The sequence below is a fragment of the Hermetia illucens genome, chromosome 1, assembly GCF_905115235.1.
Source record: "Hermetia illucens chromosome 1, iHerIll2.2.curated.20191125, whole genome shotgun sequence".
NCBI lineage: Eukaryota > Metazoa > Arthropoda > Insecta > Diptera > Stratiomyidae > Hermetia > Hermetia illucens.
Window position 1 is genome coordinate 89,427,324 of NC_051849.1, and position 1,153,433 is coordinate 90,580,756.

At 40.1% G+C, this 1,153,433-nt stretch overlaps 9 protein-coding genes and 5 long non-coding RNA genes across 16 annotated transcripts; 7 read left to right on the forward strand and 7 right to left on the reverse strand.

Moving 5' to 3' along the window:
• Positions 1 to 18,469: 18,469 nt before the first annotated feature.
• Positions 18,470 to 784,774, reverse strand: LOC119661353 (potassium voltage-gated channel subfamily H member 2). 2 transcript variants are annotated; one of them, XM_038070660.1, is made up of 28 exons: positions 783,317 to 784,774; positions 614,702 to 615,661; positions 508,179 to 508,409; positions 494,535 to 494,672; positions 494,339 to 494,468; positions 492,185 to 492,317; positions 492,047 to 492,119; positions 466,789 to 466,896; positions 459,490 to 459,531; positions 447,842 to 448,017; positions 427,500 to 427,568; positions 180,384 to 180,533; positions 151,193 to 151,439; positions 149,301 to 149,482; positions 124,556 to 124,576; positions 60,398 to 60,552; positions 41,866 to 41,986; positions 41,572 to 41,692; positions 40,423 to 40,541; positions 29,907 to 30,097; positions 29,691 to 29,833; positions 29,361 to 29,554; positions 27,977 to 28,071; positions 27,526 to 27,650; positions 20,249 to 20,567; positions 19,795 to 20,169; positions 19,515 to 19,617; positions 18,470 to 19,128 (listed from the first exon to the last, which is right to left on the reverse strand). In XM_038070660.1, the coding sequence occupies exons 2-28, from the start codon at positions 614,775 to 614,777 to the stop codon at positions 19,093 to 19,095; spliced, it is 3,873 nt and encodes a 1,290-aa protein (XP_037926588.1). In that variant the 5' UTR covers positions 614,778 to 615,661; positions 783,317 to 784,774; the 3' UTR covers positions 18,470 to 19,092. The 2 variants fall into 2 exon arrangements, with proteins under 2 accessions (XP_037926588.1, XP_037926587.1); XM_038070659.1 differs by lacking the exon at positions 124,556 to 124,576 and having other exon boundaries at positions 27,526 to 27,698.
• On the forward strand, positions 247,006 to 247,490 carry LOC119661354. The gene is made up of 3 exons (XR_005250578.1): positions 247,006 to 247,121; positions 247,187 to 247,337; positions 247,395 to 247,490. It is a non-coding gene; the product is annotated as an uncharacterized LOC119661354 (long non-coding RNA).
• Positions 784,775 to 821,062: 36,288 nt separating the features above from the next.
• LOC119655717 lies at positions 821,063 to 837,279 on the reverse strand. 2 transcript variants are annotated; one of them, XM_038061753.1, is made up of 4 exons: positions 836,642 to 837,279; positions 822,166 to 822,344; positions 821,724 to 822,101; positions 821,063 to 821,656 (listed from the first exon to the last, which is right to left on the reverse strand). In XM_038061753.1, the coding sequence occupies exons 1-4, from the start codon at positions 836,769 to 836,771 to the stop codon at positions 821,486 to 821,488; spliced, it is 858 nt and encodes a 285-aa protein (XP_037917681.1). In that variant the 5' UTR covers positions 836,772 to 837,279; the 3' UTR covers positions 821,063 to 821,485. The 2 variants fall into 2 exon arrangements, with proteins under 2 accessions (XP_037917681.1, XP_037917689.1); XM_038061761.1 differs by lacking the exon at positions 836,642 to 837,279 and adding an exon at positions 828,137 to 828,277.
• An 8,401-nt stretch (positions 837,280 to 845,680) lies between these two features.
• On the reverse strand, positions 845,681 to 846,896 carry LOC119646302. Its single transcript, XR_005248719.1, has 3 exons — positions 846,797 to 846,896; positions 846,620 to 846,744; positions 845,681 to 846,510 (listed from the first exon to the last, which is right to left on the reverse strand). It is a non-coding gene; the product is annotated as an uncharacterized LOC119646302 (long non-coding RNA).
• A 40,974-nt stretch (positions 846,897 to 887,870) lies between these two features.
• LOC119659183 (rho guanine nucleotide exchange factor 18) lies at positions 887,871 to 1,007,985 on the forward strand. The gene is made up of 30 exons (XM_038067146.1): positions 887,871 to 888,270; positions 906,840 to 908,208; positions 923,760 to 924,005; positions 952,345 to 952,614; positions 952,757 to 952,863; positions 957,252 to 957,424; positions 957,515 to 957,644; positions 957,700 to 957,839; positions 959,259 to 959,324; positions 959,563 to 959,669; positions 965,390 to 965,507; positions 967,493 to 967,570; positions 973,037 to 973,105; positions 973,351 to 973,516; positions 977,866 to 978,035; positions 978,237 to 978,352; positions 982,181 to 982,332; positions 982,634 to 982,887; positions 982,948 to 983,083; positions 983,149 to 983,306; positions 983,453 to 983,565; positions 984,033 to 984,056; positions 996,093 to 996,307; positions 997,385 to 997,546; positions 997,668 to 998,228; positions 998,289 to 998,418; positions 998,653 to 998,758; positions 998,935 to 999,040; positions 1,006,478 to 1,006,566; positions 1,006,625 to 1,007,985. The coding sequence occupies exons 3-30, from the start codon at positions 923,966 to 923,968 to the stop codon at positions 1,006,974 to 1,006,976; spliced, it is 4,308 nt and encodes a 1,435-aa protein (XP_037923074.1). The 5' UTR covers positions 887,871 to 888,270; positions 906,840 to 908,208; positions 923,760 to 923,965; the 3' UTR covers positions 1,006,977 to 1,007,985.
• Positions 920,413 to 925,918, reverse strand: LOC119659205. Its single transcript, XR_005250329.1, has 3 exons — positions 925,667 to 925,918; positions 924,141 to 925,600; positions 920,413 to 920,547 (listed from the first exon to the last, which is right to left on the reverse strand). It is a non-coding gene; the product is annotated as an uncharacterized LOC119659205 (long non-coding RNA).
• LOC119659199 lies at positions 981,318 to 981,927 on the reverse strand. Its single transcript, XR_005250328.1, has 2 exons — positions 981,681 to 981,927; positions 981,318 to 981,621 (listed from the first exon to the last, which is right to left on the reverse strand). It is a non-coding gene; the product is annotated as an uncharacterized LOC119659199 (long non-coding RNA).
• Positions 983,909 to 986,952, reverse strand: LOC119659192. Its single transcript, XM_038067156.1, has 4 exons — positions 986,631 to 986,952; positions 986,463 to 986,565; positions 985,348 to 986,242; positions 983,909 to 985,040 (listed from the first exon to the last, which is right to left on the reverse strand). The coding sequence occupies exons 1-4, from the start codon at positions 986,762 to 986,764 to the stop codon at positions 984,550 to 984,552; spliced, it is 1,623 nt and encodes a 540-aa protein (XP_037923084.1). The 5' UTR covers positions 986,765 to 986,952; the 3' UTR covers positions 983,909 to 984,549.
• An 8,828-nt stretch (positions 1,007,986 to 1,016,813) lies between the features above and the next one.
• Positions 1,016,814 to 1,031,431, reverse strand: LOC119661116. The gene is made up of 3 exons (XM_038070312.1): positions 1,031,188 to 1,031,431; positions 1,030,991 to 1,031,072; positions 1,016,814 to 1,017,059 (listed from the first exon to the last, which is right to left on the reverse strand). Exons 1-3 carry the CDS (start codon positions 1,031,284 to 1,031,286, stop codon positions 1,016,908 to 1,016,910), a joined length of 333 nt encoding a protein of 110 aa, XP_037926240.1. The 5' UTR covers positions 1,031,287 to 1,031,431; the 3' UTR covers positions 1,016,814 to 1,016,907.
• A 15,481-nt stretch (positions 1,031,432 to 1,046,912) lies between these two features.
• On the forward strand, positions 1,046,913 to 1,047,649 carry LOC119661117. Its single transcript, XM_038070313.1, has 3 exons — positions 1,046,913 to 1,047,120; positions 1,047,179 to 1,047,272; positions 1,047,333 to 1,047,649. The coding sequence occupies exons 1-3, from the start codon at positions 1,047,061 to 1,047,063 to the stop codon at positions 1,047,497 to 1,047,499; spliced, it is 321 nt and encodes a 106-aa protein (XP_037926241.1). The 5' UTR covers positions 1,046,913 to 1,047,060; the 3' UTR covers positions 1,047,500 to 1,047,649.
• A 46,681-nt stretch (positions 1,047,650 to 1,094,330) lies between these two features.
• Positions 1,094,331 to 1,122,612, forward strand: LOC119646711 (mitochondrial distribution and morphology protein 34-like). Its single transcript, XM_038047289.1, has 3 exons — positions 1,094,331 to 1,094,552; positions 1,094,641 to 1,094,746; positions 1,121,588 to 1,122,612. Exons 1-3 carry the CDS (start codon positions 1,094,478 to 1,094,480, stop codon positions 1,121,839 to 1,121,841), a joined length of 435 nt encoding a protein of 144 aa, XP_037903217.1. The 5' UTR covers positions 1,094,331 to 1,094,477; the 3' UTR covers positions 1,121,842 to 1,122,612.
• Positions 1,122,613 to 1,125,062: 2,450 nt separating this feature from the next.
• On the forward strand, positions 1,125,063 to 1,126,479 carry LOC119646299. Its single transcript, XR_005248718.1, has 3 exons — positions 1,125,063 to 1,125,254; positions 1,125,324 to 1,125,479; positions 1,125,542 to 1,126,479. It is a non-coding gene; the product is annotated as an uncharacterized LOC119646299 (long non-coding RNA).
• Positions 1,126,480 to 1,136,799: 10,320 nt separating this feature from the next.
• On the forward strand, positions 1,136,800 to 1,138,332 carry LOC119659528. The gene is made up of 3 exons (XM_038067669.1): positions 1,136,800 to 1,136,966; positions 1,137,037 to 1,137,163; positions 1,137,955 to 1,138,332. Exons 1-3 carry the CDS (start codon positions 1,136,910 to 1,136,912, stop codon positions 1,138,128 to 1,138,130), a joined length of 360 nt encoding a protein of 119 aa, XP_037923597.1. The 5' UTR covers positions 1,136,800 to 1,136,909; the 3' UTR covers positions 1,138,131 to 1,138,332.
• Positions 1,138,333 to 1,149,461: 11,129 nt separating this feature from the next.
• On the forward strand, positions 1,149,462 to 1,151,058 carry LOC119661167. Its single transcript, XM_038070383.1, has 3 exons — positions 1,149,462 to 1,149,624; positions 1,149,693 to 1,149,819; positions 1,150,702 to 1,151,058. Exons 1-3 carry the CDS (start codon positions 1,149,559 to 1,149,561, stop codon positions 1,150,875 to 1,150,877), a joined length of 369 nt encoding a protein of 122 aa, XP_037926311.1. The 5' UTR covers positions 1,149,462 to 1,149,558; the 3' UTR covers positions 1,150,878 to 1,151,058.
• The last annotated feature ends 2,375 nt before the right edge of the window (positions 1,151,059 to 1,153,433 follow it).

Consider the following 1,153,433-nt stretch of genomic DNA (forward strand, 5'->3'; position numbering starts at 1 on the left):
ATATATTACATTATATATGTATATTTACATCTGAAAAATAAATTAACAAAAAAATAAAATAGTTTCAGTGTGGTAACTAGTTTGTATTAAAGTTATTTAAAAGTAACAACACAGCATGCAAAAACATATATGAAATATATATAATACAACTAAACTATCTAACAATGTTTTATAGTTGATGATCTGCAATGAGTGAAGCATTTCCATTAGGGTTTCGCAAACGCTTTTATGTTTTTAAAGTAGCTAAAAATAATCACTCTGAGATTTGGAACTATCGGAAATTAAATAGATTTTACATCTATTATTTCTTACCGTTAATGGAAACCGTGACATCAAGTAAAAATAACAAAGAAGTATAAGAAGAAGTTTATTTATCCAACCAAATCAATCCTAGAGTTCTGCGGGAGGGTGTATAATCATGATTACATGTTTTTGATTTCTTTATTGTCGTGTAATTGTAATTTAAGGCGACCTTGTATGCAAGAAATCAAGGGTTATCTTCTTTGATTTATAAAAGAACGAGTCGGGATAGCGGGTGCTGGGCGCTTCGGTTATAAAGGTTGTGTGTTCATCTTACGTGACAAACTCTCTATGCCTGATACATAGTTAAGAATACAAAATATTCGTTCATATTTTGCCAAACTTTAAGATAATCAACGACATAATTACAGTGCTCATCCTAAATAAACCAACATTGTTTATTACAGAGTGACGATGCATACATATATATGTGCGAATCTATAATAATTTGATGTAACTCATCTTCACGTTTTCCCACTTTACTTCGTGCACAAAAGCATACATATATGTTAATACGTAGATTAAAAACCGCTGGTAACCAGTTACACACTTGTCTCGTTACTACCTACAATCTTTATTAGTGCATTCATACTCGTATACATACACATTACCATAAGTAATTGATACTAATATGCGAATAATTAAACAAAGCCAAAAAGAGGAAAACTAAAAAGCCCCATGGATCCCGCCGGTCATATAAATTCACTTTATATGATGATGACGTCATACACGCTTTTGGATGCAATAAATTTACCTGAAATGAGAAATTTTGACCTTCTACAACTTTGTTGGCCAAGGATGGTTCTCAGGATGTACATCGCTGTAGTGCGTCCGATCCTAACGTACGGCTCTATTGTATGCTTTGAGCAAAAAATACAACAGGATGAAGCTTACTAGGATTCAAAGAACCGAGTGTGTAGGTGCTACTGGAGTTCTGTAGTCCTGCTCGGCAGATGCTCTCAATCTACTTCTGCATCTCCTCCCCCTAGACCTCCACATTAAGTACGTTGCACCACGCAGTTCCGTCAGACAACATGAGCTGGGCAGCAAAGTCCTACGGCCACAGTAACATTCTACACGAAGTACCTCGGGAAATCTAGGCATTCCTCACAGGCTATGCCACACGCAAGCTGAACTTCATGAGAAACTTTGTTGTGGACTTTCCAACCAGGGCAAAGTGGAAGATCAGCGGCATATTGCAAGGTTATGACTCAATATTCTTTACCAATGGATCCAAGATAGTAAATGTGGAGTCGGCGCGGGGGTTTTCTCGAATACACACTGTCGATAGCTGGAGCGAAATACGAGCCCAAACGTAACATAGCCATTCAGACTGCCAGCCAAGGGGCCATCAAGGCTTTGCACTCAGCGACAACATCCCCCAGGCTGGTGGGGAAGTGCAGAGACACGCTAATCTGTCTGGGCGGCATGTTCAAGGTCACTATCGTCTGGTTTACCGGGAAAGGAACATAGAGGGGAATGAGCGGGTTGACGGACGGGTCAGGCGAGGCTCTGCTCTTGGCAGCGGCTGTTAAGGGCGGAGTCTACTCGCACTACCTAGCAGCCGTGGCATACCCTACAATTCTCCTTGCCGAAGCTGCGGAGAAAGAAGGGAAACGCTCATGCACTTTCTCTGCGATTGCCCAGCTCTAGCTGGAGTCAGGCTGCACACACTGGGTAAACCATTCTTGGGGGACATCGGAGAGATTTCTAGCTGCATTGCCTTTGACTTCCATTGATTGGCAATATTCCGAATACATATGTTAGTGAAGGGATAACGAATATGTTCAGTGTGCTTAGTTTAATCCTCCCCGAGAGATGCGATTTCAGTTCCAACTTTACACGTCACAGGAAATCGGACAGCAGGGCATCTTCAGTTCATCACTCGAGCATGGATTCCTTGCAGATATCCCAGATATATGTAGAAGTCTGTCTCAATCATAGTTTGGGTGTGAAGGTCACCGGTGCTATATTTGGCATGCGGATCGTGATGACCTTTGCGGAGGGCTTAAATTTCACTTTTGTCTAATGCAAATTCTATTCGAATACCACGGCTGAACACGTGTACTATTCGCAACGGACTTCTATAATAGATGCTCACTAGCGTACCACTTGGTGTCATCTAAGTGCTCATGTGTGTCAACTCGCGCTTAGCACGTAGTCAATATTTGATTGCAAAACCATGTCCTCTAGCAACAATCAGTAGCTACGAAAGGAAGTTTAGTGTCATATAAAATTAAAAGGGACTCAATGAATCCTCCTGGCAGCTGCCTCTCCGTACACGGGCTCTAAGGCATGCACTGATGAATGTACTGATAAGGGTTGCCACCCTTTCATGACTGACGCCGAAGACTTCATTAGTTTGGGATTAATGTGGTGTAGGATATCGATTAACCAGGTGTGCGGGAAACTGTCAAAAGCCTTGGCATGGTCGATATAATAATTAACGAGATTTCTTTAGCCTCTAGTTGCCTGTCCTACAATTACCGAGTTGATAATGAGTTGCTCTTTGCAACCCTTTAATCTGATTCGGCAGAAAGGCGGGGCAGAATGTTATTGGTTCAAGGTGCGGTGTGTCCTTCGGGTTACGGCTGTGTATACTGTAACTTTTTGTACCGGAAACTCTGCATCCATGGAACCCTCCAGTTCTTTGATCTGTTTATTTGCTAGTCAAACCCCCTCTTCGGTAACATTCGCAAAATTCATGCCAGGCGTATTGGTACGGCGGGTGCCTTCGTCGGTAATATATTCAGCATGCTAAGCAGGTGATCCTAAAATTCTACCGCAATATTCTTTTACTTCTGTTACCGAAAACTGTACTGCTTGGACGCTCTGTTGGGATTCATTGAGTGACCTGAATGAACTTGGCTGGTTCCTTGCGTACGTTCCATCTTGAACATGCCGGGAGGGGCACTGATGCAAACTACAACGTACGACAAAAAGTGTATGTTATGTGTCCAGAATTTCAACTACGGGCATAGTTCCGGTAAACCCGTCTGCTAGTATTGCCAGAGCTGTTTTGAGTTACGTTAGCAAGGTCCTCCCTTAGTGAGTCACGCCAACGAATTTCCCATTTTTGTTTTTATGTCTCTTATTTTTATTACATTCATTTTTTCCTCATTTCTTTTTGGATCATTTTACTATTTTATGACGTTCTGAAAACTTCAATTTGCTTTTGATTTCTTTTATATTATATTTGTTTTTTCTTATTTTCGATTGGATTATAGATAAGAATCTGATGTAAACTTTTGATTTTAGGACTTTCTCCTCCCTCTTACCTTTCCTATCCTTACCTCCAATATTGTTGCTGGAGGATGCCAAAGCGGGGTAGGAACTGCAAAGGCCGCACTTCATGGACATCTAAGTCAGGAGAGGCATCGATTTAGGATACGATCCATCGTGAATCTTCTCTCCCGACCGGTGACGTGTGAAGTTTTGTAAAATGACACGTAAGGTATTGAAGTGTTTTCGAGCCTAAATAGCAAAGATGCGAGCACTTCAGTAGAGCTTTAGTATTTGCCCCAAGATTTTCACTGTTAATTTCGCTGTCTTTGCGGGTTTTTGGAATAGCTCCTCTCTTCTGGTCGACTCTGGCACAGTATAGTCTTTTGATCATCCCAAATCGAGATGGTAATTACAATTTTGAAGCCCATATAAACGTACGAAGTACAGCTTTGGGGAGGAGGAGAGAATAACATGAAACGTGTTCAAACTTGTCACAACAGAGTGCTTACAAGCATAGCAGACCACATTTAAAATTAACATCTACAGAGCGATCTGCGAATACAGATGGTTAGGGAAGTCATCAAGGAGCAACTAAGCGGTTTTTGCTTTTCACTAGTATTTTTATTTTCATTCGCATATACCGATATTTCGGTAACCATTTCAGTGCTACACATCTGGAAACAAATCGTGATGAGTAGCAATGAAGATGGGAACCAGTGGTTCCTGAAGCATCGGTATACCCGAATAAAAATAAAAATACTAGCGAAAAGCAAAAAAAACGTCTAATTATTTCAAATAATTTGATCGCTTCAAACATCCCAAGAACATATTAGATGCAACTAAACACAGTTGGCTGTCCCTATAAGAATAACGAAGCTGGGGAATTGACAGATATCATTAGTCAGTCGAGACGGCTAATAAAAGTTAAACCGAACGATTTCTTTTCATAAAGAGCAAATTGTCAAAGCACTAAGGCCAGTTCCGCGCTAAAGCTAACCAAGCCAGCCAACGGCTGACGCTACAAAGATGAACTGGACATATGAAAAAGAAAATGCTGGATAGAGAAAACCTTAGCTATAGCTTAGCGAGTGTTGGTTTTATTTGTGAAAATCTCACATTCCCAGGGCACACTAACCCTGGGGTTGGTCTTTTGAAGATTTCCACTTCTTACACGAGTCTGAATTATGTAGGCTTCCGTTTGAAGGAAGAATTTTTATTTAACTCTTACATTTGTAAACAAAGAAAATTCGCCAAAATGCTTTTAATTTATTTTTTATTAAAAATTGTATTTTTTCAGTTTTCGGTATCTCACTTAGTAACAATAAATATGATATTTGCATTTTTGCTTCATAATAAATTTATAATATTTCTTTCTATTTTTTTATTTATATTTTTCTTGCATATCTTGCGTTTCCAATTTATTTCGCGCTTTGCATGAATGAATCCGCTTTTCACATAAAAATGATATTTTTGCAAATGCTTTAACGTCGTTATCAGATATTTATTTGCAAGCGTATTTTACAAACAATACAATCACTTTGTGCTGAATTGCAATTATTGTTTCATAATTTTTGTATTTAGTAAAAATCCAAGACATAACGTTTAACTTAGATTAGGATATAACTTTCATCTTTCTTTTTTTTTGCACCTTTGATATACATATCCTCATCAAAGGAAGAAAATGTGGGCGAAAAGTGAGGAAAGTAAAGACAATGATTTTCCTCCGAATATGATATTTCGAGGCATGAACTAACGAATGAACATGTAATAATTCATTTTATGAAGGCATTTTGAAAGGACATAAATAGATAACACTTACTTTCTCTTGAAAAATGAAATGAAGGGATTCCGAATACTGGGCGTTAGTATATTTAGTTTCTTTTGGGAGGTAAATAACGATACTTACATTGGAGTTTTGTAGCAATTTTTTATTTACATTTCTTTGAGTTTCCATTATTTGATTGCGTAGGATTGTGAATGTTGTATACGAGTACATGTAGAGGAGTGTAAATCTTCGATGGTAAAGCTTTGATGCAATCAATAGTATTTGATATTTGATAAAATGTTGTGTTGAGATTAAAGACTGCATTTATTTTTATGAAAATCACGCAAGCACTGGACTCAATTACTTTAAAGATAGTTTCGTTTACGTTTCTAAAGCGAAATTTTAAGGACATTTTTCGAGGATTCATTACATAATTCTCAAGAGGGAATTACAAATTACTCTACACGTGATGAAGAATGAATCAAAAGATGGTTGAATCATGACATCTATCCTATGTTGAATTTTGTGAAGTTTCTTTTTGTTGAAGAGCATGCATGAAGATTTTATTATAAAAACAAGTTCCAAGCCGTGGCTTGTATGTAAGTAGAACAAAAGTAAAAGTGAGCAACAACTGTTTTACGTAATGTTTTAAGGCGTCTTGTGAATAATTTTATATTTGAGTATTTACTTTGTATTTGAAAACGAAAGCTAGATGGAGAGGAATAAAAATTAGTTTCAAGAGTTAAACGAGCATTGATTCTTAAAATTAATTTTGTGTCTTTCCCTTTACACGTAGTTTCTTTCTATCTTTTTGAACTTAAACATGAGCCGTTTAGGTTTCTATAAAAATACTTGAAATTATTTTATCTGAGATGTATGATATTGTATTTGTATTTATTCTAACAGCATCTATTGCTTAAATCAATGTATAATTTAAACCATAAAATATGATGAATGGTATTGGCCAAACTTATTTTTTCTAATTGTACAATATTCCGAATTCAAAAATGATATTCACTTATATATGTATGTACAATGGTTTGAAAGGAATTGATATGATCGTGAGATAAAAGTTTGGATACATCGATGACTTTTCAAATCCCATTAGATGTTAGTTCAATTGATTTGACACTTCATTGAATACAACATTTACGACCGAGAAGTTAAGGGAGCCAAGCAAATAATAAAGTATCAAATGAAATTAGTGACCCTTATGGAGTGAATAACAAACAAATGGTAAAATCTGTATCATGATTACCGAGATCTTCTTTTCCTGCTCTTTCCCTGGTTTTGCTGCTTTACTCTTTGTATGGTATAGCGGTTGTTATGATTTAAAATTAAAATGAATTGATGTTCTCTTTCAAAACTCGTTCGAGAAGCGTGTATTGCATTCTTGAAAAGTAGTACTTTGTTGACAAATACCACATTCTCTCAGTTGATACCTAGCCGAATTATTTGCCTTTTTACGTGTGATTGAGCAGAAGAAATTAAACAAAATATTTCGAAAATTAAAAAAAAGTTGATCGATTAATTTTGATGCACTTTCTTTGAAATCTAGCTGTTAATTGTATATACTTCAGTCAACATCGCCTTCACTATGAGACGTTTTTGCTTTGGAATATTACCATTTCTTGCTGTGTTGAAATTATGAAAATTGGTCATTAGAACTTCCTTGCGTCGAACGGAAATATATTTGCATTGAAGACTATTTTGCCCTATTTTGTAGCTCAATAGCTAAGCAAAATGCTCACATAAGAGGCACAGAAAATATAGAAATGGCTTTTTTGGGTAGTGCTTTTTCTGATAAATCAACCATACCTGGCAGATTCAAGGTGAGGGCTTGATTCAAATGGATATATGTACACATATGGTAGTATATCAGTTTCTAAGCTGCATTGGGTAAGGACATGGATGTCAATTTATTTTCAAGTCTGTGTTGGGGGGCATATTAGGTTGCTTATTATAAACTAACAACAAGCAACGAAACAAAATATCATATTACTCGCTGGTGAAACCAAGCCTAACTTTTGATAGGATCTTGTCGAAATCGTTGTTTTGTAAAAACTCTGGAAAGCAGTGTTAGGGAAGGTATTTAAGAAACTTTATTGGAACACATTCTGGGATTTGGAGAGGAAGATCATACAACACTTTATAAATAATCGTTTCAATTTCGTGCATCTGCTCCAACTCCCTCTCAAACTTTCTGAAAAGCTTGGACTTTTGCGCTGTTCTGCACCAGGTAGGCTAGGGCATTGCTTCTAGCAATGTTTCGTGATTTGGTGTAGTTTCTAACGATTATAATCAGGTCGTTGGTATCATTCCCAAAACAAAAAAAAACAGTGAGGTCAGAAAGATCGCTTTCTGCGCAAAATAAAGTTGTAACTCATCATGTAAATCATTAATTAATTGCGCCAGAAAATGTAAGCCCGGCGAACAAAGAGGAGTGTCTTTTAAGAAATTTAAGATATCCTTTCATTCATGTGTAGATTTTTTTCAATGTTTGTTGTCTTTTTTTTTCATAGAATGTAAACAAGAAATATGCATTACAGTATATGTTATGAAAAAAGATTGAATAAATTAAGCCGAGCTTAGATAATACTAAAATTAAAATATTTATTAACATTTCGGTACGCAACTGCATGCCAAAGGAAACTTTTGTGGAATATACTAAGTTGCAAGCGAACCCTCAACGTAATTTTCGCCAAATTTTTCAGAGTTCTCTTCAGTGAGTGTTCATCAAAAGGTGATTTGGGATGGCGTTTTGGTTATTTGAAGGAATTTGATGGTTGCAGTTGAATAGAAATGGGTGTCTTGGTGTAATTATAGACTCGAAATCTTTAAACTATAGTAAATGGAAGGTACACTTTTAACAACAACAACTACTTTGCTATTAACACAATTTTCAATGTTCACGTGAAATGAGAAATGCTAAGATAGATAACAAGACCGAGTGACAACAAGTATTCGAAAAAAGAAACCGATTATATGAAGCGTTCACAGTATATCCCCGTAAAATAACATAATAATAATAATGTGGTTGCAGTTCCCATAATATTGTCAGCTACAGGTATTGTACCTAAATCCCTTACGGCTTCTCTTGATGTCCTGCGACTCTCACACAGTCTGATTCAAACCATGTACAAGTACACCATTCTGCATACGTGCTCGATGTTGCGGGGGCCTTAAAGCTCTTCATTCAAGAGCACAAAGGAACAATACAGGATTAAATCTACAAGATATCCTTGTAGGAGACAATGTGGCGGCATTACGCTCGCTATTGCCCTGATTTCAAACAGTTAATTATTTGCAGTTGAGTCGACTAGTATCCGATATCCAGTCACCATACAAATTCGTCTGCGTCTGCGTCAACCGGAAAATCTCCTAAAATAACGCTAGTAGAAATGTGTAAAAAAGCTTCTGATTGGACTGACAAAAGGACAAACACGTTGACAACAAAGAATGGACTATGTTCTGAAATCGTGCGCGGTAACTTTGTAGAACTGGCTGTTCAGGGGAATTTAATGGGGGGTGGGGCATAACCCGCCTACCCCACCTAGGTGAAATTGTTGTCTGTTCCCGGCGGTGTGCTTTAATTGCCTTCTCTATTCTCCGAGAAGCTTACACTTCTCGTCCACTGTCCTATGTGATATAATTCTAGGACATCCTCTTGTCGGTCATGAGTGAATTGGTGTTTTGACATATGACAAATTTCGACTTCATAAAAATTTGGTGCCTTTCAAGAAATTATCATCATCGATCCCGAAAATACAATTAAAAATTCCGATTTCTTTGTCTCAAAAGCATAGTCATCCCTGGGAAATAAAGGCAAATCAGAAAATGATTTTCAAAATCAATGTGGCTAAAAATATTTTCAATAAACATTTATAGCTAACTTGTACTTTTTGGCTATGCCACGACAAAGAGAGTTAAGTGTGTTTGACAAAAGATAGAATCATTAAGATCATTATGACGCTATTGCGTGGCGGTAAGGTAGTTTTAGGGGTAATACCGGAAAACATCGGAAAACGGAATAATAGTTAGAAAAAAATCGAAGGTTTTCAAGCTGCCATTATTATTCATGGGTAGAACATCGATCAATTGATGTACCGACGGTGGCATCAAACTTGATGTTGTTCGATGCATTACGAGCGCTATATGTGCTTTTGGCACTTTATCAATGTTTTCTTTGCGCTGCTGTATGGGGTAACTTGCGGGGAGTGACTACCACTGTTGTTTCATTAGAAGGTTCTAAGTCCTCGTCAATATTTATCTTCATCATACAATTCAAGTATTATGACTCGAAATAATAACAAATGACAATCGGCATACGGATCAATATCTCGAGTGGGAAAGTAATTAAAACAGTACTAGCAGAAGTTTTTACCTTTTGTGTAGAAAAGATCGACATGGATTAAGATATTATTTTCATCATTTCTTTATTTTTCACACTAAATTGTTGGCGTCAGTGTTAAGGAAACTTAATTATAAACTTAAATATAAATTGAATTCTCGGTAACATAAAAAAAAAATTCTGTCTATATTATTGAGAAGACGATGTGTGATCCGAAAGCGATCGTTTGCTACAAAAGGCATAGAAGTTCTTGGTTAGCCAGTAAGATTTCTGAATCTAAATAAAACTGATAATCTTTATGAAATAGAAACAAGTGGAGTTAGTAAAAGAACGTCAATTTCGAGTAATTAAAACAATTATTGATGCATTGGCTTATTGCATTAAAATTTATTTCTACACCTGATTTTTAAGAAATAATTAATGACTTACAAAATTTTCAGAAAAAGTAGAATTTAAAAAAAAGTAAATAAACACAGACTGTAGTTTTTTCCGCTGATATCGCCCACAATGAACAATGCTTAATCAATTTAATAGCAATTAAGGACTTGATGGTAAGCTCAAATGTTTTCCATACCACAACAAACAAACGGACATGAGCTTCCCTTGACGGTCACATATTCAATTAGATTGATCATGTTTTTATTAGTAAAACCATATGTTCTTAGCATTCTGGATATCTGTAATGCATCCGTAAGTGTGAATTACGATTCCGATCATTATTTAATTCAGCTGAAATATAGATGGTGACACCTGATACTGCCTGGTGATGCTGGATACAGCATGATCTCTGAGGTGGTGATAATTTCAAAGCAGCCATATGTACAACAAAGCCACATGTACAAGGGGGACGCTTAAGGAAGGCGTCGTTTACAATAAGCTGAGGAATACATATACGCCAAGTTGAAAGACCTAAAAGAAGGGAACAAACCTACACAGCATAATCTGCTGAGAGCAAGCAAATATTGGTACGCGATTTTTCCGGAGTTACTGAATCTGGTGCCAATTTTAACATCTGCGGATATAACTATTCCAGACACGCTGTAAGATAATCGCACACAGCTACTAATCAGTCGTGTGAAACCTACTCCTAAATAAGGTACCGGAAAATAGATGGAATTTCGTCTAACGCGTATCTTTTTAATCTGTTCCACCAAGGAAAATACGGCCAAAATGGAAAGGGGCTGTTATGCATGGCATAGAGGTGCTCTTTAAAGTTCTCGAACTGTTCGAATGCTCGGAATATGCCATTGATCCGTGTACCATCTTTATAAATCAACAATGCGTATGCTTGTATAGATCACAAGGTACTATATAAAATTATGTCTAACGTTGAGATTCCTCCGAAATTCAGATGAATGACAAAACTAATGATAAACAACACAGAGTCTCAGGTCAAGATCTATCTAGATCGAACAATTGCAAAGAATTCTTTAAAATTTATTTTTTTGCGAATATCAAGTACTCTTAGTATATTGAATTTCTAAAATAATTCGGATTCGCTTTCTAACTAGGAAATATTCACCCAACATAACGACAACGAAATTTAGGAGTGTGTTATGGTACTTAGATCGCATAAATACAACTTTACCAAATGTTTTGGAAGAAACCATAGAGCAGCCCAAAGTCAAATATAAATATTCATCTACTATCTTTGGAAACGACAACGTAGCTGCAGTACACAAAGGTGTCCCAGATCTCAAGGGCATATCTATGCACTATCGAAAATGCAATTCTAAGAATAAATCTGAGAACGAACCAAACCGAAAACAAGTAGCTCAAGGTTTCAAGGTTGACAAGAAGAGGGGTGCTCAAAACAGTGGGAAGTTACAAATGCAACCCTAAAAGGTGTAGAAAATTTTATACATACAATTTGGTACAAGAATATGCAGCGAGAGTTGGGTGCATGTAACTAGATGCCATCAACTGTCAAAAGCTTATTTTTCAATCATTATATGCATATATGCTAATTAAACTGGAAACCCAAGCTGTTACAGATCAATAGAACGGGCTAATTTGATGAGCGAGGTGATTATTTAATTATTAATATTAAATAACTCAACTCAAGAAATTTACCGATTCCCAATTTTGACAAATTTTAAATAAATATATTCCCTTTTGTGACGTTCTTGTCTTCAATTGAAGAATAAGAAATAATAAATATCCTTCTTATGTCGATGTTTTCCTTTATTTTTTTTTATTTTCAATAAAGCGGTGTTTTAATTTTCTTGTCGTTCCAATTAACACTGTACAAGTAATAAGCTTGCAGCAGCGAAAAAGCACAAGGACGAACAATAATATCCCTGACTAAACGAGGCAGCAGATGATAACGGCCAGCCAACTCCGCTATCCCTGTATTATCCAACATAGTGATTAGAAACTGAATCAAGCTGGAGTTTATGCGGCCATCAGAGAAAAATATTAAATTTGGCTTCTCTCCACGTAAACGTAAGAGGACTTTTCAACGACAAGCGCCACCAGGCTTACTATAAATCAACAGTCAAAGCGAATAACATTGGGGTTTAACCAAAACCTTTACAGACATGGAAACATGGTTTAGACGTCGTTTTCAGTAGAGGAAATAGCCAATTTTAAACTCTTCTGGGAACCAAGCGCCAACTGACTAAATGATGAAACCTAGCCTACTTTATGGGATAAATCAGAAAGAAGACTGAAACATGCCTCGGCGAACACCTGAAGGAGACAGTGCTGGCGGAAAAAAGGGGTGGACGCACTTCAGATCGATGGTGAGATAGCACATCGTATTGGCGAAATCCACGATTTATAAAGAGGCGGTAAAATTTAAACATAAGCGATATAAGGGAGATGTTAAAGGATTCATGAAGTTTCGACGCCAGAAGCACATATGTATGGGACGATCTTAGGTTTATTTCCTCATTCCGATTTTAGTGCGGAAGGAGACGGTAAGTAGTTGTCCAAACTTATCATCTTGAAGAACCGCTATTTCGAACATATGCTCAACACTAGTATGACATGGTGTGTCAAAATGCACACAATATTCCTGCAAGTGATCCTGCTTTTCGATAGGATAAGCTTTGCAATATATTTGCTTGGTTCTGACAGGAACAGTTTGATGTGTCTAGCAGCATTGTATGTGGCACTTGCCACTATGGGAAGCTTGTTCCCATTTTTTTATAGCAACATTAGCCAGTGCTACTGACACCCCAATTGCTGGTTCCAGTCCAGACATTTGGAAAATCAAACCCTCTTTTGCTAAAGAGTTAAATCACATTCATATATTCCTGACCGATTTTTGAAGTGATCAAAGAACTGCCTCAATTTAGCTTGACTGTTGCTACAGATGCCTGCCTCGCCGCTCATAAATCAATCTGATTGCCTCCCTCAGTATCGCATACACTTCAACTTGAAAGATCGTTGCATATTGTCCCAAGGGAAAAGCTCACTTCTCGTTTTATTCAAGAGGCAGACTCCTACTCCAGAACCCTGTTCTGTTTTTGAGCCATCGCTGTAGAAGACGTTCGTATATCCTAACACGCATTCTTCTGGTTCGTCCCAGTTTTCTCTTCATTTCAAGACAGCTTCATATCTTCTATGAAACAAATGTATGGGGATCCAAGAACCACTGGATATCGCCTGCGATAATAGGAGGATCAACAGGTAGATAGTAAGCTCAGGTGGAGTGCCCAATTTATCCTCGTCCTAAGATCTACGAGGTTAACACTATCAAACGTAATTTTTTGGTGACATGTATACTTTTTCAATTATCTTCATGCAGAACATGCGAACCCTATTTTTGGTGATAGGAAAATATACTATGTTGATTATGATATTATGATGGTTTTCGTTTACCTGAGTTTTTTGAAAAGATGGCCTAAACCGAAGCGTAAGGAAACATTATTCGAGATTTATTTAAGATGGTTTGGATTAGAAGGTAATTTGTTAGGCAAAGTCTTAAAATGAAAGATTGCCTTCGAAGATATTTTTCCGTTTTATTGGTTGAAAGTATCTAATTCAAGGTATCTTCAAAGGTAATCTTTCATTTTCAATTAAGATGTTCACCAAAAAAAGGAACGATGAATCTATGTCAGTCAGAAACTGAAGACTTCAGCTAAGCACCAAAAGGCTTGACGGCAAGGGTAGGTGCAAAATTAAACAGTACGGAACAAGTAAATTGAAAAACGATAGAGTCCTAGATTTGTAGCTGCCAGTTCCAAGGCCCCTGCTGAGAAGTTGTTGATGCATGTCGAGAATGAGGCCTACACCGTATTAACAAACACCGCAGAATATGTAAAACGGCAGAACACTTACACTATACTATGCAATAAAGGAAGTTGGCTCATAAAAACATACGAGTACATATACTCGTACAAAGGAGCAAAACTGCATAATTTTGGATCAAATGTGATCAAAGAAAGACCTAAATATAAAGAATGAAAAGAAAGATTAGGTAAATACGTTTCCAAGAGTATCTAAGTTTAACGCTGATAAGCAACTCAACGACAACTAGAAGCAATACAGAATTTTCACAAATAAGGTTTATCAAAGGTAGGCTAGTTCTCAGAATGAAAACGACGTTTGATACCCACGATGTTACCGAATAGTATCTCCACACGCTTGGAGTTCTTTTTTAATGAAAAATTTCTGACAGACAAGAATAAAACCGCCCAGAAAACACTGACAACTGTAACTATTTGTAACGAACCCACAAAAAGTGCTTCAGGTTGAACTGGGCACATAACGGCAGATCTTAACAACAAAAAAGACAAATGATTTCCACATTATTTATAGAAGGGTATGTGCCTTCTCCTGTATAGAATAGCCAAGCAGCTGGTCTATGTTATAAGGTTGGCATCACCGTTTTGCAAGAAATGCTTTGGACAGGGACCGGTTTTCTGTAAAAGGACCACTATATCGTATATTAATAGTGGCCATCCATTTAATCATGCGATCGTAAGAGGGTTCCTAGCCAACAATAAAGTCCGCTATTATTGGCTTCGAAAATCTATTGCAACTTATTTTATTTTTCTCCGACTCTGCTACCTCCTCTGCAAGGCCATGCGTTAATGATATTAATTTCGAAAAATCGGTCTCATTAATCTTCATACTCCTACAGAAAAGGCTGCAGAATAGGGAGTGGATTCCTTCTACGAAACCTGGAAACCTGCGTAATATATGATAACAGAATCATACTTCAAAAGTTTAACCTACCAATGCTAGAACTGTGAATTATTTTACTAGCAGTGCCCCACGGATCAGCTGCATTGCACAGAAAGAGATCCATTAACAAACGTAGACGTGGACTATATGACTTTCAACCAAATAACTTTGAACACCGACACCTTTGTTGAATGTCATATTTATTTGGCATGGTGCTCCGAGCTCCAATACTAGCACTACTCGTCTCCGCTCTGATAATCATGAGAATGGGGACTGAAGTGATCTAGAACAAACTCCTCGGTCACACCTACAAGAAGAGTATTGATACTACCAGCATTGTGGCTAACAGGTGCCTTGGAGATAAAGCCCGCATATAATAGCATAGCTAAAGCAAAACTATGAGAAAATTCGATATCTCAACAAATTAATATGAGTAACTTGGCAGATCGTGAAAACTATGCGAAGTCATATAAAAGCAGCAGGATAAATCTTGTTACCTTTCTCTATCAACAACGGTTTAAAGATGCTCTTTCATGCAATTTAAAAAATGTTTTTCGACGTCGTAGAAAATTCGAGAGGTACAATCTCCATTCATCCAACTGGTGGTCAATATGGTCAATTACCCTCGCCTAGATTGAGCAGGTCCGATCTTGGGCTGCACATTAACGAAAGTAAGGCGAAGTATGTACACAGTGGTAACATCAGCATCAACAACTAAGCCAACAACAACATCAAATAGAAATGCCCCACTAAAAACAATAGAGATAAGAGAGTACACCAGTGAAACCGTTCTGTCGAAAGTCACAACCAATAGCCCAGCTACGATGATGAAGTTTGCTCACAGTCTTTGTCAGTCAATGGAGCATATTTCAAAAACCATTCCACTGTAAACACCTCGTCTTTTCAGGCCTCATGCATTCCTAGGAGATTTGGGTCTTTAGCAAGAAATCTTCAGAAGGGGAAGGGGAAGATGGGCTATTCCTTGCCTTACACACCGAAGGACTTTATATGGATATATACACCGATAAAAAAAGGAAGATTGGTGATGAAATCAGACTCAGTAGACTGCGGGAGTGGGCCTTATGCATATGGCTGAGGATGATTTGGCCTCAAAGTCTATAAGGGCAATATACCTCATGATCAAAAAAAGGCGGGAATTTTTAATTTAAATGAACAGCGCATAGTAGAACTGGCTATTTTTCGTTTTTAAAGTTGATACCACCTTAACTGACATACATGCCAATATTTTAGCACCAATGCATAATTATTAGGTTGTTGCAAATGAAATGTCGGATATTTGAGTAAAATTTCAAAAAACTATAACTTTTATGAAAATTAATTTTATTAGTCAAAATAAGAACCAGCAGCTTCAATGCACTTCTCCCAACGAGATACAAGGGCATTTATTCCAGTTTCGTAAAAGTCTGGGTTTCTAGAGCTAAGAAATTCTTCAAAGGCACTTTTGACAGCTACTTCATTGCTGAATTGTTTCCCCGCCAAAAAGTGATCCAAATGCTTAAAAAAGTGGTAGTCGGTTGGCGAGAGGTCGGGTGAATATGGTGGATGAGGAAGAGTCTCATATCGTAATTCATATAATTTTTGGACCGTCATTCTGGAAACATGAGGTCGGGCGTTATCATGGAGCAGTATCACTCCATCTCTGTTGACCAATCTAGGCCGCTGAACACGTAATTTCTCGTGCATTTCATCAAGTTGGGCACAATATTTCTCTGCATTAATTGTTTCACCACGCTCCAAAAACGAATAATGAATAATTCCAGATGCAGACCACCAAACAGTTACCATTACCTTCTTCGGGTGAAGGCTCGGTTTTGGCATGTGTTGTGGAGGCTGATCGGCATCTAGCCATTGCGCTGATCTGCGACGGTTGTCGTACAATATCCACTTTTCATCGCATGTCACTATTCTGCGCAAAAAGGGATTGTTCCTGTTGCGGTTGAGTAGAGAACTGGATATTTCCATTCGCAGCGCCATGTTTTGCTCGTTGAGTTCATGCGGAACCCACTTATCAAGCTTCTTCACCTTTCCAAGCTGTTGTAAGTGCCGAGATACTGTCGAATAGTGTACGCCTATTTTTTCTGCAATGTCACGAATCGATGATCGGGGATCAGATTCCACTATCAAACGCAACTCGTCGTTGTCGATCGATGGTCCTGGGTGTCCACGAGGTTCACTTTGGAGGGTCATGTCGCCTGATCGGAATTTTTCGAACCACCGCTGTGTCGTTCGTTCGTTTGCTGCGTCAGCTCCAAATGCTCTGCAAATGTTTCTGGTTGCCTCCGCTGCGTTGTGACCAAGTTTAAATTCATATAGAAAAAGTAGACGTTTTTGACTCCCTTCCATGCTTTTTTCTTTGAGTTTTACTTGGAACTTCAATGACGATTGAAACTGAAATGACTCCTTGATCGAACGAACGACTATTTATACTCAATTATCCCATACCAACAGAGTCACCTTGCGGCAGTTTTAAACATTAAAATCATAACTAACTTCACTTCATTGAAAAATCCGACATTTCATTTGCAACAACCTAATAGTAACTGTTTGGCATCTGTTACCATTGGTCGACTTTTTGCCTTTTTCATACGCTGATGTATGGAAAATATTGCGAAAAAGGTCTGCCACGGTGTAAGGACGAATGGATGAAACGCTTATGTACGCACGTTGCTTCAGATGGATGTTATTTTGAAGAAGATAAAAAAAAATCGCCTGAAAATGAAGTCGTTTTTGTTTTATATATCAATTTTCGGTACATTTCGATCATAGAATATAGGGCAGAATAGCAAAACGGGGCAGACACTGCCTCTGATGGAGTAATGCTCTTGGCCAGTAGACCAGCCAGCTGTTAAGGATATAGATGTTAAGTTTTCCTTATTAAGGCAGACTAAGACCGAACACCAGTTGTTGTGTGGGTGACGATGGTGTCCTAATGTGCCATCCACACACGTTACATCGAATATCGGTTGATACGGTCGGCAAAGGGCGTGCTTCCACAACGAGTTTTTCTCAATCAAGTTTTTTTTTGGAGAGCAGGGTTCGATTTAGGATCATGTTCCATTAACTTAATTGGAGGGTATGTGGTGGCAACCGTGTCTAAATCTCATGTTACCATAAAATTTGAAACTTTTCTTTTTAAGATATCGAAAAAAGGCAGATAACTTATCATGTATGGATAAATTCAACATTTTACTGGCAGTCAACAAAGTTCGGAGAAACTGCCACATTACCAATTGATGCTTATGCTGGGACACCGGATTGGGTCACTAAAGATTCGTAAATTGTTATTATAAGAAATATTATTTTATATAAAAAAAAAATTATATGACGAAATCTCTCAACCAAAATAGTCTCAAATAGATTTCTTTCAAAGTTTATGTTGAATCGTTTACTAAATTGTGTGTTTCTAGCACAAGGGTCAAGTTTTCTTAGGTTTTAGGTTGCATTGCATGTGAAAACTCAAGAGATATTAAGATATTTCTATGCGTAATTTCTTGAAATTAAAACAAATGCAGGGGAAGTGTACCGATATTTTTATAAAAACGTAAGCTTTATATTTAGACAAAGGTTTATGGTAAAATAACGGTTTAATTGCTAGTTTAGTTTAGCTTTTAAAGGCCCTGCCTGCTTTGAATATCAGGGAGCAGAGAGCTAACCAACAACAAAAAACAAACTAAAAAATGAAATGTAATTTATTGTAACATTATTTATAAAAAATATTCATCTAATATTAAAATAACAATAAACTATTTGAAACAAGTATTTAAAAGTAGTTAAGTTTTCAACTAACGCACTTTCGAAGAACGGTCAACGTAATTGAACTAAATGTTGCATTTCCATTTCGTTCTTAGTGTTCTAACCCTATCCGTATTTTAATAATTTTTACAGCTTAAAGAAATAATTTCTTTCACTAGGTATCCATCGTCATGTATCAGCATGACATTTAATGTCACAAGTAATGCCGTTTGACTAGCTATAATGATTTATTTTTGAAATAAATTCCTTTGATTTTACTTAACTTAAATATTAAGCGCTTCAGATTCATTTTGTATTCTTATGTTTTTGTTCAGCTTACATATTTCGTGTTTCACCTTTCCGTTCTCTTTGTAATAATATTTTACATCTTCTCCCTAAAATAATATTGATGTTCTGTTGTGGGTACTTTTATTTGACCTCATTCATTCATAGGTAATTCTTTAGTTTCCTGTTATGATGATTTTTAGTAAATTTTGATTTTTCTTGTTTTGCTTGTTGTTTTTGTTCTATAGTTTCTTTTAAATACAGCGTAATCTTAAAATTATTGTGTATCTTGAGTATTGGAATGTCTACTATCCTGAAAGTAAAAGAAGAGAGAGAAAATGACGAAACATAAGTTTGAAAATGAAATGATTTCACTAGTGAGATAATAAAAGTGCTTTACAAGTTCCTTGTAGTTTTTGAGAGAAGCAAAATATAAGTTTGCAGACAAGTTAAAGAAGAAACGATAATCAAAAAATGGTTTTGCATTGAGTTATTGCATTATTCGCATTATGACTAATTTTGAATTTTTATGAAAATTCACGGCACCGTTTTATATTATTATCGAAAAGAACTTATGAAATAGAGGATAAAAAGCTTTATTGACTAATTGTTTTCAGCCACTCTTTAATTCTCAATTAAAAAGCCGAAAGTAAAATAATTGAATATAAACTAACAGTGAGGTATTCACATGGATCATACTTGATCTATTTCGTCTAATGATTCCAGCTTGGCGATCGGCGCGAATACTGTCCAGTTATCTGTGTCCTCCATTGTTTGATTGAAGGAGGAGAATTTTGAGCACCTGCAATTCATGCACGGAATAAAGATAAATTTCACAGTTTGGATATTTAATTTTTTATTAAAAACGTTAATAATTATATCTCTAGGGATTTGTTCAAATCTTTACACCAGACCCATAGGAATCCCCTGCAAGGAAGTGTGAATCTTCCTGGAAGTGCATCCTCCATTTTCGACATACCTGAATAAGCTTTTTTCATTGCTAGCAGCACATTCTGGTTGTGAAACAGATCTCTGTACATTTATTCGTTGTGGTTGCTGCTGCTGTTGGAGATGAGTTAGTGATTTATCAGCGACTCCGCATAGATCAAATGAGAAATCACTTTCGGACGGTTGATAGGGCGTAGCAATCTGCTTTCCAGTTGCATATTGCTGTTGATGTTGCTGCAGCTGCTGCTGATGTAGCAACTGATGCTGCATTTGTTGCTGATGCAATTGCAATTGCATCTGTTGTTGTTGATGCAATATATCCAGTATAGTACGAATGTCTTTATGTAAATTGGTCTCTAATGTATCTATACGTTGCGCTAATTTACCTAATTGTTCTTTAATTGAGCTGAAAATTGCATGGACAGAAAAGGAACAATTACATTTTATTTTTACAGAATTTAAAAAATGTTGGCGAATGAACATACCTCAGTTCTGAAGTTTTCACACAATGGCTCGAATGGACGCATTTTTCGGCACCTAGATCAGTTATGTATGGCTTTCGTGAACCACCCATTTCTTTTGGACCGCAAAAGCAACTATTTGTCGTTGTGGCACTGAGTGTGACAGCATCGGTTTCCTTGGGCTCTTGGTATTCATCAGCAAGTAGCTGCCCAGTTTCAAGCCCGGCAGCGCTTGTCTCACCGGCGCCTGCCCCACCTCCAGTGAATCCAATTCCTCCTCCAGAACTAGCTACAATACTTGTTCGGTGTTTGTGCAGGTGACTATGGGAGTCAGTCAATGACCCTAAAATTGGACAATGTTTAGTAAAACGGGGTTTTTCTACACATATTTACTTTGTTCAGAGACAAACACTGGTGATCACATCTCCACTAACGGTTCATACATATATACATGTCGACAATGAATAATGATTAATGATATTATTTAAATTTATTAAATTAAGTGCTTTGTCACTAGTTGCTCTTAGGTGCTAGCTGAGACATTTTTGATAGAGAAGTGCTACTAGAAAAGCTGATTTCAACACTAAAGTAATTTATCGGAATATTTTTGCTAAGAAACAATAAGATTGCTGAGTGGCGAACATAACATCATCTCAACTCTTCAAGGCTTTCCAATTATATTTTCATAGTTTTGAATTAGCATGAAGGTCCTATATTCTAACGATCTCTCTCTCTCTCACTCTCTTTCTATTTAACCATGCATTTGAAATTTATATAAAGTTTTCGTAAAACTTAAAATTTGATGTCAGCAATCTTCCCTATTGGTCCCTACAAACTGAAATTATTCATTGTCAGGAAAACACACATTTCATTTCTGTATTCTAAACACTAACGTGACAACGGAAAACAACAATAATATAAGACAAACACAGAAAACTTAGGCACCATTTTTTTCAAAATGAAGTCTGAATGTAGTATGGTCTGGTTTGCAGCGTTTTGTGAGTGGTGTGATAGCTGTTCGAAGCCCAAATAGATAAAAAATTATTGATTGAACATTTGTGAAAAGATTTTACTTAGAGAAAATGTATGTTTATATAACACTAAATTGGAAAAAAGATAGTATGTTATCACTATGTAAAACGGATGTTTGTTAAACAGTTTTGAAAAAATTCTAATCATTGCGCAATGTGTATTACAATGAACCTTTCTGTATATAATTTCTAATGAAATTCAAATAAACTATCTTAATTTCGAAAAGAATAAGGAGTTGGAAACCAGTGCACGGCTCCTTTGCCAGTATCTAGAGATCCAACCAGTTAGCTCTTGGGGAGTTACGGTGGGAATTGACTATTATTGATTAACGAAATCTACTTCATTTGCTATTTCAATCCATGAATTTCGGTCTACCTAAATAAAAAATAATCAACGAAAATCAGCTAAGAGATAAAATGTTGCTAAGCCATTTCCCAACGAGGTGCTAATCACACCCGATTCGCGGTTTGAGTTCCGCCAAATGAAGTTTTTTCCAATATTTATTAGTATAGTATAATGTCATGTAATGCCATAACGCATGATGGTGATAATGAAGATACTATTGAATGAACTTTACTTGAGCCAAGTTCTACAGTGATTCCTTGTGCTTTAGTAATAACACTGAAATTTCTGCCAGATTTTGCAGAATCATACCTTATGTTCTGGCGTACATTGGTGTCCTTTTAGTTTTCTAGTATTAATTCAAAGTTAGCTAGTAAATTTCTAAAATACACTCTCTGCTTTAGGAGCAGAGTGACCAATGAGTTACCTCTACCCTGGACAAAACCACAAGTCTAATTTTGGAGCTTGGCTGCTTGCCCAAGAATGGGGGGTCCGTGGATCACAATCGTGGAAGTAAGTTGCGTTCCAACCCGTCCATCAGTGAATGGCGGACTTAGAACTCCGTTAATTCCTAAACAAAATCTAGGCAAAATTCCCCGCGAAGGTTCGTTTCAAATACTGTAGCTCCACTGAAGCATCTTGTCGATACGGGCTTGTACTCCTTTGTGATAGACAGACTCGAAAATTGATAGACCAGTAGCTTACTCCAAACTACAATTTTATTTTATTATGTATATATATTTCGGGAGCAACTTACTCCTTTCATCAGTACAAAGCTAAGTAGCTAAGTAGTAAGTAGTAGTAGTATCTTAAGATGTGATGAATAAGTGTGAATAGTTGTATGAAAGCTATGCAAATATCGTAAAATGGATTCGCGGTAAAAGTAGTAAGTTTCGGGAAGGGCGTGCAAAAATCTCAATTATTCAAATAATGGAGTTGTAAGTAAACGGGAGAAATATAGTTTCCTGTGCTGAATGCAGAGGTTTGAGGTGAGTTTATGTCACGAAACTGGCGGAAGTCAGCCAGAGTTAGAGTTTTTATGGGCCTTTCTTCAAGGGCAACTGAAATGCCGGTCTAGCGGGCTTCTTTCTTTTCGCCATCTAGAGGGAATTCACATCTCCCCATGTGGCTTTATGAATGCTTGTAAGCCTTCACCCTTAAGAGTAACTTTGGCAGTAGACGGCTTAATGCCAAAAACTAACTTTGAGTACATAATTGGGCAGCCAGTTATTCTACCAAGCAGCTGACAATCACATCAGGAATGCTTCGTAGAGATGTCGAGTTTTAGCAGTAAGTGATGGTACCTCTCTGGTACTACTACTTACTAGCGATAGAGCTGCTTGACTGTCGGAACAGATTCAAAAGGTGCGACTCAGTCAGTTTTCTTGCAGACATTCTCCTTTTGCTAATAAAATGCTGGTGGTGGAGGTGGACCAGCTCCCTTTCATAACTGACCTGTGGAAGAAGAATATTTTCTCCGTAATCCCATAAGACCGCTGGTCATTACCCTGGACTGATTATGACCGAGTATTTCTTATTAAAATCAAACTTAGAAATCATATGATACATAGGTATCCGTGGTACCTTATGATTGCGCAAGGGTTTTGCAAGGGGGTACATGAAAATTCAATTGGCTACGAATCCAATGATATACAGTCAATGTCGTCATTAGGTGGATGCAGCAAATAGTATAGTTCTCGCCGCTTCAGCAAAGGCTGAGGAAACCGAGAGGAAGAAAACGGTTTTCTGTATGTATATCAAAATGGTCCCTATTATGGATTTAGGAAGTCTCTAGGTGTATCCTATCGTAGTTTTATTGCAGCGGAGAAGTCTACAGGATTAATGGTTGCGGGTGTATGCACAACTAAGTATTTGATTGTTTCTAGGAGCTGGGTTAATCCCGGACATATTGGATGTCATGTAGCTGCTTTTCTTAGTTTTCCTTATGGTCTAGGCTTCGTTCCATTAGATATGAGTCTGTCACGGAGGCTACAACTATCGGTCATCTGCAGAGTTGTAGTTGAGCGGTCACAAAGAGAGCGCACAAACTCGGCGATTATTACTACGGCTAGATCGTCCTCAAATGTTTAAGCGAACATCCATTATCAGGAGCGGGAACATCGAAGAGAATCTTAGTGGACAGATACTTTGGTCAATTGACCATGAAAGGGTTTTTCTTCCATTTGGAGGAACTTAACCGTCTTTTCGCCTTTCTAGTACGGATGCTGCCTTCAATGAGGCAGCCGGGAATGTATATATCCCTAATCAAAGTTTTGCAGAATCATAGTCAATCATCATGAGTATAATTATGTTAACGATTATTACGATTATTAACCTTATGATGATTATTAACCATCGGTCGGAAGGATTTTTGCGTCCGCGCTCGTTCAACAGGCGTTGTTGAAGGGATTATCGTACACCTAGCTTGACCTATAGTATTTTAGAACAATTACTATGTCCAAATATGACATTGTTAAAAGAAAAGTTCATTTTTAGGGCCTTTATGATAAAGTAGGACGTAGAAGTAACTCGTTATTCTTTTGCTGAAAAAGTACTGGCATTTGATGGGAGTGAGTAACTGGCTTCCTCCCATTGATATATAGCGACTGTAGTAATGCCTCAGTAGCTACGTAAGCTATACTACTGTGTCATTAAGAGTAATAAAAGATCACGGAGGGAAGGAGTTGCAAGCTTATGGGGTCGCCACGCCTGCATGTCGAGAATTGTCGCCAGAGCAAGATAGACCAGATTAGAGACCGAACATGAGTAGTTTTCACCTTGCTATTAAAAAAAAGGCTTATCGTAAAATGCATAATAAAACGAGATTAGTTCAATGAAGGGCGTTTCCGATATATTCAATAGTTATTTTGACCTTAGTGAACTGTAGAGAAACATCGTAAACATCGGCATATGTAAGATCTGTAAAGCAGAATGGGTGGTCATTACTAGTTGAGTTGTTAATTCTTTACGATACTTTGTTGATGAGGACGCACTACGAGAAATATGTGGGCCTACTGTGGACAACAGTATCACTGAGAAGATACCGCAGATGCTAATATGCAATAGGTCGTCTTTCCATACTACAACAACAATCTGAACTCCTTTATTGTTGTACTTTTAAACTATCTATAATATTTTCATGAAAATTTTCGTTGGTTTAATCTGAATATTGTGTAAAGACTTAGTGAGTCAGACGATGACCAGAAGACGAGAAGTTGACCAAAGTTGACCTTAATGGGAGAGCTTTCCTGAAAGATAAACAGATAAAGTGTTGATAGAATACGGGCGCAGTCGGTTCAAGGTGTGCCATTTCGTCTTCAATGTTTTATCTTTATTTTATTCTCAGATTCCAAATGACGGAGTGCAGTTATCAAATCAAATTGAATGGCGAGTGTAACGGAGGTGCTTGAACAGAAATTCCCAGTTGAGTAGCATTAACCACGACAGCTCTCCAAATACGTGCTGTTCGAGTTCGTCACCATCATTAGCGGGAAAAACGGAATACCTATCGAAGGACTTATATAAAAGTATAACTTTTGTTTATTTTTCTGTGCGGTTATTGAGGATTTTCTTAGATCTCAGATTGGAGGGGCGAAGCTGCCAAAGGCAAAGGAACAAGCCGGAAACTGGAAACTAAACGCTTCAGATATATATGTTATACATTTGAGTGGGCATTTGTCCCATTTGTATCTAGCTAGTAACGTTTATGCATTTAGTTGTCACACCATTCGCTTTAGAGTGATGCTGCCATTCAAAGTCTTAGAATGCATAAAAATGACAATTTTGCCCTACTATAGCTGTGTCAGTACTATTGGCTTCAGAAAATAGTAATCGGGACCTTTCATTTGAAACCCCACATGATTATACTCGGTGAAAAAAAATGTCACATTCCCTTTTTGGATATATGGGAACCTCCCCTTAAACTTAGAGTGGTACTATGTTATGTTATATAAAAGCTTGGCTTTGATGGCACAGCGGTTTAGTTTTACACAAAACCTTAAAAAGGAAGGCATAAGCAGCCAGGGAACACTTGGGAGTCAGCCTTTTCGTTGGTTTTATGCTACTGGTTTGTTTGGTGGATCAATGGTAGATGACCTATTTAAGAGAATTTAGGATTCGTTGACCTAGTTAAAAATTGCCAAACTGTGAGAAAGAGAAGAAGGAGCGTCTCCCAGTTTACTTTGCTTCAAGTGGTGACTTTCACACGAAAGAAGAGATAGAGAAAGAAATTGTGATCACTCGTGTCGTAGCTTGCATAAAAAGCGTGATTAAATGAAGTGTCGTGGAACGTTTGAAACTGCCGCGAAGGACTACCGAAAAAGACAAAGTGTAGATTTTAGAGCGTCAGTGTTCCCGGAATACCGCTGTATACTTATATATATATATTTTTTGCTTCTTGCTGTTTGGAGCTCTGAGGTGGCGAAGAGGTGGACACTGCGTCTACCTCTTGTCGACTGAATCAAAATCAAGGGGTCGAAGAGAACATGGTGGCACCTCAAAACGCTGTATACACATTGACTTGCTGGTTATGATTCTGTTGGGGAATGTTCCGAGGCCTTGGGCAATGAGACCGCAATCTGCACAGGGACTCATCTGAAGTGATTTTCCAGTGAAGCCTCATCAGAGCGCTCTGGTACCATGGGAACCGTGAAAGCTCTCTGAGTTCATATGTCTCTGGAGAATTTCTGGCACATGTGTTACTAGTGGTTGGTCTCCTAGTGGGAGATTCGTGTCGTGATGACGTCCACATCGAGGACAGAGACCTTCGGCCTCGCGTAGAATTGCGCTTACAACTCGGATGCCATAATCCTTAGTTCGGTAGATATTTAGGTATATCTTGCATCTATCGGTATGAATTCCATTCGCTCACTAGAGACTGGCACTATCGTTGCTAGTCACAGACGGGATCTGATTGTGGTCACAAAATCCATCCGTACCTTAAGAAGACCGTGGGGTTAGGCCTAAATGATGGAAACTCATCGTAGACCATTCGGATGTAACTTCTTCTTTTACCATATTTACACGTTGTGATTATTATGTTTTAGTAAAATGACTGTGTCCGATGTTGTGAAATTTTTATGGCAACCAGTTTGTTTGCATTTGTTGATTAGCTCATGTTAGAGCTCTGCGGAATGGATCAACGAGTTTCTTTTGCTTATTATGATTTCTTTCCTTTATCAATTTCCTATTATTTCAGTTCATTTTCTTCAATTTTGTTTTCTGTTCTTTCCCAGTCTTTTAGTTTTTTATAATGTTAGTCCAGTATACATATTATTTGTTTGGAGTGTAGTGATGAAGTCGAGCTAGCTCCCACGAATTTATACCAAATAATGGGCAACTGTCATTTATATGGCTCCTTATGAATATCTAAGGCAGGATAAGCCTCGACTGAGGTTTGACCTGTCGGGGATTTTCTCACGATCGCAGCTTTCAGATACACGTGTGCGGCGGGGTCCATATTTTTTTTTATTGCGTGTATTTTCCGGTAGGCCCCTTGCCTGAAGTGTCCAAATTATCCCCACGTTCCCGAGCCTGGCTAGCACAGGGTGCATGTCAAAGGTATACTTTAATGTTTTTTTTATTTTCTAAATTTATAACATTTATGGAAACGTATTTTTACTTTTACTGTAGATAATGGTGGGAATGCGATTTTTTGTCTTCTGGGGTAATCGTACTTTAACTTTAACTGTAAAACATAATTGACTTCCGTGTTCGTATCAACGGTGTGCAAGAATTTGGAGTGAATTTTGCTATAAACTATGATTCTATGAGTGCTGCTATAAGATTTTCATGAACAATGCTATATTAAAAGTTCTAATTTTAGCTTCCAATTTAAATGAAAATTTGCATTGTAATACACATTGCACTCTAATATGTTACGTTCATTCTAAATTGAGATTATTAAATAAAGGAGTTAGGATAGTTACCTGCTCGGTTCCCGCGTTGCTGGTCACTCATGCCGCCGTCCTTATCCAGGTCGCACATATGATCGGGTGTTAGCCTATCGTTGGGATTATCACATATACTTCGCGGTCTTGTGTGGATACCACTTCTAAAAATTGTATTTAGAATTAAAGAAGGGCTTGATTCCCTACTGTCTCTACAAAATTAAAATGAGAACCAATTAAACAATGCGGGGTGGTCGTGAGTGATGCTATAAAATAAAAATTCGATTTCGGGGGTAAATGAACTAAAATTGGAAAAAAACTTGATTAAAACTTATCAAATATACAGAAACATTATGTATGTATTGTAATATTAAGGTAAATGCCATCAAAAATATATATTTATATGCATGGAGAATTTTCTTAACAAATTTTAAACGAACAACATTTAATTGATATTTACGTTGTAATTTAAGAAATTGCGGGTACTTACAGCCTAACTGATCTAGTATCACTATTACTTCTCTCTCTTTCGTGTGATGAGGCTCGCATGAACCTCTGTCTTATTTCTACTCCAGCCTGTTCTTCCTGTTGTGTTGGTGTTGGTGTTTTCAGGTTTATTGTTTTTTGTCAGGTTCCAATGTGCGCAGGTTGTGATGTTGGTGGTTTGTGGTGGCACAGTTTGTGATATGTTCAGTGTAGTTGAGATTCAGTTTTATCGAGATTGGAGATGTTGGCCGGAATAGATCAATTTAGTTTTGAAATTTGTTGTTGGTATAGTGATATTGTCGATTCGGATTCCAGAGTAGTACAACAACACAATACATAAAATGAAAAAGAAAAGAAAGAAAGACCAACAATCAAAATAGTAACTAGTACAAACATTTAATAGTAATATTATCAATTTTGTTATTTCCGTTAATCTACACTAATATTTGTCTATCTAAAGTTTGGACGTTGGAATCGTACGTTGAAGACTACTTGAAGCTGGACAAACGAAGTAACTTTTTAGCTGTTCATGGCGACTTTTTTACAAATACCATTTGCAAGCAAACATTTTAAAATGCCATTTATTTTTGTTATTGCGCCTGGAAGTTTCCCTGAAATGTTCAAACAAACAACAGCCGAACAAAGAAACATTGGGACAAAGTTTGCAAACTTTGTGAATGAGCCTCATGTCCTTCATCAAAAGTTCTGAATGTTCCATCGTAATAAGAGTACAGTATTCCTACAAACTAGTCCTTTTTATTTTGGCTTAAACTTATAGTTTCGTATTTTTTGTAGAATATTATACGGAGTCTTGAACAATCAAGCGCTTTACTTTCTTGGCATTTTCCATCTGGAAATCAATAAAAAATGTTGCGTAAGAAAGTACGAGTATATCGAAGAATGAAATTCTAAAGAAAGCTTCCTTCAAAGGCGCTTCAACTGATGTCAGCATTTTCAAGAGCGGAGGTTGCGATATGCAATTTTCTCAAACGTGCACATACTCGTGTGCAATAAAGCCATTCTAAATTTTCCGAACATTTTGCTGTAATGACACCATGAAAGTCACAACTTTTGTGAGACCAGCTCTGTAGGGCTGAGAACATGAAACATTTCAATGTGTCGCTCCGCAGCATTGCGAGCCAATGACTCTAAAGCAATAGAATAGTTTCTTTATTGACGCTCACTATCTGAATCTTCAATGCAAAATCTTTCGGTCTTCTTTGCAACGTCATGCAAGTCTTACTGTTCATAACGTAAAATGCTTCTAGGAATCTGTCTAAATTCACTACGATTTTCTAATTCATTGAAAGTGTCCTACGAAAAATCTTACCTAGGCAATTCTAGTTTCAATTAAGGATTAAGCTATGACGAAAATAAGCTGTACTCACATCTCGCATGTTGTACGTTATAACTAAATTATTTACAAAGCTGTCGTAGAACTCCGGATAGAGATCTAGGACGTCGAGCAGATCCTCTCGATGGATTTTATGCAGATCACAATACGTAAGCGCTCTAACATTGCTATTCGACTTGCCGATAGTTGAGTATATACAAGGATTTTCACCGAATATGTCGTCTTTCCCTGAAAATAATTACAATTAGGATATTTGCGGTTACCAAATAAACCACAGCTTGAAAGGCAGAAGGACTTCTCTCGTGTGCTCAATGCCTTTTCATTTAAAATTCAGTTTTGGATGAAAAACTTTTTACCAACTTACCTAGAATTACCATCACAACATCGTCTTTAAGGATTTCTATTGATCCGCGTGCAATGAAATATAATGATGTGAGAACATCCCCTTTGTGGACTAGAGTATCACCAGGTGGTGCATGTGTTGTCTTAAATTTTAACGATAATGCTCTGTGAAATTGAATTTCATTAATTACATGGGGTGTTGTGGCATTCCCGCATACTTAGCTGTGTTTAACCTTACCTCAAACAGCCCGGACTTGCTCCTTCGAAAGCAGAACAATTAGTTAATAAATTTCGATTTAAATGTAAGCAGATATCAGCTTGAAGGCATTCGGGAAACCCTTTGAGAACAGAATTCATATCAATTCCGTTTGTGTAAGTCCAGGCATGTTGAAAGTATTCTTCTAATCGTTGGCGAAGTGGATTTGGAATCTGAAATAATTGAAGTTGAGGAATTTTTTGTTATCGGATAAATAGTAAATTTATGCTGATTACGTTTTCATAATAAAACTGTAAAACAAATTGGTAAAATCGGTTTAATGCTTTAGTGCTACCACGGTTACTGAGAAAAATGGAGAACTATGTGGACATTGAAAAGCATAGAAGGTCAAATTTTCAGGACTATCGTTACCGAAAACAATGACACTTCGATTATTATCTATTTCGTTTGAATAGCAAGTTTTTAGGTTCCATTCTAAGACGGTCTGACTTTTGTTCAAAATATTTCCATTTAAGAATTTTGTGTGATGAACATTTTTAAGGTTTTGTGTAAAACAAAACCTTATTAAAATCGATTCAATGTCTGACTGTCTGTCTGTCACACGCATTTTTCTCCAAAACAGCTAAACCGATCCGAACGAAATTTGCTGGGCAGATGGGAAGTATGAAATTCCACGCATACAGTGAGTGGCATAAATTTAGGTGGAGTTTAAAGGGGGGCTCCCCATACATACAAAAGGGGTATTCAAAATTTTTTTTCACCGGATATAGTTGTGTAGGGTATCAAATGAAAGGTCTTTGTTTGTACTTTCCGACACTGACATTCGTTTTGGCATAAATTACAAAGTGCGTGAGTAAGGAGTCAACATGTACGCACTTGAGACAGGACTCATTTTCGGAAACTATACAACCTAAAAATCCGAAAAAGATCAGGGTCGTGCGCCTAGATGGTATCTAGGCCTCAAAATATGTCCCATTCCGATATCTGCTCAAATAAACTTACTAATAGTATATTACTACTTTTTAGAAATTTACTGAAAAACCCCCATTAAATTCATCCTAGGACTTCCGAATTTTGTACCAGCATAGGGGACAATATTTTGTATATATGTGCTAAATTTCATGGAAATCAGGCAATTAACGCCAAAGTTATAGCAGTTCGAACTTAGCAATTTCGCGCGAGTTTACTGCTTCCAAAGCCATGCAAATCAGATGCTGACGTAATCTTCGAGAGACGTCCCATTCCGGTATCTGCTCAAAAAATTTACTAATAGTATATTACCAACTTTTAGAAAGAGACTAAAAAACTCCCCTTAAGTTTATGCTAAGTGTACTAAATTTTGCACCGACATAGAGGACAGCCTCGTGCATACACATGCCAGGTTTCATGAAAATCCAACTATTAGTGGGAAAGTTATAGCAGTTCAAACTTATCAATTTCGTGCTAATTAACAACATCCTAAGCCATACAAATAAGATGCTGACGTCATAATTAACGAGAATAATTGAAATTCCAGTGAAATATTAAAATTCCATTCAAGAAGAATCTAATTCTCCCTAGCCCTTTTTAAAGTTTTGTGTAAACACAAAACCTTATTAAAATCGGTTTACTGTCTGTCTGTCTGTCTGTCTCTCTGTCTGTCTGTCTGTCCGTCTGTCTGTCTGTCTGTCTGTCTGTCTGTCTGTCCGTCACACGCATTTTTCTCGGAGACGGTTATAGCGACTGACACCAAATTTGGTAGAAAGATGGGAACTGTGAACGCTCACACATACAATGAGTTACATCCTTTTACGTTGAATTTAAGGGGGGGTCCCCATACATGCAAAAGGGGGGTGTAAAATTTTTTTTCATCAAATATAGTCATGTGGGGTATCAAATTAAAGGTCTCGATTAGTACTTTTCGAAGCCGGTCTTAGTTTTGACATTTCTTGGAAACGTGGGGAGTGCGGGGGGTTGAAAGCGATCATTTCTTTAAGGGGGCCATTCTCAGAAACTACCAAACCGAAAAATCTGAAAAAAATCAGGAGGCTGCCACTATATGGTGCCTTGGCTCCGAAATACCTTTCATACCGATATCTGTTCAAAGAAAGTTAATAATAGTATATTACTATAATTATTTGTAGTTGGCTGGAAACCCCCCTTAAATTCATCCTAGCGGCACGAAATTCTCCAGTGATGTAGGCTATAATGTAGAGCATGATCATACCAAGTTTCATGGAAATCGCACTATTACTAACAAATTTATAATACGTCGAAGTTGTTGCTTCTTTGAAAATTGAAGACTATCAATGTCAATATCACCCGAAAGTGGACATATGCATATATTACGTACTAGGTACTAAGAAATACACAAAACCTTTCGTACCTGAAGCGTCCAGCTTCTGGTTTCCCGACTTGTTTATATTTGATATTGGTTAAATTGTTGGTATTTGCTAATAATATTAAACTCAGAGTGTGAAGCGTATGAGGTTGACTATTTCAATACAGGGCTTTCCATCAAATGATTTATTTAAATTACTTTCTAAAAAATAGATGCCAATAGAATTTTTAACTATGTGACACGGAACTGTCAGGCTCATCGCTCCTCACATCTTCTTCTTTTTCTTCCGCCTTCAGTTCACAAGCGTGGTCGGCTCGTCGTGAACGGTTTCGTCATTTTATTTTATCAAATGCCTGATCAGGATGTAATCGCGAGACCTTCAAATCCCCATCCAGTGTATCATGCGACCATTGTTTTGGCCGGCTTTTTGGTTGCTTACCATTGACTTCGATGTTCTGACCAATACTGGTTGTTGAATTCTCGGTAGCGTGAATTACGTGACCACACCATCGAAAACGCCTCTCTTGCAGTTTTTCCACGATCGGTGCAAACCCATATCGATCGCGGATATTCTCATTTCAGACGTAATCAAAACGTGTCACGCCACCAGTGCAATGCAACATCTTCGTCCCCATTACCGCAAGACGCCGTTCATTGTCCTTTATAGTCAACACTCAAACTATAGAGAGTGACAGACGGACGACATTGCAGTAAATTTTAGATTTGGGACGTGCGCTGATACGTCGATCACAAAGAACACCAGTTGCGGAATGTCACTTCATCCAGGTGGCGTTAATGCTTGAAACATTTCATTCCGCAGTTCTCCATTGGCTGGTAGCATTGACTCAAGATATTTAAATCGTTCAGTTCTTTCAATGGCAGTAATCTGCCCCTCCAAATACCAACCTGCCCAGAACTGAGCGGTTTAAATATCTCGGGTCAATGCTATAAGTCAATGGAGAACTACGTTATGCTCCTCACATAGGGAAACACAAAACCTTTTATACCTGAAGCGTCAAGCTTCCGGTTTCCCGGCTTGTTTAAAGTCTACTTTTGTTTGTTCTTCATTGTTTTGTCCAATATGAGTAGGTATTTGACTTCCTTGAAGTTATTTGTTTCTGGTTGCGCTTGGCTTCTAGCCTTCTTTCCGTGCTAAACGCAATTTGTCCTATTTTATTCTTCCTGAAATCTAGTTGCAAAAGTTCTGTGCGGAATATGCGAGTTTTCAGAGGGAAAAATAAAGCTGTATCATCGGCGAAGCTACAAGTGGTAACCTCTTTGCTTGTGGAAAGGTTAATCGTATAGTTTAAGTATAGTAAAATGTAGCATCGGGACGAGACTATTGCCCCGAGAGAGAGAGCTGGCTTACGGAACAGAGAATATTGTGTAATTCGAGAGAGACAGAGCAGTTTGAACTCTGTACTTAAGGCCTAAGTGTCAGACTTTCTCACGCCTGGGCTATATATAGAGAATGCTAGCTGCTAGCTTTCTGTTTACTGCCTTGCTTACGAATTTCTGGTTATATGCATAATAATCGGGAAAAGTTTCGTCAAAAAATTTGGAGAAATTTTCAGCGTGGACTTTGGACTAATCGTTCAGTTACATGCTGTCTTTAATGGGTATTTTAGCTTGTGTTGGGTTTTTGGAAATTTTACCAATTTGCCAGATTGAATAATTTGAATTGGTGGTATGGTCCAGATGAGATACGAGCTTCCGAATCTAATTATTCTCCACTTGAGCTGCCTTTCTTTGTTATTGGGCCACCTATGCTTCCGTCATTTCGTATCAAGTTTTCTACTTGTTTCCTAAGTGTTCCACAATCAAGGTGCCGATCTGCCACCTATGTTGGGCAATAATGGGATTGTTACTCTGCGGAGTCCTTGATGAGATCATTAATATACTGTGTAGTTCCAGCGAATTATGAGCACCGCTGATTTCAATGCAACTATGAAATTTAGTGAATGTAGTTTTATGATATGTATATTTTTTGATACACATCACTAACGAATAACTAACACGAGAGCTCTAAAATGGAAAGTGAACAAAAAAATAACGGCTCGGCCGCGTCCATAAAGCCGTAAAATTTTTGCCTTGGTATCTTCAGTCCATCATATTGCAGGATACCCCTCAATCAATGTGAGCTTTGTGAGGTTAGAAGAGAAGAGAAAGTTCGTAAATTAGAAAGATTTAGCTGACATTCATTGTAATATTTTTTTATGTTACCATGTGGAAAATTATAAATAATAAAAATAAAAGGATGAGGGAAAATATATATAAAAATAATCGATGAACAGGAAACAAAACGGAAAATGAACCCAAAATTCCTATTTAAAATTCTTATATAAAAAATAATAATTAAGCCAAAAATAGATATTGGACATTATAATGATAATAAAAATATCCACACTGAAATACAGAGCAGAGGTTAAGTTCCAGAAATATAATAATTTGTTCCTTTTTTCTTAAATTTCTGAGTTAGATGTTAAGGCTCTTAACATCACAACAAAGGAACATTGGATTTTCTTGGATTCATCCAACAATAATAGCTGGAACAAAAGTAAGCCTGCTCAGGAAGATGCAGTTAGCTGTTTCGATCGTTCAAGCGGTATGCGCTAATTTGGGAGTTGCTTCATTTCTCTCTTGTCTTGAAATACTGTTCACATTCTAATATGCTATTTTAAACTGGTTCATGGATGAATAACTTTAATTGCAATTTCTGTTTTTACATCATAATGTTGCCACTTACGATTTATATTGTTAAATTGGCGGGCACTGCTTCTTTACTAGACTTCGAGGAGCTTTTTGTAAGGGACTGTGTTTCCTTTTCCCCGTAATTGAGGATTAGTGTTATGTACCCGCTTGGGTCGCTTTGGTAGCGAGATTTTCCTCAGATGAGGTACCTAAGAACTCAATATCGATTTTTCGAGAAGTGGTTTAGTGCATTAGGGGACGGTCATTTCTGTTATTGGTCATTGGGGAGCTATTCACGTTTACCCTGTTATTTTATAGAAAAAGTGAAGCTTATTGCAGTAATGGCTAAAATAAATAATTTTTTCCTTCATCGCGGAAAACTCTCCCTTTTTCGAGCACACTTCTAGCCCAAGCCCAATAGTCAGCAGAATCCCGTGAGCCGAAAAAATTTACAGTCAAAGATTTAGTATATATTCCGAAACCCGGACAAAATTGATGGCTAGGGTGTGGAGAAAAAGGGGCGTATCAAGAAATGGTGCTCTGTGTGGGGTGTAATGGCGTTTAGAATATGAATTATAACACATTTTTCTTTAATTATTAATTGTTTTATTTATTAAGATTTCAAGCAAAAAGGAAAAGCAGTTTTGTGTTTATTTAGGAGATGAGAAAACAGCTGTAAAATCAATTTATCGGATATCAAACAGAGCTCTGGGTGAGATTACTGAATGACATCTTATTTTAATTAATTTCATTTTGAGTTTTCTTCCTATTTATTTCCAATGAATTTTTATTTGATTATTTAATTTATTTACCCTTATATTATTTTTACCTATACGATTTTATTTATTCCTTATATCTTCATTTTCGTTTATATTATTTTGTTTAGTTATTTACTTCTACTTCTAAGACCACGCTTCACCATACATCTGAGGCAGGAGGAACATTGATCGAGGATGTGATCCGTCGTGGTTTCACCTTTTCAATCGCAGTACTTGGGTCCGTAGTTCTGCTGTTCCATGTTCGTGGTGAAGCCGTTTTATTTTTTTATTTTCACTTTTCAATTTAGCCCACGTTATGTTATTTCAGATTTCTCACGCGAATCCCTCTGTTCTTCTTTTTCTTCAGTCCTTGTCCCGTTCACAAGCGGGGTCGGCTCGCCGTGATCGGTTTCGCAATCTCGACATTTTTAAATCCTCATCCAGCGTATCAAGCCACCTTTGTTTATTTTTTAGGATTAGAATACACGCATCGGGCACGCGAGGTATCGAACAACCGATATACGATCTAGTGCTCTCTCAATAAGGAACTCCAGATATCCCGGTTTTGCACCGATTTCCACTAATTATGATAGATATCACGAAAATTGTCTGGCGTCTTCACCTACGCCATTGCTCCATCTGAGGCAGGGACTGCCACGTTTTCTTTTTCTTTATAGCTTTTCTGGGTGGGATGGATAAATTTTGCCGTTATGGACTACGAAATCGACCATCTTCCTGTAGTGCGTCAAACATTCTTCAGAGTCTTTTTCTCTCGAACGCTGTTAAGATGATTGCAATTTTTCTTGCCAAGAAGAAAGAAAAGTTTCCGAGGAATACATAAGGACTACAAGATCATTGTCTAGTCTAGAAAGAGTATTGACTCGCCAGCATACAGAGGATCGCTTTCTAATTTGGGAGTGGTACAGGAAAGGTCTTCCACTAATCACCTGAAGAAAGTTATCATTGGTACAGCCACAAACATTAACAAAACTTCTGTTCAGAGCGTTTGAGTAAAGTTGTTGATATAAACAGAAATCGAAAACCCATTTCCTTTTATTTTACTAAAAATTATTTATTAAATGGCAAATATGCATATTTTGGCGACTACTTGCCGCGTTCTTCAGTGCTTAGGTTTGCATGTTGGCTCCAGCCGTAGAAAAAGTCGTGAACGACTTGGTTCGACGATGAATGTGAGGTAGCAACGGAACGGCTCAATGTTGCATACCGGGCAATGCCAATTGAACACAATTAAGCATCGAAGATGGTCGAAATGTGCGAGGCCAGATAAAGCAACAGGATCACTCTCGAAACCATTCAACATCAATAGCCGCGTTGCAGATGTTAATGCAAGAGGCACCATCATCCAGTCCACTCAACTAGTGGCCTATGCTAACCATATCGACACCATCGGAAGAACAACCAATGATGTATAAACTGGCTTCATCCAGATCTAGCAGAAGGCGTGAGATTTTAAGCAGCACATTAATGAAGGTAAGATCAAGTATAGTGATAACGCTGACAATAAAGAACAAAGAAGCGACAACTTCAAATCGCACTGGTCATGCGAGAAGAATTAAGATAGGGGACTACAACTTTGAGGCCGTTGAGAATTTCTCTTATCTAGGGTCGAAAATCGCAACCGATAACAGCTATGATGATGACATCCGCGCACGGTTGTTGGCAGCTAACAGAGCCTATTTCAACTTATAAAAACTGTTCCGCTCGAAACGTCACACCATAGCGACAAAGCTCTTACTGTACAAGACAATGATTTTGCCAGTCCTAATGCATTCTTCGGAGATCTGGGTTCTTAGCAAGCAAAATTGCGAAGAAAAATCCGCTAAAGAATTTTTGGCCCCTTACATGTGGATGGACGATTCCCTAGACTAAATAACGACGAAATTTATGGACGATACCACGACCACCTGGTTGTGGATAAAATTCGGCTCAACAGGTTGCAAGGGGCGGGTCTCTTAATCCGTATGCGTAAGGATAAGCCAGCATGAAAAGTCTATAAGGGCAATATAGGTATATGGTAGAAAAAGAAAACGAGGCGGACTCTGCCTGAGATGCAGCGATGACGTACATCAGGACGCCAGGCATCTTTTAGGGATATCGAATTTTTGAGCCTCGGCGTAAAGCCGGTATGGGATGCATGGAGTTCCTTACTAAGTAGGCCCAGACCGGAACCTTTTAACACGTTCTTCTTCTTCTTTTTCTTCAGCCTTTGTCCCGTTCACAAGCGGGGTCGGCTCGTCGTGATCGGCTTCGCCATTTGGCTCTATCGAATGCCTGATCTGGGTGCAATCTCGAGGCTTTCAAATCCCCATCCAGCGTATCAAGCCACCGTTGCTTAGGTCTGCCTTTTGGTCGTTTACCATCGACTTCGATGTTCAGACCAATCTTTGCAAGTGAATTCTCGTTTGCACGAATTGCGTGACCATACCATCGAAACTTTTACCATAACGATCGCGGATATCCTCATTTCGGATGTGATCTAAACGTGTGACGCCACTAGTCCAACGTAGCATCTTCGTCTCCATTACCGCAAGACGCCGTTCATTGTCTTTTATGGTCGGCCAACACTCAGAGCCATAGAGAGCAACAGGATGGACGACATTGCGGTAAATTTTAGATTTGAGACGTTCGTTCATACGTCGATCACAAAGGACACCAGTTGTGGAACGCCACTTCATTCAGGTTGCGTTAATGCGTGAAGCAATTTCATAACGCAGTTCTCCATTGGCTGATAACGTTGACCCCAGGTATTTAAATCGCTCAGTTCTGGGCAGATCACTGCCGCTGACAGTGATTGTGCCTGTTTCATGGGGATCGGTCTTCAAAAATTCAGTTTTGTTTAAATTCAATCTGAGACCGTGTTGCATGAGGCGATCATTCTATTTTTGAACAAGTTGCTCGAGATCATTTTTGCTATCAGATGCTAGGAAAACATCATCTGCATAAAGCAGTGTGTAGGGCGCTGGACGTTGGATATCCCGTGTGACGGTGTCCATAATAAGGACAAAGAGGAGTGGTGAGAGGGCACTTCCTTGATGAACTCCAACAGAGACACGAAGCGGTTTTGATACACCCCCCATACTTCGAACTTTACTTTTCGGATCGTGAGCAATTGAACCCACCGCACGAGTTCTTCTGGCACGAAGTGTTGTCGTAAAGCATACCAGATGAGTTCGTGTGGTACACGGTCAAACGCTTTCTCTAGATCCAGAAAGGCAATGTAAAGAGGGCGATGCTTCTCACGGTGTTTCTCCATGAGTAACCGAGCAGCGTGTATTGCGTCAGTAGTTCCGCAGTTCTTGACAAATCCGGCTTGATTCACGGTTATTTCAACGATTTCGCGAATACGGTTGTCAAGAATGCGTTCAAAAATCTTCATGGTATGGGAAAGTAACCGGATCGGACGGTAATTTCAATATTCTGCTGGGCTACCTTTCTTTTTCCATATTGGAACAGTGGTACTTCTCGCTTCTCTTCGCTCTTCGCTTTCCAGAGCTCAGATGCGATGTCGTCAGGTCCTGTTGCTTTCCCCGATTTCATTTGTTTTATTGCCTCCTCGACTTCAGTTGCGCTGACTGGTGGAACTGCTCCAAATGTCGGCAATTATTGTGAAAGTGGAGGATGAGCAAATTCTTCAGTTGAAATCTGTTCGAAGTATTTTCGCCATCTATCCGTTGCCGCTCGACGGTTGGTAAGCAAAGTACCGTTCTTGTCATTAACACAAGAGAAGTGTTCGATATCCTGTGTGCGTTCATCACGGCTTTTAGCAAGTCGATACAGATCTCTCTCGCCATCCGGAGTGTCCAGTTTATCGTAAAGATTTTTGAAATGGTTCGCTCGGGTGACAGCGACCGCTTTCTTTGCTTCCCGGTTGGCGTTCTTATAAATTTGCCAATTAGTAGGCGTTTTATCGTCGAGAAATTTGTGGTAGAGGCGTTTCTTTTCACGGACCTTCATTTCAACATCATCATTCCAAAGCCAAGTATCTCGGTTGATGTACCGCTTACCCGGCTTGGTGTTGTTTTTGTGGAAATCATTCAAATGTGTATTCCCCCTCCCCACGGCTTTTTCGGTTTGAGGAGGAGGTGCAAACGAGGAAGGCGACGTTGTGCTTTTTGGCCCAATATAAAATCCTTAAAGAGAATATTCTGACATAATTTTTATATAACATACAAGCTGTATCCAAATGTAATCATCTTGCTCGCTTATAATTCTGAACAAAAAAAGCTTTCATGCTTGAAGCGCTGAGCTTCGGATTTTCGACATGTTTCATTTGGGATGAGAGGAGCTATGGACATTTCCTAATCCTGATTAAATTTAATATTACCAGAGAATAAAATACGGAAATGAATTTCTGCAAACCGGCAATAAACACCCGGAAGTGGTTACAGAAGATATAAAAAATTCAATTGCCTGAACACTAAGCACATGAAAATTTTCCAGAAAAATTACACAAGTGTAGAAATTTATGTGCAACTGAAAATTGATCTAAATGTTTTGATGAGCAGCTTCGAAAGGGTAGTTGAACAGATAATCAGAATTTTTGCCTATTGTCAGGATAAACTAGATAGATTCGTCCATATAGTCCATGGATACAGTGACGTATGTGGATGTAGATCATATGCGCTAACGTTTATCATTTCATGTGTAGTATTTATAAAGGCTCTATCTAACTCTATGGAAAGTTTACAGAGCTGTATATGAGATTTGAAAATCTAAAAACAGAAAAAATACAAAAATATGGACTCACCTGATGAAATCGAATGAATTCTCGAACGCGAAGCATTTGTGTGTGATATCGCGCCGTACCTGAGTATAATCGTTGAATTATGGCCGAAACATTACCGAATATACTGGCATACATTAGAGCTGGAAATGCGAATAATTTCTCTTTAATAAGAAAACTGAAAAATGTCAAAGACCAGATTTCAATTAAATTTTATGAAAAAGTAACTTCGGTTGCGGTGCAATTTATTCCCAGGAAACTTTTCCTTGGACTGTTCATTAAGTGGTAGCCATCATAAGCATCAAAGTCCCCTAACTCATAATTTATCTGGGATTGAGGGGGAGCGTAAGCATTTAATCATATTTCCAACCAAAGTGACCCCAAGTCGTGAGTGCTTCTTACTAAGGTGAAGCGACTGACTTTAATTAATGTCATCCACCATGTACTTGATTTTACACTTTAGTTAGGGACAAGGAGGATCCGCATCTAGATAAGCTGATAAGATATTATGGAATGCATATACTAGAATATGTACGAACGCAAAACACGCCAAAAAATCGTTTGAAGTCTTAAATCACTGGATTTAAACGGACGTATTCCCACTCATAGATATAAGCTATGAATATTTAAATACTTAAATTTTCAAGCATATTTGGTAAGAATCGACCAAGAATTTATTGCGTTGATCATTCTTGAAAGTAGATCCATATTCAAATCATATAATAAATAGAATAAAAAACTTCTCCTGGTCCTTTTTATACATAAATTGCAACTTTACGTATTAAGGTCCTCGGTAACGATTCGGAAACGTCCTATTCGGTCTGGTTTGTAAGTAAGTATGATAGTTGGTAGCTGAAACAATGAGTTCAGTTTGCAATGGAAAAACGTTTTCGTGGATGAGCTGTTGGCAGTCAGTTTCGAGATGACGTTGTAAAATCCTTAAAAATCCTTATTTCAAAGCAGTACCTCAGGCTGGACGAGACGAATAATCGCCTTAAAGTGTTGCATCCATGTGGAAACCCTTTCTGAATTAACTTAATTGGTTAGTTACGTTATGCCTTCAATACTTTTAAACCCTGGAGATACCATCGCTGTGATAACCTTGCCAGCAGAAACCTTTTGCCCAAATACTACTTCGAGTGATGAAATGATTTTTCCATTCGTCATACTTACATCCAACGAGCATTACACAAATTGTGAAAATCTTCTCCGCATCGGTATTAGGCGCAACGTTACCAAACCCCACCGAAGTTAACGAGGTGAATGTAAAGTATAATGCTGTGATGTAACGTGACTGTAAAATACAAGAGAAACATAAAGGAAAAATGTTAATGAAAAAATTTAAATAATGGCCGTCACCAAGGACTTTCTCATGTGATTAACAATTCTACATTAGAGCACAGGTCAAGATAAATGTGTACGGAAAAAGCAAAACTAGGCTGTTTCGAGGCGCCATTCTGTCTGTACCTTGATTGAAGGACCTCCTGTGTTGTTGGGCAAGTAGAACTCTTGCGTGTCATTTGCCAGAATGTCCAACCAACCGATTTTATTTCGTAAAATTGGCCGTTCAGCGTTTCCTATTGCATACCTGTGGAAGATGGAAAATGTAGATATATCAAAAAACGTATTTCATGCTGTGAACTTGGAAGTCTTTGCTATAGACATGACTATAGTATGTGCTTGCAGTATAAACAAAATAACAGCATTTCTAGCTGTTTACTGTAATATCACAGAGTTTTCATTTTAGCTAGGAAAGCTTTAAACCCGAATCCAACAATTCTCTCTACTGTCACGAGCATAGCCTCAGGGGTTTGGTGACTGACATTCTTGATGTTTGTCAGCAAGAATTCAAAATAACATGGTTCTTTGATACATTTCCCACGCGGAGCAAGCATGTATTGTTTCCAACATATTTTCAACTTATAATGCTTTATTAGGAAACTTCACTCATTTGGCTCGTTGGCATGCCCAATGTCTACACATTATATACATATATACATGTTTTGATAGACAATACCGTTTTTCATTTAAGGTCCTTGCATACTACAATTATATTCTCGTATCTACGGAAGCGCAATGAGCTCCAAACGGCTTTAATTTAAGAACTTCGTTTATTTGATTGCATATTAACTTTTTTCATTTTTTTCCTATGACAACAATCTTTTTGGACTTTACTATGAAAGGGGTCGTCTATTAAGTAACGGATAAATTAACAGCAAGCACGGGCATCACCTTTTACCGCCATTTGAATCTCGTACTACTGTTTAACGATCTCTGAACATGTTTGACAATATGATAAGGCTTAAGGAACTCTGACCTAAGAGTGCCTGCTTGGTTATTAGCCAGATTTTAGATGATTCTCTATTTAAGGACTTAGATGGGATAAACATAATAACCTCATCTCATAATTAGGGATTATAAAACGTTACATGTATGCAAGGAACGAAGATTTTATAAAGTTTGAAAATAATGATTCAACTGAACCATTCTCGATTATTGCTTGAAATATTTTGGGTACGCATTTTACAACGTACCTCAATAAATGCAGGAGGAGTATATCTCAATATCTGTGAACATTCTCGTGATGATGTAAGCCATTCTTCTATCTTCTATGAACATACTGCCTACTGTGATGAGGTTATGAGGTTATCAGAATCGAATTTTAAAGTTTTGTACGAAACATTTTGGGTCACGGGTCCGGTCCCAAAATGCATGCCTCAAAAAGTGAAGCAGGTTTCGTTCTCAGAACTTACTCAACCGGAAAATTTGCAAAAAATTACAGGGTTGCATCTATTCGAAATGTAGGCCTCAAAGTGCAACCCGTTCCGATATCTGCACAAATAAAGTCAATAATAGTATATTACGATATTTTATAAATTTGCACGAAGTTCCCCTCCCCCCTTAACTTCATTCTAGAAATACGTACAGTACAGTATACAGTGGTATCAGTATAGGCGAATATATAGAACATAGTTCTGATAAGTTCGAAGGCAATCCAACAGTTATAGAGATCAGTTTGGATGCGTACATATTTATGTAGTAATATACGGTAATAGGCGAAATTTGTTTGCTTAGGATGAGCACAATATTTATGTCTTTGATATCTTAAATTATATATCTTAAATTTTTTTGCAATACATGGGAGAATGTGTCCCATTCTTATTTATGGAGGAATGGAAAAACGTGCGTATAGAGTTGCTCACATAAGATGAACATTAAACCTTTTTCCCCGAAGTGCCAAGCTTCCGGTATTCCGGCGTGTTAAGGTTTTGTGTGAACACAAATCGGTTTACTGTCTGTCTGTCCTTCTCTCTGTCTCTCTGTCCGTCACGCGCATATTTCTCGGAGACGGCTGTAGCGATGGACACCAAATTTGGTAGAAAGGTGGAAACTGTGAACGGTCACGCATATAGTGAGTTACATTTTTTTTGCGTAGAATTTAAAGAGGGGCGATACATGTAAAAGGGGAGTGTACATTTTTTTTTATCAAATATAGTCATGTGGGGTATCAAATGAAAGCTCTCGGTTAGTGCTTTTCGAAGCCGGTCTTAGTTTTGACATTTGTTGGAAAGGTGAAGGTGCGGGGGGTTGAAAGTGATCATTTTTTTAATGAACCCATTCCCCCAGAAACTACCCAACCGATAAATCTTAAAAAAAAAATCAGGAGGCTGCCACTACATCGTGCCTAGGCTCCGAAATACCCTCCACACCGATACCTAAAAGATAAAGTTAAAAATAGTACATTACTATAATTTTCAGTAATTGGCACGAAAACCCCCCTTAAGTTCACCCTAGAATTACGAAATTTTGCAATGTAGGCTACAGCATAGAGCATGATCCTGCCAAATTTGGTGAAAATCGCACTATTAGCAACAAAGTAATACTGGATCAAAACTGTCGCTTTTCTGCAAATTCAAGGCTATCAATGTCAATATCACTTGTGGATATTTTCACAAAATATATGCATATATTACGTGCTACATACTAATGGGACAAATGCACACTTAAATCTCTTTGTAAAAGAAATACACAAAACCTTTCATAGCTGAAGCGTCTAGCTTCCGGTTTCCCGATTTGTGTAGAACGGAGTGATTATCGGGTACAAGTTAAAGGTCGAGCGCCCAGGAGGTAGTCGCTTTATGTCTTTACGGAATTTCGTAGCGCAATGTAAATACGAGGGTAGTTCAATAAGTCTTTAGAATAAAGTTGAGAAACCATTTTTTTGAACAAATTTTTTTTTATTTCTCAACATAATCTCTTTGGACCTCTATACACTTAGCCAATCGTTTTTCAAGTTTTTTTAATCCTCCAGAAAAGTGTGTTTTCGGAAGTTCCTCAAAATACGCACTTACAGAGGCAATGACGTCTTCGTTGTCCGTAAATCTCTGTCCACCGAGCCATTTTTTTCAAGTTTGGAAATAAGAAAAAGTCACTGGGGGTTAAATTTGGTGAATACGGTGGGTGTTCGACTAATTCAAAGTTTAATTTTAGCCATTGAAACGAAGCACGTGTGAACTCGGGCGTTGTCGTGATGAAAAAGGATTTTTTTTCGCCAATGTGGCCGTTTTTTTTTTAATTTCTTCTTTCAGCTGCCCTAATAATGATGCATAATACCCACCAGTAATTGTATTACCCTTTTCCAAATAGTCAATAAGGGTAATTCCACGGGCATCCCAAAAAACTGTAGCCATAACCTTTCCAGTTGACTTTACGGTCTTCGCTTTCTTTGGAGCTCGTTCACCCATGCCTGTTGTTCCTTCGTCTCAGGAGTCTAGTGGCGTATCCATGTTTCATCCACAGTCACAAACCGACGAAAAAAATTCCTCAGGATTCCGACTTATGCGCGCGAAAAGAGCCTCAGAGGTGACCACTCAATTTCGTTTATTCTCAGCTGAGAGCAAACGCGGCACCCATCTTGCTGATAGCTTTCTTATGCCTAATTTTTCATGTAGAATTGAAAAAACTGTACCTATTGATATCCCTGTGGCCACAGCTAACTCGCGCACTTTTAGTCTGTTATCCTTCAACACCATATCGTGGATTTTATTGATGATTTCGGCAGTAGTCACTTCTACGGGCCTTCCTGAACGTGGTTCGTCACTAGTTGATTTACGACCACGCTTAAATTCATTTACCAAATTATAAACCATTGCTAAGGCGAGGGCAGATGTGCCATGAACCGAGTCTAATTCATTTTTTATCTCATATGGAGTTAAGCCCTTTAAATGAAAATGTTTTATTACCGCTCTGAATTCGTTTTTTTCCATTTTTTTTAATAAGCAATTTTTTTTCAATTGATTATAAAAACACGTAAATTCAGAAGATGTGGACTGTGACTGCACTATATATCTAGTCGGGAGTGGCGCTGACTAAAAACAGATGATTTAGGGCGATTCGCGCGCCATCCGTTGGTCATTCTAAGGACTTATTGAACTACCCTCGTAGCATATTTTTGAATATTTGGCCTCAAGCCCTTCTATGAGTGCATTTTTATTTGTTGTAACTGTGTTTTGTTTGTAATCAAACGTGAAAAATATCTGTATATCCGAAAGGCGACTTTTCAATTTTTTTTTCAAGTAGGTTTTTCTCAAAATGACTTTTTTTTCCATTTGAGGGAATATTAACTCAAAAAGCAATAGACCGATCATAATGAAATTTGTAAGTATGATTTTCTATGAAATTATCGTCTGAAATGGTGTCATATTTTTAAGGGTGCCTTTTGCACTTTTGCATAATTTGTGAAAAACACTTGAGAATTTTTTTTCAAAAGCTACAAAATTTTTAATTTTGGTTATTTTCACTTGCACTAAATAAAAAAAAATTCACACCCTTGTGGATTCAAACAAAAGTTGGAGTCGCTGCACGTCCCACAGTTCGAACTCTATGGTAGTTAGGTTTGGATTCACTTGTAACATTGAGAAATCTACCAATCTATCAAATAAAATCTGACTGATCTTATAGCCGTCTTCTGTTTACTTCCTTTCAGCACAAAAAGCGTCACATAAATATAATAGCAAATGTGTAACCAGGATTTTAATCCGAGGCATTAAATTGAAAAGGGGCAACCGCAACCAATTGGTTAAATCTTAATTTAAGAATTATTTTGTAAAAACAATTTCAGAACTTTCCAAACCAATTTTGGAATTAACAATTTCAAATTCAAAATTTCCTATTTCAATCACAGAATACATTCAACATTTTGTTATGAAGTTCTCTACCCAGTTTTTTATACTGAGCTAGGATGGAACTGCGATTCTTCCTCCTTTTTTAAGGTTTGTCTGAAACAAAACCTTACTAAAAACGATTCAATGTCTGCCTGCCTGTCTGCCACACTCGATTTACTCGGAAACGGCTGAACCAATTGCCACGAAATTTGGTGAGAAGATGTGGTCTATGAATGTCTTTATATATAGCGAGTAGTGCCATACATACGAAAAGGGGGCGTACAGTTTTTTCACCGAATATAGTCAAGTGGGGTATCAAATCAAAGAGCTCAATTAGTACTTTTCGATCTTATTTCTGATATTGGTTGAAACATGGGGGAGTGAGGGCTGAAAATGTGTGCTCCTAAAAGTGAAGCAGGTCGCGTTCTCAGAACCAATGTAACCAGGAAATCTGAAAAAATCACAATGGTCCATTTATAAGTAACCTAGTCCTCAGAATACACTCCATTCCTATATCTGCTCAAACAAAGTTAATAACAGAATATTACTATATTTCGGAATTTGCCCGAAAGCACCCTTAAGTTCATCCTACAAATTACATTGGTATAAAAGATAATATAAGGCATCAACTTGAAGTTGAAATTTGAATGTAATCCAACTATTATTAATAAAGTAAGAGAGGGTCAAAGTTTTGTATTTGACGTGAATTTGTCATAATCTAAGACGTGTATGTTGACCTAATTATCATATAAATTGAGATATTTTATTTTAGTTTTTCGTTTTTAGATTTTTTTAGTTAATTATACATCAGAAGGAATTAATCCAGACAGACATGTGTGGGCATATGTATATACTAATAAAGTTTTCGCGTTGCGTTCAATAAGTTAGACATTTGCGTAATTTCGACCAGTGGTATTTACTTTAAGTACATATATGTATGCTTTTGTGCACACAGTAAAGTGGAAATCCGTGAAGATGCATTAGATCAATTTGGATGGGCAACTTTTGTTTATTTATGACTAGCACCATATTGATGTCTTTGATATGTATATACATCTAGATTTTGGCGATTAATGAACAAATATTTTGCACTTATTGCTATGTGCGAATGGAAAACAGCGCATGTTCACATAAGATGAACAACTTTTACCCGAAGCGCCCAGCTTCCGGTATGCCGATTTGTTTATAATTTAACGTTTGTTGTTCTTTGGTTTATGATCTTCAAACTTAAACTGAGAATAAAAGAAGATAGATTAGTAACCTGCAAATTTTGAAACCCTATTGCTACCGGGAATCATCTGTGGAGAAAAAGAAGACGTGGTACACCTTGCCTCAGATGAATCGATGATATAGGCCAGGATGTCCGACAGTTTTTAGCGATGTCGATTACTAAAGCGGGTCTAGACCGCGCGGTTGATGACGATAATACCGTATACCGCCTTACAAAACAGCTTGCAGGTGATCTTAAATTGTAAGTCGATTTTCGTGTGAGGGAAGTTAATGTCACACTTCGCATTCATAATGATGGGTAGCTGAAGAGGTGGAAGGAGCTCTATACCACGATTCTCGATTTTACATCATCTGGCGAAGTTCCATTTATTGCGGTTGATATTTGGATATGGACTGTTCCTTCAAATAGAACCGGGGTTAACTTAACCATCAACATGCCCAAAAGGAAAAAAATATTGACGGCTTGTAGTCCAAGCTTTTAATGCAGACCCTATAGTCTTCTTCATGCGGTATATCACCTGCCCTTAATCCATTTCGGGAAAGCTTTAGACAGCTTATACAGGGAATGTAAGGAGACATATGATGGAATAAAGTAGAATTTCGAAAAAATTTGAAGCCGAAAGTGGAGATCGCTTGGATTGCATTTTGTTGTCATTGCGTTTTCTTCTCATTATCTATCTATGTCATCTTTCCCCGAACATCTCTATTACACTGACGATATCTGCTAGCTCTTATCAAGTCATGGACTCTAACCAAATAGCTCTGGCTTTGGAGAAAAAGCCAATCATAGTAGGATGATAAGATAGATAAGATAAGATAAAGATAAACACCAAGAAAACGAAAGTCCTAATTTGACTGCTCATCCGACTGTTCCCGTTTATATTAATGAGCAGAAGATTTCGAAGGGTAATTTCTGTCGCCAATATTTAACATGATGTTACTCGATGTATTATTTGTCAAACATCAATATTAAGTCGAGCCTGTTCCGTGGCACTGCTCTCGTTATGCTTATTGGAATGATACATGGAGAGTGATCACCGCCGTTACTCGAAAACATCAAAATGTTATCAATTCCTGTCTGCTCATATGTTCAGAGTATTCTAGCCTGACAAAATAACAAATGACGAATTTTATTGGGGTACGGGTCGGTTACCAGATACAATGGAAGAAGTATGCAATCTTCTCGAAAATTCTTGGTTTGACTTAAATCACATTGTCAGGAGCCAGCAGGCATGGTGCATAGAAGGGTTTGACGCATTGTACCCTACATAGGGGCTTATTGCAGCCTATTCAGATGTACAATGGTTCTGTTCGCACATACCCCATAATGTATATGCTTAGGTATGTCAGACTGATCAATTTAATATGATATTTATATCTCCTAGTAAATTAGTAAAATATATTAATGTGAATACTTTGGGATAGAACAAAAACTTGTTTTGGAAAGTACTAACTAACTAAATTCGGCCCTGATTTGTACATATGGAGATCTTCTCTCCCTTTAAACGAAAAACTTTGCCCCGGGGTTTTATTGTTCCAAATTTTATTCAAAATTTCGTGTCAAAAGATGGATATCATTTACAAGCACGTATGACCGATAATAAGGGCAGGGAATTCTCCTTTTATGATGCTCAGTCTCTTATCCGATTTTTAAAAATAGTAAAATTTAGCGGATAGAATTCAAAAAGCGCGTAGAAGTAAACATGTGTTTGTGGGTTCCATAGACTGTTGAATTAGTCCGACCCTTCACACGCAGAACAAGGTGGCATGACCTATCGCTGAAAAGCGGATGGTTTGCTGAAGTTGGGGTAAGAGTCGTATGCCAGAGAAAAAACGAACCATTCGGTAGCTGATATATTAATACAAAATAGGCATGCATCAGGATGAAGCATGGAATTTGGGTTCAAAAGCTAGAGAAAAGAGCAAATTTATTTGCCCAATCCTTTAAGGAAATCTCTAGAAAGGTGCGTTAAACGAACTTTTTAGTAGTAGTATTTCTTGTACAACTATTACCAGGAAAACGTCTAACTAAGCTGCTCCATACAACATATATTAAAATATGTCCCATGTTATGAATGAATGAACAATGTGACCTTGAATTCTACGCGCAAATCCCACTTCTCTCAAATATCGTCAAATTTGTTACTGGAAAGTTTCACCCTAGTAATATTAGGCAATCATTTTATACAATCATATCAGTTTGCTTTTCTAGAAAGGCATTCTATCAAAGGCTGGGTTTATTGAATAACGAGCTTGATTGAAAATTTTGCAGAAAATAATTTAAGTTTCGATAAATTATGGCATTAGACTTTTTATCATTCATTCATTTTTATCATTTCATGTGCAGGAGCCTACTGAAGGAGTTCTCCTTCTATTCTATTTCTAAGTCTCTGACCGACTCTTCAGGGAGAATTAGCAACAACCGCCAGGTAGCGTCTTGGGTTCCATCGATTGTCCTTTGTGTAGCGATGAGCCATTAACTTGCGATGAATCTGAGATAACGCCATTTATAAACCATAATATAATATCATCCTAATTGCAGGAAGTATTGCCGTAGAAGCAGGAATAAAATTATAAAAATTTGTTTATTTTTGTTTGTGTCTTTTTTTTTGTTCCCCGGGCTATGGCATGCCAACCGTCAAAAACAATAAATACATGATGATATTCCACAGGGACTAACGCAACACTATTAGCTACGGCGCCATTGAGATCAACCCTTTAGGACAACTCCTTGTGTGTAGTCCACGTTAAGGAAAATCATAAAATCTGGCCTCCGCGAGTTGGAAACGTGGATTTTTTAGCTTATCTCTTTTAAGGTTAAAACACGTGTATTTTTAACGGCACTACATGTTTCTTTCAATTGTTTTATGTCTTGTATTACACTCTCTGGATATGTATGAACACTACTGACTCTAACCAGCTGTAATTTTGAACCCATATTGCTTTAGAAACTGAGTCGGTAAAATATTACCGTTTCAGGATGGTTTTGTCTGCAGAACAGCAAATCGATCTAATAACCAGGAGGATTGCATCCCAATTATTTATAAAAGGATGAAACATGGAACTTTACCAATCGAAATCTATTCATTCCAACTTCAACAGAAAAAGATGGCTTTTGACACTAAGCTCAGATGAAAAAAACTTATCGAAAAAAAAAGGACAAACTTATGGGATGACCAATTCCACATTGATGACAAGTTCTTATATTTGATTTTGAGCCGACTTGAACTTTGGTAACCAGCTCTTCTTGTAGCGAGAAAGCAGATTTAAAGATCGTACAGATATGGACTCACACAGGCAGCTTTGCATGGAAATAGTTTGTGAAGCTGAGGAAACACACCTTGAGATGTGTCCCAAGGTGTGTGGTCAGCACCTGAGTTGAAATTATAGAAGTGCGACATCCTATGGATAATTCGAATTAGGTTAGACGCATTGAGTCACTAAAATAGGACTTAGATAGAAATGATCAGGGTAATCACAGGGTCCCACACTAACAAATGAGAAACTGATTCATTATATTTATATTATATTATATTATAATTTCTAATGTTAGGCTTTTGAAAATTCTCCTCTCATATTAAATAAAAAATATTTTTCAAATAAAACCTGCGGTGCAGATGACGACAGTCTCAGTCTTACAACAGTAACAACTGTATTAGCTTTCAAAATTAATTGCGTTCTGGCCAAGCTTTAAAAGTTGATTTTTGAACATTATGTGAAGCTTTCAAGGACAACTCATCGACTAGTATTCTCAGGAGATTCGCCTAACTTAATCTATAGGAGCATCAGTTGCACAAACAATACATGCCAAAGTTAATAGTTGATGCCCACAAATCCCTTGAATTTTTACTCAAAATTAGGTCTAGTATCGTTTCCAAACATACCAACAGCTTCTAAAAGATTTGCATGGCATATCCGTATATACATACTTTTTCCTTTGGAATCGTAGGTCGAATGAAAAGTAGGTCCATTTCCGCAGCCGTAACGGCAAGACTTTGGTTAGATAAGTAGTGGAATTAGTGGCAAAATAAGACTACTTTCACAGACTGCTGGGAATCCAGGAAATAACTCACATTCAATTTGTTGGAAATCGACACTTATCTTAACTGTGTACAGTCTTAGCCTCCCCAGCTTATATCATTTGTTGATCAATCGAAAGCGCTCACTTGCAACAGCCCAAGAACTGGATGCAAACAAACTTCTAGGGTAACTAGCATATTGCTAGGATACTTGTCTAGTTGGTTACCTTCTCCCCTCCTTCATACCTTGGGTAGAATAAAGCGGAGCTACTCACTTCTGAAAACCAAGAAAGGAATGTTCCCGTGTCCATCAATTACGCTTGCGAGACAGTATTTCTCCATCATCCATTTTCCCCTGTGACTGACGGGGATCTGGTTTATCGGCCGCTTTTACATGTTTTTCCCACTCTAAGGTTTTATGCGAAACAAAACCGTATTAAATTCAGTTTACTGACCATCTATCCGTCACACATACCTTGATGATTGGGTATGTAGCTGGGAATCACTGATTCTTTCTTAAAAATTACTCAACCCAAAAATCGAAAAAGAAAGATAGACAAATGGACAGACAGACATCGAATCGATTTTAATAAGGTTTTGTTTTACACAAGGTGTAGTGGTGTAATTGTATATTTTTACATTTTTTGTAAATTGACTGAACACCTCCTTGAAATCCATTCTAAATTGTTGAACTAGACCATAGTATGGAGCGCAAAACTGAGAAGTTTGGCGGAAATTCTATTATTATTAACAAATTGATATTAGCTAAATGTTACTTTGTGTAAATTTACTATGATGCACGACAAGAAAATCAGTAACATACTGAAGTGAATATGTAAACATTACGAGATGCAATTGAATATTCTTACGTAAGAAGGCTTCCTTCGCGGTTTATTACACGCTACCAATTATCTGGTAGGAAGGAAATCTCCTTTTTATGGTTTTGTCAAAAACAAAACCTTATTAAAACCGGTTTACTGTTTGTGTATCTGTCTGTCTGCCACACGCATTTTTTCAGGAGTGGTTGTATTGAGTTACATCATTTTACTTTGAACCAAAGTGAGTCTCTTTGTATGCGAAAGGGGGGTGTGCAAGCACTTTCCACCGAATATGAGGTATGAGAGGCCTCGATTAGTGCTATTCAAAACCGGTCATCAGTTCAGACATTTAATGGAAATGCGAGAAGGGCGGGGGCTAAAAAGTGGTCATTCTGTTGACCTATTCTCCATCCTACCCGAAAAATCTGAAAAAAATCACAAAGCTGCCACTATACTTCGAAATACTCTCCGTGCCGCTGCCTGTTCAAATAAAGTTCATAATAGTTTATTAGTTATATTATAGTGATATAAAATCGGTGACGCGACAATCAAATTGGATCAGGGCCATGAAGTGTGTTAGAGCACTTCATTCATTTAAGACCGTAACGGTACATTTCAGGAATACAATATCCTGTAGGAGGCAATGTGGTCAGCATTACGCTCGCCCATGATTGCTACCCTAATTTGATTCAGATACTCAATCACATCTGAATCGACTGGTATCTGATGTTATGTCACTATACAAATCCCACTGCCAGCGGCGACCTTCAGTACGGCAGCCCAGTGCCCTAACGACTGAGCTATTCCAAGTAACACCACCCCAAGTTCAATTAAAAATAGATTAATATATACTCGTTAAACATCTAGGCATCTCCACGGAGAAATAGAGTAAATAGCACTTGATGGATAGTAGGCACAATAAGAGCAGTAAACATTAAGCAGTAAAGATTGAGAAAGAGAGAGAGAGAGAGAAGTATTCCCTCCTGGGCGTAAGAACCGCCTAAAGTGGACAGAAATTTATGGATTAACGATTTACACGCCTCAACTTCTATGGTGGACCCCACTTTAGATAGGAATTCAACTGAGAAATTCTGACCTGTATAAGTGGAAAAGGATGCTCTTCATGAGCACCTTCCCGTACATAGTCCACGATAAGCTTCTTAAAGGTGGTATTGTGATCATGATGAGTCATTTGAATTTCAAGGCGAACCCAGTCCACCTAGCGCTACGTATGATAGGAAGGCATAGTCCTCGCGATGGTAATAATAGCGGGGAAATATTTATAGACTTTTGTCACTTTCACTGGCTCGTTATTAGCAAGGTATTGTTTAACAATAACACCTGTATACGGTCAATTGGGTTTCAACTAACGTGGGCATTAAATCAGATAGACTACACGAGAGAAGAACAGAAGTTGTCACCAAGTTGTGCATTTGATTCAACACAATGAAGCGGTTTTATGTTTAGAGGAATCTATTTCAACGTAGATTTGCTCTGGCAGTCGATACTCTTACAGTGCATACAATATGGAGGTAAATGTCTCACAGTCAAATGTGTCCTCTTGTTTTACAGGTGTTGCTTACGATGTTTCCTCATGAGGAACCGAGCGTTAGTTCTCGGATTTTTAGCGTAATCCCCTTCGCACAGGAATCTGTAGGATATTACGTATTCGCATGTTAAAGATTGCCTTCAGAATGTACGTTGCACGTAAAAGTAATGGATTCCGACGGTAGCTAGTGCATGTCACCGGATTACCCATTCGCTGCCACATCTCAATGGCTCAAGTGTTTTGCCAATCATACGGTATTATCGGTGTACCGAATGAAATGGAAATTTGATGGAAGCCATTAAGAAGTTTACCTTTTTTACAATTAGCGCAGCACTTACTTTAAGCGCATTAGTGTGAGCTTCTGGCAAACTTGCTTTTACTTTGATTCAGTTTTTGGTAGTGCTGTGTTTGATGAAGCACTTCGGGGGCAGCTTTCATTCCTTTCTCTTCACGCCTGACATTAACAGCTATAATGTCAGGCCTGCTAATTGGTTGCCATTTTCTAATCAAAAGACTTATGATAAAGAGTGGAAATGCCATTTAGGATATCAAATTTTTCAAAGTCAAGTACCGCGGTCGATAAAGGATCGTCAAAAAGCACGCCCCAAGTCTTTGTGTTGACCAGCTATTAGAATCTGTTTTTCAAACTGAGATGGATTTGCTGTACTCAGACGGTGAAAAAAGGAACCTATGGCTAGCTAAAACGGTTGTGCTACCCCAAAACCATTTTTCTTCGGGGGCTCCCGCATTTCATGTCTCGATATCGAACATATTTATGTAGAATATGATGGCATCGATCTTACGAGCTTTCCTGGATTTCTTATTTTGAACTACCCTATTTGCATCTTGGTTCCATTCTTTCGTCTTTCGTCGACCCCTTCTCGATTTTTACCTAACTAAGGGTAGGTTAGGTGGGGTTTAAAATTTTGGAATTTTTTTGGCAATATTGAGCGCCCATTTACACTTCCTTCATCTACTTTTCCAGTCTTTGCAATTGGCAAAGAGAATGCCGATACTAATAAAACTATACATTGATAACATACCCAAGTAACAGAATGACGGTCTATAATGTGCCTATGAATTAGGTACTAAACAAGTCGGGAAACCGGAAGCTGGGCGCTATGAAAGGTTTTGTTTGCTTCTTGTGTGAGTATATTTGAGTGTAGAACTACCCCATTTGTACGTAACCTGTTAAGAATATGCATTTAGCGTATCAGATTTAGTACTTCGGGCTGTAAATTTACACGGTAAAGACAACTTTGAGCTACTGTAACTTTGTTACTAACAGTATGATTTTGATCAAACTTGGAAATAATATGCTTCATATTTATTTTATACTAATATCAACTTCTATAACTCTGAGATAAACTGAAGGGGGTTTTACTCAATTTTCACAAAAATATGGTAATATACTATTATTAACCTAATTTGAACAGATATCGATATGGAGAATATTTTGAGGCCTGGGCACCATATAGAGGCAGCTTCATGATCTTTTTTCAGATTATTCGGTTGGGTAGTTTCTGAGAATGGCTCCGTTAAAGAAATCATCACTTTGCACCCCTCCCACTCCCGGCCTTTTTAACAAATCTCAAAACTAAGACCGGCTTCGAAAAGTACTAATCGAGACCTTTCATTTGATACCCAACAAGACTATATTTGGAGAAAAAAATTTTAACACCCCCCTTTTACATGTATGGGGATCCGGTGCTCAGAGGTGGCGGTGAGGAAGATGGGGCGGCAACCCTATCGGCCAAACCAAAACCAAGTGGTCGAGGAGAACCTCCATAGTGGTGGCACCGGGAGACGCTGTAATTACTTTGGTTTGCCGGCCGTGATTCAGTAGGCGAATGCTCCAAAGACCTAATTAGGGCGATCAGACCCGAGTCTACACGGGGACTCATCTGAAGTGGCAAATTGGTCACGAAACTTTACCAGGGGTATACTGGTACCATGGGAACCGGGAAAGCTCCTGGACTCACATACTTCGGGTGAACTCCTGTTGTATGTGAGGACAGCTCGGTTATTTGCGGTTGGCCTCCCTAGTGGGAGTTTCATGGTGGTTGTGGTTGTGCTCAAGCGAGAAGAGACCTTCGGGCCTCGACGTGGTGTTGCGTAGCAACACGGGTGCCGTACTCCATAGTTCGGTAGAGATTTAGGTAATTCTTGCATCCACCAGTATGATATCACTCACTGGAGGATATCTGGGGGTCCACAGGTCCACCCTTCTCACCAAGTTTCGTGTCAATCGCTACAGCCGTTTCTAAGAAAAATGCCTGTGACAGACAGACAGACAGACAGACAACTATTAGCTTTGCGGACGATATCGGGGTAACAATAGTGGCAAAACGCTTAAACGAGATCGAAATCTACGCAAACGAAGCGATAAGGGAGATCAATTCCTGGTTAAAAAAGTCCGGTCTATCACTTGCTGAACATAAAACGGAACTAGTGCTAATCAGCAAAAGAAGGACTGACACGACTGTGCAAATTAAAGTTGGTGAAAAAAAAATTTACTCCCAAGAGTCGCTTAAATATTTGGGAGTAATGATTGACAAAAGACTCAATTTTAGAAAACACATAGAGTGCGCTGCAACTAAAGCATCTTCCATCGCTTTAACGATCTCGAGGATACTATCGAACATTGGTGGACCCAGACAAAGTCGACGTCGTCTTATTTCAAGGGTAGTTAGTTCCGTGCTACTCTACGCAGCTCCAGTTTGGGCAACCGTTCTGGAAAACAAATTAAACTGCGGAAAACTAGGAATGGCGTATCGCCTAAGTGCACTCCGGGTATGCAGTGGCTATCCAACGACATCAGGAGAAGCAGCATATGTACTGGCAGGGACAATCCCCATAGACATCTTGGCGGATGAAGGTCGGCGTCTCTACGACAATATGTATGCAATCGGTGAGTCTATTGTACTTCAGCGGCAACTAGCACGGCGAGAATCCATCGCAAAATGGCAAAAGACATGGAACGAGGCACAAACTGGCGGTTGGACCTACCGTATCATTCCACACATTCGAAGATGGATGGAAAGGAATCACGGGGAACCAAGCTGCGAGTTAACACAGTTTTTAAGTGGACATGGAGGTTATCGGGCTTATCTTTATCGATTTGGACACGACGAGTCACCATGGTGCCCAAGATGTGGTAACGTGGCTGAGAATGCGGAGCATGTTGTGTTTGAGTGCCCAAGGTTTACAGCACACTGAACTAGGCTGGAGGTGATCGCAGACAGGCGCTTAACACCTGGAAATATAGTGGAGTTTATGTTGGAATCAACGGAGGCTTGGAATCAAGTGGTAATTGAGCTGAAAATGATTCATCAACAGCTAAGGCATGAAGAACTGCGAAGAAAGCAAGAAAGAGAGCGAACAATAATGCGCCGCAGTTAAGAAACGATGCAATGCTTCTAGCAGTCCCGTGGGGAGAGTGGAAGAAGAAGGAGGTGGTTTTAGTGAGTAGAAGTCTCACATAACTGTATGGCAGGAGCTAGCAGTAGGTTTTGAACCTTTCCATCTTCTAACGATGAAAAAAAAAAGACAGACGGACAGACAGACAGACAGACAGACAGACAGACATTGAACCGATTTTAATAAGCTTTTGTTTGTAAAAAAATGTTGGGAATCTAACGGTGGTTTACGTTTTTTGGTGTTTTCGAATATAGCGTTTCCACCTCAAATTAACTACGTTTAACACATTTTTCCAAATTGGCTTCATGACTGCCAGATGGAACTAACATTTTCCAAATTGAATTAACGAATTTCCAAATCAATTTAAAAACAATTATTTTAAAAACCAAAAGAAACTATATATGAAAGGTCACTTCATTCCCATTGCAACATACTTTACAGGTAGATGAATGAAGCATCATAATATCGACCACATAAGATGTGAAATCTCTGGACCGAAATAACTCCTTCGTTTCGTATTGGTACGATCATATATAACATCACTTGCAGCTTGCCAAATAGATCTTTGAGAATAGCTTCTCATGAAGATTCACTATGAGAGAGTAAGCCGGTGAAGTCGTTAGTTTTATTCCTGTACGTTATAATGGCTCGTTAATTTCGATCTTTGTGGATTTGGACGTTGTTGTCTATTATGATTAACTTTTGATAAAAACATGCGTAATTTCTTTGCATTGCAGGTTTATTGGGGCAAATATAACTGCGAAGAACTTCTTCTTTTGTCATGGCTATAACCAGTCAGTCTTTTGTCATGATCGGGCGTGCACATTAAACCCACACTTATCTAAGAAAATTACATTTGCTCATATTCCTTGACATCTTACCGAGATATCGATGGTGTATTCCTTCGTTAGTTAAATGTTTCGCTTGGCGTTCTCTCGTTCAACTTCGTATAGCATTTCAGGATCAAATTATTAAGTAATCCGAAAAGAAATAATAATAATAATCGTTGGCGCATCAATAATATATATAATAATTTGATCCTGAAAATTCAATTTGGTGAAATATTTTTACTTGGAAAATAATTCGATTCAGAAAGACCTGAATTTGGTGTGGAAAATTGATTTGGAAAATTGTTAACTTCATTTAGAGTGTTGTTAACTGAGGGTGGAAAATGCTATATACTTTTCATAGTCGTGGCTTCTTATTTTCTTTCCTCCTTCTTCTTTTGAATTTTTAAAGAAAGAATTCAGAAAATCGAAGATAGGATGAAAATTCTATTCCAAAAATGTCAATTTTATTTGAAATGTCATTTTCATTCCAATTTCATTTGGAAAGTTGTTAATTTGCTTCGTAAAAATTTCAATTTCATTAGGAAAGTCGTGAATTGGATCCAGAAAAGTGTTTATTTCATTTGAAAATTATTAGTATCATATGAAATGCCATTAATTTTAGGTGAAAATGCCATTTATCAAAGAACTGGCAAAGAAAAGCGTATTGATCAGAATAATTCTTTGAAATATCGTATCACTCGTTCGACCGAGAAAAAAATTAACTAAGAATTGCTCCAAAAGTTTTCATAAAAATGCGTGAAATAAGTGCCAGGTGTCGAGGAGGCGTGGTTATTGTAAAGTACCAAGATTTCAACGTTGGGTAATTGTTGTTATGAATGTGGATGATTATGCCGAAAATATTCAAATAGGATGGGTGCCTACAATATATCAGCTTTGAACTCCTACAAGGACTAATGTGCTTCTAGTAAAATGGCGCAATAAATAGGTCATTTCTCAAACATTTTTTAGCACAGTTGATGAAAAATTTCGAAGGGATTCCGATTTGCCAAGGGCCCTATACCAATATATAAATGGAAGTTCGTAAAAGCATGTAAGTAATTCATTTGAGCTGCTAATGTTCAGGGCTCCATGCATATCAGGTTCCCACTTTTCATATTATACTCGTATTAGATATTACCCTAAATTAATGCTAGGATTATCTACCACCACTTGTAATTGAATGAAGCATTCATCTTCAATTAGAATATAGGTTTCGGGGGGTAATATACAATATAATAACATAATTATTCGTTGACTCTGACGGACTTCATTTAATTAGCTTGCTTGAAGGGCATAGATGCGAATCTAATAGACGTTTAATACGTGCACATTAGGTCGAATTTTATTGCATGGGTTTATATGAATTCCGACCCTTTTAACAAGGTGCATTTGTATATGGCCTAGAATAATTTTATAAACCTTCCTTTAAAAAAGTTGAAGCCATGCTTATTGTGTTTCACATACATCCATGCAATGTTCAACTATATATGTAAATTCAAAAGAAGTGTTTTTAAAGAAACTGTTTAGAGCGGTAACGATTTCCAATGTGGGACATTCTTTACGGGCATACTACCGCAGCTGGGAAATAAAACACACAAGTCTAGGCAATTGCTTGTAGCTCATATCGGTGAGAAGTTCACGAATGGGTCTCACTGCCTTCATCGCTGTTTGCCCGAAGCTGTTATCCGCTTCGGGGAAGCCACACCTGAAGCATTACCTGCTCCTTTTATGTAGAGTGTTCTTCGGGGAGAACGACGCCGTCTGCCCCAAATGCAGTTCACAAGGAAACTGGTTGTAAACAAGGGACTTTTTCTTGTAATTTTAGAAAACCCTACATATTATATATAAAGACAATACAGTAAGTGATCTCAAATTTCTGGAAATGTACCTTTTTAGCCATCTCTTAATGATGAAAAATGAAGTAAATCCTGACTTCCAACTTCCCAATGTAGGGCAAATTTTAACTTACCATATGCATGCGAGCCAGTGTGCAATGAGGGCAAACGTTGCCATAAGGAGAACAAGCACGGCTGCTCCATATTCCGAATAACGATCGATTTTCCTTGCTACGCGGACCAGGCGGAGTAAACGAGCGGTTTTCAGGAGTCCAATAAGTGTGGTCGTCTGCAAAATTAAATTTCATCCGTTAACTATGACATATCATTGACAAGGGTCTCTACTGAAGGATACGTAAGCATGTGAGAATGACTGTAAAGTGTGCGGCTGCTTTATGTGCGAAAGGAAAGAAATGGTTACGTGAGAGGGTGGGAGGATGGATGAGGAGTGCTGCGCGCTGGGGGAGGGAAATTACGGAGTGAAATTGAGGGAAAAACAACAAAATGTTTAAATAAAATGCAAATTACTATTTCGTGAAAGTAGTTTATGGAGTGGGAAAATGAAATATAGCTTGAAGGCTATAGGTCTTTTGAATATGTACACAATGCATGCCAAACGGATAAAGAGGAGCTTTCGTGCGGCCTTGGCGAAGTTGCTATGATCGTGGCCATAGCAGTTGATACGAGTGTGGTTGTTGTGCATTGTTAATTCGAAATCGGGCAAAGCGAATTAAATTTCACTTCAATTATGAATAGAATACACCTGGACGGTAGCCTCACGAACATTGCTTCGCATTTACTGGGGCTTTTGTACGCCTGACCTTCTTTTGGAGTAGGTGAGGAGCATATGGTTAGTGCAATTATCACGCATACACCTAGGTCAGGTTATTATAGTGGAGTCGCATGCATTCGAAATTGAAATGAATTGTGGTTTGAATGTTGTAATATATATAAACTCTGAAAGCGTGGCTAGATATTGATTGTTTGGAGTGAAAGACTTCTCAGGTCATTTACCAACTTTATTATGGGTTGGTGTTCCGACTGATATACAACTTATGCGTTGGGATTCAAACAAATTCAATTATCTCCTGTAGCAGACGATGTTATGGACGATTCGATCGGAATTGAAAGAATCCCTCAATATTTTCAATAAAAGCTTATACCAGGCTTTTAGTTCCTTATTATTTTTTTTTTGGCCGCAGTTCGTTTATTGTCTCATTATAATACCAAACAACCTGTGTTATTTGGCACGTAATTATGGACAGCATCTGTTTTGAAGTAAATTAAATTTAGACTTGCTTTCCATTAACGAGTACTTGTGGTTGTCAAAGCGATTAGGTTTGTAATCTATTGGACACTCTTCCTTGTTTATTTCCCAAAACAGCAAGCCGTTATAGCACAGTGCCAATCAAAACACTTCCTGCTTGAGTTTGGTCTATATTTGATGTCTTTTGTACAATACTTTTTTGTTATTTTGGCTTTCAGTAGTTATGTTAGTATAGTTATGTTACCTACGAAATTTTTATTGGTATAAATTCACTTCAAATTTAAGCTTCCATTGCAACCATTACCTTTATGAAGTATATTTCTTTCATCAGGAACTCCATGGTATTGTTGTCGTTAATCCCTTATCGATGTTAAAATTGTAACATTTCAGTATTTTAATAAAAGCATGAAATGTTTCTTTGAAATTAGCTACTTATATGTATTCTTTGGTAGGGTAAAATTTTCTATTGATTCGATCCTGAAATACGGTACATAAATTCGGTCCTAAAATACGGTGCATGTTTTTAAAATAAAATGTAAGCCTGGAATGCAACAGACTTTTAGTGGCTCTCGTTCTGTGGGCTTGCTCTATTGATTTCCTGGAGTTATTTTTCTTTTCGCGAAATAGGTAGAAATTTTGACTAAGAATAGAAATAGTTTTGTCATAATAGGTATCAACTTGATTGATCTGTAAGAAGACGCTTGTGTCAGGTCTTCGACAGAGTTTGAGTTACTTGTTATATTCGAGATCTGTTAGCTTTTTAAAAATGACCCAGTTGATTGATCCTATGGCATAAATCTGTCAGGTAGTTTACTACAGTCATACGTAAATAGTTCCTTGATAATGTATACAGTAATATGGGTTTCCTTGGACCCTGGACACTTATTAATTCCACGTTCTTCGATCTTATGTTGATATGTTTGTTTTGCCTCGTGAGGATGCTGTCAGTATCCTTTCATTTCATGCTCTCTGTATAACTTCACTGTGGGAATTCCATGACTAGTTCCTTTTATGCAACCGTCGGCCGCTAGAAAATAATTTCGGCCTTTGTCGAAGAATTCAAAGATATACTGTGCAGTGGTTCTAAATATACGATAGCATTATATGGCAAAGCCAGTTACTTTTTTCAAACTTTCAGAACAATTTGCTGGACGTCCTAAAGCGTAATACCTTACACCCATGTCAATATGCTTCCGGCGTAGGACAACGAACCGAAACTGCCCTGTATTATTTGGTGGATATACCATGTACGCTTTTGGGAAAGTGCTTTCGAAAACGCATCGTATGCGGAAACACATCCGCAAGTAATGCCTTAATAGGTAAAATATTTGGAAACCAACAAGTAAAAAGACCCAAGACTCACAGTTGTAGTGTACACTCTTAGAACATCTAACAAACACCAGATAAAGGTCAAGGGTAACGCCGATGATATTATAATAATCTGTAGGGGGTAAATATTAGAATACTCTATGCAACAGAATCTTACGGAGTTGAAAATTACTATGAAACTGGTGCAGCGGGGAAGGGCTGGGCATTGATCCAGTAAAAACCAGTATGGCGATCTCACCGACTGTTGCTCACTAACTGAGCATATATTCAGAGTATATAGTATGTGTCTATTCTGTAACGAGCAAGTAGAATCCACCGAATACTTCCTATGTGAATTCCTCGCGTATAGGCGCACTAGGTGTCAGATTTTACGTGCTGATGTACTACAGTTGGAGTGGGTAGTATCACATCCACTAATTGTAATTTTGGGGCCAAAACCGTCTGGTAAATTCAAGCCTAAGACCGCCGAAGCAGATCTCAATTACTTGATGGCAGATCGGACTGATTTGCAAGGAACTTTCTCTCCTATTTCTTGTTAGACAGACTCCTCTTTCTTGAGTTAGCATCAAATTTTTCGAAATATATAGACGTCGAATCATCATCACCAACGGAATAACAATCGGTGTCTGCTTTACGTGCTCCTTAGTAAGGAGCTCCAGACATCCCGATTTTACTACGACGTCCACCAATTTGATAGCTTTAGCAGCCGTCTGATATCCTTGGTTATCTAATGGGTTTATTTTAGGCAAGGTCTGGCTCATCTCAATACCAAAGACTTCCTGAGCTAGATCAATCTCAGCTGTGTTTATTAGGGGATCCGCTCACTTATAAATTTCATCCTGATATAGACTACAGAATCGTTCATCGTCCTGTAGGGGGCCGAAAGATTTTCTCTCGAAATCAGCTGAGAACCGATACATCTGGGATTGTTCTTTCCATTATGTCGACCAGCAGTTGGGTGGACCTGAAGAGGATAGTGGCTCCCGAATTTACATCAGGTCCATGAATCACCAACATGGATATATGATATTCTATCGTTTCAGATCGTAATTGAAGGTGAAAAACTGAAGAGTGATCCTGCTGCCTTCGCTTATCGGTCATTCTGGTGTTAGTTTTGTTGGCTATGGGCCTTTCAAGAATGGACACTATATTTATGAAGTTCACTTGGATGGTCTTTTACGATTCCAGTTCCACATAATCTTCTTCTTGACTTGCTCTTTTTTGATCGTAGTTGCCTCTTCTTAGTCTCCTTAGATAACTTAAATTTGCAAAGATGGCAAACCAGGTAGTCGCCAATAAACCAAAGCGTCTCGAAATTCTAACAAATCCCTGAATTTGGTATTATAGGCTGAATAGCAGGCATCAGTTGAACTGATATGCACTACAAACTCACGTTTTTAACATACCGTACTAAAAACCTTTCCAAGAAATTATCCCGCCGGAGCTCTTTTTTTGATTGACGAAGTGGTTACCATTCAGTTTTTGTGACTTGCTTTGAGAATGAAAATCTGAAAATTCTAGTATTGCTGGTAAAAGTGGAAATTATTTATTGTTGGTAAGTAGTAAGCACCCGACTTTTCAGAAAAAGGCCGACTGACGGTTTCGTCCAGGGACTCAGGATTCGCTCAATTTAAAAAGAAATCCAATGCGGTTAAGTTTAGGTCTGAAGTAGAACAGGTTTCACTTGGATATATTTCGCTCCCACACATGGAGTTAATTTTTTAACATATCGAAGGTAACATAATTCTGGTAATACTTCGCAGCACGAACACGCAGCGTCCTTATTTCTAAAGGGATACATCGTTGTCTTCGTTGTTGAGCAAGGTGTTAAAGACTAGATTAGTACAATTACCAATCAGGACCAATACTATAATCATGACTATAATCTAAAGTTGAGCTCGAGGTGAAGTCACAACTAATATAGAGCATCTTGGAATACAAACTTTTAGAGGGGGAATTAAATTGGAATAAAGTTCTAAGGTTGCACTGAGGTAACCGTATTAAGATATAGGGTGAAATACGAGGGATAGCTTATGTGGTAGGATGCAATTAGAAGTAAGGAATACTGATACAAGAGGGTGAGGCCTAATGTTAGCCAACAGAAACCGAGTATTATTTAATGAGGAGAGTGAATTAAAACAATTGAAGGCGGTTTGCTGATCATTTTAGTCCAAAAGTTGTTCTGCAAAATTTATATTTTTTCCAGGCAATATCCTGAAATATAGATACTGAGAGATAATGTGATCATACAGTTCTTCTTCCAGAAGAAATTTAAGACTCAAATGATCAACAAGAACGATATAATCCCCGTATCAGGCCTATGAGGAAACAGCAGACACCAGGTGCAGGTAGCGTTGGGAGAAATATTGTGGGAACTGAATCCAGTTTTTGCTTCCTGGATTCCCATATTTTTGTTCCGTAGGAAATATAAAGTTAGAGAGAACTGGGTTAGGCCAGAAAATAGTTGCGTTGTATACCGAAGTTTTGATTACTGATGGCTCAAAACAGATAGAGGAAAATATTAATTTATCTACAAAGCGGAAGAAGCCTTTTTATTTTTTATATATCTATATTTAGGGGACCAGTTTGTTCTCTTCTCCAGTGAACCCGGTCGTTGCTAACCTTGTGGTTTGTCATATGCATGATTATTCACAGTTCGCTTTTTATGCTGTCATTCTTAGGACCCTTGACACTTTCTATTCGTGTAACAGTTGATGTCGTCTACTGGTATAAATTAGTTTGATGCTGGGTCGTGATGAAGCGATTTTTTCTCTCCACTTTTAACAGTTTTTGAAAATAAAGGCTTCAGTTGTCTTCCTGCCCAAACCATTTTTTTGCAGCTTTCACGAGATAGCGTCTCTCTCATTGTTCAAACGTCCTTCAGATAATGGTGTTGTCATGCGGTGGTATTCAATGGAGCAGTGGTATGCCACGGTCGGAAGAGATAGTGTAATGGTGCTGGAGAAGGACAGGTGATTTTCATAGTCAAAATAATCTTCTTATGGATCGTATTTAGTTTGCAAAAGAATGAGTTCCAGCCCAATTCATTTTCATATTACGAGTATGTCATGCACATGTCTGAACCAGAATATTGATCGATGTCTTCTTCGATTCCTGCATTACCCATGTTGACAACCTCGATAGTCTTGAAGTATCGATTCCTAAAAGTGAAGCACCTTTCGCTCATATATAACAGCCACGTAATATGCTTCCTTTACTGGTACGCTGGCTCTAAGTTCATGGAATTTTTGAAGGAACCATCGTGGTACCCTCTGTGTTCCATGGGAGTTAGACCAAGATTCACTGAAGAAAATTACTGTTTCTCAAAAAAATTAGTCTCTTTCTTCAACTATAACCAAACCGGGCAAAGCGACATACCCAAGAGTAAAATCAAAAACAGAGCAAGATTTGGGAGCAGGATAAAATCAAGAAGTTAACGTTTTCCACGGCAAAATATACAGCAGTCTTTCAAGCTGAAGTATATGAAAACCAAGGAGCGATAGCCTAACTGAATGACTAGTGACTTTCTGCCATGGCGGGACTGGAAACACGAACTGGAGTGTCAGTAGCAGTAGCACACGCTTGACATATGTTCAGAACGGCAATTCTACAAGGTGACGTGTTTCTTTCGTGTGATGAGGAAACGGAATCCACAGAACATTTTCTAAGTGAGTGGCTCGCCTATTAACGTACCACCTTATAAACGAAAGTCTAACTTCACAAAAGAACCTACAGGTGATCGTAAATCGTTTGATGATCTAATGAAGGACGTTAAAGTTGCAACTTTGAGGAGCGCTTCACATCTTGTCGTTAAAATAACAAGTAGCCGTAGCATGGATGGACTGCTCGTGTAGCGGAAAATCAAATCATCTGACGGAAAAATGCAGTTAGGTAACCGGCCATGACAATACTTTCAGGAAGTTTTTTCCTGCAGCCTTTGGAGAATCTGCAGTAATGTTTTATTCAACAATCTTCAAATCATGGAAAATTGGCGGCTTCTCGGGGACGAAAGCCAGGGGATCGTTATGACGTGAGAGGAAGACATCCATCTAGAATGCAATAATTGAGTAATTTCGGAGAAAATGAGATCTGTTAAATGTAGCGACAAATACGCCAATTATGAGGTTTTCAAATAAGATTAAATCTTCCAGAAGTTTTCAGACCAAAGGCTACGTTTTGCTACCGATGCTATCTCTCCTTATTGTCGAATTCCCACTCAATTCATCGTTGCCAGGAAAACTTTGAGCCAATGGAAATACAGCACACACAGTAACCTGAATTTAGGACGATCACCACCAATGATCTCTTTTGCTTCATCATGAAAATAACTTATAGAGAGTGTTCCTGAAAAGATTAAATTTTTCACTAATAGAATTCTTATTAGGATACTCTGCCTGAGATGATATTGACAAACCATGGCCATAGTAATTAGAAATAGAGTGGCAGTGGAAACACATACATTGGTTGGTCCTTCATCGATCGATCGTTCTACATGGCGCAGAACAGAGAAGATGGAAATTCCAATTTTCAGAATGCCTTGTAGCCAGTTGAATGAAGTACATTAATAGATGACTATCATGTAACATGTAAAGTAAGATCTAATGTATACGCATTATATCTTGAAGATTTTGTAATGACAACTTCTGCATCAGTTCGTTCTGTATCAATCGCATCAATTCTGTGGAAGTAATATATATGGACCGTAACGAACATGGCAACGAAGGAACAGGCAATGAAGATAATCGAAATAGAACCTTTTGATGAAAAAAGTTGATGTCTAAAGTAAGTACGAACAATGTAATAATCCATAATAACCACCTACTTAGTAACATCCAACTGAAAGGCTATTGGAAAATAAGGGAATAAAGCACATGTCAAACTAAACTTTTTTCGTTCCGTCCCCTTTGTACTGCGTTATACAAGAAAAACGAAAAGAAAGATAAATAAACGTACTCTGTGAACTCCACAACCCTGTTTCAATCTCTGATACAATGGGAAATGGCCGTTTCCTTTTTTTCATTTCTGATTTCTTTTTATTTTGGTTTCAAAGGATTTATGAATCTAGTTTTTCCTAAACAGGAATCAGTTATAATAAATATATGCAGTCATTGGTGGACGAATGCAGTTTTATAAAAGACGTCAATGATATTCTGTTGGGTAATAGTCCGGTGATGCTTCCGGACCATTTTCTTACCTTATGTTGCCATTTCATTCATTTTATTCGAGTATTTTAAACAGATATAGACTTTGATTTCTCATATCTATTATAGATAAGTATCTGTCACTCTTTCAAAATTCGAAAAGAAATGATTTTATCTCAGTTTAACGTTGAATTCGTTCTAGTTCCTGTTCCTGTTTGAAAGATTATGTCATGGGTAGCATCATTCCATCATGAGGGGTAGACATCTATCTGTAAGCTAACGGCGCGACTACAAACTTCCATCTCGATTTATAATTTCTCTTCTTTTTATATGCGCGGTGGTCATTTAATTTTTACTAATCATTCTTAACAATGCTCCTCGTTGATTACCGTCATGATTATCATGATATCTCGCGTCTGTGTTATGCTATGGAACTGTATTTTATTTGAAATTTCTTTATTTACTTGATTTCGTCTTAGAATCAAATAAGGTAATTGTAATGATATCTTTAACTGTAAAATAGCAGATGGTATTTCTCCTGAATTTCAAAAATTATTCACAACATTCACACACATTCAACAATTAGGTTCACGCTTCTGCACCAGCGAGTTTCAAATTTTTAAAAGAAATATCAAAAGATCGCACTCAACGAACAGCAAAAAAATATTTTCTCTAAATTATTCAAGATCTCTTGAGTTTTCTTTTCTTCAAAGATAGGAATTTTTTCTTTTTCAGGTGTTTACTTTTTCACTCCACAAATCATTTGTCGAATGCATGCGACTCCTTTTTCTTTGTGATTTTTAATGCAAGACGAAATTATGAACTGTTGCCGTCTGGAACTTGAAGAACTCTCCTTCTTCAATAGGCGTTCAGGAACAATTTAGCAATTGGAGTAGAGACAGGTTCTCTGGAGTGCGTAGGAGACATTGTACTGTATAGTGAATTTGAGTGGGTTTGACGGGACAGGGATCCAATGGATGGTGGGTGAAAATGAATAGAATCAGTTAGTCAATTTTATCATAAATTAAAGAAATTTTAACACGTTCAAAAAACACAGTGTTTAGCAATAAGTTCTCATCTCAATGTAAGGGTTATTCGTGTCTGGGTGTCATTTGGTATAGCATAAACACTACAAAATGTATTAACATCAATAGAAGAAGAAAATTTTAAAAGCCTTAACGTAGACAGTAGAAAGAGAGAAGAGATGCAGAAAGAGAGTATAGTTACATGGTGTAGAGTTAAATTTGAAAAACTATCATAACGTAAAAAACTGTTATTTTCGATTATTTGAGAATCACATACAGAAAACAGCAAGCAACTAACCTTAGTTGTAAAAGTTTTGAAATGTAAGATACGATTTTTTAAAAACAGTGGGTGTAACAAAACAAAACGAAACAATCATATTATTACATAAAACATATTTCCAAGCAAAAACATCGCAAAATAAACATAAGGAAATGCGACACCATAAGTAATAACAGGTAACACGATAATACTCAATATTTATGTAAGAAACCACACTGTCTGGAACCGTTCTACAACAGAATGACTTGGACAAGTTGGTTGCGATGAGGTACTCCTAGCCGAGAGTTATCTCTGCTTAATTTCTGTTTAGTACATTTTCATATCTGCCGAGCCATTCCGATAATCAATACAAATTCAATGAGTTTATGCGGGTAGCTTTAAATGGTTTAACAATAATACAATAAGAATAGCTTTATTAGGGGTTAAGTTTTGCATATCAAGTAGGTAGCTAGTAGGCAAATGATAATACGTATATCTAAAGGTAATACTTATAACAAACTAAAAAAATTAATTCAACGTTGATTCTGACCAGAACGAGTTCCATAAATTTATTGAGATGCTAAGGAGAACGTCTCCTTAAGGGTTTCGCAGTTACCATACATATTGAATGATAAGGAAGGCAGAAAGAATTCTAGCAATAAAAACGACCTCTTACCAAGACCATTAAAATTGGAAACTATTTGAAATAAAATTAGATTGCCATTTTATTTCCCAACTGTATTATGTTTATCTTTCAAATAGCATATCAATACCCTCACGGCTCAGTTCCCTGAATTAGATTAAAAACCCAAATTTCAATGGGATCTTCCTAAATACATCGCATATGTATTGAAAGGCATGGAAAATAGCTAAGGATCTACATCCCTTGTTCCCAATGGCCGAAGGTTCAGAATATAGACATATCACACAGTCAATTTGAACTTTCTTGGGGGCTTCCGTAATTGCGAGTATTTCTTTATTTCCGAAATGTTACAGTTTTATATGACATGACGTATGTAGATCGAACTGTATTATACATATATTTAAAACAAGCACTTCTCTTTGAATCGCTTGTAAATTATCTTTACAGCAAAATGGCAACTTCGTTTATTAACGAAGCTACTAGTCCAGATGTGGGTGAATAAAGAAATTCTTTACCAAATCTACAACCGGCTAAAGATTGCTTTGAAGGACCACCGATAAAAGCTGACTACGCCTCTCGAATTTCACGAAACTTTAAAATGACTACTCATACTTTCGGGTGAGTCCCGCAATGCATAATTTAGTTATTCAATTACTCTGCAATCGATTTTCAATAACTCTCAAGGCTGACAATTGCAAAGAGATAAAAATCTCGTGAGAATCGTAGTTTCAAGTTTGGCTGGATATATTCTCAGAGTCTTTATCATAAGTTTCTCCATTTGCTGATTGCTATTATTTCTTTTCATCGTGGGTACACGTCCACAATATCTAGGAAACTAAAAACAAAAAATAATTTAAAAAAGCAATAAATCAAATTTGTACAATAAGCTGTAATTCTATTGAATGAATTGAAAAAAAAAGAAAATGATTATTAAAGTTTGGAATGATTTCGAAGCTTAGCGTGATCTGCTTCTGATACACATACAAAAGTAACGAAATTATCATATAAATATATCTGAAAGCCGTAGCTACTCTTGATGAAAGGTCTTTTGCCCGACGGGTGGAAGCTACGCTATGTTGTGAAAGCTAGTAACTAGAAAAATGTGAACTAATCCTAATCTTTATCCTATTTGTGAAACTATCTTATAATAAAGCCAGAATATTATGTACATTTGCTGAACACACCAGGTCAATATTCAATTTTACACTTTTAGAGGAGTACACAGGATTCAGTTTAATCTAAGATATTTGTGTGTTGTGTAAGTTTTGTGCTTGATTATGTGAAAGAGTTAATGGAATGCAAAATTTTTAAGAAATTTACCAACGATTTTCGGATTATACACAATTTTGTTAAATTGTTTTACATATAAAAATTGTATAGAACATTTTTTTTGTTTCGTCATATTTTTTTACTTTATCTTCTTGAGAAGACAGGAAAATATGACTTTAATTCATTTATCTCTTCAATTCATTTCAATGGAAATATATATCTTTGGGTATGCTGAAATAATACTACGCATACTTGTATTCATTAAAAAACCTATTTTCTTGTTTGTTTGTTTGATACCTTAAAGTTGACTTAGTGAATTCCTCACAAGTCTATAATAGAAACGACACAGGGTTCATACGCACTTGCGGTTGGCAGTTCAAAAGTGCTTACTGTTAAAGAACAGATTGTTTCACCTGTGCTATATTGATTAGTGATATATACGGAAAGCAAACTCCCTCCCCAATTTTTGACTTTATAACTTTTTAAGGACCGCTGACCGCTGCGATTTTCCAACGGACCTTAAGAAAGGGGATCTCCCGCCGCTTACTTCATTCTCTCCTTAACTCTTGTGGGGTTGGGGTTTGAAATTAAACCCAACCATTTTGACATGAAAATAGCCCCTTTTGAGGTGCCATGACTTTTGTTGAGGAGGGAGAACCGCTACAATTCTTCAAAGAATTTGGAAAGGAGGAGCTTCTTCTTTCTTTCACCTCATTCTCTCTTCTTTCCGGGGTAGGATTGAAAATTCAAAGTTTACCATGGTGATATAAAAAACCCTACTTTTTGGGGTATTCAATTTTGAAGTCTTTTTAAGTATCGAGGCTAGCCGCGAGACACGGTTGCTCAACCGGATAAATTGAGCGGCTGGGCTACCGAACAGTGCACATTCATAAATGAGATGGAGGCCGTTGAGTTAGGTGTTGCTACTGTTTAAGAGCGATGGCGTAGATCAGGCCACCAGACAGCTTTTAGGGATATCGAATTGGTGGACCTCGGCGTAAAACCGGGATGTATGGAGCTCCTTATTAAGGCAGGCCTAGACTGGATACCGGTTGTTGCGCCGTTGATGATGATGACTGTTTAAGAGAACGAAAGTAAAGGAAAACATTTGGTATTCACACTTTAGTGCAAGCTCGCCACGAATCTGGTCAATTTGAAATTTGTTTTCACGACTTGAGAAAATACAAGGATAATTTTTCGATTCTGTGAGAATGAGTATTGGGTTATTTCATGAATTACTGCAGAAATTTTTTGAGCGCCTGAACCCCTTCAGCCAACCGCCGCCTCTGAAATGTTGTTGCGGTGTAGTGTGTACAAATATGTACGGTTACATATTAAAATCAAAAAAATGTTTTTGTTCAGATCTTTATAAGGAACTCCACAATTCTTTCAATTTTCGGTAAAATAAATAGGTATATGCTCGGACAGTATGGATAATGACAAAATATGTGGAAATTTCTTTGTTTTCTGTTTCAGACCCCATGTGGCGCGTACAAAAACGTTTTTTTCGCAATTTCTATATACGCACCCCCTATATTGCTCGTTGTGACTATATAGAAGCCTTGAGAAATATAAAGTTTATATGATAATAAATTTATATTTATTTAAATTTAGAATAACAAAAAAAAAAAATAAACAAAATACATCTTAATTTTTTTTTTAAATTTACAAAAATTACATTTTTATTGCGCCTTTTCTATATACTTCTACCTTGCATTTTTAAGCCGATTGAATGACTAGTTACTAATATTTTGTTTTGGACCTTATGACTTCGAAAATTAGATTTGGCGTTGAGGCTATTCAATTTTTAAAGTATTTTTTTCGATTTGGTCCCAGCATTCTAAAATTTTTTTCTTTAACTCAAGTACGGAGCTAAATTGGCGTTCATTCGCATAGACTTTCCTTGCAAGTATTCACCATATATTCTATATGGGGTTAAGATCAGGATTTCGATGCGACCACTGCAAAATTTTTATTTGTTTGTCATTTAAAAGTGATTTCGTTCATGTAAAAGCATGTACCGCGGCGTTGTCATGTTGGAAATTCCAGTCAATATTAATATTTTCATCTAAATGCGGCATCAAAATGGCTTCGAGAAGCTCAGTATAAATTACTGAGTTCATTTTGGTTGCTACGATTCTCTGTCGGAGGTTACCGGGAAAAGAAAATGCCCTTCGAACCATTACACTGCCGCCTCCAAAGTTGCGACTCATTCTAGGAGCTTCAATTTTTTAGAGCCTGCCAAAATGCCCTAAATCCAGCTGGGCCGTAAAGGTTGAATTTCTTCTCATTCGAAAAAATTACTGCCTTCCATTCTTCTTCCCATTTCATCCACGATCTAGCAAATGTGAGACGAGCCTTATTATTTGTCGGTGTTAAATGAGCCGCTTTAGCAGGCTTTTTACATTTAATGCTGTTATAAGCATGGAAAATTTACACCCGTCTCTTTTTAATAGGAAGAAATAATTTCGACATGATCTGGAACGAACCAAAGTTTATTTCTAGTAGCGATTTGCCTTTCCCCGATTCTTTTATTTCCACGCGGATGCTTTTTTATACCGTATTTTCCCTTTAATCTAATCAAATTCCGCACAATTCCGTCGGATCTACCAATTCCCCCCCCCCCTCCCTCTCAGTGTGCAGCCCGAATTTTCCATTCTGGCAAGTTGGGGTTTTTTTCTTTGGTTAACACTTTTCCGCGATTCTTCGCTATAATCTAAGCTAAAAAAGTTAAAGTTGAACACTGTTTCACGTAGAACACTACAATATTTCACGTCACACCTTTTAATTACAAAAAAAAACTTTTAAAAAGTAATTTTATAGCGGTTTAATCAGCGGCGTTTATAGAAATTGCGCACTTGCAAATGATTGCTTTCGACCAAAAGTAAAATAAAGTACAACATTTTTCAGCTGACCTAAATGTCGCTGTCATAACGAATTTTCAGGAAACCAAGGAAGTTATATTTTCTTCAATTGTTTCAAACAATCTTCGCATTCTATGCATTTTCTAAGAAAAGGAGGAAAAATGTGACTGCGTATATGGAAATTGCGCTCACTGTATTCTTACTATATATTTGAACATTTTGAACTCCCCTTGGTCATACCTTTCAGGAAAAAATGTCTATTTAATTATGTTTAATAGGTATAATAGTTGTTTAGGATATGCGGGATCCTAAGTCCACTTGATGGTGGACCGGGCTAGATGAGGAGCAACTTACTCCCACGTTTTCTAGTCCATGAATCCCTAGTTTGGAGCATAGCACCCCAATCATTAAAAATCAAAAAACCAAAAATTACTGACGGTTTCGTCCAGGGCAGAGGCAACTCATTAGACGCTGTTGGCACTTTCGGTCACGCTGCTCCCAGGGCAGAGGTGAGGCAGCGTCTGATGAGTTGCCTCTGCCCTGGACGGAACCATCAGTAACTTATGTTTAATACTTCACGAGAAAAAATTGTTGAAAATATGCTTCTTTCTGAGCTTCACATTGAAATGTCTCTTTAAGAGAGCTTTCTAGTCAAGTTCAAAAAAAAAGAGTAATATACTATCATTATCGGGTGAATATTGGTACGGACGGTTGAGGTTTGAGGTCCAAATATTTAGGGTAGCTTCACGATTTTTGAGTTGGACAGTTTTGGTGGATGGTCCGATTACGGAAAAAGGAAGCCTGGGAGAAAGTACAAGAAAGAACTGCACCAGGCGCGGAAGTTTTACCAACAAGTCAGCAGAATGGAGCCTTATACACCTCGATGCTCATCCTGCCGAGACAAAGAGGGAAATCTAATTTTCGACAGATGAGCGTATTGGAGTGACGGGTTCAGTACTTCGATGAACTGTTCAACAACTAAAATATCGGCGAGTTGGAGGTTCCCCCCAACTGAAGACGATGGACAAATGCTGCCACTACAAGGCATAGAAAAAATAGTCTGTGCAATAAGAGCTACGATGATGAAATCCGCACTCGGTTGTTGACAGCCAATAGAGTCAATTTCAGCTTACAAAAACTGTTTCGCTCGAAACGTCTCACTACATGCTCTTACTGTACAAGATAATGATTTTACCAGTCCTTAAGTGTTCCTCGGAGACTTAGGTTTTTAGAAAACAAAAATTGCGGACTCTTGGCCGCGTTCGAGAAAAGAATCCTCCGGAACATCTCCACATGAGGATGGACGATTCCGTAGCCTACATAACGATGAAATCTATGAGCGATACCATGACCGTCATGCCTGAGATGGAGTGATGGCATAGGCCAGGACGCCAGACAGCTTTTAGAGATATCGAATTGGTGGAATTCGGCGCAAAACCGGGTTGTCTGGAGTTCCTTATTAAGGCACGCCTAGACCGGACACCGGTTGTTGGGCCGTTGACAACGATGATGATGAAATCAGATATTAATGATATTATAACGCCAAAAACTTGAAAGAACCTTTTCTTAGAGGAATTCTATTCATCAATGGTTGTAAAATGTTTACATAATTGAGAACGAGTGCTGAGTTGACAGCAATTTCAAAGATTTTTCCGGATAAATAAAACTAAATAAATGTTGCTACAAAATTCATTGAATTGTCACTTTAAGAGGCCAGAGGTCTGACATTTAATGATTTAGAAGATCAATGGACTGAAAATTATTTAAGAACTGAAATGAGTGAAAAAGATTCCCAGCTCAGTTGGAAGAAGTATTTACAACCTTCCTAAGCATAAGCTTCGTGCACCGGTTGGTAAACATAAGTCTGAGTCATATATAAACATCGTTGCAACATATTAAATGCAATACTAATGGAAAGTTAATCCTAAGAAAGCTCCAAGATACTATCTAGCCACTGCTTTCATGTAGGGACAGCTGCCAGCAATAGTGCTCAAATTCCCCATAAGGTTGAAAAAATACGATTTTGATAATGATCCTAAATCCTGAAGATGATGTTATCCAAATTGAACATCTCCGTTAAAGGCTACTCAATCAAAAATCCACATTGTCTCTAGGTCAGGAGACATAATCTACTTCAGCATTTCTGGAATATTGACATACTACAAAGCATTGGGAAATGAGAACAGTCGTTAAAAAATTGAGTATTGTGCAGACTAAGGAAAAGTCGGAATATACTGCCCAAAAAGGATTTTTTTTACTGGAAATCCAGGGGACAGAAAGAAGTTACCTCACTGGACCAAGGAACATAGACCAATTAAAAATTTATTTTTCTTTTTTCTTAATACAGCAAAAACACTACCACAGTCTTATTAGAAGAAGTTTATCATGAATCCACACATTAAAGGCTAGGTAAGTTGAAGATTAACAAGATAAGATAGTGGAACACTAAGAAATATTCGTATAATTACGGATTATTCACCTCTGATGCCAAAGGTAAGTATGATACAAAATGATGATGGCAAAATCAGGGATGCATAACAACGAACACTCAAGATTTATGTAGGCATTAATTACAGATAGAATTGCTGCTGGAAAATCCAATCCCTTGCAATCGCGAACGTATGTGACCCAATTTGCTTTCAGCCTCCCTAGAGATCTCATATAGATCAATTAAAATCATCTTCGCAAATTTCATCAAATAAAAAAAATTTTTTTACTATTATCTTTATCGTTTTGTCCGACTTGCTTTTGGTAAGAGCTAGTCGGAATACCGATAGCTTGCCGCTTCGAGTATATAGCTTTTGTGGTCACTTTATGTGGGAAATTCTCAATGAACATTTTTCCATTCGCAAATAGCTAAGAATGCAAAATGTTTCTTCATATTTTCCAAACTTCAAGAAATAGTGTGCAAAATTGAAATCCGGACCCCGTCGTATGAAATACATAAGTGTCCAGGAAGAGGGTAAAAGGAGTTGTATGTCCTTTGTTTTTTTTTTCACGAGCGTAGCGTAAATCCTTCCTGAGGGAGATTAACAAAAGAGACTTCCAAGTGTAATTTCTGAGTGCTTCTAGAGATTAAATTATTATTTTCTTTAAGCAGATCTAAACAATGTGCGGCGCCCGATAAAAGCAGCAGGATCTCTTTCCAGACCATTTGACATCAACAACGATCTAAGACAAGGAGATGACCCATCATTTATCTTTTTTAACATGGCCCTAGAAAAAGTGGTTCTTAAGAAAATCCGACAGTCATCGTCCTCTTTAAATCCACCGAACTACTGACACTACATGGGAAGGACAACCAGAGATGTACAAATTGCCTTTATCGAGATCATGCAGGCGGCGCGAGATCTTGGGCTGCACATTAATGAAGGCTACACGACATTTATGGTCACAATATCAGACCCAAAAACTAAAGAGGCAACAACAGAAAATGGCACTGTTCAAATGAGAACAATAAAGAAAGGAGATTACAACTTCGAGGCCGTTGAGAATTTTTCCTATCTTGGGTTGAAAATCAAAACCGGTAACAGTAATGAGGACGAAATCTGCAAACAGGGCCTATTTCAGTTACCAAAAATGGTTTCATTTGAAACTGCTTACCATAAAGCCAAACTGACGGACAGTCAAGTTATCAATCTCCTTATTAGCACTGGCAGGTGCTTTCAGATCCGTTCCAAAAGAATACTATCTATGTCTATGATTTCAAACGATCTTTGGCCAAAAAAACTGTTTTTTTTGTTGTTTTCGACGTAGGATGGCTTCTTGAAAACGTGTCTGAAGTTATATGGTTCGTTGGCAAAATATGCTCGATCGAACAACGCTTTAGAAATTCCATCCACAGCTGCAAATTCCTCGGACCGCTTCATCCAGGATTTTAATCGGCAGTATCTCCGAACTTAGTAACACGAGAACACTCATCTTAAAATCCTTTGTTAACCAATCGAATATGGTTTGCTGGATCCCGCGCACAATGTATTGGTAACGGAACAACTGGTGATTGCGGGACTCGCTTGCTGTGTTCTGATTGTTGCAGAATCCCTTCGATAATCGTGAAATTTCAACTGTTCGAGGCGACGGCGGATTCGTGCAGTCCAACGGTCGATCTTTCACACCAGAGTTGAAGGTAATTGTCTGGAATGTACGTGCTTCCGAATCGAGCAGATTTTTCACTCGATTCACGACGCGCTCGAAAACTAGCTGTTGAACAATCGCGAAGGTTTCCCGTCAAAATTCCTGCAACAATCCTCTGCCGTGTTTCACAACTCCGTTTCTTCTGCCGGGGTCACCAATTTTGGGGACAGGTCTGCTCCCAATTAAAAATAAAATTCGTTTGTCAAATGTTGTGTAAACAAAAAACACAAAAAAAATATCTTTTTTTCCACAAATATAGTCATGTGGGGTATCAAATTAAAAGTCTCGATTAGTACTTTTTGAAGCCGGTCTTAGTTTTGACTTTTGTTGAAAAGGTGGGGTGTGCGGGGGTTGAAAGTGGTCATTTTTTTAACGAACCCATTCTTAGAAACTACCCAACCGGAAAATCTGAAAAAAAATCAGGGGGCTGCCACTCTACGGTCCCTAGGCTCCGAAATACCCTTCATACCGATACCTATTCAAATAAAGTTGATAATAGTACAATACTATAATTTTCATTAATTGACACGAAATGAGAAGCTCATCATTTTTAAGATTTCCTCCAATGCCAAAGGTGGTAAAATAAAAATCTCATGGAAGTTCAGTAAACAATAAAGGCGAAGGGACGTGTGAAAAGAGTAATCCAGTCAAGATCCACTGAGAACAGAGCAATCCGCTCTCAGTGCCTCTCATGCAGCTTGGAACTAAAATATTTTAGCTATACGTACATCAAGTCAAGGGTGTATGATAGATCGTATGGGTAGAAAGAAGATTCAAAAAGGTCGAGAACTGCTATCGCAATAGTGTCATAGGCAATCGAAGTGACAGCAAATCGCGCAGCCCTCTCCCTACGGCAAAATAAAGGAGTAGGATACAAAGAAGAGGGATCTTGGAGGGCATTAATAAAAGGAAAAAAAGATGCTCTGCTCTGATCAGTGCAATAAGTGGAACTAAAAGTGCGGAAGGTGGAAAACAGTACCACAAGTAGCAGAGTCGGTTGGTGAAGCGTAAATCAAGAGAAATAAAATGATGAATGGACCAAGGTCGTGAATGAAAAGTCAAGAAGAAATCAAAGGTACAAATTCGCCCAGAGGCAATTGCAATCTCCAGCAAGCGAAATCTTTCGTACTCGAAGATAATAAAAAAGGAGAGGCAATGCCCGTAAAATAAAAAAAGACCCAGAAAGGCGATCTCATGTTTAAGCTGAACAAAGTCAGCTTGGACAAAACTGACGGCTTTCGAAAACAAGTTATTAACTCGCTTAGGGAGAATGTCGTAAGATCTATGTACACAATGTAGAGATCTCTATGAGATGATATCCATATAAGAACTCTGCACTGCCTTGAAATAACGATTGAATTTGGAGAAATCCGGAGAAGAATCCATTGTAATTCTGGGCACTCAAAAGGCCACAAAGCTACTGCCAGAGGACGCAGCACAGAAGTTGTTGCCAGGTGTTTTCTTAACTGAATTATTTGTTTGGGTTGTTTACTGTCTTAGAAAACAGGTCTCATAAAAAAGATGCTTCAAATATCTTATGTTTGGACACTTCGCGAAAGCATGTACTAGAAGCACTGATTGGTCCGATCGATGCCAAAAGGATATGAAGGAATTGGGATTGGGGTGCATTTTAGACGAAGCAAAGAAGAGGAGCAATAGCCGGCATATTGCCGAAAGTTCTAATTGCCCGGAATTCAGGAAGACGTCAGCTGCAATGAAAAGACGAAGTTAATTTAAATAATCATACAGAAACCTTGGCAGTGATGTCTGGATTACAGATTCGACGGTCACCAACCGATACAATATGTCGCGAACCAGTCAGCTATGCCCCACTGCCTGAATTTGTAGATTTGTTAGAAAATTTTGTTCTCGACACATGGGGATAAAGTCGAAAGGTGATTGCCCGTGACTTTAATGCATGGACGTTTGAGCGGGGGACCGAAGAGACTAATGCAAAAAAGTGCAGTTTATCGTTTGTCCAATTGAATATACTAATAACAAACGCGGGTGATGTAATCATCTATGGGAAAAGGAGTCTGGTTTTATTGTAGGCGTTATCTTTGTCAGCCCTGCGTTGGCGCATAACATGTTCCAATAAGCTAGCGAGTATTTTACATACAGCCGCCACCGGGCAATTACCTTTGAGCTATGGAACCACAGCGGAGGAGACTCACACGCCAATAGTCGAAAAGAACGCCTGAACCTCCACGGATAGAGAAGACCCGAATACGGGTGGAATCGTGAACTAATCAGCCCTCGATCGACTTGTCACCAAACTAGATGGATCGTTCAGAGGGCAGTAGGTAAGGTCGATCAGGGACAAAACTAGCGGAGCAAGAGGGAATCTTTCAAGGAATTTCTGTTCGGAGGTAGGCGCCTATTGCATGGAGGACACGTGCGAAAAAACATCCACCATCAGTAAGGCTCTGGAAATAAGGATGACGAATATAGGAGCAACCCTAAGGGTGTATTCTGTCTTCCGGAGTGTCTCAGATGATGCGGAATTTGTCATTTCAGGAATGGTGTTGATTGTCATCTTGGCAATTGAGATAGCAACATATATCATATCAATAATCATTTGATGGCAACAGCGATCGGGGTGGCTAGAGACAAAGCATGGTGAGTACAATTATAAATTCACCCAGTTTCTCACCAGCCATGGATACCATCAGTAGCTGTATACATTGGACACCTTTAATTGTCCCGAAGGACCCAGTGCACGTTATCTTCTAAAGTCCCAACTTCAACTTCCATCGCCGCGCATATAGAAGAAAGCAGACTTAGCAAAACTAACTTAACTTCGCTCCATGATGTACTACCTAAATATGGTTTTACGGCGTAGGGGAGGGGAGCGTGAGTTGTGTTAGTGCTCCCTATTTTCAGCTCCTTAAACACAAAAAAAAGGCAGACTGACTGACAGACAAACAAACGGGCAGACACACAGACGACAAAAGGTTACGACGAGCATGTGACGCATCCATGCCAACTCTGAAATCGGAAAATGCCGAAAATCCTGCCTGAAGGCCAGATACTGAACATTCCGCAAAGAAGGAGCATTTTCAAAACAAGACAGGAAGCAGAAACTAATACTTACTCCAAGTCACATTAACCTTTGGGTGAACCTTCGAGTTACATGCCGATATGCCTTCTAAATAATACTAGGAAACTACAAGAGAAAGCCAACGTGTTTACTATCGAATGCATCTCACCGGAGAATCTTCTGCTCATTGGAGGTAGTTTGCACAGAGTTAAACTATCGCGGAATGGCAGCAGAGGACGAATCAGAAAAAGGCTGCCTGGACCCCCAGAATGATATAAGATATTCGAAAATGGATCGAGCGACCACACGCGAAGTAGTCTTCGACCTGACACAAGTTTTGACCAGACATCGGAGTTACCGAGCATATCTCTATCGATTCGGGCATGACGATTCGTCAAATTCTCCAAGATGTCTGAATATTGTAGACGGCGCAGAGTACAGCGGACAGACTACAGCCGAGGACCGCTAATCTCCCAGATTACGTCATGCGATTTGGACTCAAGTCAAAAGGTGATAGTAGCCACCCATGAGAAGTTTAGGGAGGAAGAAGTCAGCCCGAAGAATTGGACGGGAGTGGAATACGAACGTGAGCACAAGTGCAGGATGAATTCTGATCCAGCCCCGCGACGTAATACCATATGGGAGTTAATCGGGGAGAGTGGCAGGAAAAGAGGTGTTACTAGCAAGCAAGAATAGCAGATAATCTTCTGTCAGGAGCTTCATTGAATCGATTTTGATAAGGTTTACAGTATCTGGAATTCAAACTTGGATAGGAAGTTCTTTTAAGATAGTGTCCGTGGGAAAGGTGCGAAAAATTAGCTGAGACGTAGATATTAGAAGAGTGCATTGCAATAATATCTTGCTCGAAGATGTCTAGAACCTGCAAACTTCGAAAGGCCAGCATCGACAAATAAAATAATCCGTTTCATTTTCGAGCATTAAATTTGCTTGCTGTCTAAATAATTCTGCGTGGATAACAAAAGAATTGTTCAATAGCTGACTTCACATCAACATTTTTCTCACAGGTACGCTGCCTCTTGAAAGAAAATAGTCACTTTCCCCCAAAAAGCACTACTTCTACTAGACAATACCAATCTTACAGTCCAAGTCCAGCTTTGAAATCGAAAGATGGCTTAATAATGGTACTATTTTTACCAGTTAACTGCATAACCCTTCTGCAACCATTAGGCCAGAATGTTATCCATAAGATCTAAGTGAGACACAGGAAGCAAATACTATATCTGTTATCAGTAAAGGGGACTCACATGCGGTTTAAAACAAATCAATCTCCAAGATGCAGAGTTTATGGCAACGAAGTTTTCATCTGTTGCAAGACAGCAACTAGCAAATTTCATCGTGAAAGAGGTGGCGAACAACTTACAAATAGCAGCTGAAAATGAAGAATGGGACTGCGAGAACACAATTTGCCTCTGTCAGAATTGATCACGTCAGATACTTTGTTTCTATCTTAACCGTTTTTTTGCGTTTTGAAGAAACATTAAACATGAATCTAGAATTTACTATAATATTGTAGTTAATGGTAATGTAGCTGATTTTATTTTAAGTTAAGTTTCATTTCTTCTTACTCGACTGACTTATTATACTTATTAAGTTTTCCGGAGTATGCCAATAGTTGCAAGTACCTGAATCTAGCGTGACACACTAATGCGCCTGTATTGAGCTTCTAATTAGTCACTACGGAACGTTAATTTAAACTTGGTTCCTTTTACAGAATATTTTCCTGGGTTCAAACAAAGTTTTATTGCATACTGAACTGTAAAATCATCGCATTGCGTCGCAAAGAAAAGTATTGCGAGGGGGAGTAGATGAGGTTTAGCAATATCGTTGAAAAAATGTTTTATCTGCCAAGTTTGGTATTAGCACGTTTCCTTGTATGAAGTCTCTTCGGGCAAATGGATAGGATAGGAAAAGTCTGGGTTTTCTGAGAGTGTCATGAACTCTAAGCTTAAAAGACTCACATACTTATACACTGGTCATAACAAACACCATGTTGAAATGATTTCTATTCGAAAGTCACGAAAAATGATAAAAAGCCTTAATATTCATGATTTGTAGAAAAATGTAGTAACTATAACCGGTTTCATTTGTTTTTAGCTCAAATACAGTTTCAAAGAAAAAACCCGTCCTTTAAACAAGACACTAGCAAGTCCTGGCTTTCATTCAGAAAGAATGAATGCCTGAAAAGTAAATACCGATTAGCGATAACTCAGTTAAAATTTGGTCTTGAATCCACGTTTTTGCTTATCCTTTTCCTGAGAGAAAATGTTTTCGAAATTCATGAATCTTTTTCAGTTCCTTCCCACGCAGATATTATGGATCCCAGCTATATAATGAGATTCAAAGTGCCTTTTCAATTTTCTGTTATTTATTTACTTTATTTATATCTTATCATGAACATATTGACATAAAGAATTTAAAAAAAGTTTTTTTCGAATTCGTTATTCAAGTGAACAAATTATGTTCTTTAAAAGAACTGCATCGAATTGACTAGGCTATACGAAGTCCCTCTTCAGTGAAGGTGTGTTTGTCAACGAGTGTAAGCTCAGGATACTGCAGCAAAAGCTTCGATTCTACGTGCGATGAAAGAAAGTAACGCAAAAGGAAATATTGCCCTAGTAGCCAGTTTGGAGATGCGTCTACATGAGCCTAATACTCTACATCAGGACTATGTGGATTACCAGATCGATAACTCACATTTACCGGTGAGCGACACCAATTATTCATGAGTATCATGGGGGGCCGAATGCAGTGTTCATGAAGATACGAGTGTTTGCATCGAAAGAAGTGCGCGCCCCCATAGAACTTTTCACAGAAATGTAGGGTTCATTTCGGAGGATATTTTTATATCAAGTCAAAGCTAATAATAACATTGCATTTTTCACCAGATGTTTCTCTTTGATAAAATATCATTAGAATATATTGGTCTGCATGGACATTCCATTACAATTCAAATGTTCCATTAAATGGCAGAAAAGAAAAGAGGGTTCATGAATTTTGCATCAGTTGAGTTGTTGTTTGAAGTTAAAACTCATGACAACTTCTCCTTGCTTGCTAGTCAAAGGTCAATAAAAAGTTTAGTGCTAACATGGCCAATTTGATAAAAGTTGTTAGAAGGGACGCCTTGAGCAGAATTTCCATTCTTCGCCTCAACAATTTTCGTTCTTTCCTACCATTATAAAAATACAAACAGATAACTGCTACTTCTTGATTCTTAGAAAGTAGTATCGGCTATAAAGCATTTGTTGTCGAAACCAGATTTTTTTTTTATTTCAGTTATCAACCACAGATTTACGAGTGGCCCCAACTACAATATCCTTATAAACTTCATGAACTAAAGGCTCATTGAATGAAACACCAAGATTAAAACCCGGACTAGATACAGATACTAGGGCTCACTACCCTTTTTCAGTAGAGAAACTTCTCCTTTCTGTTTTCTTGCTTCTGGTGCTTCAGGTACGAATAATTTTGTCTATTTCTTATGTAAAAACATTCACGTTTGCAAATATTTCATTTATAGGTGCATAGCTAGAATATTCTCCTTAGTGGCTTCGTTGGTAACATGGTCTACATCACAGTCTATACTACTGCAATTTTATGATTATAGGATGAGCTTGAATTTGCAGTAAGTGTAGGGCAGTGCCATTGTTTTTCAGAGATTTGAAAATGAAAATAGCTCTTAAAATAAATGACCACTTCCAGCCGAAGCATTCCTCCCTATAAGAACAATGTCAAAACTAAGAAAGGTTTCGAAAAAAACTGATCGAGGCTGTCAATTTGATACCTTATGTGACCATATTCGCTGAAAAACATTTTAAATCTCCATTTACGTGTATGGGGAACCACAGGAACTAAATGCGGAAAAATGTTACTCACTTTATGTGTGATAGCTTTCCATAGAATTTTGGTTCAATAGTTATAACCGTTTCTGAGAAGTGCAGGTGGACCTGCATGGGCGTGTTTATCCATATGTTGGATAGATAGGAGGAAAATTCGCATCCATAGACAAAAACAGCAATGGGAGAGTCCTCTAGAGCAATAAAGAAATATGGCAATCGGATGCAGGCGCCTTTTGGGAATGGGCAGGTACGCTTTCTGCCGTCAGTATCTCTCAAATGCAGCGCCTCTATAGTGGACAGTTTTGCCTCCGTGTTATCTGATGCTACAAGCAGCTTAGAAAAGGAAGTGTTTAAATCCACATCCAAGCGCAAGGGGTTACGTGAGGCACAATGCAATAAATAGCGAGAAAATCAAGGAAAACCCTCAAAACTGCTTCTTCGGCAATAACAAGTTCAACGCATATGACACGCAATCGTATACTCACAGATGGGCAGAGAAACAAGTGGAAGGAGTAGGAGCAAACAAAACAAACAAAGACTAACATATTCTCAAAAAAAAAAAACAAAAGGTGCGTCATCCATTTTGAAGGAAGAGACCTCAGTGGGTGGGGACATTACGCCCAAAACGCCGACAGTACAAGCGAGCTGACGTCCAATAAAAACAAGTCGGAATACCGGAAGCTGGACGTGGGGATATAAAGGTCTTGTATTCATCTTTTGCTATATACCACTCGGCTGTCCATTTGAGTTTACTTTATATGAGATACCGTCATACATGTCAACTTGCGATAAATCCATGTAAAATACAAAATTTTGATCTTCTATAACTTTGTTAGTAGTAGTCAGATTCCCTTTAATTATGTATGGAGCGGTAATCTGGGCAGAAAGAACTGTACTCAGCACACAAGCCAGGGAATTACATAAGCTCCAAAGACTGGCTTGCGTGTGTATCAGTGGGGTTATGAGGACATGCCCAACATCATCGCTGGAGTTCCTTAGGGGATTAACCCCCCTCCATCTGCACAAACAGATGCAGGCAAGGATGCGGTAGTATCAGTGAGGCGGGAAGCTGCTTAGATCGAAGGTAGATTGATATTCTTTCTAGGCGGTATCCCGAATTACTGATACCAAGGGATAACATGACAACGAGGTTTCATTTCGATAAGAAGTTTGAAACACGTTGGAGTAACAAGGCAAATTGGGAGTTCGTGGCTGCAACATACGGCTTAAACCAGCAACTGATTACGTGGTACATTGACGGATCCTTCACAGCAGAGGTAGCGGGTGCCGGTGTCATTGGCCAAAGGAAAATGTACTTTCAGCCAATAGGCAGGTACACTAGCATATTCCAGGCGGAAATATATGCCATAGACAAATGTGCCTCCTTTAATCGGCAAAGGAATTACAGGGGGCAGAACATAGCTATTCTCACCGATAGCCAAGCAGCGATCAAGGTACTTAGGTCCAACCAGATGAACTATAAAGTGGAATGACAATACCTTGAGAGACTGAATATTTTCGGCTCCTCCTATTCCCTTCTGGATACTTTGGGTTCCAGACCATGCTGGGTTGGAAGGCAACGAGGCAGCGGACGAACTAGCCAAGAAGGGAGCAGGGACGCCTTTACACGGGCCAGAACCCTTCTGTGAAATCGGAAACGGTTTCATAGCTATGACTCTAAGAAATGAAGAGGAACGGTTGAGGGAACTCTACTGGACGGGCCTACCAGGGATGGAGCAGACCATGGTGCTTATTGGGGGGATACAAACCCATGCGAACAAAGGATTACTTAAACGTCACCAAAAATAACCTTCAAACCATAGTGGGTATTCTCATTGGTCATTGTCGGTTGGTTTTGTGAGGAGTATGAAGCGGACCGAATGCATCGAGGTTTGGCAATAAGGTGCTTCTGATGTTCCCTAGGAGGAGAGGAAAGAGGAGGACCGTTCACAGTGTTTACGGACCACAAGGATCTTACCCTTACTTTTAAGCGGAAGCCCGACAAGGCGTCCCCTCGCCAACTCTGGTACCTGAGGTTCATAGGCCAGTTTATTTTAGACATCGAGCAGGTGCTTTGTCACCCGTTTCAGAGGTTAAAATCCCTATCACGGTCGCTTTTTCGATAATCGCCGAGACATAGATGGATGACGCAGTGCTTCAGAGCCTGAGGGACAACTCCAAATACAAATTTCAAGAGTTTCCCTTTTTCAGCTCAACCTCCAAAATATTCTGTGAGACCTTTGAAAAGTGACCTAGGCCATATATTCCGGCCGCTTTTCGCAAGGAAGTATTACATGTAGTATACGATCTTGGGCATACAGGCATTCGGACAACGAATCAGCCTGTCACTACTAAATATTTCTGGCCATCAATGAATATGGATGTAAACTGCTAGACTAGACAGTGCACCGCGTGCCAGAAGTGTAAAGCCACTAAGCACATAGGGAAATAGGCAGACTCATTCCTTTGGCCTACAAAGCGTTTCCACACGATTCACATCGACATTATTGGTCCTTTGCGAGATTCGCATGGCTTCAAGTATTGCCGCGCAATCATCGATAGGTTCACGGGGTGGGCTGAAGCAATACCCCTTATAGCGTTTTGGAGTTCCAGCCGAAGTCATTACTGACCAGGGAATGCAGTTAGATTCTACCCTGTTGATTTATGGGAAGAATTTGAGACTCCCTAGCGACCCTGTGTTCGATACTAGATCGACTCTTTCCACCACTGGGTTTTAGCGTTTGCTACAGGATACCGTGGCACGATTAAAATCGCCCCCTTCATCTCGTCATTCTTTGACGAAGGCTAACAGCCCCAAGGACCTACATACACTCTTGGTTCACGTGGATGCAACCACCATATGAGGGTCCATATCAAGTGCTGAACAGAGGGAAGGATTTCTTTAGGCTTGACGTCGGCGAGAGGCCGGGTATCAGCTGGGGTGCGGTAGTGTAGAGGCCCAAGCTGAGTAGCGAGAATTCATCCGAGCTCTGTACGAGAAAGATGATGAATTGTCAGCTTCAATTTATTGAAAATGTGAGACCAGTCTTATGAACAACAAGGGGGGTAAAAAGGTGATGGAGACTCCAGCTTCTATCCGCTTCAGCGCATTAACATCCGGATAATTTCACTACCCTTATATTTGGCAGTCCGTCCCCGCATGTTGCCGGGCTACTTATAATAGGTGGACTTTCATCAGAACAATCGATAGACGAGTTGACTCCCTTAAACTTTTCCATGAAGTAGTTCACGCTTGAAATGGTTAATCTACATTGGTTCTGCTTCTTGACAATCGCAATTTTACCTGTTGTAGATTTTTTTCCGTAATTCCAGCATGTCACCCGCCAAGAGGGGGTAAATAAAGCACTCAGTTCCTTATGCTATTCGATCTGCCTCTCCGCCAACGTGGATAGCTAGAGCGCCCCAGAGATACTGTTTAACTTGTACGGTAGTCCCGCAGTTGTATCAGGAACCAGCAACAGCCTGACACTGAATCACGTCCACCACGACTTAGCTTCCCGAAATACAGTGCGCAAGAGGGAGACGAGGACTTTCCAGAGTCCTCCCATCTTACTTCGCTTAACACCAAAATGACCATCCTATATCGTCTGAATTCTTACTTAAGTAATGCTTGGGATGATCAACAATAGGCGCGTTTAGAATGGTTTCATCTATTCTTATGTTTATGGCATTCACGTTTTTTCCCCTATCTTCATTGTTTCCATCGAACCCACGTTAGCTAGTTGAAAAGGACATTTTAAATAAGCAATTCGAGTCTTTTATGTTCATGAATTTTGGGTGCATGGTTCAAATTTCTAATAGGTATTCTTTCCACAGTAGCTTGACTATTCCAACTCAATGCCAGAATATAGAAGTGAATATTAAATCGGTCTTGAAAGCAAGGGACTTTACTAAATGTTAGTAAAGGGGTAGTCCCGACTCTAAATACAATAACAGAGGACTTATTAGCACTAATGGAGGGAACAGGTGGTTCCCGAAATATCGAAATTTGCAGGACCAATAAATAACAATATATCGAATTGAAAAAAGCAATTCTTCTTCTTTTTCTTCAGCCTTTTTCCCGTTCACAATCGGGGTTGGCTCGTCGTGATTGGTTTTGCCATTTTGCTCTATCGAATGCAATCTTGAGGCTTTTAAATCCCTATCCAGCGTATCAAGCCACCGTTGGTTCGGCCTGCCTTTTGGTCGCTTACCAACGAGTTCGATGTTCAGATCAATCTTGTCAAGTGAATTCTCGTTAGCACGAATTGCGTGACCATACCATCGAAGACGCCTCTCTCGTAATTTTTCCATGATCGGTGCAACCCCATAACGATCAAGGATGTTCTCATTTCGGATATGATCAAAACGTGTCACGCCCCTAGTCCAACGTAACATCTTCGTCTCCATTACCGCAAGACGCCGTCCATTGTCTTTTACAGTTGGCCAACACTCAGAACCATAGAGAGCAACTGGACGGACAACATTGCGGTAAAGTTTAGAATTGAGAGGTTCGTTGATACGTCGATCACAAAAAACACCAGTTGTGGAACACCACTTCATCCAGGTTGCCTTTATGCGTGAAGCAATTTCATAACGCAGTTCTCCATTGGCTGATAACGTTGACCCGATGTATTTAAATCGCTCAGTTCTAACCAGATCATTGCCGCTGAGAGTGATTATGCCTGTTTCATGGGGATCGGTCGTCAAAATTCAGTTTTGTTTAGATTCAATCTGAGACCGTGTTGCATGAGGCGATCATTCCATTTTAGGACAAGATGCTTGAGATCATTTTGACTATTAGATGCTAGGAAAACATCATCTGTATAAAGCAGTGTGTGGGGTGCAGGACGTTGGATATCCCGTGTGACGGTGTCTATAACAAGAACAAAGAGGAGTGGTGCGAGGGCGCTTCCTTGATAAACACCAACAGAGACACGAAGTAGTTTTGATACACCGGCCATACTTTGAACTTTACTTTTCGGATCGTGGTAGAGCAATTGTACCCAGCGAACGAGTTCTTCTGGCATTAAGTGTTGTCGTAAAACATACCAGATGAGTTCGTATTAATTATTTCAATAGCAGCTCTAGTTTCTTGATTGTAGAACTGGATATGGCGGAAGGCAACATTGAAATGAGTATAACAAACGATGAGTTCAAGGTAGCAATTGATGACGGCTCAATAAACTAAATGACACTATGGGAACTCCATCATTATTTTCGAAGGAACTATCGTCTAAAACGTCCGATATACAATGAGAGTGAAAACAAGGCTGTACTGCCGAAGCAGAGCCATATCATTAGCAGTAATGATTCGATTGGAATCGCTGCGACACTAAGTGAGCCTTGGTTTGACAAATTTTCTTTATTTGATTGATTTTGGTCCATTCAATTCGTCATATAATTTTAGATTGACCGCTTTCGAACGACTTTTCCTTCCGATTTCAAATTATTATCTGACATTTCCGTGGATTATTTTGTTAAAATTTACCGACATCACAAACTTTAAAAATTTTGCTGGCATTTGCTCGCATGTACAAGATAGGGAATCTAGCAACGCTAATTTTTCTCCCGTGCAATGCTTTGGCAATTTCGCTTGACGCGAGTGAGCGATGTGGCGCTGACTGACAGTTCCGCCACTGGGGTGGATTGGAAACAGATATTGTGAGATGAGCGGAAAGCGTGATGTCGTTGAACGGGGATTGAAGCATTTTCAGGAAAAAAATGGAAAGCGAGAGAAGCTGGGTTTCCTATCATAGTTGATCGAATTTCAGCTCATAAGGCGTTTGAATCATGTCAGCGTAGTAGATTTCGTGGTAAATGTCGCATCGAGCCCATCGGTAATCATTCCATGCGCAAGATGTGAATTAGTATCGTGAGATTTCGAGAGCCGGCACGCAGAAAAGCTGGCTTAAGGATTGAAGGATATGAAAGGATGGACTAAAAAAATTGTATTGTGTACTCGTAAATCATTATTCTAATTCGAAAACTATGCTTCCTTTCGATTCAATTTAATTGAAATCAAGAACCCCTTTATTTAGGTAAGATCAAAAATTTATTTTCAACATTATATGTAATTATTTCCGACATTTTATTCGTGTAGTAATACATCAAGGTGCGTAAAAGAAAATAAACAAATAATACGTGCTTAATTTTGTAAAACCTTCAAATTTGTTCAAACTAAGAGAATCTGCATTTTCCCAATATCCAAGCACAAAAAGGATGCAAGGTAAGGAGCAAAGGATGCTGAATATTGAATAAGGAACACGATGTGGTCAGGTGGGAAAAACACATCTTTTTACTCCGCACTGTATTGCAAATCCAAAACTCACGCTGTGCACGTCAATCTTTATGACAATTGAAGTAAACAATAATAGCCTTACACAACACTTGGTGCGGCAGCATAACTTCCTTTTTTAAAATGCGTGCCGTCAGTTAGTTGATGTCATAGCGGAGCGCTAGTGGTCTCGTTCAAGAGGGGATACTGTAAAGTTTTGTCCCGACATGGTTCAGTCGCCATCATACGTTGGAATAGTGAGGAGCGTGCCTTTGCCGTTGAGGTTTACTTTTCCAGCGGATGTTCGGTTATTGCAACATAGCGTGCATTTCGGAATCGCTTTAATTTAGCCCCGTTGGCTCCCGTCCCAGACCGCAAATCAATTGTTACATGGGTCACTACATTCAGACAAACTGCAAGTGTGACAAAAATTTCCTCAGCTGGAATTATTGGTCCCTGTTTTTTTGAGGAAAATGAGGTTACAGTGACAGTGAATTCGGACCGGTATGTAAACATGCTACAGAATTTTTTTTTCCCACAGCTAGAAAATTTGGATTTGGGGGACACTTGGTTCCAACAAGACGGTGCAATAGCACACACTTCAAGAGCATCGATGGCTGTTTTGAGGGAACACTTTCCAGAGCGCCTTATCTCAATTAGAGACGATTTCGAATGGCCGGCACGCTCTCCCGATCTGTCCCCTTGTGATTTTTTTCTATGGGTTTTTTTGAAATCCCGTGTTTATGTGAACCGTCCAAGAAGCCTACAAGATTTGAAGACCAACATCCAAGAAGAAATTGCCAACATAACACCTGCTATGCTAACAAGAGTCATGACAAACGCCAGAAATCGGTTTACGCAATGTATGGAGAATGGGGGACGTCACCTAACAGATTTGATCTTCAAAACAATGTAAATAAAAACTTTAGACATGTACCTACATTATAAAAAATAAATAAATATTTTCCGATGCATACAATAGTTTTTGTTGAGTTTTGAAAAAAGGAAGTTATGCTGCCGCACCCTGTACATGTCATTTGAAAGCAAAAATAATGAGGCAACTTTTGTCAACTTTGCAGGCTTATAAGTTTAAAGTACTGTTACAATATTGCAGTTTGAATTTTAAGCTGAAAAATCAATCTTGAAATTTCTTTAAAGCTTGAGCAGTTATGTCTTCGAAATGTCAGTGACCTTTGCAACCGGAGAAACATTCGGGTGTAGGAACTTTTTTGTAGTTCCTGAAAATGGTATCAAATCTAGGATTAAATGATTGGGGTAGTGGGAAATTGTGATTTTCTGGCTCTATTCACGAAAAACCCTATAACTTTGTAAGAGACCATTCCATGGAACAATTTTCATCAAATTAGTGGTACCATTAAAACGTCTACCATCATGAAAGGAACACCCTGTATAGTAAAACTTTTCATGGGGACGTGTCCTAGCGATTGATATTATGGATAATTTTGTATGAGGTTCCAGTCCCTACATCAGAAAATCGTGCGCGTGCCCCACTTTAGGAAATGTGGCAAATATTCGCCATAAGAGTAAACACTGCTATTTAGCGTGCCGATTTTACTTGTGTAATGTCTTTAATAGTAATAGATTTCAATTATAATATATGAAGCAAGAACCACCACTTCAACTAATCCATCACAGATTCGTTCCGGGAAGTAGGGAAATATTCCTCGGGAGAGCGGTTAATTTTTAAGTTTCTTTTAAAACGTTATTTATCGAGTTTTCTTGACTTAGTAGCAACACTGTTTCTCAATGCGATATCATTTTATGTGAAGAAATATACTTGTAATTTGTAATGCAGACTTTCTAATACGCAAGGTCGTTCAATGGGTTTTGTAATACAATAAGAACAAGTTGGGAAACCGGAAGTTGAAAGGCTTCGTGTAATGCTTATATAAGTATATTTGAATCGGCATTTGTTCCATTTGTATATAGTTCGTCGTGTATTTAGTTTGCCAGATCATTCACTTTAATATGATACTTAAATTCAAAGACTTATAATGCACCAAACTTGGTAGTATCAAGCTCTATAATATAGCCTAAAACTGCAAAAGTTTGGGATTCTGAGACAAACATAAGGGGTTCCCGGCCAATTTCTGGAAATATGCTTATAATAAATGTGATACCCCATATGGCTATATTCGGAGAAACAAATTTTACACTCCTTTTTGCATGTATGGAGACCCCTCCCCTTTAAATGTAACGTGGAACTATGTTACTCACTGCATGCAAGAGGATTCAATGGTCCCACCTTTCACCTTTCCTAGCAATAGGAGTAACCGTTTCTGAGATAATTGGTGTGACAGACAGACAAACAGAGGGACAAACGTTTTGTTTTACACAAAACCCTAAAAATGAGATTTTATCGTTTGACATAATTTATTCTTCATTATATTCTCCATGCCTGTTTCAGTGATCTTCTAGTTGATAGGTTTCTTCTCTGAAGTATGAATCCGGAAAACTATCGAAATACGCTTTCATGGTTGCTATTAGCTTTCCAATCGATGCAAATCGTTTCCTACACATGAATTTTTTGGGATGTGTTGATATAAAAATAACGGAATGAACGAAATCTGGCAAATAGAGTGGATGTGACTCTTATTCAAATTCCTTGATTTTGCCGATAGTTCTGTAAGATACAAGAGGGGTTAAGTTGTCTTCGTAAATGATTTTTTCTTCTGCAAACCAGGTTTTTTCTCAAGAATATTTACGTTCAAGGTAACATTTATAATCTGGTTTATTATTTGGAGGGAATCCACTACCAAAATTCGTTTTGAATCACAGAATTTAATTACAAAACTTGCTTGGCAGTATGCAATTTCATACTGCTTTCTGACACTCAAAAGATCAATTAAAGTATTGCTAATACTATCCAATGAGATCTTTAGGGCTTCTACTAAATCTCTCTCAACCGATTGATGATATTTGGAAACCATAACTTCTATTTGTTCTACAATTTCCGGTATTGGTACACTTTTTAGGTGTCTTTCACCCGTTAAGGACGATCAACGTGCTCAACAGTTATATTTTTACTGTTGAACATGAAGGTGAGAAATCCTTATAAATTTCTGATAAAAATTCCATGCTATATGTATCTTCCCAAACTAAAAATTCTACCATTCCATGAAATTCAATTTTGTTTTGTAAGCTGTGAATCTACATCTAGATCTACATAAAATGTACAATTTTGCGAGAACTCAGGCGCATACCAACTGATACTTCTTTGGTTTATTATAAGTGAAAAGATCCAGACAGTGCACTTGGGTAAAACTGATAAAAATAGATAAGTCAAAATTTCCACACAGAAGAGTAAATGATGTCAAAAACCAGGTCCTGGAAATAATGTTGTGGGTATGATCCGATGGTATAAGATTTATCGCTCGCGACTCGCCCATGCCCCAAAGTTAATGACTCGGCGAGACAATAGTCAGATATCATCAGTGTAGTCGATTTGCTTGAGTAAGGATGGCATGGTTCATTGAATTTCTCCAAGTCCTCCGGACAGAGCAACATGAAGAACGTCACCGCAAAGAAAGAAAGAAGAAATGCAACACGGCCAGACTCCGTTTTCGTTCAAATTCCTCTTGAATTTTTCCAAGATGCAGCATTATATAGCATGTGGGTTTAATAAGAGCTATTAGCTTTCCTCTGGTAGAGTGCTAGTCCAGAGCACTTCAGACTTGACTTCGCTTAGAGCTTTCTCGAAATCCAAGATGTGTAAAAAATGGGTATCTGAACTCCGCACACTTTTCCAAAATAAGAAAACTTACGGAGTAATCTCCCAGGATTACTTTAGCTATTACCTTTGCGAATAAAGATAGGAGAATACAAATTTTGAGGCCGTTTAAAATTGGTCTGGTAGAAAAAGAAAACGAAGCAGACCCTACCTGAGATGGAGCGATGGTGTAGGTCAGGACGTCAGACAGTTTTTAGGGATATCGAATTGGTGGGCTTCAGCGTAAAACCGGGAAGGTTGGAGTTCCTTATTAAGGCAGGTTTAGGCCGAATACCGGTTGCTACGCCGTTGATGATGATAATGATTTCTGCGATGGCAGGCAGCATGTTTTTGAAATAAGCGTAAGTCAGGCAAAAATGGAAAAAGGATCAAGTAATTAGGGGCTGGCGGGGATGGGATTTTTAGAAAATTGGACATTTTTCCCAAGACTATTTGGGTGAACTCTGACTTTTATTTTCAGATTGAATGTTACTTAATATATTTAGACTCCAATGGCCAACATGCCGAAGAAGCCTCCCAATCTAAGTTTATGGGGCAACTTATGCTTTCGGTTCTAAGGTCGTTATATATAGCGGTGGAACAATATCATCAACATATCTTCAGGATAGCAGCGGTAGTGGTAACGCCACAAACCTGAGCACTCAACACTTGGCTTGTGTCAACATTAGTGAAAAATCATAAGCAATCATAGCCGGCCAAGTCACGCCATCCGATCTTGGGTATAAGGTTTCAGAATTGGATAATAACGTAGCTACAGCAAGTTCTTCGGCTTTGAAGCTCGCATGAATAGTAGTTAGGAACTGGCAGTACAAACTGAGAACATTATTTATCGATCTGAAGACAGACGACGTCAACCAACTTCTATTAACGACACAACAGTGGACAAGGCCCATGGCTATGAGTGAAACTTTCCTGTCTTTCAAGTTGCAGGATTTAGGAGACACAAGCTTTACGACACACGTCCCCGATGTCTGAGGTACTAAACCAATCAAACACAAACAATTTTCGGTCTCTCTAGTCATCCAGAAGCTTTTTTATACAGAGATTGATCGTACGCTGGCTTCGGGAGTCATCATTCTAAGCGAAAGAGCTTCAATTTTGTTAGTCCCAGGAAACTGCTTTAGTCTTCTACGCGCAAGTCTTTTTTTGGTTCCGGTCTTGTACAGTCCCGGCTTCTAAACCTTTCGCTATAAAGATGAGCAAGATGCAATTTCTATACAGTTCTTTTTAAAATAGCTTGTTCAGGCTCAGTGAAAGTATCCCATTGCTGAGCAGGAATGTTTGGCAGCGGTGGAAACAGTGCGCAAATTTGGAGCGTATATTGAAAGTACAACATTGGAAGTGGGAAAACACCTCGCTTCGTTCAGGTGGCTGTTGAATTACTCACAATTTCACTGTGGTTGGTTAAAGGAGTTTTCGTTCATCACACCTTGTAGAAAAGGATCTCAACATCGAAGATATGGATTTCGATTGATCACATTTTCAAGCTGCAGCCTATTTGCAATTAATCGAACGAATTAAGGGGAGTTCTACTAAGATCCTTGATCTGGTATTTGATAGATCAGTATACAACTATCTAACCGCAATTTAAAAAAATAGTTGTGAAACAAAAAGCGTTGATTTTACTACCAGACGAAAGGAGGGGGAGAATATTTCGGCTGGACCCCCAAACCAGCAGTTTTCTATGAGTAAAACTGTGTGGTATTAAAGTATGAATTATATACGTACTGGTGTCGATGAATAAACCTGTCGGGTTATGAATTCAATATAGATGGTGCAAATAAGATCCCTAATCGCTTTCGGTCGAGAAAAAATGCAAGCAGCGTGTGATCGCAACTGTTCAACCCAAGAAAAATAGCGATCCATGCGCTACATCGAAGGAGTAAGTTTCTCCACAAATCAGTGGCGCCCGCCATTAAGTAGCGAGCTCAGAACCACTCTATCCCAAAATAAAAATTGTAGGTTCTTAATGGATGTCCTCCTCAAGGACTTCCAGCGCCTGGGATCTATCCAAATGTATTCATTCCAAAAAAAAAAAACAAGTCGGGAAACCGGAAGCTAGACGCTTCAAGTACGAAAGGTTTTGTGTATTTCTTTTACAAAGAGGTTTGAGTGTGCATTTGTCCCATTAGCATGTAGCACGTAAAATATGGATATATTATGTGAAAATATCCACTTTTAGGTGATATTGACATTCATAATCTTGATTTGCAGAGGAGCGACAGTTTTGACCTAGTATAACTTTGTTAGTAATAGTGCGATTTTTACCAAATTTGGCAGGGTCATGCTCTATGCTCCAGCCTATATTGCTGAAATTTTGTGATTCTAGGCTGGACTTAAGGGGGGTTTTCCTGTCAATTACTAAAAATTATAGTAATGTACTATTATTAACTTTATTTGACCGGGTTTCGGTATGTAGGGTATTTCGAAGCCCCACCATATAGTAGCAGCCCCTGATTTTCAGATTTTTCGGTTGGGAAGCTTCTGAGAATGGGTTCGTTAAAAAAATGATCACTTTCAACCCCCCCAATCCCCACATATTCAACAAATGTCGAAACTAAGACTGGCTTCGAAAAGTACTAACCGAGACCTTTAATTGGATACCCCATATGACTATATTTGATGAATAAAAAATTTACACCCCCCTTTTGGATGTATGGGGACCCCCCGCTTAAATTCGACGTAGAAGGATGCAACTCACTATATGCGTGAACGTTCACAGTTCCCACCTTTCTACCAAATTTGGTGCAAATCGCTACAACCGTCTCCGAGAAAAATGCGTGTGACGGACAGACAGACAGACAGACAGTAAACCGATTTTAATAAGGTTTTGTGTTTTGTGTTTGTGGGGTTAGAAAGTGGTTACTTAACTCAGGGATCTATTTTTCTCTTTTCTCCACTCTGATATGTGGTCAAATAAAGTTCATCTTGGAATCATGCCGTAATGTAGGCCATAATACGGAGTAATGGAAGGGGGAGAGAGGTGCAGCCTCTGAACACTCAGACCCCAATAGTCCATTGCACTCGAAATAATAATACGGAGTGCAATACTGGAAGGTTTGGTGGAAACCCTCTTATTAATAACAAAGTTATAGTTGGTAAAATTACGCTTAATGTCAGTATCACACTATCGTTGCATATGTGTATCTTCTAAGGGCTATGCATACATCATGCACCTCAATTTTCTCACAAAAAAATCAAGCAAACAAAACAAAAAAGTCGTGAAACCGGAAGCTAAATGCTTCAGGAATGAAAAGCTTTGTGGACTGCTTATATAAGGATATTTGGGTGCGCATTTGTCCCATTTGTACATAAATCGTAATGTTAATGCATTTAGTTTGTCAGACCATTCACTTTAGTATGATACTGACTTTCGAAGTCTTAAATGATAACTTTGGCCTATCATAACTCTTTTATTAACAATGTGATTTTCACCAAACATGGTAGGGTCGTGCTCTATAGTATAGTCTTTACTTGATGATTCTAGGATAAACTTAGAGGGGTTGCAGTCCATTTACAGAAAATATATTTATAATAAATATGGTAATATACTATTATTTAATTTACTTAAAGAGGTATTGGCATGGAGAGCATTTTGGGGCCTAAATACGATGCGCAGGGACCACCATATTTATTTACAGATATTTGGGTTGGGTTGTTTCTGATAACGGGTCGTTGCAGTACCTGATCGCTTATGGACTCCATACTCCTCCCTTTTGCAAACAGTTTGAATATCAATATCACTTTTTTTTCGTGTCGGCACGAGTAACCGTTTCAGAGATAATTGGTGTAACGGACGGACAGACAGTAAATAGATTTTAATAAGGTTTCGTATTACACAAGACTGGAAAAACATAAGTTCTGAAGGAACAAGCTACCAGTTTGCAACTTGTTTTCTTTTATATTTGCATTTTTAACTAGGTTTAACCTTTGCAATTATGCTTTTTTTGGTGCCCCGTTTCCAAAGTAATGCATAATGAGTATTTCAGCATGTCAATAGACACTCCTATAAGGTTACGAATCTGGCGAAACCAAGATTCTGTTTGGTAGGATACATTAACGCTACTATTTGGTTGCCAAAAGTTAACTGGGGATAATCGGTTGGTACCACTAAGCTATCTTGTTTACTACATACCTTGGACTTTGATTTGAAGGAAATAAATTCATATTGACAGAAAACAATAACAATCTCATTAATTTTCGGCAATGCTTCCTATTAGCTGGAAATTGTCACGAAGTTTAGGGTTTCATTAATACGCCAGATTTTTGGTCAAGGTAAGACTTGCTTATAAAGGAAGGAAGAGAAATACCACATCCAGGTACATTGGACTGCTGGGTACGGCCTTGAGGGCTTACTTGGCTTTTGCAAACCTCAAGATATGAATAGATATGAATGAGATACTTTGTCCGTTTTTAAAGCAAAGTACTTGTAACAGTGTATGATTATATTCCGTCGTGAGAGCCGATCTACCTACTTTGATTATATGTGCGGACTCCCAGTGCTTCCCTTTCTAATGTTGGGCTTAAGTTTCTTAATACTGCCCATATGCGATAATAAATCAAACAATCAAATTTACGGAACCATAAGCCTAAGAGCACCTAACTTGTAATGTAATGCTTACTTCCTAAAGTGCATTGTTCAAAAAGGAAAATATTGTACATATTATTTCAAAAGAGATCCCTTGCATATTATTCAAGAATCATGAAAATGATAAAAAATGATTAATGGAAATCACTTAGCTGCCACTGCTCTGAACGCGAATGATAGTTAGCTTCAGAAGTTGTCTTAGTTTACTTAACAGATGGTGCTTTTATGGACAACAACTTCGACGAAGATATGAACAATTAGTACTAAAATGATCTAGAGGTGCAGATTTGTTAAGAAATTCTTCCTTTTTCAATGTGAAGTCTTGGTGACGAAGAATGAATAGAAGCGTAATGCGGTGGTATAGGAGTATAGGAATCGAACAACTTTTTCACATTTCAATAGGATGTAATAGGTTCGAAAGGCGATAACAATTACTCATTTAAAGCGACAATCTGCTCTAAAGTATTCATTGTTCTTGGCAGTAAATTAGGATAATAGAGGTTAGCTTGTGAGTAGTCCTACTACATACGTAGCATACGATGAATTTACAATAAGTTGTTTAATGAAAAATCAATTAAAATTTTGACTCCAGTAAATCAAATTATAATTCAATTTATGCGTAAATAAGCAACCTGTGTGCATTCCAACAAAATATGTGCATATGGAGTTTTCGACATCCATTACAGATGGTTTTATATTAGCTAACCACCCGTCACATCAAAAAGAATTGATTGGTATTTGATGTGGGTTACGCTCAACCTCAGCGCAAAGTCCTAAACTTTGAACTTAATTCCTAGCAATGTTCCGAAAACTTTCTATGAGGATCTCATTCATGTTTCAGACCGCAAAAGTTAATTAGAAAATTAACAACAACGTTAATGACATAATACTGTAAGCCCCAAAGTCATTATCTTAAAATGACGCCAGTCAAATATCAAAAGTGAAAATCAGAAAATACATCCTTGGGAGAATTTTTTACCTACAATGGGTTACACCTCATTTCCGTCTTCATGAAAGAAATTGAGGACTCCTAAACTTTAATGCAGGAAAGGGGGATCTTGAAGTACTGTTGAAGTAATGAAGAGAAAGAAAGAAGAATATTGCGAATAAAAACTAGTTAAACTTTGGAAACATGTTACGAACCATTAGACAAACGAGTCAAATTTACAACCAAGTGAAAATCTGAGAGTCCTATTTTGAATCAACGATGATGGAGGTGTAAATCGCCATTAAGGGAGATTGCTGTGAGGGAGGTTGCATTTCCGGTTTCGCACGGAAAGAACATTAATTAAAGAGCTTCATAGCTTCGTTTGTCCTTCATAAAAACGATTTTTACTAAACGAAGAACAGTATGGATGCAGCCATATTTCAAATCACAAATTAGTTTCAGAAATCAAAATAGTTGTTAAGTATCCAGTGAGGAGTACTCCTGATGTCGCCTCCTCCAAGGGGGAGCAATTTTCATGAACTTTTATTGAAGATGCAGAAAGAGAGGGGAGAGTTGATAAATATTAACAACAATATCCTGACGCAAGCGAGTAAACGAATTTTTGTTGCTGATTTTAACAATATAGAAAATTTCGATTGCCGGATATATTTAGGAAGAACATAATTGAGTTATGGACGTGGAGTATGTGAAATGGAAAGAAGAGTGCACTTTGCAACTGAACTTTATTAGTCGACCTTAAAGATATTTAAGTTGAAACACGAGTAGATACAAGGGAAGGCGAAGTTTCGCAATCAGAAAATAATATCAAGAACTAGCAACGCAATGAGACCAATTTGGATATTCACATAGATTTGTAAAAACACTTGGCCGCTTTTAAAAGGAAGAAGACGTTTTGGAAATCAAAAATTCAGGGGTTTCTACTCACTGCAAAAGGTGATCAAGCAAAAGAAATTTATGGAGCAGGATTCCCAAATTTCGTAAAATTTGGTTACGACTATTGTCTTTGACTTCTCGATGGTAATCTCAAAGAAGCTGCCCACATTGCCTTCTACAGGTGTACCGTTACGGTCTTAAATGAAGTGTTCTAACACGCTTCAAGGCCCTGATTCAATATGGATTGTTGTGCCAACGATTATCACTATTAATTTCGAAGATTCCTCCTAGATATGAAGTACTTTAGGGTTTAGGTTCAAATTAGACTATTGAAGCATTGTCTATTAACGACGATCAGGGATGTTGATATTGTTGCAATAGCAAGGATTTCTCTGTCTTCTACAGGATTCTGACTACGAGGTGTGATAATGGAACAGTATTGCGTACTGCTGAAAATTTCCCACAGAGAGGAGAAGGCTTTCTAGAGCGATTCAACTCTCCCTAAAGATTACATTGTTGTTTTGATAATTATAACCTAAATGTCAAAGTGTTTTCCACGAGTATATTATTCGGAGATGTGTCCTGATAAAAATAATAGAAAGCTGGTAAAGTTTTGTGGTTTTTCTTGATTTCATAATATTTTTTATTTAGAGTTTATCATAATATCAGTTTGATGTTGACTGATCAATAGTGACTATCAAATTTTATCTATTGCATGGGGACTGCATCCTGCATCGATTTATCTCCAAAGTTAAATAAACCTTTTTCAAAAAAACTACAGTTACACTCCGTGATCCGAAATTAATAGGTTAAAAACTTGAAAACTGTAGGTTAAGTTAACTGTTGCAGTTTCCGTTAAAATAAAAATTTTTGGATTGCTTCCAGAGAGACATAATGGTCGGATGCTCTGTTTTTGCGGCTGTATTCGCATTGACCTTAATTAGGACAGCAGAAGTTGTCAAACATGGCCTTGATTTCAGTTCCACGTTCGCGAAATTGCTTCTAGGCGGTCTGGTTGGTCATCATCAGTGACCTTCAAGGTAAATTTCTTCTGTTGACGGGCGACTGAAATAGATGATCATTCTTAAATATGAGATATGAAAGAAAAACAAATCATGTATCAATGCTTTGATGGGGAGTAGATTTGCTAGATTTGACGTTCTCTGCAGAATTATTTACAACAGATACCCCAATATCTGTTGGTTCGGTATTTTTACATAAAAAACAGACGGTAATTTTTTCCTTCATTATTAATACTAATCAGTTTGTATTTTTTCTTCGTGAGTCGGTTGATTTCATTTGCATTTATTCAGTTTGTATGAAAAAATCCACCTTTTAAAATATTCCTTGAAATCGCCCTTTTGAAGTTCCTGAATTTCGACTTTGACTGCATTTGTAAGTCACTCATAAGAATTAAAGACTCTCCCTTTCAAACACATGTTATTAGATCAGGGGACAAATTTCTTCAATGCCTCAGAACACAATAAAATTATTGGTTTTTTCAGCAGTGTGAGGTCACATATTCTTATGGGCCAGAAAGTAGCGTCAGAGTTTCTTTTTGGCTTGGGTCCTCAGAATTCTCGCTTTCTGCAACTTCAGCAGGTCCAGGTTAAGGAGCTTGACAATTGTACAATGCTGCATGCCAATGCAGAATTGAATTCCAATGTAGTGGAAAAGGATGCTTTCTACGAGCAATTACACGCTTCCTAAAGTCGCCATCCACCTTTAGTTCGACCTGGCAGTTACGCCTGAAGAACCGGCATTTGACCGTCGGCCGTCACGTAGATGGGACGCAGTTAGTCGGTCAGTCGGTCGGTTATCGAATACAAAATGATTCAGCCAACCGGCGAGACATGTTCTCAGGAGCGGCCTCCTGGGTGTGCTAAACAAGAGAGGCGCTCACATCAGTCTCGACAGTGACCACCATTTGATGATCACCCACGTTCGTTCGAGGCGTTTCATCCGCCGCTTGTTGCAGGATTGAGGAGCTGTGACCCCCCAAGTTCAATATCGAAAGTTTGTATGATACAACTGCCAACTGCCGCTAAGTATATCGATGACTATTGGGATGCCAACAAGAATGCTGTATTGTCGAGTGCTACACAAGTCGTTGACCTCGTTCTGAACACCGTCATGAGATCTGGAAGACTGCGAAATCGTGGAAGCGGATTGATGAACAGAAGAAGTTGTAGCAACTCAGATACCGCAGAATGCAATGAGTTCAGAAATTCATACCGCATTATGAAAGAGCTTGCATGTCGTCGTAAATCGTTCGATGGTCCTGTGGAGGAAGTCAGCGGTTGACTTCGCATCTTCGTACTGCCTTGCCCGAGGACGTAGAGGAATTCAATGGACGATGACATACTTCCTCAAATACTTCCACTACGCTGATGAGAAATGTTTTCTCAAACACCTTAGCCAAATGGCTATGGATTTGGAAACGAGAAATAGAGTTGGACTGATAAATACCAAAAAATCCAAGGCTCGCAGTCTGACTGATCATCGCACTCTCTTTATCTGCATTAAGGGTCAGATTATCGAAGGTGTCAATCAATTTATATATTTGTCTGGGAAGAGACGTTGCCCTATCTAAAAGCTGGAAATTCAGCTATCTCAACACCAAGATCAAGTTAAGACTATTCTGTGCTAATGTTCGTTCTGTGTTGCTTTATGGGAATAATAATAATGATCGTTGACGCAACAATCCATATGGGATCAGGGTCTTGAAGTGTGTTAGAGCACTTCATTCAAGACCATAACGCTGCACTTCAGTACATTGTAGGAGGCAATGTGCTCATACGAGATTATTACCCTGATTTGACTCAGGTACTCATTTACAGCTGAGTCGACTGGTATCCAACGTCAAATGACGATACAAATCTCACTGCCACCAGTAACATTTGAACAGCGACCTTCCGTAAGACAGCCTTATGCTCCAACTACGCAGCTATCCGGACATCTGCTCTATGGGAATAGTACATAGAAAGTGAATTCTACTGTCACTTGGGAGCTCCAAATATTCGCCAACTTCTGTCTCTGTCGTATCATCGGAGTACGCTGGCCTGATACTATCTCAAACGAAGAGCGTGGTTGGCGGATAGGCCTGGTGCTCCTACGGACTGTGATCCGAAGGCGGAAGTGGCAGTGGATAGTGTTGACTAAGCCATTCAGTGAAATCGCCTCTTCCAAGATGACCGACGAGTGGGTCGTCCAAAGGGGAACTTGGCGAAGAATAGTAGAGGAGGATTGCGAGCGTCTCGGGAAGTCGTGGGCATTTAGCGGACGATGACTCATAGGTATGGTTGACGCGTTATACCCCAAAAAAGGGGTGAAATGTTCGTGACCCAGCCATAGCATTCAAGCCCAGTTCATTAACAACTATTTCTTGGGTCAATCTCGGATTGACTATGGTAAAAGACATTATATTTGGAGAGCTCTAGAGAAAACAACTTAAGGTATTATCGGCATAAAGAAAACAATTATAAATAAGAAGAGTGAGAGGGTTATTGATGGAGAGTAAATATAGTATTGGACCCAGAAATGATTCTTGTGGTACACCAGACAAAGTTGTTGTGGTATTTTTACGTTTATTTTTGAACGAATGTAGGTGGAACTCGAAAGCATGATCGGTCAGAAGTATTATAGATTCACTTCAAATCTCATTCTCAGATTCCTTTCATGCTCAATAGCTTGGAGCTGGATAATGTGCGAAATTTATGTCCCTTTCACACCTCTTTTCTATTAATAATAAGCGGTTGGTTCAACAATCCATATTGGATCAGGGCCACTATGTAGTCTGCTTTGTGTTCGCCCGAGATTATTACCTTCATTTGACTCAGGTACTCATTTATAGCTGAGTTGACTGGTATCCGATATCCATTCTCAATAACAAATCCCTCTGCCGCTAGTGAGGTTTGAACCGCGACGTTTTTCTACGGCAGCCCAGCGTTCTAATCACTTGAGCCATCAAGACAAATATTACTCCTGAAATGCAGTCAACAGGAGAAGTATTGCGAAGAAGGCAGATAGTTACACTACGTGATAATAGGATCCTTAAATTTTTTGTATTCCAAGACATTTGTTTCTTTGTATATGACTATAGCTAGAATTACGATGGATTTAGAGTCAAAAGTTGAGAAGTTTCATTGCGGCAAAGGATAAGTTCGTTATTTGTCAAACGGATTTAATGAAACTAACGCTTAAGATTGCGAATACTTGCTACTGAGTAGTATAATAAAATTAAATTTTACTTCCCATATTTAGATTCAATGGGGGTGAGAAATGTAAATACTGAAGAAATTTCCACTATTAGAGTTCTCTTATCTTAACTTTCATAGAATGGGAAGAAGCGAGAACGTTGTCAATTAATATTTAAGAGATCCGGAGAATTCTAAAATAAAATTAAAAAGTAAGAAAATGTCAATAACTGGGAGAGAACGTTGACAAATTTTAAAAGAGGCGTAAAATTCATCCTAAACTGCAGGCAAATTGTAACACATGTAGGCGTCTCTGTTAATATTAGGACAGTTCAACGCATCATAAAGACATTCTCCAGCAATCAAGCGATGTCGTTTGAAGTAGGAATCGGCTATCATTTTATTCGGTAAGGAAGTTTGGCTGGACTTCGTAAGAAATTAGATGTCATGGAGCACAGTGTGGCGAAAAGTAACATTTTCCAATGTTGGTGCGAATGGTTTTCAATATTACCTTTATAATCTTATGAAGGAACCTAACTACCTTTCGAAGAGGCCCACCCGAATGCGTTCCGTAATGGAGTGAACTACCATTTCTAATAATGATCCAATTGATTTGGTCTCGAAGAAATCATGTAGCTGGCTTGCGATACAAGGAGCGTCTGGGGGTAGCGAAGCTGGTGTGGTGCGAATTTGCTTTTGTTAGAAAACATTCGAGTTTTTGAGTGATCCTCCTCGTCGCCGTCCTATGCACGTCTCTCCATTCATTAATTGCTAAGAAGAAGACGTACAAACTGCCGATCCTCTTTAAGTCCACCCAACTACTGGCCTATGATGACGATATCGACTTCATGGGAAGAACCACCGAGTCATACAAACTGCCTTCATCCAGATCGAGCAGGCGGCGCAAGATCTTGCAAGTCCTCATGTATTCCTCGGAGGCTTGTGTTCTTAGCAAGAAAAATTGCGAACTCTTGACCGCGTTTGAGAGAAGAATCCTCGGAGGAATTTTTGTCCCCCTACATAACGATGGACGATTTCGTAGCCTACATAACGACGAAATTTATGAGCGGTACCATGACCGTCAGATTGTGGATAAAATCTGGATCCGATGAGCGGGTCATTTAATCCGTATGGATGAGGATAATCCAGCCCGGAAAGTCTATAAGGGCAATATCTATGGTAGAAAAAGAAGACGAGGCAGACCCTACCTCCGATGGAACGATGGCGTAGGTCAGGACGCCAGACAGCCTTTAGGGATATCGAATTGGTGGACCTCGGCGCAAAACCGGGATGCCTGGAATTCCTTATTAAGGCAGGCCTAGACCGGATACCGGTTCTTGCGCCGTTGATGATAATGATGAATTGCTAAGAATGTAAAATATCCCTTCATAAATTTGCAAACTTCAAGATATATTCGTTTTGAGAATGATGGGGTCCTAAGTCCGCATTAACTTAATGCTGGACCGGACCGAATGGGGAGCAACTTACTCCCTCTTTCCTAAGCGAGGGGTCCGTGGACCAGGAAAGAGGGAGTAAGTTGCTCCCCCATTTGGTCCGGTCCAGCATTAAGTTGATGCGGACTTAGGACCCCATCATTCTTAAGACGAATATTTCAGCTCTGGCCAAGCTCTATTCAATAAGGCGGATTTGCGCTCAATATAATTCGTAGGCATGTCGTGTTCTACGAATTTTATAAAGGAGCATTCAACATCTGCGAGCCGCTACGGTCACGCTGCTCCCAGGGCAGAGGTGAGGCAGCGTCTGACGATTTGCCTCTGCCCTGGTAAGAAACCGTAAAGCCATCGTCGCCTGACTTTTTTCAAGATATATGTATGTATATACATATCAAATGCATAAATATTGTATGCATGTATTGCGTAATCGAATTGATCTAACGCATCCTCTCATATTTCCGCCTTACCCTGTGAACCAAAGCGTACATATATGCATGTAAATTAAATAGAATTGATACTAACGTGCACACATGTTCATCTTATTGGACATTAGCCCATATACATATAGATATGTTCATATACATGGCAGTGTCCAGTAATTGAAACTGATATACAAATAATTAAAAAAAGGTTCAGTTCACAATAAATTTAGGTGAAATGCGAAAATTTGACTTTCCATAACTTTATTAATAACATGGGTTGCATTAAAACTTTTGAAAATTATTTCCTATATTATCGTCTCTACCGATGTCAAATTACTGTACTTGTAAGATGAACTTAAGGATGATTTTCGGGTGAATTACTATAATATGGTAATATACTATTATTAAGTTTATTTTTGCAGATATCAGAAAGGGATGTATTTCGTGTATCCAGCCCGGAAAGTCTATAAGGGCAATATCGATGGTAGAAAAAGAAGACGAGGCAGACCCCGCCTAAGATGGAGCGATGGCGTAGGCTAGGACGCCAGACAGCTTTTAGGGATATCGAATTGGTGGACCTCGGCGCAAAACCGGGACGTCTGGAGTTTCTTATTGAGGCAGGCCTAGACCGGATACCGGTTGTTTCGCCGTTGATGATGATGATGATGTTATTAAAGGCCTGAATATCTTTTCAGAACAAGACCTGTTATTCTTTTTGGGGTTTACCCCCTCTTGTATGTATGCGGATCCCCTTCAAACCAAACACGAAAGAAATTTACAGAACACAAGTTCGTACCAAATTTCGGGACTATAGGTTCAGCCGTTTTCGAATAAATCAGGTGTGGCAGACATTGAATCGATTTTAATAAGATTTTGTTTCACACAAAACCTTACAAAGGATTCCTTTCTTTTGGGGAAAAGCGCCTTGGAATACAAAATATTTAGGAAACCTATCCTATATTCTCGCGGAGTATGTCGATGCTCATATGCTGTTTTTAAATAAAATCTAAATCACAATTGAAATCCGATACAAAGTGGTAAAGTAATATTAAATATAGTCCAAGGCATCTCTAGTGATAATATAACCTACTTACATCGATAATACAAATAGTGAAAACTATGTGCAATAAAATCGACCCGAAATATATAAAGATCGACTCGAAACACATTAATAAGGCAGAAGAATTTCTGGAGGGGGCCAACGTCGCCAAATCGCTAACGAAGTAAAGCCAGGACGACAGCGATTATCTGGAACGTCAATTGCATGAACCGGGCATTGCAGATTAAATGTAAAACTAATTTATCCATAGTTCTTCAGTACTTAGAATTTAAAACGTGATTTCCTAAAAGTAAATTCAAAGTCGGCCGGATCAATATCTTGGAAGAATTGTGTTCAAATCACATGAAATTTTCACTGTGCAGAACTACCTGTTCCTTCGCATGACGTCGAATTTTCGCTCTAAATTGTATGCTTCAATAGATTTCAATTTTTTTCAATTAATTATTTCAAGCAATTTAAGCAATTTAAGGTATAACAGCTGACATTCATTCTGAAGCTGGGTAAACCCTTGGGTGCCCCCTCCTCATCTAGGTGGATCTGTTTGGTAATATAATACAAGCTGCTCACTATTGCGGAAATGGAAGCAGTCATTTCTGACAAGCAATTCGAATTTCGTAAGGCGCGATCAACTTTCGACGAAATCAACATGTCGACTTGACTTGCTCAAGCAGCAATACAAGATGGCACATGCTGCGCAATGGTGAATCTAGATGTAAAAAAGTCAGAATACCGGGAGCCCGGCGCATCAGGTATAAAGGTTTTATGTTTATTTTATGTGAGCATACTCATTTTCCATACATAGCTAAAAATTTAAAATGTTCCGTCATGTATTACATATATATATCCAAGGAATTGTGCTGATCATAAATAAATCAATATTACGTATATTCAGGCTTGTATATATATTTACGTTACTCTACGCATTAAAGCATACATGCGTACACATATTCATCTTACTGAAACTTAACCCGCAAACTTCATTAGCAGATACATATTCATAGACATGCCTGTCTCCAGTAATTGAAACTGATATTTAGATTCAAATAACTAGAAAAGCCAAAAAAGAGCAACCCCACTGTTCAGATAAATTCACTTTATATGATGATATCATAGACGTCTTAAAATCTAATCAATTTATGTGAAACGCAAAACATTGATCTTCTATAACTTTGTTAATAATAGTTCGATTTCGTTAAAACTTTCCCGAATTATGACCATTGTTATCGCCTATCGTGATTTGATGTCGGATACCAGTCGATTCAGATGTGAATGAGTAGCTGAGTTAAATCAGGGTAATAATCTCGGGCAAGCGTAATGCTGACCACATTGTCTGCTATAGGCTAGTGTACCGTTACGGCCTTCACTTCAAGGCCATGTGCCAACGATTATTATTACTATAAGTATTACCAACAACTAAGTGCATTTCGGATATGCAGGGTTTATCGAAAAACACCAGCGCAAGTAACACAATTACTAACACACAGAAAGAGACAGAGTTAATTACAAACTGGACATACAGCCCATTCCGGATATTCGTAGTTGGATTGAAAAAAGCCACGGGGAATTGAACTAAGCAAATTTTAAGGGGCACCTGAATTCATGCTAGAGTGAACGGAGACCTGGAATCAAATTGTAAAGGGGCTGAAAACTATGAGCAATTTAAGCAGGGTGAATTACTAATCAGAGAGAACCACAACGAGCCGCAATTAAGCACTTATTCAGCTCCGCAAAGCAATGTTTTATAGCAATCGCATGAGGAGGGTGGAAAGCAGAAAAAGTGATTTTTGCGAGTAAGAATCTAACATAACTGTATGGCAGTAGGTAGGTGGTAGTCAAAGGGTAGTACAGGTGCCTGGGCGAAACGTAGATTGGTACCCACGATTGAGCATAACACCTGGGTAACACCTGCTGAACCACCACCAACAGCTAAACCCTATTTCCACCTCCACATGGAGACCGCTGGAAGCTCTTTCTTAACAAAAAGCTGCAGACGAAGAAGGATGAAGGCGAGTCTCCCGTGTCTAAAAACGGGACAAATTGTATCTACCGGTCCTCCAGGTTGGGGGTTGGGTAGGGCTGACACCCCTACACAGAAAACAACTTGTTACGAAGCCACAACAGGAGCCTCGGGCTGGACGGATCACACAACGACAAACCCGGCAACGACAAAGGAATAACGATTTGCGCATTTTCTCATGGAACGTGCGCTCCCTGTACAGAGATAAAGCTGATGAGCACCTAGCCGATATCCTGTCCCAATATAGGGCTGATGTAACAGTGTTACAGGGAATGCGTTGGACAGGGACCGGTTTCCTGGAGAAGAGTCGCTACACCATATATTATAGCGGCCATCCAGTAAACCATGTGCACGGGGTAGGTTTCTTAGTCAGCCAAGAAATGAACCCTGCTGTAATTGGCTTTTAAAACATGAGTGAACGGCTATGCACTCTGTGCTTGAAGGCAAGTTTAGAAATATAAGCCTCATTAACGTTCACGCCCCTACAAAGGAGACTGCAGAGTCGGAGAAGGATACCTTCTACATGGCAGTAGAACGAACCCTTGAAGTCTGTCCCAGCCTTGATGAATGCCAGAACAAATAAGGGGGCAATATAAACTGGGATCACTATCTCGTTGGCATAGTGATCCAGGCTCGAATTGAAACACCATCTAAAATCCCCTCTGACAATCAGGTAATAGTGAATCCTGAAGCCATTCACAACACAACCTACCGTAACACCTATAAGGAGAAATGGACGCCACAATAACCGCAGCTAACAGATGCCCTAGGAATGAAGCCTTAACGAATGATCTTCACAACCATCTGAAGGAGGTTATCATTGATAGGGATACTTGGCCCGAGCCGCAAGAACATTGGGAACGGTTGGTTTGATGATGAATGTAAGCTAGAAACGGAACGGAAGATTGCTGCATACCGAGTAATGTTGCATTCTTCCCGTGCGGAGAGCTACCAATAACTCCGTCGAGTGAAGGAGCGACTAGACAGACGGAAGAAGGAAGCCTGGGAGAACCAACAAGTCTGTGAACTAGAAAAGTACAGGAAGCATCGCCGCCAAGCGCGGAAGTTTTACCAACAAGTCAGGAGGATGAAGTCTTATACACCTCGATGCTCATCCTGCCGAGACAAAGAGGGAATTCTGATTTCCGGCAGAATGGGCATATTGGAGCGATGGGTTGAGTATTTTGATGAACTGCTCAACAACCAAAATATCAGCGAGTTAGAAGTCCTGTCAACTGAAGACGACGGACAAATGCTGCCACCGCTAAGCATAGAAGAAATAGTCCGTGTAATCCACCGGTTCAAAAACCATAAGTTGCCAGGATCCGATGGAATTACTGCCTAATTGGCTAAATATGGAAGCGATCAATTACACTAAGTGGTTCATCAATTAATGCTCAATGTGTGGAACAGCGAATAATATCTGTCTCGTACATAAAAAGAGAGATATCACACAGTGCAGCAATTATAGAGGTATCACGTTGCTGAGTACCATCTAGAAGATATTCTCCACTATCTTGCTAGGTCGGTATGCCCCATACGCCCAGAACATTATTGGTCCATAAAAAAGGGGCTTCATTCCAGTTAAATCAACAACATATCAGATTTTCTCTGTGCGGCAGGCGATGGAAAAACTTTTGGAATATGGACAACAGTAGCACCATCTTTTCATCGACTTTAAAGTCGCCTATGATAATATGGTCAGAGTAGCACTGTACCCGGTCATGAGAAAATTCCAAAGTAATAAAACTGACTAGGCTGACCCTGACCAATGTGCGAGGCCAGATAAAAGCAGCATGATCACTCTTGAAATCATTCGATATCAACAACGGTCTAAGACAAGGGGATGCCCTGTCATGCGTCCTCTTCCACCTGAGATGTACAGTCTACCTTCATCCAGATCGTGGGCTGCACATTAATGAAGGCAAGACAAAATACATGATGGCAAAGTCAGCACCCAAACCAAAACCGAAAAAGCAAGCAACATCGAATCGCACTGGTCAAACGAAAACAATAAAAATTGGAGGCTACAACTTTGCGACCGTTGATAATTTCCCCTATCGAGGGTCGAAAATCACAACCCATAATAGGTATGATGATGAAATCCGCGCACGGTTGTTGTCAGCCAACAGGGTCTATTTCAACTTACAAAACTGCTTCGCCCGAAACGTCTCACCAACGTTCTTACTGCACAAGACTAGGATCTTGCCAGTCCTTATATATTCCTCGGAAACTTGGATTCTTTGTAAGAAAAATTGCGCACTTTTGGCTGCGTTCGAGAGAAGAACCCTCCGAAGAATTTTTGGTCCCCACATGAGGATGGACGATTCCCCAGCCTACATAACGAAGAAATCCAAGAACAGTACGACGAGTTTCCGGTTGTGGATAAAATCCGGCTCAACAAGTTTCGGTGGGCGGGTCACTTAATTTGTATGGATGAGGATGATACAGCCCGAAAAGTCTATAAGGGCAATATCTATGGTAGAAAGAAAAGACGAAGCAGACCCTGCCTGAGGTGGAGCGATAGCGTAGGTCAGCGCGCCAGACAGCTTAGACGGATATCGAATTGGTGGACCTCGGCGCAAAACCGAATTGTCTGGAATTCTCTATTAATGCAGGCCTATACCGGATACCGGTTGTTGCGCCGTTGATGATGATGAAAATGAGATGAAAAAAAGGACAGGCAAACGGACAGATAGAAGGTTTTATTTTACATAAAACACTGTTAAATGCATATATATACATTAGTGGTTACGGGCTATTGGGACAAAATCTTTTAAATTTGAAGTGCCGACCTTCCACTTTTCGAGGGCTCCAATTCTTGTTAGCTTTAAGGGCTAAAAACGGCTTTACTATATGTAAAACAAAACCTTATTAAATTCGATTTACTGTCCTTCACATGCATTTTGCTTGGAAACGGTTATAGTGATTGATACCAAATTCGGTGGAAAGATGGGAACTGTGAACATTCAGTGAGTTACATTATTCTACGACGAATTTAATAGGTTGCGTCCCAATAGATGCAAAAGGAGATGTAGCTTTTTTTTCATCAAGTATAGTGATGTGGGGTAATGAAAGGTCTCCGTTAGAAGCTGGTCTTAGCTTTGACATTTGTTGGGTAGGTAGGGAGTACGGGGGGATAAAAGTTATCATTTCGTTCACGAACCCGTTCTCAAAAATTACCCTAACCGAAAAATCAGAAGGGTGCCACTATATGGTACCTTACCTCCGAAATGCCCTCCATACAAGTATCCTTTCAAATAAAGTTAGTAATATTATATTACTATAATTTTTAATAATTGACTACAAAACCCCCCTTAATTTCATCCTATAATCATGAAATGCAGCAATATACGCTATAATACAGAGCATGATGCTGCCAAGTTTCGTGGAGATCGCACTATTATTAACAAAGGTGTAATAGGTCAAAATTGTCCCTTCTGAGCAAATTCAAGACTTTGAATGTCTATATCACGCGAAAGTGAATATTTTCACATAATATATGCATATATTACGTGCTAGGTGCTAATGGGACAAATGTCCACTCAAATGTGTTATAAAAAAAATAAGAGATATGTAGGGGAGTATATACATAGGAGTTTAAACAAACAGCGACAGCCACAGAAGCTTATTTTTAAGCAGTTTCGTACGTTGGAGTTGATCAACACAACGAAAGAATCCAAATTAACATAGATACATACTTCCCCAAATCATTAGCCAATCGTTTAGGGTTCACGTATGCAAATTTGCGCATTTTCTCATGGAACGTGCGCTCCCTGTACAGAGATGAAGCTGATAAGCAGCTAGCCGATACCCTGTCCCAATATAGGGCTGATGTAACAGCGTTGCAAGAGATGCGATGGACAGGGACCGGTTTCCTGGAGAAGAGCCACTGCACTATATATTATAGCGGCCATCCAGTAAACCATGTGCTCGGAGTAGGTTTCTTAGTCAGCCAAAAAATGAAACCTGCTGTTATCGGCTTTGAAAGTATAAGCGAACGGCTATGCACTCTGCGCTTGCGAGGCAAGTTTAGAAATATAAGCCTCATAAACGTTCACGCCCCTACAGAGGAGACTGCAGAGTCGGAGAAGGATACCTTCTACGAGGCAGTAGAAAGAGCCCTCGAAGCCTGTCCCAGATATGATATCAAAATCATACTTGGGGATTTTAACAGCCAAGTAGGGAAGGAGCCCGTATTCAGGCGATACGTTGGCTCCCATAGCTTACACGAAAAAACAAATGATAACGGACTGCGGACTATTCAATTAGCAGGGTCACACGAAATGGTTGTTGGAAGTACCTGGTTTGCGCGGAAAGCGGTCCACAAACATACGTGGGCCTCTCCAGACGGGACCACTTTCAACCAAATTGACCACGTGTTGATCGAACGCCGCCACCTCTCAGCCTTGATGAATGTCAGAACATATAGGGGGGCCAATATAGACTCGGATCACTATCTCGTTGGCATGGTGCTCCGAGCTCGAATAACAATACCACCTAGAATCCCCTCTGACAATCAGGTGAGAGTGAACACTGAAGCCATCCACAACACAACCCTCCGCGACACCTATAAGAGGGAAATGGATGCCGCAATAACCGCAGTGAATAGAGGACCTGGAGATGAAGCATCAACTAATGATCTTCACAACCACCTGAAGAACGTTATCATGGATACGGCCACAAATATACTTGGCCCCAGCCGCAAAAGGAGTCGGAACGGCTGGTTTGACGATGAATGTAAGCTAGCAACGGAACGGAAGAATGCCGCATACCGAGTAATGTTGCATTCTCAAAGAACGCGGGCACGCGCAGAGACTTATCACAAACTCCGTCGAGCGGAGAAGCGACTTCACAGACGGAAAAAGGAAGCCTGGGAGAACCAACAAGTCTGTGAACTAGAAAAGTACAGGGAGCAACCGCACCAGGCGCGGAAGTTTTACCAACAAGTCAGCAGGATGAAACCTTATACACCTCGATGCTCATCCTGCCGAGACAAAGAGGGAAATCAGATTTCCGACAGAATGGGCATATTAGAGCGATGGGTTGAGTACTTTGATGAGCTACTGAACAACCAGAGCATCGGCGAGTTGGAGGTCCCGCCAACTGAAGACGACGGACAAACACTGCCACCACCAAGTTTAGGAGAAACAGTCCGTGCAATTCATCGGCTAAAAAATCATAAGTCGCCAGGAGCCGATGGAATTACAGCCGAATTGGTTAAATATGGAGGCGACCAGTTACACCAAGTGGTTCATCAACTTGTGCTCAAGGTATGGGACAGCGAATCAATGCCTGACGATTGGCAGCGAGGCATAATCTGTCTCATACATAAAAAGGGAGATATCACACAGTGCAGCAATTATAGAGGTATCACGTTGCTGAGTACCATCTATAAGATATTCTCCACTATCTTGCTAGGCCGGATAGCCCCATACGCCCAGAACATCATTGGCCCATACCAAAGAGGCTTCACTCCAGGCAAATCAGCAACAGATCAGATTTTCTCTCTGCGGCAGGCGATGGAAAAACTGTTGGAATATGGACAACAGTTGCACCATCTATTCATCGACTTTAAAGCCGCCTATGATAGCATAGCCAGGGTAAAACTGTACACGGCCATGAGAGAATTCGGTATCCCGACGAAATTAATAAGACTGACTAGTCTGACCCTGACCAATGTGCGAGGCCAGATAAAAGCAGCAGGATCACTCTCAAGACCATTCGACATCAACAACGGTCTACGACAAGGGGATGCGCTATCATGCGTCCTCTTTAACCTGGCCCTCGAGAAGGTGATCCGTGATGCTGAGGTGAATGCAAGAGGTACGATCCTCTTCAAGTCCACCCAACTACTGGCCTATGCTGACGATATCGACATCATGGGAAGAACCACCCGAGACGTTCAAACTGCCTTCATCCAGATCGAGCAGGCGGCGCGAGATCTTGGGCTGCACATCAATGAAGGCAAGACAAAATACATGGTGGCAACGTCAGCACCGAAGACGAATCAACCAACAACATCAAACTGCACTGGTCAAACACAAGCACGAACAAGAATAAGGATAGGGGAATACAACTTTGAGACTGTTGACAATTTCTCCTATCTAGGGTCGAAAATCACAACCGATAACAACTACGATGATGAAATCCGCGCACGGTTGTTGTCAGCCAACAGAGCCTACTTCAGCTTACAAAGACTGTTCCGCTCGAAACGTCTCACCATAGGGTCAAAGCTCTTACTGTACAAGACTATGATCTTGCCAGTCCTCATGTATTCCTCGGAAACTTGGGTTCTTAGCAAGAAAAATTGCGAACTCTTGGCCGCGTTCGAGAGAAGAATCCTCCGAAGAATTTTTGGCCCCCTACATGAGGATGGACGATTCCGTAGCCTACACAATGACGAAATCTATGAGCGATACCATGACCGTCCGGTTGTGGATAAAATCCGGCTCAATAGGTTACGGTGGGCGGGTCACTTAATCCGTATGGATGAAGATGATCCCACCCGGAAAGTCTATAAGGGCAATATCTATGGTAGGAAAAGAAGATGGAGAAGAAGATGGAGCGATGGCGTGGGCCAGGACGCCAGACAGCTTTTAGGGATATCGAATTGGTGGACCTCGGCGCAAAACCGGGATGTCTGGAGTTCCTTATTAAGGCAGGCCTAGACCGGATACCGGTTGTTGCGCCGTTGATGATGATGATGATGTATGCAAATTTGATTAATGTAAACCGCTACTGCTAGAAGAAGCTAGCATACAACAAAGTATGCATATTGGACTACTTGAAGAGGACACTTGCACTAGGATTAATCGAATCGCTCAAGTGCATCCCAAAGGACAATACACTTAAGAGAAGTCGAATCCTTCCAGTATGGGTGAGAAATCAGACCTTGTAGATTGTAGGTATCCATTTAATTCGAAATGCAGTAATTTTTCACCAAATGTTATTCGGCTGAAAATCGTAGTCAAGCGATGCTTCCGCCTTTTAGACCTCTTATAATCGTATATGAGGACTCCACGTTTAGGAGTTCTCGCAATAACACACATACGAGTGTAATTTAGCAGTGTTTTTAAATTGTTGAAATTATTTGAATTTTCGCAATGAACTCCGTCATGCTATTAACATAGTATGCTGGTCCCAAGCCCAGGTAAAGGAGGAGGGTTTGAGGGAACGTACTCTGTACTATCCTCAGTAAAACAAAAATAAAATGCTGAGATCAGGGAAAGAGATAAATAGAGTATAGTTTGAGTTATTCTACTATGCTAAATCCTACCTGATCTCTCTTGGTGACAGGCCCCGCGACAGGTCGACCAAGAAAATGCATACAATGCCGTTACAAACATGATGATCGGATTGAGTCACAAGCCTCGGAGAAATGCTAGGGCGTCCACCTCAGTAGACGCGGCAGGACGGGCCCCGGTCCTGTCGAGAAATGGGCAAGGGTTCTTGACGCATGGACGGCGTCAGGACGTAAGCAAGTTAGTCCGCACACAACGAACAAAACAAATACGTGTCTGCACGCTAAATGTTGGTATCCTAACTGGAAAGACGGAGGAACTCGCAAGAGTCCTTCGGAAAAGGTGCATTGACATCTGCGCTCTGCAAGAAACCCGATGGTCTGGTTCCAAAAGCTGCGACATTGAACGCGAACGCAGTAAAAATGGCTACAAACTTCTCTATTTTGGTAACCCACACACTCAATATGGTGTTGGCATTGCCATCTCAGAGGGTTTCCGTGATGCCATTAAAGAAGTCGAACGATTTGATGATCGGCTGATGAAGCTCACCATTATATCAGCTGATCGCACTATTCACTTCTTCACCGCGTATGCACCACAGACAGGTCGACTTGATGCTGAGAAAGATGCCTTCTGGCAACTTCTCCATGAAAAGACTTGTCACGTGCCTGCTGACGATTACATAATCATTGCCGGCGACCTTAATGGTCATGTGGGTGAAAAGGCAGACGGTAACAGGTGCCATGGGGGAAAGGGGTTCGGAGCGCGCAATGAAGGTGGCGAGCGTATAATCGATTTTGCGGACACCCATGACCTTGTACTTATGAATACATGGTTCATCAAACGATTGTCTCATCTTCCCACATTTTATAGTGGGAACAATAAAACGCAAATCGACTAAATTCTCATAAGACGCCAACATTTTACCACTGTTACTGATTGCAAAGTCGTTCCCTATGAGACCATCGCACCTCAACATCGGCCGTTGATTGCCGTCCTGCGAATTAAGCCACCGATAAAACAGCGTGAGGAACGCACTGGCCCGCCGCGCATTAAATGGTGGCGATTTGGTGACAAGAAAGAAGAAACGGTCTCACTCATACGATTGCCAACCATTACGAATGTGGAAGAATCATGGAACCAAATGAAAGACACGATCCACAAAGCGGCCTCTGCAACCCTCGGGATCACCAAGCCGGGTAAGCGGTACATCAACCGAGATACTTGGCTTTGGAATGATGATGTTGAAATGAAGGCCCGTGAAAAGAAACGCCTCCACCACAAATTTCTCGATAAAACGCCTGCTAATTGGCAAATTTATAAGAATGCCAACCGAGAAGCAAAGAAAGCGGTCGCTGTCACCCGAGCGAACCATTTCAAAAATCTTTACGATAAACTGGACACTCGGCATGGCGAGAGAAATCTGTATCGACTTGCTAAAAGCCGTGATGAACGCACACAGGATATCGAACACTTCTGTTGTGTTAATGACAAGAACGATACTTTGCTTACCAACCGTCGAGCCGCAACGGATAGATGGCGAGAATACGTCGAGCAGATTTCAACTGAAGAATTTGCTCATCCTCCACTTCCACCATCATTGCCGACATTTGGAGCAGTTCCACCTGTCAGCGCAACTGGTGCTCAGAGGTGGCGGTGAGGAAGATGGGGCGGCAACCCTATCGGCCAAACCAAAACCAAGTGGTCGAGGAGAACCTCCATAGTGGTGGCACCGGGAGACGATGTAATTACTTTGGTTTGCCGGCCGTGATTCAGTAGGCGAATGTTCCAAAGACCTAATTAGGGCGATCAGATCCGAGTCTGCACGGGGACTCATCTGAAGTGATAAATTGGTCACGAAACCTTACCAGGGGTATACTGGTACCATGGGAACCGGGAAAGCCCCTGGACTCACATACTTCGGGTGAACTCCTGTTGTATGTGAGGACAGCTCGGTTATTTGCGGTTGGCCCCCCTAGTGGGAGTTTCATGGTGGTTGTGGTTGTGCTCAAGCGAGAAGAGACATTCGGGCCTCGACGTGGTGTTGCGTATCAACACGGGTGCCGTACTCCATAGTTCGGTAGAGATTTAGGTAATTCTTGCATCCACCAGTATGAATGCTAAGCCATGCACTTGGTATAGACTGGTACCGTTGTGACTTGTCTCAGCGGGGCTCTGATTATGGTCACAAAATCAATCCGTGTCTGAAGAGGACCGTAGGATTAAGTCTCACGACAGGTGCCTACGTAAAACACTATGGGCTTCACTGTCAGCGCAACTGAAGTCGAGGAAACAATAAAACAAATGAAATCGGGGAAAGCAAAAGGACCTGACGACATCGCATCTGAGCTCTGGAAAGCGAAGAGCTGGGACCCAGAACTGTGGCTCAGTGAATTCTTACCCGGGTTATTCAGGAAGGAAGAACACCATCTGACTGGCAAGAAAGTACCACTGTTCCAATATGGAAAAAGAAAGGTTACCCAGCAGAATGTTCAAATTACCGTCCGATCCGGTTACTTTTCCATACCATGAAGATTTTTGAACGCATTCTTGACAACCGTATTCGCGAAATCGTTGAAATAACCATGAATCAAGCCGGATTTGTCAAGAACTGCGAAACTACTGACGCAATACATGCTGCGCAGTCACTCAGGGAGAAACACCGTGAGAAGCATCGCCCTCTTTACATTGCCTTTCTGGATCTAGAGAAAGCGTTTGTCCGTGTAGCACACGAACTCATCTGGTATGCTTTACGACAACACTTCGTGCCAGAAGAACTCGCGCTGGGTTCAATTGCTCTACCACGATACGAAAAGTAAAGTTCGAAGTATGGCGAGTGTATCAAAACCGCTTCGTGTCTCTGTTGGTGTTCATGAAGGAAGTGCCCTCTTACCACTTCTCTTTGTCCTTGTTATGGACACCGTCACACGGGATATCCAACGTCCAGCGCCCTACACACTGCTTTATGTAGATGATGTTTTCCTAGCATCTGATAGCAAAAATGATTTCGAGCAACTTGTTCAAAAATGGAATGATCGCCTCATGCAACACGGTCTCAGATTGAAACAAAACTGAATTTTTGACGACCGATCCCCATGAAACAGGCATAATCACTGTCAGCGGCAGTGATCTGCCCAGAACTGAGCGATTTAAATACTTCGGGTCAACGCTATCAGCCAATGGAGAACTGCGTTATGAAATTGCTTCACGCATTAACGCAACCTGAATGAAGTGGCGTTCCACCACTGGTGTTTTTTGTGATCAACGGATCAATGAACGTCTCAAATCTAAAATTTACCGCAATGTCGTCCGTCCAGTCGCTCTCTATGGTTCTGAGTGTTGGCCGACCATAAAAGACAATGAACGGCGTCTTGCGGTAATGGAGACGAAGATGCTACGTTGGACTAGTGGCGTCATACGTTTAGATCACATCCGAAATGAGGATATCCGCGATCGTTATGGGGTTGCACCGATCGTGGAAAAGTTGCAAGAGAGACGTCTTCGATGGTATGGTCACGCAATTCGTGCAAACGAGAATTCACTGCCAAGATTGGTCTGAACATCGAATTCGATGGTAAACGACCAAAAGGCAGACCTAAGCAACGGTGGCTTGATACGCTGGATGGGGATTTGAAAGCCTCAAGATTGCACCCAGATCAGGCATTCGATAGAGCCAAATGGCGAAGCCGATCACGACGAGCCGACCCCGCTTGAGAACGGGACAAAGGCTGAAGAAAAAAAAAATAATTTAAATTTGCGCAATAAACAATACTAGCAAAAAAGCAAAAACACCTTTAATTATTGCAGATTGCAGATTTCTACTGCCTTCAGGCATATATGGTACAGAAATCTTTTGAATTTTAAGTAGCTTTTGTTTCTTTGACTAGTACAATTGTACATTTCCTTTCAGCACGCCCTTCGCAATGCGGTACTTCTTGCACTCTGCTCGAAGCTCTATAGAGTTATGATAGGTCATTGCATTCATCGTAGTTATCATAGTCACCTATATTTGCAGTTTCCTTTTGGCACGTATCTAGCTAACTGCTTGATCCCATCCAAAAATACAGATATATTAGTCAAGCGTTTTCCAGTTCTAGTTGACATTGACAATTACATCACAGAAATGGCTCCTGATGCATTGGTGCCTTTGCGAGCAGTCGCAGTTACGACTCGCAAGTAAAGGCAAGCAATCGCGAGATGGTGGATTATTTTGAGGTCGATTTTAACAAATCTTTTTTGCCACATTTTTAGAAGGCAACTCTTAAATTTACTGTTGATCGTGAAGTTCCAATCCGGACGGACGGTGGCTATTAACTGGTCAGTAGGGCTAAAGTTCAAACAGCGCAGAATATGACTAACATAATTTGATTGAATTCCAAACAATTCTTCCTACTAGGAAAAAATCTCAAAGAAGTACGTGAAAAAGGCCTTCTAATATGGTTTCCCCTCTTAAATCAATTGGTAGACTTACTTTACTTGCCCTTTGCAGGGAAGTACCTCACACATTGAGTGACAGCAGTGTAGTCCCCGATATAAAGGTTCATTAATTCAAATTATTCGGTAATTCCACTTTTGTCTTTTAGGAAATAAATTGATTTTATATTGAAAGACGGCATTATTATTCATTACTCTCGATCTTACCTTGAACGACGACAACTTTATTTTTTACCATGGTATTTTTTACAAAGGTAATCATTTATCTTAGGTAGGGATTGGATTAAATGGAAGGGGCTGTAGGAACCATAATTCCTCTTGTTTTCCCACAGGGGGCCCTAAAAGCCTTTCCGACGTATGGGTGCACGGATGGTGCACAATCATCCCCCTTCCAATTGCTACGAGATGAGTCGAAAGTGGCTCCCGGGAGCAGCCAGAGGGCAATTACTCTTGTGGAATACCGGCCCCGTCTTCAAGTCTGACCCCCAGTAACGGATGTATGTGCAACTGTCCCACGGCGGCTAAAAGGAGGGCGGAAGGTTACGAAGAGACAGGCACTCTTCCTGGTACAGGAATACGCCTGTATCGGGGAAGCCGGGCGGCAGGCAGAGGTCAACTTGCACGAACTGGAGGATCGGTAAAGGATTAAGCAATTGGAGTACCGGCAACGAACGAAGGAAGGAGCAGTGAGACCCAGTGATAGAGAAATGACTGAAATAGAGGATATTCCCTATTAAAATCAGATTTGATATCTATTATAAATTTTCCCAGGCGCGGAATAAGGTTGACCGACAACCATAAGAACCCAACAAAATACAACGATTTGCAAAGAGGCTAAACAAACATGAAAAAAAAAATTGTAAGAACTCACACCGTCGTGGAGTAGCGTATAGACATTCGAAGAATCATTTATTGCCTTCGTTTGATAGTGTGTAACCGTAAAAGCTGTACCTGTTCTGGAGGTAACTGACGTTTCGATAGCAACTTAGATCAGAAAAAGGAGTAAAGTAGAGTATGCGAGCAGTAAATTGTTAAAACGTTATAATGCAAGTGTTATGTTCCACAAAGTACCCAAGGTCATTTGGCAGAAATATGTAGGTAAACTATCATCCAAAACACTTTTGTTACTGATAACTTTAGCAGAGTAATACCACTTTTTGAAGTTGAAATTTACTTTAAATAATTTACTGATTTTTTGAGAAGGAGAAATCACATTGACTTTTACTTTCTTAGAAAAATTCTCGTCTGTTAATGAAATAAACATTCATGGTAGATATTTTTTTTAAAAGATTCCAATCATCCAAAGTCAATTTTAACCAAAAAGGAGATTTAAGCAAATTTTAATTCAACTTCCATTTGAGCTGATTCTTCTTTACGGGGCTTAAGGGGGGACGTTGTATGAGCTACTGCTGACAATAAGTCTTGTATAAGATCCTGTTAACAGTGTAAATACATCGTTTGGAGGCGGTTGCTGGGATTTTTCTATCAGTTTTTAGGATTAATTCCTGAAATATATTTTTACTTACTCTAAAAATAATGCTTTCTCGGAATTGAATGAATTGAAGAGATTCGCCTGAATATAATGCGAACGTACAAACGTGTTTATTTATCCGAAATATAGAAATGAAAGTAAATTCCTGGGAGAATGATAGTCGAGCTTAGCCAATAAAATCCTTTCATTAATAATGCTGATGAAAAATTGTCAAAATATGTAAAGTGTTTATACTAACTTGTACTGTACTGGTTACTATTGCATAAAAAACAAACGCCCTAGTAGAAGCTTGACTCCTTCTAATCGAAATCAGTTCTAAACTATATATTTAAAAACAACTAAACTAATTAAACGAGTAGCGTTGGTTTCCAACAAAATATACGTAAATATCTAGACATTAACAAAAATGTGTATCGAAACACTGAAAGAAGCGGCGGTGAGGAAAAGCACCCCTGAAAACTCTAGACTTGCTCTTGTAGCGTGTATTTTATGTAAACATCTGTGTAAGTTTAATTGAACAATAAAAAAAAATCATTTTTGTTGTGTTGAACATCACAAACGGCCATTCTGGAAAGGCTTGTGTACGGAGTGTTCAAGTCTCTTTGTGTGCTTTGCTTTTTCAAAATCATAGTCAGAGTGACGTGGCCTTTCAACTACATATACATGAGCAGACTTATACATTATTTCGTTCGGTCTTTAGGAAATACCTCATCTTTGTCCAAGCCAAGCTGTAAAATATTTTTTGGTTTTCAGTTAATTCGGCTCGTTCCAAATTATCACTAAAAATATTTACACTAAATTTTTTTCACTTACATCTAACATTTGATAAATTCTAAGTCCATGTTTTCATTTGTAATTTGTTGATTTTTAGACAAACAATTTTCAGGACAAATTATAAGGAGATATTTTATTTTCATAATAAAATTTGCGAGTGCATTTCCATTAGCATAATTTCATTTGTTAATTTTAAAAATTCGAAACAAATAAATTCACATGTGTCTTTTTGTGTGTGTATGAAATGGGGGAGACGTGTAAACCCTAACACTCAGACCGTAGTGGTCCATTGTACTCAACCCCAGCCCTCTAGCAAAATATCCCAAATTCGTTTGTGAATCGCTGTAGCTGGAGTATATCAGCACAAAAAATTTGATATATATGTATTCAAAACGATCATGCCATCATTATTAGCCCAGTACCACTTTATTACTTGCAGCGATACAATCCCAGCCACCATCAGAGAACACGTTCGACTTGATGTCATCGCGGAAATTGGTGACCAAAAGTCAATGGGGACACCGCGCTGCACTGCAGACCATAGTTTTAATACTCACCGAAGCACACATCTTAATTGTCCAGCTGAAGTCTCCGCTGAGGTTCGGGACGAATTCCAAAGAATGTGTATAGAATTTTCGGAAATGGATCCTTTGCATAGACCCGATATTCCCAGACTCCATGCATTTCAGCAACTCCGAGAATTCTACCTCAGATCAATGATGAGATTGTATCTCAATTGTGTGCTGTTATGTCGCTGCTGCATTGCAATGTATTGTGGTGCAGTTGCGGCTGTTAAATTGCACGGTCGGAAGATTCGCCTCATTAGTATGAGTGACCGAAAATATCCACCACTGAAAATTCATCTGGAACGCCCGCGTGACTCACTAAGGCAGGACATTAATAGGCTGACTCATATTTGCTCTGGTAATACCAGCAAACGGGTGAATAAAGCTCAAAGGGTTTACCGGAACTATGCCATCCCTAGTGAGAAATTCTGGACACACTAAATCAAAACTTTCGTCGATTGTGACGGCAAGGCAAAAGTTACTCCAGACGTGTCCAGAATACAATGTACACGGACCAGCGGAGTTTTCTTAGATCACTCGACGAATACCAACAAACCTGCCAGACAGTGCACCTTCCGGTAACTGAAGCGAAAGAAGATTGGGGTGGACTTTGGGGTTATTCGCCCAGCATGCTGAGTGGATTACCGCGAAGGCACCCACCATGTCACTCAGTCGGGCATGAATTTTGCGAATGTTACGGAAGAGGAGATTCGACGAGCCAGAAACAGCTCGAAAAACTGAGGGGGTTCTGGTCTGGATCGGGTGCAGAATTTCTTGTATAAAAAATTTACTAGTATACATGGTCAATTCGCACATAGCATAAATCAGATAAGTCGCCCGGAGGAATATCCACCTTTCCTCACTCCGGAATTACATTCCTGCAGGACTCTGCAGATACAAGACCGATTACTTGTTTACCAACCCCCAAAAAATTTAATTATCAACGGAAGGGTCAATGCACACCTCGAGACCAACAACATTCTGCGGAGGAGCAGAAAGGCTGCCGAGTTGGATCAAGACGTTGCAAAGGACAACTCATCATCGACTCGGTATTTGCAGGACAGGCAACTAGAAGCCGAAATCTCTTTAGTTGCTCTATTGATTACGCCAAGGGTTTCGACAGCATTCCGCACACCGGGCTAATCGATGTCCTACGTTTGTATCGCATTGATCCAAAACTAATAAAGTTGGTGTACTAGCTTATAAGTGCGTTTATTTGAGGGTGCCAACGCCTCAGAATCTATCCATATATGAAGGAGCATCTTCCAAGGGGATTCGTTGAGTTCCCTTTGGTTTTACATGGCACTGAACCCCCCTTGCATGCTACTGAATGATGCTAGAGGTCCTTGCAATCAAATATGACCTACGTGCTAAGCGCGAGCTGACACACTTGATGCACGTAGATAAAATCAAGTTGTATGTTGATGCTGATGACCAGCTTAGAAGTCTGTGCCGAATAGCAGACATGTTCAGCCGTGACATTCGGATGGAATTAGGAATAGACAAGTGTCCAATCGAAGTCATCCACAAAAGTTATCATGAGCCACATGCCAGACACAGCACTGGTTACCTCCGCATCTAAGCTATGGCGGACAAAGACTTCTACAAATAACTTGGAATCCTGCAAGAAACCCGCGTTTGTGAAGGATGCTCTGCAGTCAGAATTCGTGCTAAGCTAGTGCGGAAATCGTACCTCTCACGAAAGAATAAGATGAATGTATTCGCATTGAATGTATTCGCTATCCCTTCACTGGCTTATGCATTCGGAATACTGCCTTGGACGAAGACCGATTTGGAAAACGCCCAGCGGCGAACATGGGCTACTATGTTCAAATTCCAAACGCATCAACGAAACTTTGTTGTGGAGCGGATGAACATGCCTCTTTTCATCGAAGGCAGAAGTGTTGTTGACTTGGCGGCACAACATTACCTCCAAGTTGACTCGCTGCACGCTTGAACAAGCAACAAAGAACAGGTGAGTCCTTTGCATGCAACTGTCCGTAAGGCAGATTGTGGCTGACTCCACTTAACTTGAAGGATCGATCGTTTAATCCCATGGGTGGAGTGAAGTCAGACCGTGAGCGGATCAAAAAATGGAAGTCGAAAGAAATGCATGGTAAACACGTGAATTGTCTTTGGCAGCTATTTATCGATTTGCATTTGTCTAATAGATGGCTGTGTGATAAGGAGCTTTTTGCCAAGTCAGAGGGAATGCATGGTTGTCACCTGAGCTTATGAAAAACTCGTAATGGAAGAGCGGGTGGAGAATGACCAGTGCAGAATGTGTATTTCGACGTTAGAGACGTTGAACTATCTCCGTGATATTTGGCTGTACTGTAATGGTACCGATGCAATACATGAACAGGCATAATGCTATATGTAAGGTGATTCACTAAAATCATGGGCTAATCATGAGAACATGTTTCGTTTATCGGTATGAGCCGCAAGCGGTACACGATAGTTCTCCTTGCAGCATGTGTTGGCACCAACAAGTTCTAACTGATCGCCACATACCAAACAACAAGCCTGACAGGCTTTTAATTGACAAGGCGGGACGATCCGCATATATTATTGATGTTGCTATCCGCCATAAAAACAAAATTGAACAGAAATGCGTAGAGATGAAGGTGAATTATAAGCCACCGGCTTAGGAAATCAAAGAAATTTGACGTCTCGAGTGGGTGGTTGTAGTTACCATCAGATTGCCCTCATGGATTCCTTTAATGTTCTGGAACTCTCGCACAGTCTGGCTCAGACCAGGGTGAAGTACACCATTCTGCATACGTACTCAATGTTGCGGGGAGTTCTCGACGGATTCGCCCATTAACCTACCAACGGCCACCCCACTACAGGAGCCCTTTTGTTTTTAAGCAGCTAGGATAATCCGAGCTTAAATGTTTGGCTTTGTGTGCTAGTGTTTGGTAAAATCCGGCGTCCTCCCCTTATATCAAATGTTAAATGCCTTTGGAAAGTACTAATCGAAACTTTTCTTTGAATACCCGACCAGACTGCATTCGGTACAAATAAAAGTTAGAGCCCGCTTGCGTATCTGGGGACCTTCTTTTAACTCAACGCAGAACGATGTTACTCACTGCATGAAAAGGAATTCACAGTTCCAAACTCTCCACCATATTTTGTATCAATGGGAGTGACCGTTTCTATGAAAGTGGCAGTGATAGACAAGTAAACATATAGAACACAGATTTTAATAAGGTTTCGTTTTATACAAAAACTTAAAAATGCTGGCGGCCCGTAATGGATGTTATGTATATCCCCAGAAAAATTCAAGAAAAGTGACAAAATTTTTGAATTCTGAGTAAATAAAGTCGATAAGATATGTAAGTATGATAGATTGAGTCGCCTAATGTAGTGCGTGATGTAGTGAGTTTTGTTGTAACTTGTGTGGGAATAAATATCATAATAACAATACCCATTGATAATTGCCAACATTGTGCATCCCAATTTGCATTTGAAGAAACAGATCTCGGGGCAAATGCGTAGATGACCAGGCAAGATGGAGCGCAAAACCTGGGAATCCGCTCTGCTAAGAAGACCTATTTCCATCTCAATCGCTGGCAGTTTTTTCTTAGTGAAAACTGTAGACAAAGATGGTGAAGATGAGTCTGAGCCTGGGCTTACAAACTGATCAAAATTTGTCAACTGTTCCTTTACGTTGCGACTTGAGCAGGTATGAGAAACATTCACGAAAAACTAACCTCGGAGTGGGCTCGCAATCATTGTTGACTTTTTAGAATCGACAGTACTCAATTTAGTACTTTTTGAAGTTCATCAGTACCTTGGAACTTTTTCTCATTTATTAGTACTTTTTTAACGAAATTATATTTGATAATATCAAGTTCTGTTAAATGAGAAACGGCCGAAAAATTGAACTGATAATGTTTCACTGCCTTTGGTCACTTCGTGAAATAAACCCAAATTTTAGTCGCAGAAACATAGTAGCGGTTATGGTGAACGCATTCCATTACATCATAAAATTATAGTGGACAGAAAATAAGTTGGACTTAAGTGCAACGATACACTGCGGAAGCTGGTAGTTCAAAAATAACCCAGTTTACACAAAAGTCTGTTCAATGTCCCATGATATTGGAATATGTCACCACATTCACGCCTGGTAGTTGTCTGCATAGAAGAAAAAGTATATTTTTGCCACATTGTTACATGGTACTAAAACACATTGCCACATGGTACTAAAAGTACCATAACTTTCCGACAACGCTGCTGAAAATACAACGAAGGTAAAGAAAAAAACCAAACGAATTTCACATTCCCTCTAGCAACGTATGCCCCCTATACTTATTAAGCTGCTGAGAAGTGGTTTGATACACTATTCAAATCTGTTATAGGGACAATATTGTGTTATAAGAGATACGCTGGGCAGAGACTGTTTTCAAGATAAGAACGATTCTACTATAGATTGTAGTAGTCATCCAGTAAACTATATGATGTGATTAGATTTTGTTCTTTCTTCCTTTAGTTGTTGGTCAGTCAAAAACGAAACCTGCTGTAATCATTAGCAAATGCTTAAGGACCCCGTGCTCCCGAATAGAATTTCGCAATATAAGTTCCACTGACGTTTACATCCCTACCAGCCACTCGACATATACAAGCCATATGACACCACCAACTTCCAGTGTTACGCGAAATAGTTGGAAGTACCTGATTTTCATGAAAAAGATCTTTGAACAACCAAATTGATCACATACTAATCAAACGCTCTCAGCCTTGATGATTCTTACTACGTAGCACGTAATACATCCATATATTATGTGAGAGTATCCATTTTCGGGTGATATTGACATTCATAGTCTTCAATTTTCAAAGAAGCAACAAATTTGAGGTATTATAACTTTGTTAGTAATAGTGCGATTTCCATCAAACTTGGTAAGATCATGCTCTCTATTATAGCCTGACAGACAGACAGACAGACGGACAGACAGACAGACAGAGAATCTCCTGCCCGTCGGCGACAGTTCGCACGAGGTGAAACTGTCGCGGAATGGCAAGAGAAGTGGGACGAGTCAGAAAAAGGCCGTTGGACTCATAAAATCATATGGGATATCCGGAAATGGATCGAACGACCTCACGGCGAAGTAGGTTTCGACCTAACTCAATTCTTGAGCGGACACGGAGGCTATCGAGCATATCTGTATCGATTTGGGCGTGATGATTCGCCATATTGCCCACAGCGTGCAAACATTCCAGAGGACGCAGAACACGTCTTTTTTCACTGACCCAGATTCGAAACCCAAAGGGCTACATTAGAAGCTACAACCGGGGAGCACTTTACACCCGAAAATATCATGGAGCTTATGGTGAAAGTCAAGGAAAAAGTTATTACAGCCATCGGAAAGAAGCTTAGGCAGGAGGAAGTCATCCGAAAGAATGAACGCGAGAGGAACACGAATGTTGACATGAGCGCAGAATAAATTCTGATCCAGCCCCGCGACGTAATACCAAATGGGAGTCCCGCGGGGAGAGTGGAAGGAGAAGGAGGTGGTTCTAGTGGGTAAGAGTCCCACATAACCGTGTGGCAGGAGCCTGCGGTAGCTTTTGAAGCTTTCCACCTTCCATCGGAAAAAAAAAAGACAGACAGTAAACCGATCTAAATAAGGTTTTGTGTTTACACTTAAAAAGTCGGAACGACTGATTGGATGATGATTGCAAGCTACGAGTGAAATATAAGAATTCGAAATGCCGAGCAATACAGCCATTTCACAGACCTGTACGCACTAAGCGGTCTAGCACGCAGCCAGCCAGTGAATGTGGGTAAAAAATGAAAAAGGAAAAATTTCATTTGCTGGCCTTGGAACTCAGCACAATCCAGGATTATGCGAGAGTGGTCTGTTTAGAATTTTTCCACATTGAGCTTCTGTAAAGCAAATAGATGTCCAGGGAAGCCAGAGACTCGAATTTGTTAATCTATCCACCTGACCTACGCCATCGCTCCATCTTAGGCAGCGTCTTCTTTTTCTACCATAGATATTGCCCATATACACTTTTCGGGCTGGATGATCCTCATCCATACGGATTAAGTGACCGCCCATCGTAACCTATTGAGCCGGATTTTATCCACAACCGGACGGTCATGATATCGCTCACAGATTTCGTCATTGTGTAGGCTACGGAATCGTCCATCCTCATGTAGGGGGCCAAAAATTCTTCGGAGGATTCTTCTCTCGAACACGGCCAAGAGTTCGCAATTTTTCTTGCTAAGAACCCAAGTTTCCGAGGAATACATGATGACTGGCAAGATCATTGCCACAGTAAGAGCTTTGACCCTATGGTGAAACATTTCGAGCGGAACAGTTTTTGTAAGCTGAAACAGGCTCTGTTGGCTGACAACTACCGTGTGCAGATTTCATCATCGTAGCTGTTATCGGTTGTGATTTTCGATCCTAGATAAGAGAAATTATCAACGGTCTCAAAGTTGTATTCTCCTATCTTTATTCTTCCCGTTTGACCAGTGCGGTTTCATGTTGTTGGTTGGTTCGTCTTCGGTGCTGACATTGCCACTATATATTTTGTCTTGGTTTCATTGATGTGCAGCCCAAGATCTCGCGCCGCCTACTCGATCTGAATGAAGGCAGTTTCTACGTCTCGGGTCGTTCTTACCATGATGTCGATATCGTCAGCATAGGCCAGTAGTTGGGTGAACTTAAAGACGTTCGTACCTCTTGCATTTACCTCAGCATGACGGATCACTTTCTCGAGGGCCAGGTTAAAGAGGACGCATGATAGGGCATCGCCTTGTCGTAGACCGTTGTTGATGTCGAATGGCCTTGAGAGCGATCCTGCTGCTTTTATTTAGCCTAGCACATTGGTCAGGGTCAGCCTAGTCAACCTTATCAATTTCGTCAGGATACCGAATTCTCTCATGGCCGTGTACAGTTTTCCCCTGGCTATGTTATCATAGGCGGCTTTACAGTCGATGAATAGATGGTGCAACTGGTGCCCATATTCCAACAGTTTTTCCATCGCTTGCCACACAGAGAATATCTGATCTGTTGGTGATTTGCCTGGAGTGGTATGGGCCAATGATGTTCTGGGCGTATGGGGCTATCCGGCCTAGCAAGATAGTGGAGAATATCTTATAGATGGTACTCAGCAACATGATACCTCTATAATTGCTGCACTGTGTGATATCTCCCTTTTTATGTATGAGACAGCTAATGCTTCGTTACCAGTCGTCAGGCATTGATTCGCTGTCCCATACCACATTGATGAACCACTTGGTGTAACTGGTCGCCTCCGTATTTAACCAATTCGGCTATAATTCCATCGATGAATTGCACGGGCTGTTTCTCCTAAACTTGGTGGTGGCAGTATTTGTCCGTCGTCTTCAGTTGGCGGGACCTCCAACTTGCCGATGTTTTGCTTGTTCAGTAGCTCATCAGAGTACTCAACCCAACGCTCCAATATGCCCATTCTGTCGAAAATCAGATTTCCCTCTTTGTCTCAGCAGGATGAGCATCGAGGTGTATAAGGCTTCATCCTGCTGACTTGTTGGTGAAACTTACGCGCCTGGTGCGGTTGCTCCCTGCACTTTTCTAGTTGACAGACTTGTTAGTTCTCCCAGGCTTCCTTTTTCCGTCTGTGAACTCGCTTCTCCGATCGACGGAGTTCATGATAAGTCTCTGCGTTGTTTGAGAATGCAACATTACTCGGTATGCTAGTTTACATTCATCGTCGAACTAGCCGTTCCGACTCCTTTTGCGGCTGGGGCCAAGTATGTTTGTCAGAGAGGATTCTAGGTGGTGAAAAAGGTAGAGTAAAAAAATCTGTTCATTAACAGTAAGCATTTTTTAGATGGCGATAATGTATGAGCATCCATTTTATTTGTGAATCGAATGTGCATCATTCGGAAATCTTGCCGCTCTATTTACGTGGGTGGGCAATCGCCAGTCATTTCAACCGGTCTGACGGGCAGCCGCGGTACCGCATTTGGCGGTTAGCTAAGAGTGTGTATGAGCTTTTCTGCTGGAATTTTGCAAAGCGCAAATTTTTTTCGATGATGGTATCGTGGTTTCCTAGAATGCTGACTCGCACGAAAATTACAACACACAAGCTTGATATTCTGGTGTTAAGCGAGGTATGATGGTGGAACTTTGGGGAGCTCTACCCCCTACCATGCTGGCATTGTGTTGGCTTGCTGCAGGAGGTTGGTATTCCAGCGCTATAGATTGGATATTCTGATTTTAAGTGAGATAGGAAGGTGGAACTCTGAGAAGCACTTATCCTGCCCCAGGGGCATTAGCGGTTGTGTTCTGGCAAATCAGCCGAAAGTAAGGGTGAATCTGGTGCTGGATTAACACTTACCGCTGTGCTAGACATTCTTCTGTTCTTAGAACCGTTCCAGAATACTAACTACGAAATTTCAGTGTAGGATGAGGAGCATCGTGATAGTACAGTGTTACGCACCAACGGAGTCATCCGATGCAGGGGGAAGAGGCTTTCTATAAGCAACTCAATGCAACTCAGGAGAAACTTCCCAACGGTGAAATTACGATTGTGATGGGTAATCTATGTTACACGGCCTTTGGGATAATAATAACAGGCGAAAAGGTATTGGGCTTTCTACCGTGTTATCATTTGTAACACACTGTTTCAGGGTAGAGTCTGCAATCTAGTCAGATCGACCACAACGCAATAGATATAGGATTTGCTACCTGAATTTGCGAAACACAACTGACTGACAACTCCCTGGAGCGAGATGGTCGCCTTCAATCAAAATGGAAATTAGCATCAGTTCACTCAAGCGGGGGAAGTCTTGCGGAACTGTTCATCGCAGCTTCAACTGGAGGAGTATTTGCGTGTTCTCAGCAATCGTAAAAATGAGCTTCGAGGTACAATTTCTGCCCAATTTGAAGTTCAAAGCGCAGTCCGGCAAGGTTACATTCTGTCACCAATACTATTCCTTTTTGCTAGGTTCTTCATGTAGAGTGGATCATCGTATACTCTTCTTACATAAGAAATGCATATAACTCTTCTTATCTGAAGCGCCAGATTCCAGGTTTCCAACTTGTTTCTTCTGTGGCTTTTCCCTGTTTCGAGAAGGGTTTGTGAAATTGTTGTTGTGACCACTACCATCAGCAAAGCACAAAAATTATACAGAAAATAGTTTGTCAATCATTAAGTTACCCCGCTTGGTATGTTTGTCTCGAATTAAAAGTTAGGTACGCATAGAGTTATAAAGTGATAGTAAAGTCAAGGACGAAATCGCCAACAATTATTGGCTTTTATAAAATCACTAAAAAGTTTTGGTTTTCATTTAGTTTTAAGGGGAAGTGTGTCAGATACATTGCACATAATTTACCAAAAAAATTCGTATCATTTCTAATGTATTAAATTAGAAAACATTCCTAATATTGGAAATCTATTCCTAGCCGTAATGCCCTCACACCGTATTATCAAATTTCAAGAAGTAAAGTAAGGGAAAGGGATCTTTATTATTATGAATTGTACGGCACGTAAATTGCCAATAAACGTTATCCAGTTTCTTCTTCATATGTCTCTGATTAGGTTTGAATATATCATACGAGTATCTTCTTAGTCTTCTTAGTCTCAAGAAATTCGATCCCAAAGTAATATATTTGTTGCTGTTAGTAAAGAAAAGTCTGAGCTAACAAAACCTTCAGGATAACGAGTATATTTTTGCAATTATATTCCATAGCAACGATGCAAATCATACTATATTACTATATTGTAGGGTTATTATACAACTGCCAGGAGCAAGTTTCATGTGAGTGTATGCGTATGCCTCCATTTACGTATGAAAAAATGTGTGGAAAGTGCGTGACGAATAAAGATGATGTCGTCTCTGGGAAACACAATCAATTTGTTTGCTTGGGTACACCCCACGGTCGTCTCACATTAAAGTTTTATCACTCGAAAGATTTTCCCAACATTAGGAGGTTCTGCTACGATTCCATTCTATTCTCGAATTCTCCATATTCTATGAAGTAAAAATATTCTCCCTTTCTATAGACTATCCAACCCTTTTAAAACGGAAAGCAAAATTTCAAGTATGAAGCCGATGCCTCCTATTAAGATATAGGTTAACATTTGTACATACGACTAGTGCCTATTGACCTAAGATTTAGAAAGAAGTTGAAAAAATTCGACATGAAAAGAGCAATTCAACTCACTCTATGGCTTCGCGTTGTTGACATTCTTATTCTATATTTTTGCAGAAAATAGATTCATTGACTGGCAATGACAAAAGTCTGGAAGGCGATGGACCACTGACCCGCTCTTATTCCTAGGAAGGACCTTATCAAGTAGTGTCTGGTTCAATTGAATTTGTGGAAGAGGTTTCATAGGACAAAGACATCAGGCTGGAAAATATTGGAAATGTCTGTGAGGATTGATTCGGAGTCTAATCACATCCGATAGAGAAGGTTCTAGGCGTTATTTTCAATATTCTTTCATATGGTTGAATATACATATATGTCCATATCAAAGTTCCCTTGAGAGAGGTATAGGATAACATTATTCAACAATGTTTTAGTTTTATGGTCAGCATAAATTGTAGGTGCTTAACTTCAACTTAACAGATTGGCTGTAAAGTCCTCTTAAATTTAAGCAGACAAGGACACTGGAAAGACTTTGTCGGGCTGTTTGTATTTTTTCAAACATAGATCTTTCTTCAGTTGTACAAACCCAATGTTATATGTATGCATTATAATGTCTTTTGTAAGAGCTAAATATGTTAACTAGGTAATACATTATTTTTTATGGTTAAAGATATGATAATTCGGGAAGTGTTAACATTATTTGACTTGAATTTACCCCTCAGTGTTGCATTCCATCTGGATCCTAGATAAATACAAAACATTTTCCAATTAATTTCACTGGGGAGAGAGCAACTACGAATTCAAGCAGAAAAACGATTTTGTAATCCTCCTCATTAATGGTGGCACACTATAAGATCCCCAATGGTACCGACCAAGTTCTAATTTATGTATGCTGAATTCGCAGGAAACGTTATTTAAATTTACGGAACCAAATGAGGTTTTTTCAACCACAATGAACTGAGCTGAGAGGGTTTAACTATTACGTGCAAAGACAAATTGTGGAAATGGGATGGCCACAATAGAGAGTTAAATTCAAGTACAGTAAATTCTCGTTTATTCATGAGAGAACTAGGTTCTCTGCGCTTCTCACCAATTTTCTTTTTTAGAATGCGAGCTACACTTATATCGGAGATTGGGTTTGGTTTATCCTTTGCCAGCTGCTCCATAGCTAAAGATGCATGACTCGAAATTTAGTATAACACTTTCTAAGCCGTGCCTGTATCAATTGAGGATTAAGAGAACTCCCGCTTTAGGGTATAAGTTTAAAAGGAGTATCTGCCCCAGATGAGATCAGATATTTGAAAGCGAATAGTAAGCACCAAGATATCGCAAACAAAAAAACTGATTGAAACCTCAAAATACCGAAGTGTCTTAAACAATGTCTGCAAATTTTTTGGTACACAACTTCAACTGAAAGAAGGATTTCACCCGGACTCGCAAATTTTTCGAGAGCGCGGGATAGAAATTCCATTGAAAAAAGAGATAATAATGGATCCTTGTTAATATTCACTCTTGATCCGAATAATTTTCACTTAAGGCCCAGATTTCTTCTCTACGGCTCTAGGTTCCTGACCATATGATATATTTTCTCTCAACATTTTCCGTTGTCTTGCGCCACATAACGACACGCGTTTCGGCAATCCGGGGGTAGTGCATTTCGTCGTACGGCAGAACCAGCTATGGAATTGAAGCCCATCTCCAATATCCAATATCTAATACCGCTTTAGCTCTCTAATCTACATTTTGATGGGTATCTAGCGAATTGAGAAGCCCCTCCAAAATTATGGCCACTATTATAAATGAATAAATTGAGAACATTAACTTTGTTCGAGTTTATTTTAAGTCCAACTCCGTTTGCCGTCTTTTGGGAATCTAGAGCCATTCAGTCAAAATTTGTGATTTGTGGAGGTGGAGGTGAAGGAGGATCAAGCAGACGTCATCAACGTAGTCAAGAGAAAGATAGATAGATGAAGAAAGATGACATTGGTGTTAATGTGGTTGGTGCATGAGGATCCAGAGTGGAAACCGGCTTCTCTCTGTCGATCAAGCTTCCGAGGTGTTCCACCATGCGTGTTAGAATGATCTTACGTAATTCCTTCGTGACAGCAGGAACCATGGAAATACCCGTCCAGTTGTCATATTCAAGATGATTGGTCTTTCCGAATCTGATCAATCGTCTCCTTCTTTTACTCAGTGTGAAGTAACAATTTTTTAGAGACTGCAAAGGTTGCAAGGAAAGTGTTCCGCGGGGAAACCAGCAAGGCTGACGGTCCTATTAAGATGTGGCAAGTTTTTCCGCAACAGAGACAAAGGCGGTTTGACAGCGACCCAGTGTCGATCAATTTTCTCATGCGGGCTGTTTAAAGTTTACATCGTTTGCCTAATGAGAAAGGACTTCCTGCATTCAACTCCCGTGGATGAAAGGGTGGACGATGTTCTGTCCTCTGCAAACAGATGCAAATGACCACTATAATATAATATCTTTGGAGGCCGATTTTAATACCTCTTTTGTTGCGCTCATTCTAAATTGAGGTGCGAAATCCACTGTTGATAGCGACATAGTAGATCTAACTAGATGTTCATAGAAGGTCATCGAGACTATGCAACTTCATCACATGCCGGAGCATTTAACATTTCGAGGAGGAAAATTCGACATCACAACGAGATAAAACGCTATTTTGTTGAAAGGTAACCATATATATTTGTCTGTTTTGATTATTTTGAAACTTTCCTCTACAGTATATATATGTTCTTTCATTATTTTAATTTGTAAATTTTGATCGGATCTTGATAATGAAGGTTTGTAAGTAATATTTATAGGCACTCAAAGGACGCATATTACCACTGTATGGTATGCAAGGCTGACCGACGATACCGTGTTAAATATTGTCTTGTATGTGTTGAAGTATCACTATAACTCTTCTACCAATTTCTATCCCCACCTTTGCGGTGTGACTGGTGCGTGCAAACTGCACCATAAAACAGAATCCCATTGGATTGGTCTTCAAAATTGCGGGTTGAGCAATATGCTAACACTTTTATGAGGAAAATAGCCTCGGACCGAATTCAATCAACGAAAAATGGTTTAATTTTTTAGCCCTTGGAACGTTTAAATATCGAATAGAACTGAAGATCTCTGCGAACTTCTCCATGAGATTTCAGAATATAATATCAACATTCTAGCGGTTTAAGAAACGGAATGACTGAGATAAAAGTTCATCAAGATATATTCGCACACAATGTTCACAATCGGAAAATAAGCCTAAATTCGGAAAAAAATTCACCGACCTTAAGTCGATAAATCAACAATTGTGCCCAATGCTTATCAAAATATAATTTTTTCACTGATAGCCAAGAGTTTGTGTCCTTTGTGTAGATCTGCACACACCAGTCAATTGTAAGAAAAATGACGAGCAAGCCAATGCTAGTTGCAACAATTGACTTAGATCACACACGGCTAACTACAGAAACTGCCCAGTCTAAGAATTCCCGCAACAAATATCACTCCCAGCGGCTCATCTGCAGTTGAAGGCTCCAAAGACAAGACTGTCCCACCCCACAATCTGGAAAAATTTTTACTTACACTGTCTCAAACAATGAACCAATTTATGGTCTTATTTATTTATTTATTTATTTATTTAATGAGGACAATACACAGAAAGCAAATTTCTTATTACATGTTGTCCTCAGAGGGAGGAGCAAGTAAATGGCATATTTTGCGCTTAAAGCTAGAGAGGGACAAAGAGTCAAATGAACCAAGCTGTAGGGCATTGTAGGACCGGCAAAACCTCGGGATCGGAGAGTGAAAGTAAATCTCGAGCTCGGCGAAGGGCACATCAAAAATGTCCGCATTACGTGTGTCATGAGACGAGGCGATACGGAGAGTAATATCCGAGTTGGCGGAGCAGTCCATCAAACCATTGCAGAGTTTGAAAAGAGTACACATATCAAGGAAAATACGGCGTTGCTGTAGGGAGGGGTGATTGAGGGTGCGGAGTCGTGACGCGGATGCGGTAGGGGGACCAGACTACACAGCAATATTCAAGGATGTTTTTGACAAGGGAATTGAAGAGTGTTAAGGAGGGCTGGATTGAGGTAAAGTCGGACGAGCAACGTAGGATAAAACCAGACATTTTGGAAGCTCTATTGATGATGTCAACGAAGTGGGAATTGAAACGAAGTTTATCGTCGAATATTACACCCAGGTCTTTGAAGGAGGTCAGTAGTGAAAGGGGTTGACCACTGAGAGAATAAGAAAAGGATGATGGTGAGGGTTTCAGGGAATAGCGCACCCAGTGGCATTTGTTGACATTCAGTGTTAGCTTGTTGACCGAACACCAACGGGCTAAATTATCAAGGTTGGATTGTAAGAGAGCACAGTCCAATGGAGACGAAACAGAGGCAAACAATTTAAGGTCGTCTGCGTAAAGCAAATACGGACAGGTGAGGATGGAGGCGAGGTCATTGATAAAAAACAGGAAGAGTAGCGGGCCAAGTATAGAGCCTTGGGGAACACCAGAAGAAGGAGAGAAGGAACGAGATGAGTGACCATGAAAAGAAACTTTGCAGGAACGGTATGAGAGATAGGAGGAAAGCCAGGAGATGACTGAGGGAGGGAACTCTAGCGAAGAAAGTTTAGAGAGGAGAATGTTATGGTGAACGGTGTCAAAGGCTTTGGAGAAATCAGTATAAACAGCATGTACCTCCTGTCGTGAATTCATGATCTATGTTTCACGAAACCATGCTGCTCTTTAACAATGAGGTGGCCGAAGTGCGCGATCAACCAGTCGTTGACGTATCTTTCTAGGATTTTGGAGCAAGAGGAGAGAAGGGAAATGGGGCGGTAGTTCACAGCAAGGGAAGGGTCTCCGCTCTTGAGGATAGGAATGATAAGGGCCTCTTTCCAGAGACGGGAAAAGTAGCATTCGTCTAGACTTTTGTTGTAGATTATACACAGGGGGAGGGAAATGTGTTTTCTACAGTTAAGGAGGAAGAGATTAGGATGCAAGTCTTGATGCAAAGCATGATGCGCAGTCAGATCCAGATCTTACAACAAATTAGGAAGTTCAAAATATGTTGCTGGAATGCAAACGGCATTAGTCAGCATGAACTGGAAATAGGATACTTTTTGTTTGACAACTCAACTCACATATCCGATGCTCATTTCATCCACAAAATAACTTTCAAATTGATGGGTTTTATTCTAGGAAATTAAGCATCCAGAAGGCCCATTATGCTACTGGAATACTTATCGGATTCCACATTGAGCGCATCCGCTAGAAGATATCTGCAGACCTTCGAACAATTTCATTCTGAATCCAGGAATGAACCAACGAGTTCACCGTCTCTGCAATCTACTGTCCTCCAGAGGTTACGCTGACATCTAAAATATTCGAATAATTTTCCAACTCTCTGGGGACAGTTTTATTGTCTATAGGGGCTTACATAAATGCTAAGCACACTTATTGACAATCCACACTAATCACTCCTGAAGAAAGGCATTTGTGAGACGCGCTAGTTGCTGTTCGGACCAGACACTGTGGATCAAAATTGTCTATGGGAAGGGTACCTAGAAATTAAACCGAACATGAAAAAAGAGAGAACAGCCAAAGTTACTTTGCAGAGCTTTGGAAACGCAGTACCGCCGGTATGTTAGGAGTGAGTAAGCGGGTTGATGGCCGTCGAGTATATCGAGTGCAGTATATCACCTTAGCTATAGTAGCATCAAATGTTACAAGCGCCTGGGAGAGAATAGAACTGTCTCCATTGACGGATCCGTTCAGAAGAAGTTTGATTCTTCGAAGATTCCCTCCGTATGCGGTTGAATGCATTTACCTCCAATGGGAAAATTGTAGTACGGGGATACGAAAAGAAAGCCGTGAAACTCGTAACAGTGGAAAAAAATCATACGCTGACATTCTCAGGATAGTGAGGAGAAAGAAAAGAAAAGTTAAATTTGAGCTAACTGTGTAACTGTGGACAATTTTTTGAGCCATATTGGAAAGTTTTTGCGGCAGAAAGCCAACGTAAGGGCTGACAAATTGACATATCCCTGAATGATACAGTGTAGGAAAAGCCACCCAGATCACCCAGTATGAAACATGCAATGCTATTATCCACAGAAGGGAACTACTCCTCAGTAGGCATCTCAACTACTACTAGAATAATGAAATTGGTACATTGCCACATGATTCCGGGGAATTAGACTTTAGCAGACACTAAGGCAAAAACTCGGTTGCGACGACCAACAGAAGGAACATAGACTTCAAATTGTTGTGCGAAGATGTTGATATAAATCCTAGGGGTGGGCCTAAAGGGTGGTAATGAAAAGGAGCAAAGGATGAACCGTCCGCGCCACCTAACAGGAATTGTTGCCACTCTGAGCAGCGGAATGTAGACGGTGGTCTTGGTTAACAAGCGCATGATGCGCCCAGTTACCCAGGGAGTAAATGGCAGAACTGGTATCAATAAGTCCTCAGGTTTCGATGGCATCCCTAATAGTGGTTTGAGGCTCGCGCTGAAAACTAGGTGCGACCGATTACAATGACACCGACAGGGTCAACGTTAGTATCAGTTCCTTGCACAGAGCTGAATGCCGGCTAGCTTCCAAAATTAACGATCGCAGCTTGATGATAATGAAAACCAAGGTATTTTCTATGAGCAGTAGAATAGCTCACTCCTGTCGGACACATCATCGCGGAGTGGAGAGAGAAAGGTTTTCAATGGCATGATCATATCGTCTGTTAGAATGATAACTCACTTGCTAGGATTGGCCTGAACTAAAGTCAATAAAAAACAATTCAAAGAACAACTGGAACAGTAATGAGGTAAAATGATTAGGGTCCTTCATTCTGCAATGGGAGAAGTCCTTACTAGATTATTAAGTTAAAGATTGGTAAATCCACTTACATTTGTTTAAAATATACCCTGGTATAAAATGTCTCAACTACTAGGTTTTCAATTTTTTTAATTTCATTCTAAGCCAATAGATTTAAAACAACAATGGAAAGCAGCAAAGATAGATACCAGTGTTTGTTAGAAGCGATTCATATTCCAGAAAAACTATGATTTTTTATTGAGAATGATACTTGAAAGTAAGCACAACGCTGGGAATTCCGTATAATATATATGGAAATGCGAGAAAAATAAGTATCTCAATTTACCCTGTAAATTTGACTTCGCGCAAGAACAGCTTTAAGTAGTCATCTATCCATCTTCTTTTTCTTCAACCTTTGTCCTGTTCACAAGCGGGGTCGGCTTGCCGTGATCGGCTTCACCATTTGGCTCTACCGAATGCCTGATCTGGGTGCAATCTCGAGGCTTTCAAATCCCCATCTAGCGTATCAAGCCACCGATGTTGAGGTCTGCCTTTTGGTCTTTTACCATCGACTTCGATGTTCAGACCAATCTTGGCAGTGAATTCTCGTTGCCACGAATTGCGTGACCATACCATCCAAGACGCCTCTCTCGCAACTTTTCCACGATCGGTGCAACCCCATAACGATCGCGGATATCCACATTTCGGATGTGATCTAAACGTGTGACGCCACTAGTCCAACGTAGCACCTTGGTCTCCATTACTGCAAGACGCCGTTCATTGTCTCTTATAGTCGGCCAACACTCAGAACCATAGAGAGCGACTGGACGGACGACATTGCGGTAAATTTTAGATTTGAGACGTTCGTTGATACGTCTATCACAAAGAACACCAGTTGTGGAACGCCACTTCATCCAGGCTGCGTTAATGCGTGAAGCAATTTCACAACACAGTTCTTCATTGGCTGATAGCGTTGACCCCAGGTATTTAAATCGCTTAGTTCTGGGCAGATCACTGCCGCTGACAGTGATTATGCCTGTTTCATGGGGATCGGTCGTCAAAAATTCAGTTTTGTTTAGATTCAATCTGAGACCGTGTTGCATGAGGCGATCATTCCATTTTTGGACAAATTGCTCGAAATCATTTTTGCTATCAGGTGCTAGGAAAACATCATCTGCATAAAGCAGTGTGTAGGCCGCTGGACGTTGGATATCCCGTGTGACGGTGTCCATAACAAGAACACAGAGAAGTGGTGAGAGGGCGCTTCCTTGATGAACACCAACAGAGACACAAAGCGGATTTGATACACCCGCCATACTTCGAACTTTACTTTTCGTATCGTGGTAGAGCAATTGAACCCAGCACACGAGTTCTTCTGGCACGAAGTGTTGTCGTAAAGCATACCAGATGAGTTCGTGTGGCACATGGTCACTTTCTCTAGATCCAGAAATGCAATGTAAAGAGGGCGATGTTTCTCACGGTGTTTCTCCGTGAGTAACCACACAACGTGTATTGCGTCAGTAGTTTCGCAGTTTTTGACAAATCCGGCTTAATTCACGGTTATTTCAACGATTTCGCGAATACGGTTGTCAAGAATGCGTTCAAAAATGTTCATAGTATGGGAAAGTAACCGAATCGGATGGTAATTTAAACATTCTGCTGGGCTACCTTTCTTTTTCCATATTGGAATAGTGGTACTTTCTTGCCAATCAGATGGTGTTCCTCCTTCCTGAATAACCCGGGTAAGAATTCACTGAGCCACAGTGTTGGGTCCCAGCTCTTCGCTTTCCAGAGCTCAGATGCGATATTGTCAGGTCCTGTTGCTTTCCCCGATTTCATTCGTTTCATTGCCTAAGTAGTAAGTAAGTAAGGAGTAAATTTTTCAGTTGAAATCTGCTCGAAGTATTCTCGTCCTTTATCCGTTGCGGCTCGACGGTTGGTAAGCAAGGTACCGTTCTTATCGTTAACACAACAGAAGTGTTCGATATCCTGTGTGCGAGGTAGTAGTCAGTCAGTAGTAGTCATCTATCCATATCGACATATATATAAGGAGGCTGGCTCTCAATTGCTCAGTCATTACTAGCATAATGTGGGAAGTGAAGTAGAAAAAATAACTAACCAATAAAATATATAATTAGTTGCAGGCCTACGCAGTTAACATGTAGTTCACTTATATGAGAAATCTAATGGTATGTTGGAAAACCTACAAACCTACCAAGGCATTCCGGTCCTATCCAATGTTATCTCATAAATAAGCTGTGAAGACAATCTTTTTAAATTGTGAAGATATATATGGTAAGATATTTAATAGGGAACACATCCTGTTATAATATTTTTTTACTCTTCTTAACTAATAATATTACAAGAATGGTAATATTTTACGGATGTGGCGCCATATTCAAATATTAAGAAATTTTGATACCGAAGTAAAAGTAAAAGGTTGCAGATTAGCAGGGAATGTGGCCATCGTTTGTGTGACCAACTTTTCGTTCGAATTGCTTATGGTCAAGTGTCAGATTTGGTTGTTTTTTTGATATTTTTGACATGCACTTGTGGAATCAACTTTAAAGACTGAAAGGTTGGAGAAAGTGTGGGATTGCTCGTGGTAAACTTGCTTACTTTGATGTGGACAAAGTAATTCTGGGTTCTCAATGATTTCGACTTCGAAGAAGCGGCAGTGGTGAAATTTCCATCCGTTAGAAAAAAAACGAAAAAGAAAGGAGAATCATCAAGCAATTCTATTAATTCTTCGTTTTTATTAAGGTTTTGTGTAAAACAAAACCTTATTAAAATCGATTCAATGTCTGTCTGTCACATGCATTTTTCTCCAAAACCGCTAAACCGATCCGAACGAAATTAGGTGGACAAATGGGAGCTATGAAATCCCACGCATACAGCGAGTGGCATAAATTTAGGTGGAGTTTAAAGGGGGGCTACCCATACATGCAAAGGGGTGATTCAAAATTTTTTTCCCCGGATATAATTGCGTTAGGTAGCAAATGAAAGGTCTCAATTTGTACTTTCCGAAACTGAGATTAGTTTCGGCACAAATTTTAGAGTGCATGAGTAAGGAGTCAAAATGTACGCATTTGAAGTGAGACAGGACTCATTTTCGGAAACTACCCGACCTAAAAATCCGAAAAAAATCAGGGTGGTGCGCCTAGATGATATCTAGGCCTCAAAATATGTCCCGTTCCGATATCTGCTCAAATAAACTTACTAATAGTATATTACTACTTTTTAGAAATTTACTGAAAAACCCCCCTTAAATTCATTCTGGGACTTCCGAATTTTGTCCCAGCACAGAGGACAATATTTTGTATATACGTGCTAATTTCGTGGAAATCTGGCAGTTAACGCCAAAGTTATAGCAGTTCCAACTTAGCAATTTCGCGCGAATTTACTGCTTCCAAAGCCATGTAAATCAGATGCTGACGTCATAATTACCCCGAAAAATTGACATTCGCGTGAAATATGAAAGTCGCATTTATGAAGAATCTATTTATCTGCAGCCCTTTTTAAGGTTTTTTGTAAAACACTTATGTGAAATCTAATCTTCGAGAGATGTCCCATTCCGGTATCTGCTCAAATAAATTTACTAATAGCATATTATCAACTTTTAGGAATTGACTAAGAAACTCCCATTAAGTTCATCCTAGGTGTACTTAATTTCGCACCGGCATAGAGGACAGTCTCGTGCAAACACATGCCAAGTTCCATGAAAATAGAACTATTAGTGGCAAAGTTATAGAAGTTCAAACTTATCAATTTCGTGCTAATTAACAGCATCGTAAGCCATACAAATAAGATGCTGACGTCATAATTAACGAGAATAATTGAAATTCCATTGAAATATTAAAATTCCATTTAAGAAGAATCTAACTCTCCCTAGCCCTTTTTTTATATTTGATGTAGGTTACATTCTTGGCATTTGCTAATAATATTAAACTGAGAGTGTGAAGGGTATGAGGTTGACCATTATCAACACAGGGCCTTCCATCAAATGATTTATTTAAATCGCTTTCTAGAAAATAGAGGGCAATGGAATTTTTTGCTATATTACATATATTTTTCTTTTTCTTCAGCCTCCAGTTCATAAGCGGGGTCGGCTCGTGGTGATCGGTTTCATCATTTTATTTTCTCAAATACCTGATCAGGATGCAATCTCGAGACTTTTAAATCCCCTTCCAGCATATCAAGCCACCATTGTTTTGGCGGGCTTTTTGGTTGCTTACCATTGCTTTCGATGTTCTGACCAATACTGGTTGTTGAATTCTCGTTAGCGTGAATTACGTGACTACAACATCGAAAACGCCTCTCTTGCAATTTTTCCACGATCGGTGCAAACCCGTATCGATCGCGGATATTCTCATTTTAGATATAATCGAAACGTGACACACCACCAGTGCAATGCAACATCTTCGTTCCCATTACCGCAAAACGCCGTTCATTGTCCTTTATAGTCGACCAACAATCAGAACTATAAAGAGCGGCAGACGGACGACATTGCAGTAAATTTTAGATTTGAGACGTGCGCTGATACGTCGATCACAAAAACACCAGTTGGGGAATGTCACTTCATCCAGGTTGCATTAATGCGTGAAACAATTTCATTACGCAGTTCTCCATTGGCTGCTAGCATTGACTAGAGATATTTAAATCGCTGAGTTCTGGCAATGGCAGTAACCTGCCCTTCGAGATATTTAAATCGCTCAGTTCTGGCAATGGCAGTAACCTGCCCAGAACTGACCGATTTCAGTATCTCGGGTCAATGCTATAAGCCAATGGAGAACTACATTATGCTCCTCACATAGGGAAACATAAAACCTTTTATACCTGAAGCGTCAAGCTTCCGGTTTGCCGACTTGTTTAATACGCTATATTTGGTTCACTTTCAGTTAACGATTTGTAGCGATCGGTTGATTTTCTCTTTGTTAAATTTTTGTATGAATGTTGAATTTCTGGGAGTTTGGGGAATTTCGGCAAATGACGGATTTTATCGAACACAGGTGCCAAGCAGTTAGCCTCAGATGATTATACACGCTACTTAAATGACATGCAGTGGCTTTTATGATGTAGCATGTAGCCGTCTGTTCGACTAATAGAGGTCAACGAACGGTTATCGTGTTTCCTGTTCATACCTTGGTGGAGTATAAGTCATCCACACAACCAGACTGTGGATCCTTCCCCTCGATTGTAATACTCTGACCAAGAGGTTCCATGCCAGTGGTTCTACATTTTTTAATTTTTTTCTTTTTCGAAGGATTTGTATTAGAAGAGATGATATTCTTTTTTTGCTTTTCAGGCTTTTGGTGCAGTGCCAAAGCACCGAACACATGGCAGGGTTTGCTAGTAATATGAGAGAGACTGAAGTGTTCCAAAGGGCACTCCCATGTTTACAGTTGATGAAACACTTTAGTGGAGATGTACTTTGTTTTTTTTTTAAATTTTGAGATACACTAGCCCTCGTGGATCAGCCTTACTCGAATGGTCTTTCTGGACTTCTTCAGCAACTCCATATAAAATTATCGTGCAAGAGAGTATTTTTTCTGCTAGTCGGTGCTGGCATCAAAATGTGGTGAGGATTTGCTATTCGAGTAGATAATCTGCCGCCCTATATCTGGGTAAGCGGAACACTCATGAGATATGATTAAACGGTATCAAGCCAGTGAATTCTGACCTTCTGCACGGAGTGGTGGATACATGATTCTCTTTATTAAGATCCGCAGAGACATCCAACATGTATACTAGCTACAAACTCAGACTAACCTAATTTTAAAGTACGGTGTTTAGGTTAAGATTCAGGTGTCAGACATTGGCGAACAACTGGGGTCCTCCTCCGGAGTTATAGGGTTATATTCTTATCACAATCACTCATTGTATTTGGAGTATCCCAATTCTAGTTCTCTAAATTCATTTCTGCAATTGCGCTCTGTTTACTTCTTTTTGGAATATGCGACATCGACTGAGCTTCTTCTTTCGAGAAGTTATATTGTTAATTTAGTATTTTGTTTTCAACAAGACAGGGTTTCAATTTCATTATCATTATACCTAATGCTGTGCAACTGAAAAGTGCCCAGCAAGGAAGGAAGCATAAAGGCAGACACAAACATCCATGGGTATCCGAGACTCGAACCCGGCGCGTCAACATTGAAAGGCATGATCTTGGCCACCGCACTGGGGACGGAGCAATTATAGACAAATTATTATTTATTCTGCACTATATAGTTTATATTCTATATATTCATTCTGGTAGTAATTTTAATGATTTTCGACTTTTACGATACATAGTGATAATCGATTATCTCCCTTGAATGTATTCGCAGAACTTTCTCAAAAGATTTAGATCAATATAAATATATACAGCCGATCATGCATAGTTAAAAAAATTACTAATCTACCAGAGCGGTTTTCTATGTGTACATCTAAACATTTTGATTATATTTTTAACTTTCTACATAATTTCAGTGTGGATGTATTTAATATATATATAATATTACTGTCAGGGTTATGTGTAAAATGCAGTCGCAATTATCTAAAATTCATTACTTTACACATTACTTCTCAACAAAATTACAATGAAAACATGAATATCGAGATATTTACTCTAACCGTTTTTATACAGTAACTTTGTATCTAAGACACCATCTTTGCTTTTGCTCTAAACTCTCAGAGAAAAGTGTATGTCGAGGTGGATTATTCTATCTTATTCGCTATTGCGCTTTTAATAAGTAAAGGGTTAAGGGACGTAAACGGCAACCATCAACACTCACGAACACTTAGGAAAACACTGTTAGTAAAAATTATCTCAAAAAACCAAATGTTATCATTGAAAAAACAAAACCAAAAGTGTTAAACTTGAAATAATTAATTTAATTGTCAAACTAAATTTTGAGTTGAACTGACAACAAACATGCACTATGAGGCTATCTATTACTGTCGCAATTAAGGGAAGGGAAGATTCTTCAATTCGAATAAAAACTCTTGGATCGAATTTGGCTCTGCAGTAGTTCGCCTTCAATTGAACAAAATCGAAGTCAAAAGCTATTCAAAAGAGCACAAGTGGAGGCAATTGCAAATGTTGATTTTGACGAATGACTGAATTTCCCTTGGCTAACTTTGCATTTAATAAAACAATAACATTCTTAAAGAGTACTGTCATTTCTTTGGTTAGTTGGTTGCCAACATCCACTTTACTTACCTCATCGGTATCGCTACCGACTAACAATAAGTCAAAAGGTATCGCGGCTACCAAATCGATTAGAAACCATCCACTTAAATAGTGGACTGCTATCCGTCCAGGATGTGATACGACCTCGTCCTGGCCATTAACGAATGTTGTGCGAAAATTTATTAATATATCTATCACAAATGTTACATCCACTGAAATGGAAAAGTAAATAAAAATTGTGATGTCAGTGTTGATTTTCTTCTCTTTCGTTTCAAGACTCTGTTCTTACTTCATTTAGATTTCTCTTGGCTTTACTTTTTTGTGATCATTGCAAATTGTTTGTTGTAACAGATAGCATTAGATATATAATAACATTTAGGCAGAACGCAAAAGGCCTCCGAGCCGCACTCGCAGTGCAGCAGGGAAACCTTTGCTCGTTTTTATAGCCAGTTACATTATTGCTGAATTGAGTGTTTCATTGAAGTTATACGTATTTGTTATTAGGAAGGATGTTAATCATGAATGATGCTTGATAATCGTAAATGAAAATAATGAAGTGGGGAGTTGGATGAGATTCCCAGTTCTATGAGGAAGCACGGGATCTATCGAATCGAATCTAGACAGCGGGCTCATTGCATCTACAAAACAAACGACAAACATTGCCTATTTCTGCGGAACGAAACTTGGTAATACTTTCACAGAACTGGATCTTCAACAAATCGGCTGAGGAAAGCCATGAACAATTGGGGCTCGATATTGCCAAGTGCTGCGAGTAGTTTCCTAAGGACATTTTTAGTACTATCTTCTTTAATGTGGCCAACCTTGCAGATTATCAAAGAATGCTAATATCTTTTATTCACTTTCCACAAACTCCTCCCTTGAGGCTACTTTCAGCTTTAAAAATGGAATTCAAGTTGGAATACGCGAATGTAGTGGTGAGATTTCTCAAATTTGAATCAATTCAAGGCTAAAAGTAAATATGTTAAAAGATTGTCCCGTGCTTCAAGTTCATATTTCACTAGGAGTAGAAGAGGATCTTCTGCATTGCTTCATGTGGGAAAAATAGGCCGAAAGAAGTTAGCACTGCAGGAAGTAATCTGCAAGGAAATGTACATGAAACAGTTCTCCTTTTATCAGCCAGGGTGCTTATTCTTTCGAATTATTTTATTGTTAATGAAGTGCGACTATCAAGAATTGGTTTGAATAGAGGCTGTATCAGCTGGTCACTAATCGATTCACCAGTCGATTTACCCTTTTTTGCTATAATAATCTTATATCTTATTTGAATGCCATGAAAAAATAGATTTGAATTTAAGGCTTGATCAGAAATAATGAAAATCTGAAATTAACCTATAACCAAGTCTACGAAAATATACGAATACTCAAATAAATTAGACTAAATAAAACACTACAAACTTTTCAAAATCTATCCAGCATCTTCAATGAACCTATGCTTACTTGTCATTGATTACATCTACTTCATCAAAGAAAAAGCGCTGAATATTGTGATAAGAAATCATCCTGGCAGATAGTGGACAATGTTTCTATGAAATCATAAAGGATAGGGTGGAATCGACCACTTCAATCGACTTGGCATGTGTGGGCCATTTGTCACTCATTTACGGAACAAAGTAAGAAAAATACTTTAAGCCTGATACGAAAGTCTACGTACGTAGGTATCAATGCATGTGTCATCTACATTACTATATATCAATGAGCATAGGTAAATAACGTATACGTTCAACATATTACTGTTCGATTAGGTACTTAATAAAAAAGGAATACCAACTTTGAAACATAAGTTTTAATTTGAAATCAACCAAAATTAGTGATTTTCATTAAATTTGCATTTTTAAACTTTCATTCAAATGTCTATTCGAATTTGATACTTCGGTAGTTGTGCTGTTCAAAGGGGTACTTACCAATTAAATCAATTATCACAATTGGATCGCTATTTAAATACTTATTGTTACGCCGCTGATTATAATCAGGCTCGCCGAGTAAAAAAGCCGCTACATATGGTGTAAAAATTGCTGTATACATAACTAAAATTAATATTATCCAATCCCACACCGCTTTGAATGGTGAATAATGGAGTATTGTCCATTTATGAACGCTAGGACTTTGCATTTTATATTCAGGCAGGACATCAGCACCCAACGATAATACCTGGAATTAAGAAGAATAATCTTTAGATTATGCCGTTAAATATTGAAATTTTAATAAAGACAACGTAAGACTATTCATTATCATTAGAGGCAACTGCCGACAGTAATCAAGTAAAATAATAGACTCCAAGTCCCTGATAGGTGGGATAATCGAAATCATTTGATTTGTACGTAAAAGTCAAGAATGTTTACCATGTGTAGGTAGTATGGCAGTATGGTCCAAGATAAATAGCATCTATTGTTCATGGATTTTCGACGGTTGTTTGTTGTTACAATTGACATTGCCTATGTCTATGCCCCAATTACATTCAGAAGTTCAAATTTGGAAAAATCAATGATAGAAGTCGAAATACATATAAATGTCCTTTTACTTGTAGAAGACAATTTTTTCCTGGCCATGTATGGTAAAGCAAATGAACTAAGTTAGATAAAGTTTTCCTGAGAATTATATGCAGCTTTATGGCTACTTGCTCTCGTCAGCGCTTTTCCAAAAAGGGTTTTGTCAGTCAGTTCAGTGTAGGTTTTGAGAGGATTTTGGTACATGTCGGAAATGAGATTGATTTGGTTTGGTTGTGTTTCCGCAATAATTGATTCTTTCCATTACTTTGGCTTTGTATTGGTAAACAATATCTTAGATGACTATCGATATATATTGTATAAACTCCATAAACAATTTGGGTAATTGCATTGTTATTATCTGATGGCTTGCTGGTCCTTCACCGCTTAATATGTAGTGCACTTGTGTTGCCAATAAAATAGATAAAGAACAAGTCGGAAACCGAAAGATCAGCACTTCACGTATGTAAACATATATGAGTGCTCGTTGGTTCAATTTAGGGTCTATGTATTAAATGATTGTTCACTTTAATGTAATGCTCACATTCTATATACATATGATACCGTAGTGTGCAATAAATTTACGTAAAATGTACAGTTTTTTTCTACTATTAGTTTTTTAATAGTAGTGGGATTTTCACCAAACATTCCAGTATCACGATCTATATTGACTCTATATTATAGCATCCTATAATACGCTATTAGTGAGTCCATTTGAGCAGTTATCGTTACGTTTTTTTTCAAATTTTTCGGTTTATTCGTTTTTGAGAATGACCTCATTTAAGCAACTCTTTCCATCCTCACGCCATTCTTCCAAATAAGAACTGACCTCTGAACTAAAACTTGTTTCAGAAAGTACTAATTGAGACCATAGCCCTTAAGACTATGTTTAGGGCAAAAAAAATTAACGCCCTCCTTTTACTCAACATAGAACAATCTCATAAACACATACAACTCCACTACAACTCCAATTATCCTATCCCATTCCAGTGTAATGAATTTAATTTCGCAAAACAGTCAATTTAATATAATACTCATATTCTATGATCTTTTGGAATATGGTGAATTCACATAAAATAGGCTGCTTAGGCTTAACATAGCTTTGTGAATAATAGTACGATTGCCTTTAAGTTGAGTATGGTTCCCTACACTGTGTTCTATGTTTCTACGAAATTGTATAATGCCTGAATGAATTTAAGAGGGCCTTTCAAGTGAAATTGTAAAATTTACTAATCCACCATTATTCCCTTTATTTTTTATCTTAGACATATAGAGATATTTTTTTTGATTTTTCCGTTGAGAATTAATTCTGTCATACCACTTGCTCGTACTCTACTCCGGGACCACGCCTTAAACTCAGTGCAATATCATGCTTTTCACCGTATGCGTACGATTTCATAGTTTGAAAATATCCATCGATTAAATAAATGTAAATAGTATATTGTTTCCGAGAACAGTGCGTGTGACAGACAAACCCACAAACAGTACCTTAACTTCAGTAAAGCTTCATTTTTACGTGAAACCTCAAAAGGCTGAATAAATAAACTTAGAAGTCCTTTGTGGTCCCCTATATTAGCACTAACTTTTGCCAATAGTACTTAACTTCAGTGACCGAACGATCACCGATTCTCTCTTGTAGTCAACTATTTAATAAAAGTATTTATTAATATTATGTTATATTTATTACAATATGCATTGTGGTATTATATCGTATGTTACACAAATAGTAAACCTAATGATGATGTTTGACATTGCGTAACGAAGGAGCTTTACTTGAACGGATTGCTAGATTGGTTGTCTAATACATCAGCAAGAAAGAATATTATGCTTATATATATCCTGTTTAGTATGTCAGATTATTTACTTTGATGTGATCAACATTGTATGATATTTTAGCGTCCAATAACTTTTCATGAAAAACAGTTAACATTTCTAGAAATCATTTTGTGATCTCCACTAGCTCGCATAATTTTTTAATTTTTGCCTTTTTTTTAAATTTTTTCCGAATGTTTTTTTTATTTTTGAAATATATATAAAATCTTCTATTGCCTGTAAGTATCAATAAAAAATCCAAAAGAGTTGCCTTTAAATTTACTAAATTTTTTTTAATTATTTGCAAATGTGCATATTTGGGTGACTATTTGTCGGGATCGGTTTGGAATTGAGGTAGTAGTCGTCGAAATATGCATATTTGAAAATTAATAAAAAGAATTTTAATAAAGTTAAATGAAACTCTTTTGGATTTTTTATTTATATCAATACAACTTTACTCAAACGCTCTAAATATAAGTTTTGTTAAGAATCTGTAGGTGTTATGAGACCCATGGTAGCCGTTAATGATAAAGATTCCGGTCATTTCTGCAATTTTACTGCGCCGCACTGTTTGTTTGGAAACAGTCAAGGTGCTAGCCGCTGAAGGAGCGTGTAAGATTTGTATAACATATCCTTCTAGTTAAAAATTCCATCTCAGATATAAAAGGGACTGCTAGTATCTCCAATGAGCGGCATAAACTATATGAACAAGTGAGTGTTGGCCATTGAGAAAAATAACCCGCTGCTTCGTGCTGGTTGTCGACTAAAATCACGCGGCAGACATTCAAGGGCCAGATGAAGCAAGAGTATTATATTATTGGTGCTGCTAAAAATAAAGTCTTGTTCTGGTGCTCCAAGAAAATATGCCACGCGTCAATCATCACCAGAATTTGCGAAGATCAAGTGCAATAGAACCCCGTGGGTAGCAAATCAAATGAAAGTTGCGACCAACCACACACAACATTTCATTGTTGTAAGAAGTAAGATTCCGCGAGAAGCAAGTTCGCTTAAGATTTCACACGACACCACCATTAAAAATTGGAAACTTCTTCAGCGATGATGAATGACGTCCACGCTAACTTCGTCAATCATCTGATAAACTTCTAAGCATTGAATAAGAAATCACTTCACGATAAATTGCGTATTGTACCCTTGAAAGGGCAGTAATAAATTTGCATTCTTCAAGTTTGTTTTTTTTTAAATGAACTGACACACTAGGTGCGTATCTGTGAAATAGATGCAATAATTAAGTTGAGTTTTAAATTAAAGGAAAATAATTATGCCAAAGTGAAATAATCCATTTCGGTCCTCGTATGTTTCAATGGTCAACACAAAGATCTCAAACTTTTACATTCCCTCAAACTCCAGTATCTTCTAATGGCTTGCTATTTTATTTTATTATATTTCCATATTTTTTAGGAAACATTTGGTGAACATCAACTGTCCTGGTACCAAATCCTAGCTTATCATGGAGATCGCTTGGAGGTCTCTTTTGACGAAAAATTGCAGACGCAGAGGGATGGAATGAATTCCTCCCACCTTCAAATGGGATGAACTGTGCCTGCTGGTTTTCGATGTTGCAGGTTGGATAGGGGTAAACTTCGAAAGGAGTTCCGGATTGGTATGATAACACAACGATCGATCTGGCGGCCAGAAATTACAAACAATTTACGCATTTTCTCATGGAAAGTGTGCCTGTGGTAATCTGGTCTCACGTGACGGATATGGACAATAAGTCGTTTCAGTACACTCAGAAAAAAAAACAAGCATCAACTGTTTGACCATACAGAGCGTATTCCTTGCTTTTGAATTGAAGAAAGCAATACGCATCAACAATGCCCTTGACAACCACCAGGAAGGCATTACCATTGGTACGTCCATAAAGATATAATGAGAAAGTGGATGCCATAATGACCGCGGCTATGAGCTAACTAGCCAAAGGAAGAATTCAATATACGGGACAATGAAGCAATCTCAACAAAAAAACAAGTCGGAATACCGGAAGCTCGCACTTCAGGTATAAAGGTTTTGTGTTCATCTTATGTAAGAAATTTCAACGCACATTTCTCTATCCGTATATAGCTACAAATCCAACATAATCCTTTATATTTTTCCAAACTACGAGACATACGTACACATTACGCTCACCCTAAACAAACAAACTGTCTATTTCCGAATACTGTACACATATATGCACGTATATAAATTGATCGTACCCATATTTCCGATTTACTTCTTATATCTATCTGAATTAGGTACTACCCGCAAAGTTCATTAGCACGCATATGCTATATACCTACATACACACATGTCTGGTTGGAGTAATTGATATTCACATACAAATGATTAAAAAACTAAAACAAAATAATTCTTTACGACCCCATCCATAACAACTCATTTCGTTGTGGTATTGACGAAATGATATGTGATGATGACGTCATGCGGATTGTAGAGTGCACGAAATTCACAAAACATGGTAAAGTTTTACCCCCTATAACTTTGTTAGTAATACTTGGATTTTCTTCAAACTTGACCAAACTTACTTCTGGGATGAACATAAGGGGAGGTGCCGGGTAAATTTCTAAAATGTGGAAATATACTATTATTAACTTTATTTGTGCAGATATCGGAACAGGATATATTTTGAGGCCTAGATTTCGTAGAGATGCACCACTGTGATTTTTTTCAGATTTTTCGGTTGGATAGGTTCTGAGAACGAGACCTGTTACACTTTTTGGGGGTCATATTTTGAGCCATATCACTCCCCTATGTTTCACCCAACATCAAATATTGAACCAGTTTCGAAAAGTACTAATTGAGACCTTTCATTTGATACCCCACATGGCTACATTCTGTGAAAAAAAATTTTGCACCCTCCTTTCACATGTATGAAAAGCCCCCCCTTAAACTTAACACAAAATGGCGTCAGTTACTGCATGTAAAGGGAACGGCAGATCACATACTCCTACCAATTTTCGTGACGATCGGTCCAGCCGTTTCCGAATAAATCGGCTGTGACAGACAGACAGACAGACAGACAGACCTGTGAGGAGTGGCCAGATCTCCCATCAGGCGCGACCCCAGCTGGCGGATAGGGGCATACCTATTGATGTGTAAATATGTGTTCATGCACTTTTCTTTTTTGATTGTGCATGGGCTAGTGTTTGCTCATCTCTGGTGCGCGGACCAAAATGGCTATGGGAAGGATACCCAGAACATAAAACCACCATGGAAGACGAGAGAAGGAGGAAACTTACGGTGCAGGGGCTCGGAACCCCAGTACCGGCGGCTTTTGGGAGTGAGCAAGCGGGCTCCCGGTCGTCGATATCCCTCGACCGCAGTGCCTCGGTGGTGGACAACTTGGCCACCTTGGCATATAATGCTACAAGTGATTTGGATCTGGAGAAGGAAGTATTCAAGCGAAGTACGACTTTACCGAGAACACCAATAACAAGACCAAACAAAGATGAACTAAAAGCAGCTTTTTGGACAACAAAAACCGTGACAACACCCACCGCACATGTTCAAGATGTTCGACAGCAGGAGGTGCTCCAGGAACAAGGAAGAGATCCATTCAAAAGAAGCTCATCAACTTTGAGATCTCCACCAATGCCAAAGACGATGAAGGACAAAGTACAGGCAAGGTCAACAAACGCCAAAAGTGAAGGACCGTGTAAAAGGGGTAACCCTGCCGGGACTTATAGGGAACAGAATCCTGATCTGGAGGAATTACCCTTCACCCAGCTTGGGGCAAAAATAGTTGAGCTGTCCGAGTTTATCAAGGACAAGCACAACGTGCACCAAGCCATAAAGAATATGGTGAGGGCTATTAGAGTTCTCTATAATAGATCACAGATGGAGGAAAAGAATAATAAGAACACGCCGAACCCCGCATTGCCAACAGTATCACAAGCGACCCAAGTGACGCCTAACCGTACTACCATCGAATCCCAACGAAATAAGCGAGTACGTGAAAAAGAGGGGGATCCTTTAAGTAATCAGCAGGCACCTAAGAGAAAAAAAGGCGGACAGGACATCCGGAAAACCAACATCAACAGGTCAGAAGGAGGAAACCGTACAGCGAATCTAGGAAACTCGACCAGCGTTGCGAAGCCTAAGACCAGCGAAAACGATGGATGGACTAAAGTTACCAACAAAAAAGCAGAACGAAAGGCAAAAGTGCGAACTCGTCCAGATGTAATTGTTATCTCCAGTAAGGGCAATCTGTCCTACGCGGAGATACTCAAAAAGGTCAAAGCGGATCCCGACCTAAAAGATCTGAGCGGAAATGTAAACCGAATCCGAAGAAAGGGGATCTCATGTTCGAGCTGAAAAGATCCAGCGTGGGCAAAACTGATGACTTTCGCACTCAAGTGAAAAACTCACTTGGGGAGAATGCCGCAGTGCGTGCCCAAAAACATGAGATCTACCTGTAAGGATCTCGATGAAGTAACATCGAAAGAAGAAATTTGTATTGCTCTGAAGGAGCAATTCAAGTTGAAAGAACTCACCGAGGAGTCTATTGTGGGCTTACGAAAAGCCTATGGTGGTATTCAAACAGCCACAATACGAGTACCAGCGGAGGCAGCACAGATGCTATTGGCTGCCGGAAGGGTTCGGATTGGATGGGTTGTCTGCCGTTTAAGGGAACAAATTTCATTGAAGAGGTGCTTTAAATGCCTCATGTTTGGACACTTCGCGAAGGCGTGCACCAGCAGCATTGATCGATCCGATCGATGCAGAAGGTGTGGGGAGAAAGGCCATATTGCCAGAGAGTGCAATAGGGACCCCAAGTACCTATTGTGCGAAGTAAAAGAGGGACAGGATAACCGGCATATTGCCGGGAGTGGTAAATGTCCAGAATTTAGGAAGGCGCTCACTGCAATGAGAAAATGAGGTTTATTCAAATAAACCTGAATCATTGCAGGGTCGCTCAGGATTTACTTGAGCAGGCCACGTTCGAATCTGAGACGGAAATCGCCATCATAAGCGAACCGTATAGACACCGTCACGGTGGCATATGGGTCAAAGATTCGACTGGTGGAGCGGCGATATGGGCTTGCGGTCGACAGGCCATACAATGTACTGCAAGTCAGGCAGGCAGTGGCTTCGTGTGGGCGAAAATAAGTGGTGTATATGTATACAGCTGCTACGCCCCGCCAAGTTTGACACTGTCTGAATTCGAGCAAATGCTTGATAATCTTGTTCTCGACGCGAAGGGACGAAGTCCAAAGGTGATTGCTGGTGATTTCAATGCTTGGGCCCTAGAGTGGGGCAGTAGGGAATCAAATGCTAGGGGGCGCAGTTTATTAGAAGCTTTTGCGCAGATGGACATAGTTTTGGCTAACGAAGGTTCTGTAAACACCTTCCAGAAAGGGGGATCAGGCTCGGTTGTAGACCTGACCTTTGTCAGCCCTTCGCTGGCGCGTGGTATGTCCTGGTGCGTCAGCGAACGCTACACCCACAGCGATCACCAGGCAGTTTTCTTTGAGACACGTGTCGAACCTCAGGGCAAAGAGCTATCATGCCCGAAACCGAAAAAGATTTCAGGCTGGTCTGCAAAATCTTTGGATGAGCAGAGCTTCTTAGAGGTGTGGTTGGATCAACCTGATATAGCAGGTGCCTCTACGGAAAGAGCTGTCCATCTGGCTCAATGCATCGCCAAAGCATGTGACGCGTCCATGCCTAGGAGGTGCGCATTCCCCCGTAGAAGACCAAACTACTGGTGGAATGATGAACTGACCGGCCTTCGATCAGCCTGCCACCGAGCGAGAAGAGCGGCTCAGAGGGCGGTAGGTAGAGTCGATCAAGGGCAGAAAGAGTGCGCCTACAAGGCAGCCCGCAAAACCCTCAAGCTCGCCATCCAGCGAAGCAAGAGGAAATGCTTTAGGGAGCTCTGCTCAGAAGCGGACGTAAATCCGTGGGGGAGAGCTTATGGAATCGTGATGGGACGATTTAGAGGCCGTTCGTCTCCGCAGATCACGTGCCCCGACCTCTTGTTGAAAATCATCCAGGGGTTATTCCCCCAGCAAGAGGAGAACACCGACACATTCCAACCACCTCTGAATGTGACGGCAATCCCGCCAGTCACCAGAGACGAGCTCCTGGAGATCTGCGGCAGAATAGGAGACAATAAAGCACCGGGTCTGGACGGAGTACCGAATAGGGCCCTTAAGCTTGCCGTGAAATCCAGGTCGGACATGTTTGCTGAGTTGTTCGAAGCGTGCATGTTCGAAGGAATATTTCCAGCGGTATGGAAGCGGCAGAAGTTGGTGCTTCTGCCTAAGCCTGGTAAACCACCAGGTGAACCATCCTCATACCGACCCATATGTCTTTTGGACACGGTGGGGAAAATGCTAGAGCGGGTAATCTATAATAGATTACTCCCAGTAGTTGAGAGCCAAGGCGGCCTTTCAGATCGGCAGTATGGATTCCGTAAAGCCAGATCAACCATTGATGCCATCAAATTGGTTACTGGCTTGGGCGAAGATGCAATCCACGGAAAGGGTAGTACCAGCAAATATTGCGTGGTAGTAACCCTGGACGTGAAAAATGCATTCAATTCGGCCAATTGGAATCTAATCCGGAAATCCCTAGCGAAGGTTGGTATTCCCGCCTACCTCGCCGCCATTGTCGATAGTTATTTAACTGAAAGGAGGCTCTGGTACGACACTGATGACGGACCGCAGGAGTATGTCGTTTCCGCGGGTGTCCCGCAGGGCTCCGTATTGGGCCCACTACTGTGGAACATCATGTACAACGATGTACTTAATCTTCCCCTTCCTGAGGAAGCCACAGTGGTGGGTTGCGCTGACGACATTGCACTGGTTGTTGTCGCAAAGCATCTCGAAGATGCTGAGTTATACTCAAGCGAGGCAATCAGTGCTGTCAAATGCTGGTTGGAGAGCTCTGGTCTGACGCTTGCGGAGGAAAAAACGGAAGCGGTCCTCATCACGAAGCGCCGGAAGAGAAATTACGCCTGTGTTAGAATCGGGAATCATATCATCACTTCCAAGGCGGCCATCAAATACTTGGGGGTGGTGATAGACAGGAAGCTCAGCTATAAGCAACACGTACAGTATATTTGTGATAAATCATCCACTGCCAGTATGGCCCTGGCCAGGATGATGCCGAACGTGGGAGGGCCACGGCATACCTCTAGGATGCTTATAGCCAGGGTGGTGACCTCAATCATGCTCTATGCGACCCCAGTTTGGAGCGAGGCGTTGCGGATGTCAGTTAACACTAGCAAACTGAATGCAGTCTACAGGAGGACAGCTCTGAGGGTATGCTCTGCCTTCAGGACTGTCTCAGATGATGCAGCATTCGTTATCTCTGGAATGATGCCCATTGACATCTTGGCAGATGGGATGGCGAATATATACCATGCGAAGCCAATCTCTCCCTTATTGCAGAAGAAGAAGGCTGAGAGGGAGGGATCCATAAATAGATGGCAAAAGCGGTGGGAACGCTCGGGAAAGGGTCGGTGGACTCACAGGCTCATTCCTGCCATCAAGGAGTGGTTGGAGAGACAACACGGTGAGGTTAATTATAATCTCACCCAGTTTCTCACGGGACATGGAGGATATCTCCAATACCTTCACAGGTTTAAATTGGAGACATCGCCCGACTGTCCAAATTGCGATGGAGTCCCAGAGGACTCAGAGCATCTATTCTTCCACTGTTCGAGATTTGTGGAAGAAAGGAGGAACCTAGAGGAGACTCTAGGAGAGGTGCTGGTACCAGAAAATCTGGTGCCGAAAATGCTAGCACATCAAGAGAATTGGGATGCGGTCAACTCCATGATCGCATCGATTCAAGATAAGTTGCGAAAGGCAGAGGAAAGGAGAAAAGCGGGGTCATGTGCGCCGCGTGTGGAAGAAAGGTGACAAAGCTAGAGTGAGCTGACTCCGCCCCGTGATGTAATACCTTATGGTGGTTCCGCGGGGCAGGGAGGGAGTCGGGGGTGGTTTTAGTGGGTAAAAATCCCACACGCTGGTGTGTCCAGACCAGTGTCTTTTGAAGATTTCCACCTCCTCAAAAAAAAAAAAAAAAAAAAAAGACAGACAGACAGACAGACATCGAATCGATTCTAATAAGGTTTTGTTTCACACAAAACCTTAAAAACGCAGACATCTTCAGTGACCTACCATGGAGAAATTGCTTCACAGACCTGTGAAAACTGACGCCTGTGAAAACTGAAAATTCCGTGAAGTTTAGAAGTATGGGAAGCAACCGCAGTAGGCGTGTAACTTAGAAAAGCCATATGCACCTCGTTTTTCATCCTTCTGAGGTAACAGAAGAATTCAGATTTGTGACCATTTGGACATATTAGAACACTAGGTTGAGTATTTCCCATAATTGCTCGATAACCAGAATGTCGCGGTCCCGGTAATTATGGACGACGAACAAATGCTACCACCATCAAACATAGGAGAAACGGCCCGTGTGATCATTCATTTCAATCGAATTGGTTAAATTTGGAAACGGTCAAATACATCCAGCAGCAATTTCTGCTTACGGTTTGGGAAAGGGAATCAATGCCTGAAGATTAGCAACTCAGCGTAGCAATTATAGATGAGCACCATCTATAAGATATCCTTGGATATCTTGCTAGACCAAATAGCCGCATATGCCCCAAACATTTTCGACCGGTACCAACCAGGCTTCACTTCAGCAAATCCCCTAAAGATCAGATTTTCTTTCTACGAAAATCAATGAAAAAACTGTTGGAATGGATCATCAGTTGCACCATATTTTCATCGACTTCGAAGCCTTCTATGAAAGCTTAGCCAGGGTAAAATGATGAATCCAACTGGGTGAAAGAATTTCCTGCCCTTTCATGCAATCCCTTTGAAAAAGTGGTGTTTGGAGTTCCTTTTCTAGAACACAAGTTGTTGTGCAGTTGACCGTTGTGACCATAATGCCTGGATTACGATTTCACCTCCACGTCAACTACTGTGAACATATTTACCTGTCAAGGATAGTATATTTTCATTAAATAACGAAGTGCCTAGCATACATTAGAAGTCTTTGTTCGTGATTAATTTTGTGGAGCGGTTTTTAGACGATCAATCGTAATCTGTTCTACGGTTGAGACTAGTCAGCTCACGGTTAATTTTCTGATCGGTTCTAATATATTATCCTTGTTATGCAATAATTACTTTTGTTTTTCTATAATATGAAACTTGGAAGGAGTTGAATGTTATCTTGAAACTCGACGAAATTGTTCGACAGGAATATTGTATACATAGAAATATATGAAAGTGCTGAAATATCCTGAGAATCACGTTTAAGTTTACACTTTCGGCGATCTCCCAGCTGGGGCCCGAAAGGTTCCATTCGCGCCGGTACTTTCGCTCTTCGCAGTGGATATTCTTCAGCCTGCTTAAACAGCAGTACCAAAAAATATTCTGTAATGTGGAAATTACCTTATATATACAAATCCACAAAGGAGAGAAAATGCGAAGCTCGTCTGAACTCGTATTTGGACGAATTGTACAGATATTTTACCGATTGGAAATACCCAAAAATGCCAAACAGTTAAGCCGTGTAACCTCCTCAAAAGGCAATAATTTTTTTTGTATAAGCAGTTAATTACACCTACATTCATTCTCAGTTTTACCTTCTAGACCTATAGATACGTCTCCAGGATACACGGAAATCCTGATTCGCTGTATCAATGTATTCAAAAACGACATATCGGTAATAAGCTATAATTTTGCTTAGACATTTGCAGCTTCATTAGGTGATTATTTCCAGTTTCAATAGTCAAGCGGCTGTAGAAAACTTTCTTCGAAATACTCCCTATCAACTGCTGATCCTACGTAGAAAATATATTGGTTATATTCACCGAACTAATAAAAGAATGCCAGTAAAACTGCTGCCGAATTTATTAAGATGTATACAAGATACTTCTAGCATAAATTCTACATAAATATTTCTGAATATCACGCAATATTAGATGCTGTGGACATTTATGGTTTTATGAAAAACATTGTACTTGAATTTAAGATGCTGGTTAACTTTAATTTTTCCTTAAAATACATACACCTGGAAAATCACTTGCTTTTCAATGGTAGGTCAACCATTTCATTTTCACCGTTGGTTTGCCATTATTCATTTATATTTACCTTTCTACCCAAGCTTGGTTGCTTTTATTCAGCTGCGAATCATGAACATCAACAAATGCTCTCACATAGCATCCATGTTTTTATTCCTTCTGTTGAGTTATACCTTGAATTGAAAAATTCAAATTGTTTTTCAGGGTACATTCTTAACATGGCAAGAAATACTTCATCTGAAATAACGTAATTTGCTCTGTACTTTTCTAGATAACATTTTCATAATAATACGGAAAAGTTAACTTCATACAGCTCGTAAGCTAAAGAGCAAAATAAAGGAGGAAAGATAACACCATTCTTACAGAAAAGCTTTATCATTATCATTCTTTCATTACCATGGAAATTTCGTATTCATATTCATTCGAATCTTAGTGTGTAGGTAGGGCTTGAGTGATATAACCGAGTAGCTCAAAAAACATTTAAAATGTATGACGGATCTGAGTTTTGAATCTCTCGTTGAAAGATATGGAATGTGATATGGAAAAAAGTGCGCTATTTTGATGGACTTTCATAAATTGCATGTAACCTTTGGTATATTTTCATAAACCCAACAGTCCCTTCATAGGCATGGGGAACTTACAACATAACCGTCTTTGGTACTTTCGTGAAACCAATTGTTTACAAACTAAACAAAATTCTCCAGAAGAAGAAAGAGAGTGTAATTAAAATTTAGATTATTTTATTGCATAGATCGTTAACTTAGAAAATTATAAATTCCGGTACAGACCCAAACTCGAGCGCCCTGGAGGTAACCACTTTAAATCCTTACGTAATCTTGTAGCGTTATGTAAATATCGCAAATATGTTGTAACAATATTTTCTTTGTAATTAATCATATGTGAAAGGCGACTCTTCAAACACGTTTTCTTTAAAATGATTTTTCCCACATTTGAATAAACCGATATTTATGAAATATGGATGATATTATATTTTCTAGCGTACTTTTTAAGATTTTGTGTAAAACAAAACTTTTATAGAATCGATTCTATCCATGTGTCTGTTTGTCACACCCGATTTATTCGGAAACGTCTGGACCGATTACCACGAAATTTAGTGAGAACATGTATTCTGTGAATTACTTTGCATATAGCAAGTGGCACCATTTTGGGTTGAGTTTAATACATACATGCGAAAGGGGGTGAACAATTCTTTTTCGCCGAATATGGTCGCGTCTGGTATGAAATGAAAGGGTTCAATTAGTACTTTTCAAAATTGGTCCCATATTTGATATCCGGTGAAACTTAGGGGAGTGAAGGATCAAAATATGACCGCCATAAAGTGTAACTACTGACCAGTGCTGATCATATCGACATTATGGGAAGAACGAACCGAGACGTCTTCATCTAGATCGAGCAGGCGACGCGAGATCTTGAACTGCACATCAATGAAGGCAAGACAATGTATATGGTGGCAACGTCAGCACCGAAAGCCAACCAGCCAACAATATCAAACCGTACTGGTCAAACGGAAAGAATAAAGATAGGAGAATACAACTTTTAGATCGTTGATAATTTCTCCTATTTAGGGTAAAAAATCACAACCGATAACAGTTGCGATGATGAAATCCGGCACGATTGTTTGCAGCCAATAGAGCCTTTTTCAGCTTACAAAAACTGTTCCGTTCGAAACGTCTCACCATAGGGTGAAAGCTCTTATTGTACAAGACAATGTCTCCGAGGAATACATGAGGACCGGCGAGACTTGATGTCTTCCTCGGAGACTTGCGAACTCTTGGCCCCCTACATGAGGATGGATGATTCCGTAGCCTACATAACGACCAAATCTATGAACGATACCATAATCGACCGGTTGTGGATAAAATCCGGAATAGGTCACGTTGGGCGGGTCACTTAATCCGTATGGATGAGGATGATCCAGCCCGGAAACTCTATAAGGACAATATCTATGGTAGAAAAAGTAGACGAAGCAGACCCTGCCTGAAGTGAAACGATGGCGTAGGTCAGGACCCCAGGCAGCTTTTAGGGATATCGAATTGGTGGACCTCGGTTCTAAATTGGGGTGTCTGGAGTTCCTTATTAAGGCAGGCCTAGACCAGATATCGGTTGTTGCGCCGTTGATGATAATGATATAATGGAACGGGTCTCGTTTAAAAAAGGGAATATTGTAGGTGTTTAGCCATATATGACCATATATGAATGGAAAAATGTGCATAAAAAGTTTTTCACATAAAATGAACGTAAAAGCTCTATGAGTGAAGCACCCGCTTCCGGCATTCCAACCTATTTATTTCATAAATCGTTAACTTAGCTATCCTATAATATGCTGCAAAAATTACAAATTTTTGCAGCGTTATGTAAACATCGTATTTATAAACACTTGGCCTAAGGCTTTGTGTTTGTAATTAAGAGTGATTGTGCCCGGATAGCTGAGTGGTTAGAGCACAAGGCTATCATACGGAAGGTCGCGCTTTAAATTTCGCTGGTGGCAGTGGGATTTGTATCGTGATTTGACGTCGAATAAAAGTCGACCCAGCTGTGAATAAGTACCTGAGTCAAATCAGTGTGCTCTAACACACTTCAAGGCCCTGATCCAATATGGATTGTAGCGCTAACAATTATTATTATTATTATTAATTAAGAGTGAGAAATGTCCTCATATATGAAAGGCGGCTTTTCACATACCGTTTCCTCAAAGTGACTTTTTCACATTTGAATGAATCGATAATTATGAAATTTAAATGATATTATGTTTTTAGGGTGTTTTTAAGGTTTTGTGTACAATAAAACCTTATTAAAATCGATTCACTGTTTGTTTTATTGTATTATTATTTGCGCATGTTTTTCATTTTAGGGAGCCGGACCGATATATCGGCTAAAGGAAGAAATGGAGCGTAGTATGCAAATTCGAATTATGAAGGATATCATACTAATACTAATGCTCCTGCTTCGAATTTTCCAATAGGAAGGTGGCCCAAGAATTGAGGTCCCGCAATGGTTTACACACTTTCCAGATGCTAATGTCAATCTAACTAATAATGATTAAGTTTGGGAAACTCTAGAGCAGGCGTGGAAACTAATACGTAAGGAAGGATATTCGTATTCATTCACATAACGTTAATGAATCAGTGGCATGATGTAGCAATTGAGTAAAAAACTAACTGCTAATTACAACTATAATTATTTTATTTAAAACAAAATAAACATTCAGAAGAAAAAAATCCTACTTTTTTCAATTTCTTCCACGTGATGGGAGCACTGCTATTATTTTGAATGCAGCTGTACATATATATATAAAGAATGCACACGATGGTGGTTGAATGATGGATAGCATCTCTCGTCCATGGAATGGTCACTCTATCTTTACCGTTACAAAGTTATGGCGCTTTTCGTGAATAGTGATAAAAAACTTGACCTACCCAACAAAATTACGGCTGCCTACTCTCTGAATTATCTCAGGTTGATACCATTTCGGAAACTACATAAAATTTCTTATAAATGTATATTTTTTTCAATTGTGAAGGTCATCATTACTTCAAATAGGAAAAACTGTTCGAATTTTAAAAAAAATTTCAAAACTAATTTTGCATCTAAATTTCAATACATATTATTGTAACTTTAAATTTATAAAAATATATAATTATGTTAGCTTTCAAATGACATATGAAAATGGTAGGGTTAATTATAGGACATTTGCGAATGTCACGCATTAAATCAGAAAAAACGTGGGCGAGCAAATTCACTTAGATATGATAGTTCTAATTTTCCGGTGTATGAATTTTTCATTGTTCGTAATTAAAACTACCATATCGGAACTATTTACTCCATATGAAGACCACGTTTTCTTCCACCCCGTGCGTCAGATCCGAGGAATCGATTTTTCGGCATCAATTGCATTTAGAAATAGTATAGAATATTTGGTCGATCGCCGTATATTTACCGGTCCGAACGACGTTCGAAAGACTTCGCCAACAGAACGAGAATTGAAAGAAAGGACCTCACATGTGTTTTTTTTTTGGAAAACCGCAGGTTTATAGGCTAGGTATAGTAGATTAATGGCCAATTAAAATTGTGAAAAAAGTTTAACAACGCACCAAAAATTTACCTTTCAATATTTTTTCATAATCCTAGTTTGCGAACCGTGATATACTCCGCACGTTAAAATGCTGTTTATTTTCTTTTATAAGATTAGCACAGCGCCCTCTAGCGTTGCACCCTAAATCACCTTTCTCGGAGATGTATGTACAGGGTGCGGCAGCATAACTTCCTTTTTTCAAAACTCAATAAAAACTATTGTATGCATCGGAAAATATTTATTTATTTTTTATAATGTAGGTACATGTCTAAAGTTTTTATTTACATTGTTTTGAAGATCAAATCTGTTAGGTGACGTCCCCCATTCTCCATATATTGCGTAAACCGATTTCTGGCGTTTGTCATGACTCCTGTTAGCATAGCAGGTGTTATGTTGGCAATTTCTTCTTGGATGTTGGTCTCAAAATCTTGTAGGGTTCTTAGACGGTTCACATAAATACGGAATTTCAAAAAAAATCCATAGAAAAAAATCACAAGGGGACAGATCGGGAGAGCGTGCCGGCCATTCCAAATCGCCTCTAATTGAGATAAGGCGCTCTGGAAAGTGTTCCCTCAAAACAGCCATCGATGCTCTTGAAATGTGTGCTGTTGCACCGTCTTGTTGGAACCAAGTATCCCCCAAATCCAAATTTTCTAGCTGTGGGAAAAAAAATTCTGTAGCATGTTTACATACCGGTCCGAATTCACTGTCACTGTAACCTCATTTTCCTCAAAAAACCAGGGACCAATAATTCCAGCTGAGGAAATTGCACACCACACTGTGACTTTGGGTGTATGCAAAGGCTTTTGACGCAATTCTCGAGGGTTGGTGGCAGCCCAGTAGCGCATGTTTTGTTTGTTAACTGACCCACACAAATGAAAATGGGCTTCATCGCTAAAAAAAACAATAGCACCCTCGGGAACGACATCAAGAAGAAGCTCACACGCGTTCATCCCAGAATTGAAGTCACGTTCTGAAAGTTCCTGCACTATCGCCATCTTATAGGGATGAAAATGAAGATCATCACGAAGAATTCTTCTCACAGAATAATCGGATAGTCCAAGGGCAGATGCGTGTTTGCGCGCAGAACGCCATGGCGATCGCAACATTGACGCTCTCACTGTTTCAATGTTCTCAGGTGATCTAACGGGCCGAGGGACTCCAGTTCTTCCTTTTGTCGCACTTGCAGTTTGTCTGAATGTAGTGACCCATGTAACAATTGATTTGCGGTCTGAGATGGGAGCCAACGGGGCTAAATTAAAACGATTCCGAAATGCACGCTGTGTTGCAATAACCGAACATCCGCTTGAAAAGTAAACCTCAACGGCAAAGGCACGCTCCTCACTATTCCAACGCATGATGGCGGCTGAACCGTGTCGGGACAAAACTTTACAGTATCCCCTTTTGAACGAGACCGCTAGCGCTCCGCTATGACATCAACTAACTGAGTGGCGCGCATTTTAAGAAAGGAAGTTATGCTGGCGCACCCTGTATAAGTTGCTCTGTGCCTCAAGAATCAACTATGATATCAGACTAGAAAAACTGTTACGCAGATATTAATAAATATATGGTGAAAAATTCGCATTTGTATCTTTACTCAGTTCTCCGAAAAAAAAAATTCCCAAAAAAACGGCCTTGATCCGGGATGACCCCGTTAATGCGTAATATTCGCAAATTTCCCATAATTAAGACTGGTACTTTTACATATCATTTGAAACCTAATGTACTGAGGCAAATTTGAAATTTAGATGAAAAATCGATTTTGAAATTTCTTTAAAGTTCCAACGGTTATATCTTCGAAGTGATTATGACCTTTGAAATTAAAAAAAAAAATCCATTTATAAAAATTTGAAATAATAAAAAACTAATTTTTTCTTATTCGCTAGTGTTGATATTTTTATTTTTTCATACATTTATAAGAAGTTTTATGTAGCATCCGAAAGTAGTGCTAAATTTGGGATTGGATGATTGTGCAAGGGAAAATTGTGACTTTGTTGGGGAAGTCATGCTTTTTGACAATACTGACGAAAAATGTTGAAAGGTAACGTAACCATTCTGTGGGAAAACTCTCCTCAAACAAGTGGTACTATCTACCATTCAAATTTCTACCATCGTGAACGGAATACCCTGTATAATACTTCAGTGACTAGTGCCAATTAACATTATTGTTAGCACCTGCGATTCCCCTTTAATCAATCCATATCTATACATGTATGTGTATGTAAGTGTGAGGCAGCTGGAGAATAGTTTTCAGAAAATGATTAAATATTAGGGGCAGTTGGGGATTTAAATTATGGGAGGAGAAAATTAAATGCTAGGCAAGGTCCTAAGTAAATAAAGTGTACATCCAGTATCTAAACTAAAAAGAAAATCAAAGTCGAAACCTTACAATATTCAATTAAAGACTGATAATTTCAGAACTTGTAATAGGATTCCCAAAGTTCACCTGATAGTTTGCTACAGGCTCTTTGTATACAACCTCACAAGAACTAACAGTCAACTTAGTAACGTATTAACTTAGGTTTTCCTACCGGGTAGCTAAGCACAGATGAAGTGCTAAATAAAATTTATTTGTAAAAACGAGAAACTGCGTGTTTAAGTTCTATAGTGACCTTAAAAGCATGACAAATGATGCATGACTAATCTAACAAATTTTTAGATAACTATCTTCTCATAGCTGATAGTTCAAATCTCGCTGGTGGCAGTGGGATTTGTATCGTGACTTGACGTCGGATACCAGTCGACTCAGCAGTGAATGAGTACCTGAGTCAAATCAGGGTAATCATCTCGGGCGAGCGCAATGCTGACCATATTGGCTCCTACAGTGTACTGTAGTGTACCGTTACGGTCTTGAATGAAGTGCTCTAACACACTTCAAGGCCCTGATCCAATACGGATTGTTGTGCCAACGATTATTATTATTATCTACTCATAAGTTGATAAACGCAGCTCATCTTTACTTTTGTAGCTCATAGATGTCTTGAGAAACTTTTTTCCAAACTACGAGTAGTTACCAACAGGTGAAAACTACATATGCTGTTGCTTGCCTTTAAGATCCTAATGTCTCTGTCACATATTTATACATGGGAAAATCTAAATCTTCCAAGAAAATTCCGAAGTCTTTTGAATGGTTGAGTAAGCTATATTAAAAATACGATATCATAAATTCAGTTACAAATGCAAGAAATTCGAAAACATAATACCACTTTCACGAATAATTATGAAATAAAATAGGAAATTATAAAAACAACTGGAGGGTACGATAAAACTTCTAGCACAAGGTTTTTCCGGTATAAAATTTTTATCAATCAATGAAATAAAACAAAATTCGTAAAAATTGAAATAGTAGGCAGTTTTCTAGAAATGTAATTTGATAAGTGCTGAAATCTATCGCCTTTTGCATTTACCCAAACCGCGTCAATTCTGGGATGATTTAACTTCCATGGATTGGGGATTAGGATAAATAGGCAGAAAAATTGTTTCAGGATTAGTTTACAATGTCTTGTGCGGAATAGGCCGGTATCCAGTCTGATTTTTAAAATGGTTCTAAACCGGGGGCTTTGGTATGTACGTGAAATGCTATGTATATAAAATCCAATGTGTCTTTTAAAGAGACACCTCCCCACACCAGAATAATTTCTGGGAAATGTAGATGTTGACAAATCAGAGTGACACGTGATAGCGTGATTTGCATTGAATTGAACGCACTAAAATTTCGGAGGAATTCGAAGTCGGAAAGAGAGCCCACTAGAGTTGAATTCGGTCACCGATACAATTTCTTCTAGTTAGCGGTGACGCTGTTCATGTTGCTTTGGCTGAATTAGTTCAATCTACGAGTCATTAACCTTGCTTAAATGGTTCAAAATTGTGGTAAAGCGTCAAGCAACGTCTGGCTGAAGATAAATGTCAATAAACCGAAATTTCTCAGTGTGAACAGTCATCCCACTTTTCTTGTTTGCTTTAATGGGCAGAATATCAAGGGCATCGAACAGTTGGCATATTTATGTAGCGTACTTTCTTTCGACGGTGGACCGAACTTGATATCGTCCAACGCGTTAACAGCGATAAAACTGCCTTCGCTTAGAAATGCAGATATTGCAATGCTCACATTAAGTTGAGGTAGTTCCTCGCCAATGGTGTTTCTAGGCTGCTAAATGCATCACATACAGGTTAATCGCCACTATTTCCCAAAAGCTCCAGGTTGTCATCAACTTATCTCTGCGACATATCGTCGGTTAACTCTGGCCTGAGATAATTGCAAATGAAAAACTTTTCCGGTGCCCAGGTGAGATATCCGTGGATACGTTGATGAGAAAGCAGTAGTGGCAATAGATAAGTCCCATATTGAGAAAGGCCGATAACTCCGTTGCCCCTGGACGACCGAATCGTTTTAGGTCTGTGTGGTGCATGGTGGTGGAAGAAGGTTATGAACATCTTGGAAAGTCCCAGTGGAAGCAAAGGCACATTTCAGCTAATCATCAGGCATGACGCTGATAGCTGATTTTTGAACTGTATCCCAGCTTTAAGCAACAAGAATCCTCAGACTACTCACTTGCGGCAAGATTAGTGGACATTTTAGGGGTAGTCAACAAGCAGCAGTGCACCATCAAAGATTTCCCAATTGTTTGAAAGGATGTTTTCTATAAGAAACTGCATGCAATCGTAGACAGAATTCCTTAAGACGAGATCGCAATCATGAGGAATTCGAATGTCGACACAGCAAATATGGAAAAGTTTAACGGACCGTAACATTATTCTTCAAATAGCACAGCTATTTGCTGTCCCACATTCCGTCTACACGAATTTTCCGAGGAAATTTCAAGGTTCACTCCTCTCAAAACTGTGATTGTCCGGTTTACTGGCAATAGTTTCATGACGTAGCTGTTAAATCAAAAATAGCTGAATATCAGCAAGAATTTCTTTATTTAGTTTTTCAATTCTGTCTTTCGTACAACTCTTCCGTTTATACTAATTGATAATTAACCTTTTCGGGAGTAATATGATTTAATGTTTTGCACCGTGTTTTCAAGGTGGTATTTACTAAGAATTCATTAGTACAGCGATCAAGTTTAGCCAGGTTCATAGTTGCTAGAAAGTCCGTTTGAGAGAGGAGAAGAGGATGGGCGCTGTAGTCTGAATGACCGAGTAATACTTAGGCGCCTGAGGAAGTAAGTGGGGTAAACTTCACCCGATCATAATGAGCCAACCCGACTTGTAAATGGGACAAAGGCTAAAGAAAAAGAAGAAGTCGGCTGGCAACCTGCCATTCCCTAAAATGCTATCCCACCTTAGAATAGGAGTGTCCCGACCTTCTGAAACTTAATCCTTCAGAGTAGGCTTGACAGCCTGAAATAGAGCTAAATACCCGTTTAACGGTGGAAAATCTGATAGAGTACATGGTGCAATTAAATACAGTATGTGACGCGGTAGTTGCAATGGTGAAACGGATCCACCAGCAGCTAAAAGCAGCAGAAGTACAGCGGAGACCTAGAAGGGAAGCTATTGCAATTAATGCCACGCAAAGTGGTAGCAGCTCGTTTTGAGTGATCAGCTGAGAACTGAACAGCCCTGGGAAGCAATACCGAAACAGTGGTCCCGCGGGGAGAGTGTGGAGAAAATTTGGGAGATTTTAGTCGGTAAGTGTTCGGAATGCTGGTCCTAGATTCCAGATGCGTATTCATGATGGATTTCCCCTCAGCCAAAAAAAATACAAACAGACAGACAGACACCGAATCGATTCTTATAAGGTTTTGTGTTTACACAAGCTGTTGTGTTTACACAAAGCCTTAAAAAGAATTATGCGAAATTTTATCCTCCGTAAATGCATGTACTTCTTACAAAAAAATGAGGCACAATACTGGACATTTATATCGTTCGAAGTCTTCCGAACTGCAACTGAAAGCAAAGTTTCAACTTACATAATCAAATTCAAAATACATAATTCTTACTCATTCCAAAAGTTATTTTCGCGAAAGATAAAAGGGGGACGGCGCATCTTTAGTGGCTTCAAGCACTTTTTCAATGTTCAAGTAATTGGATTTTGCATAAATGTTTGCCATAGGATACGAATTTCATCTTCCTCCAGAAAAACACTCAAGCGTTGATGAGAAGCACACTTGAAAATTCTTAAAGTGTTTTCCGATAGCCGCCTTACTAGAACAGAGAAGTCGACACCATTGCAAAGGATGTTCTTAAAGTTACTTCAAAATGTTAAAGTTGAACGTGATGCTTTTCAAATTAGGAGAAAATTGTAGCCCAGATTGCTACTAAGAAACAAATGGCAATGTGAGAGGATCATAATTCTAAAATGAGCTCATATAAATTTATTATAATTTGATAAAAACACCCGTTTCCTCAGGCTGTTGACCGATTTTCTTATTTTTCTTTTTACTTTGAAGGAGCCCCGGTGAAGAATCTCTTCGCATTAAGAAGACACGAATTACATCACTGTGGGCAGATATCACGGAGTACTACATCCATTTATGGTATTTGAAATTTGTTTTTTTTAGAAACTGTTTGGTTTTATATATCTGGTCGATTTGTTAATTGCGCTGTCAACTGGCACTTTAATATACGTAGGAGCTAAAGAAAGAAATAACCCCACAACGAAGGTCCTCACCAAATAACGATCTTTCCTGACATTAATAATGAACCCAATCCATGCTATATTTGTTGGCATTTTTAATATATTTTGAAAAACAACAACAACAACCAATGCCGGCACCCATTAAGATATACAGCCACAAATGTATCTAAATAGAAAAATCCACGACAATCCTATTGTATCCCAGACTTCACGGCAGGAATCAATAAGTACGTCTTCAATAAACAAAAGACTTCCTCCTTATGAATTTGAAGTGGCGATAAGAAATGTAAGCATCACAAAGGAAGATTTCATCAAAAATAAGAATTTATGAGTCTTCCAATCGCCAAAGGCATTGGGTCGCGAGATGGTATCACAGATAAAAGCTAAAAGATGAAATGCTGCGTGGAAGCATAGACTAAATGGTTGAGAGTGAATTGTATTGTTTTTCAAAATATTGATAGAATACTAACAATGTGACTTCTAATGAAGTTGCTGCAAACCAACGAGCTACACTGCAAATTATATCCCCGATATTGCCCAGAGTTTTTCTGGATAATAGAAATATACATACGAGTGGTTTCTGTTCTAAAAATTACGTGAGTGTTCCTAATGACAGAGTTTGCTTAGCCTGGATTTAGGCTAGGATTGTTCGAATAAATGAAGAATGTATTCAACATGGTTCAGTTAGGCACAATGAACGTGAAACTTACAAATTCAAGGAAAATGCTTCTTAAAGGAAACAGGAACTTGCATATCGGTGAGAAAAAAGAACAATGAACCCATGCGATGTTCCACAACTTTCTGCGTCACTAATATCTGCGAAAACGCTAAGTGTGACTTGAGTAGATCCTTCGAACACATATCCTCCTTAGTAGCCTCCTTAGTAGCTTCAATTTAAAATACAAGCAGAAGAGGAACATAACACTGAACTAAAAACCGACATAGCAACGACATATTAGAACTTATTAAAAAGGCATTGTTCAAAAATCCTCTTAACACAACACAAACCTATCCGTATAGTACTCCATCCCCGGCATTGTTTCAATTGAATCGTTTATGAAAGGATAGATATTGTAAGCAACGAGCATTTTCTAGGTCAATAATACACTGGCTTAAAAGAGAAATATCAATCAGATCTGAACAGAAATTATGCAAAGATTGAGAAAATAATGATGGCCGGATTTTTGGTTTTTCTCTTTCTTCTCTGAATGTATCTTTAATTGGGAACAACCAGAGAAGCAGCATTTGAACATCTTAAAAGAAAAATTATCGATATATGAAACTGTAAGCCCATTAGCGCTTCTTATTTGCTGCTCACGGTGACATGTCTGCGCACCCAAACATAACTCCTCTATCTATGTAGAGACGAATGACAGCAACAGATACCCATCTGACCATTACCATAGCCTCTGGGGGTGGAAGTACTTACTAGGAAATAGCTTCTCACAAACTAAGGGCAGAAACCAAATCATAAATTAAGGTATGACTACCGTGCTGGGGGGCTATGATTTGGCCATAATCAATCAACTCGAGTCACCTCTACGAAGGAACCTATGCTCACCTGGGGATGTATTCATGCGTATAAGGTGGGGTTAAGCAAAGCCTCTGAGTACTCAGACCGTAGTGGTCCACTGCACTCAACGCCCTCGTTTAATCGAATACCCCAGATTTGCTTATGTATCGTCGGATTTCCATTAATGGACATGATGCTACCCACTGCAACTGGAATATATAAGCAACAAAACTCTGATGTCTAATGCGTCTGAAAGCACCACTCATATTGGAAATTTTTCGCGGTTTCCGTTTTCCCAGTACGGGACATATGCTCAGCTAGGGAAAATCAGAGTGCCCCTAATACTTCTGCATGTCGCTTAGCTTTTGGTAACGGTAAATTTCGCACTATGTTTATTTTATTTGGTTTGTTCAGCACGATTTAGGTTCAACCGCTTGTCCTTATTAGTAGTTTGCTCCCAGTTTGGATAGCGGTATTAGGCAATGCTACTAACAATCCAATTACCGGATCCGATTCCGACAAGGAAGAAATTGAATGAACCCTCGTTTGTTTAAGTATCTGATATTTCATTTCCCTCTACACTAGAGTGACCAGGCACCCGGAGTGATTCCATCGCTTTAACTTTAGAAACAGAGTTCAATTTGGTTTCAACATGCCATAGCGATTTTCGTTTAGATCAAAGGACTTCCCAACGTCCTCAGCAGAGCTTGAGTCTCAATATAAATATTAATGGGCGTATCCTTCAATCACTTGGCAAACACCCAGGTTCCTGGCCTTATGATTACATACACCTCAGACCAACCAGACATACAGTTATTTCCCGTGAATCAAACCTACAATGAAAACTCTTTTGTCTCATCTTAGCACACCACACCACGCATATGCGAGCATCGGCAATGATAGCAATATATATCTAGATGAGACTTAAGTCCACGCGGAGTCCATCTGCGCAGCTCATATGCACTAAAAGCACACATTTGCATCTAGGTGTATATTCCAGAAAGTTTACTAAACAAAATGAAACTGCTGCTGTTAAAACACGCAAAGCCCTTGGATATTAATTCTCAGACAGGTCTGCAAAAGGAGATCCTTGCGGCTTTTGCTTCGAAGAAAAGTATAGAAAGTGGAACGAAGTGTCTCATTCATTGAAATTTTTGGGTGGGGGTGGAGAGTGACATAAGAAACTAAAGTTATATAGCCACCCTGTGCTCCTCCCCCCAGGAGGGGTGTGACACCCCCCCCCCCAGGGTGAAACTTTTTTTCGAAATAACCAGCCAACTTTTGTTTCTCTACCCCCACCTCAAATTTCACCTCAGCCGGCCTTGACTGAAAGAATTCGGAGGTCGCATCCTATTTACGCCCTTAATGACAGGACTAATTCTTTCAAAAAGCTACGTTTTAATTCTTGTTTTTTGGGATTTTTGGTTGGTCTCCCATTCCTGCCTCGTGGCAGGTCTTACTAGTAGCACTATGTCTCATCAGCAGCCTGTTTTGCGTATCACGAATTTAGGGCCCGAGTTATAATGATGTAGTATATCCTTAGGTGTGGACATATGATAGGGTTTTTGAAGAACATTTAGGCCTTGTGAGGTCGGGGGTTTTGCTAAATCATGGATGAAACGAACGGACTTATGGGAGATTTTATGCTGGCTTACTTACCACCACAAACGTTTGCCTTGATTGACGTCATCGCCATCCACCTGTCTGTCTGTTATACCCATTTTCTCAGAAACGGTTGCTCCCATTGATACCAAATTTTGGTAGAGAGGTGGCAACTGCGAATCCCTTTGCTTGCTGAGAGTAACATCTTTCTATGTTGAGTTTTATGGAAATCCTTAGACACGCAAAATTGGGGTGTATTTTTTTTTCACCGAATATAGTTATGCAGGGTATCAAATAAAAGGTCTCGATTAGCATTTTTCGAAGCAGATATTGGTTTTGACACTGCTTGGGTGGGCATAGTACGTGAACTCGGCAATGCCTCTCAACTACCTCCACGAGTTCTGAGGCGGCCAGTTTGGGGTAGTGAATTTCGTTGCATGTCATTACCGAAAATGATGTTATCGCCCTCCATTAATGTACGATCTATCTACATACCCCTTCGCGCATTCATAGATTCGCCACAACGTTTCTGCAGTGAGCCAGGTTTTGAAACGTCCTTCTGGGACGTTGCTGAATACTTCATCAGGACCAGAGATAAAGACGCTTTTGATGGCTTGGCACGCCCATATTGGCGAGCAACGCTCTGTTGTCTTAAGAGTAGATGCTGCACCGATACGCCCGCGAAATTAAGCGACCATCAGATGATGATCCCTTTCGAGGCTGATATCAGCGCCTCTTCTGTTACGCACATTTACAAGATAACCCCTAAATTCAGTGGTCACGATATGGTCGATTTGATGAAATGTTCGTTGCCGGCCAGAGGCGATGATAGTTGCATATTCAACAAATCGTCAAAGTTGCTGCGCTGTGCACATTCAGGAAGTCTCCTCTGAAATGCGTGCATTTGCTCATAGAAAGCAACCTTTTCCTCTGTACCGGAAATATCCGTTGATGCACTGCACAATTGTGATGCTTTTTAATCTAGCTCAGGATCGGGCACTCAAAATCTTGTCTCAGGTCATTAATAATCCAATCGAATTCGCGTGCGCTACCACTTGACTTTGCGGTGCTAAGACGAGTACCCTCCATAATCTCACTTCGCCTAGACTTGAAATGTGCAGCTAATATCGCAGGGATTCCCGCTCGAATTGGAGAAAACGAGTATTGTTTACTAAACCAAAATTTGAGAAAAATTCTTTGTTTTTCACCCTTTTTGAAAATTGGCTCGCACTACTGACATTGATTGAGTTAAGATTGGGAGATACATGTAGCCAGTTGAGGAAACTCAGATTTTTCATCAAAATATGTTGGTAATCCCATAATAATCCTTGACAATTCCGAGTTCGAAATAATTTTTTTGTTATAGCCCTCGAACTGCCCGTGTCTCCACTGGAGAAAGAGTGCCGACCATCTCTTAATCTCTTAAAGTTTAATTGATTTTCGGATGATTAATTGTTGTATATGCTGATATATATATACCACAATTAGTGTAGAGTTTTATACCGACCTTTATGAGGAAATTCAAAAATTACAGTATGGACCGCTTGATTTCTGTATGTCTTTACAATTATCGATATTTCGTCATCGACATTTTAAACGTCTTTTTACCACCCAAACCTAAGGACAATTTTATCAACTCGTCCGATTCCACGAGGAACTGAACAAAGACGATTTGAATATTTTTTGACGGAGTATATAGGTATATATGAGCTGCTCAATCTATTTAGGGAATCCAGTTCCGAATTTCCATCTTAGGAAAGAGTGTGTTAGAGATAAACCGACGATTATTTGATCACAATGTGATAAAAGCGGTGCGCGTCAATTTCATTGGCTTGGCATTCTTTTGACTTTTCTGAGCATCACACCAGGTAATGAATAAAATTATTTCTTAGCTATTGTTTTTTGTTTATCATGTTGTGTGTTTGGGTGATCGTATCTACATTTGTTTAACATATAATGCTTGAAATTTCCTTTTTCGAACCGGAAACGAAAAACGTCAATCTAAAACCCAAGTCATTATTAGAGATTTTGAAAAATGTATCTGTTTGAAGATAAACACAATTTAGCATAAAGTAACAGGTAGTAGGGAATAAGGAAGTGATATGCAGGTGTTCCTTCGAGCTCTTAGGCGGCACAATTATTCATTTCGCCATTATTATTCGTTTCATCTACCTTATCGTATGCGATTCATTTAATATTCACTTTTCTGGAAGATTCTTTTACATTTTATTTTTTCAATATTTTTTTGGGCGTTTTCGGAGTTTCTTTTTCTTTATTTCTTCGTCGTTACTTAATGTTTTATTTCCGCTTGATTTTCTTTCAATTATTGAGTTTTGATCGGCATTACAATTCGGACTAAACTTCTGCTTAATTTACGGATTTTTACCGCTTCGCCTTCCCAACTGTAGGACACTTTTTAAAAAAGGAATGGCATTAGAGGCCCCAGCTCCGATTCAGTTGCACCAAGGATAAGGGGGTGTCATGCAGGGTTAGGAACAGTCACGATTCTTTCCTATGTGGTCGAGATATTCAGTTACAAAATATAAAGATGTACGGCGATGTTCATTGCCGAATGTTAGCCATATTTTGCCTTTATTACTAACCATCCCAAACTTCTATGTGCGGCCTTTTCCGAATCTGTCATGTTATTTGTTATAAAACATTGCGAGGAGTTCGAAAATGTAAGTTTGCATACATGCAAGCAATTTTTTCCCTACTGGGCTTATTTTATTCCACTGTTCTTGCAAATAAATACCAATTTAAAAAGTTATCGGTGACAGCTGCCTGTGTATATTTTACAACATTTTTGAATAAAAAAAAATGGCAGTCATTTCACGTTTGATAATTCAAAGTTTAAAAAAGTAATATAAGGCAAAATCACCATTCATTCAAGCATTTTTCAATTTGCGGTCATCCTTAATGAAATTTATTTAAAATTACCTCTTTCCCAAGATTTGCGGCGGTTTTCGTTTTTGGCTCATTTCCAAAACCGTTCAAGTTGAGATTCGAATTAACGGAAATATGGTTTTCGATTTTAACTTTTGTTTTCGAATCAGTACTCAACCGCACACTCGACCATTTTTCTGTTGCCTTTAAAAATCATACAATAGATACAAGATATCAAATTAAAAGGAAGTCAGTAAAGTAATTTGGCTTCACTAAACATCACTCTCCAAACAAAACCGAAAAAAGAACAGAGAAACAAATAAACAAATCCAAAAGGGAACATGTGTGAAAACGCATTAAAATTAATTGAAAAGCTCATTCGAAATGATGGAATTGATGCATTACTGTAATGATGGAGAAATTTCATGTAATTCGGTTATGTTGAAGGATATATGAAAGGCGAGCACTCCGCACACAATTTAATATCCTTTCAAGAAAGTTTAAATCGCAAATGGACGATAATAGAAATTGTTAAAAGCATTGTGGAAAAATCATTCAGCTCAGAGAATATGACTTAAGCACTGTATGCAGCATGATAATGATGAATTAGTCCCCAATAAAGACCGTTAATTTTATATCTTCCTTTACTATCGGAAATGTTTCAAGTTATGATATATCCTTATGCTCTGCAGAAAGATCCCCTACGAATAAACTTCACATAATTTGCCAGGACCAGATAGCACGCTGTGCGGTGCCCTCATATTCATATCGTTTGGTGAGATTTCAATCGATGGAATTTATCCTCCACAGGATATTTTACGGTTGGGTGGCAAACAATATGTTTTCATTTTCAGAAATCGTTAACTATTCAAATTTTCAGGAGTTTAAATTTTAATTTTATGATATATTCGACTTTTTGTTTTGCTTTGGTGGCCTCCAGTTAGCTCAATTGTTGTTTCAATTGCTCTTGAATTCGCTTGCATTGTATTATATATAAACAACCAATGCTCTGTTAAATCCTAGAAATGTTCGATCCCAAGTATTGGCCCAGGGTAGCAAAATCTACTTTGAATATATAAATATATCATACTTGAATATCAATGAATTATAATGAATGAAATAGCTCAAATGTCGTATCGATCGGAATTATTTCAGTTTTTAGAAGCATTGATTGCGTGTAAACCCATGATTCAATAACATGCCTATAGAAACCACAGCTCCCAACCGACTCCAAAGTCACGCCTGCCGATTTTAGAACACGTAATGAGAACCCTAAACGTGGTGTATGTAGCCTTAATTGAATACATCCCGATTTGACTAGGGCTAGGTAGCAATCCTTGGCCGCTCCTAGGTCGATTTGATGCCACAAATTTCCAAGACCATGACTGCTAGGAAGAGTAAGGGAGAGCAGAATCCAGTCAGCTCAGCTCTTCGGAGACTGCTAGTGGCGTTTATGTTTGGGTTCTCGAAAATTACCCGCTGCCTGATTCCATCTAGAACTAGGCAATCGCAAAGGAATTGCCAGTAGGTTTCTTTCTTCTGTCTGCAAATTTGGCAAGCGAATTATACAGTATGCCAAGTCTGAGGGTATGAAGACCTATAGGCCAGAGCCCCATGCAAACCGCAGTAATCCTCCATACATTTGGTCTTGTTATTGGGGGGTCAAATACTCTTATGCCGCTTATGCGGCTCTTAACAATCCCCAGCGGGATGCCGATTGTTTCCCCCGAGGGATTATCAAGAGTAGAATTCCGTTTTTCTTATGATCCGGAATATAGAGAGAGGTGACCTACCGGCCTGAGAAATGTATTTCTTGGATAAAAAGCCTTAATTGCTGCATGGTTCTACATTATATTTGGGGATCGAATCAAATCCCAATCATTGACAAGCTTTCAGTATCGCTAGTACCTCCACTTGGAATACCCTGGCGAATACTCGAAAACCGTTTAATGTCGATTGCAGAAGAACATTGAAGCATCGGCTGGGCATGACTGCAGAGCTTCAGTAGCACTTGCGCATGCAATTTTTCTTTTGTTCTATTTCTTGCCCAGCACCGACCTCCACATGGCTGTGTACACCCCGAAAACCATCCTCGGCCGAATACTACATTTCCTTACGAAGGCCCTTTTGCAGGCGTAGAATACTATGCAGCAATTTAACTTAGGACCTAGGATCACATCCAGGTACTTTATGTTGGAGGAAAGTGAAAATCTTTGTGCATTTAGCCACGGAAGACGGAATTCGAGTACCATTGCAGCAAGTAGCATCAGCAGCAAAACATCGTTGACTCCAATATCAGTAAATGATGAACATATGCCACCAACTTTTCCCTTTTCTGTAAGAAAAGCTTCCCTCGTGTGGACTACCTCTCCTACAACAGCGTAGATCTTATCTGGATCTATGCATATTTTTTAAACTTTCCTCGGGTCTGATGGACTGCTCCGCCGCTGACGACATCATCTGCCGTCCTGCGTCTTATAATACACGTAGTGCAGACATTTTCAACGTGCCCTTTGCAGAGCTCGATCCCTAGGCTTTGCTAAAATTACAACGCAAAACAGCTTGGTGCTTTGACCTCTCTACTTTAAGTAGTTTCAAACGTAGGATAAGTTTTTGCTTTCTCCTCCTCCTGAAGACAATATTTAATTAGAGTTTTCTCTGTTTGTTGTCCGTTAAATAAATAAATTTAATAAATAAATAAATAAATTTCATTTCGTTCCTGTGTAGAACTTCATGCATATGTAGAACTTCATGCATAACTATCCACCAGAGCGCCGAAGAGATGGCGCCTCCCTGGAGCGTAAGTGGCTCTCCCAGATCAAATTAGACTATCCCGATTCTTAGCATGAATGAATGAATGAATGCGGCCATATTAAACCTTCAACACTATTTTCATTAGAGTCTCTTTGATGGCTTTTGTACTAACGCTACGGCAGTATATTGCCTGTAGTGTAACGATCAGTCAACCGTGCTGATTACCTCGTGAAGAGCGGCTTTTGTGAGGCGCACTGAGATTTGGGAAAAGACGACCTTTCCATCCTTAAGTGGATGTTCAGATTGCGGTTTAGAGTTTTCAAACACGAAAGATAAAGTGTTATGGGCTGAAATTCTTTCGCGGACTCGTAGCCGCGTATGCTTGTTTATTTTGGGACCACTGTACGGGAAAAATAGCAAATTGTAAATACAAAAATAGTCAAGACACGCTACCAACGTTTAAGTATCAAGAACTAGCACTCATTTATTTTACATTTTTAAGAAAGGAAAAAAATCTTCTTTTGAAGTTCAGGGTACTGAATTTTGTGTGAAAGATTCCTGACAAAATTATACGGATTTAGCAACAGTAAGTTTATCTAATCTAATATGTTTGTTTCAGCGAGTTAACTTCATCGATTTTCAAGCCAACTGAATACTGAAATTTATATTGTTTATTGTTAGGCACTCCAAACTTTTTGTTTGTTAACAAACCTGTTGTCAGAGAAGAACCTAATTAACATTCATAGACAACGTTCGCTTGATTTTGCAGATGAGCCCATCACGTAAGACCTCATTGAAAACCTGTTCTATCTTAATGAATTCTATATTCCAGAGCACAACTTATCTCGGAGGATAACTGGCGAACTTGTAAGAAGGAATAGTTTCATTTTTGTTTTAGTGTTGAATAACTTAGCTAGTAGCAGTTTCTCAAATAGTTCGGAAAGTATGGGGAGCAGGCCTATCGGTCTCTAGGATGTGATAACCATTGGCTACTTACTGCCCTTGCTGGTATTTGCGGCATTTAGGAAAGAAGCTTAGACAAAAATCACTGTTAAATAAATTTGCCAATTGGATGGTGGCGGATCTTGATAGTTCTTGGAACATTTTTCCCGTAATCGGGTCGACACCAGAGGCCTTCTCAGGGTCGATGCGCCTTACGTCTTAATACTAGATTTTAGAATATTATGAGAGCCAACAAATCATCGGGGCTTTGAACAGGCAAGATTTTGCACTTAATTGAATTCTTTTTATATTGCTAGTGATGTGAAAATCGATAAGGTCAAGTAATTTGAGCCGATCAGTTAGCCAGTAGGTTGGGTGACGGTCCTGTAGCATGTCGTACTCAAAGTTCGTTGATATGTCAGGCTGGGAGGGAGGCGGGGAGGGGGGGGGTTTACTTGTAGGTAGGATTAGTCTCGAGCCGTGTTTTGCGTTGACATCTCCAGCTACAGAAAATTTTCCAGCAAGAATGTTGGAAAATCTTACAAACTGTTCCACAGACACAATAATTCTCAGAGGACAGTGTATAGCAGCAGTGTTAGCAGCTACCCATTCTACTACACAAAATGATGTCGCTTGCATATATTCCTTAACGAATTCAACTCTAACATAGCGATTTATTCGATCATAATTTCAAAATATCCATAAACTTTGCCATTCTATATTGGCTAACATCATTCACATTCCGGTGGCAAATTGTAATATCTAGAATTTGCCTTCTGCGAGAAGGATTTGAAAAATTAGCGCCTGATTCCGTATCAGTTGGATATTTTGCATTCAACCAACCAGAATTATAAGCCTGTTGCAAATTTAGCTCTATTAATTCGGGACGTTTGAATCAGCATGCGAATATGGCAACGCAGAAATTCCACCCCGTGCAGTCGTTTCCGAGAAAAATGCGTGTAATCTCAGCTAGCAAACCTCGAGCAAGATATCTTCAATTGCTAAGGTATAATATCAACCTTGGAAACATTAGATATTTATAAAAATCATCTCAATTATGCGTGAATCTGTGAACCAGAAATAAGAGAGTTTTATCTGCCTCAATGCGTATTCGTATTCCATGGTTATGAAAACTTCGTTTAGCAGTTCAATGATGTATCATCCAGTTCCAATTATACTCTTCAATGTGGACATGGACGCAGGGGGATCATTGACAGGATTATTAGTCGCATCTCTCACGCCTGATCAACCAATTGATCTCAATTCCCAAGCCATACGCACAAAGGCTACTACTGTATTGTCTTCACGCTTTAGACTCTTCTTTCCAGAGTATTATGCATGAAAATAATTGGACTCATGCATATTCCATCCCTCCATTGGTTCCCTTTTTGTTTCTTATTCCTTTTCTTTCTTCCACTCAATTAAGTCAAATTCGAATTGAACTCCTACGTTAATTAACCTCTGTCTTGTTTTTAGGGATGAGATGGAAACCAATAGAGGGAAATATTCGCAAGACTAAACATAATTAAATGTGAAGGAGACATTCTAATTTTGGGAACGATCTAGAGTATTCGCTTCCCACACTACTAATTACTTCTTGCTTTAGTAAACAACATGGAAATCTGTATCTTGCCTCAAAGTGTAGGTTTCAATATAAACATAACAAGTGGGCTGGCCACGAAAACCTTTCTAAATGAAAAGTAAAAGTCAATATATCAATGGTGTCACAAAAATTAGGTGGTATTTTCAGTACAAGCGTTGTGCCACTTGTGGAAGGTTTCTTAGTAGAAGAAAATATTCACGAATGAAATCTTCTAGCTAGATTCCCTAAGATATTTCATAAAGAAGGGACGACTGGGAAATAATTTTGAATTTTGGAATATCTTCGTAGTCAAGGTTATTGGAGCCTAAGCATCGTATCAGAAAAACTGTAAACTGTCCGATAGCCCACTGATCGGCTTTGGTAGGCATCAATTCTGGAGCATTAAACACTGTTAAATATTCCAGGAAATTCCAACAAAAAAATTGTTGCTTTTGGACCAGAATTATTCTTGTTTAGCCAAATCTCCAATAGTAACCCTTGGAATCCAAATTAAGCCAAGAAGAGTTTTCATCCTAGTGGTACGGTGTGCTATTTGTAAAGGACCTGCTAATAAGGAATAATATTTGACAAAGTAGTAGATTCATATGCCACTAATGTCGAGTCTTGAAACATTTCCACAACGAAACAAACTCCTATAAACCCGTTATCACGTTTCCAAGGCTGTGGGTTGAATGTTCAAATGAACGAAAATATAAAAAACATGACTCAAACAAAACAAAGGGACAATTCGCTTTTGTCTTACTTGCTAGCAAATTTTCGAAGGACGAGGACGAAACAATGTCAGTAGGGAAACATCTAGATATTACCCCACTATCACTTTATATAAAATAACAGACAACCATGAGCTTAATATGGGAGTGTAAAAAAGCTTGCAAAGAACAGCGCAGTGAACAACATTTGCCTACTTAGTTTCCTATACTGATGTGCCTCTGCCTATGTTGAGAAAAAAGAAAATGTATACCTATTAAAACTGCTTCAAAATTCATTATAATATCTTTTCAAACTTTCGCTGATTATGGACAGAAATAAAGGGTTATCCACTTTAGTTCTTCTCCGTTTTTAATAAAAAAAGAATGAAATGAGGTTGATAGGAGGCTTTGATGGGACAAATCGGGGCGATTTTCATTTATAATACCAATATGACGTGTCATGTATCCTTAAAAACAATTTCGTAATGGTTGTAAGGGAGGAAAAATCGATTGCCAATACAAATTTAAGATTATGTAGGGCGCACTTGATTCAGTTTTCAAATTATTGATACGAATATTAAGAAGGTTAATAGAGAATATATAATTTAAAGGAGGGTTGGCAATAGAGTAGAAGTGATCACTTAACAGTTCGAAGGCTCCTTGAGAAAGAGTTGAAAAAGAGGTCGGAATGGAAAATGTTACCGTTTTAGTTAGTTTTTTGCTGGTTGACAGGAATGGTTAATATTTTTCCAAAGAAGGTAATGCGAATTCTCGACACCACCAAAAGCTCGGGACTTGAAAATTAACTTAGTTTCCACGCTAGGCAAGGAAAAAATTGTAAAAACTATCGCTATGTTGTCAAATTCTCGGAGCGCCAATCTATCGCCAACGATGTCCTGGCACCTGCATCAAGGTAGGTTGAATTTAACCAATTATGGCGGTGTTGTTAATGCCGCTAATTACCGGAAAGCAATCAAAAAGTGCGACGACCGAGCTCCGCCGCACACACTCTTCTATGCCAATTTTACGGTGAATGTTTCCTTTTTGAGTATGGTCCTCCTTGATGGTGATAATTACCTTCTCAGCAATCGTAAAAAATCCCATCTCTGGGCAGCATTCATCCGTTTATCTCTGTGATAACGGCGAAGCATTAGAATATTTTGATAATTGCCATTGGATTTTCGAATTGTTTTCTGACTGCACAGAATGTCGTCTTTTAAGTTTTTCAGTGCTACCCAAACCTAAACTTTGAAAACGATACAGTGTAGCTTCGACGGTCACAAATGGCGCAGTTTTATTATAATTGCTCTAGCAATGTATAAGACAGCCAACCATTGGACTTTTGTTACAAGTTTGCTTTGCTTGCTGAAAATTCGGCTCTATTGTCGTAAAAGATCCTAGTTTAGATCTACTTTTAAGTAGGTTACCTTTACCAGTCTAAGGTTTTCGTAAACCGAAAGTGTAACTAGATTTCCTTTCATTCACCCTTAGTCCGTTTTGGAAAAACCGGCTATAGATTATTTGCTGAATCGCATTTATGTGGATGCATAATACGTTTACCAAGTTGCCGACCATTACAACGTGCAAATTGTTAAAGGCTCTTTCTTTCATAGACAAGGTAGACAGATGCAAAAACGCATTATTCTAGTCGACTTTACTTTGATGACAGTAGGAATCACATTTCTAATCTCGGTGATATGCTCGGAATGGCAGTCTTCGTGGAATTTCCTTCTTGGTGAGATTGCTTCCTGTAATGAAACAGTTACTTAGGTAGATATATACCCCTAATGACACAGTTTTGCAAATATCACTTAATGGGTTGGACACTTTTGCCAAGATGCATCTCTGAATTAAGACTATGTTCGTTCATTAGCTCACAAAAATTTCCTATACTGGATAAGTGTACCTCGAGCTAACTGTTTGCCGTTTTCTATTCGACTGCAGTGTGCTATATTATAAGCGTAATTGTTTGGTAAATGCTAACAGGGGGAAGTCGCAGGGAAGTTGACGACTCGGCACTGCAATGTCAACAAATACCTCTGTACCCGTGTGGTGATTTAACACCGACAGCTCTACTACCAATACTGGTATCCACTGGGCAATGCTAAGCAGCATTCGGGAGAGGATGAACGGAGCGCTATAACAGCAGCTGACAGACTTTCCAGGTTGGGGACTATGCAATATGCTGACAATCCCTTCATAGTATACAATCCCCATGGAATCCGAAATTGAGCGTCGTATCGAATCGGGGAAACAGTCATAACTATGGCGCTCCTTGCTCAGAACAAGAACTCTCAGAGCAGTCATTAAAAAGCCATATTTAGATATTCACTCCGGATCGAAGGTTGGCCTCGACATTATTTAACATCCCTCTGGAGTGCATAATCCGAAAGATGCCAGGGGTTCTAAATGGTCTGCTACTGTGTAAATAATCCGACAAACTTGCATATGCGGATGATGTAAATATTATCACGATTGAAAGAGTGCACAAAGAAAGGCCTGGTGAAGTGGGGAAGGACGATGGCCCAAAAATAAATAAAAAGGAGATAAAAATAATAGTGCAAATCAGAAGAAAGATCTTAATCAAAAAACCTTGAACCGGCTGACAAATTAGATGAAATAAATAGGCGGTTCATCCTTGCCAAGAAAACATTTTACTTTTTACTGTCAATTCCAAAAAAATAAGAATGTACACGGTAAAATATAGTTGGCTATAAATATGTGCTACAGTAGGGAAGCCTGGACTATGACCCAGGCCGGAGAGAAAAAGTCATTCCCTTGGAACGATGAGTCGTCTGCAGAATTCTAGGCCCAGTTAGGATACACGACGGGTCACAAAGAAGATATAACAGTGAGTTGCATCCATTATATGACGAACTAGAAGCCGCCATCCATATTAAGTTCTGAAAGCTCCAATGGGTAGGTCACATAGAGCTTATGGACGAATAGCTTACTTAAAAGCAAGGCGGAAGTGAAGCAACCATCAGAATAATCCAAAGGAGATCGTGAAGGTTGCTCGTTTAGAAAATTGGAGAATACGATTGCTGCACCGAGAAGAATGGAGACGAAGATTCCCGGAGGCCAAGGATCGACATTAGACTATGCACTATAGAAGAAGAAGTGTTTGTCCACAAACTTCGTTATCGTCGCAGTGGGGGTAAGGAGACCGCAGTAGTATCCCTGTTGACTCTTAATTATTAGTTTTATTATTTTAGTTTTACTATGAAATCACCATGTGGTCTGGCACTTCTGTTTTTAAATATGCATGTGTGTCGCTCTCGCTTCTTTGTTGAGCATAGCACACCTACATTCCTTTTTCCTATTACTGTTATTTTTCCTAAACTATGCTCTCTATGAGGCTTTATACTATGCAAATGACATCAGCAAGATAAGAACAAAGAGGAACACAAACCATATATGCCAATCGGAACTCGATCCCAAATAAATTTGCAAGTTGGAATTCCTTAAAGAGAATGCTGAAAACAATAATAAGAAAGAGTCATTTGTTAAAATAAGAACCAGTCGCTCATAACTCCTGCAAATGAAAAGCCAGTTGGATGCATATTTCGTGGTGTGTCAAAACTTGCCAAATGACTACACTAAGGAGAAGAAAAATAAATCTTTAATGATTTAATCATTCATTTCATTCATAGAATCTACAATTTTACAACTGGAATATCTATTTGTTGGATGGCTTAATGATTATCCAAAGCTGTCGCAAAGCAAGGCCATGGTTCACATCTCACTGGTGGCAGAGGGTTTTATATCGTTAGTTAGACATTGATACAACTACCAATAAGCATTTGAATTAAATCTAGGTAATAATCCAGGGAAGCGTAATCCTGATCACATTGCACCAAGTGTGCCAACATGGTCTAAATCATGGGTGCTTTAAAACACTACAAAGCCTAAATTCAAATTGGAGTCATGTGGCATTAAATGTTATCACTTTGACATGCCAAAAACTTTCGACACTTTTCAGAAAACCAAGAAGTGGTGTTTACTTTTCTTCCCAGCATGTGTTACATATATTTCACTTAATTAGAACATGACTGCCAAGTTTACGGAATTCTTTGAAATCAGGGCCAAAGCTAACTTTTAGCATCGGTGTCTTTATCCGACTATTAGAAATATTCAACTACATTTAGCCTTCCCGTCATCCCTAATTCAAAGCCATTGACTCTGGCATAGCCATTTCGCAAAGGCAATCAAGTGGTAAATTAGCTAATATGGAATTAGTGAGGATAATCTAGTATTTAGACATAATTTATCGCAATGAATAATACCTTTGATACAAAACCAGAAATGAAGTTGGAAATATGATCTGCAGAATAAAGTGCCGTGTAATCTGTTAATTACTACATTCGGTATTCATTTACTTGCAAGAGTAAATCTTCAGCAAAGTAGTTGCAGGGAATTAATCAATTAAGGGTGGTACACTGTTTCGCAACTAGAAATATTCATTTAGACAAAGCATTAGCAAATGAATTCTGTCCTTCGTGTAAATATTGAAGCATCTGCTTAGGATTACATGCACAGACAAAAATACAGGCTTCCGAAAGGGACATGTGTAATATAGCGTTTCATATAGTAGGTAGTCCCAGCAATTCCGAAAAGTTATAGACTCCCGTCCCTAGGAATAAAGCAGAAAGCTTTCTCATTTCTTATGTACATAATTCTCCATTTGATATAATAAATATTTAGAGGAAGAGTTTAAATATTGAGCCTCAGAAAATGTAAAGACAAATTAGATTTTCTACCATGTACTTTATGTAAGCGTTCACTTCAGAACATTTTTTATGGTTAATAATATAGTACGTAGGCAAACACTGTCTCTCCATAAATCAAACTTAGAGCATTGTACTGCGTTGCACCGTTTGATACCTTTAACATTTCGTAAGCAGTGGCTTTTTTATTCTGTTTTAGCTTTGAATACCAGCGAACAATGTCTGAGCGTGTATTCTAAACTCCTTAACGGCTCAAATCACAGGGAACATTCCTAGGGTTCGGTGACTCCAGCCTTTGTTATATACTACATTAATCTTGAAGTGTCAAGTCGCTGATGCACCTCCTTTTTTCCATTTTTAACCTCACTATGTGCAACACGATTAGTTCCATCCTGCAAGTATTCAGTGCAATCTACATGAAGAAACTGTCATGATCGTTGTAATGACCATCATTCGGGATAACTATCATCAAATATGTTGGAGGAATTATCCCGAAAAACTGGTAAAATTGACTATTGATGTTCGTCAACATCTAAGCGCAGCTTAGTTAAAGCATCCTAGAAAGGTACATGTTTGGGGTAGCCTTCTATAATTGATAAAACTAAGTAGGTGCACAAGAATTCCAACTTGTCCTCACAAAGGCTACCAGTCGTCAATAGTCTAGAAGGGAAGAAAACCTTGACGTTTTTCAGTTCCTAGGATATTGTGTAAGATGCAACTGGATTAGCAAATGTACACTATGGATTCATGAAAATAATGAATGAAATATATATTGTATATATGAGGGACTTTTTGAAACTTCTTGCGATGAAGAATAGGACAGTATTGACTCTCTCTATCCCAACTAACCTTATAGACCGTAGCATGCGTGAAATTTTGGTCCGCAATTCACTTTATATCGAGGAGAGATTTCAGTAGTTCTCTGTACATAAAGAGCCTCTCTAAAGCCTTACTGTGGTATTTGATAGCACCTGCATCAAATGATCCAAGCAAAAAAACGCCTGAAAGAAATTTAAAACACAAGGAAGAAGTAATATGCGGGCCGCCACGGAACATAATACGGAACATAATTCAGTGTGTATTCTCTGCTGGACAGAAAGCAGTTAATAAACATTTTTATACCTTAAAAAATATTTAATGTCCATGAAGCAGGACTTAGTTGGGAACAACCACATTTTTGTTTCCACGGAAAAGGTTGTAGTACTGAAGGTCAAATTCCCCAAGGGCCAGCTTACACTTCTGTGGAGTAGAAATCATGCAAACATTTTAAAATTTAAATCTCTAGAGGAATACCGTTTAAAAAATTCAGGGGCTTTAACACATTTTGCAGAAGTCAATATGTGAGTCACATAATTAAAATATAATGAAAAACCATGGTCACTTCTTTTTTCTCCTCTGAAAGGTTCAGGGCAACATTTTCTTGTTAGATACCTATAAGAGATTTACGAACTAAATGCTGGCCTGAACGACGAAGAACGTAGGACTTCGGTTTCTCTGGAACCTCTCAACACAGTTAAGGAAAATATTAAAGAGAGTAGTGACAACCCTCAGTCGCTAGGATACATCAATTAAACATTTATTTGGTCCCGCTCGATTTAATTTTCCAAACGTGATTTAAAACAGGGGTTAATGAAAAATTTATGGTTTCCCATTGCTGCCTTAATTGGATTTTAGTGTCTCACTTGAAGAAGTTAAGTCAACCGTAATAAAAATAGCTTTCCCTTGAAATCCATCCGTTGTCCCGTTTATAATGGAACATATTTAAATGGTGGATAGTACTACTTGTTAAAGGCAAACTGGTGTATACAATGGGTACCCTATCTTTTACCGTTACAGAGTTATAGCGTTTTTCGTGAATAGTGTCACAAAGCGTGACCTTCCCTACAAAACCACAATCCCCTACTACGACAATCATTTAACTTCAGATTTGATATCATTTTTGGAAATTACATAAAATTTCTTATAAATGGATATTTTTGCAATTGCAAAGATCGTCCTTCCCAACTGTTTGAATATGCAATATTGTGACGGTACTTTAAACCTGCAAAGTTGAAAAAAGTTGCCTCATTATGTTAGTTTCCAAATGACATGTAAAAATGATGGGCTTAATTATGGAAAATTTAGGAATATTACATGGTCTTGATATGGAGCAAATTCACTGAGGGAGTGGAAAATTGTGATTTTGTAGGGAAAGTCACGCTTTGTGACAGTATTCGCAAAAAACGCTATAGTTCTGTAAAGATAAAGGATAGATTATCCATTCCATAGCCCAATTCTCCTCAAACAAATAGTACTAATCACCATTAAAATTTGTACCATCATAAACAGGACACCCTGTATACTGAACCAATTGATTCCATTCAACCTCCTGGAAGTAAATCTATCAGGTGCGGACCATAAATGATTTCCATTGAATTGACCTTTGTGAACGTCTGCAACCAAGAATACAGGTGAACCACCCTCACGGCTCTAATCAGTGAACCTAACGAGTATCACGAGTTTGAATTAAAGTTGTGTCAATTTTGAATGGAAGCTCCGTGCTAACATGTTCCCAATTTGTTTGTGGTAAATGGCATAACAGACTAAATTTAATTTCAGTCCGTTTTAAATATTTGAATAGGTTGGAATTGACAAAGGCTAGCCATTTGTGGAGATCAAATAATGTTCCATCAACTAAATTAAAACCGGTAATGTTCATTACGAAATTGATTGCTAGAGAGGCAACGAGATCGATTCAGGGGTTTTTAGGTATGTAATATGTGCTCGTGCATTTATGAAAATAGGCCGGCACTTATATTGTGAAATGCGAACGGATAACCCCACAACACTCAGCCCACTGATTACCATTTATTACTATATTTCTGTGATTTATCATTTATAATACGCGATTAATGGTAGATTACAGTTTGTCGACAATGGTACGACCTTCCCGGTGTAGGTCGTAACAATTATCGACATGTTTTCCAGCTTCGGAATATTGTTGACGTGCAAGGCACAGTTGATGCGGGAGGCTATTGAACTAATAACTCACACTGCCGAGTTGCCTGTTTCCTCGCCGGTGGCCACTTGTAAACTTTCATTGAAACCGAGTCCCGTGAAAACGGATAGAAAAGCTTTCGTATTAATGAAAAATTCCCTTCATTTCCTTCGGCTGTTGACTTCTGGTTGTGCCTCTGGTTTTCCATTCCTTTCACAAAAGTAATGAACGAGAACATGTGTTTAGATTCTCAATGGATTTAGTATCAACAGAATTGAAAAGAAATCAGCAATTCATTGTAGCATTTAACGGAAGCAAAACATGAGAAACAACTTTTCCAACTTTCCAGCATTTTTCCTAGGGGGCCCTGCAAGGGGTATGTTGCCCTACAAACTTCTAGTCAATAAATCTCACAAATCAATAAAATAAGTGGAATTGAGAGAAAAGGAAGCTTTTCCTTTTTGACCAGCTGCGAGTTCCTACTTTCTACGTGTGTAATATTAAATGTAACGTGCACATTATTATGGGAAGGTGAGTTTAATGATAACCATATCCTTTTTATTGGATAATTAGCCTGGCTAAATAATGAGGAAATTATAACGTCCATAATATCGTCCACTTCAGCACTGTGACCTTCGCTACGTGTTGTGTAGCCTGTCCAGGCAAGAAATTAGTTAATTGCAATGTAAATTTCGAATTAGTGTGTATCTGTTGCCTTGCACATCATTGTTCAAATTCCTGAATCTTAAGTAGGTCTTAATTATGACCTGACCAAAACCGTTGCTCCACTTGTTGCTTTAGCATTCAAGTAAGAATGAGTTTTTCTATGCAACTATTATACAATATGTTGAACTCTTGGTGATGCAACGGTGTAAAGTAATTTTAAACGGATCCTAATAATAGAGAGATGTCCAACGATTTAAATTTCATTAATTAGCATTCCAGTCCTGAATGGATGCGGTAGTTCATAGTGTTCCTTCTTGCAGAAGGATTCTTTGAACATTGAACATTCTGATGTACATATGATTTGATGCTTAATCCAAATGGTTCCAACTTTCAAACAAGTCGGGAAACCAGATGCTGGATGCTTCAGGTATGAAAGGTTTCGTGAATTCCTTATATAAAAACATTTGAGTGAACATTTGTACCAATAGTACTTAGTACGTAATGTATATGCATATTTTATGTCAGAATATCCACATTCAATTTTAGAATTTGCACAGAAGCGTCAACTTTGACCTATTATAACTTTGTTAATAGTGCGAACATGCCTTATCTTGTAGCCTACTTTGCTGAGTATAGGATGAACTTAAGGGAGTTTTGCAGGCAATTACAAACAATTATAGTAATATACCCTTATCAACTTTACTTCAAAAGACATGGGCATGAAGGGTATTTTGGAGCCTAGGCACCATTTGGTAGATTCATGATTTTTTTCAGATTTTTCGCTTGGGTAGATTCTAAGGATGAATCCGTTAAATAAATGATCAATTTTCAGCCCCGACCTTTCACCTTGCGCTTTAAATGTCAGAACTAAAAAAAACTTTGAAGAGAACTTATCGAGACCTTTCATTTGATAGACAAAATGGCTATGTTTCGCGAAAAAAATTTGCACCCCCTTTCGTATGTATGTTCTAAGTAGAATGATGTCACTCATTGAATGTGTTCATAGTTTCCATCAAATTTGGTCTCAATTAGTACAACCACTTCTGAGAAAACTGCGTGTCACAAACAAACGGACAAACAGACAGATAGACAATAAACCGATTTTAATAACGCTTTGTTTTACACAAAACCTAAAAAAATGCAGACTTATCTGAAAGCCATTGGTCATTATATATTACATTTTTCCCAGCTCCAAACAACATTCTTACAAAATTGTCTTTAAAATTCTTGTGTTGGAAAAATCAGTCCAGGTTTTTACATAAAAAGCCCAATACATTCGAATCTTTTAAAAGTCAAACTTCTGAGTTATTAATTGGATGACCTCAATAACCTTCTATTCTCATATTCATTACACATGGTTACAGCTATAGACTTTTGAAGATGCATATATGCACGGGGATAATATCTTTACAATTATTATGTACAAACAATTTTTAAGGGACCTAATCGTCAATACTCTCACGAGCATATGAATTTGGCCGTTTAACAGATTAACCCCCAATTATTTAGTTAAGCAGTTAATTGTGCTACCAAGAGCGGTGATGCTTTGTAATTTGAAATTGCATTACAAAACATTACATTGCAAAAGCAATGCGGTGATGTTAGACTTCACTTTTGTAATATTACATACACCACCTAAGTATCCCTATATCTATCCCCCGTAGTTCCCCTTTGAAGACTGATAGTAGTGGTAAAAAACTTCTGCACCTCCCTTACGGGGGTTTTACCGTGCGAAGGACTTTTTTTTCGCTTTTTTTAGAAATTTTTTGAGAAGAACTGGATATAGATACAAAATCGAATTTTTCAACATGTATTTATTATTATCTTGAGCATGGGCAGTAATTTTTCAAGCGCGATAGCATAGTTTATTATTGAAATACAGAGCAATTTATACAATTGATGCAAAAAAATCGATTCCGCGGATCCGACACACGGGATGACCCGCGTAAACTGTAGGTCGAATGATGTTCTCATTGCATGCGTAGGCACCAAATTCCGTGCGAATAGCGAATAACAGTTTCCGGGAAAAGTGAAAAAAGTGGGTTTGACAGATGAGCAGGCAAACAATAAACAGATTCCAATAAGCATTTGTTTCACGTAGCATCTCTGACTACGTTTTTATTGAAGCATAATATACCATAGAGGTACCACGTTGCTGAGTACCATCTATAAAATATTCTTCTCTATCTTGCTAGCCCGGATAGCCCCACACGCCCAGAACATCATTGCCCCATACCAAAGAGGCTTCACTCCAGGCAAATCAGCAGCAGATCAGATTTTATCTTTGCGGAAAGCGATGGAAAAACTTTTGGAATATGAACAACAGTTGCACCATCTATTCATCGACTTTAAAGCTGCCTATGATAGCATAGCCAGGGTAAAACTGTACATGGCCATGAGAGAATTTGGTATCCCAACGAAATTGATAAGACTGACTAGGCTGACCTTGATCAATGTGCGAGGCCAGATAAAAGCAGCAGGATCACTATCAAGACCTTTCGACATCAACAGCGGTCTATGTCAGGGGATGCCCTATCATGCGTCCTCTTTAACCTGGCCCTCGAGAAAGTGATCCGTGATGCTGAGGTAAATCCAAGAGGTACGATCCTCTTTAAGTCCACCCAACTAATAGCCTATGCTGACGATATCGACAACATGGGAAGAACCACCCGAGATGTACAAACTGCCTTCATCCAGATCGAGCAGGCGGTGTTTTGCGCGAAATCTTGGGCTGCACATCAATGAAGGCAAAACAAAATATATGGTGGCAACGTCAGCACCGAAAACCAACCAACCAAGAACATCAGACTGCACTGGTAAAACGAGAAGAATAAAGATAGAGGACTACAACTTTGAGACCGTTGGCAATTTTTCCTATCTAGGGTCGAAAATCACAACCGATAAGAGCTAGGATGATGAAATCCGCGCACGGTTGTTGTCAGTCAACAGAGCCTGTTTCAGCTTACAAAAACTGTTCCGCTCGAAACGTCTCACCATAGGGTCAGTTCTCATGTATTCCTCGGAGATTTGGGTTCTTAAACAGAAGAATTGCGAACTGTTGGCCGCGTTCGAGAGAAGAACCTTCGAAGAATTTTTGGCCCCAACATGAGGGTGAACGATTCCGTAGCCTACATAACGACGAAATCTATGAGCGATACCATGACCGTCCGGTTGTGAATAAGATCCGGCTCAATAAGTTACGGTGGGCGGCTTACTTAATCTGTATGGATGAGGATGATCCAGCCCGGAAAGTCTATAAGGGAAATATCTATGGTAGAAAAAGAAGACAAGGCGGACCCTGCCTGAGATGGAGGTGATGGCGTAGGTCAGGACGCCAGACAGCTTTTAGGGATATCGAATTGGTGGACCTCGGCGCAAAACCGGGATATCTGGAGTTCCTTATTAAGGCAGGCCTAGACTGGATACTGGTTGTTGCGCCGTTTATGATGATGATGATAATATACCATTACCGTCTCTATTCAAAGCCGGAAGCTTCACCGGCTAAATATATTGGATAGGTCCTTGAGAACTGATATTAGAATTAGAGGAATGGAACTCTTCCCATTTCAGCAGACGACACATAAAAAAATTTCTTTTTCCTGGGATATTTTATAAAGCGTTTTTTTTTATTTTTAAAAGGTGGGTAGCACTAGTGACTTACATATTCTCTTTTCGCCGACTACAACATTTGAGAAGTCGGGACATCCTAGCTAAGAAACATTCAACAATTACCGGTGCAGTGACCAAATTTGTGGAACATCACCCTCTCGATATGTGCGCCGTTTCGAACTCCTGTGTATCAAGGATATCTGTGTTCGTCCTTGCATTTGTCTGCCGTAAGCTTGGTACTTGCACTACATCAAGTGTGATGAGCATGGAAATAGAGCCCAGTCCCATTGAAAATGTGCCAGAGAAAAGATAAAGAGAATAACGGTTGTCCTGTACTCCACAGCAGGGGAACAGGATTCGTAATAATTGATTGTGTATCCCACATATGTAATTGTATCACCAATATATACGTATATAAGAGTTTTGCATTTCGTTCTTCATGATACACCAAACAAGTTTCGCAATTTCATGAACAGAGTCTTTATCGAAATACACACGCCGAAAGGACAAATTGAAGCTTCTTTGTGCTGCTATTTGTTTTCCATTGTTATGTAAGGCTCCAATTAAATTTATAAGGCATAAGTTTGCAGAAGAACAAGATTTCTGTTTATAATAAGGACTGGTTTTATTATTTCTTGTTACATTACCCATGATAACATTATATATTTGGGTTTCATTATTATTATAATTAATGCATGGATAAGTTTACACCAATCCAAGCAAGCATTAATATACACAAAAATTCATGGCAGGAATCAGACCAGAAAAGTTTCAGACAGCTCAACCCGAACAAAAAAATTGGTAGTGAATGCAATGAACATTTTCTGCAATCGTCGCCATTGCATCAACTTTGTATTTTACATAATTAAGGAAACTATATTTCGAAATCTCTCCTTTATATGCAATGTAAAGTACGGCCAAGAACTAGATTTAAAAGTCTCGTCCATGTATTATTCAAATTACGAAATTTCGGCAGTTTTCATTTACTTCTAAAGGACAAAAAAAAACAACCCAAACTTTTCACTCCAGCCAAAAGCCAAACTTGATGAAAGTTCATTCAAAATTGACAAGGTCATTTCGCTTCATCTGATTTCGAAGAGGAGAATCTAAACAAAAATTTTCCTGAGCTAACTTCTATGGTTGTGTTGAATTTCACTGGTCTGTAATTAACTCTTCCGTATCCTGAAGACTGGCGTAGTTGATATTATGGAGAAGAAAAACAGTTTTTATTTTCAAAAGACGCCTTCGCCTATTCATACATACTTCGTCAAGGAATAAGGAAGTAGCTGGCAAGGAGTGGGTTATTAACGAAAATCAAGATGGGCAGGAGTTAATGATTTGGAAAATTATGCTACTAAGTAATCATATCATTCCTTTTATATGAATATTTATAAGTCAAATGACTTTGTAATGAAGGGGTAAGTAATGAGAAGATGAATTTTCGATGAAGTCCTTCCGGACGAGCGAGAACATACTCTAAAGTTTTTTAATTTGAACATTGTAAATTAGAAAATATCCGGCAGACTTTGCTCATCGTTAAACTTTCAGAATGACCTCCCTCCATCCAGTCGAACGGTTTAATGGGAAGTTTCCAGAAAGCGACCATTGAATGATTGAAGAAAAAAGTGGGTACACCCCAGTGAGGAGGTCAATTACGCTTCAAGGGACACAAGTCTATCCAGGTAAAGTTTTAGAATAATATGGTCGCCAACATAGTAGATACGTAGTGAGTTGTAATCATTATCGCCAAGGTTACATTGGAAGCTATTATTATCATTAAAAGTTGAACACTATACACCATATAAGCGCTGTATACATATCTATTTAAAACAACAGCAATTACGTTACCATTATCTTTATAAGTTATACGCAAAAGAGAGCTTACTCATATATGGGATATTGCTGTACGACATGTTTAATAAGATAGGGAGTCTGAAAACCAACTAGTCGTTAACAGTTGCTTATTTGATGGCATTTTAGAATTGACGCTCCTTTTCAATAATTTGTGCTATACTAGATACTCCAGTAATGAATAATATTTTATAAGAATATATTAAGAGATTATGTTTCATATTTCATGCGAGTGTTTCCCGTTCTAATACAGCGAAAATTGACTGAAAGTAAATATGGAGCTGATTTTCTTTCATTCAATTTGCTGCAATTTTTCTCAAGGTTAGACACATCAGTTGTTGAATATATTGCTCCAAGAGCTGGCAAGAGAATTTGAAATGGTTATAATACATATAAAATATCTAATTAAAATACAATTTTCAGCAGGAATTCCCTCACATATTGGATCTGTTTTTAAGGTTTTGTGTGAGACAAAGACTTACTATAATCGATTCGGTGTCTGTATCGCCGTCTGTCTGTCTGTCTATCCGCCTGTCTGTCACACCCAATTTATTCGGAAACGGCTAGACCGATTGTCACGAAAATTGGTAAAAGTGTGTTCTGTTCTTCCCATTACCTGCAGCAAGTGGTGCCGTTTTGTGTTAAGTTTAAGGGGGCTCCTCATACGTGTGATTGGAGGGTGCAACAGTTTCTTTCCCAGGCCATGTAGGGTATTAAATGACAGGACTCAGTTATTACCTTTCGAAACTGGTTCCATATTTGATATTTGGTGAAATATAGGGGAGTGAGGGCTCAAAACATGACCACCAAAAAATGTAACAGGTCGCGTTCTCAGAAACTATCTAACCGAAAAATCCGAATAAAATCACAGTAGCGCATCTCTAAAAAAATCTAAGCCTCAAAATACATCCGGTTCCGATATTTGCATAAATAAAGTTAATAATAGTATATTAGCCTATTTTAGAAATTTAGACGGAAACCCCCCTTAGGTTCATGCTAGAATTACATTACATGAATTTATGTAAAGGACGACATAGTGCACAATTTGGTCAAGTTAAGAGAAAATCCAATTATTATTAAGAAAGTTATAGGGGGTGAAACATTGCCATTTTAGCGAATTTCGTGCATTCTAGAACGTGAATGATGTCATCATCAATTCGTTAACACCACACGAAATGAGTTCTTATGAATGGGGTCGCAAAGAATTATTTTGTTTTAGTTTTTTAGTCATTTGTATTGCATATCAATTGCTCCAACAGACATGTATGTCTGTTCGTATATAGTATATGTATGCTAATGAAGTTAGCTGGTAGTGTCTAATTCAGATAGATATAGTGTACATCAAACCAGTCGTATTTAATATACGTACTATATATGTACATATGTATACTTTTGTGCACGAGGTAAATCGGAAATATGGGGACGATCAATTTATATACGTGCATGTATATGTACAGTATTCGGAAATAGGCAGTTTGTTTGTTTAAGATAAGCATAATATCTATTTCTGTAATAGGTACATACGTCTTATAGTTTGGAAAAATATGAAGGAATATGTTGGATTGGTAGCTATATATGGATAGAAAAAGTTTCTTACAAAACCTTTATACCCGAAGCGCGAGATTCCGGTGTTTCGACTTAATTGATTTTCATTTTAGTTGTGCAAGTTAAAGCGACTCATAATTATTTTATTCTGTTAGCACGAGACCCTTTGAATACTGTTCTCTCCTTCTTATCAATCGGATAAAGATATTTTTCCGAACCGAAAAATCTGAAAAAATATCAGGAGGCTGGCACTATATGGTGCCTGAGCTCCGAAATACTTTCCATACTGATATCTGTATAATTAAAGTTAATAATAGAATATTACTATAATTGTTAGTAATTGGCTGCAAAACCCCCTTTAAGTTCCTGCTAGCACCACGCAACAATATAGGGTATAATATAAAGTATGATCTCACCAAGTTTAGTGGAAAGTGCACTATTACTAACAAAGTTATAATACGTCAAAATTGTCGCTTCTTTGCAAATTTAAGACTATTAATTATCATCCTAAAGTGGATATATTTTCACATAATATATGCATATATTACGTGCTACGCACTAAGAAATACACGAAACCTTTCGTACTTGAAGCGTCCAGCTTCCGGTTTCCCGACTCGTTTATCGAATACATGTCGGTGTTCGTCTTTACGCTGCCCCCTGTTATGTGATGAATACTTGCATAGTAATAAGTGTGAAGCACGGTCTTATTAACAATCAACAGCAGAAAATAACAATACCAAAAAGAAAGTTCGTAGATGGTCTTTATTCCACAAAATATGTGAACAAGAGGCATACAATAATCGTCGAATTCATAGTCCAACTTGGTACGAAAATATGGCAACCTTTACTTAGCGTCTACATGTTTGCATCAAAACGGAATGATATATGTGATTGCTCGCAGAGGTAGGTATTTGATTTTGTATAGCCTTGGTAAACTCAGTTTTAAATTTTCCGAAGGTAGGTGCCCCCGACAAGAGCTAGTTTTTGTTAACTATGATGGTTGCCACCTTGAAATGAATAGGACACAAGGGGGAACAGAGGAAGTGATTTCACGCGTATTGATATGGCTTGTCAGTTTCCCAGCAAATTTTCATGAAATTTCTTCAAGCCTTCGAGAATAATTGAAGTTATACAGTAAATGTTCTTTATCTTCTACTGCGGGATGAGGAATATCAAAATCCCAGGCATGCCTGACAAAGTCATTCATGAGTGCAGTAGAGCCAAAAGTTTTGTCATGCACCCTAGTCTTATAAAGAAGAATCGGAAAGAATGTGCCTTTCCGACACAGCTCCCGAAAACTGTTTTTTGAAATCCACGATTCAGCAAAAAATCTATTATTAGTGAACTTACAGGGGAGTCTGTGTAGGGGTAGATAATTCAAGATGACTATGGTACACCACGAGGACAAAGCCAACCCAAAAACAGAAGAACTAGTGAAGGGTGACCGTGCATGCCCACCATTTCTTCTGTTTTTATTAGTAGAAAGTAATATCAATCGATAGTGGATTTTTATATTTGTTTTCTGTTTTGGGAATAGTAGTACCCTCATGTTAACCATAGTCAACTCGAAGAGTTATTTTGACCACTATCAACATTTACAATGATTGGAAATGGTGCCCAGCGTGGGGCAGATATTTACAACAGTGAACCCGTGGAAGGTAGCCGACGTTGTGCCAAAACTAAATTTTTGGTTTACTGGATAGTAACGTCAGTTTCTCAATTTTGTTCTCGGCTAGGTTTCACGCGTACTTGACTTTTTGAGTTGTATGCTTTTCCTCATGGGGAAAATATTCCTATGCTTCATTTCCATCCCACCTTTTAGAGTAGAGTCTTCCAAACTTTCTTTTCCTGGCATACTTGAAAAAGCTTGGGACACACCCGCTCCTAGGTGATTGCCTTCCAAAAACCTCTGGAATTATGGACCATTGCGGCTATAAGCTAAAAGGTATTGCCCTCTGACATTATGTGAAGTTCCTTTCCCTACCTTTATATAAAATGATAATCGTTTCATTCGATAATTTGAAAATATTTTTTTATTCTTTTTTCTTCGTCGAGATGAGAGAATACTGTGGAATACTAAGAGAAATACAGAGACAGTCGGTCGGTAGTTAATCGTCAAGCTGCTCTCTGATTCTAAGCTAGGATTTTCGCTATTCTGTCGTTGCACTACGGCGAGGAACATTGCATTCTTTCTTAAATGCTGGATGCGCAATTTGACTAGGTTGTACATACAATTTCAAGGTTGAGCCCGCGCTTTCTCATATATGAATTTTACGAGTTGAGTCGAGGGTAATTAATAAGCATCCTTTCATTTTTGGGTCATTTAATTTTTGTTTATTTCTAAAATAAAAGAGAAAAAGAGTTTTCTTTTCTGCTTGTGTCATAGGATCTACTTTAGCCCCTTAATATTACCAACCTCTCTATTTAGTAATAAAACCATATTAACGGGATTATTCCCCTTTTTTATTTAGCTGAATCTATCTTTCTAGGTAGAGATTCATTCGTTCTACACTGATAGGCAATTTTGATTTATTATGGCTGTGAGGAAAATGTCTTGAAAAATTAAAAGCAATTCTTCACAATAACACACAGCTACATTAAGGGGTTGGACCACGGCAGCAAACTAATAAATAAGCGTATTTTGGGATTTTTATCCAGCCAGACTATGAAGTAAATTAAAATTCTGATAAAAAGCCGTAGAAAATAGCGGCTACAGAGTTTTTTTGCGATGACGTTTTTAAAAAAAACTAAATTTTTGATATCGAATCTATAATTAAAAAAGTAAGTTGCAAAGTTTAAGCGAAATCGGTCTAGATGGTTTCGAGAAATTTTGTCTACGGGTTTAATAAAAGTTTAGAGAAAAATGCGACTAAATGATCATCATCGTCATCAACGGCGCAACAACCGGTATCCGGTATATGCCTGCCTTAATAAGGAACTCCAGACATCCCAATTTTGCACCGAGATCCACCAATTCGATATCCCTAAAAGCTGTCTGGCGTCCTGACCTACACCATCGCTCGATCTCAGGCAGGGTCTGCCTCGTCTTCTTTTTCTACCATAGATACTGCCCTTACAGACTTTCCGAGTTGGATCAACCTCATCCATACGAATTAGGTGACCCGCGCACCGTAACCTATTGAGCCGGATTTTATCCGCAAGCTGATGAATAGAATAAAGTTTGATACACGAATAACATGGGAGAACAATTTTGTCGATTTTAACTTCATAAAGCAACTCCCCAGAAAAACATTATTTTACTTCACCCAACAACGAATTCTCTCGTCTGGAGTAGCAGTCTGGGTTTGCGTTCTGCGTTCCATACGCGATTCTCATCTTCTTAATGACGGTCAAGGGGTCCGAGTGCCAGGAGATTCAATTGTCTACAACTCAAAAAGTTTTGCCCATAGTAACGTTAAATTTTCTGAAAATTAGTGGTAATATCAGCAAAAAAGAAATTAAAAATCGATTTGTCAACTTTTTCCCTTTAACAAAGCGTTAATTAGCTCAGTCAGAATTTATTATATATTCCAGAAAGTTAGTGTGGGTGACGAGATTTGTTAAAATCCCGGTAAGGTTATCCCTATCCTCAATTTTACTTAAACTTCTTGCTAGAAATTTATCAAGATATTTCTAGTTGAATACGTATCTAGGATAACTTTGGTCAGATTTGGTTTACTTTATACTGCCTTTAGTGGAAAGTGATATGATCAGTTGAAGCAGCATTGTGCGCTTTAAGAAAATATTTGTCAGTCATCTTTTAAATAAATCGTTTATATCATGGACGTTTATTTGTCATCTGCTGATTTATCCTACAGAAACCATGGCACAGCTTTACTTAACTGGGCTAGGTTGGATACATCCAGTTATGACGCCTAGACCGAAAGTCTCCGCAAAGTCTTAGTTTTCAACAAGACAGGTTGACTATCGCCATACTTAACGCTGTAATGTTTGAAAACATTCTCTCCTCAAATTTTCCCTCAAGCTCTCCACGTTCCAATGTATAAAATTGAGATACTTTCTCGCTAATCTCATGGGTGTTGTTAGAGCTCCAACTTTAGAAAATAATAATTAATAATTCACAATTCTTTTTCTTAACGGATATATCAGTTGAACAGTTGAATCCATTATTTCTACCCGAAAAAGCATGAATATTTTTAACGCGGGGAGTTTAAAGCAGTGGTCGCTAGCCCGCCCACTCTCCAAAAAAAATACTATCTGAATTATCTTAAATATTTCGAAATTTTCCTAATATGTATATCTTAAATGACGTTGTATTTTCCTCATTATTGTCATGCTCCAATTCAAGGTTGGAAGATATTTATTATTCTGTTTTTAATCTTCCTTCTCAGTAAATTTATTCACTTTAGTGCGCACATATTTCGTTATACATATTATGCATGTCCATTGCCACTACAAAGTACGAGTTTAAGCTGCGTTGACTTGATTTACCTAAAAATGGAATTTATTTCTACAGAATAACATTATAACCGTTAAGGTTAATACGAAGGTTAAGAAGATCATTGACTAATGAAATTCATGAATTTCACGATATTTTAAACAGCCAATCTGTCTTGAATGGAAAACAAGGGTTGCGTTCGTACAATCAGATTATTATATTTTCGAAAACAAAGTACATGATAACCAGCCTTGGTTGTGTTCCTGGCAACAGGTGGGAGTTATCTGCTATTCTCTCAGTTTAGATTTAAGTACAATCTTGATGTTGTTCGACTTCAGTAAACGGTCGGAATTGAAATTAAAAGGACTGACATTTTTTCTTAAGCTATAGATGGGTAATGTTGACTTCTTATGTTTATTTTTTATGCTATGTGAAGTGAGCATATTACTCATGTATTCCGCTTTGGGATAAATTTTGCTAATGTCTCGTATGCTCTAGAGCCTTACTTTATATATTCCTATATAGATATGGCTGGCCGTATCCCCTAAAGGGGATACATATTTGAAAGCTCCCAATCTCATGGATTATCCAACGCTCTCCTGGCCATAGAATATTTAAGTATGAAATGTAATTCTTTTCTCTGTTTTCCTCCGCAACTTCGAAGATTTCAATATGACTTCATTTTTCCTGAAGCATTGCACTCATCCTTTCTTTGTTGTTTATGTTTTTGAAATCATCATCAACGGCGCAACAACCGGTATCCGGTCTAGGCCTGCCTTAATAAGGAACTCCAGACACCCCGGTTTTGCGCCGAGGTACACCAATTCGATATCCCTAAAAGCTGTCTGGCATCCTGGCCTACGCCATCGCTCCATCTTAGGCAGGGTCTGCCTCGTCTTCTTTTTCTACCATAGATATTGCCCTTATAGATTTTCCGGGTGGGATCATCCTCCTCCATACGGATTAAGTGACCCGCCCACCGTAACCTATTCAGCCGGATTTTATCCACAACCGGACGGTCATGGTATCGCTCATATCTTTCGTCACTGTGTAGGCTACGGAATCGTCCATCCTCATGTGTTTTTGAAATACTGGAAATTTATTTCCTCCGACTTATTTAGTACCATCCAGAAATTAAATTTTTGCCATTGTTTATTGTGCCCAAATGTGCATTGTTTTCAAATGTATTTATTTTCATTTGGGTAATTATTTTTTAATTTTTTATTTTAATTTTTTATTATTTAATATTTTAATTTTTTCAAATTAAATGACTTTTATCCATTCCGCTTTTATGGCAAAATCAATTAATCAATTAATTATTCGATAATGAAAGACAGAAAATACTTCTGTCTGACAGCTAATGTGAACGTCGAAATTATTGACTGAATTCCAATATATTTTTCCCTATCATAGAAAATCTAATGAAATACGTAAATAATAATAAAAAATAGAATAAGGACTCGTTGAGTCCCCTTGAGTCTAATTTGGCATTGAACGCCCTTTCATAGCTACTGCTAGAGGGCATGGTTCAACAATAAAATATGACCTATGCGCTGACCCGCTTGATGTACTTAGATGATATCAAGTTGTATGCTGGTACTGATAACCACCTTAGAAGTCTATTGCGAGTAGGAGACATGTTCAGCCGTTATATTCGGATGGAATTGGGATGGATTAGACAAATGTCGCAAAACCCATTACGAGCACACATGCAGAATATAGCATTGGTGACATCTACATCCAAACTATTTCCAGGACAGACTTCTACAAGTCCCATGGAATTCTGCAAGGAACCTAAGCTCGAGTTGTTGATCGGAACTATGCTGCTCCTGCGATGGGTGAACCTGGTATTGAAATCGCATCTCTCAGGGAGAAATAATATAAGTGCAATGAACATATTTGACAATCGTTCGCTGGCATATCCATTCGCAATCTTGCCGTGGACGAAGACCGATCTGGAAAACGTCCAATGGCGGATACGGACTATTATGTCCAAATTCCGAATGCATCGCCAAATTCTGCCGTGGAGCGGGTGAATTTTCCTCGTGACATCGGAGGCAGGAGTGTGGTTGATGTGGCAGCACAACATCATCGCCATTCGATTATGTGCTTATTTTTACAGCAAAATGAGAGCACGCGAGTCCTTTGCATGCGGCTGTTTGTAGGGCAGATTGCGCACTGATTCCACTTAACTTGAAGGATTGATCTTTGAATCCTCTGAGTGGGGTAAAGGCAGATCAAGAGCGGATCGATGAAGGCAGATGAAGAGCGGTTCCTAGTGAAGCCAGATCAAGAGCGGATCGAGCGGATCGAGCGGATCACTTAACTTGAAGGATTTATGATATCTTTGAATCTTCTGAGCGGGGTGAAGCCAGATCAGGAGCGGATCGAGTCGAAGGCAATGTACGGTGAACATGTGAATTACCTCTGGCAGCCATTTGTCGATTTGCATTTGTCAAACAGGCTGTGTGCTGCAGGACTCTTTGATAAGACGAATGGATTTATGTGTATCACTCAGGATGGTGTGTCACCTGACTTTATAAAAAGGTCATATTCAAAGAGCGGAAAACGACCGGTGCATGATGTGTGGTATGGCGTTTGGGACTTTGAAACATCTTATTTCTGATGGCACTGTAGTAACACCGATGCAAAACACGATCAGTCGCAATGCAGTATATAAAGTGGTCCATCAGAATTTTGCATAGAAGCATGGGCTGATCATTTCCGGTTTACCGGTATGAGCCACAGGCCGTGCTTGATAGTTCTGCATACTGCATGTATTGGAACCGGGAAGTTCTAACTGATCGCCACATACCACCCAATAAGCCTGATGCGCTGTTTGTTGATAAGATGGGTACCTCTGCGTATATTTATGTTGCAATCCCCCATAATAGCAACATTGAATGGAAATACGTGGAGAAGAAGATGAACTGTGGGCCACTGCATCTCGAGAAAGTGGTTGTAGTTCCCACAATATTGTCAGCTACAGGTATTATACCTAAATCACTTACGGCTTCACTAGATTGCATACTGTCTCCCCAAAGGTCTGCTTTTTCTATTTTGAAAATAATACTTTAAAAATGTAGCAGATATGAAGAATAGGTTAAATTACCACCGCTTTTGAAGTAGAATAGACTAGACTAGATTTTTCTTTGAAGAACACTGGAATCGTAGATAGAGGATTTCTGGAGATATGGAGAGAAAACAAAGGGGAGACAAAAATAATGGAGAATTTTGCACATTTAACGCTTTAACCTACATCCAGAACGGTGATTGCCATAGCCAAGAGGTATAAATACCCTGTCAATCAAAGTATTCAAAATGGATGCTCTTTTCCAAGACTTTAGTAATTATCTCATTCTTCCATTCACAGAAAATAACTTTTATTTAGCCAGATTTTGAGATATGTAAATTGAAGTAGGAAGTAGGAAAAATATAGCAATGATAGTGAGAAGCAGTTCAAGGAGAAACCATCAAGCTCTTTCGCTTTGTCTCGTTTGACAAAATTGAAAGCAAAGCTGAAATAATTTTCAAAGGAAGGGTATACTCATATCTGCTTGTTACAATAAACAGTTGTTGAGCTTCTATCGAGAGTGCGTGCGGTTCATTTTTGCGACGTACCATGACGGCGTTCTCGGCTAAGATAATCGCTAATGAAGATCTTGATCGATCTTGGTGAAAAGTCCTCATTAAGAATGGCGACAACTCCATTGCGGGGTTTGTAGTGACCGCGGCTTCGCGACGGGAGCAGAATTTCATTCTTCCCTTTCTGAATTAATTTGCCCAAAGAATGTATTTCATAATGTGCACCGACCATAATGTTCGCCGCAGATTGCACATTATTGAATGCATTCGGGCGAATTGATCAAGAATTGAATTGATTTGTCGCGCATGCGCATGTTGCTGCACCATGCCCTCCAGAGAGTTCAATGCAAGTAGCGGCTGCAGAGACGTTTTCGGGAAGAACAGCTGCGCGGTGGCGAGGAAAGTACCGCTGGACTGGGGAGTGAAGTCGTGGACAGTAGTCGCGAAAGGAGATTTTTTGAAGGCACGATACGTTCATGTCATGAAAAATTACTGGAGTCGAATATTTGGAGACAAGTGTTGAAGGAAAAAGCCTTATGTGTGCGGCAGCGAATGACGTAAATCTGCACCGATTCGGTTCAATTTCTTTTTTTTTCCAAACAAAATATGAAAATTAGAAAGAAAGCCGGCGCGTGGAAAAGAACAGTGGGATTGTCGACCCTTAAAGTTCATGATGTAATACATCAGCTTTGTAAGATAGTTTCGGGTGATTGTTTGGGAATTGCTAATTTGAAACGGACAATTTGGAAATCGGTAGAAAGATTGGATAACTTCTACGAACAACATTGACTTACAGTTGGTGAATTCAACGAGAGGATATTTTTAAGGTTTTGTTTGCAAAACAAAACCTTATTAAAATCGGTTCAATGTCTGTCTGCCTGTCTGCCTGTCTGTCCGTCAATCTGTCTGTCTGTCTGTCACAAACACTTTTCTCAGAAACGGCTATACTGATTAGCACGAAATTTGGTGAGAAGTTGGGAAGTGTGGACCCACAGACATGCAGTGAGTGATATCCTCCTACGTTGAGATTTAGAGGGGGTCTCTATACACGTAAAAGGGGGGTGTAAACATTTTTTTCACCGAATATTATCATGTGGGGTATCAAATGAAAGGTCTCGATTAGTACTTTTCGAACCCGGTGGGAGGGGTGGAAAATGATGATTTTTTTAACGGACCCATTCTCAGAAACTACCCAACCCAAAAATCTGAAAAGATAATGAAGCTGCCTCTATATGGTGCCCAGGCCTCAAAATACTCTCCATATCGATATCCGTTCAAATTAAGTTAATAATAGTATATTACCATACTTTTGGGAAATTGAGTAAAACCCCCCTTAAGTTTATCTCAGAGTTATAAAAGTTGGTAGTAGTATAAAACATAATATGAAGCATATTATCTTCAAGTTTGACCAAAATCATACTATTAGTAACAAAGTCACAGTAGCTGAAAATTGTCTTTACCGTGTAAATTTACAACCCGAAGTACTAAATCTAACATGCTAAATGCATATTCTTAACGGGCTACATACAAATGGGATAGTTACTACTCTCAAATATACTCACACAAGAAGCAAACAAAACCATTCATAACTGAAGCGCCCAGTTTCCGGTTTCCCGACTTTTTTACCAGCTGCGTTGTACAATATACTCTGAAAGTCGGAAATCAGACACCCCTACTGTTGGAAATGCTGGTGCTGTGGTTGCCAACTTTGGGCAAATGTTAGGAAGTTTCGGAAGGTTTGCGTGAACAAATTGAACGTCTCGAGCAAAGTTGAATGTTTCGCTAGGTGTTTATAAAAAAAACACGAGAAAAGCGAAGATGGAGGAGGAAGCAAAGACGGTAGCGTAGTGCGAGTTAGTGTGATTTTTTGAGTGCTCTTGAGGTGTTTCCACCAACTGTGAAGGAATTCGTGGTGGATATTGATGCAATTCTAGTTACTTGTCGCCAAGTCCATTAGTGCCATTTTCCTGCAATGTCTCACTGTCTAAGAACTATAGCGAGCCCGGCGCGTTAACAATTAACTGTATATTGGAGTTGATAGCGCGCGCTCCTGGGGCCAATTAGTAGGTGCGTCGGTGGTTACTCCATTCCAGAAATAAATATTCCGGGAATAGCCAGCATCAAAAGAAACACCATTTGCCCGTCGTTCACACGCCGAGCTCGGAGTGATTCTGTAGTAAGTTTTCATTGCATCTTTTTTGTTTTACTCTTTTATTATTCTTTATTATTATTCTTTTTCTGCCTTTTCTTATATTTTCTTTTATAGCATAGAAATTTGGCATATATTATTATTTTCTTTTTTTTCAAATTTTAAATTTCTGCCTATTTTGTTTTTATATATATACTTGAAGTGCAGTGAGGAATACAGAATGAATAATTTGAACTAAAGTTTGAGTGGTTTGAGGACTTCCCCCCTCTCTCTTCCTCCTTATTCTCACAGAACCTCTTTTTAAGGGACATGCTCTAAAAGACGGAATGGCCTAAGGATGTCAAGGAAGGGTGGGAACCTCAGGGACCGTGCCTCATTCACGTTCTGAGGCGGAAGAGGCAATAATCGGGATTGTGATCCGTCGTGGATCTTCCCCCCTTGATCGTGGCACTCTCGTCCGGAGACTTACGGCTCCACGCGCGTGGTCGAGCCGTTTTTTTGTTTTTCAATTTTAACTCGCGTTCTGGTTGTTATTCGTTAGGCTGCGCGAATTGCTTGTACTGTCTATTTTGAAATCCGGTGCGGACCCACGCATCGAAATAGACACGTTAATTTTGTAGTAATGTAGCATGAGGGATCAAAGCGCTCAAAGGACCCCCGCCCCACATTCCCGAGCCTGCCTAGAACAGAGACATGCAAGAACCTGTCGGCCGAGCACTTTGTGGGAGCTTCAATCTATGCGGGCGGACTTTCATGGTCGATTTCGCCAAATTTTTTTTAACTTTGTGGGATAGCTTTGCCCTCTAGGTCGTTGTCGGCCACTTAGGTTGTTCGCTCTGATCATCCTACCCAAGTATGCTCATTACAGGTTATACGACGTAATACCTTAAGATGGCCATCAAACTTTATTAAAATTATTTTTTTTATTTGTCTGTCAGTCAATTCCTTTGAAAACCGTCAAAGTACTGAAAGTGCGGGGGTCACCACCTAGTGGTTTTGAGAAATTGCGGTATATCGTTACAAAATTTGTTTTTATTGAGATACTAAAGTATGAATGAAATGAGATACTGTAAAGTATGAATGAAACCAATATAAAATCATTTTGCATTGGTAGGAAAAGAACAGTAAGGGGCTACGAAGCGCTGCGGATTTTTCGCACAACTTTTCTGTATCCATTTTGGAAGCACTAACTCTTTCGCGAAATTACCACTGAATTAGGAAGAGAAAGAAAACATTAACAGATTCCTCGAGTAATAGATAGATAGGCGATTTAAATTTGAGTCTAGGAATCCTTATCCGAACTATGAAGATAGTACAACCTAGAGCGCTTCCTTCTTGCGCTGTGTCTTCAAAGCAGATGTCTCAGGAATTTAATGAATGGATAAGTTCCTCGAATCCTCCACTCTATTTATAGCAATGTGAAATTTAGTAAATGCATGATGTTTTACATCACTACTTTGAGCACAAAAGGTTTTTTGCACTTGTCTTAACCAGGAATAATTATTTTCCCAGTTTGTATTATACTAAGTAAGCTTTTGATTTTCTTGGAAGGCATTTTACCATGTCTAGAGGTGTTTATTTGTGTCATTGTCACTTATATCGCTCATTTGGTATCTAGTTTTAAAAATAATTAACAAACGCATCACCCACGCATTTACTCCACAATTTTCGCAAAACAATGAATCAATGAAAATTGCAAATTCAAATTAGCATCAAAAAGAAAGTCAGATACAAAGTATTATAATTAGGGTTAGCATGTGATGACAAGGGGGACTAATTTATTTATTATGCACGTGTACCATGTAGGGATGATATGCTTAGTTGTGCTTATTCGACTTCTCTAAACCGATTGGATTGTTCATTTTGTATATGATAGGTACAATGATCCCACAATTAAGGGGGCTCTGCTGGTAAGTGCTGATTACCATATTTTCCACAGTCCACAGGTCCGCGTAAGCTCTGTTTTTACTACGAAGTCACAACCAAGGGGGCAAGTATAACATCTTTCCGCCCCTTGTTGTAGCAAAAATATATCGAGCATTTCCAGCAATATACGCACGTGACTATGCAGCAAATTGCAGGCCAGTACCGCTTTATTACTCGCAGCGCTATTTTACTCGTCAGGTTAGACGGTGAAATGGTTCATTGTCGTGTTATCGGTTTGAATGCCGGAAGACATGGAAACGGAAACAAAGGAATATTGCGGTGGAATTTCAGGATTACCCGCCCAGCTGGCCGGGTGGGTTATTATCGAAACCACCCGTCATAGCACTATTCCAGTCATGAATTTTGCGGAAGAGGAGGTTCGATGGGCCATGAGCAGCTCGAAGAACTGAAAAGCCCTGCCTTAGAATAGGGAGAGAGCTTCAAGTGCAAAAAGTTCGCCATGTTTTTTACAATAATCATGCAAGGACGGCATATCACCTTGTTAGTGCTTTCCTCTGAGGCTACCAATATCTTAGCGCTCATCCACATACGGAAAGGCATTTTTGTATTGTTTCTAAACCCTTTTCATGGCTACTGAAGAATGCTAGAGAAAATGGTTTTGCAATCAAATATGCCCTTGAGGCTAAGTGGGAACTGACACACTTCATATTTTTAGATGACATCAACACTGGTATGACCTTAGAAGTCTTTTGCGCATAGTAAATAATTTCAGCCGCGTTATTCGAAAGAAATTTGGTCTGGACAAGTGTGGACTCTAGGTCATCCGCAAAGGTTATTACGAGCCGCTTTTTGGATATAGTATTGGTGACCTCCACATCCAACCTATAACTCTGCAAAGAATCCGTATTCAATTCGGTGATCTGAAGGATGCTCCGCTGTCCTAATTTCTGAGAAGTATGAAGCTGGTAGTAAAATCACCTCTCTCGGGAAGGAAAAAAATAAGCGCACTGAATGAGTTCGCTATTCTTTAAGTGGCACATGCATCTGCGAAACTTCTAAATGCTTCACCTACATTTTGCCTTGGAGCAAATGAACCAGGGACATCGTTAACGTTGCGGTACACAACATCATTGCAAAGTCGACCTGTTACGGGCTTATTTTTATAGCAAAGAGCAAGCGAGTGCCTTGCACGCGGCTGTATGTATTGCAGATTGCGCACCCGGTCAGAAAAAGAACGGATCCATGAATGGAAGTTAAAGGACGCCTCTGGTAACCATTTGTAGAACAAGCTATGTGTTGAGGAGCTATTGGCTGAGAAGGAGAAATCTATGTACGTTATTTAGGAAGGAACGGGTGGGCAATAGCTAGTGCAGAATGTGTAGATTGGCGTTAGAGACGTCTGACCGTCCTATTTGTGAAATAATTAGAAAGAAGAGGAACAACTATAAATCACTCGCTCGGAAAGTCAAAGAAATTTGGCGTCTCGAAAGGGTGATTTTAGGGTCCATAATATTGCCGGCTACAGGCATTGTATATAAATCTCTTATAGCTTCCCTAGATGTTCTGCATTATCCGGACAGTCTGGTTTAAATCATACAGAAGTATACCACTCCGCAAATGTGCAGGATGTTACGAGGGTTTTTGACATCATCACCAAAACCTCCCTATTCATTTTAAGCAGGGAGGATGGTTCAAACCTAACTGCTTATTACGTAAAGTCCACTATCTGCCGAGATTGTGACATCTCGAAAATAAAAACGGTAGAAGCTTATTAAAGGAAGGACATGGACATGCTGAAGTATACTATTCTTTTGATAATCAAGTTGTAGATTTGTTAATTGTCCTGTTTCGTTATTTTTTCAGAATGGGGATGATGTTTCAAATAGCGATACAACTAACATTCAATAAATTGGAAATGGGTGGTGTGAATGAATATTGTTCATAAAACTTTACTTTAAATTTTATTTCTTGCGGTGGTACAAACAGTTTGCCCTTTATTCGTTTAGAAAGGAGTAGAAGAAACAGTTAGGCAGGTAGATCGGCAATGCTTCTCAGCGAATTAATATTAAAACGTTTAATTTGGGCTAAGATTGAGAAGGTGAAATCAGTTTCAGTGATAGAAAACAAATTTTATTAAACATTTTTCACTTGCTGAACATTTAATTCATAGATAAAGAGAAATCTATCTCTTTCGACTTTTTCGAATTTTGCACCAAAAATCAATTCCATACAAAATGCTTCGTTAGGCTCGTTTTTCTATCATATATACGAGTACATATGTAGGAGCCACACGTACTGATGTACGAATTCCAAGGCAAATAAAGAGCTCATTAAGGGAGAAATGAAGTAATGAATCAAATTCATAGAAGAGTTTTGTGATATTTTCAACAAACTCCCAAGGCCTATAGTGGCGAAATTGTTTAGCTGGTCAGTGTTACCGAAAAGAATAGAGGTAAATGGGATATTCAAAGTAGCCCTGCACTGAGGGAATCAGTGCGAATGAATTTGAATTGGTGCTGAGGTTGATGGAGGAAGAATACACTGATTTCAAAGACGAATGTAGTTTTTCACTTTTAATGATGTGGTGATACTTCAATTGAATAAATACTTAATTCGCTTATGTTTACCTGCTATTTATAGGTTGTACTAATACTAACAGGAAGAAATTAAAATTGTTTCAAAGAGAAGACAGCTTATCGCTGGTTACTTAACCTCAGTGACCGCCAGTAATTCAATTGTCCTTTGAATCAAAACTAAAACCCATTTTATTTTTTATTACAATTTTAACTTGTTCATAGCCTACGCAATCACTACGTAGGGTGCTAAGTTTTTAAGCAAAAAAGAGGGAAGCGAGCCTGTTACGCTAAATGGAATATCTATGCGCGTTATCAGACAGATAATAATAATCGTTGGTACAACAACTCAATTTAATCAGGGCCTTGTGTTAGAGCACCTGATTCAAGACAGTAACGGTACACTACAGGATTACAGTACCCTATAGAAGACAATTTGGTCAACATAGCGCTCGTCACTGTCACCAGTGAAATTTGAACCGAAACCTTCCATACGACGGCCAAGCGCTCTAACCACTGAGCCATCCGGACATTAAGGCAGATAATGTTATAAAAATATTACCCACTTTTACGTTGAGCTAACCAAATCATCCTAACATCCACAATTATTTGACCAGGTTTATCCTTTAAGGTATAAAAAGTATAATAGTATACACAATGCTTTTGAGTCCTGATTTGCAATAAGAGGGAGGTCAGTTTGGATTCACATGTGTGCGAAATATTGACAACCGAAGTTGGAGTCTTAAACAACTACCTCTATTCTACCTCGGGAACAAAGTATCTTGAAAGAAATATCGGCAAGTTATAAGGCTAAGAACATATCAACAATAGAAATATAATTTTGTCTTTTAGTTTGGAATCCTTTTATGGGAAATTTCTCCCACGTAGATTCAATGACACTCTCAGAATACAAAGCCATTCTACACTCCATTTACCCTTTATTTCGGATGCGTTCACAATCTCTGCAAGTGAAACAATGGTAGGCACTTCTTTTTCAAATTGCCGTGGTACGAAAGTGAGGTGCATGCAGGGTTTATACATTTTTTAGCAAAGAAACCAAACGAAAGATTTCGTTCCAGGCCACAAGGATGCTTCTTCGTCCTTGCTTTGGTAAATGCAAATACATGTTAAACGTAATCATCTGCTATAGTTTTCCTGTGATATTATGTAATAGTAATGATCTTAACTGCAAAGCCTGTACTTAATTTTTTTGAAGAGCATTCTTCGATTTTCACGTCTGTAAATATACTTGTCATGTACTGTCATGTATTGAAAAGCATGCATGCTTGCATAGAAGGAGAAAAGCAGGCAATACATAGCAGTTAGTGTATCTTACAACATATTCCGGAAGAAATTTTAATCGGAATTATATCGGAAATTGACAGAGTGTTGATGACAAAATTTCAGTTTCATACCATGTTGATCAGATAGGTTTGTTCATAGATAATCCGTTTTTCTAAGGGCTGAAGCTGAAATCCAGTTGGGATTATATCTGAAAATGCACACGGTTTCGGGTAGCATCTATAAAGAAATCGATTTCCATTCACACTCAGTGCACTGTGTAGTTACGGACATAAGATTACGGATTTCCCAAGTATCGGAAATTTTGTTTATAATCACATCTTGAAATGTCCATAACAGTCGATTCGTGACTAAAACTCATCATAATTGTTTACCAACTTCCCAATTTCCGTTCTTACGCACACCTTAATTTTCATAAATATACTCTCTAATCATTTGTTTTAATCAAGTTTCTTATTATCGCATTTCAAATGATGGAGCGCTTCGCATTTGTGGTTATTGACCCCGCGAAAATGCACTTTCAAGTACATTTCACATACACATAAAACGCGAGGACACTATATATCCTGCGTTCACTTGCACCACACTCTATGCGCACTGCTTAAATATTTGGCAAAATAAAATACCACTAAGAACTTTCTATGCAACACACACAATGTAAGAACAGGGCTTACAGGCATCCCGGCAAGGGTTCAATTGGCCGCTCCTAGTGTCCCGTCTAGAATATCAATGGACCTGGCCCCGGACGCACGACTGTCTTTATACTTAGAAGTCATACCAATCAGGTCTTTACGAAAAACGATAGACCTGCAAGGATGCTGGTGGCCTGTATCATCACACCCCCAACTACAATTCTCGTGGAAGTCGAGCTTTTAATGGCCATTCTATTCAACTCCTCTCGACTCTGAGTGTGTTCGTAGGTAGGTGGTTGGTCGTACAGATATTACACTGCTGCAACTTCTGCAACTTTTAATATTTTCCGTGCGTTGTGAGAGACAGATGCATCTCACGAAGGGAAGCTTGTGATAGGAGACAATGAAGATCGAAAATTCTATCACTAGAAAGTTAACGAGATACTGTTATTGCTCCCCAAACGGACGAAAGCAATTCAGTTGGATTGCATCTTCGAACAATCTAATTCAGAATACTAAGATGAAAACTTAATGGAGACTGATTTATGTGGCATTTGGTCATTATTCAGAGCACGAAAGTCACCCAAGTGGTCGAAGTGAATATACCTAAGTTTTGCAAATAAATTCGAATCGTATCAAGATTTTGATGAGTATATGTACCCGCTCTCTAGACGCTTTTTTGAAGGAAATAAATTCGCATGCGCCCATAAGCACGTCTCTATTGAATTCGCACGAATAACGAAACTCTCCTGGGAAGCCTCGTCTGCTATAGAAAATAATTTTCCCGGCCGGGATGACGATTATTTTTTTCACACGCTGCACTCCTCGTCACTTTGAATCTTTTTTTGCTGATAATTGATGAAAAGATGTCACAGTTTTTGGAGTGTGTTTCTATCTTTGACTCACAAAAGATTGCCACCAGAGTGATGAAAATATGTTTCCATTCTAGCTTTGTGGATTGTTGCCTGCTGCTGTTGATCCCACAGATACAACGCACTGGGTTCAGTAACATGTTCAGGCGGTCATTATTTATATTTTGCGCTGATAATGTGAATGAAATGTGTTTGGAGTCGTAAGATTGGCTTATTGATATCTTGAACTTGAAGACTGTGTTTACTTCGTTATTATATTCGGCACGGAATTTTACGGAATAATGTATGTATGCCTGACTGGTGCTGTAGATACGGTGCTTGAAAGGTTACCAATTATTTAAGAACAATATAAAGGGAAGATACTACTTTCACTAAATGTCAGCTGCAGTAATTTATTCAGCGGATCTTAATAAATGGTAGGTAATAAATGTTAATGTATGAGCGGAAAATTTTAATTTTTCTAAAGCAAGAAATCGTACATACGAAGAACGCTAAAGTTGCAATAAGAATCTAAAACAAGCGTCGATATTCCGATTTTAATATTTTCAAGGCTTATGCAACCTATGATTGTATCTATCCTTCCAATACATTTTTCTCGGAACTAAATATAAACTAGTGCTGAAAAACAGAACAAGGAGACATTTGCTTAAATTTTTATTCCAAGTAGAAGCTTTGAACATTTCTCACAATAAATAAATTTAAACTGCAATTGCAGGATATCTACCGGCGTAGTAGTTTTGGAAAACAGTTGAATAGTGAATGCTATATAATTTTGCCTTACAAAATGAAAAACTGAGTTCCGAACAAAAAGCCGCCGAAAATGTGAGTGACTCGGATATTACACGTAGGATGCCTTGATCGCTGATCAGCTGATTTGAAAGAATAGTTGGCTTCTCAATGAAAATGTATCATTTTTTGTGCGTTCTGCACGGCAACGATTACAACAGTCCTTAAAAACGTGGGTCTGTTAAAAAATTACAATTTTCAAGTCGGGTTAAGGGTGCTCTACTATAATAGGCCTACGAGCATGTTAAAACTTCGAACCCTTGTAGAGTCACGAGTATTGAAATTGCATCATCTTTTCCGACAAGCGTAAATTTAATTTGTAAGACCTACACTTAAAAGGTCCCAAACAAATGGAAGGAATGGTGGGGGGTTGGTTTAGCAGACGTGGTGTGGTGAGCCTTATCTTTATAGATTGCAGCATAACTCAGAACAGATATAATGCGATCCTGCATTCTGTATGCTTGCGAAAAATGATAAGTTCACTTGCTACGTTCTACGTCTACCTTCTTCAAAGGCTATGGAATCATACTTCTGACTGCCCTCTACAGAGTCCTGATGTCAATCTAATCTGGAGTACGCTGGATGCAATTAAAGACAATTCAGGAAATTTGGAGGGCGATACTTCAAATTTGAAACAAAATATCGGAAGAATATCTGAAAACAATAATTAACTCAATGCCGACACAATCCAGAGTATTATTATCAATGACTAGTTCCTTTAAAAACACAGTTAGAAAAACACTACTAAAACGAATTTGCTTAAGGAAACATATGTCCCAGTGAATAGTGCAGTCACGTATCTTCTAAGGCTTTTCTCCCACTTTCCTTATTACTTTGCAAGCAGGTATTGAAACATGTGTTACTCATTTTCAGCCTGTGTAGTGTCTGCAATTTTTTGTTATACAATTTTAGAAATAACGAGCAAATAATAAATCAGGAAACAGGGGCTAACCATTTATAAATGGAAAATAATTTCCATTTTGCATTTTTTTGGCTGCTCCTGTGTTTTTGTGAAAGTTAAATTTAAAAAATTATTTTTTTCAACTTTGTGTGATAAGTAGTTGCAGTAAACGAGGTTGTACATTACATCAACTCCTTCGGTCTACCTTCCTCGTGGGCAAGTAGTATATAGATAAACGATAGCAAAGCGTGGTCCAGTGTAAAAACACTTTTTACGATCGTTATAAATCACATTTTTATCTGGGTTACATCATAATACTATCGCTATCGCTGATGCTCAGGGGCCATCCTTGATCGCCGTTTATCCATTTTAGTTTATGAACAGGAAATCAGAACCATTCTATAAAATATCACTCCGCCATAAAAACACAAACGAATTCTTTCATATCTTACTAATATTATTGCCGAGTTGGCAGGCGAGAAGAGCTCGAAACCAGCATTTAGAGCTTTTGTGAAAATATTTCTTTATGGGGTTCTAACAAATTAACATTGATGTCTACATACAGCATATTAATCACTGTCCCATTAATAACTTATACTATATATATTTAATTAAGTGCTAGTGTGTTAGTTCACAATTGGGATGTTCACCATTATGAAGATGATTCGCCTTGAAGAACGCTGTTCACAATAAGGGAAAGGGTAGAACTATAATAGAAAGTGGGTAGTATAGACTTTACAGGGGAAGGGAATGTCGACTACATTTTCTAATGAAAATTGGATAATTCTGAGCAAAAGGTGGAAGCAGCACAGATAATATTGATTATCACAATCAGAATACTTATATATATTGCAATTACAATTAGTTGAAATTGAAGTAATTTGAATCAAATCGATTAAGTAAATCCCAATTCGAATTTTCTAGAACAGTGATTCATCAAAAACAGTAGGTCAATTAAATTATAAAGGGAGTCCGAATACGGAAAATAGACTACATTTATCTGGACATCGTTGCCATGTGGTTGCTATCAAAGTTCATTCCTTTTTTTGCATAGAAATGTTTAGGATGCGTTTCTACTGACGTTGATAAAAGTTGACCTAGAGAGTAAAGGTATCCGAAGAAATCTAAACTGATGGCAAAATTGATCGTAGAAGTTGGCTGGGGAACATTGAGGTTCTACTGAAGTGCCGTTAGCAAGCCAAACTTGAGAATCTCGGGGGGGAGGGAGATCCTTTTGAGCACTTCAGTCCACTACGTGCCATTTGACAAAATTTTACATGCCCTTTTAACCGATGCATTGGATCAACTGCTTGTCAAAGCGGTAGAATCGTCTGAACATGGTAACTTCTGTTGTTGTTACTGTGGAGGACGTGTTCATAATATACACACAGACACTTGCGTCCAAAGCAGAAACACCATAGTATTTTAGACTGGATTCTGGAACGCGACATTTTAGGTGTAGGGCTAAGACGTGTTTAGAAACCCGCAATGTCCAATCTGCGGAAAATTCTAGCAGATTAAATCAGAATTAGAATCTTTAAGCTCAGACTGAGGACATCCTGAGGTGCACTGCGTTGTCTCCAGATTTGGCAGAATTGTTGTACAATTGGTCGAAATGCTTCCAAGGCGACACTTCTCTGAGTGTTTGTTTAGCCGCATTAACTTACGTACTAGCTAGTAAGTAGAAAAGTTGCTTCTAAAGTCGAGGCTCAGTCTACGGTGTAGCATTTCTACTCTATCTTCCATTACAAAATAATCTAGCAATCAACCGCGCAGCTCTAAAATAGTTGTTGAAGTCCTTTCAAGAATCTCCGGTGTAGCCTCGTTACAATTCAAGGATATTCTAATCATCTAATAAATCCCTAAATTTCTAGCGAAGAACCTCAGGATATGAGATAAAGTAATAACCTGCTGCTCTATCATTAAAAAGGGTGTGAAAAAGAATGCACAGCAGACCGAAAACTTCCTGTAGAAGTGTGTGACATGTCGAAAAGAAACCGTCAATGAGCCGAAACTTTGGTGTACTATCAAAAACCATCCTGCAGGATAGGATGACACTATAGATATGATCCGTTGGAATTGAATTTAGCAGTCGTACCTGGCATTGCAAATTGTCACCGTCCAGTTCGTTTTAGTCATATATATTGTAAGCTCTGAATCCGTCTTCAAGTCCTTGGAAGTTATCGGATCCATTAAAAGTACAAGTATTAATTCCGTCATGAAATGTGCCGCAAGAGTTGAGTTCTTCAGTTTGTGAAGCGATGCATGTGTCCTTTGCCCATGTATCATGCATGGAAGGATCAACCCAACGCACAGAATTTTTCATCGTAGCATCGCACCAATGTTAATCATATTGATACGCCGAAAAGTCAAACTTGGTAGTCCTGCAGTGATCTAGTGAAAAAGTACAAGGGTGGCGATGTTCGTTATTTCTGAAACAATTACGATTTTCTATGCTTATGTCGCCTAAAAGCCAATTGTATCAAAAAAGAGGTTAGAAAATTACCTCAACTCAAGGAAATCCAAATGAAAGATATCAGAATGTAAAGGAAAATAGCGACTATCTAGCGCGCGAAAGAGGAAAAACAAAAATTGTTTAATGGAATGGAAAGTAAATTGTAAATAAATTACATAACCAGCGTAATCATAACAAGCTGGGGAACCGGAAGATTTTGTTTGTTTTTTCTAGGAATATATTAAAGTGCAGAACTATCTCATTTGTATGTAGGCCGTTATGTATATGCATTTAGCATGTCAGACCACTCACTTTAGTGTTATATTTTTAGTTGAAGTAAATTTACACGATAAAGTCAACTTTCAGCTACTGTAACTTCGTTAGTAACAGTATGATTTCAATAAAACTTGGAGATAATATGCTTCATACTTGAATCTATATTACTACATATTTTTATAACTTTAGGATAAATTTAACGGGGTTTTGCTCAATTTGCCCAAAAATGTAGTAATATATTACTATTAATCTAATTTGAGCAGATATCTGTATGGAGAGTATTTTGAGGCCTGGACACCCCATAAAGGCACCATCATGACATCATCGATTTCGACCCCTCCCGCTCTCTCCCTTTCCAAAAAATATCAAAACTAAGACCGGTACTGGGAAATACTAATCGAGACCTTTCATTTGATATGCAACATGACAAGATTCGTTGAGAAAAAATGTTACTCGTCTCTTTGGCATGTAGAAGACGCCCTCAATGTAGAAAGATGTCACTTACTGCATGTCTGGGGGTTCACAGTTCCCACATTCTCACCAAATTTCGTGTTAATCGGTATAGCCGTTTCTGAGAAAATTGTGTGTGACAGATAGACGGACGGACGGACAGGCAGAGAGGCAGACATTGACCAGATTTTAATTAGGTTTTGTTTTGCAAACAAAACATTAAAAATGAAAAGCTGCGCGAACATTCTCAAAAATGGAACTTGACTCGATCCATAGGGCACGCCTCTTGAGTGTCCCAGCTTCACGCGCAAGATCAATTTTTCTACGGTTTTGTGTAAAACAAAAGCTTAATCCGTATGGATGAAGATGATACCACCCGGAAAGTCTATAAGGGCAATATCTATGGTAGGAAAAGAAGACGAGGCAGACCCTGCCTAAGATGGAGCGATGGCGTGGGCCAGGACGCCAGACAGCTTTTAGGGATATCGAATTGGTGGACCTCGGCGCAAAACCGGGATGTCTGGAGTTCCTTATTAAGGCAGGCCTAGACCGGATACCGGTTGTTGCGCCGTTGATGATGATGATGAAAAGCTTATTAAGGGTCATTAGAGAACATTAGGAGGTTTCCAGAATCGACTTTATTGCATAGATCGCTAACTCAACTATCGGGAAATACCCTGGATAAATTTCAAAGCAAAATTCGTGGCCCTGAAGATAGTGAAATTTGGAGGCATGGTTTTTTAAAAAACTAGGAAGAATATGAACCAACATTTGGGCTGATATCATATTTGTAAAGGTGTTTTTTGCATAATTTTTGAAAAATGTAGTAAATTTAGCTATTTTTAACTGCGTTGCGGATCATATTCTTAGAAAATAAGTAAGTGATATAAAATTAAAAACCTTTTGGTTTAAGGTAAAAATTGAAGTTGCTACACATCCTGCAGTTGCAGAACTACTTACGACCTTCAACGGAATATTGTAGCCTATTTACGTTCTTAATTTAAAAAAAAATCTCAGAAGTTTGTTCGAAATAATAATAATATAATGTCGAAATTTAATTAAACTCGAAGTAATTCTTCCCAATAAAAAAAAATATCGAAAAAGTACTTAAACGGAGAGGGACGATTTGAGGCTAATGAACTTGTACAATCGTGTAAGACCTGGTCGTGTTATAAATGTATTTGAAAAATTTGTTGTAGTGGATCGGGATTCTTTAAAAAAACATCCGCTTGAATTTTGAAAAGACATTATACAAAATTTAGGTATTCTGGTATTTTTAAAACAACATCTGCTTTTAAAGTGGTGATGTTAAAATTGAAACTATTCCCTAAAAGTGCAACAATTTTACACGAAATATTTTCAGCTGCTACCTACACCTTCATTGCAAGGAAAACCCGCCTCCACTATCTTTGGAAAAGCCGAAATATTTTCGTAGTGTCAAGTTCAAACACATCACAATTTCTCAAATCCAAAAGCCATTCGTCCGAAGCCGCTAATGGTGGCTCATCAATCAATCCTTCAGATGCAGATTGCCTCAAACCAAACTTCTATAAGATCAACGGGTAACAAAACAGCTCATCAATCATTCTGTACTTTCATGACCACCATTTTGAATTATCTTGAAGTGTAGGAAGTTTAGGAAAGACTTGTAATTGCTAAGACATTTTAGTTCAGAGAATACCACTGTTTGAAAAAACGAAACCACTCAAAGCCCGTGGGTTTCTACATTACCTATGGTTAACCAAAGCTTTGTAGTGAATTACTTCGCCAAAAAGGCCTTCCAATAGCCAGTCAAGCTAGCCTTATCGCCTACCTCGAATCTATATCTCACAATCCAAATAAAACAGTCCACACCATTCCTACCCATCCTACCTTCATCGTTACCCGGTTTATTTTTTTTTGTCACGTCAAAACATTGTTTTTAGTAAACTTTAGATTAAAATAGTTGTCGAGGTTTCAGTTAGATGAAGTACTTTTCAGTTTTATATCTTTTACTTGTAATAAAAATACTGCTTCAAACGTAAGCGAAGTAGCAGTGAGTTGAAGACTCCTGCAATGGAAAATTATGTTAAAATATCATTTACATTTTCCAGAACAACAAAAAATTGAAGACGAATCTTTCACATATTAGCACTCAGTCTCCGGCTTGCGAAATTTATGTTATGTGAAAGTTCTGGTAGGCCAAGAAACCCTGGAGAGAAGGTCATATTCGCTATGCATATGTGTTATTGTTCTCTCATTCTTTCCGAACTTCATTGAAAATGGTTCAATCATTTTCGAACGAAATGTATGTTAAAACCAGATAATTTGAGAGTGAATCCATTTGTTAGAGATCCACTGTTGCCAAAGCCTTAAAAATGACTTTAAGCCTTAAAGTTGCAATCTGGAAAATTCATATATGAAGAGATAAAAGCAACATTTCTGGGAAATATTTCCATAACATCGGACATTGAAAATTCGAAGAAAATCCATTTTGTATGGGAATATTGTGAGGAATGCAGGCATCAGAAATGCTAATCGAATTCTTACCGTTATGGGCGCCTATATAAGATATGTTTGTAGTTTCAATGGTGCGTTTATAGTAAAAACTTTCCCTTTAAGTCAAACTGTTGCCGGTGGATCTGGACAACACACTAAAATAAGGAAAATATCGACAGTTGTGTATTTGAATGTTTTTAATTGGTTTTGAAAGTTGGTAATCATTATATTGGTGCCATTGACGTTTATCAGATTAGCCTCCACATTCGATGAAAATGAATGGTGATAAGCTTCTCCTTATCATAGTGCGTAAGATGAGTTTGGGGGGGGGGGGGGGGTATAGGCAGCAAGGCAGGAATTCCTTCCTTCATGTATTTCGAACCTACAAGATCTACTGATGTATCTGCATTATTTTGCTTATCCTAAACAAGGAGATATGGGCCATTACCGCTTAGTGGTACGAACATATATAAATATGTATGTATAGATCTAAATTGATTGTAAGCATCTGAATATCACTGGAGGAAGGTAGAACCGCGGAAAAGAAATTATCGGAGGAAGATTAGACCGGAGGTGATTTTCATTTCCAAACGAGGCGAAGGGTCATACGCCGACATTCTCAGGAAAGTGAAGGCAGACTCCGAACTCACCAATTTGGGAGACAACGTCAGCCGTATTAGACGGTCGCAGAAGGGAGATCTTATGTTGGAACTTAAGAAATCCAAGGATGTAACCGCGGACAAATTCTTAAGCCAAATCGGGAAGACTTTAGGGCAGGAAGCCGACATAAGAGCTAGCAGGCCGGAGATCACGATAATCTGCAAAGATATAGATGAAATCACGACGAAGGAGGAGGTTCGCGAAGCGTTGGAGAAACAGTTCGATCTTGCCGGACTACAAGAGTCAGTGGTGAAAACGCTAAGGAAAGCCTATGGGGGAACACAAACCGCCATCATCAGCCTACCAGTGGAGAACGCACTCAAACTGTTAGCAGCAGGGAGAGTGAGAATAGGCTGGGTTATGTGTCGCCTTAGGGAACAGGTGGCGTTAAAACGGTGCTTTAGATGCCTTGGCTTTGGTCACATTGCGAAGTCATGCACTAACCCAAATGACAGGTCAAAGCAATGCAGGAGATGCGGAGTGGAAGGCCACATCAGCAAGGACTGCGGAGCTGACCCAAATTGTCTACTGTGCAAAGGAAAGGAGGGTGTGGACCATCGGCACATTGCAGGCAGCAGCAGGTGCCCGGAATACAGGAGAGCCCTTAGCACAAATCGCAGATGAGGTTGATACAAATCAACCTCAACCACTGCGAGGCGGCGCAGGATCTACTCGCGCAAACCATCCGCGAGAAAAACATCGATGTGGCCATACTAAGTGAACCATACCGAAACCGCGGTGGTAGCGTTTGGGTCAAAGACCAAACGGGCCAAGCAGCGCTGTGGACTTGTGGAGAACAAGCCTTCCAGGAAATAATGGAGCACCCGGAGGAGGGCTTCATCAGAGAGAAGGTGAAGGGCATCCACATCTACAGCTGCTATGCTCCACCCAGCGCTACACTCGTCGAGTATGAGCGGATGCTTGCTGCTCTTGTTTTGGATGCAAGAGGACGTTGGCCGATCATAATAGGAGGCGATTTCAATGCGTGGGCTCTTGAATGGGGCAGCCGGATAACTAATGTCAGGGGACGTGTTCTCCTCGAAGCATTCGCGGAGCTGGACGTGGTACTGGCGAATGTTGGGTCTTCGTACACTTTCCGGGGAAGGGGCCTGGGGTCTATAGTGGACCTGACATACGTGAGTGCCACTTTAGCCAGTAGAATCGCTTGGCATGTCAGTGAGGACTATACTCACAGCGACCACCAGGCAATGTGCATAGAGATCAAGGGCGGATCGAGCTCGAAAAAGAGTTTTCGCAAAATGCCGGGTGGTATGTTTGGCTGGACAGTGAAAGCGTTCTAGGGGGACACGTTTTCCGCGGTGCTCAAATCCGACATATCCCTGAATGGTACGGCTGGAGAGAAAGCCACCCAGATCACTCGATGGGTGACGGAAGCATGCGATGCTACTATGCCCAGAAGGCGATTGCTCCCCAGTAGGCAACCCAACTACTGGTGGAACAATGAAATCGCAAGTTTGCGAGCCGCATGTTTTCGGGCAAGGAGGCTTTGCCAGAGACTCAGGGGAAAACCCGGTGACGACGGTCGAGAGGAGGCACACAAGCAATTGCGTGGCCGCCTAAAGGAAGCCATTCGGAGGAGCAAAAAGAACTGCTTCAAACAGCTGTGCGACCATGCCGACATAAACCTTTGGAGCGAGGCTTACAGAGTGGTGATGAAAAGGCTGCGGAAATCACCCCAGGTGACCTGTCCGCGCCTCCTGAAACAGATTGTTACCACTCTGTTCCCTCACCACGAAAATAGGGGAAGGCAAGTTTTTGTCCAGCCAAATGACGGCATAATACCGCCTGTAACTGTGGAGGAGCTGCGGGAAATATGTGGTAGGGTCGGTGACAACAAGGCCCCAGGTTTGGATGGCATCCCCAACCGAGCTTTGAAACTGGCAGTGAAGACTAGGCCCGACCTTTTCGCCAACACCTTCGAGGCGTGCCTAAAAGAAGGAATATTCCCTGCCCAGTGGAAAAAGCAAAAGTTGGTGTTGCTTCCGAAGCCTGGCAAGCAACCTGGAAACCCAGCGTCGTATCGTCCTATCTGCCTGTTGGATACAATGGGGAAGATGATGGAGAGAGTCATCTACAACAGACTTCTGCCCATCGTCGAAGCCAGCAATGGTTTGTCGGAACGCCAGTTTGGTTTCCGACGCGCCCACTCTACGGTGGACGCAATTGGCATGGTGCTAAAGCTGGCAAAAGGTGCACTGATTTCTGGCGGCTGCTTTGCCGTGGTGGCGTTGGATGTCAAAAACGCATTCAACTCGGCCAACTGGAATAGAATTAAAGGGGCGTTGGCTGACATAGGTGTCCCCGGATACTTAGCGAATTTGGTGGAAAACTACCTCTCAGAGAGGACTCTCTGGTACGGGACGGATGAGGGCCCCAAAGAGTACATTGTCACAGCCGGGGTACCACAGGGATCGGTACTTGGTCCCCTGTTGTGGAATATCATGTATAATGGGGTGCTTGCTCTTCCCGCCCCAGAGGGGACTACGATTGGCAGCAAAACACCCAGAAGATGTGGAGGTTTACGCAACGGAAACAGTGAGAGCGGTAAAGTCCTGGCTAAAAAAGGCCGGGCTGACCTTGGCGGACGCGAAAACGGAAGCGGTCTTGATAACGAAACGCAGGAAAAATAATACTGTAAAAGTGGAGGTCGGTGTACATACGGTCGTATAAAAGCCGGCTATCAAATACCTGGGGGTAATAATTCACACCAAATTGAGTTTTAGGGAGCACCTAGAGTATGCATGCCAAAAGGCAGCCAGTGCCACCACGGCACTTGCAAAAATGTTGCCAAATATTGGTGGGCCGAAACATTGCCGGAGGTTGGTGCTAGCCGGAGTGGTGCGCTCCATCCTGCTCTACTCGTCGCCTGTGTGGGCAGAGGCGCTTGCAAACTCTCAGAGACGGAAGCAGGTGAACTCGGTTTACCGGCGGATGGCTTTGAGGGTTTACAGTGCTTTTAGAACCACATCAGATGAGGCAGTATTGGTGGTGGCAGGCATGATCCCGGTTGACATTCTGGCCAAAGAAATGAGTGCCCTGTACAATGCAAGACTTATGGAGGGGCATGCACAGCGTAGAAATGCAGCAAGGTCAGAGTCGCTTGATCTCTGGCAACGCAGATGGGACGAGTCTGCGAAAGGTCGGTGGACGCACAGGCTCATTCCCAACATTAGGGTGTGGCTTGAGCGAAAACATGGGGATACCAACTACCACATTACCCAGTTCCTCACGGGACACGGTGGTTGCTACAGGCAGTATCTGCACCGCTTTGGGTTGGATGACTTTCCAAACTGTCCCAGATGCGATGGCATACCGGAGGATCCAAAGCATGTGATGTTTCACTGCCCACGATTTGCGATGGAGAGAAGGAGTTTAAACCAGGTGCTGGGCAGGAGCGTGACCCCGGGGAGCTTGGTTACTGAGATGCTGGAGTCCGAGGAGAAGTGGCTTGCGGTTAGCTCCGCAATCATCCAAATGCAGGAGGAGTTGCTGAAAGAACAAAGAAGGAGGAAAGCTGCAAATAGGAGAAGGATGAGTGCCTAAGGGCAAACCTACCCCGCGAAGTAATACCTCAATGGTGGTCCCGCGGGGCTGGGGCTGGAGAGACCGGGGGTGGTTTTTAGTGGGTGTGAATCCCACACGCGCCCGCTGTTGTTCCGCCGTTCGGGCGGCGGAGCTGCGCGGACGTGTCTTTCTAAGATTTTCCACCTCCGTGTACGCACAAAAAAAAAAAAAAAAAATATCACTGCTTCCAGAACATACATACATAGATAAGTACCTATTCTTCTGAATTGCTCATTACCTGGATACCTGGTAGCCATAGATACATATATGTATACCTCAAGATACTAGAACTAATACAAGTATAAACAATTATGGTAAGGTAGGCCATCTTCCTCCGCATTGGGAACCGGGGAAGCAGTCAACGACGCTCTGGAGGTGGAAAGGCTAAAGCGGTTGGCTGGTCTATCAGAGCTTTCGACGAAGAGACATTCCTGGCCGCATTGGAGGCAACCCATGATCCGGATGGAACTGCGGTGGAAAGGGTCACACAGCTGTCTCAGCGTGTAACCGAAGCATGCGACGCTACGATGCCACGACGACGTTTGCACCACGGCAAGAGGCCAAACTACTGGTGGAACATGGAGATCGCTGCCTTGAGATCCTCTTGTCTCCGAGCGAGGAGACTTTCCCACAGGGCAAGGGGAAGGCCGGAGCACCAGGAGCGTGAGGAGGAATAGGCCATTTGGAGAAGCAAGCGGGAATGCTACCAGAAGCTCTGCATGGAGGCTAATACGAATCCGTGGGGTACAGCCTACCAAGTTGTAATGAAGAAGATCCGCGGGCGAAAATCACCTCAAGTGACATGCCCACGGCTCTTGTTGCAAATAATTACAACTCTTTTCCCGCAGCAGGAGCAGGACAAGAGAGAACCCCAACTGGCAGCTCAGCAGGACGTCTTCTCGATCCCTGATGTTACCGAAGAGGAACTTTGGGAAATCTGCAGGCGTATTGGGGACAGCAAGGCTCCGGGATTGGACGGAATTCCGAAGAGGGCTCTGAAGGTGGCGGTCAAGGCCAGACCAAGGTGGTTCGCAAGCACATTCGAATCGTGCATGGAATGAGTGTTTCCCGCCCAGTGGAAGCGGCAGAAGTTGGTGTTGCTACCGAAGCCCCGAAAACCACCCGGCGTGCCCTCTTCATATCGCCCTACTTGTCTCTTAGACACCATGGGGAAGATGTTGGAAAGGGTGATATACAACAGGCTGCTCCCGTTCATCGAGCTTGCGGGTGGTCTTTCAGAGCGGCAATATGGGTTTCGGCGAGCCCGTTCTACGGTCGTGGAATTGGCTCGAAATGCAATGGCCATGGGCAAATGCAAGGTTGGTAATCGTGAGGTTGTCTCAAAATTGGTTGTCAAATACCTGGGGGTGATAATCGATGCCAAGCTGAGTTTCAAGGGACACTTGTATTATGCGCGAGAGAAGGCAGCAAATGCCAGCTCATCCCTTGCAACGATGATGCCTAAGGTGGGAGGGCCGAAGTATAGTCGCAGGCTACTCATCGCGGGAGTGGTGAGGTCGATCTTGCTATACGCGGCCCCTGTTTGGGCGGGAGCGTTGAACCACGCTCTCAACCGGAGGAAGATTAGTTCGGCATACCGGCCAATTGCGCTAAGGGTGTACAGCGCATTTAGGATGGCGTCGACGGAGGCAGTGTGTGTCATCGCAGAAATAATCCCTGTAGATCTTCTAGCGTGCGAGGCACACTGGCTCTACGAAAAACGGAAGGCAAATCCAGCCGAGGTGAATGCGGATTTCCGAAAGGCAATCAGGAGAGAGTTGTGTGGCAAGTGGCAACAACGATGGGATAACTCCAACAAGGGCCGGTGGACCCATACATTGATCCCGTGTATCGAGAAATGGGTCAACCGAAAGCACGGAGAATTGAATTACCACCTGACACAGTTCCTTACGGGACACGGTGGCAATAGGAAGTACTTGCATCGCTTCGAGTTGGATGAGTCTCCCAACTGTCCTGAATGCGGTGCTACACCCGAGGACCCGGAGCACGTAATGTTCCATTGTCCCAGATTTCTACAGCAGAAAAGGAGGTTGAACAGCATCTTAGGGGTGGCCATCGAGCCCTCGAACCTGGTGGAAGAGATGCTGAAGTCGGAGGAAAACTGGATGGCGGTAAATGAGGTAGTAGCCGTGGTGCAGACAAAACTCCTGGAGTTGGATCGAGCTCGGAAGGCGGCGCGACGGAGACGTGACATGGACGAGCTGGTACAGCGAATCTGAGCTTCCCCTGCGAAGTAAAACTTCACGGTGGTCCCGCGGGGAGGGGCGGAAGAGTGGGGATGGTTTTAGTGGGTGCGAATCCCACACACTGCTGCAACCTGGCGCAGCAGCGTCTTTCTACGATTTCCAACTCCATCCATAAACAAAAAAAAAATTATGGTAATGATAACTCCGCTAAACATTTGTGTGCCCGGATAGCTGAGTGGTTAGAGCGCAAGGCTATCGTACGGAAGGTCGCGGTTCAAATCTCACTGGTGGCAGTGGAATTTGTATTGTGATTTGCCGTCGGATACCAGTCGACTCAGCTGTGAATGAATACCTGAGTCAAATCAGGGTAATAATCTCGCGCGAGCGCAATGCTGACTACATTGCCTCCTACAGTATACTGTAGTGTACCGTTACGGTCTTGAATGAAGTGCTTTAACACACTTCAAGGTCCTGATCCAACATGGATTGTTGCGCCAACGATTATTATTATTAAACATTTCCGCCCCCCGTCCAAATGTATGGGGAACCACCCATTGCTATTCACATAACATATTTCCCCACCAAATTTCGTGATAGCTGGTTCGTTCGTTTTCGAGTAAATTGGGTACGATAGACCGATAAATTTTAGTAAGTTTTTGTTGATTATTAGCCGCATTGGATAGATTTCAGGGTATTCTTTATACACTAGAGTAGCTTCTCTGCAACGGAAAATGGGAACAGTTATTTATCTGGAATGCCCCAAAGAGGAAATGTTCAAAAACTCAAGCCTTAAAATATAAGATCAAATTTATGAAATTCTTTAGAAGATATTATTTGGTCTGAATTCAAAGCAAGAAAAGAGTAGACTTCGTAGTAGACATAAACTTGCCAGAATGACTATTCGTGCACTTTCAAATGCAGCCTGGCAACGCTTTGTTACCAGAAAAAGTATTCGTACATGCATACAAGTGGTCCAGGGACGAGCAACTCGTCCGCCATTTTTGGACAATGGATTTCACTGCATTAAGTGAAATTGTTACTCCACCTTAACGTGTGACTAACTAATATGCCACTTCCCCTTTCTGACTAACTCGTCCAAAATTTTCAAAATTGTATCAGGCTAACGTACCCCGATGACACTTTTCAAATAAGTATTCACGAAGCTTTAGAGCCTTTGAGTAACATTGGGGATCACTTTCCATGTCCTACTCCCATATGGCAACACAACGAAAAACAAGTCGGGAAACCGGAATCTGGACGCTTCAGGTATGAAAGGTTTTGTATATTTCTTTTATAAAGGCATTTGAGTGTGCATTTGTCCGATAGTATTTCGAACGTAATATACGCATATATTTTGTGAAAATATCTACTTTCAAGTGATATTGGCATGCAAAGTCTTGAATTTGCAAAGAAGCGACTATTTCAACCTATTATAACTTTGCATCGCCTAGGCACCATATAGTGGCAGTGTGTAAAACAAAACCTTAAAAACACTAGCATAGAACAGCTGTAGTGTCCGCGGCTTTGCGACATGTGCATTGTTGCATTTGCCTTGCCCAGGGACACTCTCACGAGAGAATGTATTTAGTAATCTCCAACAGCGTATTTTTTCGAGTTTTAGCATCCTTTAGCTTTCCAAATTCACTCCTTTCAATTTTCTGATTCCGATCCCGACATTCACTGATATCGAAAATTTAATATCTAAAATGTTTTGTTTTATTTATTTAAAAAAAAGCCAAATAATTGGTAGCTTACCCCTAATTTAGAAAAACCATTTACGTTTAAAAATTTCAATGTTTACATAACTCCCTAATACATATTGCAGGTGTGGTCGAACAAAGGACATTTCCTGTAATTAAGTGCAAACCTAACGTCGAGCCTTTGGTGGGAGCGAATGTACTGTGCACTTGAGAATGCACCAACAACGTTAGGTAATTTTGATTGATTGATTGATTGTTACCACCGAAATATAATTGAAAATTCAAAGTTGAGGTCAGTGACAGCGAAAACAAGCTGGACCGGTGATCAACCGGGTCCAGAACAATTGTTAAAGAGCTGTCCTTGGGAGAGGATCCCTTTTACTTAAACTAGTGCGATGATTGTGTTTTATCATTAGTTGAGGGTGTCTTAACGGAGTCGGAAAAGTTGTGTCCGATTGGAAAATAAATCGAAATGGTAAAGTTAGAACTGAAGATGAACCACAGCTCCTAGTTTTATGAAATTGCTAGCAAGGCAAAAAGGAATTGTGTTGGCTAAAATTGAGGAATTTTCAGCCAACTAATTTCTTTCGGAATCGTCCATTGGATAGTATAACAACCCAAGTTCGTCTTGGAAGGATATGTGAAGATACTGCAGAGCCATGTACGCTGCACCACATATCTGGAAGTTATATCGATGCCCATCCAGAGAGACTCCAGATTCGATAGAATTATGGAGGACGGCAGTGATTTGAAAGTTTTTGTGCCCTGCCCAAAAATTTGACGCACAGTAACCTCATAGGTGATTTCCCTGAAAAAGGAACAATGCAGTGCATCGAGATGTCACTGACCGCGTAAAATAACATCCTCTCGCTACTACGAAATTTGGGGAAAACAGTTGTTCAGTGCATTTATAAGCGCCATGTAGGTTATTTTCATTCGTTACTGTTGTACACGGACAATATACACTTTAATTGAATTTAGTAAATTCTCCCGGCAGCTAATTATTCATTGATTCTTAGGTGATTACTCCTCTTGAAATACAAATTCCTGTTATAAATCTTCATATTGCTTGTCAATAAAATCAAGTTCCGGAAAATTTCTCTTACCACTAGTAAATCGAGACTTATCAACATTATTTTATTTTATTTTTTCTTTTGAAATTTTTCATTTAGCTTCTTCCATGGTGACTGGATTATTTATACTTCTTTTGTAAAGGTTCTATTTTAATTTTATTTATTTCCTATTTACGTTAAGTTTTGTATGAATTTTGATTCCTGTTCTTTTATATTTGTATCCGTTGCATGGAGTTCATGCGTTTTTTTTCGATTTGAATTACACTACAGCATTTTCTTTTGAGGAATTCTTCTCCCTTCTCTTCCTCGTGTAATCCATAAATCTCACTCTGTAAATAGGAGGATGTTGAGGCAGGGATGGAGCCCCAAAGGCAGGAGAAATATTAGTCGAGGCCATTGGTCTGTCGTGGTTCCTCATTTTCGATCGCGCCACTTTAGCGCGGAGTTTTTAGCGTGGTGTTTATTCTCTTGGATCGGAATCTCATAGTGACAATTCGGATACAAATCAGCTCCCAAGTTAAGAGAGCGCGTTTTGCGATACTCATCGGAGATAATGCGACACCAGAGTACAAAAGCACGTTTGAATTCTAACTACATTTGGAGAAAGTGAGTTTCTGAGTACCCTCTATACCACTGTCGAGGAGCGTGTCCAAATTTTAGAAACCAGTCAGTAACCGTTTTGGATAACCAAAGTTCGTAGCTGTGAGGTCAGTCCCTATCCGAGACGTTGTCGACGTTTAGGTAGCAGTAAAGTTTCGAAATTTTCAGACTACTAGCCTTTAAATTTCTATTCCTTTGAGACGCCAGTTACGACAAGCAGCAATGACTTTGATTGTATTCTAAAGCCCCAACTCACGGGATAAATCGCTACCGATTTGGACATGATAATTTCCCATATTGCCCAAAGTGTGCTTGGGGAATACAAAACATTGGTAACTAGTGCCATATAGATGCATTTTTTCTTTAATTAACAGTTATTTCTATAAGCGAAACACTAGTATTTTCTCTTGAAAATGCACGAGTAATTTGTTGGATGCCTCCACTTTTTTCATTTCAAGAGCACAATTCATGGGGCGGGGCCCAACAAATATGGCGATATCCCCTTTTTAAGGTTTTGTGTGAAACAAAACCTTATTAGAATGGTGACGGTGTCTGTCTGTCCGTCTGTCTGTCTGTCTGTCTGTCTGTCTGTCACACCCGATTTATTCGGAAACGGCTGGACCGATTGTCACGAAAATTGGTGAGAGTATGTAATCTGGTGATCCCTTTACATGCAGTAAGTGGCGCCATCTTGTGTTAAGCTTAAGAGGGGGCTCCCCATACATGTGAATGGAGGGTGCAAATTTTTTTTTCACAGAATGTAGCCATGTGGGGTATCAAATGAAAGGTCTCAATTAGTACTTTTTGAAACTGATGCAATATTTGATATTGGGTGAAACATGGAGGAGTGAGCGCTCAAAATATGACCCCCAAAAAGTGTAACAGGTCTCGTTCTCAGAACCTCTCCAACCGAAAAATCTGGAAAAAATCACAGTGGTGCATCTCTACGAAATCTAGGCCTCAAAATATATCCGGTTCCGATATCTGCACAAATAAAGTTAATAATAGTATATTTCCACATTTTAGAAATTTACCCGGCACCCCCCCTTATGTTCATCCCAGAAATACAAAATTTGGCATGAGTGTAATGAAGAATATAATGCACAGTTTGGTCAAGTTTGAAGAAAATCCAACTATTATTAACAAAGTTATAGGGGGTGAAACTTTACAATTTTTTGTGAATTTCGTGCACTCTACAACCCGCATGACGTCATCATCACATATCAATTCGTCAATACCACAACGCAATGAATTCTTATGAATTGGGTCGCAGACAATTATTTTGTTTTAGTTTTTTAGTTATTTGTCAACCAGACATGTGTGTATGTAGGTATATATGATAATATATGCGTGCTAATGAACTTTGCGGGTAGTGCCTAATTCAGATAGATATAAGACGTAAATCGGAATTATGGGTACGATAAATTTAGATACGTGCATATATGTGTACAGCAGGTAATAGGCAGTTTGTTTGTTTAGGGTGAGCGTGATATCTATGGCTCTAATATGTACGTATGTCTCGTAGTTTGGAAAAATATGAAGGATTATGTTGGATTTGTAGCTATATACGGACAGAGAAATGTGCGTCTCTTACATAAGATGAACACAAAACCTTTATACCCGAAGCGCGAGCTTCCGGTATTCCGACTTGTTTTCAAATTCCAGTCAAATAAAATTAAACCATAATTTCCAGCGTTGATATTAGATAGCGGATGAATCTTGTAGGCGAAGGATTGGAAAATAATATTAAAAATCATCCACTTTACTTTATATGTCAATTAACATAGCGCGCATGAAGAAAAAGTACTTCTTCAAAAAGTCAGCTCCAAAGCTGTCTTCCTTTTTCACTAGCTCTTCCTCAGTTTTGACGGAAATTCCATGACAAACAATCACATCACTAATATTACTTCACGTTTTTTCAAAAACATAGTTTTTTGTTAGCGAGGTCATCACCCTCCAAACTCGAATTTGCTGTGGGACAGTTTCACTTCAATTATGTTGACGTAACGCAGCGCAAGTTCTTGATACTTCAAAATGACTCATTTGTCGTTCAAACTAAAATTTCACTGCCTATAGGGCATCAAAACAAAACGAAACGACAAGATTTTGACAACGATACAGTTGGATGAAGGCTGATTAAGACTCATCAATCAGCTACCACCGAAGGTGATTGCCACACAAAAAGTCTTCCGTTCCCTACCTATGCTGAGTTAATCAGATGCACACGAATGAAGACGAGGCCTTCTTCTACATATAGCAAGTGCCGCATTTGCTGCTGAATTTAAGGGAGCTCTTAATATATGTGAACAAATGCAAAATAATGAATAGTACTTTTCCAAACTGATTTGAATTTTTATGGAGAGCGAAACATAAGGGGGTGACTGTTCAAAGTGTGCGTCCCAAAAGCTCTATAAAATTTAAGCCCCAAAATACAATTTACTCAGATATCCGCTTAAAACAGTTAATAATGTTTATTATTATATTTCAGAAATTCATCGGAAAACACTCCTCGAGTTCTTCTTAGAAGTGCAAATATAAACAAAATTATGGGACACAATACTAGAAAATTTGATGGAAACCTTTATATTACTAATGAAGTTATAGTAGCTCAAATTTTCCTTTTCCATATAAATCTACTGCATTCTAAGGCATCATACATAGAATGCACTCCATATATGAACTAATAAACTATACTCTTTCATAGCTCTCGTCCAGGATGCAAATTCCTCTGTCACCAGTGGGACTTGAACCGCGAACTTCCATTGCGATAACCTAGGACCTAACTCCTGAGGCATCCGAAAAGGAGAATCACTCCTATCATGTAATGGGTATTAAATATAGTAATCCCTGGGGGTGCAGGGAAGTTCTTTCGTGCTGGGTTTATGGCATTTAGTTATATAGTTTGCTTTGATGGTATTTGCGTGAAAACTATACAATAATTCGTTGAGATACAATATACAATTGATATGTATCACTTTTGAAATCAAATGAAAATAAATGACAATATTTCATGAACTGAAACACGGGGAATACGAAAAATCATGTGGTAAATGACATGTTCCGGGAAAAACTTTCTTGATTTCAAGATATAGATGCTTTCCACCTGATATAAAAATGAACAAGGCAAAGCTAATTATAATTTCTCTAAAATTAGAAATGGACTTCGCGAGTCAAATAAATGCGAAATAGAAAATATCCATAATTATTTCAAAAGCCTTGGAAATATGACAGCTGGACAAAATTCAATGAAGTTAGCGTATTGTAAAGTGATGTCCAACTTGAAAAAAAACCAAGGTTTCAATCAAACAAACAACAAACAAATAATACTGAAACTACGTCATGAAGCAAGCAGGCGGAATTTTTAAGCTAATTAGTTTGTGACACTATGATCAAAGGCCGTGATTAATTTTGATGAACAGTTAAGGACTGTTATGATGAAAGAGCCAAATAACTTTGAAGCAACTGCAGAAGTGAATTTGCTTATGCTTTTGAATTCAATTCAATTAGACGAATTAGGATAAAAAGTAGGGTTGGTAAAAACCCCATTTATTGAATCAAAAAGGTGCTTTCTAGAACCTAAATGAATCCCCAATAGGGTTCTCCTAATTAGAAAATATATTGAGTTGAGAATCACTTTTTCATAGGAAAGGACACCATTTAGCAGAAGGTGCTGTAATATACATTTATTATTGGTTTGTATTTTCCTAAAAATAATCGAAAACGTAGACTGAACAAATAGAGGCTTATTCCGCTTTTCTCTTGTAAATTTAATGACTTTGTTATACTATTGAGGGTTTCTGGAAATTGTGTAATTAAAGTCTTATTCAAATCAAGGTACTGTTTGTCCGTCTGTCTGTGATACCCACCCTATGTAGGTGGAAGTCATCAAAAGATTTCAAAAGAGTTATCGTGGGATTCTTACCCGCTAAACTATCTTTCGCTAAAGTACGATTTTCTCACTTATCAGTGTGAGCCCCAGTAACTTAAGTTGGCTTTAGCACACATTTTATCACAAGTAAGTCATTCGCGGTAACTCTTTTCAACCATTCGGACTCGAGATATTTTAGATTTCATTATTTATAATACATAGGATTCCAATCTCTGTCCATGGTTAATTCAATGCTAATTGATAACCGCACTAGCTAACAATTTACATTCGTAGATCCCTATGCCGGTGCTCATTTGAAATGAACCATGGAGTGTCAAGTGCCACCTGCATTTAACTTGTACCTCTTTTTTAGAAAACACCTTCTGTTATCCCATTTCATTCGCTTATAGTGTTTTTTGATGGTTCGTTGGATTTAGTGTTTTGTTGATATATGTAAGTCCTGAGATAAAAAAGTACGACTTAATTTTGAAGCAAATTTAATTTATCTAAACCAACACACGTGTGCTAGCGTTTCACTCATCCGTCAGAAATCTTATTCTTAGCAACCGTCTTTGGATGTTGTTTTTGCACGAAATTCAGGGTTTTTTGACACGAGTTCAGATGCGACACGTTTTATACGCAAAAGTTTCACTACAATGTGCTGAACGGTTTAATATACAATGGCCAGTTTAGTAGCAATATCTTTAAGGCTGGTATGACGGTTTTTGAGCACCTTTTGTTTCGCTTTTTTGACGTTTTGGCCGGTTTGCCACGTGGATTGGCGCCCGTAACGAGGCAGACTCCCCAAAACCTTTTTGCAATATTAGTCAGCGTATGAGCATACGAAATTTCGTAAACAAAACAAGGTTTCAAACAAACTCTTCCCTCGAAAAGGCTATTCATATTAAAATGCCACAAAAGGTAAGAGTTATCCGTGTAAACAGACGCCAGCCAGGTACAAATGTCAATGAAGGTATGCAGTTCGAATTGATTTAATTTAGTTTTGCTTTTTCATCCACTGATCCATTCTACAATATAGTCAATAGCTATTTGTAGGTTATTGTTCCCTGTATGAATAGCTTCTTCTTAGGTGGTTTCCTTCTTTTGCTGATCATATGAGATACGTCTAATTGAATGATTTTTGTGAAAGCCAGATTGTTGAGCTCGTGTGATACTTCTGTCCACAATCATTTCAAGCCTTTCAAGAAACTAAAACATGTTTGGGAGATGTGATATAACCGATACGATTCGATTTTACTTGGCGACTTCCTTGGTTTAGAAACCATCATCAAGTACTTTAAACCTCTTACTGGTAATTGTTTCTATTTTTTCCGCGCAACCATTTCATAGCCTAAAGCCTTATTGAGCGTAACCCCCTTCAAAGGGCAAGGGTAAACGGATAACTCCTATGAGACCCTCACCGGAAGCAGCAGTCTTTTGATTCGGAGGCGGTTTTTCATTCCAATCTAGAAAATATTTCTGCCTAAAGACATCGATTCTTCTTCATTCCTTTCCAGTGGTAAACTTCCAGGACAGCTGTTACATCTTCCAGTAATAAGAGCTATAATAATAATAATAATTGTTGGCGCAACAATCCATATTAGATCAATGCCTTGAAGTCTATTAGAGCACTTCATTCAAGACCGTAACGGTACACTACAGTACACTGCAGGAGGCAATGTGGTCAGCATTACGCTCTCGACGTCCAGTCATAATAACAAATCTTTCTGCCACCAGTGAGACATGACAACCCAGCGTTCTAACCACTTGAGCCGTCCGGAGTTATGGGTTCTGTATCTGTAGCACTGCGTCAATAAAGGGGGCTGAGTGTTCTTCGATAAAAGATCCCCAAGACCGACAGCTTATGGTGTGATATCAAATTAATTAGAAGCAACCATGCTGAGCGATTCCTGTGTCCAGGCCCTAGTTGCGATAATTTCATCTTAATATCAGGTGTAATGTAAAAGGAGAAGCGTCATAATTCTTTGGTCTACTGAAGCTGGAACCTTCACGGGTAAATCCTAGTTTGGACTACTGAAGCTGGAACCTTCACGGGTAAATCCTCCACCTTAAAATAAACTCATCCATGTGATTCTTCGTGTCCTTTACCGATCCAAGAATTAATCGTACGAATTGTATTCTCAATAGGTTGCCCGAATGTTCAATTTATTTATTGAAGAAGTAGCAAATATAATCCCAGAGTAGGTAAGCTATTTGATTTAATTAGTTCCGTTGATCTCATAATTGCCTATATAGAGTGTTGCCCAATGCTCTTGGGGTCAACAAAAAGTGAAATAATTAACCCAATAAAGTAGAGCCATTAATCGAAGTTTTCCTGTAAGACCCCCGTTACCTAGAACTTAGTCTGATTATTATGGGCGACCAGACTGTAGTGCCCAGACGGAGTAATACGAAATCGGAAGGCTTGTTTTATTATCCAAGATATATCTGGTAAGTTTGGTGGTGGAGACATTGGGAGAACAAAATCCAGTTCTTGAAATGCTTTCTGATTCACTGATTCATTTTTCGGGTATTTTCCGGATTTTCGGCCACCTAATTTGTTTCAATCTCACTCGGCTCACTTCTTCAGGACAGACCTGGGACACAGACGCTGGGAATCAGTCACAGGTCTGCCCTGCTGAAGTGAACCGGACTGCTCACAAAACGTTGGCGGTAGAAGCAAATTACGTGGTGGAAAATGCGGAAAATAGTCAAAAAATGACAAATAACTGGAATGGGAGAAGTTATTCTGAAACGTACAGGAAACTGGGGTGAACCAGAAGAATCCGGGGCGGGATACACCTGAGGTCGTTGAAGCAAGAAGACCTGTGTATTGTGGGAATTCTGGCTGCCCATAATTCACTAGCTAGGTTTATGTTCAGAATAGGAATTCTAGAAGATACTACGTGCATGTATAGAAGAGACGAAATTTAGAGAATATTTCTAATGTGAACACCCCGCCTATGGACGGATCAACGGGTAGCATCACACAAATCCTGCTATAACATACGTAAATGAATCTGGAACATTTCATAAGATGGGGCGTCGAGTATAGTGGACTTGCCTCACCCCAGGGACGCATACACTCACACACAGAAGCATGTACATATTAAGTGAAGGAGATTCTGTGAAATTTGACCATTTCTTAGAGAGCAGTGAAAATTTTAGGATATTTAAAAAATAAATATTTTGTATGAAAATATTCGTATGATTACTACTTATTTGTAAAAAACAACATTAAACTAATCGAATTGAAAAATTGTGTCAAAAATTCAAATAAGTTTGTCCTGTACCTGGAGCTGACTTGTTTTTATATTTTTGTGTCCACGATATTTGCTCAACTCGAATAAATATTTTCTTTTTGTGTGTCAAAAAATCGGGAAACTACTTTCTCTCCATTCTGTGCGTAGTATCTCTTGAAATGTAGTATCTGCATATAACCCTTGTGTGTGCAGAAGGTACACGACATGCAATATACCGCTTTCATAACTACTGACGTGCTCATGTTTGATATTGAACGTATTAGTTCAGTTGATTTCAGTTCACCCTATGGAATACTACCTTAGAGGTCAGTTTTCAATTAAAATTTAAATAAGGTTACTAAGTCGCAGGCCTTTCAGCTGACTGGCAGAACTTTCATTAAACACGAACCAAAATTCACCACGAATTGACTGAAGCTTCGTAGTTGGGAACACTCTTTACCATAAAAAAACGTCGAATTAGAAAATTCTAGGAGCTTGTATTGAAATATGTACATGTACTCTGCACCAAATTGCCTACAGTGAAAATGTTAATTTAGTTTACAGTTTAGTTTTCAGAATACAATGAAAATGTATGTATATGGAACCATTTTCTGGAGGCATGAAAAATTCCTAACCACTTTTCAGCAGATATATTCTAATTTAAAATGCTTACTCGAATATTCATTATTATCCTAACGCAGTATAAAAACGTACATTCCAACGTTCCACTAGAGCGGGGTTGTAAATTTCCTTACAAATAGTCCTTGCAGCTGCTTTTATAATAAATTTCATAACATTACCAAAACATTGTTAGCAAATCATAATATTTTCGTCATTATGAATTCTAGGACTTAAAAACATGAATTAGCTCCATAACTCAGTCCTCAGTAGGATAGTCAACAATATTTTCATATTTCATGATCAGGACCTATCTATCTATAATACACCCTCTAAAAAACTAACGGGGTAACCAGTTTTTATCAGATTGTAATTGTAGCAAATGAAGTCCTTTCTGTAAATAAATACTTTCCCAGTAAAGGGAGCATACATCACCTGGATTCTTGGACTTTTTCCCATACAGAGTAACATTTTAATTTAAAAGGGATGAAAAACTCCCTGGAAATTGGACTGATAATTCACTCAGCTGGTAAGCTAACGTTTTGTTCGTGGAATTTTGATAGTTACACAAACGCAGCTCCGGTTTAACACTCTGAGTTGTAGCCAATTTCATAGAACTTTTCCATCGAAAATCAACTAGAATAACTTTGTCAGTCCATCCAAATGAGAAAATTCATTGTGGTAAACATTGTTTTGAATTTTCTTTTTATATTCGAAAGCAAATGTTATTGCATAGTATCAAACGAAGCATTCATTTTGCCTTTTTCTTTAACGGAATTCGTCAAAAGGGGGTTGTGGAAAAAATGGGATTATAAATATTTAGCGTAGAATTGGAACTGATGTGCAATTGTTATACAAGATGGAATGTTGATCATTTGTAAGCATGTTGAGCAAAAGGCATAAAATAAAACAAAACCTTACTAAAATCGCTTTCAGTTCTATCTGTCTATGACATGCAACTTACTTGAGAACATATAATAATTTTGTTTGCAAAACAAAAGCTTATTAAAATCGGTTCAATGTCTGTCTGCCTATCGGTCTGTCCGTCGGCCTAGCACACACACTTTTCTCAGAAACGGCTATACCGATTGACACGAAATTTGCTGAGAAGGTGCGATTTATTCACCCACAGACAGTGATGAATTCTTTAACGGACCCATTCTCAGAAACTACCCAACCCAAAAATCTGAAAAAATTCATGAAGCTGCATCTATTTGGTGTCCAGGCCTTAAAAACTCTTCATATCGATATCCGTTCAAATTAAGTTAATAAGTTTATCTCAGAGCTATAAAACTTGGTAGTAGTATAAAATATAATATGAAGCATATTATCCCCAAGTTTGATCAGAATGATACTATCAGTAACAAAGTTATAGTCGCTCAAAGTTGACTTTACGGTGTAAATTGACTACAACTAAATGTTAATATCACACTAAAGTGGATAGTCAGACATGCTAAATGCATATACATAACGAGCTACGTACAAATGGGATGATTCTACACTCAAATATATTCACAGGAGAAGCAAACAACACCTTTCATACCTGAAGCGCCCAGCTTCCGTTTTCTCGACTTGTTTTTATTAAATTACGGTTATTTTCAAATATATATGATAGTGTAAGGCACAATAATGAAATGTTTGAAGGAGATCCTTCTTCTCCTTCAACCTTTGTCCTCTTCGTAAGTGGGTTTGGACTTCTTGATCAGCTGAACCCTTTTGCTCGGACATAGGCCTGATCTAGAAGGCTCGTGAGGAGAAACATCTTTACCATAAGTTCCTTTTCGATGAAACACTCGCAACACTTGGCAAATTCATTAGGATGTCAAACCGGGAAACCAAAAAACGATCGGTGTTACCCGAGCGGTCACAATCTTCAGGATAAATTCGACACTCTGGATGGCGAGAGAGATCTACGTCGAGACGACATCAACACACGCAGGATATTGAACACTTTTGTTGTGTGCGTATGGCGGAAATATTTCGTGCCAATTTCAACGGGAAAATTTGTTCATCCCTCGTTTATACAAGCACTCCCGACGTTTGAAGTAATTGACTGGCAACAAAGCACCACTGTTCCAATCTAAAAAAAAAACAAAGGCAGTCTATCAGAACATTTAAATTACCGCTCGATTCAATTGTTATCCCATACAAGGACAATTTTTGAACGCTCTCTTGACAACCGTGTTTGCACCATTGTTCAACCAAGCCGGGTTTGCCCAGAACTGCCGAACTACGTACTACTGATCTGGTATATTCTGCGGCAACAACTAGTGTCAGAGGAATTCGTGCGTTGAATTAAACTGGGTGGAAAATGGCCAGAAAACTGGTCGAGATGGCTTGATTGCTACATGTGGTTTGAGAGTCTTACGACTCCACTTGTGCTTGGCAATTTTAATCCTCATTATGAGTTACTTACTGAGCTAATGAGTTACTACCTCTTCTCATATGTCTGCTGTTAATTTTGGCATCATTAATAAAGCTTCTGTCTTATCTACAACCTATTGGTCGTTGCGTATTCATTGGCTAGAAAAAGACCTAACCTTACAAAAACCGACTACAAAATATATTCCATAGATACAGTCAAGTGTTCCCAGTCCAGTCACCGGTTTGAAAGACCAAAGATAACCGAGCATAAAAGTGCACACCTGAAGGGGTATAATCTCAAACCTTTCATCAGTTAGATTTGGTTCACTGTTGCTGCCCTCACCATCCAAACTTAATATAAAGGGAATATTGCTGTAAAATTCGGCAGTGATCCAAGGTAAGGACCATAAAAAGTGAATCAGTTATTACAATAGGCAGTTCATCGCATCCCGGAGAAATTTGATGGACTCTTGTATCCTGTTCAAGTTTTGAAACAGCCTGATGGGCTGTCCAATAGTCAGAGATACATAGCTGCGAATCATGTGTTTTCGAGGTGTTTTTATTCTTCTGTTGTTCGAATGCTTCGCGGGTTTTTTAAAAATAAGATTATAGTTGCATTGTAAATTTTGCTTATAATTATACTGAAGTATGTCATTGAGTTCTTTTTATCGTATAATTTATTTAAAATGAAATAAAATAAAAACAGAAATAAAATAAAGTGATGTGGATGTAATTAAAGTGCGAAACAGCGGCGAAAACTCTTGAAGGTAACCAGGGATTCTTTGGAGCCCGCTTACATACTTTAACTCTGATCTGCAAAGGCTTACTCTAGATCTCGCAAGCAGTTGGACAACAGGACACCAAGCAAGATTGATCAAATAGGAGCGCAGCGGAAACTACAAACTATTATTTAAATTTTAAGATAACTTTGGCTTGGGCGTTTGGACATCTTCCTACATAATTCGTGTCCCTTACATATGTATGTATGTATATCCATACGTTCAATAGCAAAAAACTGATTAACACTTTGGAACCAACAGCGAAACTATCCACGATCCCAGTCGATTTATTATCCATCATATACCAACTCACTGGGCCGATTGAATTTGATGGCCTGTCTAGTGATAGTGTCAGTAGAAAGGTTCAATGCTATTCTATCTATTGTTGCTACTTCCTAGGATAAAAGAATATAATAATATAATTCGTTATACGAGTAGAGTCTCTAATATAAAGTATAATCATGAAGGATCCACTCAAAGACGAGTATTCGTCTATTGCCCTGAGAAAGTTAGTTAAGATCTACAAAAGATTAATCGAAATAGGCAGAAGTATGTAAGTATGAGCTCTAAGTAGCTTTATTGTATTCACGAAATGCAAAGTAATTTCTTCTGCTCGAAGGTATACTCGCATTATCATCGCCTACAGTCTGGAATTGGACATAAAAATCTCGAGTAAAATATATTTTTCGCCATAATCACTAGAAAAGAGAGCAGATCAAGGGATCTCAGTTAATGAGGTTGCTATGAAGCATCTGTTTGTAGAGCTATCAAAGGCAAATTCAACTCGAATGCAAACATGAGCCAGTTCCAGGAAATTTACTTATGTTCGGTTTCGTTTTTATCCTTAGCGATTTCTATTCCATATTTTAGCATTTCGACAGCGTTTGGTACTTTGCTCCAAATCTAAATATATGATACTTACTCAGATCATCAGCTTCTTGCCAAATTAATTAATGTTCACATATATTATATTCCATATATGTATGTAGAATGTTCTATTAAGTAGTACTTGAGAAATCATGCACTGTTAGGTTCAATCAACAGTAATCATATTCCTCGTGGATGACATGGCGAGGATATGTAATTTCTAGACGAATTTAGTTTGATAGAGGGTATTATCCACGTCCATAAGGGGATCTAAGGTTGTTATCCTTAAGAAGTGGAAGCTCGGAACTCTCCAAACTTTTAGTATAGTAACGAGGTGGAAACTCATTCATTTCGTTATAACTTGAGATTGAGTTAATCAACTGTATTGGACAAATTCTTACTACGACTTTAGCCTCTATATGAAGTTCAGTCAGTTAGTAAGGTCTATTCATATTCTCACACAATGTAACTAACGCTTCAGTCGGTTTCCTTCACGGAGTGAGTAGAAATACTTGTGTGTGGTACTAACCAAAGAGTTAAAGAATGCTAGACCTAGAATATTAGTAAATAATTTTCAGGATCAAATTTGTTACTCACTATTAAAACACGTCTTAAAATAAAATAAATTCATACAGAAAGATGGAGTCTGTTACATTTTTGGAGTATATATTTTTATACCATCACAGCATCCTTTCGATACCAATAAGCGCGTCCCATCATGTATCCCTTTTAACGCAACCAAAGAAAAAATACATGCAAAAGGAGGGTAACCATTTTTTTTTCATCTAGTATAGTCATGTGTGGTATCACATGAAAGCTCTGAAAAGAAGTGTGATGGTTCTTGCGCATGGTATTAGGCCTCAAAATACCCCCATGCCTATACCTGTTTAAATACATATTTATTTATTATCATGTTTACTATAGGTATATTTTCTAGAAATTGACCGACTTTGACACTGAAGTGAATGGTTTGACAAACGAAATGCATAAATATTACGAGCTAAACATAAATGAGACAAAAGCCCACTTAAATATTCTTATACAGGAAATACACGAAACCTGAAGTGCTTAGCTTCCGGTTTCCCAATTTGTTTTGTAGTGAACAGCTCTACGAGATGCTTGCAAGGTTAATAAAATAGACGAACCACCTCAGTAAGATTAGTTTACCCACGCCTTTCTTCTAAATTTTTCATTAGACTGTTCTTTTGAAAACAAATGCGAACTCGGTGTGAAACTAATACTGAAAATACTTCTGTTTTTCGTTATAATCTTGGGAGCATGTTCTGGTTAATATTCAAAATGTAAAACATGACAGCAGTGCAGGTTTTGTGAAGGCGGAGCAATATTTAATGCGGATAGATGATTTCAAGGGCATATCAAAAATCGAAGGGGATTTGAGTAACACCATACTGTACTATATAACTGGTGTACCAGATCTAATCCGGCTACGGTGCGTGTTACAGGTTGTGGCTTATGACATGGCCTATCGGGTCAATTAGGAATAACAGAAGTGACTTTCATAAATAAACAGTTGTGGACAAGCAAAATGTTTCCTTTTCTGTTTGTTTCGATTAGATCCGACAGTCGGCATGAAGCAATGGTCGTGATTATCGGATGAATTTCGATAGCGCGATAATAAATATCAATGACTCCCTTCTAAATACCTTCCCAACTTTTGTAGGTAATCACACACACAAATTAAATTAACTTTTTTTTAATGGGAGTGACTCTTCACTTTTGGACATTTTGGCGATGGTTGGGATTCAGGTGAGATGATTTGGAGAAACCAAATGAAATAATTTTATGCCGACAATTAGCCTGTTACAGATTTGGAACAAAGCCCCACCGTATACGGACATCGACCCCCCATTACGTGTCTCAACTGCTTCCTAGAAATAAGCTAGATTATAGATTAATATTGACTGATATTGAAAAACAAATCCAGTCATACCACCAATAAGGGAACAAATTTGTCATTAAGTTTCATTGCAAGTCGATGATAAGTCATCACTTAAATTGCCTAATCGGAAGAGTAATTCGAATGTTTCAATCGTATAGGACTCCATGAACCCAACAGTGAGGAGAATATTAGTACCTGACGATGTTCCTTCTAAAGTTTACTGTGGCCACCAACAAAGTCATGCTTTCCGCTTTCAAAATGCGGTGAAAACTACAGCAGAGGTTCACAGCACCAGGGTCATTCTTTACCATAATCAACAATCAGAACGAGAAGCAGGCGAATGCGTAGGAGAATGTTGCTGCCTTAAATGCTTGAATTTAAAGAAGGGATAAAAAAATTGAGAAAAATGCACTTTGAAAGTTCATCACCAAGTCTTGGGACATTATTGGAACTGCCCATCTTACCAATGATATGTCGATCATTGAAATCATGCCGCTGAACAAGAAATCGGTTGTATGTTCTATTCGAATTAAGGTAGGGTTCTTTTAGATTGTTTTTGTTACACAAAATTAAAGCTACATATGTTTAGAATATATGTACGAAAGTATATTCCGATTTTAGAAATCGAATTGGAGCGTCTCAGACATACCTACCTCATGTGCGCCGAGGGACGTTAAGGTGCTAGTACGCGGCGACTCCAAATGGCTTTTTATGTACCGGAAAGTTGATATTATTGGGCAAAGTCAAATCCCGCCATGCTATTAACATAGTATGCTGGTCCCAAACCCGGGTAAAGGAGGAGGGTTTGAGGCGAAATACTTTGTACTACCATCAGTAAAACAAAAATAAAATGCTGGGATCACAGAAAGAGATAAATAAAGTATAGTTGGGGTTATTCTACTATGCTAAATCCTACTTGATCTCTCTTGGTGGCAGACCCCGCGGCGGGCCGACCAAGAAAATGCATGCAATGTCGTTAGAAACAAGATGAAGGGATCGAGTAACAAGTTCCGAAAAAATGGTAGAGGGTCCATCTCAGTCGACGCGGCTGGACGGGCCCCGGTCCTGTTGAGAAATGGGTAAGGGTTATTAACGCATGGACGGCATCAGGACGTAAGTAAGTCGAGCCGACCCTGCATGTGAAAGGGGCAAAGGCTGAAGAAGAAGAAGATTATTGGGCAAAGTCACCTGGAGTAGATAATCTGGAGCGGTGCTAAATTGAGGAAGGATTCCTTTATCTACCAAAAAGATCCCATTAAGACCCTGATGTGAGTACAATATAGAAAATCTATAAGAAGAAGAAATTGACATTCGGCGATTGCGGAAACGTATATAACGTATATAACGTTTCAAATTTGGAAAAAAAATCTGCAATGTTGTTTTGTAATTTTTGATTTTAAAATAAGTGGGGAAAACGGAAGCTGGACGCTTCAGGTATGAAAGGTTTTATGTATTTCTTATATAACAACATTTGTGTGAACATTTGTCCAATTAGTACCTCACTTGAAATGTATATGAATATATTGTGTCACTTCACTTTCGCGTGCCACTCACTTTCAAAATGTAAGAATTTGCACTTAAACGATAACTTTGACCTATTATAATTTTGTGCGTAGTTTCTACCAAACTTGCGGTTATGCTTTTCACCACAGTCTATATTATTGCAATTCATGATTCTTCAATTAACTTTTGCAGCCAATTACTAAAAATTATGGTAATATACTATTTATTATTAACTTTATTTGAAGAGATATCAGTGCAAAGAGTATTTCAGAGCCTAAGCATATGACAGCGACAGTTTTGTGATTTTTTTCAAATTTTTCGTTGGAGTAGATTCTGAGAATGGGTCCGTTGAAGAAATGACCACTTTTCAGCCACCGGCCTCCCCCTTTTGCATTACATTTCTGAACTTAGATCAGCTCTGAAAAGTACTAATCGGGGCTTTTCATTTGATACTTTACCGCTAAATTCACTGAAAAAGAAATGTATACCACCCTTTTGCATTTATTCCACGTAAAATGGTGTCACTTCCTAAATACGATGGCACAGTTTCCACCTTTGATGTCAAAAGGTTCAATCGTTTCTGAGAAGAATGCATGCGACAGACGGACAGAGAAATGGCCAGACAGACAGTAAACCGGATTTTTTTACAAAAAATCTTAAAAACGAATGAGAAATTCACGTTCGACGACTACGAAAATTCTCATATAGACATTTTGGTCCAAGTCGGTAGATAGAAATTGTTTTTGATCAATCGTATTGGATGCGCTATATTGAATGTTGGTAATTTAACTTCAGATTCGTAATCAGCGACTCGGAAACCCTTTAATACTGGTTGATAATTGAACAAACAGAAAAAAAACTCTAAACTAGTTTTTCTCAAAACCATATTTTTCATCATAATTTCAAGCACAAATCTTGATCTATTGATAGGATTCATTTCATTCAAAGTCGGCCCTAAATGACATACTTTTTAATATGGCCTACAACTATGTTAAAAAGAGAATGAAAAACTATTAACTCATAATTTTTAAACAAGTTCCAAGTAAAAAACCAATTCGGGAAGCCGGCACTTCAGGTTTTGTTTGTTCCTTCTGTGAGTATATTTGAGTGCAGAAGCACCCCATTTGTACGCAGCCGGTAATGTATATGTATTTAGCATAGTAGACTATTTATTTTAGTGCGATAGTGATATTTCGTACTTTGGGTTGCAGCAAATTTACACGAAGAAGACAACTTTGAACTACTGTAACTTTGTTATTAGCAGTGCGATTCTAATAAGATTGAGTCTAACATGCTTCATACTATAATCTATATCACTACAAATTTTTATAATCCTTTCAAACAAATATCAAAACTAAGGCTGGCATCGAAAAGTACCAATCAAGACCTTTAATTTGATACCCAACACAATTATAATATATTCGGTGAGAAAAAAAATTACACGCACTTTTGCCCCCTTAATCTCAACGTGGAAAGATGTCACTGACTGCATGTCTGGGCGTTCACAGTTGCCGCCGTCCCACCAAATTTCGTGTCAATCGGTGTAGCCATTTCTGAGAAAACTATGTGTGAACGACAAACAGACAGACGGAAAGACAAGCAAACAGACAGACAATGGATAAATTTGTACTGCTCTGAAGGAGCAACTCAAGTTTGAAGAACTTGCCAAGGAGTCGGTTGTGGGTCTATGAAAAGCCCATGATGGTACCCAAACGACCACAACACGACCCGCGGAGGCAGCGCATAAGTTGTTGGTGGCCGGAAAAGTTCGGATTGTATGGGAGAGGTGCTTCAAATGCCTAATTTCTGGTCACTTCGCGAAGGAATGCACCAGCGGCAGGGATCGATCCGATCGATGCAGAAGATGTGGGCAGAAAAGCCATATTGCCAGGGAGTGCACTAAAGATCCCAAATGCTTTTTATGCAAAGTAAACGATAGACAAGATAACCGTAATATTGCCGGAATTCAGGAAGGCGCTGACTGAAATGAGAAAATGAAGTTCATTCAAATAAACGTTCGAATCTGAGATGTAAATCGCCATCATAAGCAAACCATATAGAAATCGTCACAGTGGCATATGGCTCATAAATTCTATACAGGGAGTGGTAATACGGGCTTGCGGTCAACAGGCCATACAATGTGCTGTAAGTCAGGCAGCCAGTGGCTTTGTATGGGCGAAAATAAGTGGTGTATATGTATACAGTACGTCAGCGAACGCTACACCCGCAGCGATCACCAGGCAATCTTCTTTGAGGTATGTATCGAGCCACAGGTCCATCAGGCCCGAAACCGAGAAGGATTTCAGACTGGTCTGTAAAAGCTTTGGATGAGCAGACCATAGAGGTGTGGTTAGATCAACTTGATAAAGCAGGCGCTTCTACGGAAAGAATGGTGAACTCGCCAGCCTTCAATCAGTCTGCCACCGAGCCAGACGAGTGGCTCAAAGGGCGATAGGTAGAGTAGATCAGGGGCAAAAAGAGTGCACTTATAAAGCAGCTTGCAAAGCCCTCAAAATAGCCATCCAGCGACAGATGAGTTGCTGGAGCTCTGCTGCTAAGTACCAAATAAGGCCCTTAAGCTTGCCGTGAAATCCAGACCGGAGATGTTCACTGACTTGTTCGAAGTATGCATGTCCAAAGGGATATTTCCAACTTAGTTATAGGCAACATGTGCAGCACGTTTGCGACAAATATTCCACTGCAAGTATCGCCCTCGCAAGGGTGATGCCGATAGTGAGAGAGTCACGTTATAACTCTAGGTTGTTTATAGCCAGGATGGTGACCTCAGTCATGCTTTATGCGACCCCAGTTTGGAGGGAGGCCTTGCGGGTGTCAGTTAACGCTAACAAACTGATTGCAGTCTACAGAAGGACAGTTCTGAGGGTATGCTCTGCCCTCAGCCCAAACGACATCTTGGCAGATGAGAGGGCGAACATATATCATGTGAAGCCAATCTCTCCCATATCGCAGACGAAGAACGCTGAGAGCGAGAGATCCGCTGGGTACGCTTGGGAAAGGGCCGGTGAACACACAGGCTCATCCCTGACATCAAGTAGTGGTTGGAGACACGAAACGGTGATTTTAATTATAATCTCACCCAGTTTCTCACAGCGCAGGATACCGCCAATACTTTCACAGATTTAAACAGGAAACCTTACCCGACTGTCCAAATTAAGATGGCGTCCTAGAGGACCCAGAGCATGTATTCTTCCACTGTCCGAGCTTTGTGGAAGAAACGACGACTCTAGAAGAGGTGGTGGTGTCAGAAAATCTGGTGCCGTAAATGTTAGCATGTCAAGAGGATTGGAATGCGGTCAACTCCATGAACAAACTGCGAAAGGCAGTGGAGAGGAGAAAAGTACGATCACGTACGCCGCGTGTAAAAAAAGGTCACCGAGCTAGAGTAAGTTGACTCCACCCCGCGTTGTAGTACCTTCTGGTGGTTCCGCGGGGCAGATAGGGAGTCAGGGGTGGTTTTAGTGGGTAAAAATCCCAACCCTGGTGTGTTCAGAGCAGTGTCTTTCGAAGATTTCCACCTACTCAAAAAAAAAGACGGAGAGACAAACATTTGAATCGATTTTAATAAGGTTTTGTTCCACACAAAACAGTCCAGTTATTTAGAAATTGTTTCATGTTTTCGGTATATTTATTCCAATCGGAGAGTTTGTTTATTATTATTTCCTTGTTTTATATGATTAATTTAAAGAAATAGATATTTATTATGTAATGTCCTTAGGTCCTTATTACATATAATAATATAATAATCGTTGGCGCAACAATCCATATTGGATCAAGGCCTTGAAGTGTGTTAGAGCACTTCATTCAAGACCGTAACGGTACACCACAGTATACTGTGGGAGGCAATGTGGTCAGCATTGCGCTCGCCCGAGATTATTACCCTGATTTGACTCAGGTACTCATTCACAGCTGAGTCAACTGGTGTCCGACATCCAATCACGATAACAAATTCCTCTGCCCCCAGCGAGATTTGAACCGCGACCTTCCGCTACGACAGCCCAGCGCTCTAACCACTTGAGCCATCCGGACACTCCTTATTACATAAATAATATAAAAAAGGAAAATGAATTAAATAATTTTGTAATAAATAAAATTTGTTAATAATTCGCGCACTGTACAGACACCATCCAGTTGGACTTCTTCGCGAGGTAGTTTCAAGAGCATGCATTTGCGAATGGGGTAAGTACTAGTGGACTAGTTGATTATGAAGCCAATGGACAATATATGGTTATACGAGGTTGCTGTGATTCTGTTGACAGCATAAGATTTCGTTCGCAGTTTGGGGATTGTGAAGCGAGAATTATAGTTCTCTTCCCTAGACACTCAAAAAACCCTAAATTCTCTAATGTTATCAATTCCCTCGCTTGTCTGGTCTAATCCGTATACATCAATCTAACACGCAACCTTAATGTTGAAGAATATTTGAGCGCTCCAACCAGTAAAGTTTCAGTTTGACATTTCACAATGTAACATTATTCAAAGCTCAGAACCATGGGATGCAAAAAGCCCCAGCTGCTTCTCCGTGTAGTTTACTAATCGATAAGGAGACGCTGCGTTATTAGAAATAAAAATCCTTCAAGTGGTTTGAACAATAAATCGCTACAGCTTTGTTTGTAAGTCAGTAGGGCATTTCATTCAAGATGAGTATCGATTTTACGTGAAGGTTTGATGTCGGTTGAAGGATGAGTTTGAGTGAGATGAGATGTGTACGGGTGCATATGTTTAAAAAATATAGTAATTTTCGTTTACAAATTAATGTCTCCGGTTAAGCAATGAACTTAATGCCCCAAAGAACACTTCCATAGTAAAAGTTATGATAATAACTGAGAATGCCAACAAAAGTACAAGTTTGTATGATACAAATAAATATTGATTCTCGGGAACTTGCTAGACAGAGAGAAGTCCTTCTATCGATCCGATCTCTTGAAGATTCATACAACGGAGCGAGGGACTGTCGGATTGCATCTTATGAGAAGTTATTGAATAATTCATGCGAATAATGCAAATGAGGGAAATTGACAGGCAGAGTTGATGTATGCTGTCAAACGGCGAAGGAATCATTTTGAAAGGAAAACGTTTTGCACAGAATTGGTTTCTTAGCTTTAGACTAACGCGACTAATGGAATTTGTTATTAACATTATGAGTATCTTCTGCCTAGTGGCTGTACAATACCATGGGTATCCTAATTTGCAAACGAATTTTCCACTCGAATGGGTTTGACTACTTCTTTTCCTTACACCCTCTTTTCAAACTCAAATCTTGTTTGTACAGTTTGACATTTGGGGAGAACTTTGAAGTTCAGTATTCGACTTTCGACTTTCAGTTGAACTTTGCTTTGCAGGGAAAAGCAGCCGACATGAAACATGGTTAGTCTTGGGTCACAAATAGCACCGAATCAAGGGAACTGATAAGTTATTCTTAAAATTGGAGTGGGATAACAATAACGAACCGTCAGGCCGTCTGCAAAGTTGTGTCTCGAGAGACACATACTCGTCAATAGTAATTTGTGCAAAAAGGATAAAGATGCTTAAAGCACACTAGCGGCATTATTCTGCATAATAACCTTTTTAGAATTAGTGTCACAGTAATAGTATACATTTCGAAGCAAAATCGGCAACATCATCGAATTTAAGCCCATAAATAAATAAATTTATATGAAAGCTTGCATTGCTTTGTTGATAATAGTACTTTTCAGTAGCTCTCTATGTCACGATTTTTTTTTCGCAAAATGAATTAATATAGTCATAGAACCAACTTAAAGGCGTTTTGTGTAACTTTACCAAAGATAGCAATATACAACTGGGTAGCTTTTGAAAATGAGGCGCCAAAATTCTGAAAATATAGAGTCACCGAAAACAAGAGGAAATAATATCTGTTGTTCCAGCATAGAGCCGCTATAAGGTTTGTTGGGTTTCAATAAACTGACACCGTACGAGCAATCAAATCGACCACTTCGTGATCAACTGTAAATTTAGAAGTTGTGTCCAGGATGTGTGTAATAAGAGATCTTATGGTCGCTTACATTGACTTGCGTGTTGCGTATGCCACTTCTCGCAGGGTTAGGGAGCTGCGACCCAATAAGTTCAACACTGACCGTTTCTATGGCTCAGCTGTCGTTCGATAGTGGGTGAGCTATCTCGCTGTTCGAACAGCAGATATACTGAGTAAAACGTCTGAGAATAGCAATGATCGATTGAAAATAATCTCCTCTTGGGTGCTACAAAGGTCGCTGACTACGTCCTAAGGGGTGTCAAAAGATCTGGCTGGCTGCGAAATCGTAGGAGCGGAGCGATGAATGAAAGGACCTGAAGGCCCTACTGACCGCTGCGAGTGATGACCGGCGTGACGTGCTCGAACTTTAATACCAAGCGAAATCCCACGAAGTTCCGCATAGTATACGCGTCGCAAGAGAGAATTTGCTATTGCGCTGGCTAAGAAGCGGAAGATGCCGGAAGTCGCAACGATTTTAGAAATGTATATTGCATTTCGAAAAAGCTTGCATCTAGTTGCAAATCATTCAATGGATCTGTGAAGGAGGTTAACGGTCAACTTCTCATCCACAATGATTAACAACTTAAGAGGTGGAAAGAACACCTCACGGCAGTTCTTAACCATATCACGTCGTCTCTTGTGGATGCAATGGCTAGTCACCGTACTATGCTAATTCCGATTGTTTCTCCAAGCAAAAGCGAAATCATTTCGGCTATCAATGCACTCAGATAAAGTGGAGCCGCTGAGGTTGACAGTCAGATCAGACAGGCAGAACTGCTGCTTCCACTCATATAGAAATCTTGGGAATCCGAATCCTTCCCAAGAAAGTGGAAGAAGGGGAAGATCGTCAAGACCCTAAAGATGGGAACCCGTTCTGAGCGCGATAATTGGAAGGGTATCTGCGGTATCCTTAATCGCATCGAAGAACATTTTGAAAGCTTGATCGACAGAGAGTAGTGTTAGCCTGCATTGACCACATCAACACCCTAAGGATTATCTACATCGATTGCGAGAATGCTTTCGATAGCATGAACAGGGAGTGTATCCGGAGTACTCTACGCAGGAAGGGCATTCCGAAGTTGCTAATAACTATTATCAGAGCGACATATGGCGGAGAAAAATGTCACCTGCTGCACCGAGGTAAAACTTCGGAGTCCGCCAGGGTTGACACCTTTAAGTGCAGTAAATTTACGCGGAATAGACAAATTTTAGCTACTATAACTTTGTAAATAATACGGGAATTTTCGTCAAACATTCAAGACTTGTGTTCCATATCATAACTTATAACGTTGCACTTCTAGGATAAGCTGAATGGGTGTTCCCAGTGAATTGGTAAATCGTGTTTTGAAGCGTGGCTGTCATAGTATGTGCTTGGACATTGTCATTTGTGTTAATATTTGTCCTTATGGTAAGGCTAAAGGACTTAATTTCACTTCATAAAAAAATAAGCTGTAAAAGGTCTGTATCTGTATACGTTTATTTCTTCCCAAATAACTGTACCTGTTTTGCCATTAACTGAGAAAACTAACAACAGAAAGAAACTGTGTTCTCATTTGTTCCTCTATCTTCAATGTTATATAATATTTACCTTAGGGTTAGGGTGTACTTATCTTCTATCTTTTTTATTATGAGTACTAATTCCACCAGGCTACCTAGCGTTGTGCTGTATATTACTGTTTATATCGTCTTCAAAATTGTGGACTTATGAGATGAAGATATTAGATATCGAGACGGCATAAATTTTAGGACATAGATTTATATGGAAGCGCATTTCCCAATCGGCTAGTTTGTTATTTCTGGCCCCTTTCTTTCAACTAATTCAAAATTGAGAAGTACTTCGTAAAAGAGTGAGAGATTGAAAAGTGCGCACATAAAGTGAGACACGACTAGTTCTCAGAAACTGCTCCCCTGAAAAGCCTGAAAAAAAAAAATGATGTGGGTGCCCTACGTAATATGCAGGCTTCAAAACAAATCTCATTCCCAACTCTGCTCAGATAAAGGTAACAACAGCTAATACTCCATTTTTGTAATTACTTGGTAACACCCTTCATCGGAGGACTTTAAAATTTTGCAAAGGCACAAACCATAGTAAATAAAGGCCGAAATACATATTGGAAAGTTTGAAGAAAATCCTACCATTATTAACGAAGGTTTAGTTATTCAAAGCTTCGTGAATTTACTGTACCGCAAAACATTATAGAATGTCAATATGACATTAAAGTTTGACTTAATAAAGTTATATACGCTATAATCTTTTAGCTACATACATACAAATGAAACTACGGTGCGCCGAAATATTCTCAATAATCATGTACATATATATACCTTAAACTTTATATACCTGAAGTGTTTTACTTCCGGTTTCCGACTTATTTTATATTCAGGCTTGCAATACTGCCGATATTTTCAAACCTAGGATTTTGCCTAAGCGATACGATGTAGGCATTATAGAAATAGCTATTTAGGTATCGTTGTGGAATGCAGAATACGCACTGTACTGAACATATAAGCCATATAAGCCATGTAACGGGCGTCGACCTATAATTTGTGAAAAGTGTAGTTGATTCCTAGTTGTTCTGGTGAATTTTCCATCACCGGGGATTCAGTTTTGGGAAACTGAGTAGGACCCTTCTTCAGTTTTAGGAAGAAGTGTACAGGAAAGCGACTGAAGTAGGTGAAAAGGACTAAAGTGTGAGAAAAGATTTCGAGAAAAGAAACCGTAGAGTAGACTATTCCGTTAAAGAGAATGCGGTGAATTGTTGGCTTTTCATTCTTTGTAGATAACGCTAATAACGCGATATAGGTTTCGTCCTCCAAATTTGAATGGTAAAAATTAATTATCGTGATTATGGAAAAAATATCTTATCCTGTGACGCACTTACCTATGTACCCTCAACTTTGCTTATGAGAAGTCTTAGAGGTAAGTGAATTATTTCATCGGCAGTGCCCTCACAAATTCAAGAACTATAACGTTATATCCATTTGAAGTGCATTTTTTGCAAATATGTAATTGACGTGTGTTCGGTTGGACAAAGCCCTCAAAGAATTCCATCCCTGTTAATTACGTAAATTACTGTGTGAAAGTATGAGTATTTCTATTTTCCTTTAATTTCTTTTTTGGATAGCTCTACTCTTGTGATTGACCGTTTCTACGATCATTATAAAGAGACCACACCCTTTTTCGTTTCGATTTGAATTTTCCAGCAATTGTGTTTTCACAGTTTCCATATGTCCATCAAAGGTTTTATGATGAAGCCGTTTTCCACAAAAGTGGATATAAGAGACAAGCAAACAGATAGGCAGGGAGCTTCTCTACACAGTATCAACTCGTGAAGCTGTACTGCATGGTGCATATAACAATCTGACAATTGATGGAATGATGTTGCTTGCTGCAGAATAGTTTTAGACGATGTGGTACAATCGTCCCTCTTTGATGAAAATACTATTTTCTTTGATAAGGACGTGAAGAATTCCAATATGGATCGCCAAGTAGATAGTAGCAATAATGGGAATGATTAGTTTTAATTGATTAATTTTGGTTGGGTTCTTAGACAGATGCCCAATATGAAAGTTTACTCAGTTCACCTAACTGTCATAACTAGCATGGTATCCCAGAAGATGTACAGCCTGTTTTCTTTCATTTTCTTAGCTATGTAGATAAAAGAAAGAGTTTGGAGGAGACATCGAATGGAAATTGTTATGGAAATGCTTGCGTGACGAGAAAATGGAAAGAAGTTAGCTATACGTTAGGATATACTCAACGCGATCGGCATTGTCCCGATTTTTGTCAGTTTTTCGGTCAGATAAGCTCTGAACAAAAATCTGTTCTGTTTGAACACATACCACAATTGAAATAGCGCAAAGTGTTATTTAAAAAAGTTAATACGAATTTAACGTTGTCATCATTGTGCTGGATCCTGCAATAATCTATTAGTTTGGGATCCTTCTGAAAGTGAAGGCTCGATTCACGATAATTTCTAAGATACAGCAGCTAGGATGAGGATGACGGATATTAAGCAATTATGAGTTTGTTTGCCTAGAGACGATTTGATGAAACTGAAAAGACTTTCGGTAGTCCACGCAACCACCGTTAATAAGATGCGCTACCGAAAATTTTCATACACGGAGTGGCACTAAAGTAGTACCAAAGGAGGGTAAAGCTTATAGTAAATTTAATGAATTATTATTATTAAAAGGCACATAGCCGTGAAAATCATTTCACTTCAAGTCGGAAGTCATTTAGACTCAATTTAGATCCCTCGTTTGCTGGAACACCTAATGAAAAGCCATTGTAAATATCTGGCAGTTTCCAGCAATATTGAAGAGAACATATTCATCAGAACCTTGCTTCAAAAAAATTTTCAATTTCTTAATTGCATCAACAGTATGCTCTTTCACCGGGTCATAGACGTTCGCCAAATTGCACTGAATTTTGAGAGAGAGGCGAGTAGAGTTAGACTGAAGATAAATCAGAACAAAACCAACGTTATCAGTTTGGCGGCTCATTGCATCCTCCCTATCTGCACTATTGGGCAGACATCGAAGCGATCATCAACTTTTATATGTAGCATATAGTTATTCTAACACTAAAATCAAGTTCAGGCTGTTCTGTGCTAGTGTCCTTTCTGTGTTGCTTTATACTGTCACTCGAAAACTCCAAGTCTTCGTCAACCCCTGTCTGGGACATATCTTCGGAGAACGTTGGCTCGATGTTATTACAAACGAAGAACAGGTCTGGCGCTCGTAGGCCATTTGATCGGAATTGGCGGTGAATAGGTCACATATTAAGGATGGATAAAAATTACATTCTTGGCTACGCCATTCAGTGGAACCCACTCTCAAAAGACCTCCTACAAGTGGTTTTTCCCTGGATCACCAGGCACAGAATAGTAGGAGTGTGGGCATCTCAGGGAGTCCCGGGGGGAATTAAAGTGCATTTCAGGTAACCGCGAATGACGGCACTTAGATGTGGTTGAAATACTATACCCCACGATAGAGTGAATGACAACCAATTATCCAATAGTATAAAAACAACATAGAAACTTACAATATTCAAAAAAAAGTCACAAACTGATATCAAGATTTGAACAAGATTAAACAAAGGAATACCCCCAGTATAATTTTTCTCGAATTTTTGAACACCAAGCTAACTAGATTATATTTCCTTTTTTTTTTAACACATTCGAGATTCGGAAAAGGTTTGCCACTTTTCACGGTTGTAAACCTGGCCCGGATGATTTTCGAAGTTTGGAACGTTTCTCATCATCTTTTTTATGTCGGACTGGACCAATTGGAAATAAACTTTTTTCCACAAAGCCACTTTCGATTACGCTGCTCCTAGGGTAGAGGTAAGGCAGCGTCTGATGTGTTGCCTCTTTCGTGGACGAAATCGTCAGTCTCTTTTTTTAAGTTTCTCATCAATTTGGATATTGTTCTCAGTGCCTGATTCAGCACTGCCATGAAAATAAAGTCTTAATACTCATATGTTCATATATGTAAAAGTGACATGTTGATTGGAATGCTACCTCTGTTATAATTAGCTCTGGCATCGAAGCTAACGTATCAGCGAACCAAAATCATATACTTGTTTGTCTACAAAATTATGTATGAGATTAGAGAACGAATAATTTGAAACATAACATTCATTATGGATTCTATCATTTAGAATATGCTTTGACTTGATTAACAGCATGCCTCAGAAAACACTATAGATATGTATCCGAATGGACAAGTTCAAGTTCAAATTCAATTTTTTTAAGAAATGAAACGCCCCGAATCCTTTTAGGTGATTAATACGTTCTTCTGTACTGGTAAGTCGGCACCAGGAGCGCAAGTGATTACGTAAAAATCAGTTTTCACAGAAAATTTATGGAGCCTATATCCTTAATATTGCGAAAATTCTATGTTCTTCATTGCAGGTTAGCAACCCCTACTTTTCGATTGGTTTTGATTTACTTAAATTGAAATATGAGTATGCGGCAATTTCGCGGCCTTTTTATCTGCATACACAATTGGAAGAAGAAATTTTGAATCTATTATTCACCTAACGATTTTTTTTTCATTTCTCACTCAATTTTACCCAAAAATAGATAATAATTTTTTTAATAATAAAAGACAAACCTAATTTCTTTATGACAACAAACTCACACCATATATTGAACTAAACGTAATTAATGTTCATGTTCGACTTAGTAAATATATACGTACGTATATACCTGTCCACAAGTATCCTTTTAACCAAAGTCAAGTCCAATAAGGAAAGGTTAGCTGAGTACTTCCCCCTCATTTTATTTGAATTATTTAATTATAAAGAAGAAGGGTGGACTTTTAGGGTGTATCCCAAACCAAAGGGACGTGGTATGTTCTAAATAAGGGATTGCGAGGAATCACGCTTTGTTGTTTAAGATTAACTAACGTATATACACTTAAGTCTACTGAGCAGTAGAGGATTCTTTTATTGTTTGTTTTTTTATATATTTTTTTTTTTATATATATATACACTTCGCAATAATTTCCCAATATACAGGTTTTGCAAGTTTGATGCGGAATTTTACAAATAAAATCCAATTTTCCACTTCAAATTCAGAATTCATCAATGTTCTACTATAAGGACTTATATCAACATTTTATCACTGGACACAGATGGAGTTTATGCAGTAAGAGAAACCTGAGATGCCGATCAATTTTCTGTCATTGTTTATTTTCGAAGTTTGGGAAATTGTAAATTCCTCCTCTCGCGGTTTCGTGTAGAACTGATAATCGGGAGAACTTCCCAAGAATTAGCAAGTTTCAAATGTGGGGTTGCTAATTACCTTTAAACCCATATCCGGAATAAGCGAATAGTCGGAAGCCACCTGACCTGTTAAAGAATAAAATTCTTTTTTTTTCAGCTAGATAACCAGTTGCATTCAAATTTGTCTTCAATCTTACATTCTATAAAGTCTGAGTTTGCAATGGAAAACTCTGAAACTGATTTGGAAAAGTCTGAATAAAATCTGAAATTGCTTGGAAATTCCGGACTTTGGGAATTTCTGAATCAGACAAAACCTATAAACGAAAATAAGGCTGCTGTTTTTAATTTCACATTTGAACACAATAATAAGTTTCTCTCAAGAAATATATATATATGTATATGTGTACGCAACTGTATATATTCTAGATACACCTAGGTATATATAGGAGAAAAAGCAGTCATAAGGTAATATTTCTGCAAGACATTTGCCAGGCTAATGGACCACTGTCTGCACTGAATCAACTCACCTCAGAAGGCCCGTAGGGCCTCCGACCCGCAAATTCGAGAGGCGATATAAGTTGAATTCCTGTCAATGGTATTAAAGTGAATTGACTGTCTCCGATTTGCCATTCGTGGGAATCTCGCGCTGTTTAGCAGGAGAGAGCACCCATAAAGGCCATAGAATTGACGAATTGCAGGAGGTTATATGGTGATTGATGACTAGGGGAGATTTTATACTACTACTAAAGAACCCATAAACTGAAAGGTGATTGATGGAACATACATTTCTGCATGTAATTCACATGGTCATGGTTTAATAAAACAAATTCACAGATTCCGTTTATCGCAGTGTGCTCCAGAAACCTTTCGAAACTAAATGGTAATTATCAGAATTCAGAGTGCAATTGCCATTTTATGTTCACTGCTTAAAGGGTAATAACAATAAATAAATTCGAATTCATAAAATTCCAAGCTGTCTGTCTACCTAGTGTCTTATAGGTATAATTTCCTGTTCGAGGGAATAGCAAAAACAATAATTAACTACATCCACTTGGTTGGCAATATGAAACAGCTCAAGGTTAAAATATATCCCCCAGAAAAAGGTGTATCGTCTTTGTCAAAAATGTTATGAGGAGATTGTAAGAATGCATGAACTCAAGTGAGGAATTTATCATTAATGTGAAATTAAAAACTCATAACTATGGATTGATTCGACCTGATTATGTCAAGTTTGCCACATTGTTCCCATTCCTTCAGAAACGTATATTTAAACAGGTTATATGTAGACATATTGAGATGTTTTCAGAACTCATGCTCTCGGGAAATGAAAATTGTACATGGATTGCTACCTTTTACCATAAGAAGAAGGAATGCGATATAATATTCTCAATTTAAGTAGGATAAAATGACCGAAAGTCATGGTAGTGCGCAAGCAATACCAGGAAGAACATTGCTGAAGGTATTATTTTGTTCAAAAAGAAAAATACCTTCTTCGGGCATGTAATGGAAAAACATTCTTTTGGTGACCGTCAATAGTAAAAATTTTTAAAATATCTATACCCTCTCAACTTTTTGTTTGAATACAGAACTGACCAAGAAGTCGGTGCAGCACTTAGGAAGCTCCTCTCGATTACACATTGATGAAGAAGCTCGTATTTCGTTCGTATTTCGGTTTTTACAAATTTAAAAATGGAACTGAATTTGCGACGAGTTTGCATTCAATTTTAAGAGGTAAAAACATGGTTTCCATATCTGACTCCGATACAATATTCATCAAAGTACACAGTACTGGAGACCCTTAGAGAGCAGTAATTTAACTAGAAAGGGGTATTTTCGGTCCAATTTAACTTTTTTAATAATAATAAGATTTCTTCCTCAATCTATCTAGTGTGAGACTCCATATTTAAGCCTACATTCTTACAGAATTTTAAGGATCTAGGATAAACTTATGTTGGATCGCGCAAGTTTAGAATAGATAAAACTATACGATCACTAAATTTATTTGAGCAAATATTATGACGGAGAGTGTTTTGAGTATTAGGCGCCATACCCACGCTTCACCATATTGTTTTTTCGCAAATTCTTGGATTGACTGGTTATTATGAATAGGTGTTTGAAATAATTGACCCGTCTCTAGCCCCCGCACTCCTCCCCTTTACAACTAACATCAAAACTAAGAGCTGCTTCGAAAACTACTTATCGGTGATTGGCCCTTCTTTTGTATATATGGGAACTCGCTTAAATTCAACCTAGATCAATGTAATGGGGGCTCACAGTTCCAGCCTTTCCCCTAAATTCTGTATCGATCGTTTCTAAGGAACGAGCGAGTGACCGACAGACAGTGAACCAGGTTTGATAAAGTTGTGTTGTACACAAAACCTTAAATGAGGTGAATGCATTGGAGACTATGGGCATTACTTCAATGGGGCTAATATCAAAGTTGATAATTTTTTTGTAAAAAAAAATACGCAAACTTTTTATTAAGATAGCAATATAGCATGCAATTACGTTTCTCAAAATGTTGTAGAAAAATCCGTTACTCCAATTGCAGTACAAAACCCTAGAGAATTGATTACATAATAATTCTCCCAATTCTGTCTCCTATATAGAAAATGCTACCAATTCCACTAGTGAAACAAGTCGGAATACCGGAAGCTCGCGCTTCGGGTATAAAGGTTTTGTGTTCATCTTATGTAAGAAATTTCAACGCACATTTTTCTATCCGTATATAGCTACTAATCCAACATAATCCTTCATATTTTTCCAAACTACGAGACATACGTACATATTACAGCCATAGATATTACGCTCACCCTAAACAAACAAACTGCCTATTTCCGAATACTGTACACATATAGGCACATATATAAATTGATCGTACCCATATTTCCGATTTACTTCTTATATCTATCTGAATTAGGCACTACCCGCAAAGTCCATTAGCACGCATATACTATATAACTAACTTTGTTGTGGTATTGACGATTGATATGTGATGATGACATCATGCAGGTTGTAGAGTGCACGAAATTCGCAAAAAACTGTAAAGTTTCATCCCCTAGAACTGTGTTAATAATAGTTGGATTTTCTTCAAACTTGACCGAGTTGTGCACCATGTTCTTCATTACCTATGCTAAATTTTGTACTCCTGCGATGAACATAAGGGGGGTGCCGGGTAAATTTCTAAAATGTGGAAATATACTATTATTAACTTTATTTCTGCAGATATCGGAACCGGATATATTTTGAGGCCTAGATTTCATAGAGATGCACTACTGTGATTTTTTTCGGATTTTTCGGTTGGATAGGTTCTGAGAACGAGACCTGTTACACTTTTTGATAGTTATATCATATTTTGAGCCCTCACTCCCCTACGTTTCACCCAATATCAAATATTGAACCAGTTTCGAAAAGTACTAATTGAGACCTTTCATTTGATATCCCACATGGCTACATTCTGTGAAAAAAAAATTTACAGCCTCCTTTCACCTGTATGGGAAGCCCCCCCATAAACTTAACCCAAAATGGCGCCAGTTCCTGCATGTAAAGGGAACGGTAGATCACATACGCATACCGATTTTCATGACAATCGGTCCAGCCGTTTCCGAATAAATCGGGTGTGACAGACAGACAGACAGACAGGAATTATATGAAGCCACCAAAAAGAATAACGATGAGCTGGGTAACTAACAAATTCGATGAAGAAATGTTCAAGGAGGTACTTCTAGATGACACATTATTATCGGGAAGCGCACAAGAAAAAGCTTTACAGGTCGCGGAAAAATTGCAGCGGGCATGCGATGCCTCTATGCCACGGCGTAGCGCTTTCCGAAAACGAAATCCCAATTTCTGGTGGAATTCAGAAATTGAGGAATGTCGGAAAAACTGCCTCAGAGCTAGGAGATGCTCCCAGCGCAGGAGAAATCAACCTGAATTCGTTGAGCTACACATGCAATACAAGAACGCGAGGAAAAAATTGCAAGTGGCTATCACGAAGAGCAAATCCGAACATTTCAAGCGGATGTGTACCGAAGCTGATTCTGATCCATGGGGTGGCGCCTACAGGTCTGTAATGTCATTATTGAAAGGCAAGCGCTCCCCACCGATTACCTGTCCAAAATTACTACAAAACATAGTGGACACTCTCTTCCCAGAGGATGTGAACTACACAAATTCTGCCTAAAGTTCATGAAAACCCCGACGAAATTCCTTGAGTGCTAGAAGAGGAAATTTTAGAGGCAGCAAGGAAGTTCGCTGAAAATAAGACCCCAGGGCCAGATGGAATCCCGAATATCGCCCTGAAAGTGGCAGCCAGGTCAGCACCAGGTATGTTTGCCAAAGTTTTTACGGCATGCCTTAGAGAAGGAGAATTCCCCGAGAAATGGAAGCTGCAAAAGATGATATTTATTCCGAAGCCAGGTAAACCATTGGGAGACCCCTCTTCATATCGACCGATATGTTTAGTCAATACCATTGGTAAACTATTTGAACGAGTATTATACAACAGACTGCTCGCTGTTGCGGAAAAGGAAGGAGGCCTACCCGATAAGCAATTCGGGTTTCGTAAGGGGAGATCAACCATCGATGCAATCAACATGGTGACTGGCCAGGCACGCGCTGCAATACAAGATAACAAATGCTGCGCAGTGGTGACACTCGATGTAAAAAATGCATTCAACACTGCAAAGTGGACGAAAATCGTAGAGGCTCTAACCAAACTACAGGCTCCAAAGTACATTGTACGCATCGTTGTTGCATTTCTTCTTGGAAGAAGATTATATTGCGACTCGGACGATGGAGAGAAATTACTCCCAATGACGTGCGGCGTACCACAGGGGTCTGTCTTAGGTCCCTTACTGTGGTTAATTATGTACAATGGAGTGCTGACGCTACGCCTTCCTAACGGCTTTGCGGACGATATCGGGGTAACAATAGTGGCAAAACGCTTAGACGAGATCGAAATCTATGCAAATGAAGCGATATGGGAGATCAATTCCTGGTTAAAAAAGTCCGGTCTATCACTTGCTGAACATACAGCGGAACTAGTGCTAATCAGCAAAAGAAGGAAAGACACGACCGCGAAAATTAAAGTTGGTGAAAAAACAATTTACTCCCAAGAGTCGCTTAAATATTTAGGAGTAATGATTGACAAAAGACTCAATTTTAAAAAACACATTGAGTGCGCTGCAACTAAAGCATCTTCCATCGCTGTAACCATCTCGAGGATACTACCGAACATTGGTGGACCAAGACAAAGTCGACATCGTCTTATTTCAAGGGTAGTTAGTTCCGTGCTACTCTACGCAGCTCCAGTTTGGGCAACCGTTCTGGAAAACAAATCAAACTGCGGAAAACTAGGAATGGCGTATCGCCTAAGTGCACTCCCGGTATGCAGTGCTTATCGAACGACATCAGGAGAAGCAGCATATGTACTGGCAGGGACAATCCCCATAGACATCTTGGCGGATGAAGGTCGGCGTCTCTACGACAATATGTATGCAATCGGTGAGTCTATTGTACTTCGGCGGCAACTAGCACGGCGAGAATCCATCGCAAACTGGCAAAAGACATGGAACGAGGCACAAACTGGCCGTTGGACCTACCGTATCATTCTACACGTTCGAAGATGGATGGAAAGGAATCACGGGGAACTAAGCTGCGAGCTAACACAGTTTTTAAGTGGACATGGAGGTTATCGGGCTATCTTTATCGATTTGGACACGACGAGTCACCATGGTGCCCAAGATGTGGTAACGTGGCTGAGAATGCGGAGCATGTTGTGTTTGAGTGCCCAAGGTTTACAGCACACTGAACTCGGCTGAAGGCGATCGCAGACAGGCGCTTAACACCTGGAAATATAGTAGAGTTTATGTTGGAATCAACGGAGGCTTGGAATCAAGTGGTAATTGAGCTGAAAATGATTCATCAACAGCTAAGGCATGAAGAACTGCGAAGAAAGCAAGAAAGGGAGCGAAAAATAATGCGCCGCAGTTAAGAAACGATGCAATGCTTATAGCAGTCCCGTGGGGAGAGTGAAAGAAGAAGGAGGTGGTTTTAGTGAGTAGAAGTCTCACATAACTGTATGGCAGGAGCCTGCAATAGGTTTTGAAACTTTCCACCTTCCAACGATGAAAAAAAAAAAGACAGGCAGACAGGCAGACATCGAATCGATTCTAATAAGGTTTTATTTCACACAAAACCTTAAAAACTAGTTTAATTTAATAGATGGGAATAGAGATGTTTGATTGTGTTTGATTGCTACAATTATGAGGAGAAAGTTCTCAAAGAATATAACTTCTATCTGACCGTATTCATAAAATCAGAGTGAGTTGGAGATCTACAAATGATGTCTCAAGTTGGACCAGAGAAATCATCAGAAAGATTCTAGAACTTTTTCAGAAGCTTGCGGTATGCCAGACTATTCTCTCTGAAATATGGCCATCAGTTGCACCATCTTTTCATCAACTTCTAAGATGTCTATGATAACATAATTAGGGTATAATTAGGCTATGAGCGAATTCAGTACCACGACAAAATTAATAAGACCGACTAGGTTGACCCTGACCAATGTACGAGGGCAGATAAACAGGATCATTCCCGAGATTCAACGGTAAAGTGATGGACTATCATGCATCGTTTTTAACTTGGGTTTGGAGAAAATGATTCGTGATGCCGATGCTAATGCGAGAGATCCTATCCTCTTCACGTCCACCAAACTGCTATTCTTTGCTAAGGGTAGTGACATAATAAGAAGAACAACTCAAAATACGCAAACTCCATTCATTCACATTGAGTAGGTGATGATCAGAATGAGATCTTTTACTGGACATTAAGGGAGGCAAAATTAAATACATGGTGGCGTCAGTACCAAAAACGAGAACAACAACGGAGAATAAAATTTTGAAATTGTTGATATTTCCTGTCTAGGTTCGAAAGTCACAACCGATAGCAGCTATGATGATGAAATCCACGCAATGATCCAGCCAGTCTTCATGAATTCCTCGTAGACATTTTGAACCCTTATCTGTGCTCAACGGAATAATTTTCAGAAGAATTTTTGGCCACATGAGGGTTGGAGGGAGGGGGTAGCATATATAATGGCGACATTTATGAGCGATGCCACAACTGTCTACTTGTGGATAAAATTCGGTGGAATAGGGGGCAGTGGGCGGGTCATTTACTCGATATGGGTGAGGAGGATCCAGCCGTCAAATCTATAAGTGTTATGATAGGCATAGGGCAAGAGGTCAGACAGCCATTAAAGATATCGGTTGAGTACACCTTGCGTAAAATTGGGGCGTTGGAGTTTTTTACTGAGGCAGACCAAGACCAGACACCGTTCATTGTGATGATTTGATTTTTTGAAATTTATCTTTACTATCCGTATCTTTGGGAACATAACCTATATGATGACGAATCTCTTGGCCATACATATCTTCACGCTTGAAGTTAAATGAACAGTTTTTAATTAGCCTGGCAATAACCAGTCGAGCTTAATATCAAATAACGCTTGAATTAATAACGAGCTTACAATGGTTCTATGTTCTTAATTAAATGTTCAAAGTTTGAGTTGGGAAATATATGGGCTTATAGTGCCGCTCTAAAAAGAATTACCTTAATAATCTCCCTAGTAGATGTATCCCACGAAGAATTGATGACAGAGTGTAAACATACCAGTTAACCGAGACTATGCAGTTTCATGGATTACATAAATATTTCGCAATGTAATAATTAGAACGCTTTGATTGAAATACTCTATTTCCAGTCTGTTGACATAATCATAGTCCCATTTTCCTAGAACTTTGCTAAATATATACATATGATATTTTTGTAAGTATCAATGTCTTCTTCTGAAGCCCGCCCCTAAAATTTCCACCCACTAACCAATTTGTTTTTATGTAACTTTCATTACTTCACATATATAGGTTACATCCGGCAGATTTTAATTTTTTCTTCTTTAGGCTTACGGAATGAATAACATTTCTGTGGATAACATACTTAATTAATTTATGAGCTCATGTGTTATTTTTTGAAGATTATATAGTTTACTCTCACTCCGAATTCCGATTCTTATTTGCCACTAATAAGTGATTGACATTTGTCAATACATACTGGAAATTATGTTTCCCATCTACTTTTGAATGAAGTTCGAACATGTGATTTATTCCTTCTACCTTTAGTGAGAGAGATATGGATGCGAGACGACTTTTCCTGAGGGTATTGGAATGAGACGGGCTGGTACCAGGAGTTTTTATTTGTTTGCTTGTTGTGTCCTTACAATTTTTAAATGCCACGTTAGATATCTGCATTTTCTAGTGGATAATGGTAATGTGGGCAAAAAAAGACGGTAGGATTTATGAACTGTGAGATTTCGGTTGGATTCCTAATCCTTAGATTTCCAAAATAGAGCAGAAATAGAATGAAGTGTAATTACTTTAAATATGTAAATGCCATTCAAAAAACAATTTTAAATAACATCTATCTACTTCATAAATTGGCAGATTAGAAGGTGGGAGAACGTATCTTGACTACTTTCTCAAGCCGCGATGTGAATGACATAAATTACGAACCTCAGCTCGTTGGAAAGTACGTTTTGTCCCCACAGCCTACTTCATGGGGTGAAACTTTGGATTTCGGCAAAAGTTATGTTCTGTCATGGCGGGGTGCCTCGTACTCATTATGGTACATGAAAAGAGCGAGGAAAAAGTCATTGAAGTATTTCTCGAAAATAATTTACCGTGAAATTAAGAACTTCATATTACTCCATAAGGCACAGTCAAAATAGACTAAGATGTTGATGACTCCCAAAAGTAATAATATAATAAAGTTATACAAAAGGCTACCTCCTATGTTGATTATGTCAATTTAGAAATGCTTTTGAATTGTACACTTTTTGAAAAAAATTAATTCTCACAATCCCTAAAGCAGTGGCCAGGGGAAGGTTGGGTAATAATATTAAAAAGCAACTGCAATTGCAATAAGCGGGAAAAGCAATCCTGACGCAATCCTTCTTTCATAAACAACCGTCGAAAACGATATAGAAGTTTGTTTATTTTACTGGTTAGTATTTTTTTTTATTAATAATATTAACATTGCCCAAAATAATTTGCACTATACATTGAGATGATTTTTTTCGCAGCTTTTCCATTCCAGTTGCATACGAAATTCAGGCACATTATACTTTACCTCGAACCTTTCTTATTTGGAAACATCATTATCCGCTTATGTAAACAAGGTCGAGAACCATACCATTTTGAAAAATCACTCATTGAAGACTGAAATCCTGTTTAGATAATACGGTCATATTATTCAATGTATGTGTAAGATTTATGATTTTAATATACCAACCAAACTTCCTGGAAAATATTCAATATTTTGCAAGTAAAATACCTGCAGCAGATAGACTTACAGAAACTGAAACGAATTTAACATTGTTTGTTGTTCAGCAAAGTCTCTACACGGAAACCCCACCATCGATTTCAATTTATTCTATGAAACGGATTTCGTGATTATGTGAATACTTTAAAGGACATGCCATTTTCAGATTATTCGCAACAACAGACACATGTATAGTATGCAAACATTTTTTTGCTGTAATTCTTCTGGCGATTGAATCCTTTTATCCCGTTAAGAATTTCAGCCTGAAGGATATTTGTGGAAAGATTTGTTTACTACGCTTGTCTGCAGCTGCTGACGGCGGGAAATTTGATTAGGGTTCAAGAAGGAAAGCATGTCTCCATTTTGACCGCTTTACTCTGGAGCCATGTTGAAAATTTCTATTCTATATATGATAATGTTAGCTATTATTTCAATTTAAATCTAAATATCCATATCTATACTTTACATCTGTGCATAGAAAACAGGATCGCCTAGACTTGTAACAGATGGGTCGACTTGTTTACAGGTCAAATATGCAGTATTGTTGAAGCCTTAGATATTGCACTCTTTTAATGAAAGTAACTTTCATAAATAGGTTAAACATCAAACTTTGCAATGATAATATGGCCCTCTGTCGTAGTTATTTAGTGAGTGTTTTCGATTTGCAATTTTTTTTAATAAAATTGCTATATTGTGACTATATGTGAAAATTTATAAATATATTTAGCAGAAAATGGATAAAAATACATGACAGGGCCCAGTCGAACTAATGATGATATCCATCACCTTACTTGATCGTAATTTTCTAATCACTTCGTGATATTTTTTCAATCAACTTTTGCTTTTTCGAAACAGAAATACAGACGCAGGTAGTTTTTATACATTATCCTAAAAACTAAAAGCAATTAATCGATAGCTTTTGGCCAAAGCCAAAGGCATGCCATTCGAGGAAAACATACTTGTTGATATTCGAGAAAGGATGAACCTATTTACTTGGTTAGTTACTATATACAGTACCCGACAGAAAAATATTCGCCCTTATCACTTTTATGATTCTACCTTTTTAATTACGTCTAGAAAACATTTGGTCTCGCCTTATGATGTCTGTTTTGGGGTTCAGAAGGAGAGAGATTGAACAATCTAATTTTGTGTGAAAAAAATGTTAAAAAGGAAAAAGTTAAGTATTCAGGAAAAGTCCCGTATTCTTGTTTTGCGGGAACAGAATGACAGTAATAGAGAAATAGGGGGAAAATCAATTGATTGACATCAACTATTGGAATTGGTTTAAAAAGAATTCCAAAGATGGCAGTCTGGGGGGAGAGAAGGAGGGAGCGGGAAGAAGCAGGTGCTTATTCCCCGGGCCAGAAGATCATTACAGCAAGCATCCTTGCGAGATAGATTTGTAACTCTCTTTCAATTACGCACTGAAAGGGGAAATACGCCAGTTAGTGTGAAACCAGTTCAGCGACGTTTGAATGAATAAGGGCTCAGAACTCGAAGACCAGCAGAAAAGTCGATTTCAATGAAGAATATGTTCGAAGAAATGCTGAATTTTCTGATAAGTCGAAATTCAATTGGCTGGGATCTGGAGAAATCTGATCCCCGGTATTTTGTACAAACTTCACGACATTCTCCCTCAGTAATGATATGGGGATGGATAATATCCAAAGGAATTGGCTGTTTTCCGTTTTTAAGGGGTGCTGGCAACCCAGAAAAGTACAAAAAAGTTATCGAGGATTGCGTTGTTCGCACGGTAGAAAAAAAGTTTCAAGATGATTAGGTCCCGCGCCATGGAGTTCGTACTGAAAGTAAGCGAAATTTTTGCCGCTGGAAATTTTTTATCTGTTAATACGATTCTTCTTCATAAGTAACATGGAAGGTGGACATTGGCAGTCGCTGGCATGGCCACGAAACGGTCCATATTTGAACCGCATTGAGAACTTATGGGCGTTCATGAAGCGGCGGCTACAACAAAGGTCGAAACGAGACAAAGCAAATCTAGAAAAAAAAACTACATGGTTTCATGAAATTCCGAACGATTTTACCGAAAATTTATGCCAACCGATGCCCGCACGTGTTGCAGAGTCCTCCAAGGCAAAAGGCGGTGACCAGAATCAATAAAGACCGAAAATAAAAAAAGCGGAAATTAGTTTCTTTTAATTTGACATTTATAGGTATCTTCATTTATCTACTTTCAATTAAAAAAAAATCGGTTAACAAATTGTTTGTATGTTTATTTCCGGCTTTTTTTATACTCTACTAATAATACACAATTTTTCGACAAACGTATCTTTTCACCAAAAGCTTTTCTGTTTGCACTATACTCTTTGAATTGAATTTCTACTGTTATAAATAATAAGAACTTCACACGAAGCCCAATTTTATTCTCCAGTTTCATGATAAAGCGGAAAAACCCCTTTTGAACTTGGATTTCCTTTCACCTTTCCTTTTTTATCGAACACTGTGTATTAAGAAAGGTAAAATACAGGAGCTGGATGCGTTACGAAATCAAGGCTTTGTTTTCTTGTTGTGCATAACATTGGCTGTACAACTACTCCATTTCTAAGTAGATAAATATTTTATATGTTTATTAGTGTATTTCTAATTTCCAAGACATTCTCCTAAACAAGCAAACATTGAACATTGTGTTACTTACATGTGTACGAATCTGAATTGAACATCGCGGCTTCATTGGAATAGTAGTGGGAATTTCCTTCTCATTGTCTGGAACAGATTGAGGGATCATAATTTGCAGGACAGATGTCCAAAAAACGGGCCACTTTTGAAAGTAATACACATTGCAAAAAAGATTCGATTTAAAAAATAACATGCGGAATGACCCAGTAAAAAATTTATAAATATTTTACGAACTGATGAAAGTAAAATCGTTCTTTTTAGCGCCAAAGGAGCAAGATGTTTGAGGACGGGCCCATATCCAACATCATGATGTCGGCCTGCTTTTCCTACCATGGCGTTGGTCCAATATACCAAAATATCTCTGCAGATATTTTACAGGAAGTTATGCCTCCGTATGTTAACCATGAAATGCGTCTTAAATGGATCCTCCAGGCCACTGATCCAAGACATACCGGAACAAATCTAAAAAAGGTTTTTGAACAAAGAACGCGGCATAATGGAATGGCCTGCTAAGTCGCCTGACTTCGATCCAATAGAAAATCTTTAGACCGACGTCAAAAAAGTTGCTTAGAGTCAAAAACCAGCAAATAACAATGAACTTTGAACTGTTGCAGAACGTTCCTGGAAGACAATCCCTGTTGAAAGGCGTCAGAAGCTTATGGACTCGAAAAAAACTTGTTGCGGGCGCATACCCAAATGTTGAATCTTTCTTTGTTAATATTTTATACTCAAGCATTATTTCGTTTATGTTGAATGAAATACTGATCTGCTATCATTTTTACCGACCTTATGTAATGAATCCTGCTTTATTTTTTTTTCTATTAAAATGTTATATATAAATTTACTTTCGTTTTACATTTGTAACACACATTGGTTATCTTTTATCACTCTAATCCGGTTTTTTGGTTGAATAGGTTTTGAGAACAAGACCTATTCCAGTTTATGGTCCGTAAATTACAATGCCTTAAGAAATAAATTTCGACTTTTTACACCAAAAAGCTTAAAAACAAGGTACTGTGAAGTAACATGAATTTGATAAAGTAACTTAAATCTCTCAAAAGAATTTTTCCAGGTGTCTAACCATGCAAAACTTTCATCGTAATAAAATACTGCCAAATATGTATATTTGAAAATCCAGAAATTTAGAATGCAAATGGACTGACTTGCACTAACAGTAACTATAATTATTTTGGCATACGCACGGGCTGCGTCAGGATGTAAATAAATTAGTCCAGACCCAACAAATACGTGTTTGGTATTGGTAGCCTCGCTGGAAAGATGATGGAACTCGGTGGAACCCTTCGGAAGATTCGCATTGATATTTACGTTCTACAAGAAACTTGATAGCGCCATGCTGCGACATACAACGCGATTGCAGTAAAACTATGGTGCCGGCATTGCCATCTGTGAGGATTTTTATGACACCTTTAAAGAAGCTGGGTTATTTCTTGACCCAATGATAAATCTCAGCTTTACTTTAATATATCACACTCATTTCTTTATTTCATCACCGCATACGCATTAGAGATGGATCGACCAGATACCGAGCAAGGCGCTTTCTGGCAACTACTCGATACAAACCAGTAACCTTTCGGCCCATGAATATGCGGTCATTGTGGGTGACACTTGACTTCACAACGATAATGCGCGAATGTCGTCAATAAAACCCCGGGGGAATGGCAAATTTACAAAAATGCGCACTGAGAAGCAAAGATAACGATCACTAAGGTCCATTACAAAGATCTTTTCGATGAAGTGGACACTCGGGACAAAGAGAAATCTGCATCAAAAGCCCACATCAACGCAAGCATCATATCGAACACTTATGCTGCATTAACGAAGTGTGGCGATTATATCAAAAACGATTCGCTTCTCTGTCGGTGTTCATCAAGGAAGCACCCTCTCATCATCCTCTTTGTCATTATAATGGACACAGACACACGGGGCATCCAACGTCCAGTGTTGCACTACTCTGTGCGGATGATGTCCAACCAAACTGAAATTATCACTATCAGTAGCAACAACGTGCAAAGAACTGAGCAATTTAAATATCTCGGATCAATGCTGACCTGTGTTGTGAAATTGTTTCACGCATCAGCACAGCGTGTAATCGTTGCATCAACGAACATCCCAAATCCCAAATTTGCTGCAGCATTGTCCGCCGTATGTTGGCCGATTATCAAAGACAATGAAAGCTACCTCGCGGAAATAGAGAGACACATGTTGCATTGTGCAAGTGCTGTAACACGGCATGATTATCCAACAATGCCTTCGTGCTTTGAGAGCCTGTTGAATTTATCCAGATCAGGGCAATGACCGACTAAGGTGGGGGATTCGATCACACTTTTTTAACGAGAAAGAGGCTGAAGAAGAAGAACCACATTAATATATGCTCTTCCCGGTATTCGTATACAATTCGAGATACTTGAAACCTTTTTTATTTCCCATATCTCCACGAAGTAGAAATGCGCCCTGAGAACCAGGGCTTAGTACCTACAGAAGCAGAGCACGAAATAGGACAACCATAAATGAATATATACGAAGAAAATGACGAATATTCAATATCAGAGCATTTTATCATAATGATTATCAGCGGGGTCTTCCACCTTTTCTACTAAATCATAGGACAAACTGAATGATCCCCAAAAGGTATTGACGAAAGCAAATAACTTCAAGCCAAAGAAAAATGCTGTAACAGCTCACCCAACATTCAGTTCTGGAGTAGGTCCCCAGAGTAAATGTTTTCAATGGAAAAGGAAACGAAGGTAGTCAGCTGTTTTCAGCGATCTTGCCTAAGTATTTTTCGGATGATCATTAAATTAATTAATTATTAACATTACATCTGAAGATACATCTCTATAAACGTCTTTTCAACGTTAAATAAGACCTGAAACTGGTACCCAAAGGCAGTGTACTGAGACTAGTCCAATGTCAGGTGATGAGGAAAACATTTTGAATACAAAAATAACCAAGAGCACCAGCAATGACTAAATTCCAACCAGCTGTTTACCCCATAAGCGAATGAACTAAAAAGTAGACAATAAAATTAAATCAAAGTGGGCCCATATTAATTTTAGTAATAAAACAGTCAAAACAGTCAAAGCCATCATCGAGGAATGGGGAGCGGCAAGTAAAAGGCAGGTAAAGTTAAATGTTTAGGCATTACCCCTGTAGTATTGACATGTTCCACAGAGACAATTCTTACCTGAATAACGTGCATTGGTGCTATATGTGTTGTTAGACGACAAAGTATTTTTAAAAATATTCTCGGATCTCAAAGAAGAAGATGGCACTGCTATGAAGAGACCCCTAACTATGCATTGAAAACAAGACGATTCTATAGAGCCAAGTCATCAAATCAATGTGGACGTCCAGCATCCAGTTTTGTTGCTGTCAAGAAAACGAATTCAAAACTAATCCAAAAAGATTTTGAGGAGGATATTTAATGTACCGTGGTTACCAAACGCCGAAGCGTTCAAGAAACTTTATGACACCAGGGAACATTGGTGAATTTTGTCGAAATGACAAATTTGTGACCGAGCTTTTGTGGAAATTTTGTATCATCACGGGGCAAGAACTTAAGCGAGCTATTATAAAATGGCTACAGAAATTCAATTTTATTTTAACAAGGATTTTTGAGACGATACGTGCTTCTACGCATACGCTGGAAGACTATTGTGATTAACTGTTTCGGGATTATAAGTCTTTTGAAGCTTTAGTCAAAGCTGGTAGTTTTAGCAAGGTTACATCTTACGCCACAGTGAATCTAAACTAGCATCTAATGGAATTTTTCACCGAAAGGCCATTTTCACAAAATCTGACTCCTACCAGTCCAAGCAAGTTTGCCTCTCTTTTCTTTTGGAATATCTTAAAAGTATAACAGTGAGAGAGGGGAGTGTAAGTTTTACAGTGTGTTTTGGTGGGAAGCGGAAATACTTCACTTTGCCTCAAACAAGGGTTACATATTCATATATTTTAGAACTAGGGTTTTAGTGACACACCAGTGTTACCTTGCAGTTTTTCAAAGAATATGCTTGAGCAGGTGCACGATGTTAGAATGTTGAAAACTTTTGACCCAAGTTGACCCCTTGCCAAAACTCTATTAAACTTCCCGCCAAGTGAGACATGCGAGAAATGCGCGCCCCCTTGTTCTGACGGAAAAAAAGCTCCAACTGAGATTTTTAAGGGGTAAACATTTTTGTTAATGGAGTGTGGTTACCTCCTACTCGCCCGAAACCAAAAGAAACTCTCAACGGTGGTGTCACCCTTTTTCACCCCTCGCTCAAAATGGTGAAGAATGGTCGAAGTAACCCAAAGGCAACTAGGTCACTTCCAAGAGTTTTACCACCAGCACCGATCTAAGACAAGGGGAGGCCCTATCATACATGGTTTTGAAACCGGCCTTTGAAAAAGCGATCCGTAATGTTGATGTAAAAGCGACAGGCGCTGTCCTCGTCAAGTTCGCTAAATTTTTAGCCAATACTGACGATATTGCCATAGTACAGATCAAGCGTCAAGTAAATACCGCGACATGTTGGACTGCATATTAATAAAAGCTTGATCAAATACATGGTGGCAACATCAGCGCCAAAAACGAAAACACCTACAAACATTCAAGATAGGAGAATACAATTTTAAAACCGGTGATAATTTCCCCTATCTAGGGTCTAAAATCACAAACAACAACAGTTTTGACGACGAAATCCATGAACGGCAGCTTATTCAGTTTACAATAACTGTTCCGCTCAAAAGGTCTCACTCTAGGGTCAAAGCTCTTACTGTACAAGATCTTTCCGGTCGTCATGTATTGTTCTGAGACTTGGCTTCTTAGCAAGAAAAATCCCTGGACCACGTTTGAGAAAAGAATGTTCCGAAGAATTGTTAGTCCTCCACATGAGTATGGGCGATACTGTAACCTACATCATGATGAAATTATGATTCCACGAACGTCCGGTTGTGGATAAAATTTGGCTCAACAGGATGATCCAGCCCGGAAAGTTTATAAGGGCATTATCTATGGTGGAAAAGGAAGACGTGGCAGATCCTTTCTAAGATCGAGCGATGGCAGAGGCCAGGATGCTAGACAGCTTTTAGGAATATCTAATTGGTGGCGCAAAGCGGGGATGTCTGGGATTCCTTATGGTGATATGAGCAAGCTATGAACGATACCACCACCACCCTCTGAGTGTAGATAAAACGCAACTGAATAGGTAGCGGTAGATAGGTCACCTAAACCGTATCGAAGAGGAAAGTATCTAAGGGCAGTATCTACGATAAAAAAAGAAGACATGTAGACCCTGTCTCAGATGGAGCGATAGCGTAGAACACCAGACAGGACTGGATATCGGATTGGTGGACCGCCATGAGAAACCGAGATGCCTGGAGTTCCTTCTTCAGGGAGATCCAGACCAAACATTAGTGGTTGCACCATTGATGATGATGAAACTGCAGATAGTGTTGGTTTTATTTTATATAGTGGATGCCTGCTAATGTCGATTGGGTCACGAAATTCTTCCCATCGTTTCGTCGGATTAAGAACGTTGATTTTGTTTTTATTTTCAGTGCAAACAGATGCCATCAGTTTAGTCAATATTGTTCCACTCACACAGATGATCAGGGATTACGCCTGACTAGAAGAAACAACTCAGCAGAGACAGTAGGTACTGAGATAAGTAGTGCGGGACAACCATCAAGCTTAGCGACCTTGTTCCGATTAAGCGCATATTTGGAAGAGTAATTCGTATCCGTGTGTGACGGTGACTAGCCATTTCATCCAAAAGAAATGGAATTTTACCATATGCTATATGGCTGAGAACCATGGCATAATGTCCCTTCCACCTCTTAAACTGCTCGTCAGCCTGTATGAGGTGCCTACCTTTGACGTCCCTAATAAAACCATCAAGAGGCTCCCGACCACCTACAAGTTATTTTATAATGCGGTATATGACAAAGAAACCGTAATCATTTAGATAACGACCTCTGCGGGCTGCACTTTTTCAAATTCGGTACTACACTTAGAAAAAGTGTCTTTTCTTCGTAGCGTTATTCAGTAGTTCTGTGTACCTAATATGAAGCGCTGTCGGGGAGGTCTCATCAGCTACTCAACCAATTTTATTTCTCCCTTTAAGCTTGATTGATATTGGGATAGGAAGCCACCTGAACAATAGCATATACAGCTAGGCGGTGATGTCAGGAGCAAACTGGAACTAAAGACAGTGCCGGAAGACCTCAACAGAGTCAGCAGTGGTGCATACGAGGCCCCCTGGAAGACTAAAAAGGTCACGCCATCAAAGGATGGTGGAACAGTAACGTAGAATGAGAGCAGAGATCTGAAAACTTTCCAATCGACCGATGTACAAACCGCACACCACATATAGTAACACGAACCGGAAAACAAAACGACGTCGAAGGAGCATTCGACCACACATCGCTTGTGGAGATACGGAATACGAACACCTTAGCCTGGACGATAGAGACCAGGCAAGTAGAAATGACGACAGGTACAAAGTCTATTGTCGTGAAGAACAGTCGAAGATGTGGAGTATAGCAGTTGATGAACTTTTAGGGGAGCTAACAAATCTCGGAATGCATGTCCAGGGTTACGATTACGATACCGTATTAGTGATGAGGACATCATCATGATAGAACTGGATTGACAATTACTATTATATGGTGAAGGGAGGTGGATCGATCCAGCTAAGACTACCATAGCACCATTCACTAAGAAACGCTAGCTTCTTCACTGGAGAGCCATTGGATTACTTGCTTAAACGGGAAATATAGATGAAATGTTTCGGAATTACACTAGACCAAAAACTACTCTGGAAGATGTATGTGGGGAACATATCAGAAAGCTACAGGAGCTTTGATTATGTACAGGTTCGCAGCAGAAAAGTAATGAGTTATGGGGCACAAAGCAAGTACTATGTTGGATATACATGGCAATAGTAAGACCTATGGGGCGGTAATTTGGCTAAATAGAATTCAACTCAACATATCAGCCAGGGAGTTAGACAACTTTACAGACTGGTCTGGGCATCACTCTGATAATGAGGACATGTCCAACGAATTTTTAGTGGTCCTTCTAGGATTAACTTTATTTCATTTTCATATACAGATGCAGGCAATCAGGGAAATCGTCAGAATGTCCGAGGATATCAACGAGGCAGAGAGCTACCTAAATCAACAAAAGATTGATATTATTTCTAGGTGATATCCCGAATTACTGATATGAAACGATACGAGTGACCTATCCTTAAACCAGGAGCTGATTACCTGGTACACTGACGGATTCCTGACAAGAGATAGAGCGAATGCTAGGGCCATTACTCCAAAAAAACCGTAATCACACTAGCATAGTTCAAACAAAATATACCTCATATTCAGATGGGCTTCCATTAATCTCAAAGGAACTATAAAAAGCAGAGTATTGCTATTCTGACCGACAGGAAAGCGGCTATTAAGTTGTTTAGGTCCAACCAGATGAACTCTAAACCGATGACGCTGAGGAAATAAGAAGAATGGTTGAGGGAACTTACTAGGAGTGGAACATGGGGAATACGAATTCAAGCGCTCAACGAATGGTTTAAACCTCCGTTCTATCAAGAGAGTAATTAAACATCCAAAGATATTATCACACAATGTCCAGCGTTTGTATTTAATACCAGATGACACGCTGACATGCCTGGAAGTAGGAAACATCTGAAAATTCTTGTCGATTTTAATCTATAGTTGATAATAATATCAATCCAATTGCTTCTGGGTTTTGAAATGTGTTAAAGCACTTCTGCAACGGTATATTACAGGAGGTACTCTATAGGAAGCAATGTGGCTAGCATTGCTCTCGCCGGTGACTATTATCCTAACTTGATTCACGCACTTATTCACAGCTGAGTCGACTGGTTTTCGTCATTCACTCACGATGCAAATTCTTCTGCCAGAAAAATTTGAACCGCCACCTTCGGCATCACCAGCCCTCTAACCACTGAGCCATCCGAGTACACCTAGTTGATAGGTTTACCATAACCATTGAAGAGGCACAATAGGACACATCAGCTGCAGGCAACTACGTTTCTTCAAAATGAAAATAGGCAACAGGTTGGAATATCTTTCGAAGGAACAGTTACTGATAAGGACAAAACCCGTTTCACAAAGCATCCACGTAGGTTATTCAAGCAAAAGTGTAAAAGCAAATATGATTTTTTTGTGGTTTTCCACCCCATCTGCTTTTATAGAATGAATTCAATTCAATTCAAAAAATATGTAAAGAATATCGATTTTCAGGGAAATAATACGTTTCTTTTGGGTGCTAACCTTTCTTTGTAGAGTCTGTTCCGATTTTCCATATTCCAAGAAAGAAACCAACTTTCTTTACCGAAATGGAGAAGTATTTGTGTAAGTTTTATACGGTAATGTTTACACTTGGCAAAGCTTACTAAATAAGTGGTGTTTATGAGATTTTATGCAGACAAACTTGAATCCATAGAACGCATAACGTAACATTTGCACTGTATGAGACAAGTTAGAATTGATATGCATCTTAATGAAGTTTCATTCGTTGTAAGGAATTTTTTGCTGCGTTTTTTTAAGTAGTCATATCTTGTATTAAGTCATTCTCCGGTATTATGTACTTTGTATATCTTGACCAGCCAGAGCCGCAGCAGAGGTTGTACAAATCATCTTAGTGTGGTAGAGTATGAAAGAAAGTGTTTCTGCAAGGAAACCGAATTACATGCAATTTCTCCATGAAAAATAAAATATTTTAAACAAAAAACTAAACAAATAGTAATAAAAATACTATTTGACAAGGACCTGTAGGCTATGCGGCACGGATTTATTTCTATGCTCCGTGCTCAACTTCGGCTGCCGAATGAAGCTACGACAGGACTTGGCTTTATAGCCAAGTTCAAAACCGTGTTCACTGTCAGCACTACCCGGACTTAGAGATGTTATTGCGTGCCTTTGGCTGCTACTATTCCTTCGGCTGAATGCTCCTCCTAAAGACGTCCCGCCAGCTGTCCGTTCGGTTCCATCTAGCCGATCTCCTGGTACCGCAGTATTGCCGCCGAGTAACAATAACACTCCAACGTCACCATCACTATCGCCACTCCCGATCCCGAAACTTGGTTCATTTGTTGTCACTATCAAGGGGACACTCGATGAATCTACATCTGCACTTTTACTCATTATCACAACCGTTGTAGCTCTTGATTCAACGACATGATGGACGTGGTTTGACTGGAGATATGTTTACCTTGAAGCATTAGGAACAGGAAAACCGTCTGTTAAGCATCACGCACAGTTATAAGGAATCCCGGGATACAACAATTAGCGCGAAAGCCTTTCATTCACAGTCGCATCCCCACCCACCACTGAGACGTTTATTCACTACATTAACTTTCTAAACCAGCGGATCTCTGTCAATTACTCGCTGTTCGATAATAGGAACATCTTTTCCACTTCCTGTTTAGAATATACCGCAACGAAAAACGCAAATGATGAGCAAGGATTTCACGTTTATTTATCTACGATTCAACACAATTTTATTGATTTTCTCACTCAACTTTGCAGATGCCTTGTCTCCATCATATGTTTGATGAAAATTAGGTTGGGAAAAGCTACATCAGACATTTTCCTCCCATATCTTTCACGTAGAAGGTACAAATGCGAATTCTAGGACCGCGTTTTTGCCCGCTGTGCGCACTAATTTCTAATATTCCAATCTAACCCGATTTCCTGTCACTACTGAAAACTTTAATGATTACCGGGATATGTATCCCAAGAAGATATGAATGATATGTAGAAAATTACTAAGACGTCTTGCAGCTCTCCACGTCTTTATGCCATTTTTCGCACCTTCTGCGCGTCTTTTCCGACTACGGGTCTGTATGGAACGGCACGACTTTCCCGATTCAAATCCTGTCGCTGCGATAAGATTTCATTCTCACCGTAACGCTTCTACAACGGATGGAGTAAAATATGTGAAAAAGGGAAACTTTTGCCGAAAACGGAACAGAGAGTATCCTACAGACGAGCCCAGTCGTGAACTCTTTGCATGCAGAAGGATCCTGAACCATCGGCTCAGTCACTACAGTAAGCTTCGTTGCGGAGTGTGTGTCATTTGTCCTGTCTGCATTTTCATTGAGCTAGAGTCAAGGAAAAACGAGCTTTTTCTCCTTTTCGAAGTCAAAAAGCGTGTGGTTAGCTATTGGGGTTCAGCATGGCTAGGATTCGAACTTCAGAGCTTTTCACTTTTTATCGCTTCACTGGAATACAAACGAATATTTGTTGCAAGAAGTAAAGGTTTGCTTGGGGTGAAGGTTTTCTGCAAACACCGATAAGTGCCGGTTTCGAATCTTTTCTGAGATATCGTGGACGTTTGTAGCTTTTTTGGGTAACCCTGGTAAAAGGATAATATTCCGGCTACGTGATCTAGTAGGTAAGTTACTCGTAATACTCATATCATAAATAGAAAACATATAGAAATCCGTAAATATTTGAGGCAGATAATTCCACACATGAAAAAAATATGGTAGACTTTTTCCTCATCCTTTTTTATTTCGATATTAGCAAAAGGGTTGCGAGAGTATTGCTCATTTTTTTTTTTAAGGAAAAAACATTTTATACTGTTGGTATGTGCCACAGGGAGTTTCAAATCGACATAGTTATAAAGGAGTGAGCAGAAGCGGCTATAGTCTGGATAGAATGGGAACAATTGCTTATCTCAACAATCAGGATGAAAACAAAGCACTCATGAGTTCAGCCTCCAAACTGACGAAAAGCGATTTCCGATATCGAATAAATTACAGAAGTTGGCAGTTATCTCGATTTAATTCAAAAAATATTTAGAGGGAGAACTCTTGAAAATTGTAACTTGTTATCTTTAGATGAGTATATAATACTAAGTAATAAATCTTGTGAAATACGGTCCTCTTTGAAATCCGAGAAGAGAAAAGGCGGAAAATGATTCAAGCATTCGTTTTTTTTAAATAATGGTTGTTAATGATTCAAACATTCAGTTTTTTTAAATAATGGTATCGCAGTTTTACCACGAGTACGTAAGAGAACGCATTATTTAAGTTATTTTCAACAAAAAGACTTTACTCATAACATTTATTATCATTTTGTTAGGGGAAGTTACACTGCGTCCTAAAAGAACTAATGTGCTTCTTTTATTAGTTATAATAAGAATAATCGTTGGCGCGGCATTCCAATTGGACCAGAGCCTTGAAGCGGGTTAGAACACTCTATTCAAGAACGTAACCGTACCCTGCAGTATTACAGTACCCTGTAGCAGGCAATGGGATCAACATTACGTTCGCCCAAGATTATTACCCTGATTTGATTAAGGTACTCATTCACAGCTGAGTCGACGTATCCGACGTCAAGTCATGAGACAAATCCACTGCCTCCAATGAAGTTTATGCCAACTATGGTTTGTCAAGCAAGCCTATAACCCGCAGGAATTCTAATACATTAACTGCTTCTAAGTATTTCAACTTGGCATCTTTTATTAAGTGTTCTCTACTTTGCACACATGCCGGACACTGTCCCGGAACGTGTATAGCAGTTTCATTATATTCCACACAGAAACTTTTACTGTGTGCGATCCGTCAGTGTAAAGTGGAACAGGTTTAAAAAGAATCACGCTGGTAGATTTCTTTCGGAATCATCCCCCGGAAACCTCCGTTAATGCGTAGCATTGTACTTCTGAAATGTTCTTAATTTCGGATCAAGATCTGTCAGGACCCGACTCTCAAGTAACGAGGGCTCTACTTACGGTTGCCGTAAGCACTAGTCTGAAGCTGAATCTACAGTTAATTCCGACAGGCTTTCAGAATAGTGCCGCAAGTGGAAAAGGAGTGTCCTCCAGAGAATCATTTTCTAATTTTCTGAATAAACCCCCAATGTCCGACTTGTAGTGCTGAATTTATTGATCAAGTTGTAGGAAGTGAAGATTCTGGCTGCTCTTACTACGCTTGTTGAGGATATTCCGAAAACCAAGTGGTGTTTTTATAAGATAGTGAAGGTGCCTACCTGTTTCCCTCTTTTCTCCGCAAATTCGGCAATTTGAATTGTAGGGTATACTAAGTCTGGAGGCATGGTCCTCTATTGGCCAGTGGCCCGTGTCAACTGCCGTAATCCTGTTCGTATTTGTATGTATCTAGCCCAAAGGCGCTCGTGTTCGGGCGCCGACTGCACCCACCGAGGAACTGTCAAGAACAGACCCTCGCTTGGTCAGTCCGTCGACACGCCCATTCCTATCTATGTTTCGATGGCAGGGAACTCAGTGGGTTTTATGCGTTCCATCCAGACTACGCTGTGCGTTACTGAAGAATGTCGCTACTGAGTACAAAGCCCTATTGGGCACTTACCGCCGGCTAAGAAGACTGTTTAATAACCTTGCAACAAATCGGCAGATTTTCACTCCAGCCTGGTGGCTCTTCAAAATCTGGTTGGTGTCCGTTAGAAATGCCCAGACTACCCTTGGTACTTAAATATGGTCGTATCTGGACACATGAAACCTGACAGCACTGCATACTACAGCGTGTTTGGTATGGAGGTCCAGTGTGAGGGGGTGTAGGAGTACCTTAAGGGCAAGACTACAGAACCTTTCGCGGTTTTTTGGACCCTATTAAACTTGGTTCCTTTTGAGTGAAATTATGCGGTGTTTTCAACGATTAATTAATTGAAATAATAAAAACTTGTTGTTTCTTTTTCGTTGGTGTCGATATTTATTCTTGCAAATCCCGATATTTCGGGAACCACTTGTTCCCTTCATCAGTGCTAACTTGTTAGCACACCAACGAAAAAGAAACAACAAGTTTTTATTATTTCAATTGGTTCCATTGTATAGTCGTTAAGGTGGAATTAGGACACCCTTGCCTTGAATCTACCTAATGTCAAAAAAATATTGACTTTCTATGTGAGAACCCTATGTATCGCCGTCCTCAGGCCGTGAATTATGATAGAGTGAAGAGTGTAATGTTGTACATGCGCCAGTGGCCAGCAATATCTGAAAATGAAGCACATGTTGGACTCTGGCTAGTGTTACAGGATCTGGAAGGAGAACGAAGAATCTGTAGCACAATGGCGAACGGAGGTCCTGATTTTCATATTAAATTGTTCAGTTCAGTTCAATTCAGCGCGTGCTTTCTGTTGAAAATATAAAGTAGGGAGACCTCATGGATATCCATGCCTGATTCTTTTTACACAAATTGTCAAGATGAAAAATAGATGCAGAATACACAAGCAAACTTCACAAACTACTGTTAATAGTTCTAGTTTCAGAAATTTCTTTGCAAAAACTAGAGAAAGTAAAAAGGTGTTCACCAAGGTCACGTGGGCACACAACAATGTACTGCATCACATGCACAGCACTGACACCAGAGTAAATGCGAGAAATGTTTCATGCACAAATGAGCGAACAACATCGTAATGTGTAATGCTTTTCTTTCACCATACAAATTCAAACAATGCGCGGGGAGTTGAATCTCCAGTGTGCAATTTTCTTGGTGTCTCCATTAGCTGTACACTTAAGGATCCAGGAGGATAGTTTATGTGACCATGATCAACAAGAACTCAATATGTAGTATATACTGTACAACCGTACGAAAAAAATAGTGCATGCTCGTTGGCGATGCTTTTCATTTCCGCTATTTAGCAAACAATTGATTAGCTATTACCGAAGGAACGACTTAAACTAAGAAGAACAAGAATTTTAGAAGCATTTTTAAAGTGCCTTGTGTATGTGAGGACGTTGAATGAATTGTCGTTATTTGTAAACAAATGTCCTTATTACACATGAATGCATATGGGTAGATTAGTAGGTCCCAAGGAGCAAGCTGGAAATTTAGTGGATGGTAAAGCAGCGAAGCAACCTTCTTTTACATCACAAACAATTTGTATTTATAACAACACATCAGCAACTAAACTCCAGTAAAGTTTCGGTGTCAGTAGCAAATAGTTTTCTTCGTACTAATAGGCAGAAAACCAGAAACATGAAACGGCCATAAAAACATTGACTTTCATCTGGAAGGGTATTGTGATATCCACAGTGTTGACATACACTATTGTTTGGAAGCCTTGGAACGCTCATTTTCGTGCTCACTCTTGCTACTCCTGTCCTATTTAATTTGTAGAAAAATCTGCAGTAGATGTACTTAAAATGGTTTTGGAGACTTACGGTGATTACATCTCGTTTTAAGTAGCGTACAAAAAAGATACAGATATGGAGGAGGATACAATGGAGGAGTTAACCACATAGGTTTCCATTTTGACAGGGGAGCATTAGGTACCGGAAGAGTGGAAGCCAAGAGATCGGCAATGCCGGTTTTACTTGTGCCAAGTTGCTTCAACGGCAGTGAAGTTGATCAAAGTACATTTCAACAAGAAAAAGTCTCTGTTGAAATGTACTTTGATGACGTTGTCTTTAGATAAAGCATAGTCAACTATAAGGTGGATACACTATGACAACCTTAAGCGTAGGAAATCGTGGAGCAAGTGCGGTCACGCATTAACATCGTCGACAAACCGAAGATCCATTGTTTGGTGCGCCCCTTTTATATTTTGTTGGACCAGCTTTGTGTCGTTTATTATAACCTTCTCGCATCACACGAGATTTTCACAGTAGATCAATATCAACTACAGTTGATGCCCATGAGTCAATCATTCCTGGAAGAAGATGCTAGCAGAGGCACGATAAAGGAATTTTGTTGCATGCTGACTCTCAACCGCATTTTGCCCAACTCGTAAAAACTTATTCTAAAGAGCTTAATTTGGAAGGTGGAGAGAATGAAGCATGTTCTGACTGAGATATCCTTTCGTTTCTATGGAGATGAGAACAGAACAGATACTAATTTATTCTAGAAGAGATAAGGCCCTTCAAAATTTGTGAGCCTTTTGGTTGAAAATTCTAAATCATGAGTGTGAGCTCTGTTTCCTAGTTCGTATCATACTTGCCAAACTAGTTTGTTATCCGCCAAATATGTTGTGGTTTTGCAGATTAGGAATTCTTGATTATTTAGAAGCAAGATTTTTAATCCCTTCCTCTCCCACTTTACAACCAATATTAAGATTGAGCCTTGTGTATCTTTGGCATCCTAGAAAGTACTATTCGGTAATAAAAATCTCACAATATGAAGTGTCCACTGGTCTTACGGCAAAACTTTAGGTTTTGTTAACTACGATATTGTATTTGTTTGGCAATTGCTACCGTAACAAGATTTACGGATTTACCAAGCAAAAGTCGCGCTTGTCAAAGTGCAATCTATCTATGTATGTATCCCAAAATTAGGAAACATGTTGTGAACGGTACACAACTTCCATTGTGACCGTAGCCTGAATAAACTTTGGCAAAACTGGCAAAATGTTTATGAAGCAATTCTCGCGAAACTGATAAAATGACCAAAATGGGATTTTCGTGACAAATTTTCCCTGGAATGTGTCGCAGTGACTCATTCATTTGAATTATTTTTCTTTTCCTTCAGCCTTTGTCCTATTCACAAGCGGGGTCGGCTCGTCGTGATCGGTTTTATTCTATCAAATGCCTGATATGAATGCAATCTCGAGGCTTTTGAATCCCCATCTATTGTATCCAGCTGTTGTTTCGATCGGCCTTTTGGCCGTTTACCATCGACTTCGATGTTCAGACCAATCTTGGCGAATGAATTCTCGTTAGCGCGAATTGCGTAGCCATACCATCGAAGACGCGCCTCTCGCATTTTTTTCGCGATCGGTGCAATCCCATAACGATCGCGGATATCTCAATTTGAATGTGATCAAAACGTGTCACGCCACGAATCCAAAGCAACATCTTCATCTCTATTACTGCAAGACGCCGCTCCTTGTCCTTTATAGTCGGCCAATATTCAGAACCATAATAAAGAACTCCAGACATTCCGGTTTTGCGCCGTGTTCCATTAATTCGATATCCCTAAAAGGTGTCTGGCGTCCTGACCTACGCCTTCGCTCCATCTCAGCCAGGGTCTGCCTGGTCTTCTTTTTCCACCATAGATATTGCCCTTACAGCCTTTCCGGGCTGGATCATCTTCATCCATACGAATTAAGTGACCCGTCTACCGTAACCATTTCGCTGGCGAACTTGTGCGGTTACGGGGTTCTATTTTTTGGATAACACTACCCTCGGGTTTGATCATATTCAATCAGGATGATCATTCTGGTCAATCACAAAATCCAAGTCCATTAACCTCTTAAACCCAAAATATAATGATACCATTCAATGCATATGAGTAGATCCATAGTTTTAACATTTCCACTATATTTTGTGTCAGTAGTATAACCACTTCTGAACAAACAGAAGGATAGGCCGACTTAGTTGATGACAGTTAACCGATTAATAAGGCAATGTTTTATACCACACCTTAAAAATAGAAAATCCGTGCCAAGAAGTTTTTTCATTCACATATAAGACACTAAGAATTATTGTCATTGAAACTGGAAGATATGGAAGCTCCCGGAATAGATAGCCTTTCAAGTCTCAAATGGAGTAAAATAAACTTTACTAGTGAAATATACCCAATATTCACGATAAGTTTAGGGACGAATTGACTATCTAAGCAATTCGGGAAACCGGAAGCTGGACGCTTCAGGTATGAAACATTTTGAGTATTGCTTTTATAAAGAGATTTTAGTGTTAGTACGTAACGTATATTATATGAAAATATCCACTTTCAAGCGATATTGGCATTCAAAGTCTTGAATCAAGCGACAACTTGGACCTATTATAATTTTGGTAGTAACAGTGCGATTTCCATGAAACATGGTAGGATTATGCTCTATATTATAGCCTACATTGCTGGTACTAGGATCAATTTAAGGGGGGGTTTGCAGCCGATTACTGAAAATTATAGTAATATATTACTATTAACCTTATTTGAAGAAATATCGGTATGTAGGGTATTTCGCTGCCTAGGCACGATATAGTGGCAGCCTCTTGGTATTTTTCAATTTTTTCGGTTGGGTAGTATTTGGGAATTTTTAAAGAAATGATCAACAAACGTCAAAACTAAGACCCGCTTCGAAAAGTGCTTCGACCTTTCATTTGATACCCACCTGACTATATTTGATGAAAAAAATTAAAAAAAATTTCACCCCCCTTTTGCATGTTTGGGACCCCCCTTTAAATTCCACGTTCCCACCTTTCTACCAAATTTAGTGTTAATCGCTATTACCGTCTCCGAAAAAGTGCATGTGACAGACAGATAGACAGACAGTAAAGCGATTTTAATAAGGTTTTGTTTTACAAAAAACCTTAGCAATAGAAACAAAATATACAATTTCATACTTCAAAACGGTGAAAAAATTCCAGGGTATTAGATATTTTGGCAAGTACATATGTATATATAGTAAGGTAGCAAGTTTTTATGAAAGCAGTTCCCAATGTCTTCAGGATGCGTAACTATCTGCTTCCGTTAACTACCTTAATACATAAATGAATAAATTTCAACCCTTGGTTGACTACGTAAAAAGAATTTCAATTATTTGACCGTACTCGTAAAGGCTAGTCTTTTCTAAACATTTTTTCAAATGTCGTATAAAAATTATAGTCGCTATTGAATGTATCTTTTAAGGCACTTACAGCTCAAAATGGGTGTCACTTCTGCAGACAGTAAAAAATTTAATATTACTCGTAAAATTAAGCATACGGGAAGTGGCCTGTGACGCTTGCCGATTTGGTTGAATTTATGCGATGCCTGAGGTTAGAAAATCCATCCCCTTTTGGAGGAACGAAATAATGTTTGTATATATGCTATACGTATGTATTGTGGAGTTGACTAAGATTAGATGGAATAAGAGAGATTAATGTACAGTTTGATTTATGATAGACAGGGTGTAACGTATTTCTATTGATTTATCTCCCCAAGTAAACTCTAGAATGCAAATAGCATCGGCACAGAAAGATAATGACTGCAGCCTATTCGTTAAATCTCAGGATGTATGTGTAAAGGATTTTACAGCTAGTTAGAAGGACTTCTCGGATGAAGCGTTTTATTAGAACATTCAAGGCATTTCAGTTTCCTTTTATTTTAGAAAACATTAGCAAGGTAAAATTAGGTTGAAGTAAATAGAAAAGGGCGCGCACCTCGAACGAATGAAGGATATCTTGACTAGCATCAACAGGATTCAAACAGCCGGGGAGTAAACCATAGGGAAAAGAATGAAAACGCCACCTTCGGAAGTGGATCACTGTACAGCCATTAGCTACAATCCGTTTCTGCTTCACGTCTGCTATTATTATGTTTGCAGAGTACAAAAGCATAATACCACAAGAGGGAGAAGGATACTCGCTCCGTCATCTCACTTCCCTAATCGAATAAGGCACTCACAATAAAATATCCAATTCTAAACCATTTTCAATAGCAAAAAGTCGTCATCATGAGGTCATTCACTATTCGAAGCATTTTTGATGTTTGTAAACTTAAATTCCAACACGCAGGACTTCTCTTATTTCGTCAAACTAGAATGTTGTTCATATCACCGTTAAGGTAATGCCAATGATGTGAGCGAAAAAGTGCGTCAACAAAAACAAGAAGAGGCTGTGTCCATGAAAGTGGAGCTGGTGAGGAGGGCGGCTGAAATTGCTGACAAAGCGCACGTAGCTGCATTCCGGAGAAAAGCAATGAATCCCACGGGAAAAGGGCGATCGAAGGAGGCTATCATCATCTTCAAATAAGGTTAAGGACATTCACAGATTTGGGGATAACGTGAATAGCTTTATAAGGTACTAGAAAGAAGACGGTTCGATTCTGTTTGAACTCAGAAAATCCAAAGCAGTAAAAGGAAGATGTAGCACAGGAAACAGACATAAGTGCTACTAGCACAGAGATCACACAAGGAGTTCGACCTTATCGGACAGGCGGTGAAAACGCTGTGAAAAGCGTGCGGTGGATTACAAACTCGTTTGCCTTGCTGTTATCGACTTACCAGTGGAGGCAGCATTCAAGTTGTTACTTAGGATGCTTTAAATAAGACCACATCGCGAAGACGAGTACCGATGAGAACGATGAGTCAAAGCATTGCAGAAGATGCGGGGTACTGGATCATATCAGCAAGGATTGTGGAGCAGACTCAGTATGCTGTGCAAAGAGAAGGAGCGTGGAGACTGTGGAACATTGCAAGCAGCAGGAGGTGGTTGAAATATAGGAGAACGCAAATAGCAGATGAGGTTAATACAACTCAACCTTAACCACTGCCAGGCGAAGAAGGATCAACTATCGCAAATCATCCGGGAGAAAGATATTGATATGCTTTATTCAACGCTACACTTCTCGAATATGAGCAAATGTTGAGTACTCTGATTTTGGACAAGGAGGGAGAACAAGGGTCTATAATCATAGCAAAGAATTTTAGCGTATAGGCTCATGAATCAGACAGCCGGACAACGAATATAGAGGACTTGTTCTGCTCGAAGCATTCACGGAACTAGTCGTCGCACTCGTGAATGTTGAGGGTCTATAGTGGACCTCACATAGGTAAGTGTCGCTTTAATTATACGAGTTGCTTGACAACTTGCGTAGAGATTGAAGGCAAGCCGAGTTCCAAAAAGAGCGTTCGCAGAGGGCCGTGGGAATTGCTCAAGCGCTCCAGCCCGACATATCCCTGAATTATCCGACCAGAGACAAAGTCACCCTTAACAGCGAATAGTGACACAAGCATACAATGCTACTGTTCTCAGAAGCTGAGTGGTCTCCAGAAAGCAACTCAACTACTGGTGGAACAACGAAATTGCAACTTTGCGAGCTGCATGTTTTCCAGAAAGGAGACTTTCTCAGAGGCTCTGGGGAAAACTGGGTAACAATATGCATAGACAGAAGGCACATAGGCAGGTGCGAATTTGCTCATATTGCCCCAATTAGAACCGAAATAAGGAAATATTGGCTGATATATTTGTTCCTGAATACTTCGCGAATCTGGCCGAGAAGAAAATTATTAAAATGGAAGTCGGTTGATACACCTAAGGGTAATGACTATCTGGTGTCCGGATAACGGAGTGGTTAGAGCTCAAGGCCGGAAGGCCGCGGTTCAAATCTCACTGACGGCAGCGGAATTTGCATTGTGATTTGACGTCGGATATTAGTCGACCTAGCTGTGAATGAGTACCTAAATTAAATCAAGGTAATAAACTCCGGCAAGCGCAATGGTGACCACATTGCTTCCTAAAGGGTGCTGTAAACCTGTATTTTACCGTTACGGTCTTAAATGAAGTGCTCGAACACACTTCAAGGCCTTGATTCAATTGGATTGTTGCGCCAATGATAATTATTATTATTAATGGAGTATGCATATCAAAAGTACCACAATGGTATCTGCAAAAATGTTGCCAAAAGTGAGCAGGCCGCGACATTACCGAAGGTTGCCTCTCCCACGTGGTGATGCGATCCATTCTGCTTTACGTGTCAGAAGTATACAGAGGTGAATTCATGAATACATCGGATGAGGCAGTGTTGATGGTGGTGGGCATAATCCCTTTCCACATTTGAACGAAAGAAATGAGCGCGCTTTGCTATGTATGTATGCTAGATGTATGGATGGGCCAAAAAAGGACGATTGCGGCAAGGTCCGAGTTGTTTAGTTTCTAGCAACGCATTGGTTATGAGACGAGTCAATGAAGAGTCGGGGGACGCGCAGGCTTATTTCCAACGTTAGGATATGACTTAGGAGAAAAGACGATGAGACGGTGAATGACCATATTACTCAGTTCTTCACTGGACAAGATGATTGCAACAGGCACTATCTCGCTTTGGGCTGGATAATTCGACGAATTGTCCTGGATACAGTGGCATACCGGAGGATCCAGACCATGTGTTGTTTCTTCCGAAATCCTGAAAACACAGGATGAGGTGTTGAACGAAATAAACCTACCACGTGAAATATTCCCTAAATAGTAGTTCCGCAAACCTGTGTTCGGAGAGACCGAAGGTGATTTTTAGTGTGTGCCAGCCACACACAGGCCCGCTCTAGCTCAAATTCTCGCGCAACTGAGATGGAGCGACTTAAGACTTTGACACCACCGTGAGCGCACAAAAGAATGAAAATAAAAATACCGTCTTCAAGCGCATAGAGTGGCGTAAATTGCGGTTAGAAGCATTACATTGAGTTATTATTATAGTAATCTCTATATATCATAATCTCTCATGTCATATAGAGAACTCCAGAACACTTTGCAAAGTGCTCAGTTTCTCGCTCCGGGCTAACTTAAAGAATGCTTTTGAGAAATTATTTAATATATTTCCCCAAAAACAAGTTATCTCATATACAATATAATAGCTTACAAAAGAGTCATTGAAATCTAAGAACAACACCCAAAGATGATGAAACAATTTACAGTGATTTATTCTCAGACCGAACTTGAAATGGCGCGAATAATACCGAGTGTATGGAACCATATATTATCAGTATTAGTTTCATAAATAGCAAAATTTATACTTTACTTTTGAAGTGAAATATTTATATTTTCTTCACAGGAAGAACCTATCCAACATCCTTTAATGCTCTGTCGCTTCTTCTGCCTTTTCTCTATTACGTCATATGTGGATGGCTTTAGCTCGACGTCTAGAGTATTCATATCCATGGTCTTATCCATATCCATTCTTCCGGAAACAACATCGATACTATGTACAAAGTATGTCGCATAAAATGGGAATTTGCCAAAATAAACAAAGCCCTACTTACCCAAAAATATGACCCAGATAAATCTTGAATTCGTGTGGATATTATACACAAGGCCCGTACTGGTTTCTCTTAATCTTATTTCCCCCTAAAGGGTTGGCCGCTATGTGTATAGTGAGCCAAATGGTTTTGATGGATTTTCACTCTGCACTTGTTTCCTGGGGTTGGTTAGAATTGACTTCCATTGCCAACTTTTCAATAGTTTCGTTGGGAGTAAAATGTGAAAATGGGGACACTTTGCACGACAAGCGATAGATTTAAATTGTTTGCTTTCGGTTGTGTAATCTAACTAAATGATGGGATTGATCTGGATTTGAGTGAATATCGTTTGATTCGAATAACGAGGGAGGCAATGTGGAAAAAACAAGTCATACCCACTTTCTCGGAACGAAATACAAGTCCATGTTCATGAGAAAATTATCCTTTGATCATTCCACTTGAGTACGTTGTTTCTAGAATTCATTTGATTAGCTCATTTGTATAATCTATCGAGATACATATTCTATCCCTATTTGAATTCACTAAGATGGAGTTTAAAAAGTTGGTGAATTGTACTGCATCTTGTCATACAGCGGATATTTAGATTAAGAGCGATTTCAGTACTTGAAGTGAGTCAAAAAAATCTTAACTCCTCTGAATATGAGGGAAAAGTTCATCCACGAACTCAAGCATCAGTAATAGTAGAAGATGTAGAAAAATAGCAGCGTTTTCTATGCCGAAACGTCTTTCTATGTGACAACAGATTTTGAAGAAGTTTTAGTCCATGGAATGCCTCCTTGGCTTTTCCTTGGCCTCCTGATTAAATTCCTTTAGGGGTTCGGTCTATTATTCGTAAAGCAAGTGCGAAGCATTGCGAAATTCAATAAAGGAATCATACTTCTTTCCGGGGAGAGAACTACATATTTCTAGGGGTTTTGCTTTATCATATACTTCATAATGAATTAAAAGTTACGAGACGAATTCTCCACCGTAAAGTTCTATAAAATAAACTTGAAGATAGTTCAGCCTTATTTTCTTTAAAGAATATTTGTTCGCAAAGTATTGTCTCTGATGTTGGAATTTTGAGTTATGAAATTTTCTGTTCAAATAATGAATGTAGGAAATTTTAGTTGTTAATTGAGCGAGTTGGCAACTTATTGAAAACATCGGGGGCCAGCGGGAACTCTAAAATTGGAAAAGAATATTTGATATCGGGCGGCACAAGACATTCAAAACAAAGAAAAGTTTACAAAAAGTGCATCCTACCCCACTTTTCGCACCCGTTGATCACAGCTTGTTTACTTATAAATTTTAACCCTAGGACTTGCCAAAATTCATCCACTTTTGAGTTCACCCAAACGGAGGATGTACCCTATATTCAAAAATTACGGGGAAATTTTCAATTTGAACGAACCGTGTGAGTACAGCTGGTTATATTCGGTTTTTTTTAAGCTAGCATGATGACCTATAGGTCAATATTTTCGCGTCAATGCATCACCATTAGTATCTGCTCAGCGTCTTTTAACATCAATCAAACTTTTTACCTTTTGTCGAATTTTAATATGGGCAGATTTGTTGGGCAGAGATTGTTTGAAATTTTGTGTTACTAACGAAATTGAAAATGTTGCAAAATGCCTTTGGGTATGTTTTAATACCAAAAACTGGGGGAGTCAACATAAAGCCTTTAAAGTAGCTGTACAGTAGAAGAAGATTTGCGTCTTTCCAGACGCACATTACACACCAAAGTGAAAGAAAAGGTGCTCAAAATCGTCATACCAACGTAGCATTGCATATGTGACTGCTCAACATATTGTGGTCGAAATTTTGTGTATTAGACCTGTCTCTTCGCAGCTCGTCCCAGTAGATCTGAATTTCGTGCAAAAACAACATGGAACAAGTCGGAATGCCCGAAGCTGGTGCTTTGATTATAAAGGGTTTTGTTTTCATATTGTCTGAAAAACTTTCTACGCACATTTTTCCATATATATATATATGGCTAAAGACAAAATATTTCTTTACTTTTTTTCAAAACTACAAGATATAGGCGTAGAGGTTATGCTTACCCTAAACAAACAAACATTGCCTATTACCGAATAGCGTACTTATACATTTCGTCACAAAAGCATACATATGTATATATACAGTACGTATATTGAATACCTCTGCTTTAATCTACAAATATTGTATATCTATAGTATCTGAATTAGGCACTACTCCAAAGCTTCATCAGCATATACATGTCTATCCCGAGTAAATTACATTGATATATAAATGATTAAAAAATTAACACGAAATGTTTCATTCATATGAGCTCACTTTGTTGTGGTATTGACGAATTGATATGTTATAATGACGCCATATACGTTTTAGAATGCACGAAATTCAGAAAAAATGTAAAAGTGTCACTTTGTATGGCTTTGTTAATAATGGTTGTTTCCGGCGAAATTTTGTTCCATTTAGATACACCACTGTGATTTTTTTCAGATTTTCCGGTTAAGTAGGTTTTGAGAACGAGGCCTTTTACACTTTTCGGGGGTCATATTTCAGCCCTCATTCCCTTACGGTTCACCCGATATCAAATATGGGACCAGTTTTGAAAAATACTAACTGAGCCTTTTCATTTCATATCCAACATTTTGTGTGTTCCCCTTTCGTATGTATTGCCCCCTCTTACACTCAACATAAAATGGCGCCACAGGGTTTCACAGACCACACGTTTTCACCAAATTTTGTGACAATCGATCAAACCGCTTCCGAATAAATCGGGTATGACAGGCAGACAGACATTGATTCGATTCTGATAAGCTTTTGTTTCATACAAAACCCTTAAAAATGGTTAGTGATGATTTCCGAAGGGAATAATGATCCGACCGGCATAAGATGCATAACGAATGGGATGCGCCTCTCCATCCACCATGTATGTTGTTTCAGATGGATGCTATTTTGAAGGAGATAAAAAAAAATTACCTGAAAACTAAGTCGTTTTTATTTTATTTATAAATTTGCGGTGCTATTTGATCATAGAGTATATTCGTGAGTGGGTTCACCTTTATTTATATTTTTTAAACTTCTGCCACTTTGACTGATGAGAACGTCCCGTTTGAAATAAACCATTCAGAAAACTTTCTTCAATGAGTTTTGCCAATTCAGACTCTTATTTCTGTCTAACTACTTGCTATCTTTTAAAATAAATACCCATTATATTGCACAGAGGACAAATTAATCGAATTTTTGAGAAAATGACAAGTCAAAAATGGGAAACTCGATGTTTTAAGAATGAAAGGCTCTATATATTTCCTATGTGATGCTGAAGACCATCTCTAGGTATTATCTCACCACTAGGGAAGATTTCTGACAAGATCTTCACTATAAGATTCCGGTCCATATTAGAATCATACATGGCCTTATGTGGTCTGGAATTGGCGTGGAGCGTCTGCCTGCTCCTCCTTTTATTTTGAATTACAATTTTCAATTTTTTAGGGCCTCACAGTAAATTGCCACATTCATGGTGTCCGCATGACATTGAGTCAAAATTGTTTCTTTATGGTCTTGAATTGAATTTTTTGGGGGAGGATAAAAAAGGGGAGGTGCCACTGTTAAGACTGTCGTCTGGTTTCAGACGTTGCAGGCCTGTAGTATGTCCCAAACACAGTTTCAACCTCAAATCGCAGGTGGGTTTCTGCCCTGACAACGAGGTAGCGGATGACGGTACGAATTCTGCACGTAGCGTGAAATTTGACCCAGATTTTTCGCAAGATGCTGGGTCAAGAGTTCTCAACATAGTAACCTCAAAATGGTCTTATTTTGAAGGGAATGAGTCAGGCCATGTGGTAGTGTTGTTAATATACCAACACACCATTCCCTTCAACTGTGAGAGTCTCAGAACTGTTTCTGGACGTCGCGCGTAGTATTAGTTGAACGAATGGCTGAAACCTCGGCACAATCGATGGGATTCATTCAGTCGACTACAGGATACGGAATATGCGGATGACGCAGATAAAACAAGCTTCGCTTGCTCGGCACGTAACGAAACGGGAGAAACGCTTAAAGGTTAATGTAAGAAGTGCTGATCCATTTCAGGTAGCACCATATTAGAAGCAAAGTTATCAGAGTTATTATATACCGACATCGACGTCAAGTATGAGGCATTTGGTATAATGAATGCTGCCCGCAGTTTTTCGCAAATGAATAGAAACACGAATCTCTGACATCATCATCATCAACGGCGCAACAACAAACATGCAGTCTAGACCTGTCTTAGTAAGGGACTCCAGACATCCAGTTTTTACGCCGAGGTTGGATATCCAGGTCAATGTCATTACTCCATGGGAGTCAGAGCCTAACACGTCTTCTTTTCGTACAATAATATTGCCCTTATAGACTTTCCGGGCTAGATCATCTTTACCTATACGGATTAGCAGGCCTACCGCCAGCTATTCAGTTTGGTGTTTGGTAGAGATGACAACCCTACACGGAAAATCGACGTTATGAAGCCACGAACGGAGCCTCGGACTAGATAGACAGTACAACGACGAGCCCGGCAGTAAAATCGGATTAACAATTTGCGCATTTTTTCATCCAGTAAACCGTGTGCTAGGAGTAGGTTTCCTAGTCAAAAAAAAAAAAATGAAACTTGCTGTTATCGGCTTTGAGAACACGAGCGAAAGGCTATGCAGTCTGAGTTTGCGAGGCAAATTTAGAAATGTAAACCTCATTAACGTTTACGGCCCTACAGAGGAGACTACAAGGAAGGATACCTTCTACGAGTAAGTTGGGCAGACCCTCGAAGCCTGTTCCAAGTACATATGATATCAAAATTATATTTGGAGATTTTAACAGTGAAGAAGGGAGGGAGGTCGTATTCAGGCCAGGTGAAAGTTAACACTGAAGCCATCCACAACACATCCTTCCGTAACACCTATAAAGGGAAAATGAATGCCACAATAACAGCAGCTAACAGATGCCCTGAAGATTAAGTATCAACACATGATTTCCACAACCAACTGAAGAGTGTTATCATTAATATGGCCACAAACATACTTGGCCCTAGTTGCCAAAACAGTCAGAACGGCTAGTTCTCGACGGTCGATTGTCATTTTGCCGAGACAAAGAGGGAAATCTTATTTTCGAAAGAGTGGGCATATTGGAGCGATGGGTTGACTACTTTGATGAGCTACTGAACAACCAGAACATTCCTCCAACAAATGCTGCCAATACAAAGCATGGAAGAAACAGTCCATGCAATCTATCGGCTTTAAAATCATAAGTCGCCAGGAGCCGATGAAATTACAACCGAATTCATTAAAAATGGAGGCGACCAGTTACACCAAGCGGTTCATCAACTGATGCTCAAAGTTTGCGACAGCGAATCAGTTCCTGACGACTGACAACGAGGCATTAGCTATCCCATACATAAAAAGGGCCTGGATAGTGGAATTTGCATCACGATTTGATGTCTGATACCAGTCGACTCAGCTGTTAATGATTACCTGAGTCAAATCAGGGTAATAATCTCGGGCGAGCGCAATGCTGACCAGATTACCTCCTACCGGCTGTAGTGTACCGATACATTCTTGAATGAAGTGCTCTAACACACCTCAAGGTCCTGATCCAATTGGATTGTTGCGTCAATGATTATTATTATTATAATACATAAAAAAGGAGATATCACGCAGTTCAGCAATTATAGAGGTATGACGTTGCTGAGTACTATCTACAAAATATCTTCCACTATATTGCTAGGTCGAACAGCCCCATACACCCAGAACGTCATTGCCCCACATTAAAGAAACTTCATTCCAGGCAAATCACCAACAGATCATATTTTCTCTGCGGCAAGTAATGGAAAAACTGTTGGAACAGCGCCATCAGTTTCACCATCTTTTCATCGACTAACTGTACACGGCTGGCTGGCTGACTAGGAAACCTACTCCGAGTAGTTGGCTTGCTAGATGGTCGCTATAGTATATGTTGTACTGAATCTGCTCTATATTGGGACAGCTTATCGACTAGCTGCTTAGTAGCTCCTACTCTGAACAGGGAGCCCCTCATCGAGCTCAAATGGACTCTTCAGGCAGTCACCCCTCGGAAGCAGACAACTTTGTCAACTCTAAATTTACAGCTAGTTCAATTAAGTGGACGAAACATAACAATAAGTGCTTCCCAACAATTGGTCTCTTCCTCTCGTTAATCATTATTTGCTGGACGCCCACTTCCCCGTGAGCTAGAAGTGTGCTCAAGTCACGCATAAATGTCGTTTTGACGCAACACAAAAAAAAACATTTTTAAAATCGTTTCATTAAGCTTTTATTTGCAAAAGTATAAGGTCTAACTGAAGCAAACTAAACTAAATGGCTTTTACAGACGAAGACGACGAAGAAAATATGGGGGCCTCGTTCGTTCACCGAAGTTAGGCTACGTTATAAGTGGCTAGATTCTATTTTCAATCCCTCAACTTTTCTTAGTTAAATGAAAAGTGCATTTAGACTTCAGGATCGTTTGAATTCAGTTTTGTCAGCTTCATGTTTTAAACGTGCCAAGATCACCGAAGCTTTTATAGTTTTATAAGGGTCGATATGGATGGTTCATAGAGCAAATCCACCAACCAACTGTCCCCTTCTTCAATTCCAGAAAAAAGAAAACACTGAGTAAGGGTCCAATTGATCCCCGAAATACCAACAATGATCCAACCAATGACAAATAATTGTATAGAAAATATTGCCGCCATAAAGTGCGATATAGATAGAATAATATAAATAATGCCTATGCATTAAAAATGTGAAAAACCCCCATTTTTCTTAGAATTGATGACATTTAAAAAATCTCCACTCTGTTATGAATATTTATACATATTTTCAACAGTAATTTGAGGAATTGAAGAATTATAATAATAATAATAATAACCGCCGAAGCCGGTCCCAAGCCCGGTTGTTAAAGGAGGAGGGATGGATAGCTTCAGTCTGAATGGCTGTACGCCACCGCAGCGTCTCAGGGGGTAGGTGAGGAAAGTGCAGGAACGTTGCAGTCTTGCAGATTACTCACTAAGGAAGTTATCTCAACACCTGGCAGCTAGGGTTAAAATGCACTACCAAAAATGAGAAGAAGGAGAAATTTAAGGTCCGGTACGGATAACCGGATAACCGGCGGGAGTCGTGTGACTTGGTGACTGGGTCGGGCTCCCGTAATGGACAGCACGGCGTCGAAACCGCTAGTCGTGGGGCGGTTCGACGTCTAGGCGCCACGACGACCAGGAGCACAGCTCCGCCTGCTGCAGATGTTTCGCCACAATTTGTGGCGACCACTTCAGCAGGTTCGCGTAGGAAGCGGATGAAATGGACTGAAGAAATCAACCTCTTCGTCATCCGCTCCTACTACGAAATAACGGCGGGGGCAGGTACAACATCTTACCGCCCCTTGTTGCACCAGAGATTCGTCGAGCGTTTCCCGCAATTCGCGCACGTGACTGTGCAGTGAGTCGCAGAAAAATACCGCTTTATTACTCGCAGCGACACAATCCCGGCCATCATCAGGGAGCGTGTTCGACTTGAGGTCATTAAGGAAACTGGTGACCGAGAGTCGATGGGGGCAGAGGCGGCGGTATTAACAACACCACGCCGCACTGCAGGCAACAGGTTCAGTACTCGCCGAAGCACTCTTCTCCCCCGTCCAGCTGAGGTTTCCGCTGAGGTTCGAGAAGAATTCCAAAGAGCGTGTATAGAATTCTCGGATATGGGTCCTTTGCATAGACCAGGTATTCAAAGGCTCTATGCATCTCCAGCAACTCCGGGAATTCTATCTCAAATCAATGATGAGATTGCATCACGGGTGTGTGCTGACATGTCGCTGCTGCAACTACAATTACTTATGTATTGTGATGCAGTTACGGCTGTCAGATTGCACGGTCAGAAGATTCGCTTTCATGTTATTGGTTTGAATGACCAAAGGGATCCACCGTGGAAAATTCGTCTGGAACGTCGACGGGACTCACTAAGGCAGGACATTGATAGACAGATTCAGATCAGCACTGGCAATGCCAACATACGGGTGAGAAATAAAGTGCAGAGGGTTTACCAGAACTATGCCATCCCCAATGAGACACCCGTAGTTGAAATTCTGAATTCACTAAAACAGAAACTTTCTGTCATATGCAGTCGGTTACGACGGTATCACAAAAGTTTTTCCAGATGTGTCCAGAATGCAACATACGGAGCTTTTTCAGATCTCTTAACGAATCCCAACAGAGCGGACAGACAGTACAGTTTTCGGTGACGGAAGCGAAAAAGTATTGGGGTGGACTTTAGGGGTTACCCGCCCAGCATGCTGAGTGGATCACCGCTGAAAGCACCCGCCATGCCAACACGCCTGACATGAATTTTGCAGATATTACCGAAGAGGAAGTTTGACGAGCCATGAACAGCTGGAAGACCTGGAGGGGGCTCAGGTCTGGATCGGGTGCAGAATTTCTGGTATAAGAAATTTACCAGCGTACATAGTCGGTTGACCGCATACCTGGCTAATCGATGTTCTACATCTGTATCGTATTGATCCGAAACTAATAAAGTTTTTGGCGACATCCGTATATGGAAGGGCATCTTCCAGGGGGATTCGTTGACTCTCCTTTGGTTTTGTATGGCACTGAACCCCCTTTCATGGCTACTGAATGATGCTAGAAAGCATGGTTTTGCAATATGGCCTACGTGCTAAGTGCGAACTGACACACTGATGTACTTAGATGACATCAAGCTGTATGCTGAATGTATTCCCTATCCCTTCATTGGCTTATGCATTCGGAATATTGCTGATCGATCTGGAAAACGTCCAGCGTCCAAATTCCGAATGCATCACCCAAAGTCTGCCGTGGAGCGGATGAACCTGCCTCGTGACATCAGAGGTAGGGGCGTAGTTGACGTGACGGCACAACATCATCGCCAAGTCGACTCGCTGCGCGCTTATTTTTACAGCAAAGAGCAGGCGAGTTCCTTGCATGCGGCTGTCTGTAAGGCAGACTGTGGGCTGACTCCACTTCACTTCAAGGATCGATCTTTTAATCCTCTGAGTGGGGTGAAGTCGGACCAAGAGCGAATTGATGAATGGAAATCGAAGGCAATGCACGGTAAACACGTGAATTGTCTTTGGCAGCCATTTGTTGATTTGCATTTATGTGCTGCGGAGCTCTTTGCTGAAAAGAAGGGGTTCATGTGTACCATTCAAGATGGCGTGGTCGACACCCGAGCTTATAAAAAGCTCACCATGAAAGAACGGGTGGAGAACGACCAGTGCAGAATGTGTGGTTCGGCGTTAGAGTCGTTGGACCATCTCATTTCTGGCTTTACTGTTATGGCACCGGTGAAATACATCAGCAGGCATCATGCTGCACGTAAGGTTATCCATCAAAACCTTGCATGCAATCATGGGCTGATCACACGAACTCGTCCGGTGTACCGATATGAGCCGCAAGCAGTACTTGATAATTCTACTTACAGCATGTATTGGGACCGGCAAGTTCTGACTGATCGCCATACTCCAAACAACAAGCCTGACGTACTGTTAGTTGACAAGATAGGTCGCTACAGCAACATTGAACGGAAATAGGTGGAGAAGAAGGTGAACTATGAGCCATTAGCTCGGGAAATCAAAGAAATTCGGCGTCTCGACCGGGTGGTTGTAGTTCCTATAATATTGTCAGCTACAGGTATTGTACTGAAATCCCTCACGGCTTCCCTTGATGTCCTGGGACTTTCGCACAGTCTGGTTCAAACCATGCAGAAGTGCACCATTCCGCCATACGTGCTCGATATTGCGGGGAGTACTTGACGGATTCTCCCACTGACCCACCACCGGCCACCATCACCAGCGCGCCTTTAGTTTTTAAGTAGGTAGGATCGTCCGAGCCTAAATGCTTGGCACTTAGTGCTAGTATTAGGTAAAATCCAGCATCTGCCGCGATTGTGATAACTAGGCATAATAATCGTTGGCGTAACAATCTAAATTCCACCAAGGCCTTGAAGTGCGTTAGAGTTACCCTAAAGTACCCTGTAGGAGGCAATGTGATCGGCATTGTGCTCGATTATTATCCTGATTTGACTCAGGTACTCATTAACAGCTGAGTCGACTGGTATCCGACATCTACTCATAATAACAAATCGCTCTGCTACCAGTGGGATTTGATATTCGCTGTATCAAGGTCGTTGAATTGAAAATGAATGTAGTTCATTATTTTTGGAGCCTAGAAGTGAACTTTATCCGACTGTAACTTTATAATCGGTTATCCTGTTTTCAATAAACTGTATATACTTTTGTATAGCCAATGAGATGTTTCATCCTGTCTTATCTGCAAGATATGAAAACGCTTAATAGACGTGACTTGGCATTTGATGCGTTGTACCTTGTTATTTTTTACGTTATAGGGAACTTCACCGACCTTCACTTTTACTTGAAACTATAAATTCTTCGAGCGCAATGCTGACCACATTGCCTCCTAGTGTACCGTTACGGTCTTGAATGAAGTGCTCTAACATACTTCAAGGCCCTGATCCAATATGGATTGTTGTGCCAACGATTATTATTATAAATTCTTCGCTAATTCTTGGTAACCATACTTTATTGCTGTTTAGTCTATGAGTTCACTGCTGACCTAGCTTCACAGTTGTTTCCTAAAATCTAATATTATTTTATCTTCCTTCATACAAATGTACGCCAAGGACACCTGTACCAGTGGTCAGGTACAAATCGGTCAGTGAAGAAAGCCATCTAGCAAGAAAACCGTTTCTACCTGCTATATACATATACCATAGATAGAATTGCGGATTAGTTGGACATCATTAAATTACATACCGTAAGAGAAAATTGTATATTTCTTAGAGAGATTGTAGTAACATAGAAAATTGGGGACACTTTTTATTTATTTAAAATAAAATATTTAAAAGTATTTATTTGTATCTTTTTTCTACTCTGTTGCCATTATTTCGGAACCTAATCTTTGCACATCATCTTACACATATTAAATCATATTTCATACTCTACATACAAACACCCACATTGAGCGCTTTACTATCAATCCAAGAACTTTAGGCCCAACCAAGTTGGAAGCATTACCCCAATAAAGCCATTTCTCAAAATATCTGTGTGCAGGGGATTTAATGAATACCAATAACCTGCGGTATAATTCCAGTTCCCAATGAATACTCAAATAACTGTATGCAACATTCAGGACATTTCCCTACGCGCTGCATGTGCGTATAACAGACATACTTATGTGATGTAGTACATACGTCACACAAATGCATATGCAAATTGCATTTGACGAGCAATAAACGCATAAAATACAGCAGAATGTTGAAGAGGCAATTTAACTGCCCAATGCATATTAGCACATCAAATTACTGTCAAGGTGAAGTTTTATATTTCGAGATTATAATGCATATGAATATAGTGAAATTTATATTTTTATGTCGATGTCCATTGGCTTATGTAGTTTTCTTTAACTATCATTCACATATGACTGTTTTGATCTGGAGTACTATTTATTTTTTCGAAAATCTTTTTATATGAGAAACCTATCGTGATAAGTTCTTGTATGGTTTTTAAAAAACGGTTTACTGCCTGTCCATCTGTCTACATGTCAGATACACTTTGCTTGGAAACGGCTATTGTCATGAACTTTAGAAGAAATGTTGGAATTATGAATGCGCACACACGCAGTGAGGGTCATGGTTCTACGTTCATTCTAAAGCTGAGTTCCCGCGCATGGAAAAATAGGTTTTGCAAAATTCCATTTAGCCGGTATTTAAGTTCTGTGTTGGTATTTCCTAAATCACAGAGAATGTTACCTTTAATGTTGATTATCAATAGAAGAGAATAGGGAATTGAAAATGTTGAAGAATTCACTGAATAAACTGATTGAATTCGTAAGAAGTAATAAATAAACATACTGTCTCCAAATTGGTACTAACTGGAAATATTCCACAATAAAACTATTAAAGCAATACTGCTAAAATATAGAGAACGCATTCAACTTGAAATCAGATCAAGTCAACCTTATTTCCTAAACAGTAAAGATATTTCACAGACTTGTTGGAAATACTCTTGACTTTACAAGAAACATTCGCACTAAAAATCGTTGCACCCGTACCAAACTAACTATCAAAAGTCTGCTTTGCTTTCCTTTGTATTTTAATAAAATAACATACACCTGTAGGGCAATTAGACTAAGAAACTTTATTTTATTTTATTTAAAATTTCCACACTTCCAGCTGAATAGAACACACAAACAAGTCGGGAAACCGGAAGCGAGACGCTTCAGGTATAAAAGGTTTTGTGTTTCCCTATGTGAGGAGCATAACGTAGTTCTCCATTGCCTGATAGCATTGACCCGAGATATTTAAATCGCTCAGTTCTGGGCAGGTTACTGCCATTGCCAGAACTGAGCGATTTAAATATCTGGAGGGGCAGGTCACTGCGTTTGCCAGAACTCAGCGATTTAAATATCTCGGGCTCCCTGTTCAAATAAAGTTAATAATAGTACATTACTATAATTTTTAGTAATTGACAGGAAAACCCGCCTTAGGTTCACCCTAGAATCACAAAATTGCAGCAATATAGGCATGATTTAGCGAAATTTGGTGAAAATCGCGCTATTACTAACAAAGTAATACTAGGTGAAAGCTGTCGCTTCTCTGCAAATTCGAGACTATGAATGTCAATATCACTTGAAAGTGGCTATTTTCACATAATATATGCATATTTACATGCTCATGGGACAAATGCACACCCAAATCTCTTTATAAAAGAAATACACAAAACCTTTCATACCTGAAGCGTCTAGCTTCCGGTTTCCCGACTTGTATCTATTTGAATTAGGCACTACCCGCAAAGTTCATTAGCACGCATATATTATATACGTGCGTGCACACATGTCTGGTTGGCAAATAACTAAAAAAACTAAAACAAAATAATTCTCTGCGACCCAATTGATAAGAACTCATTTCGTTGTGGTATTGGCGAACTGATATGTGATGATGACATCATGCAGGTTGTAAAGTGCACGAAATTCACAAAAATTGTAAAGTTCCACCCCCTATAACCTTGTTAATAATAATTGAATTTTCTTCAAACTTGACCGAATTGTGCACTATGTTCTTCATTACCTATGCTAAATTTTGTACTTCTGCGATGAACATAAGGGGGGTGCCGGGTAAATTTCTAAAATGTGGAAATATACTATTATTAACTTTATTTGTGCAGATATCGGAACCGGATATATTTTGAGGCCTACATTTCGTAGAAGTGCACCACTGATTCATATTTTTCGGTTGGATAGGTTCTGAGAACGAGACCTGTTATACTTTTTGGGGGTCATATTTTGAGCCCTCACTCCTCCATGTTTCACCAAATATCAAATATTGAACCAGTTTCGAAAAGTAATAATTGAGACCTTCCATTTGATACCCCACATGACTACATTCTGTGAAAGAAAAATTTGCACCCTCCACTCACATGTATGGGGAGCCCCCCCCCCCCCCCCCTTAAATTTAACACAAGATGGCACCACTTACTGCATGTAAAGGGAATACTAGATTACATACTCTCACCAATTTTCGTGACAATTGGTCTAGCCGTTTCCGAATAAATCGGGTGTGACACACAGACAGACAGACGGAGCAAGAGGGAATGCTTCAAGGAGCTCTGTTTAGAAGCGGACGTAAACCCGTGGGGGAGCGCCTATAGAATCGTGATGGGGCGATTCAGAGGCCGATCATCACCGCAGATCACGTGCCCTTCACTCTTCTTAAAAATTATCCAGGGGTTATTAACTCAGCAAGAGGAGGGCATAGACAGCTTCCAGCGACCTCTGGATGACACGGCAATACCGCCAGTCACCAGTGACGAGCTGCTAGAGATCTGCACTAGGATAGGAGATAACAAAGCTCCGGGTCTGGATGGCGTGCCAAATAAGACCCTTAAGCTTGCCGTGAAATCCAGACCGGTCATGTTCGCTGAGTTGTTCGAAGCGTGCATGTCCGAGGGGATATTTCCTGCATCATGGAAACGACAGAAGTTGGTGCTACTGCCTAAGGCTGGCAAACCTCCAGGTGAGCCAACCCCCTACAGACCCTACGGGCACTGTGGGCAAAATGCTAGAGCGAGTAATCTATAATAGATTACTCCCGATTGTTGAGAGCCAGGGAGGTCTCTCGATCGGCAGTATGGGTTCCGTCAAGCAAGATCAACCATTGATGCCATCAAAATGGTTACTGGCTTGGCCGAAGATGCAATCCACGGAAGGAGCAGTACTAGCAAATATTGCATAGTGGTGACCCTGGATGTGAGAATTGCTTTCAATTCGACCAATTGGAACCTAATACGGGAATCTCTGGCGGAGATTGGTATTCCCGCTTATTTTGCAGCTATTGTCAACAGCTATTTACAAGAACGGAGGCTTTGGTATGACACCGATGACGGACCCCAGGAGTACGTTGTCTCCGCGGGTGTCCCACAGGGCTCTGTACTGGGCCCACAACGATGTTCTTAATCTTCCCCTTCCGGAGGAAGCCACGGTGGTGGGCTACGCCGATGATATAGCGCTGGTTGTTGTCGCAAAGCATCTCAAAGATCCTGAGTTATACTCATGCGAAGCAATTAGTGCTGTTAAGGGTTGGCTTGAGAGTTCTGGTCTGACGCTTGCGGAGGAAAAAACGGAAGCGGTCCTTATCACCAAGCGCCGTAAAAGAAATATTGCCTGTATTCAAATTAGGAATCATATCATCACTTCTAAGCCTGCGATCAAATACTTGGGAGTGCTGATAGATGGGAAGCTTAGCTATAAGGCACACGTGCAGTATGTCTATGACAAAACATCCACTGCGAGTGTGGCCCTGGCAAGAATGATGCCGAAAGTGGGAGGGCCACGGCATGATTCCAGGTTGCTTATAGCTAGGGTAGTGAGTTCGATATTACTCTATGCAGCTCCGGTTTGGGGAAAGGCATTGCAGGTTACATCTAACGCTAACAAACTGAGTTCAGTCTACAGAAGAACAGCCCTGAAGGTGTGCTCGGCATTCAGGACTGTCTCAGATGATGCAGCATTCGTCATTTCTGTAATGATGCCCATTGACATCTTGGCAGACGAGATGACGAATATATATAATGCGAAGTCTATCTCTACTTTATCGCAGGCGAAGAACGCCGAAAGGGAGAGATCGCTAAATAGATGACAAGAGCGTTGGGAATGCTCGGGAAAGGGTCGGTGGACACACAGGCTCATCCCTGTCATCAAGGAGTGGTTGGAGAGACGGCACGGTGAGATTAATTATAATCTTACTCAGTTTCTCACGGGGCATGGAGGATATCGCCAGTACCTGTTCAGGTTTAAACTAGATACCTCACCCCATTGTCCAAACTGCGATGGAATCCCAGAGGACCCAGAGCATGTATTCTTCCACTGTCCAAGGTTTGTGGAGGAAAGGAAGAAGCTAGAAGAGACTCTAGGAGAGGTGCTTGTACCAGAGAATCTGGTGCGAAGAATGCTAACATGTCAGGAAGACTGGGATGCGATCAACTCCATGGTCGTATCTATCCAGAGTAAACTGCGGAAGGCAGAGGAGACCAGAAAATCGCGGTTACGTACGCCGCGTAGAGACGAAAGGGGACCAAGCTAAAATGAGCTGACTCCGCCCCGTGATGTAATACCGTACGGTGATTCCACGGGGCTTGGATGGAGTTGGGGGTGGTTTTAGTGGGTAAGAATCCCACACGCTGGCGTGTCCAAGCCAGTGTCTTTTGAAGATTTCCACCTCCTCAAAAAAAAAAAGACAGACAGATGGAGAGACAGACACCGTCTCGATTCTAATAAGGTTTTGTTTCACACAAAACCTTAAAAAGGGCTAGAGAGAATTAGATTCTTCTTGAATGGAATTTTAATATTTCACTCGAATGTCAATTATTCTCGTTAATTATAACGTCAGCATCTTATTTGTATGGCTTCGGATGCTTTTAATTAGCACGAAATTGATAAGTTTGAACTTCTATAACTTTGACACTAACAGTTTGTTTTTCATGGAACTTGATATGTGCATGCAAGAGACTGTCCTCTATGTCGGTCTATGTTTATTTAGTACACCTAGGGTGAACCTAAGGGGAGTTTTTTAGTCAATTTCTAATAGTTGATAATATACTATTAGTAAATTTATTTGAGCAGATACCGGAATGGGACATTTCTCAAAGATTAGATTTCACCTAAGTGTTTTATACAAAGCCTTAAAAATGGCTGCAGATAAGTAGTAATATATATAAGTGTGACTTTAATATTTCACGCGAATGTCATTGCATGGCTTTGGAAGCAGTAAATTCGCGCGAAATTGCTAAGTTTGAACTGCTATAACTTTGGCGTTAATGGCCATATTTCCACGAAATTTGGTACGTATATACATCATGTGTCATGTATGCTGGTACTATATTCAGAAGTCCTAGGATGAATTTAAGGGGGGTTTTTCAGTAAATTTCTAAAAAGTAGTAATATACTATTAGTAAGTTTATTTGAGCAGATATTGGAATGGGACATATTTTTAGGCCTAGATTTCATCTAGGCGCACCACCCTGATTTTTTCGGATTTTTAGGTTGGGTGGTTTCCGAAAACGAGACCTGTCTCACTTTAAGTGCGTACATTTTGACTCCTTACTCATGCGCTTTGCATTTCACGCCAAAACTAATGTCAGTTTCAGAAAGTACTAATCGAGACCTTTCATTTGATATATCCGGTGGAAAAATTTTTGTATCCCCACTTTGCACTTTGTATTGCACTCATTTGACGGTATGATATACTTACAATATTTGAGTGGCCAATGGTGCACTTTCACGATGCAGTGTTTCTTATTAGGACGCCTTTTCCGTAAGCACAACGAAATGTTCAAATAGAATTCGGCAAAACATCTCTTTATAACTAAATCCGTTCAGGGCCAACTCTTTTGATGAGAAGCAACCTCAAAGATGCACTTTGATTGTATGTTTAACGGTGCGCTGGACGAATTAATCCGGTACGAAATACATTTCATGTGATACTGCCCCAAACCCCGAAAAGAAACTTCGTCAAAGTTGCGATCAATGTTTTTCTATGCCCAAGGTTGCCATTTGGCAACGGAATTTTCGGACAGCAATGGTTATTCCACTGTACTTCGCAATTTAAAACTACTTGCAATGAAATGTTTTATCCAATACTTTCAGTCCTTTCTGTTTTCATTATACTTGCCTCACGAAAGCAAGGTCAACTGCCATCCGGAAAGTCATCAACGTTTTGACACTGTTTAAACCGCTGTACCGACTTCTCGGTGAACGATTTAGACATTTTCATATATTTGGATACTACAGACTACGGCATTAGCGGCCTCTATGGACATGCAAACCCCTCGCGTGCACATCATCCACAGTGGCTACCGTACTTTTCTTCCCTCTACCTACAATAAAGGTCAGAGGTGTGGCGTCATTGGAGGAAAACGCAGTTGCAGAAAAATAACAGGGGAAGCTACTGTAAAAATCATAGCACGGCTTAAAATGTTGTTTCTTAATAGCAGTTTGACAGAGGAAGAGTAGAACTGCAACAGAAAATAGCCTATTCGCCATACACATTCCTTGAGAGGCATTTTAAAATCTGCATGTATGCCGGTCCATTGACAAATTCGTTTCACTGTCAAGCATTCAGCACGAATTTATAAATATAAAGCCATTGGAATAAAATGCATTCTTGTGGAGGTGTTTTCAGATTTATCCCCGGAGCAGCAGACTTGGTACTGGTGAATCGTGTGGTGTATTGGTCGATCAAATAAATAATGAATGCTTAAGTTCATATTTAATTTATTGCGCATTGAATAGTAGGGTAACATTGAACAGTAGAGCTTCCCCTACGTTGTAAATTTTCAAGCGCATATGATTCAAAAGTAAAACTAATATTGAGTCATTTTCCCATTTACAGTTGTGAATCAATGGAAGGTGAAGGTATCCTTGTTGAGTAATTGATGATTTGTTATCAAAGTTCTCTGGATCGCGTTCGTTTGTTGGTAAGGAAGAAATTGGTAATAAATCCCGGTATTGAATATTCAAATGAAAAGTGTTAATTGAGCCCTTTCGTTTAATTAACATGACCATAAAGCCAACACAAAATAATGTTGCACGTGTAGCGGTTCACAGGCCAAACCAGATGTTGCACGTGTAGCGGTTCACAGACCACATATTCTGACGAAATTTTATGATGATAGCTCCAGCCTTTTCGGAGTAAATCTTGTGTGACCGACAGACAGACGCTCGGGAAGGAGACGGTGGAATCACAGGCTCATCCCATCAAGGAATAGTTGGAGTGATGGCACGGGAAGATTAATTATAATGTTACTCATGGGGCATGGAGGATATTGCCTTACAGGTACCTCACCCGATTGTTCAAACGGCGATGGAGTGCCAGAGGATCCAGGACACCCTCCAATATTTATCGAAGAGAGGAAGAACTTAAAGGAGATTCAAAAAAAAAAAAAAACAAAATAGTCCATTACTTGGAATTGTTTAGGAAATGTTCAACACGTAATAATTTACTTTTAAATGTTGCTTAGTACATTGTTCCACAGCATTTTTCTTTACTGATACTCTTCCCCCCTTTGTGCATGTAATGATAAAGCACACAAATATTCAGCCATAATTTCGTCATACCAGTCTTTTTCGATTATTTCCTTAAGCTTAGCCATGATTATGAGTTTGGCAGTGATTTGGCCCCATACATTTTCGATCAGATTGATGTCTGGACTGTTGCCTGGTGAATTCTAAGATATAAGGCCTAGATCTTCCTTTTATTTTTTTATTTAATCTTAAAGAATATTTTATTCAACTTAATAACGACGTTTGCTGTTACTTACAGAGCGGGCCCGATGACAGTGTGTCGAATTATCTTGAAAAATAAAGCCTTTCTGTTTTTTTGACACTGACTCCAAACTAGACACAAAACCGTTGAGAATGATGTCTTTCTACTCTTCTGCATTCATTGTCCCCTCCAACATTAAAATTGACTTAGTTTTATGTTCAGAAATGCATTGCCTTACACATAGGGTCACATAGGGTGAATGATCAATAGTTGTAAGGAACTAATTTCGTGCATATCGTTCATCTGCATCTGACACTACGAAAGCCAACGGGGTCTACACAACTCGATCTTCCTTTGAAGTGGCTCGTTTCACGATATTTTTTTAAAAACTGGTGTACCGAGCTTTCATTAAAATGTAATTCACGTGCTATTTGGCTAACAGGTATATATATTGCGGTCAGCCAATGCAATGATAGCGCCTTTTTGACTTAATAACAACTACGTCCTGTTAGTCATGATCTTATCAATCTTTGTAAAACACGCGCCCTACATAAAAAGACAACTTGGAAATCCCTAAAATATTTGTGAGCTTGTCACGGCAATTTTCCGGGACTCCCCGGCGAAGAAAAAATCAAACATGATAACTTTTTTTGTCGTTTGGCGTAAGTTCAACATCATCTTACTCATCTTACTCACTGTACTGCGTGACTTTATTTCAGGCTAAGCTCTGACTATTCACAAACTTTGCTATCATTTTTGAATCCTGGCACTCACATTTCTTTTGCTATTAAACTGACGTCAGAGGTAATTAACGAAGGTTTATGAGTGATCATTTGGCAACAAATGAATTCTTAAAAGCTGCCGTCAACCGGCCCAAGAAATCTTCTACTGACTTTCTCGAGTGAGGTGCATAGCAAACCCCAACCAAAAACAGGAATCTACTTCTACTGTTCTGGAAAGATTGATAAACTTGTTGCTACTGAGTCACATTCAATACTAAAGCCGGCAGTTTAAAACAAATGCTATAAAAGCAGATTCAAGGGCAACACAAGAGACCGCAGAAAGCACACAAAGCAACAAAAAGCTCTGAAGTAAAGATAATAAGAAGACCTTATAGCTAACATGAAGATCCGTGAAATACTTCAACATATCATTATCATCATCATCAACGGCGCAACAACTGGTATCCGATCTAGGCCTGCCTTAATAAGGAACTCCAGACATCCCGGTTTTGTACCGAGGTCCACCAATTCGATATCCCCAAAAACTGTCTGGCGTCCTGGCCTACGCCATCGCTCCATCTTAGGCAGGGTATGCCTCGTCTTCTTTTCCTACCATAGATATTGCCCTTATAGACTTTCCGGATGGGATCATCCTCATCCATACGGGTAAAGTGACCCGCCCACCGTAACCTTTTGAGCCGGATTTTATCCACAACCGGATAAAAGCGGTCATGGTGCCGCTCATAGATTTCGTCGTAGGCTACGGAATCGTCCATCCTCATGTAGGGGGCCAAAAATTCTTCGGAGGATTCTTCTCTCGAACGCCGCCAAGAGTTCGTAATTTTTCTTGCTAAGAACCCAAGTTTCCGAGGAATACATGAGGACTGGCAAGATCATTGTCTTGTACAGTAAGAGCTATTGTGAGACGTTTCGAGCGGAACAGTTTTTGTAAGTTTCATCATTGTAGCTGTTATCGGTTGTGAATTTCGACCCTATGATTGGAGAAATTGTCAACGGTCTCAAAGTTGTATTCTCCTATCCTTATTCTTCCTGTTTGACTAGTGCGGTTTGATGTTGTTGGTTGGTTCGTTTTCGGTGCTGACGTTGCCACCATATATTTTGTTTTGCCTTCATTGATGTGCAGCCTAAGAACTCGCGCCGATCACCGCCTGCTGGTGGTTCTTCCCATGATGTCCATATCGTCAGTATAGGCCAGTAGTTCAATATATCATTTTGCCGTTAATGACCAACGCGATTGGCAGAGCATCATCATCATGTTCAGGAATGCATTTAAACCGAATGTGCAGGTAAGTAATCTTCGAGCTCTATTTTTAAGGTTTTATATTGCGCACGCACTTCTTTCCGAAACAGTATCACCGACAACAGAAAATTTGGAAGCAAGGTTCAAACTGTGAAATTTACACACATGGGGCAATATTGCATATATGCAAAAGGGGTTGTAACATTTTTGACCGAATATAGCCATGTGGGATACTAAAGGGAAAGTATCGAAAACCGTCCTTAAAGTCAAGTAGGAGTGGGAATTTTGAAGAATATTGATCAAAGCGTGGAGCACTATCCTAGAAAGATCGCTAGAAATCCTACTATTATTAATAGTTAGTTGGGGCTATGTAATTTTTTTCTATTTTCCATAAAATTTAGAATGCATTAACACACAACATATGTATATAATGTCCTAAGTTCACATTGTCCAAATGGAAATACCACCGCCAAAATATTCTTACGTAAAAAAATCCATCCGGTTGCTGACTTGGCTTTCGTTCAAGAAGCGATCAAGCCAGCTCAGTTGGCAAATGCATGGCCCCACTTACCCAACTGACCATGGGCCACCTACCAGCAAAATATTTGAAGAACATCTTACATGGAACATACTATACTCTTCCCAGAAATTGAGAGTTATCTGGAGTCAAAATTATACCGAACGGGAGTAAAAATTCAACACTGGGAAGGAACGAAGCAGACTTTTTTCTAAATGTGGTTTAACAAGCTTTGAGGTGCTAGTCTCATATGCAAAATTAAATAATGAATACCTGCAAACAATATTCATTGGAAATTAAGGGATTATATATACAATTGCAGTGGATGATATGACGGCATTTTGTGGACTTTTTTCGGCAGCTTAGTAAATATTTATTAAACAACTGTAAGTCAAATCGATTAATACTTTCAGTGGGGTGCTTGTAAAGGTTTTTTTAAGAAAACCAAATTTAATGGGGACCTACAGCGGTTTTCCTGGAGCGTTTTTTTTCGAAATGGCTTGTGGCGGACACGACAATTCGGCATCCGAAGTGAGAATTTACAAAACAATATTCGCTAATATATCGAATTATCTAGTTACCGAACGAAGGAATTATGAAAATTAAAAAAAAAATAAAATGTTCACATTTTCGAGGTTTTAAATTTTTCATTTTTTTACCTAAAAAAATCAAGAGTAGAAAATCGTTCAGCGACTAGCTATTATCATAATAGGTAGTGTAAATTTGGTGGCCGTCAAAGGGTAGTATAAGTACCAAGGCGAAACGTAGATTGTTACCCACGATGGAGTATAAAACCTGAGAAACGGCTGCAGAACTAACAATAACAGCTCTCCTACCAAACACCATCTCCAATTCACTAATTGCGTTGTGAAGTCTTTATTTACAAAAAAAAACCGTGCCTAAAAGGGAGACAAAGAAGGTCCTCTCGGTTCGCGGCTTGATAGGGTTCACAACTCTACACGGAAAATAACTTGTTGCGAAACCACGAAAGAAACTTCGGACTTAATGGATTTTACAAGGATGGACTTGGCAACGATAACGGCCGTATGATTTGCCCAGTTTCTCATTAAAAGTGCGGTCTTTCCTCAGAAAAGCAGCTGCCAAGCTAGCCGATACCCTGTCCCCATATATTGCTAATGTAACAGCGATACACGAGATGTGCTCCATCTCCAATTTATCGTAGAACAAGTCGGAATAGCGGAAGCTGAGAGCTTCGCGTATAACGGTTTACTGTTCATCTTATGTGAGAAACTCTCTATACACGATTTTCAATTCGTACATAGCTAAAAATACAAAATATTTCGCGATATTTTGCCAAACTCCAAGATACACATGTGTACATACATAAATACTGTGTTCATCCAAAATAAACAACCATTGTCTATTAACGCATGGCAATGCACACATGCATATAAATGTGCGTATGAAAATATTATAGATCTAACGCATCTTCGCGCATTTCCACTTTACTCCGTACACTAAAGCGTATATATACGTTATATACGTAAATTAAAAACCGCTGGTAACTATATACATATATGTCTATAAAATTGGTTACTACCCGCACCCTTTATTTGCATACGTGTCTACCGCGAGTAGTTCTTCCAGGACGCGGTACGACTTTCCCTTAACAGAATAATAATAATACCGCGAGCAATTGATACTGATATGCAAATAATTAAAAAAACCAAAAAAGGAAAACTAAAACGTCCCCATGGACCCCGCCGTTCATATAAGTTCAATTTACATGATGATGACGTCATACACGTCTTAGGGTGCAATGAATTTACCTGAAATTTTGACCTTCTATAACTTTGTTAATAATAGCTGGATTGCCTTTGTGCAGATATCGGAGCGGGATTAGTTTTACGCCTAGATTTTTATATCATAGATGCTTCACTCTGATTTTTTTTTCAGATTTTTTCGGTCGGATAGGTTTTGAGAAAGAGACCTGTTTTTCTCTCTGGGACACACATTTTGAACTCTCACTCCCTTATATTCCACCCAATATCAGAAATCAGTTTCGAAAAGAACTAATCGAGCCCTTTCATTTGATACCCCACATGACCATATTCTGAGAAAGGAATTACACCCCCCTTTCACATGTATCGGGAGCCCCTTTCAAATTCAACACAAAATGACGCCACTCACTGCATGTAAAGGGACGCAGAGACCACATGTTCCCACCAAATTTCGTGACAATCGGCTCAGCCGTTTTGGAGTAAATAGCGTGTATTTACCAGTAAAAATCAAAGAAAGATGAGTTGAACGCAGATCGCTTGATGACAAAAACAGCAACAACAACGACATACATACATATTCAAAAGAATCGACAGCAGGAGTTACTGCAGGACCAGGAATGAACGCCAAATGAGGGAAATTTAAAAGTAGTTATCCGGTTAGAGCTCATGGGGGCAGAGCCTTGATCCACAGGAATCACCTTTGACACAACCTGGTGCAAAAACAGTTGGGCTGTCTGAGTTCATTAACGTGCATCAAACCATAAAAAATATGGTGCGAGCTGTTATAGTGCTCTAAAACATATCGCAGCAGGAGGAACGAAATTCTAAGGACAGGTGGAAATCTGCTGCTCCAACGGTGACACAGACGGTTTTTTTTCATTTTATTTTTATTTATTTATTTATTTTTATTTCTTCCGTCGAAAAATATTTCAACCTACATGATTCCATTTACTCCTGCATTATTTCATTCCTTTTATATTATTTTGTGTAAAAAAAGTCAAGCGACGACGGCTTTACGGTTTCTTACCAGGGCAGAGGCAAATCGTCAGACGCTGCCTCACCTCTGCCCTGAAATATAAAAAGGAGCATTCAACATCTGCGAGCCGCTACGGTCACGCTGCTCCCAGGGCAGAGGTGAGGCAGCGTCTGACGATTTGCCTCTGCCCTGGTAAGAAACCGTAAAGCCGTCGTCGCTTGACTTTTTTTAAAAAAGTTTGGGTGCAAGCCCTAAGCAAGGGGTCCGTGGACCAGAAAAGAGGGAGTAAGTTGCTCCCCAATTGGTCCGGTCCTGCATCAAGTTGATGCGGACTTAGGACCCCCTTCATTCTCAAAACGATTATTTTGTGTGTTGTGGTGTTATTTTCATTTAATAATTTATTTTCCATTTAAAATAGCAACTTGAATATGATTTCTTCTAATTTGAGGACTTCTTTTTCCTCTCCACCTCTATGATTCCGCAAAACTCTCTTTATAAAGGGGCGCCCTCCCATGGAGTGGCCTGAGGATGCCAAAGCAAGGGAAGCATTAATTAGGGATGCTATCCGTCGTGGATCTCCCTTATGGATCCCGACACTTAGCCCAGGAGTTTTACGGCATCACCTGGGTAACCGATCCGTTATTTTTTTTTTTTTGACTTTCCTTCGCGTGATGATATTGTGGTAGGGTCGGGCGAATTCCCAAGTTTATTGAATTTTCAGAATCCCATGGGGACCCACGCATCCGTTAAAATAACACGTTAAAATAACACTTTCCCAAGATTACTAGCCAATCTTGGGAGAGATAATCGTTGGCGCAACAATCCATATTGGATCAGGGCCTTGAAGTGTGAGAGCACTTCATTGAAGACCGTAACGGTACACATTGCGCTCGCCCGAGACTATTACCCTAATTTGACTCAGGTTTTCATTCACAGCTGAGTCGACTGGTATGCGACGTCAAATCACGATACAAATCCCACTGCCACTAGTGAGATTCGAACCGCGACCTTCCGTACGATAGCCGTGTGCTCTAATCACTCAGCTATCTGGACACTTCGGAGCACTTCGATAGAGCTCCAATATATGTGAGTGGACCTTCACGGTCAATTTCGCCTCTTGATCGTTTCCGGCCACTTAGAATGGTCTTCTGACCATCGCTAATGAGATTGTCATTACAAATTTAAGAAGTAAAGATAACAAAAACTAAAGGGTCCGCATCAACTTAATGCTGGACCGATTTGCCTCTGCCCTGGTAAGAAACCGTAAAGCCGCCATCGCTTCACTTTTAAGGATTTAAATTTTGCTTAGGTTCTATCTTCTTCTTCTTTTTCTATACACTAATGAAAGCAAAATCGATCTCTCAGTTCTCAGTTGAGATGGCAAGGCATTCATCTGGCACCAACCGTACGCAGAGTTCGCACTCATGCGATAGCAAATATGGAGGAAGTTCTGAAATTGTTTTGACTGCATGTCCAGTGCCGAAGCCCGAACGGAGGGCTCGGAAGCAGGTCACGTGGTGGACGAATGCCCTTCGTAATAAACGGAGGGAGGTCCGTCGCCTGAGGAAGAGATTCCAAAAGGCGCGTCGTGATAGTGATGTTCATTCTTTTGTTGATGTTGACCAGCTTAGGCTCGCCTATAGGCAAGGTGTGTCTTCGTATAAGGTGTTGTTGAGAGAGTCGAAGGAAGACGACTGGAGGCGATTCGTCGGTGAGCACTGCAATGACCCTTGGGGTAGGGTCTACCGGATTTGCAGAGGGAAGCGAAGTCGCGACGTAGCTGGCATCATGGTAAATGGAGAACCAATGCTGACTTGGCGTGACAGTGTTTGTGCTCTGCTAGGTGAACTCTTTCCGAGATCCGAGCCTTCGGTGTCTTCGGACGGTCGCGCTCAGGGAGGGGAAGAAATTCCTCCCCTGGCGATTTGTGAGATCGAGGAGAGCATGGCGAGGCTCGGGTCTCGGAAGTCACCTGGCTGGGATGGGATGACAGGCAAGATGTGCAAAGCCATCTGGCAGGCCATTCCATCTCATGTCTAGTGTTTATTTGATTGTTGCTTACAGGAGGGCTATTTCCCTGCATTCTGGAAGACTGTCAGGGTGGTTGTGCTCCTGAAGTCGCCAGAGAAAGGTCGGTCGTATAGGCCGATATCTCTTCTCCCGGCCCTTGGCGAGGTCCTGGAGAGGATTATGATCCAGCGACTGGGGGTGAAATCATCTCATCTGACGTCTGACAGGCAGTATGGCTTCCGCACTGGTAGGTCCACCGACGACGCCTTGATGCATGTTAAGAATTTTGTTGTCCGTTGTCCTCGCAAGTACGTCCTTGGAATCTTTGTTGATTTCAAAGGCGCATTTGACTACCTAAGTTGGTCGTCTGTGTTGTCAAAAATTTGTGAGGGTGACTGCCAGGAATTGGCTCTTCCATGGCAGAAGAGCATTCGTCCAAGGTGTCAATGAGCATGTGTGGGTGAATGTTGAGCGCGGCTGCCCGCAGGGATCTATCGCGGGACCATTTATATGGAACCTGATGATGGACGAACTGTTGGGTGAGCTTTCTTCCGTGGCTGAATGTGTTGCCTACACGGATGATCTCCTCATTGTTGTTGAGGGGAGCACTCGCCTTGAGCTCGAGCAGCAGGCTGCCGAATACATGCGCATCGTTAACGCGTGGTCCAGTAAAGTCGGTGTCGCGATCTCAAGGGAGAAGACCGTTGCAATGATGCTTAAAGGCATCCTACGTCGTCCGCCTTGCGTAAAGTTGAACGGAGGGTCTTTAAAGATCCGGCAGAAAGTGAACTACTCGGGAGTCACGATCGCGGAACGCATGTCTTTGGTCGCGCACCTGCGCGAGCTCAGGCTACGATTGACTAAACTGGTGTGTATGTTGAGGCGAGTGATGAGGTGTGAGTGGGGTCTAAGCAGGAGAGCTGCTAGATCCATTTATGTGGGGCTCTTCCTTGCATGTTCTACGTATGGGTCTCCTATGTTGTGTGATTTGGCGCTAACGGTGAGGGGCAGGAAGCTGCTCTACGCTTGTCAGCGAGTGGCTTTGCCAGCGTGCCTTCCAGTGTGTCGCACGGTCTCGACCGACGCCATGCAGGTCTTGTTGGGTGTTCCTCCTCTTGATCTGGAGGTAGTCGGGCGTGCCACGGCCTACAGGATCAGGAGGGGCGTACCTTTGCTGCAAACAGATTTAGTTAGTTGCAACCAGGTGGATGGGTTAGGGCCGCTTGCGGTCAAAAAGTTGTTAGACGAGAGTGTAACATCTAAGTCGCAGCTTAGATGGGATGAATGTGGGAAAGGTCGGGTTACATATAAGTACGTTAGACATGTGTCTGCCAGAGGAAGTTCCGTCGTGGACTTTGGGCTTGAGATGGGCTTCCTCCTGACTGGGCATGGTAGCTTGAATGAGTTCCTCTTCAAGCGCAACCTTGCCTCCAGTCAGGGTTGGGTTTATTGCGGGGCTGATTCGGAGGACTGGCTACACGTTCTCTGTGTCTGTCCAGCGTACAGTGACATCCGCAATATAGACGACATAGGCGTTCACGTATTGAACGGTATCTACGATGTTAGCCAGTGCCCTGCTAGCAGTGGAACACTTAAATGCGCTAATGCGTTCGCGCGTGCGGCCTTCCGACGAAGGAGGGCGGTTCTCGGCGCTGCTTCGTTTGCAGCTGATGGGCGAATGGCCTAGTGGCCGCGGTGGTTAGCCACCAGTCCTGTGTGTTTGGTGTTAGCGTTGTCTGGTGATGTCCTTTTGTGTTGTATTGTACGCAGAGCTGTAGTTAGCTGGTGAAAGGTTCCGTTGCGGTTCTCCGCCTCGGGCTGATTCCAGTTAACCCGTTGGGGAGTTCCGTCCCCACGTACTCGAGGAGGGCGATCAGACCCGAGTCTGCAAGGAACTCATCTGAAGTGGCTCTGCCACAAAGCCTCATCGGATGTTATCTAGTACCATGGGAACCGGGATGGCCCTCTGAGAGCATCCAGGAGAATTCCTGGAGGATGTGTTCTCGGCCCGGTTATTTGCGGTTGGCGCCCTAGTGGGAGTTTCATGGTGGTTGTGGTTATGCCTACATCGCGGGCAGAGCTCCTCGGAGCTCGAGCGTGGAGTTGCGCTGTACAACTCGGGTGGCGTACTCCTTGGTTGCGGCAAAGGTGTTAGATAGGCCTCGCATCCACTGGTATGAATGCTGAGCCTGCACTCAGTATAAACCAGCACCGCTGTACTTGCATGGCGGGCTCTGATTGTGGTCCCAGAATCAATCCGTGTCCGAAGAGGACCGTGGGTTATGCCTTCACGGCAGGTACTCACGTTAAACCCCCAGGACTTTCATGCATGTCCAGTCCTGGAATTATGAATCCCCATTTTATATAAAATATAATACAAAGGATAGGCACATGTAACTCAACACTTTAGAAGCAAAGGTAATTTTGTAATTGTAATTTTGCTTCTACCAAGGTAATGATCCCAAGCATATATAAGAAGCTGCAAAGCTTTGGTTGATCTATATTTGCCTTAAATTTTTGTAATCGCCACCTTGGTTTTCAGACTTAAATGTTATTGAGCATTTGTGTGAAGAACTGGCAACAGAGGTTTACACCCCGAAGTTCAATACAATAGCACAGATTAGAGATGCAGGAACGGAAGACACTTCCTCCCTAAATTAGCGAAGTCAATGTCTAAACGGCTTCACGCAGTACTCGGATCCGTTGGAGATGCTAGAAAATATTAAATAAAAGATTGCCTTCTTTCGCATTTTGGATATGTGTCCGATTATTCATTGGACATGCAAATTCTAGTTTATTTCCATTTTTTGAGTACTACTTTGAGCCACTGTATGTATAAATTTGCCCCGTTATTCCAAAATATTTTTAAGGTTTTGTGTGAAACAAAACTTTATTAAAATCGATACAATGGCTGTCTATCCGTCTGTCAAATGAGATTTACTCCGAAACAGTTGCAGCAATCATAACCAAATTTGGTGGGAATATCTTGTTTATAAACGGCTACACTTGCAATGAGTGGCATCATTTGGTGTTGAGATTAAGGGTACTTTCCATATATGCGAAAGGGGGAGTACATTTTCTTTCGCAAGATGTAGGGTATCAAACGAAGGGGTTAAATTAGTACTTTTCGAAAATGATCCTTTTTCTGATATTCCGTGAAACACAGAGCTGTGGGGCTTCAAAATGTCTGCGCCAAAAAGTGAAACAGGTCTCGTTCTCAGAACCTATCTAACCGAACAATCTGGAAAGATCACAATAATGCACCGATACAAAATCTAAGCAACAAAATACTTTCCATTACGATATCTTAAATAAAGTTAATAATAATATAAAGTTATATTTAAGAACTTTACCCGGAGACCCCCTTAAGTTAATTCTAAAAATACGAAATTTGGCATCAGTATGAGTGATAATATAAAGTACAGTTTTGGAAAGTTTGAAATCAATCTAACTATTACTAACACACTTTTGTATTTATTAATCTACATTTGGTGCATGCAATAAATTGGAAATATTCATATTCGTGCTATCAATTTAGATAGGCATGTGCACATATATATATTGTATGTACATATCAGTGTGTGTTAATAGACAATGTTTGTTTAGTATGAGCATAACATTTATGCTTTCAATATGTACATACCTCTAAAAGTTTGGAAATATAATATATGAAGAAATATTTTGAATTTGTAGCTATCTGCAAAAAGAAAAACCTGCATAGAAAGTTCTTCACATAAATTGAGCACAAAACCTTTAGACCTGAAATGCCCAGCACCTGGTATTCCGATTTGCTTAAGGTCTTAGCGTCATAATTATTTGATTAATTTATATTATAATTCATTATTGTATCCATACAATTCAGTTCTAAAAGACACTAGACTTAGTTTATCTAAACTAAATTTGCGGCATCGCTTCATTCTTTAATGGGTCACATTTCCTGACATTTTTATTTGCAAATTTAAACAGAAATAAGTCCTTTAAAACTAGGTATCTAGCTTCTATTCCATGAAGTTTTATCACGGAAAGAGGCTAGCTAGAAAGCCATATTTGATAAATAAACTTCTCTCCTTCTTCGACCCTCCTTTTATTTTTCCACGGACTTGCTGTGTTCGAATCGTTTCTTGTTAAAATTTGTGTATAAGGGTAGGTAGTTCGTCTGAACCTAATCGGGCTGTTTGCCTCCTTCCAGTAACCCCAGGAAGCTTTGCGCTACTTTCAAAGTAAACATTTAATTTGGCGTTCATTCAGCCATTCGAGCATGGAATGAGGAATGAATAGGGTAATGTAAAGTGCAACTAAGGCCATAGGAAAAAAGTCCTGATGAACTTTTGAAGCTCTTTCTTCCTGAAGTTTACTTCATTGCGACACAAGCTTCCTTAGACAGAAAGACTTCTGAATACTTCGGACTACTAAAAAGCGAATTCCGATACACAAACTCACCAACAAAGATACGAACCTGTAACTTTAAAAAGCTCAGTTGCTTTCGTCCTTTGGATGAAAGTTTCTGTGCTTTCACTTCGGCATGCAATGTAAGTGCATGTACTGGCAGGGAAGCACAATGAAGTCCTTTGTAAAGGATTACTAATGCTTGAAGCTTTCTCAAACCAGTTTGCAATCATTGCCACGTTTTCCAAGGGATTACCATAACAACCCCATCCCATTTGCTACCTCGGTGCCAAAAGAAATTAATAGCATTTCATGTCCCGTAAACTCCTTAACGCGGTCATTGTTTGTTATTGCGTCTATTTTTTCTACTTACTGGATTTGAGGTACAAATGTAGACGTTTTCTGCACGAGGATACTTTCGCTAATTGTCCTCATTAACATTAGTGTGAAAAAGGGATGGGATCAGCTTTGGCATTGGCTACATTTTCTACTGCCAAAAATGATTTTATTTTTTGGAACGTGATGTTCCTCTAAAATTTTTATCATTTGCAGATTGAATAAATGCCAGGGTTTTGAGTACTTTAGATAATTACGTTTTGTTCCGCAAGATCCTTTTATGGAGCCGCTTGAATATTTAAAATATCATTCTCAAGTTATGATTGCACTTGCATACACAACAACGATTAAGGTTGCATGGATTCTGGACAAGTTCACCATTTTTTGTACATACATGAGTATCTAGATGTCGACATATATATATATTTGTGAAAATTTGGTGAAAATGAAATATGAATTAGGGCAGCAGGTGCCATTTAACCAGGGAGGAATATGGTTGCTGTGGGGCCTTCGATGACGTATAGCGTACCATCCCCACTGTTTATTTGTCACTACATACTCATATATGGTTCAATTCTCCCCGGCATTCACAAATTTTTCTCTCCAATTATTCCCAGTATTATATTGGGTGTGCATTGTAGTCAGCTACAAAATCGAAAAAGTTTAAGGAGATATATCTGAATATTTAATTCCAGAACACATTCCAGAACTAACAGTTCCGTTCCCTGAAATTTTGTTGTTATATTGTTTTTGTACAAATGATTGGTAAATTTCTATTAATTTACATTTATGAAATTCCCCCCAGAAGGTAGACTAAGTCCAACCATGTTTAATATTACTCTAACTTTAGCTACTTGTTTCTAGGCTTCAGATGGGGCATTGCAATGGATCCTGTTAATATTTGCTTCTTCTTTCCACCAGGTGTAAGACCTTTGTACTTCTTGCGTTCTTGTCTATGCAGATGCATAGACCGTTTACAGCCGCTATTTTGAGATATTATTTTGTTCATCAAGCGAATTACCTTCATTGGATTATTGTTTAACTCACTCAAATTGTAATCCAAAAGACAGCGAGATTTGGATGCCCAAAAATTATGAGACCAGATGATTCTGCTTCGAAAATATAATCGAAGTCGAATATAACTTTGTCAGATATAACAGAACTAAGTTAACTTCCCAGATTTATTGCTTATATTGTGATCTAAGCTGATAAGGAAGACAAATAGTTCATGAATTTCTTGTGGCCTCCTATCTAAACCACTCCAATTATAACTAAGAAGAAAATAAGTCAACATAATGGTAAAAAATATCCATGGCTACAAACAATTTCAGTTTCTGGTATCAATTCTGGATAATTGACAAATGAAGTTTGATAGAAAAATATGTAAAGGAAATGGTAGGAATCACCAAGCACTTAGGCCTAACAGGGAGGTTTTTTTAATTATATGTATATTAAAATGCGCTGATGTAGGATTATCACTACAAGCGCAATCTTATTGAAAATCAAATAGGTGAAAAAGGTAACAATACGAAGAAAAGCTTGCGTGAATATCCTATATGTTACAAAGGAGTGAATACGAGTACAAAAATGGAAACGCCGTTGCGATGGGAGCGAGACCTGGAAAATTTTTCAAAATGAAGTTGCGTTTCAAATACCAATCAGAAATACACACGTTGATAGCAATATTACCCCACTTTTCCCCCGAGTATGAATCCATGACACATCAGAACTTATCACATGCACTGAGAAAATACTAAAAACGTCCAATGTTATTTCACACCTGAACAAAAACGCTAGGCGGAAAAGTGAATTAATAAAATGCTCTCAAAAAGGCATGTGCCACACGTAACCGTGGCTGACATTACCGTAGACGGAGTATTCTTCCCCTGCCCACTTCTTAATGGAAAAGTACCGTTTGTGAAAACAATGCACCGGGAAAATGTTTTGCCTCCAGAAGGAACAGCTAAATAATAATAATAATAATAATCGTTGGCACAACAATCCATATTGGATTGGGACCTTGAAGTGTGTTAGAGCACTTCATTCAAGACCGTAACGGTACACTACATTACACTGTAGGAGGCAATGTGGTCAGCATTACGCTCGCCCGGGATTATTATTTTGATTTGACTCAGCTGAGTCGACTGGTGTCCGACGTCAAATCACGTCGTGATAGCTCCCGGAAAGCTGTCGAATAAGGAACTGCACAAATAGAAAATGTTGCAGACAGGTGATGTTCGAATATAGGCGAATTGTTGTCTAGAAAACAATCGAGTTTCTACGCTAAGTTAATAGGGTTCTGTATAAGGGTATTGGGACTAAAAAGTGCTCAGAAGAAAGCGGCGTTATCCAGATGAAACCAAGGTTCCCTCTCAAAACACAAAAAACTTGAAATTAGAACTAGAGGGAGGTCGACTGATTCTTTAGAGCATTCGATGGACGCTAAACGGCAAAAAGGTTTCCTACCGATGCGGCGCTAGCTTCAATGAATACAGGGGGGTTGGAAGAACAGAGGGTCATTGGTGCATTCGCATTTCCAAGGGAAGTCGGGAAACCGAAAGCCAGATGCTTCAGGTATGAAAGAATTTGTTTGTTTCTTATGTATATTTCGGTCCAGAATTATCCCATCTGTATGCAGCCCGTAATGTATATGTATACTTAGCATGTCAACTTACTCACCTGAATGTGATATTGATATTTACTATTTTGGGTTCCAGTAAATTCACACAGAAAGGATGACTTTGACCTACTGCGACTTCACTAATAATAATACGGTTTTGATGAATCTTGGGGATATCATGCTTCATACTATAGTTTACATTGTTTTTGGAACTGTAGAATACACTTAAGGGGAATGTCTAGTCAATTTCACAAAAGAAAACATGGTAACTCAATTTGAGGGGGTATCGATACGGAGAGTATTTTGAGGCGTGGACACACAGAGGTAGCTTCATCATTTCTTTTAAATTTTTCGTTTAGGTAGTTTCTGAGAATGGGTTCGTTAAAAATATCACTTTCAGCCTCCGCACTCCCTGTCTTCCCCACAAATATTCAAACTAATATTGGCTTCGAAAAATACTCATCGAGACCTTTCATTTGATGCCCAACGTGACTACATTCGATGAAAAAAAAATAACACTTTGTATATATACAGACGGACGGACAGACCGATTTTGAATTGATTTTAATAAGGTTTAAGGCTTACAAACAAAACTTTAAAAAGATGATATATTATACATCAACAATCTTAGAAGGGTTCAATCTGACCCTAAACTGATGAATTTTTGGGAAAATGTCAACCAAATCAGACGAAAGATGACCGTCTGTAGGGTTTTAGCAAAATAACTTGAACCACAAAAGTGGCGGAAGTGTATGGATGCATGGAACAGCTATTATCAGTTTACTGTCTGAAGCTTAAACATGTAGCAGTTGGTAACATGCAAATAGGCTGGGCCGTTTGTCGACTGGGAAAGCAAGTGTCCCTCTGGATTTGGTCGCAAAGCGGCTGTGTACACTAGTTTGATAGTCAGCACTATACTCACAGCATCCATCAGACAATTTTCGCATCCGGTTTGCCTTATATACACGTTCGATTTCTGATAGACTTTTATCTATCATTGAATATTGACTGAAGATGGGCTGGGGGACGATGTTCTCACAGGCATCGTGAAAACTAAAAGCGTATCGGTGGTACAGGTGATTTTCAATATTGGAAATCCGAGATATAGCCGCAAATTCCTTGGAGCTCTACAATATTGTATGTAAAACTACTCTAGGAGGAAGCATTTACGTGTGAGGGAATACGGAGGACGGAAATCATGACCTATTGCTTAGTGGTGCTAAGGGTATGCGGCCTCTTAAGGCCAACTTTAGGTGACGCTGCCTGTTTTATGGTAGGAATGGCCAAAATGGATTCACTAGAGTAAGCACTGTGTACACGAGAAACGAAGAATATATCTATATCCAAAGAATACTGAATACCGAAGGGCGGCTAGGCAAGCATTGCTGAGCAAGTGACTAAAGGGGGGGGGGGGCGGCATTCGTAAAGCGTTGGTTGAGTTTACACATTGATTCCTCGTATAAAAGAGCGAATTCACTGATCGAACGGGATAATTAACTAGTACCTGAAGTAATTGCATAGCGGTTACAGAAAATACCTGTATCCTTTAGGATTGGATGATTCTCGCTTTGGTGGTGGATATGGTCGTACATCTACGGACACATAGCGTGTCATATTCTACCACCAATGATTTTGCCCAGAGAGAATAAGTTTGAAGTCCTTTCGGAAATTTAGCCCGAGACCCCAAAATATTATAGTAGAAATCCTGATGACAGAGGAAAATTGGTGCTTCGTAATAATGATTAAATAAAACAAGAATAACAGAAGGCTCGATTGCTTGAAGCACAGCCTTCTTTGTAAAGTAATATCATACCAGTGACTCTACGGGAAATGAAGAAGGCGTATTAACCTACGAATTCGACCTCTATCCATAAGAAACCAGACAGTCTCTCTCGTATTAGAATTGAGATCATATAAGTACTTCCAAGTCGGCCACTAGATACTTGTGATGATAGATGCAAGACTCAATTTCAAGCATCTGTAGAGTATATGAGTAGTGAAAAAACATCCGCCATGAGTTTGCGTCTCGTTTCATTAAAAAAGCTGCACGTCTTAGCTAACGCTCATGAGCTAAGTGCGGTCTGCAGAAGAACAGCCCTAATGGTGTATTTCGTTTCAGGACCGTCTTAGATGATGCGATATTCTTCATGTCAAGAAAAATACCGATGACCGTAGACGTAGTAATAAGCCCAACTCCCCATTATCGTGCGTGAAAAAAGTCGAAAACAGAGATCTGTGATTAGATAACAACAGCGACGGGACCACTCAGAAAAAGGTCGTTAGAAAGAAAGCACGAGAGCATCAATTATAATCTCACCCAGTTTCACACGGGCCATGGTGGATAAAATCAGTACCTTAAAAGCTTTGAATTTTACGCTTTACCTGAGGATTTAAACTGCAGTGACGTTCCATTCCAGATTCTTGGCATACGTCGAAGTAAAGAGAAACCTAGAAGAGACTCTAAGTGAAAGGCTACCAGCGGAAAATTTAGTCCGAAGAATGCTAACATCATAGGACGATTGAGATGCGATTAACTCCATGATGGTGGGGATCCAGGATGAAATGCAAAAACCGGAAGAAATCAAGAGAGCATGGTTACGAATGCTGCGCATAGAAGAAGGTAGACCTACCTCAACTCCGCCCCCGGGTGTTGGTGGGGCAGGGAGGGGACTCGAGGGTGGTTTTAGTGGGTAAAAATTCCGCAGGTCTTGCGAAAATTTCCATGCATTATAAAAAAAAGTGGAAGAGCAGACCAATAAACAGACAATAAACCGATTTTGGTAAGGACTTATTTTGCATAAAACAGCGATCAGCGGACAAGCCGAACGTATAGAGAAAAATCAATAAAAAGGAAGAGATAGTGTGAATGTCCTAAAGCTTTGAAGCGTGGAAGATGTTCATTTTTTATAGACGGGAAATTAGAGCAGTTTAGTAAATTCCAACACAAATAGTTCGTAAGGCAACTTCACGTAAATGGTAATTGCATAAATTCTGACTGACAAGTGTTTCCTTCTCTATCGTACGTGTTTCAAACACTAAATACATTGTTCTCCAAAATGATGCAGTTGAATTCGTGACTGTAACGAAATGCGAAAATATACTACCCTTCCTTTCGCCCTTGCATCAAAGAATCAAGTCAATTATATATCCCACTTTCATCTGTTGCATGGTTACAGTGCAATTACCATGGGGGTAGCAACAAGTTGTTTCTAATGGCGGCTTTGACTGCTATCTTATAAGAAAGGAATGGATGACAATCATCCTCCAACCAAATGATCTAACAGCAAAGTGTTTTAGATTACTAACCAATGCACCCACATGTCTGCGAAGATTTATCCACACGTACAGTGCAGCCACAGTGGAGTTAACGTACAAAGCTCCTCACTGGCCCTTCCCCTCTGTAGACATTATAAACCAGTCACTTTGATGTCTTCCATTGAAGTAGATACGAGTAAATGGTTGGACAATTTCCATAATGCATACATGGAAGAATTCACATTGAAGTGCATGCATCCTTTCAACTCCACCGTATTTTACAGTAGCGATGTCATAAAAAGCCATCCTATATTGTTAGAGACCTATGACTTCATACTGTTATCCTTATAACGACATATTAAGAAAAAGTATGAATTGAGCGGAGCATAGGTTGTGGGATTAATATAGAGGTATTTTCAGTATTGGAGTGTCCTCTTCAATGCAATATTCATATATGAGGAAATTCGGTCGAAATGCACAGCACCGAATGAAGTGTTCTTGGTTCCGCAACTTCAACTTTAATTCTATAATCCTATCTTACGGCTCACTCCTTTTTCTTGAATATAATCCTCATAAACTTTGTCACTATTAATTACACACACGCTCATCTACGTTACTGGATAAGCCTTGCATGATTCACACATCCATCCTCAAGTCGTTTGACTTACATTTTATTATGCAGGAAATTGTCTGAATGTCACGCATTTGGACTACGGAAAATCCTTGGTCGAGTGTATGACGATTTTATGGGACATTAATATCATTCTGGTGATCTATAATCTATCAAAAGTATAACTAGTAATATTGATGACATAATTTCTTTTTCGATCACGTGGAAATAAGTCATGGCTAAGGGATTTTCCTGCAACTTGCAGAAGTACAGTCTCTTTGAAATTTCAGGACGACTTTCGTGGAAACTGGCATATGATCATAACACCAACGCATTCATTCTCCTTCTTCAAAGATAAAATAAATTATCCTTTCTTTGTTATTCAACGTATATAAGCAACTTATCCAAGCTTTTTCCACTTACGTATTTCCAAGGGCACGGCCAAATTAGATGTTCCAAGCCTTGGCTCATCACTAATTTATAACTATCACAATCCAGGACTCATACAGCGAAGAGTGGAGGTGGTCGTGATCCTACTTGGGAAGTAATAAATTTCCGCAATAACTGATGACCGCTTAACCAGTTATAGCATCTATAGTGGCTACAACAAACGCAATTCTGTTTTCGACGATGAATTTCGCGGTCGTTAATCAATATGGCCTCGTGGAACATGAATGCCGGGGTGGCTTGCCATTCAAGGCAGCAGATGACATGAGCGAAATTGTTAAATTTGCGGGTATTTGAATTTGATGGAAAACGATAAAGACAGCGTTTTTTCATGTTTTTCAGAATTAGAGTAATTATCTGGAGCTCAACAGGAAATTTATTACGAATAATGGAAGATTGATTTGATTTTGATGATTGACTGAAAGTTGTGGGATTTCAAATAGATAGTGAGTATTTTACCAGGTGAATTAGACTTAAGGAAATTCACAATTTAAAAAGTCATGACGCCTTGAAGGGCAACTTCCCGCTTTTGTGGATAACGAGAATTCTGAAAGGTTGATACGTTGTTTTCGTATCCTTAATTTCTTTTGTTCTAGCCAAATGCAGGTTAATATCATAAAGAATGCAGGGATGTAATTAGCTTTAGCGGAATTTACGGCACCTCAGCTTTGGTGATATATTCCTTTTTGTCAAAGTATTGACATAAATCTACACATTGATCGATTTCATAGCGGATGTTTTCTACCTTTGTGCCCGCTATATCCGCTATTGGGTATTGTCCCAGATGTGTTTTCCTATTTAACACAATTGTTGGATATTGTGGAGATCTGGTAGCTCTCACGACAGAATCTACCTAATCTAAAAGAGCTTTAGATCAATTTCCACTAAAAGTTACCGGTTTTGTGTTATTTGACCTTGAAAGTATTAATTTTATTTTAGACATTAGGAATTTACCCCCGGGGGGAGGGGGAGTCGCCCATCCACACTATGTAACTTTTGTTTCTTATGCCACCAACTACAAATATATCAATTGGTCTTGACTGAAAGAATTCGCAGGTCGTACCGAATTTTCCGTTTTAATGACTAGACTATTGCTGATCGACGAAACACGACCGATTGATGACCGGAATATTTCGTACAGGCTTCAACGGAAGAATTTCTTCATCCTCCACTTCCAAAAGCACTACCGACATTTGGAACAAATCCACCTGTCAGCGCCACTGAAGCCAAGGAAGCAATAACACGTATGAAAGTACCCGGGGAAAGTGAGTGAGTAAGTGAATTCTTGAATCGGGTTATTGAGGAAAGTAGAACCTCACCTGACAGGTAAGAAAGCAATTACGTTCCAATGTGGAAAAAATATAGTGCAGGAAAATGTTTAAATTTTTGAGCGCATTCTTGACAACTATATTCGCGAAATCGTTCCAAGAACCGTGAATCAAGCCGTGACCGTGTGCCACACGAACTCAACTGGTATGCTCTACGACTACACCTAGTGCCAGACGAACTCTTGCGCTGCTTTCAATTGCTCTGAAAAAGATCCGAAAAGTAAAGTTCGAAGTGCGGTAGGTATATCAAAGCCTCTTCGTGTCTCTATCGGTACTCATCAAGGAAGCGCCCTCTCACCATTCCTCTTTGTTCTTGTTATGGACACTATCACGCGGGACATCCAACGTCCACCGCCATTTACACTTCTTTATGCAGATAATGTTTCCCTAGCATCTCATAGCAAAAACGATCTCGAGCAACGTGTCCAAAAATGGAATGATCGCCTGATGCAACACAGTGTCAGACTGAATCTGTGCCAAACTGACTTTTTATCGACCGACCCCATGAAACAGGCACTATCACTGGCACACAACTGAATGATTTAAATACCTCGGATCAATGCTATCAACCACTGGTGAATTATTAAAGGCCTCCGCGTTCGCTATGGAATTGCACTCGTCATGGAACAATTGCGAGAAAGGCGTCTTTGATGGTGTGGTTATGTAATTCGTGCTTACGAGAATTTACTGGTTGCTGTAAACATCAAGATTGATGGTGAATGCTGGCTGGCAGAAACACCAGCAACTTGATACGCAGGATAGTGATTTGCAAGATTCTCGAGCGCATCCAAACGAGACCTGAGAAAGAGCAAAATGGCGGAACCAATTGAACCAAGACCAGGAGGGACAAAGGCTGAAGAACAAGAAGAGACCTCTGAAAGAGCAAAATAGCCAAAGCAATCAAACCAAGCCCGGGAGGGACAAAGGCTGAAGAAGAAGAAGAATACCGGAAGCGTTTACCACATAAGAACATTTGCTTGCAACATTTTGATCAGTTTTCCAGGCACCCCACCAAAGAACGAGGAAAGTGACGAGACAAAAAAAAACCGGGAAAAAAGTTAGAAAAGGATAGTAACGACGACAAGATCCAGAATCAAATAAACAATACGATGAGTGCAACTGAAATTACTGATCTTGAATATTGTTTTAACTCAAATCAGCAACCTTTAGATATGAACAGTACGGTAGATGTTTCGAGGGTAACGATCGTACCTACGTTCTTGATGAAGGCATTAATGGCGATTCTCGTTTTTCATCAGTAGTGAAAATGGTCTCAAATTTAGAGCTGTTAGTTATTTCACTTCGCATTTCTAAGCGGTTCGGCTCCCACTGCTGGACCTATGCAACCACTCGACTCTGCAAAGTGGAAGTAAGCGACGGAGAAAGAAATGAATTGGCATCGAACCATTGAGAAATCTTAGATGATTTAACGAAGGGTAGGAAGAGAGTAAGAGATAGTTTTGCTGATAAACAGCGCATGCATTTCTTACAGATTTACACAAGACCTTTTCTCCAGTAACACATTTACACAATTTGACCTGATCTTTCTTGCCGGCTCTCCAAAAAGACTAGCATTTGTAGGTTGAAAAGGTTAATTAATTAAAAGGTTACGGTTTGAAGAGAATTGGTAGCCAGTCGAGTACGAAATTGGGCCTAGCATTGAGAAACTTTTTATTGAAGGGAAATAGATTTGGCCCCTGCAACTAGTATCTCAGAAACTTGCACCTAACAATGTCTATACACATAGACTAATTTATCTCCTTCAAGCAGATTTGCCGAAGTTAAAAGCATTTCTTATTCAAAGGATCAAGACAGCAGCCAAAACTTCGCATGAACTATGTATATCAAGCTAGGTTTTTCTATATGATGGTTTCCGCAAACCAATTTCTTGCTTTATATATATTTTGAAAGCAGAATATATAAATCAAAATATGGGCTCCACTGGGCAGAATAAAGTAAAGGCCCGAAATCTATTAAACACTTCTGCGCAGTTGGATATAGTTCAGGTCAATGATGGTGATGTAAATAGCTTTTGGAAAGGCGGCTGCCTCAATCGTAGATTTGATCTTTGGCATTCGTGTGCTGGCACGCGGTATGTTCTGCTACCTTCGCGAAGATCCAAAGCGATCACTAGATTTTTCTTTCCGAACTATGGAAGGAGCCACACGCGGGTAAAACAGCATACCTAAAGTCAAGAAGGACATCATACTGGACTACAAAAGCTTTGGACCAACAACACTTCATATTCTGGAAGAGTGGCTAAACCAAACTAGGCAAACGGTCCCACGGAAAGAGCTGTCCGTGTAATACAATGTCAAATGTATGGCCGTTCATGTCTAGGAGATGTACATTCCCAAGTAGAAGACTATTGGTGGAGTAGTGAACTAGCCAGTCTCGCCTCAAGCTGTCTATCCAGCGGAGCAATAGGGAATGTTTTAATGAGCTCTGCTTGAAAACGGACGTAAAGCGGTAGGGGAGCGCTTATTAAAGTGTACGAGGCGACTCAGAAGTCCGCATGTCCGAGGGAATATTTCATGCAGCAATGAAGTGACAGAAATGTTAATACTGCCTCTTGGGAAAATATTATAGATTGTAGTCTACAATAAATTACCCCTTGTTGTTGGGGGGCCAAAGAGATCTTTCAATACGATAGTATAGGTTGCGTAAAGCTAGATCGGCTATTGATGCCATCAAATTAGTTACCGGCTTGACCAAGAACGCGATTTATGGAAAGGGTAGTACCAGACGTGAGCAATGCATTCAATTTGGCTGGTTGGAGCTTAATACTGAAGTCGCCGGCAACTTTTGGTATTCCCATCCATCTTGCTGCTATTGCCGATAGCTCCTTAGCAGAAAGAAGGCTCTGGTATGACAACGATGGCGATCCCACAGGGCAGCCACAAGAGTGAGATGTGAGAGTGTGTGAAATGGGACAACATTGTTCGTTTCAGAAATGATACTGATTGACATCTAGGCATATGAAATTAGAATATATACAATGTGAAGTTGAACCCTGTTATATCACACACAAGGAACTCTGAAAGGAAAAGGTTAAAAAATAGAGCGCACGAAGGAAAGAATCAGTATACCTTCCTTTTTCTTCAGCCTTTGTCCCCTTCACAAGCGTGATTCCTACGAACAATGTTTCTCACGGGACAGAATATCGGTAGTACCTCTACAAGTTTAAATTGGATCGAGTGAACTGATTGTTCAATCTGCGATGGAGTTCCCGAAAACGTATTTTTCCACTTTACGAGATTCATAGACGAAAGGAAAAACCTATGGGAAACTCTAGGTAAAAGACTGATACCTTAATTTATCCAGCGGGAACTGCGTTAAGTGGAGGTTACTGCTGCTGCTTATAGAAGAAAGAAGGTCAAGCTAGAGTTAGTCAACTTTGCCTCGTGCCAGAGGTTCTTAATAAAAAACAAATCGGGAAACCAGAACCTGGTTGCTTCAGGTATGAAAGAAAAACTTAACAGTCGAAATAAGGTATTCCCACACGGGCTTCATATATATATTTGGGTTCTTCGTATCTCAGGCACTACACTCTATTGTGGTGTTGATATATATCCTATATGTGAAGCCTCCCAGATAGTAAATTTACATGAAACTCCAGACCTTGATCTACTACTTTGTTAGAATACTATTATCTGCTCTGTATCATACTTCATGCTTTTACCAAATGCCGTACTACTAGAATGAATTTAAGGCACTCTTTTTGGAAAATTTACAAAAAATAGTAATATACCATTATAAACTTTGTTTGAGGGGATAATGAGGTCTAGGTTTCAAAAAGATGCGTCTTTGCGATTATTATCATATTTTTTCGGTTCAATAGTTTCTGAAAGCGAGACTTGTTGCACTTTATGGTACCTAGATTTTGGGTCCTAGTTCTCCCCTTTTCCAATTAATATGGAAGAATAGGCTAGAAAGAAGTACCAACTGAGCGCTATCATTTGATCTCTCACATTACCCCCACTCCCTTCATAATAATAATCGTTCACACTGCAATCCAATTGAATCTGGGCCTTGAAGTATGTTACAGCACTTCAATCAGGGCCGTAACGGCACATGACAGAACAACAGTGCACTCTAGAAGGTAATGTAGGCAGCATAGCACTCGCCTGTAACTATTACCCTGATTTGACTCAGCTACTTACCAACCACTGACTGCGACACTTTAGCGCTTAAACCGATAAATCATCCGGGCATCCCCCAACGAAAATCAACATAAAATCATGTCACTCATTGCATGCTAAAGGACTCACACAACATAAAACTTAATAAATATTGTAGGCTGGCTATCAAGTTAACCTAGATAGATGCGTAACGGGTTTGTACCTAAAGTACAATAAGTCTCATTAAATCTTACTCTACTGGTAATAAAGATTAAAATTTTATTCTTCCACCTCGAAGTTTTTTTCTGCTCAATTTTCCAAAACCCGTCCAAATATATCAACAGAAGAGCGGTCAAAAATTATCCTCCTACAGGCTTCCAGCTAGCATTTCGTTCTGTACGATTAAATAAAGTAACAAGCTTTCAATCCATAGCAACTTCTATACATATACATAGTGGAGAAGTTGTAATTTGTTTTAATCAGTTCAAGGAGCTAGTTCCTTTCAGGGAGAAATGGAAACCAATCATTAGGGGTCATTTGCTAAATGATGTCCAATCTGTTTTTGGGTTCAATCGGATTAAATCGTCCGGCTTGAACGCACGTATTTCACTATACTAACCATTTCTGAATAGAGTGCCGCCTCTTGTGTTAAATACTTTTGCTGATATTGTCTTATTTTGGTCATTACCAAACTTTAGTGGAGCGAAGATGGCACGAGCCACAAATCTTGATGATTTGCGAACGAAAATCGAGCAATGTTTTCCACACCCGTTACACTGCATAACAACCTTATAAAACATCCATATGTAAATGTGTTATCCTTCCTAAATTTTATCAGGTTTGCTTTCTATTCAATATTTTAAGGCGCTAACATCCCAAATGAGGTTCGAATCTGATTTTATTCATTGCTTTATCAGTCAATTATTTTAAGAGTTTCACTTCTCTTCTGTACGTTCAAATATGTAAATTTGAACGTTTATACGACTCTCCTCCCGGAATTCAAACTTGATGAAAATCGATAGTAAATAGCGCTTACAACATTCCTGAAATGAATTTTATGATCGAACAATTTGTCGATGGGTATCAATGTGGAAGTGTAATCAATTATTTCAGGTCGTAACCATAAATCGGTTTAGTAGCTTTTCCGTTCACAATAAGTGCCGATCAGGATTTACCGTCCGAATTATGCACAACATGGCGTAAACGTGAAATTGTATCAAGCAACAATTTATAAAAATGGAAGTTGCTTGTACTGCAGCGATTGACACAATAAAAAGTTATTGACGATGTTCTAATTGAACCACCTTGAATTGAATGCCGGCAACCTTAGTACTCAATATTTTATTTATGATCCATCCCCAGAGCCTTTTCAAACACTGTTCAATCAAAATGTAACTCTTTTTCAAAGTTGTAGGCTTAGAAAGGGGAGCACAATTGAAAATCAAAACAATCCCAACTCGAGGGATTCGGAAATCAATTGTGCAGAACCCATTTATTCCGCTATAAAAATCATACGGAAATTGAAATCGAGCAAATAATAAAAAGCTTCGGGTATACATACATACTTGTTTCAACCCGCGAAAGTAACTTCCAAGTAAGAGCGTTTGGCTTACTTTGACGGAAAGTGTGTACCACACAATCAACTGAAATCAAAGGCATTACGTGGCAAACATAAAAGAAATAGCGAGAACTGAACCCTTAGCAATACCCAAAGGCAGGTACCGTACATCTACGTATATATATGCAATTGGAGAATACCATACAAATTAAAACCAATTTGAATCTTTAACGTTTCGCCCCCACTATGGAAACTATGGTAAATTAACATTAAACGGGGAAATTCCCAGAACAGAACTTAAACAAGTTGGAAAGCTCGGCGCTTCGAATATGAAAGGTTTTGTTTGTTTCTTCAGTAAGTATATTTGAGGGCGGAGTCATCCCATTTGTACGTAGTCCGTAATGTACATGTATACTTAGCATGCCAAACTATTCACTTGCAGTAAGTTTACACGGAAAAGACAACTTTGAGCTACTATAACTTTATCGGTAACAGTACGATTTTTATCAAACTGGGGATATCATGCTTCATGCTATAGTCTATATTAGTGCAAACGTTTAGAACTCTCGGATAAACTTAAGGGGGTTTCTAGTCAATTACCCCAAAGCATAGTAGTATGCTATAATTAACTTAATTTGAATTGATATGGAGAGCATTTTGAGGTCTGGACGCCGTATAAAGGTAACTTCAAGATTTTTTAATGTTATTCAGTTAGGTAGTTCCTAAGAATGGGTCTGTTGGAGAAATCATCACTTTCGAGTTCCCTACTCCCCGCCTTTCAAACAAATGTCAAGACTAAGCCAAAGCAAAAAAAACAAAAACATAAACCTATTAAGCAAACACATTTAAACTTCGATCGTAACGATCCAACCCCGAGGAAGGGGCAACCCTGAGCTCATCGATCGAGAGCCTGAGTCTAGACTCAGATTCCCCATTTACTCAAGTGGGAACCAATTCAATTAGGACCCAGTCCTTAACGGACGAGCCAAAGCGGCCCCTTCTGTCAGCACTCCTGACCCCAGGCTCCAATCGGCGCCACCTGCTGAGGCTAAAGTCTTCCCCATGGGTAAGCACCGGTCCACGAACAGCAAACCGCCTTCGGGCAAACCACCTTCGGGCAAACCGCCTCAGGGCAAACAGCCTCCGGGCGAACCGCCTTCGAGCAAACCGCCTTCAGGCAAACCGCCTCAGGGCAAACCGTCTTCGGGCAAACCGCCTCGGGGCAACGCACAACCCAAGAGCTGTGCCAAGGTTGGGGGGAAAGGAGCGTTCGGGGCACCTGCGGCTAAGAGCAAACCGAAGCGGCAGCGGTCCGCAGACGATCTTAACTCTTCGACACAAAAGGCAGCAAAGTGGGTTCGGCCGGCAACGGCTAGGCCTTCATTTGCAGCCAAGGCTATCGAAGCCGATGGATGAGTCCTGTATGACGACGCTAATCCATCCGACTACGATACTGAGCAGTGCGAACAGCTTAGGAGGAAACTCCTAGCTGTAAGGACTGCGTCCGCGCAAGGCATTAAGCTTTGCTTTGAGTCGGTGGGTGTATACCGCAAAATGTTACGGCTGATCTTTGCCGACGAAGACACGCACGAATGGCTCAGGTAGTAGTGCACCTCGCTCAACGATGTGTGGGAGGGTGCGCGACTAACCTTGAAAAGGGTCTCTGAGCTTCCATCGATCAAAAAGTGCTTTCTCTGGCTTCCAGAAGAACAGCGAAATGGTGTTGGGGTTCTGGAACAACTTGGTGTGCAGAACAACCTCAACACTTCCACCTGGTTGCTGCTAGGCAGCAATACAGGAGAGAGAGCCGATAGGCCGAGAACTTTTCTCATTATCGGCGTTCCCGAACCCAATGTTAAGAAGGTTCGGGAAAAATTGGGCTGCCGGCTCTACTATGGGTTGGGGACCGTCACGTTACAAGTGTCGGTTCCTAAAACCATTGAAGGGGACATGCAGCCCTCGGCATCTTCATGTGAAACGTAGATGAGGTATCACATTTCCCAAATAAATTTACAGTATTGTAAAGTAACGACTGCACTTATCAGTCGTCGGATCAATAGCTACAAGACATTTATATACCTGATACAAGAACCGTGGGTTGTTTGGTGGGGTAGTCAGGGGCCTAAACTTCCAAAATGTTGACCTATTGTATGCCAATGGAAGCGATCGATCCCGCACCTGCATGGTAGTCTCCAAAGACTTCCAGGCTAATTTGTTAACGATCTATCTGATGGCGACACCGCATCGGCTAAGCTAACTATAAAAAAGAGATAAAGAGATACTATGGACCTCTGCATATTTTCCCTACAACGCAGAAGACGTTCCCAGTGGAACATTCATCAGAGCTGTCCAATACGCCAAAAGTTGAGGCATGGGAGTAATAGCAGGATGTGATGTCAACGCTCACCACACATGATGGGGAAGTTCGAACATCAATGCAAGAGAATCGAGACTACTAGAGTAGTAGGAACCGATTTGCAGATCTTAAACGTGGGTAAAGAACCCACCTTCTTCAACGTGGTCAGACGAGAAGTCATCGACATCACGGTGGCATCTCCTGACATCGCGGCTCTGATCAGAGAGTGGAGAGTATCAAACGATATCATACTCTCGGATCACAGACGCATTGATTTTGTTATGGGCATGGATCCACCTCCACCCACTCCATTTCGGAATCCGAGGAAGACAGATTGGGTGATGTATCAAATAGAATTGAGCACCCGAGTCACGATCCCTGGGAACCGCATCAAATCCTTTACTGGAATTGAGAAGACAACCCAGATGATCACAACTAGCATGACAGAAGCTTTCGAAGAAAACTGTCCACTCAAGATGCCAAAAAAAAAAAAAAAAAAAAAACACCCTGGTGGAACTCGGATTTGGCAAAACAGAGAGAACGACAAGGATGCTCCTCAATCGTGCTCTGAAAGGTGAATCAAGCACTAGCTGGAATCGCTATAAAGAGGCACAGAAAGTTCTAAAGAAGAGCATAAGATCGGCTAAACGGTCATCTTGGAGACGCTTTTGCGAAGAGACTAACTCTCTTGAGGCAACCTCAAAGCTGAAGCGGATTCTGGTCAAAGAACGTAGCCAGAAACTGTGTTATTTACGTTTACAGAATGGAAAGTACACAGAAAGCCATGAAGAAACGGCAAACCATTTGCTTGAAGTGCACTTCTCAGACAGCATCCAAAATCTAATCTCGGGGCCAACAGGTGCATACAGCCCTAAACGAGAGACTGGCATGCAAAGTAGTATCACTGGAGTGAGTGAAATGGGTATTTAACTCGTTCCATAGATACAAGTCTGCAGGTCCAGATAGCATCATCCCTGCACCAGTAATAGAGGGTATGCATGCATCGTCTGGTGTCCAAGACTGAACTTTGCTAACAGCAGGAAGCTGCTAGCTGATTCAGAGACTTGGTTGCCTAAGTATTATTGGAGCAATGAGTACTGCGCCGACTGCGGCACTTGAAGCTATCCTAAATTTACCCCCCATTCACTTGGAGGTGAAACGGAAAGCAACCAACTACGCATGTAGGCTCGATACCATTGGGGCGTGGAAAGGGAACCAATCAAACGGTCATGCGTCTATCTTGAAATTCCTTGAAAAACATCCAGATTCGTCTTTGAAAAGGCATGCACTGTCGTAATCACCGAAAGAGAAGAATGGTCGACAAGTGACCATGAGCCTTTTCAGAATACAGATCTAATAATCTTCGCCGACGGGTTAGTCATGGAGGATGGATCGGGCGCAGGGGTGTTCTCGGAGAATCCGATTATAGAACTGGTCCGACCCCTCGGAAAAATGACGACCATATTCCAGGCGGAGATATATGCCATTTCATTGGCAGCAGAAGAATGTCTACGACAAAAATGGAGAGGTCGCACCATTCGAATCTGTTCCGACAGTCAGGTGGCATTATCAGCACTAAATGGCAACGCCATATCAAGCCAGTTGTGGAGTTGTCATCAAGTGTTGCTGAAACTTGGCCGACTGAACGAAATATTCCTAATGTGGGTGTCGGGGCACTCTAACATCGCCGGTAATAAGGAGGCTGACAGACTGGCTCGCCGACGGTCTGGATCCACAATGGTGGGGCCAGTACCAGCTCTTGGAATCCGACCATCTACTGTCAAGTCTACTCTGAAGGGTGAAATTGCAAGGAGTGTAGAGTGCTGTGGAGAAATTTGAACTCTTGCCGGCAAGCGAAAATCCTTGTGAAAGAGCCTAGGGTCACTAGAGCGGCATTTTTGTTGTCCCTTAAGAAGTGGGGCATGAAAACCCTAGTAGGGCTTCTGACGGGACACTGCTCCTTAAACTACCATATGGAAAAGATTGGGGTTTCGGCTATTTGCAGCCAATTTGAGGAGGAGGAGGAGACGCCCTGCACTTTTTATGCAGCTGCCCGGCATCCTCAAATCTTAGACGAAGACACCTCCCCCCATTTAACTCAACGCAGAAAGATATAACTCACTGCATGTGTGGGCGTTCCCACCTTCTCACCAAATTTAGTGTCAATCGATATATAGCAAAGAAACAGACATTGAACCGAAAACAACTGAATTAGTAATTCCTAAATAGTAATTCTAACATAGTTACTTGTTACGTTTTAAATTAATTCCGTAATGCCGCCCTGGATAGTTCATTGTAAATTAGAGGAAAAGCTTCCAGTTGTATCCCATTTCAATGCAAAACTATTTCTATGACCTGCAGAGCAGATCCGACTACACGATGCCATGACGTTCTAATTTCTTCATAAGAGAACATTGCATTGAAATTTTCTTATGCATTTAGCAGAGCCATACTGTATCACCAATATTCCATCCTCAGCTTACTACTCGCTAGTAATGAAGGTGTACTTTCGCCGTAGATGGTAATATGCATTTCCTGTGAGGCCAAGTTTATGGGTATAACTGTAGTACTCCCCTCCAGGAGTTTAAAAATTTAGATTCGTTATTGATTGGGATGTTTTTAGGTCATCCGGTAATATTGCAAATTTCATATCTGATTACAGTACAAACCGTAGCCGGAAGCAAGTATTGCTTCGATTTCATTATTGAATTTCTACCAATTTTTTGAATGATAACTTTCAATCCGAGAAGAACGTCGAAACTTCTTGAATGGAAAACGATATTTCAGACTGAAATTCCGCTCATTTTTCCATTTTCTCTGAATATAGGAAAAACGACGAAGTTCTGTCTGTGACGTTTACATCAAATTGCTTTCTGAAAATAGCATTTTCAAAGATGCCCCTTACGTTGAAGATTCTTTGAAAACGAAAAGAGACATTTAATTAATACTCTCAGGCATCTGCTACTTCTATAAACTTAATTTTGTGAATTTCCGGCAGTTTCATTCCCAAAGCAAATATTTTGCCTGAGGACTATATCATATATAATATTTTGATTGATTATACCACAAACCTTCCCTGAAACTTACATAAGCAGAAGCCCACAGATAATGAATTGTACATACGGTGTCATTTCTATTTAGTAATAGCTATTAGCAACTTTCTAGTCGTAAATGGTTTCCTGGAGAATGTCAGTAAGAAAATTAGTTCAAAAAGCGTGGATAACAGAAAAAACTATGCGCTCTTCCAATGTCGAAAAATTCTAGGTACTCTGTGGAAAGAAGGTACGAACCACGTTCTGAGAGAAAGAATATCAATAATCGCACATCGTATAACATCCTGAAACTGGATGATCTGGAATCGAAATAAATGAAAAGAGTTGATTTATTCCTAAAACCGGACATGCGTTTTATTTCTAGATATGTATTTCGGGCACCAGTTTTGCCCTTCTTCAGTACAAAGCTTTTGGCTCCCATCAGAAAGTGAATAAAATCCAACTAATGGTTCGTTTCTAGTATAAAAAAATTCGCGTCTCCCTCCTGTCATTGTCTTCCATATATATATAATAGTATGCAAGCATCCGCCCTTTCAACTCTTTCACTTAATTCATCTGGTCACATTCAGTCGAAGGAACCCGCCTTTGTGGAAGCAACGTAAACAGAAATTGTGTAAGTTTTAATGCGTTTTAGCCCCGAGTTATCCATTTTAAGGATTTTTTATCAATTTGGTGAATTAAACACAATTAACATCCATTTTATACCTGTTTTTCCCAACACACTTTATTTAGAAATGGCTGTTCCTCCTGGCAGCAGGTCTGGTATACATTGCTGTGAAATTGCATGCATATTTGTAGTGAATGGAACCATTTTGTTTGATGTTTAATAGAGTCCCTTCACGTGCAACGTGAATACTGCCGTGCAAACATCCAATAAAAGGTATTGATAAATAGAAACAGATTTTAGCTTTAACAACAAAAAAGGGAGGAATCTACCTAAGCGATGTGGACTTCAAAATTTATTTCATCTGCGAATCTACTGAAGATGTTACAGAATATCGGAACTTCTCTTTAATTCATCGCTAGGAAGCCCCCTTTAAGTTCTTCCTAGAAGAATGAAGCAGCAGTACTAGTCATAATATAGGATACTACTATTACTAGTTCTGCAATAAACTAAGAGTGACCAAAATGTAAATATGGAAGCTAAGAATTTGCACTCCATAACTGGTAACATATCACCGAATCCAAGTCCACCCGTGGTTTTATACAATAAACGGCCGGAGCGCAGATTTCTCAGGTCTAGAAAGATTGATATTTCCCACAAAGAAATCTGCGGATGAAATGCTTTTCACTTCAGTAAAAAGCATACATTTAACGTCTAGGTTGCAGTTCGTCAGAAAGATGAGTATAGCATCTCCCATAATCGAGGAAGCTGGAAACTCGACTTCGGTCTGTCGGTGGCAATACTACCTAATTCTTTTAGAAAACCGAAGTAGAAGGCACGACCACCTTTCCGCCTTTACTAGGAAAAGTAGCAGAAAGAGAAAGTGGTCGAATGAATACAACTGATCTAATTAGGAAGTAGGTAGGAATATGCAGACTCTAGTGAGCAGATGTCTAGAAAAGTAAAAAATAGTCAAAATTACTTGCAGCATGCCAAAGCCTTTTTTTTCTTATGGCAGCATAGCTAACGAAGTTGCAGGACTAGCCTGTTTATAGGCAAACATGCTGAGACAATTCTATTTTTAGGACCTATTGGCCGTCCTCTTACCATGCCAGGTTAATGGTAAAATGAAAAACGTCATAGATACCGCTGCTTATCCTATGATTCCCTGTGCCTTCGCCGACGCAAGAACTAAGTGATCTGGTAGTGTATCAGAATCAAGTGACTATGAAAAGGATGTGATCCAAAAGCTTAACATATTATGTAGTTAGGGTAGTAGTAAGGAGGAGGGAAGCTACTTGGTTTTGCTACTCCAGCTGGTCTGATGACCGCAAACGTAGGGTGCGTTCCTACGTGCAGCTCCTCAGGTCACTAATGCTTTCTTTCGGATTAGAAGCTCAACTGGAACTTCCGGACCAAACAACTTTCGAGTGCTTTGAATAGGCCCGCCCTCTTATCCAGCTGCACACTAGTTGAACTCAAATAATTCCCAGCGTGAATAAAAGGTACTCACAAGAAGTTCGAAACGAGACTCCCTTGGAACGTACTGCGATGGACTGGAGGGAGAAAGGGAAAATTCAATGTTGTGCAGCTCTGATAAACGGAATCAGACAGTCAAGTTGTATTTCTTAGAAAGCCGGATGGTACTGCAATAAGCTCGAAAGTCGAGTTAACGAAAGCTCCCTTTGAAGTACAGATATTATACCGATTAGGTAGGTAGACGATTAGCAGGCTCTATAAACTGTTCAATACGAAAGTGTTGCAAGAGAATCTGGATAATTGTGAGACCGGCTTTTGCTAGTGAAAAAGGAGGAGCTGATGTGCCTTTCAAAGCACTGCGCGGGTCGTTCACCCAGCGATGGTGTAGGAGGGTATAGAACATCTGGAGTGACCTTTAGGAAATAGGGTAGGATAATCTCCATACGAAACTCTGGTAAAAACGACTATTCAGACTCTAAAAACTTCAATAAAATTGGCTTCACCAGAATATCTGCAGAGATCGATTGAACATTTTGCGAAAAATCTTTAATATAGAGCCCGCTAAATAAAAGCCAACAGTGTGACCCCGCTCTCGATTTCTTGGTTTCCAAACTACAGAAACCAACTCTGAAAGAGGCATACTCGACGTGGATGCGCGTTGACATTGAAGGGGTCTTTGACTTTGTCTTTTTGAGTGGATATATGGTATACCGAATACTTCAGAACAGAGGGTCTACCTTTCGGATTCAAACGAGAAGTGTCATTTTTCTATGAGGCAATACACAACGACCTTTCAGCTTCAGCCATGACATCTCAAAGGAGCCTGCTTTGCTGATTGACGGATAAGTGCTTCGCGATCTATAGCGGTAGCCAAGTAGTCTTGATTGTATTGAATACTAGTCACTTCGCAATAAAGAACTCGAAATAGATTCAATACGGTCAAACTACTCTGGGTACCATCTCTTTGATGTAGAGGGAAACGAAATCCCGGATGGCTTAACAAAAGATTTATATTCATCTTATGATGAGGAAGCATAAAAGCTTCCAGCGATATATAAACTAATTTAGAATATTCCGTTAGATAGGGGCAGTAACTACAATGGCTCATTAAGGTCTGCACGCTCAGAGCTGAGCTCTTCCCCTTCCTTATATATACACATGCGCAAGCCTTTGAAAAAAGAAAGTGAGCGCTTACAACATTTTGTTCCTACTTTTCCCAGGTATCTATGAGGAAAATGAAGGCAGATGTAATGAAGGGAATTAAAACTTAAAGGATGGATAACTACTGAAAGCCATCATGGCCACATTTTGTGAAAGTTCGAAAAGACTGCCTTCGCGGGAAATGATACTATTGACTTTACGCGTGATTGGGTTCAAGAGTCACTTTCTGGCTCACAGAACCTTATATTCGTTGGTGATAAGCAGGAAGAACGCTTTCACCAAGCTCTACTGAACGGGGCAAAGGCTATAAAAAGCCGAGAAACCGAATTTCAGGTACGCAAAGTTTTGCGTATTTCTTCTACATATATAAAAATATTTGATGTTGTTTAGTGTGATGTTGACATTCAAAGTCTTAGAAATTACTCTTATCTTTGATCTATTTAAACTCTGTGAGTAATAGTAATAGTTTCCACCAAACTTCACCCTCTCAAAAAAATTTCTGTCAGCCTCTACGACGAATTCTGAGAAAAGTGTGCTATACAGACAGACACACAGTGAACCGATTTTCTTGCTTTGGTTTACAGAAAACCTTATAGAGATGAGAAGATTGTGTTTTCTCCAGGATGACCTTAAAAAAGCATTCTGCGTCATTATGTTGAAAATGTTACATAAGGAAATTAATCTAAAATTTGGGTTGGAAAAAATCGGAGCATACAGAGGAAAACTAACATATTATATTTCAATAATAGACAAGGGGTAGCTTTCCTCAAACTACAATGTTTGGTTTTAAACGTAAATTAATTTTAGGCTGGCGTACAAGTAACTGGAATTAAGGGGGTCATTCTTCTGAGAGCCTTTTTTTGCGCATATTCCGATATTGTCGCTCAATATTGAAGTAAATACCCTATTTTTAGGATACTTGAAGCTTGAAACGTAAAGGGTAAACTGGATTTCAATTTGTGAAATATAAACTAGTCCTTGAATCAGGATTATTAGAAAATATCAGAAAATTCAATTTTGGCATCTTGATCATAATGTTTCGCCATGAATCTTGGTATATGTCTGCGACTTCTTCAATATATATGAACCGCAATTATCGTAGTTTGGCAACCGTAGGAATTGGTCTGAATAATGTATTAAAATTGGAAAATAAGTTTTTTGGCAGATTTTGAGACAGTACTCGATTTCCAATATATAGTTTTGAATAATTAATAATAATAACAGGATTAAAGTAAAGTAGTAGAGGCAATGTGGTCAGCATAGCGCTCGCCCGTGGTTATAACCCTGGTTTGACTCAGGTACTCGTTCGTTAGTCGACTGGTATCCGCCGTCAAGTCACAATACAAAATACACTGCCGCCAACGGAAGGAACTATGCGAACGCTTAAAAAACGCGTTTAAAAGGCATCAAGTACCTGCAGAACCTTCCAAAGACTCTAACTTTCAGAAAATCATTTCACCCAGATATTTCCACTATATTTGGATTTAATTAATGTAACAAATAGTCAACATCTGATCCGTTACACGGGGTAGCCTATTTAAATAAGAACATGCATTCTCAGAGATACAGCCAAAGGTTGGTGCCCTATTGAAATTACTACTGTTGCGTGTGGCCTTGATTTCACTAAGACACTCCCTCTTAACTGAGCTGACTGATCCAGCTATATTAAAAATCTTTCTACCTCCAGTGACATCTGGAGCAATTTGCAAGAGCTTAGTACTCTTTGTATCCTAACCACCAAAGCAGATATTGTTTTATTAGCAGTTGGAATTATTATCTTGGATTATTCATATTCAGTTGTACAACTAACTCTGTTGTTAACATATCGCACCTCTGCTATTTACTTGTACTTCAAATTTACTAAATATCATACTGTTTAGTAAGAGTTGATAACCAATAATGATGTAGTTAACAGCAATATATCTTTCCAATTAGGAGTTAGTACCAGGGAAAATTAAACTACTAACGAGTAGTAGAAAAAATGTTTCTGAACTTTTTTCTACATTCGTAACGATATAGTAGTAATTATATTTAGCGCAATACAGACACTACTAGTTCTGAGAGAAAGAATATCAATAATCGCACATCGTATAACATCCTGAAACTGGATGATCTGGAATCGAAATAAATGAAAAGAGTTGATTTATTCCTAAAACCGGACATGCGTTTTATTTCTAGATATGTATTTCGGGCACCAGTTTTGCCCTTCTTCAGTACAAAGCTTTTGGCTCCCATCAGAAAGTGAATAAAATCCAACTAATGGTTCGTTTCTAGTATAAAAAAATTCGCGTCTCCCTCCTGTCATTGTCTTCCATATATATATAATAGTATGCAAGCATCCGCCCTTTCAACTCTTTCACTTAATTCATCTGGTCACATTCAGTCGAAGGAACCCGCCTTTGTGGAAGCAACGTAAACAGAAATTGTGTAAGTTTTAATGCGTTTTAGCCCCGAGTTATCCATTTTAAGGATTTTTTATCAATTTGGTGAATTAAACACAATTAACATCCATTTTATACCTGTTTTTCCCAACACACTTTATTTAGAAATGGCTGTTCCTCCTGGCAGCAGGTCTGGTATACATTGCTGTGAAATTGCATGCATATTTGTAGTGAATGGAACCATTTTGTTTGATGTTTAATAGAGTCCCTTCACGTGCAACGTGAATACTGCCGTGCAAACATCCAATAAAAGGTATTGATAAATAGAAACAGATTTTAGCTTTAACAACAAAAAAGGGAGGAATCTACCTAAGCGATGTGGACTTCAAAATTTATTTCATCTGCGAATCTACTGAAGATGTTACAGAATATCGGAACTTCTCTTTAATTCATCGCTAGGAAGCCCCCTTTAAGTTCTTCCTAGAAGAATGAAGCAGCAGTACTAGTCATAATATAGGATACTACTATTACTAGTTCTGCAATAAACTAAGAGTGACCAAAATGTAAATATGGAAGCTAAGAATTTGCACTCCATAACTGGTAACATATCACCGAATCCAAGTCCACCCGTGGTTTTATACAATAAACGGCCGGAGCGCAGATTTCTCAGGTCTAGAAAGATTGATATTTCCCACAAAGAAATCTGCGGATGAAATGCTTTTCACTTCAGTAAAAAGCATACATTTAACGTCTAGGTTGCAGTTCGTCAGAAAGATGAGTATAGCATCTCCCATAATCGAGGAAGCTGGAAACTCGACTTCGGTCTGTCGGTGGCAATACTACCTAATTCTTTTAGAAAACCGAAGTAGAAGGCACGACCACCTTTCCGCCTTTACTAGGAAAAGTAGCAGAAAGAGAAAGTGGTCGAATGAATACAACTGATCTAATTAGGAAGTAGGTAGGAATATGCAGACTCTAGTGAGCAGATGTCTAGAAAAGTAAAAAATAGTCAAAATTACTTGCAGCATGCCAAAGCCTTTTTTTTCTTATGGCAGCATAGCTAACGAAGTTGCAGGACTAGCCTGTTTATAGGCAAACATGCTGAGACAATTCTATTTTTAGGACCTATTGGCCGTCCTCTTACCATGCCAGGTTAATGGTAAAATGAAAAACGTCATAGATACCGCTGCTTATCCTATGATTCCCTGTGCCTTCGCCGACGCAAGAACTAAGTGATCTGGTAGTGTATCAGAATCAAGTGACTATGAAAAGGATGTGATCCAAAAGCTTAACATATTATGTAGTTAGGGTAGTAGTAAGGAGGAGGGAAGCTACTTGGTTTTGCTACTCCAGCTGGTCTGATGACCGCAAACGTAGGGTGCGTTCCTACGTGCAGCTCCTCAGGTCACTAATGCTTTCTTTCGGATTAGAAGCTCAACTGGAACTTCCGGACCAAACAACTTTCGAGTGCTTTGAATAGGCCCGCCCTCTTATCCAGCTGCACACTAGTTGAACTCAAATAATTCCCAGCGTGAATAAAAGGTACTCACAAGAAGTTCGAAACGAGACTCCCTTGGAACGTACTGCGATGGACTGGAGGGAGAAAGGGAAAATTCAATGTTGTGCAGCTCTGATAAACGGAATCAGACAGTCAAGTTGTATTTCTTAGAAAGCCGGATGGTACTGCAATAAGCTCGAAAGTCGAGTTAACGAAAGCTCCCTTTGAAGTACAGATATTATACCGATTAGGTAGGTAGACGATTAGCAGGCTCTATAAACTGTTCAATACGAAAGTGTTGCAAGAGAATCTGGATAATTGTGAGACCGGCTTTTGCTAGTGAAAAAGGAGGAGCTGATGTGCCTTTCAAAGCACTGCGCGGGTCGTTCACCCAGCGATGGTGTAGGAGGGTATAGAACATCTGGAGTGACCTTTAGGAAATAGGGTAGGATAATCTCCATACGAAACTCTGGTAAAAACGACTATTCAGACTCTAAAAACTTCAATAAAATTGGCTTCACCAGAATATCTGCAGAGATCGATTGAACATTTTGCGAAAAATCTTTAATATAGAGCCCGCTAAATAAAAGCCAACAGTGTGACCCCGCTCTCGATTTCTTGGTTTCCAAACTACAGAAACCAACTCTGAAAGAGGCATACTCGACGTGGATGCGCGTTGACATTGAAGGGGTCTTTGACTTTGTCTTTTTGAGTGGATATATGGTATACCGAATACTTCAGAACAGAGGGTCTACCTTTCGGATTCAAACGAGAAGTGTCATTTTTCTATGAGGCAATACACAACGACCTTTCAGCTTCAGCCATGACATCTCAAAGGAGCCTGCTTTGCTGATTGACGGATAAGTGCTTCGCGATCTATAGCGGTAGCCAAGTAGTCTTGATTGTATTGAATACTAGTCACTTCGCAATAAAGAACTCGAAATAGATTCAATACGGTCAAACTACTCTGGGTACCATCTCTTTGATGTAGAGGGAAACGAAATCCCGGATGGCTTAACAAAAGATTTATATTCATCTTATGATGAGGAAGCATAAAAGCTTCCAGCGATATATAAACTAATTTAGAATATTCCGTTAGATAGGGGCAGTAACTACAATGGCTCATTAAGGTCTGCACGCTCAGAGCTGAGCTCTTCCCCTTCCTTATATATACACATGCGCAAGCCTTTGAAAAAAGAAAGTGAGCGCTTACAACATTTTGTTCCTACTTTTCCCAGGTATCTATGAGGAAAATGAAGGCAGATGTAATGAAGGGAATTAAAACTTAAAGGATGGATAACTACTGAAAGCCATCATGGCCACATTTTGTGAAAGTTCGAAAAGACTGCCTTCGCGGGAAATGATACTATTGACTTTACGCGTGATTGGGTTCAAGAGTCACTTTCTGGCTCACAGAACCTTATATTCGTTGGTGATAAGCAGGAAGAACGCTTTCACCAAGCTCTACTGAACGGGGCAAAGGCTATAAAAAGCCGAGAAACCGAATTTCAGGTACGCAAAGTTTTGCGTATTTCTTCTACATATATAAAAATATTTGATGTTGTTTAGTGTGATGTTGACATTCAAAGTCTTAGAAATTACTCTTATCTTTGATCTATTTAAACTCTGTGAGTAATAGTAATAGTTTCCACCAAACTTCACCCTCTCAAAAAAATTTCTGTCAGCCTCTACGACGAATTCTGAGAAAAGTGTGCTATACAGACAGACACACAGTGAACCGATTTTCTTGCTTTGGTTTACAGAAAACCTTATAGAGATGAGAAGATTGTGTTTTCTCCAGGATGACCTTAAAAAAGCATTCTGCGTCATTATGTTGAAAATGTTACATAAGGAAATTAATCTAAAATTTGGGTTGGAAAAAATCGGAGCATACAGAGGAAAACTAACATATTATATTTCAATAATAGACAAGGGGTAGCTTTCCTCAAACTACAATGTTTGGTTTTAAACGTAAATTAATTTTAGGCTGGCGTACAAGTAACTGGAATTAAGGGGGTCATTCTTCTGAGAGCCTTTTTTTGCGCATATTCCGATATTGTCGCTCAATATTGAAGTAAATACCCTATTTTTAGGATACTTGAAGCTTGAAACGTAAAGGGTAAACTGGATTTCAATTTGTGAAATATAAACTAGTCCTTGAATCAGGATTATTAGAAAATATCAGAAAATTCAATTTTGGCATCTTGATCATAATGTTTCGCCATGAATCTTGGTATATGTCTGCGACTTCTTCAATATATATGAACCGCAATTATCGTAGTTTGGCAACCGTAGGAATTGGTCTGAATAATGTATTAAAATTGGAAAATAAGTTTTTTGGCAGATTTTGAGACAGTACTCGATTTCCAATATATAGTTTTGAATAATTAATAATAATAACAGGATTAAAGTAAAGTAGTAGAGGCAATGTGGTCAGCATAGCGCTCGCCCGTGGTTATAACCCTGGTTTGACTCAGGTACTCGTTCGTTAGTCGACTGGTATCCGCCGTCAAGTCACAATACAAAATACACTGCCGCCAACGGAAGGAACTATGCGAACGCTTAAAAAACGCGTTTAAAAGGCATCAAGTACCTGCAGAACCTTCCAAAGACTCTAACTTTCAGAAAATCATTTCACCCAGATATTTCCACTATATTTGGATTTAATTAATGTAACAAATAGTCAACATCTGATCCGTTACACGGGGTAGCCTATTTAAATAAGAACATGCATTCTCAGAGATACAGCCAAAGGTTGGTGCCCTATTGAAATTACTACTGTTGCGTGTGGCCTTGATTTCACTAAGACACTCCCTCTTAACTGAGCTGACTGATCCAGCTATATTAAAAATCTTTCTACCTCCAGTGACATCTGGAGCAATTTGCAAGAGCTTAGTACTCTTTGTATCCTAACCACCAAAGCAGATATTGTTTTATTAGCAGTTGGAATTATTATCTTGGATTATTCATATTCAGTTGTACAACTAACTCTGTTGTTAACATATCGCACCTCTGCTATTTACTTGTACTTCAAATTTACTAAATATCATACTGTTTAGTAAGAGTTGATAACCAATAATGATGTAGTTAACAGCAATATATCTTTCCAATTAGGAGTTAGTACCAGGGAAAATTAAACTACTAACGAGTAGTAGAAAAAATGTTTCTGAACTTTTTTCTACATTCGTAACGATATAGTAGTAATTATATTTAGCGCAATACAGACACTACCCAAAAATGTAGTCTCATCGACTTTTATTTTACTGGGCACCCCCACTTCGCCACACATGTACTCACTAATCAATGTTTTTCGTTCTAAGGAGTCGTCGGTAGTAAAACCACGCCATACACCCAGCTTCCATCCTTTATAAAAAGAACAGGATTTTCGCTAATGATTTCCAGTTAACTCAGCCCCCACGTTCTATCGATTTCTCGCCAAGCATGGCCAAAAATTTACTAAATATATGGAAATTTATTATGCTCTCGAAACGTTTCGATTGCAGGTACAGGTATATGCGTGTGTATAATAATAAACTACGTTAACTCTAGCCGCTAGCTATACCCTGCTTTGGAGTCGGTCACAAGGGAAGGTCAAATCCGAATCCAAAGAGTGCGAATTCGCTAAGACGATACAAACGAATTAGAAACAACTACAAAACAAAATTGAAGAAAGTCGACCAGAGACGTGGGAAGGACAACACACCTTTATTTTCCAAAAAAGGGATGCCGCGGAAAGAGGATGGCCTTTATGATTTGATCAATAGTTGCCTAATATAGTGAAGAAATGTCGAGAATATACAAACTTAACCAGCAGCTGTCATTTCTTCTTGAATTGTTATACATGCGTCAAACGGAAGAGTTTTTATGTGAAAATATTTTTTCAACATTATTATTTCGAACTTACAAAATGTATCTTAATTAATGCAAATGAAATTCTGAAGTACGCTTGAAAAGGGCGGACTTGCTGCAGTATTATGATGGGGTGTCAAAGGACATGACCAGGCCAGTTATTATAGTTAAGATTTCATAAGTGCTACCCATCCATATTTTACGCTGCGGCAACTCTTTCGTCTTCCGAAAAAAATTAAAAGTATTTCCACTCCGGCATTTGAAACGATGTGTGCTTTTAGTTTGTCTTGCTATTGTTAGGAACTTAAGAGGTAGTGAAAGTGTCTACTTCAGAGCAATAGAGCAGAAACTGATTGACATTATTCTGTCCCTACATCTGTATTATGTACTACATGTATTCGTGGTGCGGGAGACAAGCAGAAGAGACGGTGAAACAACCTGTGAAAGATGTCTGAGTAGCGTTCACGATATACGGGGACAGCAATAATTGAATCATAGCAGGCACATATGCTTCCATAAATTATCTGTATGAACATATCCGGTCCCTGCATCAAGGAATAATGTCAGCTTTTATATTTAACGTGCCTATTTGCACCTCATACAGAGACGTGTGCATAGTTGCACAGCCAACTACATTCAATGGACCGTCCTATGTACTATGACCTATTTTTCTGATGAAAACTCCCCAGGTTAGGCTGGCCGGGGTAGTTTGTCGCCTTTGATATTATTCTGGGAGCTTTTGATCTGCTATAAGGTTTTCCTTTAGAAAGCGTTTGAAAACATTGGGCCTTTGTGAAAAAGTAGGAGCAAAACCAACAGACTTTTGAAGGAGACCCTTCTCGTAAAGAACAAAAGTAAATGGTCTGAAATATGCCTCCGACAAAATCTAGCATTTAATACCTACGTGTGTAGTTGTAGTTATTATCTGAACGTAAGCCTATCAACAATGGTAATTAACATTGGAAGAAAGCGATACCTGCTAGGGACATGTTTGTAACATAACTAAAAGTAACGGCGCGGTTTGCACATGTTCATAAAATGACAAAACACCAAAGAAATCGAAGTCAAACGCACATGGTTTCTAGGGTGAAATACCAAGCAGCACTTGTCAGAACGCTAATTTTCAAGTTCAAGTTTGACAAGAAACAGAAAACACTTAAAATTCCGAATAAATCATTTCAATCCTTGAAGATGGCTTTTGTCACATCAGGTCAGCGAATATGACAACACAACCAGTGGAGTATGCATTAATGGCATCTGCACTTCTAACACGAAATTAAGTGTACGCAGCGAAAAGTGAAAACAAAATCCTTTTCATACGAAACTATCGCAACAAAGGATTTGGGTTTCTGTGCATCAGGCATGAGTGCACCACATTGTTGAATTCAACATATTCTATTGTGCGAACTGCATTCTTTTCATTCCATTCTAATAACAATTTCTTTAATTAAAACCTATGTACATCTCTTCACATTTCGTTTGCGAGTATTAGTTAAGATACATTCATTTAACTACCGTTGATTCTGTGTATGTGCTTATGTATTGCCCATGGAATTTCTATGCTAGCAATTTAGTGGATTTAAGTAAGCATCTAGACTAACTGATGTTGGAGGTGTAAAGGTCAGATAATACCGCGTGTTGGACAAAGGGAATATACGAGCATAGCACATCAGAAGGCCATTCTCAAAGCAAATACTTTATCTAAGCATCGTCATCTTTACGTTACTTCCTTGCATCTAGAGAAGCTATTTGGCCGTGTGACACAACAACTGGTATGCACTGTGACAGCGCCTAATGTCAGAGGAACGTTAGCAGGGAGCAATCTGGACTTGGGTATAAGCTGTTTATCAAAAAACTCGGTGCCTATCGATCATCATGCTCCAGGCAGTGAATATGGATGGAATCATTCAAGCCTTTTGTCCTGTCCAGTTGTGAGGATTGTGCGATCCCGAGGCACCATCAGTATATCATTCTCTCAGAATATTGGACAAAGCGGAGAAGCTGCTTGAGAAGCTTATCAAGCCAACACTGACTGACGCAATACGTGTTGCGGGAGACTGGTGAGGTGCTGGAAATTCCTTTCCATACTTCAGGTTACCCGCTGACTCGGGAAGGATATCGTAAAATGAAGGTCACACCGGGGGCGCTCCAAGGATCTACTCTCGATCAGGACCTTTGGAACGTCTTAAACAATAGCCTTCTACGACTCGAGATGCTTGATGAATCGAATCTGCTCGAATGCGCGCATGATGTTTCTCATTGGCTACCAGCGGCACAATTGAGCAAGCTCAGTGCACACTGGCAATGGTGATGCGTCGAATTAGATGACTGACCATGGATTCGCCCTAGCTGTGGAGAAAACCGAAGTCGTTGTCTTGAACAATTTGAGGATTCTTCCAGTCTTCCATACTCAAATTAGTGAATCCGTGGTCGTGCGGAAGACGGCGGTGAGATACCTTGGCATCATAAAAGAGACGAAGATGAGTTTCTTCGAGCAGATTCGCAATACCACAGACATGGATGCGACGTGAATATTTCCGATTTGCCTGCATCGGAGGCTTCTTATCCAATAGACATCATTTGCTGATGAGCGCGGTTCAGACTGACCTTTTTTACGGTTCTGCAGGATGGGATAACTCCCTCAGTAAGGAGATGCCTCGGAATCAGTAGTATTCTGCTGAGCGGAGGTTTACATACTTCAGGAAAAGTATGGAAAATGATGAACCCGTCGCTTGTGAGGTGAAAACCAGGACTCTCTAGGCATGGCAACAATGTTAGGAAAGAGAACCCATAAACCGCGCTTCTCATTAAAAACGTGCGGCTCTAGTTCAATCGAAAACACCTAACCCAGATGTTCAGCGGACACGGTTATTTTTAGTCTTACCTGCACATAATCGGGAAATGACGGTCGCCCGACTGTATTTATTGCAAGGATGTATTTGATGATTCCTGCCAGGCTGTTTCTGCAGAAGTGGGAGAGCCATCGCTACCACCTTTCAATGGCAGGATGTGAATTGAGGCCATGTTGCAAAAGATTCCTTTGAGAGGAAAATAAATCACACAGTACCTTCAGATATTTGTTTGAAAATACTTCGTATGGGATTTTAAAGTACATAAGGTAGACTTTCTTTACCCTTTATATCAATGTATCGATTCTATCGTCAGAAAAAACAAAACGAGGGGACACAAGGGGACGTGAGTCTGGACGAAAACGCGTTATATCTCAACGGAATGATCGCCATGTTGGAACTCCATTTAGAAATCGGTATTTGAACGCAGCTTAACTGGCATGACACCTGCAAGAATTATAGAGGCCAATATCAGACAGTAGAGAGTAAATAGATGTCCAGCTGAATGGCCAAATACAAAGTTTAAATAAGGCAACCGCCAAGCTCGCCTTCAGTTCGCTCAGGAACATATAAATTGGACAATGGAGCATGGGCGGCAGTTTTATTCTTAGACGAATGCAGGATGTGTTTGGGTTATCGGACATCATTTTGGATCTTCTCAGATCCGGTGTACCCGTTATAGTTCTTAACACGGTTGAAGTAGAGTACTGCAATGCCCGTTAGTTAATTTTGTTAAATTGATTAAGCAGGACCTCAATAAACTTATTGAGACTGAATTGCGTTGTGCTCTTAACGGCAACACTTTAGGGGCGTTCTGTGTGCTTTGTGCGACTATCAGAGTTTTGATTCGGCCCTCATTGCCGTTATTTGATCTTTCCAAAACTCCGTTAACCTCTCCCAGTGCCTACTATCAAGAAATTGAAGCAACGAAACCGCAACGATTGAATTCCGCCATGTTATTTATATGCTGGTCTCAAGCCCAAATAAAGAGAGAGGATTTGAGGTAACGTACTTTATACTATCCTTGGAAAAGCAAAAATAAAATATTGGGATCAGCGTAGTAGGAGTTGTCCCACTATTTGGATAGGGATACCTAATCTCCCTTGGTGGCAGGCCTCACAACAGACCGACCAAGACCATGCATTCAATGTTGTTCAAAGCTTCGGAGAAATGGTGGAGCGTTTACCTAAATCGATGTGGCAGGATGGGCCCCGCTCCTGTCGAGAAATGGGCGAGGGTTCCTGACGCAAATACGTTTCATGATGCTAAATATTGGCACCCTCACTGGAAAGATGGAGGAACTCAAAGTTCCCTTAAAAAAAACGTATTGATATTTTCACACTACAATGAACTCGTTGGGATGGGGACGAAAGCTACGGCACAGAACGTGAACGCGGTAAAAATGGCCATAAATATGTCAATTTTTGTAGGCCATGGAGCCAATATAGTGTTGGAATTGATATTTATAAGGGTCTCCGGGATACCATTAAAGAAGTCGAACGGTTTAATGATCGGCTGGTGAAGCTCATCATTATATCCGCCGTTCGTACATTTCACTTCTTCACAGCATATGTACCGCAGACTGGTCGATTTGATGTCGAAAAACATACTTTCTCCCGACTACTTGATACAAAGATCCGTAGCGTGACCATGTCTTCATTGTAGCCGACTTTAATGGTCACATGGATAAACAGGCATAAGGTAATAGGAACCATTGGAGAAAAATGTATGGAGCATATTCACGTGCTTGTGAATACATGGTCTATCAAACGATCCGCTTGCCAGCGTCACTGCGTCGAGGAAGAAATAAAACGAGTGAAATCGAAGAAAGCAGCAGGACTTGGCGACATCGCAGCCGAGCTCAAGAAAGCAAAGAACCCGGACCTAACACAGTGGCTCAGTAAATTCTTCAATCGAGTTGTTGAGCAAGGTAAAACAACATCTGACTGAAAAGAGAGCAAGACCGTCCGTCTGGTTTTGAAGGCATTCTAGGCAATTGAGGATATTTGAAGGTATTCTAGGCAACCGTATTCGCAACATCGTTCGAATAACCGCGAATCAAGCCGGGTTTGTCAAGAACTGCCCAACTACTGACGCAATACGCACTGGGCAGTTACTCATAGAAAAACACTGTGAGAAGGATCGCGCTCTTGACATGCATTTGCATTTGCATTTCTGAATCTAGTCAGATCGTTTGACCGAGTGCCAATCGAACCAATGTGGTATATTTTGCGACAACACCTAGCACCAGTAGAACACCTAGCACCAGAAGAACTCTTGTGCCATTTTAAATTACTCTATCATGATCCAAAAAGAAAAGTCCGAAGTATGGCGGGTACATCGAAACCGCTTCGTGTTTCTGTCCGTATTCATCAAGAAAGTTCTTTGCCACGACTCCTCTTTGTTCTTCTTATGGAGACTACCATATGGGACATCCAACATCCAGCAGATGATATTCTCGCCGCATCTAATAGCAAAGCTGATCTCGAGCAATGAGTTTAAAAATGGAAGGATCGCCCCATGGAATACTGTCTCAGATTCAATCTAAATAAAACAGAATTTTTGACGACTAATCCTAAAAGTGTCCGGATGACTCAAGTGGTTATAGGCTGGGCTGTCGTGGCAGAAGGTCCCGGTTCATATCTCATTGGGGCCAGAGGGATTTGTTATCGTGACTGGATGTCGGATACCAGTCGACTCAGCTGTGAATAAATACCTGTGTAAAATCAAGGTAATAATCTCAGGCGAACGCAATGCTGGCCACATTGCCTCTTATAGTGTACTGTAGTGTATCGTTACGATCTTGAATGAAGTTTTCTAATACACTTGAAGGCCCTGATCCAATATGGATTATTGCGCCACCGATTATTGTTATTAATCCTAATGGTCTCTCTGAGATAGTGATCTGTCCAGGACTGAGCGATGTAAATATCTCGGATCAATGGTGAACTGCTCTAGGCATTCCCGTAGCTTGGATGAAGTGCCGATCCACAGCTGGTGTTCTTTGTAATCGACATAACAACGAACGTTTCAAATCGAAAGTTTACAGCAGGGTCGTGCGCCGTGTCGCCCTCTATGGTTCTGAAGGTTGCCTGGCTAAACAAGGCAATTAATGGCACCTCGTGCTAATAGATAGCGAGAAGATGTTACGTTGAAGAAAAGTAGGTATGACATACAGTCATGTTTTTTCTTCTACACAACCTTAAACTTGATTGATTGATATCTAGTATATTGTATTTGTAATACACGTATGCATTCCACATATTCGTAAAGTCGCCGCGACCCCAGTTTCGAAAATGTTTTTCTATTAGTCATTTTGGTTACAAGTATGTATGTATATTCAAGTGGATTACTGGCATAAGCACAAAGGAATTTGAGAGAGTATAAAATCTCCTCTGAGTCACAAGATAGGGAATGATGAATTATAGCAGCTTCGTCACTGCTCCTAAGCAATACCACTTCATATCCACATCACTGCACGGTTCATACTTGATGCCAGGCAAACTAAACCAATAATTGATGACATCATTTCACCTCCACGTCAGTTTCTTCTCTGGTACGTGCATTCATCGATAAAACCACTCAAGCCAACTATCGATACGTCAACATCTGGAATCCGATAAAACTTTCGCTTCACGACTTTTACTGTTCGCAAGTTCGCTGCTAGCCGTACCTCGGCTTGAATAAATTAGCGAGACCTTAATTAAAATTTAATGAACGAAATATGAATCAATATCCGAAGTAGTCGACACTCCTGCAGATTCGCACTACAAGCGAAAAGGCTGAATACCGTAATCTAAGTGATCACAGCAGGAAGCAACTTTTCTTCGAAACTCCATTCGTGAGATAGGAAGAAAACTGAACAATAAGTAGGAACGTGCATAAATAAGCAGCTGTAAGCTGCCATTTCTTCCGGTCGGCAAGTGGTTTCCATCGAATTTCACCACACAATCAAATGTGGGGGACATCCTTTTTGTTTACTTCTCACTTCCCCGATTCAATCCCGCATTAAACCTTGGGCAATTTTGCTCACTCAGGATGCACTTGACCCATCTCAGCATCAGTTCTGGCTGGCGATGGAACCGCCTTTCTCAGGCTTCAGGCGACACACATAATTCTGATGGAGAAATCTTGGTACGAATGACTGAAATTTTCTGGTGTCCTCAGAAAAAATTTAATGACAAAAGGCTTTCGAAGTTATTGTATGCGAACATTGTAGCGGAGCCGTGCATGCACAATGAAGAGAGGGTGTGAATGGTGGTGAAATAGGAGTCCTTTATCAACCATCAGATTGCAGTTGGATTGCATACAAAGGCTTGATGTAGAGAAGGCATTGAACCGAGGAATGTTCTTTACGGTGAAATTTACACCATGCTCCTAACTTTGTTGCGGTATTGATCTCAACGATTGGGCAGATATGGGCCTTTTGATTTTAAGAAGCGGCTTATGTACTCGTTTATCTTTCATGCAGGCGAAATTGAGAGTTTCCTTTATCTGGCAAGAAATCAAAAACACAATGTGAATTGTCCCTTATGTATGTAACATAAGCTTCTTAACGAACAATTTCGACTATGTTCTGCTAAATAGGAAGGACATATCGAATCTATCTAGCCCCTGGGGGAGCCACATCAATTCAGCCATAGCCTAGTCACAAAACGTCAAGAATATAATATGTGTACACCTATGTATGTATCATGAACACGTGCCGTGTGTATCGTGAATCTCCGACAAATAGAAGCTCCACAATGGAAAAGCAATTAATATCCGCCTCTCAGGTTATTTTTGGGGATCGTAAACAAACAGAATTGTTACATAACGGGGAGTGTCTGTATGATTTATTATTTCCATCACTTACAGGTGCTCATAGAATCTTACCAAGGCTTGTGGAAATGCTTTGCAACTTCAAAGGAATGATTCGTTTACACCTTCTTTTTGGAATTTCTGAAGTGTGTTCATATAATGCAAACTTCCTCCAATGACGTAAGCAGCGAAGAACGCTTTACTCATACATAATTTCAAGTTCATGGTCCGAAGAACCATAGCGGGGAGGTGGAGAAGAATACTACAAACATAGCGGATGGCAAAGCTATCTTTTAACTCATTGACTTTAAGTTTGTGATTCTTTGTATTCTATTGTAAAAGGTTCCAAAGGAGAAGGTTGTGTTCTTCACTATGATAATCACTACCTCAGCTATCCTAGAATTAATTTAGTCAAAGATTGGTTTATTAACGGCAAACTTACGGAAGCATATTAATACGACTAGAATGGAGTGCTGCGATCTATGTACGGCATATTAATAATGGAATCGTTGATGTTTAACTTTGAATAACTTGTTTGCATAGTTTCTAATCAGACTTCAAAGCATTGTATCTTTTCAAGCTATCCTGGGGTGCGCAAAGTTTCACCTAATTACTGCTTTCTTGCTCGGCAAGGGCAGTCAATTATAATACAGTAATTAGGGAGCGGATAAACTTTAGTATAGTCGCTTGGAATTCTCACTTGTCACGGAGCGTAGCATGATAGCGAAATTCAGAACGTCCCGAGAATTGACGTTTAAAGATCGAAAATTGAACAAAGCTAGATAAACGCTCCTTTTTTCTTGAGGGTACTATATGTACCTATATGGTGGCAAAAATTACACCTGTTTCCAAACAAAAGATTGACAAACCACTGATAATCCACGCTTTTTATTAACTGATAACCTAGATTGCATTCAAATCATTGCTAGAAAGAAAGAGATAGAGAAGAAGAAGAGAGAAGAGAAGAGAAATGAGGAGGAGGATGCGAAGTAGCGGGTAATGTCAGTGAGTTTACTATGTCAGAGTGTTCACTTGCAATAATATGATATTAATATAATATTTCCTGGGTTACAGTACACACCCTACACCCCACTACAACCCTGTTCAGAACCGTAGAATTTCCACGAAACTTAGTATCATGTTCCATACTATAGTTTATATTAACAGTAGTCGTTGACGCTACAATTCAATTGTATATCGCGTGTTATAACGCAACACATATTACTCGACAACTACTGAACCGATTTTTGAAAGTTGGCAGGTTTATTCAATACATGAAAATGTAGTATATAATCGTTCGATCGTTTTTTTCGATAAAGACTTTGTGACACTTCTACGTAATATCTTAAAATCTTAAAAATTACCGAAAGGTGCCAATATATGCACTTTAAGGTGATATAAAGAGTAGGCTGACATTTGTAGAGAACGGACGTGTCTACAAATTGATATTATTAATAAAAATAATTTAAAATTGAAATTAAATTAACTTTTATCAAGAATATAAAAAGATGTTTATATTACTTAATTAATAATATATAATTTAAAACTTAATTGAAACTAATTTACTTTTGAGTTATTATCTAAGTTACTTTTCCTTAAAAAGTTTTGAGAAAAAATTCGTCTTTTTTTGGCTTGGCGGGAATGAGCGGCGAGCGGCCGGCGGGTGGCGGACCAGACCGGCCCCCCACCATAAGGCCTAGGGGCACTCGGATCGGTCGTGGAGTCCGCAACTAGGAGGATCCAGACTTGAAAATAGCCAAAGTGAGGATAGCCAATCTTGAAAGGAGAAATGGCGAGCTGGCGAAGACACTCGAAGATTTCAAAAAGCAAATGACAACATTGATAAAAAAAAATGAAAAGCTTACAGAGCAGCTAATGGCTGGGGAGGCGGGCCCGCCGTCTCCAAAGGTAGCCAGAAAAAAGGTTAAGCTATCTTCGACTACTTTTGCAATCATGGAGGAACCGGGCTGCCTTGAGGGCGAACAAGTTCTCGACAGCGAATCTGTCCGTATGGAGGACATAGAGAGCAGTAAAGCAGACGATACGAGAGTCGGCGACAACTGTGGCGATGGAAATGTCCCAGAAAAGGATGCTAACCAGGCAAGTTGCAATAGTGAAGATGGAAAATTGGGTGAGTTTTTGGTCTATGTTTCCAAAAAATTAAAGAAAAAAAACAAAACTCAAGAAAAAACGTTAAATAATGTTAAAAATAATGCAAGTACGAGTGAAAATTTAAAAAATGGTCCGACTGGGGATACAATTAGCACCCGAAATAAAGAAAAGGGGGAAAGGGAGCCCCCCATTAATGTTTATAAATTAGGTGGTAGAGATTTAGCCACTCTACTTAATAGGAGCGCGGGGCTCTCAAATTTTGTTATTAAAAAGACGGGGCCGAGAGAGCCCAAGTCAAATGCAATAAAATTGCAGATTACAAAAAAGCACGGGAGGTGCTCGAGCGAGTGAAGGCTCCTCACTTCACCTACACTCCAAAGGAAGAGAAGGTGCAGACCTTCCTTCTGAAAGGCTTGGATGCGGAGAAAGAGCCCGATGAGGTGCTCAAAATGCTCCGGGAGACGGGAACTGAGGTTAAGTTCCTCTCAGCGTCACGGTTTAGTACGAGGAGGTCCGTTTTGGAAAAACAAATCCTGCCGCACTTCCTCGTGCAGATAAGCCCGGAGAGCCGGGGAAGCGATCTGATTGGCATCAGGTCGCTTAATTACCAGGCCATTCGTTTTGAGCGCCTGCTAAGGGGCGAAATAGTCCAGTGTCGAAGATGCCAGCGCTATGGTCACTCGGCAGTGAACTGTCAAATGACCTTACGATGTGTAAAGTGCGGGAAAGGAAAAAACTTTTTGTGTTAACTGCGGAAGCGGAGGGCATCCGGCTTCGTACCGTGGATGTCCTGCATACCGCAATGTTAAGGTCACAAGGCAGCAAGCACCGAGATTGGCCCAAAGAACGAAGGTGTCAGCGGCGTTGGACGGTACCGTCCCTTCGGCGCCAATCGTCTCGGGGATCCCATTTGCAGAAGTAGTTCGACAAGGGGGAGCTAAGAAGCCCCAACAAGATGCAAGTGGCGGGATGAACACTATCCTCAATAAAATACTAACCATGTGTGAAAACATGCAGCATACGCTACACGTACACAATACAAAAATAAATAGCATAACAGAATATTTACACAAACAGAATGGCCGCTGCTAGGTCTGCAGTCACAGCGGTACCACTGGATGGTCTCCGGATCATCGCGATTAATGTGAATTCCATCGTAGGAATCCATCGAAGAGCGGAGCTCCTTGATTTCGCTGCCAGACAACAGCCTGACATAGTCTTGATTTCAGAAACCCACCTCAATCCGAGGCATTCGATAACATTCAAGGATTTTGAATTTGTGAGGAACGATAGACGAAATTGTGATGGGGGAGGTGGTACCGGAATACTTGTGGGTCGCCATTATCGTTTCAGGCATATTAATAGGCCTGAATTTGAAACCTTTGAGTGTATCGAAGTCTCATGTATTCTTTTTTCACTGCCTAGAGGAGGGAATTTATACATTCTGTCAGTCTATGCAGTGGGAAACAACCGAGCCAAGTTCAAGGAGGAATTCCATTCTCTGTTTACGATACTCGAACTGAATAGGCTGCATAATTACTATATTATAGCTGGCGACTTGAATGCTAAGCATACCTCGTGGCTAAACGCCACAAACAATCCCAGAGGGGTATTCCTCAAATCTTGGATAGAGCAATACCAGATAGAGTATAAATGCGAATTATATGGGTCAGAGAGTCCAACCTGGCCCAGGGCAAATTCTTATCTGGATTTGTGCATTGCTGACGGGCGCTTGAACTTTAATTTTAGGAATCCTCAACGGAAACTACAGACTCTTCCTTACGATAGCGATCATAACGCTATTCTTATTGAAGTTCTGTTTGATGGACGAAGAGTTCGCCTTCTGCCGATGGACAGTGGCGTCCACAGGCTGAACTTTAAACAAACAAATTGGAAGAAATTCCAAGAGAGGTTTATTCGGGGCTATCGAGAGGAATGCCCACCTCTTGATGGGGAAAACGATAGTACAATTGCACCAGGTGACAGGAACTTGAGCAACGAGGAAATATCTTCTCAAGCTGGAGAACTTGACGCTGGAAACAATTGAACAAGTCGTCCCTAAAATTAAACCTCGCAATAATATGGAAGGATATGAAACTGCAGCCATAAAACGGTTGAAAAAAGTGAAAAGCCTTCTGCTCACTCGCGTCAACAAAATCTATCGGAGATATGGGGACTATCATCATCCCATATTGGTTGAGTTCAAATCACTTCTAAAGATCGCGCGGGATCTTATCCGTCAACATTACGTAAATGAAGTGAACTCCCAGTGGCGGGAGAAGTTAAAGGGTATTGCACCAAGCGATCCAGATTCCATGTTTACTAAGATAAATACGTTATTCCGGAAGAAGTCACGAATAACTGTGCCGAGAATTAAAGTCGGTGGCAGCGATATACAACACCTTATTGACTCAGGTATAGACACGAATAGTGTAACTGCTGATGCGCAAGGCAATTACATCGTGATGAATGATGCTCTGAAACTTGAACTTATAGGGGAGCACTTCGAATCCGTGCATCGGCCCAGAACGGACTTAGAGCCAACGCGACTTTCGGAAATTGTAGAACGAGATGTCCACAATTTCAAATATAGCCTGAATGGCACCACAGCTCTCCAATTTAGCTCTGCGTTGCAGGCTGATCTCATATCGAATGATAATCTGCTTGATTACTTTGTCTCATGTGTAGAGTTAACTTCCATATTCAGAAGAGTAAACAATAAGAGATCATCCGGTATGGATGGCATTCCCAACGTGGTCCTCAGGCATTTACCAGACATTGCCATTCGTAATTATTGCATTTTGTTCAATAATTTATTGAACAATTCCTTCTTTTCAGGACAATGGAAGAAAGCCCGAGTATTCCCGATTTTAAAGAGAGGGAAGGATTCATCCAGCCCTGAAAGCTACCGCCCTATCAGTTTGCTGCCTAACATCAGCAAGGTGTTTGAGGTTTTGGTATTGAAAGCCTTGAACGGGCATATCAAGAAGAAGGAATTATTGCCGAACGCACAATTCGGATTTCGATCTGGACATTCGACAATACATGCAATAACGAAGGTAACATCTGATATTTGCTGGCGGATTAACAATGGTGAGTGCGTAGGCACTTGCCTTATAGACATGGAGAAAGCCTTTGATACCGTCTGGTTGGATGGACTGATTTTCAGGCTCCTGAAGAATGAGTTTCCCAGTCACCTCGTAGCGATGATGTGTAGTATGCTGAATGGCAAGTGCTTTGTCATTACGGACGGAAATCTCACTACTAGCAGAGAATTTCATGTCCTGAATGGATTACAGCAAGGGACAGTGACTGCGCCTACACTTTTTGCGGTATTTGCCGGCGAACTTCAGAAGATGTTCAATGATATTAAGTTCTTCACGAACAGTTGGCGGATGAAAATCAATGCGCAAAAGTGTGAAACGATTCTGTTTCGAAATTCCTTGCCGTATGCCAGTAGGAACTTGAAAAGGAATTGGAGAGATTTCCACATTGTCGCGAACGAGGATAGTTCAGAGCGCATTCCTCATAAGAAGTGCGTTAGATACCTGGGTGTGCGTCTTGACGAGCGTCTCCAATTTAACGAGCACGTTAAAGTCGCGCTAGAGAGCGCTCGCAAGGCATTCATGTCTCTCCGAAGACTCTTTTATGCTCCACATCTTAGCCGGAAGGTTAAGATTATTTGCTATCTTACTTTGGTTAGACCGGTGCTCACCTACGGGTGTGCTATCTGGTTTAATTTGAGTGCTAGCCAAATGGGGAAAATAAGGATCTTTGAAAGGAAATGTCTGCGTGCTTGCACGGGGCTTAATAGGACTGCTTCGTCAAACTATGAGCACTATGTAACTAATGAAGTGATGTATGCAGCTGCTGCTGTGCCAAGAATCGATACAGTTATCGTCAGATTGATTCGGAATCATATAATGCGATCTGCTTCGCATGGTGAGAACCCTTGGGTTTCGCAGCTGTTCTACCCAAATGATGGGTATTTCGAGAAAACTCTCACGACAGGCTTCATTCCTCCCGAAGCGTTCGTGTATCTTGACAGAAATGGTCTAATTCTTGATTCTGCCGGTGATCCGGTTATGTATCATATACATATACGGGCCACGGACAAAAGGATAGAATACCCCCCGAATTTGGTAGTGGGGGCTCCGGGATTCGACTGGAGATACTCTAGAGCGAGAGCAATTGACATTAAGCGGGATGAAAAAGAGAAATCTTGGTACTGGTGGCTGCGGGATGCCGGTTAGCGGTGGCCGTGCTCAGTTCTGCCATTTGTTTCTTGGTGGGGCTTTGTAAATATGTACACATTGAACGGGTGTTGATTTTGTCTCCAGTTGTAACTTATAAATACATACGTTATTATTCTTTGTTTTTTTTGTATGGATGTTATTGTAAAAAAAAAGAAAAAATGTGTAATATAAAATATATAATTATGATAGTTTTGAGAACAATAATTTAAGTTAAAAGTATCTTTTGAAGCGATCAAATATTTATTATTACTTTTATATTTCTTTATTTGCCACTAAGGCCAAGTGAATTCTGTCGGGTTTTTGACCATTTCCCGACAACTTATTGTAAAATTAGATTTTCATTTCTTACTGTTTCTCTTCTCTGTCTGTAAATCGTTATTCAAAGTATCCAATCAGTGCCGTTTTCAGGAACGGTAGCAAACGTATGTTCGAATTGGGGGCTATTCGCTTAGCATTCTAAACATTAGTAGTGCATTGCATTGCCAACGAATGCACCAATTATGTCATTATCCCAGCCATGAATTTTGCAGTAGTTCAACGAGCTCTAAGTTCTGGATCGGGTGCAGAATTTATCGTACAGAAAGATTGGTTGGCTGATCGCATAAGTTATGTCATTACTCTTCATCACTGCGGGGATTACCTGCCTTCTCAGTAAAATGGATATACATCACGCTAATTCTGATGTGGAGCGAATGAACCTGCCTCGTGAAGGGATTTATGTGTACCATTCAAGATGGCGTGGTCGCCCCATGTGCTAATGCGAGTAGAAAGCCGGTAATGAAAGAGCTGGTGATGAACGACTAGCGCAGTACGCGGGGTATAATTCGTATATTATCGATGTTACTATCCCCCCAATAACGAAATTGGGCAAAAATATGAGCAAAAATGAAGAAGGAGGTGAACTACGAGCACTCGTTTGGGAAATCAAAGAAATTTAAAATCTCTGTAAGGTGAATGTAGATCTTCTAATATTGTCAGCTGCAGGTATTGTATCTTAGTCCCCCACAGGTACCAGTATACCCTGGCGGTCTCGCAGATTCTGAATTAAGGGGGTTATCCCGTGTGTCGGATTCGCTGAATCGAATTTTTTTTTGGCATCAATTGGCATCTAGATATAGTGTAGAATATATGGGCAAAGTGATCTTTTGATATTCGGAGTCGTTTGGAAATTATAGTGTTAAACACGTGATAAGTCACATGCCAGATTTATGTCGATCGCCATAATAAAGTTCACCGGATTCTTCCAAAAATCTACCAAGAAAGTAATAATAATAAGAAAAAAAATTCGCAATGTAATAGGCCCACTATATTTCTAAGCACCTCTAGCAACTTCAAGAAATCTAGCTCAAATGAACGTTAAAGTTTTAGCTACTTCGGCAAATATAACTTGTGCATTATTGTGCAGTCACGACTACCAAATTTTACCAGAAGAAGGTGTAGCTATTTGGCTAAAGAGATTCGGCATGGAAATTCGTTTGCTTGGTGTCCTCAGTGGTAATCCACCCAACATGCCGTAGGCACACACCACACGACTTTTACTGCAATCCGTTTAGTGGAAGCTGCTAATGGAGGGGTTCGACAAATCATAAAAAGGCTTGAAAAACTAAAAGACCCCTCATCTGTGTTAAGTACATTCTTCATATATTTAATAATTGTTGCTTACAATATATTAATCTATCACTATTATTCAGGTCATCAGCGTCAGCGTAAAAATGTCGAAACCGTACTGAATCAACTAGCGCTGATAATTTAAGGTCCTTCTTGGCAAAAAGTATCATAGCATAATTCTAAATAAGAACAACATTCTATGTAAGGACACAGTGTGGGGACCCATGGGAGACTTGAATCAAATTATATACTAGTGGAGACAATGCTTCGAAACGATGCTAAACATAGCTACAATTTACAAAATGCCCGAACCCTGTAAAAATGTGTTCACCGAAGAAATCTTGGTAAAACTTAATGGGACCTAAATGTCGGAAAAGAGGCAATCTACGTCATCAGACACGGTAAAGGAAGCTAGCAAAAGGCGGAGCATTTCCAATTGGGAGTTAACCTTTGGTATAACAAGCACGAGACCCTAGTCTGCTTGGTTTTCAAATGTGGAACATGTGAGGGAAGTGAAGGTGGAAAGAAAAAAATTTGAAATCTGAGTGTAGTGTCGTAGAAACCTCTTTTAAATTTAAAAGCAGGCCAAAAGTTTGAGCCCGGGGGTAACTTCACTCCAGCAGATGGTTGATATATGGAATAAGAAAGCCGTTGAAGAATATCAAAAATTTGTGTTCACCAAACGTTTACATCGGAACAATCTATAAGTAGCTGATTAGCAGAGGTGTTCTGCTTAATGGGGTTGTAGTATTGAACCAATTTTGGAAGCTTAGATCTATTAAAACTACATTTGAATACCCCATGCTAAACGTTCGGGATGTTTGTTACTTAGATCTATTAAAACTACATTTGAAGTGCTTCCCCAAATGGTAACTCAAATGATGTATTAAGTAGCTTAGAAGAGAGGACTTTTCAGCGCATAACCTTTGTTTGGAGGTCTGGAGCAGTACTACTTAATATCACTTATAAAAGACTTTCCGTCAGAATCGTGTTATTAATTAAATGGCAAACAATTGTGCTTCTTATAAGTATATCATCTACGGAATCCTGGAAAATATTCCGGTCGAACTACTATGGAACCGCATCATCGTCATAGAGCACAAAGTTAATTAAAAAGGAACCGATTTAATTGCACTTTTAAGGGAAAAATGAAGGGAATTATAGATGCAACTGAACCATTGCAGTAGATGCTGTTAAAAAACAGTGAAATCCACTTGGGGTGACCACATGGAGCTGAAGTTGAAACAAATAAAGATCCAAACAGGCATAATGCGCTGAAAATTTCACTGATTAATATGCAGGGTACATTAAGGCACAAAAAATTGTCATATTTGCAGGTCCTGCCCCTGTGGCCGTCTAACCTAGTGGGCCACCAATATTTTCGTATTCCTTTTAGTTAATATAAATTTATCTTATATAGTACACAATCATACTACTGTTATCCAAAATGTTTGTGATAATATCAAACGTAGTAATGCATCGAGACTTTTTCTCTTGATCCGGTTGGCGGACGGAAAGTGTATAACAATCCTAAATGAACGATTGTTTTGAATTTTTTCACCACCTTCCGCTACGAATTATACTTGAAAAGTTAATTCAATAAAACTGCTGGAAAAGAATTAGTACCATAGAAAGCACTTCCAGCCTAAAATTATCTTTTCAAATAATAATGCCTAGTAATCATCATTTATTTCGAAATTGAATGTGATTTGAGTTTCCTGCAAACTGTACTTAAGCAGAGGAAAATAATATAGTTGGACATAAGGGCACAATCTAAGAGAAATAGCATTCATTAATATAAATATAAGAATGTGCCGGATAGGGAAGTCCTAACATCAGACGGTGATATAGTTTTATTAGCAGTCGTGGAAACATAAATACAACCACCACATTGATGACAAACTCCACGAATATGAACATCAAATGTATACTAAAAATTATATATATACATACATAGATGTGTATAATATATTTAACTTTCAATTTGGGAGATTGGGTTGTGCGAAAGGTTGAATTTGATGCTTTTTTAAGACTGAGACAATGTGAATATGTTCTGGTTTGAATGAGTAGTGACATCTCCTTTATATATATAATAGATACTATACACAAATGCAAATTCATGAAATTAGAAAAAAGTTCAACATTTAGCAAATAAAGCTCATTGCTTTTGCTTGCAAGAACACTCTTTCACAATTTCCTAGATTTTCATCATACTCCTTGGTGAATAGAAAACAGAAGGATGCTTGTGCTTTGAAACACTTCGTTACTCGTCTGCCGTAGATGGTTGCTGAGGCAAATAACAGAATCTATGCTACAGCAATTGAAACGATTCATAGAGAAGTTTGTGCAAATACAAATATCCAACAGCCATTTAATACCTAAATAGTTTAATGTGCATTAAATTTTGCTTATAGAAGGCAGTAAATTTCTATTTATCTGGATGAAACGAACAAAGCGTCGGCAGACAACAATTCAAATAATAAAAATATCCGGAATCCAATTTGGCACAAATTATCACCTTTTTCAAAATAACGTATACATATGCACATGTGAATTTCGAAATGCCAATATATCTCAATAATAAAAATTTTTTGATATGCAACCCTTTCCACCAGCACTGCGCAGTTCCTACTTTAGGAAGTTTGGTGGAGGATAGTATGTACCTTACAGGAAGGCATAAAATCGATCCTGTTGATGTCAGGTCAGAGAATGCTTTTTTATGACAAAAGTAAAAATAACATCTCTAACTTCAAGCAAGAGGACGAGACAAAGTTCACGGGGTTTTTCTTTGCTCAAAGTTGTAATACAAAGGATACAATTGAGGACGATTTTCAGAATACCCCATGCTAAACGTTCGGGATGTTTGTTACTTAGATCAAGAATTGCACTGAGCATTACAATTACGACAATAACTTTACGGCATCAAAGAAGGCTTGAATGCGGTAAAACCTTTTAGCATTATGAGAAAATATGATAAGATAAGAAGTTCGCTCTTCCTGATTTTTGTCGAACAAGGGCGAAGTATGATTAACAGATTTTTCACTTGTTTTGTATTTGATTAAGTGCGTTGATAACATAGCTATATATATTCGTTAGAAAATATTCTTTTGTGGTAGTTGTCCTTTTTTCTTCGTTCTCTTAATTTTTCTAAAGTAGAGAACCCCATCACTTAATGGTGGCCAATACTCGGTTGGTTTAACTATTAGGTATTGAGAGGCTGATCCCAATAATTTCGTTATTTTATCACTTATCACTCAGACACGAAAGGCGTATTTTAATTATCGTTGTCTTTTTGTTTACCTGGACAGAAAGACAGAAACTTGAAAAGTTGCACACACTAATTTTTAAAATAAAGTCTCAGTTACAACTTTTTACTTTTTACTTCACTGACGATAAACTGGTTCTATTTTTTAATAGTTACTGAATTGTTTATACCTCCATTGTAAAATTTTGAAGCTATCTTTAAGTTGACATGCGTAAACTAAAGGGCATCTTATTACTTTGTTCGTCGTATATAATCTTCATGAAAATACTAGAGAAAAAATTAGATTGTACGCCAATAAGACGATTGGTGAATACCAAGGAGGTTTTTGAGCTGAAAGATTACTACGTATTTACGGTCAACCAAGCGCTAGAAAAATGGTAGGAATTTAACATCCATGTCCATCACATATTCGTGGGCTTTAACAAGGCATATGAAATATTGACCGAAATGCACTGTACAAAGAAATTCAAGCAAAACTGGTAAGCCTTATCAGAATAACAATGTCCCCATCAACAGCGCAGGCCACAGTCAATAATAGTCGGACAGATGCGTTTGAGACAAATGTCGGATCAAAACAAGAGGAAGAGCGGGCCCCTCGACTGTTAAAATCTTCTGCTGGATCAGTCTACAGGAAAGTTGTCATAGAGAGCATGCTACTAAAGTCCTACTGTCCTATTGTCGCATATATGGTCAAAATAAACATCATGACGCGGTCTGTCATATCAGCAAAGGAGATTTTTATAAACCTCGATAAAACAACAAACGAAGTTAGTTTACGATTTAACGAAAATTATGACGCAAACAAGAACCAGTCGAAATACCGGAACCTGGGTACTTCGGGTATAAAACTTTGTGCTGATCTTGGTTTTTCATTCATACATAGCTAAAAATGCAAAATATTCCTTCATTAACCGCTAAACTCCAGATGTACATATGTATATGCATATGCAAAGACGTAACTCATCTCAATAAACAAACGTTACTTTTACGGCATATTGATGCATGAATATATATGTACGCATCCAAATTTATCTAACACATCTTCCCGCATTTCCACTTCCGGGCAAAAAGGCAGACATACATATGTATATGTACTTTAAGTAAATACAGCCGGTACATACGTACATACGTGTCTATCCTATTGGACAATACCTGCATACTTTACTGGCATACATATGCATGTCTGTCTCGATCAATTCATGCTGATAAGCATATAACTAAAAAAAAAGCTAAAAAGGAAATCTGAAATGTCCCCATGGATCCCGCCGTATATATAAGATTTGTTTCACTTTTCGGGGAATATATTTTGAGACCTTATTCCCCAATGTTTCACCCAATGTAAGAAATATCGACTGAGCCCTTTCATTTGGTACCCTATACGACCCTATTCTGTGGAAAAAAGAATTTACACCCCGCTTTTGCACGTATGGATACCCCCTCAAACTTAACACAAAATGCAATAGGTGAAGGAATTAACTGACCACACCTTCTTGTCAAATTTCGTGATAATTGGTTCAGCCGTTCCCGAGTAAATCGGGTGTGACAGATAGGCAAACAGAAAATGAATCAAATTTAATGAGGTTTGGTTTCTGACAATTCTAGTTGCAGTAAATTTAAAAAGTAAAGTCAAATCGGAACTTGGGGATAATATGCTTCATATTATATTCTATACTACTACTTTTATAACTCTGGGAGTAACTTAACTTACTTAATTTCCTAAAAAATATGTCAATATACTATTATTAACTTAATTTGCACAGATATCGAAATGGAGAGTATTTTGAGGCCTAGGCACAATATAGAGGCAGCTTTATGATTTTTTTAGATTTTTTGGTTGGGTAGTTTCTGAGAATGGGTCTATTAAAGAACCCCCCACCCCTCCCACTTCCCGCCTTCCTAACAAATCTCAAAACTAAGACCGACTTCGAAAAGTACTAATGGAGACCTTTCATTTGATACCCAACATAACTATATTCGGTGAAAAAATGTTTACACCCTCCTTTCGCATGTATGGGGACCCCCCTAAATCTCAATGTGGAAGGATATCACTTATTGCACGTCTGGGTGTTCACAGTTCTCAACTTCTCATCAAATTTCGTGTCAATCGTTATAGCCATTTCTGAGAAAAGTGCGTGTGGCAGACAGACAGACAGACATTGAACCGATTTTAATAAGGTTTTGCTTTGCAAACAAAACCTTAAAAATGATGCCGACTAGACAAAATATAAGGATTGATGAGTACAACTTAGAGATATAAATAACTCTATATACTCAAGTACACAACTGATGTTTGAAGCATGCTTGGTGGATGGGATCATTCCTAAGACATAGAAAGGATAAAGGCTAGCGTTGTTGCCTAAACTAAGCATCCTAATGAACCATCTTCTTAGAGACTTATATGTCTATTGGACACTATGAAGAAAATTCTGGCACGAATCTATAACCAATGGCTCTTGGCTGTCTTTACAGAGTCAGGGGGGCTTATTAGAACGAAATTTCGGCTTCAGTACGACTATCACCATCACGAAGCTGTGTAAGAAAACCACTGCTCGTATCAACCACCTTGGAGTGATAATAGATGGGAAACTGAAATCCAAGCAGAATTTAGTGTCCTATGGTTCCAGGACCATCTCAGATGAAGGGAGAGAGAGAGAGATGACGGAGTCGGAATGACCAGCGCATGACCAGCAAGTGAAAAACGTGGAAAGGGAGCAATCATTAAACACGTGGCAGCAATGGTAGAAATGGGCGGAAAAGGGTCGATGGACCCACAGATTAATTCCCAGTAGTAATATGTTTGGACCCAGAGACCGCACTATGATCTCACGTTGTTTCTCAGGGGACATTCCAGCTACCGTGAATACCTCTATAGGTTTAAACTGAATAGGACACCTAACTGCCCCCACTGCGACGATATTCTGGAAGACTCGGATCCTGTTTTTTTCCATTGTCCTAGATTCGTAGAGGAAGGGATGAAGAGGCATTGCATGTAGTGATTTTCACTTCTAGTTTCTTGATGTAAAGAATCACTAATTGTCCTTAGACATTGTGCCACGTCACCTCGGCATATTCCCGACAAAAGTTCTCCTATACATCATGCTGGATAAGATCAATTCTGAGGCATATACAGTGCAAGGTAATATTACATTCAATGATGCACAGTTACACTGTGCCAAACCTCAAATCTTTTAAAAATGTTGGGTAGGATATCATACTCAGAGCTTCCGTACTTTTCACCAATATCTAATATCTCCTACCATTTCTGGTATACCTACCGCTACGACGAGGGACATTACTCAGGGGTGCAGATGAATTCATCGCCAGCGAGAAATTGTGAACTTTCGATGAGGGTTTGATATGGCGACTAATGCTGAAATCAGGATGGCTATGTGTAAAGACTGCTAATGAAAAGCATGCTGTTGCGGTATCTAGCAAAGTGGGCGTGTCCTAAATACAGTTTTCTTTATGAAAATCAAAATTTACCTGGCGTTGCAAGCGGTGAATTTGAACATGTATAATTGATATTGTTGCTGTTAAGGATACTAATTCGCGACCGCTAATTGAAGGTAATTTTAGTCACCTCACTTTTTAAGCAAGTAACTGTTTGTGTTTGTGGAGTTAGCTCAAAATTCAACATTCTACAGCACATTATTGACAAACGAATCGATATCAAATTATAAGTGACTACGTTGCCCCAAGACTTTCTGGATACTACTTAATTTACTAATTTATTCATAATTTACATTCCCTGCTTCATATATGAATTGTGTAAGTCTCATAAACAGAAAAACCCAATATGTGAGGACATACTGCATATTCCTAATTGTAGGTGTTATTTGTGGGGCTATTACCATCCAGTTTATATTGAATTACATAGAGGGGGAAACCAAGTATAATTCTTTTTCCCAACGCATACTATCGTATACCAAAAGCCGTCCAATATCAAACCAGCAACAACCTCCACTATAAACCACTTCATCAAAAAATTCTGTAAATAGTAGAATTCAGCTTTTTCAGAACATAATACTCAAAATGATGAGAAATTAGACAAAGCCCGCGATAGTCCGCCTTTGGGATCATGGGCTCGCATCGTGCAACACAAATAAAAAATACATAAATTTCTCAATTATATCGATATTATGTTTGTATTAAAGCTTAATCAAACTTACGTACGCCATTTTAAAGTGGCCAGCTTCAAATTTCACTGCATCACATATCCTGATAGTGAAGGGAATAAAGGAATGAGAATTCCAATAAAGAGTCATGTTAATTATCGCATGATGGATGACTTCTCGCAGGACTGCATACTAAATAGATCAATATATGTGGCTGAATACGAAATGCTGGTTACATTTCCAGCCATGTATTACCCTCCAAGTTTCATTATCTTTACGGAGAAATTCGAGGTCCTTATTGGGACTCGTCGGATGATATGTATAGCATCCAGGGCAATAACTTGAAACGCACCCATTAATTTTCGGATTAATCAAATCCACGGGTAGGACTTGTTGATTGTAATAACGGAAAATAACGTATTGGCGTTATTTGGAGCGGAGATCTACCTATCGGTCGATGATTAAATCTACCCCCGTAGTTTGTTTCCAAACCATAGATCGAGCAAATTACCCGAACAAAGAGCCTTTCTAAGATTTTATCATGACCAACATGAATTTCTATAATCTAGTGATTAAACATATCTAACTGGATACTAAGATTTAGTGGCTTCTAAACAAGTTGGACATTGTCTGAAATAGCAATCAAAGTAAAAGGTTGTAGAACGCCTGTATTTGTGACATACTACAGACTGTTGGCTTGCTAGACTTCCTTTTGAGACTTTGATTTAAATCCTGCGAAAGAAAAAATATTTAATTACATTTTACAGACTTATTTGAATATCATGAAAGAAGAAGACATTTTTAATTATGGCTTTTTAAATAACGGTGAATAGCAATTGCGTAGATCTGAATCCCCGAGGAGATAACCAAATTTCCAAATAGGGAAGTATTCATAAAAGTCGAGCGGAGAAGCGATTTCACAGACGGAAAAAGGAAGCCTGGAAGAACCAACAGGTTTGTGAACTGCAAAAGTACAGGGAGTAACCGCACCAGGCGCGGAAGTTTTACCAACAAGTCAGCAGGATGAAGCCTTATATACCTCGATGATCATCCTGCTGAGACAAAGAGTGGAATCTGATTTCCGACAGAATGGGCATATTGGAACGATGGGTTGAGTACTTTGATGAACTACTGAATAACCAGAAAATCGGCGAGTTGGAGGTCCCGACAACTGAAGACGACGGACAAATACTGCCATCACCAAGTATAGGAGAAACAGTCCGTACAGTTCATCGGTTTAAAAATCATAAGTCGCCAGGAGCCGATGGAATTACAGCCGAATTGTTTAAATATGGAGGCGACCAGTTACACCAAGTGGTTCATCAACTTGTGCTCAAGGTATGGGACAGCGAATCAATGCCTGACGATTCACACCAAAGAAGCTTCACTCCAGGCAAATCACCAACAGATCAAGGCAAGCGATGGAAAAACTGTTGGAATATGGACAACAGTTGCGCCATATATTCATCGACTTTAAAGCCGCCTATGATAGCATAGCCAAGGTAAAACTGTACACGGCTATGAGAGAATTTGGTATCCCGAGACTGACTAGGCTGACCCTGACCAATGTGCGAGGCCAAATAAAAGCAAAAAAGCTGGCCCTCGAGGAAGTAATCGGTGATGCTGAGGTAAATGCAAGAGGTACGATCCTCTTTAAGTCCACCCAACTACTGGCCTATGCTGACGATATCGACATCACGACATGAACGACCCGAGCCGTACAGCCTTCATCCAGATCGAGCAGGCGATGATTGGCGCGAGATCTTGGGCTGCACATCAATGAAGACAAAACAAAATATATAGTAGCAACGTCAGCACCGAAAACCAACCAACCAACAACATCAAATCACACTGGTCAAACGGGAAGAATAAAGATAGGAGACTACAACATTGAGACCGTTGATAATTTCTCCTATCCAGGGTCGAAAATCACAACCGATAACAGTTACGCCGATGAAATGCGCGCACGGTTGTTATCAGCCAACAGAACCTACTTCAGCTTACAAAAACTGTTCCGCTTAAAACGTCTCATCATAGGGTCAAAGCTCTTACTGTACAAGGCAATGATCTTGCCAGTCCTCATGTATTCTGCGAAGACATGGTTTCTTAGCAAGAAGAATTGCGAACTTTTGGCCGCGTTCGAGGGAGAATCCTCCGAAGAATTTTTGGCCCCCTACATGAGGATGGACGATTCCGTAGCTTACATAACGACGAAATCTATGAGCGATACCATGACCGTCAGGTTGTGGATAAAATCCGGCTCAATAGATTACGGTGGGCGGGTCACTTAATCCGTACGGATGAGGATGATCCAGCCCGAAAAGCCTATAAGGGCAATATCTATGATAAAAAAAGAAGACGATGCGAAACCTGCCTAAGATTGAGCGATGGCGTTGGTCAGGACGCCAAACAGCTTTTAGGGATATCGGATTCGTGGACCTCGGCGCAAAACCGGGATGTCTGGAGTTCCTCATTAAGGCAGGCCTAAACCGGATACTGGTTGTTGCGCCGTTGATGATGGTGAATATACCGTATCTATTGGGATCGTTCTAGAGTTAATACTCGTGCATCTAGGCTGCTGGAATATATGAATATTCCATCAATAAAAAAAGTGCCTAGAAATCTGTAACTCACGAATGAGTTGACTCGATTGTGACAGATGAGGCGTGGCGATTCAGAGGAGTTGGCGAAATCAAAGTGTTTCAAATGAAACGATAAAGATTATGATTGCATATAGCACAGTGTAGCCTCAAAGACACAGTAAGCAGGCCACATATTTAAAACAGGATGTGCAAACTGCGAATCACTTCAACCATCAGATGATCAGATGACCAGGTTGAGTTGACTGTTAATGTTGTGTACTGTCTGCATAATGTTGCAAGTTATACATGTTGGCTTACAGTACGATTTTGTGCCTTGAACATTTGTTTATCCAAAGATGCACTTTTTGAAAGCCTGTATATACATAATGAATATATTTAATTAAGCAGTCCCCCTTTATATTGATATTTGTAAAAAAATGATCTTTCATTGGTGACAAAATCGATTATTTTTACTGTAATTTCGATGTATTTCATTGTTATGAGTTGCCTTTTAAATGTTCGAGAGAAAATTCTCCTCATAACCAGTAGTATTGCTGTAGCCGGCCGGCCAGAATTACAATTCTCTCCACTACCTTCAACCTTGATTTACAACAATCTGTAACAAGGTAAAGCGGCAGGGGACCAATCCACAGATAATCAGTTGTAATTTTCAAATGATGGAGTGGACGGAAATCTTTGTCAAGTTCGAAAAGAATTCAATTGAAGGTATTTTATGGAGTTACGATTTCCCCCTCCCTTACTATGGCATGAGATAGGCGTTTTTCTCTCCTTTATTATCGGGAAGAGAGTCCTAGTAAAAATGTATTTGCAAGTTTGAGATACAGTTAGAGAAAACATGAAAGCAGGTATGCGGTGGGTGTCTTCAGGGCAACTCAAAGTGAACATGAGAAAGACTGGTTTAGCTATCACTTAAATAATTAGGAGTTTATCTCGACTCCAATCTAACGTGCAGAAATTATATCCAGGTACAATACCGAAGTCCTGCAGATTGCTTTGACGCTGTAGAACGGTGATAGGTAAGACTCGGTTGTTTTCATCGCGGTCGCTTTGGTATGTAGGGAGGAGGATAATCCTCCCTTTAACCTCACATCATGGCATCATATTAGACCCAACACATTTACGAAAATTAAAATACTAATTTATAAATGATAATTTTTAATTATCTTTTGAACATATTTATGGCAAAAGCCTCTCACCTTCTAAATTTCAGGAAACGCCAAAACCCGTCTAAATATTACCTATTATAACATAGGTTTCCAATAATTCGAAATGATCATTTACCTTTTCTTTTTGTTGTTACTCTCCCCATGCATTGAATGGCTGGGTCATTAGCCTGATCAGGCTGCTTATTAGTAAATGCATTTTTGGCACTTATTTGGTGCTAAGCGGAAACATTATCAATGCAAGTAGTTCCGCGGTGAGTTTCGTTGCATGAGTACAGGCGCATTCGGTGAAAGGATGGTTAATACTTTGTACATTGTCCTCCGGTTGGGTTCTGTTTGAGACTTGGAGGTTCTGTCTTCGTTCGCCAAATCGAGAAGTGATGAAAGAATTGTTATCTTCAAATAAATAGCAAAGTGGATTGATTCAAGTTGCGAAACCTACAGTAGCATCTTTTGTAAGTGGCTTCATTAGTATCCGAAACGTTGGATTGATCATATAAGGCAGGTGTCAGAGCAAGACAACAACAGCTTCCACTCAAGAATATAGTGCGAGAAGTTTATTATTTATGGATTCAGCGAAAATTAGATGCTATAGAGCAAGGTATTGAGATTTCTAGGAGGCGCATCAGACGACGTCGAAGTCAAATATTTTCATTAAGACTCTACCAATAGCCACTTCACACATTTGGGGTGGATCATATTTGAGATAAAGTATTTGAAACTCATGATTTTTTTTTGTTACTTCAATGCAAACTTTGAAGCTCTGGGGGGAATCCACTGTCTGTCTGTGCACTTTTCCTGAAAGCAGCTACACCATACGACAAAATTTCGTGGGCTTATGGGGAACTATGAAATTCCACGAATACAATGAGTGACATGAATTTAGGAAAGTTTAAAGGGAAGTGCTCCATGTGTGGAAAGATGGGATGTTCAATTTTTTTCACTTAATGTACCCGTGTGGGCTCTCATTTAATATTTTCACAAGCAGATTTTAGTTATGCTGTAAATTACAAAACGGGTGAATGAAACATCAAAATGTACACACTTAAAGTGAGGCAGGATTCATTTTCGGAAACCACCCAACCTAAAATTCGTAAATAATTCAATGCGATGCGTCTATATGAATCTAGGCCTCAAAATATGTACCACCTCGATATCTGCAAAAATGAACTCAATAGCAGAATATTATCAAGCTTTTGAAATTGACTTGCAACCCTGCAGTTAATTAACGAGAATAATTGACATTCGAGTGAAATATTAGTCGTTCATGAAGAATCTACCTCTACGCAGCTCTTTCTAAGGTTTTCTGTAAAACAAATCACACAAAATAAAAGGTCTCAATTAGTACTTTCGGAAACTGATATTAATTTTCACATTGGTTGCAAAGAGGAGGAGTGCGGGGTCCGAAAAAGGTCATTTACTTCAAGGATCCCTTCTAAGAAACTACCCAACTTTGATATCCGAAAAAATAGTGATTCATGCTCATGGTATCTAGGCCTCAAAATACTCTTCACATCGATACCTGTTTAAATAAAGTTAAAAATAGTAGATCACTGAATTTATTATAAGTAATTATTTTTTTTTTAAATTGACCGGGACCCCCTTTCAATTCATCCTAGAATCATCAAGTTTTACAATAATAAAAGCTATACTATAAATATGCTACCAAATTTGGCAGAAATTGCATTATTACTAACATTCTAAGACTTTGACTGTCAGTATCTATCTATCTATCTATCTAAGTGAATGGTCCGACAAACTAAATGTATCAACATTCCGCCCCAAGTACAAACGGGACAAATGCCCATTCAAATATGCTTACATAAGCAATACACAAACCCTTTCATACCTGAAGCTCTCAGTCTTCCGACTTGTTTATATCTATTTTGGATGAACTTTTTCACATTAATAATATTGCATTTGAAGTTTCAAGCGTATCGAATTGACAAGAATTAAGAGCACATTGCAGAGCAAATTACTTGTGTAAATGGTTATTGAAAAATAGTACGCAATTAATTTTAAATCAATGCCATGCACTCTATGCTCCTCACATAGAGAAACACAAAACCTTTGATATCTGAAGCGTCCAGTAAATCTTTAATTTGAGGACGTAAGGAACGTAGGTTGTATCACGCATCTTTTTGACCTAGGGATGTCAAGAAACGGAAAAAACCGCAAAGGGCGCGCCTAATGAAAATTGAAGAAGCGATTCGTCGTGGAACTCCCCCCTCCATCGCGGCACTCAAGTCTCAAGTTCTACGGATCCACTTTGGTGGACAAGCCGGTATTTTGTTTATTTTTCAGTTTTGCCTTCCGTGTGTTTTCTAGTAGGTTCGCACAATACCTCTTTGTTTGTTCGCATCGGTTGAAGTAAACGTGATATTTAGATTAATGGCGTAGGAGGGATTGAAGTGTCCCAAAAACAGGAGCGCCCCCGCTCTCCCCGAACTTCAACGGTCTAGCTAGTGCAGAGGCGCATAAGCGCGTGTCGACGGGACACTCAGCGGAGCTTCAATATTTATGGGCGAATTTTCACAGCCAATTTCGCCAACTTTTTAGGTTTTTGGCATATCTCTCCCCTCTAGGTTGGCTGTAGTTGCCAAGTAGGATGGTCCTTTAACCAAAGTCAATCAACTAAGTCATTATAATATACTCGTTTTTAGGGTTTTGTGTGAAACAAAACCTTATTAAAATCGGTTTATTGTCTATCTGTTTGTCTGACTGTCTTTCTCTTTCTGTCGGCCACATTCCCGGTGACGGTTATAACAATTGACACCAAATTTGGTGGAAAAGTGGGAACTGTGAACGCTCACGTATACAGTGAGTTACATCATTTTACTCGAAGTTTAGGGGAGTCCCCATACATGCAAATGGGGGGTGTACATTTTTTTCCAACAAATATAGTCAAAGCTCTTAGTTAGTATTTTCCGAAGCTGGTCTTAGGTTTGACATTTGTTTGAAAGGTGGGGAGTGCGCGGGGTTGAAAGTGATTATTTCTTTAGCAGCCCATTCTCAAAAACTACCCAACCGAAAAATCTGAAAAAAAATCAAGGGGCTGCCACTGTATGGTGCCTAGGCTCCAAAATACCCTTCATACCGATATCTATTCAAATAAAGTTAATAACAGTATATTACTATAGTTCTTAGTAATTGGCTGCAATCCCCCCTCCCCCCCCCCCTTGAGTTTATCCTAGTACCACATCCATTTCAGTAATGTTCTACCAAGAATCGCACTATTACTAACAAAGTTATAATAGGTCAAAGTTGTCATTTCTTTCCAAATTCAAGACTATAAATGTCAATTTCACTCGAAAGTGGATACTCTCACGTAATATATGCATGTATTACGTGCTACGTACTAATAGGGCAAATGCACGCTCAAATGCCTTTATAAAGAAATACACAAAACCTTTCACGCCCGAAGCGTTCACCTTCCAGTTGCCCGACCTGTTTGCTACTCAGAAGCGATACTATATTTAGAATAGTCTGACAGTTTCAATATCAGAATATGTACTAATTTCGCTAACCAGAGTTAAGGAGTATGATGAAACGAAAACTGAGCCTTGTGAAAAAGTATTCGAACTCAATGTGTGTTCAAATCTAATTGCCGTAAATTCCTATGAAGGCGGCAAGATTGGTGCCGCAGCACACCGGCTGAAGACTGAGTGCAGGTGCTTTATATGAATGCTTGCACGTACGGTTTTTTGCTAATTTAATGCAACAGAGAAATTGTCAAAAATAGTGTTTTTTGGCTAAAATACTTTGGAACGACAATCGATAGTGCTCCTTCGAGAGCATCCTATATTAGAGTATCTCATGCACTGAAAAATGAACAAAAAGAGTCGAGAGTGAAACTATAGTTCAATTTAAATATCAGCAAACCTACAGTTGCTTTCACACGCAATTCGAAGGACAGTTTTCGAATCGGGTGCAAAATGTTTTTGTCTAACTTATTTTATATAAGTAGATGAATAATAGCAATCTTAGAAAAATATCTGAATAACCCAAGCGAAACGGTTAGTGGTTTAAAAGTACGAAAAAATTAGTTAACAGTTCAGATTAGACTATAAACTTCGTAAAAATGTACATATAATATTGGATATATGTATGTGTGTATACTTTGATATTACTGTTGTTGTGATAAAAGGTTTGGATCAAAGGAAGGTGAGAAGTTATTTCTAGACATAAGGGAAAGTAAACCTTCATTATTTTAACGAGTGGACCAACTTTTCTAGACAACTCCGTTAGCTGTCTAGTATATTGGTATAATTTAGATATAAAACTTTGATATTGTTGTTTATTACATTCGAAATATTTCAGGATAAATACTAAGAATAATTAAAGAAATCTTAAATCGTATTTACATCTGTTTTACTTTATAACTGCTGAATATATGCAGGCATATATGCACCAAGGAATTATCCAAAATTCTTTCGTAGTTAAGCAGTAGCTTAAGAAGCATCAATGACATTGTAAAATGCAAATAATCAAGCACCTGTTACAAGACAGCAAAAGTTTTGTAAAGCGCAAGTTCAATTCCCACACATGAGAGTACTAACCTTCGCCAAATCTAAATGTACCCAGGTGAATTTCTATAAGGATCCGTACTATGTATCTACTGCGCTAAATTTATTGAAGAAATTGCAATGGAAAATCCAGAATGGAAATCAGGGAGGATAGAGTTGACGTTGAATCGAAGCAACAAGGCACTACTCTTCGACAATTGTGATTCGGTTTGACTTGATTTCTTTTTGGAGAATTTTCCCACCACCCTTATGAAAATTTAATCCTCATTAATGTATTTAGTTATGCACAGTCGAAACAGTAATAGGTCAGGTTTTAATAATATATCAACTTGCACGTCGCTCTCACTGGAGAAAAAGGCGCAAGCAAATTAATATACATATGTAGGTGCTCGATTCGAACTTGGCTGTGAAAACATTATTTCACTGTACTATCTTTCACGAAGCTTTCTCATCAATATACAATTATTGGTAATCATCCAACTTTCCCTTAGTAGTTATTTAGTGGAACATAAGCAATATTCAATATGATTGCCAACTTTCATAAGAATGATATCTACGCCAAATAAGTATTGACTTCAGGTTCAAAACCTATATAAAATACCAGATAAGTCAATAGAAATTTGCAGCTAACCCAATAATTACACTAGCTTGCCAAGAAAGATATTAGTGAAATAAAGCAAAATATAGCAAATTAAGTAACACGTACAGTTTCGACTGGCTCCGGCAATTTCTTCTCATGATGGAATCCTTCGATTCTGTGTCCTAGAAGCGCCTCCTTATCGGCAATGTCGTGATCATGATCGTGTGTCGTTCTACCTGAAATCTTGCGGGCTAGAGCTTGCGGTGAAAATTTCGACCTTAAACTCTCGTGGGTTGAATCTTTATCTGAAATGTCGTAAAGACTACTTTTGCCGCTTTTGAAGTTGTCCTTCAAACTATTCTGGCTTGACTTTGTTGATTTAGAATCACGTGATTTTTTTGCTCCGGTAGTAGTCGTTCCCGGCGATCGAATGCATATCAGATTGCCGCCCGGTTTCGCGCAATTATCACAAATGCAAATCGAGGTTGATTTCACCGAACACTTGCGGAGCTTCGTACGAATGGTTTCACAACCCGGCGGAACCTCCTCGACGGCAGGAGTCGCAACAATTACCGAACGATCGAAAGAACAGTGCTTACGGGTGTTAGAGAGGATATTTTCAGATCCTCCCAGAAGCTTGTTATCGTTACTGTGATTACCGAGACGATCACCGGTTTTCTTATCCTTGTCGGAACGATCCTTGTCTAGACTGAAGTAACGTTTGGATTCGAAACCTTTTTTCTTAGATATCTCATTGCCACTACCATTAAGGCTGTTACATTTGCTCCCAACATTACTACTTCCACCACTTTCATCCCCTGCTGATTTGGTATTCACCAAGTGCGTTTCCATGACATCCGTGTGTTTGTCAAGGCTGCGATTCAACTTTGTTGATAACTTCGCGAGCAGGTTGGAGGCCGTATTACCCGATAACGTAGCGTTTGCGTTCTGATTACAACGTACCGACCCAGGTGGAACCTTATTGCGAGCCAGGTTGTCGATATCGGCGTACGAGGCGCTCAAGCTTTCGCAGCATTCGATGCAAATATTTTCACAACTACTCGTCTCGCACTGCGTCAGGAGATTGTCGAGTTTTCGAATTTCAGATAATTCAATGCATGAATTGGTGTGAATATCAGAGTCGGACATTTTTCACTTGAATCATTAGACACATATTCGAGACAAAATCGAACAACAACAATACTAATATTACATACTCTAGGAACAACAGGATCGTCAAAGGCTTCGTTACATATTGCTTCCTTTTCGGAGGGTGATACCGTAAAATAGAGGTCAAACTGTTCGCTGATTATACAAACAGTCAACTGACAGATTTCGAAAATGCATGAGGCGGATGAATCGAAACGTTTACCCGTTTACACGAGGTCATTGCATTTCAACGTGAGAGTTCAACACCACGTCTCAAGCAAAAGGAGAATCATCATGTGTAAATATCATATAGACACGTGAACTCCACCTGATTTGTCGTAACTTTCTTATAAAGGGCCAGGGTTTGTCTTCTTCTCTATTGATTTTACTGACTGCAATATTCGCTCACTTCACTTTTTAATAAATATGAAAACCACTCGAAAACTGTTTAACAACAATGCCATGGAACTGTTCCTTAATGACGACAACTCCTTCTTAACAAAAAGGCTCACTTCACTTAGGAATGGGTTGGAGGAGCTTCACAATAAACACTCTAATCAGGGTGCCCGCTGATGTGCTCATATCCTTGTAATACATTCTTTAAGAAATGCACAACGATGTAGCGATGTGAAGTGAGATTGGAAACATAAGCAGAACACATACGTATATGAAATACCATTGCATATGCAAATTAAGATTCCTTTTATTAGGTACTATTACAGGCAACAAAGACGGGGGTTATACAAAGCACTTTGCACCTGACTCTTACGCTGATATTTCCTAAACAAATCAACTAAGTTATTACACTTAATCCCAAGTTTTAAATAAAACTGCAATTCACATAACCATAATACACTTCAACCGCTTTAGGGTTACAATTTTAACAACAATTTTTCTGCTCGTTTCCAGCACACAAATACACTGACTGCCGCGGGCAAAGAAGGGACCACGGCGAAAAATAAGGATCTCAGAAAACCGCTCGCCGACGTCATCGCGAGGAAAAACGAATGAAACTAACTACAAACACCTAAACGCTAATTAGGATTTGTGTGCCTAGAACTCCACCATCCTTCGATTTATTTGCCCGTTTTTTCTTGGTCTATTTCTTGATTTAATTTTGTTCACTGGCCTCACAAAGGATAATCACATTTTCGATACTCCACCCTCGCTCAAGCGGCACCCGATGCTTCGCTCGGCGGTAGAAAACGCTGCCATGATACCAGAATACAACTGACCGATACAGACGAAAACGAACACTAGAGACGATCCTATCCGAAGAACCCGAGCAGGTGAAGCCACCCGCTATTCTGTGTTATGCCTTTCCTTCCCGTCATGTACTATGCGAAAAGCTTTTCGCCAGGCCACCCGTTAGTAACTCCACACTTCCGTGCCGTCCCCCAATTCATCAACTCTGTCTACCCCACTCATCTGACAGCCTGGTCTCCCTGAACTTCACTCGTGCACATCACAACGTATTCAGCATTTTGCATCATCCCCCGAAATTTGCACGGAAAAAGCGGGGGCGACTTGCAGAGCTTTTCCTTCTCTACTGACCCACTCATGATTCTAACGACTCAAGTTTACTGGACTGGCAATAATCGTTCACTTTCAAATTCCTGTGGGCCTTCCTCTTGCGGGGACATTGGCGGTGAGTTGAAATCATTGCGGCTTGGGAAAATCCTGTTGAGATGCCATTCCTCCGGTCGGATAAGATACGCAAAAAAAAACGGACACAAATGGATAAAAACAGAGTCCAAAACCACGTGGAGTGGTTACAAAAGAAACAATAACTTGCTGCCAAGATGAGATTTGGAAACTCTTTGGCAACCTTTCGGCTTCTGAAATGCAGTCGCATTCATCATTATCATTTCCAAGAAAATGCAGCGCTCGTTAGCATAAATTCGATTCAAATCGGTGACGTACTGAGCCAAAGCGTCAACACGGGATAATCTGATACCTTGTAAAAAGCTTAGCTTGACGCGTTTTAAATTTAATTGAATCAATTAACCCGCCGCACTCCAGATGTTGCCATTATATTCCAATTAAACTAAAACCAAGCAAATGACATTTGAATATATTTAGAAGGCAGTTACTGGCATAAACAGATATATTTTTATTTAAAAAGGATAAACATATGAAAAGAATGACTTTTGAAAGTGGATTAGCGTATTGAAAGTACAATGAAAAATTTGGTGATTCGCGGTATTGTGCCTCCCATAGGTTAATCAGAAATAATTAAACCTATCTGTTAATTTGTGAGGCTTTCATTTAACGAACTTCTTTCAGTTTTCAGTCAGCTTTAGAGAAGATTGCGGGCGATGTTAACAATACTGAGGTGCGAAGTAAAGTGCAAGTACGCCCGGCTCATAAAAGTGGCTGCAAGTGCTTTCAAAGTGTCGATTGACATTCGGTCTACGTAAAACAAACTAGGAAATGTAAGCAACTGTGGAGGTAAACACTAATTCTTAGACAGATTTAAGATTCAGCCTCAGTTCAAATTGTTTTTGATTCTGCGGAAATATGGCGAAATGACGTCATGCATATATAGTTGATATTCTCGTTCACTTCAAGATTAACTCTCGCGATATCTTCTTTGATACATATTATTGTGCGAAATACATGATGTCCTAAGGTAACGAAGAGGCGGACAGGGAAGCAATACTGTAGTCCTCCATGAGGTGGCGATACCGAAAAACGCTGGATCTATATTGACTTGGTAGCAATGCAGTAGCGAATTCTTCGAGGCCTTGGGCGATCAGACGCGAGTCTGCACGTTGACTGATCGGAAGTTACTTTGACCATGAAGTCTCATCAGGAGATACTTGTTACCATAGAAAGTAGTTCTCTGAGTTGTCTCAGGAGAATTCCTGGACCATGGGTTCTCCCCTTGCTCCCTCGTAGGAGTTTCATATGGGTTGTGGTTATGTCCACATGGCGGGCCTCAAGCCCGAGGTTGTGCTATACTGCTCGCGCATCGAACTCCTTAGCTCGACAGAGACTTAGGTAGGTCTTACATCCACCAGTATAAATCCTGAGCCATGTCCCAAATATCGACTGGCGCCGTTGTTGTTTGTCATAGCAGGGTTCGGATTGTGGTCACAACATCAATTCGTGTCTTACGGTGACCTAAATAGCATGAACTCATGTTAAACCCCTCAGAGGTAACGGTGCGAAATATTTGGTGATACAGCGCCGCCATTGTACAGAAAAAGTTAGCTAGCATCATTAGAACCTGAAGCTTTTGAAAAACTTTATGCCCACCTAAGAAGATAATAATATGTTCGCTCTACATTTGCGAAGTCTTTAAGGTAAATATAGATACGTCTTTGCTACAAAACTGAATACGGAGAAAACACAGATGCAAAGCACTTAAAAATATCGTTAGGTATTCACAATAACACCAAAAAGTAAAACTAATACTTCAAAAGTTCAGCTACAATTGGATGGTATTGTAGAAAACCTCAACCCCAAACGTGATTATATGTTGCTGGATAAGTAATTTTAAGATAAAAGTCAATATTGCAGTTGCTCTACCATATCATTCAGATTTTTTAACGCTTTCTTAACAAACGCATTCGCGAAATCGTTTAAATAACCGCGAATCATGCGGAATTCGTCAAGAACTGCGGAACTACTGACGTAATACACGCTGCGTGGTTACTCACGGAGAAACACCGTGAAAAGCATCGCCATCTTAACATTGCATCTCTGAAACGGGAGAAAGTGTTTGACTGTGTGCCACACGAACTCTTCTGGTATGCTCTATGACAACACGTAATTACCAAAATCAAAATCGTTTCGGGTAACTCCCGGTGTTCATCAAGGAAGCGCCCTCTCACCACTCCTCTTTCTTCCTATTATGGACACTGTCACACGGGACATCCAACGTCCAACGCCCTATACACTACTTTATGCAGATGATGTTTTCCAAGCGTCTAATAGCAAAAATGTTCTCGATCTAAGGAAAAAGAGGAAAACTTCGGACAGCTGTTAAAGAGGACGAACGAAAATTTCCCTTTCAAATGAAAAATTATCCAGATAAGCATAAAACAATAAAGGCCGTAGGAGGGGAGTGGAGTGAGAGAGCTGCCAAATAAAGTTGATGACATGGACTTGTATGAAACAATACATAACAAGTCCGATGCGCAATGGGGCACGCAAAGAAGTCCTGAAAATTGTACTTTTGCGGATAATAGTTTGTTGTGTCATTTGCAATATGCCGGCGTCTTTCGTATCCGACAGTTATTGCTGAATGTAATTAATTTGAATAAATTCGTTTTAAGAACTGCGGAAGGCACTATATGCGTTGCAAGTGCTAATTATTAATGTCACTTGCATTGTTTCCGTAGCTTCCATTCATAAAAAATAAATTTAAGCCCGCGGTATGTGCAATCTTAGTGGCATTTATAATAATTGTATGAATTTCAATGTAGAAACTTGAAGACTATGTGCAATGCCGCGATTTTATGCGCGGACAATCGGCACGCAACTCGATGCGCAAGTCACGGATGGCTACAATTTCAAAATTATTTTGAATTTTGATTTAAAATTTTCAGAGCTGATACGATGATACGAGAGGAAGTGAGTTTTCAACAAAACCCAAAGAAGGATTAGCTTCCAAAACAAAAGTAAATTCGCAAAAGAGGTAACAAAGCTAGCAAGGAACGGAGGAACCCGATCAGGCATTACCACTAGAAACGTAGTAGGGATGTTCCCTGGCAGTAACGGGACTTTGACTGAACAAGGAATTCGGTGCTTTGTTTATTCCTTACCAGTATTCGTTTTGAAATGTAATTCAATAGACGTGGGTCGTTTTGAATTTCAAATTTGATCGCTTGTTCAAATTTTTTTTTTTACATTATTATTGATTCAGGAAAAAAATTTTGAAATATTAGACACGTGCACATGAATTATACTCAGCGCTTTAACGGCTATATGAAGTCTTTTGACACAAAAGAGGGAATCTCGTGAAGTTAGATTAAAAGACGCCGTGACTGGAGCGAGACCTCATAGTCCGCCCTTCATTCCTATTTCACATTGGATGAGGTTGTGATCCATTGTGAATCCTTTTTCCCTCGGCGGATTCCCCGAACCTTATCTCCACCGGTTCCCAAGCCGCGATTTTACTTCCTTCCTTATTGGCTGACTTCGGAACCTTCCGTAATTCGATTATCCTGAATTAATGAATGGTTTTGCAATTTTTCATCCGGTTCAAGCCTCCAATGCTTCAGGTCTGTATATCACATTTGACCCACTTTCCGACTTCAGCTAGCAAAGATACTTGACTTCAATAGCTGCATTTACTGAAATAGCTCCACCCTTGCTGTCGGAAATAGTGAATCCAAATGTCCATTTTGCACATCAAACTACCAAACTACCATTGTTATTACCGACTTAGCGGAAGCAGTTAAAAACATGCATTAAAAAAACAAAACCAATGAAAAAGCCCAAGTTATGTAGGCGTTTCACGTGAAGGAGGTTGGAAGGAAGGAAGAGGAGGTTGGAATGGATACTACTTGAAATGTAAATATTCTTTCTCTGGCTCTCTCAATAAGATCGGACTGACTGCGAATATTTGGGAGTGGATCGACCGAGTCTAAGCGAATGAAGGCTCTTATTTCCACTGAGTCGAAAATGTCAGGGAGTGGAAATTTGTTATTGTGCTGGTTAGAGAAGTAGAAGTCGCCATAAATAATTTAAATTTTACTACCAAGAAAGAATCTGCAGGTGGTCTTTCAATAGCCCCGACAAGGAATATTAACAGTTGTTTACATCCGGAGTGAAGTACAGGTTAAGATATAGGATCTGAGGACGTTGCATTTCTTGTGGATGCAAGGGCTAGCTATAGTAATATGCGATACAGAAGAATGACTGAAGGCCTTCAATTGACCATTTCTGATGTCGCTCCACAAATTAACAAGGCCTTCGCTGTTTTAACTGAAATCTGCGAGTAAAGATTCCTCAACATCAATATTAAGCTGAGGCTGCTCAGCACGAGTGATTTCTCTGTGCGGTTATAGAGGAGTAACACATAGAAGGTGTCTTTAAAAGACGAGAGAGAGAGAGAGTTTTTGAACACCAAGTTTCCTCCATATTATCCGTTCACCCTGACCTGAAAAAATTTCGCGGGTTGATTATAAGTAGGAAGCGGAAATGAATAGGTCACACTTAAAGTGTGTGTGTGTGGCTAACGGCAACCATACAAATTCCTGTAGGAATTAACCCTCTTGACTTCTTGTAACTTAGTAAATGATAAAAAAGTTTATGCTCATTTTGATGGGATTCCCTGGCTCTTCCAGCTGCAATATGTGGTTCGAACATATTTCCTCATAGCATTCATCATAAATAATGGTTGGGTTCTGGAAAAATAGAATTTGCGATTGATACCTACGATGCATTCGAGTATATTCATACATAACAACAAGATTGTCCATTAGAATTGACTATTGAATTAATAAAAAATTCTTTACATTTTGCATTTGCAAAATTTTGTAATTCCCATATTACAATCGAAACTTTACAATGATAGTTTCGCATTAGCAGTAATAATGAGAGAGTCTATTTGTCATAGAGGTTAAATGGAAAAACAGAGATCAAATATTTAGAAATTACACTAGATCAAAAACTACTCTTGAAGACGCATGTTCGGAGCATATGTCGAAAAGCACTACGGTTTTGATAAATCATAGGCCTAAAGATGAAAAGAAATAGGGATTTACTATACCTCAAAAATATTACGTTTCATATACACTGCAATAGTAACGCCTATGTACCTATGGGGCCATATACTCGGAAGATATACAGAATCGAGCTAGACACAACAACCAAGAAATTATACAGGCTTCAAGGGCTGTATCACTAGGGCAATGAGGATATCTCCAAAGGCATCCTTGGAGCTCTTTCCGAGGTCGTCTCTTCTCCATCTTCATATAGCTAGGTAAGGAGATCAATCTTCAGAATGTCCAGGAGCATTAGCGAGTACCTGCCTAAATCGAAGGAAGCTGAATATTCTAGGCTGAATTATTGATACCAACGGTTACCATGACAATGTGGTTTTATTTCGGCAAGAAATTTAAAACATAATGGAGCAACAGGGCGAATCAGTACCTGATTACCTGGAACACTGCCGTGCCCCGTTATGGCGGAGAGAAAGGGATCAGGGTTCATCGGTTCGAAAAACGTACTTTAAACCAATGGGTGAGTACACTAGCACAGTTTAGGCGTACAGACAGGTGTGCCTATCTCAATTTCAGCAGTCAGAAAATTGCGATCCTGAACAACAACCAAGCACCTACCAAAGCACTAAGGTTTAAATAGAACACTTCTACACTGCCTTAATGCCTAAATGAGTTGGGCTTCGATACTCTGGGTTATAAGCCATGTTGGGCTAGAAGCCAAAGACGCAGCAGATAAATTGGCCACGAAAGAAACAGAACTGTTTTGTGAAACCAGAAAGGAGTCCATGGCTATGACGCTAAGGAATAAAAACGAACGCTTCTACTGCTTCTACTAGGCGTACTTACCAGCAATCGAACAGTCTAGGGTACTCATGAGGGGATACGTTTAAACCCTACAAAGATGAGGCATTGGATCGCAGTAAGGATTTTTACATTACCGACTTGATTTTAACATAGGGAAGCTGGGGATGTGGATGATGTCTGTAAGTTCTGTAAGGAGAGTGACAAAACACTCATACAAGTTTAGGAATAGTGTCTGGCACTTGTGCAAAATGGAAGCACCTGAGAGAAGAATAGAGTATGCGAGGACGTCATGAGTTATTTTTAGAATGTTAAAAGTCATTATGATAAGAGAAACAGTGTGTAGACGAATGTATACGAATTAATAACCTACCGATCATGGGAGTTTTGCTCAATACGCTTTTTCGTTAGCTTTGATGTCGAAATTTGGTAAAAATAATAGCGCATTCTCAAATCTCCCAAGGGACAAAGAGAGTACTCCCGAGGAACGCATGCAATGCAACCTGCTAGGTTTAGATAATTTCGTGTGTTTCGCCGTGGGTGACCAAGCAACAGTAGTGATATCCTTGCTTTCTCATCGATTCCATTACTGATTCTGAATTAAAAAAATATTGCCCATATATTGGCCTTCGTCATGCACTTTAGATCATAGAAGTGCGTTTATAAGCAAAATGATTTGTGAAAGTCCGTGTTTTACTCTGGCGTTGGTCTATGTATCTATACAAGGAGAAGGACTTACAAATAACTTCCCATTGCCTTAGTATGAATGATTTTTAAGGTTTTGTGTAAAACAACAATGGATTTAATATCTATCTGTCCGTTTGTGACACCCGATCTACTTGGGAACAAAGATATTGTCACAAACCTCAGTGACAATATGTGTTCTATGAGTCCGCACCCCCATACATACGAAAGGAGAATGGACAATATTTGTTCACAGAATATAGTCGTGTAGCATATTAAATGAATTGGCTCGATTAGTACTTTTCGAAACTGATCTTATTTCTAATACTGGGTTGAACACAGGGGAGTGTTAGCATTGAAAATTGTAACAAGGGTCCTTCTCGGAGCCTACCCACCAACCCACCAACCACCAACCAAAAACTGAAAAAACACACAATAGTGCATCTATATGAAATCTAGAGTGTCCGGATAGCTCAGTGGTTAGAGCACTAGGTTGTCATACGGAAGGTCGCGGTTCAAATCTCACTGGTGGCAGTGGAATTTGCATCGTGATTTGACGTCGGATACCAGTCGACTCAGCTGTGAATGAGTACCTGAGTCAAATCAGGGTAATAATCTCGGGCGAGCGCAATGCTGACCACATTGCCTCCTAGTGTACCGTTACGGTCTTGAATGAAGTGCTCTAACACACTTCAAGGCCCTGATCCAATATGGATTGTTGCGCCAACGATTATTATTATTATTATTATGAAATCTAGGCCTTAAAATATATCCCATTAAGATATTTACTCAAATAAGGTTAATAATAGCATATTACCATATTTTTGAAATTTACCTGAAGACGCTCGTTAGTTCATATTAGAATTGCAAAATCTGGCATTAAATGTAATAATATAGAGCACAACGTTAGAAAGTTTGAAGGAAATCCAACTATTATTAACGAAGTTATGGGGGATCGAAATTTTGTATTGTGCATCAACTTATTGTAATCCAAGACGTGTCCTCGTCATCATGACATAAAGTGAACTCATATGCAATGGCGATTTTGCAAATATTATGTATAATACTAACAAAAATATGGCAAAGTAATTGTGTATTCTGATTGGTTTTTTGTTTTTTAATAATTTTAATTATCATAAATAAATGTTAATAGGATATTTGTGTTGACGTTTCATCATCATCGTAATAGAGGAGCATTATAGCTGTAGGTCGCCACTGCTCACGTGAACGCCGGAGTTTGAGTTTGAAAATATATCAAGGAATTTGATTTTTTGATTTTTTAGTAAGATGCTGATGCAAAAATGTGCATAGGAAATTTCTCACACAATAAATGAACACAAAACCTATATACCCGAAGGGTCCAGCTTTCAATATTCCGACTGTCTAAGCTCAATTCGTGGAATCGAATATTCACAGAAATCCAAAATACCTAACCGCTCATTACTAGGGTCATTCTTTCCGAATTCAACTTTACATATTTTTACACCATTTATTGCACGATTCAATCCGGTCGCAATCATATTTGGCATCCCCGAAACATGAACCTCGAGGTAAGAATACAGTTTAACTCCCACTACTCAACAACTCACCCCATATTCCGCTATATAAAAAAGCTTTCATATGTTTTCTGGAGGTGAGAACATAATGCCATTCATCTCCAAATGCTTATAACTCCAGCTGACTGGATTGTGAGCTTATTAAGTAATAGGGTGTGAGCAGCGAGGACAGACCGGCGGTTCTGAAGAATGTCATGCTCCTTGTATTTCGAACACCACTTATAAGGAGAAAAAAGCTCTCAATACCATTTGTGTGCTCGACATGTTTATCATATGTTGTAGCAGCTGAGTCCTTGAAGGATAATTTTGCCTCAGTCGGGAATGAATTCATATCACGATACTACACATATTGGTAATTTATTGTGACGTTATGTGCGCAATTGCCTCCCCAAAACGTTAAAAATGTGAAGATTCTCTAATAGAGATATGACTAAGGAAATAAACTGAAATTTAGAATTGTACGCTCTTTGCAAGTTGAAGGAAGACAGCTTAATATAGTGAATTTACTGGTGAAACCCGACGAAAAGTTAGAAAATCGCTTAGGTAATTCTGGATTGGAACTAACTAATATAAGACGGCCCAGATCATCCCTACGCATATTCAATCATTCACATACTACCTGATTGACTCTTACTGCTACTGATACACATCATAATTCGGTACTGGCTATTGGTGCAGAAAGGTTGTCATTCATTGTTATAAACAAGTCGGGAAACCGGAAGCTGGACGCTTCAGGTACGAAAGGTTTTGTGTATTTCTTAGTACGTAGCACGTAATATATCCATATATTATGTGACGGTATCCACTTTCGGGTGATATTGCCATTCACAGTCTTGAATTTGCAAAGAACCATCAACTTTGACGTATTATAACTTTGTCAGTAATAGTGCGATTTCCACCACTTGGTAAGATCATGCTCTATATTATAGCCTATATCTCTGCAAAATTCCATGGTACTAGGATGAACTTAAAGGGGGTTTCTAACCAATTACAAAAAATTGTAGTAATATATTATTATTAACTTTATTTAAACAGATATCGGCATGGAAGGTTTTTCGGAGCCCAGGCACCATATAGTAGCAGCCTCCTGATTTTTTTCAGATTTTTCGGTTTGGTAGTTTCTGAGAATGGCCCCCTTAAAGAAGTGATCACTTTCAACCCCCCGCGCTCCCCACCCTTCCAACGAATGTCAAAACTAAGACCGGCTTTGAAAGGTACTAATCGAGACCTTTAATTTGATGCTCCACATGACTATATTTGATGAAAAAAAATTTTACACCCCCCTTTTGCATGTATGGGCACCCCCCTTAAATTCGACGTAAAAGGATGTAATTCACTGTATGCATGAGCGTTCACAGTTCCCACCTTTCTACCAAATTTGGTGCCAATCGCTATAACCGTCTCCGAGAAAAATGCGTGTGACGGACAGACAGACAGACAGACAGACAGACAGACAGTAAACCGATTTTAATAAGGTTTTGTGTTTACACAAAAATGAGTCGTACATGAAATCATGGAAAAAAGTTGTAATGTGTGAGCGTATTACTACACCCAGCAAGGTAACCATGCAATCAATTAGCTTCATTCAGTTCATACAAAGGAAGCGCTTTAAATGGTGACACTCACGAAATCGTTTTCCTTTATTATGGTATTCACCAGAAAAGACATTCCATTTTCAGGCAATAGCAGTTGTGATTTAACCATAAAGGAATTTCTTCGGAGAATTTGACAAGCACTTTCTCATTAATTTCAATTTAGTATAAATAGTAATTTGGTTGGAAATAGTTATTTTGGCTATGAAGGATACCAGAAAAAATCTGACATTAAATATCCAATCTAAATTTACGATATCTCTTCGTAACCTTGCCACATGCAGGAAAGACTTTTATGCATTATATGTGCCCATGCACAATGTAGTTGAAAACTATCGCCATCATACACTAAATTTGAGTCGGTTAAATGAAAGGAATATTGACGTTGATTGGCATTTTCTCTACCCCAAACCCTTTCGCAAATCATTTCAAGCCAATTCAAAAGCGGAAACCTGTTATAGGGGTCGACGGTATCCTTTTCCCATTTATGTAAAAAGTTTGCAATTTGCCTCTTGAATAAAAATAAAATGCTTATACAGAATACGGAAAAGAGTAAAGTTCAAGTGGAATCAAATTTCCCAGGAAGGAGTCCGGAAAGGCAAAATGAAGCTTCAATAGTTTTAATAGGGAATTTACAGTGACCTCTATATTAAACTTCCAGTATGTAAGGTGAAATAAAGCGAAACCGCAATTGCAAGGATGAATAAAATGAGCTTATATTTGGAAGCAAATCTGTATGGGCTGAATTAATCTCGACACACTACAGCAAATAGAACGGTTTCTGGGGGTAAGCAGAAAAAAGGAGATTAAATAAGATATTGCAAGCAAATAGTAAACACTACCTCTTTTATTGTTTTCTTATCGCCACTATTTCCACTTCTATTTTCCGTCCGTAGCTATTTGTTGAAAGTTAACGCCAACGACAGAATGTTCGCAACTTAAAATGATTTCCTCAACTGATAGAGGTTGCTCTACGTCTCATTAGTTGCTCTATGTACCAACAATGAATCAGTCAAAATGAGAAGACACGAATGGTCACTCAGTGCAAGTCGAAGCGATTGTTTGAGGGGAAACTCATCGTTTTCTAGGAAAGTGAACTGTGTTGCGTAACTTTTCTTAGAAACAATGTTACACCATAATACGAATAGGCGGTGGTCAGAAAAACAACCTCAGTCGCCGGAGACGACCAAGAAGGGAGAGCTATTCCAAGAATCTAAAAAAAATTGAAGCTCCATCGAAATGTGCCATGGACACGCGCTCGCTTGCTTCTATGGTAGTCCAGTTCGGGAATGGGAGCAAGTCCTTTGAACACTTTAATACTTCATGTGTCATTTTTCGCCAATTTTTTTATGTTCTTGACATAGCTCTCGCTTCTTGGTCGTCTCTGACCAATAATGATGGTCTTCATACCATCACTTCTGTCGTTACAAATGGCGTCCAACGTGGGGGTATCCTCAAATAAAATGGCTTGTGGAAACCATGGCAGAGAGAAAACCCGAACGGTAGGGCGTGCAGTAAAGCCGTTATTTTCCTTTTCTTTGTCTTTTATTTCGCGATTTAGCTCGCGCATTGATCTGCCGTTAAGTTCAAGCGATGTCCCTTGTTTTGTTGTTGTCAGGTTACAGTGTGGACACGTTCTAACATTTAACATATGATACCTCAGGATGCAGTAAAGTTATGCAAAAGAGTCAACTTGAACTTACTTTGGTAATAATAGTAGCCTTTCAACCAAACTTTCCAGGAAAATTTGATACCCCTAAAGTGAACTTGAGGGACACTTAAAGAAATTTTACCAAATATTATTACATCTTCTTCTTTTTCTTCAGCCTTTGTCCCGTTCACACGCGTGGTCTGCTCGTCGTGATCGATTTCGCCATTTGGCCCTAGCAAATACCTGATCTGAATGCAATCTCGAGGCTTTAAAATCCCCATCCAACGTATCAAGCCATCGCTATATATATTATTATTAGATTTATTTAAGTAGATTTTGGAATATAGTTTCGGGATTGGGCTATTGATTTAAATATTTACCTCCTAGCCTATTCCAGCCCACCCCATCCTTTCGGAACATTTAAACTAAGAAAGAAAAGTAACACCCCGTATTGAATGGAAACTCCCAGAAAGCTCTACTTATAACGATGCCATTCATCGGATACGTGGGAACCTTTCCAGAAATTTTTTGTCCGCTATATATGAGAATTGATCTCAATGAAGAGGTGGTTTAAATGGTTTATATTTGAACATTTCCCAAAGTAACAGCCGAGTAACAGCAGCATTGATCCGACCGACCGATGCACATAAAGTCGGGAAAAATGCCATATTGCCAAAATGTAAAATAGGGACCCCAATTGGGATAATAGGTATATTTCTGCGAGTGGCTTATACCCGACATTTTGAAAGACTTTAACTGCAAATGCAGAAAATGCTGCTTCATCCCATCAAGCCCCATATTGTGTCATTCTGAAGATCTGTTAGGGGATGGATGGATGGATGGATGTAAGGGGATGATGATTGGTGGTGACTTTTATGCCTAAGATGGAGAAAGAAGAGGCACCAATTCAAAGCGGCACAGTTTAGGGAGCTTTTGAGCAGGCCCATAAAGGTGATGTGAACATCTTTGAAAAGCGCCGTCAGATTAGTAGAAGATCAGACTTTTTATAGCGCCGCGATGGTACGTAATATTTCCCGGCTTGCTAGTAACACAGTGACCATAAAGCAGTCAAGAAGAAAATAGTTGGTCGGCAAAAGCATTCGGTGAGAAACTTCCCTAGAGAGGCACACCTCTAGGAATGGTGTGATGTGGATCTCCAGGAATGTTTTTCGTGTTTCGGATTGATTCAACCTACACTGCAGAAAAGCTATGGAGACTAGACAGAAAGACGGACCCAAAGGGAGAAAAGACAGTAAACTGATTTTGATAAAATTTTATTTTCCAAAAAGTCTTAAGAAATGTCAAAATTAATAATAGAGAGGCAGGTATCGAATGATCGAAAATCTTACCATGAGAGCAAGTAGGTGTAGAGTGCTTCGTTCGTTCGTTCGCTCCATTCACACGAAATCTCAACATCAACATCAATTTGGGTTAAGGGATTAAATCAATAGGTTAACACGAAAGGATGCATCATTGCCGTTTTCAATAATAGAAATTAATTTTGGTCGATTAAAAGTGCAAATCAAAACAATTAGGAAAGACAATGGATTTTTCTATTGCGATTAAAATGAATTGTATCACACATTTTACGCGGGAAAGTGTTACCGTGAAAAACACACAATTGAAAAACTAACAAAAACCTGCTTGTGACGAGTGAAATTCAATTCAGCAATATTAGTGACGGCTACAAAGTCTGGGCATCATACCCAGCGAGTCTTGTGTAGCTTAGTCCGTCAGTTCTGCATCACGGTATGGCTCCATTAAAATGGTCTAGTCTCGGATGTTCACGAAACCAAAAAAAGTGCTTAATTGGCAGTCTGGAACAATTGCATATTTAGACCGTGCAAGAGTTTTTGAAAAAATCTTCTGATGGAACAACAAAGGCTCATCATGAACAAACTACCAAAAAATATTTCAAATGCACCCATGCAGTATGAGCTTGAAAGGTGTTGAAAATTCGAACGAGGACTCGACCATGAGACTGGTTTAGACAGGTACATTTTGGTATCTAAACGTAAGAGAAGCCCGGAGTTGTCCACTGAGAAAAATACATTCAAACCAGCTAAACGTGATAAAAACGGCAACCCGAATCAAAATAGATTTGCATTGCTCATAGTGGGTGAAAACACTCCAAAAGTAAAGCTGGTGCCAGTACACCTGAGGTAAAAAAACTTCAGTGAACTTTTCGATAATCCCACAAGATTAATTGGTAAAATCGCTTAACACGTAATCCTACTCGTCAGAGGCTCCAGCAGTGAGACAAAAAGGCCAACATACGATGAAGGCAACTGCAGAAAAGTAATAGGCAGCTTTGATAAATGAGGTAAAAAGTACGATACAAGGGTATTATAATAGTACTAAAATGAAACAATTCAGGGGTGGATTTGCCAGAAATTAAAGGAGCTTTGAAGGATGAAAATTTTCAGGTGGGTTCGGTGAATAATTTTATAAACTGCGGTAAAAATCTCTAGCCACTCTATCGAGTAGAACTCGAACTTGAACTAGATAACCTACACTAGCTACTATATTAAAAAATCGTCGTAAAGGAGCCACGTAAAAGAACTGACCCATTGCAGCGCCAGAATTGACGTTTGTGTAATTTGCGGTGATCTGCATGCAACCGCTAATTATAACAGGGGTGCTGAAATTAAGAAAAGGTCTGAACCGAAACAACGAATTCAATGTGCCGAAATAAATGAAACTCCCTTGCTCCTTTGCCTTCCCGCTTGCACATTTGCAGATGAAGACTCTGAAAACATAGCTTGGCAAGGCGTGAACTATGCTAGCATTTTGAAATCAAATCAAAAAGAAAATACAAGCGCCTAAACCCATAATCTGGATGGGCTGATTTAAACGATTTATCGTCTCAATGTAAAACATGATGCAAGAACTTATGCATAATCAGACCCGCATCTTGCTTCTCAGAAGCAAACGGCGTCAGCCAGCATAAACTGTAAATACGACACATCTAGTGTGACAAAGAAATTGACATAATGCTCATATTCGAAACATCTCACTCACAAAACCCATTTTCAAATTTAATGAGTATTGTTTCTATGACACTAAGCATGTGAAAGGGGAGGCCCGAGGTTGTACCGGAATACTGATCAGATCGCAAAGATAACTTCCAAGTAACTTCAGTCCCATTACTGGAGTGGACCAGCGAGATAGCCAACACTACAATCTAATCTCCTCCAAAGTTTGAACTGCCACTGGGGAACAGGTTTCCTGCCGCTTACAGATAGTAGTGAGACATGCTAGTCTCAGACACTAGACTTGATATCGTCTCATCTGGACAGCCCACTTATTGGCATCAGATTGACGAAAAGTTCCGGAACTGATTGACTTTGGTGTTACTAAAAATGTGAGGCGGGATTTGATAACAAGAGAGCGGTTTTCGCCTACTGCATTAACTGACTTTTGCCCGTGAAAAGCTACAAGAAAACTGAAGAGATCTGCTCAGTGCGAATCTCCACTGAGATCAGCAGATGCAGTTGAGCAAGACTCCTAAAATATATATGACTACACTAAAGAGAAGCTTCTCATGTAGACTAAACATGTTACACAATATCTAAAGAATAAGTGGACCCAAAGGAAACTCCAGGATATGATTTAATAATGGGGTAGATGTTGAAAGAACTTCCAGGAATCGCTCACGTGGCTCACCCATTGAAAGCAATTCTATGTCTCGACTATTTCTCTAATGCTTGGAAGGTTTCAGAAGTTACAAGAACTCTTAAATGTGGGAATGACCAACGCAAGTTACATCCTACAGGACTATAAGTATACTACCCATCCTCTCAAAGGTGTTCGTAGAAATTTCAACATTGAAAAATCCCACCGGATTTAGTGAATAACAAAATAATCTCTCCGCAACAGTTTGACTTTCCAGGGAAGTATGGCACAATCGAACAAGTTAACGGGATCATTTCTGGGATAAGGAGTGAATTAGAGAATAGAAAGTTTTGCTCAGCAGTGTTTTTAGATGTGCCGCAAGCCAAAGTGTTGCACGAGATTTCTAAAATAAAGAAACGTCATGAAATTTTGGAATTGTTTCTCTTGGAGTGCAAAGTGAAGGTGAAAGCTACATGTCTTGCAAGTAAAGCATTAAAGTTGGAATCCTTCAAGGCAATGATCGAAACTAAGTGCTATCAGGTCACTATCACCTGCGACAAAACTGCGCTAAAATCTCAATCAACGGTGTAATTACTAACTACAGAATGAGGTACTGTATCTCGGTTTGCACCTATATATGCGACTAAAGTGGTGAAAACATTTGGAGATGAAGATGATGCAAATAAAGCCTAAACTGAATGCAAAAAATATTAATTAGCTTTTGAATAAAAATTCTAAACTGAGTTTCGTCTACAAACGCCAGCCCCACGAACCATCATAATTCCAATATGTACTTACGGAATTTATGTAGCTTTGAATTCAGCGTGCACGTGAGACATGGGGTTGCAACAAACAGCCCAGTCCAGGATACTACGGATGATCCTAACCACTTAGCCAGGAAGCTACACCAGCCTAGTCTAAGTCGATTAAAAAAAATGAACAGTCTAGAATTTAAATGAAGGCAAACAAAACGTTGTGTAAGAAGACACATTACAATCTTTTATTGTGAATGATATATTCTGTAGCACTGGGGAAGAATACATCGGAATTTTAGCTCTCAGGTTTGAAAACTAATTTTAGTTTCTATTTCTATTTCGTTAAAAAAAATGGGTTACAAAAGTCACAGACAATACCGCCAGCCTTAGGAACCAGCTAGTAAACGAAAGGACTTTCAGAAGAAGCATGACAGTTCTTATCACCTCTAATGTGTCACGCTCTTTATTCGAGTTTTCAAATAACTAAACAGTATGGTTTTGGGAAAACTGTATACTTGGAAATTTTGTACTTGAATGGGGAGTTCTCTACACGATACACATCTCCTGAGGTATCCAAAACGTCCGCTCCACAGTCTGGAGAATGGCAATCATCATCTTGTGACTTTATGCAGCAAAGAAATGATGCTGTGTGGGCACTACATATATTTAGTTGTTTTCCTTGTAGCAGGATATTAGCAGGGAAGGAAGAATTCAGAAATATTTTAACAATGACGAAGCGTATTGCTCTAATGGCACGTATGTGACAGATCACTAGGCCACACTCAACAAAGTATTTGCTATCTCATCCAAATTTCTCGGTGATTAAGCATACGCCGACAATATGGTCCCGTTTGCGGCTTACAGGTAAGATAGTTAATTTCTTGCCAATGCATAGTACAGAAGAGTAAAGTAGAAAAAAATGTGTCTCCCAAAAATAGGATGTTATGGCATACACCAATATTTGCAGAGGTACGAACCAGTCCTTTTCTTAGTCAAACCGAAATAGTTTTTGAGTATTTGAGTATTTTGAGTATTTCTAATTAAACTCCGCCGGGAGAGCATAAATCAGTCCTGATCTCGAATTCCCTCTTGATGGTTCGACTTGCTGTAAATTCTGGTCATGCTTTTTATATATGTACTGAGTTTTCAGTCAATTGATTCAATGGTACAATATATATGAAAAGATACTTCTTTTAGGTATAAATAATTAGGCTAGTTTCAACGAATTTGGTTAAGGTTAAAGGAACTTTGTGTGGCCGAAATTTTTCTAGTTAATATTCATATATATATATATACAAACACCAAGCCAATATTTAGAAAACATAAACATCCACGCACTTCCAGCTATTGCCCTACCAAAACATACTTCTTGCCACTAGTGTTCAACTTCAGGAAAACCATTCAGAAAGCTCTCAACCTAAATACAAGTATGGCCCCTTTCACTTTAATGAATCTCATTTTATTTTCGTACAAAAATCATTGCTTTAGTCACGCAAACCAACATTGAACAAGTAAATGTAATTTTGTTTTATTTGTGCAGAAGACCGGATTTCGTTTTCCTACTTTCTCTTCCCACATAACGCCATACAACAAAATATAACAACCGTTTGGATTGCGATATATTGTCGGATCTGCACTTTTTGAAAATGGGTATGAACACTGAAAATCAGACATTCCAGTGAAATCAAATAGAAAGAAAGCAAGCAAACACAGATGTCACATTAATGCGTCTGCTTGGGTTCGCTTCCTATTTTCTCTCATTTATTATAAATGATGAAGGGAGATTGTCGCTCCAATGCAGTAGAAAGCTATATCCATTATGTCAAATCTAAAAGATACCCACTCAACAGAAGCAAATGTTCCGGGCCATTTATCGGCAAGTTCCAATGACCATCCATTCAAGGCGAGTAGCAATTTTCAAACAATGAAATTGACGTGTAAATTTGACATCGAAACTCAATTAATGTCTCATCAGGAAGCCAAGATTTATTGGGACGATTAGAAAGCCAATCAGGGCACAAAAGGTGCACAAGATCTAACAAGTTTCAGCTTACAAAAAGGAATAAAGTGACCCAAGGGCTTACCTTTTATTGGCACCCTGCAATACACTAACGACGTTGTCAATAAATTTATGTAACCCGAGGCCTAGGGGAGCCATTTAACAATGGAGAGTGTCAATTACACGTAAAACAACTTCATAATTCCATGCAATATGAAAGGTGGATTTGGATGGTGTTCAATTGAAAAGGGAAAGCAATTATTGGCAAAAATCATTGCGAAGCCCGAAATGAAATTTGAGTCTTTCCTTGCTTCGAAATAACATTTTGAAGGCAATGATTCTCTTTTCGCAAATAATTTTAGCAGAATCAAATGAAAGATCTCGACAAGGATCCTGAAAACTGTTCTGAATTTCATCGTTGCGTTATGTTTAGGGCGAGATGCAAGCAAACGAATGTAAAAACTAATCAGCCCTTGTGCGAGAAGTTGGATGTTATTAGTTGGCCTGAGGTTAAACAAAGTAAAGAACTTGAGGAGAATCTTTCCTTTTTTTGGCTCATATTGTTTTGTTGGAAATTATAAATACTGTATTTCGGGAACCAACTGTCCTCTTCATCAGCCAATCAAAGAAAATTTTTTTCTAAACTTTTTTAAAAACAAAATGATGTACCCATACTCACATACTGTAGAAATTATAATATTTAAATATCAAATCGAAAAAAATAATTCCGCTTCGTATATCCTTCCACGATGTGGCAATTTATTTTAAAATCAGATTTTCCTTCCATGTTTAAATAATTCTGAATTAATTCATAGAATTATTTGGAAACATTTTCTAGGTTCCTTCTCTCAGTAGAAACCCCTTGAAAAATTATTCGAGGAAAAGTAATACCAGGGTCAAGCTTAAAATCGAATGAGGAATTTGTTAACAATAAATTTCACTAACGAACAACGACCTGCCACGAATGCTGAACGATGATGCCTTTGGATCATCATCACTCATCAGCTCAGGCTACAGATGTCTTTTCTATGTTAGCGCTATTGTCATTCTCAGAAAATAGTCACTTTTCGGTGAACCTGCTCATTAGACCCCCCCCCCCCCCCTGAAAAAATTGTCGCGCTATTACCATGCACCTAATCACTAAACACATTTTTGTCGGTACTACAGTCGCTATTTCACAGTACTAGTTTCGTATAAACGGATCCAAAGTGCAAGGACATACTTTAATGATCATTTATTTTGCCCTGCTTCGCCAGAATATTTAAATCGTTTGGAAAGCTGTGCTATTTGCTTTACTTGAGCAAATGTCAGTATGGTGGGTATGGGTCTAGACATTATATATGGGCACCATCAAGTTTTTTTTTTCAGATAAATAAGTGACCAATTTCTAACCCCCGTACTCTCCCTTTCTCTCTCCTTTTGTTAAAATTAACATTTGCCTCGGAAGGCATTAATTTAAGCCCTTCGTTTCATATACCCCTGTGCGCTGTGTATTTGATAAAAAAGAATTTTCACCGCTCTTTTGCTCGTATGGGGACCTCTCCCCATCATTAAATTGAACGTTGAAAGATGTGACTCACTACATGCGGGGGGGGGGGGGGGGGGGGGTGAGGGGTTCACAGCTTTAAACTTTGAAGGAAATCATAGATAGATATATATAACCATTTCTGAGATAAGCGCCCTTGCTAGACAAACGAAAAGACTGCATGAGAAAAGAACCGCAAGCAGTCATTTCGGGAAATAAAACTAGACACTTCAAGAGGTTATACAAGGAAACGAACTCCAAACCACGTGAAGATCCGGAACAGGCGGTCATATCATCAATCAAGGGTAAACCCTAGCCATTGAAATTGAAACTAAATTGAAAATAAAAAATAAATAAAAAGTGTGTTAGTGGCCCAAATTGGTTCTATCAAGCATTTAGAGCATGGCTGAGAGAAGGGGTTTGCCCTGCAAAGTGGATGCAACTAAAGTTATGGATGCAAATAAACCTCTGGGCCATCGTTTGTCTTATCTCCTAATAGAGAAAAAATGGATTTTGGTGTATATGTACATGCATTTAGACTCCGAAGCAGTTCAACCGATCGCCATGAAAACTGGTATATAACATGCATGTGGTTCTCAATGGAAAATAGTTTGGTGCTATCCACCTTGTTGTAACTTGCCCCTACATTACCCTACAATACACCATTGAATCAGTTGTAATTGATGAGACATTAAATTCTGAAAATGATCGAAAATGCCAGCTAAAGAATCGAACATTTTTTAGCGGATATACGCAGGCAGAACAACATTTGCTGGGTTCAGATAGCAGTCCTATTAAATGACATCGACAAAGTTCACTCAACTCTAACCACGGAAAGGGAGATGGTTTCTTAGGTAAGCAGTTCGGATGCCAAGAGGCGGCATCTACCGTCAATGCGATCAATACGGAAATAAAAATTGCGAAAAAGTTGGGACCAATAAATCTTCCACGATAAATACTCTTGATATGTAGAGTGCCTTTAATTCTGCAAGATAGAGGCTTAAGCTAAATTAACTAAATAGTTGGTGCGTTTAGTCAGAGACTTCCTCCGGGAGAGGCTTAACTTTAATTCGGACGATGAATCTAAAATCTACCCGACAACCTATGCGGTTCCACAAGGATCGATCCCTAGTCCTCTCTTGTGGATATTTATATACGATGGAGTATTAACATCACACCGTTATTAGCTTCGTAGATGATATCGGAGCCACTATCGTGTCATACATACAACAGAGTATCGAGATTTCCACAAAGGAGGCAATTCAGGAAGACAGATCCTAGCTTGAAGATGCTGATCTCGCGTTGGCAAAGCCTAAAACTGAGGTAGTTCTAATCACAAAATGGAAAACGAAAACGCCAATGATGATTACTACTGGTGAACAAAATATATATACACAACCAGCGCTCAAATAGGAATCACGATTGACCAAAAGTTAAACTTCTGACTTCTTCAGAGTTTATTAACAAAAGCGCTCTAAGTCTCTTGCTGACGAAATTGTTGTCGGATATAGTCCAAGGTAAAGCCATCGGCTCCTTATCTCGAGAGCTGTTAGCTCGATCAACCCTTATGCCGTTCTTATCCTGGCCTCTGTATTGTGCGACAAGCAAATGGGAAAAAATTGTGGTTCCACACCCATTAGGTGCATTGCAAAAATCGTGAGCCCACCGTACAGCGTCAGGTGAAGTCGCATATGTAGTAGCAGGCATGGTCACCGTCGACATCTTGAAGAACGAGGGTCGACGCCTCAATGACCCCACAAATGCAATCGCTAAGTCCCATGCCTATTGGCGTTAATTAATGGGGACTCAATCAGTTCTAAAATTGCAGAAAAGATGGAACGATTCACTTACAGATGCTGACTTATAGTATTATCGCAGATGTCTCAAAGTGGGTTAAAAGGCAGTATGAAGAAATTAAGAGGCTGTCTCGCTTACCTTAATCGCTTCAGGCTTGCGACTATATTATCAAGGATGTAGAGCATGTTATTGTTAACTGCTCAAGGTTAGCTGCGCTCGAGGGATGGAAATTGTTGCCGGGGAACTGTTGTGACCTAAACATATCGCGGACCACATGCTAGCCTACGAAGGAGCTTCGGGGCAATAGAAAAAATAATCAAGGCGATCTACAATATGTTGAGAAAGGAGAAGCTTCGGAGGAAGTTGACAAATAACAACACAGGCCGCAGTTTGATAGATATAATACAAAAAAGAAAGTTTTTCCGGGTAAGTGAACTTTTAAACTTGATAGACAGTTGGTTTTGTTTTCCACCAAACCTTAAAAAGAAACAGGTATAGAAACCGCTGGTACCGTTAACAATCTCTTTCATCTAGCGATAACAGCTATGACGGCGAAATTCGCGCACGTTTGTTGGAAGTCAACCGAGCCTACGTCAGCTTAGAAAAGCTGTTCCACTCGAAGCAAAGTTCCTACTGTACAAAACAATGATTTTGCCAGTCGTTATGTATTTCTCGGAAACTTGGATTCTTAGCAAGAAAAAATACGAAGCCTTACTTTCGCGAATTTTTGGGCCCAGGAGGATGGTCTAGCCGCAAATAGTCTTTAAGACAAAGACATTTAAAAGCCATACCGCGACCGCCTAGATAAAATCCGGTTTAATAGGTCACGGTGGGCGGATCATTAATATATATGGGTGGTAATGATCTGGTCCAGAAATCAGGGAAATACATATAGTAGAAAAAGAAAACGTGGCAGATTTTGCCTCGAAGGAAGTGATGGTGTAGGCAATACAATATAGCCACTGGGGTATCAAATAAGTGGACCCCCTCAAAACCGGGATATCGAGAGTTCTTGATAAAGGCGAGCCTAAATGTAATAGGTCACAACACAATAGGAAAGTATGCCTTACTGCATGAAACTACGATTCAACATGAACGCAGTATCAAAAATTACGTAGGAAGTATTGAAATCGGCTGCTGATTGAGTTTTGCGAAATCCCGCGACTGGAGAAGAATGCCGTGAAATGACTACCTTAGACTATGAGCCCCCTGTCCATTAAAAATAGGCTACAAGCCGCGAAGAAGCATCCTCAGACACTACAAAGAATATAATAAGCAGCCCAGACAGCTGAGAGGAAGATCGGGTAGAGTCTTTCAAAGATCAGATCGTCTAGTACCAATTCCGCTTAAATTGGAATTGCGGGCGCATGGATCAATAATCACGGATATTCCTCAACAACTTTCAAAACAGTAGCGATTATATGCGACTCAAAAATAAATGAACTGCCCAGGGTTGATGAACTGCCATCCGAAATATTCCGGATAAAAATCATTGAACGATAAATTGAAACTTAATACAAACAAATCATTGGCAAATATCAATATCGAATTTGACAAATGATGGAAATTAAATATCGGCTATTACTAACTTTTGATCCCTTTCAAGGCAAAGCATACTAAACATACGGTATTGACTGCAATATAGTACAAGAAGTAACTACATAGAATATCCATACATAGGTAAGGATGATGAATACTGAATAATGACGACCTTAGTAAATAAAACTGACGTGGGCTATAAACAAAGTAATTGACTTACTTCCATGATTTCCAACCTTATCCAAGAGCGCGCCGTAAGGAAACTCTGAACTCGAGACGTATATAAATAAACTGAAATAATAACTGGTCGACGTCAATTTAAAGGCGGATTCAATATTCTGACATCAAAGAAGTGCTTCTCTGCCTGCAGATAAGACGGCTTTTTCATCACTAAAACGAGGTTCCAAATCATATCCTGGGCATTTATTTTGAACAATTTTATCATTGAAAGTGTTAACAAATTTACCTGTGCTACCTAAGGCGACGAGTGGCTCCCCTTAGAACAATGTGGCACAGAACAGTGGTTGAAAAGTGCAGACTTCTTGCAAAGCTGTGGAAGGAAATTGACAGCGATGGCGCGTAGGTGTGGTTGATGCGCTACACCCCCCATACACGTTTCATAGTAACCATAGACAAGTCGGGAAACCGGGAGCTGGGCGCTTCAGGTATGAAAGGTTTTGTTTGCTTCTTCTGTGAGTATATTTGAGTCTAGAAGTATCCCATTTGTACGTAGCCCGCTATGTATATGGATTTAGCATGTTTGACTACCCACTGTAGTGTGATATTGATATTTAGTTGCACTAAATTTTCACGTTAAAGTCAATTTTGAGCTACTGTAACTTTGTTGCTAATAGTATACTTTTGATCAAACTTGGGGATAATATGTTTCATATTATATTTAATGCTACTATCAACTTTTATAACTCTGGGATAAACCACTCAATTTCCCAAAAAAATATGGAATATGGAACGGATATCGATGTGGAGAGTATTTTGAGGTCTGGGCGCCATATAGAAGCAGCTTCGTGATTTTTTTCAGATCTTTCGGTTGGGTAGTTTCCGAGAATCATCATCATCAACGGCGCAACAACCGGTATCCAGTCTAGGCCTGCCTTAATAAGCAATTCCAGACATCCCGATTTTGCGCCGAGGTCCACCAATTTGATATCCCTAAAAACTGTCCGGCGTCCTGACCTACGCCATCGCTCCATCTTAGGCAGGGTCTGCCTCGTCTTCTTTTTCTACCATAGATATTGCCCTTATAGACTTTCCGGGTGGGATCACCCTCATCCATACGGATTAAGTGACCCGCCCACCGTAACCCATTGAGCCGGATTTTATCCACAACCTTGCGGTCATGATATCTCTCATAGATTTCGTCGTTATATAGGCTACGAAATCGTCCATTCTCATGTAGGTGGCCAAAAATTCTTGGGAGGATTCTTCCCTCGAACGCGGCCAAGAATTCGCTATTCTTCTTGCTAAGATTCCAAGTCTCCGAAGAATACATGAGGACTGGCAAGATCATTGTCTTGTACAGTAAGAGCTTTGACCCTATGGTGAGCCGTTTCGAGCGGAACAGTTTTTGCAAGCTGAAATAGCCTCTGTTGGCTGACAACAACCGTGCGCGGATTTCATCATTGTAGCTGTTATCGGTTGTGATTTTCGACCCTAGATAGGAGAAATTATCAACGGTCTCAAAGTTGTATTCTCCTATCCTTATTCTTCCTGTTTGACCAGTGCGGTTTGATGTTGTTGGTTGGTTGGTTTTCGATGCTGACGTTGCCACCATATACGAGGGACAGGTTAAAAAAGACGCACGATAGAGCATCCCCTTGTCGTAGACCGTTGTTGATGTCGAATGGTCTTCAGAGTGATGCTGCTGCTTTTATTTGGCCACGCACATTGGTCAGGGTCAACCTAGTCAGTCTTATCAATTTCGTCGGGATACCGAATTCTCTCATGGCCGTGTACAGTTTTACCCTGGCTATGCTATCATACTGTTGTCCGTATTCCAACAGGTTTTCCATTGCTTGCCGCAGAGAAAAAATGTGGTCTGTTTCCGAGAGTGGGTCTATTAAAGAAATCATCACTTTCCACCCCTCCCACTCCTCGCCTTTTCAATAAATGTCAAAACTAATACCGGCTCCAAAAATTACTAATCGAAACCTTTCATTTGATACCCCACATGACTATATTCGGTGAAAAAAATGTTTACACACCCGTTTTACATGTATGGGGGATCAAATCTCAATGTAGAAGGTTACCACTCACTGCATGTCTGGGCGTTCACAGTTCCCACCTTCTCACGAAATTTTGTGTCAATTGGTATAGCTGTTTCTGAGAAAAATGCGTCTGACAGACAAACAGGCAGACAGACACTAACTAATAAACTGAGTGCAGTCTGCAGGAAGACAGCCCTGAGGGTATGTTCTGCCTTCAGGACTGTCTCAGATGATGCAGCATTCGTCATCTCTAGAATGATGCCGATTGACATCTTGGCACATGAGATGGCGAATATATACAATGCGAACCCAATCTCTTCCTTGTTTCAGACGAAGACCGCTGAGAGGGAGAGATCCATAAATAGATGGTAAGAGCGTTGGGAACGCTCGAGAATGGGTCGGTGGACTCACAGGCTCATTCCTGCCATCAAGGAATAATTGGAGAGACGACACGGTGAGATTAATTATAATCTCACCCAATTTCTCACGGGGCATGGAGGATATCGCCAATACCTGCTCAGGTTTAAATTCGAGAGATTGATTATAATCTCACCCAATTTCTCACCGGGCATGGAGGATATCGCCAATACCTGCTTAGGTTTAAATTCGAGACCTCACCCGACTGTCCAAATTGCGATGGAGTCCCAAAGGACCCAGAACATGTATGCTTCTACCGCCGGGAATTTGTGGAAGAAAGGAGGAATCTAGAGGAGCCTCTAGGAGAGGCGCTGGTACCAGACAATTTGGTGCCGAAAGTGGTGGCATCTCTAGAAAATTGGGATGCGGTCAACTCCATGATCGCATCTATCCAAACCAAACTACGAAAGGCAGAGGAGAGGAGAAAAGCGTGGTCACAGGCGCCGCGTATAGAAAAAAGGTGACTAAGCTAGAATGAGCTGACTTCGCCCCGTGACGTAATACCTTATGGTGGTTCCGGAGTCGGGGGTGGTTTTAGTGTAAAAATGCCACACGCTGGTTTATCCAGACCAGTGTCTTTTGAAGATTTCCACCTCCTGAAAAAAAAGACAGACAGACATTGAACCGATTTTAATAAGGTTTTGTTCTGTAAACAAAACCTTAAAAAGCTAAATTCGTCACGTTCCCTTCAGCTAAGGTGTAAATCTCCCGCATCATTGATTCAACAAAACATGCAACCGGCAGGCTTTAAATCTCGCTACCCTAACCCAGACGTAAGGTTAAAGATAAAATTGTCTGCTACAAACAGGCAATTAAACCAGAAAAAAGACGATAAAGTTATGCCCCAGAAGAAAAATTTACAATGAGTATACCGACATATTCGAAAAGGACGATAGTCAGAAGTTCATATTCCAGGGAATTCAGTAATTCCGGACAATTCCTCCGAATTCCAAATCTCACTTTATCCTTCATCATCCCCTTCCACTACACTCCGCATTTTATACTTGTAATTTATTAACTTGAATAACGATTGAAGGTTTTTGAACTTTCCTTCAGGAGCTACTCAAAAAAGAAAAATAAGAGCTCGGAAGCCGTTTATTAGGTCAAGGACTTTATCTTAAACCTTATATTATTAAATTGTAGAATAAAAATAAATTTCCAGCGAAAGGGAAGTATTCAAAGTTGTACGCAAAGAGTAGTCGTTTTGAGATTTATGGGGAGACGTTTCTTTATTCTTTTGCATAAGCCGGTATTTCGGAGGTGAAATGCCTCTTCGACAGCACTTGTAGATAATAGTCACGTTGGCAGTTAATAATAAGATGTGATGAGACAAACTTTATAATCATTTACATACAAACAAATTTACGCAAGCTGCAAGCCATAGCAGCCAGGCAAATTGCTGACACACGTCACCATTTAGAATTCGCTATCTGAATAGGGAAATATTTTTATATGTGGGTCATATTGGTTAGCGTAAACTGACGAATCCATTCCAATTTTTCATATCAAATCTGGTCGACTTCGTTAATTTGACCTGCAAGCAGTCGAAGTACCATAGAATGAAACAAAAAGTGGTAGTTGGTATGCGCGGGTCGGGGCTGTCGCACAATCCCTGGAAAGCGATACAGAATACGTAGAATATTGGGTCCCATTTCGACCTTTCAGTCAAGTTTGCCTTGCAATAAGCTTAAAGACCTTGCTTCCCCATAGGGCATTACAGTTAAGCAGAATAAGTGATAACCGTGAAAACAGGCAGTAAAAAGTAACTCCTATCATATACATTACCTCTTTCCTGGCTCAGATACTATAATAGTAATTCTACACTGCTGGAATGGCTAATTCAATTATGCAGTACATAACAAACAATCCTTCAAGTGGAGAAAGTATGTATAGTACTCGTACAATAGGTTTTTCTTGCAGACCTAGATACCCGAGTTCATGCGGATACTTGATATTCATACAGACAGACGCAATAGAATTCCCAGAAAAGTACTTGAAGTGAATAGCAAAGAAGCATAAATTTTCCGAGAAATTCGAGCCTAGGCTGCATAAATGGGACGCAGTTGCATATATTCTCCTGCCGTGGTAACTCTCATTGAATAAATACATTTGGAAGAATAAATTTTCATGAGGGTAGGACTGAGGCGAAGGAACTAACTTAGTAAATTTGTTGTGCTTGCGTAAGAAATGTGTGTAGGTTACGATTTCTAATGTTATAGAATTATTGGGGCCATACGAAATATCAGGTAAATGTTTCGCTTCCTGCATGCTCGTTTATTCAAGGAAATGGCCGGAACACGGAACGAAACGGATTATTCGAGATGATTTCATATGAATTTCAATTACTTCAGATTGAAGTCCATTCTGGTATTCTGCCATATATTGAGCATGATAGCTTTTTCCACCAGTTAGTATTCAAGGATTACAAGTAATATCCCGAAATGCGGTTAGTATCTATAAACAGTCTGTCAACCGCCAATTGACGGTTTTGTTAAAGTTTTTATTTTTTTTTTTATTTTTTAGAATTATCATATGTACGTAAAGTTCATATCATCAACATTGTTAGAAATATGATTGGCCACTAAGTCACCACGAAATCAGCCAGGCCATTTACCATCTGTGTGGTCATGGGGACCATACTTCCAACAAATTCTGAAGATAAAAAATCTGGAATTCCAGATATGACTGCGTCTGGCATACAGAGAGTTAGATATAGTATGTACTTATAGACCGGTAGTTGATCTACTTATGGAGAGCCTCTGGTATTTGTAAGCCCATTTTAAAATATATATGTATGTCTTTAAGAGGTGGGAGACTTCGCGTCTGTTTAAGTTTTATTGGAAGCCGGGGAAGAACTCAGATGGCAGGCATGACGTCGGTATTTTTCTCAGAAGAGGACACCCGTATCAGACACATCATCAAGGGATGCGCTCTGATTTAATAGGAACCCAGCCAGAATGAGAACAGGGATCCAAAAACTCTTCAATCGGAAGAAATAAGCCGAGAACTTCCAGAGGTATAAAAGTCCACCGACGACGTATAGTTACGCGATCAAGGAGGGAAAGTGAAATAATTTCATGGAATTTTGTAAATATATTAAATAAACAAAAGAACCAATCAGGCTATATAAAACTCTAGCCAAAGATAGGACTGTATCTTCCGTTGGCTGAGATGAAACATTTACCGAGAGTAAGAAGGACAGGGTGCACCTCTCTCTTAAAACTGATTGCTCCCATGGCGGAAGGCAATCATATCCTGCCTAGCGCCCCAATAGCAGAAGTGGAAGAAGGAAAATTGGGAATTAACAAAAAAAATATGCTCAGAAGCTAAAGTAAGATAGGCAGACCACTGGAATGAGCGCTATTTCAGAGGACGCCAGCGATCATTCTAGGATCTTATAATAGAACATTCAACTGAAGCCACTCAGTATCAGCTGACAAATATATTGAGCGGTATTATCGAAACTGGGATAATAGCATGTTTGCATTTTTGTACATCGAAGGAGCTTTTGATAACACATCGTATGCAGAGATACGAGTGGAAACGTCCTAGCTTTCTGGATGGGTAGGGTGTAAGAGGGGAGGAGTAAAAGTGCCATTATCTGCAATTTCAATTGTCCCGAACACCAGCTCGTTCAGTTCATTGCTAATAGTAACTGATGAACTCCTAGGGGACCTAACGAATACGAGAATACAGGTCTGCGGTTACATATTAATCTGTAGGCGCAAATACAGGAACAGCCTATAATAGAATCCAACCTACGGTCAGAATTAATGGCATCGAGTGCAGGACGGCCTGGAGATGCATCAATCAATCACCATAGTGAACAAGCTTTCGATAGGAGACATTAGGCTACATTGCATGGAAGTTAAACGAGGAACAGAGGTCAAATATTTGGGAATTATACCAGACAAAAACTACTCGCAAAAATGCACATTGAGAACAAACCACGGTCTCTTCGCAGTCACTTATCGCTGCGCTTTCTCGATTGGGAATCTTGGAAATTCAAGACCTTTCTCGAAACGTAGAAGAAGAGGATAATCGTGAACATTCCAAAGAATAGCAGCCGTTTTGAGTGTGACAGTTTGAGGGGTATATGCGTGCTCCCCACCTTAGCAAAGATAAGAGCTAAAATAATCCTCATCAAAGAACATTTTCATCTTCCAAGGTTGGTCGACAGAGAGCTGGATGGTTACCGCCCTGATGACCAGAACCCTGTTGTGGAATCGGCTGTCGGTGGTCATGCTGCTACATGGAGTCAAAGGGAATGATGAGGAGGAGTTTAAAGTGCTCGTGGGAGAATACGCCATGGGCCTTAGGATCATAGTGGGAATGATCACTAACCCATGCAAATTAATTGTCACCAAGGCAAGCTAAAGATATCTGCGGACACTGTCTGCAAATTCTGTGAGAAGTGTAATATTCTGTGAGGATTAAGTCACATGGGAAAATACTGCCAGATTGAAACAGCTGGAATCTTAAAATTCCTGTCTGCTATAGGCTTCATCTACATGACATACTATAGTCAATAGAAATTCTACAACCATTGACGAGGCACGACAGTTCTTATAGGACGTGATGCAGTATCACTTGGCGCAATTATTACTTTTAATATTATTATCAAGGGACAAAAGTAGATGTACTTTTGATGACGTTCGCAATATAAAGACAGAGTCGCCTTTTCTAGCTTTTCCTGCTTTATTTTCGGTCGCAAGAGCGTCACACATGAACATGGGTCGTATAATGATTTAACATACATACATATATATAGATAAGTGGCTTCAATTCACACATTTTCTCATGATGGTTCTTATGGTAAAGAGTGCCCATTTGCTTTGTTGCAATCGCTTTCTACATCCAGTATTACTTTATCCTTATTTCATCGGCAGGCATCCTGGCCTACGTCATCGCTCGATCTGAGGCATGGTCTGCCTCGTTTTCCTTTTCTACCATACTTATAAACTTCCCCAGCTGGATCACCTGATGATGCAAAATAAATGACAGTTCAAGAAGCAGTTCTTCTATACAACACCTGCAACTTCTCGTAATAAGTGCAAGAAAAATGTGGACTGTGCAGTTCTGAACACTTGAGGGTCATTAATAATTGATAGTCATAACAGAATAAAAAGTACGACTAAGGTCTCTGGTCAACCTTCCCTCTTTGCAGAAAGAAAAACAGTATCTCTACGCATGGGAAGCAATCTGGAAAATATCACAGTTACTATTTAAACCTCCTCTCCTCCTCCCTCTTGCGACAATATGCTTTTGAACTTCATAAAGTCAAGGTTCAGTAGACGTGAATCCGGTATCGGGTTGTTTTTAAAGACTACCGTAAGGCACGTTCTCTTGACCTGGGGCCCGGTCTATGACAGACTTCAACTGAAAGATTCCGGTGCAGGTTAAAGAACATCACAATTGTACAGTGCTATGCAGCAATAGAGACTTTCGATGTAGTAGTGAACACCGTGATCATGATGCGGGTTGGGGGTGGGTGATCCAAATGCCAAGGTAGTCTCTGACATCTGATGGGAAAACACAGGCATGGCGATCACAACGGCAATGGTGGAAGGTTCGTGTATTTCTGTAACTTCCACCACTCTGTCATTGTTGGCACATTGTTCGCCCACAGAGCCTGCCATAAGGGCAGTTGGGTTTAAGCTAAACGAAGCCGTAATCAGATCGACTATTTTGCAATCAGCGGTAGATTTACGAGTTGTCTCCTGGATGTGCATAACCAGGGAGGCGCTGACATCGACCGACGAAACGCACTCAAACTTCAATACCGAACGAAATTCCGAGAAATTCAACGTAATGTGCACCCTGACAAGACGGAATTAGCTACTACCCCGGTCAGAAAGCGGAAGATGCTCCAGATCGCATTGATTTTAGGAATGCATATCGCATCACGAAAGAGCATATCGTATCACGAAAGAGCACGATAATGAGGTGGAGGAATTCGCATTCTCCCTGGTTATCTAGGTTAATTAGCAGAGCTTCAAAGGCGTCGTTCCATTTGTATATCTATCAAGCGTTGTTTCTGCCAACAATGACACTGAACTGGATGTTGCCCGATGCATTACAGCGCTAGATCCGTTTTCGCGGCCGCGCCTAAAATCTGGAAATGAAGTTATCTCAACACCATGATCAAGTTGAGGCTGTTCTTTGCTAGTGCTCTTTCTGTGTTGCTATATGAGAGTAGCACATGGAAAGTGAACTCCACTGTTATTCAAAGGCTCTAAGTATTCGTCAACACCTGTCTACGTCGTATCGTCGGGGTACGCTTGTCTAACACTATCTTAAATGAAGAACTTGGTCAGCCCAGTCTTACGCACTGTAATCGGAAGATGGAAGTTGCAGTAAATAGGTCACACATAAAGGAAAGGCGACAATTGCATTATATTCTTCGCCATGCAGTGGAATCCACTCTTCCAAGACGGCCGACGATTGGGTCGCCCCAACAGCACTTGGGGCAGAGGAGGAGAGTATGAGTGCGGTTGTCTCGGAAAGTAGCGGGAGGAGGTAACCGCGAACGATGGCGCGTACGTGTGGTTGACGAATGAATCACCATATGGCGACCATATCTAGTATTGTTTTACTCGCCGCAAAAAAAAACATCAAATCCTTATTGTCAGCCAGATGTACCTGTAATTCTCTTCAAAGAAACACATATATAAACATAATAGTAATCGATGCAACAATAAGGAGTTCCATTTCCACCCCGTAACGCCAGGAGACATTATGCTCGTATATAAACATTAATTCTGAAACATTCGCAAATACTCAATGTAGTTTAGTACTTCAGAGATGAATTCTTCGCTTGACAGGACTTTGTTCGGGTCCTGCAGTGTTTACAATTCAACCGAAAAGTGTTTCATACTTAGTAATGAGTGCACAAAAACCTGGAAATACCCATGACTTAGTGAATAGAAGTAAAGTAACACGGCAGACTAGGAATCCTTCAATAAAAGAATTCATTGAAACTATCCCACATCCATCTTTTTAGTCCATATAGTAGCTCACTTATTTGTATGGCAGTGTTGAGAGAAGACCTTTGTGTTTCAAAATAAACTCTACGCGTTACTGTATCGTTTTCATAGACCGTTTCACCCGAAAACATGACTCCATAAATGCTTTTCGTAAAGCACGGCGTCTCACTCATTTTGTCATGGCGCATGAATAATTAAAATATTTACTACGATCTTTGTAGGAGTGCGTTTCACACACAAGATTACGAAAAAGTGAAACTTTGAGAACGGCAATAAAAAACTGACTTGATTACTCCAACGAAGTAAATTTTATACCAAAAGAACTACACCAAAAAAAGGATTTAAGCTGGAAGTCACACCAGTCATGCTTGAAAGTTGTTCGTATACACATACATATTCACAAGCTTGCTTTATTATTTATACCTAATATTTTCTAAACGTATTTGTTCCCGTCAGTCACGTTACGACGGACTTTTCGAGAAAAATAACAATCTAATTAGCTTGGAAAGTATTCATTTGATAGTGACCCAATTTCTGCTTTTCGGTTTCACCTTGTACATGTCCTTCACATGCATATAGCCCGTCTCCTCCTTCGCAGAAATTTTTGTTGGGTTGAAATTAAGTTTCAGGAATATTTGGTTTTTTAATTTCACATAAACGATCTATGAGGGTACGGGACTCATTGTAGATAAATTGGGGTTACAGCAGTACTGCCACGCTCTGAGGAATGATGTTATAGGATGATATGTATTAATTGTATTCAAATTCACAGCACAAACAATGACACTCGTGAGAACAAGAATTTACATCCCAAACGAATATATTTGTGCACCAACTCAGATATAAAAATTTCAAACAATATAAACGCAACACAATGAGATTATATCAGCAATCTGTCTAACATGAGGGTGTATCATTCGAGAAAATTCAGCTTTCAAAATATCCTAGCAGGAACCCTTATCTCCTTTCAATGTTGTGAGGGTATTCTTAGAAAGACGAATTCATTTTGCTGTATCCCTTAAGGCAATTTGCTATAGCAATTACAAGCTATCTAGAATACCACCCGAATTTAGACCCCCAACGTTACCGAATGACTGAATACCGCCTGAAGCAAAAAAATGTTATCCATGGATTGACTTTTATTATGTTTTTCATATGCGAACTTATCCTTTAATTTGAATTAAATTAAGCTGAGCTCTCTGAATAAATTATATGTATGTAAATAGCTAAAATCCTAAGAGTATTATCCTAATAAACTCCCAAAAAGGCATAGTGTTATTAGCCCTGAAATCCTTAACAAGAAAATCCTGTGAAATGTGAATAGCCCTATGTGTCGAAGCAAATATGACCTACGATCCCCAACCAATACTCAGATAGGTAAGTGCAACTACAAAATTTCGCTCTATAATGGAATTCTTGCCATCTTTTCCCACGAATCTACCTTAAAAACCTGGTAAGGCTTGAATTTCAAAAACTTTATCAACACATAGCACATACAGCTGATAAGGCAGCTGTATTTCGAATACATTTTCATGCTGGCATAAGCACTTCGCTTTCTATTTCTAAAAGACTAATTTCGGCTGCTCAGGACTAAAAGCTACGCCTATTCTTGCTCAGTGATAACAGCCATTAAAAAGATAAATCTCCTTAAGTTTGCATTCTTTATAATCTCACTGTTTGCACTATTTACAACTTATCCAGAAAAAGCGTGTACTCACTTGTGCTACTTTCTCTCCCATATTTGGTGTATGCCTCGTTCCTTGAAAAAATTTCGCCGATCCGTTATCCTATGAACGACAATAGAGAAAAAAGAAAATAGATTAGTTGTTGAATTAATTTCAAAATTTATATTACTAAAGATGGCACATTTAATCCCACTGAAAACTACTTCGCCTTGCTCCCAACCGCATTATACTCTTCAAAGGACAATTTGATAACCCTACAGATTATAGAAAATATTTTTTATCTTTGTATAGCTCTGTATAGCTTGCTAGAGCTTTAATAGTACGATATATTTGCACTATTATGTATATACGTTAAACGCTACGCTACGTAGCGACGTCGTCCTCATGAAGACACTTTCACCTGTAGAACAGCATGTTTCTTTTACAAAGGGGCGTTGGTATCAAAAGCGACTTGGAACTGGAAACATTGGTGGAAGACCTCAACAAAGTCTTCGTTGATGCAGCCAGCTGTTCGGATCAGACAATTGAGTCATCTAAATATGTATCCTGGTGGAGCAGGAACTTATCCAGAATGGGAACAAACGCTGAAATTACCGGAGTAGATGGCATTTGCCCAGTATTACAACAGACAGGCTTAGAAATAATCTTAGGGTCGCTAAGAGTGGTAAGAGGCAGCATAACCTTGGGGTATACAATAGGAAGGTGAACAAAAATGATGTTCATTCCGATGGCGTGCAAAAAGGATCCTTTCTCGCTAAATCTTTCAGACAAATTTGCCTAACTTCGTTCTTACTCAAAAATTGCAGAAGGTCATAAACATTTATATTCAAACTAGAATCCTAATGGGCAATGCCCTACATCATTGTTAATACGCTTACCGAGCAGGACGCTCAAACAAAACTGCACTAAGAATTACTAATATCTGGTGCAGGAAGGCGAGTTTGCGCATCAACCCAGGCAAAACCACCACCGTACCACTCACTAGGAAGCGTAAGCTTAATCATCTTATTAAGCTACATTGCATACAGGTAAAACGAAAAACAAATGTCTAAAATTTGGAAATTACACTGGACCAAAAATTACTCTGGAGACACATGTTGAAAGCACATGTAGGAAAACTACAAGGGCTCCGATGACTTACTGATCCATAGCAGGGAAAATATGGGGTTGCACTCCAAAGATACTACTTTGCATATGGACTGCAATAGTAATATCAATAATTTCCTACGGAACTGTAATCTGGGTAGAAACAACTGAACGCAGCACAACAATCAGGAAGTAAAACAAACTTCATGCCCAACTTCACGCCTGGAGGTCCTACATACAAATGTAGGCAAGTAGGGCAATCTTTAGAACATGTAACAACATCAGTGTGGCGGGGAGCTGCCTCAATTGAAGGAAAATTAATATTCTTTCCAGGCGAAACACATTGGAATAACAGTCAAACTAGGAAAGCGTGGCAGTGACATTGGGTTTAAAACCAGGAAATGATTAATGTGTACACTGATAGATCTCTCACAGTAGAGGGAGTGGGCGCCAGGATGGATTTTAAACCTGCCTGGGGATGCCGTGAGAGACTGACCACTCTCGGCTTCGACAATAACGTCTAGATACTCCGGGTTTCAAGCCAGGTATAGTAAGAAGGCAATGAAACAGCAAACGAACTCCGCAAGAGGGGGCAGGGTCGCCTTTACACAGACGAGAACCCGACGAGAATACGACGAGAACGTCGTAGATGAAACGGAAACGGGTTCATGGCGGTATTGTAAAATGGAGTGGAATGGTTGAGGGGACTATACTCAGCGAACCTACTAGGAATAGAGCAGTTCAGGTTGTTCATGTAGGAATACGAACCCATGCACTCAAAGGACTGTTTAAATCTACCAGGAAAAGCCTGCGGATTATATCTGAGTGAAATTATGCGGTGTTTCCAACGATTAATTAATTGAAATAATAAAAACTTGTTGTTTCTTTTTCGTTGGTGTGGACATTTATTCTTGCAAATACCGATATTTCGGGAACCACTTGTTCCCTTCATCAGTCCTAACAAGTTTCGGATTATAGTTGAAATACTCACTGGCAACTGCCCACTAAGCTATCATCTAGGGAAGCTAGAAATATCTACGTGCACTACCTGTAGATTCCGGGCGGTGTGTGGTAAAACCATACATGTTCTGGAACAATGTCCGACACTTTGGTAAAATACGTCGAGGGACTTGGGAGAATAATACTTGGAAGTAGGAAACATATACATAAAAATCCCTGGTGGTTATAGGCTTCCTCGAGATGCTATAGCTAATCGATACAATGTTACCAGGAAATGGGCACAATAGATCTTCTAAGATACGGTGCAATTTCCCTTAGCAGAATAACAATAATAATAAAGTTATTTTCTATATTAGGGTACAACAATTCAAAGAAGCGGCACATTCGATACCAGACAAGACGCACATTTCAAAGCAAAAGGTTAGCACAGCTTCTATCTTAATTGCTGAAAGTCGACCAGTCGTGGTCAACGCAATATTAGACGGCTCAGGCTAGCCGACTTCTAAGTGCAGCTTCCATCGAGCTGCGACTATTAGTTGAAATTGAATTGAATTCGACCGATGACACGTTATTATACAAAACCTAAGCGGCACTGTTGTGGTTGAAAGGTATTATGTGTCCCAAAATGCTGTGCCTCACAGCATTGTACACCGTGACGAAAATTTGGTAAGTGTACTCCAGTTTACAACCTACAGCTCTGCTAACAAATCCTACTTTTAATTCCATGTGGTAACCGCCAGGCAATGCATCTGAAGCCACCGAGAGACGATGACTGGGGGGATCTTTACGTCGGAAAACAAAGTTGTATGCCATACTTGGCTGTAAGGGTAAAAATTTATGGAAACTTAACCCTGAATATAAACCCAAGGAAGGCAATAAGCACAGCACCCAACCTCCAAGAATGCTCAATGTTTCATCAACATTGGACAACTGCCACAGGCTCAGATGAACCATAGGTAATTAGCACTGATATGGCTGTGAATGCAAACCCCATAAGGATTTGTGCTAACCCTTGTATGGACTCGCTGCTTGCATAGATAATCATAGGATCACGTAGTCACCGCCCCTCGAATATCGCTAACGTACGCTAGACCCCATAAGGATTTGTGCTAACCCTTGTATGGACTCCCTGCTTGCATAGATAATCATAGGAAAGGAACTAAAATCAGCGAAAAGAAAAATCTCATCGAAAGGAGCTTAAATATTTTTAGATTATCGAACATAAGCTCAAAACAGAGTGTCAGCGAATATGAAGCTTGAACAACACTGCCACGAAAACCAGCAACTTCCAGAAATTTTGAAATTGATCGATATGTTGAAGGGCGAAAAAATATGATATAGAAAGAGATAAAAGATGCAATTGAGACCATTGGAGCTCTATACAAACTAACTGAAATTGAATGGCGCAATTAAATGACGATTCAAAGGAATAACTCCTCGCAAAAGACTTCCGGTTCGATATGAAGAGGAACCTCGAATAAAAAATAGAATCCAAAACGTAAGCAGTAAGTGACACCAAGGGGAGAAAGAAGAGTACAATTAAACTAGTAAACTCCCTCGATAATTACCTGCCCAGCCCTAGGGAAGAATTTCAGAAAGGAAGAGATCCTCTGGAAAACCACATGGGACACCTGAGGCTAAGCGGTAATCAGTACCACAAGCCAAGATGTGACTACCGTACCGAGGGCTGAATGCTTACAGCGGTTGAAATATGGCGTAAACGGAATTTCAACTAGCCTCGCCTCGACAAAAAGAGTCTCTGCCAAAATCAACTTACTTTCCCTAGTAAAATAAAAGCCATGGTAGCCAACTATGATAAATTTCAAAACTTAAAACTTAAAACAAAACAAAAATTAAACTTTGATCATGACGATCCAACCTTGATTGAAGTGGTAGAACCTGGGTCTAGATTGGCTCGCTTAACGGTACAGCCGAAGCAATCTCTCTGTTAGCACTGCTGACTCCGGGCTTTAGTCCGCGCCAACTGCTGAGGCTAAAATCTTTCCCACGGGTAAGCGCCTGTCTGCGAGAAATTTCTCCACTATCGTTGTTCCTGAACTGGATAATAAGAAGGTTCGGGAGCAAAAAAGCTGTCGGCTCTACTACGGGCTTAGGACCGTCACATTACACGCGCCGGTACCTAAAGCCATTGTAGGAGACGTGCGACTCATGACATCTTTATCTAAAGCGTAGATGAGGTGCCATATTTGTCAAATAAATTTGCGACATTGTAAAACGGGGACGGCAACTATTAATCGTCGCAAGACATTTACTTACCTCATACAAGAACCATGAGTTGCTGGTGTGGAAGTCAGAGGCGTAACCTTCCAAGTTGCATACATTGATAGTCCTCCGCCCTGCATGATGGTTTCAAGGGACCTTTAGAGATCTTTAATAACGGCCTATGTGATGTCGATACCACAGCGACAGACCATAAAAAGCCATCAGGGAGATAAGGATATTCTTTGGTACTCTCCTTATTTCCCCAATGACATAGCCCAGGGGTACATTTGTCAGAGGTATTCAATATGGAAAAAGTAGAGGCATGGGGTAATAGTAGGATGCGATGTTAACACCCGCATATATACTATAGAAGTTCCAACAACAACATGAGGGGATCGAGACTATTAGAGTATCTGGTGGGAGCCGAATTACATATCCTTAATTTCGGTAATGAACTCACTTTCTTCATGACGGTTAGACGAAAGGTCATCAACATCACCGTGGAATGCCCATATATTGCGGCCTTTGCCGGAGACTGAGGAGCATCAAACGAGATACTCTCTTGGATCATAAGCGCATTGGTTTATCTACGTTTACAGTGCGGGAGGTACACAGACAACACTCTATGAACGAGAAAATTGAGAAGGCAATGTCCGAAAAGGAATACGTTTTATGCATATTCATAGAGATCGAAGGCGCCTCATTTTTGGTGATTTGTGGTGCGGCAAGACAGCATGTTATCCATTGGATCCTTCACATGGTGAAATGGAAGAAGACACACATACTAGCGCATACGGACAACACCTATTAAGACAAGTTGTCATAGGGACTATCCACAGACCGGGGTTCTCTACCCTATTTTATATTCCCTGGTAATGGATACCTTCCTATCGCTTCTGGGGTACGCAAAGTTCTTCACACAAGCATTTGCGAACGATTTAGTCGTAATAATTATCGGCAAGTTAGCGGACACAGTATGCGGCAGCATGAATGCACTCTGCATATAATCCACAGGCAGTGCCTCCGTAACAATGAGTACTATGCCGACTGTAACACTTGAAGCTTCCCTAAAGCATCCGTAGCTCTAAACAGCAACCACATATCAAGTCCATTGGTACTAGTAGGTGGTGCTGAAACTTGGCCGACTGGACGAAACATTCCTGATAATGAGGAAACTGACAGACTGGTTAGCCAAGAATCTGGATCAATGGTGAGGAGCCAGAACCGGCTTTTGGCAACGGCTCTACTGCCAAGTCTACTCTGAAGGGAGACAGATTCAAGCCGCCAGATGGAGAAATTTGAACTATTGTCGGCAGACGAAAACCTTTGTGAAAGAGTCCGAAGCTACCAGACCGGCAGTTGGAGGCCCGACGCTATTTTCTGTGTCCGAATATACTGTGTAGCGTCAAACCTGAAAAACTGGAAGACAGTGACAGAGCGATGTTCAAAATTAAAAGAACTCAAGGAAATCTGTTACTCAAACTCAACAAAAGAGGGGAAAATCAACTTCGAAAGAACATCGACGAAGCCTTTGCATGTGGATATTAGAAACCTAAATTACCGAATTACCATCAGCTGCAGCGGTTCAGTCGTAGTTTGAAATCAGGGATAAAATATCCTAAGGAACAATATTTTTGGGGAAAGCGCACAACTGTACACAAATTGTGGCACCGGACCTTTCATCGGAAAGTATGATTAGGCTTTCAGAAAACATAGGAGTAAAATTGAGCTTGGTTGTTTATCGTGTTCGCAAGGAGACGATGACTATAAAGTGCTTCAAATACCTGGACTTTGCACTCTTGACCAAAAACAGACGATCGATCCAAGTTTTGCAGCAGATGTGGAGTAAAAGATCATATAACGAAAAAAATTTCGTCATATATGTGCTGCAGAAAGGACTCGACAAAAGACGCTAGCCACACAGCTGGCAATAACAGGTAGCTAGTTTTCAGAAGGGCCTTGAATTCTATGAATTCATATCAAGATAATATATATAAGCATCAATCACTGGGATCGTCTCAGGATGTCCTGGGAAAAATTGCAATAGACGCAAGTGAAGACGTTACCCTATTCAGCAAGTCATTCAAGATTCCTGAAAATAGTGCATCAATTCAAGACAGGAATAAACAAGCAGTAATGTGAGTGTCCATTACTCAGTCGGATAATGAAAGAGTTCAGACAATGCAAGCGTAGCTTCAGATGGGCACACTAGATATCCAGTAATTTTGTGCAGTACTTTCAACCAATGAATAGTAGACGCAGCGACATCAGAGGTCCTGGGCTGCTCGAAACGTTTGTATCTCTGGAACTAGGAATGGCGGACAAGTCAAAATAATTCGAGCATTTATCGTAAAGTCGGTATTGACATGACCTTCGCCAGCTGTTCCCATTAGCGTCGAAGGAGGTGGTTTATTAGCGAAGCATACATACAGCGCCCATCAGGCCATAATTTTCGAAATCAAAGAGTATTTAGGAGCTTGTATTTAACAACGTTCAATAGACAATTTCAAAAAACTACTCCTATTATAGTTCAGGGATATTAGAAATTATACTGATTTCCGTCCGTAACTATTTTCTTTCTGCACAAAACTCGTTCTTTTCACAATGACTGCCAACTATCTTCTTAACTCTTTTTTCCTATTATTATTTTTTATCTGACGTTTCTCGCCACCTACTCTGTTCCTCACTCTTGTAGCGAGGTCTGAACTGAGTGGAGCGCCGGTGGCGTCATCTGTCCGCTGGTATTCGCGACATTCGAAATTTATTATTTATTATACCAGCCGCGCCACAAGTACAAGAAGCGATAGAATCCAGACAGGTTCAAAATGGAAGAATAGTTTTCTAAGCATAGTTGTGGTTGACTTCATAAAATTTATACAAATCAAGAATCAGCAGAACTGTTTCCAAAGCAACTAATTCAGGTTGTTGTTAACGCAAAATTGAAGGAACTCAGGATAAAAGAGATCGAAAAGAAAACTAAATTTTAAGACCAGCTACAACCTGCAAAAAGCGATCAAAGAAAATGGAAGTAGTAGCTTGAAAATTTTCCAAAAGGAGGTTCACGTAAACACCTGGGGCAAAGTCTGGAGAATGGGGAGGTGGTCACGTTGGATGCGAAGAATGCCTCCCACTCGGCAAGCTGGTCGTCCATAAGGGGTCACTAATCAGGGTGCCTATTCCACGCTACCTATCATAGATAGTAGAAAACTGCCTCATCAGAAAGAAACTAAAATTCGACGCGAACAGGGTGCAATTTACTACCGTTTCTATGCAAACTTTCCTTAGGGATCGAAACCTAACTCACTATGGAACAAAACCAACAAACAGGCAGATCAAAAGGACTCAGTGTGAATCAAAAGGACGTAGCGTTGGCTGAAAAAGGAACCGGCAGCCTTCAGATCGAATTATCTGGGTGGACCACATCATTTCAAAGAAGAATGTAAAATTGATAAAACAGACAAGTGATATAAGGAAACTAAACGATGCCACATTTTGAGAAATTTACAAAGCCTATAAACAAATATCACTTCACAAAAGTTGAAGCATCCTAAGTGGATTTCTGACTGCTCCAGTTTGCAAGAAGTCACATAGCAATAGTAACTTACTATTGCGCTAATAGTGTTTAAAGCACATTGAATATTGAAGCTACGGATTTTAACTCTCCAAGAATTACGAAATTACCTGCTACGTCGAGCAATCAAGTCGCGATCGCGCCGTGGAAGGCTCCACCAAATTCATATTCCTCCACGAAGAAATCTGTGGAAGACATGCTCTTCACCTCAGTGGAAAGCCTGAACTTAGTGCCTATAGCTGGGTCAGCCAAAAAAGTAAAATGTAGCAAGCCCCATAAGAAGAAAAAAAATTAAAACTCTACTACAATCGGTCTCTGGGTGACGCAGTTGCGTAACTTTTCAAGAAAGAAAGAGGAAAGCTCGGCAGAAGGAAACTTCAATCACATCAGGAAAAGTAGAAGAAAGGTGATGAGAACGCAGCTGGTCTAAAACCGGTATATGAAAACGAACCTATACAGGCAGCACTTTATAGAAATAGCTGACGGCACCAGATTGCACTGGATAAGAAGGTAAGAGTTCTTGAAAATGAGGACACAGGCGTTGTTGCACCATGACATTCAGCCTGTATCCTGACATCGTATTTGTTAAAAGCAACCATGTTCAAATAATTTGTGAGCCAAGGCCCTAGTGGCGGCCGTCATACAATAAAAATGGTAAGAGAAGAAGCGTCATAATTGCCTCTATGTACCGGTACTACTATTCCGGGTTCTTTACCGCTGCAAAACTAAAAACTAGTAACGTATGCGGAGTCAAGTGGTATTTTTTGGGGAAGTCCCGAATACAACCTTATAAAATTGAAACAATTTGACTCCATCATTTCAGGGGAGATATGCCACAATGTTCGTCGGACCAAGGAGAAATTACGCAATTGACTTAATAATTTAAACTTTAGAAATGTTAGACTTGAGTAGAGGCTGGAGGTGTTAGACAAATTCTCTCTGTAAAACCTTAATTACTTGAAATTTACTCTGTCTGTTGCGGACCAATAATGCATTGACAGCTCTACTACCTCCACCTCCACGTGGCGATCACTGGAAGTTCTTTCTTAATGGAAAGCTGCAGACGGAAAAGGTGAGCTCCCCGCGGATAAAAACGGGATAAATTGTACCAACTGGTCTTCCAGGTTGGGGGTTGAACAGGGCTGACAACCCTACACGGTAAATAACTTGCTACGAAGCCACAAAAATCTTCGGACATAATAGAGTTTACAGTAACGAATCCAGCAACGAAAACAACATAACAGTTTCTGGATTGTCTCATGGAACGTGTACTCCCTGTACAGACCGAATGCTCCTCTGCAGCTAGCCGATACTCTGTCCTAATGTAAGGCTGATATAACAGCGTTGCAAGAGATGCACTGAACGCTGAACAGTTTCCCGAAGAAGAGCCACTACAATGTATATTATAGCGGCCATCCAGTAAGCCATGTGCTCGGAGTAGGAAAGGCTATGTACTTTGCGCTTGCGAGGTAAATTTCGAAACAATAAAGCGGTACACTACCATACGAGGGCCTTTACACAACGCCGCCACCTTTCAGCATTAATCAATGTCAGAAGATATAGGGGGTTAAATATGACTTGCCTCACTATCTACTTGGCACAGTGCTCTTGGCTCGAATAACAACAGTGGCTGGAATCCCCTATTACAATCAGGTGAGAGTTAATACTGAAGCTATCCACAGCACAACCCTCCTCAAAATCTATAAGGGGGAAATGGATGTCGCAATAACCACAGTTAACAGAGATCCTGGAGATGAAGCATCAACAAATGATCTTCACTGCGACCTGAAGAACGTCATCATTGATAAGGCCACAAAGATACTTGACCCCTGTTTCCAAAAGAAGTCGAAACGATTCGTAAGCTAGCATCGGAGCGGAAGAATGCTGCATACCGAGTAATGTTGCATTCTCAAAGAACGCGGGCACGCCCAGAGACATAACGAGCTCCATCGAGCGGAGAAGCGCCTTTATAAACGGAAAAATGGAGCCAGGCAAAAGCCGAAGGTCTGTGAACTCAAAAAACACAGGCAACAACCGCACCAGGGGTGGAACTTTTACAAACAAGTCAGCAAGACTTCTACACCTCGTTGCTCAGATAATTCGATATCTCGAGGAAATTGGGAACACTGACTACGTTAACCCTGACCAATATGCGTGGCTTCATAAAAGCAGCAGGATCACTCTCGAGAACATTGGACCTCAACAACAGTTAGCACAAGGGGATACCCTATCATGCGTCCTCTGTATCCTGATCCTGGAAAAAGTGATCCACGATGCTGAGGTTAATGCGAGAGACACCTCCTCTTCAAGTCCAGTCAACTGCTCGCTTATGCTGACGATATCGACATCATGGGAAGAACGACCCGAGACGTACAAACTCCCTTCATCCAGGTCGAGCAGGTGGCGATCGGATCTTGGGCTGTATGGTGGTAATGTCAGCACCAAAAACCAACTAACCAACAGAATCAAATCGCACTGGGCAAACGAGAACAGTAAACATAGGAGACTATCACTTTGGATTGTTTATGGTATAATTTCTACTACCTAAAGTCGAAATTCGACGCACGGTTGCTGGCATCCAACAAAGCCTATTTCAGCTTAAAAAAACTGTTTCGCTCGAAACGTCTCACCATATGGTGAAATCTGTTGCTGTAGAAGACAATGATCTTGCCAGTCCTCATATATTTCTCAGGGACGTTCGGGAGAATAATCCTCCGAAGAATTGTTGGCCCCCTACATGAGGGTGGACGATTCGTATGGAAGAGCATGATCCAACCCGGAAAATCTACAAGGGTAATAGAAATGACAGAAAAAGAAAACGAGGCAAACCCTGCCTGAGATGGTTTAGGTTAGGACGGCGGAAAGCTTTTAGGGAAATCGAATTGGTGGACCTCGGTGAAAAACTGGGATGTCTGGAGTTCCTTATTATGGGAGGCCTACATCGGATACCGCTTGTTGCGCTGTTGATGATGTTGAAAGTTCAATCAGCTCCTAGACAATAAAGTAAAGTCGCCTAGGCCACTGAGCGCTCCTTTGGCCATAGGAGCTCAATTATAATAGAAATTCAAAATCGCATACTCTTAGAGTGATTTGAAAAGGTCTGTCCTATTACCGGAGGCATATCTGATGAAACCGAGCCTTTGAAAATGTCAACCAGATGGCTTCTGAATCGCGCTTGTAAAAGCAATCACAATGAAGACTGGTCAAACTTCAAAACTCAAAGCGTGAATTTAAGAAGCTCGTAAAAAGTTAGAGAGAACTTCTTTTGAACGTATTATCTAAGACTTAGCCACTTCTGTAAACCATTCTACACGAAATTCCTGCTATGAAAACAGTAGTTACTAATGAAATAGCGAAAGCTATTATATTACCTCGTGAGCACTTCAAAGCACTAGGCATGAATGGCATAGAGCGGCTTCTAAGAAATATTTTACTTCTATATCTCGCTGTGGGCTACATGTCACCTCTTAGCAGATAGTTAAGTTAGTTTTCATACCGACACGATGTCTGAGAAAGATGACTGTCCCTTCCAAAGAACTTGAGGCAGTTTGAGTTAACATCGTTCTCTCTGAAATGTCTGGAGAGACTGATTGAGCGTCGTATCCTTTAAATGAAAGCCAACATGCTTTGCTTTGAAAGTTTTTTGAGTCTACTCCCCATTCTTTAGCTTCACAGACAGAGGGCGAAACTCTGAAAGGTGAGCACATGATTCGTTGATAATGCAAGGGCTGTGCGCATTTCCAAATACCTTCTGATTGCGGCAGAGAGCATGGAGCCGATGAAACTTTAATTAAATGGATCTATACTATGTTAACACAGTTATTGTTGTATGCTGAAATAAGTGGTCATTGCTTCCTGACACATGCAACGAAAGGTTGACCCCAAAGGAGGTGTGCTGACACTTCTTCTGAGGAGTATACTGTTCGTCGCTAAGTAAACTGCCAAGTCTGCCAATGCATGCCCAAGCTTATGCAAATGACTGTGTTAGTTGGCGACCAAGGAAAATTGTCTAGAAATACACAGGCGGCCATTGATGTGATTAATAGTTGGTGCATCAAACATAGGATTTTAGTAAATCCAAATAAAATCACGATGGCATTATTTATAAGAGAAGTAAACTGAATGGTCTTTACCTTCAAAGGATTTGGGAGTTAATATAAATGAGAAGCTGCTTCAGAATAAACATGTAGAGGCAAAAATGAAACATGTTCTTGGAACTATGGGATGTCCAGGTGGAACTTCTCCTCAACATGGGAACTTCGGCTTCTTCTAGTGATGTGAATATATGTGTGTTGCTATCATTACGCCAATGTTCGCTTATGTGTCCGTGGTGTGGTGGGTTAGGATGAAGCACAAGGAATTTTTGTTAAACTCACTTCTTAGAACTTTATCCTTTGGTATTACCAGCTGTAGGTGCATTACTCAGTATATAACCCTAGGGAAATAAGGGATATGAGGGGCACAGAATATTGGAAAAGATATTGGGATAATTGAATCCAGTTCTTGTTATGCCTTCTGATTCTTGGATTCCCATACAACTGTGCGATAGAAGAATTGAAACTGAATTGAAAAAGTGATTCTCAAACTTAAAGAAAACTGGGACGAACCAGAAGAATGAGTGTTGGGTATAAGCGGTCCCAAGAGCAGCAAAGGAAATGATTGAGGAGCGATTGAATGACAGGCGCATCACAATCTGTAGCGTTAATAAAGGGGAATTGAGGGCGTTGAACAGTGCTTTGGTCACCTTAGCAAATCAGGAATATAGAAACCGAATGAACTCTGTTCCTAGATTCAATATGGTGGAACTAATCTGGGTGCCTGGGCACTTTGGTGTTCAGGTCAGGTGTAAGTCAGATACCTTATCAAAAGTAGGGTTAATTTCACCCAAGCCATCAAAGAGGAAAAAGAATATACAGATATATTGCCGGTATTCTGACCCGGCATAATTCACTAGCTGTGCATAGGTTCACAATAGAAATTCTACAAGATGATACGCGCCCATCAATGTAATGAGAAAGCGGGCTCAAAGGAACATGGGAGTTCTCGCTTATAGGCGCACTAAACATCAGATTTTTGGTGCTAATGTACTAAAGGTGCTATAGGTCGCATCGCATCTACTAAGGTAAATCCAGCGATACATAAACGAATCTAAGATATTCAGTTGCGTCGAGTACATTATGCCACTAATATCTGACTGTTCAGAAGCTTAGCCTCTCTCCCTCTTTATACCCACACACTTTTAAATTACACGTTTATATTATGTTTAGGTTGGTTGATCTTTGAAAATCTCGAAAGTGAGGGCGCTACAGTAGTCGCTCTAAATAGTGTTCAGTTGTGCCAGCGTTGAGAGCGGAAAAAGGGGCACGCTGATAATTTATCTAAAGCAAAGGAGGCACGCCAAATTTATTAGGTTACGAAATCTTTAGGTTGAAAAGGAGGAGAATTTTTGGGACCTAGCTACATATGATTGTTCCAAAGCTCGTTTCAACACAAGATCGATTTTGCTAATAAACGCGAGTTTTCACAGTATTACACTTGTGAGACCGAAGTCCTAAGGACTCAGCCCATATTCCAGAACTGGCTAGCGACCCGGCATGCAAGTGTTAAATTAAGTCGTTGGTAGTAACAAACTTGCCAGCTGAACAAACATTACACATAAGAGAGGTCGTGCTCACTGTCTCATATTCCACAATTGGCATATCCTTCGCATTTTGCCTGAACACAGATTAGCGCTAATTGGAATGTCCAACAAATGAAAGTGATGCACCACAGATTACTAACATAAGACACAATAATTATTAGAGGGGCTTACATTACTCCATGGATTTGCAAACTTTACAAACAAGTCGCTTCGAACTGCCAAAAAAACTGGCGAACTTTTCCCGATGTTAGTGACAAAACATGGCATATTATTTAACTAGAAGAAAGGCTACAGAAAGAACAACAAATCGAAAAGGTCTAAAACGATGAAATTCGCAATTCTAAGAGGAGCGTAGATCAAGTACTTACTTGAAACGGCTCCTAAGGTTATATTTCACAAGATTCTTTCTTATCTAATTGAAGTCAGGTTCGCTCAACAACGCAACGTTGAAAAGTGAAGTATTCAATCGAAGCCAATAAGTTTTCTAAATAGCAGAAACTAAGGAAGTAATGCATGCACTGCTAATTAGTATGCACGTGTATGTTAAAATGAGAAGTATATAATCACCATAACTTCCCCATAGTATTAGCCGGTATTCAGCAATACGTCTTCCAAATGAAAGGATGAACGAAATACTCAATTACCCAATATTTTCCACTTCAACGAAATGACACTTACGGAAACCTCAAGCTGGTGCATTGGCTTGAAGCTAATAACACCATGTATCCAAGCGATAGAGCATATAAGGCACACCTCGACAACTGAATTTAGTCCATTCTTGAAGTTCGGTAAAACTTGGCATACAAATTATGAAAACGTGAAAGTTGAAAGTGATGTTAGCCTAGCATCTATCCTGCGACTTTATCCAGTTCTAGTGATGGACAGTCAACTCATGTCATTTTTTCACGTTTATTGTGTGTTTTCAACCCTGTTATCTAAATAATAAAATGAAATTCGCGCGTTTTTCGGAAAGTGCCAGCGGTGTAAAGGATCAATGTGAAAAACACGCAAAATGTGTGAACGAGCGATTAGAGTCACCAGCACAATTACCACAAAGGAAAGTAACGAAGCGAACAAGATCAAGTAATTAAATAGCCAGACATGAAAATAATATAAAATTACTCTAGAACACAAAGTGCATAGACATCTTAAAAGCATCTCTGCAACGTGCAGGTCAGATAAACATCAAACTTTTGAACACAGCCTAGAAGGCAACTAACCTTCTGAAAAGGCTCGAAGAAGGTTGGTATATATGAAAATTAGTTGTGCCGTTTAATTTGGAAAACAGCACCCTTTGACGCTAAGAAGAGTTAATTTCTATTAATATGTCCGTTGTCAGTTTGATAGATAAGGCACATATGCCACTGTCCCTGTAATAGTGTCACTTTACGTTCCTAAAACCAGTTCCTTTAACTAAAAATAAGATTTGTGCATGGACCTCCAGATTGACGAGTCCGAGAGTAGAGCAATTAAACAAACGGGAGTAGTAGCTAACTTTGGCCCTTTAGATCCGCTACAACCAGAGAGCAATTCCAACCATCAACATGGATCGGCTTCGTGGTAGTTTATTTTTACAAACGTCACGATAAGAAAATAGGAGCCTTGTGTCTGGATAAAGTTCTCCCAATGCTACCAAGAGGAATAAGCTGATTGATCAGAAGCGTTAGACAGAAAACGGAGTACGCAGCGTGAGGATTGTATAAGGTCCAGGTTGCATTGACGCCGACTGAAGGACACACTGGAATTTGAAGGAAGGGAACCGTCATATCATCCATTCGCTTTATGGTGAACAATGTTTCAAGGCTCGAACTGGTTTTGTTACATCAAGCGCACATTGATGATGAATCTTACTTGGAGCTACTTTTTTAATTTCATTGAATATGAGTCCTCTTTTACCTTTTGTATCTGCAATTATTCTTCTTTGTAATACAATTACACCACTCTGGAAACGGGATAATTGCTTTACGATAACTCCCTATGCACGTCCTTTCTGAATAGCACTTAGCTTAGTACAATGTTTGTCGAATATTTAAAAGTTGTATTATGGTCCCCATTGCCAATCCATTGCCATACTTACCGATACTTCACAGAAGTCGCTATACTTTTGAGACATAAAGGAAGCAACTTATCTTCATCCATTTTATAAGCATTTTAATGAAATTTATGGAAAATCATTTATCGAATGTGTTGTATCCGTCGCCTCATAGAAAATTTTGCGAAATCCTAGAACCCATTTAAATATTTTCAATAATAAAAAAGAAATTTACTAATATTTCAAAATGATCATTTTTTGTTGATGTTTCCGCAGACATTTTTGGTATTTATTTCAGACTAATGCGAAACGTTATATATGCAAATATGGTTGAGAACAGCGGATATTGCGAGGATTTTTGTTGAGGACGATTCAATAAAAGGGTAGCTGATACTTAGTTCTTCGTCCTGCAATTAAGTCTGCCTTGGTTGGGAGGCTGTGTTTTGTTTGAATCGAGTTTTGAAATAGCGAGTAATGGAGAATTGGGAGAAGAGAAGCGGTATTTTGGTTTCTTTTGTTCGTTGTCTGGATGGCACAGTTGTCATAGCGCTAGGCTCTTGTAGGACACGATTCAAATTTCACCGGGGCAGAGGGATTCGCATCGCGACTGAATGTCGTATACCAGTCGACCCAGCTATGAATAAGAACCTAAGTCAAATCAGGATACTATAATCCTAAAGTGTACAGTTGCGGTCTTGAATGAAGTGCTCTAACACACTCCAATGATTATTATTTGTTCGTTGTCGTTGTGCTTCTTCTAAGTTCTAATACATACGTGGAGATTTTGTTCGAGTTTCTTCCGCTGGATTGAACTTTTTTTGGAATTTCGGATTTATAAATGAAAGCTGGTATAGAAGCAGGAGCGCAATTGCTTTCAATTAAGTAGATAACGGAGAAAATTGACCACTAGTAGTATACTTGAAGTTTCCTTCTTGAAATCAAAGGAAAGTCAAATAAGTGGCATTAGGTGATAACGTCGGCCATCGAACAAGGTTTTGAGATCTCCAGGCGGTGGATCACATTGCTGTACAATTTGAGGATATGTTCATTATTGTGGGATTGCCAGTCATGCCAATTTTTACTATGTAAAAAAATGGACGATGAGTTGGCCGGCAAATCCAAGTTTTCGATTAAATGAAAGTGCAAATATCTTAACGGCAATAAGCATTCATTGCGGATCGTGAGGTCATACTCCACCACTGCCAATGGTGATAACATCGAATCGTGATGTTATCAACAGACACATAGCAGAGGCTCTCGACATTTCTTATTAATCGTCTCAACACATTACTTGTTAGTACTAATACGATTTTGATCAAACTTGGGGATAACATGCTTCGTATTATATTCTATACTACAAACTTTTATTGCTCTGGGATAAACCTAAGGGGAATTTTTACTCAATTTCCCCAAAAATATGGAAATATACTATCATTAACTTAATTTAAGCGGATATCGATATGGAGAGTACTTTAAGGCCTTATGATTTTTTTTCAGATTTTTCGTTCGGGTAGTTTCTGAGAATGGGTCTATTAAAGAAATCATCACTTTCCACCCCTCCCACTTCCCGCCTTTCTAATAAATCTCAAAACTAAGACCGGCTTCAAAAATACTAATCGAGATCTTTCATTTGATACCTAATATGGCTATATTCGGCGAAAAAATGTGCATCCCCCTTTTGCATTTATGGGGAGCCCCCTCCTCTCCCCTTCCCTAAATTCCAACGTGGAAGGATATGACTCACTGAATGTTTGGGTGTTCACAGTTCCTACCTTCTCGCCAAACTTCGTGTTAATCGGTATAGCCATTTCTGAGAAAAGTGCGGGTGACAGACAAACAGATAGACAGACGGACGGACAGACAGACAGACAAACATTGAACCGATTTTAATAAGGTTTTATTTTGCAAACAAAACTTTAAAAATGTATAAAAAATCGGAACAGCCGTGGGGATATTAGTATTGCCTCAAAAGGAGCCTATTTTAAAAGTATACATAAAAATGTTGTTTTTTGTAACCGCTCTGTGTCAAATTTGATCAAATGACACTCCACGTAAACTGGGAGGACTAACAAATCAGACATCTCACTGCCTATGAATAATTCCCTGGCAATCTTTCACATACAGCGTTGTAACCGAAAAACCCCTCAAGCAAACGATTACATCAAAACACCCTAAATCGTCTACCTAGTGGTTGTAACGTCTATGGCACGCTATGAAGATACCAACAGGAATTGTAGAAAATGCCGCTTGATAACATGTATATAGGTATGGTATAAAGCGCTTCCTTGAATAAATAGTTACGTTTCACGTGTAGCATGAACATTGAAACATTATCGAGCCCCTAGAACAGGGTTATAGTTCAATTAGCATACTGTTATACTGTGATCTGATCCCAGAGTTTTAAGGGATAGGTGCTTGATTGAGTGATTACATAGTATTTAATTATTTTCAGCATTTATTATTTTTTCATTTTTTGGTTTCTATTGATATTTTTTCGAGTTGTCACAATCGCGACAGATGCCATATTTTACCTAATATTAGCACTAAGTGCCAAGAATTTAAGCTCGGGCGATCCTACCTACCACCATCGGAGTAGCCAGTCGTAGGCTACGGGCAGAATTCGTCGACAATTCCCGCAACATTGACCACTTTAGTAGAATAGAGTACTCTTGCATGGTTTGACCCAAAATCTGTAAGAGGCTTAGGGAATCTAGGGAAACCGTAAGGGATTTAGGTACAATACCTATAGCTGACAATATTATGGGAACTACAATCACCCGCTGGAGATGCCAAATTTCTTTGATTTTCTCAGCCAGCGACTCATAGTTCACCTTCTTCGTTCAATTTTGCTATTATGGAGTACAGCAAACAATAATATACGCTGAGCGACCCTGCCTTGTCTTGTCTGCAGTGTGGTGTATGGCAATCAGTTAGAACTGATAGTGGTAGTGAAACTATCAAATACTGCCTGTGGCTCATACCGGTAAACCAAGCATGTTCCCAGCCCATGCTTGTACGCAACATTTTGGTGAATTACCTTACATATTGTATTATGCCTGTTTGTGAATTGCGCGGATGCCATTACGGTGCAGCCGAAATGAGATGGTTCAACGTCTCTAACGCCGAACCACACATTCTGCATTGGTCGTTCTCCATCCGTTCCATTATGAGCTTTTTATAAGCTCGGGTGGCTACCACGCCATCCTGAATGGCACTCAATAATCTCTCCCTCCTTCAAAGAGCTCACCAGCACACAGCCATCTGTTCGACAAATGCAAATCGACAAATGGCTGCCAAAGACAATTTACGTGTTTACCGTGTATTGCCTTCCATTCCATTCATCGATCCGTTCGGTGTGACTTCACCTCACTCAGAGGGTTGAAAGATCGATCCTTCAAGTTAAAAGGAGTCGGTCCGGAATCTTCCTTACAAACAGTTGCATGCAAAGAACTTGCCTGCTTCTGATTGTAAAATAAACCTCCAAGTCCTGGCCTCTTGAACAGTTGATTATGATTCGCCGTGGATCTTCCCTTTCGATACTGGCATTCGGGTCTCGAGCTTTGCGACTCTTCATGCGCGGTCGAGCTGATGTTGCTATATATTTCATTTTTATTGTCGCTTTTGTTCTGCTTAGTTCATGCCGGAGGAGTGCCGAATGGGGTAAGTCACTTCAAGGACCCGTCCTCAGAAATTACCTAACCCAAATACCTGAAAATAAATATAGTGGTCCATGCACATGGTACCTAGACTTCAAAATACTTTCATACCGATACCTCTTTGAATAAAGTTAATGATAGTATATCACCGTCTTCATTATACGTATATTTGATAGAAATTGACCGGCAACTCCCCTTAAGTGAATCCTAGAATCATCAACTTTTACAGTAATAAAGGTTACACTAAAGAGCATAATACTACCAAGTTTAGTGGAAATGACACTACTACTCAAATAGTTATAATAGGTTGAAGTTGTCAATTTGAGTCTCAGTATCGTACTAAAGTGAATGGTCCAACAAAACGCATAAAGATTACGGGCTAAGTGGAAATAGGATAAACAAAGCCTTTCATAGCTGAAGCGCCCAGCTTCCGGTTTTCCGACTTGTATTTCAGGTTGCAATGCGGTCCTAAGTATCAGTGAAAGGACAATTAAAATTTTGTAAAATGACTCGAGGGCGATTGAAGAGCTCAAAACGAATCCGTCAACTCTTTAAGTTTTTGGAATACTTTTTGTTTATAGGTATTCTCGATGCACCCACAACAAGATGAATAATTTTCCTAATAAAAATTTGTAAAACGCGATTGAGAAAGAAGTATCATGCTTTCGAAATATGGATATATGCACCACAAAACGAATTTAACTGAAAAAAATAACCCTGATTATCACATACATGTTAGTGCATGTAGATTTGATTATCGATTCAGTTTTTTTTCGCGCAAATAATATTATTTAAACTTTAATTTACGGCAAGATACTCCAGTTAGAACAATAGTACCCGTGAAATGATTATTTTTTACTGCATTAAATTGGGTGGAATACAATCTATATTAGAGCTATCCCATTTAGCAGAATTGCATTGAAAAACAGCTGATACGAATACTAACGCACCCACAAAGCGTTGCGAATACCTTACGCATGTGCGATTAATCGTTAACGCACGTGAAGGAAAGGGCGGGCAAACCACACTATCAATTACACATGTGGATCTAATTAACACCTTCGAGCTAAGCACCAGACTTACCACCTACATTTCAGTTACAAATAGACATATTTCCACTGTTTACAGAAGTCAATAAAATTATCCTGATGGAATGCATGATAGGAGCAAGGCAGAATTATAAGATGATTGCAAATGACTATTTACCTTAATTCGATCTGATTTTAAATCTGAAGGCACATTTGACAGTGATGAACTGGCTGTTCGTTGATGTTGCTCGTTAGTACATGAGTTATGACGGAATGAGATAGCTTTGTAACGTTGTAGATCACTCTCGGAGGATACGTATGGAAAAAACTGTCTGGACGTTTGACCAGTGGAACCTGAAAGTACCCATAGCACATGTTCAATAAAAAGTAAGGTCAAAATTAAAGTAGGGGTTGCCCATTTCCAGCTTAACAACGAATTTGGAAGCCAAAAAACAAACGGGGAATTGTTAGCTCTTAAAATCTATCAATAACAAGCAACTGTAAAATCAGAGCAATTACAAATATTAAATCATTCGCCAAAGTCAACAAAAATTGGGGCGGCTAAGGTGTGTGTGAATTGGGGTGAAATTCTATGATGGCAGTATGATTGATGACGTAAGTTTTCTTATCTAAACTACCTCTATTTACAACTACAATATATACATCCAAAACAGTAAACAAAAATAAAATTTACTTGTTTGCCAAAGGTTTCAACACGCGGTTCGTCCAAGTCCTTTTTTCGTAAACAGCACCTATTGCTTATCTACGTTCGATGAAAATGAATGGAAACCGTGAGTGCATGTCTGGAAAACATTGCAGCATGTTTCCCATTTCCACCGTATTGTTTTCTTTCTTTCGATATTTCTTCATGTAACAACGATTGAAATAATTGGATTAGAAGTGATGCTGTGAAGTGACCTAGAAAGCTAAATGCAAGCTCGCACTTCAATTTGAAGAGGAGTTCCGCATTTGAGGGTAGGTTCGAAAATAATATTCCATAAACATACACGATAACAATGTATGCAGCAGAGCCTGTGTCGTAATGATTCTTTAGCCCAGCTGGGGAAGATGTGATGTAACAATCATTGTGGATCGTCACAATCGACCACCTTTACATACGAGTATGTAAAGTCGGTTTGAACTCCGCGGGGGCCATAATTCCATTTGGAAATGCACGGGCGGAAGTGCACAAAAACATCAAAGGAAAATCGAAAGCTGACAGGAATTATTTTATTGCAATACGTGAATGTACACTTTGTGCAAATATATTTGCATAGATTCAATTATTGAAGACCCAACAGACAGCAGAATTATTCAAATGCGTGCTTTCGGTGCGTTATTATGGCGAATCATGGGAAATTGAAAGTCATACCAATGTCCAATAACTTGACGTGTGTGATTTTAAGCCAAATTTCCAGTATTAAGGAGATGTTTGAAGGGTAGACGATTACAATTGAAATCAAGATAGATTGTATGTATGAACATAAGAAGTCTACCAAGTGCAAAATTAAATGACAAAATCTGAAAGCTTTTAACAAATTGATTAGAGGCTTGGAAGGTACATCTTGCTGGCTCGTGTGTTTCAGAATTTCACTCTAATCTGCTGGATAATGAGCTGCACCGTATAGAAAGGTGCGCATGAAAACTCATCAGCTTTCTGCGGATAAATTTCAAGAATTGTTTTTTTTTAAGAAATATTTATAAGAGGGATCGGCAATTAAATTACTAAAAACCTAATCCCACTTGTAATTTTTTATGGTTACTGACAAACCATGACGACAAACCTTTTCTTGTTGCAGTTACAGTAAGTTAACCTCACCTTCACTGCGTCATTCTGTGGTAACTCTTGGAAAGGGATCCGATAAAGCACTTCGGTTTAATATTTTTCATTTGGCATTTTAGTGATCTGTGATATAAGACAACTGTGACTGTAGACTACTTTTCGGGCCTATCTGTCAGTCACTAGTACGCGTAGTTATTGATTGTGGATCCGCCGCTTAATCCATTGAAGGATCCTAATAGGAACAAGGGTGGTGACTGTATGCACCTTTATTGGACTTGAATTTTCCGGAACTCTTGGCTCTGTACAGCACATGAACCTTGAACACAGGAGAACGCAAATACCCCTCCATTAGTGCACTCAAAATGGTTGACTTTACGTGGGATCTCAGCGACTTTTCCTAGATATTGTATTAATATAAGTGGAAGCTGTAGAAAAAATATAGGCATTCCAAAAAATATTTTCAAGGAGACCGCCAGGGCTGCGACTTCAATTTTCTTGAGAGAATGCATGGCTGAGATGATACTCACATTCTTATTTTTCAATATATTCGTACAAGGTGTCAGCAAAAGTCATTTTGGCAATAAGATCTTCAATCGAATTCACAATGGGGTTTTTCCCGCTTTAACCAGGGACCTCAATAAGAAGTCATAGTCAATTTCTCAAGCTCGCCCTCCTCATGTAACAACAATGTAGGTAAATCAGATGAGCATTATACTGAAAGATCAGCATTTTGAGTTTAAAGCTATTATGCTCCCGACTGGCTCATCTAAAATAGGTTACAGTATTCACCTTCAAACTCTTAAGAATATTTAAGAGTGTCGCTGTTGTATGTCACACCTTCATTCGTCTTTACTCTAACTTAAATTTGGATTTCAACTCAAACAAATGCCATTCCAAGGATCGTTGGAAGTGAAAGACAATAAAATTAAATTGTTATAAATTGCAGAGAAATAGTTAGGCATCTACAAGAGAATGTGATGTCAAACCTATAACACCATTTAACCCAACAATTTTACCGACTATTATAAAAGGAGTAGACTGGGGCTAGTAATATTTCATTACGAAAAGTATTTTCAACCTCTAAATACTAATATACTTCCAACTTTCGAATAGCAATAAATCAAGCTAATCAGAAGCTGTATGGAAGACAGAAACGAATATTATGAGCAGCTAAAAGGAGGTCGGTTCATCAGTGAAGTGTTGCCAGGAATTTGAAGGAAATATTTATAGATCTCCCACATTACGGTCAAAGAATAGGAAAGGTCCAAGGGTAAAAGTGTGGATTGGTACCAACGATGGAGCATAAAATCTAGGATGCTGGCTGAATAGATAGAATAGTTACGCTACTATAAAACCATACCTGCAACTCCAACTGGCGAATGTTGGCAGTTCGTTTTTAACGGAAATTTGCAGACGAAGAAGGATGAAGGCACGTTTCACGCGCCTAAGAATAGGACAATTTTTTTCTCCACGCTGGGGGTTGCATATGTGTGTTAGGAACGGCAGACGCGGCAGAGGAAAAGGACAATTTATACAGTTTCTTATAGAATTTGCACTCCCTGAACACAACGAAAGCTACTCAGCAGTTGGCCGAGGCTTTGTCCCAATTTAACGCTACAAGAGTTATACTGGACAGGGGCCGGTTTCGTGAAGAAGAGTCATTATACCACACAGGTAAACCATGTACTCGTAGTAAGTTTCCCACTTAACCAGAAAATGAAACCTGCTGCTACCGGCTTTGAAAACATGGTGAACGATTGCATACATATGATAGGTATTCATCTCCTAGGACGTCAACAAGATACGGCACCGCTAGCTGAAATGTCCTTGAACTCCATCCAAGATTTTCTGAGAAATCAACATTCCCCCTCTACTGCTTTGCATCAAGTGCTGTCGGGATAGTCGTGAGAAAGTGAATTCCACCATCCAATATCGCCCCTCCTTAGTGCGTAACCTTTGCTACTCCCGCCTCTTGATCAACTCACCCACAAGCAGCTACTTTGTTCGAAATAGTAAAAAGCCAAAGTACTTGCTCGTGGTGTTGAGGTTTCTGCCTTTTCAGACTTTAGGCAAGGCGGATCTAACGCTGTCACTGCATCGAGCGACACCCAACTCGATTCAACCGTCGATAGAAGCACACTTCCGAGATTATCAAACTGATAAACGCTATTGATGCTCTGTCGGTTAATGCAGATCGGAAGAATTAGATGACCCGTCAGACTCAGAATCTAGGCTTTGTTGGTATTTATCGTCAGTCCAACTGAACTGACCTCTCTTTACAAATTCTGAGCCATTTTGGCACTCGGTGAGGGGGTCAAAAAGACCTCATCAGCATAATTGAGGAAAGATGCCATAGTCCATTGAACACCTCCATGTCCCCAAACAGGGCAACATGAAGAACGCCACTAACAAAAACGAATAATATCGATGACAACCCTCGGTGCCTGCGCTTCGGGCCTCAAACCCCTTTGAGATTTTACCTCATTTGCCATGATGTCGAAAGCCAGGATTATTTTAGCTTAACGATTATCTCCTTTCTCAATTCTCTGGGAAATGTCTCGGATTCCTAAGATTTTCGTACGAGTGGAAGTAATAGATCTACAGAAATTGCAGGTGCATCGATAAATAACTCTGCAGGGAAACTTTTGAGCCTACTGGGCAAGGTGATTTGAGTGTATTGATGGGCAAGGTGGTTTGTGTTCATATGTCACGGTGGCTAGGTATTTCATCTATTCTTTCCCCACTACTAGGCGGCAAACGAATCGCAGAGACGATCGTATTGACAAGCAGGTTAGCAACTATTAGATCAAGCAGTGTACTGCAGGATAGACTGATGCGGAACATAGCTCCCTGAGGCCAACCTATCTTTCTCTAAGGATGAGTTGTCTCTCCTCTGGGACGGTGTGTGCCTTTTCAGGGGCCAAGCCTCTCGTCTGCCAAGACCGTTAGTGAGTGGTGATAGCCACACCCTGTACGAGGTGACCCTACTATTAACAAAACGCTACGGATCTAGACTGGGGAGTCGAAAAACACCTCCCCCAATCCAGGGTGTCATGCGAACCGTGCCCATTGGATAGTTTGCAGTGGGGGGTAACTGACTGTATTCGAACGGAGCCTCACTGATACCTGGTCGCCTCAGTGAGTAAGTTAGATCTTACCGTGCTACGGGGGGCTATGGCACGGCGGACCTCTTAACCCCCATACTCGTGGGAATCAAATGAGTACTAAATTGGAAAAAAAAAACAAAAACCAAAAAAGGGGGGCCCCGTACCGCACCAAAACTGGTTAATCAGGTGGAGGCACGTCTCCGAATTACTGAAAGCCAGGTGACTACACCCAAGAAGGGAGAAGTTGGGACGTCAAGCAGTGGATCCAAGGTGAGCATTGGTATACTGCATGGACTACAGCCAACGAACACCACTGCTCAAAGAGCAGGGACCAGCAAAAGCACGTCTGAGATAAATATAACAGACGTCAGGAAGGAGACAGGTCTCAGTGGCGCCGGGGTTAAATGGTACCTGCGCTATCTGAAGGAAGGCCTGAAACCAGAAGAGGCCCTTAAGAAGGCTCAGGACAGACCTAAGCCATCTCTACCGGAGCCGAGAAAGCGGGGAGCAGCAGAGATCAGCCCGCATGAAGGGAATGCCCCCAAAAAACCCAGACCTGAACCCACGGGAGGAGAAAACCCGGGCAGGTCAGGAGTGAAGGCAGGACCCAGGAAGCCCGGCATTAGCTATGCTAGTGCGGTCAAGGGCATTCGACTGGCCATACTGCCAAAAAGGTTTCCCGAGCAAATACACACTCGGGAGGAACAGGAAACCATTGAAGAACTTGTCGTCAAGCAGATGATCAAGGGATGGACGTCGAAACTGGTGTTCACCGGATACGCTTTCGACCAGGCCTTATACTGGTGGACTGCGCGACGGAAGGTACCGCAGAATGGGTCAGAACCATAATTCCTAGATTGCCAGGCTGGGAAGGGGTGGAACTGTCAACATGTGCTGGAGATGATATACCAGGAGCCCACATGGTGACAGTTTTTCTCCCAAAGGCCGCGGCAATAGTAACAGAAGACCTCATGAGACTCCTAATTGCTCAGAACGAAGATCTCCATACTCGACTATGGAGAGTCTTCAGAAGCAAGGTGGAGGGAAAGGGTAAACTCCTCACGATCGGGGTAGATGACCGATCCCTAGAGGCAATTAAACGTCGGAGTTGTCATATCAACTACCGATTTGGCAACATACCCGTGCATGTGCACAAGGAAAAGCCAAGGAAAGAGACCTCGGAGGAGGCATCGGGTGGAAAACTTACCGAGGTCCCTGAAGAAGTCGCGGAAGCCATAGAGGCGGAAAGAACGGAATCAACTAGGGAAATAGACCTGCTGCCCAGTGAAGAGCAGAAGCTGGACGACCTAGACCTAGGACTGCTAGGGCTCGGGGTGGACAGCGACGCGCAGGAAAGCGCCATGTCGGAGGAGGAGGGTGACACTCCGACAGTGGAGAAGAGCTCCAAACAATAACGGAGCCAATGGCCAGCACTAGGATAGCCCAGATAAACCTCCACCATGCGAGAGCTGCATCTGCAGTGATTGCAAGGGCAAATTCCAAGGAGAACATTGGAATAGTGCTGGCTCAGGAGCCCTGGGTGCACCGGGGGCAGATTCGCGGTCTGCAAGGAGGAGACATGCAGATAATTTGGGACTCGTCTTGTGAAAAACCAAGAGCTTGCATAATTCTCAAACGTAATCTAAAATACATATGTCTTTCAGAGTTCTTAACCGGGGACCTTGTGGCTATCCAAGTCTCATTGGAAGCCGGGAGGAGCACTCGAAAGGTAGTGGTAGCATCGGGATACTTCCCAGGAGACGAGAGCCGGGCTCCACCGGAACAAGTCGCAAAGCTGACGGAGTATTGCGAGGAGAGGGCGTTACCACTTCTTCTCGGCTGCGATGCCAACGCCAACCACGTAGTGTGGGGAAGCAGTGACACTAATCGTAGAGGTGAGTACCTTCTCGAATTTATTCTTAGTAATAAGTTAGAAATATACAACGTAGGGAACACTCCAACATTTGTGACCAGCACCAGACAAGAGGTACTAGATATAACTCTAGGAAATACCCTAATGAACGGGATAGTCAGGAATTGGAGGGTGTCGGATGAACCCTCAATGTCTGATCACAGGATAATCAGATTCGACATTGAGGGTAACTCCGAAATAAAAAGAATAATAAGGAATCCCAAGAGAACGGATTGGGAATCCTACACAATGCACCTGAGCAACAACATTGCCCACCTTCAAGGGAGCGGTGACATCAGGAGCGAATTAGAATTAGAAACGGTGGTGGAAGACCTCAACACAATCGTCATTGACGCATATGAGGCCAGCTGTCCGGCCAAGACAGTCAAGTCATCAAGGGATGTACCATGGTGGAACAGAAACTTAGCCAGAATGAGAACGGAGGTACGAAAACTCTTTAACCGGGCAAAACGAACCGGGGACTGGCGGAGGTATAAAAATGCACTGACTGCGTATAGCAACGCCATCAGGGAAGCGAAACGGAACAGCTTTAGGGAATTCTGTGAAGGGATTGAACAGATCACAGAAGCAACTAGGCTGTACAAGGCTGTAGCCAAAGACGGGAGAATATTCTCTGTCTGCTTGAAAAAGGAAGATGGGACATTCACCGAGAATGAGGAGGACAGGGTACACCTGCTTCTCAGAACTCATTTCCCGGGGTCCTACCCCTCGGCGGCAGACGACAATAATCTGCCTGACACCCCAACAACGAATAAAAGGGGAAGGAAAGAGAGCTGGAAACTAGCAAAAGAGGTATGCTCAGAAGCTAGGCTAAGATGGGCATCGTTCGTACTCAAAACGGTGGAGAAGGTCATAGACAACTATATTAGAACTAACGTTCTAAAGCGTAATCCCTTACATCACTGTCAACACGCTTACCGGGCAGGTAGGTCAACTGAAACTGCTCTGTATCAGCTGACAGAGGTACTACGGGACGCCATTGAAACAAAAGAAATTGCACTGTGCGCGTTTTTGGATATCGAAGGAGCATTCGACAACACATCGCACACAGAGATACAGGATGCCCTGAGCCGCAAAGGAGTGGGAAACACCCTGGCACTCTGGATGGGCAAAATGCTAGAAAGCAGACAAATAGAGGTACAAACAGGTACAAATTCTATTATCATGAACACCACTCAAGGCTGTCCACAGGGCGGAGTACTATCGCCGCTGATGTGGAGTATGGTAGTGGACGAACTCCTGGACGTGTTAACTAATACTGGAATACAAGTCCAGGGCTACGCGGACGACATTGTTCTAATCTGTAGGGGCAAATATGAAGATACCCTATGTGATAGAATCCAAACTGGATTAAGGGTTACTAGTGCCTGGTGCAGGAAGGTGGGACTGCGGATCAACCCAACCAAAACCACCATAGTACCATTCACTAGGAGGCGTAAGCTGGATCACCTGAAAGCCATAACATTACATGATATGGAGGTGAAACGAGAAACAGAGGTCAAATACTTGGAAATCACGCTAGATCAAAAATTACTCTGGAAGACACATGTCGGAAACACTTGTCGGAAAGCCACGAGGGCTCTGATGACTTGCAGATCCATACCAGGAAAAAAATGGGGGTGTAGCCCGAAGATACTACTTTGGATATATACTGCAATAGTAAGACCAATGATTACCTATGGAGCGGTAATCTGGGCAGAAAGAACCCAACTCAGCACACAAGCCAGGGAATTACATAAGCTCCAAAGGCTGGCTTGCGTGTGTATCAGTGGGGCAATGAGGACATGCCCAACGGCATCCCTGGAGGTCCTTCTGGGATTAGCCCTTCTCCATCTGCACATACAGATGCAGGCAAGGAGATCAATATTCAGGATGGCCGGTAGCATGAGTGAGGCGGGGAGCTGCCTAAATCGAAGGAAGATTGACATCCTTTCTAGGCGGTATCCCGAATTACTGATACCGAGGGACAACATGACAACGAGGTTTCACTTCGATAAGAAGTTTGAAACACGTTGGAGTAACAAGACAAACTGGGAAAGCGTGGCTGCGACATACGGCTTAAACCAGCAACTGATTAGTTGGTACACTGACGGATCCCTCTCAGCAGAGCAAGCGGGTGCAGGTGTCATTGGTCCAAGGAAAATGTACTTTGAGCCAATGGGCAGGTACACTAGCATATTCCAGGCGGAAATTTACGCCATAGACAAATGTGCCTCCTTTAATCTGCAAAGGAACTACAGGGGGCAGAACATAGCTATTCTCACCGATAGCCAAGCAGCGATCAAGGCACTTAGGTCCAACGAGGTGAACTCTAAACTGGTATGGGAATGCCTTGAGAGACTGAATACACTCGGCTCGTCCAACAAGGTCTGGATACTTTGGGTTCCAGGCCATGCTGGGCTGGAAGGCAATGAGGCAGCGGATGAACTAGCCAAGAAGGGAGCAGGGATGCCTTTATACGGGCCAGAACCCTTCTGTGGAATCGGAAACGGTTTCATGGCTATGAATCTAAGAAACGAAGAAAAACGGTTGAGGGAACTATATTGGGCGGGCCTACCAGGGATGGAGCAGTCCAGGGTGCTTATTGGGGGATACGAACCCATGCGCACAAAGGATTGCCTAAACCTCACCAAAAAGAACCTCCGAATCATAGTGGGAATTCTCACTGGTCATTGTCGGCTGAACTACCACCTAGGGAAGCTAGGGATATCTACGGACACTGCCTGCAGGTTCTGTGAGGAGGAGGACGAAACCTCTATGCACGTCCTGGGACAGTGTCCAGCACTTGTGCAAAGTAGGTCGATACATCTGGGAGAACACTTAATACCAGATGCAAAGCTGAAACTTCTGGAAGTGGGGAACATACTAAAGTTCCTAACAGTTACTGGCCTGCTTGAGATACTATGATCAACAGGTACACTATAACCAGTAAAAGGGGCACAATAGTTCTTCAAGGACGCGGTGCGACTTTCCCTTAACAAAAATAATAATAATAATTAGATGATGGACCCTTTTTCGAACGATATCGACACCGCAGAAGGTATTGCCGATCGGATGACAAAGCGTGAAAGTTGCAGAAAAAACCGTTCAACGTTATTGTTACAATACATGTCCAAGTAGAATGTTTTCTCTCTCTCTTCTTTCAAATCACCCATTATGATCAAATGTCACATTTAGGAGTCTTCTCCTGAACTGGATGTACTTGCTCCCCTGTGTCAAAAATGTACAATTCTGATTCCGGTTAACCATGCCAACGGATTTTGCAGTAGCTATCAACAACAGCCCGAAACTGCATCGGCCACTAAAGTGCAAAAGCACAACACAAGAGGGAGAGAAGCACTGTTTGGAGTCCCACCATCCCAAATTTTTGCTGAAGCTGGATCAAGAGAGCATTAGGCGAACTAACGAGATGGGTGGCATGGAGTGTGCGCGCATCCCAAAAATCAACAACAAACTATTTTCGAGAGTCAGGCCTTATCTAAGGCGTTTCTAATTTTAAACTTGTTGTAGTCGATTAAACCTACATTCCATCGTTGGTGATTCGTTGAGATATGCTTCAGTTCTTGACATGGTCCATTGACCCCCCCCCCCCCCATGTCCACCGGACAGTACTGCATGCACCTCACCGATGAGGAGCAGCAATAGCGTCGGCAAAAGAATACAGCCCTGGTGATGCTTCCGATTTGAAATTAGCCCCAAATTTTCCCTCGGTGGAGCACGTGACATTTGTATACATCGTATTTTCAATGACAATAATAATATTAATAATACTACACCACATCATATCATCAAAGAAAGAAACATCTATTTGACGGGATAACACATACTCTAGTACTGACAGTGCTTTGTGTTACATGTACCTATCAGTTAGGTCATTTAAGAGTCAGTAAGATTTGTCAGAATTATTATGCGAGCTAAAGTTCTGATTGATTCTTCAAACTGAAAACAAATGTCCTATCTTAACCGCAGGAAACAATGCCGAAAGTTCGCGCGGACTGACACATCGATGCTTAGCATGGACTGAAAACAATCAAAGAGCATAGTTTCTCTATGGAAAATATGAAACAAAGAAAACCATATGAATTTTATTATACTCCCAATTGTCGGGTAATTGACATATAAAATACCAACAATCCTTGAGTAATATTTGGGCTTCAAAAATAACAATTGCCACGTCACTACTCAAATTTGTGACAAGCGGATGCATCGTAACAACGCATTCCATCCTAGTTCCATATTTGGCAATCTAATGTAATTCAAGGCTTTGGATATACATAGTTTCCATTCACCGGGTACCCTTGAGCCGTTGCCTGAGATATGTATAAAGTTCAAAGTCAGAAATAATGGAAACATTAACAATTTCTACGCTTTGTTCCATCGGTGGTTGAGTTGTTCTCAAAATAGGTTCAAAGCTCTTCGATAAATACATTTATCTGAAATTCGATAGCCATGAAGAGACGCAGCTGAAAGGGCACAACTTGACAGATCCCAAACATCTTTAGTCATTCCGGCGCTTAAAATCTATTTTGAACACTTTAATAATTATGTTTTCTTTAAGGCAGGTCTATTTTCATGTTATAACTTCATTTGCGGTGACAGATTGGGTTAATTACACTGCAAAAACCGTGCGTTGGATATTTTCTTACGTCTAGATGTAAATAGAAACTGAATGAAACTGTTCATTTACGAGGGAAATATCGAAAGTGAAAAGTTCACCGGATCTGTAATGAAAATATTCAGCTTTCATTTCCTTAAAAAGGCCAGAATATGTCCAATCAAATAACAGATTCATGCGTAGTCACGACACTCAAGCGGAATATTAAAATTAGACAAAGTTAACACAGCTTAACAATTAGAAGCCATTTTGCATTTGCACAACAAATTCGACACAAATTGGAGACAAATCTCCAAGCACTTCTACTGTTTAATACATAATTTCGAAAAATGCCACAACATCGGACAAACTCAAACAACGAGCACCGTTGACCTTTCATTTCACTTACGATTATTATCGCGCCTCTCATCGACGTTTTCCGTGATGTATCCTACGATAAGACAATTAATGAAGAAAATTAAAATTAACGTTTCAAGTACAACTCAAATTTTGAGCAGCTAAAATTGAGATCTCAACAAAAATACTGAAAGAAAGATGTACAACTGAGACATGATTTTATTTTGCGTGTATTTTTTACTTTCAAGTAGCGTCTCCTTTTCTCGAAGCAAATTGCTCGGTTGGCACAGAAAAAGTTTTCAGCGTAAGCAAAGTGATGATTAATGATGAATTAATTTCTGACAAATGGAAGCAATATTATGCTGAGTATATATAAGTCGTTTCTCACTATTTTGAGATGTGTCATTTTGAAATTAAAAGATATATCTACGATTTTCTGTTATTGATAAGCATAATTAGCATATTACCAGCTTCCAGCCAACATTAACAGTCGGAATCAAAGAAGTTTTATTCAGCAGCAAGAATTCATTCAATTGCATCTTCTTTAATAAGCAAACCAACCTTAAACATTGTAATACAGTCGCAAATTATAATTTTAGTATTCACTCGCTTTCAGCAATTCAATACTGTAAAATGTTATTTCTGCCTTCAGAATTGCAAACATTTCGAAAAGGAAAGCTTTTTAATATAAGGTCAACAACGGCTACAAATTAATCTAATATTTCGGAAGCTAGATACTCGAAGCAGCAAAGTAGAAGAAACAAATTTCTGAACTTCTATCTTAGAACATTGAAATGTACAGTTGAATATACTAGTTTGAATTTATATTTAAGAACTTGCTTCGAGTTAAATTTTGAAGCAGATATTGCAACAAAATAAAATTAAGACACCACTAGCGTCGCAACTAGTTTTCTCCACTTCCTAAGTTATTCTTTAAATTCCTTAGAAATATGCATTAAAAGTATAAATTCCTATTTTCGGGTTATTCGACTAAGAAAGGTATGAATATCAGGGTTTAAGTAAAAGCTCGCGTTGATGAGCAAAGTGTGACGTCATATATAAATTGCTTTTTTATCATTCATTTATTACTATCCTATCGTAACAGGGCTGCTACTAACAAGAGCACTGAATTTGACATCTTTGTGATTCTGCCTGAAATCTATTAACAACGGTATCGAATTGAGATACTGACGATTTCTTTGCGCTTTTATTTAAGGAAAGTGAAAGAGATCCGACTTCAAAGACCCCATACTATTGTCAATTTTAATTTTTAGATACCCCATTGAGGTTTTCTGGTCCATCTTAATTTTCGTGAAGAGACATAATGACGTGCAGCTCTGATGGCTGTGACTGAACCAACGAAAGGAGCTCACTTAATATAACAAATATTGAGGTAAATGGGCGTTTATCTTGATGGTAAAGACGGATACTGGAACCTGTTAAAACCATGAGTTTCCTCTTGAAAATAAACTTCAATAGTTTTATTGCTTGCAATGGCTTAATTTCCGCTAAGGATTATGGTTACTGTAGATACTGATGCGGCGAAACAACTGGGGGCAGAACCAGCGCAATCTCATCAGTCGGTACTTTTATTCATTTGCAGTTGCAAGTCTCAAATTACAACTGTACTGTCAAAATAAATTTCGAAATTGGTGTGGAATTTCCAGATATTAGTCAGCGTAAGTAAATGAAAGGAAGTCCTGGATAGATCCACCCAGGAAAGATAGTATATAACCGATTGCAATAAGACAGTAAAAGTCTCAGTATGCGAAGCACATAAGATGTCAGGCGGGATTTTTCAGGTTAGTTATAGAGTCACGGAACGCCTGGACAAATTAGAATTTGAATAGACTTTAAGAAGTGCTCTCTTGAAATACTGTACGTGCTGAGTGGATTGTGGCAGAATCCATTCGCCGGAAGGCATGAATCTTACGGAAATCATTAACCATGTTTGGAGAAGCTACCTACTTGGACAAAAATATCTGCCGCAAGAAATTATCCAGCATATATCGAAGACATTCGCATAAGTCAATACGAATTATACATTGAACATAGAATTGCTTGCTGATCAATACAACTATGCACTATGATCAAAGACTTCCATACTTATTGCATGGATTAAAAAATTTCTGAGAGTTTTTGTTTTACATCGACAACTTCGAAATTGATGTGGCTAGGAAAACCAATTTTGATTAAATATGCTCCGTTTTGTCCTTTGTCTAATTTGAAGTCCAATTATACAGAATTATGATTTCAAGATTCAAAAAATCCTTGCTTCATGAGTAAAAAACTTGGCCAGTTCATCTTGAAAGCATCTCTTCTGGTTAGTTTTGTACCATCATACTTGAAAAGGTGACAATCTCCTCGGTCTGAACTATACCGGGAATGCGGTAGAATTTCCTATCTACTGTTTCAGAGCTTCGCTGCAGCGTTAAAAATGTGTTCTGCCTGCTGTTGTTAGAATGAAACTTGGCCAAATCTTGCCATTTTTGATATATTGCCAGCTTCAGTTTAGTCAGTTGTTGAAAGCAGTCAGAATTGAGTGATTACCTACATTCGAGTAACTCATAGCGGATAATTCCCTTACAATCCCACCAAACACACAGCAAAACCTTTTTGACCGTCAATTTGGGCTTGCGATCGTTTGCAATTGGACCTAGATCTTTCTTGGATGTTGTTCTCGTAGGTTAACTATTTTTCATCACCAGTTACCATCTGTTTCGAAAAAGGCTAAATTTCATTAAAAGTAAGGGAACAAACTACACCTAGTAATGGTCACGCTGCTCCCGGGGCAGAGTTGTCGATTTTCTTGTCAATGGAAGTGCTCACAAGCCGGGTCTAAGTGACGATTGCCATGATTTTATCAATAATTCACCTAGCAGAGTGTGCCTCAACTTCAACATCCGTATTATGAGAATGAAATCGTGGAAACTGCCGATTTGCTGTTTCTTTCGGTAATTAATGAGCTCCATAAGCTGTAATATTTTTTTAGTCGCTTGCTCTGCCTTCGCCTCCATTTCAGAAGGCATACCGTTCTACACAACTACAAAACCATCACAGAAATTTTTGGAGAAACCTAGCGGAAAACACTCAGAACTTCTTCCTTTAACCGATATTTGAGAATCCTGCAAGGGAAACGTGACTCGAAGAATGTTTTGAAGTTTGAATTCCTGTGACTTCATAAATTGGCATTGATATTGGAATTCTTGGGAGAGGGTAAAATAAACTAGATATGTTTGGTATTCTTTCACTTCGCATATTCATAGCGAAACTTTTCAAGATTTTTCTACAGTCTTTCTTCAGTCTTTCTGCAGTCTTTTTTAGGGATCGGTCGGTACTTCCAGCCCTCATACGTCATTAACAATTAAAAGGTCATGCATCTTAACCCTGCTGCATTTGTCTTAAATTAGTGCCATACCCTAAATACTACTTAATGGGGGTCAAGTTGCCAGGGCGTGGATTGAAAGCATAACAAGGCGAAAAGAGGCGCTTCAGGTTTGAAAAGTTTCGTGGAATTATTAAGCCGTTATATTCAGTTGGCCATGGTGGTTCCATTTCTATATATTCATAGTGCGACTATTCACTTCACTGTAATACTTGTCTACTATAACTCTGCTAATAATAGTAGAATTTTCATCAAAGTTTCCAATATAATTTTTTACCCAGTAGTCTAGAGATAAAAAATACCCGGGGGTTAGGGGATACATGGTGGCATCATATTGAACTTTTCAGATTTTTCGGTTGGATAGGTGTTAGATAGTTATACATACATTATGACATGACAATATATAAATCATGAAATCTTAGACGGAACTGATAACCGTTTATAGTTAAAGTAACGAATGCTATATCAACCACCTCAGATGCATGGTAAGTCATCATGATAGATGGAAATAAAGCGTTGATGTGCAGCTGTCAACCTCTGTCGCGCTGTCGAGCCTCGAAAACCCAGCGGACGTCTTGTACCTCCAGCTACGGGTCAAGCTAATTAGGTATTTGTTTCTTGATTGCTTTATATGCTGCCGACGAGGAAATTCTGCATTTAAAGCGACCGTTGCATTTTTCACCTAAGCACTCGCAAAAGATGCATTTTTGCCATGGGTTCCATGCAAACCTGAGAATTGTCTAGGCGCAACTGTGACACACCTGTTTTGTTGTTGCCGCATAGTAGTAATTACCAGCAATGCAAATGAACTGGATTGATATGCACGGCTGACGAATTCCCGATTTATTCGCCAAGACAAAATGAGCTGAGCGTGTCATTTTCAGCAGGGGCCGATGGAATTGCAGCCGAATTGGTTAAATATGGAGGCGACCAATTACACCAAGTGGTTCATGAACTTATGTTGAAGGTGTGCGACAGCGAACCAATGCCTGACAACTGGCAACAAGGCATTATTTGTCCCATATACAAAAAGGGAGATATTACGCAGTGCAGCAATTATAGAGGTATCAAGTTGCTGAGTACCATCTATAAGATATTCTCCTCTATCTTGCTAGGTTGAATAGTCCCATACGCCCAGAACATCATTGACCCATACAAAAGAGGCTTCAGTCCAGACAAATGAGGAATGGAAAAACTGGGGGAATATGAACATCAGTTGCATCATCTTTTCACTGACTTTAATGACAGCATAGACAGGGTAAAACTGTATACGGCCATGAGAGAATTCAGTGTTCTGACGAAATTGATAAAACTGACTAGGTTGACCCTGACCAATGTGCGAGGCCAGATAAAAGCAGCAGGATCACTCTTGAGACCATTTAACATTAAATACGATCTAGGACAAGGGCATGCCCTATCATGCGTCCTCTTCAACCTCGTCCTCGAGAAAGTGATCCGTGACGCTGAGGCAAATGCGAGAAGCCCCATTCTCTCCCCACCCAACTACTGGACTATGCTGACGATATCATGGGAAGAACAACCCGAGATGTACAAATTGCCTTCATCCAGATCGAACAGGTGGCGCAAGATCTCGGGCTACGGTCTTTGCTGTGAATACTACAGTTATTTAAACTGGATCTTATTTAAAGTTAAAGTTGTTCTTTTCTAGAAATTGTTTCTGGCGTATTCCACATTCTCATGAAGTCTATAAGGGAACTTTAGGAATGTGTACCCTGATCCCTTGGCACTAGGTTTCAATTCGCTCATTTTATCATTGAATTTCGGTGATTCAACTTAGTATTTCATACGGGCATACATGGGTTTAAATCACAACACGCAAAAGAAGTATTTTTCAATGCATCTTATGAATGAAACGCAGATGAAATTTGGTGTTTGTTCTCTTGTTCGGTAGGAGGTTGACGAGTTTGGAAGATGTTAAGGTAGATCCGTAATCGTCATTCCTTATTAATATATCCGAATATTTCATAATATCTATTGTTTTGGGGCAGTATTTCGTGATAGTTTCAACCCCATTCCCAGCGGGAGTGAGCAGCTCCTGGAGAGGGAGGAGAGAGTTTTCTCCTGTTCAACCATAATGAAAGCTTGTGGTGGGCACCTCCACCTTTTGAATTTTTGGCCTTGCCCCGTGGGAAAGAGAAGATGGGAAAGGTATGCCGGAGGAAGGTGAAGATCCTCCTTCTCTCAACCCGTTAAAGAATTGCAGCGGCCAACTTCCCTTAACAAGTTGTAGCCACCAAGCTGGAGCCGTTTTCATGTGATAATTTAATAGTTTAACTTAGAACTGCGCTCACGCCGAAAGAAAGGCTAGTACGAAAAAAAGTAGGTGCTCTCTCAAACCCCGCTGAAAAATTGCGACAATCACCCCCTTAAAAAATTATGCCATTCCAAATTGGGAGTAGTAAAGTTGGATTTTTTCAGCCCAGCCCGGGAGCCTCATCTGTAACTTCCTTGCACATCATGACGATGATTGCCCTACCAATAAGTGCATAATTTGATATGCAAATAGAAAGAGAGATATGTACCATTTTTTCCCACTAACAGGCCCTTTTTACCCCCCTCTCCTTCCGCGAGTGGAATTGGAAAATTTAGCTTTACCTTGATAATATGAAAGCACTCCCCATTCTTATACTTTGGGGTGGAGTGAACACCAAGTATTTCGAACGGGCTTTCAGAAGGAGGGCCCTCTTTTCTCCTTCCAAACTCTCCTTTTCTACTAATGGGATGAGGTTGAAAATTAAACCCTACCGTTTTGGCATCAAAGCGACATCACTTTTGAGCACATAACTTTTAGAAAGGGCAGGACCGACGTCGCAATTCTTGTTCAACGGGAGAGAGATATATAGATGGAAGCGGTAGTCTCATTCTTCAAAGTCTATTTGAAGAATGAGGCTACCTCTTCCATGTATATACTCCTCCTGCTCCTCTCTAGATGGATGTATTCAACTTTGAAAATGATAATGAACAATAATCAGGGTAATATCGTTATATAAAAGAGGAAGAGTATTATGCTGAAGAAAGCTTCCATAGTTGTTGATATACATCCTTCTAGGATGGATGGATCGATGTATGGGCTTGTCAATCTTCCAGCAGTACCATGCACCAGAATTCCCTTGCAATTAATAAATACCAAGAAAACGAAGTACACTGGATCTAAATTCCAACGAACCGACCCAGGAAGTATAAACTAGTATGAACGTTAAGAAACAAGTCATTGTTTCTTCTCTAATCATATTTAAAAAATAAACGCCTTTGTGCATGGAAGGATCGATGTAATAAAAACCCTACAATTCCCATAAGTCCATATGCAATCGTTTTGAATTACATTTCCTGTTATTGTATATCATGGAATATTAAGTGAATATGCTCAAATCGCCGTGAATCTAAATACCTAAGTGCAGTCCAGGCACAGTATTTTAAGGCCAAGAACAATTCCTTCTTCATCTCATTTTGCATATTATTTACAATTGCAAATCCAATTAACCTTTGACTTGACATGCTTCCATATCCAGTATGTAGACAACCAAGACAACATGCATCACAATCTTCTCGCTAAAACATACAAACATAGATATTTACAGAAAGAAATCAAAGAAGCGTTAAGAAATCACTATCAGGAGAAATCGTAGCAAAACCTAATGAGCTTATTCGAAAATTTATCCGGTATAACTTAGAAAAAAAACGAATTTTACTTCCTAATACCAAAACTATTCCATACTTCAAAAATACATGGAAGGGAAATGCTGATGAAAGTGATTACAACTGACGAATGCAATGGAAAGTGAAATATGTTGTCTACTTTCTTTTACTTCAAATACGTCTGTGGTGGTAGACAACGCAATGCCAGCATCAAAAATTATTCAAAAATCACTTCAGGTCAAATGTATGAAATGAGCCTTCGATAAGAAACTAGTTCAGATATGTCAGGACGAATAAATAGAAATTTACCTTTCATGAAATCGTCGACCGTATGTGCTCGCATTTGCTGTAGGCCGCGCGTACTATTTGGTAGCGGGACCGAATTTTCGGTGATACGTAAAAGGTTTTGCTCCTCATCTAAAGTTTTGTTAATAATTTGCTTTTTACTTTCTTATCTCTAAAGAAATTTTGTATTTTTCTGAATCGTGTCCTTTGCTTGTAATTTTATATTTTTCACTCGAAATTTGTCTTGGATTGATCTTATGAAATACTTAGTATAGCTGTACAGTGTGTAGTATTTCAGTTGGTATATTCAATGAAAATAACGGAAGGGATGAATAATGAGAGGTTCGAAGTAATTACTATGTTTTTGTCAAGTCTGCTTCATTTAAGTTTTATGTTTCCGCAATAATTTCAAATATTTGAAATAAATGATGGTAGCCATTTAAAGAAGGTAGAAGCAGACAACTTTAACTGCAATATTCGATTACCCAACCAAGAGCAGGCAGGAAAGTATCGTACGGGGAAAGAATAATTCGCACATTCAATGGAGCTTTTTCAAATATTATTTATCGCTGACGCCGTACTTGCTTCACTGCAATTGTTTTTCGAAACTTCATTTAAATATCTTTGATTAACCTGCTAAAATATATTATTTAGATACTTACTGTAATTCTTACTACTAAAGGACAGAAAGACAGAAAGTTGAAGACGATTGTTTATGACTTATACCTTGCATATATAGAGCCAATAATTGCACTACTTCAGAATGATTTTGGCACAATTTAAGCGTTAAGTTTACTCCCATAAACCATAAAGTGCCGAGTTTGCGATCTTTAAAACTATTGAAAATTAGAGGCCGTTAAAATCATTTACAATGAAATAGTGCTTAAAAAACGGCATATACGAGTATGCCGAGCTATATACAAAATAAGAGTAACGAAACTTTTGGCGCCTCTCTGGTAAAACTGCCTAATGACAACGTCATGAGAATAATTCCGAAAACCTTTGGCGCAGTAACTCACCCGTCGGCCATTTCGGGATAGTGGATTCCATTGGTAGTAGTCTCCCCTGCTTAAATCCGAAATACTATCGCTCCGATCCGAATACTATCGCTCCTAACTTCTAATTAATACATACACGAGTACCTGGCTCATAAGCAGATTATTCATTTTAAATTACTTCGCGTCAGAGTACACCGACGACTCGGCTGATTTTCAGAAAACTGCCATAATCAGTAGTTGCTTTAAAACCTTGGTTTTATTGGTGTTTATCCTCAGTTCGACTCTACTTGTCTTCTTTTCCAGGTCCAGAACCAGTTGACCAAGTAACATGGCTCAATACGAGAGCAAGCAGATGTGCTTGAGGAAAATTGACATTGAATAAGAAAAGCTACCAATAACCAGAAGAACAAATTTTGATGGCAAAATCCAAGACGGATACCCTTCTGCGAAACCTTGACAATCGTCGCCTTATATCATTCATTGGGTAAGATCCGAGATTCTCTAGAAGAAGCAACACTGAGAGAGGGCTTTGACCAGCGTGGAGGCACTGATGGCTAAAATGGTTTAACTTTTCTTTAAGGAACAAACCGTTTCCTAATATTACGGTAATTTCACCCAAAAAAGATGGAAAGATGGTAAGATCTCATACGGTTACAAACCGTGGTAGAATATTCACATCATCATCTTTAGCTGCTTATCATTTTGAATAACGAACCGAAGGTTGGTATTGAGAAACTTGGGATCACCTAAAAGTTTTATATGATAGTGATTCGATATACGAATCCCACCCCCCCCCCCCCCCCACCCAATCATCTAAGACTCCAGAATATTACGCTCCTCCATCACACATCCAAGCAAGGGTTCATCAGAATTCACCCATCACGATCGTAATGCCACCTTTTGAGAGCAGCAATCAGCATCTGCTGACCCGTTCTCAACTTCTGGAAAATCTCCTCTATAGCGAAAGCCATATTCCTTATGCTCGACCGGTATCTGGCAGTTAATACTCTGTCCGACATCAGTTCCTAGGGCATGAAACTGCACCCAGCAGATGTAAAAAAACAACACCACATTCACGCTTATTTATTTTATTTCTTATTTGCCAGAGTACAGTAGCGTGGTGCTGCAAGATAGAGAGGAGTAATTTTCCCACCTTCTTATCTCGCTAACATTAGAATGTTCAGCCTGGATTGCTGCAATTTTCACTGAAGCAGGAGGAACTAAGTATTTCGCTCGCCTTCCCGAGGAGGGTTAAAAAATTCCAGAATGCAATCCTCAAGCGTTGTCAAAAGCGAAAGGTCTTAGCTGAAAAATCGAAGAAGTGGTAGTGGTATCCAAACCATATAGAGGATTCGAGATTTGCAGGTTGCTGGAACCTACCACGTAGGTCTCTCAAACGTAAACCATACCTAAAGAAACCACAAAATAAAATGGAGAATCAGGGGCCTGATATTCAGCATAACCGATTTACTTCTAACTACTCCAAAGGACGCTATTTGAAGTGATCAGATCTTCAATGGACACCAAATATGTGGATGCTGTATTGAAGGAAATACAAGCATTAATAAGAAAGAGGTAATTGCATAATTGGGTACGAATTGCACTCCTAACAACATCAGTCTTTCCAGACAGAAAGGCAATAACAAATCATCGATTCAGATTATGAAAGGAGTAACATTGCCTTCTAACTATTTTCATACATTGTTGTTTTTTTTATTGGCTTCAAGTCCAACTATCCAAGAATGTTTCAAAAGTTAATAATAAGGAAGGAGGAAAGCTCAAGAAGTGATTGAGTCAAGTTAAAAATGTTTTTAATTTACACGAGTGGAGTGCATAAACGAGGCTCGATGGTGGGGGCATCTGATCGAAAGTCCTGCCGTGTACTCAGTTCCGCGGTTCCCTTGATGCAGGATAACCTCCAATGAGGCTGTGAGTCAGGGGCCACTTCAGATGAGTCCTTTGCAAACTTGGGTCTGAGCGCACTTCAATTATGTGGGCACCGCACTCCCTAATGGCAACGTGATGATCCCACCAAGGTATCTGCCGTCAACTAACTGTCCATAAATACGTTCCCCTAATGCGCCATTGATAAAGATGCTTCAGAAGAAGACTATCTTGGCCTTTGACGCTCAGAAAGGGTGAGTTTCTTCTTCAATCTGCAATTAATTGAAGGCGTTAGGGAGACTTCCAGCAAACTACCTAATCTGCATATCTCCAATGGATATAATGCGAGAGAGACAACTACGCTGCACGATATAGCTTCAAGACTAACAAGCTTGTAATCCTGAGTACCGATGAGGACCCGGACTAGTGATCATCCTTTAAATGAACAGAAGTCATCGGTAGATAAACTGCTGTTGTTTTCCGTCAAAGTACTGGCAAAATACTTGGAAAAGAGTATCACCAAGCTTTGCAATTCAAAACAGGGATTAACTCGCTCAATGCTAGCGGCTATTTGCTAACTGCGTCACACATTTAGGACGTGTGTGCCAATAGCATCTCGTTCTACCGTATTATCTTGAGGCAATATTTAATCACTTGCAATATTATTAAAATTAATGGCACCACCATAGGTATGGTGGTTACAAACCTCAAATTTGAATATTAAAAATGGAGACGGGGCGAAAAAAATAATTGCAGGCGTAGGTTAGTAGCTTCTGGTATCACTTCCGTATCTATCTAACTAAATTCTCCGTTTTCTGAGAAATAGGCCCATAAGTTTCAATGTTTGGTTGTTAATGATTGGACAAGCGGACATCGCTGTTGAGCGATACATTTCGACATAAGCTCTATTTATACGATTCAGCGGCTAGCAAGTCCAACGTTGCACATTTCAGATATAAAAGAATTGTTCAATACATTTTCCATGATAGTATTCATGCAATCCAGCACCAGCCGTTCCGGATCCATACAGACACAGCACAGTACAGTTCAGAATTTTGGCAAAGAATATTTTTCCGTGCCCCAGTACGGAAATTAAAAAGGTATTCCATTGGCATAGTATAGAAGAAATCAAACCTTACTAACATCTGTTTATTGTCTGTGTCCCTGTCTGTAACATCTATTTTTTCGAAAACGGTCACTGCTTTTGATGCGGTGAGAAAGTGGGAACTGTAAATCCCCTTCATTATTCTATGATAGGTTGAATTCAACGCGGGTTCCCATAGCTCAGAAGAGGGGTGTTAATTTTCTTTCCACCGAATATGGTCATGTGGGGTAATGAAAAGTCCCGATTATTACTTTAGTTGTTAGCCGATACCAAAGAGTCTTCACTCCAGGCAAATCAGCAACAGATCAGATTTCATCGACTTTAAAGCCGCCTATGATAACATAGCCAGGGTAAAACTGTACACGACCATGAGAGAATTCGGTATCCCCACGAAATTGATAAGACTGACTAGGCTGACCTTGACCAATGTGCAAGGCCAGATAAAAGCAGCAGGATCACTCTCAAGACCATTCGACATCAACAACGGTCTACGACGAGGGGATGCCCTATCATGCAGCAATTGGGGTGAGATCTTGGGCTGCATATCAATGAAGGCAAGACAAAGTATATGGTGGCAATGTCAGCATCGAAAACCAACCACATCAAACTACACTGGTCAAACAGGAAGAATCAGGATAGGAGAATACAACTTTGAGACGGTAGATAATTTCTCCTATCTAGGGTCGAAAATCACAACCGATAATAGCTAGAATGAGGAAATGCGCACACGGTTGTTGTCAGCCAACAGAGCCTATTTCAGCTTACAAAAACTGTTCCGTTCGAAACGTCCCACCATAGGCTCAAAGCTCTTACTGTACAAGACAATGATCTTGCCAGTCCTCATGTATTCCTTGGAGACTTGGGTTCTTAGCAAGAAGAATTGGGAACTCTTGGCCGCGTTGGAGAGAAGAATTCTCCGAAGAATTTTTGACCCCCTACATAAGGACGGACGATTCTGTAGCCTACATAACCACGAAATCAATGAGCGATACCATGACCGTTAGGTTGTGCATAAAATACGACTTAATAGGTTACGGTTGGTGGGTCATTTAATCTGTATGGAGGAGGATGATCCCACCCGGAAAGTCTATAAGCGCAATATCTATGGTAGAAAAAGAAGACGAGGCAGACCCTGCCTAAGATGGAGCGATGGCGTAGGTCAGGACGCCAGGTAGCTTTTAGGGATATCGAATTGGTGGACCTCGGCGCAAAACTAGGATGTCTGGAGTTCCTTATTAAGGCAGGCTTAGACCGGATACCGGTTGTTGCGCCGTTGATGATGATGATTACTTTAGTTGTAGGTTTGATGTTGGTTGCGAATGAGATCAGTGGAGGTTTGAAAAGGATCAATTATTTCAAGGACCCGCTTTCAGAAACTACCCAAGCAAAAAATCTGCAAAACACGGTGGTCTACGTGCATGGTGTCTAGGTGTCAAAAAACCTTCCGTTACGACATCTGGTCAAATAAAGTTAATAAAAGTACATTATTATATTTTGAAAATTTATTGTAAACTCCCGTAAATTCATCATAGATCCATAAAATCTAGTAAAGTAGACTTTACTGGAAAGTTTGGTGAAAGTCCTACTCTTATTAACAAAGTTATAGAAGATCAAAGTTGCGCCTTTCACGGCAAATTACAACTACCCACGAGATAGAATATCGGTACCATATTCACACGAGTTTTATATAAGTGGAACCAAACCAATAAAACATGTGGTGAAATATGCTTTTATAAAAGGAACAACGCCTTCCATACCTGGCTAATCTTATGACTTCGATCTGCTTAAGAATTTTTCCGACGGAGCCCAATCTATGTCAAAATATACCTCTCAAGAATTCAAGCATAATTGTCGCAGATATAAGGTGGTTCCGTGTGTAGAGTGCAATGAGCGCAATGCAAACTTCTATCGGTAATTTTTATTAGTTTGCTTTGGAAAATTCACTCATGCAAGAATGAAATACTTGCACAAAGCCCACTGGGGTGCGCGGAATGACATACATGCACAATAACATAATCTTCTTCCAGCCTTCAAATTTAAGGCGAGAGACAAGTGCTCTTGGCTTCTACGATGTCGTGTCTGACATGCTCCGTCTGCTGCTGGATCATATGAATACTCTCATAGTAAACGTATGGAACAATTCTATTGTGTCGTGTGGGTGCAGTACTGGACACGCTAGCTGCTGGATCGTATGAATAGTTTCGTCTATGTTGTGCTGGGCACGCCCTGAGCTAGATACGCCTCTAGTGGCTAGCACTAAGATAGCCCCGGTAAGCCTCCACCAAGCAAGAGCTACATCTGCAATGATTGCAAGGGCAATCTTCAAAGACGACAATGTAATAGTGCTGGTTCAACAACACATGGTACACCGGGGGTAGATTCGCGGTCTGTAACGAGAAAGTATACAGGTAATTTGGAAGTCCTCTTGCAAAAAACAAGCTTGCATCATTCTTGAACGTAATTCAAAATATATAAATCTGACCTTCTATCTGTTCAAGTTTTACTGAAAGCCGGGGGGATTTAGGAGGCAGCCTTGGCGTTGGTCAATTTTATAGGCGACGACTTCCGGACGCACCGGAGTTAGTCACCAGACTGGTGAAGTTCTCTGATTAGAAGGCGCTACCACCTCTCCTCGGCTTCGATGTCAAGGTCCATCACGAAGGAGAAGCGGCGAACTAATCAAAGATCTTCTTGATCGATCGTCTTGAATAAATTCTAGTATGTTAGAAATAAACAAAATAGGGAGCACCCCAGCTTTCATGACCAGCAGTGGACAAGAGGTACTAGCTCTTGATGTCGGATCACCGAAAAATCAGATTCTATGTTGGGGGCTACTCTAAAACAAAAAGAATAATAAGAAATCCTAGGAAAGCAGTTTGGAACTTTCATGCTAAGCTGAACAATAACATGGCTCATCTACAAAGGTCGTGTGATATAAGGAGGGAAGTAAAACTGGAAACAGTGGTGGAAGTCCTCAACAAAGTCCTCATTGGCGCATATGAGGCCTGCTGTTCGGCTATGATATGAGTCATCAGGAAATATATCTTGGTGGAACATAAACCTTGCCAGAATGAGAACAGAGATCGCAAAACTCTTCAACTGGGCAAAACAAACCGGAGCCTGGCCGAGCTACAAAAATGCACTGATGGCGCGTAATAACGCGATCAATTAGGCAAAACGGAACAGCTTCAGGTAATTTTGTGAAGGAATCGAACAAGTCACAGAACCATTCAGGCTATACAAAGCTATACCCAAAAACAAGGCAATATCTTCTGTCTGTCTGAAGAAGAAAGATGGAACATTTATCGAGAATGAGGAGAAAGAATACATCTGCAGCAAAGCTATGAGATACCAAAAGCATGAAGGGTTTTTATTCAAAACGAGCGCAAAAAAGGATCCCCTTCTTCCTAAATCTTTTAGACTAAATTACCTAGGATCGTTTGTCCGCAAAACGATGGCGAAGGTCATAGTGAATTATATAAGGACTAACGTTCTAATATGTAACCCCTATCTCCAAATCAACACGCTTGCCCTACAGGACAGTCAACCGAAAATGCTCTGTGCTTGCAGAGGTAGTATGGGATTTCACAGAAACGAAGGAAATAGTGTGCGATGTTGGACATTGAAGGATTATTCGATAACACATTTCAAAAAAATACCCTGGTCTTCTGGATAAGCTAAATGCTAAAGAGTAGGCAAATAGAAGTACCGACAGGTACAAACTCTGTTGTCATGGACACTGCTGAAGGTTGTTCACGGGGTAAGGTATTATAGTATATAGTAGTTGACAAACTCCTAGGAGATCTAACAAACACTGGTATACAGGTCCAGATTTTCACTGATGACATCGTTCTTTCTTGTAAGGGCAAATACGCTAAAATTCAAACTACACTACGAATCACCAGTAACTGGTGCAGGAATGTGGAGTTGAACATAAATCCAGCCAAGGTCAGTATGGCACCATTCATTAGGAAACGTGAACTTCATCATCTGAGAGACATTAAATTACATGACTTGAAGGAGAAAACAAGTAAAAGAGTGAAATACTTGAGAATCACACTAGGCCAAAACTACTCTGGAAAACAAATGTTGAAAATATATGACGGAAAGCCACAAGGGCTCTAATGGCTCGCAGGCCCATAACAGGGAAACAATGGGGATACACCCTGAAAATGCTGCACTAGATATACGGTGCGATAGTAGGGGCTATAGTTACCTATGAAGTGGTAATCTATGCAAACAGAATTCAATTCACCATAACAGCCCGGGAGATACACAGTTCAAATACTGGCTTACGTGTGTATCAGTAAGGCAATGATGATATGCCCAAGGGCATCCCTAAAGGTCCTTCTGGGATTGATTTTTCGCCATCTGTACGTACAGATGCTGCCAAAGAGAGCAATTTTCGGAAGCTCCGGGACCTGCCTAAATCGATGGAAAATTGATGTTCTTTCTAGAGGTTATCCCGAATTGCTGATACCAAGGGATAATATGGCAGCGAAGTTTGAAACACGTTGGAGCAGTAGAGCAGATTAGGAGAGCATCGCAGTGACATACAATGACACTGCTTCATGAAAAACGTACTTTGAACCCATGGGTAAATATATCGGCATATTCCAGGCGGAAATATATGCTATAGAAATATGCAGGGGGCATGCAATCCTCAAAAGAGAGAAAACCTAATACCAGATATCAGGCTAAAACACTTGAGAATAGACATAATAAAGTTCCTGTCGGCTTTGGGCTTGAATGGCATATTGTAATTAATAGGTATATTATAAACATTATCATGTAGTTGCTCTAGGAAGCATTGTGACTTCTCTTCATAATATTATTATCCGAGTTATCCTTACCTAATACTAACAATAAGTGCTAAACATTTCCTAGGACGATGCTATCTACTGAAAAGAAAAAGGGGTGGCAGTGGCTGGTACTAGGTTAATGGGAGAATCCATCGAGAACCTCCCGCAAAATCGAGCACAGTATGCAGAATTGTATAGTTCACCTTCTTCTTCACGTATTTGCGTTCAATGTTGCTCTTATGGGGAATAGCAATATCGAAAATATACGCGGAACAACCCGCCTTGTCAACTAATAGCACGTCAGGCTTGTTATGTGGTGTATGGCGATCAGCTAAAACTTGGGTGGTAACAACGCACATTAATTCCCCGTCTTAGCAAAGAGCTCCCCAGAATAGAGCAGAACAGATGGAAACCAAATCGGAGAGAATTCACATGTTTACCGTGCATTGTCTATGACTTCCATACACTCCTACCTCAAATGTCACGAGGCAGGTTCATCCGCTCCACGGAAGAGAAGAAATGCATGTCAGTGAAAGGATAGCAACACGTCGTAGAAATTCGGGGAGCAGAGAATCCTTCAGATCACCATTTCGAGCATGGGTCCCCTAGTCTACCAAAGTGTGAATTCAGTTTAATTAAGAATGCCAGTTCTTCCTCTGTACTACACTTGTTAATGGACTTAGATGCTTATGGCATTTCAGTCATCCATCCAGTTATCTTAACTGAACTTAGGATATTTGAATAACAATCATACATTAAGGTAAGTCGACTAACCAAACAACTGGCGATTGTTCCAATTATTTTACATATGAAATAAATTGATTAGAAAATCTTCTGGAAGTTATGCAATGACTGAATATTATTTCACAAATTTGCGGGACTGGACGAGCCCTTGAATTATGTTATACAGAAGATTCAATGACCTGGACTCCAACAGTTGTGATAATAAATTGGAGGTATTACTCCGCTGCATGGTGTTAGCCAGAATAATACCTGCTTACACCCTGTTGCATGACTCTTTAACATACATAATTGTATGTAATTATCGTCCACGGGTGGCGATGGTAATTATTCCATTATTGTTGCTCTAAATCCCTTGAGTTAAATTCCCTGGAATGCTTCAACTACCTTAACTTAATTAAAGTCACCTAATCATAAATATGAAAACAATCTGGGTTATATCTTGCACCAAAATTTGAAGCAATCAATAAGTAGTGAATCCTTAATTAGTAGGAGAGCTGCTTCTGATTCGAGTTATTTTCAAGTCTTCGTTTAGTTAACGACTGGAAACGCCGTAAGTAAAATGAACTTCTCGGGATCAAAAGCAGAAGCAACCAGAAACACATTTAATTTTGTAAATTCCTCCTCCATTCACGAGTGATAACAGCGCCTGGTTGAACCCAATTCCCGAAATAAAAACAACAGCAATGTAATTTCTTAGAATCATAACCAGTTTTCTCAGTAATTCCTCTCGAATAGAAAACCTTTTTCATAGTTCAAAGAACTGACCACCTACTGGAAACCAGAAAGTTATTGCAAACGAATTATAGGTCTACTTAGGAACTGAAACTGATACTCTGAGTGGCTTTCCAAGTCTAACGGTTTTCAAGTTTTGGCTAGATTAATTATACTGATGAGTCTACCTCTAATGAAAAAAGATATATATATTCTATATCCGTCGATATTGTGTGTAACCTGTTTTTCATAAGTTAAATTAACAATAACATAATTGCCATTGTCTGCTAATTGGAAGATAGCGCGTCAAACGTACCTACGTGCCATTACTGTTGATTCTCGAAGAAGTGTTTCAGGTACCTTTAGAGATAACATGTTTTACAAAGTGAACGTTGTTTGACCGGATTTGTCATGTCCTTATTTAGAGGAAATAGACCAAGTCAGGCGAATCATACTTGCCAATAAAACATTCTACTGTGCACTGCTAATTCCACAAACACAGAAAAGCAAAGTTCACATTATATAAAATTTTGAATTGGTACAGCTGGTTCTGTTTACGGTAGCATGGCATGCATGATCAACTACGCCGAAGAAAAAACATGCCGGAATACCGAAAGCTGGACGCTTCTGGTATGAAGATTTTTTTATTTTATGTGATCACCTTCCTACACATGTTTTTCGATTCGTTCATAGGTAAAAATTCAAAACATTTCTTAAAATATTTGACTTTATTTGCAATAAAATACAATACGTTGAATTTCCTTCAAACTTTTTAGAATTATGTCCTATATTACTATTTATGCTGATGCTTATACCCGGAGGTGTGCGGATAGTTTCATGGTTAGAGCGCAAGGCTGTCAAACGGGAGGTTGCGGTTCGAATCTCACTGGTGGCAGTGAGGTCTGTATCGTGATTTGACGCCAGATACCAGTTGACTCAACTGTGAATGCGTACCTGAGTCAAATCAGGTTAATAATCTCGGGCGAGCGCAGTGCTGACCACATTGCCTCCTCCAATGTACTGTAGTGTACCCTTACTGTCTTGAATGAAGCGCTTTAACATGCTTCAAGGCTCTTATCCAATATGAATTGTTGCGTTATTATTATACCCCGAGGATGAACTTAAGGGTAGGGCTTCTCAGGCAAGTATGGTGATATGCCATTATTAACTTTATTCGAGCAGATATTGTAATGGGATACATTTTCAGGCCTAAATTTGGTATAGATGTACCATTGAGAATTTTTTTCAGATTTTTCGATTAGATAGGCTCTGAGAACGAGACCTGTTTCATTTTTTGGGGCACACATTTTGAGTCCTCACTCCCCTATGTTTCACCCAATAACGGAAGATAAATTTCAAGTATCAACTGAAATAAATTTTACTCTCCCTTTCGTATTTATGAGGAACTCCTTACAGGAAAGGGTTTCCCATACCACACCGTTTCACCAAATTTTATGATAATAGCATCTTCACACGAAACCTTTAAAATTAATGCCCCCGAACGTCGATTCGTCAGGAGAATCTTAGGCCCAATGAGGGTGGACGATGGTTATCATTGAAATACCACATCGAGTTCTAGCTATAATATTGCGAGCCACAGTGCAGCATCAACTTTTTATGGAGCTTTTTGGAGGTTTTTGAACTTAAATTTAATTGCTGATTCTACATGAGTTCCACTACCCAGTAACGTAAGTTCCCAAATAATTTAGACCATTTGTTTGTTATTTATTTCCAGGCAGCTTTCTTTTCGTAAAGAAGAAACAAACTTGGAATAATTTACCTCCATCTTCTAAACATAAAGCCAATTTTCTACTAGATTCCATTGTAATTGCAAGGAAGTTGATCTTGTGCTAGCATGTCTACTCAAGATAACGGTCTGTGCCTACAACATTGCTGAGGTTGTTCACTCTATTCATACTATCCTGCAGGTATCCTGCACAACACAGATAAAAGTATTCGCACCAGAGACAAAAGAATTCTTCCATTTATTTACTAAGACAGCAGTAGCAGCAGTAGGCGTTCCGTATCCAGCACAGACCATGTCAGACACCGCATCGGTAGAAGCATGATAGAAGATAATTATTCCGCATTTTCGCCGTTCCGCGCATTCCAGTGGCACTTTAAGTATTTCGTTCTTCCATCAATGATTTTATCAATGCAAGCAAATAAACAAGTCGGGAAAACGGAAGCTGGGCGCTTCAGGTACGAAAGGTTTTGTGTATTTCTTAGTACGAAGCACGTAATATATTCATATATAATATTATGTGAGAGTCTTTAATTTTCAAAGAAGCAACAAATTTGAGGTATTATAACTTTGTTAGTAATTGTGCGATTTCCACCAAACTTGGTAAAATCATGCTCTATATTATAGCCTATATCACTGCGCTCGTTTCATGGTACTAGGATAGGATAGGGGGGTTTCCAATCAATTACAAAAAATTGTAGTAATATACTATTATTAACTTTATTTAAACAGATATCGGCATGGAAGGTTTTTCGGAGCCCAGGCACCATATAGTGGCAGCCTCCTGATTTTTTTCAGATTTTTCGGTTTGGTAATTTCTGAGAATGGCCCCCTTAAAGATAACTTTCAACCCCCGGGATCCCCACCCTTCCAACGAATGTCAAAACTAAGATCGGCTTTGAAAAGTAAGGCCTTTAATTTGATACCCCACATGACTATATTTGATGAAAAAAAATGTACACCCCCTTTTTGCATGTGTGGGGACCCCCCCCTTAAATTCGACATAAAAGGATGTAATTTACTGTATGCGTGAGCGTTCACAGTTCCCACCTTTCTACCAAATTTGGTGTCAATCGCTATAACCGTCTCCGAGAAAAATGCGTGTGACGGACTGACAGAGAGACAGACAGTAAACCGATTTTAATAAGTTTTGTGTTTACACAAAACCTTAAAAATGCATACATGCAAAATTAATAAGGTCTTTATCGACAAATGCAACTACCGTTCTTGCTGCATGACATTGATTCATTTATCCAAGCTGATAATAAATTCACAGCTGAAAAAGCAACAAATTTGTCATAACACAAATTCGCACAAGTTCGCATAGCACTCTACACACGAAACCGGAAAATATGCTTGAATTCTTGAGAGGTATATTTTGATATAGATTGGCTTCCGACGGAATAATTGCTAAAACCTTTGGAGGCATTTCTAATAATGCAACGCTATTCTCCATAAAAATCCCTCTACTCGAGTGTTCAGTTCACCAATGCACATATGAAATTAAAACAAAATCTAAAGGATCCGTTATAATATACCTCAAATAGCATTTGTCAGATTGCAAGAGTGGGGATAATGTATATAAGATTAGCTAGGGAGAGTTGTTATGTCAGACAGGTTCTATGTTTGTACATGCTTTGGGTACATTCAGCGATGAAAGAAAACAGGCAGATAGTCACCCCAATATCATTTTGAGGGTAAAAAAAATCGGAAAAATAAAAAATTAACGAGAAACTCGTTTTCTATATAATTACCGATTGACTGACCCTTCAGTGATGAAAAGCAATTATCTATGATGGAAAATAACTTGGGGTCATACTATGGTTTTTCTATGTCCATGTTGAATTTTTCCATCAAAAATCCCATCGGGATAGGCTTCCACAAGTGGGTTTCCCTCAAATCGCCTTATTTAGCTACGTACATACGATTTTAATTTAGAACGGTTTCTGTTTTATAGTTATCGTCAGCCTGTGTTCAGCAATTTTGCTGCTGGATTCAAATGAACGCCGACGTTTACTACAAAACAGACACTGATAATTGATGTAGACCCTTGGTGTAATATGAAGTTAGAGAAAAGTAAATTGTAGTATTTGTCCTCCTTTTACTAAATGAAACAAGTAGGGAACCCAGAAGCTGGACTGTTGAGGTATGCGTGATTTTTTGTTTTTGTTATGTGAGCAATTTTCAATGTATGTACACATAGCCAAGAAGTCAAAATATTCCTTCATGTTTGGCACTAATGCCATAAGAGATCTAAGTTAAATGAGATTCACACAGGATTGTAAGGGCTCAAAACCACAAAGATCACCACTGAGGGCAACATTAACCTAGGCAGTCGAGATTCGCCGCAGGATTCGGAAGGTAACTTGGACAATCCCCGGATCGCCATGATTACTGATGTTGTAAAAGACGAGTGTAGAAGGCAGCAAACTGCGCAGCGTTTCTTCCACTAGGAGAACACATAAATGAACTCTGTGAATACGTCAAGGAGAGGCGGAATATCCACCAAAATATCAGGGCTCACACGGAGCATTAAGTTATCCTATATTAGGGTGGCGGAGGATTAAAACGCACAAGCGTCATGTGGTAAAGCCAAGTAAGAGACACAGGTGACGCCTCCTCAACACAAAGTATAAGGAGAATGCGGGCATATGGAGTAGCGACCGAATAAGTGAACTTCTTGCCCAGCAAATGGCCAAGAAGGAGAAAACCGCTTCGCCGGAGAAAGCTGAGCCGGCGAAAGTTTCGGATAATTCTCTGATTACGAAAGCGGAAGAGTTTGTAAACTCTCGTGAACCCGAATAATGGATAAAGATGGGCGGCAAAGAGCAAAAAAAGGAAAAAAACATTCATCTGAACATAATCATTATAATTATATAATATATATTATAATCATATATATTATAATCATTATCATAGAAGAAATGAGAATTTCTTACGCCGATATCTTTTGAAGGAGCAGCAGTGTGAGTCGTATCATACGTACGCAGAATCTTACCGAAATTACGGTAGCGTTACGTGGGCGAAAGCCTCATCTGGAAGCGTGGCGATACGGGCATGCGAACGGCAAGCAATTCAATAAGCAGTGGCATCCCCGGAAGTCAGCTTTGTAAGGGCAAAAGTCAACGGCGTCAATATCCTCTCAATGCAATATTAACGCAATATGAGCAGATGCTAGACGACTTGGTGTTGGGTGCTAGAAAACAAAGCCCCAAAGTAATTCACGGCGATTTCAACGTGTGGGTCTTAGATTGGAGAAGTCGAGTGGCGAACACAAGGGGCCAAACCCTGCGTTCACGGATCTAGAAATCGTTGGGTGCGTGCTCACCTTCCAAGGCGGAGGGCTAACCTCAATCGTTGTTCCGAATTAACTCAGTAGCAGTACCGAGGAGGATTGTCTGAAGGGTGAGCGAACACTACACCCGCAGTGACCACTAAGCCATCCTCCTCGATATCAGAAATGGAATAGGCGACAATCGAGTGAGCAACAGAAGTGGAAAAACCATGATAGATAGGAGGTCCACTGGAGCTTTCGAAGAAGAGACTTTCCTGGCGGCTTCACGACCGGAAGGGAACGACGCTGGCAAAAGTGACTCTATTTCGGCGTGCTGGAACCTAGAACCTGTTGATAGCATCGTGTCTGCGAGCGAGGAGGCTTTGCCAAAGGACAAAAGGAGAGCCAGAACATTAGATTTGGAGCTCAGCCAATGGTTCGACGGGACGTCTTCTTCATGCCCGGGATGACTGAGGAGAAATTTTGAGAGATTGTGGACCAATCGATGATTAAATTTGCCTCCTAAAGCAGGCCCACGCATGATTCACAAACACATTTGAATCATGGCCAACTGGGGTTGGATTAAAAGAACCCCGGCTAAACTGAATGTCCCTGGTTATCGTATAATCGGGAGTTACCTCTCGGAGAGACTTCTTTGACGGCCGAAGCAATATGTTGTGACAGCAGGTATTTTGGCCCATGCCATGGAACATATTGTATGACGGACTGCTCGGCCTTCGCATGTCAAGGCAACGTTGATTGGTTTTGCGGATGACCTGGCGACGGAAATCGTTGCGAAACGCGCTCAAGATGTCGAGCTGTATGAAAAAAGAAGCATTCATGCCATCAAAGCACCATTTGGAGAGCTGGACCCGGCGGAAGATAAGACGGAGGCGGTATTACCAATCGCAGGAAAAACAACAGTGTCAAAATTCGAGCTGGTGGTCACAAACTCGTTTCAAAATCGATCATTAGATAGCTGGGGGTAATGATCATGTCAAGTTGAACTTCAAGGGGACTATGCGCGCAAAAAAGCAGCGCAATCCATCCTGCTATATGCGGCTCCTGTCTGAGCATGCGCACAGCATAACACAGTGAACGAGGGGAAAGTTCAGCATACCCAGCAATCGTGAGGGTATGCAGTGCATGTAGGATAATATCCGGCGAGCCAGTGCATGTCATCGTGGGGATAATTCCCTTGGATCTTGGATCTTCTAGAGAATGGAGCATACTGTCCCTACCGAAGAAAGAGGGCGAATTGGGTTGAGGTAACTGCGGGCTTTCGAAAAGTCGCTAGGAAGGAGCTGCACAGAAAAGATGCAGGATACATACACTGATCCCGTGTATTGAGATATTGGTCGAGTGGGAACACGATTGAATTACCGCCTAACACAGTCCCTTTCTGAGGACTTGGAGGATATTATATTCCATTGTCCAAAATTCACAATTGAAAGAGGGAGGTTAAATGACGCCCTCAAAGCAGTAATCGGAGCAGTTATTTCGTGGAGGAGATGCTAAGGTCGGAAGCAAATTGGAGTCCAATAAACACACTATAACTGCGATACAGGAAGAGCTGCAGAAACTGGATCGAACCCGGACAACGTGACGGATGCGTAACTAAATCGTGCTGGCGTCAACCCCCCGTAAGCCTCCCCCCGCCATATAATATTCCTCGGTGATCCCGAGTAGATATGAGGGGGATGGTTTAAGCGGCTGAAAACCCCACACAGCTACAACCAATCGAGATTTCCACCCCCACCCATAAAAAAATGGTTGATAGTATGCATCTGAATATTTCCGCTTTAGTTTATACACAAACGCAAATATCAGTCGCTCATGAAAACATGCATACATATGTATACATTAACCAATATTGATCACTACGCGCAAGTTTCCTGCGCATATACATATGTATGGCTCGCCTCGAGAAATTTAGGCTGATGTACAAATAACGAAGAAAAGCTAAAAAACCAAATGAAGTGTTGTCATATATAGACATATATGGGCCCCCTCATCTAAGGCGCCTGACTTCATTGTGGCATTTATGTATGATGTCTTCAAGGCAGTAAATTCACACGAAATTGCAAAAATTGGAGTTTGTTAATAATTTGAACATTTACATGGAACTTTCGATAATTACCTCCTGTATCATATACCCCAGGTAGCTTTTGGGAACGAGGAAGCAGACTGTCGTTCGTCGATATCCTTAGAAAAATCACTCTTCATTTTGCATGGAGCGAAAAGACAAACACAGCATGTGGTAACCATCAGGGTTCTATGCAAAAGATCGCAGGAAGATGCGAAAGAATCAAAGGAGAGTTCTAAAATTACTCGTTCGACAGTAATGCAGTCAACGCAGGTGACACTGAACCATATATTCGTGAATGGGCAGATAAAAAAGAGGTTTTGGGCGAAGGAAGCCGAACATCTAGGAAATCAGAAGGTTTCCAAGAAAAAGAAAACAAAAAGGAGGGATAGGCAGGAAAATAGCACGTAAAGCACTAGCGCCGCCAAGGTAACCGATGTCTAGCTAAACAAGAAAGAAAAATCAGGATTCGTGCCAAAGCCAAAGTCGGCTCTGATTTTAAACACTTGGGGAATCAAAAGGAGGATCCCATGATGGAGCTGAAAAGGTCAGAAAGGAGCAGACCCGGAGATTTTCGGAACCAAGCCAAAAATTTACTTGAGGAAAGTACTGCCGTGCATGCTAAAAAGCATGAGATCGCTATATATGCAAGGGATTAGACGAGATAGGAAGCTGCACTGCCTTAGCGGACAGCTTAACCTGCAGGACTTGCAGGAGGCATGCATTATAAACATATTGTGATATACAAACAGCAACGATCCGGCTACCGGCAGAGGTAGGTGGAGAGACGTAGAGGTTGTTGGTCAGTCTGGCCGATGTTAGAATGTAACGAACACCTTAAATGCATGTTGTGCGATTTGAAGGATACGAGGCATACTACCGCAAACGGCAAGTGACCTCCTACCTCTTAATAGGCGCTAAATTTCTTTCCAGCGAGCACTATCTGGAGTTCTCTCTGAGAGCTGGAAAAAGCCACAGGGAGCAGATCTGGAGAATACGGTGGATGTAGGAGCAATTCGAAGCCCAGTTCATGTAATTTTGACGGAATTTTCATTAATTTCTGACACTATGCATTGTCTTGATGAAAAAGCGCTTTCTTTTTCTTTAAATGGGACCATTTTTCCGCGATTTCATCCTTCGAACGGGTTTCGTCCATTGTCACATATCGACGCATAAATTCGGGTTTTTCATGGAGGAAGAACTTCAAGCACTCCTCAGAATCGTTAATTAGTTGTTGTTTTTAGTCGATTGTGAGCTGGCACGACACCCACTTTGAACAGAGTTTTTGCATACCGAACCATCTATGCACGACATGTCCAACACGTTCCTTTGATATTTTTACAGCCTGGGATATCTCGATCAACTTCACTTTGCGGTCATCCAAAATTATTTTGTGAACTTTTTGACGTTTTCGTAGGAAACAGCCTCTTTGGGGCGCCCACTGCGTGCATCGCTCTCATTGCTCACTTCACCTCGTTTAGATTTAGCAAACTACTTCTCGGTGGTTGATTTTCCAGAAACAAAGTCCGAATAATGTTTATCAAGCGAAGCCTCGGCTTCAACACCCAAATTGTTCTACCCCACCACCCCGACAGCTGTTAAATTTGTATAAGTGTCTTTTGAAGATTAGGATTAACTAAAAATTATATGAACTTAATACTAGTAGCGTCATTTACTACGAACTTTTCAACCCAGCAATGGTGTCATATGCGTTATTGCGACAAATTCAATTCAAATACAAAACTTCACCCTTCCATATCTTTACTAATAATAGTTGGATTTGCTTCAAACATTCCCAATTTGTCTATTCTTTTATTGCTTATAATAGTACTGGTAATGGTTTTATTTGTAAATTGCTAAAATATGGTAATATGCTATTATTAACTTTATTTGAGTAGGTATCGGAATGGGACGTATTTTGAGGAGTTGATTTTATATGGTATACGTAGGTGCACCGTTGTCATTTTTTTTTGCAGATTTTTCGGTTGGGTAGTTTCTGAGAACGAGACATGTTACAATTTTCAGGGCATACATTTGGAGCCCTCAGTTCCCTATTTTGCACCGGCTATCAGAAATAAGATTAGTTTCTAAAAGTATTAATCAATCCCTTTTCATTTGATACACCCGTATGACCATATTATGCGAAAAAAGTGTACACCCCCCTTTCGCGTGTGTGGAGTTGCCCCACTTAAACCCGCCAGAAAATGCGACGCTCGCTGTAAATACAGGATTCACAGACCACAGGTTCTCACTAAATTTCACGACAAATGGTTCAGCCGGTACTGAATAAATCGGATGTGATAGAGAGACGGACAGACAGACATTAAATTAATTCTAATAAGATTTTGTTTGACGTAAAATCTTGAAAAGGGGCTTCTTTTAATGGTATAATTATTCAAACTTGTAATTATTGAGGTTTATATATTTTACCAGCTTTAACACCTACATTTGCATTTGTATCTAAACACAGTACATATAGTATAAAATGCTAATATAAGTGATTTTTTTTTAAAGGATATTTTTTATTTTGTAACCTAATTAATAAACATATAGTAGTCATTTTAGGAATGATGGGGTCCTAAGTCCGCATCAAATTAATGCTGGACCGGACCAAATGGGAAGCAACTTACTCCCTCTTTCCTGGTCCACGGACCCCTCGCTTAGGGCTTGCACCCAAACTTCTCAAAAAAGTGAAGCGATGGCGGCGTTACGGTTTCTTACCAGGGCAGAGGCAAATCGTCAAACGCTGCCTCAGGTGCCTGGAGGTGAGGCAGCGTCTAAAGATTTGCCTCTGCCCTGGTAAGAAACCGTAAAGCCGCCATCGCTTCACTTTTTCGTATAGTAAGCTTAAAAAAAACTCTATTTATAATACTTGGACACTGGCTGGCTAATTAATTATTAAGCAGATTGACTAGATTTTTATGTGTAAACCATCACATTTTATCACCATTATTAGGAATTTATTAATTAAAACTGATTTTTTATAGCTTTACCGCAGACTTAAAACTTTTAAACGTTTTAATGGGATTGGGATCTCACCGCATCAGTTATCTTTCCTCAGTTCGTGAAGATACTGTATTGATTGTGAGGGCATTGCATCCATAATTTTCAATTTTAGTAAGTCAGTGGATGTAAGAAGTAGGGTTAGCAGGCAAAACCGCGATGGCGGCTAAATAATTCCAACGACGGTCGTAGCGAATGTGAGGCGCTATATTCCTATCTACCAACGAGGAGCCCGCAACCCCTCCTGGCAATACCATTTTGCCGCGCAACTAGGATAACCGCCGCGAACCGGACAGATTCAACGGCAACGACTTCAGCAACGGAATATGGCTTACTCCAAACTGAATTGGAGTTTTCTCTGGGCTATCCAAGAAACGAAATGGCTCCGATGCGCACACAGTATATCCAAGCGGAAAAGAATTGGGAAGCAGAGAACTTTCAAACAATAAAATGAACGATTGTGTCCGATCCGCATCAAAACGAAAATTTTTAACGTATGACTAGTGGACTGCCATGCACCAACGGAAGGTAAAGTCGACGAGGTCAAGTACGAGTTCTATAATAGCCTGCAACAAGTTTATGGCGCACTGCCTTCTAACGATATAAAAATGCTTTTAAGGGACTTCAATGTCCAGGTCGGATGAAAAAATTCTCATCGAGGAGCAACTGGAAGGCACAGCCTCCATGAAGGCACGAATGACAATGGACAGCGTCTTATTGATTTCGCTAGCAGTAAAAACATGACGGCAAGTTCTACCTGCCTCCCATATCACGACAGATTGACTATGTTCTTATCGAAATATGGGCCACAACCGGCATCACCGATGTAAGGTCACTACGTGAGGCCAATTGTGATTCTGACCACATATTAGTAAGGACGAAGTTTCGATGTCGACTAATGAAAACTTGCCATACGAAGCAGAGCAGGTCTAAAAAATTCGACATTGATAATTCTTAGACAGGGGAATAACAGTTGGATACACTACAGACCAACTCAACCGCTTCAATATCACATCGCGAAACGAACTCGATGTCAAAGAAGGATGGTTAAAGCTAAAAGGTTCGCAGAAAAGACAATCACCTTCCAAACCAAAGGCATCCGTAATGATTGGTTCGACAAGGAATGCATTGTTGCAATCAGCAAAAAGAACGAACCTTACCGCAAACCCATAGAACGACCCACAAGGGGAAAACAAAAAATTGACGACGAGTTTAGGCGAACAGCAAACGGGACGTGCAGGAAAAAATAGCGAAAATGCAACAATGACAGAATATTACAATTGAATGAAAAATAAAATTGTACGATCCGCATAGGGCGCGTCGAAAAATTTCATACGAGACCACAGGCCGCAGACAAATCTCTGTAAGGATGCCCAGGCCAAGAAAACATCCGAATAACCCCGACGATATCAAGAAAAGAGAGTAAAGAGTCAAAAAGTCAATGAAAAGTACAGATTTAACCAACCCAGGAAGTTATAAACAACACACCAATCGAACCTACTTCCATTAAAGAAGTGAAAACAGCTTTCCACGACTCAAAACTGAACAGGGTCGCGAGATTCAATTGTATTCTAGCTGAATTCTTACAGAGGGGGCGAAATTGCTTGGATAATCTCCTCCATAAACTTATTTTCAAAATTTGGACATGAAAGAATGTCCTATACACTGTGACAATTACAGAGACATTTCATTGTTGTGCATGTCCTACAAGATCCTGACGAAAATCATTCAAACTAGATTAGAGCCATAGACAGATAAATTAATTGGTGAATACCAATGTGGCCTTCGATAAGGACGATCCACAATGGACCCAATTTTCACGGACAAACAACTACTGGAAAAGTGCTATGAGTTGAATATCGATGTGTATCAGTTCTTCGTCGACTTCCTTCAAGCGTATGATAGCATCAAACCAGAAGTACTATATGGTATCATGCGCAGGATCCGCCTACCAGAAAAACTGGTACGAATGATCGAAATTAAGATGGCTAATACTGAATCCCATATAAAGGTGCTTGGCGAGCTAACGCAATGTTCAGAAACGAATTGCAGATTAAGAGAAGGAGATGAATTTGCCCCCGTGATTTTTAAACAAGCTAGTGAAAATGTTATCCGCAAACTGGAATTAGGTGCCACGGGAACATTGTTCTACAAATCTTCGCAAATAGTGGTATTCGCTGACGACATAAACATCATGACACGTTCAATTCCATATGCCAAGGAAGTAATCCTACAACTAAATGAAGCAACGCAAGCAGTCGGCCTAAGAAAAGAAAACAAAATTCATGACCCAATCAAGAATACATGCGCTAATACGACAAAACCTGACAATGGGTGACTTTCATTTTGAAAACGTGGAAAACTTTGTGTACTTAGGAGCAAACAATGAATAAAAAGGACAAAATTCAGCAACGAACAAACACAACCAACAAATCATACTACTCAATCCGGATAAAGGTGCGCAGAAAAAATAATCTCTGAATCTACAACACCATAATACGACCTATGCTACTGTACGGCTGTGAAGAAGTCAGGTCCATAGACACGGTCGAATGTAAAGCTTTACGATGAATACTTGGACTTGTAAAAATTGGCGAATTAGATACAACCATAAGTTGCACCAATTTTATGACGACCCAGCAGCATCCGTGGTGGTAAAGCTACGAAAATTGTAGTCGGCCGATCACGTAGAACGTATGGGCAACAACAAGCGAGTACCTAACAAGATATTCAAAGGTACACCTGAAGGAGGCCGCCCAGTAGGAAAACCACGAAAACGGTGGGAGGACTCAGTGGACAAGGCTATTAAAAAACTGCTAAAATTTTCCAATTAGAGGACGCAATCGAAGGGTCGAGATGGCTGGAGGAAGTCTATCCTGGAGGCCAAGGGATGACTTTTCCTGTCATGCCATTGAAGAAGAAGAAGAAATAGGATTGCGAACTTTAAAGGCTGTGTCACTTCGCCTAGATTTTTTTCTCAAGGATGACTGAGCTAATGCATCCGCTTGAGGTACATTTACTTATCGTTGATATAAACACAATATATGACAAAATGCTTAAAAATATGTGAAACTATTTATGGGCTAAAAAGTGCAACATCAAAGTGGAAATATTGTATGGAAGTGAAGGATTTGCAGTGTCCCTTGTTTGAGATGTAGAGAGAGATGTGGCTTAGTTGGATAAATTTAAAAAAATTGTTTTTTCCTATATGTCAATTATACCGAAAAGTGATCCCTTAGTTCTTTAATTTTAATTTCGCACTGTTTTGGATCTGAGAATTTAATTCTTATTAAATAAATAATTTGTATGATTACAATTATTATTTTTTAAAACGAAAAGGTAACAAATTTTCCTAGATATGTACATTTTTATTTTCAGTCTACCATCTAGACATGGCTGACGAAATTTGAATGGACAGAATGGTCCACTCCAGACCGGCGAGTTTTTTGAGGGGCCTGAGGGGCCAATAAGAAAAGGGATAACATATCATTTTCACAACACGCCCGTATAATTTTCGCCTACCTCGTCTTGTGTTTAACTTGTTCGTCAGACCCAAATTTTCTTTCTACGGCCCTGCTACTGTATTCAATTAGATTTCTAAGAAAATCATTTCATTTATTTTACCATTTTATAGTCGACATGTATATAGATACAAATGGTTATATTTATATGTATATAAGGCTGGAAAGCATATTTAAACATCAATGCTTCGAATTTTGAGTATTTACACCGTTATTGCATGGATTTGTTAAGTTATTATTGTTCATATGCATATGTATTGATTTATTTACTCGATAGCAGCTTTTTTATAAGAAAATGTTTTTCAGAAGACGGATAATATTGCGAATTTCTTGTCAACGGGAATATTGCTCTAAAGGTGTACGTGACATATCCTATTCATCGTAGATTACTTCAGGGAGCGCATCTGTTAAAATTTTTTGCAGTGAACTATATCTGAATCCCAGAAACTTTATAAGACCTTGGAAGTCCTGGTGAAAGTAAAACGCATCTGGATGATCGAATAACATAAGGGTCCCTACTTATATGTTCATTATTTTACATTTTTGAGCCAAAGGCATGAAAAACGATTAATCCGAGGCACGTGTTTCACGGCAGCTCTTAGCATATACATACGAATATCAGTTGAGTGTTTTAGACTTACCCGTCCATATCATTCTCATATCAAAGATTGGGCTCTCGCAATCTTCGGTCCCCCGTACGTCCAGCACACGCGTAGAATATGTACCTTTCTGTGCGTATCCGTTAATTTCTTGAGTGTCACAAAACAGAATTTTCACTAGGACTAGATCTATCTACCCCTGTTCATACATCAAAATCGAATAGTGCAGCCAAAATTGTCGGTTTAGTCAAATGAAGCTATCCATAAAGGAAAAGTTAAAATAAATAACGAACAAGGCAAAAGGAAAACACAAATTCACAGTCTGGGACGCCACATATGCAGCACAACATATAAAACCACAACACGAACAACATAAATCGTTAGTAATAGCAATAAACACATTAATCTATCAGTGAACAATCAAAAACCCATTTCAAAACAAAACATCGTTTTCATTGGTGAAGTCACTAAAGAAAAAGGAAATCAATTCGTTATCACAATGAAAGCTTTTCATGAATCTGTGGAAAATACGGGGAAAGTGGTTGGCGTATTGGATGGATGATTTCGAAATACGGGAAATTTTAGTGGGGACACTTGCTAGTGATTTTCTTCTAATTGCGTGTGTGTGTTTGTGTACGCATGTGGATTTCGAAGGTGAAGCATTCCCTATGGAATTGTAACATGGAATGAAAATTGGTTTATGCATTTGGTAAAGTAGAATGAACTTTGTATAAATGTTTTCTCGTGTGATTCAGTAAAGTTGTTCGAGAGAACAATGTTGGTACCTAGCACGAACATCGACGCAATTTACCTTTTGTTTGATTATCGAAATCTAAGCTTTTGGTATGTACAAATTCAGGTTTCTTCTCCTCTGGAACGGGTTTCTGGAAGAGGGAAATTCAGTTAAACCATTACAGGGGCGGGCATCATATGGGAAAAGGGCACTCACGTCTGGAACAACTACTTTTAAATCCTCTAAACGTAAGGAATCTCGAATTTTTTCAGTCTCTTTGCTTCGTAGTGTTGGTGTTGCCATTGGTGACCAAACTTTTCCGGACTCGATTTTCGGAAGTGTTGCTTGGCTGAAATTAAATCATAGAAGTTTCTTTAAAGTTTAAATTAATAATTCACTGTAAATATATATATATTTGTTTAAATTTGCCGCTGAGTAGTCGGAAAAGTTCATGCAGATCTTTTTGAATTTAAAAAAAAATTAACAAAAGAAAACAATCCTCTTCCCAATAATATTTTATCGAATTACATCAATTCTTAATGACCGATGTTATAACAATACAAGGTGAATGCAACAAAACTTCTCTCCCAAGCTCAATCGGGGAAGTCATTCAAACCGCCTTTAGACTGTTGTTAGCTAAGTCAAAAGAAAAACTTTTCATTCTAGTAATGTTGACTGTTCTCTCCATAAGAAGTAGATCTGACGTTATTGCCTAGCGAGTTCATGCTTTTTAATGTCATCAAAAAAATATCATCATCATCATCAACGGCGTAACAACCGGTATCCGGTCTAGGCATGCCTTAATAAGGAACTCCAGATATCCCGGTTTTGCGCCGAGGTCCACCAATTCGATATCCCTAAAAGCTGTCTGGCGTCCAGACGTACGCCATCGCTCCATCTTAGGCTGGGTCTGCCTCGTCTTCTTTTTCTACAATAGATATTGCCCTTATAGGATTTCCGGGTGGGATCATCCTCATCCATACGGATTAAGTGACCCGCCCACCGTAATCTATTGAGCCGGATTTTATCCACAACCGGACGGTCATGGTATCGCTCATAGATTTCGTCATTGTGTAAGCTACGGAATGGTCCATCCTCATGTAGGGGGCCAAAAATTCTTCGGAGGATTCTTCTCTCGAACGCGGCCAAGAGTTCGCAATTTTTCTTGCTAAGAACCTGTTTCCAAGGAATACATGAGGACTGGCAAGATCATAGTCTTGTACAGTAAGAGCTTTGACTCTATGGTGAGACGTTTCGAGCGGAACAGTCTTTGTTAGCTGAAATAGGCTCTGTTGGCTGACAACAACCGTGCGCGGATTTCATCATCGTAGTTGTTATCGGTTGTGATTTTCGATCCTAGATAGGAGAAATTGTCAACGGTCTCAAAGTTGTATTCTCCTATCCTTATTCTTGTTCGTGTTTGACCAGTGCGGTTTGATGTTGTTGGTTGATTCGTCTTCGGTGCTGACGTTGCCACCATATATTTTGTCTTGCCTTCATTGATGTGCAGCCCAAGATCTCGCGCCAATTAGCGCCTGCTCGATCTGGATGAAGGCAGTTTCTACGTCTCGGGTGATTCTTCCCATGATGTCGATATCGTCAGCATAGGCCAGTAGTTGGGTGGACTTGAAGAGGATCGTACCTCTTGCATTTACATCAGCATCACGGATCACTTTCTCGAGGGGCAGGTTAAAGAGGACGCATGATAGGGCATCTCCTTGTCGTAGACCGTTGTTGATGTCGAATGGTCTTGAGAGTGAATATACCAAATGTTTAGTGTTATAATGATAATAATAATCGTTGGCGCAACAATTTAGATTAGATCAAGGACTTGAAGTGTGTTAGAGCACTTCATTCAAGATCGTAACAGGATTACAGTACCCTGTAGGAGACAGTGTGGTCAGCATTGCGCTCGGCCCAGACTATTATCCTGATTTGACTCAAGTACTCATTCACAGCTGAGCCGACTGGTATCCGACGTCAAATCACGTTTAGTGTTAGTTGCAACTAAGTCACTTTCATAGCCATAATCAATATCTCAAAAAGCGTTTGGGACCAATCCAATCTAGAAATTAGGCATGGTCAAAAACCTGTCGTCAATAGAAAATTGTTTCACTTTAAAATATTTCAAAATGATTATTTCAGTTTAATCCGAAACTTATTGGAAATGATTTCACAATGCATTTTTTCAAGTACTTCATGTTAAATGCTTGCGACTTCTCACTTTATTGATTTCAAAGTGATGTTGATGTGTTGAAATTAAAAGTGGTTCTCGAACAATGAACCATTTTGTTAAAAAGAATACTTTGATCTCTTCCGACTACTTAATCTACTGTATTACGAAAAACGGTAAACAAATCACAGTCTTACTTTTCATGTGCTTCCTCCTCTTCTTGCGTTGCATCTGAAGGAGGTGTTAGATATCCAGCTAATCTAAGGCCTCTTTCTCTTAAGCTACCGAACTTAAATGACTGCCTAAAACTAGCACGAGCTCTATCAACTGAAAATCACATCCAAATAGTTTTCTATTAGAAATTTGAAGGCGGTAACAGTGTCTTATACCTACATTTACTAATTCTTTCCTCGACTGGTGGTGGTTCTTCTGGAGGATTTGTTAAGTCTTCGAAGTTTATTATATACAAGGATATATCGTCAGCCTCTGAACGGATTGGTGCTATCACTTCTGAACATAAAAATTTCTCTCCTGAAAAAAACGGAAATTATACATTACTACTGGTGTACTAAATAGCTGAAAGTAAATTCGCAAACAATGGGTACAAAAAACTACATCAACAGAAACGAATCTTATCCAACTAAATGTATGCTCGCGGTCAGGGCCTTGGAGAGAAACTCCGGGCCCGAGGTGAAAATTATTCTGATCCGAGGAAACAATTCTGCGGACCCCCTATTACCTTTTTTTCCATTGAAATTTCTATTTTAGGTTCCCGAAAAACTCCGGACCCGAGTGAAATCCCCCTCTTTCATTCGCCTTTCAACAGGTATGCCTGGTGTTTCTAACGATTAAAATAACTATTCTTTTGCTTTTCGCTAGCAATTTCATTCTAGTCCTCATATACCGACATTCCGGAAGCAACTCTCGTTCGTACAATACCGCAAAAGATTCACCCCATTCCCGAAACATCAATAGATCAATGCGAACTAAAATAAAATCAAAAAATCCGACTCATTGTTTCCAGAAACGACCATAAGAACTATTTCCGTTTTTCGGCTCTATTTAGAATTCTTTTGTAAAGAACTGGATAAAGGTACAAACGCGAATTTTTCACCATATATTTAGTAATTTTTCCAGCGCGATATCATAGTTCATTATTGAAATACAGAGCAATTTATACACCCATCTCCAAAAAAAGATGTTTTTCTGCTGCCACACTAGAGGGCGCTGCGATCATCTTAAAGAAAAAAAAGTAAACGGCATTTTAACGTACAGACTTAACTACAGTCCGCAAACTAGGATTATTAAAAAATATTAAACGCTAAATTGTTGGTGCCTTGTTAAACCTTTCTTTGTGAATTTTGGTGTTCTTTTCACGGCTTCCTCCATGAATAAAAAAAAAATACTGAATGAATCGCAATTATCCTAGTTTGCGGACCGTAGAAATATGTTTTGAATAAGTGGTGAAAATTTCAAAGAATTTTGTTGGATAGATTTTGGGCCATGGTGGCAGCAGATTTTCAATATGCGATTTCGAGAAAAACGCTTTTAAAAAGTAAGATGTGGTTTTCATCTTTATTAATTTTGGGTCGCCAAATTAGGGTATGACCTCCGTTTTCTTCGATCACCCCCTTTTTTCTCAGATCCCTACTTTGGCTGAAATTGAGGTGAAATCAGTAAATTTCGTCTAATCTGCTCATTTTACAGCGAAGAATGCTAACTTGTAGCCTAAAATTACAGCAGCAAGTCGGGAAACCGGAAGCTGGACGCTTTAGGTACGAAAGGTTTCGTGTATTTCTTAGTACGTAACACGTAATATTTCCATATATTATGAAAGAGTATCCACTTTCGGGTGATATTAACATTTATAGTCTTAAATTTTCAAAGAAGCAACAACTTTGACGTATTATAACTTTGTTAGTAATGGTGCGATTTCCACCAAACCTGATAAGATCATGCTCTACATTATAGCTTACATCACTGCATGTGGTGCTAGGATGAACTTATGGGGGGTTTCTAACCAATTACAAAAAAATATAGTAATATAATATTATTAACTTTATTTGAACAGATATCGGCATGGAAGGTATTTCGGAGTTCAGGCACCATATAGTGGCAGTCTCCTGATTTTTTTCAGATTTTTCGGTTTGGTAGTTTCTGAGAATGGCCCCTTAAAGGAACGATCACTTTCAACCCCCCGCCTTCCCCACCTTTCAAGCAAATGTCAAAACTAAGAGCGGCTTCAGAAAGTACTAACCGAGACCTTTAATTTGATACCCTATATAACTATATTTGATGAAAAAAAATTTTACACTCTCCTTTTTCATGTGTGTTCACAGTTCCCACCTTTCTACCAAATTTGGTGTCAGTCATTATAACCGGCTCCGAAAAAAATGCATGTGACGGACAGACAGACAGGTTTTTGGACTAGCCAGAAAAGCCTACGACGAAGGAAAATACTGCGCACTGGTGACTCTCAATTCGCTTTCAATTCTGCCAGATGAAACCATATCATCGAAGCGCTCATCGCGGCACAAACACCAAAATATATATTAAATATAATCTTCGATTACTTCCGAGAGCAGAAGCTACTTTATGAGTGAGCGTTTGCGGTCACTGCTGCATGGCAAACAGCATGGGACCAGGCGGAGAATGGCCGGTGGACACACAGGCTTATCCCAGACATAAGCATGTGGACTATGCGGAACGCATAGAGACGAGTTACGATCTGCCTCAGTTCTTAACTGGAAACGGTGGATACAGGATATACCTCTATAGGTTCGGTCTAGGTGACTCGCCTGATTGTCCTACTTGTGAAGGTGCAGGTGAAAATGCAGAACACGTTTTCCTCGCCTGCCCAAAATTTAAAAGCTCAAGGAGAAAGCGTGAAGCAGAACTAAATACCCATTTAACGGTGAAAAATCTGATAAGGTACATACATTGTGCAATCAAATACAGAATGGGACGCGGTAGTTGCAACGGTGAAACGGATCCACCAGCAACTAAAAGCAGCAGAAGTACAGCGGAGACATAGAAGGGAAGCTACTGCAATCAACGCTACGTAAAGAGGTAGCAGCTCATTTTGAGTGAACAGCTAAGATCTGAACAGCCCCACGAAGCAATACCGGAACGGTGGTCCCGCGGGGAGACAGACAGACAGTAAGTAGACCGATTTTAATAAGGTTTTGTGTTTACACAAAACCTTAAAAATGGGTAAAAAAGGGGGTCAAGGGGTATATTATGAATATACCACCATAAAAAATCAGAATTCTTCTTTACTTCTTTCGCAAAAACCGACATTCCAGGGCCCTTTGCTATCTTTTTACACCTTCCCACTACCCCTAGCACCCTCCTATCCCTTTTTTCACCCCCTTTCTACCCCCTATTCTGCAAAAGGAAAAAACGTAAATCTGGATGTGTAAATAAAAATATTTTATTTTTTTTAAATGAAGTTATTACTTGAAACACACTCTTAAGTGGTATTGATTGCGTCTAAAAAAGCATAGAGAGAGAGGGGAGGAGTTGAAATGAATCCGAGGACTAGCTACGTTTCTTAAATGTCGCAATTCTCGTTAATATAACACGAAAATGAATGTCCATGCTGGATTTGAAACACGTTGCTCGAAGAAAGTGCAAGAAGTGACATGCTCATGAATACAAGTTGAAGCTTGTCCGCTTACTCATCAAACACATTGCACTACTTGAATTCGTACCTCTCAGTTGCAGTGAGCGTGTGTTCTGAAACAGACTGTATTTCGTAAGTTTTCCTCTTTCTTTTTCGAAAAGAAAGTGCGGTGTTTGCGTTTAGCAGAAGGGGTTTTTGTTTCTGTTCTTTTAGTATTTCCTTATAATTCATAAATTTTTTGGTGTAATAAATAATGCCGCGTTCTTGTATGAATGATGGGAATTCTTTCTGCCACATTTGCGGGGAAGTAACTTTTAAGAATCAGAGGAGACCCTTGAATACGTTGGTTCAGAAAGCTCACGAGCATTATTTCGGTTGCGAAGTCGGGACCAAGGACTAGGTTTGGGCCCTAAAATATGTTGTTACACTAATCACGCACGATGTCATTTGCGGTACCAATGCTCTGGCGTGAGCCCACCTCTCATGTCGAAGATTGTAATTTTTGTATGACGCAATATCTGGAATCTCGCAGAAAGCCAAGCAACATCTAACTTATCCAAATACCCCTTCGGTAATTAGAACCATTGAACATAGTAATTGGTTGCCTGTCCCCATACCACCCGAAAACTACACCCTTAATTATGAAGAATCAACAACTGAACAGAATGCATTATCGCCGGAAGAGGAGGTACCATATAGCAGCCAAAATAAAGATTTCACGCCTAACGATTCGAACGAACCAAAAACTTTTCACCCAAGATGAATTGAACGACTTGGTCCTGGATTTAGACCTGCCTAAAGTAAAAGCTGAGCGGGAAACCGAAAGCTAGACGCCTAAGGTATGAAAGGTTTTGTATATTTCTTTTATAAAGAGATTAGACTGTGCGTTTGTCCCATTAGTATGTGGCACGTAATATATACATGTATTATGTGAAAAAATCGACTTTCAAGTGATATTGAATTTGCACAAAAGCGAGTACTTTGACCTATTATAGCTTTGTTAATAATAGTGTGATTTTCACCAAATTTGGTAGGATCGTGCTCAATGCTATAGCCTACATTGCTGCTATTTTGTCATTCTAGGATGAACTTAAGGAAGGTTTTCCTGACAATTACTAAAACTTGTAGTGACGTACTGTTATTAACTTTATTTGAACAGATATCGGTATGGAAGGTATTTCTGAACCTAGGCATCGTATAGTGGCAGACTCTAGATTTTTCTCAGAATTTTCGGTTTAGTAGTTTCTAAGAATGGGTTCGTTAAAGAAATGATCACTTTCAACCCCCGGCACTCCCTACCTTTCCAAAAGCTGTCAAAACTAAGAGCGACTTCAGAAAGTACTAACCGAGACCATTTGATACCCCACATAAGTATGATATATTTGATGCCGCCTTTTGCCTGTATGGGGACCCCCCCCCCCTTCTTAAATTCGACGTAAAAGGATGTAATTAATTGTATGCGTGAGCGGTCACAGTACCGACCTTTCTACCAATGTGATGTCAACCGCTATAACCATCTCAGAGAAAAATGTGTGTGACGGACAGACAGACAGACAGACAGTAAACCGATTTTAATAAGATTTTGTTTTACATAAAATCTTAAAAATTGATTATCCCTCTACTTCACACTAAGCTGGGCCTTTATAAATGATTTTTTAAGGCTCTAAATAAGGAAGGTAAAGGATTCACATAAGTGATGACAAAATCAAAGAAGGCGTATTTGTGGGACCTCATATTAAACAGTTATGTTATTTGACGACGATGCTTTCTCCAACAGTTGGACAAAAAAAGGAGAAAAGAGACCGGGAATCTTCTATCTTTGTTTGCCACCATTTTCTTGGAAACAAGAGATCAGATGACTATCAACAACGGATTGATGAGTTACTTAAATCTTACAAGGCTTTAAGTTGCAATATGTCATTGAAAGTTCATTTTCCCCACTCCCACTTGAGTTTTTTCCCGGAAAATTGTGGAGCCGTTTTGGACGAACATGGTGATAAATTTCATCAACAGATTGCCCGAATGGAGAACAGTTACCCGGGAAAATGGAACCCTCGTATTTTGGCGGACTACCGTTGGACTCAAATTCGAAAAACACCGGAGGACGCTACAAAAGGAGAAAAGTTTCAAAGTAGATCCACGTATGTATTTTTCATACTTTTTGATTACTCAGCCTTATGATTCATTTCCATAATCCCCCCCGTCTCCCGTTCCACCTCTTCTAATCATGAAATGCTGATTTGACTTTTTATGAATTTTTGATAAAAATACCCCCTGACCCTCCTTTTTTCACCCCCTTGGATCTCCAAAGATGTTTATCGTGACATAGCATTCTTCGCTGTGAAATTAGTAGATTAGACGAAATTTACCGATTTCACCTCAATTTTTGCCAACACAGAGGTGATGGAAAAAATCGCAGGTGATATTCTAATGCAACCAGGCAAAATTAGTAAAGATTACCCATCAGAGTGTCTGTCCAATTTCTTTTTGTTGACCAGTGTTATTTAAGCATATTTTGAACGATGTATAATAAATCACAATAAAGTTTTTTTTACAAAACATGTTTTTCTGATGCACTGGTTATCACAGAATTAAATGGATAGTTTTACTACTGCACGTACCAAAAATTAGACAAATGCATTTAAAATTTCGGAGCATTTTTCCAACGAGAAACGTGGCAAAATTGATAAAAGTAACATAACATATCCAAAGCATTCTAAATTGCTTAAATTCAAAATGCATTTCCAAATTTAGATGTGTGCAGTAGATTTAAATCAGAACCAAAAAAAAAAATTTTATTGAATTGACTACAAGTCACTGGGAAATCCTCGGTACTAGCCCTCGCATTTCTATCTCACGCTGCAATATCGCGATACTGCGGGCGCCATTTAGTTTTTTTTTTCGTTCTTATAATCATGAAGTTTTCATCTTAAGTTTTGTTGAAAACAAAACCTTATTAAAATCTTTTTACTGTCTGCCTGTCACACGCACTTTTTAACATCAAATGGACTGTGAATGCTCACAAATACAGTGAGCTATATCGTTCTATGCGGAATTTAAGGAGGGTGTAACATTTTTTTCATCAAATATAGCCATGTGAGATGTTGCATTTTCTACAAATATACTTTTTTCATAGATGTTATGTATATTTTAATCGATGTAGCTAACTTTCACTGGCTCTGAAAGCAGGACCATTTAAGCTTTTGCGAACCACAGTTAACAGAGACTTTTTGCATACATTGCGTACACCGCAGACCGAAATCGGGCCCTGGGGTTAAAATTCAAAGAGACTGAACCCGTTGAGAAAAATCTCCGGGAAACACTATTCTCACATTGAAATGTTGAACGTTAGTTTGTAAATGTACATCTACATACACGAATATTAAAAGATTTCGCTTTCGACTTAAAGGAATTGTAATATATGAAATATTTCCCTAAAGTTAAAAATAAAAAAATAAAATAATTCGACTTAGAGATTGAATTTTATATAGGAAGTTGACGCTAATAGAAGGCCGCAAAGTTCGAGTTAAAGGATAATTCGACTTGGAGAAATTCGAATGTATTTGAAGTTGCAAAATATCACCGAAAAGATACTTGAGTTGAACTTACAGACGAAAAATACACGTATTTGCGAGTGCGATAGTGTCGTCCCAGTAAGATCTACAATTGTTGAAAACAAGGTCTCATTCGAGCTGATTGCGACAATTGGTACTTCCGCGTTACTCGTCGCTGGACCCTCCGAATTCTTAGATGGAAGACGCACGGCAAAAACATAACAAATCACAGTTTGTTTAAATCTTCAAACTACGCATGTATAATTTGATTATGAGAATTTTTTTAGAAATCTTACTTATTACTTGGCAATAATAACCCTTTGTCTCGGGTACTTCTACTTTAGATTGAATGGCACAAACAAGGCTTGCGTTTCGCACCTTGAACAATTTTAATCACCTTCATAGCCCACGGTGGTTAGACATGGGCAAAAAATAGGAATGCGCAGTGGGAGTCTACGCACGAACAGAGGAAGCAAAGATTACATTCGGGTTGGTCGTATTATACTTCAGGTTAAGGTTTCAGAATTCAGCAAGCTGTCACCAAATCTCTTTCCAGTAACTTCTGGAAACGGTCTTCGGACGAGCCAAAAGTATGTAGGGTCGGCTGGCAGTATGCTCATCAAATCGACGAGGCTATGTTTGCCTGTCAAAGGCAAGTGGGTCTGGCAGGGAATTAGCCGAAGCAACGACCTGGGGATCGTTCTTCCTGTACTGGAGAAGGTGCTAACAGGAACTTAAGCCAAAGTGGAATAGCATATGCCGACGGCTGCGTAACCAATGGGGTACTTAGTCCAACAAGAATGTCGGTCGTCGGAAACAAACTAAGAAGTACCAGAAAGCCAAGTATATTCTCAATAAGATTGCGAAGAATAAAGAGGACTTTGTTAAATACCAGGCGATTGTTAAAGAATATAACAGAAAACGCCTGGCAAAATGCTAACTCTCAAGGGTAATCGAGCTTAAGACAAGGTTGAATAAAAACGCTAGGGGAGTAGAGTGTGCAAGAGTTGGGACCCTAAGCAAACTCCGCAGACAGGTAAACACCAGCAGCCAGCCGTCAAGCCACCAACTACAAAATCCTTCAGCAACGTGGCGAGGAGCCACTTAAGCGTGGCGCTGGCGGATGGTAATACAGTTTGCGGCAAACTAGCATCGGAGGTGTAAACTTGTACTAAAGGCATGCTGCCGGACGCGGTCAACGAGCATTTCCTGCACGCCAAAGGCAAACACAAGGGGTCCATCCTTGTTCCGATTCCTCTCAGGATTCCCATAGAAGACTGGGCAGTTATCAAGGAGGAGAAACCTCAGACAAACAGCCAACTGAGAGTGCCATGAAACATTGCAAAAAGGAGACTATAAAGTGCGGTTGGAAATCAGGTACCCAGAGATGCAAGTGTTCGGCTCCGCAAAACCGGACGGCGACTTGGGGACAGTCGACACCGCCAACGGGCTATTGGAGATGAGGATCGATGGTCCCATGGGAACTGATGAACTTCCACGGAAGTAGATCATGCTGATCTGCAGCGTTGGAAGTGCGCTTCGGCTAATTCGCTCGTTTTCCTCTTAGAGGAAGACATTGATGTCGCAGCAGTAGAAGAGCCCTGGATCGTAGGCGAGCGAACCATCAAAGGGCTCCAAAGAAAATATTATAATTTATCCATCAGCACAAGAGACGCTGATCTAGAGCATATATCCTTACAAGGAAGAATCTGTATGCTTTTCTCTGCCCGAACCTGAGTTCTTACAACCTAGTCGTGATTAAACTAGAGCAGGCGGGGCAGAAAACGTCTATTTTTCGTTGGTTTACATGGCTCACGACCGATTAGCTCCACCAGAAAAACTGCAGCATTTAACGGCAACTATGACCATCATCATCATCATCAACAGCGCAACAGCCGGTATCCGGTCTAGGCCTGCCTTAATAAGGAACTCCAGACATCCGGTTTTGCGCCGAGGTCTACCAATTCGATATCCCTAAAAGCTGTCTGGCGTCCTGACCTACGCCATCGCTCCATCTTAGGCAGGGTCTGCCTTGTCGTCTTTTTCTACCATTGATATTGCCCTTATAGAGTTTCCGGCTGGATCAACTTCACCTATACGGATTAAGTGACCCGTCCACCATAACCTATTGAGCCGGCTTTTATCCACAACCGGACGATCATGGCACCGCTCATAGATTTCGTCGTTATGTAGGCTACGGAATCGTCCATCCTCATGTAGGGGGCCAAAAATTCTTCGGAGGATTCTTCTCTCGAACGCGGCCAAGAGTTCGCAATTTTTCTTGCTAAGAAACCAAGTTTCCGAGGAATACATGAGGGCTGGCAAGATCATAGTCTTGTACAGTAAGAGCTTTGACCCTATGGTGAGACGTTCCGAGCGGAACAGTTTTTGTAAGCTGAAATAGGCTCTGTTGGTTACCAACAACCGTGCGCGGATTTCATCATCGTAGCTGTTGTCGGTTGTGATTTCCGACCTTAGATGGGAGAAATTATCAAGGGTCTCAAAGTTGTATTCTCCTATCTTTATTCTTCCCGTTTGACCAGTGCGGCTTGATGTTGTTGGTTGGTTGGTTTTTGGTGCTGACTTTGCCACCACCTACTTTGTTTTGCCTTCATTGATGTGCAGCCTAAAATCTCGCGCCGCCTGCTCGATCTGGATGAAGGCAGTTTGTACGTCTCGGGTGATTCTTCCCATGATGTCGATATTGTCAGCATAGGGCAGTAGTTGGGTGGACTTAAAGAGGATCGTATCTCTTGCATTTACCTCAGCATCACGGATCGCTTTCTCAAGGGCCAGGTTAATGAGGACGCATGATAGGGCATCCCCTTGTCGTAGACCGTTGTTCAGTATTCACTCTCACCTAATTGTCAGAGGGGATTGTAGGTGGTGTCATAATTCGAGCTCGGAGCACCATGCCAACGAGATAGTGGACAGGCTTCGAGGGTTCGCTCAACTGTCTCGTAGAAGGTATCCTTCTTCGACTCTGCAGTCTCCTCTGTAGGGGCGTAAACTTTTATGAGGCTTACATTTATAATCTGGCCTCGCAAGCGCAGAGTGCATAGCCTTTCGTTTATATTTTCAAACCCGATAACAGCAGGTTTCGTTTTTTGGCTGACTAAGATACCTACACCGAACACATGGTTTACTGGATGACCGCTATAATATATGGTGTAGCGGCTCTTCTGCAGGAAACCGGTCCCTCTCCATCGCATCTCTTGTAGCGCTGTTACATCAGCCTTAAATTAGGACAGGGTATAGGCTAGTTGCTCGGTCTGTACAGGGAGCGCACGTTCCACGAGAAAATGCGCACGGCATTTACGCTTCTATTAAATATTAAAGTAGATATTCACTTCGATAACAACTGCAGGAACGGGATTATTGCTCCAATTGAATAAAGTAAATATATGAACATCATTAGGATATGTATATATCTTGCTGATATAGTCAGTCCTTTGGTTGAAAGGTTTTCAACCTCCTTGTCAGAGGAAAGCATCATTTGATCAGGCAAATGGCTTCAATCCGGCAAAAACGTTTTTAAAATGTATTCATAATATGTCTGACAATTATAATTACTTTCGAATTAGCATTAATTTCACATGATTTATCACTTACAAGTGTTATTCCTATATTTGCACCCATCAGCATCCCTTCCTGAACAAAATAAAGTTCAATAGCTAAAATTTCGAAGTATTGCTTGAATTTCATGCAGGTTATTAAAATCTAAATTTATTAATAGAAAGTGTAATTTGATTGATGTTTTTCAGAGGTTTACCTGAATGGAAACCTTATTAAGATACTTAATTTATTTGGAGTTAGTAAATGGCTCACAATAGAGCGTCCTTCCATGCAGGGTGAATGAAGGTACGTATCTTTTTTATTACGGTTTTCATGAGCAAATTCTACTCTCAGTTTGACATTGTTTGTGACTGGGGTAGGTAGGTAGGTATCAGTGGCCCCTCCGAGGAGCCCAATTAGCACTTTGGTGCACCGTTTTAATGCCGCAAACTCCTAAGATCGTGACTGTTGATATGGGAGCAGGGAGGCAGAGTCCAGCCGGCTCGGGTCTTCAAAGCTAGGCCGTAGCATTCACGAAGGAAAGCAGCTCTCCCACCTTGCAGCTAGAAATCACTCTGAGGTCTCCAAAGAATGGTTTACCCAGTGTCCGCAGCCCGACTCTAGCCAGAGCTGGGCAATGGCAGAGAAAGTGCATGAGGGTTTGCCTTCCTTCTCCGCAGCGTCGGCAATGCTAGTTGTAGAGTATGCCAAGCCTAGCGGCATGGTCTCCTATGGGCGAGTGCTCCGTCCAGACCGCCGTAATCTTGAATGCATTTGCATGCGTCCGGCACAGGAGCTCTCGTGCTCGGACCATGTTATAAGCGGGCCAAATTCTCCTTGACTTGGTACAGCTTGTAAGCCTTCGCCATCTCAGGCCCGCGGCTGCTAGGTAGCGCGAGTAGACTCCGCCCCCGACAGCCGCCAGCGGAACACCGACTGTATTCGCCGAGGGACTTTCAAGAGCAGAGGCTTGCCTGCCCAATCCGTCAGCCCGCTCATTCCCCTCTATGTTCCTATGCCCGGGAACCCGGACGAGAGTGACCTTGAGCGCGCCGCCCAGATGGTTGAGCGCGTCTCTGCACTGCCCCACCAGCCGGGAAGATGTCGTCATTGAGTACTTAGACAGAATTTATTTTTAAAACAATTGAAGACAAAAAATCCAAAATGATCAGGAATATGACGCTACATAAAATGTAGGTCTCAAATGTAGCCCATCTCATTATCTACTCAAATGAAGTTGGTAATAGTGTATTACTATTCTTTGAAGTTTCGCGGGATTATTATAATTTCAAAAGGCGTCAACCCGAAATAAGTTAAATACCGTGCATGTTGGTTAAAATCCTGCATTATTAATAAAGTTGCTCTAGATCAAAATTGAATTGATTCCGGTCCACAACGAGGATGATCGCTGTGCTGTGAACCAGTGGAACCTTATTATATAGAAGAAAAAGAAGTGGTTTCTTGCATATAATACTCAGGTCTTTGATCGGCATTTAAATACCCAACTGCGATGCGATGCGACTGTGTAGAACCATGTATCGTTTGTGGCTTTCTGTAATTTCCACAGCTTCAACAATGTTTCCATAATATTGTGTTCCATACAGCAAGTTGGGTTTTAGATCCCTTACAATTGACAAATCTGGCTTGCTTCATGGTTATTTCAACGATTTCACAAATACGGTTGTCAAGAATGCATTCAAAAATCTTCATAACAGCTCTATTGATTACTGCAAGCGATAGCGGCGTGTCGCGATTGAGCCCTTATACCGAGCGAAATGCCGGGAAGTTCAGCATAGTGTGCACCGTGGCAAAAAGGAATTTGCCTGGTCAGGGAAGGGGAACATGCCGCAGAACGCAATGATGTCAGAAGTGCGAAAGAATGAAGCGTAGCGAACTCACATATGATCGCAAATCTTTCCATCATCTACAATGTCGAGCACCTAAAAAGATGGAAAGAACACTTCATTACGGTTCTTTATGATTCCAGAGAAGAATGTAACAATTGAAGGAGTATCTACATGCTCCCTCCCGTCGCAGAGATAATGGCTAAAATAATCCTGGAACGCATCAAAGAATATCTCGAAAGCTTGGTCGACAAAGCGCACTCGTTTCCACTGCGAATTCTTCAGCATTGACCACATCAACACTCCGTAGATAACTTTTTAGACATTCGCTTCACGTGAAAACTTTGGGCAGCGTGAAACTGGAGTATATCTGGCGTGCGCTACCTAGGAGAGGTATTCCGGAGATCCAGAGCTATAATCAGCGTGACATGCATTGGCGCAAAATGTCACGTGATGCACCGAGCAAAAATCTGAGAGAAATTTCAGGTCGAAAGCTAAGCCTGCCACCGGGATGATGGACCTTACCCAAATGGCTCTGGATTTGGAAAGACAGGCAGGTAAAGTTGTATTATACACCACTGAAAACCAAGGTTTTCAGTCTGGCGGGTCATCGCACTCTCCTTATCTTCATTAATTGGCAGAGCAAGCGTGGTTCGTGCTGACATTTGCACCGAGCTGGATGTCGACCGATGCATTAACAGCGCTACATTGGTTTTTACAGTGCTTTCTTGTTCTTTTTGTTTTGCTATGTGGGATCAACACATAGACAATGACAACCACTGTCAATAGAAAGCTACAAACCTCCGTGAATGCCTGTTTGCGATCAATCATCGGAGTACGCTGGCCTGATACTATTTTTTTAAACAAAGAACCTTGTCGACGCACAGACTTGTCACCCGTACGCGATGTGATGGGAATTCGGAAGTGGCAGTGAATAGGTCGCCCATTGCAATTGCATTGCTGGTTACGCCAAGGAATGGAATCCACTCTCCAAAGACGGCCGACGAGTGGGTCGCGTTAAGAGCACTTGGTGCGTAATTGTAAAGGAGGAGGTTGGTATCAAGGGAAGTTTTGGAGTTAGCTAAAACCCATTTTAACGGACCGCGAACGATGATGTGTAGGTGCTAAGGGGTAAACGGCAATCAAATATATATGCACTACGGGTGTTTGATTAAAATTTACGCTTGAGACGTACTTGTCTGACACTTCTTCTTGTTAAACCTACGTGAGTGCAGTAAAAAAAAACCTTTCGGTTTGAAACGACTAAGCACTCTCACCAATAGCATGATGTGATGATCCACGTTTGTACGCTTTAGTTCTAATAAGGGAATATGACTGTCGAGAAAATCCCAAGAACAGCGCGGATTAAATGCAAATGCCCGTGGGCGGAAAAAGTACCACATAATATATGTATGTATATTAGCGCAAACGGAAGTATCAAAAACAATCTTTTACTTACCGTCTTTTCGATAGTAGAGAATTTCAAAGTGTTTTTCTACTCCCTTCGTTAATGCCTCCCTAATTTGATTCACAGCCGTTTGTGATGTCATTGGTCCATGGAGAAATTCTGTGCAACTAGAACGTTGCATTACATCTGCCCTTGTATATCCAGTCATTTTACAAAATCCATCCGAACACCATATTATGTGGAAGGTTTCCGATTGTGCATTCGCCACCAGAAAACTGCGATCTGAAAAAAATCAGAAAAGGCAAAATTAAGCATAAATAATGTTAGACAAAAATATGAAATATTTCAAATGTAAAAGGATACAATATTTGAATATCTAATATCCCTAAATGAATCTAAACCCATTCAACCGTTACTTGCAAGATTCCTGCTCCAGCTCAACCATTGGCATAAATAGTAAATGTGGTCGTTTATTTAGAATCTACCCGCTTGGAACTTATTGAGGTTCAATTACGACTTCCAAAATGTTCATATTCTATGAATTTTCCAGAGGAATTTCATTATGCATAACACAAACGATGCACATTTAAATGGGATTCCATATGTCAGCTCGATGAAGCCTCCATGCATAATTGAACGAGGTCAAATTTAAAACCAACGAGACCATGATTTCCTAGTCCTTCATAATTAATAAAAAAATCTGCGAAGAACGATAATTTGACATCTATTGACGGCGGATCGCTCATCTTGAAGCCAAATAAGTGGAACTTGTCGACTTTCTATTTAAATTTAGCTCATACTCGTCCACCATGTCATGTTTGTCCAATCTTCCTTAAAGCGGTGAATATTTGGTGTTTGCATAATCGAAGCGTTCCGGAATCCAACGTAATGACCACAATGTAGGGAGCCGGCAGCCATCGTTTTCATCACAAAAACATAATATCCAATGTCCAATGTTATCTTTCACGGTAGGAATCGCACGGCATGGAATGGGCAAGACGTTTCAATATCATTACCAAGAATAAATTGAGCCCATTACCAGTTTGCATCAGATTATTTGTAGGTCAGAGGTCAGGGGAAATACCGATAATCTTGGTTCTATAATTTCGTCTGGTGTTGTTTTAATGAGGTACATAACTTGAAGAATTACGCAAATGTCCGCTTCTATGCGACATGCATTTACGTCTGAGTCGGTGGAAGGAGGATTTCCCTAGGAGAGAAAATTAATGGGAATGCTGCCTTCATATTTATTAAATTTATCAGGCGGAATTTGATAAACTCAACCGTCACTCCTCTTTTGCATAATTTTCGATATGTATACGAGTATGTTTATCACACACACTGAGGCCGAACTTGCAGATTTTAGAAGTTATCATTTAAAGTTTTCGTATATTTTGTATGTTTACTGGTTTCTGGTTTCTGGAGTCATTCGACCGGAGAGTTCCTTCACCTCTTTATGAAGAAGTGGCCCATTTTATGTAGTCTCCTCTGTGAACAATGATTTTTCCAAAACCACGGAAAAATTTAGAAGAGCGAATTGCCTTAGTCAGTATAGCACTAGCTACGCGAAGAATCCTTGGTGAAGTCTCTATTGCAGTAATCTCCAACACACATATATACGCTTTAAAAACTACCAAATTTCAAGTAATTCGAAATTCTGAGTACCTCACTCCTTAAAAACTGAATGAAGGGAGGTTTTGTGTATTTCTTATATTAGAATGTTTGCGCGCAAATGTTCCGTTCGTCATAATGTATATGTGGACTTTCCTTATATCAGACTTTTTGCGTTAATATGACGACAACTGATATCTGAACTATAAAGCCTTTCTGTAAATATTCATGTAGCCCCACATGGCTGTGTTTTTTAAAAACGGAATTTACTTCCCGATTTTCCATGAGGAGCCCCTTAAACTCTACCTAAAACGGTGCCGTTTCTGAGAAAAGTGCATATGCCAGATGGACAGACAGACTTCGATGAGGAATTGCCAAATCCTTATGAGGACTCTTCACAGATCTCTGATCAGACATCACCCCAGTTGAATGATAGGGGTGTATCTATTGATCTATAAATATGTGTTCACGTACTTTATTTTCTGACTGTGCATGGGCAAGTGTTTGCTCTTCTCTGATGCATTAACCAAAATGGCAATGAGAAGAATACGCAGAAAATAAAAAGAACATGGAAGAGAAAAAGGAAACTTATCGTGCAAAGGCTTGGAACCCCAGTAGCGACGGCTCTTGAGAGAGAACAAGCGGGCTCCCAGCCCTTGCTTCAATCGCAGTGCCTCGGAGGTGGATAATTTGGGGTTGGGTTAAATGGAGATCGCTGACGACTAAGGCGGTTTTGACACCCATCGCATTTGATCGAGTTGGACGACTCCAAGATCAAGAGATTTACCCATCCAAGAGAAGCTTCTTAATTCATCCACCTCCACCAATGCCAAAGATAAAAAATAAAATGCACCAAAGCACATTAAATGCTATGTATGTTGGTATGTTTCCAAAGAATAATCCGACCAAGCTCATGACATAAAGGAACTGCATTTCATGTAGATTGGAGCTAAAATAGTTGTCCGAGTTTACCCAGGGCAAGTAAAACCTGCGCCAAACTATCAAAAACATAGCAAGAGCCATTAGGGCCATCTAGGATAGACCGCAAAAGGAAGAAGAGGTCCTAGGAAAAGTCGAAACCTGCCATTCCAACAGCGTCATAGACAATCCAAGCGACACCGAATCACAGTGTTAGCCACTTGTGATGTTTTATTTTTACCTAACCCGTAATGCATATGCATTTAACATATCAAACTACAATTTTTAGTGTGATGTTGATATTGAGTGTTTTGGGTTGCAGTAAATTTACATGGAAGAGATAACTTTGAGCTACCGCAGCTCTGTTAAGAATAGTACGACCCTCACAAAGCTTGAGGATATCCACATCATCACATTGTAATACACTATTATTAACTTAATTTGAGCAGATATCAGTATGGCGGGTATTTTGGAACCTGGACAGCGTATAAAAGCAACTTATTGTTAAAAAAAAAAGTGAAGCGATGGCGGCTTTACGGTTTCTTACCAGAGCAGAGGCAAATCGTCAGACGCTGCCTCACCTCTGCCCTGGGAGCAGCGTGATCGTAGCGGCTCGCTTATTGTTGTTTTTTCAGATTTTTCAGTTCGACGGTCTCCGAGAATGAACCCGTGGAAAAAATAATTACTTTATAGCCCCGAACTGCCGGTTTTTCCAACAATGCCTACTTAAAAACTACGACCGACTTCTAAAAGTACTAATCGAGTCTTTTCATTGGATAACCCACGTGACTATATAAGATGAACAAAACACCCTCCTTTTGTATATATGGGGACCCCCGTCAAACTCAACGTAGAAAGATTTAGCTCACTGCATGTATGGACGTTCACAGTTTCCAAATTCCCACCAAATTTTGTTCCGATTGGTATAGCCGCTCCGAGAAAAGTGCGTGTGGCAGTCAAGTCAAAAGACAGGGAGGTATTGAACCGATTTTAATAAGGTTTTGTTTTACACAAAGCCTAAAGCCCAAAGCCTCGTAGTTCGTAAAATGGAACTGAAAACACGGAAAGATAAAACCTGTGCCTAGTTGCGAGCGTCAGCAATCGAAGGAAAACGGAAATGGTGAATAGACGAAGGTCATTAGCAGAAAGACGAAGAAGAATGCAAAGTTCAAATTCGCAAAGAGATAATTGTTTTTTCACGTAAGGGCAATTTGCTGTACGCGAAGATTCTAAACAAAGTCAAAGCTAACTTTGACCTAAAAGATCTGGGCGGAGATCTCAGCAAGATCCGAAGCACCTAGAAAGGTGATCTGATATTTGGGCCGAAAAAAACTGACGCTTTCGCACCCAAGCGAAGAATTCACTTGGGGAGAGTGTCACATTACGAGCCCAAAAGCGTAAGATCTACGTACAATGAAACGAGCTCGATGAAATGACACCAAGAAAAGAAATATCTAATGCGTTTAAAGAACAATTTAAGCTGAAGCAACTGGGAGAAGAATCCATCTTACGCTTGAGAAAAGCTTATGATTATACTCAAGCGGCCACAATGCGACTACCAGTGGAGGTAGCGTAGATGGATTGTCTTGCGTCTGAGAGAGCAGACTTCATAAAAGAAGTGCTTCAAGTGCCTAATGTTGGGCTAGTTCTGGGAAGCATGCACGAGCGACATTAATCGGTCAAATCAATGTAGAAGGTGTGGGAAGAAAGACTATATTAACAAGGAGGGGATAGGATGCAATGAAAAAAATAGGTTTACGGAAATAAACCTCAATCGTTGTAGGATCACTACGGATTCAATTGAGCAGACCACTGAATCTGAAAAAGAAATTGCCATTATAAATGAACCCAAAAGAAACCGTGACGGTGGTGTATGGGTCACAGACTCGACTGGTAGAGTAGCGATAGGAAACGGTGTATACGTGTGTAACTGCTACGCCCCATGAAGAATGAAGAAATCCAAAGATGATGGGCGGTAACTACAAAGGTTGGGCCCTCGAGTGAGGAAGTAGGGAGAGCAGCACAAGGGACCGAAGATTGTAGGATTCTTCTGCCCAGTTGGATATAGTTTTGGTCAAAGAAGGTAACGCAAGCACTTTCGGATCACCAGGAAATCATCTTTGAACTAGAAACCATCTGAAGCACGCGGCCTACGGAATGAGCTCTTCATGTGAAACAATTGATTACGAAAGCATGTTAAGATTCCATGCCTAGGCAATGCTCATTCCCAGTAGAAGACCCTACTGCTGGTGAATTAGTAAATTAACCACCCTTCGATTAGCCTGGCAAAGATCCAGACGGACGACTCAAATGGTGGGAGTTAGGATTGATCAGGGATAAAAGTAGCACGGTTACAAGGAAGCTCGCAAAAACCTGAAGTTCGCCATACAGCAAAATAAGAGGGCATGTTTTAATGTGCTTCTATAGAATTGTGATGGAGCCGCTCAGAAACTGTTTATCACCGCAAATTACGCGCCCTACCCTCTTATTGAAAATCAACAAGAAGTTATTTCCCAAGTAAGAGGGGGGCACTGATATATTGTAGAGATCCCTGAATGTGACGGCAATTCCGGCAGTAACCACAGACTTCCAGGCTTAGGTGGCATACTGAAAAGTGCCATTAAGCTCGCTGTAAAATCAAGACCGTATATGCTCACTAAGTTGCTTGAAGTGTGCACGCCAGGGGGTATTTCTTACAGGATGTAAGCGGAAGAGGCAGGTTAACCTCTAGATGATCTATCCCTTAATAGACCCAGATGTCTTCTAGACACAGTGGGGAAAATGTCAGAACGCGTAACCTACAATAGATTACTCCCCGTTATTGGGAGCGAAGGAGGGCTTCCAGATAGGCAGTTCCGGTTCTGTAAAGCCAGATCAACCATAAATGCCATCAAATTGTTTACTGGTTCGGCCAAGAATGCGATTCATGGAAATACGTTAATTTCGGGGAGTTTGTGGTTGATACAGAAATCCCTGGAAGCGGTTGTTGTTCCTACCTACCTCACTTCTAATGTCGACAGCTATTTAAAAAAAAGGGGATTCTGGTATGATACTCACGACGGACGCTAGGAATACTTTTTCTCTACGGGCCTCCGACAAGGCTCTGTACTGGGCCCACAACTGTAGAACATTATGTACAATGACGTACTTAATTTTCTGACACCGGAGGAAACCATGGTGATTGGTTACGACGAAGATATTGCATTGGTTGTAGTCGCGAACCACCCAGAGGGTGTGGAGTTACACTCATGCCAAGCAATCAGTGCAGTTGAGGCCAAGTCAAATCAAAATTACGCTTGAATTAGAATTGTCAATTACATCTTCACTTTCAAGCCGGCCATCAAATACTTGGGAGTAATGATAGACAAGAAGCTATATTCTGAACAACATATGCAGTACACTGGTGGCAAAGGATCCACTGCACTTAAACTAAGTGCGGTCTATTGGAGGACAGTTCTAAGAGCATGTTCTGGCTTAACAACCATCTCAGATGAGGTAGAATATATCATTTCGGCAGATGAGATGACGAGCATATGCAATCTGAAGTCAGTATCTCATTTGTCGCAGAGGAAGAACGCAAAAAAAAAAAATAGCAAATAGAAGGAAGAAGCATTGGGACCACTCGGGAAAATGCCGGTAGACACATAGGCTGATCCCTACGATCAAGCAGTATTTGGAAGACAACATGAGGAGATTAATTATAATTTCACCCAGTTTCTTACGGGGCATGGGGGATATCGCTAGTACCTCGATCGGTTTAAATTGGACAATTCACCCAATTATACAAACTGTGACGGAGTCCTCGAAGGCCCAGAGCATGTATCCCCCACTGGATTCATGGAGGATAGAAGAAACATAGAAGACACTTTAGGTGAAACACTCATACTGGAAAATGTGGTAAGGAAAATGTTAAGATCGCAGGAGGAGTGGGATGCATCCACCATGGCATTAATCCAGGGTAAACTAGGAAACACGGAGGAAGTGAGTAAGGTGCGGTTAGGTACGTCGCGAATAGAAGAAAGGAGAAATAGTTTAAGTGAGCTAGCCCTACACCCTGATGCAATATCCTACGGTGACTCCATCCAACATCTCCCGCCTTTGGACGATTTCCAATTTATAGGCAGATAGGACCGTTTGTCCAGCCATCTTCATTTGAGAGTAGTCAAGTGAAAGGAAAAACTATGTGGTCAAACGACTTGTTTGTGAATGTGGAGACAAGTTGTGCCTTATACTGACGGAGCCTGTGAGTTGGAGTTTAAGAATACCCTTAAAGTATTCCATGTTTGTCATAGAAGGCTATGAAAAGGGATAGAAATTTGTGGCCTAGTAACCTGCAAATTTTAAAATTTTACTGCTACTCAAACATCGGACGGGAACTAACCTCACCGCTACGACCATTGAGTATCGAAAACGACCGATGATTGGTTTCTGGAATGTGTACACGTTCTCAGATGCAGTGACCAAAATTTTTCAGAGTTCTTATGATGGCCCATAAGTACATACCAGTGATAAACAGACCTAATGCATCATGCAGCTTATTATCTCCGGCATCCCTTTCAACACATACAACATCCCTTCCTAGGCACACATCCCTTGCTAGACACACAAAATTTTATTTAAGAAAAGGATTCAATGCATACCGTAACAGGTTTCTGATATAAATTTAAAGAACGAACCATGTTAATGGTTTTAAACTCAAATACAATACCCCTTTTCCCGATAATATATTCCATATTCCCTCAAAAACTATATAGTTACCTAAATATCCTCTCCTTTCACTTCTATCACATTAACTAAGCGCAAACTACAATGATTCATACTTGTCAAGGATGAAATTCACTAATCATCCAGTATTTGTCGTAATCATTTATCACTTGCATTCATATTCATTCTCTTCTACAAAAGGGTCGTTACCTTGAATGAAAAGGCGCAATCCTTTTATCATTATTTGTTTATATTTCCCTCAAAATAATTTATGAAAATAACTTCACTTGTACGTCGCTGTCAAATGGTGATTCCTTGCAAAAACGGACGAAGAAAAGAATTCGCTTCCATGGATTCTATTCTAACCAACACACCTGAGTCGCCCGTCGACTAATAATAATAATGTTCACGTGCAATCAAGGTGAATTGTACATTTGGGGATGAGTTATGACTGAGAAACGTAAAAAGGCGTAACACGTACATACGTATAAACGAATCATGAAAAGAAATGCTTGGATTCACAAGGTTTTGTGATTTTCTTCATTTTCGGTACAAATTTCTTAAATGTTTTGTGTAAGCAAAGAACCGGCTTTGAATTAAGGCGTTCATAATTGATCCACAACTTCTTACAATGAAATAGAGCAAATGAACTTGCTTAAAGTATCTCAATGGTTCAGTTATCCCAAGTTCCCTCATAAGACAAGCTGACTATCCTTATTAAAGGTCGCTTCCCTAAAATGCCATCATTCAGTTAAAGCAAGCAAAAGCAAACCAGTTGGTAAAATCGCAACTCAAGTTTAATATCCTGGAACAAGTCCCTTCTTTAATGTGACAATGAATTATCATGAGATTATTGCACACAACAAAATTTAGAACTGTTCTAACCATTTATTTGGCAGAAAAAAGCATATTGGACTTTGTATCTCACCACAAAACCCTAGAAGATTGGCACTGCATTCTCCATACACGATAATCCTAAAAACCCGTTATGGGATATTGTCATACTTTTTGCAATTATAACTAGCGGAATGGAAGGAAATGGCGATGATAAGCTTCCCTTCCAGGTCAGTAGTTTTTTCCTAGAAAGCAACAGCCATGCGACACTAGTATATTTCTGTCTGGCGGGATCGATTCACATGACTTACAAATAATTGGAAAAACCATTTTCCTCTGCCACAAACTTTCGATAACAACTATTGAATATTCGTTATATTAGAAAAAAGGACAGAACTATAATTTGGCCCGGCCACTGATACCTACCTATCCTACCATAATTTGAATTCTTCTTATTATGTAATTGAGAAGTTTATTTCAGGTCCCATGGCGAAACGTGGATTGGAACCCACGATGGAGCATAAAACCTGGGAAATGGCTTCTGACCCAACACCAACAGCTCTATTACCAAACCCTATCTCCACCTCCACGTGGTGCACGCTGGGAGCTCTTTCTTAACGAAAATTCCAGACCGCGCAGAAGGATGAAGGCGAGTCTCTCACGCCTAAAAACGGGACAAATTGTATCAATTGGTCCTCCAGGTAGGTAGGGCTAACAACCCTATACGGAAAACAACTTGTTACGAAGCCACAACAGGAGCCTCGGACTGCACGGATTACACATCGACGAACCCGGTCACGACAAAGGAATAACATTTTCTCGTGGAACGTACGCTCCCTGTATAGAGATGAAGCTGCTGAACGGCTAGCCGATACCCTGTCCCAATATAAGGCTGATATAACAGCGTTACAAGAGATGCGTTGGACAGGGACCGGTTTCCTAGAGAAGAGTCAATACACCATACATTATAGTGGCCATTCAGTAAACCATGTGTTCGGAGTAGGTTTCTTAGTCAGCCAAAAAATGAAACCTGCTGTTATCGGCTTTGAAAACATAAGCGAACGGCTATGCACACTGCGCTTGCGAGGCAAGTTTAGAAATATAAGCCTTATAAACGTTCACGTCCCTACAGAGGAGACTGCAGAGTCGGAGAAGGATACCTTCTACGAGGCAGTAGAACGAACCCTCGAAGCCTGTCCCAGATATGATATCAAAATCATACTTGGGGATTTTAACAGCCAAGTAGGGAAAGAGCCTTAGCTTACACCAAAATACAAAGAATAACGGACTGTGGATCATTCAATTAGCAGTGTCAAATGAAATGGTTGTTTGAAGTACCTGGTTTGCACGGAAAGCGGTTCACAAAGATACATGGGCCTCTCCAGACGGAACCACTTTCAACCAAATTGACCACGTGCTGATTGAACGCCACCACCTCTTAGCCTTGATGAATGTCAGAACATATAGGGGGGGAGGGGGCAATATAGACTCGGATCACTATTTCGTTGGCATGGTGCTCCGAGCTGGAACAACAACACCACCCAGAACCGTCTCTGACAATTAGGTGAGAGCTAACACTGAAGCCATCCACAGCACAACCCTCCGCAACACCTATATGAGGGAAATGGATGCCGCAATAACCGCAGTAAACAGAGATCCTGGAGATGAAGCATCAACAAATGATCTTCATAAATATGGCCAAAAGCATACTTGGCCCCAACCGCGAAAAGAGTCGGAACGGCTGGTTTGACGATGAATGTAAGCTAGCACCGGAATGGAAGAATGCTGCATACCGAGTAATGCTGCATGCTCAAAGAACGTAGACATGCACGACTTATCAAAAGGAAGCCTGGGAGAATCAACAGGTCTGTGAACTGGAAAAGTACACGGAGCAACCGCACCAGGCGCCCAAGTTTTATCAACAAATCAGCAGGATGATACCTTACACATCTCGATGTTCATCCTGCGAGACAAAGAGGGAAATCTGATTTCCGACAGAATGGGCATATTGGAGCGATGGGTTGAGTACTTTGATGAACCAGAACATCGGCGAGTTGGAGGTCCCACCAACTGAAGACGGCGGACAAATACGAATTGGTTAAATATAGAGGCGACCAATTACACCAACTGGTTCATCAACTTGAGCTCAAGATGTGGGACAGCGGATGAATGCCTGACGACTGGCAAAGAGGCATTATCTATCTCATACATAAAAAGGGAGATATAACACAGTGCAGCAGTTAAAGAGGTATCACGTTGCTGAGTACCATCTATAAGATGTTCTAAGATATTCTCCGCTATCTTGCTAGGCCGGATAGCCCCATACGCTCTTGAGGCAAATCAGCAACGGATCAGATTTTCTCTCTGCGGCAAGCGATGGAAAAACTGTTGGAATATGGACAACAGTTGCACCATCTATTCATCGACTTTAAAGCCTATCATAGGCGGCATAGCGAGGGTAAAACTGTACACAGTCATGAGGGAATTCGGTATCCTGACGAAATAGATAAGACTGACTAGTCTGACCCTGGCCAATGTGCGAAGGCAGATAAAAGTAGCAAGATCACTCTCAAGACCATTCGACATCAACAACGGTCTACGACAAGGGGATGCGCTATCATGCGTCCTCTTTAACCTGACCCTCGAGAAAGTGATACGTCATGCTGTGGTAAATGCAAGAGGTACAATTCTATTTAAGTCCACTCAAATACTGGCTTATGCTGACGATAGCGACATCATAGGAAGGGTAACCCCAGACGTGCAAACTGCCTTCGTCCAGATCGAACAGGTGGCACGAGATCTTGGGCTGCACATCAATGAAGGCAAGACAAAATATATGGTGGCAACGTCAGCACCAAAAACCAACCAACCAACAACATCAAACCGCACTGGTCACACAGGAAGAATAAGGATAGGAGAATACAACTTTGAGACCGTTGATAATTTCTCCTATCTAGGGTAGAAAATCACAACCGATAACAGCTACGATGATGAAATCCGCGCATGGTTGTTGTCAGCCAACAGAGCCTATTTCAGCTTACAAAAACTGTTCCGCTCGAAACGTCTCACCTTAGGATCAAATCACTTACTGTACAAGGCAATGATCTTGCGAGTCCTCATGTATTCGTTGGAAACTTGGGTTCTTAGCAAGAAAAATTGCGACCTCTTGGCCGCGTTCGAGAAAAGAATCCTCCGAAGAATTTTTGGCCTCCTACATGAGGATGAACGATTCCGTAGCCTACACAATGACGAAATCTATGAGAGATACCATGACCGTCCGGTTGTGGATAAAATCCGGCTCAATAGGTTACGGTGGGCGGGTCACTTAATCCGTATGGATGAGGATGATCCAGCCCGGAAAGACTATAAGGACAATATCTGTGATAGAAAAACAAGACGAGGCACACCCTGCCTGAGATGGATCGATGACGTAGGTCAGGACGCCAGACAGCTTTGGGGGACCTCGGCGCAAAACCAGGATTTCTGGAGTTCCTTATTAAGGCAGGTCTAGACCGGATACCTGTTGTTGCACCGTTGATGCATCGACAGCAGATTTCCTCAATAGTTATGCATTTATTACATCGGGCAGACATGAAAGACTCTTAAGGAAAGTCTAAATACTAACTATTTCGCTGCTTATCTGTGTAAAATGCTCATACAACGCTAATATACATAACACAAAGAACCACAGGGGAATCAGTCTCTATTCAAGAAGCAGAATGTCTTCAAAATATCGCCGTTGATGTTGATAAATTGGCAGCTGAGAAGCAAAACAGATCTGCTAAAGATTCCAATAGTTGTAAAGAACAGGTCATATTCGATACAATACACACTGTGGTTTCTTTTCTTCTTGTACCCATTGTCTCCCCTTCAGCATGAAAGCAGACTGAAGAATGGGGCAGATGCGAAACAAACACATAAGGGCACATACTTCTTCAAGCTTTCTAGCGCATGAACATCGTTTTCGCAACCGTCGGAGGATCAGACATATTTCGAAGAGTAGAAATGTTTTCTACCTATATAATATACATAAAATTTGTTAGTGATATCCTAGCTAAGGATCTCCAATGGCATGTTAACGAGCTTTACACGCCTAACTATTATCAAGCGATTATCTTTCAAATAAGGCGCACCATTAGGACTTCCAAAAAGCTCGACGAAGAAACATTCTCGCAGGTGCGATACTGAAATCAATGAATATCTTAAAGTATGCTTATGCGAATAGGCTACGACACCGCTGCATCGGCTATTGAAGCAAACAAGTGGTGAGGGATGGTAATCCTCGATATAAAAAACGCCTTTGACTTGCGAAGTGGAAAGAGATCATTGACGCAGGCTGGGTATTGCGATGTATATTACACGAATTGTTTTTGAGTTTTTAATAGAAAGGCGGTTTTATTGCGACTCAGACGAGGGCCCTAAAGAACATCGAATAACCTATGGTTAATGTTAGTTCCCCAATCTCATTGCTCCGGGTTGATATCCCGGTCGCCATGGATGCGTTGTGTTCGTCTTTGTGCTTTTCCCCACTGTTATAAGCTTATCAAAAGCACAGCATTAAGTGTGATGACAGTGAAACACAAGAGAGTCTCATTGCTAATCAAATATGGGGGAGGAAATTACAAAAACAACTAAAAGAGTGTCCTCCGAACATGCTGCCCTTACCGAACAACATACGATAGCGGAGCATTTATAATAGTGTTTGGCAATTAAAGATCTACGAATCCACGAACCAGGTTATGAAATTGGTGAACCTTACGTCGGCAATTCGAAGACAGTCGCAAGGAATCTGTCACTTGTAGAATCGCGGAAACGATGAGAAGAGAACAAGAAATAGGTTGATACCAAACCTCCAGAGCTGATCGGTTTCACCACTTTACTTTATCAAATGCCTGATTTGGATGCAATCGCGAGGCTTTCAAATCTCCATCCAGCGTATCAACCCACCGTTGTTTCGGTCGGCCTTTTGGACGTTTACCATCGACTTCGATGTTCAGACCAATCTTGGCAAGTGAATTCTCGATCGGTGCAACCCCATATCGATTGCGAATATACTCTCTATAATGTTATAATCAGCTGACTAAGCTCTAGGCATAATGTAAAAATATATACTATCAGAAATCGGCACAGTTATACGAAAAGGAATTTTGGATCATCTCATTAGTAAGTTTTCTTACGAAAAATTTAATGTCAAAACTTCAAACGCGCTTTACTGCAAAAAAAGTTTAAAGTTGAATTTTGAATGCTTTATTCTACACAAATATTTAATTTTCTAATAATAAACATCTTTTTTTAACCATTTAACATAAAAAATGCAACGATTTTGATTTTTTTTTTGTTTTTTTGTTTGTGATTACTAGGAGAGAACTTTGCCCTAATCTAAATATATGAATATAGATTCGAACACTTCCCTTCGTAATAGTGTAAAATAGAATTGTAGATATTTTTCCTATGATACACACAACGTGTATATTAAGGGTAATAAAAGCTTATTTTAATAATGAGAGTCTATCCTGAGCACTTTTGTGTCAGTACCTTCAGCAATAAATATTGTCATAAACTGCAAACTCAGTCCAAGCATCCTATCAGCATACGTTATTTCAAGCATAATTCCGAGAAACATCTTGGCCGTTGAAATAAGTGAATAAAAAAGTGAGGATTCCTGGTATGAAGTTAATCTAATTGAGTTGGGATTAATGGGCAAACCCAAACTGTCAAACAAAGTTAATATGAGAAAGCAGCAATCCCATGGTCGAAAGGTGTCGTCCTATACTTCCACCACCACAAGAAAGCACAAAAAACAATCGACTTTGTCAGAACCGATATGAAGGAATGAAAAGTTCTAGATTCTGAAAGTTAATACAGCAGTGAAGTAAAAGTAATATACTAGTTTGTCGAAAAGTGTTTTGAATTTGATGATCCTTTTATTTTCAGGCTGTGAAGGAAAAAGCAAAATTGAAGGACTTTTAATTTTGCGAGTATAATGGGTTGAGGTCAATTTATGTTCTCATAAGAAATAAGGAAAAACACATATCCTGCTCTTCGTCAATTTCGAGAAGGCTTTCAATAGCGTCAACAGGGAGTGTATCTGCAGTGCTCTAGTAAAGGGGGGAGGGCGGTCATTTCACAAAAACTGATAGCCATTACCAAAGCTACACATGATGCATCAAGGTAAAATCTCGGAGTACTTTGAGCTCTAAAGCATCACCAATATTATTTCTTCATGTTATTGGTGACGTTCTTCATGCTGCCTCGTCCGAAGGACATGGAGGAATTCTATGGACAATAGCACTTTTCCGTAAACGCTATGCTGATGACATCTGTTTACTCTCTCACTGAGTCATGGACCTTGGCCATACGGCTCTGGGTTTAGAAAGAGAGGCAAATAGAATTGGACTGAAGATTTTCAGTGTGACGGATCATCGCACTATCCAGCATCGAACGATTCGATCAATTTGTACATCTAGCAAGTTAGGATTCTTCGGCGATGGCACCGAACTGGATATTACCCGATACATTAGCAGCACCTTATCCGTTTTCGCTTCCCTCTCTTAAATCTGGAAATGCAGTTATCTCAACACCAAGATCAAGTTGGGACTATTATTTGCTGGTATTTCTTCTGTCTTGTGGGGGAACTAACACATGGAAAGTGAGAGCCCCTGTTACTCAAAGGACCCATTACAAACGAATAACTTGGTGGATTTGCTTTATTGGGACGAACAATGCTTAAGTGGTAGCCACATTTTATACAACAAGTTTGATGAGCTGTTAGCTAACATAATGGGTTGCTCCGCGTATATTATTGATATTGCTATCTTCCATAAACGCTGAATTAATGAAAATACATGGAGAAGAAGGTGGATTATGAGGGAAATCAAAGAGATTTGGCCTCTCAAGAGGGTGGTTGTAGTTCTCATAATATCAGGATTAGGCGTTGTCTCAAAGTACCTCACGCTTCTCTAGATGTCCTGGGAATACACCGTTTTGCGTTTAATTCCAGGTATTTCAGCCTGGCATCTGATATTAAGTATTCTGTCAAGCGCCATCGCCAGTTGCTGATTTAGGTCACGTGATCTTACCCTGTGTATGTATTTCAAATGTCTTAACGAAATGAAAGATTATTATCATGCCATATCAATCATCCTTTGCTCTCTACTTCACTGATTACCCTGGGCATCCTGAAGATTGCCCCTTTCCCTGTGCCTGTATGCAAAAATTAAGGGCAACTAGTTCCGAGAGAACCACCAGAGATGCAGTTCTGTTGGAGATATCCTCATTACCCCAGTGATACACACAAGCCAATCGTTAAAATTCGTGAAATTCCCTAACTATTGTGTTGAATTCGGTAAGCCAAATGAAACCAACGGGAAAAAGTCAACCCTTTATAGATTTGAAAAATCCCAAAAATTTATAGAAAATTTATACAAGTCGGGAAACCGGAAGCTAAACGCTTCAGGTATAAAAAGTTTTGTTTTTCCCTATGTGAGGAGCGATGAGTGCAAGACAGCTCCGTGTTTAGTTAAAAATTCCATTATCCTCTATTTTATAGAAAGCTATTTATACAAATAATTTGATGGAAAGCAGTTGATAATAGTCAACCTCATACGCTTCATACTCCGAGTTCAAAATTATTAGCAAATGTGAAGAAGTTAACCTATAACAGATACGAACAAGTCGAGATACCGGAAGCTGGACGTTTTGGATATAAAAGTTATGTGGGAAGCACTATATGCACGATTTTCCATTCGTACATAGCTCAGAATACAAAATATTCAGTCATATTTTGCTAATTGTCTATTATATAAGTCTATTATATAAGTTACTACCTGCAAGCTTTATTAGCAAATACATATACATACACATGTTTACCTCGAGTAATTGACACTGTTATGTAAATAACTAAAAAAAAAGGCAGAAAAGAGAAAGTGAAACGTCCCCATGGATCCCGCCGTTCATATAAGTTCACTTTATATAATTATGACGTCACACACGTTAATTTAAAGTGCATAAATTAACCTGAAATGCGAAATTTTGACCTTCTATAACTTCGTTAATAATAGATTGTATTCAAAATTTTCAGAATTATGTTCTGTATTATCGGCTATGTTGACGACATGTTTATACTTCAGGGGTGAACCTAAGAGGGATTTCCCGGTAAATTTCGAAAACATGATAATATGCTATTATTAATTTTATTTGTGCAGATATCGGAATGAGATGTATTTTGAGGCCCAGATTTCGTATTCTTTTCAGATTTTTCGGTTGGATAGCTTCTGAGAATGAGACCGGTTCACTTTTTGGGGCACATATTCTAAGCCCTATCTCCTCTATGTTTCATCCAATATCAGAAATAAGATCACCTTTAAAAAGTACTAACCGAGCCCTTTGGTAGCCCACATGATCATATTCGGTGGAAAAAAAATTACACCACCCTTTCGCATGTATGGAGAGCCTCCCTTAAAAGTCAAAGCGCGACTCGCGAATTTCGTGACAATCTGTTCAGTCGCTTCCGAGTAAATTGGGTGTGACAGACAGACAGGCAGACGGACAAATACACTTCGAACCGATTTTAATAAGGTTTTATTTCGCACAAAACTTCAAAAAGGGTTGGGGAGAAGTAGATTCTGCATGAATGAAATTTTAATATTTCACTCGATTGTCAATTATTCTCGTTAATTATGACGTCACCATCTTATTTGCATGGCTTGAATGCAGTAAATTCGCGTTAAATTGACAAGTTTGAATTGCTATAACTTTGATAGTAGCCGGATTTCCATGAAACTTGGCAGTATTATGTACGATGCTCCATGTTGTTGCAAAATTTGGTATTCCTAGAATGAACTCACGGGGTTTGGTTGGTAATATACTATTTGTAAATTTATTCGCGCGGATATCGGAATGGGATATACATTGAGGCGAAGAGAAAATGAGTCCTGTCTCACTTTAAGTGTTTAAATTTTCACTCCTTACACGCGCACGTTACAAATTATGTTAGAACTAACAAAGCTCCCTTTTAAACTGTACGTAAATTTATGTCATCCACTGTATGCGTGGGATTTCATAGTTCCCATATTTACCTTATAACTGCAACGAAGTCTGTTTCCAGAAACTGATAAATCAAATCAATTGCAGGGCCTTAGTCCCGGGACGAACACAGAAATAGAAACTTTTTGAGGAGGGAATAGGGAATTATGGGTAGACAAGCAAAATAAAGCTTTGCAAGTGAAGCTTAATCGGGAAACCAGATGGGGAGCAATAGTGCAGTGGGCGCCAATTGTAGCAAGGAGGCTGGGAATAGTCAAAATGAACATCCGAGTTAACCACCCTCAACCATAAGTGGTAACGGTAAGCCACAGTGGGAACCATTAGCTCCCACTTACGTCACAGATGGAGTAGAAAAGGCACCTAATTGATTGATTCCCTAATGAATTTTCCCTTCTTCGTTCGTACCATCCAAGCGAATTGTTAAACTCCACGTGAATGGTCTTTTTCATATTTTCCCTGGTTAGTATAAAATTTCATTTCTAAAATCGTGAATAATCAAGTCTTAAGTCGTTGTAAATTTCAATGCTCGGGTCTCAGCCAAATAGATTTTGGTTTCCACGTGGGAAAAAACCAAGTACCAAGGCCCCTTTCTAAGTAGTTAACGAAGAGGGGTCCCTAAGGTCCCTGACTAAGGAAGAGGTAAGCTAATCCACACCGGTGGAAGATTCACTGGAGCTGCGTTAGCAGACGTGAAAAGTCATAATTACCCATTTAGTCCGATTTTATTTTAAAATTTCTATTTTATGACAGGCATCCCCAAACTTCTTGTTCTATACATAATTAAACTTAAGTTGCACTGGTTCCATCTAAAAAATAATTTCATCCATTCAGAGACTAATAGTTAGTTTGATTTTATTATTCAATATAGTTGCCTTCGAAGGCGATACAATGATTATAGCGATCATACAATTTTTGGATACCATTTTCATAGTACGATTTGTCTTTAGCGTCAAAATAGGCGTCAGCTTTGGTGACTAACTCTTTACCAGCGCTAAATTTCTTTGCAGCGAGTATTATCTTAACGTCTGAGAACAGGAAAAAGTCGATGGGGGCTAGATCTGGAGAATACGATACATGTAGAAGCAATTCAAAGACCAAATCATATAACTTTGCTATCGTTTTCATTGATTTCTGACACAGTGCATTGTCTTGATGAAACAGCGCTTACTTTCTCTTCAAAGGGGATCGTTTCTCCGCCGTTTCAACCTTGAAACGCTCCAATAATGCTATACTATAGGCGCTGTTGATGGGTTTTCGCTCCGCAGGATTGTCGATGAATATTATACGATGCGCATCCCAAAATACTGATGCCATAATCTTGCCAGCCGACTGTTGTATCTTTGTACGTTTGGGAGTCCGTTCATCATGCAGTTCACTCAGATGACGATCATTTTGATTCTGGTGTGAAATAATGGAGTCGTATTTCGAACATTGTCACTTGTCGATGCGTAAATTCGGATTTTTTATGGAGACAGAGCTTCAAATACTGCACAGAAACTTTAACTCGTTCTTGTTTTTGGTCTATTGTGAGCTCACGCGACACCCACTTTGAACAGAGCTTTTGCATACCCAAAAATTCATGCACGATATGTCCAAACTTTTCCTCTGATATCTTCAGAGCTGTCAAATTTGTACATATGTCGTGTTAGGTTGAAAAAGCTCTTCTTTCCATTTTTAATTTTTTTTGTGAATATTTGTTTTTAATACTTAAAAAAATTAACTTGAAGTCAGAAAGAATTTATTAAATTTCGCATTCTGAAACATAGTGCTCTATCACACCTGCCTAGAACAAGCCGTCCAAAACTAGGTTAAGGTAGCTTAATCGCTCCCGCAGTAAAGCCTATATTCCTGTGGCTATTGCCGACGTACAGAAAATGTGTTCTTTTTTGGTTTCCCTCAATAAAAGCGTGGAATTTTCCTGACAGTTTTATATTTATAATATTTATATATATATTTATAATATTTATATATATATAGTATTGAAAAAAATTCAAATAAAAATATCTAGGTCGTAACTATGGCCTGGCTATTCAGCGTGTCTTACTACGGCATGACCGTTGACAATTTGGAAAAAAACTTTCAGTGAAGTCTAAGCAGTAAATGGTCGCAGGCTCAAAAACTAGCACAATAGCAATGTGCTGTGCATTTTTGTTTTTTTTTCATGCTTGCTCCCGCATGTTTTATTTCCTGGAGGGGCGTCTTCTGAACACATTCATTTCATCAAAATTGAAATGTCAGCGTCCTTTTCGGCAATTTCCGGGTAACATAATACACTTGTCGATATCTCAACCATGTAGTCTTTATTGACTCCATTTAAAATTAATAGACTATCCGGCTGGATCATTAAATTGGGTTCTGATCATATGTAGTGCGTATTTTCGTTCCCGCGGATATCAAAGGAAAATTGCTTAAATCTCGCTCCCAGTAAATCAAATAAATCTGGCGTTCTGGCACGATCGGCGCAAATGCGATCGAATGTTTTATCATAATTGCACAGTGGAGAGATCATTCGGGATCATTTGCAAATAATTGGGATTTCCAAACGGTTGCCCAACTAAACTATGAAGTCGTAAATATTATGACAGGCAATTTATAGAAAAGGAGATTTGCAAGCATCCGCTGGACTCTCCATCTTTAGGTCAAGTCTCTGCCAAGATAAACATGTGATGACCGTTTAGTCGGTGGTCGCCCAGTTTTTCCATTAATTTTCCTTTTGCATGTATTGAGGCTTGATACTGAGGTATCGTTCCGACCATACCTTGGGGTCTATTTATAGAAAAGGCAGTCGAGATCAACGGTCGGATCCACAACTTTAATTAGACTTTTAAATTGCTGCCATCTCTTCCGAATTGTAAACACAGAGTCCATCTCTGACGCCTGATTGAAGAACAACCACCATCGCAGCTATGTATGCGCATGTGTTCAGGTCCCAGCGGATGGACACAATTTTATGAACGACTGCACACCACGTCATTTTGCTTAAACATATTTTAATGAAATGGTTTTAACAAGTCGCTTTTCCATACTTGCCACTTCCCCACATACAATCAATGTCAGACGCGTTCTTAAAATAACAATTTTGTAATTTTAGCTAAAGAATTTCAAAAATGTTTATTTATTCGCGTTAAAATTATGCTCGCGTATACTTCGCCGTGAAAAATTTAATAATGCATAAACTCGCCCCTGAAGAGGGTGTGTTTATGTTTCGCGAATTTGACTTTTTGACGATCGAACACGAAACAGATAATTCATGTAAGGGTTAGACTAATGTTAACATAGGACCGTTAAATGATAATTTTACTTTTTAGATATAAATATCTAAAAAGTTTCAATTCCCTTCACATGAGAGGTTTTATTGATATGAAAATTAAATCTTCATAAATGAAAGGAAAGAGAAAGTTAGTGCCGTAAAATTGTCGTTCAAGTTACGAAAGCCCCTTCCCATTTGGACCAAGGATATCCAACCAACACCTCTTCATTTTCTATTAAAAAAGCTAAGCAAATATCTTGGGTATGGTTTAAAGTTATAAATAAACAAACGCACCGCATCTCCGCTCGAAAAAGAAAACAAAATTCTTGGACGCATACAGGCGTGCATTGAAACAATTGTTTCAGATCAAGGAAGGCATCACCGAGAAATCGTTGACTTGTACGTAAGTAGGCCGACTATTTCTTGCCCAGCGAAGATAAAAAATAAAGACGTAGAACCGCTGTAGGTCAGGATATAACCTAAATTGAGCCCTTCTGCTAATTTAAAAGTAGATTCTATCTGGACTTGAAATACTTGCTTGATGCAGAGATGGTCGCAAATCAAAAGTAATGTGATGGTGTAATGTAAAAGTTATTTTCTAAGGTGGTATAACTAAGGACTGACTCAAATACGAATATGTGAATAATGCAGAATTACTAGACTCCATGAATTTAAATGCAGCAATACAGAGCTATAACGCTTGCCTCCAAACCAAAATAATCTGTAAATTCTATCGTAATTAATTCACTGTTTCGTTCCCTGTCCGCCTGTCTGTTTTTTTTTTTTGGGTATAAATGCATTATGTGGCACTACTGATACACGTTTATACTTTGCATTTAATAATCTTTATTGCGTCTCGTTCAAAATTCGCGGATAGATTGCAGAAACCTCTAACTATGCATAATTTGTCAGACAAGGAAATCGAAGAAGCAATCATTGTGGATACCGACGCCACTAATACTATTGAAAGCAGGAGCGTCAAGTTTATCAAAGTCGACAAGTTCCAGTACATCATAATTCTGTACTTGAAAGTCTAAGATTTGCCACAGAAATCTCCATAAACAGGTCAATAGAGTTAGTGGAGAATATAAACATTGTTCTCCCGGTCTTCTCCGTCAACTTCGATATTCAGGTCAATCTTGACAAGTGAGAGTTCGTCAGGGTGAAATACATGTCCATACCGTGGAAGACGGCTCTTTTGTAATTTTTCTACGATCGGTTCAGCACCATAACGATCGCGGATTCATTTCGGATAAGATCATGGCGTGTTACGAAACTGGTCTTACGAAATATCTTCCTTTCCAATACTGCGAGGCGCCATTCATTGTCTTTTATAGTCGGCCAACATTCCGAACCATAGAAGGAGTAGGGCGATCGAAACGTAAATTTTCGATAAGAGACGTTCGTTAATCAGAAAGGACGCTAATTGTGGAACGTTACTTCAAATTGCATGAAGCAATTCGCCACTGATTGACAGCATTGATCCAATATATTCAAATTGCTTAGTTCTCCGAAAAATCGTTGACAGTGATAGTGACCGTGTCTATTTCATTAGAATCGGTCGTCAAAACTTTTGATTTATTCATAGTCAGTTTAGACCTGTGTTGCATGAGGCGATCATTCCACTTTTAAACAAGCTGGTCCAGACTGGTTATCAGACCCTAGGAAAACATCATCTGCAGAGCGCGGGATGTTTTGTGTAACAGTGTCCAGAGGCTTCCTTGATGAACATCGACAAAGATACGAAGCGGTTTTGATATGACCTGCCACATATCGAATTTTACTTTTCAGATCGCGATAGAACAATTTAACTAAGCCCACTGTGTTCCTCTGGTATTAGATGTTCCACCAAAGCATACCAGATTGGTACACGGTTACACGTTTTCTCTAGATCCAGAGGTGGAATGTAGAGTAATCGCATAGCATGTATCACATCAGCAGTTCCGCAGTACAGTTGTCCAAAATGTATTCAAAAATCTTCATAGTATGGGACAGCACACGGATCGAACGGTAATTTGAACTTTCTGCTGGACTTCTTTTGCAATATTTGAAGGGTCGTGCTTTCTCGTCGATCCGATAATATTTTATCCTCTTCGACAACTTTATTAAAAAAATCGCTGAGTCACTGTGTTGGGTCCTCACTTTTTGTTTTCCAGTCCTCAGTTGTGATGTCGTCAAGTATTTTCGCTTTGACCGTTCGACTTTTGGTGGACTTCAGGTGGAATTGTCCCAAATGTTGGCGGTAGTTGTGGAAGCGTAGGACGAGTAAACTCTTTCATTGGAATCTACTCGAAATATATTTAAGTGGATATAGATCTCTCTCGCCGTGCCGAGTGTTCAGTTTAAGGTAAATATTTTTCAATAGACCGCACGAGTAACAATCATCGCTTTCTTTGCCTCGCGGTAGGCGTGTTTGTTTTTTTTTATTGACGAGGAAATTATGGTGGAGGCGTTTTTCCTACGAACCTTTATTTGGACATCACCATTGTAAACCAATATAAATATCTCGATTGATGACGCACTTACCAAATTTGTAGGCCCCGTGGGTTGCATAGGCCGCTTTGCTTCTAGCTTTACTTTATCATGATTCCTCGACATTTTCAACATTCTCACATTGTTTAAACGGTCGTATAAGCATCAACAGTATCAATGGCCAATGTTAGAGTGTGATTTTTAATTAGAAACAACTTTACAGTCAGTACCGGTGATAAAACGTCGGCGTTTGATCAATACATAGTCAATTTGCATGTTAGTTGTCACACTGTAGGATGTAGGAAGATGAAACCATGGTACTAGTTGGTAAGCTTCCGCAAAGTCGACTATTCGCTGGTCACCGTAATTGCGTGTTCCAAACCCTTTTCCCCATAGCACCTGTTAGCGTCTGCCTTTTAAATCAATCGGTCGCAATGACGATTTAGTCATCGGTAAGCACGTTCCAGATCTTTGTGCCAAGCAATTGACAGAAGATATCTTGCTCAGCATTGGGTCACCTTGGCTATATGCATATGATGTGCATAAATGGTTCTTCAGTGGCATCACGGAAACCCTCTAAGATGGCAATGTCGACACCATATTGAGTGTTTGAGCTTCTAAAATAGAGAAGTTCGGAGCTATTTTTACCGCGTTTGCGTTCTGTGTCGCAGGTTTTAGGTCTTCTTTTTCGAAGGGTTCTTGTTAATTCCATCGTCTTTTTAATGAGGATAACAATGTTTAGGGCTCAGACATGTATTTGTCCCCTTTGAACTAATTTACTTACGTCTTGATACTGTCTATACGTCAAGAAACCTTGCTCATATCACGTTGTCCTCCTGCTTCGACTGGGCTGAACGAACTAGTATTTGTCCTTGTTATTTACTATGTGTTACTTAACCTGACTATGAAGAATGTGTATCGTCTCGACATTGATAAGTTACACGCCCACGTGATATGCTCCGTTACATGTACAGAAGGCCTGGTGGGTTGGTTTCGTTGTACTAAACTTGCGAATAAATTTGTTCGTCCTTTACTTTAGTACAGGCTCATAATCACATGGTCTACTATTCAGATCGAGACGACGATTGCTTGGTAATTGCTATTGTCGTAATGTTCCCTGTTGTTCCAAGATATATAATCGGCTATTGAAGAACTGACAAAGGTTAGTTCTATAGCGGCGAATGATTTGAAAAGACAACATCCATCTATCTGTCTCTTCTCTAACAACGAGATTGGTCACGTATTTCCGCATGTTTGAGTTTTGTCTCGGTAATCCCCCAATAAAGAATAGTGGAAGGCTTTCATCAATGTTTGATTTTCGTCATAGTCAGTGGCAAACGGAAGAGATGGTGGGTCGTTAGAACCTAGTTTGCGGTCTTGTTGCTTCCAGGATAAATTTCTTCATCTTTTCTCTCATGTCTCTTGCGTGGCCTTGCTCCCAGCCTGTACCGCGAGAGAGATTTAGTCTCTGAATAAGAAATTCTGCTTCTTGTACTCTATTATGTAGTCACATTCGACAAGTTTGTGATGAGACGAGAGATCTTTTACATTAAAAACTCCTTTCAGAAGTTTATGATCTGTGAACAATTTAAAAGGTAAGTTCCAAAATTTTTTGTGCTTCACATTATGTCCAGAAATTCCGTTTGGATGGTGTTCCTTTCGGGGGATAAACCTTTCTTTCTCCAATTTTACGTGGGAAGGGGCTGCACCTAAAGCTTCATTGCTAGTACCAGCGGTGAGTCAAATATGTTGATTGAAATCTGGGTACGCCAAAAGAGAAGTTGATTGCATATTTCACCGTCACAGCATTTAATTTGTGGAAATCTACCACTACACTATTTCGGTTCATTTGGTTCTGAGTTTTAAGGCCCCCGGAGCAGATGTGAATTCCAGGGAGGTTTACTAAGTATTTTTTCCCCTTTTTGCACCGTATACCCTACAGTTTGTTGGTTTCCTCTTCGCTTGCTTGTACCTGGAGATGTTACTTTTGACAAACCGGGGGCGGATCGCCTTTTGTAAGTATTCTTTGTTGTGGATGATTGAGTTCCTCCCCTTCTAAATGGAAAATATCCTTCCTCCGTGCATAAAAATCTTATGACATATGATTCGTTAGAATTGAGATTGCTTGTTTGAGATTTCTTATTAATGTGAGTGGTTCCTTAACGCTGTCAGTTACCTTTGATCAGTTACGTGTGTGGGATCCACTCGCCCTATCGGTTTGGACTGTACAGGTTTGGAAAACGATTCCGCCATCCGGGCGGTTGTAAAGGAGGTCAGGCCAACTGGTACATATATGGTTTAAGACGTTAGACCGGCGGTCTCTGGGCAAAAATATCTCAATTTTACCTGTGAACGCCTTTTACAGCTGGAGTTGAAAAGATGGTACCATCCGGTTTGTCGGTACGTGTATAGTGTTTCCAGTTCAACAAGCGGTGGAATGGACTATGGAGTTTTGAGGGCAACTGACAGGACTGCCTGATCGGGTATGGTAGGTTTCTATTTTCCTAAAATCTACGAGTTTCCTGAGCTTTGAATGAAAGCCAGCATCCTAACGGAGTTCTTTTCATCAGCGTTCAACGCAATAATAGAAATATAATAAACAGTTTCTTCAATGATAGTGTTTTCCATATACTCATTATTTGTGAGCTCTGGGGACTCTATAGCGTACTGACAAGATCGAAACTTAGCTCTGATGCCAACTGTAAGCTTGGATCGGGTGGAAATGTATATTTCTGTCAATGCGGATTGTTGTGATGTCCCTTTTAGTTACCGAATTTACATGTCACTATTGCAACCTACTAAATCTAACTTCACTGCTTCGGTGTTGTTGTTTTGGTGGTTATGCTGTTGCAAACGGTATCGATTACCGTTCTCCTCCACATAACATCGCAGTCTATTACCCCATTATTCGGTAAATTTGAACCTTTTAAAATATGCCATTTCATTTCAAGGCCAGTTGTGCTAACATACCCTTTCTTTGCGTCGAAGGCAGCAGATGAATACATACAGTGTACCCTCCGCTGATAGCATTCCTCCGAAGAGTCGAGTCCATCTCTATCTAGTAGGACTACTGGAAATCCTACTCTATAGCCTATAGTACTGCAAAATTTTGTACTTCCGGTAGTGGTGGTTTCTGAGAATGGCCTCTTAATGCAAGTGACTGTTTTCGAATATCTATACACCTCCTTTTGCATGTTAAACATAACATAGGGTAATGCCTGACATTGTACTGCAGTAACACAAAACTTTTCAAAATCGGTTCAATGTCTATCTGTCAGTCAGTCTGTCTGCCCGTGGGTCACACACGATTTACTCCGAAACAGCGGGAGCTATCGTCACGAAATTTGGTGAGAATTCTGGTCTCTAAATCGCTACACGTGCTACCAGTCGCATCATTTTCTGTTGGCTGTAAGTGGAGCTCCCTATATATGCGAAAGGGAAGGGGAGCAAATTTTTTCACAGAACATAGTCATATAGGGTATCAAATGAAAGGGATCAATTGGTACTTTTCGAAAACGCTCTTATTTCTGAAATTGGATGAATAACAGGAGAGTGAAGACCCAAAATAGACTAGGCTGATCCTGACCAATGTGCGAGGCCAGATAAAAGGCATTCGACATCACCAACGGCCTACGACCAGGGAATGCCCTATCATGCGTCCTCTTTAACCTCGCCCTCGAGAAAGTGATCCTTTATGCTGAGGTAAATCCAAGAACTACAATCCTCTTTAAGTCCACCCAACTACTGGCCTATGCTGACGATATCGACAAGAACATCGAAGTCAATGGTAACCGACCAAAAGGTTGGCCGAAACAACGGTGGCTTGATACACTGGATGAGGATTTGAAAACCTTGCAATTGCATCCAGATCAACCATTTTATAAAACCAAATGGCGAAACTGATCATGACGAGCCAACCTCGTTTGTGAACGGGACAAAAGCTGAAAAAAAGATGAGTATATTTTGCAGTTTGGAAATATATGAAGGACTATTTCGAATTTTCAACTATGTGTGAATAGAAAAACGTACATAGAAAGTTTCTCACATAAGATGAATACAAAACCTTTACACCTGAAGCGTCGAGCTTCTGGTATTCCGAGTTGTTTGGTTTTTGCATGAAGCTCACAAACTCGGATAAGAACTCACAAAATCAATGCGGGATACAAATTAAAAATGTAATGTAAATGTGTGTAAAACTTTGCAAACGCAAGTATATTAAAGATGCATTTAGTCCTCTATTACTGGCGAGCAATTTACAAGTTTATAACTTGCGTTTTGGTGGCATTTGAGTCCGGTCATTAAGTAATATTCCAGCAATTAATGATGAGCTATCCTAGTGTCCGGATAGCTGAGTGGTTAGAGCATAAGGCTGTAGTACGGAAGGTCGCGGTTCAAATCTCGCTGGCGGCAGTGGGATTTGTATCGTGATTTGACGTCGGATACCAGTCGACTCAGCTGTGAATGAGTACCTGAGTCAAATCGGGGTAATAATCTCGGGCGAGCGTAATGCTGACCACATTGCCTCCTACAGTGCTCTGTAGTGTACCGTTACGGTCTTGAATGAAGTGCTCTAACACACTTCAAGGCCCTGATCCAATATGGATTGTTGTGCCAACGATTATTATTATTATTATCCTAAATGAACTTTTTCCATACACGTAGAGATTTCTATATTTTTTTCCCTCTTTAGGATTCATTCATGTATGGTATTAAAAGGAGGCTTATCACTTTTTGAAGTCGGTCTAACCTGTCTCTTCGATTGACAACAAGGGAACTAAGATACCAAAAAGTAGAAGCCTCACAGCCTGACAGACTACGCATCTAGAAGCCTACAAACCAATCGCAGGTTACGTCGTCCAACTGTGGTAATGATTACAAATATCTAACTAGCACCAAAAATGGGTTACATGAGAAAGCCATCCAGAGCAAACCCCGAAGCCCAAAATGTGATGAAAAAAGATTCATACAAATTAAAGCGGTTTATCATATCAAAAGATGGCTTGTCTGGCGTCAGTGAAAAGTGAATCAACTTGGCACATAGTTCCTCCATAAACACTGTTACTTCAATCGAAAGTAGTTGAATAGCTTCATTGTCGAATGACACTTTAACTATCCCGTCCCTAAGTTGTTTTGTCATGATCTTGGCCGACATACTCAATACTCAATCGATAATACTCGCTTCACTGACAGAAAATAAAGTCCTCGCAATACGCAACTAACGTTAGCTAAACTAAAAACTTTTTCAAGCCCATAATGAACCACAACAAACATAGCATACTTTGCGTACCTTTGATAATGTTTGACAAAATTACGCTTTCATATTTGAAATGAATAAACAACAGATTTCACCCAAAAGTTTTTAAATGTTTGTCACCTGAAGGGCACTTATTCACAAAATATTATTTACTTTGTTTTCAGGTTTTCTGAAAAAGTTTAAACGAGAGAAATTTTGTGGAAACCATTACGGTATAAAAGTCAGCTTCTGTTAATAAATTGTCTTAACTTGTGAGGACAACGTACAAAATACCCCGTGTACCAAATTTGTATCTGAATTAATTGTGTTTGGAGGGTAATGTGCTACTTTATGGCCTTCAAGTTTTGGCCACCATGAAATGATTACATACAACTTTGTGAATAGAACCATAAATTAAATAGCAACTCTCGAAATTAGTGCCCTGAATAAAAGTTAAAATCCTGCAGCAGTTATGCGTCTTTCACACAAACCCATACAAATAGTTTTATGTAGAAAAGGTTATTTATGTCTGGCCTTACCAGCATAATGAACATGTTTTTGTGCAAATCTGATGTGAATTCTTGTTCCATCGGCGTCATGCAAAAGAGATACAGAATTTAGTCTCTCAACTTTGAGAGAAAACTTCAAGTTCATTGATTTCAGAGGACAACTCATACTAAAAATACTGAATATTAGACTAGCCGATATAAAAAGCTATTCTGCTTAGATTTCATGTTCCTTGGCATTTTTAATAATTGCGGGCTAGGTAAACTGTATATGCATGTGTGAGTAGAAGTGAGAAAGTTGTGTTTTCCGTCATCTAAGCTCTCCTCCTCTCTGTTGTCCACAGTCCTTGATACCACCATCAATATTTGCTTTAGTGAAGCAGCACTGTCAGCTCAATGTCATAAAAGATGCATACAATATTCACTCATCTCAAATGTAGTGTAACTAAGGTTAAAAATAATTAATGAAATATTTATTGTTCATTGGGGACGAGGATGAAGCCGATGCATATTTTATTCCATATATAAAGCTTGTAAAAAATCGAATATAATGGAGGGTTGAGGGCACCGGGGTTATCGCCAGCAATAAATCATTTTATGAACCCTCCTGAATCCGGTATTGATTTTCAGTTGTTTTATAGTGATAAAGGGCTTTTCATTTACCACCCCGGCTTGGAACCAACTGAGAACTGAACTCGATTTTCTAGACTGCGACAATCTGATTGGGATGAAAGGCTTTGAACTACAGAAAAGGTTGAAAGCTTAATTTTCTGCTTCAGGTAGATACATTCAATACGCTCTGCATATTCATGTTTACACTGCAACCTGTCAGAATAAAAAAAAATATTTTTATTTTCCAATTACAGTCCGGAACTAGTAGAAAAAAAGATGAAATTGAGGAATTCAAAAATTGCTGGTATGATAAATTGTTAATCAACTGTTGTATCTGAATGGATTATTGGGCATATGCAATAGTGAAACCGTTAATCAACTGGGACACATTGTCATGTTCTGTCGACGTACATAAACTTACACATATGAGCATCAGATTACTTATTAATGTAAATAAATACCAATTTATTATGAAGAAATAAAAGGCGGACAGTATATGTATTCCATGTTGACCTAGTCATCTTCACTAAAAAAAGTTAAGTCGGGACGCACGTTTGATTTAAGGGACAACAATCGTCTTTAGTACTTATCCATGATACTTTAACGCAAAAAGAATGGGGGGGAGGGGGATGGACAACATACCATTCCGTGTTGACTTTTACCAACTACCAGAGGTCACAGAGGAATTTAGCAAATCTGCTCTTATTGTTGGCAAAATTTAACTAGGATCGGTATTTTAACCTATCACCTCATTTTCACTATCAATGGCACCTAAAATGAGATTGAAAATGTCAAGCAATATTAGTACACGGAACCTGGAAAAACCTAGTCTAGTTCTAAACATTGTTTTCAGATTGGAATTGGAATTCAATCAAATTTGGACAATATGACTAATGTATTCCGAACAGCCTTTGAATTATTTTTTTGAAAAATGTGAGCCAAAAAATACTTGAATGTGAATGAAAATAATCAAAAACAAAAATTCGGCAGTTGTTTAAAAAAATTTCAATTTCCACCACATTTTCACAAATAACGCATAAAACCACATCCTTAAAAAATTATATCACCCTAAATATTGGTTCATATTCTTGGCAATTTTATCAAAAAAAATAATACCCTGGAATTTCCTAATGATCCCAAATATGAGCAAGTTGGAAACCCAGAAGGTAAATGCCATTCATACAAAGCTAAGAATACAAAATACTCCGTCATATTTTGCCAAACCGCAAGATTCACATATGTCTATTACCGCATGGCCATGCATGCATATATATGTGCGCATAAAAAAAATTGATATAACGCATTTTCACGCGTTTCCACTTTACTACATGCACAAACGCATACGTTTACATATATGTTAGGTACATAAATTACAAACCGCTGGTAACGAGAACACACATGTCTATTAGATTGGCTACTATCGGCAAGCTTTATTAGCATATATATATACATACTACACAAGTCTACCTGGAGTAATTGACACTGAAATGCAAATAATAAAAGAAGTCAAAAAAAGAAAACTAAAACGGTCCCATAACTTCACTTTATATGATTATGACGTCAAACATGACCTGGGTACCATAAATTTACCTAAAATGCGAAACATCGACCTCCTATAACTTTGTTAATAACAGTGATGTCAAATTTTGTACTCTTAGGGTGAAATTAAGGGGGGCTTTCCGGTAAATTTAATTTCCAAAACACGGTAATCTACTATTATTTACTTTATTTGCGAAAATATCGGAATGTATGTATTTTGCACTGAATTTTGTAATGTGTTTTGTATCACTGCAATCTTTTTTCAGATTTTTCGGTTAGGTAGGTTCTGAAAACGAGACCTGTTTTATTTTCTGAACCATACATTTTGTGCCCTACCTCGCCTTGGTTTCACCCAATATCAGAAAAAAGATCAGTTTCGAAAATTACTGATTGAGCCCTTTCATTTCATGACAATGTTCTGTAAACAAAATGTACATCCTCCTTTCGAAAGTCCTCGTACAATTCAACCCCCCCTCTTAAAATTCAACACAAAATGGCGTCACTCCTACTTACAATTTACGTCGAAACTAATATCTAAAGAAAGCACTAATCAAGACCTTTCATTTCCATTTGCTTATATCCGATGAAAAGAAAACTTACATCCCGCCTTTGCATGTCTGGGGACCCGGTTTGGAGAGCAGTGCGTGTGAAAGACTGACAGACAATGAATCGATTGTAATAAGGTTAAACTTTAAAAACGTCGTTTTGCAAAAAAGGCGTTTGAAAAGTCGTGTATACAAAAACGTTTCTCACTCTTTATTACTAATAAAATACAGTTACAACAAACTTTTCAGAATTGTGTCTAAACTTATGTCCATGCCACGAACTCCTAGAATAAACTTAAGGGGATTTTCGTAAATACCTAACATATGGCAATATACCGTTATTAACTTTATTTGTGGCCTGTGCGGAGTTGCCAAATCTCCCATCAGGCGCGTCCCTTCGTGCGGATAAGGGAATGCTCGGCGAATGTGTCATGGGCATGCATATGCACGCATCCGGAGATGTGCGTGTATGGGCATGCTTATGCGCAGGCCGGGTAGGTGGGAAGTAAACGCCCACCCGTGGATAAAAATTGGCTATGGGAAGGACACCCAGAAATTAAACCAAATATGGAAGAGGAGAAAAGTAGTTTTTTTACGGTGCAGGGCTTCGGAAACCCAGTGCCGGCGGTTTTTGGGAGTGAGCAAGCGGGCTCCCGGCCGTCGATATCCAACGACCGCAGTGCCTCAGTAGTGGGAAACTTGGCTACTGTGGCATCTAATGCTACAAGAGATAATGGTGGATTGGAAATTAGGTCCACACCGGATCCCTTTAGGAGGAGTTCGAAGCTTGGGAGATCACCACCGAGAACAATGGTTCTTTTTGGTAGTCGAGATTCGTCGCGGGACTCTGAAAGAAATACGAATAGTCCCTTAATCGAGATCATTCCTTGTGGCGCAAGGCGCGAAAGCAAACGAGAACATACCGGAATGGCGTTCGTTACACTTGGGGAACGAATAAATGAACTGTGTGAGTTCATCAAGGAGAGGCGGAATATCCATCAAAATATTCGAGCCTTGATAAGAGGCATTAAATTGTCTTATATCAGGGCACTCGAAGAAAAGAATTCCCAAGCGTCAGTTGGCAAGGTCATAAGGGAAACGCAGGTGACGCCTCCCCGTGATAAAGCAGGCGGGAAGATAGGAAAACGGGCTAGAGACGGTACCAGCGAGCCTCTTGGACCACAGCAAGCCCCGAAGAAGAAAAAAGCCTCTTCACCAAAGAAGGCGGAGTCGGCGAGAGTACCCGCGAAAGTCGGTAATCTCACGATTGCAGCCACAACACCTACAAAAGTGGAAGAAACCAACGCCCGGAGGCCCGAACAATGGACTAAGGTGAGCAACAAGAGGAAAAAGGACAAAAAGAAGCTCCGCCCGGAAATAATAATTATTTCCAAGAAGGGAAATATGTCCTATGCCGACATCCTGCGAAAGGTGAAGTCAGACCCGGAATTGAAGGATTTGGGGGATAATGTGAGCCGTATTAGGCGAACACAGAAAGGGGATCTGATGCTGGAGTTAAGTAAATCCGCCGACAAGTCGGCCGATAACTTCCGCGGGAAGGTGGAAAGTGTACTAGGAGAGGAAGCTGAGGTAAGAGCTCGGAAACAGGAGATAGTGGTTGAGTGCAAGGACCTAGATGAAGTCACCTCACGGGAGGACATCTGTGCTGCGCTAAAGCAGCAGTTCAACCTTGGCGATATAGACCAGAGTGCCATAAAAAGGATGAAGAAGGCATATGGTGGCACACAGACCGCTATTATTAGTTTGCCGGCGGAATCAGCTATTAAGTTGATTACCGCGGGCAAGGTAAGAGTAGGTTGGGTCGTGTGCAGGCTCAGGGAACAAATCTCTCTAAAGAGATGCTTCAGATGCCTTGATTTCGGCCATTTTGCGGCGGCATGCACTAGCCAGCATGATAGGTCGAGGAGTTGCAGGAAGTGTGGGGAAGAGGGCCACCTCATCAAAGATTGCACCGGAGATCCACGGTGTATGTTATGCAGTGGGAAAGAGGGCGTGGACGGCCGGCATATTGCGGGAAGCAGCAGATGTCCGGTATATAGGAGGGAGCTGAACCGCACAGGAAAATGAGATTGATACAAATCAATCTCAATCACTGTGAGGCAGCTCAGGACCTGCTCTCGCAAACCATTCGAGAGTCGAATGTCGATGTCGCGGTTATTTGCGAGCCATACAGAAACTACGGCGGTGCGACTTGGGCGGTGGATGCGTCTGGCAACGCCGCAATCTGGGCGTGCGGAAGACAGGCCATTCAGGAAGTCATGGCCCCCCCGGCAGCCGGTTTTATAAGGACGAAGGTCAACGGTGTCCATATTTACAGCTGCTACGCTCCTCCTAGTGCAACCTTAGCACAATATGAGGAGATGTTAGACAGTCTGGTGTTGGATGCTAGAGACCGCAGCCCTAAAATCATTGCGGGCGATTTCAACGCGTGGGCCCTGGACTGGGGAAGCCGATCGACGAACACCAGAGGTCAAATTCTGTTGGAGTCATTTGCGGAGCTGGACATCGTGCTGGCCAACGTTGGATGCGTGCCCACCTTTCGAGGAAGAGGGTCGGGTTCGATCGTTGACCTGACATTTGTTAGCACTTCACTGGTGAGGGGGATGGCTTGGCAAGTGAGTGAGCACTACACCCACAGTGACCACCAGGCCATCTTCCTCCACATTGGGAACCGGGGAAGCAGTCAACGACGCTCTGGAGGTGGAAAGGCTAAGGCGGTTGGCTGGTCTATCGGAGCTTTCGACGAGGAGATATTCCTGGCCGCATTGGAGGGAGCCCATGATCCGGATGGAACAGCGGTGGAAAGGGTCACACAGCTGTCTCAGCGTGTAACCGAAGCATGCGACGCTACGATGCCACGACGACGTTTGCACCACGGCAAGAGGCCAAACTACTGGTGGAACACGGAGATCGCTGCCTTGAGATCCTCTTGCCTCCGAGCGAGGAGACTTTCCCACAGGACAAGAGGAAGGCCGGAGCACCAGGAGCGTGAGGAAGAATACAGGGATCTGCGAAGCAACATTAAGAAGGCCATTCGGAGAAGCAAGCGGGAATGCTACCAGAAGCTCTGCATGGAGGCTAATACGAATCCGTGGGGTACAGCCTACCAAATTGTAATGAAGAAGATCCGCGGGCGAAAATCACCTCCGGTGACATGCCCACGGCTCTTGTTGCAAATAATTGCAACTCTTTTCCCGCAGCAGGAGCAGGACGAAAGAGAACCCCAACTGGCAGCTCAGCAGGACGTCTTCTCGATCCCTGATGTTACCGAAGAGGAACTTCGGGAAATCTGCAGACGTATTGGGGACAGCAAGGCTCCGGGATTGGACGGAATTTCGAACAGGGCTCTGAAGGTGGCGGTCAAGGCCAGACCAAGGTGGTTCGCAAGCACATTCGAATCGTGCATGGCGGAAGGAGTGTTTCCCGCCCAGTGGAAGAGGCAGAAACTGGTCTTGCTACCGAAGCCTCGAAAACCACCCGGCGTGCCCTCTTCATATCGCCCTATTTGTCTCTTAGACACCATGGGGAAGATGTTGGAGAGGGTGATATACAACAGGCTGCTCCCGTTCATCGAGCTTGCGGGTGGTCTTTCAGAGCGGCAATATGGGTTTCGGCGAGCCCGTTCTACGGTCGATGCGGTAGCAAAGGTCGTGGAATTGGCTCGAAATGCGATGGCCATGGGCAAATGCTGTGCTCTGGTGACGCTGGACGTCAAAAATGCTTTTAACTCAGCCAACTGGGGCTGGATTAAGGGCGTTTTGGCCAAACTGGGTGTTCCTAGCTACTTGGCTCGGCTCATCGAGAGTTACTTTTCGGATAGACTTCTCTGGTACGAGACGGACGACGGGCCGAAGGAGTACATTGTGACAGCAGGTGTGCCTCAAGGTTCTGTATTGGGACCGCTGCTGTGGAACATAATGTACGACGGAGTGCTTGGCCTTCGCGTGCCGGAGGAGACAACGCTGATTGGTTTTGCGGACGACTTGGCGGTAATTGCAATTGCAAAGCATCCCGAGGACGTGGAGCTTTATGCAAATGAAGCCATTCATACCATCAAGTCATGGTTACGAATGGCCAAGCTGGACCTGGCGGACGAAAAGACGGAGGCGGTCCTCATTACCAACCGTAGGAAGAACAACACGGTTACCATCCGGGTTGGTAATCGTGAGGTCGTCTCAAAATCGGTTGTCAAATACCTGGGGGTGATGATCGATGCCAAGCTGAGTTTCAAGGGACACTTGGATTATGCGCGAGAAAAGGCAGCAAATGCCAGCTCATCCCTTGCGAGGATGATGCCTAACGTGGGAGGGCCGAAGTATAGTCGCAGGCTACTCATCGCGGGAGTGGTGAGGTCGATCCTGCTATACGCGGCCCCTGTCTGGGCGGGAGCGTTGAACCACGCGGTCAACCGGAGGAAGATATGTTCGGCATACCGGCCAATTGCGCTAAGGGTGTGCAGCGCATTTAGGACGGCGTCGACGGAGGCAGTGTGTGTTATCGCAGGAATGATCCCTATAGATCTTCTAGCGAGCGAGGCACACTGGCTCTACGAAAAACGGAAGGCAAATCCAGCCGAGGTGAATGCGGATTTCCGAAAAGCCATCAGGAGAGAGTTGTGTGGCAAGTGGCAACAACGATGGGATAACTCCGACAAGGGCAGGTGGACCCATACATTGATCCCGTGCATCGAGAAATGGGTCAACCGAAAGCACGGAGAATTGAATTACCACCTGACACAGTTCCTTACGGGACACGGTGGCTATAGGAAGTACTTGCATCGCTTCGAGTTGGACGAGTCTCCCAACTGTCCTGAATGCGGTGCTACACTCGAGGACCCGGAGCACGTTATGTTCTATTGTCCCAGATTTCTACAGCAGAAAAGGAGGTTGAACAGCATCTTAGGGGCGGACATCGAGCCCTCCAACCTGGTGGAAGAGATGTTGAAGTCGGAGGAAAACTGGATGGCGGTAAATGAGGCAGTAGCCGTGGTGCAGGCAAAACTCCTGGAGTTGGATCGAGCTCGGAAGGCGGCGCGACGAAGACGTGACATGGACGAGCTGGTATAGCGGACCAGAGCCTCCCCCGCGAAGTAATACTTCACGGTGGTCCCGCGGGGAGGGGCGGAAGAGTGGGGGTGGTTTTAGTGGGTGTGAATCCCACACACTGCTGCAACCTGGCACAGCAGCGTCTTTCTAAGATTTCCACCTCCCTCCATAAATAAAAAAAAAAAAGAAAAAAACTTTATTTGTGGAGATATCGGAATGGGATGTATTTTTAGGCCTAGACTTCGGACATTGTGAGAATGAAACCTGCCACACAACCAGACACAAAAAGTACTAGTCGTTCATTTGTTACCTCACGCGACTATATTATGTGAAACAAATGTTAACCACAACCCCGCCCCGGGATCAAGGTTTTCACAAAAGAAGCAATTTTATAAATCAAATCTTGGCCAGAAGACGCCAGAAGAAGCATCTAGAGGATGCTGAATTATGCTCACTCGAAGCAATCAGGGGAAGTCGGAGAGCGCTGAACTGTGTTAGAGCACTTCATTCAAAACCGTAACCGTACACTACAGGATTACAGCACCCTACAGGAAGCAATGCGGTCAGCATTGTGCTCGCCCGAGATGATTACCCTGATTTGACTCAGGTACTCATCCACAGCTGAGTCGACTGGGTATCCGACATCCAGTCATGATACAAATCCCACTGCCACCAATGATATTTGAACCGCGACGTTCCGTACGACAGTCTTGTGGTCTAACTGCACTGCTATCCGAAATTGGTACTTACAGAGGAAAAAAACGGAAACGGTCCTCACCCTAAAGCAGCGGAAGCGAAATTACGAAATTAAGTGATGATACACTTTCGAACCGGCCATCAAATACATGGGGGCGATGTTAGACACGAAGTTAAGTTTAAATAACACTTACAGTTTGCTTGTGAAAAAGGAGTAACGGTGAGTGTGGCCTTGACAAGGATAGTACCAAACGTGGATGGCCACGGTATACTTATAGGCTACTTATTTTCAGGGTAGTGAATGGGGTCTTGCTCTATGCCCTCGCTATTTGGGAAAAATATTTCACATATCATGAAATGCCCGTTAACGAAGTGCAGTCTATAGGGGGAGAGCCCTCAGGGTGTGTTCTGCCTTCGGAACCGTCTCAGATGAGGCAGCATTACCCGTCTCGGGAATGATACGGATTGACATTTTGACAGATGAGATAATCTCTCCACTGTCACAGACGAAGAACATCGAAGGGTGAGATCTGTAAATAGGCGGCAGGAGCATTGTGAGCACTCGGGAAAGTACCGGTGGGCACACAGGCCGAACACTACCATCAAGAAGAGGCTGGCGACAGTATGGACGGATTAATTATCTCATCTAGTTTCTTTAAGGATATCGCTCGCACCTCTGTAGATTTAAACTGGACAATTCAACAAACACCAAGAGCACGCATTCTACCACTGACCAGAGGAGAAACGTAGAAGGAACTTTATATGAAGCACTGATACTAGAAAACGGAGTGAGCTGAATGTGAGCATCACAGGGGGGTTGGAATGCGACCAATTCCATGATTGCATCAATCTAGGGTAAACTGCGAAAAGTGGAAGAGGTGATGAAAGCGGGGTTACGAAAGTCACACAAAAGAAAGGGAAATAACTAAAGTGAGCTAAGTGCACCCCATCATGTAACACGTTATAATGGTTCCACAGGCAGCGAGGGGGGTTAAGTTGGGGGTGATTTTAGTGGGTATAGTGCTATACTCTGGTGTGCACAGGGCGAAAAAACGTTTTTTGAAATTGGGTTTTTTGAAAAAGGTATCAGACCTCAGTGTCCCTTAAGCAAAATCTCTTTAATATCCGATCTTTTGCGATATAAAAAAAACTTAAACGCAGTTCAACCCGTGCAGGAGTTTGAATTTGAAGTTGGTATCAAATTTGTCACCTAAATACATTTCCCCAGGGTCAAGCTTCTAAAGGGTTATGTACAATTTGTTCAGTGTGAAAGCAAACCATAAATGCAAGATGTCTTACAAATTCATTAAAAAAATTGCATAAAATATTTTCTCTTTTCTCCTGCAGCTTAGTTTTTTTCAATATCATTCTCCCACGTACAATTCCATGTATACTATCTCAACTTCACCGTACGATTCCTTTTCCGATTTTGGGAAGCTGGCGAAGTTATACTTTTAAAGTCTTGATTATTTGAACAATCTTAAAGATTTCCTTCATTGAACAACACTTATATACACAAATTTGCCTTACATTGTAAAACTCTTACTTATGTTCATAAAAATGTTTGCATTATACATCAGTAGCAAGCCTTCGTGGTTGACTGTGGTTAGACCGGATGGATATTTGGCCATCTCCGAAATCAAGCAAGTCATTGCAGCTGCTTTAATTTATCGCTGCATTCGCTAAAAAAAACTACAAAAACAAGTCGGAAACTAGAAGCTCAGCGTTTCCCGTATGAAAGGTTTTGTTGATTTTTCATGAAAGATGGTTCCATTTATATATCTAACAAAAAAATGCAATAAACATTATGGCCACTGTGGCTACCCAAATTTATTACTAATAAATAATAAACTATAATTAATATTGACAAAATACATTAAACTGAAAAATAATATGTAAGTTGTCGGGAAATGGTCGAAAAAGGGGCAGAACTAACTATATCTTTTTAACGAAGACAAAATATGTAAAAAAATATCCTAACCTAATTCTGCACTTTATATCTCAAAAAAACTAGTTCTGAATTTATAGCTAATTTGATTAGAATCAGTACCTATTATAACTTTGTTAGTAATAGTGCGATTTTTACCAAACTTGATAGGATCATGCTCTGTTATATGTTACATTGTTTCGTGCTAGAATGAATTTGAGCGCGATTTTGTAGCCAATTACTAAAAATTAAAGTAATATATTATTATTAACTTTCTTTGAAGATATATCGGTACCGAGGGTATTTCGGACCCTAGCACCATGTAGTGGTATCCTCTTGATTTTTTTTAGATATTTTAGGTGGTTAGTTTCTGAGAATGGGTCCGTTAAAGAAGTGACCACTTTGTACTCCTGTATCGCCATCCTTCAAAAAAATGTCAAAACTAAGACTGGCTTCGGAAAGTACTAACCGAGACCTTTCATTTGATACCCTACATGACTATATTTAATGAAAAAAAATTACACTCTCGTTTTGCATGTATGGGAAACCTTAAATTCGATGTAGAATTATGTAACTCTCTGTATTCGTGAGCGTTCACAGTTCCCACCATTGCACCAAATGTGGTGTCAATCGCTACAACCATCTCCGAGAAAAATGCAGCAGACAGTAAACCGATTTTACTAAGGTTTCGTTTTAAACAAAACCTTAAAAAAGGAGTGTTCGTTCTTATGATTGCATTAGCATGACAGTCGTGAAATTTTGAGGCAAACTGCCGTTAAAAAGGGCACTGCCGAAAAGAACAATTCCCCTTGCTAAGGTAGTAGTTTACAGATCAAATCGAGTGTTTAGTAACATTGCCCTAAGTGAACGCTGTCACATGTACCAATGTAGGCCTCGCACCCACTCTAAACCTGCAACGATGAGTGACTGAATGATGATGACTGATGCGCTATGTTTATCTTGGAACTAAGATGAAACAAGCAATGACCATTCGGTTAAATCAAAATCGTGTCAGAAACAATAAAATGACCAAATAAAATGCTCAAATTGACCATTACAGTTAAAAAATTAAATTTACGAAGACAGTCACTGAAAAACATAACATGAAAAGCAAGAATTATTACAATGTAGAAATATAAATAATAAATGTCGCATGTTTTTAATTTGTAATTTTTAAATTGTAAAAATTATAGGCTTATATATTTATATTTCTTTTAAATAGCGTTCTTTTGGTACATTTTGATGCATTGTTTGTTTGTTTTCAGTGGATTTTTGAAAGGACGCAAGTTGGAAGTCGGAAATTTGGCGCCCCATGTATATTTTATTTTTATGTAAAAATATTTTGGCATATGACGGTTCCATTTATACGAATTCCATATTTAAAGTGTGTATGTATAAATAAGCATGATTTTTCACTTCAATGTGATGCTGGTATTCTATAAATGATACCTTAGAATGCAATAAACAACAAGAAACAAAGTTGACCTACCATAACTTTGTTAATGGTGGTAGGGTTAGTACTAAGCAATAATTTCCAGCATCGTGCTCTTATTATGAGCTATATAGCTGCAAAATTTACAAAATATAATAATAACCTGTTACTAACTTGACTTGAGAATATTTTGGGGCTTAGGTCTTTTTTTAGGATTTTTCGAACTCTTTCGTAAAGTAATCATCGAAAACATTAATTAAATTAATTAATTAATGGGCATGGCATAGGACTAAATTAGGGGAAAATAAATTTGTCATCAGTTTTTTTTTGTTGTACGAATATCTAGCCTGCCGCCGTAAATCGCACCGGTGATGGTATTTTACCGCATGCATACGCATGAGGGAAAAAGTACAACAAGGTCAAAAATTTCAGCTTATCATGGAAGGAATTTTTTAATACAGATAAAGAAATATGCATCTAATTGGTTGTTGCCTCGGTAGCTATGCGATATTTGAGAGGGTTTTTCCATGATCCTGAACGAAAACCTACCCAAAAGTATTTCATTCGAGTTGTTTACATTAAATAAGAATTATGTGTGCTATACGTTAGGGGACAACTGTTTCGCCTCCCTAATTTCTTATTAAAACCTTTTAGTGCTTCCACGGGGCAGTGAGGAGTAGAGGGTAATTTTAATGAGTAAAAATCTCAAATACTGGCTTTTCTAGACCAGTGTTTTTTGAAGATTTTCACATCCTTAACGGAAAAGATCTGTAGACAGAAAGGCTTTGCCAGCAAGTCAGAAGAAGCCCAACTTCGATGAGGGGCTAAAACTGAATCTTCACGGAAAGCTTAAGCAGGCCACATGCCCCAACAAGCGAAAACTCATCGAAGACGTTTGTGCAGAAACAGATTTATACCCTTGAAATGCTGTGCACTGGGACACTATAAAGAAGCTGCATGGAGGCAAATACCACAGCTTATGTCATAGATATGTGTAGTACCAATTAATCTCATAAAATAAATATTTTAGAATTGAACATTTTTAAGCAAAAGTCGCAATCACCAGTTGCGAATTGTGTACAAGTTGTGTACAATGTTGTGTGGTATTCTCAACCATGTGATTTTCTCCCACTCTTCTGATCGAATCGGTGTTAAGACTCGGAGCTTATTCCTTATTCCACTTATTTTCGACCAATGCGACAATGGGTTTCTGATTTTGCCCTACATTTTCAGGGGATACTATTCTATAGTATATAACTAGAGACTTCCACCTCAATTTATTCTTTCAGTTCCAGTATTGAGAAGTATTTCTACGATCGAATCTTATCTTGTTTTTGAAAATATATTAATCGTTCGTCTTTGATATCCTTTCACATTGGCAGGACCATCCTAGTGACAAACAACATAAATTCAATTCATTGCCTAATTTCACTTGAATCTGCTGCAATATAGAGACAACCACATTATGTCCAACAATCTGTCGCACATGTTCTGGTAAATGAAAATCTATCCAGGAAAATTTAGTAGCCACAAATACAAATGAATCACAAACATCCGTTTCCACTTCTAGTTGGGATATATGCCAGCCAACAATTAACTATACATGCATGTGTGCATATGTGTGTTTTACGTACAGATATGAAAGTATGATGTAGATATCCTACATCTACTGGACATATCACAAGGATATCACCTTTCCGAATATTCATCCACACCATTCAACTAGAACAAGACCATTTCTGATAGGATTTTTTTGCCGGCAATGACCAACTAGGAGACACCAATTGGGGCCTGTAAGATGAAAATATTTTTCCTGTGGCCCATTCTAGCCATCAGAGCTCCATGTTGACATGTCACATAAATGCAAAGTGATCCATGTTCAATATTCATATGGATGCCTTCGCCTACCGAATAATAAATTGCTTGACCTATTTCGGCTATATTTTCCTATTTCCTATTGGACTGTGCAGATTTCTTCCCACAACCATTATGCAAAGAGAGAAAGGATTGCTAGTTCTTATCTTCAGTTTGTTGGCGTTGCATATCTTTTAGTATTTTTTCTCTAGAAATAGAGTAATCACTTCGCTTCTCAGTTGCTTGAGAGGACTAAAAATTAAACTACGGACAGTTATCGCCGCTCCTTTCCTGGGTAAATCTTTTTTTGCCAGTTCATTTTAATTTAGTCCTTGACCCCAGTAGCTGTTACTGTTCACGTAGTTAATGACTACCTAGAATAATAATTACTTGACAAAGCATGGTGATTGCGCAGTGTGCAAAGAGAAAAGATAGCATTAAATTTTCTGGTGTCCTGTTGTGTGGTAAGAATTTTAATATAATATTTTATTTTTAAAAACAGACATAAACTAATCCCATCAAAGCTCACGATAAGAGCCTTACTTTCAGATGTATATTATGTATTCAGGCCAGCTATTATTACACTCAAACAGGTTTTCGAGTTTTTTAAAGTTAATCCAAGTCGTTGCTTACTGCAAGCGCTTTGGAAGAAAGTGCCTGAGGACATCACAGAATATTTATATCACTGAAGAAATCAAATTGCTATCCAAATGAAAACCAGTTAAAGGTTCTTCGAAATTATTACTCCTCCTATTGATCCCCAAGGTGGACGGAAGACTCGGTAGTTCGAATTTGGAAATAGAAATGAAGCATGATACTATCATTGGAATGCAATGTGTCTAAGCTCGTAGTAACACATTTCAAATCAAAACAAGTCCGGAAACCGGAAGCTGGGCGCTACCCCGCACTCCCCACCTTTCCAATAAATGTCAACATTGGGACCGGTTCGGAAAGTACTAACAGAAACCTTTCATTTGATACCCGTCATGACTATATTTGGTGAAAAAAATGTACACCCCCCTTTTTGCAAATTCGAAGTGGAATGATGTATCTCACTGTATACGTGAGCATTCACAGTTCCTACCTCTTCACCAAATTTGCTGTCGATCGCTATAACCGTCTCCGAGAAAAATGCGTGTGATGGACAGTGAGACAAACATTGAACTGATTTTTGTTTTACACAAAGTCTTCAAAACCACTTTGTTCGTCGTGTTTCTTTTAGACGCGAACCGCTTCCGAAAGCTTTGTTCAAATGCGTTAATTTTACTTGTTACGATGGTTGTATATTTAGGCAGGGCCTAATCGTTCGTAACTATAAACAGGAGGCTAGATGCTTCAGGCATGAAGGGTTTTGTGTATTTCTTTTATAAAGAGATTTGAGTGTGCATTTGTCCCAATAGTATGTAGCATGTAATATATGCATACATTATGTGAGAATAACCACTTTCAAGTGATATTGACATTCAAAGTCTTGAATTTGTACAGAAGCGACAGCTTTGACCTATTATAACTTTGCTAGTAACTGTGCGACTTTCACCAAATTAGGATCATCCTGCAGCCTACTTGGCTGCAAAATTTCTTCTTACTAAAAATTATAGTAATGTACTATTATTAACTTTATTTGAACAGGTATCGATATGGAGGGTAGTTTGGGGCCTAAGCACCATACAGTGGAGATTTTTCAGATTTTTCGGTTAAGTAGTTTCTGAGAACGGGTCCGTTAAAGAAATGATCACTTTCAACCCCCCGCCCTCCCCACTTTTCCGACAAATGTCAAAACTAAGACCGGCTTCGAAAAGTACTTGAATTTGATACCCCACCTGACTATATTTAATGAAAAATGTACACCTGCCTCTTGCATGTATGGGAACCCCCCTTCCCCCCCCCCCCTAAAATTCAACGTAAAAGAATGTAACTCAATTTACACAAAACCTTAAGCATAAGAATATTTTGGGACGGCTTCGAGAGGGATAATCGGGAACGCGACAATAACCACAAGTCGGAAACCGGAAGCTCGGGACTTCAGGTAAGAAACGTTTCGTTTGATTCTTATGTAAGTATATTTGAGTGTAGAACTATTACATATGTACGTTGAACGTAATGTTTATGTATTTATATTAAGCATGTATTTTGGGTTGCAGCAAATTTACACGGAAAATACAACTTTCAGCTACTATAACTCCACACATCCAAGATCCAAGATTTCACCCAAACGTTATATGCTAAAACTGTCTTTTCAACAATAGACCTTGTGAGCGTATTTAACCAGATCTCAGTAGCTCAAGAGATGCGAAATGCGGCGCAAACTTCCCAACGATTCATCGACGAGGCTTTGAGAGGCTTGGACTTCTGCTATGACTACATCGATGACATATTAGTCGCTTCATCTTCACGTAGAGAGCACGCCGGCCACTTAAGAACCTTGTTTCAAAAGTTTAAACAATATGGAGTAGCCGGGAATCCAAGCAAATGAAGAGGGGACACGTCCCTTGTCAATCTAAGTCAAAGCGATCGAATCATACCCGCAATCAACAACATGAAGCTGCTTGTTAAATTTTAACAGAAGGTTCATACCCGGAGTAGCAGCAGTACAGGCACCACTCAAAGAAATTCTTCACGACAAAATGAAAGGCAGTTCACTGGACCAGCGAATCTACAGCAGCTTTTGAAGCCTCGAAAGCCGCTCCAAAACAGGCGACGCTGCTTGCACATCAAAAATCTATAACTTTGTGATTGGAGCAGTCCTCCAACAGTGAATTAATAGTTGCTGACAACCACTGGCTTTCTTTTTAAGAAAGCTCGGACCAACAGAACGTACATACGGAACGTACAACCGGGAACTACTGGCGCCTCCCTACAGATCTCCTAATACTATCCACAGTATTCTACGCCGCCCTGGCCTCGCATCTTCCACCGCCCAATTATACCACCGTCCCCTATATATATCCTTCCTCCAGCCATTCATGAATTCTAAATATTCCTCCCTACAACCAACAAGTTAGAATTAATTTAAATCAAGTGTAGAATTAATCTATATGTTAGTCTCTAGATAAAGTCAAGTTTTTAGACAGGCTGTGAATCTGTGGTCTTGCTATTGTTAAGTTATTGAAGGCCTGCTTAGTACTACTAATCAGGAAATCTATCCCGTCTGCCAGATTTCGTTGAGTTTGCCACTTCCAATTGTTGAATGGGAACTTGAGCGATTTTTTGGATGTCACTCTCGAAAGTGGTCATTGCCACGGAGGCTGTTGTTGGGCCGAGATCGGGTTCTTTTCGATATCATGGGCCATCGCGTAAGCACGTTAAGCCGATCGATAGATACTGTAATGATGTCCGGCAACTTTAACTTTAAAGAACTTAGCGATTCAACTGATCATCCGGTATGGTCCCTGGTACAGATGTTGGAGTATTTTGTTAAACCATTGTTATAGATGAAGTCATGGCCAGGCCATGTCGCCAGGTCTTCGAATATGAAGATTATTTTACTGTCATTAACCATTAACTGCACATAACATTTGGAAACGCTACCTCAACTCGTTGGCGAAATTAGACGTGTACACTTGCTCCTTGTTGGACTGTAAGTCAAAAAATTCGCCTGAGACAGGTAATGACTGACCATACACCATTTTTGCTGCAGTTGCGTAGAGGTCTTCCTTCCCAGCGCACGGCAGCAATGCTGACGGGAGCGTTTTTAACGCTCGAACATGCCATTAGCTGCCGGATGGTATGATGTAGTTCTATTGTGGGTTGCATCGGTCAGAATGCTGAGTTCTTGAAACAACCTCAATTCAAATTGTCTTTCTTGATCTATAGTGTTCCAGAGTGGTATGCCGAACCTGCAGATCCAAGTGCCATGGAACATTCTGGCAACTGTGATGGCTTCGTGATCGGTGATTGGTGCCACTCGTGGCCAACGTGAGGAAGGGGCAACGATAAGATCCGGATGAACGTGCCCGAATCTAGATGATGGTGCCGCAAAAGTCCCAACTCGTGTAGTCACACGATGAATCACTTTTCATCGGTGACAATTATTGCGTCCACGTGTCTAATCCCTACAATGGGTTTTGACAGATGGCCAAACATATTTCTGTGCTATCAGTTTAACCGTGATGTTTGTTCCTGGCGGATAAGTAGTGTAAGCTGTTGAAATAATTTTTCGCACTGAGTGAGTGATCTAAGGTCGGATAGTACCAGTAGACATATCTCCCATAGCTTGCAACTGATTCCCGGAACCTGGAATTGTTTTAGTCAAAGCCCTGTGTTTCCTTGCTGTAGTATTTTGAGCTCTTTTTCCCAGCACTGTTTTGTTGCAAGCTTTAAGTAATCGATCATTGATTGCAACCCCTCAATGCGTGATAATGCGCCTTCGATAACGTTGTCGCAACCAAATACGTGCTGAATCGATATCACCGATGTGGTAAACTGGCCAAGATAACCTAGATGGCGAAATTGACGTAGTGAGCACTCGTTCTTTTATTGGAAGATGAAGGTTAGTGGCTTATCCATAAAGGTGGAGAACTCGCTTGCCTCAACCGTATGAAGAAAATGTTTTATCGCTAGGCAAATAGCCACTCAAATTCCTATTCAATAACCTGAAGTGGCAAATTCAACAAAATCGGTAAGACTAGTTAGTTTTCCTGGCTTAAGGCTAACTTAAGGGGGTCATCCTGTGTGAAGACCGTTTTTAAAAATTTGTTTGTGAAGAACTGGATAAAGGTACAAATACCATACATTTATTAATACTTCGAGTATGCGTAATAATTTTCCCAGCCCGATAGCATTGTTCATTATTGAAATACAGAGCAACTTATCCATCCATCTCCAAAAGAAGGGCCCTGTAATCATTTAACGGCATTTTTATGTGCGGATTTAACCACGGTCCGCAAAGTAGGATTATTAAAAAATATTAAAAGCTCAATTTTTGGTGCCTTATTAAACTTTCTTTTTGTAAATTTTAGTGGTTTTTCAAGGCTTCTTTAATGAATAAAAAAACTAGTGAATGAATCGCAATTATCCTAGTTTGCGGACCATAGAAATATGTTCTGTAATTTTCAAAAAAAAATGTTCAAAGAATTTCACTTTTTCGCCATGCAATCTTAACTGACCATAAACATGCCATACGTAGTCCATAAACCTTAGGTTTCTTGAAAACCTTGGCTTCAATTCTTATGATTTTAGAGAAGTCATTCGAATGTCATTCAGACCGATTTATACGCGTTTTATTACGGCAGTCGACGTAAACCTGGCATCCGACATTTTACCTGCTTAACACTACAATCTCCGAACGACTCCAAATATCAACAAATCACCTTGGGAATATATTCTACACTATATCTAGATACAATTGATGCCAAAAATTCGATTCCTCAGATCCCCCCTTAACAATAACAAGACGACAGATTCACAGCTGATGACTTCTTAACGTGTAGTTTACGGTTCGGCAACAGTCGCGTTTATGGTACTTTTAGAGGCTGTAATATGTATTGATGTGAGATTTCAGATTCACGAAACTAACATAGCGTAATTTTCCATTGAATTTAAATTGAATTTAAAATATTTTCTAAATTTTTAGCCTAGATATTGAAATTACTTACATTTTGCTACATAGTGTAGCATATGTATATGCATCTAGTGAAGGTGCTAACACGATTTTTTCCACATTTGAGGACTGAATAACTTTCACAATGGAGTCTATCACGCATGATCACGATTACTTTCCAAAAGAACTATTTAATATACATACATATTTCATTTCCTCAATTATGAAGGTCAGATACATGAAAACACCAACGGAAAATACGTATATCTTCAAATTCATGGAAATAATTAACCGAAATCCAGCCGTCCGCCAATAAGAGCATAACAATCTACATGGCAACTGCCGATGACAAAAAACTACCCTGGCGATGGCGGAAGACACATGCGAATAATCAGGGGGCCAGCAGTTGCAGAAGGAGGGTATTAGGAATTTGATAACAATAAACAAGCCTCCAGACAAAAAATAAGTAAGAAGAAAATATTCAAAATTAACGTCTTGAATTTCAGTTCGGGCACTTGAGGTAAACATGAGGTAAGCTCACACATACTATAGGATGATATGAAAATTGAAACAGAATAGAGAGTAATGGTGAATTTTAGTACCGTATTACATAATTTAGTAGGTGCTGATTTTCCTCATGTGAGGCAGTTTGGTGTTACGGTAACTCCGTCTATGTATAAGTGATTGAAAATTCAATTGTCCACTATTTTCAAGACAATTTTGTACAACTAATTCGTTCTCGAAAGTATCGTTGCGATAATATCCTCCATTAGTACATATTTGGCTTCACAGTGAGAGTAGAGCATTACCAATGTTCAGTTAAAACGGATACAAATAAGGAATAAGTAGAGATGGAAGGAGTACTTCATCGCATTTTTCAAGTGTACAACATCCGGTGAAATTTCACCTCCGTGGACGATATGGTATACCACCGCAACATACGGATGCGAACTGTTCCTTCAAAAAGAAGGCAACTTACCTTTATCATCAACCCATTCAAACGGTAGTAGATCCATCAGGTGTCCCCATCCCCAAGCGAAACTCTTTTCTCATCATCATCAACGGCCCAACAACCGGTATCCGGTTTAGGCTTGCTTCAATAAGGAACTCCAGACATCCCTGCTTTGCGCCGAGGTCCACCAATTCGATATCCCTAAAAGCTGTTTGGCGTCCTGACCTACGCCATCGCTCCATCTTAGGCAGGGTCTGCCTCGTCTTCTTTTTCTATCATAGATATTGCTCTTACAGACTTTCCGGGTGGGATCATCCTCATCCATACGGATTAATTGACCCGCCCACCTATTGAGCCGGATTTTATCCACAGGCTACGAAATCGTCCATCCTCATGTGGGGGGCCATTCTTCGGAGGATTCTTCTCTCGAACGCAGCCAAGAGTTCGCAATTTTTCTTGCTAAGAACCCAAGTTTCCGAGGAATACATGAGGACTGGCAAGATCATAGTCTTGTACAGTAAGAGCTTTGACTCTGTGGTGAGACGTTTCGAGCGGAACAGTTTTTGTAAGCTGAAATAGCCAACCATGCGCGGATTTCATCATCATAGCTGTTATCGGTTGTGATTTTCGACCTTAGATAAGAGAAATTATCAACGGTCTCAAAGTTGTATTCTCCTATCTTTATTCTTCCCGTTTGACCAGTGCGGTTCGATGTTGCTGGTTGATTCGCTTTCGGTGCTGACGTTGCCACCATATATTTTGTCTTGCCTTCATTGATGTGGAGCCCAAGATCTCGCGCCGCCTGCTCGATCTGGATGAAGGCAGTTTATACGTCTCGGGTCGTTCTTCCTATGATGTCGATATCGTCAGCATAGGCCAGTAGTTGGGTGGACTTAAAGAGGAAAATTTGATATATTTTAGATGCATTGACGACTTATTTCCTCTTTCTGCATCCGACGCATTCAACGAGCGTAGAACCATGTAAAATCCTAGGCCAGACCATCCTTTCTAAACTGTTTGTGACGATCTACAACCATTCATTGATGATATAAGTGGCAGCAATTTCAACAATACTTTTGCCAGCAAATGTGTTTTGGAACCATATTCCATACGGACATGTTAAAACTATCATTATTGTTTTGGGTGTTGTTTTCCAAAGCGCTTTCATAAATCTTTGAAAGTAAATTCTTCGGAAACTGGTTTCAAAATTTGTGATGCGTCATCGTCCAAAGGAAGAGAGTCTTTGCACCAGGAATCATAACCAAAAGAGTAGTAAGAATGTCTGAAGTTTCAATTCACTAACAAACAAGAAGACACAAAAAGTACATTTTTGAAATGAATTGTGTTTATGTCACACACGCTTTCCTGAAAACTTTTTGAGACTGTCAGTCATTTTATTATTTTTTATTTTATTTTCTAGACTTATCTTTACAAAACTGCATCTAAACTTGTGAATCTGAACGCGTTTATCTTGAAAACAGGTTTTTCAAAACTTCTTCTCATTTTTCCTCATCAACTTCTAGACCGACTTTAGAAATTTTTTAATCAAATCCCAGTACTCTTTATTATAGCTCAAACTAGAATTTCCCAGAAAAAAATGCGGGCGTCTTTGAAATTATTTTTTTTAAAAACTGCCAAAATTCTATTTGTCGACCGACATATAGAACCATCTGCATCTACACTTTTTTCTTCAGGTTCACCGTTTGGTCAAAATGCTCTCATTAGCACTTTGATGAACCGATCCTATTTTTCACCTCCATCCGATATTAGAGGCCAAACATTTCAAACTTTGATTTTCGAAAACTGCCAAATCCAGAAATCTGAAGAAAATCGTGACGATGCGTCTATTCAAATAAACGTAACAACGGTATATTAACAAATTTTTGACCGCGAAACTTCCTTAAGTTCTTACTAAAAGTACCAAATTGTGCAGGAGCAATAAATAGTATAGCGCATGATAGTGAGAAGTTTCGGACAAGTCCTATTATGCTAACGAAATTAAAGTAATTCAAAGTTATTACGATGGTGAGCAGCCGAAGGAGAGCAAGTAAAGCCACAGCATGATTTTTTACCATATTAAATTCGATGAAGTTCCACCTCTTGTGGATGAAATGACTAGTTACACTAACACCCAGGTATGGACTGCTCTTCCAAACAGAAGAGAAATTATCCCGACTGCCAATGCACTCAAGCGAAAGGCCACGTAGAGCTATTCAACGCTGCTCCTTCAATTTCTGCAGCAAGCGCACCCATGTTGAGTGTATTTGCATGCTTCCTACCGTTGGAAATTATAATTAAAATAGTCCTGGAACGTGTTAAAGCACACCTCTAAAGCTTGATCGACACAGAGCCAATTGCTTCTGCTCGATCGCGTTCAACATTGATGACCTTAGCATCCTGCGGATTATTTAGATTTAGTTCTCCGCTTCACCTGCTCTTCATTGAGAAGCCTTTCGACAGCATCCACAGGGAATGCATCTGGAGTACCCTACGAAAGAGGACCATTCTGCAGAAACTAATAGCTGAGTTGAAATTAGTGTCCATGTTTTTTTTTACAGTTGGTATATAAGTTGAAAAATGAGAACTAGGTTTTTTTCCTTATCCTGTAAATATTTTTATTTTTTCTCCCCATACGATCGTTTCGGAGACCACGTGCCTCCTTCTTCAGTGCTAGTACCTAATCTATTAGTACCTAATCTATTAGGTGCTAGCACTGAAGAAGGAGGCACGCACGTGGCAAAAATAAAAATATTTACAGGATAAGGAAAAACATCTAGTTCTCATTTTTCAACTTATAACTAATAGCTATTATCAGGCCGGCATATGATGGCGCAAAAAGTCACGTGTTACTTGAATATAAAATCTGAAAGGGGTTTAAAGCTCAAAGTGGAGTCTGCTTCCCTTCTCAGAGAGTCATAGAATTTGGCCAAATGGTTTTGGGTTTGGAAAGACAGGCAAATAAAGTTGAACCGAAAAAACACCAACAGAACCATTATTCTCAGTCTCATGCGCCATTGCATTTGCCGCGTTGGCATTACTGGCATTAGTGATTAATTTGTATATCTTGGAAGCAGTGCCACTGAACTTGATATGGCTCCACGCATTAATGACGCTAGATCAGCCTTGGCTACATTGTCTGATATCTGGAAATATAGTTCTTTCAACATAAAGTTCAAGTTAATATCGTTCCAACTAATGTGTCATTGAGAATTGTTGGTAGCATTCAGCTCCGTTTTTCGTTCAAATATAAAATGATATTGATTGAAATTATACCATATTTTTTCTACTCCTTCAGCAGCCTCCTTGGTTGCTGCCAAACAATTTTCAAGCATTCAGACAAACGATAAATCCGACAGTAAATGTCTGACAGCTTTGCAATAATTTTTTTTTATAAATTTGAAAGTTCAAAAATGAATTTTCAAAAATTGTTTCTTTAGGCTCAGATTAATATATAGGGGTGGCCGTTGAACACTTTTTGATTTAGCAATAATGCAGACTAAATACCCGTCGAAATTCTGTTCTCTCGGGCTATGGTGTTAAGATGTTAAAAATTTGAAAGCATCAATAAACTCTTGGTATTTTGAAAGTTTCAGCACAATTTTAACCTATTCATAATTTTATTTGAGATGCACAGAATGCGAGATTCCGAGGAGACCGGTTGCTCGCATCCGATTGCCGAAGGATACGGATAGAGTAGTCCAATCTTTCCGCCTTCAAAACTCCATAATTTACATGATCGACAGGGTGGTTATCAAGTCCTTGATGGGGGTTGCGCATTATGAGGCCTATATATTATGTAATATTGTGACTTTCAGACTGTTCGAATTATTAGTTTCTGAGAGTAGCCACTTTTCCATCTTTTCCTACCTCTCTCATACTCGTGCTTCACAACTGATGTCAAAATTATAACTGAAAACTACCAATAGAGGCCTTTCATGTAATACTCCGCATGGCTATATTCAGTGAAAACGACATGTTCAACACCACAAGACCTTAAAAACAATTTCTTTGGGGTTTCGGCCCACGGAGTCTCTTTCTATGAAATGATGTGAGATCGAAGAATTTGATGAGAACATGTGGTCTGCCTTCCCCCTTTATATACAAAAAGTGGAATTATTTTGCATTGGGATTAATTAGGGATTCTTCATATATGTAGAAGGGGAAACAACATTTTTTTTTCACAAAATATGGTCACATGGAGATATCAAACAAAAGGGCCCAATTAATGCTTTTCGACAATGATCTTGATTCTGACATTGGTGAAACACAAGGGAATGAGGCCTCAAAATGTCTGCTCCAAAAAAGTGAAACAGGTTTTCTTATCATTGCACAACATGGGCATGTGTGGTATGAAACGAAAGGGCTCAATTAGTACAACGAAACTGATCTTATTTCTGATAGGCGAAACATAGTGAAGTGACGGTTCAAAATGTGTGCCTCGAAAAATATAACAGGGTTCGCCCCCAGAACCGAACAATTTGAAAACAAAATTACAGTTGCTCGCATCCGATTGCCGAAGGATACGGATAGGGTTGTCCACTCTTTCCGCCTTCAAAATCCCATAATCCAGATGATCGACCGGGTGGTTATCAAAATGGATGGACCTCAGGTGAACAGCCAACTTCTCTGCTCTTTATAAATGAAAAGTGTCGGTTAGAAGTTAGAAACTGATCTTATTTCTGACAGTGGGCGAAACATAGGGAAGTGACGGATCAAAATGCATGCCTCGAAAAAAGTAATAGGGTTCGCTCTCAGAACCCAATAATTTGAAAAAAAAAGTCGCAGTGGTGCACCTATGGAAAATCTAGGCCTAAAAATACATCCTACTCTGATATCTAATCAAATAAAGTTAATAATAGCATATTACTATATTTTGGAAATTCCCCCAGACTGAATGCAATCCAACTATTACTAGCAAGGTTATAGAAGATCAAAGTTGTACAGTCCACGTGAATTCATTGAACTTCCACATTTGTCACGTTACAATCGTATAAACTGTACTCACATGATACGCCATCTACGGAATGACGGCCAGATTAGTTTGAGTATTGTCAAGTTTTGAATTAAGTAAAAGTAGTAATTCATACTATTGTCAAGTTTTGAATTAAGCAAAAGTAGAGCCAAATGCCGGCTGTCGCGGTGCTCCTCAGTGTGGAGGCGCGAGGCAGCGTCTGGTGAGATTGCTTCCACACTGCGATCGAAATTGCCAGGCAGGGAAATTCGGCAGCTCATACAAAAAATTAAATTTCAAGATGCTTTGTGTCACCTCACTATAACAATTCCACTTTCGCATGGAGCGCAGCTGGTAATTTCGCCCAGTTAGGATGTAGTTCTAATTGCACGCTTCCACTCCCACTACCCGCGATTCAGCATAGAAAATAATTTCACACCGAGGATAGAATTCCAAAGCAATGAATAATAAAAAAGACCTACGTTCAATGAAGAAAGAACAGTTTTATTTCACACTAATTGGATCGAAAGGGTTTAAAGAAATTATGAGTCGCTATTTCACAATAATTGGAACTGAAGAGTTTTAAAGAAATTATTATATGAGTCGCTGCACCGCAAGAACAACCGTCTATCGCAAGGCTGGAGGCAGAAGAGACCGATTCCTCTGCATGTGGTTCTTTCTGCCCCCAACCAACGGCACACTCTCACCGCTAGCTCTCCACTCCCGTGGCGAGTTCTAAAGGCGTGGAGAGTTCCGTGCCCACCTATCCGTCGTATCCGCAACATTCGAAGTAAGTTTCGAATGGCGCGAATCCTGCCGCGCCACAACACCGGTATACCAGGTAATCGACAATGTTTGTTTAAGATGCGCATAATATTTATATCTTCAAACTGTACATACATCTGAAATGGAAATACATATACGACGAAATGTTTTGAACTTGTAGCTATTCGCGAAAAGAAAAACGTAAATAAAAAGTTCTTCACATTACAAGAACACAAAACCCTTATAACAAAACCACCCAGCTTCCGGTATTCCATCTTGTTTAACCGATTGTGTGGTTTCTTGTAAAGGCGGCAACTAACATAGTTGATATCTTGTTAATAGACAATGAAATACAATATTAGTATGTGTAATGTCGACGCCTTCTTGATAAGAATTTTAGAAGCTTTGCATTGCTTTAGGATTTTGTAAAATATCAGGATCAGAAAATATCCCACAATTATTCACAGGCGCTTAAATTTCTGCCCAATAAATAGAACTTTGTGATTTGAGTTACTCAGCTTATTTTATGTTCGACGGCCATTTTTTCACTCGAATCTAATATTTTTTAGAATTAGAAATAATATCGCTCCATTCCGTAAAGTTTGCTGGAAAATGAACTGCTAGAATTACAAAATCGATGTTCATTTAATTTATTTTGACCAGACTCCGATATTGCGGAAATCAGAATCCACGCGATTTCCATTCATCGGAATATGCTAATAAAAATTCCTTTTAGAAAGGTACATAATGAGAGAAAATTTCGGTTAATTAGCTTCATGTTGTGTTTGATTGCAATCACGGCACGACAGCAGTGGGGGAGCATTAATGACTTCTAATGGAAAGAAAACGCAACAAGTAAGGAATGGTTGGACGCTCTCAATCACAACATTTGGAAAACACCCTTGCAGGATGTCGGCGATCCGATAAGGGGCCAAATTATTCAACTTAATCAAGTTTTCAGCACGTATATCAAAATCTACCTAATACCACTCGCTCTGCCAATGTCGCAGGAAGCTAGGCAAGTAATGAATGGAAATGTAATTAATGAGATGAATCGTTAACTTAAATGGTGGTCAACTTGTTCTGAATGCGGTCGGAAAGAGAGCACTTACGCAGCTATTATTTAAAAACTTGCTGCAGAAGGGTGGAAAGGAGCTTGTCCTGAATGAATTAGGTCAATGATCGAATCACAGTTTGTTGGATATTAATTTTCTCTTGTTTTGAATGGAAAACCACTTCAGCAATGGTTTATTGTTTCGCCCAAATTAGCTGCATCGTACCTATGTATATATGTCTGGGGGAATAGGGCGGGAATATCGAACTTACTCCATTGTTTTCATCACCATCATCATCAACGGCGCAACAACCGGTATCCGGTCTAGGCCTGCCTTAATAAGGAACTCCAGACATCCCAGTTTTGCACCGAGGTCCACCAACGGTCTCAAAGTTGTATTCTCCTATCCTTATTCTTCTTCGTGTTTGACCAGTGCCGTTTGATGTTGTTGGTTGGTTCGTCTTCGGTGCTGACGTTGCCACCATATATTTTGTCTTGCCTTCATTGATGTGGAGCCCAAGATCTCGCGCCGCCTGCTCGATCTGGATGAAGGCAGTTTGCACGTCTCGGGTGGTTCTTCCCATGATGTCGATATCGTCAGCAGTTGGGTGGACTTAAAGAGGATCGTACCTCTTGCATTTACTTCAGCATCACGGATCACTTTCTCGAGGGCCAGGTTAAAGAGGACCCATGATAGGGCATCCCCTTGTCGTAGACCGTTGTTGATGTCGAATGGTCTTGAGAATAATCCTGCTGCCTTTATTTGGCCTCGCACATTGGTCAGGGTGAGCCTAATCAGTCTTATTAATTTCGTCGGGATACCGAATTCTCTCATGGCCGTGTACAGTTTTACCCTGGCTATGCTATCATAGGCGGCTTTAAAGTCGATGAACAGATGGCGCAACTGTTGTCCATATTCCAAAAGTTTTTCCATCGCTTGCCGCACAGAGAAAATCTGATCTGTTGCTGATTTACTGGAGTGAAGCCTCTTTGGTATGGACCAATGATGTTCTGGGCGTATGGGGCTATCCGGCCTAGCGATATAGTGGAGAATATCTTATAGATGGTACTCAGCAACGTGATACCTCTATAATTGCTGCACTGTGTGATATCTCCCTTTTTATGTATGAGACAGATAATGCCTCGTTGCCAATCGTCAGGCATTGTTTTGAAGAAATTGAGAGAAACATCGGTGTGGGTGTGGAGAGGGTATTTAAATCGATGTTTATGTAGAAATGGACTAGCTACAAATTAACGGAAGGCACTTTTAGAAAAATTGGAATAAATTGTCTGGCAATGCATTAATTATACTTTTATTTATTTATTTTAACACCAAACCAAAATCTTCAGCCTTTGTGATATATAGTCGTTCATATAATGGTAAACTGAGTTGCCAAGAAGTCGCTGAGCACAAAGTTTATGAAAGGACACTTTAGGGTTGTTATTTTTATATCCATTAAAGCCATATGAAATCCGCATTTTAAGCAAGCCTGTTGCACTGCCGCTTTCATGTTTTGCAAAACCCATATAACGTTTATAACCAAATTTTTCATTCAACACGATTACTCGCAGGACAAAAACAATGGGACACCAATTTAATTTGTATTAAAGCTACCCTACACAGTCGATGAAACAGACGGAAATGAAATATCATTTAAACTTACTGAGTCGAAAAAGATAAAAAAATATTTGGTATGTGTATAAGATTATGGTAGGAAAAACATATGTAAAAACGCCGCATAGCAAAAAAGCAAAAAACCGGAAGCTAAGCGCTTCAGATTCAGGTTTTGTGTATTTCTTATATAACATGTTTAAGTGGGCATTTGTCTCAAAAAGGAGCCGCGGATAAGATGGAGTACACAACGAGGAATCCGGCAACGACAATGAAATAACAATTTGCACGTTTTCTCGAGGAACGTGACCTCCCCAGACAGACCGAATGCTCCTCAGCAGCTAGCCGATGCGGTGTCCCAATGTAAGGCTGATGAAGCATCGCTGCAAGAGATGCATTGGACAGGAACCAGTTTCCTGGAGAAGCGCCCTTACACCATATATTATAGCGGCCATCAAGTAAACCATGTGTTCGGATACCAATGATAACGGACTGCGGATTATTCAGTTAGCAGTATCGCACGATATGGTTGTTGAAAGTACCTGGTTTGCGTGAGAAGCGGTCCAAAAACGTATGTACATCTGTTCAGACGTGACCACTTTCAACCAAATTGACCACGTGTTGATCGAATGCCGCCACCTCTAAAACTTGATGAATGTCAGAACATATAGGGGGGCCAATATAAACTTGGATCACTATCTCGTTGGCATAGTGCTCCGGAGTCGAATTACAACACCACCTACAATCCCCTCTGACAATCAAGTGAGAGTGAATACTGAAGCCATTTACAACACAGCCCCCGTAATACCTATAAGGCGAAAATGGTTGCCACTATAACCACAGCTAGCAGATGTCCTGGAGATGAAGCATCAACAAACGATCTTCACAATCACTTGAAGAACGTTATCATTAATACAGCCACAAACATACTTGGCCCCAGCCGAAAGAAAAGTCGGAGCGGCTGGTTCGACGCTAAACATAAGCTAGCAATGAAACGGAAGAATACTGCATACCGAGTAATGTTACATTCTCAAAGCACGCACGCACGGAGACTCATCACGAACTCCGTCGAGCGGAAAATCGAGTTCACAGACAGAAAAAGGAAGCCTGCGAGAACCAGCAGGTCTGTAAACTCAAACCGCACCAAGCGCGGAAGTTCTAGCAACAAGTCAACAGGATGAAGCCTTATTCACGCCAATGCTCACACTGCCAAGATAAAGAGGAAAATCTAATTTCCGGCAGAATATCGCAGCGCTCGATCATATACAGGCCATTTTTACCTAGCGGTTCGGCTCCAGCAAATTCAGAACATTTATCTACTCTGGTATTGCAGAGAAACAACATACGCGAAAACATGCTATACCGGGGGGCGGGATGGACGGATTGAAGAGCCGGTCGAGAAAGAGGAACGCCGTAAATTTCTGGAGACCAAATTTTTGGCATTGTAATTGAAGCAAAATGAAAAACGTCCTCAGAAGAGAATAGGAGGACATTGAAACTGAAAATCGTGTAATGTTAAGTATCGCGGAATTATCATGGAAAAACACACATTTTCCGGACGTTTAAAAATTGATAATTTTTGTGGGTGCGGAAAGATGAAGAATGTTACGACGGGTACGAACTCGACGATGGGAGTTACATCGCAATATGGTAGCGACGGCTAGTTTTGTGGGGTAATTGAACCATTGAGAATTATATTTTGCAAGCAAGGAAGGTTTCCCGGACGACACCCGCAAGTGAAAAGCGGAGTTCTTTGGTAAACAAAAGTGAAAAATCTTCAGGACTACCAAATTAATTTTGTACTACGTAGAAGAAAAATATATAACAGCAACTATAATTACTTATCATCGGGGAGAAGTTACATAAATAAAGCGCTTTAATGCTTATTAGTTTTGTTACTGTGTTGAAAGTCATCAAAGGAGCTGAAACTATAATATAATAGTGATTCAACTAGAAAAAGTAACAGGAATAGCTGATCGACTCAAGCATATGAAACGTTTCTTTGATGATCTTGTGACGTGGTAAATTTACACTGATTTCTGTTCTCTTCATTTCCGTTATAAATAATTAGTCCCTTTAAGTGTTATTTCCCATCTTTTCTCATTTTATTTGGTTTTTCTTTTACTTTATCGGTAAGTAAACTGAATTGTACGCCACCGTCTTAAGGGGTAGGTGAAGAAAGTGCCCGAACTTTGCAGTCTTGCGGATTACTCACTGAGGAAGCTATTACCACACCTGGCAGTTAGGTATCAAGTGCATACCCAAAAAATGAGGAGAAGGAGAAATTTTAGGTCAGGTACGGATAACCGGCGGGAGTCGTCTGACTTAGTGACTGAGTCGGGCTCCCGTAATGGACAGCACGATGTCGAAACCGATAGTCGTGGGGTGGTTCGATGTCTAAGCACCATGCGAATGAAAGGAACTGAGGAAGTGAACCTCTTCATCATCTGCTCCTACCACCAAATAACGGCGGGGGCAGTTACAACATCTTACCGCGCCTTGTTGCTCCAGAGATTAATCGAGCTTTTCCCGCAATTCGCGCATGTAACTGTTCAAACCAGCACCGCAGAGACACTATTCCGGCCACCATTAGGAAACAATTTCGACTTGAAATCGCGGAAACTGGGGCAAAGGCAGTGGTCGATGGGGCAAAGGCGGTGGCATCAACAACAAAGGGGTTTTCTTATGTGCCGCTTGATATTGTAGAAATTTTCAGGTATAAAAATAATATTGACGCGTTTTCGTTTTTTTTTTAAGCAAATGCATTTGTTTGTTTATTTAATAAAAAAATTATTATTCACAATATTTTTTTCATGGTCCACTTTCTGGCAGCATACGGATTCCACGTTGGAAGATGATTCAGTCGGCACTTGCTGCAGACTCGAAACGCTGGTTAGCTAATCCGTGGGCCATCGACTGAAATAAATGATAGTCTGACGGGACATAGTCTGATGAATACGGGTGGGTAACACCTCCTAGCCGAGTATTCGCTTTCGTGACATGCGGTCTTGCATCATCGTGCTGGAAAACGACCTTGTCGTGTCCTGTCCTTCTATTCTCGCCGTTTTTCTTACAGTAACAGGTTAAGATGCAATCGTTGATTTGTCGTTACCTTTTGACCAAGTTTCAAGACCTCGTACGGGATCCCACATTTCTGGTGCAACCAAACGCACAGCAATGTCTCATTACCTTGGATGTTCCTCTTTGGATGGGATGTTGATGGCTGGCCTTGTAAAACCCATGTTTTTTTGCGCTTCGGATGGCCGTGACAGATTCACTTTTTGTCACCGGGTACAATCAGATGCAGGAATCACTTTCTTTCATGTCTGGTAAGAAATAATTCGAAGATTTACAGACGTCTTCCAATGGCTCTCTCAGACAATTCATGTGGCACTCATTTTCCTTCTGAATGTTTCGCATGGCCTTGACACATACGAACTGTTGGAGCATCATGTTCTTTTGCAAGTATTGATGCGATTCCGACGCACTTTTCTTCAAAAAAAATTGTGCAGCAACACTTCTCACAAATGACGATTTACCGGCACAAAATTTGATGTTTTCAACACGGTATAAATCCACTTGTTGGCAAGATAAAGAAATAAAGTTAACTGCGTTAGATTGCCGACACATATGCCTTTCGGTTATTGTTGTGGCCTTGAGCTATGATACAATATTTTCAATTGACCAATTTGGTAATCTTCTGTATTTGCTTTTACCGTCAAAGTGGTCTCATCTACGGTGGTTTACTTGGGAAGCACAACTTCATTTGTAGTAATCTGAAACCAAATTTAAACGTTTTCTTATCCTGTATACTTGCCCCTTTCATCCGAATCACGGAGTTGTAAAATAAAATCTTCAAAAATCGCATCCATTTTTGATTGATAATCCAGATACGGAACTACATAATCACATAATGGTGGTGCGGACCAGAATCACGGATGTGTACAAATTTCAGCAAAATCGGTTTAACAGAATTTTAGTTATGCTTCCACTAGTTTGAAATATATGAATATAGTTTTGAGAAAAACGCGTTTTAAGATTTCGTTTTGTATACACGTCAACACGGCTTGTACTCTTCTATTTGCTGTAACTTGGTAAATATTTCGAATTTCGATCTGAAATCAATTAATGAATCAATAAACAATCAATCTACCATAGTAGGAAATACCTGTGTAAGACCTGGTGTTTTACAAGCTAAAGTACTAAACTAAGCGATAACAAAAATTTCATTTACTTTGTCATTTCCAAGAATCAACATTTCAAATTTTCATACATTTTCTACATTTTTACATATTTTTTATTGCAACAATATATAACATCCTTCATCTAGATAGACTGAATATGCCAAGGAGGGTTAGGAACCCTGAAAACTGCGCCTCCTGAAAATCTGAAGCAGATACAGATACATCGACTGGGAATGTGATCCGTCGTGAATCTTATCCTTCGATCGCGGAACGCAAATATCGAGTCTTTCTGTTTCATGCACGACGTCGAGCCATTATTTCTTCTCTTAATTTCCATGTTAAGTTTCGCGTTCACAATGATTGCATGCAATTCCATGCATCGGCTAAAGGGCAGGTGAAACTTCGTTAATGGCGAGAGAGGGACTGAAGTGTCCGAAAAGCTCCCCTTCCCGCATCCCTGAGGCTTTCTAGCGCAGAAGCGAGTAAGTGTATGTTAACGAGGTGGACTTTTTAAGATAGGTCTCTCTTCTTGGTTAACTTCAACCAACTCGGATGGCGTTTCAGAATCCATAATTCAAAATAAGTTGCCGTTATTTTTATCTAAGGTAATTCCACGGGCATCCGAGCCATTTGTGCCGCGCAACTCGTTAATGGAAACTGGTACTGAGACACCCACACTGCTCGTTTTCTGCAATTAATGGATTTGGATAACTATGTAAATAACATGCCTTCATAAACAAATTATTATATAAATCTTAAATTAAAGTCATAACTATAAAAGCATTGCGTCAAGGTTAGGAACAAGGAGTCAAATCAAGGAACGGCCAGCGGGCAGAGTCTCCATAATATACGAAATGACAACGGCCAACACTTCAATGATTCCGTAAATTGTAGAAATTTAATCGATATGCTTCCCATACAAATGCATTTACAAATTCAACACAATTCAACAAGATAAACCATGTTTCCATCACCGAAAGATGGTCATCCAGCATCCTCAACGTGAGATCATATCGAGGAGCAAACAGTGACTCTGATCACTACATAAAGACGCGTCTACATATGCCCAATTTCAAAGGCCCGTGGAATAAAAACCAACCCATAAATAAAAACCAACCCACTTCGAGTAAACAAAAGAGGAAGAACAATTAGGTCTTATTCTCCAGAGTCTCATGGAGAATCCTAAAGCGGCAAAAAAACAAGAGGGGAAGAAGTGGTCGGAAGTGAATTCCATCGCACAATATTAACGCAAAGGAAACGAGAACATTTTGATGACGAATTAAACAAATTTCACGACCATAGTGCGAGCAATAATACAAAACGGGGCAACTATAAGGGGCGAAAGTCTTCATTGAGACTCAAGAGAGGAAAGTCTTATCTGTCTCAATCCAAAGAGCTACAAGAATTATGGAAAAGCATGATGGGAAGGGTATACCAAATTTGCCTGTTGACACAAAAGACACGCTGCTCTATAAGTCCTGCCAAATCGTCGCATATACGGACCATGTAAACATCATGGCGCGATCTTTCACAACACCGACCAAAGAGCATAGGAAGTTGGTCTACCAATTAGCGAATAGGATACGAAAATTATGACACAAACAAAGAAACTTACGACCACCAGACAAAATACAACGTTTGAAGAGTGCATCGTAGAAAAGGTAGACATTATATGCTTAGATGTACAACTGACGAAAGATGGAAATGAAGTTGTTAAAATGAAAGGCTGAATTCAGCTGGGAAACAGAGCTTTATACTCGGTCCTACCGATTTTAAAATTTAGCTACCCACACGGGAAAGCGAAGCTCCGAGTTAACCAAACGATAACATGACCAGTATTATGTAACGGTGTGAAACATGGACACTAATATAAACTTCCCAAAAACTGGGCAATATCTTCGGAAGGACCGTCCTGCGGATAAGCAAGAGGTTTCCAAACTAATCTAACGTGGGAAGTTGCGATGGGCTGGCCACTTTCAACGTGTGGACGATACCTAAAAGGTTATTCGAAGGCAGCGCAGAACGACGAAGACCGGTAGAAAAACCTCGAAAGTGCTGAGTAGATTCCGTTGACGGAAACAGCGCATCACTGGTTGGATTTTTAATTTGGAGGACACGATCGATGGATCGAGATGTTTGGAATAAGGATATCCTGATGGCCAAGGGCCGAAAGCCTCGACGACGGCGATAATGGCGCATTACGGTGTGTTATAATTTCGGACACCATTGGAGGTGGAATACCAAATATGTTTTCATATAGGCGCTTTGGATCGGCAATGAACATTTGGAAATTTATCAAAAATTCAGGGTATTATCCATTACCACCTCCAATTTCCGATATATATGAAGAATAATATTCCAGAATTTTCATATAAGGTACAAAGTATTCAAACCTGCATGCCAACATTTTTAAAACGATTTGCTATCTAGTCATAATCGAAATTCGCGAGTCCATGGAACGAATGTTCGTTGAGCCCAGATAGAAAAAGACTGAGTCGAAAGCAAAGTCGATGTAAAATAGAAAACCAATATTGGATTCCTTATCAATGGATACTCGAGTGCCTAATCTGCAAATAATAAGGACACACAATCTTTCCTGCTTCGCTGTCGAAAACATATCCACAATTTTCAAACGCAAGCATCATCTTAAAGAGGTACCAGATTTGTAAAGGACAAGCCAACGTAATTGATATTACATACAGTAATTACTTTTGGCTTTATCGACCTGAGATTTATGACTCCCATAATGACTGATGTCGAACAACACGTATTTATCCAGATGGAAACCATGTAAAGTAGGAGCAAATAATAAGAGCAGTCTGCGCTCCATATATACTGACCCCTTTAAATAACATAATACTGCAATGGAGCCATCACCGCAGCGTTGCATGACAACTCAACCTGACTAGTATCAAATTGAAATGCATACAATGAGAATGGAAAGAAGTTAGGAAGGAACACTAGAATTTGAAATACAATCGTTATGCATCGTGGTGAAAATGTGCCCACATATTTTCCAGACATAGGAGACTGCTTAAAGCCCGTAGTGTAGATATCGTCATTACGAAGCAAAGTAATCTAATGCAGTTCACCCAAAAACGTAATATTTAGAAAATTCTAGGTGTCCTTCCACTAAAATTACAGCGTTCACGGAGCCTTTGGTAGTTTTACCGCACAAAATTAATAGCACGCGAATATGATACATATGTGAAGTTTACATGAGAACTTGTCCTCGTTCTAGGACTGATACACTTTCATGCAGTGCGTGCCGGTAAATGATTACAGTACATAGTTTAAGGTCGGTTCTACGATTATTTGCTTTCTTGATTCCTGGTGCCACATCAAAGTCAGAGGGACATAACTTGGTTTTAACTTTTAGACTGTCTCCAGCTTGTAAAGTCTAACTTTTGCTCAAGCTTCACCCTTCTGCTAAGTATCAGGCTTTCCATATTCAAGTCTTTCAAACTCATTAAAATTTTCCCGTACAAAAACAATCAAAGCTTCCCTTTAACTTTCCAATGGGATGCCTTGGCGAGATTCCTTTTAACATTTTCATTATCCGCTGTGCAAAACTCCTTTCCAATCCGATATGCATAAATTGTCGGCCATTTATATTCTTCGAGTTCAGTGCTAAAATGTCCCTTCCGCTAGTGGAACAATTGAATTTCATTCTCGCGAACTAATTAATCACGCTGCGCTTAATTACATTGTGCATGACTTGCTTTGTCTCCCCTTTTCCTTCCACTTTGCCCTGGTGCGTTCCTAAGTAACACTAGGCAAGAATTATGTTACCAACGCACGAGCACGGTTCTGCCTTATTTGCGGTTTTCCCTTTCAAATGAGTTGTAATGTCGCAAAGAAGTGCACTTGCATAAAATACTTGCACATTTATGAAAGAGGAGAATGTATAAGAACGCAAACAAACTGGCGTTTATGGTGTCATACCATGTACAATGGATATTTTCATCCTCATTTTACTGCAGTACAAGCAAAAAGGCAGCGGCGGCAGGAAACACTGGAGCCGACAAAATGTCCTGTTGATTTACTATCCACATGCAGTTTGCCCGCATTATGGCTAAGTCAGGAATCAGAATGGAACGGCCAAAGAACATTGCATTAAATCTGTACACTCTGGAATAGCTGGCTCGATTCATGTCTCCATTTTGTCCTAAATTAGACGTGGACTGTGTTTCTGCTATAATATCGTATGCTTAATGCATGGACAAGTTAAAATTATTGAGTCCTTCCTTGCCAAAAAAGAGCATTTGCATGAATTACTTGAATTCTTGTGCTTTGTCTATGTATAACTCCACACATTAATGCGTCCACCGGAGAGTCATTTAGATAAAGTTGTTCGCTATCTACAATTAAAAACAGCAACTTTTCCAGTTCCTTCGGTAGGAGTTCAAACAGAAAATTGAACTCTGATGTGGAGTGTGAGCTTAAAAAAATAAGAAAACGGATTTTCTTTGAAAAAAAAATATTCACAATCAACGAAACATCCAAGAATAGAGATTTAAATATTTTTTTCTAAAAAAGCCATTCCAAAATCAAGGATCACAACTGGTTAATCTCTCAGATGATGGCCCAGCCATCGAAAGCTTTCCAGTATCGCTAATACTTCTACTTGGAATACACTGTCGAATCCTGCGAGACCATTGCACTGCACTGTGTGCCCACAAAGACGCCAACCGAATCTACAGACCATCTTTGATCTGTCGGGAAAAATACTGTGTCGTAGCCTTGCAACACGCCGCCGGTTTTTGAACCTGCCCTAATTCGAAAGTCCACAGCAAAGTTTCTCGTGAGGTTCGGCTTGGATGTGGCGTGGTCGTTGAGGAATGCCAGTTCCCGAGGTATTTCGCCTAGAGTGTTACTATGTCCGTAGGGCTTCGCTATCCAGTACAGCACAGTGTTTTCAATGTGGAGTCTAGGGGAGGAGTTGCAGGAGTACATTTAGTATACCTGCCGGGTAGGATTGCTGAGCCCCTCTTGCAGGATTTCTTAACCCTCTGTTCTATGATTAGTCTTCAATTCATCTTTAGATCGCAGATACTTTACATTGGAGGAAAGAACCAATCTTTGTTCATTTAGCTACTAGAGGTGGAATTGAGGTACCCTTACCATGGTAGTGAATAGCATCAGTTTCGCCAAGTCTGCTTCTTGAGACCCACAGAAACACCTTTCCCAACGTCCCTACCATGATGTTACTTATAATGAAGGGAAACATTCTTGGCTCAATATCAATATCGGCATACGACGTCACCTTCCTCCTCACTCCTATCCAGTATGCGTAGAATCCAGTATATCACTATCAACCAAAGCTCTGGTCAATTCTCTAATAACATTGTTGAATGTTATATCCAGCTTGTACTATAATGAGTGCTCAACCGTGGCAATTACCATGTGGGGAGCGGTTTCTGTGGATTTGCCTGTGAGGTAGGTATATTGGGACTTAGAGCAAGGAGTTCTCTCTATAATCATGGATGTCCTGGGCGTGCTATAGGGTCCTCAACAGGAATGATTGATTGAAAGTCAGCGGCAGAGTCATGGCCGTCGCCTGCCCACTTTCGGTATGAAAACGCCTTGTGCGCATCTCGAAGAGTATGCTAGGTACCCCACGGAGATGCATTTCTGGTAAATGTCAACAAGTGGCTGTAACATGACTACGAATATGGCATGTGGGTCTGGAGATTTATATGCGGAAAATCTGTTTATAAACGAGCCGATTTGATCCTCCGTATTTATCGGTTTGACAATCACACACGATTTGGGCTGCATACTCTCCAAGCACGGCTCGCAAACCTCCTCACTTGCGGGGAATTGCATCTGAACCAACATCTCCTGGGATTCAACGAAAGATTCCGGCAGGAGCGTTCCGAATTTTTAAGAATGGATGGGCCCATGTTCCCTGAACTTCCCTGAGCCTCGCAGATTCACTCGTGCTTTCTATGTTGGGACAATAGTCGAACCAGGACTACCTTTTGGTAGTTTTGATGGCGGACTTGTACTTCTGCAAGCAGTCCTTGTATAACTGCCAATATTTATGCTTGTAGCAGATGCTGAAAATCTGCCTGGTCAGCTTTTTACCACTGGACATTCCGTTCATACCGTCAGGGTGGCAACGTTTCCTAGTTCATTCAGCAGCACGCGAAACTTTGGAGACGTTTTCGAATCTTTTCTCTAGTTCGTCTGCCACCTCATTGCTACCATTTTACACACCGGAGAGTTTGCTCTTGATAACTTGACCAAACTTCCTCCTGTCGATCCCCTGGGGGGTTGGACTCCTCTACAGCGTGAGCTAGACTGGAAAGTACTGGGATCTAAGGATTATCTCTGGTCAGACATTCTCAAGAGTGATATCAAGAACTTCCTCCAAACTTTCACAGTTCTGCAACCTAGGAAAATGGAAGGTTAGTTTACCGACCCTCTTACACATCGACAGCTGATCGATTGTGAGCCATGTAAGCCGAGGTAATATACAAGTTCTCCGCTCCCGCCTGCTCCAGTTTGACCATAGCTAGGTCCCTGGAATTCGGGTCCGGAAAGAAAAGCATGCAGGAGGACACATGGTTTAGGTCTATCTTTCGATCCCAGGCTACTGTATTAATGCGACGACGGTGTCTTCCGCTTGGACGAAGACTAGCAGATTAGCTGAGGGCCTCGGCCGGCTATTGCTGCTTCCTGTTTGCGCATGTTGTTTGGCGGCCGAACCTTTGAAAATTCTGTTTCACTTGTGTTGCTGTTAGAGCACGTCTTGATATCCACTGCGTTTGAAGAAGGTGGGTTATATTCTTCTTCATTGTTCTCTCCATCTCTGCACTAATGGATAGAAGATGGTGCTACTCGATGTATTAACAACGCTTGAAATCTGAAAATGCAGCAACATCAACGTTATTCCGCGCCTACATTCTCCTGTACTGCTATATGCGAGCATTACATGAAAACTGTGGTGCTTGCCCTGCCCAACAAAATTCACTATCCGACTCATTTAATCCCACATTTTTGAATTTTGAAATTTTTGAATATTTTTCCGATTGGATAAGTCACCATCATTATGGAGATGTAAGTTTTCAAACTTTTCAAATTTCAAAATCGACTTTTCGACCAAATTTCAAATGCAATATTATAACGGTACTTTTAAAAGTTGCGATATTGTATTAATCTTCGTATGACAGGTACAAATGATGAGCTTAATTGTGGAAAATTTAGGGATATTACGCCATAGCTCTATAACGGTAGAAGATATAGTGTCCCCTCCGTGGACGAACTCCCCTCAAACGCCTGGGGCTATCCACCATTAAAATTTCTACCTGTATAAGAGGGTACATGCTTCCAAATACGAACCGTAATGTCATCGTTCATCGTCATTGCATCAAGGGGCTTTTTGTTTCAATATTTGATAAAAATGCACTGTCTTCAATTTTTTGTTTTGTATATTTATAAACAAAAATCCTTTTTAAGGTTTTGTGTTTGTTTTACACAGCCTTATTAAAATATATGTACTGTCTGTCTGTCCGTCACACGGAGACGGTAGCAGCGATTGTGAACTGGGAACACTCACGCATACAGTAAGTTACATCTTTTACGTGGAATTTAAGGAGAGGTCCCCATACATGCAAAACGGGAGTGTACATTTTTTTTCCACTAAATATAGTCATGTGAGGTATTAAATGAAAGGTCTCGGTTATTACTTTCCGAAGCTGGTTTTAGTTTTGATATTTGTCGGAAAGGCTGGGAGTTCGGGGGGTCGAAAATGATCATTTATTTAATGGGGCCCTTCTCGGGAATTGGCCAACTGAAAAATCAGAAAAAAATCAAGAGGCTACCATTATATAGTAATTTGCTTGCACTAACTGTTTTTATTATTTTTTTTTTTTTTAAATAATAATTGTTCTTTCGAGTCAGTGAGTTTTTTTATTGTCCCATATATGCATTTCGGTACAAATTTCCTAATTTCATCAGTGGGCTATGAAGTTAATGACCAATCTGCTGCATTTATACCTACGCCTAATTCTTAACCTTAAAAGTTGTGTAATTATATTATTCTAAACAGTTTACCATGGAATTAATTTGAAGAGTGGAAAATGGGCATTTTCAAGATTGGTGTTTAGGCTTTTTATAACTCATATTTCGAAACTATTTTGCTTTACGTTACTCAATACTTTCGAGTTACTTATAAGTGTATATGGTGTGAATGGTCAATGAGCTCTTAATAACAATTATATTCACTAAAAATAAAAACGAAAAGGGAAAACTCCGATTCCCCAATTATACACTACACTTGGTAATATTTCACTAATCATAGATACTATCATCTACATATACACTAGTATCCTTCAAATTAAACAAATTCCAACCCTCCCAAACAATTCGTGAGAAGCTATTTCCTTCTATTAAAACTGGAAGCAGGGAAAAATTAAAGACGGAAATGCGTTAGAGGTAGCAACAGGGGCGGTTCTATTCCTTCCATAGGTAATTCAAATGATGAAGCTACGTTTCTTGGAAAAGTATAGCAAATTTTTCTCCGACGTTAATGGAAAATTTTTAAGAAAGTCTGCCTCAGGATGATCGTTTCCAGCTTGCTACTGAGAAAAGTATTACCGATGCAATCTTAACAAGAATTTAAACTCAATGTAGAATTTGTAATCATTGCGTTCCCGTAGACGAACAATTACTTGTAGCTTTTCATTGATGGAAGGTGGATATTTTTCTAAAAGAATATTTAACTCAACAAAGTGCAAATAATAAATCTTTAGATAAAGCAACGTTGTGCGAGTGTAGATGGTGTATTACCACACATTTTTGTAATTTTTTAAAGAAAAACTGTAATATTTAAAATGGAAATAAAAATTTCGCAGAAATCGCCAATGACACAAGTTAGCTAGTCGGAAGCCATTAGATTAGCTTGAGTTGAGAAAGGTTTTGTGGATGTAAAGACTGGGGGGTTTTTGGTGGTTTCTGTTGTGCAAACATCACAGCGTATATGAATTAAATGTCAGAATATTCACTTTACTATGATACAGGCATTTTATGTGTCTAAGGCTTGAACTTCACGCAAAACTGACAATTTGACCTAATATAACTTTGTTAATAATAGCAGGATGTCCTGTAAAATTACTCCTAGCTTGAACTTAAGGAGGGTTTTCAGAAAATTTACAAAATATGAAGATATAATTTTATTAACTTTTATGTAAGTATCAAGAGACCAAGATGTCATGTAGGGAAGCCAACACGATTTTTGTTAGATTTTCTGTTGCTAGTTTCGGAGAATGACCTCTTAACTTGACATACTAGATGCCCATTTTCGAAAAAAAATATTACGGCCCCTTTTTGCATAATAAATCTTAACCCAGTCTTAACCTCAACGTAGAATAATGCCTTTCACTGCATTTGGGTTCACAGTCACAACCTTTCCAACAAATTTTATGTAAGTGGGTATCAGGTCAGGTTGACTTACAGATATATATGAAGGCTATAGTATGATCTATTCAGAAAGAGAGTAGTTTGATCCTCGGCAACAAAGGCCGATAATGGTCACAAAATCGACCGGTGCTCCTTGGTGGTGGCGCGAAGATAAAGTCTGAAGCGGCTACGAAGTTTGCCATAATGAATAAAAATCTTATGGAGTATGTCAATACTCGGCATGGTGTGCATTAGTCAATCAAAGATCAGCACGTCATTAGAGTTGCATATTCCAAGCATTAGAGGGGTCAAACGCACTTAATGTAGTTCCAAAACCGACAGAAAATACAACAGTGGGATCGACGCCAAGAGCGTACCCCTCTAGAAGAAGCTCGGGAATAAAGGAAACTTCGGAGCTCAGAAAAAACTAACAGAATGCAGGGGGAAGGACGTCACCATGAAGTTAGAAACTGCCATCCACGTTCAGTCTGACCTGTCGGTTACATCGGAAGAGCTCGCAATGCACCCGGCCGCAGGTTGAACTGAATGCACCGGCAAGTCACAACACCACTAGTTCAACCCTGGACGTAGAAAGCGTTGAGATGAGAATTTGAGATATTTTTTTTGTAAGCATTTATTAAAAATATTTACCAGTTCGAAGATGCCCGTAAAATTCTCTCTCTCAGCCCAAACAAACACGGAAACGCGTAAATAATCACACACACACAAAGAACTTTTTATCGCTAAAGCGCTTAGTTTCAGGAAGTACAAAACAAAAGGTTTCACAAACTATTGAAATTGTCAGTATAGATTGTATCTATACTTGCGCCTCAGAAATTGTAGAATGTAATCAAAGAAAGCGTTGTACAAAAAGTCGCTTGTGATAGGCAGACAGACAGAAATTGAATCGAATTTAATAAGGCTTTGATAGACAAAACATTTATTTCATATTTGAAAATTATCGCAAAATAGCTGAATTTCAAAAAAGCCTTCCTATTTCTTTTCAAGGAGATAATGAAAACCTTACGCAGATTTTGATAATATATTTGCATCGATTTGATTAAGACGTCAGTAGTGTGCTTTAATATCGTTGAGAATGTAGACCATTCTAAATTCTAAAGAAACGAACAATTTGGTCGGGGGACAGGCTTAGCACCCGCATTCGAAGACAGGAGCGGCAGTGGATAGGTCATACAGTACGGAAGACGACAATTGCATTGCCGGATATGCCATCCAGTGGAATCCACTCTACCAAGATGGCCGACGAGTGGGTACCCCCATGGCACTTGGCGTAGAATAGACCATTTTAGAAGTCGGTTGCGAATAGTAGAAATGTTCAGCCGTGATATTCGAATGGAGTTTGGATTAGACAAGTGTCAAATCCAAGCCATCAAGAGCCGTATGCCGGACATAGCATTGGTGATTTCCACATCGAAGCTATTACCGAGACAGACTTGACAGACAAGTACCTAGGAATTCTGCAAAGAACCCATGCTCAAATTGGTGATCTGAAGGATGTTCTGCTGTCCGAATTCCTGCGACGTATAAAGGTGGTACTGAAATCGCATCTCTCAGGGAAGAATAAAATAAACGCGTTGAATATATTCGCTATCCCTTCACTGACTTATACATTTGGAATATTGCCGTGGACGAAAACCGATCTGGAAAACGTCCAGCGGCGAATACGGACTAACATCGGAGATAGGGACGTGGTTGACGTGACGGCGCAATATCATCGCCAAGTCGAAAGAGCAGGCTGTTTGTAAGCGGCTGTTTGTAAGGCGGATTATGGACTGACTCCACTCGACTTGAAGAATCGAAGGCCAAGACCGGATCGATGAATGGAAGTCGAAGGCAATGCACGGTAAACACGTGAATTGTCTTTGCCGAACATTTGTCGATTTGCATTTGTCGAACAGATAGCTGTATGCTGGGGAGATCTTTTCTGACACGGAGGGAGTTATGTGTAGCATTCACGGTCGGTATGGTCACATGGGTTGATCACGGGAACATGTCCGATTTGCCGATATAAGCCACAAGCAGTACATGATAGTTCTGATACAGCCTATATTGGGACCGGCAAGTTTTAACCAATCGCCAAAACGGTATGAGTCACTTACACTGAAAGACTTCACCATTTACATCCTTGAAGAATACCTCCACAACCGTTGAGGGCTAACCCCAGACGCTAGTCTGTTCTTCCTCGTATTTTTCAAATTCCGCACCTACATAAAAAAGTCGACGCTGTAAGGGTACCTAGGCTTAGCTCGAGTAAAATTATACGCTGAGTAATAAACAGGGCCGCAATTGTTTATTTAAAATTCCTTGATAATCCGGATGAATGATTCGCTTAAGTTTCATAATCTTGTGTTTCTGGTAATTCCGGTAGCAACATCGCTTGAATTCTCCTTGTTCGCACTCATAAGCTCCCTTTTTTATTACGATCTAGAATACAAATTATGCTAATATTTTCTCAACTTTTAAATTCTAGTCTCTTCTCCATTAAAATGCAGCTGCACAACGGCCATCCCAAATTCGATTCACCTTCCTCAGCTAGCCAACGTCCCGGAAAATTTTTATTTTGGCCCCAACTTTGCACTCAAAATTCCTCGTCAGGTGAGACAACAGCAAAACCTGTCTCGAATTTTTACATAATTTGTGTTCCTCGAACCGGCCATATTTCACCAACAAGATTAATTTGTATTCACATGCATTCTGCTTTAGGCTTGGGGAATGTCTCCTTTTCCTGTCATCTGGCACTCTGTACACTAGCCCAAATTTGCCGATTGACCTTTCGACACTTTGTCCCAGTCAATATCTAATGCAATTTTCATCCCAATTTGCAGTGAGTATACAGGGTGCGGCAGCATAACTTCCTTTTTTAAAATGCGCGCCACTCAGTTAGTTGATGTTATAGAGGTTGGTAGAGGTTCAAGAGGGGATACTGAAAAGTTTTGTCCCGACATGGTTCAGTCACCATCATGCGTTGGAATGGTGAGGAGCGTGCCTTTGCCGTTGAGGTTTACTTTTCAAGCGGATGTTCGGTTATTGCAACACAGCTTGCATTTCGGACTCGCTTTAATTTAGCCCCGTTGGCTCCCGTCCCAGATCGCAAATCAATTGTTACATGGATCACTACATTCAGACAAACTGCAAGTGCGACAAAAGGAAGAACTGGAGTCCCTCGGCCCGTTAGATCACCTGAGAACATTAAAGCAGTGAGAGCGTCAATGTTGCGATCGCCACGGCGTTCTGCGCGCAAACACGCATCTGCCCTTGGACTATCCGATCGTTCTGTGAGAAGAATTCTTCGTGATGATCTTCATTTTCATCCCTATAAGATGGCGATAGTGCAGGAACTTTCAGAGCGTGACTTCAATTCTCGGATGAACGCGTGTGAGCTTCTTCTTGCTGTCGTTCCCGAGGGTGCTATTGTTTTTTTAGCGATGAAGCCCATTTTCATTTGTGTGGGTCGGTTAACAAACAAAACATGCGCTATTGGGCTCACACCAACCCTCGAGAATTGCATCAAAAGCCTTTGCATTCATCCAAAGTCACAGTGTGGTGTGCAATTTCCTCAGCTGGAATTATTGGTCCCTGGTTTTTTAAGGAAAATGAGGTTACAGTCACAGTGAATTCGGACCGGTATGTAAACATGCTACAGATTTTTTTTTTCCACGGCTAGAAAATTTCGATTTGGGGGACACTTGGTTTCAACAAGACGGTGCAACAGCATACACTTCAAGAGCATCGATGGCTGTTTTGAGGGAACACTTTCCAGAGCGCCTTATCTCAATTAGAGGCGACTTGGAATGGCCGGCACGCTCTCCCGATCTGTCCCCTTGTGATTTTTTTCTATGGGGTTTTCGAAATCCCGTGTTTATGTGAACCGTCCAAGAACCCTACAAGATTTGAAGACCAACATCCAAGATGAAATTGCCAACATAACACCTGCTATGCTAACAAGAGTCATGACAAACGCCAGAAATCGGAAACTTTAGACATGTACCTACATTCATCATCATCATCATCATCAACGGCGCAACAACCGGTATCCGGTCTAGGCCTGCCTTAATAAGGAACTCCAGACATCCCGGTTTTGCGCCGAGGTCCACCAATTCGATATCCCTAAAAGCTGTCTGGCGTCCTGGCCCACGCCATCGCTCCATCTTAGGCAGGGTCTGCCTCGTCTTCTTTTCCTACCATAGATATTGCCCTTATAGACTTTCCGGGTGGGATCATCTTCATCCATACGGATTAAGTGACCCGCCCACCGTAACCTATTGAGCCGGATTTTATCCACAACCGGACGGTCATGGTATCGCTCATAGATTTCGTCATTGTGTAGGCTACGGAATCGTCCATCCTCATGTAGGGGGCCAAAAATTCTTCGGAGGATTCTTCTCTCGAACGCGGCCAAGAGTTCGCAATTTTTCTTGCTAAGAACCCAAGTTTCCGAGGAATACATGAGGACTGGCAAGATCATAGTCTTGTACAGTAAGAGCTCTGACCCTATGGTGAGACGTTTCGAGCGGAACAGTCTTTGTAAGCTGAAGTAGACTCTGTTGGCTGACAACAACCGTGCGCGGATTTCATCATCGTAGTTGTTATCGGTTGTGATTTTCGACCCTAGATAGGAGAAATTGTCAACGGTCTCAAAGTTGTATTCCCCTATCCTTATTCTTGTTCGTGCTTGTGTTTGACCAGTGCGGTTTGATGTTGTTGGTTGATTCGTCTTCGGTGCTGACGTTGCCACCATGTATTTTGTCTTGCCTTCATTGATGTGCAGCCCAAGATCTCGCGCCGCCTGCTCGATCTGCAAGAAGGCAGTTTGAACGTCTCGGGTGGTTCTTCCCATGATGTCGATATCGTCAGCATAGGCCAGTAGTTGGGTGGACTTGAAGAGGATCGTACCTCTTGCATTCACCTCAGCATCACGGATCACCTTCTCGAGGGCCAGGTTAAAGAGGACGCATGATAGCGCATCCCCTTGTCGTAGACCGTTGTTGATGTCGAATGGTCTTGAGAGTGATCCTGGTGCTTTTATCTGGCCTCGCACATTGGTCAGGGTCAGCCTAGTCAGTCTTATTAATTTCGTCGGGATACCGAATTCTCTCATGGCCGTGTACAGTTTTACCCTGGCTATGCTATCATAGGCGGCTTTAAAGTCGATGAACAGATGGTGCAACTGTTGTCCATATTCCAACAGTTTTTCCATCGCCTGCCGCAGAGAGAAAATCTGATCTGTTGCTGATTTGCCTGGAGTGAAGCCTCTTTGGTATGGGCCAATGATGTTCTGGGCGTATGGGGCTATCCGGCCTAGCAAGATAGTGGAGAATATCTTATAGATGGTACTCAGCAACGTGATACCTCTATAATTGCTGCACTGTGTGATATCTCCCTTTTTATGTATGAGACAGATTATGCCTCGCTGCCAATCGTCAGGCATTGATTCGCTGTCCCATACCTTGAGCACAAGTTGATGAACCACTTGGTGTAACTGGTCGCCTCCATATTTAACCAATTCGGCTGTAATTCCATCGGCTCCTGGCGACTTATGATTTTTTAGCCGATGAATTGCACGGACTGTTTCTACTAAACTTGGTGGTGGCAGTATTTGTCCGTCGTCTTCAGTTGGCGGGACCTCCAACTCGCCGATGTTCTGGTTGTTCAGTAGCACATCAAAGTACTCAACCCATCGCTCTAAGATGCCCATTCTGTCGGAAATCAGATTTCCCTCTTTGTCTCGGCAGGATGAGCATAAAGGTGTATAAGGCTTCATCCTGCTGACTTGTTGGTAAAACTTCCGCGCCTGGTGCGGTTGCTCCCTGTACTTTTCTAGCTCACAGACTTGTTGGTTCTCCCAGGCTTCCTTTTTCCGTCTGTGAAGTCGCTTCTCCGCTCGACGGAGTTCGTGATAAGTCTCTGCGCGTGCCCGCGTTCTTTGAGAATGCAACATTACTCGGTATGCGGCATTCTTCCGCTCCGTTGCTAGCTTACATTCATCGTCAAACCAGCCGTTCCGACTCCTTTTGCGGCTGGGGCCAAGTATATTTGTGGCCGTATCCATGATAACGTTCTTCAGGTGGTTGTGAAGATCATTAGTTGATGCTTCATCTCCAGGTCCTCTATTGACTGCGGTTATTGCGGCATCCATTTCCCTCTTATAGGTGTCGCGGAGGGTTGTGTTGTGGATGGCTTCAGTGTTCACTCTCACCTGATTGTCAGAGGGGATTCTAGGTGGTATTGTTATTCGAGCTCGGAGCACCATGCCAACGAGATAGTGATCCGAGTCTATATTGGCCCCCTATATGTTCTGACATTCATCAAGGCTGAGAGGTGGCGGCATTCGATCAACACGTGGTCAATTTGGTTGAAAGTGGTCCCGTCTGGAGAGGCCCACGTATGTTTGTGGACCGCTTTCCGCGCAAACCAGGTACTTCCAACAACCATTTCGTGTGACCCTGCTAATTGAATAGTCCGCAGTCCGTTATCATTTGTTTTTTCGTGTAAGCTATGGGAGCCAACGTATCGCCTGAATACGGGCTCCTTCCCTACTTGGCTGTTAAAATCCCCAAGTATGATTTTGATATCATATCTGGGACAGGCTTCGAGGGTTCTTTCTACTGCCTCGTAGAAGGTATCCTTCTCCGACTCTGCAGTCTCCTCTGTAGGGGCGTGAACGTTTATGAGGCTTATATTTCTAAACTTGCCTCGCAAGCGCAGAGTGCATAGCCGTTCGCTTATACTTTCAAAGCCGATAACAGCAGGTTTCATTTTTTGGCTGACTAAGAAACCTACTCCGAGCACATGGTTTACTGGATGGCCGCTATAATATATGGTGTAGTGGCTCTTCTCCAGGAAACCGGTCCCTGTCCATCGCATCTCTTGCAACGCTGTTACATCAGCCCTATATTGGGACAGGTTATCGGCTAGCTACTTATCAGCTTCATCTCTGTACAGGGAGCGCACGTTCCATGAGAAAATGCGCAAATCGTTGTTCCTTTGTCGTTGCCGGGTCCGTCGTTTTAACATCCGTCCTATCCGAGGCTCCTGTTGTGGCTTCGTAACAGGTTGTTTTCCGTGTAGCGTTGTCAGCCCTACCCAACCCCCAACCTGGAGGACCAGTTGGTACAATTTGTCCCGTTTTTAGGCGCGGGAGACTCGCCTTCATCCTTCTCCGTCTGCAGCTTTTCGTTAAGAAAGAGCTCCCAGCGGTCACCACGTGGAGATAGGGTTTGGTAGTAGAGCTGTTGGTGTTGGTTCAGCAAGCATTTCCCAGGTTTTATGCTCCATCGTGGGTACCAATCCACGTTTCGCCCCGGGACCTATACTGACCTTTGACCTACATTATAAAAGTAAATAAATATTTCCCGATGCATACAATAGTTTTTATTGAGTTTTGAAAAAAGGAAGTTATGCTGCCGCACCCTGTAGTATTTTCATTGCAGGTTTTTAGCTTGCGACGTTTATGCTCTATTGGTAAGCATGGCTAGCATTTTTAATTCTTCTGTTATACGTTTTCTGATTGTCAGTGCTGAGACCAGAAAATTATGACCTTTCTTAATCTAATATATTACTCGACTTTACACCATCATTAAACTTAATCGAGATTATCCAAATAAGCCACAATCTTTGTGTAATTTCCTAAAGTAATATATCCCCCGATACCAGCCGGTATTCTGTTTAAATACCAGAAGATCTATAAACTTCTAGTAGGCGATCACTATAGTAACATAACAATAACGGAACTACTTAGCCGGATCGATTCAGCCGTACTGAAACGAGTGAAGGGTACTGAAAGATTCTGTTTCAGATGATAACTGGATATGACATCTTAATAGCATTTATTGCAAGTCAGGAAATATATCGACTACTAGAGTTCATTTAAATTTCATTACACCTGGGGGTTCTATTTAACTAACTGGCGTGCCCGTCTAAGGGAATCCGTTCAATCGAGAATGGGATGGAAAGGAGGCTATTTCTTCCGAATTGCAATAGGGACTTCAACAAAACGAACTCTACTGCGCGATTTTCGCACTATAATGCTGGGAGGAACTTCTTCTTCCACCGATATTTCCACTCAGTTCAAAGAAAACTGTTGCAACTTTGCTTACCAAATTTCAATGCTCGAAAAGTAACTTATTTTGATGATGCTACACTGCGAAGTCTGTGTAAGGCCTTCGGAATTCTTTGTTTCATTCCTTTTTATCAAGAAGTGTTTAATAAGTGGTCGTTTGCTTCGCATGTGATTTTAAGTAGGCGCTTTACTTTAGCTTTTGAATTTTGGTATATAATTTTGGTCATAAAAATCAAACTTTCTATTGCAACTGATTCCCCATACGAAATCCTCTCTCATTGGCCCTAGGATTCTCCAAAGAACTCGACATTGCAGGCAATCAATGCCTCGCAATCCGCCTGATTCATGGGTTTTTTTCTTCCTGTCACAGGAAGAACAAGAACGCCCGAATCAAAGTTTTATGTACTGTCACTTTGACTTTAATGACTAGATTTTCATGTTTTTAATATTACCAATACGGCTTACATGTCATCTTTTAAATTCATCAATGGCCGTGTATCTTTATGGATCTGTTTCAATTGTAGGTGTTTAATGGCACTTTTGGCTGGTTCATAAATTCCTTTGTGAAGTCTCACAGTTTCTTTGGCAAACACTTTCGACAGTGGCATAAATTTATATCATCCGCATAGGCCAATATCTGGGATAATTTATGTTGCAATGTGACATTTAGGAGTACTGGCATTTGTCGAATGATATGTCCAAGTTCGATGTTATATCAAATGACGAACGCCTCCTTTCGCAATTTTGTGTCGCTCTGCTGTGGAATATCTAGTCGCCACAATTTTAGATACTCGTAGCTTGAAGAAAGTGATATTGTAACCACCCGCGTGCACCCTTTCTTAAAAAATGGAAACTTTCGCAATTAGATTTAACTTCTGTGAGTAAATGTCGCTGGGATTAACCAAGACGCTCAGAATGTAACTATCACCGACCTTAACTCCAATGTCCCCTTTACTAGGCACTGCTTTCGCAAATCGATTTATGCGCTTTGAATATGTTGGCAGACTTTTTAAAACAATAACAAACTAAAACGAAAGGCATTTTACAGGGAATGTGACTTTGGCTCTGGCACAGGACATACATATTAGCTGTGGGTCAGTGGGGAATAGGTTGGTAGAAGACTGCATAGAGCCAAATTGGCCAATGTATCAGTGTGCCATGCTGAAATGCTTGCTAGAAACGGGAAAGTTTTATGGCCCAGATGACTCGATTATTTTCGTCCTTCCTGGTGCTTTCTCCACTCTCTGTAATTATTGTTCACGTAATCGATAGGCCGTCTGTAATACGTGACTTTAATTAAAAACTAATTAGGGATATGGGCAATGATTCAACTTTGCTTTTTTCAGATTGGGTGAGTGGAGTAGTAATCATGATTATTATTAAAATTTATTAGGTCAGTGAGGCGTTAGCGCACGACATCTAAGAAAAGAGCTGCAGCGAAAAATTTAACACGACTTATGCGGACAGCTTTATATAAAGCGGAACCATGCAGGACCTGACTACAATCTTATGTTTATAATAACGAAAGGACCCTTAGAGAATTCACCGAATCTTTATTTCCAATTTATTCAGCACAGATATTTCTCAATGCAAATCCAGTTACATTACATACAGACTTACTGCTGATCGGTCAGTTTTGGTGGTGGCACAACTCGAACGTTCCTTCCTTTGGGTAAGTAGTACTCCGGTAATCTCGTGACATTGGATTTACCTTGAAAATGTAGATCGGCGATTTCTGACATAGCCTTACAACCACACTGCACCACAAAATCAATCATGGCATCTAGCTCGTAGTTTCGATAAATATACACTTCCACAGATTCCAACAATGAAAAAATTAATTCCCGAACGAAAGCTTGAGTGCTTGCGTCCTCTTCTTCTATTGATAAAGTTTCATCGGAAATCTTGTCCTTGGACTGTTCGGTTGACATTTTGTATTTACTAGCTTTTGATATGTATGCTTAGACTGAATGAAATTGAGAAAAGTCATATGCATGTCAGTGAGTGCAGTCTGTAGAAAAGTACTGGTCACCCATTTTTAGATGCACTGCCCGACAATATGTTAGACATCTGTAGGCTAGGCCTGAGTTCCTGAATTTTATGGAAAAGAAACAAATTCAACGCTAGCAGTATTGAATATTTAAAATTCACTACACAACGAGATTATGAAAACTTCCACTCATGCATGACGTACGTTGATACAAACAACAACATAATATTAGCAACTCATTACACTTGTTTTTTTCATTCAGAGGAGGTGAAACTGCTTAGGTAAGCCTTCTGCGGGCAGAAAATATAGCATCCGGTGGGCGGGGCTTTTCAATCAGGATGCAGTTGCGTCTTGCGCATCATCATATCATTTTAATCCCATTTGTGCGGTGGTGTTGCATCTGACCGGGTTTAATATAGGAATTTCCCAACTTGGTGCCAAAACCAATCGTAGAAGGCGGCGATCCGAAAAATATTCCAATGACATTTTATGATTTCCTATTATATTTATGTATGTATGTATTGGTCGCTTGTAGCTGGTTGCTTAGTTACAGGGATTCGCACACACAGAAGTGCTATAAAAACACAATACACAATACATTGACGGTTACGCAGAATGCACTGCGATCTCGACTCGGCCTCAAACCGGATGATTCCCTTTTTGTCCTGCGTCCTGCGTCCTGCCGCTAGGCTCGGCATACCCTACAACTCGCATTGCCGAAGTTGCGGAGAAGGAAGGGAAACCTTCATGCACTTTCTCTCAGCTCTGGCTAGAGTCAGGCTGCGGACACTGGGTAGACCATTCTTTGGGGACCTCAGAGAGATTTCTAGCTGCAGGGTGGGAGAGCTGCTTTCCTTCGTGAATGCTACGGGCTGGCTCTGAAGATCCGAGCCGGCTGGACTCTCCCTCCCTGCTCCCATAACAACAGTCACGGTCTTAGGAGTTTGTGGTATCAAAACGGCGCAGCAAAGCGCTAATTGGGCTCCTCGGAGCGGCCTCTGATACCTACCTACCCTATCTTCACGTCCTGTGTATAATCTCCTTGACTGAGTGGAACTAACTAATGACAAGGGTAAATTATATTTGCTTCGTTTTATTCTGAACTCAACTTTTAATACCGTGTCTGAAGCACGAAAGCTTCTGCATCTTTTATAACACACAGTCACCCTCATTAAACAGGCAATGGTATACCTTCTAAAACTCAATTTTTAAGGTTTTGTGTAAAACAAAACCTTACTAAAATACGTTTACTGACTGTCCGTCGATCCGTCACACGCATGGGGGAAACGATTGTCGCGATTCACACCAAATTTGGTGAAAAGGCACGAACTGTGAACACTCATACATATAGTGAGTTGCATAATTCTACATCTAATTAAAGAGGGGGGTCCCTATATATGCAAAAGGAGGGTATGCATTTTTTATCATCGAATATAGTCATGTGGGGTCTCAAATGCAAGGACTCGGTTATTACTTTTTCAAGCCGATCTTTGTTTTGACAATTGTTCGAAAGCTGTGGAGTGCGGGGGGTCGGAATTGATCATTTCTTTAACGGACCCATTCTCAGAAACTACTCAACCGAAAAATCTGAAAAAAATCCTCCTCGTCCTCCTCCCTCTATACCGATATCTGTTCAAATAAAGCTAATAATAGTATATTACAGTCAGTAATTGACTATTGTGTTAGTATTTGACTGCAATACCCCCTTTAAGTTCTTCCTAGAACTACCCACATCGACAATGTAGGCTAGAGTATAGAGTATGATCCCACCAAGTTTGGCGGAAATCGCACTGTTACTAATGATATTTCAATAGGCCAAAGTTGTCGCTTCTGTGCACATTCAAGACTTTGAATGTCAGCATCATGCAAAAGTGGATATTCTCACATGCATATATTACGTGCTACGCTCTAATGGGACAAATGTCCACTCAAATGTTCTTATAAAATAAATACACAAAAACTTTCATAACTGAAGCGTCCCGTTTACCGAATTGTTCTGGTTTTCACTATCGAATTGATCCTTTTGACTATCTCTAAATGATTATGCTCACTGCCGTTTAGCTTTAATGTTTTAATATAATTTGGAATTTTCAGGAGGTCTCAACATTCTCTGGGTTAAAGGGTAGTATGCACCAGTTTAGGCTGTATGCACATATATCTAGATATTCGAGATTTGTAAAAACTCCACCATTCTATTAACATAGTATACTGGTCGCAAGCCCAGGTAAAGGACGAGGGTTTGAGGCAACGTACTCTGTACTATCCTCAGTAAAACAAAAATAAAATGCTGAAATCAGGGAAAGAGATAAATAGAGTATAGTTGGAGTTATTCCAATATGCTAAATAATACCTGATTTCTCTTGGTGACAGGTCCCGCGACAGGTCGACCAAGAAAATGCATACAATGTCGTTACAAATATAATGGTCGGATTGAGCCATAAGCCTCGGAGAAATGCTAGGGCGTCCATCTCAGTCGACGCGGCAGGACGGTCCCGTGTCGAGAAATAGGCAAGGGTTCTTGACGCATGGACGGCGTCAGGACGTAAGCAAGTTAGTCCGAACACAACGAACAAAACAAATACGTGTCTGCACGCTAAATGTTGGTACCATAACTGGAAAGACCGAGGAACTCGCAAGAGCCCTTCGGAAAAGGCGCATTGATATGCGCTCTGCAAGAAAGCTGCGACATTGAACGCGAACGCGGTAAAAATGGCTACAAACTTCTCTATTTTGGTAACGCACACACTCAATATGGTGTCGGCATTGCCATCTCAGAGGGTGTCCGTAATGCCATTAAAGAAATCGAACGATTTGATGATCGGCTGATGAAGCTCACCATTATATCAGCTGATCGCACTATTCACTTCTTCACCGCGTACGCACCACAGACAGGTCGACCTGATGTTGACAAAGATGCCTTCCGGCAACCTCTCGATGAAAAGACGTGTCACGTACCTACTGACGACTATATTATCATTGTCGGCGACCTTAATGGTCATGTGGGTGAAAAGGCTAACGGTAACAGGTGCCATGAGGGGAAGGAGTTTGGAGCGCGCAATGAGGCTGGCGAGGGTATAATTGATTTTGCGGACACCCATGACCTTGTACTTATGAATACATGATTCATCAAACGATTGTCTCATCTTCCTACATTTTATAGTGGGAACAATAAAACGCAAATCGACTATATTCTCATAAGACACCGACATTTTACCACTGTCACTGATTGCAAAGTCCTTCGATATGAGACCATCGCAACCTCAACATCGGCCGTTGATTGCCGTCCTGCGGATTAAGCCACCGATAAAACAGCGTGAGGAATGCACTGGCCCGCGGCGCATCAAATGGTGGCGATTTGGTGAGAACAAAGAAGAAACATACGATTGCCGACCATTACGAATATGGAACAATCGTGGAATCAAATTAAAGACACGCTCCACAAAGCGGCCTCTGCAACCCTCGGCGTCTCCAAGCCGGGTAAGCGGTACTTCAACCGAGATACTTGGCTTTGAAATGATAATGTTGACATGAAGGTCCGTGAAAAGGAACGCTTCTACCACAAAATTTCTCGGCGATGAAACGCTGGCGAATTGGCAAATTTATAAGAATGCCAACCGTGAAGCAAAGAAAGCGGTCGCTTTCACCCGAGCGAACTATTTCAAAAATATTTACGATAAACTGGACACTCGGGATGGCGAGAGAGATCTGTATCGATTTGCTAAAAGCCGTAATGAATGCACACAGGATATCGAACACTTCTGTTGCGTTAATGACAAGAACGGTACTTTGCTTACCAACCGTCGAGCTGTAACGAATAGATGGCGAGAATACTTCGAGCAGATTTTAACTGAAGAATTTGGTTATCCTCCACTTCCACAATCATTACCGGCATTTGGAGCAGTTCCAACTGAAGTCGAAGAGGCAATAAAACGAATGAAATCAGGGAAAGCCAAAGGACCTGACTACATCGCATCTGAGCTCTGGAAAGCGAAGAGCTAAGACCCAACATTGTGGCTCAGGGAATTCTTGAATCAGGTTATTCAGGAAAGAAGAACACCACCTGCCTGGCAAGAAGGTACCATTGCTCCAATATGGAAAAAGAAAGGTAGTCCAGCAGAATGTTCAAATTCCGTCCGATTCGGTTACTTTCCCATACCATGAAGATTTTTGAACGCATTCTTGACAACCATATTCGGGAAATCGTTGAAATAACCGTAAATCAAGCCGGATTTGTCAAAAACTGCGGAACTACTGACGCAATACACGCTGCGCGGTTACTCATGGAGAAAACCGTGAGAAGCATCGCCCACTTTACATTGCCTTTCTGGATCTAGAGAAAGCGTTTGACCGTGTACCACACGAACTCATCTGGTATGCTTTACGACTGCACTTAGTGGCAGAAAAACTCGTGCGCTGGGTTCAATTGCTCTACCACGATCCGAAAAGTAAAGTTCAAAGTATGGCGGGTGCATCAAAACCGCTTCGTGTTTTTGTTTGTGTTCATTAAGGAAGCGCCTCTCACCTTTTTTCTTGTTATGGACACCGTCACAAGGGATATCCAACGTCCAGCGCCCTACACACTGCTTTATGCAGATGATGTTTTCCTAGCATCTGACAGCAAAGATGATCTTGAGCAACTTGTTCAAAAATGGAATGATCGCCTCATGGAACCCGCTCTCAGATCGAATTTATATTAAACTAAATTTTTGATGACCGATCCCCGTGAAACAGGAACAATCACTATCAGCGCCTGTGATCTGCCCAGAACTGAGCGATTTAAATACCTCGGGTCATTGCTATCAGTCAATGGAAACCTGCGTTATGAAATTGCTTCACGCGTTAACACAACCTGGATGAAGTGGCGTTCCACAACTGGTGTTGTTTGTGATTGACGTATCAACGTATCTGAGTGTTGGCAGACTATAAAAGACAATGAACGGCGTCTTGGGGTAATGGAGATGAAGATGTTGCCTTTAACTAGTGGCGTCACACGTTTTGATCACATCCAAAAGGAGGATATCCGCGATCATTATGGGGTTGCACTGATCATAGAAAAGTTGCGAGAGAGGCGTCTTCGATGGTATGGTCACGCAATTCGTGCTAACGAGAGTTCACTTGCCAAGATTGGTCTGAACATCAAAGTCGATGGTAAACGAACAAAAGTCAGGCCTAAACAACGGTGGCCTGATAAGCTGGATGGTGATTTATAAGCCTCGAGATTGCATCCAGATCAGGGATTCGATAGAGTCAAATAGCAAAAGCGATCACAACGAGCCGACCCCGCTTGTGAACGGGACAAAGGCTGAAGAAAAAGAAGAATGTTTTAATTGGTTTATCCAAATAGATTTAAAATCCTGTATAGTCCATAAAAGCACTTAACGCTAGAAGCAATGCTTCCAATTCTCATAGTAACAGTGGAATTGAGATCTGGAAGACTGATGATTCACAGCAACTTAAAATTTCCTGGAAGTCCCAAATTGATGCTTGTCAGGTCAAGCAACTCTCTCATGTACGTTTGGTTTTCTGTATGTTCTGTTGATATCTACACAGATGTTTCTCATACTCAATTTATTTTTGTAGGTTTTTGGTTAGTAAACGAGGTTATGAACGGATAGGATGCAGCGTTCTGCGGCATTTTCATCAACTTTTGAAATTCACTGATGAATTGCTTTGAACACTTGGAAAATGGGGGCCCTGGGGCCCATGATAATAATCTTGATTTGGCTCCGGTGAACTGATACCCGACATGTAGGAGCAATACTCTCTGCCACCAGTGAGATTTGAATCGTAACCTTCTCTTGCGATAGCACTGTTTTAAAATCTGAAGCGAAACTTGATAACAAACGCAAAGGTTTAAATTTGCGTTTCATCTACCTTATATTGAGTTTGAGAAAAGGACTGCTTTGAGCATTACAGGATGTCAAAAGCTTTCATGTGCTGCATTAAAATAAATTCGCAGAGGATATTGATGTTAACGTGGGATTCGAAAAAGATTGTGTTATTTTTCACCGTTAGTGCTTTTACTTATAATTGGTCACTATCTGCATTTTAAATGAGGAACACCAACATACAATGGAGTTTTCCTTAAAAAGCAATATTCCTCCTAGTCTAGGAAAATATGATCAAGAAATATAGCGTGCTTGATAGGTCGATAAGTTTTGAATATATATATTCTTCCTGCCAGAAAAAGAATTCAAATTTAAATTTTTAAAGGTTTTCATAGCTTTCCATGTTAACATACATGACATCATCAGGAGACAGGATGTCTGTATGATGCTCTCTTCTCGGAAACCCAAATAGTTGCATAAAAAGAATCCCTACTAGATGTTCACAGAGAATTATTCTCGCCAGAGTCATAGTCAGCCAAACATACATATGTATATCGATTCATGAATACATATGTGTATATGTAGAAATCAAAGCTATAAAACGTTCGCTGGCTCAACTATCAGAAAACCGTGGAATGCACTCATAGCATACCATTCCGACAAGAATGCAATTTCTCCGTTGTTAATCGTCGACAATGAGGACAAAATGCCAACAACGTAGTCCTTCAGGGTACTCTCAAACCTAGTCAAGTATAGAGGACGCTTCAGCATCATCAAGGATAATTGACATTAACATCATCTTGACTGCGGTCTGTAACTATGTCTGAAGATGGATATTTGATGGATTAAAGTTGCGTCTCGAAACCATCTCGCTACCATTGCAACATATCTCCATAAATGGAATGGAAACGGGTTCCTAAATGATAACGTCTCCTAAATAGCAAGTGGAGGAGTGAATCATAATCATAAATTCGATCAACCTCTATAGAACTGTTTAGATTCTCTAGTCAGTGAATCACTTTTCATTTCCTAAAAATAGGGAGCATTGACGGGCATGTCGAGTTTAGCGCCATGTTTTTACTTTTCTGTTTATTTCAAGTCAATTCCCTTAATTTTCACATATTATTTTAATCATTTGTTTTTTTTTTATTTTATTTTCTTTACTTTTTCATTATTAGGAGAGGTTATGAAAGAATTTCTATAATGTCAATCAATCAATATTTGATTTGGTGAAGTTAGTAAATATTTCTATAATTAACATAAGGTAATTTGTTGACTCAACTCCCGCAGAACTTACATAAACATAAAGTCGCATTCTCCGTTTATGTTGAACAATCTGAACAAGGAGGGACCTCGACTGAAGATTTGTTCGTGGTAGATTTTCGCTCGTTGGTCACGGCACTTGGGCCATTTATGTCCATGCGCATTATCAAGTCATTTCCAGGTAAGTGTCCATTGCGGTTTAACTTAATGCGCGACATTTCATACCGTACTTCGGGTTTTGGTGTGGGCCCAACACACCGGATCAAGGACGCGCGAAATTTTGTTAATGACATGAAAGGGAGCAAAATATCCAACAATAGCCCGAGAAATAGGAATAGTCAAATTTCGGTCTCCGCTTTCTACAGCGATCATTATCCATTAGCGACAATAAAAATGACATTTATTCGATACTATAGATACTGTAGCCCAAATTGATTCGCACCGTATTGACTAGGCGAAATTATCAATGCGGAGGGGGAAACAAGTTTTCCACGAAAAACTTTAGGAAGTATAATGTGAACGGCAGAATGGATCCTGGCAAAAGGCGGTTTTCCTCCTTCATGGGCAATACGAATTAAGCTACATTTGAGTCTGCAACTGATGATGGGGGGCCAATATAGGCTTGGATCACTATTTCGTTGGCATGGTGCTCCGAGCTAGAATAACAACACCACCTAGAATCCCGTCTGACAATTAGGTGAGAGTTGACACTGAAGCCATACGCAACACAGCCCTACGCAACACCTATAAGAAGGAAATGGATGCCGCAATAACCCCAGTCAACAGAGATCCTGGAGATGAAGCATCAAAAAATCAAATCAATCAATCACCTGAAGAACATTATCATAAATACGGCCACAAACAGACTTGGCCCCAGACGCAAAAAGAGTTAGAGCGGCTGGTTTGATTATGAATCTAAGCTAGCAACGGAATGGAAGAATGCTCCATACCGAGTAATGTTCTATTCTCAAACGACGCGAGCACGCGCGAAGACTTATCACGAATTCCGGCGAGCGGAGAAGCGACTTCATAGACGGAAAAAGGAAGCCTGCGAGAACCAACATGTCTGTAAATTCGAAAAGTACAGGGAGTAACCGCACTAGACGCGGAAGTCTTACCAACAAGTCAACAGAATGAAGCCTTACACACCTCGATGTTCATCCTGCCGAGACAAAGAGGGAAATCCGATTTCCGGCAGAATGAACATATTGGAGCGATGGGTTGAGTACTTTGACGAACCACTGAACAACCAGAACATCGGCGAGTTGGAGGTCCCGCCAACTGAAGACGACACCACCAAATATAGAAAAACAGTCCGTGTAATTCACCAGCTAGAAAATCATAAGTCGCCAGCCGAATTGGTTAGATATGGACGCGACCAATTACACCAAGTGGTTCATCAATTTGTGCTCAAAGTATGTGACGACTGGCAAAGAGGCATTATCTGTCTCATACATAAAAAGGAGATATCACATAGTGCAGCAGTTATAGAGGTATCACGTTGCTGAGTACCATCGATAAGATAATCTCCTCTATCTTGCTAAGTCGGATAGCCCCTTATGCCCAGAACATCATTGGCCCATGACCCAAACAGGCTTCACTACAGGCAAATCAGCAACAGATCAGATTTTCTCTATGCGGCAAGCGATGGAAAAACCGTTAGAATATGTACATCAGTTGCACCATCTTTTAATCTTTTAAAGCCGCCTATGATAGGGTAAAACTGTACACGGCCATGAGAGAATTCGGTATCCCTACAAAATTGATAAGACTGACTAGGCTGACCCTGACCAATGTGCGAGGCCAGATAAAAGTAACAGGATCACTCCCAAGACCATTCCACATCAACAATGGTCTACGACAAGGGGATGCCCTATCATGCGTCCTCTTTAACCTGGCCCTTAAGAAAGTGATCCGTGATGCTGAGGTAAATGCAAAAGGTAGGATCCTCTTTAAGTCTACCCAACTACTGGCCTATGCTGACGATACGAGATGTGCAAACTGCCTTCATCCAAATCGAGCAGGCGGCAATTGGCGCGAGGTCTTGGGCTCCACATCAATGAAGGCAAGATAAAGCATATGGTGGCAACGTGAGCATCGAAAACCAACCAACAAACAACATCCAACCGCACTGGTCAAACGGTAAGAATAAAGATAGGAGAATACAACTTTGAGACCGTTGATAATTTCTCTCTCTCTAGGGTCGAAAATCACAACCGATAACAGTTACGATGATGAAATCCACGCACGATTGTTGTCAGCCAACAGAGCCTATCTCAGCTTACAAAAACTGTTCCGCTCGAAACGTCTCACCATAGGGTCAAAGCTCTTCCTGTACAAGACAATGATCTTGCCAGTCCTCATGTATTCCTCGAAGACTTAGGTTCTTAGCAAGGAGAATTGCGAATTCTTGGCCGCGTTCGAGAGAAGAATCCTCCAAAGAATTTTTGGCCCCCTACATGAGGATGGACGATTCCGTAGCCTACATAACGACGAAATCTATGAGCGATAGCATGACCGCCAGGATGTCTGGAGTTCCTTATAAAAGCAGGCCTAGACCGCATACCGATTGTTGCGCCGTTGATTATGATGAACTGACGATGGAAATGTAATTGGCACTCATTGGCATTACCATTAGGTTAATGATTGCTTTCATGCTTGTCTAGTTGGTAGAAGTTCATCATTTCCACGCTATCATTCTTGAAAATGAAATAGTAATCGGAAGTGATTTTGAGGGGACCCAATGCTCCGAAAAGGAGTTATCAAAAGATATTTAATATAATTTGTAATTCCTGCTAAAAGTGGATGCAATAAACCCTACTAAGAATGTTCTACGGAAATATCAGTGTAAAGGCCAATTCGTATGTCCATGATGAAATGAGAGAGCTAGCAGATACAATCTCCATAGGCAGGGTGTTTGAGGGAAAATGAGTTTGATTTAATGCTCCCATGTCCTCCATACAAGACAGCTTAAGGACCGTTATCCACAATGAAAAAAAAAAGTTAGTGGTAAGTAGATGCAACACAAGAGGACTTCGGTTTGCACTTAAAATTCTTTTGAGATTTAACCTGAATACGTGACATTTTGCAACATCAACGATGCTCTGATCATAGCTATCAGTTCCTCCGGAATGACTTCTTGTGTACAATATTTCAGATACACCCTTCTTCAAGTTGTCGAAAGCCTTTTCAAAGTCGATTAAATGTGAAATGGTTGACACTGCGGCTGCTGCAAGGAATAGTTTCATGGGCAACCATCAAGATCAGTGGTTTTACTGCGTTTGAATAGATTGATGACAAAGATAATTTTATTTCTATATGGAGGAATAGTCCGTATCCGCGGTGGCTCGCCATATCATCCACGATAGGTGGAGCTTCAGCTTGAGAAGCCTAAGGATAACATCTCTTAGCAGACCTCAACCGAATGGCTTCCGAAGACCATACGATCATATTGGTCCTATTTACAGCTGCTTCCGTTTTCCTCACCATATCCATGATGATTCCCATTTGTAACAGGGCAAGGTGCACTGCACTTGTAATACTTTTCTACGGTAATGCAGCTCCAGCACATCGCGCTCATTCCCGCTCCCGTTCAGCCATCCTGCTCATGTTCTCGCAGTCAGCCAGGTCTTCCACAATTTGTGCGAGAAAGTGGGTTGCTTAACTCAGAATTTTTATTCATCTTAATATATTCGTAATCTTCCATATAATAATAATAATTTTCAAGTTATGGTCTTTAAAGTCTCCGTGCTTCTACTGGAAAGAGGGGATTACGGTTTGGAATGGAGTCACGCAATGGCTGTACGTTCTTTCTATTACCGACATTTTGTTGTCGAAATTTTAAACCCGTTTTTCTCAAAACAGTTTTCTTGAAGTTTGTATGCAAGATAACCCAAAAAGTATGTACTTTTTAAGGTTTTGTTTGCAAAACAAACCCTTATTAAAATCGGTTCAATGTCTGTCTGTCTGTCACAGGCATTTCTCACAGAAACAGCTATACCGAATGACTCGAAATTTGGTGAGAAGGTGGGACCTGTGGACCTCCATACATACAGTGATATCCTCCTACGTTGAGGTACATGGAAAAGGGTGGTGTAACATTTTTTTTCACCAAATATAGTCATGTGGGGTATCAAATCGAAAGTCTTAATTAGTACTTTTCGAAGCGGTCCTAGTTTTGAGATTTATTAAAAAGGCGGAGAGTGGGATGGGTGGAAAGTGATGATTTCTTTAACGGACCCATTCTCAGAAACTACCCAATCGAACAACCTGAAGAAAAACCTGAAGAAAAACATGAAGCTGCCTCTATATGGTGTCCAGGCCTCAAAATACTCTCCATATCGATATATGTTCAAGTAAAGTTAATAATAGTATATTACCATATTTTTGGGGAAATTGAGTAAAACCCCCGTTAAGTTTATTCTAGAGTTATAAAAATTGGTAGTAGTATAAAATATACTATGAATCATATTATCTCCAAGTTTGATCAAAATCATACTATTACTAACAAAGTAATAGTAGCTCAAAGGTGTCTTTACCGTGTAAATTTAGAACGCGAAGTACTAAATCTGACATGCTAAATGCATATTCTTAACGGGCTACGTACAAATAGAATAGTTCTACACTCAAATATACTTACACAAGAAGCAAACAAAACCTTTCATACCTGAAGCGCCCAGCTTCCGGTTTCCCGACTTGTTTAATCTTCAACTAGAAACTATATATGTTTATTATGAATTGTGAAATTTTTGACTTTTTTCAAATAAAGATTAAAGCTTGAATGCCGATTTGGCATTCCAATTGCGAAATCTTTAAAAGAAGTGCAAACATTGCTGCCATTTCGGTTTTTAGCAGTAAAACAAAAATAAAATATTTTATATGATAAATATATTTAATTAGGACCACATTATTTAAAATATTGGAAACATTACATTTCTTTAAGAAAAAAATCTTGATAATTGGCTTGTTTTTGGCAGACAGCTCCCGCGGAACCGCGGAAATGGCCGGTATTAAATTTGGGAGATCGGAGCCCTGTTCACTTGGCAACAAACGCAGTAGCAAGCCAGTCGCCGTAATTTTTTAAGAAGTCTCAACCCTAAACTGCTTGTGGTTGCTCATATAAAGCCTATATCGAAGATCTAGTACCACGGCATAGCTATGATACTACTGAAGTTGGCCCGGAATCCTGCGGTCAAGATCCTGTCAGAAACCGACTTCCATTTTGAATGATAATCATCAGCAATAACCTGACATCGAATTCGCATCTGCTACCACTAGGTAAGACTACAAAAGCACACTGTCGCAAGAACCAGAGAGAAGGAACCACCATATTACTTCGTTCGGCCCCAGAAAAGCTTATAGCGTTGAAGTTGAGAAAAGATAGCAGTCTATACCGTAATCTTGAAGCGATAGCCAGTTTCAGAAACTCCTTCGCCTTTTAGATGGACAGGGTATTGCAAAACAGGCTAGTAAACATATTCCAATATTACAGTCATGGTTATCCACAGAGTATGGTACTATGATCGCTAATGATGCAATGATCTGCTTTGGACACTTAGATCCCTCACATCATTATACAAAAGGTCACGTATCCTTTCTGATGCGTATGTCCGCAGCAGATCCTGAAAAATCCACAGTGAGAGTTACTTCTACGCTCATTAGCAATTCCAAGTAATAATCGAAAATTAAAGTAAAAGTGTGCTATAGTTCGCATTCCCTATTTCGTTGTAAAACTTGTCTGACAGCATCTCTTGATGCGCTCCTTCTTCTTCACCTCCTGCCAATGTCGTCCCGCTTGGAAGACAAGAGAAAAGCGATATAACCTCACATCAACTCGAAATTTGACTGAAATCCCGTATTTAGTGGCAAATTTCGGCATTGAACTCAGCGACGACAAGGAGAAGATATTGTTGAACCTGTAACATCGAGAAAAGTACGAGTTTGTGGTGATAAGATATAGGAAATAATTGAACCAGATATAGATAGTGGTTTCTACTAGTGCGGCTTTTGTAAAAACATGATAAAAAAAAGAGATGGTGTGATGGGAAAAACTTTGGAGTGGTATTCAATACACAGACACGGCCACTACCATAAATTTGCATGCGTTTCAGCAAGATTCTGGCTTCAAATCGACTAGTTTATCAGAGTCTAATGCTTCCAAGGATACGTATTTTTTGAAAGAAAGGATTAGGAATTTGCTAAATAATCTTCAAATACCCTTGCCAAGATAGATTGTACAAAATCCGTACGCGCATATCCAACAGATCAGATTTTCATTGTGTGGCAAGCGATGGAAAAACTGTTGGAATATGTCACCATTTGTTCATAGACTTCAAGGTCGCCTATGATAATATAGCTAGGGCAAAACTGTACACAGTCCTGAGAGAACTCGGTATCCCAACTAAATTGATAAGACTAATTAGGCTAACCCTGACCAATATGCGAGGCCAGATAAAAGCAGCAGGATCACTCTCGAGACCATTCAACATCAACAACGACTAGGGGATGCCCTATCATGTGTCCTCTTCAACATGACTTTGCAGAAAGTGATTCACGATTCCGATGTACTATAAATGCGAGAGGCACCATTCAAATCCACCAAACTACTGCCTATGCTGACGATATCAACATCATGGGAAGAACAACCCGAGATGTACAGTCTACCTTCATCCAGATCGAACAGGTGGCGCGAGATCTTGGGCTGAACATTAATCAAGGCAAGACGAAGTACATGGTGGCAAAATCAGCGCCAAAACCAAAAGAACGAACAATATCGAATCGCACTGGTCAAACGAAAACGATAAAGATAGGAGATTACAACTTTGAGACCGTTGAAAATGTCTCCCATTTAGGGTCGAAAATCATAACCGATAACAGCTATGACGATAAAATCCACGCACGGTTGTTGGCTGTCAACAGAGCCAATTCCAGCTTACAAAAACTGGGTTCTTAGCAATAAAAATTGCGAACTCTTGGCTGCGTTCGAGAGAAGAATCCTCCCAAGAATTTTCGGCCCCCTTCAGGAGGATGGACGATTCCGCAGCCTCTATAACGATGAAATCTATATATGAGCACCATGATCGTTTGGTTATGGATAAAATCCAAATCAAACAGGTTGCGGTAGGCGGGTCATTTAATAATAGGATAGAATGATCCAGCGCGGAAAGTCTATTAGGGCGATATCTATGGTAGCAAAAAAGACATAGCAGGCCAGACAACTTTTAGGGATATCGAATTTTTGGACCTCGGCGCAAAACTGGGTCGTCTGGAGTTCTTTACTTATGCAGGCCTAGGCCGGATACCGGTTAGTGCACCATTGATTATTAGAAAGCGCTACCTTGAATTAGAAACAGAAGAAAATCTTTGCATTGACGAACAGATTATTCTGTTTGGAGGAAACTTGGCCATCAGACAATATATAAATGGCAAGCCAACACCGTATAGTGTTATAATGTTTGTTTTCTGTGGAAGGTCAACAACAAAGAAAATATGTCACTATAAAAGTGTCTGAAAATTATCCATATATATAATGATGCTATGAGTGATGTTGATCTTCTGGACCAAATGATCGGACTTTAGAGAATATACATACACGCTCGTAAATGGACATTGCATGTAATTCTCCATGCAATAAATCTCGCATTGGCCAATTCTTGGCTCGAATATCGACGAGATTGCTATAAACTGTCAATCCCGAAAAATAAATGCTTAGATATTTTGGACTTCTGTCACTATATTGTAGGCTGCCTCCGTGCACTTGGAGACGAATCGAGGAGCAGGAAAAGAGTGTGTCCCAGCAATATACCCGACGAACCTACAGCCAGGAAAATCTCCAAGTAGAAAAATAAAGTTCGGCCAATACCCGATAAACGACATGAAACGACGCAAAAGCAGCGGTAAAAAAACTCAATTCTATTGCAATAAATGCAATGTACATTTATGCATAAAGAACGATAGAAATGGTTTTGTACTTTTTCACACAAAATGGAAATATTAATAAATAAAATAGATCCTATATTTTCTGAATTAATTCTGCCAAATTCCTGTTATTTCCTGTTGTTTTAAGTTTTTTTGTAAAACAAAATCTTAATAACTGTCTGACTGTCTGTCTGTCACATGCACATGATGCGAACGAAATTTTGTGGACATAAGGGAACTATGGAATTCCACGCGTGCAGTGAGTGATATAAATTTAGGTGGAGTTTAAAGTGGGGCTCCCTATGCATGTAAAGGGTGGATGTAAACATTTTTTTCATCGAATACAGTCGTGTAGAGTATCAAATGAAAGCTCTCGATTAGTACTACGAAACGGATCCTAGTTTTGGCATGAATTGCAAAGTGTGCGAGTAAGTAGTTAAAATGTACACACTTCAAGTGAGACTCATTTTCGGAAACTACCCAACCCAAAAATCCGAAAAAAAACAGGGTGGTGCGCTTAGATGAAATCTAGGCCTCAAAATATGTCCCATTCCGATATCTGCTCAAATAAATTTACTAACGGTATATTACCAACTTTTAGAAATTTACCCCCCCGTAAACTCATCCGAAGTCTACCAAATTTCGCACTAGGGGCAGGTTACTACCATTGCCAGAACCAAGCGATTTAAATATCTTGAACCAATGCTATTAGCCAATGGAGAACTGCGTTATGCTCCTCACATTGGGAAATATAAAACTTTTCATATCTGAAGCGTCAAGCTCCCAGTTTTCCGACTTCTTTTCTTTTGACTTTCACAACGCCTGTGCAGTTTGGTGCATAATTATGCACAAGCCACAGTTTCCAAAAACGACACCTATTCGGGAGAATACTTAAACTAACCAGTAGATTATGACTAAAGGAACAACATTTTTCAAACAGAAGGAATTAAAAAAATAATAAGCAAAACTAAATGGACTCAAATATTACACGGAAAGTTATCGCGTAAAGTTTCTTTTCGCGCAAATCTTTTTAAAAAATTAAGATTTCTCTCACTTTAAAATCACCTAAATCTTTGCATAGTCGAGACAATTCTGACTGAAGAACTTGACACTCGGCCCGCAACCAACAGTCAATATGCAAGAAGTCAACTTCTTGTCCGGCCACCATTGTAGCACTTCCCTTTCTTTCAAACCCAAAATCGATCTCCCCATATTCAACTGATCAGCTGTCCATCCAATTCAGTCCTCGTCGATTCCAAATACTGAGTACAAACTGATTAGACCCATCACAATGGAAATAAATAAATCGGGCGCTTACATAAAGTCACACACAAGTTGAAAATAATCAACGATTTCCAGCAACTGCCTTCTGATTTATTTGCTTTTACTTTCCAGACTGACGTTAGGATGAATATAGATTTTTCAAGTCAACTTCATTTCAAATTCAGACTTTCACATTTCCAATTGAGAATTTTTCAATATTTCAAGGGTTGCCTAACTAGTGGGAGACTTCAGTGTCGCTGGACGTGACCTTGAAATACACTCTTAGTTGACACTCTCAAATCAATAAAAGATTGTCGAACTCGAGACGGCTGCCACTCGCTATACAGCCTCAAGCAGTATTTACATTGTAAGTATTAACCTCGAAATAATTTTGAGAGTTATTAACTACATCATCCAGGAAAGGCAGAATTCCATCGGATGTTAAACGGGTAAGATTTATCTTGAATGTCAAGCTTTATTTCTTAAGTAACTTATCTACGTTATTGAGAAGTCAAGTGGCAAAGCGATTGACTAAGCCATCGGAAACGATATGACCATCTGCACTTTCATGTGAGTGCATTGGGAACCAAAATTTTTATTATTTACCTCAATTTCTATTTCGCCCACTAAGGTAACGACAAATTCCATTTCACGTTGCATCAGATCTCACATCTACAATTGCATCATTCTGTACCTGACTGGCTTTGTTATAATATAAGGCTTCCAGGGGCGCAACCCTCACCTCCATTTGCGTTTCCGCACTCAGGCTTTGAAGTGTTTTAAAGGATAAATACCGTGGAGTTTTGTTTCAGCCACTGCAGGATACTGCTTACTTTTCCCATCACTTAAAGAATGAAAAGTCAATTAACTTCAATTTAATATTATTTCACTTCGCTTTCCTTATATTAAACAGAAGACAATTAATTTCAAGAGTAACTGAATTGTGGATCTAGAATATTTGAAATAAGCCCTGCGTTTTGTCAATAATAAGCTTTTCTAAGGTAGTTAAATGTCAAAATTATACGCTCATAAACCCTCCTCATATTAGTGATTCAGGAGCATTCACTTCACAAAACAAACTTGGAGTGCTCAACGCTGTTTTAATTTGTATACCTGACTCTTAGGATTACACTTTTATGAAATAAAAGTACTTGACTGTTCATAACAGTGTCTAAAGTAGAAAGCGGATAACACTTCTGCAGAGTCAAACCGGGTGAATACATACGGAAAGTGCACTCGTAAGCAGAAACTACGACGCAATCCGACTTCAAGCTGGTGAGGATAAGGATGAAATATTCTAGCTCACATATGGGTTAGGCATATCTTGTTTAAAAAATCTGGATGAAAAGATGTACGCTGTTCAACTGACATTTTGTGTATATATATATTATATAAAAAGGATGTGTGAATATATCACCTGCGTTAAGAATCCTAGAGGCTTTGCTTGTGTAGTCTATGAAATAAATCTTGTTTTATGGTGGCATGAGGAAGTACTATTACCATGTGCGAAAGTTTTCATAGCATCGTATTGTCTCAGTTGAAAGATATGCCATAATATGACATTTTTCAACAACAGTAGTCTGTGTCATTACACATATATATTCAGGTATATGCATTAATTCTTTATACTGCTACGTGGTTCATGAAGTTACGTATATCATATGTAAATTTTATTTTTGGTTTCCTTTTTAGTAACGGATACCACTCTATTTTCTGCTTTCTCAGAATAACCATATATTATGAAATGTTAAAAATCCGTTTTATAACTCCTACAGGCTGAAACCGTATTTGCAAATTCCTTTTTAGCGTTTGAAATTTTTGGCTATTAAACGGCTACCCAAAGTAACATTCTAAAGTACAATCTGAATAATTTTTTTTTTATTTTTAAATTTATTCGGAACGGCTAACTTGTCATTTAGTATTTTCAGATGTTATGTAAAGTTGACAGTCGGAGATTTATAATTTTGTAGAACAATCCCTTCTTCCAGGCCCCTCGACCAGGCGATGGTAAAAATTGCCAATAACGATATGTCCCATGCGCGGACAAGCAAAACGTTGCCATTTGTGTTTATCTTTCCCTACTCACTATTCCTTTCCGAGGAAGAAAGCTTTCAAATCCGAATTACAGTGACGTTACACCATATTTCAGCCGCTCCGCTCCATCTTTGAAGATAGTCATGTGGTATTGCTTTTGAATATTCATCAAAAGAGACTCGAAGACAATATCCAAGTGGCTCTTCGTCTTCTGACATTTTGGCGATTATGCCATCAAGGACGGAAGACGTAGGCGTGATTTGGGCGTACCAACTGAATAAATTTAGCGTCTGCGCCTTATACCGCATCTCAGATTTAGACATCGGCTCCACGACGCGTTCATCACCCGTTTCCCGGAACAAAATCATGTTCTGGAACAGAGCTTTCTTAATCAGTACCAAATAACAATGAAAAATAAATGAGTTGCCCTCCCAACTAGGCAACAAGTCTGTTATGAAGCTTCGTTTGAGGTCGGTGTGGATTCAACCACAAACCAGACTAAATAAAAGAGCGACTCGAATACTCTGTCTGTAATTCACTTTATGAGTCTAGTAATCAGAAGGAGCTTGCTAGCTAAAGATGTAGATCCAATTTGTAGTGCATTGTAGTATTTTAAGACACCTCAGACGCATTATGGCGGTGCGGAAATTTTCGATAGAAGGTTAGAAATTAAAATTTATTAAGACGTCTAGCAAAATATTTTCTTCACTGTTTAGTTATTATAGTGTTGTGCAGCTGCAAATAGCGGTAGGAAACTCTACGCCCCGGCTACAGGCAACTAGATGTAAGGTTTGATTGACATCGGACCTTTCGGAACACTTCATTTGGGGGTGCCACCAGTATCCCCAATCTTTTCAAAAGTGTTGTTAAGCGGTTACGGAGAAAAAATTCAACGAATTAATCAAGCAGAATATATAAGTAGGCTGTCCAGTAGTTGTTCATCCATACCATCTGCCCCTCAAGCCTAATGGGAAATGGTGACCTTGTAGAGATTATAGACGGTTGAGTGCTCAGACGATTCCGGACCGATACCCATTCCACACAACCAAGGCTTTGCCCATTACTAGGCGATTGTCGTGTTTTCCAATCTTAGATCACGCCAAGGCTTACCACCAGATCCCTGTAGTTTCCGAAGATATTCCAAAGACAGCAATTTGCATAACTTCGAACGAGTCCACATGGATAACTTTTGGCCTGCGGAATGCCTCTTCCACCAAGTCTGAGCATTTGACACATCACACCTGGTGCACAATTACCTAGTTCTTAATGTTAAGAAGTGGAGATTTCTCCAACAGTAGGTGAACTTTCTAGGCCACTTTAGCAGACCCAAGACTATCTATCCGAACAGACAGAAGCCTTTCTTCCAGGAGGTAGACGACACTGGAAGTAAATAGGAGCACTGCGTACGTTTCACCGCGGATCTCCAAAACCCCTCGTTTTCAGCACGGGGCGGAGTGCGGTTACCGAGCGATACTAAATACCCGCTCCATAGCCCTATCTGTGATGAGCAATGGGCGCACCTCCAGGTTATGCCAGCAAATAAGTAAATTTGCAGCGTACCTGTCCAACAAACCAACAACCGGAAAAAGTGTAGATGACTACGAGGCCGGTTAGGAAGCGGGACTCTTGGCAGTCGATATAGATCCCGCTATGAGAGCGATTGTTAGTTTTCTATTAAATAAGTCAATATTAAAATACCGGTCGTTAATTTCCTAGTGAATAAATAAAACCATATTATTAATATGCTTGCTTACTTATTAAGCAACAGTGATGGAATGAAAAAAGAAGTACTTTCTTTGCAGAGTATATGTTCGCTAGCAGACGGGTAAGAGTAGTTCCTGCGAACAACAATATGCGCAATAAAGCTTCCGAAAAACTAGTAATCCCTATTGCTTCTCCTCCCAACTTTACTCCGCAAGAAAGTTGACATGGGAAAATAAAACCCATTAACGGAAGTCATATTAAAAATTTGTTTTTACCAGGCATTGACATCGAAGCCTTGTAGCTTAGGCAATTGTAAAGAGAAGACCATCCAACTCGTAACATCTACTTATAGGATGTTGAATAATAGCGAGTACACCATAATTTTGTCTGCAATATTCTCCTTCAAAACCTTGCACTGAAGTATAACTTAATGGCAATTTACCTGATCTGATTAAAAGTATACTCCGCAGAGAATCTCGGAAAAATTACTGTAGGATCACCATATTTCCACTGCCCAAGTGCTAATCAATATTCTGCTTCTCAAGGAAGAACAATGGTTCCTTGGCGGACGACATGATTGATACAAGAAGACTATATAAATTCTAAGTAATTGGAGTTGTCATTTCAGATACGATATTAGTTCTGCAAAATTTACATAAAGCGTTGAAGATGCTCAATTTAAAGGTCGGAAAGTATTTGTAACATTCCCTTGAAGGCAGACCGTTCACAATGACAGTCACCTTTGCTTTGAATCAGAAGCCCAACAAAACGTTCTCTCGCCAACTCCGGCACCTGAGCTGTATCCGCCAGTGTTCGGAAAGAATAATGTAACTGTCGACAATTTGCTAAATGATGCAAAGGTCAAGATCGCCGCCATCGCCGATTTTCCGATAATTGCGGAGGTGCATTTCTTCAGAGCTTTAGGTAACACTCCAAATGCACATTTAGGCGGTTTTCTTTTTTCAGCTTAATATCTAGATGTAGTACTACACCTTGGACAAGGAACGAAGGCCACATATTCCGGGCGATTTCCGCAAGGAAGTAGTTCACGCCGGTCATGATCTAGCGCACCTGGCTATCCGGAGGACGATTGGGTTAGTTATTGCAAAACATTTCTGGCCGTCCATGAACAAGAAAATTAATTCTTCGACCAGACAGTGTATCGCATGACAGAAGTGCAAGAATGTAAAACATTGGAGGAAAGAGGTAGGTATGTTTCCTCTTTCCACCAAGCGTTTCTACCCAATTAATCTCGATTTACTTGGCTTTTTATGTGACTCGCACAGTTTCAGGTATTGCCCCACAACCATCGATAGGTTCACATGGTGGATTGAAGTGATGCCTCCGAAACACATTTCTGCACAGTGTTAGACCGGAGCCCTCTGTCGAGAGTGAATTCCACACTTCGGTGTGCTGGCAACTATAATCACCGAACAGGGAATGCAGTTCGACACCTCATTTTTCTCGGAGTTGGGCAAACTTACCAACCCCCAAGTCCAATGGCATGCTTGAATGGTAGCACATGATCCTGAAATCCGCCCAAAACGGCGCTTCTTTGTCGCAAACGTTACCGCTCGTTCTAGTTGGCTTTCGGGCACCTAACCGTGAAAAATTTGCTGCAAGTTTTGAGGAGCTGGTACACGGGGAGAACCTTGGACTGCCGAAAAACATTGTATTCAATATTCTACCGAACCTGCTCAAGGACGCAGTGCGGAAGCTCAAGCCGTCACCACCCGTCAACCATGAAAAAAACGTGGCCGAGTTACCTAGGAGATTTGACTCCTGCGCCCATGTCCCAATTAGGACCAGCCACCTGTAAACTGAATATCAGTGGCGATGATCAAACGACCATGCTTAGTAGCCGGGGATGACCAACAGGGGAAGTTATCCCAAAAAATTAAAAAGATGGCGAAATTGAGGGTGGGAATGGGAAATATTGAAGCTACATTAAGGGGTTCTATTGGTATACGCTTGCTTGCGCCTTTGCTAGCCTGTCTCAGGAAAATGGGGGAGAGCTTGATCGCACACATGGAGCCGTAAGACTGCGGACCCGAGTACGGCGCTCTAGAGGGAAGATCCACGATGGAAGATATAAACAAAAGTCGCCGTAGTCGATGCCAAGCAAAATTGTGAAAGGTGGGGGTTAGATAGTTTCAGTCTGACTGGCGGTACGCAATCAATCGCAGCGAATCAGGGGGTAGGTGAAGAAAGTACAGGAACTTTCCAATCTTACAGACTACTCATGGAGAAAGTTAATACCACACCTGACAGTTAGGCATAGAATGCAAATTCAAAAATGTGGGGAAGGAGGAATTTGAGTTCCGGTACAGATAACCGGCGGGGGTCGGGCTCCAGTAATGAATATCACGGCGTCGAAACCGCTAATCGTGGAGCGGCTTGATGACCAGGAGCACGGTCCCGTGTGGCATAGCTGTTTCCACACAAGCTGTGGCGCCCATTTCAGCAGGTTTGCTTAGGCAGCGGAAGAAGTGGATTGAGGAAATGAACCTCTTTATCATCCACTCCTACCACCAAACGCAGCGGGGACAGGGACCACATCTTACCGCCTATTGTTGTAACTGAGATATGCTCACGCAATTGTGCAGCGGGTCGTCAATTAGTAGAGTAATAAAGCGCATTACTCTCAACGACACGGTCGTGATCAGGAAGCGTGTTCGACTCGAGGTCATCTCGGAAACTGGAGATCAAAAGTCGATGGGGGCAGAGGTGACAATAAAACTACGCCGCACTTCAGCGAACAGTTTCAGTACTCGCCGGAGCACTTTCCTCTACTGTTCAGCTGAAGTCACTGCATCTCCACTGTACGTTGATATGTCGCTGCTGCAACTACAATCACTTGTGTATTGTGGTGCAGTTGAGACTGTTAGATTGCACGGTCAGAAGATTCACTTTCGCGTTACTGGTTTGAGTGACTGGAGAGATCCACCATGGAAGATTCGTTTGGAACGGCGACAGGACTCACTAAGGAAGAACATTGCTAGGCTGATTTAAATCATCTCTGGTAGTGCCAGCAGACGAATGAAAAATAAAGTGCAGAGGGTTTACCGGAAGTATGCCATCCCTAGTGAATCACCCGTAGTTGAAATTCTGTCTATAGTCGGTTGCGACGGCATGGCGATACAACATACACTAGGAACCAGCGGAGTTTTATCATATAACTCAACGAATCCCAACAGTGCATCCAGACAGTGCAATTTCCGGTGACGGAGCGGAGACGTGGACTTTGGGAGTTACCCGCCCAACCTGCTGAGCATGCTGTATGGATTACCGCCGAAGGCACCCGCAATGCCACTTTGCTCTGCATGAAGTTTGTGGGGTGAATCACACTTTTTTTCCGAAACTACGCATTCTATGTCCACCAAATTCAGAATTTATTGAGAGAGCTTAAACTTAAATGAGAAAACCACGTTTTGCTTTTATTAATTTTTCTATTCAGGTATTACATTATTTTGGTCATAGCTCCGTTACTATTTTTCCAGACTGGCTTCATGTTAAAGGTCAATCATTTCTATGTGAAATGTATGGTTTTCTAATTATTTGCGAAAAACCGTTGAAAAACATGCCCTTTTTTTTGAAGAAAATCGTCGTGTTTGAACATGAATAACTCGAAAACTACTACTTGTGCGAAAATTTTTTAAATAAGCATTTTTTTCTTCGAATTGACCACTCCACCCAGGAGAGGGGGTGAGAACGAGTTTACCCGCTTCCACAGGCGTTGAAGACCAAATTGATGGTAGCCTTGTTATAATATTTGACGCTGCACCTGGTGACACTTCCTCACAACTCTGTATAACCGGATAATTATTTTCACTATAAGACATTGCCTAATGGATTGTGAAAAGCGTCTCGACTCCCTCGCGGAATTTCCCCATCACAGGAGTCACGATGAGCAGATTTAACCCATAGAATTATCATCTAAATCTTCTAATTAACTTCGAAATCGGCATTAATTGCATTAAAAAGATAGAAGCGCGGTAGGTACCCAGCGGCTTGAAACAAGGAATGCCAATTGGTAACCTGTTGGATTTCACTCATCAGCCATTCCTAAATTATCGCAATTTATTCAAACTCAAATAGCATAAAGTTTTTATAAGGAATATTCGTAAAATTGTCTAAAGCGTTTCACTGATATTCACTTTTGTTCCGACAATTCTCTCCAGCAAAATGATCCCCCGCCCAGTTCTGCTGGTAAATATCCGACCTCATCAGCCGGTCCAGATTCCGCTAATTCTAGCTTTTACTGACCCCGGCCTTAAGGTTGAAATTCCCGGTCGGTAATAGCAGAAGCAAATAAGCGTAATTTTTTTCTGCATTTTTTTGGAATGCATGTATTATACATTTACCGCAACCAGGACCAAACGTTACGCTTACATGCAATAATAGCAACAACCGACCGTTGTTTATTATATAAATACATATGCATTATATTATGTAAAAATTGATTTTTTTTAAATAGAAATGTATAATATTTTCGGATTTAAAGGAAAGTTACCAATTATAAGGTTGATAAATTAACTCATTTCAAATATTAAATTTTCGAGAAAAGTATATGTCGGAATGGGGATTAAAAAATTGAAATCAGTAAATGGGTAAACCTTAGGGTTGCTAAGACGTGAAAAAAACAGGAAATGTTGCATTTCATTAAAGTCACATTCTCGTCAGTACACACCTTCTGGCTCCTCGAGTGAGGTCCACACCATTTTAGCCTCATCGGCGGCAGCACACGCATGAGGGTCTACCTGGCTCGGCTAGACAGTTTTTTCGCGCAGGAAACTGCAACCAGGAAGAGGAGGCATGCGACGTGTCCATTTTGACTTACGACAGCTGAGATGAGGGAGCCATGCGTCTGATTCCACACTGAAACTCCCCTTACTTTCAGCTGGAAGTGGAGTACTATGGCGGAACAAGGAATTTGCGTGGCGAACGCACGCAATTATGGTGTGACATAAAAAAAAATATTTTGACATTTTGAGTCAACTTTTAGACTAGAGTCAAAAGGAAGGAAGAGTGTCATATAAAAGATTGAGTAGAACTTGTTGAACCTGTGAAGTTTTAAAAAGATTAATATAGGAAATAGTAATTGTAAATATAAAGACATGTCTGGGTCAAACCACAAGACTGTGTCAGCAGAAGGTCGCGGTTCAACTATCATTGGTGGCGGAGGGATTGGATGATTGGATCCCATCCGGCCACTTTAACCAAGGTGTCAGAATTTCAAAGATTTCCGCCTCTATAAGAAAAATTCACGAAACCCACAAAAGAGAATAACTGCCACACCGGGAAGAAAATTATAATAATAGTTTGCAAGAGGTATATTAGTGTTTCAGGGCCAGCAGAGTAGAAGCACTGCGTTATGTTGATCAGATCGAGAGTCTAAAAAGGAAAGAAATAACTATCGATGACAGATGAGCCATAATCAATCTTATCTCGATTATCTATGAACTCCTCTGCTTTCCGAAACACAATGATTCAATTAAAGTTGTAGAGGTTATTTCGACTAGTTAATTTTAAATTAATCGACAGCACATATTTTATATCAAACCTAACTTGTTCAAATACATTTTTTTGTATTCCTAACGTTTCGACACACTAGAAGGAACGATTTAGAGTGAGTCAAAAGTACATCCGAAGGTTTTATTTAGAACAAATAAAAATTTTAGGTGTTTGATATTAACCGAGGGTTTTCCTTTTCTTAGGAGTACGTTTTTATTTAAATAAAAGAAATATAAAAGTTAATAGTTGTAAAATTGAAATGAAGTATTACTTACTATGCGTGTCGAATTTTTTGATGATGGTTTCGATGAGTGTCGTCTTTGGGGCGACATGACCGCGTCGGACCGGCATCTTGGAGGAGTATGTTTACCACAATTCGCAAACAATATGCAATATGCTTCGACCCCGATTTCGTACGAAAAGGGAAAGAGAGATATTTTTAAGGATAGCAACAGGGAGTGCAAGATAGAATTTAAAGAAAAGATAGAAAGATACTTTTCTAGGGTTGATTGATATACACTAAACGCTACGTTAAGTAATAAATACGATCATAATTGGTTATTAATTATTTATCAATTAAACAACTAGTAAAGCTTTTTTTCCTGAAGCCTCTGATTTTTCCAGATTATTTTCTATTAGATCTATTTTAAAGGAATTATTTCTTATTAAATTTAAATATGATATTTAAATTTCGTGCGAACGATTTTCATCCACAATTAAAGCGCTTCATTTTCATAGGCGTAGTAGGTTGCATTGCGACAAGACTGATTGAGCGAATTATCACACGTTACTGGATTTTGGCGGCACATTTATATTGATAAGACACTACTAATATAATTTGATTTTGAAACGGATATGCATCTTCGAATCTAACTTGAAATTATTGCGAGATTATATATATTCAAACAATAACAATAAAACGCACGATAACATATATATAGATATAAAACACTACATCGAATATTTACACACGGGCGTTGCAGAGAAAAACACTTTAATATATACTTTTTATAAATAACAATTCGATTTTTACGTAGATATTGCATAAATCACTAAAGCACTTGTGAAAACCTTCGTTTGGTGTTTGTTTTGTATATTGCCGGAACGGAATTCTTTTCACCCCTTCCGAACAGAGGACTGCATGGTTCCTTTCGTGAGATTTATTGACGTCGCATACAGTCCTTTTTCCTGCAGTCATGTGGAGATGTTATGCAGTGCTACGCTCTGCGCTCCATCTGAAAGTAAGAAATGAGCTTTAAGTATATTACAAGCAAAATAATTGCCGATAATCAATTAACAATGTATATTATACTACGAAATCTATTAATGATATCAAGATAAAATGAAAGTTCGACTCCCACATGCGGTACCATACCAGCAAATCCTCACTTCTGTATAAGTCTGGAACTCCTGCGAAGCATTACAGTCCACTTTCGATTTTACTCTACCCGCTGAACAGAATAAGTTGGTCAAACCCTAGCACGCAAACCTACCGGAGAGTAAGCGAGAATTAAAGACTACACCCTCGTTAACCATACCCTTTGGCCAACGGACGGAAATGCTTCCGTCGAGACTCAGGAGTTCTGCAAATCGTTGGCGTATTGACTAGCAGTAGTCGTTAGATAGTGAAGGAGAACGACTTTCTGAATTCTTCACTGTATAGTGTGCGATTCTTTTACATATCCACTGAGTTTAGTTGTGGAATTTACCCAACAAGAGGATAACCTGAAGAATACTACATTCATTCATTAATTCATGCTTAATAACTCTCAAGTATTTCTTGATTAACATTCGCTGTTCCCTGCTATGTACAATTAGTAATTAAAAGGAAACCATGACGACCTATTTATTTTGTCATAACAATTGGCCAGGTACTATTTTAAGTGTGGCAATGAAAAGGTTTAAATTGATTCGAGTAGATTTCGAAAGGAAGCTTGTCAAAGAGCGACTAGAAATCCAATGCCAATAACCCTGTTTCCCTTCCTTTCGTACCCCTAAGCCTCGCAAGTTCGAATCTATTAAGTTCAGATTTAGGTCCCCAAAATATATTCCAGTTAATACGTATTTCCAAATGCATTCGGTCCCGCCATGTAGCTCGCTCGATTTTCCACCATTAAACCGGATCCAAGTACAATTTCGAAAATCCTCTCCGGCTGAAATTTTGAAAAGGTGGTAAGAACGTATTCTGCATCTTCGGCTATACCTTCGCATGTAGGACAATTGGGTGATACATCCAAACGAAGTGTTCAGAGGTACTTCCTTCCGTCCCCACTCAAGAATTATGTCAAATCTAGTCTCGATATGGCCTTCGGTTGCGGTATAGACCATCTACATTAAGTACATACCATTGAACTGATAGTAGCTACTTCCTCCTCAATACGATTTAAATGTGGTTTTAAGCTCAGCTTCGAATCGAAAATGACTTCCAGATATCTCAGTGATGGCTGATAGCAAGCAAAATTAATTCTGCTGCACCATCTCAGTTTTCCGTTCAGCAACTTCGAGCTCGAAATTTTCAAGCCAAGTCTCTATCGTCCAGACAGTCTTGCTCGCATAAATTTCCTCTTCATCCGAGGGTGGAAAATAATCACCCCTCCGGAGTCATCAATGAACACGACTGTAATGGCGCTGAGAGCCATAAGACGTCATTATAGGTTATGTTGTGATATATTAACAGACCACTGAGAAAAGTCTGTCGTTATACTGGATACATTCTTCTTTTTGTCGTAGAACTCCTTTCGCTATTGGAAATAGTCAAAGATTCTATCGAACACATAGCCGTTGCTTCTATTTAACAAATAGCTCCTGATGCAGCCCTAACCGCATTTTCAATGTCAAGTGTCATCAGTGGGCAATATTTCTCCTCGCCTTAGGCTTTCCAAAGCCGAATGGCTCAGTGGATACAGTACTATGCTAACGTAGTAGAAGATCGCGGTTCGAAACTCACCGGTCGCAGAGGAACTTGTATTGTGAGTGGGTGTCGGATACCAGTCAATTCAGCTTTGAATGAGTACCTAAGTCAAATTAGAATAACAATCACGGACGAACGCAATGCTGACCACATTGCCTCCTAAAGCGTAAATTCTGGAAAATTTCATTACGGTCTCGAATGAAGTGCTCTAACACGCTTCAAGGTCCTGTCGTAACAACGATTTTTATTACTAAATGCTTTCCTCCTAGAGCATTTTAGCCAACAGCGGACCGAGCCTTTCCGAAGCCAAACCGTTGGTATGGCAAATTACCACCGTTACCAATTAGTGTGCTTATTGTATTTGAAAGACTCATTCATCGGCTTACCTGGTTTCAGAATCAACACAATTTTTGGTAATTTCATCATTTACTTCGACAGGCGGTAAACATTAGGAGGATTTGGTTCTATTCTAATCGTCAATCATCGAGGACAAAGCTTTTTCGGACTCTCTTGACTACGCCCAGGACTTCGTCTTTGACAAATTACGTGTATTTATACTCGAGGAGTCGTTGGTCATACTGTGACGTGTTTCTTTAATATTGACTTCATGTTTTGCCCTGCAGACGCTCTCTATAGCCGCCGAAACCAATAGTGGCGATTGTTCTTCGTGTCATTGAGGAATCAAAAGCTTGGCATATTCGTTGGGATATCCGCTACGCCTTAACAGTAAACTTAGTATTCCGCAGCAATCTGTCCTCTTTAAGTGATTTCGCTGACTAGTCTGTATTTGTTTTTCTTTAGATTAAGATTTATTGCTCTGAATCACCTAGAAATCGTGAAATATATCACCTGATCATTATGCGTACACTCTGTGCTGACACGCCATTATAGATACTTGACCCACAAGCCACTTACTAGCGCAAGCCTACCTCTCTACACGTGACTACATATGTTTACAATTCCTGCCTGGACAGCAATGAAATCGCCGGCAATAACCTTCGGGTTGTACTAGTCTGCCTAGCATATTTACATACAATACTCTTGCAATGCGTACAATATACAAATGTAGATACCATCGGTCTTAACCAATTTCCACAGTCAACGCCTTCCATTTAAATTCATTTTCCAAACTCCTTAACGGGGATTCTTGTATTGCTTGCAGATAATAGCGACATCATTTCCTTCTTGTATAGAAACTTTGTGATATCAGGTCCTCAGTAGGGAGGGGTTTAAATTTATTTTTCTTATATATATATGGCTTCCCCTGTACCCCTTTGTGGAATATAGGACACATATTACTTTTTCCCAAAATAATTTTCAATGAGGCTTACTGGAATTTTATTATCATCATCATCATTATCAACGGCGCAGCAACCGGTATCCGGTCTATGCCTGCCTTAATAAGGAGCTCCAGACATCCCGGTTTTGCGCCGAGGTCCACCAATTCGATATCCCTAAAAGCTGTCTGGCGTCCTGACCTACGCCATCGCTCCATCTTAGGCAGGGTCTGCCTCGTCTTCTTATTCTACCATAGATATTGCCCTTATAGACTTTCCGGGTGGGATCATCACATTTAATGCTGTGCAAGTGGTAAGCCTTTACCAGTGGAAAAATTGAAAGGCGAATGAAAATATCTGTGACGAAACGAGATTCGAAGCTGGGGTAGCGAGATCGACAGGCTGGTCCTCTACTAACTCGACTACCTAGAATGATTCTTGACTTCCCTGCACAGAGGCTGAGTGTTCCTATCGCAGTTCTTCCCCAGATGATATCCCCCCCTCCACATCTCTCCACATCGCTATCTGCCTGCACGGTCATAGTAATAGTCGATGTTTGCGTTCTGCTGTATATTCCCCCTAGACTCTTCATATCTGTATCCTATATATTCTTTAGTTCCTTGAGAGATTTAAAAATTGGCACCCTTTTCATTATATCGTCTCTAGTGGTCAACTTACGCGGACAATGGCTTACTCATCAAAAGATAATTCGATGTTTTTGCAAATTTTTGTACTCATTCATTTTTCTGAACAGTTCGAATAGCACATGGATGAAATATTGGCGCTGGACAGTTTCTACTTAATGTTGGGATTGAAATAGTTGTTTTCTAGATCCTATCTAGATGCACAAATTGTTAGAAACCTTCCCTTTGATGAAAATAGCAAAAAGTACAATAACCAGTCAGAACACTGTTTTTATCAATATCTATCTTAAGCCCCTTCATCCGAGTTCAGAGCGATTCCCCAAAGGTCCATACCACGGTGAGAGGGCAAATATCATATATGTCATCAGCTTGGTCAAGATGTTTTAAGGATCAGGAGATCGCCCTTTGTCGATGAAATGAGAACTTTGCTTTCGACTTCGAATTCCTCGAAGATTCTGCCTCGATACAGCACATCAAATTTAGCATCCACATATATGGTTCTGATAATAGCGTACTAAGATCTTTACGATAAATTGGATATTCGGAATGGCGCGAGACTTGTATCGATTTGCCAAAAGCCGACACTAGCGCATACAGCACATCGAACATTTTTGTTGCATTAATGATAACAACGGTACTTTGGTTAGTAGATTTCAGCGGAGAATTTATTCATCCTCCACTTCCACAAGCATCGCCTACATTTGGAGCAACTGCCAGCGGCACTGAATTGCAGGAAGCAACAAAACGAATGAAATTGAGGAAGCAAACAGGATCTGACGACATTGCATCTGGTCTCTGGAAGCGAAGAGTGTAACTGAACACTTTGGGTTAGTGCTTTCTTCAAATGGGGTGATTGAGCAAAATAGAATACCATCTGACTGGCAACAAATCGCAACAACAGAATATTCAAATTACCCTTCCGATCCTGTTGGTGTCCCAGACCACGAAGGTTTTTGAACGCACTCTTCACAATCGTACTTGCAGCATCCTTCAAAAAACCGTCAGTCAGGCGGGGTTTGTCAAGATCTGCGGAACTACTGACACAATACTCGCTCCGCGGTTACTCATGGAGAAACATCGCCTTCTTTACATTGCATTTCTGGACTTTGAGAGTATTCATGCGCTGAGTTAAATTGCTTTCCTACGATCTGCAAAGTAAAATTCGCCAAGATGGGTCATCAACGTTGGTGTGATACACTGGATGGGTGATTTGAAAACCTTGCGATTGCAACCATATCAGGCCTTTGATTGAACAAAACGGCGCAACCAATCACGACGAGCCGACCCCACTTGTGAGCAGTACACCGAATGCTTCTCCTCAGCACACTGCTCCGCACTAAGCCGAAGGGTATACGGTAATCATCTAAAATGTAAATTTTGAGGTAGTGATTGATTAATTTTACTAATATCTTCGAGACATCATGAACCAGACCAATATCGTCCCAGTAGCCGCATTCAGGACATGTGCTCTTCTTCGGAATCTTCACAATTATCATCATCATCATCAACGGCGCAACAACCGGTTTCCGGTCTAAGCCTGCCTTAATAAGGAACTCTACACATCCCGGTTTTGCGCCGAGGTCCACCAATTCGATATCTCTAAAAGCTGCTTGGCGTCCTGACCTACGCCATCGCTCCATCTTAGGCAGGGTCTGCCTCGTCTTCTTTTTCTACCATAGATATTGCCCTTATAGACTTTCCGGGTGGGATCATCCTCATTCATACGGATTAAGTGACTCGCCCACCGTAACCTATTGAGCCGAATTTTATCCACAACCGGACGGTCATGGTATCGCTCATAGATTTCGTCATTGTGTAGGCTACGGAATCGTCTATCCTCATGTAGGGGGCCTAAATTTGTGATTTTCGACCCTAGATAGGAGAAATTATCAACGGTCTCAAAGTCGTACTCTCCCATCCTTATTCCTTGACAATTATCCCTTTTCTTAATCATTTGGGAATATCTCAGATCTCAGACGAAAGAAACAAAATAATCGGAACGGGCGGTGTTCAAAAAACGTAATTCATGGAGTTACCAGTACTATTACTACTAGTGCAAATTATTCGTAGTGATAGCAGTCTCCCATCTAAGGTTGATTTCATTGGTGTCGGCTTTGCATCTAATTCGTGCAACTTTGAACTCCACCTCATGCCACTCAACAACTATGCACGCTTCTAACACACAAAGTTGTATTTGATAGTGCAAAGCCTTCATAGTTGCCTAACATCGATTCATCCGAAGTGACTAAGCAATCTAGCAATCTATCTATCTAGATCTATCTAGATTTACCTATACCAGTTCACTCTCATTATATTTAGTAACATGAAAAAGTAACCCGTGATGCTAATGTAATTGCCAGGAACGCTATCGTTTTTAAGATGCTGATGGTAGTGACAGAATCGGAAGTCAGAAACTGACTTCACCTTTAATGGAGGAAAGATAATGTTGGCAACGCCAACACCAAAAACGAACGAAAAAACAAATTTAAATAGCACTGATCAACCATAACAGGAACAATAGATATTGGGGAATACAACTTTGAAACCATTCATAATTTTTCATACATTGGGTCGAAAATCATAACCGATAACAGCTGGAAGCACGAACTCTGTGGACGGTTGTTAGCAGCCTCCAGAGCCTTACAAAAAGACTGTTCCGCTCTAAACATCTCATTATATGGGTTCAAAGCTTTTACTGTACAAGACAAGAATCTTGCCAGTCCTCATGTATTCCTCAGAGACTTCAGTTCTCAATAAGAAAAGTAACGAACTTTTTGCAGCGTCCAAGAAAAAAATGCTGGGAGGAATGAATTTCTGTCCCTCTGTAAGAGGATGGACGTTTGTGTAGTCTGTATAGGGATGCAAATTCTGAGCGATGTTACGACGGTTTGATCGTGGATATAATCAGTGTCAATAGGCTACAATAGGCGGATCGCTTAATCCGTATAGGCAATATCTATGACAGAAAGATGAGACGTGGCAGACTCTGTCCCAGACTGCTGAGCGATGGCATAGGTGAGAACCCCAAGCAAATATTAGGGTTATCGAACCCCGGCTCAAAACCGGGATGTCTGGAGGTCCTGCTTAATACGCCGTTTATAATGATATTTTTTTAAATTATTAGCATCAGCAAAAAGCGATACGAAATGAAAACTATTCTTAGCTTTTTTCAATATTCATGTGCTATATGTTTACATATGAGAACAGTCTACGAGTAAAATTTAAAGAAATAGAGTCTCTGATAACTTGACTCCTTTACTGAGGATTTTTAACATAGTCTCTCCAATGGTCGTAATTGAAATTTGAGAGACAGTTCAGTGATTCAAAAACAAAAAGAGCTTTGAATAAAATTTTGAGTTCTTGGCTGAGAAAAAGAAATCACGAAGTTACTTGTGAAATGTACGAAATCGTTAAAGAAATTCGCGTTTGATCGAAAAGAATAAATGTAACCTGAAATATATTCTTTACTGTCATTTTAGAAAAGTATAAGTAGGTGACACTCTACAAAAAACGTTTTTCTGAAAACGAGATAATTGCAAGGGGACTACATTTACCATTTTAATAGAATATACGTGCCTAGATTCATATGACTATTGGAAGAATAAACTAATTTTTCATTTTGATATCACAAAAGGTTTATCAAAATATATAAAGAAGAGTTTAAGCAAATGGTGCGCAGTTTACTCGTAGATACTCTACAATTCGACAGCCTTGAACGTCAAAGCTGATAGTTTACCCCTTATACTCATATCATAGCAAATATCAGGCTTACCCCATCTCATCGGCAACTGTGGCCATGTGAAAGTACAAATATCTTTAATATTGGATGCGGAGCAGGCATAAGAATCAATGTGTATTGACCAGCACTATATCATAGAAACTTCCAAAATGCTTCTGTCGGTTTCATAACCAAATGCATATTATCGTCCAGGGATGCGATGGCCAGAAACTAAGGGTTGGAAATTTGATTCTAAGCAAATCAAACCTATAATCAATTTACCTACTCTCCGGGCACACCCTGACTACCCTGAACAAATCGCAGGAGTAAGCAACAATCTGCGTAAGCAAGATTTTAGTATACAATGGATTTGCATAAGCGGAAGCATCAGAACTAGCAACCCGAGGAGTTCCAGGCGCAAACGAACAAATAAACGGACAAGCAAATTAGAAGTCTACGGGGAAGCTTTACTACCCATATACCCGTACACGTGAGTCGATTTATGCGTAGAGCATACATGAATTTTCGTAGCTCTGGCAATATTTCATAAAAAGTGAATTTGACCCCCCTTGGTAGTTATTAATTTGATATTAATATAATGAGGACGAGAGGTAAATTACGGTCTACTGCGACTTTATGGCTACGATATTATACATATTAGTAGCTCCGGAAATCGGGAACTGGGAAGTAGGAGAACAGATTTTATTACTATGAGGGACGGCTAGTAATTTCTGGTCTTATTGATTTGAAATAAAAATTTGGAGAAGGATATTGACGAATAATCTATAGGCACTATTGGGAGTTCTAATTGAAACTGGATTTTGCATTTTTGGAGTAGGGCGAAAGCAACGAAGCATCCACCTATGAATTATCCGCGCGGAACCACCAATATTAGCAGAGCAAGCAATTAAATTAAAAAGTCGATCCTACACCAAAATCATCTTCGTCATGAATTTCAATAGAAAATAAGGAACTGATATTTTGACCATGTATTTCATCGCTACAGCAAGATTGCAGAGCAACACGTTATCGCAGATAAAGTTGCATAATATGGTGGTCAAAGGGTAGTAAGGTCCTAGGACGAAACGTAGATTGCTACCCACGGTGGAGCATAAAACCTGGGAAACGCCTACTGAACCAACAACAACAGTTCTACTACCAAACCCTATCTCCACCTCCACGTGGTGACCGCTGGGAGCTCTTTCTTAACGAAAAGCTGCAAACGGAGAAGGATGAAGGCCAATTTCCCGCGCCAAAAAGCGGGACAAATTGTACCAACTGGTCCTCCATGTTGGGGGTTGGGTAGGGCTGACAAACTTACATGAAAAACCAATGTTACGAAGCCACAGAAGGAGCCTCGGACTATACGGATAATACAATGACGAACCCGGTAACGAAAAGGAATAACGATTCGCGCATTTTCTCATGGAACGTGCGCTCTCTGTACAGAGATGTAGCTGCTAGCCGATACGCTGTCCCAATATACGGCTTATGTAGCAGCGCTACAGGAGATGCATTGGGCAGGGACCGGTTTCCTGGAGAAAATTCACTACACCATATATTATAGTCGCCATCCAGTAAACCATGTGCTCGGAGTAGGTTTCTTAGTCAGACAAAAAATGAAACCTGCTGTTATCGCTTTGAAAACATAAGCGAACGGCTATGCACTCTGCGCTTCTTAGGCAAATTTAGAAATATAAGCCTCATTAACGTTCACGCCTCTACAGACGAGACTGCAGAGTCGGAGAAGGATACCTTCTACGAAGCAGTAAAACGAAGCCTCGAAGCCTGTCCCAAAATCATACTTGGGGATTTTAACAGCCAAGTAGGAAAAGGGCCCGTATTCTGGGAATACGATGGCTCCCATAGCTTACATCAAAATACAAATGATAAAGGACTGCGGATTATTCAATTAGGTGGTTTACACGGAAAACGGTGCACAAACAAACGTAGGCCTCTCCAGATGGTATCACTTTCAACCAAATTGACCACGTGTTGATCGAACACCGCCACCTCTCAGCCTTGATGAATGTCAGAACATATAGGGGGGCCAATATAGACTCGTATCACTATCTCTTTGGCATGGTCTTCCGAGCTCGAATAACAACACCAGCCAGAATCCCCACTGACAATCAGCCCTCCACAACACCTATAAGAGGGAAATGGATGCCGCAATAACCGCAGTCAACAGAGATCCTGAAGATGAAGCATCAACAAATGATCTCCACAATCACCTGAAGAACGTTATCATCAGCTGCAAAAAGAGTCGGACCGGCTGGTTTGACGATGAATGTAAGCTTACAACGGACCGGAAAAATGCTGCATACCGGGTAATGTTGCATTCTCGAAGGACGCGGGCACGCGCAGAGGCTTATCACGAACTCCGTCAAGCAGAGAAGCGACTTCACAGACGGAAAAAGGAAGCTTGGGAGAACCAACAGGTCTGTGAACTCGAAAAGTACAGGAAGCAACTGCACCAGCCTTACAAACCTCAATGTTCATCCTGCCGATAGAGAAGGGGGAAATCTGATTTCCGACAAAATGAACATTCGCCTAGAACATCATTGGCCCATACCAAAGAGGCTTCACTCCAGGCAAATCAGCAACAGATCAGATTTTCTCTGCGCGGGAAGTGATGGAAAAACTGTTGGAATATGGACATCAGTTGCACCATCTTCTCATCGACGTTAAAGCCGCCTATGATAACATAGCCAGGGTAAAACTGCACACGGCCATGAGAGATTTCGGTATCTCAACAAAATTAATAAGACTGACTAGGCTGACCCTGACCAATGTACGAGGCCAAATAAAAGTAGAAGGATCACTCCAAGACCATTCGACATCAATAACGGTCTACGACAAAGGGATGCCCTATCATGCGTCCTCTTTAATCTGGCCCTGGAAAAAGTGATCCGTGATGCTGAGGTAGATGCGAGGGGTACGATCCTTTTTAAGTCCACCCAACTACTTTCCCATGCTGACGATGTCAACATCATAGGAAGGGCGATTCGAGACGTACAAACTGCCTTCATCCAGATCGAGCAGACGGCGCGAGACCTTGGGCTGCACATTAATGAAGGCAAAACAAAATATGTGGTGTACAAGACAAAGTATATGGTGGCAATGTCAGCACCGAAAACCAACCAACCAACAACATCAAATCGCACTGGTCAAACGGGAAGAATAAAGATAGGAGACTACAACTTTGAGACGGTTGATAATTTCTCCTATCTAGCATCGAAAATCACAACCGATAACAGCTACGATGATGAAATCCACGCACGATTGTTGGGAGCCTACTTCAGCTTAAAAAAACTGTACAAGACAATGATCTTGCCAGTCCTCATGTATTCCTCGGAGACTTGGGTTCTTAGAGAGATGAATCCTCCGAAGAATGTTTGGCCCCGTACATGAGGATGGACGATTCCGTAGTCTACATAACGGCGAAGTCTATGACCGATACCATGACCGTCAGGTTGTGGATAAAATCCAGCTAAATAGGTTACGGTGGGCGGGTCACTTAATCCGTATAGATGAAGATGATCCAGCCCGGAAAGTCTAAAAGGGCAATATCTATGGTAGAAAAAGAAGACAAGGCAGAGCCTGCCTGATATGGAGCGATGGCGTAGGTCAGGACACCAGATAGCTTTCAGAGATATCGAATTGGTGGACCTCGGCGCAAAACCGGGATGTCTGGAGTTCCTTACCAAGGCAGGCCTAACCCAGATACCAGGTGTTGCACCGTTGATGATGATGAATATACTTTCTTGTCCGGATGGCCGAGTGGTTAGAACACAAGACTGTTGTACGGAAGGTCGCGCTTCGAATCTCGCTGGTGACAGTGAGATCCATGGATGCGTTTTACAATGCACCACAAACAGTTGCTCCCCCTTTTGCTATCAATACGGAAACTTGTGGATATGCTTTTCTCTTACATACTATATGTAAAAGCAACCTAGGCGAACAAGAAAACAGAGTTATACCTCGAAGATTTGGTCAAAATGACTGTTTGGGACTTTCGTTAAAACACTCTTTCATGCAACTGCGATAGTTAACTTGTCAAATAGGCGGGTCTCTGGCGACTATTACCCTTCAAGCATTATTTACAAATATACCCTGTTTGAACCACGGATTTAAGGAAACTATGAACAAAATCCGCCTAAAATATCTAAAATTATGTATTTGATCTGACCTGTAAAATTATTCTCGGTCGTTGACTCAAATGCTTTGCAGTCGGGATAATATATACCGTCAAAAGGAGGGAAAATTAAGTCAGTTTGCTAGGTACCCTTTAACGTTTAATGATGGCGGCTTTTAGGGTTCCCATTTAGTACTGGCATGTCTAGGCCTAACCTCCTTTTTGGAGATGCCCCTTCTGTAGATCCGGTAAGAAGAAGAAGAAAATAATATGAAAAGGATTCTCAAATTGAAGCCTAATTCAAATGGAATATGCGATCTGTGGCAGTGAAGTAGTGATACTGCAAACACTTGCACGTGTATCGGTACCCTTCCATAGCTCAGGGCGAATTTCAACTCCTTTCGTTAACTGCATGATTTTTCTGACTGCTATTAGTGAAATTGTGTTTTGGCAATGAGTCACGCAAAGTAAAACAGCGGAATTCGGAACAACGTTATGCCATTAAATTTTGAGTTAGGCTCGAATCTGCAAGTCTGAAGTTTGAAAAGTTAAAACCTTGAAAGGTTCAGAAAACGGATTATTCGCGTGAGACCAAATATTGCAGACAAATGGATGTTCCATCATAACGACACTCCGTACCACACTGCCCTCTACTTCACAGAATTTTTGACTTCAAATGGCATCCCTCCTCCTGTGGTGTTTTATTTTTCCTAAAGCATGTCCTCAAACGACGTCATTTTAGGACTTTACAAAACATTCAAAAGAGACACGCTGAAAACTCTGCCGATTGAAGATTCCCACCGCTGAGATTACTATTATCCGTGCAGGCAAAAATGTGCCCCAGCATTGAGTGATGGCTTTACATACCTAGTCCGGCAAGAAGGTGGTTTTGAATTTGCAGGGCCCAAGGTTTCTGCGATCGCGGAGGCATCAATCAAGCGAAAGTAAGTAAAAAAGTAATTCGTGCCGCCGATATTAGTGCACACCTAGAAGACAATACTTTTTGGTACATCTAATCGCCGTTGCTCACTAAAAGCATTTTTCTCCTCCAGAATTTCCTTTGTGTAGCACTGCACTATTGTAATACTCATTAACCTGGACCGGAATTTTACAGATGAAACCTTATTTCAAACTGGATGTCAGATCATGATGCGCACCTTGAAGAAGCTTTTTAAATCAATCTGATTCAATACTACAACACAATTTACCAAAAATTGAAAGAACGGTACCACAAGGAAAGGATTGCTTTCGAAAGTAACGACACTATGATTTTCTCAAATGACTACAACACAACATTTTGTAGTTTGGAGAGGCTGCAGGTTGCTAGCCCACAAATTTATATCCCTTTTAGGCCAACCACACTATAGCAATTCTCTCCTTTTCCCTCTTCAATCGGATGTAGAATCGTCTTTAATGGAGGAATATTTCGATTTCAATGAAACTTTCAAACGAAATCATTTCGTGAGAATTCTTAGTTCATCAATTTCCTTCCCCCTAATTTCCTTCTTTTCCCAACCAACTTTTTTTGACCTGGTTATATCAAATGGCGATAGTAAACACTAAACCAATAGAATAACATCGCTTGAAAAAGCAAAACTAAAATTCCTTGGCATTTTAACGCCCAAGGACAAGGATAATCAGTCAGTCTCAAGCGTCCGAGACGATCGGACGTGTGCTCACGAAAGTGCCGAGTGAAAAATCCAAAGTGCGGAGTGAAAAACAAAACAAAACACAATCGCGACCGTAGTGTTTCCGATCAAACATTCAGTGGCGAGGCGCTATGTCAAAGCGCCCGGTTGAGGACAGGTCACTGTCGCCCCAGGGGATGGATCCTGAGCCCAAGAGGATTCACCCCCTTGGGGACAGCGAAAGCGAGGCTCCATCAAGTCCCGAAGCCAGTCGGGAACCCGCCCGAGAAGATAGCGAGTCGGACATGGCTCGCGAAACGTCAGACGACGATCAAGACGATGTCGCCGCCCTGCGGAGACAGGTACAAGAACTGAGAACCTCCCTGAAGGAGATGACAAGCCGGTACGACCGGCTCTCTGCGTTGTTCAGCTCTTCATTAGTGGAATCTACCATCGCCCTCAACAAGTCATCTCAGCAACCCAATACAGCAACTACATCAATTCATGAGAACCAAGAAGAACGGTCGATGGCAGAAATGGAAATTCCCACACCGAAGCCACAACAAAAAATAGCCTCAGCAATAGCATCTACACCCTCACCCCATCTAACGACAACAACAACGAATGTCACCGAACATCCAGCCCGACAACTACAACAACCAACCACACACACCCCGATAACAACCACCACAACCACGCAGCAAGCCGCTCAACCAGCCAAATCCACCCCACCAAGGGTAAGTCAGGAAAAATTCCCGCCGCTAATTATCCGCGCTGACCCCACAACCACTAAAGATATCACTAACAAAATTCTGTCCACAATCCCCAACAATATATCCCTTAAAAAAACATCAATACGCTCAACCCACGTCCTCGCCACCTCCCAGGCAGATTACGATTCTGCAAAAAACCTACTTAAAGAAGGAAACCACCCCTTCTTCACGTATACTCCGTCACACCTCAAACCAATCAACCTTGTCCTCCGAGGACTAGATTATACATACTCTCCCGATGAAATCCTCAAGGAGCTACACCGCCTCGGCATCTCCGAAGCCATCAGCGTTCGTCAATACGAGACTAGCTCCTCCCGACGAAACGCGAAACCCCTCCACCTCTTCCTTGTAACGTTTTCCCCCAAATTCCAGCAGGCCACTCTCACGAAAGCCAGGGCGATGTTTCACTGCATCGTGAAGTTCGAAGCCGTCCAGCTACACGAAATCACCCAATGCCGGAACTGCCAGCGCATTGGGCATGCAGCGTCAAATTGCAATCTGGCTTACCGTTGCGTTAAATGCAACACCCCTCACGGGCCACGACAATGCCCAAAGAAGCAGGAAGAAAATCCATCCTGCATCAACTGCGGAGCCAACACTCATCCGGCTAGTTATCGCAACTGCCCGATGTTCGTGCAAGCCCGCGCCCGCCAAACACAACAATCACCCCCCACAAAGCATAACCCTGCTCCACCAACCAAACCCGGTCCCCAACCAAAACCCGTTCAGGTCCCCGCCCCGTACAACCCTACGTCCCCACCACTCTCTTACGCTGCGATGGCCAGGAACGCCTCGCGCCCAGTCCCCACCTTTGACCTCGACTCCGAGATCCACTCCCTCTTCAACACCTCCACCACCCAACTAGCCTCCCAACTCACCTCATTCCTCCCCACATACAACTCCCTTTCCTCGCCGATGGAGAAGAGACTCGCTCTCCTCTCCTTCCTCTGCCAAGTGTCCCCCAGTAATGTCCACTAAAGTGGTATTACTGAACGTAAATTCGGTGGTCAGTCGACAAAAACGTCACGATCTAACTAATTTCTTGTCCGTCCACAAACCTAACCTACTCCTCCTCACAGAATCCAAACTGCACCCAAGGCATAAGCTGCACATCCCCAACTATACCACCTTCCGCTCCGACCGTGTTGACCGCCCAGGCGGAGGCACAGCCATACTAGTGGCAAATCCCCTAGACGCTCAACGGGTCTACATCCCAAACACTATTGCCCCATCCATGGAGCTAACCATTGTCTTCATTGCCACACCTTCCTCCATCACATTCCTAGGTAGCCTCTACTGCCCCGACCAAACCCTCAATCCCGCTGACATCTCCAACTTTACACAACACCTCAAAGCCCTCCCAGTCAGCCGAAACAAGCGTTTCTCCCTTGTACTAGGGGGCGACCTAAATGCCAAACATAACACCTGGTATAACACCACTATAAATGCCAATGGCAATAGGTTAGCCAACTGGTACTCACAACACTCCCACCCTCTACAGCTCACCCTTCTCCCCACCAACCAACCCACCTACCACAGGCAAAATACCCACACCTTCATCGACCTCTTCCTGGTAAGCAACCACCTTCTCGTACACCCCAGCACGCCTACCTCCCCCCAAGACCTCCCCACCATCCCCGGCTTGAGCGATCATGACGGAGTGGTTCTCCACTTCAATATCACCGACCGCCTCCCCAAATCCCAGCCTAAATTCCTTCCCAACTACGCTGCCACTAACTGGCAACGCCTCAACTACAACCTAGCCGACAAACTCTCGACCATCCGCTTCCCGTCCAATCCGTCTCCTACCGAAATCGATTCAGCCGTGGAAAAGCTCACGGAATCCACACAAAAGGCTTGCAACGAAACCATCCCTCTCAGACCACTAAACTACCAGGGCCTAATCACCCTGCCACCACACATCCTAGACCTCATCAAACAAAAATCAACCCTACGACGCCAACTCCACAGGCACAGGTACGCTCCTCAATTTAACTTCCTCAAGTCACAAATCCACTCCCTCACACAACGCATCCAATCCCAGATCCAGACGCTATACGCTGATCACTACGCGGTAAAGCATGCGAACATCTCGCTTAATCAGCAAACATGCAATAAACTCCGGGGTACCTGCCCCCGACTAGCCAAACCCCGCTCAGCCAGCGTCCTCCCACACAACACCTCACCCAAAGCCCACGCCGACCTGATTGCTAACAGCTTTCTAGCCGCCCACCACACCACCCAACATTTGTCCGACCCACCCACAGAAACAGCGGTGCGCCAACACATACACAACATCACTACCACGCCAGCCATCCACACCGAATTCCCGATCCCACCATCCGAATCTACAACAACCTACTGCTTACCAATACAAGCCGTCACACCCCAAACAGTTGAATCCATTATCCTCTCCCGAAATAATAAAAAATCTACCGGACCCGACCACATCCCCATCATCATCCTCAAAAAATGCGCCAAAACCCTAAGCCCCTTTCTCGCCCAACTCTTCAATCAATGCCTCCTCTCTGCACACTTTCCCACCCCATGGAAACGAGCCCACATCGTCCCAATCCTAAAAAAGGACCAGCCTTCAGCTTCCCCGGGCAGCTACCGCCCCATCTCCCTCCTTAACGTGACATCGAAAATTTTTGAACACGTCATCCACGATATCATGCTCCAACACATCACCGACCACGCCATTATCCCCCCCTTCCAGTTTGCCAACAGGCGCGGCCACGGCACCTCACATGCCCTCCTAGTCCTCAAAACCGACATCCTATCCCAACTAAACAACAACATCCCCACCACAGCTTGCCTCCTCGATATCCAAAAAGCCTTCGACGCGGTCTGGCACGACGGCCTCACCTACAAACTCTCCCACACTTTCAAATTCCACCCACAATTATGCAAACTCATCCTTAACTACCTGTCTGATCGCCAATCCTTAGTCCGTATCCACGATACCCTGTCCGACCCTTACAGTCCTCCCGCAGGCATCCCCCAAGGCTCAGTTCTGTCAGCAACCCTCTTCTCCCTATACACCGCCGATATCCCACTCCAGCACCCTACCAACTCCCCCCAAGCAGTCAAAACCATCCAATACGCTGACGACTTGATCCTCTACACCTCTTCCCGGAGAATAAAATCCGCCCAAAACCGCATCAATACTTCAATCCAAACCCTCAACAAATTCCTCCAATCCTGGAAACTCCTACTCAACCCCTGCAAATGCGAAGCCATCGTCTTCCGCGGTAGAGCCACCTTTACCCGCAAGATGCTGGCCGACACCCGCAACCTCACTATCAAGATCGGACCTTCTACCATTCCCTCCGTCAAATCCACTAAATACCTGGGAATAACCCTCAATACCCGCCTATCACCCATACCCCAGGTAAATTCCATCATTTCAAAGACCCTAACAGGACTAAAAACCCTATGGCCCATCCTTAAGAAAGACTCCGCCATCCTCCCTAAAGTGAAACTCTACTGCTATAAGCAGCTAATCCGTCCCTTAATTACATATGGATTCGTCGCATGGTGTGACGTCTCCTCAGCTCAAATGGAGCGCCTTCGGGTACGCGAAAGGAGGTTCTTCCGCCTCTCCCTTTCCCAGTCCAATATTCACTCCAACCAAGCTGTCTACGACGAGGTAAAGTGCTCCCGCATAGACCAGATCCTCCTTACCTCACTAACCAAATTCCTCATCAAATGTCAAGCCCATGAAAACAACCTCATCCAGTTTTACTCCCACATACGAAACCATAACACTAACCCCACATACCGCCACCATCCCCTCCCTTCAGACCTCCTAACCCTTTCCTCCCAAAACAGCAGTTATCGCGGCGGGAAGATGATCATATTCAACCGCCCATACGATCGACATCGCCCTGGCCTCGTCTACTCCACCGCCCAATAACACCACCTTCCCCTATATGTATCCTTCCTCCATCCATTCATGCAACACAATTATCCAACGAACAAACAACAACATAAGAGGGGTTTTCCTTACTTTCCCCTCTATAACATTAGCCATAGGATAAATTAATACCACCGTAAATTAAGTCTAGTATTAAGCAAAATGTTAATTTCTAGGTAAAGTTAAGCTGTTAGAGATAAGTCTAGTATTAATTTTAGTCATAAACTACCTGTAACAAAATCAAACAAAATAAATTGAATGTGTTAAAAAAAAAAAAAAAAAAAAGGACAAGGATAAATTCTGTCTTCAATAGTATTTCGTCAACGAACGTACGTCTGGTGGGGTTTATCGTCAATCGCTTGTTTTCTGGAATTTCCCATTTATGCGAAAGGGGGTTGTAAATTTTTTTTCACTGAATATGGTCATGTGGGGTATCAACGGAAAGGGTCCGATTAGTACTTTCCGAAACTCTTCTGATAATAGATGAAACATAGGTGAGTGAGGTGAGTGAGGGTTCAATATGTGTGCCCCAAAAAGTGAAACAGGTCTCGTTCTCAGAACCTAGCCAACCGAAAAATCTGAAAAAAATCACAGTGATGCATCTATACAAAATCTAGGACTCAAAATACATCCCGTTCCGATATCTCCAGAAATAAAGTTAATAATAGCATATTTCCATGTTTTAGAAATTTACACGAAAACCTCCCCTTAAATTAATCCTAATACAAAATTTCGCAAGAGTATACCTGACAAGATAGTACATAATTCTGAACGCAACGCATTGGAAGTCAAATTATTGCACTTCATGTAAATTTATTGCATTCTAGGACGTGTATGACGTCATTATCATATGTACAAAGTGAACTTACATGAAAGGCGGGGTCTGTAAAGACACTGACTTTTCTTCTTTAAGTTTAGAAAACCAATGGTTACCACATCTGGACACGCCCTGGTTCCAGCTCGAATGAGTTTACCTTTCAACCACTCTTGAAAAGTTTTCTTGTTCCCGCAGTTAATCAACTTTGCACCAAAATTAATTCTTTATCAAAGCTAATTTCTATACATGAATATTTGAATATCTTTTACAAGTGGTCTTCTACTTACTCCATCACAAAGCCACAACCATGAAATTGGATCACATTTTTCTTCTTCTACTAGCACGAGGCCGGTCTGCTTTGCTTGAACTCAATGCGTTTTTTAATATTTTAATATGACAAGAATTCGAGGTGAACCCACATAGATGTACACAATTGCAAACTTATGGGAATACTCGACAGTCTCAATACTCGTAATTGAATTAGAAAATATTGGCCTTGAACTATGTTTCCTATATTTCCATGCAAAATTCCTCAAACGTCGAGACATGGATCCGCAGATTTTAATCTATCAAAGCGTACACAATCATGACGTATAGTTTAATTTGCAGGTTAACACTATTATGTATAATCTAGGTTAAGCTGTAGATGTACCGGCCTAATGCAATTCAGAAAGACATATACGTAATTAGGAGACTTTGTTGGATACATTTTAAGAGATACAAATATGACTATGATTCAGCATGATCCCTGCAAGCTGATCTCTTCTTAACGGTGAAACGATGATTAAAACCTACCTTAGGCCCGTTTGTCCTTACACATCAGAGTAGCATCGTCAGCAGAAGCAATTCTATCTAATTATGCGAATTTTCAGCCATATTCACGATACAGTTCGTTACCCTCTTGGATCTGGATATCAATGACAGGCAACTTACATTCTTACGGTCCGGAGAAACTTCTCGTTAACTTCAAGCCTCAAAAGCGAAAAATGGGACTCATTCGTTTCCAAGTCAAATGAGAATCTACCAGCTAATCAAATTTGAGTTTCTGAATACATTCCTAATCCAACATCAATAATTAATGAACTCATAGGCGCTAAGTTAATATAAGACATGTCTACTGTGCAGGACATGCATTCTCAAAAAAAAAATGGATCAGGACAACTGGGCCAAATCTGGATGTGCTAGACTACTTAGTAGTGACTGCCTATTTTCCGTATAACCTGAAGGCCACGCGGCCGACGCCAAAGAGATACATCCTCCGTACAAACAATGTAAGTTTGACGTGAGTATCCTCATGAATTAGATACGATTTAATAATACCTAACGAGGGCGCTAAACAGACTTTCGTTGCCAGGGGACACAAAAAGATAATTGATATTTCTCCCTCTACTGCTCAAACTGTTTTCAATGTGGTACAATGGAATATATCTGATGAGTCGTTTCTATCAGGCTCTTAAAAATGCCGGTTATTCATAAAATAAATACTAACTAACACAAAATGGAAACGCTACAAGCGAAACCAGTCAAACTACATACTATATCGATATGGCTGTAAATAAATAGAATAGCTATTGCCTGATAAAAAGCGCTACTCAAAATCTGGAAGACTTCAGGTCAGAAATACAACCAAACCCAGTGTACAAAAGGAGGTCAGAGAAGCCAGAGGGGACTTATAGAGAAGATTCTGTGAAGAAAATATAAACACTTTATAGGAATAAGTAATGAGATCCAGTTGAACCAAACAGTTCTCAACAACTATGCAAGTAGCGATGACTGGGAACTCTCGGTCATCATCGCAACATCCAATAATAAACCGTATAAGCCACCTGGTCCAGATGGAGTTTACCTCATTCTCTTGCAGCAGGAGGTTCTAATCCCAGAGTAGCATTTAGTTAAACTCTATAGAAGCAGGTAGATAAACTGTGTGAAACAAAACCTTATTAGAATCGATTCGATGTCTGTCTGCCCGTCTGTCTGTCTGTCTATCTGTCTGTCCGTCTGTCTGTCTGTCTGTCACAGCCGATTTATTCGGAAACTGCTGGACCAATTCTCACGAAAATTAGTAAGTGTGTGTGATCTGTTGTTCTCTTTACATGCAGCATGTGGCGCCATTTTGTGTTAAGTTTAAGGGGGGCTCCCCATACATGTGAATGGAGGGTGCAAAATTTTTTTTCATAAAATGTGGGCATGTGGGGTATCAAATTAAAGGGCTCAATTAGTATTTTTCGAAACTGGTTCCATATTTGATATTAGGTGAAACATAGGGGAGTGAGGGTTCTAAATGTGACCCCCAAAAAGTTCTCAGAACCTATCCAACCAAAAAATCTGAAAAAAATCACAGTGGTGCGAGCATCTCTACGAAATCTAGGCTTCAAAATATATCCGGTTCCGATATCTGAACAAATAAAGTTAATAATAGCATATATTTCCACATTTTAGAAAATTTCCCGGCAACCCCCCTTATGTTCATCTCAGAATTATAAAATTTGGCATGGGTATAATGAAGACACAAGTTGGTCGAAGAAGAAAATCAAACTATTATTAACAAAGTTGTAGGGTGTGAAACTTTGCCATTTTTTGTGAATTTTGTGCACTCTACAACCTGTATGACGTCATCATTACATATCAATTCATCTTATGAATGGGGTCGCAAAGAATTATTTTGTTTTAGTTTTTTAGTCACAATTATTTCAAGCGGAGATGTATGTATGTAGGCATATAGTATATGCGTGCTAATAAAGTTTACTAATTCAGATATTTGTACATTAAACCAGCGGTATTTAATATACGTACTTTATATGTACATATGAATGCTGTTGTGCACAAAGTAAATTAGAAATATGGGTACGATCAATTTGTATACGTGCATATATGTGTACAGTATTCGGAAATAGGCAGTTTGTTTGTTTAGGGTGAGCGTAATATCTATGGCTGTAATATGTACGTATGTCTCGTAGTTTGGAAAAATATGAAGGATTATGTTGGATTTGTAGCTATATACGGATAGAAAAATGTGCGTTGAAATTTCTTACATAAGATGAACACAAAACCTTTATACCCGAAGCGCAAGCTTCCGGTATTCCGACTTGTTTATTTGTACGTTGCTAACAATTCAAAATGTTTCCTTGTTTAACTACAAACATTACGAGTTGGTTGAGCGTAAATCTTTCGACCTCATTACCCTGCGCTTGAATTCCACTTGGTCATGAGTGTTCATGTTAGTTTTTAAGGTTTTGTTTGTAAAATAAAACCTTATTAAAATCGGTTCAATGTCTGTCTGTCTGTCCGTCCGTCTGTCTGTCTGCTTGTCTATCACAATCACTTTTCTCAGAAACGGCTATACCGATTGGCACGAAATTTGATGAGAAGGTGGGAACTATGGACCCTCAGACATGCAGTGAGTGATAACCTTCTAGATTGAATTTACCATACATGTAAAAGAGGAGTGTAACATTTTTTTTCACCGAATATAGTCATGTGGGGTATCAAATGAAGGTCTCGATTAGTACTTTTCGAAGTTCGTCTTAATTTTGAGATTTATCAAAAAGGCGGGGATGGGAGGGGTGGAAAGTGATGATTTCTTTAACGGAGCCATTCTCAGAAACTACCCAACCGAAAAATCTGAAAAAAATCATGAAGATACCTCTACATGGTTCCCAGGCCTCGAAATACTCTCCATATCGATATCCATTCAAATTCAGTTAATAATAGTATACTACCATATTTTTGGGGAAATTGAGTAAAACCCCCCTTAAGTTTATCCCAGAGTTATTACAGTTGGTAGTACTACAAAATATAATATGAAGCATATTATCCCCAACGCGAACATTTTTTCGAAAACGACTACATTGATTCAAATGAAGTTTGGTGGATATATGGGAGCTATATACAGGGTGCGGCAGCATAACTTCCTTTTTTAAAATGCGCGCCACTCAGTTAGTTGATAACACAGCGGAGCGCTAGTCGTCTCGTTCAAGAGGGGATACTGTAAAGTTTTGTACCGACACGGTTCAGTCGCCATCATGCGTTGGAATAGTGAGGAGCGTACCTTTGCCGTTGAGGTTTACTTTTCAAGCGGATGTTTGGTTATTGCAACACAGCGTGCATTTTGGAATCGCTTTAATTTAGCCCCATTGGCTCCCGTCCCAGACCGCAAATCAATTGTTACATGGGTCACTACATTCAGACAAACTGAAAGTGCGACAAAAGGAAGAACTGGAGTCGCTCGGCCCGTTAGATCAGCTGAGAACATTGAAGCAGTGAGAGCGTCAATGTTGCGATCGCCACGGCGTTCTGCGCGCAAACACGCATCTGCCCTTGGACTATCCGATCGTTCTGTGAGAAGAATTCTTCGTGATGATCTTCATTTTCATCCCTATAAGATGGCGATAGTGCTGCAACTTTCAGAACGTGACTTCAGCGCCTTATCTCAATTAGAGGCGATTTGAAATGGCCGGCATGCTCTCCCGATCTGTCCCCTTGTGATTTTTTTCTATGGGGTTTTTTGAAATCCCGTGTTTATGTGAACCTACAAGATTTGAAGACCAACATCCAAGAAGAAATTGCCAACATAACACCTGCCATGCTAACAAGAGTCATGACAAACGCCAGAAATCGGTTTACGCAATGTATGGAGAATGGGGGACGTCACCTAACAGATTTGTTCTTCAAAACAATGTAAATAAAAACTTTACCTACATTATAAAAAATAAATAAATATCTTCCGATGCATACAATAGTTTTTATTGAGTTTTGAAAAAAAAAGTTATGCTGCCGCACCCTGTATATATATACATATATATACATACCCTATATATATACATACAGTATGCGTTAGTTAGTTAGTTTACTCAACTGGGGGAAGCCGCAGCTGCGAGCACTCAGGCCATTGTTAGGCCCATTGTACTATCCCCGTAAGTTGCCTATTCAATGGCTTCCCGCCTACGGTGTTAGCAGTCTTTAACGAATCTGAGAACATTCTCCAGAGGAAAAGAGTGTGCAGATTCTTCAATGAAGAAACCCTTGCCAAGGTGTCTTCGTCTGAGATCTGAGGATGCCAGGCAGCTGCATAAAAAGTGCAGGGCCGTCTCCTCCTATTCCTAACATTGGCTGCACATAGCTGAAACCACTATCCCAACCCCCATATGGTAGTTTAAGGAGCAGTGTCCCGTCAAAAGCCCTACTAGGGTTTTCATTTCCCACTTCTTAAGGGACAACAAAAATGCCGCTCTAGTGACCCTAGGATCTTTCACAAGGATTTTCGCTTGCCGGAAAGAGTCCAAATTTCTCCACTCGGTTGCGTGAATCCTTGCAATTTCACTCTTAAGAGACTTGACAGTAGATGTTCGGATTCCAAGAGCTGGTTCTGGTCCCACCATTGTGGATCCAGACCCTCGGCGAGGCAGTCTGTCAGCCTCCTCATTACCAGCGATGTTAGAGTGCCCCGGCACCCACATCAGGAATGTTTCGTTCAGTGGGCCAAGATTCAGCAGCACCTGTTGACAACTCCACACCAGCTGGCTTGATATGCCGTAGTGCTGATAATGCCGCCCGACTGTCGGAACACTTTTGTCGCAGACACTCTTCTCCTGCCAATGAAATGGCATATATCTCCGCCTGGAATATGGTCGTCATTTTTCCGAGTGGTCGGGCCAGTTCTATGATCGGATTCTCCGAGAACACCCCTGCGTCCGATCCATCCTCCATGACTGACCCGTCGGTGAAGATTATTAGGTCTGTAACCTGAAAACACTCATGGCCACTTTTCGACCATTCTTCTCTTTCGGTGATTACGACAGTGTATGTCTTTCCAAAGACGAATCTGGAAACCGTATGATCGGTCGGCATCAGGGTTACCGGATATTTTTCAAGGAATTTCCAGATAGACTCATGACTGTTTGATTTGCCGCCTTTCCACGCCCCAATGGTATGGAGCCTATATGCGTCGTTTGCTGCTTTCCGTTTCACCTCCAAGTGAAGGGGGGTAAATTTAGGATAGCTGCAAGTGCCGCAGTCGGCGTATTACTCATTCCTCCAGTAATACTTAGGCTACCAAGTCTCTGAATCTGCGGTAGCAGCAAAGTTCAGTCTTGGCCACTAGATGATGCATGCATTCATCAAAATGGGTTTTATTATGGATGTATACATCCAGTATATCCGTTTGGGTGAAAGTCCCCAGGTATTATACATCGCATTCCTACAGCACCAGAGCAATCTACAGGATTTCTGATATTGTTCCTGGGTATGATGCTTCCACGTTAACTTGGAGTCGAAATGTACTCCTAAATATTTGACTGTTTATGCCAGCTGGATTTCCGCCCATGCTAAGTTGGGTGGCGTATAGCTACCCCACCTCACATTCCTAGTGAACATAACTAGTCCAGTCTTCCTAGCGTTCACCGTGAGTCCATTGCGGAGGCACCAGCAGCAGAGTGGCATTCAAGCGGTCACATACTGTGTCCGCAAACTTGCCAGTAATTATTATGGCTAGGTCATCCGCAAATGCTTGCACAAAGACTTTTTTGTCCTCCAGGACCACATTATCTATCTATCAAGATTATCCACTACCAAGAGCCATAACAGTGGAAAGAGAACCCCACCCTGTGGGCAGCCCCTCAGACATCCTGTTTCAATTGATTTCTGGCCGACTAATATGTGGATTTTTCTCAACTCTAGCATGTGAAGGCTCCAACTGATTAGCAGCGATTCCATGCTGTCTTGCCACATCACAAATTGCCGCGAATGAGGCATAATTGAAGGCACCTTCAATGTCCATGAACTCTTTTTCTCGGTGGATTTGCCTTTCTGGTAGGCGTGTTGCCTATGGTGAAGTGACCACTTAGGAATGTGTGTATCCCTTATGAACCGATCTTGCGTCTGTGTAAGTGAGTTTTCCTGGTTTGGAAATGAACATCACCTTCACATCCCGCCATTTAATTGGAATATAAGTGTGTGCTAGGCATGCACGATATACATTCCGAATGTGTAGACCAGCGCATCCATTCCCTCTATTACTAGCGGAGGGATGATGCCATTATCTTCGTTAATCATTTTTTCAATTAATTCCCAAAAACAAACTTAAATTTTCGGCTTGAAAATTGATAACCTCCTAAACTCAAGAGAAAGTAATGCCACTTGCTATATATTAAGGTGTAGTCTACATATTCATACCCAATTTTAAAATAATAGCTTCAGGTGTTTCCGAGTAAATATGACGTTACAGATTGAAAGGCAGACTGAGAGTGAATCGATTTGAACAAAGTTTTCTTCTACACAACTTACTTGACAGGAGCAAAAGGAGAAACTCAACCCTTCCACCCTTCATTGAAACCAGCATGCTTGTCAATCGGCGATATTTTGTGAGGCGGCACTACAGTTTATATCAAAGATAGAAACAGCAAGAACAGCAGTAGTCCTAATGGGCATAGCAAGCGCTTTCTACAATATACATAACATCTAGTTGGTATCAGCTACGTATAGAAGGCACAACATATGGACGTGAATCATTGTTGGCAGGCAAGGTGGCTAAACCTCGCCTCTCTAGCCTGTTGTAGTCTGGAGTTATCTACAAAGGAGGGGGAGGGGGGGAGACCTATCACTTTTACTGGGGAACCTGGTAGTGAACGAATTACTAGTCATGCCCAAGAGTATGCTGATGGCACCCGCATATTCCTGCTAGGAAAATTCCTGCAAAAAATCTCGAAGCTGGTATAGCAAACTCTGCGTCTAGTAGAAGAAGGGTCGGAAAGGAAAGAATCTTAGGATAAATCCGGCCACCGCTTGCTTCATTATTTGTAGATACTGTCTGGAAAATGTTCTTTATTTCCGTAGAGAATCCTTCAAATATATATTAGGCAAGTGAAACTCCAGATAGCTGAAAAAATAAGAAATTTTTATATATAATCATTTTTATGCAAAATATAATTCAGTCGTAAAAAAATTGTAAATGGAGTTTACGGAAACTCCAACATAGAATGGAAAGTCTGAGATCTCGTATGCAAACATTTGACGTTACTAGAACTTCTCGAAAATTTAAAAATACGTAACACTTCAGCACGACAATTTTACAGCCTCTTGCAACGCATTCTTACGTCAATGCCACAGCGTCTGAATTCAATAAAAAAATCGCGTCTCCTAACTCTTTCCTGAATCATCTGTTGTTTGTCTGCTCGGCTAAGATAAATTTGAACATTTCAATTAATTTTTTTGATGTGAAAATTCAATGACCGCCTGTCGGTCGTTTTCGCAAAATCACAGTTTACACTTAATTTCCATGATTTCCATTTCTAAACTTGCTGGAGCTCTTGAGGCAGCCTCTTCACTTTCCAAATTACTTGGAGAAAACATCACATAATTCATAACGTACAGAGGAAGGAATTTGCTATTTTCTAAACGCACGATTCGCCTAGAAAAAGGCGGAATAACAACAATGCTCACAACAATCGATTTGGGACGAGATGATCATTTTTCTTGAGGCAATTTTCTTGGGTGGGTGCCAAAAAAATTGACGGAGGAAATGTGTTTCTTCTTTTTTTATCTTCTTTATTCTACGAATTTGCTAGTGAACATGTAATAAGTAAGAAGAATAGCGAATACGTTAGCAGAGAGCTTGACAAAAACAAAAAAAAATATTTTAAACATCCCTGGCCAATGCCTTTTTGTACGAATTGTTTCGAGTGTAAAATGTTTTGGATGAACAGGGAGCATATACAAAAAATGCAAAAATGTTCTGAGTGAATACTTGGAGTGATACTCAGGCAGGATTTTGTTCACCTTTTGTTGAGCACAAACGGGTACGCTGCAGGATATCATTGAGCATGTTCGGGAAAATCCTGTGCCGTGCGACTATATAAGGAACGCTACTTCCTGATTTAGACGAAGTGGAGCAGTTTTGCTCAGTTTTCAGTTCAGTTCATCCAGTTCACACTATATTCGAATAAGTAACTAATGGTGGATAGGCTTACATTTTTCTCCATTATACCCCATTCCATTAGGTCCCTAAGATTTTACAAAATATACATAAACGCGGGACTGCCCATTTCTGATTGCCGACTAGGTAGTTTTCAACACCAATATTTGGATATGATTGTGCAGGAGGTGAAGAAACACACATAATGAATTTTTGAGTGACACCAAGAAGAGAACTTTTACTTTTTTTCTTTCACAAAAGCAATTTCAGCATGACATTGAAGTCTTAACTTTGAAAAGTATTACATTAGGCAAATACGTATATCATCACGTGCTTGAGGAATATGACTAGCAAATGAAAGAATGCCACCACTTTTTGTTTGATTTATTCTGAAGCAGGCGCAACGCCTCTTTAAATGAACCATTTTATGAGAAACTTTTCCAATTAAAGTCTCGATTATTCGTTTTTATGCCCTGGAATAAAAAACTGCGAACGGATTGAATGTTACTATCAGCGATGTAGGTAGGTGTGTAATAAATAAGACAAAGTCGTTTTGAACTTTTTTAAAGCTGATAAGCGTGAAGTGAAAGAAGGACGTTAAGTGAGAGTTTGTGTTCTGCTGCATAAATTTAAGGACTATCTTTTTGGGCAGCACCTTTAATCACACACAAAAATCGTTATTAATTTCACTTATTTTAGATTTAACCGGCTAGTGGTACATATGATACGCTACCAGTTTCCCCAATATTTTTTATTGTGTTATTAACAGATCCATCGGCAGCTCGGGAATCATTATCTATCGAGGGAACGGGATACAGGAACAATACAAACAAAAAAATCAAATAACTCTCCGCTTCAGGTATGAAGCTTTTTTTGTTTTTCGATATAAGAGTATTAGGCTACAAGATGGTTTAACTTATGTATAGTTCTTGGTGTATATATGTACGTTAAATATGCCCATACTCAATTCGATGGTGCTGACATTTTATCTCTTAGAGATTAGTTATTTTGAAAATAAACAAGTCGGGAAACCGGAAGCTTGACGGTTCAGGTACAAAAGGTTTTGTGCTTCCCTATGTAAGGAACATAACGTAGTTCTCCATTGGCTTATAGCATTGATCCTAGATATTGAAATCGCTCAGTTCTGGGCAGGTTACTGCCATTGCCAGAACTGAGCGATATCTCAAAGGGCAGGTTACTGCCATTGCCAGAACTCAGTGATTTAAATATCTCGAGTCAATGCTATTAGCCATTAAGCAACCAAAGCAACCAAAAAGCCGGGCGAAACAATGGTGGCTTGATACGCTGGATGGGGATTTAAAGGTCTCACGATTACATCCTGATCAGGCATTTGATAAAATAAAATGACGAAATCGATCACCACGAGCCGACCCCGCTTGTGAACTGAAGGCTGATGCAAAAGAAAAAGATGTGAGGAGCGACGAGTGCACGACAGCTCCGTGTCACATAGCCCATTGCCCTCTATTTTTTAGACAGCGATTTAAAAAATCATTTGATGGAAACCCCTGTATTGATAATAGTCAGCCTCATACACTTCACACTCTGAGTTTAATATTATTAGCAAATGCCAAGAATGTAACCTACATCAAATATAAAAAAAGGGCTAGGGAGAATTAGATTCTTCTTGAATGGAATTTTAATATTTCATTGGAATTTCAATTATTCTCGTTAATTATGACGTCAGCATCTTATTTGTATGGCTTACGATGCTGTTAATTAGCACGAAATTGATAAGTTTAAACTACTATAACTTTGACACTAATAGTTGGATTTTCGTGGAACTTGGCATGTGTATGCACGAGACTGTCCTCTATGTCGGTACACCTAGGATGAACTTAAGGGGAGCTTTTTAGTCAATTTCTAAAAATTGATAATATACTATTAGTAAATTTATTTGAGCAGATACCGGAATGGGGCATCTCTCGAAGATTAAATTTCACATAAGTGTTTTACACAAAACTTTAAAAAGGGCTACAGATAAATAGATTCTTCATAAATGCGACTTTAATATTTCATATCAATTATCCCGGTTAATTATAATGTCAGCATCTTATTTGCATGGCTTTGGAAGCGGTAAATTCGCGCGAAAATTTTGAACTGCTTTAACTTTGGCGTTAATGGCACCACCCTGATTTTTTCCGGATTTTTAGGTTAAGTGGTTTCCGAAAATGAGTTCTGTCTCACTTTAAGTTCGTACATTTTGACTCCTTACTCACGCACTTTGCAATTCATGCCAAAACTAATGTCAGTTTTGGAAAGTACAAATTGAGACCTTTCATTTAATAACTTGCACGACTATATCCGGTGAAAAAAATGTTTGAATCCCCCCTTAAACTCCACCTAAATTTATGCCACTCGCTGTATGTGTGGAATTTCATAGTTCCCATCTGTCCATTCGGATCGGTTTAGCCGTTTTAGAGAAAAGTGTGTGACAGACAGACAGACATTGAATCGATTTGAATAAGGTTTCGTTTTACACAAAACCTTAAAAAGGAGCAACTTTGACCTACTATAACTTTGTTAATAATAACACGATTTCCAGCAAACTTTCCAGTATCATGCTTCCTATTGAAACCTATGTTATTGCAATCTACTTATCAAGCATGGACCTAAGGGGGGGCGGACAGTAAATTTTCAAAGTATAAGAATATACTATTATTTACTTTTTTTAACTGGTATCGTAAGTATTTTAAGGCCTAGGTATCATGTGCGCGGACAACCATAATTTCTTATAAATTTTTTGATTGGCTAGTTTCTGAGAATGGGTCCTTGAAGTAATTGTCCTCTTTCAAACCCTCGCACTCCTCCACTCGATATTACTCGTTCCATATAGCACAGGACTATATCCCGTGAAAAAAAATGTTGCACCCTCTTTTAGGTGCATCGGTAACCCCCACCCCACCCCAAGTTCAGCGTGCAGCAATATAATTCATCACATGCGTGGGAGTTCATACCAAATTTCGTGTGAATCGGTACAGTCGTTTCTGGGAAAAGTACGTTTGCCAGACACGAACTGCCGTGGCCCCATAGAGAAGCCTTTTCCAGTGCTCATTATAGCTCATTCCAAAACTGGATTCTAAGGGAAAAACATATTTATTCTAAGGGAAAAACATATTTAACTTTCTTGAGTTTATTTACCGAAATTCAAGTGAAGTGTTCGGAGACTTTAAATCTGAGAACAGAAGAGGGTGAGTTAAACTAAAAACGAAAAACATGAAACTCAACTCTGGGTAGAGATAGCTGCTCCAACGTCGGAGGAAGATATGGCCTCTGGAGTGGCTTCCATTTATATTGAGAATTCGACGATTCCTAACCAGGAAGACTCATTCAAAAAAAGCACAAAGATAACAAGATCACCACCAAGAACCGGCAGAAATCAAACCAAAGCGTAGCTAATGCGACAAGCGAATCGAAAGGAGATATCGATCTGGGGAAGAAGAAATGTGCGAATTCGAACAAAATGGAGGAGTTTACGAAGCTGGCTGATACGGCTGATGAAATACGCCAACCCAAGGAACAATATGTAGCATGCCATCAAAAACCATGTGCGGGCCATTGGAGCCTCCTTTGATAAAGATCGTGAGGAACTTGGCAAGGGTTGTCTAAGACTACCAGAGCGAAGACAGCAACTCAAACATCCTCAACTACGCAGCTCCACAGAAGGGATCTGACCGAGATCCGACTTCAGAAGGTCGCTCCACAGCGAAGGCGAGCAATACAAAAGCGAGTCAGAGAATGCGTTGACGATCCAGTTTTCATAAGCAAATATTAAAGGGAAAACAAAATGGAATACCGAAAGCTGCGCGCTTCAAGTACATAGGTTTTGTGATAATCTTATATGAGGGAGTTCCTATCAACGTTTTTCTTTTCGCAGATAGATACAAATTTAGAATATTCCTATTTCTAATATCTATTTCCAAATTTTCAGATATATTATATATACACATTTATCTATTAACACACACGAGTATATATGTATTTCCATCTGGATGGAACATTACCCGCAAACAATTTGTGTGACTGGTCGGTTTCGATCACCGGGTGGAGGCCATCTTATCAAACTCTGAGGAGAAGCGTAATTGAAACTCTGCTCTATTTTGATTTAATTCAAAACCCGACAAGGGAACCATTGGAATATAATAAATTCGCATGGAACTCAGAACTTTGACCTTTTATAACTTTGCTAGAAATAGTTCGATTGCCTTTCCAGAATTGTGTCTTATATTGTATATTGTCACTTATACTGATGACAAATTTCGTACTTTTAGAATAACCTTAAGGAGGATTTTGGGTAAATTTCTAAAATATGCTATTATGCTATTATTAACTTTTCCTGAGCAAATATCGTAATAAGATGTATTTTGAATCAATGCGCGCAAGGCTGAAGTAGATCCTATATTGAAGAAACTCAGCAACGGTGTTACACGAATTAGACGAATGCAAAAAGGAGGACTACTTTTCGATTCATCAAAAAAAAAGAGCCAATGATCATGGTGACCTAAAAAAGAACATCGAGACTTGACTCGGCGAGCGACCGGTTGCGTAAGTTTGTCAATGCTTATGATAGAGTGCAAAGATCTTGACAAAGTCACCACCAAGGAGAAGGTTTGCACAGCGCTCAAAGACTATTTCAAACTGCAGGACGTTCTGGAAATGAATATGAAGATCCTTAGGAGAGTGTACAGCGGAACTCAGACGGCGACCCTAACCATATCTGTGGCGTCAACCGCAAAAGCACGGGTAAAGTCTGTATCGAATAGATCGAGTGCAGGCTACGCCAGCAAATTCCACTAAATAAGTGCTTCAAATAGCTCGGATTCGGACATATGGCGAAGGATTGCACTAGCACTACCGGTAGATCCAAACTGTTTCGAAGATGTTGAGGGGAAAATCACTTTCCGATGGACTGCATCAAGAACCGTCTTCTTTGTAGAGAAATCAAAGATCGCGATAGCAACCATATAACGGGCAGTACCAGATGTCCCACTTACAGGATCGCTTTAAGTACCTTAGAAATATAAGAATTATCCAGCTAAATTTTAACCAACCCCAAGCCGCTTAGGACCTGCTAGCACACATCTTTGAACAATATCACAGTCTTCAATGCATTCGCGAAACGGACGTCAGTGGAAAGGCTACAATGTAGCCTTGCGGCAATCGAGCTTTGCAGCAAGCATTGGAGCATCGCGAACATGACCTTGTGAGGGTTAAGATCGATGACCTCTGTACATACGTCACAGCCGTTACACCGCCCAATACCAGAGTATTGTGATATGCTAGACAGACTACCAAGAGACGCCTAAGAGCACAACTCCAAAATTATTGCTAGCGGCTTCAACGCAGTGGGCAGTGGAGTGGGGTAAAACAAATGTAAGGGGAAGAATTCTACTCAAGTTATTCTCCTGCCTAAACATGGCTCAGGCTAAGGTTGGAAACATAAGCACGTTGCTTAGGCGTAAGTGACTCGCTGGTCAAGCATCTACAATGGCATACTACCATGAGCCTATATCTATCACCATTAATAAGCGACCCAGTACAATAAATCCTCATCTGAGGAGACTAGGGACTACTTGGTCGCCCAATTCGCTCGATGAGGATACATTTTCGGAGGTACTGTTGTGGAATACTGAGCTTACTGGATCGGCTGCAGATATGTGTAAGACAACGCAATTGTCACAACCCGATATATCGAGCATGTAATGGTTTAACGATGGAATAGCGAGATGCCGTCCGGATTGGACAAAAGCTGGTAGCCGAAGTCAACACCGGAATACGAACAACGATACCTTGAGTATAAACACGCACGCAAAAAGGTGTATTAGACCATCAAAAAAAGTAAAAAGTATTATTTTAGACAGCTTTGTGATGAGGTAGATTCTGACTCATGGAAAGGTGTGTACAAGCCGTTTATGACGGTAATAAAAGGTAAAAGGTCTCCTCCTGTCAGGTACCCTAGAGGAAAGGGCTTTTCAACGATACCAATGAATGCCGAAGACAGTCCTCCCGTAACCGTAGACGAAGTTCTGGACGCAGTTACGAGAGTTCGGAATAAAGCAGCCACCAGTACCGATGGAATTCCCAACAAGGCGCTGAAACTAACATTGAAAATAATGCGAAACATATTTGCACAGACTGCCTAAAGGAAAAGTCCTTACCCGTAGAGGGAGCATTATGAAAGCTTGTATTGATCCTGAAGTCAAGAAAGCCGATAGGTGAACTAATATCCCATAGACTTATCTCTCTTCTGAATACAATAGAAATGGTTCTTGAGCAGATAGCCTATAACAGGCCATATCAGATAATTGATAGTGGAGGTTCTTTATCAGATACACAGTTTGCTTCCGGAAGTACTGGTCAGCAGTTGATGCTACCAACTCGCTTATTGGACCAGCCAGGAAAGGCTTTAACGGAGGGAAAATCTTCTCACAAACGCGTTTAATTCTGCCGTTCCTACGTGTAAAGGTGCAGTCGGAGATATAGAACACAACAAGATTTGAAAGTTGAAGAATAAACCTTGAAACTGCGCTAAATGCCCGTTTAACCCGTGGAAAGTGTAGTAAAGTGCATAGTGTAATCAAGTAAAGCTTGGGACGCAGTAGTTACAACGATAAAATGGATCCACATGCGCTCCAATAAAGAGAAAGCCTTACAAACTGACGCGGCTGCCGGCGCGGGAAAGCGAACTCCAGTATCCTGCCGTACTCCTGTTCCGGAAAAAAACTGTCAAAATAACTAGACCTGAACAGAAGGAATCAAATACAAATCGACTGAAAGTGCGTCAGCGTCCTAGCTAGAGCCGAAGAGGAAAGGCTTATGAGGAAATGGGCGACAGTGGTGAAGCGTATGTGGCCGGAAACCTTCCTTCAGAGGAACATCAGTAAAGGTTTCAAAAGCGGACTGAAGAAACTAAAGGAACTAAGGGAGCGTATTTCTTTCTACAGGCGAACATGGGCAGCAATGGAAGATGCGCGAAAAGCAGAAAAAACCGCACTCCTCCCTGAAAACACGAATTACGGACAGCCGGACGCTTCGGGTATAAAGATATTGTGTTTATCTTACGTGAGAAACTCTCTGCAATAATATTATATATTATACATATATATATATATTACCTCATATCCTTTCAAACTACATGATACTATTTATGTAATGCATATACTACATACATAGGTATTATGCTCACGCTGAACAAACATTGCCTATTACTGAATACTCTATATGCATACATTTCATATGGGTATACGATTCTGATTTTTTTCAGATTTTTCGGTCCGCTCCTAGGAACCCAAGTAATGTGAAAAATAGAACCAATTTTGGAAATTACTAACTTGGTACTTCATACGATACCCCACACGGCTATATTCCCCCTTAAATTCAACCGAAAATGGAGCCACTTGTGAGATGTAAAAATGTCATGACGATAGCTTCAACCGTTTTAGAGTAAATCGGGTGTGCTAGACAGTGAAGCCCGTGATGTTTTACGTAGGCACCTGTCGTGAGACTTAATCCTACGGTCCTCTTAAGACATGGATTGATTTTGTGACCACAATCAGAGCCCCGCTGAGACAAGCAACAACGGCACCAGTCTATACCAAGCGCATGACTTGGCATTCATACTGGTGGATGCAAGAATTACCTAAATCTCTACCGAACTATGGAGTACGGCACCCGTGTTGATACGCAACACCACGTCGAGGCCCGAAGGTCTCTTCTCGCTTGAGCACAACCACAACCACCATGAAACTCCCACTAGGGGCGCCAACCGCAAACAACCGAGCTGTCCTCACGTACAACAGGAGTTCACCCGAAGTATGTGAATCCAGGGGCTTTCCCGGTTCCCATGGTACCAGTATACCCCGTCCCCGTGCAGACTCGGGTCTGATCGCCCTGATTAGGCCTTTGGAGCATTCGCCTACTGAAACACGGCCGGCAAACCAAAGCGAGTACAGCGTCTCCCGGTGCCACCACTATGGAGGTTTTCCTCGGCCACTTGGTTTTGGTTTGGCCGATAGGGTTGCCGCCCCATCTTCCTCGCCGCCACCTCTGAGCACCAGGATGTCCTAGACAGACAAAAAACATATTAACATTTCAGCGAAGAAGCTTTTATTTCACACGAAAACGAGAAAACGAAGAAGGACTAGATCGTCGGCCCTGCTCATTAAGCCGACGAAACGCAAGACATTTGCGGATGTCCCTAATGGAATCCGGTACAAGATGAAGACCGAACATGGCGGAGCAGAAGTGTCTTTCATTCAGAAAACGAAGAGTGGCGGAGTGCGCGTTGATTTAGGCCCGAAGGCAACTGGAAAGAGTATGTTCTGCGAAGCGGCCAAATGAGTACTGGGTCGAAGCGTCTTGTTTCTAGTCTTGAGCCAATGTGTTCTCCAGAAATCTGGAGGTCCCACAGCAAAGGTGGAAGAGGAAGAGGCGATAAACCATCATTGTGCCGAGGTAACCAATGCAAGCATAGATATAACTTCGGAAAATGCTCGCGGCCAAAAACTCGCTTTAGTGGAAGTCACCGACCAACACGAGAGGAAACCCCTCACCAAAATCAAAATTGGAATGGAAACCCCCAGCAAGTGCTAGGTGTCTGGACTATAGACACACGTCAGCAACTTGTCAGGGATCCGACCGGAGGACAGCATGTCACAGATACGGTCAAGTAGGTCAGCACTTGCAACGGAAGCGGGAATTGCGTTCTCTGAAAGAATTGTGATGCATCTAGTGAAAGCGTTGCACACTGCGGGTTCCAGGTGGAGTTCAGGCTTTAGGGCGGAGCTGGGAAGACCTAGGACGCGACTAGCATGACCCTTATCCCACAAATTAACATGCACCAGACGGCAGATGCTCACGAGCGGGTAGGGCAGTTTTGCCGTGGAGGTAATTGAACAAGACCCGGCTTCATGGCATTTTGACTCACCAAATACCGCTGCCATCTGGCTTTGGGACGGCATTTGACTCCAGGGTCTTCCGCAATGCCGAGGGAATGGCTTCGTTCGGGTTCTTTGTTTAGGGATAACGTTTTATAGCGCTTAGCTAACGCCGGATTTTAGACGCAGGCTCTATGAGCAGGGAGGGGCGAAGCCTTGAATGAGATGATTTTAATACTACGGCCCTTGGATCGGGCATGCATCACCCAGACTCCAGAGAGAAACGAGTCCTGGAAATGACTACGGTGACCGGGCTCCTAGTCTTAAATAAAAGATCAACGCCAACGTTACAGCGTCCAGGCTGACAGCTTTCACGTCAAAACCTCTGGCAGCGTCGGTAGAAGGGTGGCGAGTTCAAGAAGACTTTTAGGCATGTGACGACCACTACACGGTGTTAAAAGTTGTTGACGCTATTTATCGGCGTGCATGTGGAACCTCGCGAGGGTAAACATCATTCTAAGAGCTTAGAACGGCCAGAGTGGCAATGGGGGGTACTTCAGGATTTGTAGCGTTGCCACTGGCACAGTCCTAAATGCAGTGATAAAGCTGATAATGATAGCCTGTAAAGGTTCCATCCCACAAATGGCCCCAGACGCGACGAGCATTCTATGTATGGTCCACGCAACTGACAGAAGTTAGTCAACAAGATAAATGGGGACCCGTAAGGACTCGGCAATATACTTGTCACCCGGAAAATCGGGCGTGCAGAAAACCTTAAATACTTAATACCGAGCAGATGGACTGCATTGTACGAGCATTATTTCACAGACATCCCGTACGTATAGATGCCAATATCATGGAACGTTGAAGGATTGCCTCCTGTTCGCCATGGAAGAGCTGGAAGAGGCAATTCTCACCATGAAAAGTAAGAAGTCGCCAGGCCCTGATATTATCCCGGTGGAAATTTTCAACTTGGTGTTCCAATAATGGCCAGAATTACTGGTCTTAGCGTTCAACGCTTGCCTGAAGGCAAGCGTTTTTCCTTATTGGAAGGTGGCGAGACTCGCGCTATTCAATAAAGAAAAAGGAGACGCTGAGCTGCCGCCTGATTAATAACCGCTGTGTATGCTTGACGTAGTCGGAAAGCTCATCAGAAATGGACTCTCTGGAGCGATCACCGGGAGCACTACCGTTGGCTTATCCCCAAAACACTTCAGATTCAAAGCAGGGAAATGCATGGTGGGTGCTGTTATGGAGGTCGATGATGCAATTCATTGAGCCGTGGCATCCAGCCGCCGATCTCACTTGATGCCGGAAATGCCTTCAATTCCTTAAAATGTGCATATCTGCTAGGGCCATTAGAAAACTCACTCCATGTGTTAAGCTTCTCGTATATCTTGGGGATATTGAGGGATTACCTGATGAAATCCTAGAGGGAGATCAAGACGAACTGCCTTGCGTTGGAAAAAAACGAAATAGTCATCTTGATCCCAAAAGGCATACCCATTTCGGAGGAATTCTAAAAGAAAGTTTCTTCAAAGTATGTTCCATTGCTAGTTACATATTTTACCCGTCTTTAGGGCAATTTGGAAAGAGCCAAGTCTGGTCAGTAAGCGGCATGGCGTAAAACTTCCCTGCGGCCTTTGGAATTCCCATCCTGCCTTGGAATGGGCATGCTCCTTCGGCTTTGATCACAAACAAATTATTTGAAACCCAAAATGTAGCTTCTAATGTGCTTTTATTTTCAGTTAGGCTCCAAATTGTTTGTCACAAATCTCGCATCAATACAAATGCGCAAAAAAACTCTCACGATGTTTCGTGAAAAACATTGATTGCTCGTAAACTCTGAGCATAAATCGGAATAGACTCTCAGGAGACAATGATGGTTGAAGAACAAATAATATTTAGTATAAATTTCCGAACAATCCGCACAAACATACATATGATGATGTTTGAACAACAACGCTACTACAACCCCTACAAGTCCAAGGATAATCGATAATTTCAGCTTCAGAATTAAATCCTTGATCCGAAGACGTCTCGATGAATTGCACATCTCCCTACAGAACTTTGTTTGCTTCTAGATATTCTTCCGTCTGATATTTTTTTGTAGTCTCCGAAAGAAAATTTTTATTATATTTTCAAATTTTCTTCATTAAATGGGCATGGCTTCTCTTCAATATATGCACTTCCAAATTACAGGTAAACAGCAATTGCGTAAAAAAACGCGAACGCGGTAAAAATGGCTATAAACTTCTTTATTTTGGTAACCCACACAATCAATATGGTATTGGCATTGCCATCTCAGAGAGTTTCCGTGATGCCATTAAAGAAGTCGAACGATTTGATGATCGTCTGATGAAGCTCACCATTATATCAGCTGATCGCACTATTCATTTCTTCGCCGCGTACGCACCACAGACAGGTCGACCTGATGCCGAGGAAGATGCCTTCTGGCAACTTCTCGATGAAAACACTTGTCACGTACCTGCTGACGACTACATTATCATTGTCGGCGACTTTAATGGTCATGTGGGTGAAAAGGCTGACGGTAACAGAGTGGCGAGCGTATAATCGATTTTGCGGACACCCATGAAAACATGATTCATCAAACGATTGTCTCATCTTCCTACATTTTATAGTGGGAGCAGTAAAACGCAAATCGACTATATTCTCATAAGACGCTAACATTTTACCACTGATTGCCAAGTCGTTCTATGGAACCATTGCACCTCAACATCGGCCGTTGATTACCGTTCTGCGAATTAAGCCACCGATAAAACAGCGTGAGGAACGCGCTGGCTCGCGGCGCATCAAATGGTGGCGATTTGGTCAGAAGAAAGAAGAAACGATCTCACTCATACGATTGTCGACCATTACGAATGTGGAAGAATCGTGGAACCAAATGAAAGACACGATCCACAAAGCGGCCTCTGCAACCCTCGGGGTCACCAAGCCGGGTAAGCGGTATATCAACCGAGATACTTGGCTTTGGAATGATGATGTTGAAATGAAGGTCCGTGCAAACAAACGCCTCTACCACAAATTTCTCGACCATAAAGAATGCCAACCGAGAAGCAAAGAAAGCGGTCGCTGTCACCCGAGGAAACAATTACAAAAATCTTTACGATAAACTGGACACTCGGAATGGCGAGAGAGATCGGTACCGAATTGCTAAAAGCAGTAACGAACGTACACAGGATATCGAACACTTCTGTTGCGCTAATGACAAGAACGGTACTTTGCTTACCAACCGTCGAACCGCAACGGACAGGTGCCGAGAATAACTCGAGCAGATTTTAACTGAAGAATTTGCTCATCCTCCACTTCCACAGTCATTGCCGGCATTTGGAGCAGTTCCACCTGTCAGCGCAACTGAAGTCGAGGAGGCAATAAAACGAATAAAATCGGGGAAAGCAACAGGACCTGACGACATCGCATCTGAGCTCTGGAAAGCGAAGAGCTGGGACCCAACACTGTGGTTCGGAGAATTCTTTAATCGTGTTATTCAGGAAGGAAGAACACCATCAGACTGGCAAGAAGGTACCACTGTTCCAATATGGAAAAAGAAAGGTAGTCCAGCAGAATGTTCAAATTACCGTCCCATTCGGTTACTTTCCCAAACCATGAAGATTTTTGGACGCATTCTTGACAACCGTATTCGCGAAATCGTTGAAATAACCGTGAATCAAGCCGGATTTGTCAAAAACTGCGGAACTACTGACGAAATACGCGATACGCTGTTACTCATGGAGAAACCTCGTGAGAAGTATGGCCCTCTTTACATTGCCTTTCTGGATCTAGAGAAAGCATTTGACCGTGTAGCACACGAACTCATCTGGTATGCTTTACGACAACACTTCGTGCCAGAAGAACTCGTGCGGTGGGTTCAATTGCTCTACCACGATCCGAAAAGAAGAGTTCGAAGTAAGGCGGGTGTATCAAAACCGCTTCGTGTCTCTGTTGGTGTTCATCAATGAAGCGCCCTCTCACCACTTCTCTTTGTTCTTGTTATGGATACCGTCACACGGAATATCCAACATCCAGCGCCCTACACACGGCTTTATGCAGATGATGTTTTCCTAGCATCTGATAGCAAAAATGATCTCGAGCAACTTGTCCAAAAATGGAGTGATCGCCTCATGAATTTTTGACGACCGATCCCCATGAAACAGGCACAATCACTGTCAGCGTCAGTGATCTGCCCAGAACTGAGCAATTTAAATACCTCGAGTCAACGCTGTCAGCCAATGGAGAACTTTGTTATGAAATTGCTTCACTCATTAACGCAAGCTGGATGAAGTGGCGTTCCACAACTAGTGTTCTTTGTGATCGAAGTATCAACGAACGTCTCAAATCTGAAATTTACCGCAATGTTGTCCGTCCTGTCTCTCTCTATGGTTCTGAGTGTTGGCCAACTATAAAAGACAATGAACGGCGTCTTGCGGTAATGGAAATGAAGATGTTACGTTGGACTAGTGGCGTGACACGTTTTGATCACATATGAAATGAGGATATCCGCGATCGTTATGAGGTTGCACTGATCGTGGAAAAGTTGCGAGAGAGGCGTCTTCGATGGTATGGTCACGCAATTCGTGCTAACGAAAATTCACTTGCCAAGATTGGTCTGAACATCAAAGTCGATGGTAAACGACCAAAAGTCAGGCCTAAACAACGGTGGCTTAATACGCTGGATGGGGATCTGAAAACCTCGAGATTGCACCCAGATCAGGCATTCGATACAGCCAAATGTCGAAACCGGTCACGACGAGCCGACTGCACTGGTGAACGGGACAAGGGCTGAAGAAAAAAAGAGGGTTTTGCGGTAAGTTAAAAAGTGGTAGTTGTTGGTAATTTATGAAAGAAAAAATTATAATTACTTTAATTTTTTTTATATAAGGAAATGTCGGAATGATCTCCGAAATTGGAAGAAGTGTATTTGAGGAGCAAAGGGGTGAATCGTGAGAAGGAAAAATGTTGCATACTAGCGAATTAATTTTTTCATTAGTTTGGCACAGCGAAAAACGAACGAAATGTTGCACATTCCGGGCAGCCGCGGACAATAGGTGGTCAGTGCATAAACACGTGATATAAACACACACAGCTCGTTAGGAGAACCAATCAACGTCCCTATTAGAAGCTATATCTAATCGCTTTCCAAACATACCCAAACGCTTACCATGAACATTTCCAGAATAACACATTAGAGTATGGTTAATTAAAACTTAGACATCGTGTAATGATAAGATGGAGATAGGAGATCAAGTCGATCCCTTGAGTGGCCGATAACGACCTAGAGGGCAGAGCTATCCCAAAAAGCTAAACAATTTGGCAAAATTTGACCGTGAAGGTCCGCCCACGAAGATTGCAGCTCTATCAAAGCTCTCGGTCGACACGTTCTTGCACGCCTCTGTGCTAGCCAGGCTCGGGAATGTGGGGGGGTCCTTTGAGCGCTTTGATCCCTCACGCTTCATTACTAAAAATAACGTGTCTTTACCGGTGCGTGGGTCCGCACCGGATTTTAAAATCGAATTTTACGTAGGAATTCGCGACGGCCTATCGAATAAAACCAGAACGCGAGCTAAATTGGAAAATAAAAATAATAAAAAAAAACGGCTCGACCGCGCGCGTGGAGCCGTTTGTCTCCGGACCCGAGTGCCGCGATCAAGTAGTGGAAAATCCACGACGGATCACCTTCCCGATTGCCGTCCCTTCCGCCTCAGATCTTGAACGAGGCGCGGCCGGTGAGGTTCCCACCCTTCCTCGACATCCTCCGGCCAGTTATTCTTTTAGAGGATGTCCCTTATGTAAGAATCCCGCGGAAGTAAGGAGGAACTAAACCTCAATTTCCTTTCCCACCTTGTAACGTAGAGTTTCCTGCCCTATCCTTGGTAGAATACCAAAAGAGCTAGTCGTTTGTTGTGTTTGTCTTGAGACTTAACGTCTCGTAGGTGATTGCCTCCCAGAAGCCTCTGGATCTACGGGCCTTCGCGGCTATAAGCTGAAAGGTATTGCCGTCCGAGCTTCTGAGGAGTGTCCTTCCCTACCTTAATGTGAAACGGCTATCTCTTCGTTTCGGAATTTTAAAGAAAATTAAATATTCTTTCTTCTTCGTAGGGAGGAAGTGACGGGTGAGATGGATCCTTGATGGAATACGGATGTAGTCGGCTATATGCTGTGCCATTCCGTCCTCAATGATTCATCTTCACTTTGTTCTCTGACTCCAGACGAGGAAGATTGAATTCTCGCGATCCCTTTTTGGTTTGTTCTTTTTATTTAATATTCTGCGACGGGGAGCAACTCGATTGTTGTCTCTTCTTGGAAAACACTGTGTGTGGAAGTTCTGCACACAGATGAGAAAATTTATGAGGTTGGGATGGCATTTTAGTCATCCGAGAGTTCTGAGGGAGTTAATATATGGAGTTGAAAATTTTGGGAGTGAAGGAAGGTGCAGCGAGTACTGAGGGGAAAAAGAAAACGAGGAAGAGGAAAGATAAGAGTGAGGACGGAGGAAAAAGTCTTTTGGAGCTTGAGGAGGATGTCTGGTGAACTGAGTGAAGGAAGGTGCAGCGAGTACTGAGGGAAAAAAAGAAAACGAGGAAGAGGAAAGTTAAGAGTGAGGACGGAGGAAAAAGAAGAGGATAATTCATCCTAAAGTGTGAAGATTTCCGCGAGCAAAATAAAAGAATCCGACCGAGAAAACTAACCCCACATTGTGCTAACTGAAGTGTAGTTAAAACGAAGATTCCGAGAATAGATTAAAATCGTTTAATCGTTAACACCTGAATAATGTACAGAGTTTTAAAGCAAAAAGAAGAAAAACAATTGAAATAGGCGAAATCGCAACGGAAAGAAATTAATATCTAATTGCTGAAATCTAGTGTCGAAATTTGCGCGTTGTGTATAAACAATCCCTCATAAAAGCATGAGGAACGAAATCATAGAGAAGAAGTGAACTAACGTTAGTTTTTTTTGTTGTAGGACTATATATTTTTTAGTTATAAATAATTTGAATTTAAAGACAAAAAAGAAATAGGTACCCGAAGGATCGGTCCGAGCTCGGAGTGACATTTGGGTAAGTGATTTGTTTATTTTCTTTTCTTTTCTTTTTTTTATTGATTTTTAGTTTATTTCCCTTCTCGTTGGTAAATTTTACACTTTGGTTATTTATTGTTTTTCTTTATTTTTTTTTTCTCTCTTATATTATTTTCATTTTGTTTTTCTTAAACTTACATTTTAATTAACTTTATTTTGATTTCTTTTTGGTTGTAATACTTCTTTTTTTTTCCTTTGTATTATGTTCATAAGCTTGAAAAAGTACATTAATGTGTGAATAATCAAAGGTAGTTTGAGGACTTCCTCTCATTAGTTCCTCCTTACTTCCGCGGGATTCTTACATAAGGGACATCCTCTAAAAGAATAACTGGCCGGAGGATGTCGAGGAAGGGTGGGAACCTCACCGGCCGCGCCTCGTTCAAGATCTGAGGCGGAAGGGACGGCAATCGGGAAGGTGATCCGTCGTGGATTTTCCACTACTTGATCGCGGCACTCGGGTCCGGAGACAAACGGCTCCACGCGCGCGGTCGAGCCGTTTTTTTTTATTATTTTTATTTTCCAATTTAGCTCGCGTTCTGGTTTTATTCGATAGGCCGTCGCGAATTCCTACGTAAAATTCGATTTTAAAATCCGGTGCGGACCCACGCACCGGTAAAGACACGTTGTTTTTAGTAATGAAGCGTGAGGGATCAAAGCGCTCAAAGGACCCCCCCCACATTCCCGAGCCTGGCTAGCACAGAGGCGTGCAAGAACGTGTCGACCGAGAGCTTTGATAGAGCTGCAATCTGCGTGGGCGGACCTTCACGGTCAAATTTTGCCAAATTGTTTAGCTTTTTGGGATAGCTCTGCCCTCTAGGTCGTTATCGGCCACTCAAGGGATCGACTTGATCTCCTATCTCCATCTTATCATTACAATCGCTTCTAAAGGATCACTTATAAAATTACCAACTCTCGTCATCTAGACAGGGATTACCTCAAGTATACTATCCTAACACAATCCATCAATATGTGTTTGCGGTATTTTTAGAGAAAACAGTAGAAACGTTAAATTGGACGCTCCTTTCGTCATAAGTAAAATTTTTCATTAATGGATACATTGATATTTCGGAAATGCCTGGTCCCATTTCTCTGCACAAGGTAACACCTTGTGCACTTTCTACTGAAGAAGAGTAAGTTGTGTCCGAAATATGACATAATAAACAATTTTATTAGTGACGGAAACGGCGTCTCTAATTTAATTTCTCCGGGACAATCTTGTTGAGAGTGATCTTCTGCCTGTTTACAAGCTTTAAAATATGAAATGCAATTGCACTTTTATGTCTATACGGGCGTATGGAAAACTTGTGCATCCAGATATTTTGCAGCTTTCGGTGTTTGAATCAGTTACCTTCCGGTTCCGGCCTCACTATGAGATTCGATTCGCTTTTTACCGGAATAGTTATAATTTTCCTGCAAAACACGATAATTAGTGAACAACCTTGAGAACGGAAGTGCTCTTTTACGACGATAATAAAAGCATTTCTGGCAGACATTTTGGCAGACTAAGACCATAAGCATCAACTTTTACTGCGTATTCCACCTTTGTCTCTATCAAGCACAAAGATCACAACTTGGGTATTATGTTTTATTGACAACAAACTTTCAACACGACACAATTAATAGATTTTCAGCCCCGCTGACTGTGTGGCGAAAGCTGAAGGATATAGTCATATCTACGTGAATATTTCTGTTGACTTACCCACGTCAAATCCTCTAACAAATTTTCAATCTGTCAGAGAAGGGATGACGAAAGGGCGTATTACCCTGCCTACAAGCAACAATGATTCCTACAGCAAAAAATTCCAATCATCAATTTTTTGGATTCTTTCACGAAACATTTGTTTTCCATCTTTCACAATTCCCACTAATTAAGTTCATTCTTCTGTTTGTATTTTCTTCCGAGCAAATGGAAACAAAAAGGGTTCATATTGTTCACATATATTTTCGGATTGGATCTATTTTCGCCAGCGACTAAAATAAAGTATTTCATGGACAAGCATGGTGGGCCAAGTCAATGGAACACATAGGAAGGCGTACGAATGCGGAGCGCCCGAATGGTTGGAATGACCCCGTGATTATAGTGATTTCCTCATGATGATGATCTTGGAGGCCAACAGCGTGGTGTAAGCTGCAGCCAAAATAGACGCATCGAGAAAATAGCTAGAGCTCCATGTCCCATTGCCAGCCTCCCATTTTGCAGTCATTTGTCGAAAATTGCCGTAATCTTGTGACTCGTTAGGACATTTCAATAATTTTAGAATTGATAATCTGAGTTGTCATCGCAGCACCGATAAACTTTTAATAGGAGCTTTGAAAGTGTCCGGCATGAAATTTTCTAGTGAATGAGTTACATTACCAAAGCAGGAAATGTTCTCTAAAATGACCTACAATTTGCGTATCCTTTTCATTCTGACCGTCCCAAACTTCCCCCAGGGAGAGTTTAGCAAAAATTTCCCCACAAATTGGCAGCCCAAGCAACATTGCAAGTGAAAAACTTAGGAAGATCGGGGGAAAAGGGAAAGGAAAATTGTGCACATGGAAGGCACCCTAACAAGCGAACGAAATATGGTACAAGATGTAAAATGAACGCTTACTTAGTGGAGCGACTCAGCTGATTACTTCTGGCCAGCGGTCGGTGGGAGGACGATTTGCACACTTTTACTCGCATCGAGTTTTAAAAATAAATTCAAGCGCAGCCAGCCCCGAGACGAAATACAAAGAATACTATGGGAAACTCGGAGCTGCTGCGACCGCCGCCGACCAACTAAAAAGCGGTCATAAATTATTTTTCTCGTTTTTAGCACGGCAGATGATCATCTGATTAATGAAGCGAATAAGTGGAATAAACGTATCTCCGTTGATTGAGTGATAACGACCATATCCAAATTTATTACGATATTGATAGGCGATTTAAGCATATGAGTGTCGGCGTGCTGTAGCTTTGGTTAATCTAAATTCGTATCGAATTCATGAGAATGGCCCATGAATCACGTCATTGAAATAATAGGATGTAGCGAATGAATCCATTTAGGTGCTTCCCCTACTGAAAGCAAACAGAAATGTCATTATACTTAAGCGGGAAAATTGTAATGACCAAGTCAGCTTCCACTAGAAAAGCGGAGTCGGGCTGCTTTATGAAAGGTTAAGTTCACGATTATGATTATAAGCGGGAAGTGGGAATGATAACGTGATTACGCGATTGTAATCGTAATCACAGGTCATGATTATGGTTGTAATCATGCGATCATGTAATCGTGCATTCATACGAATTAATCATAAAATCATGAGCAGTGCAGTTTGTGCTTTACGAATCAGCTTACTTATTGGCTAGTTACCCTATCAACTAACCAAATCTGTGGATTGCTTGCAATGAGCAAGAAAACTAAAAACAAGTTTGACTGTTATTCAAAATTTACAAATTGATAACAGAAAAGCAAATGTATGTACTCATTACAGACATCATACAGGCGAATGTTGGACAAATGTTTATTCCACACAAACTTATACGATGAACGGTTGATAATTTCGCGACCTAACGTAGTTAGCGATGACTCTGCATCTCGTTACTGACAACACTAATTACATGACTCATTGTTAATATTAACAACACTCCCTCTCCTTTATTTCGTTCATTAGTTGCTATCCCTGGTACAAGCAAAGACACGATGTCAAAGGAAACTCGGAATTCTCGCAATTTGGAACATCGCGCTGTGATCAAATTCCTTGTTAAACAAGTCGGAATGTCAGAAGCTCGGCGTTTCAGGTATAAAGGTTTTGTGTTCATCTTATGTGAGCAACTCTCTATGCACGTTTTTCCATTCGTACATAGCAAAGAATGCAAAATATTCCGTCATATATTTCCAAGCAAAATATGCATATGTGAATACAAATTAACGACGTAAATATTGTGCGCAAAATTTATCCAGCGCATATTTACGCAATTCCACATTACTCTGTGCTCGAAAGCATGCATAAATATACGTCCATCTTATCGGACACTACCCGCAAATTTCATTAGCATATACGTATACACATTCTTGACTGTCTCCAGTAGTTGATGTTCACATTCAAATAACTAAAAAAGACTGGCTTCGGAAAGTACTAACCGAGACCTTTCATTTGATAACCCACATGACCATATCTGGTGAAAAAAAAATGTATGCCCCTCTTTTCCATGTATGGGGACCCCGGTGCTCAGAGGTGGCGGTGAGGAAGACGGGGCGGCAACCCTGTCGGCCAAACCAAAACCAAGTGGCCGAGGAGAACCTCCGTAGTGGTGGCACGGGGAAACGCTGTGCTCACTTTGGTTTGCCGGCCGTGATGCAGTAGGTGAATGCCCCGAAGGCCTTATTAGGACGATCAGACCCGAGTCTGCACGGGGACTCATCTGAAGTGGCAAATTGGTCACGAAACCTTACCAGGGGTATACTGGTACCATGGGAACCGGGAAAGCCCCTGGACTCTCATACTTCGGGTGAACTCCCGTTGTATGTGAGTACAGCTCGGTTATTTGCGGTTGGCCCCCCTAGTGGGAGTTTCATGGTGGTTGTGGTTGTGCTCAAGCGAGAAGTGACCTTCGGGCCTCCACGTGGTGTTGCGTATCAACACGGGTGCCGTACTCCATAGTTCGGTAGAGATTTAGGTAATTCTTGCATCCACCAGTATGAATGCTGAGCCATGCACTTGGTATAGACTGGTACCGTTGTTGCTAGTCTCAGCGGGGCTCTGATTGTGGTCACAAAATCAATCCGTGTCTGAAGAGGACCGTAGGATTAAGTCTCACGACAGGTGCCTACGTTAAACACCACGGGCTTAACTGTATGGGGACCCCAAATTCGACGTAGAATGATATACTTCGCTGTTTGCGTTACATATGATGGTGACGTAATAGACGTCCTAGAATGCAATAAATTTACGTAGAATGCAATACTTTAATTTTCAATAACTTTGTTAATAATAGTTAGATTGCGTACTAACTTTCGAGAGTTATGTCCTATATTACCTATACTATCACCTAAACTAATGTCAAATTTTGTATTTCTAGGGTTAATTTAAGGGGGTCATCCTATGTGTCGGATCCGCGGAATCGAATTTTTTTTGGCATCAATTGCATCTAGATATGGTGCAGAATATATGGGCAAAGTAATTTTTGATATTCGGAGTCGTTCGGAAATTATAGTATTAAATACGTGATAAGTCACATGCCAGATTTATGTCAATCGTCATAATAAAGCTCGTATTTATCGGTCCGAATGATGTTGGAATGACTTCGCTAAATGGAGAAGAATTGACGCCAAGGCTGTACATGTGTTTCTTCAAGACACCTAAAATATATAGATTAAGTATATCGCTAAAATCGCATTCTACTTTTTAAATGCGTTTTCCTCGAAAATCGGCTGCCATCATAGCCCAAAATCGATCAAACGAAATTCTTTGAAATTTTCATGACTTATTCACAACATATTTCTACGGTTCGCAAACTAGGATAATTGCGATTCATTTAGTAGTTTTTTTTTATTCATTGAAGAAGCCGTGAAAAAACACCAAAATTCACAAAAAAAGTTTAACACGGCACCAAAAATTTAGCTTTTAATATTATTTAATAATCCGACTTTGCGGACTGCAGTTAAGTCTGTACGTTAAAATGCCGTTTACTGTTTTTCTTTAAGATGATCACAGCGCCCTCTAGCATGGCAGCAGAAAAACACATTTTTTTTCTAGATGAGTGTATAAATTATTCTGTATTTCAACTATGCGGTCGGACTGGAAAAATTACTATGCACGCTCAAGATATGAATAAATCTACGGTGGAAAAATCGTATTTGTATCTTTATCCAGTTCTTCACAACAAATTTCTAAAAAAAGCCAAAAAAGGGGCCTTCACACGGGATGACCCCCTTAAGGGAGGTTTTCCGGAAAATCTACAAAATAAGGTAATATACTATTATTAACTTTATTTGTGGGGATATCGAAACAGAATGTATTTTGTGGCCTAGATTTGCTGGAGATTCATCACTGAAATTTTTTTCAGATTTTTCGGTTCGATAGGCTCTGAGAACAAGACCTGTTTCACTTTCTTTCTTTACGCTCTCCTATGCTTCACTTGATGATCAGATCAGTTTCGCAAAATAATAATGGAGCCCTTTCATTTGATACTCCACATGAACATATTTCGCATGTATGGGGAACCCCTGCTGTTAGTATCTTGCGACTGCTCCTCAAATTTGCAATAATAGGAAGCATTAAAGGTAGTAACATTGACAAGACAAGAAACAACCATAACGCATCGGAGAGGAAAATAATGAAGGAATTCAAAGCGAGTTCGCTACCAGAACTAATGGAATAAGTGGAAAGGGCTACAAAGAAATGCCAACCAATTTTAGGAAACAACAGACTGAAAGCCCCAGGATCCTCGGATCCAGGGCCCCACAGAAAGGAGAAGAAGGAATTCATTTTCGCGGACAAGATTTACATCCGCTTTTGATTGTTGGGTATGGCATCGAATGAGCCACCGCCAACCCTTCAATCATCACCACAAAGTCGCCTATTTCAACCGCAGAATCCACTGAATGCTAATATACACAACATCAAGTGAATGGGGGCTTAAAGTTAGTCAAACCTTAAACAAAATACTTTGGTCTAATGTTTGGGCGAATTTACATCCAATATAATTCGTAGACATGTCGTGTTTTGGGAATTATATAAAGATGCATTTCACATCTATGAACCCCTTCGGTCTCGCTGCTCCCAGGAAAGAGGTGAGCGCCTGACGAGTTGTCCCTGCTCTGGTAGAAACCGTAAAGCCGCATTCGCTTATATTTTTGGAACCTAAATATTAGGTTGTTGCAAATGAAATGTCGGATATTTGGGTAAAATTTCAAAAAACTATAACTTTTATGAAAATTAATGTTATTAGTCAAAATAAGAACCAGCAGCTTCAATGCACTTCTCCCAACGAGATACAAGGGCATTTATTCCAGTTTCGTAAAAGTCTGGGTTTCTAGAGCTAAGAAATTCTTCAAAGGCACTTTTGACAGCTACTTCATTGCTGAATTGTTTCCCCGCCAAAAAGTGATCCAAATGCTTAAAAAAGTGGTAGTCGGTTGACGAGAGGTCGGGTGAATATGGTGGATGAGGAAGAGTCTCATATCGTAATTCATTTAATTTTTGGACCGTCATTCTGGAAACATGAGGTCAGGCGTTATCATGGAGCAGTATCACTCCATCTCTGTTGACCAATCTAGGCCGCTGAACACGTAATTTCTCGTGCATTTCATCAAGTTGGGCACAATATTTCTCTGCATTAATTGTTTCACCACGCTCCAAAAACGAATAATGAATAATTCCAGATGCAGACCACCAAACAGTTACCATTACCTTCTTCGGGTGAAGGCTCGGTTTTGGCATGTGTTGTGGAGGCTGATCGGCATCTAGCCATTGCGCTGATCTGCGACGGTTGTCGTACAATATCCACTTTTCATCGCATGTCACTATTCTGCGCAAAAAGGGATTGTTCCTGTTGCGGTTGAGTAGAGAACTGGATATTTCCATTCGCAGCGCCATGTTTTGCTCGTTGAGTTCATGCGGAACCCACTTATCAAGCTTCTTCACCTTTCCAAGCTGTTGTAAGTGCCGAGATACTGTCGAATAGTGTACGCCTATTTTCTCTGCAATGTCACGAATCGATGATCGGGGATCAGATTCCACTATCAAACGCAACTCGTCGTTGTCGATCGATGGTCCTGGGTGTCCACGAGGTTCACTTTGGAGGGTCATGTCGCCTGATCGGAATTTTTCGAACCACCGCTGTGTCATTCGTTCGTTTGCTGCGTCAGCTCCAAATGCTCTGCAAATATTTCTGGTTGCCTCCGCTGCGTTGTGACCAAGTTTAAATTCATATAGAAAAAGTAGACGTTTTTTACTCCCTTCCATGCTTTTTTCTTTGAGTTTTACTTGGAACTTCAATGACGATTGAAACTGAAATGACTCCTTGATCGAACGAACGACTATTTATACTCAATTATCCCATACCACCAGAGTCACCTTGCGGCAGTTTTAAACATTAAAATCATAACTAACTTCACTTCATTGAAAAATCCGACATTTCATTTGCAACAACCTAATATATTTGGCATTTTGGTATGGGATCTTATGGCATCTGCTTTCTGAGTACGGTACGTGTCATTATATAATATAGTTATTGTGTGTTTTTTCAGCACTAGTGTGAGACGAATAAATATTTTTGTGATACGAGCTACTAGATTGCTAACTTAAGACACTATGGGAACCATTTTTACAAGCAAATCATAGATAAGATTGTAGTCTATGCAAATCAAAAGACGGTAATCTTAAAGAGCAGCTCAGCATGGGTCACAAGTCAAACCTTGTAGTGACCGTGGCTGCGCGACGGGAGCGGAATCTCATTCGGCTCTTTCTTAATTAATTTGTTTAGACAATGCATTTAATAGTGTGCAATTGCCTTAATGTTCGACGCAGATTGTACATTATTGAATGCATTCGGGCGAATTGATCTTGACAAGAGGCGAATGATTTGCCGCATCCGCAAGCGCATGCATATGTTGCCGCAACATTACCTAGCGAATGAGAGAGGCGATGTGGCGGGAAGTGAAGCAATGCAGTGAAAAAGAACGGGGAGTTGTGGTTGGGCTTTGTTTGAAGACAGAAGAAAAGAAGAAGTTTTGAATCGAGAGAAGGAAAAGAAGAGGTTCTTGTGGAAGCGGATGAAGCTGTGCGGAGATGAAGAAGAGTGTTGTGGTTGGGCTTTGTTTGAAGACAGAGGAAAAGAAGAGGTTCTTGTGGAAGCGGATGAAGCTGTGCGGAGGTGAAGAAGAGAGTTGTGGTTGAGCTTTGTTTGAAGACAGAGGAAAAGAAGAAGTTTTGGATCGAGAGAAGGAAAAGAAGAGGTTCTTGTGAAAGCGGATGAAGCGGCAGAAGAAAACATTGCCCTGCTTTGTTGTGACGGGATTGATGGTGATTCTGCAAGAATTTACGCAATACGCCTGCAGAACGCCAAGTGATTCATATTGTGTCCACTATGGAAGCATCCAATTAGCGTAACATACATTGATAATGATAAACTAATTTTTTTATATAATTGTGTTCCTTATCATATCATTTTTAGAATTTCGTATACCAGCATCAATCCGGGCTCGGAGTGACGTCCTGAGTGAGTTATTGTTTTTAGTCTTTTATTTTTTATTTATTTTCTTTTTTTTTATTTATTTTCTTCTTCTTATTTGAATTCGATCTATTGTTTACTTTTTTTTTTAATCTCATCTTTGTTCTAACTTGTTATGAAATTGGATGAAATGTTGAATAATGATGCGTAGATAATCTAACCGTAGTTTGAGGACTTCCTCCCTTTCGTTCCTCCTTACTCCCGCGGAATTTCTAAGAAGGGACATCCTCAAAGTAAATAACTGGCCTGAGGATGTCGAGGAAGGGTGGGAACCTCAGAGGCCGCGCCTCATACAAGATCTGAGGCGGAAGAGACAGCAATTGAGACGGTGATCCGTCGTGGATCTTCCCCTCCTTGATCGCGGCACTCGGGTCCGGAGACTTACGGCCCCACGCGCGCGGTCGAGCCGGTTTTTTTTTCTTTTCCATTTTCCGATTTAGTTCGCGTTCTGTTTACCATTCGATAGGCCGTCGCGAAATCCTGATTAATGTCGATTTTAGAATCCGGTGCGGACCCACGCATCGGAATAGACACGTTGTTTTGAGTAATGAAGCGTGAGGGATCAAAGCGTTCAAAGGACCCCCCCACATTCCCGAGCCTGGCTAGCACAGAGGCGTGCAAGAACGTGTCGACCGAGCACTTTGATGGAGCTTCGATCTTTGTGGGCGGACCTTCACGGTCAATTTAGCCAATTTGTTTAGATTTTTGGGATAGCTCTGCCCTCTAGGTCATTATCGGCCACTCCGGATGATCGACCTGATCTCCTATTTCCACTCTTATCATTACAACCTACACTCAGAGAACCATTGGGGGACTAGTTTCTCTCCTCAAAGCTATTCGTCTCGAGAAGTAGAGCACTGAAGAAGAAAATATATTGCTTCTGAAATATCGATATTGACCTTATTGTTTTAATTAACTGACACCATACTACGAAATACATAAATTATGATTCGTCTGTCTCTATGGACAACCATAGTTTCGTATTTCAGTTGGACATAAGCAGGCGTCGTCAAGAGTACGAAACGCGGCCATTAGCATTTTCCAAAGTCCAATTGCATGGTTTCTTGTATTTCTTGCCTCGATATTAGACCCAGAATGGTACCAGCATTTATCAATTTTTGGAACTGCATTTTCGCTGAGACACTGTAGGCGGCTGAGAAACAGCAAGGAGCTTTCCAGGTCAGTATTTGCAAGTAGCTACCATCACCACACTACTGTTATATGCAGGAATTTTCTGAGGAATTATCGAATTCAACATTGTTTTTCCTTTTAATAGAGATGAACAATAAATTGGTAAGTTCCCTAGTACAAAACTTTATATTTCATCATTTCATGCATTTTTTTATTGCTGCACTATCGGAAATAGAACAATGGAATCTTAACCAGTCAAAAAGCGCATGCTTGATGCTTCAGATATGATAGGTTTTGTGTATTTATTGTACGAGAATATTTGAATAGACATTTGTACCATTTGTACCTACCTGAAAATGTACCTACTATATATGAAAATATTATGTCAGGCTAGTCGCTTTAGTGTGATACTGACATTCAGACTCTAAGATTGTAGTAAATTGGTACAAAAGCTACAACTTTGTCCTATTATAACTTTATTAGTAATAGCTCGATTTCCACCAAACAGTAGTAACCTGCCACCCCCCATTAAAATCAACATAGTAACATCAATGTTACTCTGTGCAGGGGGTTTCACAGTTTCCACCTTCGCATCGAATTCGTGCCAACTGGTATAGCCGTTTCCGAGACAGACAACAAACCAATTTTAATAAGGTTGCGTTCTACACAAAACCTTAAAATGAACAAGTATGATCTTCTAAAATAAGCATTGGATGTTATCTAAAGGCTGGCAAGATCATTCAAAACTAATTAATTGCCCGGAAATGGCCCAAAACGAGGCATTAACTCAATTCTTAAAAATAAACATTAATAAATATAGCAAAGTAAATAATTAAAAGAAACAAGATCCAAAGAGCTATTGTATCTTCCACATTCCAGATTTATTTTTACTTTATATTGGAACTTACTTATAATTCTTTTTTTACATTTTTGGAAAGCGTAGGTACGTAAAAGACTTGTAAATATTTAGAAAAAGATTTTTTTTTTTACTTCAGAATTCAGTTCCTATTCGGGCAAATTATTGGAACTGGAAAGTGCAGTTTTCAAGACAGGAACTTGAGTTTCTAGGGATCCAGAAATGAAAATTTTGGTAAAATAAATAGTGGTGAACATTAGAACCCTATTAAGCAAGAACTGCATTGTAATTTTTTTTTATACGAGCTAAAACGACGACAATTCCTCCAATAATGGATGTGCGGGCTCGCTAATTTTGCTAGCTAGGCATGGAAGAGCACCGACAACAAGGGGAAAAGCGAAAACTCGCAAACCTGCCTATTGGATAAAGATAAGCAGGAGATAAGGTAAAAAAAGATACATTCCGAAACAAGAATTACTTCCAGAAGACAAGATATGTTCTGCAACAATATTCTTGGAAAGATGAAAGAGTTTGACAGAGTTTGAGAGACAGATTTGAACGACAATATGACTGCATCAGACGATCACAGATAGGAGATCTGATCGTCATCATCATCAACGGCGCAATAACCGGTATCCGGTTTAAGCCTGCGAGAAATACATTAGGACTGGCAAGATCATTGTGTTGTACAGTAAGAGCTTTGACCCTATGGTGAGATGTTTCGAGCGGAACAGTTTTTGTAAGCTGAAATAGGCTCTGTTGGCCGACAACAACCATGTGCGGATTTCATCACCGTAGCTTTTATCGGTTGTGATTTTCGACCCTAGATAGGAGAAATTATCAACGGTCTCATAGTTGTATTCTCCTATCCTTATTCTTCCCATTTGACCAGTGCGGTTTGATGTTATTGATTGGTTGGTTTTTGGTCCTCACGTTGCCACCATATATTTTGTCTTGCCTTCATTGACGTGCAACCCAAGATCTCGCGCCGTCTGCTCAATCTGGATGAAGGCAGTTTGTTCATCTCGGGTCGTTCTTCCCATGATGTCAATATCGTTAGCATAGGCCAGTAGTTGGGTGGACTTAAAAAGGATCGTACCTCTTGCATTTACCTCAGCATCACTTTCTCGATGGCCAGGTTAAAGAGGACGCATGATAGCGCATCCCTTTGTCGTAGACCGTTGTTGGTGTCGAATGGTGTTGAGAGTGATCCTGCTGCCTTTATTTGACCTCGTACATTGGTCAGGGTCAGCCTAGTCAGTCTGACCAATTTCGTCGGGATACCGAATTCTCTCATGACCGTCTACAGCTTTACCCTGACTATGCTATCATAACCGGCTCTAAAGTCGATAAAGAGATGGTGCAACTGATGTCCATATTCCAGCAGCTTTTCCGTCGCTTGCCGCAGAGAGAGAATCCGATATGTTGTTGATTTACCTCGAGTGAAGCCTCTTTGGTATGGGCCAATGATGTTCTGGGCGTATGGGGCTATCCGGCCTAGCAACATAGCGGAGAATATCTTATAGATGGTACTCAGCAATGTCATACCTCTATAATTGCTGCACTGTGTGATATCTCCCTTTTCATGTATGGGACAGATAATGCCTCGTTCCCAATCGTCAGGCATTGATTCGCTGTCCCATACGTTGAACACAAGTTCATGAACCACTTGGTGTAACCGGTCGCCTCCATATTTAACCGATTCGGCTGTAATTCCATCGCCCTAGACGACTTATAATTTTTTAGCCGATGAATTGCACGGACTGTTTCTCCTAAACTTGGTGGTGGCATTATTTGTCCGTCGTGTTTAGTTGGCGGGACCTCCAACTCGCCGATGTTCTGGTTGTTTAATAGTTCATCAAAGTACTCAACCCATCGCTCCAATATGCCCATTCTGTCGTAAAGCAGATTTTTCTCTTTGTCTGGGCAGGATGAAGGCTTCATCCTGCTGACTTTTTGGTAATACTTGCGCGTCTGGTGCGGTTGCTCCCTGTACTTTTCTAGTTCACAGACTTGTTGGTTCTCCCAGGTTTCCTTTTTCCGTCTGTGAAGTCGCTTCTCCACTCGCCGGAGATCGCGATAAGTCTCAACGCGTGCCCGCGTTCTTTGAGAATGCGGCATTATTCGGTATGCAGCATTCTTCCGTTCCGTTACAAGCTTACATTCATCGTCAAACCAGCCGTTCCAACTCTTTTTGCAGCTGGGGCCAAGTATATTTGTGGCCGTATTTATAATAACGTCCTTCAGTTGATTGTGAAGATCATTTGTTGATGCTTCATCTCCACAATCTCTGTGGACTGCGGTTATTACGGCATCCATTTCCCTCTTATAGGTGTTGCGGAGGGCTGTGTTTTGGATGGCTTCAGTGTTAACTCTGGGTTACCAGAATGGACAGATTTGAACGACAATATGACCATATCAGACGATCACAGATAGGAGACCTGATACTGGTATTAAATAAATCCAGCAAGATGACATTAGATATTTTTCGTGGTCAAATGATATAGGTAAGGAAGAAGGGTGGAGATGAGGAGGCTAATTCGGATGGCCAAGTAAGGGTGATTCTAATCAATTCGGCCAACAGCGGGCAGTACAAAACCTGTTCTCACAAACTATTCAAGAATCAAATGTAAAGCAAAAGCGTAAGGACGTCCATATCCATAACTGGCTTTCATACTTATAGCTGAAATACTTCTCGTAGTGCCCGAACAACCAAATATGAGATTTTGGCGCCTTGGTATCGGAAGCTAGAGACCACAGCTCAAAGTAAATTCTGATGATTCCTAGTCAGCATTAGGAGTTTGCACAATTCCTGAAGTTGAAGTTGGTTAAAAAACCTCAACACGTCGCTGCCAAAAGAAATAATCTGACTTTCGATTGAACACTACACCCATGGAGACCACCATGCCATCTTTCTCAACATTGAAAATGGTGGAAGTCAAATACCCCGGGGGAAGACAAAAAATAGATTAATTAGGTGGTCTATTGTTTCTAAAGATGAGACATTTCTAACGGGTCTACCCGAAGGAGACAGCGAAGGAAAAAAATTAGCTACCTGCATCAGCATGCAACTAAATCATGTGACGCTTCAATCTAGCAATGGCTTTTGCAGCTCAATAGCAAACTAAACTACCGGTGGAAAAAGGAAAATTGCATCATATGCTAACGAGAAGGCTTTACAAAAACGTAAGCGAAAAGTCGCAACATCGGGAACGAAAGGAAAAATACCGAAATCATTGAAGAAGCCTTAAAAAGACATACCGGAAAGGGAATTACCAGAGGCCTGTTCCTTAAGGGTGAGGCATTACCTATAATGAACAAGATAGTGTGTGAAAATTACCCTGATTGGCATGCTCGCACTATTGTTCAGAATAGTTGGAATTATTTTTGCACCTTTGAAAAGTGGACCTCGGTCAACGGTTCAACGGGACGCTTTTTTGTTTCCCGAGGCTGTTGGGAGGGAAATACGGGAAGTTTGTGAAGGTATTTGGAATAACAAAACTGTCTACGCTACGTGGGGCTTGAGTGTTTATGCTAGATGTTAGGAAATCTAGCCGGACGACCAGCCGAAAGAATACATTGCAACAGCTGCAATGTTTGATATTTATGATCTGCTGTGAAATATCATCCATGATGGAGCACTTCACCTTCGTGCACCAGAGGAGGCAACGTTGATAAGCTCCACAGGGAGATTGAAGCGACAAATCATCAACTGTATGGGGGCAAAAACATTCAAGCAATAAAATCACTAAACTAGATCTGGAGGAAGAAAACGCGGAAGTGAGTCGGTAATCACTATGTCGTTTGAAAATAAATGACTAAGTACCTGGGGGGATGATCGATAACAAGCCACGGCTAGTTTATCTGTAGCAAGGGTAATGCCCGAAATTGGGACCGTGAAATTAAGTAGCAGCTAACTTAATGCAGGGATAGTGAAATCTATTCTACTATATGCGATTACCATCTGGTCGAGAGTGTTGAATAACAGTATGAACGAGAAAAGGTGAATTCGACCAATCACACTGGAATTATGAAAGGAATATGGCATAGCAATGATATCGTTGGGGAATGATATCTTTAGATCTTCTACCGAATGTGGCGCGTTAGTTCTTCCAGAGCAAGAAGAACAGTGCAGAAAAAAGTAAGCTTCTAAGCCATGAGAGTGCTAAACCCTATTGTCAAAAACCGTCAACGATGGTACGCAGGTCTGGTTGACACGCCACGTTCCTCATAGAGGTTCATAGCAACCGTATTTTCCGCCATGGAACCAGTCTCCAAAGCTTTCCAGCGAAAGGCTATCGCTCTTTTAAATAAATCAAAGCTTTCACAAGCCTATTTGGAAGTGTGGTAGTCTATAAGAAAGTATGGTATGAATTTCGAGATTGGAAAACGCAAGCAAATAATGTTGAAGGAGAATGGCGTATCAACTATCAATTTCCTGAAAATGGTCAACGGAAGGTGAATTTGTAACAAGTTGGTAAACCGGAAGCTGGATGTTTCAGGTATGAAAGGTTTTGTGTATTTCTTATATAAAGACATTTGCATTTGCCCCATTAGTACCTAGCACGTAATATATGCATATTTTATATGAAAGTATCCACTTTCGGGTGATATTGACATTCATAGTCATAGTCGCATAGAATTTGCAAAGAAGCGTCAACTTTGACCTATTATAACTTTGTTAATAATTATTTAATTTCCACCAAACCTAGGATGGTAGGATCATACTCTATGTTATAGCCTACATTACTGCTAGGATGAACTTAAGAGGGGTTTCGCAGCAAATCATTAAAAAGTACAGCAATATACTATTATTAAATTTATTTGAAAGGATATCGGTATGGAGGGTATTTCGGAGCCTAAGAACCATGTAATCGCAACATCTTAATTTTTTCAGATTTTTCGGTTGGATAATTTCTGAGAATGGGTCCGTTAAAGAAATGATCACTTTCGACCCCCCGCACTCTCCACGTTTCCAACAAATGTCAAACTAAGACCTGCTTCGAAAAGTACTAACCGAGTCCTTTCATTTGATATTCCACATGACTATATTTGGTGAAAAAAAAGTATACACCCCCCTTTTGCATGTATGGGGACTCCCCCCCCCCTTAAATTCAGCGTAAAAGGATGTAACTCACTGTATGCATGAGCGTTCACAGTTCCCACCTCCCCATGAGCGTGTGACGAACCGGCAGACAGACAGACGGACAAACAGACAGTAAACCGATTTTAATAAGGTTTTGTTTTACACAAACCCTTAAAAATGAACCTATCCAGAACTTTAGAAAGGAATGAAATTATTACACAGACGGAGGTGAATACAGTGCCAACAAGGACTACAACGGTTTCTGCGTGTGGTTGACGCACTGTACCTAACTGAGAAGTTTACAGTAATCATATATTTTTGTATATAGATATTTCCGAAACCAGACGTTTTACAATCTTGTACACCAAATACTTGAAGGTTGTTTACTACTTTGGGTAAATATTAAATATGTGACAAAATGTTACTATTTTAAAACTTGGATAGGCAGATCTTTCAGTTAGTTGTATATAATATTCCCCATAATGATATTCCGAGAAAAAATATACATATAATACATTTTCCGCATGACTTAGGTGTAATCTAAAGACAACACGAAATCGAAAGAGTTTCATAAACAATATATTTCCACCATATTTCAGGACGACAGATTTACCCATTTTTAAGTAAATTGCTGGTAAACCAAAATACGAGAAGGAGACCAATCAGAAAACCCAAAACACCAGAACAAGACTTCAGGGAATTGGAATGAAACTACAGCATGAAGATAGAAAATTATGAAATGGAAGAGGAGAGAATGTCAAAAGAAAACCTGCTATCAAAGGTAATGCCCAAGAAAGCTTGTAATGCGTTAAAACTCCAATTTGAAAAGTATCCCATAACCTAAGCGTTGAACCCTCAGTTTAGTGTGTTGGTGGAAATATTCAATTGCACTGCTGTAGAAGAAATACATACATTTATTTCAAGTGAGGGTTGATGATAAATTACTTTCATTTGTACAACCAATAATTCTAACCAACGCTTTATCCATGCAAATGTAATGAGCAAGTAGGCGTTGGTAGCATCAAACAATATATTCCCCGTCGTGGTATAGAAGGCAGCATAAAATCAAAAACAGGGAAGCACGCAAAAATCCATTCTCTATTGTTTGAAGACCAAAAACCGGACTAGAATAAGAAGACGGGGGCGTGGTATTAATCATCTACCTCCGCAATTCCCGCAGTATTCAGCACTCGTCAAATTCTTCTGTTTTGATGGCGAAAAGTCAACAAAGGAAGGAAGATGCGGAACTCGCAAAAGAAAACGCTTTAAGTATGTAATCAATTCGTTCGTAGCGCAGCAGATTCTGAAAACAATCACTTGCAAGGCAAAACATTTTTTTATGCTACTCAAAAAAAAGCTAATTTTATTGAACGTCAAGCCCCACATTGGGCGCCATTTATGACTAGTAGGCATTCTGGCTGGATTGAGGTAAAGTCGGAGGAGGAACGTAGGATAAAACCAGACATTTTGGAAGCTCTATTGATAATGTCAACGAAGTGGGAATTGAAACGAAGTTTGTCGTTGAATATTACACCCAGGTCTTTGAAGGAGGTCAACAGTGAAAGGGTTAGTCCACTGAGAAAATAGGAAAAGGATGTTGGGGAGGGTTTAAGAAAATAGCGCATCCAGCGACATTTGTTGACATTCAGTGTTAGCTTGTTGACCGAACACCAACGGAGTAAATTATCAAGGTTGGACTGTAAGAGAGCACCAGAGGGAGGAGAGAAGGAACAAGATGATTAACCATGAAAAGGAACTTCGCAAGAACGGTATGAGAGATAGGAGAAAAGCCAGTAGATGACTAAGGGAAGGAAGTCTAATAATGAAAGTTTAGAGAGGAAAATGGTATGGTCAACGGAATCAAAGGCTTTGGAGAAATCGGTATAAATAGCATGTACCTCCTGTCGTGAATTCAGAAGGTTTGAAGCCGTTGATCTATGTTTCACGAAACCATGCTGCTCCATCGGGGCCAGGTCCGACATTGAGGTCAAGATTACCAATGAGGAACTCAACCAAGGAAGGCGTAAGGAGAGGAATGACTAAAGATTCGAAGGAGTCTGCAGTTAAGAGAGGGATAGAGGGTGGAGGGCTCGAGGGAGAAAGCACTGAAGAGAAGTAGGTGCAGAGAAGGTCGCAGGATTGTTGTGTGAAGTTGGCACTGGAGTCAGCGAAGCTGATAGAAGAAGGAAGAGATTGACTTGGATTACGAGAATTGCGAGCGTAAGACCTAAAGAGTTTTAAGTTCCCGCCGGCAAGGACGCTTTTCTGACCATTGACTTCAGAGTAGAGCGTATAACCTTAAAGTGAGCAAGGGTGACGTCATTCTTAGAATCCCAAAACTTCTTTCGCAGTGTATGTTTCAAGCAAATGTTAACAAGAACTTCCCTTGTGAACCAAGTTGGGTACGAACGTAGGCAGGGAGGGGAAAAAGGGACATAACAGGAGAGGAGATCGGATAGGATATTGTAAAAGGTGTTTAGAGCCTGATGCTATGATGAGTTGCTTAATATATAATATACCCAGAAATTGAACTTAGTGGATTTACGCTTGGTTTTGGGTTTTGAACAAGGGAGCTCCGCTTCAAATTCAACCGCGGGCTGGTGAGTGTCAGTTTTTACATACGGGGATGCGCAAGGAAGTAAAGAGAGGTGGCGCTCGGGGATGTTGGAAAGGTAAAAATCGAGAGTCCGGCCCAAGGAGTTTTCGGTGGTATTAAAATTCAGGGCAGAGGAAATGTTCATAAAGGAAGAAAGTAGGAGGGAAGAAGGGGAGAGGTTGTTGAAAGAAATTGGAAGGCTAGGATGATTAGGCCAGTACGGCATGGGGAGGTTGAAATCTCCGCAAAGAAAGAAAGGTAGGGAAGTAAATCTGACAGTAAGGAGTACAGAGAATTCAGTGCGGCATGGGGAGGTTGAAATCTCCGCAAAGGAAGAAAGGTAGGGAAGGGAATCTGACAGTAAGCAGTTCAGACAAACTGTTAAACAATTCTTCATACAGGTGAAAAGGGCTAGCACAGGGGACATATACACAAGGTACAATGAACGGGAGGAAGTTGGGCGGGGAGATACGAAAAGCAACACAATCAAAAGGAAAGCCAGAGGAGGAGAAGATAAGTTCGGCGGGAACTGTATCTTTTATTGCAATTAGGACCCCACCGCCGGCGAGACAGGCGGTTTGCCCTGAAATTTACCCGCGAATGGGGGCGCTTTTATGGTTTGATGAATGCACATTCAGGCCAGAAAGAAGGGTTACCGAGGACGTCAACTTCGTGTGGATAAGTAACCTTGAAAGATGCCATCACCCGGTAGGTGTTGTTGTTCTTTGTGAGTTTAATGCAGGATAGAGGAGAAAATAAACCAACTTTGCTTTTTATATACTTCAGAACATGGTCCGTAGAAGTTGGGAACGCTAACCTGGAGATAAAGAGCTGTTTAGGTGGGAACGCCACCTTTAGCTTGGGGCCACTGGTATAGATGGATGAAGTGCCGGGATATATGGCAGCGGCGGGAAGTTCCGTTGGCGACAGGAACAATGTCAAAAAGTGGGGAGGCCGTGTTCCGATTCATGACTTGCTGGGAAGACTGCGGAGATTGTACTGTTGTAGGCACGATGGAGCGAGACAGGATCGGAGGCCCGGTGGACCGTAACTCGTCATATGGGGGCCGCTGGATCAAGATTGTAGAGTCAGTGGAAGCAACCCTGATGTAGGAAGGCATTGCAGATGAATTCAACACAGATTGAGAGAAATACAGGAAACATTTCATAATTGAGACGCCGAGCATTGTTTTTCCACTTGTTCATTTTGGTTTAATAGTATCCTCAACACGCAACAAAGCATAATTGCTTTGATGTTCGCAAGCACTCATAATTAATTACTCATTACAATAAATTACTTTCGTGCATCTCTGGTACACAAGCCCATATCAAGCGCATTCTGACATTATTCCTAAGTTGAAGAAATCAGTTCCAGATAAAATGGTTCTAGGGGTCCTTTTATTTCGCTGACCTTCGATGAGTAATGGCAAAAAATATAAAAATATCAGAAAAGAGAAGGACGTGTATTAAATATGTTCAGTGAGTGAAGTCTAGCACGTGTTAAATAATGATGACTCGTGATACACGAACGGAGAAGAGAAGGCAATAATTTTAAAGGAGCTCACGATTGGCCGAAATCCAGCTACAATGAAAGAATTCAACGAGGAGTACAGATCACTTCAACCGTAGTAAAGTTAGTGAGTGTGGAGGACAAAACTCGTCCTGCTACAGCTGATAGAACAGAACAAAAGGTAACAACGCCGTTAATACTTTCTTGATGGTGGCAAGAGTGTCATTAATTAGCATTATGAACAAGCTTTATCAAATGATGAGTGTAACTTCGCAAATTTCCCGCGAAGTAATTACTATCTTACTTCCGGTAAATTGGTTCAGATTTCCAACAAAATCTCTTGTGACTCTCATTAGTTCAAAAAAGAAAATTCGGGAACAAGAAATAGCAATGCCGTGGAATCATATCAATGATTTGTACGATTTAGATTAGGCGTAGTAGGCTGCCTGGCAGCTATGAACTATAAAACATTTATGTATGTTAAGTTGAGCCTGAGCTCCCATCTCATAACTTCTCTTCAGCAACGAATAGGCCAACAAATAGCATGGCAGGAATTGTACCGAGGTGATGGCTGCTAACTTTTCAATGAAAGCAGGATTTTGTTTGGCGGCCAGAAGTATAACACTACATTCCTGAATTGTCAACTTAACGAATTTACGAAATCTTTGAAAATTCACCATCAATAATGAGCAGATAGCGTTATATGAGTTTCGTTTCTCGTGTCTTGGCCAATTTCAATAAAGCTCAGCGTGACGCTCTAACGCTATATTAATAAAGTCCCAAGTGGACGGATTTCAGTGACAAGAATGACATAAACATACATACTATATACTACATTGTTAGAAATAAAAAGATTGTGGGAAAATTGAAGTTATAATGTAACTGGAGTGCTGAAATTTGACTCTGTTATAATCCAAAGAGCGCCTAGGTTGGAGACAGGAGTTAGTATACATTTGATACTTTTTTTCTCTTTTGGTTAGGATTACTGCTAAATCCCTATATTTTTCGAACAAACGTTTTCTCTCCTTTTCTTTTAGTTTCTTTAAGGTTTGAATTTGCTTTTAATTATTACGCAATTCTTTACTGCTAACTGTTTTATTTGGAGTTATTTTAGTTGTTTTCTCTTTAACAATTTTTCATTGCTTTCTGGATTTTAGATTTGCAGATCTTTCTTTAATTTAATGTTAATGTAGGACTCAGCGAATCACGGTGAATTCCGAGTAAATTAATTTTTATTAAGGTGGTCATCCTTTGTGTCGGATCTGCGGAATCAATTTTTTTTTGGCATGAATTGTATCTAGATATAGTGTAGAATATATGGGCAAAGTGATTTTTTGATATTCGGAGTTGTTCGGAAATTACTGTGTTAAACACGTAATAAGTCACATGGCAGATTTATGTCGATCGTCGTAATTAAACGCGTATTTATCGGTCCGAAAGACGTTCGAATGACTTCACTAAAAGGATAAGAATTGAAGCCAAGCCTGTACATTTGTTGCTTCAGGAAACCTAAGGTTTATGGATTAGGTATAGCAGATTAATGATCAGTTAAGATTTTATGTCTAAAAATCACATTCTAATTTTTAAATGCGTTTTTCTCGAAACTGTATATTGAAAATCTGCTACCACCATAGCTCAAAATCTATCCACCCAAATTCTTTGAAATTTTCACGACTTATTCAGAATATATTTCAACGTTCCGCAAACTAGGATAATTGCGATTCATTCAGTAGTTTTCTTTATTCAATAAAGAAACCATAAAAAAACGCCAAAATTCACAAAAAAAAAGGTTAACACGGCGCAAAAAATTTAGTGTTCAATATTTTTTAATAATCCTAGTTTGCAGACTGTAGTTAAGTCTTGACGTTAAAATGCCGTTTACATTTTTTCTTTAAGGCGACCACAGCACCCTCTAGCGTGGCAGGAGTAAAACAACTTATTTTGGAGATGGGTGTATAAATTGGTCTGTAGTTCAATAACAAACAATGCTATCGTGCTACAAAAATTATTACGTATGCTCAAGATATTAATAAATATATGGTGAAAAATTCGTATTCCTATCTTTATCTAGTTCTTCACAAAAAATTTCTAAAAAGGGCGAAAAAAACGGCCTTCACACGGGATGACCCCCTTAAAGGGCCGCCGCCTCCTCTTTTGCAGAACTTCCTAGTAAAAATTTATTCATATAATTTATACTAAAAATGTGAAGGTAAGCAAAGAGAAAGCAAATAAAAGCTTTTAGGTACGAAGGAAGGACGTCTAGATTTAGAAAGGGTTCTATACAGAGCCAAAACAAGTCAAGCCCAGAAGCTCTACGGTTTTGTGTATTCCCTATATAAGAATATTTGAGTGTGCATTCGCTTCATTTGTACCTAGCTCGCTATGTAAATACATGTATTATGTCAGGCTATTCACTTTAGTGTGAGAATGACACTTAGATTTCAGCGAATTTGCACGAAAGAGACAACTTTGACTAGAACTTTGTAATAGTGTCATTTCCACCAAACTTAGTAGTGTCATCCTCTATATTATAGCCTATATTCCCATAGTATTCATTACTCTAGGATGGATTTAAGAGAGGTTTCAAGTTTATTCATAGAAAACAGTAATATACTATTTACTTAAACGGGTATCGGTATGGAGAGTATTTTCCGGTTTGATATATTCTGCCAGTGGGTCCATAAAAGAATCACTTTCTAGACTCTGTACTCCCCTTTTTGAATCAGATGGCACAACTGAGGCTAAATTTCGAGACTTTCCATTTGACTGCCCACATCACTTAAACGGTGAAAAAAAGGGGTTTCTTCCCCCTAAATGTCACACCAATAAGAGTAATCATCTCTGAGAAAAGCGCGTGTAACAGACAGACAGTAAACCGATTTTAATAAGGTTCTGTTTTACACAAAACTTTAAAAGCAATGGTGGAAAGTACCTCCTTCATATACGGGGCGTTAGTATTTTACACGTATGCCAATTATTCTAGTTAATTTTGACATCATCGACTTATTTCTGTAGCCTAAACGTAATAAAATCGCGTAAAATTTAAAAATTGGAACTGTTATAAATTTGATAGTGATAGCCCAATTACACTATGCGCGACCCTTTCCTCTGTGCACTCCGAAATTCTAACATGAACTTAAGAGGGCTTTCCGGATCAAGTTAAAAAAGTTGGTGATATACTATTAATAAGGTTTTTTGGGCAAATATCAGCCTGATTTTTTTTTCAGGCCTTTGCGTTGAGTATTTTTTGAAAATGAGTCCTGTCTCCATTTAAATTCGCCCATTCTGAACCCTTACTCGCCTTTATACTTAAACTTGTGAAAGACCTAATTCAATCCTTTTATTTGATACACGACGCGGGTAGGTTAAGAAAAAAATAATTACATCCCTCTTTGCATGTATGAAAAACCCCGCTTTAAACGTCACGCAAATTTATCCTGCAAAATAATAATAATAGTTGGTGGAACAATTCGATTGGATCAGAGTCTTGAAGTGTGCTGGAGCACTTCATTCAAGGCCGTAACGGTACACTACGGTGACACTGTAAGAGGCAATGTGGTCAGCATTGCGTTCGCCCGAAATTATTACTCTGATTTGACTCAGGTACTCATTCACAGCTGAGTCGACTGCTATCCGGCGTCAGATTTGAACCGCGACCTTCCGTACAACAGCCTTATGCTCTAACCACTCTACCCACAGCTATCCAGACATCTAGATGTCGCGAAAGTAATTTATAATTGCTAATTTCACCAAAATATTCGTATAATACTTAGAGCATTATTTTCTTAACTTTTTCTCTTCCAGCTATAAGTGAAAACGCCGCACATTTAAACGTCTACTATCTTAATCGACTAATCGAACTCACCATTCTACAAACACGAAACTGGACGCTATCGGTACTCAAGCCGCCTCGCCATTGTGTAATCCTTCAATATGGTCAGAGTAGAAGCAAAGGTTTCTGAAGCAGAAAAGCAGTTACAAGACAACGATAGTGCGCATAGATCGGTATCGACTGATTATTAATGGTTATACCATTAATAACCGTTTCCAAGAAGTTTCCGCCTAACACTAATACCCTGAATCAGTTTTCGAAAGAATATGCCCAGTAATTTCAGTACTCGCCAAAGAACACTTCTTCGCCGTTCGGCTGAAGTTTCCACTGAGGTTCGGGACGAGCTCCAAAGAGCGTGCATAAAACTCTCGGTAATGGATTCTTCGCATAGACCAGAGATTGCCCCCATCTATGCATTTTCAGCGACTCCTAGAATTTTATCTCCAATCAACAATAAGATTCCGTCTTGGATGTGTGCTATTATGTCGCTCCTGCAACTGCAGTCACTTGTAGATTACGGTGCAGTTGCGGCTGTCAGATTGTATGGTCAGAACATTCACTTTCGCATCATTGATTTGAGTGACCGTAGTGATCTACCATGGAAAATACGTCTAAAACTTCGAAATAACTCATCAAAGCGGAAACAAATCAGCACTGCCAATGCCAACAAACGGTTGAAGAACAAAGTGTAGAGGGTTTACCGAAATTATGCCATCCCCAGTGAGACACCCGTAGTAGAAATTCTGAACTTTCTCTGGTATGCAGTTTGTTCCTGTGATATAGAGAATGTCACTGCACACGTGTTCAGAATGTAACGTACTCGAGGAAATATCGGAGGTTCTTCAGATCACTCAACGAGTCCCAACAGAACGTCCCCCAAAGATATGCTTCATGTGTATAAGATATTAAAATAAGTCGCACATGTGTTTCATCATGTGATTCGTTCAAAAATTAATTTGCCGCTCTCTTGTCTTCAGTGATAAACGCTAAGAATGGTTTTTCTAACTTGCATGATACCTGTTCCTAGTCGCTCATGTATATGGGACAGTTTTTTTAATTTTAAAAGCCAACTTTTAGAAGATTTCTGATTACAATTTTTCCAACCATATGTAAATTTTATTTGAATATGTTAGCAATCAGTTTTCCTCCGAGTTTTGCACCACATTAATATATAGTCAAATTGCAGCTATGTGTCACACATTATGTACTTTAAAAGAATTATAAGACATGTTGAGAAACCAGAAGCGAGAGGCTTCGGGTATAAAACCTTTTGTTTTTCCATATTAGGAACGATGAGTGTATGAAATTTCCGTGTGTACATAGGTCAATTCAATTTCACAGTCGGAAAACCAGAAGTTAAGTGTTTCGGGTATGAACGGTTTTATGTATGTCTTTTTCTTCTTCTTCAATGCCGCGACAGGCCAAACGGGCCCTTGGCCTACAGGATGGACCTCCAACCATCGCAATCTTCCGACCAGGTCCCACAGTTGGAAAATTTCAGCAGCTTTTTACTAGCCCCGTTCACTGAGTCTTCCACCATTGGCGTGGTTTTCCCACTGGGCCACGTCTTTCTGGTGTGCCTTTGCTTACCCAGTTAGGTATTCGCTGATCGTACATCCGTTCTACGTGACCGGCTCACTGAAATTTTCGTAATTTTACCACCACCGATACTGCTGAGTTATCACAAAGCTGGTCCAACTCATGGTTGTATCTAATTCGCCAGTCAGCTTTATCTCTTACCGGTCCAATTATTCGACGTACAGCTTCACGTTCGAATGTGTCGATAGACTTCTCTAGCGCCTACGTTAGAGTCCCCACTTCAAAGCTGTAAAGTAGCACAGGTTGTATTATGGTCAGCTCGGTCGTTCGAACCAGTTTTCTGGTAGGCGCATGATACGATGTAGTGCTTCTCATTTAATGCTATCATGCGCTTGAAGGAAGCCGACGAAGAGCTGATGCACATCGATATTGAACTCACAGCACTTTTTCAGTAGTTATTTGACAGTGAAAATTTGGTCCATTGTGGATCGTCGTTTTCGAAAGCCACATTGGAATTCAGCAATTAATTCGTTTGTATGTGGCTCTAACCGAACTTGGACGATTTTCGTCAAGATTTTGTGGGACGTGCACAACCTTGAAATGCCTCTGCAATTATCACAGGTAAGTTTATCTCCTTTTTTGTGTATAGGACAAACGAAGCTTTTGCCCCAGTCGTTAGGTAATTTTCAATATGTCCAAATTTTTAAGTTTAGTTTACAGAGGAGATTATCTGGGCTATTTCCTCCCTTTTATAGTTCAGCTAGAATACCATCGAATCCTGGAGCCTTGCTCAGTTTTTGGTCGCGCAGGGCTGTTTTCACCTTTGCAATGGAAGGAGGTTCGACTAGTGTGTTGTTTATAACTTCCTGGTTCGTCAAAGCTGCACTTCTCGGCTGAAGCTTCTACTGGGTTAAGTAACTTATTAAAGTATTCCATCCATCTTTTCTTGATATCGTCGGGGTTACCTACAGTGTTTTCTTGGTCACCTTTAAAGAGATTTGTCTGCGGCCTGCAGCCTTGTACAAAATCTTTCACCACCATTTTGTTTTACACAAAACCTTAAAAAGGGCTGGGGAGAAGTACATGAAATTTTTATATTTTGCTCGCATGTCAATTCTTCTCTTTAATTATAACGTCAGCATCTTATTTGCATGCTTATGATGCAGTAATTTCGCGTGAAATTGATAGCTTTGAACTGCTATAACTTTGAAACCAACAACCGGATTCTCACGAAACTTTGCAGTATCATGTGCGATACTATCCTCTATGCTACGGCTAATGCGTAAACCCAGGATGAACTTAAGTAGGTTTTCCTGTCAAAATATACTATTACTAAGTTAAAATACATACTTTGCGGCCTTGATTTTATACAAATTTTTGGGTTAGGTATTTTCCGAAAATGAGTCTTATCGCATTTTAAATGTTCACATGTTGGTTCCTTACCCGCGCATTTTGTAATTTACGTCAAATCTAAAAGTGCTTATGAAAGTACTAATCGAGACCTTTCATATGATACTCCACACGGATACATTAGGTGAAAAAGAACTTTACATCCCCTCTTTCCATTAAGGGGAACCCCCCCCCCCCCCCCCGCCTTTAAACTCCACCTAAATTTATGTCACTCATTGTATGCATGGGACTTCATTGTTTCCAAATTTTCACGAAATTTGGTTCGGATTAGTGTATTCTCAAAAAAATATTAGTGTATCCGTTTTGGAGAAAAGTGCGTGTGACGAACAAACAGGCAGACAGTCAGTGAATTGATTTTAATAACTTTTTTCTAAAAAAAATCTCAAAAAATATTTAATCATTAGCAAAGAAACAACTCGAAAACCGCAATCTTGGTAGTTCAGGCATGAAATGCTTTTAAGATTCTTTACATAAGAATATTGAGATGCACGACGGCCCCACTCCTACTTAGCTGATAGTGTATATGAATGAAGTACAGCTATTTCACTATTCTTAATGTGATACTGAGATTCTACATTGCGTAATGTGTTGGGGTACAATAAATTTACACGAAACAAGCAATTTTGATCTGGTGGTGTTGCGATAGCAGAGGGCGTACAATGCGATCTCCTTCCCCTGGATTCAAATTCCTGTCACTATGGATTGATTTGAGCAAAATTTTTCGTATATTACTGCAGGATCATAGCCTATGTTACGGATGTTGCGACAAGATTCGGCGATCCTAATTTGAACTTAAGGGAATTCGGAGTGAATTTACAATAATATATTGCTAACTTTATTTGAACAGGTACTGGAATGAAGAGTGTTTTAAAAGCTAGATGCCACAAATAAGCGTTACCATGATTTTTTAAATTATTCGGTACGGCGGTTTCTGAAAACAGTCCCTTGATTTGATTGCTCCATCTCACTAGCTACTAACACTAAAATTGACTTCTTCAGAAAGTTTTTTACTAATCGAATCCTTTCGATTGTTAGCCCACTTAAAACATAAAGCATATACGGGGATTCCCCTTGAACTCAATGTAGAATTATCTCATCCACCTCATGTATGTGGAAGTTTGCAGTTTCCACGTTTGCATCAAATGTTGTGCCAATAGGTGTAACCGTTTCTATAAAAAAGCGCGTAATCGACATGCTGACGGACAGGCAACCAATAGACAGTAGGGGATGGACAGACAGGGAGGCAGATAGCGAGCAATTGTATCAGGTTTGTGTTCCCCCAAATCTTGAAAATCATGCACTACAGGGTTAACTTGTTTCTATCCAAATATTCTAAAAATGTTAATTACTTAACAGGTGGCCGCCACCATCAATTTTGCTTCTTTTTTAGTTTTACCTAAAAATTTTCTTAAATAAACTGTTCAGCACACACATATGTATTTTTCAAGATCATTCTAATCATTAATTATTTAACTTGGGATTAAATGCGCCAAAAATAAGAAATTCTCCAATTTCCTGCACTCGAACTTGTTTTTTTCGGCAAGAGCTGATTTTGGATCAAAATAAACAAACTTTTCTGGACCTAAGTGTGCAAGTATGCAATCTGTATGGGGCAAGGTTTCGTAAATTCAAAAACAATTCCGGGAATAAACCAAAAATATTATTTGAAACTATACATATTATTCTAGAAAATAAATCACCAGTGCCATTTAAAAATGAAGTAGTTGCGAGAAGTACGTATATATGAGTGTAATTGTGCCGAAATTTGATAGTCTTACAAATTGCACTGAATTAAGTTTGTGCATTCAATACTCAGCGTAAAATCCCAGAGCTGCTTTCAGTTGATTTTCGAAAATCTTCCATTTATTTCCTCAAACCACAAGCCGACTAATTAATTTACGTTGCAAACCGATATATCATCTAGCGTAATTCAATTTAGTTTAAAGATTGTTTATTTCGAAGTAACTCATCTTTCAAGGATAAGTACTTGTTGGTATTTGCGTTTGGAAACTAGGTTTTACGATTTGTTTGATATACTTCATTAACCATTCGACTCTGTGTTGGAATTTCAACGTATTTTTTCATTTGTGCTTGAACCGTATTAATAAATTTTCCGTGCAAGTAAGTATTTTATATTTGAAATGGATACACCGTGGATTGCCGTGCTCTATAAATTTTCTTAAAAAAGGGTCAAGTATTTACATCGTCTCAATTACAGAAGTCCGTTCTGTTCTGATTTGTATATTTAGAACCTTAACAGCCGTCACAACATTGGTGACATAAATTTAGTAAGCGTACTGAAAGGTAGATCTAATTATATATCCCAAAGCTTGACATTAGTTGCCAAAGATTTGTTGACCATGAACGGCGTTGGTTACAATTTGAGGTTGCTCTTTGCGAATTTTCAACAACCTCTTTTCGAACCGACTTTAAAAATATCAGATCAAGACATTTGATTTCCTCTGCATCCTTCATATATAAGGCAGGCAAGCAAAAGTAATCGATATATACAGGTATGTATAATATATAAATTTAGGAGCAAACGAAACAACTTCACTTCGGCTACAATGTGACGGCGGCTAAAGGTATTCCCAAAGACTTTAAGGCACTGGTTACAACCTTTCAGAAAAATGATCAGGAAATTTTTCAACGTACTGTGGAAGATAAATTTAACCACAAGACATACAGTTTGTGTAAGTATCAATGTGCTAAGGATTCCAGGCAATAAAATTTTAAACATATCGCAAGTAACGCTCTCCAAGTACTCTCCGCTGATAGAAAGCATAGCGACGAGGACGTTGGACTCTAAACTGCTGAGAAATTAGATATTTCTTCAACTGCTAACGGAATAGTTAATCTTTGTGTTATCCGAAAGAACGTTATTTTCTTCATTTAATGTTTTTCACGTGCATATAAATGTTAATTCAATTTCTTACGAAATAACATCGAGTGATGCTGTCAATAGCTCCGCTAGTAATCAATTTCTCTGGAATCATGATTTCAATTAATTATCTAAGACAAACTCGAAAACCTTATCATGTTCCTCATCACTCTCCCAGACTTCAAATCATCACACGCATGTTACAGGGGCGAAGAATGAGGATCAAAAGGAAACTTACTACAGAAGTATCTTGAACACAAAATATGCTTTTCTTTCCATTTGTCTGTAGAAACTCAAAGTATTCTTTGATTACAAATGACCAAATTATTTTACTTATGTATGAATGTACATTAAGTCTAATAGCTAATATTTACTACTTCCGTATACATACAAATATGTGCTTTGTGAATTCATTTTCTCAGTAACATCGGAACTTATTTCCTTAAATAGATAGGCGAAGTTCATATAAATAGGCTATGGTTTTCTACACTACTCATGAGTAATGAAGCTTCAAAAAACCTTGCCAAAAGTTTGTAAACTTTCCTTCCACCATTAACAGAAAGATTGAATATACGTATCTACATTGAGTGAGTTGCATGAAAGTCAAGGAAAAAAGAAATATACGATTATTTGAAGCATCGACGAAAAGGCATATCAATATTTATCTTGTTATATTGCATTGTCGACTTAATAGCCCAGATTATCATTGGGCAAATTGACTAAGTCATTACAGTAATCTGAATTCGGCCTATTATTCTAGACTTTGCTCTCAAAAAAAATGCAATGTAGCCTATTAAAGATAAAAAGATAAAAATTAAAGATAAAAGCCTAATAAAAACAAGATAAATTAGCCGTTAGTCGAGTCATTAAAGCTGAAAATTGGTTGCGACCTCCGAGTTCTTTCTCAACCTTGTCAGAAATTAAAGTAATCCTTTGCCTGTTTCTTCTGTATAGCTAACGTCACAATGCTAGGTACTTTCGTATGTCATAGTGCAATCAAATGCAGTCCTGCCTAACGCAAGTAATAGAAAAATTGCTAGGTATGCCATGTTGAGAAGCTGCGAATGCGTGGCAGTGTTTTTAATTGGCAAAAAAAGGTAAACCTGAAACAATACTTACCATTGCGACCGGTAATGCAAAACAAAGAGAAACAAGCTTTTCTTATGTCTCAGGCAACCTCGGCAAACAAAAGATTGGTTCTTTTAGGACCCGGCTCAGAATTGGAGGCCTGGAACGAAGAGTGGTTTGGACATTTGAAGATGGGCGGACAACGCGCATAAGTGCTGTGCTTTGAGTATTAAGTTGTGTGAATAGTTTCTAATTTGGGTGAATATTTTTGATTTTGGAACATCTTTTCATGTAGACGCATGAGTCACTGACTGGATCAATAATTAAGTTAACTAAGAGTACCTATCGGAAATATGATATTTGAATTAAGTAGAATTCAATACAACTTAACGGTACTTTGAAACTACTTTATATATAAACGACGCGATCAATACTTTCATTGGAATATAGAATATTCCGTATTACGATAAAAGGAAATTGGTATGTACACAGTAAGTTGAAAATGAGTAGAATAAGATTAAATTTTTCGAATGACTATTCCAATTTTTTTTGGGGTTTTTCCGTTCTAGCTTTGCATACCTATCCGGTAAATTATCACGATATTCCCCCAAATCCATCTGTGCTTATGGAGCGATCCCAATGCACTCAGTCACCTTAGCCATTCCCTATTTCCTCGATTATTACAAATATTATATTTAACTTATATGAACATCAATGCATGAGATATCCGGCAACTGCTGGTAACAATTGGTAGCATTGTTAGTGCTAACAATAATATCATCACTTCTGCAAGGACTGCTTCTACAGTTCTTTCAGTTAAAATTCTTCTGCTTAATGCTTTTATTTTTGACCTTCATGCACATCACTATGTGTTCATGTATATAGTAAATGGATATGGTATATATGTACGGTAAATGCCTCAAAATATATCTGACAGCTAACATTTTTCCAAAAACCGGTATCGGTTTTAGGATTGCCTTCGTAAGGAGCTACAAATAACCGGCTTGTGCCGAAGTTCACCAATTCGATATCCTTATTATCTGTCTGGTCATTTAAGGCAGCCAGACTCAGGTAGATGAATTAGGTGACTCGCCCGCCACAGTCTATTCAGCTGGATTTTATCCGCAACGAAATGGTCATAGTATTTTAGTCTTTTAGTATATTTTTAGTAGGTAGGTAGGTAGGTATCAGTGGCCGCTCCGAGGAGCCCAATTAGCGCTTTGGTGCGCCGTTTTGATGCCACAAACTCCTAAGACCGTGACTGTTGTTATAGGAACAGGGAAGCGGAGTCCAGCTGGCTCGGATCCTCAGAGCCAGCCCGTAGCATTCACGAAGGAAAGCAGCTCTCCGACCCTGTAACTAAAAATCTCACTGAGGTCCCCAAAGAATGGTTTACCCAGTGTCCGCAGCCTGACTCGAGCCAGAGCCGGGCAATCGCAGAGAAAGTGCATGAGGGTTTCCCTTCCTTCTCCGCAGCTTCGGCAATGCGAGTTGTAGGGTAAGCCGAGCCTAGCGGCATGGTCCCCTTTGGGCCAGTGCCCCGTGCAGACCGCCGTAATCTTGAATGCATTTGCACGCGTCTGGCACAGGAGCTCTCGTGATCGGGCTATGTTATAAGCGGGCCAAATTCTCCTTGATTTGGCACAGCTTGTAAGCCTTCGCCATCTCAGGCCCGTATTAGTATTTTGACTTGATTGTAAGCACAGCACTACCGTATGGGGGCTTCTTGTTGATCCGCTTTTATGTAATCCGTTTTGGGCATTTAAGTTACCGACCCTGGACGCCAGCAAAAAAGTCTCTTGACGATTTACTGGGTGAAGACTACGGGTGGAGAAATACTGGGCCCAGACTGCTTCGTAGAAATGACTCCAATATCGTCAAATTTTACTCTGAAGATAACTGAACCTTTTGAAGTCCCGGTGGTCATCTTAAAATAAACGTAAAAAGCACAGTTTAAATAAATTTATTAATAATTAAGTTAACCAAAAACTTTACAACTTTTTATCATCTCTTCTCTTCATTGAAAATCAAATGTCAATATCATTTTCTAACTTCCATTATTTTTTTGCGGCCAAATCCAGGCCTACTCCGCCACAGAGAACACCGGCAACTGTCAATCGAATTAACAATTTATTTCGAATGTTGCTAACCCCGCTGCGCCACAGTATCGCCCATAAATTGTACCATATATGTATGCTACACAATCGTGTATTCTCCTCTTGCGGGACAAGAATTCTTCGGAGGACTCTTCCCTTGAACGACGCTTAAAGCTCCCAATTTTTCTTGCAAAGAACCTAAGTCTCCAAGAAATACTTAAAAATCATTTTTTTGTAGAGTAAGAACTTTGCATAGGGAGACGTTGCAAGCGAAACAGTTTTAATGAATTGAAGGCTATCATCGTAGTTGTTATCGGATGTGTTTTTCGACGCTAGTTAAGATATGAACGAATTCAAACTTGTATTTTTCTATCTTTATTGTTTTGGGTTAACCAGTGCTATTTGATGTTATTCTTGCTTTTGTTTTCGGTGGTGACAATACATGGTGGCGTATTTCGTTTTGCCGATCACCGCATGCTCGAGTTATTTTTGTCAATATCATCAGCAGTGGTTATTGGCCAGTATGGGGCAGACTTGAAACAAAAATGCAGCTAATATTTGCATTAGCATCAATGATCACCGTTTCCAAGTCCACATTAAAAAGGATGCATGATATGGCATTCCCTTGTATTTTTGATGGTGAAAAGACCCGAAAGTGATCCTCTTGCTTCTATCTGGTCGAGATCAGTTTTATTTATATTTTCGGGATACCGAATTTTCTCATGGCCGTGCAGTTTTACCCTGATTATGCTATCATGGATGTTCTTGAAGTGGCCGAAAATTTCAGGTGGTAGATCGTTTGTCTTTCAGCAGGAATACTATATTGTTTGCCTTCGTTGTGTGACACAAAATGCACCAACAGGTGGAAATCTCATATAAAGTTATCATTTTTCGATACAATAATTATTCCCCTTCCGACAATCTGACAATAAAGAGAAAAGTTTGAGGTGATAAAAACTACTATATACGGGAAACATAATACGCGAAATATCTAATTCTGACTTCTATATAAATGAATGTATATACACGTACTTATTTCGTGACTGTATATGATTCAGATAGATACATAAGTATGCAAAGGCACACATTTTGGCCTAATTTAGATGTGTACACATATACTCGCATGTACACCGGCAGTAAGGGTTAATGTGCAATATTTGTTCACTTAGGATGAACTTAGTAATTATATCTTTGAATTTTTAAATATTACTATATTTGACTATTTCGAATTTGATGATGGAACTTGCCTCAAAAATTCTCCCCCACATAAGAAAAACATAAAACAGTTCATACCTGATTCGTCCAGTGTTTCACAACTTAGTAAGATCTTCCTGTCATATGCACTTTTCTTCGAAACGGCTATAACTATTGTCACGAAATTTAGTGAGAGGGTTGGAGCTATGAACACCCACACATGCAATGAGTAACAACTTTCTACAATGAATTTTAGGAGGGGGGCGCATAGATGCATAAGGGAGTTGCGATTTTTTTTAACTGGGGGGAACTGCGAACGCTCACGCATATGGTGAGTCTCATCCTTTTGCGTCGAATTTAAGGGGGGTCCCCATACATGCAATAAAGGGGTGTAAATTTGTCCTCTAGCTTCAGGTTTCCCGACTGGCTTTATGATATGAACAAGTCGGAATACCGGCTTCGCCTCGCACTTAATATAACGATGGTGTTATACACGGCTTATGATGGAATCAGTTCATGGAAAATACAAAATGCCTTATAATGTTGTTAGTAATAGTCCGATTTCCTTGAAAATTATGCTTTATATATTTTTTATACCAACGCCTTCCAGAATGAACTGAAGAAGGCGGAGGGCAGCATTGCGTTTTTTTCAGATTTTCCGCTGAATAAGTTGTTTGGGACCCACATTTGAATGCTTGCTCCTCTATTTTCCACCCAATATCAAAAATTCGAAAAGTACTAATTTAGCTCTTTCATTTGATATGACAGGAAAAAAATGTGTACCCCTTTCGCATGTATGGGGCTCCAACTAAAACTCAACAATTCAATATTTCCCAGTAAATCAGTCGTGACAGACGGTCAAACAGAGAGACATTGAATCGATTTTAATAAAGTTTTGCGTTACGCAACGCCTTAAAAACGAGTGGGCAAGAGTCTTCTCTTCGCTGTGTTTCAGAATTATTCTTTACAAATGATTTTCCAAACAGAATTTTTTTGATTATTATTGAAATAACGCAGACTACTTGCTAAACCCGCAACGACAACAGTTATATGGAAAGGGATATGTAGATTATGACTTTGTACTAATAGTTTGCTAATCGGGATACTTAGCGGTAGTAAATAATCTAAAAAATGTGAAAGAAACGAAGTATCACATGAACCGCGTTTCAGATTTGTCCATCGGATCGGATGCGACCTTCGAATTCTTTCAGTCAAGACCGATTGACATGGAATTTGGAGTGGGGGTGGAGGCTGACATAAGAAACAAAAGTTACATAGCGCGACGTGCACTTCCCCCTTATATAGTGCGAGACCCCCAATCCAGGTTTTGTTTTTATTGATTATATAACAAAATCAGATTGTCATAGCTCCGTTATTATTTAAAGCACTGACTTCTATCGTGCCTCGTTTCAAAGGTCTTTTGAAGTACTTTAAAAGAGCTTTAGATCGATTTCCACTAAAAGTTACTGATTTTGCTTTATTTGACCTTGGACGTATTAATTTCTTTTAGACATTACCAAGTGCTATAACTTAGTGCAGGACATAAAAATTATTAAACAAACAGATGCTTTTCAAGTGAAAAAAACCGACTGCTAACAGGCATTAGGACTCTCGAAAACCACGTGCAAGTCATGATTATAGGCTTGTTCATTATCATTCCGGTCAATCTCAAACAATGCTTCCTTCTCCTTACCATCTTGAACAGTGTTCCTGCTTGTATCCAAACACTTCGCTTCACGCAAAATGTTTTCCATAAGGCTCACGTGAACTCGGTGGTGGTCGTTGCTCTTCCAGCATTATTCGGATCCTTTTCAAACAACAATGAAAGTAATTCGTCCATAGTTCACCTCGATTTTCAACGCCTTTTGTATCTATTTTCATATTGTCAGAATTCTTTTATCATAACTTCGAGATACGTTTAAGTCGCGTGTATGGATAGCACATTCCCGTCTTTTAATTTCTGAAAGACGACAGCAACGCTGACGGCAACTGTTTGAACAGGAGAAAACGTTCAGAATTGCCGCAAAGGAATGAAAATATATGGGGAAATGGTCGAGAATCTGACGTTGGGGATACTACACTTGTGGTTCGTTAGATACTGTGATTTCATGTGGTCTGGAGAACTACTGCATAGCAGATCCTATTTGGCACACTCTGACATATGCTCATTGTGACAGTCTGTATGGAAATTATTCTTGAAAGCTAACATAAAGGGTTGCAACTTAAACCACTTTACCATATATTTACATATATTCTGATAAGAAAAGAATGAAAAACTTATCAACACGCCCCATCTTGAAGGAGTGGTTATTACCTTTCTCCTTTGAATTCTAACTGCCAAAACAACTTCCAATAACCTTTTCCGATCCTAACATTGAAGGCACTTTTTTACTTCTTGAAGGAAGCTTACTGCAAGAATGATTTTTGAACAGGTTCCCAATAAAAATCTGGTTAGAGCCACGAACTTGTTTAAAAAATGTTCAAATACCACATGATAACATGCAAATTCCTTTTGCAAACTATAGGATACCAGCAGGTAGAGCTTTGCTTCATATCTTTGTAGTTGATTTTCACAAACATACTCACTAACACACTCAAACTTATGAACATATATACGTTTGACATGGACATGAAATTTTATGACCCATTCCGGCGAAAAGTTGAGACATTCATGCAACGAAGTGGTTTCTGTTGACATGATTTGCTTGGTTGGTTGGTTGCTACTAGGATGGTCGTGAACGTTACTCCCTTTTATTTCGAGTCCACACAGCAGCATGCCATCGATCTGCATGAGGTCTACGGTGAAAACTGAAAAGTATGTCATGAATGGTAATATGCCATTTTAATAATTTCTTAGATGTGTCATAGCACTGCAGACACCCAGCAGTAATGTAACAATAGGACTGCATTTATTCAAACAACTGAAAAAATTTCATAGGAAGGAAGGAAGAGGAGAAGGAAGAAAAGGAAATGACATTCTTAATTAACCATAGTATTGAAAAATTCAGATGCTATATATATGTACGTACACATGTTCCTGCAGTAATTGAAAAAGGCTATACATACATCAGTCCGCGGTAAGCCAATATCCATCGGAAATTGACTAATGGCAAACTGATGGACTAACGTTTTGAATATAAACAAAATGACAAAAAAAAAATTGTTGCATGCAGTTAACATCCAAACCGTTCGGAAATTATATTTCTACTAATAATACAGACTGCACTAAACTCAGTCTGTCATCAGTCAAACCAGACCCGGAGATTTTATTTAAAAATTTAAATATTCACCAGTCCTTCAGTCATTGCCATAAGCAATCAGTTTCCCATAATTGTTTAATTTTGACTGACCCTAAGCTAGGTCCTCAGAGGTGGCGGTGAGGAAGACGGGGCGGCAACCCTGTCGGCCAAACCAAAATCAAGTGGCCGAGGAGAACCTCCATAGTGGTGGCACCAGGAGACGCTGTACTCACTTTGGTTTGCCGGCCGTGATGCAGTAGGTGAATGCTCCAAAGGCCTAATCAGGACGATCAGACCCGAGTCTCAAATTGGCAAATTGGTCACGAAACCTCACCATGGGTACCATGGGAACCAAGATAGCCCCTGGACTCTCATACTTCGGGTGAACTCCCGTTGTATGTGAGTGCAGCTCGGTTATTTGCGGTTGGCTCCCTCCCTACTTCTTTAAACTTTTTTGGAACTACAAAACTAAGGAATTTCACGTAACTGTAATTTTCAATGTCATACCAAGAGGTGTCTAAAGCCCTCTCTCATAGTATCTGAAATTTACTTCAGGTTTTTCTTATTCAGTAACATATTGTCTCCTTAGAAGTAAGTACAGAGCTGAAATTTTGAATTTTTACTCTAACAGCTTGAATGAAAATTGCATATGAAAATCTCCGCCAAACAAAATTTCGATAACTTCTGAAAATTTGTAAAATTTTCTAGAATTGCTAAAAATCTGAAATTAGCTCTTCTGTACCGCTACATTACTGGTGGATTGCTATTCACGCTGGTGGTGTACTAGTACCACCTTTCTTGTGCCCTGTGAAATCGTCAATAGCCCTTTTCTAAATGTGATTATTGAAAGGTTTAACTGATAACCTGTAAAAAGTACGTTCGCAGATTCGCCTCGCAATTTATAAATTGCACAGTTACTTCGCCAAAAAGGAGAGAAGAGTAAATTATAATAGTAATCGATCCCGGCATTGCAAACAGTATGGCGGAATAATATTAGGTATTCATAGTCGTAGAGACCATTAATCCAACGCACAAAACCGCCCAATTGTAATAGAGACATTTTCAAACATCTAACTAGTCGGGAAACCGAAAGCTTCACGCTTCAGGTATAAAAGGTTTTGTGTATCCCTTTGTGAGGAGCATGACATAGTTCTCCATTGGCTGATAGCATTGACCCGAGATATTTAAATCGCTCAATTCTGAGCAGGTTACTGCCATTACTAGAACTGAGCGATTTAAATATCTCGAGGGGCAAATTACTGCCATTGCCAGAACTCAGCGATTTAAATATCTCGAGTCAATGTTATCAGCCAATGGAGAACTGCGTAATGAAATTGCTTCACGCATTAACGCAACCTGGATGAAGTGGCATTCCCCAACTGGTGTTCTTTGTGATCGACGTATCAGCGCACGTCCCAAACCTAAAATTGATTGCAATGTCGTCCGTCTGCCGCTCTCTATAGTTCTGAGTTTTGGCCGACTATAAAAGACAATCAACGGGGTCTTGCGGTAATGGGGACGAAGATGTTGCATTGCACTGGTGGCGTGACACGTTTTGATCACGTCTGAAATGAGAATATAGGCGATCGATATGAGTTTGCACCGATCGTAGAAAAACTATGAGAGAGGCGTTTTCGATGGCGTGGTCACGTAATTCATGCTAACGAGAATGCACTTGTCAATGTTAGCCTGAACATCGAAGTCAATGGTAAGCAACCAAAAAGCCGGCCGAAGCAACGGTGGCTTGATAACCCAGATAGGGTTTTAAAGGCCTGCAGATTACATCCTAATCAGGCACTTAATAAAATAAAATGACGAAACCGATCAAGACGAACCGACCCCGCTTGTGAACGGGACAAAGGCTGAAGGCAAAGAAGAAGATGTGAGGAGCGACAAATGCACGACAGCTCCGTGTCACATAGCTAAAAATTCCGTCGCCCTATATTTTTTAGAAAGGGATTTAAATAAATCATTTGATGGAAACCCCTGTATTGATAGTAATCAACCTCATACGCTTCACAGTCTGAGTTTAAATTATAAAAAAATGCCAAGAATATAACCTACATCAAATATAAAACAAGTCGGGAAACCGGAAGCTGGACGCTTCAGGTACGAAAGGTTTTGTGCATTTCTTAGTACGTAGCACGTAATATATGCATATACAATATTATGTGAGAATATCCACTTTCGGATGATATTGACATTTATAGCTTTTAATTTGCAAAGAAGCGACAATTTTGACGTATTATAACTTTGTTAGCAATAGTGCGATTTCCACCAAACTTGGTAACATCATGCTTTATGTTACACCCTATATTGTTGCGAAATTTGGTGGTCCTAGCATGAACATAAGGAGGGTTTTGCAGCGAATTACTAAAAATTCTAGTAATATACTATTATTAACTTTATTTGTGCAGATATCAGTGTGAAAGGTATTTCGGAGCCCAGGCACCATATAGTGGCAGCCTCTTGATTTTTTTCAGATTTTTCGGTTGGGTAGTTTCTGAGAATGGCCCCCGTAAAGGAATGGTCACTTTCAACCCCCCGCACTCCCCACCTTTCCAACAAATTTCAAAACTAAGACCGTTTTCGAAAAGTACTAACCGAGACCTTTAATTTGATACCCCACATGACTATATTTGATAAAAAAAAAAATGACACCCCCCTTTTGCATGTATGGGGACCCCCCCTTAAATTCGACGTAAGAGGATGTAACTCACTGTATGTGTGAGCGTTCACAGTTCCCACCTTTCTACCAAATTTTGTGTTAATCGCTGTAACCGTTTCCGAGAAAAATGCGTGTGACGGACAGACAGACAGACAGACGGACAGACAGACAGACAGACAGACAGACGGTAAACCGATTTTAATAAGGTTTTGTGTTTACACAAAACCTTAAAAAGGCTGGGGAGAATTAGATTCTTCTTGAATGGAATTTTAATAATTCGCACGAAATTGATAAGTTTAAACTGCTATAACTTTGACACTAATAGTTGGATTTTCATGAAACATGTGGATGCACGAGGCTGTCCTGTATGTCGGTGCAGTACACCTAGGATGAACTTAAGGGGAGCTTTTAAGTCAATTTCTAAGAATTGATAATATACTATTAGTAAATTTATTAGAGAAGATACCGGAATGGGACATCTTTCGAAGATTAGATTTCACATAAGTGTTTTACATAAAACCTTGAAAAGGGTTGCAGATAAGTAGATTTTTCATAAATATGACCTTAATATTTCACGCGAATGTCAATTATTCCCGTTAATTATGACGTCAGCATCTTATTTGTATGGCTTTAGAAGCAGTTAATTCGCGCGAAATTGCCAAGTTGGAACTGCAATAACTTTGGCGTTAATGGCCAAATTTCCATGAAATTTAGCACTTATATACGAAATATTGTCCTCTATGCTGGCGCAAAATTCGAAAGTTCTAGCATTATTTTAAGGGGGGTTTCTCAGTAAATTCCTAGAAGTTAGTAATATACTATTAGTAAGTTTATTTGAGCAGATATGGGAATGGGACATATTTTGAGGCCTAGATTTCATCTAAATGCAACACCCTGATTTTTTTCGAATTTTTAGGTTGGGTAGTTTCCGAAAATGAGTCCTGTCTCACTTTAAGTACGCATATTTTGACTCCTTGCTCACGCACTTTGCAATTCACGTCAAAACTAGTGTCACTCTCATTTGATACCCTACACGACTATATCCGGTGAGAAAAATTTTTGAGTCCCTCCTTTGCATGTATGGGGAGGCCTTCTTTAAACTCCACCTAAATTTATGCCATTCCCTGTATGCGTGGGATTTCATAGTTCCCATCTGTCCTTCAAATTTCGTTCGGATCGGTTTAGCCGTTTTGGAGAAAACTGCGTGTGACTGACAGACAGACATCGAATCGATTTTAATAAGGTTTTGTTTTACACAAAACCTTAAAAAGTGCAAATGTGAATTTGAATTCTAGAAAAAGTAGAGAAGTGAACAATCACCTGGGGCTGGAATCACTTGGGGATTGGATTGCATTCATTTGCTAAAAACAGAAATATTGAATTCCTCCAAATAATTATGATGAAAAGAACAAGTGGTTCCCGAGATATCGATATACGCGAATAAAATAAATTATACTAGCGAAAAAGCAAAAACAGTTCAATTATCATCTATTTCGAATAATTTAACCGCAAGATCAAACTTAAATTGAATCTCAGCATCAGGCTGTCAGTTTGTAAGGATCAGCTAATATTTAACAGGAGGTTTACCTACTGCATGTATGTTAATAAAGCAAATAATTTCGCAAGTGATTAGCGGGAGCAGAAATGTGCGGTGGTCTTCCCATATTCGACATCATTGGTTTAGAGTCGTACTCGCTCCGTCGCAAGGAAACGAACACGTGGAGTAGTGTTGGTTAAAATTAAGTTTTTCATCTTCCGTTACCCTTCAATATTCAATGACCGAAATGTAATGAGTTTTTTAAACGATGTTTGTTAAGGTAGAATTTGAGAGAATGACTCAAATTACGTTCTCAGCATATAGCATTGTCCTTTTCATCAAAGTCGTCCACTGCATTATTTTGCATCGAACCTATTGTCACAAAAATTGGTGCGAATAAGTGGTCTGTGAGTCGCTTTGTATGAAACGAGTGGTATCACTTTGCACTGGGATTAAGGGGGTTCCTAATACATGCGAAAGGGGCAGGGGGTGTAATTTTTTTCACACAATATGGGCATATGGAATATCAAACGAAAGGGTTCAATTAGTACTTTTTGAAGCTCATCTTTCTTCTGACTTTGCTATTTGCCCCAGAAGTGCGAAAGAACTGAAGACGACGGACAAATACTGCCACCACCAAATATAGAACAAATCGTCCGTGCAATTCATTAGCTTAAAAATCACAACTTTCCAGGAGCCGATGGAATTACAGCCGAATCGAATTGGTTAAATATGAAGGCGACCAGTGAATCAATGCCTGACGACTGGCAACGGGACATTATCTGTCCCATACATAAAAAGGGAGATATCAAGCAGTGCAGCAATTATATAGGTACCACGTTGTTGAGTACCATCTATAAGATATTCTCCGCTATCTTGCTACGTCGGATAGCCCCATACGCTCAGAACATCATTGGCCCATACCAAAGAGGCTTCACTCCAGGGAAAGCAGCAACAGATGAGATATTCTCTCGGTGGCAGGGGTTAAAAAAAAGTTGCGCCATCTTTTCAAAGAATTTTAGATCGCTAATGGCAGTATAGCCACGGCCATGAAAGTTGAGCATTGAGCGTTTGAGAGAAGAATTCTCCGAAGAATTTTTGGCCCCTACATGAGGATGGGCGATTCCGCAGCCTCTATAACGATAAAACTTAAGAACGATACCACGACCGTCATGCTGTAGATAAAATCCGGCTCAACACTTTGCGGTGGGCTGGTCACTTAATCCGTATGGAGTAGGAGGATCCAACCTGGTAAGTCTATAAAGGCAATATGTATGGTAGAAAAAGAAGACGAGAGGGACCCTGCCTCAGGTGGAGCGATGGCGTAGGTCAGGACATCAGACAGCTTTTAGGGTAATCGAATTGGTGGACCTCGGCGCAAAACCGGGATGTCTGGAGTTCCTTATTAGGGCAGGCCTAGACCGGATACCGGTTGTTGCGCCGTTGACAATGAATAGAAATATGTAAATAAAGTGTGCAAAATCTCCCTTAAATAGGAACCAGTATTCTGTTATCAAATACTTCCAGTTTGCAGTGTTTCAATATACTCTGCTAAATGATGCTTTCACGGCAATATAAATCCCATTAGAACTCAAAAGGAAGTAAGGATTTAGATTGTCCTTTAGTTAGCAGCATCTCCATTTCGATCTGAGTCTGAGGTCGCCTCCTGAAGAAGCAGGAGAAATATCGATTAAGAATATGACCTATGGTGGATCTTACCTCTTGATTGCGGCACTCGGGTCTGCAGCCGTAAAGGCTTCACCCGCACGATAGATGTTTTAGCTTCACGTCCGTTGCGTCACAACTTCACCAGACATCAGCTAATTGATATATGAAATTTTGGTCAATGGCCGAAAATGAAGTTTAATCAAATCCAACATATTACGTAAAGCCTGTACAAGGTTTTCGTGGTATTGCCCTCCAATAAGAAATAGGACAGAGACTAGTCCGTGGCAGATCGGTGGAGGCATTGTTACTCAAGCATTATTGTATTTGAGTTGAAATTGCACTTACTTAAGTGCTTATGTTAGCTTTATAGACAGGAAAACAACGAAAGATGCAGTTCTCTTGTCTGAATTTCCTTGCACTCCAGCCAACGTTGTACGGAGAACTTCACCGATAACTAGAAAAAATAATATAATATAATTTAGTGACCTTTTACGACGAACGTAGAATACTTTAAGTGAATGATCTATCCCTAACTTATAGGGAAGTCACTTCCTTCCTAAGTTAGATTTCCACCTACACCATGAGATTCGTAGGTATCACATAGACATTAAGACTCACATTCTCGTGACTCTTACCTTAACCTCTTTTTAACGGATTTGAAACCATTGAAACATATTTCCAATGTAGAAATATTTTGCCAATCGAAGCCTTTGAACAAATATTGGAAAATACATTTGATACTAAGCAATCATCATGCTTTTCCTAGATTTTCCAATCGAAACGCTTTTGAAAACGAGCTATCGAGTACTTTGATTTTTCTCGATCATTGTTTCATTCGGAGGTGATAATTGTTTAATTTGAATTTCAAGAAAGCATTCTCTCAAATACAAAAGACAATACTGCTATCCACAACACACAACCACCAAACTTTTTACGGAACTTAATTTAATTTGACAATAAAAACTCATTCCATAAAAAAACTTCTTGCAACGATTTCTCCTTACCTAGGACAGTATTTCTCACAATATTGATTCACTCAAATTTGACTGTCAAGGAGACGACATCATATGAAAACAGCAACATTTTCTAAAACCAAGCCGCTATCGGGAGTGTAAAGCAATTTTCATAGTTAACATAGTTGGCTAACAAAGTGATTTGTTAGCCAATTTTCTCTGACTGAATATGTAGAAATGGGAAATATTTCTCGTTCAGCAAATATACAGATATGTACATATATTTTTGGAGCCAGTTGTTCTCTTTATCGGTGCCATTTTGTCTTAATTTGTCCCAATTGCAAATCGTCTGTACTTTCCGATCCATCGACTTTAAATTCTTGCTCGACAATTAATGGATATGTTATCGACTGAGTACAGCGACTGGAGAACTAACGTGAACTTTCGTCAATTGAAAATTTTTAACAAAAGATATTTTATTATCTGCTTCCGAAGCTTTGACCAGTCTTTGATGTCTCTCTCCGATTTTTCAATGATACTGGGGTCGATGCGGTGGACGGCAGAATATGCTGATGCGGAATACAGACTTCTGGGAGCGAGCCTATTTCTCCCTGAGATTAATATGCAGCTCGAGCTGTAGGCGATCAGTGATGAAGACCCGTGACCCGCCGTTAACTATACTAATACTGTAAAGAGCATTCCACTAATCGCACTACCAAAACCATTTCCGGAGCAAATACTCGTGATAAGCAGGAAATAGTTGAGGACCTCATTGTCATGGAGATATGTAAGGCGTGGCGTAAGGCGCTCGGGTTTACCGACATTCGATTTCGACCAGATCTTATACTGATAGACTGCCCGACCGAGGCCACGGCGGACTGACTTAGGACTGTAGCTCCTGAACTGTCAGAATGGAAGGGGACGCAACAATCGACATATGCTGGGAATGGCATGCCAGGAGCACACATGGTGACGGTTTACCTTTCCAAAGTCGCAGCGATGATGACGAACATCTCCACACATAGTTATGGAGAGTTTTTACAAACAAGGAGGAGGGCAGAAACAAACTCCTCACGATCGGGGTAGACGGCAGGTCCTTGGAGGCAATTGAACGTCGTAACTGCCTCTCAATTACAGATTTGGTAGCCTACTTATACACATGCACAGGGAGAAACAAAGGAAGGATATTTCAGATGGCACACGGGGTGAAAATCCAACCGAGGTCCCTAAAGCAACCGGAAAGGCCATAGAGGCAAAAACAGCAGGCCCCAGCAGGGAGATGGACCTGCCGCCCGCAGAAGAAGAAAAGCTGAGCAACCTTCACTTAAACCTTCTAGGTCTCTCAAGTCGGACGGCAAAGCACATGGAAGCGCAATATCGGAGAAGAAGGGTAATAAGCCAACATTGAAGAAGAGCTCCAAGCACTAACAGATCAGATGGGCATCACTAAATTAGCCCAGGTAAACCTCCACCATGCAAAAGCTGCATCTGCATTAATTGCAAAGATGGGTTTCAAGAATAACATTGGAGTAGTACTGTCTCAAGAACCCTGAGTGTACTTGGGCAGATTTGCGGTCTACAGGGAAGAAGTATGCAAGTAATGTGTTATTCCTGTTGGGAAAAACGAAGGCCTGCATAATTCTCAAAAAAAAAAACTTACATATATACATATGTCTTTCTGACTGACGACTTTATGATTGTCCAAGTCTCACGGGAAGACAATCGTAACATAAGAATACTTTCCAGGAGACGACCCCCGGATTCCACCGGCATTAGTCGTTAGACTGGCGAAGTTGTGTAAGAAGAAGGCGCTACCACTTCTTCTCGGCAATGCCAACGTCACCATAAGGTCTGGCAAAGCACCGACTTTAGCCGAAGAGGTTGCGGAATTCATCCTTAGTAACAAGTTAGAAATACATAACGTAGGGAACACTGCAACATTCGTGACCGGCACCAGGCAAGAGGCACTAGGCATTACTCTAGGAAGCACTCTGATGACCGGTTTGGTTAACAATTGGAGGGTGTCGGATGAGCCTCCTATGCCGGATCACAGAATAACCAGATTCGATATTGATGGCAACTCGCAAGTAGATAGAATAATACGGAATGCCAGGAGACCACATGGAGCTCTTACACACAACACGTGAGAGACAATATGGCCCACTGGTGAGCGGTGACATCAGGAACGAAATAGAGCACATATGGAAGGTCTCAATGAAGTTTTCATTGGCACGTATGAGAACAACTGTCCGGTTAAGACAATGAAGTCATCAACGGACGTACCCTGGTAAAATAGGAACCTGATCAGGTGGAACAGGAACCTAGCCACGATAAAAAAGGTGGTGCGAAAATTCTTCAATCGGGCGAAACAAACCGGGGAGTGGTAGAGGTTCAAAAGGGGAGTGACGACGTATAGCAACAAGATCACGGAGCAAAGCGAAATAGCTTCAGGGAATTATGGGGTGGAATAGAACTATAGCCAAAGACAAGGCAATATCTTTCATCTCTCTGAAGAAGGGAGATGGGGCATTTACGGAGAATGAGGAAGACAAGGCACATTTCTGCAAAACTCATTTTCCGGGGCTCTACCCAACGGCGGAAGGCGATAACATTCTGCCTGGCACTACAACAACGAACAAAAGGGAAGGAAGGGAATGAAGAACTGGAAACTGGCGAAAGAGATATGCTGCGAAAACTAGAATAAGATGGGAAGTGGGAACTTTAAACCACTGAAATCACCCGGAGTAGATGGCATTTTCCCAGCACTACTCCAGAGTGGCCTCGAAATCATGTTAGGATCTCTTCTAAAACTGGTAAGAAGCAGCACAGCCTTGGGATATATACCAAGTGCGTAAAGACGGGAAAGAGTAGTCTTTATTCTGAAAGAGGGTAAAAAAATTCTTTTAGACTCTAAATTTTTCAGACCAATTAGCCTGGGATCGTTTGTTCTCAAAGCGACGGAGAAGGTCATATACAACTATCTGACAATGGAACTAACGTGCTAATGCGTAATCTCCTGCATCTATGTCAGCACGTTTACCGAGCAGGACGGTCAGCCAAAACTGCCCAGTATCTGTTGAGAGATGTAGTACGGGATGCCATAGAAACAAAAAAATAGAACTGTGTTCGTTTTTGAGCATCGAAGCAGTGTTCCATAACACACCGCACAGAAATACGAGGCGGCCTAATCAGCAAAGGAGTGGGAAACATCTTAGCCTTCTGGGGGGATGGGCAGAGTATTTGTGAGTAGACAAATAGAAGTGCCGAAAAGAAGAAATCCTATTGTCATAAACGCTACTCAAGGTTGTCCACCAGGTTGAATATTAGCACCATGCAATTAAAAGCATGATAGTGGATGAACTCCTAAGAAAGCTAATAAATACTGGAATGCAGGTCCAGGGTTACGCTGATGATATTGTTTCAACTTGTTGAGGCAAATATGAGGATACTATGTGACAGAATCTAAACCGGACTGCAAATTGCTAGTAACTGGTGGTGGAAGGCGAGGCTGTATATCAATCCTACCGAGGCCAATATAATACCATCTATTAGAAAACGCAAGCTTGATCACCTGAGAGTTACTAAATTGTATGACATGGAGGTGAAAGGAGTAACAGAGGACAAATATTTGTTGGTCACATAGACCAGAAACTACTCAAAAAGACAAATGTTGAAAACATATGCCGGGAAGCCAAAAGACTTCTGATGACTTGCAGGTCCATAACAGGGAAAAAATAGGGATGCACTCCGAAAATGCTGCAAAGGATATACACTGCAATAGTAACACCAATGATTACCTAGGGGGCGGTAATCTGGGCAGACAGAGCAGAACCCAGCATAACAGCCAGGGCGTTAGACAAACTTCAAAGACTTGCGTGTGTATCAGTGGGGCGGAGAGAACTTAACCAACGGTATCTTTAGAGGTCCTTTTCGGATTAACTACTTTCCATCGGCACATACAGATGCAGGAAAGGAGGGCGACCTTCAAATGCCCGGGAGTGTCAGTGAGGCGGAGAGCTGCCTAAATCGAAAAGAATTTGATATCTTTGTAGGCGGCATCCCGAATTACTGATAACAAGGGACAACATGACAACAAATTTTCACTTCAGTAAGTAGTTTCAAACACGTTTGAGCAACAGAGCAAACAAGGAGAGCATGGCTTTGACACACGGCTTAAACCAGCAACTGATTACTGCAGAGGGAGTAGGTGGATCATTGGTCCAAGGAAAATGCACTTTGAACTAGTAGATGAGCACAATAGCATATTTCAAGCAGCAATATACGCCATAGACAAATGTGCCTCCTTCATTCTCGAAAGGAACTACAGTGGGCAGAAAACGACAGCTAAGCGCCTATTATGGCACTTAGGTTTTACCAGGTGGATTCCAAACTGATATGGGAATGCCTAGAGAGACTGAATACGCTCGGCTCGTTAAATAAGGTCTGGCTACTCTGGGTTCCGGACCACATTAGGTTCGAAGGCAATGAGGTAGCGGACGAGCTGGGCAAGAAAGGGGCAGCGACGCTATGCGGGCCGAAGCCATTCTATGGAGTCAGAAATGTGTTCTTGGCTACAACATTGAAAAATGAAGCGGACCGGCTGAGGGAACTTTACTGGGCCAATTTACCAGGAATAGAGCAGTTCAGGGCTTTTTGGGAGATACGAATCCAAGCGCACAAAAGACTGGTCACTGCGGGCTAAACTATCACCTGGGGAAGCTAAGGATATCTGCGGACACTGTCTGTAGATCCTGAAATGATGAAACCTCCACACACTTGTGCAAAATAGATTCAGGCAGTTGGGAGAATATTAATACCAGATGCTAGCTTGAAACACACATAAAGTTTATTTCGATTATAGATGTAAATGATATACTATAGTCTATAGGTATAACCAGTAAAAGAGCACAATTATATTATTCCAATGGGTCTTACCATTTCTATGGGACATATTATACAGCTAATCACCCTCGTGTGCCACACCTTAGTATTTGAGTAATTTAGTTTCTTTCTCTTAGTAAATGCTTTACTTAGCCATTCACGCCCCTATTCCAGACCATTTCAGTTGGTGCACTGTTCTGCGTTATTAATTTTCGGTTAATAAAAAAAATTGATTGCCTGTGAGGTAGATATATTCATACACATTCAGATATACGTTAACATTATATGTATTTATTCCCTCCATTCTTAAAGTTTTGCCTTTATATCCTGAAATGCTTCTTGTATAGATGCACATATCCGTATGTATGTCATAGAAGCAAAAAGCTAGATGCTATTTACAACACTTCATTCTAATGAAATTAAAATTCAGATTGACGGAGTTGATGTCAAGTATCTAACCCTGGGGCTGACACTTAGCAATTGCAAAATTTCGCATTCGCACTGTGCGAAAATATAAAAAAAAATTCTGAATCCTCAACCGTGTTTTATAGAGAAAGTCTCGTTTTGTTCCCGGTTAATAAGTCCCGCAGACAATGCGTAAAGTTTTTATTTATAGCACGGTTGCGTAGGGAACTCACGTATTTTTTTTGAATTGATGTGTTTTAATTAAGAGGATTTTTTTTCTATTATTCGAAAGTTGTATTAACCGAAAGAAAGTTATAAGTTAAAAAAAACTTTGCACATCCAGATCTAGGTCATAATCAGGATGGATCGCACTGATTTTGAACATAAAAGTTTGTTATTTTGTCACAATGCATTTCGATGGAATGGGAACCTTTTACCACTAAAGCAGAAGATTTACAAAGATGAATCCTTTAAAAGAACGTCAATGCAGATAACTGCGAATACAAACAATGGTTCAGTGTTTGAACATCACCTCTGCTTTATAGTATCTTAGTATCAGAAACTATTGCATAATATAATGCTGGTATTTCACAAACTGTATGAGAGCCACGAATATCTTGGAATTCTCGACCAGATACAGGACATCAGAGTTTTGACAGAAAAGTTGAACAACTCTACCGACGTGCTATTCATGGAAAACTATGATTGGAATGATCTTGCAACAAAGCATAGTTAATTGTAAGGATGAACCTGTCGAAATGGAATAACCTTTAGAAAACTTTATTTTAACACTAAACATGATATACTGATTGCACAAACACTAAATCTTAAATCCGACATCATTGTAATTTCGAATTTATATTTATATTTAAGTTCTTGCTAAGCACAGGGGACAGTCCGCTCCAGGGAATGATAAGATACTTTACTCTTGTATAAACTGGCTGAATGAAGAAACCAAATTACACATTCTGAGCGCACTTAATGAAGTTTGAAGGGCCCTCCAACTATTAGAAGAATGGAGGACAGTCAAGATTATTCCAATACCCGAAACCCACATTGCTGTGAACAACACTATGTTCTTCAGACCTGTCTCCCTAATAAGCACTTTCGCTAAAATTCTTAACGGTATGGTCAAGGAAGGACTTTCCTTCTTCCTAGAACCAAAAAACGTGTTTGCGGAGCATTGCTGCGGGTACAGAAAATATAAGTCGACCACGACGCATTTAATCGACCTGTTTCTGAAAATATCTGTTGCCAACAGTGAGGACAGAGTCGTCAAAGCAGTGTCTCTTGACATCAACAAAACGTCCAAAAAATGAAACCTACTCCTTCTTGCCGAAACTATGAGAGAGAAAAACGTGCCATCTGACATTTACGCTTGGAACCTGCGCTTCCCAGAATACAGAGGTCTGAAGCTGGATGAAAAGTGTCTTAAGTCCAGTACTTCTCAATCTGTACATAATCTCGCTTGAGTCCAAACTGAACGACTCAACTGACATCTACCAATACTCAGACGGCTTTACTATCCATGCTATGAGTACAGGAGATGATCAGGTATGGATAGGCTATTACAGAAACAGGTTGACCTTTTCGTGAACAAATAAAACACCCTGAAACTCCCCCAACAGAAACAAGTCTAGCATCATTGCTTTTAGGAGAAATAATGGCAAACCATGTAAAATTTTGGTACATCAGTTCCCTCTAAAACAGGCGATAATATTTTTGGGCAGGACAACAGCACACCCTGAAAGATCAGATCAACAATGCAATAATAACGACGAAACAGGTTTTGAGGGTAGTAAACTTTGCTACAGGTTTCTCATGGTGATTAAGATCTGAGACAGCCGTAAAACTGTTTAGGTCCATTGTGAGACCAGTGCTTGATTATGCAGCTACCTCCATGCAGTTTATGCCCAAATACCTACACAACAGAATAGCCACGATTGTAGCGTCTCAGTTGAAAATATGCTTAGGTTTAACTTAGTGTTCACCGCTTCATGTGGCCCATGATTTGACGAACCCCCCCTCCCCACCTTAAGTTCGAAAAGGCGCACTTAGCCTCAATAAAGCTGATAAGGCTCGAAAGATCTGCTCCCTCCTCCCATAGTTTGGTCATAGGCAATCCCATGTCTAAAAATGGTCAATCGCTAAATTATAAGAATTTCCAGCAATCCTTTAATAGCTTCAAGATCTATGAGGAGGAAAAAAGAGTGGGAAACCTGCTGGTCTGGCGTGGGCATGGAAGAAATGGGGAGGTAGTTAAAATCCAAAATGAAAAAACCAAACTCAGGAACAGAAGTTTCGCCCTATATGGAACTGACGCAGCAACATTGGCTGTGGCCTCCAGATGTCGCGGTAGTCTCTGACCACGCTCGTGTCAAAGCTGGCTACAGGATGGAAGCAATGACGGTCCTCTTTGCTGAACTGAATAGGATAAAGATGGCCACGCAAATGAAAAGAAGATAGCAATAACCACACTGCACTCTTCTGGAAAAACGAGATATCAAAGATCCCATTGTCTAGGAAATAATTGACGCTATAGCGATTTCTAACCTCGACGAAATAGAAGTATTGTGGTGCCCAGCTAAAAGTGAAATTATGTGGAACGAGATGGCGCACTAAGCAGCAAAAACAGCCCTAATCAGCAGAAGTACCATGGTTTGATCCTTTGCAGCTGACGATGTACTATGGGTGGTGCAGAATAAAATTAAAAAGGCAAAAATTTCGCGGTAATCTTTCGGGAACTGCCGATTAAAATACAAGCTTTCCTTACTTGGCGAAATCAACAACGACTATTGTCTAAAGTGTGGCGTGCAGGAAACAATGGACCACATTATTTTTGAGTATTGGAGGCACAATGTGTGGAGGAACAGATTCAAACAAAACTTTAAAAACGATAGCTGTATCGAAACTTGTAACACGTATCCTGCCTGTTCCGACAGGCTCCGACACAATTGTACTTGCAAGTGTCGTCATCAAACATCCTTGCATGACATCAAAGTATATACTGTGACGAAAATTACTTTCAAACAATATGTGTGAGGTCAATTAAAATTCAAGGTAACGGCCAGTAACGGCCTTAGCAATGACATAAAAATTGCATGACAGTAGAGTGAATACTGAGTCAAAACACTTGATAACAGAGAACCCGTAGTAAAGTAGCTTCCAATATATGACATAAAAGTATCTATTAGTGACTACATAATGCGGATACACGCGAATAGAGTGTTCAATTTATACCAATGTGGTACATTAAGTGCAAGGATTCTGAACTCTACGGGTTTCCCGTCAAAAGGGGGTTTGGAATTATCATGTTTTTACAAAACGATAACCAATCCGGGTATGCGATGGCCTGGTTAATGACCCCTGAATCTGTTTCCAATGGCGATATTGACGCGAGCGTTGTAGTAAATTATCTCCATAATGCCTATCATGCAATAATGCTCTTTACGAAACAAATTTCATTGTTATACTCGTAACTTTTCTCAGAAGCTGCCGCTGCCGATTACTCTACCGTCGGGGTCGAAAAGGAGTTTTCGGTTCTGGAGATATAGGAGGATTTGAGGGAACAGATGATTTCGTAGAGGATATTCTTCGACGATCTTGATCTGAGTGGCCTGGGAGATAAGTGGATTTGGATGGGATAGGCATTTGTCGAGGAATTTGAGGGCATTACGGGCTAGGACGGCGTCGATACGGGGCGTTTGACAGGAGTCGTAGAGGATCTGGTTGGAGATGTATTTGGAGCGGTCTTCGTTTTTGTAGATGTTGGAACAGTGGCGTAGGATTCTGCGCTCCATGAGACGGAGTCGTTCGATTTAGTGAGGGGACCGGACCAGAAGATAAAGCCGAAAATGAGGAGGGGACGGATATTTGGGAGGTAGGATAGGCGGGAATTCATTGTCATCCCAAGGTAGGTGACTTCCTTCACGGTTGGGATTGTGTCATTGTGGATCTTCAGGGATCGAGTTGATATGTCGCTCCTTATTTTCGGTGTCATCTTAGCGTTACCGCAGAATACGATGGTCTCCCAACGGGTGAAATATCGGTAGAGCTCGTTCAAATGGAAATTCTGACAGGCTTCACCGGCTGGGATATTTCTGGTAGAGTTGTAGAGGATAAGGTCATCTGCGTATTGGGTAGCGGAGAGGACTGATCCCTGAGGGATGCCAGCCGGACTGGAATAAAGAGAAGAGAGATGTTCATGCAGTTGGACTTGTCAGCTGGCGAATTGGAATTGTGGGAGTGAATAATTGGACTCACAATGCTCGCCGATAATGACTTTTGTGATCCGCTCGAATATCTTGACGGAGGATGAGAGAATGGAGATAGACGTATTGATTAAATTTAAGCGGATGCGATTAAGATAAATAAATGCAGATGCTAAAAGTGCTTTAGTTGCAATTTGGGATATTAATGTCTGGAGCAGCTGGATGTTTACATAACAAGGTTTTTAACTAAAAATATGAATTTGATACAATGTCGCAAGTTATTAAGGAAAATTTTATTCTTGAAATAAAGGGATGATATTGGCATCTATGGATAGGTGAGGAGTGGGTGACGTATGAGGAGTGGATGGCACTTTTTGATTATGACAAAAAACAATGTTTTAAAAAAGTCCAAAGTGCTTCACTAGATTTGTATTTACAGAACTCTGTTTGTTGGGTTCTAGATCAAAAGTTACGACGAGTTACGAATTTCGTCTATGCAGGTTATTCAAAAACAGGAGTTTTTTTATATTTATTTGTTTATTAAAGGGCAGTAAATTTCTATGATTTATTGTCCTCAAAAGGATGTGGGAGTAAGAACCCTAACCTATAGTTAAAACTATTGAAAGAAGAAAAGTTTAAAAGGTCAAGTCTTGCAATCGGGGGATGAAACTAGGTTTCGGGATCCGTGAGCACGTTAAAAATATCTGCATTGCGTGTGTTGTAAAAGACGGTACAGCAAGTGGTCTCGTTAGAGGCAGAGCTGCCGATCAGACCCTTCGAAGGTTTGAACAAGTCCGAATCCCCATGGCCATGGGGAGAAAATCCAGACCCGGGGTGAAAATTATGTGGCCGCTTCTATTATCCCTTTATCGTTAGTTACTTCGTTATGCGTAGTAGTATACGGAGAAGTCTACATGCTAATATACTCCATATCGTTAAATTTTAACGGCCCAGCATATAGGTCGGCATAAAAGTGATGATGTAATTCAAAACGCTAGCGAAAACAAAACGTATTTCATGGTGCTTTGCGATTATGAGTATTGTTTACGTTTTTTGCCCCTTATGGTGTTTTGTCACCGCAACCAATGCTATGTAATGTTCTTTGACTTCATCATCACTGTCGTGGATTTGTATTGATGCATTTCTCAAATCCACTTATTTTCAACAAAGCCAGTAGCCAATTTTATGGTTTCGAAAGTAATATCGATTTACGGAAACGAAATTGCCAATCTCCAAGGGTTCTAGGCTATTAACAACCCAAAACTATCGTTATACGCAACTCCCTTAATACAGGGAAGATATTCTCTGCAATGCATGCTTCAGACAACTAAGCAAATATACTAGACCTTGTCTTTACCACTAGTTAGAAGACCTTATTAAGTTTGCATATCATACTGCCATGCTATTGCCAGCTCTGATTCCTATGGTTACTATCCACTTCCCGGGACACTGATAACAGCCACGGTATCTTTGCTGGAGGAAAAATCCCTAAATAGTTTTCAACAGGAGTTTAGTCCACGTGATCCGCGGGGACATGTGGCTTTTGAGTGGCCCTATCACAACCCTTAAGAAATCCATGAAGAGCTTATATTCATTTCAGAGCAAAATCCTTCGTTTTTCTTCGCCACGCTGCTAATTTGAAGACCGTAGAGACACTACTTCGTTTAGTATAATCTACCATCTACTTCTGGACAATCACCTATTCTAAGTTGACTTTTAAAGCGGTTTGAAAGTGCAAATTCTCAGTGAGAATTCAAGATATGAGTTTATTTTATTATTCCAGGCATATGGTGCTTTCAGCAACATGGTCATTATGTAAACCCTCCTTTCCTTTGCACAATATGAATTTGAAGTTCCATCACAATCGTTGCTTCGATAAAGCCACTTAGTACCCTTTTATATTCTTTACAAGGACTGATATGATTGAGACTGTATGAAAGTCTTAGGGGTTTAACGTGAGTACCTGCCGGGTAGGCATAATCCCACGGTCCTCGGATTGATTTTGGGACCACAATCAGAGCCTCGCCATGACTAGCACAGTGGTGCTGGTTTATACTGAGTGCAGGCTCAGCATTCATACCAGTGGATGCAAGGCCTATCTAACACCTCTGCCGCAACTAAGGGGTACGGCACCCGAGTTGTACAGCGCAACTCCACGCTTGAGCTCCGAGGAGCTCTGCCCGCGATGTAGGCATAACCACAACCACAATGAAACTCCCACTAGGGGGTCAACCGCAAATAACCGGGCCGAGAGCACATCCTCCAGGAATTCTCCTGGAGCATATGCTCTCAGAGGGCTATCCCGGTTCCCATGGTACCAGATAACCTCCGTCTTGTCCGGAATTCCCCAGGGCCAAGGAAAATCAACCCTTCCCCTTCTTGTCTCGTGAAGTCTGCCAACGCTTCACGAAGGACAGAATAGAAAAGCATATTAGTTCGTTGTGAAGCGAAAAATGAAAATTGTAAAATATGTTTTTCAAAGTGCAAGTCAGGATTATGCCAGTTTTTGACAATTTCACCGACGATAATTTACTTGAAAGTTGTTTGGAAATGAACACTCACTCCAAATAAGAACGAATGTTGTAATAAAACGCTCTTGGTAATCATTCTCAAACTAACGTTTGCGAGTAACAAAGTCGTTGAACTTGTTGTGCTTATTGCACTGGCCTGGGTTCAATGGAGGACGGATAAGTCTAGACAAAATAGACTGCCCGATTGGCTTTGAATCCTACGAAAATAGGGTACAAAAAAACTAAGAGAAGTCCAAATAAGTTGGGCAGCAAAAAAAAGCAGGATTATATGAACTCAGGAGTACTTTTGTATTATATATTTCAGGGGTAGGAGATTGACCAATTGGCAATGTTAACACTTAATTTACTAAAAGATATTACCTAAATAAATATAGAAAAGAGTTTAAACATGTTTTTCTCGGATTTAGGTTTTATTCTCAGGATTCTCTCGACCGACTTTAAAAGATCTTATTAAGTTTTCTTTATTAGGGTATCTGATGTGACAATTCATAAGAATATTACCAAAAAATAAAAAACAATTTTTTTAACGAATTTTTAAACGAAACCCATATAAAGCGTAGCATAAAACGCACTTAGCTATCTTTTTGCTCCCGTTTAACGATGTAAGCTTGATTTTTAAGCTTTTGTGGGAAACAAAAACAAACAAGTCGGAATACCGGAAGCTCGCGCTTCGGGTATAAAGGTTTTGTGTTCATCTTATCTACGAAATTTCAACGCACATTTTTCTATCCGTATATAGCTACAAATCCAAAATACTCCTTCATATTTTTCCAAACTACGAGACATACGTACATATTACCGTAGATGTTACGCTCACCCTAAACAAACAAACTGCCTATTTTCGAATACTGTACACATATATAAATTGATCGTACCCATATTTCCGATTTACTTCTTATATCTATCTGAATTAGGCACTACCCGCAAAGTCCATTAGCACGCATATACTACACCTATATACACACATGTCTCGCTGGAATAATTGATATTCATATACAAATGACTAAAAAACTAAAACAAAATAATCCTTTTCCACCCAATTCATACGAACTAACTTCGTTGTGGTATTGACGAATTGATACGTGATGATGACGTCATGCAGGTTGTAGAGTGCACGAAATTCACAAAAAATTGTAAAGTTTCACCCCCTATAACTTTGTTAATAATAATTCTTCAAACTTGACCGAATTGTGCACCATGTTCTTTATTACAACTATTCTAAATTTTGTACTTCTGCGATGAACATAAGGAGGGTGCCGGGTAAATTTCTGAAATTATTAAATTTATTTCTGCAGATATCGGAACCGGATGTATTTTGAGGCCTAGATTTCATAGAGATGCACCGCTGTGATTTTTTTCAGATTTTTCGGTTGGATAGATTCTGAGAACGAGACCTGTTACACTTTTTGATGGTCGTATTTTGAGCCCTCACTTCACCCAATATAAAATATTGAACCAGTTTCGAAAAGTACTAGTTGAGACCTTTTATTTGATACCCCACATGGCTACATTCTGTGAAAAAAAATTTTGCACCCTCCTTTCACCTGTATGGGGAGCCCCCTTAAACTTAACACAAAATGACGTCAGTTGCTGCATGTAAAGGGAACGGCAGATCACATACTCTTATCAATTTTCGTGACAATCGGTCCAGCCGTTTCCGAATAAATCGGGTGTGACAGACAGACAGACAATCAGACAGACAGACAGACGGACAGACAGACAGACAGACGGACAGACAGACATCGAATCGATTCTAATAAGGTTTTGTTTCACACAAAACCTTAAAAAGGCCCTACGTACATGCGAAAGGGGAGTTTAATTTTTTTTTACAAAATATAGTCATAAGGGGTGTCAAATGAAAGGGCTTATACTTTGTAAGTATAAGTGTGTAACAGGTCTCACTATCAGGTCTAAAAAAGTTCACAATGGTGCATCTATATGAAATCTAGGCAACAAAATACATCTCATTTTTGCTCAAATAAAGTTTATAACAGCGTATTAATATATTTTGAAAATTTAGCGAATAACCCTCTTTAAGTTCATTTCAGATGTACAAAATTTACCATTATAGGTAATATATAATAACATACAATTTTAGAAAATTAGAAATGAATCCAACTATTATTAACAAATCTATAGAAATTGCGTATTTCATGTGAATGTATCGTACGTCGTAGGACGTGTATAAATCATTTGAACGACGGAGTTTAAGTTTGGAAATACATATACCAAAAAATGTTTTGAATTTTTAGCTATGTACTAGTGGAAAAACGTGCATAGGTAATTTCTCAAACAAGATGAACACAAAATCTTTATACCCAAAGCGCCCAGCTTCTAGTATTTCGAATCGATATTTCGTGTTTTAAGTCCTTGTTGTCTTGATTAAGACTCTACCATAAGACTTTGTTATTCAAACGTTGATAAAACTAGTTCGGAATGATAGCAACTTGAGAAATTCTAGTAATCGGAGCTAGGGTACATAAAGTATAATACAGATAGTCTATAGTCTATAGTCTTCTTCTTTTTCTTCAGCCTTTGTCCCGTTCACAAGCGAGGTCGGCTCGTCGTAATCGGCCTCGCCATTTGACCCTATCAAATACCCTAATCTAGATGCAGTCTCGAGGTTAAATCCCCATCCAACGTATCAAGCCGTTGTTTCGAACAGCCTTTTGGTCGTTTACCACCAACTTTGATGTTCAGCCCAATTGTGGCAAGTGAATTCTCGTTGGCGAGAATTACGTGACCATACCATCGAAGACGCCTCTCTCGCAGATTTTTCACGATCGGTGTAACTCCATAACGATCGCGAAGATCCTCATTTCGGATGTGATCAAAACGTGTCATACCACTAGTCCAACGCAACATCTTCGTCTCCATTACCGCAAGACGCCGCTCATTGTCTTTTATAGTCGGCAACACTTAGAATCATAGAGAACGACAGGACGGACGACACTGCGGTAAATCTTGATTGTAGTTCTGATATGAGAAGAGAGTGGAGAAAGGAAGTGAGTGAGGATTTGAGCTAGTAACATTTAGAGAGGACTTTCTCACTTTTAGGAACAAACTACTAGAGCATCAGAAAACCACAGTGTCTAAGTTTAGAAGAAGAGACATACAATCCGTAACCACCGATAAAGCGAAAGAGAGCTTACGGTCGTCGACATAGGACAAACAGAAGAAGTAAGGGGGGAGACAAGGTCGTTGATAAAGGGTAAAAATAATAAGGAGTCCAGAATAGAGCCGTGTGGGACGCCAGAGGGGAAACGAAATAAGATGTGATGCGCAGTCATTAAAAGAAACGCGGAAGGATCGGTGGGAAAGATAAGAAAGAAGCTTTCTGGAACTTTGAAAACGGTAAGTTTGGACAAAACTATCTTGTAATATACAGTGCTGAAGAATTTTGAAAATTCAGGATAGATAGCCTGTTGCCTGAATTTAGATGTTTAGTCACAAAGTTGATCAAGTCTGTGTTGCTCTTCCACTATGAGGAGGGAAAAGTAAACGGACAACCAGTCGCCAACATACACTCATACCTCCAAGATTTTGGAATAATAGGCGAAGAGCGTATAAGGACAATAATTCTTACCAATAATGCGTGTATGGAAATGATAAGCGCCTCTTCCCACACGTTAAGAAAATGTTTCTCTTCTGGACTGACCAGTTTTAATCAAAAGAGTTAAGGAAGATCGTCGTGACCAGGACAAAGATTGGCATGAATGTTACCCAGGAAGTACTCGAGAAGGAAAGAGGTAAGAAGGGAAACAGCAGGAAAGGCGGGGTAGATTGCGTAATAAGAGAGAAGATGAGCGAGCGGAGAGATTATAGACTGCGGAAAAGTAGTGGTAGAGTAAATCACAAGATATTTGGAAGGAGTTAGCTAAAGAGCCAGAGATAGCTGGACATGTGTGAGGTTTTCCCGCTTTAGTGAGACTACTGGTCAGATATTTCTTTCAAGACTTAAATATTATAGGTTTGATCGAAGAACGCAGAGTTTACAAAAAAAACGAAGACAGCATGGGTTCGAGAACTTCTTCCAAGCAATAAGTTCTTGACGAAGTTTTTTGTAGGCTTCACTGGTGAATCAGACTAAGTAAGAGTAGAGTCGGGTGATCTGACCTTCAATCTCCATAGCAAGCTGTTGAGGGTCAGGAACAACGAAAGATAAGAAAAGCAATATGCAGGACAGTTGGAGGAAAAGTTTAAGAGCGCGAATTAAATAATATCTGGGAAGTTTAAATTGGAGAGCGGCACAGGCATTCAGGAAAGTGGATAAAGAAAAGGAAAGGTTGGAGGAATTATGGGGGAGGCAAGGAGAACCAGGCATAGTAGGGCAAGAAAGCATAGGAAGGTTAAAGTGGCTACGGTTAGGATTTCCGATAATCTGCTGACGAAATTTTCGTACAGGAAAAGTGGTTGAGGCTGGGAAAATATAAACAGCTTATAATAAAGGGGCATGGTAAGTAAGTAGGTAGCAGTCGGTACCTCCCAAGTAGATCCCAAGTAGCCCTGTGGTATGCCATTTTGATGTCACAAACTTTTGGTGGTCAAAGGGTAGTATAGGTCCCGGGGCGAAACGTGGATTGGTACCCACGATGGAGCATAAAACCTGGGAAATGCCTGCCGAACCAACACCAACAGCTCTACTACCAAACCCTATCTCCACCTCCACGTCGTGACCGCTGGGAGCTCTTTCTTGACGAAAAGCTGCAGACGGAGAAGGATGAAGGCGAGTCTCCCGCGACTAAAAACGGGACAAATTGTACCATCTGGTCCTCCAGGTTGGGGGTTGGGTAGGGCTGACAACCCTACACGGAAAACAACTTGTTACAAAGCTACAACAGGAGCCTCGGATAGGACGGATTTTAAAACGACGGACCCGGCAACGACAAAGGAACAACGATTTCCGCATTTTCTCATGGAACGTGCGCTCCCTGTACAGAGATGAAGCCGATAAGCAGCTAGCCGATACCCTGTCCCAATATAGGGCTGATATAACAGAGTTGCAAGAGATGCGATGGACGATATATTATAGCGGTCATCTAGTAAACCATGTGCTCGGAGTAGGTTTCTTAGTCAGCCAAAAAATGGAACCTGCTGTTATCGGCTTTGAAAACATAAGCGAACGGCTATACACTCTGGGCTTGCGAGGCAAGTTTAGAAATATAAGCCTCATAAACGTTCACGCCCCTACAGAGGAGACTGCAGAGTCGGAGAAGGATACCTTCTACGAAGCAGTAGAACGAACCCTCGAAGCCTGTCCCAGATATGATATCAAAATCATACTTGGGGATTTTAACAGTCAAGTAGGGAAGGAGCCCGTATTCAGGCGATACGTTGGCTCCCATAGCTTACACGAAAAAACAAATGATAACGGACTGCGGACTATTCAATTAGCAGGGTCACACGAAATGGTTGTTGGAAGTACCTGGTTTGCGCGGAAAGCGGTCCACAAACATACGTGGGCCTCTCCAGACGGGACCACTTTCAACCAAATTGACCACGTGTTGATCGAACGACGCCACCTCTCAGCCTTGATGAATGTCAGAACATATGGGGGCCAATATAGACTCGGATCACCATCTCGTTGGCATGGTGCTCCGAGCTCGAATAACAATACCACCTCGAATCCCCTCTGACAATCAGGTGAGAGTGAACACTGAAGCCATCCACAACACAACCCTCTGCGACACCTATAAGAAGGAAATGGATGCCGCAATACCTACAGTCAACAGAGGACCTGGAGATGAAGCATCAACAAATGATCTTCACAATCATCTGAAGAACGTTGTCATTGATACTGACACAAACATACTTAGCCCCAGCCGCAAAAAAAGTCGGGACGGCTGGTTTGACGATAAATGTAAGCTAGCAACGGAACGGAATGCCGCATACCGAGTAATGTTGCATTCTCAAAGAACGCGGGCACGCGCAGAGACTTATCACGAACTCTGTCGAGCGAAGAAGCGACTTCACAGACGGAAAAAGGAAAGCTGGGAGAACCAACAAGTCTGTGAATTAGAAAAGTACAGGGACCAACCGCACCAGGCGCGGAAGTTTTATCAACAAGTCAGCGGGATGAAGCCTTATACACCTCGATGCTCATCCTGCCGAGACAAAGAGGGAAATCTGATTTCCGACAGAATGGGCATATTAGAGCGATGGGTTGAGTACTTTGATGAGCTACTGAACAACCAGAACATCGGCGAGTTGGAGGTCCCGCCAACCGAAGACGACGAACAAATACTGCCACCACCAAGTTTAGGAGAAACAGTCCGTGCAATTCATCGGCTTACAAATCATAAGTCGCCAGAAGCCGATGGAATTACAGCCGAATTGGTTAAATATGGAGGCGACCAGTTACACCAAGTGGTTCATCAACTTGTGCTCAAGGTATGGGACAGCGAATCAATGCCTGACGATTGGCAACGAGGCATTATCTGTCTCATACATAAAAAGGGAGATATCACACAGTGCAGCAATTATAGAGGTATCACGTTGCTGAGTACCATCTATAAGATATTCTCCACTATCTTGCTAGGCCGGATAGCCCCATACGCTCAGAACATCATTGGCCCATACCACAGAGGCTTCACTCCAGGCAAATCAGCAACAGATCAGATTTTCTCTCTGCGGCAGGCGATGGAAAAACTGTTGGAATATGGACAACAGTTGCACCATCTGTTCATCGACTTTAAAGCCGCCTATGATAGCATAGCCAGGGTAAAACTGTACACGGCCATGAGAGAATTCGGTATCCCGACGAAATTAATAAGACTGACTAGGCTGACCCTGACCAATGTGCGAGGCCAGATAAAAGCAGCAGGATCACTCTCAAGACCATTCGACATCAACAACGGTCTACGACAAGGGGATGCGCTATCATGCGTCCTCTTTAACCTGGCCCTCGAGAAAGTGATCCGTGATGCTGAGGTGAATGCAAGAGGTACGATCCTCTTCAAGTCCACCCAACTACTGGCCTATGCTGACGATATCGACATCATGGGAAGAACCACCCGAGACGTTCAAACTGCCTTCATCCAGATCGAGCAGGCGGCGCGAGATCTTGGGCTGCACATCAATGAAGGCAAGACAAAATACATGGTGGCAACGTCAGCACCGAAGGCGAATCAAGCAACAACATCAAACCGCACTGGTCAAACACAAGCACGAACAAGAATAAGGATAGGGGAATACAACTTTGAGACCGTTGACAATTTCTCCTATCTAGGGTCGAAAATCACAACCGATAACAACTACGATGATGAAATCCGCGCACGGTTGTTGTCAGCCAACAGAGCCTACTTCAGCTTACAAAGACTGTTCCGCTCGAAGCGTCTCACCATAGGGTCAAAGCTCTTACTGTACAAGACTATGATCTTGCCAGTCCTCATGTATTCCTCGGAAACTTGGGTTCTCAGCAAGAAAAATTGCAAACTCTTGGCCGCGTTTGAGAGAAGAATCCTCAGAAGAATTTTTGGCCCCCTACAAGAGGATGGACGATTCCGTAGCCTACACAATGACGAAATCTATGAGCGATACCATGACCGTCCGGTTGTGGATAAAATCCGGCTCAATAGGTTACGGTGGGCGGGTCACTTAATCCGTATGGATGAAGATGATCCCACCCGGAAAGTCTATAAGGGCAATATCTATGGTAGAAAAAGAAAACGAGGCAGACCCTGCCTAAGATGGAGCGATGGCGTGGGCCAGGACGCCAGACAGCTTTTAGGGATATCGAATTGGTGGACCTCGGCGCAAAACCGGGATGTCTGGAGTTCCTTATTAAGGCAGGCCTAGACCGGATACCGGTTGTTGCGCCGTTGATGATGATGATGATGATTATGATGAAACTTTTAAGACCATGACTTCTGTCATAAGAGCAAGGGGCAGAGTTCAACGGCTTCAATTTTTAGAACCAGAGCCTAGTATTTACGAAGGAAAGCACTTTTCCCACCTCGCAGCTGAAGGTTTCCCTGAGGCCCTCAAAGAATGGTTTACCTAGAGTTGGACAAACGTAAAGGAAGTGGCTGAGGGATTCTTTCTCTTCTCCACAGCTTCACCAATGCGAACGGCAGGGTACGACGAGTCTGGTGGGAGGGTCCTCTATAGGCCAGTGTCCCATGTAGATCGCAGTAACCTTGCACTCGTCTGGCACAAGAGCGATCGCGATCAGGTGGTAGTATAGGTGGACCAAATCCTTCTTGATTAGGTACAGATTGTGAGGTCCGCGGTTGCTAAGTAATTCAAGTAGATTGCAACCTTGACAGTCGCACCGCGTGGTCAGTGCGTCGACCTGCTCATCCCCCCCCCCCCTATGTTCTTATGACCGGGAACCCAGAGGAGGCTGATATGAAAGGACATACGTTTGGCGAGATGTCCTGTACCGCGACAGAATCGTGGATAAAAGAAGAGGAGAAAGAGATGGTTTCGACACGGAAAAGGGACTTAAGAGCTATCAAGGCACCTCCGCCGGTTGCCTTACCAAATGCATCAGTTTCTGTCACAACGAAAGATAGATTGACCTTCGAGGAACTCTGAATCGAAAATTCTGGTAATCTACCAGGTGTCAGTAACGCAAATGACATGAATGGTCTGATAGTGTGCAAAAAAAAGAAGCAAAGGCAATTTCATCTGTAGCGAGAATGATGAATTATCGGAGATCGAAAATACAGTTGGCGACTCTTTATTCATTTTGCTGTATGAGGCTTCTGTCTCGGCGAGAGCTTTGAACAATATTGTAAGCCAAAGGGGGGCTACTTCGCGCTAAAGGTGAACAGAGGAAATGCCAGTGACGGCGGGATTATCGTGAAATTAATAAATTGGTCGGCCGGAAGTACGGAGGTATAAATTACTACATGAAACAGTTCATTACCAGACACGATGGTCATAGGAAGTATTTGCGTCAATTCGGATGAACGACTCTCCCGAATATCCCGAATACACCGGACCAGGAGCACATAATGCTCCATTGTCCTAGGTTCATGGATAGTTGGGACTCTACAACAGAGGCCATGATCCGATAGATACTCTTAGAAATGGAGCCCAAAAAGCATTAAACGTTATGTGTACCACATCCCGCGAGGAGATTTCTACCCAATTTACCAAAATCTAGTAATATGCTATTATTTACTTCACTTGAGCAGATATCGATATGAAAGGCATTTTGCGGACCAGGTGTCCTATAGGGGTAACTTTGCGATTTTGTTTCAGATTTTCAGGTTGAATAATTTCAGAGAATGACCTGATAAAACTAATGATCACTTTCTAGCCCTTCCTTCTTCTGCAACTAATATCAAAACTATTATAAGACTATATTTGGTGAAGAAAAAGTAACCCCCCCTTTCATTTCCAACCTTTCCACCGAAATTTCGTTTCAATCGATAAAGCTGGTTCTAACAAAACCACATGTGACAAACAGGCAGACCGAAAATGAGCAGATTTTAATAAGGATTTGTTTAACATGTTTCCCGAAAATCGGAAACTTATAGAAATTTGAATTCACCTGAGTCATTTCCTCGCTTCTTTGGTTCACTATTTAAATCCGTAGATGTTATTTTATATAATGACCCCTAATAAGATTCGCGTCCAGATAAGTGGCAAATGTCACAAAGTTGGAATAATTCTTCAATGGATCAAGTATGTATTGAATAATATCAATTACCAGCAAGAATAAACACTATGGAGAAAGCCCCTGCTGGTCACTCTTAGTTTTGAATTCCCATCATATTTCTAAAAATAATTACGCACATCAAAGGGAAATATGGATCTTGGAAGCCGTAGGACTCTATCGAGTGAGTAAGGTTAGTCTTTGATTTCCAAATGCTTATAGTACTTTTCAATTATTTTTTACCACCCTTCACAGGCACACAACCTCAACATTTCAATGTTTATGAAATCGATCGAGAAAGGTTGTTGGTATTAATGATTTTACATACATCGACTGTCCTCTGAAAACGGCTCTTTCTTAAGGTATCTCTGAATATGATTTCATGTCGATAGAGTGAGCACTCCAAACGCATTCACTATATTAACACAGAATTAGAATGGGTCGATAAATAATGAGTTTGTATCATACATAATCTCATAAAGTCTGATGCAGCTCAATTCTACTCGAGTGGATTTGTAACAAATATAGTGGTGCATCCATGCAAATGACGCTATTTTTCTATACTACTCGAGTGTCAGAGTAATAAATGAGGCATGTAAGGTATGGTAATGAACATGACCAACATTGCTTAGATATGATACATTTGAATTTATGGCCTTTTGCTTTCTTGGCAAATTATAGAAACTGCACGAGCAGTGACGTGAAAGAAGAATAACACTCAAATATCTTCCTCTATACCTTCTTTCCTGTGGTACATACGCCATGGGGAAGTTGACCATCCGATATAATAGCGCAATAAATGTTATTGGTTTTGAATATGTGGTGAAGCTTACGTGTTTTCTTGAAAATGTATGACTGCCTTCGTGGGGCTGGCCCACCTCAAGTAAGCAACAGACTTGATTTTCTTAATCTTGCCTACGGTTATATTCGCCTTCTTAATTTGTTTTCCCTCATTTGAAGACTACAATAGCGTAAAGTGTTTTAAGAGTTTCGAACTTTATATGGGCTCATCATTTTCGCACTTGGCTTAGACATTGCGTATAGAGTCTTCTTTCTCCCCGTCTCCCCCCACCCAAATTTTTGCCTCAATCCAGTCGAGTAAGAGGAAGGCGAAATCCACTTTTGCAAGCGATTAAGTACGAAATATACGAGACTGTAAACCCATCAGAAAATAAAAGGTGGAAGATTTATTTGACCCTGAGGAGCACTCCGGAATAGACGGCCTCAAGACCGTTAAAGAGAAGAAGTTGGAATGTTTTACTTAATAGTTAACATAGCTGTATAATACTTAGGCGTTTCAGGGTGGCATAAGCTTCGTCACTCGAAATAAATGTATTTACTATTCAGTTGGCAAGTCGAAGCCCCACTGAGGTTCTGATTTCTCTCTCAGCTGCTGGTTTAGAATTTACTCTAAACATTTGTAATGGTTTGAGTGAATATAGGAGGATCAGGTCGATCATCCTGAGTGGCCGATAATGAACTAGAGGGCAGAGCTATCCCAGAAATCTAAACAAATTGGCTAAGTTGACCGTGGAGGTCCGCCCACAAAGATTGAAGCTCCATCAAAGTGCTCGGTCGACACGTTCTTGCACGCCTCTGTGCTAGCCAGGCTCGGGAATGTGGGGGGGTCCTTTGAGCGCTTTGATCCCTCACGCTTCATTACTACAAAACAACGTGTCTATTCCGTAAGTCTCCGGACCCGAGTGCTGCGATCAAGGAGGGGAAGATCCACGACGAATCACAGTCCCAATTATTGCCTCATCTACCTCAGATTTTGAATGAGACGCGGCCCCTGAGGTTCCCACCCTTCCTTGACATCCTCAGGCCAGTTTACCATTTCTGAGGATGTCCCCTATTAGAAGTTCCGCGGGAGAAAGGAGGAAAAGAGAGGGAGGAAGTCCTCAAATTGTACTGCACGAGTTGAAGCACGCTGATGTTGAGCTGCCTGATGCACTGAGCGCGTGTTCGGGTTCGAGTCTCGAAACGGAACAAATTGCTCTCGCACCAATCCTTCTACTCGTGAAGTGTCCGTCGCCCTAGCACCCCGCGTGGAAGGATCGACCCAACCCACAAGATCTCTCCTCGCCGCCTCATGCCACCGTCAATCGTCACGGCGTGTTGGCAGGTCAGGCTCAGCGGAACGGTAATCCGTGTGGATGAGGATGATCCAGCCCAGAAAGTCTATAAGGGCAATATCTATGGTAGAAAAAGATGACGAGGCAGAACCTACCTAAGATGGTGCGATGGCGTTGGTCAGGACGCCAGACCGCTTTTAGGGATATCGAATTGGTGGACCTCGGCGCAAAACCGGGATGTCTGGAATTCCTTATTAAGGCAGGCCTAGACCGGATATCGATTGTTGCGCCGTTGATGATGATGATGATTGTTCTAACCATTTGGATATCTGACCGTGCTGAAATTTCATATCAACACTCTGTATGTTTGCATCGCAGGGGACGTCATTAAGGTAAAAACTTATCAGATTTCAGGAAGTAATCGAGAGGCCGCTCATAAATTGGTAAATAGATCCTCAAAGTCATGGCTAGGGAATAGTTTTCATATTGCGATTTATCCTTATAATCGGAAGAAAGCAGATGTTTTCTTAGAATGCTCAATGAAAGTCACGATAAGCTTTACTGAGATATCGTTGTAATCTTAATAGAAAATCTTATTACAAAAAGCTGCTAAATTACGTGATATTAAAACGCAGACTTGGCGCGAAGCTTCGTCAATTTCTGCACCTTGCAAAACCTTTCACCACCTTATCACTTGTTTGACTTGTTTGACTCTCTCCGAACAAACCTAAGATGAAATTGAATATATTGCGGGCAACAACAAATTGCAGGTTAGATTAGTTTATGGATGTTAATTATGGGAATATCGTGAATTCATCCATTGGATGCAAAACGTTTGAGTGACCCAATTATTGCTCAGCACTATTGGAGTTCTTTTACTAATTGGATGATTGTTTGCTCAGCTCAGAGAACACTATAAATAGTATTGTAATCTGCGACGCAAATAAAGTCATTGTCATTGTAAAAAATTATCACAAATGACAAAGATGTATGGTAGTTAAAAATATTAAGTTGGAGCCTGAATCGAAGCCAATCAAGGGTTCAGCGATGGGCTCCCCAATTTCCAGTGCGCTGCCAGGGGGGGGGCAATTTCTTTTTCACAGAATATGGTCAATGTAGGGTACGAAACGAAAGGGCTTAATTCGAAAATGATCCCCTTTCTTATATCACGGGTGAAACACAAGAGACTGAGGGCTCAAAATGGGCGCCTTAAAAGGTGAAACAGGTCTCGTTCTCAGAACCTACTCGTCCGAACAATTGAAAAAAATCACAGTGATGCATCTATTCAAAATCTAGACCTCGGAATACATCCCATTTCGATATTCGCTATATTTTAGAAATTTACCCGAAAACATTTTTTAAGTTCATTCTAAAAATACAAAGCAATCAGTATATGTGATAATATAAGACACAATTCTGGAAAGTTTGAATGCTATCCAACTGTTCCAAGGAAAGTTTTGAAGATTAAATTTCTGTATTCCATGTGAATTCATCATACTACAAGACATGCATGATATCATCATCATATGATGTGAACTCATATCACACGCCAGCTACCGACGGCCAAACTAAAACTAATTTAAGTAGCAATTCGCCCCGCTCTTCGGTGGATGGCGGGCTGAGTTGTATTGGCTAAAACCAGTCTATGTGCAAACTCGGTGCTTTCGAACCGTAATTCATACCCTTATCTGATTTTCATTCAACAAAAATCAAGCTAAATGCCACCTTTAGCCGGTTTCGGTCACGCTACTCCTTACGCCTCCACCCTTCAGCACGCAGCTTCCGATACTCCGGCTTGTTTTGAGCGAGAAAAAGTATGATGGTCATCAGCTCACTCAAAATAGATTAATTGCAGCATCTTCGGTGCTGTTCTTCACAATGGATCCGCACGGAGGATAACACATACTTGCATTGGCAAGCAGACTGCAAGTCAGATTCTACCTGAATCTGCTCATGCAACTTTACCGAAACAAGTGGAGAAAAGGAAAGCTAGAAAAAGTAACGGATCTATGATAGTTCGATGTCATTCTATGGAATCAGATCTGCGCGAACCGGATACCTCGAACTAGAGAAGATGCTAAATCGAAGGAGAGGAAATTGTTTGCGTGAAGAAACGAGATCCTTTGTAGATAAGGACATGGACAATGGCATACTACGAAATGTAACTATTCTCTAAGAAATTGATCATGATGAAGGTAGGGTATGAGGAGAAGCTGGTTACACACAAATCGTGGCATAAGCTTCCAAATGTTTTTTATTACAAATAAACTTGAAGCATGTCGAAGCCTCTTCCTTTCTGCCGGCAGCAATTCTGAAAAGCTGCAGAACTGTCCTTATATATTTTTGGCACAGGAGCCATGAGTTCGATTTAAAAAAATCAGTGATGCGTGGTATAATCAGTAAAAGGGGCTAGGATCTTTTAGCAGCCTCTTCAAGTTGAAACTCTGTGTCCTGATATTAGAATTGTTGGAGGCAACCATATTCAAACAATTTGGTCCCAGGGCCAAGTTGCGTTCAACTCACAATTACATATTAATGGTAAAAGGAAAACCGCAATAGTTGCCCTGCTTATTTACCCTAGGATTCTTTCTGTTCTTGGTCGTCATAAGAACCAAGGAATCTGGTAGAGTATGCAGAATCAAGTGGTCCTAAACTCTTAATTGATTGTGAGGCGGATTCTCACCATATTTCTTAGGAGGAATCAGGAGGGAAATTATTTGTATTCATCCCTCTGATTGCTCTCATGCCTGCGAATATAGGTGACGGAAGTGGGAGAGAGAGAGAGAGAGTTAGAGGTTTCAGCGTACATGCGAGAATTTGGAGCAATTTCACCTGTCAAGGTCAGTCAGTGTTCAGTACAAAAGTCGAGGAAGCAATCAAACGAATAATATCGGGGAAAGCGGCAGGAACTGATTATATCGCATCTGAGACCCAACACTGTGGTCCATTGAGTTCTTTAGTTGGGTTATCTAGAAGGATAGCACACCATTTAACTTGTAAGGAAGCATCACCGTCCCAATATGGAAAAGAAAGGCAATCCAGCAGTATTCAAGTTACCATCCGTCCAAACACAAACTCATACGGTATGGTTTGCGGCAGTCAAGTCGGGAAACCGAAAGCTAGACTTCAGGTATGAAAGGTTTTGTGTATTTCTTTTATGAAGAGATTTGAGTGTGTATTTGCCCCATTAATACACAACTCGTAATATATGCATATATTATGTGAAAATAACCACCTTTAGGTGATATTGACATTCAAAGTCTTCAATTTGCAAAGAGCAGCTTTGACCTTTTATAACTTTGTTAGTAATAGTGCGATTACCAAATTTAGTAGGATCATGCTCTAGGCGACAGCCAAGATTGGTGCAAAATTTCGTGATTCTAGGCTGAACTTAAGGGGGGTTTTCTTGCCAATTACTAAAAATTATAGTAATTAATTAATATAATTGGTATTAATCGCGCTAACCGTTTCCGAGGAAAATGCGTATGACGGATAGACCGTAGACAGACAGGTTTGTGTATAACAAAGGAAGTGATCGCATAAAATTTTGATGGAACACCAACCTACTACAGATTTAAATCAGAATTGAATATTTCCGCACCGATATGTCTGAACCAAGGGAATATTGGTTCTGGTTCTAAACAGTTCAGGTATGAGTGCACTTTATACTTAATGATAAAAGGCAAAATGGCAATGCAACATAGTAACGTTCTTGGCAACACAAAATAGTTTGCCGTTAAGTAGGTCAATAATTCTTACAGTTTAAGATATTTCGCTTTAATTAGTAAAAGATGTAGACTCTATGTGTTATTATAAACCTTCAATTTGTGATTATAAAATATAGATTAATTTAATTATGAAAGTTTTATCTAAGTACTTACTTCATCGATCTCGCTGTCATATCCGGCCGAAATATATATAAGTATATTAACCACCAAGAAAACCCAACAAATCTAACAACTAACCTCTTTAACCGGGCAAAACAAACCAGGGACTGGCGGAGGTATAACAATGCACTCACTGCGTATAGCCACGCGATCAGGGAAGCGAAACGGAACAGCTTTAGGGAATTCTGTGAAGGGATTGAACAGATCACAGAAGCAACCAGGCTGTACAAGGCTGTAGCCAAAAACGGGGGAATATCCTCTGTCTGCTTGAAAAAGGAAGATGGGACATTTACCGAGAATGAGGAGGACAGGGTACACCTGCTTCTCAGAACTCATTTCCCGGGGTCCTACCGCACGGTAGCAGGCGACAACAATCTGCCTTACACCCCAACGACGAATAAAAGTGGAAGGAAAGAGAGCTGGAAACTAGCAAAAGGGGTATGCTCAGAAGCTAGGCTAAGATGGGCAGTGGGAACTTTCAAACCTATGAAATCTCCCGGGGTAGATGGCATTTTCTCAGCACTTATCCAGAGAGGCCTAGGGATTATCTTACAGTCTCTTCTGAGGGTGGTAAAAGGGAGCATAGCACTGGGTTACATACCAAAGGCATGGAGACGGGCAAAAGTGGTTTTTATTTCGAAAGCGGGTAAAAAGGATCCTTTTCACCCTGAATCTTTCAGACCAATCTTCCTAACATCGTTCGTACTCAAAGCGGAGGAGGTCATAGACAACTATATTAGAACTAACATTCTAAAGCGTAATCCCCTAAATCACTGTCAACACGCTTACCAGGCAGGACGGTCAACTGAAACTGTTCTGTATCAGCTGACAGAGGTACTACGGGACGCCATAAAAACAAAAGAAATTGCACTGTGCGCGTTTTTGGATATCGAAGGAATATTCGACAACACATCGCACACAGAGATACAGTATGCCCTGAGCCGCAAAGGATGGGAAACACCTTAGCACTCTGGATGGGCAAAATGCTAGAAAACAGACAAATAGAGGTACCGACAGGTACAAATTTTATTATCATGAACACCACTCAAGGCTGTCCACAGGGTGGAGTACTATCACCGCTGATGTGGGGTATGATAGTGGATGAAATCCTAGACGTGGTAACAAATACTGGAATACAAGTCCATGGCTACGCGGACGACATTGTTTTAATTTTTAGGGGCAAATATGAAGATACCCTATGTGATAGAATCCAAACTGGATTAAGGGTTACTAGTGCCTGGTGCAGGAAGGTGGGACTGCGGATCAACCCAACCAAAACCGCCATAGTACGATTCAGTAGGAGGCGTAAGCTGGAAACCCACGAGGGCTCTGATGGCTTGCAGATCCATAGCAGGAAAAAAATGGGGCTGCCACCCGAACATACTACTTTGGATATATACTGCAATAGTAAGACCAATGATTACCTATGGAACGGTCATCTGGGCAGAAAGAACCCAACTCAGCACACAAGCCAGGGAATTACATAAGCTCCAAAGACTGGCTTGCGTGTGTATCGGTGAGGCAATGAGGACATGCCCAACGGCATCCCTGGAGGTCCTTCTGGGATTAACCCTTCTCCATCTGCACATACAGATGCAGGCAAGGAGATCAATATTCAGAATGGCCGGTAGTATGAGTGAGGCGGGGAGCTGCCTAAATCGAAGGAAGATTGATATCCTTTCTAGGCGGTATCCCGAATTACTGATACCGAGAGATAACATGACAACGAGGTTCGACTTCGATAAGAAGTTCGAAACACGTTGGAGTAATAAGGCAAATTGGGAGAGCGTGGATGGGACATACGGCTTAAACCAGCAACTGATTACTTGGTACACTGACGGATCCCTCACAGCAGAGGGAGCGGGTGAGGGTGTCATTGGTCCAAGGAAAATATACTTTGAGCTAATGGGCAGGTACACTAGCATATTCCAGACGGAAATATACGCCATATACAAATGTGCCTCCTTTAATCTGCAAAGGAACTACAAGGGACAGCACATAGCTATTCTCACCGATAGCCAAGCAGCGATCAAGACACTTAGGTCCAACCATGTGAACTCTAAACTGGTATGGGAGTGCCTTTAGAGGCTCTCGGCTCGTCCAACAAGGTCTGGATACTTTGGATTCCAGGCCATGCTGGGTTGGAAGGCAACGAGGCAGCAAACTAGCCAAGAAGGGAGCAGGGACACCTTTACACGGGCCAGAACCCTTCTGTGGAATCGGAAACGGTTTCATAGCTATGAATCTAAGAAATGAAGAGAAACGGTTGAGGGAACTATATTGGGCGGGCCTACCAGGGATGGAGCAGTCCAGGGTGCTTATTGGGGGATACGATAACAGAATAATAATAACAACTAACCTGGAAGGTGTCAAGCGTGCCAAAGCAACCTGCACGCCTGTGCAAGTAGAAAGAATTGAATTTCGATTCTTCCCCAGTAACTTGCCCAGGTCGCAACGACTGTGCCTCTGAGCCTGAAGTAGCTAGCACGGACGTTCCGGCTTATCGTACCATGTGTGTTGTACATACACTGAGATGAACGAATGTTTCATTCGAAGACACTATATCTTGACCAATACATTTGGCAATGCTGTCACTCTTTGATGATCTGAACTAGTTTCACTATTCATCAGATAAATTGGCACTGGATATTGTCTGATAGTTCATTTCACATCAAATATCTAACAGTGTCGGATTCCTTTTAAGCGCAACTAAGATGCTGTTGAGAACAACTAAAAGCAGTTGACCATAATAGTTATATCAAGCAATGATGATTGGAACTGATTGAATTCTGAATTAGCCTAATTACTATCTTTTATATAAGATTTAAAAAGCAAACCACGAAATGTGTGAAGTCTCGCTGCCGTAAAACCGTTTCAATGCTTTGTATGTGATGATTCTATATGAGACGAATAGAAGAGCCCATAATAGCTGTTTTGCTGAAGAAAATGAAAATGAATTGCCTGAATAAGGATAAATCAGAGATAGCCAAAATTATTGATTTTTTTATGAATAAACATACAACAAGAGTAATAAGAGAGCATGCTGTGAAATTCTAGATCCAGCAGTGACGGATGAATGTAATGGAAGGAGATTGATAAGTAGAATTTCAGGGCGGAGGGAGTGGGCGGCATCATCTTCGAATGAACTTCGAGAACTCGGAAAAATTGAAGTAAAATTTTGAAGGCTCCTTTAGTGCAAAAGTGAAAAATTGTGGCTTTAACTCTACCGGGTTATTTTTGGCCTTCAATCTTATCTTGAATATCTCCTCAAACTTCAGTACGAGAATCTAAGGAAGTTTATGCCCGCACATGACCGGACACTGATAAAGCGGAAACTGACCCTTCATATTGTTTTTCAAGTACCTTGCCACAGCTAACCATGTTTGCGCTATTGATCTGAATTAGTGTTGGAGGCAAACTATATATTTAGGACGTGAAATAGATGAAAAAAAAACCTAGAAATCTTAAATGAAAAATTTTGTTTTTATATTCAATGTGAATATTTTTGAAACCAATATCGGAAAAAAATTATTTTAGTATGATGACTGAAGGAAAGAAAAAATATTTTTTAGTGCACGCTAATTTAGTCTGCTTGGGACTTCTCATCGGTCCAGATTAATTTCAGCGGAAATAATATTCAAGATGTAGTTTAGGAAGCAGACATTTCTGCCTTCAAATTAATATTAATTGGTGATAGTTGTGCCACGGTAAACACATTCTGCAAACGTCATAAGGTTGGGGGAATCCCAGATAAATACATTCCAAATATTTGAATCAGAAAGCATTATTTTTCGTTTCAACAGGATGGCAACCGTTAACAATCACGGTGATAAGAGCAAAAACTGGTAACTAATGGTAACTAACTTAAAGAAAGGGAAAGAGAAAGATGACTATTCAAAGAAGAGAGAGAGCGTCACATTCGTGATAAGGCACTAAGGTCGCACCGACTCAATAAAAACCATCATGCTTACCAGCGTGGAAAGTCCTGCGAGTCTGCTCCTCGTTCGCAGGACGCAACTCTGTAATACCGCCGAAGAGCACGATGTTGATGAACCTTCGATAAAGCGGTTCTACGATATGCTAACGCAAATATTGCTGTGTAATGAAGTAGCTGTTGACAGCTACCTAACAACGGAAGCGACGAACGGCATACCATTCAGGCTTCCAACAGTATATGTCAGAAATAGAAGCAAGACACGATCTACACGCCGTATTACATTCAAATAGTTAAGATAAAAAGTTGATTCAAACAACATAATTAATCAAGACAAGACCACATATCCTACCGCATTTCCAAGAAAATAGTAATAGCTCCCAATCAAAGCATTTATAAAGAGATTGCTTAAGACCTTAAGGATGTTTTCTACCGTCCTGGTTTCAGGGGGAATGTGAACACCTTTGGTCTTTTCGACCGCTGGGTAGCATCATGCCAAGGACCAAGGAACTTTCACAAGTTTTCAGCACGACAGAATTCCTATCCAGATGGTACAGTTGATGAAATCGACATACAAGAATCCATCTTCTGATAGTTTATTAAAAAGATGCACACTCAAAACAGCAACGAATCCCCCGAAAGCTGCATTTATATTTTTGGCTCCAAAACGTTTGCACTTGGGCAAACACGTGGTTGAAATTGCTACCCACTTAGCAGTAATGATATTCAACGAATGATTTTTGTCCATTTGCTGGACGTATTTGTGATTCCTTTGGGAGACGAGAAATGCATCGGCATAGGATCGATCAGTGACGCTGTAAAAAGCCTCCGAATTCAACAGGGCAAGAAAATGCTGCCAACCGAGAACATTTTCTCAATGAGGAAGACCTCTACGGCACTGGTATTGCAAATTGAATTGTAAGTGTCTGCAATCATGTTTTATACCATATTTTATCTTTGAACGCGTTTCCTGAAAGTTGACTTTTCTAAAAATTGAGACATCACTTCTACTAAAAATATCTAATTTAAACAATTTTTTCAGTTGTTCAGTGAATATGTCCCTAAGACTTTCCGACCTTTTGTAAATTTTCAAAATAATAAAAGTCCCGAACGAGAAAGCATAGCCAACTGAACACTTATTCTTATGAAATATGATTCTTTTGACCTCAAAGTCGGCCATGACATTTCGACAAAGGCTAGCATGTTTCAAGGACATAAGAAAAAGGATGGGTAATTTTCTAAAATATGTTTGAAAAGTTGAAACAAGTATAAATTAAATAAACAAATTGGCCTGGCATTCACACTTGACAGTGGAAAACTGCCTTAATATAACTAAGTCTATCTGTTTTTACCATAACTTTTACCTATGATTTCAAAGAATTGCAAGTAGTTAAGAAAATATCCAAAAACTTCTAATTCGATTTGAATCTTCCAAGAGAAATATCAATTGTTCATCGTTCTATTAGCTATGAACGACAAAAAATTTAAACGGAAGCATTATTACTAAAAACTAGGTAAAAAAGAAATATCAGAAAGTCTGATATTGAGGGCACTCTTAACAAAAGTAATTTATTTATGTCATCACCATCTTAGAAATGACCAAGAAGATATTGGCAACAAAAGTGAAAACATGTTCCCGGATGAGATGGACCTTTTTATGTTTTTATATTATCCAAAAAACGCCTTGAACCCCTAATTATAATTACTTAATTATTATCTCTTCCCCTTTTAAAATAAATCAAAATTTGAAAACCATTATTAAAACAGTAAATAAAGTATGGGAATCCTTTTAGTTGGGCAATTTAATAATTCTAGAAAACTAAGCTCTTTTTAAATAAAAAGCGTTTAACCATGTGCTATACCAACTTGCCTAGTATACTCTACAACAACACCTAGCGAGAGAAGAACTCGTGCCCTAGGTCCAACTGCTCCAACACGATTCGAAAAGTAAAGTTCGAAGGTGGCGGATTTATCAAAACCGCTTATTGTCTCTGTCGAAGACCATCAATGAAGCGCCCTCTCATCACTACCCTTTATTCTTCTTATAGACGATTCACACAGGACATCCTACATTCTCTCTGCTTTATGCAGGTGATGTTCTCCTAACGTCTAATAGCAAAGATGATCTAGAGCAATTTGTCCAAAAATCGAATGATAGACTCATTCAACACCATCTCAAATTAAATCTGAATGTGTGGTGTTCTACAACTGGTTTTCTTTTTGATCGACGTATCAACGAACGTTTCAAATATGAAACTTGCCGCAGTGTCGTCCGTCTTGTGCGCGTCTATGTTTCTGAGTATTTTCCGACTATTAAACGCAATGAACGGGGTCTCGCGGGAATGGAGATGAATCTGTTACGTTGAACCAGTGGTGTGACACGCCTTGATATTATCCGAAATGAGTATATCCGCGAACTTTACTGATCGTGGAAAAATTGTAAGGCAGACATGGTCTGGTCATGTAACCCGTGCTAACGAGAATTCACTTGCCAAGATTGTTCTGAACATCGAAGTCGATGGGTAATGACCAAAATGCCGGCTGAAAGAACGGTGGCTCGATACGTTAATACGGGACTTGAAGGTTTCGCAACTGTAACCAGATCAGGTCTTTAACAGTACAAAATAACGCGTGAAAGTGAACAGGACAAAGGCTAAAAAGAAGAAGTAGAAACTTTGAAGGAATTCACAATTGGAATGCCAAATTGACATGCCTCCTCAATTATTTCCAGAGAAATAAAAACAATTCACAGTTTAATATAAACATGTACAGTTTCAAGTTGAACCTATAAAATGTTGAAAACTTTCAAAATTTGTTAAAAATTTTAAGCTTTTATTTTTCAGTAAAAATTGATATATAATAATATTAAATTTTCAATAAAAATTGATATAATATTTCGGGTTTTAAATGTGTGTGCCATATTTTAGCAAGTAGTGTTTTTTGAGTTATCTTTCACAGCAACTTGAAAGAGACTGTTTTAAAATGTCGATAACTAAAAATCGATAATTGTAAACATTCAGTGATTCCATCACATACTGCAATCCTTCAGTTCCCTCGTTAAGATCGGTATATACTTATACTAATTGAATGCATATCGGTATATAAAATGGTTAACAGTCAGTAAACGAATCAGAAGGTAAGACGACTATGAGGAGGCAAAGACGCTTCGAAGGCTATAACTTCAAAATTATTTCGAATTTTGATTTGAAATTTTCAGGGTTTATTATACGGAAAACCACCAATATATTTAGATGAACAGAAAATTTTGAAGTTCTTGAACCGATTTCAGGTATCTCCCCGCTTAGGTTTTCAACCCCTTGTTACTTTGCATGCCATTTCAAATCTGAGACCTTTTTCGTAACGCGCCAATCGATAAGTTGCGAAAAAAAATGTTACGCCCCCTTTACACTTGTAAGAGGATTTCTCCCCTTCCCGTCAACTCTACGTAAAGTGATGCCTCTCTCTTTATGCGTAGAATTGGGATTGGGTCTGCATGGGCCCACAAAATTTCAACACAATAAATGTATATACTTCCGAGAAAAGTGCGTATGGTAGATAGGGAGACTGCCAGACATCTAAACTACTTAGTAATGTAGGTAGACACTTTAAGGTGGCGTAGGTATTTTATGGCGGTATAGCAAATTCTTACAGCAAACAAGATTTTGATACACGACAACATCGTCAACAGTAGAAGAATTTGTACCAAACTTTCCACGACTATAACGAAAACGTACTATCACAAAATTTTTCTAACAGCATGCGTAGATTGAACCAATTTATGATTTAACAAATTTAATATTTCGCGAATTGTTATAGATCAGAAAAGTTAACAAGATTGTGAAACATTTTCAGATTGGACCACAAAAGATAAAAGATTTGGTTCCCTTTGATAGATTGAGGTAAAATTTAACTTCTTTCAAAATTGTTCCCTCTTTCTCTTTCAAAGTTCGAAGCATAATATTAACTCATTTCTGGAAACTTCAAACATTCCAGACTTTGCGAAGATCACGAAATATTGATTCACTTTCACGATATATGTATTATATAAGACAATATTTCATGCTTTCCATTAGCCACAATGAAATTGCTAGAAGACCTAATTCAATTCATTCTGCTTTTTACTGCTACATATATATCAAGTACCAAATCGTACGAAAAGTAGTTTCTCAAAATGTATTTTCCCTCAATGCTGAACTTCAGGGGAAATCTTTGCTTTCCCAGAATTTCGCTTTCTATCTCTTGCATAGTGGAGGCCACAACAAAAGCACAAAAAAATCTTGCGGTAGTATAATACATAGTTAAGTTAGTTGGCGCCGGCTTTCTTACTAGATGAACATTTTAGTGTCGCACACTCTCCCTGAATTCTTGTTCTTAATATTGTAGGACTCTTCCTTGCTCTACTTCAAGTATGACAAATGTAGGACTAGATACAGGATAGTATGTCTCTATGTAGATTAATTTGGCAATAGGTATGGCATGAACTCAGAGCATATTCTTTTCTATAGATTCCGAAAGAATGTAGATGTAGATAGTTCTGTGCAGCAAGGGGCTCCTGAGTGACGTCAACCCGTAAAAATCCTTAGTAGGATAGTAAATAGATAAATGGTGAGAGATAATCAATTTTATGATTCTATTTGTTCTCCTCATAATGTGCGGGTGTAATATATAGTAGTCGACTAGGTGATGGTTTTGCTATAGGAAAATAATATTCTAATTTAAGTTGATATGCAAAGGAGAAGGAAGAAGCTTTATTATTTTATTGTGCCGACTCGATACTTCTCACACCTTCCATTTGCATTTCATTCAAAATGTAAATTCAAATAAAACCTCCAACTGCGATTAATAAGGTGTTATTTCTGTTTGAACTCTTCTTTTCTCCATTGTTTTGTTCGCTTAAAATATGTTAAAACATACCTAGATTCATAATCGATAGCATTCGTCTATAAAAACAACTTCCATTCTTATAATTATTTCTTTTTTTGAACAACTACTTTAAAAAACTGCAACCAAATGGCCAAATACTCATTTTCCAATATGGGAAAAAGACTGGACCAGAAAATAATTGGAGGTGTAAAATCTGGGTATGGAATCGAAATTGTATAGTTCTGGGGTATCAAGGCGAAGTTGGAACAAGTCGGAATACCGGAAGCTTAACAATTCAGATATAAAAGTTTTGTGTTCATCTTATGTGAGCAACTCACTCATATCGATCGCGGATAACCTCATTTTGGATGTGATCAAAACATATCACGTCACAAATCCAAAACAACATTACCGCAAGACGCCGTTTATTACCTTTTATAGTCGGCCAACACTCAGAACCATAAAGGGCGACATTGCGGTAAATTTTAGATTTGAGACGTACGTCGATCACAAAGAACACCAGTTGTAGAACGCCACTTCATCCAGGTTGCATTAATACGTGATGCAGTTTCATAACAAAGTTCTCCATTGGCTGATAGCGTTGACTCGAGATATTTAAATCGCTCAGTTCTGGGCAGGCTACTGTCATTGACAGTGATTGTCCATTTTTGGACAGCAACTGCACAAGCTCACTTTTGCTACCAGACACTAGCAAAATATCGTCTGCATAAAGCAGTGTATAAGCTGAATGTTGAATGTCCCGCGTAAGGCTGTCCATAACAAGAACACAGAGGAGTGCTGGGAGGGCGCTTCATTAATCAATATCAACAGAGACACGAAGCGGTTTTAATACATCCGCCACACTTCGAACTTTACTTTTCGGATCGTGGTAGAGCAATTGAACGCAACGGACGAGTTCTTCTAACACTAAGTGTAGTCGAATAGCACACCAGATGAGTTCGTGTGGCATATGGTCAAACACTTTCTCCAGATCTAGAAATGCAATGTAAGGAGCATAATGCTTCTGACGGTGTTTCTCCATGAGTAATCGCGCAGCGGCTATTGCGTCAGTAGTTCCACAGTTCTTGACAAATCTGGCTTAATTCAATACGTTCAAAAATCTTTATGGTATGGGAAAGTAACCGGATCGGACGGTAATTTGAACATTCTGCTGGATTCTTCTTTTTGCATATTGGAACAGGGATGCTTTCTTGCCAGTCAGATTGTGTTTTACCTTCCAAAATAACCCAGTTAAAAAATTCACTGAGTGACAGTCGCAGTGTTGGGTCCCAGCTCTTCGCTTTCCAGAGCTCAGATGCGACATCCTCAGATCCTGTGGCTTTCCCCAATTTCATTCGGTCTATTGCCTCTTCGACTTCAGTCGTGATGACAAGTGGAACTACTCCAAACGTCAGCAATGATTGTGGAAGTGAACGATGAACAAATTTTTCTGTTGAAATCTCGTAGACAATTTTCTCGCCATCTGATGCAACTGAAGTGTTCGATACAGATCTCTCTCGCCATCTCAACCGTCCAGTTTATTGTAAAGATCTTCTTAATGGACCGCTCGGGTGGCAGCAATCGCTATCTTTGCTTCCCGGTTGGCATTCTTATAGATTTGCCAATTCGCCAGCGTTTTATCATCGAGAAACTTGTGGTAGAGGCGTTTCTTTTCACGGACCTTCATTTGAACCTCGTCATTCCGAAGCCAAGTGTCTCGGTTGATGTAGCGCTTACCTGGCTTGGTGACCCCGAAAGTTCTTCTTTCTTCTCACGAAATCGCCACCATTTAATCCGCGGCGGGACAGTGCGCTCCTCACGCTGTTCGCAGGACGGCAATTAACGGCGGTTCAGATGCGATGGACTCATAGGGAACGGTTTTGCAATCAGTGCCGGTGGTGAAATGTCGACATCTTATGAGAATATAGTCGAAGATGAGACAATCGTTTGATGAACCACGTATTCATAAGTACAAGGTCATGGGTGTCCGCAAAATCGATTATACGCTCGCCACCCTTATTGCGCGCTCCGAACCCCTTCCCCCTGTTACCATCTGTCTTTTCACGCACATGACCATTGAGGTCCCCGGCAATGATGATATAGTCGCCAGCAGGCACGTGACAAGTCTTTTTATCGAGAAGTTGACAGAAGGCGTCTTTCTCGGCATCAGGTCGACCTTTTCGAGATTTTCGGTTGGATGGGTTCTGAGACCGAGACCTCTTACACTTTTTAGGGCACACATTTTCGGCCTTTTTCAAAAAGTACTAATCAAGCTCTCCCTTTGATATCTCAAATGACTATCTTCTTTTAAAAAAATTTATTTGGAGCCCCCTTTCAAATTCAGCACAAAATAGCGCCACTCACTATATGCAAAAGAATACGCAAACCACACTTTCTCACCAAATTTCGTGCTGTGGCAGAAAGACAGGCAAACAAATTGACAGACCGACAAACATCGATTCTAATAAGGTCATGTTATTATGATTTGGACAAGTGTTTTCAAACTTCAAACGCCTTTGTTTCAAAACTGTCTTTTCGAAAGCGATAGGCTGTAGAACTCGAAGAGTTTTCATTCGATCGACTTGAAAATTAAACTGTAACTTCCTGAATTGGTTATCTAGCAAAGTACATAAGATTTTATCAAATAATGAGGAGAATTTTTGAAATAAAAAATTCTGATTTAATCATTTTTGTCGTAAATGCGTAATTTAGTTTCCCTGTGCCTGTTGATCGGAATCTGGTAATTAGAATCCTATCAGAAACCCGCTCCCAGGTCAAGAGCCTTATGCGAGTCACAAGAAACAATCTGGGTACCCCCGGTACCGGTTTCGTGTACATTCCAGGAACCAATCACAAAGCGTTTTCTACCGCTGAAGTAACTAGTAACCAAATCAAATAATGAAATATTCTCATGAGGTGTACGTACCAAACGAAAGTATCTAATTAGCGTAAGTGTACACATATAGATCTTTCGATTTCAACGCAAAATTGAATAATTAATAATAACAATTTTAAAATGGATAATTGTCGTGTGTTTACAACACCATTTGAAAGCAAGGTCAATATGGTGCCTAATAATTGACGGCAAATTTATTAACTAAAATATCCTTCACATTTAGACTGCAAAAATATGCTTGGTGACTTCAATCTAGCAAGGTTTCATTGCTATTGTTGCTATTGTTGTCAGCGAAATATGCTTATTTTAACTGAAAGAAAAATTACCATCCTTGAAAATGATTTTCGAAGGATTCTGCAATTGTTGAGTGTCCTAGGTGTGAAGAGAGTCTTCATCGGGAAGAAACTCCATTATTTTCAGAATCAAAAAATGCTCTCAATCTATGATGCACATAAATAAATCTCGAAACGTAATTAACCATTGCAGTGAATTGGCGGTTTCTGCAAACCTTCCAACACGAAAGCCGTGCAAGGATATTGGAACACGGCGAGAGCGGTTACTACCGTTGAACACTTTAAAGCATCTGGCGTGGATGGCATATATTCAACGATACTAAAGGAGGGCATTGAGCACTTAGAGCAACTTCGAAGAAATTTTTTTCGAGGTTGTATTGTTCTAGGTTACTTACCTACCTCTTGGCAAAAGGTTAAGGTAGCCTTCATACCTAAACCAGGGGAAGATGACTATTGATATCCAAGGAGCTTCATACAAATCAGCTCAATATCATTTTCGCTGACATGTCTGGAGAGGTTAGCTGAGGGACACATTCGTGAGAAGGGTCAAAGTTCGCACCCACTAAATGAAAACCAACATGGTTACCAGCGTAAAAAGTCCTGTGAGTCTGCTCTACAACAGGCGAATACGCGTGGGGTGTTCGTAAATATTGAAGAGGCGTTTGACTCGTCTCTCCAAAAAACAAAGTGATACCGCTAGAAATAATGGATTTTAATTAAGTGGATCTACGCTATGCTCACGCGAAGATTGCTGAATGCTGAAGTGACTGTCGATCGGTACCTAATAACAGAAGCGATGGAAGGCTGCTTCAAGGCGCTGTGTAATCGGCGCTTCTGTGGAGTATGTTGATCGACTCACTCAAGCTAATGCTGGTGACGTGGCTATGCTAGTAGTTAATTGCGATCTCGGTGTGTAGCAATACCCAACGCGCCTTAGTTTTGACTGACAATTGATGTTTTAGGCATAGACTTTCAGTAAATCCAAATAAAACCACAATGGTATTACTTTCAAAAAAGGAGAAAACTACAATCCTTTAACTCTGTGAAGAAGTGAAATATGTGTTATTCTAGACAAGAAGCTTCTTTGGAACAAGCCTGTAGTGAAACGGCCTCTCACAGCTTATGAGCTGTAAAGGCGGACTTTTGCTTCGACATCGGACTTAGTCCTCAGGTAGTAATGTGGATGACTGACACACTCAGATACATCTGCTTGGTAGGCGACATCAAGTTATCTCGAAACGAAGAGAAATATAGAACCCACCGTAAGAATGCGGATATACTAACTTCTTCCACACTGTTGGCTCAAAAATAGAACAGGGTTCCGGAGCAGAAGTCTACCTCTTGAATAAAAAGATAGAGTGGGCTTTTCCCTTGGGATAATATACAACGGCTGAAGTGTATGCGATTCTGAGGGCGGCAACCTGGATGTCTGACGAGCAAGCATTACATTCCTTTGATTACTTCAAAATTCGTTTAAGCATGCAGAAACTGAATGAACTCTGTTTCTCAATTCAATACGGTGGAACTACTCTGCGATCTGGTCTTTCCGGTGTAGAGGGAAGTGAAATCTCGGCTGCTTTAGCAAAACAAGATTAAATTTCCCCCATACCCGGACCAGAACTAACAATTCTGGTGTCAATTACATTCGCTAACGCAACTATCAAAAACTGGAAACTTCCCATAATGACAGGTGGTAGAGCCTTAATGCTGCTAAATACATCAAACATTTCCTGTCAGACCCGAACAAATATACTTCAAAGTTTATTTACCGAAAAGCAGGAACATTTGAAAGAATATTGTAGGCATTCTGGCTCGCCATATTTCACTAGCTGGGCATATGTTCAGAAAAGGGATTTTTTAAGATGATAACGCTTCCTTATTACAGGATCATTATCATCATCAACGGCGCAGCAACCGGTATCCGGTCTAGATCTGCCTTAATAAGGAACTCCAGACATCCCGGTTTTGCGCCGAGGTCCACCAAATCGATATCCCTATAAGCTGTCTGTCAGGGTCTGCCTCGTCTTCTTTTTATACCATAGATATTGCCCTTATAGACTTTCCGGATGGGATTATCCTCATCCATACGGATTAATTGACCCGCCCACCGTAACCTATTGAGTCGGATTTTATCCACATGCGTAATTAATCGCTCATAGATTTCGTCATTGTGTAGGCTACGGAATCGTCCATCCTCATGTAGGAGGCCAAACATTCTTTGAAAGATTCTTCTCTCTAAGAACCCAAGTCTCCGAGAAATACATGAGGACTGGCAAGATCATTGTCTTGTACAGTAAGAGCTTTGACCCTATGGTGAGACGTTTCGAGCGAAACAGTTTTTGTAAGCTGAAATAGTGTCTGTTGGCTGACAATAACTGTGCGCGGATTTCATCATCGTAGCTGTTATGGGTTGTGATTTTCTACCCTAGACAGGAGAAATTGTTAACGGTCTCAAAGTTGTATTTTCCTATCTTTATTCTTCCCGTTTGACCAGTGCGGTGTGATGTTGTTGGTTGGTTGTTTTTCGGTGATGACGTTGCCACCATATATTTTGTATTGCTTTCATTGATGTGCAGCCCAAGATCTCGCGCCGCCTGCTCGATCTGGATGAAGGCAGTTTGTACGTCTACCTATGAACCCATCAGACATCTGAGTTTTGCTGCTCCAACTGCAGCGGGTAGCATCACATCCACTAACGGAAATCCTACGATCCATAAACGAATCTGGGATATTCCGTTCGACGGGGGAATCGAGCCACCAGGGTCTGAGTGTTCAGAGGCTTCCTTTCTCCCCCACCTCATACACAAACACAATATTAACGTCTATTTTCCTGTTCGGCAAAAGAATCCGCGAAACCGTAACCAACAAACAGACTCTTTAGTGAGGTCAAAGCACGCACAACTTCTGTGCTAATATCCTAAGATTCAAAATAGTTGAATATACATAGGTTTTTCTCACTGACTATATTTTCATCTGGTCTTGCATTTACGATGTTTACATTTGTGTTAAAATTAGTGCTATGTTTTATGTTAATCCGCTATTGCCAAATAAAATATCTAATTTGAAAAACAAAAGATAAACTTTTACTATTAGTGCAGCTTCCTCATTTTTAATCTCATTCGCTATCATTTTTCCACAAAGTCACTGACGTAAAATAAGTGAATTTGATTTATTATTTATAAAAGTTTACAAGAAAATACGAACATAGAATGCACAGTGTAAAAATGAAATGAACTCAATGAACTCCAGATTAAGAATTTTCCACCTTTACAATTTTCAACACATCTTAACCAAATTCTTTTTGTGAAAACTATTGAAACTCCGAGGTCTGCAATTCTTGCTCTTTTTAATTTTCTACTCATTATTGTAGCAGTTTTTATATAATAAAAAAAAATATTTAATTATAAACACATTCGGAATTTAAATCCAAATGAATTGTAATAAATTATCAAAGAAATCTTTTTGATCCACCTCCCGCCTTCCTAAACTTGCTCAGAAAATCAAATTAAAGACGTCCGGGTAGTTTCTCACTGACACTTTTCTGACGATTTGGGATATTCAGATCTCGTTGAAAGTAGTCAAATTTAGCAAATCGCCTACAATATCTACCTCATAACACCTCAAAGTCAATGAATTACTATACGAGAAGAAAGATTGTGAATGCGAACAAGCAATCTTGTATATGCAAAACTCCGCCATGCTATTAACATAGTATGGTGGTCCCAAGCCCAGGAGAAGGGTTTGAGGAAACGTACTCTGTACTATCCTCAGTAAAATAAAAATAAAATGCAGAGATCAAGGAAAGAGATAAATAGAGTATAATTGGAGTTATTCCACTATGCTAAATCCTACCTGGTGACAGGTCCCGCGACAGGCCGACCAAGAAAATGCATACAATGTCGTTACAAACATGATGATCGAATTGAGTCACAAGCCTCGGAGAAATGCTAGGGCATCCACCTCAGTCGACGCGGCAGGACGGGCCCCGGTCCTGTCGAGAAATGGGCAAGGGTTCTTGACGCATGGACGGCATCAAGACGTAAGAAAGTTAGTCCGAACAAAACAAACAAAACAAATGCGTGTCTGCACGCTAAATGTTGGCACCCTAACTGGACAGACGGAAGAACTCGCAAGACCCCATCGGAAAAGGCGCATCGATATCTGCGCTCTGCAAGAAACGCGATGGTCTGATGCCAAAAGCTGCGTAATTAAATCCGAACGCGGTAAAAATGGCTATAAACTTCTCTATTTTGGTAACCCACACACTCAATATGGTATTGGCATTGCCATCTCAGAGGGCTTCCGTGATGCCATTAAAGAAGTCGAACGATTTGATGATCGGCTGATGAAACTCATCATTATATCAGCTGATCGCACTATTCACTTCTTCACCGCGTACGCACCACACCTGATGCCGAGAAAGATGCCTGCCTGACGACTATATTATCATTTTCGGCGACTTTAATGGTGAAAAGGCAGACGGTAACAGGTGCCATGGGGGAAAGGGGCTCGGAGCGCGCAATGAAGGTGGCGTACGTATAATCGATTTTGCGGACACCCATGACCTTGTACTTATGAATACATGGTTTATCAAACGATTGTCTCATCTTCCAACATTTTATAGTGGGAGCAGTAAAACGCAAATCGACTATATTCTCATAAAACGCTAACATTTTACCACTGATTGCTAAGTCGTTCGCTATGGGACCATCGCACCTCAACCTCGGCCGTTGATTGCCGTCCTGCGAATTAAGCCACCGATAAAACAACGTGAGAAACGCACAGGCCCGCGGTGCATTAAATGGTGGCGATTTGGTGAGAAAAAAGAAGAAACGATCTCACTCATACGATTGTTGACCATTACGAATGTGGGAGAATCATGGAACCAAATGGAAGATACGATCCACAAAGCGGCCTCTGCAACTCTCGAGGTCACCAAGCCAGGTAAGCGGTACATCAACCGAGATACTTGGCTTTGAAAACGCCTCCACCACAAATTTCTTGACGAGAAAACACCTGCTAATTGGCAAATTTATAAGAATGCCAACCTGGAAGCAAAGAAAGCAGTCGCTGTCACCCGAGCAAACCATTACAAAAATCTTTACGATAAACTGGACCCTAGGGGTGGCGAGAGAGATCTGTATCGACTTGCCAAAAGCCATAACGAACGTACGTAGGATATTGAACACTTCTGTTGCCTTAATGACAGGAACGGTACTTTACTTACCAACCGTCGAGCCACAACGGATAGATGGCGAGAATACTTCGAGCAGAATACAACTGAAGAACGTGCTCATCCTCCATTTCCACAATCATTGCCGACATTTGGAGCAGTTCAACCTGTCAGCGCAACTCCAGTTAACCCGTTGGGGAGTTCCGTCCCCACGTACTCGAGGAGGGCGATAAGACCCGAGTCTGCAAGGGACTCATCTGAAGTGGCTCTACCACGAAGCCTCACCGGAGGTTACCTGGTACCATGGGAACCGGGATGGCCCTCTGAGAGCATATGCTCCAGGAGAATTCCTGGAAGATATGTCCCCGGCCCGGTTATTTGCGGTTGGCCCCCTAGTAGGAGTTTCATGGTTCTTGTGGTTATGCCTACATCGCGGGCAGAGCTCCTCGGAGCTCAAGCGTGGAGCTGCGCTGTACAACTCGGGTGCCGTACTCCTTAGTTGCGGCAGAGGTGTTAGATAGGCCTCGCATCCGCTGGTATGAATGCTAAGCCTGCACTCAGTATAAACCAGGACCACTGTGCTTGCATGGCGGGGCTCTGATTGTGGTCCCAAAATCAATCCGTATCCGATGAGGACCGTGGGATTATGCCTTCACGGCAGGTACTCACGTTAAACCCCCCCTCCCCCCCCCCCTGAGGTGGCAATAAAACGAATGAAATCGGGGAAAGCCACAGGACCTGACTCTGACTCAGTGAATTCTTTAACCGGGTTATTCAATTCAGGAAGGAAGAACACCATCTGACTGGCAAGAAAGTACCATTGTTCCAATATGGAATAAGAAAGGTAGTCCAGCATAATGTTCAAATTACCGTCCGATCCGGTTACTTTCCCATATCATGGAGATTTTTGAACACATTCTTGACAACCGTATTGTATGTCAAAAACTGCGGAACTACTGACGCAATACACGCTGCGCGGTTACTCATGGAGAAACACCGTGAGAAGTATCGCCCTCTTTACATTGCATTTCTGGATCTAGAGAAAGCGTTTGACCGTATGCCACACAAACTCATCTGGTATGCTTTACGACAGCACTTCGTGCCAGAAGAACTCGTGCGCTGGGTTCAATTGCTCTACCGCGATCCGAAAAGTAAAGTTCGAAGTATGGCGGGTATATCAACATCGCTTCGTGTCTCTGTTGGTGTTCATCAAAGAAGCGCCCTCTCACCAGTCATCTTTGTTGTTATGGACACCGTCACACGAGACATACAACGTCCTGCGCCCTAAACACTGCTCTATGCAGATGATGTTTTCCTAGCATCTGATAGCAAAAATGATCTCCAGCAACTTGTCCAAAAATGGAATGATCGCCTCTTGCAACACGGTCTCAGATTGAATCTAAACAAAACTGAATTTTTGACGACCGATCCCCATAAAACAGGCACAATCACTGTCAGCGGCAATGATCTGTCGAGAACTGAGCGGTTTAAATACCTCGGGTCAATGCTATCAGCCAATGGAGAACTGCGTTATGAAATCGCTTCACGCATTAACTCAACCTGGATGAAGTGGCGTTCCACAACTGGTGTTCTTTTCGATCGACGTATCAACGAACGTCTCAAATCTAAAATTTACCGGAATGTCGTCCGTCCTGTCGCTCTCTATGGTTCTGAGTGTTGGCCAACTATAAAAGACAATGAACCGCATCTTGCGGTAATGGTTGCACCGATCGTGGAAAAGTTGCGAGAGAGGCGTCTTCGATGGTATGGTCACGCAATTCGTGCTAACGAGAATTCATTTGCCAAGATTGGACTGAACATCGAAGTCGATGGTAAACGACCAAAAGGCAGGCCTAAACAACGGTGGATTGATACGTTGGATGGGGATTTAAAAGCCTCGGAGTGCACCCAGATCACGCATTCGATAAAACCAAATGGCGAAACCGATCACGACGAAGCGACCCCGCCTGCGAACGGGACAAAGGCTGAAGGAAAAGAAGAATCTTGTATATGCAAATACCCACTAAAATATTTCTAAAAGTGTTAAGTTAAGAGGTTGCCTCCTAATTTCAGAAGCATTGGGTGATTGGGTCTCCATCAATCTACAGTTGACTGGACCTCATACAATACCGGGAACTTCACTTGCAAACAAAAATTGAAAAAGCAGCAAAGACAGGATGGAAGTCATGATCTTTAAATACACGCATGTATATATATATCCCAACCCGAATACATTAACAATCCATTCACTAGTATCAAAAGTAAAAGCCTGGGGACTGGAACCCTAGAATTACATAAATGAGTAACTATTCACTTTTAAGGAAAATTCGATATACTACAGGGTGCGGCAGCATAACTTCCTTTTTTCAAAACTCAATAAAAACTATTGTATGCATCGGAAAATAGTTATTTATTTTTTATAATGTTGTTTATCTGTTTTTATTTACATTATTTTGAAAATCAAATCTGTTAGGTGACGTCCCCCATTCTCCATACATTGCGTAAACCGATTTCTGGCGTTTGTCATAACTCTTATTAGCAACATTGACGCTCTCACTGCTTCAATGTTCTCAGGTGATCTAACGGGCCGAGGGACTCCAGTTCTTCCTTTTGTCGCACTTGCAGTTTGTCTGAATGTAGTGACCCATGTAACAATTGATTTGCGATTCCGAAATGCACGCTGTGTTGCAATAACCGAAAATCCGCTTGAAAAGTGAACCTCAACGGCAAAGGCACGCTCCTCACTATTCCAACGCATGATGGCGACTGAACCGTGTCGGGACAAAACTTTACAGTATCCCCTCTTGAACGAGACCACTAGCGCTCCGCTATGACATCAACTAACTGAGTGGCGCGCATTTTAAAAAAGGAAGTTATGCTGCCGCACCCTGTAGAAATTAATACGGACCCAGCTAAGCACAAACCCCGAGTTCATGGAGCTGGTTTTGACTACTAATTTCTCACCTTCGTATAAAGTGCTGCAATGTTTCAAACAGATCAGCTAAAATAGGAAAATATACTGGAACTAACCAGCTTATATTTAAATTATACTAATTTATAAAGTGTAAATTACACCTCAAATTCGTTATCATGCCTCACGGGTATTGATTTATACCCAACTGGGCCTGAATAAACCCTATTTATTTACATAACAGATGTACGTTCGCATGTGTTATTACTGATTGCTAAATAAAGGATTACAATATCAACGCCGGAGGTTTTATTTAGATATAACATATTCATAACATTCAATATTTACTATTTCTACGGCTACAGCTCCATGCTACTTATCAGATTCGATTATTTGACTAATAACTCAAAGGCTATGTATTTAAGTGGCATTTACATAGAGTTAAGTCCATCATAAGTTGTTATTTTCAGTAATTGTAGAATATTTAAAACCCTGACCGTAAGTTAGCTTCTCTCTACAAAAACCTAATTTATTGAGTTGTGTAGTGAATTATTACAAAACTTACTCGTAATAAATGCCAAGTTTACTGGAAAGAGGGAACTGTATCCTTTTAGTCAGTAACTTAAGATTCATCCTCAATAAATTTCAGTTAAAATTTTATATAATTACTTAGTTCATATCACACATGAGGAATTGACATTTCACTGCAGAAAATCCCACGAATTTCATATAAACTCGATGAAGATCGGCTCGCTGACACTCAAATAAGTGGACCATTGCACCATCCACAGAACATGACGACCATGAATTATCTAGGCTATATCCGAGGAGCAGCCATCGAGCATCTGGTAACACCTCAAAAGAGTTTGAGGACAAAATATCCGCCAAGAGACGAAAAATGAAGCTCCTAGCGGAGCCATCGGAGGAGGAAGGAATTCCCGCAGAACAGTTGGAGGGAAGAGCATCAGCGGCCAGACCAACACCAGCATCATCCACAAGGACTACCTAATATTAACATAGAACAAGTCAAGGAACCTCAAGCTAAGGAAGCTAAAGGTTTGTGTATTTCTTATATAAGCATATTTAAGTGGGCATTTCTCCCTTTTGTAACTAGCTCGTAATGTTTATGTATTTCAGTTGTCGAACCATTCACTTTAGTATGATACTGATATTCAAAGTCTAGCACACTTTGATCTCCGTTAGTAATTATGATATTTCCACCAAACTCAGGCAGTATCATGCTCTATAATAGAGTTTGTTACTGCGAAACTTGATGATTCTAAGATAAACTTAAGGGGAAAAAGTAGACCTAGGTGGGGGTAAAACAACGAAGGAAGACCTTTCAACTTTGTAGCAGTTCGAAGAAAAAGCACTGACAAACAGATTCGTGCTAAGCATGTAGGTGCTCCACAGGCATCCTTTTCCCAGTCCAATTTGATCCAGCCCGCTGTCCCGAAAAACCAAAAAGAAAAGATCCCTCCCATCATCGGGCATAATTTGAATGTACCCCAACTTTTGCGGGTTTTGAAGGAAAAGACATTGGAAGTAACCCTAAAAAAACGAGGGCAGATAGGACCCTGATATTCGCGGAGTCCATCGAGGACCATAAAAACATTTTCACTCTTTTTATAGAGCTACGGCTGAACACCGCAACAATCATCCCTTCTTCATTAAGGACGCAGTCCTTAATTATCCAGCCAATATTTTGTCGGGTTTCTAAGTTGAATACTTAATACTGAATAGCTTAAATACGCTCGGTCGCGAACCTTGTAACCAAAAGAATTAAAGTTTCCCTCTTGGAGAACCCCACGCTCCTGATCAAATCGTAATCGAGGCTATTCGCAGCCTCCAAGCCCACCTAATAGTTCATTGAAGTTATAAAAATTAGGTTCATCCCTCAACAAGAAGTGGTATTTGAATAGGTAAAGCCAATTGAACAAGTGTAGTGCATTAACTACCAGATCTTCGGGCACATTGGCCTAAACCTTACAATTGTACACAGGCGCATGAAGTGTACAAAAGCCATCGACGCAGGCAACGCATGAGACTTGCAAGTGAGGTGCTGCACTGCTGCAAGAGCGGCCAAGCCACCGTGTGAGTTATTGCAGGTGCCAAGCCTACAATGAGATATAAGGCAGAAGGGAGGTAGCCAAAAATCGGAAAACAACCGAAGTCAAATGTCACAAAACTTGACAAATCTCGGAGACTTTTACGCTCAAGGCAGTAAGACTCTGCCAACAGCGTGAATTCGTTGAATTGCTTGCTTCAACCATCATCAACGAGCAGCATGAATTCGCTGTCGCTATCAAACTAATTCTCAACCTAAGGAGTTAAAAATCATAACTTTTAACTCCGTGTTCCTAATCTCACACTCTTAACATGCCATTGTCTAGGTGTTGATTAACACTCTAAAAGCAGGCATCCACTTTCGGAAACTCATCTTAAAAGCAGGAACAATGTTCAATTTAATAAGAATAATAATCGTTGGCGCAACAATGCAATTGGATCATGGTCTTGAAGTGTGTTAGAGAACTTCATTCAAGACCGTAACGGTACACTACAGGATTGCAGTACCCTGTAGGAGACAATGTGATCCAATCAAATGTTCAATTTACCGAATATAATATTATCCGAAATGACAACAACACTGATTCTACCCATTTAGTTAGAACTGACTACCATTTTGAGAAAGTCGTCATCGAGAACCTGCTTGCCTCTTCCGCTGCGGCGGCAATAGTGAAAACGGCAGGTAATAGGCGGATTTTGGTCATCTCCGTTTATATTAGACGCAATTACCACACTAAACAACTGGGCCAAGACCTGAAAGTCTTAGACAATCTCTAGTTAAAGTCTAAATGCCTTATTTTCAGTGCAGGCATGCCTTCTGCGGCGGTACGCTGAAATGAATCCATGACCCTTTCACTCAAACTGACCTTGAAATAGTCTTACGGAATTCACCAACAGGACTAGTCAATTTTTCCTTGATTACTTCTAGCTGTCTAAAGAAGCAAGACAAAATTTGAGTTCCAGTACAACTCACTTCCCCACAACATAATGCGTCCCCTGGAGAACAGACAGATTAGGCGCAGAAATCTCAAGCGAATGTTCCACAAACACGGAAATAGAGCTAACGCTGAATATAAAGCATAGTTTTTTCGGAACAACTGCCTCAGTACGTTAATCCTGGAAATGGTGGCGAATTTCCGTAAAAAAGAATTGACCCGCAAATTAACAAATAATCTAATTTGGACCAAGTATGCTCCAAGACATGCATAAGCTAATCGCAGAATTTTTTAAGCGACACCTCAATATATCTCTTCCACAGAAAGACCCACCCCTCACTGTGACTATTCAATCAAAAGTCAAAGAATTGATCTCGAGAAATTACTACAAGCTCACCACTTTTTCCTCAACGAATCCGCCAACCAAACCCAAGGATTCACAAAATTTTCTGCGTTTACCATAATTTAGGTAAGAAGTCAGCCTGATGCCAGAAGAAATTCAAAACTTCGTCATGGGAAACCCGGTCTTCCTACTTCCAGTCTACAACCAGTGCATTAATAACGGTTATTTACCATCCACCTAGGAAATAGGTGAAACTGTTGCCCATAGAAAAAAAAGGTTAACCAAAAACTATAGGCCCATTTCCTTACTATCTAACTCGGGTAAACTATTTGAGAGGGCATGACAATCAAGTAAGGGCATGACAATCAAGTTAGTCCAGCATTGTGATCTAAATATCTTAATCCTTACCCATCAGTTTGGATTCCTAATCAAGTAGTCTACCCAGCACGCTCTTAGGTACCTCCGCGATACCCTGAGTACCCCGCTAAACGTCAATAAAACACCTATGGTAGTCTGCGCTCTTGACCTGTACGAGACCTTAAACTTCGTGTGGGTAAATGAACTCATTTATAAATTAATTGAAAATCAGTTCCGTATCCTGATCATGACACTTGCTGTCAACTTTTTCAAAGATAGACATTTCTACATAAGTCAGCATCGGAAATGACAGTACGGGGCCAAGCAAAACGAAAAATAAGACCTGCCACCAGCACGGACCGTCGCGTACCATAATGGCATTCTATTGGAGTGTGGAATGCGGTTTCATCGGACGCTTGAAACCCAGGAGTTTTCTCAACTCCGAGAAGAGAGCAGATTCGAATTGCTTTCCCTGGTCTGTGACTATTACCACTGGAACATTTCAATGCGGAACCCGCTCTCGGAAGACGGTCTCGGTACATGACTGTGCTACAATGTCATTCAGACTTGTTACTTTCCTCCATCTTACATTTCTAGCGTGTGATGCACTCTCTGGCGCAAGAATTACCGTCCTTATTCATAGACGCCAGAAATACTTGTCAGCCACTAGGCGAGCGAAAATTCTTTCATACGGAAATTGGCCACACTATGTGGCCCAGAGTGGATAAGAGGAAGAGAAACGTATATTTGAAGTTCGGTTGGAGACTCTCAGGAAATCATTTTTTCGGGCCGGAGAGATTGCCAAAATTTCAACTGGGACCGGAATGCTGATTTCTGAAAACTGGGATAAAGCATTTGTAACTAATTTGTCTTTACCGGACACATGTAGAATTTTCGCAGTAAACACTTCGTCGGGCTTTTTCCGCAAATATGAAAAGCTTTTGGTCTATTAACAAGGTGAGAGGCCGGCCTTCAAAGGAAAAACGGAAATATTTGATGCTGCTGCTCGGTTGTTTCAAACGCGACGGCTCCTGGAGACCAAACAGCCTGCCCCGAATTTCTGGTTTCAAGAATTTGAAAATTATGTTAGTCCATTACGGTGGTTCGCATTTAAGCAACAAATCAATTTGTATCAGTATCTGTTATTGTGGGAGTGTAGTCCAACATCACTTAATCTAGGAATTGGAGAATTTCCAAAGATGGCAACCGCTCCAGAGCTCTGGCTATTTGATCTAGAACGACCGTTAATTTAAGGTAAACATCAAGATATAAGTTGTAACCGGTGTGCAAGTGCAGATAAAAGCAGCAGAATTACTCGCAACACCATTCACCATCAACTTCGGTCTAAGACAAGAAGCTGCCCCATCATCCATCGTTTTTCATGTGGCCCTAAAAAAAAGTAGCATCTAATGAGTCAAAGCCCTTACCATACATGACAATAATCGTGCCAGTCATCATTTATTCCTCGGAGACTTGGGTTCATAGCAAGAAAAATTGGCAACTCTTAACCACGTTCGGGGGAGAATCGTCCGAAGAATTCTCGGACTCGTATGGAAGGATGGGTACTCCGCATATAATGACGCAATTTACGAGTTTTATTTTATTTTACCAATAGGTTACGGTGGGCAAGTGACTTAATCCATATGGGTGAGGATGATCCAGTCCGGGAAGTCTATAAGGGCAATATCTATGGTAGGAAAAGAAGACGGAGCAAACTCTGCCTGAGATGGAGCGATGGCGCAAAACCGGGATGTCTGCAATTCTTTATTAAGCCAGGCCTAGACCGGATACCGGTTGCTGCGCCGTTGATAATGATGATGAAGAGTCCGAAATGCATTCCAGATGCGTATCCATGATGGATTTCACCCAGTCAAAAAAAAAACAAAAAAGACAGACAGACATCGACTCGATTCTAATAAGGTTTTGTTTCACACAAAACCTTAAAAAGGCATATGTTTTGAGTGTGACAATTGGAGGGGTATTTGCGTGTTCCCTACCGCCGCAAAGATCGTAGCTTAAATAATCCTGAAACGCATCAAATAACATCTCGAAAGCTTGATTGACAGAGGGTAAGCTGGTTTCCGCTCGGGATCCTCCTGCGTCATCCAGATCAAAACCCTATGTATCATTTTGGAGCAGTGCGCTAAATTTAGATCTTTGCTGCACCTATTCTTTATCGATTTCGAGAAAGCTTTCGATACCGTGAACAGAGAGTGTATCTGGAGTGCTCTACGCAGGATGCGCATTCCGCAAAAACTAGTAATAAAAGCGACGTTCTTCGTGCTGCCTTGCCCGGAAGACCTGAAGGAATTCAATGGACGTTGACACTTTTCATTAAGCACCACAATTATGCTGATGACATCTATTTGCTGTCTCACCGGGCCATGGACTTGGCCAAATGGCTCTGGATTTGGGAAAGAAGGCAAGAAGAATTGGACTGAAGATAAACACCAACAAAACTGAGGTATTCAGTCTGACGGGTCATCCTAATCTCCTTATCTACATCAATGGCCAGAGCATCGAAGGCGTCGATCAATTTGTATATCTACATAGCGTTGTCCTACGCATCAATAGTGCTAGACTCGTTTTGGCTGCCTTGTGAAATTAGGAAATGCAGTTATCTCAACACCAAAATCAAGTTGATACTGTTCTATGCTAATGTTCTTTCCGTGGGAGCAGCAAATGAAAGGTGAACTCTACTGTTACTAAAAAGCTCCAAGCTTTCGTCAATGCCTGTCTGCGCTGTATCATCTCAATGTGCTACCCTGACACTATCTCAAACGAACAACTTGGTTCGCACACAGGTTTGGCACTCGTAGGCCATGTAATCAGAAGTGGCGAGGATAGGTCAGACATTAAGGAGAGGCGACAATTGCATTGCGGGCTATGCCATGCAGTGGAATCCACTCTCCCAAGGATGCCGGCGGGAGGATCGCCCTAGGGGCATTTGGCATAGCACAGTAGAGGACGAGTGCAAGCGTAGCGAGAAGTCAAGGGGGAGCTGAAAGGAGTTTCAGGTAATAGCGCGCGATGAAGCTTAGGTGTGGCTGACGTGCTTACCCCACCAAGGGGTGAAGAGTAACCATATATATAAATAATTCTTGTCGTAGCCTTCCATTTTTTTTATTTTAATGGCTAATAATAACAATGTAGTAACACTTTTGTATTTCTTTTTTGTTATACTTCTACGAAGACTTTTAAGTCGCATGGTAAAAGAAAAGCGTTAAATTTCATTATGGGTTAGGTAGGTAGGTATCAGTGGCCGCTGTGAGGAGCCCAATTAGCGCTTTGGTGCGCCATTTTGATGCCACAAACTCCCAAGACCGTGACTCTTGTTATGGGAGCAGGTAGGCAGAGTCCAGCCGGCTAGGATCTTCAGAGCCAGCCCGTAGCATTCACGAAGGAAAGCAGCTCTCCGACCCTGCAGCTAGAAATCTCTCTGAGGTCCCCAAACAATGGTTTACGTAGTGTCCGCAGCCTGACTCTAGCCAGAGCTGGGCAATCGCAGAGAAAGTGCATGAGGCTTTCCCTTCCTTCTCCACAGCTTCGGCTGTAGGGTATGCCGACTCTTGCGGCATGGTCCCCTATGGGCCAGTGCCTCGTGCAGACCGCTGTAATCTTGAGTGCATTTGCACGCGTCTGGCACAGGAGCTCTGTTATAAGCGGGCCAAATTCTCCTTGACTTGGCACAGCTTGTAAGACACGCCATCTCAAGCCTGCGGCTGCTAGGTAGTGTGTCCGCCCCCGACAGCCGCCAGCGGAACACCGACTGTATTCGCCGTGGGACTGCCAAGAGCAGAGCCTTGCCTGGCCAATCCGTCAGCCCGCTCATTCCGCTCTTTGTTCCTATGTCCTTCAGCGTGCCGCCCAGATGGTTGAGCGCATCTCTGCACTGCCCCACCAGCCGGGAAGATGTCGTCGTTGAGTACAAGGCCTTGATGGCCGCTTGGCTGTTGGTCAGAATGGCTATGTTACGCTTGGGGCTCGAATCACGCTCCAGCCATCGACTGACTTCCGCCAGTATTTTCGCCTGGAATACACTGGTGAAACCTGGGAGACCATACGACTTGGATACACTGTGTGCATTCAAGAAACCCCCACGCCGACTTCAAAGGCCATCTTTGATCCGTCCGTAAAGAATACCGTGTCATAGTCTTGCAACATGCCGCCGATCTTCCACTTTGCCCTGGTTGGAAGGTCCGCAGCAAAATTTCTCGTGAAGTTCAGCTTGCGTGTGACATAGTCCGTGGGGATGCCCAGATTTCTCGAGGTATTTCATTTAGGATGTTTCTGTGACCGTAGGACTTCGCTGCCCAGCATCCGGACTCACGTAGTCTGATGGCACTGCACGCTGCAACATATTTAATGTGAAGGTCTAGGGGGAGGAGATGCAGGAGTACATTGAACGCATTTACCTGGCAGGACTACAGAGCCCCCGTAACACCTGCACACGCGGTTCTTTGAATCCTATTAAGCTTCGTTCTATTGTATTTTTTCTTCAAAGCCTGCCACCATACAATAGAGCCGTACGTTAGGATCGGACGCACTACAACGGTGTACATCCAGAGAACCATCCTCGGCCGGAGACCTCATTTCTTTGCAAAGGTTCTCTTGCAGGCATAGAATGCTATACTGGCCTTCTTAATCCTCAGTTCTATGTTCAACCTCCAATTTAGCTTAGGATCCAGGATTACACCCACATACTTTACATTAGAGGAAAGAACCAATCCTTGTTCATTCAGCCGTGGTAGATGGAATTCAGGTATCCTTGGCTTGGTGGTGAATAGCATCAGTTGCGTTTTGATTGGGCAATTTCATTATACTAATATAGTAAAGAAAAACTTGAAAGAAAAAAGTTTACAATGTGAAATGTGAAATCATTGTTGTCGCAATTCAACACTCAAATCTGACTATAAATGAAAGAAATAAAAGTTCGGACACCAGCAGATCGTAGCAGGACCAGTTTGCAGTGTTGCAACCGTGCCAATGGATATGTGGCGCGGCAGGATTCGCAGCATTCGAAATTTATTTCGAATGTTGCGAGTGCGAGCAAATAGATGGCGCGGATCTATCCACTTTGCGTGGCACGCCAAGGGAGTGGAAGATCTCAAAAAAGTGTGCGATGAATAATTTTGTTTTAGGAGACCTGTCACAAATTAAAGATATCAAGTTGGGAATTGAACACCGAAGTCTTTTTGAGTTCGTTGAATTAAAAAGTAATGTTAATTGTACATTAATGAAAATAACATATGAATTGTTAATTTAAAAATATCTTAAATATTTATAAGAATTAAACATAGAATTTCAAAAATACATATATGTAAAAAATTACTTAATTGGTGACCCCGGAACTCGCACCAAAACATCAACTACGTAGAAAAGAACCTCGAAGACTCCAAAGACTACTTCAAACGGAAAGTGGATTACGTCCAAGAACAAATCGAGAAGATCGATATGCTCCAAATGCAGAAGTCTCAATTCCTCAATGCTGTGCACGAGGTGTCATATAATTGAAAAACTCAAGCACATCATCATCCCCATCAACAAACCTTCTCTACACAGTGTACTGCGCGACACACGTCGGACCATCACCAGAAGTGGATTTTCACGCGACTTCCCGTACGCACGTCCTCCTGCACAACATCCTTTTCTACTTTCGCTACCATTAAAACGGCAGCCCCACCGCTTGCGGGGAGCGCCCGTCGCAAGATCTAGACTCATCACCATCAGATTACTCGGCTATCGGAATAAGAAGACCCCACGACGAAATACATACCAAATGTAACCGCTGCAACTTAACGACCTGAGGAAATTCTCTTTAGTTTTACTTTAAAATGCTCGCGTGGCACGCATGTATTTTTCACTCTTCTTTAAGCGTAATGAGTTTGTCCCAACTTTTTGTATAAATAATAATAAAAAAATTGAAATCGCTGCAAGAGACGGCGTGCAAGTGTTTAACATTGCGACCCCTCCATTCTCATTGGTGGTGTTTTTGGTCTGCGCTGGATAGCGTCCGCTTCGTTTTTTTCTCGTTTCGTGCGTGCATTTGTGGGTGCGGCCTGCCGTGTCGGTGTAAAGTCCACCGCGTTTCAGAATAAACTCACCGCGTTTGCATTTCAATCTCGTACTTTTCGTGAAACAAGATGTCTTTTGACAATAGGGACGCGGCGGGCCCATCGAACCCGCAAGTGACCGCCCTCGCCGTACGCGTTCCTCCGTTTTGGCGGCGGAACCCCGAACTGTGGTTCGTGCATTTGGAAGCACAATTCCAAATGTCCGGCATCACATCGGACGCGACCCGCTTCAACTACGCGGTGGTCGGCCTGGACGAAGAGTCCATACTTCTGGTGTCCGACGTGGTGAAGTCGACATCGTATGTGCAGCTCAAGAGCGAGTTGATCAGGCGCCTGTCGGCAAGCGAGTCGGCAAAATTAGACCACTTGCTGGCAGGTTTAACCTTAGGTGATCGAACTCCCAGCCAATTGCTTCGTGAAATGAGGCAATTGGGTGGGAGTAAGATCGGCGAAGACCTGATCAAGTCGCTCTGGCTGCGTCGGCTCCCGGAGGGCACCCAGGCGATCCTCGCTTGCGTCTCCGGTTCCTTGGAGGAACTGGCAGCGACGGCCGACCAGGTTCAGGAGGTGTACGTACGCCCAACCTTGGCGGCCGTTCAACCACCGTCGGATGAGGTGGGTGAATTTAGGCGCGAGATTGCTGCATTAACAGCCAGTATGGCCGAGATGCGGGCGACGTTGGACGCTCAGCGTTCGGGCGCCAGATCGCGAGCACGCTCGCGGTCTGCCATCCGAAAAGGGCGATCAGGTAGCAGGTCGTCAAGACAGTCCACGGACCCAGGGATTTGCTGGTACCACCGCAGATTCGGGGATAAAGCGACAAGATGTACGCTACCGTGTAGATTCTCTTCTACCGCAAAAAACTAGGTCCGCGGGGGGTTTTGGCGGCGGCCACCCAGAACGCAGCACCACGTCGCCTAACTATTTTTGACCCCCTCAGCAGGCGCGACTACCTCGTCGACACGGGTGCGGAGGTTTCGGTTCTTCCCGTACCCCAGCATCATCAACTTTTCCCTCAACCGCTCAAACTTGCGGCAGCAAATTCCTCCCGCATAAACACGTACGGGTATAGGCAAGTGGACGTGAGTCTTGGCTTGCGTAGGACGTTTTCGTGGCGTTTCATCCTGGCGGATGTCAGCTTCCCCATACTAGGCGCAGACTTCCTGTGTCACTATGGATTGCTGGTGGACTTGCAAAACAAGTCTCTTATAGATTCCACGACCAACCTTAATACGTCGGGACATATGGTATCTCACCCAGGCAATAATCTTTCCGTTCTTTTAGAAGACATTACCGACTCTCGTGTTCGGGCACTTCTCCAAAAGTTCAGCCAGATTACTACCAACTGTAGTCTCTCCAAACCAGTGAAGCACAATGTGCAGCACCACATTATCACTACTGGTTCCCCGATCTTCTCGAAGGTGCGTCCTCTACCATCTCAGAAACTGGCAATTGCACGGAAAGAGTTTGAACAACTCGTTCAACAGGGTATCTGCAGGCCCTCAAACAGCTGTTGGTCTTCCCCACTGCATATGGTCCCTAAGCCAAACGGCGAATGGCGCCCATGTGGGGATTACAGAAGACTAAATGCACAGACTGTTCCTGACCGATATCCAATTCCACTCATCCATGACTTTGCGCATCACCTCGCGAATTGCCGCATCTTTTCGACCTTGGACTTAACCAAGGCTTATCACCAAATTCCAGTAGCTCCTGAAGACATTCCAAAGACGGCAATATGCACACCCTTTGGACTCTTCGAGTTCACCCGAATGACTTTCGGATTGTGCAATGCGGCGCAAACCTTTCAAAGGTTCATTCACTCAGTCCTGCGAAACCTCGAATTCTGTTTCGTATATTTGGATGATGTTTTGGTCGCTTCTACCACTGAGTCTGAGCACTTAGCCCATCTCGAGTGCATTTTTCAACGTCTCCTTGAGGCCGGTTTAGTCCTAAACGTTGAGAAATGCAAATTCCTTCAACAACAGGTGAGATTCCTCGGCCATTTCATTTCCCCTGAAGGAATACAGCCCGACCCAGACAAGGTGCAAGCGATAACAAGCTTCCCGCGTCCAAAGACAGTGAGGGAGTTGAGGAGGTTCTTGGGCATGCTGAACTTCTACCGTCGTTTCCTGCCCAAGGCCGCCCATCTCCAGTCCATTTTGAACGCGTACTTGTCTGGCCCCAAAACTAAGGACACACGAGAGATCGTGTGGTCTGAAGAGGCTATCTGCGCGTTTGACAAATCTCGTCAACAACTGGCTGACGCTACGCTCTTGGCATTCCCTCTGCAAGATGCACCCCTAGCCGTTTTTGTTGATGCCTCTGACAACGCAGTAGGTGCTGCCCTTCACCAAAAGGTGGACCAAGTTTGGCAGCCGTTGAGCTTCTTCTCGAAGCAGTTGAATCCCGCTCAACGGAACTACAGCACCTACGATCGCGAACTGCTCGCCGCATACCTGTCCATCAAATACTTCCGTTTCTCCCTAGAGGGCCGGCCGTTCACAGTGTTCACGGATCATAAGCCTCTCACGTTCGCTTTGAAACAGAAGCCCGACAAAGCGTCCCCTCGTCAGCTTCGACACCTGAGCTTCATAAGCCAGTTTACGTCGGACATCCAGCACGTGTCCGGGAAGGACAACATTGTTGCTGACGCTTTGTCTCGTGTCTCCGAAGTTAACATCCCCGCCTCACTCGATTTCTCGGCTATTGCCAAGGCGCAAGTGGATGACGCAGCACTTCAGAGCCTCAAGTCCAACCCCAAATACAAATTTCGGGAGTTGCCCATCTTCGGCTCAAACCTCTCGCTCTGCTGCGAAGACTCGGAAAAGGGACCTCGGCCATACATTCCGGCCACATTTCGCAAGGAAGTGTTCCACGCAGTTCACGACTTGGCGCACCCCGGCATCAGGACAACAAACCGGTTAGTCACCGGAAAATACTTCTGGCCCTCCATGAATAAGGATATTAATTCCTGGGCCAGAGAGTGCATCGCATGCCAAAAATGTAAGGTCTCCAGGCATGTTAGGAAAGAAGTGGGCTCATTCCCCCGCACTACCAAGCGTTTCCACACCATACACCTCGACATAATAGGGCCTTTGCGAGACTCGCACGGTTATAAGTATTGCCTCACAATCATCGACAGGTTCACGCGGTGGCCTGAGGCAATACCTCTGAAAGACATCACGGCGCAATCATGTGCTGAAGCCCTCTGTCGAGAGTGGATACCTCGCTTTGGCGTCCCTGCAGTGGTCATCACTGACCAGGGAATGCAATTTGAGTCCACCCTTTTCTCCGAGTTAGGCAAACTCCTTGGTTTTAAACGCCAGCGGACTACGGCATACCACCCACAATCCAATGGGATGTTGGAACGTTGGCACCGGACGCTGAAAGCCGCCATTATGGCACGCGACGACCCGTCCTGGACGCAAGTCTTGCCTCTCGTCCTACTCGGCCTTCGAACAACCCGCCGAGAGGAGTTTGCTGCCAGCCCCGCGGAGCTGGTTTACGGGGAGAACCCGAGACTCCCAAGCGATCCGGTCTTCGACAAGAGATCGGGTCTCACGGAGTCGGGGTTGGTGCGTCTGCTGAGAGACAATCTCCGACGCATCAAAGCGCCGCCACCCACTCGACACTCGTCCATACCTGCCTGTTCGCCCAAGGAGCTGGACACTTGCACGCACGTGCTGATCAGGACGGATGCCGTCCGGAAGCCGCTGCAGCCTCCATATGAGGGAATTATATGACACCTCGTGCACAGCATTGAGGAATTGAGACTTCTGCATTTGGAGCATATCGATCTTCTCGATTTGTTCTTGGACGTAATCCACTTTCCGTTTGAAGTAGTCTTTGGAGTCTTCGAGGTTCTTTTCTACGTAGTTGATGTTTTGGTGCGAGTTCCGGGGTCACCAATTAAGTAATTCTTCACATATATGTATTTTTGAAATTCTATGTTTAATTCTTATAAATATTTAAGATATTTTTAAATTAACAATTCATATGTTATTTTCATTAATGTACAATTAACATTACTTTTTAATTCAACGAACTCAAAAAGACTTCGGTGTTCAATTCCCAACTTGATATCTTTAATTTGTGACAGGTCTCCTAAAACAAAATTATTCATCGCACACTTTTTTGAGATCTTCCACTCCCTTGGCGTGCCACGCAAAGTGGATAGATCCGCGCCATCTATTTGCTCGCACTCGCAACATTCGAAATAAATTTCGAATGCTGCGAATCCTGCCGCGCCACAGATATATTTGGGCCCCAAAATCAAGCCAAACGTTTGTGGAGGTTTGAAATTTGCGGCAAGTGCCAAACGTGTGGAGCCAGCATAAGGTATAGATGAAGAATTTTTGTCAGTGTCATATTATGAAAACATTTTTCAGGAGAAAATTAAAATTCTACTGAGAGTTTCTGACTTCTATCTTCAGTTGGTTTTCACAAAAAATTGTATAAATATTAAGTTTGGGCTTCCAACTTTTAAAATTATTTTACAAAAGCCAAATGTATGATCATCTAAACTTCACACACGTCCTTGTTTTTGGTTCATTTGCTCCTTAACTCCTCCATTCGTCTTTGTAGATTTCCCGCATAACTTATCATAATCACCAGCTTTCCACCGACTCTTTACAGCATGCAAGGAGTACACACTTCGCAATTAGCAAAAATCAAAAGTATTTTAGTGAGTCCGATACAGTAAGTACCACTACAAGGCCTGCTTGAAATTGATGACGCTTGTTCCCAAAAAAGTTTCGCCTTCAATTTATTTTCGAACTGTGGGCAAGATGCAAAAGAAAGGAAACACAGCATTGCGGTCGCACTTTTAAATACTTTTTGCAACCCGAATTTTGCAAGTTAACACATTCTTGCATAAGCAATCGTAGATTCGAATGCATGCGAAGAATGTAGTGCACGGCGGCAAAGTTCATGATATGCGATGCGAATGCTCCCCGAAGGAGCATATCAGCGTGCTATCTATTGCACGCGGTCGTGAACATGAAAATGGAGATACTTTGACCTGTTGGCATCGATCCAACCAAATACAGCCTCCAAAACTCGTTGAGTTTTTCCAGTGCTGGATGTGAAAATCCGACAAAAATTAGAGGCCGAAGAGTATATAAAATTCCTATCGAGTCATAAATTAGAGAACTGCCAAAAAAGATGCATATACGTGTTGCCTTAACTTCTGCAATTGCATTCCGAATGTTATGTACTTATATGTATCGTTTATAAAACCTACGGCAGCTTTGATAAATTGTTTTTTTTAATTATATTACACCGTATTTTAGTTTTACTAACTTTCAATTATGCTGTTCAATGTTAAATTAATACTAACAGGAATCGCACTTGCTGGACATCAACTCAGACTCCCAATCCAGGAAAAAGATTGCATACTATGGGCGTTATTAGGGCGCAGTGAAACTTCCCCCGATGTCATTGTTATTATAATGTGCAGCTCCGGTTAAAAGAGACTGTCTGAAGTTGATGTTCTAGTTCAATACGAAATCGGCTAACAGTTTTATTGGCATTCCATAGTGGGGGAGCAATCAAAACAGATACAACGATCAGCCCCCGCTACCCCACGCGTTTGCCTCTGGTGCGAATGAATTTGTTGGCCATAGAAAAGGTCGCCACAGAACTTGACTAACTATTATATAATACATATGTATACACGGAGACGTTAAGGCGAATCGGCCACCACAAAATATTTAGAGTTCAGATGGTTACTTCGAATGGAAACTAACGTGACACATTAAAACTTCCGCGGAATTTGGTCAACAATAGCTAAGCAAACAACGACTATCATAAATAAGGATAATTTCGTTTCGAAGTTACCGCATCGGGACAGAACTATCAAATGAATCTATCGATGATCAATTAACTATGTATGTCGACTGGACAGCTTTACAGGCGAAAGGCATACTCCGCAGTGGCTCTTATTCTCATGAATGCAAAGAGGGATCTTCGCCAAAAAAATATCTCCCTCAATACCAGTGCCTATTTAGCACCCCCACTAATAAAAGCAATAATATACCCAACAATAATACGAAATATATTGTATATTGAGTAAATTGCCGTGGTTTTCCGAAATTGCATTGTCTACAGAAGCTTTTTATCACTATGTTCTTAACGGGTCATCCAGCGTGTCGGGTTCGAGAAATCGATTTTTATGCCATTAATTGTGTGCAGATATAGTGCAGAATATTTGAGCAAAGTGATTTTTCGATATTCCGAATCATTAGCAAATTACAGTGTTAAACAAGTAAGGTGTTATATGTCGTGATGTATGTCGCTCGCCGTAATGAAGCACGAATTTCCCACCATAGCTCAAAATCTATCCAACGAAATTCTTTGAAACTTTCCCGACATATTCAGAACATGTTTCGACAGTTCGCAAACTAGCACAATTGTGATTCATCGTACCATTTTTTAAAATTTTCTGTGAAACAAGAGCTTACCAAAATCAGTTCAATGTCTGCCTGTCAGTCCGGCTGCCTGTCCGTCTGTCACACGATATTTACTCCAAAGCTATGTGGTCTGTGAACCGCTACTCGTACGCGTGGCATCATTTTATATTGCGTTTAAAAAGGGCTTCTTCATATAAAATATGTATGTGAAAGAAGACTGTAAATTTTTTTTGGTCTTGTAGAGTATCAAATAACAGCGCTCAATTAGTACTTTTCGGAAATAATCTTCCTTCTTATATTGAGTGAAACACAAGGGAAGTGACGACTCAAAATATGTGCTCCAAAAAGTGAAAAAGGTCGCGTTTTCAGAACTTGGAATCTGAAAATAAATGAAGCAATGCAACTCTACGAAATTTGGGCCTCAAAATATTTCCCATTACAATATCTGCACAAATAACGTTAATAATAGCATATAACTATATTTTAGAAATTTACCCTAAAACCGAAATGCTAGAAGTATAAAAAATTGCGTCGGTGAAAGCGATAATATATGAGACAATTCTGGAAAGTTTGAAGGTAATCCAACTATTAATAACTAAGTTATAGAAGGTCAAAGTTGTTTTATATTCCACGTGAATGCACTGTATTCCAATGGTTCTGAGCCCGCCATCTACTAATGGCGGTCCACACTAATTTGAGAACCAACTTGCTCCACCATTAGTAGATGGCTAGATGACACTTACAACACCTCCGTTAGTTGAAAATAATAGTTGTGATTTATCTTCAAAAAAACATAAAAGCAGTTGTTCGTGTGGAGAGGGTGTTTTACTTGGGATGTATCCGTTTTACTTGGGATGCATCCGTTCCGTTTATGCGCGAAAACATAAACAAAAAAATAAAAGTGTATATGCGCCTGTGCTTCTACGAAGATTCCCATAAACGAATTTGGAAACATCATTTGCTCACAGATTCGATGGAGACCAATTGCCATTAATACTAAACGAATCTTTAACGAATCTCTGCCTTTGTTTCCCGCTGGGTTGTGGCAAGCGGCAAATATGTTGAGCTGGCTTAATACTAGCCACATACGTGCGAGAAGGTTGTCAAATAGGTTGTTGATTGCAGGGTTTAGGCAACCGGAAGTTGTCTATACACGTGCATTTTCGTGTTAATCAACAACATAGTTGTCAACTTGGTTGTACGTCTGCGGCTAGTGTAACGGATTTACACACGATGACGATATTGATACACAAAATCAAGGTAGATAGTTGTTGAAGGTTTGGAGTTTGTAGCAAATTGCAGACATCTGCATGCACCATAAAAACCTTAATATTTATATTTACAGGAATGAGAAGCAAACGTCTGACTACTAAGGAAGAGGAAGTTCTCTTCTTTAGCAACAAACGGTTTTTTGTTATTTGTGAAAAACTAACTGAGTTACGCCACTTTTATCGCAAAGGTACACATCTGAATGCGGTAATGGTCAATGTTTGTTTAGGATAAGCATAGTATTTATATCTTTAATATGTACATATATATATCTGAAAGTTTGGTATAAATGAAAAAAAAAATTTGAATTTATAGCTACCTACGAAAAGAAAAACCTTTGGTAGTATCCGCGTCAGTACTTCACTCACCTTTTCCAGAGGCAATTTTAAAATAGAATGCATTTAATAATGCGCAATATTCTCCCCCTTTCTTTGTTTTGCATTTTAACACCCCTTAGCGTCGCCAATATACTCCCCCCAATATCATTGGTCTACGGGGTTACAGGAGAATCGCAGAAGCGATTTCGAAAAATTGTTGGACTGGACACTAAGAGCGTCACCTGTACTGTCGAGGAAAACTCTGTTGGTGTCCAAATCCCTTTCGTGGTGATATAAGTGCATATTGAAAGTGTGTAAATCTTACATCAAATGGAATTTTGGGTTGCAAAGTCTTCTTGAGGAGTTGGTTTTTCGTCTTCGATGGAGGACAAGGGGAATTTTTTTTTCGTTTTCGTCATGAAAGGAGAACACGGTAAACTATCGCTAGATTCAAACGTCAACGTTCTAATTAATTGACTTAATTAAACGTCCACAAACAGAGTTGGAAAACATTGAAATTAGCTAGAGGATTATCAGCGCGATGGAGACCGCCAAAAGTTCGAAATTTTTGTGTGTATGGAAAGTTGAAGTATGTAACGACGGATACGGATCTGACAAAAAAGGCAACGAACAGTAGAGATTGTGGTTTGTTTTTTTTTTAAACGTTCCATGGAACTCAGTGACTGTACATTAAAGTAATGCGTAATGATAAGCTTCATGTGATGCCTGTGTACTATCGGCCTTAGCAATTAATATGAAATAAACTCCGCTATCTTGCTCGGCCGGATGGCCCAATACGCCCAGAACATCAATGGCACATACTAAAGAGGCTTCACCATCTGCGCCATCTCTTTATCGACTGTAAATCTGCCTATGATAGCATAGCCAGGGTAAAACTGTACACGGTCATGAGAGAATTCGGTATCCCGACGAAATTAACAAGACTTACTAGGCTGAGCCTGACCAATGTGCGAGGCCAGATAAAAGCAGCAGGAACACTCTCAAGACCATTGGACATCAACAACGGTCTACAACAAGGGGATGCCCTATCATGCGTCCTCTTTAATCTGGCCCTGGAGAAAGTGATTCGTGATGCTGAGGTAAAGACAAGAGGAACGATTCTCTTTAAAGTCCAACCAACTACTGGCCTATGCTGACGATATTGACATCACGACACGAACGACCCGAGACCCACAAACTGCCTTCATTCAGATCGAGCAGGCGGAAATTGGGGAGAGCTCTCGGGCTGCATATCAATGAAGGCAAGACAAAGTATATGGTGGCAATGCCAGCATATCAAACCGCACTGGTCAAACGGGAAGAATAAAGATAGGAGAATACGACTTTGAGACCGTTGATAATTTCTCGTATCTAGGGTCGAAAATCACAAGCAGTAACAGCTACGATGATGAAATCCGCGCACGATTGTTCTGCTCGAAACGTCTCACCATAGGGTCAACGCTCTAACTGTACAAGACAATGATCTTGCCAGCCCTCATGTATTCCTCGGAAACTTGAGTTCTTAGCAAGAAAAATTGCGAACTCTTGGCCGCGTTCCCGAGAAGAATCCTCTGGAGAATTTTTGATCCACTACATGAGGATGGACGATTCCGTAGCTTGCATAACGACGAAATATATGAGCGATACCATGACCGACCAGTTATGGATAAAATCCGGCTCAATAGGTTACGGTGGGCGAGTCACTTAATCCGCATGGATGAGAATGATCCAGCCCAGAAAGTCTATAAGGGCAATATCTATGGTAGAAAAAGAAAACGAGACAGACCCTGCCCAAGATGGAGCGATGGCGTAGGTCAGGACGCAGACAGCTTTTAGGGATATCGAATTGGTGGAACTCGGCGCAAAACCGGGATGTCTTGAGTTCCTTATTAAGGCAGGCCTAGACCGGATACCGGTTGTTGCGCCGTTGATGATGATGAAACTTTAGGAACAAACATGATAATTTGTGCAACTGGTGATTCATGCTTTACGACGACAAAAGGAGGAGCGTATCCAAGGATGACTTTCGATTAGTCGCACTATGATGGCTGACTGTAACATACCACACGTTCCTTTCTAATTTTTTGAACTTTTTAATTTTTAATGTTGACTTTTTTTTTCAAGAAACTGCCTTCAAACTGTAGGTAACGTTCTTTTTTAAAAAAGAAGGAAAACTGGAAGCTCCAAGCTTCAAGTATGAATCATTTTGTCGATGTTTTATGTAAGAATATTGGGGTACACGATGGTTCCATTTATACATAGTTCCTAGTGTATAGTACATACCTAAAATATACCCGATATTCGATTTGTCATGAAACGCTGTACAGATCGAAGGCAGCCCAACAGCTAGCCGATGATACACTGGCCCACTACAAGACTGATGCAACAGCGTTACAAGAGATGCATTGAGCATCTGTTTCATGACGAAAAACCACTACGCTATATATTATAGTGGCTCGGAATACGTTTCTTAGTTAGCCAAAAATGAAACCTTTTATTATCGGCTTTAGAAACGTAAGCGAAAGGTTATGCACTCTGCGTTTGCAAGGCAAATTTCGGAATATAAGCGTCATTGACGTTCACAGCGGAGTCGGAGAAGCATAGCTTCTACGAGACAGTAGAGCAGACCCTCGCAGCTTGTCCCAAGTATCATCATACCTAGACATTTTAACAGCCAAGTAGGCACGGAGCTCGTATTTTCCCCAAGCTTATATGAAACCACCAGTGATAATGGACTGCGGATTCGTCAGTTAGATATGTGTTGAAAATACTATCTACTACCAGCAGGGTTGTGGCAGAACAGCAAAAGCTTCAGGTAATGTTTGAAGCAACACCAAGAAATCCTAATCAACTAATTTTACAATCCGTACATTCTTGTTATTCATTTCATATTTTATAAAACTTTAAATATTTAATAAACAACAAGAACGTTTGTGGGGAATATTTTGCCAAAGCTTGTTTTCAGATTCATAACATCATGCAATAATACTCCCCATTTATAAAATTATTAATCCATCGCGGCGCCATAACAAAATTTCGCTCGCACAGTAATACATCTTCGTAAGCTTTCCAGTAACTACATCTCCCACCATTGGCAAACAAACACCCAAAAAAGTTATTATGCATTACTTGATGAATTGATGAATTGAGTATCAGGCTCAAAATTTCACCAGCAGACTTAAACGTGGAAGGAGGCCAGCGGCAGAAAGTAACAATCACCACAAAACTGGCCTCCCACTCCATTACCGTGGCTCTCTTTAGAGCTACATAAACCACCTTCTTACCATGAACATCAAACAATGGCGTAACGTTCGAAATTTTTTGAAATTGATGCTAAAATATTTAAGATAATTGAAATGCTTTAAGTTTACCCACAATTTAAGTGAATTAGTATGCATTACAAAGTTTTGGAATGGAAAATTTGTTTTTAATTATTGGAATTAAAATATGAATCAATGATTAGCCTAATCAGCACAATGCAAGTACAGGCTGTACTATTTACTATGGGTCAGAAGTAGGGGTGACTTTTCAAAATTTAAACATTAACAACTCTGTTTTTATCTACAGTGCAGGGTTTCTAATGGATGCAAACATTGAAAGTAATAATTAAGACATAATGTCATTGAACCTGAAACTTTATCATTTAAACAATAAGCGAAAAAGCTAAGAAAATTCTACCAAATCGTTGAATTGAAAGCTTCAAATATGGTAGATTGTCCTCACCCATACGGGTTAGATGTCCCGCCCACCCTAGCAGATTGAGTCGAATTTTAACCATAATCAAACGTCATATGCAATGCCTTTTTAAAAAGACAAAAAATTGGATCAATTTTTGGTCTATTGAAAGCTGTAAAAATTTGAAAACATAAAAATTTGAAAATCCCCCTCGAGAATAAATAGCGACTCACCTACTGAATAACGAAAGAAATTCATCAAATTCTTTGTTTTTACAGAAGTTATACGCCAAAGGTAAAAAGACCAGGAAATAGCATCGATAGATAATTGATGGGGAAACTTGTGATTGGAGAAACCTTTTCATCTGGGTAGTTTGCCAAGAATCGTAGGTTCAACCCTCCTAGGAATGGATTTGTACCTGCAAAAGTTCCTGAAAAGGCAATGCAGCAATGTATTAAAAAGCTCAAACAGGCTAGATTCTACACACAAAGATATTTTCCGTATTTCTGATAAGATCAAGATTCGAAATATGCAAAATAAAAAATCGATTCTTGAAACCTCGAAGGCCCTCTTAACACATTGAATCGTATATCCTTCCAAACTAGATAAGAAGCGTTGTTTTACCCAAAACGATATCCTATAGAGATGGCTACATACAGACGCCTCATGTGTGAGAGGTTTGTTGTTTGTTCCATTTTCTAGCCTATATTGCTGCAAATTTCATGACTCTAGGACGAACTTAAGGGTTTGGTCAATTACTAAAAATTATAGAAATATACTATTATTAACTTTATTTGAACAAATATCGGTATGGGGCTATTTCGGAGCCTAGGCGCCATATAGTGGCAGCTTCTTAATTTTTGTCAGATTTTCTAAGAAAGGGTCCGTGAACGAAATGACACATATCACGTTGCTACATACACAACATCATTGGCCCATACCGCAGAGGCTGCACTCCAGGCCAACCAGCAACAGATCAGATTTTCTCTCTCCGGAAGGCAGTGGAAATATTGTCGTAAGCCACATTCCACATTATCAAATGTACCATTTGCCGATGATACTCAGGCCAAACGAAAGGGAACTGAAAAGGGGAGGAGGATTCTCCCCGAGTCCGAAGTTTTCTCGGGGACCCGAAAAAATGTGTAAAAAAAGAGATAGCCTTCATAATTTTCTCCCTAGACCCGTATAATTTTCACCCCGGCCTCATCTTCCTCATAATTTTCACCCGGGCCCGGATTTACTCTTTATGGCCCTGATGATACTGTACCCGGACTAGGCTGGCCCTGACCAATGTGTGAGACTAGATAACAGCAGCAGCTTCACTCTCGTGGCCATTTACCATCAACCACGGTCTAGGACAAGGCGATGCCCTATCATCCATCCTTTTTAACCTGGCGTAGATAGAGTGATTCGTTATGCTGATGTAAATGCGAGAGACACCATGCTCTTTAAGTCTACCTATGCCTATGCAGACGACATTGGCATCATAGGAAGAAAAACCCAAGATGTACCTTCATGCAAATTGGGCAGCAGCATAAAATTTACACTGGTTATATAAAAACAATAAAGATAAGAGTGTGCTTGTGGATAAAATCCTGCTCAATAGGTACAGTTGGCGTGTTACTTAATCCGTGTGGTTGAGAATGGATCTATGGCGAAAAAGAAGACGTGGGAGGCACGGACTTTTAGTAATATCGATTTGGTGGGCCTTGTTGCAAAACCGGCATGGCTGGAGTTCCTTATTAAGGTAAGCCTAGATCGGACACCGGTTGTTGTGTCGTTGATCCTGATGATGCATCCTTCAAAAAAGACGACAGATACTGTTTCCCAGAAACATATCTCTCGGAAACAGACGACTGACACACACACATTGTGCTTAATAGGAAAGATCAGATCATAGGCTTTAGATTCTCGTTTATAGTATATTTGACAGGTTTCAACAATTGATTTATAACAAGAAAATACAGTTCACTTGAATAATGTTTGAAATAGTGGGAAAATGCCGGTACCATTTTAGCTGAAAACAAATGAACATAAGCTAACATGCCTAATTACTTCGCATGTTTCCTTATTAGACGCATGACTGCGACTTGTGATGCATTGAATTGAGCATGTTGTTTCCTTCCTAGATTTCGACAAAGCAATGCATTATAATCTATTCAAAGTTCAAGATCATTTGACTCCGCTTGCGTTACCGGGTCCCCTAGTTCTTCCAGCGGATGACACAATGAATCGTAGTGGGGTATACAAATGCAACTACGACGTTTCTGCGCTTACCTGGTATTTGAAAATGCCTGCAGCTAAGTCCTGGATCCTAGTCTCAGAAGATATGGCATTGACCCAGAAGCATTCGGTTTTGTGGATTTCTCTTTATAGAAGATCTTAGCCACAGATTTTGTTAAACGGAAATATTTGCTATGGTGTCAGAAGGAAGAAGTAACGTTGCCGCAACTTTGTGGTCCTTGGCAGGAGGAAGTAGAAGTCTCAATTTGACCATCTTTTTTTTCCTTTAACATACTTCGTGTTATATGTGATAAAAAGCCTCCGCTGACCAAAGGGTCTGCCGCATTCAATAAGGAACTTGCCGAGTGTACCAACTTGTACCCGCATTCGATTTCTTTGAATATTGCCACACCTTGTCATGCACTAACGCCAATGTCCACATTTCCAAAGAGCCAACTAGGTTCACGGTCTACAGTCGACTTAGATTCGTTTTCACATACCCCTATTAAAATTTGAGTCCAGGACCGATCTACTTAAAAATTAAATGGCTAAAACAAACAATACGAACGAGGAGATAGTGGGAATAGAGAGTGAGCTGGCTGTGTTTATACGGAGCACGGAAATGCGCCGCTCACCCCAACGCCCAGCGAAGGAGGCAGCAAAGGTTGAAATATCCGACGAGACATCTGGATGAGCAAACAGAGAAGAAGACTTCCAAAATAATGCGGCATCTGTAACGGAGACGGGAACCAAGACAGTAACACGTAGTGCTATTGTTGCGGAAAGAGACACAGTGGAAACTGCTGAAATTAACCAGATGGTTCCAAATATAACCCGAATGGGAGCGCTATCGACTACTCTAGCGAAAGCAGAAGAGGAGGAGGCTTATTAAAAAATGCGCGGCATTTGTGAAGCACATGCGATCTACGACGTTCCTCCAAAGCATCAGCAAAGAGGTGAAGAACTGACTGATGGAGCTGAGGGAGCTCCTGGATATCGTATTATATGCAGACATGGAGGGTAACAGAAAATCCGCGGGAAACTGAAACAACCGCGCCTCGCGATGAGAGCACTGCGAGCGCCAAACGGAACGCAGATTGCCCGTTGCAGAGCGAACGGGGGAAAAAACGAAAGGTGAGAGGGGCATGTGAAGGAGACTTCATTCAGGTACTCTCCAGGCCTCAAAAGACGAAGAGGGACAAGAGACAACAACAAGCCCCGTCATCAGAAAAACCTCCCCTTAAAATTAAGGCGACACGAAGACTGGAACACCAAAGGAAAAGGTGGGGAGACGAAGGAGAACTAAACCGCCAACTCGGCTTATTAAGCCGACGGAAGGCAAGACTTTTGCGGAAGTCCCCAGTGAAATCCATTACAAGATTAAGCCCGAAGTTAGCAGAGCAGAAGTGTCTTTCATTCAAAAAACGAAGGGTGATGGAGTCCTAGTCGAATTAGGCCCAATGACAACAAATAAACTTACTTTCTGTGAAGCAGTCAAGAAAGCCTGACCATCAAACGCGGATCAATGTCCGGATTTGTATTACCTCTGCGAACCTCCGAGGCCAAAAACTCGCTGTGGTGGAAGTTTCCAGGCAATACGCGAAAAATGTAGAGAAATACTGTAATACCAAATGCCAGGGTGAAACATCTGGAATTAGGGAACATCTTGAAGTTCCATTCGGTTATATGCTTGATCGACAAACTATAGTTAATACGCACCATTAAAGGGGTGCAATAGTTCTTTTAGGACGCAGTGTAACTTCCCTTGACACTATTATTACAACGCAAACATAGACTCGTAAAAGTGAAATTACAGATCCAACTAAGGGTAGTTGCTTCTGACGATAAAGGGAAGAAATACATTTTGAGAAATTTGGGGAAATGGATAATTAACGTTGTTCTAAAATTTTCACAGATTTTTATAGTATTTGGAAGAGTTGAATTTTACCCGGAGAGGTGATTTGCATCACACTGCCTTACCCAGAATCGTCAAAATAGACGAAGCATTCGCTAAATAGCTGAATCTGCTAAAATCACGCTTTTCGCAATAGATATGAACATATGAAATTACAGTATAATTTACGTCACGTTTTGAAAACTTTCCATTCGATAGATGAGGCGTCGGTCAACGACGACCCAAAGGCAAATAGAGTAAGAGCATTTCACTAGCAACTTTTACCACCCATTTCAGACTTTCACTTTGTTGTAAATTATAACACTTAGATATAGCATAAGCTTGCCAATATATTCTTATCTCACGCTCTTTTCTATGAAACTTGTGAAGCAGATGGAGATTTTAGAGGTTTTCAAATAAACGGTGTGATGTTAAAGCGGTCCAAATAATAAAGTATAGCACAATCTTAAAATGTTACACTAAATCAAGAGAGCTTGCAGAATTTTATAAACAAACCGTTATATGTAAACAGGCTTTAATACTGGAATGCAAATTAATTTTTATCGCTAAGCGATTGGAACTGTTGAGAGGAAAAATGTGTGTGCATTTATAATGTGCGCACGACTCTTTCAAGCCTCCAGTTTTAAGTTTTCGATTGAGTTTTCCAGTGTTCCAAGAAGATTTTAATCACGTGCGCAATACGTATCGAAGATTTCTGGCTGAGTGCTTATTATGAGGTGATATAAGCACGTATCAAGCTCCACGAAATATTAATTTTTATTTGGGCCAGTTAGCTTTTATGAGAATAGCCCTAAAAATCGGAATTTAAGGTGGTAAGCTCCACAATATGGTTGAAAACTCGTGTTAAATAGAAGTCTCTTTTGAGTTTTCATCAACTAAATCCCAGTCAGCTTCCCAAAGCATCACCTTTCTGCATTGAGTGTGAAATTTTTAGATTACCTTCACAAGGATATCACAACCTTACAAACGTCGATCCCGAATATCCCGTGAAATTGAATTAAAATTTAAATAAATGATTTTTAGGATGTTCACGGCTTCAGGGTGATTTTTCAGTAGTCGTAACTAAATTATGTAACTCGAATTAGTCTTCCGTTCATCCAATTTCGCGTAGAGGCTTAGTTTCAACTAAATTTAAAATTTAGCTTTATATCTGCAATACTACAATGAGGAACTTTACATTATCTTTTATAGCTCTACGGCTCTAGTGCTAACGCTGGAAACTTGATTACTTCAGATGGTATGGGTCGAGATTTTCACATGTGTGCTGTAGACTCAAACATTTCAGATTTATCCTACGGATACCAATGCCGTTTCTAGAGTTTCCTCCTGAATGTTTTTGAATTGAAGGAAATGAATCCCAAAATGGAGTAAATGTTGAAAGTGTTCATCTATTTTTAATATTGCTCACATCACATCACTGCCTTGTGTTTTGTCTATTCAAATGGGAAATGCAATTTTCCAGGCGGTCTTCCTTTGTTTTTGCGGAGTAGCTCGTTGGGAATCTAAGAATCAAATTTTGCAACACAATTTAAGAATCAGATTCTTCTTTTTATGGTGGTCTAGTGTAAGTTAAATATCTCAGCGATAGTTAATTTATACCCTTCCCCCAATTTCACTCAATTCGTAGTTCTCAAACTTTCTAGCCGTCTAGAACGCGGTTGATGCTAAATCAATGTTTCCCACCAAATAGTTAGAATTACTGTTGACACACACAATCACATACAATATTGTTGCCGTGAATTTCACACAAATTTCAACAATCATTCGCCGCTCTCTGTCCAAGATCGAATTCACAACGTAAACAATGCCTTAAATTAATTTTATCTATTTCCATGTTGATCAACTGCCCCCAGTCTCCCTCAATATGGCTTTTCCCACTCTTGACTCTACAAGATAACGTATCGCCTTTAAAGGCGTGAACATAGCATCTTGAAAAAACTGAAAAACAACTTCTGCATTTTAAAATTCTTAAAAAAGTCAGCCTTCTCTATAAAACTTAAATCTTAAAATATATCTTATTTAATATCTGTTTAAATAAGTGTATTACTATAGTTTAAAAATTTATCAGAAATACTATAAGAAAGATGTTGGAGAGAGAGGCTACTCTTGTTCAAGGAGCAATCGTATAGTCTTACCAAGCGGCAGTATAAATTTGGGCGAGTCCGCTCTACCCCTGACGCAGTAGGATAATAGTCGTGAATATCGGGAGGCGTTGGCTATTAATAAGTGCTCCGCAGTGGTGACGCTACACGTAAGAAATGCCTTTAATTCGGCCAGCTGGGGGTTGTATTAAAGGCATCCTGTTTAAATTTAGTGCCCCTAATTACCTAGCTCGAGTCAAGAGTTACCTCTCGAAAAGTTTTTTCTTGTATGGGACGGTCAACGGGGCAAAAGAATACGTTGTGACAGAAGTGTTCGCCAAGGCTCCCAAAAAAAACGGAGAATCCATTCGAGGTGACTGTGGATTTCCGAAAAATCACTAGGAAGGAACTGCACAGGAGAGTCGTGAAAGAAAGAGTGAGGTTGAGTGTCTCAACTTAATTACTAGTTCAATAATCTCGTACAGCAAATACTGAAATCGGAGACAAACTGCAGCTCGGGAAACGCAACGATAACTCCGATACAAGAAATGCTCCAGGAGTTCGACGAAAATCAAAAAGTGCGACGAATGCGTGATTTAATTTTCCTGGTATAGACCAAACCCTTCCCCAAAAAGTAATACTTCACGGTGGTGCCGCGGGAATATTCGCGGAAAAGTAGAGTAGGCTTCAGTGGGTCAAAATCGAACACACTTCCGCAATCTAGTGCAGGAGCGTCTTTCTAAAATCAGAAATGATGCTAAGGGTTTACCTCTGTTTATCCTGTCGAAAAATGGGCAAGGGTTCTTGGCGCAAGGACAAGAAATTTGTGTGGTGTTGCTATATAGAACGCGAACGTAGTAAAAATGGTATAGCCCCAACTTCTCCATTTTGGTAAACCACTCAAGCAATATGGTGTCGCATTTTCAGCTCTGAAAGTTTCCGTGACGCTGTCAAAGAAGTAGAACGATGTGATGACCGGACAATTCATTTCTTCACCGCATGCGCACCACAGGCAGGTCAATCCGATGCCGAGAAAGATGCTTTCTGGCAACGTCTTGACACAACAACTTGTCACGCGCCTGTTGATTATGAAAAGGGTTTGGAGCACGCAATGAAGGTGGCAAGCGTATAGTCGATTCCGCACACATTCACGACCTTGCACTTGTCAATACATGGTTTATTAAACGATTGTCTCATCTTCCTGCATTTTATAATAAAAACAGTAAAACGCAAGTCGACTATATATCCTCATAAGATGAAGGCATTTCTCACCGTCACTAATCGTCATGTCATTCCCTATGAGATAATCATACTTTAACATCAACTTTAGATTGCTTCGGAAGAACCCAGAGACCGATAAAACGACGCAAGGCAAGCGACAATACCTAGTGCCAGAGAAACTCGCGTTTCTGCGTTGGTTCTGCGTTAATTTGTTCTACCGCAATCCGAATAGTGTAGTGCGACGTCGTTTCGTACCTCGCCCTCCCGCCACTCCTCTTTGTTCTTATTATGGACACTGCCAAGCTACTTTAGGCAGATGTTTCTCTGGGGGCTCATAATAAATCCGAATTCGAATTTGAATCAAACAGAATTTTGAAACAGGCACTATGACTGTAAGTGACCTTTACTAGACCTGAACAATGTTGCATCATGCATCACATGCAATTTGGATGATATGGCAATCCACTATTGGCGTTCTTTGTGATCGGCACATCAACGAACGTCTCAGATATAAAATTACCGCAAGGCCGTCCGCCCTGACGCCCTCTATGTATGTTCCTGAGTGTTGGCCGACTATAAAAGACAACGAATGGCATCTTGTGGTAATACAGACAAAGATGTTACATTGGACCAGTAGCTTAAGGTGCCGTGGATGCATCCGAAATGGGGATATAGGGTTGCACTTTTAGTTTCATGACATTCCTAGAAACTATCACACTGCTAGTACCTTAGTTTCACAAGATACCATTGAATATAAAATCCCGCAACTTCTGAAAGACGCTTCGCCAAACTAAGGCAAAAGCGGTAGGTCATAAACAAGCACACTACCAAACCTAGCAAGAGCTAAGCTAAAAGAACCCTGTAATCGTCCTCTTGAAAAGCTGCCACATAGAATAAAATGCCTCTTTTCCAACTTTATAAATACGTTTTATCGCTTACACTTAAGTTTCAACAAGTCGAATTGAAAATACAATAAAGTTTTCACAAGTCCTACCTCAAAATTAGAAATCCTGGCGTGCCGGCTGCGGTTAACAAACTCAAGGCAGAAGATAAGCAATTATTTTTTTCCTGTCATTCTGCCACCAACTCATGGCACTATTTTTGCCCGCTGTCTACTCCTTTGGCGAGTTCTAAAAATGTGTGGAGAGCGCCGGTGGCGTCATCTGACCGCTCACATTCGCAACATTTGAAATAAATTTCGAATGCAACCTGTGCTATTGTCACTTCCGTGGAGTATGCTGATCGCTTCACTACTATGCGCACTGCGGATGAGTGGTACAATGCTTCAACTCCCCGTAGAATTGGAATATCTGGGAGTTATTCTAGACAAGAAGCTTCAGAAGACAAGAAGCATGTAAATGTAAAGATGAAACGAGCTCTCACAGCTTATTGGTTGAGTAGGCGGACCTTTGCCTCGACATGGGGACTTAGGCCTCAGGTAGTAATGTGGATATATGTTGCTATCATTAGGCGGATGTTACTTGTCCATCCAGAGTGTGGTGGGTTAAGGTGAAACAAAAGAGCTTTCACTGTAAACTAGCGACACGCCAAAGAACTGTGTGCCTGGATATTACCGGTACCATGAGAACGACATCCGGCGCAACTGTAAATGCAGCCCTTGGATTTGTTTATTCACGGCACTGAAATGAGAGCAGCTCTTAGACTAATTCGATTAGATCTATGGTGAAAAAATGGAAGTGGAAGGGCACAAAGTATTGGAAGCGTTATTGTGAGAACTGGATCCGGTTTTCGCAATGCCTTCTGATTCTCGGTTCCCCGTACATCTGTTTGATAGAAGATATGAAGCTATCTTGAAACGAAGGGTAAACTGACATGAAGCATAAGAATGCCTAACAGGATATACTGACGTCTTTTACACCGATGGCTCAAAAACAAAACTAGGTTCTCTCAGAAATAAAAACGAGAAGTGGGCTTTCTCTTCGGACAATATGCAACGGTGTTTCAAGCTGGAGTGTATGCGATCCTAAGGGCAGCAACCTGGATGATTGATGAGTAGTTGAAGTGCAGGTGCATCGCAATCTGTAGCGATATTCAAGCTTCATTGAGAACGTTGAGCAGTCTTTTGATGGTTCAGGAATCGTTCAGGAATGTAGAAATCGATTGAACTCTGTTTCTGATTCAAATCAATGGAACTACTTTAGGTGCCCGGTCATTGTGGTATAGACGGAAATTAAATCTCGGATCATCATCATCATCAACGGCGCAACAACCGGAATCCGGTCTAGGCTTGACTTAATAAGGAACTCCGAGCATCCCGGTTTTGCACGAAGGCCCACCAATTCGATCTCAGATGTTTTCACAAAAGAGGGTTCAATTTCCACCACACCCGGATCGGAACCAGTACTGTATCATTGACTAATGCTGCTCTCAACAGCTGTGCATATGTTCCGAATGGGAATTCTCCAAGGTGATGCGATGATGATTCTCCAAGGAGTTGCCCGATTTAAGAAAACAATCATAAACGAGATATAAGAACTAATAACATATGTAAGTTATCCGCTGCTCTTGAAACTGTGCATATAATTCAGAAAACCTTTATTCTTTACAGCGCTCAGGAAGCGGGGGTTGGCTGTAATAATTTAGTTCAACAAAAACACAAAGCGTCTGTATAAATATATCCTTAACGTATGAGCGCTTATAGCAGTTCGGAGACCGGCAGTATCAGGATTTTCTTCGAATGGAAACTTCATGAAGACCATTCCGGCCCAAAAATTGATTGCCCTTATTTGGAGCTTCTAAGGGTCCAGTAAGACTCGCTGCAAACTATACACACACACAGAATTGACTGAACTCATTTAATAATGGTTCTGGTAACATTTCTGGACCCCTTCAGAGCGCAAGTTTAACGCGGTTGGACTTTATTAAAGGGTGCCACCAAACATGAATGATTCTTAAATGTCTCCAAATAATTTCTCACTTGGTAACATACATTTTTCTTAGTAAAATTGTGGTCAGAGCATGCAATTTAACTTAGAACTCGCTGGAAAATCTTACAGGATGGATGTCCTTTCCATGACACTATGCATCTTGTGACTATTTATGACTCTTACAACTTTTCTACAACACCATTGACCAAGTATGGAGAAAATGTTAACCAAATGAATACTTTAGCTGTCATTATTACTCACCACAAAGTCTATTATTTTCGTGTTTGTATATCCAAAACAAAAACACTTTTTAGACTGCGTCACGTTTTTCACTGCACACTGGGTACTCACTCAAACTTTTAAACGACAATTTCCTTATGTACAACTTAGCACTACTTCTCGACCTTCTAGGACATTTCCTAAGTGGCACTAGTCTATCTAACAGAGCAGCCTGAAGACTCCAGTTTACACACTATCAATTTAGCCTACACTAATAACTAATATTTTTTATTCACAACTAAAACGGGTTATATTTTCTTTATTTGATTAACATTTTCACTTCATATCTCACGTCGATGCATGTGGTCTCTATTTACATTGCACTGTTCTTCCTGCACGAATTCTTTCTCTTGTTTCCTCTTCTTGTCTACTACATTCTCCCTTCTTGATATTACTCTATCTGCTTATATAATTTCCATACAAGACCTTTCCCACAACAGTTCTAATTGAATTAATTTCGCTAATTCTTTTCTTTTTCACATGTGCTTTCTTTCTTCATTTATTTTTTGCTTTTCATTCCACATTCACTTCTGCGACGATTAATTTTCACTGTCAAAACACGAAACGGATGTGTAGATACAACTTCTATAAATGATTTATCTTAGGTAAAGGAAGAAATCTCGAACATTACACTGGATTCTGCATGAGACAGGAAAAACTGCATTCGTCGTGGGGACCCAGTATTGTGCTTCACAAAGAACACGGACGCATTATTCGTTGCCTACTCGCGAATTTACCGGAAAAGTTGAATCCCCAAACGCCAAGAAGGAATAACGTTAAGCACTAGCGGAAAACTACTTGACAAAATTCCGAAATTATGTGAAAAGTGCCCGAAACGATCTTTAAATAGAAGAAATCAGAAAAGACACGAATGGTCCGATATTCCTGTCAAACTATTTTTGACCGGTTTCTTATGAAGACGTCTCAACTCAGTTCTGAATGAGCTCCACCGACCCCGGAAAATAACTCCAACGTTGACGCGTAAAACTCGGAACTCCTTCCTTCGGCTGATCTCCACGGAGGATCGATCTTACAAGTCTAGTTTATTTACAAGTTCAGTATATATTTCTATGTATTACGAGTATTACTGCTAATTCTGTTATCTTGCGGCTTTTGCATGCCCACTAGAAAGTTATTTTCAATTCACAGCGAAACTAGGAACGCACAAAATAACGAGAATATCCACGGAGGAAAATTGGAAAGCCATCCACGTACACTGCTTCTTCGATATCGGCGATGAGTATCTAGATAGGGTATTATCCTACTATCCGCCCGTGTCCTCGCCAAATTCAAACCCTATCCCGTGGAAATGAGTTGTCCTTCTCCCGTGGGGCCTATGTACAGAGTGCACTCCACCAAGCACAAGCACTCCACTCTATCGAAGATTTTGCGATTCAGCCTTTCGAAAACGATTTTTCGCGATAACACGTTGTGCGTGCATTTTTACCGGGCACTTTTCATCAACTGAAATTTTCCGGTTGAGAGAGATTTTTCCGACTTCGATTTCGACTCGGCCTTTCCCACAATCCACTCAGTTGAGACAAGGTTTCCATGCGCTGAAATTTTCTTTCCGTTTTTTCTCGCTTTCCCTACTTTCCCAGCTCATTTTGCGAAATGAGAAAAATCTATGTGGAAGGAAAATATGAAAAGTGTGTATCTCTAACAGTCAACCGACGGACTCCTGGTGTTAGACGAACAACATTCAATCCTTCATTTTACACTATTGTGTAAATTTATGGGAGATTTTATATGGTTTTTCCGGAGGCATTTTTCAGCAGTTTCTCATCATTTCTTCTTATTGCTTTTCCCATTATATATCGAGAAAATATAAAAAGCAAGAAGCCGTCTTTTGTCTTTACAAATATAAGGATTTTGTGTTGATTCTCGTTTTTATAATTCTTGACGAATGAAAAGCGTGCATGTAGTTGATTGATGGCGGTTCTTATAAGACATATTCATAAATTTTAAGTAGAATTACTGGCTTTTCATAGGAACTATGGAATGCGCCGCTCATGATGCCGCTAAATATAGTCGACATTGTTACAAAAATAAATAGCATTTTTGTCGGACGCGCTATATATAAAAGAAATTGTGCAATTAGAGATGTTCCACACAAACGGAACTTTGTTTTTGGATGTTGGAAGCATGAATCCAGCGGCTTGTGCGTAAATTTTGCACAATATGCACGTTCAATGTTCCGGAGTATTTTCAAACACCAATAAGGCTAACAACGGCAAAAAAGAAAAATTATTTCCTGATAGAACCAAATAAAACTGGTAAAAGATCGGGAAAATGATGCTGGAAGGAAGTAAGAAAATTCAATTTCTAAATAGCTGGATGAGCTTTTCGTGGACCTGAACCTGCAAAGCCATCTCCCAAGTATCCTTAAAAAAGAAACAATGTGGATCGTCAAAATATTGATCTATGTTAGTAAAGCGAAATTTATGGGGCCATGGACCAACATCAAAGTTTTGCAAAGGTTCCGAAGGTAGGAGATTTTTTTGGAGGTACTACCAACTAACACTTCCCCGTCGTCACAGAGCTAGACTGCCTCTAGTCGCATATCGCCAAGAGAGTTGCCACTCATCTAGGGTTCGTTGCCGTTCTTCACGAGTAACCACCTCCCTTGACTCTTCTCCCTTGCGCTTGTATATGGCTTTACGCTCCTTAGTAAAAACGGCAACGGGGATCACCGTCACGGCCTGTTCCGCGACAGTGGTAAGGAGACGCCACCCACAAAACTCCCCCCGCTTACGATATACTTCCTGGACAAGGAAACGTCAGTACATAACTTTAAGCCGTAAAACAGAATAGGCTGCGTTGAACACTCATCGAGAGACGCCGCCTGCTGAACGTAGGACCCCCCACATTTGCCATTAGTCAACTTAAGGTCCCAGCTCTAGCTACAGCCTTGAACGCTGCTGTTTTTATTTGCTCGAAAAAGTCCATCTTTGAGTCTAGCATCAATCCAAGGTTAACCGTTGATTTTGACTCGATTATCGATTCGTCTATCGATATGCGAAGTAGGATCGGAATTATCTTTTTAATGAGGATAACTCCTCCATGAGTAGTCAGCCACTGGCAAGTCCGCTTTGCGCTTGTTCGACTGTGTGTCTAGCAATATGCAACCAGGCGCGACTCTGCCATGTCTCTCCATCATAGGAAGCGTTCCAGTGGGCCGGCGCAAGGATGGATCCTTGCACTACCACCGACGTGACCTCCATCCTCCTCTGACCCCCTAGCGTCTCATAAAGCAGGACGCGGTTCCTCAAATAATCCTCCAATATCCGTAAGAGGTAGGTCGACTCGTCCCTGCTCTAAAGTGAAACTACCGTGGGAATAAGTCTCCGGCGGCACGTATCGCTTCAGTGAGACTACTTCTGATGAGCACTTTTCCAGCAGTGTCAAGCAGACAAAGTCGGTCGGTATGAAGACGGCAACTCAGGGCCACCGTTCCCTTTGCTAACCACAGCAAGCCTCGCTACCTTCCAACAAGAAGAGGAAATACTCTCGTTCAGGCAATCGTTGAATACGCCAAGCAATATTCCTGGGGTCTGCGCCTTCCTGTTTTTCATAGAGAAGACCGTCTCTTACAACTCTTTTATAGTCCTTAGCACTCGCTGACATCATCATACGGGGTATGCAGGGAATAATGCCCATACAATACAGTCCATCTGCTCGGCCTTTAGGGAACAGGGTTTCCGCAGAGCCTCGATTTTTCGGGTTACCAGTTTGTAACTCAGTCTCTATTCACCTCGTCTACCAGTTCCTGCCAGCAACAAGCTTTGCTCCTATTTGTTGCCCCGCGGAGTCTCCTATTTTGCTTTGTCATTACGGTACAGGCCTTCCCCCAGTCGTTCAGACCTTGTGTCAAGCGGCTGAGTTTTTAACACTCTTTCCAGAGCTCAGCATCTTTCGCTGTCCATCAATACATAGAAGGCTTGCCACATCTCGATGCCCTCCTCGGCATGAGAGCTCCGCTGGCTGTCATAATTGAATTTATGGCAATGTCAACTGCAGCGCCACCACTCCCAGGAATGCCCTCAACGCGGCCCCACCTGCTCCAAGAGTTTCGATAAACCTCACGGTGACCTCGCAACGTTCCACACACAGAAAGAGCGCTGTATTGTCGTACACCGAGAGTTTGTGTCAACCATTTCAAAGGCAATATATTGATACTCGCTGCCGAGAAGTCTTCCAGAATTCGCCACGCATCCACCAGAGACACTAATGATTCCGGCGCGAAGGTTACATGTCTCCCTTGCAGCCTTGGCATCGGAACGTTGGGGGATCCGGTGTTTAAAACTGCAAGTCTTGTTCTCTCCGCTATTTCGAAAATTCGTTTTCCTCTGAAATATGGTCGAGGCATGTTCCATTTAAGTGTCTTGGCGTTGAAGTCATCCCCGGCCAGGATCCGCCCTCAGTGTCCAAGAGCTCAGAGCATCAAGAATGCGTCGAAAGTCGGGCAGCGTCTCATTCGGTGTTAGATAGACACTGAAAAACATCACCCCTAAACATCGAATCGAAGACAAAGCCATCGACTCGGCCTTGAGCAAGAACCCTAAGATGGACGCCGTCCCGAACGCAGAAAGTAGCGGCAGCTGATATGGCCGTGTGCCATGAAGCTGGGCTCTTGTTTCGGTACTGTTCGCTGATGAACACAGCTTTGATCTCCGCAGCGAACTGCGCTAGCAACTCGTGAGCAGTTGCACAATTGCGCATATTGATCTCTAGAATCGGATCATCTTTCCAGTTCTGTCCCGAAGACTGGATAGTGCTCCGAACCCGCAGTGTGCGGCAAGCTCCACCACAGCGAGTTTCTGGCCTCAGGAGTCCGCAGAGTTAGGACTAGTCCAGACATTTGTTGCCTCCGGGCATTTGCACTTGATGGTAGAAAAGGCCATTGTTCTTTTCAGTGAGATAGTCAACGATTTTCAGAGAGCATGTGGGTTCTAGGATAGAAACCGAAGCTTTCTCCCCAAATATTCCTTAACAGTTCTGTTGTTCCCGGGCCTAATTCAACTAGGATTCCACAACCCTTCGTTTTCCGAATGGAAGGGACTTCCTCTCCGTTATCTTCGGGCTTGATCCTATAGCGGATTTCACTGAGGGTTTCCTCAAAGGTCTTGACTTACGTCCGCAGAACTGGCGGTCACAACTTCTTTCGTCTCCCCACCTTTTCTTTTGGTGCACTGTCCTTCGCGTCCCCTTTAATTTTAAGCAGAGGTCTTTATTGTCTCATGTCCCTCTTCGCCTTCTCCTTTTGAACCCTGGAGAGTAGCACGAAGTCTCCTTGAAATGGCTCTTCCTCGTTTCGATTTTTCCCCAGCTCGCTCAACGATCAATTTGTCATTTACAGTATTATCAACGGGGAGCGCGGTAGTTTTTGCTTATCGCGCATTTTCTGTTACTCTCCATGTCCGCCTGTAATATGAAATTCTATCCAGGAGCTCCCCTAGCTCCATCAGCCCGTTTTTCATGCCTTTGCTGACGTTTTTCTGAAGAAATTGAAAGAAGTGCCTCGCATTTCTTGATAAGCATTTACTCTTCCGCTTTCGCGAGAATAATTAACAGTGCTCCAACTCGGCTTATATTCGAAGCCATTTGGTTTCAGCAGTTTCCACTGCGCCTCTTTCTGCAACAACAGCACTGCGTGGTACTGTCTGGATTGCCGTTTCCATCCCAGGCGGCGCATCACTTTGCGAGTCCTCTTCTCTGCTTGCGCATCCCAATATCTTGTAGGATGTTTCGCCTCTTGCTGCGTTCTTCGCTGGGAGCTACGATGAGTGGCGAATTTTTTGTGCTGTGTAAAAACGCAGCCCGAGGGAGCGGGCTGCAATAGTCAGGAACGCATATACCATCGGGAGTAAAGTCCTTATCCCAGTTACCTGAGGCCAAACTTACGCTTAACTGATCCCGGAAATCAAGGACGGTCAGCGGTTGCTCGGGCAACGCGACCTACTAATACCGGTTCAATACACACTATCCGTTATATACGCCACAACTACTCATTTGGCAGACCTAAGCTCCTCCCGTCGACGTCGACAAGAAATTGTCAACGGCTCCGGGGTTCCCAGTATGTCTCAGCACGTATCTGTCATTGGCAATTCGCTCTTCACCAAGAAACTTTCTCGGGGCTACTACCTAGGACTACTTGCTCAGGCACCGCGGGAGTGCCACTCCCCGTATCGTAAACGAACCGTTAAGAATCGCTGAAGTATAAGGGCATGAAAGGTGAAATGCTGTTAGCAATAGAGCACTCATTCTCAAAATCCACCCTACACTAACTTAAATCGGACACCACTCTGCCGTGGTACGATAACGATTACAAGGACTGATACCGGTGTGTGGGTAGATAATCAATCATCGAAAGAAGTTTCAGTGAAATTCCCTCTTATAGGAGTGCTAACAGGAAGGTAGGAAAAAGGAAGAGGTATGACAAGCAGCAACTTCGTTTTTGACTGCTGTCGTAGTAGTTTTCTCTAAGGGTGGTAAAATGTCACAAGGAGAAATGACCACCTATGAAGTGCCTCCGGACAAAAAAGTTGAAGCTTGAACCAAAGCTAACGTTTAAAAATCAAAGTTTTTGTGACATTCCTTAAAGTGACTCCAGCTATTAATTCTGGCGGTCGTGTAGGGGGCCAAAAATACTACGGAGGATTCTTCTCTCGAACGCGGCCAAGAGTTCGCAATTTTTCTTGCTAAGAACCCAAGTTTCCGAGGAATGTATGAGGACTGTCTTGTACAGTAAGAGCTTTGACCCTATGGTGAGACGTTTCGAGCGGAACAGTCTTTGTAAGCTGAAATAGGCTCTGTTGGCTGACAACAACCGTGCGCGGATTTCATCATCGTAGTTGTTATCGGTTGTGATTTTCGACCGTAGATAGGAGAAATTGTCAACGGTCTCAAAGTTGTATTCTCCTATCCTTATTCTTCTTCGTGTTTGTGTTTGACCAGTGCGGTTTGATGTTGTTGGTTGATTCATGACAAAATAGGTTATGTAAATGACCTATACTGAACAAAGGAAACATGCAAGAATGTAAGAGATATGCCTGCCAAACTGTACCTCGTTTAGCAAATAGGATGTCACTTTTGCAAACTCTACAGTTGAGTCAGTAGCGTTTTTTGAAACCTTTCAACACGAAAGTGCTACAAAGGACGGGAACGCTACGAAAGCAGTGGTTACCTGTAATCCTTTGGGCATTCTCAAAGCACCTGGTATGAATGGCATCTATCCAACGATGTTAAAGGAGGGTGTAAAGCACCTAGGGTGATTTCTAGGAAATATTTTTTTTATTATGTCTTGCCCAGGGCTAGTTGCCCACCTTTTCACAAAAGATTAAAGTAATCTCCATGACAAAGTATGGGAAGGATTAATATTCAAACCCAAAGAATTTTAGATGAAATTTCTCGAGAGACTTGTTGAGCATTATATTCGAGAAAAGAGGATATTTTCGCACCCGTTGAATGGAAAGCAACTTGATTACCAGCGCAGAAAGTTCTCTGCGACTGTCCTTCTTTCCTTAGTTTTCAAGATGTAGGACCCAAATTTGTAGTTGGCTACCGCGCTAGAGCAACATAGGCATGTCGCGTCGCGGCAGTTGTGCTGAATGAAGTGTCGCGTCACGTAGAGCATATGTAGTCGAACCTTAAGGAGACGGGACGGGTTCAAATTTTGATTTTTCTACTTTTTTCAAATACTTTATTTTTTAACAAAAAGGGCAAATATTTTGATGAAATTTTGCATAGATGTTATGATGTTAAAGTTTAAATATAATAAAAACGGATTTTTGAAATTTTTTGGGCTGCTTTTTGTTAACTACAGATTTTTTAATAAAACGTCAAAACCTGCGGCGTGGATGATTTCGATTTCGGGTCACTGAAACGTCTAAAAAAACCGTTCTTTAATCAGCATAAAATTCTTTATAGAATGAAAATGTTCGCCGAAAAATAACAAAATTTATTTTTAAGGTTTTGTGTAAACACATGTCCCCATACATCAAAAGGGGGGGGTGTTTTTTTTTCATCAAATATATATATGTGGGTATTAAATTAAAGGTCACGATCAACCCTTTTCGAAGCCGGTCTTCCTTTTGACATTTGTTGGTAAGGTAGGTAGGGAGTCCGGGGGTTGACAGGGATCATTTTTTGATGAACCCATTCTCAGAAACCACCCAACTGAAAAATCTGAAAAAAATCAGGAGCTGTCACTATATGCTGCCTAGGCTCCAAAATACCCTTCTTACGGATACCTGTTCAAATAAAGTTAATAACAGTACATTATAATAATTTTCAGTAATTGAGGGGAAAACCCCCCTTAAGTTCACACTAGAATCACGACATTTTACAGTAATGTAGGCTAGCATAGAGCATAATCCTACCAAATTTGGTGAAAATCGTACTATTACTAACAAAGTTATACTTGGTCAAAGCTGTTGCTTCTCTGAAAATTCAACACTGTGAATGTCAATATCACTTAACATAATATATGCATATATTACGTGCTACATACTAACGAGACAAATGCACACTCAAATCTCTTTATAAAAGGAATACACAAAACCTTTGATACCTGAAGCGTCTAGCTTCCAGTTTCCCGACTTGTTAAAATTGAATATGACTTTCATATTCTTAACACATATTTTCAGATGTATTTTCAATCAAAATCAGTAATAAAATTTTTTTTAAAAGAAGTTGAAACCGTCACGTCCCCTTAATTGATGCTTGATTGATGCTTTGCTAACGCAAAGATTACTATGTGCTGAAGTAGGTGTTGATCGCGGCCTGACAACAAGAGCAACAAAAGGATACCCGCAAGCATTTCTGCTATCACTAGTCCTATGGAATATTATAGTCGACTTACTATTTAGTGAATTTCTAAATCTGTCTGTACACGTCTGAGCTTATACGAATGGAAAGACTGTATTGATAATTTATGTCCGCCACCATATTATTATCAACAAATAGAAAAAAAATGAATAGTTCCATTTTTCAAAAGATGAAGAGAATAACTTTTCAACTATCCAAAGAAGCTTCTTTGGAACAGGCATTTAAACACAAATGATGGCTATGCAAACGGACCTTTGCTCCACCATCAGAATTGTGATAGTGTCGATATTTGTTGCGACATTAGACCACTATTCAATTTACAGCCTCTATATGCATATCGTATATTCAGAACACTGCAATGAAAGTAGCCCATTGGGCAATACCTTAATGTATATGGCAAACACAGAACAATGGAAGTAACACTAAAAGAAATGAAAGAACAGTCCTTGTAATGCTCTATGACTCTCGAATCCAATATATTTGGTAGGGAATATGAAGTTAGCCTGAAGCGCAGAGAAAACTGAGAGAAACCAGAAGAATACGGGGCAGAATATACGGTATTCTATCTCAATCGTTCAAAAAAAAAATAAGGTCTTGGAGTAGTGGTAACTTTCTGAAATAGAAACGATAAGTGGGCTTTTCCTTTAGGATATACATTCTTCTTTCACTGAATAGTGCTTTGATCACCTCAAAAATCTTTTAGCAATGTAGACCTCATTTGAACTGTATATGCGGATACATCACGGTGGAACTACTCTGAACACCTGGTTACTGCGGCGTACTGGAAAATGAAACTTTGGATGTTTTAGCAAAAGGGAGTTCTCCTATGCTGGGATTGGAACTGGGTGAATTTGAAAATTAGAAGCAGTGGAAATATCAGGAATTTGAAACAAACTTTCCATAAGGACACGAGGCAAAGCGTGCATGCCACACACCAAATTCTTCCCATCAGAACTAAGAAAAAAACTGCAAAGTTTATGTTGTCGACAAACAGCAAAGTACTGTGAGCATTCTGACTAGCCGTAGTTTACTATTATAGTTGGATATATAGGGATAGGGATTATGCAAGATGATACAATCTTACAAGATGATATGGAGCTTTTTGAGATTTTTGGTACATCATGAGGTCTTCTGTTGCGTAAATCTTTGATAATCCGGTAAGAGAGATGCGACTCTTATCTGGGTAGGTATCAGTGGTCGCTCCGAGGAGCCCCATTAGCGCTTTGGTGCGCGGTTTTGATGCCACAAACTCCTAAGACCGTGAGTGTTGTTATGGGAACAGGAAGGCAGAGTTCAGCCGGCTCGGATCTTCAGAGCTAGCCCGTAGCATTCACGAAAAAAAACAGCTGTCCCACCTTGCAGCTAGAAATCTCTCTGAGGTCCTAGTTTACCCAGTGTCCGCAGCCTGACTCTAGCCAGAGCTGGGCAATCACAGAGAAAGTGCAGGGTTTCCCTTCCTTCTCGGCAGCTTCGGCAATGCGAGTTGTAGGATATGCTGAGCCTAGCGGCATGGTCCGCTATGGGCCAGAGCTTTCCTTTTTTTGCCCAGTGTTAAGTTTTTCATTCAGAATCGTGATTATTGGAAAATTTTCGTGACTTGAAGCCGAGATAATTTTCATTTTTAATTTTGTTCGAAAACAAATATTACACGGCAACTTTACGTGTATTAGTACAGAACGAATGCTCCCGAGCAGCTATTCGATACCCTATCTCAATATAACGCTGATGTAACAGCGTAGCAAGAGATGCACTGAACAGGGACCGATTTTCTGGAGAAGAGCCACTACACCATATATTACAGGGTTCTTAGTCAGCCAAAAAACGAAACCCGCTGTTATTGGCTTTGAAAATATAAGCGAAAGACTATGCATTCTCTGTTTCCCACGCAAATTTAGAAATATAAATCTCATTAACGTTCACGCCCCTACAGAGGAAACTGCAAACTGGCAGAAGGATAGCTTCTATGTGGCAGTTGAACGGACTCTCGAAGCCTGTCCCAAGTATAATATCGAAATCATTCTTGCAAATTCTAACAATCAAGAAGGGATGGATCCCGTACTCAGGCAATACATCGGCACCCACAGCTTACATAGGGATACCAATAATAACGGACTGCGAATTATTCAGTTAGCAATATCACACGTAATGGTTGTTAGAAGTACCTGGTTTGCACAGAAAACGCGGGGAGGGGCGCAACAGGACTACGAACGAAAGTGATTATGTGCTGATTGAGCCGTGATGACTGTCAAAATTTAAAAGGGCCAATAAAGATTCGGATCACTATTAGGTTGGCATGCTGGTCCGGGCTTGAATTACAACGCCACCTACAATCCCTCTAACAGTCAGGTGATAGTGAATACTGAAGCCATTCATAACACGGCCCTGCGTAACACCAATAAAAGGGAAGTGGATACCGCAATAACCGCAGTCAAAGATGTCCTGGAGATGAACCATCGACGAATGATCTTCACAACCACCTGAAGGGCGCCATCATTGATACAGCGACAAACATACTTGACCCCAGTCGCAAGAAAAGTCGGAACGACTCGTTCAACGATGAATGTAAGCTAGCAATAGAACGGAAGAATGCTGCATGCCGAGTAATATTGCATTCTCAAAGGGCGCGGGCACGCGCAGAGACTTATTACGAACTCCGGCGAGCAGAGAAGCGGCTTTACAGACGAAAAAGGAAGCCTACGGCAACCAGGAGATCTCTGATCTAGAAAAGTACAGGGAGCAACCGCACCAGGCGCGAAAGTTTTGTCAACAAGTGAGCAGGATGAAGCCGGTAGGTTGGACTTCCCGCCAATGGAAGACAACGAACAAATACTGCCACCACCAAGTATGGAAGAAACAGTCCGTGCAATTTATCGACTTAAAAATCATAAGTCGGCAGGAGCCGATGAAATTACAGCTGAATTGGTTGAATATGGAGGCGACCAATTACACCAAGTGGTTCATCAACTTCTGCTCATGGTGTGGGACAGCGAATCAATATATAACGACTGGCAAAGAGGCATTATCTGTCCCATATATAAAAAGATATCATGCAGGTATCACGTTGCTATGTACCATCTATAAGATATTCTCCGCTATCTTGCTAGGCAGGATAACACCATACGCCTTCATTCCAGGCAAATCAGTAACAGATCAGATTTCTCTCGGCAGTAAACTATGGAAAACTGTTAGAATGTGGACATCAATTGCATGACAGCATAACCAGGGTAAAACTGTACACGGCCATGAGCGAATTTGCTATCCCGACAAAATTGATAAGACTGATTAGATTAATCCTAACCAATGTGCAAGACGAAGTACATGGTAGCAACGTCAAAGCCAAAAACCAAAGAACCAATAACATAAAATCGCACGGGCCAAACGAGAACAGTAAAGACAGGAGACTATAACTTTATGACCGTTGAAAATTTCTCCAATCTAGGGTCGAAAATCACAACCGATAACAGCTATGATAATGAAATCCGCGCACGATTGTTAGCAGCTAACAGAGCTTATTTCAGCTTACAAAGACTGTGTCGCTCGAAACGTCTCACCATAGGGTCAAAGCTCCTTCTCCTCCTGTACAAGACAATAATCTCGCCAGTCTTTATGTATTCCCCGGAGACCTGAATTCTTAGCAAACAAAATTGCGAACTCTTTGCCGCGTTCGAGAGAAGAATCCTCCGAAGAATTTTTGGCCCCTATATGAGGATGGGCGATTCCGCAGCCTCTATAACGATGAAATCTTAGAAATACCCTACAACCGTCTGGTTGTAGATAAAATCAGGTTGCGGTGGGCGGATCATCTAATCCGCGCGGATGAGGATGATGCTGCCCGGAAAGTCTATCTGGAAAATATCTATGATAACAAAGAAGCAGCATCAAATAAGACTGCAATTGAAGTATTGGCCTTAAGTTTGAACATATACCAGGAGGCGTTTTCTCATGATTGCCCTGGTATCCGTACTACTATGACGTGAACATATGGGCTGATGCTCCGGGCAAGGAGGTATATCGCAAGTTTCTTTTGAAAATGAAGACGGAAATTTTTCGGGTGGGATCTGTCTATCGGGTTGCCTCAGATTCGGCTGTGAAAGTGAACCCGTTGATGCCTTGCTAGGGATCATTAAGCTATATACAAGCGTAAGGGAGGTGGCTGCTCATGAAAAACAACAGGACACACAAAATGACTGGCAATTCTGTTGGCAAAATGAGTGAAGAGGCAGATGAACTACGTTGCTGATCCACAACTTGCATTAGTGATTGAACCGAAAGCATAATGAGATTAATTACATCCTTTTCCAGCTTCAGTCTTACCTGCACAAGATTTGCCAAGCAGATTGTGAACCGCCCGGCACAAGGAAGAAAGCAACTAATACCTGTAGTTCTCTCAGAAAACCCTTGAAGAAAAAAAAATATATCATCCGGCTTAAAGGCAGACACGAATTTCCACTCCAGGTTCATCATCAAGAACAGAAGTCGGAAAATGCTTCTACATGTATAGCAACAATTAACCAGTTATTAAGGAGAAATAGCAGCGAATTCTATAATGAAGAATTCAAAGATAAAACATTTATAAATGGTCGTGTGGAATTGTTTCATCAACGCTCCAAATCAGAAGAAGAAGATAAATTCAAAAGTAGTTAAAGTCTTGTAAACTATGCAAATCAACATTGCGTATACGTTAAGCTATACAAAATTGTTCTGCTGAGAATATGTCATTCCAAGAGCTCCGTTTTTTTTGTCCGAGTTTTTGGTTGGATAGTTTCGTGCAATGTGCCTACAAAAAAATCATCAGTTTATAACCCCAACTTTCGTTGATAACTATTTTGATTCCCATGGATGCTGCTGAAGTACCAGCAACCTGCAGGAACTCAAGAATTTCAGCTGTCAGCCTATCGTTAATACTCGATTATACCTGCAACCGTCTTAAACACTTTTCTAGATGAATTGTCAGGTAGCCAATCTCCTTTCACAATTTTTTAACTTCTTTATTGATAGGAACACCTAAAATGGTAATATTCTCCTGCCCGACCCGTGCCGCTAGATCCAAGATGTCGGTTGTAGAAACAAATAACCATGATAGCTATAATGTAGAATAATTCATGAACCTCTCATGTAGTAATTTCCACGTCGAAAGAATCACGTCGAGCTCCATTAATGGTAACCGGAGTGATCTTTACTCTTTGTATGTTGAATGTACGTTGCGTGTGTACGACTATAATAGAGTCAAAGGCTAATTTCGCTGATTTGGTTTATTAGAATCACACGCCAGCTAGATCCGTCACCCAAGTGGTTGAAGTTATCACCGCCAGCACGTTTGAAGACGAGAGCCGTCTTAAACTTTTTGACTGACTCCCAACTGTATCGGTACTATACTCGTATATCTACCTCTAATTTACAGCTTCAGTATTGGGAAGCCATGGACATGAGGGCATGGACAATATCGTCGGTGCCTTTAGGGTTAAACTGGATACTTCTTGTTATTGTCGAAACTGCGATGGAGCCCCAAAGGACCCAGAGCGTGTATTCTTCCACTGTGGAAAAAGTTTGCATACAAGGAGTATTGGGAATACTGAAATGAAGATTACTAAATGAGAAAGACGCATTTCATTCATAGTCGAAATGGCCAATGTCTAATTTCCAACTTACCAGATACCGTCGTCAGTTCCAAAGGTTAGTTTCCCTAATATTCCGATCCCAATTATCCTGGCGTAAGGTGTAAAGTATCATAGTGTTGCTTCTAGTTCGCTGGTTTCCACTTCATTATGAGGGTTACATATTCTTTGACTCTCCCCATAGTAATAGAAATTTTTGTAGACTTTGCACTCGCTCTGTGTGAAATTGCTACATATCTAGATCAATTTAAACATTCTAGCTCGCAATCATTAACTGTAGGTTTCAGTGCGATTAGAGACCATTTATCCTTTCGCGTCGTGTTTTTAGGTTGATTGCCATTGACATGCGGTCTCACATTCCATTCCCAGATCGACGCACATTGAAAACACAATCAACTTTCTTTGAATCTGAACGTCGGATAAGGAATTGTGCGTCTATGTGGAAACCGACAGTGTCACATGCATATTCGAAAGGACGGATTTCGTTGCTCATGGTGCGTAAACTACACGATTACATCAGTTGAAATGTTGTTAGGAAGCCAATGGTAAAGTATTTATCGGTTCTGAAAAGCGGACTGAAGACACCATATGAGCAGGGTAGAAACATGACCAATTAGAAAGAAGACAAGTCGGGAAACCGGAAGTTGGGCTTTTCAGGTATGAAAGGTTTTGTTTGCTTCTTCTGTGAGTATATTTAAATGTTGAACTATGCCATTTGTATGTAGCCCGTTATGTATATGCATTTGGCATGTCTGACTATCCACTTTAGTGTGATATTGATATTCGGTTGCAGTAAATTTACACGATAAAGTCAACTTTGAGCTACTGTAACTTTGTTACTAATAGTATGATTTTCATCAAACTTGAGAATAATATGCGTCATATCATATTTTATAGTACTACCAACTTTTATAATTCTAGGATAAACTTAAGGGGAGTGTTACTCAATTTCCCCAAAACTATTGTAATATACTATTATTGTGTATTTGGAGGCCTGAGCACCATATAGAGGCAGCTTCGTTATTTTTTCAGATTTTTCGGTTGGGTAGTTTCTGAGAATGGGTCCGCTAAAGAAGTCATCACTTTCGACCCCTCCCACTCCCCGCCTTTCTAATAAATCTCAAAACTAAGACTAGCTTTTTACATGTATGGGGACCCCCCTAAATCTCAACGTAGAAGGATATCACTCACTGCATGTCTGGGGGTCCACAATTCCCACCTTCTCACCAAATTTCGTGCTAATCGGTATAGTCGTTTCTGAGAAACGTGCGTGTGACAGACAGACTGACGGATAGACAGACAGACAGACATTGAACCGATTTTAATAAAGTTTTGTTTTGCAAACAAAACCTTAAAAATGGTTGGTAGCCAACGAGTTTAATTCCTAAGGATAAAAGTTTTTGAAACATTTGCAGATTAAAGAGGTGCTGAGGCCCCCTTGACCATAATGTGAAGTTCCAGGATGAAATATTCGTGACGAAAAAAAAATATATTACTGAGAAAAATAACATGAAAGGCATACCATCATGAGAAAAGGTTCAAAACTACCTGTTCGACACGCATAAATACATAGGTTTGTACACGCCTCTTCTATGCTGATGGACTTCTACCAATCCATCTAGTTGAATTGGTCTAACTAGATGGATTGGTAGAAGTTTGTCGGAACCTTCAATACCCCTTTGTGGATACATCCAGTTGCGTATAATCGGACAAACAGTGATTCATGCTTTGAACATGTCTTTTCGTACTTATTTATCAATTTTTTTTTTTCTTCAAAATGTATATTTCTCTTTTAGATAATGAACAGACCTTTCAAGATAAGTGTATACATAACATATTTTATTAAATATCCGTGTAAAAAGCTTAAAGAAATCTCTAGACTTCTTTTTTAAATCTTCAAATTAATCTTCATGCTTAAATTAAAGAATAATAGGAATAGATGTCTATCTGTACAACTCCAATTCTGCGCTGACTTTCAAAAAACAATTTATTTTTTTTTTGCAATTTATAATTTTATTATGGTCTGCTCTGCCACGGAGAACACCGATGGTGGCCACTGTCAATCGAATTAACAACATTCGAATATAACCCCGCTGCGCCGCATCACTCCGCCCCGAAATGAAACCTAGGGGTTTGAGCGACCCACTCCAGAACTGCGTTCCCATCATACAGCGAAGCGAACGCGACGATAATTAGGAGCACAAACGGGCTTCAGCCTGGATAAAGAGGCAGCCTTTTTCTGTCCCCCGATCTCGAGCTGGAATAAATGCTCTCCACGCTCGAGAACACGATACGGGCCTTCGTATGGAGGCTACAAAAGCTTTCGGACAGCATCCGTCCTGAGCAGGACGTGCGTACACATGTCCAGCCCCCTGGGCGCACAGACAGGTGCGGACGAGTGTCATGTGGGAGGTGTGGCTTTCATGTGGCGAAAGTTGTCTTTCAGCAGACGCAGCAATCCCGAATCTGTGAGACCCGATCTCTTGTCAAAGACCGGATCACTTCGGAGCCTTGTGTTTCCCCGTATACCAGCTTCGCAGAGCTGGCAGCAAATTTCTCTCGGCGGGTTGTTCGTAGGCCGAGTAGGACGAGAGACAAGATTTGAGTCCAGGATGGATGGTCGCGGGCCATAATGGCGGCTTTCAGCGTCCGGTGCCAACGTTCTAGCATCCCATTGAATTGTGGGTGGTATACCGTAGTCCGCTGGCGGTTGAAACCCAGGAGTCTGCCTAACTCCGAGAAAAGGGTGGACTCAAATTGCATTTCCTGGTCGGTGATGACCACTGCAGGGACGCTAAAGCGAGGGATCCACTCTCGACAGAGGACTTCGGCAAAAGATTGTGCCGTAATGTCCTTCAGAGGTATTGCCTCAGGCCACCGCGTAAACCAGTCGATGATTGTAAGGCAATACTTGTAACCGTGCACGCCTCGCAAAGGTCCTACTATGTCGAAGTGGAGTGGAACCGCTTGATAGAGCGGGGAATTAGCCCACATGGGTGCATCTTGTTGAGAAAATGCCTTGTGCAGGAAACGACGATATAAGTTTAGCATGCCAAGAACGTCCGCAAATCCTTCACGTTTTCGGACGGGAAGCTTGAGATCGCTTACACCGTGTAGTAAAAACGTCTTCACAAAAAGGACAAACGACGAACACACTACTGCCGTGGATGGGTGATGTCAACGACGAATTGCTCCTTGAGCTCCTTTGGGACTGCTTGTCACGCGCCTGTAGGCTCTTGAAAGGGTTTTCAGCCTATTAATGGCCGACTTCTCAGATCTGCGGTCTCGATTTCCTTTCCCACAGAATTATGTACTTTTAATCGGCTATAAGCACCAAAACTGATCGAAAGTCGATGCCAAATCCGTTCCAAGGTAAATGCAGGTTGAAAATGGCAAACGAAAGAAATGCGGGAATAATCGATAACGATCTGAAACGCTTCTGAGAACAGCTTTTCACTCAAATTTTATTTATTTTATTTATAGACTTCTTCTTTAAATCTTTTTATATTTTTAAAACTTAAAAAGATGAAAATATAAATTAATCTTCATGCTTAAATTAAAGAATACTGCACTGACTTTCAAAAAAAAAAATTATTTTTTTTTTTGGAATTTATGATTTCATCATGGCCTGCTCTGCCACGAAGAACACCGATCGTGGCCACTGTCAATCGAATTAACAACATTCGAAATAAATTTCGAAATAAATTTTGAATGTTGTTAACCCTGCTGCGCCACAAGCTTGACAACAAAACATAAGCATAAATTTAAGCCAAACAAATAACCGCACAAACGTTTCAAAAACAAAATCTCAATATTTTGAAGAATTTCCTTTTGTTTTTGTCACTACTTCTGAGCGTCGGAGTATCGAGCAAACGAGACTTTCACCAAATTTTGGAGAAATATTATTCCAATTGATAGACCTTCCAATCCTGGTTAATAACCTCCTTAACCTTCTTTATATTTTTGTATCTTGATTTCTCTAATTTTCGTACCAGTTCTTCCCCAACGTGTTCAATAATGTCACATCTGTTTTTCAAAAATTTCGGGCAGTTATAGATGACACACAATTCAGCAACATCACAAATGTGACCCGGATCATCGTTCAGATAGAAGGCGAATTTAAATAATATATTCAGCTCCTTCGTTTATGAAATAAATATTCCATCTTCCAGCGCTGGGAAAACGCCCCCACATCATCACTGACACTCCACCTCGCTTGATAGCGGCCCAGATATTATGTATATTCCGCCATATGTATGTTTTACCATCAGATTCAATAGAGCAAACGATACCTGCATTATCTTAGAAAAGGTTAAAAATGATTTGAATTATAAAAGTTTCCGGTATTTACCGTTTTGCAAAAATCAATATTCTTGTTGAAATATTCTTTACGGAGTTAAAGCCTTGGAACTTTTTTACGTAATGATGTAAGGCGTTTTGCCAGTTACTATGTCATGGAAATCATATTTTCCTAGAAAATTTTCAACCGTTTCTGCACAAACATCCATTTGTCGTTAAGAAACATTTTTATTAAATCCTTTTTAGAATACACCGCTCATGATGATCGTCGATGTTTTTCCCTTAACCAGTTCTGCTCTCATTTTGAATTTGAAAATTTTTATTTATAACGTTCTAGAATGTCTAAATAGTAGAGTAGTTTTCAGAAGCAATTGTTCCGATGGTTCGGACAGTTTTGTCCCTTCCATGTAGCGTTATTATCAGGTGGCGTATTTCAAGAGTTGTTTGTTTTGTCACCGACACCCATTGCTTCCATATTTTTTCCTTTCGAAGAAAAAACGTGAATAACGCTTTTAAATTTCGACTTATGCAAACTTGTACCTACCAATAACAAATAATTCCAGGGAGAAAGTAATGTTATATAGCTAATATCTGCCGATTGGTCTATGTGCCCGATTATTCGTTTGAGATGTTGCTAGTTTTCTTTTTTTATAATAATGAAGCTTGCCTTTCAATCACTTGAAAGGTAAGTTTATTATCTAAAAGCTCCATGTAAATTTTGAAAAAAAGACATAATTTAATACAAATAAACATGTTCAAAACATGGAGCACTCCTTGTCCGATTATGTGCGTGATCTACTGTATATAATAAAAGACCAAAAACATTGATATTACAGAATTATAGCACATTTTAAAAAATTTTAATTTCCTTTTTCATTTTTCTCATTTAGATTCAAGAAACAACCTTTGGCTTCATAAATTGAAAGATCGAATTAAATACCAATTTATGAATCTTGAACCAGTAACAAATTTCCGGCTGAATTCCGAATGAAGTTCTCACAAAAATCAATGGAACATTAACGATGTTTTTTCCGCTTAATAACCACAATATTGCTCCACTGCAAAAACCGATTAGAGCAATTAATGACTATTAACTTGGACCTATTGTCAGACATGAGCATCTCCAACACATCCTCGAATTAACTGAAGTTCCAGTGAATTACTGCAGTAGACATGGAGTGAGAAGGATGATATAAAATTACGCTATGATTCACAATACAACAACTTCAGCTCAGACAAAAGGCTCTCTTCAATAAGAAAATTCAATCTCTTTCACATTTCAATCTGCGGAAAAGCTCTACCTCACATTTTCCTCGGCATGGAAATTCGAACATCTATGCTAGTGAAATTTCTCCAGAGTGTGTGTACGGCATGTGGAAGTGTATGCTCACGGTGCATTGCACCACGAGGCTTTCCCACAGAGAAAAGATTTTCCGATGAGAATGCTCGGCACTCGGCAATGCCGGCAATAATAGAATTTTCTTCGATTTGACGTTTACCCAAGTTTCACATGGGGAAATTGCGAATTATAATAGTAGCATACTTACTGCTTCCGATTAAACAGCTGAAGCTGTGGGCATGAGCAGAGCAGCATGTGTAGCTCCTTGGTGGATTTCATTGGGAAAGGAAAAAGTCAATGAAAACATTATTTCAGTTAGCTGCGGAAATCGGGGAAAGTAGGACGCTTCCGAATGGCCTGGCGTTGGTTATTAGACGCTTCTTCATCCAGCAGTTTATATACGAATTGTTTCAGATAATAATGATTGTTATAGGCAAGCATAGCACTAATAATAATATGAACCATGCGCCAACTGGTCCTAATGAAGCACGGACTGATAGATAGATTTTATCAAAATGACTGCTGGCCGCCACAACGTCTCTAGAGATAAACGAAGAAAGGGCAATAACTTAGAAGACATACTACATCACCTAGCAGTTAGTTCTAAAATTGGTCAACCAGTGCGGTTTAAACGAGATTCAGTTGGATTCCCTATCCAGAAAGGACGGCCGGGAATAGTGCGGCTGGTCTCTAGCATAACCAATATTTCCACCCCCGAAGTAATCCTTTCCGGAAATTCTACTTCAAACCAGTGATGCTATTGTGTCGCATCTGACCGGGAGTATTGTGTTGCGTTACGTTACGCATGGTGGTACATAAAGGGAAATCACTATCAAGTTTAGTTTTCGGTGGGGTATGAAACAGTTCGTAAGGGTAAACATTGGGCTCCACCCCAAGCGCTGAGCATCAAAAGAGGAATATATCGGGAATGAGTTGCCATGCCACTCCAAGGAAATCGAATTTTATAGACGTCATTAGAAAAAAATCGCAGAATTATAAAAGGTCCAATTGCTGGTAGCGCTTTGAATTCCATGTGATCTGATAAATTTATCAGCAATCATAAGTGGTTATCGCAAAGCTTAAATGAAGCAATGAATTCATAGGAGATATTAATGAAGATGCCATTCAAATCACAGAGGGCTTCCTTACCGAAGTATAAAGTATGATGGGTTGTCTCTGCTCTGGACGAATCCGCTGGTCGTCTATCTTTTTAAAAATTAGAAGCTACTCCTAAACAGAGGGGTACATGGATCAAACACAATGGTAGAAAGCTCCCCCCCAATTGGTCCGGCACACCATCAAGTATATGGCAGCCTCAATTAATAGGCAAAGCTGAACACTTCTGGTACGAAAGGTTTCGTTGATTTTTTATGTAAGAATATTTAGCTACACGATGGTTTCACCTATGAACAGCTCTTGGTTGGTGTATATATTAGGGTGTTGCACATGAAATGGCCGATTTGGTACTAAAATTTGAAACGACTGTAAAGCTTACAAAAATTTATTCAATTAATTAAAATAGGTGCCAGTCGATTCAAAACACTTCTCCCAGTGAGATACAAAGGCATGTATGGCAGTTTCGTAGAACTCCAATTTTCAAATGTTGATAAACTCGTTGAAGGCAATTTTGATGGCCTCTTCATTCCTAAAATGTTTTTCCGCCAAAAACTGATCCAAATGTTTAAAAAAGTAGTAGTCGGTTGGCGAAAGGTCCGGTGAATATGATGGATGAGGCAGAGTCTCATACTGCAATTCATTCAACTTTTGAACCGTTGTTCTGGAAACATGAGGTCGTGCATTGTCGTGAAGGAGTATCACTCGATTTGTGTTGGCTAATCTCGGTCGTTGAATACTCAATTTTTGGTGCATTTCCTCGAGTTGGGCACAGTATTTCTGTGCATTTATCGTTTCTCCAGGTGCCAAACAAGAATAGTGGATAACTCCAGCTGTTGACCACCAAAAAGTCGTCATTACCTTCTTCGGATGAAGGGTCGGTTTCGGTATATGCTTCGGTGGCTCATCAGCGTCTAGCCATTGTGCTGGTCGGCGACGATTGTCGTATAACATCCATTTTTCATCACATGTTACTATTCTGTACAAAAAGGGATCGCTTCTGTTGCGGGAGAGTGAAAAACTGAAAATTTCCATTCGAAGCGCCATGTTTTGATTCGTAAGGGCATGCGGAACCCATTTGTCGAGCTTTTTCACCTTTTAAAGTTGTTGCAAGTGCCGGAAAACTGTCGAATAATGTACGCCCAGTCTCTCTACAATGTCTCTCACAGACTGACGTGTGTCGTATTTAACTAGCAAACGCAGCTCATCGTTGTCAATCGATGGTCCTGGATATCCACGTTGCTCACTTTGAAGGTTTACGTCGCCTGACTGGAATTTTTCGAACCATCGCCGTGTAGTTCGTTCGCTTACCGTATCGGCTCCAAATGCGCTGTGAATGTTCCTGGTCGCCTCTGCTGCTTTATGACGGAGTTTGAATTTATACTGAAAAAGTATACGTTCTTGGCTCTTTTCCATCCTTTTTATTCACTGTTATCACAATTATGGTCAAAACTGAAATAACTCCTTTATTAAATGTAGGAATATTTATACTTCATTATCCGACACCAGCAGCGCCAACTGGTGGTGGTTTGATACAGCAAAATCGCAACTAACTTCACTTCATTGCCAAATGGACCATTTCATGTGCAACAACCTTATATGTACATTGAATATACCCGATATTGAATTCGATGTGACCTGAACATTTTACTTCTTAAGGAGTAGTCATTTGATGCTAAAGAGACAATTTTCACCTACTATAACTTTGGTAATAATAGCAGTATTACCACCAAACTTTCCAGTATGGTGCATATTAAGACCTATATTACTGCATTTTACCTATCTACAACGAATGTAAAGGTTTCGAAGCAAATTTTCTGACTATGCTAATATATAATTATTAATTCTATAAAATTATTATTCTAACGGAATCTCTAATCAGTGCACGGACCACCAATCAATATAATGTCTGCTTCGGAATGCACTAACCATGCCCCACAAGACTATATACGGTGAACAAAATGTGCACCATCTTTTTCGTCTATTGGAAGTGTTAAATAGTATACTATCATATTTTAAAAATTTACATGAAAACTCCCCGTAGGTTCATCCTAGAATTACAAAATTTGTTACGGTTGAAAAAAAATCCGACCAAGTTATAGAAGGTCAAAATTGTGTATTTTACGTGTATTTATCACAGTCTAAGATGTGTCTCATCATATAAATTGAACTCATATGAGCGACAGAGTTGGAGTTTGGAAATTCATGCATCAAGTAATATTTTGAATTGTAGGTATGTACGATTTCTCGAAATTTCTTGCACAAGATAACACAAATCCTTTATACCCGAAGCGTCCAGCTTTCGGTATTCCGGCTTGTTTTATGGCTACCATCACTCGCATCAGCGAATGAAGCTTTCAACCTCTTCAGTTTATGCAAGCGATTCCATGTTTCCCTAGTCAGCCAGATCTTATCACAACGTTTCAAGACGAGGAGGGAGCATTTTTGATGGTCCATCGATATTTTCAGGAGGCTTACTCAGTGTATTTGCCGTCCGATTAGCAAGATAGGTCTGTCACTATCGAGTGACAACTGGATCATACAAGCGGTCGATGCTGAATTTGGGGGTCGCAGCTCTCCAACCCTAGGAAAGTGAGCAAGGGATGCTGATGCTTTTTGAGGCCAATGACAACGCCCCTCTTGTCGCGTACATCCGCATACGGTGGCAATCTGTTGAAAACCAATTGACCTTATAGTAAGCTCTGTACTTGAACAATGTGCCACCAATGATGAGGCGGTACAAGCTGCAGAAATCCACAAACCTCCCACCATTATCCTTGTTTGCTTATCATATGTCCGAACAAGTTTTTGTCTGAGCCCACCTTAGCATTCAGATCACCTTTAGGGAGCCTCCCCTGAACTGCGTGTAATTGCTCATAGAAAGCATCCATCTTCACTTTATAGGAAGTGTTCATTAGTGCATAGCATTATACGATTTTGATGCTGCTTAACCTGGATCGTGTGTCCGGATAGCTGAGTGGTAAGAGCGCAAGGCTGCCGTACGGAAGGTGGCGGTTCAAATCTCACTGGTGGCAGTGGGTTTTATATCATGATTTGCAATCGGATACCAGTCGACTCAGCTGTGAATGAGTGAGTACCTGAATCAAATCAGGGTAATAATCTTGGGCGAGCGCAATGCTGACCACATTGCCTCCTACAGTGTGCTGTAGTGTACCGTTACGGTCTTGAATGAAGTGCTCTAACACACAAGGCCCTGATCCAATATGGATTGTTGCGCCAACGGTTATTATTATTATTAACCTGGATCGGAATCTTGAAGTCAGAAGCCAGTCAAAAACCGGCCACCAGTCGAAGAAAGCATGCCTGTAGTTCTCGTCAGGTGCAACCTGGCACGGGATTCGCATCTGCTTTTACTCAGTTTCCCAGATAACAAAAGCACATTGCCATTAGAGTGGTAAGAGGAAGATTAGTTCTGCCACCTGGTTTAGGCCCTGAATGTCGAGCCTGTATCTTTGCAATTCTCGCTAAGTTAAAGAAAACAAACTGTGAGATCAGTCCCTATCCCAGGCGCTGTTGACATTTCGATAGCAACAAAGTTTCAAAATTTGAAGGTTGGTAGTCCATAAATTTCTATCGCTTTTAGTTACCTCTCACGACAACAGGGAAGCCTTTGATTGTATTCTTAAGCCCCAACTCACTCACGCAATGCGACCCGTTATTCTGTGGCGTTGGCAATCGATAACTGCATTTCACAATTCCATAGATAGGTTGTTGAGGTACCATTGTAGTGCTCCAGTGTTGCCACCATACTTACGTACGGCAAGTTTAAACGGGGTTGGAAGAAATAAACTGTGTACGGAAAATATCACAATATCGCCACTTGGTAAAATTCCGAATGTTGAAGCAACCAAATGTGCTTCCACTCGGAAGAAAAAACAGTAAAATGACAGGTTCTACCACCCGCAATAGAGGTGGCTTTTCAACTCATGCCGGGGAAGAAAAACGTAAGAAGAAGCACCGAAAAACAGGGAGTCTACCGCAAGCAACGACTCCAATCCAATGAAGCCATGAGAAACATACCTGTATCCCTGGATGAGCCGATTAATTGCCAACACCAGGGCCGTAGAAGCAGGTACCCAGTGCTACTACTCAGTCAAAACAAAACGCCTCGATAGAAACAGGGGAACACACAAAATTCATCCCACTATTGTGTTCCCCATCACCAAGGACTTCCTGGATAAGAAATCAACGAGTTCAGATAATCGGATACTCTTCAAGAACAAAGAGAACTACGCCGCGAACAAGAACTTTCTCGTGAAGAACCGGGCGAAGTTTCATAATGACTTTTCGGAGAAAACCTCATTCCTTATCGTTCGTGACCAAGACTTCACTTAGTGTACACAAAAGTCCGCTGGGGACCTAAGATCTAGTCCCCTTTGACGCATCTTTCGAAATCGATAGTCCCACCATTCTTTTCCTTCTAATTAATCATTACTTGGTGAGCGCCCACTTTGTTCAAATCACGTTTATATCCAAAAAAGTTTATAATCCTCTTCTTCTTGATAGCTACAGACCTATCTTCCTCTTCAGCACTTCTCGCAAAATCTTTGAACAGACTTATCAGTGATGAGCGCAGTGATAGGAGCAATGGGTAGGTATCAGTAGCCACTTCGAGGAGCCCCATTAGTGCTGTGGTGCGCCGTTCTCATACCACAAACTCCTAAGACAATGACTATTGTGGTAAGACCAACGGGGCGAAATCCAGCCCACTCAGATCTTGAGGGCCAGCCCCTAGCATTTATAAAGGAAGGCAGCTCTCTTATCCTACAGCTAGAGATATCTCCGAAGTCTTCAAAGTATGATTTACCTAGTATCCGTAGCGTGGCTCTAGATAGAGCTGCACAATCGCAAAGGAAGTGCCTAAGTGTTTCTCTCCGTTCTTCGCTGCATCGGTAATGCAAATTGTAGGGTTTGATTCTGGCGGCATGGTCCGCTATAGGTCAATGTCCCCGTCATAACCTTGTATGCATGTGCAAGCGTCTGCCACAAGAGCTCACTCGATCTGGTTTTGTTATAAGCGGGCAAAACCCCCTTGATTTGACACAAATTGTCTTTCTTCGCCATCTGAGATACGCTGCTTGTAAGTAGTGCAAATAGATTCCATCGTTGATAGTCACCAGCGGAACACAGACTTTACACGCCGAATAGATTCCATCGCTGGATAATGGATGGATGCTCCATTCGGCAGGAATAAATAGAATAGGTCCCTTGTCTGAGATCTCGCAGAATAAATAGGAGTTTGAGCCGAAAATAGGAAACTCCTTGAACTTGTATTTGGAGTTTGTCCTCAGGTTCTGAAGCTCGGCTGATGAAACTCAGGTGCCAAAGTTGGCAAGGAGACGCTTTGTCGGGCTTTTGTTTAAATGCGAACGTAAGAGGATTGTAATACGTGAACACGGAGAACGACCTGATCTCGAAGGAGAATCGGAAGTATTTAATAGAGAAGGACGCGGCGAGTAGCTCACGATCGTAGGCGCTGCAGTTACTTTGAGTTGTTTTGAAAATAAGCTCAATGGCTGCCAGATTTGGTTCACCCGTTGGGGAAGAGCGGTGCGTACCGTTCCGTTTGGACATTTACGAACGTGGCTAGGGTGTATCTAGCCGAGGAAATGCCAAAAGTTTTGCATCAACCAGCTGTTGGTTGACGATTTTGGATGCTCTCAGTAGACTATGCAACCTCGCGGAAGTCTTTTGTTTTGGGAGCAAACAAATAAGCAAATAAATTTGTTGCTTTTATAGGAATTTGCATTTTTCAACATTTAGAAGGAACCCGGCTTCAAGGTCAAAAATAATTTCGAGATGGTCAATATGCTCAGATTCGGCAGAAGAGGCGACCAAAACATCATCCATGGTAAGAAAACAGAAATTTAAGTTTCTTAGAATAGAGTGTTAATCCACTCTCTCTGAACTACTTTCAGTAGTGATGTTGCAATATTTTCGACGAGTGCGAGAATGCAATGTCCTCGAAAACAATCGAACGAGTGTCGTTTGCGCCGGTGGAAATTTTTCCTGAAGATTTTAAAGAGGTTGCGGAATTTATCGAGGATTTATTCTGCAGGCCAACCAACAGTATCCTCCTGCCTGTAGTCGTAAATGCAGATCGGAGAAGCCAGGCGGCAGCGAGTCGCAAGTTTTGTGGTATTAGCGCGTTTGGACGCGGTACGGGGAGAACCGATAACTCCGCAACCGTCTTCACCAGCAAAGCAACATCTGTTCAGAGGGTCGAATACTGTAAGGCGACGTGGTACTGCGCTTTGGCTAGCCGTTGCTGAGGCATTTAGCGAGCCTAGTTTTTTGCGTTGGAATTGCATCCGATGGTATATTTAGTCACTTGAGCTCCGTATTTTCGATGGTAAATTGCCAGGGCCGTTGAGGGCCCCGAGGTGTAAGTACCCCCATGCCCTTTTCGATCGAGATATACCTTTTCAATCGAAATATGCCTCTCGAACGTAAAGCACTCACGCCGTTATCAGCCTAGAGACCACGTCCGCAAGTAAAGTCACCACCGTTCTAAAGTCGTCGACCTCCTGGCGTGTGTCCCTAGACACTTCTACAATCACGGAGCGCGTGTACACCTCATAGACTCTGTAGGCCGTGGCGGACAGCACCTCCAGCGACAGCGAGTCCACGCAGGCGAAGATAGCGCCGGTAATCTCCGGGAGCCGCTGCAACCACAGAGAGTTCAAAAGCTCAGAGCCGACCTTATCCCCGCCCAGCTGCCTCATTACTCGAAACAGTTGTTGCATGCTTGCACATCCTTTTGCACATGGATCTGGAAGAAGTGATCAATTATGTTGATATGGGATACTGACCAATGCTTACAATATTAACATTATGGGAAGAAAAACAGGGAATCTACATGTATTCAAATTGAGCAGTCGACACGAGATTTTAGGCTGCATATTTACGACTGTAATACGAAATAACGTCCTCTTTAACCTGACCCTACAGAAAGTCATCCGTGATGCTGAGGTAAATGCGAGTGGTACGATCCTCCTCAAGTCCACGCAACTACTGGCCTATGCTGACGATATCGACATCATGAGAAGAACCACCCGCGACGTACAAACTGCCTTCATCCAGATTGAGGAGGCGGCTCGAGAGTTTGGGCTGCATATCAATGAAAGCAAGATAAAATATATGGTGGCAACGACAGCACCAAAAACCAACCAACCAACAACATCAAACCACACTGGAGGAGGAGAATAAAGATAGGAGACTACAACTTTGAGACCGTTGATAATTTCTCCTATGTAGGGTCGAAACTCACAATCAATAACAGCTACGATGATGAAACGTCTCACCATAGAGTCAAAGTTCTTACTGTACAAGACAATGATCTTGCCAGTTCTTATGTATTTCTCGGAGATTTGGGTTCTTAGCAACAAGAATTGTGAACTCTTGGCCGCGTTCGAGAGAAGAATCCCCCGAAGAATTGTTGGCCCCCTACAGGAGGATGGACAATTCCGTAACCTACACAATTACGAAATCTATGAGCGATACCATCCGGTTGTGGATAAAAACCGGCTGAATGTTACGGTGGGTGGGTCACTTAATCCATATGGATGAAGATGATTCCACCGGGACAGTCTGTAAGGACAATATCTATGGCAGAAAAACAAGACGAGGCAGACCCTGCCTAAGATGGAGCGACGGCTTAGGTCAGGACGCCAGACAGCTTTTAAGGATATCGAATTGGTGGACCTCGGCGCAAAACCGGTATGTCTGGAGTTCCTTTTTAAGGCAGGCCTAGCTCGGATACCGGTTGTTTCGCCGTTGATGATGATGATGTAGCTACCAAAATACATATATAGCTGGGTAAATAATGTAAATAACTAACCTCAAGGAAGAATTTCATTTTTTCTTTTCAAATAATTGAAAAAGTACTATCTGTGCAAAGAAGCTGTCTCTAATGAATATTATCTAACACCTCCCACGTTGACAAGGCACTCAACCCTATAAACGCCCCCTTCAAACCCTTATATCCTCTCCTTCGGATCAATAAATCCACTCCATTAAAGGTCAGAATTTTCTGCTACAAACAACTAAGCAGACCTTCAGTCAGTTTCGGATTCATCTCCTGGACGGAAGTCTCCCTAGACACAAGGGAAGACAAATCCTCGGCCACTTCAATCCCTCTCGTGTCATTATAAATAAAACTCCAAGTGTGCTTTAAACCGTTGGGGGGGTCCACACCGGATCCTGAAAATCGAACAGGCAGGGGATCCGCGCGAGCCTACCGGGCTAAATAAAAGATAAACAACGGTTCAGACCCGACCGCCGCAATCGGAAGAAAAGATCCACGACGAATCGCATCCTCAATTGATGCTTCTCCTGCCTCGAATAAGTTGTAAGGCGCACCTTCAAGATTGCCCCTGCCTTGACATCCTCAGGCCATTCTATTGAAGGATACCCCTGAGCAGGAAAGTTTTGCGGCGTCAAAGGCGAGGATGGGAAAAGGGAGCTCTCACGTTAAACAAAAATTTGATGGAATCCATTGTAAAGCATTTAAAAAATCAGAAACAGCAAAATTATGAGATAAAATCAAAACGAGAAAAACAATAATTCATGAGAAAGTGTCACGAGCACAAGGAATCAAAAGAATATAATAAAATAAACACGAAAATAAAAAGTCAGATAACCCTTATAAATCCTTCGTCCGTAATATTCTTGAATATGCTTTCACAGTGTGGTTCCTTTACCGTAATTCTGATTACCATTGAAATTGAATCTGTGCAAAGAAAATTTGCTCGATTCCTGAACTTTAAAAAGAACGTTCCCAACTCAACATATCCTGATCGTCTGGTTTCCTTAACTGGTAATACCTTGATGGACAGTTCTGTAACCTCCAAAATTCAATACCAGACACTTCACATAATATTTGCAACCTTAATGCTTTTAGGATTCCGTTCGCAGAGCTCTTTTGTTGCTTCAGCTCCCCCTTGCTTCATCCCCACCCACTTACCTTATTGACCCTTTGTAAATTTTTTTTCTTCCGGCTTCTTGTATGTACTTATATGCAATAGGTATTTGGAATATTCAACATTTATTGTCGATCAAATAAATAAATAAATATTCAATAACTACTGGTCATCAAAAACAAATGGAAAATTAGAAACTACATTCCAGGTATAAAAGGTTTTGCGAATTTCTTGCGTAAGTTTATTTCCAGAAGCATTCCATTTGTACGTAGCGCGAAATGTATAGGCATTTAGCAAGTCAGACTACTCACTTTAGTCTAATGTTGGTATTTAGTGTTTTGGGTGGAAGTAAATTTACACGGAAGAGACAATTTTAAATTATTGTAACTTTGTCAGTACTAGTATAACTTTGACCAATATTCTGCTTCACACTATTATATTATAATACTACAAAATTTTATGATTCGAAGATAAAATTAAGGTGGTCATCTCGTGTGTCGGGTTGGAGAAATCGTTTTTTTTTTTGCATGAATTTTATCTATATATAGTGGAGAATATGTGGGCAAAGGGATTTTCCGGTAATCCGAGTCGTTCAGAAATTACAGTGTTAAACAAGTAAGGAGTTTGCAGCCGCGGCTAGAGTACTCGATGAGAAAGAGCATCGAATCTTTTTTTACCTGGTAGTTTTTTACCTGAGCCTTATAAATTCGAACACAGATATAAATATCAAAAGATGGAAAACCAATCAATTGTCTAAACTTATTTGAAAAGGATAATCCAGTCTGGAGTGAGCACTGAAAGGCTTTCAAGCTGTACTCAGTTGTATTTTGTTGTAAGTATTCTGCTGTTTGTGTGTTCAGTGATTTTTTTAAATGGATCGTACGAAGGGAGATCGCTTTAACGTTCAACGTCATGCTCGCACTAAAAAACGAGTATTTCATGGGAATCGATACTTATCAGAGAAGAAAAAGGACTTCACATCAACATCAGCAAAGAAACTTTTAGCAAGCATGAACATGGATGTTCCAATTGCGACAAGTTTTGTATATTGTATATTGGATTTTGTTGGAGTTTTCTCCGTTATTTCTACAAATTTCTGCAAATAATAAAATATAGGTAGTAGTAAAAAAGGAATGCGTAGGACATGTCGAGAAAAGAATGGGAACGTGGCTTAGAAATGCAAAGAAGAATCACAAAGGCATTGGAGGAAAAGGAGCTGGAAAACTTACTGATAAGGTTATTAACAACTTCACTAAATTTTTTGGGCTAGCTATTCGTCGACACGCAAATTCGATAAAAGGAACGAAGCAAGAAATTTGGGCAACTTTCTTCCATAAATGTTCTACAGACGAAAATCCTCAGCATCAAAATTGTCCAACAGGCGAGAACAGTTGGTGCAAATGGCGCAAAGCGGAAGCTAAAGGAGAACTGGATAGTTTCCACCACGAGAAGGCACCCTTGACTGAAGAAGTTCAAACAGTCATCTAACCAATCTACGAAGATTTGTCACGAGATGATCTCTTGAATAGATGTTTAGGAGTAGAGACCCAGAATAACAATGAGTCGCTAAATGCATTGATCTGGACTTTCGCTCCCAAACACCTTCATTCTGGGGCCAAGGTCGTAGAAATAGCCCCTTTTCTAGTTGTAATTATTTTCAATGAAGGATTCAATTGCATTCTCAAAATCCTAGTGATAATGGGATGTCAAGTTGGTCACATATGTCAGGTTTATGCCGACCGCCGTAATGAAGCGCGAATTTGGCTGTCTGAACGACGATCGACAGACCTCGCTAAAAGTACCAGAATTGAAACCAGAGAGCAACAATCGGCCTTTCAAGACTTTTTTTAAGAAACGAAGGGTGCTCTCTATGGAGCAGGTATAGCAGATTAATGGTGAGTTAAAATTTTACTATTGATAATCACATTTAAATTTTTAAATGCATTTTTCTCGAAACTGCATCTTGAAAATCGGCTGCCACCAGAGCTCAAAATCTATCCAACCAAATCTTTGAAATTTTCACGACTTCTTTAATACATATTTCTACGGTCCGGAAACTAGGATAACTAATTGCAATTGGACGGGTCGTTTTTTTTTATTCATAAAAAAAGCCGTAAAAAACACCAAAATCCAAAAAATTAAGTTTAAAAGCCCACCAAAAATGTACCTTTTAATATTTTCTAATTCTCTAATCTTAGTTTGCGAACCGTGAAATATTGTCCACATTAAAATGCCTTTTAGTTTTTTTTTCCTCATGGAAAAGATTGGGGTAGTGGTTTCGGCTGTGTGCAGCCAACGTGAGGAGGAGGAGGAGGAGGCGGCCCTGCACTTTTTATGCAGCCCGGCATCCTCAGATCTCAGACGAAAACACCTTGGCGAAGTTTTCTTCAATGAAGAATCTGCACACTCTCTGCCTCTGGAGAATGTTCTAAGATTCGCTAAAGCCTGCGAACACCATAGGCGGGAAGCCATTGAATAGGCAACTTACGGGGATAGTACAATGGGCCTAATAATGGCCTGAGTGCTCGGAGCTACGGCTCCCCCCAATTAACTAAACTAAACTAAACTTTTTTTCCTCAGATGAACACAGCGCCCTCCAGCGTGGCAGCAGAAAAACAACTTTTTTTTGGAGATGGGTGCATAAATTGGCACGTATTCCGAAAACTAGCTACGATATCAAGTATATTTCAGTATATCACGTATGCTAGATATATTAGTAAACATATGGTGAAAAAATCACGTTACTATCATTGTCCAGTCCTCCAAAATAATTTTTCAAAAAAAGGCAAGAAAAAACGGCCTTCACACGGGATGACCCCCTTAAATGGGGTTTCTAGTCAATTTCCTAAAAGTGTGGAAATATACTATTATTCCCTCAATTTAAGTAGATCTTGGTATGGAGGATATTTTTTCAGCCTTTTCAGTTAGGTAGTTCCCTGCCTTTCCAAGAAATGTCAAAACCAAGACCGGTTATGAAAAACACTAATCGAGACCTTTCATTTGATATCCCACACGACTTTATTTGGTGGAAAAAATGGCTATGAGAAAGATTCCCAGAACTTGAAACCACTATGGGAGACGCGAAAAAGAGGAAACTTACAGTGCAGGGGTTCAGATCGCCAGTACCGACGGTTTTTGAGTGTGAGCCAGCGGGTTCCCCGTTGTCGATATCTCTCGACAGTACCACCGTGGCAATTAATGCTACAAGTGTCGTAGATTTTGAGAAGGAGATGTTCAAACAAAGTACCACCTTACCGAGAAAACCAATAACAATATCCAAGAAAGATGAGTTGGAAGCAGATCCCTTGACTATAAAAACGGTAACAACATCCACCACATTTGTTCAAGAAAAGCTAGGGCAGGACGTACTCCAGGGCCAAGAGAAAGACCCTTTCAGGAGAAGCTCGTCATCTCTGTGATCTCCGCCAATGCCAAATATCGTTAAAAAATAAAGCAGGGGGAAGATCAATGAATGTCAAAAGTGATGGACTATTTAAAAACACTAATAGCGCCCTGACTCGGAGAAATTACCCTTCACGCAGCTTGTTAAACAAATAGTTAAGCTAGCCATAAACAATATGGTGAGAGCAATTAGAATGCTTCAACAAATCGCAGGAGGAAGAATGAAATTCCAAGGGCAACGAAGCCTTCTGCCCCAACAGTGTGACAGCCGACTCTACCTAATCGTATTGTCATCAACATGCCCATCAATATAGATATTCTGGGATAACGGCGGGTGCCTAAGAAGAAAAAGGTATACAAGCAGTTCCGAAAAACGGAACTGAACGTACGGAAGGAAGAAAGCATATCCCCAGGTGCAAGCTCCAACAATCGAATAGGAGAAATCTAAGGGGAACGAGAATGACGAATGTGAGGGAAAACGATTCCTCCGTTTTCCCTCACAAATTAAAAGACAGGAATTGCTTACTATAACCATATATTCCAAATTCAACTTCTAATAGCTATATCACACTTTTGTTTTAATATAGCGACTTTTACTGAGCTTTAATAATTTATTTTGTTATAATGCAATTGGGCGTTTTTCTGTTCTCTGGCGGTTGAGACTTCAGTCCCCTTTGTTTTCGGTAAAAGTCCTGCTTGACATTTCAATAGTGGCAGACAGGTTCGCACCTTCGATGCACCGCCTCAAATAGACCAAGGTCATTAGCAGAAAGGCGAAATATAAAGCAAAGGCGCTAATTCGCCCAAAGGCAATTGTTATCTCCAGCAAGTGCAACCTGCCGTAAGCTGACCCCCACCTAAAAGATCTAGACGGAAATGTTAGCAAATTCTGAAGAACTCAGAAAGGCGATCACATGTTTGAGTTGAAAAATTCAGCTTGAGAAAAACTGACAGCTTTCGTAGTCAAATTAAGAAGTCACTTGGGAAGAATGTTATAGTACGGGCCCAAAAAAATCAAATCTATATACAGAGGGAGAGAGCGAAATTTGCACTGCGTTGAAAGAACAATTTAAGTTGAAGAAACTGGGTGAAGAATCCATTGTTTGTAGAGGGCGTATGATAGTACTCAGACACCCACAATACAACTACCAGTGGATCGAAAAAGAAGATGTGGGGAGGAACGCCATATTGCAATGGGGACCCCAAATCCCCATGTTACGCAGGAAAGAGGAGACGGGCTAACCGGAATATTGCCGGAAGTAGTAAATGTCCAGAATTCAGGAAGGTGTTGACTGCAATGAAAAAACGAGGTTTATTCAAATAAATCAAATCATTGCAAAGTCGCTCAGGATTTACTTGAGCAGTCGATGGAGGTCGCAATCATAAGTGAACCGTAACTCAAACTCGACTGGTGCTGCGGCATTGTGCACTTGCGGTATTCAAGCTACAATGCACAATGCATGGCCAGTCACTTTGTGTGGGAAAAAATAAACGGCGTGTACGTGTACGGCTACTACGCCCCACCGAGTCTCTCATTGCCTGAATTTGAAGACATGTTGGACAACTTTGCTCATGACGCCACACGGTAGGGAAACTGAATATCCAAAGCCGAGAAGGATATCAGACCTTTCTACAAAGGCGCTGCAAACTTTCAAGGAAGCTCACCATGTGGCACAGTGAATTTCCAAGGCATATAACTATTCCATACCAAGGAGATGTTCATTCTGATAAACCAGCCGGCCTCCGATCAGCCACCGAATCAGACGAACGGCTAAGAGAGCGGTAGGTAGGATCGATCAATTGCAAACAGAATATACCTATAAAGAAGTCTGCAAAAATCTCAAGTTAGTCATTCAGCGAAGCAAAAGCGAATGTTTATGGAATTCTGCTCTCAGGCGGACATAAACCCGTGGGCGACCACCTATAGAGTTGTGATGGGACAATTCAGAGACCGGGTATCTCTGCTGGTAACGCACCATAGCCTCTTGTTGAAAATCATCCAGGGGTTATTTCACCTGCAAGAGAGGAGCGCCAGCATCTTTCAGAGATCTTTGAATGTGACAGCAATTGCAGCAATAACCACGGACGAGCTGTTGGAGATCTGCAGCAGAACAGGTGACAACGAAACTCCGGGCTTTAATAGAATACCGAATAGGGTCCTTAAGCTCATCGTGAAATCTAAATCGGACATGTTCGTTGAGTTGTTCGAAGCATGCATGTCCGAAAGAATGTATCTAACAGCATCGAAGCGGGAGAAATTATTGCCATTGCCCACGGCTGATAAACTTCAGTATGAGCCATCCTCCTATAGACCTACATGTCTCCTAGACATTATAAGTAAAATGCTGTAACGGGTGATCTAGAATATATTGCTCCCGGTTGTTGAGAGCCAAAGAAGAGTTTCAAATCGATAGTATAGGCTTCGTAAAGGCAGATTAACCATTGATGCTATCAAGCTGGTGGCTGGCCTGGCCGAAGGTGCAATTCAATTCAGCAGCAAATATTGCGTAGTAGTAACCCTGGATGTCAAAAATGTATTTAATGCGCTTAATTGGAACCGTATACAGAAGTCCATGCGACGAAGGATATTCCTACATATCCATCCATCCATCATCCATCAGATAGTTATTTGAGAACGAACTCTGGTATGACACTGATGATAGACTTCAGGAGTATGTCAGGTGCAATGCCACTGTGAGAAAATTTCGTTCTCACAACTCAGTTCCCATAACAAATCTATCTTCTAAGACAACAAACAAATGTACACAATCAAAACATTGATTGTTTCTCAAAACATTCGGCTACAAATTGCAACCTAGCATCTTATCCATCTGACTATAAATATAAGTCGCTTGTTTATAGTTGCGCTTTTTCTGTCTAGTTCTTGTCTCGTGGAGGCATTGTAATCAGATAAAATAAACTACTATATAATAAAACAGTGATTTTTATATTGCCTGGTTTTATATTGCATATACGCGGATAACAAGTACGTTGACTTCGCGGGTGTACAATAGTGCTCCGCACTGGGCCCACGACTGTGGAACATCATGTACAATGATGAACTAAAGCTTCTTTAAGTGAATTTGCTTCATATCCAGACCCCGTTCTCTCCCATTTAATGCGTAATATTCCTAAATTTCCCATAATTAAGCAAATCATTTTTACATGATATTTGAAACTTAATGGGGCAACTTTTATCAACTTTGCCGGTTTGTTCAAACTACCGTTACGATATTGAATTGAAATTTAGATAAAAAATAGATTTTCAAATTTTTCATCTTTGAAGTAATTATGACCCTTATAATTAAAAAACATTGTGATTTTCTTGTGATGGTCAAGCCTTTTGACACGAAAAACACTATAACTCTGTAACGGTAAAAGATAGAGTATGTGTTTCGTGGACCAATTTTCCTCAAACAAGTCGTACTATCTATCATTAAAATTTGTACCATCATAAACGGGACACCCTGTATAGTAAATGGGCTCCAAAAACATTTAGGGCTGCAACTTTGCAAAGCTTTATCCGAATACCATCCCTTTACTGGTAATGATTACAATCCTGCATTTTGTAGAAATGGCAAACAACCTCGATTTAAAATACTGGCCAACAAAGAGGAAATTAAAGGACATTCCTTAGCTTAGAGGATATGTAAGTCGGCCAACATTCTACAATTTTTCGAAAATACCATAGATGTACTGTGTGCATGGACCACTATATTTCTTTTTAGATATTTATGCGAATAGGTTCTGAGAATGGGTTCTTGAAGTAACTGACCCTTTTCGGACCTTCGCACTCCTCCCATTTGCAATCAATACAAAACTAATACCGGCTTCGGAAAGTACTAATCGAGAGCTTCTCGACTCCATCCAGACCATGACCTAGACATGGCCGAAAAAACCGGCGTAATCAATCGAGGCAAGCTGACCCTGCTACTGAACGGAAGAAAAATTAAAGAAGAAGAGGATATCTAGATTCTTCCAACTTCTTCATATTTTCACCAAACTAACGATTATTTGATTTTTGTGGCTGGCAAAAAAGGCGACATATAAATACTCACGACAAAAACTCTAGGACCTTTCCCATTTCCTTTTATGCACGTATATTCGAAGTCATTGGCCTGATTAGATGAAAATCAAAATTTAGTACAAATTTAAATATTAATTTATTTGCAATCATCTTAGATAACCATTGCTTTCTCATGTATGATATATTTTAACGCATATAAAAGTAGTACAAAAGTTCTCACAAGTATCTCATCACATGAAGACTTTTCCTTCAAAAACAAGGAAATTCTCATAACGCTATCTAAGAGAAAAATGTTTATAAAGAAGGTACATGTTAATCAGTTATGCTTCATTTACATATCTAAATGGGAAGAAAAAGGGAAGTAGAACATACTCTAGCTGGGAACATAAGGCAAATTATAAAAGTTTCAATGGATATATTTCAATCATCAATGTATTTTTCGAGGTCCATGGAATTGGGTTCGGAACCAGGATCACAAAATAATATTCACGGTTCACACGAAGTTCAAAGCTATTTCAAATGAAGTAAACTAAATATAAATGCTCTACTAGTCTTGTACTTTGTTCTCTACTATTTAGGATATCTCTAGAGTATTTTGATTTTGCTCAGCGTTTTTCCGCCGAAGTCAATAGTCCCCCTGATTCTGAATCGACTCTGCCTGGTCGAGTTGTTTAAGTCTTTATTCTCCTCCGTTTTGCTAGCTTCTTTCTTAGTCAGGCTTGCCTGCACGGAAGCTCGTGTATTCGTGCAAAATACCTGCAAGTTGGCAAAGAAATTCTTTTAGAATGGAACAAAACAAAGTATAATCTAGTTCGTTGCTTACTTTAAATGCTAAATAGCCGATAAAAGATAGACCGGCAACCATAAATATCAGACCAGGAGGTGTTGGAGCTGTATTTAGAACGAAGACTAGTGCCAAAAATTGGACGTAAATCAAGGTGGCGCTAGTGAAAACTAATCCAATGAACATGAGATTCCGTTTCTTGGGTTCAGTCCTTTCAGATAGCAGAAGTCTTTTATTAATATTTGACTCCGGAACAGGCGTAGCTTCTGGAGTTTGTTCAATTTTAGAACCAACTGCTGGTGCAATAACTTTCTCGCTTTCCTCTCCTTGTTTCCTTTGATGTTCTACTTTGTGGATGTGCAATTTGATTAAATGGAACAATAGCCTTTCAATGAATGTTAGCTGTTTTCCTGTCTCCTAAAAGTAAGAAAAAGTTGCACATTTGAATAATCAAGTTTTCTGATGAATGAAAAAAATGTACCTTCAGTTTATCACAGACATCGTCATAAGCTAGTATACTTGAGGAAAGGGGTGAAATGGCACCAATAACCCTGAGCGTAGCAATATAGATGATTATTAAAGCTTTCTGTGAAACCAACCTAGCCTTGACGATTAACGATTCCAGCAGCTGTTTGATCGCTTCTCTGGACAATTTGGAACCTGAAAATATAGATTAAAGTTATTAGTTTTCGAAAGACATTTAAAATAAAACAGAAATTTCAATCAAACACTAAAACTACTTTTGAAAAATTATCAGTGTTAACCCTATGAAATGTGCTCTGATAGCAAACCTGAGTGAAAATGTCTAAAAATGCTTAAGGGTTAGAGAGTAAAATATTCTTAGGACATTATATAGTAGTATAAATTGGGCAACTGCCAAGGAAGCACCCTGAAAATTCATCGAATATTACAAGAGTGAAGATTGATTTGTTGAGTATTGTCAATTATGAGAGCAGAGCTATAAAACCATTTAAAAAAGTATCCGCCGACAGGGGCGCTGCCATGTTAAGTTTTTCGTCCCGACTATCCTACTTTATCATAAATTTAATTGATGTTGATCCAGATCCAAATTTCAAATGTCCCCTCCCATAAAAAAATTATCGGAAATACTTTAATCAAATGAAGCGAGCAAACGAAATTTGAAGACTATCCAAAAATTACTGAATGGCTGAAATATCCGCGAACGTTGGAAGAATACATGTATCATGCATTATAGATATTAAAAGTGGTTAGGAAGAAAACCTGATAGTAGAACCTGGATGTTTAAAGGGAGGCCACATTTTGACGGTCCAGCCCCCATTTAATGATGGCATGTAGTATAAATCCCTTTACTTCAACTGAAACTGATAAATTTCACTTATTGGGCATATTACTTGGTTCAATTACTACCAATTTCATCTATTCATTATCTGCTCCCCGAAAGCAAAATAATTTATTCGACTAGAGATTCTTCCCCGTGCCTTTCATACATTTTAGTTATCTCTTTTTTAATAAAAAAAAAGTAATTAATAAATAAAATTATGCGATAACCTTCCATTTCGCATCGACCTCAAGACGGCCTCTGGAAGTAGATATGGAAATTGTTATTCTGCCCAAATCGGATGTTTCCACCTCGGACAAGAAGAAAAAACTGAATTATAATTTCGCTTCTGTTTCTGCGTATAAAAATCATGAACATTCTTCATGGCCTTTAATGAATTCTTAAGGGCTAATTCGTATTCAGCTGGTTATCTAGACCAGTTAACAAGAGGATCAAACAGGTATCCATGGAACGCACAGGCTGACTCTATATGTAACCATTGGTTGTTCTGCAGCCTAGCCTTCAATTGTCTGGGAATGCGGCTCGAAACGACCAAGATGCTCCGGAAACCCACTTTGATGTGTAGATGCATAAGAAGCGTGCAGGCGATAGAGGTATGATGAAGCGTCCATTGTACTTATCTTGTAGGAATTTTGTGCAAGATGATTGCATGTTCCTTTTTAGGGAAGCATTGGAGATCATTAAATGCATGATAGCCCCCCATTATGGATGGAAGTTGCATCTTATGCTTTTTTATAGACATGTAGAAGTACACGTTCGTTTTCGCTAAGGAATAGCCAATAATAGAGGATGTAATTGGCATTGACTGGCCATTGAAATTTAATGGCTTCAAGGTTGCCTAGATCTCCTTTTGTTACTGGGGTCAACACTCACCTTTTGCATTATATAGAAAATGTGAAGACAGTGGAGGCGACGTATCTATCTATAGAAATGAAATGCTAGGTACCATTCTATTAGCTCGGGTCTCTTTATGGCCACTTCGAAACGATTAAGAAGATTAAGGGACAATTCGAATTTTGTGACCCGCGTCTATTCCACCATGAATCATTGACGCGCTTTACGCATCCAAAATTTTAGTCTAGGAACATGTCTCTTTCAATTACATTGTTCATAGCTCCTTATTTAACATTAATGCTCCATGAACAATCTCAGTCACTGCTCTTGGCTTCATGATCATGGATATTTCTGGAATCAAAACAATAATACCTGCGCATCTAAACTGATAAATCAAGCATGTGGCATTCAAATTGAAATGACGCCCTGCCACGTTGTGTAATTTTATAATTTATTCATTGGATAATTCCACCATCATCCACTTCTATATGCGCACGATCGTATGTACGCCGCGGTTCCGAATGCCCCAGACCATACAATAAGCTTATTGTTGACAATAATTTGAAGATAGAGCCTATTATCATTTCAAAGCAAATGGGGAGTATTTGTAAATATAAGCACTTACACGAAAGTGCATATACGCCAATTACCAGGAGAGTTTCACCGTATCTCCTTGGAAACAAATGAATATCGTCTACTGCAAACGTAAGAATATGCTGCATATATGAGTAACATTAATTAGTCTATAACAGACGTAGTTTAAAGTAGCGCGATGAATATGTATATCAACAACTTATCGCATATTGAACTCTAATAATTACATATCTAAACAATTTGACGATAAGATAAGAGCAAATATTTCATTAAATGCACATTACAACATACACGCTTATTGCACACTTCAATTTTGTAAGGAATTTGGTTGATCATGACCTCGATTAATTTGTTTTTTATAGTTTTGTTGAAATATAAGAAAATGTACCCAGCACAAAGTGGTCTCGCACTCAAAATCTGTTTAACCGAAGGATTAGAAAGGTTTCTTTCATTTAAGAATATTTGGGTACATGATGGTGCCATTTATACATAGCTCGTAGTGCATATACGTAGAATCTATCCGATATTTAAGTCGATATGGTACTGATATTTTAACATATCTCTTCGGGAATAGTCATTTGTCGAGGAAGAGGCAACTTTGATCTAATATAACTTTGTTAATAATGACAGAATTTCGACCAAACTTTCCACCATGACGCCTAAATTCATCATCATCAAGCAAAAGCCCAAAAAGCGGTCCATCTAAACATCTTTTTCTACCATAAATATTGCCCTTACAGATGTTCAGAGCTGTCATCCTCGTCCACATGGATTAAATGATCCGCCCACTGCAACCTATTGGATCGCATTTCATCCACAACCAGGCGGTCGTGGTATCGCTCATAGATTTCAGCTGCTGAATCGTCCATCCTCTTGTATTGAGCCAAAAACTCTTCGAAGGATTCTTCTCTCGAATGCGGCCAAGAGTTTACTAAGATCAGTGTCTTGTACAGTAAAAGCTTTAGCCGTATGAATGTTCCGAGCGAAACATTTTTTGTAAAATGAAATGGACTCTGTTGACTGCCAACAACCGTGCACGGGTTTCATCGTGGTAGCTGTCATTGGGTGTGATTTTCCACCCTAGATAAGGGAAATTATTAACGTTTTCAAAGTCATAGTCTTCTATCCAATATTTACTTCGAAAAGTACCAATCAAGACCTTTCGTTTGATGCAACAATGGCGGTAAAGAAAATATTACACTCATCTTTTATGTGTGCAGGACCTGCCCCCCCCCCTTCAGTTCAGCGTCGAATATAATGTGATTTGCCACATACGTGGGGGTCTACAGTTCCAACTCTTCTACCAAATTTCGTAGCAAGAGATGCAACCATTTCTGTGAAAAGTGCGTATGCTCGCCAAATATATTGACCGTGAATCGATTTTAATAAGGCTTAGTTTTTATTCAAATTTTACAAATATGCCTTCTCGATATCTGATAAAGTATATTATTACATTTTAAAAAATTTGCTAGAAACCCCCTTCTTATGTTCAATTTATAAATACAAAATTTTGCAACAACAAAATTCACAAAATAGGGTACGGTATAGGAAAGTTTGGTGGAAGTTATACTAATATGAAATAAGTCGTAACAGGGCAATGCCTTATAACACATTAATAGAAATCTCACATACTAAAGGGCCATCCGTATAGTGAGAATTTTTCTTATTATCTTTCGCGATACAGTAACCGCCGTAACGAATTCATCAATTAAACGAGTGTAGAAAAATGTTACATAATTTATTTTCTCGCTATATACAAAGTTATTCAGTTATTCAAGTATCCGGCTTCATAATATTTTGACAATTTGAAACGAAAACATGTTTGCTTGTCGTAAAAGGTAACCTGCAAATTTTCATGTTTTTTTTGTTTCAGAAACAATTCTGCAATGTTCGAACGCTTCCCTACGAGGCTTGCCAGAGTTTTCGCTCCTCATCCTCTTTGGTCATCAAAGTTATCACAAATCAAACTTCAAACGCTACTTTCTTTGTTATTTTTCATCAAAGTAAGCCCAGATTTTGCCTCAAGGGGAAATCATAAATCAAATACGCTTAAATGTACTATTTTGTCAATAAAAAATATTTCCTGAATATTATGTCATCAAATTAATGACACTGTAATTTGACCAATATTGTGTCCATCGGAATGTGTTTTTTTTTTCTTCTATGCAACCAAGTACCTATTAGATGTGGACTTAACAGTGGCGACACTTTTCTTTGCAGCTGCAAAAATCAGGACCCAAGCTGTAGTGAATTGTAGGTGACTGTGATCTCAGGATCGTTGAGTAAAAATAGCTGTCGAGCTCAGCGAAGGGAACTTAAAAAATGCCCGTACTACGTGCGCTACGAAGGGCAATGTGGAATATAATATCCGAGGAGACAGAGCTGTCTATCAGGCAATTATAAGTTTGACAAGTAGCACATCGAGTAGCATTTGTTGGTATTTGGTATTAACTTGTTCACCGTGCGCAAATGTACCAAAGTACCATAGATTGGATTGCAAGTGACCTCACCCGGGAACGGTTCGATAGGTAAAAGAGACCCATGAGATGAATGAAGAGAATAAGTTGAGCAGAGGGAGTTAAGACAGTAGGATATTGTGATTAATGCAAAAGCTCTAGAAAAATCATACAATGTTTCAGAGAATCGTGCTACGAAGTACGCGATCAAGGAGTTGTTGACGTATCTCTTGAGAAATTTGGCGCATCGGAAGAGGAGAAAGATACTACGGTACACATATCTTCGATACAATGCAATCACATTTGCTTCTCTATTCCTTCACTGGCACATGTATTCGGAATATTACCGCGAAGGAAAATTAAACTGCAAAACTTCTTGCGGTGGATACGGATTACTATGTCGAAATTGTGAATGTATCATCCAAATTCTATCTTGGAGTGGATGAATCTACCTAATAGCATTAGAAGGGGCAATAGCAGTGCATAGGTCACACTTGCAGAAAAGGCGACAACAGGAAACTTCTTGGGACGGTCTAAAATCTGTGTAAGTTTAATAGACGCGCTGTGCCCTGTTCAACAGATCATATATGTATATAAGACTTCGATTCTCTGATCGTTGCGCTATTGCTAATTGCAGTCAACGGAAAATGTCGCAGGAATGAAAAAAATTTAAAAACACATTCGAAATTAGAGTTGAGTTATTTCAAAGAAAGAGTGCATGCCATATGTCATATCAAACGAAAAACCATAATTGACCGCATTATATACTTATCATATTTTATCGAAAAAATTAAATGAAACTGGAGAATTAAACCATCTAAAAAAGCAAAGTAGGATGCCTACAAAAGTTTTCCACTAAATTACCAGTCTTTAAGCATTTTGAAATTATTTCAAGAACTGAAATACGAATACTAGTAGTGATCTTTTAGGAAAAGTTCTTCCAAAAGTTGTTTTCATCATCTTTCTCGTATATCTACAGCTTGTAGTTGTATTCTTTGCAACAAACACGTCATTTAATTATTACTTTACCACATCGATCACAATAAGGCTTCGAAGATGAATAGTATTTATTTGAAAGAATTTAAATTTGGCCATTATATTTGCTGGAATATGAATTGACCGGCACCTGTCACAAGCTAGCGTAAAATGAACAGAAGAAAAGTTTATATGTAGCACGCAAAAACTAAGGTTATTATACTCAAAAAGTTCTGCATTCTTTTAAATTATATTGAATAAAACAGACATACCTTGAACCGACGCATGGAAAATTTTCCATAAGAACTTGTTGAGAATTTCCATCGTGCTCAATAACGAGCGGGTCGAATAATACGCAGTGGAAATTGTTTACAAATTATTTAACAAAACATGAACACCAGAAAATTATCGTTTATCATTCAAATAACACACCGATAATACCAGTCTTATCAAAGCCAAAACGAAGACGTTGTCACAACTGATAATTTCGTACTGATATTTTTCCGTTTCATGCACTTGGTGTGCTTTTGTATACAACTCAGTTCCTATCTACCTGTACTTCACTTGAGTATAAAATGTCTAAATTTTAGAAAATACAACATACAGTGTGCTCATACGAATTCCGTTGCAGCTGAACCCTTATAAAATTATCTTCTACATTGATACCTCCAAGCAAACAAGTAAATATAATATCTACAAGGTAAAGATTTTACCTTCAGGCACAGGTAGAAGCTCTTACGAAATGTGTACTTCCATCATTCAATATCGATATTATCCTAAAATATGTTAACCATATGCTACGAAGCACTAATCTTGCCGAATGAATCATTTCACAGAATAAACTTTTATTATCACTTTCATGATAATTGAAAACTGTCAACTAAATAGTAATTATTGTTGCATTTTCAAAAAAGTTTCATTCCAAATCTGACCGAAAAGCGGCACCTGAAATTTCAAGGGCCTAGAATTCTAATGAGGATATCTTTCGCTGGCAAAGTTATGTACCTATTATTTATAAATACTAGTGCCTTCAAAAATTGACTAGTCGATCTTCATTCGATAGGTCAAATTTATTAAAAGGAAGTATTACAGTGATTGCAGGGTGATGGCAATCGCATACAAATTAAATATAGAAAGCAGCATAACTTTGGGATAATATAATAAGGTTTTCATGAATAGGAAGTTGTGGTGGGCCAAAATTGTCATTCTGAATAAATTGTGTCAACAACGATGGTAGAGGTATACAACAAGCTAAAAGGAATGTCCCAATTTGACCGTTCGAATTCACCAGTGCCTACGAGTATATGGAATTGAAACGAAGCACCTAACGAGATGGTCTGCGTGTCTCTTTGCTAGCCAGTTTGACAATGTGGGCCGGGCGCTTTTTTTCTCCCACCTTCATTTAAAAATATTACGTGTCTTAGATTCCATGATGTTTAACTTTGCACCGACAGGGGTATAACCTGGCTAAGAACGGTATATCTTGGACGGCCTCCGAAAAGAATCATAAATCAATTCATAGACTACTCAGGCCTGACTGCTCGATTACAATATTGAAAAGGTCGATTATTACATTTAAATTTCTACATATTCATATCTCAAGAAGATGCTAGTCTGAACTAGTTAATTTTTGTTAATGGTAAAATACCTGCATCCCCTTCGCACTGGGATCGCCCTTTATTGGCCTCCAATTGTAGGAGTCGGAAACGTGATGAAACATTCGGTGTTTGAGTGCCTCATGCTTCCCCATGACTTTCGTTAAAGGGGTGACCCACGTAGGTGTTCAGTAGCAAATAGTGGGTGGTATAAGAGTTCATTAAAGAGTCATCTTAGTTCTGCTGCATAGAACTAATCTCTTGCAAAGAATAGAATAGATGCTACTAAATACACCGAGTGCTTTATTAATAGTGAGCTCAAGGTGTGAATTAAGTCTCAAGAATTCCTGAAATCTACAGAATAAGTACTTAATTGATCGTGAATTGCTCACTGTATCTAAGTTGTCTCCGAGAAGTGCATTTTTCAGGATTCGGAACGTCAACCTGGAACATATTTTAGAAGGTTAACCGAAGTTACCGACAAGAGTATTAATTTCCCACGCTGACATAAAGTTGACATACGTTCAAAAAACTTGTCATGTCAATTGATTTGTTGGACAATTTAGCTGTATTTTCAGAGACGGAGGAAGGTTGAACTGGGACTCGAACGACTCCGTTAGTACTTGCGCCTTTCTAGCGTCAATGCAAATGAGTTCTCTGTTGTAAGTAAGAACGAAGTTGTGGGTTTGTTTCGATCCGTCAGTATATTTATTTCCTGAATACTCCTATTTGCAGTTGTGGGAAGCACAGGCTGTATTGAACTGCAAAGTGCTCAGACAAGTCTGGTATCGGTTTACATAACTGCACCTACAAAGAGTGTCGAGTTTCCTTAGGCAGCAGAAAATAGTCAAAAATGAACTGACTAACCGATCTTGTAGGTGTATCTATAAAATCATCTCAAGTTTGTTCAATGGGTGCTGGCTGTTATCTGCTGTATCGCCCCAGGAAGTATGCGTTAAGTTGAAGTTGAGTGTCACTGAAAATAAGGTACTTAAACTTTAAGTGGAGATCAGCCATGAGGTTGAAGTCATTTTCCAATTGCTCAGTCAATAACTGACATTTTACCTACCAATATGTTTCTATTATTGGTAGTTTTAACAACCCCGCTGCGGCAGAAGAGTTTTCAGAGTGTCGATGACTACTTCCTGAAAATCAAATTTTTTTCATCTTCTTCAGAGCTGGTGTTGGTGGCATATCGGATAATGTTATTTCCACTGAAACGCAAACATGCCTGCTCCTTAGGTGTGTCTCAATACATGGACAGTAGCACATTGGGCTTTTGAAGCCAGCACGGAAGAATGTTACGACAATTAACTCCATACATTCATGATGAATTTAATAACAGCAAATTGCCGCTGTTCATTTGTTTGGGCTGAAACAAGGACTTCAACACTGTAGATGCTAGAATGGTAGCAGGTTGTATTCGGCCCTTGGAAGTTATACCTTTTAAAACCGTTGCCAATGGAGACTATATTGACCAAAATTTCTCCTGGAAAGGAAGTATCATTTACAAAAAAACCTGAAATGAGCCATTGACATTGACAGCAGAACAGCTCTGAGACGACTGGCAAATGAATGAATGAATTAAGCATATTCACTCAGTACATTGCGCTGAATGTAAACTCATTTCTCTCACTTTCTATAATCAACCATCTTAATAAATTTTATATATAAATCAACCTCTCAAAACGTTAGTTGCATAGTATTAAAATTAAAGGGAAAGTTAATTTACAATAATTTTAACTCATGTCTAGCTTCGTCACAAATTTACACCAACTCGGCCAAATTGCAAATTGATTACATTTAGCATATGCAATTAATTGAATAATTACTTTACTGCATATTCGTTCAGGAATTGTCCAGTTGCGTAATACATGTACGCAACATTTGCATGTGCTCTACGCCTCACACGTGTATTACATGCTAGGCTACGAAATACGTGAGTAAACAATGATAGGAAATTTTGGGATCTTTCTGCTCGGAAAATCTGGCTGAAAAATTATTATGTTCGTACGAATTATGTTGCAACCACCAGCAATATTAGGTTGTTGCAGTTGAAATGTCGGATTTCATAATGGTGTGAAGTTAGTTGCAATTTTGCGATGTTAAGCTGCCGCCAAGTGGCGCTGGTGGTATTGGATAGTAGAGTATAAATAGTCCTTCAAGGTGTCATTTCAATTTTAAAGTTCATTGTGTTTATAGAAGAATAGAAAAGTCGGAATACCGGAAGCTGGATGCTGCGGATATACAGGTTTTGTGTTCATCTTATGCGAAAAATTTCCTAATCACATTTTCACGTTCACATATGCCTCAAATTTAAAATATCCCTTCATATACATACGTATTTCCAACTCCGCCGTTCATATGAGTTCACTTTATATGATGATGACCTCATACACGTCTTAGAATCCGATCAATTCACCTGAAATCCACAACTTTGACATTCTATAATTTTGTTGCATTGGAATAGTTACATTGGAAGTTTACGTATCCCGGACACTGACGAGCCATTTTACATGACAAATGGGATGAATAAGGTAAGCGGAAATTTAAAGAAAGTAAAGCTGCTTTTTTGGTATAAAATTTTTATAATTCTGATTACATTTATATTCTCATGTTTACAATACTCAAAAAGGTCATGTGTAACTGATATTTCAAAAAAAATTTTCAAAGAAAAACTATTACTTTTTTTCGACTTGAAACTATGAAGGATGATTCTTGAAACTTGTATCAAATTAGTAAATAAAACTCTACTCGGAGTAAGTCTACGGCCGAGCATGAAGCTCAAGTTCGATCTAGACGTAAGCCTACATCGCTACTGAACGGGAAAAGACTGTTATTAAAATCTTCTACTAATTATCTGGGTTACTAGCCCTTCATTTTAGAAGAATACCACCCTTTGATTCTGAAGTATACCCAGCGAATCCATTCATATTCGCTTTTTTCTAATCGATTCCAAATTTAACAGTCCTTCGATCTCATAGTTCGTATGACTATATTCCTAAGAAGGAATTTGCACACTCACGAATCTATAAGAATATTGTAGGATTAGCTTTGTTTTTCAATGACAGATGTAACCAACTGAGAATGGCCAGGGGAGAGTCTTGAAAAATTGAATGATGCAGATGGAAGCAAAAAGATCACTGGCTTATCTGTTATCCCGCGAAGAGGTTTTTAAAAACCAATCGAGGTCATAGCATAATTTTCGACCGATTTTTTGGAAAGGAAGTTTAATTGGAGTTTATATGGAGTCTCTAGTTGATTAAAAAGGAACATTTCCGTAATCTTTTTTTATTCGAGTTTAATCGTGGAACAAAAGTAGGAACATGTATGTCATTTTTGGGGAAGGTGCTATCACCGAAAGGAAAGCTGGAAGATGGTTTTCACGTTTGAAGAAGAGAAATTTTGACTTAAGCGCTCACGATCATAATACTTGGATGAAGACTATTTAAATACAATAACCCATCATGATCCTGGTCAAACAGCAACAGAACCCGGCAATATAATGGGTTACGACCATTCAATAATCGTTCGATATCCGAAATCCATGAGTAAGTTTGAAAAACTCAGAGTATTGATAAGTTTTGAAGGGTAATAACAAAAATCAACGAGTTTCTATAAACGCTTCCTTATTCGCTTGTCGTCACTAGTCACCGGTGATGAGAAATGGTGTTTGTACGTGGTTTTCAAGCAAAGAAAAGAGTGGCTGAGTCAACACAAGCAGTGAACGCTCGGTGCTAAACAAGGTCCTCACCCAAAATGGAGAGTGTTACGTGTATGGTGACAGCAACTGGGTGTCATTTGCTGCGAACTATTCCCGGGAAATCAGACAATTAGTGCACAACTTCATTGTCACTAACTTCGCAAATATAAAGCAGCTACTCTAGGAAAAAGACCAAAATGGCAACACCAAATGATCCTGCATAACAGTGGGCGTGATAGCAAAAGTGACCAAATTCATCTCGCGACATGTGGTTAGAACCTATTTCGAACACTTTCAAACAATTTTCGCGAAACTTCCTTAACAACGGTTCTGAACTTCAAAATCAGGAAGAAAGTCATAAATAATTTACGAAAATACATTATAGACCGATTGTAGTTTTATTTTTGGAAAAACTTAAAAATTTTAAAAACCAAAAAAAACAAACAGAAATTATGCCCCGACCTGCTGATTTGGCAGGTCCACAGATCCACACTCTCTGACTGGAGGTTTAGTTTCTTAGATCTTTTTATTATTTGTGTAGTATTTTCAACCTCCGAACTTATTTTCTAGCAATTATTTTATCAGAATTGTATATCGTTTCGTTTGAATTAGTTTTTTTCTGGTTTGAAGAAATAATTTCTAGGTTCTAAGAAATACCAACCCATACATATGATTTACATTTATCACCCAGTAAAATTCACAGGATGAAACAAATATGTGAAAGTTTTATACAAAGCCTCATTCAAAATTGTTCACTCCTGCATCTCTGTCACATGCGCTTTTCATGCAAATGGCATGATATTTATATGGATGTACAGAAACTGAGAAATTTCAGGTCCACGGGGACTGTCATGAGTTTGTGCAGAGTTCAAAAGAAAAGGAAGAAACGCGAAGCGGTGCTGCACATTTTATGATAGTCACATCAGAAGAAAGATATCGATTAGTAAATCGATTGTGATACACCGAGCTAAATAGAGGCTAAAGGTACAAATTAAAAGGCAATACCAACTGAATTATCAGAAAGGACCAAACGTAAAACCTGTTTCTCAAAATACTTTCTATCTAGATATTTACTCAAATACAATTGACATGTTTGTTTTTTTCGTGTGAATTTACTTGAATACCGTAAAATATCAGTGTCAACGAAATATATGACCAGAATATTTTCGCTGGCTGAAAAATGTTAGACTAATCACTTTGAAACCACTGAGCAAGTAAACTTCATTTATTAAGTAATATCAAAGTTACCAATTAAATAAACATCTGACATTACGTTCCATTACGTAAGACTACTAGAGTACTTAGATAGAAAGTAAGTAAGAAGTAAGCTTAAATCGAAACAGTGCGGGAAGAAAAAGAAGCCCTCATCCATTCACCCCAGTTAAGTTTTGTCGGAAGTGGTTAACATTCAGATGGGGAACCAAATGTGAACTACAAACCTTTTGTGTTTTTTTGTTTCGTTAATTACGCAACGTATTGAGTTACTAAAGAGACATAAAGTTGCATAGATTGGAATAAGGAACCAAGAAGCTTCTTTTCTCCATTCATTTGTAAGTCTTTTGTTATTCTTCTTGGCACTTATTAAATAATGCATGAAGGCAGATACTAACGCAATATTGTTATGGATGACATGAAAAAGTCTTTACGTGGTTAATAAATTTTCAGAGGAGGGAATGAAAATAAACTTTGACTGGCGTATACGTCAGTGTTATTTCGGAAACAAAAGCTTTTTAACATCTACATTTCAAATTAAGGAGGTTTAATGTTCCACTGTAGCGAACAATTGTTCCATTATTCAATGTTTTATACATGTTTGAAACCATGAGTTGTGTAAAACATTAACTAAGGAAATATCTTTCAATATATATATATATATTGCGTATCGTACCGCAAATTAAAGCTTTTGTTACTGCTTCCATTCTGCGGCGACCCAGCCGGTAATTTAGCAGATTGGAAAAAAATTTTCGCCAATCATATTAAGATGAGGTTTATGTCGTCAAATGTGATTTCATTGCCCCAATCTATCGGTCAAAGCATCGCACATACTTAACAATTTTTTAACATTTGACATTTGACGAACATTTCGAATAATTTTGAATGCTATCTACTCGGGATTGTGAATCATAATTTGTTAAGGAAACCTTAATTCTTTCAGTTGCTCGGTATCTTGAAAAATAATTTTCCCGTCCTCCTTCCTGAAAAATATTTTTTCAAACTAGCCAATATTTTTATATACCAAATTCACCCAATATCCCCAACTTTCGTTTACGGTTTCGGAGCAACATCCAGTTTTAAGGCTTTGTTTAGAAACGATCGGTTTACTATCTGCCTGTCTGTATCTGGCCACCTGTCGGCCACACGCAATTTTCTCGTAACCAGTTAGACCTATTCAAATGAATTTTGGTGGACATAAGTAGACTATAAAATTCCACCCATTCTAGAAAAGGCTTGATTTTCTAAGGAATTCTACGAGGAAGCCCCATACAAACGAGAAAAGGGTGTCGAATTTTTTTCTTCGAATATTCCGAAAGGTTTTCATTAGTACTTCAGGAAGAAGAAAAAAACGAAGGTTTAACTGTTTACCTTGGTATAAATTGACTATTATAAATCATCGTTATGAACGGTGCAGCAACGGATAATCAGCCTAGGCTTGGCTTAGTAAGAAATTCTGGACACCCCGGTTTTGTGCCAAGGTCCACCAGTTCGATATACCTAAAAGCTGCCTGGGTTCCTGGCCTACCCCATCGCTATATAATTAGACACTCCTTTAATGAAATGAAGCAAAGTAAGTACGTTTGTTTATTGGATAAACTATGTTTGAGAGAATATTTTTTGGGAACATATACACGTAATGCAGGGAATATTGAAAATAAGTTCGCCGCTTTGGATAAAGAAAAAGAATCAAACAAATTTGAAATTTTCAAACACGTATTAGGAGAAATTGTATAAGAAAAGAATCCTCAGGAACTAATTGCCGGTATGTAAAGAAGTTATCACTGACTGTCGAAAAATTAACATGATGGTTAAAAAACGAAGATGACCCTTTTCGACACTCAGATAATGTGTGGTTCCGCATTCAGTTTGGCTCTGAGCACAACTACCCCTTGTCCATATTGGGACATGCCACAGAAGCCGTAAAATGTAATAATAACTGTTAACAGTAAGTGCCTCTCCGTTAAAAGATCTATCTAATCACCATATGTTATCAAATGCAGGAAAATACATAACAGTTAGCATGACACTGTAAACATATTAAATCACCATCAGCCCATATGTATCTCGTCCTTTTCAACACTAGAATACATGACTCTGCATAGAATTAGCCCAATTGCGTCGAGTTGCAATCTAATTACAGTTAGCAAATGCAACTAACTGCATAATAGTGTCCAGGAACTAACCAATAAATGTTTGACACGCGCACAACACTAGACTTAATTATTTATTGTAATTAAACTAATTGTTATTGGCTAGAAACTCACCGGCAATTCGGAATGGATAAGTAGCTGAGCATTTGATTTTCTGTATGGAACTGGATCTGAGGAAGAAATTTCGCTTCTCGAGTGTTGGTTTTCGGATTGGCGTTTCCGATTTCTCCACTAAAGACGACATTTTGGATTTGATTTTATGCTTTCTAGCGTGAGGTAGTGGAGCAGCGAGCGATGAACTGAGTCCCTTCAGTGGCAACTTACGCAATTGCAGCGTTTAAAAATAACTTCCCGGGTTTGTATCAATGGAACCTCGCTCGGATTTAGTAATGCACTTAATAAAAATATTCACTTCACACTGAAGTTTCACGAAATTTACAGAAGCAATTTCAGCCTATATTTTCCATTTAAGATATGTTTTGTTCCTCGGTGAGTACTTTTGAACACGGAAAACCACAAATTCACTAAGGCAAAGCACTAAAGGATTTCAATGATTCCTCTTACGAAAACGTATAAAAATGCGCACCACGACCAAGTATTGATCCATTCCGAATACGAAACTGCACTGAAGGACCAGAGCCACAGTTCTCAGCTGATATACTAGGCACAAACTCAGTGTCGGCTTTGGGCTTTTCACTACGCAGCCATGTCTTTTCTTCCTCAATTGTGATAATAATCACTTGTACTCAGTACGCGGCGAATCGTATGTGCTGAATGCTTAGTAACTGCTCGCAATTTAGACGATAAGGTGCCGCCAAAGAGCTCCAGTTATTGCCAGTTCCCAGTCACTATCAATGTTATGCCCGAGCACTTCGCTTCCACAACTCTACATCAGTACCGGCTCGATTACTTATGGATGTAGATAAATAATGGCTCAGTTTTCCGCACCCTGCGCTCTGAATAACTAAGGGTAAAATAGATATGTATGTCACACAAGTATCACAAGGTACTGTGGAAGGCAAGGAGATGTTAGGCATCGATGCATGAAACTGTGCGACAAACACATGGAGTAGATGCACTTTCTCGGTATGCACTATCCACGTCGCATGCGCTGAGCGAAGCAACTATGCAAGAGAAAAGATATGTTAGCAAGGCAAAGTGCCCGCATTGCAAAGAGAACACTCTTCCAAGGCTCCATATTCCGAATCTGAGGCCAACAGCTGTGAAGTTTTTATGTGTGTATGACCCTCTATGAAGGAAAACTGTTCGCGGACCGACTGACAATGCACTTGAGTTTGGATAGGAGAGAATGGTATCAGAATGACGTTAATATTTGGAGGAAATGATATTTTCCTTACTTATGCAATTACATACATTCAACAGTACGTTATAAACACATTAATCTGAGAGAAATTTATTAGAGATAGCAAAAATATTCGGCTACTTTTCGCTATCATGTCTGTTCGATTCCTTTTTAAGATTTTATGCAAAGCAAAATTTTATTAAAACCGGTTTACTGTCTGTCGATCTCTCTGTCACATGCACTTTTCTCAGAAGCGGTTGTATTGATTGACACTAAATTTGGTGGGAACTATGAATTCCAAAAGTGGAGTGTAACATTTTTTTCACTGAATATAATCATGTGGAGTGTCAAATGAAAGGTCTCGATTAATACTTTTCAACGCTGGCCTCAGTTCTGACATTTATTGTAATAAGGGCGAGGGCGGGGACTGAAGAATGTTCACTTCGTTTGCGGCCCCATTCTTAGAACCCTATCAACCAAAAATACAAAAATAAAAATACCAACAACAGCGAAAAGAAAAAACAAGTCTTTTATTATGATATTTCAAAGAAAGGTAGGCCAGCAGAATGTTCAAATTACCGTCCGATCCGGTTCGAAAATCCCCATACCAAGAGGATTTTCGAATGCATACTTGACAGCCGTATTCGCGAAATTGTTGAAATAACCGTGAATCAAGCCAGATTTGTCAAAAACTGCGGAACTACTGACGCAATACAAGCTGCGCGGTTACTCATGGAGAAACACCGTGAGATGCATCGCCATTTGCACATTGCATTTCTGGATCTAGAAAAAGCGTTTAACCGTGTGCCACACCAACTCATCTGGTATGATCTACAACAACACTTAGGGCCAGAAGAACCCGTGTGCAAGTGCTATACCACAATCCAAAAAGTAAAGTTCGAAGTATGGCGGGGTGTATCAAAACCGTTTCGTGTCACCGGTGGTGTTCATCAAGGAAGCGCCCTCTCACCATTCCTCTTTGTTCTTGTTATGGACACCGTCATACGGGACATCCAACGTCCTGCGCCCTATATACTGCTTTATGCAGATGATGTTTTCCTAGCATCTAATAGCAAAAATGATTTCGGGCAACTTGTCCAAAAATGGAATGATCGCCTCATGCACCACGATCTGAGATTGAATCTAAACAAAACTGAATTTTTGAATACCGATCCCCATGAAACAGGCACAATCACTGTCAGCGGCAGTGATCTGCCCAAAACTGAGCGATTTAAATACCTCGGGTCAACGCTATCAGCCAATGGAGAACTGCGTTATGAAATTGCTTCACGCATTAACGCAACCTAAATGAAGTGGCGTTCCACAACAGGTGTTCCTTGTGATCGACATATCAACGAACGTCTTAAATCTAAAATTTACCGCAATGTCATCCGTCCTGTCGCGCTCTATGGTTCTGAGTGTTGGCCGACTATAAAAGACAATGAACGTCGTCTTGCGGTAATGAAAACGAAGATGTTGCGTTAGACTAGTGGCGTGATACGGTTTGATCACATCACATGATGATATCCGCAATCGCTGTGGAGTTGCACCGATAATGAAAAAATTGTGAGAGATTCGTCTTCGATGGTATGGTCACATAATTCGCGCTAATGGGAATTCACTTGCCAAGGCAGGCAGGCCGAAACAACGGTGGCTTGATACGATTGATGGGGATTTAAAAACCTCGTGATTGCTTCCAAATCAGGCAGTTGATAGAGCCAAATGGCGGAACCGATCACGACGAGCTAACCTCGCTTGTGAACAGGGCAAAGGCTGAAGGAAAGAAGAATATACTATATTACTATAATTTTTAGTAACTGACTGTAAAACCCTTTCATATAAAACATAATCCTACTAAGTTTGGTGGAAATCGCACAATTACTAACAAAGTTATGGTAGGTCTGTTTTTCAATGCAAATTCTAAGACTTATTAGTAGCACGTGGAAGTGATTATTCTGATGTAATATATGCGTATACATTACGTGCTATATTTTTATATAAGAACTAACCACCGGCCGCCTGCCGGGGACACTGTTGCCTTATTCTTTCTGAAAACGGCAGTGGAAGCGGTCGGCAGAACGAGACTTCAGCCGCAAAGGAGAAGGGACTAAATGCTTGCCTGTCAGAACCTTCTCCACCGCCTCTACCCGGGAAAGCGTTAGAAAGGGAAGCTGGTGAAATAGATCCATGCAATCCCAGCGCCAGCCGACTGCAACGGAAAAGACTGCGAAAGAAGGTAAAGTTTCTTGGGAATCAAGACATGGGGGTTGCTGCACCACCAAGTGTGGCGATATCAAGAGAAATTGAACACAAAAAAAACGAAACTTTCGGTGGAAGGTGAGGAACGCTTCTGAAACAGCAGACTTTTCAGTTAGTGGCTGTTTTCACATTGGGCTACACTTGTGTATATAAAAATAAAAGTTAGCCAAATTAACCTGCAGCGTGTCAAAGCCTCTTCCCATTTACTGGCAACAAGGCCGACAACATTGCAGAATTGCCCTTATACATTTCATAGGTTCGTTTTAACAAAATCTGTGGTATTGGATCTTGACTGATTTTCTTCGATGAAAGATCCCCGATACCAAGAGCCTGGATTCTGAAGTCAAAAGTGTTAGAAGCAACCATGCTGAGACAATTCTGTTCCCAGAAACTTGTCGTGGTCAACTTACAATACCAAGAAGGGAAATGTCATAGTTGTCTCTGCTTACTTAGCTTATGATTCTTTCTGTGCTCGGCCGACGCAAAAACTAATCGATCTGGTAATGTATGCAGAATCAAGTGGTCTTGAACTCTTAATGGGTTGTGATACGAACGCCCAACATATTTGTTGGGGCAGTAGCAAACGCAATCTAAGAAAAATCTAAGCTGTTTGATTTTCTCGCTTCAGCAGATCTGGTGACCCCGAACGTAGAACGCGCCCCTACGTTTGTGGGCCCAACAAGAAGTGAAGTAATTGAACTATATAATAATCTCCACTTCAAATTTGTTAGAGTTGATTAAAGACTGGCGATTGCTAGGTTGGAACATTCTGTAATACAAAAATCAAATACCAGGAAAACGAATTAGACAAAGTTCAGTGAAGTTCTTCGCGGCTAAGGACTGTCAAAGATCAATTGGAAACTATGAATCGTACACTGTTAGAATGCTTTGAAAAGGCTTATCCTATGTCTTGACACCAAAGCGGTAAAACGCTTCCATGGTGGAACCGAGCGCTGAAAAGACAAGAAATCAATTAGACGACTTATAAATCGTGCTTGCAAAGGCACTAAGAATGAAAACAGGTTAAATTTCCGAAACTGACGACGTGAATATAAAATGCTCGTAAAGCTGTCATGGCGAACCTCCTTTCGAACATGCTATGAGGAACTGGAAGCTAAAAGGCAGATGTCCAGACTTTTATCATCATCAATGGTGCAACAACCGGTATCCGATTTAGGCGTGCCTTAATAAGGAACTCCAGACACCCCGGTTTTGCGGCCAGCTCCACCAATTCGATATCCTGACCCACGCCATCGCTCCATCTCAGGCAGGGTCTGCCTCTTCTTCTTTTTCTACCATAGATATTGCCCTTATAGACTTTTCGGGCTGGATCATCCTCCTCCATATGGATTAAGTAACCTGTTATCACAAACTGTCGAGCCGGATTTTATCCCCAACCATACGGTCGTGGTATCGCTCATAAATATCGTCGTTATGTAGGCTACGGAAGAAGAATCCTCCGAAGAATTTTTGACCCCTTACATGTGGATGGACGATTCCAGACTTTGACTCGTCCAAGTTGAAATCTCTTAGAAAACCGGATGATACTTTCACGAACTCCAGAGGTGAGTTTATTCGGCTTATCTTGAAAGTACACCATCCATGAGGAAGAGAATTGGCGGTGTCGCAATCCTTTCAACATGAAAGTGTGGCAAAGGGAATTAGAACACTGCGGAAGCCGTTGTTACCAATGAAAAGGCGAGAGTTGCTATATTATCATTTGAACACTTCAAACCACCTGGCATAGATGGCATCTACCCAGCGATGCCAAAGCAGGGCAGAGCACTTAGAGCAGCTTCTAAGAAATCTTTTTCGAGGATGTCTTGCCCTCGACTACGTGCCTTCCTCTGGAAGAAGGTTAAGATAGCCTTCATACCCATAAGCATGAGAAAGATGACTACTGAAATCCAAAGAACTTTAGGCAAATCAGTTAACATAATTTTCGCTGAAATGTTTGGAGAGACTGATTAATCATCACATTGACGAAAAGGCGCTAACGTCGCACCCCTAAATGAAATGCTTACCAATGTGGAAAGTCCTGTGAGTCTGCTCTTCACTCTTTGCCTTCAAAGGTAGAGACTACACAGCCTACAATAACAATCACTCAGAAGACAAATCACATGGTGGTACAGCCATCCTAATAAAAAATTATTATGATCAACCTATCTAACTGTTTACCAAATATGCTGCCCCAACATCAACCTCAAATCTGATGATATAGTAGCCGCGCTTTTAGACTTAACAGTAACAATCACAGAATTTGCCACACACGTAACTTTCAACAGGGTTTACGAGAACGTAAAGGAAACGTAAAGCCGAGGCGGAATGCAACGGACCCGCTCGCCCAAAAGCAAAAGTGACTTAAACAGAGCCACCAAGGAGCTAAAAAGAACTTAAGCTATCAACAAAGCCAGTAAAATAGATACCTTTATAAGCAATTTGTCACATGGAGCAGACACCAACTACTCTGTGTAGAAAATTATAAAGAGGATCCAGAAAACCGTCCAACCGATAACACCCGTAAAGAATTCCTCAGGTACAGGTCAACGACCACAGGTAGCATGCGGAAACGTTTGCTTTACACTCTTCTGAAGTCTTCAGCCAAACAACGTCATATACTGGTTAAGCAACGCTCATCAGCAACACAGCCACTGCACCCAGTCAAACCATTATAGCGAAATTATTCTCACACACCAATCCATCAACTACCACGAAAGGGTTACAATTAAAGGTAAACAGGTGATGGAGTGGGCCGACAGATGTTAAATAAAAATAAGCGTTGTCAAAACACAACAAATCACAGTTCTATTTCCATCAATGGTTCAAAAGTCCCACAAACCAGGGTACCAAGTCAAATGCTTGGGAGTTCATCTGGACTGACATGGAAAACACACATTACCAAGAAACGTGATCAAGTTAACCTACAAATATACTGGCTAATGAAAACTAAGCCTAGACACCAAAAAACTACTCATATGCAATCCAATTTTAGGGAGCACCTAAAAAGTTGCACCTCAGCATTCTACAAAGAACGCAGATAAAAATAACAGAACCATTCTAGGTGCCCCAAAATAATAGCTGAAGAAGTAATAAAACATAGCGGCAATTATATTACTCGCTTAAGTAACCACCCGAACTTCAGCGCTAGATAGCTACTATAACCGAAATCACTCTTTAGATTACAGAGAACTGACTTACTTCTAACACCCAGCCGATAGGTATTTATACTATGAAACAAGCAGTACTTTACACCAGCCCGATAGTCATCGCCAGCACCCTGAATAGCAAACAAACAAAAAAAGTGAACAACATGGGGGAAATAACGACCTTCATCATAGTCAACCCGGTTATCCTCACAATACTAGTGGCAGCTTCACTTGAAACATATACCAGGTATACATACAAGGACTACAAATGATATATAAATAAACGAAACGAAATAATAATAAATACACGAACTCGAATATCTTCATTAGCAGTCAAAAATTGGCGGCAGCCCAGGCATACAATCTCCTACAACAATGGATTGTAGCAACGACAAAAAGCTCACTTAATTCAAGGACTCGTTCTCAGAAACTACTCAATCCAAATATTTGAAAAATATGGTAGTCGATGCACTTAGTATCTGGTCCTCAAAATAGTCTAGCTTTCTCACAGGCATAGTCCAGGTGCCCTCTGAAATTGATTTTAGCGTCAATCATCACCCCTAGGTATTTTATAACCGGTTTCGAAGTGATGATGTAACCACCAACGCGAATATTAACCGTATTCCTCTTCCTACAGTTGGAAATCAAGACCGCCTCCGTCTTTTGTTTCGCAAGGTCAAGCTGAACCATTTCCAGTCACGCTTTTATGGCGCTAATAGTTTCGTTAAAGTACACTTCAACGTCTTCAGGTTGTTTCGCGACGGCAACCACAGCTAGACCATCTGCAAAACCGATTATCGTGGCCTCCTTTGGCACGGGAAGAACAAGGACACCATTTTACATAACGTTCCACAGGAGAGGACCCAACACTTAGCCCTGTGGTACTCCTGCGGTGACGGTGTACTGCTTGGATCCCTCATCCGTGTCGTAAGAAAGTGTTCTCTCCGAAAGTAAACTGTCGAGGAGCTTAGTCAAATAACTAGGGACACCCGTTTTAGCCAGTGAGCTTTTTATTCACTGTCAGCTAGCGGAATTGAACGCATTTTTGATGTCCAATGTCACCACGCGACATCGCGCCTCGAGCCAGCTTCAAAACAACGTCTACGGCGTCGATCGTTGAGTGGGCTTGTCGAAATCCAAATTGTCGCTCCGATAGTCCATCCTTATATTGAATGATAGGGAGCAGTCTATTGTAGATGGCCTTTTCGAGCAACTTTCCTGCCGTATCGATGAGGCAAATCGGTCGATGATGGGTGTCCTAGGTGCTTATTCGGCTTCGGCGGCAAAACTAGTTTTTGCCCTTCCACCGGTCGGGAGAACGGACACGAACTTTTCTCAGAAACGGCTATACCGATTGATGGTGAGAAGATGGGAACTGTAAATTCCCAGACATGCAGTGAGGGATATCCTTATACGCTGAGGTTAAGGGGAGGTCGCCATTCATGCAAAAGGGTGGTGTAAAATTTTTTTTCACCGAATATAATCATGCCGGGTATCAAATGAAAGGTCTCAATTAGTACTTTTCGGAGCCGGTCTTAGTTTCGAGATTTGCTAGAAAGCCGAGGAGTGGGAAGGGTGGAAAGCGATGATTTCTTTAACGGACCCACTCTCAGAAACTACCCAACGCAAAATGTGAAAAAAATCATGAAGCTGCCTCTATATGGTGTCCAGGCCTCAAAAAACTATCTATGTCGATATCTGCTCAAACTAAGTTAATAATAGTAAATGATAAATAGTAGTAAAAACCCCCCCTAAAGTTTACCCTAGAGTAATATGGCAGTAGTGTAGAATATAATATGAAGCATATTATCCCCAAGGTTGATCAAAATCATACTAGTACTAACAAAGTTACAGTAGTTGAAAATTGACTTTACCGCGTAAATTTACTGCAACTAAATATCAATATCACACTGAAGTTAGTAGTCTGACATGCTAAATGCATATACATAACGGGCTACGTACAAATGGGATAGTTCTGCACTCAAATATACTCACAGAAGAAGCAAACAAAACGTTTCATACCTGAAGCGCCCAGCTTCCGCCTTGTTTTATATTATTGAGTACATAAGGACGTACTGCCGAAACGTTCTCAATAAGGTTAAAGTCTGGGCTGATTGGAATCTATGACAAGAACTCAGTCTCTAAAATATCTTTACATTCCTTAATTTACTTGAAAGTCTACTGCCAGGACAGCGCATTGAACTCCCTGTTTCAAATATTTCCCACTTATATTTGTTACATATAGCAACATTTGCCATTTTTACAAATTTATTTGAAAATCATTTTCCCTACAAATATTCAGAACAACTTACTTCTCGACACTATATAAAAATGTTTGCTTTATATTGTTCAATTGTTTTATGTTGTTGAATATTTATTAATAATTTACGAGCTGCTTTTTTCTTCTTTTAAATGTTTTTTTATTCACAAACATGTCATTTTTGCAAAAATCAAATTATAAAAAGTAAAGAAAGAAAAGGAAATCGATTTCTTTTTGTTTCAGCACTGTATCCTTAAAATTTTGCGGTTATCAGTCCGGCCTATGCCTGCGTGCCAGCTATGATGTGCGAAAACACTAAGAAGTCCCTATTTTGCTTTGAACAATAACCACATTTTTATTTATTTATTTTTTTTTTTTTAGAAATAAAAAAACAAAAAAAAATTTGATTTGTATTTCGGCCTCTACAGTGGTGTAGTCATTTAATTTAAGTTTGCAAGTAAAGGCAATTTGAAAACTATCCGAGGTAGGCAATTCGATATACATATACATAGAAAGTAGCTCAAATTTGAAGAATTTTCAAATGGAGTACGGACAAGGCTGCTGTTGCCCATAACCCGAAATCTGTTTGCAATTTTACAGATCGGTAGAATGTATGCTATGCAGTTTAATGGTAGCTTCACGATAGAACTACGTTTGTTCCTATATACCGTTAGTACTTCTAGTTAAAGTAGACTAACATTCATTATGACACTAATCCAAACAAATCCGATTCTCTGATAACAATAATTCGGATTTACCGTAAGGCGCAATTAGCTTGGCCTTTTGATATTAAACGAAAGTTCATTCGTAAGTTTGTTTTATTTTCACGGTATGAACGTTTAATAAAAATAAGAAAAATGCTATGCCCGGGTACTGATTACAGTTCCTTCCTTATCACTATTAATGTTGAAGTGCAAATAAATAAAGCAATGATGGGATCCAATTGCATAATGGAAGAACTTCCACAATATCTCTCCATTTATTGGTTTCTTTTTTTTTGTTGGGCGCCTGATTCCTGAAAGAAAAAACAATGTTTTCGAAAAGATATGTCATGACTATTAAAAGCTTAGCGAAAAGCACATTTTCAATAATGTGTAGCCAGAAGGTCAACAAGTGGCAATTACCAAGATTGAAACCCGGAGATTAGCTCAAAATTCTGATTATTTAAAAATGACTAAAACACGAGCTACATTCCGGGAACATGTGCGATAATTTCATAATTGATAATTTTGGAATACGATGACTGTTTCTGAAAAAATAATAGCTTTAATGAGGGTTTAACATATTTTCTATTATCCTACCAGGCTAAACCCAATATCCGATTTTAGAGGAAAGCGTCCCAGAATCCTGACTAAACTGAAAATAGAGAAAAAACGCAACTGTCCAAGTATAGCAAACTTTACATTTATAAAATGCTTTTCACAAATCTAATTTCACTATCCCATTAATAATTTTACGATCAAATTGATATTACACTTCAAATTTGGTCATACTATTGCTTTGCTTTCAATATTGCTTTGTTAATAATAGCAGGACTCCCGCCAAACTTCCCAATGCCTCATATTAAAACCTATATTATCTTTTATGCTGCTAGTAGGAACTTACTCGTAAGGGGGTCATCCCGTGTGAAGGCCATTTTTTTGGCTTGGCTCCTTTTGGCTTCTTCAATGAATAAAAAAAACTACTGAATGAATCGCAATTATTCTAGTTTGCGGACTGTAGAAATATGTTCTGAATAAGTTGTAAAAATTTCAAAGAATTTCGTTTGATAAATTTGGCGCTATGGTGGCAGCCGATTTTCAAGATGCGGTTTCAAAAAAACGCATTTAAAAAGTAGAATGCGATTTTTAGCCATAAAACTTTAACTGATCATTAATCTGCTATACCTAGTCCACATATACAGCCTCGGCTTCAATTCTTGTCCTCTTAGCCAAATCATTCGGACCGATAAATACGAGCTTTATTACAACGATCGACATAAATCTAACATGTGACTTATCACGTGTTTCACAATATAATTTCCGAACGACTCTGAATATAAAAAAATCACTTTGCCCATATATGCCAAAGAAAAAATCTATTCCGCGGATCCGGCACACGGGATGACCTTCTTAAGGGGGTGCGCAGTAAATTTTCAAAATATTATTAACTTTATTTGAGTCGATATCAGGGTCTAGAGACGGTATGCATGGACCACCATATTTTTTTTCCAGATTTTTCGATAGTTTTCGAGAACCTGCCGTTGAAGTAATTGATCCCTTTCGGACACCCGCACTCCTCCTTATTCCCATCAATATCAAAATCAAGACAATACCTGCTTCGAAAAGTATTAATCAAGACCTTTCTTTTAATGCCCCACATGGCTATATTCGCAATTTTGCATTCATCTTTAAGGTGTAAGATGTGAGGACGAGGCAATTATAGACGTGACTAGAACCATTAGAGTTCCGTATAACAGTGCTAAGGATGAAAAAAATGCTTCGAAGAAAACAAACATTAGACAGGTAACACAAGTGATGCCAACCAAACCCAAAGGACAGTAAACTTCAACATCCTCGCAACGGGCTAAGATGCAGAAAAGCCTCTCACGGCAGTATTTAAAGCCTTGAATGATGATGATGAAGAAATGAGGCTGATACAAATCTCAATCATTATGAGGCAGCGCAAATTCTGCTCTCACAGATCCATGAAAAGGGGACCGAACTGACCATAATCGCCGCGGCTTATCGCAAAAATAATAATGGAGCCTGGGCCGCAAATATAATTTGCAAGAAATCAATCTATCCAAGAAGTGGATTTATCAAGTGAAAATGGTTGGTGTTTACATATCCAGTTGCTATATTCCATCAATCGATGGTAGAATACAAGGAAATGCTAAACTTGCCAGTTTCGGATGTAGGAAGTCGAAATCCCAGAATCACACTGAGTGATTTTAACGCATAGTCGGAGTTTATTGCGGCAATCGAACTGCGAACAGCAGGGACCGCATTTTGCTTAATGCTTTCGCGGAGTTAAAGTTGGTACTTGTAAAAATCCGAAATATATTAATTCTTCGAGAGATAGGTTCAATTTAAATAGTCAATTTGACATATTTAAGTACCACATTATGGAGTAGAATTGTCTGGTCTATAAGTGAGCACTATACCAATAGAAAAGGTAACTAAAAGGTGAGACACATTACGAAGGCATGCGATGCTCCCATGCTTAGGCGGCCAAACTATTAATGAAACAAAGGAATCGCGGCGTTGTGGGATGCATGGTTTCGAGCAAGACAGATCTGCCAACGATCTAGAGGAGGAGGAAGACCAAACCTTCGAGGTAGCTTTAAGCAAGCTATAGGCCCAAGCAAGCGAAAGATCCTTTCAGTGTTTTGATGCCTCACGCGTCATTAAACAAAATTAACGTGTCTGTACCGCTACGTGGGTCCGCACCGAATCTGAAAATCACCAAACAAACAAGGGAATTCGCTACCGCCTAACGAGTTAGAACAGAGTGCGAGTTAAAATTGGAAAATAAAAAAAAAACGGCTCAACCACGTGCGTAGAGCCGTAAACCTCCGGATCCGAGTGCCGCGATCAAGCACAATCACAAATGACAATTGATAATTAAAATAATAAAATCAAATAAATCATATGATAATAATAATGAAAATACGACGGGTAAAGCTGAAACTCGCATCTCTCGGGGAAGAATGAAGTAAGCGCGTTGAGTGTATTCGCTATCCCTTGACTGGCTTATGCATTCGGAATATTGCCGTGGACCAAGACCGATCTGGAAAACGTCCAGGGGGAGATACGGACAACTATGTCTAAATTCTGAATGCATCATCCTAACTGTACCGTGGAGCGGAAGAACCTGCCTCGTGCCATCGGAGGTAGGGACGTGGTTGACGTGGAGGCACAACATCATCGCCAAGTCAACTCACTGCGCGCTTATTTTTACAGCAAAGAGCAGGCGAGTCCCTTGCATGCAGCTGTCTGTAAGGCAAACTGTGGGCTGACTCCACTTAACTTCAAGGATCGATCTTTCAATCCTCTGAGTGGGGTGAAGTCGGACCAAGAGTGGATCGATGAATGGAAGTCGAAAGCAATGTACGGTAAACACGTGAATTGTCTTTGGCAGCCATTTGTCGATTTGTATTTGTCGAACAGATGGCTGTGTGCTGGAGAGCTCTTTGCTGAGACGGAAGGGTTCATGTGTGTCATTCAGGACGGCGTGGGCACCACCCGAGCTTATATAAAGCTCATCATGAAAGAACGGGTGGAGAACGACCATTGCAGAATGTGTGGTTCGGCGTTAGAGATGTTGGACCATCTCATTTCTGGCTATACTGCAATGCTGTATGTAAGGTTATCAATGAAAACCTTGCTTACAAGCATGAGCGCATCACGGGAACATGTTTGGTTTACGGATATGAACCGCAAGCAGTACTTGATAGTTCTGCTTACAGAATATATTGGGAGCGGCACGTTTTGACTGATCGCCATACTTCATATAGCAAGCTTGGCATAATGTTAGTTGACAAGACGGGTCGCTCCGCGTATATTATTGATGTTTCTATCCCCCATAACAGCAACATCGAACGGAAATACGTGGAGAAGAAGGTGAACTATGAGCCACTGGCTCGGGAAATCAAAGAAATTTGGCGCTTCGAGCAGGTGGTTGTAGTTCCCATAATATTGTACCTAAATCCCTCACGGCTTCCCTTGATGTCCTGGAACCTTCGCAAAGTCTGGGTCAAAGCATTCAGAAGTACACCATTCTGCATACGTGCAGACGGGAGTTCTCGACGGATTTTTCCATTGACCTGCCATCGGCCAACACCACCAGCGCCCTTTTAGTTTTTAAGTAGGTAGGATCGTTCGAGCCTAAATGCTTGGCACTTAGTACTATTATTAAGTAAAATCCGGCATCTGCAGAGAGATTGTGCTGCAGATCTCTCTGTAGAAGAAACCGATAATCTGGAGGATTTCTCGCATACTTTGCTATGTTCTGGCACTCACAGAAAGCGCGTAGGGAAAATCCAGCTCAAAATAGCAGTCACTCTTTCTGCTAACACCCAGACGAAGAACGACAAATTTGCACCAAGTTTTTGTACGAATGTATCGGATCCGGGGAATCGAATTTTTTTGGCATTAATTGTATCTAGATATAGTATAGAATACATGGGCAAAGTGATTTTTTAATATTCGGAGCCGTTCGGAAAGTATAGAGTTAAACACGTGATCCGTCACATACCGTAATAATGCTGGTATTTATCGGTCCGAATGACGCTCGAATGACTTCGCTAAAAGGACAAGAATTGAAGTCAAGGCGGCGCATGTGTTTCTTCAAGAAACCTGCACTAAGGTTTGTGGACTAGATGTAGCAGATTAATGGTCAGTTAAGGTTTGGGTAAAAATCGCATTCTACTTTTCGGCTGCCACCATAGCTCAAAATCTATCCAACGAAATTCTTTGAAATTTTCATGATTTATCCAGAACGCTGTCGTTTGGACGCCACCCTCAAGGTCACTCTCCTCTGGATTCCCGGACAGAGGAAAATATAGGGGAATTAGCGGACTGATGGATTAGCCAGGTGAGGCTCTGCTCTTGGCAGTCCTTCGGCGAATGTAGTCGGTGTTCCGCTGGTAACTGTCGGGGGCCTAGTCTACTCGCACTATCAAGCAGCCGCGGGCCTACGATGGCGAGCGCTTACGAGCTGTGCCAAGTCCAGGAGAATTTAGCCCGTTTATAACATAGCCGATCACGAGAGCTCCTGTGCCAGACGCGTGCACATGCATTCAAGGTTACAGCGGTCTGCAGGGGGCACCGGCCCATGGGGAACCATGCCGCTAGGCTCGGCATACCCTACAATTGGCATTGCCGAAGCTGCGGAGAAGGAAGGGAAACCCTCATGCACTTTCCCAGCTCTGGCTAGAGTCAGGCTGCGGACACTGGCTAAACCACTATTTGGGGACCTCAGAGAGACTTCTAGCTATATGCTACGAGCTGCCTCTGAAGATCCGGGACTCTGCCTCCCTGCTCCCATAACAACAGTCACGGTCTTAGGAGTTTGTGGCATCAAAACGGCGCACTAAAGTGCTAATTGGGCTCCTCGGAGTCGCCACTGATACCTACCTACCTACCTATTCAGAACATATTTCTACGGTCAGTGAACTAGGATAATTGCGATTCATTCAATAGTTTTTTTTTTATTCATTGAAAAAGCCGTGAAAAATACTAAAATTCACAAAAAAAAGGTTTAACAAGGCACCAAAAATCCACCACCACTACTAGATACAATACAATCGATTCCTGGGATCCAACACACGGGATGACCTCCTTAAAGCGCAGTCTTCCCAAAGTTTTTTAGCGGCTCCGCGGGGAAAAGAGGAGGTGAAGGGGGGGATGTTTTCAGCGGATGAAAATTCTACAGACTGCTGCTACTTGGTAGCAATGTCTTGTTAAGATTTCCACTTCAAACCATAAAGAAAAATATGAGATAGACAAATATATCATAGATAGACTTACGACGCTTATGACGATATGATAATTTGGAAGGATACCATACGAATTTGGTATACAACGTTAGTGAGACAATGAGGTGGTGAACGTGATCACAACTCATTCTCTTGTGGAATGATGGATCTTGATGGAATCTCACGAAGCTCGCTCCGGATAATGTTATCGAAGGAATTCGGGTCGGCGTTCACAAATGGAGCCTTGTTGCACCTTACGTTCAGGTTCTAGCAAAGAAGATTGAATCCGTTCAAACGATTCAAACGAATTTTTGTGCACATATGGCGTATCGTACGCATATGGTGAGCCGCATGGATTTGTGTAAGGTATATATGCAAAAGGAGGGCGTACAATTCATAATATAATATGTACACATATCCGTGGTGAGTATTCAAGGGTGTACTGGGTACAAAAATACGAACTTAAAGTATCTTTTAATTCGAGATTTACTTAAAAGAATAGTATATTGCCAAATTTTTTAAATGACTGACCCATGTTCATCGTAGGTGTACCAAATTTATATAAATAATAATCGTTGGCGCAACAATCCATATTGGATCAGGGCCTTGAAGTGTGTTAGAGCACTTCATTCAAGACCGTAACGGTACACTAGGAGGCAATGTGGTCAGCATTGCGCTCGCCCGAGATTATTACCCTGATTTGACTCAGGTACTCATTCACAGCTGAGTCGACTGGTGTCCGACGTCAAATCACGATGCAAATTCCACTGCCACCAGTGAGATTTGAACCGCGACCTTCCGTATGACAGCCTAGTGCTCTAACCACTGAGCTATCCGGACTACACCAAATTTATAGTAGCATAAAAAGTAAAGAATACCATCACGGATAATACTGGAAAGTTTCGTGTGAATTCTGCTATTACTAACTAGGTTGGAGCTGGTGGAAGGGATAGTTGATATATAGCACTAAAGACTATACTACTGAAACTACTTTTACTGTCCCTTTTTGTATCTGTTTTAAGGGAATTTCTACGGAATTCTCTACTGTTATTGTGAAGCAAAATACTAACGATAATTAACTATAATCGAAACAGTATTTTGTGATGCACAATTGAATTGTTAACTATGTATCAGTTCTCCCCCTCGGACACCACCTTGTCGTGGTGGGGGAGCCTGTAGTAGTTTACTACTACACTAAGGGTGTCCAAAAATATGAATATGGAAACGATGAATATAAACTCTCCAAGTGGTAAGAAGTCACAGACTTCGAATCCACCCGCGACCATGAGCAATCATGTCGTGGCCGAGGAGCGGATTTTGGAGGCGTCACCACATTCATATTTGCCTATAGAGCAATCTGTAGAAGGCATGCTTTCCGACTCAGTGGAAAGTTTGCCTTTGATGCCTACGGCGAAGTTAGCCAGAAAGGAAAGTACGGAAACTCTCAAATTGGGAGAAACTGGAAATCCGCGGTACTACAGCCCAAATCTACCCGCAAGCGGAAGAGAAAGGCCCGGCAGAAGGGAACTTCGGCCACTAAGGAGGGGGGACTACAGGCTGAATCCTGCCTGTCAGAACCTTCTCCGCCATCCTTACTGGGAAGAGCGGAAGAACGGGAAGCTGGTGACGTGGACGCTACTGGTTCAACGCCAGTATGTGGAAATGGATCCAAGCGGTCCGAACACCGTGAACCTGAAAAGGCCCTAAGCCGACGGCAGAAGAGAGCACTGCGAAGGAAGATGAAGCACCTTGGGAATGAGGACATGGACGCGGTAACGCCCAGAGAAATCGGACGCAAGGAAGCGGAATCTCCGGCGGAAGGTGGGGATAAACTGGAAACCCCGGTAAGATCCACACTGGACGCACCAGACTCTTCAGTCAGCGGTAATGCGCGCAAGAAGCGTAAGACCAACACATTTGCTGTGGCCGACGCTTTATTGTGCTCCGCACCAGGGCTTACATCCACGCGTCTCGCGGGGATTAGGACCGGTGTGCCGGGAGGTGATCAAATCAGCGAGAGAGATCTCAATGAAGCTGGTCCCTCCCACAGAAATACGAACACGAAGGCGGGAAGGAAGAGGACGTATGCGCAAGCTGCGGCCTCTGTTCTGACTGCTGCCGTGGGAGTTTCCTCCAAGGATGGCAAAATGTCAGAGGGACAATTTACCATCCTCCAGGAATGCCTGTGGAAGAAAATGATGGAGCCTGGAACGAAGCCACGATTTAACGATCAAGGTTTTCGTGATGGGCTTCTTCATTTGGAGTGCGCTGACGAGGCTGCCTTAAAGTGGCTCCAGCGGGTAATCCCAATTTTGAGTTCCGGCGGTCGGCCCAAGTTTACTATTGTGAACACTGAGCTACGCAGGACAGAACATGTCGGATGTTGGCTACCGGGCCCTCGAAGGAAGCCAGAGGACATCATCCACTTGCTAGGTGAACAGAACCCGGGCATGGACTTCGGGCACTGGAGGGTAAAGTTCATGAATGCCAGGAAGAACCAATCTACAAACGTGGAGGGCTTCAACTTGGTATTCGAACTGGACCAACCGAGTCTGAATGTGCTCAGGGGAAGTCACCATATGGTGCTCCACTTTTTCCTATATAGACTGAAATTCAGTCATATCAGGAAACTGTAGGGCATCATCTCCATTTTGAGAGCGAAGAACAACACAACGACTCACACAACATAGAAGAAATTGCAGCATCTTCGGTGCGCTCTCCCACAATGGAGACGTGCGCGGAGGATAGTGCATACAGGGGCGGAACCCCCGTATGGGGGCTCGCACTGGGGAAGGGACTACAGAGTGAATCCTACCTGCTAGTAACTTCTCCTACACCTTAACAAGGAACAGGCGGAAGGAAGGGAAGCCAGAGACGTGAACGAAACTGACTTGATGCCAGTTCGAGTGATCGAATCTATGCAACCCGGACACTGCAAACCAAGTAAGGTGCTAAGTAGAAAACAGACGAATGCTCTGCGGGATGAGGTGAGATCTTTCGTGGATGAGAACATGGGAATTGCGGTACTCCCAAGTACGGCTTTTCTCAGAGAAATCAATCACGAGGGGATCGAGTCTCTGGCGGTACGGTGTGGAGGAAACCCAGTCATACGCTTCTGTTTTCCATAAGACAATAGACTAAGTTTATGTCGAAAAACATAAAGATTGGTCAAATCAACCTGCAGCATGCTAAAGCTCCCTCCTACCTGTTGGCAGCGAGAATGACAAAGCTACAGGATTTCCCCTATATCTTTCTGGTGCAAGAACCGTGGGTTCGATTTAACAGAATCTGTGGTATTGGATCAGTAAAGGGGGCTAGGATCTTCTACGACGAAAGATCCATAAGACCGAGAGCTTGCGTCCTGATGTCAAGACGGTTAGAGACAACTATGCTGAGACAATATTGTTCCCAGGACTTAGCTACGGTCATCATACAATACCAGATAAATGGCGAGAGGAAAAACATCATAGTTGCCTCCGCTTATTTACCCTATGATTCTTTGTATCCTCCACCGACGCAAGAACTTAGGGATCTGGTGACGTATGCAGAATCAAGTGGTCTCGAACTCCTAATAGGTTGTGATGCGAATGCTCAACATATTTGTTGGGGCAGTAGCAAATGCAATCCAAGAGGAGAGAAGCTATTTGATTTCATCACTTCAGCTGGTCTTATGACTGCAAACGTGGGGTGCGCCCCTACGTTCGTGGGACCGAGAAGAAGCGAAGTAATTGACCTAACAATCTGTACCCCAAAATTGTTAGAGTTGATTACACACTGGCGAGTGCTAGACGAGGTCTCACTGTCAGATTACCGATATCTAGAATTCAATCTGACTATTGCGGGCGAACAGTCTGCAGTACAAAGACAGAACCCTAGGAAAACGGATTGGGCAAAGTTCAATGAACTTCTTGGCAATGAAGTACAGTTTCCTAGGCGACTAAGGACTCCTTTAGTGCTGAAAGATGAATTGAAAACTCTGAACTACACACTTTTAGAGTGTTATGAAGAGGCTTGTCCTATTTCCCGAGGCCAAAGCGGTAAAACAGTTGGAGTGGAACCGAGAACTGCAAAAACTCAGGAAATCAACCAGGCGTCTTCTAAATCGTGCTTGCAAAAGTAACAAGAACGAAGACTGGTTAAATTTCAGGAACTCACAACGTGAATATAAGAGGCTCGTGAGGTGCTCGAAAGGAGACTCCTTTAGAGCGTACTGTGAGGAACTGGAAGGCGAAAGGGAGACTTCAAGGCTGTGCAGAGTCCTCAAAAGGGATGAGTCGGCCAAGTTGGATTCTCTTAGAAAACCCGCCGGTACTTTCACGAGCTCCAGGCTCACGAGACCCTCCTGGAAGTACACCACCCGGGAGAACGGGTGAGAGAAGTGGCAGGGGGAGAGTTGACGGTTCTTGCAACCCCTTCAACACGCAAGCGTTGCAAGGGGAACTGGAACACTGCGAAAGCGGTTGTTACCCATGAAAAGGTGGAAGCTGCCATACTGTCCTTTGAACATTTCAAAGCACCTGGCATGGATGGCATCTATCCGGCAATGCTAAAGGAGGGTATGGAGCATTTCGAGCGACCTCTAACAAATATTTTTCGAGGATGTCGTGCTCTGGGCTACGTGCCTTCTTCTTGGCAACAGGTTAAGGTAGTTTTCATACCGAAACCTGGGAAAGATGACTATTCTAATCCAAAGAACTTCAGACAGATCAGCTTGACTTCATTCTTGCTGAAAGGTATGGAAAGACTGGTGGAGCGTCACATTCGTGGAAAGGCACTTAGGTCACACCCACTTAGTGAAAACCAACATGCTTACCAACGTGGAAAGTCCTGTGAGTCTGCTCTTCATTCTTTGGTCACAAAGATAGAGGATGCAACTTTGAATGGTGAGTACGCGATGGGGCTGTTCGTGGACATTGAAGGGGCTTTTGACTGTGCGCCTTTTCAAAAACTTTGTGATGCCGCCAGAGCGCATGGTGTTGATGATGCTTTAATTAAGTGGATCCATGCTATGCTAACGCAAAGATTGTTGTGCGCTGAGGTAGGGGTCGATCGCTACCTGACTACAGAAACGACGAAGGCCTGCCCCCAAGGAGGTGTGCTTTCGCCGCTTCTGTGGAGTATGCTGATCGACTCACTGCTATGCGAACTGCAAAATTTGCCAATACACGCTCAAGCTTATGCTGATGACGTGGCTGTACTTGCTGTTGATCGGGATCTTGGAACGGTGTGTAGGAATATACAGCGTGCCGTTGATTTGATAGACAGCTGGTGCCTTAAACATGGTTTGTCAGTTAATCCAAATAAAACCACAATGGTTTTATTCATAAAAAGGAGAAAACTGGATGGACTTTGCCTCCCTGAGATGAAGGGTACTACCCTTCAACTCTCCGAAGAGGTGAAATACCTGGGGGTTACTCTAGATAAAAAACTTCTTTGGAACAAACATGTAGAGGTAAAGATGAAACGAGCTCTCACAGCCTATGGGCTGTGCAGACGGACCTTTACCTCGACATGGGGACTCAGGCCTCATGTGGTAAAGTGGATATACGTTGCCATCATTAGGCCGACGTTCGTATATGCATCCGTAGTGTGGTGGGTTAAGGTGAGACAAAAAGGTTTTCACCGTAAACTAGCTGCACTGCAAAGAACTGTTTGTCTGGGTATCACTGGTGCCATCAGCACGACATCCGGCGCAGCTCTGAATGCACTACTCAATTTGCAGCCCCTGGATATATGATATTTATTCAAAGCACTGCAATGAAAGCAGCTCATAGGTTAATTCGATTAGATCTATGGGAAAACAACGGATGTGGGGGGCACAGAGCATTGGAAGAGTTACTGGGAGGACTAAATCCAGTTCTTACAATGCCTTCCGATTCTCGTGTCCCCATACATTTGTTTGGTAGAAGATATGTAGTTACCCTGAAGCGTAGAGAGGACTGGGAAGACCCAGAGGAATGCGTGGAGGGATGTACGGAAGTCTTCTACACCGATGGCTCAAAAACAGAAGAGGGTTCTGGAGCCGGAGTCTACCTCTCGAATAAAAACGAGAAGTGGGCTTTTCCTTTGGGACAATATGCAACGGTTTTTCAAGCCGAAGTTTATGCGATGGTCACTGTGGCATAGAGGGAAATGAAATCTCGGACGCTTTAGCGAAAGAGGGGTCAATCTCCCCTATGCCGGGACCGGAGCCAGCAATTGGGGTATCAGTAGCATTGGCTAAATCTGTTTTCAAAAACTGGGAAAAAGTTTCCCATAATGACAGGTGGCAGAGCCTAAATGCTGCTCGACACACCAAACTTTTCCTGCCAGAACCCAACATACGTACCGCAAAGTTCATCCTGTCGAAAAGCAGGAGGACTTGCAGGTGTATTGTGGGCATCCTGACAGGCCATAATTCACTAGCTGGGCATATGTTCAGAATAGGAATTACCGAAGATGATACGTGTCCCTCCTGTAATGAGGAAGCGGAATCCACGGAGCATTTCCTATGTGAATGCCCCGCCTATGGACGCATCAGGCATCAGATCTTTGGTGCCGATGTTCTCCAATTACGACGGGTAGCGGGAATATTCCGTTAGACGGGGGACGCGAGTACAATGGGCCAACACGGCCTGAGTGCTCAGAAGCTGTAGCTTCTCCCCACCATACACACACACACACACACATGTATCAGTTCGCATAAAAAAACGGAAAACCATTGAGTCCTCCACTGTCCGGTTTTGAAACCGCTAACATTTATTAAAATTACTATTTAGCTAGTATTTAATGTATAATATTAACTTCATCATAGAGTGATGAAATTGATAGTGAGTTTAGATAGTTGAAACGCATTTTATTTTCCAATATACAGAAGAGAAAATTATAATCCACGAAGAACGTACGTATGTATACAATAATTTCCGATTTAGTCAATTATCATTTCTATTTATTTTTATATTTAAATTCTGTAAACAATAATAATTTTCGGAGAAATCCGGTTCGGCCTACTTATGTGTATGATAGCCTTAGACCTTAATATTTATATATGTTAATTTTGAAAGCAACGGCCCATATACAATGACATACAGAACTGTCCATGAACATTAACTCTACAGAATAAAAACGAAATCAACTAGGTTTAGATTTTCAATTCGTATTGTGGCTAATTCTAGAAACATTCTTTGTTAAGCCCTGTTGTAATCATTAATTCTTAAATCTTAATTGTTCTAATTTCTTTTTTTAAGCTTTCAGTTCAGCAGTGCGCCCCGTGAGTTGAGGCTTAAGAATCCACTCAAAGCCTTCCCTGCTTGGCGTAAGACGACATAAGACGACTAAAAGAAATAGAAATTTGTATGCTAGCAACCCGCAAAATTTGAAATTTTATTGCTAAACGTCAACAACGCCTGGGATAGGGACTAAGCTCATGGAATGTGCCCATGCACCTCAACAATGGTAGCGAGGGTCTACTAACTTTCTCTAACCGGAGCGGGAATTCCAGCGATAGAAACTGGGCATTCTGGGCCTAAGCGAAGTAAGATGGTGGTGCTCTAGAGAGTACTCCTCTCTCTCTTGAGGCAATGTGCTTTTGTACTCTGGAAAGTTAAGTGATAGTAGACGCAAATCCGGTTTGCTTCTGACGGCTAACGAAAGGCGCGCTCTCTTCATCTGGGAGCCGGTTTCTGACAGACTTCTAATGGCAGAATTCCGGTCCAGATTTGGGCACATCACAATTGTGCAATACTACGCACCAACGGAGACTTCCGATGTAATAAAGAAGGATGCTTCCTACCAACAATTAAAGGCGATTTAGGAGAAACTTTCTGAGGGTAACATTGTGATCATGACAGGTAATCTGGATGCCAAGGTGGGATCAGGAAACACCTATGCAATGGGGAAACACGGTGCTGGCGGCCACAACGGTAGTTCTGGGAGGTTTGTAAATTTGTGCAAATTGCACCACTTCGTCAATGGTTGCACATTGTTCGAGTACAAAGCCTGCTATTAGGTCACTTCGGTTTCAACTGACCTACGCCGTACGAGGAATCAGATCGTAAATTTAGGAGCTGTCTCCTGCATGCATAACAAGAAAAGCGTTGACATCGGCTTCGAAAGAAATCACCATCTGATGGTCGCTTTCGTTCGCTGTTACATCTGCCACTGTCGCTCGACATTGGGAGTCACTTGGCCAAATGGAGTAAAGCCGCTGGCCTTGATAATCTCCCCGCGGAGTTCTTTATCGCTTTACTTGCAGTTACTGCTGATCTGCTGCTTCCATTTGTACGGAAATTTCCCTGCCGTAGCAAAAATAATAGCCAAAAAAATCCTGGGATGCATCAAAGAACATCTTGATCGCATTGCACATCAACACCCTACGGAAGATTTGGGAACAACGCGCGGAGTCTAGATCTTTGCTACACCTTCTCTTCATTGATTTCGAGATAGCTTTCGATAGCGTGAACAGGAAGTGTATTTAGAGTGCTCTACGCAGGAGGTTCACTTCGGAGAAACTAATAACTATTATCAGAGCGACATATGATATCGCAAAATGTCACGTGTTGAACCGAAGTAAAGTCTCGGAAAATTTTGTGATCTAAAGCGGAGTCTGCCAGAGTTGCATCCTGTCACCGATATAATTTCTTCTTGTTATCAGTGACGTTTTTCATGCTGCCCTATCCGGAGGACGTGGAGGAATTCAATGGATAATAACATCTTTTATTAAACACCTCGACAAGACTGATGACATCTGCTTGCTCTCTCATGAACCTTGGCCAAATGGTTCTAGATTTAGAAAGAGGGGCAAGTGGAGTTAAACTGAATATAAATATCAACAAGATTCTCAGTCTAACGGGTCATTGCATTCTCCCTTTCTGCATTAATAGGGAAAGCATCGAAGGTGTCGATGACGGTGGCACCGAACTGGATGTCGCCCAGCACATTAACAACACTAAATCCACTTTCGCTGGCCTGTCTAAAATCTGGAAATATAGTTATCTCAATAGTAAAATCAAGTTATGACCATTCTGTGCTAGTGTTCTTTCTATATTGCTATATGGGAGTAGTACATGGAAGGTAAACTCCACAGTTGCTCAAAAGCTCCAAACTTTGATTAATACATGCCTACATCGTAGATATCAATGGAGTACGCTGGTCTGACACTATTTCAAACGAAGAACTTGACCGATACTTTTCGAGTTCTTCCAAATGCACTTGTGAACGTTTTAAGGGATTTGAAAGATCAACGATGCGATGCGATGTCTGTAAAATTTAGCAACAGAAAATATGGGTGCCGTAGATCACTCTATGGAACATAGTGTGTCAACCATATCTACGCGCCATCGCAATCCGGCAATGTACTTAAGCTATTCCCAAGGTTTTCCGAAAAGCTGACTCTTTTTCTCTATTGCTCTTCGTCATGCAGCTCGTCGGGGATCCTGGGATAGCGAATTGCCTTGTATACTTGAACTATAAATTTATCCCGCTTTCTTGATGTGTGACTGGCACTACTACTTCCACCTTTCCACCAACATGTCTACGGATATCTGTCTCTTATGCGTGCGAAGTTTTTCATTTGTTATTGTCTTAGGTCAGATTGCGGCGATAGAAGAATGCAGACATGAGTTGCTGAAAGCTTAGATCATTCGAGCAACAGTAGTGCTCATTTTCCATGCACAACTCCCATATAGTACCTCACCGAAAAGGCCAACCCGGAGCAATCTTAATTTGATGTTCATGTTCAGATAGTTGCATTTCCAAATTTTGGAGAAAGGGAAAAGTTAAATTTAGCACTACTAATGCCTCGAATGACGCTCCGCTGTCAATGGAAAGAACACTTTCTAGGCATAGTGTGACATCCTCTATGTTGCTCATGCTGGGAAAAGTGCGATGATCCGTCAGACTAAGAACATTGCTTGTGTTGGTGTGTAATTTTCAGTACGATCCTGCTAACGTTCTTCTACAAATCGAGAACTATTTAGTCAAAGTCCAGGTCTCGTTGATAGAGCACCATTGTGGAGATGTTTAAGGGAGGATATCATGGTTCATTGAACTCCTTCATTTACTGCACCAAAGACCTCACTGATAACGAGGAGAAAATGTGTTCGAACTTCAAATTTTTCTGAGATTTTACCACGATTCAAAACGCTACATTTTCTGTCATCATATGTCGCTCTGAAAGCACTTTCTTTAGAATTTCGTCTCTGCATATAGCATTCCAAATGCACTTTCAACACCGTCGAAAGAAACCTGGATGATAAGCAGCATGATCGGGCATCTAAACTCGGCACACTGTTCGACAATGATCCGAATGGTGTTCATGTGGTCTGTAGAGCGGAAGCAAGCCTACTCCTCACCGATCCAACTTTCAGCATTACTCTTTGATAAGTTTCAGTGTTTTTTAGTTGTTAAGCCATCTCGGCCACTCTTACAACGATCAGCTGGAAATGATCATCTACGTCTCCTAACAAAAAGGAACTGAAAATGGTCCAAAGAATTTTAACCTCAGGTCTTTCTAGATTTCTTCGAAAGTATATGAATTTCAGGACTAGTATCGGCATAGTGAGTAGGCGATTGGAGGTGATCAAACTCCGAAACTAATGGAAAAATAAATTGCAGAAAGCCCTTGATTTCAAATGAAATAGAAAAGATGTTTATACTAATCATATGCTAAAACTGATGTGGACCAGTCAGAGTAAAATATCTTATTTCACATCAATATCATGGCGACGCTTTGGTCTAACCACATATAAGATTTTGAAGGTTTTATGCAGAATAAAACCTTATTATTAAGGCTTTGTGTAAAACAACCCCTTAATAAAATCGGTTTAGTCTTTGTCTATCTGTCACTCCCATTTTTCTCGGAAATGGTTATAGTGATGGACACCAAATTTGGTGGAAAGGTAGGAACTAGGAAATAGTCATTTCTTTAATGGACCCATTCTCAGAGACTACTCAACCGGAACCGAAACTACCAAGTTTGGTGGAAATCGTACTATAAATAACAAAGTTGTGTATGCATACATTACGTGCTAGGTACTGATAGGGTATCCCGACGAAATTGATAAGAGTGACTAGGCTGACCCTGACCAATTTTCGAGGCCAGATAAAAGCAGCGAGATCACTCTCAAGATCATTCGACATCAACAACGGTCTATGACAAGGGATGCCGATCATGCGTATGATCCTCTTTAAGTCCACCCAACTACTGGCCTATGCTGACGATATCGACATCATGGGAAGAACTACCCCTTCATACAAATCGAGCAGGCGGCCAGAGAACTTGGACTGCACATCAATGAAGGCAAGACAAAATATATGGTGCCAACGTCAGCACCGAAGACGAATCAACCAACAACCTCAAAACGCACTAGTCCAACACGAAGAAGAATAAAGATAGGAGAATACAACTTTGAGACCGTTGAGAATTTCTCCTATCTAGGGTCGAAAATCACAACCGATAACAGCTATGATGATGAAATCCGCGCACGGTTGTTGTCAGCCAACAGAATCTATTTCAGCTTACAAAAACTGTTCCGCTCGAAACGTCTCACCATAGGGTCAAAGCTCTTACTGTACAAGACAATGATCTTGCCAGTCCTCATGTATTCCTCGGAGACTTGGGTTCTTAGCAAGAAAAATTGCGAACTTTTGGCGTTCGAGAGAAGAATCCTCCGTAGAATTTTTGACCCCCTACATGAGAATGGACGACGAACGACGAAATCTATGAGCGATATCATGATCGTGGATAAAATCTGGCTCAATGGGTTACGGTGGGCAGGTCACTTAATCCGTATGGATGAGGATGATCCCACCCGGAAAGTCTGTAAGGGCAATATCTATGGTAGAAAAAGAAGACGAGGCGTCCAGCTTCCAGTTTCTCGACTTGTATTTCCAAATTTAATTAGGTCGTTTTACTAGCTGCATCAAAATAATATCTAATAATATTCCTTAGTTTCAGATTAGTACTATTTTAGAGAACATGTTGAGGTGACACGATATTATTACTTATAGCCAGAAGAATGTCCGCAAGGCTGGCTCCCAGGATAATAGCGACACAAGACATGCGAGGAAGAGTTACAATTGGCGAAAAATGAAGTCAGAGAGAAAGAGAGGTTAGGGAGTTGCACATTTACCTGACCACGGACCGGACCAATTAAAGGGAAACCTTTAAGTTAATAATTTTTTGAAAAAGAAGACTTTGCAACTCGTCAAATGGTATCTCATTTCGAGCCAAAAGCAGTTGCCACGTTTCTGACTTAGGAGTTAAAAAGAATAAATGACTGGTTTATCAAAGTGAAAGAAGGACTTGAAATACACCGAAATTTAACATCATAAGCCAAAAACGGAGGCAGGGTTCAAAAATTTCATCTATACTTATACCTATAAAATAATTTCGAACGTATCTGATCATGGTTTTATTAACTTTATTCAAATAGAAGCTAGGCTAACTATTACTAAACTTCATCAGATCAGACGCTGGTCGATTTTTAGATCTTTTAGTTGGGTAGCTTCTGAGAATGACTCCTACCTCATTTTAAGGGGGTTTTCCTATATCACGGTTTCCAAAAATTGATTTTTTATACATATTTTGAAAGCGGAACATGCTAGGAGTATAGTGTATAAATTTCAGACCGAAATTCAGAATATTTACAAATTATAGCAAATAGAAGAGCGCATCTTGACATGGATACAAAAGGAATATTTTAAACGAGCTTTTTGGAAACCATACTTTTTCAATTGCTGGAAAGCACAACTAAATATATTTTGCACCGTTCAGACTAACATTTTGACACATTATTCTACACATTATTTTCATCAATAATTTCTACCTTTTATTATGAATTTCCCCTGAAAAGGAGACGCGATTTTTGTAGATTTTTTTTACAATCCCGTTTTTTTAATATTTAGTAAAGTAAAATTATAATAGTGGTTCGGACGATAGGAACAAGTATACAAAATAAGAAAACGTTTGAATTTTTGGTTCCAGGCATATTTTGGGCGTAAAAAACAAATACAAACAATTATCAAATTCATTAATTAAAAACTCTTTATGACAATTCAAGACCCCCAAAAATGCAATAAAATTTAAAAATTGAGCTTCACATAGGAAAACCCCTTTTAAGTCAGTATCTTCGCTTCCCTCATTATTCTTGTTCACAACCAACATCAAACCTAAGAATTTTAACAAGTCTTGATTAACCTTTGATACCTCACAGGACTAAACATGTTTACATATTTCTCGCACGCACGTGGAACCCAATTAAACTCAACAAAAAATAATATTCCTCCACATACTATTAAAAGAAAATTATAAACTAATTCGATCGAATGCCCTTTCACTGTACATCTAACTTTAGATATTTCCATACGCTAATTTCTTTAACAACTGCCTATGAATAATATCGATTTCAATGAAAAATGGCGCAAAATGATAACAACTGATAAATTAGCGAAAATATTATTTAACAACGTGGGGTTTTCTACTTCATCACTTCTTCCCTTCTACAGTGCTCATACTTATTTGTAGGTGATGAATCTACTTTGAGTAAATGTAGTTTAACTCATGAATCAAAGCTGAATTATTGTCGCTATGCGAACTTACTATCTTCAGATTGAATTTCTTTGGAAACTTCTCTTGCGGTTTTATTTACATTATTATTGACTGCACGTCTTAACGCGATAGCTACCAAATTGCTATTTCTTGACTATAAACACATATTGGTTTTAATAAAGATGCGAACGAACAGCGTTTTTACGCTGAAAGGAAGATAAGGGGTTTGAATTCATTACCCGCATTCCATTACAATAGTTACCCAACAACCTATTTGCGTTTTTATAATTACAGAGAAGCTGTATTTAACATTATTTTAACGCTTCAAGAAGATAAACCTTCCACCATGCTTTCGTCTAGTATATCATCCCCAAACATATCTGATCTCTGCTCCCTTCCAGCCTAGCTATTGAACTATGATCCAGAGCCATTCCATCCTGTCCTCAGTTCGACAGTCTAATAATATGCTAGTGAATACAAGCTTGACACTCCATTCCTTACGCATCTGGGCGAAGATAAGGTACTTGATGATTTTCTGTTCTTTCCGAATGAGTATTTGCTCTGGAAATGATTCAGGTAGAATAATAGGTGCGGTGCTTGTGTTTTGTTGTTTTCCTGTGTATTTGTTTGACTAATATAACCTCGGCTCTACATATTTACCGCTCGCCGCAAGCTCCAGACAGTCAGTTGAACGAACAAGTAGAGACCAACTGTTAGTGGATGTGAGTGTCATATTAAGGTATTTCTAAAGTTTTTATTTTTGCAACTGACACACAGGTGGTGAGCCTTCACCATCTGAGGTCCGCCGCTGCTAACTAATGCGAGTAGATTCCACCCTTGACACAGACTGTACCGCCGAAGGACTGCTAAGAGCAGACCCCATCCTAACCAATCCGTCAACCTGCTCATTTCCCTCTATGTTCCGATGACCACGATCCCTGAGAAAGATTACCTTGAGCGCGCCGACCAGATTGTTCAGTGTATTTCTGCACTGTCCCACCAGTCTAGAGGATGTCGTCGCTGAGTATAAGGCTTTAATGGCCGTTTGGCTGTCAATCAGAATGGCTATGTTACGCTTGGGGCTCGAAACATGCACCAGCCATCGACAAGTTTCCCGTATCGGCATTACTTCCGCCTGGTATATACTGGCGAAACCTCGGAGCCATCGGACCATCTTTGATCCGTGAAGAATACTCTGTTGTAGCTTTGCAACACGTGTCCCGAGGTACTTTGTGTAGGATGATATATAGCCGTAGGGCTTCGTTATCTAGCATGTGTACTCACGTATTCTGACGGCACTGCACGCTACAATGTATTTGATGTGGAGGTCTAGGGGGAGGAGATGTAGGAGTACATTGAGAGCATCCGCCAGGTAGTACTGTAGAGTCCCGGTAGCACACACGCGGTTCTTTGAATCCTATTAAGCTTTTTTCTATTGTATTTTTTGTTCAAAGCCACAAACAATAGAACCTACGTTAGGATGACACGCATCACAACTGTGTACATCCAGAGAACCATCCTCGGCCGGAAACCTCATTGCTTTACAAAGGTTCTCTTGGAAGCACAGAAGGTTATACAGGCCTTCCTAACCTGCAGTTCTATGTTCAATCCTCAATTTAGCTTTGGGTCCAGGACATTGGAGGAAAGAACCAATTTTTGTTCATTCAGCCGCGGTAGGTGGAATTCGGGCACCCTTGTCTTGGTGTTAAATAGCATCAGTTACATTTTGGTTGCGTTTCTGCCGAGTCCGCATCTTGCAGCCAACAAGCTCCTCTTTCTCAACGCACCTTCCATGATGAGGGAAACATCACTGACACTAATACAGTGGAATCCCAATAATTCGTACATCGATTATTAGTATTTCCGGTAAATTCGTACAAATTTGTTCTTTACCAAAGTTAATTTTCTTTATTTTGTATGCCGATAATTAGTAATCCCGATAATTCGTACCAAATCGTCAGGGAAAAACGAATTATCGGGATTCTACTGTATCACAAAGTCTCCTGTCCAATATTCGCAAAATTTTATATATCACTATTAATCAGATCACCGCCACCCTGGGGGGTGCCTCTGTTGACAGCTGTGGTCAAATGAATGTAGGTATGCTGGGACTGGGAGAAAGGCAGTCTCTCAATAATCGCCCTTAAGTGGATATCCAGTACGCGCTCTAGCGTCTTCAGCACTAAAGAGGTGAGGCTGATTGGTTGAAAAACCTTCGCGGACTGATGTCCGCGCCCGTCCGCTTTCGGTATGAAAATCCCTCGTGCGCGTCTCCAAGACTGTGGAACGTATCGCAATATATACAGCTCGGGTAAATCTCGACAAGCCAAAGCACAACATTTTCTTGCTGTTTCTGTGGCATGATTGGCATTATGCCATCTGGACGCAGAGATTTATATGTGGAGAAGCTGTTTATAGCCCAGCCGATCTTATTCTCGGTAATTACTGATTTGGTAGTCTCACACGGGTAGGGTGGCTGCATACCCTCCAAGCAAGGCTCTGACTCACAGTCCTCCTACCTGGCGGAAAAGTGCGACTGAACACGCAGCTCCAAGGTTTCGGAAAAAATGCCAATGAAGTTGGCTGCACAGGTCAAAATGACCGTCCGGAGTGACGATAGCCAATTATGAAGATTAAGCTATTCGATAAGAAACCAAGAAGAAAGAAGAACTTGACCATGTAGATTCGCTGTCACCTAAGTAGAACTCCACAAAAGTATTGGATCAACACGCACTCTCATGCCTTGGGGCTAGCCAGGTATCGAAGGTCCTTCTAGGTATCATTCCCTCAGTTCCCATCCTACCTTGGCATCTGGACCCATCAATTATGAAGATGTTCCTTCAAAAGCAGTGTTTTGCACAAATCCTTAAAAAGTAAAAATACAATAAGAGGCTGTAATCTGGCAATATTTCAGATGCTTCATTGATGACACGTATTGATATACTACAGGGTGCGGCAGCATAACTTCCTTTTTTAAAATGCGCGCCACTCAGTTAGTTGATGTCATAGCGGAGCGCTAGTGGTCTCGTTCAAGAGGGGATACTGTAAAGTTTTGCCCCGACATGGTTCAGTCGTCATCATGCGTTGGAATAGTGAGGAGCGTGCCTTTGCCGTTGAGGTTTACTTTTCAAGCGGATGTTCGGTTATTGCAACACAGCGTGCATTTCGGAATCGCTTTAATTTAGCCCCGTTGGCTCCCGTCCCAGACCGCAAATCAATTGTTACATGGGTCACTACATTCAGACAAACTGCAAGTGCGACAAAAGGAAGAACTGGAGTCCCTCGGCCCGTTAGATCACCTGAAAACATTGAAGCAGTGAGAGCGTCAATGTTGCGATCGCCACGGCGTTCTGCGCGCAAACACGCATCTGCCCTATGACTAACCGATCGTTCTGTGAGAAGAATTCTTGGTGATGATCTTCATTTTCATTCCTATAAGTGCGATAGTGCAGGAACTTTTAGAACGTGACTTCAATTCTCGGATGAACGCGTGTGAGCTTCTTCTTGATGTCGTTCCCGAGGGTGCTATTGTTTTTTTTAGCGATGAAGCCCATTTTCATTTGTGTGGGTCGGTTAACAAACAAAACATGCACTACTGGGCTGACACCAACCCTCGAGAATTGCATCAAAAGCCTTTGCATTCACCCAAAGTCACAGTGTGGTGTGCAATTTCCTCAGCTGGAATTATTGGTCCCTGGTCTTTTGAGGAAAATGAGGTTATAGTGACAGTGAATTCGGACCGACATGTAAACATGCTACAGAATTTTTTTTCCCACGGCTAGAAAATTTGGATTTGGGGGACACTTGGTTCCAACAAGACGGTGCAACATCACACACTTCAAGAGCATCGACGGCTGTTTTGAGGGAACACTTTCCAGAGCGCCTTATTTCCATTAGAGGCGATTTGGAATGGCCGGCACGCTCTCCCGATCTGTCCCCTTGTGATTTTTTTCTATGGGGTTTTTTGAAACCCCGTGTTTATGTGAACCGTCCAAGAACCCTACAAGATTTGAACACCAACATCCAAGAAGAAATTGCCAACATAACACCTGCTATGCTAACAAGAGTCATGACAAACGCCAGAAATCGGTTTACGCAATGTATGGAGAATGGGGGACGTCACCTAACAGATTTGATCTTCAAAACAATGTAAATAAAAACTTTAGACATGTACCTACATTATAAAAAATAAATAAATATTTTCCGACGCATACAATAGTTTTTGTTGAGTTTTGAAAAAAGGAAGTTATGCTACCGCACCCTGTATATATATATGTGTCACTATTTATTGTGTATAAAATATGTTTTACCTGTGATGTCTTCGAGAGTAGTAAATTCACAGCGTAACTTTGTTAATAATAGTAGGATCCCTGATTCCTGCGCTATCCATATTAAACAATCTTTTAATGGCGATCAATGCCCATCAGTATAATGAATTCATCTCCAAATACAAGAACCAGCCTTTTTAAATCAATGACATGGCCGCTTGAGTCTGTATCGCTAGCTCTTTCGACAGATAGACAATTTTTTTATCTCTACTCTATATTATTCATTTCTGGTGGAGAATTGCGATAATAACAGTAGAACATAAAAATTTTCTCCTCGCTACTACAACCTTAAATAAAATCCCTAGCTATTTTGATCACCCACCCTGACACCCTTCGTTCATACCACAGTAGATCTACTATAGGCAGTACCCTTACAAAACTGACCCCACTTGCAAATGTGCTTGCAGAAGCTTATCTGTACACATCAGAGACGCTAAACAAGGAAAAGGCATAATCTTCGTCAAATCGTATTGGTAAGAGAGAGATCGGTGAGCTTTTGCTATTCTCGTACTACGGCGTGCTCACCCATTAGCAAAAAGTTGTTTCACGTATTCACTTATGCATAAGCAAAAACTTGCCAATCTCACCAATGCATTGGCAAGTCCGGGCGGTATGTCAAACACAGCTGATCGGGTTTTCGGTACATCTCGCTCATGCTCAAGGGCAAAACAATTTGAAATCGTGTGTACTCGCACTGATTTCCCCCCTTGAGGGGCAAGGGGGAGTGAGGTAGCTGTCTAGTATCTAACTGTGGTTCATACCATCTTCTCACTTTTTTGCTACCACCTCTGTCTCTTCGGTCCACTTCTTCGGGTAATAGAGAGAAGGCCGTAGAGATCGCAGAGGACCGTGATTTTGAATGAGACGCAATATGTAATCATGAATGAACCACATGGCAGTCAAATGGTTAAGTTCATTCATATATGATAATATGAAGTCCCATTGGGCGCCTTGTAAAGAAACTGAATAGTCATTGACTCATGGAGCTTAAATAACAAACCGCAAAGTGATTTTTTCATGATTATTAACTAATATGTAACTGTAGATCGAGTGCTAAATACGGTATAAAGAATATGAACACATCATGGAAGTCGTATAAGGGCGACGATCCCAGTACATTTATGTATATACATATAGACTCCGATCACAACATATTTGATCAATGAATGTACGTTAATAATTAACCGTACCAAAATTACTGATTTTAAAGCATTTTGGAGGAAAATAGGAAAATGAGAGAAGATAATAAATATGAACTTTTTGATTAATATATAATAAATCTGCCACTTTAAAAGTTCTCTGTGATAGTTGTCTTCAGTCGAAGGACTACACCACGTATGTTCTGTAACTGCACGAGCATCGACAAGAGGAGCGTTAAACACTAAGTAGCAAGATTTTGGTGAAAAGCTCATTAACAGAATATTGTGAATTATACATAAGTTTTGTTTAACATCCTGTAACTCCCTGATCATTTGGGGTAGTGACTCTTTATCATCATCAACGGCACAACAACCGGTATCTAGTCTAGTGTCAAACTGTCATGTCACTTTTATTCAGTATTGTTTAGCAAATCATCATGGAAAAACTGATACCACAACAGCGGTGTTTACTCGTACTACGAAAAGTATCGTTCAATTAAAAATGTGTGTATTTAAAGGTATTTATATTTCACACCATCGGTACATTTCTTGGTCTAGTAACCAAAATCGCCGTATTTAGGCTAATCAACCCCAGGAAAAACAACGGTTCGGTGCAGTTTATGACAGAAGCATCGTTCCACATTTCTTCAAAAATCAGGCGGGACACAAGGTAATTGTCAATGGTGCTACTATCGACCCATGACAAAAGATTGCCATCTGAAATTGAAAGGGTTAGTCCACTGTTAAAACACGAAAACTGACCATCTTTCTTTAACCTGTCATGAAAAAGATAACAGAAGCTATCGACTTGAATTGGAAATGCTTATTTATTACACTTTGAAGTTAAAAATTTCACTTATAAAAAATAAAATATTCTAAATGGCGCCTGCTCTAGCCCAGCGCGATTTCAAATCTTGTCGAAACTATCCAGTCCATATCTAAACATAATATTAAAAAAAATCTAAAAATCTGCTTCAGACTATAATCTATTCAGATAAAGAGAAAATCCTGGAATTTGACACGCATCTGGAAATAGTGGGGCCCATTTTAGAACCTTTTTAAAGTTTGGTGTAAAACAAAACCTTATTAAAATCGGTTTACTGTTTGTCTGTCTGCCTGTCAGTCTGTCACACCTACTATCTCAGAAACGGTTACCCCCATTTATATATAAAATTTAATAGAAGGGTGGGACCTGCGAATCTTCTCATACAGTGAGTAACATAGTTCCACGTTGAGTTTAAGGGAGGTCGCCATACAAGAAAGGTGTAAATTTTCTTTTCACCGAATATAATCATGTGTGGTATCAAGTTGAACGCCTCGATTAGTACTTGCGAATGCCGATAGTAGTTTTCACACTGGTTGCAAAACAGACGGATGCGGGTGTCCGAAACAGTCAGTTACTTCGAGGACTGACTTTCAGAAACTACCAAACCGAAAAATCTAAAAAAAAATATCGTTTTCGTGCACATGGTATTTAGGCCTCAAAATACTCTCCATGCCGATATACATTAAAGTTATTATTAACTACAATTATATAGTTAATATTACCATATTTATTATAAGGGTATTTTTTAGAAATTGACTGGGAGCCCACTTAAGTTTCTCCTAGAAACATTAAGTATTGCTCAGTTTGGTGGAAATGGCACTACTATTAACAGATTTACAATAGGTCAAATTGTCACTTTTGTGCGAATTTATTGCATTCCAAGTCTTTAAATGTCAGTATCATACTAAAGTATATCCTCTTACAAACTAAATACATAAACATTACGAGTTAGTTACAAATAGGACAAATGCCCATATAAACATGCTTATATAAGCAATACACAAAACCTTTCATACCTATATTGATCAACTTCCGGCTTCCAGACTTATTTGAATAGAAGACTGCATTGACAATAAATTAATTATTATTATTATTAGTTAGTAAGTATGTGCGTCAAATTTGAAACGAATCGGATGGAAAGAAATCCGGGAACCTGGGAGGGCTCCCAACCAACGACGACTGAAGGCACTGCGAAAGAAGATCAAGTTTCTTGGGAATGAGGAGTTGCCTGTTTGAAACGGAACCCGAACTAGTGATCTGGGTTACCCCAAATATCTGCTACATGAATATACATGAATAAAAGTGACATGACAGTTAACATTACTGTTATTGAGATTGCAATGCTGCACCAATCCAATTGTCAACGCTTTATGCAAAAGTTTAACTAAATTAGATAGTAGGGATATGCCGGATAGCAATAGTTTTTACTACTTTCCAGGCAGAAGGAATTTGGGATTTCATCAGGCCCCCAGGATCTTTTACTTTTTGAGTTTTTGGTTAAGTCGGTGAGTTGTAATAAACTCAGAAAATGTTGCGAACCCGTTGGTTCGACAGAAGAGTTCATGATAAATAAATTTGAAATGGACCGGACTTGCGAGTGTATTGGGGAAGCTTATCCGTACACATCATAGGCACTAAACTACATGTATATACTGCCAGATGTTGGGGGCCTATGATGTGTACGGAAAAGCTTTTGGAATACATTCGCAAGTTCGGTCTATTGAGTGTGGGTACTCCCTATTTAATACACTGTGGTTGAACCAACAATCGACGATATAGTCGGGGTGTTTTGAGACGGAGGGGTGTTAAGCTAAGTCACGAAAGATTCCGCAAGGGCTTGTGCTTTCCTAATGTCGCTGCAGATGTGTTCCTGGATGCAGATGTGTTCGAGGTTGCGGGATTTAAACCGTTTGCCCTTTAGCCAGTTAATATGTTGAAACATATTTAGCCCGAATTTAATAATTTCTTGTAGCTTTCTTGTAAATTCTTAATTGCAGAAATTCGTCACCCAATTAATCCGTTAAAGCAATGTTTTGAATTCTGTATTGTTATTTCCGACGATTTCTCTGTCTGGCAAATTACGGTTAGTTGCGATTTTTTTCAATTTCAACCTTGGCACTATGTTTGACTTGAATTTATCCCAGTCGGTATGGGCGAATGATCTTGTGGTGGTCATTACCCCCTTTTGTAGTTGGGAAGAAAGTTTAAGTTCAACTGCAAAATGATCAGACACGCCTGGTAGAGTTTTGCAAGATATCACTTGAAAGTCCAGAGCAGTTTCTTCAGGCAGCAGGAAGTAGTCAGGGGTTGATTGACTACTGAGTCTTGGCGGTGTATCTGGCAAGACCATGTCAACGTAGACTGGCAAGGAAGGGTCTTGGATCCATTTGAGTGGGGTCCCCCATTTAAATTAAGTTGTGTATCTCCCAGAAAGTGTGCCATGAGCTGAAATCGCCACCAACAACGAAATACTTAGATTACAACTGGAGATTTCCCAAGATTTTTAGGTTTTGGCCCAGCTGCTCAGTTCGAGAATTGTATTTGAGGTAGACGAAAACTACCAAAATTCGCCTACTATTTTTAAGGTTTTGTGTAAAATTATTAAAATCGATTTACTGCCTGCCTGTTAGTCTGTATGTCTGTATGTCTGTCACACACATTTTTCTCGGAGACAGTTGTAGCGTTTGACGCCAAATTTGATGAAAAGTGGGAACTGTGAACGCTCAGGTATGCAATTAGATACAGAATTCTACGTCGAATTTAAGGGGGATCACCATACATGCAAAACGGGGGTGTAAAATCTTTTTATCATAAAATATAGTCATGCGAGGTATCAAAGAAAAGGTCTCGGTTAGTACTTTCCGAAGCCGGTCTTAGTTTTGACATTTGTTGGAAAGGTGAGGGGTGCGAAGGGTCGAGATTAATCATTTCTTTAACGGACCCATTCTTTGAAACTACCCAATCAAAAAATCAAGATGCTGCCACTATATGGTGGTAAAGTTAATAATAGTATATTACTATAATTTTATATAATTGGCTGCAAAAGCCCCCTTAAGAGGGTCATCCCGTGTGAAGGTCGTTTTTTTCGCTTTTTTTTAGAAATTTTTTGTGAAGAACTGGATAAAGATACAAATACAAATTTTTCACCATAGATTTACTAATGCCTTGAGCGTGCATAGTAATTTTTCCACCCCGATCGCATAGTTGGTTAGTGAAATACAAGGCAATTTATACACCCATCTCCAAAAAAATGGTGTTTTTCTACTGCCACGCTAGAGACCGCTGTGATCATCTTAAAGAAAAAAAGTAAACGGCATTTTAACGTCCAGACTTAACTACTGTCCGCAAACTAGGATTATTAAAAAATATTAAAAGCTAAATTTTTGGTGGCGTGTTAAACTTTTTTTTTGTGAATTTTGGTGTTTTTTACCGGCTTCTTCAATGAATAAAAAAAAAGGTACTGAATGAATCGCAATTATCGCATGTTACTTATCACGTGTTTAACACTATAATATCAAAAAATTACTTTGCCCATATATTCTACACTATATCTAGATATAACTGATGCCAAAAAAAAAATCGATTCCGCCGATCGGACACACGGGATGACCCCCTTAAGTTCATCCTGGCACCGCGGAGTAGCAGTGGAGGCTATAACACAGAGCATAATACTGCCAGGTTTGGTGGAAATCGTACTATTACTAATCAAGTTATAAAAGATCAACGTTGTCGCTTCTTTGCAAATGCACTAATGGGATAAACGCGCACTTAAATGTCTTTACAAAAGAAATACACAAAAGATTTCATACTTGAAGCGTCCAGCTCCCAGTTTCCCGACTTGTTACTATTGCTGCCGCGGTGCGGTGGAGGAGGTGAGCAGGTTGTCGATGGAATTCCTTGAAAAATAAAGTTTTTCCTGACAGCCCAGTGTTGACGTCACTCCAGATAATGTTATATCCGCCGACTTGGAGATTGTGCCTGCTTTCGAAATGTGTTTCTGAAACGCAATAGATATCTGCTTTCAAACTATCAATAAACACTTGGACAGTGACACGTTGTGCGACTCAGATCAAGGCCGTTAAATTTAATGTGACAACATTTAATTCCATTCGTTAAAAGTTTGATAGCAAGGAATTAGCAATGCTCATTGGTTTTGGCTGATTCGCAAGTTCCGACTAAATTCTTAAAAACTGCTTAGTTCGGGTTACGCGTATTTGAGACAGTTGGGGTGCAGTTCCTAGCAGCGTGTGCGTATGATATGCCTGGTTGGGCCAAACTTTGTGACATCTGCTTGACTGACAGCTTGACTCGTGCAGGCCAATTCGTTTCTTCGATTTGCCAACTTTCATTTTGGCAATCATTTCTTTGTATGCCGGACATTTGCGGTAGCTCATGGGATGTCCGTTTTTACTACAATTACAGCAGCCTTGTGTTTCTGTTGTGGATCTTGGAAATTCCTCACACAGATGGCTCTTACTGCACTTTACGCACCTTTGCAAGATTGAACAGTTTGGGCATTATGCCCGAAGTTTTGGCAGTTGACACACTGGTCCTATTCCACTGGCGTAAACTTCTGGCGTCTGGCGAAGAAAATACTTCCTCCTGAATACCTCATTGAGCTCTTGAGTGGGCCCGAACTTGGTGACAAATAGTCTTGATTGTGATTTCAACGGGAGTGTTGGATTTCCACTATGTATAGCTCTAATCCCTCTCGTCACGAAATTAGCTAGTGTTGGGGTCAGTTTGGGGTGTTGTGATTTAAGCTCAATGCTTATATCTGCTAAGACGGTATCTCGATGCATACCTCGGATAATAAGGAACTGTATCTCTTAGCGATGGAGGAATTGTCGTTGTGGCGTTGAGCCCCTTCTAATCGTGACCATCGATAGAAGAGCGAAAATTAGTGTCTTTTCGCCCTGGATATTTTCAGGGATTTAAAAAAAAACAGGTACATTCAGCTTGCACCCAGTAATAGGGCGATCTTCTCTGTGTGAATCAAAACCTTAATCAAATCGATTCGATTCTGCATGTCCATCTATCAGTCTGCCACGCCCGAATTATTCGGAAACGACAGAACTGATTATCACGAAATTTGGTGAGAACATGTGACCTGGGTGCCCTTTACATACAGCTAGTGACGCCATTTTGTGCTAAGTTTGAAGCAGGCTCGCCATACATGCGAAAAGGAGGTGTAATTTTTTTTCTTAGAATATGGTCATTTGGGGTATCAAATGAGAGGGGTCGAATAGTACTTTGTGGCACTGGTCTTCTTTCTGGTATAAAACATCCCGTTCCGATATATACACAAATAAAGTTAATAACAGTATATTACCATATTTTAACTGATTTACCGGAAAACCCCCCTTAAGTTTATTCCAAATACAGAGTACAATATACAAAATTCGGCAGCAGCATGGGCGATGCAGGACATGGGAACGTTTTAGTTTTCCTTTTTTAGTTATTTGCATATCAGCGTCAATTACTTGAGGAAGTGTATGAATATGTATGTGTAATCAAGCTCGTGGGTAGTAACCAGTATATTAGACATGTGTGTACCTAGTTACCAGCCGTTTTTAATTTACGTACGTGCTTTTGTGCGCGAAGTAAAGTGGAAATGCATGAAGATGTGTTAAGGGGGCTTTACACGCAACGATACGTTGTAGCAATTTATCGTAACGATCAGATTGTTACAATTTATCGTTGTGTGTAAACGGGAGATTGTAGCGATTTATTGGGATTGGAGTTGGAGTGGATGGTTGATGCCGGCCGGCATCAATTTCTGGGAATCGTAACGACATGTTGGAACGTGGCTCCACTGTGTTCTTGGTTTTCGCGACTTCTTCACCTTTCTCACCAAACAACCGATGTACAGCGACAGCAACACTACTTCCTCCATGGTTAAAGCTTTTATAAAGACTGGGGGGTCGATGTAGGGTGACATTTGACAAGAAATCGTTACAATTTAGCGTAGCGTGTAAACAGTGCTCTACTCTTTCGATTTGTTGGAGCGATAAATCGTTCAATGAATTGTTACGAGTTATCGTTGCGTGTAAAGCCCCCTTTAGATCAATTTATCAATACGGTAATAGACAATGTTTGTTTATACAGTGTACATATGTGTATCTTAGAGTTTAGAAAAATATTGCGGAATATTTTGTATTCTTAGCTACATATGTATGAATGGAAAACGAAGAAGAACACAAAATCTTTTTTCTGAAGCGCCGAACGTCCGGTATTACAACTTGTTTCCACTTGTGTACGTTGTCGAGTTGTCACGTAAAATGTAATTGGAGGAAATTAGTTCTGAGAAGCAGATGTACGCTGTCCTCCTCATTTTTGGTAAACGTCTCATTTTCCTTCTTTAAACAGACAGAAGATATTGCCTTGTCTTTGGCTACAGTTTCGTATAACTTGGATGCTTTTGTGGTTTGTTCTATCCCTTCACAGAATTGTCTGGAGCTTCGTTTTGATTGATTCATTTTCACATACTCTAAAGCATAATAAAACAAGTCTGGAAACCGGAAGCTGGACGCTTCAGGTATGAAAGATTTTGCGTATTTCTTTTGGAAAGACATTTGAGTGTGCATTTGTCCCATTAGCACGTAGAACGTAATATATGTGAGAATATCCACTTTCAAGTTCAAAGTCTTGAATGCAAAGAAGTGACTACTTTGACCTAGTAATAGTTAGTAATAGTGGGATTTTCGCCAAACTTGGTAGGATCGTACTTTATATCATAGCCTATATGCTGCTTTCATGGTGCCAGGCGGAACTTAGGGGGTTCAGCAGCTAATTACTGAAAATTATCGTAATATACTATGATTAACTTTATTTGAGTAGATATCGGTATGGAGGGTATTTAGGAGGCTAGGCACCATATAGTGGTTATTCGGTTCAGTAGATTCTGAAAAGAGCGCCGTTAAAGAAATGATCACTTTCAACCCCCTTTACACCCCACCTTTTCAATAAATGACAAAATTGAACGGCCTCGGAAAGCACTGACTTTTCATTTGATACCCTGCATGACTCTATTTGGTGAAAAAAAAATTGCACGCCACTTTTGCTTATGTGGGAACCGCCCCCCCCCCCTTAAATTCGACGAAGAATGATGTAACTCACGGTTGCGTGAGCGTTCACAGTTCCTACCAATCGCTACAACCGTCTCCAAGAAAAATCCGTGTGGCAGACAGACAGACAGACGGACGGACAAACAGACAGTAAACTGATTTTAATAAAGTTTTGTTTTACACAAATCTTAATAATAGATATGGTATCTATAAGACACCATTAAGCTGAAATAATAGATGAATACGAATAGATTGAACCTCATATTTATATTCATTAAATTCCAGTTTATAACCACAGTTCTATCAAATAAAATATATACCTTTGAAAAAGTGTAAAAAATTAAATTCATTGTTATCAGATTTATCTGAACGCGTGTTTTTAAAAGCCTAAAATTAGGTAACGTAGTAAAAGGAAAAAATAAGAAGCTGAAAAATAAGATATATGTATGCAGATCCTAATCTATACTACAGAAAATATCGGGAACAGATGATACGCAATTCGTAATCATATCCAAATAAATTTTTCACCTGCGTGTACATACATACATTTGTTGTTTATATTTTGACGAGACGGTGTTTTTGATAAGATATGCATGTACCAGTTGTGCAGGAAGCAAACAAATGACTCAGAGTCAATGCCGCTCTGCTGAGAAATTTGGTAAATTCCGGGGTGATAAAATTACACAAAACATTCTCAGCACATTCACCTGGTGAATAAAATAAGGATTAGGTGCTGCATTGAACAAATAACACAAAGTCAGCGAAATTGTCACGTTTTAAGAATTGTAATTATTTACAATTTGCAGGCATACATACTTCGAAATAACTTCACTGTAATAATTAGCTACTTGAGAGTAGGTCATTCTGCGTTTAGGCCACAGAAGGTGAATATCCTCGATTTGTGTGAATTGCTTGGTGGATTCATTTTTAGAAAGTAGGATAGCTGCGATGGCTTTCATTCTGTTATAAATGCACTAAATTGATTACGAATGGATTTACAGATTGTGCATTGAATACGACTTCCCGAACATGTAGCAATTACTCATAGATTTCTGTGTAATGTGCACTATCAATGAACTTGGGAATATTCGCTATTTTTCCCAGAGCCGCCCCAATCAATTTCTTGGCCTTCGATTGTCTAGACTCCGTGGCTCATCGAAACTAGATTAAATAGTTTACATCTAGCAAAAGCGACTGGCACGTTTTGGCAATGTGCTGATATCTCCAAGCAAAATTTAACACTTTCTATTCGATTGACCTTTAAGCGGCTGAGCGACGAGGGCGGAAAGAACATACTAAAGGAAATCTCCGGGAAATGGTGACATGTAGATTAAGCCTGGTAGTAAACATCACATAAAGCGACTACATGACTGATAGTGGTTTTTCAGAAAGTACAAGGTTCATGATACCCTCGTAACTGTCCGTAGTTTGTATCATCTTCGTATTCCATGCTGCAGTGCACGGAATATGTACGTGATGTGGGTGCAAGCGCGAAACAAAACCAACTTCAACCGGAGCTTCCACTTCATGCTCTTATCAGCCTAGCAGATGGTTATTTTTCCGAAAATAAATAAATATTTTTATATTACATTACATTGAATGAATTTACAGCAAGTGATAATGTGTTAATCGAATTGGCGGCTGCTACTTGAGGCGGTTGCATACATAGTGGGAATCACGCATAAACCGAGAGGAGCATATCTTGTAAAGGTGTGATGATTGCCGCAGTGTGTGTGTCGCTTAGGGTGATTTTCCACAATCAGTCATTTTTTTAAATTTTTTTTTATTTACTAATTCGATAGAATATAGTCTTACGAATCATCCCTCAAAGTTTCAAGTCGAACCCCGCAATAAATTTTTTTGAGATTTTTTGTGAAGGCTAGTCGGGAAATTTCACACAAGTCACTACTAACAAGATGGCACAAATCAGCATTTTTTAAGTTCTGTAGCTGGGGGAAATCCATGAAATCCATCATGATAACGCATCTGGAATCGAGGATGCGCATGCTGGACTTTTACCGACTAAAGCCTCCCATCTTTTCGCCACACTTTCCCCGCGGGACCACCGTTCTGGTATTGCTTCGCGAAACTGTTCAGTTTGTTAACTGTTTATGGAATAGTTGCTTCTGCTTTATGTGGTGGTAGTTGCATTAACTTCACTTCTGTGCCTCCGTTCAGCTTCTGCCCCTTTTAGCCGTTGGAGCACTACTCTGCATTCCACGCAGTATCCGATTTCACCATATAGCTTACCAGGTTTTCCAGCGTTACGGGTACCTCAGCTCATCCTCGAGGTTTCCCCTTGGGCGTTCGAACCTTGGGCAGATGAAGAAAACGTGTTCCGCATCTTCTTTTCCACATTCACATGTAAAACAATCTGATGATTCAACCAAACCGAACCTACAGAGGTACTTTCTGTACCTATCATGTCCGCTTAAGAATTGGGTCAAGTCGTAATTCGTCGGGTTATGGTTTCGTGTGGTCCACATCCTAATGTTCGGGATTAGCCTGTACCCAGATTGCTTGCTAAGGATCGTTTCCTGCTTCTCGTACAAGCGGCTTGCTTCATCAGCTAAAACACTGAAATCATCCCCGCAATTACGCATGCTGCCTCATACGATGTTGTCCGGTGGAAGGAACGTGTGCGGAGAACCAATATGCAGCTTGAAACTGTCTGGGATATTCTACAATCTTTAGCCTAGATACTCACACTGGTGCCGCATATAAAAGAACAGAGCTGGCGACTCGCGATAAAAGTAATAATCGGCTGTGTTTCGGACCGCCTATATTGGGAAGCATCCTTGCTAATGTTGAGTGATGGTCACTGCTTTTTGCCCAGTAAGCTTTAAATGGGGCTTAAAATTGAGCTTTGAGTCGGAAGTTATTCTTAAGTATTTTAGCAATAGCTGGGAATGAACGGTATGCGAGCGGATGAAGATCTGAACAGTTTTCGCTTCGTCAAAAGTACCAGTTCCGTTTTCTGTTTAGCAAGCTTCAGTCAGCTTCAGTACTTAATATTATATAATTTGGCGTTTGTGCCACGATCAGCGCTTCGATGATAAGATTCTATCTGGCAGAATTGACTACCTTTTTGACGTCGAGAGTCACTAGTGCGCAGTATTTTCCTTCGTCAAAGGCTTTCCTAGCTAGTTCAAAAAACACTTTGATGGCATCAATCGTTGATCGAGCCTTCTGGAAGCCACACTGCCTGTCTGATAAACAACCGCCACTATCAATTATTCGATATAACCGGTTATATATGATCCGCTCGAGAACCTTGCCTATTATATTCAGAAGACAGATAGGTCGGTAGCATCTCGGCTCGTCTATTGACCTACCTAGCTTAACGATCAATACAATTTCCACCCCACGGGGAAAGATTCTTCTTTTAGATAGTCTGTGAATACTTTTGCAAAAATTCTTGGTGCATTCTCATTGCCAGTTTTCGCCCTTTGTTGGAGATTCGATCGATAACGGGGGCTGCGTTATCTTGGACTCGTTTACTGCGTCCAGAATTTCGTCTGCGGTTACTAGAGAAACATCTTTAGCATTTAGTGGGATCGTATGTAGTGTTTCGGATGTTGGGGAAAAAGTGTCGAAAAGATCTCCCGCAGCAATCTGGGGCACATAATATAAGGAGAGCTTTTACTACCGACATAACCGATTTATATGCACCTCCCCAAGAGACTGCCTCATTATAGAGCCACTTTTCGTTTTACTTTTCGTGATGGCCTATTGCAACTTTTTACGCGCGTTTTTATACTCGAGATACTGTTGTTCATATTCCGCCGTGTTTTTCTTCGGTGTTGACTTTGCTTTCTAGCCTTCAAGCATTCCATATGGCATTTCGCAGTTGGGATTCCGCTTTTGAGTGGGCATACGTCTTCGCATGGGAGCATCGCATGCTCGATATATCTGTTGGGACAACTGCGACGCCTTATCTGCAGCCATTCCAGAAAACTCTGTACGCCACCGCGATACCTCCAGAAATGTATCCTCATCAAGTGATCTTGTTGACTAACCTGGTTCGGGTCTCTTCAGATTGACATTTATTATTCTAGGTCGTTCATCAATGTGATCTATATCGCCTGGTGGTCACTATGCGTATACTCATCACTAACATGCCAGTTCATATGCTTGACCACCGAGTCATTAACGAAAGTAAGATCCACGATGGAGTCTAGTACTCAACGTCTGAAAGTGTTTACGTTTCCGACATTGGTCAGGGTGCTGTTTAGGCAAGAGAGCTCCTCGGGTAGGATTCTTCTCCTTTCATTCTTTTCCCGAGCAATAATCTTGGGGTTGTGCTCTTTGTCGTCCCGTACTAACCCAAATATTCTCATATTGTGATACTTGGTGCAGCATAAAAGCTGTAAATGTAGAGGTCGTCGATCTTAATCCCCCCAAAATCGAGTTCGCAGTGCTCCATTGCTTGTCGCCAAACTCGTTTTCCGCAGGCCCACACCACAGCGTTTCCAAACGCCTTAGTGGACGGTTTTTGTATTGCTCACTGGCAATAGCAACATCCATTTCCTTTTCGAATACTTTTGTGATAGCAAGTCCTGAGTAACTTAGAAGTGATTTAAATTCAGCTGGATTACTCTCGTTTATGTAAGCTAGTTAACGCAATCCTGTAGGCGGGGCACCTGGTACTGCGTGTTATGTGGTTATAATCGCGATCTTTAGCTTCCGTGCATAGGAGACAGTGAGGGTTCTTGGTGCAGTCAATTGCCTAATGATTTTCTCCTCCACATTTTCACACAGTTTCGATCTATCGACGGTGCTAGTTCAATCCTTCTCCATGTGTCCGTTTCCACGGCATTTAAAGCACCTTTTTAGGGAAATTTGCTCATGTAGCCTGCACGCGACCTCCTACGCGCACTTTACCCGCAGACAATGCTTTCGTTGCTGACCCAGCAGACATAATAAGAGTCCCTGTCTGCGTTCCGCCGTATGCTCGTCTTAGGCTCTTAATACACGTTTCTTGTACGTCTTCTAGTTTCAATTGGTCTCGGAGTTCTTCGCAGGTTTCCTTTTTGGTGGTTACTCGCCAAGATCTTTGCACTCTATCACAACTATTGGCCGACTAACGCGGACAGTGGCTCGCCGAGTGAAGATTCGATGTTCTTTGTAAGAGGTCGTGATCCTTCTTCTTCTTCTTCGATAATTCGAATAGTAGTCCCCCTTTTTTATGTTCGCCTGATTCGCGTCAAATTGTCGCAAGATCTGCTTTTGCCTTATGTAGAATGTTAGCGTAGGATATGACCGCTTTTCCTGTTATCACCAGGGCTTCTTGGCAGTTTCGCTTCCGAAGTATTCTCTCAATTTCGCTTCGTTCCTTTTAGGAAAACTGGACATTAGAGCTTGGGCTCGGATCCCTTTGTCTTTTGGCGCCTTTTGTCCAACAATGGCCAGTGCTCTCATGGGAGATACTTCTTTTTTTCCTTTGAGCCTGTTGATGTAAAATTTGATCGTCAAAAACTTTTTTCACACGCTTTTGTCATCCCTTTGTTGGCTGTGACGTTTCCATTTGAAGTCGGGTCTCGACTTTTTGGGTTGCTCTTTCCTCTATACTACTACTTTTTTTGAACAGATCTTCGTGCTTTGGGATCGATAATTTCTCGGTGGACTTCTTTAAATAACCGCACCAAGCGCGGAAGTTTTACTAACAAGCCCGTAAAATGAGGTCTTACACACCTCGATACTCATCCTACCGAGACTACCAAGGAAATTTAATTCTCGACAGAATGGGCATATTGGAGTTATGGATTGAGTTCATCAAAATACTCAACCCATCACTCCAAAATATCGGCGAGTTGGAGGTCGCGCCAACTGAAGACGACGGATAAATACTGCCACCACCAAGTATAGAAGAAACAGTCCGTTTAATTCATCGGCTGAAAAATCATAAATCGCCAGGAGCCGATGGAATTAGAGCCGAATTGGTTAAAAATGAAGGTGACCAATTACACCAAGCGGTCCATCAACTTATGCTCAAGGTCTAGGAGAACGAATCAATGCCTGACGACGAGGCATTATCTGTCCCATATATAAAAAGGGAGATATCATGCAGTGCAGCAATTATAGAGGTATCACGTTGCTGAGTATCATCTATAAGGTATTCTTCGTGCTAGGTCTGATAGCCCCATACGCACACAATATCATTGGCCCATACCAAAGAGGCTTCACTCCAGGCAAATCAGCAACAGATCAGATTTTCTTTGTGCCGCAATCGCGTTTAAGGCGCCTATACAGCCATAAGAGAATTCGGTATCCCAACGAAATTGATAAAACTGATTAGGCTGACCCTGACCAATGGGCGAGGCCAGATAAAAGCAGTTGGATCACTCTCCGGATCATTCGACATCAACAACGGTCTGAGACAAGGGGATGCCCTATCATGCGTCCTATTTAACCTGCTCTGGAAAAATTGTTTCGTGACGCTGAGGTAAATGCGAGAGCCACGATCTTCTTTCAGTTCACCCAACTACGATATCGACATCATGGGAAGGATGACCCGAGATATACGAACTGCCTTCATCCAGATCGAGCAGGCGGCGCGAGATCTTGGGCTGCACATCAATGAAGGCAAAACGAAATATGTGGTGGCAACGTCAAAGCGCACCGATTAAACGGGAAGAATAAAGATAGGAGACTACAACTTTGAGACCGTTGAGAATTTCTTCTATCAACGGTCGAAAATCACAACCGATAACAGCTACGATGATGAAATCCGCACACGATTGTTGACAACCAACTATTTCAGCTTATAAAAACTGTTCCGCTCGAAGCGTCTCGCCATAGGGTCAAAGCTCTTACTGTACAAGACAATCATCTTGCCAGTCCTCATGTGTTGGTCGGAAAATTGGGTTCTTAACAAGGAAAATTGCGAACTTTTGGCCGCATTCGAGAGAAGAATCCTCCGAAGAATTTTTGGCCCGCTTCATGATAATTCCGTAGCTTACATAACGACGAAATCTATGAGCGATACCTTGACCGTTTAATTGTGGATAAAATCCAGCTCAATATGTAACGGTGGGCGGGTCACTTAATCCGTATGGATGAGGTTGATCCGGACCGAAAAGTCTGTAAGGGCAATATCTGTGGTAGAAGAAGAAGACGAGGCAGACCCTGCCTGAGATGGAACGAAGGCGTAGAGCAGGGGGGGGGGGGGGCAAAAGCTTTTAGGTATATCGAATTGGTGAACCTCGGCGTAAAAGCAGGATGTTTCGAGTTCCTTATTAAGGGAGGCCTACACCGGATACCGGTTGTTGCGCTGTTGATGATGATGGAACTATATCTGCCTGTCTGTTTGTCTGTCAGACGCATGTTTCTCGGAAACGGTTGTAGCGATTAACACCAAAACTCACGGATACAGTGGAAGTGATAATTTCTTTCACGGACCAAGTCTCAGAAACTATCCAACCAAAAATTCTGAAAAGGCTGCCACTATATGGTGGCTAGGTCCCGAAATACTCTCCATGCCCTAAAATAACGTTAATAATAGTATATTACTATAATTTGTAGTAATTGACTGTGAAACCGCTGTTAAGTTTATCTTAGAACCACGAAATTTTGCAGGAAAGTATACGTATGTATGTACATAATGTGTTAAAATGAATTAACAATTATGTTTACCAGTGAAATTTCATTATTATGAAAAGAAATGCCCTATCAATATGCACATGGGGAATTCCAATGTAAAGTAGGAACCTATCTACCGTTATCGCGCATCTCCTATGATCTTCAATTTGGCATAACAACAAATCGAAAGAAACTTATTTGCTAGTATTCATTATGTTATCTGTTCAAAGAACCATTGGGGGTCATTATGAATAACAAATCTAATTCGTGTTTGACAGAAGTCATTTTAAACCAATTTTTTTAAAAGATGCTTGAAGGTGATAGCTCAGTTTCCTGCCGTTTATCATAAAGTAACAATAAATAACACGCACTACTTGAACCCAGATTAAAACACTCCGTAACCGATAAGTATGAAATTTTTGTATGTACTCGTATATTACATATATGCAATATTTCATTTGCAATTCAGTTGAATTATGACTTTATGGATTTATCAGCTATCTCGGCGGTATGCATGATTTATTCCATACCATAAACCAATCCGAGATGCCCCAAATTGAGAAAGATTTTTGTTTATTTCTGGATTATGCTCTGCGATTGCATTAGCTACATAAACAAAATAATTTATATTTTCTGCACTGACCGACATTATTCTTACGTCAATCAATTATCGGCCAACTTTTTAATTGAAGAATAGTCACCCAGAAATAGGTGCTTAACTGCCTTAAGAAATTGTTATATGTTGTATTACATAGTAAAAGTAATATATCATTTCTCTTTGAATAACAAAATTTTTCTATGGCATTCTTGCAAGTACTTTCGAACATTTTAGGAAACTTCGCAACTTTTGCACATTTGCTATTTGTAGGTGTAGTATTTCGATGCTTGGAACCTCTCATGGAAGAAAAGCGAGCCATCGCGACATGCGAACATGGTCTATTCCTCTAGTGAAGTGAAATCAATTCGATTATCAATGTACCCAACTGGAGTAAAGCCGCTAGACTGTTCCTTGTACTTCCTACAATTTTTCCACAGCTCCCACATGTTTTGAAATCTTTGCAAAAATTGGGAAACGGGCATGATCCTTAAGATCACGGACAGACGCTTATCTTGACTGTCATAATGGGATTGACATTTACGCGCTCGTCATCGATTTTGAAAAGGCTTTCGGTAGTGGCGGAGTACATCTAGAGTGCTCTGAGCAAGTCGAAGCGGAATTCGAGAGGATGACATCCTGTGCCGATATTCGCAGCGAACAGACGTATGCATCATAAAAAGGAGACACGGTGCGCGACAACTGATTGTCGTTAGTGTATTTGAAAAATAAAAAAAAGTGAAGTGGATCAACTCTCGGCAGAAGCAAGTATACAGTGTATCTCAGAAATTTTGGGGAACGGTTTTCATGGAAAAAGAATTAATTACAATTTTTCTTTAGTTTCAGGATAAACTCAACATTCAGTAGCCAATAGGAAGGCCAGGACTTGGGGACAGGATGTCCGCCGAAAGAATGAAAATGAAACCCATAGGAAAGTCATCAGAGGCACGGCAGAACAAGCTGAGGGCAGCCTTCATATACATATGGAAGAGCTTAAGGGGCAAAAGGCCACTATGGTGCATCAACTGAAGTGTCAACATGCGCTGATTCCCCAATTTCAGGAGGAGCTACGAACCCTTAAAGAAGAGAAGAAGCAAATTAAGTACTCAACTGGAAGTCAGCCAAGCAGACAGAAAGGAGGAGGCCAGCGGGAAGTAGTACCAGTAGCAGCACCATCATCAATGAAAACAGCGACAGCGGCAAAAACGAATTTAGTTTCGCCCGGCGCAGTTCAAGAAAAACAGGACACAGGTTAGACTTAAAATTGTTAGTACCCCACCGATAGCTTCCAATTCCAAACCTCCTATCTAAACCAGTACAAAGGGAAAACAAATTATAATACCGAATGCTGCGGAGTTCTTCTAACACTGTGTGTTGTCGTAGAAAATACTACATGAGTTCATGTGGCACACCGTCAACTGCTTTCTCCAGATCCAGAAACGCAATATAAAAACAGCAATGTTTCTCCATGAGTAACCGGGCAGCGTGTATTGCGTTAGTAGTTCCGCATTTCTTGACAAACTTCACGGTTATTTGAACGATTTTGCGAATGCGGCTGTCAAGATTGCGTTCAAAAGTCTTCATGGTACGGCACAGCAACCGGAAATTTAAAGATTCTACAGGAACACCTTTCCTTTTTCGATATTAGAACTGTGGCACTTTTTTGCCACTCGGATGGTTTTCTATCTTCCTCAATAAACCGATTAAAGAATTCACTGAGCCACAGCGTTGAATCCCAGCTCTTCGCTTTCCCGAGTTCAGACGCGATGACTTCAGGTCCTGCTGCATTCCCTGATTTCATTCGTTCTATTACTCCCTAGACTTCAGTGGCGGTGACAGGTGGAATTGCTCCAAATGTCGGCAATGCCTGTGGAAACGGAGGATGAACAAAGCCTTCCGATGAAATCTTTCTAAAAGCGTATTCCTCTGATAAGATGTGACAAAGACCCTTTGTTGTCATAATGAAGATTGGGGGATAGTATTAAAGTTGTGGGGACACATAATTTTAAAGAAAGCTATTACTCGGTCTGTAGAGTCAGTTGGCCTTGCTTTTGATGTAGGCCAGAATATTCTCGGTAGTGGTAGAGTACACTAATCTTGACATGAATAGTTCTTTCGTTGGCGAGGCAACGTTCAGCAGGACGAAATCCAGGATATTCTGTTAGTCGGGTGAATTGAAGCGTGGTATCACGGTCTGAGCGCCCAGAGGCCATAAAGGACTTCTCCCCCACCAAAAACACACACACACAAGCCTAACTTCAAGTGCAACAGTGAATGATCAGAAATTGTGGCTGGATTCTTTCCAGGGGTGTGGAAACCACAGAGGCTGGTGTTATTGCCAAAAGCTAGTAAACTTTTTGGTAGACCATCCTCGTACAGATATATCTACCTATTGCATATTATGAAGAAAATAGTAAAGCGAAAAATATGTATCAAATCGATCCCTGCTACAGAGAGCCTTGTACCCCGAAAATTCGGCTTCCATATAGCCAAATCAACCATTGGCACCATCAAACTTTTCACTGCTTTAGCTGAACAGGCAATCCACGGAAAGGGTAGTACTAGTAAGTATTGCGCAGTGATCACCATTAATGTACAAAATTTATTTAATTTGGCCAATTCAACTTAATAACGAAATATCTGGCAACGATTGGTGTATCGAGTTACTTGGCTGCTGATTTAGAGGTATTACGCTGCTGATACTTGGCTGCGCGTATCCATGACCATCTAACCCTTAGATACTGGGATGAATATTGTGAAATTTTACATATAATCATGACCTCGCCGATCCACGACTGTGAATTACATCGATTACATCGATTATAGCTACAAAACATCTCTTGGATGTTGACTTGTATTCATCGAGAGCAACTACTGCTTTAAGGAAGTGAACGAGGACAAAACAAATATTATAAGGAAACGACCGTTCATATCAGAATCATGATGTGGTTCCTTCCTTTTAGTGGATGGATCTTAGGCTAGGCAGTGGATACCGCATGCAATGCCCATTAAATGAGTGCAGTTTACAAGGGTACCACCTTAAGAGTAAGCTGTGATTTCAGAACTATCTTAGACAATGCCACTTACACGATAACTGAAATGATGTTGATCGACGTTTTGCCGGATGAAATGACGTACATTTAGAATGAGCGCGAATCCTCTTCCCTGATCGGGAGAGCATAAATTTTGCATTGTTCTGGATCCACACAGAAAAGGAAGAGTTCGAAGGAAACGTTTGGGAAGGACGGTAGCACCGTAAATTCTAATTGGGGAAATGTTTGCGTGCCAGGAAGGCAGTTAAAAGTAATATCTTATGGTGGTTCCGTCGCGAAGAGAACAAGAGTTAGGGAGTGGTTTCACTGGCGACAATTTTTAGAAGATTTTTCGTACCGAAAAGAAGATGAACAGACAGTAAACCTATATTATTAGGGGTTCGTTTGTTTTTACCCAAAACCTTTAAAAGAAGTGAAAAAATAAAGTTTCAAGCGATTTTACCCTGTAATGAATGCGTAGTGGTCAAAGGGTAGTATAGGTCCCAGGGCGAAACGTGGATTGGTACCCACGATGGAGCATAAAACCTGGGAAATGACTGCTGAACCAACACCAACAGCTCTACTACCAAACTCTATCTCCACCTCCACGTGGTGACCGCTGGAAGCTCTTTCTTAACGAAAAACTGCAGATGGAGAAGGATGAAGGCGAGTCTCTCCCGCCTAAAAACTGGACAAATTGTACCAACTGGTCCACGGAAAACAACTTGTTACGAAGCCACAACAGGAGCCTCGGACTGGACGGATTACACAACGACGAACCCGGCAACGACAACGGAATAACAATGGAGATGAAGCTGATGAGCAGCTAGCCGATACCCTGTCCCAATATAGGGCTGATGTAATAGCGTTACAGGAGATGAGTTGGACAGGGACCGGTTTACTGGAGAAGAGCTGCTACACCATATATTATAGTGGTCATCCAGTAAACCATGTGCTCGGAGTAGGTTTCTTAGTCAGCCAAAAAATACAAATGATAACGGACTGCGGATTATTTAATTAGCAGTGTCACACGAAATGGTTGTTGGAAGTAGCTGGTTTGCGCGGAAAGTGGTCCACAAACATACATGGGCCTCTCTAGACGGGGCCACTTTCAACCAAATTGACCACGTGTTGATCGAACGCCGCCACCTCTCAGCCTTGATGAATGTCAGAACATATAGGGGGGCCAATATAGACTCGGATCATTATCTCATTGGCATGGTGCTCGGAGCTCGAATAACAACACCACCTAGAATCCCCTCTGACAATCAGGTGAGAGTTAACACTGAAGCCATCCACAACACAACCCTCCGCGACACCTATAAGAGGGAAATGGATGCCGCAATAACCGTAGTCAACAGAGGACCTGGAGATGAAGCATCAACAAATGATCTTCACAATCATCTGAAGAACGTTGTCATTGATACTGACACAAACATACTTAGCCCCAGCCGCAAAAAAAGTCGGAACGGCTGGTTTGACGATAAATGTAAGCTAGCAACGGAACGAAATGCCGCATACCGAGTAATGTTGCATTCTCAAAGAACGCGGGCACGCGCAGAGACTTATCACGAACTCCGGCGAGCGGAGAAGCGACTTCACAGACGGAAAAAGGAAGCCTGGGAGAACCAACAAGTCTGTGAACTAGAAAAGTACAGGGAGCAACCGCACCAGGTGCAGAAGTTTTACCAATAAGTCAGCAGGATGAAGCCTTATACACCTCGATGTTCATCCTGCCGAGACAAAGAGGGAAATCTGATTTCCGACAGAATGGGCATATTGGAGTGATGGGTTGAGTACTTTGATGAGCTACTGAACAACCAGAACATCGGCGAGTTGGAGATCCCGTCAACTGAAGACGACGAACAAATACTGCCACCACCAAATTTAGGAGAAACAGTCCGTGAAATTCATCGGCTAAAAAATCATAAGTCGCCAGGAGCCGATGGAATTACAGCCGAATTGGTTAAATACGGAGGCGACCAGTTACACCAAGTGGTTCATCAACTTGTGCTCAAGGTATGGGACAGCGAATCAATGCCTGACGATTGGCAACGAGGCATTATCTGTCTCATACATAAAAAGGGAGATATCACACAGTACAACAATTATAGAGGTATTACGTACTGAGTACCATCTATAAGATATTCTCCGCTATCTTGCTAGGCTGGATAGCGCCATACGCCCAGAACATCATTGGCCCATACCAAAGGGGCTTCACATCAGGCAAATGAGCAACAGATCAGATTTTCTCTCTGCGGCAAGCGATGGAAAAACTGTTGGAATATGGACAACAGTCATTCATCGATTTTAAAGCCACCTATGATAGCATAGCCAGGGTAAAACTGTACACGGCCATGAGAGAATTCGGTATCCTGACGAAATTAATAAGACTGACTAGACTGACCCTGACCAATGTGAGAGGCCAGATAAAAGCAGGATCACTGTCAAGACCATTCGACATCAACAACGGTCTACGACAAGGAGATGCTCTATCATGCGTCCTCTGTAACCTGGCTCTCGAGAAAGTGATCCGTGATGCTGAGGTAAACGCAAGATCCTCTTTAAGTCCACCCAACTAGTGGCCTATGCTGACGATATCGACATCATGGGAAGAACCACCCGAGTCGTACAAACTGCCTTCATACAGATCGACAAGGCGGCGCGAGATCTTGGTCTGCACATCAATGAAGGCAAGACAAAATATATGGTGGCAACGTCAACACCAACTTTGAGACCGTTGACAACTTTTCCCATCTAGTGTCGAAAATCACAACCGATAACAGCTACGATGATGAAATCCGCGCACGGTTGTTGTCAGCCAACAGAGCCTATTTCAGCTTACAAAAACTGTTCCGCTCGAAACGTCTCGCCATAAGGTCAAAGCTCTTACTGTACAAGATTATGATCTTGCCAGTCCTCATGTATTCCTCGGAAACTTGGGTTCTTAGCAAGAAAAATTGCGAACTCTTGACCGCGTTCGAAAGAAGAATCCTCCAAAGAATTGTTGGCCCCTACATGAGGATGTACGATTCCGTAGCCTACATAACGACGAAATCTATGAGCCATACCTTGACCGTCCGGTTGTGGATAAAATCCGTCTTATTAGGTTACGGTGGGCGGGTCACTTAATCCGTATGGGTGAAGATGATCCCACCCGGAAAGTCTATAAGGGCAATATCTATGATAGAAAAAGAAGACGAGGCAGACCCTGCCTGAGATGGAGCGAAGGCGTAAGCCAGGACGCCAGACAGCTTTTGGGGATATCGAATTGGTGGACCCCGTCGCAAAACCGGGATGTCTGGAGTTCCTTATTAAGGCAGACCTAGACCGGATATCGGTTGTTGCGCCGTTGAGGATTTATGATGATGTTCTTTCAAAATTAATAAAAATTTGTCAAATCTGACCACCTTTGTGATTTGCAGAATCAAAGTCAAGTGAAGGCCCGAAGCACCAGTTGTTTGTTCTTAATTTTCAAATATTCGTTTCGTGATTACTTTGTCTTCTGGCCTATTTTAACAGCACTTAACTTCCACTCGCCTCCCCTTTAATAGTTGTAGAATAATTTATTTCGAACCTTGAGCTGACACGAGGAGAGAATTTGTTATTGAGAATTTCTAAAAACTCTTCTATTCTTATCGCAATTAAATTACTGTCACGCTTGATGCACTATCATAATTTTTCTGCAAAGGCAAAGTTTGTTATGGTTTCTGCAAATTCTTTTCGGTTCCGCATATAAAAGCAGCACTGGAATCTGTTATGTTCCTAATTAATGAAAATTATAGACTTTTCGGAATTACAGCAAAAACTCTATTGCTAATTTCGCATTGTCATTCAAGTATATGTGGCTGTGAGGAAAATTGGAAAAAACTTTATTTTCAGAGTAATTTTGAGATAAACCCTTGATAATGATGAAAGCAGAAGTTTGTGATTTAAAACTCAATACACAGGCGATGCTACAATTTTTTTAAAAACACCAAGTTTACGCCGAAAGCCTTCTCGAATGCGATGAAAGAAGAGGTTGAGTGAGGATTTGAGCTTCGTCCGCAGGATGTTGCAGGATCATCCAGAGCCTGCTCTTTGTCGATCAAGAGAAATGCAAGGGTTAATGGAACATACTTATATCAAATAGATCATTATAATATCCGTTTCATAGTCAATTATATAATTCATTGTTCATTGTATAACAAGTCGGAATACCGGAAGCTAGCGCTTTGGGTATAAAGATTTTGTGTTGATCTTATGTGAGAAACTTTCTACACGTATTTTTCCATTGGAATATGGCTAAAAACCCAAAATATTCCTGTATATTTTTTCAAACGACAAGATATACGTACATATTACAGACGTAGATATTATCCTCACTGTAAACAAACAAACATTGCCTAGTACCGAATACTGTACTAAATATGCACGTATAAAATTGATTGTGCACATATTTCCGATTTACTTCGTGCACAAAAGCATACCGAATACCACTTGTTCAATGTACAAAGATATTTATCTGAATTAGGCACTACCCCAAAGCTTCATTTACATATTCATACATATACATCGAGTAATTGATATATAAATGATTAAAAAACTAAAACGAAATGTTTCCCTGCGACCTCCAATTCACATGAGCTCACTTTGTTGTGGTATTGACGAATTGATATGTTATGATGACGTCGTACACGGTTTAGAATACAAGAAATTGATACAAAATGTAAAAGTTTCACCTTCTATAACTTCGTTAATAATAGTTGGATTTCCTTCAAACTTCCCAAAGTGCCAAATTTTGTAGTTCTAGCATAAACTTAAGGGGGGTTTCTGGGTAAATCTCTAGAATATGCTAATATGCTATTATTAACTTTATCTGTGCGGCTATCGAAACTGGATATATTTTCAGGCCTAGATTTCGTTTAGATACACGTCGTTTTTTCAGATTTTTTGGTTGAATAGGTTCCGAGAACGAGATTTTTTACACTTTTTGGAGGTCATATTTTCAGCCCTCACTCCTCTATGTTTTACCCGATATCAAATATGGAATACCAGTTTCGAAAAGTACTAATTGAGCCCTTTCATTTGATACCCCACATGGCCATATTCTGTAAAAAAAAACTTTGCACCCTCCATTCACATGTTTGGGGAACCCCCCTTAAACTTAGCACAAAATGGCATCACTAGCTACATGTAAAGGAAACAACACACCACACGCTCTTCCCAATTTTCCTGACAATCGGTTCAGTCATTTCCGAATAAATCGGATGTGACAGACAGACAGACAGACGGAAAGACAGACATTGACTCGATTCTTATAAGGTTTTGTTCCACACAAAACTTTAAAAATGGGAGTGATGGGTATAAATATTCGTTTATGATCGATTGACTCCGAAACCGTTCAACCGATCGCTATGAAAATTGGTACATACATTTATTTTGTAATTGAGAAGGTTTATACGCTATACGCGTGGCTGTAATTCGCCACTAGGTGGACCTGCAAGGTTGCGAAGTTTATGCTGAGGGATAGAGACAGTCCCTATTCTATCCTTTAAAAAGGTATGGCCCTTCAAAGTGTTTGTTATGTCATCATATTAGTCTTTTAATTTTCAACCCTACCACGTTAAAGAGAAGCGATGGAGGGTGTGCAAGAGTAAGATCTCCCTCATTAACCCAGTTAGAAAAGTACTACGCCCGTCATCGCGTTGGAAGCTATATTTGCAGGTCAGAAGGGTAGGGTTGAACTTTGAACCCCATCTCCCCAGGCAGAAAGAAGGGTATGAATAAAGAAACAGGAGATCTTCTCTCTCAAAGCCCGTTAATAATCGCAACGGTCACGTCCCCTCTCTCAAATAGGGGGTATTTTGATATTACCATATGAAGTTTGATTTGTCAGCGCTATCCCCGGAAGGAGAGGGGATAAAGAGAATACGGTGAAGGAAAATGGAGGCATTCATTCCCGTTCAAAAGTTATGACGCCCCGAAAGGAGGTATTTCCACAGCATTAATTAGCCTATTGATGGTTATCGTCATCTTGTTGTGCAAGGGAGTTTACAGCGGAGGGCAATTTCTGGCTCATATTACTGGAGTTACTCAAGAATCCAAACACTTTTTTAGCATATTCTGGAATACAATGCAGTGGCATCGTCATGTTGCATTAAAGGCTTGTATGTTTGTCTGTTTATCACCCGTACTTTTTTCAGAAATGGTTACACCTGCTGATATAGAATTTGGTGAAAAGGTTGAAACTCTGAATGCATTATATCTTCCAACGTTCCCTGTTCATTTGTATCTAAAATTTCTTACTGAAGTGGAACTTCATTGTCATTCCGGCTGCTCAATATCAGTATTTTCAGATAGCACTTGAAAAGGAAGTTGATTTCGTTAGACAGGTCTTCCGCTCACTGATATCGCCTGTCGTTATGAAGGTTAATCTCTTTGCCTGCAACTGTGTATGTGGAAATAAACAAGGATGCCGTCGGACATGTTCTTTTCGCGAATAAAACTTCATTAGTTTTTATTTTATTTAATTATAACTTATTTATTATCGTTGTTCTTAACAAACAAAAAACCTTTTTCATAAATATGTCAAATCAATTAAAAGAAAATTTTATTTAAAAAACGATCTAAGAGAGAGGAGTCCACATTTCTTGAATGACAAATTTCTTCTTTTTTCAATTTCCAAAATTGCAACCAATTGGCCTTGTGGCAGGTTGCGCTCAGTATCGCTCCGCCCCCAGCTGAGGGTTTCGAAAAAGTGACGACCCTCGAAACATCAAGTCAATGGTTGCAAGGCATATGGTGGAAGAGGGGCATACCCTAACGATGGACAATGTGAATGTTATAAAGCGGTTACGGAAACCCCATCTTTTAGATGCAGCAGAGCGCATATACATCATCAACGAAGAGAGGCAGGTAACCTTAAATCACGACAAAGGAAACTGTGCAACGACCCTGGTAAAAAAGCTATGCAGCAGGTAATAATAAAAAAATAAAAAGAAGTGGAAAATATGGGTAGGATCAGTAAATTAATTATTACGTAATTAGTAGAGCTAAAAAGCTTCGATATAAATTGGGGTAGTTTAAGATAGGTTAACTAATTAGGTACAAGCACCGAGGAGGAGGGGAAGGAGGCACGTGGTCTCCTAAACAATTCTATGCGGGGGAAAAAATAAAAATATTTACAGGATAAGGAAAAACACCTAGTTCTTTTCCGACTGCTAAATTCCGTAAGTTGACATTATGACGGCTTTGTAGAGCAGCCATTTGTAGTCGAGTCCCAATTTAGAATTTTTGGTAAAAAGCCAATATATGTATGTTTTTCTCGGCTTCATTTGCATTGCCTTTCTTTCAATATCTTTTCTCGACATTAGTCGTCAATTCAGGTGCAAATCCAGAAACTGTATTGTTTGTAGTGCTTGAAGTTATCAAGTTAGAATCAGTTGGTAGATCAGAGGAAGAACTCCAACTTGGATACTGTACTCGCGAGACGTGGAGCTTTTGTATTTCACAATGAATTTGCACTCCAATGAAGCAGCTTCTTTATTTTAAAAACCAAACCTTCGTGCCACACATTGTCCAATGCCTTATCTTAGAAACGATTCTCTGAATTTGTTCGATTGTACCATGGGTTTCTCGAAAGCCAAATTAGTGCTGAGGAATGACTTCGTTTTCCACTAGAAGTGGTAAAATTTTGAAAATAATAGTTTTTCGAACACGAAGATGGGTGGCAGGCTTAGGGACCTGTAGGGGGCAACCTGCGTTTGGTACTTCCCATATTTATGAACCATTGTAACTTCTGTAACCTCCAAAGCCTTGGGGAAATAGGCGAGACGAACAATTGCGTTCAATATGAGAATCACGTGAGTGATTCCGATTGTTGGAAATTCCTTCAAATTTTTTCGGTGATTAAGTCATGCCCTGGAGCTTTTTTAAGTCCACTTGCTCTTTAAAGTCTTGAGCAACTTATTTGGCTTTACATGAAAATTTTGACTTCGACGTAGCCATGGATAATTTTGGAGGTCTTGAGTCCGTCTCAGGTAAGTAGGGGAGAAATACTTTTTTCAGATGTTTTGCAGACGCCGGCATCTCTTCTTTCCCAGCTGCCGTCTGCTGATCTCAGTAACAATTTGCATTGAGCAGGCGTTTTCTTTTCTGCCTTGTGAGAATTTATAGTCGTTTTCTAACGAATTCTGTTCTATTCTATTGTCGAATCTTATCGTATCTTAAGGCCGTCATCCATTTCTGTGGTGAGCATTTATAAAAAATGTTTACCAACGATGAAGATGCCTATAAAATGCTTGCTCACAATCTAAACAAATATGAAATTCTCGCTTGCTGGCTATACAACTTGTGTGCGACAACCGTTGCCCTGTCAACACACGATAAGCCACGATAGATTTTTTGGAGCAATATTGGCAACGACAAAGGCTGGAACATAGAGCATCCTACCAAGTTTGGTAGAAATAATAAATAAATAATTTAAGACAAATTTGTCGCTTCTGTGCAAATTCAAACGCTTTAAATGTCAGTATCACGCGAAAGTGGATATTCCCACCTAATATATGTATATACATTACGTACTAGGTACTAATAGGACAAATGCCTACTCAAGTGCTTCTATAAAAGAAATTCACAAAACCGTTCATACCTGAAGCGTCCAGCTTCCAGTTTCCCGACCTGTTCAAATTAGATGCAATATAGGGTAGTGAGGGCTCAAAATGTGTGCCTAAGAAAGTGAAACAGGTCTTGTTCTCTGAACCTATTCAACCGAAAAATCTGAAAATACATCTCATTGCGATATCTACTCAAGTAAAGTTTATAATAGCGTATTTTTGGAATTTACCGGGAGACCAGTGGCGTGGCGTTATTGGAAGCTTCCCTTACTTAATTAAAAAATACAGTGAGCGAAAACCGCTATAAAAATGAAGAATGTCCTATTCGGGATACACATTTCAAAATTTGCCTGTACATCCATTGAAAAATTCATTCCGTTGTTGAGCATTCATCGCGATTTCATAAATTGTATGGAACCAATACGATGAATTACATTCTTGGGAAGGTGTTTTGAGATTTACTTCCGAAACAGGAGAATTATTTGGTGATGAATCGTTTGTCGTATTCGTCCAATGGTATGAACTGTCCCACAGTGTTCTGTAGTGTACCTTTACTACCTTGAATGAAGTGCTCTAACACACTTCAAGGCCCTGATCCAATATGGATTGTTGCGTCTACCATTATTATTATTATTTCCGAGTTATCACAATCTCGGCAGATGCCGGATTTTACCTAATACTAGCACTAAGTGCCAAGCATTTAGGCTCGGACGATCCTACCTACTTAAAAACTAAAGGGGCACTGGTGGTGGTGGCCGGTGGTAGGTCAGTGGGAGAATCCGTCGAGTACCCCCCGCAACATCGAGCACGTATGCAGAATGGTGTACTTCTGCATGGTTTGAACCAGACTGTGCGAAAGTCCCAGGACATCAAGGGAAGCCGTCAGGGATTTAGGTACAATACCTGTAGCTGACAATATTATGGGAACTACGACCACCCGCTCGAGACGCCAAATTTCTTTGATTTCACGAGCCAATGGCTCATAGTTCACCTTCTTCTCCACGTATTTCCGTTCAATGTTGCTATTATGGGGGATAGCAACATCAATAATATACGCGGAGCGACCCGTCTTGTCAACTAGCAGTACGTCAGGCTTGTTGTGTGCGGTATGGCGATCAGTCAGAACTTGCCGGTCCCAATACATGCTGTAAGCAGAACTATCAAGTACTGCTTGCGGCTCATATCGGTATACCGGACATGTTCCCGTGATCAGCCCATGCTTATATGCAAGGTTTTGATGGATAACCTTACATACAGCATTATGCCTGGTGATGTATTGCACCGGTGCCATAACAGTACAGCCAGAAATGAGATGGTCCAACGTCTCTAACGCCGAACCACACATTCTGCACTGGTCGTTCTCCACCCGTTCTTTCATGATGAGCATTTTATAAGCTCGGGTGGCGACCACGCCGTCCTGAATGGCACACATGAACCCCTCCGTCTCAGCAAAGAGCTCCCCAGCACACAGCCATCGGTTCGACAGATGCAAATCGACAAATGGCTGCCAAAGACAATTCACGTGTTTACCGTGCATTGCCTTCGACTTCCATTCCTCGATCCGCTCCTGGTCCGACTTCACCCCACTCAGAGGATTGAAAGATCGATCCTTCAAGTTAAGTGGAGTCAGTCCACAGTCTGCCTTACAGACAGCCGCATGCAAGGGACTCGCCTGCTCTTTACTGTAAAAATAAGCGCGCAGCGAGTCGACTTGGCGATGATGTTGTGCCGCCACGTCAACCACGCCCCTACCTCCGATGTCACGAGGCAGGTTCATCCGCTCCACGGCAGACTTTGGGTGATGCATTCGGAATTTGGACATAGTTGTCCGTATCCGCCGCTGGACGTTTTCCAGGTCGGTCTTCGTCCACGGCAATATTCCGAATGCATAAGCCAGTGAAGGGATAGCGAATACATTCAACGCGCTTATTTTATTCTTCCCCGAGAGATGCGATTTCAGCACCAGCTTTACACGTCGCAGGAATTCGGACAGCAGAGCTTCCTTCAGATCACCAACTCGAGCATGGGTTCCTTGCAGAATTCCTAGGTACTTGTAGAAGTCTGTCTCGGTCATAGCTTCGATGTGGAGGTCACCAATGCTATGTCCGGCATGCGGCTCGTGATGACCTTTGCGGATGGCTTGGATTCGACATTTGTCTAATCCAAACTCCATCCGAATATCACGGCTGAACATGTCTATTATTCTCAACAGACTTCTAAGATGGTTGTCAGTACCAGCATACAGCTTGATGTCATCTAGGTACATCAAGTGTGTCAGTTCGCACTTAGCACGTAGGCCATATTTTATTGCAAAACCATGCCCTCTAGCATCATTCAGTAGCCATGAAAGGGGGTTCAGTGCCATACAAAACCAAAGAGGACTCAATGAATCCCCCTGGAAGATGCCCCTCCGAATACGGATGGGCTCTGAGGTATTAGCACCCTCAGATGTACGGACTGACAAGGTGGTATGCCACCCTTCCATGACTGTCGCCAAAAACTTTATTAGTTTCGGATCAATGCGATAGAGATGTAGGATGTCGATTAGCCAGGTATGCGGAACGCTATCAAAAGCCTTGGCATAATCGATATAGCAACTGAAGAGGTTTCTTTGGCCTCTAGTTGCTTGTCCTACAACTACCGAGTCGATAATGAGTTGCTCTTTGCAACCCCTTGACCCAACTCGGCAGCCCTTCTGCTCCTCGGACAGAATGTTGTTGGTCTCGAGGTGCGCATTGATCCTTCCACTAATAATGGACGTGATGAATTTGTAGAGGGTTGGTAAGCAAGTGATCGGTCTTGTGTCTGCGGGGTCCTGCACCGTGTCCTTCTTAGGGATAAGGTAGGTAATCCCCGCAGTGAGGAAAGGTGGAAATTCCTCCGGCCGACTCATGACCTCATTTATACTGCGTGCCAACCGACTGTGTACGCTGGTAAATTTCTTATACCAGAAATTCTGCACCCGATCCAGACCTGGGCCCCTCCAGTTCTTCGAGCTGTTTATGGCTCCTCGAACTTCCTCTTCGGTAACATCCGCGAAATTCATGCCAGGTGTATTGACATGGCGGGTGCCTTCGGCGGTGATCCACTCAGCATGCTCAGCATGCTGGGCAGGTAACCCCCAAAGTCCATCCCAATACTCTTTCGCTTCCGTCACCGAGAACTGTATTGTCTGGGCGCTCTGTTGGGATTCGTTGAGAGATCTGAAAAAGCTCCGCTGGTTCCTCGCGTATGTTGCATTCTGGACACGTCTGGAATAACTTTCGCCATACCGTCGTAACCGACTGCATATGACAGAAAGTTTCTGTTTTAGTGTGTCCAGAATTTCAACTACGGGTGTCTCACAGGGGATGGCATAGTTCCGGTAAACCCTCTGCACTTTGTTTCTCACCCGTCGGCTGGCATTGCCAGTGCTGATCTGAATCAGTCTAGCAATGTCCTGCCTTAGTGAGTCCCGCCGACGTTCCAGACGAATTTTCCATGGTGGATCTCTTTTGTCACTCAAACCAATAACGCGAAAGCGAATCTTCTGACCGTGCAATCTGATAGCCGCAACTGCACCACAATACACAAGTGATTGTAGTTGCAGCAGCGACATATCAGCACACAGTCGAGACGCAATCTCATCATTGATTTGAGATAGAATTCCCGGAGTTGCTGGAGATGCATAGAGCCTGGGAATACCTGGTCTATGCAAAGGATCCATATCCGAGAATTCTATACACGCTCTTTGGAATTCGTCCCGAACTTCAGCGGAAACCTCAGCTGGACGGTGGAGAAGAGTGCTTCGGCGAGTACTGAAGCTGTTGCCTGCAGTGCGGCGTGGTGTTGTTGATGCCGCCGCCTCTGCCCCCATCGACTCTCGGTCACCAGTTTCCCCGATGACTTCAAGTCGAACACGTTCCCTGATGGTGGCCGGGATTGTGTCACTGCGAGTGATGAAGCGGTACTGGTCTGCGACTCGCTGCACAGTCACGTGCGCGAATTGCGGGAAACGCTCGACGAATCTCTGGTGCAACAAGGGGCGGTAAGATGTTGTACCCGCCCCCGCCGTTATTTCGTAGTAGGAGCGGATGATGAAGAGGTTCATTTCTTCAGTCCATTTCATCCGCTTCCTACGCGAACCTGCTGAAGTGGTCGCCACAGATTGTGGCGAAACAGCTGCAGCAGGCGGAGCTGTGCTCCTGGTCGTCGTGGCGCCTAGACGTCGAACCGCCCCACGACTAGCGGTTTCGACGCCGTGCTGTCCATTACGAGAGCCCGACCCAGTCACCAAGTCAGACGACTCCCGCCGGTTATCCGTACCGGACCTTAAATTTCTTCTTCTTCTCATTTTTTGGTGGTGCATTTTATCCCTAGCTGCCAGGTGTGTAGATAGCTTCCTTAGTGAGTAATCTGCAAGACTGCAAAGTTCCTGCACTTTCCTCACCTACCCCCTGAGACGCTGCGGTGGCGTACAGCCATTCAGACTGAAGCTATCCATCCCTCCTCCTTTCACAACCGGGCTTGGGACCGGCTTCGGCGGAGTTATTATTATTATTATTATTATCCCACCAGTTGAAGCAACGTATTTTTTAAAGAAAGTGCATTTAAAGCATTTTTTTGTTTTATATGACGTCAACATTGCCAGAATAACTAATTAATTTAAAAAATAAACAAAATAGTTTTGTTTACTTATCTAATACCACCGATTTATCGGAATGTGTACTTTATGTTTGGTATGTTTTCGAAGTCCTGCGCTTTCGTAACATTTTTTTCCAGTAGAAAAATCCAGCCTGGCAACGCTTTGCTACCAAGCCACGAACAGGCCGTCTATCTAAGTCGCCCGAACGAGAGAAACGATAAATTATGTCATCAGTGAAAGAACATCCAAAAATTACGGCTGCCAAAATTAGCGAAGATCTAAGGGAATCCTTCAAAAGAAACATTCATGAAGATGCCGTACGAAAAAATTGAAAACGCCGAGTATAATTACCGTGTAGCGCATAGAAAGACGTACATATCCGACATAAACCGAAAGAAAAGAATGGAATTCGCTAATGAATACATAACAAGTCGGGAAACCGGAAGCTTGACGCTTCAGGTATAAAACGTTTTGTGTTTCCCTATGTGAGGAGCATAACGTACTTCTCCATTGGTTGATAGCATTAACCCGAAATGTATAAATCGCTCAGTTCTGGGCAAGTTACTGCCATTGCCAGAACTAAGCGATATAAATATCTCGAGGGGCAGGTTACTGCCATTGTGAGAACTCACCGATTTAAATATCTCGATTCAATGCTATCAGCCAATGAAGAACTGCGTAATGAAATTGCTTTAGGCATTAACGCAGCCTAGATGAAGTGGCATTCCACAACTGGTGTTCTTTGTGATCGACGTATTAGCGAGCGTCTTAAATCTAAAATTTACCGCGAAGTCGTCCATCTCCTGTTCTCTATACTTCTGAGTGTTGGCCGACTATAAAAGACAATGAACGGCGTCTTGCGGTAATGGGGACTAAGATGTAGCATTGGACTAGTGGTGTGGCACGTTTTGATCACGTATGAAATGAGAATATCCACCATCGATATGGGTTTGCACCGATCGTGGAAAAACTGCGAGAGAGGCGTTTTCGATGGCGTGGTCACGTAATTCACGGTAACGAGAATTCACTTACCAATATTGGTGTGAACATCAAACTCAATGGTAAGCAACCAAAAAACCGGCCTAAACAACGGTAGCTAGATACGCTGGATGGGGATTTAAAGGCCTCGCGATTACATCCTGATCAAACATTTGATAAAATAAAATAACGCAACCGATCACGACAAGTTTGAACTGCTATAACTTTGGCGTTAATAGCCAGATTTCCATGAAGCAAGCACATATATACCAAATATTATCCTCTATGCTGGTGCAAAACTCGGAAGTCCTAGGATGAATTTATGGGGAGTTTTTCAGAAAATTTCTAAAAGTCAGTCATGTACTATTAGTAAGTTTATTTGAGCAGATATGGGAATGTGACATGTTTTGAGGCCTAGATTTCATCTAAACGCATCACCCTGATTTTTTGCGGATTTTTAGGTTGGGTAGTTTCCGAAAATGAGTCCTGTCTCACTTTAAGTGCATACATTTTTGGTGGGCGTCGTCCACAACTCCATTGCAAAACACACAATCCGGAGATCGCGCCTTTGCAATCTTGTGCAAGTAAGACTGAAAACTTCCATGCCCACTTAAAAATTGAGTAAGGAAATAATCAGTCTCACCATGCTTCCGATTCAGCCACGCACCTAAGTTGCCGATGAGCCGCGCAGTCCATCTGCCTCTAGTTTCATTTTGCCACGAGAGCTGCCACTCGTCTAGAGCACAGTAGATCTACTATAGGCAGTACCCTTACAAAAATGACCTCACTTTCAAATGTGCTTGCAGAAGCTTATCTGTACACATCAGAGACGCTAAACAAGGAAAAGGCCTAATCTTCGTCAAATCGTATTGGTAAGAGAGAGATCGGTGAGCTTTTGCTATTCTGGTACTACGGCGTGTTCACCCATATAGCAAAAAGTTGTTTCACGTATTCACTTATACATAAGCAAAAACTAGCCAATCTCACCAATACATTAGCAAGTCCGGGCGGTATGTCAAACACAGCTGATCGGGTTTTCGGTACATCTCGCTCATGCTCAAGGGCAAAACAATTTGAAATCGTGTGTACTCGCACTGATTTCCCCCCTTGAGGGGTAAGGGGGAGTGAGGTAGCTGTCTAGTATCTAACTCTGGTCTAGAGTGCGTTGCCGTTCTTCGCGAGCAACCACCTCTCTTGGCTCATCTCCCTTGCGCTTGCATATGGTTTGACGCTCCTTAGCAAGAAGGGTAATGGGGATCACTCCCCCGATCACCATCACGGTCAGTTCACAGACAGTGCGGTTCGCCGACGCCACTCGCAAAGCTCCTCGTCTCTGTACTTGCGCGAGAGCAGGACAGATAGCGTTGAACTCATCAGGAGACATCGCCTGATAGACTCCCACTGTTTACCATTAGCCTACTTAACGCTGAAACTCTAGCTACAACCTTGTTCGCTGCTGCTTTGATTTGCTCAAAAAAACTCATCTTTGAGTCAAGAGTCAACCCGAGGTACTTTGCCACTAATTTTGATTCGATTATCGACTCGCAGACCGATATGGGACGCAGGGTCAGAATTATCTTTTTAGTCAGGATGACTACTTCGGTTTTTTCCAGTGCAATGTTGAAACCATGAATAGTCATCCATCCGCTTGGCCGTCGCATCAATATGCCGAGTCTGCTTTGCGCCTGTTTGACAATGCGTCCAGCAACAAGAGCTGCGACACATAGCCGACCAAGCGTGACTCTTCTGCCGGGAGATGCATCTCGGGCATTTAGCTACTTCCGATGAGCTTTTCGAGCACTTTCCCAACAATGTCAAGCGTAGATAGTTAGGTTTAAGGTGTACGAATAATTATTCTGGCAATTGTATGTATAAAAGAGAACAAGTCGGGAAACCGGAAGCTGGACGCATCAGGTATGAAAGGTTTCTTTTGTAAAGACGTTTGAGTGTGCATTTGCCCCATTAGTACGTAACACGTAATATATTTACGCGTATCTATTATGTGAGAATATCCACTTTCAGGTGATATTGAAATTTAAAATTTTGTTAGTAATGATGCGAATTCCACTAACTAGGATCATGCTCTAATATAGAGCTCTAATATAGGCTATAATATATAGCCTACATTGCTGTGGTGCTAAGATCAACTTAAGAGGGTTTGGCAGCCTATTACTGAAAATTATAGTAACATACTATTTTAACTCTATTTGAAAGGTTACCGGTATTCATACCCTTCAGGGTATTTCGTAGCCTGGGCACCATATAGTGGCAGCGTTTTGATTTTTTTCAAACTTTTCGGTTGGGTAGTTTCTGAGAATGGCTCCTTCAAAGAGATGATCACGTTCGACCTCAATTATTTGGGACATTTGGCATTTTTCCATAACTCATCAAACTCTCGTTTATCTGAATTCTTCCTTCCACCTTATTCGAAGTCATGAAATCATCCAGAGCAGAGATCATCATTACTGAAAGTTTAATTCACTCGAACTCTGTCGAAAGTCTAAAACATTTAAAAATGTTTTTGTTTTTTTTTTAATTTATGTTTGTCTTTTGATTTCCAATTTTTTACTAATTTCTATCTATTTTCAGCATCACATAAGGCAGTGACAAATTCAAAATTACATTGAAATGATCTGATATGCAACACCTCCAATACACTGTAATACAAACTTTGGAATCAATAAATTTTCAAATTTTTCGAGCTAGCGACATCTGCCCCTTTCTCGAATGTGTTATGTCTCCGATAGAGTATAAAATTAGAACTTCCAGCGCGCCATCTGTGTTTTCAACTTGGATGACCACAAATCAGGTGGAACCGAGCGCCATCTACTTGCGACCCACACCAATGCCTCAGACACAACCCTTTAGTTCGCTCAGGTAGTTGCCTCATCGGAATCGTGTAGTTATACAAAATATCTTGACGTCACAGGTGAAATTAAGATGGGCGCTCCGGATTGGAGGTGTCTACGTCGGTCTGTCGTGTTTTCTTTCATTTATCTGTGAAAATCGCCCAAAGAATAAACGAAAATTGCTGAAACTTACGAAAGTCACGAACGAAACCCCGTGGAAGTAATAAGAACACGAATGCGCGACTAATTAACGGCATTTACGCGAAAACCAGGAAAGGTGGTTTGGTTGTGCTGCTCACCGTGACGGATGTCAATGCCAGCAAATTTGGTGATAAAGTGAATTTTTGGCATTTTTTCGTGTTTTCATAGTGATCGCCGTTCGAGTCGTTTTCTGCGATAAGTGGTTGCTCTCCCCGAAAAGCGAAGGTAACACTTTCGCAAAACGCGATTGCGCTGCCGTGGCTGCACAGCGTAATTACGAATTCTCGAGCGAGCAGGCAAGTGAGGTCTATCGAATTAGTGGAGCTGCAGCGAGGCACAAGCTCAGCAGCCCTTTTTCCGTTTCGTGCCAGCAGACAGGGTGCCTTCGCCTGCAGTCTTGACGGATTTTCCAGTCCCGCGACGGCCGAGCGAAAATCCGATTAGGAGCTCCCAGGCAAGACATCGCCCAACAGGTACGGGGGACCCATCCCCGACCTGTATCGCGTAAAGGCACGGTGCTGCGTGCAAGGTGGTGTGTGCTGTGAGTCCGTGGTGCAAGCGAAAATGCGTGCGATATTTACACGCTCGTGAAAATGCCTTTGTGATAAGCCCGCAAGATTCTAGACGTGTTGGGTGAAAAGTGTTCCTTATCGAATTCGCAGGGCTCCAGGCAGCCCCAGTTCACGGTGTTTGAAGTGCGCGCATCGGGCGATTGTGTAACCGAAGCCAGGAGAAAATTTTCCGGATGCTTTCCGCTGTCGAGGAGACCGTGGAAAGTTCCTAGTCGTGATTTGTGCCGAACAACGCTCAAGGTTGACGTCGGGTGGCGATTCGATTCGAGGTAGACACCGTGGAGACAGCATCCAAGCAGCCCTACAAGGGCGAGGGAGCTCGGAATTCTACATGAGGTAGGTATCTATCCTCACATTGGGGGATGTGTTTTTGAACCCTGGAATGTTTTCACCCAACATCCAACCATTTTTTTACTACATTTAAATGAATTCCGTCACGGATCGGGCCGATATCACCTGCCCACCTGCAGCACGGACGCCTGGCCCGCCAGGCAGTTGTTGCGTCGTTTATTCGCTGGCGTTGTTATTGTACTCGCTACCGACGTCGTAGTCAATCGATCGATTCGCATTTCGCTTTTGAAAACTTTGTTGTTTTTGGCAGCGTCGCAAGGACTCGCACATCCAAGTGGAGCGTGCCCGTGGACCATTCACTCACTCACTCGTTTTGCCTTTGTCGCCGTCACAAACTCTGCAGCTGGATCGGAGCTTAGGAGGGGGTAGCGGGGTCGAGAAGGAGACTCTCAAGACTCTCTTCTGGCCTTGTCCTGGCCCTTGTCCTTCAGCCCCTTTTAAGTTCTCTATGCTTGTCCTTGCCTCTGCCTTAGGCCTTGTCACTCCTCGCGTCCTGCGCATCCCCAAGCTCCCGTGTTCCTATACTCGCTCTCGTGGCGTTACTGTTTGGGATGGTGCTCTAAGAAAAATCCTCCCAGCACACGCATCAGGTGACGAGGAAAGGCCAAAAAGTTGTTTTCGGTCTTGTTTTCGTTGAGGGAACAACATAACCAAACATAACACGGGACTGGGGTGGTTGATTTTAAGGATTACGAGCTTATCGACCGCTTCCACATTTTCACACATAGTTGGTGCAGGGCATTAGGAAACGTAGTGGCTGGGGCAGCGCCGGGATGAAGTGACTGTTACTGCGACGAAATTGAGTTTTTATTGTCGTCGAGAACGTCTTTCGGATCAAGGAGTAATTGGAGTTATTAATTTTACGAGCAGTTTTCCTTGGTTGGCCGACAGGGGCTCAATTTGAACTGGAAATGTTATTCCGATTAGAAAGTGCTTTTGATTGCAGGAAAGTGAAAAGACTTTCGTTCAATGTGAAAGGATAAACTCATTTGCTTCCTGGAAAGGATGTGGGAAAAATAAACATTGCAGTTGTGATAACATAGTATGTTCACCCCTTTCCGGACTTGAACGCAGTTGCTATTGGGATTTCTTTGTATTTATTCCTGAACATAGAATTTTTCGCACTTCTCTTGCCTTTGACTTCAAAATCAATCCAATCACAGCAAGCGCACTTAAGCAGGAGAATAGGTTAGGTTAGTTTGGCGGGTGGAGCCGTAGTTCCAAGCACGCAGGCGTTTTGTTAGGCTCATTGTACTGCCTGTCAAATTGCCTATTCAATACCCTCCTACCCGTTATGCGCAGGCTTCTGAGGATCTGAGAATGTCTTCCAGAGACCGAGAGTGCGCAGCTTCTTCATCGGAGGAACTCTTTCCGGTATATCTTTGTCTAAATCTGCAGAAGTCGTGCAGCTGCATACCAGATGCAGAGCCGCCTCTTCCTCTCCTTAACACTGCCTACATGTAGCACTTGCCAGTGCATGGTCTGACACCAGATCCTGGCTCTTATCCCACCAGTTAGTGAAGTTAGGCCCTTGGTGAGCCAATCTGTTAGCGCTAGCAACTAACTCAATAACTCAACTAATCCATAGTATTACTATATAGTGCTGACAACGCTATATGACTATCGAAACCGATTCGAATGGTACAACACTACCATTTTTGTTACAAATATTGAATATGATTGTCTCCTTACCCAGAAATCTGGGTCAGTTCTGTCGCTCTAGAAATACTTAAGCAAACGAGCCTTTGGATCTGTAGCCAAAGTGAACAATTCAACGTTCAGCGAACCGAATGTATGTACATTTAATTTCATTCCACACGCTCTCGTTGGATTTACTTTGTTGGGTACAAATTTATGAATAAAATTTAGTTCGTGCAAAACCAAAAACACCTGTTTTATTAGTAATTTTTGGGCCTTGCCTACAACAGGGTGGACGCCATCCTCCTTGTCTATTATCAGTCGAATCAGAGGGTCGTTCTCTGGTCAAATACTTCGAACGTCGCGATTAGCTCAACTTTAGAACAATTGCAAGGTAATCAAGTAATGCCCGCAGATTTTCGTGAAGGTAGGCTTTGTCAAGAAGCCGCTCGCTCAACCATTACAGGACCAGAGGCAATCTTAATGATCGAAAGGTCAACATTTCTACGGAATGGCTGAAACCAGCATTCTTAGCTATCGCTCCTGACAATCCGTCTCAGCACTCAGGATCACCTCAGCTTCCTCCTTCTCAGATCGAATAGCTTCAAAACCTCGTTAATATCCCACTTATGGTTCAACCAACGCCGATTCAACTTCAAGACGATCGTCAATCGAAGCCACCACTAATTGTTTTCCAACCGATATGTACATCCCAGCCCGTTTAGAAGTCTGTCGTCAACTTAAATTGACTGCGATGTCATTTCAGGATACAGCAGCCAACGGGCAACCGAGAATAACGTTGCATCCGCTTCCTCAACACATCCGACGTGTTTATCCACTAAAATTGTATTCTAACAATTCAGCTTCCTGCGAGCAGAGTGTACATCTAGCTTAACTTCAAACGCCCAACTGTCATGTTCGCTTCTACCCGTTACAGTTTTGAAATAAAATTAGTTCATGCATTACCTAGCATGCGTGTTTTAGAAGCTATTTTTGCTCTTGCATGCAACAAGCTAGTAGCACCTAAATAAATACGCTGCAAATATATGTTGGCAGCTTCCTGCTGTTAGCAAAGTCTTGCCGCAGCACCAGACCATGCATGCATGCATCAAAATAGGCTTTATCATTGAGGTGTAAATGCAATGATTCCGTTGTACTGTAAGTCCCCACGTCTTACTTACTGTTGTCCTACAGAATTATAGCAATTTGCAAGATTTCTTATATTGTTGCTGGATATGAGGGCTAAAGGTTAGCTTCGATTCGAAATGTACCATTAAATATTTGACTGTTTGTATCAGCTGGATTTCCATTCCTTATAAAACGAGGATTGTGTAGCTAGTTGTGAAAAATCCACTTCAACATTCCCTTTTGTTTCTAGAATCTGAAACGTTGCCGTTTGACAGATTACCTCAGGCCGGGCATATTCAATGGATTAGAACAAAAACGCAGCTATTCTGTCGTCCCTCCTATCGATCTCTCTCTTCCTTTTTCGTCTTAAGAATGCCTTCAGTCTAACGTGCCATTCTGCTTCACTTATCCTTGCTCTGCAATATGATCTCAATTATAGTGTCCTTCTGCATAAGGGGAAAAGGTATGGCACGCGTCTTGCCGTAAATGCAATTGTATGCAGGTAAGACTGAGCAGCTGGCTTAGGTACACGGCCACAGTCCATCTACTCGTCGAATCTCTTTCCCAGAATTGCTGCCAAACGCTGAGAGTGCGGACTCTCTTCACAAACGATGGGTTTCTTATTTCCCTTACCTTCTCTGCCGTATATAGGTATCCGTTTTGGAGAGCGATCGGAATATCTCCTGCTATCATTATTAATGCTGGCTCCGAGATCGTACGATAGATGGATGCAGCGCGCAAAGCTCCTTGCCGTTGTACTTGGGCTGCTGGCTTGCGGTACTTCTTCTTACTATGGGCGCCGACCTACACTTCATAATCGTAAAGAAGGATGAACTGAATCGTACTCATCAGCATCCAGATGTCTACTGGATAAGGGACCTCCGGCATTGGCCATCAGCCAGTAAATCGTAAACATTTTAGCTTCAGTCTTGTCTGTGGTGTTTTAAATTTGCTAAATGGTATCAAGATGAGCTTGATACCTAGGTATTTCATCGCTGGTTTCGTCAAAACCACGATTTTAACGGAAGGATGACCTGGATACAGGGGGCTGTGGGAACCCTTCTCGACGACGACTTAGATTTTCTCCAGACTTAGGGAGTGTGTGTACATGGGAGACAAAACCTAACTCCTGCCATAGTACCCTCTTTGCCTGTTAATTTCGTGGCGGAGTACTTTTTTCGCTCTTTCTTGACCTCTTGCGCTCTGTACAATCCCCCGAAGTATGAGGTACTTCCTTCGTAGTCTTGCTCTTCGCCTTATTCGGCGGATGGTCCTAACGATCTTTCCGCAATGAAAATGCCTTTTCAGGATCGGTGACAATGGCCAATTTTTGTCCGCTGGAGTTGACATCATCATTATGTGTTCCTCCATCTCTTCTTCATTTGCAAGACAGTCCAGATGTCGTATTTCAAGAATGCACATGGTTCTAGATTGCTTTCGTGGCTAGAATGCACTGTTCTTGTTCGGCAAGTAAATCGCCGGTTCGACTCCGTGGATAGATTTAATATCTACCCCAACATCTTCTGGTTTGGCGTTGTTGTAGATTTTTCATAGAACGAGCGTTATCTGATCGTCTCTCTTTCTCGGGTGATGATTTTGGTGTTCTAGTTGATGCCGACTTCGCTACAATGGACTCACTGTCATTGATACCCAACTTACGCTATATTTTCGCCATTTTTTGACGCTGGTTGATCCGTTTGGTTGGATCTTTCGGAATTTTTCGTGCTGCGTCGGGTGACAAATTTGCCCTGTTTTCCCGTCGTCTCCTTTCATCAAATATGTGATGTCGCTTTGCTTTCTTTGCTCTTGTCTTTGGGATGAGGTCCAAACTCTCTGCTGAAATGACTTGCGTTTCAGTCCGGTTAAGGAGTTCGCCAATGTTTTTTTCCCGAGTGAGTGACGCAACTTAGAGCTTGCTATCTTTTCTCGATGCCCTTTTTCCGATCTGGAGCATGATGATGTCTTTCCTTTTTAGCCGCGAGAACTATTACTTTCCCTGGTGCTACTCCTTCTCACGTAGCTTTTGCTTCTAGCAAAGAAGAAGCGGTGAACGGGGTGTCGTTGTAATGGTTGATACTGTTGTTGGCGTTTTATCATGGTTCCCAACCGTCATCTCTGGTAGAAAGTGCAATCGTCCTTAATGTTCCCCGGGATTGTCTATAGGAGCGCTGGGCGGCAAAAATGCTTATGGGAGTTTATGTTCAAAGCCGGGATCAGGCGCTAGTTGGTTCTCCATCTCAAATGAGCTTGCATTGCCATTTTAATGATATCATTGTTTTGAATGAACTTGCAGCCCTGCCAAGATTATTATCTGCACGGAGGTGGCTATAACATTAGCCTGAGAGCCGATTCCACGAAATGTCACTTTGTAGTAGTAAGATAACAGAATAGAATAGTTGTCATATCCAACCTATTCCGAGTCGTTTGCCAAACCATAAGTGCGTGTCGGATCGTCGTCGTTAATTCATTATTAGGCTGAAGCCGGTCTCTGGGTTGAGGGTTGTTGGTGGCTGTCGGCCTTGGATTGGATGCTGTCTGCGAAATACACTTCCAGCAGATGGCGTTTCCTCCTCGCTTTGTGAACATAGATTAACCAGCTGCTGGCTGCATTATTTAACAAGAATCCGCTTTAATTGCGAGTTAGTCTCTTTCGAAAATCGTCTCCTTGATAATCGTTTAGCCAACCTTATGCTCTTCCTCCAAGCTTTCTTCTTCATACCAGTTGTGATCATTTGGGTTGTTTTCTCAATTGCGGCAATGGATTTAATGCAGCTCGTAGGGGTTGTAATTCGGGCACCTAGCACTAGTTTGCAAGTCGCGCAATTTATCTTCCACAGATTACGAATTGAAGATGGATCTGCGCCCATTACAGAATGAATGAAGTGATATCATTCGATATACGCAACCAAACCATGATGTCGATGACCTCTTGGAAGATCGTATTGAAGGAAATCGTTCGGTCCCTACTATTCTCATAATGTGGATCCAATCGTGTTGATGTTACAGCTTCTTCAACATGAGTTTACGGTTGACATACTGGTTAGCTCTCATGAATGTTTTACTGGGAACTTCGTCTCCGTCGTAAGGGAAATAAACAGTATGCTTTAGTGACTACACTGAACTGTCGCAACGGAAGGTTGATGTAAAATCTTACCCGGGGCAAGAGAATTTGTATCGTACGCTGCATGTCGGTTATAAGTTGAACAAGTACCGCGGACAAATCAGGATAATAAATCCAGGATAGCGTGATATGATGCCTCTCTTCAATGCCTAGCTTTTAATTGAACAGTTTGACATGCAGGAGGCCCCTGCCAACCCCATATTTTGTTTTCTTCGCATAACAAATTCTTTCTTTGAACATTAAAAAGAACAGGATCTACGGATAAATGCTAACCAGTAAGTAACTAGGATTCCTTAGATAAGTACAAATATGTATTATTCGTAATAGCACTAACAGCAAAGGTGTAAACATCTCTTTTCCAGTTGGCTATGTATAGGGAGTAGGAAGCAAAGTGCGACTAATGCAATATGGAATTTAGTCAATGGAATAGTGGATTTTATTGTATTCGAGAAAATCAGGAATGTGACAAAAGCGGCGAGAAAATTTGCATTACCCATTGAAATATGGAATTTAATCATGACATGACACGCTGCAAAGCCACCGACTGAGCTGGTGATGACACAATCGCACAACTTTCGTTTGATGAAAATCCTCTTCTTGCTGGCCAAATTCGAAATAGGAGGTAGGAGGAGGCTCAAGAACGGATTCTGTTTATCTGCATTATTTCAATAAGTTCGCGTTTTTTCCAAATGCTCCCTTTTTTCGCAGTTTCGGGCTTTTGTCTGGCCAGTAACAGTTGTGACGATAGTCATTCGACGTAATTTCGTGACTGCATATATTAAATCATTACTTCTACAATTTTGATGGTGCATGAAAATTTCATCTTGGTTAACCTGCGCAACCAATATCTTAGAAATATTCATTCGAATGCGCTTTTGGTCTGAAGTGAGAAAGCGCGTCACTCAAGGTGCAGCTGGCTTACGCATTTTGAATATTTCAGTCAATATATCACAAACGCGATCTTTCGATGACCCATGGCAATAACTCTAACCTTGATTCTACGGTCGTCCAGTACCACTTGGTGCAACTTTTCGGTTTTTGACTGTCTCGAGTGCTCATGAACCACTAAGCTGGTACGACCGCTTTTAAATTTGTCTACCGATTTCTTGGCTGTGAAGCAGACTTTCTGTTTAGTCCAATTCGGTTTCAATTTGCGTAGGCGTGCTTGAAAGGTTCAGGAATTTAGCCATTGCACATTATTCCATTTTTACAAAAGCATTCACATAACACAATAACTGACTTTCCCAAAAATCGAAATTTTAACAGGTGCAGTAGTAGCTTGAAAATGGGAGAAAAAATTAATCAATTTTAAATTTTAATCATTTCCATTTTGTTATAACGACAAAAATAAAGCTCTGTGATTTCAAAAGCATTTCGTATGAAATTAATCATTTATATGTATTTATTCTTAGAGTTTGTGATGTATAAAGTAATGGGAAAAGTAAATCACAAAGATTACATAGTAAAGGACTTATTTATTTTAGATTACCTTTCGTCAACTTTTGTAGACAAGTTTGCGGTCTTGTCTCGAAAATTTGGTATGATATCAATTTCCGACTCTGATAATTACTTCTGCTTAACAAAATTCTTCGGATCCGCAGTAATTTGGTGAATTTAATTATTGCTCAATATTGTGGTCATTCCATTCTTCCACCCAAGTTTCCGTTGCCTCCTGAATGAAAAAGGAGTCCTTACATATTTTAAAAATCCATGATCTATCTAATCCTAATCTAAACGTTAGAATAGCAGGCAGTTCTTTTCTCCCTCTTCAAAGTCACTTTTCCCAGCGACATTCCTGGCACATTCTCCCAACTCTTTTAAAGAATAGTCTGAGATGGAATAGTTTCCCATGCAACCAGTAACATCCATGCAAAGGGGGGTGTAAGCTTTTTTTCATCGGATATAGTGTACCAAATGAAAGGTCTCGTTTAGTGCTTTCCGAAGCAGGACAGTTTTGACATTCATATTAAAGGGAAGGATTGTGGAGGCTTGAAACTGATCATTTGTTTCACGGATCCATTCTCAGAAATTACCCATCATGTTTAAAGCCCTCCTTCATCGACATTAAGCGTTATCAGCATTTCTTCCAAGAATAGTGACGAGCACATATTTGGGAGATCCAATAAACTTTGTAAATTTCTTTCTGCGCAGATACCGTTGTATGGAGGAGTCTTCCGGTTAGTAACATTCTTGCTTTGCCCTTAACAAAAGGTTACAGCGAGGGTAATGTTTTTAGTTGCTGGATTTATTAATTCGTATTGTCGGTAAAATTGCCATCAACAAAAAATGAAAAGCTTCCCTTGCCGAAAGCGGAGCAATTATTTCGCTTCGAATATGCTCGTCTGCATTTACTGGCACGTGTTGGAATATTTGCGATGTTTTCGTGTATCTATGAAGCATCTCGTTTATATGAAAGAAAAACTTATTAGAACCGAGTCGATACCTTCTGTCCGTCTGTCTGTCTGTCACACCTGACTTATTCGGAAAAGGCTGGACCGATTGTTATGAAAGTTGGTGTAGTCTGTGGATCCCCCCTTTACATACAGCAAATGGCACCATTTTGCGTTGACTTTAAGGGGGCCCCATACATGCGAAAGAGGAGTGCAAAATTCTTTCCATAGAATGTGGCCCCCCACATGACCAAATGAAAGGGCTCAATTAGTACTTTTTGAAACTGGTCTCATATCGGGTGAAACGTAGGGGAGTGAGGGCTTAAAATATGATTCTCAGAAAGTATAACAGGTCCCGTTCTCAGAACCTATCCAACTGAAAAATCTGAAAAAAAATCACAGTATCACACTATCTAACCGAAATCTAGACTTCAAAATACATACAAACGTAAAATACATTTTTTGGAAATTTCGTGCACTCTAAAACGTGTGACGTTATCATCACATATGAATTCTTCAATACCACAACAAAATGAGCTCTTATGAATGGGGGTCGCAAAGAAATATTTTGTTTTAGTTTTTTAGTCATATACAAATAACAATATCAATTATTCCTGGCAGATATATGTGTGTATGTATGTATATATATGTTCTAATGAATGACTTGCGGTTTCGTCCAGGACAGATGCAACTCATCAGACGCTGCCTCACCTCTGCCCTGGGAGCAACGTGAGCAAGTGGTTACAAGTGGTATTTATGATTATGGGTTTCTCACATAAGATGAACACAAAACCTTTATCCCGGAAAAGGGACCTTCCGGCATTCCCACTTGTTTTTTGAAGAAGTGATAAAGTTGCATGAACAATAACTCCATCGCCTGGGTTGGCGCAAACTTTTTTTGTTTTCCTTCTTTCCTTTTAATACTTCCAAAAGCTTATATCTTCGACCTTGTAGTCTCGATGATTCTATTGGAATTTCAAAGGAAAACAAGTCGGGAAACCGGACGTTTTAGGTATGAAAGGTTTTGTGTATTTCTTATATAAAAATATTTGAGTGCTCATTTGTCCCATTAGAATCTAGCATGTAATATATGCACTTTCGCATGATACTGACAGTCAAAGACTTGGATTTGCACAGAAACGACAAAATTGTGTAGTTTCTGAAAATGGGCCCGTTAAAGAAATTATCACTTTTGGCCCCCGCACTTCCCACTTTTCAAATCGATGTCAAAACTAAGACCGGTGTCGAATAGTACTAATCGAAACCTTTCATTTGATATCCCACATGACTATATTTCCTGGAAAATTTTGTACCCCCTTTTGTATATATGGAGACCCCCCTTAAGTTCGACCGAGAATGATGTTATTCACTGTATGCGTGAGCATTCACAGTTCCCACCTTTCCACCAGATTTGGGGTCAATTGCTACAACGGTTTCTGAGAAAAATACGTGTGGCAGACAGACAGACAGTAAACGGATTTTAATAAGGTTTTGTTTTACACAAAACCTTAAAATGTGCTTCGTTTTAATGAGTTTTGAGCCACCAGGTCGTCAATCCGGGCTTGGCGATGATTTGGGCCGGCTCGCCGCGCTTCGATCACGATCTTTTTCGCTTGAGATTTTCATACGTGATCCACTTTTCATCACCAGTCACCATCCGTTTCAAAAATGGATCGAATTCGTTCCGTTTCAGCAGTGCATCGCAGGCGTTGATTCGGTCCAAGAGATTTTTTTTCCGTCAACTCATGTGGCACCCAAACATTCAGCTTTTTTTGGAATCCAATCTGCTGCAAATTGTTCGAAACGGTTTTATGGTCCTTACCCAGTTCCTGGCCAATCGAGCGAATGCTCACATGCCGGTCTACTTGGATGATTTCGACGATTTTATCGGGGGGGTGTATCTTCGACATCCGCTACACTAGAACGAAATCAATGGAACCAACGCTGTGCTATGCCCATCGTTAACAGTGTCGGAACCATAAACTTCACAAATTTTTTTGGTCGCCTTCGTTGCATTTTTACCTCTCAGGTAGTAAAAATGTAAAATATGACGTATTTCTTCCTTGGTGGACTCCAGCTTTGACGCGCTATAACTTGAGACTGAAACGTACGATCATAAAACTGTCATAGCGACGCCTATAACCCATATTGTCGGCTGCAAATCGCCGTATAGTATGACCCGATGCGAAATATAATCATGCGGGGGTATCGAATGAAAGGTTTCCATTAATTTTTGACATCAGTTGTAAAGGAATGAAATGTGAAAAGATATCGGTACGGCGGATATATTGATACCTGAGGTAAATACTCCACAAAAGCAGCTTCAGCTGAATTACCCAATTTGATTACTTGGTTAACATTTATACTTAGCTTACGTTATCTGTACGCAAATTGGACTTTAAAGAAAAAGGAAACTTACTTGAATTCGCTTCGAAAAATCATCTAGGATGATGACATTGTTAGTTAAACTGCTAACTGGTGCTGGAGTAATTTCAAGTGGTTTCCAATTCACCATTATTACTATTTGCTACGGCAGCATTATTATTGAATTTTTTCAAAAATGCCAAATCCATAGGATTATTGTCAATGGCAAGTGCTATATTGGTTTATTTATTTTCTCTTAAAACCATTAAAATCAACGCTGACGACATGTTACGAGAAAATAACGCGTGGGACTATGTTAAGGTTCAGAGTTACTTTTATTGTTAATCCAATATATAAATAACAAAACGCCAGACATAGCTTCATGAGAGTTAAGGGAATAGTTAAGCTGTCCGTCTTGTTTGGATATTTAAATTAATTTAACTTTAATTTAAAATTTTAATCTAAAAAGCAATAAACAATTTTTTGGGAGTGTGAGTAAATTCCGCCAACCTGTTCTCCTAGCCTTTTAAAATGGGGATTTGGCAACTGAAAGCTTCAATGCATTATTATATTATTGCACCATAAGTCACTCTTTAAGAGAAGTGCAAGAGAATTTTCGGATACAAACAAATATTGTTCGAGTTTTATGAGAAAATGAATCCTAAATCTATCTCACGGAGGATCACAGCCTAACAGTGCTATTTAATGCCAAGCTGACCTGAGGTACCCAGTTTAGTTAACTATTAGGTTGTTGCACATGAAATGGCGGATTTGGTACTAAAAATTGAAACGACTGTAAAGCTTGCAAAAATTTATTCAATTAATCAAAGTAGATGCCCATCGATTCAAGACACTTTTTCCAGCGAGATACAAGAGCGTATATGCCAGTTTCGTAGAAATCCAATTTTCGCGGGTTGATTAAATTGTCGAAGGCCATTTCGATGGCCTCTTCATTTCTAAATTATTTTTCCGGCAAAATTGATCCAAATGCTTAAAAAAGTGGTAGTCCGTTGGCGAAAAGTCCGGTGAATATGGTGGATGAGGCAGAGTCTCATACTGCAATTCGTTCAAATTTGAACCGTTGTTCTGGATACACGAGGTCGTGCATTGTCGTGAAGGAGTATTACACCACCTCTGTTGACTAATCTCGGCCGTTGAATACAAAATTGTTGGTGCATTTCTCGAATTGGGCACAGCGTTGCTGTGCATTTATCGCTTCTCCAGTTGACAAAAAAATAGTAGATAACTCCAGCTTTGGATGGAAACTCCGTTTCGGCATATGTTTCGGTGGCTCATCAGCATCTAGCCATTGTGCTGATCGGTGACGATTGTCGTATAATATCCACTTTTCATCACATGTCACTATTCTGTCCAAAAAGGGATTGCTTCTGTTGCGGGAAAGTAAAGAATTGCAAATTTCCATTCGAAGCGCCATGTTTTGCTCCGTAAGGGCAAGCGGAACCCATTTGTCGAGCTTTTTCACCTTTCCAAGTTGTTGCAAGTGCAGGGAAACTGTCGAATAGTGTCCGCCCAGTTTCTCTGCAATGTCTCTCATAGACTGACGTGTGTCGGATTCCACTAGCAAACGCAGCTCGTCATTGTCAATCGATGGTCCTGGATGTCCACGTGGCTCACTTTGAAGGTTTACGTCGCCTGACTGGAATTTGTGGAACCACCGCCAACCTAATAGTTATACGAAAATCACTTTAATGAAAATTGAATGTTTTTTTTTATCTACAACTAGCCTGTAACCAATATATGTACATTTTAAAAAAAGTCAATTATCCTCTATTTTTCTACAATACTAATTAAGCATGTATGTAAAGAAGAAAAATCATTTATATTTTACTTTTATTCATGGTTTCCTGTGATCTTTTTGGTCCAGTGCATCTCTTTTGAGCGTCCTATAGTAGTAAGCTACCATATTCTATTTCTGTTTGCCTTGATACCCTTTTTATATGCTGGGTGTATCCTATGGATACCAATTTTGGCCCTGAAATTTAGAAGAAAACATCCAAATGTCTGTGTAGAAGGTCTACTATTAGTTGCATACAGCATCCCATACACTTCTAAGTTACTAAGACAATATTGAACACCTTTTCCGGCTCTGTGGTTTCCAGGAAAATTACGAACCGTATTTCAAAAACATGTTCCTGTGAACATTTCAATTACATAAAGTTTTTGTTCAAACTGTTAACCAGGACCAGAATCTGCCAGACAATGAAACCTCCCACACTAGTTCGACCCTGAATTTGCGTCTACTTTCACTTGAATTTCCAAAGCACAAAAGCACAGTGCTGCAAGAGTGAGAGGAGTATTTTCCAACGTCCCATTGTCTTACTTTGGTTACGCCGAGTATCCTGGGCACCCTCGATATGGTTGTCGAAGAGCGTGCGCACATTCCAGAAACCAATGATAAACGGTATTCGATATTCAAAAGTTGTAGTCATGAAACCAGTGCCTATCCGAGGCGTGATTGACGTCTCGTTAGCAGCAGAAAATTTCTATTCCTTTTTAGTTGCCCTTTACGATAAGTAGGAAATATTTGAGAGTATTTTTAAATACCTTTGCCAGGAATCGACAACGATAACATATAGCTGTGGTTGATGCACTCGCCCCACATAGGGGTTTTTGACAAGTGTACATTGTAGATATAGAACTTTTGCCCCCTCTATCGCTAGTAAACTGTGGATACGTAATTCACATGTCCTTCTGCAGTTCTTGTCAGATTTGGGATCATAAAACCGGATGTGTGCTTCGCTCCATTCTGAAATTTATAATACCGACTTAACTGAAGGAACTGTACTGGGTTAACTTGCCAAGAAAGGAACACTCCAGGATGCTGTTGGGAGTACGAATTCACGCGTTCGAAAGATTGTTTAAACCTCACCAAGAAGCGCCTTTAGATCATAGTGGGAATATTAACAGATTGCTGCAGGCTAAACGATCACCTGGGGAAGCTAGAGATGTCTACGGGCACTGTGTTAATTCTGTAACGAGAGTGATGAAACGTCCACACATGTTCTCAGACACTCTCCGGCACCTTTGTAAAGTAAACTAAGGCACCTGGGAGAATACTTAATACCAGATGCAAAGTTGAAGTACTTGGAAGTAGGGACGATAATAAAGTTTCTGTCGGTTGTAGGCTTAACCGGTATAGTATAATTTATAGGTATACTATTACCAGTAAAGGGGCACAACAGTTCTTTTAGGAGAAAGTGCGACGTCCCTTGACAAAATTATTATTACCAGCACAAAGCGAGGATGATATACTATCGTTTTTCTGGTTGGCTTAATATATGGATAAATCGCATGTTAAGAATATCCTCAATGTTTTTATTTGTGCTTTTTTATTGATAGGAATATCAGGAACATATTAATATCCATACTTCGAATAAATATTAATTCTTGCCAATTTGCATATTATTTCCAACACGTATGGAAATCCGAAATAACTAATACAGAATGTAACGTCGAACACTAGAGAGAGTTCTTTGGACAGCTACTCAAACTTTCACTTGTAGGTTTAGGTGATGAAATGTTGCATCGTTATCTCATACGAAAAGAAATTAAAATGTATACCATATAGTTGAAAACTTTCAAAGCTTGCAAAGTGTACAAACAGGGAGAAGCTTAGCTCTATGTTATATGGAGCAACAACCGGGAGAAATAAATGGATAGACAACGACGAGGAAGAACAGTCCGATTGTCCAACACCCAAGCTGCAATCAAATCATTCAATCACCATCCCGGGACTTGTCGTAATAGAGTTTCAAATTATTATTTCTTTGACGATGTTATGGTGATTTTGCGATGGAGTAGAATTCACAGTTACGGCCAGGATTAATTTCTGATAGGTATATCGATGGGGATTCATCAAAAAGAGATCAAATGTAATTGCGAACCACATGCGCTCTCACAAAGGAGCTAATATCATAAAGGGCAAAGTTTTGTTTTATTTTTCAGTAAGTTTTGTTTGATAGGACCAATGCGTGCACAATTATTATCCAAACGACAAGTCTGCCACGTCTTCTTAAAAATATTGGATATAACTATGTTGGCTTGAAGTACCGATTCGTTTTTTTCCTTACAACAATCTATCTTGGGTTTAAACAATGCTCTAACGTTTACATTGGAAGAAGCAAGTCGGATTAATGATTTTGGTCATTAACATCATCCAGTTCGCCTGGTTTTTGTTTTGAATCAAAGCAGTTATTCACTTTGGACAATGTAAATATGACATCATCACGTACAAAATATCAGCTTAGATTGTGAGTCAGTCCTATCTTTTGCTCGTTTTTGACTGAAAAATTAAAAGTTCTGTGCACATCAAGTTCCACGTGGGGAGCTTGGAATACCATCACCAAGGGCATTGAGAGACATTGCGGAGGCGATGGTGTATGGTAGATGTCATCAAAATTATCGATTCACATTTACCGAAAAAAATCAATGATGCAAATAGTGAATGGGCTTGCACTGACACTAAATACGCTGCTTGCACTGACACTAAATACGCTCTGTTGCATTCATATCAATGCTTGCTCTTTTTCGCATGCTTTCGGTGATAGTACGGAGCTCTCAATTAGAAAAAAAGTCCTTATTCGAAAGTTCATCGACCTTAGAACATATACACACTTTGAATAGGTAATAATTTACTCTATAATTACATTCACCGTCGTTTCCCTAGTTATATATACCCCAAACTACTATCTTCATTACATAAACAAACACATCACCACGAACACGTAATAGAATTCAATTTATTTCAGATTTTGTTGATGTTTTCATTGTATCTATTTCATTTCGCTTTCTACAATATATGTCGTCTCATCTTGATTTGTATTTCTTATACATTATTCATTGTTTTGCTTTCCGTGTGTTTTTTATTTTTCTAGATTTTCGTTCGACACAAATCACTTACTGTAGAGCACTTAATCGATATCTTCTAAATTGGATATGCACATAAACAATAAAAGCTAGAAAATTAACACGGTGGTAAATGTAAAAGGAGTGAAGCTGTTATCCTGCTTTTCGTGTGTGCACATGTCAATGAGAAAAACACAGCAAACATTCATAACACAAATCACATCACCATCGCACAATGGACATTTCTACAGAGCCGCTCGTACAAACAACGTCAGGTGATTTAAACTATTTTTTAACATTACACATTACATTAGCTCGAAAACAGTTAAACTAATTAAATGATTTTGTAATAACACTTAAGGGGAAAATTTTAAAACATTCAAATTATCTGAATTGAAGTCATTACCCACCACTATTCAAACCGCAGCCCTTCGAAACAGGGGTTGCTTATGGTTTTACATATCCCTAAACTAGAGTTTTACTTTGTGTATGTATCCCAACCCAATCGCCGATCATCGGGAATCAAATATAATCATATCCCTGGATTCCTTGGTGACTTCCCAATGATCCCATCTTTTTTCTATAGTATTAAAGTTCGTGAAACAGTTCAGGATGAGTAAGATTTTTTCTCTAAAGCTCCTATCTTAAATTCAAAGGTTTGATGACGAGAGAGTTATTTTGAAAGAAAGTTGGACCGTCGATCCGCACCGAGCCTCTGCCTTGAACTCACCGATTATGGACATGCTAGTACTCAGAAGTTTTTATGTTTTGTCAAGCTACAGTACGAGTAGATCCGTCATCTACAGCATTTTGCCTTTTAAAATAATAAAACTAAAGTAAAATATTAATATATAATATGATTGGTTCAGAATAAAGCCTTTATTCGATCGCTTTCGAGTATGAAAGCCATAATAAACAATTTACAGAACGGAATATTATTGGCACGATGCCAACATCATGAATCTGCAGTTTTAAGAAAACAAAGTCCAAAGTTTGGAAAATTTGAATATGTGTGAAAATCAAGCTTTTCCACTACAAACAATGTTATGCAAAAGTGAAATCCGTCAGCTCTTTAATAAGAAATTGCTCTACATAATAAAATATAAAGCGTAAAAGCAAACTAATTCATGGTGTCGACGTTAACAAATTTTGATTCATGTTTTTAGTGTTTCCCACAATATGAATTTGCATATGCATTTTTTTACTTTAACAAAATTAACTGTTAAACTAAAATTTTCAATTATTTTTTGGAAGTTTTATGTAAAATAACACCTGATCTAAATTAGTTTTTCTGTTTGTTTGTTAGACGCACTTATTTCGAAAACCGTCGGATCTATTGATATGGGTTTGATAGTCAAATGCAAATATGCGATGATGCTGGAAAATTAACAAATCTTAATATGCGTAATAAAATTATATTACGCCAAAGTTGTTCTTCCTGCTTGAATTTGCTGTATCCTAAGAAATAGATTGCTAGTATATTTTAGATTAAACTGGAATAGTCTTGTACCGTAAGTTTCTGATGCAAACAAAGCACAAAACCTTTAATATCTCACGGACTGTTCTCTCCAGAACGAATTCGCCATGTAAACGGACCTTCAAAAATAACGCACAATGGAATCTTTAGCTTCGGCTCTGCGCACTATAGGTTTCCAACGCAGGTAAAATACGGAGCATCGCATTACGGAAGCTCCAAACTTTCAGTTTCCGATTTGTTTAGCTATTGAAGAAATCTCTCGTTTACATTGGTGTCCCTTCAATACTACATCATTTTGAAACCGATATAATTCGTAGTTGTTTCTTGAAGTATCTGTTGACATTCGTTATTGTGTTTTTCTGTGTTATCACTTACGAGTCAGATAATCCTAACCTAAGAAGCAAGTGAGTTATTGTAAAACTGTTACTTCTTTATTCAAAAACTATCTATAATACTTACAACTTTTGGGCCGTGAATTAAGGTGTCGCCCTGCTGAAAATATAATCGAAAAGTATATTGTAAAGTAGAAATGACAAAAGTTTTCACTTCGATGAAATCCTCGACAAATCAATATATTTGTTGAATGACATTTTAATACTTTTAAATAAGACTACACCACTCATGGTCTAAACTATTCGATAACAAAACGGGTACTGACAACACCTTACTCAGGTATGTGAGGAAGGCGCATGGTTTTGGTTTGGGAAACCCAACTGTTAGGAGAACATATAACAGCGCAAAAGGTTGCGTACCATATCGAGGTAACATCTCAGAGGAAGTTGAAATTTCAAGTGGAGTCCACTCTGGTATCGATACTTTCTCACTTCGTTATAGATGACATGTTGTATGCTGGCTTAACCGAAGAACGCGGAGAAGTTCAATGGGCGATGCCATCTTTTCTCAAACACGCACTTCCTCACCGAATTATGAATCTTTGCAAAATTAACATGAAATCGAATGGTTATAAAAAGAAAATAATATTTGTTATCTTTGCAATTATTATTTCTTTTTGAAAAGTTTTCAAATTATGTTAACAAAAAAGAATCTAGGTTTTTTTTTTTTTTTTGTAAAATTAATAAAAAAAAATGGAAACAAATTTTTTAAAGCCAGATAAACTATAAACTTCAAACTTTTTAACATATTTTCTGTAAATATACAGGGTGTCCCGTTTATGATGGTACAAATGTTAGTGGTGGATAGTACCACTTGTTGTTGTATGTCTTCAATCGCGAAGGTCATCATGACTTGAAGATATAACTGTTTAAATTGTAAAGAAATTTCAAAATCGACTTTTTATCCAAATTTCAATATGCATTTTTGCAACAGCACTATAAACATACAAACCTGCAAAGTTGTTAAAAGTTGCCCCATTATGTTAACGTTCAAATGACACATAAAGATGCTGGGCTTAATTATAAACAAGTCGGAATACCCGAAGCTCGCGCTTCGGGTATAAAGGTTTTGTGTTCATCTTATGTAAGAAATTTCAACGCACATTTCTCTATCCGTATATAGCTACAAATCCAACATAATCCTTTATATTTTTCCAAACTACGAGACATACGTACACATTACGCTCACCCTAAACAAACAAACTGCCTATTTCCGAATACTGTACACATATATCCACGTATATCAATTGATCGTACCCATATTTCCGATTTACTTCTTACATCTATCTGAATTAGGTACTACCCGCAAAGTTCATTAGCACGCATATACTATATACCTACATACACACATGTCTGGTTGGAGTAATTGATATTCTCATACAAATGACTAAAAAACTAAAACAAAATAATTCTTTGCGACCCCATCCATAACAACTCATTTCGTTGTGGTATTGACGAAATGATATGTGATGATGACGTCATGCGGGTTGTAGAGTGCACGAAATTCACAAAAAATGGTAAAGTTTTACCCCCTATAACTTTGTTAATAATAATTGGATTTTCTTCAAACTTGACCAAACTGTGCACTATGTTCTTCATTATATGCACGCTAAATTTTGTACTTCTAGAATGAACATAAGGGGGGGTTCCGGGTAAATTTCTAAAATGTGGAAATATACTATTATTAACTTTATTTGTGCAGATATCGGAACCGGATATATTTTGAGGCCTAGATTTCGTAGAGATGCATCACTGTGATTTTTTTCAGATTTTTCGGTTGGATAGGTTCTGAGAACGAGACCTGTTACACTTTTTGGGGGTCACATTTTGAGCCCTCACTCCCCTATGTTTCACCCAATATCAAATATTGAACCAGTTTCGAAAAGTACTAATTGAGACCTTTCATTTGATACCCCACATGGCTACATTCTGTGAAAAAAAAATTTGCACCCTCCATTCACATGTATGGGGAGCCCCCCCTTAGACTTGACACAAGATGGCGCCACTTACTGCATGTAAAGGGAACACCAGATTACATACTCTCACCAATTTTCGTGATAATCGGTCCAGCCGTTTCCGAATAAATCGGGTGTGACAGACAGACAGACAGACAGACAGACAGACAGACAGACGGACAGACAGACACCGTCTCGATTCTAATAAGGTTTTGTTTCACACAAAACCTTAAAAAAAATAGCAATATTACGCATTAAGTGGAAGAAAACGTGGTCTTGATATGGAACAACTTCACTCTGTAGGACATTCAGTGCCGATAACAAATCCCACTGGCACTAGTGAGCGACCTTCCGCTTTCACGGCCCGGCGCTCTAACCACTTGAGCCATCGTAGGAAATGTAACCTACAATGCGTTATTAAACAAATGAGAAAGTGAGTGGTTTATTTACGTCATACTTCAGATAGTAACACTTCTTTCGTGGTTTATCTATAGTAATTGGCATCTCAGATGTGGTCGTTAATACGTTGTATCGGTGGGGAACAAATCGAATTTACCTCTTGTACCTCCAAAGAGAATGGATCTAATCTGGCACGGTGCTGATGCTTCGAAGCAAACTTCAAAAGGACGCGTGCATTTTTCATGAAAATAGTAGATTTTTTCTTATGCAGCGATAACTTGATTTCTTCCAAAAAAATAATATCCGATCCTTGGAGAATTTCCTCAAAATTTCCTGGGCCGTAGATTTCGATTTCTGAATATTGTGGTTTTCGGGCACGGCTTTTCAAATGTATGTACTGACTTTTGGGTAGACCTTTCTAGATAATTCGTACTAGAGGCCGCCACTTTCTATTTGTCTTTCCTTAATACCAGTATTTTCCAATTTTGCATTTAATTTCAATATGGCTGAGGAGAGCCCTGAAAACATTCCCAAACATCTTGCAAACTTGGTCCTCTTTCATTCACTTCTGCAATCACTTCACAACATTTCGCTATCAGGCATCTAAAATAACCATAATTAGTACTATTTATTGAGTTTTATTCCATTTTTTTTGATCCCCTGAATGTTTGACTCACTATAGAAAAACAGTTCATTTTTTTTTTATGGAAGAAAATGAAATGTTTCGAACTTTAATTAAAAATTTCTCCAAAAATAGAACGTAAAAATCGGATAACAAAATTCACATACTTCACATACTTTTATGTGCATTTAATTTCATATCAGTCAGCTGTTCCCATTTTCTAACCCCAAACTTCATGTACTTATACATATGTCTGTCTCGAGTAATTAATACTCAATTAACAAATAAAAAACCAATAAAAGGTATGAAAGATTTTGTGTATTACTTTTATAAAGCCATTTGAGTATGCATTTATCCCATTAGTACGTAGCATGTAATATAGGCATGCTTTATGTGAGAATATCCACTTTTACGTGATAATGACATTCAAAGGTTTAAATTTGCACAGGAGCGGAAACTTTGACCTAATTTTGTTAATAATAGTGCGATTTCCACAAAATTTGGCAGGATCATGTTCTATACTATACCCTACATTGCTGCAATTCGTGGTTCTAGAATGAACTTAAGGGGGGTTGGCAGTCAATTATTGAAAAAAGTAGTAGAATACTATTATTAACTTTATTTGAACAGGTATGGAGGGTATTTCGGTTCCTAAGCACCATATAGTGGCAGTATCTTGATTTTTTTTCAGATTTTCCGATTGAGTAGTATCTGAGAATAGGCCCGTTAAAGAAATGATCACCATCATATGAGCTCACTTTATTGTGGGACTGATATGCTGATATATGATGATGACGTCATAACTCATCTTAGACTGCAACAAATTTCCATGAAAAAGAAAACTTTCTCCTCTATCAATTTGTTAATAATAGTCGCAATATGCCGTCAATATCATCTTTATTTGAGCAATTATCGGGATGGGTCTAGATAGACACACCTCTGTGTTTTTTTTCTGACTTTCCGGTTAGATAGGTTCTGAAAGCACACCTTATCTGAGGAACTGTGAGTACATGACCGTTCTCCGTGTACATAGTTAAGAATTCAATTGTGACTTTTAAAAAGCGATTTCAACAAATAATTTGATTTCGAACTTGATGCGCTTTGAACTGTGAAAGTTCAACATTATAACAAATGCAAATAAGTTCACCGAAAACAGATACATGTAACTGGGGAAACCGGAAGCTGGACGCTCCAGGTATGAAAGGATTTGTGTATTTCTTTTATAAAGAGATTTGAGTATGCATTCGCCCCATTAGTACGTAACCTGTAATATATGCATGTATTATTTGAAAATATCCACTTTCAAATGAAGTGACAACTTTTATCTATTATAACTTTATTAATAATAGGGCGATTTCGAGCAAACTTCACAAAAATGAAACAGGGCTCGTTTTCAGAGCCTATCCAACCGAAAAATCTGAATCAGTGATTCATGTATATGAAATCTACACATCAAAATACATCCCGTTCCGATATCTGCACAAATAAAATTCATGGAAGTGCGTTACCATGTTTTAGAAATTTGCCGTAAAACCCACCTTAACTTCATCCCAGAAGTACATGCTGACATCAGCATAGGGGATAATATAGGATATAATTCTGAAAGTTTGAAGGCAATCCAACTATTATTAACAAAGTTAGAGAAGGTCAAAGTTTCGATTTCAGGTAAATTTATTGCATCCTAAGACGTGTATGACGTCACCATCAGATAAAGTGAACTTATATGAACGGCGTTGTTCATGGGGATATTTTAGTTTTCCTTTGTTTGCTTTCTTTCAGTTATTTGCATAGCAGTGTCAATTACTCGAGGGAGTCATGCGTACGTACATGTATGTGTAATAAAACCAATATAATAGACATTTATGTACCTGGTTACCAGCGGTTTTTAATTTTGCGTACGTGCTTTTGTGACGGAGTAAAGTGGCGGTTAACTGACAATGTTTATTTATTTAGGATGAACACAGTATTTATGTCGTTGATATGTACATACGTGCACCTTAGAGTTTGGCAAAATATAAAAGACTATTTCGTATTCTTAGCTATGTACTATATACACACTCAAAATTTCTCATTTAGGGAAACACAAAACCTTTTATACCTGAATTGTTCAGATTCTGGGTTCCCGACTTCCCGAGGTGTGGACATTTTGACCCCTTTGACCCCATTTTACAATTTACGTTAAAGCTAATATCAGCGGAAAGTGCTAATGGAGGCCTTATAATGGGTACCCCCTTTGCATGTATCGGGCGCCAGTTTTCAAACTCCACGTAAATTTGTGTCTCTCACTATATGCGTAGGATTTCATAGTTCCTATAGGTCCACATAATTTTGTTTGGATCGCTGTAGCAGTTTTAAAGAAAAGTGCGTGTGATAGACAGTTAATCGATTGTTTTACACAAAACCTTAAAATGAGTTTATTTGTAAACAATAGAAACAAATTGAATGCAGTAAAAATAAAAGAAAATTAAGAAAAAATACTTTAACTCAGTCACGATTCATATTTGCTCGCCCAAAAGTATTTAATGAACAATATTCAAAAAGTTTGATGGTTACGCCACCGATTTTTGGATTTCATGCGTTGTCATAATTTTAAAACAAACAAAATTCGTAATTTCATCCCATCTTTGTTTTAATATCGATATGAATTGGTAGCTACTCATAAGTTATGTAAATTGAAGGTCACTAGGAAAACTGTCTTTCCTTCTGTCAATTGAAGGCCTATCATCTCTCTGTTAGACACATTACAATTCTATTCTATTATATATAAGGTGCGATTATGTAATACGCCTTAATTCGAGGTAGTAACAAAACTAATACTTTTAAATAGCCCGTCTAGTCAGTACATAAGAAAATTTCATTGCCCATTGTTGTTACCATCAATCGCCATGTTTGTCTTTCCCAAACACTCCCACGAGACCTAACAACCAGATCGCTATTGAAATATAGAACAAAATTAGACTTTGAGCACGTTTTGGCGTGCTACGTTCTCGAAAAGACACGCGTTAAAAATCATGAAGTCAGTAAATGTGTTAAGAGCACCATGGACCCGGTCAGCACAAAAGCACAATATAAATTCTTGCATGGCCGCTGTGGGAAAGATTGCTTGAAAATGGCACGAAATATGATACGAGTTATCAACAAACGATTGCGGTAATGATAAATTTTCGTTAATAAATTGTAAGCGAGTGGCAACAACGACAACAACCGGTTCTTGTCCACACCTTTGCTGCACTGAAATTCAACTACTGACAATTTTAACTTTCTAGTAATGAAATTCTGTGGTTTCGCTTCTCAAATTACTTTTTAACTACTGGAGGGAAAGCAGAATCAGTTTAATGGAGGGGAATACGTTCGGAGGACGTACGGTCTACATACGTGTATTGCGGAAGATTCAGATAAATATCTTTTCGGAACTTGACAGGGAAATATGAAATGCTTTTGGGTTAAATAACTATTGTTTTGCTTGTGAACATTGTGGTTGATATTTGAGTGCATATGTCAGCCAACATTTAGAGCAAAAGTTCGAGAAGAAGAAAAATAATTTTTAATAAATTTTTAAATCCATAAATTTGTAAATCCACCAAGGAGTGAAAAGGAAACCCTAATTCACTCCTAATTTACTCTCAGCGCGTCAACCACGCCTACGCGCCATCGCTAACGGTTTTCTGAGGTATGCACTCTCTGGAGGAGCGAAGTTGTATATAGTGGCGCCGATATTTCACACATCCTACCCTTTTGAGATTGCAACCGAATATACTTGTCGGAAAGAGAAAAGAGCGATGATGATAGATGGAGATCCAATATTTCGCTAGGCCTTAGAAAGTTTCTTATTGGGCGATTTTTGCCTAACTGATATAATTGGTGATTATAACTTTCGGATGACAAGCTATGAGCTTTATTGGAAACATGCTGTGGAAGTGGTTTAACTCTAATCTTCAAGTACGCTGTTCAATTCCTGTAGATGTAGTTCTTCTTGGGACTCCAAATGATATGGGAGACAAAATTCGACGCTGGAGCCCATCCTTTGTTTGATATTATATGCTTCATGTCATATAATTGGTCTAAAGGTTTTGTACAGAGTGAATTTTATTAGTCGAAAGTCCTTTTGTCTTACGCAGTAGGGACTAGATTGTATTTAGTGTTATTCCAAGATATTTAATGCATGAAGTTGGGACTATTGTAGAATTTTCGACTTTCAATTGTTCGCTCTTTGTTCGTGTATTGATTTAGATCGGAAATATCTTCCCTTCTAAATATGCAGGATTTTGTTCTGCCTTAATTAATTTTAGTATCCCAACTTTCATAGTGGTTGGTTAGATCCACGAGGTGTTTTTCAATGGCGTTCACTACTTTGATTGGTTTGGGACTACAAGCAAATATAAAGATGTCATCGGCAAATTGAACAATAATAATAGTAGCTTTGAATATATTGTACAATGAAAGTCTAAGGATAGAACTGAGAAACTTCTGATGATACCAAAAATAAGTCCTATAATTTATCTTCAATACTGAAGTAAAACTGTATATCCTGAAAGATGCAGATTTGTCGAGAATGTCAATAGCCTTCACGAAATTACGGGCAGATAATAATGCAAATTTATTATTTACGTTAAGACCGGGGGTATTGTGTTGTAGAGGTACCTTCACTCTACATCGAACTAGGAGAAATGCGAATTTTTTATCTTATCTTTTTTAAGAGGGGAATAACAAATTTAAACAGTTGTTGCTGCATTCTGTATTTGGCCCGTAAACATAAAAGTTTATTCGTAAATATCTGCATTTGGTGGCGCCGCTATTTGATTCAATGGCTGCCCTTATATACTACCTAGCATGCTTTTAAGGCATGTGTCTATGATTGTTTGGATCAATACTTTCATATGTTGAGAAATGTTACTTTTTTAAACATTTCGCAGAATTGTAAATTTTTGGATGTCAGGTGCCCCCAGATGTTTTCAATCGGGTTCAGGTCGGGGGAATTACCTGACGAAGGTGACATCGCGCTGCTGCAAGAGCCCAATAATATTTTTATACTTTAGGCACGGTAACAGGGTGCTGCGCCGTTCACAAAGGTAATGGAGAGTTCAAAGCACTTTGGGCAATTAAAATTATATACAAAAAAATGTCAATCACTTAAGATGATTTATGGTCCTAATGACACAATCTGCGCTTTAATGCTCTGATGGCTTTCTTCAAACAAATTGATGTTTCCGTCACCGCCTCTAGCCTACAATCAGTAGGTTCCTTAATTCATGGACCTTGTGTTTTACCCGGAAACCTCTTACCATGATGAAATTCAGGCTTTTATGTCACCTAATTTTACTAACCATCCCTTATTATAATGGAGAATAAACATGTTTATTAAACTTCAACAAGCCTTTGCAAATTCAAGTATCTAGCGGGTTTAGCTTAGCTTGTGCAGGTTTTTTTGAACAAATCAATGTTAATTTGCTTGCCTGCTCAGAAAACACTAACGAACTTACAAACGTATGGATGGCGATGTTTGGTCCACCAAACAAGAATATAATGACTTATATTCGGCATTGCGTTTGTTTACATATATGTGAAAATTTCTGTTGAACTTCCTTCGGTGGATTTGCTAAAATTTTAATGAGTTCGGGATATCATGAGGAAGAGATCTGCACGCTCTTTGACTTTAATCAATTTATAATTCCTGCATATACGAATTGGCAATTTTGGGGTATCAGGCTTCAACTCCACAACAAAATGGTCACAAATTTTGCAGCTCTTGATCTGCGTGATTCCATCAGATATCACGAAATATTCAAGCCTTAACAAGGTCGTGTGGGTGGTTCAGGTAGTAGCAGTTCAAGGTTGACGGTGCGATGATCCAGTTGTTTGAGGGTTAGCCCATCGATCTTGAAAATCAAATTATAATAAAAATAGAGAGATTTGTTATCGTGACTGGATGTTGGATACCAGTCGACTCAGCTGTGAATGAGTACCTGAGTCGAATCATTGTAATGATCTCGAGCGAACGCAATGCTGGCTACATTGCCTCTTACACTGTACTGTAGTGTACCGTTACGGTCTTGAATGATGTGCTCTAACATAAAATAATATTAATATAAAAGGAATACTTTTATCTAGTAATGTGACAATCCTTTTATGGTGGTTCCAGCTAGATTTATGTCTGGTGAAATTTATACCATGATGGTTACGAAAATACATCTCTGAAATATAGATGGGTTCTTATTTCATAATCTAGACCAATTCTTCCGCATGTAGAATTTCGGAAATAAGTGAAGCTAAGTTGAATCGGCGAATGACTAATTCGATAAGCGTTCCTCGTTATTGGGATCTTGACGGAGGATGCTACCAGCTGCTATAGTTGATCTTGTATTTTTTGCGGTTTCGGTATATGGCATATTAGGTACCATAAGATTTTTGTCGACATAATGCGACCATGTGAGGTATCAAATGAAATTACTTTTCGAAACTGGTCCCATATTTGATATCGGGTGAAACTTAAGGGAGTGAGGACTCAAAGCATAATCCTCAAGAAATGTAACAAGTTTTGTTCTAAAGAAAGCACCCTCTCACTTCTCCTTTGTTTTTATGTGAACTGTCACACGGTACACCCAACGTCCAGCGCCTTACACACTGCTTTATGCAGATGATGTTTTCCTAACGTCTAATAGCAAAAATGATATCGAGCAACCTGTCCAAAAATGGAACAATCGCCTCATGCGACTCGTCTCAGATTGAATCTGAATAAAACTTGAGTTTTTGACGACCGATCCTTATGACACAGGATCAATCACTGTTAGCGACAGTGACCTGCCCTGTCCAAGCGATTTGAATATCTCGGGTCAATGCTATCAGCCAATGGAGAACTGCGTTATGAAATTGCTTCACGCATTAACCTAACCTGGATGAAGCAGCGTTCCACAACTGGTGTTCTTGGTAATCGACGTCTCACATCTAAAATTTACCGCAATGTCGTCCATCCTATCGTTCTCCATGATCCTGAGTGTCGGCCTGCCATAAAAGGCAACGAACAGCGTCTTGCGGTAATGGAGACTGCTTTGAACTAGTGGCGTAACACGTTTTGATCACAGCCGAAATGAGGATATCCGCGATCGATATGCGGTTGCACCGATCATGGAAAAATTGCGGGAGAGGCGTCTTCGATGGTATGGTTACGTAATTCGCTTTAACGAGGATTCACTTGCCGGCCGAAACAAAGGTGGCTTGATACGTTGAATGGGGAGTGAAAAGCTCGAGATTGCATCCATATCAGACATTTGATAGAACCAAATGGTGAAACCAATCACGACGAGCCGACTCCGCTTGTGAACGGGACAAAGGCTGAAGAATATTTTTTATGCAATTACTTCTTATTATGTAGCAAACGGTGATTCATAATCTAACCTTTCCATAGTTTTTGAGTCCTATCAGACATCGAATTGCAGAAATACTGCAAAAGAGGTGTTGCAATTTTATTATACTGTACGTCTTCGATCCCTTTGCCTAATTCAGCAAGATATTTGGGTTTCTACTTCAGTACCAACTTTATAATGTACCAAAGGTTCCCGCTAGGGTAGATATTAGGTCTGTTTTCCATATAGTTTAGCTTAGAAATGCCGGATGAATTCATCGTAGAATATTATCCTTCTGAAGTTGAGTGCCGTCCAATTTCCAGACCTTTTTGCCTATTGCATATGCTTTTTCAATTTTTTTGGTTCGAAACTTGTTTTTTGGCACGGTTTTTTGAGCACATAAGCTACCCTCCTACCTTCCGTGTGCTCCATTCTGCTCCATCTTATTCCACCAACACTCTTCTAATATACTCCGTCGTTTGGAGTTGATTCCGCAAACACATTCTCTTTACCAAACGATCTTCACTAGCGGTTGTTGTTCAGACTCTTCCGGACCCCCTGCTGTTTAATGCGCAATATTTGCAACGAATTAACCGTTACTGCAGACATTAGGAAGTGCAGAACTTCTAAACGCAATATGAAAATGGTACTTCCCTTTGAACAGCAATCAAATTACGTGTTACTGATATGAAATGGTAACTTGAAGTGTTCAAGCTTTCGTTTGACTTTGATACTTAATTTTTTTTTGTTTTTTCACAACCGTTCTGTGTAACACAAAATCAACAAAATAACAACAATGATAGAAAACACAATAAAAATAATGATTTTTCCTATCATCTGACTTTCGAGATATTTGACTTCAAATTGTATTGCAGAAACTATCCAATTTTTAAATTGGTTGACTGCATTTGTGATCTTAATTTAGAGATTTTCACGTCTCGCATAAGATAACATTAAAAAGCATGTTTGGCCTTTAAGGCGATTTCACATCAAGATGACTTCGGGTGTGTCAACTTGGCTATGGCTAAATCTGGAATATTAATGAAGATACTGTGCAAGTACATTTACATCTTTCACAACTAATTTTCCTTGTCATGACAGTGTCGAACGTGAGTCATAATCAGTCTGTACACTGGTGAGCCTTTTACTAGAATTTGTTGGTTCTTTGAGTAATTGGGGTTCATGATGTTTGAAACCTGTTTTGTGTTACCATTTAATCGCATCACGGGACGGTATACCGCTCCGGATATTCAATACAATCTAAATATCTAACTTGAAAATATGATAATAAGTTCACTGACATGTTCTTAGGGTAATCGGAAGTATCAAAGAAGGACATAACTAAATCTAGTTGCACTAGTCTCAATAAGAACACTTCACATTTTCATACCGTTGAAATAAACTGTATAGGAAGATAACACTTTTAATTATCTGATAACTTACAAAAATGCTGATACAATTCTCATAAGCCTAAGATTATTTGTTTTTGGTCACTACTCATTTTACGATTAGTTACTACCCCACTTGCTGCGCTTTTGCGAAAATAGTCAATATACTTGAATATTCCCCACAAACTTATGTTGTTGTATAAAACTCTTCCAGCGTCTAGATTACATAATAAGTGAATGGAATAGTACACAGCAGTCGCTACGTCATAACGTATTCAATGTCTTTTGATATTCATATTTATCTAGATATATGCATGCAGAAAAACATAATTGTGTAATATAAAAATGGTTTTGTTATTTTATACTCAACTCTATTCCATTCTATTTAATTTGCAGAACAGAAAATAATTTAACGTTATCTTCGCGAAATTCTTGAAACTGAGATTTGCTAAGAATAGTTTGCACTAATTAATTTTTTTCATAGATAACTTGACACTAATTATATTTTTTACATAGAAACCTGGGGCAAATAAGCTTATTGGGAAAAGAAAAGGTACTCCATTGTTTTAAATATAAACAACGTTTTTTTCTCATTTGGTAACGAAGTTTGGAGAATTACTTTTTATATGTCAACAATTAGTTTTTAAACAGCTAGAAACAAATTGTTGACATTGATTCGCAGTCAATAAAAATTAAGAAGTTCTGCAGACAAAATATCAACTCCAATCGTTATTGATAATAGGCTGAAACGACAAATGATGAAATCAAAGCTTGATGATTGCAATATATGTAGATGCAGTGGACGACATTTCCAAATAAAGAGCAAATCATTTCTACTACTAGATTCCGATCTTCCAAATACTGTTCAGAGTTTACGGAGCTGACGATTTGTTACGATTTATGTGGAGATCAAATGTGATGTTTTGCTGTCCACAGTCGTTTACGTAGCTTTAAAAACTCAAAATTGAGATCATAAATATCGTTAATAAATTAATAGATATTGTGTTGATCAGAAGGTTTTCAGAGACAAATAAAAGTTTCTTTTATGAATTTCTAATTTAATAATTTTCTGTAATTTTCCCGAACACATTCCAATAGCTCACAAAAAATTCAACAATTATCGCTAAGAACTCGTCCAGAGTTAGGAAGAGAATAATGAACTTTTTGAACTTTTTTTGTGAAGACAACCTTAATGGCAATAAATAAAATAAATATATATGTATATATAAGAAATATTTGTTTGTTGATGACATCTATGTGTTTCTCGCCGGGAAAGAGAGGCAAGTAAGGTTGGATTGAACAACGAAACCAAGTTTCTCAGGCTGACGGGTGATCGCACTCTCCCAGACCACCGAGGGCGTCGATCAATTTGTATATTTATATATGTAACAGTGCTAGATCCGCTTTCGCTGCTCTGTCTAAAATCTGGAAATGCAGTTATCTCAAGTTGAGACTGTTCTGTGCTAGCGTTCTTCCTGGGTTGATATTTGAAAGTAGCATATGGAAAGTAAACTCCCCTGTTATTCACAAGCTCCAAGCTTTCGTCAATACCCCTCTGCGTCATATCATCGGAATACGGCCTGACATTATCTCACACGAAAATTTGGTCGGTGCACTGTGATAGGAAGACGGAATGGCAATGGTTAAGACATACCTTACGGAAGGGAGACAAGTGAATTGCGGGCTATGCCATGCAATGGAATCCACTGTCCCAAGATTATGATGCCATTTGATACGTCAAATTTAAAACTCAAATGGCATCATAAGGCCTAGACTTCATCTAAGCGCGATTTTTTTTCGGATGTTTAGGTTGGGTTGTTTCCGAAAATGAGTCCTGTCTCACTTTAAGTGTATACATTTTGACTTCTTACTCGCATACTTTGCGATTCACGTCAAAACCAATATTAGATTCGTACTAATTCATTTGATACCCTACATGACTATATTCGATGAAAAAAAATTTTACATCCCCGCGTATAGGTATTTACATGTAAACTGCACGTAAATTTATGTCACTCACTGTATGCGTAGGATTTCATAGTTCCCATATGTCCACCAAATTTCGTTTGGATAGGTTTAGCCATTTTGGAGAAAAGTGCGTGTGACAGAGAGACAGACAGTGAATCGCTTTTAATAAGGTTTTGTTTTACACAAAAATTTAAAAGTGCGTTTAAGGTTTTCCCTTTGTTTATATTTACAATTGATCAATTTGTTATCCCTGGATCGTAAAATAGTACTTCCGAGTCGATATACTCCTGCTCCTCTTCTTGCTGTGCTACTTGTTTGGACGGACTTGCTTCCTTCGTCTTAGCTTTTTCGACCATTAAGATCCTCTCTTTATCTTTTTGTACGGCGTATTGGTACGATTTGAAGCCGATTATGTCTAGAATTTTTAACAGTGTTATCCGTTCCTCACTGAACCCGGCTAGTAGAACATACATACCCACTTCCACCACTTTCCTTTATTGTTACTCTATGTTTGGGAATAATCGCCCAAAGCGTTTTTTTTTTTAAATTTCGCAAATGTGAGAAACAATTTCGAATATTGGAAAAACATTTAAAACGGTTTAGATTCTTCACTTTCCACGTTAGGCGTAACTCAATTCTCATCGAGTAAAAATGGTCACCTCTACGTTGAACAACCTTGACACTCGTGTGTGAACATAATGGCTAACGGGCCGCGAAAGACAACTATTCACCTCAAGACATGCATTACCAAAAATGACCTTGGCTATCATCTGTCGTAAACAGTTTTGCGTTTCCATTTACAGAATTAGAGGACAGTTACCAGGTCACATAACTGAGAGCCATGTTATTAAAAAAGCAGATTTTAATTGTACTGTAAGAAAGCCGGGAACTTGCTACATAATTCATCATACCTCATTTCTGGTTGCGTGTTAGGCTAACCAAAATTAGATGGAAAAAGAAAGCCAAAAATGTTGGAAGGTAAATGTTAGCGGCTTCAGTTAGAGATGGGTACTTAACTCTTTTCTTCTTATAATAGAAATCACGTGAGTTAGGCAAGTCAGTGCTAATCACATGATTCCAGCCTGAGGTTGGAAATATGTTGAAGTTTGTACTTTTGATAAACGATTTAGTAAATTTCCACAAATGCAGAAATCTGAGTGTTTTACAACAAAGAGTAAGTATAGTAAAACTCAAACTAAAATTAAGAAAGAAAATTAATTTTCTTCTAATTGCACTGCATTCTAGAAAGCAATAGTCATGAAGATCGAAAATTTCTCTATTGAATGTTTTCAAAATTCTAATAGCTAAACCGTGACGGTTACTCCATTCCGCATTTATTTTTCTTTGGATACCGGCATGTCCCTCGAATTCATCATCCAAAGTGTTTCTTTGTGGACTAGTCTGAATCTTCGAAAATGGTTGTACTGACACTACTCAGAGGAGTAGTTAGGCACTTGCCTCACATAAAATAATTCTCTCAAATATTGGACCCAGTCATTAAAGTATTTCTCTGTTCATGCTTGTTTATCGTGCTACAGTACACTAATTATGTTTTTGCTTCCTGTTCCTGTCCTGTCCTGTTAGGACCGTGGGTCTGTCTTCAGTTAGTAAGATCCATCCCGTTTTCCGACTCAAATATTCGAACTATTATTTCGTAAATCATCCTTAAATTTTTTTAGACATTTCTTCGATTTCCTTCCTCCTTTTCAACTACAATGAATAGATCATTTATTTTTTACAATTAATGAACCCACACATTTCTCTCTGAGCTTTTCTAATTCCTTTTTTCATACACAGAGCACAGGCGCGCCGAGAAAATTGAATTCCGCCACTATCATGAAAGTTCCATTGTTTAAGACTCACGTCAAACATTAACCCAGAAAATATCTCACTTTTTTGTTCATAGTCTACTAGCTAGAAAGATTCCATGCCTATTGGCATGGGAACTATATGAAGAGCTCCATACACCTTCGTTGCTACGACGTGAAATAAACCATGATGCTTCAGTTTCCTCTTCCGCACACAAAAAGAAATCATCTGATTGGAACTCATTGTTTTGTGTCGTTTTGTCTTGAAGATGTGTGCATCGGGCAAGCATTTGTAAGAATCTAACGCTAAAAATAGTGAGTCATTGTTAGGATGCTTTACTTTACAAGTAAATTTTGTTATTTATGTCAGAAACAGACCCACCTACTTTCATCTAAGTATTTGTTTTTATTACATTTGAAAGTTTACGTTGAAAAAAAATTTCTTCCTATGGATACCAAGTGTTTCCTTAGATGAGATATATGGCTGCGTGAATTAAGATTATCATCACTTAGGGAAATAGGAGAGGAAATCGTTTGCAGTGAGCAATTAAAAATACCAATTCCGATTAAGAGTTGCACAGCAAAAGAACAACATGACGTAATTAGATTTTAAACCACGAAAAAAAATTGAACTAATTTAAACCATTGACGAGACTGGGAATCACTTTTGTGAACCTTACTCGAGGATTTCTGTAAAGCAGGAAAATTCGAGATTCTATCATTTGGTAGTAAAGAGATGTGTGTGACACGAAAAAATTAGCTTCAACGAAAAAGGTCAAGATTCAGAGGTAAATGTGGCCGGGATATGACAATTATATAAGCATTGAAGAGAGTTATGATGAAAATAGCCCAAATTTTCTTTTGATCTAAGGGGGTTTTCCTATGTGACGGTTTCCAGAACTCGATTTTTTCTTTTATACTATATATATTTTGGAAGAAGAATATGTTGGGAATATATTGCAAAATTTTAGACCGAAATTCCGAATATTTATGGAGTTACAGTAAAAGGAAGAGTACGTGGCATAGTGATATGCATACAAAATGGAAGTTTTAAACGTGTTTCTCTCGGGACCACAATTTTAAAGTTTTGTGTAAATACAAGGCTTTGTGTTTATCACGAAAATTGGTAATAGTGTGTGATCTGTTGTTCCCTTTACATACAGCAAGTGGTGCCATTTTGTGCCAAGTTTAAGGAGGAGTGGAGGGTGCAAATTTTTTTTCATAAAATGTGGTCGTGTGGAATATCAAATGAAAGGGCTCAATTAGTACTTTTCGAAACTGGCCCCATATTTAATATCGGCTGAATTATAGAGGAGCGGAGGCTCAAAATATGACCATCAAAAAGTGTAACAGGTCTCGATCTCAGAACCTATTCAACGGAAAAATCTGAAAACAAACACAATGGCGCATCTCTACGAAATCTAGACCTCAAAATACATTCTTTTCCGATATCTGCACAAATAAAGTAAATAACAGTATATTTCTACATTTTAGAAATTTATCCGGAAACCCCCCTCGTGTCCATTCCACAAGTAACAAGTCGGGAAACCGGAAGCTGGGCGCTTCAGATATGAAAGGTTTTGTTTGCTTCTTCTGTAAGTATATCTGAGTGTAGAACTATCCCATTTGTACGTAGCCCGTTGTGCATATGCATTTAGCATGTCAGAATTAGTACTTCGGGTTGTAAATTTACACGGTAAAGACAACTTTGAGCTACTGTAATTTTGTCACTAATAGTATGATTTTGATCACACTTGGTGATAACATGCTTCATATTATATTTTATACTACTACCAAGTTCTATAGCTCTGGGATAAACCTAAGGGTTTTTTTTTTCAATTTTCCCAAAAATATTGCAATTTACCATTAACTTAACTTAATTTGAACAGATATCGATATGGAGAGTATTTTGAGGCCTGGGCACCATATAGAGGCAGCTTCATGATTTTTTTCAGATTTTTCGGTTGGGTAGTTTCAGAGAATGATTCCGTTAAAGAAAACATCAGTTTCCAGACCTCCCACTCCCCGCCTTTCTAACAAATCTCAAAACTAAGACCGGCTTCGAAAAGTACTAACCGAGGCCTTTCATTTGATACCCCACATGACTATATTTGGTGAAAAAAGTAAACCGAAAATATAAGTACGATCAATTTATATATCCATACATGTACAGTATTCGGTAATAGGCAATTTGTTTGTTTAAGGTGAGAATAATATCTATGTCTGTAATATGTATGCATGTGCGTAGAAGTTTCCAACATAAGATGAACACAAAACCTTTATATCCGAAGGGCGAACTTTCGGTATTTCGACTTGTTTTTAAAGAACCCCACTTTAACCCTTACAAACAACTACAAACGATTATCAAATTCGTTTTATATCACAATTCAAGGCCCAACAATAACATCAAAAGATTGGAAAATTACATTTATTGATAGCAGAAAAAAATCCAAAACAAGGTTGAAATATCGCATAGGAAAACCCCTTTAATAAACCATCGAATTGAACCCTCGTAAATGGAAGGGGTTATAATCGCTAAATTTATTATTTATTCAATTTTCGGGTCAAATTGCTAGCAACTGGAAATTACCATACATGCAGATCAATAGAATAAAGAGTTCTAGTTATCTGTTCTCTTTGATACTGTAGTATGTGTACATGAAACTTTATTTCAATATCGTCAGCTTTATAGATTATGACTTCTTTAAGGCAGAGGTTATTTCCAACTTTCAGTAACTGCAGAATTCATAAAAATAATTTTAAGTTTATATTTAGAGTTGTCGATTTTCCTGTCCGAAGTCATTGTGAGTCACATTTTTACTGGAACCTACAAAATTTTTAAACTGTTTAAGCATCAATCAATCAATAATCGTAAGGGAGAGGCAGTTCATAATGATAATTTTTACATAGCCATGATAGCATGTGGGATATCATGTCTGTTCTGATCATTTCGTCGGCAAACTAATTACACAGGCTCAACGCACAGTGGCCATGGTTTAATCAATGTGTCCAAGTACACATATGAAGCATATCCTTTGTGACACAACACGATAATCAGTTATGTGTTTATACATGATACTGCAAACCAGGACGAAAAACCGAAACATATTAATATAACTATGTTTAATTATTATAAAAATAATTCTCTTCAATTTATATTGAAATAAAATATTTGTTGGCTTCGTATCGTGTCATGCCATAGTACCACGTTTTCGGCTGGAATTATTAACAGTATGTCCTTGTTTTTTCGACAAATATCCCCGTAATTTTCAACTACCAATGTTCACAACGCAAACGCGAATAGTCTCGCATAATAGATCTATATATATTAAGAATTAAGTGTCAATGGTGCAAATGTCTACTCAAAAATTTTTATATACGAAATACGCAAAACCTTTAGTATCTGGAGCGCCGAGCTTCTGGTCAGTGGCTACCAAAATCAATGTGGTTTAACGCTGTTAAGATAGTAATACTACGTGACTGAAAAAGTCGAGCAGACTTTCGGGTTTTAGTGTTAAGCGTTCTGCTTCTCTACACTCCAAGTGTCTCTATTTTCTTCGAAAAGTGTACAATTAAATTTTGGCTTGGTTGATTGTTATGCCCCAGCTCCTTCAGTTCCTTAGTCCTTAGTTATACATTTGCATTAGTTGCATTTGCTGCCTCAATAAAGTGGAAGCTCACAAAAAAACACGTGTATTCTTGATAAACTGTATCAGATCATAAAAATATTCCATGAATCTGAACCGTTTCCATTGAGGTAACCCTTTGGATATCGGCAAGAAGTACTGGTCTACAAAGAAGCTTGGAGCAAGGCTAATCATTTGGTTAGGGATTTAATGCTGTATTAATTTGTAAGAAAGTCCTTGAATCCAGACTGAACCTGATTCTGACTTTCGGAATGCCCCAACATCTTAGTGAGATGCATTGGAATCGATTTAGCAATGAATACATTTTAGAGCTTCATGTCACCTTCTTTAGCAATTCTTTTGTTTTTTTATGCCACGAAAAACCCGGTGCTATATTATATGTTTAGTTGACACTCCTTATCGGTACATTATTGAAAATCGCAACGTAGCAGAACAATAATTGTAAGCTATCTTATGAACAAACTTCCTTAAAAACTCTAAAAAAATTATTTTTGAATGTCATTCTTTGTTTTATCATCCGCGAGCCTCAAGGCAAATATATATTTTTGAAAAAAGTACAGACCTCTTCATGATGAAATGAGAAAAAAAACTAATTCACACATAGGAAGATGCAAGCGCCGTAGAAAAGTTAAGTAATAACTATTTCTAAATGCATGTTATTTATAAAAGTGTGCAGCCTAAATTTACCATAAAGCTACAAACTTTATCAGCATTTTACTCTCATAAACCATTGAGTGATTAAATGATTCACATCAAAGGCATTCACTCATTGAATATGTCCATAAAATCGATAAGAAATGTGCAATCAATTCTATTTGTCACAGCACAAAAGCTTTTATTATAATTAAGCTGGAGGCATTTCTGTCAATGTAATTTGGGGCCATTCATTAATAGAAAACTACTGACTAATATATAGACAATTCTTTTGTTGTGCCTAATTGAGTGGATTAAAGTATACCTGGGACAATAACAAGGGCTGATAACTTTTTATCGCATGAAATGATTTATTGTTTATATTGGATTTTTTAGTATGACACAGTTCAGGGTAAATATTTTTGAAAAGTTTTTTGTTGTGCGCACTCTGAATTTGTCTTATAATTGTCTTGATGACTCAAGGTAACTCCTTGCCGTCGTCTACCGCGGTTTTGAAAAATTATTCTCTTACCTGGCAATGGACAATATACATAATTCCTCCATTGGGTAGCTAAAAACTGCATAAACTTTTAATGTTTATCAAATACATACTGTATTACTCATATCTTAGGCATAACAAAATTATAAACGGAGGAATTATACTATTGTCAATTACATTTTTACCTGTCTTATAGATTAGATACATGATTTTTCTGTTAATTATAATAATACTAATCTCGACGGATTCTCCCATTAACCTACCAATGACCACCACCACCAGCGCCCCTTTGGTTTTTAGTAGGTAGGATCGTCCGAGCCTAAATGCTTGGCACTTAGTGCTAGTATTAGATGAAATTCGGCATCTGCCGAGATTGTGATAACTCGGAAAATAATAATAATCGTTGGGGCAACAATCCATATTGGATCAGGGCCTTGAAGTGTGTTAGAGCACTTCATTCAAGACCGTAACGGTACACTACAGTAACACTGTCGGAGGCAATGTGGTCAACATTGCGTTCGGCCGATATTATTACTCTGATTTGACTCAGGTACTCATTCACAGCTGAGTCGACTGGTATCCGACGTCAAATCACGATACAAATGCCACTGCCACCAGTGAGATTTGAACCGCGACCTTCCGTACAATAGCCTTATGCTGTAACTACTCCGCCATCCGGACACATAATGATACTATCACGCATTAAATGGGAGAAAATGTGATATAGAGCAATCACTTAACTATGGTAGCTCTCGCGTTTTCACGCATTAATTTTCCATTGCTGGAATTTAAAACTACCGTATTTAAGTAAATTTCCTCCTTATCACGTTTTCTCCCCTTTAAAGCGTAATATTCCCAAATTTTCCATAATCAACCCATTATTTTTACATGTCATTTCAAATGTCAACTTTGCAGGTTTTTAAGTTTTAGGTAATTACAATAATTACAATTTTGTAATTTCTTCGTAATTTAAACAGTTATATCTTCGAAGTGATAATGACCTTTGTAATTGAAAATATATGCATTTATAAAAAATTTTATTAGTTTCCGATAATAGTATCAAATCTGGGATCAAATGACAGGAAAATTGCGATTTTTTTAGAAAGGTGAAGCTTTTTGACACTATTCACAAAAAACGCTATAACTCTGTAACGGCAAAAGATAGGGTGCCTAATCCTGGACCAATTACCCTCAAATAAATGGTGCTATCCACCATTAAAATTTGTACCACAATAAACGAGGCACCCTGTATAATATACAAATCGATCATCAATTAGAGATGAGAAAAAGTAGGAATCAATTTCGCAAAGGTTCGCTCAATCAAATTAGAAAAGTGTCGTTATACACGAATGCCCTACGGTTGTTTAAGGCAGAATTTTTCTTTGTGCCACATTTTCTGTTAATCGATTCATATGTAGAGCATATTTTCTAAGCATCTTAAATGTATTGAATAATATCATAGTCTGGTTGGTTTTTAACGATTTTAAAAGTGCAATGTTATCTTTCTAAATTAAAATTCACGACAAATGCTGAAGAAAAAGAAGAAAAGAAGAATGAACCTAAAGAAAAAATTGCAACGATAATAAAACTATGATAATAAGTCGAAAATGAAGGCTCAGTGCTATGAATATGAAGAATTTCGTGGATTTCTTAGGTAAAAAAATTGGGTGCACACTGGTTCCATTTTTACATAACACGTAGTCTTTATATGTACATATATACATGCATTGAGTATATCCGACTACTCATTTCAATGGGATGCTAATATTTTATCTCTTTCGTGATGCAATCTCGCGTGTAGGAGGCAACTTTAAACTGTTTTAACTTTATTGACCACAAGTTTCATTTTTTTTATACTCTTACTAATGAAACGCAATGATTGGAGAAATTCTATCACGTCACTCTCACTGTTAATTTTTTACTATTTTTATGGGCATTGTCAATTTGGATTTCATATAGTTTTCTGGTATTTTTGTAAACTAAAGTGATTTTTTTTTATAAAAATTATCAGAGTGTGTAAACTAAATTCTAATAATTTTTTTACTTTTCTGGATCTTTTGATTACGTTTGTTCGATTGAAGGTTGGCTTGCCCGAATTGAAATTACTTCAGTAAAATGCGAATGAATTTACTTAAGTAGAAACCTAATTTTACCATCATTACACATTAAGTTGGAGCTGTTAAAAAATTTAGAGTCATGCAATTTTTAAATATTTATGTAAATTTATTATTTAGTATTTTAGGTTCACAAACATCTACAATGAAAAAAATGTTGTTTATGTGCAAAACAAAACCTAATTAAAAAAAACAAAACCTTATCAAAATCGGTTTACTATCTGTCTGTCACGCGCATTTTTCTCGGAGGCGGTTGTAGCCATTGACATTAAATTTGGTGGAAAGTTGGAAACTGTGATCGCTCACGCATACAGTGAGTTACATAATTGTACGTCGAATTTAAGGGGGGAGTCCCCATAGATCCCCTATAATTACATCAAATATAATCATGTGGGGTATCAAATGAAAGGCTTCGATTATTACCCTTCGAAGTTTTCATAGTTTTGACATTTGTCGGAAAGGTGCGGAGTGCAGGGGGTTGAAAGTGATGATCTCTTTAACGGACCCATTCTCAGAAACTACCCAACCGAAAAATCTGAAAAAAAATCGAGAGGCTGCCTGTATAGCCTAGGTTACGAAATACCCTCCATGTCGATGTCTGTTCAAATAAAGTTGATAATAATTTACCATTATAATTTTTAGTAATTGGCTACAAACCCCCCTTAAGTTCATCCTAGTATCGCGTGCAGTAATGTAAATTATAACATAGAGCATAATCCTACCAAGTTTGGTGGAAATTTCACTTTTATTAACAAAGTTATAATAGGTCAAAATTGTCACTTCTTTGCAAATTCAAGGCTTTGAATATCAATATCACTTGAAAGTGGAAATCTCTTTATAAAAGTAATGCACAAAACCTTTGATATCTGAAGCGTCCAGCTACCGGTTTCCCAATTTGTTTCATTTCATACGTATTTCGTGTAATATTTTTTTTTACTATTTACTACATATTTTTAAACAAGACATAATGAATTTTCTTAAAAGTTGTTCTCGTCTCTCTCTTGACGCTTCAGGTATGAAAGGTTTTGTTGGTTGTTTTTGTGGAAGAATATTTGGCTACATTTACATATAGCTAGTAATGTATATACTTTGAATATACCCGGTATTCAATTCGATCTGGTGGTGAGGTTCTATCTCTTATTGAGTAGTAGTTTGACGCGACGTTTTTGTTTGAGTAGTTTGTGAAAATGAGTCCTTAAAGTGATTAACTAATTTCGTACAGCCGCATTCCTCGCCTTTGCAATCAATATCAAAACTAATATCTGCTTCGAAAAGCACTAATCGAGGCCTTTCAGTTGACACCCCACATGGCTATATTCGTTGAAAAAAAAATTGCATCCTTTTTTTATGTGTATAGGGACCCCCTTAAGTTGTAATGTTATTAGTGGAAATAGGAGATCAGGTCGATCATCCTGAGTGGCCGATAACGACCTAGAGGGCAGAGCTATCCCAAAAATCTAAACAAATTGGCTAAATTGACCGTGAAGGTCCGCCCACAAAGATTGAAGCTCTATCAAAGTGCTCGGTCGACACGTTCTTGCACGCCTCTGTGCTAGCCAGGCTCGGGAATGTGGGGGGTCCTTTGAGCGCTTTGATCCCTCACGCTTCATTACTAAAAACCAACGTGTCTATTCCGATGTGTGGACGGATTCTAAACTCGACACTAATTAGGATTTCGCGACGGCCTATCGAATGAAAAACAGAACGCGAACTAAATTGGAAAATAGAAAAGAGAAAAAAAAAACCGACTCGACCGCGCGCGTGGAGCCGTAAGTCTCCGGACCCGAGTGCCGCGATCAAGAAGGGGAAGATCCACGACCGATCACCGTCTCAATTCTTATGAGGCGCGACCTCTGAGGTTCCCACCCTTCCTCGACATCCTCAGGCCAGTTATTCACTTTGAGGATGTCCCTTATAGAAATTCCGCGGGAGTAAGGAGGAACGAAAGGGAGGAAGTCCTCAAACTACGATTAGATTAGTCAAGCACCATTGTTCGTTGTTCAAGCAAACTTCATTACATTAATTATAATCGAAAAAAATGAAAATAAAAATAAACAATATGTAAAATTTAAAGAAATAAAATCATAAAAAAAAAGAAAATAGAAAAGAAAATAAAAAAACAATGACTTACCCAGGTCGTCACTCCGAGCTCGGATTGATGCTGGTTTACTTTGTTCAAAGTTGCTTAGTCTCTATTTTTAAGTAATTGCTAAAATACAAGAATTAGAAATTAATGATCAATTTCTGCTTCATCTTCATTTGCTTCTGTATTAAAAACCAAGTCTCTTCTCTCTTGGAAGTAAAACGATTATAATATATATGCATATATTAATAACACCAAGTGCAAGTTATGCAAGTAGCAGAGTTCGCCGTTGCGCATGCTCTGTGTTCTTTGATGTTACCAGTGATAATTTACGCGAAACATTGAATGCATAAAAATCTGATCGCGATTCATGTCACAGGCCATCACCAATATCTATATTAATTGTTACCCTCTCTAAACATAGCTATGAACATTCTCAATTCAATATAAGAACTACCTAAAGCCGTAATTTTCACTCTGGTGGAATGTGCTTGTTTTAATTTTAGATTTATTCTAATTCACATTTCAGATAGTTCGGTTTAGAGCATTAACGGAAAAGCAAAATTCACATAAACATTATTTCCACCAGTTCTCCTCCTCCACTCCAATGTAATTTCAAATTAAGTATAAACCTGTTTTTTTTTTTCACTTATTTTCTCCTTTCTTTTTAAGTTTTTTTGTTCTTTTCAGTATTTTGTATCCGCACGTTTCTTAGCCACAGCAAAGCACTCTCCCTTTCTTCTGCAAAACTTCACTTCCTTTGTCTGTCGCTCCCAAAACTTACTATTTCCTTCCTTCGATCCAAAAACTTCTCTTTTCTCTGCCTTCGATCCCTAAACTCCTTTGTCCTCTGTCTTCGATTCCAAAACTCCTTTTTCCTCCCTTCGATCCCAAAAACTTTTTTGTCCTCTCCTTCGATTTCAAAAAAACTCCTTATTTCGTTCTGTCCTCCCACAAAGACCAAGCACAACTCCCCGTTCTTTTTCCCTGCACCGCTTCACTTCCCGCTACATCGCCTCTCCACTCGCTAGGCAATGTTGCGGCAACATGCGGATGCGGCAAATCATTCGCCTCTTGTCAAGATCAATTTGCCCGAATGCATTCAATAATGTGCAATCTGCGGCGAACATTAAGGCAATTGCATTGTTTATGCAAATGCAAATGCAAATGCATTGTTTAAGCAAATTAATTAAGAAAGAGCCGAATGAGATTCCGCTCCTGTCGCGCAGCCGCGGTCACTACAAAGTTTGACAGCAATATAATTCACCGCATGTGTGAGGTTCACAGTTCACACCTTCCCACCAACTTGGTGTCAATGTGTGCAGTCGTTTCTGAAAAGAGTGCGTGTCACAGAGGGGCGGACAGACAGCCAGGCAGTGAATCGATTTTAATAAGGTTTTGTTTTCTACAACAAAAATACAAATACAACTAGTACCATAATATGATTTTTTCCAAATCTTTGAGTAAGATATTCCATATCATGGTCTATATTGTTTCAAAATTCTATAATTCAAGAATGAACTCAAGAAAAGTACTAACGGAGACTTTTCATTTGGTAAAAAAAAAATATCACCTTTATATTGATCGGTGCCCCCCTCTTAAGCTCAGTGTTCAAATCTTTTCACTGATTTCATCAAGAGATTTGAGAAAAATATTTTTGACAGAAAGGCAATGAACGGATTTTAATAAGGCTTTATTTTCCGCAAAACCTCAAAAGTGAGGGGAAAAACTGTGAAAAAAGTAGTGGTGAAAACTAATAAAATAATTGATAACTCTTGAAATAAATCTTGTAGTAATACGTTAATTATTCTTATAAATATAATCAAAATGTCATAAGTGGCATTCAATCATGCAAAATTAGCAAATAATTCCAAATGGCAAGTGTGGTTATGGATTAGTATTCAGCTTAGTTCATTGCCACATAGCTAATGATAAGCTCCGCTACGCATAATCTTGTACTTAATGTGTGGGCTACTCCTGTCATATATCTTTCTGAAACACTGCAACCTACTTCGAGAAGAGCCAGGATGAAGATCAAACGGTAATGGTTTCTTACATACACGTAACTATCGCGGAATTGTACCTCTAAATTGCGTAGCTAATTTATGAAAACACTGGATAATTCAAAAGAAGAGTTTATTTATCAGCTAAATTTCTGGAATAACTCTCCAAATTTTTAATTTAATATATAATTATTTGTTTTCTGAAAAATTGCCAATATCACCCCTTTATGTTATGTGAAATAGTAATAGTAACATCCATCATATCTGAACCAATTTTTTTTTTCAGACGATGATAGTGATGTCGATTTAGTAACCGACTTCCTTAGTTCGAACATAAAACATGCCGCCGAAACGACAAATCACTGCAGCCTGAAGCAAAGGCAACCAAAACAACTATTGGTCAATTGCTCTAGTCGGCCAGAGCAAAACAATTTTCATCAACAACAGCAGTTAAACGCTACCAACACGGCGTCTAATAATACAATATCTGGCAACATGGTCCCCATTATAAGTGTCACTCCGCACAGTCCGGGGACCAAATACAATAGTATTCTGGGTATGTATTATAAAATTTGAAAAGTTTTAAATTTGACTATGATTTGAGTCATTAGCGCTATATTTAACAGGGGTTTCATACTAATAATTCAAACAACTATCAAATATTATAATAATAAATAAACGTTCCACAATTTTTACAGAGGACACAATCAATCAACTACAGAACATTCGAGAAAGTGTTGTACACATGAAAAATTCAACTGTACAGAAACAAAGTTATGCTCCTTGTGGTCTTATTAGTAATTCGGTAAGTATTTTAAATAATAAAATCTATTGTGTCTGCTTTCTCACCCTGATACTAAATGTTCGCAATGCATTCTAGAAGGGCTATTATGCCCCTTTAATGGGTGTAGAATACCTTTCAACTGTATTATGTCAATGAAGTCTACAATCGACAGGAATTTGAAGATGTGCCCCAATTCAAGGTGCTTTAGCGTGGCATTCGGTATTCAATATTCTTCAAGGTGCCTTAATCTAATTTGCACAAGTGTCGAACTGAATCCCTATTGTCATGCTATCCCTTGGTATCAGTGATTCGGGATACCGCATAGGAAGAATGTCGATCTTCTTTCGTTTGAGGTAGCTGTATGTTTCACTGATACCACCCTTGCTTGCATCTGTATATGGAGATGGAAAAGAGTCAATCCCATTCCATGTAAGCTAATGCTGTATAGAAAACAAGTCTGGTCTCCACTGTCTTGTCGATCAGGGCATCTGGTATTTCTATATGTGATATATCGGCGAAAATACCTTCGATGACCAAAAATGCACACAGCGTTATTTCTTTAGTTGCGATACATGGCAGTTTCGATTGAGCCACCTGCCCCGTAAGCGTGTTGAAATAGATGTACAGATTACGCATAAAGATGCTAATTCTAATATAGTTGTCTATGACCTTCTCCACTGTTTTTAGTACAGGCAAATCTGTCAGAAAGATTTAGAGTGAAAAGGATCCTTTTTGTCAGTTTTCACTTTTGCCCGTCTCCAATCCCTAACTGTGTTGTTGAGAAAATGCGAAACACCACTTTTTTTATTCTACCATCTTAGATATTATCATAATATGTCAAAAGTAATATAGGTCTAACTTACACTCGAATTATACTTCTGTCTTCCAAGTTGCTGCCGCATCTAATCATTTCTGTCTGTGGAAAGTTCTGATTTACTGATCCTTTGTCTTGGTCGTTAAGTTTTTATTATATATTTTCTTTAAATCTATACGTGAAAGTATTTTTTGCAAACGATAGTTTTTTCAAAGAAACCCTAATCAACTTTGAAATTTCGTAAAATGAGATGACATTAAAATGATTCTCCTACCCACTCCATGGCAAAATCTCTTCTTTACGGTTAAAAGATAATGTTATTGTTTAGGATAAGTGAGGGATCCTAAGTCCACAACCACTTGTTGTTGGACCGGACCAAATGGAGAGCAACTTACTCTCCATTTGGTCCGGTCCAACAACAAGTGGTTGTGGACTTAGGATCCCTCACTTATCCTAAACAATTAATTTAGCTTTAGCCAGCTCAGGCTCAAACTATCGGTTTCTACTGGATATAATTCGCACCCTTGGCGTGTTTTCCTAAACATATAAATGGAGCGTTTTCCATCCGATGCCACTCACGGTCACGCTGCTCCCAGGGCAGAGGTGAGGCAGCGTCTGAAGAGTTGCCTCTGCCCTGGGCGAAACCGTTTGTCCTACAATTTTTGATAATGTTATGCATACGGTGAGGTTATTTGTGGAACAGTACATTAATTGCATCACACAATGTTGCAAATTATCTTCTTTAAAACTGGAAGTTTCCTATAAATAAATAGTTATTTCCGATAGAGAACGTAACAAGTCTGAAAAAGCTATTTTTTCAATCGAATATACAATAATGTGCAAAAAAACACTTAAAAGCAATTTCCAGAAAAATAAAACTGATTAATGATTTTTTTTCTTTGGTTTATCGCTTTATTCCGGATGTTTCCATAATTATTTCAGAATCCTAGTACCATTCGATGATAATTTAAAGTAAGAAGAAAATATTATATCTGGGTAAAACGTGTAAAGATAATTCACATGATTGAATTATATTTTCCGCTAAAATGTATTTTTAGTTAAACATGTTGCTAGCCAAATATGAGCAAATAAGTATTGAACAACATCAGCTTGGTCGCATTACCCTTTCAAGCAAAACTGTAGCGTAGAAGAAAGCCATAAAATCAGCCGCTTTATGAATTTTGTCGAAAAATGTGCGTAGTTTTGATTTCCACTTCACCTGCTATCAAGCCAGACGCGAGGAAGGGGGGGGGGGGGGATATCACCCAGCCCGGATTTTTATCCGCGGCCCGCAATATAAATTTCAATGAAAAAAGTATAATTTTTATCTTTCCTTTAGCCATATAATTTTCACTTCGGGCCCGATTTTGTCACATAATTTTCAACCCGCCCCGGATTTCCTCTCTACGTGCTTTCGACAGTTTGAACAGGGAGTGTATCTGGCGTGCTTTACGCAGGGGTGACATTCTGGAGAAAGTAATAATTATTATCAAAGCAACGAGTTGCGCCAAGGTAAAATCCCATAGGAACTTCAGGTCCAAAGTGGAATTCGCCAGGGCTATATCTTGTCACCGAAATTTTTATTCTTGTTATGCTACCTTGTCCGGAGGACTCGGAGAACTTCAATGGACATAACATCATTCCTCAAAAACCTCCAATACGAGTCATGGACCTTGGCCTAATGGCTCTGGATTTGCAAATAGTGGCGAATAGAGTTGAATTGAAAAAAAAAACGTCAACAAAACCAATGTTCTCTTCTGGGATTATGGTCAGAACATCGAAGGAGTATACGTAGGAAATGTATGTCTGCCGACGCTCGAGACATCAACGGCGGTAGATCCGTCTTCGCTGCCTAGTCTAAAGTCTGGAAATGCACTTACCTCAACACCGAGGTCAAATTGACATTATTCTGCGCTTATGCGAAACGGACCAAGCCTTCCCGAACACTCATTTGTGAAGTGTGATCGAGATACGCTGTTCTGAAACTATTTCCAAGAAAAAACTTGGTCGGCCCACAGGGAAGTTACACATGAACCAGTTGATCAGAAAGCGATCGCTAGAAACACCATGCAGTGAAAGTTCCTCTCTCAAGATGGACAAGGAGTACAACTATATATTACTTTAGTCTGAGCAAGGAACCTTTCCTAGCCGTCCTTCATCCGTCTTGAATGCGTCCAATGGTCCTATTTGCTGCTAAACCAAGTAGCTTCTAATAAAACATTCTTTCAAGGAGTGTGACTAATCTCAACCTCCCTGGCGTTGGGTTTTCATATCTTATTCAATAAATTCATACATATCCGATGTTTTTTTGGATTAGCTTTTTATGGAGCCCTCAAATTTTTATTAACATTTACACTCTTGATCAAACCCAATTCCCGTATTCGGCTCCTCTGAGTGGTTCGCGCTTCCACCTTAGCTTTGCATAATTACTGCTAACACATAATTCTCCCATATTAAATAAAGTCAAAATCTAGTTCAGGGATTATATCTGTTTGGATTTTTTTTCACTTTTTTTATTGGCTAGTAGTAAAATTAGTTTCTCTAGAGTAACTTCTAAGAAGAAAATCCACAAAAGACCACACTTTTCAATATTGCGAAGAGACGCTCTATTACTAACGACGTTATAATAGGCCAAATCTGCCGTTTCTTTTCAAATTCAAGACTTTGAATGTCAATATCACTTGAAAGTGAATATTTTCACATATATATGCATATGCATCATAAAAGAAATACACAAAACCTTTGATACCTGAAGCGTCCAGCTTCCGGTTTCCCAACATATTTTTGGGGTATACAAGTATAACCCCATTAGAAGGCCTATTTCCACGTAAGTTTTCGGGACTTTTTAGTGGGATAAACTAAAATTATATTTCTATCAAATTTGGACATTATATTAGTCATTTCCCGGAGAGCTTTCTGGATTTTTTTTGAAAAATTTAAGCCAAAAATGAAGTTACATTGTTTTGATGAAGGTCGTACCAAGAGTTAGCCATCTGTGGGACGTGTAGCGACTTCAACTTTTATCTGAACCTAAAAAGCCTTTAATTCTATGTTATTAACTTATTTTTTAGGAATCAAAATCAAAAAGTTTTTAAAAATAATCGAAAAAGGCATCCTTAAAAATATGATATTGTTCCAAATGTTGGTTCAAACTCTTGGCAGTTTTATAAAGAATCATACCTCCAAATTTCATAATGATCGGTTTATTACGTTTTGGATTAGGATTGCTGCAAATGAAATTTTTGTAGCGTATTCTGGGATAGCTCAATTAACGATCTATGCAATAAAAAAATTCGATTCTGAAAATCTTCGAATGTGGTTTCCCCTTAAGGAACGTTGTATTAAAAAATATTGATAAGATATTTTTGCACACATCACCTGTCATGATATTTAATAGTATGATTAAAATTTAAATATTCCTGGAACTGTAAATATCAGTAGTACGCTGAAATTGTAAAGTCTGAAAAAGGTCGCTGATAAATTAAGAGCCAAACTTATTATACATTATTTGTCAAACTTCCATAATTTTTTCCGCAGTCACCTTCGCAGCACAAATGAAATTTAAATGAAAAATTTCCATCGTTTCATTTTGCAGTTAAACTCTTCAAGAATTTTTTCATCGTGTCCGTCACTTCCCGATTTGACTGCAGCTGTTAATGCCAATAATAGTTTATGGTCTCCACCTCAAAGCCTTCAAAATTCGGACAGACGAAAATCGTGGACAGGGGCAGAGGATTTGACTGACTGCACTAAAAGCTCGCATAAAAGGTATTTAGTATATATAATAAAAGATAAATATCGTAATAATCCAAATGTGGCCCTGATATCGGTATTACTTATATTATATATTTATTCAAGTGTCAGCTTGTCAAGTCTAGATAGCGAAGAACAAGAATCTATACGGGTGGCTGAACGCCTTCACAGTCGTTCGAGTCGAAATAGTACGGGCGGAATATCGACACACTCTTTGAATGAAGCGGAATTAGCTGTAAGTGAAGCATTACTATTCGATGAAATTATTGTTTACAATGCATTACTCGTAGCGTGACTTTGAACGAATAACTGCGAAACGGAACCTGGTGCCTTTGGTAATCAATCGAATACCATTGCAGAAGAGTATTTCAACGCCATCAATAGCACCAATTCGGAAGCCAGGACAAAAAGAGGACAATAACATAACAGCGTAAGTTTGAAATGCACATTTACCGAAGCATGTAACCGGTGACATCCAGATGAAATGTAGATATATACAAATGAGGTCACCTAACATGAGTGTAATTTTATTCATTATATTCAATATTTTCAAGAAACATAGATACATAAATATTGTATAAAGTACCGGTAGACATGTATGAAACATCCGTGCGGAAATCTTTCCTACAGCAATAGTGAAAGGATCTGCATAATGCTGAAATCTTCTTTGTAAGCCCATGCGTAGATCCTTAGATCCTTAATCAGGTTTCACTTAACTTATTTGATTCTTTCAATAACTTCGAGTTTTTGATATTGTTTAAAAAAATCAATCGATAGGAATCTCTTTGCTCTCGAACCTGTAATTCGATGATTTCCAACGTTTTTTTGGAAATTATGATGATAACTTGAGGTTGATATAAATTCACTATCGTCGCGCCCGAAAGAATGGTTTTTAGAAAGTTAGTAGGTTTTGCATTATCAAGTTCTCATCTCATATATAATATTTGAAAGTCATCTAAATAATATTCCTAATTAATACTACTACTACTTAATATTCTTTCTGTAATGTATCTACACTGTTAGAAACCCCACAAATTAAAAAAAATCGGTTTATATTTCAATATATCCTGTTATCAATTGAAATTCTAATTTTCAAATTCGACAATCACTCTCGTTTAGAATTCACGAATATCAACCAATTAAAGGACTTTTCAATTCTGCTCAAATGAAAGGCATTGTCAGATATAATTAGGGAGTAAGGGGAAACGCGATTTCAAATCGTAGCTTCCCAAATAACTTAAAATGTCCTCCAAATGCTACATAAGAGATCTAGAAAATTCTTCACAAGTTGGCCGCTAACTTTGCATTGATATACATTAACCATATAATGTTATTGAAACATTTAAGCGGAGAGCTCTATTATTTCTTCTGAAACATTAAGGTGTCAACTTGTTAGTTTATTTTTGAACTACTAAATGGAGCCTGGCATCGCAAAGCACATTAACTCGAATATTTATGTATCAATGAATTCATTTTCTTTTTCTCCCTTTTATATTTTGTAAGCTTCTACGTGTGTATCTTTAATTATTTGTCCGTGATTTGCTTATGAAATTTAAAATATGTTGCAATTATTACATCGAGAAGCTTTTCACCTAACGACCAGTCGTAATGGTAAATTTATCCCAAAAATTGATCATAAAATTGCATAGATAAGGAAAACAAACAATTTTATGAACATTGTTTATATTTATGTACATATTGAAAATTGAACCATGTTTTAATATGGATACCATTTTCGTTATAATGATTTGTAACTTTCCAAAACGATTTATGTCCTTTATTTTTTTATGAATTGGCTCATTCAATATTTCGTATGTGTGTCTTTTTTCTTTGCATATTCTTTGTATAGATCAAGACATCTCTCTGATAGTGAAGATCAGGATGATCGATCATTACTCAGCGCTAGAGATAAGATGTAAGTATAATTGTAAGGCTTTTCACTATTTCTTTGTTTATTAGTGTTGAAATTGGAACGAATGTATACCAGCTTCTTGAAAGTAACGCAAGTTGAAATAATATCAATTATTTTTACTACGTAACTGTGTTTCCAGAATTTTTTTCAATATAAATATTCATATTAAGACACATAGTATACAGCCAATCATACCTCTAGTAAAAACAATAAGTACATTTTACACATTTTGTTTTTTTAGTGAAGTTTATGCTGATCATCCGGAAAAGCGTCGAAAACGGGGTTCGCTTTTCTTCCGAAAGAAAAAAGATAAGACAAAAACAAAGGGACAGTCCACAAATTGTGATGGTATGTATTTCCTAATAAATTATCATAAATCCTATAAAAATGATGAATCATTCTATAAAATTCATACTGTTGTTCCGACAAAAATAGAATATAGTTTTGAAAAAAGTTCTTAGCTAGTAACAGCTATTCCGCTTTAAAACCCATATTTTTAGAAATATATTCTGCATTAATTTCTGCAAATATTTATTAGAAAATATTGCTCGATAATGCAGGAAAAAGAGCGGGGGGCGGGGGGATTTCAATGACATAAGCTAGCCATTCTGAGCCTAAGTGAAGTAAGGTGGTGGCACTCTAGAGAGTACACCACTTCTTCTTGCCACACTTATGGCAATGCGCTTTTTTACTCTAGAAAGCCAAGTGGTAGCAGATGCGAATCCGGTGTCGGGTTGATTCTGACGGCTACCACACGACACGCTTTCTTGAACTGGGAACTGGTTTCTGACAGACTTCTAACTGCAAGATTCCGGTTCAGGTCAAGAGTATCACAATTATAAAATGCAATGCAATAACAGAGACTTTCAATATAGTGGAGAAGTATACTTTCTACGACCAACTACACGGAGTTCAGGGGAGGCTATCTAAAGGTAACACTGATCTGAATGCCCAGGTGGGCTCACCTTGCTCGGACATGTGATGGGGAAGTATGGTTTTGGCGAGCGTAACGATAATGGTGGGAGGTTCGTGGATTTCTGCAACTTCAAATTGACCACTTCGCGATCCGCAGTTGTCTCTTGTTTGTGAGTAACAAGAGAGGCACTGACATCAGCCTCGGAAGGGAGCAGTGCCACTTCTCGCAGGGTTGGGGAGCTGCGAACCCCTACGTTCAACATCGACGACGATTCACTATTGCGCTGGTAAAGGAAACGGAAGATGCCGCTGAACGCAATGATTTCAGAAGTGTATACCGCATCACGAAAGAGTTTACATTTGGCTACAAATCTTTTGATGGTCCTGTAAAGCCACTGGGGTTGACGGTCTCCCCCAGATTTATTTATCACCGCATCTGCAGTTACCACAGATCTGTTGCTTCCGCTTATATGGAAATCTTGATGGCCGACGAGAGTACTCAAAGCTTCACTAGAAATTCATCGTAGAACTCCTTTAATTCCATTTTATCTCAATTGCACAACATAATGTACCGCGAGCAAATGTTTCTTTATGTTAAAGAATTTGATAAAAGAAAGTTAACTTTTTTTTATTATTTTTTTTACATGAATATATCTTGGAATTGTATTTTTTTGTGTGTGGAATTTGTTAATGGCTTTTCTATTATACGTATTCACATCAAATTAGATTTTGCATTGGTTGATCGTCTATAAATTTGTTAATGTGTAGTAGTAAAAACTACAATTAAGGTATCATATTTTATGCATCTATTTTGTGATTAACTAGAAAAGGAAGGCAAATTAGGAATAACGACTGTCATCTGGCCCCCTCTATGTACTAATCATTACTAACAGTACTTAACCTTGGTGATCGAGCGACCACCACTTCACTCTTTGAGGAAATTCTTAAGCAACTAAATTGTTTATAAATTGGTAATTAATGTTGCAGGGTATTATATGTATATTATATACCATCACGTATTTGCCAAGCGATTCTTCACGTAATTCCAAGCAAAAAATGTTCAGTATTTTTGTTCCGATTTCTTAATCCTTAAAGGATTGTAACAAGCATTTTAATTTCTTTAAAAGCCGTTTCCGAAGTAATAAAATTGTAATAAATCAAAAACTATGATAGCTGAGGCGTAGCCATAGTAATAGCTTTCCGACATTACTTTGACCGACGCCATTGTTCCATCTGAGGCAGGGTCTCCTACGCCTTCTTTTTCTGTCAAAATAAATAAATAAAATAAATACAGAATCGTCTATCTTCATCTAGGGGGTCGAAAATGCTTCGAAGGATTCTTCTCTTAAACGCGGCTAAGAGTTCGCATTTTTTCTTAGTAAGAATCCAGGTCTCCAAGGAATATATGACGACTGGCAAGATCATTGTCTTGTACAGTTTGTTTTTCCCACAATATCGATATCGTCAGCATAGGCCAGTAGTTGGGTGGACTTGAAGAGAATAGTGAGTCGCATTTACGCCAACATCGCGGATCACTTTTCTTAGGGCCAGGTTAAAAAGGATGCATTATAGGGCACCCTTTCGTCTTAAATCGTTGTTGATGTTGATGGGTTTCGAGACTGTTTTTGTCTGGCTCGCACATTGGTCAGGGTCAGCCTAGTCAGTCTTACCAATTTCGTCGGGATACCGAATTCTCTCATGTTCGTGTACAATTTTACACTGCTGATGCTATAATAGGCGGCCTTAAAGTCAATGAAAACATGGGAAATTGATGGACATATTCGAACAGGTTTTCCATCGCTTGCCGCAGAGAGAAAATCTTATTTGTTTCTGATTTGCCTAGAGTGAGGTATGGGCCAATGATGTTCTGGGCGTATGGGACTATCCGACCTAGCAAGGTAGCGGAGAATATCTTATAGATGGTATTCAGCAACGTGGCCAACTCTTGAATCACTGCACTGCTTGATATCTCGTTTTTTATGTATGGGACAAGTAATGCCTCTTTGCCAATCGTCAGGCATTGATTCGCTGTCCCACACCTTGAGCATAAGTTGATGAACCGCTTGGTGTATTTTTCCGCCTTCATATTTAGACAGTTCGGTTGTGATTTCATCGGCTCCTGGCAACTTATGATTCTTAAGCCGAAGAATTTCAGCTTTGTATTCTTTTCCTTTTGACAAATTTAAGAGCTTCTATTCTTCGAAATAGGTTTTTTTATTATAACTCCGAGATATTAGAAGTTATACTGATTACCGTCTGTAACTGTTTTCTTTCTGCACGAAACTCGTTCTTCTCACAATGACTGCGAACTGTCTTCCTTTCTTATTATTATTATTTTTTTATCTGACGTTTCTCGTCACCTACTCTGTTCTTCACTCTTGTAGCGAGGTCCGAACTCAGTGGAGAGCGCCGGTGACGTCATCTGTCCGCTGGTATTCGCGACATTCGAAATAAATTTCGAATGCCGCGCATCCTGCCGCGCCACAACAGGATGAGCATCGAGGTGTATAAGGCTCCATCTTACTGACTTGTTGGTAAAACTTCCACGTCTGGTGATGTTGCCCTCAGTTCGTCTTGTTCTTCTGGTTCTCCCAGGCTTCCCATTTCAAGGTTTTGTTTGCAAAACAAAACTTTATTAAAATCGGTTCAATGTCTGTCTGTCTGTCACAGGCACTTTTCTCAGAAACGGCCATCTCGGTTGATACGAAATTTGGCAAGAAGGTGGGAGCTGCGGACCCCCAGACATGCAGTGAGTGACATCCTTCTACGTTGAGATTTAGGGGGGGTCTCCATACATGTAAAAGGGGGGTGTAAAATTTTTTTTCACCAAATATAGTCATGTGGGGTATCAAATGAAAGGCCTCGGTTAGTACTTTTCGAAGCCGGTCTTAGTTTTGAGATTTGTTAGAAAGGCGGGGAGTGGGAGGTCTGGAAACTGATGTTTTCTTTAACGGAATCATTCTCCGAAACTACCCAACCGAAAAATCTGAAAAAAATCATGAAGCTGCCTCTATATGGTGCCCAGGCCTCAAAATACTCTCCATATCGATATCTGTTCAAATTAAGATAATAATAGTATAATATATAACCATATTTTTGGGAAAATTGAGTAAAACCCCTCTTAAGTTTACCTCAGAGTTTTAAAAGTTGGTAGTACTATAAAATATAATATGAAGCATCTTATCCCCAAATTTGACCAAAATCATACTATTAGCAACAAAGTTATAGTAGCTCAAAGTTGTCTTTACCGTGTAAATTTACAACCCGAAGTACTAAATCTGACATGATAAATGCATATTCTTAACGGGCTACGTACAAATGGGATAGTTCTACACTCAAATATACTCACACAAGAAGCAAACAAAACCTTTCATTCCTGAAGCGCCCAGCTTCCGGTTTCCCGACTTGTTTGTGTGTGAAGTCGCTTATCAACTCGACAGAGTTCGTGATAGTTCTCTGCGCATGCATGCGTTCTTTAAGAGTGCAGCATCCTTCCGTTCCTTTGTTAGTTTACATTCATCGTCAAACCAGTCGTTCCGACTTTTTTGCGACTAACGCCGCGTATGTTTATGGCCGTATCAATGATAATGTTCTTCGGGTGATTCTGAAGATCATTTGTCAATGCTTCACCTCCAGGTCCTGTGCTAACTGCAGTTATTGCGGCATCCATTCCCCCTTATATGGTGTGCGGGGGGATCTGTTGTGGATGGCTTTAGTATTTATTTTCCCATGATTATCAGAGGGGATTCTAGCCGGAGCACTATCCCAACGAGAGTGTGATCCGAGTCTATATTGACCCCCCTATATGTTCTGAAATTCATTAAGAGTGAGAGATGGTGGTGTTCAATCAACAAGTGGTCAATTTGAAAGTGGTCCCGTCCCCCGAGACCCACGTTTATTTGTGGATCGCTTCGTTTGTGGCTCGGAATATGATTTTTATATCATCCTTGGAACAGACTTCGAAGGTCCGCCCTACTGCCTCGTACAAGGTACCCTTCTCCGACTCTGCAATCTCCTCTGTATGAGCGTGAACCTTACCGATGCTAATATTTTGAAATTTGCCTTGCAAACGCAGAGTGTATAGCCTGTTTTCAAAGCCGATAAGGGTAGGTTTCAGTTTTTGGTTGACTAGAAAACTTACTTCGAGTATTTGTTTTACTGGATGGCCGCTATAATATATGGAATAATGGCTCTTCTTCAAGAAGCCCGTCCCTGTCCAGCATGTAACGCTGCTACATCAGTCTTTTATTGGAACAAGGTAATTGGGACGGTGTAACGACTGGGCAGCATTCGATCTTTACAGGGAGGTGAAGATAGGGTTTGGTAATAGGACTGTTGGTAATTAACCAGGCGTTACCCCGGTTTCATACTCTATCGGGTGTTCGTCCTGGGACCTATATTACCCTTTGATCGGAATTGTTATTATGTACAAATTTAATTTTTTTTAAATGGAAATGGGTTTTAGAAGTTTAGGAAAAGGTGCTACGCGGTAGGTTTTGGTAAATAAAATGAAACCAGTAACTTTAAATATTAAATGTTTGATGTAAGTGAATGTCGAGAAGGAAATTAAGAAATTGAGAAGAGTGTATTGGCAAAGCAAAAATGCACTCTATCGACAGATTACCTTGGGGATCACTTGTCGAGTTCCGCTAATTAGAGTACTTAGCAAGTAACTTTGATATTGTTAAATAATTGAAGTTCGCAGGAGTAAAGTTCTAGATTGACCAAACAATAATTTATCGCTAGTTAGAATATTTGCCTCGTATATACATAAATATGTTAGGCTTTCCACTTAAATTTGATAGTGACGTCATGCGATTTCATTATTTGAACAAAATCGATATAAGATGCATTAAGGTTTCGATTTTATATGTGCATCACCATCATTTTTCTACAAAACTTGAGGCTTGTTTCACTTTATGGTGCATGCAAAAAACTAATCTGTATATTCTGGTTGATGATGCGCAAGAAATATGTACGTATATGATTTTGCTGCTTCGAAACATCAATATATTTAATAATATCCGCTCTGTTAGGCAATTGTTTTCATAGAACGTTCCCACTGTTTTTTCATCGATTTTTTTTGTATGTATAGAATAGCAACCTTTACTTTAAAAGAATAACTGATGATATTTTCACTTTTGTCCAAATAGCTTGTGGTGCCGTTATTAATCTGTCAACATGCAAGGAACATGCTCTCGAATGCAAAGGAAAGCCATCGAAGCAGCAATCTTCAAAGTCTGGATCTGGAAAGAAGGGATCTGCGAACAGGTAAATATTTTACTTCATGTTAGTTGCCAATTATCAAAAATTAGTGAGTATTCTTCCTACTAAAGTTAAGGTGTAAAAATGTATGATAGATATACAACTTTCAATTTAACATAATTTAAAAACCAGACCTATACATAAAAAGCTTACAATATTACTAAATGCATTAGTATGCATTTCAATTGCATATTTGCTGAAAATACGCAGGTAACCTAAATACTAATTTATATTCTCAACAATCCTCGAGAAGTCTAAATTTATAATCGATTCGTATTATCACCTCAATAATACGCTTTTTTAAAATTATTTTATCAAAGTTTGGAAATTAATTTCTTTTTAGTTTTATAAACAATCGATTGCTAATACTTTAGATTAGCCTTTGAGTATATTTATGTTTTAGATTTTTGATGAGTTTATACAAAAAAGACGAACAAGTTTGAGAACTTTCAACGGACTAAACCAAACCAGGAGTAGGAGATCAATCACGCCATACAGAAACAATTTGAAAAAAAATATAAAAATTCAACAAATAAATGATTGCGCATAATTAGATGATTGCTTTTCATATGTCTAATTTTATGAGAATCTATTATAGTCTGGATTCATTTGCTTTATGTTTTTGCTTATGCCGCACTTCCTCACATCCATTTCATGAATGCTGCAGAAACAGCAATGATAACGATAAAAATGTTTGAAATTATTGTTCTGAACCCCAAAACATGCTAATGACAAACATAGGCATTATTTACTTTTAATTTCAAATTGGAATATTTACAGTTCTTCTTGAAATATAATTTCTCGCAACAATGTGACACTGTTGATTTTTTAATTTGAAAAATCAAAACCCATCGAAACATTGAATGTTTTAACGTTTGACCCATTTCATGCAGATATTCAATAATGATTTATTTCAAATATAATGTCGGATGTCATTAGATTAGTTTGTAATTGATTTAACGAGTGTAGTAAGCATTTATAGACAATTACATTTACTTCGAATCCTCTTCCGTTTTTACGGTTGCTTCAATTACAACTGGGTGAGGACTTTTTAATGTGGTAATATCACTATTCATTTTGAAAATTGTTTTTCAAGGGAAAATAGATAAGTGTAATATTGTAAATATAAAGACCTACGGTTAAAGAATTTCCATGGAAATCAGAGGATTGTTCATACGTAGAGTTGGGTTATATATATAAAGTCGAAAAAGATGTCTCATTCGCGGGACATAGACGTAAAATAAGAGGAATTCACATGCATGATTAACTACCAAGCAAGTTGTGAACAACTACCGCAGCAGATTCGCTGGAAGAAATTGTAGAGTAATCAGAAAAAGCGCATAGCTTATGTTATTTAAAATTTGCTTTCTTCTATTTCGTTTTCTCTTTTCTTTGTCTCAACCGCTTACAGTATCTGTGCGCAATCAACTCTTGAGTTGTTTTGTGGCTGAGGTTTCCTCTTCAGTGATGGAATTGTCGAAAAACATAAGAATATCTGTTATTTTGTCTTATTCATTTAATTTGTATTTTTTAATCAGTTGTACGAAATCCCAATTGAAAATTTGAAATGTCCTAAGGACTGAATGTGAGCACCCGTCGAAAAACATTAACTGTTTTTTCATTTCACTCCACAAACAAAAATACAAAACGGAATCCCATTCAAAGTTAATATTTTCGTTGAACTCTGGTAAATTCCTAAGGTACATTTTCTCGCCTACACGTTTTGATGACGATAAAAAGAAGCACTCAAGTTTGGTGCCTCTGTAGATTTTCACATTGGTATTTCTTTGAAAATAAGACTCTAGTTAGAATTAAAAACAAATAAAAACAGGTACCATACTTGAGTTCTTTTTGAAGCGAACATTAGTCTCATTTATCATATGAAAAAAACTCCACTAAATTTAGGTTTGCTCAAACAATTTTATCAATAAAATTAGAAAGATTAAAATTTCTGTTATTTTCTTTTAAACTCTTTGTCAAAATCACAAAAGCGGCAAAAAAATGACCGGATGCTACTCCCCTTGGAGATTGGTCGCTAACAAATTAGGCGTGACATCGCATCACGCCAGGTAACATTAAAAGATATGACAAAATCAGTTCAAATCCATCCAAAACAAGACAACAATCAGATACAGTTACAAAAACAACGTTTGAATTTATTTTTAAACGCTGCTTATTAGCTAAACTAATATAATTCTTACACTATACGTATATATCTGTTTACGAGTAAATTGGGTTTTCTCTTTTCAAATAGAAACCATTTTCAATGACTTCTCATTTCATTTAATTTTGAATTATTCGACTATCATATATATCTTCTTCTATTTGTGTTAGAAGTGTTCTACGCCTTAAGCTCTGCTTGCTTAGCTATTTTCTCTGAAATGATTTTGATTCAGAAAATTTTCTGAATACTTTTTACTCCTTTACTGTTGACGACATGACTTTCTAATTCTCCGAATTCTAACAGATATTGCGAAAGCTCTATTTTCGAGAGATTCTTTGATCGTTACCAATGACTCCTTGGAAATTATTTACTTTGCTACTTTGTTCATCTTGTTTGGTTTCAAGCTTCTGGTCTGTTATTTTGGAATCAACAACATTCTTTGAATTTGATAATCGAGTGCTATTTATGATCAAAATCAGAGAGTGTTCTTCGATTCTTTACTTTTCTTCCGTAGTAAATTTCACTAATAAGAGAATTCTGCCAGAAAAGTAATGGATTGTAGTGTAAATATGTTGTTTTGCTTATAATCGTCAAAAGGCAAATACTTGATGCAAGTTACCCTAAATTTATTTATCTATCTTCCTTTTCTTCATTGATTGTTTTAAAGTATTTGCTCTATCTTTCTTGAACGCTTCTGTAAGTATAAAGTTTAATGCGTTTTCGTTATTAGTTATCCTAGACAATGAAAATTTCCGTCCTGTGTCGAATTGATCGAATTGCTCTCTGAGTAAATTCATTTCTTGCATGGCACTATGTTTATCTATGCTGCACCCAATTCTCATGCTTGTAACGATGTGCTTTTTAGCTTTCTATTGAAAGATACTCAGGGAAAACAAGTTTCTTTTGCAAAACCACCCCTAAACAGAAAATTGGCTCATTTGAGAAATAAGTCCTCACGAAATAAAAATTCACCACGTTACTGGAGAAGCGATAAATGTAATAAATATGTAACTGTATTCTCATTTCTATTTAGTAAGTTATAGTTACTATTTATGTTATGTTTTGTTGAATACTGAGTTAACAAAGTGAATAGGATGAACACTTTTCATATTCTTAAGTAATCACTTTCAATAAGGAGCACCGTTACATGTGCTACCCTGTATGTGATTTAATACCCTAAACAAGATAATATTGAATGGAATATTGTTTTAAAATGATGAAAGGAGCTAACATCCATAATAAAAGGTAATTTATGGTGAAGTCTTTAGTCAACTTAGGCAAAAACATTGAAACATTTATATATATTCCCTTTTTTTGAGAACGAGAACTTGGTATCTTCTCTAGTGGTGTTTTATTATATTTTCTCACATATAACAGGACGTTAAGTCTTCTTTTTCTTCAGCCTTTGTCTCGTTCACAAGCGGGGTTGGCTCGTCGTGATCGATTCCACCATTTGATTCTATCAAATGCCTGAAACGGATGCAGTCGCAAGGCTTTTAAATCCCAATTCGACATATCAAGCCACCGTTGTTTCGGCCGAATTACGTGACCGTACCACTGAAGATGCCTCTCTCGCAATTTTTGCACGATCGGTGCAACTCCATATCGATCGTAGATATCCTCATTTTGGAATGTGATCACAACGTGTCACGCCATTAGTCAAACGCAACATCTTTGTCTCCATTACTGCAGGATGCTTTTTATAGTCGGCCAATACTCAGAACCATAGAGAGCGACAGGACCGACGACATTGCGGTAAATTTTAGATTTGAGACGTTCATCACAAATAACACCAGTTGTGGAACGCCACTTCATCCAGGTTGCGTTAATGCGTGAAGCAATTTCATACGGCAGTTCTCCATTGACTGACAACATTGACCCGAGATATTTAAATCGCTCAGTTCTGGGCAGGTCACTGCCATTGATACTGATTGTGTCTGTTTCATGGGGATCGGTCGACAAAAATTCAATTTTATTCAGATTCAATCTGAGATGGCGATGCGTATTTCATTTTTGGACAAGTTGCTCGAGATCACTTTTGCTATTAGGCGCTAGGAAAACATCATCTGCATAAAGCAGTGTATAGGGCGCTGGAAGATGGATATCTCGTGTGACGGTGTAAATAATAAAAACAAAGAGGAGGGTTGAGAGGGCACTTCATTGCTTAACATCAACAGAGATATCAAGCGGTTTTGACACACCAGCCACACTTCGAACTTTACTTTGCGAATCCTCTTAGAGCAATTGAACCTAGCGCACGAGTTCTTCTGGCACTGAGTGTTGTCATAGAGCATACCAGATGAGTTCGTGTGGCACACAACAAACGCTTTCTTTATATCCAAAAATGCAATGTAAAGCAGGCGATGCTTCTTAAGGCTTCGTGAGTAACCGCGCAGCATGTATTGCGTCAGTAGTTCCCCAGTTCTTGACAAACCCGGCTTGATTCACGGTTATTTCAACGATTTCGCGAATACGGTTGTCAAGAATACGTTCAAAAATCTTCATTGTATGGGAGAGTGACCGGATCGAACGGTAATTTGAACATTTTGCTGGATTACTTTTCTTTTTCCATATGAGAACTGTGGTATTTTCTTTCCAGTCAGAGGTTGTTCTACCTTCCTAAATAACCCGATTAAAGAATTCAGTGACTCTCCCTTCAAATTTTGCTATTTAACCCTATTTTCCGCGAATTTTAACATACACAATGTACCAATTTCCTTACAGAAAAATGAATCTCCGTTTCAACATGATAGAATGATGTTAACATCATTTTATCTTAAGTACTCAATTTGTGTTAGTTATAATAGGTTCAATGGAACCCCACTCATTGAAAAGAAACACCAAGCACCTGAACCCAAAGGCAGAAAATAACAATGGAGGGCAGTTACTTCGAACATTTTCTTAAAAAAAAAATTAAATGAAAATACCAAGTATTAAATGAAATGAGATTAAATGAAAATACTTGGAATACAACATTTTTTAATTTTCAGTCATCAAAGTGTCCGTTATGTCATTTGTTCCGTTGAAAATAAACTTCTTTTTATTTTGCGAATTTGTGTTTTTTTTGTTTCATTTTTATGGTTCTACATTTCCAACTGCCACTAATTGTGCAATTAAAATGAAATCATGTTAATAAGATTTTATCACGGTAAAACGGAGATTAATTTTTTATAAGAAAATGTGTATATTGTGTATGTTAAAATTGGAGGAAAATAGGGTTAAACAGCAAAATTTGGGGGGAAGAAAAACACAATTTTTGCATTTAGAAAGCTATAATTTCGACCCACTTACTCTATTTTCACAAGCATACTTTCATGTTCCAGAGTAATGTCTTCTACGATTCGACGTCTATTCCAATACTCTAGCTGACGTAGTTTTCGAGTTATGATTTTAGTGGGGCAAAGGCGATGATTTTGAAGGATTTATGTTAAACAAAACAAAAATGATCATCTCTTTAACGGACCCATTCTCAGAAACTACCAAACCGAAAAATCTGAACAAAATCAAGAGGTCGCCACTATGTGGTGCTTAGGTTCCAAAATACCCTCCATACCGATATCCTTTCAAATTCAAGACTTTGAATATCAATATTACTTGAAAGTGGATATTTTCACATACGTGCTACGTACTAACGGGATAAATGCACACTCAAATGTATTTACAAAAGGAATGCACAAAACCTTTCATAATTGAAGCGCCCAGTTTCCGGTTTCCCGACTAGCTAGAGGGTCAATAAATTGAAAAAAAAAATTACTTAATATTTTTTGCTTAGCATTGTATTAGGAATCGGCTTGCATACAGTTTATCCGGTAATTTTGAAACACCATGTATACGTGCAAATTTCCAAAGTCCATTTTAATCTGCAAATTTTACGTGTTTTTTGCAACTTTAAACTTCTGGCAGCCCTTTATCTTCCACCTAGCCTTCTTACAATATTTGTCCTCTATATGTGGGTATGTGTTTATGCAACAATTCAGCTGTGCAAGAGTTAGCTTTTTTCTAACCAAAATTTGACAGGTTGGGCAGCGCGCCCACCCCTTAGTCTTCTGGTAGGCCTTCTGACTGCCGGCTTTTGCTTTACCGACTATATTCTATCCATTTTCAGTTAAAATGCTCCGTGCAACGAGTAATGTAAATTTTCATGTAGCCAGCTGTTAGACTATTTGCTTAAGAGGAAGAACTTGTATTGCATACTGAATGAAGGAAGGCGTTTCATAGATTTTAGTCGTATTAAAGTTGTATATTTGAAGAACAAAAATTATAACCGTGGACCAATACGCTTGGAAACTTTTCGTTAGGAAATTGTCGCGGGGTGTATAATATATATTTTGTAAAGCGCTATTATACTTTACCCCTTAGTGGTATAACCTCTTTGTGTCATTGCCATCCCACCTATGCGGGGTGTACCTTCTGCATATGATCACTTCTCTTATAGTGTCTTCTTGTAATCAATCAACGCGTTTCATCATCTTTGATTATCAGGAATAAATGTTTCCAAGCACGCATATAATTATCCAGTTAGAATTCCGACCACTTTACACTCAATAATATAATAATCCAGTTAATGGCACAAAATCAGCAGTCACATTTTCATCCTACCTTCTATGGATATGTCCAATATTTACCCAATCATTTCCAATGTAATTTTCTGTTTCATTGCACGTTCTAAACAGCCCTGAATGCATTAATCAAAGTTAATCTATGACTTTTTAGAATCTTACGACATTTAAGTCACTGTTTGTAAATCTCCTTACATAAATTCCATACACATACAAACAAAGAAAAACAAAAAACTTGGTTTTAAGGACTTAATAAATATTTCTTTGAAAAAAGGCGTTATAGAAGTTGTTATATGATCCAATTCAATCGGTTTTGATTGAGTTTTATATTTTGATTATATTCCGATTCTCTTCATTTTGGCTGCAATTAATAAGAATATGCAATTCTTTGTCTTATCAACTATTATCATCATTCTACTTCTCCTTTAGGAATCCTTTAAAATCAATAATCTATTACAAGCGAAAAACCATTCATATCATTTCCATATGGTTTTGTACGTAGATATAGCTCACTTTGATGTGATTATAAGCATGACTCCAACGATATAATATCGTGGTAATGAAAATTGAAGTTGCAATTATCAGAATACTGGTGACCTACAAACTAACTGAAAAATGAGATATTTACGTACAACTTAGTCTCAACATATTCTCTTCTCGACTATATCGTTTGCCTATTTCTCTTTAAATATTGAAACATATAGTTTAGTTGATTTTTGTATAGTATTCATTTGATTTTAGTTCAATTATTATGTTTTATTGAACTGTATCTTTTTATTTTCACTTTTCGTTTACTTTACGCTTGCATTTAGCCATACTTCATCGCATCATGACGATGGCCGGGACTATTATGATGGGCACTCCCAAAATGATCATGTAAAGTGAGTACAGCAATAAGAATGCATTTCAAAAATAATTTACGCCATTTTCTTGTCAAATATTATATTTTACACATATAAACATATTTTGTGAAGCTCTTATACTATTTTGCATTGATATGCTTTCACAATTCATGAACTTATGACAACAATAGACTAAAAATGCTAGTTGAATAACTTTAAGAAAGCATTTAATATTTGCATAGTACAAAGTCAACAGCTGAAGACCGTCTTATTCTGATTTGTAGTTACTCCGATGATACACCTTTAATCAAGGGGGAATTTTTGAATGATCCACCAATCGGTCCGCAGGATCTTGGAGCCGATCCAGCTTGGGGAATTGCCGCAGATGAACCTGATTCATGGAGCCCTAGTGTAACGAAGGAGATCGTGAAATCCCTGAAAGATAAACAGGTAAATGGATATAAATGCTACTACATGCTATTGAACGTATTCAAATAAAAGAAAATATAATAGTTGACTATAATTTTCGTGATATCCATATGAACTCTCGCTGTCAGTTTGAACCTCATTCTCATATCTCTTTACAAACTGGTTTTTGACGGCGCTTTGAGCCATGTTTAACAATTTGAATGGAACCAGAGGCAGAAGCATTTTATTGTTATACTTGAATGTCAGTGTTGAGCAAAATATAGTTCCAGCTAACAATGTAGTTATCCCTAATTAGTGGAAATGTAATTATTAGTTTAAAACTAACAACTACTTGTCCTATTATTAGTTACTACTTGAATAATTTCCATTACTAAATAATACTTGCAAAAAGTAGTTGGTGAAAAACGTAGTTAACAACATAAAGAGTTAGTAGTTACGATTGACAACTAGTAGCTATAATATTACCTAAGCAGCAGCAGTAAACCAGGCAAATTTTGAATATGAATAAATAAATGATATTTCAGATCCCTTCTTGTAAGGTCGCCTGCCCTCTTATTGTCATCAATGCATTTGTGCTCCGCTATTCATTTCAACTTCACCTCGTTTTCCCCGGCCCGGGTTTTGAAACTTTGCTAGATAGATCTGGTTTAGAGTAACGCGATGGCATTTAAAAACTCAACTGTCAAAGGTAATATGAATCCAGACACAATATGTGCTTGCTCAGGTGGTTGTCATTCCAATAATTCCGGTTCTCCCTAATTATCGAAGTCTTGATTTTTCGTGAACACGAGGAGACTGGTCCTGTTGGAAATTATTGTGATATTTTCTCATTCCTAGCATCTCTCTACTAGTCTCAGAGCTTATTGTACCGGTTCTGAGATTGTTTCCAAGGATTTGGAAATGATACCCCACTTCGTTTATTAAGACTGCAAGGTTCCACAATAGAAATGATAAAGTAGACAGTATTAGAATATGACGGCGAATAGAATCTCACCACATAGACGTTTTTGAAGCAATCTTTTTTCCAACAATGGTCTTAAGGCTGGCCAAGTGGATGGTTCACACTTTCACATCTCACACAAAATAGTCCTTTATACCACCTTGCATTATTCGGTGCTCAGCTTTTCTAACGTTAAGGGCTCTCCATATATTTTTTATTTTCCCTGGCATTCTCCTTGTCATCTTTGTTGAGTTTCCTTGTCAGCTTTTAGGAGCGTGGTCGCCTACGTGGTTATTCTATAGCCGTTTTTCGCTTCTGGATTTGAAACAGCTTCTTCCTAACAGAAAACGACTGAACTGATTGTTATGAAATTTGGTGAGAAAATTTGGTCTATGAATCCCTTTATATACAACAAGTGGCTCACTTTATGTTGAGTTTGAAAGGTTCGAAAGGGGGGAGTGCACTTTTATCACAGAATATGGACATGTGGGGTATAAAATGAAAGGGCTCGGTTAGTACTTTTTGCAACTGATCTCTTTTCTGATATTGGGTTAAACTTAGGGGAGAAGGCTCATAATGTGCAACTGATCTCTTTTCTGATATTGGGTTAAACTTAGGGGAGAAGGCTCATAATGTGTGCCCAAAAAGCGAAACACGTCTCGTTCTCAGAACCTATCCAGCAAAAAAATCTGAAAAAAAATTACAGTGATGCATCTATACGAAATCTAGGCCTCGAAATACATCCCGTTCCAATATCTGCATAAAATTAATAATGGTATGTTACAATATTTCAGAAATTTACCGGAAACCTTTAAGTTCATTCTCCCAGATGAGATACAACAAATTATAGGCAATAGTATAGGACATAATTCTGTAAAGTTTGAAGGGAATCCATCTATTAGTAACAAAATTATTGAAAGCTAAAAAGTCAAAGTCAAAAGTCAAGTCAAATTGTCTGATTTCCATTTCACGTAAATTTATTGCATTCTAAGACGTGTATGATCATCATCATATAAAGTGGATTTATATGTACAGTAGCGTCCATGGGGATATTTTTGTTTAGCTTTTTTAAGTTATTTCAATATCAGTGTATGTATATGAAAATGAAGTTTGTGAGTAATGCTCAATAAGATAGAGATGTGTGTACGTATGTATACTTTCGTGCGCAGAGAGTAAAGTGGAAATGCTTGCAGATGCGTTAGATCAATTAAGTTCAGATGTATACGGTAATTGATAATATTTGTTTGTTTAGGGTGAGCACAATATTTTTGCCGTTAAGAGGGTCATCCCGTGTGTCGGGTTGGAGAAATCGATTTTTTTTTTGCATGAATTGTATCTATATATAGTGGAGAATATGTGGGCAAAAGGATTTTCCGATATTCCGAGTCCTTCAGAAATTACAGGGTTAAACAGGTAAGGAGTTTGCAGCCGCGGCTAGAGTACTCGATGAGAAAGAGCATCGAATCTTTTGTTACCTGTTAGTTTTTCACCTGAGCCTTATAAATTTGAACACAGGTATAAATATAAAAAGATGGAAAACCAATCAATTGTCTAAAATTATTTGCTGTTTGGAATAAAAAGGATAATCCAGTCTAGAGTGAGCACTGAAAGGCGTTCAAGTTATACTCAGTTATATTTTGTTGTAAGTATTGTGCTATTGTGTGTTCAGTGATTTTTTTTAAATGGATCGTACGAAGGGAAATCGCTTTAACGTTCAACGTCATGTTCGCACTAAAAAACGAGTATTTCATGGGAATCAATAGTTATCAGAGAAGAAAAAGGACTTCGCATCAACATCAGCAAAGAAACTTTTAGCAAGCATGAACATGGATGTTCCAATTGCGACAAGTTTTGTATATTGTATATTGGATTTTGCTGGAGTTTTCTTCGGTATTTCTGCAAATTTCTGCAAATAATAAAATATACGTAGTAGTAAAAAAGGAATACGTAGGACATGTCGAGAAAAGAATGGGAACGCGGCTTAGAAATGCAAAGAAGAATCACAAAGGCATTGGTGGAAAAGGGGCTGGAAAACTTACTGATAAGGACCTCACTACATTTCCTGGGCTGGCTATTCGTCGACACGCAAATTCGATAGAAGTAATGAAACAAGAAATTTGGGAAACTTTCTTCCATAAATGTTCTACAGACGAAAATCCTCAGCATGAAAATCGTCCAGCAGGCGAGGACAGTTGATGCAAATGGCGCAAAGCGGAAGCTAAAGGAGAACTGGATAGTTCTCACCACGAGAAGGCACCTTTTACTGAGGAAGTTCAAACAGTCATCAAACCAATCTACGAAGATTTGTCACGAGATGATCTCTTGAACAGATGTTTAGGAGCAGAGACCCAGAATAACAATGAGTCGTTAAATGCATTGATCTGAACTTTCGGTCCTAAACACCTTCATTCTGGGGCCAAGGTCGTAGAAATCGCCACTTTTCTGGCTGTAATTATTTTCAATGAAGGATTCGATGGCATTCTCAAAATCCTGGTGCTCTCTATGGACCAGGTATAGCAGATTAATGGTGAGCTAAAATTTTACTGTTGATAATCATATTTAAATTTTCAAATGCGTTTTTCTCGAAACTGCATCTTGAAAATCGGCTGCCACCATAGCTCAAAATCTATCCAACCAAATTCTTTGAAATTTTCACAGCTCCTTTAGTACATATTTCTACGGTCCGCAAACTAGGATAATTGCAATCGGACGGGTAGTTTTTTTTTTATTCATAAAAAAAATCCGTAAAAAAACACCAAAATCCAAAAAATTAAGTTTAAAAGCCCACTAAAAATTTACCTTTTAATATTTTCTAATTATCCTAGTTTGCGGACCGTGGAATATTGTTCACATTAAAACGCCGTTTAGTTTTTTTCCCTCAGATGAACACAGCGCCCTCCAGCGTGGCAGCAGAAAAACACCTTTTTTTGGAGATGGGTGCATAAATTAACATCTATTCCAAAAATTAGCTACGAAATCAAGCTGAAAAATTTATCACATATGCTAGAGATATCAGTAAACATATGGTGAAAAAATCACGTTTCTATCTTTATCCAGTTCTTCAAAATAATTTTTCGAAAAAAGGCAAAAAAAACGGCCTTCACACGGGATGACCCCCTTAATATATACATACATATATATATTTTGTTTAGCAATATATGAAGGAATATTTTGCATCCTTAGCTATGTACGAATGGAAAAACGTTCATAGAAAGTTGCTCATGTAAGATGAACACAAAACCTTTATCCCTGAAGCGCGGAGCTTCTGGCATTCCAACTTGTTTCCTATTTAAATGTAAGAACGTGGTACAAGTTAGTGCATGCATCCTGATGTAGTTCTTGTTGAATACACCAACATTTTGCGGTTCAACATAATTTTACATTAATGAAAAAATAAAATTGAAAGTTATTATTTATTGTTTTTTTACAGGTTAAACGACAGGAACACATTTATGAATTTATAATGACAGAAAAGCATCACTGCCAAACACTTCTAGTCATGCAGAAAGTATTTGTGGAGAGCTTACAAAGGCATTTCAGTCGCCTGAAACTGGACAAACTGTTTCCTAGGTTGCCAGAATTAACGGAACTCCACACAAGGTATTTTCCTTTTTTAACGTAAATAACTTCAACGCGAACAACGAGTTCACATTTAATTGGAAAAAGCTTATCTTATTTAAGTCCAGTAAGTCCAGTGATTCTAAGTATATTATGAACTGCGCTAATGAGAAAATAGAATCCAAAATGCCTGATAGCACTTTTTGAATCGATTGCGAAAATTGATAAGAAATTTTTTTCTAGTTTCCTCAAAAAGTTGCGACTGAAACAGAAGGAAAATCCAATCGTGGACAGCATTGCAGATATATTACTTGACTTCTTTTCGGGGTCATCGGCACAGAAACTTAAAAGCTCTTACGGTAAGTTGAACTTTTAAACAAAAATAATATATTTCGTTCTAATTTAGTGTAGTTGCCCTATGAGTTGTGGTGTAAGAAAACAGTCAAAGCATTCCCTGCTTGTCGTAAAAAGTGATTAGAAAGGCTCAAAACTCGCAAATTTTGAAATTCTCTTACTACCGAAATGTCAACAACGCCTCACACGGCTAAGACCTATGGCTATTGAAAACGGTTAACGATTGGTTTCTGGAACCTCCTTGACAACGGCTTCAAAGGCCCCAGAAAACTCGCTTTCTCCAGCTTGAGCGAAATGTTGGGCGATATATGCAGGACACTTTGGGCCTCAGCGAAGTAAGATTTTGAAAAATATTGCTCTGTCTTGCGGCACTATACTTTTATATTTTGGAAAGCCAGTTAATAGTACACGTGGATCCGGTGACGGCTGACGACTACTTCAAGGCCCGCTCTCTTGACCTGGAAGTCGATTTCTGCCAGGGTTTGAATGTAAAATTCCGGTCCAGTTTGAAGTACTTCACAACTGTGCAGGGCTATGCTCCAATAGTGATTTCCAATGTAGTGGAGAAAGATGCCTTCTATGAGCAATTGCACGTAGTACAGAAGAAGCTTCTCAAAGGTGACACGAATGTGGAGGTGGGGTCTGATAACAGCTTCCTCGGACGTGTGTCTTTGTGACCGAAACAACATTGAAAAGTTTGTAGACTTCTACAATTTTCACAATCTCATCGGCAGCACACTGTTCGAGCAGATTTAAAAATTGTCCTCATAATGTACCTAACAAAAGCGGTGGTAACATCGGCCTGGAACTTGACCATTGTCTGATGCTCTTTCACCTTCGCTAACGTGGGACTGCTGCTTGGAATTGTAGGGGAACTGAACGTGGGCACATCAAATTCAGTACAGACCGTCTCTACGACCTGGCTGTGGTCCAGCAGAGCTGAACTTTTTAGATACGCAAACGACACACACTCTAAATCCGCCTCAGAATATTGATGAGCACTGGGCGGCCATCAAGACCAAAGATGAAGTTGTCAGCCCCTTCCAATGTGAAGGCGGATCGACGGTGGTAATTTGTTTGGAGCTTCGTTGGAGATTCCAGCAACGATTGTTCTACCTTATACCATCTACAATAGTAAAACATCTAGCAATAAAGTTCCACCTCTTATGGATGGTACTGCAAACATCGTAATGTGGCCCAGCAAGGTAAACAACATTCGAAATTTATTTTGAATTTTGTTAATTCGACTGACAGATGCCACCACCGGTATTTCGTTAAGTCGACTGACAGATGCCACCACCGGTGTTCTCCGTGGCGTAGTAGGCCTTGACAACTAATTTAGATTGAAACAATTAATAATTGAATATGATTATGAAGTCTATAGCCAGCTGCCGCCCATGCATCGTTATTATTAATAATTTTTAGAAAATATAAACGAATTTATAATAGTCAGTCGTTTGCTTTGGATGAACCCAAAATAAATTGAATTAATGTTTGCACAATTAGATTTAATTGATTTAAGTTTATATCCATTAATTAAAATAATATGATATAATAAAATATATAAGCAACTAAAGTATCATGCGGATACAAATTGTTCTTCCAAATAGGAGCGAAATTATATGTGTCACCATCGCGCTCAGTTTGACGGCGTGATTGTTGAGAGAATTGAGCGTCAGTCTTCCAATCTTGCTGCTCTGGTACCGAATTCCAGTCGTCATTGGTGTCTGTGTTCGTCTTGTGTTTGGCTCGCTGCTGTGAGCTTATCACTTGCACAGGGCTAAGTATCATCATAGTGAAACTGAAGCATCATCTTAGTGTGTGGATACCCTATATTTAACCAAGGAGTGAACAGGAAACACTAATCATCGCGCTCAAATCTGGTGAAGCTGCTGCCTCGCTGATCTCTATACAGACTTGATACAACTCAACACTCAACGTTGACATCACTGTTATTCCAAAGTTCCAAACTCCCATCAATTGATACCTACGTCGTTTTATCGGTTTATTTTAGCCTAATACAACTACTAATAGAGAACTTAGTTCGCGTACGAACTAGGACATGTTAATCAGAAAGCAAAAATGATAGTGAGTAGGTAATACATAGAGGAAGGGCGACAAGTCCGGACTATGTCATGCAATGGAATCTATCATACTATTATACATAAGACATAATGGCCGATGAGTGTGTCGCTCTAGAACTGCGTGGCATAGAACAGTGAAAGAGAAGTGGAGGCTTCTCGGAGGCAACTAAAACACATTACCAAAAATCGATAGCGCTTGCCCCACATAGGGGTCTGCGGCAACCACAGAAAACACGGTTTCGTACTTTCCCCGGTGATCGCCGCCCTTTCCTCTCCGATGGAGATTTGGGAATTGTTGTATTCATGTGCTTTATGTGACCACTCATTTTATTACCATAGATGCTACTAAATAGTCATAGATGTATAGCTTGATTATACCGGATTCTCCAATTTGGTCCATTTCGCACTGGTCCACATATGCAGCGAAGTATTCAATTTTGTTGCTTTTGCTTTTCAGTGCCTTTTTTAGAATCCACGTTTCGCATCCCATGAAGTTTGTTTGTTTGTTTTACTTATGCACATTTCTCGATTTCAATGTCAGGAGGATCGAGAGAAAGACCTTATTTTAGCTCTTTTGCATTCACTCCATTACCGTCGGTCCTCATTTGCGCACCAAATATACATACATATCTACCCATTCAATGTTATCATTCTCCAGAGTCGGGGTTGATGTCACTTTCTTACTACCCCATTTTTGAGTCGTGAGTTTCGTTTTGTCCTCATTAACCCTCAAACCTTTACAATGCAAATCACCCTGAATAGAGCTGTAAATACATAACTCCATTTCTATTAGTTCTCCATTATAGTCCGCCTTCCAAAATATTGGATTTAAAAAAAAGATATTTTTTTACCTGTTATGCGAACTTTATTTTAATGTGACACTGGGTTCGTTGTGGAAAGTTTCATTTATTGTATATTTTTTCCAGAGGTGTAGAATTATTTCTTAAATCATTTTAAACTTAATTGGCGTCCACTAATAAAGGAGCAATATTATTGTATGATTACTTAATTGAATACACATGAACATGATCAAAAAGAAAAACGGTAGATGAAACTATAGGAACGATTTATAAAAATTTGTATCTTTGTGTGTTTGAAATACATCGAATCAGGGCTCTATTTTCCAAACATACTACCACTGATAATCGGCCTACCCCCTGTGCTACTTGGCACTGCTTTCACCAGTGAGTCTGCGAATGTATGAAATTGAACATGCTTTCAATTGATAGTGCGATTCACAATAACTTACCACCTATTAACAGTAAAATAAAACAAAGTATAAATAATAACTTGTACTTTTTCATTTTGGAACGTCACGCTCAACTATGTAAGAATGGCAGTTTGCAATGCATTTATACCTTTCTGAATGTTGCGTAATCGTGCGATGACACGGAACTTAATTTTATGTGCATTGTGTAGCATTTTATCATTTTTCCGAGTGTCGTGTCTAAGTTTTTAAGATTTGTTTACATCGACGGATTCCCGTGATACCTCATATATTTTAAGATATGAGTAATGATTTTTTTTGTAAGCAATACGTTTTCTTAGAATCACTCAAATATAAAATCCTTTAAATTCTGTTTGCATATTACTACAATCATGCAAACAAGAAGAAAGACTAGGCACATTATGTTCCTGCAATTTAGTTCTCACTGAAAAAAAGTTACAAAAAAATTCCACCGTTGATAAAGTTGAAAATTTCCAGAAAAGAGTAAACAATCATATTATGTTTATCTGCGTTATTTCCAGGTGAATTTTGTTCAAACCACCGATCGGCTCTTGATACATTTAAGATGTATATGACAGACGATCAGACATTTGCTGAGTGGTATAAACATTGCCAACAAAATCCTTTGTTGAAGAAGAAAGGAATACCAGAGTGCATTTTATTTGTTACGCAAGTAAGTATGCAAATTGAACAATGTACACATTAATTAGAATTCTTTTTCTGAAGCTGTAAACACACTCCATGAAAGTATTTGGTGGTATTATATCGAGATGAAAGAACACTAAAATAGAATATTCACCCGAAATAACAATTAGAAAATAAGCGCGTAACTATTTTTGTTGTCTTCTGAGCGGTATATTTCAGGAGTTTTTATATTTGAACCAAGTAAAAATAGCCTTTGCGTCAGGGAAACTCAAACATTAACATTGTGTTATTTGGCTTCTAAAATTTCTATAATTTTCAATTCTTTATAGCGTCTTACAAAATATCCGCTGTTGATAGATCCGTTGCTCAAAAGCTCTCGTGAAGATAAATTCGAACATGAAAAATTACAAAAGGCGATGGCTTTAGTGAAGGGAATTTTAGTAGACGTCGACGCCCGAGTTGCCGAGAAAGAGAAAGAAGACCGTCAATTGGAGATTTTCAAATGTATCGACGTTAAATCATTTGCAATCTATAAAAATAAGCAATTTAGGAAATCGGATCTATGGGCAAACAGGAAACTAAAGTTAGTATTGCAAACATGATGATTATCTAGGCGCTACTAATCACCCTAATTCACAAATAGGTTCGAAGGTTATGCAACTCTAATGCAAGGGCGATCAAAAATGCAAAATGTTTTGGTTGTAGTCTTAACAGATTGTTTATTTTTCCTTCAAGAAAGTTCTCATAATAAATATACTTTTTTTACACCGGAAAATAAGGTAAGAATTAGATGAGAGCTGGGAATTAGTTTCCTTTAAATATATGTGTGGTTATATTTTTGCAGGCTGGTGTCGTTTCATTACAAAAACTGTTGATACGTGAAAAAGCCGGAACTGAATCGCGTGGCATTTATATTATTTCATCCAATCCTGCTTACCCTGAAATGTATGAACTGAAAGTACAAAATCCAAAGGATAAAAATGTGTGGATTCAATCGATAAGGTATGTCGTTTTACTCAGGTTGAAAATTAGATGAAAATACATATTCAGACATTGTGAAGTAGTCTGGAAAATCCGAAAACGAATTCAACACGTAGGGAAAAAGTGCTTTAACAAAGAAACTCTTCTTTTCTCCGTTTGGTTTACAGGGCCGCAGTTCTGGAATGTCCTATTGATGATGAGCATGAAACTGATGATTTAACCGCTGAAGAGAAGCAAAGGTTGATTGACGCCAAACAGGCGACTATGAGGGAGCTTATTTGTGAGTATTATTTACTTTCATATGCAGCAAACTTTTGGCGACATAAATGACATGATTTGATCGATGGAATATGAGAATAGATTTTGTTAATTAGACATTCCACCTAAATTTGACATCACCTAGCTATTGATCGATTTGAAAGCTTTTAAAGAGTAACTTCGGTCTTCATAAAGAAAAAATAGTACCACCCTTTCAACGATGTCATTCATATTGCCTAAAACTATTTTCATACAAATATTGAATAACAAACGGTGACGTGTTGAATAATTGAAAATTTCCATATGAAACCATGTAAAAACGCCCCATTGCTTTATGCAACGTCGTCGCTTTGAAATACTAAATACAAATTTTTTCTTGTCTTTATTTGATTTTTGTAAATAATTAGTTTTTAGTACATAGCATTGAATAAATCAATCATACAAAAAGAATAAGTAAATAAAATTGATAAACCTTATCATTTGCTTAAGCAATGGGAAATAGTGAATTAGAAGGTAAGCTAATCATGAATATATATTGAGTCCTTTAGTAGTTATTACTGATAGCGTTGTCTAGGAGTCAAATGGAGAGTCAAACTTTCTATAAATTTGATTTTGATTGGGTAGTGGTTGCACTATTTATCATTTACATTCATTTAAGTTCAACGTAGAATTTTTGCATGGTAGTTGGCCCATAGATATATTCCCGAAATAAAGTCTTTGAAATTGCTTGGGAATGCCAATAATACTACTAATATCACATGTTAAAATAAATCAATCGTTATGACTATGCTTCAAGTTCAGGAAGGTCTAGGCCTATTGCTTCTGCGGATACTAAGAAAGATTTATTTTAGGCAAAAATCCAGATATCCACTCTTCGGGGTTTTTTCATGTCAGTAGCAAGTTTTTTTGAAAATAGAAGGTACTTGTCATGTATATTGAATTTTCGTTAAGAAATATGTTTACAAATGAGGTCGTATGAACTAGAAGTCTTGAAAATAATCTGTAATTAATCTTTGACGATTTCACTATAAGGAGGAGGTGGTGTCTCCGCCCTTGCTATTGTCGTAGTATGGGTATCCAATTCTTCATGTTCTGCTCCATTTGCTGTGGTTACTGTTATATCTGCTAGATTTTCAATCATAGGTTCGTTTTGGAGAATCGGTATAGCCGCGATTGAGGGTTCCTGGGCAGCTAAAGCAATAGGCGACACAGTATCATCCTCGGTAGGACTCGGTCGAATTAGCCGCTCTGTATCCAAATTCTCCGAATTAGTTGCCGTTCGTGCTCTATTATTCAAGCTACTATGACGGTGAATGTATCGATGCCTTTCAGGACGCTCAAAAAGTCTAGCTAATAGAAATTCACGTTGATGTGCTCTATTTATTGCGTGTCGTGTTGGCTGAGGTTGTGGTGGCCTTGGTGGACACCGGACAAGGCGAACTGGCCTTGTCACTATAATTTGGTGATCTCGAGAACTCTGGCAAGGTGGAGTCTGTCCTAAAAATATATATACTTTATCGAAACTATAAGTAGACGTTATTAAAATATTGTAGCTATTGCAAAGTTGTATTTAATTGGCATTTACGGTTGAAACGTTAGCTAATCGAACACGAAAGTTGGGACTCATTAAACATTCTACCATAATTTGTTGAATGAAAAACGTCAGCAAACATTCAATCAAATAACAAATTAAGATATATAATGAACAAATATGAATACATCACAAAAGACACAACAAAAATTACAAGCGAGAATAGTACATTTGATACTAATAATTTGAAGCGAGTATTTTTCTTTAACATACTTCTTCGTTGTGCTAACTTGCGTTGTAATCGGCGCTTTTTCCAGTACCTCGAGCCACATATCAAATATATAACATAAACTACGGAACTTGTTACGAAGAAACCCAAAAAAAGCCCGGAATATAAGGCTACATAAACCCTGTCATTGTGATCAATCCAATTTGAACGATAATGAATGATTGCTTGGTCACTTAGTAATTTATTATACTTTATATTGCATGATTCATATAAAGTGCATATTGTATCCAGATTTTCGACGTCACATTTGAAGTTGTTTGTCAGGTTCAAGATCGTAGAATTCTTCCATACCAAACTGATATCCTTCTCAGTATCGGATTTTGCATTTGTTTCGATATCTTCTTCAACTGGAGCCATCATCATTTTCTCAAACTTCTTCTCGCCGAATTTCTTGCTGCAAACATTTATCCTCACTTCAACCTGTTTTGCTCGCAAATACTCAACTGTTGACTTCAAATCATTGTGACATGTAGTCCAACGGTTGTTTAGAACATTTAAATATTTCAGTTGACCTAACCGGATGAAGGTAGCAACTTTTAAAGTAATCATCAAGTTGTCCGACAAATCCAATTTGCTAAGAAGTGGCATCTTTGTGAACTGTGAGTCAGTTGTTTGCATTATTTGCGCCTTATGAAGACTAAGAAATTGCAATGAGGGGTTTATGATGAATGGTTCATTAGGCAGCGACATGAATTTATTTCCATCCAAATTTACACCCAATAGCTTTCGATTGTTTTCGAAAATTCGTGGGTCGAAATATTCCAACCGATTGTATGACAAATCGATAAACTGCAATTCAAGTAGATCGTAGAAAGCATCAAGGTATATTGTGTGTATTCCATTGTTTGAGATCGTTAAGTTCATGAGGTATTTTAGATCCTATAATTTAAGAAGAGAAATTATTTTTTTCGAGTTATGAGGATTCTACCTTTTTCAATTGGATCGAAATTGCAACTCATTTTTTGAAACTCCGTGTGATGCTAAATGATACAGACATTAAGGTGCTATTTAACTTATTGGTCAAACCAATGAGTTGAAACTATACACATGCTTTTTAATAATAATCCGATTGAGAAGAATTTAGCAAACAAACACCAACCTTAAAACTCTTGTCTTCCAAAAAATTGATGTCATTATAGCTCAAATCCAATATTTCCGCTGTGATCGGTATGTCGATAATTGAACTGATCAGCTTTCGATTACTGGAAATTTAAATTTCAATATCGTTTTAGTATATCCTAAAACGTCCGTATCGATTGAATTTTACCTGCAATCTGCGCGGTTATAATTTTCATATAAATCACAATTGCAATATTTCGGGCACATAAGTTTATCATCACCTGAACTGCTATCAACTAACCACACAGCACATATTAGGAATATTAGATACTCTTTCACCATTTTCACAGATTTAGTTACATTATATCCCAGCTCAAAGAAATCACAATTTGCATAGTTTAGCCTTAAATTTGATCAGTTTCAACAACAATATGATTTTGTTCGAATTAGTAGTTGGATGAAATAATTATTGGACTAAATTCTATTACGTGACTGAGTCATTTTTCGACAATTTCTCAGTGTTTCGTTGATTATCTTATCAGTTTTTCTGATAACAAACATTTTTTCATTCATCTACTTCATCGTTTTGTAAGTATTGGATGACTGAGTGTCGCTTGTATGTTTGCAGCCGCATTATCTTTATCTCTACCTGTTTCTGTACGTTTATTTTTCTATGAAATGAAACATAATGGGCTTAGTATGTGATTATTATATTTTCTAGTTTTGTAGATTGTATATGAAGAATAGTTCAGTTCTTATTATTACGCTGTCTTCGGTGCCATTTCTGCGTGACTTCAAATTCATAAACGCATATTGTGACGATAATAAATTGCAAACTTTTCAATTCAGATTTGCGTTTTACCAAACACGAAACCTCCAATTTCTTTTACTGTAATTGAAATATATGAAGAAATATTTGAATTTTTTTTAAGGATCAAGGGATCATAGTTTCGCATCCATTCGATATCGGACTGGACCAAATGGAGAGCAATTTACTCCCATTTGTTTTGGTCCACGGACTCCTCCTTTCGGGCTTGGCACTCATGTGATCAAAAACTTAGATGTGAAAACGGTTTACGACTTCATACCAGACGGAAGACAACTCATTAGACGCTGCCTCATTTATGCCCTGAGCGAAATTAAAAAATAAAATAAAAAAATCCACAAAAAATTGTTGCTATATTAGGTATTCAAAGAAGTGTGGCTCCATTCCAGTGTTGGGCACATTTGTATACGTATATACATACATACATATAAACTCGAAAGATATTTTAAGCATGAAGAATTGCTTGGTAAGAAAAAGCTCTTGAAAGCGAAGACATAACATATTCTTCTTCTTCTGTGCTTTTGTCAGGTAAATGTCTGCGCCTGTATGAGAAATTAGACAGGCAAATGTCTCCACCTGCAACGGCTTTTAAATTTTCTTATTGCAGATTAAGCCCGACTCCACCGTACATACGTACAACACGATCAGATCACTAAAGCGATAACATTCGCTATCCAGGCAAAATGCTCACATGTCAACACAAAAAAATCGTATTCGCACCTGGAAATATTCGTATTAATCCAACAGAACTCGTATTCGTACTCGTAAATACGAATATGTTTGTATTCACTTGCGGACGTGAGAATACAGCCGTATTCGTATTCGCTTGTGTAAATATCGAGGTATTCACTTCTCGAATACGAATGCATTCGTATTCGTATTTACGAATACAAATATGCCCAAAACTGCTTGACGCATACTTTTTCGCTCTTATACCAACTTTCTTTTAACCATAGAGAATCGAAAACGATTGGAATTATTTTAGGAAAATGTTTGACCGTATGAGTTGTGATACAGATTTTGATTCTTCAAAATATTGATACAAAATTTGATTTTTTAAAGAGCTGTATAAAGTTTCAGAATTTATTTCTCTTCTATTTGATGAAAGAGTATATGCCCTTTTCTGAATTTCCATTTAACATATTACAAAATAAGGATTTTTCTCACAGTTTTTCGCTTCCGGCAACACTGCTGCTGACACTGTGATTTCAATTAAACCTCAGTTTTTCCGCTTATCGATTGAGACATTTTTTGCAACTCTCCTGGCTTAAAAATCAAAACTATATAGGCAAACCATGGCTCTCGCACATTTCCATGCTTAGATCCAAACATACCCTATCTAGATCTGTTTTACTGTTGATTAGGTAAGCAAGTCGGACTGCCGGGATCTCTTTATGCAAGTTTTTCTATTCGCATGTAGCTAGTAAATCAAAATATTTCTTCATATTTCTCCAAATTCTCCAAAGATATATCTAGTGGTGGAAAAAATAATAAGGCCAAGTAAATTTAACTCAGTATTTAGCATTTATTGACTTTTAGTCAGATATTTAAATGTATTCCTCAGTTCAATTCTTGTTATAAACATAAACTTAACAAATGCAAAATGTATAAAATTCAGTGTGGGAAAAAAGAGGGACAAGCTGCTGTTCCTGCACTTTAAACATAAAATAAGTATTTATTCACAACTCCATTGAATTTAAACTGTATTTCATCTGGGAGGTATCAAGAAGTGCTTAAAATGAGAAGATCTGCGGCGATGGTGCATATTGATTCCTGCACTTTTTACCAGAGTTCACCCTTGTTTTTATATCTATGAGTTCCCACAAACAATTAAAAAAAACCCTATAAGTATTTTATGAGGGTAAGGTCTGGAAACTTGCCATTCCACAAATAGGACCTTTATTGGCATTTTCTCCTCGACATAACGTACTCAGGGTGTGTAGTTAGTCTTCAGTATATGTATATAGCAGAGAAAACCAACATCAGCAATGGAAAAATAACGCCAAAATAATGATTGATTCGCCTAGATACTTTACCTAATGGTGCACTTTTAGTCCTTACCTTTAGGATGCGGAAAATAGTGTTTTCTGTCTGATCCAAACAAAATTATTTTGGTTTCGTTGAATCGAAACACGTTTTCCCTATCTGTGCCTAGAATGTGTTTATGGACGAATTTCAACCTTTCCTTAAGGTACTTTTTCTCAAAAAGGCTGCCTTCCTTGCAGCTCTTCCAACCCCAACTCATTTCTTCAAATCGGATCTACATGGTACGAGTTATAACTGTAACTATAACACCAGGACCTATTTTTAAATCAGATAATGCCTGCTTTTGGATGCACGCCTCAAATTGAATCTTGTAATCGTTTTCCGCTTTCTTCTATGTACTTATATTGGCTTGGAAGTCTTATGAAGTGCTTTGATTACCCTTTTCTTGAGCATTCTATGATATCTGATATTTATGTTACAATTTTCCCATCGTTTCTTTTGAATATCTGTCTGTCTGTCTGTCACGCGAGATTTACTCGGAAACCGCTGTAGTTATCGTCATTGAATTTAATACAAAACTCACTAAGAAAAAGGTTGATTCTTCTTGACTGAATTTTTAATATTTCACTCGAATGTCCAGACACCCCGGTTTTGCGCCGAAGTGCGCCAATTCGATATCCCTAAAAGCTATTTGGCGTCCTGATCTACGCCATCGCTCCATCTCAGGCAGGGTATGCCTCGTCTTCTTATAAATATTGCCCTTATAGATTTTCCAGGCTGGATCATCCTCATCCATACGGATTAAGTGACCCGCCCACCGTAACCTGTTGAGCCGGATTTTGTCCACAACCAGACGGTCATGATATCGCTCATAGATTTCGTTGTTATGTAGGCTACAGAATCGTCCACCATCATGTAGGGGGCCGAAAATTCTTCGGAAGATTCTTCTCTCGGACGTGGCCAAAGGTTCGCATTTTTTTTGCTAAGAACCCAAGCCTCCAAGGAATGCATAAGGACTGGCAAGTAGTCTTGTACAGTAAGAGCTTTGACCCTATGGTGAGACGTTTCAAGCGAAATCGTTTTTAAGGTTTTGTTTGCAAAACCTGTGAGGAGTGGCTAGATTTTCCATCAGGCGCGACCTCAGCTGGCGGATTGGGGCATACCTATTGATGTGTAAATATGTGTTCATGCACTTTTCTTTTCTGACTGTGCGTGGGCTAGTGTTTGCTCATCTCGGGCTCGGAGCCCCAGTACCGGCGGCTTTTGGGAGTGAGCAAGCGGGTCGATATCCCTCGACTGCAGTGCCTCGGTGGTGGACAACTTGGCCACCTTGGCATATAATGTTACAAGTGATTTGGATCTGGAGAAGGAGGTGTTCAAGTGAAGTACGACCTTGCCAAGAACACCAATAACAACACCAAACAAAGATGAACTGAAGGCAGATTCTTGGACGACAAAAATCGTGAGGAAAACATACAGCGAATCTAGGAAACTCGACCAACGTTGCGAAGCCAAGTCGAGTGAAAACGATGGATGGACTAAAGTTACCAACAAAAAGCGGAACGAAAAACAAAAGTGCGAACTCGTCCAGATGCAATTGTTATCTCCAGTAAGGGCAATCTGTCCTACGCGGAGATACTCAAAAAGGTCAAAGCTAATCCCGACCTAAAAGATCTGAACGGAAATGTAACCAGAATCCGAAGAACCCAGAAAGGGGATCTCATGTTCGAGCTGAAAAGATCCAGCGTGGGCGAAACTGATGACTTTCGCACTCAAGTGAAAAACTCACTTGGGAAGAATGCCCCAGGGCGTGCCCAAAACCATGAGATCTATATACAATGTAAGGATCTCGATGAAGTAATATCGAAAGAAGAAATTTGTACTGCTCTGAAGGAGCAATTCAAGTTGAAAGAACTCATCGAGGAGGTACTCAAACGGCCACAATACGAGTACCAGCGGAGGCAGCACAGATGTTGTTGGCTGCCCGAAGGGTTCGAATTGGATCGGTTGTCTGCCGTTTAAGAGAACAAATTTCACTGAAGAAGTGCCTTAAATGCCTCATGTTTGGGCACTTCGTATCTGTATGTCTGTCTGTCGCACGCACTTTTCTCAGAAATGGCTATACCGATTAGCACGAAATTTGGTGAGAAATTTGGAACTGTGGATCCTCAGACATGCAGTGAGTGATATCCTTCTACGTTGAGATTTAGGGGGGTCCCCGTACATGTAAAAGGGGGGTGTAAAAATGTTTTTCACCGAATGTAGTCATGTGGGGTATCAAAAGAAAGGTCTCGGTTAGCACTTTTCGAAGCCAGTCTTAGTTTTGATATTTATTAGAAAGGCGGGAAGTAGGAGGGGTGGAAAGGGATGATTTCTTTAACGGACCCATTCTCCGAAACTACCCAACCGAAAAATCTGAAAAAAATCATGAAGCTGCCTCTATATGGTGCCCAGGCCTCAAAATACTCTCCATATCGATATCCGTTCAAATTAAGTTAATAATAGTATATTACCATATTTTTGGAGAAATTGAGTAAAACCCTCCTTAAGTGTATCCCAGAGTTATAAAAGTTAGTAGTATATCAAATATAAAATGAAGCATTTTGATCAAAATCATACTATTAGTAACAAAGTTATAGTAGCTCAAAGTTGACTTTACCGTGTAAATTTACTGCAACTGAATATCAATATCACACTAAAGTGGGTAGTCAGACATGCTAAATGCATATACATAACGGGCTATGTACAAATCGGATAGTTCTACGCTTAAATACACTCATAGAAAAAGCAAACAAAACCTTTCATACCTGAAGCGCCCAGCTTCCGGTTTCCCGACTTGTTGTAAGCTGAAATAGGCTCTGTTGGCAGCCAACAATCGTGCGCGGATTTCATCGTCATAGCTGTTATCGGTTGTGATTTTCGACCCTAGATAAGATAAATTTTCAACGGCCTCAAAGTGGTAGTCTCCTATCTTCATTGCTTTCGTTTGACCAGTGCGATTCGTTGTTGTTCGTTCTTTCGGTTTTGGCGCTGACGTTACCACCATGTACTTCGTCTTGCCTTCATTAATGTGCAGCCCAAATTTTGCAGTAATGTAGGCTGCAGTAGTAGCATGATCGTACCAAGTTTGGTGGAAATCGCACTATTACTAACAAAGTTATAATACGTCTAAGTTGTCGTTTCTTTACAAATTCAAGACTGTGGATGTCAATACCACTCGGAAGTGGATACTCTCACATAATATATGCATATATTACATACTTTATATAAGAAATACACAAAATCTTTTATACCTGAAGCATGCAGCTTCCGGTTTCTCGACTTGTTTATATTTTAGGATTGGGTAGTTTCGGGAAATGAGTCTTGTTTCACTTTATATAAACACATTTAGACTCCTTACTCATGCACTTAACAATTCACGCCAATATCAGTTTCGGAAAGTACTAACCGAGACCTCTCAGTTGATATCCCACATGACTATATGCGGTGAAAACAATTTTTACATCCGCGCTTTGCATGTAGTACATGTTAAACTCCACCGAAATTTATGACATTCACTGTCTGCGTGGCATTTCATACTTCCCATATGTCCACCAAATTTCGTTCGGATCATTCCACACATTTTGGAGAAAAGTACCTATGACAGACAGACAAACCCATTTTAATAAGGTTTTGTTTTACACAAAACTTTAAAAAATGATGAAATGTTTTTAATTTTCAACTTGTGGTTGTCCCGGAAGACATCATACATAGCATATGTCCTATATAGCGATATACATCAACGCCACAATAAAGTGAACTGTCTGAGAAACTGTGAGCCTATATATGTATACGAAGGGCCGTGTGGTTCTTTTGACCATTTTAGCTTTTCCTAGTTAATTGTGTATCGGCCTCTGTTTCTCGAGACAAAACATAAAAAGCATGCGCGTAGTGATCAATTCGGATTCGCATCGAGTCACTGTTTTTATTTGCGGGTGATATCGCCTAATCCTAATAAGATTATCAAATGCTCAGACCACTGAGGATTAGTTTGGTGAATAGTGTATGCTGGGTTGGTGGATATCGTGAGATCACAATGGTTAAACGTTGAATGAGCAAGATGAGAATTCTGAGATAAGAGATTTTTGCCCCGTATCACTTTTTTTATTTTTTATTAAGGTTTTATGTGGAACAAACAAAATGAGAAGTTTGAAGGAAGTTCGTCTACTATTAACAATGTTATAGAGCGTAAAGGTTTTTTATTTTATATGGATCGATTAGACTCTAAGACGTATATGACGTCATCTTGATGTAAAGCGGGCTCATCTCAACAGCAGGAAGTAAGTGAATATTTTCGAACTTTTTTTTAGTTATCTCTATATCGGCATCAATTAGTCGAGGCAGGTGTGTATACACTAATAGTGTTCCAAGTAGTGCCCAAATCAAATAGATGTATGTACATGGGTATGTATATTTCACCAGCGGAATTCAATTCAATTTGCGCGAGGAGTTCATGCATATATACATTTGTATGCATCATGCGGTAGTAGAATGCATTTGTATGTTTAGGATGAGCAATATTTATGACGTTAATATGTGTATATTTTCCAGTTTGGAAATAAATTAGGTTGGGGAAAAAGTAATGTCGTATTTTGTCAATAGATGGCGACACTTAAACATGTCTTGTGTTGTACTTATCGCACCGGGTCGTACTATACGGCGACAATCTGGGCTACAGGTGTCTCTTTGACAGTTTTATGATCGTACGTTTCAGTCTCAAGTTATAGCGCGTCAAAGCTGCAGTCCACCAAGGAAGAAATTCGTCCTATTTTACATTTTTACTACCTGAGAGGTAAAAATGCAACGAAGGCGACCTAAAAAATTTGTGAAGTTTGTCGCCCCGATACTGTACCAATTCGCGCAGCACAGCGTTGGTTCAATCGATTTCGTTCTGGTGTAGTGGATGTCGAAGATACACCCCGTGCTGGTAGGCCAATCGTCGTAGAAACCGATAAAATCGTCGAAATCATCCAAGTAGACCGGCATGTGAGCATTCGCTCGATTGGCCAGGAACCGGGTAAGGACCATAAAACCCTTTAGATCCCAAAAAAAGCTGGACGTTTGGGTGCCACACGAGTTGACGGAAAAAAATCTCTTGGGTCGAATCAACGCCTGCGATGCAGTGCTGAAACGGAACGAATTCAATCCATTTTTGAAGCGGATGGTGACTGGTGATGAAAAGTGGATCACGTATGAAAATCTCAATCGAAAAAATTGTGGTCGAAGCGCGGCGAGCCGGCCAAAACCATCGCCAAGCCCGGATTGACAGCCAGGAAGGTTTTGCTGTGTGTTTGGTGGGATTGGAAGGGAGTCATCCACTATGAGCTGCTCAACTATGGCCAGACCCTCAATTCGGGCTTCTACTGTGAGCAACTCGACCGTTTGAAGCAGGCAATTGATCAGAACCGCGGATTGGTCAATAGGAATGGTGTTCTGTTCCACCAGGACAACGCTCGGCCTCACACATCTTTGATGACCCAGATGGGATGTCCTATCGCACCCACCGTATAGTCGGGACCTGGCAACAAATGATTACCATCTCTTCCGATCCATGCAAAACGCTCTTGGTGCTACTAAGTTCCCCTCAAAAGAGGTTTGCGAAAAGTGGCTGTCTGAGTTTTTCGCAAATAAGGAGAGGGGGGGGGGGGGTGGTTATAAGAGGGGGATAATGGAGTTGTCTTCTAAGTGGCAACAAGTTTGCGAACAAAACGGCGCATATTTGACGTAAATCCGATAATTCTAAGTATGTTAAATAAAGCGTTAAAATTCGATCACAAATACGACATTACTTTTTCCCCAACCCAGCATATGAGGACTATTTTGAATTTTCAGCTATGTACGAATGGAAAAACGTACATAAAAAGTTTCTCATACAAGATGAGCGCTAAACCTTTATACCCAAAGTCGACTTGTTTTCTTCAGGTATCCTGTGCACCTCTAGTCTTTCGAGGATGTCAATGAAGATGTTTTTATTTTATATTATTTTATATTGTTAGGTTGATTTTAGGGGGGTGGTTTGGATAAATTTCCAAACTATGATATGCCATTATTAACTTCATTTGAGCAGAGAGATGGTTTTTTTATTTCATACAGAAGCACTGTTTTGATTTTTCTCGGATTTTTCGGTTGGATAGTGTTATGAACCCCCACTCCCCAATGTTTCACTTTCTCATTTAATACCCCCACCCTCCTCATTTTGTAAAAAAAAACCTTATACCCTCCTTTTAATCGTTTATGAGAAGAGTCCGGCCTTAGATAAATAACGCCGCTAACGGAGCTTTTCAATTTATTAGTTTTCTACTTCAATATACTTTTCTGATATTGTAGTTAATATTGATAGGAGTCAAATACAATACGTATATCCTTCGAATCGACTGGTTTACTTTTGCTTTACTAACTGTTGATTGTGATTGTGTTGCCTACGTGGAAATTCGATATAATGCTGACGTTTAGATTCTAATTTGGTCGAAATGGTTTTGTACAAAAGTAATGAAACTGAAGCATAGTCTAAGCAAAATTAGCCTAAATGGTGAAATAAAAAACAAACAATAACATTAGACCTACCAACCGTCCAGATAATTTTTTAAAAAGCATTTTCGAACCTGATTTTGCTCTTCCGTTTGGGTAGTTATCCCTTTATCTAGACTTAGTAATTTGAGTTAATTGGCTTACGGATTGTGCTGTTGTTCATATTTTATATGTATACACATCAATTTCACCGTTAACACCAATCAAAAATCAGCATGTCTACAGTTGATTTATATCCGTCGAGAATTTAGTTTTTATTTTCAAAACTATATTTTATGCATATGCTTACAGATAAAATGCGGCAGAAGGACATTGAACAAGCTATTATCCTCGAGGAGAAGATCCTCATACAGTTAAGCCTCCTGAATGAAATGAAAGGGGCACCTGAAACAAGCAGTATGAATGCTGAAGAATTTCTAGCGAATTTCGGAACTTATAAAGACTTAATTACTGACAATTACTGTGATACTGTAGAAATATGGAAAAGAGTATTAAATACTGTACAGGTAAGAGAAAAGTTTCAACTCAAATAATTTTTATCAATCTCCACAAAATAATGGATCCAGATTAATTTTACTAAATATCTAAATAGATTTTAACATTTTCCTGACATAATTTGGGTGGAGATCCGTTCATGGTCTAGACGGATCTCACCACTCATAAGAAGTTGCGCCTTACATCTCCTTCTACTTTTTAGAAAATTATCCATGCTGCTCAATTGTTGACGATTTTTCTATGATAAACATTATTTTTCCAGGTGTGGGTTCCATTTTTGAGTTTATGATTTAAAGTATGGTGTATTTTTGAAATTTGGATATTTTCTTAATTTGCTAACTTTCGATTCAATAAATATTAGGCGATAACAGCCTGATATAAATATATGAATTTAATTCGATAACGAATACAAATATGGATCTATAATTTTATGGAGTTTCAATTTATATTAAGTAATTAAATTGATTAATAATTAAATTATTTATTGTAGATACATATACCCGAATCGAATATAAAAAATGCTCAAAAGTTTCCCCTTTCCGATAAAGCTTAACTGTTGACCTATGCACACGAGTTTACTACACATGTTCCCTAGTGACTGAGGCTAATTGAGTATTCATTTTTTCCTCTCATTTCACTCTTGCATTTAAAAATGGAGTGCAAAACTCCAGCTTGAGCTTGGACTGTGAAGCATATTAGAATTCTTATTTCTAAACATTAAGAGTACGACAGAAGACAATGTGGCTAACATTGTATTCTTCCCGGATTACTACCCTGATTTGACTCGGGTACTCATTTATAATTGAGTCGATTTCCGTCTACGATATAAGTTCCTCTGAGGCCAGTGAGTCTTAAACTGCGACTCTTCGTTGCGACACCATCGTTCCCCAAGAACCAAACCTACCCTAAACGTCTAGTATATTTCATGGTGTTCACCTTAGCCTAAAGATAGGACTACTTTGAGTTCTGAATTTACTTCAAATTTAATTTAAATCCTCCAGTTAGTGAAAGCTAGATTATTACATTATTGGACGCACATTTAGAAAATAAACTTTACCTATTTGATATAATATTTTCATTTTCAATAGGAAATAGGCCATTTGGCTTCATCTTTGTATACTGCAGCTACTGGTCTTCCAGTTTCACGTTCATTTAGTTCTGTTGGTGAGCGGCAAAGTGAGGGCTACACGTCACCAATTCTACCGAAACGCGCTGAAACCTTTGGTGGTTTTGATGAGCGTCGAAATAAGGTTTGTATTCGCAGTTTCTTATTTTATAAATATCCCTGATATGTGTGCCCGAAAATATAAGCCATACAACCGTTAGCACAGGAAACTATTGTTAGTCTATTTACCAAACTATGTTTTGCAGAGTAATATTCCTTGGCGAGACGCAGTCTTATCAACATTGCCAATGGCACCAATGCCAACTAGAGACAATCATTATTATCAAGGAACTGATAAACGAGACTCAATAGCTTCAGAATGTGATACTAATTCGAATACCTTATCTGTTTATCAGAACAGTTTAAAAGCACAATCTGAGAATATTTCCCTGAAAGATCATAATTATGCAGCGCTGCAAGTCTCCCACCATCTCCACACATTACTTTGTATAATTTCTCAACAAATGACAACAATTAACAATCTGCGTACTCAACTTGCAAGTTTCCGCGATAACCCAAAAACACTCTACAAGCACAACGATCAGCTGGAAGAACTAAGAAACTTGCAAGACAAGTTACAAGAAGAGAAACAAGCGTGGTTGAAACAGAAAGAGCAGCAAGAAAAAGATTTAGAAGAACAGCGCAATGCGCAATTAGCGATTGAAAAACAGAATAAAGCCGACCAAGAGGATATTCGGCAGCAGAGAGAACAGCTTTATAAGAAAATGGAAATGCTTTACAGTCAAGGATTGCTTCTTTCCCCAAATGTAAGTAACTTATTATAATTTTTCACACAATCCGCCTACTAAAGCCAATTTATTCTCCAGACCCCGTTATCAATTGCCAATGTAGCTCCAAATGCAGATACTGATAATCATCCACATAGCTCAGACGAGTATCATCATTTGCATGGAACCCTTTCAGACAAACGCAATGACAAATGGCGTTCTGCATCCAGTAAGTGAATATTTTCACTAACTTTATTTTAGAAAATAATGCAATCGTTTCGGAAACGTCCTCAACTAACTTGAAATGCAAACTTAGAATAATACTTTCGATTTCAAATATTGACACAGCTATCAAGAAATCGCTCCTGTATAAACATGTCCGTAAATCACTTAATATGAAAGAAGAAAAGAGTGTAGCCAATGAAAAGAAAATCAAACGATCGCTTTCGAATTCTAATTTCAGTTAATAAAACACCCCCTGCAAATCTGTTAAGTGCAACCAACGCTCCAAAGGTCAATCAGGCAAATGTTAAACAACAAATACCGATGAAATTGTCATCATTGTCGAGGTAAGTGCACAAAAATGTTAATCAATTTTGTTTGTCTGTTTACTATTTATTCTCTTCCATTTTATCGATCACATTTGTGCTTGATTTTTTTATATTTGTTCATTTGTTTGTACGTATGATGTAATTCCTTTTATCCTTCCAAACAAAAAAAAAAAAACAAATATTTCTTATTACAGCACAAAATCCGACAAGGCACCAACTTCTAGTAATTCAAATAATTCACCAATTAATCCTAGTGGCGGAATCACACAAATATTTCCCTTAAAATTGGCTGACAAAAAGGTATGTTTATTAATGAATGTATGCATGAAATTGCACGGTAATTTGAGCATGTTTTGCTTGAGAATTTTGTATCGAATCAGAAGTTTGCAGCTATCAAGCAAGGCAAAGACGTGTTCTAGTTCTAGTATTATCATTAAATTGATGTTAACGGTCATCAAATAACTGTACACAATTATAATATAAGTTTTCACGGGAAAAAGCAAGATCACCCAAACTTCCCCATTTCGCAATCAACGCAAAATCCCAGAAGAGTCTGATGTCCAAAACGAAGTCCACCAGGGTTGCATTTTATCACTGATGCCTTTCGTTTTTGTAATCAGCGTATTTCACTTTCTCAGCAATGGACTTGCGCAAGGAAACAAATTGTTGACGAAGTACTATTGATTGTTCGCGGAATACTAGTAAATGCAAAAATAAACCGACGGAAACGGAGCTTGTAATTGAATATCTTTACTAGTGTGCAAGCTAATATGACAAACATAACAGTAAGGCTAACGCGGGTTATACTAGCAGCAAACACTGCTGCCGCGGTTTCCCTGCAAGTCTACACATTTACACATGCTGTCGGCCAATGTCGCTGAAACATCCCTAAACGTGCTCCTTATCTGGATGTTCAATGTTGCGCTGAGTATGTGGTTTTCCGCGTATCAACCATCAATCTTGTGAGTATTCCTTGGTAAAGAAACGATTCATCAGTAAAAACGGCGTTCAAAAAGCCGTGATTCATGTGCGATCTGTGACCCACTGCAAATGTTTTTGGCTGTCGCTCAAAAAAAGGTTTCTTCGTTGCAGGGCGATATCCGTAACCAGAAGTAATCAGTCTTCGTTTTATTGCCATCAGACTACCCGGGATTCTTTTTCGGCCGAGCAAGTAGTAAGCCCGATGCAACGTGCTATTCAGATGATTGTCTTGTCTCTGGCTTCGGTAGATGATCATTTTAAACCTTGATCGGGTAAATCATCGATAATTTCCCTCTCACTATACAAATCAGTTCACTTAAGAACGAATTCATTCAACTTTTTTAAATATTATGCTGCCGCAGAAGTCAGCCATCCCACTTTCCTCTACATTTAAGAATAACTTCATATCTTCTACCAAGTAGATTTATGGAGATCCGAGAATCAGAAGACATTACAACAACTAAATTCTGTTCCTCCAATATTACCGAATGTCGTGCTCATGATACCGGTAATGCACAGCCATGCAGCTCTTTGCAGTGGGACCAACTTACAGTGAAAACTCTTTTGTTTCACCTTAACACCTTAACCCATAAGCGAACATCAGTGTAATGATAATATAATATATCAACATTAGTGCATGAGCCCCAAGTCCCCATATCGAGGCAAAAGTCCGCCTGCATTGACCGCAAGCTTTGAGGCTCGCTTCATTTTTACACTCGCCCTTTTGTTCTAAAGAGGTTTTTTATCTAGAACCATTAACATCCACTTCAGCATGCGTCTTCTTTCCCGGGCTTCGATATTAAATCTACTTTAAGCTTAAGAGGTAGCCATGTAGCCCAAAGCCACACATGTAGAAAAATATTTCTTAGAAGCCGCTCTGGGTATTCTATACCTTCCTTTAGCATCGTTGGATGGATACTATCCATACCAGGAGGAAGTGCTCAAAGGCTAGTATAGCAGTTTTTTTTTCATTTGTAACCACCGCTCTAATTCTAATTTTCCTTGTAATACTTTTCCGTTGAAAGGTTTACAGGAACTGCCAACTCTTTCCTTCTCATTTCTGTAACCTGTTTCCCCGGATAGTTTACTTCCAAGAGCAGTTCGAATCAGTATGAATTTTTTTGCATGTATACTTAAATATATTTACATTACGAAAATCAAATAAAAAAATCGATCTTTAAAGTTCTAACTAGGTATAACCCCTTAAAAGAGTTTCACTTGACGCATATTACGGGCCTCATTTAGCTCTGGAAGTTTCACCAGTCTTTACTATTATTGCTGTTGCAAGCACGATCCAGAAGTCGCCTAATCAAGAACGGTAAACACTAAGGAAATCAAATTTTTATAGTTCTCGATTCTACCAGGGCACCATTTTACCGCGTTTCTCTCAGGTAATAGAGCAAGTCTTTTCGCAATTGGTCTTCTATCACTGAAGGAATCCTTAATCGCGTAGAAAGCTGCACTTTATTTCCTATAAGTTCATTAAATTTGCCGTTTTCCTTTGTATAACAGTCTGTTCGTCTCCAATGGTCTGACAGAATTCGAAGTAATGGTGGCCTGATAGTGAAACTTCATCTAGCAGCCGCCAGTTTCAATCAACTCTTAACATCTTTGAACTGCAGATTGTCAGGTCAACTACTTCACACGAAAATAAGGGCATGAGATGAGCAGAAGCGGTAAAATCAAACACCTTTTCTCTTTTAGGATTGCACATGCTACTCTCTCAAAACATGTATTGAACTTTCGCATCCTAAACAATTAAAAGTTCAAGACAGCTTAATTTTACAAACGCTATCAGATCGTAGCTTTTGCGTCGGCGGAAAGCACAAATCATGGGATAAGTAAGCAGAGGCAACTATTACATTTTTTTCTTGCCATTAATCGGGTATTGTAAGATGACCAGAACTAGTTTCTGGAAAGAGAATGTCTCAGCATGGTTACCTCTAGCAATGTTAACATCAGGATGCAGGCTTTCTCCCGGATTTTATTAAATGAAACCCACTAAAGATTACCTTTGGCTAACAAACTACCTCCTAATTCAAACCATGAAACACATGGTCCTTCCATCTTAAAAATATAAGGGCAGTCCTCTAGTTTTGTCAGTCTTGTCGCCAGTAGAAAACAAGTCGGAATACCGGAAGCTCGCGCTTCGGGTATAAAGGTTTTGTGTTCATCTTATGTGAGAAACTTCAACGCACATTTTTCTGTTCGTATATAAGTAGCTACAAATCCAACATAATCCTTCATATTTTTCCAAACTACGAGCCATACGTACATATTACAGCCATAGATATCGCGCTCACCCTAAACAAACAAACTGCCTATTACCGGATACTGTACACATATATGCACGTATATAAATGGATCGTACCCATATTTCCGATTTACTTCTTATATCTATTTGAATTAGGCACTACCCGCAAAGTTCATTAGCACGCATCTATTATATACCTACATACACACATGTCTGGCTGACAAATAACTAAAAAACTAAAACAAAATAATTCTCTGCGACCCAATTCATAAGAGCTCATTTCGTTGTGGTATTGACGAATTGATATGTGATGATGACGTCATGCAGGTTGGAGAGTGCACGAAATTCACAAAAAATTGTAAAGTTTCACCCCCTATAACTTTGTTAGTAATAGTTGGATTTTCTTCAAACTTGACCAAACTGTGCATTATATTCTTCGTTATAGGCATGCCAAATTTTGTACTTCTGGGATGAACATAAGGGGGGGTGCTGGGTAAATTTCTAAAATGTGGAAATATACTATTATTAACTTTATTTGTGCAGATATCGGAACCGGATATATTTTGAGGCCTAGATTTCGTAGAGATGCACCACTGTGATTTTTTTCAGATTTTTCGGTTGGATGGGTTCTGAGAACGAGACCTGTTACACTTTTTGGGGTCATATTTTGAACCCTCACTCCCCTATGTTTCATCTAATATCAAATATTGAACCAGATTCGAAAAGTACTAATTGAGACCTTTCATTTGATACCCTACATTCTGCGAAAAAAAAATTTGCACCCTCCATTCACATGTATGGGGAGCCCCCCCTTAAACTTAACACAAGATGGCGCCACTTACTGCATGTAAAGGGATCACCAGATTACATACTCTCATCAATTTTTGTGATAATCGGTGGAGCCGTTTCCGAATAAATCGGGTGTGACAGACAGACAGACAGACACCGTCTCGATTCTAATAAGGTTTTGTTTCACACAAAACCTTAAAAAGATGCTTTGATATGCTGCAGGTTGATTTGACCAATCTTAATGTTTTTCGAAATGTGTGGTTCTCTCAGATCCAATTCCATAAACTGGCATCAAACCAGACCCCTTCAGGTTTCTAGCTTTCCTTTCTTACGCTTGTTCCGGAAAGATGTGGGAGAAGTTACTGTAAGGTAGAATTTGTCCTGTGCTTCTTCATCAGTGCGAACTCCCTTCCGGGGTTCCGCCACTGTAAGCACTATTCTCCGCGCAGATCCATTATTGATAAACGCACTGAGGATGCTGCAATTTGATGTATTTTGTATGAATGGAAGACCATCATTGTTTTTCCCTCTCAAAATAAAGATGCTGATCTACAGTTTCCTGATATAATTGAATTTCAATCTTCTCAGGAAAGCATGGGCCACATATGGTGACTTTCTATGGGCACTTCAAACTCTTTTGGCCCAGTTGGAACACTAAGGTGAAACACTCCACTTTTGCGGATTAGTTCCTCTTGGCATTCATGAACTTTACCCTCCAATCTGCGAGATCAATGTTCAGGTTCTGTTCACCCATTATCCAAATGATTTCCTCTACCTTTGTCCGAAGTTCAAATATCCAGTATCTGATATTTTCTGCTCATCCACAATGATGAACTTGGATCGAAAGCTAGAACTAAAAATTGAGATTGCCTGTCAGGGCCACTTTAAAACCTGCTCATCGATACTTTCCAAATGGCGAATCCCATCGCGAAAACCTTGATTATTAAACCTTGGGTTCAGTCCAGATGCCAATATGTTTTTTTCAGAAGTACTTCCTCCCGACTAGTAAATGATCCCTCTGGCGTTTTACAACGGCAACGGTAAAAGATTAGGCTGCAGCTTGTGCATACGTCCTATTCTTCCCCTCTACCGTGTTCGTATTCCTATGGTAAAGTCCAACTTCGTGCCAATCTCCCGGGACGCAGTTCTCATCTCCACGCGAAGCGTGGAAATAGAGCCTAATGCAGGCTCACCACAGATATGTTGGTCTTATGCTTCTTGACGCATTACTGATTACCGAAGAGTTCGCTGCGTCCAGTGTGGGTTTCACTGAGGTTGCCAGTTTGTCGTCACCTGCCGCCAAAAATTCTGATTCATTGCGTTCGATTTCTCTGGATATTACCATACCTAGTGGTGCAGCCACCCCCATGTTCTCATCCCCAAAGAGCTTTGTATTCATTCGCAAACCCTTTCGCTGCCCACGGCTAGAAATTTTCCCAGGTTCACGATAGATCAGTAACATCCACATCAGCACTTCCCTTTCTTCCACTCTTACTGGTGAGGGTGGAGTGGAGGCAGGATTTAGCCTGTAGTAGCGATTTCGAAGTTTGCAGATAGCTACCGTTTCACAATTATGAAAAATCGTAATTGAATTTCGGATCCCAGTCCACTGGAAACTCGGAAGTAAGAAAGAAAGAATTGTATTCCCTCAGAATATTTCGTGCCCGTTTTTGGGATATTTTAAAATGAATTCACAGTTATATCTTCTCATTACATGAACATCGATTTTTCAATGGGCACGGACCTACCTCCAATTACTCCATTTCCGAATTCACGGAAAGCAGATTGGGTGACGTATAAAATAGAACTGAGCCCCCGAGTTACGATCAAACCCATTGTTGGAATCGGGAAAACAACCCAGATGATCATAAATAGCATGAGAAAAGCTTTCGAAAAAAGTTACCTACTCAAGATGCCAAAAGGGGTAAAACACCATTGTGGAGCTCGAATTTGGTGCAACAGAGGAGAGGAGGGAGGAGGGTGTTCATTAATCGTGCTCTGAAGTATGAGCCCGCCGCTAGCTGGAATCGGTACAGAGAGGCGCAGAAAGCTCTAACGAAGAGCATAAGATCGGGTAAACGATAATCATGGAGATGCTTTTCCGAAGAGACTAACAATCTTAAGGCAATCTCGAAGTTGCTGCCGACCTTTATCAAGGAACGTAGCCAGAAGCTGAGTTATCTACGTTTACATAGTGGAAAGTACATAGAAAACGATGAAGAAACTGCAAACCACATGCTTGAAGTGCACTTCGCAGGCATCCAAAATCTCATCGCGATGCCGACAGGTGCATACAGCCATTAATCGAGAAACTAGCATCTGATATGCAAAGCCGCGTCGCTAATAATAATCGTCGGTACAACATTTCATATTGGATCAAAGCCTTTAAGTTTGTTAGAACACTTCATTCAAGACCATAACGGTACACTACAGTACAATGTAGCAAGCAATGTGGTTGACATTGCGCTCGCGCTCGCCTGATTTGGCTCAGGTACAGCTTCGCAGCTGAGTCGGCTGGTATCCGACATCCAGTCATGATAACAAACCCCTCTGCCACCAGTGAAATTTGCGTGACCTTCCGTTACGACAGCCCAACGCTCTAACCACTTGAGTCATCCGGAATAGTAGCAGAATGGAGCTAGTAAAATGGGCATTTAATTCGTTCCATAGATAAAAATCTGCAGGTCCGGATGGCATCATTCCCACGCTAGTAATAGAGGGAATGGATGCCCTGGGCATGTATATTCGGAATGTATACGGTGCATGCCTTGCGCACGCTTATATTCCAATTAACTAGCGTCATGTGAAGATAGTTTTATTCCCAAACCAAGGAAACCCACCTACACGGACAAAACGATCGATCAATCTAACGTCCTTTCTACTCAAATGACTAGAAAGATTAGTAGATCGGTTCGTGAGGAATACATGCATTGCTAACTGGCCACTTTGCTTTAGACAACAGGCTCATCAGGAAGGAAAATCCACGGTGATCGCACTCCACTCCAGTCTTTGGAAAGATATATTCTGGCATATTCATCAAAAGAGAAGATTGGTTGATAAATGATCACAAGTCTCTTAGAATTACAGACCTAATAATCTCTTCGTGGATCGGGCGCAGGGTTGTTGTTATAGAGTTGGCATCGATTGCTGCTGAAACTTGGCCGATCAAACGAAACATTCCTGATGTGGATGCCAGGGAGCTCGAACATTGCTGGTAATGAGCAGGTCAACAGACCGACTCACCAAGAGTCTGGATCCATAATAATGGGGAGCCAGCTTTTGGCATCTGGATTTGTGGCTTCGGCAATATGCATGAATGTGAAGAGGAGGAGACTTTAAGGTTTCGTTCCTCTGCCTCCAGAGAATTTGGTGAGATTGGCAAAAGTTTGCAAACGCCACAGGTGACTTGACTTCTCCATTGAACAGGCGGTTTCCGATGATAGTACAATAGCCCTAGCCTGAATTCTTCTCCCACTAAATTAAACTATTTCTTCTGACACTTCTCTCAACCCGTTTTGCATTTTGAATTTAATAGTCGTTTTGATTCCTGATTTTTTCCACTCTCAGATATCACAATTTCTGCATCCCCTAGTTAATGTTGACTGATATTTCATCTACTATTGATTTTTGATTTTATACATTTTGTGGGAAAAGATATTTAACAGAAAAAGTTCACTGGTTAAATTTGTTTACTTGTTTGTTTTTTATTTCAGAACCAAAATATAAACCATTCACGAACTGGAAGCAGTCCAGCGATAATTCAACAACCTGTCCCTCAACAGTCAGGCAATCCTGCCACACGGTAAGGTTCAGATTGCCATTATTAAGCTTCTCGAACTAAAATTCTTACTAATTTTTAGCACCAATACTTACCCCAAGCTTCCTGAAAGATATCGAGTTCGTAGCTCGGATGTAGGCCTTCCACTTCACCACCAACTACAATCACAACACTCCACACCCACCCCTGGAACAGTGTCGCCTTTACCGATGTCAGCAACACAAGGATCCCACAGTGGCAAAACAATGCAATACGGTAATGTATCTATGATGTCGTCAAATAGCTCACAACCTACCGCAATTGGAACGCCGACAATGGTGAAAAAATCAATTTCGTCGAGCAATAGCCGGCCGAACCCCTCAAATCAGTCTTCTACTGGTTCCAACGACAAACCAGCTACTTCAAATCAAGAGGAAGAGGAAATATACTTCTGATACATGCCAGTCGAAGTTGAAATTTAAGTTTTTTGCTCTTTTTTCAAATTTTCATAAAGAGAAATTGGTCAATGGCTATGTGAACAATAGATATGCGTTTCCAAATTCAAGTTTCACAAAAGTCGTTAAGTTAATTTTATATATAGCATGAAGCAAACAAGCCAATTCTTTTCCAGTTCATAGAATGTGTACGCTTGGAAGGCCATTCTTAATATTTAGCAACAATTTCAAAAATAATAGAATTATTTCCAAATACTTCAATGTTTTACAGCTAATATCGATTTGTTCACATACTCCGGAATTTAACGAAAATTCCGGGAACTCATTATAATTGAAATCAAAGAAAACAGACTATATTTAATACTGAAGATTTTAAAGGAATTGAATGCTGATTTAATGGTATCGAATTTGTACTTAAATCGATTTTAGTCGAACATAAGATAGTTAAAACCGCAAAATAAGATAGCGATTCACCTTAATGACGCCGTGTTTTGCATTTTACCCCTTTTGGGAAATATTAATAGTTGTTATGTTCAGAATCCAATAATTTACGATTATTTATTAAAAATAAATGGTAAAATTTTGAATTTCCTCTAAATACTTACTCTTTAAGCAATATATATTTTTGAACAAAAAGAACAACTAATTTCAGCAATATTTTCTGTCCTCTCGTATTTTAACATTTGTTTATAATGAGATAAAGTTGTACTTATACATTTAGATCATATGAAAACAGTTTCCACGAAGCAAAATTATGAGAACAGGAACATTTGATATATTAAAGCAAAAACGTAAACTGTTTAGTCTTAATAGTAGAGGTAATGATAATCTTTTCCAGTATTTATTGTGTATTGTAAGTGAATAGGGATTTCAATTGAAAAGTTTTCAATCCTGTTGAAACCTCCTTACGTCTCCAAAATTCTACAAGGAAATATTGTAAACATTGTTTTTAACTATTATTCACTTAGAGCTTAAAACATAACGAAAATATAAAACAAATTGCTATTATTTTGTTTTCTTTTGTTATTTATTTTGACTTCTAGTGGAAAATTCTCCGAAGCTCTTCAAGTTTCAGGCATTCCAACATTTTCTTACATCTGGCCGTAGGTTCTACCCGAAAATATTCCTATTGGCTCAAACAAAGCAGTAATGCCTGAGGTTATCAGACTCAAACGTTTCAATATAACAGAGAGTAGAGTAAATCGTGCCAGGGAGCATATTCGTTTCATTTTCTATAGCTAACGTTCACGTCATCCTATCTTCAAGAATCACTTCCACTAGAATGAGTTTATATGCTGTTCCGAAATTGAAAGGAAAAACATTTTTGGAATCGGATCTGAGGATTGAATACGCACATTGACTGAATTTCATGCTTTTGATTAGAAAGCATTGAAAAAGTGTTTTTAATTCAAGATTTAAAAAAAATATATATTTATACCAAAATAGTATAACGAAACATCCCCGCAACACAATAAAGAACTTCTCTTCTGCGGAAGCATTCGATACATTTTATTTTGACTAGCTTTGAAGAAAATTGATCAGAATTGAGTTGAACTAACAAAATGCATACCAAGGCAGTTTCCTAGGAAAACCACGATAGATGTCGATTTTTGCTTGCAGCATGTATTAGTTGGGATAATGAAGTAATGAATTCAAACATAAACATAGGACCGAGTTGAAACCATAAACGTTACGTACATCACGCCGGAATGTTGCTCATGTAATTTCATGTATTGCTCAATATTTTTTACTTAACTACACACTAGCTAATTAAAGACATTAATGCTTCTCCGTCAACACTCCTCATCGTATTACTACAAAGACAATACTCATAACGACATGACAATGGCAAACACTAATCACGTTGAACAACAAATTTGGTTGTTCGCTACAAATCGGTAGTTTAATTTTCTTTTGAATTGAAACGAATAACTTCTTATAGAATAAATATCAAGAAAACTATTATATATACAAAACCAATTCTTTGACAATACAGAAAAGTAAAACTTAAACATATTAATTATAAACTAAGATTCTAGTTCTACGCATGAGTATTTTTAGCAGAGTTTAAAGGAAGAAGAGAAACTTTATTAAACTGGATAACGAGCATGCTAACATTGAACCATAGATATAGACGCAGAGGGTATTTTATAGAAATCTATTTTTCTCCTTCTACTAATCGCCTTGTACATAAAAATAGTAATTGTGAAGAGATGTCCTTATAAATATGTACATAACTGGATACTGCTCATCTTCGGAAGGTGGAATGTCAGTAGTAATAGAAAAACTATTTACAGTTAAGTGTAACTTAATATTAAATTGGAGTGGATGTTATCTACAGGATTAATAAATTAGTAATTCAAAAGGGGTAAGTTAAATCAATCAAAGTTAGCAACTAGTGGCTATTCCTTTAGAAAACTGAAAAGATGTAAAAATGTTAATTATTCGAACCAAAATTACAATTTCGACTTCATTTGGTCCTCTATCTTCATCGTTTTTCAATACTGCTGTTTCGAAGGAAATGGCAAGCTCCCTTTGGTACCGAGGTACTCAATATTTGCTCTAATTTTATTTGGTAGTCAATGTATCACATACCAAACACCTTGTGTAGGAATACCAATGGCTTGTAACTTTATTAGACCGTTGCAACCTCAAAAAGAAAGCCAAATTCTGAAACTCTCATTCCATCTACGGTTCACTGAAATTTCTATAATGAATAGTTATAATGTAATGATTCAACTGTAATAGTCACAGCTGCGTTTCCTAAATTCTTAACGTTACTAAACACTGAATGGTCCTCAAATTCTGTAATCCACCTGCATCTACTTACTTAGTACAAATATATCCAACAAATTATGTAAATCAATTGATTGCATGATTGATTGTTTTTCCTACCGTCATATCTTTTGTGTACAATGCAAAAATAGAAGGGCCGATAAGAATACTGGTTTTTGTATTTTTACCCGAATAGGGTCAGAATTCAGAGTAATTTATTGCAGTGTAAATGATTCCTGACTTTTAATTTGATCATTCATGTTACTGGCACAGTATCTATTACTGTCACTTCAAAGCAATCAACATAATACCAGATTTTACCCCACCATAAAACAAAGACCTCTGAATAATTTAAAACGGTTTCTTGTCTCTGTAAAAAATTGCTTTCCCTTTTTAAAAACTTTAAGATTCCCAGTTTTATGTAATAATGAAGTTTATATTCTAATTGAATTTATGATCTATGAATAGTTCTAGAAAAATTCGAAAGACTTAAAAATTTAACATTTTACAACAACTCTTCAATAATAAATTTTTATTTAGGTATAAAATAAAATATAGGTATATTTATGAGAGATATGAAATGGCAATGCAACATAAGATATAAACGTTAAATGTCAATAAACAGTTTCTAATGATGGATGATAGCGACCTGAAATTAGATCTCTAAAATAAGAAAGTGTTGTATTTACAAAGAACTCGATATTATATAGAGGATTAGAAATGAACATGAGAAAACTACGCAGTTGGGGAAGCTATACATTCCTATATTGAGTAGACTAGGATCTATTACATAGTAACAAACAAAAGCTGATTATAGTGATGTTAAGTGTTGTTGTTTCTACCAGAAAAAAGATGGATACATACAAAAATAAACTTAATTGTTGCTGAAATTCAAAATGAATGCTGTTACTGTACTGATTATATATTACACTATGTCATTAATAAATGGACAAATGTAATAACAAATATAATACGCAATTACTTCTGATATCAGTTATTCTTTAATATGATCACATGTTATGGATGATACATATATTGACTGCTTAATTCTTTATCGATTAAAGAAAACAAAGACTTTTTTATTTGTTCAATAAACGCTGTTTAAGAAATGTAACAACTCTTTACAATCCTTTTTACTCCAGTACAACTGATTCACCGGTGTTATGCTTGCTTTGAAAGGTGACATTATGTTATCACTCTTTTTCAACTACTCGCACAACTAAGGAGTGAAAAAAGCCTGCCAAGATTCAATAAGAGAATAGAGCGCGGGTCGAACGTAAGTCCCAAAGGCCAAATCTTCTGGACAAATGCCCCTTTATCATCTCTTGGACATCGTGAAGTTTACTAGCAAGCGAGAATCATGTTCGTCAACTTTCGAGAGACTAGACTTCACTGTGCAGCTTACTCATCAATAGAATCCTGTCCTTTCCTTATGCTATATGAGGGTAACAACCACTGCATCCTAATGCTGACCCTATTATTGATTAAGCAATTATATTCTCTCAACTTATATGTTTAACGAATGTTTGTTTCCTGTTCACTCGTGGAGTGTAGGGCATCCATACAGTCTATTCGTTATCTATCTGTCTATTCGTGTTGTCACAATCTCGGCAGATGCCGGATTTTATCTAATACTAGCACTAAGTGCCAAGCATTTAGGGTCGGACGATTCTAACTACTTAAAAATTAAAGGCGCGCTGGTGGTGGTAGCCGGGGGTAGGTCAATGGGAGAATCCGTCGAGAACTCCCCCTAACATTGAGCACGTATGCAGAATGATGTACTTCCGCATGATTTGAACCAGACTGTGCGAAAGTCCCAGGACATCAAGGGAAGCCGTGAGGAATTTAGGTACATTACTTCTAGCTCACAATATTATGGGAACTACAATCACCCGCTCGAGACGCCAAATTTCTTTGATTTCCTGAGCTAGTGCCTCATAGTTCACCTTCTTCTCCACATACTTCCGTTCAGTGTTGCTATTATGGGGGAGAGCAACATCAATAATATACGCGAAGGGACCTATCTTGTCAACCAACAAAACGTCAGGCTTATTATGTGGAATATGGATCAGTCAGAACTTGCCGGTCTCAATACTAATACTATAAAGTACTGCTTGCGGCTCATATCCGGTAACGGGACATGTTCCCGTGATAAGCCCATGCTTGTATGCAAAGGTTTTGATGGATCACCTTGCATACAGCATTATGCCTGGTGATGTATTGCACCGGTACCATGAGTACAGCCAGAAATGAGATGGTCCAACGTCTCTAACGCCGAACCACACATTCTGCACTGGTCGTTCTCCACCCGTTCTTTCATGATGAGCATTTTATAAGCTCGGGTGGCGACCACGTCGTCCTGAATGGCACACATGAACCCCTCCGTCTCAGCAAAGAGCTCCCCAGCATACAGCCATCGGTTCGACAGATGCAAATCGACAAATGGCTGCCAAAGACAATTCACGTGTTTACCGTGCATTGCCTTCGACTTCCATTCATCGATCCGCTCTTGGTCCGACTTCACCCCACTTAGATCACTTCTCCTTTCACAACGGCGGTTGGGACCGGCTACGGCGGAGTTATTATTATTATATTAACATTTTAGCGCGCAATTCTCTTTCGACAAAGAACTTCAGAAGTATCGCCTCAGGTCACCGCACGAATCTATCGATGATCGTGAAGCGTAGTAGGCGTTCAATTTGAAAACAGTGAATTGAAAGAAGCAATCCGTAATAATGTGGCTAACATTCTTTTTTCGTATAATAAACCTCTCCCCAAGGAATTACGCATAGCGCAAAAACAAGGGAGAATCATAAAGGAACTAAAAGAGGAATCGGTATCTTATTTAAAAACAGCAAAGCAAATGCGGTAGTAATAGTGTAGAAAACGGAGTACGATGCGGCAATGTTTGAAAAACTTGGCACAGGAGGATACTTTGAATTGATGAAGGACCCTTTGCCAGATTCAGTCAAACTGGTGGAAAAAGTATTAAAGTAATGTCGCTACATAATCGAGAATCCAACCAAACTTAGGACGCCCAACCCCGTACTGTTAAGAATAAAGTGTTTACCTAAGATCCATCGCCAAGTGGCTGTTGAGTAGGTTTAAAGAACTAGGGAGGTTACTTGCTAGGAAAACATTCAGGAATAGAACGCACCTCATTAGGAAGCGAAAAAAGAGTGCTAAAAAGAGTTTGCGATAGTGCGTTTTAAGGCTTCTTATGATCCATTGATTAATTGGCTGTAGCGAACACGTGGTATTTGGTGGGAAGAATGCGAGTTTGACGTTTGGTAAATCAATATTGATGTGACAACGGTCGTTATCAAGAGAGGATAACTTTTCGTTTCCGCTGTCCAATTTTTTATCAAATTACACCGTCTACTCTTCAAAGAATTGCGATGTTCTGTTACTTTGCCAGGTTATCCCTAATACTGACTCTACGTCGATTTCAAGGTTTGCGCGCATTACCTCTGAAACTGGTTTAAGAATAAGAACACTGACTATTGATAAATTTGAAACATCTTACTAATAATTAACAAAATGCACCTTCCATTTTCCAAATGCAATGTCTCTCTGGCGTTGCTTTATAAAATAAGCCAGTATCATCAAAATTGTAAATATCCTTCGACTCATATCCATCACAATTTTTTTGAAAGGTTTCCTTTAAATTTGTCAACTAGTGCTTTGTGACTTGCATCTTCTATCTACCTAAGCAAAACCACATGTAAGTTGCACATTCGATTCTTTCGTATAAATGCCCGGGGTTAATCCTTTCTCTTTTCAAATCCTCAATATTATCCAAAGTCTTTCGTATTTTTTCTCGAGATACCAAGATCCTACTGACTTACCTTTTGCTTATACAAAATTTTTCAGTTAGTATTCTTACTCACCACTTTTTCTCCTTAGATGCTTTTATTATGATACTTGAATTTTTTTAAGGGTTTGTATAAAAAAAAACTTATTGAAAGCCATTCAGTGCCTGTTTACACGTCTGTCTGTCTGTCATTTCCGATTTAATCGGGAACGGCTGAACCGATTGTCCCCATACATGTGAATGGAGGTTGCAAAAATTTTTTTCATAAAATGTGGCCATGTGGGGTATCAAACGAAAGTGCTCAATTAGAACTTTTCGAAACTGGTTCCATATTTGATATTGGGTGAAACATAGGGCAGTGAGAGCTCAACATACGACCATGAAAAATTGTAACAGGTCTCGTTGTCAGAACCGAAAAATCTGAAAAAAAAATTACAGTCGTGCATCTCTATGAAATCTAGGCCTCAAAATACATCCAGTTCCGATATCTGTACAAATAAAGTTAATAATAGTATATTGCCACATTTTAGAAGTTTACCCGGTAACCCGCCTAATGTCCATCCCAGAAATGCAAAATTCGGTATGGAGATAAGGGATAACATAATGCAGATAAGATGAACATAAAACCTTTATACCCGAAGCGCGAGCTTCCGGTATTCCGACTTGTTTTTCTGGTTGCGGGGTCAAGCACAGCTCGTCGTTGTCGATTGAGGGCCTGGATGTCCCTGTGGCTCGCTTTGACGGCTTATGCTGCCCAACCGAAATTTTTCGAGCCACCACTATATGGTTCATTCGTTTACCGTATCAGCGAACAATAGAAAATTAGGGCATAAAAAAAATTAAACGATATTTAAGTGAATTTGCTCGATATCAAGACCAAGTTTTCTTCCATTTAATGTGTAATATTCCTAAATTTTCCATAGTTGAGCTCCCCATTTTTACATGTTAATTGAAAAGTAATATACTGAAGCAACTTTTTTTGACACTATTCATCAAAGACGCTACAACTCTGTAACGGTAAAAGATAGAATGTCCATCCCATGGACCAATTTTCCTTAAACAAATGGTACTATCCACTATTAAAATTTCTTCCATCATAAACGGAACAAATATAGACATAATAAAACAAATAATTACGATGTATTGAAAATGCGAAAAAAACCGCCTTTTCTAGAATTGCTCCCATTCAGAAAATGTCCCCTCTGTTAAAAATGTTTCAACATATTTTCAAAACCAATTCTATATTTCCACTAATTTCCATGCAAGAAACGCTTTCCTTCGAAGAATTACAGATAAATATCAGAGAAGATGATATTTTCCACTGAGATTGTATTGTCCTAGAGAAAAATCAACGCAATTTCACGCGATCCCCTCTTTAAGCCCGCCATCCACGTACAGTTCTGCCTGTCAGCTACGCCCGAATAGTCCGCAATTGACCGGCGGCCGTAACGTGAATGGGATTCAATTATCTGTCAGTTTTGACTGTTCTGGCGGCCGGTGATCAAATGAAAAATGATTCGGCCAACCTGCCATAGATGTTTACTTCTGCTGTGAGCGAGGATTTCATGTTTGTTTAGGTTGTGAGCGAGAATGAACATTTTTGATAAATGCTCACACAAAAAAATATCTCAAATTCTGGTCTCAAGTCCTTCCACATCCAGTGTTGAACTGATGATGTTGCGGCTTGTTGGGACGTGGATTGCATTCAGTTCAACTAGTGGGCGGGTACATTGGGGGTTTTACCGGCGTAACCAACAGACCAAACGATACGTGGATGGCGGACTTTAAAAACAACTTTCTGAATACCCTCTCTAAGCCTGCCTTACTTAAAACTACACCCTATTTTGGTGTTTACGAGTATATCCTCTTTAGGCTTTCTATCGGCCTAATGGACGCTACGCTTCTACTGACATCAATTGCCACACGGTTTCGTATATCACCTGCAACGTCTTTCACGGAGCGGAAACTCTGTATCTGACAAATATTCAAGGCTCCCTCAAACAAATGTCTGAGTGGGCCTCAGACATCAGACAGTCTGTATCAGACAACAGGCAGACAGATGTCTGCGTCTGAAGCAGACAGGTGGTTGGGCAATTGACTCACACAGTAAGCGCGTATAAATAATTACAAAATACTCATATATAAATATTTAAGTTTCTAAATGGAGATTAGCCCAGCTCACAATGAACCCTTATATTTGTACGCATCTAAATTCAGCATTTCGGCTTGCAACCAAGTGCCCTGTTTTTCCTCGAGTTTAAGGGGGTGGGGGCTTCTTATACATGTGAAGAGAGGTGCATTTTGTTTTTTTACAATGTATAGTCATGTGGAGTATCAAAGGTTTGAATTGTTGCTTTTTAAAGAACAAATAATATCTGTGATATTGGGCAAGTGAGGACTCAAAATATGTTCCTCAAAAAGTGAATCAATCCCGCTCTACACAAAAAACAAAAAAAAACATTCATACTGATTTTTACCAAACCTAAACGGGTTATATTTGTTTCTACGAGACCACAAATACCAAATACCAAAAGTGTAAGGCTTCTGTAGCACGCTCTTTCACAAACGCGATACTCACAACGCTCTGTTCTGGAAGTGAACTTGTCTGCATCTCGCAGCAAATCCCTCCAGATCCGCAAATGATATCGCGTTGTTTTTGAACTTGCAGCCCCACAGGGGGTCGCTTTGCATTTTAGTGGACTGCATTCACCAAAGACGCTACTGGGGAGCAAATACCACCTTGTTACCACTTCGGTCACGCTGCTCCCAGGGCAGAGGTGAGGCAGCGTCTGATGAGTTGCCTCTGCCCTGGACGAAACCGCAAGTCTTACGCTACTTTGTTTTTACGACCTTATGCAAATTTTGTGAAACGAAGTGACCACAGTCAGCGTTACCAGTTCGAATTTTCTGTTATTTTCGAATTGCTGGTGGGGGACTTCTCATACAGGTAAAGGGAGGTGCATCAGTCTGCGGCAATAGGCGATCTCTGTCTGTTTAAAATGATTATATTATAATATTTTGGCTACCCCACTCATGTCAACCTACCTCGTAGTGTCAAAGGCATGCCTCACATCAAATATTACAAGAGTACTACTCATTAATAGTCACGGTTGTTTGTTTCGATGGTGCAAACATTTCCCATGACTCTGAAACTATTTTCCGAGCTTCCGCTTGAAGCTTCGGGGGTTCGGGTCATTCTCCAACTGAAAATTTTTTATTTTTAAAGATAATCAAGGAAAATATTAAAATTGGATACAACGTTAGGAATGTCTTTATTTTCTAAATGTAATATTAAATGATCATTATTTCGAAGTTGGTTTCCACAATTGAGGGCGCACCAAGCTAAGAAACTCTTATCCGTCTGACGGCTTCTTCATACGTAGGCGGATAATCTCCAGGGACCAACTCTGCATTCGTGCGTGTTGTCGTGTAACGTTGCGTAGTAGATCGGCTGTCTCCCATTAAAACGGTGGTGATGGTGAAAATAGCTGGTGCTGAAAATATAAATGACAATTTGGTTGGTGCTGAGAATTTAGAGGATGAGTAAATATTTGTATAATTTTGTTACCAAACGGCTCGCTTAAATATTTAAGGAAAGGAAACCGCTACCAACATTATGATAAAAGATAAAATAATAGTTGAATGAAGATGCAATGCCGAAATACAGCAATAATTAGATTGTTGTTGATTCTTTATGTAAGGATATTTGGCTAAACGATGGTTCCATATATATTGTATATCGGTCGTAGTGTATATACATATGTTGAATATACTCGACATTTAACTGGACGTGGTACTGACATTTTATCTCTTGGCTAGCAGTTACTATTTGACGCGAAAAGAGCAACTTTCATCTACTATAACTTTGTTAATAAAAGCAGGATTTCGTATATTTAAAGGACTGTATGTTATCGCTTATACACTCAAGGACGGACGGACGGCTCCTCATACATGCGATAGGAGGGTATAGTTTTTGTTTACAGAATATAGTCATGTGGGGTATGAAATGAAATTAGTAGGATTAGTTCTTTTCGAAACTGACCTTATTTCTGATACTAGGTGAAACGTAGAGGAGTGAAATTGAAGCACAACCTGACTATGTGGATGTTCTATTACATAATCCACCAAGGGGTGAACAGCAAACACTAAGAAGTGTATGACGTCATCCTTGTATAAAGTGAGCTCATATGATTATTTTGAACGTTTAAGTATGTAAATGAAAAAACATGCATAGAAAAATTTCGTACGCCAGATGAATGCAAAACCTTTATACTTTATATTCGGACTTGTTTGGTTGAAACCCTTATTATCATGTAATATTCATTAAAATTTTGTGCATTAACAATGCAAGAAGTGTTCGAAATGTTCACCTCTCGCAAGTTGTGACTAGTGTTCGTAAACTACGCATTTTTTTGGTGCGCGATGTAAAAATTTAAAAAATAAATTTGACGGATGTCTGTTTGTTTGTCAATTACACGAGATTTACTCCGAAACGGGTGGACCTACAGTCACAAAATTTGGTGAGAATATGTGGGCTGTGAACGCCCATATGTGCAACAAGTCGCATCATTTTCTGTTGGCTTAAAGGGGCTTCCCATAAATGCGAAAGGGACTAGCAATTTTTTTACAGGATATGGTGATGTGGGGTATCAATTAATAATTTTCGAATGATCTTATTTCTGACATTGGGTGAAGCGCAGGGGAGTGAGGACTTAAAATGTGTACCCCAAAAAGTGAAACAGGTCTCGGTCTCACAACCTATCCTATTGAAATGTCTGAAAACAAGTCGGAATACTGGAAGCGCGACGCCTCGGGAATAAAGGTTTTGTGTTCATCTCATGTGGGGAACTCCCTATGCACGTTTTCCCATTCCTCCATAGCGAAGACTGTAAAATATTTCTCCATATATTGCCAAACTCCAAGATATAAATATGTACATATATATTAAGACAAACAAACATTGCCTATTACCGTATCGCTGTTTTTCCCTTTTTTCGGTGCCGATACTCCAATTTCTCGACCCTCTGCCATTCTGCAAGCCGATCTCCGCCTGCCTCCGAGTTTCCTCGCTACTGAGGTACTCTTGAACCAGGAACCACAGTTAGATACTAGACAGCTACTTCACTCCCCCTTGCCCCTCAAGGGGGGAAATCAGTGCGAGTACACACGATTTCAAATTGTTTTGCCCTTGAGCATGAGCGAGATGTACCGAAAACCCGATCAGCTGTGTTTGACATACCGCCCGGACTTGCCAATGTATTGGTGAGATTGGCAAGTTTTCGCTTATGTATAAGTGAATACGTGAAACAACTTTTTGCTATATGGGTGAGCACGCCGTAGTACCAGAATAGCAAAAGCTCACCGATCTCTCTCTTACCAATACGATTTGACGAAGATTATGCCTTTTCCTTGTTTAGCGTCTCTGATGTGTACAGATAAGCTTCTGCAAGCACATTTGCAAGTGGGGTCATTTTAGTAAGGGTACTGCCTATAGTATATCTACTGTGCCAGGAACAGTGCCTGCCGTTCCAGTCGCCTCGTCACTTTCCGTCCTTCTCTTGGCCGTCTCGGAATCGTTGCCCATACCTCCGTTGCTGGGCGCCGTACTTGAAGATAGACCCGGTATGCCGCAAGAGTAATTGCGCTCCTTTTAATTTATGTCGGGGCTGGTCTATTGCTCTCGGGGACCTCCTTGGTCTCGTCTCGTGGCAACTGGCGGGGGGAGGGGGATCACTGTGCACCATCCGTGTACTCCGGAAGGACTTTTAGAGGCGGGAAAAACAAGAAAAGCGATTATGGCTCTTATAGTCCGGGAGTGACTCTATCCACTCCAATCCCTATTTAAGGTAAATGATTACCTTTGTTCGAAATTCCATTGCAGAAAATGAGTCTCCCGTTTTACAAAAAGTAAAAAATGAGTCTTTCGATATAGGTACGATTTATTCCCTACAAGACGAAAGTGTAATTACATAAAAATTACAATTAGAGTGGGTTTACATTGGGGACGTCACCATCCTCACATCGTGTGGACATGGGGGTACTTCTCTGCAAGGGGCAGCAATAAGTTCACGACTTATTACTAGGCTTTACAAAAAAAGCTCGAAATATCCAGAAGCCAGAAAGAGGCCAGATCAACCGACTATTTTGGATATTTGCACTTACTTGAAGCAAGTTCCAACGAAGAATCCCCTTTCGGTTGAATAGGTTCTGAGAAGCTGACCTGTTACACATTTTGGGGCACATATTTTGAGTTCTCACTCCCCTATGTTTCACCCGATATCAAAAACATCATCAGTTTTGAAAAGTACTAACTAAACGCCTTCATCTGATATCGCACACGACCATATTATGCGAAAAAGAACTACACTCCCCCCCCCCCCCCCCCCCCCTTCCTCCTCCTTACACATGTCTGGTGACTCGCCCTGTTAAACTCAGCAGAAAATGGCGTCACTTGCAGTATGTGAAGGGATTCACAAACCACATGTTCTCACCAAATTTCGTGGCAATTTCCGAGCAAATCTGACCTGACAGACAGGTTAAAGTTTTGTTTCACGCAAAACCTTAAAATAGCTAAGAAACGAAAGTTAAAATGTCTCCATAGAACCAGCCGTTCATATAGGTTCACTTTATGTGGCTATGATGTCATACAAGTCTTAGAAAGCAATAAATTTACATGAAATGCAAAACTTTGACCATCTATAACCTCGTTAATAATAGTTAGATGGTGTTCAAACTTTCCAGAATTGCGTCTTATATTCTTGCTGTATTACTTCTAGCATGAACTTAAGCGGGGTTTTCGGGTAAATTTCTAAAATATACCATAGTAATATGCTATTATTAACTTTATTTGTGCAGATATTGCAACGGGATGTATTTTGAGGCCCAGCTTTCTTATAAGAGCACTGTTGTGAATTTTTCAGAGTTTTCGGTTGGATAGGTTCTGCAAACCAGATCTGCTTCACGTTTTGGGCCATATTTTTCGTCATCACTCCCGTGTGTTTTAGTCAATATCAAAAATAAATCAGTTTCGAAAAGTACTAACCGAGCCCTTTCATTTTATACTCCACGTGGCTATATTTGGTAAAAAAAAAACATTCCCTTTCGCATCTAGTATGGTGAGCACGCCTTAATCCCAACCCAAAATGATGCCACTATATGCATGTAAAGGGACACACAGACCACATGTTCTCATCAAATTTCATGACAATCATTTCAGTCGTTTCCGAATAAATCGGGTTTGACAGACAGTCAGGAGGACGGACGGACAGACGGAAAGACAGACAGGTTTTGTTTCACAGAAAACCTTAAAAACGGGAAGTATGAAGGAATTTCAACCAATACAAACAACGTTATAGAGCGTGAAGGTATTGTATTTTTTATAAAGTGCACTCTATACGTGTATGACATCATCCTGATCTGAACAGCAAGAAGCATGGTATTCCGACTTCTTGAATTAAAACAAGATGGAATACCGGAAGCTGGGCAGCTGGGAGTAGTGTGACCGCAAACTGGTGTGGGTGGCATTTTGTTTTATTTTTGTTTAATTCAAAACCCGATAAGGGTGCGAATTATTGTTTAAAAGCGCTAGGTTTGCACTTAGATTAGTTTTAGCTAATAAAACTAATGAAATTGAATGAATTCCGCCAGTAGTACGTTGCGCGCTCAGAACCACCGGAATACAATGAATTCACATGGAATACAAACCTTCTATAACTTTGTGATGATTGATTGCCTTCAACTTTCAAGAATTGTGTCCAGTGATAATATCACTTTATACTGATGGCAAATTTCGAATTCTAGAATGAACTCACGGGGGGTTTTCGGGTAAATTTGTAAAATATATAGTTATGTGTTATTATTAATTTTATTTGAGTAGTTTTTATAATGGGATGTATTTTGTGGCCTAGATTAAATCGATGTATTAGTATGATTTTCTTTAGATTGTTCGGTTGGATAAGCTCTAAGAACGAGACCTATTTCACTTTTTGGGGCTCACCTTTTGGATCGTTATTCCCTTGTGCTTCACTCAATATAAGAAGAGAAGAAAGTACTAGTTGAGCCTGTCTCCTGTGAAAAAAATTGGCGCTCTCTTTTGCAAATATGGGGAGCCCCCTTTAACCCCAATACATAATGATGCTACTCGTTGCATGTGTAGCGGTTTACAGGCCACATATTCTCGTCAAATTTCGTGATGATTGTTCCAGCCGTTTCGAAGTAAATCTCTTGTTACAGACGGATAGGCAGACAGAGAGATGGACAGACAGACACTGAATCGATTTTAGTAAAGTCAAATTCCAGGAAAATATTTCTTTTTTATCTTAAATGTAGTCAGTGCAATAAGTTATAGCCTCAACAAGCCAATTTTTAAGGCTTTCTGTGAAACAAAACCTTATTAGAATCGAGGCGATGTTTGTCTGTCTGTCACACCCGATTTATTCGGAAGCGGCTGGACCGATCATCACGAAATTTGGTGAGAGCATGTGGTCTGTGAATCCCTTTACATACAGTAACTGACGCCATTTTTTGTTATGTTCAATACTTTCATGCATGTAATTTGGCACAAGCATAAGGGATAACATAAGACATCATCATAATCAACAGGGCAACAACCGGTATCCGGTCTAGGCCTGTCTTAATAGGGAACTCCAGACATGCCGGCTTTGCGCCGAGGTCCACCAATTCGATATCCCTAAAAGCTGTCTGGCATCCTGGCCTACGCCATCGCTCCACTTAGGCAGGGTCTGCCTCGTCTTTACAAGAAATAACTTTGGGAATTTTAAAGAAAATCCAACTATTATTAACAAACTTATAGAAGGTGAAACTTTTATATTTTATGTGAATTTCATGCATTCTACAACGTGTATAACGTAGTCATCGCGTATTAATTGTATATCTTGTAGTTTGAAAAAAATGTGAAGGAATATTTTGGGTGTCTACCAATATACAAAATGTGAGTAGAAAATTTTTCACATAAGATGAACGTAAAACCTTTATACCCGAAACTCCAGCTTCCGGTATTCCAACTAGATAGTTTCGCCAAAATTTTACATCTACCAATTTCATTTTTCCATTGAAAACTGCTGAAGCGCTGGGCTGGGAGATCCGCCATTTTTTGTTTTATTCCTTGTTTTTATAATTGAAATTATTAACTACGATAAATGAGAATTTCAAATTGCCATTTTTTTTTGTGGCAGGTTAAAAGAAGATGGTCATTTCGTGTTTTAACTGTAAACTAACCCTTTGACCCACAAAAAATTTCGCCCATAAAGGAAAACATAACAAGAAAACATTGAAAACTGTTGGTAGCCTTACGTTATTTGTTAATAGAAACTTTCTTCACGAAGCCTGCCTGGATATGTACGACAGAGGCCTGACCTACTGGATAGAGTTACCTTAGAAGAAAATTCTACAAAAAAATCAGAGGCGTTGTAATGGGGAAACCTCTGCCACCCTTCTTGAGTGATCTGTTCATGAACCGGATTGAGAATGATTTATGTTCCAAAGGCTTGCTCTCTAAATTCTGGCCAAGATGTGTAGATGCCATTTTTAAGGTTTTATGTGAAACAAATACTTATTAAAATCAGTTCAATGTCTGTCTTTCCGTCTGTCTGCCTGTGTGTCTGTCACAGCCGATTTAGTCGGAAACGACTGAACCATTTGTTACGAAATTTTATGAAAACATGTGGTCTATGTGTCCCTTTATATGCAGGGAGTGGCGCCATCCCATACATGCGAAAGAGGGGTGTACATTTTTTTTCCACAGAGTATGGTCATGTGGGTTATCAAATGAAAGAGCTGGATTAGCACTTTCCGAAACTGATCTTCTTCCTGATATTAGATGAAACACAGGGGAGTGAGAGTTCAAAAAGTGTGCTCTAAAAAGTGAAATAGGTTTTCAGAACTTACCCAACGGATAAATCTGAAAAAAATCAGAGTGATGTATTTATCTACACAAATAAAGTTAATAGTATATTGCCATGTTTTAGAAATTTACCCGAAAACCTCCCTTAAATTCATCCTAAAAGTACAAAATTGCAACAGTGTAGCTGATAATATAGGACATAATTCTGGAAAGTTTGAACGCAATCCAACTATTATTAAGTTATTGAAAGTCAAATCATTGCATTTCATGGAAATTTATTGCATTCTAGAACGTGTATGACGTCATCAGCATATGTATAAAGTGAACTTATATGGAAGACGGGGTCCATGGAGACACTTTCACTTGTCTTTTTTGAGATTATTTGAATATCATTATCAATTCCTGAAGACAAGCGTGGGTGTGTATACCTATATGCGGGTTGGGTTCAATAAGATGATAAACCCGGTTTCTAAATTTAAGAATTATTTGAGGGGGAAAAGAGGATACTTTTTTACCTTTTTAGGAAACCCACATACACCAATGAATGATTCCGGAAAGTTGGAAACACACTCACCCACATACATATTATGAAAAAAGGCCTCTTTCCATAATGTCCCTCAGTGCTGAAATATTAATATCATCGACACCAGAGTGAAGAACAGCTTCCAACTAATGGTCATTGAAAGCCTTATGAATAAAAGACGAAACTCCAAGAAGTCCGGGTGCTGACATCCTTCGCCAGCAACATGTAATTGTATAGAAGAATAGAGGTGACATTCTGCGGGTTTAGATATTTTGGAAGAAAACTCAAAAATTCAGATTGAAATTAAAAATATTACGTATAAGGTATGTATCTAAAAAAGAAATTAGCTGGCAGTAGCTACTTCAGTCGTCCCTTCTATATAATATCATCCATCCTATAATATTAAGGTCAGCTGGCTAAGGTCTAGACATTTGTAAAAATATATACTATTAGAAAATAAGAAATCGTTACATAACATATATTAGAAAGAAGAAGATGAACATCTCATCAGTAAGTTTGGTGCGGAAAATATATTGTCAACATCTTAAACGGGTTTTCCTCGAAATCATATTTTCAAAACTTTGGGGAAGCACTCACAAAAAAACTACTTAGCCGATTTCGTTGAAATTTCAGTAGCTTATTCTACCTAGCTATGCCGATATGCGGAACCTCAACAATATTTCATTTTCTAATAGTAGATATTTTGTTTGTAACAATTTGACATAAAATATTACGACAATTTTGAATTTTTCTCCACAAATTCGCTATTTTCTTATTTTTGAAAAATATTTCCATATTTGAGGTTTCGCATATTTCAACAAGTCTGCAGAATAGAAAGAAATTTATTTTCTTGAATTCCTACTTTTACAAAAGTCTGTGCCTCCCCGAGTAGGCCTTTTTTTCAAGGAGTCTACTTTGGTCATAAAAAACATACATTAATTAATGCAAAATTAAGTTTGTTATGCATTTTATGCTTCCATTAATATCATATTAAAGTTCCAGAACAATAGCACATTAAAACAACACAAAACAGCGGAAAGCTGTCATACATAGATGCGTAAGAGAGCTAGGGGATGTTGTGGGAACCAGCGGCAACGGATGAAAGCACGCCATGGGCAAAATGTGTAGGTTCGAAGCTGCTCAGAGTGGTAGCAAATGAAACACCGGGCAATATTCTTTGTTCTCCCTCGAACCCCGATTTTCTGAGTTAATCCAATTAAAATATAACTTTATTGAATTTAATATTGGGTTGGGGAAAAAGAAATGTCGTATTTGTGATCGAAATTTGACGCTTTATTTAACATACTTAGAATTATCCGATTCAAGTCAAATATCCGCTGTTTTGTTTGCAAACTTGTTGCCATTTAGAAGACAACTTCATTACCCCTCCTTATTTACAAAAAACTCAGTCAGCCAGTTTTCGCAAGCCTCTTTTGAGGCCAACTTAGTAGCACCAAGAGCGTTTTGCATGGACCGGAAGAGATGGTAATCACTTGGCGCCAGGTTCGGACTATACGGTGGATGCGATAGGACGTCCCATCCAAGCTCCCGTAGCTTCTGGCGGGTCATCAAAGATGTGTGAGGCCGAGCGTTGTCCTGGTGGAACAGAAAACCATTCCTATTGACCAATTCTGACCGCTTCTGGTCAATCGCCTGCTTCAAACGGTCGAGTTGCTCACAGAAGAGGACCGAATTGAGGGTCTGGCCATAGTTGAGCAGCTCATAGTCGATGATTCCCTTCCAATTCCACCAAACACACAGCAAAACCTTCCTGGACGTCAATCCGGGCTTGTCGATGGTTTAGGCCGGCTCGCCGCGCTTCGACAACGATCTTTTTCATTTGAAGTTGCCTTATGTGATCCACTTTCATCGCCAATCCACCATCCGCTTCAAAAATGGGTCGAATTCGTTCCGTTTCAGCAATGCGTCGCGGGCGTTAATTCGGTCCAAGGGATTTTTTGCGTCAACCTGTGTGGCACCCAAAACATCCAGCTTTTTTTTGGAATCCAATCTTCTGCAAATAGTTCCAAACGGTTGATCTATACCCAGTTCCTGGCCAATCGAGCGAATGCTCACATGCCGGTCTATTTGGATGATTTTGACGATTTTATCGGTCTCTACGACGATTGGCCTACCAGTACGGGGTGTATCTTCGACATCCACTACACCAGAACGAAATCGATCGAACCAAGACTTTGCTATGCGAATTGTTACAGTATCACAAACTTCAAAAATTTTTTCGGCCGCCTTCGTTGGATTTTTACCTCTCAGGTAGTATAAACGTAAAATATGACGAATTTCTTGCTTGGTGGACTCGATCTTTGACGCGCTATAGCTTGAGACTGAAACGTACGATCACAACACTGTCGAAAAGAGACTTGCAGCACAGATTGTCGTCTTCAAATCGCCGTATAGTATGACCCGATGTGATAAGTACAATACAAGATACAAGAGGCCTAATGTAGATAATCTATTGTATACTAAAGAAGGGCACAACTGGTGGCAAAAGTCCGCATATACAACTGAAAAATATATCCCGTTTTAGGAAAAATCAATAGCAGTATTTTTTTTTAGTGTCCGGATAGCTGAGTGGTTAGAGCGCAAGGCTGTTGTACGGAAGGTCGCAGTTCAAATCTCACTGGTGGCAGTGGAATTTGTATCGTGATTTGACGTCGGATACCAGTCGACTCAGCGGTGGATGAGTACCTGAGTCAAATCAGGGTAATAATCTCGGCCGAGCGCAATGCTGACCACATTGCCTCCTACTGTACCGTTACGGTCTTGAATGAAGTGCTCTAACACACTTCAAGGCCCTGATCCAACATGGATTGTTGCGCCAACGATTATTATTAAGATCCCAAGTCATACTGTATAAATGAAACATAAGGCTCCCAGTCTGGAAGACGAATCTAATGAATCTTTCAAACTCATGGTGAAGACAAGATTGGACACTTTTGCTAAGTTTTATTTTAAGAAACATGCACTGCGGCGGTGACCTTCCTAGAATTATGAAAATGACAGAAGCTGCTGAAATGTATAATAAGTGCTCTGAGTAGTTGATGGCCTGGAAGTTTTCAAGGATGGCAGCCGGATTTCCGTGATGTGATCTCACTATTGAAACCATAAAGTTGTTGCCGACTTAACACAAAATGTGCAGATACGAAGAATATCTTAGTACCAAATCGGTAGGTGCACAGCTTTTTGTTTTTTGTTGCTTTCTAGAGGGGAGGCGATTCTCATGAGCAATAAATTTTATACTCAAACGGAATATTTATATCAACGATTCACTACCTAAATAATTGCTAAGGTTCCTGTTAGGTTAAGCATCTTTTAAATGGTAATGTTCATATTTATTAATAATGTATTGTTTTCTGACTACCTAAATGACATCTAGTAGTTTTTCTTACTCTGAACACAGAAAAATTGGAGACGAACGATTTAGTGGAAATCATTACAGGCGTTTAATTGAAGTTATTTTACCACCTATCATTGGCGTATTCTGGTCTGGAAAGGTAACGTTTCTATTCCTATGCAGTGCTATACACTATCTCAGTGAAAGACTAATATAAACTACTAATGAAGAATCTTAATAAAGTGTGAGCTATGCAGTATGGAATAACTGACGGTGATGGCATATTACTCCTCGATCAACAGGAGGTCTTTGTTCAAAAAGTGAAAATTCCGAGATGGCATTATACGGTATTATGGTGAGATGGATATGAAGGACCTGGTGTTCAACATGAGTACTTGCCGTGTAGGGACAATCCGACGGTCGTCTTCGGACGCGGATCGATTTGGAGATAACACTCAGAGTCCGGCCGTGACTGGGACAGCGGTACTGGTTTATGCTGAATGCTGGCTCAGCATTCGTACCAGTGGATGCGAGGCCTATGTGACACCTCTGCCACAACTAAGGGCACGGCGCCTGAATTGTATAACCAAACTCCACGCTCCAGCCCACAAAGAGTTTTGTCCGCAATATGGGCACAACTACCATGAAACTCCCATAAAGTCGCCGATCGAAAATAATTAGGCCGAAAGCACATTCTCAAGGAATTCTCTCTCAGAAGGCAATCCCGGTTTCCACGGTATCAGTTAATCTCCAATGAGCTGACCGGCCCGGCCCCGAGAACCGCAACGAAACTTTTTCACCAGTCAACTACAACTCTGCGTACGGTGAGGTGAATATAAACCAAGGGAGTACAAAGTGCAAGCAAGAACAGTGAGGGTTGGGTAGGTTATCAGGGCATTGAATTCACTTGTTCATTGCTAGTTCTTCAGGCCATTAGTGCCGATTCAATGTCTTTCTACTATATTCAACATACTCGGAAACGGATATTATCATGAAATTTAGTGAGAACGTATGGTTTGTCAGTCCCTTTATGTTAGGGTTCCTCATACGCGTAAAAGGTATGTACAGGGTGCGGCAGCATAACTTCCTTTTTTAAAATGCGCGCCACTCATTTAGTTGATGTCATAACGGAGCGCTAGTGGTCTCGTTCAAGAGGGGATACTGTAAAGTTTCGTTCCGACACGGTTCAGTCGCCATCATGCGTTGGAATAGTGAGGAGCGGATGAACGCGTGTGAGCTTCTTCTTGATGTCATTCCCGAGGGTGCTATTGTTTTTTTTATTTTTTTCTATGGGGTTTTTTGAAATCCCGTGTTTATGTGAACCGTCCAAGAACCCTACAAGATTTGAAGACCAACATCCAAGAAGAAATTGCCAACATAACACCTGCTATGCTAACAAAAGTCATGACAAACGCCAGAAATCGGTTTACGCAATGTATGGAGAATGGGGGACGTCACCTAACAGATTTGATCTTCAAAATAATGTAAATAAAAACTTTAGACATGTACCTACATTATAAAAAATAAATAAATATTTTCCGATGCATACAATAGTTTTTATTGAGTTTTGAAAAAAGGAAGTTATGTTGCCGCACCCTGTATATTTCTATATTTTAGAAATTAATTGAAATTAATTAAATTAATTAATTAATTAAATGAAATCAATTGAATGGCACGTGCTAAAGGACAATAAAGGGATAATTGTGGAAACCTCAAGGAAGTTATAATAGAAAGTTTATAACTTTCTTAAAATAAAACTTAGATAGTTTTCAATATCGTGTGAATTTACTTCCCGGGACCTCCCTCGAACACCACCTTGTCGTGATGGAGTAGTAGTTTACTGCTACAATAAGAGTGTCTAAAATACATGAAGATGGACGCAACCGATTGTAACTTTCCAAGAGGTAAGAAGTCGAAGATTTTGAATCCTTCCACGAATCAGGTCCTAGCCGAAGCATCGATTTTGAACGCCTCACTAGATTCATGTTCGCCTATGTAGAAGTCCACAGCGGTTTCTACGGCGCGATAAGCCAGAAAGTATAGTAAGGAACTCCCTCAATAAGAGGAATTATAAATCTGACTACGGTCAGTGACCCTGTTGCCTTATTCTTTCAGAAAATGGGGGAGGAAGGCTCGACGGAAGAAAACTACAGCGGGAAAAATAGAGGGGACTACACCCTGAATGGATTGCCTGTTAGAACCTTCCCTTTTGTCTCTAACAGAAAAAGCAAAAGAAAGGGAAGCTGGTGATGTGGACGCAACTGGTCTTATACTGGTACGTGGAAACAGATCCATGCAGTGCAGACACCGTGAGTCTGGGAAGGCTGCCAGCTGATGATAACGGAAGGTATTCCCACAGAAAATTAAGTTGCTCGGGAATGAAGACATGGACGTTGCTTGACCAACAACTATGGTGATATCCAGATAAGTCAGATGCAAGAAAACGGAACCTACTGCAGAGAGCATTGGAAAAGTTATTTGAAGAACTCAATCCAGTTTTCGCAATACCTTCTGATTCTCGGATCCCCATACATCTGTGTTGTAGATGATATAATATTAAGTTATCTTGAAACATAAAGAAAACTGGGAAGAACCAGAAGAATGCGCCTCTGTATATAATGACATCTTCTATACTGATAGTTCGAAATAAAACGAATAAAAACGAGAAGGCTTTTCCCTTGGGAAAACATGCAACACTCTTCCCAGCTGAAGTGTATGCGATCCTAAGGGTAGCAACCTGGATGATTGACGAGCGTGGAAGGGCAGGCACATCGCAATCTGTAGCGATAATCAAGCTGCATTGAGGGCATTGAGTAGTCGTTTGACCACTGTAAAAATCGTTCAGGAATATTGAAACCGATTGAACTCTGTATGTAGATTCAATACGGTGAAACTACTCTGGGTGCCCGTTCATTCTGGTGCAGATGAAAATGAAATTCCGGAGTTTTTTGGCAAAAGAGAGTTCAAATTTCCCCATGCCCGACCGGAACCAGCAATTGGAGTGTCAGTAGCAGTAGCAAAAACTGGAAAGGTTTCTATAATGGAAGGTGGCAGCTGCTAAATATACCAAAGTTTTCTTCTCAGAAACAAACAAACACACTGCAAAATTTATCCTGTCGAGAAGCAGGAAGACTTGCAGGAGTATTGTGGTCATTCTGACTCGTCATGATTCACTACCTGGGCATATGTTCGGAATAGGGATATTTTGTTAGACGAGGGTCTCGAGTAAAATAAACCACTAGGGTGTGAGTGCTCAGAGGCTTTGCTCCTCGCCAGCTCATGACAGTGTTCAGTCTCGCCAGTATGACAGTGTCCATAACAAGAACAAAGAAGGGTAGTGACAGGGCGCTTCCTTGATAAACATTCACAGAGCGGTTTAGATATACCAGCCACATCTCGAACTCTGTGAAGAAAGTGAATCACTGATCCAAATTGACTTGTGGGTCAAATACATTAACATATTATATTAATTGCTAAAAGTATCGGGCACCATTGAACATATTGAGGTCAACATTTGTCACTCATACCATATAAAAAATGTTGTTATCCTTAGTCAAGAAATGGCTATGTTGTTACCTTACTATTACCAAAAGAAATCGCTCACAAACTGAAGGTTACCAATAAAAGGTCCTACATCATCCAAAATCAACTTATTTACTACAATACTATTCAAATACTAAGCGCATACTTCTTTGATTAGAATCCATAGAGTCATCGATATCCAGTTCCGGTTCGCTCCTTTGGCAACACGTTGAAGTACACCAATAATACTAGATTCAAACAAAAATCAACCAATTATTTAAGATCACCAAGAAAACACAATCACGATTGATTTCAACACTGATATTCCACTTGAACGCTTTCATTTAAGACACGCGTACTTACTAAAACGCAGACGGTTATAAACGAAAGTGTGAGTATTAGAGCGGCTTCCCAAAAACTGAAATCCATTTTTAATATTGTTTGCTTCCTATGCAGCAACATTCGAAATAAGTCGACTTCCTAACCCATCATCCAGCACTTTTTTTATAGAGAAGAATTCTCGAATATTTTACTCTAATCCTTGAAATATTTCAAGACGTTCTCATGTTGATTCTACATTGTAAGTTTCGTATTTTTCGAGAAATTGCGATAAGATAACGATCTTGAGACGGAACAAGATTCATCGCAATACGATGGAATATGATAAATAGATAACGACGAAAAGAAAGCTACGTTCGCCAATTACAATACGTCTTAACTGAATCATTTAGAATCTGGCAACCCAAGGTAGTCTTGAATGTTGAAATATATGAATGAATAAAATGAATAGAAATAAATGATAACAATATCTGACCATGGTGAAGTTACAATTTGTTACTTTCTGAGAGTATGAGAAACTTTTAAGAAGCAACAGCCGATTCTGAATGTAATTGACAATTACTAAAGACTATTGAAGAACGTAGTAGAAATGATTCCTGTTTCTTAAGAAGTGTTAAGAGACTGCTCAAATAATAATGATAGGAGTGAAAGTAAATCGGAAACCGGAATCTCAGCGCGTCAAGTACGAAAGGTCTTGTTGATTTCTTATGTAAGAATATTTAGGTACTCGATGGTACCATGTATATATGTTTTTTTTTTTTTTTTTTTGGGAGTAGGGTAGGTGAATGCGTTTACGCACAGAGTGTTGGACTCCCGCAACCGCACGCTGGCGGACTACCAACTAAACACCTCCCTGTCATCAGAGAACTAGCCTGGTACCGTTTGACACATTACTTCGGGCTAGCCCTCCCGTTCTCCCGGCTTTGGGAGCCTTCAAGTCAGGGAATTCCTTTCACCAACGGGAGGGGAGGGGAGGAAGGGAGTTGTTAGTTCAGGGAACCCCTTACCGCCCGATCCCTCTGGCGGTCGAGTTCAATCTTCTTCGTAGTAAGAAGAGCCCGAACATAATGCGCAATACGATTCCAGCTGCCAGCGCTCTTCAGCATCTCTCTGAAAATGTTGTCTGGAGAGAGCTCCCCTGTGTCTGCATTAAGCTGCTAGCGGAGGCCGTCCCACCTCTCGCAAGAGAAAAAGGTGTGTTCAGCGTCATCCGCCACTCTATTGCAGAACACACAATCAGGAGATCACGCCTTCCCAACCCTGTGCAGATAAGACTGAAAACCTCCATGCCCACTTAGAAGTTGGGTAAGGAAGTAATCAATCTCACCGTGCTTTCTGTTCAACCACGGGTCTAATTTGTCGATGAGCCGCGCAGTCCACTTGCCCCTTGGCTCATTTTGCCAAGAAAGTTGCCACTCGTTAAGGGTGCGTTGACGTTCTTCACGGGCAACCACTTCTCTTAAGTTTTCGCTCTTACGGCGATAGATAGCTTTGCGCTCCTTGGCAAGGAGGGCAACGGGGATCACTCCCGCAATCACCATCACAGCCGGTTCGGAGACGGTGCGATAAGCAGACGCCACTCGCAAAGCTCCCCGCCTCTGCACTTGAGCGAGGCGTTTACGATGCACCTCCTTGTCAAGGGGATCAGCCCATACCTTCGCACCATAGAGAAGGACGGACTGCGTTACTCCCATGAGGAGACGTCTCCTAGTTGATATAGGGCCGCCGACATTCGCCATTAGCCGACTCAAGGCCGCGACTCCAGCCGCAGCCCTGTCCGCGGCTGTTTTGATTTGCTCGAAGAAGCTCATCTTCGAGTCGAGCATATATGTATATATATATGTTGAATATACATGATACTCACGTTTTATTTTTCAGGGAGTGGTAATTTGGAGTATAATAAAAGTAGAATTTCCACCAAATTCCGGTATAATGCTACATATTAGAAATTATATTACTGTCAAATTTTCTGGACAAACTTTGTAGTAAATTTTCAGAATATAATAATATACTATGATATTATTAACAACGTTTCTAAAAGAGCGGGTGACAGACAGACAGAAGATGAACCGATTTTAAAAAGGTCTCCTTATCCTTAAATTGAAATCGTTCGTCGTTTTTAAGGTTTTGGGTGAAACAAAACCTTATTAGAATCGATTCGATGTCTGTCTGTCCGTTTGTCTGTCTGTCACACCCGATTCATTCAGAAACGGCTAGACCGATTGTCAAGAAAATTGGTGAGAGCATGTAGTATGTTGTTCCCTTTACATACCGAAAGTGTCGCCATTTTGTGTTAAGTTTAAAGGGGGGCTTCCCATACATGTGAAAAAGTGTAAGATGTCTCCTTCTCAGAACCTACCCAACCGAAAAATCTGGGAAAAATCACAGTGGTGTATCTAACCGAAATCTAGGCCTCAAAGTATATCCCGTTCCGATATCTGTACAAATAACGTTAATAATAGTGTATTACCATATTTTAGAAATTCAGCCGGAAACCCTCTTTAAGTTCAAGCTATAACTGTAAAATTTAGCACTTGCATAAGGAATAACATAGGGCATAACTTTGGAGAGTTGGAAGGAAATCCAACTATTATTAACAAAGTTTTAGAGGGTGAAACTTTTACACTGGTGTGAATTTCGTGCATACTAAAACATGCATGACGTCATCATCACATATCAATTCGTCAAAACCACAACAAAATGAGCTCACGTGAATGGGAGGTCTCAGAGAAACATTTTGTTTTAGTTTTTTAACATTTATATATCAATATCAATTACACCATGTATGTATTTATATGGTATATATATGTAAATGAAGTTTTGGGGCAGTGCCTAATTCAGATAGATATATTTGTACGTTAAACCAGTGTACTTCATACGTACATATGTATGTTTTTGAGCACGAAGTAAATCGGAAATATGTGTACGATCAATTTATGCATATATAAGCATATTATTCAGCAATAGACAAGGTTTGTTTGTTTAGGGTGAGCATAATATCTACGTCTATAATATGTACGTATTTCTTGCAGTTTGAAAAAAAAAATGAATTAATATTTTGTGTTTTTAGCAATATACCAATGAAAAAATGTGCGTAGAAACTTTCTTACATAAGATGAACACAAAACCTTCATACCTGAAGCGCTAGCTTCCGGTATTCCGACTTGTTTAAGGTTTTGTGCAAAACAAAACCTTATTAAAATACATTCACAGTCTGTATGTCTGTCGCACGCACTTTTTTCCATAAGATTTAAACCGACCCGAAAGAAATTTGAAGCATATATGGGAACTATGAAATCCCGCGCATACAGTGTGTGACATAAATCTACGTGGAGTTTAATGCATATAATATATGCATATATTATGTGCTACGTACTAATGGAGCAAGTGCATACTCAAATATCTTTATATAAGAAGCGTCCAGCTTCCGGTTTGCTGACTTGTTTGTTTCTGTTGTAGATTAGCTTTTTCATATTTGCTAATAATATTGAACTTCTAGTGTGAAGCGTATTAGGTTGACTATTACCAATACAGTACTTTCTAGATCAAATTATTTGTTTAAGTGGCTTTTTCATAAATAGAGGACATTGGAATTTTGAATTGTGTACACACGAAACTGTCATGCACTCATTGTTCCTTACCTAGGGAAATGCAAAAGCTTTTATAGCTGAAGCGTCCTGCTTCCGGTTCTCCGACTTATTTATTATGATTGATTATGGTCTGTCCGCCATATCAGCTGGATATTCTGAGCCTAAATGAGGTAAGGTATGTATTAAGACCCTGGTCACCAATCCTTTCTCTTTTCCGGTGCCGTATTGAATTGGTGTTAACTAAACGGGACATGCATATAAAAGTCTTAGGGCGTGGTAAATCTTCACAAAACTTGTTAATAATAGTAAGATTTCCATCAAATTTCCCAGTATGATGCTTCATGTCGTTGATCTATACTGCTTCAAAATTTTCTATTTTTAGAATGAATTTAGCGGGGCAAAGCAGAATCAACTTTTTTTATGTCATAGATCGTCTGGGATAGCTTAACTATCCCAGAATACACTGCAGAAGTTTCAAAAGGAAATTCATAATCCTTCAGATTTTATGGGCGTAGAATCGAGCGATTATCGGGTACAGGCTCAGGGTCCACCGCAACTGTAGTTTGTTCATAATTAAGAGGAATAAATGTCTTCATATCCGAAAGGGGATTTTTCAAATAATTTTCTTTCAAACGCGTTTTTCTCAAAATGACGTTTTTGACGTTTGAATTCTAACTCAAAAAGTAATGAATCGACCATTATGAAATTTGAAGCCATGATTCCTTACAAAATTAGGAGTTTGGACCAACATTTGCCATGATATCATATTTTTAAGAGTGCCTTTTCTTGCAGAATTAAGAGGAATAAATGTCTTCATATCCGAAAGGGGATTTTTCAAATAATTTTCTTTCAAACGCGTTTTTCTCAAAATGACGTTTTTGACGTTTGAATTCTAACTCAAAAAGTAATGAATCGACCATTATGAAATTTGAAGCCATGATTCCTTACAAAATTAGGAGTTTGGACCAACATTTGCCATGATATCATATTTTTAAGAGTGCCTTTTCTTGCAGAATTAGTGAAAAAAATGGTCAAAATTGAAATATTCTTTTTTAACACTTACAAAATTTTTGATTTTGAATATTTTTAGTGGCATTGAGATTTGAAATAAAAATTGGAGTTACCACACGTCCTGCAGTTAGAGAACTAATTAACGACCTTCAGCGGAATATTGTCGCATAACTCTTTGGCTTAAAAGTTGTTAGGAATGTGAGGAATTTGAATTACAAATAATTCTTCCCACTTAAAAACTCAAAAAGTACGTGAAAAAGGGCATTCTAATGTGGTTTCCCCCTGAAGATGGTTTCCAGTCAAATTCCAAAAAAAATTAAAAATACTCTTATTAACTTCGTTTAAACAGATATGGGTATGGGGGGTATTTTAGTGTCTAGATCGCTTCTAAGGGCATGATCATGAGTTTTTATTAGATTTTTCCCGGTGGGTATTTTCTAAGTAGGGGTTTTTGAAATAACTGATCCGTTTCTATTTACCACGTGAACACAAAGCTTCGTAGCTGAAGGAGCTTCTTAAGCTGCATCAACTGTAACTGCTCCCCCTCGGACACCACCTTGTCGTGGTGGGGGAGCCTGTAGTAGTTTACTGCTACACTAAGGGTGTCCAAAATATGAATATGGAAACAATGGATATAAACTCTCCAAGTGGTAAGAAGTCACAGACTTCGAATCCACCCGCGACCATGAGCAATCATGTCGCGGCCGAGGCGCGGATTTTGGAGGCCTCACCACGTTCATATTTGCCTATAGAGCAATCTGTAGAAGGCATGCTTTCCGACTCAGTGGAAAGTTTGCATTTAGTGCCTACGGCGAAGTTAGCCAGAAAGGAAAGTACGGAAACTCTCAAATTGGGAGAAACTGGAAATCCGACTACGGCCGGCCCGTCCGCGGTACTACAGCCCAAATCTACCCGCAAGCGGAAGAGAAAGGCCTGGCAGAAGGGAACTTCGGCCACTAAGGAGGGGGGACTACAGGCTGAATCCTGCCTGTCAGAACCTTCTCCGCCATCCTTACTGGGAAGAGCGGAAGAACGGGAAGCTGGTGACGTGGACGCTACTGGTTCAACGCCAGTATGTGGAAATGGATCCAAGCGGTCCGAACACCGTGAACCTGGAAAGGCCCTAAGCCGACGGCAGAAGAGAGCACTGCGAAGGAAGATGAAGCACCTTGGGAATGAGGACATGGACGTGGCTGTACCACTAGGCGCGGTAACGCCCAGAGAAATCGGACGCAAGGTAGCGGAATCTCCGGCGGAAGGTGGGGATAAACTGGAAACCCCGGTAAGATCCACACTGGACGCACCAGACTCTTCAGTCAGCGGTAATGCGCGCAAGAAGCGTAAGACCAACACATCTGCTGTGGCCGACGCTTTATTGTGCTTCGCACCAGGGCTTACATCCACGCGTCTCGCGGGGATTAGGACCGGTGTGCCGGGAGGTGATCAAATCAGTGAGAGAGATCTCAATGAAGCTGGTCCCTCCCACAGGAATACGAACACGAAGGCGGGAAGGAAGAGGACGTATGCGCAAGCTGCGGCCTCTGTTCTGACTGCTGCCGTGGGAGTTTCCTCCAAGGATGGCAAAATGTCAGAGGGACAATTTACCATCCTCCAGGAATGCCTGTGGAAGAAAATGATGGAGCCTGGAACGAAGCCACGATTTAACGATCAAGGTTTTCGTGATGGGCTTCTACATTTGGAGTGCGCTGACGAGGCTGCCTTAAAGTGGCTCCAGCAGGTAATCCCAACTTTGAGTTCCGGCGGTCGGCCCAAGTTCACTATTGTGAACACTGAGCTACGCAGGACAGAACATGTCGGATGTTGGCTACCGGGCCCTCGAAGGAAGGCAGAGGACATCATCCGCTTGCTGGGTGAACAGAACCCGGGCATGGACTTTGGACACTGGAGGGTAAAGTTCATGAATGCCAGGAAGGACCAATCTACAAACGTGGAGGGCTTCAACTTGGTATTCGAACTGGAGCAACAGAGTCTAAATGTGCTCAGGGGAAGTCACCATATGGTGCTCCACTTTTTCCTATATAGACTGAAATTCAGTCATATCAGGAGACTGTAGGGCATCATCTCCATTTTTGAGAGCGAAGAACAATGATGGTCTTCGACTCACACAACATAGAGCAAATTGCAGCATCTTCGGTGCGCTCTCCCACAATGGAGACGTGCGCGGAGGATAGTGCATACAGGGGCGGAACCCCCGTATGGGGGCTCGCACTGGGGAAGGGACTACAGAGTGAATCCTACCTGCTAGTAACTTCTCCTACACCTTCCAAGGAACAGGCGGAAGGAAGGGTAGCCAGAGACGTGAACGAAACTGACTTGATGCCAGTTCGAGTGATCGAATCTATGCAACCCGGACACCGCAAACCAAGTAAGGTGCTAAGTAGAAAACAGACGAATGCTCTGCGGGATGAGGTGAGATCTTTCGTGGATGAGAACATGGGAATTGCGGTACTCCCAAGTACGGCTTTTCACAGAGAAATCAATCACGAGGGGATCGAGTCTCTGGCGGTACGGTGTGGGGGAAACCCCGTCATACGCGGACTGCCGCATACGCTTCTAACTGTTTTCTATAAGACAATAGACTAAGTTTATGTCGAAAAACATAAAGATTGGTCAAATCAACCTGCAGCATGCCAAAGCTCCCTCCTACCTGTTGGCAGCGAGAATGACAAAGCTACAGGATTTCCCCTATATCTTTCTGGTGCAAGAACCGTGGGTTCGATTTAACAGAATCTGTGGTATTGGATCAGTAAAGGGGGCTAGGATCTTCTACGACGAAAGATCCATAAGACCGAGAGCTTGCGTCCTGATGTCAAGACGGTTAGAGGCAACTATGCTGAGACAATATTGTTCCCAGGACTTAGCTACGGTCATCATACAATACCAGATAAATGGCGAGAGGAAAAACATCATAGTTGCCTCCGCTTATTTACCCTATGATTCTTTGTATCCTCCACCGACGCAAGAACTTAGGGATCTGGTGGCGTATGCAGAATCAAGTGGTCTCGAACTCTTAATAGGTTGCGATGCGAATGCTCAACATATTTGTTGGGGCAGTAGCAAATGCAATCCAAGAGGAGAGAAGCTATTTGATTTCATCACTTCAGCTGGTCTTATGACTGCAAACGTGGGGTGCGCCCCTACGTTCGTGGGACCGAGAAGAAGCGAAGTAATTGACCTAACAATCTGTACCCCAAAATTGTTAGAGTTGATTACACACTGGCGAGTGCTAGACGAGGTCTCACTGTCAGATCACCGATATCTAGAATTCAATCTGACTATTGCGGGCGAACAGTCTGCAGTACAAAGACGGAACCCTAGGAAAACGGATTGGGCAAAGTTCAATGAACTTCTTGGCAATAAAGTACAGTTCCCTAGGCGACTAAGGACTCCTTTGGTGCTGGAAGATGAATTGAAAACTCTGAACTACACACTTTTAGAGTGTTATGAAGAGGTTTGTCCTATTTCCCGAGGCCAAAGCGGTAAAACAGTTCCTTGGTGGAACCGAGAACTGCAAAAACTCAGGAAATCAACCAGGCGACTTCTAAATCGTGCTTGCAAAAGTAACAAGAACGAAGACTGGTTAAATTTCAGGAACTCACAACGTGAATATAAGAGGCTCGTGAGGTGCTCGAAACGAGACTCCTTTAGAGCGTACTGTGAGGAACTGGAAGGCGAAAGGGAGACTTCAAGGCTGTGCAGAGTCCTCAAAAGGGATGAGTCGGCCAAGTTGGATTCTCTTAGAAAACCCGACGGTACTTTCACGAACTCCAGACTGGACTCAGTACAGACCCTCCTGGAAGTACACCACCCGGGGGAACGGGTGAGAGAGGTGGTAGGGGGAGAGTTGACGGTTCTTGCAACCCCTTCAACACGCAAGTGTTGCAAGAGGAACTGGAACACTGCGAAAGCGGTTGTTACCCTTGAAAAGGTGAGAGCTGCGATACTGTCCTTTGAACATTTCAAAGCACCTGGCATGGATGGCATCTATCCGGCAATGCTAAAGGAGGGTATGGAGCATTTAGAGCGACCTCTAACAAATATTTTTCGAGGATGTCTTGCTCTGGGCTACGTGCCTTCTTCTTGGCAACAGGTTAAGGTAGTTTTCATACCGAAACCTGGGAAAGACGACTATTCTAATCCAAAGAACTTCAGACAGATCAGCTTGACTTCATTCTTGCTGAAAGGTTTGGAGAGACTGGTGGAGCGTCACATTCGTGGAAAGGCACTTAGGTCACACCCACTTAGTGAAAACCAACATGCTTACCAACGTGGAAAGTCCTGTGAGTCTGCTCTTCATTCTTTGGTCACAAAGATAGAGGATGCAACTTTGAATGGTGAGTACGCGATGGGGGTGTTTGTGGACATTGAAGGGGCTTTTGACTGTGCGCCTTTTCAAAAACTTTGTGATGCCGCCAGAGCGCATGGTGTTGATGATGCTTTAATTAAGTGGATCCATGCTATGCTAACGCAAAGATTGCTGTGCGCTGAGGTAGGGGTCGATCGCTACCTGACTACGGAGGCAACGAAGGGCTGCCCCCAAGGAGGTGTGCTTTCGCCGCTTCTGTGGAGTATGCTGATCGACTCACTGCTATGCGAACTGCAAAATTTGCCAATACACGCTCAAGCTTATGCTGATGACGTGGCTGTACTTGCTGTTGATCGGGATCTTGGAACGGTGTGTAGGAATATACAGCGTGCCGTTGATTTGATAGACAGCTGGTGCCTTAGACATGGTTTGTCCGTTAATCCAAATAAAACCACAATGGTTTTATTCACAAAAAGGAGAAAACTGGATGGACTTTGTCTCCCTGAGATGAGGGGTACTACCCTTCAACTCTCCGAAGAAGTGAAATACCTGGGGGTTACTCTAGATAAAAAACTTCTTTGGAACAAACATGTAGAGGTAAAGATGAAACGAGCTCTCACAGCTTATGGGCTGTGCAGACGGACCTTTGCCTCGACATGGGGACTCAGACCTCATGTGGTAATGTGGATATACGTTGCCATCATTAGGCCGATGTTCGTATATGCATCCGTAGTGTGGTGGGTTAAAGTGAGACAAAAAGGTTTTCACCGTAAACTAGACGCACTGCAAAGAACTGTTTGTCTGGGTATCACTGGTGCCATGAGCACGACATCCGGCGCAGCTCTGAATGCACTACTCAATTTGCAGCCCCTGGATATATTTATTCAAAGCACTGCAATGAGAGCAGCCCATAGGCTAATTCGATTAGATCTATGGGAAAACAACGGATGTGGGGGGCACAGAGCATTGGAAGAGTTACTGGGAGGACTGAATCCAGTTCTTACAATGCCTTCCGATTCTCGTGTCCCCATACATCTGTTTGGTAGAAGATATATAGTTACCCTGAAGCGTAGAGAGGACTGGGAAGACCCAGAGGAATGCGTGGAGGGATATACGGAAGTCTTCTACACGGATGGCTCAAAAACAGAAGAGGGTTCTGGAGCCGGAGTCTACCTCTCGAATAAAAACGAGAAGTGGGCTTTTCCTTTGGGACAATATGCAACGGTTTTTCAAGCCGAAGTTTATGCGATCCTAAGGGTGGCAAACTGGGTGATTGACGAGCGGTTGAAGGGCAGGCGCATCGCAATCTGCAGTGACAGTCAAGCTGCACTGAGGGCATTGAGCAGTCCTTTGATCACCTCGAAAATCGTTCAGGAATGCAGAAACCGTTTGAATTCTATGTCTAGATTCAATACGGTGGAACTACTCTGGGTACCTGGTCACTGTGGCATAGAAGGAAATGAAATCTCGGACGCTTTAGCGAAAGAGGGGTCAATCTCCCCTATGCCGGGACCGGAGCCAGCAATTGGGGTATCAGTAGCATTGGCTAAATCTGTTTTCAAAAACTGGGAACAGGTTTCCCATAATGACAGGTGGCAGAGCCTTAATGCTGCTCGACACACCAAACTTTTCCTGCCAGAACCCAACATACGTACCGCAAAGTTTATCCTGTCGAGAAGCAGGAGGACTTGCAGGTGTATTGTGGGCATTCTGACAGGCCATAATTCACTAGCTGGGCATATGTTCAGAATAGGAATTACCGAAGATGATACGTGTCCCTCCTGTAATGAGGAAGCGGAATCCACGGAGCATTTCCTATGTGAATGCCCCGCCTATGGACGTATCAGGCATCAAATCTTTGGTGCCGATGTTCTCCAATTACGACGGGTAGCATCACATCCACTAACGGAAATCCTACGATACGTTAACGAATCCGGAATATTCCGTTAGACGGGGGACGCGAGTACAATGGGCCAACACGGCCTGAATGCTCAGAAGCTGTAGCTTCTCCCCACCACACACACACACACACACACAACTGTAACTGACTCAGAAAACTCAGATTGTTTATCAATTAATGATCGTAATTAAAGAAAATTTTTAAGTGAAGAAATCTTCATTCGTAAAAATTATGATTCCCTGTTCTTTGCATGTGAAAATATTGTATGTACTATCTAATATCTTATATAGAATTTATCTGTTTTTTCTCTCTTGTGTTAGAGGTTCATTCATTTTTCATTGATGCCTATTTGACGTTGCCGTAACTTTATGTGCTATAAGTAATATTTGGTAAAATTGACTGCCGACTGTTCATATTTGCTGTTGATGATATAACATCTTCTATGCTGTTAGAGTAACGAAAAATAATATTTGTGATATTACTTTGTAATATCACTTTTTTCTCAAAGTGACATACACCCTACGAAGGTGATGTTTCCCCAATATTATCTCCCTGTCGGGCACAGAGATTTTTTCACGTGCTTTGACTCAAGAGTCAAACTAAACCCACCCGGGGCAAACTATTCTAATAGAGACGTGGAGTCTTAAGGTGGATTGACACCACCGAAGATTTTAATCCAAAAAGAGCTATACTGCTAGACGGTCTGATAAGGGAGGGGACAAAATCTCAAAAACCTAACGCGCGCGGGATGCACGGGGAAGGATCAGCTGTAACATCTGCAGGACGAATGGTCCCGTCATCTCTTCCTCTTCAAATTTGAATTTCAAGTTGCAATATTCAGGGACATTATATCTACGTCACATTAAATATTACAGGCATAGATATTATGCTCACTTTAGAGATATTTTCGATTTACTCGTGCACAAAAGCATACATACGTATTAAAATGCAGTGCTTATATTAAATACCGCTTGTTTAATTACAAATATATTTACCTGAATTAGACCCTACCCGCAAACTTCATTACCACATATATATGCATACATACATTTTTTTGACTTGAGTAATTAATATTGATATACAAATCACTAAAAAACTAAAACAAAATGTTTCTTTGCAACTTCCCATTCAAATTTGATGAAGTTTCACCCTCTATAATTTTGTTAGTAATAGTTTGATTTTCTTCAAACTACCAAATTGAGCCTTATGTTATCCCTTATACCAATGTACTTCCAGCATGAAATTAACGGGGGTTGCTGGGTAAATTCTTAAAATATGGAAATATACATCATTTCTACACTTTTCACACGATATCAAAAAAAGGAACAGTTTCGAAAAGTACCAATTAAGCCTCCATGGCGTGTTCATAGCTCGCTTTCAAGAACTAAGTTACGCTCCGCAGCACAACGTCATCAATCGATACCGGCTGATAGTGAAAAATAATCGAGTTGTCCTACCAACTAAGCAACAAATTTTCCATGAAGTTTCACTTGAGCTTGGTGTGGAATCTTTAACTAACCGGACTGAACAAAGGAGCAACATGAGTACTGCACCTCCATGAACCCAGTAATCAGGAGAAGCTTAGTGACTAGGGATGTCGACCCAATTTAGGCTTTGACCGCATTCCAGGTCGCATTCACAGAATATGCTGAGATGCTAGGTTAAAGATCCCAAAACAAAAGTTTACTTCGGCAACTACCAACACCATTACTGCCATTGATAGAATTTTGGCTGATCGCTTGATTAGCGAGATTAATGAGTGAGATCATAGCCTGTCACAGTTTTCGTCTCCTAAGTCAACATCTTGGTCGTGTCGCGCAAGCACTTCTTGGAAATCCATTACCAAGAGTGCACAGATGCATTGCAAACGTCATTGGAAACCACCATCCAATGTTATGCCAATCAAAGAAATCCTCAAGGTGCTGAACCATAAACTTGCAGTATGCTCCAATCGCATCCGTAGGTATCAAAAGAGCTTTCAGCGAAGGACAGATAACGGGGATTCTATAAAAATCTCTCTAACTCAGTTCGGGAAAGTAACTTCGATCTGGATTAGGCAGAAGACTTCTTGAGAAGTGTTTGAAGCGAACCTAGCCGTTACAATTTAGAACCAGCGTGGCTCCCACACCTTATGCGCTCATGTGGGGCCCTCCCCAAAATGACCATGTCTGACGTATCTGAAGTCGACGTAGAAACAGCTCTTGAAAAAGGAGGTAATTGAAACGCGTCAGGAGTTGATAAAATTCACAACTTCTGGGTGAAGCGGTTCAAGATCACTCACAGAGTATTGACAGTTCATTTAATCATTGTCGATCTGAAATTAGTTTCGCAATTTTTCACCAAAGGGAACTTTCCTCATCCTCCAGGAACAGGATGTCCCTCGCCCTTCAAAATGTCGACCAATCACTTGTCTTCCTACCATTTAAAAGGTCTTCACTTTAGTTCTGTGCGCAAACATCTCAAAACATCTTGATATTCATAAATTGATAACTGAAGAACAAAAAGGATGTGCAAAAGTCTCCTGAGGCTCCAAAGAACTGCTTATAATCGATACGGTCACTGTAAAGCAGACTGCCCATCAAATCAGCCGTTGACTCCATATCACATTCATGGTTACTGCAAGTATTACGCTTGTACAAAATTAACCCGAATGACGTTCTTCTCCTTAGAATAGCGATGAAGAATTGGAGCACGAAGCTATCAGTACTCTTACAAACATCAGGTGAGATATCAATTAGGAGTGGCATCTGTCAAGGCGACTCTCTAAGCCCGCTGTGGTTTTGCTTCGCTTTGAATCTGTTATCCCATCTTCTACATGAAAGCAAATACGGGTTCCAAGTTAAACATGGCATATTGTCGAAATGTACATTAAGTCATTTAATGTATATTGACGACATCAAATTGTATGCCAAAGATGAGGGTTTGGGGAAATATTACATAAAAACAATTGTTCGGAAAAAACACAACGAAGGATACAGCTATAATAACATTCAAGTTGAAGGTATGGACGACGTCTACAAATACCTCGGCATATTGCAAGCAAGAAACCTGGCAATAATGAAATCTAAGGTGCGGGGGGAATTTGAACGCTGTTTGGAAATTGTTGTGAAAACTGAGCTGTACGGGAATAATAAAATCGTGGCAGTCAACACCTTCGCCATTTCCGTCCTTCTATATACTTTCGGTGTGATACGGTGGAGTAATACGGATTTAGATTCTATCAATAGACGGGTAGGGATTGTTAGGGATTTGCAAAAACAAATGACAACATGCACAATATAGCTGCCGAAAAATTGAGGATCACCATCCTACGTCATCAGGGAGGAAGGGGGGTACTTGATTTAAAAACATTGCATTACAATCAAGTGCATTCTATTCGTGAGTTTTTCTATGAAAAACAATCTTCTAGTCAAACACATCAGACTACCGCCCTTTGAACTTGATAAGCAGAGAATGGGATCTCATGTCGAATGTTACTTCAGTCCAACAGAAGGTCGACAAGTGGAAGGAAAAACCCATTCACGGAGGTCATATCAAAAATTTGTTGTTTCCAGGCATTGACATCGAACAACAACAAATGATTGGTTAACGGTGTACTTTTTTATGAGGCCGAAGCATTCCTAACTTCAATTCAGGATGCTTCGCTCCCAACAAAAAATTGTAAACGGTACATTCTTCACAACGCTTGAATCACTAACTCCAGTTCTAGGTTATACAACTGTAAAGAGGAGACCATCCAGTACATAATATCTGCAGGACATTGAACAGTATCGAGAACACCAGGCGTCATAACTCCGTATGGAAGATTCTCCATCAAAACCTTGCGTTGAAGTATAATTTAGTGGCAACCTACCATCCTACTTATAAGTATACTACGCACAGAAATGTTCGGGCCATAGTACTATTTCCACCGACCACAGTGTTCACACAACAGATCCGATCTAGTTCTACTTTTCAAGGAAGAACGAGCGTGCTTCGTAATCGATGCAGCCGTACCGTTGAACCGGTACACTGTTGAAAAACAGCAAGAAAAAATCCGGCCCCTTAGCGGACGATATGAAGTAGACTTGGAGACTACAAAAGATCATTGTCCCAGTGGTAATTTACATAAAGCGCTGAAAACACTCGATCTTAAGGCGGTCTATACACGGAGATGCAAAAAGCGGCAATCCTTGCAACCTGTGTTATAGTCTGAAGAGTCCGATAACAGTCTAGCCTAGTGAACAGTCTTGATCCGTACCGTCATCCATTTAAAATCTATGTCTCTGCAGTTTAGAACCACCGCGTCACTGCTTGAACTGTTTGCAACAATCGTGGGCTTTTTTAACTATATATATAGTATAAGGGCTCTTCTTAAGAAAACCGGTATTTGACCAGATCATCTTTTGTACAGCTGGGATACCATTATTATGTTGCAACAGGATGTCGGCTTGGTGTTTAGCAGCTCCTTTTCTCTATAATGAGTGCACGTCCCATGAGACAATGCACAAATCGGGTTCATCGTTTTAAAATCAATTCAGTTCTTTCGTGGCTCCATAACGTGTGGTTTTTCATGAACTCGCAACTCCCAACTTGGAGGTTCAGTTTGTACCATTTGCCCCGGAGCATGGGTAATATTGAAGATGCATGCCCTGGTCTACAGTGAATAATTCGCCTGATTATAATGGTATGTCTCAGCACAATAGCACGAGCTAGGAAAAATCGGACACAAAATATTTCATAGTAGAACGCCTCGTGTTAATAAGATTTAACCTTCAATCAATGTATTCAATTTTGAAACTGAAAACACTTCCGACCTTTTGTTAAAAACTAATTCACACATTTTCAAACCACTATCTTTGCGGCTTTCCTCTCACATACCCGCACAGGCTATCTTGCTTAAGATTTTCTCATAAGCTTCTGTTTATTTTGCTATCTTATCAATATTTTAATAATGGAAAGCACTTTACTGGGGAATTTGTATTCTTTGAAAACAGTAATTGTCAATTTAATCACATAAAGTCAAAACCACGCGGTTAACTTATTGACTACGTAAGCTATTGCGAAATTTACATACATTTAAGGACATAATGTCTCTGTGGCAAATAGCAATTACAGGACTCATTGTGATTTCTATGATATACATAATTGTGAGTGAAGTTTGTGTGGACGTGGGGAATTGATTAATTTGCATATGTTTCTCTGTAGTATTATTATTGCAATGCTTCGACATGTTCAGCCAGTCGTAGGAGACGTAGCCGGAGATGTAACCGGCATGATGGGGCAGAAGATGGAGAAAGAAGTAAGTAGAATACTAAAGTTTCTCATATAACGATTTCAACTAAAGCCACGACATTTTAAGGACCTAGCATCTACACGGTTCAGGTTCCTATAGAGAATCCATCGCCCAACGCAAGATTAGATTTGAACGGACTATCTGACCTGCCTCCATCATATGACGAAGTCATAAAACAAAATTCAAATTACTTACAACTTGATCCGAAATCTAACACGACTGATGTGACTTGAAGGCAGTCTGGCAGATATTTTAAATTACGCATATAAGTTTGATTGTGAATTTCTAGAATTAGTTAATAAATTTCTATATATTAATATAGTAATACACATTTTTGCAATTGGAAAGTTAGTACGCATAACAAGATAATGTCCAGATTTCAATATATTTTGCGCATTTTAGTCAAACATTAGCTGCAGCAATACTTCGTCGAACTCTATTATTCAGTTGTGAAGACCTGAACCGAACTCTATGCTTTATTTCCACATCAACATCCTGTTCATATGTATAAGGCCCGAAATGTATAAAGACTTAACTCACATCTAACTGGTAATTAATTTGTAATTCAGTCATTATCTTGACGAATTTGTTGCCTGAACCCCGATAACTTTACGAATTCAAAGTGAGATGCTTATATACACAAATATTACTGCAGTGAATGTAAAAATAAAAGATTATCGAAGAACAGATATGGAGGCTTCACACTTGAATGTATCTGTGCATATTCACTGAATAATGTATGATTTGGTTTCAAATGGTTCTCTTTTAAGGTTGTGTAAAATAAATCATCATCATCAACGGCGCAACAACCGGTATCCGGTCTTGGCCTGCCTTAATAAGGAGCTCCAGACAACCCGGTTTTGAGTCGAGGTCCACCAATTCGATATCCCCAAAAGCTGTCTGGCGTCCTGGCCTATGCCATCGCTCCATCTTAGGCAGGGTCTGCCTCGTCTTCTTTTTCTACCATGACGTCGTTGGTTGGTTGGTTTTCGGTGCTGACGTCGCCACCATATATTTTGTCTTGCCTTCATTGATGTGCAGCCCAAGATCTCGCGCCGATCACCGCCTGCTCGATCTGGATGACGGCAGTTTGTACGCTTCGGGTAGTTCTTTCCATGATGTCGATATCGTCAACATAGGCCAGTAGTTGGGTGGACTTAAAGAGGATCGTATCTCTTGCATTTACCTCAGCATCACGGCTCACTTTCTCGAGGACCAGGTTAAAGAGGACGCATGATAGGGCATCCCCTTGTCGTAGACCGTTGTTGATATTGAATGATCTTCAGAGTGATCCTGCTGCTTTTATCTGGCCTCGCATATTGGTCAGGGTCAGCCTAGTCAGTCTTATTAATTTCGTCGGGATACTGAATTCTCTCATGGCCGTGTACAGTTTAACCCTCGCTACGCTATCATAGGCGGCCTTAAAGTCGATGAATAGATGGTGCAACTGTTGTCCATATTCCAACAGTTTTTCCATCGATTGCCGCACAGAGAAAGTCTGATCTGTTGCTGATTTGCCTGGAGTGAAACCTCTTTGGTAGGGGCCAATGATGTTCTGGGCATATGGGGCTATCCGGCCTAGCAAGATAGTGGAGAATATCTTATAGATGGTACTCAGCAACGTGATACCTCTATAATAGCTGCACTGTGTGATATCTCCCTTTTTATGTATGAGACAGATAATGCCTCGTTGCCAATCGTCAGGCATTGATTCGCTGTTCCATACCTTGAGCACAAGTTGATGAACCACTTGGTGTAACTGGTCGCCTCCATATTTAACTAATTCGGCTGTAATTCCATCGGCTCCTGGCGACTTATGATTTTTTAGCCGATGAATTGCACGGACTGTTTCTCCTAAACTTGGTGGTGGCAGCATTTGTCCGTCGTCTTCAGTTGGCGGGACCTCCAACTCGCCGATGTTCTGGTTGTTCAGTAGCTCATCAAAGCACTCAACCTATTGCTTCAATATGTCCATTCTATCGGAAATCAGATTTCCCTCTTTATCTCGGCAGGATGAGCATTGAGGTGTATAAGGTTTCGTCCTGCTGACTTGTTGGTAAAACTTGCGAGCCTGGTGCGGTTACTCCCTGTACTTTTCTAGTTCACAGACTTGTTGGTTCTGCCAGGCTTCCTTTTCCCGTCTGTGAAGTCGCTTTTCCGCTCGACGGACTTCGCGATAAGTTTCTGCGCGTGCCCCCGTTCTTTGAGAATGCAACATTACTCGGTATGCGGCATTCTTCCGTACCGTAGCTAGCTTACATTCATCGTCAAACCAGCCCTTCCGACTCCTTTTGCGGCTGGGGCCAAGTATGTTTGTGGCCGTTTCAATGATAACATTCTTCAGGTGGTTGTGAAGACCATTTGTTGGTGCTTCATCTCCAGGTCCTCTGTTGACTGCGGTTATTGCGGCATCCATTTCTTATAGGTGTCGCGGAGGGTTGTGTTGTGGATGGTATCAGTGCTAACTCTCTTGTCAGAGAGGATTCTGCGTAGTGTTGTTATTCGAGCTCGGAACACCATGCTAACGAAATAGTGATGCGAGTTTATATTGGCCCCCCTATATGTTCTGACATTTATCAAGGCTGAGAGGTGGCGGCGTTCGATCAACACGTAGTCAATTTGGTTGAAAGTGGTCCCGGCTGGAGAGGCCCATGTATGTTTGTGGACTGCTTTCCGCGCAAATCAGGTACTTCCAACAACCATTTCGTGTGACACTGCTAATTGAATAATCCGCAGTCCGTTATCATTTGTATTTTCGTGTAAGCTATGGGAGCCAACGTATCGCCTGAATACGGGCTCCTTCCCTACTTGGTTGTTAAAATCCCCGAATATGATTTTGATATCATATCTGGGACAGACTTCGAGGGTTCCTTCTACTGCCTCGTAGAAGGTATCCTTTTCCGAATCTGCAGTCTCCTCTGTAGGGGCGTGAACGTTAATAAGGTTTATATTTCTAAACTTGCCTCGCAAGCGCAGAGTGCATAGCCGTTCGCTTATGTTTTCAAAGCCGATAACAGCAGGTTTCATTTTTTGGCTGATTAGGAAACCTACTCCGAGCACATGGTTTACTGGATGGTCACTATAATATATGGTGTAGCGGCTCTTCTCCAGGAAACCGGTCCCTGTCCAACGCATCTCCTGTAACGCTGTTACATCAGCCCTATACTGGGACAGGGTATCGGCTAGCTGCTCATCAGCTTCATTTCGGTACAGGCGCAAATCGTTATTCGTTGTCGTTGTCGTTACCGGGTTCGCCGTTGATGAAAATCAGTTTACTAACTGTCTGCACAGTGGTTCAAATGCTGTATTTAGCGCGAAGATACTGAAAAAAATCCAATGTATAGAAAATTCGTAAAACGGTAAGCTAACAGTACCAAAAATATGTGATTCTATGGTAAATTAAGGATGTTACACGTGCCAAAAAAGAGGAATTGGTATGGTAGCTATTTCGCGGGTACTTTTTCGAAGATTGCTAGTTATAACGACCATATTTAGCGAATGTTTATGTTGTTTTTAAATGAAGCATATACACATAAGCTGATAATGTGAATATATTTTGGCTATTGGAATAAGTCGCCGAAACAAGCGGTACATACAATTTGTTAATTTCAGAAATTTTATCAACTTTTCCCAAGACTTTCAGTCCCATAAGCTTTTACAGCGTTGTTAGGCTTTTTGAAAAGAGCCAAATAATCGCTTTTGATTTCGTTTTCGTTTAATTTTTCTTTAAACGAAAATGTCCGTTTCAGAAAGGTTGCCCTACAAAAATCTTTTGCCGTGATTAATCACGTATTCTCAATATTTGTGTTTCATGAATATAATAATCAACTAAAAACAATAATTTGAAATTTAAATTTGTCAAGAAAATTGTCAACTGCAAACAGAACAAAATACGTTTTAGAGACTTGTAACCAAGAATGGTTCGATGTGTAATGATAATGTGTAATTAGTTTCGTTCGGAGTGTGGAAAACGTTTTTAAAATTTTTCGACATTTTTTTTTATTTTTAATTTTTTGAATGAAGAGCCTTTCAAGAATGTTGTGAGAAAATTCGGGATGAATCGGAGCAAAACTAAGGAAGATATTGCTAGTTAGGCAACCGCGTCTCATACATGACTCACCGAGGACTCGTGGTTCGAATGGCAAAAGGCGTCAGCTGTAAATGCATTGGATTCATTCAAACAGACCGATAACGCTGTTGCCAAGGATGTTTTGGATACCTATCTATGAAGATCTGAGGAAAGATGTCCTCCTGAAGCCATGTTTCGGACGTTTTAAGCAGAACAACAATGAGCATTCGGACCAACTTATGTGGAACATCTCACCAAAGCACTTGAGCGGAACCTCTCTCATCGTTAAGATTGCAGCTTTTTCGCCTGTGACAAAAACAGCACACAACTGTTCCTCGAAACAGCGGAATATGAGGAATAAAAACTGATTATTCGGCATTTAAAAAATAAAATTTTTCTTGTTATTCATAATAAATTAGTCGATTTTTTTGCAGAACTCGTATTTTTCACTTCAAATTGTTCCTAAAAAGTGAAAAATTGAAATTTCGAAAAACCTACCTAACGTTATCTGGGAAAAGCGATCATCTAATGAAAGAACTTTGATTTTTTGATTTAGATGATCCTGCACAGGTTATGGGACTCACCGCAATCCGATTTTTTCAGGGACGCTTTCGAATAATGGCAGCAATTATTTTTTTATTTTTTCTTCATGAAACTTTCATACAATATTCTTTGAATGCCATGTAACATTGGTTTGAATAAATAGATTTCAACTGTCATCTTTAATACTGCAGGAACGTGAGAATGTCAAAGCTCAAATTTTCACAATTTCTTCTCAATATGAAACACAGTTTTCACTCAACAATGATAGAAAAGTATTTAGTATTATTGCAGGATGATGATGAACGACTTAGAGAAAATAGCTGAATTGCAACGTCAGTTGCTAATATGGTTTATCTACGTTGAATGCCCGAACTAGATGTTTTGAATATATTTTGTACGTTGCGTACAAACTTCAGATTCAGAAATAGCAAGTTCATGAGGCTAAATTCTAATGAAGGAGATGAAAAAAATATACTCGACAAGCTTAAAACTATAATGCATTTGCATGCGGATATTCTGCAGCCATAAATTGGAAGTTCTAATGATAGCAATACTGCAAGAAAGTTCTTTCAACAAGAGGAGTTAACTTCAAATGTAACGAGTCAGCGAGACTCTAATTTGGAGATTCAATATAGTTTTGAATACCATGTCATGTGGCTACGCTGTTGATGCTTTTCGAAAATTATACGCTTGATTCTGTGGAACTATATCCATGGTCCTCATATGTTCACAAAATATTGAGTCATGGGCCGATATAATACACAATCTACCTTCCCTATAGAAATGCTGTCCTAAGAAGCCTTGGAATCAAGAAACAAAGACTTTACAAAGCTTAGAGAGTTTCATACCCAGCAAATTTCACCTGAAAAGACGACGAAAAATGTGTTTCATATATTGCTATCATCAACGGATTCTTTAGTGTCTTCTCTTTCAAGAAAATCAACATTTCGCCGGCAGAACTTTCGCACATTGTGTGTCAAAAAGCCTGTAGTGCAATGATACTGATGACATTCTAGAAAGCGACTTGTAAATACTTTTCCCTATTTTTTTTTCTTTTCTGACAGGATAAATGTTTGATTTAGATTTGAACGATTATCCATAATCCATCGTTTTAAATAGCTGCCTTTTAAAATAAAAGTGTTAAATAAACACTAATTTCAACCTTCTTCGTGCTAGGTTTCATACATAGAGGATGATCACGCCTACTTTTCCAATTACCATTTTACAGTAATCAAAGCAATTTTAAAACAGAACAGCGCAGAAATTCAAGACCTAAGACCTCCACTTGCATCAATTGTAAAATTAAACTTTTTTTCGCGCTAAATTTAACGTTTGAATCACTGTGTCTTTGTCCGTCCGTTTATCTGGCTGTGTGTCTGTCACACCTATTATCTCAGAAACAGTTACTCCAATTGATGCAACTATGAATGAGAAACAACCTGGATTTGAAGGGGGATCTACATGAAAAACTGAGGTGTAATTTTTTTTATGGAATTTGCTATACCAAATGAATAGTCTCGATAAGTATTTTTCAAAGTTTTGACATAAAATGTGATAAAGGGTAGTGCGCGGGCTGGAAGATGATCATTTTTTCATCATGAGGTTACCACTATACGGTGCCTAGACCGACAAAATACTCTCGATACCGATATCTGTTTAAATCAAGTTAATACTAGTATATTACCCTATTCATTATACCAGTTGGACTCAAAAGTACGTAGGCTAACATAAAAAATGGCGCTACTAGTATTAACTACATATGATTTTTAGTTAACCCTAACATTCAAAAGACACGTGTACAAATTAGTCAGCTGTCTATTAGCTTGTGAGAGAATAATTTGAGTGAACCAACTTTTTTTAGTTCTAAAACAAGTTGGGATACCGGAAGCTGGGCACTTTAACAATGGATGAAAAGGAATTTTGTGTGTTAATAAAGCCTTGCGTTTTGGCAGAAAAAAAATACTGTTAAAGCCAAAGACTTTGCCCCAGAAAAAACAATCGTTTCTGTTTGGGGAGGCTGTTTATATAATAGTTCGCACTTATGTCGTGTTTGCAATTATATATTTCGGTCACGCTCCTCCAAAGGCAGAGATGAGGCAGCGTCTGAAGAGTTGTCTTTTCCCTGGACGAAATTGTCAGTCACTTTTTTGAATGGTTTGGCAAGCATATGCGAAGCGAAATGAACACTGAGCGCAATGTACGCAGTAGACGCCCGAAAGAGGCTGTTACCGTCGAAAACATAAAAAAGTCAACAAAGTAATTTTGAATGACCGCAAAGTGAAGTTGATTGAGATAGCTGAGGCTCTAAATAAATCAAAGGAACGTGTTACACATATCGTGCTTGAAGGCGTGCAAACATTTTGTTCAAAGTAAGTTCCTCACGAACTTACAATCGACGAAAAACAACAATGAGTTGACGATTCTAAGCAGTGTTTAAAGCTCTTCCTCCTTGAACACCAGGAATTTATGTGATATGTGACAATGGACGAAACATGGTTCCATTATATATCAAACTTAGTTGTGCTGTTTGGTGAAAAGCGCACTATTACTTACACAGTTATAATAAGTTAAAATTTTCACCTTTGTGCAAATTTGCATCTGCATATTGTAGCAAACATAAACGTTACGAGGTACGTATAAAATGGGTAAAAGCATAACCAAGTATTATTTATTTAAGAAAACACAAAACCTTTCATTCAGGATATCGAACACTTCTGTTGCGTTAATGACAAAAACGGTTCTTTGCTTACCGACGGTGAAGCAGCAGATTTTCATTTAAGAATTTGTTCATCCTCGACCTCCTCAAGCATTGCTGATACTTGGAGAAATTCCATGTACCAGCGCCACTGAAGTCGAGCAAGCAATAAAACGAATGAAATCGTGGAAAATAACAAGACTGGCAAGAACGCACGATCGTTCTAAACCGAAAAAGAAAGGTAGTCCAGCAGAATGTTCCAATTACCGTAAGAATCCGTTGCTGTCCCATACCATAAAGATTTTTGAACGCAGTTTTCATTCAAATAACTGTGAATTAAGTTGGGTTTGACAAGAACTGCGGAGCTACTGACGCAATACACGCTGGAAAATTAGTTATGGAGAAACACCGTGAGAATCATCGCTCTCTTTACATTGCATTTCTGGATTTAGAGAAGCCGATTGATCGTGCGCCCTACGAACTCATTTGGTACGGAAAGCACCGTCCAGCGCCCCATAAACTGCTTTATACAGATGGTGTTTCCCGGCGTTTCATAGCATAAAAAAAAATGATAATTTACAGTCCCCGCACTCCCTCCGTTTCTATCAAATGTTTGAAAAGTATAAATCGAAGCCTGTATTCGGCGAAAAAAAATGTACACGGACGTTTCGCCTTAACGTTGAAGGATGTTACTCACTGCATACGAGGGGATTTCCAGTTGCCATCTTTTCGCGAAATTTCGTGTCAATTAGAATAATCACTTTTGACTAGTTTAAGAAAATTACCCATGCATTTGATTTTTGACAGCACTTTATATAAGCGACAGATCAATTGATGGACACCATAGGTGGTGTACTCATTAATGCAGATAGGAAGAGCACTATGACTAATGAGTCTGAGAACCTTAATTTTGTTGGGGTTTGCCTTCAGTCCGAATCAGCTTGAGTCCTTCTCCAAATCCAGAGCAAAGGTCCATACTCTGAGAGAAAGCAAACCATCATCATAGTCAAGGGATTTGATAGAACATGTCAAAGACCATTGAAGTTCTCCACGTCTTCCGGACAAGGCTTAATATTAACCTCGGGTCCGGATATTTTCTCTACGGCCGTGCCTGCGTAGAGCATTTGAAGTGATAAATTGCCTCACAATAATCTTAAGTCAGGACTATCCGGAATAGAAAGTATCCTGCTCTCTATTGATTAAGCCCGCAATAACCCCTCCAATTGATGCAGCGACTGGAGTGTGATGGTATCTGAGATGAATTTACTTTTGTAGTTCAGTCATTAAAGCTTTCATTATTTATTCCACTGACTTCTAACATACCTCATTTTAAAGGTCTTCTCAATGATGAATGAGCTTTACATCAATTTCTACTAAAAGTTACTGGTTTTGTGTTATTTGACCTTGAAAGTATTAACTTCTTTTTAAGGTTTTGTGTAAACATGTATTAAATTAAAGGTCTCGGTTAGTACTTTTCGAAGCCGGTCTTAGTTTTGACATTTCTTGGAAAGGTGGGGAGTGCGGGGTTTGAAAGTGATCATTTCTTTACGGGGGCCATTCTCAGAAACTACCCAACCAAAAAATCTGAAAAAAATCAGCAGGCTGCCACTATATGGTGCCTGGGCTCCGAAATCGCTTTCATACCAATATCTGCTCAAATAAAGTTAATAATAATATAGTACTATAATTTGTTGTAATTGGCTAAAAACCCCCCTTAAGTCCATCGAAATTTTGCAGTTGTGTAGGCTATCATGTAGAGCATGATCTTACTAAGTTTGGTGGAAATCAAACTATTGCTAACTAAGTTATAATACGTCAAAGTTGTTGCTTCTCTGAAAATTGAAGACTATGAATGTCAATATCACCCGAAAGTGGATACTCTCACATAACATATGAATATATTACGTGCTACGTAATAAGAAATACACAAAACCTTTCGTACCTGAAGCGTCCGGTTTCCCGACTTGTTTAGAAATTACGAACTTCCGTTTGACGAACTATAACTCAGTCTATATTGCACCTACCAAAAAATAAAACGATTCATTCTTTGTGTTATTTATTATGCCTTATTTCTGGTTAATGTCATTTCTACATAAAATTCATGGTTTTCGAGTTAGTTGCAAGAAACCTTTAAAAACATGCATTTTTCGATAAAAAACGACATGTTTGAATACGAATAACTCGAAAACTATTAGTTGTACGAAAAATTCTCACATAACATTTTTTGTTTATAATTTACCATTTAATCGATTTCTGTGGTTATTTGGGCGGAGGGGGCCCACATCGGCGTTATATAACTTTTGTTTCTTATCCCACCCTCTACCCCAGCCAAATTGCATGTTAATCGGTTTTGACTGAAAGAATTCAGAGGTCATACCCGATGTCCAGCTTTAATAACTGGACTATTGTGTAGAGCAGCAGGTCATAATCGCATGTTACAAAAGGTGGAGTTTTATAGGATCGGATAATGGGGTTGGGATACGGTTGAAAACCATCGTGAAATGATTTTTCCTCCTCTTAAGCTGCTCATCACCATGAATGAGAAGCTAGACCATTAACGCCGTTGCCCGTTACATTAAAAGACTTGCGATCACTTGCAAGGTCTTTCATGACGCCTTTGCCTTCCTGCTCATCCCAATAATACCACCTACACCCGGGTGCCGAAAGTGACTCGTGTTGAGCTGAGGCTCTCTACCTATACAAGTAGATGCGGACGCAGAGCGCAACTGAAGGGAAGTGCATTATCCCACAAACCATCATCATCATCATCAACAGCGCAAACGACCGGTATCCGGTCTAGGTCTGCCTTAATAAGGAACTCCAGACATACCGGTTTTGCGCCCAGGTCCACCAATTCGATATCCCTAAAAGCTGTTTGGCGTCCTGACCTACGCCATCGCTCCATCTTAGGCAGGGTTTGCCTCGTCTTCTTCTTCTATCATAGATATTGCCCTTATAGACTTTCCGGGTGGGATCATCCTCATCCATACGGATTAAGTGACCCGCCCACCGTAACTTATTGAGCCGGATTTGATCCACAACCGGACGGTCATGGTTTCGCTCATAGATTTCGTCGTTATGTAGGCTACGGAATCGTCCATCCTCATGTAGGGGGCCAAAAATTCTTCGGAGGATTCTTCTCTCGAACGCGACCAAGAGTTCGCAATTCTTCTTGCTAAGAACCCAAGTTTCCGAAGAACACATGAGGACTGGCACTGGCACAAACCATGTCTATCTAAGGTGCTGGGACTAATGCATGGGACATTAATAATTGGCATTTGCAAAGCAAATAGTCCCTTGCGCAGTTCTCATAACGAATTCATTCAAATTAGTTACATTCAAAAGTAAAAGCCGAAAACGAAAAGCGCCAAATTGCAAATGGCGTAATCTGTCATCACAGCGAATCTTGCCGACGTGGAGTGAACTTTGCCGATCCAAAATGTTCATTGTACATTGAAACTGCGTACGGATCGGAGCTTGTCTTGTGCGCACTACGCATTCGTCTCAATTGTGTTTCCCGCTATATACACCAAAAATGTGTTCGTTTCCATGCATTTTCTCTTGAAATATTACCAGATAACGGTACTTACTAAAGCATTTTGGTGCATAGTGTGCCGGCATTGCGTTGACATATATAACTTTGTTAGTAATAGTGTGATTACCACCAAACTTAGCAGGATCATGCTCTATGCTATAGCCTGCATTTCTGTGGTTAGAATAAATTTAAGGGAGGTTTTACTGTTACTTACTTAAAATTATAGTAATATTTTATTATTAACTTTATTTATACACATATCGATGATGATGATAGTGGCAGCCTCATGATTTCATAACAGATTTCTCGGTTGTGTAGTTTCTGGCAATGGGTTCGTGAAGAAATGATCTGTTTCGACCCCCCAAACGCAACAGTTGTCAAAACTAAGTGAGTGCAATGTTACGAGGTGGCGAGAAGGCTGGCTTGAGGGATTTCCTTTGTTGAGTATTTCGCCAATAATAATTTAATTTATTTGTTTTCAATCATTTTTTTCGGTCTCTATTTTTTATCGTACGGATTTTCATCCATTTTAAAAAGGAAAGTAACACAACACTGCTTATCATTGAATTCAATACAAATCGCTAAGTTTGGATAACTGATAAACAACGTATAAGTAAAGACTGACTGCAGATTGACTCTAAGAATAACCTTGCAGGACCAATTTAAAACTAGTTTGGCATCAGTCTCAATCTGTCATCAGTTAATTTGACCACACCAGGACAGATTTTATTTGAAAATTTCAATAACTTTCGCCAGTCTGGTTCATCAGTCGTTGCGTTTACACCATCAGTCAGACTGTCGCCAGACTCTGTACTTTTATTATTCTGACCAAAAAATGCAAAATACTAATATTACGTTTTGTATACTCTTCAGAGTGATGATTCTGATCTCTTCGAAATGCAATTCTGCAAAATTAACGGCTTTATCTATTGCCCGAGTAAAAGATAAGTTAGTGAATCGCCATGTTGAGTTAGTAAATTGTTTGTCTTACTTGAAGATGTTTTCTTCATACGTGAGCATGTTTACATTGATCGAGAAGGCTTATAAGGTATTGTCTTACAATTGACTGTGATTTCGCGAATTTAGAAATTTATGAGCTTGATCGTTATCGATGAGCCATCGTTACAAATAGGAGAGTTCACATGAGGCGGCGGATGTGAGAGCAGTGACGTAGCGTGGCATTGGGGACTGGCTTGGGGTTTTTTCCTCGGAGTGAGATGGTCGCCGTTGAAGTCGAATGAAGACTAGAGAGTGTTAAAAAAATGTCCGTCCTCATCTTATAGAATTTGAGATAAAAAAAATCCTGGCAGTTGGCGCCGTTGGTCGACGGAATTGTGCTGGCGGAGTTCCAGAAGTTCATTGTGGGTAGGGAGTTGTATTTGTTACTATTATACATTATTTGAATAGTTTGTTAAAGTCCTGCACCAGGGACTCGATTTTTTTTTGACGAATCAGCAAGCACGTAAAGGAGCATTCGTACACGGTTGAGAATACAAAATATTCCGTCATATTTTGCCAAACTCCAAGATACACATATGTATGTACATACATATTAACGACACAATTGCTGTGTTCATCCAAAATAAACATCGCATGACGATGTACACACAATATATAAATTGATGTAACGCATCTTCACGCATTTCCACTTACTCTGTGCACAAAAGCATACATATATATGCAATGTACGTAAATTAAAAACCGCTGGTAACCAGACACACCAGACAAATATGTCTATTATATTGTTTACTACCCACGAGCTTTATTAGCAAATAACTAAAAAAAGCCCAAAAAGGAAAACTAAAACCTCCCATGGGCGACATATAAGTTATGCATACACGTCTTTGGGTGCAATAAATTTACCTGAAATATGAAACTTTGACCATCCTTAAACTTTGTTAATAATAGTTAGACCAAGTTCAAACTTTCCAGAATTGTGACCTATATTAGCGCTTAAGGGGGTCATCCCGTGTGTCGGATCCGAGGAATCGAATTTTTTTTTCACATCAATTGTATCTCGATATAATTTAAGCCGACCACCGTAATAAAGCGCGTATTTATCGGTCCGAATGGCGTTCAAATGGCTTATTCAGAACATATTCCTACGGTCCGCAAACTAGGATAATCGCGATTCATCCAGTAGTTTTTTTTATTCATTAAAACATTATTCAATAAAACACCGAAATTCACAAAAAAAAAGTTTAACAGGGCATCAAAAATTTAGTTTTTAATATTTTTTAATCCTAGTTTGCGGACTGTAGTTAAGTCAGCATGTCAAAATGCTGTTTACTTTTTTTCTTAACATGATCGCAGCACCCTCTAGCGTGGCAGCAGAAAAACACCTTCTTTTGGAGATTGGTGTATAAATTGCTCTATATTTTAATAGTGAACTATGCTATCGGGCAGGAAAAATTATTACGTATGCTCAAGATGTTAATAAATAGATGGTGGAAAATTCGTATTTGTATCTTGATGCAGTTCTTCACAAAAAAATTCTGGAAAAGGGGAAAAAACAGCCTTCACATGGGATGACCCCCTTAAGCTGATGTAAAATTTTGTACCGCTGGAATGAACTTAAGGGGGGAAACCCCAATTTTTAAAACATGGTAACATACTATTCTTAACTTTATTTGTGCGGATATCGGAACGTGATGTATTTTTAGGCTTAAATTTCATATAGATACATCACTGTGTTCTTTTTCAAATTTTTCGTTTGGACAGGTTCTGAAAACGAGACCTGTTTCATTTTTTTGAGCACACATTTTGATCCCTATCGCCCCTATGTTTCAGTACTAAGTACTAATCGAGCCCTTTAATTTGATATGCCACATGACCATATTCTGTGAAAAAAAATTTACACCCCTCTTCCGCATGTATGGGGAGTCTCATTTTAAACTCAACCCAAAGCGGCGCCACTCACTGTATGTAAGGGGACACACAGACCAAATTTTCGTGATAATCCGTTTAGGTGTTTCCGAGTAAATCGGGTGTGACAGACAGACAGACGGACAGATGGACAGCCGGACAGACAAACATTGAATTGATTTTAAAAAGGTTTTGTTTCACACAACCTTAAAAAGAAAACCCAGAACAAGAACTGACGTCGATTCCAGCAAATGTTTTGATGTGATTTCTTAGCACATATACATGCAGGTACTTTGTATGAAATGGTTTCGTAGACTGAGGAAGGTACTATTTTAGTGACCAACGCTAATTATTGATGTTAGTTGTATTAGTTTCATTGATTCCATATATAATAAGCTGTGAAACCGGAAGCTGGGCGCTTCAGGTATGCAATGTTTTGTTTGCCTCTTGTGTGAGTATATTTGAGTGTAGAACTATCCCATTTGTACGTATGGTAGCCCGTTATGTATGGTATATGCATTTAGCAAGTCAGATTTATTATAGTACTTCGGGTTGTAAATTTATACGGTAAAGACGACTTTGAACTACTGTAACTTTGTTACTAATAGTATGATTTTGATCAAACTTGGAGATAATATGCTTCATATTATATTTTATACCATTATCAACTTTTATAACTCTGAGATAAACTTAAGGGGGGTTTTTACTAAATTTTCCCAAAAATGTGGTAATATTCTATTATTAACTTAATTTGAACAAATATCAATATGGAGAGTATTTTGAGAGCTGGACACCATATAGAGGCTGCTTCATGAATTTTTTCAAATTTTTGGGTTGGGTAGTTTCTGAGAATGGGTCCATTAAAGAAATCATCACTTTCCACCCCTCCCACTCCCCGCATTTCTAACAAATCTCGAAACTAAGACCAGCTTTGAAAAGTACTCATCTGAGAGATAAGACTGAGGCCTTTTATTTGATACCAACCATGACTATATTTGGTAAAAAAAAATTTTGCACTCCTCTTTTGCATGTATGGGGACCCCCATAAATCTCAACGTAAAAGGATACTACTCACTGCATATCTGGGCGTTCACAGTTCCCACCTTCTCAGCAAATTTCGTGTCAACCGATATAGCCGTTTCTGAGAAAAGCTCATATAACAGACATTGAGATTGAACCGATTTTAATATAGTTCGGTTTTGCAAACAAAACCTTAAAAAGAAATATTTTGAAAAATTAAATAAACAAGTAGGGAAACCGAAAGCTGCACGGTTCAGGTGTGAAAGGTTTTGTGTATTTCTTATATATAAAAATATTTGAGTGGACATTTGTACCTATCATGTAATGTATAATATGCATATATTATATCAGAATATGCACTTTAGCGTGATACTGACATTGGAAGTCTTATTATTTACATTGAAATGACAACTTTGACTTTTTGTGAAAAGTGCGTGTGACAGAGAGACAAAAAGACAGATAGAAGCCGATTCAGATCCACGAAGTGCCACATATAAATCAGTGATATCATCACTGAAAGGCAAGCGCTCCCCACCGATCACTTGTCCTAAGTTACTGCTGAATATAGTGAATATCCTCTTCCCAGGAAATGTACACTATACGAGCTTCCGGCAATGCAGTTAAACTCCGACGACGTTCCTGTAGTGTTAGATGGGAAAGTTCCGATGGCTGGATGGCATCCCTAATGTAGCCTTGAAAATGGCAGCCAGAGTAGTACCAAGTAAGCTTGCCCAAGTTTGTACAACATGCCTTAGAAAAGGAGTATTCCCCAAGCAATGAAAAAGTATTCTCCAAGCAATGGAAAAGCGCATTACTGACACCGAAGTCAGGTAAACGTTTGGGTGACCCCTCCTCCTGTAGACCGATATGTTTGGTCAATATCATTGGCAAATTAGAGTGACATACAATAACTTCCTTCCAATTGCAAAAATGGAATGAGACCTTTCTGATGGGCAATTTGGATTATTTAAGGCGAGATCATCCGTCTACGTAATCAATATGGTAATTGGTCTCGCGCGGACTGCAATAGAGGAAGGCAAATGTAGTGCGGTGGTAACCGTAAATGTAAAGAATGGGGGCACTAGTGAAACTACAGGCCTCGATATGTCGAATTTCTCCTGGTAAGGGAGCTGTATTGCCACTCGGACGGAGGATTGAAAATATTCCAGACAACTTGCGGTGTACCACAGGGTACTGTCCTAGGTCCCTATGGTCCCTATGCTATGGTTAATTGTGTATGATGGAGAGTTAACACAACGCCTTCCCAACATAGAACAATTCGCTTTGCGGATCATATCAGGATTACAATAGTAGCAAAACCCTAGGCGAAATCGAAATATATGCAAAGAAAGCGATATGGAGGATCAATTTTTTGTTAATAAATTCCGGCCTGCTACTTGCTCAAAATACAACAGGAGTAATTCTACGCGGCAAGAGAACAACAACGTGAAAAAATAATTTACTCCCAACCGGCACTAAGTTTCATGAAATACATTGAGTGTGTAGCATGTAAAGCGTCTCCTTCGCTGTAACGACCTCTAGAATCCTACCGAACATCGATGGGCCAAGACAAAGTCGACGTCTTCTTCTTTCAAGGATAGTCTTTTCTGTGGTATTCAGCAGCTGCAGTATGGGCAACAGTGCTGAAAAATAAACTAAACTGTAAGAAACTAGGAATGGCGTATCGGGACATGCCATGCTTACTGAACAACATCAGGAGAAGCAGCATGCGTGCTAATACAGTTACTCACAATAGACATTCTAACGAATGAAGGCTGACGCCTCTACGATAAAACATATGCAACCGAAGAGTCTAATGCAATTCGAAAATGGCTGGCACGGCGGGAATCTGTCGCAGAATGGCAAAAGGTATGGAACGAGTCACAAAGTGGTCGTTGGATATACCGTATCATTCCGGAAATTCAAACGTGGATTGAACGAAGCCACGGGGACGCAGTCAATAATACATAGATTTGGGCACGGCGATTCGCCATACTACCCAAGATGCGTTAATATGGCTGAACATGTGGAGCAAGGTGTGTTTGATCGAACCAAGTTTACTATGTATTGGACGAAATTGGAGGCAGTTCACTTGAAAATATTATAGAGTTCATGCTGGAGTCAACGAAGCCTTCGAAACACTTGGCTAGTTTACGCAGGAAGAATTTCGAAGAAAAGAAGAATGGGAGAGAACCACAACGAGTTGCGCGACGCAATGCTTTAGAGCAGTCCCGCGGAGAAAGTGAGTGAGTAAGGGTCAATAGTAAGTTTCGAACCTTTCCACTTTCCAACGATAAAAAAAAGGTTTTAAACAACAAAATGATTATTTATAAGTTAATATTGAAAATATGCTAATATGCGATATGATGTCGGAATGAGAAATAGGAATCTAAAATAAGGATAATGGAAATAATGGTAGTAAATAGGACGAAAAGGAAAAATGTTACCTACAAGCAATTGAGTCGTCTCATCAGCCCACAGAGTAAAGGCAAAAGAAATAATTGCCAATTAGGTATGCGCATGGCGTAATTTTTTGGATACATTATTAACTGCACAGATTATCAGTTAATGAAACAATTTCAATATGTAGTTGAAAATTGGCTTAAAGTGTCAAGAGGTGGTCATCCTATCGTAAAGATCACACGAAGTTGTGTGAGGTGAGCAACTCATTCAAAGTTGTGGTTTTCCATAGATAAGACAAATAATTAGATCACTTCACAAGCACTTCCAGGTAAGAAAATGAAATAAAAACGATTTCTTCAATTTGTAGGTACTGTTGTCCATATACAGTACAACAATATTAGTGAAAGCAGTAGTTTTGATAACAACCTTTTTTAAATTTCAATATATTCCTCATTGGAAGTTCTGACAGAAGGTTGTATTGAAACTCATCAGTTGCAGATGTGAAAAAATCGTACGCCATAATTTTCATTACAAAAAGTCAAAGCTGCCCATTCATCCAGTTTCGAGTCACGCCAACAGACAAATAAAGGAATGACGAATATTCACCTGAATTTGACTCGCTATCTACGTAGTTTCCCAATTTATACATTAAAAGTTGTGGAAATACTATACTCTGATTCCAGGTCTATTCTACTATCATCGATCACGACTTGTCACGGATTCTGTTCCTTCAAACAAAGTTAATATATTTCGAATCACAAATCGATAAAATATAGTCAGTTGCAATGAACTAAATAGTTTACCTCAAACTCATTTAGAGTGTTTTCACAAAATGGGTAGCTTTCACACCAAGTAAACATGTAATGAATGTATTCAATCCAGATTGGAGCAAATAAAGTTTATTGTGCACTTTCAGACCAGTGGAACAAAAGCGGTTTTGAGTTCCTATTAAACGGCCTATTTTTATTTACCCCAGCCTGGTATGTGTTAATTCACAAATTATGTGCGAAACTGATTCAACAGTTCGTAATTATCTTCATACAGAAAATCACCGTTGTTATCTTATCACTTTTCGACATCTATATAATTCGGCGAGTTGGATAATTTATCGAAATGTTTGTTTGTAGTCGTTCTAGTTGTGACACCGTGAAACGCTAGGATGGTTCGGAGAGGGTGCAAAGAAAAGCACTGGAATGGATTACTGGCAAATTGTAATGATAGTCATTTTTGTTACATCGTTAATATTTGTGATTGTGAGTGCTAAAACGGGGAATACGTTGCTTCAACAGGATTTTGAAATGTTCACTATTTTTGGTTGCAGTATTACTGGTGCAGATATGTAGTTCGAATGAAATCCTCATCCAATAGGCGTGTCTTAGAAAGCAGGCGGACTAACGTGGGGCAATGTAAGTTATTCGTTATTCAATTGTTGACGAACCAGCTTGTTAACACTTTAATATTTTCACTGCTAGCTCCGTCGGTGTATTCAATTACTACTGTAGTTTTAGAAAACCCAGTAAGACCTAGAAGACCATCAACACGAGACTCATCCTTGGACTTACCACCCTCATATGCAGAAGCCACACGAACACAACAACCACCATAAATGGTTTTTATTGAAAATACAGGTGTTGTTATGTAGATTGCTATGTTTGAAAGTGGTTAATTAAGCAGTATTAAACAATTTAATAAGCAAGCCTTGATTTAAGTTCAAGGTTCCGTTACTTCAGCGTTAAACTCACAGACACTCAGGGATAAGTGATAGTCTTAAATTATATTTCTAATTGCACTTCCCACATTTGTTGTAAATTATATCATGGTTCTAACTCTAAGGTGATAATTTATTATAAGCCTTCTTACATCCCAGTGAATCTAAACGGCAATAAAAATGTTCACATATGAATAGTTACATTTTCAATTCATCAGTTTATCAGTGACATTACGATTATAAATAACAAAATGTTCATGTTGAAGTCGGTCTAACTCCATCAACTACAATCGATATAAGCAATGGGAATCCTCATAACCATACATTGTTTTTATTTGTCTTGTGCCGACATACGTGAATGATTTTGATGGATATTAGTTCATTATTTTTTCATGTGGACAATTGTTTATTTCGAACATGTTTAAGTTTGTGTTAATTAAAAGTGTTTCACTCTTTACAGGCTTAAGTAGATGGATTTTAAACATAAATTGATAAAATTAACAATTCACAGAGGTGCCAGTTATAGTCGTTCTCGGTGTGCATTGAAATACGAATCCTATTTTTGCAATTTTGTATGCAACAACTATCTGTTGACCGAAAGAATGATAATAGTATGTTTTCCCTACTATGTCCAATGGCATTTATTATCGTAACGATTTTAGAAATTAGTTCAGTAAGTTTTCAATAGAAGAGAAGTGGATCCTTTTTGAAAATCGGAATAAACTGGTGCAAAGCAATTTTTTAAAAAGTTTGATTGAATATGTTGATGAACGAATTTATCAGTAACCTTTAGAAAATTTAGATATCTGTAAACATGCACCGAAGGTTCATTGTAAAACTGGAGTCGAATCGCATTATGGTATGGTTTGAACGCAGTTTGAATCAAGTTATACTTCAAGGTTGTTCTTTTTAATAAATACTCCCCCACAAAATCATACGTCCAACCTATTTTTTCAAAAGTGTTATACTAATTTCTTCTATTTACGAGATTTGCTTCATCTGCTCAATTCAATGGAAGTCCTTCGACAAATTTTGTATACGTTAAGCACATTATAACAATATTATTATTAGGATAAAATGCATTTTTTGCAAAATAGATCTCTACAAAATTATACATCCACTTTGCAAAACAATCAAATTTCATATTAATACCTACTTTTTGGTTAATTATCTGAAATAGGCGGTTATCCATTGACCGGACTAAATTTTGGAACAAGTTATTATCTAATTCACCCCATGTAAACAAAATTTAGATATTAAAGTATTAAATACTTTGGGTTTGAAGATAATTGAAGGATTGTCCAATTCGTCTCAATAAGATTTAGATCAGAAAACTACGCTGGTCAATTTAGAAGGGAAATCTGAGCAACTTGAAACGAACGGTTAGTAGCATTTGGTAAACGGATGGTATAATTACCCTGCTGAAAGGCTAACAACAAGTTCGCAGCATGCATACTTATCTATTCGAGCCGCAGGAAAGCCAGTCGAACTTTAAGATGCATACTAACTGCATACCAAATCAACTTTTAAATTTATCTGTCCCATCCAGAATCTAACTATTATCACCTGACTAAATGATCAAATCAACAAATCCTCAAGATTGCAATTATGATAATTAAATTGAGAAAATTTGTACGTAAATTGTTATAAGCAAATTCTGTTCTTTGTTTTCATTAATTAACGCAGGTGCTTCCAACATTTTAGATCTTTTAATAATCTTGCCTTAGCAATTCGTTTGTCTTACAGTCTCAGCATATCGACTTTCGAATTCGCAGTAATTTCGTTGTAGGAAACTGTCGAACTTGATCCTGCGTTCATAATGTGACATTTATCGCATGTTTGGAGCTGACCTGAATGCTGTTTTAACCAGTAATTACTGTATGCTTTGCAAATTTTTTTAAAAATATCCTAACTATCCCTGCAAATATGAATCACGTATTTGCTATAATAATAAAGTAATTTAGGTTTATGCCCAATCAAAGTATCCCAATAAACAAATTTCTCAAAAAACCAAAGTCAGTCAATAAGAAATCGAAAAAATAGGGTGGTCGTATAATTTTGAGAGGGATGTATGAATATCCAATCTTTCAGGGCTGGATCATCCTCGCCACTGGGACCTATTGAGTCAGATTTTCCATATAATCAGACAATCATGGTACCGCTCATAATATCATATATAAATTACATATAATATGGTCCGTATTCCATCTTCTTGTAGGGAGCTAGCGAGGACTAGGCTGGTTTCATTTCTCTAGTCAGTCTTATCAATGTGGTCGGAATACCAAATTCTCCCATGGCCGGGTACAGTTTTACCTTGGCTATGTAATTTTAGGCGACCTTGTAGTCGGTGAAGAGATGATGCAACTTATGGTGATACTGCAACAGTTTTTCATTACTTGCCGCAGGGAAGAATTCCGATCTGTCAAATATTACAGAATGCAGCACAAAATTTTACTTGAATAACTAAAAGAGTAAGAATACTAAAGGTTTTCTGTTTTTAAGGTTTTGTGTGAAACAAAACCTTATTAAAATCGGTCTATTGTCTGTGTGTCTATCTGTCTGTCTGTCACACGCAAGGAAACGGTTATAGTGATTGATACCAAATTTGCTGGAAAGGTGGGAACTGTGAACGCTAGCGCATATAGTGAGTTACATCATTCTGCGTCGAATTTAAGGGGGGTCTCCATACATGCAAAATGGAGGTGTACATTTTGTTTCCACCAAATATAGTCCCGATTAGCACTTTCCGAAGCCTGTCTTTATTTTGACATTTGTTGGAAAGGTGGGAGTGAGGGGGTCGAAAGCGATAATTTCTTTAACGGACCCATTCTCAGAAACTACTTAACCGAAAAATTTGAAAAAAAACAAGAGGCTCCCAATATATGGTGCTTAGGCTCCGAAATACCCTCCATACCGATATCTGTTCAAGAAAAGTTAATAATAGAATATTACCATAATTTTCAGTAATTGGCTGCATCATCATTTTTGTTTTTAATGGCATTGCACGCATTTTCTTAGGTTGCTTGTACCGGAACTTGTCACCAAAACATATCAGGAAAGATTTGTGTGATGGGCTAACTCCAACTATAAGTTATTTATTATTATTATTTATTTTTCTCCTTACCTGATTTCAGTATTTTATTTTTGTTTTACTAAGGATAGTAACAAGTACATTGTCTCAAGCCTTCCTCCTTTATCTGGGCTTGGGACTACCATACTATATATATAAATAACACGGCGTAATTCATATATCACTCTGAAAATAGCAATAAGCTTCTTCGGGATGACTCTCTTGAGTAAAAAATTCCAAATACACTCTCTGTTCACAATATCGAAGGCCGATACAGGAGGATGGAGAGCGGTAAACAACCTGTTCTCTGTCGATCAATCTTTCAATTTGTTTCTTCATGCATTCCAAGTTTATTTTAGCCGGTAGTTTTGTGACGGAAAGAAACCCGCAAATACCCCTCAAATTGTCGCGTTCAACACGGAATATTAGTATTTTCCTCTACATGGACAATTCTATGCCGACCGTTGACGTCCTTGATCAGACCACCGAAGGATTTGGGACCACCGCAAAATTCTTTTGTGATGAGCGGATACAACAGGCTGGACTCCTGATATTCCTCACAGTATTGAAGCTCGGACAATTCGCGCTCCCCACCACTTGCAGTGATTAAAAGAGCCTCCAATCTCTTAGGTTTATCAATCCATTTTCACGAATCCGCGGGAGACAGATCCTGTGACGCCCTTCGACCGAAAAAAGGTATTTTCAATTAAGGCTCATTGCTTACATTTTAAGGGGAAATATTTGCCTTCCAATCAGCAAGATAGTTTCCACCTTGTCCAGTGACAGCTGAATCGTGTTGGTGATCAATTTGGAGGCCCGAATTTCTTCAACCTTGCAATAAACAGTGAATGCAATCTGCAAGGGAAGGTAAATCACAGCTCTTAAATTTGCCACCGATTGCAACATGGTCAATCGTTGCCGCTTATTTGAAACGCAATTGATCTTGTTATCTCACCTTTAGGAAGCTCCTTTTGAACTACATTTTATTTATTTATTTATTTAATGAGGACAATACACAGAAAACAAATTCCTTATTACATATTGTCCTCAGAGGAAGGAGCAAGTGAATGACTTAATTTACGCTTAAAACTAGAGAAGGAAACATGGACCCAAGCTGTAGGGCGTTGTAGGACCGGCATAGCCTCGGGATCGGAGAGTGGAAGTAAATCTCGAGCTCCGCGAAGGGTACATCCAAAATATCCGCACTAGGTGTGTTATGAGACGAGGCGGTACGGAAAGTAATATCCGAGTTCGCGGAGCAGTTCATCAGAGAATTGCAGAGTTTGGAAAGAGTACACATATGAAGGAAGATACGACGTTGCTGTAGGGAGGGGAGATTGAGGGTACGGAGCCGTGGCGGATAATCAACCCGTGAAAGGTTCTTTTTGTAAAAGAGGGTCCGGGTAAATTTGCGTTGTACAACTTCAAGAGCGCGGCAGTCACGAATGCGGAAGAGGGACTAGACTACACAGCAATATTTAAGAATGCTTCTGACAAGGGATTTGAAGAGTGTTAAGGAGGGCTGGATCGAGGTAAAGTCGGAGGAGGAACGTAGGATAAAACCAGGCATTTTGGAAGCTCTATTGATGATGTCAACGAAGTGGAAATTGAAATAAAATTTGTCGTCGAATATTACACCCAGGTATTTGAAGGAGGTCAGTAGTGAAAGGGAGAGAATAGGAAAAGGATGTTGGGGAAGGTTTAAGCGAATAGCACATCCAGTGGCATTTGTTGACATTCAGTCTCAGCTTGTTGTTCATAGAAGGACTCCATCTCCTCGAAACATGGGTAAAATTTTATTAGTAAAATATTTCGAAATTTACAGGTAGCACACAAATTATTATTTTTAGTTGCCTTTTTCGACAAGCAGCGAGCGTGGTAGACAGATGCCTCCTCTTTCAAATCCAAAGCCAATGAACTGAGCTATTTGAGAAATGCTACCATAGTCTGGTAAACTCCTTCGTGTTCAGATAGTTACATAGTCACAAAACTATATAAGTATGCCCATCAGAAGTATAGATTGCTACTGAAGAGATTAGATTTTTGTCTGATGCTTGTAGTCCAGCCTATAATTAGTAGATAAAGGAATAACTTTACCCGAAACTAAAATTTTGTAGTTTGGGTAAAGTTGCTACTGAAGGAAATGTGAGTAAAACATTGAATAGTCACAGTCAGTTCATAAGAATACTTCAGATACGGCACTTTGATAATGACTCGCCTGTAAAAAATCATTCAAATAATTCCTTCATTGTAACAAGTGACTGAAAGAGTTACAAAGTTGCAGATTAGCATCTTGTAACTCTCGGTAGTATATAAATTAGTTTCCAAATTCTACACGATGTGCAACTTGAGCGAGTATCTTTGCTACATATATCGGTTGAAATTGGAATGTCTAAGCAAGGGAAGGTAATGGCCCTAGGGTGAATACTTCACTAGTATCCTGGTGAGCATTTCAGGAATTGAACATAAAGTACATCCAATAATTGAATGAAGCTAATGACTTCCCCGCGCGAGTAACTTGTGATTTCGAAGAGTATTTTGAGTCCTCATTCAGATGAAAACTGCACTTTCTAACAAAAGTTAGATAAAATTAGTTACCAATACGGAGAAATATTTTTCGTATTCTCGATAGTTTCTGGAGAGTTACGCACATCGCCTTTTCTTCCGTTTAGCTTGAATTTTTGGAAATTTCAAATCTTAGATGTTGATTGTTAAGATCCCTAAAAAGGGCCCGCATTTTCAGGATAATAATTGCAGAAGTGACCCTTCCCAACATCTAGTTGATAGGTAAAAACTGGTAATAATCATCATCATCATCAACGGCGCAACAACCGGTATTCGGTCTAGGCCTGCCTTAATAAGGAACTCTAGACATCCCGGTTCTGCGCCGAGGTCCACCAATTCGATATACCTAAAAGCTATCTGGCGTCCTGGCCTACGCCATCGCTCCATTTTAGGCAGGGTCTGTCTCGTCTTCTTTTTCTACCATAGATATTGTCTTTTTAGACTTTCCAGGTGGGATCTCATCCATACGGATTAAGTGACCCGCCCACCGTAACCTATTGAGCCGGATTTTATCCACAACCAGACGGTCGTGGTATCGCTCATAGATTTCGTCGTTGTGTAGACTACGGAATCGTCCATCCTCATCTAGGGGGCCAAAAATTCTTCGGAGGATTCTTCTCTCGAACGCGGCCAAGAGTTCGCAATAATAATGGACAAATAAAAGAGAGTCATGGAATCTTGATTGGTGAGGCTCAATTTGATTTTTACAGAAGAATATGGTGTGGCAAGCATACAGTATGGCATAGTACATTCATGTTTATTAAATCGTATTATTTCCGATGATGCATGCGGCAATTTACCACACTCGGATCAATCATGCAGTTATCTTGCAACAATGTAAGATAAGGTAACCGTCACTCGTTTCTAATTTGAATGACTCACTACCGTTCCAAATTTTCTGAGGCAGTTCACGGTTGAGAAATGATGCCATACTCTCCTTCATAGGATACTCATTTTAACTGAACAAAAACATTTTGGAAGTTTAATTGTGGAGGAATGAACTTTCATTATGGAAATTGATATTTAAGATAACGATAGCGTTTTCGGATGCCATTTTCAAAATTACTTACAGTTGTTCTATCAACTAGCGTTAGTTAGTGGCGAAAAGTTAATTTGCATTGGAGCTGAAGGTTTCGTACACAAATTTGCGATAGCTTGGAAGGTATTAGTAGAAGGACGAATGAATAAATATCGCTGAAGTTACTTTCAAGTCAACTTTATCTGATTCAAAAAAATATTCAACGCGTTACATGTGTAAAATATCACTTAAGATTGCAACTGTAAAGAGAAAGCAGGTAAGATTGTCACGTTTTGCCGAATCATTGCGGGATTTGTGAGATTCCACAGCAAATCCTATGCACTTATCTAATTTTTATCAACTTTGTTCTGCGCGTACGGCGTCATCATACGTTGGAGGTCGTTCTGGATATCGTCGGGGATTTCCATATGCTTTTTGGGAGCCTATGGAGCTTTCATCATCTATAATGCCAACCGGTACCGTGTATATTGTTGAAGCTGAACACAAATTAAATTGGGGATGATCAGTGAATTGTTTTTGAAAGAAGTATTCACAAATACTTAGTCAATACATACAATTTTGCCGCGACCGGCGATTTCTGTGGTTTCTGTAAGCTTCCCGGAATCTCCATCGCCATATTTTTATATAGCAAAAATACTATTTTCCCAAAAAAGACTTCTTTTAAAACTTTGATCACTATAAGCAATTCAAACCGGTCACAAACTTACCACAACAGAAATCAAAGCTGCTGTTAAAGGTATAGCAAGCAAAGCTATCCACGCACTAATAGCCATCGTAAATCATTTACCACTGTAGTTACTAAATTATAGTATTAAATGCGTTTCACTGATTTATCGTTAAATTGGTTCACGATAAAAATAAATGATAAGATAGCAAATTTTCAGAAATCTGGATATATACCATTAGTGAACGGAATAAGCATGTTACTTTGCCTCAAGTGAAAATACCCATGATCAGTATTATTCAAGATTATCCAATCAAATATAAATTTTGATCGGGGACGATTTAAATTCAAACGTCTTAAGTTGGCATTTTGTGTGGCGAAGATAAACGTAAAAGTTGAAATTAACAAATAGCTTATTGCAAAAAGATGGAAATTCAATATTGTAATAGTATCATAACAGTTACTTGGAGCGAAATTCGAAAGGGTAGGTCGTTATAAAAAGTGATTGATTGTTATTAACGAATAATGACTTTGACAAACCTACATTATATTGTATTACCTTTTAAGCAACCACCTGATAATCTGATCAAAAGTCGCAATCATGAAAAGTATGCAAATTTTATAATTTTTGAGGGATGTTTTTTGGGCCCTACTAATTGGATAGTGCAAGTTATCATACAGTAAATATGTTGACTGGTCAGTATCTACAATATAGGACAGTTTAAGGTTTCGTGTGAAGCAAAACCTCACTAAAGTTAAAGGTCAAAGGGTAGTATAGGTCCCAGGGCGAATAGGTCCTGGAGAAGAGCCACTACACTATATATTATAGTGGCCATCCAGTAAACCATGTGCTCGGAGAAGGTTACTTAGTCAGCCAAAAAATAAAACCTGCTGTTATCAGCTTTGAAAACATAAGCGAACGGCTATGCACTCTGCGCTTGCGGGGAAAGTTTAGAAATATAAGCCTCATTAACGTTCACGCCCCTACAGAGGAGACTGCAGAGTCGGAGAAGGATACCTTCTACGAGGCAGTAGAACGAACCCTCGAAGTCTGTCCCAGATATGATATTAAAATCATACTTGGGGATTTAAACAGCCAAGTAGGGAAGGAGCCAGTATCCAGGCGATACGCTGGCTCCCATACCTTACACGAAAAAACAAATGATAACGGACTGCGGATTATTCAACTAGCAGGGTCACACGAAATGGTTGTTGGAAGTACCTAGTTTGCCCGGAAAGCGGTCCACAAACATACATGCGCCTCTCCAGACGGGACCACTTTCAACCAAATTGACCACGTGTTGATCGAACGCCGCCACCTCTCAGCCTTGATGAATGTCAGAACATATAGGGGGATCACTACCTCGTTGGCATGATGCTCCGAGCTAGAATAACAATACCACCTAGAATCCCCTCTGACAACCAGGTGAGAGTGAATACTGAAGCCATCCACAACACAACCCTCTGCGACACCTATAAGAGGGAAATGGATGCCGCAATAACCGCAGTCAACAGAGGACCTGGAGATGAAGCATCAACAAATGATCTTCACAATCACCTGAAGAGCTTTATCATGGATACGGCCACAAACATACTTGGCTCCAGCCGCAAAAGGAGTCGGAAGGGCTGGTTTGACGATGAATGTAAGCTAGCAACGGAACGGAAGAATGGTGCATATCGAGTAATGTTGCATTCTCAAAGAACGCGGGCACGCGCAGAGACTTATCACGAACTCCGTTGAACGAAGAAGCGACTTCACAGACGGAGAAAGGAAGCCTGGGAGAACCAACAATTCTGTGAACTTGAAAAGTACAGGGAGCAACCGCACCAGGCGCGCAAGTTTTACCAACAAGTCAGCAGGATGAAACCTTATACACCTCGATGCTCATCCTCCCGAGACAAAGAGGGAATCTGATTTCCGACAGAATGGGCATATTGGAGCGATGGGTTGAGTACTTTGATGAGCTACTGAACAACCAGAACATCGGCGAGTTGGAGGTCCCGCCAACTGAAGACGATGGGCAAATACTGCCACCACCAAATTTTGGAGGAACAGGCCGTGCAACTCATCGGCTAAAAAATCATAAGTCGCCAGGAGCCGATGGAATTACAGCCGAATCGGTTAAATATGGAGGCGACCAGTTACACCAAGTGGTTCATCAACTTGTGCTCAAGGTATGGGACAGCGAATCAATGCCTGACGATTGAGAACGAGGCATTATCTGTCTCATACATAAAAAGGGAGATATCACACAGTGCAGCAATTATAGAGGTATCACGTTGCTGAGTACCATCTATAAGATATTCTCCTCTATCTTGCTAGGCCGGATAGCCCCATACGTCCAGAACATCACTGGCCCATACCAAAGAGCCTTCATTCCAGGCAAATCAATAACAGATCAGATCGATGGAAAAACTGTTGGACTATGGACAACAGTTGCACCCTCTAGTCATCGACTTTAAGGCCGCCTATGATAGCATAGCCAGGTAAATCTGTACACGGCCATGAGAGAATTCGGTATCCCGACGAAATTAATAAGACTCACTAGGCTGACACTGACCAATATGCGAGGCCAGATAAAAGCAGCAGAATCACTCTGAAGACCATTCGACATCAACAACGGTCTAAGGCTCTATCATGCGTCCTCTTTAACCTGGCTCTGAAGAAAGTGATCCGTAATGCGGAGGTAAATTCAAGAGGTACGATCCTCTTTAAGTCCACCCAACTACTGGCCTATGCTGACGATATCGATATCATGGGAAGAACCACCCAAAACGTACAAAAGGCCTTCATCCAGATCGAGCAAGCGGCGCGAGACCTTGGGCTGCACATCAATGAAGGCAAGACAAAATATATGGTGGCAACGTCAGCACCGAAAACCAACCAACCAACAACATCAAACCGCACTGGTCAAAGATAGGAGAATACAACTTTGAGACCGTGGATAATTTGTCCTATCTAGGGTCGAAAATGACAACCGATAACAGCTGCGATGATGAAATCCGCCCACGGTTGTTGTCAGTCAACAAAGCTGTTGTTGTCAGCCAAACAAAACTGTTCCGCCCGAAACGTCTCACCATAGGGTCAGAGCTCTTACTGTACAAGACTATGATCTTACCAGCCCTCATGTATTCCTCGGAAACTTGGGTTCTTAACAAGAAAAATTGCGAACTCTTGGCCGCGTTCGATAGAAGAATTATCCGAAGAATTTTTGGCGCCCTACATGGATGGACGATTTCGTAGCCTACACAATGACGAAATCTATGAACGATACCATGACCATCCGGTTGTGGATAAAATCCGGCTCAATAGGCTCCCCTAATCTCCAAACCTAACTCTCTATAAGGACAAAATCTATGGTAAAAAAGAAGACGAGGCAGCCCCTGCCTAAGATGGAGCGATGGCGTAGGCCAGGACGCCAGACAGCTTTTAGGGATATCGAATTGGTGGACCTTGGCGCAAAACCGGGATGTTTGGAGTTCCTTATTAAGGCAGGCCTAGACCGGATACCGATTGTTGCGTCGTTGTTGATGATGATGTTTTGAGCCCTACTAATTGGATAGTGCAGGGTATCATACAGTAAATATGTTGACTGGTCAATATCCACGATATAGATTTAACAGTTTAAGGTTCGCGTGAAACAAAACCTCACTAAAATCGGTTTACTTTTAAATTGTTCTTCTGTCTGTCCGTTTTTCTATACAAAATTTTGTACAAACCGAATTTTGGAATAGTACAATGGGCCTAATAAAAGACCTGAGTACTTGGAATTGTAGCTCCCCTAATCTCCAAAGCTAAGCTAGTCTGACAAAACCTTCCAACCGTGAGCTCCCATGCAGTATATTTAAGGGATTGTATCTGTTTCAAGCCGCTAAGAAAAGGGTTTTTTCAAGATTTTTCTTTGAGCATATTTTTAAATTATAGATCATAAGCAATGTACTAATCGAATAGACAACTCTTCAGAAGTAAAAAAAAAATTATTATTGCCAATTTTCTGCAAAATGGCGGCTGTAGAATCACCATCTACAATGCGGTGCCATCGAATTATGAACACTCACAAAATTTTGATATATTGCCTTTTGAACTGCGAAATAAAACAAATTATGTTTCAAAAAGGATAAAAAGGTAATGAATTTATTAGAATGGCCGATTTTAAATAAAATATACTTATTTTTATCTGAAATTTATTAATATTATGTCCGCCTAAATTTGTTTCAAATAATACTTTCAATTCTGTGCAGCGAACTCTGAACACAAGATGCAATGCATTAGGAAATAAGTGTATTGTCCAGACACACTTCGGGAATATTTTGTGTTAAAATTTCCTCCGTAGCATTTTGCCTCTCATAAACCTTTTGTTTTAAAACACGTTGGGTTGATATCAGAAGGGTTTGGTGGGCAAGGAAGAGCGACGATTTTTCGACTGGACAAAAACTCCCTGGCAGATTTCGCGGCACGGGCGCATTTATTGGCTTGCATAAAATTTGCAGAATCTCTATTCGCTACCATTCGGTGCTTAAATGGCAGAAGACCATCGTTTAAGGCTTTTCAATATTATTGCTGGTTCCTGGTGCCTTCCACAAAGTGCAAGGATCAAGGGATTTGGTCCACTACCACTCCTCAAATTAGCACTGAAGGGAGAGTGTTTAATAGTTATTTAAATGTAGGAAGGGTGGTACTTCTCTCTTGGTCGCCGTCGAACTGAAACAAGCTGGTCTGCCAATGCTCTCAAAGTGGATTTGTTACTAAACAGGGGCTAAAAAATCAAAATTTAGAAGCAGTTATTTTTTTGTAATAGCAAATACTTTGAAATTACTTTTTGCTCGAGTCTTACCTTTTCCCAGTCAGCTGTAGACAATGTTTTGTACTGGTTTGTTAAATTCAAGAGGATGTTTTTCATCCCCTCAGAAGCATTTTGGCTCTTTTGTAGAACAATATGATTTTAAGCTAGCCCTAGCACATTAAAGATTCAATCTACGAATGAAACAAGACGAGAAGCCGGAAGCTGGACGCTTCAGGTATGAAAAGTTTGGGTATTTCTTTTATAAAGACATTTGAGTGTGCATTTGTCCCATTAGTACCTAGCACGTAATATATGCATGTTATGTGAGAAGAATTTGCAGAGAAGCGACAAATTTGGCCTTTTATAATTTTGTTAGAAATAGTGCGATTGCCACCAAACTTGGTAGGATCATGCTCTATGTTATAACCAATATTCTGGTCTGGCCTTGACCGCCACCTTCAGAGTCTTGTTCGGAATTCCGTCCAATCCCGGAGCCTTGCTGTCCCCAGTACGTCTGCAGATTTCCCAAAGTTCCTCTTCGGTAACATCAGGGATCGAGAAGACATCCTGCTGAGCTGCCAGTTGGGGTTCTCTTTCGTCCTGCTCCTGCTGCGGGAAAAGAGTTGTAATTATTTGCAACAAGAGCCGTGGGCATGTCACCTGAGGTGATTTTCGCCCGCGGATCTTCTTCATTACAACTTGGTAGGCTGTACCCCACGGATTCGTATTAGCCTCCATGCAGAACTTCTGGTAGCATTGCCGCTTGCTTCTCCGAATGGCCTTCTTAAGGTTGCTTCGCAGATCCCTGTATTCCTCCTCACGCTCCTGGTGCTCCGGCCTTCCCCTTGTCCTGTGGGAAAGTCTCCTCGCTCGGAGACAAGAGAATCTCAAGGCAGCGATCTCCGTGTTCCACCAGTAGTTTGGCCTCTTGCCGTGGTGCAAACGTCGTCGTGGCATCGTAGCGTCGCATGTTTCGGTTACGCGCTGAGACAGCTGTGTGACCCTTTCCACCGCTGTTCCATCCGGATCATGGGTTCCCTCTAATGCGGCCAGAAATGTCTCCTCGTCGAAAGCTGCGATAGACCAGCCAACCGCCTTAACCTTTCCACCTCCAGAGCGTCGTTGACTGCTTCCCCGGTTTCCAATGCGAAGTAAGATGGGGGTAGTGCTCACTCACTTGCCAAGCCATCTCCCTCACCAGTGAAGTGCTAACAAATGTCAGATCAACGATCGAACCCGACCCTCTTCCTCGAAAGGTGGGCACGCATCCAACGTTGGCCAGCACGATGTCCAGCTCCGCAAAAGACTCCAACAGAATTTGACCTCTGGTGTTCGTCGATCGGCTTCCCCACTCCAGGGCCCACGCGTTGAAATCGCCCGTAATGATTTTAGGGCTGCGGTCTCTAACGTCCAACACCAGACTGTCTAACATCTCCTCATATTGTGCTAAGGTTGCACTAGGTGGAGCGTAGCAGCTGTAAATATGGACACCGTTGACCTTCGTCCTTATAAAACCGGCTGCCGGGGGGGCCATGACTTCCTGAATGGCCTGTCTTCCGCACGCCCAGATTGCGGCGTTGCCAGACGTATCCACCGCCCAAGTCGCACCGCCGTAGTATCTGTACGGCTCGCAAATAACCGCGACATCGACATTCGACTCTCGAATGGTTTGCGAGAGCAGGTCCTGAGCTGCCTCACAGTGATTGAGATTGATTTGTATCAATCTCATTTGCCTGTGCGGTTCAGCTCCCTCCTATATACCGGACATCTGCTGCTTCCCGCAATATGCCGGCCGTCCACGCCCTCTTTCCCACTACATAACATACACCGTGGATCTCCAGTGCAATATTTGATGAGGTGGCCCTCTTCCCCACACTTCCTGCAACTCCTCAACCTATCATGCTGGCTAGTGCACGCCGCCGCAAAATGGCCGAAATCGAGGCATATGAAGCATCCCTTTAGAGATATTTGCTCCCTGAGCCTGCACACGACCCAACCTACTCTTACATTGGCCGCGGTAATTAACTTAATAGCTGATTCCGCCGGCAAACTAATAATAGCGGTCAGTGTACCACCATATGCCTTCTTCATCCTTTTTATGGCACTCTGGTCTATATCGCCAAGGTTGAACTGCTGCTTTAGCGCAGCACAGATGTCCTCCCGTGAGGTGACCTCATCTAGGTCCTTGCATTCAACCACTATCTCCTGTTTCCGAGCTCTTACCTCAGCTGCCTCTCTAAGCACACTTTCCACCTTCCCGCGGAAGTTATCGGCCGACTTGTCGGCGGATTTACTTAACTCCAGCATCAGATCCCCTCTCTGTGTTCGCCTGATACGGCTTACACTATCCCCCAAATCCTTCAATTCCGGGTCTGACTTCACCTTTCGGAGGATGTCGGCATAGGACATATTTCCCTTCTTGGAAATAATTATTATTTCCGGGCGGAGCTTCTTTTTGTCCTTTTTCCTCTTGTTACTCACCTTAGTCCATTGTTCGGGCCTCCGGGCGTTGGTTTCTTCCACTTTTGTAGGTGTTTTGGGTGCAATCGTGAGATTACCGACTTTCGCGGGTACTCTCGCCGGCTCCGCCTTTTTTGGTGAAGAGGCTTTTTTCTTCTTCGGGACTTGCTGTGGTCCAAAAGGCTCGCTGGTACCGTCTCTAGCCCGTTTTCCTGTCTTCCCGCCTGCTTTATCACGGGGAGGCGTCACCTGCGTTTCCCTTATGACCTTGCCAACTGACGCTTGGGAATTCTTTTCTTCGAGTGCCTTGATATAAGACAATTTAATGCCTCTTATCAAGGCTCGAATATTTTGGTGGATATTCCGCCTCTCCTTGATGAACTCGCACAGTTCATTTATTCGTTCCCCGAGTGTAACGAACGCCATTCCGATATGTTCCCGTTTGCTTTCGCGCCTTGCACCACAAGGAATGATCTCGATTGAGGGACTATTCGTATTTCTTTCAGAGTCCCGCGACGAATCTCGACTACCAAAAAGAACCATTGCTCTCGATGGTGATCTCCCAAGCTTCGAACTCCTCCTAAAAGGATCCGGTGTGGACCTAATTTCCACTCCACCATTATCTCTTATAGCATTAGATGCCACAGTAGCCAAGTTTCCCACTACTGAGGCACTGCGGTCGTTGGATATCGCCGGCCGGGAGCCCGCTTGCTCAATCCTAAAAATCGCCGGCACTGGGTTTCCGAAGCCCTGCACCGTGAAAAAATTACTTTTTTCCTCTTCCATATTTGGTTTAATTTCTGGGTGTCCTTCCCATAGCCAATTTTTATCCACGGGTGGGCGTTTACTTCCCACCTACCCGGCCTGCAGATTAGCATGCCCATACACGCACATCTCCGGATGCGTGCATGTGCATGCTCATGACACATTCGCCGAGCATTCCCTTATCCGCACGAAGGGACGCGCCTGATGGGAGATTTGGCAACTCCGCACAGGGCATTGATTCGCTGTCCCACCCTTTGAGCATAAGTTGTTGAACGGCTTGGTATAGTTGGTCCCCTATATTTTTAACCAATTCGGCTATATTCCATCGGTTCTTAGCGACTTATGGTTTTTAAGCCGATGACTTGCACGGACAGTTCCTTTCAAGCTTGATGGTGGTAGAATTTGTGCGTCGTCTTCAGTTGGCGAGACCTCCAGCTCGCCGATATTTTGATGGATAAGCAGTTCATCAAAATACTCAACCCATCGCTCCAATATGCCTATTCTGTCTGAAATCTGATATCCCTCTTTGAATCGGCAGGATGATATGGAGGTGTATAAGGCTTCGTTATGCTGACTTGTTGGTAAAACTTCAGCGGCTGGTTATTGGTTCTACCAGGCTTTCTTTCTCCATCTGTGAAGTTCTCCACTCGACGGAGTTCGTGATAAGTCTCTGCGCGTGCCCGCGTTCTTTGAGAGTGCAGCATTGCCCGGTATGCAGCATTTTTCCGTTCCATGTCTAGCTTTCATACATCGACAAAACAGTCATTCTGCGGCTGGGGTCAAGGATGTTTGTGGCCGTATCAATGGTAACGCTCTTCAGATGGTTATGAAGATCATTTGTTGATGCTTCATCTCCAGGACAACTACAGTGTTCGTAGATATCCCTGGCTTCCAGGTGATAACTTAGCCTGCAGTAACCGTTCAGTATTCCTATTATGTTCCGGAGGCTCTTGTTGGTGAGGTTTAAATAATCTTTCGGGGTTCATATCCCCCCATGAGCACCCTGGACTGTTCCATTCTTAGACAGTTGGCCCAACACAGTTTCATCAACTGTTCCTCTTCGTTTTTCACCGTAGCAACCATGAACGCATTTCCGACTTCACAGAATGGCTCTGGTCCATATAGTGGCATCCCTCCTGTCCTGACGAGCTTGTTCAGACAGAGTATACAGACCTAGTTCAATCTAATAAGGCATACCAGTTTGGAATTGACCTGACCTTTTTGAACCTAAGTGCCTTCGTAGCCTCTCGGCTCTCGGTTTCTTTCGGGGTTGAAGAAGGCATATCTATCTATGGCGTATATTCCCGGCTGGAATATGCTAGAATGCTTATTGATTGGTTCAAAATGTGTTTTCTTTAAACCAGTGACTCCGCTTCCGCTCTCTCCGTTGTGAGGGATCCGCCAGTGTACACGGAAGTAGTTGCTGGTTTAGGCCGTATGTCACTTCCACACTGTCTCGTTTGCCCTATTGTTCTAACGTGTTTTGAACTTCTTATCGAAATGGTATCTCTTGGTATTAGTAATTCGCGATGCCGTTAAGAAAGAATATTAGTTTTCCTCTTAGGCAGCTCTCCGCTACGCTGGTCCTCCCGGAAATTCTGAAGATCACCTTTCTTGCCTTCATCTTTATGTGCAGATGGAGAGAAATGAATTTGCGATAGCCTCATTGATGCACACGGAAGCCAATTTTTGAAGTTTGTGTAACTATCTGGCTGTTATACTGTGTTAAGTTCTGTCCGCCCAGATTGCCGCTACATAAGTAATCATTGACTTTTCTATAGTAATGTATATCCGGTGTATTTTTTCCTATTATGAACATGGAAGTTATCAGAGCTCTTGTAACTTTCCGATTTATGTTTAGAACATGTGTCTTCCAAAGTACTTTTTGATCTAATGTGATTCCCAAATATTTGACCTTCCTTGTTCCTTTCACCTCCGCGCCATGCAATCAATATATCTCCATTGATGAAGTTTGCGTTTCCTAGTGAATGATGTTCATATATTGGCCTTGGCTGGGTTGATGGGCAGCCCTGCCTTTCTTTACCAGTTACTAGTAATTCGTACTCCAGTTTGGATCTGCATTCCAGTGCTCTTTTAGGAGTTCGTCAATTACCGTTCTCCACATTAACGGTAATAAAACCCACCCTGTGGACAACATTGAGTATCGTTTATGACAATAGAAATTGTACCTGTCAGCACTTCTATTTGCCTACTCTCTAACATTTGCCTATCCAGAAGGCCATGGTGTTTTCCGCTACGGTGCGAATCAGGGCACTCGAATCCATGTGCGCGGAGTGTTAAACTCTTCGATGTCCAAAAATGCGCACAGTGCTTTTCTTTTTTTTTTCTGTGGCATCCCGTACTATATCCGTCAGCTGGTAGAGGCTAGTTTGAGATGACTGTCCTGCCCGGTAAGCGTGTTGACATGAATGTAGGCGATTGCACATTGGAATTATAACCTCTCCACCGTTTCAAGTACGAAGGACGTCACGCAAGTTACTGTTTCCTGTTCACTTCTTAGTGGAGTATAGAGCATTCACAATCGTGCTTCAGTTTCACTATCATAACACTTACGCAAATGGTTGGATCTTAAGGTTACCTGGTAGACAAAAGCGTGGGCGGGCTGTCAAATGTGCCAAATTTCTGTAAAAAATACTGGCTTTTTGCTTGGCTGATCTCACGATGCTTTATCTTTGTTTTTCGACACTGTCCACTCCCGAGTTGAGGGGGGTGGTAGGGAGGGCTAATCAGATTTGCTTTCTAACCTGAAGTGTTGAAGTGTTTTCGCATCTCTTTTCTCATTTTGAATAGGCTCCTGTTCAACCAGGATAGGTCCCTTGAGCATTTGGCTGTCTTAGCCGGACAACTGGCCTAATATGCGTCAACGACCACTCCATTGAAGTCTTCCTTCACTGTTTCCAGCCTTTCGCTCCTGATTTCCCCGCCTTTTTGTAAAGCGGACATGCTGTCACTTAGGTATCTTGTGTTGGAGTCAAAATCTGTTCTCCTGGAATTCGTTATATTTGTGACTTGCTCCCAATGTCGAATCTGATTATTCTCTGATCCGATATAGAGCACTTATTCGACACCCCCCAGTTTTTGACTTAGCCGCTTATTAGAGTGTTCCATAAAGTTCTGATCAGTACCCATTGTCTGGTGCTGGTCTCGAACTTTAGTTTTCTCTATGTTATCTATTTCTCCACTGTCAATTGTTCCATTTTGGTGCCATTTTTTGCTTTTATACTCCCTGTTCCTATTCCACGCCTTATTGCTAAGAATGAATTAAACAGGTACCCACCTCTTCAATTAGTGTTGTTGCTTGCCCAGATTTCATAGTGGGCGTTGGCATCGTAGACGAACAGAAGTGGTATTTCCAGTTACAAATGTCTCCCAGTCAAACGACTGATTCCGGCGGGATCCGGGTGTCGTCTCCTGGAAAGTATGGCGACTAATTGCGGCCAAGGATTGGTCATTTTCTCCAATCGTGAGGGGTTTGGCTTTGGCTTCCTCCTTGCTTCTAAAAAATCTCCATAATCGCGTGTGGAGATCCATGGTTTGAATGATGAGGAAGCGGAAAAGCTTCCCCACCTCAATTACTGCGGGTTTGGAAAGGTAGCACTCATTATGTATGCCTGGTATATGATTCCTAGCACATGTCAACAGTTCCGTTCCCTTCGAGCCTTTGTTCTTCACATTCCGGTCCTCCATTTCTTCGTTCTGTAGCTTTTGATCATCGAACGTTATAGTTGGAGTGAGGCGATAGCATATCGCCTAGGCCTCACCGGAAAACAACAACCGATATTTGCGTGGTCATCCATACTTATCCACTAATACGTTGGAAAAAAAGTGCCGATATTGTCAATACATTGGCAAGTCCGTGGGGGCTTATCAATCACAATTGATTTCATTTTACGTATATCTCGTCCATGCTCAAATTCTGAGGAATTTGAAATTTTGATACTCGCGTTGATTCCATTGTATATGAAGATATGTATATGCGTTGATTCGCCAAAATTTAGTTTTCATAGGAAGAATACCAATTCTTTCAATGATCGGTTTGAAGTCTGTGATATTACAGATGGAATTCTTTGGACGACGAAAGGTATACTCAAGAAGACTAAACACAGGAGGAACAAACCAAATGTTTTGGGGGGCACGGACGGTAATTGAGTATTCGCGGGGTAGAATGAAGTAGCTAACTTCCCGTGGCCTTTGGGGTTCATGTATTGATGAATCGGTGTGTCAATGGCATGTGGTAAGCCATAGACAGCTGTGCTCGCAGTCACGTGACCATACAACAATGCACTGCATCACATGCACGGCATTAACATCAGAGTTAATGCGCAGGATTTTACTCGCGCAGTACCGAAGAAATTCGTAAATGCGCAGTAATTTTTTTCCACCATACTATTTCAAACAGTGCGCGGGAGACGAATCTCTTGGTATGGTCTTCTTGCGTATACTGAAGCCTTGCGTTCTGCTTATAAAAACAGTGTGTGTTCGACAATAAAATACCTTACTGCCTAATCATTTCGTTTCACAGATCGTCCTGTTCAATGAGTACTCTAAGAGGACCACCATATATTATTCTTAGGTAATTTCTTTTGAATAGCATAATGCACCAGAGAAGACAAGGTAAAAACTTATCGTAATGAAAGCAACATCTGGAAAGGGAACTACCTATTTGCATTAATACGGTACTTGTGCAACAAGAAAGGAAGAAGTCATCAATATCAAGTGCAATGAACAAAGTCAACGCCATGCCTATATACCATGTATGTAGGCAAAACTGCTCTAAACGTTTTATCAGGCCGCAGATTTTTGCGTTTATTACGCTGAATTTGCAGAAGTATCTTGTGCGTTGATCCCATGATTTTGTTTTATTTGCCCCCCCCCCGTATAAAGCGGAGCCATGAACATCTGTGTTAGTGATTGTATTAAAATTCTTCATGTGGTTGTAGATTAAGTTTCAGTATCATGTATTCCAGCAGCTTGCCTGCATATATACGATAAATACATATACACTGGAGAATATCTATGTGGAGATTTACGATATGAAGGGGGGGGGGGGATGAAGTACTTAATTGGGGCAGTTTTTAAAAAGGAAACAATAAATTTAAGAAAAAAACATAAAAACATCTGGGCCAATCTGTTGCTGACTCTGTAACACGAGCTTTTAATGATTTTTCTTGGGAACTTACTATGGTATATCACAAGTGATCTCCACTGCGTCTCATTTCACACTGCAATTGACCATAGAAGTTATTAATCAATGAATAAGTAACTTTATGTAGCAATATTTATTTTTTAGTTATATCTCGTTTTATCAGCATGTTTTTGCGACAAAGACCTATATTTAGAGAAAGAGGTACGTCGGGCATCTGCAATTACCAAAGAAAATGCATATCAACGAGATTATCAGTTTTAATTTTTACGTTTTCTATCATGGTTGCGTCTAATTTTTTGCCAGGGAATTTCATGAAACAATGGTTTTTTTTGGGGATTGGTTAGACTTTACTTGTTTGCAACTTTTCCAGTACTTTTCAAGCACCAGACTTTGTAAGAAACACGAAAGTCACAACAGTTCCAAAATGTACTCCAACCTAATTGTTACTCCGGAAATTATCTAATTTGGTAATATAGAAATGCGAATCTGCAGTCTTCCGTGAAGAGGAAAACCTAAGCAGGATCACTTTTTTGGGGTTTTATATTTGTGTAAGTGAAGGAGTTGCAATGCAGTCCGCACTCTGATTAGACCGGTTTGGTCTTCTAAAAGCATTTTGGACAAAACCAGTAGTGGAATTTTAGTGGATACACTGCCAGCTTTGAACCTAGAACAAAATGGGGTAAAATTATCGCTTGCTCAACAGAGTATATCCCTACGTATAGTTTATGAGAATAATACAAGATACTAAAAAGTAGATAATAACAGATATTATCCAAAAAAATAATGTTCGCTAATACTACTCCATATAAACCTGTGGACATTGCTAATTCCAGCTTTACACAAACAATATAATAGAATAATGCCCACAAATTGACGAGCAAACTATTTGCAATAAAGTCGGAAAGAACTTATCGATATCGACAACGGTGAACTCTACTCTTAGTTTGGCGGGGGCTCAAAGGACTCAACCAAATCAACATGCGTACACACATATAATCATTTGGAAAGTTCTTTGGCTGCACATCAATGAAGGCAAGACAAAGTATATGGTAGCAATGTCAGCACCGAAAACCAACCAACCAACAACACCAAACCGCACCGGTCAAACAGGAAAAATAAGGATAGGAGAATACAACTTTGAGGTCGTTGATAATTTCTCCTATCTAGGGCCAAAAAGCACAACCGATAACAGCTACGATGAGGAAATCCGCGCACGGTTGTTGTCAGCCAACAGAGAAAATTTCAGCTTACAAAAACTTACTTAAGAGCTTTGATCCTATGGTGAGACATTTCGAGCGGAACAGTTTTTGTAAGCTGAAATAGGCTCTGTTGGCAGCCAACAACCGTGCACGAATTTCTTCATCATATCTGTTATTGGTTCAGATTTGCGATACTAGGTAGGAGATATTTTCAAAGGCTTCAAAATTGTATTCCTATCTTTATTTTTTTCAGTTGATCAGTGCCTTTTGATGTTTGGTTTTTGGTGCTGACGTTGCCACCATGTATTTTGTCTTGTATTTATTAATGTACATCCCACGATCTCGAGTCGATCGATGCTTTCTCGATGTGGACGAAGGCAGTTTGTAAATCTGGTTGTTTTTTCCATAATGTCGATATTATCAGTGTAAGGCAATAGTTGAGTGGACATGAAGAGAATGGCCCTTTTCGTATTTACATCAACATTATGGACCACTTTTTCCAAAGCCAGGTTAAAGAGGATGCATGGCAGGGCATCCCCTTCTATCAAACCGTTGTTGATGACGAAGCTTCTGGAGATTGATCATGCTGCTTTTATCTGACCTCACATATTGGACAGGGTCAGCGAGGTCAAATGGTTGTGCGCAGCTGTAGGCGGTCTAGTTGTTGATTTTTCTGAAGGGATACTCCTTTAGTATGGCTAGCAAGATAGCGGAAAATACATTATGGGTGCTACTAAGCAGCGTGACGCCTTTCTAATTGCTGCTGAGTGATATCCCTTTTGAAGGTTTTGTGTACATCCAATTTACTAGGAAACGGGTGGACTTATTGTAAAGAAGTATGTTGAAAACGTGTAGTTTATAATTTTCTTTACGTGCAATCAGTAGCATGATTTTATGTTGAGTTTAAAGTTTTTGTTATCAGATACGGTTACGGATTCCCAGTTAATACTTTTCAGAACAAGTCTAACTTCCCTCCTAGGGGAGCTAGGACACAAAAAGTAGGTAACACAGATTTTAACAGGTCTTGTTCTCGGAACCTATCTGAAATTAATTACAAAACATGTCTATACAACATCTAGGCCTCAAAGTACTTCCCATTCCGTTATTTGCTCAAATAATAAAAAATACTCCCTAATCGATGAAACTAATGCAAAATACATCAATAATTACTACTTGCCACTAATACTACACTCAGGTTTCAAAAAGAATTTATACAAATGTATTTATATTCAAAAAGTAACTGTCAGAAATAAAATGTGCGACCAAATTGTGAATGACGTAATCTGCTATCAGATCGAACCGACGTGGCACAAACTTTGCCGCCCTGGAAAATTTCATTGTACAGGGTGCGGCAGCATAACTTCCTTTTTTCAAAACTCAATAAAAACTATTGTATGCATCGGAAAATATTTATTTATTTTTTATAATGTACGTACATGTCTAAAGTTTTCATTTACGTTGTTTTGAAGATCAAATCTGTTAGGTGACGTCCCCCATTCTCCATACATTGCGTAAACCGATTTCTGGCGTTTGTCATGACTCTTGTTAGCATAGCAGGTGTTATGTTGGCAATTTCTTCTTGGATGTTGGTCTTCAAATCTTGAAGGGTTCTTGGACTGTTCACATAAACACGGGATTTCAAAAAACCCCATAGACAAAAATCACAAGGGAACAGATCGGGAGAACGTGCCGGCCATTCCAAATCGCCTCTAATTGAGATAAGGCGCTCTGGAAAGTGTTCCCTCAAAACAGCCATCGATGCTCTTGAAGTGTGTGCTGTTGCACCGTCTTGTTGGAACCAAGTGTCCCCCAAATCCAAATTTTCTAGCCGTGGGAAAAAAAATGCTTTAGCATGTTTACTTACCGGTCCGAATTCACTGTCACTCTAACCTCATTTCCCTCAAAAAACCAGGGACCAATAATTCCAGCTGAAGAAATTGCACACCACACTGTGACACTGTGACTTTGGGTGAATGCAAAGGCTTTTGATGCAATTCTCGAGGGTTGGTGTCAGCCCAGTAGCGCATGTTTTGTTTGTTAACCGACCCACACAAATGAAAATGGGCTTCATCGCTAAAAAAAACAATAGCACCCTCGGGAACGACATCAAGAAGAAGCTCACACGCGTTCATCCGAGAATTGAAGTCACGTTCTGAAAGTTCCTGCACTATCGCCATCTTATAGGGATGAAAATGAAGATCATCACGAAGAATTCTTCTCACAAAACGATCGGATAGTCCAAGGGCAGATGCGTGTTTGCGCGCAGAACGCCGTGGCGATCGCAACATTGACGCTCTCACTGCTTCAATGTTCTCAGGTGATCTAACGGGCCGAGGGACTCCAGTTCTTCCTTTTGTCGCACTTGCAGTTTGTCTGAATGTAGTGACCCATGTAACAATTGATTTGCGGTCTGGGACGGGAGCCAACGGGGCTAAATTAAAGCGATTCCGAAATGCACGCTGTGTTGCAATAACCAAACATCCGCTTGAAAAGTAAACCTCAACGACAAAGGCATGCTCCTCAACTGAACCGGGTCGGGACAAAACTTTACAGTATCCCCTCTTGAACGAGACCACTAGCGCTCCGCTATGACATCAGTGGCGCGCATTTTAAAAAAGGAAGTTATGCTGCCGCACCTTGTGCTTTGGAGTTGCACACGGGTCGCAGCTTGTCTCGTGCACATGCGTGCTCTTATTCGTTGTGCTTCAGCCGTAAGCCAGTTCTGCTTCAACCTCATCATCTTCGCCACTATAATCTCCCGGCCCGCGCTTCCAACGCTTGATTCCGGCTCAGGTATAACTTGTAGTAACCACAGTATCCTATGAGGAAATGAGTAAAGTAGTAGTTGGTTTCTTCGTGTTTCCGCTCAATCCGCACTCTAATAGCGCCCATACACTGTCAAACAAATTGCGCAACGGGGTGATGCGCAACGTTGCGTTGTGCAATTGCTTTTCCCATACACTTAGTGAAATTTTGTTCAAACATTAGTTACAAGTTGGAAACGGTATGAGTAACATGGCATTAAAAGGGTATTGCATCTATCTGTATTGTTATCGGGAGGGGTAGGAGGGTAAGGGGGTGGAGTCCTTTCTAGCCTCCCTTCCTCATTGGGGCGATATTTACTCTCACAGCTTATTTATGATTCGAAACTAGCCCGTTTTCGAGGTGCTGTAACTTTAAGATAAATGGAAAGGAGGAATATTTTTTTCTTTCTATTTATCCTCTTTACACTCTTACTGTCCGGGGATATGGTTGGCAAACTCAACTTTACCATGATAATATCAAAATATCCCCCATTAGACGGAGGGAATTCGAGAGAGAGGACATCCTTTATCACAGCAGAAATAGGGTTCTAAATTAAACCTTATCATTTAAAGGGATGATGGCTGTCTTTTAACGAGGTTAGAAAAAGAAAACCTTCCTCCCCATTCAGTCCTCCCCGCCGGTTTAAACTTGGTCATGCTGATGTAAAAGGAACCCCACTTTGAATGGCCATAACTTTGTAAGGGCGATGGGCGCATCGAGTTCCTTTTTCTCCTTTCCATCCTCTCCGGGGATGGGGTTGAAATTCCACCATTATGAAAATTACATTTCAGCGGTCGGCTGAAAAATATTGCCGAACGAAACACAATATGCCCATACACAACACATCGCGTTGCGCAAACGTCTCCGTTGCGCAAAAGATTTCAAACATGCTGGAAATCCGTCAAACATTTGCACAACGCGTCAAACGTGCCCATACATTAGCAAATTATTGCGCAACAGCCTGCGTTGCGCAACTTGTTTGATAATGTATGGGCCCTGTAATATTAGGAATGAGGATGTGTGCCTACCGATCATTCGAAACTCATCATCATTGCCAAAAATCATGCGATTCTGACCTTGCCGCACCCGAGCGTTCTGTGCGCCCCCCCTTGCACGGTATATCACACTCATTTCATTTGCCATACTGTTGACTGGGATCATGCCCGCCATCACCAATACGGCCCCATCGGATGTAGCTTTAAAAGCCATGCAAATCCTCAAAGCCATAAGCCGGTAAACTGAATTCATTTACTTCCTGCTCTAAAAGTCTCAAAAGCGGCTCTACTAACACTGGCGATGCGTGAACCAGAAGGGATCGCACCACACCCACTAAAAGCAATCTTCTGCAGTGTTTCAGTCCACTGGCGACATTCTTTCAGCACGAGCTGTCTTGTATTCTAGACGCTTCCTAAGAATCATTCTGGCGCCAATTATCATATTACCCTTGGTACTTGGTAGTCGGCTTAGAAACGTCTACCGACTTCTACCTTCACTGCGTTTGTCTTTTTACGGCAGGTTATTAACATCAATTCCGATTTCTCATTCGCCATGGTCAACCCGTCCTTCTGTAGCCATATTTTTACCACTCTCACCGTCTCCGCCACGTATACCTCCATGTCCTCCGGGTACTTTGCTGCAACCACTGAGATGGGAACACATACAAGCACTCCATTAAGATGATATTCCACAGCAAGGAGCCCAGGAATCCTTATCCTTGCCAGAGAGTTCTCTCTGAGAGGTAAGTGCGACTCTCCACATATCCAGGAACTCTTGTGTCCGAAACACGTTTACAAAATTGGAAACTTTTTCTTTTAATTGTTTTATTACTATTAACTTTATTTGAACAGATATTGGTATGGAGGGCGCTTTGAGGTGGACATATCGTACAGGGGCAGTTTCATTATTTTTTTTCAGATTATTCGAGTGGCTTAAAATAAATCGCCCCTTATAAGCCCCAGCACTTCCTTCCTTAAAATTGATAGCTTCCCTTTTGGAGAAGTACAAATCAAGACCTTTCATTTGATACCCCATACACGGCTATATTCGGGAAAGAAAACTTTACAGGTTCTTTTTCATATTCGGAAACTCTCCCTTAAGGGGAAACCGCGTTAGAAGGCTTATTTTCATTTACTTTTTTGATTTTTTTTAATGGAAAGAATTGACTGGAATTCAATTAAGTTGGACATTATATTTCTGATATTGCGAACAACTTTCGAGATTTTTTGGATAATTTAAGCCAGAAGTAACAAAGTCATCTTGTTTCCAATGACGCCCCTGACATACATATATATATCTGTCTCGAGTTGTTCAAACTAATATACGAATAAATGAAAAAAGTTAAAAAAGGAAAATTAAAATGTTTTAATAGACCCCGCCGTTCATATAAATTCACTTTATATAATGATGATGTCATTCACGACTTAGAGTGCAATAGATGGCAAAGAAGGGTAAAACACCATGGTGAAACTGGATTTGGCAAAACAAAGGAGAACGACAAGGATGCCCCTTAATCGTGCTCTGAAGGGTGAATCAGGTACTAGCTGGAATCGCTATAAAGAGGCCCAGAAGGCTCTAAAGAAGAGCATAAGATCGGCAAAACGATCATCTTGGAGACGCTTTGCGACGAGACTAACTCTCTTGAGGCAACCTCAAAGCTGAAGCGGATTCTGGTCAAGGTAGCCAGAAACTGGATTATTTACGTTTACAGAATGGGAAGTACACAGAAAGGGATGAAGAAACGGCAAACCATTTGCTTGAAGTGCACTTCCCAGGCAGCATCCCAAAATCTAATTTCGGGGCCAACAGGTGCATACAGCCCTCAAGCGAGAGACTAGAATCTGGCATGCAAAGTAGTATCACTGGAGCGAGTGAAATAGGCATTTAAATCGTTCCATAGATACAAGTCTGCAGGTCCGGATGGCATCATCCCTGCGCTAGTAATAGAAGGAATGGATGCCCTGAGTCTACACATTCGGAATATATATCGTGCATGCCTAGCACACGCTTAAATTCCAATTAAATGGCAGGATGTGAAGGTGCTGTTCATTCCCAAACCAGGAAAAGTCACCTACACAGACGCTAAAAGCTTTCGACCGATTAGCCTAACGTCCTTTCTGCTAAAAGGACTAGAAAGACTAGTAGATCGGCTCATAAGGGATACACACATTCCTAAGTGGCCACTTCATCATAGGCAACCCGCCTACCAGGAAGGCAACTCCACGTAGACAGCACTGCATGAACTTACGGCAAAAATTGAAAAGGCGATGTCCGAAAAAGAATACGCCTTGGGCGCATTCATGGACATCGAAGGTGCCTTAAATTATGGCTCATTCGCTGTCACAGTGTACCGTAGTCCGATCGTGTACCGTTACGACACTTCAATTGGATTGCTGCATCAAGGATTATTATAATAATAATTGTTATGCCTCTCAGACGATTACTGCACACCAGATGCTACTTCTTTTAATGAATTTCCACCGACACCATTATTTTCAAAATTAAAGAAACGCAAACCTTATGTTATAGTTAGGACACTACATGTTCTGTTTCGCCATATAAATCAGCAATTTACAAAGTTCAAACTACCTCAAACAAAGATGGAATCGTAAAAACCACCGTCATTTATCTAATCAGTACTTTATCGGTGAGAAACGAAGGCTGTTGATAATGAAATCAACTTATCTAATCTTCATAATTGTCTACGTTTTGTTCAGCGAGGGTGTTCAACTGCGAAGAGTCTTCAAGCCAAGCTGAAGATACCACTTAATATCGGGAAATCGACCGTGAACGTTTCTTTTTAATAATAAGTGAACCGGGAATTTTATCCAAATGAGAGTGTGAAAAGATATTAACGAAATGGCATATGTGTCCGTGTGGTATTGGGAATACACACTGGTTTTCCCAATTAGTTTAATTATAGTTCTATTTTTCGTACGTAGCTTTTTGTGAATAAATATATGATATAGTTCAAAATAAGTGCTAATTCCTGGGTGTTAAACTAATTTGAACTTTGTTTTAGTATTTCTGCTGTCGTATTATTTGCATAAAAGAAGCAGCAAGTGAGCGCAATCGAAGTAGACAAAACCAACGCAACCGGCCAAATCAAGGAACAAACAATACACAAGGTAAGATGAGTTTCGCAATGTGTGATTGTTGGTTTTAGTGAATTATATTGAAAAAGCCATCCACGTTGCAGAACGTTATATGTATATACCATCAGCATCTTTGTTGGAAGCTGAGAAAAGTTGAAGAAAATGGAAACGTTCAAATTTGTGATTCTGGAAAAGTACTTCAAGGAGTTTGACTAAATTTACACTTCCTAATATCATTCCCTTTCTATCAGCGGAAAGGTATGAGTGAGCTTTATGTGCTAGTATCTCCGTCCTAAGATGAAAGAACTTATTTCTGTCGACAAAATGAGATTATTTGCCCAGGATGCACCCCCGTTCTTTGTATGTTTCTTTTAGTTCATACCGCCCATATGAAAAACAAACTGACAACATTTTGTGTTTGAGAATGGCAGCGTAGAGTAAGAAAGTCTCACTTGCATATAATTTAAAGGGCGGCTGCTAGACAGTATCCCTACCGAGCTGATAGCTCTTCCGCCACAGCTTACTCAGTAAGAGATTTAGAGACTTTTCACATGCCTATTCACCAGATCTCACAGTGGGGTTTCTTCATAAATCTTACCTTACGCAACAACGACAAGAAAACGTTTTTGCAATAGGTGAACGTTAAACCGTTGAGATCTACGAAGGCGAAGTAAGTAACTGGACCCTCCTTGTGAAATCGGTCGCTCAGTCTTGTAAACCAGATGTACTTTGTAAGCACTGGATATTTCTGGGTTTATAACACCGAAATCAACATTCTTATCTTGAGACGCATTTTCACAAAGCGACATTTTTTCATGTTTCATATTTACTGCAGAATTTTTTAGAATTTAGCAGCGTTTTAAACGATATTTGAATTTTTGATTCTGAAAAATGCTGCTTTTCTGTCCAGCCCACGCATACTACATGCAGTTTTGACGGTTTCTCGCGCTATCGGAGCTGCAGGGCGCCGCGTTCATCCCCACTCACTTCAATCAACTGGCTTCCCAGCTTCTTACGTTGATCGAACCTTTTCCATGTTTCCGTCATTAATTAGTTCCTGTGACACCCTTTTGGGACGGAAAGAAAAAGTCTAACCCTCCCACAAATAAAAACGCTTTTAATGGCGGTCCAGGACTCTATAATGTTCTTAGGCGGTGTGCTCACGGGTTGTGCAAGACAGCCCTCCTGATGATCGATGACAGTCTGATCACGCTGCGATCGAATGCAGTTGCGACACGTAAGAGAAGATAAGCAATGATCAGTCGATGGTATATTCGAGACCGATATCAGCACTATTTTTGTTACGCACATTCAAAGGACAACTTTTAAGTTTACTTCTAAACACAACGTGGTCATTCTGGTTGGATGTTCGTTGCAGTTTATCCGAAATTAATCTTATGGCCGCCGATGAAGAGGCGATGAAAGTTGCAAAAATCCTTTGTGGATTTCAATATAGCAACTTTTGGCAGTTGTGAGTGCAGGATTGACACCGCACTAGAATACAAAAGCACAATGCGACGAGAAGGACAAGAGTCCTCTTCAGAGTCCTACCATGTCATTTCACTTAGCAAATATTTTGGGGGCCATTGATAACAAACAAAGAAATCAATCATAAACTGTTTTTGGTAGTCAAAGGACATAACCATAAGGTTACACCCTGTCCAAAGCGTGTTGGAAGCTTCGACAGGTAAATATTATAGTTTTGAAATTTGCAGGATGCTAGTCCACAAATTTCTACTCTTTTTAGTCGCCTTTTATAACAAGCAACGGATAATAAGCAAGAAATTGATTGAATGTTTAAACCTAAGTGCAGTGGGCAGACATACTTCTACACTTTTTGTGAAAGGCAGTAGTTTATATTATGAGGTTACTCGCCATTTTGAGGGAAAAAATCAAAGCATTTTTCTGGTGAAATGGCGCTGTAAATCATTTAGTATCAATTTTATGATCAGCCAACTTCATATGGCCGAAGGATGCCACAGACCTCAAAGGGTGCGCCTCCTCTTAGACAGTGAAGCAAGAGAAACATTGATTGAATGTGATCCATAGTGACTGGTGGAAACGAAAAATCGATTCAATGTCTGTTTGTCACACCCCATTTACTAGAAAACAGCTAAACCATTTGTCACGAAATTTGGTGAGGTGTGGTGTATGAATCCTTTTATATACAGTAAGTGGCACTATTTTGTGCTAAGTTTGAGGGGGGCTCCCTATACATCCTAAAGGGAGTGAAATTTTTTTCGCAGAATATAGTCATACGGGGTATCAAATGAAAGAGCTCCATAGGCACCGAAACTGATCCCATTTTTGATATTGAGTAAAACATAGAAGAATGATGTGATATGTGCCCGAAAACTGAAACAGGTCTCGTTCTGAGAGAGAGTTCCTCACATAAGATGAACAGAAAACCTTTATGCCGGAAGAGGTATCCTGACTTATTTACTTCTGTCAGGTCGTGTTTTGCCTCTTCTACCCCATCTTTTATCCGTATCGATGTTTTCACTTTAATAATATTACAAAAACCAACAGTGTGCTGTATAAACGTTCACGAGTTTTACGTATCCGAAATAGCTCGTTTCGCACTACTTCGCTATATACCAATATAACTAATTTTAAAATTTTGCTTTTCGTTTTATATTAAAACCATTAAAAAATGTTTTAAACCATAAACGAACAATTCTTGAAAAAACCAAAACTTAAGTAGAAAATTTTGATTTTTTCAAATATCTTTACTTAAATGATTTTAAACTAATCCTACGCTGACTCCACACGTTTGGTACTTGCCGCAAATCCCAAACCTTTACAAACGTTTGCCTAAGCAAGCATCGCCCTCCACACGTTTACAAGTGGGATAGGGGTTTCTTAGCAGGTAAGCAAGTTCTCTTTGATTTGTCCAAAAAACCGACACTCGATCCGATCCTTGACAAGTGCTGGAAAAAGTACACAAAGCAAGCCAAACACTCTATTCGTTTTAATTTGCGATGGCTTGTTGAGGTTATGAGAACGACACCTGTTACACTTCATGGACCTACTTTTTCTGTCCTTTATATTCCAGCTGATATGGAAAGTTAGGCCAGTTCTAAAAATACTAAGCCATTCCAAATGATCCCCCCTCCTGCAAAAAAAATTTGTAGCCCGCTATTACATGTATGGAAAGTCAATATAAAATTATCCCATTGTCAGTCAAGTTCACTAAGTTCAGCCTTTTCGTAGTAAATTAGGTGTGATAGACAGACAAACAGGGAGACATTGAATTGAAATTAATGACGTTTTGTTGCATATTCACAGTAGTACTTTCAAAAGCTAGTCTCAGTTATAACATTTGAAGCAAAAAGAGGGAGTACGAGGGCTGGACAGTAATCATTTCTTTCAACAACCCTTTCTCGGACGCTACCCAAGTCAAAGGTCTGAAAAAAATCACAAAACAGGCACTATACCGTATCCAGGTTTCTAAGTACCATCCATACGATACAACATTTCTTTAAAAATCAACAGAAATCCTCTTTAATTTCATTCTGGAATCCTAAAATTTTGCGGTGATATATGCTATGACAGAGACTACACAGTGCATGCTACCGCCAATTTTGGTGGAAATCGCGCTATTACTAGCAAAGTTGTCGCTTTTGCGCAAATTTACTGAAATCTAAGACTTTGAATGTCAGTATCACATAATGTGAACAGTTTACACTAAGAGCTAGGTATAAATGGGACAAATGTCCACTCAAGTATTTTTATATAAGAAACACACAAAATATTCCATTCTTAAGGCGCAGAGCCTCCAATTTTCGACTTGTTTAGATTTGTTTTAAACAAATGTAATTGTATTATTTGAAACAAAACCTTATTAAAATCGATTTACTATTTGTCGGCCACATACATAGTCACTTGATATGAAGTTTGGCGAATCTGCAGAAAATGTAAAAATCCACGTACACAATGACTGATTTCGAAGGTTGAACCATCAAGGTTAAATCATCAATTTTGATATTCGATAGGAGAGTAAACGGTCAAGTGGATATTTTTTCAACTCCTTTTTTGTCTAAAATTGATAGACCAGTAGCTTACTCCAAACTACAATTTTATTTTATTATGTATATATATATTTCGGGAGCAACTTACTCCCTTCATCAGTACAAAGCTACTGAAAACAATTGCGATTCTATGTATATTTTATTGCAGTCGCTGCACGTCCTATGTATATTTTATTGCAGTCGCTGCACGTTATTCGGTAAATTCTGCTTTTTTCGTTCGCTCCCAAAGGATCCTTAACGCTTCCCAGTAAACTCCGCAAGGTGGATGATGGACTCGAACCTACTATTTCCAGTTGGTACTTTTTTACCCAATTCCTGATGTTGTTGAATAGGTCCCATTCTTAATAATAATAATAATAATCGTTGGCGCAACAATCCATATTGGATCAGGGCCTTGAAGTGTGTTAGAGCACTTCATTCAAGACCGTAACGGTACACTACAGAACACTGTAGGAGGCAATGTGGTCAGCATTGCGCTCGCCCGAGATTATTACCCTGATTTGACTCAGGTACTCATTCACAGCTGAGTCGACTGGCATCCGACGTCAAGTCACGATACAAATCCCACTGCCACCAGTGAGATTTGAACCGCGGCCTTCCGTATGACAACCCAGTGCTCTAACCACTGAGCTATCCCATTCTTAATAGCGGTGTCAATAATGTACTGTCGTTCTTTATTGAAACCGTATTTTGAAAGAGGGTACGTGATCAGTCGGTGAATCATGCAATTATAGGCAGCCATTTTTTGGGAAAATGTGTGATGTGAAGTTACCGGTATCGTTCTCTGCGTTGCTGTAGGCTTACGGTATATCTCGAACTTAAGCTTTCCATTAGAGTTGACGACATTTAGATCCAGGAAAGGTAGTACCCCATCCTTTTCTACCTCTAGTGTAAACTCGATTTTATTATGAATCTTGTTTATAGAGGAGATGACCATGTCGATGTCGTTGCTTCTAACGATCGCAAATACGTCGTCTACATACCTAAACCATACTTTAGGCATTATTTCGCTCGATTCCATTTCTTCTTCGATTGATGACATGAACCTTTCAGTCAGTAATGGCGAGAGGGGGTTCCCCATCGCTACTCCAGAAATAGTTTTGTAGAATCTGTCCCGAAATGTAAAATAGTTTTCGTTCATGCAGTGCCTGGCAAGGTTAGCATAGATACGAACTTTTCTTCTCCATCCAACTACAAACAGAAGACAATATCTAATCCTTTTTTGTTTTGTATAAAACAAAATCTTATTAACACCGTTTTTTTCTGTTTTCTGTTTTTATTTTATAAATGTTAGCGCTTTAAAGTAAAACTGATATTATAAAGCATAATAATATCAAGTATTTATTTTATTTGAGCATACGAGTAAATTAGTAAATATTTTGTGAACACATAATTTTGTAACCATAATTTTCTTCAGATTTTTGAGTTGGGAAAGTTCTGAGAATGACCCTTAATTTAACCCCTTTCTTTCGAATCGCACCACCCACTTTTCCACTTTTCAACTGGTGTCAAAACTAAAACCTGCTTCATATTAGTAGCTGCCAGCATGTGTCGGATAGACAGCCAGGCAGTAAGTCAATTTTAATAAGGTTCGGTTTTCAATATAAATTTCAAAATCGTTTATTTTATTTTTCTCTTTTGAGAAAAGTCTTTTAAATGGAATTGAACAGATTTTATCTAACATGAGAAGTGACTCATGGCTATGTCAATATAGATTGCAGGTATGGCTAATTCACTCAAACCCATTGAGCATATGGACAAGTTGAACGGAGGTGCTTCCACCAATAAGCTGCTATCCTAAATACTCTGCACTATAAAAAAGAAAGTAAATTCCGATATCTTACTGATAAGATACTTTGCAAATCAACCATTGACTGTATTCAACTGTGATAACATAAAGAAGAAGAAAGTTTTCAGGGCAATTTAATCCCTTTTCACTTTTCAAGTCGAAAACTATTTAAAATAAATTCGAACTACAGCAAATGAGGGGGTGTAACATTTTTTTCACCAAATGTAGTCATGTAGTCGATTAGTATTTTCCAAAGCCGGTATTAGTTGTGCAAAGGAGACGTATTTCACGGACCCATTCTCAGAAATCGCTCAACCGAAAAATTTGACAAAAATCAAAAAGTAGTCACTATATGGTGTAAAAACCTCAAAGTACCTGCCATAGCAATATCTGTTTGAATAAATTTAATAATTATACATTACTCTATTTTTTAGAAATTTCTTGCATGATATTATGTACTAAGTTGGGTGGAAATCGCATAATTATTAATAAAGTTATAATAGGTTAATGCTATCCCTTTTTTACTATCACTATTTACTGTTACTATGACTTGGAATGTCAATATCACACTAAAGTGCATAGTTTAACATACTAAATACATAAACATTACGAGCTTTCAGACTGGGGCACAATATTTTCTCCTTTTTGAAATAATTCGCCCGAAATTTTTCTCACTGATGATTTATTACATCTAATTTTTTTAGATATCAACATTTGTTTTTTTATAAGCATACAACGAATTCTATAAGTAACCATATCAATTTTTTTGCATTTTTCTCAAAATTATCGTTTCCATTACAAATCCATTTCTCTCATCAATTGATCTGCTAATGCTGATCAAATTTTGCCCTTTAATGCCAAGTTTTCAAGTATTATGCCACAAACATTCAAGGATTGGCAGTCGATTTCTTGGTCGTTATGGCGGCGGAAACGAAATCGTTCGTTAACAGGAGAAATATTCGCTTGTTGAGCAATACAGCTCGCATATTTGCCGGTAGGTGAAGTCTCTTCACATAAAGCCACAGATTAGATGATTTGGGACAAACGTTTATTTCATTGGCAGCGGGCGTCCTTGGAATGATTGGTAGTGTCATTGGACATATCTCTCATAGTTCGATGCAGTGCTTCCAGTGCACGCTTGTGCACCGTTTGGCATTTATCCCAGTGTTTCGCAATACTGCATTTCGACTTGTCAGTCGTTTAAAGCTTTAATACTGAATAAGCGGGTCGGCATCCTTTTATCAACGTGGTCGCTATCCTAGAAGAAACAACTGCTACATCAATTTCGGATCTTACACGAACGGAGGCCAAAATCAATGACATGGGGAATGTCTTTCCGCCACCATTTCTTTTATCAATTGGCTTCATTAACTTGTCGCATACTTCTTTCTGGTCAATTTAAGTTTCAATTCTATAATAGGTTGAAACCTTTCATTTCACCATCTTCCGCAGGCATTTCTAACTTGACTAACAAACTGCTGCATATGAGGTAGCACATGTTTTCGATCAAAAGCAATATCTAGTTATGTATCTCTCCATTCATCTCAAGATCAGGATTTGGTTTCCTGAACCGGCACGAATTCGATGTAAAATGTCTTCTGAATGACGAACGATCTGTCTGGAAAATCAAACACGCAAACTGAAATCATCAGTTGGATTACTTGTCGGTATGCGCACAATGACAAACGAGACAACTGTCCATAATGTGCACTTCAACAAACTGAAATTATGCATCTCTCACCTCACTTTTCCTTGATGGATTTCAGGAAAACACATTAGGGGATAATCCGTTTTCGAAATTTCATCAAAAAAGTCGTTCTGCACAGAGTGCATGTTTTTTTTTTGTTGTTTTAACAGTTCTTATGCTATTCAGCGCGGAGACAAGTCCAACAAGTCGAAGATCATGAAAATCGGACCAGTCGTTCTGGAGTTATAAATGGGCTAACTAACTAAATAAACTGTTTATGTAAGTTCAATAAAAAGATTATGGTAGGCATGATATTCGCGTTACACTAATTAACATTCAATAGGCTCACTGTATTAAGAGTTTATCACAAATTTCGCCCGCAACTAGTGGATTAGTTGATATCCCTCTTCTTCAACAACAAATAAACAAATGGTATTCTACTCGTTCTATCGAATTTCATAATCGTTGCGCCACATATTTGGAACTTGCCGGAAACATCAAACCTCCAAACGTACTCGTATATTACTATCCTATCGTTTGCGGTAAACAAATTTCCTTTGATTTATCCAAAAATCGGATCGGTGGCAAGCGTTTGCAAATCTACACTAGCCAGCCAAATGCCCCTTCCACAGGTTTGCGTTTGCGGGGGTTTATTTAGGGTTGGCAAACATGTGGATCCGGCATAAGATTTATCTTTGCATTTCAGTTTCTGAAAAATTGTTGGTACAATACGCATATTGTTCAAGTTGTCTACAAATTCCTTACCCAGCGATTCTCAAATTTAAGCGAGCAGTATACACCTATGTTATATCAATTCATCAGATTCTGCTGTTAGGTGAATTTCCATATCTTCTCTTTCTTCAGCCTTTGTCCCGCTCGGAAGGGGGGCGGCTAGTCGTGATCGGCTCCGCCATTTTGTTCTGTTAAAGGCCTTATCTGGATGCAGTCGCGAGACTTTCACATCGTCATCCAGCGTATCAAAGCACCGTTGTTTCGACCGGCCTTTTGGTCGCTTACCATCAACTTCAATGTTCAGACCAGTCTTGGCAAGTGAATTCTCGCTAGCATGAATTATGTGGCCATGCCATCGAAGACGCATCTATCGCAATTTTTCCACAACCGGTATAACCCCATATCGATTACGGATACTTTCATTTCGGATGTGATCAAAGTGTGTTACGGCACTAGTCTAACATACCATCTTCGTCTCCATTACCGCAAGACGCCATTCAGTTTCTTTTATAGTCAGGCAACACTCAGAACTATATAGGGCAACTGGGCGGACGATATTGCGGTAAGTTTTACATTTGAGACGTTAGTTGACACGTCGATCACAACGAACACCAGTTGTGGAACGCCACTTCATCCAGGTTGCGTTAATGCGTCAAGCAATTTCATAACGCAGTTCTCCGTTGGCTAATAGCATTGACCCGAGGTATTTACATCGCTCAGTTCTGGGCACTACCGCTGACAGTGATTGTATTTGTTTCGTGGGGATCGGTCGTCAAAAACTGACCGTGCTGCATGAGATGATCATTCCTTTTTTAGACAACTAGCTCGAGATCATTTTTGCTATTAGACGCTAGGGAAACATCACCTGCATAAAGCAGTTTATAGAGCGCTAGACATTGGTTGTCCCAAGTGACAGTTTCCATAACAATAACAAAGTGGAGTGGTAAGAGGGTGGTTCCTTGATGAGCGCCACCCGATCCGAAAGAGCGTGGTAGAACAATTGAACTCAGCGCACGAGTTCTTCTGGCACTAGTGTTGTCGTAGAGCATACCAGATGAGCACACGGTCAAACGCTTTCTCTAGATCCAAAAATTCAATTTAAAGGGGGCGATGCTTCTCACAGTGTTTCTCCATGAGCAACCGCCCAGCGAATTCATTCGTTTTATTGGTTCCTCGAGTTCAGTGGAGCTCACAGATTGAATTGGTCCAAATGTCGGCAATGCTTGTGGAAATGGAGGATAAACAAATTCTTCAGTTGAAATCTTTGTGGCGCGGCAGGATCCGCGGCATTCGAAATTTATTTCGAATGTTGCGGATCCGGACGGGTAGATGGCGCGGAACTCTCCACTCACTTTAGAACTCGCCACGAGAGTGGAGAATTAGCGGTGAGAAAGAGCCGTTGGTTGGGACAGAAAGGACCGCAAGGAAATAAGCCGGTCTCTTCTGTCGCAACCACCGGGAGACACACGCGGCTTCTCTCGCGGCCCATCGAGTAAAACCTTTCTCCGTTCACCATAATAAAGTTTCTAAATTGAATAATAATAATAATATAGTCAGTTTCTAAATTGAATAATAACAATAAAAATGTTATAAAGTAGCGTTAATTAATATTAGGAACATGAAATGTGGAAAATGAATATAACGGAATATATTGAAAACCCGTTTTTACAAAAGTGACAGTAAGTAACGCTAAATCTTCTTGAAATATTCATGCCATCAATCTGTCGCGGCTAGTCGGTTGATAAGCAAATTACCGTTCTCGTCATTATCGCAACAGCAGTGTTGGATATCATATGTGCATTCGTGTCGGGTTTTAGCAAGTCGATACAGATCTCTCTTGCTATTCCGAGTGTCCAGTTTATCGTAAAGATGTCTGTAGTGGACAGCTCAGGTGACGGCGATCGCTTTCTTTGCTTCCCGGTTGGCATTCTTATAAATTTTCCAATTGGCGAACGTTTTATCGTCGAGCAGCTTGTGGTAGAGTCGTTTCTTTTCACTGACCTTCATTTGAACATCGTCCTTCCCAAGCCAAGTCATTTGAATCGCTTACCTCCCTGGCGGCTTGGTGACCGTGAGGGTTGCATAGAATACTTTATGGATCATGTATTTAACTTGGTTCCACGATTCTTCCTCATTCATAATGTTTGGTAAACCCGTAAATGAGATAATTTCTTCTTTCTTCTTACGAAATTACATCCATTTCATGTAGAAATGATGTTAAAAAGAAACAAAGCATATTAAATAACAAAAAGAATAAATCTTTTGATTTTTTCGTAGGTGCAATATGAACTGAGTCATAGCTCCTTATAAATAAATAATAAAAAATTTATACTCTTAAGGTCAAATAACACAAAACCAGTAACTTTTTGTGGAAGTTAATCTAAAGTTCTCTTAAAGTGCTTCAAAAGAACTTTCAAATTGGATGTAATAGAAGTCAGTGTAATAAATGATAAAAGAGCTATGATCAAAATAATGCAATTTCCTGAATTTTTTATATAAAAATCAATAAAACCAAAACATGCTTCTCGCATATAAATTGAAAGTAACCCGAATCCTTTGGGAATCTATCGTATGGTGGATATAAAGTGCATAGTTGCGGGAAAAAGTGTGATTTACCCCAAGAAAATTTCTTTATTTTTAAACGAGCACTTTAAAAGAGCTTAAGATGAATTTCCACTAAAAGTTACTGGTTTTGTGTTATTTGACAATAAAAGTATTAATTTTTTCAAGATATTTCGAATTTATGTTTGACGAACTATAACTCAGACCATATTGCACCTACAAAAAATCAAAAGATTCATTTTTTTCTTATTTAATATGCTTTGTTTCTGCTTAATATCATTTCTACATAAAATGAAAAGTTATTTGCGAAAAACTCGAAAACAACTATTTGCACGAAACATTTTTATTAAACATTTTTCGCTTAAAATTGACCATTTAATCGATTTCTGCGGTTATTTCCGCTCATTCCCGGAGGGGGTGTCACATGCTTCCGGGGGAAGGCGCACATCGGCACTATATAACTTTTGTTGCTTATGCCACCTTCTACCGCCACCCCAAATTTCATGTCAATCAGTCCTGACTGAAGGAATGTTGAAGTGCGATGGTCTCATTGCAATCAATGACGATGGTAAAATGTTGGCGTCATCTGCGAATATAGTCGATTTCCGTTTTACTGTTCTCCTATACAATGTATGATTATTAGACAATCGTTCAATGAATCATGTATACAGAAGCACCAGATCATGAGTGTCTGCAAAGTCAACTATATACTCGCCACCCTCATTGTGAGCTCCAAACCCTTTCCCTCTTGGCACCTGTTGCCATCTGTCTTTTCACGCCCATTAAGGTTGCCTGCAATGATAATATTCATCAGCCGACACGTTACAGGTCTTCGCCTCGAGAGCTTGCTAGAGGTCTTCTTCCTCGGCATTAAGTCGGCCTATCTGTGGTGATCATATTGAGTGTGTGGGCTACCAAAATAGAGAAGTTCATAGCCATTTTTACCGCATTAGCGTTCAATGCTACATCTTTTGGTATCAGACCGTCGGGTTTCTTGTAAAGCACAGATATCAATGCGCCTTTTCCAAAGGGCTCTTGCAAGTTCCTCGGTATTGCCAGTGAGCGTGCCAATATTTAGCGCGCAGACACGTATTTGGAATGTGGGCCTGTCGCGGAACCTGTTACCAAGAGAGATCAAATAGGATGTAGCACAGTGGAATAACACCAATTACACTTTATTTATCTCTTTCCCTGATCTCAACATTTTTATTTTTGTTTTGCTTTACAGCGCTTTGTACTGTTTCCTCAGATCCTTCTTCTTTATCTGGGCTTGGAACCAGCAGGCTATGTAAATAACATGGCGAAATTGGTGGATTCCCATATATTGCTATATTCCCATATATTCCTGTATTTTCGTTCATATACTAATAAGTGCGTCATTGTTGTTGGAAACAAACAGGACCGGACGGGAAGAACTCGTGCTTAAGATGAAACATAATATCAACCACCGAAATTCTAGAATCAAATCAATTTTGTTAAAGCCACTATTTCGGGCTCCTTGTGAAAACTTTAGGCTTGGTGTCCACTGATATATATATGAAAGCCAACGTTGGGCATAATTTATGATCAATTTATTTCTAGCACCACCGCATGCGATTGATTTGAGATAACAAATCTAACTAAAAATACGTAGGGGTTGATACTGTAAGAAACATATTTTATTCTGTTTAGTAGTTTTTAATTGCCATGAATACTCCATGTTCGACCACAATCAGATTTACATACGAACGCACGCAATTGTAAACGCTCTGGAAAGAGTCGGCCATAACTTTGAAAAACAATTTTATTGACAGCTTGACAATTTTTTTGAGGTTGCCAAGGTTGCCAACTCGAATGTAATGATTATTGTTTCTTCCGATATTCACGGGAATGTGTACTCTCGCTGAGTTCCTGCCGAAGGTGCAGCTATCTCTGTGAAAGAATAAGGGAAAAACGGCCCGAATTGTGGAAGGATAAGTGATAGACTTTCCATGAAGAGAGCTCGCCAGCTTATTCCACGTTATCTAGCAAGAGATTTCTAGCCAATTAGTGCATTATTGGCTTATTTGGCGAATCTTGCCGAACCAGTTCCAAAAGGTGTAATCTAAATTAAAAGAAACACGGTTTAGGTCTGTGGAAGGTTTGAGGAAGAAAGCAGCATCCGCCCTAAAAGATCTGACAAAAGAATTCTTCCAGCAATGTTTCGAACAATGGAATGTTCGCAAGAGTCGTTGTAGGAATAGAGGAGGGGCTGTAATAAAAGTGATAATAAGAAAATATTTTTGAAATCAAAATAAAGTGTTTGACACAGTTGGTTTCGTTATTTAATAAACACACCTCGTATATTGGCTGGCGGCATCTCAAAAAATTTAAAACTCAAAAGAGAATACGCATGTACCTGGGGGGGGGGGGGGGGGGGGTATATTTGGTGAATTCAATTGGCCCTCACATTTCTCCTATTATAGCTGTATCAGTAATAATGATGCTTTTGAAGTTTAGAACAGATTACTCCTTTGTACGCGGCAATAGTAGCAATAAAGCTGCCGATCATCTAACCTAGAAAATCTTCTACTACTTCTACTACATTACGTAAATGGAAGGAGACCTTTCACTTTTTTACGATAGGAAGATACGCATATAGTAAATTAGCTTGCCCTTGTTCGTTGTGCTTTCAATGTTATATATGTTACATATCCCATTTAATCCATATATGTGTAGACAAGTATGATAACGCAAATCAATATTGCTGAACGTCCCATGCGAAAGTGAAAATTTGTGGGTGGTTGGAACACGTGGGGAATATGTATAGATATTCTGGTGGAATCAAATACTCGGATATATATGTTAGTAATCACACAAAAAAACATGAATATTCCTTTGCGCCTTGTGTTGCCGTGTAGTTAAATTATCCATGAATCCTACCAAGATAATGAAAATTGCTTACTCTTCGGTGCTCTAATCATACTTTCCAGGAAAACAGCAAGGATAAAAATTAAATTTCATTTCATTCTTGTTTGAGCGGAGGCGGGCGGTTTAACTGTAATTATGATGTCATACATTTGGTTCTCATTGCAAGCCCTAGAAACATGAATAACGAAAAGGTCAACAAGATGGGAAAAAGCGCAATGATGGGACTTTTTTAAGGTTTTGTGTAAACACAAAACCTTATTAAAATCGGTTTTTTGTCTGTTTGTCGGTCTGTCTGTCTGTCTGTCTGTCTGCCTGTCTGTCTGTCTGGCTGTCTGTCTGTCTGTCCGTCACACGCATTTTTCTCGGAGACGGTTGTAGCGATTGGCACCAAATTTGGTAGAAAGGTAGGAACTGTGAACGCTCACGTATATAGTGAGTTACATCCTTTCACGTCGAATTTAAGGGGGGGGGGCATACATGCAAAAGGGTGTGTAAATTTTTTTTTCATTAAATATAGTCATGTGGGGTATCAAATTAAAGGTCTCAGTTAGTACTTTTCGAAAGCGGTCTTAGTTTTGACATTTGTTGAAAAGGTGGGGAGTGAGGGGGGTTGAAGGTGACCATTTTTTTATCGAATCCATTCTCAGAAACTAATCAGGCGGCTGCCACTATATGGTGCCTAGGTTCCGAAATACCCTTCATACCGATACCTGTGCAAATAAAGTTAATAATAGTACATTACTATAATTTTTAGTAATTGGCAGGAAAACCCCCTTAAGTTTACCCTAGAATCACAAAATTTTGCAGCAATATAGACTATAGCATAGAGACATGTGTGGACAACTGCGGAGGTATGAAAAGTTGAGTGAAAACCACTTTTAGTTTAGTTTAGTTAACTGGGGAAGCCGCAGCTCCGCGCACTCAGGCCATTATTAGGCCCATTGTACTATCCCCGTAAGTTGCCTATTCAATGGCTTCCCGCCTACGGTGTTCGCAGGCTTTAGCGAATTTTAGAACTTTCTCCAGAGACAGAGAGTGTGCAGATTCTTCGTTGAAGAAAACCTTGCCAAGGTGTCTTCGTCTGAGATCTGAGGATGCCGGGCAGATGCATAAAAAGTGCAGGGCCGTCTCCTCCTCCTCCTCACATTGGCTGCACACAGCCGACACCACTACCCCAATCTTTTCCACCTCTTTTCCAAAACCACTTTACTTCATATGCCGTTGGGAGTACAATTCGTGTTATACTTGTCGGAAACCATACATTAGTGTAGCTAATAAGAACAAGGGAGGAAGCTATCTGTCTCAGGTATGAAAGGTTTTGTGCAATTTCTACATAAGAATATTTGAGTGGACATTTGTACGTAGTCCGTAATGTTTATGCATTTACCATCGGTGGTCAAAGGGTAGTATAGGTCCCAGGGCAAAACATTTGTACGTAGTTCGTAATGTCTAAGCATTTACCATGGGTGGTCAAAGGGTAGTATAGATCCCAGGGCAAAACGCGGATTGGTACCCACGATGGAGCATTAAACCTGGGGAATGCCTGCTGAACCAACACCAACAGCTCTACTACCAAACCCTATCTCCACCTCCACGTGGTGACCGCTGCGAGCTCTTTCTTAACGAGCTCTTTCTTAACGTCCTTCGGGTTGGGGAGGCCTGACAACCCTACATGGAAAACAACTTGTTACGAAGCCATAATAGGAGCCATAATAGAACCCGGCAACGACAACGCAATAACAATTTGCGCATTTTCTCATGGAACATGCGCTCCCTGTACAGAGATGAAGCTGATGAGCAGCTAGCCGATACCCTGTCTCAATATAGGGCTGATGTAGCAGCGTTACAGGAGATGCGTTGGACAGGGACCAGTTTCCTGGAGAAGAGCAGCTCCATCATATATTATGGTGGCCATCCAGTAAACCATGTGCTCGGAGTAGTTAGGCAAAAAATGAAACCTGCTTTTATCGCTTTTGAAAACATAAGCGAACGGCTATGCACTCTGCGCTTGCGAGGCAAGTTTAGAAATATAAGCCTCATTAACGTTCACGCCCCTACAGAGGAGACTGCAACGTCGGAGAAGGATACCTTCTACGAGGCAGTAGAACGAACCCTCGAAGCCTGTCCCAGATACGATATCAAAATCACACTTCGGGCTTTTAACAGCCAAGTATGGAAGGAGCCCGTATTCAGGCGATACGTTGGCTACCATAGCTTACACGAAAATACAAATAATAACGGACTGCGGATTATTTAACTAACAGGGTCACACGAAATGGTTGCCGGAAGTACCTGGTTTATGCGGAAAGCAGTCCACAAACATACATGGGTCTCTCCAGATGGGACCACTTTCTACCAAATTGACCACGTGTTGATCGAACGCCGCCACCTCTCAGCCTTAATGAATGTCAGAACATATAGGGGGCCAATATAGGCTCGGATCACTATCTTGTTGGCATGGTGCTCCGAGCTCGAATAACAACACCACCCAGAATCCCCTCTGACAATCAGGTGAGAGTTAACACCGAAGCCATGCACAGGACAGCCCTCCGCGACACCTATAAAAGGGAAATGAATGCCGCAATAGCCGCAGTCAACAGAGGACCTGGAGATGAAGCTTCAACAAATGATCTTCACAACCACCTGAAGAACGTTATCATTGATACGGCCACAAACATACTTGGCCCCAATCGCAAAAGGAGTCGGAACGGCTGGTTTGACGATGAATGTAAGCTGGCAACGGAACGGAGGAATGCAGCATACCTAGTAATGTTGCATTCTCAAAGAACGCGGGCACGCGCAGAGACTTATCACGAACTTCACAGACGGAAAAAGGAAGCCTGGCAGAACCAACGAGTCTGTGAACTAGAAAAGTACAGGGAGCAACCGCACCAGGCTCGCAAATTTTACCAACAAGTCAGCAGGATGAAACCTTATACACCTCGATGCTCATCCTGCCGAGACAAAGAAGGAAATTTGATTTCCGACAGAATGGGGATATTGGAACGATGAGTTGAGTACTTTGATGAGCTACTGAACAACCAGAACATCGGCGAGTTGGAGGTCCCGCCAACTGAAGACGACGGACAAATACTGTCACCACCAAGTTTAGGAGAAACAGTCCGTGCAATTCATCGGCTAAAAAATCATAAGTCGCCAGGACTCAATGGAATTGCAGCCGAATTAGTTAAATATGGAGGCGACCAGTTACACCAAGTGGTTCATTAACTTTTGCTCAAGGTATGGGACAGCGAATCAATGCCTGACGACTGGCAAAGAGGCATTATCTGTCTCATACATCAAAAGGGAGATATCACAGAGTGCAGCAATTATAGAGGTATCACGTTGCTGAGTACCATCTATAAGATATTCTCCACTATCTTGCTAGGCCGGATAGCCCCATACGCCCAGAACATCATTGGTCCATACCAAAGAGGCTTCACCCCAGGAAAATCAGCAACAGATCAAATTTTTTCGCTGCGGCAAGCGATGGAAAAACTGCTGGAATAGGGATATCAGTTACACCATCTATTCATCGACTTCAAAACCGCCTACGATAGCATAGCCAGGTAAAACTGTACACGGCCATGAGAGAATTCGGTTCGGTTCCCGACGAAATTAATAAGACTGACTAGGCTGACTCTGACCAGTGTGTGAGGCCAAATAAAAGCAGCAGGATCACTCTCAAGACCATTCGACATCAACAACGGTCTACGAAAAGGGGATGCCCTATCATGCGTCCTTTAACCTTTAACCTAGCCCTCGAGAAAGTGATTCGTGATGCTGAGGTAAATGTAAGAGGTACGATCCTCTTTAAGTCCACCCAACTACTGGCCTATGCTGACGATATCGACATCATGGGAAGAACCACCCGAGACGTACAAACTGCCTTCATCCAGATCGAGCAGGCGGTGCGAGACCTTGGGCTGCACATTAATGAAGGCAAGACAAAATATATGGCGGCGACGTCAGCACCGAAGACAAACCAACCAACAACATCAAACCACACTGGTTAAACAGGAAGAATAAGGATAAGAGAATACAACTTTGAAACCGTTGACAATTTCTCCTATCTAGGGTCGAAAATCACAACCGATAACAGTTACGATGATGAAATCCGCGCGGTTGTTGTCAGCCAACAGAGCCTATTTCAACTTACAAAAACTGTTCCGCTCGAAACGTCTCACCACAGGATCAAAGCTCTTACTGTACAAGACTATGATCTTGCCAGTCCTCATGTATTACTCGGAAACTTGGGTTCTTAGCAAGAATAATTGCAAACTCTTGGCCACGTTCGAGAGAAGAATCCTCCGAACAGTTTTTGGCCCCCTACATAAGGATGGACGATTCCGTAGCCTACATAACGACGAAATCTGAGCGATACCATGACCGTCAAGTTGAGGATAAAATCTGGCTCAATAGGTTACGGTGGGCGGGTCACTTAATCCTTATGGATGAGGATGATCCAACCGGGAAAGCCTATAACGGCAATATTTATGGTAGGAAAAGAAGACGAGGCAGACCCTGCCTAAGATGGAGCGATGGCGTAGGTCAGGACGCCAGACAGCTTTTAGGGATATCGAATTGGTGGACCTCGGCGCCAAACCGGGATGTTTGGAGTTCCTTATTAAGGTAGGCCTAGACCGGATATCGGTTGTTGCGCCATTGATGATGATGACATACTATTCATTTTAGTGTAATACATTCAAACCTTCGATTGCAGTAAATTTGTGAAGAAATGTTAATTTTGTGCCATTATAACTTTGTTACTAATAGCGCGATTTCCACCAAACTTGTTAATATCATGCTCAATATTATAACCTATATTATCTGTTGATTCTAAGATAAACTCAAAGGGGATTTCCCATCAATTTTTGAAAAAATAGTAATACTAAATATAGTAATGTTATTATTAACTTTATTTGAGTAGATTTCGTAGAGTAGGGCATTTTGACACTTAAGACACCATATACCAGGACCAACATAGTTTTTTTCTGAATTTTTGTTTGAGTAATTTCTGAGAACGGATCTTTGAAATAATTGACCGCTTTGGAACCCCCGCACTCCTCCGCTTTGCAACCAAAGTCAAAACTATTATCTGTCTCAAAAAGTCTATTTCATTTGATACCCCACAGTGAAAGAAATTTAACAACATGATACGATGTTTCCACCAAATTTCGTACCAATAGGAGTGATCGTCTCTGAGTGTGATAGACAGACTGTAAACCGATTTCAATGAGGTATTGTTTAACACAAATTGCTCAACACAAAATCTTGAAAAGAGGCTAGTTTTCGCAGAACATGAGGTAAATGCAGAACATGAAAAATGCTATTGTATTTTACCAAGATAACGGCCCAAAACGCAAAGCGCATTATACCAAAATACAGCATGTCCGTCGACATGGTGAACTCAAGTTTACAAAAAAAATATTTCTTCTATGTGGGAAGGACTACAAAATGCTATTGAAAATAATGGTGGACATATGTACACGATTTTAATTTTCTCGCCTTCTATTTTTATAAAGTCTCCCTGCTTTTGCTGGATTTAGATGCAGTCGAAATTTTCATGATCAAATTTATAAAACTAACAATTTTCCATCATTTTATAAGAAATTGGTGTGGCAGGTTTGCAAAGCCATAGGGACCGAAAATACCGATTGCGATTTCCGTGCTATGATGCTCAAGTATTAAATAAACATATTAGAGCAAAAGCGCTTTTTGCGGTGTCCACAACTCATGCATACTTTCAGTCGATCCCACTCTTCTCTGTTAGAAGGCAATCTAGTCTAACTGTTCCCAGAAACTTCTCCTGATCTATAATATGCCTTGAACAATGGTGAAAAGAATATTATTATACTTTCAATAAGTACTAACAGAGAACTTTCATTTAGCGGTCTTATGTGGAACGCATTTCATTTAGTGGCTTTATGTGGGGCGCATACATTTGAGAATTCTGCCATCGATAATCTTCCTTTCATTCCAGGGAAAATTCATTATTTCACTTCGTGACAATATTTTCAATGATTCTCAAGTAAACTGATTGCAACGTAAAAACATCAACAGGCAACCAATGAATCAATTTTGATGAGTTTCTTTTTGAAGAAAATTACTATGAAGATATGTTGGCAATTTCAATTGAAATGACAATCAAGCGATATGAACTCAGTCTAGAAGAGAAAAGTCAACGTAATCTTTTTTCAGTGAAAACGAATTGTTTCTTTTATGCAACGTAAAAACTTTCGTGTATTTTTACTTTTCAATTTAAAATACTACTACTAAAATACTAGCGTGTCTAAGGGTAATATCTTCGGGAATATGCATTACTATATATTATACTAAAGACTTTCATTCATCATTGATTTCAATATTGCAAAGGCGGGTTTCGGTATTACTTTTGATCTTTATTAGAAGGTTTCTGTAATTCAGTTTAAGAATTGTCTTTAAGAGAGTCATTGTGTAAAAAAAATTTCAATTTTTTTACATTACATTCTTGTAATTTTTGGGCAAAAACTTTTTTTAAACCAATCGGGGCCCAAATTAGATTTATGTAAGTACCACAAAGGAGCTTATTTTGAGCAATTAATGAACTGAAGGCATCAACTATCGATGCCTGAAGTAATATTGATATATTAAAATTTTAGTGCCAAATATGCCTAGTATGATATTTTATAATATTATTTTGTTTTTATATATTTGGTACTGATTTTAACAGATTAACAGATTTCTTTAACGCTCCAAGCGGGCTATAGATAGTACGATGACCGAACTGGCGTGGCATTAGCATCTTTATCTCGTTGCTTCGAGTTTTATAAATGTATCAAAAGTATCGGTATTTTGAAAATAATACCATATATAAACGTGTCGAAACATCAAAACTGGGGAAGGTGCCTAATTGAGTTCGCAACAAGTAATAATTTTGTTGTAAATTCAACACACCGCAACATGCTCAAATATTCATGAGTCTCTCCTGACAGTCATTCAACCAGAACGAGCATGTTATCCGCAAATTGAAGAACAATATGGTGCCAGCTTTTTGGATATCTGCACTAAACGCGGAACAAATTTTAATTTCGACCGTTATTCAACCTGGCTGAAATACTGACGCGGGATGCTAAAATGCGGAAGGTTAGGTAGAGTACAACCTGGAAAGTTTAAACTTCCATCAAAGTCCAGAGGGGCTGTCGGAAACGCTCTATCCACTGATGAGAACAGCCCAACTATTCCTGAAACGTTTCAGGATAATCTCGCATTACGTAAAACGTATGCCCGAAGAAAATGAATTAGCCGTGTGGGTTGCCCTTATCGTCATTCATCATCATCAACGGCGCAACAACCGGTATCCGGTCTAGGCCTGCCTTAATAAGGAACTTCAGACATTCCGGTTTTGCGCCGACGTCCACCAATTCGATATCCCTAAAAGCTGTCTGGCGTCCTGGCCTACGCCATCGCTCCATCTTAGGCAGGGTCTGCCTCGTCTTCTTTTTCTACCATAGATATTGCCCTTATAGACTTTCGGTGTGGGATCATCCTCATCCATACGGATTAAGTGACCCGCCCACCGTAACCTATTGAGCCGGATTTTATCCACAACCGGACGGTCATGGTATGGTTCTTCCCATGATGTCGATATCGTCAGGATAGGCCAGTAGTTGGGTGGATTTAAAGAGGATCGTACCTCTTGCATTTACCTCAGCATCACGAATCACTTTCTCGAGGGCCAGGTTAAAGAGGACGCATCGTCATATCGTCATTGAGACTCTAAATTCCTTTCCAGGCTTTAACGTTTAAAATGCACCGTTTCTAAAAGTCTCGACCTTTCAATCGCATACTTCGCATATCATCGAAATTGTACTATGTGCACCGAAATCTTTGGTTATTTGAGAATCCGACTCACGATTAATTAACAAATTCAGGAAACAGTCCTTATAAACGAATTTTTCCCTAAATTTCTTTCTGAGGAAATTGTGTCAATAGAGCTTATATATCGTTAGACGGTAGATAGTCAGGCCGGAGATGGAAATTCTGCGGAGCAACTGGTCCGGGATGGTCAAGGCCCCATATGAGTCCTTTTTTTCATCGAAATTTCTATTTCGGGCCCACGGAAAATTCCCAGGAAATCCTCTTTCCCACTTCCACCTCAAGCACCTCCTTTCCCGCTCTCCACTCGTCAAGCCTAGTTATGGCCGATATCGTTATAACCGTTTATATTATATAAACACTTGACGGAACTTCAAAGAATAGTTATTATCTGTAAGCGATATGTTGTTATATTTTATACGTTATAAACGATATCCAGTGTATATGTGTACATTTGTTTTAAATTTACCACTTATGCTCATTTACCACTTATGCTGAAGGCCTCTCAACAAATTGGTGGATCGAGGGCAACAAATCAGGGAAACTAAATAAATATGATATGAAAAAATGTGATAGAAAAGCTCTAAATTATACCTTTTTATGGGCGTACTTAGGTCCAAACAAAAAAAGGTATTTCACCTCGGTTATGTTAACATTTCTCATAGATGTTGCTTAATGTGACTAACTACTGTCATGTCATATATGCAATGGATAATAAAATATTCGTATACGACGGACAATCGCTTTAGGAGAAGAAAAGCTGAAGAATGTCCATCTAGACATGCATGCAATGAAGGAACCAAAACATTCATTTTATAAGGTATGGAAAGAAAATGTGTGCAACCAAGTATAACATTGGTAGAGCAAGAAAAATGGACTGATTCTAATGAAAGTCAACTAAATATGAATTTCGATTTCGACTTCTAGCTACTAGGCCACGAGACATCAAATTAGCAAGAATTCGAATCACATCAGTAGATCCAAATTAGGATCATTTCAAGCCTTCCGGAGAACATTTTGCGGGAGACCCGGCGTTTATTGACCAGAAATTCGAATAGATGCTACAGATGTTCAATGTTTGTATTACACTATCTCTACTATCATCCTAAGTGGGAAGTGCTGTCGCTGCCTCGCTAGACAACAAAATATTATTTTATGCGTAAGGTTCAACATTTTGTCAGGACCTGGTCCATAGTGGTAGGAAATATGACTCTTTTCAGTGAATGCCTCAAAAGAGTTAGCATTATTCATTAATAACACTATGAGGAAAATTACATATTGAAAAATTGAAAAACAGCTAAGAATGTTTTACAGTTCTGTAAATTAATTTCAAAATAAATATTCTCCATTCTATCATTAAAGAAAGTTCCTCCGGGATAAAAATAATACCTATATTACCTTCCGCAATACCTCCTGAAAGTTTGCCGATCGACAGGTCCTATAGTACAGTAGCAGCTACACTTGGCGAATGAACAACCTCAGAATGTTTTATATGAACTTTCCGATGGAAAACTAACCAATATCACTCAATTATCTTTCATTCAAAGTCACAACTAAGATATAATCAAAAACTTCTGGCCACATCCCGACTTAAGATTAACAAAAGCAGACTTATACACTGACTTTGTAGCAACCACAATCTTCTTTTTCTTCAGCCTTTGTCCCGTTCACAAGCGGGGTCGGCTCGTCGTGATCGGTTTCGCCAGCTGGCTCTATCGAATGCCTTCGCATTGTTATGGTAAAAAATTATTCCCTGCTTGCCCTTATTTTTTTTTATTTATTTTGTTTGTATGTCATTCGGAATTGACGGTCTTACAATTCCCTAATGGCACTGTAGCCACTTGTCCAGTTTTTCTGAAAAACAGGCAACCATTTGCTTGGCGGTGCTCCTTGCTCGAGTAACTTTTGCCGGATTTTTTCGTTTTGGAAGACCTATACAGTGGATCGTTGTTTTTTTCGGGCTCATACCCATGATTGTAGATGTTATTCACCGCGATTGTATTTTTTGAGCATTCCTTCGCACCAAGCGACGGGAGACATTTTTTTTTGGACGATTGTCAAACTTTTGGGTATCCAACGAGAGCACATTTACGTCCAAGTGTTCATGCAAAGTGGTACTAATACTTCTCATATTAACACCCAAGGACGCCTCAACCTCACTGTATATCACATAACGATTTTAAGTTACCATACTTTTCACAGCATCAATGTTTTCTGGCACAACAACTGATTTTAAACGATCTTCTTAGAACTCGCCTTTGAGGACACGACTAAATTCATTAAACCAGTTTTTACAGTGCAGCCCTCATATTTCCCAACAGTACCCACAGCGCAATCGCCCGATCCAATTCCATACTCCAAAGACTCTAGGGCATCAAATTAACCTAAAATACAACATTTATTTTAGGAACGCATTATTGAAATGCACAACTGTGCAATTCCGCTGCCAGGTAACATTTTAATTAAGAAGCAAAATTGTAATTAGTTGCATTCAAATCGTGAATAAACAAAGATTGAATTCCGAAATTAAATTTTTTTAATTCGAGACTCTGTAATTTACTTAGCTGCTACTTCCAGCAATTATTAAATATTAAAAATTGAAAATGATCTCTGTTATTACGGAAAAGTGAAGCACTCTAAACTCTCTAGAACAAAAAAGTGAGGGAGGATATGCTAATTCAAGTGCTGGACGATGCTGAAGAGGTAAAAATTGCTATCAATGTTGAAGGCGACACTTTTCACCTATAAATTGGGGGACAGATCTCCGTGGAACTCTGAAAGTTTACCAACAGAACTGAGAAAATAATGGCATTTTTTAATGTTAAATGAGTATTTACCACCGTTCCAGATTGGCGTAGAAAATTATCATCGAGCTTGTGGTGGCAGATATCGTAATGAAGGACTTGGTAGGAAAATGCCTCAGTCGCCAACACGTGGCCACGAAAGTGCTAATCGAATAGGACAACGACTTATTCCTAATTAAACACTTCCAATCATTACATCCCAGGAGACGGAAAATGATTTTTCTTGTTGAGAATGTTGGGAGTCCTGAGTCCACACCCACTTGGTGACGGCTCGGACTACTTGAGAAGCAACTTACTTGTTTTGTAGTTCATGGACTCACCTTTTTTGTCATAAACACCCAAATTTACAAAAAGAACGAAAAAGTTGACTGACAGTTTCATCCAGACCAAAGGCAATTCATCAGACACTGCCTGGAAAATGAATATTGCCTACAATATAGTACTCAGTGCACTCATAATGAGGGACGTTGAGTTTCATGGTGACAGCAAAAGCAGATTTTTGTAGACTTCAAACGAAGAATGGTTCTGAGTGTTGGCCAACTATAAGAGACAATGAACAGTGTCTTGCGGTAATGGCGACGAAGATGTTGCGTTGGACTAGTGGCGTGACACGTTTTAATCACATCCGAAAATAGAATATCTGCAATCGATATGAAGTTGCATCGATCGTGGGAAAATTGCGCGAGATGCGTCTTCGATGGTATGGTCACGTAATTCGCGCTAACGAGAATTCCTTTGCCAAGATTGGTCTGAAAATTGAAGTCAATGGTAAACGACCAAAAGACCGGCCGAGACAACGGTGGCTTGATACGTTGGATAGGAATTTACAAGCTTCGAGATCTCATCCAAATCAGAGATTTGATAGATCACGACGAGCCGACCCCGCTTGTGAATGGGACAAAGGCTGAGGAAAATGAAGAAGAAGACTGGTTTTCCGATCCATGGATTTCGGCAAATAAGAAAATGTTCCACAGCACTCCAGATAATGTAAAAAAATACTTGTCAGACTCAAAGCCAATCCTCAAATAAGCCAATTTGGTTTTCAACATACCTAGCGGAAAAAAGAAAGTGAAGTGTGAGACCGCTAGATGCAAATCAGATTTGAAGAACAAGAGCGGGAACATAAAACGTCTCTGACCCATCACTGTCTAAACGATAACCATACCTATACCATTCTTGATTGAGTGAAAATTCGAGTAGAGGAACGCAACTTAAAAAAAAAGACGGCCCTATAGATTCTCCACATATACCTAGCCGTGAATGAAAAAGCAGATGTGGAGGATATCAAGATTTCCTACTGTGTCATTGAATTAACAGATAATCTAATCGCTTAAATAATTAATTACAAACTCCTTATTAGAAAAATAAGAGTTTTTTTAAGTATGCAATTGACTCTATCTATAAATGTATCCTGTATCCTATATTAGTATCCCTGGTGATGCTGAGGCTGGTGGAAAGCGAAAACAAATATCTTTCTAAAAATAAAGACTTTCGTCTAAGCTCACGTTTGTGAAAATACAAAATAATAATTTAGTTTCGATTAATGTTGAAAAATGACTTTTTAAGGTTAATCAACAAATATATCCTTGTTTCTAATAACCTTGAAAAGTTTTCTAACATCAATTTTCTCACCAAAACATTGGATGGTAAAGAGTCCCTGGAGGTTTTTGGAAGAATTTTCACATATCTACTTTCAAATAAAACTTCCAGGAATACTGTTTTATTTTTATTTACATAAGTATTTATAGCGTGCCACTCTCAAACGAATTTCTCCTATTTAGGTTCGAAAATCACAACCGATAACAGCTACGATGATGAGATCCGCACATGGTTGTTGTCAGCCAACGGAGTCTATTTCAGATTACAAAAACTGTTCCGCTCGAAACGTCTTACCATAGGGTCAAAGCTCTTACTGTACAAGACAATGATCTTGCCGGTCCTCATGTATTCCTCGGAGACTTGGTTTCCTAGCAAGAAGAATTGCGAACTCTTGGCCGCGTTCGAGAGAAGAATCCTCCGAAGAATTTTTGGCCCCCTACATGAGGATGGACGATTCCGTAGCCTCCATAACGACGAAATCTATGAGCGATACTGTGACCGTCCGGTTGTGGATAAAATCCGGCTCAATAGGTTACGGTGGGCGGGTCACTTAATCCGTATGGATGAGGATGATCCCACCCGGAACGTCTATAAGGGCAATATCTATGGTAGAAAAAGAAGACGAGGCAGACCCTGCCTAAGATGGAGCGATGGCGTAGGCCAGGACGCCAGACATCTTTTAGGGATATCGAATTGGTGGACCTCGGCGCAAAACCGGGATTTCTGGCCTAGACCGGATACCGGTTGTTGATGATGATGATGACTCCCAAACGAAACTGTTGTTGAAATATAAACCACACTTTAAATATGATTTGTATTCTACAAAAAAGTCCCAAATTCTGGTCCAATTTCAAGCAGATATACTAAACTAATTTGAAATAATTTCTAGATAATTTTAATAAATATATATAAATTTATTTTCAGTGTATACAATAACCGCAGTTGTCGTGCCCGATCAACAACATCCCCCCGGCTATAAAACTCCCAATCCTGTTGATGACCTTCCTCCTTCGTACGATGAAGCTTTAATTCTCGCCAGCCCTGAAGGAAAGTCACAGCAGGAAAGTGAACAGCAAAACCAGCAACAACGACAACAGCAGCAACAGCAGCAACAGCAACAACAGCAACAACAGCAACAACAGCAGCAACAGCAACAACAGCAACAACAGCAACAATAGCAGCAACAGCAACAACAGCAACAGTAGCAACAACAATGGCAAACACCAAGAACAACGTGATGAAAGAGGGGGAAAAAACCCCAAAGTTTAATTAACTTGATTTCAGTGGTGTGCCCGTGTGGATGTGATAATTAGATTTTTTTCATTGTTTGGGTTTTGACACTGCTTGGAAAACACAACAATGAAGACACATTTTAATTGATAGAGATCGAAGTGTATGTTTGTACCATACATTGAACGATTGTTTCCAATACGTTGTTGACGTGTGTATATTCGTCGAAAATAGTTGATTATTCATTTAAAATATTAATAGATTATAGTTTTAGCACTGTCATCAAATTCGACGACAAAGGAAAGCTTTTTTTGATTGAGTGAGCGTGAGTGTGTCGTTAAAATATATTGGGCTGTGAAATGCCATATATAAGGAACATATTTAAATTAATGGTTTAATTTATTAATTCATTTGTGAAGAAAAACATTTCCATTGTTTGCATTCATATCAGTCACCATATTTCATATCACCGTTGTGCAGAAACGTAACGGAGCGCATTTTCGTTATTTTGAAACATTTGTAATTTCTTACAAACGTGTAAATAAACTGGGCAGAATCTAGTGATCACACATGGGTTTATAAGATATTTTTTGAACTCGTTAATACTAGTACCACTGCCGAAATATTCACTCCACACTTAAGTGTCATCCAACAGCGAAATGTATATTCAAGTAAAAAGAAATTTAAATTAGAATAAAATGAGAAAAATATGGACAGCCTTGGTATATCTTTTTATTTTTAACACGATCTGGATTCAGAAAATGTATTTTTTCATTCCAAGCTCAAAATTACAAATTAGTTGCTGCTCCTTAAATCGAATTTGTATAAGGAAATGACATAATAATTCCCACCGTACCTAAGGCATTAATTGGAGCTCTTCGGGTGATTACTTCTCAACAATTCCTAATTATTTACTTACTTACTTCTACCTCTACCAGGAGATGTCTACTCATGAGTGACACGCAGCCCGTTCCGCTCTGCGCTTATGCTCTTGGTCGGAGGTGTATCATAAGCGCCTTGCATAAATACAGAGAAAGGTAGCTTCGCGAAAGGGGAGCTGTTTGCTCGTGGTAGCTCTTTTGACAAAAAGAGTCAAGAGGCAATGGAACTGGAAATTTAGAGCTGAAAGTATGGCGAGATTATTTTTTATCCAGCTCCTAAGCGTTCATGGAGGCTTTCAGGGTTACCTGTACCAATTCAGGAAGATACAATTCCCTGACTGGGCGTTCTGGAATGGGGTAGTGGACGATGCCGATCAAACCTTTTTACTTGCGGAAGGTGAGATGGGACCCGTCAGCAACTTTACCTAGAGAAAAAGAGCTTCCGAATATTACTTGTCAGGGCATGCGGAGAAACACTACCAGATAGGGCCGTCTTGCCCATTATGTACGGGTTCTTCTTCTCGCGAAAAATATTGAGCTCCACCGGTTTAGGAGCCGGACGGCGGAAGGTTCTTTGAGTTAACAATTCCCTTCCCCCTCTCCCCACCTGAAGGGAATTCCCTAACTTGCAGCCGCCCAAAGGAGGGAGAACGGGAGGGCTAGCCCCAAGTGATGTGTTAAATGTCTCCCGCAAATTCTCTGATGACGCGAAGGTATGCGATTGATAGTCAAACTGCAGGGCATAAATCAACTCCCCTACCCCACCTAAACAAAACAAAAACCGGAGGTAAAATAACTTGAAAATGGAAAACGAATTTTTAAGCACAAAAATTAGAACCATTTGTTCTAATTTTAGACATAAATTGTTTGGTTTAATTTTTGCGAATTCTAATTTTTGAGCGGCTACTGCACTAGAAATTACAATGCTTATCAAAAAATTATTTGTGCTTTTGATTTTTTCATTGTCTAAAGAAATGACCATAACCAATAATATTTGGGTATAATAATTTTTTTGTAAATAATCAAGTATTTTAAGATTGTAAAAATGGTCCATCTATGTCTCTTTATATGTCCGTCCGTTTGTGCATTTTGTGTGTTTTTTAAATCAAAACGTTTGGGACATTTGTCTCATAAGTACCTACCACATAATGTACATGCAGACTTTGTGTTAAAATATCCACTTTAGCGTGATACTCACATTCAAAGTCTTAGAACTTGCACTGAAGCGACAATTTTGACCTATCATAACTTTGTTAGTAATAGTGCGACTTCTACCAAACTTGGGATCATGCTCTTTATTATATACAGCCTCCCCCCCATTCCTGCAAAATTGCATAATTCTGATATGAACTTGAGGGGGGTTTTGTAGTCATTTACTAAAAATTATAGTAATATACTGTTATTAAATTTATTTGAACAAATATCGGTATGAAGGGTAATCCGAAGCTTAGGCACGGTATTTTTCCTATAAAACGACCACACAATTTTAGCAACAGAATGTCACGAAGACCAGATATCCGGTTGGCAAATTTACCCAAATAAAAAATAGGAGACCACGTCAGTTGGACATGCTGGATTAATTTTATGTCTTTCAAGAGCGAAAATCCTTCATCGACGTAATTTTCTTCTTGCTTAGTATACTACAGAACAGAGAAATCTGCACCGAGAATCCTGACGATGTCAAATATTACTAACATGTGCACCTTACCACATGACAACATTGAATGATATTCACCTATCTGCAGGGAATACTATGTTGAAATGATAGTGATGAATTCTTTCAATTTACCGTTACTATTTCTAATGTTTTTTTTTAGCAACACCTTAACAAAAACGATTCACTGCCTGTCTTTCTCTGTGTCCATCTGTCTGTCTGTCACACGCACTTTTCTCAGAAACGACTACCAGCTGACACGAAATTTGATGAGAAGTTGGGGGTTGTGAACTCACACACATGGTGAATTACATTACAGCATACCTAAAAGATGTGTGCACATTTTTTTTCGTCGAATATGCCACGTGGGGCATCAAATGAAAAGTCTTGATTAGTATTTTTCAAAGCAATAAAGTTTTAATATTAGTTCCAGAGGCGAAGAGTGCGGGGGCCCGAAAGGGCCAATTACTTGAGGGAGTCATTCGCAGAAGTTATTCAACCGAAAAATCTGAAATTATGGCGGAGTGTACATGGTATCTAGGTCTCAAAACACTCTCCGTTACGATATCTGCTCAAGTGATGTTAATAATAGTATATTATTATATTTTGAAAATCAGCTCATCATCAGCAAAATTTGGATATCGACTTAATGCGCTGTAGGACCGTTAGCAGATAAGCAAGATATTGATTTGGCTATATTCGATACTTGCATTGCTGCTTGTATAGTCAAAAAATAGCTTGCATAGTTGGCTTAAAGAATATACGATGCTGGAAAAAAGAGATATTGGCTAAATTGAGAGTGTAGAGAGAACGTGAAAGAGGGGTGGTAAGTTGTTTGAAAGAAGGATATTTTGGCATTTGGCGAACCGTATGTTGGCGGAGTTTATATCCACAGTTCACCTGCGATATCTTCTGTGAGCGCGAAAAATGAAGTTTGCGTTTGGACTAATGACCCTATTCTAAATATTTCCGAAATACATGTCCTCTAGAAGTCAGCTGATGTAACTAATTCCTTCAATTAAAGTTATTCAGCCACCTTCCCGAAATTAAGGTAAAATTAAATAAATGTATATATGGGTTAAAACATAATTACCAATATATCCATCGTTTCAGTTACTTCCTGAGGGGTTGCTTGAGGAATTCCGAGTTGAATGGAGAGCCCGAGGTTTTAATGTTTCAACAGCAAATCTCAATAGATTATATCATTAAGCCTCCCCAAAGGCAGAGCGACAAACCAGCTAAACTACACTGTGAGATCCAGTTGTCAACACTAATTAGCCATCTACCCGTAACGATGCCAGATGACTATAATAGTTGAATTAGGTTGGTTTGTTCGCGAATATCGTCTTCGGAACCGTGACGGTCAGACAAAATCCAGCAGTGATGTCGAGTATTATTTGCATCGATTTGTAACGTTCGCTAGAGATGATCCACCTATGTAGTTTGGTCGATAGGCTACATCGTCGTAGATCGTGAACGTAGATATCCTGTCGCTCTTACTTCTATTCCGTCGATTTATAATATATCTTGTTACCTGATTTTTACTGGTAAAGTCGGAGTTTGATCAATTCGAAGTCGCTACTTATCTGATGGTCTTAGGCAATTTTGAGTTTGGGCAATCAGTATTCGCATGCCATTCTAATAGTTGAATGCAGTAACAACAAGTTGTATCATGTCAAAGAAGTTAAAACAAAGAATAAAGTATTAACCTTTGACTCAAACCTTAATAAACACTAAATCTTCCTTTTGCTCTTTGCTGGAAGTAATACGTACCATTTAATTCAAGTTAATTTCTTTCCTTATTTTCTTTTCTTATTATCATTTATTTTTTCGAGTTGCCAAAATCTCGGCCGATATTTGATTTTACCTATGATTAGGACTAAGCGCTTGCACTATCCTACTTACTTAAATAAGGCGAAATGCCGGATATAAAGGTCTTGTGTTCATCTTATGTGAGAAACTTCCTAACACGCGTATTTCCATTCGTACATAGCCAACAATTCAAAATAGTCCTTCCTATATTTCTAAACTGTAAAATATACATACACAATATTAGGCGATAACGGCTTTACGGTTTCTTATATTCATAATTCATAGTCATATTATGTTCTGCGAATTATATAAAGGAGCACTTAACATCTGCGAGCCGCTACGGTCACACTGCTCCCAGGGCAGAGGTGAGGCAGCGTCTGACGATTTGCCTCTGCGCAGGGAAGAAACCGTAAAGCCGTCATCGCCTACTATTTTGAAGGTTTGAGTGCTAAGCCTAAACGAGGTATACGTGGACCAAAAAACAGGGAGTAAGTTGCTCCGCATTTGGTCCGGTCCAACATTAAGTTGATGCGGACTTGGGACCCCACAATTCTCAAAAAAATATACATACACAAATTTATATTAATGCCACAAATATAGCCCATCCTAAAGAAACATTATATTTTACTACCGCATACTGATGCATAATAATAATAATCGTGGGCACAATACTCCAATTGTATCAGGGCCTTGAAGTGTGTTAGGGTATTTCATTCACGACCATAACAGTACACTACAGTACACTGAAGGAGGCAATGTGGTCAGCATTGCACTCGCCCCAGATTATTACCTTGATTTGACTCAGGTACTCATTCACAGCTGAGTCGGCTGGTATCCACCAGTGAAATTTGAACCACAACTTTCCGCACATAGCCTTGTGCTCTTACCACTCAGTTATTAGGACACATACTGATGCATACATATATGCATATTTATCGCTACCGCGTAATGCGCGTCATGCGAATATACAAATAACTAATAAGCCAAACAAGGTAAAAATAGGAAATTCACATGCTTCCTGCTGTTCAGATGAGCCCAATTTATGTGAGGAGGACGTCATACACGTCCTAGAGTGCAATCAATTAATTAATCATTTTTTAATGTTTTGTTTGCAAAATAAAACCTTATTAAAATCGGTGTGTCTGTCTTTTTTTTAAGTAGGTGGAAATCTTCAAAAAGCTCTGACCTGGGCACGCCAGAGTGTGGGATTTTTACCCACTAAAGCCACCCCCGACTCTCTCCCCCCCCCCCCCCCCCCCCCCCTTGAACCACCTTTAGGTATTACATCACGGGAGTTAGCTTACTTTAGCTAGGTCTCCTTCCGTCTACTCGCCGGGTTCGTAACCACGCGTTCTTCACTTCTTCCGCTTTTCGCAGTTTTTCCTGGATTACAGCGATCATGGAATTGATCGCATCCCAGTCTTCCTGACAGGCTATCATTCTCCGGACAAAATTTTCCGGTGATAGCACTTCACCTCGAGTTTCCTCTAGGTTCCTTCTTTCTTCCACGAGCCTGGGACACTAGAAGAAAACGTGCGCTCTGCTGGTATTGACGGTATCCTCCATGACCGGTGAGAAACTGGGTGAGATTATAATTGATCTCCCCGTGCTTTCTCTCCAGCCACTCCCCGATGGAAGGGAGCTAACGACCCTTTTCTGACTTGTCCCATCGCTGTTTATGGATCTCCCCCTTTTGGCTTTTTTCACCTGAGATAAGGGAGAGATGGACCTGGTGTTATAAATGTTCATCATTTCGGTTGCCAGGATGTCAATTGGCATCATTCCCGAGATGACGAACGCTGCATCGTCAGAGACGGTCCTGAAGGCAGAACACACCCTGGCTATGAGCAGCCTGCAAATATGCCGCGGGCCTCCTACGTTCGGCATCATCCTTGCCAGAGCAATACTCGTGATGGATGCTCATTTTTTTTACCGAATATAGTCATATAAGGCATCAAATGAAAGGTCTCAGTTAGTACTTTTCGAAGCTGATCTTAGTTTTGAGATTTGCTAGAAAGGCGGGGAGTGGGAGGGGTGGAAAGTGATGATTTCTTTAACGGACCCACTCTCAGAAACTACTCAACCGAAAAATCTGAAAAAAATCATTAAGCTTCCTCTATATGGTGCCTAGGCCTCAAAATACTATCCATACCGATACCTGTTCAAATTAAGTTAATAAGAGTATATTACCATATTTTTGGGAAAATTGAGTAAAACCCCCCTTAAGTTTATCCCAGAGTTATAAAAGTTGGTAGTAGTATAAAATATAATATGAAGCATATTATTCCCAAGTTTGATCAAAATCATACCATTAGTAACAAAGTTACAGTAGCTCAAAGTTGTTTTTACCGTGTAAATTTACAACCTGAAGCACTGAATCTAACATGCTAAATGCATATTCTTAACGGGCTAAGTACAAATGGGATAGTTCTACTGTCGAATATACTCACAGAGGCAGCAAACAAAACCTTCCATACCTGAAGCGCCCAGGTTCCGGTTTCCCGACTTGTTTCTTCTTCTTCCATAGCCGCTCTCCGGTTCAGAAGCTGGATTGGCTCGTAATTGGAAATTAATACATTTTGTAAATGGTTTTCGATTAAAAGTGTTTTAAAGAAATTACCAAAACTCACTTGTCCTTTCCGATTCTGAAATTCACAAACAAAGGGATTCGCGCAAGCGTACCCAAGAGAGGGAAAAGGAAAGTCCTCAAATTAAAGAAATTCATCTAAAATTCCTATCATTTTATTTAAATAATGTGGTGCTAAGTAACTAAATAAAATAATATGAACGAAAATAAAGAATAAAGGAATAATGAGGAAATTGTAATAATTGTAAATATAGGAAATAACTCATTAATCAAATAAAAATCCAGTGAAAATAAGCAGAAAAAAGGATTGAAATGAAATTTCCGATAAACTCCTTTTTCATATCTGTTTTCTCATCCCCTAAATAAAGACAAATACGCTTTTTTTTTGTTAGGAACTTCATATACAAAATTAAGGATTAAAGAAAAAATGTCTTATAGTTAGTATTCCATGCACCATTATACCACACATCGAACTCCATCTCTTGATGCGAATTCAGGCATCAAGATATTCGCAGCAAAAGATAACTTCGTTGTGTTTGCTAGTTGCTTGATTCTTTTTAATTTCTAATTTGGTCTCTTTCTTTGTTACATGAGATACTAAAGCATGGAAACGATAATTGCTCCAAGAACGAACAAGAGCAAAATCAAATTAAAAAAGTTCTACTTTACTTCGTGAAGAAAACTAAAATTCAATTCAAGTGGGAACGTGTTGTTAGTAGAGAAAATTTGGAAAGTCTTTACAATTAAGTGTCGAGCTTGTCTTCCACAGATTCCTCCTTTGGGGGCCAAAATCAGTGCCATGGGGTCAGGACGGGGAATTACAATCCTTTTTTAAAAAAAAGTCAAGCGACGACGGCTTTACGGTTTCTTACCAGGGCAGAGGCGAATCGTCAGACGCTACCTCACCTCTGCCCTGGGAGCAGCGTGACCGTAGCGGCTCGCAGATGTTGAATGCTCCTTTATATAATTCGTAAAACACGACATGCCTACGAATTATATTGAGCGCAAATCCGCCTTATTGACCAAAGCTGGCCAGAGCTGAAATATTCGTTTTGAGAATGAAGCGGGTCCTAAGTCCGCATCAACTTAATGCAGGACGGGACCAATTGAGGAGCAACTTACTCCTTCTTTTCTGGTCCACGGACCCCTGGCTTAGGGCTTGCACCCAAACTTTTTTAAAAAAAAGTCGAGCGACGACGGCTTTACGGTTCCTTACCAGGGCAGAGGCAAATCGTCAGACGCTGCCTCACCTCTGCCCTGGGAGCAGCTTGACCGTAGCGGCTCGCAGATGTTGAATGCTCCTTTATATAATTCGTAAAACACGACATGCCTACGAATTATATTGAGCGCAAATCGTTGGAACAAAGTTGATGCGGACTTAGGACTCCCTTCATTCTCAAAACGAATACAATCCTTTGTTTCCATCTTCATGTGTTTTTTAACACCTTTAGTGCACTAGTAAACTAATACAGGCGCCTCAACCACGACAGAACACGCCAGTAGCAATGACGTAGGAGTGTGGTTGACGCTGGTGCCTGGCGCTTTGCTCAAAATGGCCTTTTTCACATTTCCGGGAGTTCTAACTCAAGACAAATTGAACTGATTATTATAAAATTTAAAGTTTCAAAGTTTTAAATTTCAATTATTTTCCCTTGTGTTGAGGTTCACTTTTTTAGAAAATAAGTTAGTGGCGAAAGATTAAAACGTTCTTGGTTTCAGACAAAAATTTAAGTTCCTACACATCCCGTTTTATTTAATTTGATTTGATTAAATTTCAATTAATTCTTCCCACTAAAAAAAAATTGTAAAAAATACATGAAAATAAGTCTTTTAATGTGGCTTCCGTCTTAGACTTTTTAGCTTTTTCAATAATTATAAAAAAGGTTGATCCTCATTAGGAAAAGAAATTCCTTGCATTACTACCAAGGGTAACTTACACATTCTGCTCGATAACTAACGACTGAATCGTAACGCCTCGATAGTATGTTAAATATAACTTCTTCTATTTTTAATGTTTTGTATTTTTCGCCATTCAAAGAATCTCTCAGCGTTACCATGGCTCCCACTCTTTGATAATACTATGGTTCCTTAGATCCTAACATATGAGGGATGTTTAACAGTGTTTTGAGGATCTCTACCAGAAACTCGTCCCTCACATATGCGTCTAACTCTTTAGTTACTACCGGCGCTAATCATCGACCCACTAAACATAAAAGCTTTAAATAAGCCTCATTCTTGAAGTTAAGAGTCTGAGTTTGAGATAGTCCCGGATATATCCGTCCAGTAAACTGTTCAGTTGGGCAGTATTCTTTTGAAAATCGCTCCACTAATGAACGACATACTTTCACATTTATTATATTATCACATTTTTTCTCTTAATCCAAATTACAGTGATTCAATTCAATTTCTTTTTGGTTGCTTCATCTAATCTCTTGTAGGTTGGTATTTTTAACACTTGTCCCTTCAGTCAATGATTACTAGCTAACTATACACTTAAATTTCAGCGCATTGATACAAATTATTATAAAAGTATGGGCGAACAAAATCCGTCTTTTGACTCCTTGATTTTTATTTAAATGTGACCCACCGTGTGCGTGAAGTTCCTAGTTCCAATATCCCCACCAAATCTCGTCTCAATAGGTGGGACGGTTGCTGAGAGAAAATGGAAGCTTTCGAAAATCTTGCCATAGTTGCACTCTTAATTCTTCACAAATCTAAATACGATCATTTCACAAGAACGTTATTGTCCCATTTTTTACACAAAGAAATGAGATGCAACAACTCATTTTGATGGACATTATTTAATAGGGTAAGGATATATCATCAACATAACTAGCGCACCTTTATTTGGTTTCGGCCTGCCTTAGCATGGAACTGCGGACGTTCTGGTTTTGCGCCAAGGTCCACCAATTCGATATCGCGAAAAGCTGTTGGGCGTCGTGGCCTACGAACTCCATCTGAAGCAAGGTCTACCACGCCTTCTTCTTCTTTTTCTAGCTTAAATATTTCCCTTATACCCTCTCCAGGCTGAATCATCCACGCTCATATGGATTAAGTGACCTGCCCACCACAACCTACTGAGTTGGATTTTATCCATAACCAGACTCATAGATTCCATCGTTTTATAGGGTACGGAATCGTTTATCTTCTTCAAGGGCCATCAATTTTTCGGAGGATTCTTCTCTCGAACGCGACCAAGAGTTCACAATTTTCCTTGCTAAGAACCCAATTCTCTGGGAAATACATGAATACTGGCAAGATCATTGTCTTTTACAGTAAAAACATTGACTCTATGGCTAAACGTTTTGAGGGAGACCGTTTTTGCAAGTTGAAATATGCACTGTTGTTGTTGCTTGGATTTCATCGTTGTAGTGGTTTTCCGTTACGACTTTCGCCCGTAGGTAGGAAAAATTATCAACGGTCTCAAAGCTGTAGTCTCCTATCTTTATTGCTCTTATTAGACCAGTGCGATCTGATGCTGTCGATTCTTTCGTTGTTGATACTGACGTTGCTCCCATGAACTTCGTCTTACCTTCGTTAATATTCATTCCAAAATCGAGTTGGCAATATGGCTGAATGCAGTTTGCACATCCCGGATTGATGTCGACATAGCCAGCATAGCCCAATAGTTGGGAGGACTTGAAAAGGATGGTGCCTCTTGCATTATATGCATCTCCTTGTCTTAGACCGTTGTTAATGTCAAATGGTCTTGAGAGTGATCCTGCTGCTTTCATTTAGCCTCACACATTGCTCAGGATCAGCATAGTCGGTCTTATTAATTTCATCGGAATAACGAATTCTTTCACATCCGTGTCAAGTTCTACCCTGACTACGCTATTATAGGCGGCCATGAAGTCGATGAAAAAATGGCCACATTCTAACAGTTTTCCCATTACTTCCCGCACAGAGTAAGTCCGATCTGCCTTTAGTATGGACCTGCGATGTTCTCGGCGTATGGGGATATTCGAAATAGCAAGATAGCGGAGAATACCTTATAGATGTTACTTAGTAGCGTGATAACTCTATAGTTGCTCCAGTACGTGATTTCTCCTTTCTTATGTATGGGACAAATAATGCCTTGTTACCAGTAGTCAAGCATTAATTCGCAATTCCACACTTTTAGCACAAGTTGATAAATCGTTTGGCTCCCGGCTGCTTATGGCTTTTAAGCCGATGAATTGCATGGACTGTTTTTTCCATGTTTGGTGGTGGCAGCATTTGCCCGTCATCTTGACAGTTTACGGAACCTCCATCTCGCCGATATTTTGGTTGTTGATAGGTTCATAAAAGTACTCATCCCTTTACTCCAATATGCTGATACAGTCGGAAATCAGATTTCTCTATTTCGATGCGATAAGTACAGGGCGTTCTATATGGCTTTTTCCGTCTAGAAAGCCGCCGAGATTGTAGCATTGTCCGATAAACAATGTTCTTTCGTTCCGTTGCTAACCTACATTCATCGCCGAACCATTGGTTCCGATTTTTTTTTTGTGACTGGGGCCAAGCATGTTTGTGCCCGCAATAATGATAACGTTCTTCAGGCGGTTGTGAAAATCAATCAATTATTGTGGCATCCCGCACACCTTATAGATGTTACGGATGACTCTGTTATGGATACCTTTAGTATTCAGTATATAAGGATAGATGTATATAGAAAGATATTCACTTCGCTCGCTAATTGCGTAACTATGTATACCTTTTTAAGGTTTTGTGTGAAACCAAATCTTAGTAGAATCGAGTCGGTGTCTGTCTGTTCGTCTGTCTTTTTTTTCGAGGAGGTGGAAATCTTCAAAAGACACTGGTCTGGGCACACCAGTGTGTGGGATATTTACCCACTAAAACCACCCTCGACTCTCCCCAAGCCCCCGGAACCACTCTAAGGTATTACATCACGGGGCGGAGTCAGCTCATTCTAGCTTAATCCCGTTTCTTGTATACGCGGCGTACATGAGCGCGCTTTTCTCCTCTCCTCTACCTTTCGCAATTTATTTTGGATAGATGCGATCATGCAGTTGGCCGCATCCCAATTCTCTTGTTTTGCTAGCATTTTCGCCACCAGATTTTCTGGCACCAGCACCTCTCCTAGAGTCTCCTCTAGATTCCTCCTTTCTTCCACAAATCTCGGACAGTCGAAGAATATATGCTCTGGGTCCTCTGGGACTCCATCGCAATTTGGGCAATCGGGTGAGGTCTTCAATTTAAACCTGTGCAGAGAAATTGGGTGAGATTATAATTAATCTTCCCGTGTCGTCTCTTCAACCATTCTTTGATGGCTGGAATGAGCCTGTGAGTCCATCGACCCTTTTCCGAGCCTTTGACCGATTGTCACGAAAATTGGTAAGAGTGTGTGATCTGGTGTTCTCTTTATATACAGCAAGTGGCGCCATTTTGTGTTAAGTTTAAGGGGGGCGGGGGGGGGGGGGGCTCCTCCTACATGTGAGTGGAGGGTGCGAAATTTTGTTCCATAAAATGTGGCCATGTAGAGTATCAAATGAAAGGTCTCAATTAGTACTTTTCAAACTTCCATATTTGATATTGAGTGAAACATAGGGGAGCGAGGGCTCAAAAAGTGTAACATGTCTCGTTCTCAGAACCTATCCAACCGAAAAATCTGAAAAAAATCACAGTATCCGCTCTAGGCCGGCCTTAATAAGGAACTCCAGACATCCCGGTTTTGCGCCGAGGTCCACCAATTCGATATCCCCAAAAGCTGTCTGGCATCCTGGCCTACGCCATCGCTCCATCTTAGGCAGGGTCTGCCTCGTTTTCTTTTTCTACCATAGATATTGTCCTTATAGACTTTCCGGGCTGGATCATCCTCATCCATACGAATTAAGTGACCCGCCCACCATAACCTATTAAGCCGGATTTTATCCACAACCGGACGGTCATGGTATCGCTCATAGATTTCGTCGTTATGTAGACTACGGAATCGTCCATCTTCATGTAGGGGGCCAAAAACTCTTCGGAGGATTCTTCTCTCGAACGCGGCCAGGAGTTCGCAATTCTTCTTGCTAAAAACCCAAGTTTCCGAGTAATACATGAGGACTGGCAAGATCAGCTTTCTCTCATGGCCGTTACAATTTTACCCTGGCTATTCTATCATAGGCGGCTTTAAAGTCAATGAATAGATGGTGCAACTGTTGTCCGTATTCCAACAGTTTTTTCATTGCTTGCCTTAATATACGTACTATATATGTACATATGTACGCTTTTGCGCACGAAGTAAATTGGAAATATAAGTACGATTATATACGTGCATATATATGTACAGTATTCGGAAATAGGCAGTTTGCTTGTTTAGGGTGAGTATAACATCTATGGCTGGAATATGTACGTATGTTTTGTAGTTTGGAGAAATATGAAGGAATAAGTTGGATTTGTGCTATATACGGATAGAAAAATATACGTTGAAGTTTCTTACATAAGATGAACACAAAACCTTTATACCTGAAGCTTGAGCTTTCGGCATTTTGACTTGTTTTGTGTAAGGATTCATACTCACTCGTTTTTGATCGAGGGACCCTTCGTTTTGGGCCTAGCACCCAAACTTAAAAAGGCAAAGGCAACTCGTCAGATGTTGTCTCACCTCTGCTCTGAGAGCAGCGTGACCGAAGTCGTTCGCAGTTGTTAAATGCTCCTTTATATAATTCCGGATAGCTCAGTGGTTAGAGCACTAGGCTGTCATACGGAAGGTCGCGGTTCAAATCTCACTGGTGGCAGTGGAATTTGCATCGTGATTTGACGTCGGATACCAGTCGACTCAGCTGTGAATGAGTACCTGAGTCAAATCAGGGTAATAATCTCGGGCGAGCGCAATGCTGACCACATTGCCTCCTAGTGTACCGTTACGGTCTTGAATGAAGTGCTCTAACACACTTCAAGGCCCTGATCCAATATGGATTGTTGCGCCAACGATTATTATTATTATTATATAATTCGCAAAATGCGACATAATTGCCAAAGCTTGATATATTTTGTTTAATTTCGGATCGAACCAAATGGGGAGCAATTTATTCCCTCTTTTTTGGTCCAAAAAAATAGTAAGTCTTACTATTTCATACAAGGACGCACAACGAAACGCTTCGATTACGCTGCTCCCAGGGTAAAGTCAGACGAGTTGCCTCTGCCCTGGAACGAATCCGCAAAGCCGTCTTCGGTTACTATCTATGTGTGAAACGTTGATTTATAGAAACGACGTAGATAGCTGTTTCTACTTAAGGTTCGACCTCTAATTTGTCTATCGCTCCTGTCACTTAAAAAATGATCTTATGTAAAGATCAATAACGCGGAACCTTGACTGATTCCTCATGTATCATATATAAAAATCGAATCGAATAATATTTATAGCGATAAAGTCAAGTTACTCAGCAAACGTTTTTTGTCGTTACACCTTGCCTATGTGTGTGTGTGTTGTACAAATTTTCATTTATTAATATTTATCATTACTTTACTGCGTAAGATTCGACTATCGATATTCAATAAATTAAAAATGAGGAAGAAACACTTGAAAGGTATTGATTTTATTAAACCAAACCAAACGCCCAACCTGTTATTCCTGTATATTTCATACTTCCTCTGGTTTATTTTTATTTTTCCTCAAAATAAACGATAGATACGAGTACGTATGTTTCTAGGTGAAAACTGAATATTGAGCACATATTGAATATGGCTTTAGCACGTGAAAGGTGGAATGCGATCTAATATTATAAATTTATCCACTGTTTTCTACATTTTCCGTATTATTAGAAACTTCGGCGCGACAATGTCTATACACGAACATATATAGTATACGTATATCAGCGTAAATAAAGTAATCTACAAACTTCTACAAGCGTCTACTGTATCTAAATATGGTTTACTCGAAAATTCAGAGTTCTCTCCATCAAATCATACCTCCGAAGTCTGATTGTCAGCTGTTGATTATTTTGAAATAATTGATATCAGTATTATCTTATCATGAGAGCAATTTACAGATTTGTTTGTAATAAGTGCAGAAGTTTTCAGACGTCGCAATTTGTATAGTCGTCCGTAACATTTTAAAAATTTCTAAGAAGGGATTAATGGAACAGTGCTTAGAAAATGGGATTAGATTGGATAGATTATTTGGTAATAGTAGTCGCTCTCAGTTTGCTAATTGTAAGTAAACAGTTTTTGCACACGTTTAGAAAGCGGAAATTACTGACGTGCATTTATTTGTTTCCTGAAGTATTCTAGCTATAGATGTGCCACGAGACTGTCAAAACTACAATCGAGTATATTGCGTGAAAGATTGGAGCAAGATATCCGGGAGAATCAATTAAACCGCAGACGTTGCCAACCAAACAACTCACATGGTAAGTGTCCAGTTTTACTTGCCTTTCGAAGTTAAAATTAGGCAATGACTAAGCTGAGGATAGAATTTCCTATCTATTATATTGTACATATACTGGCAAAGTAGATAATCATAGTAAGCCAAAATATGCAGATAATTCCCAAGTTACAAAATAATGGAAGTTCATTTTATAATACACTCATATATACATATGTATATATATGTAAATGTTTGGTATAGAATTTGCTATCATTTTCGAATTTTATATTGCTTTCCTATCTACTTATATATATATATTTTTCTTCCACTTGGTTTGTATAACTTTCTTGTATGTTGTGTTGTCTAGCAATATTTTGAATAATGATATCGTAAACCCCTTCCAATCAAATCAAACCCAATCATTTTTACATCACACAAATGTGATATTACTAATTACTGAATTGTAAAGGAACAATGTATTACCTGTAGTCTGTGTTTTTAGGGGATTTTAACCCATTTTCAACTATACGTTTTATACAAATTTCCCACTTACGTAAATTTAGGAAACTTTTCAATTCGAAGTTGGAGTCTTTATAGCTAATCGTCATTGATTACTTGAATAATAAAAATAATCTAATTCTTAAAGTAAACATTATTACCATTGATGGAACCATTTTTTTCCTATCTCATGTATAATAGATGCACTTCATATTATCTTTGTAGCATTTTAATCAATTAAAATACAATAATTATGATTTCAAAAGTTATGTCCAAAAAGTAAAAGCATAATTTCCCCTAAACTAGCCTTTGAGGATAATTAAAAATTGATTTCAGCACCTACATTATACACTGTTGCCGCTGTCGTCATGACTTCAAATGCAAGCAGTTCAACAAGAAACACAGAAAATATGGAGAATGATGAAGAACTACCACCATCGTACGATGAAGCAATATTTTACCCCATATCTAAAGCAATGATAACAATGCGCAAAGAAACGGACCCAGTTTGAAACACATTTTGGGAAATCCATTCAGAAACTACACCATTTCGCAAGCGGTAGATGTACATATGTAAATATCCACCCAATAACTGAAGTTTATTAACATGAAATTTGTTATAATTTGTAATTATTAATTATGGATAATGATTTTTTGATTTCATATAATAATTTTGATTAGAAGCACTGAAATAAGATTATGACTTGAAACAAACCGGAAACGGATCGTTTTATGTATCTGAGGTATTGTTGTGTTATGCAGAAAAGTAAGGATTAACGACCCATTTTTAAGTAGCTAGAAATTTAATTATGGGTCACTTTCTAAGTCTAAGTCTAGACTATAAGGGGAGGACAGTAGGTTTAATTTCAATCAACTTCAAAAAGCTGATAATATGCTATTATTAACTTTATTTGCAAAATTTTGAACTTCCATAACATTATTAATAATACTTGCATTTCCTTAAAATTGTGCATTATATTATTGCATATAATGGTACCGAATTTTCTTCCTCTAAGATGCACTTCAATTTTTGGCCCCCTACATGAGGATGGACGATTCCGTAGCCTACACAATGACGAAATCTATGAGCGATACTATGACCGTCCGGTTGTGGATAAAATCCGGCTCAATAGGTTACGGTGGGCGGGTCACTTAATCCGTATGGATGAGGATGATCCCACCCGGAAAGTCTATAAGGGCAATATCTATGGTAGAAAAAGAAGACGAGGCAGACCCTGCCTAAGATGGAGCGATGGCGTGGGTCCGGACGCCAGACAGCTTTTAGGGATATCGAATTGGTGGACCTCGGCGCAAAACCGGGATGTCTGGAGTTCCTTATTAAGGCAGGCCTAGACCGGATACCGGTTGTTGCGCCGTTGATGATGATGAAGTTGCACTTCGGGTAAATTTCTAAAATATGGCAATTTGTATTATTCACTTTATTTAAACAAGTATCGGAATGACATGTATTTGGAGGTCTTGATTTTGAATGAATTTTTCCAGATTTCTTGGTTGGATAAATTCAGTTTTCGGAGCACACATTTTGAGGACTTACTCCCCTATATTTCACCCAATATCGAAAAGACGTTTCCGAATAAATCGGATATGACAGACAGACTGGCAGACATAGAATCTGATAAAGTTTTGATTCACTCAGAACCTTAAAACAAGTCGGGACACCGGAAGCTGGGCGCTTCGGATATAAAGGTTTTGTGTTCATCTTATGTGAGAAACTCTTTATGCACGATTTTCCATTCGTACATAGCTAAGAATTCAAGATATTTCGTCAAATTTTGCCAAACTCCAATCAACGACATAAATACTGTGATCATCCTAAATAAACAAACATTGTCTATTATCGCACTGATAAATTGACCTAACGCAACTTCACGCATTTCCACTTTACTCCGTGCAAATGACGTCACACACGTCTTAGGGTCGAATAAATTTACCTGAAATGCGAAACTTTCACTTTCAATAATTTTGTTAATGGATGGATTGCTATCGGAACTATGTCCTATGTTATCACCTATAATGATGCCAAATTTTGTACTTCTGAGATGAACTTAAGGAGGGTTTTCCGGTCAATTTCTAAAATATGGTTATATACCATTATAAAATTTATTTGTGCGAATATCAGGCCTAGATTTCATATAGACGCATCACTGTGATTTTTTTTTAATTTTTCGGTTGGATAGGGTCTGCGAACGAGACCTGTTTCACTTTTTGGGGTACACATTTTGAGCCCTATCTCCCTTATATTTCAGCCAATATGGAAAATAAGATCAGTTCTGGAAAGCGCTTTTCGATCCCTTTCATTTGATACCACATTTTGTGAAAAAAATGTACAGCCCACTTGCGCATGTAAGAGGAGCCCCCCTTCAAATTGTAGAAAAAATGGCGCCACTCGCTGAACGTAAAGAGACATACAGACCACATGTTCTCACCAATTTCATAACAATCGATTCAGCCGTTTCTGAGTAAATCGGGTGTAACAGACTGACAGATAGGCAGACGAACAGGCGGATAGACGGACCTGTGAGGAGTGGCCAGAGCTCCCATCAGGCACGACCCCAGTTGGCGGATTGGGGCATACCTATTGATGTGTAAATATGTGTTCAAGCACTTTTCTTTTCTGACTGTGCGTGGGCTAGTGTTTGCTCATCTCTGGTGCGAGGACCAAAATGGCTATGGGAAGGATAGCCAGAACATAAAACCACCATGGAAGACGCGAGAAGGAGGAAATTTACAATGCAGGGGCTCAGAACCCCAGTACCGGCGGCTTTTGGGAGTGAGCAAGCGGGCTCCTGGTCGTCGATATCCCTCGACCGCAGTGCCTAGGTGGTGGACAACTTGGCCACCTTGGCATATAATGCTACAAGTGATTGAATCTGGAGAAGGAGGTGTTCAAGCGAAATACGACCTTACCGAGAACACCAATAACAAGACCAAACAAAGATGAACTAAAGGCAGCTTTTTGGACAACAAAAACCGTGACAACACCCACCGCACATGTTCAAGATGCTTGACAGCAGGAGGTGCTCCAGGAACAAGGAAGGAATCCATTCAAAAGAAGTTCATCAACTTTGAGATCTCCACCAATGCCAAAGAAGATGAAGGATAAAGTACAGGCAAGGGAGCAGAGCCCCGATCCGGAGGAATTACCCTTCACCCAGCTTGGGGCAAAAATATTTGAGCTGTCCGAGTTTATTAAGGACAAGCACAATGTACACCAAGCCATAAAGAATATGGTTAGGGCTATTAGAGTCTTCTATAATAGATCACAGATGGAGGAAAAGAATAATAAGGATACGCCGAACCCCGCTGTGCCAACAGTATCACAAGCGAGCCAAGTGATGCCTAATCGTACTACCATCGAATCCCGACGAAATAAGCGAGTACGTGAAAAAGAGGGGGATCCTTTAAATAATGAGCAGGCGCCTAGGAGGAAAAAAGGCGGACAGGACATCCTGAAAACCAACACCAACAGTTCAGAAGGAGGAAAGCATACAGCGAATCTAGGAAACTCGACCAGCGTTGCGAAGCCCAAAACGAACGAAAACGATGGATGGACCACAACAAAAAAACGAAACAAAAAGCAAAAGTGCGAACTCGTCCAGATGCGATTGCTATCTCCAGTAAGGGCAATCTGTCCTATGCGGAGATACTCAAAAAGGTCAAAGCTGATCCCGACCTAAAAGATCTGAGCGGAAATGTGAACAGAATCCGAAGAACCCAGAAAGGGGATCTCATGTTCGAGCTGAAAAGAACCAGCGGTGGCAAAACTGATGACTTTCGCACTCAAGTGAAAAACTCACTTGGGGAGAATGCCGCAGTGGGTGCCCAAAAAAATGAGATCTATATACAATGTAAGGATCTCGATGAAGTGACATCGAAAGGAGAAATTTTTACTGCTCTGAAGGAGCAATTCAAGTTGAAAGAACTTACCGAGGAGTCTGTTGTGGGCTTACGAAAAGCCTATGGTGATACTCAAACGACCACAATACGAGTACCAGAGGCAGCGCAGATGTTGTTGGCTGCCGGCAGGGTTCGGATTTGATGGGTTTTCTGCCGTTTAAGAGAACAAATTTCACTGAAGAGGGGCTTTAAATGCCTCATGTTTGGGCACTTCGCGAAGGCATGCATCAGCAGCATTGATCGATCCGATCGATGCAGAAGGTGTGGGGAGAAAGACCATATTGCCAGAGAGTGCAATAGGGACCCCAAATGCCTACTATGTGAAGTAAAATACAGACACGATAACCGGCATATTGCCGGAAGTGGTAAATGTCCGGAATTTAGGAAGGCGCTCACTGCAATGAGAAAATGGGGTTTACTCAAATAAACCTGAATCATTGCAGGGTCACTCAGGATTTACTTGAGCAGACCACGTTCGAATCTGAGATGGAAATCGCCATCATAAGTGAACCATATAGAAACCGTCACGGTGGTGTATACATAGGTCACAGATTCCACTGGTGGAGCGGCGATATGGGCTTGTGGTCGACAGGCCATACAATGTATTGCAAGTCAGGCAGCCAGTGGCTTTGTGTTGGTGAAAATAAATGGTGTATATGTATTCAGCTGCTACGCCCCACCAAGTTTGACACTGTCTGAAGTCGAGCAAATGCTTGATAATCTTGTTCTCGACGCAAGGGGACGAAGTCCAAAGGCGATTGCTGGTGACTTCAATGCTTGGGCCCTAGAGTGGGGTAACAGAGAATCAAATGCTAGGGGGCGAGTTTTTTAAAACGCTTTCGCGCAGATGGTCATGGTTTTGGCTAACGAAAGTGCTGTAAACACCTTCCAGAAAGGGGGGTCAGGCTCAGTTGTAGACCTGACCTTTGTCAGCCCTTCGCTGGCGCGTGGTATGTCCTGGTGCGTCAGCGAACGCTACACCCACAGCGATCACCAGGCAATCTTCTTTGAGACATGTGTCGAGCCTCATGCCAAAGAGTTATCATGCCCGAAACCGAAAAAGATTTCACGCTGGTCTGCAAAATTTTTGGATGAGCAGACCTTCATAGAGGTGTGGTTAGATCAACCTGATAAAGCAGGCACCTCTACGGAAAGAGCCGTCCATTTGGCTCAATGCATCGCCAAAGCATGTGACGCGCCCATGCTAAGGAGGTGCTCATTCCTCCGTAGAAGACCAAACTACTGGTGGCATGATGAACTGACCGGTCTTCGATCAGCCTGCAATCGAGCTAGAAGAGCGGCCCAGAGGGCGGTAGGTAGAGTCGATCAAGGGCAGAAAGAGTGCCCCTATAAGGAAGCCCGCAAAACCCTCAAGCTCGCCATCCAACGAAGCAAGAGGGAGTGCTTTAAGGAACTCCGCTCAGAAGCGGACATCAACCCGTGGAGGAGAGCTTATGGAATCGTGATGGGATGATTCAGAGGCCGTTCATCTCCGCAACCCTGGACGTGAAAAATGCATTCAATTCGGCCAATTGGAATCTAATACGCAAATCCCTAGCGATGGTTGGTATTCCCGCCTATCTCGCTGCTATCGTCGATAATTACTTAACTGAAAGGAGGCACTGGTATGACACTCATGACGGACCCCAGGAAAACGTTGTTTCCGCGGGTGTCCCACAGGGCTTCGTATTGAGTGTACTACTGTGGAACATCATGTACAACGATGTACTTAATCTTCCCCTTCCGGAGGAAGCTACAATGGTGGGTTACGAGGCAATCAGTGCTGTCAAATGCTGGTACGAGAGCCCTGGTCTGACGCTTGCGGAGGAAAAAACAGAGGCGGTCCTCATCACTAAGCGCCGGAAGAAAAATTACGCCTGTATTCGAATCGGGAATCATATCATCACTTCCAAGCCGACCAGCAAATACTTCGGGGTGGTGATAGACAGGAAGCTCAGCTATAAGCAACACGTACAGTATGTTTGTGATAAATCATCCACTGCTAGTGTGGCCCTGGCGAGGATGATGCCGAACGTGGGAGGGCCACGGCATACCTCTAGGTTTCTTATAGCCAGAGTGGTGACTTCAATCAAGCTCTATGCGACCCCAGTTTGGAGGGAGGCGTTGCGAAAATCAAGCAAGTATTGCGCGGTGATTACAATTCATGAGCAAAATGGGTGCACCTCGGGCAATTGGGATCTTATAAGAAGGTCTTTGACGGCGATTGGTATACCCAGTAACTCAACTGCGATGCACCCGTAAGCGACTAGCGCCAGTTTGGGCAACATCACTTCAGACCAAATGCAATGCTCACAAAATGGGCGCGATTTATAGAAAGACCGCCTTAAGAATATGCTGTTGTTTTAGAACCCTCTCAGGCGAAACGACGCCATAGACGTTTTGACCGACGAGATGATCAATGATGAGCCCGGTTTTTCCGCTGATCGGCTCGGGAAACACTCCGAAAGGCAGGAATCATTTAGCAGGTGGCTTCAACGGTGGAAACGGACGGAAAAAATTGATTCCCAGCCTCAGGGTATGCCGCATCTGCGGCGGTATTTCGGAGGAATATGTTTTCTTCCAGTATCCTAGATTGGCAGAGGGAAGAAAGAGTTAACAAGAGACATTGGGAGGAACAGTAGCAGCGGAAAATCTAATTGGGAAAATTGTTACGTGCCAAGTGAACTGGAATGCGGTTAACATGGTGGGGGGCACTCAGTGCAAGTTGAGAAAGGCAAATCAATTTTTGAAATTTTGTAAGAATATTTTTTAAAGAAACAGTACACTTATCAAAATTCGCTTCAAGGAAAGATCGTATTTATGTATATTTTTGTTGTGTGTGTGCATCACCTTCTCACACTGAAAATTTAAGGACTTTGTCACATACGTAATTTTGTTTTATTCCTTTCCCATTACATTGATTTGTTTCTTTTTCCCATTCTGGTCATGGTCCGAAATCAATTCCCAGGTCATGACCATGCGCTGCGTTATTAGCACCTCTTCAACACCGACTTATCAGGGTACAAAAGCGTGGTACCGTAAAAGGGAAAGTATTACTAACTACTATCAGACTTTATCTTACTTCTTTTGAACTCAGAATGTCTAGACGATAATATCACTGAAATTCTTTAGCAATCTGAAGAAATTGAGTCACAAGATATTCGAAATCTTTATCTAGCAACATTGACGCATTTCAAAAGCTTCATCTCCATATAATAGTCGAAGCTCATAACTGAAAAAACCGTCATTGTCCGAGACAGAGATTACGTTCTTTGCCAAAGTGTGATTGGATCTTTTAAATTTTTTCCAATCATTGATATAATGCGGATTGTGTCGTTCTTTTTGCAAATGATCCAAACTGAAACCAATGTCATGAAAATTTGTTCGGTTCTAGATGCTTTTTCTAATTACAGGGTACTTTCGTAACGGCTCATTCGCTGCCCAATTAATAATTTATTCAGTTTCTCGCTACTATCCCCTAGTTTTCGGGTTGTCGACGGACTGACTGATTTACACTCGCTAGAATCTGTCCAAAGACTGTATAAACTCAGAAGTTAAAAATAGGATCAATTCCATTTCATTCACTTACTCTTCAATATTGCATTTTGACTGAGACTTTTCGCAAAAAATTTTCCTAGATATCTGCTATAAATGTGATTTAAACCTAGGGTGATCAGAGGTTGGTTCTCAAGCACCTTATAACACCGTTGAAATTAGTAGCCTCAAAAACTTGTCCCCTCTTACGGCGGGAATGCGGTATCTACCAGAAATAGGTCCGATATTCTTCATACCTTCATATCAATTACTTTTCTTTTTAAGGTTTTGTATAAAACAAAACTTTATTGATATCGGTTTACTGTCTGTCGGTCCGTCTGTTTGATTGTTTGTCTGTCTATCTGTCCGCCACACGTAATTTTCTCGGAAACGGCTACACTTAATGACACCAAAATTGGTGGGAACTATGAACGCTCACGCACACAGTGAGTTACATCGTTCTGCATTGAATTTAAGAGGGGGTCCCCATACATGCAAAAGGGGGTGTACATTTTTTTTCACTAATTACAGTCATGTGGGTCTCAATGTCAAGTTCTCAATTAGTACTTTTCAGAGAGAGATCGTAGTCCCAAATCGATTGAATGTGGTGCGAACGTCGTGGGCATGCCGTACAACATCAGACGAAACAGTATATTTGATAACAGAGACGGTCCCATCGACATCTTGGCGAACGGGGGTTGACGCAACTATGACCCAACATACGAGTCCTGTACCTGTCTCAGTAATCAGCATGAAATCAAGCTGTTTTCGAGTGGAAAAAGATGGGATGATTCACCTAAAGGACGATGGCCTCACAGAATTTACCTAGATGTTTCAAAATGGATCAAACAAAGGCACGGTGAAATAAACTACGACAAAACTCAATTTCTAATCGGACATTGAGGATACCATGCACACCTTCATCGCTTCGGGCGTGACAGATTCCCATATTACCTGACATACGAGATGATTCCAAAAGATGCGAATCATGTTGCTTTTAACTGCCCGAAGTTCGGCGTGCACACGGCCGTGTTGAAATTGACGCCGGCGAATGTTGCCACTCGCGAATATCGTGGGCCACATGCTAACCTCTGAAACAACCTAGAGTGCTGTGGAAAAATTAATTAAGGCGTCCCACAGCCCAGGAAGGAGTAGCTTCGAAGGAGAGCAGTAAATACAGACAAGAGCGCAGTTCGTAACTGATTCTACGCCGCGACGTAACAACGAAATGCGAACGAACGACGTAACAACGAAAGCGAAGGAAAAATGGTTTTTGGTGAATAAAAGTCTCACATGACCATATGGTGGAGCCAACATTAAATTTTTCCACTTTTCACCTTCTAACGATAAAACAAGTCGGGAAACCGGAAGCTAGACGCTTCAGGTATGAAAGACTTTGTTTGCTTCTTGTGTGAGTATATTTGAGTGTAGAACTATCCCATTTGTACGTAGCCCGTTAAGAATATGCATTTAGCATATCAGATTTAGTGCTTCGGTTGTAAATTTACACGGTAAAGACAACTTTGAGCTACTGTAACCTTGTTACTAACAGTATGATTTTGATCAAACTTGGAGATAATATGCCTCATGTTATATTTGATACTACTACTAACTTTTATAACCCTGAGATAAACTTAAGGGGGGTTTTACTCAATTTTCCCAAAAATATGGTAATATACTATTATTAACTTAATTTGAACAGATATCGATATGGAGAGTATGTTGAGGCCTGGGAACCATATAGAGGCAGCTTTATGATTTTTTTCAGATTTTTCGATTGGGTAGTTTCTGAGAATGGGTCCGTTAAAGTAATCATCGCTTTGCACCCCTCCCACTCCCCGCCTTTTTAACAAATCTCAAAACTAAGACTAAGGCTTCGAAATTTGATACCCCACATGCCTATATTTAGTGAAAAAAAATGTGTACACCCCCCTTTTACATATGTCTGGTCATTACCATTGGCAAATTATTTGAACGAATAATATATAACAGACTGCTCGCTGTTGCGGAAAAGAAAGGAGGCGTTTCCGACAAACAATTCGGATTTCGTAAGGCAAAATCAACTGTCGACGCAATCAGCATGCTGACTGGCTTGGCTCAGGCTGCAATAGAGGAAGGAAAATGCTATGCAGTAATAATCATCGACGTAAAAAATGCGTTCAATAGTGCAAAATGGAAAAAAATCATCGAGGCATTCGACAAGATAAAGGCTCCGAAGTACATTGTACGCATTGTGGTCGAGTTTCTCCTTGGGAGAAGACTTTACTGCGACTCGGACGATGGGCGAAAAATATTCCCGACAATTTGCGGAGTGCCACAGGGTTCTGTCCTGGGTCCCTTGCTGTGGTTAGTTATGTACGATGGAGTGTTGACGCTACGCCTACCGGACAACGTGACAACTATTGGCTTCGGCGATGATATCGGAATAACAGTGTTTGCAAAGCACCAAGACGAGATCGAGATCTATGCAAATGAAACGATATGGAAGGTCAATTCCTGGTTGAGATATTCTGGCCTTTCACTTGCGGAACATAAAACAGAAGTAGTGCTCATTAGCAAGAGAAGAAAGAACACAACTGTGAAAATCAAAATTGGCGAAAAAACAATTTACTCCCAACCGTCGCTCAAATATCATACTTGGGAGTAATTATTGACAGAAGACTCAACTTCAAAAGACACATTGAGTACGCCGCAACTAAAGCGTCTTCCATGCAACGATCTCGGGGATACTACCGAACATTGGTGGGCCAAGACAAAGTCGACGTCTTCTGCTCCCCAGGATAGTCAGCTACGTGCTACTCTACGCAGCTCCAGTTTGGACAACTGCTCTGAATAACAAGGTGAACTGTCCAAAATTGGGAATGGGGTATCGGCTAAGTGCAATCCGGGTATGGAATACATATCGGACAGCATCAGGAGAAGCAGCATATGTACTAGCAGGGATGCTCCTCATAGACATCTTGGCGAAGGAAAGTCGGCGACTCTACGACAAAACGTATGCAGCTGGAGAGTCTAGCCCATTTCGACGGCAGCTGGCACAGTGGGAATCTATCGAACGGTGGCAAAAGCGATGGGAGGAGTTTCAAACTGGTCGTTGGACATACCGCATCATTCCGGATATTCGGAGATAGTTTGAACGAAACCATGGGGAATTAAGCTACGAGTTAACACAATTCTTAAGTGGACATGGAGGTTATCGTGCTTAGTTACATTGATTTGATCACGACGAATCACCGTGCTGCCCAAGATGTGGTAACGTGGCTGAGAATGCGGAGCATGTCATATTTGATTGCCCGAGGTTCACCGCGCACCGAACAAGAATGGAAGCGATCGCAGAGAGGCGTTTAACACCCGAAAACATTGTGGAGTTTATGCTGAAGTTTAGATCACATCCGAAATAAGGATATCCGCGATTGTTATGGGGTTGCACCGATCGTGGAAAAGTTGCGAGAGAGGCGTCTTCGATGGTATGGTCACGCAATTCGTGCAAACGAGAATTCACTTGCCAAGATTGGTCTGAACATCGAAGTCGATGGGAAACGACCAAAAGGCAGACCTAAACAACGGTGGCTTGATACGCTGGATGGAGATTTGAAAGCCTCGAGATTGCACCCAGATCAGGCATTCGATAGAGCCAAATGGCGAAGCCGATCACGAAGAGCCGACCCCGCTTGTGAACGGGACAAAGGCTGAAGAAAAAGAAGAACACTATTTCAAAAACTATGACTGAAATGTTAATCCTTTAGTTACAATTTACGCTGGTCATTAGCGTCGGCAACAAACTAAGCCAAGAATTCAGTGTACTCAACAAATATACCAATATAACTATAGCCACAATAATTATACTATATAGATCTCCATTTACTAGACTTTATCATAAAATTATTTTATTGCTCTAGACTTATCTGTCAATATTTAATAAATTGAGAAAGAGGAAGTGGCACTTGAAAGGTATTGATGTTATCAACCCAAATCAAACATACAAATTCGATCTATGCAGAAGAGCCCAACCTCTTATAATCGTAAATTTCATACTTCCTCCAGATTATTTCTCATCAAAACAAATGATAAATACGAGTATGTATGTTTCTAGGTAGAAATTGGAAATATTGGGGACATATTAGATATTGCTTCTGCCCGTGAAAAGTGGAATGGCGTCTAATATGATAAAATGTCTAGTGTGTCCTATATTTGCTGTTTTGCTAGAAAACGAATGTAAATTATATGATCCACACTTCCACAAGTGTCTACAATATCTAAATATGGCTTACCAATAAATTCAGAATTCTCTTCATCAGATTATGCCTCCAAAGTATGATAGTCAGCTGTTGATTATTTTGAAATATCACTATTATCTTATCATAAGAGCTCATAAGAGCAAATTACAGATTTGCTTGGAATAAGCCCAGAACTTTTCAAACGTCGCAATTTATATAGTCGTATTTTTAAAAATTTCTGTGGAAGGATTAATGGAATTTTGCTCTGAAAATGGGAGAATTAGCGTTAAATTGGATAGATTACTTGGTAATAGTAATTGCTCTCAGCTTACTAATTGTAAGTAAACCCTTTCTGTATACCTCAATTGAAAATGACTAATGTGCATTTATTTATGCTTTCTCAAGTATTTTAGTTATAGATATGCCGCACAATTGTCAAAATTACAAACGAGTGTATTGAGTGAAAGATTAGAACAAAATACTCGGCAAAATGAAAACCGCATTCGTTGCCAACCTATCAACACCCCACATAGTAAGTGTCTAGTTATATTTGCTTTCTAAAATTAAAGTTAGAAAAAGAATAAGTTAATGTCGGAATTCCCTATCTATTATATATCGTAAAAGTATATTATCATAGCAAAATCCAAATATGTAGATAATTCCTATAGTGGAAGTTGATGTTACATGTACGTATGTATATGCTTAATATGTGACACCAATTTCCACTCTGACAATTATCTATTTATTTAGATTTGCACGTATATTCGAAGTATAGCATTTATATATAATTTCGAATTGTACTTTGCTTTTCCATCGATATGTACTTTATTTTCAATTTTCTTCGTAGTTTTTCTCTAAATATTGTATTTGTGCATTTAGGAATATTTTAAAAGAATACAGTATACCGTTTCCATTTATTGAATCTCGTCAGTAAAGTCAGATGAGCTCATTTATCTATTTTTTTTTTGTATTCATGCACCTCCATCCTTAATTATGAAAATATAGATACTCATTTACCGTATGTAGAAGTAATGCGCGTAGTGTGGCCACATTACTGTGAATTTATTCCATTTTCAGTTATCTGCAAATTCAGAAAAGCTTGCAATTCCTTCGCATACGGTAGAGCGAATTGTACTTGAAAGAGTCTGAATCTATTTAGCTAATCATATTTAATTACCACCTGCTTCGTACAATAAAGATACTCGGATTCATAAAATAGACGTCATTACCATTGATGGAATGGCCGATTTCAATTTTTTTGTTTTGCATCTCATGTTGAAGTTAGTCTATTGTGTTTATAGCATTTAAATCCTTTAAATACAATAATTATGATTACATTAAGTCTGCACCAAAAATAGATGCGAAATTTCCCTACACCCATTAATCTTTGAGGATAATTAAAAATTGATTTCAGCACCTACATTTTACACTGTTGCCGCTGTTGTTATGAGTACAAATCCAAGCAGTTCAACAAGAAACACAGAAAATACGGAGAATGTTCAAGAACTACCACCATCGTACGATGAAGCTATATTTTACCCCATATCTAAAGCAATGGTGACAGTGCGCAACGAAACGGAACCAGCTTAAAACACTTTTGGAGACACATTTAGAAACTACACCAGCATATGTAAATATGGACTCAATAACCAAAGTTTATCAACATGAAATTTGTTACAATTTATCATTTTTAATTGAGGTTAATGATCAATTCGATTTGATTCTATAGTTTTGATTATAAATATTGAAATAAGATTATGATATAATTCGTCTTACAATGACTTTCAAATTGTCGAAAATAAAGCTAGAAAGCGGAACCCGGAAACTGGGCATTCCAGTTATAAAAGGCTCTGCGAATCTCTTAAGTAAGTAGATACAAATCTAATGGCTTGGTTCTTTACTGGACCCACTTCAATATCACTTCTTCTGAAAAATGGATGGAAGATTCCATTTAGAAAATAGAGCAATCAAGCGATATGTATATGCACATATGCACTTACTTATCGAAAATACAGGGTGCGGCAGCATAACTTCCTTTTTTCAAAACTCAATAAAAACTATTGTATGCATCGGAAAATATTTATTTATTTTTTATAATGTAGGTACATGTCTAAAGTTTTTATTTACATTGTTTTGAAGATCAAATCTGTTAGGTGACGTCCCCCATTCTCTATACATTGCGTAAACCGATTTCTGGCGTTTGTCATGACTCTTGTTAGCATAGCAGGTGTTATGTTGGCAATTTCTTCTTGGATGTTGGTCTTCAAATCTTGTAGGGTTCTTGGACGGTTCACATAAACACGGGATTTCAAAAAAACCCATAGAAAAAAATCACAAGGGGACAGATCGGGAGAGCGTGCCGGCCATTCCAAATCGCCTCTAATTGAGATAAGGCGCTCTGGAAAGTGTTCCCTCAAAACAGCCATCGATGCTCTTGAAGTGTGTGCTGTTGCACCGTCTTGTTGGAACCAAGTGTCCCCCAAATCCAAATTTTCTAGCCGTGGGAAAAAAAAATTCTGTAGCATGTTTACATACCGGTCCGAATTCACTGTCACTGTAACCTCATTTTTCCTCAAAAAACCAGGGACCAATAATTCCAGCTGAAGAAATTGCACACCACACTGTGACTTTGGGTGAATGCAAAGGCTTTTGATGCAATTTTCGAGGGTTGGTGTCAGCTCAGTAGCGCATGTTTCGTTTGTTAACCGACCCACACAAATGAAAATGGGCTTCATCGCTAAAAAAACAATAGCACCCTCGTGAACGACATCAAGAAGAAGCTCACACGCGTTCATCCGAGAATTGAAGTCACGTTCTGAAAGTTCCTGCACTATCGCCATCTTATGGGGATGAAAATGAAGATCATCACGAAGAATTCTTCTCACAGAACGATCGGATAGTCCAAGGGCAGATGCGTGTTTGCACGCAGAACGCCGTGGCGATCGCAACATTGACGCTCTCATTGCTTCAACGTTCTCAGGTGATCTAACGGACCGAGGGACTCCAGTTCTTCCTTTTGTCGCACTTGCAGTTTGTCTGAATGTTGTGACCCATATAACAATTGATTTGCGGTCTGGGACGGGAGCCAACGGGGCTAAATTAAAGCGATTCCGAAATGCACGCTGTGTTGCAATAACCAAACATCCGCTTGAAAAGTAAACCTCAAGGGTAAAGGCACGCTCCTCACTATTCCAATGCATGATGGCGACTGAACCGTGTCGGGACAAAACTTTACAGTATCCCCTCTTGAACGAGACCACTAGCGCTCCGCTATGACATCAACTAACTGAGTGGCGCGCATTTTAAAAAAGGAAGTTATGCTGCCGCACCCTGTACATCAATGTGAAAAATCTTTGCTATTTGTCATTCCCAATTGAATTCTGTGTTCAGTGGTGTTAATACCTGCCAGTCATTTGAGTAGGCTTTAAAAGATACCTCCGTTTATGAATTTGATTAAAAAAGAACTTTTTATAATACATCTTACAGCTCAGAGCCTTTTATTGCATTTCTTTTTACGGTATGGGTCTTAAGCTCTATTCATACGATCCAGCAGCTAGCGTATCCAGCATGACGCGTGTTCAGCATAGTACAGATGAAAGTATTCTTACGATCTAGCAGCTAGCATGTCCAGCACCCAATAAGTCGAGTCAATGAAGTTGAAAATTAGGTGCCATCTCCGAATTCTTTCGGTCAAGGCCAATTGACACGAAATTGCGGATGGGAGTAAAAGGTGGCATAATAAACAAAAGTTATATAGCGGCCCTGTTACCGGTTTTGCGTTATTTGACGTTAAAAGAAATCACTTTTGTTTTAAGTCATTACGAGTTTACGTTTGACCAGTTGGTTCATACAGCTACTCCATTCGTCTTGTTATTAATTATGCTTTGCTTCTGCTCATTATCTTTGTCTTCTAGTATATATATAACACGAACTCTTGGCCGCGTTCGAGAGAAGAATCCTCCGAAGAATTTTTGGCCCCCTATATGAGGATGGACGATTCCGTAACTTACATAATGACGAAATCTATGAGTGATACTATGACCGTCCGGTTGTGGATAAAATCCGGCTCAATAAGTTAAGGTGGGCGGGTCACTTAATCCGTATGGATGAGGATGATCCCACCCGGAAAGTCTATAAGGGCAATAT

Bases quoted from the DNA above. Each gene is read 5' to 3' on its own strand.
- LOC119659528 (XM_038067669.1), top strand. From the start codon at position 1,136,910: ATGGGATTAGATTGGATAGATTATTTGGTAATAGTAGTCGCTCTCAGT. The intron at 1,136,967-1,137,036 runs GTAAGTAAACAG...TGTTTCCTGAAG, and splicing joins TCGCTCTCAGTTTGCTAATT to TATTCTAGCTATAGATGTGC. The intron at 1,137,164-1,137,954 runs GTAAGTGTCCAG...AATTGATTTCAG, and splicing joins CCAACCAAACAACTCACATG to CACCTACATTATACACTGTT.
- LOC119661353 (XM_038070659.1), bottom strand. From the start codon at position 614,777: ATGCCGGTCCGACGCGGTCATGTCGCCCCAAAGACGACACTCATCGAA. The intron at 459,532-466,788 runs GTAAATTTCTAT...GTCTTATCGTAG, and splicing joins GGTCGACGATTTCATGAAAG to GATACATCACGGAAAACGTC. The intron at 41,693-41,865 runs GTACAGACAGAA...TGTATTTTACAG, and splicing joins CAGGAGGTCCTTCAATCAAG to TCACGTTACATCACAGCATT.
- LOC119659192 (XM_038067156.1), bottom strand. From the start codon at position 986,764: ATGGTGAAAGAGTATCTAATATTCCTAATATGTGCTGTGTGGTTAGTT. The intron at 986,243-986,462 runs GTTGGTGTTTGT...CTTAAATTATAG, and splicing joins TGGAAGACAAGAGTTTTAAG to GATCTAAAATACCTCATGAA. The intron at 985,041-985,347 runs GTATGTTAAAGA...ATATATTTTTAG, and splicing joins CAAGTTAGCACAACGAAGAA to GACAGACTCCACCTTGCCAG.
- LOC119659183 (XM_038067146.1), top strand. From the start codon at position 923,966: ATGGACATTTCTACAGAGCCGCTCGTACAAACAACGTCAG. The intron at 997,547-997,667 runs GTTTGTATTCGC...TATGTTTTGCAG, and splicing joins TTGATGAGCGTCGAAATAAG to AGTAATATTCCTTGGCGAGA. The intron at 998,759-998,934 runs GTAAGTGCACAA...TTCTTATTACAG, and splicing joins AAATTGTCATCATTGTCGAG to CACAAAATCCGACAAGGCAC.
- LOC119655717 (XM_038061753.1), bottom strand. From the start codon at position 836,771: ATGTCGTCTTTAGTGGAGAAATCGGAAACGCCAATCCGAAAACCAACA. The intron at 822,102-822,165 runs GTACATTTTTTT...TCTTACTTTTAG, and splicing joins ATGTCTGTGATAAACTGAAG to GAGACAGGAAAACAGCTAAC. The intron at 821,657-821,723 runs GTAAGCAACGAA...GCCAACTTGCAG, and splicing joins TCGGCTATTTAGCATTTAAA to GTATTTTGCACGAATACACG.
- LOC119661116 (XM_038070312.1), bottom strand. From the start codon at position 1,031,286: ATGTTGCTGCATAGGAAGCAAACAATATTAAAAATGGATTTCAGTTTT. The intron at 1,031,073-1,031,187 runs GTAAGTACGCGT...GTTTGAATCTAG, and splicing joins TTATAACCGTCTGCGTTTTA to TATTATTGGTGTACTTCAAC. The intron at 1,017,060-1,030,990 runs GTATGCGCTTAG...TTATATTTTCAG, and splicing joins TATGGATTCTAATCAAAGAA to CACCAGCTATTTTCACCATC.
- LOC119661117 (XM_038070313.1), top strand. From the start codon at position 1,047,061: ATGTCTCTGTGGCAAATAGCAATTACAGGACTCATTGTGATTTCTATG. The intron at 1,047,121-1,047,178 runs GTGAGTGAAGTT...GTTTCTCTGTAG, and splicing joins TTTCTATGATATACATAATT to TATTATTATTGCAATGCTTC. The intron at 1,047,273-1,047,332 runs GTAAGTAGAATA...CGACATTTTAAG, and splicing joins GGCAGAAGATGGAGAAAGAA to GACCTAGCATCTACACGGTT.
- LOC119661167 (XM_038070383.1), top strand. From the start codon at position 1,149,559: ATGGGAGAATTAGCGTTAAATTGGATAGATTACTTGGTAATAGTAATT. The intron at 1,149,625-1,149,692 runs GTAAGTAAACCC...TGCTTTCTCAAG, and splicing joins TTGCTCTCAGCTTACTAATT to TATTTTAGTTATAGATATGC. The intron at 1,149,820-1,150,701 runs GTAAGTGTCTAG...AATTGATTTCAG, and splicing joins ACCTATCAACACCCCACATA to CACCTACATTTTACACTGTT.
- LOC119646711 (XM_038047289.1), top strand. From the start codon at position 1,094,478: ATGGCATATGTGTCCGTGTGGTATTGGGAATACACACTGGTTTTCCCA. The intron at 1,094,553-1,094,640 runs GTACGTAGCTTT...ACTTTGTTTTAG, and splicing joins TAATTATAGTTCTATTTTTC to TATTTCTGCTGTCGTATTAT. The intron at 1,094,747-1,121,587 runs GTAAGATGAGTT...ATTTATTTTCAG, and splicing joins AGGAACAAACAATACACAAG to TGTATACAATAACCGCAGTT.